The 1,140,037-nt window shown below is 39.0% G+C and overlaps 7 protein-coding genes, 1 non-coding gene and 1 pseudogene across 35 annotated transcripts; 3 read left to right on the forward strand and 6 right to left on the reverse strand.

Moving 5' to 3' along the window:
- Nucleotides 1–238: 238 nt before the first annotated feature.
- SLC38A1 (solute carrier family 38 member 1) lies at nt 239–89,695 on the reverse strand. Of its 12 annotated transcripts, none has more exons than XM_063620207.1 (18): nt 89,085–89,695; nt 65,769–65,863; nt 63,321–63,437; nt 59,779–59,993; nt 49,694–49,769; nt 49,282–49,397; nt 27,770–27,843; nt 26,260–26,352; nt 25,886–25,967; nt 24,823–24,905; nt 23,280–23,338; nt 23,045–23,161; nt 21,754–21,833; nt 13,463–13,563; nt 11,013–11,131; nt 10,308–10,449; nt 10,109–10,206; nt 239–1,467 (listed from the first exon to the last, which is right to left on the reverse strand). In XM_063620207.1, exons 4-18 carry the CDS (start codon nt 59,898–59,900, stop codon nt 1,366–1,368), a joined length of 1,464 nt encoding a protein of 487 aa, XP_063476277.1. In that variant the 5' UTR covers nt 59,901–59,993; nt 63,321–63,437; nt 65,769–65,863; nt 89,085–89,695; the 3' UTR covers nt 239–1,365. The 12 variants fall into 12 exon arrangements, with proteins under 12 accessions (XP_063476277.1, XP_063476276.1, XP_055106834.1 ...); XM_063620206.1 differs by having other exon boundaries at nt 88,746–89,695; XM_063620208.1 differs by lacking the exon at nt 239–1,467 and adding an exon at nt 8,585–9,269 and having other exon boundaries at nt 88,746–89,695.
- Nucleotides 89,696–172,433: 82,738 nt separating this feature from the next.
- On the reverse strand, nt 172,434–187,043 carry SLC38A2 (solute carrier family 38 member 2). Of its 2 annotated transcripts, XM_055248002.2 has the most exons (16): nt 186,699–187,043; nt 185,375–185,576; nt 184,972–185,053; nt 184,708–184,823; nt 181,491–181,564; nt 181,297–181,389; nt 181,085–181,166; nt 179,328–179,410; nt 178,872–178,930; nt 178,619–178,786; nt 178,154–178,233; nt 177,959–178,059; nt 177,263–177,387; nt 176,736–176,880; nt 176,526–176,623; nt 172,434–175,445 (listed from the first exon to the last, which is right to left on the reverse strand). In XM_055248002.2, the coding sequence occupies exons 2-16, from the start codon at nt 185,488–185,490 to the stop codon at nt 175,347–175,349; spliced, it is 1,521 nt and encodes a 506-aa protein (XP_055103977.1). In that variant the 5' UTR covers nt 185,491–185,576; nt 186,699–187,043; the 3' UTR covers nt 172,434–175,346. The 2 variants fall into 2 exon arrangements, with proteins under 2 accessions (XP_055103977.1, XP_055103978.2); XM_055248003.2 differs by lacking the exons at nt 184,708–184,823; nt 186,699–187,043 and having other exon boundaries at nt 185,375–185,522.
- Nucleotides 187,044–188,274: 1,231 nt separating this feature from the next.
- On the forward strand, nt 188,275–208,604 carry LOC129466759 (uncharacterized). Its single transcript, XM_063619955.1, has 5 exons — nt 188,275–188,350; nt 188,669–188,752; nt 197,079–197,422; nt 197,703–198,209; nt 201,761–208,604. Exons 1-5 carry the CDS (start codon nt 188,275–188,277, stop codon nt 201,878–201,880), a joined length of 1,131 nt encoding a protein of 376 aa, XP_063476025.1. The 3' UTR covers nt 201,881–208,604.
- A 47,049-nt stretch (nt 208,605–255,653) lies between these two features.
- On the forward strand, nt 255,654–723,430 carry LOC129465589 (DNA replication complex GINS protein PSF2-like). Its single transcript, XM_055247811.2, is given in 6 exon segments — nt 255,654–255,927; nt 255,929–256,806; nt 282,624–282,733; nt 462,801–462,945; nt 539,665–539,726; nt 719,935–723,430. Coding segments are annotated over 2 exon segments (558 nt in total). The 5' UTR covers nt 255,654–255,837; the 3' UTR covers nt 256,397–256,806; nt 282,624–282,733; nt 462,801–462,945; nt 539,665–539,726; nt 719,935–723,430.
- On the reverse strand, nt 600,114–807,556 carry SLC38A4 (solute carrier family 38 member 4). 3 transcript variants are annotated; one of them, XM_055249082.2, is made up of 16 exons: nt 807,334–807,556; nt 626,845–627,075; nt 622,150–622,240; nt 621,537–621,652; nt 618,658–618,731; nt 618,095–618,187; nt 613,545–613,626; nt 613,376–613,458; nt 613,207–613,265; nt 612,069–612,344; nt 611,857–611,936; nt 610,450–610,550; nt 608,596–608,720; nt 602,820–602,964; nt 601,853–601,950; nt 600,114–600,352 (listed from the first exon to the last, which is right to left on the reverse strand). In XM_055249082.2, the coding sequence occupies exons 2-16, from the start codon at nt 626,961–626,963 to the stop codon at nt 600,251–600,253; spliced, it is 1,644 nt and encodes a 547-aa protein (XP_055105057.1). In that variant the 5' UTR covers nt 626,964–627,075; nt 807,334–807,556; the 3' UTR covers nt 600,114–600,250. The 3 variants fall into 3 exon arrangements, with proteins under 3 accessions (XP_055105057.1, XP_055104775.1, XP_055104773.1); XM_055248800.2 differs by lacking the exon at nt 612,069–612,344; XM_055248798.2 differs by lacking the exons at nt 621,537–621,652; nt 622,150–622,240.
- Nucleotides 807,557–926,381: 118,825 nt separating this feature from the next.
- LOC129465626 (amphoterin-induced protein 2-like) lies at nt 926,382–929,453 on the reverse strand. 2 transcript variants are annotated; one of them, XM_055247914.2, is made up of 2 exons: nt 929,332–929,453; nt 926,382–928,954 (listed from the first exon to the last, which is right to left on the reverse strand). In XM_055247914.2, exon 2 carries the CDS (start codon nt 928,889–928,891, stop codon nt 927,323–927,325), a length of 1,569 nt encoding a protein of 522 aa, XP_055103889.1. In that variant the 5' UTR covers nt 928,892–928,954; nt 929,332–929,453; the 3' UTR covers nt 926,382–927,322. The 2 variants fall into 2 exon arrangements, with proteins under 2 accessions (XP_055103889.1, XP_055103890.1); XM_055247915.2 differs by lacking the exon at nt 929,332–929,453 and adding an exon at nt 929,031–929,120.
- A 53,029-nt stretch (nt 929,454–982,482) lies between these two features.
- On the reverse strand, nt 982,483–1,014,458 carry LOC129465748 (interferon-induced transmembrane protein 3-like; annotated as a pseudogene).
- Nucleotides 1,014,459–1,070,934: 56,476 nt separating this feature from the next.
- Nucleotides 1,070,935–1,100,805, reverse strand: PLSCR1 (phospholipid scramblase 1). Of its 13 annotated transcripts, none has more exons than XM_063620215.1 (12): nt 1,100,405–1,100,805; nt 1,093,670–1,093,718; nt 1,093,383–1,093,514; nt 1,092,375–1,092,423; nt 1,092,214–1,092,239; nt 1,089,151–1,089,231; nt 1,084,315–1,084,532; nt 1,081,310–1,081,352; nt 1,077,582–1,077,802; nt 1,077,293–1,077,454; nt 1,072,760–1,072,921; nt 1,070,935–1,071,853 (listed from the first exon to the last, which is right to left on the reverse strand). In XM_063620215.1, exons 4-12 carry the CDS (start codon nt 1,092,380–1,092,382, stop codon nt 1,071,797–1,071,799), a joined length of 978 nt encoding a protein of 325 aa, XP_063476285.1. In that variant the 5' UTR covers nt 1,092,383–1,092,423; nt 1,093,383–1,093,514; nt 1,093,670–1,093,718; nt 1,100,405–1,100,805; the 3' UTR covers nt 1,070,935–1,071,796. The 13 variants fall into 13 exon arrangements, with proteins under 13 accessions (XP_063476285.1, XP_063476286.1, XP_063476287.1 ...); XM_063620216.1 differs by having other exon boundaries at nt 1,092,375–1,092,480; XM_063620217.1 differs by having other exon boundaries at nt 1,093,153–1,093,514.
- A 28,017-nt stretch (nt 1,100,806–1,128,822) lies between these two features.
- On the forward strand, nt 1,128,823–1,128,932 carry LOC129467206 (U6 spliceosomal RNA). Its single transcript, XR_008652332.1, has one exon. It is a non-coding gene; the product is annotated as a U6 spliceosomal RNA (small nuclear RNA).
- Nucleotides 1,128,933–1,140,037: the final 11,105 nt, after the last annotated feature.

The raw sequence follows: 1,140,037 nt of genomic DNA on the forward strand, positions 1-1,140,037 counted from the left end.
AGGCAACTCTGTCCTCCTGCATGGACAGTTGAGATGGGCAGTAATGGCACAGTCCTTGCTTGGGGAAGAGAAGAGAAGACAGCACAGACACTGAGACCCCCTTGCCTTCCTCATCTGGGGGAAGGAAGGTACTCAGTGATTCTGTCAGAAGCTCTTCACAAAGACTATCTCTGAGGGTTTTTTTTTTTTCACAAGACTAGATGGAGAATTAATGAAGAAGAAATAGAAATGAGGCTTATTTAAGGTACAAAAATCTTGTATTTGTAATAACCTAGATTTATAGATATAAAACAAGTCTTTTAAAGACTTCCCTAAAGTACTCAATATAAAACAGGAGTTACTTATCCTAGATCATCCTTAGTTAGGTACACATGATTCTCTGTGCAACTAGCTGGTGGACATGAATAAAAGCTGCTGGGCCTATAATGTACTAAAACATTTTTCTCCCTTCAACAAGACAGGTAGGGTTGAAGGCTAAATGCATCAGAGGAGTATTTTCTTAGGTATTTTGGACAATCTTTTTGCAGTAGGTTCCATAGGTTTTCCCCAGCGAAAGTTGACTCAGACCAGAGTAACTCTGACACAAGTTGCCAAGAGGGAAACAATACTTCATTTGCTTGATTACCGAAATGTGTAGCTTCATTTAATTACCAAGGTAAGAATCATCCCCAACCACTTTTCAGCTGAGAACACTTACCAGAGAATGTCTCTGGATGGGGATAGATGTGGTACCAGCTAGGCCACTGGCCTACCCGAGCTCAGCTGCCAGGAAATCAGAGCCACCTCAAATATTGGGCATGCTCTGATTCAGCAGTAGCAGTGCCCTATAACTTTCAGATGATTATCTCTGTGTGCTATGTTAACCAAAATAGGCAAATTATTTACGAAACCATTTTTTTCTGTAAAGCAAAATAAATATATACAATTCAAGATTCTTTTCTCTTCTAAAAAGGTACAGATAGTGTGAGCTGAACATCAGTAGGAAAATTATTTCAGAATCTGGATGTATAATAAATAAACATGATTGCATATCATGTTTTCAAAGTTCTAAGAGACCGGGAAGCCACAAAACATAGAGTTAGACGGGTAAAAAATGATTGTGAAAAGTACTGGGAAATATGATTGTATGAAATTTGAAAAAAAAAAAAAAAAATTCACAATCCCTAAATTGATCTCAAATCTTGGAGGGACATGAAGCATTATAGAAACATGTCTCTGTTTTGCAACCAAAGAGTTATTCCATTTTAAGTATCCTGTACATTTCTGTTTGCTTCTGTAAACTTGCAAAAGAAGTGGTGAGAGATTGCTGATGTGTGGGGACTTGACTGAGCAGACAACAGGGATGTTTCTTTTTCTCGGCGGGTCTCAGTGGCCTTCGTCACTACTCGATGAGCAGGCCCAATCATAGATGACCAAGGGAATGCTGACCAAGGAGAACAACACCCCCAGGCCCAAGAAAAGGGCAGCCTGGAGCAAGAGAAAGGCAAGGGTTATTTTCAGTGCAGCAAGAATTTTCCACATGTACCTGGGGAAAAAAAATAGAACGGTTTTTCCTCTCCCTTTGTGTCCTCTGGTATTCGGAGTTTGTCACAACCATGGCTGAACTGGGAGAATCTTTCTAAAATTTTATGAATCTGATTCTGCAAGGATGGGAAAATAGGAAAAAAAAAACCAAGCTAAGCAGAGTAGTCCTCTATGTCCCATTCTTTGACTTCATGGTCACCTCAAGTGTATGTATCCATTCTACAAATAACTGGGTATCCTTATGGCTCCTCTCAAACTAAGATTACAACCAAGGGGGAAAAAAAGGCCTTAGAAAATATCCAGGTCATTTTGTTATTCATTACCCACCAACCTAGCTTATCACTGGCAAGCAAACATTTCTGTTTGAAAAAGTGGAAAAAAAACATACAAAAGCAAAATAGATTTGATTAAGTGAAATAGGAAACAGGTGTCAAAAACCAAGTTACCTGAAGGGCTGATGAAGGCCATTGGTAGACAGATGATGATATGGTTTGGCTGTGTCCCTACCCAAATCTCATCTTGAATTTTAGCTCCCCTAATTCCCACGTCATGGGAGTTACCTGGTAGGAGGTAATTGAATCCTGGGGGCGGGTCTTTCCCATGCTGTGCTTGTGATAGTGAATAAATCTCATGAGATCTGATGGTTTTATAAAGGGGAGTTCCCCTGCACATGCTCTCTGCCTGCCACCATGTAAGACTTGACTTTGCTCCTTGTTTGACCTCCGCTATGATTGTGAGGCCTCCCCAGTCATGTGAAATTGTGAGTCAATTAAACCTCTTTCCTTTATAAATTACCCTGTCTCCGGTATTTTTTTTTATTATTATACTTTAAGTTCTAGGGTACATGTGCACAATGTGCAGGTTTGTTACATAGGTATACATGTACCATGTTGGTTTGCTGCACCCATCAACTTGTAATTTATATTAGGCATTTCTCCTAATGCTATCCCTCCCCGGGCCCCCCACCCCACGACAGGCCCTGGTGTGTGATGTTCTCTGTCCTGTGTCCATGTGTTCTCGTTGTTCAACTCCCACCTATGAGTGAAAACATGCAGTGTTTGGTTTTCTGTCCTTGTGATAGTTTGCTTAGAATGATGGTTTCTAGCTTCATCCATGTCCCTGCAAAGGACATGAACTCATCCTTTTTTTATGGCTGCATAGTATTCCATGGTGTACATGTGCCACATTTTCTTAATCCAGTCTATCATTGATGGACATTTGGGGTTCCAAGTCTTTGCTATTGTGAATAGTGCCACAATAAACATACATGTGCATGTGTCTTTATAGTAGCATGATTTATAATCCTTTGGGTATATACCCAGTAATGGGATTGCTGGGTCAAATGGTATTTCTAGTTCTGGATCCTTGAGGAATCGCCACACTGTCTTCCACAATGGTTGAACTAATTTACACTCCCACCAACAGTGTAAAAGCATTCCTATTTCTCCACATCCTCTCCAGCATCTGTTGTTTCCTGACTTTTTAATGATCGCCATTCTAACTGGCATGAGATGGTATCTCATTGTGGTTTTGATTTGCATTTCTCTGATGACCAGTGATGATGAGCATTTTTTCATGTGTCTGTTGACTGCATAAATGTCTTCTTTTGAGAAGTGTCTGTTCATATCCTTTGCCCACTTTTTGATGGGGTTGTTTTTTTCTTGTAAATTTGTTTGAGTTCTTTGTAGATTCTGGATATTAGCCCTTTGTCAGATGGGTAGACTGCAAAGATTTTCTCCCATTCTGTAGGTTGCCTGTTCACTCTGATGGTAGTTTCTTTTGCTGTGCAGAAGCTCTTTAGTTGAATTAGATCCCACTTGTCTATTTTGGCTTTTGTTGCCATTGCTTTTTGTATTTTAATCATGAAGTCTTTGCCCGTATCTATGTCCTGAATGGTATTGCCTAGGTTTTCTTCTAGGGTTGCTATGGTGTTATGTCTTACCTTTAAGTCTTTAATCCATCTTGAGTTAATTTTTGTATACGGTGTAAGGAAGGGATCCAGTTTTAGCTTTCTACATATAGCTAGCCAGTTTTCTCAGCACCATTTATTAAATAAGGAATACTTTCCCCATTTCTCATTTTTGTCAGGTTTGTCAAAGATCAGATGGTTGTAGATGTGTGGCATTAATTCTGAGGCCTCTGTTCTATTCCATTGGTCCATATTATCTGTTTTGGTACCAGTACCATGCTGTTTTCATTACTGTAGCCTTGTAGTGCAGTTTGAAGTCAGGTAGCATGATGTCTCCAGCTTGTCCTCTTTGCATAGGATTGTCTTGACTATGAGAGCTCTTTTTTGGTTCCATATGAACTTTAAAGTAGTTTTTTCCAATTATGTGAAGTCAGTGGTAGCTTGATGGGGATAGTATTGAATCTATAAATTACCTTGGGCAGTATGGCCATTTTCATGATATTGATTCTTCCTACCCATGAGCATGGAATGTTCTTCCATTTGTTTGTGTCCTCTTTTATTTCGTTGAGCAGTGGTTTGTAGTTCTCCTTGAAGAGGTCCTTCATGTCCCTTGTGAGTTGGCTTCCTAGGTATTTTATTCTCTTTAGAGTAAATGTGAATGGGATTTCACTCATAATCAGTTGTTTGTCTATTACTGGTGTATAGGAATGCTTGTGATTTTTTGCACATTGATTTTGTATCCTGAGACTTTGCTGAAGTTCCTTATCAGCTTAAGGAGATTTTGGGCTGAGACAATGGGGTTTTCTAAATATACAATCAGGTCATCTGCAAACAGAGACAATTTGACTTCCTCTTCTCCTAATTGAATACTCTTTTTATTCTTTCTTGTGCCTGATTGCCCTAGCCAGAACTTCCAACACTATGTTGAATAGGAGTGGTGAGAGAGGGCATCCTTGTCTTGTGCCGGTTTTCAAAGGGAATGCTTTCAGTTTTTGCCCATTCAGTATGATATTGGCTGTAGGTTTGTCATAAATAGCTCTTTATTATTTTGAGATATGTTCCATCAATACCTAGTTTATTGAGAGTTTTTAGCATGAAGCACTGTTGAATTTTGTCAAAGGCCTTTTCTGCATCTATTGAGATAATCATGTGGTTTTTGTCATTGGTTCTGTTTATGTGATGGACTACATTTATTGATTTGCATATGCTGAACCAGGCTTGCATCCCAGGGATGAAGCTGACTTGATCATGGTGGATAAGCTTTTTGATGTGCTGCTGGATTTGGTTTGCCAGTATTTTACTGAGGATTTTCAAATCAATGTTCCTCAGGGATATTGGCCTAAAATTCTCTTTTTTTGTTGTGCCTCTACCAGGCTTTGATAACAGGATGATGCTAGCCTCATAAAATGAGTTAGGGAGGATTCCCTCTTTTGTACTGATTGAAATAGTTTCAGGCGGAATGGTACCAACTCCTCTTTGTACTTCTGGTAGAATTTGGCTGTGATTCCTTCTGGTCCTGGACTGTTTTTGGTTGGTAGGCAATTATTTATTGCCTCAATTTCAGAACCTGATATTGATCTATTCAGAGATTCAACTTCTTCCTGGTTTAGTCTTGGGAGGGTGTATGTGTCGAGGAATTTATCCATTTCTTCTAGATTTTCTAGTTTATTTGCATAGAGGTGTTTGTAGTATTCTCTGATGGTAGTTTGTATTTCTGTGGGATCGGTGGTGATATCCCCTTTATCATTTTTTATTGCGTCTATTTGATTCTTCTCTCTTTTCTTCTTTATTAGTCTTGCTAGTGGACTATCGATTTTGTTGATCTTTTCAAAAAACCAGCTCCTGGATTCATTGATTTTTTGAAGGTTTTTTTGTGTCTCTATCTCCTTCAGTTCTGCTCTGATCTTAGTTATTTCTTGCCTTCTGCTAGCTTTTGAATTTGTTTGCTCTTGCTTTTCTAGTTCTTTTAATTGTGATGTAAGGGTGTCGATTTTAGATCTTCCTTGCTTTCTCTTGAAGGCATTTAGTGCTATAAATTTCCCTGTACACACTGCTTTAAATGTGTCCCAGAGATTCTGGTATGTTGTGTCTTGGTTCTCATTGGTTTCAAAGAATATCTTTATTTCTGCCTTCATTTTGTTATTTACCCAGTAGTCATTCCGGAGCAGGTTGTTCAGTTTCCATGTGGTTTTGAGTGAGTTTCTTAATCCTCAGTTCTAGTTTGATTGCACTGTGTCTGAGAGACAGTTTGTTGGGATTTCTGTTCTTTTACATTTGTGGAGGAGTGTTTTACTACCAATTTTGTGGCCAATTTTAGAATAAGTGCAATGTGGTGCTGAGAAGAAAGCATATTGTCTTGATTTTGGCTGGAGAGTTCTGTAGATGTCTATGAGGTCTGCTTGGTGCAGAGCTGAGTTCAAGTCCTGGATATCCTTGATAACGTTCTGTCTCATTGATCTGTCTAATATTGACAGTGGGGTGTTAACGTCTCCCATTATTATCGTGTGGGAGTCTAAGTCTCTTTGTAGGTCTCTAACGACTTGCTTTATGGATCTGGGTGCTCCTGTATTGGGTGCATATATATTTAGAATAGTTAGCTCTTCTTGGTGAATTGATCCCTTTACCACTATGTAGTGGCCCTCTTTATCTCTTTTGATCTTTGTTGGTTTAAAGTCTGGTTTATCAGAGACTAGGATGGCAAGTCCTGCTTTTTTTTTTTTTTTTTTCTTTCCATTTGCTTGGTAGATCTTCCTCCATCCCTTTATTTTGAGCCTATGTGCATCTTTGCACATGAGATGGGTCTCCTCAATACAGCACACTGGTGGTTCTCGACTCTATCAAATTTGCCTTTCTCTGTCTTTTAATTGGGGCATTTAGCCCATTTACATTTGAGATTAATATTGTTATGTTTGAATTTTATCTTGTCATTATGATGTTAGCTGGTTATTTTGCTTGTTAATTGATGCAGTTTTTTCATAGCATCACTGGTCTTTACCATTTGGCATGTTTTTGCAGTGGCTGGTACTGGTTGTTCCTTTCCATGTTTAGTGCTTCCTTCAGGAGCTTTTGTAAGGCAGGCCTGGTGGTGACAAATTCTCTCAGCATTTGCTTGTCTGTAAAGGATTTTATTTCTCCTTCACTTATGAAGCTTAGTTTGGCTGGATAGGAGATTCCGGGTTGAAAATTCTTTTCTTTGAGAATGTTGAATATTGGCCCCCACTCCCTTCTGGCTTGTAGGGTTTCTGCTGAGAGATCTGCTGTTAGTCTGATGGGCTTCCCTTTGTGGGTAACCCAACCTCTGTCTCTGGCTGCCCTTAACATTTTTTCCTTCATTTCAACCTTGGTGAATCTGACAATTATGTGTCTTGGGGTTGCTCTTCTTGAGGAGTATCTTTGTGGTGTTCTCTGTATTTCCTGAATTTGAATGTTGGCCTGCCTTGCTAGACTGGGGAAGTTCTCCTTGATAGTATCCTGAAGAGTGTTTTCTAACTTGGATCCATTCTCCCCGTCACTTTCAGGAACACCAATCAAACGTATATTTGGTCTTTTCATATAGTCCCATATTTCTTGGAGGCTTTGTTCGTTTCTTTTCACTCTTTTTTCTGTATTCTTGTCTTCTCACTTTATTTCATTAATTTGATCTTCAATCACTGATCTCCTTTCTTCCACTAGATCGAATCGGCTATTGAAGCTTGTGCATGAGTCTCGAAGTTCTTGTGCCACGGTTTTCAGCTTCATCAGGTCATTTGAGGTCTTCTCTACACTGGTTATTCTAGTTAGCCATTCATCTAACCTTTTTTTTCATGGTTTTTAGCCTCTTTGCGATGGGTTAGAACATGCTCCTTTAGCTCAGAGAAGTTTGTTATTACCAAACTTCTGAAGCCTACTTCTGTCAACTTGTCAAACTCATTCTCCATCTAGTTTTGTTCCTTTGCTGGCGAGGAGCTGCGATCCTTTGGAGAAGAGGCACTTGTTTTTTGGAATTTTTGGCTTTTCTGCTCTGGTTTCTCTCCCCATCTTTGTGGTTTTATTTACCTTTGGACTTTGACGTTGGTGACCTATAATAGATGGGGATTTGGTGTGGATGTCCTTTTTGTTGATGTTGATGCTATTGCTTTCTCTTTGTTAGTTTTCCTTCCCACAGTCAGACCCCTCAGCTGCAGGTTTGCTGGAGTTTGCTGGAAGTCCACTCCAGAATCTGTTTGCCTGGGTATCACCAGCGAAGGCTGCAGAACAGCAAATATTGCTGCCTGATCCTTCCTCTGGAAGCTTCGTCCCAGAGGGGCACCTGTGTGTTTGAGGTATCTCTCAGCCCCTGATGGGAGGTGTTTCCCAGTCCGGCTACGTGGGGGTCAGGGACCTGCTTGAGGAGGCAGTCTGTCTGTTCTTGAAGCTCGAATGCCATGCCGAGAGAGCCACTGCTCTCTTCAGAGCTGTCAGACAGGGACGTTTAAGTCTGCAAAAGCTGTCTGCTGCCTTTTTTTCTGCTATGCCCTGCCTCCAGAGGTGGAATCTGTAGAGGCAGTAGGCCTTGCTGAGCAGCGGTGAGCTCTGCCCAGCTCGTGCTTCCGGGCCTCTTTGTTTACACTGTGAGCTACTCAAGCCTCAGCAATGTTGGATGCCTCTCCCCACATCAAGCTGCAGCGTCGCGGGTCGATCTTAGACTGTTGCGCTAGCAGTGAGCAAGGCTCCATTGGCATGGGACCCACTGAGCTAGGCACAGGAGGGTATTTCCTGGTCTGCCAGTTGCTAAGACTGTGGGAAAAGTGCAGTATTTGGTTAGGAGTGTACTGTTGTACCGTTTCTCCAGTTACAGTCTGTCATGGCTTCCCTTGGATGGGAAAGGTGAATCCCCTGACCCCTTGTGCTTCCTGGGTGAGGTGATACCCTGCCCTGCTTCAACTTGCCTTCCATGGGCTGCACCCACTGTCCAACCAGTCCCAATGAGATGAACCATGTACCTCAGTTGGAAATGCAGAAATCACCCGTCTTCTATATCGATCTTGCTGGGAGCTGCAGACCACAGCTGTTCCTATTCAGCTATCTTGGAAGCAACCTCAGGTATTTCTTTATTAGCAGTGTGAGAACAGACTAATACAGATTACTAAATCCAGAGTCCAGAGAACACAAGATTATAAGTTCCTTGAGCTTGAGCATGTTCAGTGAGAGCACTGCAGGGAGAAGGATGATGCATTCTGAGAGCCAACAGGGCTGGACTGGGAACTGGAGGAAGAGAAAGAGCTAAGGAAGGAAAGGAGCGAATTGGGGGTTGACATGGCTGCACATGGCATACCATCCTGGGTCCAGTCTAACTCCCAGTGGTCCTTACACAGATGGAGCCCTTGTCTAATGCCATTTGGCAGACCCTACTACTAGTTTCATTATGGGACCAGGGTTGGAGAGGCTCAGAATTCATGGGCAGCAGGCCTCCACCATTTTCAGATTTAATCTGAATATATTGTCCTGTTGTGCCGGAGTGACTGCTTCTTCCTCTCTGTTCTCGTTAAGCCCCTACAGATAAGGCTTGGAAGGATTTGGGAATTAAGGCTTCAGGGGTGATCATGTTGGGGAACTGGATGCTCTACTAGCATCAGTGCTGCTTTTCCTAAATGCACAGGGATGACCCTCCTGCCTACACCTCTCATCTGGATCTGTTGACTCAGGTAACAGGTACAATTGCAGTGCTTACACTAGCTGGGAGGGCAGCTGAGAAGCCTTCTCCAAGACCAAGCAAAATGGAGCTCCAGAAGGGACTCAGGTAGCAGCCACTTCACCCCTGCTTCCCTCACTGTCTCCAAGTGCACCACCTTCAAGATGCCCTTGAACTTCACCAGACCTGGAAACAAGAATCCCAATATAGAAAGGTAGTTTTTGAATCCAGGTCTGTTGTTCCAAAGCATATCTGTCAAATAATAAAAAAGACTATTTAAGCTAACTCAGACATTTTAATTAAGGCATTGCATGTTCCCTGGGCTGTAGGGAGGAGTTACATGACTAGAAATCATATGGAAACAGTGGACTGCATAACATCTGTGAGTCCCTCGTCACTTCCTCTCTTGCTGAAGACTAGACACTGTCCTATAGAGACACAGGAGGATGAATGTCCATTCTTCTGACTGGTCGTGCCCTGGATCAGAACAAAAGCTGAGGCACAATAACATAAAATCAGAGGGCCGGGCGCAGTGGCTCATGCCTGTAATCCCAGCACTGTGGGAGGCTGAGGCGGGCGGATCATGAGGTCAGGAGATCCGGACCATCCTGGCTGACATGGTGAAACCCCGTCTCTACTAAAAATACAAAAAGGAAAAAAGAAAAAAGAAAAAAAATTAGCCAGGCATGGTGGCGGGCGCCTGTAGTCCCAGCTACTCTCTGAGGCAGGAGAATGGCATGAACCCGGGAGCTTACAGTGAGCTGAGATCGGGCCACTGCACTCCAGCCTGGGCGACAGAGTGAGACTCCATCTCAAAAAAAGAGTAAAACCAGAAAAGATAATTGGAGGGACGGGAGAAGATTCTGATATGATATTTTAAATCTCTCCCAAGTAGCAAAGCTACAGGGCTTCTGCCTCCTTTCAAGGCAACTGAAAGTAGTCTTGATAGAGAGGTGAACTATTTATTTTGTAAATTTAAATGGAAAACTAATCAGAAAAGTTAGAGTGGCTGGCAAGAAACATACCCAAATTCTTTGAGTTCCTTTATCTCCATCCTGGTCTGTGATTTTTAAATAAAGAGATGAAGGAAGAATGAAAATAAGCATGTTAGCAGATGTAACTCCTGTAAAATAAGAAGAAAGAGAAAGTTTAGCATTGCTATTGTGAAAATTTCCCTCTAAACAGCTACTGTAGAATGACAAGCACAAAGTCATGAAGCCATACCTACGACTCCAAAAATATCCTTCATGGAGGGTATGAAGATCACCAACAAGTTGATAACAACCAAGAGTATGCAGGTAACCACGGTATGACGACATAAATTAAACTTTGTTTTCTTAGCCAGTTCAAATAAAGATGAACGAACCTGCAAGAAAAGAAAACAAAGATTCTGTAAGTGCCTACAGCATGCCAACATTGACATTTCTCCGCAGAGTAACTGATTTATTGGTGCACACGAATTCATGAAATGTTTTGTAATGCCTAGTGAATTTATAGATAGCTTAACAGTTTTGGAAGTACGGGGGCCTGACTTAAGAGGGAAAGCATTTTTATTTATGAGTAGTAGAGTTTTCTTGTTGGGGGGTGTAATTTCTGTCTTTGGTTTATCTAAGACTTGAGTGTTCATTTCTGCTTTTTATATTCTCTCTTCATGTCTGACTGAGATTTGAACATTCTATTGTCATTTCTTTGTAAAGAACAGGGTCAGATTAATTAGAATGGAGATTCACCGCATTAGAGGCTCCCTGACGCACTGAATGCCACTTGCTTTTCAAAGAGCCTGAACTGAGTCTTGGGATCTTTCCCAGATGCAGATTCAATAACCCAGGAAAGTTACCTGGGGTAGGCTTTCTCTGCAATGGGCTCCTGCAGGCAGAAGGAAAGCCGAGACCTCAGCTTTTCTCATATTGCACCGAGGACCTTACTCACCGTGAAAAATAACACCGGCACTGTGAGGATCACAGCAACAATGACAGCCAGCCGCACTGTCAGGATGAGAATGTCATCTTTACTCTGATATTTGTGAAGGAGGTCTGACTGCACGTTGTCTAAAATGAGGGAAAAGCAAGAGGGTTTTAAAAGGAGACAAAGTATATAGCTGAATGACAGTTTTTCTGAACAACAAAGAATTTGTAAACTAAAAGGCAAGAAAAGCAATGTTTTGAAATGTCTATTAAAACAATTAAGTTGGAAAGAAAAATCTATGTAAGACATGCTCCACTGTGCATACGCGACTTAGCAAAGGAATTTAAAGTAATCACTGGAAGAAGCTACATGGAGTGGGAATGCTTAATTCAGACTAAATTAAACCTAGGAGTACGCTGGGCTTGAAAATGAAACATACAGTTGAAACGCAGAGCTGCACTTAATCTAGACTTTCCCTCCCCTCTTCAAACCACACCAAACTGCCACAGGCTTGCTCAGGGAGGGGGTGGGGTGGGGGGTGCTACAAGCCACCTTGGAGCTTGTTTCAAACTCTTCTCTTGTTAAGTCAACTTCAAGTGGCCAAGCAGCAGAGACACTAGTTGAAATTTCACCATCAGGAAATAATTCCACTCTTTCATGTATGTTGTTCTTGTAAAAAAAAAAAAAATTAGTTTATGTACTACTTTGTGTGTGTGTGTGTGTGTGTGTGTGTGTGTGTTGAGACAGGGTTTTGCTCTATCACCCAGGCTGGAGTGTGGTTGCCATAGTGCCATCTTGGCTCACTGCAACCTCTGCTTCATGGGCACAAGCAATCCTCCTGCCTCAGCCTCCCGAGTAGCTGGGACTACAGGCGTGTGCCACCATGCTCGGCTAATTTTTGTGTTTTTTTTGTTTTTTGTTTTTTGCAGAGATGGGGGTCTCATTATTGTTGCCCAGGCTGGTCTCAAACTCCTGGGCTCAAGCTATCCACCTACCTTGGCCTCCCAAAATGCTGGGATCACAGGTGCAAGCCACCGCACAGGGCCTTATGTACTACTTTTGAATTTTTCTCAATCCCAGAACTTCAGAAAGTGTTATTTCAAAGACTAACAAAGCTAGAATGGCAGTTACATAGAGTATGAAACTGCTCACTCTTTTGACAAGAGGTAATTTCCCCTCCTGTCTCCTGCAAGGGCCTCTCACTGCACTAGTCTCAAGGTCCTCAGCATGGAATTCAAATGCTAATCTGTACCATAGAGCTTGGTCTCAGTTTCCAAAAAAGAACCATAAGTTATAATACAAATCTCACTAGTTCTAATTTCCTTAATTCAAAATAACTAACCACTTAAAAATAGCTAAGCCTTATTTAATCCAAGAGTAATAAAAGTGTTGGTGTTCTATTCTGTGTGAAAAAAATGCATTTACAAAGAAAAATTATAGCTTCAACAAGACAACAGTGAGACTTCAACTAACATTAAGTTCTCTGCCTCTCTCTCCCTGTACCCACTCCAGCCCTGCAACTCTGTATGCACCTTAGCAACACCATTTTTATGTAAAAATTAAATATGGTATTTATGAATTCATTAGACAATGCTATTCTCTATTGCTAGTGAAAACGATAATAACATCTGTATAATCAGAGTAGCCTTTTTCTCCAGGCTGAATTAATAATTTTTAAATGTATTTAATTTTGAGACATTTGTGTTTATGAAAAAAAGTCCCAAAGAATTATTATTTAGTAGAGAAGATTGTGAAATACATACATATACATATAGATATATACACACACACATATATATATTTAAATTAGGTCCCCAATTATAAAGATAATGAAAGATGTTAAATAAAGCTTCAGGATAATTTGAATAGGAGAGGATGAAGAAGCAGTAAAAGCTGGTAAACTGTTCATTAAGGGTCAGTAAAAGTTACATATGAAAACTTGTTCCCTTTTTCAGATTTCATTTTTTATAATTTTCTATCATTCCTTTGGATCTTTGCAAGGCTCCGACTTCCAGTGAACAATTAGAAGTTTCATTTTTAATTAACTCAGAGTGTCATGAGTGTAGCACTCTGCTCTTTCTCACTTTCAGCATCTGTCTTGTGTCTCTCCATTCTATTAATGGAATCTGACCCAATTTGCAGTGTCAATTAGGAAAGCCTTTTCTGATGTAAGTTTTAAACCTTCCTCAGTAAATATGTACTTAGTTGCATGCTTCTAAAATGCTTCTAAAATGCAATTTCTTTTAAGGACACTGTTAGGAGAAAAAAATTATAAATATTGTTTTAGTAATTATTTTATTTGGCAGTCTGCATGAACATGTAAAGATCACCATTGCTTTAAGTAGAAGAAAAAACTAGAAAAACCAATGGATTTGTTGCTTTCTTTGCCCTTCATGTTAAAAGTTATTTCAACACTAATTTTTACTAACTTGTTTACAAATACTTATATTTATGTACCAGTAGGAATCACTTACCATAGAATGTCAAGTAGCCAAAAATGGCAGTCAAGAAGTACATAACAAACATGGCGAAAAAGGAGATGTTTGAAACCATCTGCATTTTTTTCTGTGATCGGCTAAAAACAAATACATGTTAAAAATTAAAAATCATATACCACTGAATTTAAGCACCAGTGTTAACATTGAAGAATACTAATTAAACTTTGCTTCTATCAGGTTAGGGAAGATCTGAGCAGCTGAAATTACCCCTGGCAGTTATGCCAATTGAAAATAACCTCTCTTATACTGAATTGGTATTGAGGGTGAGATCTATGGAACTACACTCCAGTTAGCATTCTTCCCCATTCTTTTAAAAGAATATCGAGAAGTGGGGGAGCCAAGGTGGCTGAATAGGAACAGCTCCAGTCTACAGCTCCCAGCATGAGCAACGCAGAAGACGGGTGATTTCTGCATTTCCATCTGAGGTACCGGGTTCATCTCACTAGGGAGTGCCAGACAGTGGGTGCAGGACAGTGGGTGCAGCGCACTGTGCGTGAGCCGAAGCAGGGTGAGGCATTGCCTCACTTGGGAAGCGCAAGGGGTCAGGGAGTTCCCTTTCCTAGTCAAAGAAAGGGGTGACAGACGGCACCTGGAAAATCAGGTCACTCCCACCCTAATACTGCACTTTTCCAATGGGCTTAAAAAATGGCACACCAGGAGATTATATCCCACACCTGGCTTGGAGGTTCCTATGCCCACAGAGTCTCGCTGATTGCTAGCACAGCAGTCTGAGATCAAACTGCAAGGCAGCAGCAAGGCTTGGGGAGGGGCGACTGCCATTGCCCAGGCTTGACTAGGTAAACAAAGCAGTCGGGAAGCTCCAACTGGGTGGAGCCCACCACAGCTCAAGGAGGCCTGCCTGCCTCTATAGGCTCCACCTCTAGGGGCAAGGCACAGACAAACAAAAAGACAGCAGTAACCTCTGCAGACTTAAATGTCCCTGTCTGACAGCTTTGAAGAGAGTAGTGGTTCTCCCAGCATGCAGCTGGAGATCTGAGAATGGGCAGACTGCCTCCTCAAGTGGGTCCCTGACCCCCACACAGCCTAACTGGGAGGCACCCCCCAGTAGGGGCAGACTGACACTTCACAGGGCCGGGTACTCCTCTGAGACAAAACTTCCAGAGGAATGATCAGGCAGCAGCATTTGCAGTTGACCAAGATCTGCTGTTCTACAGCCACCACTGTTCTGCAGCCACTGCTGCTGATACCCAGGCAAATAGGGTCTGGAGTGGACCTCTAGCAAACTCCAACAGACCTGAAGCTGAGGGTCCTGTCTGGTAGAAGGAAAACTAACAAATAGAAAGGACATCCACACCAAAAACCCTTCTGTATGTCACCATCATCAAAGACCAAAAGTAGATAAAACCACAAAGATGGGGAAAAAACAGAGCAGAAAAACTGGAAACTCTAAAAAGTAGAGCACCTCTCCTCCTCCAAAGGAACGCAGCTCCTCACCAGCAATGGAACAAAGCTGGACGGAGAAGGACTTTGATGAGTTGAGAGAAGAAGGCTTCAGACAATCAAACTACTCCGAGCTACAGGAGGAAATTCAACCCAATGGCAAAGAAGTTAAAAACTGTGAAAAAAAATTAGACGAATGGATAACTAGAATAACCAATGCAGAGAAGTCCTTAAAGGAGCTGATGGAGCTGAAAGCCAAGGCTCGAGAACTATGTGAAGAATGCAGAAGCCTCAGGAGCCGATGTGATCAACTGGAAGAAAGAGTATCAGTGATGGAAGACAAAATGAATGAAATGAAGTGAGAAGGGAAGTTTAGAGAAAAAAGAATAGAAAGAAATGAACAAAGCCTCCAAGAAATATGGGACTATGTGAAAAGACCAAACCTACGTCTGATTGGTGTACCTGAAAGTGACGGGGAGAATGGAACCAAGTTGGAAAACACTCTGCAGAATATTATCCAGGAGAACTTCCCCAATCTAGCAAGGCAGGCCAACATTCAGATTCAGGAAATACAGAGAACACCACAAAGATACTCCTTGAGAAGAGCAACTCCAAGACACATAATTGTCAGATTCACCAAAGTTGAAATGAAGGAAAAAATGTCAAGGGCAGCCGGAGAGGAAGGTCGGGTTACCCACAAAGGGAAGTCCATCAGACTAACAGCGGATCTCTTGGCAGAAACTCTACAAGCCAGAAGAGAGTGGGGGCCAATATTCAACATTCTTAAAGAAAAGAATTTTCAACCCAGAATTTCATATCCAGACAAACTAAGCTTCATAAGTGAAGGAGAAATAAAATCCTTTACAGACAAGCAAATGCTGAGAGAATTTGTCACCACCAGGCCTGCCCTACAAGAGCTCCTGAAGGAAGCACTAAACATGGAGAGGAACAACCAGTACCAGCCACTGCAAAAACATGCCAAAATGTAAAGACCACCGAGCCTAGGAAGAAACTGCATCAACTAACGAGCAAAATAACCAGCTAACATCATAATGACAGGACCAAATGACCAAATTCACACATAACAATATTAACTTTAAATGTAAATGGGCTAAATGCTCCAATTAAAAGACACAGACTGGCAAATTGGATAAAGAGTCAAGACCCATCAGTGTGCTGTATTCAGGAAACCCATCTCATGTGCAGAGACACACATAAGCTCAAAATAAAGGGATGGAGGAAGATCTACCAAGCAAATGGAAAGCAAAAAAAGGCAGGGTTGCAATCCTAGTCTCTGATAAAACAGACTTTAAACCAACAAAGATCAAAGGAGACAAAGAAGGCCACTACATAATGGTAAAGGGATCAATTCAGCAAGAAGAGCTAACTATCCTAAGTATATATGCACCCAATACAGGAGCACCCAGACTCATAAAGCAAGTCCTGAGTGACCTACAAAGAGACTTAGACTCCCGCACAATAATAATGGGAGACTTTAACACCCCACTGTCAACATTAGACAGATCAACGAGACAGAAAGTTAACAAGGATACCCAGGAATTGAACTCAGCTCTGCACCAAGTGGACCTAATAGACATCTACAGAACTCTCCACCCCAAATCAACAGAATATACATTTTTTTCAGCAACACGCTGCACCTATTCCAAAATTGACCACATAGTTGGAAGTAAAGCTCTCCTCAGCAAATGTAAAAGAACAGAAATTATAACAAACTGTCTCTCAGACCACACTGCAATCAAACTAGAACTCAGGATTAAGAAACTCACTCAAAACCACTGAACTACATGGAAACTGAACAACCTGCTCCTGAGTGACTACTGGGTAAATAACGAAGTGAAGGCAGAAATAAAGATGTTCTTTGGAACCAATGAGAACCAAGACACAACATACCAGAATCTCTGGGACACATTCAGTGTAGTGTGTAGAGGGAAATTTACAGCACTAAATGCCCACAAGAGAAAGCAGGAAAGATCCAAAATTGACACCCTAACATCACAATTAAAAGAACTAGAAAAGCAAGAGCAAACACATTCAAAAGCTAGCAGAAGGCAAGAAATAACTAAAACCAGAGGAGAACTGAAGGAAATAGAGACACAAAAAACCCTTCAAAAAAATCAATGAATCCAGGAGCTGGTTTTTTGAAAAGATCAACAAAATCGATAGTCCACTAGCAAGACTAATAAAGAAGAAAAGAGAGAAGAATCAAATAGACGCAATAAAAAATGATAAAGGGGATATCACCACCGATCCCACAGAAATACAAACTACCATCAGAGAATACTACAAACACCTCTATGCAAATAAACTAGAAAATCTAGAAGAAATGGATAAATTCCTCGACACATACACCCTCCCAAGACTAAACCAGGAAGAAGTTGAATCTGTGTGAATAGACCAGTAACAGGTTCTGAAATTGTGGCAATAATCAGTAGCTTACCAACCAAAAAAAGTCCAGGACCAGATGGATTCACAGCCGAATTCTACCAGAGGTACAAGGAGGAGCTGGTACCATTCCTTCTGAAACTATTCCAATCAATAGAAAAAGAGGAAATCCTCCCTAACTCATTTTTTGAGGCCAGCATCATCCTGATACCAAAGCCTGGCAGAGATCCAACCAAAAAAGAGAATTTTAGACCAATATCCTTGATGAACATTGATGCAAAAATCTTCAAGAAAATACTGGCAAACCGAATCCAGCAGCACATCAAAAAGCTTATCCACCATGATCAAGTGGGCTTCATCCCTGGGATGCAAGGCTGGTTCAACATATGCAAATCAATAAATGTAATCCAGCATATAAACAGAACCAAAGACAAAAACCACATGATTATCTCAATAGATGCAGAAAAGGCCTTTGACAAAATTCAACAACCATTCATGCTAAAAACTCTCAAGAAATTAGGTATTGATGGGATGTATCTCAAAATAGTAAGAGCTATCTATGACAAACCCACAGCCAATATCATACTGAATGGGCAAAAACTGGAAGCATTCCCTTTGAAAACTGGCACAAGACAGGGATGCCCTCTCTCACCACTCCTATTTAACATAGTGTTGGAAGTTCTGGCCAGGGCAATCAGGCAGGAGAAGGAAATAAAGGGTATTCAATTAGGAAAAGAGGAAGTCAAATTGTCCCTGTTTGCAGATGACATGATTGTATATCTAGAAAACCCCACTGTCTCAGCCCAAAATCTCCTTAAGCTGATAAGGAACTTCAGCAAAGTCTCAGGATACAAAATCAATGTACAAAAATCACAAGCATTCTTATACACCAATAACAGACAAACAGAGAGCCAAATCATGAGTGAATTCCCATTCACAATTGCTTCAAAGAGAGTAAAATACCTAGGAATCCAACTTACAAGGGACATGAAGGACCTCTTCAAGGAGAATTACAAACCACTGCTCAATGAAACAAAAGAGGATACAAACAAATGGAAGAACATTCCATGCTCATGGGTAGGAAGAATCAATATCGTCAAAACGGCCATACTGCCCGAGGTAATTTATAGATTCAATGCCATCCCCATCAAGCTACCAATGACTTTCTTCACAGAACTGGAAAAAACTACTTGAAAGTTCATATGGAACCAAAAAAGAGCCTGCATTGCCAAGGCAATCCTTAGCCAAAAGAACAAAGCTGGAGGCATCATGCTACCTGACTTCAAACTATACTACAAGGCTACAGTAACCAAAACAGCATGGTACTGGTACCAAAACAGAGACATAGATCAATGGAACAGAACAGAGCCCTCAGAAATAATGCCGCATATCTACAGCCATCTGATCTTTGACAAACCTGACAAAAACAAGAAATGGGGAAAGGACTCCCTATTTAATAAATGGTGCTGGGAAAACTGGCTAGGCATATGTAGAAAGCTGAAACTGGATCCCTTCCTTACACCTTATACAAAAATTAATTCAAGATGGATTAAAGACTTACATGTTAGACCTAAAACCAGAAAAACCCTAGAAGAAAACCCAGGCAATACCATTCAGGACATAGGCATGGGCAAGGACTTCATGTCTAAAACACCAAAAGCAATGGCAACAAAAGCCAAAATTGACAAATGGGATCTCATTAAACTAAAGAGCTTCTGCACAGCAAAAGAAACTACCATCAGAGTGAACAGGCAACCTACAGAATGGGAGAAAATTTTTGCAACCTACTCATCTGACAAAGGGCTAGTATCCAGAATCTACAATGAACTCAAACAAATTTACAAGAAAAAAACAAACAACCCCATCAAAAAGTGGGCAAAGGATATGAACAGACACTTCTCAAAAGAAGACATTTATATAGCCAAAAACACATGAAAAAATGCTCATCATCACTGGCCATCAGAGAAATGCAAATCAAAACCACAATGAGATACCATCTCACACCAGTTAGAATGGCCATCATTACAAAGTCAGGAAACAACAGGTGCTGCAGAGGATGTGGAGAAATAGGAACACTTTTACACTGTTGGTGGGACTGTAAACTAGTTCAACCATTGTGGAAGTCAGTGTGGCGATTCCTCAGGGATCTAGAACTAGAAATACCATTTGACCCAGCCATCCCATTACTGGGTATATACCCAAAGGATTATAAATCATGCTGCTATAAAGACACATGCACACATATGTTTATTGCGACACTATTCACAATAGCAAAGACTTGGAACCAACCCAAATGTCCAACAAGGATAGACTGGATTAAGAAAATGTGGCACATATACACCATGGAATACTATGCAGCCATAAAAAATGATGAGCTCATGTCCTTTTTAGGGACATGGATGAAACTGGAAACCATCAGTCTCAGCAAACTATCGGAAGGATAAAAAACCGAACACCGCATGTTCTCACTCATAGGTGGGAATTGAACAATGAGAACACATGGACACAGGAAGGGGAACATCACACCCCAGGGACTGTTGTGGGGTGGGGGGAGGGGGGAGGGATAGCATTAGGAGATATACCTAATGCTAAATGACGAGTTAATGGGTGCAGCACACCAACATGGCACATGTATACATATGTAACAAACCTGCACATCGTGCACATGTACCCTAAAACTTAAAGTATAATAATAATAAAATTAAAAAAAAAGAATATCGAGTTCTCATCGGAAGGGCAAACAGCATTTTTTTAATATTTGTGCTTGATATTATCTCCACACTAGCTGGGCAAAGCAAAAAAGACAGAAAAAAATCAATGCTGTTCTCCTTGCTCCAGAGATTAGTGGCAGAGCTGGAACTGACCTCAGGTGTTCTGTCTCTAAAGCTGCTGTTTCAGGTTCTGATTTTCCCATTGGGTGGCCTCAGGGATGCACCTGGAAATCTGTAGGTCTCCAGCGCACCAAGTGCCCAAGAGATCACAGCTGGAATGATGAAGGGCTCCATCTCTCAGGTCAAGTTCACTCTGGGGTTGGGATGACCCTCTAAGTTTCTTTAACTGCCCAAACAATTAATCTGCAAGACTTGTATTCAATAAATAACAGACCACTGATAATCATAACATTTGGTTATGTCATAACAAGGAATCTGGGATGCCACGGGAGTATGGAAAACAACAAAAACAGAGAAGTAGGCCGGGCACGCCGGCTCACGCCTATAATCCCAGCACTTTGGGAGGCTGAGGCAGGCAGATCACCTGAGCTCAGGAGTTCAAGACCAGCCTGGGCAACATGGTGAAACTCTGTGTCTACAGAAAATACATAAGTTAGCTGGGCGTGGGGGCATGTGCCTGTAGTTCCAGCTACCTGAGAGGCTGAGGTGGGAGGATTGCTTGACCCTGGGAAGTTGAGACTGCAGTGAGCTGAGATCACACCATAGCACTACAGCCTGGGTGACAGAGGGAGATTCTGTCTCAAAAAATAAAAATAAAAAAAAAAAAATAAAAATTGAGAAGTATACGCTTGAGAAAATTAAAAACTAAAACTAAAAGCTGAACTATTAAAAGATGCCAAGGATATATGAGTGGATTCAATGCTAAATGACATCAACTTTGTTTCAAACTGGAAATAAATACCAATATTGTCTATCTTTTCTAAGTTTTTAAGATACGCTATGGTGACTATTTTTGTTTATGTTTGATAACCATAGGCTAAAAAGAGACATGAAGAAGTTTATAAGCAGGCCTTAATTTTCTCAAAACTAGCAATCAAAAATAAATCAATGAATCCATAGAATTTTCTTAATAGTTAAAAATGAAAAGGAATATTCTCTTTTCCTAGTTTGTGGTCTTAACATTGATTTCTTATTGTCTGATTTACTAGCCTTTTCACCCAAACCCACAGGCAAATCAAAAACAATGGATTTAGCAGTTTACAGATAAATCTGAAGGTTATCATCCACTTGATTTTCTTAATAGTTAAAAATGAACAGCAATATTCTCTTTTCCTAGTTTGTGGTCTTAACACTGATTTCTAATTGTCTGATTTACTAGCCTTTTCACCCAAACCCACATGCAAATCAGAGATGATGTATTTAGCAGTTTACAGATAAACCGGAAGATTATCACCCACTTGCAAAATACGCATACGTAATGGAAAGCAACACAAATACTTAAACTTTCCTCGATGATACAATATTTGAAAAACCAAATTAATGAAAAAGCCCACATGGTTGACTACTTTTTATGTTTATGGCCCCCCAAAATACTGCAAGTTTCTGATTTTTCTTGCTTTCTTGCTTCTTAAAATACAATGCTTAAGAATGGCACAATGAGAGTAAATGTTGAAGCTAGGTGATGAATCCTCTGACGTTCATTAGACAAGTCTGTTTATTTTAATTGCATACTTGCCTATTAATGAGGGAATGTAAAACAATTAAGATAAAAAAATTAAACAAATTTCTTACTCTTTAAGCTCACTGTAAATTGGCAGGACTGATGGGTGGCAGACAAATGCAAATGCAATGGTGGGTAAAGCATACACGGTCTATTTGAGAGAAAAGAACAGACATTAGGAAAAACACTTTTACCATAAAAATGACACAGCTCCAGTATTTCTGAGCTGTCTTTTTATCTGACAGCTCTTCAGAATCCCTGGATTATTCGGTTATTAGGAAGGTTTTGATCTCTAAAATAGAAGCAGCTTTTCTAAGACAGCTTATCTAGCTTGAGCCATTAGCCACTTGTCACAGAGGGACTTCGGATTTGGCTCACCTATGGCGTATTTTATATACTCCAGGTATACAACACCCCCTGTTTATACAGCATGAACCAGTTACATGGCACTCTTCCTAGGATAGCTTGCTGGGTCCCCACAGCAATCCCAAGCAGTAAGCAGACTGTGGCTGTTCTCCTGGCTCCCTCCAACAGGTCAGGCAACTGGCCCAGCACTCCCACCTCTAATTTGCTGCTCTTTGCTCTACATCAGGTGCGTGGAATCGGACTTAAAAGATACCCTCTGTAAAGAAAATCTGTTCCATATTGCACTACTTTGGCTATATCCTTACAATTAGAGAGAAAGAGAAAGATCGTGATCTATTTAGTTTTCTTAGATAAGGCTCTTTGAAACTCTCAAACTCAATCTAACTTCCTATGCAAAAAGAAGTGAAAACTAACCTATCTTATGCCCTAACTCTGCTGATGCACTATGCCAGGCACATTCTAACAAAACCTTGTAAGATACAGAATAGAATCCTTATTTTTACTCAAGGGGTTAGGTGACTTGCCTGAGGATTCAAATCCAAGCCTGACTGACTCCATAATCCTCTGTTTCCCATTGTATCAACAATATTTTAATAGTATGAGAGTTTTTTAAGTGCCAGTTTGTGGTGGGATCTATATTTCAACTGTGCAAGCTGAGGAATTCTGCAGTATTCCTTTCTATCATCACCAGAAGAAGGGGGCTAAGGATGTTATTAGTCTGTTTTTGAAGTATCACCTAGCACTCTACACAGGAAAAGCTGAGACAATTATCCAGAATGGGATTTTAACAGAGAATGCTTAATGGTAAGACAGAGTGTAAAATAAAATATTTGTACATTTCTCAAGGATCTCTACATAGATGTGTAATCTGGAAGCAATGGTATCATGTGTTCTTTTGAGAACTAATACGTTCAAACCAGTGCAATTACAAGTGTGAGAAATAGAATGTCCTTAATAAAAATGCTTGTTTCATCTGCAAAGGATCAGGAAACTTACCTTTGAATTGAAGGTAACATATTTTGGCGTACACATGTCAGCATTTGTTGAATTAGCACTTATTGTTGAATTTAGTTCTGGAACAATGCAGGGAATTTGAAATTTCTTGTAAATAACCTGGTATTAAGAAGTATAGTAGAAGCAATACAGACTTTAGTAAAGCCAAATAATGAATAATTATTACCTGCCATTGTACTATCACAAAACCAAACCAGCCATTTCAATCAGCACTTACCACTATTAGGAAAAAAACCATACAGCTCAAGGAAAATCCACTAGTATAGCCAAGATACCCTTTAAAAAAAAGTAAAAAATAAATTATTTCATTTTTTTCCATTTTTTAAAATTTTGGAGCTACCCATCATAAACTGTTACTATTTCAAAATTCATCACCTCATTTATTTCAGTGCATTATTTGAAGCATATTTTAGAGATCCAATCATAAATATACATGCCCAAGTGAATACAAGATTTATTATTTGACAGTGCTACTTTATTTGGCAAAAAAATGGAGCTCTGAATAAAAACATTATATTATGTGTTTTGATTCCAACTCTCCCTGGCACACTAGAGAACACAGATTCCCAGAATCCAGCAGAAAAGAGCCTTCCAATTTTTGCTGTAAGTCTGTGTTGGTGGACTCTGATGGAGTCCTATGGGCCAACCCATTTACTCCTTGATCCCCTCGAGAGCTCTTTATTATGCACTTACTGTGTGCATACTGAATGTCAGTTATAATACTTTTCTCCCCAGATGAGGGAGAGTAGATGAAGCGAATTTCTGGTGGTAAATTGAGTATTTGGGGCTCTTTAGTAGCTCCCCTTAGAATGCCTGGGAGATCTCCAATTGCCACCATGACCTCCAGAAAGGTAGAGTTAAGTAGCCTCTCGGGACTGCATTATTTCCAACCCTGGGGAAGAGCTTTTCTCTACTTAACTGAAAAGAGCTACCTCTATAGGTACAGAAAACACAGATGCAGAAACCAGAAAATTAAGTAGTTAAAAAAAATCTACTTATAAACCTCCCAGAACAACTACAGAGCTGTTTTGTTTTGTATCCAAAACAAAACAAAAAACTGAGGCTCATAATTATTGTTTGGAGAGCTTTCATCCAAACTTCTGTTCGAATTAGCCCAGAATTAAAGTAAATACATTTTACAGGTTTTTGACTGGATGGCAGTCTGGCCACATTATTCAATGTATGAAATTCCCTTAACATCAGGCATCCTTGTCTCCAAATACAAGCATAAAAACAAGTAGTAGAACAAAGCCAAATGGATATGACTTGGAGATTATCCACCATTTCTGACTTTTGATTTCTCTCTCCCACTTCGAAGAGAAATGAGGCTGGTTAGACTCTCTAAATTTATAATACTTGTGAGTATAAATCTAGGCAGCTTTCTGTCTCCATATTAGATTTGAAAATGTATTTATCTAAATAATGAGGGTATTTAAGACTGTATGACGAGAATTCCATTTTCTGGACTTTTCTTAGATTAGCATATAAGTTGTACTATTGAAAATATCTCTGTCTGTCCCGGCTCCAGAACCTCCCTTCTCCCCTCCACAGCTCAGTAGAGGGATTGTTTAGGAGGTCACATACTGACTATTGTTTTTATCCCATATTAAAGTTGGGACTGATTAATACTTGCAATTTATCATGCACTTAATCTTTGAGTGCATGCAGAGGGGAAGCAGAGGGCAACGCTGTCCCTTTTTATTCAGTTTCTGGTTCACTTGGGCACTGCAGAATATGATAAAAACAAAATCTGTCCTTACCTAAGTTCTTCAAGAGACACAGAGGGAGAATTATGCCAAAGGTAACTATCACCACCAGAACGCGGCCATCCACGTACCAGGCTCTGAAAGGCATTTAAGTGATTAGGTTATATTTTTTTAGAAAGTGACTTTTTCCCCCTCCAGTGTAAAATTTCATGATATATATTTTTATTAATTTTTACTATATGCATTAATTTTTAAAATCATTATTCAGGTCTTATCCAAACACTTTAACCCAGCCACTACTTATATACTACAGCTTCACTCCCATGTAATGGAAGAGGGCATATTTTTTTTTTTTTTTCCCATTGGCTAAATGTGGCACTCTTTTGAATTATTTACATGGTTTCAAAGCTGAATGCATACATTTCATTCTGTCAGATTACAACTTGTCCTATCAATTATTTAAAGAGAAAGCTCCTTTTAGTTTTGCTGGGCTAGTGTCAGTGAGAAACAAGTCACCACAGGTAGGCATTTCTCTCTCCCTGATCCCTTGGATTTGACCTTGAATCCTGAGAACACCAGAAACTCTGGCTTCTACTATTCTCCCTTGAAAGAAAACAGAGAAACTAAGACTGACAAGAACTGTTAAACAAGAGGGAGTCAAAACACAATTGTGCCAAATGTAGCTACAACATTTTCCAGGGTTATCTACATCTTTAACGAGGTTGGCTCTTGTAAATTTTGCCCCCAAAATGCTATGTCCGTTCTTTAAGCAAGAGACTAGGGTCTTCATTTTTTTTGCACGTTCCACTTTTGTGTTAAAAATACCCCATATCTGTTCTATTTCACAGAAACTAGATATAGATTTCAGGCTCTTGGGAAAATGCAGTATCTACCGCTCACAGCATGACAGACAAATCTACTTTTCAAATGTGCATATTCGAATGGCTCTCCTGCTTTTTTCATTTATATAGCCCCAAAGAAATTTATTGTTGAAACAACAAACAAAAAGCAGCCTAGGAAAAACTTTCTGCAATATTCATAAAGCAAGAATTCTGATTAGCCCATATTTAAATTAAAAACATTTTAGTTATATCATAAAAAATGGTCTATAACTTACGAAAATGTCTCTTCCTTTCCCATTAGAAACTTTATGGCAGAGGGCAGTTCGTTTTTTACGATGAAGAGGTAGCTCAGCATTGCTGAAGGAAAATGAGAACATTTTTAGAAAGAAGATACGAAGGCTTATGTTGCAAGCTATATAAAAAGTTATCAGCCCGTTCTTAGACCAACCGTCAGTAAGACACAAAGGCAACTTCAGCTACTCTAGCAGGATTTGTGGCTTTAAATAAGTGACTGCTGTCTCTGCTTTACTTTCCCTGTGCCATTTTAGCAATGAGGATGATAACTGCTTGAATTATGTTAAAATTCATGTGGCCGCTCAGCCACCAGAATTAGTTTCAAGTTATGTATAGAAAAGCATGTTCTTTTTACCTCCAGTGTTCTGTAGAGAGGTGGCTCCAAAGATTACGAACTTCCCTGTGGTGCCAAAGACTTGTTCCCCCAGCTTTTCATACACCATGCAGCCTATTTAAAAATCAAATTTGAGAACACGAGAAATGACAGGGTTCAGAAAGTTAAAATAGTCAAGATTTTGTCATTCTATTGGCTATTCCCCAAGTTACTATGTGCCTTTCTCAAACTCACACAAATAATCATTTTGGCTTTCAGGGGTTAAGGTATCCTCATTACAAACAAACTTTTGACATTTTAAAATGTGAGACGCAACCATCATTTCTCCTTTTTCAAGTTGGCTACCAGAGCATTACAATTAACCTATTAGGTCATAAGGCTTATTTTTAACTACCTCTATCTTATGAAGGGGAAATTCCTTCTGTGATCTTTTTCTTCAGGTCTGGTATATACCATTAAAATACATATTTGATTTAAAAAGATCCTAATAGTTGAAACAAAAAGATTCCTTTTGAATTAACGACCTGAACTGATTAGACTAACAAGGAATTATCTTAATATACATCCCATCAATGCCTCCATGTTCTAAATGTAATAACAAGCTTAGAAACATTTTAATAGCCACAACATACAAAATCTAATCATTCATAAAATGTAGTTCAAATACATGCAACTCACAAAAGAGAGCAGAAGACTAATCTGTCAAAAGCATAATTTGTCTGTAGCAAAATTTGAAAGTGTTCGACTGGCTCATCTCAATAAATACTAAAACTCTAAAGCATTCACTCTTTAAAAAGTGTTTATATTCTTTATAACTGTTCAGTTCATGTTTTCAAAAGATTCATGGAGAGCAACATGGGACAGGCTATAATTAAACCTTTGTTTAATCTCTCATAAGACTGGTGTTTAAACTAGACAATAGTTAGCTCCTCAATTTATTATAAAACGTTCCAGTTAAATGGAGTCATGTATATACAATAATAGTTGGCCAATGTGGTTTTAGCTAATGTAAAAGTCAAAGAATTACAAACATAATCCAGTGTCCCAGAAATAGAAAATAAACACTTCAGGTATTACACTGCCCAGAGTACTTGAAGTCTCTTCATAGCTTGCTCACTCCCACATTGCCTCAAGAGTAACACTTTCTCCTTGGAATATGCACAAGAGAATGATAGGTCTGTTTACTTTTAAAACCTTGGAAGCTATAATATAAAACATGGGATCTTTGTTCTGTATTTATAAAGATCTAAGGAAAAACTGAAGCTTTTAAAACTAGAAAACAGGTATAATTGAGGGTTCACTTTAAGCGACAACATTTATTTCCTCATTGTCCATGACAATTTAATTTATATTTTGCTGCAACTGTTTCTCTAGATAAATACTCCCATAGGTCTTCCAATCACTCTAGGTCAAAATAGTCTTTCTTTTTAATAATCAAATTGCTGTACAGACAGAACATCATTGTTCCATAATGCCACCATAAAAATAATTCACCCTGGTTTTAACAAAATCAAACATGTCCTCAGCTTACCTGTTTCTTTTGAACAGATCAATAGAAGGTTTATTGAATATATAGACAGCAATGTTACTGAAGTCAAAAGTACCCTAAAGCAAAGAAAATAAATCTTATTGTAATACCTAGAAAAGAATATATTCCAGCATTACAGTTTAGAAGGGCAAAGGTTTATTTGTATGGTTAACACTATTTGTTAATAGTATCCAAATTTTGGAACCTATTAGTCATCCCTGCTTTAAAATCCTCAAGAAAAATGTCCTACCAAATAAAGAAGTGCTCGTTAGAATCTGAGTAACAGTTCAAATCCTTTATGTAACTCAAAGCCCAAATAGCTCTCTGGGAGCATTTCGGTTGAGATGACTTTAAAACAACATTATGAAAGAAGGCTTTTGTAGTCTACGTTGCACTCTCTGTTACATCAGGGTGAGAAAGTGTGAGAATGGGGTGGGAGGGGCAAAGGGAAAGGCTGGCAGTGACCTGAGGAGAATGACCACTTGACTTTGGGCAACTTGCTTAACATTCCCATCTCTGGATTCCTTGCCCATAATACAAAGATACAAGCCAAATGATGTCTAGGGTTCTTTTCATCTATTACTTCATGGCTATTTTAAAATCTATATATTGGGCTACTAATGTAATTCACTTTTTTTGCACCTGATTCCTCTTAGATGAATAAGCACCGCTTGCTAACTAGTGGGAAAATTTGACAATCAAGTATAATGAAAAGACTTTTTTGAATGATAAACTCATGTTTTTGTTTTAGTACATCTGGCTCATTATCAAACCCTTCTCAAGAAAAAGTGCAGTTAAAATGATGTGGGATATTATATAGATGATTTCTGAAACATTTGGTTAAAACAGACATGATAATTGAAAATAAAGCCTATTTATTAAAAAAGAAGAAAAAAAATCCAGTCCCTAGATGAAACCGCTCACTTCCTGATGTGGGAAAATATATCCCTAGAACAATACATTACTGCAATTGACTCTACGTTTGAGTCATTAAAGGCAATTATTTTTCCACCAAGGGCTGTTGAGAGGCACTTGGCACATCATGCCGTTCGCTCTGCGTGGGCTGCTTCCTCCTGGCCCTTCCCCCTCCCAGCACACCTGTTGAAGGCTGCTCTAGGCCCCAGCTCAGATGCCAACTCCTCAGTTGCCTTCCCTGGCTCCAGGCAGAATGACTGCTCCTCAGCTGTCTATGATCCTACAGCGTTTTGTTTCTCCTGCATACGGGGCAGCCATGAGGAGATAAACCGGGAGTACAGAATGGTCAACAGCAGAACAGATGAACTGCCAGAAACTAGCCAGCAAACAAAAGAGGGGCAGAACTCAGCAAAGGCAAAACAAACACTAGGAGAAAGAACAGAAGACCTAACACTTTGGGTAAAGGCCCAACTGATCTGCCAATAAACAGGAATTTAGGTTAAGATATGATTGGTAAAGAAGTACATTCAGATCTATACTTATTTCCCTAAAATCCTTGAGTGAGGAGGCTGATGGATATGGTTTGGCTGTGTCCGCACCCAAATCTCATCTTGAATTGTAACTCCCATAATTTCCACGTGTTGTGGGAGGGACCTGGTGGGAGGTAACTGAATCATGGGGGTGGTTCTCCCATACTGTTCTTGTGGTAGTGAATAAGTCTCACAAGATCTGATGGTTTTTTTTATAAGGGGAAACCCCTTTCACTTGTCTCTCAATTCTCTCTCATCTGCGGGCAAGTAAGATGTGCTGTTAGCCTTCTGCCATAATTTTGAGGCCTCCCCAGCCACGTGGAACTGTGAGTCTGTTAAACCTCTTTTTCTTTATAAATTACCCAGTCTCAGGAATGTCCTTATCAGAGCATGAAAATGAACTAATACACTGATTAAGAGGGTAGGTCTCTTATTATCTCTTCAGGTTGAGGGATGTGAGAAACGGACAGCAAGCATTTATTAGCCAACGCAGTAGTTCTGAGATATGTAATGGAACAGGATTTGATATGGTCTGCCACAGAATAAGATATGGGACCTAACTGTGGCATGATTTTTTTTCCCATCAAGTAAGATAAGCAATATTTATGTCAAAGAAGCAAGCTTTCGGTTTCTTGCAGAGTTCACTTGTTTTGAGGGACACAATACTAAGTAGCCACTTCTACACGAACATGTGACAGGCCCTAGAGGATTTCCGTGTGGCACAGCAGAGCACAGGCTTCCTAGTGGGGTAAAATGAGTGACATCTTAGGATGAGCCAGATGCTATTCTGGAGTGACCATGTGCCCTGTTGGGTCTACTCTGCTAGGACCAAAGGGATTGTCCCATGGGCCCAAGGCTAATGTATAAAGAGTATGACCTTGTAGGAACTATCTACGTGTCTAGCAGGAGGGGATAATTGTGAATATCTACATAATTATTTACAAAAGGCCCTAACCCTGGAGAACTCAGTATTTATTAGCAAAAGAAACATTCTAAGGAAACATTTGCTGTGTTCCCTCAGCCAGTAGCCCCTGCAGCCACATGGTTCTTGCACATGGTTGCGTCTTAACACAATCTATGTGTTGAATCTCTTTGCAGATGATGCTCAGTGGCATCTGGCCCTTTGAGCGTCATAAACTGCTATCCCCCCTTTTCAAGCAGGAGGAAAGTGTTGATTAGGGAAGATTTTAGTAGTGTTCACATATCTTCTTCCCTCCACTTAAACACAACAGAATGAGGTACTCCCACAGTGATGAAAACAACCCCCTCCCATGTTTAAGAGACGTAACATTGCACCCCAGAGTACTTAGAGTCTGATAGTTTTTGCCTTTAACTGTCTGATCTGCAAAGACTCTCTTCTTAGTCCTTTCCCAAATGTTGATCTTCTCTTCCAAGACTGAAAATTAATATAAGGCAAAACCCCCTTTTCTATCAGATCACTAAGAGGCAAACTGTAAAATAAACTTCTAAGAATACTTTAGCCTATACAAGAATCTGGCATTAATAGGATTAAAATTTAGAAAAGTATACCTCCTTGTTCAGATTCTTAGAAAGAAGGAATATGTTGTCTAACTGACTCTAATAGAACCTAGAAAGGGTTAGAAAAATAAAACCATAAATGTCTTGAGACACAGAAACCATGACTTCTAAGAGAGAGAAGAAAGAAGAATAACTGGAGAGAAGGTATTGACTTGTTTGAACACTTCCATTTAGAGCATGATTATGCCCCTAATTGTCCAGGTAGATATTTGTACATATAATCATGGTTTCCTGGAAGAGAAACACATGCTAGGATTCCTGTGTTAACACAGAGGAACACAAGTGATTCGTTTTTAAAATTTCATCTGGATATAATTTAAGCTTCAACATTTGTTAACCACCGAACACAAGTATTAATATGGCTGGGGCAAAAACTGGTTGCTAAAAAAGGCATACTTACATGGGGACTACAGATCAGCAATTGATAATAGGGCTGCCAAGGTGTTGATATTTCAGACTTATGTTCATCTTTGAGGAGAAGATCTAGAGCATGTAATTGTACATGGGTCATGGGGAAGGGGTGGCAAGAGAGTTAGAATTGCGAAGAATGTGATCAGGAACCTTCAAGAGTCCTTGAGTCAGCAACATTATGAAAGATGTGGTGCAGGACATTCTAGTAAATTTTTGAGTCTCCTGAGAAGAAACTTAGAATTCTAGACTCCTGAAGCAGGGAGAGACTTTCAGAGAGAACCTAGTCCAGCACAGGATTTTTACCCAGGACAGGAAACCTCTATGCTCCATGCCAACACACAGGCATCCAGGTCTGCAAAGTGTCTTTTAAAAGGGGACATATTATGCAACCCATTCTGTTTCTGAAAAGTTCTGTGCTTGGAACTGAGGCTCAGCTGAAATCACTGTCGCTACTTCTATCCTTGGGTCCTTATTTTACTTTCTGGACCTATTTGAATCTACTTGAAATCTAACACCTCTCCTACCTAACAGTCCTGAGGGTGCTCATTTTAAGATTGTGCTCTTTAACTCAAACATCTTTAATTCTTTGAACTGTTCATCTTGTGATGAAGTGTTTGGGCTGTTTACATCTCGGTCATGGTCCAGTTCCTCAATCATCCTTTATAAAGGCTATGTGCTGAGATGAACACAACGCTAGAACATCAGATTTGGTCCAAACAGCATAAAGCATGATAGGATTTTTAATTTCTCTGAGTCAGACATCTTTCTTCTTTCAAGGTAATCTATTTTGGAATTTATTTTTACGGCAACCACACAGTTTTCATTCTTTTTGAGCTTCTGGTGTGAATGCTACTAAGCTGTCTTCCTGATTATATCTTGTGTACTTTTTTTGTTTTTGAAGCTAAGTGCAAGTCCTATATTTGTTTACATTACATTTTATCTTTCAAGTCTCATGATCTCTTCTTAAATTGTTGATCCTTTTTACTTATATATTAACCACTGCATCTAACTTCATATCTTAAGTGTACCTTCATCCAAGTCACTGGCATCAACTTTGAATAGAACAAGACCATCTGGAAATGGCCCATTGTCCAGCCAACTGCTTGAAGCCTGGAAGTCGCTCTTATCTCTCACCCATTCCCTCATCCTTTATATCTAGTTCATTGGCAAGTGCCCTATCATTTCTATCTCCAAAATTTATCCCAAATCCATAGGCATTTTGTTCCCATTTCCACTCTAGTGTCAGCCATCGTCTTTAATTTCTGGATAACTGTGATCATCTTTGTCTCCTCACATCCATCTTCCACACAGCAGCCAGAGTAATCATTTTACTTTATTGCTTTATTATGTGTCCCCATCACTAGACTGTAAGACAGACCATGACAGTTTAATTCCACTATTTACCTATTTACATTCAACATCAGACACACACATAACAGAGTCTTCGCTGAGAATCAGTGAATTTAGAAACATTAGAACCTCATTGGCAAGTTATGTGAGACTATGCCAAATATCTTAACTAAAATCAAGACTCCCTCTATGAAGATAGTCCCATGATGTACTTAGCTAACCTTATCTCAAAAGATGATATTAGTTTAGTGACTATTTAGAAAAACTCTGTTGGTTTCTACAGAGCAATCTTTTCTGCAGTCATTGCACATAAACAAGCTGTTTAATAATTTTCTCTACACTATTTCTTGGCATCTACTTTTTGCCATTTTTGAAAGTTGGGATTAAATTAGCCTATTTCTAATCCTCTGGGGATACTCTTGCTTTCCATGATTTTTAAAAAGATTTCTGACAGTATCTTAGACAAAGTGGCATGAGCAAAAAAAGAAAAAAAGAAAAAGATTTCTCACAGTGGTCCTAGATATATTTACTCTTTTTGCTGCAAGAAAATTTTGACTCATCTTTTAAACAACGAACATCTAAACATCTATTTAAAAAACGTTATTTGTCAATGTTTTGAATCATATTAACAGAATTGTGATTATTTGGTCTTCCATAATTTACCCAAAGATTATACGAATAATGTTGTTATTATTTTCATATTTAAAAGTGCCATATGCTAATAAAGTGGAAAGCTGTGACAACAAATAAAACCAAAACATTTAATGTGATTGAAATGTTCTATACCGTGATTGTGGTGGTGATTTCACAACTGTATTTGGGTAAATTTAACAAACCTCACCCTTTAAATTGGGGAATTTTATTGTATATAAAGTATACCCCAAAACAAACAAACAAAAAAACAACCAACCAACAAAAACCAACCTCAGGACACTTTAAGGGAGATAAGACTATATTTTAAAAGCCTAGCTACACAGCAACAAATCATATGACATCCTCCCAACACAGCATCAGAACCTTTGGTAGGGGTGGAGGTAAAGCAGCCGTCACTGCTTCAGATCCAGAAATAGCTCAGATGGGGGTGTTTGGGGCTGCCTTGCAGCTGAGTGCTTTCAACTCCTCCAGGACCCATTCCTCCCAAAAAAAGAGAGAACCGTTACCAGCCCTCCCTAGCACGACTCTCCCTTGCACAGTTGAAAGCAGCTATTCTCAAACTTTAACGTGTGCAAATTAGGATCTTGTTAAAATGGATGGGTCGGGACCTGAGATTCAGCATTTCTAACAAGTTGCCAGATGCTGCTGCTGCTACTGGTCCATTGACCTCCCTGGAAGCAGCAAGACTGAAAGCCCTAAGCTCTCACCCTGTGGTACATACATTCCAGTTCTTTCTGTTTCTCACTACACCGTGCTGTGCATCACCCGCCACACTGTCTGTGGTGAGGTGCTGTGCCAACACTGCAGCTCAGTTACCTGTAAACACAGACCCCACGGCGACCCAGGTAAGGTGGCAGTGAAGAAAAGCACTTACAGCTGAATCATTCTCATTGCTGTGGGATGCTGACTAGCTTCCAGTGTGAAAAGTAAGGTCTCATCTACTTCCTTTGGTTGACTTCCTCAAGCATTACTTTTTTTTTTCCTTGAGACAGAGTCTTGCTCTGTCACCCAGGCTGGAGTGCAGTGGTGCAATCTTGGCTCACTGCAACCTCTGACTCCCAGGTTCAAGCGCTTCTCCTGCCTCTCCTGAGTAGCTGGGATTACAGGTGCATGCCACCACACACAGCTAATTTTTGTATTTTTTAGTAGATGCGGGTTTCACCATATCGGCCAGGCTGATCTCAAACTGCTAACCTCAGGTGATCTGCCCACCTCAAGCATTATTTACTTCAGCAGGACATATATTTAAATATTATTTTCAACCTCCCCTCCTCCATGTTTCACTCTTTCCAAAAGGGATCTGAGGCTTACTAAACTATGTAATTCTTCCTCTTCTAGATCCAGTTAGAAGTATAAAACTTTTACTATCCTCAATTAAACAAGCAGGCTAGTACATATAAAAACTCCTTGAGCTGGGGTAAAAGTGGTCTTTACTACTAGTCCTCCTTTGATCTATCACTGTCTCCTATTAACCCACAGCCCTCACCCCAAAACTTACAGACATACTGCTTGTTGAGGCAGAGTATTTATAAGAAAAATTTAAAATCCAGGAAAAGGAACTTAGACAAACCATAGGAAATGCATCGGTTCTGGGCTAGCCTATCTTTCTCCACTCCTTTCTGCTGTTGCTGGCCTCTCCCTCACCCTCTTCTACCTCTTACTTCCGGTCTACCTTTCTCAAGGGTCTCAACCCTCCTGCATCTTCACCTTGCACTTTCCCGTTCATCTTTCATCTCCACCAACTCTCCCTGCTTCTCCATCCCACTCCCAATTATTCTAGGGGAAATATCTGTATAAAGATTTGAAAACACTGTTGAAGACACTAGAACACTTGCTGAAAATGATGGAGGGGTTGGACAGTGGGGAGGACCCAACTGAGAATGCAGACCAAGAATTTAGTGTTGCCGTGTCTATGTGGTTGGAAAGCTCAGCTTCAGGGGTTTTCCAGGCAAGTGTGACAGCTAGCCAGTGGAAACAGGAAGTAGGGCATGAGTAGAAGGTTTAAGTGAGGGACCAGAGGCTCTCAGTGAGGCTTGAGGACAGGAATAGTGGTTTCTGGCCCAGGGAAGCAATGCCAATAGAAGACTTCAGTGGTGAGCAAAGAGACACAGAAGAAGAGTCCTGGCCAGCCGCGGTGGCTCACGCCTGTAATCCCAGCACTTTGGGAGGCCGAGGTGGGCGGATTGCCTGAGCTCAGGAGTTCACGACCAGCCTGGATAACATGGTGAAACCCCGTATCTACGTTATCTACTCAAATACAAAAAATGAGCCAGGCATAGCGGCGTGTGCCTGTGGTTCCAGCTACTCAGGAGGCTGAGGCAGGAGAATTGCTTGAACCCGGGAGGCGGAGGTTGCAGTGAGCTGAGATCATGTCACTGCACTCCAGCCTGGGTGACAGAGTGAGATGCCGTTTCAAAAAAAAAAAAAAAAATCCATTGTTTAATGAGAGCTCAGATGGAAAGAGGCAGGCCCAAAAGCGAAGAGAGAGGGACAAGGTGTTCTGAGTACCTAAATTCATATGAAAATGTTAAATATTTTGAAAAATTCAAAATGATCTTTTATATGAAAGTGGGTTTGTCAATCTCTTTAATTTACCTTAAGGGATTCAATATAATTAATAAAACACTTTACTGATCATTAATAGTACCAAATGTTGGGGTATTCACTATATATCAGGCCCTTTCTAAGCACTTTTTAAAATACTTCACTTATGAGTAGTACTATTACTATCCTTATTTTACAGATAAGGTAAATAAGGTAACAAGGAGGTTAAGTATTTTGTCTAAGGTCACACAGCTAGTGTCAGAGCACTCAAACCCTGGTAGTATGACTCCAAAGTCCCTACCCATCATGTTGCATTGTCTATCAAAGTCAAACATCCAGAGAGGAATAACACTGTAAAAAATAAGACCTAAGCAGAAAACAAAAATCTTAGAATGAAATACATTGAAATGTTATAGAGCTTGTCTAAGGTGAGCCTGAACACTCTGAACAGAGAGACTTTGAGTGTTTTCTTTATACTTTATTTCATTTATTTTATGCATTTTCAAAATGGTTTAATGGTTATCTTAGTTTTACAATAAAAATACAAAGAACTTTTCAAGTGACAGTATTATGATTTTAACCCCTTTTTAGGGGAGAGTTACATTTGTTTAAGTCTTAAGCTCATTAACAGAGTCCCTGTTTGATTAAGGAGCTCACAAAATACTTACAGAAAGGAGTAGAAACATAATTATTCAGTCCTAAAGTGGACTTCTTAGTCACTAAATTCTGATCAAATTTCAAAATTCTGAGGGTCAGAAGACCAGCACATGGTGACCTTGTAGCATGTGATCATGTATAATGCTTACAAATTAGATTAGGGAATTAAATGGGTGGTTTTAAAAGGCCAGGCAGGAAACAGGTGGAGAGCAATTATTTGTACAGTTCTTTCCATTTCTTTCCTTGTAGGTAAATCTAAACTCTGTGGTGCAAAGCTTTTCTTAAACTAGCCTCACTGTCAGTAAGGTATTTTGTTTTGTCTAGAAAAAGAAATATGCATTGCTGATGGCCAATTCAAATAGTATCTAATATAATCCTAAAAAGAAAGAGGAATCTAAAAGAAGTATGCTGGTAAAAATAGAATTTTAGTTTAGTTGGTTCTTTGTAAAAAAGTTAGAGAGGTCTGAGCTTAAATGAGGATGTTGTACCAGTGAGAAAGAGAGCCATGTACCACTACCACTTCCTGTTTTTAACCTATAGTGAGTAGAGGGCTGTGGGTTTTGTGGGCGCTCCATTTATAACTCTTGACACTCTTGATGTGTCCTCGTTCCTCTTTTCCCACTTCACAAGGACAAGTCATTTCCCTTCTCCTCAAACCTAGATCCTTACTCTTTATCATACTCTAAAGATGTTAACCCTTGAGTGACAGAAAAATCCCATGTGACTGTTGAAATGAAGGAATATGCTGTTCTCGGTGGGTATTTGGGACTTTTGTTCCAGTAGAAAGGTGGATTGGGGGCTTCATTCATATTTTCCCATTCTGTTTTTGTGGTAACAAGGCACATTTAAGGAGAAATAGGTGGTTTAATTGTTGCTCTCCTCCCCACAGATGTCAGTCATCTTGGGCAAGTTACTTAGCCTCTGTTAATTTTAGTTTTGTAACCGCCCAGTGGGTTCACCTTGCCCACTGCCTAGACAGAACCACTTTATCGAGACAGGGGAATTGCAATGGAGAAAGGGTAAGTCAAGCAGAGTCAGCTGTGCGGGAGACCAGAGTTTTATTATTACTCAATTCAGTCTCCCAGAGCATTCGGGGATCAGAGTTCTTAAAAGATAATTTGGCAGCTAGGGGCTGGGGAAGTGGAGAGTGATGATTGGTTAGGTTGGATATGAAATCATAGGGGGTTGAAGTAAGATTTTCTTGCTGTCTTCTGTTCCTGGGTGCGATGGCAGAACTGGTTGGGCAAGATTAGCAGTCTGGGTGGTGTCAGCTGATACACTGAGTACAGCTCTGCAAAATATCTCAAGCACTGATCTTAGGTTTTACCATAATGATGTTACCCCGAGGAGCAATTTGGGGAGGTTCAGACTCTTGGAGCCAGAGGCTGCATGACCCCTAAACTGTAATTTCTAATCGTGTAGTTAATTTGTTAGTCCTGCAAAGGCAGACTGGACCCCAGGCAAGAAGGGGGTCTTTTTGGAAAAGGGCTGTTACCAATTTTGTTTCAGTCAAACCATGAACTGAATTCCTTCCCAAAGTTAGTTCAGCCTATGCCCAGGAATGAACAAGGACAGCTTAAGTGTTAGAAGCAAGACAGAGTTGGTTAGGTCTGATTTCTTTCACTGTCATAATTTCCTTGGTTATAATTTTGCAAAGGCGGTTTCAGTTTCTTTATCTATAAAATGGGGGTGATTAACAGGGTTGTTATAAAGATCTCATGGAACAATGTACACTTTATAACTATCTTTTCTTTTTTAAAGTCCTTTATAAAATTAAAAGTCAATCTTACCTAGCCAGCCACACAAAAGGAGGCTGCGGGTGGCTTTGGTCTGCAGGCTGTCCCTTGCTGACCCCTGATACAGATGCAGATCTTTGAAATCATATGCCTGACATAAGGTGAAGTTTGTGGCCAGAGAACAAAGCAAAACTAACTGGCCCACAAAGGAGCAGTTTTCCAATTAAACCAACTACCACTCTGTGAGTAATAAAAGTTCAAGCTAACCTTGAAAATCCAACTCTCTGCACCATACTTAACCTGCTCTACTGTGCTAACACGCACCTGGCCTACTGTAAACCAGACGAGTGAACAGAGAGGGCATTCTACCAATCATGGAGGTAAATAATGCTGTAAAACCACAGCCAGTATAGTTAAGTTGTCTGTTGCAGGCTAAGAAAAATACACTGCACCAAAACAGAGATCACACTGTTGTCCTTGGATAGGACCGAGGCACCTGATGCAACTCAGCATAAATAGGACTGAGTGAACTCAGGGTATACACTGTAGCACATGCGCGCACGTGCGCACGCACACACACACACTCATGCACACACACCCCTACCTTTCTGGGGCTAAGAGAATTGAATTCTTAGAACCCCCTTATCAGATGCATCACAGATGACTCATAAACTAGCAATAGCTGCTCAACTTCTAAAAACAATGGGTGGACTCATCTCCTACGCATGCCAACTATTTCTGTTTACAAAATAGGCACTCATTGTTAGCGCAACACTAACCACTTTCCCATTTCCCTATTTCTGAAAAGCTTCTTAATCCAGTGGATTTCAATAGAGTTCAATGGCACTGCCACTGTCCCTTTTCCATGTATTTCAAATGTTGGCAAGCCTGAATGTGCCCTTTCTCCCTCTCCTGGGTTATTACTCCCAAACAACAGACTCTGATGTCAATGATTTTTGCTGCCAGCCAAAGGACAATTTTCTCTTCAAATCATTTCTAAGGAACTGTGACTATAACTCAAAGAATTCTAAAAACAAGAAACTGATTGGCAAGAGGAAAGATGAATGTGACTAGTCCGATGGACCTCCTAGGATCATCCGGAAGAGTAGGGTTTCCTTATTGACTTCCTCTTAACTGCTCTGTCTTTAGATCACAAGGTCTGGTTTGGTATTTCCTAAGGAGGCAAAGAACTGCTCACTTAGGAATGCACGGAGGAGATGACTTACCATTTATAAGGAATAACTTGATAAATAGCACACAGACCATCTTCGTTGCCACTGAGAGCAAAATTATTATCTTGGTAGGTGTCATTCAATCTTTTTGGCATATATATAAAGTCATAAAGCAATGATAGCTTAAGAACAGGCCGAGTTTGTATAAAGGTATGCTGCAATCTCGCTGCAACTTAGTAGAATTTACTGAAAAATATTTAGAGACATCAGAAAGTGATGCTGGTGCATTTGGTTAAGAATATAATTCTTCTGATTTGCATTTCTCTGATGGCCAGTGATGAGGAGCATTTCTTCATGTGTTTTTTGGCTGCATAAATGTCTTCTTTTGAGAAGTGTCTGTTCATGTCCTCTGCCCACTTTTTGATGGGGTTGTTTGTTTTTTTCTTGTAAATTTGTTTGAGTTCATTGTAGATTCTGGATATTAGCCCTTTGTCAGATGAGTAGGTTGCAAAAATTTTCTCCCATTGTGTAGGTTGCCTGTTCACTCTGATGATAGTTTCTTTTGCTGTGCAGAAGCTCTTTAGTTTAATGAGATCCCATTTGTCAATTTTGGCTTTTGTTGCCATTGCTTTTGGTGTTTTAGACATGAAGTCCTTGCCCACGCCTATGTCCTGAATGGTATTGCCTAGGTTTTCTTGTAGGATTTTAATGGTTTTAGGTCTAACATATAAGTCTTTAATCCATCTTGAATTAATTTTTGTATAAGGTGTAAGGAAGGGATCCAGTTGCAGCTTTCTACATATGGCTAGCCAGTTTTCCCAGCACCATTTATTAAATAGGGAATCCTTTCCCCATTTCTTGTTTTTGTCAGGTTTGTCAAAGATCAGATAGTTGTAGCTATGCGGCATCATTTCTGAGGGCTCTGTTCTGTTCCATTGATCTATGTCTCTGTGGTGGTACCAGTACCATGATATCTCACTGTGGTACCAGTACCACAGTGAGATATCATCTCACACCAGTTAGAATGGCTATCATTAAAAAATCAGGAAACAACAGGTGCTGGAGAGGATGTGGAGAAATAGGAACACTTTTACACTGTTGGTGGGACTGTAAACTAGTTCAACCATTGTGGAAGTCAGTGTGGCGATTCCTCAGGGATCTAGAACTAGAAATACCATTTGACCCAGCCATCCCATTACTGGGTATATACCCAAAGGACTATAAATCATGCTGCTATAAAGACACATGCACACGTATGTTTATTGCGGCACTATTCACAATAGCAAAGAGTTGGAACCAACCCAAATGTCCAACAACGATAGACTGGATTAAGAAAATGTGGCACATATACACCATGGAATACTATGCAGCCATAAAAAATGATGAGTTCGTGTCCTTTGTAGGGACATGGATGAAACTGGAAAACATCATTCTCAGTAAACTATCGCAAGGACAAAAAACCAAACACCGCATGTTCTCACTCATAGGTGGGAATTGAACAATGAGAACTCATGGACACAGGAAGGGGAACATCACGCTCCGGGGACTGTTGTGGGGTGGGGGGAGGGGGGAGGGACAGCATTAGGAGATACATCTAATGCTAAATGACGAGTTAATGGGTGCAGGAAATCAACATGGCACATGGATACATATGTAACAAACCTGCACATTGTGCACATGTACCCTAAAACCCTAAAGTATAATAAAAAAAAAAAAAAAAAAAAAAAAAAGAATATAATTCTTCTGATAGAATGAGAAGACTATTTTTTATGATGGGATAATAATGATCAAATTCCCATAATATATGAGCAAAGACTTAGGGCAACGTGCTGATGGGTCTATACTTTTACTTCTATTTTTATTTCCTCCTTATGTAGGCTCAATTGTAAAACACTAAATTTAAAGAGAGAAGGGACCTGGTAGTCTGATCTCAGTTTACAAAGACTCTTATATTTTTAGACTTATCCTTACTGGAAGGGGTATTTACTGATTTGTTTGTAAACATGGATCAATGGTGCATTGTTTTGCTGGTAGGGTAATTACAAATGGCCCACAAAGGCAAATATTGAGAGACAAACAGAGAGACAGGGAGGGAGAGAGGGCCAGAGAATTCACCTACAATTAAGTAAACAATCCACCAAAGTGAAGGTAATTGCTGTAACTGACAATGACAATTACTGTCCTTTTCCCAAATAGCAATTTAACAACAAATGCCCTTTTGCAATACCAACCTCATCTAGTATTTCTTAGCAGTCTCGGAACTATTTTGAATTTTCAAATGAAGGAGGCATTCCTAGGAAAGTAGACAATGAGCAGCCAGTCCCATGCTGACTTTGTGATTATTATTATCACCACACCTCCACAGCCTACTAAAAGTTTGAGGGTGAACTAAACCTTTCAGTTGATCTTTTTCCTCTCTGATAAATATGCAACAATAATGAAAGCCACTGTTTTGCCCTAAAGCCTTGTTTCTGGTTTTGCAAAATCTAATTCTTACATATCCATTCACTCATTTCAGTAAAACTTTGCTAAGGAGCAGCTACGTGCAAATGCTGTTCTAGATCGTGTTAGCGGGAGGAGGATGATTTCAACAAGGAAGAATTTGGCGTTAATCCTGCCCTTGTAGGGCTCAGCGTTCAATAGGGATGGTAAAATGTATGCCTAAATAATGGAAGTGATACTTACTATTAGAAAGATACAAATGACACTGAAAAGGAAAGGGAGACCTCCCTTCTACCTGGGAGGATCAGACAAGCAGTTTTGGAGGAGATAACATCTGATCTAGGCCTTCCAGGACCATGAGGATTCAGAAGACAGAGATGAGACAGGGTAGGGGTGGGCTGCTGGAAAGACCAAGGTAACGGTTTTGAGGCAGGCAGCCTCTACAGAAAAGGGAAGGTTAGTGTGGCAGAAGCTGAGGTCATCCGAAGGGAAAAGAGGTTGAAAATACAGTCTGGAACAAGTGGCACAGCATTGACAGAGTCCTCATTCTAGCTTCATGGTCTATCTATCTACACCAAAAATACATTTTCTCTCTCAAGTTTTTAGTAGGTAAGAGGAAAAGGAAAAAGTCTTATTGCACTGGTGTTAAGTTCTTCAAAAAACCAATTTTTTCAACTAGATTTTTTTCCTCTAAAAGCAGGTTAAAAATAAATTTAAAGAGTCTAAACTTTCCATCTCCACTCCACCTCTAGACCTTTTCTCACTCTCCAGAAGTAACCACTGCCAACAGTTCTCTTGTGTACCCTCCCCAAATATTCTGGGCAATATAATGTATACATATAGACACATCCTCCTTCCTTGCTCACTTCCACCCAATATTCAGTTTGGATTCATGTAATAGTACTATGTTACACAGTATTAATAATACTATGCTACACAGTAACATAGTGTTACACACTATGTTCCCGGTTACAACCTAGGAGATTTTTCCTCACCTGCCCATATAAGTCTATTTTACTCTTTTAAGTAGTAGTCTAATACTCTATTTTATGAAAGTACCATGATTATTTAACAAGTTTCCTAGGGTTAGACTTGGTATTATTTGATTTTGCTATCACTTGGTGTTTAATTCTTAATAACAAAATGTTTAGTTACTTCTTTCAGGAGTTCAAGGGCTCCTGAAAGCAATGGGAAATCTTAAATTGCACATGCAGGAACCCACATGACAAATATGAAGCCGCTGAGAGGTTTATTGGTTTCACAATATACTTCAAGCATACATTTTACTTCTTGTGAACAGGAACCTGACAGCCTCTGTCTACAGTTTGGTACACTTGATATTGCCAAGCCGTTTTCATGACAGTAAAGGGGACGGTTATTGGTGGAACACTAGCAAGATAATTCAGGAATACTGGCTGATTTTATAAGGTGATTTTAAAGGTACATTATATTGGAAAGTAAAAGGTAAGTACTAACTTGCAAGCATCCATTGATAAGAATAAAGTTTTTCTCAAGTTGTAGAGCAATAATGCAACTTTGGTGTCTGAAGAAGGCATCACCAAAGGCAGTATGGTGTTTTAGATCATGCTGGCTCTAGAGTCAAGCAAGCCTGGATGGGACGATGGCTCCCCTACTTTCTAATGTGTGATCACAGGTAAGTTATTAAGCCTCAGTTACTTTATCTGTAAAATGGGGCTAATACCTACCTCATAATGTTGGTGGTGGGGATTAAGATAGTGTAGCATATATAGATACTGTTCAGTAAATGTTAGCCATTATTTAGTGACTACCTAATACTAACTGTAGTATTTTAACAAATACCTACAGTGTGTACTATGCACCACGCACTATTATCACTCTCTCCATCTCTCTTTCTCTCTCACATTCTCACACACACACACACACACCACTCATTTATTCTTCTTAGCAGCTCTATGCATTGGTGCTAATAAAAGTCTCCGTGCATGCCACTTTTCAAAATCTGTTTTTAGATAAATTATCTTTTTCATTCCCACAACGACAACACAAATGAGATAGAAAATGGAAAACAAGAACCCAAAAGGTCTGGTATTATAATCAACCAAATAAAATTTAAACTATTGTTTTACACACATTGTACTTTTGTTTCACAATTAACATTTCAAAGAGATTGTTCACAAACTCAGTGTTAATAATAAACTGATATCTCAGAAGTGTCGTGAATTCTACTTTTGTTTTTCATGGTTTTCAACTTAAGGACTACATTATTAAAATAAAAATAATAATACATGCTAAGAAGTTATGGAAAAATAAAAAGCATTTATTGCTTTATCAGATTCTGTGTAGTGTAATAAACATCACACTTACCTAGTACTATGAGATATGTTCTAGAGGTTAATTTCCTATAAAATGTATGCCTTTAATAGAAATCTTCAGAAAATGTAACAAAATGTAACAAAACAAAACCCACCATTCTTCCATGTCAATATTGATTTCTAATCCCTACTTCTGCTATGATGGAGTTATGGGTAAGACTCAGATAAAGAGGAAGTTACGGTAGCAGGAAATTCCTTTAGCATCTATTGCCTTTTATTTGGGTCCTCACTCCTAGGAAAACAGCTCAACAAGTACCCTTTACCCTGAGGTACTTGTGCCTCAGTACATCCCTGACTTGCAGCCTCAGAGTCTAGCCCCACTTTGTTCCCGATAGAGGATATATACCTGCAGAACTATGATAAATCGAGGGTGCCCACCAGCATCCTCAGAATTCAGAAAAATGCAAAATCCAGCACCATTCTTACAACAGGACAGGACTCACTGAATCTAAGTGAATTAGAGTGCGTTAAACAGGGATGACAGCCATTATGGATAGGTTAAAAAAAAATGAGCCACAAACTCATCCAAGAAAAAGAAATCGCACCAACAAGTTTCCAGATGACCGCAGAGAAGGCTCCACACCCAGCCTCAGGGAGACACTAAGGAGCCTTCCCAGCTGCTGGTCCAAAGAAGCCTGGACAGTCTTGGACTCCTTTCCTGTGTTGGCCAATGTGAGTCTGGAATGGAGCCCTGTACCAGATGAAATATCTTGATCCTGCCAACTGCTTCTTGGCTTTGAGCAGCTGTAGGAGCAGCTGGTTTTACAACAGTCACAGAGTGAGTCCTTGTCCTGAGGTAGGAGAGTCCTAAGTTTAGTGAGAAACTTAAAGTTTGAGCCTTTGTACAACTACCTTCATGAGATTTAGCTGAAGACTTGGTGTGTCGCGCTTGTTATCCATGAATCTTACAAATAACTAAATGATCTATAATAGTTTCATCCAGGAAAAATCTTCCTTCGACTACAAAAGTAAATTTTTCCAACTCCCCGCTTTAATCAGACTCTAAAGTGTCATGAGATAGAACGTCAATTATCCCTCAGCCAGTATAGATAAAAATCAATTGAATTCTAGGAATAGTAGATTGAATACAAGAACTTACTCCCTCTCCCTTGATATCCCAGTAAAAAGATTTTTTTTAAGGTGTAAAGCTGCTAGGATAAAATATAATAGTAGACAATAATGAAATTTTGAAAGCTGGAAAGCAGACAGACCTGAACCATAAATTGGCAGTGGAAAAAGCCAAGACCAACTCAGTTTACCTCAGAGAATCTCTAAAAGGCACTGCGGGCATGACTGAAAGTTGGGGATAATGGAAGGGGTGAACTAAAATAGTGAGGATCTGTTGAACTTTTTTCAAGAAATAGCTAGATTCCCCAGACCAGGTCCTACTCCATAAAGCTGTCTGGTTGGTCCTCTCCCATCCTGGCAACAATCTGAATATATGTTCTCTGGAAAGTATACAATATATGTTTCTAGGTGGGAGACTAGGCACAATTTATGGGGAAGAGGCATACTCTAATGAAAATTGGGAACTGAGTGAACACATGCCTGCTGGGATAATCATTCCAGCCCTTTCCCCCTACTTGGTTCCCAGAAAGATGGCAGTGAGGTCCAGGCCTCCAGAACAGGGGATTGGGAGCTGTTCTCTGGGTGATCTGAACAGCCAAAGAAGAGGGTCCTAGACAAATGACCCTGGTGGTTCCCAAGTAAAGGGCTCAAGAGCATCTTAAGTGAAGCTACTGCGAACAAGCTCCACTCATGTGTGCCAGGCTCAAATCAGCCTTGTTTTTCCCCCATTCTTGAAGACAGCAGATAAAGAGGAACTATCTGACATCTGGGCAAAGACTCTAAGGTGAAAGACCCCAAAACAAACAAAAATCAGCTTGTACCTCAGGGATACAAACAGCAAAATCCAGATTGTGGAAAACTTTACACAAATGGCCCTGTTTCTTAAATAAATGGCACAGAATAAAAGGAGAGAAATGGGAAAATATAAATTAAAAAAGACTTAAAATACATATCAACCAATTGCACTGTGTGAACCTTATCTGAGTACTGATTTGAACAACCCTTATGTTTGAAAACATAACATAATCAAAGCAATTTAAATGCTGATTGTATATTTGATGATATTAGGGAACTGTTGTCGACTTGTTTCTAGGTATGACATATTGAGTTAAAAGAGTCCTTACATTTTAGAGATATATATAAAATATTTAGGGATGAAATAATAAAATAGCTGAGATTTGCTTCAAGACAATCTTGGTGGCGAACTGACTAAAACAACCATCCATAGAAGGAAGGAAACATAAAAATCTTTTTCCACTATTCTCTCTACTGCACGTTTTAAATTGTTCATAATGCAGGAAAAAAACTATCATTAGAATCCTCAGGGAAGATACTGAAATCATGAAACAGAACCAAAATAATATTAAAAAGAAACATTCTTAGAGTTTTTAAGCTCCTATAAATAAAAAATAATAACAGAAATAAAACATTCAATAAAAAGGGGAAAAATTGAGGACATATCCCCAAAATTACAGTGAAACATTATAGAAATGAAAATAAAGGAAAGATTAAAAAACTTAGAGGACTAGTCTAGAAGGTCCAAAATCTGGGGGTAATAGGAATTCATCAACACAATAATGTAAAAAAAATTCTCCAAACTGAAGGCCATGGATTTCTTTCTTTTTTTTTTTTTTTTTGAGACAGAATCTTGCTCTGTCCCTCAGGCTGGACACGATCTCAGCTCACTGCAACCTCCGCCTCCTGAGTTCAACCGATTCTCCTGCCTCAGCCTCCTGAGTAGCTGGGATTACAGGTGCCCGCCCCCACACCCAGCTAATTTTTTGTATTTTTAGTAGAGATGGGGTTTCACCATGTTGGCAAGGCTGGCCAGGCTGGTCTCAAACTGCCAGGTGATCCACCGGCCTCAGCCTCCCAAAGTGCTGGGATTATAGGCATGAGCCACTGCGCCCAGCCAAGACCATGGATTTCTAAAAGAAAAGATTGTACCCAATGCCTGACACAATTGATGAAAACAGGCCCACATCAAGGCATGTCATTGTGAAACTGCAGGATATTGGGAACTAAGAGATTTGACAAGTTTCCAAAAAAAAAAAAAAATTAACAAAACCTGGCTATATATAAAAGATCAGGAATCAGAAGCATGTAGGACTTCACAACAGAAAAAAGCTAGAAGGAAATACAGCAATACCTTCAAAATTCTGAAGGAAAATTATTGCTAGTATAAAGTTCTATATGCAACCAAACTACCAATCAAAGGTAAAAGTAGAATAAAAATATTTTTCTGAAATAAAGGTCTCAAAAATTTTATTTTCAGTCACCTTTTCTGAGCAATAACAGCACATAAGTAAATCCAGAAAGAAGAATAAATGGAATATAGGAAACAATGGATCTAGCAAAGAAGAGAGGTAGAGGAAATCTCCAGAAGGGTGATCAAGAGAGATTGCGAAATTAAAGCTACCCTTTATGCCTCAGTTTCCTTATCTGTGAAACAGGAAATTAATGCTAGCAGCACTTCGTAGAGTTATTGTAAGGATTCTGCATAAAACAGAGTAATGCCTGGCACTACTAGATGCTACTTGTATCTCTTGTAGAGATACAAGAATTACTGTTGTTACAGTCATCAAAGAATTGACTTTTTACACTAGGTGAATTTATAACTTGATATATTGCGATAACTTTTAAAAAAAGAAATCAATGTAATACACATTCTGAACTGAACATATTCCCAGCTTTGGAATGACTGAAAATAGTCACAGAACCATAGCGTTTTGGAGGTTGGCCTGGTTCTGAAATTTTCTTGCACAATTTCCTTGTTTTGAAGAGGAAGGAACTGAAGCTCAGAGTGGCTAAGAAACTTGCTTAAAACTACATAGCCATTTAGAAGAGGAGATGGGAGTAGCACTCAGGTGTCTCGTGTAAATGCACTGAAAACCAGAAGTGTAGCTCCTCAAGCAGTCTACTATCCTCAGAGAGTCAGAATTTCACATATACCCAAAAAAATCACCATAGAAATATGTTGTCCAATTCTGCCATATTACCCTAAAACCTGGCACTCAGCTCAAGTGGAAAGGCAACTTACAAAGATGCATTCAGAAAGATCAAGAGAGGAGGCTAGAGTTAGGTTCACTGAATTAGGCTGACAATATGGAAGACAATGTATCGAATTCACCATCTTACACAGTCTTTTAATTTTAGAAAGGACACGTTAGTTTACACACAAAAAAATATTAATGCCTAACACAGAGCAGCATGGATGGGCATTTCTGTTCCTGGAGTAATGGAATGGGCAGTAATATTCTTTTATCTGAGTTTTTGATGCGTTTTTTGAAAGGATATCCACAGTTTGTAGGATTAGTAACCATTTAGGTCACTGCTCTAAGGAAATGATGCTCCTGTCAAAATGACATGGCAACAAGGACTATCTAGCCAGGGCAATGAAAAGCATGAGTTTCAAGTCAGGGAACAAAAGGCAAGATCCTCGGAGAAGTGCTTTCTCCCTCACCTCACCACTGACACTCGTGTGACATTTGAGAGGGAATTAGGCTGGGCGAGAATTTTCTTAGTACAAATTATATCATCTCTCTTAATCTTGTTCCAACTAAAAATAAGCCCTCCATACATTTGCAGAAAGTCCCATTCAACAGTTTGAGATAAAGTTATTTAAAAAGAAAATTGCCCATTTTCTTTTCATTGAATCTCAGTGGGAAAGTACATGCTAATTTCTCATCTTCAAAACACTGAAAATTTCTATGCTTCTTGAACATTTATTACAAACAAATTTGTAATTGCCCTTTGATGTAGTACACACTTCACAGCAATCCAAATGCCAAAGTGGTGACTGGCTGCGGTTAAACACCTCTTAATATTTTAAATGAGATTTAAAGTCACAGGTAGACTGCAAAAATACCAAAAAAAAGTTATTTTCAAATGTTTTAATCCTTTTCACAAATGCTTATTTCAGTATTTTTGATTAATAAAAAGATTTCCTCCTTCCTCTTTGTTGTAAGCATTAGGTACATTTTGGAAAATCACTCAAGCAATAAATATCAAAGTATGTACTTGTAACTTAGCCAAGCTAATAAAAAAACTATTTATAAATATTTCACATTTCTTCTGTGTAATAAAAGAAACATACAAAAAGTTCAGTTTTAAAATGGAAAGTACTGGCACGTCAATACTCACAGAAAAAGTAGGATTCCAGTGTTTGCCAGGGCAAAGGCGAGTCCCAAAATCCCACTGCCCATAATGGCGTTGCTTAGGTTAAAAACAGACATGCCTAAGGAGGTTGTACCTGGAATCTGAACAAACAAACAAACATTGACACTAAGCAAAATAATCCCCAAGAAAGTGCATCAAGCCAAAGCCTTTAATGCACTCTCAGGAACCAATATGGAAGTAAAATTCAAGAAAATCCATTCTTAAGTTACCTAGTTATTTCCTTGAATGGATTTCAAGAGAAAATACATAAAGTATGAGGAATATCCTGGTGAATACAGGTAGTTATGCTTTTGGTATTATGCTACTTGAATTAAAAAGATTTGTCCCAATTTATATGATTAAAAAAATAAGCATACTTCATTATAATGATACTTACATACTCATCACACTTCTTTTTTTCCAAATGGCTGTTTGTGAGACTTCTTCTACTTTCACGATCAGAAATAAACTTGCTGTAAAGACATGCGTAATATATTTAACCTTATGATAATGATTTGAAGCTTGACATCTTTACTAAATGATATACTACTCACCAAAACATACATGAACATTCACCAATCAGCTCTCTAAGAGTTTACAGCCCTATTCAACCACCAACTCCCTCCACTTTTTTTTTTTTTTTGCCATTATGAGTTGTCTATATTCTCGTTTTACCAAATGAACGATAAGTGCCCCAAAGGCAGGTACTTTGCCTCATTCATTTTTATATCCTGCACTCTACCTAGTACAAAACAATGCCAATAACAGGTGCTCATCTTGAGATGAAATGAAAGACAACCATAAGTCAAAAACAGCTATACATTTTGAATCATTTTAATAATAAACTTAAACACTATATACAACATAAATTAATTTTTGTATAGTTTTTCCCTAAGTGGAAAATTAGATAATATCAAGACTACTATAAACCTGGTATTTAAAAGGATACTAGAGGCAAGTTTTGTTTTGAGCTCAGGTTCTTGGACTACAAAACTGTTAAATAGAAATTCCCTCTCCCTTGCAGAAAAGAAAACAACTGTTTCACCACCAAACATTCCTTCGGCACCTGCTATATGCAAGTCACTGGAACAGGCACTGGGGAGACATGGGGGTAGGTAATAAGTGATGCAAACAGGAGGCTACGGGAGTTCAGACTAGGAAATTACCGTGGGGAGGCAAGGCATATGGTTGATGGTGAAGATCAGAGCCAAGGCTTTAAGAAAGCAAGGGACTTAGAACTTGAATTCAAATCCTCACTATCTCTGAGGAACTGAGCATGCTACCTTAGTTTCCTCATCTGGGAAACAGAAGTTAACACTATTACATTATCTTATCAAGTTATTGGGAGACTTAAATGAGAGAGCACATGTTAAACATCAGTCCAGCACCTGGCACAGAGTAACAGCAATAGATGTTAGACAGTCCTCTCCATGGGGAAAATGGGACTTGAGATGGGAACAATTCAGCCAGGCTAAATGGAGTAAATGATGTACAAATATACAGAAGTAAGAATTTAAAATGCTTTAAGAATCATCAAATATATTCAGGATGACTATCAAAACTTTATAGCCTAAATTTCTAATTTAAAAAATTATCCAACAAATTATTTTGTCAAAGAAAAGTCCAACAACAGATGTTGGTGAGGATGTGGAAAAAAAGGAATGCTTATACACCATTGGTGGGAACTTATATTAAGACAGTCTCTGTGGAAAACAGTATGAAGATTCCTCAAAGAACTAAAAATAGAACACCATTCCATCTAGCAATCCCACTACTGGGTATCTACCCAAAGGAAAGGAAACTATTATATCAAAAAAAACCTGCATTCATATATTTATCACAGTACTGTTCACCATAGCAAAGTCATGGAATCAACCTAAGTGTCCATCAACAGATGACTGGATAAAGAAAATAGAGTGTCGATGTATACCACGAATACTATATCACCATAAAAAATAACAAAATCATGTCTTTTGCAGCAACGTGAGTAGAGCTGAAGGTCTATATGAAATGACTCAGGAACAGAACATCAAAACCTGAATGTTCTTACTCATAAGTGGGAGCTAAACAATGGGTCCACGTGGACATAGAGAGTGAAATAATAGACACTGGAGACTCCAAAGAAGGGGAAGGTGGGAGGGGGCAAGGGATGAAACACTATCCAATGGGTACAATGTTTACTATTTTAAAAGCCCAAACTTCACCACTACGTACTATATTTGTGTAACACAACTGGACTTGTACCTCCTAAATCTATAAAAATAAAAAATTAAATGAAATTAAAAGTCCATGCATAGGCAAACTGCTGCATATATTAGTAAGATATGTTAAGGATGCTTTCTGGCTCTTCTAGTCTGGAAATTCAATTACCTGATCATGGTTAGAACTAACGACAGTGAATTTTGCATTAATAAATATAAAACCACTTGAACTGGACTAGTTTAATGAAGCAATGATGCATGCCTATTTAAACTGTACATTAGATTTTAATATACTTTTTTCTGAGACAGAGTCTCACTCAGTCACCCAGGCTGCAGTGCAGTTGTACAATCTCCACTTCCCAGGCTCAAGTGATTCTAGTGCCTCAGCCTCCCAAGTAGCTGGGATTACAGGTATGCACCACCACGCCCAGCTGATTTTTGTATCTTTAGTAGAGACGTGGTTTTGCTATGCCAGCCAGGCTGGTCTTGAACTCCTGGCCTCCCAAAGTGTTGGGATTACAGGCATGAGCCACCGCAACCGGCCTCATACACTTTTTTCAATGATGCTATATTTCACAATAAAACATTTTTAAATGAAACATATGTATCATTGATGTTGATTTTATTCATTGACGTTTTTCATCTTTATCCAAGGGATCTGGTTCTTTCAGGCATTATTTCTCCAAGTTTGTGTTATTTCAAACAAAATAACCAAAGTTAGGCAATACACTTATTACAAACTTGCTCTGGGATCATCGCTTGGTATAAGTTATACAATCTGTGGACACTGCTTTTGGCTAGGACTTACTGGGGATCAAAATGATGTGGAAGAAAAACCTTGGTCTCTTGAAACACAGGAGCTGACATTCGGCCAAGGAGAGACCATACCAGCTAACACCAGTATAGGAACGTCAGGCTGTGCAGATTAAGATGAGGTAAGGAGTCCAGAGAAGGAAAAAACCAGCACAGACTGGGATTAGCCAGAGGAAACTAAAAGACAAAAGCCTAAGTAATAATATAGAATGTTCTTAGCAAGAGATTGACATAATAAAAGCAATATATTTGCAGGCAAACTCTGGTGGTTGTATATAGCATTGCTGCTAATAACTGGTTTGGCTTTTCTTTTGTCTTTAACATTTTGAATCTTTCCACAGAACTAAGGTTTACAGATCTGGCTGCAGAACAGCAGGGGAAAGCAGCCTTCCCTTTCACACAGGCCGCCCTAAGAAACGTGGGGACTGGACTTTCCAAAATGAAATTGAGTCAAAATATTTAAGTGTTGTTGTCAAAAGACTATACAGTGTCTCTTGGTATTTGTAGGGGATTGGTTCTAGGATACCCCTCTCTCTTCTGCAGATACTAAAATCCAAGGATGCTCAAGTCCCTAACTTAAAATAGTTACAGAATTTGCATATAACCTATGCATATCCTCCTGTATACTTTAAGTCATCTCTAGACTACTTATAATACCTAATACAAATGCTAGGTAAATAGCTGTTATACTATATTTTTAAATTTGCATTTTTTAAATTGTTGTATTGTCAATTTGTGTTTGTTTTCTCAAATATTTTCAATCCTGAGTTGAATCTGCAGTTGCAGAACCCAAAGATATGGGCAGCCAACTGTATTTCGTCAGGCTAATTTTATTATTATTATTATTATTATTATTTTAGAGACAAGTTCTTGCTTTGTGGCCCAAGCTGGAGTGCAGTGACACAATCATAGCTCACTGTAACCTGGAGCTCTTAGGCTCAAGTAATCCTCCTGCCTCAGCCTCCCAAGTAGCTGGGACTACGGGCACACACCACCACGCCCAGCTTATCTTTTAAAAAAAATTGTGTAGGGATAGAGTCTTGCTATGTTGCCCAGGCTGGTCTCGAACTCCTTGGCTCAAGTGATTCTTCCAACCTCGCCTTCCCAAAGTACTGGGATTACAGGTGTGAGCCACTGTGCTTGACCTAATCTGGCTAATTTTCATAACCAACTCACGTCTACTAAGTCTATCCAGCAGTTTCCCTTTGCCTTTCTTGTGGAGGGACTTGTTTCCCAGAGAGAATTTCCATTACATTTAAATTAATAGAAAAGCCTAAACATTTTCAAACAAACCAAACAAAACACCAATAAACTGCCTGTTATGGAAGATCTAAATTCCAGGCCTGGTAACACTCCCCTGGGTTGGTAGCAAAGCATAGGTGAGCAGAGAAGAAAGAGATCCAGGCACTGTGACATGAGGGGGCATTCAGCCAGGTCAAACATTGTACAGTTGAAGCAGATAAAGAATAAGTCCCTGTATGACTGCCAGCTGTTTCCTGCAGAACTTCTGCATAATGAGAATAATGATGCTGACTGACAGAGCTATTTTAATGAGTAACCGTTAAATAAGCACATTAAAACACATTATTTGTAGAGTGTCTCCTTGATTCTGTCTCTTTCAGTCTACTTTCTGCAACAAGACTTAATAGGTTTTCCCAAAAATCTTCACTGCCTCCCCCACTGAATAAGCTTCAAGCACAAATTCCTCACCCTGCAATTCCAGGTACTACTTAATTTGATTTTGCCTCAGTGTTCCAATCTTAGCTCCCACTGCTCCTCCTGAGAGGGGCTGAGGGCTGAGATACGACCAGGGCATTCTGAGAGCAGAGAATGAAAAACAAGATGGCAGTAGGAATTCACTTTCCCTTGAGGAGGTCCTCTTTCTTCCTCTCAGCCAATCTTTCCCTATCAGTTCAAAACCCTCATCATCCACAAGTCTTCCACACTCTGGTTTGGAACTTTTGGACTGTGACCTACTTATTACTTTATCTGTACCACATTCTGTCAACACTGAACTCATCTTGAATTGTGGTTGTCCGGTGCTGTCTCTCAGCTCCTTCTAATATGTACCTACCCACACATTAGCAACTCAGAGGAGCTCTCCATGAGCTGAATATGCATCTTCTGTTTAGAAATTAGGGAGTAGCTTAAGCTGGAGGGAAATTTAGCTCAATAAGAATGAAGTACTTAAAGCCTCCCTATTCTCTTTATGATGTTTCAACTTTTTCTTCTCTTTAAGTCTTTACATCTTTGCTTTGTATTTCTTTTTTTTTTTTTTTTGAGATGGAGTCTCGCTCTGTTGCCCAGGCCGGACTGCAGTGGCGCTATCTCGGCTCGCTGCAAGCTCCGCCTCCTGGGTTCACGCCATTCTCCTGCCTCAGCCTCCCGAGTAGCTGGGACCACAGGCGCCCGCCACCACACCCGGCTAATTTTTTGTATTTTTAGTAGAGACGGGTTTTCACCGTGTTAGCCAGGATGGTCTTGATCTCCTGACCTCGTGATCCTCCTGCCTCAGCTTCCCAAAGTGTTTGCTTTGTATTTCTATACATTTAAAAAATATATAAAACTAACTTTTTGTAATGGAAAATTCCATTCAAAATAACTAGGTCAAGCAGCTTATCACAAGTTTCTGTTATCTCACCATTTAAAAGATGCATTTGCTTATTAAAAAGCACATGACCTCCGGCAATATAATTGATGTAATATTTCTCTTTATTGACGTAAAATATGCTATGGAAGAAGGTGCCTTTGACCTGTTATCTCAGGATGATAAAGTATTATTTAAAAAAGAGTTCTCACTGGGTGTGTCTGTACCCATAAAACAGTATTTAATTAACCATTAGGTAGCCAATTGCTCTGTGAACAAACAAAACAAAACAAACTCTACAATGGGTGATTGGGTGACCTGAACAGACAAAGCCTTAAAAAATGATGTAAGCTGTTATACTGAGGTACATTGTGAAGAGAGGCAAGCAACAGAAAGCTGTTATTTAAAACCAGAAACAAATCAACAGTAACAATCTAATTAAGGATGAGTTGTACAACAGAAAGATAATCTTCCTATTTTAATCTCTTACCAATCAGGTTCTTACTAGATTATACTGTTTCCTCTGAGAATTCATAACATAAAAGAGATGAGTGGTTGAACTTAAATGACCTTTTCTACTCCTTTCTCTGAAATGCTAACATTGTATTAAAAAGGAGAATAAAATGAAAGGGAAGAAGCAAGTAACAAAGAGATTGGAAAACATGAAAAGGGAGAATTGAAGAAACAGGAATCTAAAGAGAAGAGAAGACTGAGAGGTAAGCAAAGCCTTATTTGATGGACAAATTCCACTGAAAATAGGAAAAAAAGACTTTAATTGTAACAGGAGAAATGAAAGCAAGAGAAGAATTTTCTGACATGAAAATTGAATATAGAAAGATGTTATGGTATCTTCTTCCCTAAGGTATAGAAAACATAGAAGAAGAGGGATAACTTTTCAAGGGTCCTCTCAAGTGATAAAAATTTAGCCCACAAACTCCAAAAGATATATAAAGACAAGTGGATTCAGGGTGTAGTGACAAGAGTTGCCTCGAATTCTTTTAAAAACAAATCTTAATGAAATACTCTCAAATTTTGTTAAATAGTTCCTGGGTCATAATAGCAATAAGTATACAGAAAGAACAATAGCAGATAAATATTAAAATACATGCATATTTGTCTGGATACACTAGAATAATCTACTAATGTTTCACCAAATTTAAGGTGGCAATAACCAGCAATCATCCAAAACCTAGAGCAATGTCATTGCTTCTCGAGGTGGAGAAGAAAGAAGTGCTTGCCAAAGAAAGGGGACTGCATTTTTACTGATAGACTTTTCCCATACTAAGAGGCTTACTATTGCCAGACACTGTGCCAGGTACTTTACATGGATTTCCTCATTTATTTTCACAATAATTATATGTGGTTGGTATTATTTTTAGCCCCAGTTTGGAAAAATTAAGTAACTTGACCAAAGTTACATTACTATTAACCCATTTATGCCAGAGGTTGCAATTTTCTTTGTGCAAAAAATTAGACCTTGGCAATGACCTTGAGCAGTAGGATATAAATAAGTCCCACAAGCTTAGCGTTCCAATAATGGAACACTAGGTATAAATGGGCTACCTAACCTGTTGTGGCAGGATTTGAATATAAGCAGGCTAAGTGCAGAGCCTATGTTCTTAACCTACAGATAATAGTGCATTAAACATTCCCCAACAATCCCATGAGGAAAGGTATTATTATTATCCCCATCTTAAAGGGATGGGATTGAGGCTCAGAGCACAAGATCAATAAGATCTATGATAGAGCCAGGATTCAATGCAAGTCTAAATCCAAAGCCATGTACTTTACTCTCTCTCTCAGTCAACACATAATTTGTAATGTCCACCCTGTAGACATTACCTAGACACTAGGATAGGCAGTCCACCCTGCCTAGACACTAGGATAGGCAGAAGGAGTATAAAGATGATTAAGACAGTCCCTTCTCACAACAAGTTCACATTTAGAGGAAGAGTCTAGAGCTTTCTACTCAAAGTTTGGTTCATGGACCAGCAGTTATGGGCATCACCTGGGAATTTGCTAGAAATCAGAATTGCAGGCCCTACCCCAGACTTACTGAATCAGAATCTGCATTTAACAAGGTTTCCAAGTGTTTCATACACACATTAAAACACCAGTTGGCAGCACTGGTCTAATGGATATTTTCAAAGGTATTGCCATTCCAGGTATAGGTTTCTATGACCACAACCCCAAAATTTGGGCATGAAATAAAACAACTGAACTGGAATAAGGGCAGGTGTCTGAATGCTCAAATGACTCTACTCTTATTTTCAACCAAACTTAAAAGAATAAAAGGTTCTTATTGTATCCAATTGCGAAGTTTCCAGGCAGAGCTATCAGCTAGATGCCAAGTAGCACACCATCAATGTTTGTTTTCAACATTTTCTCCAGCTTGCTAAAAGTTCACTGTTTGGGGAGAAGCAGTTTTCTTAGATTCATATAATTGGACCTACCTTCCTCCCACAAATTTGAGAAAACCGCAGGAAGAATGAGGGGTATTTAGGTGTAGTTTTTGCAGGAATCATGGACTACTAAAATATGCCAATACAGTAAGCCAGATAACCCAGTAGGGACCTTCAATAAAATTGGCAAGGGTCTTTTTCTTTATTAGCTTCATCCTATAACATGTTGTTTTTCAATTGTCTTAGAGCCAGAAATGAAACAAGAGTCATGAACTGAGTCAGAGAAGGAGCGGAAATAAAGAAAAAAAAAAAACCCAAAAGACTCATCACACTGCATTTGCAATACAGGAATCAAAAGCCAACAGACCTCCCTCTGTACCAACGCTTGCCCTGGTTGGAGCCTATAGGGAAGTGAGCTCATCCAGGCAAGATGCCTAAGTCGCGGATGAGAATCGATGTTTCTCCCATCTACTGCAAGTGGTAATCATCTAAAAACTTGACATTTTTAGTAAGTGACACTTTTAAAAATCAAGTTCAGATTCTAAACTGACTATTATAAATGACTCCCACCTTTAAGGCCCTTGAGGTTTGGATTGCTTTGATAATGGATTGCTTTGATAATTTTATAAAACCACATGTCCTACTTGTGGTGAGAATTCCTTTCACTGTTCAGTGGAGGTCAGCAGGGACTACTGAACTGTCCAGGAGTACAGCACATAAAATGGCCCTGGAAGCATTTAATAGAACTATTAAAGACTAGCTTTTTACCAATGCCCAAGCATTATAACCAGAGGGAGGAGGGTAGAGTAAAAATACACAAATTTTAGACAGACCTGTGTGTACCCTTGGATAAGTTATTTTCTTCCTCTGAAACTTAGTTTCCTTATTTGTAAAAGGAAATTTTACATTTTTCTCATTTGCAGAAGAATACCTGCTGTGCATGGAAGTTATAAGGATATGTGGTAGCATATGTAAAATACCTGGCACTCAAGAAATGGGTATTATTATTAAGAATTACTCAAAAAAGATGAAAGAAGTAAGTACACTTGAGTCCCATAGTAAGAAACATCACCTAGCACAGTTGACCATACTTGGATAATAATGAGGAAAAATGTCTGAGTTGGGGACTTAACCTCCAAGAACATTTAAAGGAGGAAAAAAGGAGAACATCTGTATTAATAAATGATGGTAGCTAAATCCTATGCTGGGCTTTTAATCACATACTTTATCAGAATGTAGACTATCAGAAATGATTTCTACAAAGGTGCCTGGTTAGTTGACATAATGTTCTTATCCTCTTCCATCCCAATTTCCTTTTGACCCTCCCAAAGCATAACATTGTAGGTGTTCTAACAGTCCTGCATATGTCACTCTCTTCTCCTAATCTTTCAGGAGGCTGTGCCGCTAACTCTCAAGCTGGAGGCTTCCTGCTAAGCCAGCTAGACAATCAGTGGGTCTAAGAATGCCCCAAATCATTTTTTTAAAAAGACATTTGGTTCTACTCTTGTGATGTAAGGAATAACGACCCAAGGGTTGGAACGACTTGCCTGAGGACACAGCTAGTGGCTGGGAGCTTCCAGGCCAGCACTCTTCCTACCCTGACCCTCTACGTCTTCCCCATTGCTTCTCTCCTCAGTCGTGGTCGCTTTCCTTCTCTTTTTCTTTTATGTACTATGTCTCTATTATAGTTCCTCACAGAGTCATTTGGGCTCAACCATTATTATTATTTAAAATCCATACTACAAATGATGCTTATAAGGATGATACTCTTGTAGTTTAACACAGATTCATCAGCAAATGCAACTTTGACCATTTCTTGATTAAAATATGTACAGATGACTGTAGTACACATTTGGATATGGGATGCAGTGAAATTCCAGTAGTCTGTTTAATTCATAACAGAGCTTGGTTGGGGTTCAAGGCATTCATATATTTTTATTAGTCTCAATTGAAAGATTTTAAAAGATGAATAAATTACTTTCCTATTTGCTTCATCTGCTATTGCAGACTATGCCCAACAGATGTCACATAAGAAATTCAAATTGCATCTTCAAATGGAACATAACTTTAGTAATGAATAATTCAACAGAATAACTAAAAACCAGAATAATTTTTAAAGCCATTTCTTTTTCTTTACTTTTTTTTTTTTTTTTTTTTTCCAAGACAGAGTTTCACTCTGTGGTCCAGGCTGTAGTGCAGTGGCATGATCTCCGCTCACTGCAACCTCTGCCTCCCAGGTTCAAGCGATTTTCCTGCCTCAGCCTCCCAAGTAGCTGGGACTACAGGCATGCGCCACCACGCCTGGCTAATTTTTTGTATTTTTAGTAGAGACGGGGTTTCACCATGTTGGTCAGGCTGGTCTCGAATTCCTGACCTCAAATGATCCACCCACTTCGGCCTCCCAAAGTGCTGGGATTACAGGCGTGAGCCACGAGCCATTTCTTTCACTGGATAGAAGTGTTAGTGGAAAAATACTCACCTATTTATCTGACCATTTTCTACTTCGGTGAAATCATTGGAGTCATTGCTAATGTTATCATCCTCAGGCACTGTCATGTTTTGCAACTCAGTTAATTCGAGTCCACTTTTGAAATGCATCATGATTAGAAAGTATCTGTAGTTTGAAAATTAGTCCAAATTTCTCCTGTTCTGAGTGTATTTATAAGTAGATACCAAAATGGAAGCTTGACACCCCTAAAATATAGCAAAATAAAAAAATAACTAAACATATGAAATGCTACTGATTAAAAATAAATTACCACAAATAAACAAGTAGTTAATTTACTGATTATACAACTTTTACATGTTGCTACTAGATGCATTAAAGCAATCTTTGTCTATCAAGTTATGGAGGTGTATCTAAATTTTATGCCTTTTATAGATTTCCTTCCATTTTTAACTATACAGTGAATCATGCCCCATAATCTTACCGATCAGGTTTTTAAGAATATCATGTTAGCTGTAGGTAACAGAGACCCCCTTTTATGATATGAAGCAGTGTTGTCGTTGTTGTTGTTCTTTGAGATGGAGTTTCACTCTTGTTGCCCAGGCTGGAGTGCAATGGCACAGTCTCGGCTCACTGCAACCTCTGCTTCCCTGGTTCAAGCGTTTCTCCTGCCTCAGCCTCCCAAGTAGCTGTGATTACAGGCATGCGCCACCACGCCTGGCTAAAATTTTGTATTTTTAGTAGAGACAGGTTTCTCCATGTTGGTCAGGCTGGTCTCAAACTCCTGACCTCAGGTGATCCGCCCTCCTCGGCCTCCCAAAGTGTTCAAATTACAGGCATGAGCCACTGCGCCTGGCCTGAAGCAGTGCTTTTAAAATGAAAGTGATTCAGTTATTTTAATGTGTCAGATCACAGAGCACACATATAGCTGGGTACAGACTGCACAGACACAAAAGCACCTTCGGTTTAGCAATCCCAGCTTAAAGAAAAATGCAAATCCTGGGATCAAGTACCCAACCTGGTAGTCAACCAGTAAACAACAAATTTATGTTTTGAAATTTTGCAAGTAGTGTATCCATCAACTGCAAGAGATTAAATCAATCTCTTCAATGAAATCACTTTATGTCAGGGAATTAGGGAATTAAATACTCAAAAGGATTTGGTTTAATCCAACTGCTACTATATTACTCATCAGAAATGAAAAACTTCCAGAGTTCACATTTTCTCCCATATGGATGACTGTAGTTTAAGTTTCTGAGGGATTACCCATAGTAAGTAGGGTGCAAGAAAAAGAATTTTGGGGGCACAGCAGCCTCACGAATTAAAAAGCAGATGGCTTGTCTATGGCCATGCCACCCTGAATGTGCCCAATCTTGTCTAAAAAGCAGATGGCCACAGAAGCAAATGTAACTTCGAAAGCAAGGCGTATAATGCATGGGGAGCATCACTGTGATACTCTCAGCAAAGTGATGGGGACCATGGAATGAAGCAGAATGTCAATGAGCTGGATTTTTTTTTTTAATGTCATTAGCAAATCCCCTTGGACAATGTTTTGAATTTTGTCTGATCCTAAATTCCGTAAGATGGCTGTAGCCTAGTTAAGGGTCAAACCCCAATGTGCCCAACTAAGTAGTATTTCAAGAAGCATCTTACTAATTTGTATTATTTTGAAGACCCACAGAGAGTGCCCTAGAATGATAACTTTTCCAGGCATCCCCCTCTTTTCCTCTTTCCACAGCCAGGCCACACATTATTCTTTTCATTCACACAGTCTCCTATCTAGAATACAACTTCCCCGGTTTCAGGATCCTGTAATGTGCCATAATATACACATATTTATAACATCTCACGCGTGAGGTGTTCCAGGAACACAAGTTCTAGGAACCTTGTCTTGTCTTCAGGGCAAGGTACCTCCTCAAGAAGGAGGAGAGCCAGGACAGGGAGATTTGACCCCATGACTCCTGGTCTGAGGCTGATTCCTCTAACCACAGTGGTGGTGCTAGAGACTGGCCCATCTCTGGTTGTTTCTGGTACTTTCATGCAGTGGTGATGTTTTACCACCTGCTTTATTTTGCAAAAGCTGAAATGAATTAAAATGGTTGAGCCCCACTCTTATCCCTTGGCCGTCTTTGATGAAAGCTGCCCAAATGGGCTAGACTGGGTAATTTCTAAAAGTCTTGCCACACTGACTCCCTCTTGTGTGACTATATCCCAGGCTACTGAAGTGATACTACAGGGCTGATAGAAAGTTAATTCAGTGGATGACATTTCCAATCTGGGTTAAGGAGACTTTTCTCTCTACAAAATGGAAGGAAATAGGGCACCAGACAAAAATTTTCTTCAGTAAGAAAGGATTGACTAATAATAGATCTCAAGTCTACTGTTTAAATTTTCATATTAAAAATACATATGTATGTATATATATGTGAGTGTGTGTATGCATATCACACACACACGTGCACGTGTGTAAAACTAGTAAGAAACAGAGAAGAAGGCAAAAGAATGAAAACAACAGATGAAGTCCTGGCCACTAAAATTCAGTCAATATTATGCAAATACTAGTACAAATTAATCACAAAGAATAATTTTTTATTATTATTAAATAACCTCTCTGAAACCTAACTTGTTCTTGAAAATCAAAATGGAAATTGAAGGGAAAAATTAACAAAATTAATGACACTTATTACCAAGGCTACACTTGAAAAAATAGTATCAATTCAACTTATCATATATTTATTGAGTACTAAGTGATGAAGGGATTGAAAAAGCTTGAAAAATGTTAAATGCAGAGATCTCAGGCAGCTTCACAGAAAAGTCACATTTGGATTGGACCTTGAAATTTTTTTTTCCTAATTCTAAAAGTAATACAATGCCTGGGCATGGTGGCTCACATTTGTAATCTCAACACTTTGGGATGCCCAGGCAGGCAGATCACTTAAGCCCAAGAATTTGAGACAACATGGCAAAACCCCATCTCTACAAAAAACAAACAAACAACAGAAAAAAACAAAACAACAACAAAATCAAAACAAAACATTAGCTGGGTGTGTAGCACGTGCCTGTGGTCCCAGCTACTTGAGAGGCTGTGGTGGGAGATCACCTGAGCCTGGGGAGGTCAAAACTCCACTGAAATGTGATTATGCCACTGTGCTCCAGCCTGGGCAACAGAGTGAGACCCTGTCTCAAAAAATAAATAAAAGCAACACATACTCGCTGTAGAATCTTTAGAACAGATATTGTAAAAGAAATTCTACCACCCCCAAATGGGCCACTGTTAAGATTTTTCTTCCTTTTTTCTTTTCCTTTCCTTTCTCTAGCTCCTCTTCCTTCTCTTTTTTAAGTTTAGCATTGGTGATTTTAGATTGTTTTTAGCCTACTTTTTTCACTGAGTATTATATTGTAAGCATTTTGAAGAAAAGAAGTGATTATTTTAAAAAATATTAATTATTTATTAATAAATACTAATTTATTAAAGAATAAATGAATTGATGAATTAACTAATATAGGTTTGGTAGAAAAGTTGGAAAATACAATTTTTCAAATGGAATAAAATGAGCAAAAAGAAAAAAGTTCACCTGTTATCTCAGCAAGCAGAGACGATCACTCTCTCTATATATTGTTGTATGGCCTTCCAGGGTTTTTCTATGCACATAGATATAGTGCCTGGCACACAGTAGACACTCAATAAATATCTGTCAAACGAAAGAATGAGCACAAATAAAAGATGTATACACATTTACAAAAATGGAAATTATAACAAACATTGAGTTTTTAAAACATTTTTTTCACTTAACAAGATATCATTTCCTATCCTGAGTTATGTCAGTAAGCACAGGTCTACACCGTTACTGTTGATACTTGGTTAACTCTGCCAGAAATTGACATCTAACCAGTTATTGCTGGACATTCAGACTGCTTGGTGGAGAGAAGATTGACAGATGGAGATGGGGCCTGAGCTGAGACTTCTCAGTGGAGGGAGAACATGGTCAATGGCGCAGAGGTGGGAAGTGCAGATTGAGTTCAAGAAACAAAGGACTATAGTTTCACTGAAAGACAGAAATAATCATCAGGCTATACAATTAATTAAAAGGCAGACTAGGGTCATCATGTGAAGATCTTGGTGTTAACATAACCATAATTACTATCTGTCAACATTTATAATAGGTTACAAATTACAATTTATTTAGCACAGGACATTTCTGATCCTTGCCACAACCTTGTGAGGTACTTAAGGAAGGCATCAATTTCTTGTTATGCTTATTGGTACAATTTATTAATAGTACCAATGTAAAATACATAATCTTGCTATTTATACTGCATGGTGTTATATATCAAAGGAGAGGATAAACAAAGAAACTTATCTGGCCTTAAGTCACTTAGAGCCTATTTAACCAAGCAAGACCAACACATCTAAAATGACACTGTACCTCAAAACATTTGCATGATATAGACTAAACTACATGGCAGAATGAAGAATAAGTCTGGTTCAGAGACACACATACCTACACAGTGCATACATGCATGAAGGAGGGAAGGAAGCAAGGAAGGAAAGAGGAAAGGAAAGCAGAACGGTGGAGAAATCAATGAGGCCAGGAGAGATCAGGTAAGTCTTCATTTAATAAAGAGATAGGACCTGAACTGTGTCTAACAATAGGTAATATTAGATTGGGGGAGAGGGAGGACTTTCCCTGTACCGGGGACAGTACTGGCAGCCTAATTGCTAACACTTTGTGGTGGACTGGTCCACTCAATATTTGTTCCCACCTCTTTTTAGTCCAGTTCTGTAAAGGATAGAAAGTTGAAAACTACATTTCCCACACTCCCTTGCAGCTAGGTTTCTAGATATAATTTAGATTCCACCAATGAGAGAGTCGTGGTGGCCAGAGCAAGGCATCCGCTTTGCTGGTACCATTCTAGTAGGTGCTGCAGCAGCAGGTAGCCCTGGAGACAACAGTTGTGGCTATGATTCTTGATCATCAGATTTGGCTCAAGTGATGTGTTCCTGGAGCATGCACTTGAGATAATGGCTTCCTGATTTCCAGACTTCCTGAAGGAGGCACAGATAGCATTTAACCTTAGCAAGCCAGTTGAATGTGTTGTTATGTTAATTATTCCTAGAGGCCCAGCCTAGAGCCTGCACTGCCAGTAATTTTAACAAATTTTTAGGCACTGAATTCCCTGTATTAAATCTGTTTTCCTTAGCATAAACAGATCTCTGTTAAATAAAACTAAACCCTGACTGATATCCTTAATTTTATTTCTCCCTTAAAATTTTTTTTGCTACTGGAAACTTTAAACACATGTAAAAGTAGACAATGGTACAATGAACTCCCATATACCAACTTCAATTATCAATTCAGGCCTGTCTTGTTGGATTTTTTTATGCCCACCATCACCTGGAATTATTTTGCAGCAGGTCCTTGATATCATATCATCTGTAAATATTTCAGCAAGAATCTCTAAAAAGAACCCCCTTCTTAAACAATACCACTGCATCACTATCAAACCTAAAAAATAACAAAAATTGGGTAGCACTACATATCTTGCCACATACGCTTAATTCTAAAACTTGTTATGAATCATCATTGGTTTTTTATTGTGAAGAACTAATATAATCAGACCTCTCCTAGCTCAACTCCTGAGAATCAATTATAAAAGCTAAGTCAGTGATTTTGAGAAAGTATTAGTAGACATTTCTCCAAAGAATACATAAAAATGGCCACAAGTATGTGAACGGGTGCTCAACATTATTAACCATCAGGGAAATGCAAATCCATACTGCAATGAGCTATCACCTCACAGCTCTTAGGACAGCCATTATCAAAAGTCAAGAGATAACAAGTGTTGGCAAGGGTATGGAGAAAAGGAAATCTTTGTACACTGTTGGAGGGAAGGTAGTTTGGTGCGCCATTATAGAAAACAGTATGGAGGTTCCTAAAAAAATTAAAAGTAGAACTTTACTGTTTCATATGACACAGTAATCCCACTTCTGGATATATACCCAAAGAAAATGAAATCATCACCTCATAAAGACATGTGCACTGAGCCTGGGGAGGTCAAGACTCCACTGAACTGTGATCATGGCACTGTGCTCCAGCCTGGGTAACAGAGGGAGACCCTGTCTCAAAAAATAAATAAAAGTAACACATACTCACTGTAGAATCTTCAGAACAGATATTGTAGAAGAAATTCTACCACCCCCAAATGGGCCACTGTTGAGATTTTTCTTCCTTTTTTTCTTCCTTTTTTATTTTTATTTCCTTTCTCTAGCTCTAGTTCCTCTTCCTTCTCTTTTTTAATTTAGCATTGGTGATTTTATATTGTTTTTAGCCTAGTTTTTAAATTGAGTATTGTATTGTAAGCATTTTGAAGAACAGAAGTGGATCTTTTAAAAAATATTATTTCTTGATCTCTGTCATGGTCTGTTCAAAGAGGGCCAAATAGGAACAGCTCCATTCTGCAGCTCCCAGCATGAACAAAGCAGAAGACAGGTGATAATACTGCATTTCCAACTGAGGTACCTGGTTCATCTCATTGGGACTGGTTGGACAGTGGGTACAGCCTACGGAGGGTGAGGTGAAGCAGGGCGGGGTGTTGCCTCACCCGGGAAGCGCAAGGGGTCTGGGAATTTCCCTTGTCAGGCCAAGGGAAGCTGTGACAGACTGTACATGGAAAAACAGGACACTCCCACTCAAATACTGTGCTTTTCCAAAGGTCTTAGCAAACAGCAGACCAGGAGATTGTATCCCGCACCTGGATCGGCAGGTCCCACGCCCACAGAACCTTGCTCGCTGCTAGCGCAGCAGTCTGAGATGGACTTGCCTGGCAGCAGCCCGGCAGCGGAAGGGGTGTCTGCCATTTCTGAGGCTTGAATAGGTAAACAAAGCAGCCAAGGAAGCTCGAACTGGGTGGAGCCCACCATGGCGGAGCAAGGCTTGCAGTCTCTATAGACCCCACCTCTGGGGACAGAGCACAGCTGAAGAAAAGGCAGCAGAAACTTCTGCAGACTTATACATCCCTGTCTGACAGCTCTGAAGAGAGCAGTGGTTCTCCCACCATGATGTTTGATATCTGAGAACAGACACACTGCCTCCTCAAGTGGGTCCCTGACCCCCGTTCAGCCTAACTGGGAGATACTTCCTAGTAGGGGCTGACTGACACCTCATACAAGCAGAAGCCCCTCTTGGACAAAGCTACCAGAGGAAGGATCAGGCAGCAATATTTGCTGCTCTGCAATATTTGCTCTTCTGCAGCCTCCGCTGGTGATACCTGGGCAAACGGTCTGGAAAGAACCTCCAGCAAATTCCAACAGATCTGCAGCTGAGAGACCTGATTGTTAAAAGGAAAACTAACAAACAGAGGGAAATAGCATCAACATCAGCAAAAAGGACATCCACACCAAAACCCCATCTGTAGGTCATGAACATCAAAGACCAAAGGTAGATAAAACCACAAAGATAGGGAAAAAACAGAGCAGAAAAGCTGAAAATTCTAAAAACCAGAGCGCCTTTTCTCCTCCAAAGGATGGCAACTCCTCGCCAGCAATGGAACAAAGCTGGACGGAGAATGAGTTTGACAAGTTGGCAGAAGTAGGCTTCAGAAGGTCGGTAATAACAAACTTCTCCAAGCTAAAGGAGGATGTTCTATCCCATCACAAGGAAGCTAAAAACCTTGAAAAAACATTAGACGAATGGCTAACTAGAATAAATAGTGTAGAGAAGACCGCAAATGACCTGATGGAGCTGAAAACCATGGCACGAGAACTATGTGATGCATGCACAAGCTTCAATAGCCAATTCTATCAAGTGGAAGAAAGGGTATCAGTGATTGAAGATCAAATTAATGAAATAAAGCGAGAAGAGAAGTTTAGAGGAAAAACAGTAAAAAGAAATGAACAAAGCCTCCAAGAAATATGGGACTATGTGAAGAGACCAAATCTACGTTTGACTGGTGTACATGAAAGTGACGGGGAAAATGAAACAAAGTTAGAAAACACTCTTCAGGATATTATTCAGGAGAACTTCCACAATCTAGCATGGCAGGCCAACACTCAAATTTAGGAAATACAGAGAACACCACAAAGATAGTCCTCAAGAAGAGCAACCCCAAGACACATAATTATCAGATTCACCAAGGTTGAAATGAAGGAAAAAATGTTAAGGGCATCCAGAGAGAAAGGTCAGGTTACCCACAAAGGGAAGCCCATCAGACTACGGCAGATCTCTCAGCAGAAACTCTACAGGCCAGAAGAGAGTGGGGGCCAACATTCAACATTCTGAAAGAAAAGAATTTTCAACCCAGAATTTCATATCCAGCCAAACTAAGCCTCATAAGTGAAGGAGAAATAAAATCCTTCATAGACAAGCAAATGCTGAGAGATTTTGTCACCACTAGGCCTGCCTTACAAGAGCTCCTGAAGGAAGCACTAAACATAGAAAGCAACAATCAGTACCAGCTGCTGAAAAAACATGACAAATTGTAAAGACCATCAATGCTGTGAAGAAACTACATCAATTAACGAGCAAAATAACCAACTAACATCATAATGACAGGATCAAACTCACACATAACGATATTAACCTTACATGTAAATGGGCTAAATGCCCCAATTAAAAGACACAGACTGGCAAATTGGATAGAGTCAAGACCCATAAGTGTGCTGTATTCAAGAGACCTATCTCACGTGCAAAGACACACATAAGCTCAAAATATAGGGATGGAGAAAGATCTACTAAGCAAATGGAAAGCAAAAAAAAGTAGGGGTTGCAATCCTAGTCTCGGATAAAACAGACTTTAAACAAACAAAGATCAAAAGAGACAAAGAAGGCCATCACATAATGGTAAAGGGATCAATTCAACAAAAAGAGCTAACTATCCTAAATATATATGCACCCAATACAGGAGCACCCAGATTCATAAAGCAAGTCCTTAGAGACCTGCAAAGAGACTTAGACCCCCACACAATAATAATGGGAGGCTTTAACACCCACTGTCAATATTAGACAGATCAACGAGACAGAAAGTTAACAAGGATATCCAAGACTTGAACTCATCTCTCCACCAGGCGGACCTAATAGACATCTACAGAACTCTCCCCCACAAATCAACAGAATGTGTATTCTTCTCAGCACCACATCGCATTTATTCCAAAATTGACCACATAGTTGGAAGTAAAGCACTCCTCAGCAAATGTAAAAGAACGGAAATCACAACAAACTGTATCTCAGACCACAGTGCAATGAAATTAGAACTCAGGATTAAGAAACTCACTCAAGGCCAGGCGCAGTGGCTCACGCCTGTAATCCTAGCACTTTGGGAGGCCGAGGTGGGCAGATCATGAGGTCAGGAGATCAAGACCATCCTGGCTGCCAGGTTGAAACCCCGCCTCTACTAAAAATACAAAAAATTATCCAGGTGCGGTGGCAGGTGCCTGCAGTCCCAGCTACTCGGGAGGCTGAGGCAAGAGAATCGCTTGAACCTGGGAGATGGAGTTTGCAGTGAGCCAAGATCGCGCCACTGCACACCAGACTGGGCGATAGAGCAAGACTCTGCCACAAAGAAAAAGAAAAAAGAAACTCACTCAAAACCACACAACTACATGGAAACTGAACAACCTGCTCCTGAATGACTACTGGGTAAATAACAAAATGAAGGCACAAATAAATACGTTATTTGAAGCCAATGAGAACAAAGACACATCATACCAGAATCTCTGGGACACATTTAAAGCAGTGTGTAGAGGGAAATTTATAGCACTAAATGCCCACAAAAGAAAGCAGGAAAGAGCTAGAATCAACACCCTAACATCACAATTAAAAGAACTAGAGAAGCAAAAGCAAACAAATTCAAAAGCTAGCAGAAGGCAAGAAATAACTAAGATTGGAGCAGAATTGAAGGAGATAGAGATATAAAAAAACCCTTCAAAAAAATCAATGAATCCAGGAGCTGGTTTTTTGAAAAGATCATCAGAATTGATAGACCACTAGCAAGACTAATAAAGAAGAAAAGAGAGAAGAATCAAATAGACGCAATAAAAAATGATAAAGGGGATATCACCACCGATCCCACAGAAATACAAACTACCATCAGAGAATACTATCAACACCTCTACACAGATAAACTAGAAAAATCTAGGAAAAATGAATGAATTCCTGGGCACATACACCCTCCCAACACTAAACCGGGAAGAAGTGGAATCTCTGAATAGACCAATAACAGGCTGTGAAATTGAGGCAATAATTAATAGCCTACCGAGTAAAAGAAGTCCAGGACCAGACAGATTCACAGGCAAATTCTACCAGAGGTACAAGGAGGAGCTGGTACCATTCCACCTGAAACTATTCTAATTAATGGAAAAAGAGGCAATCCTCCCTAACTCACTTTATGAGGCCATCATCATCCTGATACCAAAGCCTGGCACAGACACAACAAAAAAAGAGAATTTTAGGCCAATATCCCTGATGAACATTGATGTGAAAATCCTCAATAAAATACTGGCAAATAAAATCCAGCAGCACATCAAAAACCTTATCCACCACAATCAAATTAACTTCATCTCTGGGATGCAAGGTTGGTTCAACATACGCAAATCAATAAACCGAATCCATCACATAAACAGAACCAACAACAAAAACCACATGATTATCTCAATAGATGCAGAAAAGGCCTTTGACAAAATTCAACAGCCCTTCAGGCTGAAAACTCTCAATAAACTGGGTATTGATGGAACGTTTCTCAAAATAACAAGAGCTACTTATGACAAACCCACAACCAATATCGTACTGAATGGGCACAAACTGGAAGCATTCCCTTTGAAAACTGGCACAAGACAGGGATGCCCTCTCTCACCACTCAATTCAACACAGTGTTGGAAGTTCTGGCCAGGGCAATCAGGCAAGAGAAAGAAATAAAGGGTATTCAATTAGGAAAAGACAAAGTCAAACTGTCCCTGTTTGCAGATGACATGATTGTATATTTAGAAAATCCCTTCATCTTAGCCCAAAATCTCCTTAAGCTGATAAGCAACTTCAGCAAAGTTGAATTTCAGGAAACAAAATCAATGTGCAAAAATCACAACCATTCATATACACCAATAACAGACAGACAAACAGAGAGCCAAATCATGAGTGAACTCCCATTCACAATTGCTACAAAGAGAATAAAATACCTAAGAATCCAACTTACAAGGGATGCGAAGGACCTCTTCAAGGAGAACTACAAACTACTGCTCAACGAAATAAAAAAGGACACAAACAAATGGAAGAACATTCCATGCTCATGGATAGGAAGAATCAATATCGTGTAAATGGCCATACTGCCCAAGGTAATGTATAGATTCAATGCCATCCTCATCAAGCTACCAATGACTTTCCTCACAGAATTGGAAAAAACCTACTTTATAGTTCATATGGAACCATAAAAGAGCCCACATTGCCAAGACAATCCTAAGCAAAAAGAACAAAGCTTGAGGCATCATGCTACCTGACTTCAAACTATGCTACAAGGCTACAGTAATCAAAACAGCATGGTACTGGTACCAAAACAGATATACGGACCAATGGAACATAACAGAGGCCTGAGAATTAACACCACACATCTACAACCATCTGATCTTTGACAAACCTGACAAAAACAAGAAATGGGGAAAGGATTCCCTATTTAAGAAATGGTGCTGGGAAAACTGACTAGCCATATGTAGAAAGCTGAAACTGGATCCCTTCTTTACACCTTATACAAAAATTAATTCAAGATGGATTAAAGACCTGAGTGTTAGACCTGAAACCATAAAAACCCTAGAAGAAAGCCAAGGTAATACCATTCAGGACATAGGTATGGGCAAGGACTTCATGACTAAAACACCAAAAGCAATGGCAACAAAAGCAAAACTAGACAAATGGGATCTAATTAAACTAAAGAGCTTCAGCACAGCAAAAGAAACTACCATCAGAGTGAACAGGCAACCTACAGAATGGGAGAAAATCTACCCACCTGACAAAGGGCTCATATCCAGAATCTACAAAGAACTTAAATAAATTTTCAAGAAAAATACAAACAACCCCAACAAAAGTGGGCAAAGGATATGAATAGACGCTTCTCAAAAAAGACATTTATGGAGCCAACAGACACATGAAAAAATATTCATTATCACTGGTCATCAGAGAAATGCAAATCAAAACCACAATGAGATACCATCTCACTCCAGTTAGAATGGCGATCATTTAAAAAGTCAGAAAACAACAGAGGCTGGAGAGGATGTAGAGAAATAGGAATGCTTTTACACTGTTGGTGGGAGTGTAAATTAGTTCAACCATTGTGGAAGACAGTGTGGCAATTCCTCAAGGATCTAGAACTAGAAATACCATTTGACCCAGCGATCCCATTACTGGGTATATACCCAAAGGATTATAAATCTTGCTACTATAAAGACACATGCACACGTATGTTTATTGCAGCACTATCCACAATAGGAAAGACTTGGAACCAACCCAAACGTCCATCAATGATAGACTGGATTAAGAAAATGTGGCACATATACACCATGGAATACTATGCAGCCATAAAAAAGGATGAGTTCATGTCCTTTGAAGGGACATGAATGAAGCTGGAAACCATCATTCTCAGCAAACTATCACAAGGACAGAAAATCAAACACTGCATGTTCTCACTCATAGGTGGAATTGAACAATGAGAATAATTGGACATAGGGAGGGGAACATCACACACCAAGGCCTCTCTCAAGGTGGGGGCCTGGGGGAGGGATAGCATTATGAGAAATACCCAATGTAAATGATGAATTAATGGGTGCAGCAAACCAACATGGCACATGTATACGTATGTAACAAACCTGCACGTTGTGCACATGTACCCTAGAAATATAATATATATACCCTAGAAGTACAAAAAATATATATTCATTCTTTATTAATAAATAAATGCTAATTAATTTATTAAAAAATAAATACATGAATGAATTAACTAATATAGATTTAGTAGAAAAGTTAGAAAATGCAATTTTTCAAATGGAATAAAACAAGCAAAAAGAAAAAAGTTCACCTGTTATCTCAGCAAGCAGAGATGATTACTGTATATATATATTGTTGTATGGCCTTCCATGGTTTTTCTATGCACATAGAAATGTTCTTTCCATGTTCATTGCAGCATTATTCACAATAGCCAAGATATGGAAACAATCTAAGTGCCCATGGATGTGAATGGATAAGAAACACAGGCACATATAAAATAAAATGTTATTCAACCTTAAAAAAGAAGAGGATCTTCTCATTTGCCACAACATGGATGAATCTGGAGGACATAATGGTAAGTAAAATAAGCCAGAAACAGAAAGAAAAATACTGCATGATCTCATGTATACATGGTATCTTTTTTTGAAAAAAAAAAAAAGTCTGATATAGACTTTTTGATATAACATAGAGAATAAAACAGTTGTTATAAAGAGTTTGGGGAGGAAACGTGGAGATGTAGGTCAAAGGATATGAAGTTGCAGATGTGTAGGATGAGTAAGTCTAGGGAGCAAATGTACAACATGAGGACTGTAGTTAATACAGTTTGAGTATTCCTTACCAAAAATGTTTGGGACCAGAGGTGTTACAAGAAAGGGGTCTTGATCTGGACCCCAAGAGAGGGTTCTTGGATCTCACGCAAGAAAGAATTCAGGGCAAGCTCATGGTGCAAAGCAAAAGCAAGATTATTAAGAAAGTAAAGGAATAAAAGAATGGCTACTCCATAGACAGAGCAGCTCCAAGGGCTGCTGGTTGCCCATTTTTATGGTTATTTGTTGATGATATGCTAAACAAAGTGGATTATTCATGCTTCCCCTTTTTAGACCATATAGGGCAACTTCCAGATGTTGCCATGGCATTTGTAAGCTGTCGTGGCACTGGTGGGAGTGTAGCAGTGAGGACGACCAGAGGTTACTCTCATCACCATCTTGGTTTTGGTGGGTTTTAGCCAGCTTCTTTACTGCAACCTGTTTTATCATTAAGGTCTTTACAACCTGTACTTTGTGCTAACCTCCTATCTCATTCTGTGACTTAGAATGCTTTAACCGTCTGGAAATGCAGCTCAGTGGCTCTCAGCCTCATTTTACTCACCTCCTATTTAAGATGGAGTTGCTCTGGTTCACATGCCTCTGACATTTCCCCCCTCCCTTTTATAAGAGAACCCTAAGGGCTGCAGAGGGATGAAGATCCATCTTTAGTAACTTCTTCAGGCTGAATAGGGGTGATGGTATTCCTACCTAAATATGAGAATATCTTGTGTTCAGGGTAGAGACGAGCTCAGTCAGAAAGCATCAGTATGGTGAGGGACATTCATGACTCTTAAGTTCCGACAAAAAGTAATATTTGGGAAATTAATAAGTGTTCGATTTAAGAAAACATTGAGTAAGCTTATCCTTATTCCTATACAGAGTGCCATAGCAATGTATTCCACAAGAGTAAAGCAAAATAAGTAAAATTATCTCAAGTAAACTAAATTAAAAGGCTTTCCAAATTATAAGGGCAACTGTCGGAACCAAGCTGATATGACATTGCTAGATGATTCCAATATGTCCAGAATTAGAATATTGATCCAGATTTTTACATTACTCATCTCTCATGTTTCTTCTGAGCAGCAGCTAGAGATCACTGGTTGGTTCACAGGAATAAGCAGGGTTAGCCTAAATTGCAGCAACTAACTTAAAAGCAACTGATGAGACTAGAATTTAATAACAAGTGTAGCATAATTCTTGAAACACAGTTTCTCTCTCCAGTTTCCCATTTTTTACTAAAGATAAATCATAGTAACACTGATTTGCTTTATTATACTTGGCCTGATTTTTTGTATAAAGTGCAGCAAGAATAATTATTTTTCACATAAGCCTTTTGTAATTTCGCTTTGATGGAACTCTGCTCCATAGAAGGAATCTCAGATAAGACTTTTTTAGAACCAAGCCTTGCAATGAGTTTGAACCCTCAAATACCTATGAGTTATGTAAATTTCTCTCCTTTTGAGGTCCCAAGATAACTAGGGACTCCTGGACCTGTTAGAAAGTGACATTCTTACGACAGGTTAGAAACCCTGTACAGGGACTGTGTAGGCAAGTATGAGGCCAATTCCCCAAAGGGATTTGATTGGCTTTACAAGTCAAGTTTGATTCCTTAAAGGAAAGCATGCTGTTCCAGTCAAAGCCTTGGTAAAATAGCCAGTTTCTCCAATTGTGTCCTGTTACAAAAGAAAACAGATTCTTATTGCACTTATGCAAATAACTATATTGCTAAAAGTTAAAAATACAGTTTCCAGATTCTGGGGAAATCAGGTAGAGAGAAACAAACAAGCTCCAAATTTTGTTCAGAGGAGTGTACTTTACATAATTGCTACAAGCTGTAAATAGCTCAAAAGTTTCTTGACTCTGAAAACCAAAACAAAGGGTCAGCAACATTTTAAGCAAAGTCAAAAAGATTACTTTAGTCTTCTATTATTTCTGTTAATTTAGTCAACCCCTGTTCTCCTTGATATTCATGAACATTTCACCTCTCTGAGAGTTCTGAAAGTTTTTTCTTCTATTCTAATGTCACAATTTCCAAAGTTATCAGAAGCTTGCCTTTTAGAACATCTGTCAAAGTCCTATTGTTGATTATAAAACCACCTTTTAAAGAGGATTAAAACAAGAAAATAATTGTCTGTGGGTGACAAAATCTTTTAGGACAGCCACTATTAAAGCCACGATTGACTAGGAAATTTGGGCTACCTCTGTGCACACAATAATTTTATGTAACAATTATAATTATTAATAACATACAGATCATGAGAAGGTTTTTCCTCTAAGAAAAACCTGTTGTGCTTTTATTCCAATGTCTAACTTATGGAAAAACTGAATAACACCCCTTTAGTTTTAGCCAACGTCCACATACAGAATCTTTTTTTACAAGATTAGTTTTTTACACTTTCCATAAGTTGCTTAAACCTTCAGCTTTATTCTATCTAACTTAAAACAATTCTTTAATCCTTTAATTTGGGCAAGAAAAATCCACATTCCCATACCTTCTTATAATCTTTCACCAAAAACACATTTCACTTTTCTTACACACTTTGCATGTAGAACTGTTGTTTCAGTAGTCTTGATATGTTACAATGCTAACTCTTTTACTTTTGATGAAAACCTTGGTAAGTTTGGGATTTTAATTATGTACTAGGTGTGCAGCCTAGGATAGCACCTGGAAGTGCAGATAAGGGCTGACTTTTTCCAGCATAGCTACGGGGTGTGGCTAACTCCACATGTACCTGGCCTTATCTAGAATCTAATGCTCCAAAGTAGCCAAAGTAGGTAAACTGAACAATTTTCAAAAGTCAAAGGGCCAGGTGTGGTGGCTCAAGCCTGTAATTCCACCACTTTGGGAGGCCGAGGCGGGTGGATCACACAGTCAGGAGATCAAGACCATCCTGGCTAACATGGTGAAACCCTGTCTCTACTAAAAATACAAAAAATTAGCTGGGCACGGTGGCGGGCGCCTGTAGTCCCAGCTACTTGGGAGGCTGAGGCAGGAGAATGGCGTGAACCTGGGAGGCAGAGCTTGCAGTGAATCGAGATCGTACCACTGCACTCCAGCCTGGACGACAGAGCGAGGCTCTGTCTCAAAAAAAAAAAAAAAAGTCAAAGCAGCAGTTTATGACCTTAAGGCATTTAGCAAACTTAATATCTGACCTGCATAATGTAGACCAAATATCTTTATTTTACCAATAATCTTTAAAACTGTTTTTATTTCCCAAAGATTACTTAAGTCACATGAACTATAAAAGGCATTACACTTTTTACTTATGTGACAAAATATTTGATTTAAGCTCATTATTATTAAAGCAATTAATTAAAATTCTTTTATATTACACACACATAATACATATAAATACATAGACAAATAGAAGACAAAGGATGATCCCTTAAGCTGGGAATTCAACCCCGAACCCGGGCTGCCACTGTGATGGCAGAGACCAAGAGAAAGTACTGCCACGTGGTTGCAAGGTCAAGCTCCCAAGGACATGACTAACCAGAAGGAAACCTCACCCAGTTTGCGCACGCACACACACACACACACCACACACACCACACACACACATACACACACAGAGAGAGAGAGAGAGAGCGAGAGAGACCAGAAGTCTGGCTGGTAAGAAATTCTTACCCTTTGGCCAGCATGCCAGGCTTCTGGGTTCCCTCTCCCTGAGACCTGGCTGGCTGCATCACAGCCCTGGGGGCGAAGCCGCAACACAAAGGAAAATTATCTTTTTCCATCTGGCCAGAACAAAATATGTGTGACAAAACATAGACATTACCACTCTGCTTAACACCCAATATCAAACTGGCAAGGCTCAAACTTGCCCCCATCATTGTTAATCCAACCTCCAACCAAGAGTTTCAACATGTGGTCTCTGGGTAAGATGGTCGCCCTGAGTAACAGAAAAGATAAGAAAGGGAAAGGAGAGAGAGAAAAGCATTGCCTGTGGCAGGGTGGAGAAGGCAAAATGCTCAGGGAGGCCAGAAAAAGACCCACCCATTGCAGCACCACTGAAAAGTTCAGGCGGCCACTTGTCAGTTAAGAAGTGATCTTTTCCAGCAGTCCCATCAGCTCTCAAGTTTCCCCTTTTAGGGAGGAGAAAGCATTCCATGTCCCAAGATTCTGTACATGCCTAATCCTGTCACCCACAGCCATCAGCAGAGACTGCCAGGCAGATTAATCCAAAGAGAATAGCAGTTAACAGGCTGTAGCACCAAGCCCATTCTTAGCCAAGAGGGACTTTATGAGAAGGACTTTACTGAGAGGGACTTCTAACCCCCTAAATCTTGGAAGGATTTCTAGCCCTCCTAATTTGGGCCTCTAACCCATTAAGGGTGTCCTTGTCTTTTATCAAGAGGAGGCTTTAACCCTCTCTGTCTTAGGAGAAACTCTAACTCTCCTAAGTTGGGCCTCTAACCCAATCCCATTCTTTACCCAGGTACCCCACCACTTACCCCAAGTCAGTTGATCAATCTATTGCCTTTGGGTTGGGGGGCTTCTCCAGTATTGTACCTTCAGGGTTTGGCAGAAAAATGTTACCAGACCCCACCACTTACTCAAAGTTAGCTTTTGGGTTGGGAGTTTCCTCACTAGTTGCTTCTGCAGTGGCCAGAAAGATGTCACAGGACCCCACCACTTACCCAAAGTTAGCCTTTGGATCAGGGGTTTCCTCACAATAGTTGCTTCCACGGTTGCCAGAAAGATGTTACAAGGCCCCAACACTTACTGGGGGTTTCTGCACTATAGCCCCTTCGTGGTTGCCAGAAAGATGTTACAGGAAAAGGGTCCCAATCCAGACCCCAAAAGAGGGGGTTCTTAGATCTCACACAAGAAAGAATTCAGGGTGAGTCCATAGAGCAAAGTGAAAGCAAGTTTATTAAGAAAGTAAAAGAATAAAAGAATGGCTACTCCGTAGACAGAGCAGCTCTGAGGGCTGCTGGTTGCTGATTACGGTTATTTCTTGATGATTTGCTAAACAAGGGGTGACTTATTCATGCTTCCCATTTTTAGAACATATGGGGTTCCTGACATTGCCATGGCATTTGTAAGCTGTCATGGTGCTGGTGGGAGTGTAGCAGTGAGGACGACCAGAGGTCACTCTCATCACCATCTTGGTATTGGTGGGTTTTAGCCAGCTTCTTTACTGCAACCTGTTTTATCATTAAGGTCTTTACGACCTGTACTTTGTGCTAACCTCCTATCTCATTCTGTGACTTAGAATGCTTTAGCCATCTGGAAACGCAGCTCAGTGGCTCTCAGCCTCATTTTACTCAGCTCCTATTTAAGATGGAGTTGCTCTGGTTCACATGCCTCTGACAGAAGTAGTTCAGATTTTTGATTTTTTGGATTTTGGAATATTTACATACATATTATGAGATATCCTGGGGACGAGACCCAAGTGCAAACTTGAAACTCATTTGTTTCATATACACCTTACAAACATACCCTAAAGGCAATTTTATATAATATTAATAATTTTGTGCATAAGACAAAGTTTTCACTGCATTTTGACTGTGACCTATCACAGGAGGTTAGACGTAAAATGTTCTACTTGGGCATCATGTCAGTGCTCAGAGTTTTAAGTTTTGGAACATTGTGGGTTTTGGACTTTTTAAAATGTGTTTATTTATTTATTTATTGAGATGAAATCTCACTCTGTCACCCAGGCTGGAGTGTGGTGATGAGATCTCTGCTCACTGCAACCTCCCGCTCCCAGGTTCAAGAGAATCTCCTGCTTCGGCCTCCCGAGTACCTGGAATTACAGGCACATGCCACCACGCCCAGCTAATTTTTATATTTTCAGTGGAGATGGGGTTTCACCATGTTGGCCAGGCTGGTCTTGAACTCCTAACCTCAGATGATCCACCTAACTCAACCTCCCAAAGTGCTGGGATTACAGGTGTGAGCCACTGTGCCCAGCCAGGGTTTTGGATTTTTGGATTAGGGATGCTCAACCTGTAATATTGTATTGTATATATGGGATTTTTGCTAAAAGAGTGGATTTTAGGTGCTCTTGCCACAAGAAAGAAGTGAGCACGAGATGATGGATATATTAATTTTCTTGACTCTTGTAATCATTTTACCATGCATATGTATACCAAAACATCATGTTGCACACCTTAAATACATATAATTTTTAAAGCGGAGAAAGAAAGTGTTAAGCCTAAGGTCAACAATGGTCCTATAATTCCGGGCCAGCTAGTCCCATAACTGACTGTGTCTGTTTGCCCACTTGGGGTTCTTGGATTCTCAGCGTTCAGTAGTGATAAGGATCTAAGAACTAACATGGATCTATATTTCAAAAGGCCTCAAACAGGCTAAACAGGTTAACTAAATGGTCAGGTATCCATATTGTTAGCAAGACTTCATTAACTTGATGTGATAATCCTACATTTTGATTGGCAATTTTATATACCGTTGAGTAATAAAAATGGGAAATGAATTAATATATTAAAGTCAACACTCAAAACTCATTAAACAGTATACTTAATATCTGGACACTGCATTGCATATAATTTATACTTAAAAAATTAAAGCCGATCATCAAAATCTTTGAAAATCTGGGGCTCTTGGAAGGTGGGGAATAATAAAAATGGCCTTTGGTGTGAAAAACCTGGGAAGCTAGTAAGTGGTCTCAGAAAAATAAGTGGTTTTACTCTCTTCTTGCCCAAGACTAATGGTTTAACCTGTGCTTAAGGTTCTGGCTCCTCCACTAGGACCTTGTTTCTCTACTTCCTCTCTCTGCCTTCCCTTCTCGACATCCATCATTCTCAGAGCTCTTTATCTGGAACATAACTCTGTCTAGAACCTTGAACTATCACCACACCCCTCTTTACTGCTAGCAGTCTCTAAACTACTCGCTCCTGCCACCACTCCTCTGAAATCATGCCTGATTAGTAAATTCTGGCTCCACCACTTAGAAGCTGTGTGGTCCCAGGCAAGAAGGTTAACTTCTCTTTGCCTTAGTTTCCTCATCTGTAAAATGGACTTAAAGCAATATCCATCTGATACAGTCATAAAGATTCCATGACTTGATCCATGTGCAGCACTTAGAACAGCGTCTGGCCCGGGTTTTGTAAATTACTGTGACCATTGTTCCTGTTTTCTGACTTATCCCAAATAACTCCACACTGCATCCTCCCAAGAGCTTCTTCTTGGTCTCCTCTGCCAGATCCCTCCTCCTCCCAACTTTGTGTGTAGAAGTAGCTCTTTGGGCCTCGACTCTTCTTGTTCCACATATTCCAAATTCTTTCCTTTTTAGGGCTTCAGGGCTGTAGTGTCAAGTTTCATTCTACAAAGGCATCTTTCAGATCTTTCTTCCCAGTGTTTTTCACTTTTTAAAACTAGAATTCCTTTGCATTATGAAATAGGATCTCCCTCATAAATACAACTTGATCATGATCATGCCACTTAACATGTCACATGTTTCTTCATCTGTAAAATGAGAGGGCAGGAGGGAGAGGTGATCTCTCAGGTTCTTTCCTTCGCAGAAACATTTCCATAAATTCTTTTCAGACTCCTGCTGCCTTCTGGACTGCTCCATTAGGATGTTTATCATTGCCTCAGCTTCCACATGCCTAAAGCACAACGCATCACCTGACCTCACATGCCAGCATTCTACTTTTGTTAAAGATACAATGCACCTTCTCCTTGTCACTCAGACTTGAAACTTGGGTATGGCTTTCATACAACCTCATATCTAATCAGTTGCCAAGTCCTGCCAACATTCCTTCACAAAATCCCTTTCCTTTCCCTTATTCCTTACAGTTTCACAGCTTGAACTTTGCCACAGTCACTCTCTGCCACGCTACCTCCTGCTTCTTGCCCTCTCCCACCTATAGAGGCAGATTCTTCCTGAAAATACAGTCTTGCACATTCCTCTTTCTACCTTGCCAATCATAACTGTTCTCTCTACAGGATGAGGTCTAATCTCTAGAACCTCAGACAGCTTTCTCTTTAATGTATGCTCCCACTACATTCCTTCTAACTTTCCATGCCTGCAATGGGTCTACTCTTATGCAGTTTTCTGCTTTGTTCACACCATCCCCCCTGGTCCTGGACACACCCTCTCCACCTTCCCATGAAGCCTATGCTGACTTAAGTATGACCTTTCTTTCAAAGCCCAGCTTGCTTGCTTTTTAAAAAAATTCAAGCCAACTCCTCTGTGATGCCTTTCTCCAATGACCAACCCAGACATTGCCAAATACCTCCTGGGGGCAGGGAGAGGGACATAATTGTCCCAGTTGAGAACCTGCTTGACTGTTTACCTGTGATGAATTCTTACAGCAGTTTTGTGTAGATTACTCACTGGCTTATAGCAAGGGCGCTCATATTTCAGTAATCTTTTTATTTACAATTTCAATTCCTTGGGGACAAGGACCATACATCTCAAAGGTCTAGTATATGGTGACAGTAAACACATGTTAACAATAAAAATGAGGACTAAATTTAAAAAGAAAGCTATGATCACCTGCCTGCAGACAATATATTCAGTGAATATCACAAACACCATCTCTCCATGGAAAACAAAACAAAAATGGGAACATGAAGCAATGTGGATAGCCCTACCTTATAGTTTTCATTAAGTTTACCACCTAATCTCCTTTACATTTGATCTGGGCATGTGGGATTTATGTAAAAATACATTTAATATTGTAAAGTACTATACAAACGGAAGGTTATTTATCATTACTGTCCCAGCCACTATGCCTGGAATGTTTAAGAATTCTTGGCATGATTTCTAAAAGCCCAGAGAAGGAGTTGTATTAAAGAAGTGGTTCTCAACTGGGGATAATTATGTCCCTCTCCCTGCCCCCAGGAGGTATTTGGCAATGCCTGGAGACATTTTAGGTTGCAATAAGTGAGGGGGTGCTGCAGACATCTAGTTGAGAAAGAGCAGGGATGCTGCTAAACATCATACAATGCACAGGACAGCCATACACAACAAAGAGTTGTCTGTCCCCAAATGTCAGTAGTGTGAAGGGCAAGAAGCCCTGTGTTACAGGAAGCTCACAAGGGATGAGTATGGACCCTCTCTTTGTGGGGCATGGAGATGAACAGCTAACTTCCTTGGACAAATTGCCCATTGCATCCTATCTTAACAGGATCCCAAAACCTGCTCTTAATCGCTCCATAATTCCTCTTGTCTTCAAGTTCCCATATGATCTTTTAAATGTCTGATTAACATGGCCGGCTTATGATGTTGGTAACTAACCTATCTGTATTTCAGAAATTTTGAAACGATTCCAATTTATTTAAGACAGAAAATATTAATAAACTCTAAAGTTAATGAAGTCAACCTGTAACTGGATATAGGAGGACAGACTGTATATTACATTAAAAAAAAAAAAAAAGAATTGAATCTTAATTAATTAGAACAGTGAGTGTATATGAGTAGTGTGAATACCAACAAAATTAAAAATATTTCTTGTCCATTGAAAATTAATGGATTTAAATAATTACTAAAAACTCATGCAGTTGAAAACAGCCTGGAATATTTCAGCCCTTGAGAAAAATCTCTTTATTTGCATATATGTTTTTTGTTCTAAAGATATTTCTGATCAAGGATTGCTATTGTACTAAAAAAGACGGATACAGTTTTGTGTGTTTGTTTTTAAGCCCTAGCTAAGTTATGACTCCTAACAAAATACTCAAGGAAAAACAGAAATAATAAGAACTTTAAAGCAACACAAAGTGGTGTATATAAAGAGGATCATTTATAAAAAGAAATCTTAAAAAGAGACTTTTATTTGAAAAGAGAAAATATAATAAAAGACACTATATAATTCAATACCAGATGATGGTTATAGTCTCAGAACAATTCCTTTCTCCTCTCTGGGTCTCTGCCTCCTCACCTTAAAATAAGAAGATTGGATTAAGGGCTGCTCTCTCAAAGACCTCTCCCAGTTCTCTGGCTTAATGATTCTATACACTATTTCTTAATGAATCACTTCCAAAGATAAGAAGGTGGACTTGTAGACAAATCTCTTGAATAGTTGCCTTTGTAGGCCAATAGGTCTCAGTTCTAACAGGACATTGGAACAAACTGGGGAGCTTTAAAAAAATAAAAGTGATAAGGGGACACTACACACACAACAATCTCTGACTTAATTGGTATAGGACAGGATCCAAGCATGGTTATTTGAAATGCTCTCCAGAGGAGAGCATTCTTATTTGCAGACAATGTTAAGATCCCCAGATTTAGAATAAAAGTTAAAACAAACGCAGCTAGTGCTCAGGTAGGTAAGATAAATGGGCAAAGCAGACTGGGCATAAGGAACTGGAGAACACATGTCCCATCTATTTCCCTCCAACTAGTGGGAGGAATGAGCCTGGTCTTTTTATTTTTATGTTTTTCAGTAAATGCCAGAAATCAAAATTCTAAGTGAAATTCTGATATTTAAGAGTTGACAACTATTTCAAATAATTTTAAAAGAAAGTGTAAGTCACATAAAATATGCCCACAAGCTTAATTGGCTCTCTAGCCACCAGTTTGCAACCTAAACAAAACCGGTTCAATAAATCAAACACAATGTTTTCTCTGTGCTCTGCCCTGTCTGTCTCCTGCTCAGAGCCTCTTTCTTCTATACCTTGGTCCATAGCCTATCTCTTTCTTTTTCCTTTCCATTGTCGCTTTCTTTTCCAACCTTCGCCATTCCTAAGAGATGGAAATTGAGATCTACACATTAAATCTTCATGTGGCTCTGGCTGTATCACTGGACAGGCTTCTATGCCTGGGAGAATTCAGGTTATAAACTGTAACCTGAGGCTGTGGCTCCATGATGTCAACAAATGGTTGTTTTAGTAAAATCAGGGGGAAAAGTCAGTCAAGCTCCTAATTTCACACTACTAAGACTAAGACTTTGTCAAGCAACATATAGAGGCCCTCATTTAATTTCTGATTTTGTTTTGCTTTCCTTGCTTTAAATCTAAACCAATGCATATCAAAACCACCCCTGATATTTTTTAAGCTCCCATATTTGGGCTCCATCCCAGGCCAACTAAATCTGAATCTCTGGAGATGAAGTCTTGGCACTGACAGCTTTTAAAACACCCTAGATGAGTCTAATGTGAAGTCTGCTCTGAGACTCACTAATCTAAAACCATCACCTGACCCTGAAGATTAGCAGCATGCTTAATGCCAGATGACTATCATCTTGAATAGTTTTTTTAAACTGGTTCAAGGACTTTCTCAGCTCCGCTCTCATTGTATCTTCACAACTCTGAGGTACGCAGCACTGATACAGTTATTAGCATTGGACAGATGAGAAAATGAGGCATAAAAATGTAAAATGAGTTGCTCAAGGGTACCCAGCTAGTTATTGCCAAAGACGCATTGTAACCTCGCTTGAAACAGAGTTACTTACTAATAGTGGAGGAATTCAGTGATTGGGAAGGTAACGTGGTTAGGGGAACTCCTCTGTTATTAGTAAGGTTATCGCTAGAAAACAAAAGTGATCAATTTTCAGAAATAAGTACAACAATATTTTTAAATTTAAAATCTTATTTTAAATCTAGAGTCAGTGTCTTTTTTAGGTTATTGAAGTTAATCTTTTAATTTTACTTAAATTTTTTATTTCAATAGCTTTTGGGGTATCAGTGATTTTTGGTGGTTATATAAATGAATTGAAAGTGATGAAATCTGAGACTTTAGTGCACTTGTCATCTGAGTAGTACACACTGTACCCAATATGTAGCTTTTTATCTTGCATCCTCCCTTCCAACCTCTGGCTTCTGAATCTCCACAGTCCATTATATTACTCTGTGTGCCTTTGCACACAAGATGTCTTTTTTGAAGTCTATCACAAGTTCTTCAAAGTCCTTCTGCACACATGCTTCTCCTACCTCCTCACCACCTTTCATAGATGTATATTCTCCTAGAGACTAAAAAGATCCAGGTAGTTTCCATTAAGATATTATTTTCAGAAAAGTATTTTTAAAAGATTACATAGTCATAGAATTTCAGAGGTAGAGGGAACTTTACTGATCAACTTTCTCTCCCTCCTCTGATAGATGAGAGTCTGGTTTAATTCAATACATACGGAATGCTAACACTATACCAAATACTTCACATTCATTATCTTAATTAAATCCTTACCATAACTCAATAAAATGTGTACCACCAACACTACCACCAGCATCATCATTCCCATTTAGCAAAAGAAAAAAACTGAGGCTTAGAGATGCAAACACCTTGCCCAAGGTTCCTGGGTGAATAAGCTGAGGCCTGATATTTACATTTGACTCAGAGTCTAAGCCCCTATTCACCACCTTCCTTCACCTGGAGTAACAACAGTGCAAAACGTGAAGGATAAACAAATACTTATGAAAATGCCAGTGATTTTCTCCCAAGAGGTGGAAAAGTGGCATCAGGGATAGGCCATCACAAGTACACAGGATTTCAGCAGGCATTCTGGACTGGAATCCAATCCACACACACATCGAAGCAGAAAAGTGATAGGGAGGGAATAGGGTGAACTGTGAGAAAGAAAATATCAAGAGAAAAAATTGGAAAGAGATGAGGAGGCAGATTGTGAAGGGTCCTAAGTGTATGGCTAAGGAATTTAGACTGTATTTGTGTGCAATGGAAACCCTCAGAGGTTTTTAAAAGCAAGGTCCTTTAACAAAACGTGAACTGAATTTTAGAAATATAAATCTCATGAAAGAATGGAGATTTAATTAGGGGAGCATAACTTGGTATGGAGGAGACCAACAGGAAAGCTGTTCCACCTCAGTAACTGGCTGTTTCACTCTTAACCATATGTTGTGCTTGCATTTTTCTCCACCGCCCACTCCCACTGCCCCTAGATTGTTCAAGGCACCTCTATATCTGTTTTGTCTCCACGTCTAGGTAAGGGGACAGGGACTTGAACTTGGGCAGTGGAAATGGAGACAAGAGGACAAGTGTGAGGGGTATTTTCAAGGGCCTGGTCACTGCTCAAAGTGGGAAGAGCAGTAAGAGAAGGAGAAGCAGAGAAGAAAAACACTAATTTTCAAACTTAGGAGAAGGGGAACAGACGAGATATAGAAAGGAAGGGATGGTCAATAATATCACAGAGAGATGAGCAAGATGGCCTGATCAAGGTCTCAATCCAACAAGTATTTATTAAGCAGGTACTACGTGCTGGACATTAGAGGAACAATGAGTAAAATCGATTTTTGTCCACGAGCATCACCCAGAGTAAAGAAAAGAGTAGCAATAGTCAGATATCAGAAACATGGTGCTCCCTTCATTAAATGGCCTTAATTCATGAAGCATCATAAAAAATATACATAAACAACATACATATAGGTTTAAAGATCCAAAACACCTTTACGATCTATTCATCTATCTGTTCAATTATATTACAGTCAAAGAAGAGTGCAGTAAGTACTTGCTGTTCCTTCTTCCTGTTCCTTCTGCTGGCCTTCTTCCCTCAATTATGGAAATAGCTGATCCCTTTTCATCATTCGGGTCTGAGGACAAATGTTATACCCTCACACTGGCTCTCCCGGTGAGTCACTCTATTTCAAGCATCCTCCTCCATCACATGATCCTGTTTTATTTCTTCATTGCACTAAGAATACCTGGAATGTATATGCCTACATTTATATAGTCTATTTCCCCCTGAGAACGGAAGCTTCATAAAAGGTGAAACAAATCTTGTTAGTTGCTGCCAGTCGCACAGTAAGCCCTCTGTATAAAATGTTTATTAGCCACATTTTTTAAAAAGCGAATAAACCTCAAGATTAAGACCTCAAACCAAACTATTCCAGTTTCCAATTGCTTACAGCGACATACTGAGAACTCGAGTGATTCTCAAGAGAAAGGCCATTTTGAGGCTGGGGTCGAACCAAAATCCAGGGGGTCCACACCAGGTCAGTACCCCGGAATTGGCTGTTTTGCAAGATTTCGGGAGTACCAAATTGGCATGAGATATTTGACAACGAGGCCAGCCATGCACCGAGCTCAGGTTTTATTTCCGTTGTCCTTCTGACGTCAGAAAAAGCACGAGTTGCTGCACAGTTTCTTTTATCAAGGTGACAAATTACACCCTCGCTGGGCCCTGCATTCTGCAAACCATCAATCTATTTTCCTCCTCCCCCTTATATTGAAAAATGTAAAAATCCACTGCAGAGAGGTCAAAACCCCTTCCAAATGCAAATGATACCGTTTTCTAGCAGAGGCATCTTTTTTCGCTTTTGCTACACACATCACCGTGGATTCGTCCGAGAAAGTACGTGATCTTGGCGGCAGTTAGGTTTCTAACAGAGAACGAGGGTTTGTACAAACCCCGGGTCCACGCCGCAGAGCAAGACAAAGGACTCTGAATTGTAGCACCACCTTCCCCAGCCCAAGGCAGCCTCTGAAAGGCACTGGGAGCGGCGTGACGCGGGTACCGCGAAATTCCTTTTGCTGCCATATGCGCTTGTGCCTTCTCTGACTACAGTTCAGCACAAACCTCCGGCGGGCGATTTGGCAGGGAAACGGTGCCCAGGCAGCTGGGTAACCTACTGGGTCCCAGTAGGTGCTGGGGAGCCCCACGCGCCGGGAGGTGGATAATTTAGGGGGCAAGGGGCTCGCACAAGGGGGAAGATGCGCTCTCCTCCCGGCACCGACCCACGTGTTTAAAGGCCTCTGTGGCAATGTTTAGGGACGCGAACTAGGCGCCGGGGGTTGGGGAGGAGGTGGGACTGGAAGCGAGAGCAGTCTGCGCCCAAGACCGCGCAAGAGGTGGCCTTTTGTTCGCTGGCTCCAGCACATCCCGGCACTCGAAAAAACACTACCCCTGTCCCCTGCCACCCTCTGCATTTTAGGAAAACCTCTTCAGGGCAGAAAAGGACAGTGAGTCACTACAAGCATCCTTTAGTAATTTCTCCCCGCGCCCTCCTACTTCCCCGCGTTACAGAGGGGCAGAGCACCAGGAAGGACGGCTAACATGCCCCGGTTTACTGGTGGTCCGCGGCGGCTACCCAGCCGGCCGCACGCAGCACCCCCGGGACATCACACGATCTCCTCTGGGCCTTGCGGACACAGGAAATTTTCCCCAAAGGCCGGGGATTCAAACACTCCTAAAACACGGTCGCGCCCTCGGGTCAGCTGCGCTCTCCCTCCAGACCTGCGTGGTTCCTGGCCCTCGTAAAAATGGAACCAGATCTGGTACCACACTCTGCCACAGCCACAGGAAAACACACCAAAGCCACAGGAAAACAAACCAAAAAGTAAGCCACAGCTCACGCAAAGGTGAACTCGGGGGCCCTGGCGCTTCCTCGCGCTGCCGCGTGCGTTCGGGAAGCACAGGAGACCTGGACTTTTCCTCTCCTAAAAGCAACATCCGAAAGCATCGGGCACAGCAGAGCTCTCTCTGCTTTCACGCCGGTAGAGAGATTTCTACGCTACCTCCTCCTCCGACATCTAAACATCCCCTTGCCGCTCGCCCAGCCCTCCCCGGGAACAGATAATCACCTTACCTCCGGAAATAAAGGGAAAGGTGGCAAAAGGCGATATGGAGGTGTCCGCCCTTCCGGGGTTTTTACCCTCGGCAGTTTGATGTCCTTTGTGTCAAGGTCTGGCTGCGGAGGCCGGGAAAATGTGGCCCCCGTCAGTGAGGGCTGGGCAGGGAGCTTGGCGTGGCCTGGCGGATTTCCGAGGAAGGTGAAGGGCGGAGGCTCCTGGCGACCTTCAGACGGAGTGGCGTGGCTGTCCCAGTCCGCGCTCGCCTGGCTCTCCTCCTTTCCGGGCGGATTGCATCAGAATCTCCCCTCACCACCAACCCCCACTCACACTCTGCTCGCCGGCCTCGCACTTACATCGACATGCACCGGCGCTGCGGGTCACGAATCGGAGTCATTCCCCTACTGGGGGGCGCGTGGCCCTTCCGCAACCATAGCTTGTGATGGTTTAACGGGGACAGGCCATTCCTCCCCGTCCCGCGCGCCGTCTCCTCCCCTCCTGTGCGCCCGCTCTTTAACCAAAGCTGCGTGTCAGTGAGCCGTGCCGGTCACATGGTGTCACTGCTGGCGGCCGCGCCTTGCTGCCTCCCTCTTGCAGCTCTGACGATGCAGCGACCGCGGCTGGCGGAGATTGAGCAACGGGGAAAGGGTGAGGGAGGGGTTGCGGGGCGCGCGTGTGCCCGGCGCACTGAAGGTGGCACCGGGAGCAGAGGCTGCGCGCCGCCCTGGCACCTGCCCCTCTCCCTCCTGGGCCCAGGCTGCGTGTTCGGAACCCAGCTGCGGCTGCAGCTGGAGAATGAGAGCCCTTAGGGATGGGGGTGGGGCGGCTAAAGGGGCACCGGCGGAGGACAGGAGGGCTGTGCGTTCCGCTGGGGCCTGCATTTTGGGTACTCCAGAGCCCCACCGGGGCCGAAGGAGAGAGGGAGTTGCATTGTGGGAAGGGCGCAGCATGAGGATGGCCGCGGGAGTGGCAGGTCCGAGCGCAGCCCGGAGAGCCGCGGGCAGGGCCTGGGACTACGGGCAGCGTTGGAGCGGAGGGCTGGCCCTGGGTACAGCCTGCAGATGGCCCGGGTTGGCGGGAAGGGTACCGAAGTGGCAGGGGCAGCGGGGAGCTCGGGCACCTTTAGAAACCCTTTGTCCCTAACCTGAAGCGGGAGGCACCTCCCCTCTTCCGGATCCAGCGCCCGCAGACCTGGCCAGGCCTTCCTGAGATCTGCCCTGTGGAGCTCTGCTTTGGGGACTGGGTGTGAGGTGAACCAGAAGGATTTGCTGAGCGCCGAGAAAGCACCGGCCTAGGCGCAAAGAGGCGGGGGCCGGCTCTTGGAGGGCCGGGAGACCCCACGTGGTTCCGACCGAAGGACCTGGCGCGTCCAGGTTAACGGAGCTGGGGTGCTCCAAGTCCGGGGGACGAGGGAGCGGGATAGAGGGGAGCAGGGGCAACTGGGCCTGGTTCCCTTTTTTCCCGCTTACTCTTTGTTTCAGACACAGCCCCGTTTCACTGGCTGGGCACTTGCTTGCAGAGGAGTTGTGTCTTAAAATGGCGACAGGAAATCCCACCTGCGCCTCAGCCAATTAGACTGTCATTATAGCGCGAATTTGCAGGGTGGAAACGCGAGCTTTTTATTGAGAGGGATAGTTCAGTCTCCTGTTCATGGTTCATCAAAACAGGAAAAGGAAGGTGAATCATAATTCAAAAATTAACTACCTGGAGCTTTTCAAGCAGACAGTAGTCATTGTATTTGGGTGAATTTTGCTTTTTCATCACCACTGGAAAAGCAAGATGATAACCAAATTTGAAACTCATCACGGACTAAACTTATTCCCTTCGAATGGCAGTAAATGGCCTTTATTAGTTCAACAGCGGCTTCCTGAGAATCCTATTTAGAAGGCATGCTCTTGAGAAATACTGAGAAACGGAAAGTTCGGAGCAAACAGAAAGGGCAAACACATGGGCAGCCTAGCTCAGACAGACCTGCATTCAATTTCTTCCTCTGACACTTACTGCTTCCCTCATCTGCTTTACTTTTGTCCTAATCCTGTTTTCTAAATTTGTAAAAAAAAAAAAAAAGGGGGGAGAAGAGTACACGCAACATAGCAATATTCTATAGGTCATCAAAAAGTTGGTTCTTTCTACCTTACTAGAGGAAGCTACTTTAGTGTGAAATTAATGACTTTAAGTAGTGTGCACCTTGCCTGGCACAAATAATTCTTATCAATAAGGTAAGAAATCAGAATAGGTAAAGTAGATGAACTGTGAGCCATAGCTTAATAGGCCTGTTGGAATATTTACGTTATTAAAGGCAGAATGTGTATTCATAGGTGTTTGAAGATTATCTGAACCAAGCTTATCTTTTGGTTCCAATTTTAACTTACTTGCTAGTTTCTATATACCAAAACGACTGCAGTTATTTGGCACTTTTTGAATTGGATTCAATAGTTATGAATTGAGCTCCTATGATATGGCAGCTATTGTGCTAAGGACTTTACATGTAAATATTTCATTTAAAGCTTTCAATCCCTCAGTCGGGTATTATCCTCTTTAAGAAAACAAGTACAAAGTTGAATTGGCCATGTTCACCTAAGACAGTAATTAGTGAAGGGGAAGTGATTACCATTCAGGTCTGAATTCAAAATCCGTGCTCAGTCTTCACAGTGGTGCTGCAACCATTTGCAGTCAGATATTCTTGGGCCTAGAGTTAGAAGGATCTTCACCCCTCCTCTGGATTTTAGTTGACAACCTAGAACCTGAGTAAACATCAACATGGAGGCTATTGTGGTCTCAAATTGAGGCCAGGGATGTCTAGGTGATTCCTCTATTCACTGTGTGCTTACTGAGAGACAAACAGCAGGTTAAACACTTCACAGATGGTCTCTCGTTTAATTCTCTTGACATTCCCGATAGGGCAGCCTATCCTAATCCCTGACTCAAAGGTTAGGGAATTTATCCCAAGTCCACACAGCCCTAAGTGGCACATCCAAATCTTGCATCCAGAGCTGACTGCTAAGCCAGTTTTCTGTGGCTGGATCTAAAATGTTCCCTGATTCTGGAATAACCATCTTTGGAGGGTTAGTGGGTGGAAGCGGTCTCGGGCCACTCTGCCTCTGAATAGGAACCACTGCCCTATTTCAGTAGAGTCCAGGGAGTTAGTTTTCTCAGTAATAGGGTTGTGAGGTCCAAGAGCCTTGTTGATAGTATCTAATGTTATTTGTGGACCTTTCCCATTTGAACAGATTTCCAATGTTATTAAGGTATTCAGGACAGATTACCAGGTTTGATTGCAGGCTATCCTATGGAACTGAGAAAATTCTGTATCTGCTCTGAAAGTGAGGCTAGGGAAGGAATTTGTACTATGAAAGTAGAATTGGGTAACTTTAGGTCACCCGAGAGTTTTCTTGTAGCCCCCATAGCTCTTTTTTGTATGGCTCCAGGAAGGTGAGGCAGCTTTGTGAAGAAAAATCAATTATACCCCAAAGAGGATTCAGCCTGAGCTTAAGCCACATCTGCTGTCATCCCAGCTTCACCCTGTACTCACCCGGGTTGCACTTGCTCCCTACCTGGGTTGCCCAGTAGGACAGCTGCAGAAGGGGCCACCACCAGCTGTGCGCTTACAGAGAATATGTGTTTTCCTGCACCGGTTTTCAAAGCTTTCCAAATACATCTGGTTTGATACCAGCAGTCTTCTTGTATAATAATTTTTGGGTAATAAGATCAAAACTATTTTCTGAATATAGTGTTTTTTAAAAATCTGTGAAAGACTATCAGTGGGAAATCTGATTTTTAACGATGATGAAAAAGTAGGAAAGTCAGCTGGTGAGATGATCTCAGAACAAGTGTCCTGCATATCTCCTACTTGTAACAGAAAACACTGCAGCTGTTAGATGAACAAATCCAATCTTACTAGAAAATAAATTGTTTATTCTGCAGTCTTTTATTCCTATTTATAGGGTCTACCCTAAACAACAAATGGTCTTTAAGATTATTGGTTTTCCTTGACTTTCACATTTCTTTGCCTGATTAACCCTTTTTATATCATCGTTGATGTTCTTTGTATTTCATCCATAGATGACAATATTTTGACACTAGAAGTTAGTAAAGCAGCCATAGGAAAAAGCACATTTGCAATTAAAAGAGCTCCCAAATTGTGTTGGTCAGCCTTCTGCAGATACATGGCACTGTGCCCTAACATTCCTTGGTGGGTAGCACTGTGTCAGGGGCAATTGTTACCTCTTCCATCATTGAAATGAACATCCTACCTCACCAGATTGATAACTGGTTCTGGCAAGAGGTCAAATACCCCCACTGATTCTAAACTGAAGTTAAAATCCCAGAACAAAACTATCTTTTATTATTAGTTAATAATTTTAGAGACAAGGTCTCATTCTGTTGCCCAGGTTGGAGTGCAGTGGTTCAATCATAATAGCTCACCGCAGCCTCAAATGGAATCAGGGGATCCTCCCACCTCAGCTTCCTGAGTAGCTGAGACTACAAGTGTGTGCCACTATGCCTTGTTATTCTTTATTATTATTATTGTAGAAACAGATTCTCACTTTGTTGTCTAGTCTGGTCTCAACCTCATGGCCTCAAGCCACCCTCCTGCCTCGGCCTCCCAAAAATGCTGGGATTACAGGCCTGAACCACCATACCTGACCCGAGATGCTTTAAAAATGTCTACTGTCTCTGATTTGGGCCTGAGTCATATTTGTAAGGTCACTTATTTATTTTTTATCTGTTACGGGAGCTGGGAGTGGAGTTTATTAGGAAATTGTAACTGTATGGCAATACTGTGACATTTATTCAAATTAACTAAAGACCCAGGACCAAATAATCAGTCCTGGAAGTTTAATGTCTAACTTGTCTGATATGCAACATTCTGCAGGTCAACTGTGAGTGCAACTCCCTAGCTTGTTGCAAAATCGGGGAAATGATATGGATATAGTTTGGACGTATGTCCCCACCCAAATCTCATATCAATATGTAATTCCTAATGTTGGAGTAGGGCCTGGTGGGAGGTGATTGGATCATGGGGGCAGATTTCTGATGTATGGTTTAGCACCATCCCCTTGTGTGCTTTCCTCAAGATAGTGAGTGAGTTCTCCAGAGATCTGGTTCTTCTCACTCTCCAGCTCCTGCTTTCTCCATGTGAAGTGCCTGCTCCTGCTTTGGCTTCTGCTATGAGTAAAAGCTCCCTGAGGCCTCCCCAGAAGCAGATGCTCCCATGTTTCCTGTATAGCCTGCAGATCTGTGAGCCAATTAAACCTCTTTTCTTTATAAATCACCCAGTCTCAGGTGTTTCTGAGACTGGGTGATTTATAAAGCAATGCAAGAATGGACTAATACAGATACCCATCTGGTGATCAAATGACTCAATGCCTACAGAGTACCTAAGCACAATGCTTGGTATATAATAAGTGTCCAATAAAACGTACCTGTTATTATTTTGCACACTTTGCAGAAATAAAAATGGGGCAATTAAGTTTCAAAGTCCAAGTTTATAGGCACGAAGTATTCTATTATGTTCACTTCATGCTGAAACAGCTGTTAAGCCCACACCTGCACTCCCATTTCTCCTACGGTGGGAATGAGGAGAGAGAAGGTATTAAAGAAGAGTTAGGCCTCCAATTCAACTCTCAATCTTAACTTTAAGGTGAGAAAGATAAGTTTTGAACCTATAAGAATGTGTTAATTAAGTAGAAGTGGGCTGGGCGTGGTGGCTCATCCCCGTAATCCCAGCACTTTGGGAGGCCGAGGCAGGTGGATCACCTGAGGTCTGGAGTTTGAGACCAGCCTGACCAACATAGAGAAACCCTGTCTCTATTAAAAAAATACAAAATTAGCTGGATGTAGTGGTGCATGCCTGTAATCCCAGCTACTCAGGAGGCTGAGGCAGGAGAATCGCTTGAACCCAGGAGGCAGAGGTTGCGATGAGCCAAGATCATGCCATTGCACCCCAGCCTGGGCAACAAAAGTGAAACTCCGTCTCAAAAAAAAAAAAAAAAAAAAGTAGAAGTGTTCCAAAATGGAGTATAGCATTTGTATTTACTAATGGGGGCAATATAAATTGGTACCACATTTTGTGAGATAGCAAATTTAGGGGTTAAGAATGTGGGCTCTGGGGCCAGATTAGCTGAGTTCTAATCTTGGCTCTTACAGCCTGTTAGCTTTGTGAACTTGGGCAAGTTACTTAACTTCTCTGTGCCTCAGTTTCTTCATATTTAAAATGGAAATAGACAATAATACCTACTTCATAAGGCTTTGTGAAATATATATATATTAATACATGTAAAGCATTAAAAATAATTAACAATATGTCTTAAGTATTCAGTCATTAATAATTATTATTACTGGAAATCAGTTTGGCAATAAGTAGGAAGAACTTAGATACCGCTAGTGTCACTTCTGGGACACTACACCCTAAAAATTATGCACAAAGTAGTTTCCTAATAACACAGGATCTACAAGCGCAGGCTCTGGAATAAGTCAAGTAAAGGTAAAAAGCATGTTTAAAATGTTTCTCCAAAGCAAGTATAACATAAATCCATAAATTTACAGTCCAAATTAAATATGCATTTGACTAGACTTGAGGGCAGGTGTAACACTTCCATAAGCCCTTAGAGATACTTTGAGAAACAGGATACAGGGCTGACTGTTCCTTAGTTCTGATCCTGTGTGATAATCCTTACTTTCTCATTTATAAGTGGACATCCAAAGGTGATATAGCTGGAAAAAGGATCTTCATCCAAGACAAAGAGAAACAAAGTCGATAGCAGGAAAGTGATGAAAGGTATCAAGCAAAGTGAGGATGCAAATGAGAAAACAAGCTCAGAAGACAGGAATATCTAAAACAAGTCACAAATGCATAGTATGAGCTCTCAGGTAAGGACCAGGGCTGGATCATCCCAGGATGTTCAAGGCATACTCTCAGGGGGCGCTGTGTTATGCTAAGATCTTGCTAGGCAAAAACATGGTTTTTGTCTTTTCTGTTGAAAAGGTACCTTTTGGGAGGCCAGGCGCGGTGGCTTACTCCTGTAATCCCAGCACTTTGGGAGGCTGAGGCAGGCGGATCACCTGAGGTAGGGAGTTCAAGACCAGCCTGACCAACATGGAGAAACCCCTTCTCTACTAAAAATACAAAATTAGCCAGGTGTGGTGGCACATGCCTGTAATCCCAGCTAATTGGGAGGCTGAGGCAGGAGAATCGCTTAAACTCAGGAGGTGGAAGTGGCTGTGAGCCGAGATCATGCCATTGCACTCCAGCCTGAGCAACAAGAGCAAAATTCCATCTCAAAAAAAAAAAAAAAAAGAAAGAAAGAAAGAAAGAAAAAGAAAAAGAAAAGAAAAGGTACCTTTTGAGAAGAAGCATTAAAAAATTTTTTTTTCTGCTGGCAGTATTTAGGAGGAAGAATTCTATTTATGACTTCAGTAGAGTAACATGCTTTACTAAAATAAGCTTCCATTCTACATGGTTGTTCTTTTTTTTTTTTTTTTTTTTTTTTGACAGAGTCTTGCTGTGTTGCCCAGGCTGGGGTGCAGTGGCGCGATCTCGGCTCACTGCAACCTCCGCCTCCTGGGTTTGAGTGATTCTCCTGCCTCAGCCTCCCGAGTAGCTGGGACTATAGGAGTACACCACCACACCTGGCTAATTTTTGTAATTTTAGTAGAGACGGGGGTTTCACCATGTTGGTCAGGCTGGTCTCGAACTCCTGACCTGAGGTGATCCACCTGCCTTGGCCTTCCAATGTGCTTGGATTACAGGCATGAGCCACTGCGCCCGGCCCATGATTGTTCTTAAAATAAGAAACATCACATAATATTCAGTGTTCCTTATTTTGAAGGGCTCTTTATTTGGTTATATTTTAGGCATATGAAGCTATTTCATAATCCCAAAAGGGGTATTTAATGAGATTTAGAATTGATAGTCTTCTGTTAATATATATTTATAGTTACTTATACACATATTTATTTATTCCTAAAATAAAATGTTCAAAGTTTTTGATTCAAATGTAACATGTCTAAAATTGAAATCCTTGTGTTTTTTTTGTCTTTTTTTTTCACAACTCAAACCCTCTTCTCTTCCCATAAACACCATATTGGGAAATGGCACCACCACGGGCATAGTTGCTCAAGCTAGAAGGATGGGGGTATTTTGGCTCATCCCCTTCACTCTTCACATCTAATTCATTCCCTCTTTTGAGTAACATTTACTAAGTGCCAGGCCTTCTGCTAGTCTTTCGTGAAGCTTGGAGTTAGAGTGAGAAACCGATATTACTCAAATGATCTTGCCAGTGAATGTACAAGTTACAGGTGGAGATAAGTGCTCTGCAGAAGGAGCATGACTCTTGTGAGAGAAACGGAAGACCATGTTCTGAACTAGGAATCAAGGAAGACTTTCCTGAGATGTGACCCTTGTTTGGACTCTATTCTGTTTATGCTAAGGCTTTTAATAAGGAGCAGGTGATGGACATGATTCAGTGTACATTTTTAGAGGAATATCACGAGTCCTATCACTTTATCTCCTAAATATTTCTGACATCTGTTCCCTTTCCTCCATCCTCACGACCTTCACTGGCGTGGGCCTCCAACAGCTCACTGTGGGGGAAGTTTCCCTCAAAGGGCACTGATAACACATCTTATGAAAACTATACCACATCATTATACCTCCCCAACATAATATGTACATGTATGTATTTGACAATTATATATGTATTACTGTCCCATTTATTATATACATTAAAAGCATTCACAAAAAATTAAAAATCCAAATGGTAAGATTTTACATTTTTTATTTATTTGATAACAATACTTTATTATATTACTAAACATATATTCCTAATTATCATTAATATATTATCATGTTACAGAAATTTGCTTCACTATACTATACCTTTTTTTAAATCTTAGTTTAATACTCTCTGATACAGCAATTCACAAGTCTACTTCCAAATCTGGCTTATTTTGATTCTTTCCTGTAATGGCTGTCATAGCTGAAAAGGGACCTCACAGAGACCCAGTGGAGGCAGTGTCCTATTGGCTATACTTCCCAAATCAAGCCATTCATTTCTCAATCCCATTCACTAATTTACAGAGATTTACTTATTTTTCATTGCTAGTCTGCAAATGTACACTTAAATGAGGGTCATCCTTAATAATTATGAATATGAACCCATGAAACCTACTTCATAATTCTGAATTTGTTTTGACAGATTCTTTTCCACAGTCAGTTAGAGGGCCATTGCTATACCTGACATTGTGGCTGACAAAAGAGCTCTTAATAGGACTGGAAGTGTCAGTTCTACTTTTTCTTCTTTCTTTATGCTCATGTTATTATTATTTTTTAAATCTGAAGTTTAGAGGAATCTTTTAACTCTACTTGTCTATTTGGGAAGACAAGCTAAACTAGATAATATAATTTATAAATTCCCTCAACTAAGCACACAGAACTGTAATACATTGAAATCTGCCAAAGAGAACAAATCAGTGAGGGCACCACTGTATTCCTTTGTGTCTTCTTCAAGACACCTTGAGTACTGTAAGTGACAGGGAGCCATCTGATGTATGGGCTGAAGGGGGCCACCATCAACCTAGTAACCTAAACAGAAGTTCCAATATTTTCACCCTGCAGTCCATTTTGTAACCCTTTCTTAGCCTTCCACAAGAGTCTCCAGTTGGAAGACTCCCTCCATCCACTTCTGGGCACCTAATGTCTCTACTACAGATTAGAAATTACTTTCACAGAAGGCCATTTCTGAAACCCAAACTAGCTTATGTGTTACCCTACGTGGAAATTATTCAGAGGCTGTCTTCCCCACTAATGTGCAAGTTTCACAAAGGTAGATGCGATGTTCTTAATGGTTTCCCAGCACATAGCACATAACAGAAGCTCAATAAATATTTGTTGAATGAATACATGAGTAAATAGAATACTTTTATAGTTAAATACCTTTAATTCTTTCATATTTTTTAAAAATTCAAGTCCTTAGAGGAGGAAGAATTGAAAAAATATGAAATATCAAATATACATTTAGCTAAATTTTTAAAGTTTAGTAGGCTATATGCACAAATCAGATGAATAGCAATATTTGGAACTGTAACTATTTTTGGAATCTTTTGTGAATAAATTACAAGTTTAAAACATCAAGAGTAAGTGCCTATTGAATGTCATTTTTAAAGGAAAAAAGAAACCTCAGTCTGTATTTAAAAAGTAACATATCTCATTTAACAGTTTTCTAATTTATGCAAATTATCTGGAAAATTCAGAACCCCAATCACCTAAAGATTACCTCCCTTAAGAGTAAGTGTGGTTTTTGCTTCCAGAATCATCTGGATAAGTGCCAGCATTCTTCAAGTCACTTTCTTGGTATGAAATGAACATTTGTGGCCAGGTGCAGTGGCTCACACCTGTAATCCCAGCACTTCACGAGGCCGAGGTGGGCGGATCATGAGGTCAAGAGATCGAGACCATCCTGGCCAACATGGTGAAACCCCATCTATACTAAAAATGCAAAAATTAGGCAGGCGTGGTGACGTGTGCCTGTAGTCCCAGCTACTTGGGAGGCTGAGGCAGGAGAATCGCTTGAGCCTGGGAGACAGAGGTTGCAGTGAGCCAAGATTGCACCACTGCACTGCAGCCTGGCGACAGAACGGGACTCCGTCTCAAAAAAAAAAGAAAAAAAAAAAAAGAAAAGAAATGAACATTTGTAAATGGAGTCTAATTAAATTTTGTACTTTAAAAGAAGAGTTACAAGTTAATTTGATCCACATTCCCACCATGGACTACTACAGTGCTAGCCATAGGAAAGCCCCTCAGCCCTCACAGGCCCTGAGACTAGTGTAGGGAACTGCCTGAGGTCCATACCACAGCATTGTTCCAGACAGATAGTTTGTGCTGGGTCCCACACATCCCTCAAAACCCAAGCAGCTGGCCAGGTGCAGTGGCTCATGCCTGTAATTCCAGCATGTTGAGAGGCTGAGGTGGGCAGATTGTTGACCCCAGGAGTTTGAGAATACCGTGGGCAACATGGAGAAACCCATCTCTACAAAAAATACAAAAATTAGCCAGATGTGGTGGTGTGCACCTGTAATCCCAGCTATTTGGAAAGCTGAGGTGGGAGGACTGCTTGAGTCCAGGGGGTCGAGACTGCAGTGAGCCATGATTGCACCACTGCACTCCATCCGTAACAACAGAGTGAGACTTTGTCTCAAAAACAAAAACAAACAAACAAAAACACCCAAGCAGCTGCAGCACCATGCCATTTTGAGACCCCAGCCCCCACAAGGCTGCATCCTGCCCTGGGATCCAACAATCCCTGCATCTCCACATTCATGGAGCCCTACTGACCCCCTCCCAAGTCTGCCTGGAAGGCTGCAGTGGCACAATGCTGGCTGGACCCAGCAGTGTGGCCAGGTCCCTAGCACTCTAGCCTACAGTGTCCTACACCCAAGAAAATGGGCAGTATAGCACACCAGAGAAGTTGCCACCAGGACAAAAAGAGCTGAAGTGTGCACTCCCCAGAGCCTAAGGCCATGGCCACTGACAGCAACTCTGCTCTCCCACACCCCAGTAGTGAGCCTACCATGCACCTGCACATGCCTGCAGTGGGCCTGAGGACTGACCTGTCCAAATGCCATCCTGGGGCCTGAAGACAGGCTTACCCTGCTCACTGCCACCACCACTAGGTGCCTAGGGATTGCCTTGCTCTGCCCACCACAGCCTGGCCCATGTGCACCATCGGGGTACCTGAGAACAGGCTTACCCTGCCCTGTGCTACCCTCTACAGTGCCTAAGTGTTCAGGGCCCTAGGGATCAACCTGTCCTGCCTGTCATATCTGACACATGCATCTGGGGGCTTAACACAGGCCCAGACTGCCTGCTGCCAGCATTCAAGCATGCAATGCCATAGAGGAGCCTGAAGAATGCCCAAACCCAGCCACCACAGTTGCCCCTGTGTGAACCATTGAGGGACCTGAGGACAGGCCGATTCTATCTGACATAGCTCCCTGCATTCCCTGAGTGTGGCATCTGGGGGCCCGGGGATCAACCTACCCTGCCTGCCACTTCTGATATGTGCCTACACCATCAAGGGGCCTCATAACAGGCCCAGACTGCCTGCTGCCAGCACCCAAGCATGCTATCTGAGGGACCTAGAAATCATTCCACCCTGCCCACCACAGCCCGTGCCTGAGCATATTATCAGGGGCCTGAGGACAAGCCCACCTCACATGTACTACTCAAACCCCCACCTGCACAAGCATGTTGTCCAGAGGGATGGGGATTGTCACGTCCTGCATACCACCACTACATAGACGCACGCGCACACACACACACACACACATATCCCAGGGGCCTGAGGATGGGCCTGCCCAGCATGTTGCCACCACCACCAGCACCCACCTGCACCATCCCACAAGGGCTGAGAACTGGCCCACTCAGCCCATTGCTGCCACCAGTGAAGCTAATGTATGCTGACTGGGAGCCTAAGGGTTGGCCTGCCACCACTACTGCAATTGCTGATGCCATGCATACTGTCCAGGGGCCCAAGAACCTGCCCACCCACCCAACTTATGCCGGTCATTGCTGGCACACAAACAAGCAACCTTGAGGCCCAATAATTGTCCCCCCAGAACCAGCCAAAGCTGTATCCAAGAGCTCAAGGAAAGGCATGTTGGCCTACTTCCACTACTACTGGGGCCTTAGGACAGGTCCATTTGGTATCCCCATCCCCAGCAAAGCCTCATTACAGCCTCCACTAACAATTGTAACCTAAGCCACTGAGGAAATCACATGATGCTGTCTACAGCCAAATAAATCATTAACAGAGATAACACTGCTGCATCCACCCAGAATCAAAGCTAAAGTGCCCTACCCAACCAACACTATAGATACATCTACAGGAAAAAATATTTACCTATGAAAGCCAGACCAAAAAATTAGACGAGGTGACTGTTATAACAGATTGAGTAGATATCAATGTAAGAACAACAACAACAAAAAAGATGAAAAGCCACAAAACATAAATTCAGAGAAACACAATAATTCTCCAGTAGCAGGTTCCATCAAAAAATTTAAGAAATGCCTGAAACAGAATTTAAAATAATAAAGAAGCTCAGTGAGATACCAGAGAACACAGATAAATAATATGAAGAAAGCAGAAAAACAATTCATTATGTGAATAAGCAATTCACCAAAGAGATAGATGTCATTAAAAAAAGAAAAACAAAAACAGAAATCCTAGAACTAAAGAATTCAATAAATAAAATAAAAAATACAATTGATAACCTCAACAATAGACTAGATTAAGCTGAAGAAAGACTTTCTGAACTTGAAGACAAATCTTTTGAAATAACTCAGTCAGACAAAAAAAAAGAAGAAAGGAAGAAAGAAAAAGAGTGGAAAATCATAGACGCCCTATGTGACATGTGGGACACCATAAAGTGACCAAATAATCAAATTGTAATGTTCCATAAGAAAAGAGATGGACAAAGGCACAGAAAACCTAGTTAACAAAATCATAGGTGAAAAATTCTCAAGACTTGCAGATATAAACATCTAGACAACAAAGTCAAAGAACCTCAAACAAATTGAACTCAAAAAGGTCTTTTTAAATGCACATTATAATCAAAATGTTGAAAGTCAAAGACAAAGAAAGAACTCTTAAAAACAGCAAGAAAGAAGTGTCAAATCACAGAAAAGGGAATACCAATCAGACTGACAGCAAATTCTCAGCAGAAACTTCACAGGCCAGGAGAGAATGGAATGATATATTAAAGTGCCAAGGGAAGGCCATTCCAAGATGGTCGAATAGGAACAGCTCCAGTCTGCAGCTCCCAGCATGATTGACACAGAAGAAGGGTGATTTCTGCATTTCCAATCAAGGTACCTGATTCATCTCACTGGGACTGTTTGGACGGTAGATGCAGCCCATGGAGGGCAAGCCAAAGCAGAGCGGGGCATTGCCTCACCCAGGAAGTGCAAGGGGTCAGGGGATTTCCCTTTCCTAGCCAAAGGAAGCTGTGACAGACTGTACATGGAAAAATGGGACATTCCCACCAAATACTGAGCTTTTTCCAATGGTCTTAGCAAATGGCACACCAAGAGATTATATGCCACACCTGGGCCGGCAGGTCCCACATGTATGGAGCCTTGCTCACTGCTAACACAGGAGTCTGAGATTGACCTGCGAGGCAGCAGCCTGGAGGGGTAGGTGTGTCTGCCATTGCTGAGGCTTGAGTAAGTAAACAAAGCAGCCAGGGAAGCTCAAACTGGGCAGAGCCCACCACACCTCAGCAAGGCCTGCTGCCTCTGTTGATTCCACCTCTGAGGACAGGGCATAGCTGAACAAAAGGCAGCAGAAACCTCTGCAGACTTAAACGTCCCTGTCTGACAGCTCTGAAGAGAGCAGGGATTCTCCCAGCATGGTGTTTGAGCTCTGAGAACAGACAGACTGCCTCCTCAAGTGGGTCCTTGACCTCCATGTAGCCTAACTGGGCTGACTGTCACCTCATACAGGTGGGTGCCCCTCTGGGACAAAGCTTCCAGAGGAAGGATCAGGAAGCAATATTTGTTGTTCTGCAATATTTGCTGTTCTGCAGCCTCTGCTGGTGATACCTGGGCAAACAGGGTCTGGAAAGAACCTCCAGCAAACTCCAACAGGCCTGCAGCTGAGGGACCTGACTGTTAGAAGGAGAACTAACAAACAGAAAGGAATAACATCAACATCAACAAAAAGGACATCCACACCAAAACCCCATCTGTAGGTCACCAACATCAAAGACCAAAGGTAGATAAAACCACAAAGATGGGGAGAAACCAGAGCAGAAAAGCTGAAAAGTCTAAAACCCAGAGCACCTCTTCTCCTCCAAAGGATGGCAGCTCTTCACCAGCAATGGAACAAAGCTGGACAGAGAATGAGTTTGATGAGTTGACAGAAGTAGGATTCAGAAAGTTGGTAATAACAGACTTCTCCAAGCTAAAGGAGGTTGTTCAAACCCATTGCAAGGAAGCCAAAAACCTTGAAAAAACATTAGACGAATGGCTAGCTAGAATAAACAGTGTAGAGAACACCTTAAATGAGCTGACAGAGCTGAAAACCATGGCACAAGAACTACGTAATGGATGCACAAGCTTCAATAGAAAATTCGATCAAGTGGAAGAAAAGGTATCAGTGACTGAAGATCAAATTAATGAAATAAAGCGAGAAGAGAAGTTTAGAGAAAAACGAGTAAAAAGAAATGAATAAAGCCTCCAAGAAACACTGAATTATGTGAAAAGACCAAATCTACATCTCATTGGTGTACCTGAAAGTGACAGGGAAAATGGAACCAAGTTGGAAAACACTCTTCAGGATATTATTCAGGAGAACATCACCAAACTAGCAAGGCAGGCCAACATTCAAATTCAGGAAATACAGAGAACGCCACAAAGATAGTCCTCGAGAAGAGCAACCCCAAGACACATAATTATCAGATTCACCAAGGTTGAAATGAAGGAAAAAATGTTAAGAGCAGCCAGAGAGAAAGGTCGGGTTACCCATAAAGGGAAGCCCATCAGACTAACAGCAGATCTCTCAGCAGAAACTCTACAGGCCAGAAGAGAGTGGGGGCCAATATTCAACATTATGAAAGAAAAGAATTTTCAACCCAGAATTTTATATCCAGCCAAACTAAGTTTCATAAGTGAAGGAGAAATAAAATCCTTTACAGACAAGCAAATGCTGAGAGATTTTGTCACCACCAGGCCTGCCTTACAAGAGCTCCTGAAGGAAGCACTAAACATAGAAAGGAACAACCAGTACCAGCCACTGCAAAAACATGCCAAATTGTAAAGACCGTCAATCCTAGGAAGAAACTGCATCAACTAACGAGCAAAATAACCAGCTAACATCATAATGACAGGATCAAATTCACATATAACAATATTACCCTTAAATGTAAATGGGCTAAATGCCCCAATTAAAAGACACAGACTGGCAAATTGGATAAAGACTCAAGACCCATCAGTCTGCTGTATTCAGGAGACCCATCTCATGTGCAGAGACACACATAACTTCAAAATAAAGGGATGGAGGAAGATCTAGCAAGCAAATGGAAAGCAAAAAAAAGAAAGGGTTGCAATCCTAGTCTCTGATAAAACAGACTTTAAACCAACAAAGATCAAAAGAGACAAAGAAAGCCATTACGTAATGGTAAAGGGATCAATTCAACAAAAAGAGCTAACTATCTTATATATATATATATGTACCCAATACAGGAGCACCCAGACTCATAGAGCAAGTCCTTAGAGACCTACAGAGAGACTTAGACTCCCACACAATAATAATGGGAGGCTTTAACACCCCACTGTCAATATTAGACAGATCAACGAGACAGAAGATTAACAAGGATATCCAAGACTTATACTCAGCTCCGGACCAAGCAGACCTAATAGACATCTACAGAACTCTCCACCCCAAATCAACAGAATATACATTCTCCTCAGCACCTCACTGCACTTATTCTAAAATTGACCACATAGTTGGAAGTAAAGCACTCCTCAGCAAATGTAAAAGAACAGAAATCACAACAAATCATCTCTCAGATCACAGTGCAATCAAATTAGAACTCGGGATTAAGAAACTCACTCAAAACCACACAACTGCATGGAAACGGAACAATCTGCTCCTGAACGACAACTGGGTAAGTAATGAAATGAAGGCAGAAATAAAGAGGTTCTTTGAAATGAATGAGAACAAAGACACAATGAATCAGAATCTCTGGGACACACTTAAAGCAGTGTGTAGAGGGAAATTTATAGCACTAAATGCCCACAAAAGAAAAGGAAAAGATCTAAAATTGACACCCTAACATCACAATTAAAAGAACTAGAGAAGCAAGAACAAACACATTCAAAAGCTACCAGAAGGCGAGAAATAACTAAAATCAGAGCAGAACTGAAGGAGATAGATACACAAAAAAACCCTTCAAAAAATCAATGAATCCAGGAGCTGGTTTTTTGAAAAGATCATCAAAATTCATTGACCTCTAGCAAGACTAAGAAGAAAAGAGAGAAGAATAGATGCAATAAAGAATGATAAAGGGGATATGACCACCGATCCCACAGAAATACAAACTACCATCAGAGAATAGTATAAACACCCCTACACAAATAAACTAGAAAATCTAGAAGAAATGAATAAATTCCTGGACACATACATCCTCCCAAGACTAAACCAGGAAGAAATTGAATCTCTGAATAGACCAATAACAGGCTCTGAAATTGAGTCAATAACCAATAGCCTACCAACCAAAAAAAGTCCAAGACCAGATGGATTCACAGCTGAATTCTACCAGAGATACAAAGAGGAGCTGGTACCATTCCTTCTGAAACTACTCCAATCAATAGAAAAAGAGAGAATCCTCCCTAATTAATTTTATGAGGCCAGCATCATCCTGCTACCAAACCCTGGCAGAGACACAACAAACAAAGAGAATTTTAGACCAATATCCCTGATGAACATCGATGCAAAATTCCTCAATAAAATACTGGCAAACCGAATCCAGCAGCACATCACAAAGCTTACCCACCACAATCAAATTGACTACATCTCTGGGATGCAAGCCTGGTTCAACATACACAAATCAATAAACATAATCTAGCATATAAACAGAACCAAAGACAAAAACCACGTGATTATCTCAATAGATGCAGAAAAGGCCTTTGACAAAATTCAACAGCCCTTCATGCTAAAACGTCTCAATAAACTAGGTATTGATGGAATGCATCTCAAAATAATAAGAGCTATTTATGACAAACCCACAGCCAATATCATACTGAATGGGCAAAAACTGGAAGCATTCCCTTTGAAAACTGGCACAAGACAGGGATGCCCTCTCTCACCCCTCCTATTCAACATAATGTTGGAAGTTCTGGCCAGGGCAATCAGGCAAGATAAAGGAATAAAGCGTATTCAATTAGGAAAAGAGGAAGTCAAATTGTCCCTGTTTGCAGATGACATAATTGTATATCTAGAAAACACTATCATCTCAGCCCAAAATCTCCTTAAGCTGATAAGCAACTTCAGCAAAGTATCAGAATACAAAATCAATGTGCAAAAATCACAAGCATTCTTATACGCCAATAACAGACAAACAGAGAGCCAAATCGTGAGTGAACTCCCATTCATAATTGCTACAAAGAGAATAAAATACCTAAAAATCCAACTCACAAGGGATGTGAAGGACCTCTTCAAGGAGAACTACAAACCACTGCTCAACGAAATAAAAGAGGACACAAACAACTGGAAGAATATTCCATGCTCATGGATAGGAAGAATCAATATTGTGAAAATGGCCATACTGTCCAAGGTAATGTATAGATTGAATGCCATCCCCAACAAGCTACCAATGACTTTCATCACAGAACTGGAAAAAACTACTTTAAAGTTCATATGGAACCAAAACAGAGCCCGCATTGCCAAGACAATCCTAAGCAAAAAGAACAAAGCTGGGGGCATCATGCTACCTGACTTCAAACTATACTACAAGGCTACAGTAACCAAAACAGCATGGTACTGGTACCAAAACAGAGATATAGACCAATGGAACAGAACAGACGCCTCAGAAATAACACCACACATCTGCAACCACCTGATCTTTGACACACCTGACAAAAACAAGAAATGGGTAAAGAATTCCCTATTTAATACATGGTGCTGGGAAAACTGGCTAGCCATTTGTAGAAAGCTGAATCTGGATCCCTTCCTTACACCTTACACAAAAATTAATTCAAGATGGATGAAACACTTAAATGTTAGACCTGAAAGCATAAAAACCCTAGAAGAAAACCTAGGCAATACCATTCAGGACATAGGCATGAGCAAAGACTTCATGACTAAAATACCAAAAGCAATGGCAACAAAAGCCAAAATAGATAAATCGGATCTAATTAAACTACAGAACTTCTTCATGGCAAAAGAAACTGCCATCAGAGTGAACAGACAACCTACAGAATGGGAGAAAATTTTTGCAATCTACCCATCTGACGAAGGTCTAATATCCAGAATCTACAAAAAACTTAAACAAACTTACAAGAAAGAAACAACCCCATCACAAAGTGGGCAAAGGATATGAACAGACACTTCTCAAAAGAAGACATTTATGCAGCCAATAGACACATGAAAAAATGCTCATCATCACTGGCCATCAGAGAAATGCAAATCAAAACCACAATGAGATACCATCTCATGCCAGTTAGAATGGTGATCATTAAAAAGTCAGGAAACAACAGAGGCTGAGGAGGATGTGGAGAAATAGGAACACTTTCACACTGTTGGTGGGAGTGTAGATTAGCTCAACCATTGTGGAAGACAGTGTGGTGATTCCTCAAGGATCTAGAACTAGAAATACCATTTGACCCAGCAATCCCATTACTGGGTATATACCCAAAGGATTATAAATCATGCTACTATAAAGATATATGCACACGTATGTTTATGGCGGCACTATTCACAATAACAAAGACTTGGAATTAACCCAAATGTCCATCAATGATAGACTGGATTAAGAAAATGTGGCACATATACACCATGGAATACTATGCAGCCATAAGAAAGATGAGTTCATGTCCTTTGAAGGGACATGGATGAAGCTGGAAACCATCATTCTGAGCTAACTATCACAAGACAGAAAACCAAACACCACATGTTCTCACTTATAAGTGGGAACTGAACAATGAGAACACTTGGACACAGGGTGGGGAACATCACACAACATGACCTTTTGTAGAGTGGGGGACTGGGGGAGGGACAGCATTAGGAGAAATACCTAATGTAAATGATGAGTTAATGGGTGCAGCACACCAACATGGCACATGTATACCTATGTAACAAACCTGCACGTTGTGCACATGTACCCTAGAACTTAAAGTATAATAAAAACAGATAAATAAATGTAAGTGCCAAAAGGAAAAAAAAAGCTGTCAGTGACAACAACAAAGCTGTCCTTCAAAAATGAAGGAGAAATAGAATCTTTCCCAGATAAGCAAAAACTGAGGGCATTTATCACTAGAACAATCCTACAAGAAATGGTTAAGGGAGTCCTACATCTGGAAGCAAAAGGACAATATCTACATTCATGAAAACACACAAAAATATAAAATTCACTGGCAGTGTAAAACTCACAGAGATACAAATGAGACAGAGAAAGAAATCAAATGTTACCACTACAGAAAATCACCAAACTTCAATGATAAACAACACAAGAGAAATAAAGGGAAAAAAGATACACAAAACAACCAGAAAACAATTAATAAAATGACAGAAATAAGTCCTCAGCTATAAATAGTAACCTTGAATGAAAATGAATTAAATTCCCACTTAAAAGAGATAAATTGGCTGAATGGATTAAAAAAAAACTTGACTACATGCTGCTTACAAGAAACTTACCTTAGGTGTAAAGACATATATAGACTGAATGTAAAGGGAATGGATAAAAATACTTCACAGAAAGGGAAACCAAAAGCAAGCAGTAGGTATATTTATATCAGATAAAACATGTTTTAAGTATAAAACAATAAAAAGTGACATAGAGTATAATAATATTGTGTTAAATAGATTAATTAGCAAAAGGATACAAAAATTCTAAATATATATGCACCCAACACTAGAGCACCACGATATATAAAGCAAATATTGTTAGTTCAAAAGGGAGATAGGCTCCAATACAATAACAGTTGAGGACTTCAATATCCCACTGTTAGCATTTGACAGATCATTTAGACAGGAAATCAACAAAACAACTTTTGATTTAAACTGCACTTTAAACCAAATGAGCCCATGAATGGAGCTAGAAGCCATTATCCTCAGCAAACTAACACAGGAACAGAAAATCGGACACCACATGTTCTCACTTATAAGTGAGAGCTGAATGATGAGAGCACACGGACACATTGTGGGGAACAACACACACTGGGCCCTGTTGGATGGGTGGGTGGGGGAAGGGAGAGCATCAGGAAGAATAGCTAATGGACACGGGGCTTAATACCTAGGTGATGGGATGATCTGTGCAGCAAACCACCATGGCAACATTTACCTATGTAACAAACCTGCACATCCTGCACATGTACCTCTGAAGTTAAAAAAAAATGGACCTAACATTTTATCCAACAGTTGCAGAATACATATCTTCTCATCAGTGCATAAAGCATTCTCCAGGATAGACCATATGTTAGAACATGAAACAAGTCTCAACAAATTTTTAAAAATAAAAATTATGTCAAGTATCTCCTCAGACTACAATGGAATAGAGCTAAAAATCGAGAATAAGAGGAACTTTGAAAACTGTGCATATACATAGAAATTAAACAACATATTCCTGAATAACCACTGAAAGCACAGCTAAGAGCTTATTGCTATAATGTTATGGCAATAAATGCCTACATCAAAAATGTAGAAAGATTCAAATAAGCAACCTAACAATCCACACCAAGGAACCAGAAAAGCAAGAACATCCAAACTTAGAATTAGTAGAAGAAAATAAATAATAAAGGTCAGAGCAGAACTTAATGAAATAGAGACTAAAAAACAATGATAAAAAGATTAAGAAAACTTGATGTTGTTTTTCTGAAAAGATAGACAAAATTGATAAACTGATAGCTACACTAACCAAGAAAGGAGAGAACACCAATAAACAAAATCAGAAATGATTACAACTGATACCAGAGAAATACAAAGTATTGTCAGAGACTATTATGAACAACTATATGCCAACAAACTTGAAAACTCAGAGGAAATGGATATATTACTGAATACATATAATTTAACAAGGGTGAATCAGGAAGAAATAGAAAATATGAACAGAACAATAATGAGTAATGAGATTGAATCAGTAATGATAAGTCTTCTAATAAATAAAAGCCCAATACTGATGACTCCACTGATTAATTCTGCAGAACTTTTAAAGAAGAATTAATACCAATCTTCTCAAAACATTACCAAAAAACTAAAGAGGGAGTTCTTCTTAACTCATTCTAAGGGCCAGCATTACTCTGATACCAAAACCATACAAGGATACAATAAAAAAAAGAAAACTACAGGCTAACATTTCTAATGAGCATAGATGCAAACATCCTTGACAAAATACTAGCAAACCAACTCCAACAGCACATCAAAAAGATAATACACCATGATCAAGTAGGATTCATCTCATGGATGCAAAGATGATTCAACATACACAAATCAATAAATGTGTGAACCCAGATTAGAGAACCCACATGTAAATCCACATGTTTTTGGCAGCTCTACTAGTTTTCACGCTGCTGATAAAGACATGCGTGAGACTGGGAAGAAAAAGAGGTTTAATGAACTTACAGTTCCACGTGGCTGGGGAAGCCTCACAATCATGGGAGAAAACAAGGAGGAGCAAGTCACATCTAACATGGATGGCAGCAGGGAAAGAGAGAGCTTGTGCAGGGAAACTCCCCCTTATGAAACCATCAGATCTTGTGAGACTTATTCACTATCACAAAAACAACAGGGGAAAGACCCACCCCCATGATTCAATTATCTCCCACCAGGTCCCTCTAACAACACATGGGAATTGTGGGAGCTACAATTCAAGATGAGAGCTGAGTAGGGACACACCCAAATCATATGATTCTGCCCCAGGCCCCTCCCAAATCTCATGTCCTCACATTTCAAAACCAATCATGCCTTCCCAACAGTCCCTCAAAATCTTAACTGGTTTCAGCATTAACCCAAAAGCCCACAATCCAAAGTCTCATCTGAGACAAGGCAAGTCCCTTCTCACCTATAATCCTATAAAATCAAAAGCAAGGTAGTTATTTTCTAGAAACAGTGGATGTACAAGTATTGGGTAAATACAGCCATTCCAAATGGGAGAAATTGGCTAAAACAAAGGGGCTACAGGCCCCATGCAAGTCTGAAATCCAGCAGGGCAGTCAAATCTTGCAGCTCCAAAATGATCTCCTTTGACTTCATGTCTCACATCCAGGTCACGCTGATGCAAGAGGTGGGCTCCCATCGTCTTGGGCAGCTCTGCCCCTGTGGCTTTGCAGGGTATAGCCTCCCTCCCGGCTGCTATCACAGGCTAGCATTGAGTGTCTGCAGCTTTTCCAGGTGAACAGTGCAAGCTGGTGGTGGATCTACCATTCTGGGTTCTGGAGGAAAGTGGCCCTCTTCTCACAGCTCCACTAGGTGGTGCCCCAGTAGGGACTCTGTGTAGCGGCTCCAACATTTCCCTTCGACACTGCTCTTACAGAGATTCTCCATGAGGGCCCTGCCCCTGCAGCAAACTTCTGCCTGGGCATCCAGGCATTTCCATACAACCTCTGAAATCTAGGCAGAGGTTCCCAAACCCCAATTCTTGACTTCTGTGCATTGACATTCTGTGGCTAAACACCACATGGAACCTGCCAAGGCCTGGGGTTTGCATCCTCTGAAGCCATGGCCTGAGGTGTACTTTGACCCCTTTTAGTCATGGCTGGAGCAGCTGGGACATGGGGCATCAAGTCCCTAGACTGTACACAGCATGGGGACCTTTCCCAGCCCATGAAACCACTTTTTTCTCCTAGGCCTCCAGGCCAATAATGGGAGGGGCTGCTGTGAAGACCTCTGACATGCACTGGAGATATTTTCCCCATTGTCTTGGGGATTAACATTTGGCTTCTCATTACTTATGCACATTTCTGCAGCAGCTTGAATTTCTTCTCAGAAAATGGGATTTTCTTTTTTATCACATTGTTAAGCTGCAAATTTTCTAAATTTTTATGCACTCCTTTCCTCATTAAACTGAATGCCTTTAACAGCACCCAAGTCACCTTGAGTGCTTTGCTGCTTAGAAACTTTTCTGCCAGATATCCTAAATCACCTCTCTCAAGATCAAAGTTCTACAAATCTCTAGGGCAGGAGCAAAATGCCACCAGTCTTTTTGCTAAAACATAACAAGGGTCACCTTTGCTCCAGTTCCCAAAAAGTTCCTCATTTCCATCTGAGACCACCTCCACCTGGACTTTGTTCTCCACATCACTACCAGCATTTTGGGCAAAGCCATTCAACAAGTCTCTAGAAAATTTCAAATTTTTCCACATTTTCCTGTCTTCTTCTGAGCCCTCCAAACTTTTCCCTCCAAATTGAATCATGAAGGGTGGGGAAAGATCTGCCCCCATGATTCAGTTACCTCCCACTGGGTCCCTCCCATGGGAATGTGGGAGCTACAATTCAAGATGAGAGTTGGGTGGGGACATAGCTAAACCATATCAACAGCCAACTTATTTATTTATTTATTTTTGAGACCAGGTCTTACTGTCTTGTCCAGGCTGAAGTGCAGTGGCACAATCACAGCTTACTGCAGCCTTGACTTTCCAGGCTCAGCTGATACTTCTTGCCTCAGACTCCCAAGTAGCTGGGACCACAGGCATGAACCACTATGCCTAGCTAATTTTTTTAATTATTTGCATAGGTGGAGTCTCCCTTTGTTGATCAGGTTCCAACTGATTTTTGACAAAGGCAAGAACATACATTGGGGAAAGGACACCCTCTTCAATAAAAGGTGATGGGAAAACTGGACAACGATATGCCAAAAAAGGAAATGAATTTCCTGTCTCTCACCATATAAAAAATCAAAATGAATTATAGACTTGAGTGTATGATTCAAAACCATAACACTACTAGAAGAAAACATAGGGGAAATGCTTCAGGACATTGGTATAAGCAAAGACATTGTGGCTAAGACCTCAAAAGCACAGACAACAAAAAACTAGACAAATGGGACTATATTAAACTAAAAAGTTCTGCAAAGCAAAGGCAACAATCAACAGAGTGAAGAGACATCTGCAGAATGAGAGAAAATAGTTGCAATGTCATCCCAATATCAAAACATGAGCAAAGGATATAAATAGATATTTCTCAAAAAAAGACATACAAGTGGCTCACGCGTGTAATCCCAGCACTTGGGAGGCCAAGGCGGGTGGATCATGAGGTCAGGAGATTTAGACCATCCTAGCCAGCATGGTGAAACTCCGTCTCTACTAAAAATACAAACATTAGCTGGGTGTGGTGGTGTGCACCTGTAATCCCACTACTCAGGAGGCTGAGGCAGGAGAATTGCTTGAACCTGGGGGGCAGAGGTTGCAGTGAGCCGAGAGGTCATGCCACTGCACTCCAGCCTGGTGACAGAGCGAGACTCCATCTCAAAAAAAAAAAAAAAAATCAACATAACTAATCGTTATTGTTGACTGTAGCACTATTCACAGTACTTAAGGTATGGAATCAACCTAAGTGTCCATCAACAGATGAATAAATAAGGAAAATGTGGTACATAAACATAATGGAATACTATTCAGACATAAAAAAAGAAATCCTGCTATTTGCGGCAACATAAATGGAACTGGGAGTCATTATGTTAACTGAAATAAGCCAGGCACAGAAAGACAAATAACAGATGTTCTCACTCATATATGGGAGCTAAAACAGTTGATCTCATGGAGATAGAGAGTAGAATGATAGTTACCACAGGTTGGGAAGAGTCAGGGTAGGGGGATGAAGAGAGATTGATTAATGAGTAATCAACATTAGTTTGATAGAATGACTAAATTCTGGTGTTCAATAGTACAGTAGGGTGCCTATAATTAACAATTTATTGTATATTTCAAAATAGCTAGAAGAGATTTTCTATGTTCCCTACACAAAGCAATGATAAATGTTGGAGATGATGAATATCCTGAATACTCTGATTTGATCATTACACATTGTATGGATGTATCCAAATATCACATGTACCCCATAATATGTACAATTATTATGTATCAATTAAAATTTTTTTTAAATAAAGAAAGCAGAGTCAAATCAGGCAGTCTGGGTTCAAACCCAGGCTCTGCCCCGTGCTGGCTGCCTGACTTTGGGCAAGTTACTTTATCACGTTGTCCATCAATTTTCTTGTCTGCAAAGTGGGGATTATAAGAGCTCCTGCTCAAAATGTCCTTGTGAAAATTAAGTGAGTTAATGTATGTAAAGCCTCTAGAACAGCACCATATAGCAACAGCCAAGTGAATCTTAGCCATCATCATTATCATTACCACTTGGGTAGTTAAAGATAAGTGCTCCTCTGATCAGCTGAAGTTGCAAAACACACAAGCTCTTAGGCACACATGCACACATTGGTATGTACACACACACACACACACACACACGCTACACATAGTCCAATTGGCTACAGTTCCTTCTCTGGGGACACCATCAATGCACTACTCTCCTACTAAAATCCTCTCCACCTCAGCTCTTTCTCTGAGAAAGGGAGATAACTCCGGTAACAGAATCTATGGGCAAGATAACACAAGAGGAAAGGGCAACCTGTGGCACAGCCAACTCTGGACAGAGTATCCTGGTGCCCTCCTTACTTCCTTATCAGCCTATTTCCTTCGTTGTGCCACTCCTACCCTCCACTGCCACCCCAGGGCCTCCCCTATGTCCAGTCCCTGGATTCAGTGAATTTCAGAAGAGTCCTTACTAAAGTATGAACTTTGATTAAGGTATTTGCTGATAAATTCAACCAGGAAACCTCACAGGGGAAGTTTTCCTTTTTTTAGAGGAGGAAGGAGCAATGCTTGCTTCATGGCTTCCCTGCCTCCAGTCCTTCTGCTTTTCCTCAATACCTGCCCTTATTGTGGTGAGAGCCCACAGCAAGTGGAGCAGGGGAACCATTCCGACTCTACCTGCAACTCCTCTGGAGGGGCTGGGGTTATATATGCTGGGTTAGGGAGGCACAGCCCACATCAGCTGTGGGCTCTGTTACCAGATTATAAGTCAAAGCAGGGCTTCTTATATTTGGTTTAGAAAATGTTATCACCAGACATCTCGTCAGTCTCTGTGACTTCTATTCCACAAGAAACTTTCACATTTTTAGGTGGAGAAAAGGAGAAGTGGGCCAGAGGTCACAGTAAAAAGAGGAAGGAGGGCGGGGTGCGGTGGCTCGCATCTGTAATCCCAGCTTTTTGAGGCTGAGGCAGGCAGATCACTTGAGGTCAGGAGTTCCAGACCAGCCTGGTCAACATGGCAAAACCCTGTCTCTAATAAGAATACAAAAATTAGCCGGGCATGGTGGCAGGCACCTGTAATCTCGGCTACTCAGAAGGCTGAGGCATGAGAATCGCCTGAACCCGGGAGGCGGAGGTTGCAGTGAGCAGAGATTAGGCCACTGTACTCCAGCATGGGCGACAGAGCGAGACTCTGTCTAAAAAAAAAAAAAGAAGGAGAAAGAGATTTACTTATGGGGTTGAACCTCTCAAGAAGCTTGCAAAGTCCCTGAAAAGACCAGACTTACCAGTGGCAATGCAGGTGTCAGCTGAATAAGTGGCCAGATCTTGAAACCATCATAGAAAGACAGCAATCCAAGCTGGGATGCTGGAATTTTCTTCATAATATATTCCTCCATATGATAATTTCCTATAATCACTTCCTGATAAATGGTCTTTCAGCTCCTTGGGCTGGAAATAAACAGTTATTTCATGAGATGACACATACTCCAGATATTTGAGGTGGCTTCTCATGTATTCTCTCTGCAATGCCCTTCCCCTCTCCTTCCCTGCCAATCTGTCTTTTTTCCCTCTTCCTCAGCATAAGTACTTCGAGTCTCCTCAACTATTTTCTATATGTGTGTGGACGATGTGTCCCATGCTTTAAATTTTCAAATATATGATCTGTGGTCACTTTGGCTAATCTATTGTCAGATCATTGGTCCCAGATTTTGTTTGAAGATGTTTCTCTGGACCATCACCTTACTTCCAAGAATCTCTAATTCTAACTCCTGATCTTGTTCTTTTCCTCCCGCTTCAACCCATTACAACTTCCTAAGTTCTTTGCACGTTTACCTATAAAAAGTGCTGGTGTCTAGAGGCCTTTAAACATTATTCTAAAGCGCTAGTGGACATGGAATGCAGGAGTGACCATGGAGTGCTAGGAGACGGTGCAGATAATAAATCCTATGTGACAGAGAGGTGCAAGAGAGGCATGCAGAATTTGGATCTAAAGTTAATACAAAAGATGAAAAGTACATACAGTCAAATTTATTCCTGAAATCCCTTAAAACTTTGCCTTTCTATTCCTTGACAAATATTTGTCATTTGTAGGTTACTTTTGCTTTTTATCTCTTTATTAGTGTTTTTCTATGATTCTCGATTAGAGTTTTTCCATTTTTTCCTTGAGAATGTCTCCTCAACCCTTGCTACTCAAGAATCAACAGCATCAGCATCACCTGAGACTTTATCAGATATGCAGAACATCAGGCTCCACTCTAGGCCTGCAGAATCAGAATCTGCATTTTGAGCAGTTCCCTAAGCGATTTTAACCAGTTCCCTAAGTGATTTTAACCAGTTCCCTAAGTGATTGCTTTGCACACTGAAGTCTGAGAAGCTTTAAACCATCACTGCCGGCTTGACCACCTCAGCCATCTAAACTATGCTTCTCTGTCAGTGGCTGGAAAAATCTTAAAATCACAATATCTTGTTCCAAAATTCCACCAACATATACCAATCATTTTATCCTTGACCACATGTATTGATTTTTTAAAAAGGTATCCATAGTTAAATTAGGGACCTTCAATGTGAGTGAAGTACTCCAAGAAGTACAAGAACAGAGTATTTCACTGCACTTCTAGAAGAAGGTGAAGATTTAAATCTTCTCTTATGATAGAAAATGGTAATAAGGAAAGGAAGGAGCATGAGAAAATAAAAAGGAACCTCAGGACTGGAGCTGAGAAGGCAGAGAGATAGATTTGGAATGGCTACGTTGTGTTGCAGTGAGAATGAATTAACAGACACTAACCCAATATCTGTGATTGGAAAGCTGAAGTAAGGTGAGAGTGGTGTATGCAGTTAATAGAATATCTTAGGGACATTTGAGCAAAGAAATCATGTGACTAAAATGGATGTTGCAGTTTTTCAGTGAAATTGTAAAAGATGGATTGTAATTTCTTTCAAGTCTGTTTTCCCATCTGTAAAACGGAGCATAATATCTAGTGGACAGAATGTGGTAAGGAATAAAAATAAAACATATATTGAGCTTAGGCACACAGGAGGCACTTAGCTGGCAACAGAGGTCGCTATAGTTATTCTTGTGTGTGAGTTGAGAGCCTGAAAGCAGAGAAAACATTGAGGGAGCTCCTCCAGTAGTAAGAACAATAGCAATATTGGTCAAGTGCTCACTGTGTGCTGGGCACTGTTTTAATAGTGCATTACAGAAAGTAACACATGTACTCCTCACAACAGTCCTATGAAGTAGGTACCATCATCCCCATCTGTCATATTGGAGGCTGAGGGACAGAGAGGATAAATTATTTGCATAAGTTGCCACAGACAGAATTCAAAATCTCAGCATGACTTCAAACCCCCCATTCTCTATCACCATGCTATTCCACTACAAGTGTTCCAATGAAGACAAGGAGGAGATGAGTGGTGGGAGAAGTAGAAAAAAAAATGGAAGAACAAAAACTCATCAGCGAGAAGGAGATGGCAATGTGTGAGCAAACAGCTCTGGATGAATAGAAAGAGTCAAAAATAACTGAGCTGATAAGTAGGGCCAGGAGGAGAATGGCACCATCACCAGAGGGGGAGGTTTGTTTTGTGTTTGGCTTAATGTCCTTGAAATGTTTAAGATTTGATCAAAATCTCTTTGGTTCATTTTGGAGCTATAAAGCTTATTTTGAAAAATAGGATTGCTTTTGCTTTGTGAACAAAGAACACTTAGAACCCATCATGCACCTGAAGCTTGTGTGTCCAGTGATTAGTTCTGTACATAGGTAAGCATTTCTTTCAAGTAGCACATATTTAAAGAGCATAAGTGCCTTTTTTTCACACCCCATTTAATTTACACGGGTTTTACCTTCCTGCACAGATGGCCTGCTTTTCCTTTTCCTGTGCTTAATTCTCATTGAAGCCAGAGAGTGTTAAATGCCCATGAGGATATAGTGGAGTTAAGGAATACAGGAAGAGGAGTCAGATGGTGCTAATATTACAATAAAACTGTAGGGGGAACGGTTTCTAAAGTTATGATATTATGCATAACACATTAAAAATGTAATTTTGCAGCTTAGTTAATAAAATGGGAAGATCCAAGTAATGTTAACTGAAAATAAATTAGCAAACTGGTATATGCAGTATGATTCTCAAATGGCAGAATTTAAAAGTGCATGTAAATGTACGTTTTTGAAAAATACATATAATCACATAGTTTTAAAGGTCAGGATTCTTAAAAATATGTATGTTATTAGAGGCTATTTCTGGCTGAAAGCACTTAGGGTGATTTTATGTTCTTTAAACTCATTTTCATTTTTGCATTTTTCTACATGAAGCATTAATTTTATAATCAGAAGAAAATCATACTTTTAAAAGAGTGGCATTTAGAGTTTGTTTTCCTTGTTAGGTGTTTTAAGTCTGAATTAAAGCTGCTCTTTTGGCCAGGCGTGGTGGCTCGGCTCACTCCTGTAATCCCAGCGCTTTGGGAGGCCAAGGCGGGTGGTTCACGAGGTCAGGAGATCGAGACCATCCTAACATGGTGAAACCCCATCTCTACTAAAAATACAAAAAATTAGCTGGGCATGGTGGCACTCACCTGTAGTCTCAGCTACTCAGGAGGCTGAGGCAGAGAATCGCTTGAACCCTGGAGGTGGAGGTTGCAGTGAACCAAGATCGCACCATTGCACTCCAGCCTTGGCAACAAGAGTGAAACTCTGTCTCAAAAAAAAAAAAAAAAAAAAAAAAGCTGCAGTTTCTGCTGAGATTTTGCCCAGTGGGGGCAATATTTGTCCCTCAAATTTCTGTAGTTGCATTTATGTTTGTGAGAGCCTTAAGTGCAGGGAAGAAGTCAGGTGCCTCCTCTTTCACCAGCTGTTAGTTGTTTAACAACAGTAAGTAGAAGTGTTCTTCCTATTAAGTGGGAAAGGGAAGCCAGCCTGCAGGGACAGGCAGAAGGGGGGTGATAAAGGAGGAATCTTCAAAAGGGCCTTCCTCTTCAGCATTTTTCAGTGATGATTATTTGAGAGATTTGGCCAGCTGCATCCTGCAGCTGTGTTTCCAGCTGTGCTAAGTGGGGTTGGGCAAAGCGCCCCAGTGGCTTTTTTCTGGGACATGTAGACTAGCCAGTAAATACAGTAAATATGGTAGAGCTGGGACTTCATTGAGCCTTTAGGGAATTAGCTTTCTGGACAACTTTCAGAAAGTTGAAGTTCTAACTTTCAGGCATTGGAAAGATCAAGTGAGCCAATATACATAAAATAAAAACCTACACAGCACTATATTGATGAGTTTCTGTGAGATTATCATTATTTCTCCCCTTAAGCTCTAAAGCTTCAGTGCTTAATCACCATTACTTTCATATATGTTGTGGAAAACACTTTTAATTGCTTAACATATTTTTAAAATGTGAAAACATTACAATGACCATGATGAATGTTTTAGAGCAAGGAAAGAATGATCCATCATTTGAGAACCCAAAAATTTTCATTTTGGAGCCTTAAAATATTTAAGCTTATAAGAATAAACTATATTACAAAAAAATTTTGAAAAAGTTAGCATCCCATTACTCTAAAACAACTGTCATCAATCCTGTGTATTCATTTCCAAGATTTTTTCTAAAGACAACATCTGTCAAGTTTAAATTGTAGTGGATATTATAATTTTGTAATCTAATTCCTTTTTGCTTTTCCATTTAATATCATATTAGATAGGAGACAGTTTAGGATAGTGCTTAAACTCCCAGGCTCTGGAGTCAGCTATGAGCTTCTATAAGGAGTTCTCTATTCATCAAGTGGAAAAGGAGACTAGCTAGATAGGAAGAGGGAAGCGAGCATGAAGTAGAACCTTTAAGGGAGCCTTAAATTGGCTGGGAGCGGTGGCCTATGCCTGTAATCCTGTAATCCCAGCACTTTGGAAGGCTGAGGAGGGAGGATCACGCGGTCAGGAGCTCAAGATCAGCCTGGCCAACATGGTGAGACCCCGTCTCTACTAAAAAAATACAAAAATTAGCCAGGCATGGTGGCATGCACCTGTAATCCCAGCCACTCAGGAAGCTGAGGCAGGAGAATTGCTTGAACCTGGGAGGCAGAGGTTGCAGTGAGCCAAGATTATGCCAGTGCACTCTAGCCTGGGCAACAGAGCAAGACTCTGTCTCAAACAAACAAACAAACAAACAAAAGCAACAACAAAACGAGAGAGAGAGTCTTAAACCCTGCTTCCTAGGGTTATTGTGAGACAGAAAGGAAGTAATATCCATACATATCTAATATACAGCTTGGAACATAGTAAGCATTTAATAAATGGTAGCTATTGTACCATGCATATATTGTAACATAGACTTCATGTAAATTATTTTAATATCAACATAGAATTCCATTGGATAAAGGTAGTATAATATCTTTAATCTATTATTGGCTTTTAATTTTCTTTTCTTTTTTTTTTTTTTTTTTTTTGAGACAGAGTCTTGCTCTGTTGCCCAGGCTGCAGTGCAGTGGTGCAATCTTGGCTTATTGCAAGCTCCACCCCCCAGGTTCACGCCATTCTCCTGCCTCAGCCTCCTGAGTAGCTGGGACTACAGGCGCCCGCCACCACGCCCAGCTAATTTTTTTGTATTTTTAGTAGAGACGGGGTTTCACCGTGTTAGGCAGGACGGTCTCGATCTCCTGACCTTGTGATCTGCCCGCCTCGGCCTCCTAAAGTGCTGGGATTACAGGCTTGAGCCACTGCACCCAGCCAATTTTCTTATAATTTTTAACATTATAAATAATGCAGGACATATCTGTCCCCACATTTTAGATAATCTTTTGAGACCACATATAGATTAACAGAATTACTATGCCAGCAAAAATTTTTTAGAATTTTTGATACATTATACTATATCGCTTTCCAAATACGTTCCAATAGCATCATCAATATTTGAAAGCAATAGTTTTACTGTACCATTGCCAGGATTGAATATGAAAGTTAATTTGTGTGTGTGCATGTGTGCATGCATGTACACACATGCCTGTGTTTGTGTATGCTCACTAATTTGGTGGGAAGCTAATGATGATGTAAGATTATTTTTTGCTAAGCCAGAGCAGTCTCTGATAGGCTGGCCTGTGGAACTAGGAAGTACTGCCCCCTAGAGGTCAATCCTGGCTGACTGACTTCCTGTGTTAGAAAGTTCCAGAAATTTAACTCCCTTGGAATGTTGTCGCTAGATGTTCAGTTTTATCTCTCAACTTACAGCGATCCGGAAACTCAGGGTAAATGAACTAGATAGAATTCAGCTCACAAATGGGGTTTACGATGTGTAGAAAGTTTTAATGTAAAAGAGAGAACCTCCCCCCAAAACAAAAATCATTAAACTTCAGGAAGAGGCAATTGAGCCTTTAAGGAAAAATTATCTTAGTATAAAGATATACATTGGACAGAGTGGTTCAGGCTTAACTGCAGGGTCTGGGCTGCTGGAAAGAGTTGGTGTTCTGTGGGTTTAGAAAGAGAAGATGGTGATTAAGGAGTAGAGGAAGGAGAAGAACTGTATCATGTGCGGCACATCTCTGCTGTGGTTACCTTTCTCTGAAACGGCTGGCCTCCAACTAGGAAAAGCAGATGTCTCTAACCAGCTGCAAAGTGAGAAAAGATCTAGAGTGACTAGGACAGGCAGGGGTCTGTGAGTAGCAGAGCAGCAGCTGTCGGTGGAGCAGGGATGGCTCAAACAGCAGATGCTGAGGCAGGGAGAGCATTGCTTTAGGCACCACTAAGTATATGTGAGGCAGTGGGCCTGCTCATTAAAGCTTACTTTCCTCCTTCTGAATTGCTACTTCTGATCTGCTACAGGCTTGGATACCAGATACTTAATCTTGTCAGAATTGTGTGTAAAATAACAATAAAAGTTCCCCGAAAGGAGGATTCTGGGAAAATGGCAGAATAGGAAGCACCAGGAGGCTGTCTCCCCACCTACACAACAATCACAATGGCAGAATCTGGCTAATGTAACTATTTTGGAACTCTGGAGTATCTTCAAGGCTTGCAACTTCCAGGGAAAGGCTCAGAAAGTAAATTGCAGTTTCTTTTGGTCCATTTCAGTTCTTGGCACAGTAACAGCTGCCTCAACCCTCTGGCAGGCAGCTGTACACATGTTCCTGGAGCAGATTGCACACAGCTTGAGGGAGCTAGAGTGGGCAAAAAGGGCCCTGTCCTCCTAATGTTTGGGACCTGTTTGCTGATTGCTGCTTCTGATTACAGAGATATAAACTAAGGGGCAGGAAGCCCCTATTGTTGCACCTCTCTCTATTATTGGAAGTCCCTCTTTCTCTGGCTGAAGTGATTTCCAGAGCATTTAAATGGCTGGCACATTTTTTTTCCCTTCATTTTGTCTTTTTCCTCTTTGGGGACAATACATTAAAAACTAGAACATCCAAAAGTGACTACATATACAGAGAAATTAGAAAGTCATAGTGCCTACCCAGGGAAAGGCAGAGGCTCAGAAAAGGACTGAGAGGACTTTAGGTTTATGCCTCAGGCTGATCCTCAGCACAGAGATAGCCTACAATAATCAATAGACAAAAACAAAAACCAAAAACCCTGGAGAAGGGGGAGAATCTGATATCCAGAGTTACCACATTATTCAAATGTCCAGTTTTCAACAAAAAAATCACCAGGCATACAAAGAAACAAGAAAGAAAGACTCATTCAAAAGAAAAAAATTAACAATAAACCAAGAGAAAGTGTTCCTGAAAAACACCTAATTCTGAATGGACCAAAAACTTTAAACAATCATCTTAAAGATGCTCAAAGATTGAAAGGAAGACATAAGGAAAGTCAAGAAAACAATGTATGCAAAAATGGAAATATCAGTGAAGAGACAGAAAACCTAGAGAGAAACCACAAAAAAATTCTGGAGCTTGTGACCTTGAAGATAGGACAAAAGAAATTATCTACTCTGAGGAACAGAAATAAAACAAATTGAAGAAAAGTGAACAGAATGTAAGGGACCTGTGGAACACCATCAAATGGACTGATCCGTGCACTGTGGGAGTCCAAGAAGAAAAAAGATAAAAAACAGAAAGAATATTTGAAGAAACAGTGGCCAAAGCATTCTAAATTTAATGAGAGACATGGTTATAAACATCCAAAAGCTCAATGAACTTTGAATAAGATAAACTTAAAGACACTGATATGGTTTGAATCTGTGTCCCCACCCAAATCTCATGTTCAATTGTAATCCCCAATGTTGGAGGTGAGACCTGGTGGGGGGGTGATTGGAGCATGGGATCAGATTTCTCATGAATTGTTTAGCATCACCCCCTTGGTGCTGTTCTCCTGCTAGTGAGTGAGTTCTTGTGAGATCTTGTTGTTTAAAAGCATGTCACACCTCCCCCCTCACTCTCTCTCTTGCTGCTCTGTGCTTGCATCCCCTTCACCTTCCACAATGATTGTAAGTTTCCTGAGGCCTCCCCAGAAGCCAAGCAGATGCCAGCATAATGATTCCTGTACAGCCTGCTGAAATCTAAACTTCTTTTCTTTATAAATTACTCAGTCTCAGGTATTTTTTTATAGCAATGCAAGAATGGGCTAATACAGACACCCACACCAACACATACTGTAATTAAACAGTTGAAATACAAATATAAAAAAAGAACGTTGAAAGCAGTGAGAGAGAAGCAACTAATCACATACAAAAGATCCTCCATAAGAATATTAGCAGATTTCTTATCAGAAACTTTGGAAGCCAGAAGAGAGTGGACTGATATATTCAAAGTGCTAAACAGAAAAAAGCCTGTCAATGAAAAATCCTATACCTGTCAAAATTATCCTTCAGAAGTGAGGGAGAAATTAAGACATTCACAGATAAATAAAGCTGAGGGACTTTGCTCCCACTAGACCTGCTCTACAAGAAATACTGAAGTAAATCTTGTAGGTTGAAATTAAAGAGTACATAATTTAAGAGACTAGTGCATTTAAAAAATATTAGTTTATGTTTTGGAACACACAATGTAGAAAGATGTGTCACATCAATAACTGAAGGGCATGGATGGAGATATAAAGGATAATTTTGTATGTCATTGAAGTTATAAATTCAAATTACAGTGTTATAACTTTAGTGTGTTAAATGCAATCCCCATGGTAACCACATAGAAAATAGCTATAGAATATACACAAAAAGAAATGAAAAAGAAATTTAAATATTTTACTACAAAAACATTGATTAAACACAAAAGAAGGTGTAATGCAGAAAATGAGGGACAAAAAAGCTGTAAGACACGTAGGAAACAAACAGCAAAGTGACAGAAGTAAGTCCCTCCTTATCAATAATTACTTTAAATATAAATGGATGAAATTCTCCAGTCAAAACACAGACATTGGCAAAATGGATTGAAAAAGAAACATTATCCAACTATATGCTGTCTAAAGAAACTAACCTTATATCCAGACAAACAGATTGAAAGTGAAAAGATGGAAAAAGCTCCTTCATGCAAATAGTAACCAGAAGAGAGCTGGGATGACTATAACTAATATTGGAGAAAATAGACGTATCAAAAAGATTACAGGAGACAAAAATAACATCATATATACATAAAAAGGCCAATACAGCAAAATGATATAACAATTATAAATGTCTGTGCACCTAATAACAGACTATCAAAAGTTATGAATCAAAAATGTACAGAATTGAAAGAAGAAATTGAGACTTCAATATCCCACTCTCAATAACAGAGCAACTAGACAAAAGATATGTAAGGAAATAGAAGACTTAAACCACACAATAAAACAACTAGATCTAGTAGATGTATATAGAGCAGTCTACCCAACAACAAAATACACATTCTCCTAAAGTGGACATGGGATATTTTCTGGGATGAACCATATGTTAGGTCACAGATTAAGTCTTCATAGATTTTATTTTTTATATATATATATTTATTATACTTTAAGTTCTAGGGTACATGTGCACATTGTGCAGGTTTGTTACATAAGTATACATATGCCATGTTGGTGTGCTGCACCCATTAACTCGTCATATAAATTAGGTATATCTCCTAATGCTATCCCTCCCCACTCCCCCCACCCCCCACCCCACAACAGGCCTTGGTGTGTGATGTTCCCCTTCTTGTGTCCAAGTGTTCTCATTGTTCAATTCCCACCTATGGGTGAGAACATGCAGTGTTTGGTTTTTTATCTTTGCAATAGTTTGCTGAGAATGGTGGTTTCCAGCTTCATCCATGTCCCTACAAAGGACATGAACTCATCATTTTTTATGGCTGCATAGTATTGCATGGTGTATATGTGCCACATTTTCTTAATCCAGTCTATCATTGTTGGACATTTGGCTTGGTTCCAAGTCTTTGCTATTGTGAGTAGTGCCGCAATAAACATACGTGTGCCTGTGTCTTTATAGCAGCATGATTTATATGCCTTTGGGTATATACCCAGTAAAGGAATGACTGGGTCAAATGGTATTTCCAGTTCTAGAACCCTGAGGAATCGCCACACTTACTTCCACAATGGTTGAACTAGTTTAGAGTCCCACCAACAGTGTAAAAGTGTTCCTATTTCTCCACATCCTCTCCAGCACCTGTTGTTTCCTGACTTTTTAATGATGGCCATTCTAACTGGTGTGAGATGGTATCTCATTATGGTTTTGATTTGCATTTCTCTGATGCTCAGTGATGATGAGCATTTTTTCATGTGTCTGTTGGCTGCATAAATGTCTTCTTTTGAGAAGTGTCTGTTTATATGCTTCACCCACTTTTTGATGGGGTTGTTTGTTTTTTTTTGTAAATTTGTTTGTGTTCTTTGTAGATTCTGGATATGAGCCCTTTGTCAGATGAGTAGATTGCAAAAATGTTCTTTCATTCTGTAGATTGCCTGTTCACTCTGATGGTAGTTTCTTTTGCTGTGCAGAAGCTCTTTAGTTGAATTAGATCCCATTTGTGAATTTTGGCTTTTGTTGCATTGCTTTTGGTGTTTTAGACATGAAGTCCTTGCCCATGCCTATGTCCTGAATGGTATTGCCTAGGTTTTCTTCCAGGGTTTTTATGGTTTTAGGTCTAACATGTAAGTCTTTAATCCATCTTGAATTAATTTTTGTATAAGCTGTAAGGAAGGGATCCAGTTTCAGCTTTCTACATATGGCTAGCCAGTTTTCTCAGCACCATTTGTTAAATAGGGAATCCTTTCCCCATTTCTTGTTTTTGTCAGGTTTGTCAAAGATCAAATAGTTGTAGATGTGTGGTATTATTTCTGTGGCCTCTGTTCTGTTCCATTGGTCTATATCTCTGTTTTGGTACCATTACCATGCTGTTTTGGTACCATTACCATGCTGTTTTGGTTACTGCAGCTTTGTAGTATAGTTTGAAGTCAGGTAACATGATGCCTCCAGCCTTGTTCTTTTTGCTTAGGATTGTCTTGGCAACACGGGCTCTTTTTTGATTCCATATGAACTTTAAAGTAGTTTTTTCCAGTTCTGTGAAGAAAGTCATTGGTAGCTTGATGGGGATGGCATTGAATCTGTAAATTACCTTGTGCAGTATGGCCATTTTCACAATATTGATTCTTCCTATCCATGAGCATGGAATGTTCTTCCATTTGTTTGTGCCCTCTTTTATTTTGTTGAGCAGTGGTTTGTAGTTGTCCTTGAAGAGGTCCTTCACATCCCTTGTAAGTTGGATTCCAAGGTATTTTATTCTCTTTGAAGCAATTGTAAATGGGAGTTCACTCATGATTTGGCTCTGTGTTCAACTGTTACTGGTGTATAAGAATGCTTGTGATTTTTGCACATTGATTTTGTATCCTGATACTTTGCTGAAGTTGCTTATCAGCTTAAGGAGATTTTGGGCTGAGATGATGGGGTTTTCTAGATATACAATCATGTCATCTGCAAACAGGGACAATTTGACTTCCTCTTTTCCTAATTGAATACCCTTTATTTCTTTCTCCTGCCTGATTGCCCTGGCCAGAACTTCCAACACTATGTTGAATAGGAGTGGTGAGAGAGGGCATCCCTGTCTTGTGCCAGTTTTCAAAGGGAATGCTTCCAGTTTTTGCCCATTCAGTATGATATTGGCTGTGGGTTTGTCATAGATAGCTCTTATTATTTTGAGATACACCCCATCAATACCTAATTTCTTGAGAGTTTTTAGCATGAAGGGCTGTTGAATTTTGTCAAAGGCCTTTTCTGCATCTATTGAGATAATCATGTGGTTTTTGTCTTTGGTTCTGTTTTTATGCTGGATTCCATTTATTGATTTGTGTATGTCGAACCAGCCTTGCATCCCAAGGATGAAGCCCACTTGATCATGGTGGATAAGCTTTTTGATGTGCTGCTGGATTCAGTTTGCCAGTATTTTATTGAGGATTTTTGCATCAATGTTCATCAAGGATTTGGTCTAAAATTCTCTTTTTTTTTGTTGTGTCTCTGCCAGGCTTTGGTATCTGGATGATGCTGGCCTCATAAAATGAGTTAGGGAGGATTCCCTCTTTCTCTATTGATTGGAGTAGTTTCAGAAGGAATGGTACCAGTTCCTCCTCGTACCTCTGGTAGAATTCGGATGTGAATCCATCTGGTCCTGGCCTTTTTTTGGTTGTTAGGCTATTAATTATTGCCTCAATTTCAGAGCCTGATATTGGTCTATTCAGGGATTCAACTTCTTCCTGGTTTGGTCTTGGGAGGGTGTATTTGTCGAGGAATTTATCCATTTCTTCTAGATTTTCTAGTTTATTTGTGTAGAAGTGTTTATAGTATTCTCTGATGGTAGTTATATTTCTGTGGGATCGGTGGTGATATCCCCTTTATCATTTTTTATTGCATCTATTTGATTCTTCTCTCTTTTGTTGTTTATTGGTCTTGCTAGCGATCTATCAATTTTGTTGATCTTTTCAAAAAACCAGCTCCTGGATTCATTGATTTTTTGAAGGGTTTTTTGTGTCTCTATCTCCTTCAGTTCTTCTCTGATCTTAGTTATTTCTTGCCTTCTGCTAGCTTTTGAATGTGTTTGCTCTTGCTTCTCTAGTTCTTTTAGTTGTGATGTTAGGGTGTCAATTTTGGATCTTTCCTGCTTTCTCTTGTGGGCATTTAGTGCTATAAATTTCCCTCTACACACTGCTTTAAATGTGTCCCAGAGATTCTTGTATGTTGTGTCTTTGTTCTCATCGGTTTCCAAAAACATCTTTATTTCTGCCTTCATTTCATTAGGTACCCAGTAGTCATTCAGGAGCAGGTTGTTCAGTATCCATGTAGTTGTGTGGCTTTGAGTGAGTATCTTAATCTTGAGTTCTATTCTAGTTTGATTGCACTGTGCTCTGAGATACAGTTTGTTATAATTTCTCTTCTTTTACATTTGCTGAGGAGTGCTTTACTTCCAACTATGTGGTCAGTTTTGGAATAGGTGCAGTGTGGTGCTGAGAAGAATGTATATTCTGTTGATTTGGGGTGGAGAGTTCTGTAGATGTCTATGAGGTCCGCTTGGTGCAGAGCTGATTTCAATTCCTGGATATCATTGTTACCTTTCTGTCTTGTTGATCTGTCTAATGTTGACAGTGGGGTGTTAAAGTCTCCCATTATTATTGTGTGGGAGTCTAAGTCTCTTTGTAGGTCACTCAGGACTTGCTTTATGAATCTGGGTGCTCCTGTAGTAGGTGCATATATATTTAGGATAGTTAGCTCTTCTTGTTGAATTGATCCCTTTACCATTATGTAATGGCCTTCTTTGTCTCTTTTGATCTTTTTTCGTTTAAAGTCTGTTTTATCAGAGACTACGATTGCAACCTCTGCCTTTTTTTGTTTTCCATTTGCTTGGTAGATCTTCCCCCATGCCTTTTTTTTGAGCCTATTTGTGTCTCTGCACGTGGGATGGGTTTCCTGAATACAGCAGACTGATGGGTCTTGAGTCTTTATCCAATTTGCCAGTCTGTGTCTTTCAATTGGGGCATTTAGCCCATTGACATTTAAGGGTAATAATGTTATGTGTGAATTTGATCCTGTCATTATGATGTTAGCTGGTTATTTTGCTCTTTAGTTGATGCAGTTTCTTCCTAGCCTTGATGGTCTTTACAATTTGGCATGTTTTTGCAGTGGCTGGTACTGGTTGTTCCTTTTCATGTTTAGTGCTTCCTTCAGGAGCTCTTGTAAGGCAGGTCTGGTGGTGACAAAATCTCTCAGCATTTGCTTGTCTGTAAAGGATTTTATTTCTCCTTCACTTATGAAGCTTAATTTGGCTGGGTATGTAATTCCAGGTTGGAAATTCTTTTCTTTCAGACTGTTGAATTTTGTCCCCCACTCTCTTCTGGCTTGTAGAGATTCTGCCGAGAGATCAGCTGTTAGTCTGATGGACTTCCCTTTGTGGGTAACCTGACCTTTCTCTCTGGCTGCCCTTAACATTTTTTCCTTCATTTCAACTGTGGTGAATCTGACAATTACGTGTCTTGGAGTTGCTCTTCTCGAGGAGTATCTTTGTGGCATTCTCTGTATTTCCTGAGTTTGAATGTTGGCCTGCCTTGCTAGGTTGGGGAAGTTCTCCTGGATAATACCCTGCAGAGTGTTTTCCAGCTTGCTTCCATTCTCCCCGTCACTTTCAGGTACACCAATCAGATGTAGATTTGGTCTTTTCACATAGTCCCATATTTCTTGGAGGCTGGGTTCATTTCTTTTGATTGTTTTTTCCCTAAACTTCTCTTCTCACTTCATTTCATTCATTTGATCTTCCATCACTGATACCCTTTCTTCCAGTTGATCGAATCAGCTACTAGAGCTTGTGCATTTGTCACGTAGTTCCTGTGCCATGGTTTTCAGCCCCATGACGTCCTTTAAGGACTTCTCTGCATAGGTTATTCTAGTTAGCCATTTGTCTAATCTTTTTTCAAGGTTTTTAACTTCTTTGTGATGGGTTCGAACTTCCTCCTTTAGCTCGGAGAAGTTTGGTCATCTGAAGCCTTCTTCTCTCAACTCGTCAAAGTCAATCTCTGTCCAGCTATGTTCTATTGCTTGTGAGGAGCTGTGTTCCTTTGGAGGAGGAGACGCACTCTGATTTTTAGAATTTTCAGTTTTTCTGTTCTGTTTTTTCCCCATCTTTGTGATTTTATCTACCTTTGGTCTTTGATGATGGTGACGTACTGGGTTTTGGTGTGGATGTCCTTTCTGTTTGTTACTTTTCCTTTTAACATTCAGGACCCTCAGCTGCAGGTGTGTTGGAGTTTGCTGGAGGTCCACTCCAGACCCTGTTTCTCCAGGTTTCAGCAGCAAAGGCTACAGAACAGCGAATATTGCTGAACAGCAAATGTTGCTGTCTGATTGTTCCTCTGGAGGTTTGGTCTGAGAGGGATACCTGGCCATGTGAGGTGTCAGTCTGCTCCTACTGGGGGTGCCTCCCAGATAGGCTGCTAAGGGGTCAGGGATCCACTTGAGGAGGCAGTCTGTCTGTTCCCAGATCTCAAACTCCATGCTGTGAGAAACACTAGTCTCTTCAGAGCTGTCAGACAGGGACATTTAAGTCTGCAGAGGTTTCTGCTGCCTTTTGTTTGGCTATGCCCTGCCCCCAGAGGTGGAGTCTACAGAGGCAGGCAGGCCTCCTTGAGCTGTGGTGGGTTCCACCCAGTTCAAGCTTCCTGGCCGCTTTGTTTACCTACTGAAGCCTCAGCAATGGTGGGCACCCCTCCCCCAGCCTCACTGCCACGTTGCAGTTCAATCTCAGACTGCTGTGCTAGCTAGCAATGAGCAAGGCTCTGTGGGCATCGGACCCTCCAAGCAAGGTGCGGGATATAATCTCCTGGTGTGCTGTTTGCTAAGATCATTGGAAAAGCACTGTATTAGGGTGGGAGTGACCCGATTTTCTAGGTGCCATCTGTCACAGCTTTGCTTGGCTATGAAAGGGAATTCCCTGACCCCTTGTGCTTCCCGGGTTAGGCGATGCCTTGCCCTTCTTTGGCTTATGCTCAGTGTGCTGCACCCACTGTCCTGCACCCACTGTCTGACAAGCCCAGTGAGATGAGCCCAGTACCTCATTTGGAAATGCAGAAATCACCCATCTTATGCATCGCTCAGGCTGGGAGCTGTAGACTGGAGCTGTTCCTATTCAAAGTCTTAATAGATATTAAAAGCTAAATATTTTACAAAGCATACACTACAAACACAACACAGGACCATATGTTAGGCCACAAATAAAGTCTTAATAGATTTTAAAAGCTAAATATTATAGAAATCATATACTACAAACACAACATAATGAAGTTAGAAATCAATAAGAGAAGGAAAACCATTCACAAATTTGTGGAAATGAAAACAATTTTTTTTGAGATGGAGTCTTGCTCTGTTGTCCAGGCTGGAGTGCAGTGGCACAATCTTGGCTCACTGCAACCTCCGCCTCCCAAGTTCAGGTAATTCTCTGCCTCAGGATTCTGAGTAGCTAGGATTATAGGCACCTGCCACCACGCCCAGGTAATCTTTTTTTTTTTAATTTTTAGTAGGGACAGGGTTTCACCATCTTTGCCAGGCTGATCTTGACCTCCTGACCTCATGATCCACCCTCCTTGGCCTCCCAGAGTGCTGGGATTAGAGGCGTGAGCCACCGCATGCAGCCTAAACAATACATTCTTAAACAACCAACGCATTGAAGAAGAAGTGACAAGGGAAATTAGAAAACACTTAGAGATTAATGAAAATGAAAGGACAACATACTAAAACTTACTAGATTCAGTGAAATCAGTGCTAAAGGGGGAAATTATAGCTATCAATTTTTTTTCATTTAAAAAAAAGAAAGTCCTCAGGTCAACAACCTAACTTTAAAACTTAAAGAACTACAAAAAGAAGAACAAACTGAACCCAAAGCTAACAGAATAAATGAAATTATAAAAATTAAAGCAGAGACAACAAAATAGGTAGGAAGAAATGACAAAATCAACAAAACCAAAGTTAGTTTTTTGAAAAGATCAATAACATTAACACACCTTTAGCCAGATAAACTAAGAAAAGGAGAGAAAAGATTTAAATTACCAGACTCAGAAATGAAAGTGAGGATATTACTATCAATTCTACATAAATATAAAGGATTATAAGATAGTAAATGAACTATTGTAGGGCAAAAAATTGGTTACCCTGGATGAAATGGACAAATTCCTAAAAACACAAAACCTTCTAAGACTAAATCACTAAAAAACAGAAAATTTGAATAGACCTACAATTATAGCTTCAGTATCCCTTACCTGAAATACTTGGAACCAGAAGTGTTTCAGATTTTGAATTTTGGAATATTTGCATATACATAATGAGATATCTTAGGGATGGGACTCAGGTCTAAACATGACATTTATTTATGTTTCCTATACATCTTATACACACAAAGTGAAGATAATTTATCCACTATTTTAAATAATTTTGTGCATGAAATAAAGTTTTGACTGAGTTTTGACAGCAACCCTCACATGACAGTCAGGTATGAAATTTTCTACTTGTGGTGTCAGATGAGGAGTCAAAAAGTTAGATTTTGGAAGATTTTGCATTTTGGATTTTCAGATTAGGGATGCTTAACCTACAGTAACAAGACTGAATCACTAATCAAAAATTTTCACCAAAGAAAATCCCTGGACCTCATGGCTTTACTGTTGAAATTTACCAAGACTTTTAAAAAGAACAAACACCAATACTTGTCAAACTTTTCAAAAATTTGAAGAGGAAGAAGTACCTCCTAATTCTTTTTTTTCTTTTCTTTTCTTTTTTTTTTTTTTTTTTTGAGACAGTTCCTCACTCTGTCACCCAGGCTGGTGTGCAGTAGTATGATCACAGCTCACTGAAGCCTCAAACTCCTGAGCTCAAGCAATTCTCCTGCCTTAGCTTCATGAGTAGTTAGGACTACAGGTACATGCCCTCTCACCCGGCTACTTTTTAAGTTTTTTGTAGATACAGGGTCTCACTTTGTTGCCCAGGCTGGTCTCAAACTCCTGGCTTCAAGAGATCCTCATGGCTTGGCCTCTGAAACTGCTGGAATTACAGGTGTGAGCCATTGTGCCCAGCCCTAACTCATTTATTGAGGCCAGCATTACACTGATGCTAAAACCAAAGACATTACAAGAAATGAAAACTAGAGATTCATATTTCTTATGAACATGCAAAAATTTTCAACAAATTACTGGCAGATTGAATTCGGTAGCATATTGACAGGATTATACACCATAACCAGGTGAGATTTATTTGTGAAATGCGAGGATGACACAGCATATAAATATGAATCAATATAATACAGATCTGGTGTAATATACCATTAACAGAATGAAGGAAGGAAAACACATAATCATGTCAATTGATACAGAAAAAATAATTTGATAAAACTCAACATCTCTTCATTATACAAACTCTCAAGAAACTAGCAATAGAAGGAAACTACTTCAAATTAATAAAATTTATGTATAAAAAATCCGCAGCAACCATTGTACTCAATGGTGAAAGATTGAAAGTTTTCCTCTAAAATTAGGAAAATGGCAAGGATGCTTGTTTTTGCCACTTTTATTCAACATAGTACTGGAAGTTCTAGCCAGAGCAATTAGGCAAGAAAAAGGAATAAAAGGCATCCAAATTGAAAAGAAAGAAGTAAATTATCTGTTTGTAGATTATATAATCTTATAGGTAGAAAACTCAAAAACTCTACCAATAAATGTTGGAACTAATAAATAAATTAAGAAAATTAGCAGGATATCAAGTCAACATGCACACACATATACATACACACAAAAAAATCAGTTTTATGTCTATATACTAAAAATAAACAATGCAAAAATATTAAGAAAACAATTTGGTTTATAATAGCATCAAAAGGATAAAATACTTAGGTATTCACTTAACCAAAAGGGTGAAAGACTTATACAGTGAAAACTATAAAACATTGCTGAAAGAAACTAAAGAAGGCAAAATAAATGGAAAGACATTCCATGTTCATGGATTGGAAGACTTACTATTGTTAAGATGTCAATACCACCCAAAATGATCTACAGAGTTAATGCAATTCCTATCAAAATCCAAATGATGTTTTTTGCAGAAATGGAAAAACCCAGTCTAAAATTTACATGAAATCTCGAGAGACCTTGAATAGCCAAAGCAAAAAGAACAAAGAACAAAAAACAAAGCTGGAGGACTCATACTTCCTGATTTCAAAACTTACTACACAGTGGCAGTAATCAAAATGCTATGGTATTTAGAATAAAGACAGACATATTAACCAATGGAATAGACTAGAGAGCCCAGAAACAAACCCTTGCAAATATGGTCAAATGATTTTCAGCTGGGGTGCCAAGACAATCCAATGGAGAAAAAGATAGTCTTTTCAACAAATGGTGTTGGGAAACTGGATCTCCACATGGAAAAGAATGAAGTTAGACCTTTACTTAACACTATATGCAAAAAATAACTCAAAATGGGCTTGTGGTGTAAAATGTAATGCCTAAAGCTATAATTAGAAAACATAGGGCAAAAGTTTTATGACATTGGATTTGACAATGATTTTGCCAAAATCATTGAAACACAGGCAACAAACAAAAATTAGACAATTGGATTTCATAAAATTTGTGCATCAAAGGTCATTATTGGTGGTGATGCACAACATTATAAGTGAATTTAATGTCATTGAACTGTACACATAAAAATGGTTAAAATGGTAAATCTTGTGTGTATTTTGCTACAAAAAAATGGAAAAAAATGACAATATTATCAGAGTACCAGAGCAACCCATAGAATGGGAGAAAATATTCATAAATCACATATCTAATAAAGGATTAATATCCAGAATACACAGAGTGCTTCTAAAACTAAAAACTTGATTCAGATATAGGCAAAGAACTCAAATAGACATTTCTCAAGAGACAACATTACAAATGACCAATAACCACACAAACCGCTCAACATTATTGATCACTAGGAAAAGGTAAATCAAAGCTAAAATGAGTACCAACTCACACCCATTAGGATGGCTACTATTAAAATAAATAAATAAATTTTGGTGAGGATGTGGGAAAATTGAAACCCTTGTGCACTGTTGGTGATAATGTAAAATTGTGCAGCCACTGTGGAAAACAATATGGCTACTTTGCAAAAAATTAAGAATAGAATAACCATATAATCCAATAATTGCACTTCTGGTTATATACCTAAAATAACTGCAAGAAGGGTGTTAAAGAGATGTTTGTACACACATATTCATAGCAGCAGCATCATTCACCATAGCTGAAATGTGGATGCAACTCCTTGTGTTCGTGGATGGATGAATGGATAAGCAAAATATGCTATATGCATACAGTGTTATAGTATTCAGCCTTAAAAATGAGAACATTGACATACGCTGCAACATGGAAGAACCTTGAGGATATTATGCTAAGTGAAGTAAGCCAGTCATAAATGACAAAACAGTATGATTTCACTTATATGAGGTACTTAGAGTAGTCAAAGTCATAGAGACAGAAAGTAGAATGATAGTTGCCAGAGGCTAGGGGAAGAATATATTAGGGAGCTATTGATATAGAGTTTCAGTTTTGCAAGGTGAAAAGAGTTTCCGAGATGGATGGCAGTGATGGTTGCACAGCAGTATAAATGTACCACTGAACTATACACTTCAAAATGTTTAAAATGATAAATTTTATGTCATGTGTCTTTTACTGCAATTTTTAAAAACTGTGTGAGAGGGAATCTGAAGAATTTTCCTGTGAGCAATGAGTGTGAATTTTAGTGCATGAAGTTTATAAAATCTACTTGGACTATTTATACATCCTTTTTGTTTCTTTCCCGATTCCCGGCTCTATTTTATTCAAAGAAGCTTGCCAAATAGTTGAGTCCTAAACACATGAAATTCTTTCACAATTTATTTTCCAGGTTTTTTTTCTAGATTCATAACACATAAAGTTACTATAATGGAATGGGTAAAAACTTCCGCTCTGGGATTAGATCTGAAAAAGTCGGAAAGACCTGGGTTTGAATCTGAGCTCCACAGGTGACTTTGGGAAGTTAGGCAACGTCTCTAAGCCTCAGTTCGTTCATTTGTGAAATGAGGATAATGTTTCCTTTGTGGTCTCTTGTGGGTATTGAAGACAAAATGGATATGTAATGATAAAGTGCACAGTGTCTGAAACCAGTAAAAGATAATGCACGTTGTTATACTGTGAAGCCCCAGCAGGAAGTGACAGTATTGACTCGGTCTCTTTCTGTCTGCTGATGAGTTGACTTTGTCAGTATGATACAGCCAGCTCACTTTGCAATGTGAAGTGGAAATTATGTCCAGAGCATTGTTCTATTGATTATAGACAAAAGCAACAGAACAAGAATTTTGTAATAGGCTTTATAAAAGCAAAAACAATTTAGCAATTACATTTACAAAATAAGCAAGTGGAAAGTATCTTTATTTCACTTGAGTTTATCCTATAAAACTAGGCCTGAGTGGGCATATGGTTTCTTAAAATAAGGGTAAAATAAAACCTTTCAAGACCTAGTTGTACAAAGTTGGTTTTCTCAAAAAGGCCTGGAAATTAGATATTCAAAAGAGATACTTTAAAAAAAATTAATGTATAGATATGAAAATCTTCTATACCAATTACTTTTTATTTGCTTTTTGGATAAAGCCTGTACATACACATATACATATACACACTCATGTATTGTGTATATATATTATATATATATATATATTCATATGGGTGTGTGTGTGTGTATTTTTAGTTTGCTTACTTATATTTTTTTCACAGAAAAAAGAAGAAATGTGCCATTATAAGACAATTGTGGTGAACTCACCCTTGATTCTACATCAGAAAAAGTGTGTTTGGGGTTTCAGACCCCTCTTCCTTTCACCTGCCCTCCCCCCCCAGTACCTTCTCTCTTCTTTATTCAGGCTCAAAGACAGCATATGAGAGTGTAAATGATTATAAAAGTCTCTTTCTCACTTCCGAAGGCACAGAGAAGCAAAAAAGCACATCAACAACCTAAGCACATGAGCATTTAAAACATGACTGAGATTGAAAACATATGTCCAAAGACTTGCCCAAGAATTTTCACAGCACCATTATTCATAAAGACAAAAAAGTGGAAACAACCCAAATGTCCATCACCTGTACATTATAAATAAATAAAATGTGGTATATCCATATAATTAAATATATTTATATACAAATATGTGCATATTTATATTGAGTATATTAAACTCTGTGAATATACTAAAATCCACAGAATTGTACACTTTATAAGTATGAATTTTTATGGTATATGAATTATAGCTAAATGAAGCTGTTAAAAAGAAAAAGAAAAACGCAACTGGGTTCTGATAGAACAATTCTAATTTTTTATCATATAGATATTTAATTTCACCATAGAAGAGTTATAGCATTTTAATAAATGATCCTGAGGTTATTCATTAAAATTTATTTATTAAAATAACCCTGGGGTTATTTATTAAAATTGCATAAGGCTGAGGCAGGAGAATGGCGTGAACCCGGGAGGCGGAGCTTATAGTGAGCTGATTTCGCCTCACTGCACTCCAGGCTGGGCGACAGAGCGAAACTCCATCTCAAAAAAAAAAAAAATTGCGTGAAACCAGTAAATTTTTTTCTGAAAACATCTTTACCTTAGAAATCAGAGTTTTCTAGGAATAGCGGGGAACATTAACAATAAATTTGCTTAAACCTTCTTGAAGGATTATGGTTTGCACTCTCTATTCACATTCACCGGTTGAAGCTTCTGAGGCAGTTTGTTTTCTGAACATTTAAAGCTTCCTAGAGAGGTTGAAGAATTCTTATTCTTATTAAGAGTGATGCCAAAACAGCATTACACAATTGACAGGAAGAATTAAAGAGAATGACTAATGAAGTTCTAGAAAAGCTGTTTCTAAATTCTACCTCTGCTCTCTACCAGTATGAATAAGCCTTGTTTTCCTATGCCCAATTTATTTAAGCAACACATTATTCCAGAAATTGAGAAACTGGCAGGCAGTGATAAAAGTCCACTCTAAAAACAAGTTTGAGTTTTTTATTGTTTTTCCGTTTGATCCTCTTTAATAATTAAAATGAACAATGTCATTAATACACTAAAGTAAGGGAATTGGCTGAAATAATATTACAGGCTTCAAGTTATGCAATATTCTAATCTCACAAGTATGGAAACTGATATCTTGGGGCTAGGGATCATTTCTTCATTATCTATAGAAAAATTTCTACACACACACAAAAATACATAATGTGATCAGAGTCAAAGCTTATTTGGATCACACATTTAATTATACTTATTGAGAAAAGCTTATAAAACAGATTAGCAATTACTGCACAAATCTCCTTAGCCTGCTAACCATTATTATTATTAGTTATTATCAGAAATTATCCCTAATACTCAATGTGCTAATCCATTGCTAGTTCCTTTAAAAAAAAAAAACTTCCAGCATTAAACAAACATTAATTAAAAGAAAGATCGAGACAGAGTCAATCCTTGACAACTTCTTTAAAGCCAAAAGATGATTCCTTCCTGGGTCCAAACAGCCCTCTTTTCTGCTGCTATCACCCAAGAATTCCATGCATAGCAATGCCTGAGGGCTATTGTGGAAAGAAGGACAAAGAAGCACTACTTGGTCAGTAACTGAGGAATAGCTGTACCCACTTCTGATACCCTGGGACTCACTCAAGTAGACTTCATTTTCATCAGGTCTGCTCCCATACCATTCTAACATTTGTAGTTCACCAGTGATGTATTGTTCTTCTATATAGCATGTGCTTCTTTTCTCACTACCTCTATTTTGCTTGTCAAGGCATATTTTTTCCATCCATGGACTGTACCTCTCCATTATCCACTTTGCATGCCAGTTTTGAAGAGTATTTTCAAAGCTCTCTAGTATCCACTCACCACTCTCAGCCTGATGGAACATGTTAACATGGACATCGCATGGTAGATCTTTCACTCTCGTCTGTGTGAAGAGACCACCAAACAGGCTTTGTGTGAACAATAAGGCTGTTTATTTCATCTGGGTGCCACTGGGCTGAGTCCAAAAAGAGAGTCAAAGAAGGGAGATAGGGGTGGGGCTGCTTTCTAGGATTTGGGTGGGTAGCGGACAATTACAGTCAAAAGGGGTTGCTCTCTGGTGGGCAGGGGTGGGGGTCACAAGGTGCTCAGTCGGGGAGCTTTTGAGCCAGGATGAGCCAGGAGAAGGAATTTCACAAGGTAATGTCATCAGTTAAGGCAGGGACTGGCCATTTTCACTTCTTTTGTGATTCTTCACTTGCTTCAGGCCATCTGGATGTACACAGGCAGGTCACAGGGGATACGATGACTTAACTTGGGCTCACAGGCCTGACATTCCTGCCTTCTTATGTTAATAAGAAAAATAACATAAAATAGTATTGAAGTGTTGGGGTATGGAGAGATAATGGGCGATGTTTCTCAGGGCTGCTTCGAGCAGGATTAGGGATGGCATGGGAACCTAGAGTGGGAGAGATCAAGTTGAAGGAGGATTTTGCAGTAAGGGGTGATATTGTGGGGTTGTTAGAAGGAGCATTTGTCATATAGAATGATAGGTGATGGCCTGGATATGGTTTTGGATGAACTGGGAAACTAAATGGAAGATACAAGGTCCAAATAAAGGAAGGAGAAAAATAGGTATTAAAGGACTAAGAATTGGGAGGACACAGAACATCCAATTAGAGAGTGCCCAAGGGGATTCAGCATAATTACTTGCTTGGTTGGCAAGTTTTTGGGCTCTATCCTTGAGTTTTTTTATGTTGTCATACACCAGGCCAGATTGACTTAGGTAAAAACAACACTCTTCATTTAAGAATATACAGAGTCCTCCTTTTTCAGCAGTGAGTAAGTCAAGGCCTCCGCGGTTTTGGAGGACAATTGCAGCTAAAGAGTCAACTTGGGCCTGGAGGACTGATAAAGTTTGTGATATGTCTGTGATGCTAGCAGAGAAGTCATTAGAGAGGCTACAGAAGGTCGTGACAGAGGTTGAAATGCCTGCTATTCCAGTACTGAGAGCCATAGTGGAGGCAGAAAGTCCTAAACTGACAAGCAAGGGAATTAGTGGAATAACTCTTTTCTGTCATGTCAGTGTTATGAGGGGAACAGGGAGCTCTTTGGTCCCATTTGCAAATTGAATTTTGGGAGTGAGGAAAACTAGTGTTCATGTGGCTGTCCAATTAGCAGGTGGACACATGTAGGTAGAGGATCCAGAGAGGAAAAAGAGACCTTGTGCGAGGCAAAACTGGAGATGCAAAGTAAAAAGATGAGAAGGAGTGCTGAAAGAGGTGTCTTGTACCCGGACTCCTAGGGATCCAGCTAGGGCAGCGGCCATCAGAGGTTGTAATGGGGACTGATAGGGTAACTGTGTAGAGGGGGAGGTTCGATTTTCATGGTGTATGAGAAAACATTGAGTGTCTACGAGCAACTTTTCACTGTTATTTATGGAGCTGGGTATAAGTAAACAAGAAGAGGGCCTGGGAGCAGGGTCTGATAAGCAAGGGGAAGGTAGCCAAGGATGGAGTGAAATACAAGGTAAGTGTCTTCTTAAGCAATAATTACTACTAATGTTTTTAAGTTTGCCAGTATTGATAGAGGGCTTATCTGTAATAAGGAGCTGGAAGTCTCCAATTGTTTCAGTGATGTGTGTAGTTGGGCTTTGGAGATGAAGAGTGAAGGAATATTGAGAAGGCGAAAGGTTACCTAGGGGAATTCCAGTGGGTCTTTGCTGAGAGATACATAAAGGAGCAGCCACAGGAATAGTAGTTTGTGTTGTGAGGGATCCAAATATAGGGGGAGTAGAGTTGATATAAGGAGAAAGGTTTTTTAAGTATGTGCAGGGGAGGGCGGCAGCTTGCTGATGTGAAATGTCTGGGGAGGTCTTGCTGGACCTGTCTAGAAAATAAAGAAGTTCTTCAGGAGGGTAAAGGTGAGGGCTATTAAAGGAAGTTTGGAGGTGTAGGGAGACAGGAGATATTGCCCAGTCTGTATGTAAGGCAGGGACAGCTGTGTAGGGGCTGGAAGAAAGGGAAATGCAAAGCCAGCAATTGTTCACTAAGGAGGGATTAAAAATGGCTAGGAGAGAGTGAGTAAGGTTGATAGTGTGTTGGAGATGGCTGGGGAGAGGTAGAGCGTGACGTAAGAATGGGAATGAGAATAAGAGTGAGTATAAAAGTAAAGAATAGAACTTCATCAGCGTGAAAGTATTGGAGGGTGCCCTGCCAGCAAAGATCATCTATCCACTCTAAGAGGGAGTTAAGAGTGGTGGTTTGGGGATAGCACCAGGAGGTATCAGCTGTGATGGCTTGGAGAAACAGTGTAAACCAGCAGTGTAAACAACAGTAGGGCATTTATGAGTAGTTGAGAACAATGAATAGGAGTATGACTAGACAGAAGATAGTAGGGATGACTAGTTTTTGGGGCTCAGTCTGAGTAATGAGGCTGACTGCATAAAGCCCTGTTGCGAAAAGTAGGGTAAGGATGAACAGACCTAATAGAATGAAGGGATGTATTAGGCTCATAAGGGTTATTACTGTTCTTCAAAAATGCAAGTGAGTTTAAGGGAAGTAGGGGAAAGTACTTGCGACTTCCAGGAGGAAGAGGAGAGATTAGGCTGTCTGTCTGATGGACACAGCTTTATTCTGGAATGATAAACCCAGTGGGTGGGATCCTGCAGGCAGATGGTAGTTGGGGTACCATAGATGACTAAGTAGGGTCCAGTCCATCGAGGTTGTAGAGTTTGAGGGGTCAGATTCTTAGCAAGAACTGATCGTCCAGCTAGGGTGTCTTCATATGGCTGGGAATCTGGAGTAGGCAAGAGAAGATTAGCAGCCTGGTGAATTTCCTGTCTAGCATGCTGGAGGACTGGAAGATAGTTGCCTAGAGGGCTGGTGTCTGGGATGAGGTTGGGGCCAAGCAAGAAAGTGCATCCATAAAAATATTCAAATGGACTGTACCCTGCAGCATCTCGAGGACAGGCTCTAATTCTGAGAAGGGCAAGAGGTAAAAGTACTATCCAGTCCTTTTTAAGTTGGAGGCTGAGCTTGGTGAGGTGTGTTTTTAAAAGACCATTAGTCCATTCTACCTTTCCTGAAAGTTGAGGACAGTAAGGGATATGAAGGTTCCACTGAATACCAAGAGCCTGAGAAACTGCTTGGGTGATTTGACTAGTAAAGGCCAGTCCGTTATTGGACTGTATAGAGGTGGGAAGGCCAAACCAAGGAGTTATGTCTGACAGAAGGGAAGAAATGACCATGGTTGCCTTCTCAGACCCTGTGGGAAAGGCTTCTACACATCCAGTGAAAGTGTCTACCCAGACCAAGAGGTATTTTAGTTTTCTGACTCGGGGCATGTGAATTAAGTCAATTTGCCAGTCCTGGGCAGGGGCAAATCCCTGAGCTTGATGTGTAGGAAAGGGAGGGGCCCTGAACAATCCCTGAGGGGTAGTAGAATAGCAGATAGAACACTGAGAAGTTATTTCCTTGAGGATAGATTTCCATGATGGAAAGGAAATGAGAGGTTCTAAGAGATGGACTAGCGGCTTGTAACATACATGGAAGAGGTTATGAAATGATGACAGAATAGAATGGGCCTGTGAGGCTGATAGGAGATATTTTGCTTGGTCTAAGAACCCTTTGCCTTGTGTGGGAAGAGACTGATAGGAGGAAGTTTCAGTGGACTAGTAGGTGGGAGTGACCAATGAGAAGGAGAAAAACTGACTGCGAGGGACAAGTTGGAACACTAGCTGCTTCTTTAGCCACCTTATCAGCATAAGCATTGCCTAGAGCAATGGGATCTGACGCCTTTTGATGGCCATTGCAGTGAATGACTCCAGCTTCCTTTGGAAGTAAAGCGGCCTTGAGAAGAGTTTTTATTAAAGAGGTATTAATGATAGAGGACCCTTGCGTAGTGAGGAAACTTCTTTCTGCCCATATAATAGCATGGTGGTGCAGGATATGGAAGACATATTTAGAGTCAGTATAAATGTTGATGCCTAGTCCCTTTGCAAGAGTGAGGGCCTGAGTTAAGGCAATGAGTTTGGCTTGCTGAGAGGTAGTGGAGGGGGCAGAGCAGTGGCCTCAATGATAGATGTGGAAGATACTATAGCATAGCCTGCCTTTGCTGGTGAGTGGTGATTAGGCCTGGTGGAACTGCCATCAATAAACCAAATGTGATCAGGTTGAGGAACAGGAAAGAAGGAAATATGGGGAAATGGGGTGAATGTTAGGTGGATCAGAGAGATACAGTCATGCGGGTCAGGTGTGGTATCTGGAATAATGTGGGAGGCCAGATTGAAGTCCGGGCCAGGAACAATGGTAACTGTGGGAGACTCAACAAAGAGTGAGTATAGTTGGAGGAGCCGGGGAGCAAAAAGTATATGTGTCAGGTATGAGGAAGAAAATAGATTTTGGAAGTTATGAGAGCTGTAGAGAGTGAGTTGAACATAGTTTGTGATTTTGAGGGCCTCTAGAAGTATTAGGGTGGCAGCAGCTGCTGCACAGAGACATGATGGCCAGCCTAAAACAGTATGGTCAAGTCGTTTGGACAAAAAGACTACAGGGTGCAGTCCCGGTCCTTGTGTAAGAATTCCAACTGCATAGCCCTGGACTTCAGCTGTGTGTAATGAAAGCGGTTGGGATGAGTCAGGGAGAGCTAGTGTGGGGGCAGTCTCTAAAGCTGTCTTCAAGGAACTGAAAGAGGAGTGGGGAAAGGATTTAAGATCTATGGTGTCAGCTAGGTTTCCTTTTGTGAGTTTATATAATGGTTTTGTTAGGATGGCAAAACCAGGTATCCAAAGGTGAAAGTATCCAAACATGCCTAGGAAGGAAAGGAGTTGTTGTTGTGTAGAAGGTGTTGGGATTTGAGAGATCAGTCAGACACAATCAGCAGGGAGACCACGTGTGTTTTTATGAAGAATCATGTTGAAGTAGGTAATGGATGGAGAAGAAACTTGAGCTTTGGAGGGGGATACCCGATATCCTTTGGAGAATGAATGTTGAAGGAACAGGTGGGTGACTTGTTGAGAATTCCTCAAAAAGTTAAAAATAGAGTGCCATATGACCCAGCAATTCCACTTTTAGATGTATGTCCCATATGGCATGTGGAGAATTGTACATGGATATTCACAGCAGCATTATTTGTAATAGACAAAAAATGGAAACAACCCAAATGTTTACTAGCTGATGAATGGATGAACAAAATATAGTCTATCCATACAAAGAATATTATTCAGCCATAAAAAGGAGTGAAGTATTGAGATATGCTATAACATAGATGGACCTTAAAAACGTTAGGCTAAGTGAAAGAAGCCAGTAACAAAGGGCCACATATTGTATAATTTCACTGATACAAAATGTTCATAATAGGCAAAATTATAGAGACAGGAACCAGATTAGTGGTTGCCTAGGGCTGGGGAAAGAAAGCCATGGGAAGTGACTGCTAATGGGTATGAGTTTTCTTTTTAAGGTGATAAATGCTGTAAAATTAGATAGTGGTAATTGTTGTACAGCCTTATGAATTTGCTAAAAATTACATAATTATATACTTTAAAAGAATGAATCTATGTTATGTGAGTTACATATCAATTTTTTTAAAAAAGATGTTAGATTCCTGGTGACATGTTGTTCAGTTCTAGCACCTGATTCACTGAGAAGATTTTGGGCTGGAAGGAAAAATGGAGCTCACCTCCAACTGCAAGAAAGCTTTAGAATGCATTAGTCTTAGAATAAATTAAGGCTGTCCATCCATGATCTGATGAACCAGAAAAGTACCAGCCTAGACTGATGGAAGTTGCATCCATGTAAAAGTCAGCTGTGGATGACAGTTCCTGTCTCGTATATTTGCTCATCAACCTTCCCCTTTTTCTCCTCAATCCACTTGTGCTGATTAGTTTCCATTTGCCCTACTCCCAACCTTAGTCCATTATGTTCTCTTTCCCACCTTGAACTATGATTCCAGAGAATAACTTTCAACAGTGCATCTCCTGGGCTCTCCTACCTTTTGGAGTCCAGTTGGGTTTGGCCAATGGAAGGCATCAAAGGTTTGATTGAAGGGTGAAAGCAAAGAAGTTGAGATATTTATTCTTCTGTCTTCTCCCCGCTCCCCTACTCCCAGTGCTTGCCTCGTTACCACCCTGGTAGTAGCTTCATTCCTCTGCACTTATGGCTCCTGTCAGGCGATCCCTCTTCCACATCTCCAGTGTTCACCAGGCTCTACCTTTCCTTCCCTTTGCCATTTCAGACCAAGGAGTGATAAGGCTTCCTCCTTGTCATTTCTTTTCCTGCCATGTCAGTTTCTTGTCGTAACAAAGGCTGATATCCTACCCCTTTCTCTTTGTATCTCCCTGACTCTAACTCTAACTTCTTGAGAAAACTGCTGATACTCACTTCTGAGCTCCTTGTTTATTCTCTAGGAATAACCACATTGATGGATGGGGGAGTGAGGAAAGGATTGCATATTTATAATTCCTTTCCCTCTATTTTATTCTTCAAATATAATTGAGAGATGGCAGCTACCTGGGACACAGTGCAGGATTTGCTCTATTCAGGGTCTTAGTGTCTTAAAGATATGGAGACAGGAAAGGGCTCACTGGGCAGCTTGGCCATGCACCAATGGGATTTTTAGAGATGGCCTGGTACCCAAGTTGCCCTGAAGCATTTAAGACTTCATCTTTCAGCCATTTTTATTTCTAAACACGATAGCTTTTGTGAGTGAGAATTCATGTTATATGGGCCAGCTAGTTTCAAGCTAGAATAGTTTAGGGTCAAGGCAGAGCCTGAAAAGAACCTATAATTATTTTATTATATAGAATACAGAACTTCTAATATCAAAATTTATGAGTTCAGTCTGTCTGAGTTTGTTCAGGCCAAAACCACTAAAAACGAAACTTTTATCAGGCAAAATCAGATATATTGACCCACTGCAATAAGGGAGACAAACATACTAGAAGAACCATGAAGCATCTCACCAAAGGGAAACATAGAGTTAGATAGATAGAATTGGGGAGAAGAGTAGAATTTAGGTGAATTTCAATGCAGGGGTGTTTTGTAGGCTCAAAGCAAAACAGGGTTGTGTAAAGTGGTCAACATCGCATCCAATATGCAAACTAGACCCAGGATTTTGTTTCCTCGGAAGAAAAGAAAGTTAAGATAGATGTGGAATTTTGTGTGCAGAAACCCCTTATCTGAAGCTCTGCATCTGGGTTGTAAATGGAGACTATTTCTATGTGTCACAGTAACTTAGATCTCCAAGGCAGCATGGATTGTTTCATTTTTACTGATATACTTTCAAACAACAATTTCAATCAAATCATTTAAATTTCTGAAAGTCTCAGATTTTAGAGAACAAGTTTCTCAGTGCCTAAGAAAATAGTAGACACTTAAAGAAGGGAGTTGTTATGACAGCTTCAGTGTGTCCTTGGGTGAAAATATTGTTTTCTGTTAACTTTGCAACTGGTTTTATCTATGTTTTTTATTCCAATCTGAGGAACAGTAGGGCAGATTTTTATAGTCTGAGCTAATTTTTACTTCCTTATTACCTTGGTCAATTGCAGTAGACATGGAGCATAAGCAAGAAATAAGCTTTTGTAAAATTAAGATGCTGAGTCTCTGAGGTGTTTTATTTGTTATTGTTTTGTTTTGTTATGTTTTATCATAGCATAACCAAGCCTACTCTGTATGTCACATAAATTTCTGTTTTAGTTAAATTTCCATAAAATGAAGTACTGGCTTAGGAGCTGGCAGCATGTGGCAGGAAACTGTTATTGGAGGATGAAAAGATGTATATCCATTATTACACAGTGGCCAAACATTTGGTAAAACTTGGAGGACACATCATGTTCCTCATAAATTTGTAGCCTTAGAAGAAGAGGTTGAAAAATAGAATGTTGGTAGCCTGTATTGGCTGCTGATGACTATGTTTGGCAGGGTAATATAAGAAATAGATGGACTCAGAAAAGAATTGGCTAATTTAAAAGCAGGAAAGAGCATAGAAAATGTCCACAAACTTGGAAATTTATACAGTTGGAAAAGGCAACCATTTCTGAGCCCCAAGCAATAAAAAGTAGCATTAAGAAATGCCCTGATTACAAAGTCTGATTAAAACTTATTGCTGGCTGGGCATGGTGGCGCATGCCTGTAATCCCAACACTTTGGGAGGCCGAGGTGGGCGGATCACGAGGTCGGGAGATTGAGACCACAGTGAAACCCCATCTCTACTAAAAATACAAAAAATTAGCCAGGTGTGGTGGCGGGTGCCTATAGTCCCAGCTACTTGGGAGGCTGAGGCAGGAGAATGGCATGAACCTGGGAGGCAGAGCTTGCAGTGTGCCAAGATCACGCCACTGCACTCCAGCCTGGTCGACAGAGCTAGACTCAATCTCAAAAAAAAAAAAAAAACTTATTGCGGAAGCAAGGATCAAATCAAGGTAAAGCCAGTGGACGTATTGTTAAAACTTCCGTATGGATTAATATGGCACCTGTGATATCTTTTTAATTGGCTGAAATAGTTCAGGGTAAAAAACAAAAGATGCAGCCCTCCCACCAAAGACATTCCCAAAGTAACTGCAACTGAGAGAGGGAGAGGAAGAGGCATATATAAAGCGAAGGAATATAGCAAATTGCAAAGAGAAATGAAAACGTATGTTCATACAAAAACTTGTACACAAGTGCTTATAGCAGCGTTATTTATAATAGCCAAAATGTGGAAAGAACCCAAACATCCATGAACTGATGGATAAATATAATGTGGTATATGTGTACAATGCAATATTATTTGACAGTAAAAAATATTAAGTACAGATATGTGCTACAACATGGATGAACCTTAAAAACATTGTGACTAAGTGAAAGAAGCCAGTCACAAAGGCCATATGCAGTATTGTATGATTCACTTTATATGACATGTCCAGAATAGGCAAATCCACAACAGGAAGCAGATTGGTGGTTGCCTAGGGCTGGGGATAGAATGGGGTGAGGTGGGAGAAGGTGGGGAGAAATGGAGAGTGATTGCTAGTGGATATGCTGTTTCTTTATGGGGTGACAAAAATGTTCTGTAATTGGTGGTGATAGTTACACAATTATATAGTCATGTATCACTTAGCAATGGGCATATGTTCTGAGAAATATGTCATTAGGTGATTTGTTCTTTTGGGGACATCATAGACTGTAATTACACAAACCCGGATTGTATTCCTTACTGCACACCTACACTATATCACATAGCCTATTGCTCCTAGGCTACTACAAATCTGTACAGCATGTTACTGTACTGAATACTGTAGGCAATTAAAACACAGTGGTAAGTATATGTGCATCTAAACATATCTAAACATAGAAATGCTACAATGAAAATACAGTATAAAAGATTTAAAATGGCACATCTATATGGGACATTGTATTAGTCCATTCTCATGCTGCTAAAAAGAACTGCCTGAGACTGGGTAATTTCTAAAGAAAAGAGGTTTAATTGACTCACAGTTCTGCAGGTCTGTGGAGGCCTCAGGAAACTTACAATCATGGCGGAAGGGAAAGCAAACATGTCCTTCTTCACATGGCAGCAGGAAGGGGAAGAATGAGAGCTGAACAAAGGAAGCAGCCCCTTATAAAACCATTGGATCTCATAAGAACTTACTCACTATCATGAGAATAGCATGGGGAAATCACCCCCAAGATTCAATTACCTTTCACTGAGTTCCATGACATGTGAGGATTATAGGAACTACAAATCAAAATGAGATTTGGGTAAGGACACAGCCAAACCATATTGGGCACTTACCATGTTGGAGCTTGCAGGACTGGAAGTTGCTCTTGGTAAGTCAGTCAGTGTGTGGTGAGTGATTGTGAAGGCCTAAGACATTACTGTACACTACTGTAGACTTTACAAACACTGTACACTTAGGCTACATTAAATTTATGTAAAAACTCTTTTCCTTCAATAACAAATTAACTTTCTGTAACTGTTTTACTATATAAACTTTAATTTTTTTTTTTTTTTTCTTGAGACAGAGTCTTGCTCTGCCACCAGGCTGGAGCACAGTGGCACAATTTTGGCTCACTGCAATCTCTGACTCCCTGGTTTAAGCAATTCTCCTGCCACAGCCTCCCAAGTAGCTGGGATTACAGGCACGTGCCACCACACCCAGCTAATTTTTGTATTTTTAGTAGAGACGGGGTTTCACCATGCTGGCCGGGATGGTCTCGATCTCCTGACCTCATGATCCACCCACCTCAATCTCCCTAAGTGCTGGGATTACAGGCATGAGCCACCACACCTGGCCTAAACTTTAAAATTTTTTAACTTTTGACTCTTTTTTATAATACAATTTAGCTTAAAACACAAACACATTGTACAGCAATACAAAAATATCTTCTTTCTTTCTTTCTTTCTTTTGAGATGAAGTCTCACTCTGTTGCCCAGGCTGGAGTACAGTAGTGCTATCTCAGCTCACTGCAAGCTCTGCCTCCCAGGTTCACGCCATTCTCCTGCCTCAGCCTCCCGAGTAACTGGGAGTACAGGCGCCCACCACTACGCCCGGCTAATTTTTTGTATTTTTAGTAGAGACGGGGTTTCTCTGTGTTAGCCAGGATGGTCTTGATCTCCTGACCTCATGATCTGCCTGCCTCAGCCTCCCAAAGTGCTGGGATTACAGGCATGAGCCACCTTGCCCGGCCTTCTTTCTTTATACCTACATTCGGTAAGCTTTTCTCTATTTTTAAATGTTTTAACTTTGTTTTACTTTCTATGCTTTTTTGTTGAAAACTAAGACACAAACACATTAATGTAGGCCTACACAGGGTAAGGATCATAAGTATCACTGGTCTTACACTTCCACATCTTGTCTCACTGGAGGGTCTTCAGGCACAGTAACACATAGAGCTGTTACACCTAAGGTAACAATAACTTCCTCTGGAAGACCACTTGAAAGACCTGGCTGAGGCTATTTTGCAGTTCACTTTATTTTCATAAGTAGAAGCAGACTCTAAATTAAAAAGTATAGTATAGTAAGTGCATAAGCCAGTGACATAGCATTTATTAAGTCTTATGTATTTTATTTGCTAAACTTTAATACAACTGGAAGCTCAGTAGGTTTGTTTATACAAGCATCACCACAAATATGTGAGTAATGCATTGTGCCAAGACTTCATGACAGCTATGATGACACCAGGCTATAGTCACTTTCCAGCTCCATTATAATCTTATGGGACTACTGTCATATATGAGGTCTGTTGTTGGCTGACAGCATTATGTGGCACATGGCTGTACTAAAAACCGCTGAATTGTACACTCTAAATAGATGCATTGTATGTTTTATGAATTATATCTAAAAAATACAATTATGTCTAGAAAATAACTGTAGATGTGACTATTGGCATATAGAACTGACTGGAATCAGATGAGAAGATTATTGAATTTTTGAGAGAGTTAAACTGCTAAAGGGATCACTAGCTTAGAAAAAAAAGAAGCTGACTGCACAGAATTTTACACAAGCCTTAGCCCCAACCTTCTGAGTAGGAAGTGGGCTAAGATATCTTTCTAACCTCTAAAGAAGACATATTCGTTAATTCCCGCTTCTGATGAGGCCAAACACGATATCAGAAAAAGAAGAATCTTACAAAAGGTACGTGCAAGGGCTGTGGAGACAGGTGGATTGAGGAATCCCTTCTGGTGGAGGAGGCAGAATTGGAGCCTAATAAAGGAATTTATCCCTCTTCAGTGTAGGAAGTCCTTCTAAGGTTGGCCCAAGAGGGTTTTAGAATTTCGACAGACCCTGACTTCCAAATGGCAGCATTTAGGGCACATATCCTGCCCTGATCCACTACTGTATGATATATTGAGGGCTGATAACTTGTCTTTTTAGCTTGTTGGACTTGGAGCAAAAGGCATCCCATCCAGACTTTATGTAGACATAATAGGGTGTCAGCCCATGATGCAGAAACTACCACACATCTCCTAGGGGAGCTAGAATTTAAGTTGAATACTGAAGAGGAGACTTTTGGGTTGTCTCCCTCAGGAAGAGTGTATTTTAAGTGCAGGTGGGAGAGGCAACCAAATATTTGGTGACTAGAAAGGTGGACTGTGATGTCATCAGTGATTTTCAACAAATACTCTTGTTCTCTCTGCTTCCTGCCACATGTTGGGATCACAGTTCTCAGGTTCACTGTATAAGACCATATGACTTATCTCATTGCCAGTGAAATGCAAGGAGAAGATATGTGTGTATTTCCCAAGAGAAATTTTAAGAACCAGTGCACAATTCACCTCATTCTCTTCCTTTTTCTAAAGTGGTAAGCATGAGCTGAGATGCCTGGGTCCACCCTATTGTCACACATTGGATACATCACATGAAGAAGAAAGAAATCTTAATTGTGTTAAGCCACTGAGATTTGGAGTGTTTTGTTACACAGCATAACTTATACTGTCTGATATACATAGTAAGATCAAATGCCTCAGGTAAGCAAAGTGCATGCTGCCAGGTGTACTTTATATTATTAACTAGATAGCAATAATTAAACTGTCTCCAAGACAGGTTATTTATTTTCTTTCATTTCATTCCATCACAAAGTCATCTAAGCTTTCCTCTAAGCAGAACCAGTGGAAGAAGCATATCCATACTCATTAAACTACTCACATACATACGTAAAAAGACTCATAGACGTTTGATGCATTAATCTTTGATACATTGTGCTGCCATATGACTGTGACTTCAGATAGTCCAGGAATGCTCTTCTCCATTTGCACCAATGCCTATAGAATTCACTTGCACATTAAAATTTTGAAAGTGGAGACAGGGCATGAAGTATCGATTTAACTATTTATCATTTAGTTCTGGAGATGAATTCACTCTTTCATTTAATAAATATTTATTGAGCATATAATATGGGCTGCTCCAGAGGTATTTCTAAATATGAATCCCTTATTCTCAGCCTCCTTTTAAAAACCCTTTTGATGATTTTCCAAGTACTGCAGCAAGATGTATTTTATTACTAGTACAGGATTTTGCAGCCTGGAATCCAATTATAAAAGTATATGCAAAATGTGTATTTGGATTGTTCTGGGAAGAAGATATATAGCACATCAGATTGTCAGCTCAGACACCTCTGTGGGCTGCCTCTCCAGACACTCTTGCTGAGTTAGCTAACCCTCTTTCATATTCCCTGGGAACCCTATGCTTCTCTCTACTGCAGATTCTATCACACTGTATGGTAGTTGACGGCCCACTTATCTGTTAGCCTCACCAGAGTGTGAGTTCTTTAATTTTAAATTTTTGTGGGTACATAGTAGGTATATATATTCATGAAGTATATGGGATATTTTGATACAGGCACATACAATGTGTAATAATCACCTCAGGGTAAATGGGGTATCTATTACCTCAAGCATTTATCCTTTGTGTTATAAACAATCCAGTTATATTATTTTAGTTACTTTAAAATGTACAGTTAAATAATTATTGACTACAGTCATCCTGTTGTGCTATCAAATACTAGATATTATTGATTCTTTCTAACAATTTTTGTACCCATCGTATGAGAACATATGATGTTTGTTTTTCCATTCCTGAGTTGCTTCACTTCGAATAATAGTCTCCATTCCCATCCAGGTTACTGCAAATGCCATTGATTCATTCCTTTTTATGGCTGAGTAGTATTCCATATATATATATACCATGGTTTACTTATTCACTCATTGATTGATGGGCATTTGTGCTGGCTCCTTATTTTTGCAGTTGCGAACTGTGCTGCTATAAACGTGTGTGCAAGTATCTTTTTCATATAATGACTTCTTTTCCTCTGGTAGAATACCCAATAATGGGATTACTGGATAAAATGCTAATTCTATTTTTAGTTCTTTAAGGAATCTCCACACTCCTTCCCAGTGGTTGTACTAGTTTACATTTCCACCAGCAGTGTAGAAGTGTTCCCTTTTCACCACATCCATTCCAACAGCTATTATTTTTTGATTTTTTGATTATTGCCATTCTTGTGGGATTAAGGTGATATCACTTTGTGATTTTGATTTGCATTTCCTTAATCATTAGTGATGTGGAGTATTTTTTCATGTGTTTGTTGGCCATTTGTATATCTTCTTTTGAGAATTGTCTATTCATGTCCTTAGCCCACTTTTTGATGGGATTGTTTGTTTTTTTCTTACTGATTTGTTTGAGTTCCTTGTAGATTCTGGATATTAGTCTTTTGTCAGATGTATAGATTGTGAAGATTTCTTCCCACTCTGTGAGTTGTCTGTTTACTCTGCTGACTGTTCCTTTTGCCATGCAAAAGCTCTTTAGTTTAATTAAGTCTCACCTATTTATCTTTGTTTTTGTTTTGTTTTGTTTTGTTTGCATTTGTTTTCTTGGTCATGAAATCTTTGCCTAAGCCAATGTCTAGAAGGGTTTTTCCAATATTATCTTCAATAATTTTTATAGTCTCAGGTCTTAGATTTAAGTCCTTGATCCATCTTGAGTTGATTTTTCTTTAAGGTGAGAGATGAGGATCCAGTTTTATTCTCCTACGTGTGGCTTGCCAATTATCCCAGCATCATGTGTTGAATAGGGTGTCCTTCCCCCACTTTATGTTTTTGTTTGTTTTGTCGAAGATCAGTTGGCTGTAAGTATTTGGTTTTATTTCCGGGTTCTCTATTCTGTTTCATTGGTCTAGGTGCTTATTTTTATACCAGTACCATACTGTTTTGGTGACTGTAGTCTTATAGTATAGTTTGAAATCTGGTAATGTGATGCCTCCAGATTTTCTTTTTGCTTAATCTTGCTTTGGCTATGTGGGCTCTTTTTTGGTTTCATATGGATTTTAGAATTGTTTTTTCTAGTTCTGTGAAGAATGATTATTGTATTTTGATCGGAATTGCATTGAATTTGTAGATTGTTTTTTATTTTTGTGCATCTCTTGTATGTTTTTATATTTGAGATTACCATGAGGTTTACAAATAATATCTATAACCCATTATTTTAAACTGATGAAAACTTAACATTGATTGCATAAACAAAGAAACTAACAAGCAAACAAAAGGAAAACTAATAAAAACTCCCTCCTTCAACTTTCTCTCCCCACCTTTTAACTCTTTGTCTTTTCTATTTATATCTTACTGTACTATGTCTTAAAAAGTTATAGTTATTATTGCGATCAGTTCATCTTTTTGTCTTTCTACTTAAGATATGAGTAATTTATATAGTACAATTACAGTGTTTTAGTAGTCTGTGTTTTTCTCTGTACTTACTATTACCAGTGAGTTTTGTATCTTCAGATGATTTCTTACTGGTCATTAATGTCCTTTTCTTTCAGATTGAAGAACTCGCTTTAGCATTTCTTGTAGGACAGGTCTGGTGTTGGTAAAATCTCTCAGCTTTTGTTTGGGAAAGGCTTTATTTCTCTTTCTTGTTTGAAGGATATTTTTGCTGGCTATTCTTTTGTAGGATAAAACTTTTTTTCCTCCTTCAGTACTTTCAATATGTCCTCCCACTCTCTCCTGCCCTGTGAGGGTTCTACTGAAAAGTCTGCTGCCAGATGTATTGAAGCTCCACTGCATGCTATATATTTCGTTTCTGTTGATGCTTTTAGGATCGTTTCTCTGTCCTTGACTTTTGGGAGTTGAATTATTAAATGTCTTGATGTAGTTTTCCTTGGGTTAAATCTCCTTGGTGTTCTATAACCTTCTTGTACTTGGATATTGATATCTTTCTCTAGGCTTGGGAAGACCTCTGTTCTTTTCCCTTTGAATAAATTTTCTGCCTTTATCTATCAACCTCCTCAGTAAGGCCAATAACTATTAGATTTGCCCTTCTGAGGCTAGTTTCTAGATCTTGTAATTGTGCTTTATTCTTTTTTCTTTTTTCTCTTCTGACTTTGTATTTTCAAATAGGCTGTCTTCAAGCTAACTAATTCTTTCTTCTGCTTGATCAGTTCTGCTATTAAGAGACTCTGGTGTATTCTTGAGTATGTCAGTTGCATTTTTCAACTCCAGAGTTTCTTCTTGATTTTAAAAACTTATTCTATTTCTTTATTAAATTTATTTGATAAAATTATGAATTCCTTCCCTGCATTATCTTGAATTTCCTTGAGTGTCCTCAAAGTAGCTACTTTGAATTCCCTGTCTGAAAGGTCATATATCTCTGTCTCTGTGGCATTGCCCCTGGGTGCCTTATTTAGTTTGCTTGGTGAGGTCATGTTTTTCGGGATGGTCTTGGTGCTTATGGATGTTTGTCAGTGTCTGGGCATTGAAGAGTTGTGTATTTATTGTAGTCTTTTCATTCTGGACTTGTCTGTACCCGTCCTTCTTGGGAAGGTTTTCCAGATATTTGAAGCAAATTGGGCATTGTGGTCTAAGTTTTTGGTCACTGCAGCCATATCTGCATTAGGGGGCACTCCAAGCCCAGTAATGCTATAATTCTTGTAGCCTAGTAGAGGTACTGCCTTAGTGGTCTTGGATAAGATCTGCAATGATTATCTGGATTACCAGGCAGAGACTCTTGTTCTCTTCCCTTGCTTTCTCCCAGAGTCTCCCTCTCTCTACGCTGAGCTGCCTGGAGCTAGGAGTGGTTGTAGTAACACAAGCACCCCCGTGGCCTCTACCACTGGGACTGTGCTGAGTCAGAACTGAAGCCAGCACAGCGCTGGATCTTGCCCAAGGCCCACTGTAATCACAACCTGACTACCACCTGTATTTGCTCAAGGCCCCAAGGCTCTACAATCAGTAGGTGGTGAAGCCAACAAGTCTTGTGTCCTTCTCTGCAGTGCAGCAAGTTCCCCCTGGGCCCTGGGTGGGTCCAGAGATGATGTCCAGGAGCCAGAGCCTACAGTCAAAAACCTTAGAAATCTACTTGGTGCTCTATTCTACTTTGGCTAAGCTGGCACTGAAACTACAAGACAAAGTCCTTTCCACTTTTTTCTCCCCTTTCCCCAAGCAGAGGAGTCTCTCCCTGTGTCCACCAGCACCACCACAAGCCCCAGGGAGTACTGCCATGGTGCCAGCAATGTTTACTTAAGGCCCATGTGGTCTTTAGTCCGCTCTTATAATGAATGCTGCCAGGCCTGTGACTCACCCTTCAGGGCAGTAGTCTCCCCGCTGGCCCAGTGTAGGTCCAAAAATGTGATCCAAGAGCCAACACCTGAAATTGGGGACCCCAGCACCCCACTTGGTGCTCTTCTCCACTCTGGCCTATCTGGTACCTAAGATGCAAGACAAAGGCCCTTTATCTTTTCTCTCCTTTTCTCAAACAGAAAGTGTCTCTTCTTGTAGCCACAACAGCTGTGAGTGTGCTGTATCACACCTGAAGCCAGTACATCTCAGAGTCTCACCCATGGGCCACAGTGAGTACTACCTGGTTACCACTGCTGATTATTCAGGTGCCAATGGCTCGCAGTCAGCAGGTGATGAATTCTTCCAGGACTCAGTCTTTCCCTTCAAGGCAGCAGGCTCTCTTCTGGCCCAGTGTGTGTCTAGAAATGACATCCAGGAGCTAGGACCTGTAATGGGGCCTCACAACTCTGCCTGGTGCCCTATCCTCCTATGGCTGAGTTGGCATCCAAGTTGCAAACATGAAACACTGGCCTTTTCTTTAACTTTACCAAGCATCACCAGCATAAAGCAATTAAAATGACCAAATTTCCACACAAATCTGAAGGGAAACAAGCAGTAGGTTGCTTGCAGAATGACAAACAACATAAAATTCAGCGTTAACCAGAATATCTCTGAAAGAATACATTACAAACTGCCAATAGTAGTTGCCTCTGGAGAATGGAACTAGAGGTTGGGGGATTATGAGTAAAAGGTGGGCTTTTAATTTATACATGAGCTTATAGTGCTTTTCTCAAGGAAACAAAATACAATCTTAAAAATTGTTTTAAAAGTATTACTGAAGTTTGTTCTTAAAAGTTCGTTGACCAATCTTGTACTCTGAAACATTTCCTCTGGCTACCTCTTGTATTATCTCTTATAATAAGTATTTCAGCTTCCCGCTGTGTAGCTGGGCCCTCTCCTTCCCTCCTACTACTTCTGCCCTCAACTGTCATTTTTTTTTTTTCTTTTTGAGTTGGAGTCTTGCTCTGTTGCCCAGACTGGAGTGCAGTGGCATGATCTCGGCTCACTGTAGCCTCTGCCTGCCTGGTTCCAGCAATTCTCCTGCCTCAGCTTCCAGAGTAGCTGAGATTATAGGCACATGCCACCACACCCGGTTAATTTTTGTATTTTTAGTAGAGATTGGGTTTCACCATGTTGGCCAGGCTGGTCTTGAACTCCTGACCTCAGGTGATCAGCCTGCCTCAGCCTCCCAAAGTGCTGGGATTACAGGCATGAGCCACTGCTCCTGGCCTCCTCAACTCTTTATTCTCTACAACCCCCACCTCTTTTTTGATTCTTCCTTAATTTTATCCTCTTCTCCAGCTTTCCAAACCATGCCCAATAGGGGGTAAAAAAGGAAGCTTTATCTTTCATGTCCAAAGAGGTCATCCATCTTCTCCATGAATTATGCCATCAAATTTAGGAAGGTTCAGTTAGTTCTTATTTTAAATCACACCTCCTAGGATGTCTATAATTAAAAAATAAAAAACAAGTGCTGGCAAGGAGGTGGAAAAATTGAAATCCTTGTGCCTTGCTGGTAGCAATGCAAAATGATGCAGCAGCTATGGAAAATAGTTCAGTAGTTTCTCAAAAGGGTAAACATAGAATTACTATATGACCCAGCAATTCCACTCCTAGGTATATACCCCAAAAATTGATAGCAGGGACTCAAACGGATATTTGTGTACCAATGTTCATAATAGCATTATTTATAATAAAGTGGAAATAGTTCAGTGTCCATCAACACATGAATGGATAAACAAAATATAACTTATACATACAACAGAATATTATTCAACCATATAAAGGAATGGAATTTTGAAACATGTCACCACATGGATGGACCTGGAAAACACTGCTTAGTGAAATAAGTCGGACACAGAAGGACAAATATTACATGATCCCATTTATAAAAGGTACCTAGGAGAGGCAAATTTATAGAGACAGAAAGCAGAATAGAGGTTATCAGGGCTGAGGGGAAGAGGGTAAGAGGAGTTACTCTTTAATGAGTACAGAGGTTTTGTTGAGGATGATGAAAAACTTTTGAATACGGATAGTGGTGATAGTTACATGACATTATGAATGTATTTAATGCCACTGAACTATATTTTTAGGAACGATTAGAAAATGATAAATATTATGTGAGATATATTTTACTACAATACTCCCTTCCCCCAAAATATCATGTTTTTTCTAATTGCTATGTATTATTTCCCCTATGCAGAGGTTTTTCTTTTTTTTTATACATTTTTTTCTAAGTATTTATGTCATAAACTAAATGGATAATTACATTTAAAATCTTAAAATAGGCCGGGCATGGTGGCTTACTCCTGTAATCCTAGCACTCTGAGAGGCCAAGGCGGGAGGGTCACTCCAGATCAGGAGTTCGAGACCAGACTGACCGACATGGCAAAACCTCTCTCTACTAAAAATACAAAAAAAAATTTTAAATTATACTTTAAGTTCTAGGGTACACGTGCACAACCTGCAGGTTTGTTACATATGTATACATGTGCCATGTTGGTGTGCTGCACACATTACCTCATCATTTACATTAGGTATATCTCCTAATGCTTTCCCTCCCCTCTCCTCCTTCCCCACAACAGGCCCTGGTGTATGATGTTCCCCTTCCTGTGCCCAAGTGTTCTCATTGTTCATTTCCCACCTGTGAGTGAGAACATGTGGTGTTTGGCTTTTTGTCCTTGTGACAGTTTGCTGAGAATGATGGTTTCCAGTTTCATCCATGTCCCTACAAGGGACATGAACTCATCATTTTTTATGGCTGCATAGTATTCCATGGTGTATATGTGCCACATTTTCTTAATCCAGTCTATCATTGATGGACATTTGGGTTGGTTCCAAGTCTTTGCTATTGTGAATAGTGCCGCAATAAACATACGTGTGCATATGTCTTTATAGCAGCATGATTTATAGTCCTTTGGGTACATGCCCAGTAATGGGATGGCTGAGTCAAATGATATTTCTAGTTCTAGATCCTTGAGGAATCACCACACTGTCTTCCACAATGGTTGAACTAGTTTACAGTCCCACCAACAGTGTAAAAGTGTTCCTATTTCTCCACATCCTCTCCAGCACCTGTTGTTTCCTGACTTTTTAATGGTCACCATTCTAACTGGCATGAGATGGTATCTTATTGTGGTTTTGATTTGCATTTCTCTGATAGCCAGTGATGATGAGCATTTTTTCATGTGTCTGTTGGCTGCATAAATGTCTTCTTTTGAGAAGTGTCTGTTCATATCCTTTGCCCACTTTGTGATGGGGTTGTTTGTTTTTTTCTTGTAAATTAGTTTGAGTTCTTTGTAGATTCTGGATATTAGCCCTTTGTCAGATGAGTAGATTGCAAAAATTTTCTCCCATTCTGTAGGCTGTCTGTTCACTCTGATGGTAGTTTCTTTTGCTGTGCAGAAGCTCTTTAGTTTAATTAGATCCCATTTGTCAATTTTGGCTTTTGTTGTCACTGCTTTTGGTGTTTTAGACATGAAGTCTTTGCCCATGCCTATGTCCTGAATGGTATTGCCTAGGTTTTCTTCTAGGGATTTCATGGTTTTAGGTCTAACATTTAGGTCTCTAATCCATCTTGAATTAATTTTTGTATAAGCTGTTTCAGTTTTCTACATATGGCTAGCCAGTTTTCCCAGCACCATTTATTAAATAGAGAATCCTTCCTCCATTTCTTGCTTTTGTCAGGTTTGTCAAAGATCAGATGGTTGTAGATGTGTGGTGTTATTTCTGAGGGCTCTGTTCTGTTCCATTGGTCTATATCTCTGTTTTGGTACCAGCACCATGCTGTTTTGGTTACTGTAGCCTTGTAGTATAGTTTGAAGTCAGGTAGCATTCTGCCTCCAGCTTTGTCCTTTTTGCTTCGGATTGTCTTGGCAATGTGGGCTCTTTTTGGTTCCATATGAACTTTAAAGTAGTTTTTTCCAGTTCTGTGAAGAAAGTCATTGGTAGCTTGATGGGGATGGCATTGAATCTATAAATTACCGTGGGCAGTATGTCCATTTTCATGATATTGATTCTTCCTATCCATGAGCATGGAATGTTCTTCCATTTGTTTGTATCCTCTTTTATTTCATTGAGCAGTGGTTGTAGTTCTCCTTGAAGAGGTCCTTCACATCCTTTGTAAGTTGGATTCCTAGGTATTTTATTCTCTTTGTAGCAATTGTGAATGGGAATTCACTCATGATTTGGCTCTCTGTTTGTCTGTTATTGGTGTATAAGAATGCTTGTGATTTTTGCACATTGATATTGTATCCTGAGAGTTTGCTAAAGTTGCTTATCAACTTAAGGAGATTTTGGGCTGAGACAATGGGGTTTTCTAAGTATACAATCATGTCATCTGCAAACAGGGACAATTTGACTTCCTCTTTTCCTAATTGAATACCCTTTATTTCTTTCTCCTGCCTGATTGCCCTGGCCCGAACTTCCAACACTATGTTGAATAGGAGTGGTGAGCGAGGGCATCCCTGTCTTGTGCCAGTTTTCAAAGGGAATGCTTCCAGGTTTTGCCCATTCAGTATGATATTGGCTGTGGGTTTGTCATAGATAGCTCTTATTATTTTGAGATATGCCCCATCAATACCTAATTTCTTGAGAGTTTTTAGCATGAAGGGCTGTTGAATTTTGTCAAAGGCCTTTTCTGCATCTATTGAGATAATCATGTGGTTTTTGTCTTTGTTTCCGTTTATATGCTGGATTACATTTAATGATTTGTATATGTTGAACCAGTCTTGCATCGCAGGGATGAAGCCCACTTGATCATGGTGGATAAGCTTTTTGATATGCTGCTGGATTCGGTTTGCCAGTATTTTTTTGAGGATTTTTACATCGATGTTCATCAGGGATATTGGTCTAAAATTCTCTTTTTTTTGTTGTGTCTCTGCCAGGCTTTGGTATCAGGATGATGCTGGCCTTATAAAATGAGTTAGGGAGGACTCCTTCTTTTTCTATCGATTGGAATAGTTTCAGAAGGAATGGTACCAGATCCTCCTTGTACCTCTGGTAGAATTCGGCTGTGAATCCATCTGGTCTTGGCCTTTTTTTGGTTGTTAGGCTATTAATTATTGCCTCAGTTTCAGAGCCTGTTATTGGTCTATTCAGGGATTCAACTTCTTCCTGGTTTGGTCTTGGGAGGGTGTATGTGTCCAGGAATTTATCCATTTCTTCTAGATTTTCTCATTTATTTGCATAGAAGTGTTTATAGTATTCTCTGATGGTAGTTTGTATTTCTCTGGGATTGGCGGTGATATCCCCTTTATCATTTTTTATTGCATCTATTTGATTCTTCTCTCTTTTCTTCTTTATTAGTCTTGCTAGTGGTCTATCAATTTTGTTGATCGTTTCAAAAAACCAGCTCCTGGATTCATTGATTTTTTGAAGGGTTTTTTGTGTCTCTATCTCCTTCAGTTCTTCTCTGATCTTAGTTATTTCTTGCCTTCTTCCCCTATGCAGAGTTTTAAATTTAGGTCTAGGAAAGTAATATTCTCAAGGCCGCACAGCTAGTGCAGCATTGCAATTCAAATCCAGGTATGGATTCAAGCCTACTCTCTAAATCCTATACTGCACTAAATCATTATTCTATCATTTACTGTACTGCTTTATGATAGCACTTCTAAATTTAAGTTATAGTTAACTATTTTTCCCCTACCTTGATTGTGAACTTCTTAAAGGACAAAAATAGCCTTCTCCATTTTTGGATGCTTAATGTTTATCTCAGGGTCTGACATGTACAGCCATCTGAAAGCATTGCTAAGGGTTAGGGTAAGACTCAGCTGAAGGCTTGGTCTGAAATGGGTTGGTAATGGATTCCATCTAGTAACTCAGCAAACATTCATGTGGCAGCTATTCCTGGCACTGTTAGGTGCTGGGGTACAGGAAAAAAAGAGCACACAGTCTCTGACCTAGCTTCAGTCTAGTGGGTTAGGTGGACAGGGATAGTCTCCCACTAGCTTTAGTCTAGTGGGTCAGGTGGACAGGAAGACAAAGTAAAACATGTGCTTGGCTAGAGCACAGGACACCCTGGGATCCCATGAGGAAAAACACAGGCAGGAAGTTAGGGGAGGCTTTTTGCAGGAGGTGGTGCTTGATTTGTGTTTTGATTAAAAATGGGTATTACCCAGCAGAAGAGCAGGAAACAGCATTCCAGGCAGAAGACAAAGCACGTACAAGGGCATATACAAAGGCATGGAGGTGTAAGAGGATGGTGGGTCCAGAGATCTGCAAATAATTCTTTGTGATTGGGACATGAAGTAAGAGGTGAGAAAATGCTATGATACAGAGCTGGGGAGGAGGGAAGAGTCCTGGTCATGAAGTGCTGTGAAGATTTGAAAGTTTATACTGAGAGATACAGGAAGCCACTTTAAGATTTTAATAGAACTGACATGATCACATTTGTTCCATGGAAAAAATCAGCCTGACTGCCATAAGGGAAATGAATTGGAAGGGGGCAAGGCTGCAAGTCAAGTGTAGATTGTAGAAATGCCAGTGGCCTGAAACTAACTGAACAGGGTTGCAAGCCAAGGGCTACAGGAAGGGCCCTGTCTACAGATACCAGAAATGGAAACAGCCTCAGAGGTCAAAGACAAGGTCTAGGAGTAAGGCTGACTAGGAAGGCAGAAGTGGATGCCAGTACGGGATATGGATTTCAAGATTAGGTCCTTGCAGGACCTGCAGAGACTTTAGCATCTTAGAGTAAACCTCAAAGCAGCAAGGCATATCTCCTCGTCCCAAGGGACAGGACTAGAAGGAGCCAACTATTTGGGTCTGTGATCTTTTCTTTTTTTTTTTGAGACGGAATCTCGCTCTGTCGCCCAGGCTGGAGTGCAGAGGGCACGATCTTGGCTCACTGCAACCTCTGCCCCTCCAGGTTTAAGCAATTCTCTGCCTCAGCCTCTGGAGTAGCTGGGATTACAGGCACGTGCCACCACGCCCGGCTAATTTTTTGTATTTTTAGTAGAGACAGGTTTTCACCATCTTGGCCGGGCTGGTCTTGAACTCCTGACCTTGTGATCCACCTGCCTCGGCCTCCCAAAGTGCTGGGATTACAGGCGTGAGCCACCATGCCCGGCCGGGCCTGTGATCTTTTCTAATATATTTCTCTGTGCCTAGACTTCTGAACCTATTCTGTATCTACTGTAATCTTTTTCTTCAGTCATTGAACTACTTTGAGATTTTGAGTGATCATTGATTCAGTAATTATTTAGCATCCTAGATGAACCTGTCACTTTGCTAAACCTTTGGGACTCAGTCCAATAATTAGTATTGGGATTGGAAATCACCTATCTGACTCATAGCCCACATTGGGGAAGCTGATGGGTTCAGGGCACTGTGGAATTATGTAGGCATCTCATTATATCAAGCAAGCTAGAGAAAGGGTCAACAGAGGAAACCAGAAATTATTAATACATATCAGGTCAAACCATATAAAATTTCCAGTTTCATAGGTCAAAAAATGATAGAAAATTGGAAATTTCTTATGATTCAGGCTGAATGAAAGTCACTTTTTTGTGGACTTCAAAAATACATAATTGGAGTAATCAGTCTGCTTCACAGCACACTCATGATTGGTCCATATGGGTCCTCTTTTGTGTGTCTATTTTTTCTCCATCTTTCCCCTAGGAACACCAACAAACTACAATGTTGACACTAACTTGCATCTGCCTGTGTGCTCTCCCACCATACCTTCTCCCCCTCTCCAAACTAACGACTATCTTGAATGCTGTGTACATCATTCCTTTGCTTTTTTCTTTAATTGTTGTATCAAATATATAAGTATGCTAATAAAGATATCATTTCATTTTAGTTGAACTTTACAAAAGGATATAATACTAGATGTTTGTATTATTGTGGGACTCGATTTTTTAAAAAATTTTGTTTATTACAAAAATCAACTGTAGTTCACTCATTTTCAGTGCTGTATAATATTCCATTGTGTGGTTAACACAGTGAAAGCCACTTTCTGGGTTACTTCATTTAATATCCAAAATAACCCTGAAAATGGCTGTTTAATATTCATACTTACTTTTTTTTTTGATAATTTCTTATTTTTATTTTTTTAATCTGTAGTCTTTTATTCCTCACTCCCCTCCCACCCTTTCCCCCAAGTGCCCAAACACCGTTGTATCATTCTTATGCCTTTGCATCCTCATAGCTTAGCTCCCACTTATAAGTAAGAACATACGATGTTTGGCTTTCCATTCCTGAGTTACTTCACTTAGAATAATAGTCTCCAATTCCATCCAGGTGGTTGTGAAAGCCATTTTTTTCTTTTTTATGACTAAGTAGTATTCCATGGTGTGTGTGTGTATATATATATATATATCCACTCATTGATTGAGGGGCATTTGAGCTGGTTCCATATTTTTGCAATTGCAAATTGTAAAGTAAGTGGATTAAGAGCATGGGGTAAAGACTAGGGCTTTAGTTTCAGCTGTACCACTTTCCAGGCAAGTTACTTACCCTGTTAAGATTGAGGCTTTAACCTAAAAGCTTTAGTTTCTTCTTCAGTAAAATGCAGATTAAAAAAGTGCCTGCCTTAGGGGATTAAGGTGACTACCCTCTGTGCAGTACCTGAAGCACTAAATCATGTGAGTTATATTAAATTTTATTACAAAGTGAAGCAACTGAAGCATGAGTAGGTTAAGGAGCTTGCTGGAGGTCACACAGCTGATAATGGCAAACCAGAGCTTGAGTCCATCTCTGCACAACTACAAGATCATTCTCTTTCCTCACGCAGGAGAGAGTTTTCCAGAAATAGTGTGGCATTGTGAAAACTAGTGTGGAGCAATTACTGGCATTGTGGATAATTAACTCCTTTGCCATAAATATTACAGTAAAATCTGTGATAGTTTATTGGGAATTATAGGCTTCTAAGTGTATTATTGTTTACATGTTTTTTTCTAAAAAAAAAAGAAGAATGCTTGTTTAAAATATATACCCAAAGGAATATAAATCATGCTGCTATAAAGACACATGCACGCGTATATTTGTTGCGGCACTACTCACAATAGCAAAGACTTGGAACCAAGCCAAATGTCCAACAACGATAGACTGGATTAAGAAAATGTGGCACATATACACCATGGAATACTAAGCAGCCATAAAAAATGATGAGTTCATGTCCTTTGTAGGGACATGGATGAAACTGGAAACCATCATTCTCATCAAACTATTGCAAGGACAAAAAACCAAACACCGCATGTTCTCACTCATAGGTGGGAATTGAACAATGAGAACACATGGACACAGGAAGGGGAACATCACACCCCAGGGACTGTTGTGGGGTGGGGGGAGGGGGGAGGGACAGCATTAGGAGATATATCTAATGCTAAATGACGAGTTAATGGGTGTAGCACACCAACATGGCACATGTATACATATGTAACAAACCTGCACGTTGTGCACATGTACCCTAAAACTTAAAGTATAATAAAGAAAAAAAAGTTTAATATGTACCATGGAGGCAAACATATTCAATAAGAGAATTATCTGTCTCTTGTATTAAAATTCCAGGCCAAAATTTTTGCTATATAGCTAAAGCATGGTCAAAGATAATAAAACCTATTTTTAATATACTGAGACAAAAATGATTGTAAAATATCTGTGCCATGGTTTGATTTCATATGACACAAATTGATTACATTTCTTCTTAAATCTACAAGTCATTTGAAACAAAACATATGTCCAACATTAATTTGTCAATGTCTCATATCATGAACTCAATCTAAAGAAAGCAACATATAGTTTTTCAAATTTTGAATCCTTTGATCTATGACATTATTAACTAGGTTTTGTATTCTATAGGCAATTTATTGTTTGAATGCTTAATAAATATCTCTCACTTTTACAAAAAAATATATATATATAATTCACTGTCTCTCCCCCACAAGAAAGAAGCAATGCTCTCTTGCTTCATTGCCTTCAATATAGGCCGTAAGTACTAAACATTTCTTTTTGGAGCAGTTTATGAGAGAAGAATGTTTCCAAATTTATGAGGCTCTCATGCATTTTGAGAAGAGATTTTCATATTCCACATATTTCCTTCTTTGGATCTTTCTATTTAGGGATCAGTTTAAAAATACAATTCCTCTATCTGAAGCAGAAGGGTTGTGAACCATGAGTTCCACATCTCTTGAGACTTTCAGTCACTTTAAAGGGAAATACGGAGAAAATGAAAGGAAATAAAAAGAAATACAGTTTATTTTTGGTTTAGAACATACCATGATTCCATGATAAGATACAAACTGGTGACACTGGAAGAAAATTTATCATTTACCAAAACTTAAGGGGCATATTTCCCATTTAGAAAAATAAATAGGTCATGCATGGTGGCTCATGCCTGTAATACCAGCACTTTGGGAGGCTAAGGAGGGCAGATCACTTGAGCCCAGGAGTTCAAGACCAGCCTGGGCAACATGGCAAAAAAAAACCCGTCTTTACAAAAAAATACAATAATTAACTGGGTGTGGTGGCATGGGCCTGTGGTTCCAGATACTTGGGAGGCTAATGTGGGAGGATTGCTTGAGCCTGGGTGGTCCAGGCTGCAGTGAGTCATGACTGTGCCAGTGCACTCCAGCCTGAGCAACAGAGTGAGACTTTGTTTAAAAAAAAGAAGAAAATAAAAATAAATAGTTGCTTGTTGGAGTTGTATCCTTAAAATGGGCATCCTTGATGTATTATTTGGCTTCTTTCATTGCCTTATTGACCAGATATCTCTCTTTAAAAAATTATTGGTGTGCAATTTTGCTACATTTTCAGGAAGAATATATGATAACTTTGAAAGTTCAAGTTGCACATTTAGGACCCAGGAATAATTCTCCACATCCCTGAGAAACAAATGATTCAGTATTGGTTTATGATTACTTGTCATAAACCATTAAAGATCTTCAGAAATTAATCTAACTGAAGGTCAACACATTCTTCTTTAAGATGTCTTCCCTTTCCTATTTAAAAAGACCATCATTGTTGACTAGGGAACAGGAGGAGGTAGATTACATGACATCTGTGTCTATTTTCCACTTTGACTTCTTCACCTGCCCTGCCTTGGAGATACCTGGAAAAACTTGACTATCTACTCAGCAACACATCTGCAGTCCAGGACATCTGGCCTCTATGTGAACCTCACATCAATCTTGAGGTTATTGGGTTATACCTAACTAAAGATAATCGTGTTGTATAGGGAGGCTAAGGCCACCATCCTGTCAGGAGAGAAAGAAGCTGTTCTCAGAAAATGGGGACTCAGAAGCTAAACGCCAGGCTGATAGGAATCTTATCATCATGAGGTCTTGTTCTCTTGAAATAATTTAGAGCCATGTTTTTCAAATCACATTCCGTAGAGGCCCAGGTTAAGGCAGCACTTCGTGGACCATTATGGGTAAATGGAGGGATGAAGCAGGTGAAAAGCAGTTGGGAGGTTGAGTTCTCAGTCTCTAGATTTCACTCATAACCCTTTTCAACAAGCAGAGCTCTGTCTTCACCTACTTTATAGATTAGGATCTACTGCAGATATTTTTAAGGTAATCTGATGAAAAAGTTGAATTTATTTACCAGAGCTCCTTTTAGAAAAAGTACTGTAAGTTGCTAGATAAACAATACTTAGAAAAGTCATTTAGGAAGGGTTGGAGTAGAAGTGAGGTCTTCAAGAGCAGAATGGAAACAAAAATACATGGCCAGTAAACTCTCATCTCAGGAAGGTAAGTTCTGATAACTTCAAAGCTTTTATTTTTCTGAGAAGAATAGGCAGATTTGAAGGCAGAGTTGAACTACCCAGAAGAGGGGACAGGCCGTAGATGGTGTGGGAGGAAGGGCAGACAGAGACAATCTCTAATTCACAACACCACCAAAGGGACTTGGAAGATCTGTCAAATGGGATTTTATAAAGTTGCATGCAGTAAGGTGTGCAATGTAAAACCCTCCTTTGCTATCTAATCCTCCTGACCCCCAGTATTATTTAGTAAAACTTGCACAATAATGCTTGGAGCTTTTACTGAGAATAGATTCTTTTTGGAGAAGCCAAGAGGCACTGAGGTTTCTAAACTGATGGTGTAGAGAAAAAACAGAGACTACACACATTTCATTTGCTGATTCGCCAGGAGTCCCACGACTCAATAGCAGGTAATACTCACTGCTAAGATTTATTACAGGAAAGGATACAGAGTAACAGGAAAAATATATGCAACAGTGGAGTCTAGAGAGGTCCAGCACAGGCTTTAATACCTTTCTTGTCCAAGATCACACAGGTGTGCTCTTTTTTCTAGCAGTGAACTGTTAGGAAATGTGTGGATTTTCTCTGCTCAGGGAAGCCCAAATAAGTCTCAGGGATCCATGCTTTTGGAAGGGTAAGGGGGTGGGGTGCTAGTTAACATAGGCATATCCAGCTGTGCAACCATCCTTGGCCACCCAAAATCAGGACCCCAACAATGAAACCAGGTCCACATGATTAACCTTGGTGTTTGTGCAAAGCAAACTGACAAACCAGTTCAGCATGGTCCATTGCTCCAGGTGAATATAACAAAATCATCAGTCACTAACATAAAGAACCTTCTGAGGGCCACATTCCCAGGAGTTAGTCAAGGGTCACTCATGGTTCCCTTGAAGACATAGGAGGGAGCCACCAGACTTGCTGTGTTAACTCTTTCCTCCCAATATGTAGGGGAGAACCAAATCTGGCTAGAATTTGAAAAAAGGATTTCACTGCCACAAAATCACTTATGTGGTAGAGGTTAAAGATGGCTTTGCCATCTGGAGGCCGATCACAGGTGAACTAAGAAAGCCTTCCTGTTGTGGGCCTCTGGTTGAAGGTAAGTGACCGATATTATATCTTTTAAGTCAAAGTGTCTAATTTCATGTCACATGCAGTATTTATCTTGCAAGCGTTTAGTAAATTCTTGCTTAAAAGTTTGAGCCTCACCTCCACTATACTATAAGAAACTTTAAGAAATCAAGGGTACCTTTATTCCAACAATTATGTTGAGTACCTATTGTACCATTTGCTAGATACTGTTCTGAGTGTTGGGGATAATTTTTTGTTTGTTTTTGAGACGGAGTCTTGTTCTGTCACCCAGGCTGGAGTGCAGTGGTGCGATCTCGGCTCACCGCAAGCTCCACCTCCCAGGTTCATGCCATTCTCCTGCCTCAGCCTCCCGAGTAGCTGGGGCTACAGGTGCCCGCCACCATGCCCGGCTAATTTTTTGTATTTTTAGTAGAGATGGGGTTTCACTCTGTTAGCCAGGATGGTCTCAATCTCCTGACCCCTTGATCTGCCCACCTCGGCCTCCCAAAGTGCTGGGATTAGAGGCATGAGCCACTGCGCCCGGCTGTGTTGGGGATAAATTGATGAAAAGATAGACAGATGTCTGTTCCTATGAAGCTTATAGCTCTTGTGGTGGGGAAGTCAGAAAAAATGTGATTTGAGGAAGCAATCAACCACTGAGTTGGGGCAAAGTCATGAAAGAAGGTTGGTGTCCTGCATGGAAGCCTAGAAAAAAGAAATCCAAAGAAAATAAATGTATCAATATCTCTGGACTGTTTCATTAAACATTTTGGGAGTTGCCTTCTTAGCTAGGGTTACCAACCATTCCCAGTTTGCCTGGGACTGCGGTTTCCATGATGCAAGACTTTCAGTGTTAAAACTGGACAGTTGATCCCAGTTTTCTAGTCTATTTCTAGTGCATGACCATTGTACCTCTGCTCTGAAAACTATTCTGTCCACCATATGGGTAGGTCCTGGCAGCTGTTTGTACTGTGTTACCCTGCCCACCTAACTACATTTGAGATTAGGGTGGAATCTTGACCCACTACTGGCCGATTTGTTTGTATTGAGAAATTGAACTGAAAACAAGCAGCTCAGAATCTAGTTGCATAGCTCTATAGTGAAATTTCACACACTTCTCTCATTGAGGTCTCTAAAACAAAGACAATTTTTGATTTTTGGAAGCTGTTTATCTTTTAATTATCCGAGGCATCCTGATCTCTTAAGGAGTTCTCTCCATCTGACATTCTTGCTTAAACTAATTTAAATGGATTTTTTTTGTTATCAGAAATTTGACTAAGCCAAATGTCCAGGTGTATTTCTAAATTTCTAAGTCAAGACAAACAGCTCTGGTTCTTTATTTAGAAATGTTCCTAGAATATTCCTTAAGCTTAATGGAAATCTCTCTGGAATAGCTAGCTCCCTGGTTAGAGTACCGTATTTTTATATTCAGTGGACCTGTCAACTCAATTTCTTTCCTTTCTCACTCCCTGCCTTCCTTCACTCCTTTTATTATTATTTTTTTTTTACAGGGTCTCACTCTGTCACCCACGCTAGAGTGCAGTGGCCTGATCACGGCTCACTGCAGCCTCGACCTTCCTGGGCTTCCAAGTAGCAGGGACTACAGGTGCACACCACTTGGCTGATTTTTGCATTTTTTTTGTAGAGATGGGGTTTCACCATGTTGCCCAGGCTGGTCTTGAACTCCTGGGCTTCAGCAATCCACCCTCCTTGGCCTCCTAAAGTGCCGGGATTAGAGGCATGAGCCACCAAGCCTGGCTTCATCCAGTATATTTCTAATTGTAGATAAATAAATTTGCATTCTGGTTCACTTCGGTAATTTTTTGTATTTGAGACAAAGCGTTTCACTATGCTGTCCAGATTAGTCTCAAGCTCCTGGACTCAAGTAATGCTATTGCCTAAGCCTCTGGAGTAGGTAGGACTACAGGTATGCCACCACGACCAGCTGTTATCATTTTTTTCTAAAAAATAGCACATTTGAAAGTGTATGGATTTTGTTAGAACTCAGTTCTGACACATAACCCTACCCTCTTTCCAATGAACATGTTAGTTGCATATGCTAGGTGTTCAGTTAGAGCTTGCCTATGAATACTTAAAAGTTCCAGAAGTCATTCTTCAATTGATTTGTTGCAAATTCTGCTGCCTTTCCTAATCCTTCTCATTTGACCATCATTAGTAACTGCATTTTAAGTTTCTTGGAGACGTTTCCTGACTTTGGAACTACCATCGGGCGTACTTGGCTATCCCAAGATGTGGTCTTTTCTGTTTCAGCTCTGGTTATTTTATTTCACAAGCCTCAAGCTTTTCAGACTTACCAGTAGGCCATACCTAAACTAGCCTGTGTATCTTAGTAACCTTCCCACTTCCACTGTTGCTCAAGTAAAACCATGCTGTTACATTCATCAGCTTGTCCATTAATTCTTTTCCTGCGACTTTTTCACCAAACTGAACATATGCCAACTTCTTTCCAGGCCACTTCATTGCTCCTGGAGTTTGTGCATCATTATCACCCGAGTGGCCTTAAGTAAAAAACCAGATCCTGGGCTACCCTACAGCTGGACCTTTGCAATCAGACCAACTAGGCACGTTTCAGAAAGCTGCGGTTTTAAAAGGCTCTCCAGTTGATTCTGATACATTATTGACCTGTTTATTTCCATCAGCAGGGCTGAGCCTGAGCCCTTAAGATGCATTTTAGCATCTTCCCCCAAGTCTCCAAGACTTTCCATTCCTTCTCACTTTGGAAACCTAGAATCTCTGGGAACCTCAACTTTTTTTCCTGACCATTGTTTTCTTCGTCACAAACATATGGACACCTACTAGGTGCTAGGTACTGCAGTTACAATGCAATTTGCATTAGACACTGCCTATCTTCCCATTACCTGAAAAAAAACAAAAAACAAAAACACTGCTACTCAGGATTAAGCATGTATTTATTTTAGTTCAGTTAAAACAAACATAGTTTCATTGAAACGGTGTAGCACTCTTTGCCAACAAGCCATACTAGAATTGTTGGCCTCTAAGTACAGTGGGGATATTTACACTATATACACCAAGTTAATACACCCAGGTTCTCAAAGGTCTTCCATTACACTAGATCACATTTTATTTCATTACACTAGATCACATTTTGATTACTGCATTTTGAAAATTTATTCCTTATTTAAATTTTAAATAAGAGATCTGAATTTGCACCAAGATTTCATGAAAAAAATTGATGCTGTTTATTGCAAATACAATTTAAACAAGTTTTTTTTTAGTGTTTGTATACAATTTGTCAATTTTTCAATATTCAATTTTCTGTACAGGTACTTTTGGGACAATTCTTATAGTTACACAATGTGAATTCATCAAAATGCAGTTAAGAAACTTACAGGAATATGTACACTTGAACCCAAGACCCAAACCTGACATTATATACAACCTATTTACAAATACATATGGACAGACAATATATGTACATAGATTATCATAAATATTGAAAAATAGGTTAGCTTTAATGGATTAATGTTGTTCTATAAATAACATTACAGTTATAATTGAAACATCCACGGAAGACAGTAATGCAAAATAAGGTGACAAGACAGTGGTTTTAATACTGAAGACTGCTCATTAATGGGAATTCATTGTTTAGGAACCTCAAGGCAGACAAGATAGCTCCAAGAGAATCATGCATTGGAATTTTCCCTAGGCAGTTGATTTTGAACCTCAAATAGCCAGAGGATTGGAGGAGCTTCCTCACATTAATTTACTGTAGAGAAAAGAATTTTTTTTCCATTCCTTCCTGGTTGCCACAGTATCTTCTCACATAGAAAAAAAAAACAGTCTGTAGAAACAACTCTTGGTATTCCCTGGCAGGTCTTAGATACAAAGTCAGCAACTCTTTCCAGGAGCTCATGCAAATTTGCCAATTCTTGGTCTCAACTAGAGGTGAGGTTCTGCATTCGAATGGAGTGCCTAAAGCCCAATTAAATGAAAGCAGTGCTGTAGAATCTGTCTTCTCACTGCCTTTCTATTTCTAGATGGTCCCCAATTATTTTATCTTCATAGAAACAGACAAAAATGGACCAATGGTTTCACCCAATGTAGCACTACAAGACGTCTTCCAGTTCCGTAAGGGTCTTTAATTACACATGTATCTTGTTTGTAAATTTAGTCACATATAATACAAGAATGCGTAACAAAAACCATGTCTGCCACATTTCTGGCCCTTGCCCCAAACAACATTTTTAGTTCAAAGGCAAACCTTAGAGCCAGATGACCAACTGACAATTCCATTATTTGCTTCCCTCAACCACTTAATGGAATTATGTATATTAGATTTTAGACATTATGCCTGATGAGCAAAGTACCACATTATTTAATAATATATTCACCATACACTGTGACGTACGATAAATGTGCTCTTAAAGCCAAGTTTCCAAGTAATTATTTTCCCTTCTAACCGGGATTGAAATGGAAGGGTTGACATGCAGTTGGACCAAAATGACTACTAACACTCAGTTTGCACTGTTTTCCCTAGCTAACCATTTGTTGGATGTAAACAAGTAATTCTACGTTGTACAAGAATGAGATGACAGTCCAGTGCAAATGAGTTTTTATAAAGCTTACTGCATGAGAAACCCAGTGGCCTACACAAAGAGAACTTATATCATACCAAACATAGGTGTAACCTGTGGATTAGACCTCTACTGTAGACAAAACATGAACACAACTAAGCCATACATTGTCAAGTAATTCACACTTCCAGTAGGTGAGCATTTTGAAAAAGTGTACTCTCTGGACACAATAATTTTGGCCTATTGCCATCAAATGCCCATTTTCCACTGCTGGAAGCAATGTCAAAAAAGGGCTGGCCCAAAAAAAAAGACCCAGAGCTGTCAATACAACACTGGAGACAGATGCAACTGAATAAACCCTGTTTTACCCAATTGCACTATTTGGTACCTCAAAATTAGTTATTTTATTTCCCATAGAAATATCTGCATTATTTTCCATTCTAATAAGTTGAAGACACAAACATTTCAGTCTGAATGAACCAAATTGTTTGGGGACAGAGAAGAAAAGTGATGAACAGAGTTCATCTGATTTGGTATAGCAATAATCAATCAATCATCTTTTAAGTAATGGTGACGTTTAAATGGAAAAAACTATGCTCCTAATTCATGGTACAATTTTTCATTACATCATTTTCTCTAAAAATTATTTTGGGTAAAAAAGTATTTGGCTTATTATGCCTACAAAAAGGCAAATCATTTCATTATACTAATATTCATTTTTAAATACCAATGACATTATTTTACGGAATTTATTGATAACTGCTTCTGAATAAAGTTCAAAAAAAGCAATTTCTTAAAAGTAAAAGAGTGCTTCTGAGGTCTTTAAGTATTTTTGGTACAAAAAATAATAGTGTTTTTGTCAATGGTTATTCAATACTTTGCTGTAAATTAAAAAGAATTGTTTCTCACATCGAATGGTTCCATTAGGCACATTCAAGTAAAATCATAAAATATCCAAGTTAAACAATGACACAGCCAAGCATGTGGCTTGATAAAAGTTAAGAGTTCGTCCATTCTCTGGAATGGAATAAAATTGTCACTTCCCTTAACCCGAGACTCGTGGTTTTGTTGTTCATATCCATTTCTAACATACAGATAAGTTTCTTTAAAAAAAAAAAAAAAAAGTTCACTTATTCTGCACTCAGAAGAACCAGCGAGGAATCTGCACTTCAAAAGGAAGTGAAACTGAAAACAGGTGAAATTTCATAGTAGTTGAGTTTACTCAACACTGGCATCAGATGGACTGAGTTTGAGTTTGAGTGGTGCCAATTAATGGCCACCTCCAGGTGCATTGTGTACCCAATCCAAAACAATCAAGGCCATGCTTCCAGTCATCACCAGTATGCCACTTAACAGGAAGAACAAAGCCTGCAAAGAGCATAGAGAAAATTGATCAGCAAGTAATAAAACATATATGCTAAACATTTCTTTTTCTAGTTTTTGAAATGTGCTTTAATTACTAAAGTCTATCTACTATATCATGTTCTATAGAATATTTAACTTGCTAAATATAAACTCCTAAGTGATCAGTATGTTATCTGCAGTACAAAATAACTACCTTTGAGGCCTTCTGAACTTTTTCACTTTTTCATTCCTTTGTCTCAAGTGAAAAGGGAATTTTCTTGCTAAACAAACTGCTTCATATAGAACTGGACTGGATTTTTTTGCAATTTTTTAGAGCTAAAGTAGTCACAAAATCAAACCCAAATCATCCTAAAATGCAGCAAAAGTCGAAGCCAGAGGTCTTTCCAGGAAATACTAAGTTAATTCCTAAACCCTACCCTTCAATACTGCCACTATGTAATTTAGAGTAAAACAAGTTGACAGTTGTTGGTTTATAAACAATTCTAGTACTTTAATCAGAGCAGAATGAAGGTGGAAAATAATGACTAAAAAGCAGTCTTTTTCCTAAATATCACCACCAGGATTCTGGTACCAGGAACCACATCATTTGTAGTTAGCACATCATTCTCTGTCACCAACTGGTACTACACTTTAGAGTAGATACATAATAGTAAACACTATGAAAAGATGGCCTCCCTGAGAGCTTCGCTCTGAAGATGATCAGTCTCATTCAACTAAATAGCCCTTCCTTCTCTTTTATATATTCAATGCCCATTTAAGTGCCTGTCACACAGTAGGCAGTCCAATGAAAACTGGTTGAACAAATGTTGAAAGCTAAGTATCTGACACTAGTCTTCATCCCTATTCCTATCTCCAAAGTATCTAATAACTTTATTGCAATTAACTTAAGTGTTTATTAGATGGCAAACTATCTTTCCCCCTCCCTCTGCAATCTTCCATCTGTGAAGTAGACCATTACAGAAATGTTTACTGGAAACTTAAAAGTGAAACCACAACAAATAACAGCTACGAGAATAAAATTAAAATCAGTTGGGGAAATTTATGATATTATTACTGTTTCTATGGTCATAATCTTTCACTCACCCCAATCTTTTGTACAGATTTCATAGGTTCTTTCTTCACCAACTTGATATAGAAGGCAGAAGGAAGAATAAAAATCAACATAGAAGCTGCAGATGCACCTGTAAAAGAACATTTATGTTTCTTGAGGATTCAATGAACCACTCGTCATTCATTCTTTAAATCTTAAAATCCCTGATGTTTGAATCAACTTGGATACTTTCTACAACTTACCAATAAAACCAAAGATATCCCTAATAGTTGGGACAAAGATGACAAGTAAATTGGTAAATGCCAAGATAGACACTGTAATGAGACTATGACGCCACCAACTGAAATCTTTTGATGCACACAGCAAGTGAGTTACAGAACTCCGGATCTGCAAAAAAAATAAATAAAATGTATTTTAAAAATAGCAGCAATATAAAATTTAAAAATCCAGCTTCAATGAATGAAAAGAATGCCCAAGTAAAAAGCAACCTATCCAAAATAGTAACAATTTCTAAATAAAACTGTGCCTCTTTCTCTGCTGTTTCCTGAACATCTGAACACTTAAAGATCATTTTATATCTTATGGTGAAAAAAATGTCCCCAGGATATTTTGAAAATATACACTGTATTTTTAAAAAGCCCCCTCAAAACTACCACCAACTTTGTATTGTTCTACTGGTGTTTCCCTTCTTCCAGAAGATGAAAATCTCACAAATTTTCACATATTTAAAAACTCCTTCCTACTGAAAGCAGAGCAAGTGATTACTTACTGGGAAAATAACTACTGGTACTGTCAGGGTCACAGCCATTAACACAGCCAGACGGACAATGAGAAGAAGAATATCAGCTCCCAAGATAGAAGAGTAGGTATGAAGCAATTCTGACTCAACATGTTCTACAGGGAAAGACCAAAAAAACTTTGAGTGGCTGTTTTCATTGGAGACCAAGTAGAAAATTTAACAGCAAAATGTGCACCAGTTATTTAGCTACTCACAAAACGACTATAAACTAAGAGGCTAATAAGATTTGTTTGGAATTATAGTTAATGCAATTAAAGTAACATTGAAGGAAAATTTTTCTAAATACCACATAGAGATTTAGCCACATGACTCCCATTAAAAACAACAGGAGTTAAGCAGCTAAATCTCCTGGCTTGGCTTCCAATTCGTGTTTGTGTTATACAGTCTGAAGGTGATGGGAGAGGAGACAGGCAAGATGAACTCAGAGGCTGGCATATCATACAAATATCCCATCAAATGATTAATGATATTTTCAAACCTGGATTCTAGAAATTACTGATTAAATACACTACAGAAAATTCTAAGCTCTAAATTTAATTTCTCATCACAAATATGAAATATATTAAAACAGACTATTTTTAAAGTGATGGAACTATACATAGAAAACTAGCAGCTTCATTTCAATAAGCGGTTTTTCGTTTTTTTGGTAAAGGAGGCATTATTTACCGTAAAATGTTAGGTATCCAAAGAGGGCGGCAAGCAGATACATGAGAAACATAGCAAAAAATGAAATCTTGGACACATTCATCATTCTTCTACGGCTGCGGCTATGTAATTCAAAAGAAAATTCAAATATATATTTCAGCAGCAGTTACAGTTGTCTAATATTTTCTCAAATTTATATAAAAATGAAATACTCACTCTTTCAGTTCTTCATAGATGGGAAGAACAGCAGGATGACAGACAAATGAAAAGATCAGAATTGGCACAGCATAGACAGTCTGAAACAAAACGTAAAAATCTACTTTATCTGATGTAACGAACTCATGCTGTCACATTTCTGCAGCATATATTTTACGTAAACAATCTTAGAATCAAAGCCTAAGTTTCCTTTGTGTAATTAGCTTCCATTCTTCTAATCTGTTCATGAAGTATGATCAATATCCTCACTTCTGAATGTGTCAATTATTAGCACCATATGATTATCTCAATTCTCAATCTATTTTCAGACGTAAACCAAAACTTTCTTCACAGTCCTCAATAATTAGCTAATCATACGTTTTCTAAAAAGCACCTATTACCCTCCTCCCTTTACCCTGGGAGTGAATAGCTTCCCTCTTTTCTTCCCTAAACTCTTCTTTTGAGAAAATAAGCATATTTAGTTACCTGTGAGTTGAAAATAAAATAGTGAGGTCTGCAAGAGTCATTTTCAGTCACGTTATGTGACAAATCAGGTACAAGAGCTGTTGGCTGTGTTAAGGTGGTGTTTATTGTTTCATTAATTATCAAAGCGGCTTCCACAGGACACGGAACCTGAAATTTCTTGCAAATGACCTAAAAATATATTATTTTGCATGTGTTAAACTAAGTGACATGGCAGGGCTTATAAAAAATTTTTTCTAAAAAAAATCATACCCACCACAATCAGAAAGAACACCATACACAACAAGGAAAGGCCACTGGTATATCCCAAATATCCTATAAGGGGGGGTGGCAGGAATCAGTATTAGTTTAATGAAACAGATTTAAGGCAAATATCTTTCTCCCACTGAATAACTCAATTCTGCTGGGAAGACTTCAGGCACTAAAGTATGGGTACAGTACTAAATTTCTAATTCTTAAGATACTAAAATATAGAATTATTTAAATATACTTGTCATAACCCAAGATAATAAAAACTATCATTTGCATTATTTCTTACAAAGCACAACATATACTGTCAATTAAATATTTTGGCTCCTAAATTTTGCATGCTGTAAGTCCCAAAGATATACCTTTCTAGGGCTTTTTCATTCTGATTAATTTCTATTCAGAGAAAGCCCAACTAACTGGTGAGAGGCTCATTTCAGTTCTCTTTAGAGATGAGTTTGCTCACCTAAATTTCTAAACAGCGACAAAGGAAGAATGACCACCAGTGACACCAACAGAACCAAATAGTTCCCGTTCAGATACCACAATCTAAAGAAAACAGAAACAAGGTCAAAACAGTCACAAATATCCTCAGAAGAATATACACATCTTCTAACGGAACTCATTTTATAGAAATACCATGAAAACAAACACACAAAAAAGACATGTTTGGAAAAAGTTTCCCTTGTTCAAGATAGGAATAACTTTTTAACTTTGTGTGCTAGATGAATATTTACTCAGGTTATAAGTTGGGTATAAAACAGTGTAACTTTTGTCCCACTACTTGCTCTGGGAAGGCTGCCAGCTGATTCATAACACAAAATGCTTCTCAAAGACTTGATACTAATGCAGGGAACAAAGCTGCTTTGTTAAGCCAGTAATCTTATCTTTAAGCACTTTCAGAAAAATTGTACACCAACTTTGGTACAGCTTTAGCATGTAATTTTTAATGCTGGAAACTAAAAAATTTTAAAACAAGTTTTTTTCCAGATGTGTTAGCAAATATTATTAAATATTTCAATGAGGAAACGTTTTCATAAAATGCACAGGCAAACTGCCTCCCCACCATAAAAATTACAAAATTCAGTCCCCCAAACCAGGACTTATTCCAGGTTATCATAGTGTGTTGTGACATCTTGACCCACCTTTAACTCCAAAGACAGCCAAAAATATCCCTTTTGAACTTTAGAAAACATTATGTATGTCCTCTAAGCCTTTTTCTTTTTAGGTAAATCATGAATTGCACTCTCTTCTAAATCACTATTTTCAAATTCTAATTGCCTCATGAATTCTGTTCACTTCAGCAGTAAGTACTCTGCAGAACACTAACACTTAAAGATCAGCTTAAAAAATTAAATTTCTAAAGCCACATCTGAGATAATGGCACTTCTCTATTTTGACGTAATGAGCTGCACGTAGGGTGGGAAGTAAATTATCCTTCCCCACGTTTACTTTAGATAAATACCTGTGAGTTCACTGGGATGAGTAACTTTGCTAGAAGAAAATGTTTTCTATAGCATGCCCAAACATTTTCTGGCACATGTTGAGTATCTCTTATTCAAAATGCTTGGGACCGAAGTGTTTTGGACTTTGGAGTATCTGCATATACATATTTGAAGTATCTTGGAGATGGGACTGAAGTCTAAACACAAAATTCACTTATGTTTCCTATACACCTTCTTAAACCCATAGCCTAAAGGTGATTTTATACAGTATTTTAATTAATTTTGCACACCTGTCACGAGATCAGGTGTGGATTTTCCACTTGTAGCATCATGTTGGCACTCAAAAAGTTTTGGATTTCAGATTAGGGATGTCCAACCTGTATTTTGCATTGAACAGATTAAGTCTTAAAAATTCCAAACTTATAAAAATAAGACATTAATTTTTAATGTAATTCAAAGCTTCAGTCCTCACTTAGGATATATATTAAAAACAGTTATAACTTCTTTAAGTATGAACATAAAGACAGAAAGCAAGTTCCAGAAAACCTGTTTTAGAAATTAAGATATCCAAAGTTGTAGGGCTAGCTACTATCTTTTGGCCTTTCCTTCTCCAAAGTTCGAATCAGTTTACGGGGATGGGGAGCCTTCTTGGTCAGTTTCAAAAGGAACATTTATGGATAATTAACTAATAATCATTTTGTATACAACTTTGATAAAAATATATCTCACCACTTTTGACTGTAATTGTTTCTTATGAGTAACCTTACTTAGCACCTACCCAGTTTTATCTTCAATGTTCGTTAATGCCTGGATCACCAAAGGCAACTCATATTTCACTATGAAGAGGTAGCTTGACATAGCTGGAGAAAAACAAAATTATACTATTACAAGTGCAAAACGCGGCACGTGACACTAAAACGCATGTGTCACCACTCTGTGCTACATAATGAGCATAAAGTCTACCCAAATAATCTTTTGAAAAATTCTTACCTCCAATGTTCTGCATTGTAATTGATCCAGATGCTGCAAGCTTTCCAATTAATCCAAATGCCTTATATCCCAATTGTTCATATAATAAAGACCCTACAATTTGAAGACAGAAGCATGAAGCCAAGGATTTTAAAAGAGAAATAAAATCACGATAGGTATGCATTGTTTTAGAAAAATCAAGAATGCTATCATACCTCCTTCATTGGCAGTCTTCAAAAGGAGATGAACAGAATACAGGGAAAATATTGACACAAATGTCAAGAGAATTCTGATGAGAGAAGGAAAAGGCACAGGGTTATAAATAAGCATGGCTATATTTAAAGACAACTCTTTCTGGTTGTTTAAATAACACTATGTGTGCAACTTGTCCTATTTGTGTCAAAATGCCCTGAAGAACTGGCATTTCCTTTCCTACTAACTGGAGTGTCAACACTGTCTCTTGCCTGGCAGTAAAAACTTGCATCATTTCTCAGGTGACAGTTCTACAGCATTGGTTAGGAACAAGGATGTCTACCCACTGAGCCAAACATAGCATGAGACACTGGAAAGCTCAACTTCCCAGTGGTGGAGTTTGAAACTTGTATTTTGATTCTGGCACAATAATGAGCTGTATGCTTGCCACCTTTCTGCATTTCAATAGTTCCCTTTATCTGTAAGACATTAGTAATATCCGCCACTAAACCCAGCCCACAAGGTTCTTGTGAAATTCAACTGAGACAAGTTCAGGAAAGGTTTTAAGACCACATGGACCGTATACACAGAAACAGGAATGAGAGGCCAGGTGCAGTGCCTCATGCCTGTAATCCCAGCACTCTAGGAGGCTGGGGCAGGATGACTGCTTGAGGCCAGGAGTTCGAGATCAGCTTGGACAACATAACATAGGGAAGCCCCATCTCTACCGAAGGAAAAACAAAAAGCCAGCTGTGGTGGTGTATACCTATAGTCTCAACTACTTAGGCTGAGGTGGGGGGATCACTTGAGCCCAGCAGTTTGCCACTGCACTCAGCCAGGACAAAATGAAATACTTTAAAAAAAAAAAAAAAAAAAAAGAATGGTAAGGGGGAAATGACACTAACATGATACTAACATTTTAAGAGGCACTACAAGCTTTACTAACAACTGGGCACAAATCAGAGAACTAACCATTGTGATGACATACTACATTGCACCCCATGGCAAGGAATACAGGCCCAGTATTGTCACAGTTACACAATGTCTGTGCTAGAACAAGTAGGCTATCAGCTTGACTGTCTCTAAGCCTTTCCTCCCTTGACCACTTGGATTGAGCAACAGAAAAAAAATAAACAAGGTAACAGAGTGACTAAAGGGACCCTAATGTCACCTAATTTTCGTTTAGGGTAAGGGTTCTCCCTCATTCCAGCTTTACTTTCCTTCCACCTAGGAGAGCCCAGAGTTGCAGACTGATTTTTTAAAGAAATTAAATAACAAAACGGGGAAACTCATAGAAAACCCTGCAAAGGAGAAGAGTTGCATGTTTTTTGATTCCGTATGAACAAACTGCACACAGTACCATGCAAGGTGCTGACAAAGAAACTGATGTCTATTAGTTAAACAGAGGAAGTGGCTTTACACTACCATTCTAAATGCCAGAAGTTTTACAGGGCCTAGTCTGAGGTGACACTATCAACCTCACTTCTAACTGGAGAAAAGATATTGGTTTAATTAAAAACAAACCAAATTAAGTCCTTCCATGTCTTACACTGAAATGACAAGGGATAAATAGACTTTATAAACTTTGAGGTCACTTTCAACCTTCAGATTGATTCTACTTATAAAGGTTAGCTACAGAGTTGTTGAAGTGGACCGTGGCAGCCATGTGGTTTTTGGCCCATTTTCCTCTATACCTCTAAATATAAAGTAAATACTGATGAATAAAATCACACTTTAGCAATCTTAATATTATTTAGCCATTAAGTAAAATGGTAAATCAATGACATAAGCACCTAAAGTATAATTCCAAGAGTACAAGGGTTACATCAGAATTTGACCTTCACTTATGAAACAGAGGTGCCATTTAGTATCATTTAAATTCTTACTTTAACTACACTGGCTGCACTCTAAAACTGCCTCCAGTTTTTATACCAAGTGCTAACAAGGATTTCAAATATTCAACAGTGATGCCATTCAGGTTCTCCACTAAAAACTCCTGAGATTCTAGGATTCTACGTAAATCGCTGGTCCTTCACCTTAGTAAGAGTTCTCTCAAAAAAGCCTCAACTTAATTGAAGCAAGCCAGAGTGAATCCTAGCGTCTAGTACTAAAAGCCAGGCTTAACCTCAGTGTGGAATTTCACAAAGCAGAGATTTGCAAAGGTCTGCTTTTCTTTTCATGAACATTCTATCGTGCTGGAGAAAATAACTTGAGTAGAAGGCACCAGTCAGCTAAGTAAAACGCATCTGTTACAAAGGGACAATTCCATGCTATATATGTATGGTTTCCTTATCTGTACAACGAATGTATTAAGTTACACAATCCCCCACAGAAAATGCCTTAGCCAGGGGTCCACGGGTACTTAAGGGCTATGACACAAACATCACTGAAAAATACATGCTTAAGATTGCATGTATTTTTGTTTTGTGCTTTTTCCCTGGAAATAAGATTCACATTTTCCCATCATATTCTCCAAGAGTCAGTGACGCAAAAACGGTTAAGAACCACTGCTCTGAAGTTTTCTGTACCTCCAAGAGTCTATCCACGTATTTATGCTGGAAAACACAGGAGTAATTAAGTCTAACTGTGCAACTGTGGGGGGAACCATTTAAAAACAAGTACTTACTAAAATATTCATTTTTTGCCACAACATGTGGCAATCGAACAGGTCTGACAAAAGCAAACATTAAAAAAACACGTATGGATTGCTTTTCAGGGTCCAGAAAATTATGACTCTCTCATCTTAAAACAAACATGTTCCAGGCTGGGTAAATACCACCACACCTTGTGTGTTTAGAGAAATTTTCTTTTCCTTATTCACGTAAGGGGCCACAGGTCCTTAAGAACTGTGTCGATTTACCAAAATGATTTGGAGCTTATTATGATTTTCAGCTTCTGATTTGCCAAAACAAAATTTATACCTACCCTGGATTTAGCCATAGTTCTTTTTCAATATCTACCATCTGTTACAATTTTGTTTTAACTATTTCCACTGACTTAGAAGACTTCTGGCTTAATTTGTCAGTTTTAAGGACTGCTCTACTTTTTTCTAGTTGGCTTTCTTGATATTGTGCCGTATGTAGTAGAATAAAGAGATTTTTGGGGTTTCTCATACTTTTAATTTTAAGCAAGTAACTTTTGAGTCAGCTACTGCAACTGTAAATTCAGTTTCTGGAGCCAAAATATGTTTTACCATAGTAACTGCCCTGTATGGCAGACTCACTACTTACACATACTTACATAAAAAGAGCAATTCCAGTATTAGCCATGGCATAAGAAAGCCCAAGGATTCCACTGCCCACAATCGCATTGCTCAGATTAAATACTGACATTCCAAAGGAAGTAGTACCTGGATGCTACATAGAGGGAAAACGATAACCAAACATATAACAATAATTAAATGGAGAAAACCAGCTTTGGGCAAGTTAGATTTGAATTCTAAAAGTAAAACTATTCTTTTACTCCATAAAGCCACTGACAGACAAATTACTATTTTTAACTTACGAATTCTGTTTCATACTTCTTCTTCCCCAAATTCGATTCAAGCAAAAAGTTCTGGTTTTCAGGATCTACATCTGCATAATGGCTGCAAAAGATACAGACATATATAATTGTAAACTGGACTGAAATATCTATCATTACACACAAGACTGCTTTAACATAAAATACCCTCCAACAGCATAGTTCTGATACAACACCTTTACTTAAATGTATAAATATCAACTAGGAGTTGACTTTCACACGAGCTATCTTGTCATTACAACAAGATAATCGGATACTCTTTCAGAGATTACGCACCTTCTCTAAATGCTATAGCAAATTAAAGCAATGGAAGCAGACTCCTCACTAACTCCCGGAACCCAACCCATGCAAGCCGTTTTTTCAAAAGTGTCACAACTTCTCCCACCTTTTCAGAGCAGCTTGCTTGGTGGGGTAGGAGTAGTTGAAGTCGCTGTTGGAACTGTAGCTGCTGCTGTCTTCATCCGGGGAAATATTGAACCTTCCCATTTCGGCCTTCTTCATGCTAAGCACTGGGAGGAATCGGGTGCAGCTAGTAGCGCTGGGCTCCTTTTGTCCTTGGCGATGGGTGCACCGGCCCGCGAGTCGGCCTGCGAAAGTAGAGGCGGCGCGTCAGGACCGCAGCGCCCGCCCGCCGCGGTCACGTGACGCCGCCGGGGGGCGCAGCGCGGCTGATTCATCCCAGGCCAGGCGAGTGGAAAAGTACCAGCCGCGCGCGAGGGGCGGGGGCGCGCCGAGGGGCGGAAAAGTACAGACGGCGGAGCCGCGGAGAACAAAGATGATCCCACCGCTGTGCTGCGGCCGTCGAGGCCCCCTACTCCGGCAGATTTCAGTATTTCACCCTCTCTATTGTCCCTCGTCGGAGTGGAGGGGGCGAGGGAGGTTCTGCTTTGGTTTTTCCCAGTCGCTCCAAACGTGCACAGGTACTCAGGGCACACATCCAGCCCGACCCTGGCTCGTGTGCATGCAACCTAGGCGCACGGCTTTCCATTTCTAGCATTTGGAACAGCAATGCTGCGTAATCTGTCCTTTACTGCCCGGAGTCCCCACACGGGGAAATGCCTCTGCCGCAGACAGCCTTCCCCAGAAGGAGGCGGAAAGGGCCGACACTACTCTCTAGGGGGGCGAACGCCCTGGCCCCGGGAGCTGGGGATTTGTTTACACACGCGCGCCAGTGCCCTCAAGCACACCCGTCCACAGGCAGCTGGCCCGCGAGTGCTACGCCCGCCCAGCCCCTCCTATGTCCGGAAAGAAAACTGATGCAATATCGATCGTCGATTGTCAAATGTTCCCAACTCGTCTCCCCAAATCTTGACCTCTCCTGTAATAAGTGCCCAAGCCCACCTCCGCCGCCCCCAGATTCCTGGTTCCCTGGACTTAATTTTTTTTTTTATTAAAAGCAAATCAGTCACAAGACTTGCCGCAGCAGAGCCGCGGGCCGGGCTAGCTCCCCTCCCCCTAATGGGAAGATGCGGCTCCGCACCGGGCAGGCACGCGGCCCCCGCCCAGCGCCCGCTCTCCTGCCCACGTCGCGGGCGCGATACCCGCGCAGCGGGCCAGGATGGAAGGCTGGCCAGGCCAACCGACAACGCCCGCCTCGAAAGGAAACGGACCCCGCGGCCGCCTTCCCGCGCGGCCCCTCCCGGAAGCCCCTCCCCCACTCTCGCCCGGGCCCTGCGCCCTCCCCACAGACGCCCCCCCGCACGCGTTACCTCGGTGGTCTCTGTTCTCACGCAGACGTCTTCAGTGGGTTTCTCTCAGTCAAATACAAATCATAAAAGACAAAAAATTTCCCCAAATCCAACAACAGACAGGAAAAATAATTTTAATAAAAAAGGAAAAGACAAATTGCCGCCCCAATCCTCCGGCGTCTGCCGTGTCAAGGGAAAGGCGCGAGTGTGCGGTAACGCGTGGTCGGTCTACTGCTAGCAGTACTGGAAAGGCGTTCTAAGGCGGCGGCGTCGCGAGGCTCAGTAGCAGCCCGGCGAGCGGCGGGTTATAGCGGCACCCCGGGGACGCGTCAGTGGGCGGGGCCGCGGCCGCCCAGGCGCCTTCTCTTTGTGTATCAACACCACCTGGGCCCCGCCTCCGACCCTCCCAGACCGAGGCCCCGCCTCCCTGCCCCTCCCTCTGCGGCCCGCGCCCGTGGCCCAGCCCCGCCCGCTGGCGCCCCCAAGACTCTCCCGCAAAGCCCAAGCCCACTCTCTCCAGCTTTCTAGATAGTCTGGAAAGACTCCCAGATGCTTCCCCTGTCTATCCTTTTTAGCCCGGGTTGGTCCTCAACACATGCGGTTGTCTTTGAGGAGCCATCTCCTTAAAATTTTCTCCTGTCCGAGTCACCAGCAGTCCTTGCTTTCGGGGGACACATCAAGGCTTTTGGGGGACACCACCCTCCCACCAAACACTTTCTTGATTGTTATTTTTGTGATTTACAGTGAGGTTTTGTCTCACAAACTTGGGCCAAGGCAGCAACGTTGTCCTGATGGTTTGTTGTTCTTTCTTTTCCACCTAGACCTGCTTTCTCACTCTTCAAAACTAGCCGGAGTTCGGCAAGCAGCTCCTTTTCGGGATGTGCTTTTTGTAGGGCCATGGAAAACCGGACTAGCGGAAAGGCTACCTTTTGGCCAGCAAGCCAGACCCCTTAGAAAGAGGCCCCAGTGGGGAGCCTGGCGCTCCTAAGGTCGTTTGGGAGTCCCCAGTTTTCCATTCGCTGACACGTTGCTTCTATTATCCCACCACCGCCGCCCCCGGCAAAGGCACTGCCTTGTCTGAATGCGGGTCTGAGGCGCTTTCTGCGGAGCCTGGTCCTTTCCCTTCAATGGTGATGTGGTCTTGCTGAGCCAGGCAACTAGGGGGCCCCTTCGCTGTGGAAAAATTGGTGCTGCGGGAAAGGCAAGACTCACTCCCTTGCTGGAAACAAAGACCCCTTAGGAGAGAGAAATGTTCATGGAATGAATGAATAAACAAGTTTGACCTACTGCTCTCTTCCTTTTGGGGACTTGGGAAGAATTGGGCAGGGCACAGAGGAAAGGGTTGGGTGTGATCACAGTTTTTGCTTTCAATGTTTTACTGAGGAAAGCTATACAACTGCCTATTTCCGCCGCACGTGAGGCTTCGGGTGCCCTCGTCTGCACCAGTGTTTATGATTGACAAGCGAGGTCCCGATTTCCCCCATCACACTCCTGTGTTCCCTACCCCAAACCTTCTACTCTGTTCAGGCCAGTCTTAAATAATAGCCATTCTTGCTTTGGTGTCCAACCTCCTCTCATCCCCTTAAATGCCGCTATCATGCAAGGCTTAGTCTTTGAGCCTCAGGAAAGCGCCCCGTATGCCTTAATCCCTCCCTACTCTGCTCTTTTTGCAGGTACTATTTTCTAAAACAATATGGTGACGGACTTTTAAAAACCCGTGCTGTCATGCACTCAAAATCGTTCCAGACTACTTGTAGGATCATCTGCCCAAAGAGATTGTGAACTCTCCAGGGGCAGGTTTGGAATTTGACACACAATTAGGGCTGAAAAAACTATCTTCCTTCCACATACATTCCCCAGTAAAATCAATCAGCTCTTCTTTTCACAACTATCTTGGTGGTGGTAGGGTAGAGAGGAGTCCCAGGAAGTTTCTTTATATCAGGTTTCAACTAATAACAATCAAAAGGCCTTAAACCACTTTTTCATTCCAGATGAATCTCTGGTCATTTCCTCTGCCCGGTTAAAGGTGCTAAGGAGGCCCTCAGGGTTCGTAGTTATGGGTGGCAAGTGGCACTGTAAGTAAATCTCATGTCTTTTGGACTTTTTGGTGGTTTGTACTGCCACACATATTTAGGAGAAGCACAATACCTGTACAGCCGAGGGCAAAGTGGGGGGCAGGGGCCGGGGGGGGTGCAATATTGATCTAGTCTCTGTATGATCAGAACTTGAACAGTAAATGACAAAAAAAGAAGGGTGGGGGTGAAACTTCCATGTTTTTATTGCCAGTTTGATTTGTCTTTTCGAGGGCCAAACTGAGGCACGCCTGCTAACTCCATCAGGCTTCCAACTGAGGCCTGATGTGCTCTGAGCAATTGCTGTTATGCTTTGGGCTCGAATGCATTGGACACAGTGTCCTCATTCAATTTCTGGGAAACGATATTGCCAAATACCTATTGGTCAGTGCACTATAATTTTGTTTGATTTCTAAGCTAATGTTCTAGAAGAGCAGCATTTTTTAAACTTTCAGAATGGGACCAAGTGGTGGATAGTGATGAATTCAGTGGATTACTACTAGCTTTGTATTTTCTTCAATGAAGTAGAACAGATTAATTTTTTTTAAAAAATCAGTATGCCATATGTACTATTATTCTGTAAATCTTTTATCTTGATTATGTGTATATATATGTGTGTATATATGTGTACATATGTATATATATGTGATTATGTGTGTGTGTGTATTATGAGTTGTGATGTAAAACAGGGGTCCCCAACCCCTGGGCAGCAGACTGGTACCAGTTTGAAGCATGTTAGGAACTGGGCTGCACAGCACGAGGTGAGTGGCAGTTCAGCCAGCATTTGGCCTGATCAGTGGTGGCATTAGATTCTCATAGGGGCACGCACCCTATTGTGACCTGCACATGTGAGGGATCTGGGTTGCATACTTCTTATGAGAATCTAATGCCTGACAATCTTGAGGTAGGACAGTTTCATCCTACCTACCATCTTCCCCAAATTTGTGGAAAAATTGTCTTCCATGAGACCGGTCCCTGTTGCCAAAAGGTTGGGGACTGCTGATCTAAAATGTATTTGTTGCTGTGGGTTTGGGGGGAGTCAAAGAATTTTGAAAGCTACTGAAATTGAAACTTATTTCCTGTCCTAAGACAGAAAAACTGTCACAAATATCAGTTATCAATTCTGGATTTTCAGTAATGCATTGTCAGGAAAGATTGTTAGAACTATTTATGGAAGGTAGGTAGCTATGTTCTGTACAATTTTTTGACCATTATTTCCTGATAAAATAGAGTGGTTCTGTTTCCTGGAAGCTGTCATTGGTTGACATTTTCTACTTGTTGTTAAACAACTGGTTTTTAAGATGACCCTCAAAATTCTATTTATCCAGCACTACAATTTGCCAAAAGTGGGCTTACACATAAAATCTGCTTTTCTCTACCCTCCATTTCCAACTGTGTAGTTTCATTTGCAGATTAGCTTCTATGGCTTTCTTTGATCTGTTCCAGCCTGTATTTGCAATCTTATTTCCCATTATTCCTTGTGGTAGGCAGCTTCTAGGATAGGCCCCAATAAATCACCACCTGCTGGTATTCATACATATTTGTATGAATATGTCCACCCCTTGAATATGGGCTGGACCTAGTGATGCACTTCTATCTGGCAAAAGTGATGGCATGTCACTTCTGAGGCTAGGTTACAAAAAGACAGACCGGTCGTGGTGGCTCCTGCCTGTAATCCCAGCACTTTGGGAGGCCCAGGAGGGTGGATCACCTGAGGTCAGGAGTTTGAGACCAGCCTGACCAACATGACGAAATCCCATCTCTACTAAAAATACAAAAATTAGCTGGGCATGGTGGCACATGCCTATAATCCCAGCTACTCGGGAAGCTGAGGCAGGAGAATGGCTCGAACTTGGGAGGCGGAGACTGTGGTGAGCCGAGTTGACGCCATTTAACTCCAGCCTGGGCAACAAGAGTGAAACTCCTTCTCAAAAAAAAAAAAAGACTGTGGCTTCTATCTTGTTCTCTTGTTCACTTTCTCTGGTTCTCTCCTTCATTTGCTTTGAAGGAAACAAGCTGCCATCTTGTGAGCTGTCCTATGGAGAGGCCCACATATCAAGGAATAGATGTTTCTGGCAACTATCAGGTAGAACTTGTGGCCTGCCAACAGTCATATGAGTAAGTGTGGAAGCAGATTCCACCCATTTGAACTTTGAAATGACTATAGTCCCAGCTAATACCTTAGCCAGAGGACCAGATAAGCTCAGCCCAGATTTCTGACCCACAGAACAAGTGATAACAAATGTTTATTGTTTTAAGCCACCATTTTGGCACATTTTATTACTCAGCAGTAGATAACCAATATATTCCCCTTCATACACCCTATGCTTTTGCCAATATATGTTGCTCAGTGTTCTCAATATAAACTGTTTTCCATTTAAACCATTTCTACTACTTAGAATGTTCTTCATACCTCCTTTTCCCTGCCACTATATATTTAAATTATATCTTTCCTTTGAAGCCCAGCTTAAATATCACAACTTGTATCAACTCCTCTTTATTTGGTGATCCCATTTGAAACTGATCTCACTTTACTTTCAACTTAGTGCTTTATAAATATCCTTTTTTTTTGGTGACACTTCTTTTCCTGTTGTCTACATATTAGATTTGATGTTAGTGTCTTTTCAGGGCAGCCTCTTGCTAATTACACCCAGTCCAGTTACTTGTAAAAATAAGGCACTTTTTGAATATATAAATGAATTAAATACTTTTTTCTTTGTAGTACTGGTCACCACCTGAAATTATGTTAAATATGTTTATTTATTTACTTTTTCATTGTTTGTCTCCCTCACTAGAACGTAAGCGCACAAGGGCAGGGATTTAATCAGCTTTGATCACTGCTAGTTCCAGCACCTGAAATAGTTCCTGACAATACATTTGCTGAATGAATAAATGCAGGGTAAATAGTTTTGAGTTTCTCAAGAACCAGGAGAAACCTATTATATGTTATGTCTAAAGGGCATCTATCCTATCCCTTACTGCCTAAAGCAGAACTCTTGATTTCTTTATCAAAACTATTTTTCCTCGAACCTTTCCAAGTCAGAATAATACCATGATTCATAAGGGAGCTCAGGCCCCAAATCAAGGAACCATCTTGAGTCCTCCTTTTCCTCAAATAACCAACCCATCAGCAAGTCATGAGGGCTCTGCCTCCACATATATTCAGAATTCTGTTGCTTCTCAGCATCTGCATTGCTCTGGCCCTAGTGAGACTATCATCTCTCTCAAGACATCTCCTGAATCATAGCCTAACTCATGTGTGGGTTTCCATTCGTGGTGCTCACAGTCCATTCTCTGTGAGTCATTTAGTAGCCATATTGGTAATCGGATTGAAAAAATAGTACATAAAGGGTTTGGTACTATCCGCAGTTTTAGGCATCCACTGAGGCTCTTGAAATGTATTTCAAGCAGATAAGGGAGAACTACTGTATCTTTATGCAGCTCCCTTCTTATCATTTAGATCTTATCTTAAATGTCACTGACTCAAAAAAATCTTCTTTGTCCATTCCAGCAAAAGTTGCTCCTTGGACTCAAGCTCCATTCCCCACTGTCCTATTTTATTTTTTAGTGCAATGTGTGAAAACACATTATTTATTTGTTTGCTTATGATCTTCTGCAACATTAACCCCGTGAGGAAAAGACTGGTTTGGCTCATTATTAAATGAATCTTCAGTGCCTAACACAGTGCCTGATACATAAAAAGTGTTCAATAAGTGCTTGTTGATTTAGTACTTTCAACTTTCTCCCTCAGTGTCTAGCACAAAATAAACTCTGAATCCATATTTGTTGCAATGCCTTGATGGTAGAAAAGACAGTAGTTTTTTTTTGTCTTGTCTTTTCCTTCCCTCCCTCCCTCCCTTTTTCTTTTCTTTTTTCTTTTCTCTTCTTTCTTTTCTTTCCCTTTCTCTTTTCTTTTCTTTTCTCTTTCTCTCTCTTTCTCTCTTTCTTTTCTTACTGTGTTTCCCAGGCTGGAGTGCAGTGGCACCATCTTGGCTCACTGCAACCTCTGTCTCCTGGGTTCAAGCTATTCTTGTGCCTCAGCCTCCCTATAGCTGGGATTACAGACATGCACCACCATGCCTGGCATTTCAGACCCAGTCTTTTGTAAGACACAAGCATGAAGATGAATTCCAAGGCTTGCTTTCTAATGGCTTTGTTTCACCTAATTAAATGCTCCTTTGCTATGCACACAGCCTCACTCCTTTGTCTCAGGACAGTGTTATTCAAAATTCAAGTATGAACACTAGCATTGTGGAGAGATAGTGAAATTACTTTTTCTTTCCTCCATCTCCCTTCGAACCACACCCTTCCCCTTATTCCAATGACTTCCATATTTTCTTCCTGGTTTTTTTTTTCTTTCTTTTTTTTAAGAGACGGAGTCTCGCTCTGTCACCCAGGCTGGAGTGCAGTGCCGCGATCTCAGCTCACTGCAAGCTCTGCCTCCCAGGCTCACACTATTCTCCTGCCTCAGCCTCCTGAGTAGCTGGCACTACAGGTGCCCGCCACCACGCCCAGCTAATTTTTTGTATTTTGAGTAGAGATGGGGTTTCACCGTGTTAGCCAGGATGGTCTCGATCTCCTGACCTCGTGATCTGCCTGCCTTGGCCTCCCAAAGTGCTGGGATTACAGGCGTGAGCCACTGTGCCTGGCTTCTTATGTATTTAACCTAATTTTTTTCCTTACATAGTGAAGACTGGAGAATAATTAAATGTTTAAAATTGGCTAATAAAAATTGTATTTATCATGTACAACACGATGTTTTGAAATATGTATACACTGTGGTTAAAGCGAGCCAAATAACATATGTATTACCTCACATACTTATTTTTTGTGGTGAGAACAGGTAAAACCTATCAGCAATTTTCAAAATACAATACATTGTTATTAACTATAGTCACCATGTTGTACAATAGAGCTCTTGAACTCATTCCTCCTAACTGGAATTTTGTTATCTTTTGATCAACATTTCCCCAAACCTCCTCCCCTCCACTCCCTCAGCCTTTGGTAACCATCATTCTATTCTTTACTTCTATGAGTTTGAGTGTTTTAGGTTCCACATACAAATAAGATTATGTGATTTGTCTTTCTGTGCCTGACTTTTTTCCACTTAGCATAATGTTCTTGAGGTTCATCCATGTTGTTGCATTTCCATATTTTTAATACTAATCTTTCCAGGTGCCTGAGGAAATTCTTGTCTCAACTCTTTTTTTCTTTTTATCATTTTGTATATTTTATTTTTGGGATCATATCTGGAACGTGCTTGATAAATGAACGGTTGTATTCAATCTTTGTAAGATAGCTCTCAAGTCTAAAGCAACAGTATGGACTCTGGGAGCACTTTGCTGACTTTGGCATGTTTTTCTGGTGTTGACAGATACTCTATTAGATATCAATTGCTATGTAACAAATTATTCCAAGACTTAGTGTCTGAAAGCAACAATAATTTATTATCTCTCAAAGTGTCTATGAATCAGGAATTCAAGAGCAGCTCTGTTGGGTGTTCTGGCTTTAAGTCTTTAATGAGGTTGCAGTCAGCTGTGAGAGGGCTGTAGTCATCTGATGGCATGACTGGGGCTGGAAGATCTTCCAAGGTCACTCACATGTTGGCAAGTTGGTGCTGGCTGGTTGCTTCCTCTCCAAGAAGGTATCTGCACAACCTGACTGAATGTCTTCATGACATGGCAGCTGCCTTATCCCAGAGCAAGTTAGCCAAGAGAGAGCAAGGCAGAAGCTGCAATGCCTTTATGAACTAGCCTTGGAAGTCACATTTTACCATTTCTACCATATTCTATCAGTCACAAAGGCAAGCCCTGATTCAACATAGAAGGGGACTATACAAGGGAGTGAATACCAGGAGGTAAGCATCACTGGGGGCCATTTTGGAGGCTGGATACCACAGAGAGGTTGTCAGCAGCAAGAATTTTATTTTAATTTTATTTTATTTTATTTTACTTTGAGATAGGGTCTCACTCTGTCGCCCAGGCTGGAATGCAGCAGTGTGATCAGAGAGCCCAGGTTCAGGTGATCCTCCCACCTCAGTCTCCTGGGTAGCTGGGACTACAGGCACAGGCCACCACGTCTGGCTAGGCTAATTTTTTGTAGAGACAAGGTTTCAGCCAAGTTGCCCAGGGTGATCTCAAACTCCTGGGCATAAGCTTCTCAAAGTGCTGGGATTACAGGCATGAGCCACTGTGCCCAGCCAGAAAACATTTTATGGCAGTAAACACAATATGCAATTGAAAGTGGCTTAAATAATGACACTATCTCACATAATAAGAAGTATGTAGAGAGTGCAGTTCTGGGGTTAATTCTTGGCCCTGATACCTCCCTCCAAGACAAAGAACTCATTATATTTTCACTTTGCTTTCTTCAACGTGCTGGGGATCTCTCCCATCATGGTCACATGTTGGCTGCAGTGGTTTTAGGGGTCATAGGCAGAAGGACCACATCCATTGCAAAAGAAAGGAGTGTCATTTTGTGAGTTAATTTTATTTTGAGAGATAACATTTCCTGGAAATGCTGTTATTGTTGTCTCAGATTCCACTGGCCAGGACTGGAAAACATAGTAATGCCTAAAAAATATATTATATTGTAAATCCATATATTTGCAAGCATCAGTATTTTGTAAATGCATACCTCATTTTTCAGCAAGAAAAAGAAAATTAAGGGGCCCACAGAAACTCAGTCTTAAAAAAATTTAGAAATATGGCTGGGCACGATGGCTCATGCCTGTAATCTCAGCATTTTGGGAGGTCGAGGCAGGCGGATCACCTGAGGTCAGGAGTTTGAGATCAGCCTGGCCAACATGGTGAAACCCTGTCTCTAGTAAAAATACAAAAACCAGCTGGGTGTGGTGGCAGGCGCCTGTAATCCCAGCTACTTGGGAGGCCAAGGCAGGAGAACTGCTTGAACCTGGGAGGTGGAGGTTGCAGTGAGCCGAGATCGTGTCATTGCACCACAGCCTGGGCGACAAGAGCAACACTCCGTCTCAAAACAACAACAACAAATTTAAAAATATTTAGATAGTTTTACAGATACTTTAGTACAAACATACCCAATTCTGTCAAGACTGAAGAACTTTCCAGGGACCTAGTATCAGAACTCTGTTTCTCCCACCTCCTTCCCAAATAAAAGAGGGGAAAGAACGGCTTGACTAATGACCTTCTTGTGATACTTATCTGTTGGCCTTTTCATTTGACCCTGGAATGGTCTATTTTGCTAGGTGTAGTATATGCCAATGAACGTGAAAGAAAACAATGGCAGAGAGATGAAGGATTTATTGACAATGGTTCTTTGGCTAGGTAAACTGACACCTGCTAATTACCAATAAGTGTCTTGGAAAGTGAAACGTGAAAGCAAAATCACAGATACGATTCTCATATACGTGCTTAAGGTTATTTGGAATGTGGTAAGGTCACAGCAACAATCAAGAATTAAGCTAGAAAACAAGCTGTGTATATTCTTAGTAAAGAAAATAGAAGTTTTATTGAAGTGCTCCATTGTTTTAAAAAATTAAAAATTTCAGACCCTTACAATTTTCCAAAATAGGATCATTAAAAAATACCTTTATTTTAATACTTGTTAGGTGTCTTCTTGTCTAAAGAGAAATGACAGTGACTGAATGAATGTGTTCTACCCAAAGCACTCATAGGCCATGATGGACCCACATTCCTGGCCTTCAGTCAGTTTCCGGATATTTCTTTGCCCAGGGCTAAGATACTGAAATAAGGATTTATTAAAATTAACATACCTGCAATTCTGGTTCTTAGATGGGAAGCATTTAATATATGGGCTTGGTTCTGAGATCTTTACTCAATAAAACTCCAACTGTTTTGGCTGACATCGTTGGCACTTCGTGACTGATTAAGGCCTCCGGTTCCATGTCACTTCGTCTTGGGACACGTGGCGCTAATGCCACTTTTCAACCCCCCACCCCATTCAGCGACATTAACCCGGGCAACAGTCCAGGGCTAAACAGTTGCTGAAACAGTTAAATGTGTTTTATTGAGGTGAACCACGTACACAACCCCCTTTGAGTGAAACAATTTTGTTGTGTAACCATTTGTCACTTCTACATGGATGAGGTCAACGAAATCCTCAAAGTTGCTGTCTCAGGAATAAATTTTGTTCGTGGTTGGGAAAACGAAGTGGAGAATGTTATGGGATAGGGAAATCAGCTTGTTTATTTTCTCAGTGGTTAAGTGGGAGTGGGTAAAACACAATTGGCCGTGCATGTGCTTTGTTTAAACGGCGGTGCAGTAATTCTAAACGAGAAGACAAGACGCCCATCGTCACCGTCTTCTCCCTTTGTCTCACATTCCGCCCGGAGGTGTGGGGGGTCTCACTCAATGCGGAACGGAGGTGACGGGGCTAGGGGGCGGGGGTGCGGCGCCCCAGAGGCGAAGGCGGAGGCGCCAAGACGCCGCTCCTGGCCTCTCAGGATACCAGCCGGCTACACGCAAGGTCGGGGGCAAGGCCGCGTGGCGGCTTGGAGCGGCGCGAAGGAAGCGAGAGCTGGCTGCCCAAGGGCAAACGGCTCTGGCGGCGCCAGCCTGGGGCGCTGCAGCGGGCGGGGCGTGCGCAGCGCCGCTCCCGGGAGAGAAAGAAACCTCCGCAGTGTCGCGGCCCGGCTGCGACCGGAAAACGGAGGGGGAAGAGGGAAAAGGAGAAGGAGTAGGGAGGGGGAAAAGGAGGTGGGGAGACGAAGGAGCGGGGAGGCGGCGGGCGGGGCCTGCGGTGCGCAGCCCCAGTAGATCTCCGGAAATTTTCCACTAACGCTCCGAGCGCCAGGGCCGCCCAGGCGCAGCCCGCCTCTGCGCGCCCGCGACCCACGTGACGGTGATTCACTCGGCACCGCCTCCCCAGCCCGCGCGCGGACTTGGAGCCGAGCCGGGGAGCAGAGGTCGGGGGGAGGAGGAGTTGGAGGAGGGGGAGGCTGGGAGGAAGGGGGAAGGGTTCGGGCAGAGGGAGGAGGGGAAGCAGAGGGGACGAGGAGGTGCGGAGGCGCTGGCAGGTACCTGGGCTCCGCCGCCCGGGTGTGTCTGGGTCGGGTCGGGGGCCCAGCAAAGCCCCGTCCAGTCCAGCCTGGGCAAACTGGGAGGCTGTCGGGTGCGCGCCAGCTACGCTCGCCTGCGTCGTGGAAAACCTAGAGAGCCCTACAGCGTCAGAGCTAATCCTGGGCCGCCTCGAGGCCCCGCGGAGTTTTCGCGAACGCGCTGGGCGGTGCAGGGATGCCCTGCTTGGGAGAGTGCAGGGTGGGAAGCGGGCACGCCCTGTTGGCAGCTGCCCGCGCTTGTGTACGTGTCTGCTGACGTGGAGAACTGTAGCTGTGGAAAGCCTGCGCCCCGGGGAGGGACGCGGGGGTGCAGTCGCGGCCCATTATCTGTGCCCGGGAAGTCCTGAAGGCTCTAGGAGTTGTCAGATTAAACCCCCAGACCCACGAGAAAATCCTGAAGCTTCGGTGAGCGTGGGATTTGGCGTGCAGTTGGTTCTGTATGGTTCCCTATTAAGACTTAGAAGTCGGCATACCAAGATTTCCTCTTACCCTTCGGCTGTGTTGAGTAGACATTACACAGACACCCCGCCCATGACTCTGCTCTTGCAAGGAAACATTTATTTCAAAAATACTGCAACCGTTTCATCTCTCGTGTCCTTTTAGGTTCTTTCTAGTAATTGTGAACTTTTCCTCTCAAGTCATTCAATCAAAGTCTTGGAAGCAAATGAAAAAAACATACTACCCTGAAATAGAGTTCACATCTTTCTTTAACCAACTTGCTTTTCCCGAGAAGACAGCGTGGTGGGTTTGCAGTTCAGGTTTCTTCACAGACTCTCCTGGGGGTCTTTTTCCCTCTCTGGTACCTTGAGGCATAGGACAGAAGGGAGCTGCTGAAGTTTCTGGATGTCGCTTATTTTTCACATTTGTTTTAACTTCTTTTGGCCAGAACTGTGTGTATTGTTTTCGCATGGATTTCTGCAATTAGAATTATTGTAGTTAGTAAGAATAATAATCTTCATATAAGGCTTAGGGTACGCACTACTTTAAGGTCTTTATAAATGTGTGCATATTCATTTCTCTCATCAACTCTGAGGTAGGGGCTATTCTTACCCCATTATTCACTTTTTACAAATGAGGAAACTGATGCTTGGAGAAGTTAGATAACTTGCCCAAGGCCATTCGTTCTCTAAGGAGGAACTGGAATTTGACCCCAAACTGTCAGGTAAATCTTATGCTTTGTTCATTATGCAATAGAAATTCTTTATTAATAAATTTAATTGTATTGAAATATTAAGTTTACATTTTGGTGGGATTTTTCCCCCTCCTTTTATTAAAGTGGCCTTCCTGAATTTTGTTGTGGAGGGATGTTTAAAGTTAGTTTGGGTAGAAAGCCACACACAATTTTAAAAAGGAAGTCTTATGAAGAAATCATGCATTCCAAGGCAGTGTTACATTTTTCTTACAGGGTAGATGATTGAAATATTTGACCCAAGAACTTATTTTTTTTCTCAGGAGAAAGGTTTGTCTTCATACACCTTTAGCCCCGAGCAAATGGTGGATCCTCCAGGAGAATGACGATGAGGCTTTTTAGTCTTCAGGGTTCGATAAATATATATCGATTGAAATGTATTCAAGAAGTGAATACCCTTGAAAGGACGATGACATAATGCCAAATGAAAAGGAAATTTCCCAAAGAAACCTAAATAATGGATGGATTTGATAGCAAGATACTACTGGTTTTTTCCTTCTGGAACCTTCTTTCTGCACTTGAAACCTTCCCTGTCTAGCCAGGACTGGGTTAGAAGCTCCTTTTGTGTGTTCGTGTGGCACCCAAGATCTGCCCCTGTAGTGGTACTGACCACGGTGTATTTTCGTGGCCTGTTCACCTGGCTGTGCTTCCTAGGAGAGTAAGTGCCTGGAAGAGCAGGCGTTCTGTCAGGCTCAACAGAGTGCAACAGCGTGTCCCCAGGGCTCAGGACAGTTGTTTGTCCTAGAGTTATGGGAGTTATTGAGCTAAGCAATACTTGTTAAAAGCATGAGCTTACACAATTGATCAGCCATGTCTTGTTAGGATGTACTGAATTGGAATTTAGCAGAAACTGGGAGAGCAAGGTACCCGTCAGGAACTGTCTGTTCAATCTTGGTTTGTGTATATCCCACTGACCCACATGTTATTTTGCACATAATAGTTTTTTGATGTTTATTAAGAACAAAAACAACCTCTTTAAAATTGTGTGTCCAGTTAGCTAACTTTATTTCAGCATCCAATTAGAGGTTTAATAACTACAGCCTTAATTCTGGCCTCACAATGATAGAATGATAAAATAATAGGATTTTTTTTTTTTTTTTTTGGCTGAAAGAGATAACTGCTCTGTCCAATACACAACCACTGGCCACATGGCTATTTGAATGAATTAAAATTAATAAAATTGACAATTAAGTTCTTCAATAGGGCATTTTAATTGCTCAGTAGCCACATGTGACTACTTAAATAAAATTGATTTTATTAATTCATTCAAAAATGGACAGCACTGACAGTTCCATTATTGTAGGAAGTATTATTGGACAGGGCTGATAAGTTACCAAAGGAAAAAAAACAGGTAAAAGAAGATACTTTAGATAGCTTAGCATTAGCATTCTTACATACAAAGAACATTACACTCATATTCAAGGTGTCTGCTATTAGGTTGGTGCAAAAGTAATTGCGGTTTTTGCCATTTTTAATGAGAAAATATTTCATATATGATAAACAGTTTTCCTTAGCAGTTGTGCCTAAATTAATGCACATTTAAGCATATTCAGGAGAATGAATGGTTCAAAAGGATTCCTTTTTGCATTCCTTTAAAGTGAATACTCATTCCAGTTGATCCTTTGTGAGTTTTATTTTTTTTCTGTTTAAACATACTGAAATCAACTTGAGTCACTACACAAGTTTGACATTCATTAGATTTGGCTGTGCTTTTTAAGCTCGCATGATTGAGAAACTAAAATACTCAGTAATGTTGGTAAAGGACAAATGCCAGATAGTTTTGGACAGACCAAATATATATTTAATGACATCACACATGCAATACAGACAGTTCCCAATTTACAAACACTCTTGAGAAGCAGCCGTAGGTTAAATATAAAACATACTTGGTGTACCTTCTTTAAAATCCTCCTAAGAACAGTACCACCTGGGTATCCATTGTATGAACAAATTAGTATATAAAAAAATAAAAATAAGTCTTAGAGAATTTATAGTTTGAGCTGTGGAGGCAATAAAGAGGCTATGTAAAACTCTGGGAGAATTAGTTGAGGTTATTTCCACAGTAGAGCAGATTTGCTTAAGTAACCCCCTGACAAAAATAGCTTAGTTCCGCCTCCCCCCAGCATGCCTGCCCCTCCCTGCTGTGTGCATTTCCCCCAGTTCTTCAGTCGTTAAAAATTTTCCCATTTCATTTATACTCCAGTTTCAGTTCTGTTGATTCAAAGTTTTGGGACTTAGGACAAGTTTGCTAGCTTCTCTGAGCCTCAGTTTTTTAAACTGTTAAATAGGAATAATAGCATGCTGAGTGCCAAGAATTAAAGAAAAATTTATGTGAAAATATAGATTAGAAAGAAAACTAATATAAATGCAAGGGATTATGATCATAATACTCATAAAACTTCAGTACTCCCTGGGAAGATCAAATGGCCATCAGTCATGTGCACGTGATCAGATCTGGGCCATCATATTTTTTTAAGCAAGTTGATGGCCTGAGGGTTCTTGGCCAGGTGGGAGGAGGCTGCTCTGGGATGTCGAAGAGAGATTTTAAAAAGGAGATGGAAGGCTGTGAAAACATAGTTCAAATTGGAGGGAGCTTGGGCAAATACCACCTTTTCTTTTAAGGAATGAATGTAACTGCTTGCATTTTCTCTCTACTTCCTTCCTCTCATTGATTTATTCCGAAGGCTAAAGTTTCTACTTTACATTCTAATTCATCTGACATAGCATGGTTTTAAAAAACTTAGCATTGCTTGCTTTGATTTTCCAGTTGTCTTTTGCTGATGGAGCCTCTCTGAAGGGCAAATTCAAAGTACAGCTGGATACTGCAGCACTGGAGTGGGAACTTGTGGCTGTGGTTATGAAGGAGCCTAGGCAGCTATGCCTTTAGCTCCTGGTGAAGCAGTGCCAGTCACACTTTGCCAGTCAAACGGAGAGGCAGCAGTAGTAAGACCTGACCAAATCAAACCAAACCAAGCAAACCACAGGGGAATGGAGGTAGGTGAAGAGCGCCAAAGAGAATCATGGCTCACAACACTTCTAAACATGGTACATATATCAGTTCATTTAAGCCTTATGATGACCCTATGGGGTCAGTACTATTATCGTTATTATCCCCAACTGAGGCACAGAACAACTGTGTGACTAAGCAACTACTCAATGTCACACCACTGAAGTGATAGAAGTGCCATTTTAACTTAGACAGCTGGATCTGGGGTTTGTCCTCTTCACTGCTATGTTAGCAATTCTCAAACTTTCTGGTCTCAGAACCCCCTTGCAGTCTTAAAAAGTATTGAGGACCACAAAGAGTTTTGTTTATGTGGACTATATCTGTTGATATTTATAGTAGAAATTAAGACTAAAAACTTAAAAGATAGTCAGTGTATTTAAAAGTGATAACCAACTCACAATATGCTAATATAAATGACATTTAAAGTGAAAATAGCTATGTTTCGCCAAGTACAAAAGGTTGAGAATGGCATCGAAGAATGAAGAATCAAAGAATGATATCATTTTATAGTTTTGCAAACTTACGCACTATACTGTACCTCTTTTGTTGTGACAGTGGTTAAGAAAAGAGGAAATGAGAGAGACTAAAATGTACAAGTGAGGGGAACTCAAGACCTGTCTCAGTGAGCCCCCCACACTCTTGTGTGTGGAAGAAATGATAACTAAAGAATCGTCTGTAAAGTGTACAGCAGCATCTGGATTTTCATGCCTGGTTTAAGCTTCAATAGATTGTTTGGATTCATTCTGTCTCTCTCTGTGTGGGTGTGTGTGTGTATGAGCATACATACACATATTTGAGGTTAGGTAAAAAACTTTTGTCATAAAATATATGTAAAGTGGAAAGGATTGTAGAGATTATCTGACAGTTCTTCTTTTTTTATGGATGAATGCATCTGAGGCCAGACAGGAAAATGACTTATCGCTGGTTGAATTGCTGATTAGTGGCTGGATTGGAGGTAGAACCCAGATCATCTGCCTCTTCATTCTACTCATGTCCTGTCATGGAAATTAGTCAATCCAATTATTATTATTATAGAAGTCTGTTTTCACGAGAAAGTTTGTGAACTGACAACCATAAAATCTGTGGTAAATTCACAGGCTTCATCAATGACATTGTGAAATATTGACCCTCAGCTTCCCAGATTGCAACTCCCCAAGTCTTGGTCTGTTTGCTGTTAGGATTTGTTACAACTTCTTGCTTATTGCCTTTTGTTACACAAGCAGTGCTGAATATGGGCTGGATATTGGAAAGAGCATAAGAAAATGAGAACCCACAGTTCTGTGATATGAGAACACTGATTGGCCAGTCACTGTTATCTTCAGGATGTGCTTTTCTTAAGGATGAACATATTTTGGTCCACAAGTTTCCAAGACAAGCACATTCCTGCCAACATGATCCTTGGACAAGCTGTTCTGGAATTTGAACTTGCTACTGGAAGAGGGTTAAGTCCAGGACACACACACACACATTTCAGTGGGGGGCAAGCTGTAGTTGGCTATGTTAGCACCTCATTATACAACAGTTTCAAGATAAAGTGATTCCAGATGTGCTCTCAGCAAGTACCTAGTACTTACGTTTTTAACCCATTAGGCTAAAAATCTGCTTTCAGAATTTGGGGGAAGCCAGAGTTAGTTAATTAACTAGTTATTCCTAGTTACTTCATAAAGTTGATTCTAAGTCGACTATAATTTGCAGTATGTTTCAAGTTAGAGGATACTCATTATAACCGTATGAAACATACATATTTATAGACACATATATGTATTATCACACAGACTTGCCTTTGACAATGATTAGAAGTTCATTTGAAGTACTGGTTTAATGATCATTAGGTTCCTTTGTCTCAGAAATTTCATTTAGAAACATTAGGAAAATATATATCTAAGAAGTAGTAGTCTAGTTTCTTCTTACTGATGAAGCTGCAGTGATAGTCATTGTGATTCTGAAGCATAAATTTCATGAGTAAGTCCTGGTTAAAAGGCTCCCTCCCTTGTTTAAAAAAAGCAAGATTTGAAATTTTTCGCTTTGTAACTTAAATTTACAAAAAAGAGTTAAAGAGAAAAGATGATGAATGTTTTCCTTGATAATTCATATTATTGTTAGGAATATGGAATTTTTGCCTCACTTGGCCCTAGAAAGTGGAGAGCTAAAGGTGAACATTTCATTTTGCTTTCAAATATTTTAAATTTGTCTGCAGAAATTATGTTTTCTGCTGAATACAATGGAAGCCTTCTTAGCTGGTCTTACTTGAGAATATTGCATCCTAGTATGCTCTTTTGATTTTATTTTGCTCTACAGTAAATTTTTAAAAATTTAGGTATGATATCTGGCATCAAGGACAACACCATTTATTTGCCAAAGGCTGTAACCTAGGGCATTATACACTAAATGGGAATATTGGCAAACATATTCTTCAGAGGTACCTGTTTTGCTGTAGGGCAGTACCTACAGCAAAGCAGTCTGGGTATGATGGACTCTGGATCCAGACTGTTTGGTTTCATTTCTGCTTCTGCTTTTTACTAGCCGTGTGCTTTAATTTCATGAATGTGAAAGATAAATAATAACTCATGAAGATTTAGTTAAGTCTGAACTTGTAAAGGAAGCACTTAGAACCATGCCTGGCATATGTTAAGTACTTCGCAAGTGTTAGCTTAAACAAACAAACAAATCTCAAATTTTGTCTTTGTCATGTCAGAGAGGCTAACATCAAGTGATGGCTAAAGCAGCAAACAGCTAGTTAAATTTAAAAGGGAAATGATCTTTGGGATTAATTCTCTCTTGTGAAAAGTTTTCTAGAGCTTCCATCTAGCTGTGGCTAAAGCTAGAGGACAAGAAGGTGAGGAAAGTGTGGCAGAGTGTATGCCATTGATTAAAGAAAGGCCAGGACCTTGTTGTGTAACAGTTGTTTCTATTATTTCTATTTCTAGAGAAAGACCCTTGGTGTTACCCGTCAGCAGGATATGGACTGTAGTCTTTTGTGTGGATTGACAAACATTGGTAGTTTAACAATTTGAAGGGCTTTCTTTGCAGGAAATGAAAAAGTTGTGATTTTCCATAAGTCATTTAGAGAGTCACTATTGAGCCAGCCAGGCTGGGCCTGCTAGTCTATACAATGGTTTTGTGACAATTAGCCTTGTGCTGTTGCAGCATTTCAGACTCATGGAGCCTTTTGCTTAGAAGACCTCTCTTCCTTCTGGCTGACACAGCCCCATCCCAGGGTGCAGGGCCTGACAAGTGGAGTACAGGCTGGATTTCAGCCCTGACCACCCCCTCCCCCCAGGACATGGTACAGCACACAAATGGCACATTGAATGTGGTAGTCATGAAGACAGGTTTTTGAATTTTACTTTCTGTGCTTCAGCTCAGAAAATATGTTGTTTATTTTATTTTTCAGTCATAGTCTACTTCAATACTGGAACTGGGGAAGAGATGGTTCAGTATTTTTTGTCATTGAATCCAATGGTTGATTGTTAATTATTACTTAAGATAATCCACAAATATCCTGCTGACAGTCCAAGATGGTTTTCTATCAGAGGTTTTATGAAGCCACTTAATTTAGGGTTAAGGTCCTGCTGAACCTTACAGGAGTCTAAAAGCAAGGAGAAAGGCATCAGAATATCACACCCTTTTAGCTGTAAATCATATTTCTGTAATGCTGTTGCTACTTTTTGTTTTACATGCTCTTGCAATTTAAGATGATGCATTTTATTTCCAATGGTTTGCAATCTGTAACTGAAAGACAGAATGCTCGGAAAAGCCTCTGGCTAAAAACCAGTCTATTGACATAGAATCATGTCAGTAGTGGCCCCAGGAGATGTGTGGGTTTTGGCCTGTCTTGTTTCTCATCCAATATTTCTTTTCAGTATTATCACAGTTAAATTCCTCATTGGATATGCAATAGATTAAAATCACATTAAAGTTTGGACTTAAAACAAGCATAGCAAAAAATCTTGATTCTTTGACATTAGCTCCCAAGATTCTTCTATTATGGTTTCAGTGGTCCTGAACTTTGGAAGATGCTGATCAGGTAATAACTCTTCTGTCCCTTACAAGGAGGATGTCACCTGTAAAAAGGCACTGAGAAGTTTTATTGTCTCAAATATATTTATTCTGATTCTTAAGAAAACTTGAAATAACTTGTGTTGTTTTGTTCTTATTTTTGTTTAGAAATCTTTAATTTTCATTTCCCTGCCCTGAGTCTTTTCCATTCTGAAATGAGTACAAACTACTTTTTAGCTCATACATAGGCTCTAGAAACAGTTGTTTCGATTGTTAAATTTTTATCTGACAGTAATTAACATGCACTTAATACATTATGGTTTATAAAGTACTTTTTCAAATGCATTACATGTTTAATATCATGATCTTTTGAGATGGACATTACAATTTTCTCCTTTTCTGCAAACTGGGAAACTAAAGCTCAGAGATCCACATACTGTGCTACCCAAAGAATATAGGAAGAGAACCAGACTTTTTACCTTTTATTGATTAAAAAAAGAGACGTGTCCTCACAATTTCCATGTGATTAACCAGTCTCAAAATTATAAGACATCCTTTTCTCACTTAATTACATGTAGTGTTGTTGCGGGACTTTTCGTTAGTTCAGCTGAAGATGGGGTTCTTGTCACAGGGCATTGAAAATTTAGGCTCGCAGACAATTTAAAGGGTGACTAAGGCAAGGTTTTATTGGGTGAAAAGGAAGACAAGGGGAAAGGGAGACTCTTAGCAAAGCCAGAGAGTGTGCTTCTTGCCCCTGGGCTTCCTGCCTTGCAGACTGAATCCCAGGTTTCACCCAGAAGGAGGAGGGGCCAGGCTCCTCCCTGCAGACTTCTGTGGCTCCACCCCAGTGTGCAGACCCGTAGGGGTTTTGCCGGGTAGCCTTTCCCACGTGACTGTCTCAGTGTAGTACATGTGATGTGGCCTAAATTGGGAAATACCTAAATTAGTAGCTACCTGTGAATTTGTCCTAACTTGGAGAATCTTTTGAAATGATTTAAAATTCTTTGGGTTTTCAGCTCAGACCACACACACACACACACACGAATTAACAACCCTCAAGCAAAATTAATGGTAGTGCATCTGCAGCTTTTCGAAGTAATTGGAGAACCTTGAACCCCAGCTAATTTGACATTTTCACCTTTTCTAACTTTTTTTCAGAGTGTTTTGACATTCAGGTCAATTCTGAGCTGCTTTTAAGAGTACCCAGTGCCTAGTATAGTATAGGCATTTAATGCCTTTCAAATAAATGACTGAATTGTTCACCATATGGGCAAATGACAGTTTGTAAATAAGTATCCCTAAATGCAGAGTACCTAAATGCAATACAAATAGTAGTCACATTATGTTTATTGTTTTAAACTAGAAGGTTTTGGCGTAGTCTGAAGTGATATTATAGAACGAGCAAGAACTTTGGAATCTGAAAAGATCTAGAATTGAATCTTTACCTTAACATTTACTGCTGGTTACTACACCTTCCTTAGGCATTCCAAATAACTTCTCTGATCTTCAGTGTCTTCACCTGCAAATTTGGGGTTATATTATCTACCTTACAACATCACTGGAAGGACCATCTAAATTAATATATGCAAGGTATCCTGCACAGTGCTTAATTCATAAAATGTGCTCAAAGTTCATGCATTTTTAGAATTTGTGTATACAACTTTGTAGCCAATTAACAGAGCCCCAAGTAACAGATTGTGTATTTTCTGATTAACCTTTGTATATAAAAATCCAGCTGTATAATCTGTAGTATAAAAGACCCATGGTAATAGTGGCAGTTCAACATGCCTGTTCTAAACTCTATACAAAGAGTAAAGAGTCAAAAATAGTTAAGATAATTTTGAAGAAGACCAAGGTACAGATATTTACATTAATAGATCTCAAGACTTATTATGAAGCCATAGTAATCAAGGAAGGGTAGTGATGGCAAAGGCATAGACATATATGCCGATGGGACAGAAAAGACAGGAAACAGACCCACACACAAGTGGAAACTTGTTATATATAAGAGGTAATATAGAAGAGTTTGATGATTCAGTAATGGATTCTGGTACAACTAGTTATCCATATGGGAAAAAGTAAAATTATATCCCTACGTCATGCCATGTACAAAAATTAATCACAGGTAGGTTGAAGACCTAAATGTGAAAAGTATAATTTTTAAACATCTAAAAGGAAATCTTTTATCACCTTTGAATACCTAAGAATTTCTTAAACAATGTACAAAAATATAAACATTAAAGAAAAAGATGGATAAACTTGACTGTGTTAAAATTAGAAATTTCTGGCCGGGCGCGGTGGCTCACGCCTGTAATCCCAGCACTTTGGGAGGCTGAGGCGGGCGGATCACGAGGTCAGGAGATCGAGACTATCCTGGCTAATACGGTGAAACCCCGTCTCTACTAAAAATACAAAAAATTAGCCGGGTGTGGTGGCGGGCGCCTGTAGTCCCAGCTGCGCAGGAGACTGAGGCAAGAGAATGGCGTGAACCCCGGGGGGTGGAGCCTGCAGTGAGCCGAGATCACGCCACTGCACTCCAGCCTGGGTGAAAGAGCGAGACTCCATCTCAAAAAAAAAAAAAAAAAAAAAAAAAAAAAATTAGAAATTTCTGATGTTAAACAATACCTAAAGAAGTGAAAAGTGAGAAAGAGATTTAAACATATAAAAAATCTTATACACAGTGTGTATAAAGAACCCCTATAAATCAATGAGGAAAAGACAACCCAACAGAAAAATGGGTAAAGGATATAAACAGGCAGTGGACAGAAAAGAAAACCTGGATGGCCAATAACCATAAACATAGTGATCAGGGAAACACAAAATTAAAACCATCAGAAAGTAGGATTTTACATTCACCAGAGATCAAGTATTGGTGAGGATGTAGAGCAAATAAATTTTATGCACTGCTCATGGGGGATTTCACTGACATCACCACTTTGGAAAACAATTTAACAAAATCAGTACAGTTGAAGATGAGCCTATCGTATCATCTGCACCTCTACTGCTGGATCTAATCCCTGCAGAAAGTCTCCCAGTACCTGCCACGGTTCCTAGTGCCAAGTAAGAGCTCAGTAAATAGATGTTAAAAGAAGGAAGAAAGGATGGAAGGAAGGGAGAAAGGATGATAGCAAGGAGAGGAGAGAAGGAAGGAGGGAAGAAGGGAGGAAGGAAGGATAGATATAAGAATATTTGTGTCGTTGACTTATTTTGCTTTGTTTTGGGTGTTGTGGGACTGCTGCTTTCTTGTCTGTATGGTCTCAAACCACCCTAAAGGTTTGTCAACTCCAGTGGAACTTTGGGAATCTCAGACGATTCACCTCTACCTCTCAGATTTTACTATGAATGGCAGTAAGGATTTTCATAACCGATGAATACATTCTGTAAATGCATTTCGTTACAGAATTCACAGTGGTACTTCTTTAAATAGTAAGCTCTGATTGCATATTTGAAGTGAATCTATGTAAGGTGTAAAATGAGATGTACCAGTATGTTATAGGTAGCATAAAATATTAGTTATTACTGGATCTTTAAAATTCTATTGGCAAAGAAAGATGAGGCCTGATGCCCTGAACAGATAAAATATAATGTTTTCTTCAGGCATATGAGTAATCAAAAAGCATTTCACTGGTTTGTGAAGAAATGGGTATTCTTTTTAAATAGTAAATATTCATATGCACTAAGCCAGTCTTTAAAATAACGTATATTCCCTAGAGCATAGAAAACATGGCAGCTCTTCCCATAGCTGGAAGAATGTGTGGTTACCCTGGCAACAACATTTTAGTTCCTGCTTCCAAGTACCACCTGGTGATTTCAAGTCTAACAGCTGTGCAGCATCTACATTTCCATTGAGGAAATAAAACACATTCATGCATCATCTAATGCAGAATTTAAGAAGAAACGAGCTTGCAAATTTGGGGAAGGAGGGAAAGAAATAGTGCTACATGTCAGCAAAGCCGACTGAGGTTTAAAAACCCTAGCTGCAGTCTTGGAAGTGTTCCTGAAGCAGCTAAGTCCACTGCATTAAGGATATGGGATTATAGGCCGATTTCCCATCAGAACTCTAATGTACACAGAGGCTCAGTAGCCTATGAACATTTTGTCATCCCATCCTCAAAATGTGTATTTGTAAGTGGAAATTGGCACTCTCCATCCTAACAGGCATTTTAACAAAATGGTTGTGTCCCCATTACTGTGAGAGGTAGAGAAATATAAAGAAAACAGTGTCCTCAGCTTCATGTTTGTTTCTCAGTGCTTCTAATTTTACCCAAAGTTTTGGGACCATCCTTAGATCTAGTCATATTAAAAAAGCCAGACCTTCAATAATTTCCAGTGGAATGAGTTTTTAGGTAGTTGAGTGCTGTGGGGAGGAATGACATTGCTGGGCTGTAAGGAGGACAATAGGCTAGGAAATAGTTTTCCTCTCACAAAATAGAAACTATGAATATGCAGTTTAAGGTATATAAAGTTTTTACTTTCCATTTTTCTCTTTGATTATTGTGATTTATATTATTAAAAGTTTAGGAGAAATATATAAACAGGAAAATCACTGAAGATGCTGACATTAATATATTGGGAATTTCTTTTTTTTTTTTCTTTTTTGAGATAGTATTTTGCTCTTGTTGTCCAGGCTGGTGTGCAATGGCGTGATCTCAGCTCACTGCAAACTCCGCCTCCTGGGTTCAAGCGATTCTCCTGCCTCAGCCTCCTGAGTAGCTGGGATTACAGGCAAGCGCCACCACACCTGGCTAATTTTGTATTTTTAGTAGAGACAGGGTTTCTCCATGTTGGTCAGGGGGGTCTTGAACTCCCGACCTCAGGTGATCCGCCCACCTCAGCCTCCCAAAGTGCTGGGATTACAGGCGTGAGCCCCCTGGGAAATTTCCTTTAATCTTGTTTATGTATTTTTTTCATCTTTATGCATTTTAAAAGAGCTACTCAAGTTATCTGTCCACATCACAATTGATTTTCTGCAGTACTAATGGTCTTTACTACTTGAAAGGAGTACTTTAATTCTGGTATGGCATTTTGTGTTTCCTTGTATTTTTTTCTTATTCCAGTGGCTTCATGTTCTTTTCTGTTTTCATTTTAGCCTATTCGTTTTTCAATTTTTTTCATCTTCATAAAGATGTGTTTTCATACATCTCTGTTTAGGGCACCAAACAGATGTTACTTAAAAGTTTCTATGGTATTGTAGCATCTTTTCAGAGATACTGTGGTGGCTGTGTCCTGCCTTACCCTGGGACAGGGAGGGAGCGGTCTTTCCAGCCTAATATAAATAGGGTGTACAGAATGTCCCTAGCACTGTCCACTTGTATTCTGAGAACTCCTTCTCTGAAGCAAACATTGAAGGCTGGTTACGTGCCCTTCCTCTGTTCAGTTTCCAGGACTTAGGATTCCTTCCCTAGACCACTCCATAAATACTTGACTTCCTACTGTGTGCCAGATACTCTTATAGGTGCTGCCGATATGTCAGTGAACAAACCCAGCTTATATAAAATAAGTAAACCTGTGATTATATAACATAGACTATAATATGAAGCTCCTGGTAAGGGACATAAGAGGGAGTCTAGGGAGGCGGTTAATTAATTAATTTTTATTTATTTATTTTTGAGACACAGCCTTGCTCTGTTGCCAGGCTGGAGTGAAGTGGCACGATCTTGGCTCACTGCAACCTCCACCTCCCAGGTTCAAGTGATTCTCTTGCCTCAGCCTCCCAAGTAGCTGGGATTACAGGCATGCACCACCATGCCCAGCTAATTTTCGTATTTTTAGTAGAGATTGGGTTTCACCATGTTGGCCAGGATGGTCCCGATCTCTTGACCTCGTGACCCACCCACCTTGGCCTCCCAAAGTGGGAGGCAGTTATTTTATATAAGACATTAGAGAAAGACCCACAGACTGATAAGGTCATATTTGAGCTAATAGAATTGAGGGAATGAGTTCTGTAGTTATCTAGAGGAAGAGAATTCCTAGAAAAGAAATCAAAGAAAGCCTTTTGAGCCATTCTAAGGCTTTGGTTTTTATTCAGAGTGAGATGGGACACCATTTTGGGGTTCTGAACAGAGTGATGGCCCAGATGCCGAGTGCTTTAAGAAAGACGGAGTGCTAACTCATTTTATGAGGCCAGCATCATCCTGATACCAAAGCTTGGCAGACATACAACAAAAAAAGAGAATTTTAGACCAATATCCCTGATGAACATCGATGCAAAAATCCTCAATAAAATACTGGCAAAACTGAATCCAGCAGCACATCAAAAAGCTTACCCACCACGATCAAGTTGGCTTCATCACTGGGATGCAAGGCTGGTTCAACATATGCAAATCAATAAACGTAATCCATCATATAAACAGAACCAAAGACAAAAATCACATGATTATCTCAATAGATGCAGAAAAGGCCTTTGACAAAATTCAACAGCCCTTCATGCCAAAAACTCTCAAGAAACTAGGTATTGATGGGACGTATCTCAAAATAGTAAGAGCTATTTATGACATACCAACAGCCAATATCATACTGAATGGGCAAAAACTGGAAGCATTCCCTTTGAAAAATGGCACAAGACAGGGATGCCCTCTCTCACCCCTCCTATTCAACATAGTGTTGGAAGTTCTGGCCAGGGCAATTAAGCAGGAGAAAGAAATAAAGGGTATTCAGTTAGGAAAAGAGGAAGTCAAATTGTCCCTGTTTGCAGATTACATGATTGTATATTTAGAAAACCCCATCATCTAAGCCCAAAATCTCCTTAAGCTGATAAGCAACTTCAGCAAAGTCTCAGGATACAAAATCAATGTGCAAAAATCACAAGCATTCCTATACACCAATAACAGACAAACAGAACCAAATCATGAGTGAACTCCCATTCACAATTGCTACAAAGAGAATAAAATACCTTAGGAATCCAACTTAACAAGGGATGTGAAGGACCTCTTCAAGGAGAACTACAAACCACTGCTCAACGAAATAAAAGAGGACACAAACAAATGGAAGAACATTCCATGCTCATGGATAGGAAGAATCAATATCGTGAAAATGGCCATACTGCCCAAGGTAATTTATAGATTCAATGCCATCCCCATCAAGCTACCAATGACTTTCTTCACAGAACTGGAAAAAAATTCTTTAAAGTTCATATGGAACCAAAAAAGAGCCCGCATTGCCAAGACAATCCTAAGCCAAAAGAACAAAACTGGAGGCATCATGCTACCTGACTTCAAACTATGCTACAAGGCTGCAGGAACCAAAACAGCATGGTACTGGTACCAAAACAGAGATATGGACCAGTGGAACAGAATAGAGCCCTCGGAAATAATACCACACATCTACAACCATCTGATCTTTGACAAACCTGACAAAAACAAGAAATGGGGAAAGGATTTCCTATTTAATAAATGGTGCTGGGAATACTGGCTAGCCATATGTAGAAAGCTGAAACTGGATCCCTTCCTTACAGCTTATACAAAAATTAATTCAAGATGGATTAAAGACTTAAATGTTATTAGACCTAAAACCATAAAAACCCTAGAAGAAAACCTAGGCAATACCATTCAGGACATAGGCATGGGCAAGGACTTCATGTCTAAAACACCAAAAGCAATGGCAACAAAAGCCAAAATTGATAAATGGGATCTAATTAAGCTAAAGAGCTTCTGCACTGCAAAAGAAACTACCATCAGAGTGAATAGGCAGCCTACAGAATGGGAGAAAATTTTTGCAATCTACTCATCTGACAAAGGGCTCATATCCAGAATCTACAAAGAACTTAAATTTACAAAAAAACCCAACCCCATCAAAAAGTGGGTGAAGCATATGAACAGACACTTCTCAAAAGAAGACATTTATGCAGCCAACAGACACGTGAAAAAATGCTCATCATCACTGGCCATCAGAGAAATGCAAATCAAAACCACAATGAGATACCATCTCACAGCAGTTAGAATGGTGATAATTAAAAAGTCAGGAAACAACAGGTGCTGGAGAGGATGTGGCGAAATAGGAACACTTTTACACTGTTGGTGGGAGTGTAAACTAGTTCAACCATTCTGGAAGACAGTGTGGTGATTCCTCATGGATCTAGAACTAGAAATACCATTTGACCCAGCGATGCCATTTCTGGGTATGTACCCAAAGGATTATAAATCATGCTGCTATAAGGACACATGCACACATATGTTTATTGCAGCACTATTCACAATAGCAAAGACTTGGAACCAACCCAAGTGTCCATCAATGATATGGACACATATCATGTGTCACATATACACCATGGAATACTATGCAGCCATAAAAAAGGATGAGTTCATGTCCTTTGTAGGGACATGGATGAAGCTGGAAACCATCATTCTCAGCAAACTATCGCATGGACAGAAAACCAAATACCGCATATTCTTACTCACAGGTGGGAACTGAACAATGAGAACACTTGGACACAGGATGGGGAACATCACATACCTGGGCATGTCGTGAGGTGGGGGGAGAGGGGAGGGATAGCATTAGGAGAAATACCTAATGTAAATGACAAGTTAATGGGTGCAGCACACCAACATGGCACATATATACATATGTAACAGACCTGTACGTTGTGCACATGTACCCTACAACTTTAATAAAAAATAAGTAAATAGAAAGAAAATGCAGCCAGCCGTGAGCATACCATTGCTCTCCAGCCTGGGCAACAGAGCAAGACCCTCTTTCCAATTTTTTTTGTTTTAAAAGGAAGAAAGTTTAAAAAAAGCCAGAGTGATCTAGTATGCCAGGTACTGCTGACAAGGTGAGGGAGAGGAGGCCTGAGAACTGACTATTGAATGTAGCAACAGGGAGGTCATTGATGACTTCGACCAGAACTATTTTGATGAAGTAATGAGGATGAAAGGTATTTGGAATGGATTCCAGAAGGAATGGGAGTAGTTGGACTGGAGGCAGAGTAGAGACTACACTTTAGAGGAGTTTTACTCTAAAAGGGAAGAGAAATAGGGTGGTATCTGGAGGAGGATGTGGAGCCAGGAGAGTTTTAAAGAACCTTTTAAGTGGAAGAAATTATGACAGCACATTTGTATTCTGGGAATGATCCAGTAGAGAATAACAACTTGATGATAAAAGAGCAGGTGGACAATTGCTGGAGCAATGTCTTTAAGTAGGTAAGAAGGATGGGCGCCAGTGCACAAGGGGCGGGATGGGTCCTAGCTAGGAGCCTGAGCTATTCAACCATGGCTACAGGAGGAGACACGCTGGGTGTTTGGACACAGAGACATATACATGGGTTGGAGCATAGGTGTCCACTCTGGCTCTTCAGGCCTCTTCCTGGCAGTTAGTACATTTGACAGATGAAAATGTGGTCCGTGGTTCTGCCATGTGCACCAGTGTGCTGCATGAAAGGCCAGCCCTCTCACTCTCCCTGCATGGGCACACACAGACATGGGCTCTTTCCAGGCCTGTCTTCTTGTCCTCACCACTTTCTTTTGGTAACATAGCATTGCATTTATGTCCATTCTGCAGTTTAAAAAACGAGCTGAGACCAGCTTAGCCATTAACATAAGGTCACACACTGATAAATGTTAGATCAGAGAAATGAATAGACATTTTGACTGTTTCTGGGTTCTTTCACATCATTATCAGGTTAGGACAAGGAAACAGGGAAGTTTTTCTTCTGAAGAGTCTGAGATTTGATGTCCAGGTGCACAGGGTTGCCTTTTACCAGATGGAGAGGAGCTCCAGGTGTGTACAATGTGTAGATGGCCTTTGCCCCATTTGCTGAGAAGGGGCTTGGAGCATTGGGGAGCCTTCTCTCCTCATAGCCTTTGAGGGACCACACTCTGAAAACATTTTCCTGTCTGCTCATCTTCCTCCATCTTTAAGTCAGCACTCCACTTTTCCCTTTTGCTTATTATATTTGGGGAGAAGCAGGGTTTATGTGCACATTCAGTTGCCCCAATCAGAGACTTTTTGAACCTGGAAAAAGCCATTGTAGGACTTCTGGGCTAATCCTCTCCATATCTACTCCACCTTCTTCATTTGCCTATGTTGGCATCTCAGGCACTATCTACTATCTACTTCTAGTACTTTCTACACTCAAAACAGGAAAACAAACACACATGTGTAGGAGTGTACACACACACACACACACACACACACACACGCGCGCGCGCCTAGCTGCTTTGTTTCCTTTTGGAAGGAGCTGTAAGAGAAAAACTGCGAGGGTTTGGCCTGAAAACAACTCTCCCTGCTGTTCCCAGGGCTGTCGTTGCAATGATTATTTGGGCCGCTGGAGGCAGGGCTTTGGCATGCATCTGGCAGTCACTGTAAAATGCATTCCCCTCAAAATCTGCTACTTTATATTAGGCGAGCTGTACACTCCAAGTAGTAGGTGTTTTCTGTTACACATACATAGTGTATTAAGTCTCTGTAGATGATGGTCATGTTATCGCTAACCAGTCTGAACTCTTAATTATAATGAGGCATTATTAAAAAGGTTCAGAGGTATAGATGGATGAAAATCGTGTTTCACATATTGAAATAGGAATCACTTAACCAAATAATATATTTAGATGAATCTTAAACTTGCCTTAAAAACAGAAGTTGAGGTTAAAAAGAATTTAGAAAAAGTAAAGTTTTAGAGTGAGAATGTGTATATAAAATATTTTCAAAGCCATAATATGGATGCTTTTATGGCTCAGAAGCATGCCTACTAGAACACATCTCGGAATGAGAGATGTTTAATTCTGTCACCTCCCAGAAAGTTTCTCACTTGAATTTGCTTCCCTTTGCAACCTCTTGTCCTGAAGGCCCCCTTCCTACCTGGAAATGCTGAGGCATGGGTGTGATAAGAATCAATCATTTTGACGAGAATGAGATGATGACTTTATTAACATTTCCATATATGCTGATTGTGTGTGTGGTGGGGTGGGGGCTGGGGTGGAGGCTTAAGGCAAAAGCTAGAATTAGTCATATGAATTATGGGCTTGTTTGGAGACTGGGCTGCTCCTGTTCCCAATCAGTGCCAGTAAATCCTTCAGACATATTCAACACCACTACTCTGTTTCTATCCCACTCATATAAAATTCCATGCCAAGGTACAAACCACAATCCTCCCTTTCTTGGTTTTTCATGCAAAAACTATTTTAGAATAAATTTAAATGTCAAACCTTGAAGAACTTTGAATAGTGGAGGCTTCAGCTCATTTAGTTCACAGCATAGCTAAAAAATTTCAAAAAACTTAGGATGAAAGTACTAACATTTTAGAGGCCTATATTTTTCACTGAATTTCAGTTCCAGAGGAATACAAAATTGCTATGTTGGAAGAATAGGATAAAAGAAGAAGTACTGAGAAAAGCATAAATGTCAACAGCAACACTTTCATGCTCAGGAGAAGCCCAGAGGCCCCATGTGTGAATAACATTGCAATGGCTGCTCTATGCAGTATGTAAATAAACACAGTCCCCACACCGTTTAAAATATTCAACACTGACCTAAACAGGCCTAGACATAAAATGCCAGTCCAGACAGATGTTTGTGAATATACACACATAACACATTTCAGGAAGAACTTGGTGCCTTTTTCCAAATATTTTATTATGTACACATTTCAGATTAGAAGCACTTTCAGTGTTCATAGTCTGAGCAATGGAAAACATTTTTAATCAGTCCTAGACAGCAGGAAAACTTCCTGCAGGAGTTCTACAAGGTTTATTCTTCATTTAACAGATGTTTATTTATAGTAGAAGGCGGGAAGCTATATGGTATGTCTCTAGCTTCAAAGAGCTTAAAATGTGGTAGAGACCTTTAGGGGAGTTTGGTCATCAGGGAATTAAAGATAACTTTCATACAGCTATGTGAGAAAAGTATAAGATCATAAAGAACAAAGAGGAGGCTACAGTTATGATTCCAAAATGACAAACTAAAAACGCCCAGGCAAGAACCAAGAACCAACAATACCATGCATTAATTATTCCAGTGTCTCCTATGTTACAGAATGTGTTCCAATGAACTTTGAGAATCTAATGAAAGTTATGGGCCCAGAATGTGCATATATCCTCAGACATTTGCACAAAATGTCAGGGATTTTATGTCCTTGACAATGTCTGAGTCCATAGGCTTTGTATTTTAAATCCTTTATAGTTACACTTACCATAGTTAATGTGTTATAACTATTTATACTCCTGTCTCCTCCACTAAAGTACAAGCACTTATAGCACAGGAGTACATTATGTTGTATATTTTATCCACACCCCTTTCTGTTTTGCATTGTGCCTGATGCATAGAAGGCAGTAAAAATGCTGACCACCCACTTGCCTACCTACCTCAGTGTTCAGGTGTTAGGTTAATGTAGCGTCTTCCAAATATCAGTCATTTGAGTAACACCCTCACAATTTTTGCAGTAGTTGCTTACCACCTGTATTATTTTACAAGATAATGGTTTTTGGTGATAGACAGCATTAAATACTACCAAATTTCAAAGTTGAGCATGTTATTTTCATTCCATTTCCTTTTAGCTTAACTCACACCAAGGAGGCAGTCCTAATTTAGTTCTGGTGTATCTTTAATATCTCTGACATTTGGGGATCTTCCTTTGGAAGGAACACAGAGACTTTTGTAGGCAGGAGTATCTGGCTAGAAGTAAATAACATTACTTTGTTTCTTCTTTCATTGTGGTTAGTTTTATGGAAAGTGATAGTAATTTTCTATTTATGGAAGTGAGAAAAAAATTTTTTAACACTGACTTAAGTTTAAAAAAAAGTTTTAAAGAAAAGCATCACATCAGCTATCTATTGCTCTGTGGACTACTTCCAAAACATACTGGTTTAAAAAACAATGACTTATTTGGATTCTATGGGTTGGCTGGGCTCTGCTAGGCAATTCTTCTCTCCATGAGGTCTGCTGGGGTCATTCCTGTGGCTTGAGAGTTTGGTTGAGGCTGGAAGGACCAAAATAGCTTTATTCATTGCTGTGTTCTGAATGTTGGTGTCCTCTCAAAATTCGAATGTTGGAACTGAAGACTCAATGTGAGAGGTGAGACCTTTAGAAGGCTCTGCCCTCATGAATGGAATTAGTGCCCTTATAGGAGAGGCTTGAGGGAGCCTGTTTGCCCCTTCTGCCATGTGAACATGCAGCAGGAAGGCTCCATTTATGAAGCAGAGCAAGCCCTCACCAGACACTAAATCTGCTGGTGCCATGATCTTGAGCTTCCCTGCCTTCAGAATGTGAACAATAGATTTCTGTTGTTTATAAATTACTCAGTCTAAAGTATTTTGTTCCAGGAGCCTGAATGGACTAAGACACATGTCTGGCAGTGTAGCTGGGGTGGCCAGAATGGCTGCAGGTGGTCAAGCCTGTCCCTGTTTAGTGGCTGCAGGTGGTCAAGCCTGTCCCTGTTTAGTGGTGTCTCATCACTTCCCGTGATGAGAGACCACATGGAGTTTTTAACATCATGGCTGGATCCAAAGACAATAAAAAAGAAAAGTACAAAGTCTCTTATGGCCCAGACCTAGAAGTCACAGTGCATTACTCTGGCTACATTTTATTGATCAAATCAAGTGACAAGACAAGTCCGGATTCAAGGTGAAGAGAAATAGACTCCACACCTTTTTGGGGGTTTAATGACACATATGTTCAGAAATGGGAATAATCTTTGATAAAGATTTTACAAACAATCTACACAAATGGTTAAGTAAATAGGACAGGTTGTAGCAGATATGGCAAAAATTGTGGTGATATTCAAATGACCATTTGGAAGATGCTGTCTTCACCTAACATCTAAATATTGCAGTACACAGTAAGTTGATGATTTTTATACCTTGTGCTAAGCATTATACACAAAGGAGTTTTATGAAAAAGATAACGTGATAAAAACTTGTCCTAGAACTTTTTACATTCTAGTGAAGAGGACAGACATATAAATAAATATAACACAATTACCATGATGCATGTTACAGTAAAGGGTTTGAAATATAGAGTGCTGTCATTTTATGTAAAAGTCTGAGTGCAAATGGATTTTCTTGGGCCCATGATTTGTAGCAGATCTCAAAAAAGTGTGAAACCCTAAAAGGACCTAAAAACACTGAAGAGACACGACGATGTGAAGCACAGAGATCAAAGCTACTAACAGTAGTGGTAAGGAAAAGGTTTCACAGAAGTGGTAACATTTAAAGGTAGGAAAGTGGGAGATTGAGGAGGAAGAATTGGCATGAGTTGGACGCCAGTTAGATGTGGGGAGGTGAGATGGATGTAGAGGGAGAGGAAGAATTAGGAATGTGGAGGAATTGAAGAAAGGGAAAGGGGAACAATTAATTAAAGGATAACAAATTTTTAGCTGGGGAAAATGGTAAATGGTAGAAAATATAGGAGGAAGAATGGGTTTTCTAAGTACAGCTTTCCAGAATTCAGTTTTGTCCAAGTTGTGATTGAGATGCCCGTGTGATAAACCAATAGACAATTGGGCATGCAGGTCTGGAACGTGCCTATCTTGTGCCAGGCACCTTTATAGGAATTGCATATAGAGCCGTGAATATCCTAAAGATATTCACATTCCAGTGAATGTGAATACAAAATACAAATGTTATCAGAATTCTTAGATTCTAATGTGGTTGGCAGGGAGTGGGGGGCACGGCATGGAGACAATTAGTGTGGAAAAAAGTCAATATAAATTTCACCCAATGTTAAATACTAAGAATAAAGTAAATTTAATTAATGGGATAGAGAGGGTTGGGGAAGCTACTTTATCTAGAGTAGTATGGGAATTGAAGGCAGCTTTTTGAACTACAACTTAAAGCTGGGAAAGAGGCTGAGCCTCTTTAGCTCGATAAGGTAGGACAATTGTACCAGCAAGAGAGTAACCTTTGTGATTTAAGCTGGTGTCCCTCAGAGACCACATCGTTGTGAGGAACCCTTCCCCCAGCACCTCTACCCACAGACATCTTAATCTTCCCCATCTCACAACAGAACTATGTGGAGCAGATAATGAGTATAAATAAAAATCCATTCATGTGTCCAGGACACCGGAGGAGTGGAAACTTCAGGGAGAGAGGAACTGTGAGAGATAAGAAGAGAATGTAAGGAAGAAAATGGCAGGGGGAAGTCATTCACTGACCACTGATGGTATGGACATACATATGGGGTTCCCAAAAGTCTGGAATTGAGCCCCACTCCCATAGTTAGTATCGAGGAATGAGTTAGTCTAGAGATGACACTCTCAACTCCTCACCACACTTTGGATGTTGTACAAGATGGATTACATCACCGTCTGAGATGGGTTACCTCACTTGAACTTGAGTGAAGAGACTTGAGTGAACTTAGATTTTACAATATTCTGGGTTTTGGGTATACTGATTTGAGGTAGTGTTAGGACACCATCTTCCCTCCCCACCCACTTGCACATGTCTAGACCCCTCCAGTGGGGAAGATAGGGTGAGAACAGAGTTGTCTCTGGACCAATATACCACCAGGAAGACTTTGTCTCCTGACATCTCCACTTCACCCATACTAAGGTAAAGGTATTCAATTTTTAAATAAATTGTTTATTATAATATTATTCTGATTTTCCAGTTATTTATGAAGATACCTGCCCCGACCCCATGAAGAATGTGCACAGTGTTAAGTAAATCATTCTATTTCAGTGATTCTGACCACATCTACCTTGATTGGTACCACGATGTCTCTCTAGATTTAAAGTGAACAAGGATAAATTAGTTCATGATATTAATGAAATTAAAGAATCTCATAAAATAAAACCTTAAGTGATTGGAACATATTATCATTTAAGAGCTTGTAAAGTTGTCAAATATTGGGCAAAAAATAATTTAAATGATTGGATCTATTATCTTTTTTTTTTTTTTTAGCCTTAGGTAGAATATTAGTTCAACACCACAGCCTTTGAGTATTACTGGATATCGTGGGCAGAAGTGAGCGATGTGATAGCTTACTTATCACAGCTCTACACCTCTTTCTGATAGAAGAGGTTTGGGTTTGGGAATATTTTAGACCATTATTTTTCTGCCATTTCCTGTTGACACCCTGATTCAATCTGGGGTGTTATTCAAAATACATATGTTATCAGAGACGAATTAATTCCTCAAACACAGGCACTCTATAGGACTCTAAAATGCTAAAAAGTACATATTAAAGAAAAGTTGGAGAAAATTCAGGATTGTTGTTATGGTGCTGCTGTTTTCCTTTAGCCCATTATTTGTGACCTTGACTATTTCAATTATGATGTAAATCCATGGAATCAAATCACTGACATGTTTATGATTCTTAGTTGCATTTGATAGTTATTTATACTATAGAGGTGGCAAGGACACTTTCCACATAGAGTGCCTCCTGTCAAGAGAAAATGAAAACCTTCCGGGAAAGTCTCAGAGCACTGGCAGGAGGCTTTGTGAAGTCCAATGGGGCTCTTAAAATGGGAATCTGAACCATACATTCCAAACTTAGTGAAGTGAAAAGATAACAGAAAGATAGTAGTGTTGGGTTCCCTTGTGTTGGTGAGAGAGAACGCTACTACTACCAGCAGTAATAATAATACACCTGGTGGTTAGCAATTATCTAGTGTTTCCTGTATTCTGGGGACTGTTCTAACACGTTCCATGCATTAACCAATTCAAACTTTGCAACAGCAATTGATGTCATTAGTGTCTTCTTTTTACAGATGAGGAAACTGAGGCCCAGAGAGGTCACACATCTATTAAGTGGAGAAGCTGGGATAGGAGTGAGTGCCGACAGGTGAATGTTACTGATCGTAAAAGTGAGAAAGATAGGATTTTTCTGTAAGTGAGAAAAATCACTTGAGAGAAAGTTGCTCCCCTGCTGAAGCCAGTGTTAGCTCTGAGGAGGACAGATGCCAGCCTCCTAGCCCCAGGCCTTACAGCTGCCGGGGCTGGGCCTCCAAATCTGAGAAGGGGTTCCTGACTAGGATAGAAGCTGCAGGGGCTGCTCCTGAGACTCCTCTCATCTCCAGCCTCATAGATCCCAGAATTAGAAAATGTTTGAGCTGGAAGGATGCCTAGGGATACACTGAACTCCCTATTTTGCAGAAAGGGCCCCAAAGCAGCGCATAACTTTACAGGGATTATTTTATTCCTTTGGTCCTGGGAAGGAGACTTTTTCAGGGGGAGTTGTGATGAACTGAGCAAGCATCTGGAGCCCCGTTTATTTGTACCTCTTGTCCTTGATGGACAGGAATCACAAGGATAAAAGTTAAGATAAAAGGAAAGAGATACTACCAAGTTTTATGGAGAAACATGTGAACAGGAAGGAGACCTTCAGGCAGGATTTATTTATAATTCTGTGGGGACTGTATGGATCTGTGTTTATGGGTATGGAGCATCAGGAACTGTGAAGTTTCAATTTCTTTAATGGTCTTAGTTGGTGCCCAGGAGGATTCATTATTTTAGTTTTCATAATGATGCAATTAGGAAAAGTCAGAAACATCAGAGTATTTCATTTGCTCTCAGAAATTCTTGTTGCCACCTCTTCATGAGTGTGGCTGTCCTGGGCATTCCTTAATGTTCCACATTTTGGACATGGGAGCATGACCATGCCCTGGACCCTTGGTGTGGACCGGGGCTGCACTCAGGCACATTGGAGAGAAGGCAGCTTCCATTGCTGCTGGATTTCATCTCAGCCCTGTTATTACTGTGCCCAGGAAATCATTCCCTTTGCCACTTCTTAATTATGCCCCTGGGTACTTTATGGTAAGGGTGACATTTTTCTCTTGACAGGCAGTATTATAGTATAGAACGGTCCTTGTCACTCTTTGCTGCTTTTAATAACCACGAAATCTCTTACAAGATGTCTGGAGCTTCATAACCATGTGTTTATGGCACCATTTTATCCGTCCTGAAATGGTCAAGGTCATAGATAATGCGCCAGAGGAAGGAAGACAGTGAACACACTATTATAAATAGATGTGTAGCTTGAAAATGACCCTTTCAGACATGGGGACATTAGTTGGCAATAAGAAAGGAAGTGATAAAATGTAATAATAATTTTATTTTATTTAGGAAAGTCTCCAGGTGTATGCCAAATGCTTGCTATTGTGTTTAATCTGATTGGCATTTTAGCGTGTTAAAGGTTTAAACATGTATTATAGTTATTTCATTACAATGAAAAGTGAATTAAAAGAAGAATGAAGCAGAAATGCAGTTTGAATAGTCAAAAATTAGCATATGATACATAATTTTATTTTAAGAAATCTAAGTGACACATGTAAGAACAGTGTACCTTTCATTTGTCATTCTGAATTTTTAAAAACGTAGGCATGGGGGATCATTTTAGTTAGTACTGAATCCCATTTCTTTTTCTCTTGCTCTCTCATTCATGCTCAACAGAAATATTTTAATAATGAAAGATCTAAAAGGTATATCAGCTTTGTTATTTGGTGCTCAAAAATGTTCCCATGACATTGGTTTACACTTGCCAGTATATGGGTGGATGGTTTGTGCTTATTAGATCTTAGAACTGCTAGTATCTGGGGAGAGAGAAAAGCAACAAAAACAGTATCATGCTCAGCAACAGCAACATCAAAAGTGATAACAATAGCATTAATTGGTGTGTCCATATATGTTAATGTTAACCCTTTCAATACCTTGTTTAGGCAGTATTATTATAGTAGTAGAAAGGGTCAAGAGTTAAGGCATTGAGGTTAAACCTTGGGAAAGTTAACTCCTCTCAGAATTTCAGTTTCTTCTTCTGTAAAGGAGGACTACAGTTGCAGTAGTAATAATCATGAATACTGCCCATTACATAAATAATGCATGTAAAGCACTTTGCACAGTGCCTGTTTTACAATTACTAGCTGTTATCATCATCATCCTCATCCCCATTTTTCAGATGAAGAAGCTTGGTGCAGAGATTAATAAAGCTATGAAATGAAAAGCAGGAGTTAAGCAAAGAGTTACCTGACTCCTAAACTCTTGCTATTGTTGAAAATCCCGCCACCTTATTGCATTAGGGAATATTGCTTTGTGAGAAAGGAGGGTGTTGGAGTGAGGTTTAGCCTTCAGGCCAGGAAGCTAATTCTAATTTTAGGAAGAGGTGACAAGGACGTGAGGAAAAGCAATTATTTATAGTCAGGCCACAAGGGCCTCGGATTTTGCCTCTGATTGGCACTTGTCTCCTGCATTCCTGCCTTCTCCCACTGGTGTTGTCCTTTCCATGCGTCATGATTTCCCAATGCCAGGAGAATGTTTAATTGGTTAATTACCCAGGTTCAGTTCTCTGAACTTGCTTAATTCCCTGGATAACAAAAAAAAGGAAAGAGGGGTAACTTACCAGTCAGATATCTACGCCCTTTTTTTGTGTTATATAGACCTGGATGCTTAGCTTGTTTGTGCAACCCTAGTCAATTTGCACAGCTTCGTTTGTACCATTTTTTTGGAAGAGGCAAAATAAGTTCTGTTCTCAAAATAGAGTCACCACAGGTGGAAACGTAACACTTATAAGTAGTTCCTCTGGTTTTCTGTCCAGTTACTTTTGTGCTAAAGAGTAGACATTTGAGTTAACTATAACTTATTGTATATTTCAAAATCAAGACTGGAATTGAAATGTTCCTGACACAAAGAAATATTAAATGCTTGAGGTGATGAATATACCAATTACCCTGATTTGATCATTATGCATTGTAAGTTATCAAAACTTTACATGTGCCCCATAAATATGTACAACTATTTTGTATCTATAAAAACTAAATAAAAATATACTGAGCCAAAAAATAAAAAGTAAGCATTTGTACTGTGCAATTCCCCACCCTGTGCAAAAACTTGAGAGGAGAGATGCTCTTTGAGCTTGAGGATTCCTTGCATGACATCCAGTGAAACTTAATTTGCACTTTTGTCTTCCTAAGTGTTCTTAGAAAAAAATTTCTCTGTAGTATAATTTCCTGATAGGGATTAGTGAAACTATCTCCTCATTGGCATTTAGTTGCTTTTCCTTCTGTGTTCTTATCTCTTGCATTAGATTTAGTTGTTTGCATGCTTTTTTCCCCCCTTTGGAGTGTAGACTTCTTGCAGGCAAGGATGAAGGCTTCCTCCTCTTCGCTTTCACTGCATCTAGTACGGAGCACTACTCAGTAAATATCAGGGCACTTAGATAAGTTGGTTAGTCTACACTAACTTCGATTAAACCTTTTTGCTGCCACTAGCTGACAAATGAAAAGGAGAAGGGAACAGAAATAACTTTACCAATTCTGGTATCTTTGACAGTCATTGACAGAAGCATAGGGTGTGGAAGGGGTGAAAAGAGAGAAAAAAGGGTAAAAGAGCAGAAAAATACAGAAAGAAACTGAAGATAGAAAAGGGTGGGCTAGGATAGGGAATATATTTTACATCACCAATTATTTCTGGTACAACCCATCTTGAGCCAGTATGCCCCGCTATTACCCCAGCCACAGGTATCTTCTTTTTTTTTTTTTTTTTTTTTTTTTTTTATTATACTTTAGGGTTTTAGGGTACATGTGCACAATGTGCAGGTTTGTTACATATGTATCCATGTGCCATGTTGATTTCCTGCACCCATTAACTCGTCATTTAGCATTAGGTGTATCTCCTAATGCTGTCCCTCCCCCCTCCCCCCACCCCACAACAGTCCCCGGAGCGTGATGTTCCCCTTCCTGTGTCCATGAGTTCTCATTGTTCAATTCCCACCTATGAGTGAGAACATGCGGTGTTTGGTTTTTTGTCCTTGCGATAGTTTACTGAGAATGATGTTTTCCAGTTTCATCCATGTCCCTACAAAGGACACGAACTCATCATTTTTTATGGCTGCATAGTATTCCATGGTGTATATGTGCCACATTTTCTTAATCCAGTCTATCGTTGTTGGACATTTGGGTTGGTTCCAACTCTTTGCTATTGTGAATAGTGCCGCAATAAACATACGTGTGCATGTGTCTTTATAGCAGCATGATTTATAGTCCTTTGGGTATATACCCAGTAATGGGATGGCTGGGTCAAATGGTATTTCTAGTTCGAGATCCCTGAGGAATCGCCACACTGACTTCCACAATGGTTGAACTAGTTTACAGTCCCACCAACAGTGTAAAAGTGTTCCTATTTCTCCACATCCTCTCCAGCACCTGTTGTTTCCTGATTTTTTAATGATGGCCATTCTAACTGGTGTGAGATGGTATCTCACTGTGGTTTTGATTTGCATTTCTCTGATGGCCAGTGATGAGGAGCATTTCTTCATGTGTTTTTTGGCTGCATAAATGTCTTCTTTTGAGAAGTGTCTGTTCATGTCCTCTGCCCACTTTTTGATGGGGTTGTTTGTTTTTTTCTTGTAAATTTGTTTGAGTTCATTGTAGATTCTGGATATTAGCCCTTTGTCAGATGAGTAGGTTGCAAAAATTTTCTCCCATTGTGTAAGTTGCCTGTTCACTCTGATGGTAGTTTCTTTTGCTGTGCAGAAGCTCTTTAGTTTAATGAGATCCCATTTGTCGATTTTGGCTTTTGTTGCCATTGCTTTTGGTGTTTTAGACATGAAGTCCTTGCCCACGCCTATGTCCTGAATGGTATTGCCTAGGTTTTCTTGTAGGATTTTAATGGTTTTAGGTCTAACATATAAGTCTTTAATCCATCTTGAATTAATTTTTGTATAAGGTGTAAGGAAGGGATCCAGTTGCAGCTTTCTACATATGGCTAGCCAGTTTTCCCAGCACCATTTATTAAATAGGGAATCCTTTCCCCATTTCTTGTTTTTGTCAGGTTTGTCAAAGATCAGATAGTTGTAGCTATGCGGCATCACTTCTGAGGGCTCTGTTCTGTTCCATTGATCTATGTCTCTGTTGTGGTACCAGTACCATGCTGTTTTGGTTACTGTAGCCTTGTAGTATAGTTTAAAGTCAGGTAGCGTGATGCCTCCAGCTTTGTTCTTTTGGCTTAGGATTGACTTGGCGATGCGGGCTCTTTTTTGGTTCCATATGAACTTTAAAGTAGTTTTTTCCAATTCTGTGAAGAAAGTCATTGGTAGCTTGTTGGGGATGGCATTGAATCTATCAATTACCTTGGGCAGTATGGCCATTTTCACGATATTGATTCTTCCAACCCATGAGCATGGAATGTTCTTCCATTTGTTTGTATCCTCTTTTATTTCATTGAGCAGTGGTTTGTAGTTCTCCTTGAAGAGGTCCTTCACATCCCTTGTAAGTTGGATTCCTAGGTATTTTATTCTCTTTGAAGCAATTGTGAATGGGAGTTCACTCATGATTTGGCTCTCTGTTTGTCTGTTATTGGTGTACAAGAATGCTTGTGATTTTTGTACATTAATTTTGTATCCTGAGACTTTGCTGAAGTTGCTAATCAGCTTAAGGAGATTTTGGGCTGAGACAATGGGGTTTTCTAGATATACAATCATGTCATCTGCAAACAGGGACAATTTGACTTCCTCTTTTCCTAATTGAATACCCTTTATTTCCTTCTCCTGCCTGATTGCTCTGGCCAGAACTTCCAGCACTATGTTGAATAGGACTTTTTTTTTTTTTTTAAGCTTAACCAAGATAATGGATTTCAGTGGGCTCTCAAATCAGAAAGAAATGGGGCTGAAACATTTAGGCAGTGAAAAGTGTGTCACTATTTTTCCTTCCTGTAACCAGGTCAAGAGTTCCGGTAGGAACATGGAGCCTGAGCTGGTAAATTTGAATATCTGATCTTCCAGGCTTGGAGCAATGAATAGTGGTTACTGGGAAAGGAATTGCAGGAGGTAGGATCAATTATGTAATGAGGGGTAATTATGCAACAGGTCATACATCAGTTTGGGAGAGTTGTACACATTTTATCCAGAGCAAGGCTGGGTAGACCTACTACTGCATAGGTAAATGTAAATTACCCAGTTGACTTCAATGGGTAGAGTTCTTGTCTGAGCATTGCTCAGTTCTCATAAACCTTCTTTCATTCTCGTCTGATGTCTTCCTGGATTAACAGAAAGCAAGAAGGAGAACAGGACAAAGGAATACTTGGTCTTTAAAAGAAGAAGCAATTTTCTATAGGCACCCAACAAAGTGTTAACCTTTTGTCCTTTCACCCTAGAAAGAAAGAAGTCCTCAGACTTTTGCCATTCATGATGCTTTTAGCAATACTTTTATTTAAATCCAACTCAGTTTCTGAATTATCATGACTTTAATAAAGAGTCTTCATTGGGGCGCTTAAGCTTTACGGTAAACGAAGTAACTTTGTATCATAGAGTTTACAGAATTTAAGTGTCAATTGGATGAGTTCCCTGTATTTCCATTCTAGAGACATCTCCAAAGAGAAAGAAGGTACACGAAAAGAAAGAGGAAAAAATAATGAGCAATAATGACTCAAGTTAAGGGGAAACATTTTTTAAAAAGTGAAACACTAATGGCAATTAATAGATTTGATTTTTATTTTAGTGGAAAGTCCATGAGCTTATTCTTAATCTCAAAGGATAGTACAATTCATTTGGATTGTCTTGCATACACAGTGATGGTCCACTCTGGTCTACTGCCAGCATTTTGGTGCCAACTTCATTCTTGGATTGTGGGGATGATGAACAATGCAGCATTCCACTCCTGTTCCCAGTGTGGTCCATCTGTGGCACTTTCTGTCATTCAGTTTCCGATTTGCTTTAAATAGTTTTATTTACTCTAAACGAGGATGGTGCTATGTTGCCAGTGATAGGCTCTTCACCTCCATCATCAGAGAAAATGTTGTCAATGTAGAATTAGAGAATAAAAAAACTAACAGATAGAAGTCAGATAAAGCCAGTGGCTTGCACAAATGGCAGTGTGAAAATCTTAACTTTATTAACTTTGAGTGTGATTTGTATTTCCAGACTTTTGCTAATGTGGTACAAAGCTTCTTATAAGCAAGGCTCATTTTCTCCATACTTAAGGAAGAAGTAACTCTAGTATTTTATTTTAGTGGTTTAGTTTCAGCATTTTTAAAAATCCTTCCATATTATCTGTTACCCAGTTTGCTAAAGAATAGCACAATAGGTACTGAAGTTCAGTGAACTGGTCCAAAGTTTTAGTTCACCTCATGTTTATTGACTCTTCTTATTGTGTTCTGACACTGGGGTTATAAAGATGACAAAAGCGTAGTTCTTGACCTCCCTCACCAAGCTTGTAGCTTAACCAAGAGAGACAGACAAAAAAAGAGATAGTCCAAGTTGAGACATTGTTTATGCTTCATAATAATTTTGGGAGAAACAAATCAAGTGCTAGATTTCCTGAATAGTACAATCCATTTTGGCAAGAAAGAAGGAGATGGAAAGCCACAAGAGTAAGTGGGAGAGGGGAAATTTGGTGGTGGGTGCTGTGTTAGAATTATAGGAGAGTGAAGTTTTATAGGAGAGTGAAGTTTTTTTAGCATTTTTTTTTGCCTTCAACTTTGTATATAGGAAAATTTCAGGCTTACAGAAAAGTTAGAAAAATAGTACAGTGGGTACCCATATGCCCTTTATGTAGCTTCAGCAGTTGTTAACCTTTAGTCACATTCATTTGCACTATCCCTGGGTATACTTTTTTGAACCATAAAAATAAGTTGCAGACATCATGACTTTTCACCCCTCAGTTGTTTAACAGGCATCATTACACTTATAAAATAAATAATAATTCCATAATATCATCTAATACAGAATCCAGAATTTGGATTTCTCTTATTATTTCAAATATATCTTTTATAGTTTTTTTCCCTCCCCAACTCATGATTTGACCAATATTCTTACATTGTATTTAGTTGTTGTGTCTCAGTCTTTTTGGATTTATGTTTTTAGTTTCCTTTGTTTTATGACGTGGAATTTTTTGAGTCTGTGCTGGTTATATTGAAGAATGCCCCATATGTTTGATTCATCAGATTATATCTTCGTGAATAGATTCAGGTTAAACATTTTTGTCAAGAATCCCACAGATAAATGTTATAGTACAACAGCTATAAATTTAAAATTTATGGACTTCATGGTTATATGTGTGTGTATGTATATGTCTTCTACTGGGGAAAATGTTGTAGTTCTTATCAAATTTCTAAAGATTCCATAAGACCCCCAAAGGTTAAGAATTAGAGATGGAGTAAGTTGTTATTAGTGGGAGATAAGTAGGTATTTAGTCTACACTTATATCTTAAATCATTAGATTTTATGTATTTTTAAACACGGCATTTTTACTGGTAGGTTTTTTAAAAAAGTAATTCATATACATGATAAAATTCAAGTAATACAAAAATATTAGAGTGCAAAATGTCCTCTGACTCCAGTTCTCCAGATTCCTTGTTGTTCTTGGCAAAAATAACCTGTATTTCCAGTTTCTTGAGTGTACCTCCAGAAAAATCTGTGTATAGGTAGGCATATTTGTGGATATGTGTTCTTTTATTTATTTTACACAAATTGGAGAATTTTACAGTGGAGATGTTCTGTAGGTGAATTGACTTATATTATTGTAATGCATGTATGTGACAAAACAAAAATAGTAAAAAATAAACCAAACCAAAGCTGGAAAGAATCAGTGCTGGTGATTCACATGACATTCTATTTGATGACTGAGCAGGAGATGGTCACACCAGCATGTTGCTCCTTTAGCTGGACTCACTCTTAGCATGCACAGCCCTGAGCCTGGGGTGAGGCTAGCTGTTTTTTTTTTTTAATTTTATTGTGGTAAAAACATTTTTTAATCTTTCTTTCTTTCTTTCTTCTTTCTTTCTTTCTTTCTTTCTTTCTTTCTTTCTTTCTTTCTTTCTTTCTTTCTTCTTTCTCTTTCTTTCTTTCTTTCTTTCTTTCTTTCTTTCTTTCTTTCCTTCCTTCCTTCCTTCCTTCCTTCCTTCCTTCCTTCCTTCCTTCCTTCCTTCCTTCTTTCTTTCTTTTTTTTTACAGACAGGGTCTTGCTACACTGCCCACACTGGACTCAAACACCTGGGCTCAAGCTATCTTCTTGCCTCAACCTCCTGAGTAGTGGGGACTACAGGCATGTGCCGTTGTGCCTGTAGATCTCACATTTAATGTGAGATTTACCCTCTTAACAGATTTTTAAGTATACAATACAATATACGCACAGTGTTGTACAGCAGATCTCTAGAATTCATTTATCTTATATAACTGAAGGTTTGTACCTATTGAGTAGCAACTCACAATTTCCCCTTTCTCGCAGCCCCTGGAAACCCTTCTGCTCTCTGTTTCCATGAGTTTGACTGGATACTTCATATAAGTGGAATTATACTGTATTTGGCCTTCTGTGTCTGGCTTAATTCACTTAGGATAAAGTCCTCCTGGTTCATCCATGTTGTAGCAAATGGTTAGATTTCCTTCCTTTTTAAGGCTGGATAGAGGCTAACTTAAAGACTGTATTTATCACAAACATGGTCCCTGTGTGAGCCAGCTTCATCTGGTGTGCAACTGAAGAACTACAAGAGCCTTTTAGCGCCAAAGGAAACACTAGCTCTGTGCAACATTTACCGAGGGAGTGTTCGTAATGCCTCCAAACTGGCATTACCCTGGGGGATCTTTGAGGGACATTAGGACTATATTAAATTTTAGCCTTACACACTGACTCGAGAGCGCCGGGTAAGGTGCATTCCATGGCTCCTTGTTCAGCTCCATGCTTTTTGAAAGTTAACAAGATATCTTGGTTCTTCCACATCAGCACACAGAGATCTACTTAATTTTTTAAAATAACTATATGGCATTCCATTGCATAAATGTACCAGGATTTGTTCAGAATCTGCCCTCCATTGATGGATATTTAGGGTTTTTTTTTTTTTAGACTTTTGCTGCTATAATTATAATGCTACAATGAGTGATGTGCCTTTTTATAATACATTTTGGGGATCTTGCATGACCGAGTGACCACAGGAGAACAATTAGAATATTTTTGCTATATTTACTTAAAAATATAAAATTTTATTTCCTTTTTTGGTTACTTTTGAATTGAAACTGTTTTGGTCCTGATTCCTATAATTTCAACTTTTCAAAATTGAGTTTTAAAAATAATACTAATTAATTATCTTTAAAAAAAAATCCCACATATTAGCATAGTGTCTAAATCCATTCAATGGCATTAGGACTTCAAAAGACAATTCACCAAATATCTCTACTACTTACTATTTATTCAACAAATATTTCTTGGTGGGGCACGGTGGCTCACGCCTGTAATCCCAGCACTTTGGGAGGCCGAGGCGGACGGATCACGAGGTCAGGAGATCAAGACCATCCTGGCTAACACAGTGAAACCCCGTCTCTACTAAAAATACGAAAAATTAGCCGGGCAAGGTGGCGGGCACCTGTAGTCGCAGCTACGCGGGAGGGTCAGGCAGGAGAATGCCGTGAACCCTGGGGGGCGGAGCCTGCAGTGAGCCGAGATCGCGCCACTGCACTCCAGCCTGGGTAAAAGAGCGAGACTCCAACTCAAAAAAAAAAAAAAAAAAAAAAAAAAAAAAAAAAAAAAAAAAATATTTCTTGAGTGTGTGCCTCTATGTGCCAGGGATTATATTAAGGATTTTAGTAGATTTTATGTTTCCTAGTTTTATTAAAATTGTGCTGAATTTAAGACTAAAAGCTATTTGTTAGTTGTTCATTTATTCCATTTATAATTGCTCATTTATTCCATTAAGTTAACGAGGTATTTGTGTATCAGTGAGGTGGAGAGGAGGGGAAAGGTAATATATTTGTATTAAAAAGTTCACTTAATGTATTTCCTATATAGCAGTTATAAAAGGTAGGGTTTCTTTTTTTCTCCTCTCCCTCCTTCCCTCCCTCTATTCGTTCCTTCTCTTTCTGTCTCTCCAATTTTAATAATTGGTATTATCAGTCCTTCCTCATTCCTCTTCTTATTTTTCCCTAGATGCTTTTTCCTGGCTCTTATTGCTTTTTTAGTTTTACATAGGAACTTTAAAATCAACTTGTTTAATTTGAAAATCCTACTAATAATTTTGGGGGTGTGATTCACAATATAGTATTTACAAATTAGCTCTGAAATAATCAACATCTTTTTTTTTTTTTTTTTTTTTTTTGAGGTGGAGTCTTGCTCTGTCACCCAGGCTGGAGTGCAGTGACTCCATCTTGGCTCCTTGCAACCTCTGCTTCCCAGGTTCAAGCAATTCTTCTGCCTCAGCCTCCTGAGTAGCTGAGACTACAGGTATCCACCACCGCTCCTGGCTAATTTTTGTGTTTTTAATAGAGACTGGGTTTCACCATGTTGTCCAGGCTGTTCTTGAACTCCTGACCTTAAGTGATCTGCCCGCCTCGGCCTCCCAAAGTGCTGGGATTACAGGCATTAGCCACTGCACCAGGCCTAAGATGCCAAGTCTTTAAAATGAAAAACAGAATATTGCTTTCGATTTGCTTCAGTCTTTAAAAAAATTACCATTAAGTTTGTCTCTTGGAATTTTTTATCTTTTTGCCCTCTTTGTGAATAGAATGATTCCTTCTATTATGTCTTCTGACTGTGGTTCAAATGTAAGAATACTATTGATTTTTCCATATTATATTTCTTACCTGGGCCCCATACTGGATTCTTTCACTATTTGTAATAGTTTTTCAGTTGATTCTCTTGAGTTCTCCAGCTAAGCAATCATTTTATCTGCACATACCTCTAAACAATATTAAATAATGGTGATGCTAGGTTGTATGGCTAGGTTAACTTTTTTTTTTTTCTTTAGACAGAGCTTCGCTCTTGTTGCCCAGGCTGGAGTGCAATAGCGTGATCTCGGCTCACTGCAACCTCTGCCTCCTGGGTTCAAGCAATTCTCCTGCATCAGCCTCCCGAGTGGCTGGAATTACAGGCACCCACCACCACAGCTGGCTAATTTTTTGTATTTTTAGTAGAGACGGGATTTCACCATGTTGGCCAGGCTGGTCCTGATCTCAGGTGATCCACCTGCCTTGGCCTCCCAAAGCTCTGGGATTACAGGCGTGAGCCACCACACCTGGCTGGCTAGTTTAACTTCTTTATGTACACATTCTCTAACAAAGTCTCCCTGGCTAATTGCTTGACCGAAAGCAGTTATAAGCTGTTAAACATGAACACAACCAAACCTGTCACTACAACAAAACAGAACAGAACAAAACATGCAAACAAAGAAAAACTGTTCTCCAAAGTCTTTGAGAAATATGGGATTATGTAAAGCAACCAGATCTGTAACTTAGTAGCATTTCTGAGAGAGAAGAGAAGGTAAGCAACTTAGAAAACATATTCGAGGATATAATTGAGGAAAATTTCCCCAATCTTGCTAGAGAGATCAACATGCAGATACAAGAAATCCATGGAACTCCTCCAAGATACTATATAAGATGACCATCCCCAAGGCACATAGTTATGAGACTATGCAGGGTCATGGAAAAGAAAAAAATCTTAAAGGCAGCTAGACAAAAAGGTCATATTACCTATAAAGAGAAATCCATCAGACTAACAGTGGACTTCTCAGCAGAAACTTTACAAACCAGAAGAGATTGCGGGCCCATTTTTAGCATTCTTAAAGAAAATAAATGCCAACTAAGGATTTCATATCCCACCTAACTAAAGAGAAATAGAGTCTTTCCTTGACCTTCAATCGCTAAGGGAATTCATCACTACCAGACTGGCCCTACAAGAGATCCTTAAAGGAATTCTAAACAAGGAAACAAAAGAACAATACTTGCTGTCACAAAACCAGACACAAGCACATAACTCATGGATCCTATAAAGCAACTACACAATTGTGATTACAGAGCAACTAGTTAACACCAGTATGACAGGAACAAAACCTCACCTATCAATATTAACCTTGAACATAAATGGCATAAATGCTCTATTTAAAAGATATAGAGTGGCAAATTGGATTAAAAAAAAAAAAAGACCCATCTTTCTAGTGTTTTTAAGAGATCCATTTGACATATAATGATGCCCATAGGCTCAAAGTAAAGGGATGGAGAAGGATCTGTCACACAAATGGAAAGAAAAGAGGAGCTATTCTTGTATCAGATAGAATAGACTTTAAACCAACAACAGTAAAGAAGGACAAAGAAGGGCATTACATAATGATAAAGGCTTGAATTCAACAAGAAGACTTAAGTACTCTAAATAAATAGGCACCCAACATTGGAGCACCCAGATTTATAAAACAATTACTTCAGGCCGGGCACGGTGGCTCACACTTGTAATCCCAGCACTTTGGGAGGCCGAGGCGGGCGGATCACGAGGTCAGGAGATTGAGACCACGGTGAAATCCCGTCTCTACTAAAAATACAAAAAATTAGCCAAGCGTGGTGGCGGGTGTCTGTAGTCCCAGCTACTCGGAGAGGCTGAGGCAGGAGAATGGCGTGAACCCAGGAGGTGGAGCTTGCAGTGAGCCGAGATCGTGCCACTGCACCCCAGCCTGGGTGACAGAGCGAGACTCTGTCTCCAAAAAAAAAAAAAACAAAAAAAAATTACTTCTAGACCTAAGAAAAGACTTTGACAGCCACATAATAATAGTGGTGGACTTCAACACCGCACTGACAGCGTTAGACACTTATTGGGGCAGAAAACTAACAAATTCTGGACTTAAATTCAACACTTGACCAATTGGACCTGATATGTATCTACAGAACACGCTACCCAACAACCATAGAATGCATTCTTCTAATCTGCAGACAGAACATACTCTAAGATTGACCACATGCTCAGTCATAAAGCAAGTCTCAATAAATTTTTTTAAAACCCTGAAAATCAAGCCAAGTATCTTCTTAGACCTCAGTGGAATAAAAATAGAAATCAATACCAAGAGGAACACTCAAAACTACACAAATACATGGAAATTAAATAACTTACTCCTGAATGACTTCAATGAAGTTAAAGCAGAAATAAAAAAATTATTTGAGACAATGAAAATAGAGACACAACATACCAAAACCTCTGGCATATGGCAAAAGCAGTGGTAAGAGGAAAGTTTAAAACACTAAATGATTACATCAAGAAGATAGAAAGATCTCAATTAACAACCTAAACTTGCACCTAAAGGAACTAGAAAAACAAGAGCAAACTAATCCCAAAGCTTAGCAGAAGAAAAGAAATAACTAAAACTAGAACAGAACTAAACAAAATTGAAACCCAAGAAAAAATACAGAGGATCAATGAAATGAAAAATTGGTTTTTTGAAAGGATAAACAAGATTGATAGACTGCTAAGTAGACTCAAAAAAGAGAGAAGATCCAAATAAGCACAATTAGAAATGAGAAAGGTGACATTATCACTGATTCCATAGAAATACAAAAGATCCTCAGAGACACTATGAACATCTCTATGCACATAAACTAGAAAATCTAGAGGAAATGGAGAAATTCCTGGAAACACACAACCTCCCAAGATTGAACCAAGAAGAAACATAAATACTAAACAGACCAATAACGAGGAATGAAATTGAATAAATAATAAAAAAACCTACCATGCAAAAAAAGCCCTGGACCAGATGGATTCACAGCTGAATTCTACCAGAAGTACAAAGAAGAGCTGGTTCCAATCCTTCTGAAACTATTCCAAAAATCAAGGAGTAGAGGCTTCCCCCTAACTTATTCTATAAACTCATTATCATCCTGATACCAAAATCTGGCAAAGACGTAACAAAAAAGAAAACTACAGGCCAATATCCTTAGTGAACACAGATGCAAAATCCTCAATAAAATACTAGCAAACCAGATCCAGCAGCATATCAAAAAGTGAATTCCCTGCAATCAAGTGGGCTTTATTCTGGGGATGTAAGGATGGTTCAACATATGCAGAATTAAAAACACATAAACAATTAAAAACCAAAACCATATGATCATCTCAATAGATGCAGAAAAAGCGTTTGATAAAATACAACATCTCTTTATGATAAAAGTTCTCAACCATCTAGGCATTGAAGGAACATACCTCAAAATAATGAGTCATCTATGACAGACTCACAGCCAACATCATACTCAATGGGAAGATGGAAGCATTCCCCCTTAAGAACTGGAATAAAACAAAGATGTCCACTCTCACCACTCCTACTCACCATAGTACTGGAAGCCCTAGCCAGAGTAATCAGACAAGACAAAGAAATAAAAGGTATCCAAATAGGAAAAAAATAAGTCAAATTATCTTTCTTTGCTGACAATAAGATTCTATACATAGAAAACCCTAAAGATTCTCCCAAAAGACTCCTAGACCTGATAAACAACCTCAGCAAACTCTCAGGATACAAAATCAATGTACACATATCAGTAGCATTTCCATACCCAATGACATTCAGCTCAGAACCAAATTAAAAATGCAATATCGTTTATGGTAGCCACACACACAAAAAATAAAATATCCAGCAATACATCCAACCAAGGAGGTTAAAGATCTGTACAAGGAGAACTGCAAAACACTACTGAAAGAAATCGTAGATGACACAAACAAATGGAAAAACATTCTATGCTTATGGATTGGAAGAATCAGTATTGTTGAAATGTTTATACTCCCCAAACAAATCTACAGATTCGATGCTATTCCTATCAAATTGTGAGTCAATGCTCACAGAATTAGAAATAACTATTCTAAAATTCATATGGAACCAAAAAAGAGCCCAAATAATCAAGACAATTCTAAGCAAAAAGAATAAAGCTGGAGGAATCACATTACCTGGCTTCAAGCTATACTACAAGGATGCAGTAACCTAAACAGCATGGTACTGGTACAAAAACAGACACATAGACCAATGAATAGAATAGAGAACTCAGAAATAAAGCTGCACACCTACAACTAACTAATATTTGACAAAGTCAACAATAACAATGTGGAAAGGACACTCCATTCAATAAATGTCTAGCTATACACAGAAGAATGAAACTGGACCGGTACCTCTCACCATATACAAAAATTAGCCAAGATGAATTGAATTCTTAAATGTAAGACCTCAAATTATAAAAATCCTAGAAGAAAAACTAGAAAATACTTTTCTAGACATTGATTAAGGCAAAGAATTTATGACTAAGTCCTTGAAAGCTAACGTGACAGAAACAAAAATGGACAATTAGGTCCTGATTAAACTAAAGAGCTTTTGCACAGCAAAAGAAACTATCAGCAGAATAAACAGACAGTGCACAGAATGGGAGTAAATGTTTGCAAACTATGCGCCTGACAAAAGACTAATATCCACAATCTATAAGTAACTTAAACAAATCAACAAGAAAAAACAAATAGCCCCATTAAAAGCAGGCAAAGGACTTGAACTGACGCTCCTCAAAAGACATACAAGTGGCCAACAAATAAAAAAATGTTCAGCATCACTAATCATAAGAGAGACACAAGCCAGGTGCAGTGGCCGACACCTGTAATCCCAGCACTTTGGGAGGCTGAGGCAGATCACCTGAGGTCAGGAGTTTGAGACCAGCCTGGCCAACATGGCAAAACCCCGTCTCTACTAAAAGTACAAAAATTAACTCAGTGTGGTGTGGTGGTGCATGCCTGTAGTCCAAGCTCCTCAGGAGGCTAAAGCAGGAGAATCGCTTGAACCCAGGAGTTGGAGATTGCAGTGAGCTGAGATCGTGCCATTGCACTGCAGCCTGGGTTACAGATGGAGCGAGACTCTGTCTCAAAAAAAAAAAACCAAAAAAACAAAAAAACAAAAAACCAGAGAGAGAGAGACACAAATGTAAACCATAATGAGATGCTATCCCACACCAATCAGAGTGGCTATTATCAGAATTTCAGAAAACAACAGATACTGGCAAGACTGAAGAGAAAAGAGAATGCTTATACACTGCTGGTGGGAATGCAAATGAATTCATCCCCTGTGGAAAGCAGTTGGAAGATTTCTCAATGAACTAATAATAGAACTACCATTCAACCCAGCAATCCCATTACTGGGTATATACCGAAAGGAAAATAAATCATTCTACCAAAAAGACACCTGCACTCCTATGCTTATCATGGCACTATTCACAATAGCAAAGACATAGAATCAACCTAAGTGCCCATCAGCAGTGGACTGGACTAAAAAACTGTGGTAAATATCCCCCAGGTTCACAATGCAGCCACAGAGAAGAATGTATTCATGCCCTTTGCAGTAACGTAGATGCATCTGGAGGCCATTATCCTAAGTAAATTAATGCAGAAACAGAAAACCAAATACCGCATGTTCTTACTTATAAGTGGGAGCTAAACATTGGGTACACTTGGACGCAAAGATGGGAAAAATAGACACTGGGGATTCCAAAAGGAGGGAGAGACGGAGGGGGCAAGGGTACTATGTTCACTGCTTGGTTTACGGGATCATTAGAAGCTCAAACTTTAGCATCAGGTATTATACCCATGTAACAAACCTGCACATATACCTCCTGAATTTAAAATTAAAAGCAATTAAATAAATAAATGAAAGAATTGGGCATAACCCTGAAAAAAATCCAGAATGTGGGGCACTACTCTGGTCTCTTCAGGTCAGTGGGATGGGAAAAAGAGCAGGTGATGGGGCACAGGGGGAGCTATATTAAAATAAACTAAACTTGAGAGATGTAAACATGAAAACAATGTGTAATTCCGTATTGGATCCTGTTGGGAGAACAAGTTTGAGGGACGATTGGGATTCAGAATAAGGACTAGATATTAGAATTATTATTATATTATAGGAATCCCTAAATTTTTAGGAGTGATAATGGTATTGTGGCTGTGTAAGAAAACTCCCTAATCTTTAAAAGATGCATGCCAAGAGGTTTAGGAGGGAGGCATGCTATTATCTGTAATTTACTTTGAAATGGTTCAGTAAACAAATGAAAAATAGAAGGATGAATGGATGGTTCGATGAATAAATGGAGTAAATGTGGCAAAATATTAAAAAACTATTCTCATATGCAATTGCTTATGAATCAGACTTAGTTTAGTAAAAAGCAAACAGCAAGATAAAATAAATTGGATACTGAGGTTATTTTTAGATTTGTTATTACTGTCATGAATAATCTTCAATTTCAAATTTATGTTCCTTAAAACTTATTGTTACTACTGATTAATCTTATAATAAATATATGTTACAAAGTTGAACTGATAAAATATTCTCATAAAATATTTATTTTGCTGTCTGTTTTTTGTGTTGTAGATCCACATAAGATATTCTTTGAAAACCCAGTTTAGTTCACAAGAAAAATGGAAAACAGATTTAGTCTTCTTGCCTCTTATGTTGCAGACATAGAACTTGTCATTGTAAACCCAGTGGCAGTAGGTCAATGACCCAAAAGTCCCTGTTCTTTGTGCTGAAAAATATCTGCAGAGAGGGAATCTTAGATTTCTGTATGTGAAATTCTGAACAATACTAATTGCTTACCTGCAATGTATGGGTTGTTAAGATAAAACAGGGTGGGAACCTGATCTACCCAGGCATATCTTTCATGTGAATGTGAAGGAAATGATTCATTGACAACCCCAAAGACCTTGCTGGGAAAACACAGCTCAGTATTGCATCATCAAGCATTTGAAAACAAAGTGTCAGGAAACAGTTTAGAAATCTGTCTCTATCACTTTCTCTTATGAACTATTTGTTTGTATTAATAAGGGTAACCACCACTTGTGTTTTGTTTTGTAGTTTATTAAGTGTATTCGTGATAACTTTTGGAAGTGGTAAGGTAGGTCTCATTACTCATTTTTCAGGTGAGGAAAATGAGGCTCACAGATTTTCAGTGACTTGTCCAGGATTACACAGGCTGAAAGTGGAAGAGCCATGTATTACTACATCTGGGTCTAACTAGGAAATGGGAGGGCATCAATTGTGTAATTTGATCTCATAGAAACTCAGTTTTCTGAGCTGTAAGGAGGGCATAATGCTTATTTTACAGTATTGTTATAAAAATAACATGAAATTATATAAAGAAGACATCTAGGTCAGTATTTTCATAAACATGGAGTTCGATACATATTTAGTCCTTTTTTTTTTTTTTTTTTTTTTAGATGGGGCCTTGCTATGTTGCCCAGGCTGGAGTGCAATGGCACGATCTCAGCTCACTGCAACCTCCACGTCCCAGGTTCAAGTGATTTTCCTGCCTCAGTCTCCTGAGTAGCTGGGATTACAGGCACCCACCACCACGCCCAGCTAATTTTTGTATTTTTGGTAGAGACGGGGTTTCACCATATTGGCCAGGCTGGTCTCGAACTCCTGACCTCAGGTGATCCGCCTGCCTTGGCCTCCCAAAGTGCTGGGATTACAGGCATGAGCCACTGCGCCCGGCCTTTTTTTTTTTTTTTTTTTTTTGAGACAGGGTCTTATTCTGTTGCTGAGGCTAGAGTGCCGTGGTGTGATCTCCACTCACAACAGCCTTGACCTCCTGAGTGTAAGTGATGCTTCCACCTCAGCCTCCCAAGCAGCTGGCACTACAGGCACATGCCACCACACCCAGCTAAATGAGGCACCTGGCCTCATTTACTTTTTAGTGCCACGTTTATAGTCCTGAAGCTGTAATCTTAATCTGTACCTTAAATTTTCCACTGTCTAATTCCTTATATACCACATTAGTAAATTACAGTATTGCTATATTGAATCTTCAGTATAGTACTTTTCCAGGAGACTGACTGACAGCAAGCTTCTCTTGCTATTTTAGTTACTAATTCCTTCCTCCACTTTTGGGCAAAAGACCAAGAGTATTTTGAGGAGATTAAGATGAACCTACAATTTATTGAATCATACCATTAAATAGAGTTAGAGTGAAGTTATAATACATATGCAAGGAGACATTATCTAAAGGGGCAGTAAGCAGCAGACGTAAGCAAAGTCATAGAAATCTATTTATCTGCCAACACATTTATGTAAGAAATTACACTACTGGTCAGGAATTTCCTGCTGTATGTCATTTTTTTTTTTCCTATGGAACTTTTCAATAGCTTGTAATGGGCTGTTGTGCCTCCTCTTCAGGCTTGGCTGTTATCAGTGCCACTCAGATATCCCTTCCTATTCAGTGTGGAGTGCTTTGTGACACTTATGAATGGGTGCACCTATTTTTTAACTATTAGAATGTTGATTTATATCACAGAAGACTCATCATTTCTGCTTCCCTACACATAGGCCTGTTGTAAGAATTTACTGGTTTCAAACATGTATTAATTATTTGAACTTGCAGGGAAAGAATGCCATAAAATTGAAAGCTACATGTGAGTTTTATAAGAGATAATTTTCTACTAAAATAATATGCAAAGGTAATAATTGGGGAAATTTTCCAGGCAGATGGAGAAAGAAATTCGAGTGTTTCTAATTATGTAGATAATGCTGAGTGAAAGGAAGAGCACTGTAGAAGGAATACTTGATGTGTAGCAGAAAACCAGAGTTTGAGTCTAGGCTCTGCCATCTGCTAGGTGAGCATGGGCAGGACACCTAGGGCTTCAGTCTCATGTTCTTCAGCTGCAGAAATGGCCACTGAATCATATTTCTTAACCTCTGTTTTATTTTATTAGGAAAAATGTAACACCCCAGGAAATTTTAGTTTGCAGACGTGGTGTAAAACTTTACTTATGCAGCCTTATTTCAGTATGCTTGCATATACAAGCTAAGTATTTAGCACTTCAATGTTTGCACAGATAATTGGCAAATAGAAAGTAATATAAAATAAATAAGTAGATTTAATGTTTTCTGATTTTCAGTGGAGAAATATGGTTATATATATTTTTAAATTAGATTCAGCAGTTGGAGATTCAATGAATTACTTAAGCTCCTAAACATAAATCAGCTTCATCCTTCTGCTTTTTTTTTTCAATTTTATATCAACAAACTGCCAGGAATGTGAACAAAATTAATATTTCCTGAGAATGACTTTTGCATCAGTTGCATACAACTGATGTAAATTGTATCCTATCAGATATTTTGATTCACCTAAATTAAAACTTCTGATATATTATATGGGCCTAAAGATTAAAAAAAATTTTCTGACTTTCTTTCAGACCTTAAAAATGGGTTTAATTTCCAGAAATGCAAGTGTGGGTAAATACAGAGATTATAATGAAATACTTCATTGTGCTAATGGATAAAAGGAGAAAATCAACTAGAGATATGTACTTTTGGGAAGGAAAGGACAGAATTATCACTCTCAGTAGGTGATACGATTGTCTATTTAGTAAAACTAGAAAATCAATTGTAACACTTTTAGAAACAATAAATTTAGTAAAAAGACAAAAGTTAAAATATATGAAACTCAATAGCTCATATACCAAACATTACCAATAATAAAATACAAGGGAAAAAGAAATTTATTCTCACTGGAACATACACTGCATGAGGACAGAAACCATTTTTGTTCACAGCTGCATCCCCAGCTCCTAGAACAGGGTCTGACACATAGTAGACACCATAAACATTTGTTGTGTAAATGAATTTGTGGTAACAAAATATCACAAAATTATTAAGAATATTCTTAATATGAAATTCATGGGATCTTTAATCCTATATTTCGTGGAAAACTGGTGTGTGAATTGAGTTGGTGAATTCTCAGAAAGAAGGATAGTGGTTATATGTAGAATGTTTTTCTCCACCAGACATGGATTCATTCAACAAATATGTTTGGGGATCTACTCTGTGCTTGGCAGTGTTCTAGGCACTGTTCTAGGCACCAGATAGACAAAAATAGACAAAAATATCTGTTCTCATGGAACTTATTATCTCATTTGGAGATATAAGCAATATGCAAATAAATAAGTAAAATAGATAGGATGTCAGATGGTGCAAAATGTTAAGGAGAAGAATAAAGCAAAGAAGGGGCTGTAGAGTTCCAGGGTTCGGACAGGGGATGGAAGTGGACAGAAGTGGCAACTGTGAATAGGGTGCTCAGGCAAGATCTCACAGACAAGGTGGTATTTGAGTAAAGACCTGGAGAAGTTGAGTCATGTGGCTATCGGTATTAAAAGCTACAGTAATTAAAACAGTGTGGTCTTAACTTCAAAGAGACACAGAAATAGAACAAAATCTTGAGTTCAGAAATTGGCTCAAATATATGTGAAGATTTAGCATGTGATAAAGTGGCCAAGAAAATGGACTGTTTTTAAACAGTGCTGGAACAAGTTGCTAGCCATTTTGAGGGAAAAAGGTAAGTTGGGATCTCACCTTATCCAGACAAAAATTACAAATGGATAAAAGTTTTCATGTTAAACCACACACATTAAACAGCTGAAGAATATTTAAGTATGTATTTTTATACAGCCTTTGACTAGAGAAGGCCTCTTAAAGCATAATAAAGCCAGAAAATGAACAGAATGGTCCACAGATTAGACCATATAAAAGTTTGAGGTGGCAAAAATAAAACAAAATAAATAAAAAATTAAAATCACCACCAAAAAAGTTAAAAAAATACATATTACAGAAATACTATATTTCCTTATTCTAGTCCCCACTCTCTTTCAAAAAATGAACAGAATGGTCCACAGATTTGACCATATAAAAGTTTGAGGTGGCAAAAATAAAACAAAATAAAAAATTAAAATCACCACCCATAAAAGTTAAATTAAAAAAATACATATCACAGAAATACTGTATTTCCTTATTCTGCTCCCTGCCCTCCTTCTGAAGTTAGTGTATACATTTAATGTGGTAATGTCTCTTTCTCCTTGTTCTTAGGAACTATTAAATTGATAGCATATATTCTAATAAACTGCCTGTTAGAGAGCAGACTAAGGTATATAGAGAGCTTTAAAAAGTAACTTTTTTTTTTGCATACTCAATAGCAAAAGTAAAAAGAGTATGAACACAGTTCACAAGGAAAGAAATGCAAATAACTAAAAAAAGGGAAGAGATGTTAAACCTTTTGAGTAAAAAGGAAAGGTCAGCTGAAATTGCATTGATATGCAATGTTTTACCCATTGGATTGGTAAGCCCTAAGAGGATTGTTGTGAGAGGCAATGGGAATATACAACATTCTCATTTACTGCTAATGGGAGTGTGAATTTGTACAATCTTTCATTAAAACTGAATATGTTTATGCCTTTTAAATTTCTTTGGATTTTTTTCCCTAAAAGGATATAATTGAACAAGTGTTCAAAGATAAGAATGTATGTACAAAAATGTTTATCTCAGCATCGTTTGCAATAGTAAATAATTGGAAATGATCTTGATGTCCATTAATAGAGAAATGGTTAAATAAGCTACAGTAGAATGCTATGCAATGTGGAATGCTATGGAATGCTATGCAGTTATTATTTATTTATATGGGAAGATGCCCACAATAAATTGTTTATTAAAAGGCAGATTACTACAGCCATTTTGGAAGACAGTTTGACACTTTCTTACAAAACTAAGCATCCTCTTATCATATGATCCAGCAATTGTACTCCTAGGTATTTACTCAAACTTAACTCCACACAAAAACCTGCACATAAATGTTTGCAGTAGCTTTATTCATACTTGTCAAAAATTGGAAGCAACCAAGATGTCCTCAAGTAAATGAGGATAAAACAAACTGTAGTATATCCAGATAATGGAACATTATTCAGTTATAAAACTAAGTGAGCTATTAAGCCATGAAAAAACACTGAAGAATCCTACATGCATATTGCTAGGTGAAAAAATAGCATTTGGCGGTCTAAAAGGCTACATACTCTATGACTCCAAGTATATGACATTCTGGGAGGGGCAAAACCATGGAGACAGTAAAAAGATCTGTGGTTGGCAGGGATTGGAGGGAAGTCAGGGAGAGATAGATAAGTGGAGTACAGAGAATTTTTAGGGCAATGAAACTATTCTGCATGATGCTGTAATGGTGGATACCTGACATCATACATTTGGCAAAACCCATAGAGGAATGAATCTTAATATACATTTTAGGTAGTAATGTATCAATATTAGTTTATCAATTATAGTAAATGTACCATACCAAAGCAAGTTGTACCACACCAAAGCAATAGGGGAAATTGGTGGTGAACAGAATGGGAATGTATAGGAACTCTCTACACCTTCTGGTTAATGTTTCTGTAGTCCTAAAACTGATCTAAGAAATAAAGTCTGTTAGTTAAAAAAAATGCACATATGATCCTCTTTTTTTTTTTTTTTTTTTGAGAGGGAGTCTCGCTCTGTCGCCCAGGCTGGAGTGCAGTGGCGCGATCTCGGCTCACTGCAAGCTCCGCCTCCTGGGTTCACGCCATTCTCCTGCCTCAGCCTCTCTGAGTAGCTGGGACTACAGGCGCCCGTCACCACGCCCGGCTAATTTTTTTTTGTATTTTTAGTAGAGATGGGGTTTCACCGTGGTCTCGATCTCCTGACCTCGTGATCCGCCCGCCTTGGCCTCCCAAAGTGCTGGGATTACAAGCGTGAGCCACCGTGCCCGGCCCGATCCTCTTTTTATAGTTTTGTGTGTGTGTGTGTGTGTGTGTGTGTGTGTGTGTGTGTAGGGGGATGTGTAGAAATAAGTTTGGAAGGATAGCATCAAAATGTTAAGAGTGGTATCTTAAGATTGTGGTGGTGAGATTGTGGTGGTGGTGAGATTGTGAGTGATTTTCACTTTTTAATTTATGTCTTTTTATACTGTCTACAAGTTTTATATTCTTATGATCAGAAATAATACAATTTCATTTCAAAAGCAAAAACATAAGACAACAGCACCAACTAAAAAAGAGAAAACTAACAAGAATAATAATACAGTAAAATGAAAAAATAACCCATAATTCTACCATCTAAAGATAACTACTATTAACATTTTGGTATATATTTCAGGCTATTTTCAATAAATTATGTAATACGTGAAATATATAGATAGATACACACATTAAATACACTTTTACAACACAATCATAGTTTATATATGTTCCACAGTGAGCAGATCTATGCGGACCTATCCCAAAGTCTTAAAAGTTATCCAACTGAAAGTTGACTTATACATTTTTCGTTTACAAAATACAAGGCTCCTAAGTTGTCTAACTTATCCTGTGATGACTAGTGGCTGCCAGGATTATGCAAATATTTTCAGAAAAACAAATATGCTTAATACGTCTCTTCAAGGTAAAAATGACATTTTAATAGTGAATGAGAAAGCAACTGCTTTTCTAACTTAATTTGCTGTTTTGAAAATGGGTGTGGTAGCAGCCTCTGAGGTTGCTGCCACTGAGCCCCTCTTCCTGGCATCCATGTCCTTGTCTAATCCCCTCCCCTTGAATATGGGCTGGACCTAGTGACTCTAACAAACGTTTGAATGTGACACAGGACTTCAGTTCGTTTCAGCATTTCAAACAAAACAACTTCGTATTCATATAATATTTCATAAAATTCTTTCCTATGCATAGTTCCATTCAAGCATCCCAACCTCTTGAAATAAAGAAGAGATACAATATTTGTTTGTTTTAAGTGAGAAAATTAAGGGCTCAGAGAGATATTAAATGATTTGTTCAAGGCCTGTCTGACCAGATGGCTTGTACCACAATTCAAATCCTGCTCTGCTGACTTTAATTCTGTCTCCATCATTCTAAAGGACCATTCTACTCTTCAGTCTTTAGATTTTCCAGAGTGGAGTAAAAAAGTGGCTGGCTGGGCTTTTGCGGTCTCAGATTCTGGTATCTTTGTCACTGTAGCACAATATTCTAGTCTATATAGAGTGATTCCTCAATTGATGTTTGTTGATAATATGGAAATTTCATTCATAGCAAATTGTGGTGGTGTTCAATACTATCATTACTTTACTTATCCACATAACTCTATGTGAGATTAAGATTTTGGTAACTATCTGGCTATTTTGATCAAGGCAGGTACCTGGTAATTGATGTGTTAAGGCATTTTTCTCCCTAAGTTATTGGATGACGAAATCATAGAAAATTAAACCTAGTAGCAAACATTAGATGTGCATATTTGAAGACAGATTTTTTTATAGCTTTACTATGAGTTATTTTTTTCTGTCAAATATTATTTATGAGGAATGTTGAGGTAACTGGAGAGGAAAAATGTCATAGAAAACAGTTCCCTTTGGATGATCTAAGAGGTTCATGTTGTATATAATGCACCTCTTATCAGGAAGTTATTAGTGATACAATTTCTTTTCTGGTAAAACAAAGCAAGTCTTCATTTTTACATATTTGACATCTCTGAGTTACTGATGTCAGAGAGGGCATCCTTGATGCATGTTTATTCCTATATTTTCAAAAAGCAGTACACAAAATTTTCCATTACTGAAGAAATAAATCCACAAAAAGCAAAGGCTTGAGAATATTCCTTTAAAAAGATATTTTATTGACTTTTGTGCATTGGGGATTAACCAAATCTGTAACTAGAGATTAATCTGGAGAAGGGGGAGAGAGGAATAGAATGTGAATGGGACAGAGGCAGAGGAGGGAATGTGTGGGAATTAGGGCATTAGAGCTGCTGGAAGGGTGTGAATATGACTCGTTGAGGCTTTCTGAGTTTGCCAGGCTCTGTGCTAAGTGCTCTGCATATATATCTTCTTCTTAATCTCTGTAACAGACCTATGAGGTGACAGACATTATTATCCACAGTTTTCAAATGAGGAAACTGGCTCAGAGAGGTTTCAGTAAATTACCCAAGATCACACAGCCAGTAAATAGCAGTCAGGATTTGAACTCACAGATGTTTGCACCTCAAGTCTGTGTGCTTTACCGTACTGCATACGTCTATCTACAGAGTGCTGATTTTGCAGATATTTCCCCCAACTTGGCTATTGGTTAACTGTCCAGATTTGTTTTAACATGAGTAACATAGGCTCCAATTTATTTTTATTCAAAGATAAGTGTATATAAAGAGATGTAGATCCTTTTATGGTTTGCTGAAATTTATTTTGTACTTAGTTCTCGTGCATCAGAAATACCTTATTAGTTGAAAATAGACCCATTAATTACTGTGTGGGATGTGAAAAAATGCATTCTTTGTAAATTTCTAGTTTTTCCTTTGGACTATGGTAATTTGCATTTGTCGTTATAGTCCTATGCTTTCGGCAGTAGCCACAGATTTCAAGTATTAAACATAAATGAAATACTGTATGTGATTTTCTATATTGTATGGGAGGAAAAAAAGTCAATCTGGGGGACAGATCCAAGTGATGTGAGACTCCAGCTGAAGGCTCAGGTCCCTCTAGGGAAAGTCACAGCAGCCTGACGGTGTAGGAAAATGGCACTCTGCTGCTGTCAGTTTACTTGGCAGTGTCTGGCAAAGAGCACAGGAAAAACACCAGAGCAGCGATGAGCAGTTTTTCAGCTGCCAGAGAAAAAGTTTCACAAACTGGAAATTTTACAAAGGTACACTAATGTCTGATACTAATTTATTCATCAAATATTTGTTGCATAGTATATGCTGAAAATACAATGCTGAATTAGTCATTGTTCCTGCTTTCAAGGAACACACGGGCCAGACGGGAAGACAGTATATAAATTTCAGTAAAGGGCGTCAAGGGCCATAGTCACAGGGCCTTATTTGAGCACCTAGGAGAGGTGCCTGGTTTCACCGGAAGTATTGGAAAATGTTCCAGAAGAGGGAATATCTACTCTAAGCCAGACTGTCTATATAATTTGCGGAGTCCAGTGCACAATGAAAATGTGGATCATTTGTTCAAAAACTATGAAGCATTTCAAGATGGTGACAGCTGAGCATTAGATAAAGCACAGACACTTCTAAATGAATTTCCTTCTACTTAGACTGTAATACCCACAATGGGAAAATTCGAAACCATTGTTTAACAAAATGAACCCACTCTGGGCATTTATGCTGTTTGTTTCCTTTGAAGTATTATTACTATGTGGCAAAAATCTAAGGGTCTACAATAATGTATTTAAATCAGCCTGGAGTGTCCATGATAATTTTGGAAGAACAATATTAGAATGGGTCATGAATGTTTAGTATTTGTTGCATTTCGCCCAGAAAAGGACAGTTTCTGGGAACTTCAGGGAATATTTAAATACTTTCTCCAGCAACCTGTTGCCTCTGAAACAAATAATTTATGGAAATGATAAAAAGCAAGTGTTAGTATGTTTGTTGGAAACAAAAACAGAAACCCTACCTGTTGATTACAAAAGCAGAGAACATGGTATCCATGGAATATTGTATTACAGTATTTTTCACAACTACTCACTGTACCCTTTAAGGGTTGTATAATGCCTGCTGGTAACAAGGTAGCCATACGATTTATAGTAATTCCCTGAGGAAGGACTCTATCTATCCTTCTGACTTGGCCATGTGACTTGCTTTGGCCAATGGAGTGAAAGGACGTGATGTAAGCCATGTCCAAGTAGAAGTTCCAGGCAAATACTTTAAGGGCCATGGCAGTTGGCACTCTGTTTTCCCCCTGCCACAAGTTCAGCATGTTCCCTGGAGGAGTTCTTTCTTCAAGCCTGGATCCTGAATGAAAAAGCCATGTCATGGCCAACACGTGAAATGTGAATGCGAAGTCAACCTTGGTTGTTAAAAAGCCACTGAGATTTTTTGGGGTTATTAATGACCATAACTGGGTGAAAATTGGCTAACACAGTGTTTTTATTTATAATAGGGCAATGATTCACAAATACAACATTTGCCTAAAGGACATTCAGCGATCCCACTCCTCTGGGGAATGACACTGCTCTAATAATGATGATCATATAGGTTTTTCCAGAGGCAGATACACTGGGAATTCTGCTAATGGTTATCTGATCTGCTGGGAAATCAAGCTGAGTTCTCCAGGCATGAGTTGGGTCTAAATGGCTAAACCCCTGTTCTCACTTCCCCACCTGGTCCAGCTGCTTGCTGCCTACTTGATCTTGGACAAGTTGCTAAGCCTCAATTCCTCAATTTGTAAACCTGGAATAGGACTATTTACTTCATAAATTTATTAGGACAGGGTCAATTTCTGTTTCTTCTATATCAATGCCTGTTTCCCATGCAGTTTCTACCCCTCTGATTAAATTAGCTCTTGTTTGACTTTGTCTATCATTTTTAATATAAAAGAAATAAGACATTTGTAGATTAATATTGAGCTTCTCTTTGTTTCTCCCCAATTATCTAGTCTTTCTTCCGTGACCACAACTACCTCATAAAGAGTATATACTTTATTTTGATATCTACATATAGATTATTAAATATGTAAGTTACTATATTTGTATATACTGTATTGGATATATATGCATATACATACATAAGTTAAAATATGCATAAAACCATGTTCTGTACACAGGAAAAATTTAGGATAAAAGAATTAGTGAAATCTTCTTTTCTTAAAAGGATTATGGTGGGGGAAGTGGGTTCACTTCTCCCTATGAAGCTGTTAATTCTTTTATGTCACTTGGCAAAGCTTGCTTTCTTTCTCTTTTTTCTCCTTTCTTTCTTTCTTTCTTTCTTTTTCTTTCTTTCTTTCTTTCTTTCTTTCTTTCTTTCTTCTCTTTCTTTCTTTCTTTCTTTCTTTCTTTCTTTCTTTCTTTCTCTTTCTCCTTCCTTCCTTCCTTCCTTCCTTCCTTCCTTCCTTCCTTCCTTCCTTCCCTCCCTCCCTCCCTCCTTCCTTCCTTCCCTCCCTCCCTCTCTCTCTTTTCTTTCTTTCTTCCTTTCTTTCTTTCTTTCTTTCTTTCTTTCTTTCTTTCTTTCTTTCCTTCTTTTCTTTTCTTTTCTTTTCTTTTCTTTTCTTTTCTTTCTCCTCTCTTTCTTTTTTTTTTGAAGCAGGGTCTGGCTCTGTCATCCAGGCTGGAATACAGTGGTGTGATCTTGGCTCACTGCAACTTCCACCTCCCGGACTCAGGTGATCCTCCTGCCTCAACCTCCCAAGTAGCTGAGACTACAGGCATGTGCCACCAAGCTCAGCTGATTTTTGTATTTTTTTGTAGAGACAGGGTTTCGCCATGTTGCCCAGGCTAGTCTTGAACTCCTGAACTTAAGCAATCCGCCTGCCTCATCCTTCCAAAGTGCTGAGATTACAGGCATGAGCAAAATTTGCGCCTGGCCTGGCAAATTTTTCTAATTGTCACTATCGTTCAAGTCCTGTCCTACGAACTGAGAATAAAGAGTGGAACTGGACAGAAAAAGGCCTGTTATCTTTTAGCTTACCTTCTAGTAGGAGGAAGCAGACAATACACAATTAAGCAAATAAGTAGACCCAATAAAAGGCCAAAAAACATGAGGTAAGAGTCCTTGGGAGAGCTCTCTATGGATAAGAGTCCTTGGGAGAGCTCTGAATGGATAAGAATAATGTGTTAATTTATAGCCGTTTCAAGGAAGGGTAGCAACATTTATTGAGCACCTGCTAAGTTTCAGCTAGTTTATCTGTACTGTTTCATTTAATAATTGTAATAACCCTGTGAGTAGGTCCATTTTATAGGTCAAAAACTGGACATTCACAACTAGAAAGTCAACTAACTTCCCCACAATTACCCAGCTGGTAAATTCAAGAGTGGACCTCTAATTCTTACCTCCTACTTCTTCCTCAAGCCCAGTAATCTCTTTTAAGTAGGAAAAACATATCTCTTTCTGCTTACCCTCACCTCTATCCTCAGTTAGGCTTTTTTAGATTATAAATGATATTGTCTTAGAATAAAGTTAAATTTCAGCTTTCCCTGCATTTACAGGAAATATTCTTTAAAAACAGAGCACTGGACTTAAATTCTGGAGAACTACCTTCAAATTACTGTCCTGCTACTCAATACCCATGTGGTTTCCGGCAAGTCACTCAACTTCTATGAGCCTGTTTACTCATCTGTAACAGGAAATAGTGCCAGGTATAAGTTTTTTTTTGTTGTTTTGTTTGTTTGTTTTTTTTGAGACGGAGTCTCGCTGTCGCCCAGGCTGGAGTGCAGTGGCGCCATCTCTACTCACTGCAGACTCCGCCCCCCGGGTTCACGCCATTCTCCTGCTTCAGCCTCCCGAGCAGGTGGGACTACAGGCACCCACCACCTCGCCTGGCTAATTTTTTTTTTGTATTTTTAGTAGAGACGGGGTTTCACCGTGTTAGCTAGGATGGTCTCGATCTCCTGACCTTGTGATCAGCCCGCCTCGGCCTCCCAAAGTGCTGGGATTACAGGCGTGAGCCACCGCGCCTGGCGTTATAAGGTTTTATGATCCCTAGTTTTGAACTAGTGGGGTCTGGCTTCACAGATTTTACTATACTTTGCACACTAATATTGCACACTGACATAGAGTCTCTCTCTGGTGGTGTGCACAAGGATTTATATAACTCAGGTCACTTCCACAGCACAGTGACTCAGAGCCCCTGGAGTATGAAAGACTGAATCCCTAAGTCTGGCTCATGTGCAGTAAGGTCTCCTTTCCCTCTGCATTTTACCTCAGTGTTTTTTTTTTTCAGGCTGGGAGAGTTTGCCTCTGGCGTGCCTCTGCTCTTGAGGGTAAAACGGGCTCAGAGTGACTTTAAAGGCTGCTCAACAGAGGCAGGAACACCAGAGACTTATCATTTTCTTTTTCTTCAGCTGACTGGATAAGTGTAGCTGTAATAGAGTATGGTTCAGGAGGGCAAAACCATTTTGGAAGAAACCTTGAAAGTGATTCAATTTCAAGTCACAAGATCAATTATGTGAGGTTCTAGAACTACTGATACTGAGTTTTACAGCAGATTCATGGCACAGGTTCAGAAGGTGATTCAGGATGTCTCTTTCCTTGGACATTAAAGCTCATTACCTGAAAATTACTCAGCCTTGGCCCTTAGGGAAATTTTAAGTGCCCAGCCCAAACGGCATAATCCTATTTAAAATACCAAGATTGCATGATAATGAACAACGTCGAAAGAAAACACTTGTCTGGGTCAGATCTCATCAATTAGACAATTTCCAACAGAGAACACATCTCTAGATAACTACATGTCTGTCATATAAGGGATATATGGACTTCCGGCTGTGTGCTTACAGTAAATTATCTCAAGAAAACTAGGCAGCAGGTAGAAAAACAGCAATGCAATCCCACTTTTTTAATGCTCTTGCCTACAGTCTTTGATGGAATGAACTTCATCTGATGACCATTTCTATTCTTGCCTGCAATTTGGGAATGCTAAATCCTGTCTCATAGGAGTGTGTATGGGTGGCATGAACTAAGGTAGATAAAGCCTTCACGTGGTGTTTGGCATGGTGTAGGCGTAGATTGGACGTCAGTTTTCCACTCATGCTTTGCTCTTCACGTACCTATGTGGTATCTGTATTGCTAAGCTCTGAGCCTTACAAACCATAGGGAGAGATGTGCAAACTTGCCCTCAAGGAGCATGTCGTCTAGCAAGGAAGATAAAATGCATAGACAGACAACTAGAGGTGGTTTGAGGGAGCCCAAGAAATAAGCACGCTTTTCCTGGCCCAGTTGGTGACAAGGAGATTGAGAGAGGGTCCCAGAGGTCAGCAGATTCTGGAGAATGTGGCATGGATGTGTTAGCTCAGGGGACTTGCCAGTCCTTCAGTCAGGCAGTAAGAGGACTGCCATTGGCAACCTAAAGAACTACAGGCTTCCTGGAGTAGGGGGACAGAATGGGTGCTGCAGGCCGGTCTGCAAAGGGCAGGCAGAGGTGCTGAGCAATCGCACTGGTTGAGAGAGGGGAGTATTGCTATTGTGGAACTTTCTCCAGATGGACGCATGAAACAGCAGAAAGGGAGAAGGAAAAACCCCTAATAAATTTAGCTTGCAATTTAAATTGAAGGGCTAAGAATAACTGACATTAATACTCATGCCTCACTACTGGTTGATTTATTTGGTTCTCAAACCATGGCTCTGTGTCGGAATCACTTGTGGAGATTTTAAAAATTACAAATACCTGGCTCCACCTGTTGGAGATTCTAAACCAGAGGATTTGGGAAGAGGTTTAGATATCTACATTTTAAAATCCCACTACAGGTCATTCTGATGGGCATCCAGGGTTTTGACCCAAAACATTAATTAAGCAACCGTAGGCTTGGTTAATCTTTAAAAATACAATAGTCTTTAAAAAGGACCAGTGCTGCTTCCGGCCGGGGCGGGCTCCCGCAGTGGCGGGAAAACGGCGGCCGCGGCGTCTCTTCCGAGACGCTGAGGGCGGAGACCGTGAGGCTCTGGTCTGCCGCTCGCGCCGCCATGGACGCGGCCGAGGTCGAGTTTCTCGCCGAGAAGGAGCTGGTTACCATTATTCCCAACTTTAGTCTGGACAAGATCTACCTCATCGCGGGGGGACCTGGGGCCTTTTAACCCTGGTTTGCCAGTGGAAGTGCCCCTGTGGCTGGCAATTAACCTGAAACAAAGACAGAAATGTCGCCTGCTCCCTCCAGAGTGGATGGACGTAGAAAAGTTGGAGAAGATGAGGGATCATGAACGAAAGGAAGAAACTTTTACCCCAATGCCCAGCCCTTACTACATGGAACTTACCAAGCTCCTGTTAAATCATGCTTCAGACAACATCCCGAAGGCAGATGAAATCCGGACCCTGGTCAAGGATATGTGGGACACTCGTATAGCCAAACTCCGAGTGTCTGCTGACAGCTTTGTGCGACAGCAGGAGGCACATGCCAAGCTGGATAACTTGACCTTGATGGAGATCAACACCAGCGGGACTTTCCTCACACAAGCGCTCAACCACATGTACAAACTCCGCACGAACCTCCAGCCTTTGGAGAGTACTCAGTCTCAGGACTTCTAGAGCAGGCGGCTTGCTGGGGGGATGTGAGTGCTCAGGACGTGATGAGGTACTCGTGGTTCTGGAGCTCTAGAAACACTTCTGTTGCATGAAAAATGGTGATGGTGCAAGGAATGGATTCAGGACATTGTTGGAGAAACAACAAGTTTGTGATTAGTCCTTAAAACTTAGCTCCCTAGGACATTCTTCAATTCCACATCTGTTTCTAGAAACCAGCCTTCCCCCCCGCCTTTTGAGAAATAAAAAAGCTTTAGGCAAATTTAAAAAAAAAAAAAAAGGACCAGTGCTAATTGCATTACGCTTCTGTGTAAAAAACAAACAAACAAACAAACAAACAAAAAACCCTCAGATTTATTTGTCCTTTCTGCCAAAACAGAGATAAGAGAAGATCAAGGGAGTAGACAGATAAAAAGGTAAGTCCTGTGTCTTCTGTCTTAGGTTTTCATAGAAGTAACTAGAACCAGAAGATATATATTTTTTTGCTTATCTTTTTTCTGTAGTTAGTATGATCAAAGCTAACATTTCAAAAGCTGATCTTCCCTGGAAACATGAATAGGAACATAATGCAATACATAATACATGAATAGGAACATAAAACATAATACATACATATGAATAGGAACATAATGCAGTTTTACCTAACTTTTAGTGAGTGCCTACTGTGTGCTAGAACTATGCTTGTCAGTTTCCTGTGTCTTCCCAGGTGAGGAAGTCAGGCCATAAGTGTAGTAGGATTAATGACGGCATTCTGAGCTAGTGAGAATGTTTAGGAACCATGACTTAACAAACGTTTATCTGCATATGATTCTCACTGCTGATGAAGATATGGTGATGCTGCAGTACGTATGTATTGTGGAGACACTGAAATTTAATACAACTTTTTGAACAAAAATTTGATAATGTATCCTAAGAACCAGATCTATATAAATGTTCTTAACATTGCACCCATTATTTCAATTTCTGAGAATTATCTTAAGGAGATACTTTTTTAAAGTAACATGTTTCAGGTAAGAGGAGAATAATTATAATGTTTTTTAAATGTAGCTGTATCTGGAAATTACATAAATTTTAATCATTAAGGAAATGATAGGTGAATTATTGCATAATGACTTTTAGACACTTAAATCTGGTCATTATAAAGCCTCTGGAGGAACAGGTAAAATGCTTAAGACAAAAAGCCAAAAGAAAAAATATGTACCAGGATAGTAATTAAAAGTTATTCATTAATGTTGGAAGGAAGTGTGAAGATGGGATGTAGTTTGTGTGTGGTAGTAGAATTCTGAGAATGTTTTCCTTTTTGCATGTGGTGGATTCACATTGTCCGGTCTCCTCAGCATCCCTTCCCACCCTATATGCAGCTAAGAGGAAAGGAAACCTTTCACCTCTGGCCAGTGAGCTGGGATGCAGTTTGCCTGCGGTCATTGGCAGCCTTTCCCCGCCTTTTTTTTCCCACTGCCAAATGGAGGAAACTTGCCTGTAGTAAGAGATAAAAAACTAAAAATCTAGAGAGAGGCTGGAGTCAGAGGGATGAACAGATGTGTGGAGAAAGGGGTAGAGAGATGGACGGGCCCACCTGAAGAGACCTTTAAGTTGGCGAGACAGTCTTCTAAATTTGGCACTTATGTGACCCCATACAATTTCTTTCTTATACTAGTTAATCTTGTTCTAGTCTGCTGACAATCAAAATAATTCTGACAATAGAATTGGTTTAAGTTTTAAGTTTTTAATTCTGTGTTAGAGTCTGCCAAGGTTGTTGTTTGTTTTTAAATGAACCTTCTTTACTTTTTGAAGTACTAGAACATTTTGTACTTGTGTGTAAATACTGCATTTATGAATCATTTCCCACTATTTTACTGATAGAATGTTGGTCTTTATTGAACTGTCATTTCCTTTCAGGTCTTCTTCTTAGCTTTTCCTGCAACATAGCCACATTAACTGTTTTTCCACATCCTGATTCTGACAATAGCCATCTTGAGAATGCTTTTGGAAAGGGTGGTCTGAAACTACAATGTGGATTCAAATCTGTATAAGGCAGAAATGTATGGGGAATTCTGAAATCAATCAACAAACAGTAATTGAGCACCTACTATGTGCCAGGTATTGGGGCTACAATGAAAATAAAAGTAGACAGATCTCCTGTCCTTAACATGCTTATCTCTGTGTGTGCTGTGTGCATTCACTGGAGGTCCAGGGAGGCTTAGTCTGGGAGTATATTTAGCACTTAATATTTATTTAATACATCTGCAAAAGGTCAACAGGATAACAAGCAACATTTATGGACCTTTAATAAGATAAGGTCTGTGCCATATCTTATTTTCCCCATTTTATCAGATGAGGAAATGGAGGTGCAATGAGGATATTTAATGTGTCCAATATTACAGAGTTAATAGGTGCCAAAGGTGGATTCAACCTGACTCAGTCTGGCTCCTTACCATAGGATAATGCTGCTTACCCGGTTGTAAGAAATCTGCTCTGAAATGCTGAATCTGTTACTTAAATTAATTTTTAATTTTTTTTGGAAAAATATTTATTAAATGTTGGTGGTGAGATATACAGATATCTGACTGGAATAAGATGACAGGAGATTCCCTTTTCAACTTGCTATAGTTTGAGCCACAGGAAAAAAGTTCTGAAAAAATTAGTTCATCCATTAATTCATGTATTCAACAGCATTTTCAGCATACTACCTGCTACTAAGCAAATTTTGTAGAAAGCCCTTGGTTTGTTAAGGGTAAATGGAACAGAAACAAGTCCTTAAAATATAACATAGGGTGGTAAGTTCTGTAATAAAAGGGTTAAAAGGGAACTTTGAGAGCATTAAGAGGTGAAAGGAGGGGAAGGAGGGAGGAAATGTCATGAATTGTTTGACAAGTAAGCTAGGCATTGAAATATGAGGAGGAATTCTTCCATGGACTTGGGGGTGGGTATAGGAGTAGTGGTGTAGAAAGGGACTTCGGCGTGGGTATAGGAGTAGTGGTGTAGAAAGGGACTTCGGCGACAGGATCTGCTTCTAAGCTCAGTCAATGGTGTCCTGAGAATTGCAAGTGGCTCTAAGAGCAGGACTAAAAAGATAGGTTGTGCAAACCGAGGGAAAGCATTTGGAATTGTCTTTGAGGTCAGGGCTATATAAACTCTTTTAATTGCATACACCTACCAGTAAAAATAACTTGAGCATATACTCTTCAAATATGTGCTTATTTGGATATATTTATTTTTATATATACACTATCAGATTAGTTTCTTATACACACAGATGTGATTAAATAGGAAATAAAGATACATGTTAGTTTTTGCTCCTATAAAATTTTCTTAAACATTAGAATGAATAATGTGTTTGAAAATGCAGATATGTTTTTGAAAAATTTGATTTAACACTTTATGATGGGGTAATTTAAAGGACTGGTTCTAAGTTCAGTTTATTTTGATTTCTAGCTTTAATTAAATCAAGACACTTCACAAATAAATACAGTTCCAATTGAAGGAGTGTTTGTTGGCAAGACTAAGTCATAATGCAGTTTTTACAGTTGTTTTTTTTTTTTTTCAGTTTTAAACACTGTACTTAGGTTTTTCTTGAAATGTAATCAATAACTTTCTGTTTTTCCTGATATCATTTAGTCATTCTTGTAAACTCTTTGGAAGATGTTGCATTTTAGTATTTTTAGTAGTTGGTTCAAATTCATACTCTTCATCTGAATTATTTAGACCCAGCCTAGAAAATTCTGTTTCTAATCTTTTTTTTAATGTGCAGATAGGAAAGTTTTTTTTTTTTTTTTAATGAGACACAGTCACATTACTTTTAGCGATTAAATCAATGATGAGGAAACATTTCCCCAGTTGTGTGAGTTATCTCTTGCTGCATAACAAATCATCCCCACAATTAGTGTGGTAAAACAATAGGCATTTCTTTCTTTTTTTTTTTTTTTGAGAAGGAGTCTCGCTGTGTCGCCTAGGCTGGAGTGCAGTGGTGCGATCTCGGCTCACTGCAAGCTCCGCCTCCTGGGTTCACGCCATTCTCCTGCCTCAGCCTCCCGAGTAGCTGGCACTACAGGCGCCTGCCACCGTGCCTGGCTAATTTTTTGTATTTTTAGTAGAGACGGGGTTTCACCGTGTTAGCCAGGATGGTCTCGATCTGCTGACCTTGTGATCTGCCCGCCTCGGCCTCCCAAAGTGCTGGGATTACAGGCGTGAGCCACCGCACCCAGCCGACATTTCTTATCTCATAGTTTCTGTGGGTCACAGATCCCAGGAGTGGCTTAGCTGCATTATTTTGGGTCAGAGTCTCCCACAAAACTGTGGCTGAGGGGTTGGCCAGGCTTCCAGTCAGCTCAAGGCCAAATTGACTGAGGCTCTGCTTCCAAGTTCCCTCACGTGCCTGTTGGCATGCCTCAGGTCCTGGTCAGCTGTTGGCTAGAGGTGGTAGTTCCTTGCCATGGGCTTCTCAAAAAGAGAGAGTAAGAGAAGGTGAATAAGATATAAGTCTCAGCCTTTCTGTAACATAATCTCAGAAGTAACTCTTCCCATAATCCTATTTATTTGAGTTACTAAGTCCAGTCCATATTCTAGGGGAGGGGATTACACAAGGACACAGATACCAGGAAGAGAAGATCAGCAAGGACAACCTCAGAAGCTGCCAGCACACCCATTTTCAAAGCAACAAATTAATTTAGAAAAGCAGTTACTTTCTTATTCACTATTAAAATGTTACCTTTACCTTGAAAAGACATATTAAGCATATCTGTTTTTCTGAAAATATCTGCATAATTCTGGCAGCCACCAGTCATCACAGGAAAGGTTAGACAACTTGGGAGCCTTGTCTTTTGTAAAAGAAAAATGTGCAAGTCCACTTTTAGTTGGATACCTGTTAAGTATTTGGATACAAAATATCTAGCCAACTAGTAAGGACAGTTAATTTGATAAAATTAAGCCCTTCATAAAGTAGGTTCTTGGCAAGTCTTTTAAGTTCAATAAACTTTTTCATCAAACTTAAAAGACTTGACAAGAACATTCTTTATATATAAAGGGCTTAATTTTATCAAATTAACTATTGATAACATCCTCTAGCATGTAGAATGCAGTTCATTCCAATATTCTGAGAGTGAAGAAATAAATGTGGATCCCCCCATCACCTCTCACTTGTGGGACCCTTTAAGAGTTCTTCCTTCAGGGAAACTCAGCTGGGTTAGGTGAGGGCATCAGTATCATTCCATACACTCAACATACATACATTTAAATTACTTTCTAATTATTTTCTTTTTAGTTTTGCTAAAGAGTAGGAATATGGAAAAATCGGAATGCTAACATTGTTTTTCTGTACCATATGTATAATCTGGTGCTTACCCCTTTGGAGACCTCTGCTCTAGGCCAAGGGTTCTTAACTCAGGATTTATTGCTTATGAGTGATTTGTTTTCAAGGGATGAAAAAAAGTGACCAAAGCTGTAATCAGATCTCCAAGAAACCATTAAGAACCACTGCTATAGGTAATGAATAGATAATGAAAAATTGTACAAAGGAGAACATGAAGGGATTTAAAGTTTATGATGCTACTTGGGTGGCAGAGTGGAGGGTGGCTTGGAGAGACCAAGCCTGGAGGTAGGGCAGTGGAGGGGTTCGCTCCCTCAGTGAGGCGAAAGGTGACAAGGGATCGAACCCAGGCATTGTGAGTGGGATGGAAAGGGGAAACTTGGCTGCAGGATCGTGAAGCCACTAAGTGGGTGTTCATAAAGGCAATTTATAAAGAAAACATGTCTGCAAGAGGAAGTCAGATCTCAGATCTAAGACATTTCAGGTCTTCTGTCCCCACTTTTTTTTTTTTTAACTACACTGTTCTTTTATTTTTTATTCTTTTGTTATTTTTGCCCCTGGAGATTCAAGTTGGGAGAGAAAGGAGAGATTCAGTGACAAGTTATCAATATTTTCTAAAAGAAACCTAGCCATTTAGTAATAGAAGAAGGGTGTTTGGAAAGACGGGCTGTGGAATGATATTGGAGCCCCAAATAAATCTGTGGTCTGCTAAACATCTTCTGGGTTAGAAAATAGAATTGATCTGAATTCCACAGTTGCAGCTTCTCTAAGAAAGGTAAGATGTTTTAAAGTCCACTCCCCACCCCCCGCCCCCCCGGCTTTCTTCTGGAATTTTGATTTCTTTCCTTCTATTGTGATGAGCATTGCTTTGGTTTTGTCTAGGCTGAGCTATGTCTCCTGATCAGTCTCCTATTTCTGCTTATATCATAAAGGCACATTTCTGTAGTGCTTCATACCTTACCCAGCCTCTTCACATAGGCTTTCTTACTTAACCAGCTCCTTGGGCATTGCTCTGAGTGTCCAATTCAGCTGAAAATATCATCTGCATGGCATTGCTGTCACAGTGGGTTCTCAAAGTTGTAGTTGTCATTTTCTGGAGGTTCAGATAAGAAGATGAGTGGGGCACAGGACCAGTGCACTTCCCCCTTGAAGTAATGTGGGGAAAGAAAAGAGGCATCTCCATTTCAACAAGAGCCTCTTTCAGTCCTTGCATGGCCTCATGTTTCCTGACATGCTAACCAATCCAGAAACAACAATGTCAGTTCAACTGGCCTTTCCCCACTGCTTCTGTAGAGGCTGATGTTGTTCCTGTGGCCCAGCCAGGGCACCATCCTAAAGAACACGGAGCCAGGGTGCTGTGGGAGTTGAGGCTGCTGTCAAAGTTGGCCAGTTCCTTTCCAGACACAGTCACTTCCCACTGGAAGTGAGCCAAACTGGAGGATGGGCAGGGAGAGGGTAGATGTTCCGTACAGCATCTACCTTTCTAAGTGGCAAGAGGCATTGTGGATTGTTCCTATGAGATTTTGTTGACTGGTAAGATTTCTTCTATCAGTGGCAATAAAGTGAGACCTTATGCTACAATTATTTCCAACCTGGTTGATTTTCTCTGTAGCAGAACTCCTGGCACATGGCTACAGGTGTGTAGGTAACCCGAAGATAGCTGACTCAGTGATCACTGTTTTTTGGGAAATGGAGAAAAAGAGCTCTTAGCTGGCTTCAGAGTCTGGTTTCAATCTTGTGTGGTGACTGTTGGGACTTATTTACTGGATATTTACTTTTTCATTTGAAAAACTATTGTAGAGGTCTATAAAGATAGTCCCTCCCTCCCTCCCTCCCTCCCTCCCTCCCTCCCTTCCTTCCTTCCTTCCTTCCTTCCTTCCTTCCTTCCTTCCTTCCTTCCTTCCTTCCTTCCTTCCTTCCTTCCTTCCTTTCTCCCACCCTCCCTTCCTTGCTGGGAGAGAAGGGAGAGATTCATTGATGAGTTACCAATATTTTTTAAAAATATCCAGTAATATATAGTAATAGAAGAAAAAGGGTGTTTGGAAAGAGGTGCTGGGAATAATACTGGAGCCCTAAAAAATCTGTGGTTTGCTAAACATTTTCTGGGCTGGGAAATATAATTGATTTGAATTCTCCAGCTGTGCCTTGTTTAAGAAGGGTAAGTTGTTTTTATGACTTTTTTCCTCCCTTTTTCTAGATCTATCTATCCTTCTCTCTCTATCTCTTTCAAAATTTGAGGTATAGTTCTCTTTTCCCTCCCTCCTTGTCTCGCTTGCTTGCCTGCCTGCCTGCCTGCCTGCCTGCCAGCCCGCCTGCCCGCCTGCCCGCCTGCCCGCCTGCCTGCCTGCCTGCCTGCCTTCTTTCTCTTTCTCTCTTTCTCTCTTTTTTTCTTTCTTTCCTTCTTCTCTCTTTCACATTAGGTAGAGCTGGACTGTAGTTTCCTCTCAGCGACATATTAATTGTGTGCCTTGAGGAAGTTGCTTCTCTTCTCTAAGCCCTTGTTTTCTCATCTGTAATGACATCTGCTTTATCATAGAGTGATATTCATTAATCATCAAGGATTGGAAATGATGAGTAAAGCACTAGAGTAGTGCCTGTCCCATCAAATGAGCTCGCTAATTGAGAATTATTATTTTCCTATGTAAATTTCACCCATGTGGCCTGCAGTGACTTTGTAGAGGAGCAAATCAAGGTTTCTTCCAAGGGGTATGTGTGAGTCTCATGACCGTAGTAAGAAGCACAGCCAAGTTAGTCAACAAATGTTTATGAAAGTATCCATTGACAACATGGTGCTGTTGTATTAAACTCTGTACAAAAAGCAAAAATATAAACTTTCTAGTTATTAAAAAATTGCCATCATATGTGATGGTAACAAAAACATTTAGAATTAAAAAAATAAGTCTAATTTTCTAGATCCTCTTCTTATAATTTTTAATATTTTTTTAAAAATCCTGTCATTCCTAGATGTCTCTAACCTTTCAGAGATCTCTATGAGGCCAATAATTCACTTCTGGACCTTTGAAGTTATATGTTGGGGTTTGGCTTTGGGACATTCTCATTCGCATTCGTGATAACCGTGAGCAGAAAGCTGACTCATTACCTGATTAATACAGATAAACAAGTAATGGGGAGAGAGTGCAATATAATTCACATCTGCCTTAATAAATCAGTTTTATTTAACTCTTTGGTTTGCTTTGACTATGTGAGTACTGCAGTGTTCTGGAGGAATTTGCAAATCCCCTCACCTTTGCTCTCTGCTCTTAGAGGGTTACTTTCCCTGTTATCTCCTGACATCCCTGCTTTGTTATTTCTTTTCAAACCTGAAGCCACCTCTCCATTCATCACCCACTGCCCTTCAGAACTCTTCCCTTGAAGTCTTTCCAAACAGGTGCTGTCCTGCTTCGTTTCTGACCGACATTCTGCTAACTCTTGTTTCTTATAGACGTTCTCCCTCCTGAACACTGACATGCCTGTCTTTATATAGCCCTAACTGCCTTTATGTTTCCACGTTCACTACTTGGTGTTTACCAGTATTTATTCTGCCTCCTCCAGGAGAGCTTGTGAGGATAGGGATCCCGTGTTGCTTTTTTATGTAACGCCCTACATTGTTATAAGTTAAATGAATTATAAAGACAATGGATAAAGGGCATATCTAGGAAAGCTCTCAGTATACTTCCTTTTGTTTTTTAGTGTAGCAATTTTCATCTTAGTCTGATAATCTTACTATTAATAAAAACTTATTAGGCAAAGGTTCCAAATTATATCTTGCAGGAATGTGTACAAGTTTGGACTGGTGGATGACTCATTGACTCTGAAGAATTAAATAGCAGTGTTTTACTGAGACAGTCAGCCTGAGAAATTGAGAGAGAGAGAGATCGAGAGATACTAAGTCCTGCTGCAGGCAGAACCCATTAAGTGAGGCATTCCTGGGCCCCTTGTAACTTACTAATAACTCTCCACGTTTGTGTGGTACAGATGGCAGGAAGGTGAGGACTCTAGGCTATCTGATGGGAGAATGAAGAAAAGGGACCACAAGTACTCCTCCCTCTGTCAGCCTCATGTCAGCCAGTAGTAGTGGTAATTACCACCATTGCTGAGCCCCTTACTAGAGTAATAGCAGTATAGTAATAGTATAGTCCAGAGACTATGATATTTTAAGAAAATAAAGGCTATCACGTTTAATCCTCACAAACCACCTCTGAAAAATTTTCACAAAATTTTATACAAGAGAACACAGAAGCTCAAGGTCACACCGTTAGTAAAGCATAGAGTCAGGCTATGTGTCCAGGTCTGTCCAATCTTAAAGCCTGTGCTAAGTCTTGTCCTCACCTATTTACCTGTTTATTTGGACTATTTTTGTTGTTGTTGTTGTTGTTGTTTTTCCTTTGGGAAGGGGGAGGATGGAATCTTACATTTTTTTGACTTATGTCCGGGACTTAGCATGTTAGGTGTGTTCTCAGTACATTTTTGCTGAGTGAGTGGGCGAGTCCAGTCCAGTTGCTCTATGATGGAATGTGGAACGGAACAGTGTGGTGCCTGGGAAAGGGCCATGTTGAGGAGGTAGGAAGGAGGCCTAGCTCTTAGTTCATTCTCTCTTACTAACACATGATCTTGGGCAAGTCACATATATTCTGTGGGCTTCGGAGTGTTACCTGTGAAACATAAGGGGGCTGAAGAACAACGTAATTTCTCCAATGCCTGATCCTTGTGAGGCATGGAGAAAAGGCCACTAGATCGCTTCGAACGTGTGTTACAGTAAAAGAGGGAGATTTCATGCTTGGGATCAGGAATTCTGCTTTCTCTTTTTATCTTAGAAACCTATATTTGTGATTTATGATAAATTCTTTCATTTTCCTGTGCCATTCCTCCCATTTGCTGATGAAGATAGAGCAATCCCTGCATCCTTCCTGGCTATTTCATGATCTTAAAGTTTTATAGAAGACAAAAATTTAGTAATAATGTAGCAATAATATGATTAAGCACAATAATCATAAAAAAGACCACAAATATCATCTAATGAAAACTCAGCCTCCTCTTCCTTCAGCTTCCTCTTCCTCAACTAGAGAAATGCTGAATTGGTATGGCATTTAATGTTCTGGTTTAAAGACAGGTATTTTAATATCATGTAAATATCAGTGCTTATTACAGTTGAAGAAAAATGTCAAGAAAATAACAGATTATTCAGACGTAGACTGATATGCTACACAAACTACTCCAAGTCTACATTGTAACTGATTTCGCTGATGATTCCTACATTGAAATAATTTTCAATCACAAAATTACTCTTGTTTCTTAAAGTGAATTATTTTGTGAGAGGCTAGATTTCAGATATATATATATATGTCTATATATGTGTGTGTATATACATATATACATGTTTATACATATACAGATATATGTAGATACATTTATTTAAAGTTAATCCTTTATAAGTGAGCCAACATAATATTAATAACATAAACACACACACATATATATATGAATATCATTAACATTATGTTGGCTGACTTATAAAGGGTTGACTTTAAGCAAATTGAGTGTTGAACTTGATGGTCTTAACCATCTCTTGGATTTTTCCTGGGCTTATAATGATCAGAATATACATATTCCAGAAATAAAAATGTCCTTAAGGAATGACATGAAACCTTTAACACGAGTGACCCGTAGAAATGTTGATTATTGATGCCTTCCAGGTGCAGGAGGAAGAGAGACAATCTGCCAAGTGCCACATTCAGACATTAGCAGGTTTTTATGAGGGAGAAAGCAGGTAGAGAGCTGTGAGTTACTAACACAAGGCCACACAAATGGCAAGTGGCAAGGATGAAATGAAGGCCCAGGTCCTTTGAGCTGCTGCTTCTTTTTTTTTTTTCTTTTAGAGACAGAGTTTCATTCTGGTTGGAGTGCAGATGCAGTGGCATGATCATAGTGCACTACAACTTGGAACTCCTGGGCTCAAGCCATCTTCCCTCCACTGCCTCCCAGTAGTTGGGGACTACAGGTGAACACCATCCTGCCTGGCTTTGAGCTTCTCTTTAACTATTTGCTCTCTCTACCACACCCTGACGTGGTTTCCTGCTTCTATAAGAGCTGACAACCCTTCCTTGGATTTGCAAGGATAAGATAGAGCATAACTGAGAACTTTGCCCACTGCTTAAATAGTTATTAAGTGGGACTATCACTTCATCCACTGATGGGAGATGGTAGGAAAGGGGTAATGCTTTTGAAAAGGTAAGTAGGGTGAAAAGCTGTGCTGGAAGAAATTGGTTTCTGGCACTATGTTCAGGAATATAGCAATTTATTTGCAAAACAAGTGTTAGTGGGGTGTCGTGGAGGGCAGGGATGAGAGAACTTAAGGGTTGGATTTTCTCTCAAAGATGCTTCATTTGGCTGAAGGCTGTTTCCTCCCAGATAATTTTAGCATTGGACAGGCTCATGATGGATATATTTCCAGGTGTCTACTTTAGAGATCTATGTAGAGATCTACTCTTTTTCCTCCAACACGTTCTGAAGTTCTCCAGTCTATCAGACCAGCATTCTTTCTGCTACAATTTAAGCTTACTTCCTCTCCTACTTCTGTTTAAACTGATACCTTGCCTAACACTGGTTAATCCCAAGAAAGATATTGGGACAAAGGTATCTATTACAACACTCTCTTTTGGCTTAGTTGTCTTCATAATTCCTCTTGTAGGTGACTGGTTATCTTGATCTCTCCCACAATTGGTTTGGAAGCCTGCTCAGCAGCCCCTGTCAGTCAACTCTCAAGGATCACTTTTGTTATCAAGCAAATATTAAAACAGGTGGAACCTGCCACCAGTAATATGACCCACTGAGGAGAGAAGGTGACTCAGTCTTGGCAGCTCAAGTCAGGCTTGAGAGAGGTGACTGTGGGAATCCAAATGAACGGCTTATTTCCAAAGAATGTGCAAAATTCCAGTGTCAAAAATGTGAACCATTCAGTGCAACTGGACACACCTGACACACCTCTGCAGTCTCCTCACACAAAGCCACCTGCTCTAAGTCAGCTTCAGGAGAACCTTGTTTTCTAGCACCCACAGGAGCAGTTCCTACAACTCAAGGGAGAGTTTAGATGGAAGGAGGGTTTGCTCCAAGGCTCGATATACAGCTCAGAGTTGGAAGAAGAGTTTCCAGTGAAGCCCATGATGAAAGTTTATTATGAAACACTGACGTTTCTCACCTTTTTTTATACTTTTCATTTTGCTGACCTGTTATCAGTAATTTACGTGTTACTCACTGTCAAAAAACATGAATAGTTCTTATAGCCTTGCTTCTCTTTCTTCCAAGTCTCAGAGCTTCTGCTGGGTCAGGTTAACCCAACCTCAGAAAAATCTTGGTGTTTTTCCAGGTAGTCTTCTGCTCAGCTGCCACCATGACTTCTTAAATTTATATAAAGGAAGAATAATCTAGTGGGGAAAAACTTGGCTGTATTAAGAGAAGACATGAGTTTGAAGCCAAATTTCATTAAGTTGATAATTATGTGACTTTATGTCCTTTGAGAAAGCTGCTTTGTCTCCTAGTACATCTGGTTTTAATTTTGTATGGTACAGATAAGATACTAGTCCCATGGTGATGTACAAGGATGCTCTGAAAATTAACTAAGGCATACTAAGCTCCAAGAGTCCTTCGATATAAATCCTACATAAAGTCAGCAAATTGAGGTTATCATTATAATGATGTAAGTGGATGTAAATGCTCACCAAGGCTTAACCAGATAAACACAGGGAAGAGGAAGAGAGATTTTTTTTGAGTTAAAAAGAATAAGTGGCCAACACCCCCACCCCCTTTTTTTATTTTTACGGTGTGTGTACATTAACATTTCTAAATTACTCAATTCCTTCTTGTGAAGGTTTCGCTAAAACCTGTAAGTTTAGACTATCTGGTGAAAAATCATATCCTCTTGTTATTGATGTTTTAAAACATTTAAGTATTTTGACCTAAATGCTAAAGAACAAAGTCAATTGTTCAACTAAAAAGGCAGAATGTAAATATTTATTTAGCTTAGGTATTCTCGGAGCATCTATTTTCACAATCAAAATACTTCCTCGCAAATATTTGAGAAAGAGTTATAATATGGCTCTTTGAAAAGCGTGGGAAATTAAGGATGAAATAAAAACGTGACTATAGACTTCCTCAATTTTGAATAAGATTTAGTGAGGGTCTCTTATAATTGAATGTTGATTTTATTAGCTTTTTATGTGACTTCATACTGCTTACTTTTGAAAAATGTTAATTGCATTTAATAGAGACATGGTTTACAGTGAATTAAGTGAAATATTGAAAAACAATTCTTAGAAAATAAAAAAATGTTGCTTTCCATTTTATTCCTTTTTTATTTATTTATTCCCAGGTTCTGCAGATTAATTTAAGTTTCATAATTTTGTTTGTTACATACTCTTTTTTATTTGGAAACGGAGTCTCACTCTGCTGCCCAGGCTGGAGTGCAGTGATGCGATCTCTGCTCAGTGCAACCTCTGCCTCCCCGGTTCAAGCAATTCTCCTGCCTCAACCTCCGGAATAGCTGGGACTACAGGCACATGCCACCATGCCCAGCTAATTTTTTGTATTTTAGTAGAGATGGGGTTTCACCATGTTTCCCAGGCTGGCCTTGAACTCCTGAGCTCAGGCAGTCCACCTGCATTGGCCTCCCAAAGTGCTAGGATTACAGTTGTGAGCCACCGCGCCCAGCCACTAGTTATTCACTTTCTTGTTTGAACTTTTGATCGTTTATTCCTTTATTCGGCTGCCCATTCATTTGTTAATACACTTATGAAATATTCAATGACCTAATAATTTGTGCCAGTCGCTGTTCTAGGTACAATTACATTTCATTAATATAAAGGCATATATTTTCATTTAGGCGTATTTCTTTTATACTTGGCAAACTAGTTTGTTTTGAAGCACATTGTAAACACTAGAAAGAAATTGATATGACTTAGTGTGGTAATAAGGGAATGTCTACAGTTCAGGTTGTTGACCAGGTCAGGGCAACAGCAGTAATGATAACAGCTTACACCAACAGAACCCTACCATGTACCAGGTGCTATTCCAAGTGCTTTTCACAAATAAATGACATGAATCCTTAAAATAACTGAAGATTAAAATAAGAGAGGAGGAAACTGAAGCAGATACCTCACTTTAAGTGATGCTGTTAAAGTTACAGAGCCTAATAAATGCTGGTGCCAAAAGGACAATATTACAAATCTCAAAGTGTTTTTGTGAGGATTAAAATAAAGAAGTCATGCAATGTGTTTATATCTCAATAATCATTAGGGAAAAATACCCAGATCATAGAACAATTGTTTTTGTGATTGCACCAAGTGACTCATTTAAAATGCAGTCTCTAGGGTGGACTTAACTCTGTCACCTACTAGCTGTGTGACCCTTCAAAAATCGTTTTACTTCTCTGTGCCTCAGTTTCCCATCTGTAAAATGAGCATAATTCCTGCACTATCTAAGTAGGTAACTATGAGGCTCTAGTCTAGGAGATAGGTTCATGACAGTGTGTCGCAGGCCATGAAGAACTCTGGGAGTGTAGGAATTTTGCGGCAGTGTCTTTTTTTAACGGTCCTACCTGCTGGTAGGACACCCCCCTTTTAAAAAAACGCATAGTCTAAATAGTACACAAATCAACTTTTACCTCATGTAACATTTTTTTTTTCCATTAAACATTTCTGGGTTCTTGGTAATTCTTTTGTAAACCACTTCTTCTTCTTGAAATCTTGAACTAATTTTGATATAGAAACTAGCTGTTGGGGTGATAGTACCTGAGCCAGTTTATTAAAATCATCACCTGGTCTTTGGAGATGGTCTCTTCTGATTCTTTGTCCTGGATTACAACTCTCTCTTGTCACCCACCCCCATCATAGAAACTCATCCTTAAATACTCTTAATTGACCACATCTCTCTACTCTGTAATTCTAGCTTGCAGAATAAGCTCTACTAAATATATCATCTGATGACTATTCCAGTTTGCTGTGCTTTCTATTTTTCACATCTTGTGTTATTTGAAGACGTTTATATTTACCTAATCCCCCTAGCAGCCCCAGGGGAAAGCAGGATGCCATGAGGCTCCGGGCACGCTGACTGTCTACATTCATTGGTCAGAAGGAACAATATTCATTCCTCTTTGGTTTTCACACAAGTCACTACTTTCTTGACTCAACCACACATCCCTTCCTTTGTTGTGCTTGTATTTGAGTCATTGCTGCTGCTGATAACCAAATGCTGTTTTGCTATGTTCTTTTCTTTTTTCTACTCTTTGGAAAGTCTAATGACTTGCTCCTTTTCTGTCCCTTACAGAGAGTGCAATGGCTCATGCCTGTAATCTCAACACGTTGGGAGGCTGTGGTGGGCAGATCACATAAGGCCACGAGATCGAGACCAGCCTGGCAAAACTCCATCTCTATTAAAAATACAAAAATTAGCTGGGCATGGTGGCATGCACCTGTGGTTCTGCCTACTTGGGAGGCTGAGGCAGGAGAATCTCTTGAACCCAGCAAGTGGAGGTTACAGTGAGCTGGGATCGCTCTACTGCACTTCAGCTTGGATGACAGAACAAGACTGTGTCTCAAAAAAAAAAGTAAAAACTAATATTAAGTTGACCTTTTACTGTGGATTTAATTAGTACAGTTAGTGTGTTTTCTATGCAGAAGGGGGATGGAGGAGGGAGGAAAGAAGCTGTTATTATAAAACTGTGGTATATGTTTTAAAAACAGTTACAATTTTTGTCTTTTTTCTATTCTTAGAAGCAATATATCTCACACTTCAGGGCTAAATTGTACTTCTCTTCCTCTTCTAAAATCCTGGATACAAATCCTTGATCTTAAGTTCTCTTTTCCATTCCAGGACACTTTCTAGCCAAAAGTGGAGGTTGCGTTGATCAGGAAGGGTTAGGCAACCTTTGTTATTGAAACACGATTCTGATGGAAGGATCCTGTCCCAGTCCCTCCCCTCCCCTCTTCTTCCTCTTCCTCCCCCTTATGATTTGCTGAGCTCTTCAAACACTTTGTCCCTGGGATCACCCTCGCCTCTGGGATGGAGCGCTCCATTGTGGCACCCTTATACCTTGCAAGTGCCTTCAGCAGTGCTTCTGTCAGCCTTGGAGGGTATAATCTGGAGCTGGAGGTCTCTAAGCAGTCAGGCTGCTGTGAGCATGATGTTTTGGTGTGTTTGCACCAGCTTGCTGTTGCAGAGTTTGGGAAGTGAATCTGGTAACTGCCTAAACAGAAACACTTCCCCTTACTTTCTACATCAAAGAGAAGTTATGAAGTTACCTGACATTGGTGTCACTTCTTAGGAGTAAGGACAAAGCATTGTGTTTTAAGGAGACTACATAAATAGGGAAAGAACCTCAGCTTCAGCTAAAACAGGTCACACAATTTCTTTTAGCCTCAGTTTCCTCTTATGTAAGATGAAGTGATACTATGCCCCTTGCATGGTTGTTATGAGAAGGCAATGAGATAATTTAAATGAAGTGCCAGGTACTTTGCGGGGGGCACTCAATAAGTGGTAGCCATGTCTCTTATGGAGAATAGGTTCTGTTTTGTATAAATGTTGTGGACTATGTCCTCTGAAGTTTGTTCTGTTACAGTCATGTGATTCCTATTTCCGGTATAGCCCCTGTACACTGTGTAGGTGTTTATACCCACTTTTGCCAGTGGAGTGAGAGCTCCTGCAGGAAAGAGAGGCATGGTGTGCTTGCTAATCTATGTGCTGGGGTAGAGAGGCATGGAAGGAAGGGCCACAGAGCTCAGGCTGGAGCTAGGCTGTCTGAGTTTAAATGCTGCTGCTAAGTTAGTAGTTGTGTAAACTCAGGCAAGTTACTCGGCTTCTCTGTGTTTCAGTTTCGTCATCTGTAGAATAGAGACACTACTGTATACTACCTCATAGAGAGGTTGTAAGAATCAAATGAAAAAATTCACAGATATATGTAAAAGGCTTAAAACAGCATCTGGCTCAGGGTATACTGTTACTATTTACAGCATACATCAGACTCACCGTATGGTGAGTGCTCCCTAAATGCAAGCTTGCAAATGAGTGGGAAGTAGAGCATCCCTCTTTCTCCGTGTTCTATAGGGATCCCAAATATAAGTGTGAACTACACATGCTTATAAGAGATAGAATATCAAGTAGAATTTAGATTCCTGTATATGGGAGAATATTCCTCTTCTGCTGGACTCTCTATTTCTGTTTCTGCTGCACCGTTGATTTCCCTCCCATTTGGTATTCCCAGGGTTCCTGTTCATATCTCTTTGGTCATATCTCCTGGTCATATCTCTGGTGGTCAGTTCTGTGGGGACAGCACTATGTCCAACTTGTCCAATGTTATATCAGTAACTCCTAGCCTCTGGCATGATAGATTTTAAAAGCATGTTTAACAAATGATACATGGAACACTAGAAAGTGCTATTGAATGTAAGCAGTTTCCAAGAGACACTATTTGTGCACTTAGTAAGGTCAGTACACTGGGCCAGGGCGGGGGTAGGAATACGTGAGAACACAAGTGTAGTGGGAACATACTGTTAATTTACAACCACAGGAAAAAAACAAATATGCAGGGTCATTAGGCTTGATTTAGAAAATAGTCCCATTATATATAGTGTTAACCCCAAACCTCGGCATTTAGTTTAGGGTAGAATCTGGGAAGAGAAATTGAATGGGAGATTCAGCCCCGAAGAATCACATGATAAAGACTGACTAAATATTGTAAATTTTTCTCAGAGCAAACTTTTATAATGCATGTTTCTCAAATATTAATTGATGGTCTAGTGTCTAAAAGAAATAAGCCCAGGAAGGCTATACCATTGTATTTTTAGAAGTACTTAAGTGACCTCTAGCCACTCTAACAACTCCTTGAGAGTTATGGCAATGTCCAGGATGTTTTGTGTCTTTGTCAGGCATATGATATATTACTACCTGCCTGGCCCAGTGTCTTTTAAGGAATTCTGTGGATCAAGTGTCAGGCCATGGCAGGAGACTTGTTCTAAAACAATCATCAGCCTGGTTGAAACAACATAAAAAAATGTTTCTAGGTTTACTATGAGTGTTGTTCATGGCACCTCACCGCAAAGCTATTTTCCTTTGCATCTTGCAGTTGTTTTCATGGTGGCAACTCCTGCAAAGCATACGTGACACCTGACAAAGGATGTCATGGCAGGTTGAGTGTTGTATCTGTAAGCCTTTCTAATTTAGCAGTAAAATTTTAAAGCAAACCCCAGAAAATCCTTGTTGATGTTTGACTCTATGCCCATTAAAGTCTTTTATACCCCTAAAGAATTAAGATCTTCAGATAAAATGTGAAGTGCGGCACAAATGAAGACACATTTGTCAAGTATTAAAACATGCTGGGACTTGGAGGCATTGCAAGACCTTTTACAAACTGCGTATAGTTTTATAAATTTAACAAATGACATGAAATTTTATCTTTATAAATGAAACTCCCAATTCTTGTTTTTCTTTCTCGACTGGAGGCAACTAGAAAAAGAAAGACTATTTTTGCTTTAGGATTGGATTTATTTTAGGCCTATTTGTTGATTTTTGGATGTATTACAAGCCCCGGTGGGAGAGGGAAGTTCTGCAGCCAGAAGGACCAAGTTTTTTATTCTGCCTTTGGCACCAATCAGGCACATACACTGGGGCAAGTCTCTTAACTTTCTGATGGTCAGTTCTTCATCTGAAAAAGGAATAACATACCTACCTCACATGGTAGTGTCCAGCACATACTGGGCAACATTAATTTTAAAATCTGAATTTAGGTTGCTTTTTAAACATACATATCAGTGGAAAGAAAACTGGGCTTAAGCCAGACAACCAGTCTTTGTCCTGCTACTTCTTATTTTTCAACAAATTAAAACAGAAACAGAAATTTAGAACTGAAGGGATTTGGAGGGAGCCCAGCCCTCTTGACTTTCAAATAACTAAACTGAGGACCAGAAAAATGATAAGCCTTGCTTCAGGCCATGCAAGCTAGTGACAGGGCATTGAACATAAACCAGCAGTCAGGGTGCCAGGTCCCAGCCTTCTTCAGTCCTACTGCCCTGTTTTTTGATAAAAAGCTACACAGATTTGTTATGATTTAATCACGTTTGTTTCTAGTGTCAACCTAATTTGATATTCTTAGTGCCAAAAAGACTTCTTTAGAATAAAAGAACGAAATGACAACCATGACTATTTGACCAGAAGAGAATTATAGAGCAGAGAATCTTAGAGTTCTGACATAGCTCAGAAAGTTAAAGATCAGGATGGTGACTATCGGCCTGGACTGATGCATGGACATGCAGTGTCAGAACTCCTCAAAGATTCTCAATCTTTCCCCCCATATCACAGCTGCCTTATTCTGATGGGAAAATAGAAAGGTACCTTTTTGAGGGAAGAATACCTGTATTACATATTGTTTGAAACCTCCACGGTGACTTGTACAGTGCTTAGCACCCCATTGATTTCTTTAAATGCCTTCTAAATAGTATGGACAATGAAAAGCTACTACTAGAATTTTCAGTATAGGGTATTGATGGGATTTACAAACTGAATGCACCTGTGCAATCAGCACCCTGATGTATACACACAGAACATTATCAGCATTCCAGAAGCCTCCTCCATGCCCCTAGCAGGGGTACCTCGATCCTCGCTTCTAACAGCATAGATGGGCTTTCTCCTGTTTGTCTACATTTTGTACAAATGGAATGATACAATAGGTACTCGTTGTGTTTGGATTCTTTTGGGAAATATTCAGATGTTGCTCTGGATCCACAGGAAGTAGGATTCCAAATTGGGGGCCCTCAGTGGAGGACAAAAGCATTTTGCATATTGCAGTTTCATTTTAATGATGGAAAGTGGTATCAATATAGCAGTTGATTAGTAAGAGTGTGTAGGTGTAATTAGGTTGAAACTTGTTCTTATTGCCAAGATTTTTGTACCTTAAATGATTCACTGCATTTTACAGCAAAGTATAATTTTAGTTAGGCCAATTGAGGTAAATAATACAAAATTGAGGAGAGTGAAAAATAAAACCCTTTCCCTTGTGTGCTTTCCTTTGAACTTGTTTTTAAGAAAATTTTTATTTTTATGGTATGTTCAGAAAAGAATGACAAATTTTCTAAATAAATAATCCAAATAAAAAGAAACTCTGAATGATGAACCCAGATCATTCTATCTTCATTATCTTTATATTCCTATTATACAATTAAATGTCTGACACATAGTACGCATTCAATAAATGATGACTGCTAGAATAGGTGAATCATTAAGTTGAAACATGAAGACAAACAAAGACATCACAACTTATTCCAGAGAATATGTACCACCAGAGTAAACAGCAATACTGGAAGCCTTAACACTCTGTACATAAATGAAGACCATTTGGAAGCAGTTTTGCTTTTCAGATTTGGAGTCATGCAGTTGTAATCCTCCAATTCTCATGGTGGAAGAGATTGCTAATTATGTCTCAGTATCCCTTTTCTTCTTCTTTTAGTAATAGAATTCCTTAGTATTAGCAAGGCACATGGCTACTTGACTAGATGTAATATTTCACAGCATCCTTTGGAGCTACAAAACTAAGTCCTTGTCAATGGAAAGTGACCAGAAGTAATGTAGGCATCTTCTGGATTTTACTTTTAAAAACAATTTCTGCTGGCTGGGAAATGATAACTATAGAACAGCTGAAGAGAGTCCATAAATGAGTCCCATATCTGTAGTAGAGTCTCTGCTCACCTCTGGATTGTTAGGTAAGAGAGAAACAAATTTCTATGTTACGAAGACATGATACTTTGGGGTGGGGGTGGGGGTCTTTTTTTTAAAGAAGACCTTAGCATATACCCAAATTAATATAGAAATTTGAACCAGAAGTGGGGTGTTACCATAACAAAAAGCTAAATTTTGTGTCATTGAATAGCAACAGGCAGAGGGTGACATGGGCATGAAATCTGATCTAGAAACATTGGTAATACTTGTTATTCTGTGGTATGTAATTTGCTAAAACAGTTACCTATCATAACTTGGAAGACATGCCATGTGCCTACTGATCTTTAGTTCAATGGGAAAAACTTTGCATATAGATGCATATTGGCTAGTCCTCACTACTTTTAACAATGCATTATAAGAAGAAATGGAAGTTATGGAATTACTAGCCAGCAAGCAAAGATAGAAGAGAATATAGCTCTGATAAGGGAGGTTCTTACTACCTATGGCTTGTAATCTAATGTGCTTGAAAGATTCAGTTATGCAGAGTTGGAAAATTTGTCTGTATCCCAAACAGCAGTAGATAAGTTTGATGATGGAGGCCTTTTTCACATGCCTTCTGTTAAGTATTCAATTGCCAACTGTCAGTGCCTTCAGTTAGCTGGACAATTGAAGCCAGTCCAGAGCAAAGATTACATCGAAAATGCTGCCTTCCTGTATCACATGGTTGCCACTAAAGTTAGCCAACATAAAATGAAAGGAAAGAGAGACAGGCTGAGCACAGAGACCAGCAGATAAAAGAGAAGACTTGGCTTAAAAACTGTGACCAGGGACAAACTTTGGCTATTCTGACTTTCACATAGAATCCAATAGATTAAAATCCTACTCAAAGGTAGGGGTGACTGTGGTGTCTATTTGCAAAGAGAAGTGTTTATATAGATATTGGGAGGAGGGGTAGACATGGCAGAAGCTGATAATTACCCTAGTAACCATTCTTCCTTTCTTTATCTAACAAAATGCACCCCCCACCCACCTAGTTTTAGCAGGGCACATGGTTACCTACCTAGTGACTATATTCTCTTAGCCTTCTTTGTGACTAGGGATTGCTATGTGTCTCAGTTATAGCCAGTAGTATGTGAATGGGAGTTTAAGTGTTTGAACATCGTTGGGTATTTATTCCACTTCCCTTTCTGCAACTGGCTGAGAAATAGCAAACAACTGGAGATGCCTTGGGCCAAAAAGAGATTTTGCATATTGATGACAATACAGCAACTCCACGTCTGTGATACCACCCACTTCTGTATTGTTACATAAAGAAGTATAAATTTCTGTCTTATTTAAGCCACTCTATTTTTTGAGTGTCTTTGTTTCAGCAGCTTAACTGTAGTCTAATGAGCATATAGGCTTCTGTACACTGTCAGGTTCAGTACAAGAAAAGATAAACAACTTTAAGTATTTGAAATGGAAAGATATTTTACAAAACTGACTGACCAGGGGAGCTACCAACTCTGAGACCGGCAATGGAGCTATGCCAGGGTCAAGAACCTAATGCTGCTACTATTGCTGCCATGGCTTCTGAACACTGGGTCCTGGAACGTGGTGCTAGGAGCCTTACCCTGGTTGTCAGCAGAAATAGCCAAGAAGGGATAGGAAGGTGGTATCTGCCTTCTATATCTTCATGCCACACTTGTGTGTATCCACATTTTGGGACCCGATTTCCTTCCAGGACTCTAGCTGCAGGGAGATCTTGAAAATGTTTTTTTTTGTCTTTGCAACCTCTCCAGTGAGAATGAATGGAAATTGAGTATACAAATCCATAGTTCCAGCACTCATCTCGTCGTTAAATGGAGATGGCATGTTACCCACTTCAAAGGGCCACTGGAAGAATTAGATGAGATTTAATAAATGGGAAGTACATATATATGTTTGGTACATATTAAAAATTAAAAAATACAAATACTATATTATAATATCATTTAGTTACTTAAAATATCATGCCTGTTTGCCACATTCTTGTCTCTTTCACAAAAATGATTGGCTGGCTAGGGACTGTTAAGTTTGATAAGAATCGCTTTTTCTGTATAATAATATAAAAGTAGCAACATCTCTATTGTTACAAAAGCTACCACTTGAAGGTAAATTTTTTTTTTTGTGAATGCTAAAGGAAGTGAGAGCCCTCCATGGTTTAACAATAGAGGAGTAAGACTAGAGAAAGCAGCAGGGGTGCAATCATTTTTACCATCTTCAAGAATCAGCATTCTGTTTTGGAACAATGGAAATCTATGGAAGGATATTAATTTGGGGAGAGGCATTATCAGATTTGCCTTTCAGGAAGCTGCCTCTGGTGAAATGGAGAATACATTAGAGGAGGGCTGGTTAGTGGGCAGTTGCAATAATTTAGGCAAGCAATGGTAGTAGCTTAGACCATAGGAGCAGTGGCTCTGGGAGGGAAGACAAGCAGTTTGGGAGGTGTTCTCAGCAGAACTTGGTGATTGCTACCTCTGAATCCCATAAAGGAATCTCTGGAGTAATAGAAAAATTTATGTTTCTCAATTAATATGTGCACAACTTCTGTAGGTGCCTTTGGATACCTATTACCTGGTATGAATTAAAAGCCTGATTCTGATTCATACAATTAAATGAGAGTAAAGGAAGATGATGTCATCATCTTTTGTTGGTTTACAACTATGAAGGAAGGAAATGTTTTATAAAGTTTTCTATGAACTGGGACCAAAGTTATTTAATGGCTGAGTGTGAAAGGCTTTGAAAGCATAATTATGCTGCACTAGTAAGTGTTAGTGACCAAAATGTTGATAAATTGCTTCATGTTAAATGACCAGACATTTTAATGATTTAGACATTTTACTCAGGCTACCCTCACAAGATACTTTGCACAGGGAGGCCCCACGTTAAAGTATAGAGAATGGTCTGGCTGCATATGCTGCAGATAATCTTCCTAGAGCCTCATTTCACTAATCTGTTTGGATCTTTAGTCAAGGGTAACAACATTATGATAATATTCTTATGGTTCCTTTTTTTTTTTTTTTGGAGATGGAGTCTCGCTCTGTCACCAGGCTGGAGTGCAGTGGTGTGATCTTGGCTCAATCAACCCCCGCCTCCCGGGTTCAATCAATTCTCCTGCCTTGGCCTCCTGAGTAGCTGGGACTACAGGCGTGCGCCACTATGCTCAGCTAATTTTTGTATTTTTAGTAAAGACAGGGTTTCATCATGTTGGCCAGGATGGTCTTGATCTCTTGACCTCGTGATTCACCCACCTCGGCCTCCCAAATTGCTAGGATTACAGGTGTGAACCACTGTGCCCGGCCTTTTATGGTTTCTTTTAAGTGGAGTAGATTATAAAGTGTGGCATACCCTGTTTTAAAATCAGTGATGTCTAAAGTAATTATAGGACATTGCAAAACTACAGGGATAGATATCAACTCAAGTGAAAAGAAGCTGTTCAGTTCCGTAGCAAAGAGTTCCCATCAGCTGTGTCCCCACGTCACTGGTGGTGAATGTTGGTGTTGCTGGTATCATTACAGGTAAAAGGTCAGTCACATTCCAACTTCCTTAGTCTTTAGTATTTCCTGTGCAGACTAAAAATATACTGGGAGAAAGTTGGCTGAGTTCAAAGGGTAGGAGAAATCTATTTCATCCTGAGGAGCAGTGGCTGCACTTTTTTCAGTGTTTAATAGTGGAACATTAAAATAATTGAAATTATTTAAACTACTCCAAACTGTTTGATTCAATTAAAAAGCATTCATTGGATTTTTGCTTATGAAGATGTTCCTGATTCTTTTCTGCCTGCTCTGATGATCTAAGAGTTGATTTCCATCCTCCCAATCCTTCTTGAATCTAGCAAAAAAAGTACACTTAAGAATAAACCTGGTTCTTTGAAAGAGTATCTTTTTAGCTGTTACAATTTTTAGAAGGTTAATTATTAAATATGTCATTTGTCTATAAGTGTGGCTAGTAATTTTACCAATTTTATTTATTTAGTATATATTTATTGAATGCCTACTATGTATAGGACTCTCTTTAGCAGTCAAAGTTTTTCAAGGACGTACTCTGCTGAGGACAAATTTTTCTAAATTCTCACAGTCCCTGTGTTACATATAGGGAAACCGACTGTTCTATAGTCAGGAAAAAATGAGTTACCCTTGGTGACAGAGGGATCACCTGATCAGAGATCCACGGATGAGCCAGATGAGTTGTTTCCCAATCTACCCCTCTTCATTAGTCATTTTCATGTCATGTGTGATTACATAACTTAGAATAATGTAAAATAGCCACAACACATAAAATATTATTTTAAATAGGTATTCTTAAATAATTTGACAATAATCTTATGCTTTGCCAAGTCTTTAAAAAAATACAAGTTTAGATTAAATTCTTTAATACGCAAAGAAATAAGAGATGTAATTTAAAAAGGCAAGCTTATTTCTAAAGATTTTCAACTTTTTGTTTATTAACAATGAATAATTTATTAAAGTTCTTAAGGAATCTATTTCCAGCTTAAAATCATAGAAAAAACAAGTAGGAGAATTCAGGAGTGTGATTCAGAGTTGCTTAAACAGCATGCTAAAAGTCAACTTTTTTATTTCTTAGGCTTGATATTCACAACACATTTCCTTAAATGTCAGCATTTTAGTTCAATTTATTTTTTCCATTTATAGTTTATTTTTCTTTTCAATTGCAAAGTAATACATGTGCATTCTCATGATATAAAAATGGATAATATAAAGTATGTAGAATAGAAAACACCATAGTAGCAACCCCCCATCTCCCCCATCTTTCTACCAATTCCACCTGGGAACTCTTTATTGTTTATAGTTTGGGGAGTACCTTTCCAAAGCTTTTCTCTGAATTTGCAAGTAATTCTATTTCTAAAATGCGACTGCATTTTGTAAAGAGAATACTGCATACCCTCATCCCACTTTCATGAGAAAGACCCTGCAGGTGAGAGAAAGAGTGGAAGGTAAGAGCAAATTCATATTGGATTAAATAAAATCTCCTCAGGTCACTTTTGTTTCTGGGATTAGCTTTAGAGTATTCTCATTGTCTGCTATGGGCTGAATTGTGTCTCTCCAAAATTCATATGTTGAACCCCTAATCCACAATGAAACTGAATTTGGAGATAGAGCCTATAAAGTAATGATTAAGGTTAAATGAGGTTATAAAGGTGGGGCCCTGATATGAGTGCTTGAGCTCTCTCACACTTTCTCTTACACAAAGGTCATGTGAGCACACAGCATAAAGGCAGCTGCCCACAAGCCAGGAAGAGAGGCATCATCAGAAACCGTACATACTGGCTTCCTGATCTCAGACTTTCAGCCTCCAGAATGGTGAGAAATAAATTTCTGTTGGTTAAGTCACCCAGTCTATATTTTGTTATGGCAGTCCAAGCTGACAAATATTGTTTCTCCTTGATGGCTCTGCATTTGGAGGGAGCCTCTGTGAGCCCTGACTTTCCTCTAGGAGCAGGTTGGGTAGGAAAGTAACATCCACCAGCTGAGTGTAGTTCATACAGATGTGGACCAGACAGGGCGTGAAAGGTGGAAGGAGAGGACTGGTCCCAAAGGCCAAACACCGAGACTGAAAGGCAAGCTTAGGAGAAATAGACACTGTTAGGAGGAATTGACAAGTAAATCTTATGACAAATTTCAAAATTAAAAAATTTAAAAACCCTAACAGAAATAAAACATCTCATTTGGATAATGTTTTAAATCTTCTAAGTGCTTTTCTATCTGTCTTCTCATTCGATCCTCAGATTAACGTTTGAAGTTAGAGTTTATAATTATTATTTATCTCAGCTTGTCAGATGAAGAAACTAAGAGCCTAATAATTTAATTAAATGACTTGTGTAAGTTTTAACAGCTAATTTGCAACAGAGTAAATCTTATGAAAATTTCAAAATTAAAATACTGTCATAATAATGCAGAAAGTCTATTTTGGGAAGGCTGGCCAAAATTATAGTGGAAATATTTTTTGATCTAAAGGGGCCCTTATTAATTTGCAAGGCTTTGCTATGGTTACCCACATGCTAAAAACTCCCACATGTCCATCCCCCTCTGACTTCGGTGAGCTCCAGGCTCATATACCCAGTGTTTATTTGAAGCTCCTCTTGTATTCCTCATAGGCATCATAAATGGAATGCAGAGTTAGCCAGGACTGAAGAACCCTCAAAAAAGGCTGTGGAAGAGTCCCCTTGCTGTTGCACTTCCCCTGATTCTTCTGACCCCAACCCTGGACATGGTCACCATGGCTCATAGACATGAGTCACTGAGTGTATAGGTGTGGATCTGAGGGATTTGGGACTGGGTTCCAAGCTTGTTTATAGATTTGACTTCATAATGGTGATTTGTGTTTATTTCTGTGCTTGAGTCAGGAGGTTTGCCTGACATCCTGAAGACCAAGGTCTTCTCTGTGGAGAACTATCTAGCACATGTGACAGCTCTGAGAGTATTTTTAAGAACAGGTTGATGTGTATGCTCTGTATTAATTATTTTTATAGATTTGAGGGTGTGTAGTCATCCATGCTCTTTTGATCTTTGGATCTTTTGCTGAATTCTTAGTTAAGTTTGTAATCTACATTAATGGCAACAGAAGGGTAAACTGACTAAGAGGGTTATTACACACTGGTTTGTATTGCCAAGGGAGGCAGCACAATTCATTTTCCTGATGGTTTTGGCACGAGCCTTCCTGGCATCTCAGAGATGGGCACTGAGATGTTATATACACTCTTGTGCTTGGTTATTAATCTGGGTGTTTTGGATGAACATAAAGTAAAACATGAAGGGAACCATTAATGCATTGTATGGGGAGGTAAGGTGGTAAATCATATCTCAGCTTCTCATCCATAGTGATTCACTGGGGACATTTTTCCCCAGTGTTTTTGTTCCATAAGCAAATGAATCAAATTTCAGTCTCATGAAGATTTCCACCCATCAGCAAAATTTTATTAATTTTTTGCCTGTTCCAAATTACAAATTAACTTTATTACTCTTGTTACTATTCAAATAGAACACCATACAATACATTCAGTTTCTCTACTTGATCCAATTTCTTTGAAAATTTAACAAATATAATCAAATAGACTAAGCATAAGAACTTTTATCAAATTCCACATGGCATTTATCTGGATTGGGGTGTGATATTTGGTAGGTCTCTATTTACCTATTTTGGAGGAAGCCATTATTTCTTCCTTTTATTTTTATATATGCAATGTCCAACTTCAGAGTCTCATTTGCCTGTGAATTAAGAGAGTTCAGTGGACTCATGGGATACTTGGGTTCTGGCTTTCGACTGCTTTTTTGCTTGCATGCATCTCTGATATTCTTACTCCTAGGAAAGACAACCTCTCACTAAGAGTCACCAAACAATCAGCAGAAAAGATTGAGATTCACCCTTTCCAAAGCCAGTTAGTCAGTCAACAAACAATTCCTAAGTGCCCACCAAGCATTGAGCTCACCCTGGAGACACAGAGGCAGACAATCATGATTGTGCAGAATCAGTTGGAACGAGGTTATCTGGATGGTGGCAAGGGAGACAGAATGAGAGGAAACAGGAAACAGAGGATTTGCACATAATCGATATTTTCAGTTAGATTAAAAAAATACATTTGAAGTTTGGGATTCAGCATCCCAAATCTAGAATAAGGGATCAGGAAGGCCCCTGCGTGCTTTATGAAGATCATTGATAGATTGTTACCATGGGGATCATGGGAGGATCAGCAGGAGGGCAAGCCACACAAAAATAGAAAAGAGAAAAAATGTCCCCAAAGTATATATATAGTTGCAGTTTTACATTTAAAAAAATTTTTCTATATATGCAAAGAAGGTATGTTTTAAAAAAGATTGATGATTGTTAGAGCCAGAAGTGACTTTAGGAATGCTTGGATTTAGAAATTTTCTAACTTTGGTGTATATCAGAATATCTTGGGAGTTTGTAAAAATAAATACCAATGCACAGATCCTAACCTGATGGCCAAGACCTGCTTTCCTAGGTAACTCTAAAATATACTGAGGTTTGAAAACCACTTATTAGTCCAGTTTTTATTTTACAGGGAAGAAAACTGGCATCCAGAGGGGTTAATATACTCACCCACGGTCATATCAATTCCCTTCCTAGCTTAATCTCTATTGGCTGTGTGCCCAGACAAGAAAAAAATGCATCCACTTTGGGAAGTGTCCAGAGATAATTTTTCTTCCTGTCTTATGATAGAAAAGAAAGGAAATGTACAAGCAAATTGGGAAAAAATTACTACATATGTATTTGTGAGTATAGTTGCTAGATATATAGATATATATTGCAATCAGGGAGCATAGATTCAAGTTTCCCTGAATATACACTCCCCTTAGATATCTTTTATGGCTATAAAATTTTATGATAGATGAAACTATTAATATTTTCTATTTTCTCATTTTGCCTACAATTAAGAAAAAGATATTTATTTTTCGAACTATCCACACCAGGGATTATAAGGTGTTAAGCATAGTTAACTGAATTTCATCATCACCCCTAATATAGGTAAGTATGCCAGGCTTATTGTTTTAGATGAGGAAACAAAGAGAAGTGTCATACTTGTCACATTAAGATATTAATAAATTTATCAGAATTGTAGTGGAAATGGAAAGTTCCTGACACTCTCGTTAGTGCTGGGCCTACAACTTCAGTTTTCATAAAAGATCTAGAGTTCAAGGTACCAAATTTTATCAAAATAAGTTTGGGTTTAAGTTCACCAACTCGCCTGTAGCCTACTCGTCCTTTCTGGCAATGATTAACACTAGTGTTTAATGCACATTCTAAAGTGTGTTCCTTAAACTGTTTTACCAAACAGAACTTCCTTTTTATGTAATGAGTCAGCTCTCCGGGTATTTGTAGCCCGGGGAATTGCCTCTCCAGTGGTGGAGATATGGAGCCCAGCTGCCAGGGTAAACAGCCACTTCCTAATATAATTGCTCAGAAATGCTGGAGGAGAAAATGTAAGAAAAGAAATTGCTCTGTCTTATGAACAGTCAACTGTGTTTTACAATAGCGTACCAGCACTCCAAATCATTCATCAACTTGAGTAACATGGCTGGATTTCACTGTTAGGTTTACTTGGTAGTCACATTAATCCTTCTCTTCTACATAATGTGCCAGATTCCTTTGATGACAAACAGTACACCAAGGGTCTAAATATGGTTTTAGGAGCAAGCTTTTAACCAGACTCAAACTTATCTCAGAGGCCATTTCGGCTTTCTCTCTTCTTGAATGGGGCCAGAGCTCAAGTTTGACTCAGGACCACTTAGGGACTTTTTTCTTTATTTTAATTTTTCTAATGATATCATTACAAATTATTTTTTAAAATAGCAGTTAATTAAGATGGGAACTAAGCCAGAATCACATAATCATGGCCTGCAAAGAAGCTCCTAGGTTCATACATCAGTGATTTGAATTGTTCTGTTCCTCTCCGCAGGAGCAATGGTGCTGTTGCCACTGTATGTGTGCTTTCTGTGCACACAAGAATGTTAAGCGTTCATCCAGAATTCATATTTATTTATTTAATTTTTCTTTTTTGAGACAGAGTCTGGCTCTGTCGCCCAGGCTGGAGTGCAATGGCTTGATCTTGGCTCACTGCAACCTCCACTTCCTGGGTTCCAGCGATCCTCTTGCCTCAAACTCCCAAGTAGCTGGGACTATAGGCATGAGGCACCATGCTTAGCTAAGTTTTGTATTTTTAGTAGAGACAGGGCTTCACCATGTTGGCCAGGCTTGTCTTGAACTCCTGACCTCAGGGCATCTGCCCGCCTCAGCCTTCCAAAGTGCTGAGATTACAGACGTGAGCCACTGCACCCAGCCCAGAATTCATATTTAGAGAAAAACTTTCGGAGGTGATTTCAACTGATCATTGATCAGCCTTCCCACAGTTTTATACTGTTAAGTGAGCTTTATGTGTATGTGAGTTGGCGGTGTCTTCATTTAATTTGCTGGATATTGATATTTTTAACTTGTTAGCATCTGTTAAAAAATTTAGTGTGCACATACAATATGTTGAATACAAATATCCTTCTTTCTTTTATTTTCCAGCCATCTTATTCCTTTCCCAATCACTGTTACTGGTTTCTTATATATACTTACAGGGGTATGTTGCATATTTACAATCATATGCATATATAAGGATATGTGTATATATATTTTTTTTTTTTTTTTTTTTTTTTTTTTTTTGAGACGGAGTCTCGCTCTATCGCCCAGGCTGGAGTGCAGTGGCGCAATCTCGGCTCACTGCAAGCTCCGCCTCCCGGGTTCACGCCATTCTCCTGCCTCAGCCTCTCCGAGTAGCTGGGACTACAGGCGCCCGCCACCACGCCCGGCTAATTTTTTGTCTTTTTTAGTAGAGACGGGGTTTCACCGTGGTCTCGATCTCCTGACCTCGTGATCCGCCCGCCTCGGCCTCCCAAAGTGCTGGGATTACAAGCGTGAGCCACCGCGCCCGGCCCGTGTATATATTTTTTAATACAGGTGACTGCATACTCTATACACTGTTCTGAGCCATACTATTTTCCCCTTAACCATATCTTGGAGATCTTCCCGTCTCAATATTTAATAATATTGTCTTAATCTCCCACCATGGGACATTTAGTTATTTTTAATCTTTTGCTATTACAAAGATGCATTTTCATCTGTGGGAATATATTTATGGGATAAATACCCAGAAGTCCATTTCTGGTTCCAACAATGTGTGTACTTTAAATTTTAGTGATTATTGTCAAATTGCAAAAGGTTACGATAATTCATATTCCCACCAGCAAAGCACGAATGTGCCTGTTTCTATAAATACTTGCCAACACAATTTGTTAAACGTTTTGATCTGCTTAAATTTACATCTTTTTTATTATGAATAGTATAGTGCCTATTTATAATCTAAGTCATTTGTTTTTTCCTTTTCTGTGGACTATTCCAATCCTTTGCCTTTAATTTTTTTTATTGATTTATAGTAGCTCGTTATTCAGGGAACAAATTAGTCCTTAGTTTGTCATGTAAAGTACAATTTCTTTTGATCTTACCTATGATGTTTTGAGGTATACAGACACTTTTATTTTTTATGTAGTCAAATGCATTTAATATTTGATATTATAGCTTCTGAATTTTATGAAAAAATTTAGAAAGGCCTTTTCCACTTTTTTGAGGTTATGAAAAAATTCTTCAATTTTTTTCCCCTCCTGGTACTCTTATGGCTTTATTTTTCCGTTTTAAATCTTGGTGTTACAGGAAAGGGGTACCAATCCAGACCCCAAGAGAGGGTTCTTGGATCTCACACAAGAAAGAATTCAGGATGGTTCCACAGTGCAAAGCAAAAGCAAGTTTATCAAGAAAGTAAAGGAGTAAAAGAATGGCTACTCCACAGAGCAGCCCTGAGGGCGCTGGTTGCCTATTTTTTTGGTTATTTCTTGCTAAACAAGGGGTGGATTACTCATGCCTCCCTTTTTAGACCATATAGGGTAACTTTCTGACATTGGCATGGCATTTGTGAACTGTCACAGCACTGGTGGGAGTGTAAGCAGTGAGGATGACCAGAGGTCACTCTCGTGGCCATCTTCGTTTTGGTGAGTTTTGGCCAGCTTCTTTATTGCAAACTGTTTTATCAGCAAGATCTTTATGATCTGTATCTTGTGCTGACCTCTTAGCTCATCCTGTGACTTAGAAAGCCTTAACTTGAGCAGCCCAATAGGTTTCAGTCTTATTTTACCCAGCTCTGATTCAAGATGGAGTTGCTCTGGCTCACGTGTCTCTGACATTGGTGTAGCTGGAATTTTGGGGGTATTTAGAGTGAGGTAGGGATCCAACATTTCCCACCAGATGGTTGTGAGGGCCTTCAGCATATCTACTGAGCTCTATATTTAGGTCAGCCCTGGGCTAGGCAGGGTGTGGCTGGAGAGCAGGTGTAACCCTGACTTGTAGAGCTACACTGGATTCTGGAGGGCACATTCCATTGCCTGTGTGTCTGCAATAAAGGCACTGGAGGGCTCTGCAGAGATGTCAGGGGCCTTATGGGAATAGAATATTGACTTATTGGAACAGAGTGGGCGTGAGTGGCTATAAGCATGGTGGTATAAATGGAGCAGTAAATAAGAACTTGCTTTTACCATTGGGAATGAAATTAATTTCAATATTTTGTATCCTTGTTACCTCACTACACAGTGATAGAGGGCATTTAAAAATTTGATTTAGGACAACTCCAAACAGGTTTTTGAGGGCTTATGTTTATCTAACTTCAAATAAATCTAGTAATACTAACATCATCTTATGCACCTATAAATACAAGATTGGGAGCTTCCAACAAATGCATAAGGGTCAAATGAGGGTAGTGCCAAAAGGCTACAACTTCGCTTTAGATTTTATACATTTGAGGGTCCAATAAGTCCCATAAAATGGCTAAGTTTTTATATTTTTCTTTAGTCTGTGCTGGATGTTTGTTTCTTTCAGCTTTAAGTGTTCACAGAAAGGATGAAGTAAGATTCTTATTACTGAAGTCCTGATGTGTTAAACAGCTCAATTAGAGTAAGAGATTTTCCAGTCATTTCCAGGACATTTGCCGACTGGTGTCACTAGAAGTTCATGGGCTCCACCTTCAACTGGACCCTCTGTGCTGCCTCATAATCCGGCTTTCCTGGTCTGCTCCCTCCTCTGTTCTCACCTGACTGGAGTACATATCTATCAACATTTTGCATTTCCACTCCTGCAGTGCCCTGTGATGGAGAGAAATTTTGGCTTTCTGGTTTTTGGAAAACTAGGAACAGGCTTCTGAGGGTTTATGCTTATCCAAATGTAAATACAACCTTGTTTATTTATTTTTTTTTAATGGAAGCAATTCCACACATTCCCTGCCCTCTCTTCATTCACAGCACAAGCTCTCCTTCTGTGTCTTAGAGAAAAAAGAGGGCATCAGAGAGGAGCTCCAGCAACATCTTGCTATAGAGCCTTGTAGTTTGTCTCTGCATTTACCTTTTCTCTCTTTCCCCCTCATTAAACAAGAGAGCATTCCTTCCTTTATCCAAGGCCAATCACCCCACCTCTTTCTTGGATTTTGTCAACTGTCATCTTCTCAAGAACCCTGCTCCTTTAACAATCCTCTCTCAGTATATCAACTTTTACGTCAATATATAGTCACACTCAGAATGTCCTATCTTACAAGTAAATAAATAAGCAGAAACCCTGCCTTGACTGTGTCTTCTTCCCTCTGATTCATAGCCAAACTTCCTGAGAGTTGTCTATATTTACCTCTCCTTTACTGTCAGTCTTCAGCGTTCTATAAGTTCACTGAAATGATTCTTGCCAACATCTTTAACAAATTTTCAGTCTTTATTTTTCTTGAAGTTTGGGCTGTTTCACAACTGGGACCTCTCCTTCCTTCTTGATGTGCTCCTTTTCCTTCCCAAGACTCTTCTCTGGCAGCTCCTCTGGTGTCTCTGAGACTCTTCCTCCTGTGCCCATCTTCCAACACTGGGCTTCTTCGGGTTCCCTCCGAGCTTCTCATTTCTCCTGACATTATGTGAGCCAGCCCCATGTCCAGTGCTTCAAGAACAACTCATCTGTGGTTAAGATCCTTGAATTTAGAGCCAGCCACATTTGGATTTTACTCTCAATTCCTACTTTTACAGGTTTTGTTATCTGGACAAGTCACTTAACCCTTATAATCTTAGTTTTCTCATCTTTAAAATGGGCACAACAATTCCTACCTCACAAGGCTGTAGTTGGGGGTAGATGTTATTAAATCAAACACATTTTATAAAATCATTTCATTTATCCATTCAACAAACACATTGGAACCTATATTATATTACAGGTACAGGTACTTTTTTTTTTTTTACTGTGACATACAATAAATAATACAATTTATAATGCCACCTAAGACACACATACACAAGCAAATTTTCATTAACAAATTCCTGGCTGGGTGTGATGGCTCATGCCTGTAAACCCAGCACTTTGGGAAGCTGAGGTGGATGGATCACCTGAGGTCAGGAGTTCGAGACCAGCCTGGCCAACTTGGCAAAACCCCGTCTCTACTAAAATTACAAAAATTAGCCGAGTATGGTGGTGGGTACCTGTAATCCCAGCTACTCGGGTGGCTGAGGCAGGAGAATCACTTGAACCCGGAAGCTGGAAGTTGCAGTGAGCAGAGATCATGCCACTGCACTCTTCAGCCTGGGTGACAGAGTGAGACTCTGTCTAAAAAAAAAAAAGTGCTGAGCAAAGAGGGAAAAGCCCCTTATAAAACCATCAGATCTTGTGCAAACTCACTCACTATCATAAGAACAGCAGCATGGGGGTAACTGCCCCATGATTCAATTACCTCCCACCGAGTCCCTCCCATGACACATGGGGATTAGGGGAATTATAATTCGAGATGGGGTTTGGGTGAGGACACAGCTGAACCATATCACTGGGCCTGATTAATCACCTTGTTGCTGAATATTCCACCTGAGAGCTCTGGGCATTTCAAACTCAGCTTATCCTATATTGAACATTCAAAGGTTATTCCTCTTCTGTGCTTTCAAAGGTTATTCCTCTTCTGTGCTTCCTATTTCAGTAAGTGGCACTACCATTTAACCTGATGTTCATTTTCCACCCCTTTCTCTCCCTCATTCCACCTTCCTATCAATTGCAAAGTCCTGTCATTGTCATTGTCCCTTCTAGATATCTGTAGAGTATGTCCACTGGTCTACATCCTTGTAGGATATCTCTTTAATTCATAGACTCATAGTGGTTTCTTTGCTTAGTCTATTTTTTTTACACTGCAGCCAGAGTTATCATTCTAAAACATAAACACAACCAAACCACTCCTTGGCTTGAATCTAACCATGTTTCAGGTGGTTCTCAGATTAAAGTAAAAACTTTTTTAACAAGAACTTACAAAACCCCTTTTTACCAGACTTTGTGCCATATGCAAACCTATTTTCTGCAACTTGAGAATGCCTTGCTCTCTATTCTTCAGTTATCTGCTAATAGTATTTCTTCTGCATAGGATTTTCTTTACTCCATCCTCCCCAACCTTTTGGATGACTTCCTTGATCCGTAGCTTAAGCATCACTTCTTCCAAGAAGCCTTCCTGACTCCCTGGGCCACGTTTGATGTTCCATCCAGATGCTCTCAGTGCACTCTGAACTCTTCCCATGGTAATATTTATTATGCCACACCATAATTACCTATTTACAAATATGTTGACTCACAAAGATAGGAATCAGTTTACCATGTTCATTTGTGCATCCCCAAATTCTAACACAAATCCTGGCATCAAGCAGATGCCCAATTAATATTTGCTGGATGAATTAAAGAGAAATAACTTGGATTCAGGTATTAATGATAATTGATTATTATTAGCTATTGGTTCATATGAATAGTTGGTGTTCATTGAGCATGCTTAACATTTTATTCTATCTCTTCCATCCTTAAAGCAACCAACTAAAGACAGACACTATTATCCTCTCATTACAAATTAAAATCTGAAGCCCCTGAAAGTTTAGAATAACTTGCCCAAAGTTATGCAACTGCTAAACAACAAAATCAAAATAACCTGGGGCCACCTAAGTGAAACACTCATTCTTTCAATTTCTATACCAGGTATGATGAACTTTCTGGATCTCTTTGTTCTCATAGAGCCTTCACAGAAGGTGGGTAACCAGAGAGGCATGTTACTTAAGTCTGAGTCATCCTGAGCTGAGGCATTATCTGTTCACCTATAAGGCCAGCTTCCATTTGCTGGGCCTGAAATGGAGCTCAAGACTTCGATATTTTCTTCAGTTTGTTTGGATGTATGTCAAAAAGCTTTTCTGAGAGTAAGCCTCCTAGTAGGTGCTGACCGAATGCTCCAGCAGTGGGCTCCTGTGTACCAAAGGGACATTGATTGATGGTGTCCACAGAAAGAGGGAAATGAGGAGTCTGGAAATTGAGTTGTTGGTCATGCTTTGTCAGGAGGCATTTTGTATTGTCTTTGTGATTACTAATCCATTTGGGGGAGTGGCCTTGTTTTTCATAATATTTCAGGAACTACCACAGTGAATTGTGATCCTGGGATTTACATTATCATTGTAGCTCAGTGGAAATTCTGATAGACTATTGTTTCAGGACATTTTGGGGATTCATAGTCTAGTGATTTGATGTGACTTTAGGGATTTTGGTTATGCCATTTTGGCTTGTGCCAATCATCTTTATGATGGGTTGAACAGTTAAATAGAATGTCTTCCTCTAGTAAAACTCCAGACATATGCCAGATTTCATCTCACGTATTCTTCACTGCATCCGTCTTGGGCAAGAGAGTGGCAATTGTTCATTCTTTTACAGTGAGAAGGACAATGGGGGCCAGAGAGGTTAATTGGCTTACCTCATTGGGACATCCAGATTACAGTAGCTCAACATCATGGGTTTATGTTTCTGAATCAGACTATTTCATCTTACTGGAGGCGAAATGCACACTTTATATTTAAGGGTCCACAATTCTTCCATATATTTTCATTCATTTATTCATTTATTCATTCAATGACTATGGAGAAACTACTCTATGCCAGATACTGGGGATAGAGCAGGAAATAAGACAGAGAAGCTGTTAAGGAACTGATATTCTTATTGAACAGAGGGAACAGAAAACATCATGTAAACATATTTAAATTTTTCATTTCAAATAGTAATGTTCTATAGATAAAATAAAAACAGAATAACAGGATAGAGAGTACCTGGGATAGATGAAGAAACAATCACCAAAAATCTTCCATTAGTTGGTATCATATGAGCTAACAGCAAAAGGATGAAAAAAGCCAACCTTGAAAAATCTGGAGGAGACCATTTCAGACAGAGAGGACAGCAAGGGCAAAAGCCCTGAGGGTAGAATGAGACCAGCATGGTCAAGGGCCAAGGAATAGAAATGCCAGATCTTACAGACCATGGTTCAGAGGGATACCTTACAGGATTTTTAAGCAAAGAAGTGATAGGGAGTTCATCTTTGTTTTGACAAGATCTCTTCGATTGCCATGCAGATGTGGACTGAAGGAGGCAAAGTATGAAACAGAATAAGAAGAGATTATTGCAGTGGTTCAATGGGAGATCTTTTTTTTTTTTTTAGTACTTACTATGTGTCAGACATTGTAAGTGCTTTCCACATGTTTCTTATTTAATGCTCACAAAATTCTATAATGTAATTACCTTCATTTTTTTAGATAAAGAAATAGAAGGTTCAGAAGTTTAAATATCTCATACAAGGCCACTTAATCTAAGTGGCAGAACCAGGATTTAATTTCAAAGTCTGTACTGTTAAATGTTCTTTTCTAGCCCTGGCATATCTTAATTGTCTGCTGGGCCATTCCCCATGGATGTCCCTAAGACACTTTCAACCTATTATATCCAAAATCAAACTCATTGTTTTCTTCCCTAAACCAATTTTTTCCCCTTGGTTCCTCAATTATATTAATGGCATCACTCAGACTCAGTAATCAAGGCTAGAAACTCTAGTGTCTTCTTAACTGTCTTTACACTGTGCTTTTCTTCATTAATCTGCATCAAATTTGTTGCATCATTTTATCCATTTAAAGTATTATCTATCCCATTTCTATTCCTACCATCATTGCCTTGGTTTGGGTCAGTTCAACAATTCCAATTCCAACTGACCCAATTGGGGAACTTTATTAGTTCCCCAATTCCTATCTCTGTCCTCTGTAATCTATATTCATCTTGTCTCTAGGTTTAGTTCTTATCCTAAACCCAAGTTACATTATCCTCTTCCTTTTCAAAGTCATTCCCCATTGGTCCCCATTGCTCTTAGAATGGAGTTCACTCTTTTTAGCATGGCAGTCAATTTACTAATAATGGGTAGTTCATTTGTTGCTCTGAAGATTGCTTATTATTTTAGCTTTGACTTACTTGTTTTTGCCACTGATAATTCTCACCACATATAACCAGTCATGCAAGGAGGAAGGTTAGGAACACGCAGTCCAGCAATTCCTGATTGAACTGTTTAGATGTCCAGCATGAACTGTGCTAACCAATGGATGAGACACAGTGTTCAAGGGCCAATAGGTGTTTCCACAGCCTCCTGGTAGAGCTTGTTGACCTAACAGGTCTGGGAAGCCACTCAACTGGATGCATTTTTGTTGGATTGAATTGCATGGAAGGTATACAAAGAAAGACCTGACTTTTAATGACACACCAGAAGGAAAAGGCAGCCAATTCTTATGGACAGGAGTCCTTCGATTTAAAAAGTAAATGGAAATTTCTGGACAGCAGGAAATGCCCATTCCATGTGAGATTTATCCTAACTCTATATTCAGTTTTGTTTATAGGCAACAGGTCCCTGTGGGTTTAAGTACTGAATAGAGGGCTAAGAAACAGGGGAACTCTATGGTTATTTTCTGAGTTGAATCTGCAGACTTATAATTTAGGGATTTAATTCTGGTTGTTAGAAACCAGCCAGCATTCTCTGTCTTTAAGCACTGGTAGTCACCAGGCAAATAAAAGGTGAAGTCTTTTCTGGCTTAACCCCAGTAAAGATTCCTCAAATGTATGGTGGATTTTTTTCAGAGATGTTCTCTGGCCTACTAGATAATGAGAAAGAACATTTAAGTTTTTTTGTTCTACCATTTCTCATTAAAGAAATAAAAATTTTTAGGCTGTTTTCAGTGATGCCGAAAGAGATAAATTGTTTTCTGCTAGTTGTTAAGAACTGTGCTAGCAGTTATTCCCTTTTTTATTTCACAGAATAAATAATAGTTTTTAAAGATAAGGTAGCAAAGCTCCGTATTTTCTATATTCGATTTTAGGGTGGAGTATAATTTTTTAATGTCTGTAGTATAAGAGAATTATAATTTTAAGCATAATATACGTTTAGCTGACAATCTTGTATTGTACAAACAATACTATAACAACAATAACAGAAATCAACCAAGAAAAAAAGAAAAGAAAAAAAAAAGTCTCTTATCTTGCCATTCTAAAATCAGCTGTTTTAATGTTTCCTTCCAGTTACTATCAATATGTTATCTAATTTTCATATAGTTACAATCATAGCATAGACATGACTTTATAATCTTTATTTTGCGTCTAATGTTACGTAAGCCTTTTTTTTTCCACACCCACTTCACATTTTTAAACCCTAATGTGCTTTTGTAATAAAATTGCTAGACAATAATGGATTTCTTCAAAAAGAGTCACTAAGTTCTCAAAACGAAAGGTTTTCCTTGCTGTTCTCGACATTACCATATTGTGGTTAATCACACTTTACTGTTTCAGCCAAAGACAACAGTCTGCCAGGGGTCAAACAGAGCTCCTAAGATAAACAGTCCTAGGACAAAAAGGACCATATCATCATCTGTGAATGCTGAGACCTCAATTCTCCTTACCTGTTCTAAAAAGAGTACAAAGCTCATTAGATTTTACCCTTATGGCATTGAAGCTACTGCCTTATTTACTTATTTATTTATTATTATACTTTAGGTTTTAGGGTACATGTGTGCAACGTGCAGGTTTGTTACATATGTATCCATGTGCCATGTTGTTTTGCTGCACCCATTAACACGTCATTTAGCGTTAGGTATATCTCCTAATGCTGTCCCTCCCCCCTCCCCCCACCCCACAACAGTCCCTGGAGTGTGATGTTCCCCTTCCTGTGTCCATGAGTTCTCATTGTTCAATTCCCACCTATGAGTGAGAACATGCGGTGTTTGGTTTTTTGTCCTTGCGATAGTTTACTGAGAATGATGGTTTCCAGTTTCATCCATGTCCCTACAAAGGACATGAACTCATCATTTTTTATGGCTGCATAGTATTCCATGGTGTATATGTGCCACATTTTCTTAATCCAGTCTATTGTTGTTGGACATTTGGGTTGGTTCCAACTCTTTGCTATTGTGAATAGTGCTGCAATAAACATACGTGTGCATGTGTCTTTATAGCAGCATGATTTATAGTCCTTTGGGTATATACCCAGTAATGGGATGGCTGGGTCAAATGGTATTTCTAGTTCTAGATCCCTGAGGAATCGCCACACTGACGCCCACAATGGTTGAACTAGTTTACAGTCCCACCAACAGTGTAAAAGTGTTCCTATTTCTCCACATCCTCTCCAGCACCTGTTGTTTCCTGACTTTTTAATGATGGCCATTCTAACTGGTGTGAGATGGTATCTCATTGTGGTTTTGATTTGCATTTCTCTGATGGCCAGTGATGATGAGCATTTTTTTCATGTGTTTTTTGGCTGCATAAATGTCTTCTTTTGAGAAGTATCTGTTCATGTCCTTTGCCCACTTTTTGATGGGGTTGTTTGTTTTTTTCTTGTAAATTTGTTTGAGTTCATTGTAGATTCTGGATATTAGCCCTTTGTCAGATGACTAGGTTGCAAAAATTTTCTCCCATTGTGTAGGTTGCCTGTTCACTCTGATGGTAGTTTCTTTTGCTGTGCAGAAGCTCTTTAGTTTAATTAGATGCCATAATTAATCAATTTTGGCTTTTGTTGCCATTGCTTTTGGTGTTTTAGACATGAAGTCCTTGCCCATGCCTATGTCCTGAATGGTATTGCCTAGGTTTTCTTCTAGGGTTTTTATGGTTTTAGGTCTAACATGTAAGTCTTTAATCCATCTTGAACTAATTTTTGTATAAGCTGTAAGGAAGGGATCCAGTTTCAGCTTTCTACATATGGCTAGCCAGTATTCCCAGCACCATTTATTAAATAGGGAATCCCTTCCCCATTTCTTGTTTTTGTCAGGTTTGTCAAAGATCAGATAGTTGTAGATATGCGTCATTATTTCTGAGGGCTCTGTTCTGTTCCATTGATCTATGTCTCTGTTGTGATACCAGTACCATGCTGTTTTGGTTACTGTAGCCTTGTAGTATAGTTTGAAGTCAGGTAGCGTGATGCCTCCAGCTTTGTTCTTTTGGCTTAGGATTGACTTGGCGACGCGGGCTCTTTTTTGGTTCCATATGAACTTTAAAGTAGTTTTTTCCAATTCTGTGAAGAAAGTCATTGGTAGCTTGATGGGGATGGCATTGAATCTATAAATTACCTTGGGCAGTATGGCCATTTTCACGATATTGATTCTTCCAACCCATGAGCATGGAATGTTCTTCCATTTGTTTGTATCCTCTTTTATTTCATTGAGCAGTGGTTTGTGGTTCTCCTTGAAGAGGTCCTTCACATCCCTTGTAAGTTGGATTCCTAGGTATTTTATTCTCTTTAAAGCAATTGTGAATGGGAGTTCACTCATGATTTGGCTCTCTGTTTGTCTGTTATTGGTGTACAAGAATGCTTGTGATTTTTGTACATTGATTTTGTATCCTGAGACTTTGCTGAAGTTGCTAATCAGCTTAAGGAGATTTTGGGCTGAGATGATGGGGTTTTCTAGATATACAATCATGTCGTCTGCAAACAGGGACAATTTGACTTCTTCTTTTCCTAATTGAATACCCTTTATTTCCTTCTCCTGCCTGATTGCCCTGTCCAGAACTTCCAGCAATATGTTGAATAGGAGTGGTGAGAGAGGGCATCCTTGTCTTGTGCCAGTTTTCAAAGGGAATGCTTCCAGTTTTTGCTCATTCAGTATGATATTGGCTGTGGGTTTGTCATAGATAGCTCTTATTATTTTGAGATATGTCCCATCAATACCTAATTTATTGAGAGTTTTTAGCATGAAGGGTTGTTGAATTTTGTCAAAGGACTTTTCTGCATCTATTGAGATAATCATGTGGTTTTTGTCTTTGGTTCTGTCTATATGCTGGATTACATTTATTGATTTGGGTATGTTGAATCAGCCTTGCATCCCAGGGATGAAGCCCACTTGATCATGGTGTATAAGCTTTTTGATGTGCTGCTGGATTTGGTTTGCCAGTATTTTATTGAGGATTTTCGCATCAATGTTCATCAAGGATATTGGTCTGAAATTTTCTTTTTTGGTTATGTCTCTGCCTGGCTTTGGTGTCAGGACGATGCTGGCCTCATAAAATGTGTTAGGGAGGATTCCCTCTTTTTCTATCGATTGGAATAGTTTCAGAAGGAATGGTACCAGTTCCTCCTTGTACCTCTGGTAGAATTCGGCTGTGAATCCATCAGGTCCTGGACTCTTTTTGGTTGGTAAGCTATTGATTATTGCCACAATTTCAGAGCCTGTTACTGATCTATTCAGAGATTCAATTCCTTCCTGGTTTAGTCTTGGGAGGGTGTATTTGTCGAGGAATTTATCCATTTCTTCTAGATTTTCTAGTTTATTTGCATAGAGGTGTTTGTAGTATTCTCTGATGGTAGATTGTATTTCTGTGGGATCGGTGGTGATATCCCCTTTTTCATTTTTTATTGCATCTATTTGATTCTTCTCTCTTTTCTTCATTAGTCTTGCTAGCGGTCTATCAATTTTGTTGATCTTTTCAAAAAACCAGCTCCTGGATTCATTAATTTTTTGAAGGGTTTTTTGTGTCTCTATTTCCTTCAGTTCTGCTCTGCTTTTAGTTATTTCTTGCCTTCTGCTAGCTTTTGAATGTGTTTGCTCTTGCTTTTCTAGTTCTTTTAATTGTGATGTTAGGGTGTCAATTTTGGATCTTTCCTGCTTTCTCTTGTGGGTATTTAGTGCTATAAATTTCCCTCTACACACTGCTTTGAATGTGTCCCAGAGATTCTAGTATGTTGTGTCTTTGTTCTCGTTGGTTTCAAAGAACATCTTTATTTCTGCCTTCATTTCATTATGTACTCAATAGTCATTCAGGAGCAGGTTGTTCAGTTTCCAGTAGTTGAGCGGTTTTGAGTGAGTTTCTTAATCCTGAGTTCTAGTTTGATTGCACTGTGGTCTGAGAGACAGTTTGTTATAATTTCTGTTGTTTTACATTTGCTGAGGAGAGCTTTACTTCCAACTATGTGGTCAATTTTGGAATAGGTGTGGTGTGGTGGTGAAAAAAATGTATATTCTGTTGATTTGGGGTGGAGAGTTCTGTAGATGTCTATTAGGTCCACTTTGTGCAGAGCTGAGTTCAATTCCTGGATATCCTTGTTAACTTTCTGTCTCGTTGATCTGTCTAATGTTGACAGTGGGGTGTTATAATCTCCCATTATTATTGTGTGGGTGTTTAAGACTACTGCCTAATTTAATGGCAAGTAAAGTAAATGCATCTCGGGCCTTTGGTTTGCTGCATTTACTTAGGTACTCAATAAAAGAAAGGCCATTGATAACTTTAGCATAGATTCTAATGACAACGCAGAACCTACTGTGCGCATTCAGTCTTCCCAGAGCTCCCAAGCTGTTCCACCAAGGGAAAGACTGCTTTGTCATTAGAGGCAAAGAGAGGGTTTTTTCTTTTTTTTTTAAGAGACAGGGTCATGCTCTGTCACCCAGGGTGGAGTGCAGTGGTGTGATCATGGCTGACTGCAGCATTGAACTCCTCGGCTCCAGGGACCCTCCCACCTCAGCCTCCTGAATAGCTAAGACTGCAAGTGCGTTCTAGTAGTCTTAGCTATTAGTACATACCGGGCTAGTTTTTATTTTTTTATTTTTTGTAGAGATGGGGGTGTGAAAGGAAATTAAATCTTGGGACCCTAAACTCATTAAGCCAAAGGGAAAAGCCAAGCTGAGAACTGGATGATGCAACCTGCCTCCGCCTTTTTGCTTCCTAAATAATATGGCTACAAGATGAAAAGCTACGCATCTCTGCCATATTTTGCCCACAAGGAAATTCCTAGTGAGCTTCAAGATCTTTTAAGGTGTTTCTGTTAAAATTTCACAATTTCACCATTGCAATGTAAATTTATAGCTTATCCTTACAGGTGCAGTCATCTCCCTGCCCACCAGACACAAAGGCATATCTGATTGTTCTCCTGCCCCATTTTGTCTATGTTATCTTATGTAAAATACAGATTCCCTGCATTTTTCCTCTGCCCCATTTGTCTATATCACCTTACATAAAAAAAATGCAGATTCACTGAGCTGGACAAAGGCATGAATGACTATTTTTCCCTACCCCCGCTCTTACATGAAAATTGTGTACTTCTCAATATCCCGCCCTTTCCCCTTTAAATTTGGAACCCTCAAAATCATCTTCAGAGAAAGGCATAGACCTGCCTCCCGGGCACACATCCTTAACTGTGGCAAACAAACCTCCTAAAATGATTGAGACTTGTCTCGTCATTTTTCTTGATTGATATTTGTCTCACTATGTTGCTCAAGCTGGTCTCAAACTCCTGGGCTCAAGTGATCCTCTCACCTCAGCCTTTCAAAGTGCTGTGATTACAGGTGTGAGCCACCGCACACTGCCAGGAGATGTTAATCAAAGGGTTTACATGCTGTAAAGGCGATGTATAAAGAGTTATAGGGATCTTTCATTTGCTTTTCCTCATATTTGTTGAGAACTGTGTTGGAATTTCCCATGGATTTGATATTTGCCCATTAACAGACACCAAGACAAGTAGTCAGAAAATAAAGTGTGAGCCGACTCAGTGGTCTTCTTTGGAAGAGACCTGAGGGGAGGGAGGGTCATGTAGTGAGAAGCAGGGATGCAGACTATGCAGTCTGACTCATGAACTTCATATGTCACAGTTAATAGTCAGAAGACCATGGAAGGTCACATCCAGGCACAGGGACCTGGTGAGGCGTGTGTGTATGTATCTACAACACAGAAAATTAAGATGCGCCAAAGAGAGCAAATGACAGGGCTCTCTCCCTGTTTCTCACTTGGCATGTGAGATGACCTTGAGGAGCTTCTGTTCTGTATGTCCCATTTACTAGACCAAAGTGTTCTAGAGTTTAATGTGCTAATATTCATAAGCTTTGTTAATTACATTATCATCTCTGCTGTCATCATCTTCATCTGCCTCAGCCAGGGAAGACCAAATGTCCTTGGCCAATGAGGCCTGCAAAAATATGAATTTTACCTCAGTCTCGCCTAGTTTTTGAAAAATAAATATTGCTAATAATGATTTACTGGCATTCATAGATGAGATGACAAACTGCTAATCAGGCCCTCACTAATGAAAGGATGCAATGGCCAAATGACCAAATACTGGGCTGTCGCTTACAGGACAAGCTGGATATGCTGACTCCTGCTCTAACCACAGCTGGGCTACTGTGGTTTGCTCATTCATTCATTCCTTCATTGAGGAAGTACTGGTAGAGTGTCTACTCTGTGTCAAGTATTGTGCTAGAGGCTGGGCTCTCTGCATGAGCAAAGCAGGCGAATCCTGCTGTCAATGAGCCTTCTGGTGGAGAAGACAGGTGTATTCTAAAAATCTCATACATAAGTGCAGAAGTAAATCTGTGTTGGGTGCAAAAAAGGAGACTGCGGGGGCAGAGGAAGGGGTGGTGACCTGGGCAGAGGCTTCTCCAAGAAGTGATGATTGACCCATGGCTGGAAAAAAGTTTAACAAAAAATTGCGGACATTTACGAAGTGGGCATTATGTGCCAGTCTCAGATTTTAGTGCTTTCTATGAATAATCTCTGTGAAGTATGGACTCATATTAACATATAGGTGGGAAAATTAGGCTTAGATACAGTGTATAACTTGTTTAGGACCAGCCAGTGGGTGAGTAGAGGAGTGGGTTTTGGAACTCGGTTTGATTCCAAAGCCTGGAGTCCTAATCACCATGATATACTACTGTCTTCTATTCTCCCTGAAGTAGAAGTTAACCAGGTGGAAAGCATGGTGGGAAGGAAGTATCAGGCAGGTGGAACAGCATGTGCAGAGCCCAGAGGTGGAAGAGAACTGGAATTATGTGAGGAAGCAGAGAAGACAGAGTTGCCAGGGCATGTGGGTGGGGGAGAATGTGGGGTGAGGCAGGGAGGTGGGCAGAGCCAGGCCACATAGTGCCTGAACAGTCAAGTCAGACTATGGCCCTGCCCAAGAGGAAGTCACTGCAGGGATGTAAGCAGGAGTGAACATGATCAGAGTTGAGTTTTGAGAAGGTCACTCTAGCTGCAGTGCAGAGCTTAGAAGGGGGCAAAAGCAGATTTGAGGAGAGAAATTAAAAGCCCTTTGGTTGGGGGTGTTGAGAGCAATAGAAGTGTAGAAGCAAGTCCTAACTTTTGAACTTTGGCAGTTTTGATGGATAATGATATCATTTATCGGGCAGGGAACAGTACAGGATGACGCTGTTTGGAAGAAAACGTCATGAATTTGATTTGGGCAGGTTGAAGTTCAGGTGCCTTGAAGGTATCCAGGTGTTTTCTAGCAGGCAGTTTTATATATAGCTTAGGAGCTCAGGAAGAGGTTAGGGCAGCAGATAGACAGACGTTTGTGAGTAATTCCAGGAGAGGCGGTAATTGTGCCCATAGGCGTGGGCGACAAGGTCTAGGGAGAGAATCTTTGTATTTTCACTGCCCCTTCCTGTGCTTTCTTCTTTCTAATTTGCTTCTGAGGAGTGTGTGTCCTTTTTCTTTGTCAAGTTAACCCCTCTAACTGCCAGCCTGATTCCCTTGACTTTTCCCCATCAACCCTTCCCTCGTCATTTCCATCTTCATTCTATAATCCTCTATCAAACTCCCTAAAGTCCATTTCTGTGCTGTGTAACTACTCATTTTTCACTATCTTGAGTGCTGACTTTTCTATTCTCAGCCCCACTAAAGTGTCTTTTTCAGAGGCAACTGTTGACCTATGCACTGGATCCAAGTGCTCATCTCAGGCTATGCGTCTCTGGCTTCTCCTTAGCATTTGATTGTTGCTTCTCTCATTTAAGCATCCCCCTCTCTGTTTCCCTGGCATTCTTTTCTCAGTTCTTCTTTCTCTTTACATGCTTTTCTTTCTACTTCTCTATATGTGTATGTGTCCTCCGGAATGTTTTCTTCTTCCTGCTTCTAGACCTACACTTGCTACCTCAGCTATCTTGTTCAATCCTGTGGCCTTAACCATCACTCCCATGAGGATAGTACTCATATGTATCTTTCTTGCCAGGACCCGAGTACTTCAGACCCTAATGTCCAACTGATGGCTAGACGCCAATAGAATCTCAAACTCAGCATGGCCCATACCAAATGTTTTCTTTTCCTCTGAAACAAGTCAGTGTTCTACACTGTCAATTTCAGTTGAGTTCCTCTTTTATCATTAATTCTCTTGAGTGCTACCATGCTTCCTCTTACTTCTTACCATATTTCCTCTTACCTCTTGCCTGAGTGCTTTGCAGTTGTCTCGAAACCAGTCTTTTTCCTTATTTGACTTTGCTCTGAATGAATTGTCTCTCTCTCTCTCTCTAATATATATATAAAATTTATTTTTTTTGAGATGGGGTCTCGCTCTGTCACCCAGGCTGGAGTGCAGTGGCATGATCTCAGCTCACTGCAACCTCTGCCTCCCAGGTTCAAGCGATTCTCGTGCCTCAGTCTCCTGAGTAGCTGGGACTACAGGCATGCACCACTATGCCTGGCTAATTTTTGTATTTTTAGTAGAGACGGAGTTTCCCCATATTGGCCAGGCTGGTCTTGAACTCTTGACCTCGTGATCCGCCTGCCTTGAACTCCCAAAGTGCTGGGATTACAGGCGTGAGCCACCACGCCCTGCCAAATTCTATATTTTTACTTTAAATAAACTGTATACTCAACCCAGATGATATTACTCCTTAGCCTAACATCTTTAATGATCCTCTATTGTCACTGAATTAAATACTAACCCTTAGCCTGTTTTTAAGGACCCTCTTAACATGATGCTGGCATAGCCTCCCACCTTTATCTCCTAATACCATCTGACATGTATGAGCCACATATGGCAGCCTTTCCTACAGACTATGTTACACTTGAAGGCAGACATCTGTGCTTCAAAATCCTTGTATCACCTATACTTCACACTTAGAACATAGTAGTTACTCACTAAAGTTTTGTTGTGTGCATGGAAAATTATGTACTAGTTCATATGACTGTCTGATAATTCCCAGTCATTGTGTTTGCTCGTGGGGTGCTTCTGACATGGAGGGACCTCATCTTTTTGTATGCAAAAGTGGATGATGTAGGCAAAAGTGTCATTTAAAATTGTGAATTTATATCTGTATCTATAGCTATATTACCAGTTTATTAAAAGTCTGTTCAACCTGCCAGGCTCATTTTCAATGCCACTTCCTTCATGAAACCACTTCTTATCCCTTTGACTTAAGAGCCATTCCATTTTGGGAACTTCAAAGTGCCTCTCTTTCTTACTTTAAAAAAATTATTTTAAGTACTATAGAGCAAGAAAATTTCATGTGGTCCCTAACCTTATATCTATGTTGTATTTGATCATGAGGTTTACTTCTGTTAGACCTTTGATTCTAAAGAGTAATTTGAAGACTTGCCATCCCCTCTGGTTCCCCACAATCTCTTTCTGATCCCTAGTTCCCCGCAGTATTTCCCAGCAATCACTCACTTTATTTAGCATTTTGTGAACTGGGGTTGCGTCTTGCTCAGATTTAGGTCCCTGAAGCACTTAACATGATGGCTTACCCATAGAAGTTTCTCAATATTTGCGGATCTGAATTAAGTGAAATGATATATATGGCTGCCAATATCTTCCATTCTAAGTGAAAAATGAGTCAAAGGTTCAGACCTATGTTTATTTTGTTTTCAATAGCCAGAGAAAAAGTAACAATGATCTTCTCGTGGAATTGGCAAAAGGAGCAATGTAACCATGTGTACCGCAATGAGTAGCTGTGTCTGCCATTCAGTTTGGAGAATAAATGAAATGAAGCCATTATGAGGGCGGAAACATAAATATTATGCAAACACAGGCATGTTTCGGTGTAGTTAACCTCTGTGCAATCCCTTCCTTCCAAGCCCACCAGCTCTGCTGGATTCTAGTTACTAACCAAGCCCTGGGCAGGCCCTTCAAATGCATCATGGCCTTGTTTCTATCCCCAGGCTGGTAAGTCAGTTACATAAAATTACATGTTGTTTTCAGGAACCTGTATTTGTGATTTGAAGTTGGTCACTCCTTAATTGGCTAACAGGTATAATTCTAGAATTTTCCTAATTATTCCCATGAATATAAAATGTTTTGAACCTTGTAGGATTTTTTTTTCCTCTGGGACGTGTTTTACTCCTGGCTGCTCTTTTTCAAAAAATAAACTGGATGGTGGCCAAAATCATAGGATGAAAAAATAGCCCTGATGAAAGTGTTCTGGACAACTCTTCCAAAGCAGCCACTGGATTATGGGAAAAATGTTTGCAGGGAGAAACCACGGAGCATAGTAAGCAGGTTCAGATTTGGTCATCAATAAGTCTATTGTTCTTATCTGGAACCTTTTTGTTCATGGAAGTCCTTCAAAAGGGCCACACCCCTTCAGTTCTGTAGAGGTTCCCAGACAGTGACTTGGGGTGGAAAATAGGAGCAGGACTTTTTGTTTCTGACGGAGCTGAGCCAGGCCTTACTAGGGACTGATCTTGCTCACAGCAGTGCTGCAGCGCAGAGGTCACTCCCAGGCTGGGTCAGGTGTCATCTGAGTTAGGAGATCCAAGTGTGAGGACCAGCAGCTCTAAGTGGGAAGCAAGTTATTTTATTTCATCCCCAGGATATTTATTTGTAATATGAGTACAATAATTCCTGGGTCTAGCCTCTTTCACAAAGTTGTCACATTGATCAAATCAGAAGTGAGAGAAATAAATAAAAGGTAACATTGTTATAGCATTTTGAGATGCTGAGAATGTTATAGAAATATAGCATACTTACATTTCATTTTGAAAGATGCAATACCCTTTTATCTTTATTAAGTGCCCTCAGAGATTAATGAGAGATGTTTAAATGAGTGTGAATGTGTGAATTCACAGCCTTTCTCCACTGCAGAATGGTGAAATGATTCCAAGATGTTCTTCCTGGGTTTGAAGTCTTTGCCTGAACACAATTATGCAATGTTTTGAAAGTCAGTTCCAAGATCTCTTGAACTGCTTATGAGACATTTTGTTTATTAAATAATTTTCTGAAATTGACTAGGTTTTAGTGACTCGTGGATTCATGCAAACATATGCATGACATTTAGAATTATAGAACTAAAGGGGAAGAGATCAGCTAATGCACCCTGTGTTTTATAGTAAAGGAAATGGTGCCAAGAAGTCTAAATGACTTGCCCAGAGCTATATGAAGGTGTCCATGAGAAAACTGGGGCTAGAACCCAGACCTCCAATTCGCGGCTCGGAGTTCTTTCTTTTGAACAGATTTTCCATGAATATTCTGATTACATATGCTATTTCCATGGTCAATGCTACGTCCTTGGAAAAAAACAAAAATGACATTTTGCCCCCCAGTGATCTCAAGGTAAGATAAATATCTTATAATTGTAATGCACGGTTTCTTTAAAGATGTACAATTCTCTGCAAAATTTATAACCCAGAAATGCTTTCAAGTACATTTAATCTTTACAATTCAGGTAAAGATTGTTATTTAATTAATTAATTAATTAATTTTTTGAGACAGGGTCTCACTCTGTTGCCCAGGTTGGAGTGCAGTGGCATGCTCATGGCTCACTGCAGACTTGACCTCTTGGGCCCAATTGATCCTCCCACATCAACCTCCCAAGTAGCTGAGACTACAGGCATGAGCCACCACACCTGACTAAGATGGTTATTTACACCATATATGGAAACTACCAAGTAAGAGAGAGTGGCTTGGTCAAGGTTTCTAAAAATTGAAACAGACTTAAAAAAGGTTGGGTTTTCAGTTCCATTCTTGGAGTTTTAAAAAATGCAACATGAAAATTGATATTTAAGTATTTTTAAAAATGAGTATTAGTCATGGAGATAAGACTGTCCCTACTTCCCTCCTTTGTTTGGCTCTAAGCTGATGCTGGACTCTGCCCTAGTGTATCCTTAAAAGCTGATGTTCATGTCACAGCAACATTCCAATCCACAATGGATTGAGTTTTCCAGTTCATCAACAAAATCTCACTTACTTGAGAAAGGCTTGTCTGAAATCAGTAGTAGTGGTGGTAATAATAATAATAGTAAACAATTGATATTTATCAAACACTTATTGTTTCCAGGTTCTGTTCTAGACACTTTACAGGTATTAATTGATTTGATCTTTCCAGCAAGTCTATGAATAGACATCATTATTATCTCAGTTTTGCAGATGTTGAGACTGAGGCACAGAAAGCTTAAGTAACTTGCTCCACGTAACACAGTTAGCAAATGGCCAATAAATTACATTTAGATTTTTGTTGTTCTTATTAAAAATGTTTACAATGATCATTTTTGTATAATAACTCTAGTAGTTCAGTTATTTGTTTTGGGGCAAAGATTCTCCTTCTTTGAACCTCAGTTTTTCAACTCTAAAACAATTGGGTTGAAGTGGTTGACCTTGAGGGTTTGCTCTAGTTCTACATGGTTACCAATTTATCACATCCTCTCACATCCTTCTTATGCTCTGTGGACCTAGGCTGTCCTATCACACTCAATTCCCTTCCTTCCCTGCCTTGCTCGATTTCCAGGGATAAACAAAAGTCACACATTTTTATCAGTTTTATTTGTATATAAACATAAGATGAGCTAGTCCTTCAAGACTTTTTAACTTGGGGAAAAACAAGGAAACTAAATAACCACTCCTGCTCTCCCCCTTTCTCTCTCCCACTTCTTAAAATATTTGTTTTAGCAAACCCATTTATCAAAGGTAATACAAAGTCCTCCACTAAGGAATATGAGGTCCCAAAATCCTACAGTTCTTTCCTTTATCCCAACGTGTTTATACAGACAAAACGAGGTTAAAATCGACACAAGGTCAACTTGAAATGGGGAAAGAGGAAGGTGACGTCACAAAATAAACATCAAGTCTTGTGTACAAGCATCTGCAGAAGAGTTCAGCCTCACCACTTGGGTAATGCTGTTGGAATGTGGTCTGGGTTCACTGTATTTGAATGTAGGGCCATTTAATATCAGCTAGTTCAGGACCACCCTTCTCACCCCCCATAAAGTGTGAGTCCCAGAAATTCTCCCCATCTGTGAGTTTAATGGTAGGTTTTGGGTACGGTTTGAAATGGAATCATCAGAAATTGTAACTTCCTTGACTCGGAATCAATGAGCTTTTCAAACAGTTACAGACGTTGGAATTTGTAACTTTTCATATATAAAACTATCTTATGAGGTACATTTACCAAGCCTTGAAACAAACCCAAGTACTGAGATAAAAGTTCAAACTATACTGAGTGCATTGATGCTGAAAGGAACAGAAATAATTGTTTATATGTGTATTTGACATTCCACCCAGAAAGGGTTAAATCCCTGCTCTAGTTGATGTATTTTCTTCCTTATGAATTAAACACTAAAGTATGTCCATTTCATCACTTTCTTTACACACCTAACTCTCCCTTTATTGTGCCTTGTCTCCACTTGTCTGCAGAAAGATCTCTCCATATTTTGCTTCTGACGCCAAATAACCGTGATCACTTACGATGAAAGAGTATTGGTTAATGAGATTATTGAGAAAGTTCTGTTTTGTTTATAAAGTCATTCCTATGTTTTTCATAACGTAGCTTTTATCTTTGGACCAACAGCATTGATCCTACATCTTTTTTTTGCTGAGTGTTTTCATTTGAGGTTAATTGTAACTATTTAAGGACATATGGTAACTACTTAAGGGCTTAATTATTCAATCATGGAGAGTTAGGTGGAACATGGGGACACAGAGGTTGGTTGGGAGACAGATGGAGGTTTCTCCTTACTACCTATGTGTCTCCCACAATCCTTTTACAGAGGGAGAGTGGTGAACTGTCTCCTGGAAAAGAGAAAGATTTATCCTTACATAATTTACCTATGTTTGTGCACTGAGCTGACATGTACCTCTGTATCAATGCTAACATCATTTCTCCCTTCCTTTTAGATAGGACTTTTATGAATCAGAGCGGGATTCTGTCAATTAGAAAGATGTGTGTGTGTTGAGTTTGGCACACCCTCTTTTCATTAGTGATAGAAGTGCCTGATATGGGGCGGGGTTGGGGGGGGGGCCATGATGACCTTAACCTGGGTTCTAGTTCAATCTGTAACCCAGAGGCAAAGGTAATGACGCATGTATAATCACCACTTGAATTTTCTGCTCCACTGTATTTACGTTAGAGGGAAACAAATCTTGTAATATGTACAATTTCCATCAAGGATGCAGCACAAATATCAACAGTGTCCTTCTAAGTCAATATTTGCTAGGAAAAGCACAGGATGTTCTTGGTATCGTCATGGTACCAAGGCTTCACAAACTAATAAAAACACTGAAATTGTTACATATTCATACACAAGTACTATGAAGCATAACAGGAAAAAACAGGTCTACATTTTCATAAAATTAAATTCACACATGCTCTGATAGGCAAAAAGTTTTGTACTTACATAGATCATGGATGGAATTTCTGCTCTGTCTCTTGTGGGGTAAAGCAGCTTTAATATTTTATTGGAAAATAAAATTTCTTCTTTGTTGGATTCCCTTCAGATGAAACTGAATAGATGAATAATGTATCTGTTTTATGACAATTAAAAAAAAGCCCTGTAATTTGTACAACTATGAGTGAGAGGAGTCAATTGACATTTGAAGCAAAAAAGATAGATAATGAGAGGATAAATGGATGGAAAATTCCACAGCTCAAAATCCCAATGGTTTCTTCAGGACAAGATTGTTACTTGAGAAGGCTCTGCTGAATTTTTGGCATTCCTGCATTATCTCACTTTGAAGATGGAATGTAAACTATGGTTTTCAGCCAGTACCACTGTTCTCTGAAGTAGATTCAATTTTATTTGCTGAAAGTTTTTGGTAACACCGATTTCTCTGATTTCTCTAAATTTAAGTAAATAGTTAATGTTTCAAAGGCCATTATTAGTCTCTCTTAGTGGAAAAGAGCAGTCTCATTTTTGGGAAGTCCATGGCAAATTTCCTTTCATGGGACTCTTACCATTAACCCAGAGACTCACTCTTATCTACAAAGGCTTTGTTGAAAATGTTGGCTACTTGTATATTCTACTGCAAATCTTATGGGATATTGTTAAAAATTCATTTGCTATAGAAATCAGGAGGATTGCCAACAGGTATGCTCAGTGGAGGCTGGGCAAGAATCCGGTGCTGATGGTGAAGATGAGTTCCTTTGTCCATCATCCTGAGCAGAGCAGTTTCATGGATACATTTGGTGCCACTGATAACACACAAGACTTGCAAGTTTCAGTTACTTTTACTACTTTCTGCTGCAGAGTACGATTCGACAATTTTCTAAGCATCTTAAGCATTTTCAAATCAAAACCAAAAATACCAAAGGAAACATCTAATAAAACTTTAATGTCTTCTTACTTGCATATTCATTAAAAATAAATAGAGGAAAGATTTTCATGGGTTATTATTTATTATTTTATTTTATTTTATTTTAATTTTATGTTATTGAGATGGAGTTTCACTCTGTCGCCCAAGCTGGAATGCAGTGGTGTGATCTTGGCTCACTGCAGCCTCTGCCTCCTCTGCCTCCCAGGATCAAGTGATTCTCCTGCCTCAGCCTCTCCAGCAGCTGGGATTACAGACATGCACCACCATGCCTGGCAAATTTTTGTATTTTTAGTAGAGACGGGGTTTCACCATGTTGGCCAGACTGGTCTTGAACTCCTGACCTCAGGTGATCCACCTGCCTCAGCCTAGCAAAGTGCTGGGATTTACAGGCGTTTAATGGGTTTTTTAAAAAAATAAAATATTCACTCATACATGTGAAATTAAAATTTCTCTTCTTGTGTTTGTATCAATAAATACCAGACACTGAAAGTTATCCTTAAACACTGGTTGTTAGTAAGATTATTTCAACTAACTAGGGATTTTGATATATGATGCAAAAAGGTCAGTTTAAGGACGCTTAAAAGATCCTTTAGCATCAATAACATAAAAGTATAAACTGCATATATGGTAGAATAACACATTATTAGAGACTTTTATACTCCTTCAGAATTTAGAAACATTTCTTATTGGCTTACTACTGTGATTAAATTATAAAATCAAGTTTGCATCTATCTATCTATCTATCTATCTATCTATCTATCTATCTATCTATATGCAATATAAAATATATCGTCTTGTGCTGCTGGGTGCAGTGGCTCATGCCTGTAATCCCAGCACTTTGGGAGGCCAAGGTGGGAGAAATACCTGAGGTCAGGAGTTCAGAACTAGTCTGGCCAACATAGTGAAACCCCATCTCTACAAAAAATTAGCCAGGTGTGCTTGCAGGTGCCTGTAATCTCAGCTACTTGGGAGGCTGAGGCATAAGAATTGCTTGAACTAGGAGGCAGAGGTTGCAGTGAGCCAAGATTGCACCGTTGCACTCCAGCCTGGGCAACAGAGCAAGACTGTCTCAAAAAAAAAACAAAAAACAAAAACAAATACAAAACGAAAATATGTATATATATGTGTATATATATGTATATATATGTGTATATATGTATATATATGTATATATGTGTATATATGTATATATATGTATATATGTATATGTGTGTATATATGTATATATGTGTGTATATATGTGTATATATGTATATATATGTATATATATGTGTGTGTATATATATATATATAGAGAGAGAGAGAGAGAGAGAGTCCTGTGCTACATAATAATGTTTCAGTTAGAGACAGTCTGCATATTATATGATGGTGGTCTTTTAGATTATAATGGAGCTAAAAATTTCCTATGGCCTAGTGGTGGTAACATCATAATGTAATGCATTACTCACATGTTTGTGGTGATGCTGGTATAAACAAACCTACTGTACTACAGTTGTATAAAAGTATAGCAATGTGATTACATATAGTACATAATACTTGATAATGATAATAAGCAACTATGTTACTGGATTATATATTTGGTAACCTATACTTTTTATTGTTATTTTAGGATGTACTCCTGCTTATTTAAAAAAAGTTAGCTGTAAAACAGTCTCAGGCAGGTCCTCAGGAGGTATTCCAGAAGAAGGTATTGTTATCATAGAAGATGACAACTCCATGCGTGTTACTGCCCTGAAGACTCTCTGGGGGACAAAGTGTGGAGCTGGAAGACAGGGATATTGATGATCCTGTCCCTGTGTAGGCGTGGGCTAATGTGTGTGTTTGTGCTTAGTTTTTAACAAAAAAGTTTAATAAGTTAAAAAATTTAAAATAGAAAAAAGCTTATAGAATGAGAATGTAAAGAAAAGATATTTTTGTATAGGTATGTAATATGTTTGTGTTTTAAGCTAAGTGTTATTATGAGCCAAAAAGTTAAAACAATTAAAAAGTAAAAATGTTACAGTTAGCTAAAGTTAATTTATTATTGAAAAAGGAAAACTATTGTTTAATAAATTTAGTGTAGCCTAGGTGTACAGTGTTTATGAAGTCTACAGTGGTGTGCAGTAATGTCCTAGGCCTTCATGTTCACTCACTGGCTTACCCAGAGTAACTTCTAGTCCTGCAAGCGCCATTCATGGTAAATACCCTATACAGGTGTACCATTTTTAATCTTTATTTTACTTATTTAACTTATTTATTTATTTATTTTTGAGATGGAGTCTGGCTCTGTCTCCCAAGCTGGAGTGCAGTGGCGCCATCTCAGCTCACTGCAAGCTCTGCCTCCTGGGTTCATACCATTCTCCTGCCTCAGCCTCCCGAGTAGCTGGGACTACAGGCACGCACCACCATGCCTGGCTAATTTTTTTTGTATTTTTAGTAGAGATGGGGTTTCACTGTGTTAGCCAGGATAGTCTCGATCTCCTGACCTCATGATCCGCCCGCCTCGGCCTCCCAAAGTGCTGGGATTACAGGTGTGAGCCACTGCCCCCGGCCTCCATTTTTAATCTTTTAGATTTCTTTTACTATGTTTATATGTTTTACTATGTTTATATCTGTTAGATACACAAATAATTAGCATTTAGATACACAAATAAATTAGCATTTAGTTACACAAATAAATTAGCATTTAGTTACACAAATAATTAGCATTGTGTTACAATTGCCTACAGTATTCAATACAGTAACATGCTGTACAGATTTAAAACCTAGAAGCAATAGGCCATGCCATATAGCATAGGTGTGTAGTAGGCCATACCATCTATTTTTGTGTAAGTACACTCTATGATGTTCTTACAATGACAAGATTGCCTAACAAAGCACTTATTAGAATATATACCCATCATTAAGGGACATATGACAGTATATATTGTTTCTCAATCTAGAAAGGATTCTGAGAAAATGGTTGGCATTCAAAGCATGGCTGGCCACTGCTGGAAGAACTTGATGAACTGCATCATAGGCTTTTCACTTAGGACTAGGTTGTATGTTACAGATATATACATATAGAATTGCTCTATTGGCATGAAAGATCCTGTAGTTCCTTCAGTCTACTTTCTTCTTCTAGAGTTTTGTTAGATCCAACAGCATGGTACCTAAGAAAATCAGTAAAGTGGGACTTCAGGGTGTATTGTCTTTTCCTTTACCTTTGAGAAATTTGAACCAATAAGGAAAGTATAATACTGATAGTTTTCTATAACACCGCTGTTATGTTAAAGAGGTTCTTTTGGTGAGAAGTCACAGAAAGTGACTTTAAAAGTAGAGAATTTGTTAAAATGATCTGGAAGACTCTCATAGGATCTAAGAAAGAGTTGAATAGGTAGGTCTTGGGAATGTGAGATGCCATGGAAATGTACAGACCATGTCAAATGACTCAGCTCTAGGGGTGCTGGGTCTTTTAGCAGCAGATTCCCAATTCTTCTAGGAGAAAGTCTGATTGAGCCAATGTGGGTCACTTTGGATCAAAGAGCTATGGTGAGAGGGGCACTAACTATCACGTAGCACATACCATCGTGGGCTTGGCCCGAAGAGGAAGAAGGCATGTAATTTACTATAGCTGGGCAGCCATCATGTTAGTGAATTTAGAAATTATAGCTTCCAAGTTCTACATGAAATGTTTATACACATGCACACATACATAATAAAAAAACCTCATGGTTTCTTATACATTCAGCAGCTATAGTTAGCATGTTTGTAGGGAGAAATTATTGCAATATCAAGTAAGTAGTTTCAAGGAATATTATCTTCACTAGCATAGCCACGCCATTTCATCAGACGCTTACCATGAAGTCATTGGAATAGAAATGTAGGAAATGGGAAATAGCATATACTGTAACACATATTGAGTAGATAAACACATATACAAATAAAAATGCCCCGTGACAACAAAATCCCAATCTATATGTGTCCTTGGCTTCACCCATGGGGACTCAAGAGTACTTGTTAATTTATTCACGGAATTGATTTATCTTTCTTTCATTTTCATTTTATTTTATCATGGTAAGAACACTTAATATGAGAACTACCCTCTTAAAACATTTTTAAGTGTGTGCAATACATTACTGTTGACGATAAGTAAAATATTGTACAGCAGATTTCTAGAGCTTATTCATCATGCTTGACTGACACTTCATGCCCATTGATGAGTAACTCCCTATTTCCAAAAACCCCCAGTCCTTGGCACCACAATTCTGCTCTCTGATTCTATGAATTTGACTATTTTTAGATACTTCTTTTTTTTTTTTTTTTTTTTGAGACGGAGTCTCGCTCTGTCGCCCAGGCTGGAGTGCAGTGGCACAGCCTCGGCTCACTGCAAGCTCCGCCTCCCGGGTTCACGCCATTCTCCTGCCTCAGCCTCTCCGAGTAGCTGGGACTACAGGCGCCCGCCACCACGCCCGGCTAATTTTTTGTATTTTTTAGTAGAGACGGGGTTTCACCGTGGTCTCGATCTCCTGACCTCGTGATCCGCCCGCCTCGGCCTCCCAAAGTGCTGGGATTACAAGCGTGAGCCACCGCGCTCGGCATTTTTAGATACTTCTTATAAATGGAATCATGCAGTGTTTGTTTTTCTGTGGCTGGCTTATTTCACTGAGCATAATATCTTTAAGGCTTACCCATGTTGTTGCACATTGTTGAATTTCCTTTATTTATAGATTGAATAGTTTTCCATTGTGTATATATACCACATTTTCTTTATCCATTCATCTGTCAATAAACATTTAGGCTGTTTCCACATCATGGGTATTGTGAATAGTGCTTCAGTGAACATAGGTGTGCTAATATATCTTTGAAATCCAGCCAAAAGAAGTGAAATTAGGATCTCAAAGATATATTGGCCAGGCATGGTTGCTCACACCTGTAATCCTAGCACTTCGGGAGGCTGAGGTGGTCAGATCCCCTGAGCTTGGGAGTTCAAGACCAGCCTGACCAACATGGAGAAACTCCATCTCTAATAAAAACACAAAGTTAGCTAGGCATGGTGGCTCATTCCTGTAATCCCAGCTACTTGGGAGGCTGAGGCATGAGAACTGCTTGAACCCAGGAGGCGGAGGTTGTGGTGAGCCAAGATTGTGCCATTGCACTCCAGCCTGGGCAACAAGAGCGAAACTCCATCTCAAAAACAAACAATATATTAGCACTCCTAAATTTCTCAAAGGTAAAATACCCAGAAGTGGGATTTCTGGATCATACGGTAGCTCTATTTTTATTTTTTTGAGCAACTTCCATATGGTTTTCTACAGCAGCTGTACCACCTTGCATTCCCATCAGTGGTGTGCAAGAGTTTCAGTTTCTCCACAACCTCACCAATACTTGTAGTCTTGTTGTTTCATAATAACCACTCTACTAGGTGTGAGGTGATAGTCATTGTTCTTTTGATTTGCGTTTCCCTGATGTTTAGTGACATTGAAAACTTTTTATATACCTAATGACCATTTTTAAGTCTTCTGTGGAGCAATGTCTATTCGAGTCCTCAGCCCATTTAAAAAATTGGGTTATTAGTTGGGGTTTTTGTTTGTTTGTTTTTGTTTTACTATTGAATTTTGAGTTGTAGGAATTTCTTATGTATTTTGGATATTAACCACTTATCAGATATATGGTTTGCAAATACCATTCTGTAGGTTGGTTGTTCCGTAGATTGCCTTTTTTCCTCTGTTGATTGTTTCCTCAGATATGCAGAAGCTTTTCAGTTTGGTGTGCTATTTATTTTTGTTTTTGTTGCCTGTAGTTTTGGTGTTATATCCATGAAATTATTGCCAAGACTAATGTCTAGAGACTTTTCCTCCTATGTTTTCTTCTGAGAGTTTTACAATTTGGGGTTTTACCTTTAATGTATTTTGGGTTGATTTTTGTGTATGGTATAAAATAGGGGTCTCATTTTCTTCTTTTGATTGTGGATATCCAGTTTTCCCACACCATTGAAGAGGCTGTCTTTTCCCTATTGTGTATCTTGGCACTCTTGTTGAAGATCATTTCACTGTATACGCATAGATTTATTTCTGGATTCCCCATTGTGTTCCATTGGTTTATATGTCTTTTTTTATTCCAGTACCTTACTGTTTTGATTACTGTAGCATTGTAACATATTTTGAAGTCAAAAACTATGAAGCCTCCAGCTTTGTTTTTCTTTCTCAAGAATGATTTCGCTGTTTATGGTCTTTTGTAGTTCCACATGAATTAATAAAAATTTTCTATTGCTGTAAAAATGCCATTGGGATTTTGATAGGGAGTGCATTGAATGTGTAGTTTGCCTTGGGTAGTATGAATATTTTAACAATATTAACTCTTCTAATCCATAAACATGGAGTGCTTTCCAGTTGCTTGTGTCTTGTTTAGTTTTCTTTCATCAATATTTTGTAGTTTTCAGTATAAGTTTTCCACCTTTGTAGTTAAGTTTATCTTTATGTGTTTTATTCTTTTTGGCACTATTGTGAGTGAAATTGTTTTCTTAAATTTCTTTTCAGATATTTGTTGTTAGTGTATCAGAATGCTATTAAGTTTTGTATGTTGACTACAACTTTACTGAATTTATTACTGTTAACTGTTTATTCTAACAATTTATTTTGTTGTTAGTATATAGGATACTACTAAGTTTTGTATGTTAACTGCAACTTTACTGAATTTGTTTATTATTATTAACTGCTTATTCTAACAGATTTTTTTAAAAAATTGAGTCTTTAAAGTTTTCTCTATATAACATAATGTCATCTGCAAATAGGAACAATTTTACTTCTTCCTTTCCAGTTTGAATCTTTGCGTTTATTTTTTCTTGTCTAATTTCTCTGGCTGGGACTTCTAGTGCTATGTTGAATAGAAGTGGCAAGAGTGGGCATCCTTGCCATGTTTCTCATCTTAGAGGAAAAGCTTTCAGTTTTTCACCATTGAGTATAATGTGAGCTATGGACTTTTTATATATGACCTTTATAATGTTGAAGTAGATTCCTCCTATACCTAGTATGTTGACAGTTTTTATCGTGAAACAATGTCAAATTTTGTCAAATGCCTTTCCTGCAGCTATTAAAATGATGATGTGATTTTATTTTTTATTATGTTAATGTAGTATATTAAATTACTTGCTTTTTGGACATTAAGCCATCCTTACATCTCTGGGATAAGTCTCATATGGTCGTGGTGTATAGTCCCTTTAATGTGCCGTTGAATTCAGTTTGCTAGTATTTTGTTAAGGCTTTTTTGCATCTATATTCATTGAGAATATTGACCTGTAGGTTTTCTTTCTTGTGATGTCTTTGTCTGGCTTTGGAATCGAGGTAATGCTAGCCTCATAAAATAAGTTTGGAAGTGTTCTCTCCTCTTTAATTTTTTGGAAGAGTTTGAGAAGGACTGGCATTAATTCTTCTTTAAATGTTTGATAGAGCTTACCAGTGACTCTATCAGGTATTGAGCTTTATTTTTGGGGAGGTTTTTGATTACTGATTCAATCTCCATACTAGTTATTTGTTGGTTCTGACTTTATGTTTCCTTATGGTTTAGTATTGATAGGTTTTATGTTTCTAAGAATTTATCATTTCTTCTAGGTTATCCAGTTTGTTGGATATTGTTCATAGCAGTCTGTTAGGATCCTTTTTATTTCTGTGGCAAGAGTTGTAATGTTTCCTCTTTCCAGTTCTGATTTTATCTTTTTGAGTGTTTTTTCTTAGTCTAGCTACAAGTTTGTCACTTTTATTTATCTTTTAAAAAAACAACTCCCAGTTTCATTGATTTTTTCTATTGTTTTTATATTTTCTCTCTCGTTTATTTCTGGGTAATAATCCGTTATTTCCTACCTTCTGCTAACTTTGGAACTAATTTATTGTTTTTTCCTAGTTCCTTGAGATATAAAGTTAGGTTGTTTATTTGAGATATTTTGTGTTTTGTAATGTAGATGTTCATCACCATAAACTTCTCTCTTACTACTGCTTTTGCTACACCCTATAGGCAGTGGTATGTTGTGTTTTCATTTTTATTTGTATTGAGATATTTTCTAATTTCCTTTTGATTTCCTCTTGACTCAATTGTTGTTTATGAGTATAAGTATGTTGTTTAGTTTCCATATATGTGTGAATTTTTCAGTTTTCCTTCTGCTACTGATTTCTCGTTTCATTCCATTGTGGTCAGAAAAGGTTGACCATAATGGTCAATCTTTGGTAAGATTTCAATCTTTTTAAATTTGTTGACTTATTTTGTGACCTAACATGTGACCTGTTCTGTAGAAAGAATCATGTGTACTTGAAAATAATGTGTATTATGCTGCTGTTGGATGGAATGTTCTGTACATGTCTGTTAGGTCCATTTGTTTTATAATGCTATTGAAGTCCTCTGTTTATTGATCTTCTGTGTGGATATTCTGTTCATTATTGAAAGTAGGGTACTGAGTTCTACTATTATTGTATTGCGGTCTATTTTCCCCTTCAGTTTTGTCAATGTTTTATATATTTAAGTGCTCTTATATTGGTATTACAGCCTATGGACTGACCCTTTTCATCATATAATGTCCTTCTTTGTCTCTTTTGACAATTTTTGACTTCAAGTCTATTTTTCTGATATAAGTACAGCCACTCCTACTCTCTTTTGATTACCATATGCATAGAATACTTTTTTCTTGCTTTCACTTTCAACTTATGTGTGTTTTTATATCTAAAGTGAGTTTCTTGTAGGCAGCACATAGTTGGGTCTCTAAAAAAAGTCCATTAGTCACTGTTTGTCTTTTGATTGGGGGAATTTAATCAATTTACATTTAAAGTAATATTGATAAGAAAGGATTTACTATAGCCATTTTGCTAGTTGTTTTCTCTCAGTCTTGTAGTTCCTTTTTCTTTTTCTCTCTGCTGTCTTTCTTCATGTTTCATAAAGTTTCTGTATTAATATGTGGTATGATCTGAATGTTTGTTTCCCTCCAAAATTTATATGTTGAAACCTAATACCCAATTCAATAATATCCGTTATTTCCTACCTTCTGCTAACTTTGGAACTAATTTATTGTTTTTTCCTAGTTCCTTGAGATATAAAGTTAGGTTGTTTATTTGAGATATTTTGTGTTTTGTAATGTAGATGTTCATCACCATAAACTTCTCTCTTACTACTGCTTTTGCTACACCCTATAGGCAGTGGTATGTTGTGTGGAGCCTTTGGGAGATGATTGGATAATGAGGGCTCCACCCTCATGAATGGATTAGTGCCTTTGTAAAATAGGCCTAAGGGAGCTTATTCACCCCTTCTACTATGTGAGGGTGCAGTGAGCAAGCATCATCTTTGAAGCAGAGACTGACACACCACCAGACACTGAATCTGCTGATGCGTTGATCTCGGACTTTCTAGTCTGCAGAACTGTGAGCAATAAATTTCTGTTATTTGTAAATTACGAAGTCTAAGGTGTTTTGTTATAGCAGCCCAAATAAACTAAGATAATATGCTTGATTTTGTTCTTTATTTTCTTTGTGTAATTTCTATAGGGACTTTATTGTGGTTACATAAAAAATCTTCTTTGTGGTTACATACATACTTTGGGGCTTACATAAAATATGGTTATAAGAGTCTATTTTAAGCTGATAACAACTTAAGTTCAATCACATACTCTACACTTAAACCCCTCATATATTATTCTTGTCACAATTTATGTGTATTCATATCGTATATCTTTTATCATGTTTTTAGTTATATTTATTTTTCATACTTTGTCTTTTAGCTTTTATGCTAGAATTAGTGGGGTGATTTTCCACCCCATTACAGTAATGCAGTATTCTGTATTTGTCTACATATTTACCTTTACCAATGAGTTTTATACTTTTTCTTATGCTATCATGTTACTGCTTGGTGTCCTTTTGTTTCAACTCTAATAACTCTACCATTTCTTGTAAGGCAGGTCTACTGAAGATGAACTCTCTGAACTTTTGTCTGGGGAAGTCTTTATATCTACTTTTATTATTTCAATTTTTTATTGTGTTAAAATCCGTGTAACATAAAATTTACCTTCTTAACCATTTTTAGTGTACATTCAGTGGTATTAAGTACACTCATATTGTTGTACATCTATCATCATCCATTCATTTCCAGAACACTTTTAATCTTGCAAAACTGAATCTCTATACCCATTAAACAATAACTCCTCATTCCCTTCACCCCCTAGCCCTGGCAACCACCATTCTGCTTTATGTCTCTATGATTTTGACTACTTTAAATACTCCATATAAATTGAAACCTACAATAGTTATCTTTTTGTGACTGGTTTATTTCACTTAGCATAATGTTTTCAGGTTCATTTATTTTGTAGCATATGTCAGAATTTCTTTCCTTTTAAAAAGTATTTTAATTAACAAGTAAAAATTATAAATATTTATGGTGTACAACACTATGTTTTGATATATGTATTCATTAGGGAATGGCTAAATCAAGCTATTGAACATATGCATTACCTCACATACTTATAATTTTTTTTTGTGATGAGAACACTTTAATCTCTTAGCAATTTTCAAGTATACAATATATTGTTATTAACTGTAGTCTCTGTGATGTATGATAAATCTCTTCAACTTATTCCTGCTGTCTCACTGAAATTTTGTGTGTTTTGACTAACATCTTCCTAATCTTCTCCACCCCTCAGCCTCTGGAAGCCACCATTTTACTCTCTGTTTCTATGAGTTTGACTTTCTTACACTCTACATATAAGTAATATCATGCAGTGTTTGTCTTTCTGTGACTGGCTTATTTCACTTAATGTAATGTCTTCCAGCTTCCTCCATTTTATTACAAATGACATAATTTTCTTCTTTTTAAGGCTGAATAATATTCCATTGTGTATATACACCATATTTTCATTATCCATGTCTCTGCTCATGAACACTTAGGTAAATTTTATACCTTGGCTATTGTGAATAGTGCAGCAATGAACATGGGAGTGCAGATACTCCTTTGACATACTGATTTTCTTTCCTTTGGACATGTAGTCAGTAGTGGAATTGCTGAAACATATGATCGTTCTGTTTTTAATTTTTTTTAGGTCTCCATATTGTTTTCCTAATGCCTGTATTAATTTATGTTTCCACCAACCATGTAAAATGGTTCCAATTTTTCCACATCCTCACCAACACTTGTTATATATATGTGTGTGTGTGTATATATATATATATATATATATTAATATATATATATAATATATATTATATATATATAATATATATATATAATATATTTATATATATATATTATATATATATATAATATATATTATATATATATAATATATATATATATAATATATATATATATATAATATATATATTTTTTTGGATAATAGTCATTCTAACAGGTGTGAGGTGACATTTTAATATGGTTTAGTATGCATTTCCCAGATGATTAGTGGCATGACCTGGAAGTCACTTTATCCACAAAGGACGGGGCTTGCAACAATGGAGGGAGGTCCAACAATGGCCACTACCTCCTTGTCTACACTGTTGTGATCAGAAGCAGCAATCAGAAATCACAGCACAGATACCAGATATTTGGTACCATGACTCCCAAAAGCTTTGTGAAAGTTACTCCAGGATCATGTTCATGGCTACCTCCCATGGGGAGAGAGTATGGGTGGAGATGGGTAGTTGTTACTGTGTTAAGAGCTGAAATTGATGGACATTAACCATATTTATCATCCAAACCTTCTGCTGGAAGTTGCAAGCCTTCAATGAACTTTGGAGTTCCAAAATAATTACATTAGACAGATTAGTCCAGGGTAATTTTTGTGTAGGTGGGGAAACAGATTCCTATTCCTAGTGCTTCCTACTCTACCACCTTTCCAGAATCCTCCTACTCTGTGTCACTTTTATAGAAAAATTTTTTGAGTATAGTATTCTTCATTGACAGTTTTTTTTCAGCATATAGAATATATGATCCCACTCCCTTCTGACCTGAAAACTTTCTGCTTAAAAACCCAGCAGTAGTCTTATAGAGTTCTCTTGTACGTGACAAGTCACTTTTCTCTTGCTGTTTTTAAAGTTATCTTTGTCTTTGACTTTTGACAACTGGATTACAAATTTGTGTGTATTTCTTTGGGTTTATCTTATTTGGTGCTTTTGAATTTCTTAGATCTGAATATCCGTTTTCTTCCCAAGATTTGGTAAGTTTTCAGCCATTATTTCTTTGAACAGTCTTTCTGGTCCTTTCTCTCTCCTCCTTCTAAAATATCCCTAATGTGTATGTTGTCCCACTTGATGGTGATCCATAAGTCCCTTAAGTTTCTTCATTTTTTCTTTTAATTCTTATTGTTTCTTTGACTGAATTATTTCTAGTGACCTGTGCTTGGGTTCACTGATCCTTTCTGCTGCATGATCTAGTCTGCTGTTGAACCCCTTCAGTGAATTTTTGGCTCATCTATTCTGCATTTCTATTTCTATTTGACACTTTAAAATATGTTTTATCTCTCTGTTGAAATTCTCACTTTTTTTTTTTTTTTTTGAGATGGAGTCTCGCTCTGTCACCCAGGCTGGAGTGCAGTGGCGCAATCTCGGCTCACTGCAAGCTCTGCCTTCCGGGTTCACGCCATTCTCCTGCCTCAGCTTCCGGAGTAGCTGGGACTACAGGCGCCTGCCACCATACCCGGCTAATTTTTTGTATTTTTAGTAGAGATGGGGTTTCACTGTGTTAGCCAGGATGGTCTCGATCTCCTGACCTCGTGATCCGCCCACCTCTGCCTCCCAAAGTGCTGGGATTACAGGCGTGAGCCACCACGCCCAGCCTCTAAAATCCTCACTTTTTAAATGCATGTTTTACTGACTCAGTCCACATCTTCATGAAGTTGTAACTCCAGTTCATTAGGGTTAGTCTTTGGAAATGTATCTTAATTCCCTTTTTAAAAATATCTTTGCCCAATGATTTAATTTCCTTGACTCCCTGTGTTGATATCAGAGGGTTATTAGACAAAACAGGCAGCTATCACAGTCTTCATGAACTGGCTTCATACAGGAAAAGACACCCCCACCCCCCATCAGCCCAGCCAGTGATTCTTGTGGACATCTACTACCTCTTTACTTCCCCAGGGAGAAGCAGGAGCTATGGCTTTGTTCACTCTTTCTATGCTGAGCTGGAGGGTGGGGTGGGGTGGTCAAACTATAGCATCTACCAACCCAAATTGCCATATTTGTTCTCTTCTGGATAGTTAGACTGTACTGCACACATCAGAGCTTCAAGATTGGTGAAACAGATGCCATTAGTTTGAGCAGCCCTGGAGAAGTTGGAGCTCTGGTTGCACAGATCAACTCTTTTCCTTCCTGGGGGAAGCTGAGGGCTGAAAGTTTTCATCTGCTCACTTGGTACCAACTGGAGTTGCGAGGGAAGGAAATCAATGTTGTCTACCAACCCAAGCCACCACCTCCATTATCCCCTGGCCAGCTAGACTATACGAGACCCATTAGAGCACCAGGTCTAGCAAGAAAGAAGGCAAACCTCTGGGGACTCCCTTGGAAATGTTGGGGTGCTGAATGTGCAACCAGCCCCTTACCTCGACTGCATGAAGCTAGAAGCTACAGGGTTTCTTCCTGAATGTATGGCCCTGCACTGGGGGCAAGGGTCTCTGACAAGACAGTATCCTGAATCTGTCCACAGGCTTTGCTATGTCTGTTTTTATGCTGTTCCAGAGTGCAGGAGCTTTTTAATTAGTTTTTGATTTCTCACAAAGGGAATTTGTCCATAAATTGTTGCTGAATTTGTGTTTGTAGGTAGAAGGAGGGTCCAGGGCTTCCTACTTTGCCATCTTACTGATGTCATTCTCCTTTGATTCATCTTTCTTGATGTCTGATTCTGTGCCATCCTTCATGTTAGTCATCAGGAACTTAACAACAAACATGTCATGGTTCGCCTTCCAAAGCATTTACAGTCAGTTCAATGGGTTTGAGCTACAATATTGGGTAAGTCAAGCACCCCACAGGAGTAAATTTCAGAGACACCAACACAGATGTAGTCCTCTAGGTATCAGGGAGGATTTTTTTTGGAAGAGTAAGCAGGAAAAAAGGAAAGTGGAACTGGGAGAGAGCACAGACAAAAAAGACAAGGAATAAATATTTTGGCCAACATGTGAAAAATTCCAGAGGCAACAGAATTTTTTTTTCATTGGGAGAACTACAACTGGAATAGTATGGATTATGGACAATAAGGTGGGGAGTGTCACTATGTGAAGCTGGAGAGATAAACAGGTCATATAATGAAAGCGTGGTGTTTTATGTGAAGGACTTTATTTGAAGATGGGGGGTCCTATTAAAGTGCTTCAAATGGAGGATACATACTCAGATTTTTGAATTATAAAAATGACTTTGGAGACTAGACTAGAGCAGGTAAGACTAGAAGTGGAGACACTAATTGGGAGAATAGCAACAGTCCAAAAGAGAGCAGTGGACTGAACCAAAGTAGTGCTAGTGGTGATTGAAAGAAGTGGATGAATACAAGAAGTCAGTAGGGCATTATGAGGTTATTTCACAGGAAATGACGAGTATTGAATAAAGAGTGAGGAAGAGGATGGAACCAGTGAACAATGTGGCTAGTCACCGAGAATAGAAAGATCAAGGTGGGGTAGAAACAGTGAGTTGAGTCTATGGCATGGTGAACTTTAAGCAGCCACATGACAGTCAAATAGAGGTGTCCACCAGTCATTACAGGTCTGGTGATGAGGAGAAGGATCTGGGATAGAGATGTATATCTGGGAGTCAATGAGAGTAGAGAAGAGTTCTCTTAGAGAAGCGTTAAAGAAAGCTATTATTTCTCTCAGTTTTGTTGGGATGCATAAGTGGTTATGTCATAAAGATACAAGGTTATCAGTTTCTTTAGGGGGAAGATGTTGAGAGGTTCTGTTATCGGGACCTTTGAGAACAATCACTGGTGAAACTGAAGCAAACCTAAACTACAGAGGAAACCCTTCCTCTTCCTCCAACCCAAGCTACCATTATCCCCTGGCCAGCTAGACTATACCGGATATTGCAAGGCAAATTTCTGGTGATGCAAAGACAGAGAAGAGATTTCTTTTTTCTTTCCAGGTACTATGTGTGCTCAAATGAGTGATTAAGAGTAAAAAAAATCCCTAGTGTTACTCTTTCCTTCCACACATGTAAACATTTGATTTATTATCTGGACACACTCTCATTTAAAGGCTACAGCAGACATAGCTGATAAAGTGGCAGATATTGGCTTAGTGTCCTGTGCTACCTAATGAAATCACTGATGTCAGAGATTACATTTTATATTCATCTCTGTACACTCAGTTCCTTGACCAGAGCATGACAAGAGGCAGGTGCTCAGGAAGTATTCGCTGATTATATTGAGGTTTATTGTCAGAAACCCCTCATATTTTAGCAATTCCTTCTTATTTCTTAGAATGGAATGGAGATATCCAGTAGGGCAAAGTCCAGATCTTAAAGCTCATACTTTTGTGAGTGTGAAGTATTTGGAAGTTTTCTGGCATTTGTGGTCCCAGAATTGCGGAAGAGACCTCTAAATTTTTTTTCAAAATATTTAAGGTTTGGAGGTACATATGAAAGTTTGCTATGTGAAAGGAAAATAGATCTTTGGGCCCCCAAATCACTAAGCTAAAGGGAAAAGTCAAGCTGGGAACTGCTTAGGGCCAACCTGCCTCCCATTCTATTCAAAGTCACCCCTCTGCTCACTGAGATAAATGCATATCTTATTGCCTCCTTTGGACAGGCTAATCAGAAACTCAAAAGAATGCAACCATTTGTCTCTTAGCTACCTATGACCTGGAAGCCTCCTCCCTGATTTGAGTCTTCCTGCCTTTGAGTTGTCCCATCTTTCCAGATCGAATCAATGTCCATCTTGAATATGTTGATTGTTGTCTCATGTCTCCCTAGAATATGTAAAACCAAACTGTGCTCTGACCATCTTTGACGCATGGTGTCAGGATCTCCTGAGGCTGTGTCATAGGTGTGTGGCCTCAACCTTGGCAAAATAAACTTTTTTAAAATTAACTGAGACCTGTCTCAGGTTTTTGGGGTTCACAGTTACATAGATAACCACATGTCACAGGGGTTTTTTTGTTGTTATTATGTCACTCAGATATTGTATTATTCTTAGCACCCAATAGTTCTCTTTTCTGCGCTTCTCCCTCCTCAAGTAGACCCCAGTATCTGTTGTTTCCTTCTTTGTGTTCACAAGTTCTTATCATTTAGCTCCTACTTATAAGTGAGAACATGCAGTATTTGGTTTTCTCTTGCTGCATTAGTTTGCTAAGGATGATAGCTTTCAGCTCCATCCATGTTCCCTCAAAGGACATAATCTCATTCGTTTTTATGGCTGCATAATATTCCATGGTGTATATGTACCACATTTTCTTTATCCAATTTGTCATTGATGAGCATTTAGGTTAATTCCACGTCTTTGCTCTTGTGAACAGTGCAGCAATGAACATTTGCATGCATGTGTCTTTATGGTGGAATGCTTTATATTCCTCAGGGTATATACCCTGTAATGGGACTGCTGAGTTAAATGGTAGTTCTGCTTTTAGCTCTTTGAGGAATCACCATACTGCTTTCCACAATGGCTGAACTAATTTACACTCCCATCGACAGTGTGTAAAGTTTCCCTTTTCTCCACAACCTCACCAGCATCTGTTATGTTTTGACTTTTTAACAATAGCCATTCTGACTGGTGTGAGATGGTAGTTCACTGTGATTTTTATGTGCATTTCTCTGATGATGAGTGTTATTGAGCTTTTTTTCATATGTTTGTCATTTGCATGTATGTCTTCTTTTGAGAAGTGTCTGTTCATGTCCTTTGCTCACTTTTTAATGGGGTTGTTTGTTTTTCTCTTGTAAATATCATTAAGTTCTTTAAAGATGCTGGATATTAGACCTTTGTTAGATGCATAGTTTGCAAATATTTTTCTCCCATTCTGTAGGTTGTCTGTTTACTCTGCTGATAGTTTCTTTTGTAATGCAGAAGCTCTTAAGTTTAATTAGATCCTGTTTGTCAATTTTTGCTTTTGTTGTGATTTCTTTTGGTGTCTTTGTCATGAAATCTTTGCCTATTCCTGAGTCCAGTATGCCATTGCCTAGGTTGTCTTTCAGGGTTTTTATAGTTTTGGGTTTTACATTTAAGTCTTTAGTCCATCTTGAGGTGATTTTTGTATATGGCGTAAGGAATGGGTCCATCTTCAATCTTCTGCATATGGCTAGCTGGTTATCCCAGCACCATTTATTGAATAAGGTCTTTCCTCCATTGCTTGTTTTTGTCAGCTTTGTTAAAGATCAGATGGTCGCAGATGTTCAGCATTATTTCTGGGCTCTCTATTCTGTTCCATTGGTCTGTGCATCTGTTTTTGTACCAGTAACATGCTGTTTTGGTCACTGTAGCTTTGTGGTATAGTTTGAAGTCGGGTAATGTGATTCCTCCTCTGCTTAGGCTTGCCTTGGCTATTCAGGCTCTTTTTTGGTTCCATATAAATCTTAAAATATTTTTACTAGTTCTATGAAGAATGTCATTGGTATTTTTATAGGAATAGCATTGAATCTGTAAATTGCTTTGGGCAGTATAGCCATTTTAATACTATTGATTCTTTCTACCCATGAGCAGGGGATGCTTTTACATTTGTTTGTGTCTTCTCTGATTTATTTGAACACTGTTTTGTAATTTTCATTGTAGAGCTCTTTCATTTCCCTGGTTAGCTGTATTCCCAGGTATTTTATTTTGTATGTGTGTGTGGCAATTGTGAATGGGATTGCCATTCTGATTTGGTTCTGTTTGGTTGTTGTAGTTATATAGGAATAATAGTAATTTTTGTACATTGATTTTTTATCCCGCAACTTTGCTGAAGTTGTTTATTAGTTGAAGGAGCTTTTTGGGTTGAGACTGTGGGGCTTTTTAGATATAGAATAATGTCATCTGCAAACAGAGATAGTTTGACTTTCTCTCTTCCTATTTGGATGCCCTTTATTTCTTTCTCTGGCCTGATTGCTCTGACTAGGACTTCCAATACTACGTTGAATAGAAGTGGTGAGAGAGGGCATCCTTGTCCTGTGCCAGTTTTCAAGGGGAATCCTTCCAGCTTATGTTTATTCTGTATAATGTTGGCTGTGGGTTTGTCATAGATGGCTCTTATTATTTTGAGGTATGGTCCTTCAACACCTAGTTTGTTGAGAGTTTTTTAACATGAAGGGATGTTAAATTTTATCAAAAGCCTTTTCTGCATATATTGAGATAATCATGTGGTTTTTGTCTTTAGTTCTGTTTATGTGATGGATCACATTTATTGATTTGTGTTTGTCAAACCCACCTTCCATCCTGGGGATTAAGCCTACTTGATTGTGGTGAATTAGCTTTTTGATGTGCTGCTGGATTTGGTTTGCAAGTGTTTTATTGAGAATTTTTGCACTGATGTTCATCAAGGGTACTGACCTGAAGTTTTCTTTATTTGTTGTGTTCTGCTGGGTTTTGGTATCAAGATGATGCTGGCCTCATAGAAATAGTTGCAGAGAAGTTCCTCCTCCTCAATTTTTTGGAATGGTTTCTGTAGGAATAGTACCAGCTCTTCCTTGTACACCTGATAGAAATTGGCTGTGAATCTATCAGGTCCTGGGCTTTTTTGTTGGTAGGCTATTTATTACTGATTCAATTTCAGAGCTCATTATTGGTCTGTTCAGGGGATCAATTTCTTCCTGCCTCAGTCTTGGGAGGGTGTATGTGTTCAGGAATTTATCCATCTCTTTTAGGTTTTCTAGTTTGTGTGTTTAGAAATGTTCATAGTAGTTTCTGATGATTGTTTGTATTTCTGTGGGGTCAGTTGTAACATTTGCTTCATTATTTCTAATTGTGTTTATTCGAATCTTCTCTTTTTTCTTCTCAAGTAGTCTAGCTAGTGGCCTATTTTATTGATTTTTTTTCAAAAAAACAACTCCTGGATTTGTTGATCTTTTGAATGTTTTTCTGTCTTGATTTCCTCCAGTTCAACTCTGATTGTTGTTATTTCTCATCTTCTGCTAGCTTTGGGGTTAATTTGTTCTTGCTTCTCTAGTTCTTTCAGTTGTTAAGTTGTTAATTTGAGATTTTTTTAGCTTTTTGATGTGGGCATGTAGTGCTATAAATTTCCCTCTTAACACTGCCTTAGCTGTGTCCCAGAGATTCTGATATGTTGTATCTTTGTTCTCATTACTTTAAAACAGCTTATTGATTTCTGTCTTAACTCCATTATTTGCCCAAAAGTCATTCAGTAGCAGTTGTTTAATTTCCATGTAATTGTATGATTTTGAGCAATTTTCAGTGTGTTGACTTGTATTTTTATTGCACTGTGGTCTGAGAATGTGTTTGGTATGATTTTGGTTCTTTTATATTTGTTGAGGATTGTTTTATGTCCAATTATGTGGTTGATTTTAAAGTATGTGTCATGTGGTGATGAGATAAATGTATATTCTGTTGTTTTGGGTAGAACCTTCTGTAAAGGTCTATTGGATCCATTTGGTCCAATGCTGAGTTACCATCCTGAATATCTTTGTTAATTTTCTGCCTGGATGTTCCATCTAATGCTGTCAGTGGACTGTTGAAGTCTCCCACTATTATTGTGTGGAAGCCTATGTCTCTTTGTAGGTCTCTAAGAGCTTGCTTTATAAAACTGGGTGCTCCTGTGTTGGGTGCATATATATTTAGGATAGTTAGGCCTTCTTGTCGAATTGAAACCCTTATCATTATGTAATGCCCTTCCTTGTCTTTTTTGATCTTTGTGATTTGAAATGAATTTTGTCTGAAAGTAAGATTACAACCCCTGATTTTTTCTGTTTTTCATTTGCTCAGTAGATTTTTCTCCATCCCTTTATTTTGTCATTACGTGTGAGATGGGTCTTTTGAAGACAGCATACATACCGTAGAATCTTTCTTTTTTATCCAGTTCCTCTGTGCCTGTTAAGTGGGGCATTTAGCTTGTTTACTTTCCAGATTAGTATTAATATGTGTGGATTTGATCCTGTCATTGTGCTGTTAGCTGGTTATTATGTTGGCTTGATTCTGTGGCTGCTTTACAGTGACACTGGTCTGTGTGTTTACATGTGTTTTTGGATTAGCTGGTAGTGGTCTTTCCTTTCTATATTTAGTGCTTCTCTCAAGATCTCTTGTAAGACAGATCTGGTGGTAATGAAGTCCTTCAACATTTGCTTGTCTGAAAAGGATCTTATTTCTCCGTCACTTAGGGAGTTAGTTTCGCTGCATATGAAGTTCTTGGTTGAAGATTTTTTTCTTTAAGAATGTTAAATATAGGCTGTCAATCTCTTCTGGCTTATAGGATTTCAGCTGAGAGGTCTACTGTTAGCTTGATGGTGATCCCTTTGTAGGTAACCTGCCCTTTCTCTCTAGCTGCCTTTAACAATCTTTCATTTTCACCTTTGAAAATCTAACGATTATGTGTCTTGGGAATGATCTTCTTGTGTAGAATCTTGCAGGAGTTCTCTGTATTTCCTGAATTTGACTGTTGGCCTCTTTAGCAAGGTTGGGGAAATTTTCATGGATGATATCCTGAAATATGTTTTCCAAGTTGTTTGCTTTCTCCCCCTCCCTTTCAGGGATGCCATTGATTTGTAGATTTTGCCTCTTTATATAATCTCATACTTTTTTGGAGGTTTTGTTCATTCCTTTTTAGTTTTTTTTTTTTCCTTATTTTTGACTGTCTTGTTTCAGAGAACCAGTCTTCAAGTTCTGAGATTCTTTCCTCAGCTTGGTTTATTCTGCTGTTAATACTTGTGATTGAATTGTGAATGTCTTGTATTGTGTTATTTAGCTCTTTCAGACTCATTAGGTTCTTTTTTATGCAGGCTGTTTTATCCTTCAGCTTCTGTATCACTTTATTGTGATTCTTATCTTCCTTGGATTGGGTTTTGCCATCCTCCTGAATCTTGATGATCTTCATTCCTATCCATATTCTGAATTCTATTTCTGTCATTCCAGCAAGTTTGAGCTTGCTTGGTTAAGAGCTCTTGTTGGAGAACTGGTGCTGTTATTTGGAGGATGTAGGATGCTCTGGCCATTTGAGTTACTAGAGTTCTTGCATTGATTCTTTCTCATCTCTGCATGTGGGTGTTCCTTTAACTGTAATGTAGATTGAGTACAATCAAATAGACTTCTTTTCTGGATGTTTTCACTAGGCCAAGGCTTTGTGAGGGTCTTTATTTTAAGCTGACTTCTTGTCTCTGGTTTCAGAGGGGGTTATGTTAGTGAGATATTTTTGGTGTTGAAGCTTTGGAGTGTGATCCAGAAGGTGACACTTAGGCCTATTGGTCATCTGGTAGACTCTTGCTTGGTTGTGTGGTTTCCCTATGTTTCCTCACAGTTGGAGCTGTTTTCCTTCTTAGTGCTCTGAAAGTGTGGATACCTCTCCACCCTTTAGTTCTGGCTATAGTTCATGACTTGGCACTTCTGGACTGCTCACTGCAGCTCTGGGGCAATCTCAGTGTTTATATTCCTTCCTCAGCTTAGAGGCCATAGAGGAAGAGATCTTAGTGGTGGTGTGGCCAAGGGTCATTTGATTGACTTCTGGGGGCCCCACCCCAGAAAGATGCAGGTTAGCAATCACTCAGTGCAGTCAGCCCAAGATGGAGGGTCTGTGCTGTGAGCCCAAGCCAGAGATTCCCTGTCTGGTGACTAGCCATAGAGGGAGGGTGGTGTGGGACCCGTGGGAGACAGACTGGTCTCCTCTCCTTGGATTAACTGCAGCTTGTTGGAGGTGTGGATAAGGCACTTAGGGTCTTTCCTCCTTTATTAGTCTGAGGGTAGCAAGGGCAGTTCTCTACTGAGAGGCTTTCAGTTGCTCCTGGAGGCTCTGTCCAGGGAGTTGCTGAGTTGGTGCTGGCTTGATTAGCTCTGGCAGGAGGTGGCTGGAGGCCCAGTTCTGGAGGACCTGCCTGGTGAAGAGATATGGGAACAGTCACCCATGTAACAGTCTGGCCACTTTTCCATAGGGCTGCTATGGTATGCTTGAGGCCCGCTCCAGTTCCTAGTCACCTTGGATTTCCCAAAACCTAGAGGTGTCACCAATGAAGCCTGTGAAACAGCAAAGATGGTAGCCTGTCCCTTCCCCTGGGAGCTTTATCCCAGGGAGGTACGAACCTGTTGTCAGCCCAAAGACACTTGTAGGAAGTGGCTGGAGACCCTGGTTGAGAGGTCTCACCTTGTGAGGAGGAACAGGATTGGGACCCACTTAAAAAAGCAGTCTGGCCTTGTTTTGATAGAATAGCTGTGTTGTGCTGGGGGTTCACTTCAGCCCCCGGTCACCTCAGGTACTCTGAAGCCCAAAGGCTGGAACAGTTAAGTTGCCCAAACAGCAAAGATAACAGCCTGCCCCTCCCTCTGGGAGCACCCTCCCAGGGGGATTTCACTTCTGGCTGGAGAGCTCAGGTGGGAGTGGCTGGAGGCCCTGATTGGGAGGCCCCACTCAGTGAGGAGGAACAGGATCGGGCACCTGCTTAAAGCAGCAGACTGGCCATGTTTTGGTAGAGCAGCTGTGCTGTGCTAGGGGATCTCTTCTGCCCTGGATTGGCTCAGACTTTCCAAAACCTGAAGGCTGGAACGACTAAGGCACTCAAACAGCAAGGATGGCTGCCCACTCCTCCCCAGGAAGCTCCTTCTTAGGGAGGTGCAATGCTGCTACTGGTAGCTGGCTGGAATTTCAAGCCAGTGGGTCTTAGCTTGTGAGGTGGTGAGGATGTGGGGCCTGCGGACTGTTCCTGCTCAGCCCCCTGAATTCAGCCTCTTTCCTAGGCGTAGGTACAGGAGTCTAACCTCCGATTTTGCCAGAGCTGCAGCTACTTTTGTCAGAAAGCCCAAGCACCTAAACCTCCACGTTCTCCACACATGCCTGAGTGGCTGTTCTGGTGAGACTCCAGATGGCTCTGTCAGACTGAAGACTGAAGGTCCTGGTGGAGTGAGTTCACAGGGAGATCTCCTGACCCAAGGGTTGCAAAGATCTGTTGGAGAAGCGATCTCAGGGTCACTCATTCACTCACTGCTTTCTAGGACTGTGGAGGATCCCCTGGCTCTGTGCTTTCCCCCAGTGGGCCGTTGTTCAGTGTCCTGCTTTTCTTTGTTTTCTGTGTGTCAGGTTGTTTCCTTGATTAATCCTAATGTGAGTACTTGCATGTTTCAGTTGAAGGTATTGTTTTTACTCGCGCCTCTATTCCTCTCCGTGAGAGCCACACATGCTAGCTGCTTCTAGTTGGCCATTTTGGCCACTCCACCCCCACTACATTTCTACGTAGCTTAAGTCTAGTTTTCAATAGGGCTTAATGACATGCCTTGGAGAGTTCCTCTCATCAGTTTTGTTTCCACTACCTCTGGGTTGGTTTCATTTTCAGGTGATCTTTCTCTCATGGTTGCAATGTAGTTACTAGAAACTGTAAAAGCCTCCCAAGCTGAAATGCTGCAGACAAAAAATTGAGAGTCTTTGGTGTGGCATCCCCCACTAAAATCTTACTGCCTCTAACTGGATTATTTGAGTATCCATAAAACTATCATTATGATCAAGAAAATGTGAAATATTAATTAGATTAGACCTGGTTTTATTCTCTACTCTAAGGTTAAAGTATGAACTAGTTTGGAAGAGGGATTACTTCAAGGGGTACCAGTAGAGGGGGCAATGTATGCCAAGTGGCAAAAACAGTTGATGGCATGTGATTATTTTTCCCTCTGTATGCATGGCAAACATGAGAATCAATTATAGTACTTTTTTTCTCATTGTACCTGGACATGGCTTCAGCAACTTTGTCAATGTAGGGCTTTAGTCAGCCACTAACAATCCACAGGACTTGGCAACCAAGATAAACATTTTATACCATCACTAGCCTAAAAGCAGGAAATACTTGGAAATCCTTAAAGGAAGGCATGCTTTTACTCACCAGTAAATCAAGGAAAATGCGCACTAAAAGAATTCTATGGTAAGACCAAAATTGATCATTGATGAATGGAGCATTTTTAGTTACTCCTTCCTTTGTGGGATGTGTGTGTGTGTGTGTGTGTGTGTGTGTGTGTATGAGAGAGAGAGTTTATTATGAAATATTTTGTTTATAGTTTCTGAAAAACTCTGAAGTTGTGAGACAGTGATAAATTTGTTCTTTTCAGGGTGGTCATTAAAAGCATTGGAAAACATTCTGTGATTTCAGTGGCATAATGTGACCAAAATAACTCCTTATTTTTCTACAAGAAAAATGCAAAACATAAGCAAATGAAATCAGATGTAAGCAGATTGGCTTCCTTTGAGGGCCCAGTGGTCAGAATTTCAGAAATTCTTAGCCTGAACCCTGACTTTGTGTTACTGGCACCCAGGACTAGCATGTAGATAGCCACCCGTGTGACCAGGGAAGTCCCAGGAGGCCCATTTCTTCCTGTGCCATCCTCCCAAATGCTCCCAGCATTTGCTAACTTAGGCCAGAAATTCCAGAATTAAATATTTATTTTTGTGACTTGAAAACTTTGCTTCTTTGTTCTCCTTTTAAAATGACCCTTAGAAGGACCCTATGAAGAATGGACCATTAAGTTCTACTGGCCCTTTACGACACTATCAGGAGTGTCAAATTGTCTTTTGAAAGCAGGTTTTATTATATGAGAGGTGGGAGAAATGTTGGGGGATGGGGTACCAAAAAGGGACAAAAGTGTCCAGAAAGAGGAGGCTGAGAAAGCCAAAGACAGATGTGTTCTCTCACTTTGTTGTAATGCCTTAGCTGCAGCCTTGGGGATGTGATTTGAGAACCTCCAAATTTCACTGTGTTTATTCTGTCCATCCATTCCACGTTAATTTCACAATATTGTTTACTTGCTATGCTGAAGGCACTTACAGCAATACAAGGAGATAGTTTCTGACTGAAGAATCCTAATTATTTAATCATATATGTGGAAAAATAGTAATGTCGCTCATTTTGTGTAGTGTTTCAAAAGTTTTCAAGTTAATGATCCTAAAATTACTATGTGATTATTTGTACCCTCCAGTCTAGAAAAGTACGTTATTTTCTCAATCACAAAATGTACTTTCTCAGTATTCTTTTGGGGTTTAGCAAGTATGTCAACATGATAATACTGAAACATTTCACTTTGTCAATTCTGTAGTATATTTATACACTGATCTCAGTCATCTTTTCTTTTGTTTCTCTTCTTTCCTCTTTTCTTCTTTTCTTTCCTCTCCTCTTCTCTCTCTTTTGAACTCCGTCTGTCCTCTTTCCTCTTCTCCCTCACTCCTCTTCTGTATTACACCCTTTCTTCTTTCTTCTCTATAACCATCTCTCTGCCTCTGTTTCTATAACCCCTGTCTCTTTCCTACTGCTTCTTTCCCTCTCTCTAAACCTGCCTCTTTTTCTTTCTTATCCTCCCCCACCACCCTGTCTTTCTCCTTTGTTGCCTCTTTTCTCCTTTTGGAATTTGACTCATTTGCTCCCACTGCACACAGACTTTTGTGTGGTGAGGAAAAGGAGGAGTTTGACCCCAGGTAGCTGTAAGTTTACACCAGCCCACCCTTCATCCTACAGAGCATGAAAAGAACGCCACTTTTTGAATGTCCATCTATAAGTTAACTCAATTAGCTGGCTTGAGTTGTGTCTACTTTATTGAGTCAGTCACGTAAGCCAGGGGGATGAGTGCCATGAGGGAGCCCATCCTGGTTGTGGGCCCATCCTGGCCAACCATAGTTACTGTGATTGGCAATTCCACTAGAACTAACTGGGGATAGGGAGTGTAGTCTCTGCCCAAAGTGGGAGGGTTATTATCAGAAGAAATTGGGAAAGAGACACTGAACACAAAAAAGAAAAACAAAACAAAACTAAAACAAAATAAAGGGCATTATCTGTCTCCCCACCCCCATGTCCAGAATGCAATTTATACATCATAGGAAGTAACAGCGTCAGAGGTAATTTTGTCTCTAAAAAATTCATGAAATACAAGCTAAAGGCTATGAATATTTATTTTCCTGCAGTCCTAAGCTATTCTCTCCTATTGAATGTGGTAGCTAACATGTTCTTTAACACCTAGTGACATTCACTCTGATATAAAGAACAGGCTGTTACCATATTAAATAGCAGCTTGCGAAAGCTATCACAAAGCATTTAAAGACCTCTAGAATAAATAACTAAGGGATCAATTCAGTTCAGCCCAAATATTTGTTGAGTGTATATTTTGTCCTAACATCACCAGATTAAATTATAAATATATCAGGAAGAAAATAATAAAATGAATAAATGATACATATTTGAAAAGGAGGAGATTTGCTAAATGTATCTACAGCGTAAGTCCTTAGACTTCGGATCCAATGCTGAGGAGTGAGAGAGTGGACATACTAAGAAGGGATGAGCTCTGCACACCCTCCCTTGGTGTCTGAAGGAGGTGGTGGTGGTGCCCCTTGGCCGCCATCTTATATTCTTCCTCCTAGCCTTTCATATGTGCCATGGTAACAAGACCTTACCCTCTCGTAGTTATCACAGGGCTGTTCAGCCAATAAAATGCTTTTCTGTGCACTGTCTCACTTGGTTCCACATCACTGCCCTGTGAGGGGGGCAGGAGAATCAGCATCAGACCTAGTGAAAGAAGGACATCCAGGGAAGTAAAGTGGCCTGTCTAATGTCACACAGATTATTAGTGAGAGAGCTAGGACTCCAGTTGAAATTTTCTCAGTGCAAGATATGAATTTCCCCCACAATATCACTATAAAGCTCTCTTTCTCAGGAGAGGAATGGTGGAGAGCCACGTTTTCCTTCCTTGAGTTCCCTTCCTCCCTAACCTACACTGGAGTGGTCTTATCAGAACTCTCTTTCACTGGTTCCTGATCTTCCCTGGCCTTCCACGTGCAGGTATCATTTAAGGCAGTGGGGCTTAAAGCTCATTAATTGTCACAATTCCCCTGGTGAACTTTAATACCTCTCCCAACCCCTCTTCACCTCTGATAATGGCAGAATCCTGGTCCCAACCCCTTCTTGACTTTGGCTAATATTTTGACCCTGTTGCAGGTTAGGATCTCCAGAAAGCAGACTCTGAGACATAGTCAGGACTGCAATAGGTTTATTGAGAAGTGATTGTGGTGAAAGAAAAAGAGCAGGATTGGGCACAGGAGCCATCAAATGGCATGCAGACCTGATAAAGTTCCTGCCAGTCCAGTGGAGAGTCCCGTAGCAGAAAGCCTGTTAGAGGACCACTCATTGGGTGTAAATGGCCAGGTCCTGTACTACTGCCTTGCTCAGTTACTGTCTGGGTGCCTCCTGAGAAGAGTGTGACCTTGGCTTGCAAGCTGAAGAGGCTAACAGCTGGAGGTTGTCTGTCCCCACAGCCCTGACAGATGGGCAGTGACTCTTCTCTTAAAAGCAGGTCGGAGCTGAACCTCTCCATCCATGCCACAGACATCTTTTAGTACATTGATTAGTGTTGGTTAATTGTTTCATGTTTTTAGGTCTTACTCAGTAACTACAGTAAAACCTTAAGAGTCAGGACCATTAAAAAAACTCATTCTGCAAAGCAGCCCAGTAGATTTCCTATTAGGTTATTGGTTGAATAGGAGAAAAAAATAATTGAGTGCCTCTGGAAAAAAAAAAAAGATGTTGATCTTCAAAACATCCACAGAAGAGAGATAAATATTACCTCTCTTGGTAACTTGACATGTTGCAACTAAGAACAAATGATACACATGAGCTTTATTTAAAATTTAGTTAAGCTTCACACTTTTTGGTCTGTTAGATGGCAAATATTTAATGTACTAGTGGAAACAAATTCTTGAGGTTTATACTTCGGAAGATGAATAGGTCTAAGTCAGTCACAACTCTCACATTTAGATTTGATTGACTAACAGGTACAACCTTGCAAAAGAAGCTGGCTGTGTTCTTGGGTGATGGGCTGGTCGTGATGTAGGTTACCAGCCCTTAGGCTTTTCTTTGTTTCCATGAGGGCTGCCACAGAACTGGCCCTAAACACTTCTGCAGCACTCTCAAGCTCAGGGAATGAATTCAGGGTCTGATGAGTGCCATCAGAAATACATCTTGCAGGAAGAGATAGGAATTGGAATAGTTGTGAATCTAGCCAGATATTTTGTATCATCCTTGTACAGTATTACCGCATGTTAGATCTTCCTGTCGTTATTTAGAAGTAACAGCTAAAGCAATCATTCCTACACACTTCATTTTGACAGTGCAAAAGCTTTAAAATATGTTTCCCTGATGGCAAAATATGCTTGATAACCAGAGAGAACTATCCTTTAAAAAGCAGTTTTTAGTGCACAAACATCTGTCTTCCATTTTTGGCATACAAAGGGAACAACTAAAATGACTAATCTCACTAAGTATTACAATAAAAGTGCTGACAAAACCATAACTATATACTTCACATCTTTAGTAGCCCTATAATTACAGCTCCAGTTAAAAAAAAAAACACAAAACCACAACAACTTCTAGAGCACATTTAATTGCTATTTGCACTTATCATTGTCTTTCTTCCCATAGGAGTGTTATACACTGACCCCCAGTATCAGTCATTTATCTGTCCCGGAAAGGTAAATGTGTTATTGAATATGACATCTTTATTTAAGGTCATTTCTATTATCTTGGCAGATACTCTTGAGGATAACTAATAGTGCTTGATCAGAATTGGGGCTTGGACAACTTAGTAAATATCATGCTGCTATCTATACTTTATTAACTGTCAACCTGCATTGATTTTTATCTTTTCCTGTACAAATAAATAAGTTTTGTGAATTGTGTATCAGCGGAGCAGAAGCCTAACAATAATCTCCAGGACATTATATTTAGAAAATGTTCATTTAAAAATATGTTTAGGGTTACCAAGGGATAAATAAAGGATATTTTTTTTTAAATCAAGTTTACCTCTGTATTACTTAATGTATTTAGGAATTGTTCCTCAAAAAATCATCAGGGCTGTAGGTAAGTTTGCAGTCATATCTGCCTTTCCTAACATGTTTTCTTTTTTTCTTTTCTTTCTTTCTTTCTTTCTTGTTTTTTTTTTTTTTAGATGGAGTCTGTTGCCCAGGCTGAAGTGCAGTGGCGTGATCTCTGCTCACTGCAACTTCTGCCTCCCAGGTTCAAGTGATTCTTGTGCCTCAGCCTCCTGAATAGCTGAGATTATAGGAGCATGCCACAGCGTCCGGCTAATTTTTGTATTTTTAGTAGAGAGGGGGTTTCACCATGTTGGCCAGGCTGGTCTTGAACTCCTGACTTCAGGTAATCCACTTGCCTCGGCCTCCCAAAGTGTCGGGATTACAGGCGTGAGCCACCGCGCCTGGCTTCCTAACATGTTTTCATTTTCACATTTCCTCTTAGAATCCTGTAATGAGCTGGAGATGGGAAAAGGGATTTATGCTTCTGATCTTTTTTGAGGCCCACTGGTGGGACAGTAGGTGTTGTGACCAGTGTCTGTGGTGGCCTCTATAATTCTTAGTCCCACCTTGGACATCCTTGTTGGTTTACGGCATTAGGATGTTGGCCCTTCCCAGGAGGGCCTGTGGAGCCTACAGCCACATTCCTGCAGGTTGCAGCTGCAATGCTTAATCCTGCCAGTCTGACTGTACAGAAGACAACATCCGAGGGATAGTTAGGAGCACAGAGTCAGATGCTGGGTCTCCCACTTAGAAAGTGCATGACCTTGGGCAATTTTGCATAGCTTTTCTAATTCTTAGTTTTCTTACATGTATAACAGGGATACTACTACTACATCGCTATGAGAAAAAAATGAAATAATATGTATGAAGCTCTTAGCACACTGCCTGGCACAAAGAAAGCATTCAGAAAGCGATGGCTATATTTATTATTTTGACAAACTAACAGGAGACTCAGACTACAATGCAGCACGTCTGGAAAAATGTTTAGACACAGGATGCTATTCTGGAGAAACTGCTTACATTAAGATTTTTTTGGCAGTAAAGAAATGAAACCTTGTTTGAACTAGCTTCCGCCAGAAGGGGACTGAATGAAAGTCACAGGACAAAGATGAAAGGTAGAGTCAGCCTCACAGGGTGGGGCTGGGAGCTAGGAGACACAGCTGGGTTACTCTATCTTTTCATATCATCGTGGGCTTCCCATCTCTGCCTCTGTCTATGCTTCTGCTTCCTCCCGCCCCGTCTTGACCAAATTCCTCTGCTTACTCATCTGGCGTATGACTCTAGTGGCCTTCCCGACAGCACTGATAGCAACTGGCTTTTGTGTGTCTTGATACACAATTTGTGAGGGTCTGATTGGCCCAGCTCATCTGTTTGAGCTGGACCACATGAGTCATAAGCCACTGTCTAGCTAAAGGATTGAGTTCTCTTTGGTCAGTTCATCATGATCCAGTCATGGCCCATGCAGTTAGGATCATATGGGAGGATAGAGCTGCCTCTTTCAGACCAGTGGACAGAGCAGGTTTTCTTGAAAAGATTAGGAATATCTAGTACAGTTTTCCTGAGAGACTTGACAACCCTGCTGCTGGCAGTTTTGGTAATTTAGTCCTAATGACAAGGACCCAGTTATGGAGAAGTAGAGAAGTCCTAAAAACTGGTGGTGTCTCTACTTCTCTCCCCAAATGTGGCTGGTGTCAAAGGAATTGCTCAGTGAAGAAGTGTTTCTCCATCTGTGCCTTTCAGGGCAGAAGGTCAGAATGGGAAGGACTATGCCAGATTTTTCCACGCATAGGAAAGAGCAAGTAAAGAGACTTGGGATGGAGATGGGAGGAGGCTAGGGGTAGGAGATTGTTCATGTGGGTAAGGATGCTAAATCAGTGTGGCTAGCTTGTTGAGAAACTGTGACTCCTCAGGGAGGTCAGAGAAAAGCAGGCGTGGGAAGTCCTTTAGGCTCAGGGAAGCGGCTGACCCAAGAGGGCGAATACATTCTAAATTCCTCTGGCTCAGAGCCCCAGGGGCCTGGTTTTTCTCTCTGTTCTGACAAGGGAGGTGGCTGTTTGCCTGGCGGAGCTGCTCACTGCAAGCTGCAGCTGTGCCTCATTCTCCCATGTGACATTGAGTTCTATAGAGAGCTGGACCAGGGCAACAGGTTAGTAAAGACAAGGATTCCCCAGGTTTGCAAATCCTAAACCAGACAAGGAGTTCTTCACGTTCTCCCCAAGGAGGAATGGTTTGGAGTCACTGACTACAGTTAAAATGTAAAAGTCTGTTGCTGTGGAGATATCTGGAATAAGGCCTAGCCCTTGAAGTAATTGATAAACACCTGAAGTCCTCGCTCCTGGTCTTGCCCAAAAGTCTTCACATTTTCACTTTGGTTGGGGGAGGTGTAGTTTGATTATGACAAAGTCTCCTGGTCTCATTTAGTTGCTTTTTAGCAAATAATGTGACCCATCGTGCCAAGTGGATGGGAAGGGAGCTTTTCTTCCCTGGGCAGTAACCAAATGGTCTTGGACAAGAGAACTAGCAACTCAGGTTTTGGATCAGTGCTTTTGTGCCCATGACAGAGAAGGGAGAGGGTGATGGACAGCAACATGGAAAGCAGGAGAAGTCCATAGAAAGCAGTCTCCAGCAGATTGAAGCAATGATAATTAAAGTAACAACAATAATAGGTACCATTTATTTAGCACCTACCATTAGGCCTTTGCACACATTTATTTCTCCACAAGCCCTGCAAAGTAGCTATTAAAATATCTGTTGTACAGATGAAGGAACTTAAACTCAGAGTGATTAAATAACTTGCCCAAATCCAGACAGTGGCTAAATTGGAGTCTGAGACCCAGTCTATCTGATACCAATGTCCATGGAAGTTCTGCTACCATTCGCTGATTCTCCAGATTGAGATGCTAAAAATAATAAAGAGGATACAAACAATTAAAAAATGAAAGAAGTTTCACTTAGAGGTCTGGATGAGAGAAAGAAAGAAGACGAGACACTAAGTCAGCCAGAATGGGAAGAGAGAGGCACAGGAAGGGCAGCCATGGTCCGGGATTTGAGTGTAGCATAGATTCACTGAAAAGTTCAGGTCATCTGGGTTGTCTGGGCATGTGGGTTTAGGACCCGTTTGCTAGGGAAAAAAATAAAGCTTGGTTGGAGGGTGCCAAGAAAAGGTGGCACCCTATAATAAATCCATATACTTTTCCCAGGATTGCCTACACTCCAGAAAAGTTTAAAAGGAGTGTTCTTTAGAGTCCAAGAAGAAAAATCAGCAAGAAGAAAAATGCCTTTGGGCATTTTTTTTTCAAAACTAAAAAGCAATGTATTTATCTTTGCCAGCATTCAAGTAACTAGAAGTATTCTGGATGGGGCTACATTTCAAAAAGCTCTGAGTAGGCGCACAGGTGCAATGCCAAATGCAACAGCTGAGAGGCCACCTCCCCACCCCCCTGGCCCTACCCCCTGCTCTATCCCCCCCTAGAGCATCAATGCTAACAGCTGACCTACTGAAACACGCAAATGTAATGTTACATGTGTGAACTTCTGAAAAGTAAACTCTTCTCTTTTGGGCACTTCAAATTTTCATTGGAAAAATCATTGCGTTGAGAAAAATTTCTAGAGACATCTTTGTGTTCTGCTAATTAAGTAGAAAAGTCCTAAATTTCTCTATTTGTCAATCTTTATGAAGGTTTCTCCAGAATATAAGTCTCTCCATTGGGAATACAATAAGTGAGGAGAGCTCAGGGACTGAAGTTTTCATCATAAAGAGTGATGATGTCTTACTACAAAGAGTCAGTGAAATCTTAAAACACTTTGGTTTATTTTTAATGGCAAGACAGTCTCTATATATGATCATGACCCCTCCAACTGTATGAATTGCTACACAATGTGCCATGTTCCTTTGTGACTCCAGGAATGAGCTTATTGAGACATGGAGCAGTGTACAATGTGAGGCACATAATTTTCTAGACTGTATTCTGTAAAAACTACTTCCAAGATAAGTTCTTTGAAAAGAGGGTATCATAGTTAAATCAAATTGAGAATTGCTGCATATAAAAAGATAATCTCTTGCAGGTTCATGATATGCCCTCTTTTCCACAGAGCCTAGACCAGGTCTCAGAATTCTTTCAACGTAGTGCTCTAGTAAGCTCTACTAATTGACTGGTTTTGGTAGAGGAATGGAAACTACTTACCGTGCTTTTTCTACTCTGGTCTAGTAAGTTTAGAAGCACTTAAAAATTGAATGAGGACAAAATCAGGGGCTGCTCTGTGGCTTAGGACACCAGGGAAGCTATAAAAGAGAGTGCTAGCCCTTTTGTCTAAAGTCTTGTGTGGGAGAGTGTTATTTACCAACTGAATCTATAATAGTAGAAGTTTTGTTCTGATAATGGGTTAGATAACAAAATGCCTTTGGGTGTTCCTGGGCACAGAGAGAGCTGGGCTTCCTAGCAAAAGCAGTTGACCAGGAGACAGGTAGATAACCCAGCAGGTAGTACTGCTACAGAATGCAATGTATGAATACAACTTTTCTCCAGGAATTGTATGGAATACTGCCACATCAACACACTAAGGAAGAAAAATTACATAATTATGTCAATAGATTGATAAAAAGCATTTGACAAAATCCAACACCCACTCATGATAAAAACTCTCATAGAACTAGGAATAGAGGGAGAACTTCCTCAACTTGATAAAAAATACCTACAAAAACCCTATAGCTAATACCATACTTCATGCTGAGAAACTTGAAGCTTTCCCACTGAGATCAAGAACAAGGCAAGGATATTCCTTCTCACCACTGCTTTTCTCAATATCATATTGGAAGTCCTAGCTAATGCGATAAAAGAAGAAAATGAAATAAAAGATATATGGATTGATCAGGAAGAAATAAAAGATTGCTCACAGATGATATGATTGGCTGGGAAGGAAATCTGAAAGAATCAGCAAAAAATAAAAAAAATAAAAATAAAAAACATCCTGGAACTGAATGATGATAGTAAGGTTGCATGATACAAGGTTAATATTCAAAAGTCAATTGCTTTCTTATATACTAGCAATAAACAGATGGAATTTAAAATAAAAACACAATACTATTTATATTCGCATGCAAGGAAATGAAATACTTAGGTATAAATCTAACAAAATATGAACAAAAGCTCTGTGAAGAAAACTAAAACTCTGGTGAAAGAAATCACAGAAGAACTGAATAAGTGGAGAGATATTCCATGTTCATATAGAGAGCCCAGAAATAGACCCACATAATACAGTCAACCAATCTTTGACAAGAGCAAAGGCAATACAGTAGAGCAAAGATATTCTTTTCAACAAATGATGCTGGAACAATGAACATCAATATGCAAAAAAAAAAAATGAATCTAGACACAGTTCTTACACCCTTTACAAAATAAACTCAAAAGAGATCACAGACCTAACAGTAAAATGCAAAACTCTAAAACTCCAAAAGAGTAACACAGGAGGCAATCTACATGACCTTGGGTTTGGCAATAATTTTTTTTTTATATACACCACCAATGGCATGATCCATAAATGAAGGAATTGGTAAGCTGGATTTTAGTAAAATTAAAAACTTCTGCACTGCCAAGAAAATGAGAAGACAAGTCACAGACTGGGAGAAAATATTTGCAAAATACATCTTTGATAAAGGACTGTTATTCAAAATATACAGATATATTTTAAACTTGGCAATAAAAAACAAACACCTCAGCTAAAAAATGGGCCAAAGAACTTAACAGACACCTCATCAAAGAAGATATACAGATGGCAAATATGCATGTGCAGTGAGGCAGCACATCATATGTCATCAGAGAAATGCAAGTTAAAACAACAACGGATACCACTACACACTTATTTAAATGTTTGAAATCCAGAACACTGACAACAACAAATGCTGGTAAGGATGTGGAGCAACAGGAACTCTCATTCATTGCTGGTGGGAACACAAAATGGTACAGCCACTTTGGAGGGCAGTTGGGCAGTTTCTTAGTAAACAAAACGTACTTTTACTGTACAATCTAGCAATCACTGTCCTTGGTATTTGCCCAAAGTAGTTGAAAATTTATGTTCACACAAAACTCTGCATAGAGATGTTTATAGAAGATTCATTCATAATTGCCAACACTTGGAAGCAACCAAGATATCTTTTAGTCGGTGAATAGGTAAATAAAATGTGGTACATCTAGACAATGCAATATTGTTGAGTGCTAAGATGAAATGAGCTATCAAACCATGAAAAGACATGGAGGAATCTTAGATGCATATTACCAAATGAAAGAAGCCAATCTGAAAAGGCTACATACTGTATGATTCTAACTATATGGCATTCTGTAAAAGGCAAAACTATGGAGACGGTAATAGGATCAGTGGTTTAGAGGGGTTAGTGGGGAGCATGGGGTGAATAGACAGAAAAGAGAGGATTTTTAGGGCAGTGAAACTACTCTGTATGTTGCTATCATAATGAACTCATATCATACATTTTTCAAAACCCATAGAATGTATAGGACCAAGGATAAACCCTAATATAAACTATGGACCTTGAGTGACAATGTAGGTTCATTGATTGTAACAAATGTACCACTCTGCTGGGGGAACGTTGATAGTAAGGGAGTGTGTATGTGTGTGTATAGGGGAAGACAGAGTATATGGGAAATCTCCGTATTCTCTGTTCAATTTTTCTGTGAACTTAAAGCTGTTCTGGAAAATAGTCTATTTAATAAAAAAACTATATATTTAAAAGTATTATTCTCATACACATTCTTTGTCCTGTTTTTTCATTTCTTTTTCTAGCAATCCTACTAGTCAGGTATTGAACTTCTTATCTTAACCTTCTAATTTTATTTCCTTTTCTTTCCATTTCCCATATTTTTTGTCTTTTTGTTTTACACCCTGGGAAGTAGCTCATTACATTCCAAACTTCTATTGATTTGTTTCCTGTAGTATTTTAAAATTTCCATAATAAATAAAAAACATCTCTGAGTTTTTTTTTCCCTCACTCCCTGTGTCCCCTGACACAGGTTCTGTTTTTTATTTCATGGTCTCAGTATCTTTTCTTATGCATATATGTTGATGTTTATCATGGTTTTATTTTTATGTTTCATCCTTTTTCCTGAAATATCTGGGGTCTGTTAAGTTCTAGTTTTTAATGTCTACTTCTTTTTTACATTTCAAGCTTTCCTCCTATGTCTGGAGTTTTTGTCTCTCCATGTATAGTTAAGAGTGAGGCACCATAAAACTGGCTGGGAACTAAGTTCAGAGTATTATTGTAGATGATAGTGATGGCAGCTGCATGCTGCCTGGAGAAGCCACTGCTATCACACCAGTGGCTGCAGGGAGGGTGCGGGGAAGTGGTGGACAGCTTTCCTGCAGCCCACAGCACTGGGGGCTACTGCTATGGGGCTCAGCTGGGTTGCCTGCTGGTGGGAAGCAGCATGGCAGGGGAGCAGTGCAGTTGGGCAGACGGGGGCCCTGAGGTGGAGGTGGGCCCCGGGGCAGTGCCATACTTGCACATGGAGTGTGAGAGTCGGCCCTAGGGCATGGAACTGGGGTCATGCTTTGGAGGCCCAGGTGGGAAGTGGGAGTGGTGCCTGCTTTGGGGACCTGGCTAATGGTGCAGCCACTATACCCACCCCGTGGAGGGCGCCGGGTTCCTGCATCTTGGGAGGAGGCTCTGCTCAAGGCCACCCAGGTCTGCGTCCCCAGGGTCCACCCCACAATAGGCGACTGCCAAGTCTGACACTCCCAATGGCTGGGCCAGGGCTGCAATCCACTAAGCCCTGGGCCACCCCTGAATGCTGTGGGAATCAGGGAGCTCATGGCAATGTGGCCCCTGCCCCTGATGCTGGCCAGGGCACAGTGAGCACCTGGAGTGCCCACCCCAGGCTCTTGGGGGTGTGGCTGCAGCTGCATTCCCACTGAGCTGGAGGGGGCTGGGATCAGGCAGGAGCCTTCCCCCCATCCCCTGCAGCCCCCCACCTCTGGGTAGCTGCAGCCTCCCAAGTCCCGGCTGTGGGCTGGGCCTCTTTGCACTGTTGGGGGCCCAGGAAGGCCCCCACCTTGCCCTTGCAGGCCCTGAGGTGCCTGCTCCCACTGCCTGGCCTCTCCCCACTCCCAGCACCCTCTTAGATCTTGGAGAGTGGTTGGGGCTGAGCCTGGGCACTGTCACAGTCTAGCTGGGTGGGCGTGTGCTCAGGGAAGTGCTGACACAACAGCCCCCTGCTGTCTTGACCCCCTCTGGACTTTGAGCACTGACAAGACTGAGGGCAGGGAAACCACGTGGGTCACTGAAGGTGGCTGGGAGGTGGCTTGCAGGTGCCCGTTGGTGTGAGCAGCCTGGGTGCCATGGACAGTGGCAGGAAGCAGACAGGCTCCTGGATGGAACAGGGCAGGTCCCCAGTGAGGCCCCACCTTCAGGCCCGGTAGGGCCTGAAGGCTAGGGACTGGTCTGCCAATCCCACGGACTGGAGTGGGGTCTTGTGGTGCCTTTTCTGGGACCTCCCATGGCCACCCATGGACTAATTGGCAGGCACTCCTCTGAGGCCCATAAAAACCCTGGGCTCAGCCAGAGCAGAGCAGATGACAGAGAGATGACAGGACAACCAGCTGCAGAGAGGAGCTACCCTCTCTTCTAGGAGATGAACACTCACTGGGAGACCCTGGCTGTGGAAAGGAGCTACCCACTGTGGTTCCCCTCTGAGCTGTTCTGTTGGTCAATAAAGCTCCTCTTCCTCTGGCTCACCTTCTACTTCTCTGCGTAACTCATTCTTCCTGGTTGCAGGACAAAAACTCAGGAGTGGTGAGGTTAAAAGAGGGCTTTTTAATATCAAGGGAAAATGCTCAGTTTGTGAAAAAGTTAAAAGATAAAACTGTGAAAGGAAGCATACCAAGATTTATTTCTAGGCTGTGAAATTATTAGTGATCAGTTACTATTTTGTTTAAAAAATCTTTTCTGCATTTGCCAAATTTTCTATAATAAGTAGATAGGCATTTTCATGAGAAAAAAACTTAAAAATACATTTACAAGTCTATACTGATGCTTACATTAGCTCAACAAGGTCAACTTTAATTGCAGTGACCTGAAGAAGGAAAAAGTGTTTATTTTCTTCATGCCAAATATTGAAAACCTTTAATAATAATTAAATGTATGTGGTAAACAAGCTATAATCTTTCTGATAAGAAATGGTGAATTTTCTTTTCACTATTAATGTGAATTCAATTTCTATAGACAATGGTTAGCAATATATATTTTAAGATTATATAACTGGTAGGTATTAAAGATCTAATGTAAGAATGTACTCCATACAGTATGGTTACTTTGATATTAGAAGGTACTTTACAATACCTGACTATAATCTAAGAGTATTCCAGAATGGGTTATAGGAAATATCAGCTCCATCTGTTTCTCTGCAAAGAAATGTTTGCAAATTGCTACGTAGTATTTTACTTTCCTGGAGAAATAATTCACATTACGGAACTGAAGCCTTGGAGTATTCTGTGGTAAAGAAACATGGCCAATTTTATCAGTTTAACTACGTTTGAATAAGAGTTTTTGAAACTTATTTTGATTGTGAAACCCTTTTCCCCCCAACAAAATCCCTCCCTGTAATCCTGGCCATTATCATTATTATTGTTATTATTATTGTCACTTAAATTTAAATGTCAATGTTTGATTTATTTCAGGCAGTAATGATGTCCTTTATGCAGAGAGATCATGAAGCCACCCTTGACTTTTCTGGTTTGGTAGACTCGAACCATTCAATTTATTTAATGACTAAGTAAAGTAAAAGTAACTATGTTGGATAGGTCCTCCATTGCTTTAGGCAGGAAGCAGGAAAATATTTTACTGTTCTTGTGTTGCGGGATGGAGTAATTTCATCATTTTGTTTTTTGTTTTTGGATAAGGCTTGGAAGGTCATTGGTTCCAAGTTGTTTCCCAGCAGCCATGGCATTTTGTAAAGCCTGAAGCATCTTGTGGGAGTGTATTTGCTGAAATACATCTGTAGGTGCTGGTTATTGTCAAACTGTACGGCTGGAGCCCTGAGATATGAAGGTTTATTGTCTAATTTTCAAGTAAACACAATTTTAATGAAAGTAATCATTTAGGGATTTTCTTTAGCACATTTGCTTTGTATGTCTGGACTCCTTTTATTAAAGGAAATGGGAGAATAATTTGGGAATCTAAAATAAATCAGGCTTTATCTGTTGATACTGTTAAACTGGACTATCTGAGCATAAAAATGGGGGGATTTACAATAAACTAAATTGCTTGGAAATAATTGGCTCTTCTAAAGCAGTTTTTCAAAGCCTCACCCTCTAGGTAGTCCTTTCATAGTGGGAGGCCACTGGGCTTATTGCAAAGTTTGAGCGTCTAGACAGACAGGTTGCAGTTCCACTAAACAGCTCTGAGATATTACTATTGGTACTATTAATAGCAACTTTTATTGAGGGCTTAGTGTATGCTAGTTATTGTGCTACAGGCAATACATGCATGAGCTCTTTTAATTTTCACTACACTGCATCAGAGAATTGGACTAGAAGACTCCTCATCTTTCTTGCAGCATTAAATATCTCAGGAAATATGTCTCAGCTGCCAGACCTTTGTTCCACTCTGGGGAGATGGGGAAGTCAGGAAGCAAAGGAATCTTATCCTCACTAAAAGGGGTGTGTAGACAAACTCAAGAGCCTGAGTTGGAACGCAGAACCATTTTCCATTCCAAACCAATACATAATCTAGTATAACATATATTATAATCAGATGGCTTAAGTGGGCTTTTCTGGTGGCCCAAATGTCTGATAGCTATTAAAATTTATATAGCATTGTTTTCTTGAATCATAGTCTGTTTCAGTTGGGTAGGGGAAGAGGTGGCTTGTGTTGGTTTGTCCAATACAAGCCATTGTATTGAGATTCCCAGGGCCATTCTGTCATGAGGGTAGCTGGGCAGGCAGAATCCTGTTTACGTATTTTAAACACATTATTTCGTCCTACGTGTAAGAAAATTGGGCAGTGTGTGTCACTCCCAAGTGGGTCACTCCTTCTTCTGATGTGCAGGCATGATAGAACTCACCATCTATCCTTTATCTTCCTAAAAAGGTCTCTTACAAAACACTCAGAGGGAGCTTGCAGAATTCGTAGGAAACTGAGCTGAATGTTTATTGAACTCTGTTACTTTTCTGATATCATCTTTTTTTTACTGTCACCGTTTGACTGGTTATCTTCTGAAAAACTACTGGAAAGAATTCTTTGCTCGGTTCCTATTAGAGATTTAATGATTTCTTTCTTACTTACCCCATTAGGAAATATTAAAAACTGCATGTTAAATAGTTAACCAAATAAGAAAGATAAAATCAATCAGTGTTTAAATTACATCTGCTGAGTTTAAATCGTTTAGTAGATAAAGGCTTCCGTATCTTTCAAATGTGAAGCCTTATTAGAAAACCAGATATATTTTTTTTCAAGCAGCTTCAATACTTTGGCAGTTCTTAGAGATTGGCTGGACCGTTCAGTTTGAAGCAGACAGATTTACTAGGGCCGCAGATCATACAGCCAAGGGTTTATAGAGATTCTGGCACTTCTAACAATCACGAAAAGGCAGCCCTGCACAAAATGCCAAAGTGTGAGCAGAGGGACTGTGACAGGGCCTCTTACAAGGCTAAAGAAATCCCACAATCAGAGATCTATTATTTTGGCTTATGATTTTGTCACCTAGTAAATTGTAAAAACCCTGTGTGAGAGTCAGCCTTGTGAGTTTATCAAAAACTTTCCTGGGAGCATCATTTCATGTTGATGATTAGGACAAAACTGGACAGCTAGGGCTGGAGACCCGGAATTGACAGTGTTCGGCACGTTGGTGGGTGGAGGGAGGGAAGGCTGAGAAAAGGCAGCTGATGAGCAGAAGGCTACAGATAAATTTTACCTATTTCATTCATTTCTTTATTTGACAAATATTTATTGAGAATCTGCTGTGTGTGAAGCACTTTGTTAAGGGCAAGAAATAATTGGGCTTCTGGAAGTTCTGACTGTGGGGGAGAGGCAGCCCTGTCAACAGGTAGTAAGGGCACTATGTAAGAAGTGTCACAGATGGAGCAGGCAGTGAGAAGGGGAGGATCCCAGAGGAGAATGTGTGTGTAGCAGGGTCACAGGGAGCCATCTCGAGGTGGTGATGTCTGAATTTTTTTCTTAAAACATAAATAGAAATGTTTATCCAGATGAGAAGCCACTGTAGGCTGAGAGACAGCCTGGGCAAAGGGCACTGACTGAGAGGTAGCCGGGTTGTATTAGTCTGTTCTCACAATGCTATAAAGAAATACTTGAGACTGGGTAATTTATAAAGAAAAGAGGTTTAATTGGCTCATGATTCTGCAGGCTGTACAGGAAGCAAGGCAGCATCTGCTTGGCTTCTGAGGAGATGTTGAGAAGCTTACAATCATAGTGGAAGGCAAAAGGGAAGTGAGGCGTCTTACATGGCAGGAGCAGGACCATAAGCATGGAGGGGGTGCTACATGCTTTTAAACAACCAGATCTCACTGGAACTCACTATTGTGAGACAGCACCAAGGGGGGATGGTGTTAAACCATAAGAAACTGTCCCCATGATCCAATCACCTCCCACTAGGCCCCACCTCCAACACTGCAGAGCCAAACCATATCACTGAGCAAAGGGTGCGGGCGTAAGAAAGAGTTTGCATGGGGGTTGAGGCTGAAACTCAGGCCAAAACACTGTGGAAGACCCTCTTCTTTAGGGAGTTAGGACTTGATTCTGTAAGCAATAGGGAAGTTCTAACCAAGGAAGGGGCCTGTCCACATTTGTATTATTGAGAGATGGCCCTGGTCACTGTGAAATCTGTGGATTGGTGGGAGGGAGTGCATAGAGACTGATCACGGGGCAATGGTGCACAGTTTTGACCATCTCGTGTTTCTGGCATGTCCTAGTGCTTGAGAGTACCCTACAAAGAGGACTGTGTAAAAGCTGTGTCTCTATAGCTTGCAAGAACCTCAAGCAGATATTTTCTTGTGTCTGCATTTCAGATGTTTGTTTTTTAAACTATGACTCAAAGCCAGGAAGACCTATTAGCATCAAGGAATGCAATGATCTAAGTCTTGGATAATTTAGATAGGATTATGCATAAGTGCTATTATTTGTATATTCTATTGAACATTTTCAGGATATTATTAACTCATTTGAATAGCCCATCAACACAAGAACTAAGAATAAGGTAAAATTTTATTAAACTTGAGTCAAAAGTAATTGCTATCCTATTACTGAATCATAATGTTGGTATTTTTAAAGGTCGCTTTCAAAGGCACCAAATGATAGGCTTTAACTTTACTAAAACCTTGGTCTCAGTATGAAGCCTGTGTTTTAGATGCAGTTTCACAAAATGGTTTTATGTTCAAACCCCAAAGACACACTGATTTAAGGCCCCCATTGTTTTCAGAAGGAAGAAAAATCCTACTGAATCCAAGAGCTCTTGCTGTCCCTTTTGCCCTCACATGAAACGTCTTTGTGATTCAAACTCAATGAGTTATGGACCTGTGGACCCTGGTGGCAGTCACACAGTGTCAAGGGTAAGAGGCAGTAATGTTTCAGAGAGAGCAACCTTGCAAAAATGAATACAGAAAGGCAAGCCAGATCTTCTTGCTTTGATTGTGAGATAAAGTTCCAACAGGTGCTGGGACTTAGGTCAAAATTATTAATAGAATGGAAACTCTAATGAGAATAGCAGAGTGATGCTGGGAACTAAGACATGGCTAGAGAGGTCTACGCAATCTCAGATGGCATGTTTTTCACGAGGTCTTTCCTGATTCTCCAGCTGTGATTTTCTTTCTTACTTCATTTATATTTCACTTCAGGCAGCAATTTACTCTGCTTTGAATAATATTTGATTTATAGCCCTCAGTATGTTTTATCATCTGAGTGCAGGACTGTGCCACCATGCAGTGGACTCAGCAAGGAAAGACTAAATCTAGTGACTGACTGCTCCATTACATCTACCCATGTATTTACTTATCCCCTCTCTTGTGCAAGATGGGGTTTATGTTGGAGTTACATGATAAGCCCCTGGAGGATGGGGCAGTGTGTTGTTTACATTGGTTTCTTATAGTCCAGGGCCTTCTATATAGTAGCTGCTCAGTACAGGATGGCTGATGAGGAGTTGGCTTCTGACAAGTTTGATTTCTGCTTCTGTGCTCACAGCATGTGACCTGAGGCAAGGAGTTTAAGCCCCTTTAAATCTCAGATTTCTTACTGGGTTTCTTCCATTAAATAAATTAATGTATTTTTTAAACCCCAGTACCTAGCACCTAGTATGATTGCTACTGTCTACTATTTAATAATTGCCCACTATTATTATAATTGTCCATAGCCTCAAGATTACAATACACTGAAAATTTTATCCCATTTTATCACATCTATATTGTATTACCTTATTTTTACAAAATGGGAACAAAGTATTCTAAAGAATTAACAACATACTAGATACAGCATGAATTCAAGAGAATACAAAATCATGATTATACTAGCCAAAGAAATGTTGAAAGAAGGAAATGATTTTTTAGACAAGCTGACAAGTTCACTGGAGTCATACAGAGTCCCATCTTAGACTGTTAGCAATAAAAACAATACTGCCTATTTGTATTTTTCAAAGCACTTTCACATTTCTCAAATTCTCATTATTTGATGGCTGACAAGATCTGAATTCTCTAGGGAATATCTACAATGTAGTTGACACACAGGCAATTTTCTTGGTGTCCTTGACTGCTAGAAACAAGGGCATTTTCAGTCTGAGCCTTAGGCTCCCTGTGCAATTTCAGAGAGAATCTACTTTTCTTCCATCAGTCCCAATGCTTCCTCAGAATATAAGGACCACAGAGTGATTAAGAATGTGGGCTCTGAGATGATCTACTCCCTGCCCCGGAACCTTACCAGTCCCTGGACTAAAAGCTTGTATTCATTTTTAAATTTGGATTTCAAACCAGCTATCAAGAAGGTAGGTATTATATTCCTCCTCTTTCTAAGAAGGGAAACTGAGCTCAAAGATGTGAAGTAATTTTGGTGACATTATATGGGTCATATGTGGAAAGGCTGGGATTTGAACCCAAGTTGGTCTTACTCCTAAAGCTAGCTCATAACCAATAGGCAGTGCCACCTCTCCTAATACCAATCACCAGCTGGATGATATGGGCAAGCCATTAAATCTCCCTAAGCTTTGCGTTTCTCATGGGCAAAACTGAGATAATATCTATGTTACAGGATAGTTGTGAGAATAAATTTAAGTGACATTTATACACAAGTATTTCTATCTAAAGTAGTCAGACTCTGCTCCCACTTTCTCATGATACCAATATCACAAACCAGCAGGGGACCGTGCATTGATAGCCTGTGTGCATCTAACTCCCAGCTCAGTGCACTGCACAGAATGGGTGCTCAGTAAATGTTTGTTGAACAAATTGAATCAACATTTATATTAACCACTTGCAATGCAGCAAGGTACAGTTTTTCACTTTAAGAAACTCAGTTCTGAACAGAAGGAGAAGGACAAGTATGTAAAAACTGAAACAATGTAGAACATGAATGAGGAGTGAAGAAGATTGCTTGGAAAAGAACCCTGGGAGCTGAGTTTTAGAGGATGAGTGAGAGTAAGTAATGTAAAGAAAGGAAGGAAATTGGCATGTTCAAAGGCATGTGGACATGAGGGCTCTGTTAAGAAGCTCAGATGGCATTGGGAGAAAAAAGTGCATAGTGAATGGAAATGGGGTGCAGGGCCTTGAAAGCTGTGCTGAGGAATTGGGATTGCAGAAATAAGGTGTAGAGTCCCTGAGAGATCTTTTTTTTTTTTTAATTACACTTTAAGTTCTAGTGTACATGTGCACAACATGCAGGTTTGTTACATATGTATACATGTGCCATGTTGGTGTGCTGCACCCATTAACTCATCATTTAAATTAGGTATATATCCTAATGCTATCCCTCCCCCCTCCCCCGACCCCATGACAGGCCCTGGTGTGTGATGTTCCCTTTCCTGTGTCCAAGTGTTCTCATTGTTCAATTCCCACCTATGAGTGAGAACACGTGGTGTTTGCTTTTTGGCCTTGCGATAATTTGCTGAGAATGATGGTTTCCAGCTTCATCCATGTCCCTACAAAGGATATGAACTCAACCTTTTTTATGGCTGCATAGTATTCCATGGTGTATATGTGCCAAATTTTCTTAGTCCAGTCTATCATTGATGGACATTTGGGTTAGTTTCAAGTCTTTGCTATTGTGAACAGTGCTGCAATAAACATACATGTGCATGTGTCTTTATAGCAGCATGCTTTATAATCCTTTGGGTATATACCCAGTAATGGAATGGCTGGGTCAAATGGTATTTCTAGTTCTAGATCCCTGAGGAATCGCCACACTGTCCACCACAGTGGTTGAACTAGTTTACAGTCCCACCAACAGTGTAAAAGTGTTCCTATTTCTCCACATCCTCTCCAGCACCTGTTGTTTCCTGACTTTTTAATGATGGCCATTCTAACTGGTGTGAGATGGTATCTCATTGTGGTTTTGATTTGCATTTCTCTGATGGACAGTGATGATGAGCATTTTTTCACGTGTCTGTTGGCTGCATAAATGTCTTCTTTTGAGAAGTGTCTGTTCATATCCTTTGCCCACTTTTTGATGGGATTGTTTTTTTCTTTCTTGTAAATTTGAGTTCTTTGTAGATTCTGGACATGAGCCCTTTGTCAGATGAGTAGATTGCAAAAATTTTCTCCCATTCTGTAGGTTGCCTGTTCACTCTGATGGTGGTTTCTTTTGCTGTGCAGAAGCTCTTTAGTTTAATTAGGTCCCATTTGTCAATTTTGGCTTTTGTTGCCATTGCTTTTGGTGTTTTAGACATGAAGTCCTTGCCCATGCCTGTGTCCTGAATGGTATTGCCTAGGTTTTCTTCTAGGGTTTTTATGGTTTCAGGTCTAACATTTAAGTCTCTAATCCATTTTGAATTAATTTTTGTATAAGGTGTAAGGAAGGGATCCAGTTTCAGCTTTCTACATATGCCTAGCCAGTTTTCCCAGCACCATTTATTAAATAGGGAATCCTTTCCGCATTTCTTGTTTTTATCAGGTTTGTCAAAGATCAGATGGTTGTAGATGTGTGATATTATTTCTGAGGGCTCTGTTCTGTTCCATTGGTCTATATCTCTGTTTTGATACCAGTACCATGCTGTTTTGGTTACTGTAGCCTTGTAGTATAGTTTGAAGTCAGGTAGCATGATGCCTCCAGCTTTGTTGTTTTGGCTTAGGATTGTCTTGACAATGTGGGCTCTTTTTTGGTTCCATATGAACTTTAAAGTAGTTTTTTCGAGTTCTGTGAAGAAAGTCATTGGTAGCTTGATGGGGATGGCACTGAATCTATAAATTACCTTGGGCTGTATGGCCATTTTCATGATATTGATTCTTCCTATCCATGAGCATGGAATGTTCTTCCATTTGTTTGTGTCCTCTTTTATTTCGTTGAGCAGTGGTTTGTGGTTCTCCTCGAAGAGTTCCTTCACATCCCTTGTAAGTTTGATTCCTAGGTATTTTATTCTCTTTGAAGCAATTGTGAATGGGAGTTCACTCATGATTTGGCTCTCCGTGTGTCTGTTATTGGTGTATAAGAACGCTTGTGATTTTCGCACATTGATTTTGTATCCTGAGACTTTGCTGAAGTTGCTTATCAGCTTAAGGAGATTTTGGGCTGAGATGATGGGGTTTTCAAAATATAGAATCATGTCATCCGCAAACAGGGACAATTCGACTTCCTCTTTTCCTAACTGAATACCCTTTATTTCTTTCTCCTGCTTAATTGCCCTGGCCAGAACTTCCAACACTATGTTGAATAGAAGGGGTGAGAGAGGGCATCCCTGTCTTGTGCCAGTTTTCAAAGGGAATGCTTCCAGTTTTTGCCCATTCAGTATGATATTGGCTGTAAGTTTGCCATAAATAGCTCTTATTATTTTGAGATAAGTCTCATCAATACCTAATTTATTGAGAGTTTTTAGCATGAAGGGCTGTTGAATTTTGTCAAAGGCCTTTTCTGCATCTATTGAGATAATCATGCAGTTTTTGTCTTTGGTTCTGTTTATATGCTGGATTATGTTTATTGATTTGTGTATGTTGAACCAGCCTTGCATCCCAGGGATGAAGCCCACTTGATTATGGTGGATAAGCTTTTTGATGTGCTGCTGGATTCGGTTTGCCAGTATTTTATTGAGGATTTTTGCATCGATGTTCATCAGGGATATCAGTCTAAAATTCTCTTTTTTTGTTGTGTCTCTGCCAGGCTTTGGTATCAGGATGATGCTGGCGTCATAAAATGTGTTAGGGAGGATTCCCTCTTTTTCTATCAATTGGAGTAGTTTCAGAAGGAATGGTACCAGCTCCTCCTTGTACCTCTGGTAGAAGTCAGATGTGAATCCATCTGGTCCTGGACTTTGGTTGTTAGGCTGTTAATTATTGCCTCAATTTCAGAGCCTGTTATTGGTCTATTCAGGGATCCAACTTCTTCCTGGTTTAGTGTTGGGAGGGTGTATGTGTCCAGGAATTTATTTATTTCTTCTAGATTTTCTAGTTTATCTGCGTAGAGCTGTTTATAGTATTCTCTGATGGTAGTTTGTATTTCTGTGGGATCAGTGGTGATATCCCCTTTATCATTTTTTATTGCATCTATTTGATTCTTCTCTCTTTTCTTCTTTATTATTCTTGCTAGGGGTCTATCAATTTTATTCATCTTTTCAAAAAAACCAGCACCTGGATTCATTGATTTTTTTGAATGGTTTTTTGTGTCTCTGTCTCCTTCAGTTCTGCTCTGATCTTAGTTATTTCTTGCCTTCTGCTAGCTTTTGAATGTGTTTGCTCTTGCTTCTCTAGTTCTTTTCATTGTGATGCTAGGGTGTCAATTTTAGCTCTTTCCTGCTTTCTCTTGTGGGCATTTAGTGCTATAAATTTCCCTCTACACACTACTTTAAATGTGTCCCAGACATTCTGGTATGTTGTGTCTTTGTTCTCATTGGTTTCCAAGAACATCTTTATTTCTGCCTTTATTTCATTATGTACCCAGTAGTCATTCAGGAGCAGGTTGTTCAGTTTCCATGTAGTTGAGCAATTTTGAGTGAGTTTCTTAATCCTGAGTTCTAGTTTGATTGCCCTGTGGTCTGAGAGACAGTTTGTTATAATTTCTGTTCTTTCACATTTGCTGAGGAGTGCTTTACTTCCAACTATGTGGTAAATTTTGGAATAAGTGCGATGTGGTGCTCAGAAAAATGTATATTCTGTTGATTTGGGGTGGAGAGTTCTGTGGATGTCTATTAGGTCCGCTTGGTGCAGAGCTGAGTTCCCTCGATATCCTTTTTAACTTTCTGTCTCATTGATCTGTCTAATGTTGACAGTGGGGTGTTAAAGTCTCGCATTATTATTGTTTGGGAGTCTCAGTCTCTTTGTAGGTCTCTAAGGACTTGCTTTATGAATCTGGGTGCTCCTGTATTGAATGCCTATATATTTAGGATGGCTCTTCTTGTTGAATTGATCCCTTTACCATTATGTAAAGGCCTTCTTGTCTCTTCTCATCTTTGTTGGTTTAAAGTCTGTTTTATTAGAGACTAGGATTGCAACCCTTGCTTTTTTTTGTTGTTTTCCATTTGCTTGATAGATCTTCCTCCATGTCTTTTTTTGAGCCTATGTGTGTCTCTGCATGTGAGATGAGTCTCCAGCATACTGATAGGTCTTGACTCTTTATCCAATTTGCCAGTCTGTGTCTTTTAATAGGAGCATTTAGCCCATTTACATTTAAGGTTAGTATTGTTATGTGTGAATTTGATCCTGTCATTATGATGTAAGCTGGTTATTTTCCTCGTTAATTGAGGCAGTTTCCTCCTATCATCAGTGGTCTTTACAATTTGGCATGCTTTTGCAGTGGCTGGTACCGGTTGTTCCTTTCCATGTTTAGTACTTCCTTCAGGAGCTCTTCTAGGGTAGTCCTGGTGGTGACAAAATCTCTCAGCATTTGCTTGTCTATAAAGGATTTTATTTCTCCTTCACTTATGAAGCTTAGTTTGGCTGGATATGAAATTCTGGGTTGAAAGTTCTTTTCTTTAAGCGTGTTGATTATTGGCCCCCACTCTCTTCTGGCTTGTAGAGTTTCTGCCGAGAGATCTGCTGTTAGTCTGATGGGCTTCCCTTTGTGGGTAACCTGACCTTTCTCTCTGGCTCCCCTTAACACTTTTTCCTTCATTTCAACTTTGCTGAATATGACAATTGTGTGTCTTGGAGTTGCTCTTCTCGAGGAGTATCTTTGTGGCATCCTCTGTATTTCCTGAATTTGAATGTTGGCCTGCCTTGAGAGGTTGGGGAAGTTCTCCTGTATAATATCCTGCAGAGTGTTTTCCAACTTGGTTCCATTCTCCCCGTCACTTTCAGGTACACCAATCCGACGTAGATTTGGTCTTTTCACATAGTGTCATATTTCTTGGAGGCTTTGTTCATTTCTTTTTACTCTTTTTTCTCTAAACGTCTCTTCTTGCTTCATTTCATTCATTTGATCTTCAATCACTGATATCCTTTCATCCACTTGATCAAATCGGCTACTGAAGCTTGTGCATTCATCACGTGGTTCTCTTGCCATGGTTTTCAGCTCCATCAGGTAATTTAAGGAGTTCTTTACACTGGATTTTCTAGTTAGCCATTTGTCTAATCTTTTTTCAAGGTTTTTAGCTTCTTTGTGATGGGTTCGAACTTCCTCTTTTAGCTCAGAGAAGTTTGATCATCTGAAGCCTTCTTCTCTCAACTCATGAAAGTCATTCTCCATCCAGCTTTGTTCCACTGCTGGCGTGGAGCTGCCTTCCTTTGGAGGGGGAGAGGTGCTCTGATTTTTAGAATTTTCAGCTTTTCTGCTGTTTTTTCCCCATCTTTGTGGTGTTATCTACCTTTGGTCTTTGATGATGGTGATGTACAGATGGGGTTTTGGTGTGGATGACCTTTCTGTTTGTTAGTTTTCCTTTTAACAGTCAGGACCCTTAGCTGCAGGTCTGTTGGAGTTTGCTGGAGGTCCATTCCAGACGCTGTTTGTCTGGGTATCAGCAGCGGAGCCTGCAGAACAGCGAATATTGCTGAACAGCAAATGCTGCTGCGTGATTGTTCCTCTGGAAGCTTTGTCTCAGAGGGGTACCTGGCCATGTGAGGTGTCAGTCTTCCCCTACTTGGGGTTGCCTCCCAGTTAGGCTACTCAGGGGTCCGGGACCCAGCTGAGGAGGCAGCCTGTCGGTTCTCAGATCTCAAACTCTGTGCTGGGAGCAACACTACTCTCCTCGAAGCTGACAGACAGGATCATTTAAGTTTGCAGAGATTTCTGCTGCCTTTTGTTCAGCTATGCCCTGCTCCCAGAGGTGGAGTCTACAGAGGCAGGCAGGCCTCCTTGAGCTGTGGTGGGCTCCACCCAGTTTGAGCTTCCTGGCCACTTTATTTACCTACTCAAGCCTCAGCAATGGTGGGCACCCGTCCCCCAGCCTCGCTGCCACCTTGCAGTTTGATCTCAGACTGCTGTCCTAGCAATGAGTGAGTCTCCGTGGGTGTGGAACCCTCCAAGCCAGGTGCGGGATATAATCTCCTGGTGTGCCGTTTGCTAAGACCATTGGAAAAGTGCAGTATTAGGGTGGGAGTGACCTAATTTTTCAGGTGCCATCAGTCACAGCTTCCTTTGGCTAGGAAAGGGCAGTCCCTGACCCCTTGCACTTCCCAGGTGCCCTGCTTTGGCTCACGCTTGGTGGGCTGCACCCACTGTCCTGCACCCACTGTCTGAGAAGCCCCAGTGAGATGAACCTGGTTCTTCAGTTGGAAATGCAGAAATCACCCGTCTTCTGCATCGCTCATGCTGGGAACTGTAGACTGGAGCTGTTCCTATTCGGCCATCTTGGAACCGCATCGAGAGATCTTAACTGAGTGTCAGGAGCACATTTCTATTTTCGAAAATTCACATGTGGGAAATTTGCAGAATAGTGGAATAGGAAGAGGTTGGATATACAAGTAGAGTTTAAAGGTTATAATGGTAGTTTAGGGAGGGAAATATAGGGGCCTGAGCTATTAAGGCAGTGAGAGAGAGGAGGAAATGAGTTCTGCTGTGTTTAGGTGGTAGAATTCACTGGACTTAAGATCAGGTTGACTATAGGGAAAAAAAGGAGGAATGATGTCTAAGGTAGCTGACAATTTTGAGCAACTAGATATATGGTGGCTCCATTAATAATAATAGGTACCATTTATTGAGTGCTCATTATGTACCTGGCATACTGCTAAGTGCTTTGCATGCATTATTTTATTTCATCCTCATATCAATCTGCAAAATAGTTATTTTCTCCATTTTATAGATGAAGAAGGTGAAGCTCAGAGCAATTAGGAAGCCTGCCTAGTGTCTCAGATGGAGTAAGTGGTGGTATTGAGATTTGTACCCAGGTAGGCTCCCAAGCCCATGCCAACAATTACTGTGACACACACACAGGCTCTTCCTGTGTTGAGCACCACAGGAAGAGAAGGTTTGGAGAACGAAGGGAACAGATGGTGATCACATAGTATTATGTGTTCTACCATCCAACTATTTTGGGTTTTGCTTGCACGAAAATGCATGGGAGCAGCAGTGCTTCCTTCCTTCTTATCTGGAGGAATTGGCAGAGTGGGAGGTGGAAGAGGGAGCTGAGAAGGTACCCTTTACAAGCATCCTGTTGACCTCATGGTTTTTCTCTCCTGCCCCCTCCAGAATAGTTGCTGATAAAGGAGATATAAAGGAGCAGGGTTCTTCAGGTCAGCATTTCTAGCTTTAGTGGGAATGCCAGCAGAAAAAGGGACCCAGTGTCTGAAGCCATAGGCAAGGAAGCTCAGGGCTCCATAGAGGTGGACAGGCAGCTTACATCTCATCTCATGGTTAAGCACATTAACCACATAAGCTTCCTCTAACTGCTGAACTCACAGCAAATAAACACACGCCCACACAACCAGTAAGTAAGTATCAGTGGAGCAGATGCAAATGAAATACAAATGATGAACTGCTGTCAGTTCTTGGGGTATTTGGCACCTGAGTCAACTCCAGAAGGAATGTGAACTCTTGGGTAAGGAGGGCATGATTTCAGAGGCACCAAGAGGACCTTTCCACCAAATTTAGCTTTTTAATTTTTTTTTAAATCTGAAATTCTACAATTATAAATTCATTCCTCCCCTTTCAAAATGAAGCACTTTATGCTAAAGAAGAACCCACTTAAAGTCTTATTAATTATTTCTTACCTGAAGAAGAATTAGTCTTTTGGGTTCTATCTTGTGAACACATTTTGAGAGTAGGGCACGGAAGGAATGAAATTTCTGTCAGCAGAGAGATGAAGACAGCTGGCCTGAGAAGGCAGGAATATACAAACTAACTGATGAGGGTTAACCAGTATGCCACTTTTATGCAAGTCAGTACAGGTTTCTCAGCAAAGTATGGGAAAATAGAAATTTAATTTATGAATTTTTTCATCATTCTTTGTCATATAGGCCAGCCAGAAAGGGCAAAAAGAAAAAGATATTCAGAGATGTGACTTCTGGTGTCCTTCTGCACTTGACAGAAGCTACCCTTTTGGGAAAAACTGGATAGTTTGTAGATCTGCCATAGAAAATTCAATATCTCTAGAGGCATACTAGTGCTAAATGTACATATTATTACTTTTGCTATCTCAGCTATTAGCATGTGCTTGTGTGTGAGGCGGGATTATGGACAGGATGGGGAATAGGAGAGTATCAAGAATGAATGGGCATTGCCCGAGAAGGTGAATCAGCTGACGGTTCAATCTACCTGGAAGTAAAAATAACTGGGGAGCAGAAAATCTTATTCATATTTTAATTATGTTGTCTAGAACATGAAATGACAAGAATGTGTACTATATTTATTGGGCTACTGAATTCTCTATTTCATGCCCCTAGGCACTCCCAGAAGTCTCATTCTATTTCCTTGAAAAAATACCAAGCGGGCTGGGTGCGGTGGCTCACGCTTGTAATCCCAGCACTTTGGGAGGCCGAGGCAGGCGGATCACGAGGTCAGGAGATCGAGACCACGGTGAAACCCCGTCTCTACTAAAAATACAAAAAATTAGCCGGGCGTGGTGGTGGGTGCCTGTAGTCCCAGCTACTCGGAGAGGCTGAGGCAGGAGAATGGCGTGAACCCAGGAGGCGGAGCTTGCAGTGAGCCGAGATTGTGCCACTGCACTCCAGCCTGGGCAACAGAGCGAGACTCTGTCTCAAAAAAAAAAAAAAAAAAAAAAAAAAAAATACCAAGCATTTCTGCTTCAAGAATGATTGAGGGGTTGCCTTCTCTTGTTGCTTTACTAACCACCTCCCTCAACCAAACACCCACAGGCAAGTTGCCTCTCATTCTCCAATCTAGGCAGAGTGAATCTTTTGTTGTTATTTGCAGGAAATGGGACACAGGGAATGAGCCAATCAGATTATCAGCATTAGGCCGTTTTTTTCCCCTTGTCCCTCTCCCTCAATCTTTTTAATTGAGAAAAGTGCTTGTTTTAAAATCTAGTAAGTATGATACAAGTTGAACATCCAACTATAAGAAGAATCATCAGAAAAAAAATCAGAATTTCTCTTCAAAGTTTACAGAGAATTAATTTAACTCCTTTTCTCAATAGTTATTTTTCTTTGAATTAGGCAGTGGTAACTAAAGCTAAAACAACCACCACCACAGTGGTAATAAAGGTTAAACGACCTTCCACTGCCCTTGTTTACACTTTTCTCATCAGTTGAGCTTTCCGTTTCTTCAAAGTCCCGCAGAAATGGCTGGCAATTTTCAATCATCAAATCAAAGCCCTTTGTTGGAATCGTTTCTTTGGTGTAACGCAAGACATGCTGCCAGTAAGTACCAAACCCTACACATGTTATGCTTTTTCCTGTACATACATACCGTACAGCACCGGCGCACTGGACAAAGGGATGATTCATTTCCTGGGAGGGATGGAATGGGATGACACAAGATTTCATCACACTACTCAGAATGGAGTGCAATTAAAAACTTATGAATTGTTTATACATTTTCCATTTACTATTTTCACACTGCAGTTGATCCTGGGTAACTGAAACCAAGAATAAGGAGGTGACTATTTTTTTTTTTTTTTTTTTGAAATTTTTTTTTTATTAATTTTTGCATACAAAAACAATAAACATTTTCTAAAAATACATACAAACAAAAAGATGCGTATCAAACATATTAGGAAGGTTGCACATGGGAAGTCGGGGAATAGAAATGGGGGGTGGGAGTTAAAATAAATGAGAGAGGGACTTTATATGGATCAGTGATAATAACTCAATCCTCTATTTGACAAAGAAGAGGGAGAAGGAGGAGGAAGAAAAAGAAAGTGGGATAAAGGATCAGAAAGGGAAGAACATAGAAAAAATTAGAGTATGACTCCAGGGTAGACCTGTTTTGTTGTCACTGAGTTGGTTGGTTGGTTTGTCTGTTGTATTCTTCATGTTTCGCCAAGTTGGCCAGACTGGTCTCGAACTCCTAGCCCGAAGTGATCAACCCGCCTCGCCCCCCAGAGTGCCGGGACCACAGGCGTGAGCCACCACGTCCAGCCCCCACATTGCTTCTGGCCTCCGTGGTAGACCTCCCAGACGGAGCGGCCAGGCAGAGGAGCTCCTCACTTGTACCCAGAGATAGGGCGGCCGGGCAGAGGAGCTCCTCACTTCCCAGACGGAGCGGCCAGGCAGAGACGCTCCTCACTTCTTCCCAGACGATAGGTGGCCGGGCAGAGGCGCTCCTCACTTCCCAGACGATGGGTGGCCGGGCAGAGGCGCTCCTCACCTCCCAGACGATGGGTGGCCGGGCAGAGGCGCTCCTCACCTCCCAGACGATGGGTGGCCGGGCAGAGGCACTCCTCACTTCCCAGATGGGGCAGCCGGGCAGAGGTGCTCCTCACTTCCCAGACGATGGGTGGCCGGGCAGAGGCGCTCCTCACCTCCCAGGCGATGGGTGGCCGGGCAGAGGCGCTCCTCACCTCCCAGACGATGGGTGGCCGGGCAGAGGCGCTCCTCACTTCTTCCCGGACGGGGCGGCCGGGCAGAGGCGCTCCTCACTTCTTCCCGGACGGGGCGGCCGGGCAGAGGCGCTCCTCACTTCTTCCCGGACGGGGCGGCCGGGCAGAGGTGCTCCTCACTTCCCGGACGGGGCGGCCGGGCAGAGGCGCTCCTCACTTCTTCCCGGACGGGGCGGCCGGGCAGAAGCGCTCCTCACTTCTTCCCGGACGGGGCGGCCGGGCAGAGGCGCTCCTCACTTCTTCCCGGACGGGGCAGCCGGGCAGAGGCGCTCCTCACTTCTTCCCAGACGGGGCGCCCGGGCAGAGGCGCTCCTCACTTCTTCACGGACGGGGCGCCCGGGCAGAGGCGCTCCTCACTTCTTCCCGGACGGGGCGGCCGGGCAGAGGCACTCCTCACTTCTTCCCGGACGGGGCGGCCGGGCAGAGGAGCTCCTCACCTCCCAGATGATGGGTGGCCGGGCAGAGGCGCTGCTCACTTCCCAGACGATGGGTGGCCGGGCAGAGGCGCTCCTCACTTCCCAGACGGGGCGGCTGGGCAGAGGCGCTCCTCACTTCCCAGACGGGGCGGCCGGGCAGAGGCGCTCCTCACTTCCCAGACGGTGGGCGGCCGGGCAGAGGCGCTCCTCACTTCCCAGACGATGGTTGGCCGGGCAGAGGCGCTCCTCACCTCCCAGATGGGGCGGCCGGGCAGAGGCGCTCCTCACTTCTTCCCGGATGGGGCGGCGGGGCAGAGGCGCTCCTCACTTCTTCCCAGACGGGGCGCCCGGGCAGAGGCGCTCCTCATTTCTTCCCGGACGGGGCGGCCGGGCAGAGGCGCTCCTCACTTCCCAGACGGGGCGGCCGGGCAGAGGCGCTCCTCACTTCTTCCCAGACGGGGCGGCCGGGCAGAGGCGCTCCTCACTTCTTCCCGGACGGGGCGGCCGGGCAGAGGCGCTCCTCACTTCTTCCCGGACGGGGCGGCCGGGCAGAGGCGCTCCTCACCTCCCAGACGGGGCGGCCGGGCAGAGGCGCTCCTCACTTCCCAGACGGGGTGGCCGGGCAGAGGCGCTCCTCATTTCCCAGATGATGGGTGGCCGGGCAGAGGCGCTCCTCACTTCCCAGACGATGGGTGGCCGGGCAGAGGCGCTCCTCACTTCCCAGACGGGGCGGCCAGGCAGAGGCGCTCCTCACTTCCCAGACGGTGGGTGGCCGGGCAGAGGCGCTCCTCACTTCCCAGATGGTGGGTGGCCGGGCAGAGGCGCTCCTCACTTCCCAGACGGTGGGTGGCCGGGCAGAGGCACTCCTCACTTCCCAGACGGTGGGTGGCCGGGCAGAGGCGCTCCTCACTTCCCAGACGATGGGTGGCCGGGCAGAGGCGCTCCTCACTTCCCAGACGGGGCGGCCAGGCAGAGGCGCTCCTCACTTCCCAGACGGTGGGTGGCCGGGCAGAGGCGCTCCTCACTTCCCAGACGGTGGGTGGCCGGGCAGAGGCGCTCCTCACTTCCCAGACGGTGGGTGGCCGGGCAGAGGCACTCCTCACTTCCCAGACGGTGGGTGGCCGGGCAGAGGCGCTCCTCACTTCCCAGACGATGGGTGGCCGGGCAGAGGCGCTTCTCACTTCCCAGACGGGGCGGCCAGGCAGAGGCGCTCCTCACTTCCCAGACGGTGGGTGGCCGGGCAGAGGCGCTCCTCACTTCCCAGACGGTGGGTGGCCGGGCAGAGGCGCTCCTCACTTCCCAGACGGTGGGTGGCCGGGCAGAGGCGCTCCTCACTTCCCAGACGATGGGTGGCCGGGCAGAGGCGCTCCTCACTTCCCAGACGGGGCGGCCAGGCAGAGGCGCTCCTCACTTCCCAGACGATGGGTGGCCGGGCAGAGGCGCTCCTCACTTCCCAGACGGGGCGGCTGGGCAGAGGCGCTCCTCACTTCCCAGACGGGGCGGCCGGGCAGAGGCGCTCCTCACTTCCCAGACGGTGGGCGGCCGGGCAGAGGCGCTCCTCACTTCCCAGACGATGGTTGGCCGGGCAGAGGCGCTCCTCACCTCCCAGATGGGGCGGCCGGGCAGAGGCGCTCCTCACTTCTTCCCGGATGGGGCGGCGGGGCAGAGGCGCTCCTCACTTCTTCCCAGACGGGGCGCCCGGGCAGAGGCGCTCCTCATTTCTTCCCGGACGGGGCGGCCGGGCAGAGGCGCTCCTCACTTCCCAGACGGGGCGGCCGGGCAGAGGCGCTCCTCACTTCTTCCCAGACGGGGCGGCCGGGCAGAGGCGCTCCTCACTTCTTCCCGGACGGGGCGGCCGGGCAGAGGCGCTCCTCACCTCCCAGACGGGGCGGCCGGGCAGAGGCGCTCCTCACTTCCCAGACGGGGTGGCCGGGCAGAGGCGCTCCTCATTTCCCAGACGATGGGTGGCCGGGCAGAGGCGCTCCTCACTTCCCAGACGATGGGTGGCCGGGCAGAGGCGCTCCTCACTTCCCAGACGGGGCGGCCAGGCAGAGGCGCTCCTCACTTCCCAGACGGTGGGTGGCCGGGCAGAGGCGCTCCTCACTTCCCAGACGGTGGGTGGCCGGGCAGAGGCGCTCCTCACTTCCCAGACGGGGCGGCCGGGCAGAGGCGCTCCTCACTTCTTCCCGGACGGGGCGGCCGGGCAGAGGCGCTCCTCACTTCTTCCTGGACGGGGCGGCCGGGCAGAGGCGCTCCTCACTTCTTCCCGGACGGGGCGGCCGGGCAGAGGCGCTCCTCACTTCCTCCCGACGGGGCGGCCGGGCAGAGGCGCTCCTCACCTCCCAGACGATGGGAGGCCGGGCAGAGGCGCTCCTCACTTCCCAGACGATGGGTGGCCGGGCAGAGGCGCTCCTCACTTCCCAGACGGGGCGGCCGGGCAGAGGCGCTCCTCACTTCCCAGACGGTGGGTGGCCGGGCAGAGGCGCTCCTCACTTCCCAGACGGTGGGTGGCCGGGCAGAGGCGCTCCTCACTTCCCAGACGGTGGGTGGCCGGGCAGAGGCGCTCCTCACTTCCCAGACGGTGGGTGGCCGGGCAGAGGCGCTCCTCACTTCCCAGACGGTGGGTGGCCGGGCAGAGGCGCTCCTCACTTCCCAGACGGTGGGTGGCCGGGCAGGGGCGCTCCTCACTTCCCAGACGGTGGGTGGCCGGGCAGAGGCGCTCCTCACTTCCCAGACGGTGGGTGGCCGGGCAGAGGCGCTCCTCACTTCCCAGACGGGGCGGCCGGGCAGAGGCGCTCCTCACTTCTTCCCGGACGGGGCGGCCGGGCAGAGGCGCTCCTCACTTCCCAGACGGGGCAGCCGGGCAGAGGCGCTCCTCACTTCTTCCCGGACGGGGCGGCCGGGCAGAGGCGCTCCTCACTTCTTCCCGGACGGGGCGGCCGGGCAGAGGCGCTCCTCACTTCTTCCCGGACGGGGCGGCGGGGCAGAGGCGCTCCTCACTTCCTCCCGACGGGGCGGCCAGGCAGAGGCGCTCCTCACCTCCCAGACGATGGGAGGCCGGGCAGAGGCGCTCCTCACTTCCCAGACGATGGGTGGCCCGGCAGAGGCGCTCCTCACCTCCCAGACGGGGTGGCCGGGCAGAGGCGCTCCTCACTTCCCAGACGGGGTGGCCGGGCAGAGGCGCTCCTCACTTCCCAGATGATGGGTGGCCGGGCAGAGGCGTTCCTCACTTCCCAGACGGGGCGGCCGGGCAGAGGCGCTCCTCACTTCCCAGACGGTGGGTGGCCGGGCAGAGGCGCTCCTCACTTCCCAGACGGTGGGAGGCCGGGCAGAGGCGCTCCTCACTTCCCAGACGGTGGGTGGCCGGGCAGAGGCGCTCCTCACTTCCCAGACGGTGGGTGGCCGGGCAGAGGCGCTCCTCACTTCCCAGACGGTGGGTGGCCCGGCAGAGGCGCTCCTCACTTCCCAGACGGTGGGTGGCCGGGCAGAGGTGCTCCTCACTTCCCAGACGGTGGGTGGCCGGGCAGAGGCGCTCCTCACTTCCCAGACGGGGCGGCCGGGCAGAGGCGCTCCCCACCTCCCAGATGGGGCGGCGGCCAGGCAGGGGCTGCAATCCCAGCACCCTGGTAGGCCAAGGCAGGCGGCTGGGGGGCGGAGGCTGCCGCGAGGCCAGACCACGCCACCGCACTCCAGCCTGGGCAACACCGAGCACTGGGTGAGCGAGACTCCGTCTGTAGTTCCAATAGCTCGGGAGGCTGAGGCGGGCAGAGCACTCGGCGTGAGGAGCTGGCGACCAGCGTGGCCAAGATGGCAAACGCGTGCCTGCAGCGAAAGGAGAAAAGGCAGGCAGCGGTGGTGCGCGCCGGCAGACCCGGGGAGTCCGCGGCGCGGGCAGCAGCAAGCCGAGTAGATTGCAGCCTGGGCCCGAGAGGGAAAAGAAAGAAAGGAAGGAAGGGAGGGAGGGAGGGAGGGAGGGACTATTGTGCGTACTTTGAAATGCTGAATTAACTGTCTTGTCACTACTCTGACAACTTCTTTCTCCTAATGGCCAGCATGAAACCCTCCTTTCTTCTGAAACAGTGATGAAAAGTGCCTTTATCCAGGAAGTCTTCCCTGATGGATTTCAATACCTTTCTATCTAATTTAAATACACTTTACCTAATTTTGCAACAAGATAAATAAATAATAGTAATAATAATAATAATCTTACTACCATTAAAAAAGTCAAAAGGTATTCTTCACACTAAATTGGTGTCTCTTTTGCTTTGTTTCTTTTTCTTCCTTTCTTGAAATCTTCTGGAATGATTGAAACCTAGGAAGCAGCTTGATTTGAGATGACAAGGGTTTAGTCATCAACACACCTTCTGTAGATGCATTTCTAGCTCCAAAATGACATGGAGATAGAGCAGGACCAGTTCAGGTCTGATTTTTCCACATTAGTTTATATCCTAAACTTTAGACTAAGGGCAACGTTTCACATAGTGCTGTACCAAATTTTAGGAGAATCATTTCCTTCACAGTAGAATGTCTATCAAACCTATGTGCAACGTACTCTGCAATAATAAAGAAGCATTTTGCTAAAGCATGAGGAACTGAGCCTCTTGTTTTTGAAAAGTAGTTATGAAATCATCTCTTTTTGTTTTAAATCCAAGTAGACTAAATTTCTGATTGAAAAGAATTGAAAGTTTTGTTTTGCTTTGTTTTGAATATCACTCCCACCAGGAATTATCAAGTAGAATTTATTCTTAGAATATGAAAAGGGGTAGAGATATATTTTCAACATGCTCTCTAGATCATTGAACCAAAAAACTGTAGTTTTTGACATGTTTCAGCAGAACAATTGTATGAATAAGAGGCCATAGAACATGGTGGATAAGAGCACAGCCTGGGTTTGCATCCAGGATCTGCTCCAGGATCTGGCTGTGTGTAATCCCTGTGTACCTCAATTTCCTCATCTGTAACATGGTGATAATTTCACTACCACTAACACTAGCTATCTCAGAGGGTTATTAGAATGATTACACAAGTTAATATTTATAAAGTGCTTAGAACATTACCTTGGCATATGTAATGGGTAAGCTGTTACTATCACCACAGATATAGGATTATTTATTTAATTGATGAATAAAAGTGGTATATATTTATGGTGTATAACATGATGTTTTGGGATATGTATACATTGTGGGAAGGCTATATTGAGCTAAATATATAATGTATATATTACCTCACCTATGTATCCTTTATTTTTTGTGGTGGGAACACAAAATCTCTCTCAAGTGTACAATATTTTGTCATTAACTATGATCACCATGTTGTACAATAGAGCTCTGGAACTTATTTTTCCTATCTAACTGAAATTTTGTATCTTTTGACTACCATCTCCTGAATCTTCCCCTCACTCCTGCCTCCAGCCCCTGGTAACCACCTTTCTACTCTCTGCTTCTGTGTTTGACTATTTTATATTCCAAATATAAGTGAGGTTATGCAGTATTTGTATTTCTCTTCCTGGCTAATTTCATTTAATGCTATGTCCTTCAGGTTAGATGTAGGATCTTTATATTAAAAAGACTGAAAGATGGTTTTCCTATAAATGTGTCCCATGTTCTTCTAGGAAAAGTCCTTTAGGTCTTGCCTTCCTATCTTCTGATTTTAAATTTGTACCAACATTTCCTCTGTTTCACTAAATGAGGACTGAGTTTCATCTGGAAATCTCAATTCTAATCATTATCTAAAAGCCTCAGCTTACAAATAGCATGCTATACAGAAAAGTATTTTTCAGGAATCCCTCGATGATTAAAATGAACTGATATAAAATTAGAGGACAAACAAAAGCATTCAATAGTGAAAATACAGTATTTTCCAGATCATGATAATTATGTATTGTAATTCTATGTGTATCAGTTTGTAATTTTCCGTTTTGTGATTATTCAATCAACCCTTGTCTTCATTATTAGACTTTAAATTCCACAAGGATAGGGACTGTGCTTCGGTCATTATTAAATTCCAGCACCCATTCTCTGACATATAGTAGGCATTCAAACATAATTGTCAAATGAATGAATGAATACATACATGGCTTAGTAATAAAAATGATCCTTTGCAAGTCAATGTTTTTATGTAATAGCCTTCTCATAAGTTCACCTGTACTTAATAGAGTTATTCATATTCTTAAAATTTCTATTAAGAAAGTAGAAGACTGACAGAGTTTAAAAGCGGCTCATTAACTTAGCAGAGAGGCAGGCTTGAGGAGGAGCCTCCAATCTTCTGAGCCCCAGTTTGGGTTTGTTTCCAGTAAGATGACAAAGGATTTGGAGAATGAGGAAATGCCACCTTATTTCCCTTGTTAGTAGTTTTCCTTTCTTTTCCCCTGCAATAGTTTCATAACTTGCATCCTATAGATGCAGAAAGAAGAAGGGAGAGCATCTTCAAACAGTTAGTTAGGACTCTCCTTCTGGGAGGAAAGTGGATATCAAAGCACAGGATTGTTATATCCTCATGACTCAGAGCCCTCCATCCCAGGGTTGGTGACAAATCTGAAGCTCTGATGAAATTAGAACATACTGCTCACCCCCAGGCAGGTAGGTGTCTTGAGTATCAAAGGGTTAGTATCAACAGTGACAATATTTAAAACGAATGTGCTATCTTACTGAGAAATTAACATGTAGGCAAATGTATAACTTTTAATTTAGTTATTTACTAAATAAATTTTTATTTAGTGCCTGAAAATATCATACTTAGAAAGATAGTTTTGACCATCTGGAAACTATTTTGGGAAATTAAAATGTTGGAGTTCAATTCTATCAATAATCCCCTCCTGCCTTTATTATTATTATTATTATTTCCCTGTTGCCTTGTCCTCAAATCAGATCCTAAAGCTTGTCTCCTATAAAGCAGCTCCCTACAAATTCATAAGTCAGACTCTGTCCAATGTCCTCTTTGATATTTAGACATTCCTCTCTGATTTTGCTCTGAGTCACACAAACATATCACAGACATAAATATTCTTGCTTTTTTGCTACTCTTAGAACATGTGGATATATGATTTAGTTCCTAAAACAGGATTCGTTGAACACCTGCTTTCTACAAAATCCAACTCCCATGAAATCTGAGAGAGGTTTTCCTCTAAAGTATAAACCAGAAGCATAACCAAACCAATTTTTTTATTATACTTTAAGTTCTAGGGTACATGTGCACAATGTGCAGGTTTATAATTTTAAAAAATCAAATCAGGTCATTAGAATAATGTTCTGTATCACTGGGATGGGAATTTAATGCTAGACAATTTAGGGTCATTATTATTATGCCAAGCACAACTATCTTCAATTAGTTATGTCAAGGTGGGGATGTAATTGTTGGACATGTTGGCTTCTTGTTTCATTTGGCTTCCATGCTGCATGAAGATTCCAGAAAACCACGATTAACTGGAATATTTGGGGAATGAAGACTTAAGTTTTATTTAATTTTTTAGTCAGCTTAAGTTTAAGCAGAAAACACTTGGCTTTAGTTTTTGTTGAAAAACTTTCTAAAATAAGTTTATTTTCTTGCATCAAAAGGATAGCACAGTGGAAAGCTGTTTTCAATAGTTAAGAACATTACGAGTCCCTTGGGATCATTTTCTGACTGTTATAAAATGTTAACAGAGAGAGGGTTTTGAGATGAAAATGGATATGGAAACTAGTTAACAACTAAGGCCCTGGGTCAAACAGCTAGCTACCTCTGACTTTAAAAAGTGGACGATAAACTATTTATTGAGCACCTGCTATTTTACAGGGCATAGACTCTTCCCTTTAGGAGCCTGAATTCTGGTGGGGAAGAGAAGGGTGTGTTTAAAAATAATTACTCTACAATGTTGTAAGTGCTTATGAAGGTATACAGCAAGTGCTATTGTAGCTCAGAGCAAGGAACTACCAATGGCCTAAAGGAGTCAAAGGCCTTCCTTTGGGAAAAATGATGGTCTTGGCCTTGACACACACATGAGTTAAATGGAGAAGAGGATGTAGGACATCTTTGATGTAATGAGTGAAACCTATGTAGGGCATGGTGTATATGTCTTTGTGACAGGGCAAGGAGAGACTGGTAGCAGATGAGGTTGGACCAGCAGCCTGGGGACCATTTATACAGAATTCAAGCACTATTTTGCAAGTAATGTATTATAGTGGAATAAACAATCTGACTTGTGTTTCAGAAAGATTACTCTTTTGGTGGTGGGAAAGAAGGATTGGAAGGAGGAAGCAACAATTTTGATAAATTATCCAGTTAATATTTCAAAAGAATCTTTTTACTGTTTGTTTATTGACCTAAATTATAGCTTGTATTTTTTATTTACCTTTAAATAGGAAAACATTTCAGTTCTCTTCTCTTACTTAGGTGCTATGTTATTATCATCACTCTCAGTATTGGGAAACTGAGGCACAGTGGGTATGTGACTTCCCCGAGATTCTAAATTGAATCAACCGAGAAACTGACTCAAAACCAGTCTTGAAGTTTCTTCCAGCAACTGCTAGACCACACTCCCCACTATTACGGCATATTTATGATATAATTAACTTTCAGAAAGCCATATGGCTTTCATTACAAAGACTAAAGGAATGTGCTTTTCATAACAAATGGCATATGGCCTCCAATAGCTCTTTGCTTGCATGTTTTAACAAAACGAACATGTACATAAATTAGATGCCTCAGGTCAGTTAGCAAACTGAAGTTGATTTTCTTTTGCTCTCCCTAATTACAGCTGCATTTCTGACAAATATCAAGGAGTTTTTTGGCAGCCTGTAGGTGCAAAATACATAGCACAGCTCAAATGATCTTTTTCTCTTACGGCATTGCTCCTTTAAAGAGTCAACGTTTTTCTCTTATTCACAGTGGAGTATGCAGCTTGTGGAAATGAAATATTTTTGATGAAGCTGCATGCTTTCAGAATGGTGGAAAATTTAATTGACTTAAATGATACAAAAGGCAAAAGAAAAAACTAAATGAAAATCATTGAGACAAAAGTTGACATTTATCTTTGGTCACTTACATGATGCAGAGGAGAGAGATACATGATAGATGCTCACCTGCTGAACTAATTTAACAGCATTTAAGCATGAGGGCTCACTCTTAATCTCTTAGAGTTATTTGGAAGCCTTTCTATTTTAGGTAACATGCCTTAAAGTTCTGCTCCCTTAGTTCGCACTGTGCCTCATCCTATTGTTTATTTAGCAGGTTTTTTAAATAGAGTCTGGAGAATGAGCTTCTTGCAACTTTCACATTATCATATTACAATATTCACACTGATTATTTGTACTCAAGGTCAATGACATTATCTCATTGGAATTCCCTGGACTCTGAATTTATAATAAGATAGTCCAAAATGCTCTTGTCTGTGATGGAAAAATACAACACAATTACTGTAAGTCAGTTGGTTCTTAAAGTGTTTGAGTTTCAAATTTGGCTATTCATCATATTGGCAAATTACTTACTTTTCTTTTAAATGCTTGTACTTATATGACACCAATAAAATTTTCTTGATTAATGAAGTGGAAATATATCTACTATAAAAGGAAATTTAAAACATATATTTCTGAAGTAATTAAAGAAGTAAAAATACATTTTAATTAATATTAAAGTATTTAAATCCTTCTATTCAAAAGCTCAGTTCCTTAAGAACAAAGAAAACACATAATTTAGGATGACTTATTCATTAAGAATAAACCAAATGTTTTAAATAATCGATTAAACTTTCAGTCTCTTTTTTTCCCATCTAAAATGACTCACTCAAATCCTGTTCATACAAAAGGAAAGTGTTAATTTGTATCCTAATTCACCTTATATTTACTATAATGTATATTTCTTTTTTGGACAAGTCATAGCTTCTCCTTTCATAAAATAATATCTTCCATTATGTTACAATTACAAACTATGGCTCATAGGACTGGTGAATCATAGGGTTGGATGGAATAAGCCCTTCAGCAGTCATTTTCACCTCCAGGGCATCTCTAAACCATGAGTTGAACAACAAGGTGAGTGAGTAAGAGACACCTTCAGTCAGAAATACGGCTTTGGCTAGATGAAAAAAAAAGTAAATCTGGGAACTCTTTTTCTCTTTAGCAAAATACGTCTTTCTTTTTGTCAAAGTGAATCTTATTTCAAACTGAATATTTCATTAGAATAATAACCCCACAACAAAAATTGTTGTGTGAGACCATTTAGATTCACTTCATATGTGAGAATCGGATGCTAGCATCTGTAAGACATGAGATAAGCAACGTTTGAAGATAGCAGATTCTGCCCCCATCTATGTCAAGCATAATTTATTACATGACTACAAAATACAACAACAGTATGTAAGTACAAAATGTGTAAAAAAAAATTAATGCTGCATACGTCTGTAAAAAGCCAAAAACCAATTTGGAAGAGAAGGCAATTAGGGTAACCTTTATGTACTAACAAATCATTTGAAGTTGGGATACAATGTTATTTTCTTAACTGTCACAATTTACTCATGTTAAGACACTCCTATCTTGCTTTTATCCTCCATAGCATGTAAGGATAGTTACACTGGAGGGAATACTTTGAGATGCTGAGCCAGGGTGGCTGACAGTGTGAGGAAGTCAGGAAAAAGTTTCAATTGAACTTGATCTCCTTGCTGTTTGTATGATGGTCTTTTCACGATTAAGCAACCATGAGCACAAAAGAAGAGACATGACTCACTCCAATTATCTTGAATAGTTGGGTTAATTTGAAATTTATATGCTTAAAAAGTTGTGATATGCAAAGACATAAACAACTGGTTTCTCCAGATTTTCAAATCCTGCTCCAAATTATTTTAACAAACACATATGTTGTCATTTAAATGGGGGAAATGGCCAAGACCAACCCCACCTGGCTTCAGAGGAAGTTGGATACTGTAAACAGAAGATATGTTTTGGTCTGCTGAGCACCATATTGGATCTGAATATGCTAAGGTAGTCTTAGTACTAATTTTGGTGGTTGGATATGCAGAGACTTCACTGGAATTGGGAAGATACAAGAAAGAAGGGGTAGAGAAGGAGAAATGTTCATGGAAGGGGAGAGGAGCAGAATAGCCAGGGAGATGATGCAATACTGGGAAATCACAGAGGGTAAAGGCAGTGAGTGATAATCCAGGTGTTGGGGTGTCTGCAGGATTATTCAGCACTAGAATGTTTAATTGTTAATCAAGTGGTGTCTGTTTCTGTAATTGTAATGTATTCCAACTCCTCAAACTTTAGTAAAATCTGTCATAAGCACCCATTTTTTGAGGGCTTTCTTTTGTTTTTGGATTGAAAATTATGGGAAAGGTTTCCTTCCATGTTGGGTGGAATAGGGTCAGCACCAACAGGAAGAGTGGTAAATGAGTAAATTAAGCAGAAGCAGGCATTTGGAGCCAAGGGAGTACCAGCTCTTCCTTCTCCAGCTTTCCATCCCCCACGAATGTCTAGATATTTTGGAGAGGGTTTTGGTCTTTTACAACCCATGGGATAGATGTTTGAATCCAGGAGAGAGTAGATCCCAGATGATATTTATGCTATATTTATAAAGTCTGAAAATATAACAATTCATTAGGGGAGAAAGTAAGGATGGAAAATTTTGATCTCTAGCACTCCTTTTTCTTTCATAGTGTTAACAGTGTAACACATGATATTGTTGGCATTTTCTTCTACAGACATACCAGACATTTAGCATTTATTTTTTATTTTTTATTTCTTTTAGTCAAGTCTGAGCTAGTCAATTATGTGTCTGGTGAACCAAAAGATATTACTGAAATCCATGGCAACAGTTCAGGAACCATCTTGTGCACTTGCATTTATTGGAAGTATAATGGTAGGTTGCCTGTCTCTGTCGCATTCCTCATGGTACGCAGGGAAATTTGCTAGTATGTGAAAATGTTTATAGGAAGTAGTTTTGTTTTGTGAGGCATGCAGACTGGTAGCTACATGTTTGAAGATACTCACTTTTTTTTGGCTCTTATCACTTATGAATAATGGCCATGGGATAGAGTGAAAAAAGTATTAATAACTTAATGCTCAAACTTACCTTTTTAAAGGGCAAATTTCACATGTATCTAAAGTGAAAATAAACCTGAGATATGATTTGTTTACATTAAGTTAGAGTTTTTATGCACGTGCCTCCACTGTATTCTGCTACATTGGTAGTGGCGAAATATGCACAAAAATGGATGAGAGAGAGAGAAATAGAGACAAAAGACAAAGGAAAGCAAAGATGTTTTAAGGTCTGGCATAAACAGCAGGTCTAATTTCTTTATTTGGTAAGTCTCGCATACTCTCTGTTTAACAGATGTGCCTTTCACTGCCGCAGCTTGATGTTCTGAGAGGGTTCTCAAGGAAAATTTATTTGATGGAGCAACTCTCATATCATATATCTTGACATTTGAGAACCTTCCAGAAAAGACCAAAGTGTTCTAATAGAACAAGCTCCTTGTCTACGTATCTACATTTGGCCACAACAATGCTATTCTCATAGTTATGGGAAAGGCTGAAGGCCAAGTTCGTGTCTGGTTTTGTATCTGGTCGAGTCCTTACATGCTTACATGGAGATTCAGGGAAAGGTTTAATTTTCCCAAGCCTCACAGAGGCAATTGTTTACTGGCACCAAATTATATTTCTGCTTAAAAAAAGATGACACAAACTGATATCATAGAAATCTAAAATGGCAGACAAATATTAAGTGATTTTAATCCAAACAAATATAACCATAAAAACCTGAAGATTGCTATTGAATCTGGAAACACTGTAACTTTTTTTTTTTGCTTTTCAAGATGAGTCTAGGACCATTTAGACCACAAGAAATCCACCTTGTTTTAGAGTTTGGAGGATGCATCTCTGTGTGTGGCTTCCAAGGCTCCAAGTTTGTTCTAAAAAATCTACTCCTGTCCTGTGTCCTCCAATTCCTAGTCACATAGGGCTGTGTGTGTGTGCATGTATGTGCTTGAACAATATTTTACACTTGCACTTAATGAAATTTACCGTCCTAAATTAGGCTTATTTTTCCAGCCAATCAGAATTCAGTAGCATTCTTATTTCTGCCTGATTAGGATTTATTCCTCCCTGATTCTTGTCATTCACAAAATAGCAAATGTATCATATATAAATTGATTGAATCACTGATGAAAATGGAGATGAAGGCAGGGCAAAGAGAATCCTTTTATGGCACTGGTGCCCGCCCTTCAGAGTGACATTGATCTGTTAACCATCATTCTCTGGGTGTGGTTGTTTAACCAGTTTAAAAATCACTTACTCCACAAACATATTGAATGCTCCCTGAGCCATGCTTCGTGCTGGGTGGTGGGAAAGACAAATGATACTATCCCTGACTTCAAGCAGCCCAAGGGAAGAAAGACATGAAAATGAAGAGCTGCAGTGAAGTGTGATAATGCCAGAGGTGTATATTAGGCAAGGCACTTAAAAGCCAGCCTAGGATTTTCTGAAAAAATAAACTGAGGAGAGTAAGAGGTTTTCTGAGTTTGTTCAAAATATATAGAATTTATTTTTTCAGATAAATTTTAGAAACAGTTCATTACCAGGAAAATCCTATTAAAATTTTGAAAATAATTGCATTATACTTTTAACTTAATTAATTCAATATCCTTATGCAGAAACATGATATGTATTTCATTACATCCCCATGTATTTTAAAAGGCGGTTTTTAGGATATTTTGTTTTTTGTTGCTTTTGAGAATAGGGATTTTTTTCTCATACTTTCTAAATGTATTTTTGTGGGTTTCCAAGAAAGTCCCGGGTCTTTGGCATATTTATCTTATGATTAGCTATGTTTCTTGACTCATTATTTCTAATGTTTTTCAGTTGACTCAACTGAGGTTTTTAAACCAAAAATCATTGCTTGTGGATACTGATCATTTAATTTTTTCTTTTTAAACTATCTATTTGGTTGTGTATTTCATCACACTTTTGACCTTTTAGAATATTGTAAAGTAAAGCCTTTGGTTTTATTCATATACACTTGTACTTTAAACACTCACAGTTCAGCTTCTGAGGACTCTGCAGATGTGGGTTTCAGCAGCCAAGGTGTATTGCACCTGCTCATAGACCTTGGGGGTGTAACTTTCTCTCTTGATACAAGATGTGCTCACTGCTTAATGATATCACAGATGCTGTTGCATTTTATTTGTAGATTCCAAGTTATTTTCTTGAATGTGTGAGAAATATAATTAGAAAATTAAATTATTTTTAAAATTAAGAATAGAAATAAGTGAGAAAAAATTGACTGTAAAAAAAGAAAGGACTATTCTATGAGACCAGTTTATGACAGAGGTGATTTTTTTTTTTTTTTTATTATACTTTAGGTTTTTGGGTACATGTGCACAATGTGCAGGTTTGTTACATATGTATCCATGTGCCATGTTGATTTCCTGCACCCATTAACTCGTCATTTAGCATTAGGTATATCTCCTAATGCTGTCCCTCCCCCCTCCCCCCACCCCACAACAGTCCCCGGAATGTGATGTTCCCCTTCCTGTGTCCATGAGTTCTCATTGTTCAATTCCCACCTATGAGTGAGAACATGCGGTGTTTGGTTTTTTGTCCTTGCGATAGTTTACTGAGAATGATGTTTTCCAGTTTCATCCATGTCCCTACAAAGGACACGAACTCATCATTTTTTATGGCTGCATAGTGTTCCATGGTGTATATGTGCCACATTTTCTTAATCCAGTCTATCGTTGTTGGACATTTGGGTTGGTTCCAAGTTTTTGCTATTGTGAATAGTGCCGCAATAAACATACGTGTGCATGTGTCTTTATAGCAGCATGATTTATAGACCTTTGGGTATATACCCAGTAATGGGATGCCTGGGTCAAATGGTATTTCTAGTTCTAGATCCCTGAGGAATCGCCACACTGACATCCACAATGGTTGAACTAGTTTACAGTCCCACCAACAGTGTAAAAGTGTTCCTATTTCTCCACATCCTCTCCAGCACCTGTTGTTTCCTGATTTTTTAATGATGGCCATTCTAACTGGTGTGAGATGGTATCTCACTGTGGTTTTGATTTGCATTTCTCTGATGGCCAGTGATGAGGAGCATTTCTTCATGTGTTTTTTGGCTGCATAAATGTCTTCTTTTGAGAAGTGCCTGTTCATGTCCTTTGCCCACTTTTTGATGGGGTTGTTTGTTTTTTTCTTGTAAATTTGTTTGAGTTCATTGTAGATTCTGGATATTAGCCCTTTGTCAGATGAGTAGGTTGCAAAAATTTTCTCCCATTCTGTAGGTTGCCTGTTCACTCTGATGGTAGTTTCTTTTGCTGTGCAGAAGCTCTTTAGTTTAATGAGATCCCATTTGTCAATTTTGGCTTTTGTTGCCATTGCTTTTGGTGTTTTAGACATGAAGTCCTTGCCCACGCCTATGTCCTGAATGGTATTGCCTAGGTTTTCTTGTAGGATTTTAATGGTTTTAGGTCTAACATTTAAGTCTTTAATCCATCTTGAATTAATTTTTGTATAAGGTGTAAGGAAGGGATCCAGTTTCAGCTTTCTACATATGGCTAGCCAGTTTTCCTAGCACCATTTATTAAATAGGGAATCCTTTCCCCATTTCTTGTTTTTGTCAGGTTTGTCAAAGATCAGATAGTTGTAGATATGTGGCATCATTTCTGAGGGCTCTGTTCTGTTCCATTGATCTATATCTCTGTTGTGGTACCAGTACCATGCTGTTTTGGTTACTGTAGCCTTGTAGTATAGTTTGAAGTCAGGTAGCGTGATGCCTCCAGCTTTGTTCTTTTGGCTTAGGATTGACTTGGTGATGCGGGCTCTTTTTTGGTTCCATATGAACTTTAAAGTAGTTTTTTCCAATTCTGTGAAGAAAGTCATTGGTAGCTTGATGGGGATGGCATTGAATCTATAAATTACTTTGGGCAGTATGACCATTTTCACGATATTGATTCTTCCAACCCATGAGCATGGAATGTTCTTCCATTTGTTTGTATCCTCTTTTATTTCATTGAGCAGTGGTTTGTAGTTCTCCTTGAAGAGGTCCTTCACATCCCTTGTAAGTTGGATTCCTAGGTATTTTATTCTCTTTGAAGCAATTGTGAATGGGAGTTCACTCATGATTTGGCTCTCTGTTTGTCTGTTATTGGTGTACAAGAACGCTTGTGATTTTTGTACATTAATTTTGTATCCTGAGACTTTGCTGAAGTTGCTAATCAGCTTAAGGAGATTTTGGGCTGAGATGATGGGGTTTTCTAGATATACAATCATGTCATCTGCAAACAGGGACAATTTGACTTCCTCTTTTCCTAATTGAATACCCTTTATTTCCTTCTCCTGCCTGATTGCTCTGGCCAGAACTTCCAGCACTATGTTGAATAGGAGTGGTGAGAGAGGGCATCCCTGTCTTGTGCCAGTTTTCAGAGGGAATGCTTCCAGTTTTTGCCCATTCAGTATGATATTGGCTGTGGGTTTGTCGTAGATAGCTCTTATTATTTTGAGATACGTCCCATCAATACCTAATTTATTGAGAGTTTTTAGCATGAAGGGTTGTTGAATTTTGTCAAAGGCCTTTTCTGCATCTATTGAGATAATCATGTGGTTTTTGTCTTTGGTTCTGTTTATATGCTGGATTACATTTATTGATTTGCGTATGTTGAACCAGCCTTGCATCCCAGGGATGAAGCCCACTTGATCATGGTGTATAAGCTTTTTGATGTGCTGCTGGATTCGGTTTGCCAGTATTTTATTGAGGATTTTTGCATCAATGTTCATCAAGGATATTGGTCTAAAATTCTCTTTTTTGGTTGTGTCTCTGCCTGGCTTTGGTATCAGGACGATGCTGGCTTCATAAAATGTGTTAGGGAGGATTCCCTCTTTTTCTATCGATTGGAATAGTTTCAGAAGGAATGGTACCAGTTCCTTCTTGTACCTCTGGTAGAATTCAGTTGTGAATCCATCAGGTCCTGGACTCTTTTTGGTTGGTAAGCTATTGATTATTGCCACAATTTCAGAACCTGTTATTGGTCTATTCAGAGATTCGACTTCTTCCTGATTTAGTCTTGGGAGGGTGTATTTGTCGAGGAATTTATCCATTTCTTCTAGATTTTCTAGTTTATTTGCATAGAGATGTTTGTAGTACTCTCTGATGGTAGATTGTATTTCTTTGGGATCGGTGGTGATATTCCCTTTTTCATTTTTTATTGCATCTATTTGATTCTTCTCTCTTTTCTTCTTTATTAGTCTTGCTAGTGGTCTATCAATTTTGTTGATCTTCTCAAAAAACCAGCTCCTGGATTCATTAATTTTTTGAAGGGTTTTTTGCGTCTCTATTTCCTTCAGTTCTGCTCTGATTTTAGTTATTTCTAGCCTTCTGCTAGCTTTTGAATGTGTTTGCTCTTGCTTTTCTAGTTCTTTTAATTGTGATGTTAGGGTGTCAATTTTGGATCTTTCCTGCTTTCTCTTGTGGGCATTTAGTGCTATAAATTTGCCTCTACACACTGCTTTGAATGTGTCCCAGAGATTCTGTTATGTTGTGTCTTTGTTCTCGTTGGTTTCAAAGAACATCTTGATTTCTGCCTTCATTTCATTATGTACCCAATAGTCATTCAGGAGCAGGTTGTTCAGTTTCCATGTAGTTGAGCGGTTTTGAATGAGTTTTTTAATCCTGTGTTCTAGTTTGATTGCACTGTGGTCTAAGAGACAGTTTGTTACAATTTCTGTTCTTTTACATTTGCTGAGGAGAGCTTTACTTCCAACTATGTGGTCAATTTTGGAATAGGTGTGGTGTGGTGGTGAAAAAAATGTATATTCTGTTGATTTGGGGTGGAGAGTTCTGTAGATGTCTATTAGGTCCAGTTTATTTAGAGCTGAGTTCAATTCCTGGATATCCTTGTTAACTTTCTCTCTGGTTGATCTGTCTAATGTTGACAGTGGGGTGTTAAAATCTCCCTTTATTATTGTGTCAGAGTTTAAGTCCCTTTGTAGGTCACTCAGGACTTGCTTTATGAATCTGGGTGCTCCTGTGTTGGGTGCATATATATTTAGGATAGTTAGCTCTTCTTGTTGAATTGATCCCTTTACCATTATGTAATGGCCTTCTTTGTCTCTTTTGATCTTTGTTGGTTTAAAGTCTATTTTATCAGGGACTAGGATTGCAACCCCTGCCTTTTTTTGTTTTCCGTTTGCTTGATAGATCTTCCTCCATCCTTTTATTTTGAGTCTATGTGTGTCTCTGCACGTGAGATGGGTTTCCTGAATACAGCACACTGATGGGTCCTGACTCCTTATCCAGTTTGCCAGTCTGTGTCTTTTAATTGGAGCATTTAGCCCATTTACATTTAACGTTAATATTGTTATGTGTGAATCTGATCCTGTCATTATGTTGTTAGTTGGTTATTTTGCTCATTAGTTGATGCAGTTTCTTCCTAGCCTCGATGGTCTTTACAATTTGGCATGTTTTTGCAGTGGCTGTTACTGGTTGTTCCTTTCCATGTTTAGTGCTTCCTTCAGGAGCTCTTTTAGGGCAGGCCTGGTGGTGACAAAATCACTCAGCGTTTGCTTGTCTGTAAAATATTTTATTTCTCCTTCACTTATGAAGCTTAGTTTGGCTGGATAGGAAATTCTGGGTTGAAAATTCTTTTCTTTAAGAATGTTGAATATGGGCCCCCACTCTCTTCTGGCTTGTAGAGTTTCTGCTGAGAGATCAGCTGTTAGTCTGATGGGCTTCCCTTTTTGGGTAACCCGACCTTTCTCTCTGGCTGCCCTTAACATTTTTTCCTTCATTTCAACTTTGGTGAATCTGATAATTATGTGTCTTGGAGTTGCTCTTCTCGAGGAGTATCTTTGTGGCGTTCTCTGTATTTCCTGAATCTGAATGTTGGCCTGCCTTGCTAGATTGGGGAAGTTCTCCTGGATAATATCTTGCAGAGTGTTTTCCAACTTGGTTCCATTCTCCCCGTCATTTTCAGGTACACCAATCAGACGTAGGTTTGGTCGTTTCACGTAGTCCCAAATTTCTTGGAGGCTTTGTTCATTTCTTTTATTCTTTTTTCTCTAGATTTCCCTTCTCGCTTCATTTCATTCATTTCATCTTCCATCAGCGATACCCTTTCTTCCAGTTGATTGCATCTGCTACTGAGGCTTCTGCAATCTTCACGTAGTTCTCGAAACTTGGCTTTCAGCTCCATCATCTCCTTTAAGCCCTTCTCTCCATTGTTTATTCTAGTTATCCATTCTTCTAATTTTTTTTCAAAGTTTTTAACTTCTTTGCTATCGTTTTGAATTTCCTCCCGTAGCTCAGAGTAGTTTGATCGTCTGAAGCCTTCTTCTCTCAACTCGTCAAAGTCATCCTCCATCCAGCTTTGTTCCATTGCTGGTGAGGAACTGCGTTCCTTTGGAGGAGGAGAGGTGCTCTGTTTTTTAGAGTTTCCAGTTTTTCTGCTCTGTTTTTTCCCCATCTTTGTGGTTTTATCTACTTTTGGGCTTTGATGATGGTGATGTACAGATGGGTTTTTGGTGTGGATGTCCTTTCTGTTTGTTAGTTTTCCTTCTACCAGACAGGACCCTTAACTGCAGGTCTGTTGGAGTTTACTAGAGGTCCACTCCAGACCCTGTTTGGCTGGGTGTCAGCAGTGGTGGCTGCAGAACAGCAGATTTTCATGAGACCACAAATTCAGCTGTCTGATAGCTCCTCTGGAAGTTTTGTCTCAGAGGAGTACCCGGCCCAGTGAGGTGTCAGTTTTTCCCTACTGGGGGGGTGCCTCCCAGTTAGGCTGCTCAGGGGTGAGGGACCCACTTTAGGAGGCAGTCTGTCCGTTCTCAGATCTCCTGCTGTGTGCTGGGAGAACCACTACTCTCTTCAACGCTGTTAGTCAGACAGGGACATTTAAGTCTCTGGAGATTCCTGCTGACTTTTTGTTTGTGCCCTGCCCCCAGAGGTGGAGCCTACAGAGGCAGACAGGCCTCCTTGAGCTGTGGTGGGCTCCACCCAGTTCAAGCTTCCTGGCTGCTTTGTTTACCTAAGCAAGCCTGGGCAATGGCGGGCGCCCCTCCCCCAGCCTCGCTGCCGCCTTGCAGCTTGATCTCAGACTGCTGTGCTAGCAATCAGCGAGACTCCGTGGGCATAGGACCCTGCGAGCCAGGTGCGGTATACAATCTCCTAGTGTGCCGTTTTCCAGGCCCGTTGGGAAAGCGCAGTATGAGGGTGGGACTGACCCGATTTTCCAGGTGCCGTCTGTTACCCCTTTCTTTGACTAGGAAAGGGAACTCCCTGACCCCTTTCGCTTCCCAAGTGAGGCAGTGCCTCGCCCTGCTTCGACTCGCGCACAGTGCGCTTCACCGACTGTCCTGCACCCACTGTTTGGCACTCCCTAGTGAGATGAAACAGGTACCTCAAGCAGAAATGCAGAAATCACCAGTCTTCTGTGTCGCTCGGGCTGGGAGCTGGAGACCGGAGCTGTTACTATTCGGCCATCTTGGCTCCACCCCCGACAGAGGTGATTTAACTTATCAGTGCTTCATCACACTTTACTCCTAGGCAGGGCTACCAAAATCATGAGCATGTTAATGTTAGCTGGTGCTTTGTGTGCTCAGAAGATATCACTAAAGAAGCCAAACATGGTGGTGCATGCCTGTAGTCCCAGCTATTCAGGAGACCAAGATGGGAGGATTGCTTGAGCCCAGGAATTCAAGACCAGCCTGGGCAATATAGTGAGACTCACCTTATAAACAAAACAAAACAAAAGACAACCAAAAAAATATAGATATCACTGTGAAAGGAAAATAAATCCCAGGAGCCCCAAATCACTAAGCCAAGGGAAAAGTCAAGCCTGGAACTACATCAGGCAAACCTGCCTCCCATTTTATTCCTCAATAATACAGCTACAGGCTGGGCACTGTGGCTCACGCCTCTAATCCCAGCACTTTGGGAGGCTGAGGCAGGTGGATCACCTGAGGTCAGGAGTTCAAGACCAGCCTGGCCAACATGGCGAAACCCCATCTCTACTAAAAATACAAAAATTAGCCAGGTGTGATGGCAGATGCCTGTAATCCCAGCTACTTGGGAGGCTGGGACAGGAGAATTGCTCTGTTCTGTTGAATTTCACCCTGGCTATGGAAACCGATAGCTTATCTTCACAGGTGTGGGACAGAAAGTCATCCCTATGCTCATGTGAGACAAATGCATACCTGATTGCTTCCTCTGCCTTATTGTTTATGTAAAAATGCAGATTCACTGAACCAGATTAAATTGTGTATTCAGTGAAAGGCTGATGAAGAACTCAAAAGAATGCAACCTTTTGTCTTTTACCTACTTATGACCTGGAACCCCAACCCCCTACCAGAACCAATGATAATGTTATATATACTGATGTCTCTTATCTCCCTAAAATATATAAAAGCAAGCTGTACCCCCACCATCTTAGGCACATGTTACCAGGATCTCCTGAGGTTGTGTCATGGACGTGTTCTTCACTTTCTAAATTGGTTGAAAAAATAAATAAATAAATGCTTCATCAGTGATACATACAGATGTTACCAGAGTGATGTAATCTTGGTCAACAGATATTGCATGTCGTTCAGTTTCTATTTTATGTTCTTTCCATCTATGTTCCTATTTCCTGGAATAGGAGTTGCTATAATGGCAGCAGCAGGCATCTTTAGTTTAGTTTTTCAGACATGAAAGGTACCTACACATATTTGTATCTTAGAAAGGTCACTCTGATAACACGTTGAAGGATAAATTAGGGGAACACAAAACCAACAATAGCAAGACTGGTTAGGTGCTAAAGTAATACTGGAAAGAATGAAGAAGTGAGGCAGATCTGTGAGGTCTGAGGAGATAGAGTCAGTTATTTTTGATGAATTAGATGCAGGGCTGAGTAGAGGAGAAATCAAGTATAGCTCCCCAGTTTTTTGATTTGATGATTGAGATACAGGGTGATACACCATGTGCTGCTGGAACCCACATCTGTGGTATCTTGGGAAGCTGGACTGTGGTTGTTTGAAATACAAGTGTCTGTGACTAAATCCAAAGGTTTTACTTTACAATTTTGATGCCAATATAAGTAGAGAATAGAAGAGGAAAAGTAGGCATGGGAGAGAAGACAATGCATTCAGTTGTGCAATACTTTGAGTTTCAGAGGTCTATGTGACATCAAGTGGAAATGGTAGTTGATTAATGGATTTGGCACACAGGAAAAAACACAAATACAACAGGCTTTCTATTCAGTCTCTTTCTTTCTCTGGGGCACAAGGAAATAATGAGGGGCAGGAATACAGCAAGAACACAAACAGAACACAGTAAATGACTTCTGTATGCACTCAGTTGAGACTCTTCTACGGAAGTTTTATGTTTTTCTTTATTATGGTAAAATATACATAACATAAAATTGATCATTTTAACTGTTTTTAAGTGTACAGTTCAGAGGCATTAAGCACATTCACATTGTTGTGCAACCATCACTATCATCCCTCTCAATATTTCTTCTTTTAAAATTTAATTTTAAATTGACATAGTAATTGTACATATTTATGTGGTATATTGTGATGTTTTGATATATATATAATGTATAGTGATCAAATCAGGGTAATTAGCATCTTCATAATTTCAAATATTTATCTTTTTTTGTGTTGAGAACATTTAATATCTTCCCTCTAGCTATTTGAACCTATACATTATTGTTAACTATAGTCATCCTATAGTGGTATAGAGCACTAGAACTTATTCCCCCATGTAGCTGTAATTTTATATCTTTTAACAAATCCATGCGTGTCCCCACCTCCCCCTACCCTTGCCAGACTCCAGTATCCTCTGTTCTACTTTTTTTAATTTTTAATTTTAATTTTAATTTATTATTATTATTATTATTATACTTTAAGTTTTAGGGTACATGTGCACAATGTGCAGGTTTGTTACATATGTATCCATGTGCCATGTTGGTGTGCTGCACCCATTAACTCGTCATTTAGCGTTACGTATATCTCCTAATGCTGTCCCTCCCCCGTCCCCCGACCCCACAACAGTCCCCGGAGTGTGATGTTCCCCTTCCTGTGTCCATGAGTTCTCATTGTTCAATTCCCACCTATGAGTGAGAACATGCGGTGTTTGGTTTTTTGTCCTTGTGATAGTTTACTGAGAATGATGCTTTCCAGTTTCATCCATGTCCCTACAAAGGACATGTTCTACTTTTTACTCCTAGGAGATCAAATTTTTTCTTTTTTATTATTTATTTATTTATTTAGCTTGTGTGAAAACATGTAGCCTTTATCCATTTATCTGTTATTGGATACCTAAGTGGATTCCATATCTTGGCTATTGTGAATAGTGTTCCAATAAACGTGGAGGTACAGATTTCTCTTTGATATACAGATTTTCTTTCCTTTGGATAAATACCCAGTAGTGGGACTACTGGATCATTTGGTAGTTCTATTTGTAGTTGTCCGAGGAGACTCCATACTGTTTCCATAATGTCTGTACTGTTTATATTCACAACAACAGTGATTAAGAGTCCCTTTTCTCTACATTCTCACCAGTATTTGTTTTCTTGTCTTTTTGACAATAGCATAATAGCCATGCTAACTGGGGTACCTAACTGTGGTTTTGATTTGCATTTCCCTAATGATTAATGGTGTTGAGGATTTTTTTTCAAACACCTGTCAGCCATTGGTATGTCTTCTTCTGAAAAATGTTTGTTCAGATCATTTGCCCATTTTAAAATTAGATTGTTTGGATTTTTTTGCTGTTGAGATGTTTGAGTTCCTTGTATATTCTGGGTATTAATTCCCTCATAGAAAAATAGTTTGCAAATATTTTCTCATATTCTGTACATTGTCTTTTCACAGTGTTATTGTTTCCTTTTATGTGCAGAAGCTCTTTAGTTTGATGTAATCACATTTGTTAATTTTTGCTTTTGTTGCCTGTACTTTTGAGGTCTCAGCCATAAAATATTTGCCTAAATCAATGTTCTAGAGTATTTCCACTGTGTGTTCTTCTAGTAAATTTATAGTTTGGGGTCTTACATTTAGGTCTTTAATCCATTTTGAATTGATTTTTGTATGGGGTAAGAGGTAGGGGTCTAGTTTAATTCTTCTGTATATGGATATCTAGTTTTCTTAGCATTATTTATTGAAAAGACTGTCCCTTCCCCAGTGAATGTTCTTGATGTCTTTGTCCATACCATTTGCCTATAGATACATGGATTAGTTTCCAGGTTCTCTATTCTGTTCCATAGGTCTATGTGTCTGTTTTATACCAATACCATGCTGTTTTGGTTACTATAGCTTCATAGTATATTTTGAATTCTGGTAGTATGATGCCTGCAGCTTTCTTCTTTTTTCTATTAGCTGCTCTGGTTATTTGGAGTCTTTTTTTGCTCCATACAAATTTTAAGATTTATTTTCTATTTCTCTGAAGAATGTCATTAGTATTTTAATAGAGATTGCAATGAATCTGTAGATTGCTTTGGGTAGTATTATCATTATAAAAATATTAATTCTTCTGTTATGAGCATGAAATGTCTTTCTATTTGTTTGTATCCAATTTGATTCTTTCATCAGTGTTTTGTAGTTTTCCTTATAGAGTTCTTTCACCTCCTTGGTTAAATTTGTTCCTAGGTCTTCTTTTTTCCATAGCTATTGTAAATGGGATTGCCTTCTTGATTTCTTTTTAATTAGTTTGCACTTTGTGTATAGACACGTTACCGATTTTTTATGTTGATTTTGTATCCTGCAACTTTAATGAGTTTATCAGTTCTAAACATTTTTGTAGAGTCTTTAGTTTCTTTTTAGTATATAAGTTTATGTCTGCAAACAGAGATGATTTGACTTTTTCCTTTTCAATTCAGGTGCCCTTTATTTCTCTCTTGACTAATTGCTCTGGCTAGGACTTCCAGTACCATGTCGAATAAGAGTGCTGAAAGTAGGCATTCTTGTTTTGTTCCAGTACTTGGAGGCAAAGCTTACAGTTTTTTCCCCATTTAGTATAATGTTCACTGTCAGTTAGTCATATATAACCTTAATTGTGTTGAGGTACGTTCTTTCTGTCCTAATTTATTGAGAATTCTTATCATGAAGGGATGCTGGATGTCATCAAATGCTTTTTCTGCATCTATTTTAGTAATCGTATGGTTGTTGTCCTTCATTATGTTGATGTGATGTAACACATTTATTGATTTGCATATATTGAACCATTCTTGAATTCCTGGAGTAACTCCCACTTGAACATGGTGTATAATCTTTTTGATATATTGGCAGATTAAATTTCTGGTATTTCATTGAGGATTTTTGTATCTATGTTCATCAGGAATTTTGGTCTGTAGTTTTATTTTTTTGTTGTGTCTTTGTCTGGTTTTCAGATGAGGGTGATGCTGGCCTTGTAGATGGAGTTAGAGTTCTCTTTGCTTCATTTTTTTGGAATAGTTTGAGAAGAATTAGTATTAATTCTTCTTTAAAGTTTTGATAGAATTAGCAGTGAAGCCATCTAGTCCCAGACTTTTCTTTGTTGGGAGACTTTTTATTACTGATTCAATCTCATTATTGGTCTTTTCGGGTTTTTTATTTCTCCTGGACTCAATCTTGGTATATTGCATGTGTCCAGGAATTTACCCATTTCTTCTGGATTTTCTAATACATTGGCATATAGTTCATGGTAGTTTCTAATGATCCTTTGTATTTCTGTGGTATCAGTTGTAATATGTTTTTATTTCTAATTTTATCTATTTGGGTCTTCTCTATTTTTTTTCTTAATCTAGCTAATGGATTGTTGATTTTGTGTATCTTTTCAAAAAAACCAACTTTTTGTTTCATTGATCTTTTGTATTTTTTAATCTCAATTTCACTTATTTCTGCCATGATCTTTATAATGTTTTCTATTCTACTCATTTTGGGATTTATTTTTTCTTTTCTAGTTCCTTGATATTCATCATTAGGTTGTTTATTAGAAGTCTTTCTCAATTTTTGATGTAGGCATTTATTGCTAAAAGTGTTTCTGATTAGTGCTTTTGCTGTGTCCTATAGGTTGTTGTATGTTGTGTTTCTTTTTTCATTTGTCTCAATGAATTTTGAAACTTCATTCTTAATTTCTTTTTTTCACCCAATCATCCTTCAGGAACAAGTTGTTTAATTTCCATGTGTTTAATATAAAAAATTAGCCAGGCATGGTTGTGTGCACCTGTAGTTCCAGCTACTCATGAGGCTGAGGCAGGAGAATAGCTTGAATCTGGAAGGCAGAGGTTTCAGTGAGCCAAGATCATGCCACTCCACTCCAGCCTGGGTGACAGAGTGAGACTCTGCCTCAAAAAAAAAAAAAAGTACATTTGTTTGTATAGTTTCAAATGTTTCTCTTGTTATTGTGTTCTGGTTTTATTCCACTATGGTCAGATAAGATACTTGATATAATTTCAAGTTTAAAAAATTTTTTGAGACCTGTTTTGTTTTTGTTTTTGAGTCCTGAAGAATGTTCAACATGCTGATGAGGAGAATGTGTATTCTGTAGCTGTTGGGTAAAATGCTCTTCATATGTCTCTTTAACCCATTTGATCTATGGTGCAGTTTAAATCATCTGATGTTTCTTTGTTAATTTTCTATCCACATGACCTGTTCAAAGCTGAGAGTGGAAGGAATTATTATATAGGAGTCTATCTCTCCCTTTAGAATGAGTAAAGAATTATTATATAGGAGTCTATCTCTCCCTTTAGAATAGTCTATCCACAAAAAACCAAACACCACATGTTCTCACTCATAGGTGGGAATTGAACAATGAGAACTCATGGACACAGGAAGGGGAACATCACGCTCCGGGGACTGTTGTGGGGTGGGGGGAGGGGGGAGGGACAGCATTAGGAGATACACCTAATGCTAAATGACGAGTTAATGGATGCAGGAAATCAACATGGCACATGGATACATATGTAACAAACCTGCACATTGTGCACATGTACCCTAAAACCCTAAAGTATAATAAAAAAAAAAAAAAAGAATAGTCTATCCAGCTATTATTATATAGGAGTCTATCTCTTCCTTTAGAATGAGTAACATTTACTTTATATATCTGGGTGGTCCTGTGTTGGGTTCATGTATATTTACAATTATTATTTTCCCTTGTTGAATTGATCATTTTATTACTATATAATGTCTTTGTCTATTTTTATAACTTTTGATTTGAAGTCTGTTTTATCTGATGTAAGTATAGCTATACTGGCTTGCTCTTGGTTTCTGGTTGCATAGAATATCTTTGTCCATCCCTTCACTTTCAGTCTATATGTATCTTTACAGACGAAGTGAATTTCTTGTGGGTAGCATATCTTTGGGTCTTTTTTTCATAAAAAAAATCAATTTAGCCCATCTATAGCTTTTAAGTGGGGGAATTAAATCTTATACCCAAGGTTATTATTGATAGGTGAGAACTTACTCCTATCATTTTCTTGATTATTTTCTAGTTGTTTTGTATAGTTTTTGTTTCTTGCTTCCAATTTCATGTTTACTTTTGTGATTGAGTGGCTTTCTGTGGTGACAAGATTTGATTTCTTTTTCCTTTTCTTTTGTGTATTGGCTGTATCAGTAAATTTTATTGTTTTGCTTTTTTTTATGATGTTGGTTTTCATTTTTTTCACTTTCAGATATGACTCCATTGAATATTTATTGTAATTCAGTTCTAATGGTAATGATTCCTTTAGTTTTTGCTTGTCTGTAAAATATTTTATTTCTCCTTTATTTTGAACTGATAGCTTTGCTGAGTATAATATAGTATTCTTGACTGACAGTTTTTTTTTTTTTTCCTTTCAGTACTTTGAATATATCAGCCTATTCTCTCCCAGCTTGTATGGTTTCTGCTGAGAAACATGCTGCTGTTCTAATGGGGATTCCTTTATATGTGACTTGACACTTTTCTTTTGTTTTCTAGAATTTTTTTTTGTCTCTTACCTTTGAAAATTTGACTATAAGGATCTATTCAGGTTAAATCTGTTGGGGTTCTTTGAGCTTCCTGGATCTGGATGTCCATTTCTCTCTCAAGACTTGGGAAGTTTTTGGCTATTATTTCATTAAACATGATTTCTACACATTTTCCCTTCTCTTTTCCTTCTGGAACACCTATAATGAGAATATTTGTTTGCTTAATGGTGTCCCATAAATCCTATAGACTTTCTTCATTCTTTTTATTTTTATTTTTGTCTGCCTGTATTATTTCAAAAGATCTATCTTCAAGTTTAGAAATTGTTTCTTCTGCTTGGTCTCTTCTGTTGTTGAAGCTATTGATTTTCAAAATTTCATTTGTTGAATTCTTCAGCTCTAAGTTTTTTTTTTTCGTGACAGAGTTTTGCTCTTGTTGCCCAGGCTGGAGTGCAATGGTGCAATCTCAGCTCACCACAACCTCCACCTCCCCGGTTCAAGCAATTCTTTTGCCTCAGCCTCGTGAATAGCTGGGATTGCAGGCATGTACCACCATGCCTGGCTAATTTTGTATTTTTTAGTAGAGACGGGGTTTCTCCATGTTGGTCAGGCTGGTCTTGAACTCCTGACCTCAGGTGATCCACCCACCTGGGCCTCCCAAAGTGCTGGGATTAGAGGCATGAGCCACTGTGGTTTTTTAAAAAATCATATATCTGTTTGTTAAATTTGTCATTCAAATCATGAATTATTTTTCTGATTTCATTGATTTGTCTATTTGTATTTTTTTGTATCTTATGAGTTTCATAAGATTATTAATTTGAACTCATTTTCTGGCATTTTATATATTTACTTATGATTGTGTTCTGTTACTTAAAAATTATTACATTCCTTTGGAGGCATTATGTTTTCTTGCTTTTTTATGTTTGATGTGCTCCGACATTGATTTTTATGCATCTGGTGGATAAGTTGCCTGTTCCAATTTTATAGGGAAAGACTGATTATGAATGGGACTTGGGGTGCTGGTTCGATGGGGTGCATTGGCTTTGGTTTCAGGTGCATGCAGTAGTGTAGTCTCTGTGTAGTTCCTTCAGCCATAATTCACGCCAGTGACATTTGTGACTTTCTCAGTGGCCTAGGCTGAGATTTTGTGGTGATGGTGGTGTGGCTTTGCCATGGTGGGCTAGCTTATTTCTCAAGTCAAAGGAACATGCGTGCACATGGTGGCCAGCTTGAGTTCTGGCCACTAGGATTAGGAATGTTACTCTGGCCAGGGGCACAGGCACATAGTTGCTTGGCTGGCCTGGGGGCTTGTTTGCTGGGGTTGGCCTATAGGCTGTTTCTAAGGCCAGGGGCATATGCACACAGCTTTGCTAGCCTGGGGGGTGCGCCCACCATGGGAAATCTGTGGAGCTGTTTCTCAGGCTCAGGATGTAGGCCACAGAGCTGTTCAGCTGGCTTGGGGGAGCATTGCTAGGGGCTGTCTATAAGACTTTACTCAGACCCTGATTGTTGGGTGTGGGGACTTTGGGTATGCCAGGGGCATGTCTGGAAGGTGCCATGAGGCTGGTTCTCAGGCCTTGGATGTGGGTATGCAGCTTTACCACTAGCCTATGGGTATGCTGTCTGCTCAGTGACTCAGGGACCCCTCCTGATTGGGAGAGATGGCAAGCATTAGTTTGGCTGGCTCTGGAGTGGGTTTGCCCTGGGTAGGACTGCCAAACTGTCCTCTGTCTGGAAGTGCAGATAGCAGGAGTTGCTGTGCAGGGCCAGATTTGCAGCTGATCCTGGGCCTATGCTCTGCAAAGCTGGGTTTGTGGTGTTCAGCCACCCTTCTGAGCTTGCTGGAATAAAGATGGAGCCCCAGTGATAGAGAAGTGCACTGGCTACTTGATCCCAGAGGAGCGCACGCCTGAGAGGTGGCTCTGATCTCAAGGTGGTATGGTGCTATAGCAGTTTGACTCACAGGCAGTGCGTGAAGGGTGGGGAGTGCACATCTTACCCTCCCAATCTGGAGCAATGCAGCTTTGTGAATTTCTGGAAGCTCTCCAAACCGGGCTCAGGGCTTGCAAGCACTGTGGGATTCTCCTGTAGTAAGAACTGTAAGTGTCTGCGATGGCAATGGGGCCTGGGGATCTTCTGCTTACCTTTTGCCCAAAAGGGGAAGTCCCTCCTATCTACGGACTGATCTGATGGGGGTGAGGGAGATGAGGTTGCAGACTTTGCATCCACACTTTCCTCTGTGCTTCCAATTACCACAGCTATCTCTCTACATCCCCACTGCCCTACAGCACCCTCCTTTCAACACTCCATTCAAATCTTAGATGTTTTTTCACTGCTTTGGTCCTTTCTTGTTAGGGGAATGAGGGCCAGGTGTCTGTAGCCAGCCATCTTATGAATCACTCTAGAAGTTTTTTTTTTTTTTTAAATCTCCTATAATTGTTAGTGATGTTGAGCGTCTTTTCATGTGCTTATTGGCCATTTATATATCTTGTTTGGAAGAATGTCTGTTCATGTCCTTTGTCCCATTTTTAAAATTTTTATTTGTATTTTAAGTTCTGGGGTACATGTACAGGATGTGCAGGTTTGTTGCATAGGTAAACATGTGCCATGGTAGTTTGCTGGACCTATCAACGCATCACCTAGTTACTAGGCCCAGCATACATTAGCTGTTTTTCCTAAGGCTCTTCCTCCCCCTCACCCCGCTCCTCCGACAGGCCCCAGTGTGTCATTCCCCTCCCTGTGTCTATGTGTTCTCTCTGTTCAGCTCCCACTTTTAAGTGAGAACATGTGGTGTTTGGTTTTCTGTTTCTGTGTTACTTTGCTGAGGATAATTATTTGTTTTTCATTGTTGAATTGTAAAGAAAAATTTTAAACCCTGAAGAGGTAAAGTCTGACCATTTACCCAATTGTGATTTTCATTATTTGTAACTAATAATTTTATTCATTTAGAAAACAGCATACAAAGCATTGAATTAAAATGTGATTAAGTAGAATGAATTTCAGGTACATTTTGCACAGATCTAATATTTCTAGCTATCTTTTCCTAGCTAGATGCTTGAGATGATTTTTCCATATAGTGAATCAGTGTGTATCCTTTTTGTCCACATTCACAACTATTTCTGTACTTGGCTAAAAGTTCTAAGAACTATGCTCAGACCCTTGTCTTGCTTACAAAAACGCTAGATAAATATATGCAAATGACAGTGTGTTTTCCACTTTCAGGATATATTTGGCATTAAACTCAGGACAAAAGAAGACACAAACTTTATCTTGTGGTTTGGGTCCTCCAATCCTCATAAAAATGTGGTTTCACCTGTTACCTCATAAAGGTGCCATTGCTGTATGCACATCTGAATCTATTTACGATTTGAGAATAGAGGTGAGAAAGAATGATTTTCTATTTTGTGACATTCGTATGGTCAAAATTTTTATGAAACCTCACCATGAAATTTCCCTTTTCTGAAAATATAACATGAGAAACTTTTTTAAAAGAGTAAAAAAACTAATTACACTTGTGTGCTCCATAACAAACCTGCACTCAATTGTTTGTAATTGGCTTAGTGGACTGATTTAGGGGCAGTAAATTTTAATAGATTTCGATGATATTCAGCTATTTCTACATTAACAAAGGGAACTATATTATTTAAAAACGCCTCGGAGTATAAAGTATTGTTTATAGAAGCATTCAGTAAAATGTTGCATTGTAAATAACCTAAAATTGTTTTCATATGTTACCATTTATTTATCCCCAGGAAGATTGTAAGCAACTCAAAGGAGCTGTTTTTAATCCCCTTTTATTGCATAATATCATGGTCCATGTACAGTGCTAGCTAAATAAGTGTTGCTGACTGATCTGGGACTTGAAACTTTTTAATTTGCTATTCAAAAGTTGTTTTACACTTTGGATGGAAGAAAAAGAGGCTTTAAGACTTACAATGTTTTGGTTAGATAACCAGTTTTAAAACATTCTGAAGAATTCAAATGTTGTGGGTAAGTGGACTCATGTGCTCTATATTCCAAGCATTCAGAAATGTTCTTTGGCTGTACCCTATTCAATTTCATTTATCATTCAGTTTTTTTTTATTATTATACTTTTAAGTTTTAGGGTACCATTCAGTTAATGATGTCAATATTTAGCAGCCTGTGATAGACAACTCTTTTTTCAAATCCACTTGCTTCTTATGTATGACCCTTTGAGGCTTTCCAAACAGCATCTTCAATTTTGTCTGTCATGGCACTTGTTTAGAACTAGAAAAATCTTTGGTATAAGCTTGGGAGAGGAATTCTCTCATGTCTTGCAAATTGAAGAGCCCCAGCTCTTTCTAGACCAACAAAGTGAAATATGTATTTCTAAACCTTGAGAAATACACTTTACCATAGGGTAGCCATTAGTGACTTGAAATGTGGTTAACCTGAAATGAGGTATGCTATACATGCAAAAGACAGTGGATTTTGAAGAGTTAGTACCAAAATAATCAGAATATAAAATACTTGGATAATTTTAAAATATTAGTTCCGTGTTGAAATTATAATATTTTGGATATATCAGGTTAAATAAAATGTTATTAATTTAATTTCCCATTTCTTTTTTTCTATATTTCACAATAAAACAGAAATTTTAAAAAGACATATGTGGCTCACATTAAATTTTTACTGGATAGTACTGTTTTTAGAGCAAGGTCCCTCAATCTCAGCAGTATTGACATTCTGAGTCAGATAATTCTCTGTCAAGGAGTTATTCTGTGCATTGTAGGATGTTTAGCAGCATCTCTGGTATCTACTCGCTAGATGCTAGTAAATCTCATCCTCCTCAGCTGTGACAACCAAAAATATCTCTAGACAATTTCCAAATGTTCCGTGGTGCATAAAATTGTTTCTGGTTGAGAACCATCCTTGAGCGTGTAAAGTAGTGCTTGTAGAGACATTCATTAGAATCTTGCTTTGACATGTCCTAAGGTCTTTTCATGGGTTTCAGGTTGTTTTACCCAATAGATTACCTGCAGTGTATGGAACGTATGTTAAGTTCATTTTGCTGCATAATATATAGTGTTCTATGTGCAGTGAAAAGTAAATAATTACTCTTCACCTCTTCCACTTTTTCATTCCCAATTTTCACCCACCCCCAACTCTTGTAGGCAGTTAGTTCACAAGGCAGAATGGGCTATCTGTCATACATAGTCTTTTAAAATGTTGACATTTAGCAATCACTGTTAACAGTGTTGTTTTTCTGTACACAAGCAGTGCTGTGAGTCAATTAATCATACCAGACTTATTGCAGAGACAAACTCTGCAAATTAGCTGTCAGTATATTAACTGTCTGGGGAAGTGCTGAAGAACAGCCGGGACCCCTCCCCTGCAAGAGCCCAAAGACACTATAATAGAAGCACACTAATTTTAGAAGAAATGATATTTGTTTTGGCCACAGCTGTTGGCATTCCAATGGGCTCTCATTCTGTCTGTTGAAATGAGGATGTTCTTTTAGAGGTTTTGTTCTGTCTGAGGATTTGGTGACATCATTTAGAGAATTACTAGGCTGTCAGCAAATATATTTTATGTATGGTGAATAACTATTTAAAACTGGTTTATAAGAATTAAGAATAGGAATTCTAAAAGCTAAGCAGGGGTTAGTTCTTAGAGGAAAATGCTTCATTTATGAGAGCACTTTCCGAAATTGAAGTGGAGAGATTGCTTTTCTGGAGAATTTCCAGTGTCATTGGCCACCAATATAAATGAATATGCTGAGGGCCACAGCAGGTTTGCTGGCCCCATGTTTATATTTCCAACCTTCTCTTTTCCTCCTCAAATTTCATAACTTGCTAACAATTTATATAGTTAGTTACAATGGTGGCATTATCTATTGAACACCACTGTTGTGATATAGAACACACTATTGTGATTTAAGAAAGCCCCTCCATCTGCTGCCACAAACTTCGTAGATTTTGCATCGCTTTTTGCAGGGGCCCTAAGGACTTCTGTCTCATATTGGACAGCAGGTCAATTTCTAGCTCACATTCTGGTTTACCTCCAGGTATATTTAGCAGCTACTCTAACAGAGCTGTGATCATTGCCTCTTTGTTTATCATCATTAAATGTATGGGTAATTGTGGTTGAACTCAGTTCAAATTTAGCCCATATTTAAAATAACAATTTTCCTAAGAAGCTAGATTCCTTGGCTTACTAGACCTTTCTTCCAAAATATATGTTAGTTCCCCTTTTCTTAATATGCGAACTGGGTTTCTTCAATATTCATTTCCAGGGCATTAAGTGTAGCTATTTAACTACTGATCTGTGATGTATACTTGGTTATCTTGTGTAGAAAAATGTTGAGGGGCAACTCTACCCAGAATACAATCATTTTTCACTTTGAATTTAGAAGTTTGAGAGTTTCAAACTTGGGTCACACCTAGCAGTTGCACTTTAGATGATGATCTTAAACAATTAGTGTATCTGTTTCTGTCAAAAGATTATAAGTGCAGTAAGGGAAGGAAGCATGTATTTAAGGAACCAAGCATGCTGAAAAATGTTTAAAATAAAAATGTTAAAGTATCAGAAAGCAGTAAGTTTTGGTAGTAGTGGAAAAAGATAAAACTGATGGAGAGAAACCAGATTCCATACAAAAAAGTTCTAGTTCTTAGAATTGTTGATTATAAACCATAATGCCATCCCTCAGTCCTGGCTTTTAACAAGTGTTGAAAACATAATAGCAAGCCCCATCCACTTGCCTCCATCATTAGAAATACTTGAATTTACCTCTTTTTATAAAATAAATCTTGGAAATGATGTTCTGACCTTAGGAAAAAAAGGAAGAAAAGATTAAGAAAGCAAAAACAAAACAGCTTCACTCATACTCTGCCCTCCCACCAAAACATATTGTTTTCATTGCCGTTTTAACTATATGAATAAGGTAGTTTAGAAACCATTACTGGAAAACAGTGAGACTGGAAAATTTAATCAAGTAAGTTTAGTGTCAGGCAGTCTGCAAATTGGCTATGGTCTAAACTTGGACATAAATCCAATGCATTTGGCAGTCACTTTACTTGGCTACATAAAATACAATTTTGTGTAATTTGAATGCTTTAGTCAATATTAACCTGTAACTGTCAATATGAGTTTAAATAACAAGGTTACATCAAAGTTTCATAGCCCACAAAGTGCTATTTTACTCCCAGTTTTAGTAAATTATAGAGTATTCTTCTTTGAGCAAGCAAATAGATAAGCAATAATAGAGACACTGTAACCCACCTTATTTTGATTATGTATATTCTACCATTTTTCTAATTTTTCTTGGTCCTTCTCAACTTCCACAAATTTGTTTTTCAAAAACTCTGCTTGCTCAAAGAAGAATTTACTTTTCAAATATGCCTACTAAGTACAAAGCACATTCAGGTTTTTTGAACTGTGATACCCTGAGTCACTTGTTTTGCCTTTGACTCTTGTCTTGCATTGATTGCTTTGCTTTACATTGCAATGGGCCCCTTCATATGAGCAAATCTTATTTTCACCCCACCTCCATGGCTTACTGAGATATAAAGCACCAGGAGATCAATACTCAGTAACATTTATATTGTTAGTATTCCCTATGGTGCTGCAAAGATCACTCTAAGCACATAGCCAACCCAATGATATTGAATTGCCAATATTAATTTTATAAAAACAGGGATTGTTGTTGTGTTTTGTTCTGTTCTATCTTTGATACTTATAACAACATCTGGCATACTATAAGCATTCAGTAAATAATTTTTAATAAATGAATTAACCCACAATGATAATTTATACTAGTTAGACCTTTCTAAAAAATACAGAGAATAGTTCATTCTAGCATGATTGTTGAGATTTGGGAATTCTAGACTTTTGGGAATTATTCACCCCTTTTTAGTGTACTGATTTGATGGGCTTTTTATATCAATATTTTTTAAATTACTTAAAATACCCTCATGTTTATTTTCGCATTAGTGTGGACCTGGCCTTAGAATCTTCACCCCAAAGAGCAGTCCAATCAAACAAAGAAGGAGGAAATATTCCACTGTGGGGGGCAATCAAACAACTAGCACTGCCCTAGACAGGGAATTAGGAAAATAAAGATGGGCACTAGCTGTAATTTAAACGAATTCTATTTTTCTTTATGTGATAATGGGAGATAATTATCTCCCAAAGTTCTATTGGGTGAAAGAAAGCTGGTTTTGGTATTTTCTTATCTATTTGTCTATTAATCTTTCTGTCTATTCTCTCTCTCTCTCTCTCTCTGTCACCTATCAAAAAAGGGCCAGGAATTGGACTTGTTCAGTGATTGTAGGGGCTGTCTTTTAAGCCTATATATTCATATATTTTTGTTCATGCCACCCTTTACATAATTATAGCTAAATTTATTGAGTTCTTAATATGAACCAGCCATTTTAACTTGGAAAATGGAAAAAAATTAATCATTTAACCCTTAAAAAATCATAATGTTGATAGTATTTTTTAATTACTTCTACTTTACAGGTGAGGAAACCGAGGTTCAGAGTAGTCAATATCTTTGCTAAAGGTCCACAGGCGAATACATGACTGAAGTGGGATTTAAACCCAGTAGTTATGACTCCGAAGTATGGTCTTTAAATATTAGGATAAACTGACTTAACAGCTTTTATATTATTGTTTGTGATGTTTTTTGTCTCTCTTACTTGATAGTGAGATTCTCAAGAGCCTAAACTGGGTCTTGTATATCTTTATACTCCTCACAATACTTCTTACAGATTAGTACCTTGAACAGAGTAAGTGACCAGTACCAGATGGAAAGCAATGTTTGTATAGTTGAGAGTTGGAAGCCTAGGTATCATGGCGATTAACAGACAACTTTAGGGTCCCTGTAAATCTCACTGGCTTACATGCATTTATAGATATGTATTTTTTATTTTTTGCAAATTGAAATAATGCAAAAAATTAAGAAGAAAAAATAACTAGAATGCTAAAAAATTCTATGATTCAGTTTCAATCTACTGTTTTAGTCAATCCCCCAAGTTTTTCTTTCTTTTTTTTTTTTTTTTTTAACAGCAAGGACTTGTGAAACCAACTTGGAGTAGAGGTTTTCCAGGAATATTTAGTGAAGCCTTTGGGGGAGTTGTTTGCTTTTGACTTGGAGAATAGAATCTGCTGCCAGTTATTAACTTGAGTGCTCTCCTGGAAGATGAGCTTTGACCTGGGGGTACTCAAAGGGAAAGTTCACTGTTGCTGTTGTTCCAGAGTAGTGTAAATATCCTGCCAAAACTCTGGGTGAGCTAGACTCAGACACATTTTCTCTTTGATGTTAGAGTCAGACAGGCAGGAATTGGCCAAGAAGGTTTGTGCTTAGTGGCTTTCTCCAATCTGAACCCTTGCCAGTAAGGCCCTAAGGCAATCTCAGGTTAAATTCATATATTGATTTCAGATTTCCCATGTCTTGCACCATAGTTACACTATACAAACATCTTATACCATGTTCACTGATGGGCGAGGTCGCTGCCTTAAAAGGCAATTCATATTCATGAACATACTCTTCTATTCTTCCTCTGTCCTTATATCTCTGAGAGAGCCAGTTAAGCCAAGGTCTTTTGTATAGATTTGACAGCTCTCCCTGGAACATGTCTGAACATGCTGGTTCTCAGATTTTAATTTGTAATGAGAAGTAGAACACCTTATTTAGGCCTGGTAAAGTAGATCTCCCAAGTCTAAGACAAAAAGCTCTTTGCTGGCATCTAAGGCCTTTGATGGACTTTTAGTAGGATGGGTTCATTGGCTGTTTGGTTCCTCAGGAGCATGTAGGGAAGAGGGTGGGTTGATAGAATGGGATTTGAGTATTTTTTGGTTCCTGGTTATTATACTATCTAAACTGCACCAATTTATCTTAACCTCTACAAATACTGTCAAAATTTATAACATTATCCTGAAAACTTCAGGGTTAATAAAATATAGAAAGTTCTATCTTGTTAACACATGTTGATAAGCAATAATGTGAGTTATGTAATCACACAAGAGTAGTTAGGCAAGCACAGACTGTAAATAAAATAGGTTTTTGGTGGATGGATTTATATAAATATAATTAATTTGTTGTGTAGCCCATGGGCATTTTTTCTCCCTTTGTGAAGTTCTGTTTAATGGAAACAGAAAAGTTCCCTGTTTAAGATACATTTTAGGATTGAAATTTGTCATTGATTATGGAATGTGGTGAGGTGGAAAGAGAACAGGTCTGAAGGCCAAGAATCCCAGGTTTCTCACATCAATTTATTTTGTGAATTCAAACAATGGGCAGCATCGCCATCTGTAAAGTAGAGGAATTAGCTGTGGTTTCTACACTGCTTTCCCCATCCAGCACGCTGTGTTCAATGTGTCCCTGTTTGAAAGGGAGCACATCTCAGACTGAAATATGCTTGCTGGAAAACCTTGGATTTCAGAAATAGAAAAAAATTATTTATGGCCCCAAACATTCCCTCACCCCTCCTTCTCCTTTTGGTAAAATGTGGATGGCATAGTAAGGAGACTATGACTCAAGAGTAATGTCCTCAGCTTCGTGGAAATCATTTCTCATTTTCTTCTAAGGTTAGTGCCATTGGCTTAACACACTTTCCTCTTCCATTCTCAGCCTCCCCTTCAATTAATATCTCAGTAATAAGCTAGTTTACTGTCAAAAATCCCAGAAATAGCTTAGTGTTAGATGCAACTCCATGAGTGACAAAGACACTTTTAGGGGACTGATTCCCCAGGGCCAAGCAGCCATGATGTACAGCACAGCATGTGTTCCTGCTGTGAGGACCAATGACAATGTGAATAGAAAAATGGTTAAGTGCATGTTCAATTTGAGACATGAGAGTCTCTCCAGAAATAAGTGCATGTGGCTGGCTTTAACTAGGTATATGCTTCTGAGGTTTGTGCAGAACCCCTTGGTGGAAATGCTGGACACTTAAAGAGACTGAGCCCATATATCCTGACCCCTTCCTCTCTCATTCTGTGAGTAAAAATAGCCTTGAGACTTGGCAATAATCTCAGTTAGTCCTCATTTGTCCTTTTTTCTTGTTCTATGAGCTATTATTTATTCTGTATAATTTAAAAAAAAACTCATGTAAACAGGGTAAATAATGAAGTTTTATTTTAAAATGACCACACAAACTTTATAGAGATTTGTACCCACATTTAAATCTGGCCTGGCATATCCCCTTCCTCCTGCCTCAGCTGAGATCCTCCCCACCCGCTTCTGTTGTGTTAGTAGAAGAAAACACCTGGCACGGTTTCTGGCAGTGGAGCATGCAAATATAGTTAATTTCCAATTTTGGTAAAGTTGGAACTTCTGATTTATTTTTCGATGAGAAACAAGCTAGCAAATCAAAACACACAGGTTTTTTTTTCTTCTTCACAAGGAGAGAGTGTTGAAATAAGAGGTATTTTTCAGATCTCTATAAAGTAGACTTTTTCATCTCCATTTGATTTTCAATTCCATGGAGGAGCAATCTCATTTTCCTGTTTGTTGAGTAGATTGTCCATGGTCCCATGACAACACCAGTTCAAGGCTAATGTTCCATGAGGGGACACAACTTCAGTCAACAATCATGAACACATGTGGCTCCAGCCTAAGGCACACAAGCCTTCTGGTGGCTTGGGTAAATAGCAAGACCACAGTTGAAAGTGAATAAAAGTAAGAGAGCTCCTGAGATTTTCTAGACAGTCAAATATTTACCGTAAGTCTTTCTGGATATGGTGTTATGCTTGTTGCAAAGTAAACAGCTCAAGGCCAGGCTTGCACTAACCTCACAGAGTGGAACATTTTCCTTATGATGCAGTTCAGTTCAACAGGGATTTACTGAGCTACTCACACTGTTATGGAAAATATAAAAGTATAGCAATTGAAGGCATCATCACATTTCTTGAGTAAATTTTGATCTACTTGGGGATACAAGACATAGCAATAAAAGGTACAATATTGAATTTATTTTGAGGTGCAGATACTTCTTAACTTTTTAACATTTTTCATATCATGGTACACATAGAAAATAATCATATTTAGTTAGTATATTTATAAATTTGGAAGTAATTAGGATTAATTCCAGTATAGCATTTGGTAAAAAAATGAAACATTCTTATACTGTATAATAATGATAAGAAAAATGTAACAAAAAGTATTAGAGGATAGATATGCTAACTAGTGAATTTGTAAATAAAAAGAAATTCCGAAGATGGCCGAATAGGAACAGCTCCGGTCTCCAGCTCCCAGCCCCAGCGACACAGAAGACTGGTGATTTCTGCATTTCTGCTTGAGGTACCGGTTTCATCTCACTAGGGAGTGCCTAACAGTGGGTGCAGGACAGTCGGTGAAGCGCACTGTGCCCGAGCCGAAGCAGGGCGAGGCATTGCCTCACTCGGGAAGCGCAAGGGGTCAGGGAGTTCCCTTTCCTAGTCAAAGAAAGGGGAAACAGACGGCACCTGGAATATCGGGTCAGTCCCGTCCTAATACTGCGCTTTTCCAACGGGCCTGGAAAACGGCACACCAGGAGATTGTGTCCCGCACCTGGCTCAGAGGGTCCTATGCCCACAGAGTCTTGCTGATTGCTAGCACAGCAGTCTGAGATCAAGCTGCAAGGCAGCAACGAGGCTGGGGGAGGGGCGCCCGCCATTGCCCAGGCTTGCTTAGGTAAACAAAGCAGCCAGGAAGTTCGAACTGGGTGGAGCCCACCACAGCTCAAGGAGGCCTGCCTGCCTCTGTAGGCTCCACCTCTGGGGGCAGGGCACAGACAACCAAAAACTCAGTGAGAACCTCCACAGCCTTAAATGTCCCTGTCTGACTGACAGCTTTGAAGAGAGTAGTGGTTCTCCCAGTACGCAGCTGGAGATCTGAGAACGGACAGACTGCCTCCTAAAGTGGGTCCCTCACCCCTGAGCAGCCTAACTGGGAGGCACCCCCCCAGTAGGGACAGACTGACACCTCATTCAACCGGGTACTCCTCTGAGACAAAACTTTCAGAGGAACTATCAGACAGCTGAATTTGTGGTCTCACGAAAATCCGCTGTTCTGCAGCCACCGCTGCTGACACCCAGCCAAACAGGGTCTGGAGTGGACCTCTAGTAAACTCCAACAGACCTGCAGCTGAGGGTCTTGTCTGGTAGAAGGAAGATTAACAAACAGAAAGGACATCCACACCAAAAACCCATCTGTACATCACCATCATCGAAGACAAAAAGTAGACAAAACCACAAAGATGGGGAAAAAACAGACCAAAAAAACTGGAAACTCTAAAAAACAGAGCACCTCTCCTCCTCCAAAGGAACGCAGTTCCTCACCAGCAACGGAACAAAGCTGGATGGAGGATGACTTTGATGAGTTGAGAGAAGAAGGCTTCAGACGATCAAACTACTCTGAGCTACGAGAGGAAATTCAAAACAATAGCAAAGAAGTTAAAAACTTTGAAAAAAAATTAGAAGAATGGATAACTAGAATAACCAATGGAGAGAAGGGCTTAAAGGAGATGATGGAGCTGAAAGCCAAGTTTCGAGAACTACGCGAAGAATGCAGAAGCCTCAGTAGCAGATGCGATCAACTGGAAGAAAGGGTATCGCTGATAGAAGATGAAATGAATGAAATGAAGAGAGAAGGGAAGTTTAGAGAAAAAAGAATAAAAAGAAATGAACAAAGCCTCCAAGAAATTTGGGACTATGTGAAAAGACCAAACCTACGTCTGATTGGTGTACCTGAAAATGATGGGGAGAATGGAACCAAGTTGGAAAACACTCTGCAAGATATTATCCAGGAGAACTTCCCCAATCTAGCAAGGCAGGCCAACATTCAGATTCAGGAAATACAGAGAACGCCACAAAGATACTCCTCGAGAAGGGCAACTCCAAGACACATAATTGTCAGATTCACCAAAGTTGAAATGAAGGAAAAAATGTTAAGGGCAGCCAGAGAGAAAGGTCGGGTTACCCACAAAGGGAAGCCCATCAGACTAACAGCTGATCTCTCAGCAGAAACTCTACAAGCCAGAAGAGAGTGGGGGCCGATATTCAACATTCTTAAAGAAAAGAATTTTCAACCCAGAATTTCCTATCCCGCCAAACTAAGCTTCATAAGTGAAGGAGAAATAAAATACTTTACAGACAAGCAAACGCTGAGTGATTTTGTCACCACCAGGCTTGCCCTAAAAGAGCTCCTGAAGGAAGCACTAAACATGGAAAGGAACAACCGGTACCAGCCCCTGCAAAAACATGCCAAATTGTAAAGACCATCGAGGCTAGGAAGAAACTATAGCAACTAACGAGCAAAATAACCAACTAACATCATAATGACAGGATCAGATTCACACATAACAATATTCACGTTAAATGTAAATGGGCTAAATGCTCCAATCAAAAGACACAGACTGGCAAACTGGATAAGGAGTCAGGACCCATCAGTGTGCTGTATTCAGGAAACCCATCTCACGTGCAGAGACACACATAGACTCAAAATAAAGGGATGGAGGAAGATCTATCAAGCAACTGGAAATCAAAAAAAGGCAGGGGTTGCAATCCTAGTCTCTGATAAAATAGACTTTAAACCAACAAAGATCAAAAGAGACAAGGCCATTACATAATGGTAAAGGGATCAATTCAACAAGAAGAGCTAACTATCCTAAATATATATGCACCCAACACAGGAGCACCCAGATTCATAAAGCAAGTCCTCAGTGACCTACAAAGGGACTTAAACTCCCACACAATAATAATGGGAGATTTTAACACCCCACTGTCAGCATTAGACAGATCAACGAGACAGAAAGTTAACAAGGATATCCAGGAATTGAACTCAGCTCTATATAAAGTGGACCTAATAGACACCTACAGAACTCTCCACCCCAAATCAACAGAATATACATTTTTTTTCAGCACCACACCACACCTATTCCAAAATTGACCACATAGTTGGAAGTAAAGCTCTTCTCAGCAAATGTAAAAGAACAGAGATTATAACAAACTGTCTCTCAGACCACAGTGCAATCAAACTAGAACTCAGGATTAAGAAACTCAGTCAAAACCACTCAACTACATGGAAACTGAACAACCTGCTCCTGAATGACTATTGGGTACATAATGAAATGAAGGCAGAAATAAAGATGTTCTTTGAAACCAACGAGAACAAAGACACAACATACCAGAATCTCTGGGACACGTTCAAAGCAGTGTGTAGAGGGAAATTTATAGCACTAAATGCCCACAAGAGAAAGCAGGAAAGATCCAAAATTGACACCATAACATCACAATTAAAAGAACTAGAAAAGCAAGAGCAAACACATTCAAAAGCTAGCAGAAGGCTAGAAATAACTAAAATCAGAGCAGAACTGAAGGAAATAGAGACACAAAAAACCCTTCAAAAAATTAATGAATCCAGGAGCTGGTTTTTTGAAAAGATCAACAAAATTGATGGACCGCTAGCAAGACTAATAAAGAAGAAAAGAGAGAAGAATCAAATAGATGCAATAAAAAACGAAAAAGGGGATATCACCACCGATCCCACAGAAATACAATCTACCATCAGAGAATACTACAAACACCTCTATGCAAATAAACTAGAAAATCTAGAAGAAATGGATAAATTCCTCGACAAATACACCCTCCCAAGACTAAACCAGGAAGAAGTTGAATCTCTGAATAGACCAATAACAGGTTCTGAAATTGTGGCAATAATCAATAGCTTACCAACCAAAAAGAGTCCAGGACCTGATGGATTCACAACTGAATTCTACCAGAGGTACAAGGAGGAACTGGTACCATTCCTTCTGAAACTATTCCAATCGATAGAAAAAGAGGGAATCCTCCCTAACACATTTTACGAAGCCAGCATCGTCCTGATACCAAAACCTGGCAGAGACATAACCAAAAAAGAGAATTTCAGACCAATATCCTTGATGAACATTGATGCAAAAATCCTCAATAAAATACTGGCAAACCGAATCCAGCAGCACATCAAAAAGCTTATCCACCATGATCAAGTGGGCTTCATCCCTGGGATGCAAGGCTGGTTCAACATACGCAAATCAATAAATGTAATCCAGCATATAAACAGAACCAAAGACAAAAACCACATGATTATCTCAATAGATGCAGAAAAGGCCTTTGACAAAATTCAACAACCCTTCATGCTAAAAACTCTCAATAAATTAGGTATTGATGGGACGTATCTCAAAATAATAAGAGCTATCTACGACAAACCCACAGCCAATATCATACTGAATGGGCAAAAACTGGAAGCATTCCCTCTGAAAACTGGCACAAGACAGGGATGCCCTCTCTCACCACTCCTATTCAACATAGTGCTGGAAGTTCTGGCCAGAGCAATCAGGCAGGAGAAGGAAATAAAGGGTATTCAATTAGGAAAAGAGGAAGTCAAATTGTCCCTGTTTGCAGATGACATGATTGTATATCTAGAAAACCCCATCATCTCAGCCCAAAATCTCCTTAAGCTGATTAGCAACTTCAGCAAAGTCTCAGGATACAAAATTAATGTACAAAAATCACAAGCGTTCTTGTACACCAATAACAGACAAACAGAGAGCCAAATCATGAGTGAACTCCCATTCACAATTGCTTCAAAGAGAATAAAATACCTAGGAATCCAACTTACAAGGGATGTGAAGGACCTCTTCAAGGAGAACTACAAACCACTGCTCAATGAAATAAAAGAGGATACAAACAAATGGAAGAACATTCCATGCTCATGGGTTGGAAGAATCAATATCGTGAAAATGGCCATACTGCCCAAGGTAATTTATAGATTCAATGCCATCCCCATCAAGCTACCAATGACTTTCTTCACAGAATTGGAAAAAACTACTTTAAAGTTCATATGGAACCAAAAAAGAGCCCGCATCGCCAAGTCAATCCTAAGCCAAAAGAACAAAGCTGGAGGCATCACGCTACCTGACTTTAAACTCTACTACAAGGCTACAGTAACCAAAACAGCATGGTACTGGTACCACAACAGAGACATAGATCAATGGAACAGAACAGAGCCCTCAGAAATGATGCCGCATAGCTACAACTATCTGATCTTTGACAAACCTGACAAAAACAAGAAATGGGGAAAGGATTCCCTATTTAATAAATGGTGCTAGGAAAACTGGCTAGCCATATGTAGAAAGCTGCAACTGGATCCCTTCGTTACACCTTATACAAAAATTAATTCAAGATGGATTAAAGACTTATATGTTAGACCTAAAACCATTAAAATCCTACAAGAAAACCTAGGCAATACCATTCAGGACATAGGCGTGGGCAAGGACTTCATGTCTAAAACACCAAAAGCAATGGCAACAAAAGCCAAAATCGACAAATGGGATCTCATTAAACTAAAGAGCTTCTGCACAGCAAAAGAAACTATCATCAGAGTGAACAGGCAACCTACACAATGGGAGAAAATTTTTGCAACCTACTCATCTGACAAAGGGCTAATATCCAGAATCTACAATGAACTCAAACAAATTTACAAGAGAAAAACAACCCCATCAAAAAGTGGGCAGAGGACATGAACAGACACTTCTCAAAAGAAGACATTTATGCAGCCAAAAAACACATGAAGAAATGCTCCTCATCACTAGCCATCAGAGAAATGCAAATCAAAACCACAGTGAGATACCATCTCACACCAGTTAGAATGGCCATCATTAAAAAATCAGGAAACAACAGGTGCTGGAGAGGATGTGGAGAAATAGGAACACTTTTACACTGTTGGTGGGATTGTAAACTAGTTCAACCATTGTGGAAGTCAGTGTGGCGATTCCTCAGGGATCTCGAACTAGAAATACCATTTGACCCAGCCATCCCATTACTGGGTATATACCCAAAGGACTATAAATCATGCTGCTATAAAGACACATGCACACCTATGTTTATTGCGGCACTATTCACAATAGCAAAGAGTTGGAACCAACCCAAATGTCCAACAACGATAGACTGGATTAAGAAAATGTGGCACATATACACCATGGAATACTATGCAGCCATAAAAAATGATGAGTTCGTGTCCTTTGTAGGGACATGGATGAAACTGGAAAACATCATTCTCAGTAAACTATCGCAAGGACAAAAACCCAAACACCGCATGTTCTCACTCATAGGTGGGAATTGAACAATGAGAACTCATGGACACAGGAAGGGGAACATCACGCTCCGGGGACTGTTGTGGGGTGGGGGGAGGGGGGAGGGACAGCATTAGGAGATACACCTAATGCTAAATGACGAGTTAATGGGTGCAGAAAATCAACATGGCACATGGATACGTATGTAACAAACCTGCACATTGTGCACATGTACCCTAAAACCCTAAAGTATAATAAAAAAAAAAAAAAAAGAAAAAAAAAAAAAAAAAAAGAAATTCCAAAAAATCTTTTCAAATGTTTGAAGGAGAAACTTGAAATGTTACAAATACATTTTTTTAAATCCTATGCTTGAAGCAGCCACATGCAATTCCTGATCAAGACATTCTAATGATGATCTCCTTAAAGTCTTAAGAACCACCATTAATGAGAAAATTTGTCCAAATGTGTATCTGATAGAACATGTCAAACAAATTTTAAGATGACTGAAAAGTTTACAGTCATTGAAATTACATTTAAAAACTAATAGCTCTTTCTGATGAGGTTGTTTGTTTTTTTCTTGTAAATATGTTTGAGTTCATTGTAGATTCTGGATATTAGCCCTTTGTCAGATGAGTAGGTTGCAAAAATTTTCTCCCATTCTGTAGGTTGCCTGTTCACTCTGATGGTAGTTTCTTTTGTTGTGCAGAAGCTCTTTAGTTTAATTAGATCCCATTTGTCAATTTTGGCTTTTGTTGCCATTGCTTTTGGTGTTTTAGACATGAAGTCCTTGCCCACGCCTATGTCCTGAATGGTATTGCCTGGGTTTTCTTGTAGGATTTTAATGGTTTTAGGTCTAACATTTAAGTCTTTAATCCATCTTGAATTAATTTTTGTATAAGGTGTAAGGAAGGGATCCAGTTGCAGCTTTCTACATATGGCTAGCCAGTTTTCCCAGCACCATTTATTAAATAGGGAATCCTTTCCGCATTTCTTGTTTTTGTCAGGCTTGCCAAAGATCAGATAGTTGTAGATATGTGGCATCATTTCTGAGGGCTCTGTTCTGTTCCATTGATCTATGTCTCTGTTGTGGTACCAGTACCATGCTGTTTTGGTTACTGTAGCCTTGTAGTATAGTTTGAAGTCAGGTGGGGTGATGTCTCCAGCTTTGTTCTTTTGGCTTAGAGGCAAAGGACATGAACAGACACTTCTCAAAAGAAGACATTTATGCAGCCAAAAAACACATGAAGAAATGCTCATCATCACTGGCCATCAGAGAAATGCAAATCAAAACCACAGTGAGATACCATCTCACACCAGTTAGAATGGCCATCATTAAAAAATCAGGAAACAACAGGTACTGGAGAGGATGTGGAGAAATAGGAACACTTTTACACTGTTGGTGGGACTGTAAACTAGTTCAACCATTGTGGAAGTCAGTGTGGTGATTCCTCAGGGATCTAGAACTAGAAATACCATTTGACCCAGCCATCCCATTACTGGGTATATACCCAAAGGACTATAAATCTTGCTGCTATAAAGACACATGCACACGTATGTTTATTGCGGCACTATTCACAATAGCAAAGAGTTGGAACCAACCCAAATGTCCAGCAACGATAGACTGGATTAAGAAAATGTGGCACATGTACACCATGGAATACTATGCAGCCATAAAAAAGGATGAGTTCATATCCTTTGTAGGGACATGGATGAAACTGGAAAACATCATTCTCAGTAAACTATTGCAAGGACAAAAAACCAAACACCGCATGTTCTCACTCATAGGTGGGAATTGAACAATGAGAACTCATGGACACAGGAAGGGGAACATCACACTCCGGGGAACATCACACTCCGGGGACTGTTGTGGGGTTGGGGGAGGAGGGAGGGACAGCATTAGGAGATACACCTAATGCTAAATGACGAGTTAATGGGTGCAGGAAATCAACGTGGCACATAGATACATATGTAACAAACCTGCACATTGTGCACATGTACCCTAAAACCTAAAGTATAATAAAACAAACAAACAAACAAACAAAAAAACTAATAGCTCTTTCCTTCCTTTTACTGACAAATGTAACTTTTCAAGTTTTTCAAATAATGGTGAAGCTCTAGTGAGTAGAACTTGTATGGTGTTTTTTTCTTATGTGAAATTCACATAACACACAGTTAACCATTTTAAAGTGTACAATTCAGTCATATTTAGAGCACTCACAGTGTTGTGCAATAGCCACCTCTCTTTAGTTTTAAAACTCTTTCATCACCCCGGAATAACACCTTATACTCATCAAGCACTCATTCCCTGTTTCCGTCTCCATCCATACCCTAGCAAACACTCATCTGCTCTCTGTCTGTATGGATTTGCCTTTTCTGGATATTTCATATGCAAGAAACTATACAACAGGTGACCTTTCGGGTTTGGCTTCTTTCATTTAACATAATTTTTGAGGTTCATCCAAGTTGTAGCATCTATTAGCACTTCATTCTTTTTTGTGACCAAATAATTTTTTTTTTATGTAGCACAATTTGTTTATCCATTTATCCATTCTTGGACATTTGGGTTGTTTTCCCCTTTTGGCTATTGTGAATGTTATGAATATTCACGAGCAAGTAGTAGTTTGAGTCCTGCTTTATATGTATTTTTTTACTTTAAGTTCTGGGGTACACATATTGAACGTGCAGGTTTGTTACATAGGTATATATGTGCCATGGTAGTTTGCTGCACCTATGAACCTGTCATCTAGGTTTTGAGCCCTGCATGCATTAGATATTTGTCCTAATCCTCTCCCTCCCCTTTCCCCAGACCTCCCAACAGGCCCCGGTGTGTGATGATCCCCTCCCTGTGTCCATGTGTTCTGATTTTTCAGCTTCCACTTATGAGTGAGAACATGCGGTGTTTAGTTTTCTGTTCCTGTGTTAGTTTGCCAAGGATGACAGTTTCCAGTTTCATCCATGTCCCTGCAAAGGACGTGAACTCATTCTTTTATTGTGGCTTCATAGTATTTCATGGTGTATATATGCCACATTTTCTTTATCCAGTTTATCACTGGTGGGCATTTGAGTTGGTTTCAAGTCTTTGCTATTGTAAATAGTGCTGCAGTAAACATACGTGTGCATGTGTCTTTATGGTAGAATGATTTATATTCCTTTGGGTATATACCCAGTAATGGGATTGCTGGGTCAAATGGCATTTCTGGTTTTAGATCCTTGAGGAATCACCACACTGTCTTCTACAATGGCTGAACTAATTTACACTCCCATCAACAGTGTAAAAGTGTTCCTATTTCTCTACATCCTCTCCAGTAACTGTTGTTTCCAGACTTTTTAATGACCACCATGCTAACTACATGAGATGGTATCTCATTGTGGTTTTGATTTGCATTTCTCTAATGACCAGTGATGATGAGCTTTTTTTCATATGTTTGTTGGCTGCATAAACGTGTTGTTTTTTAAAATTTTTTTATTATTTATTTATTTATTTATTGTTATGCTTCAACTTCTAGAGTATATGTGCACAATGTGCAGGTTTGTCACACAGGTATACATGTGCCATGTTTGTTTGATGCACCCATCAACTTGCCATTTACATTAGGTATTTCTCCTAATGCTATCCCTCCCCCAGATCCCCACCCTCTGACCGGCCCCAGTGTGTGATGTTCCCCACCCTGTGTCCATGTGTTCTCATTGTTCGACTCCCACTTATGAGTGAGAACATCTGGTGTTTGGTTTTCTGTTCTTGTGATACTTTGCTTGGAATGATCGTTTCCAGCTTCATCCATGTTCCTGCAAAGGACATGAACTCATCCTTTTTTACAGCTGCATAGTATTCCATGGTGTATATGTGCCACATTTTCTTAATCCAGTCTATCATGGACAGACATTTGGGTTGGTTCCAAGTCTTTGCTATTGTGAATAGTGCCACAATAAACATACATGTGCATGTGTCTTTATCATAGAATGATTTATAATCCTTTGGGTATATGCCCAGTAATGGGATTGCTGGGTCAAAAGGTTTTTCTAGATCTAGATCCTTGACAAATTGCCACACTGTCTTCCACAATGGGTGAACTAATTTACACTCCTACCAACAGTGTAAAAGTGTTCCTATTTCTCCACATCCTTTCTAACATCTGTTGTTTCCTGATTTTTAATGATTGCCATTCTAACTAGTGTGAGATGGTATCTCATTGTGGTTTGATTTTCATTTCTCTGATGACCAGTGATGATGAGTATTTTTGCATGTCTGTTGGCTGCATAAATGTCTTATTTTGAGAAGTGTCTGTTCATATCATTTGCCCACTTTTTGATGGGGTTGTTTTTTTCTTGTAAATTTGTTGAAGTTCTTTGTAGGTTCTGGATATTAGCCCTTTGTTAGATGGGTAGATTGCAAAAAATTTCTCCCATTCTATAGGTTGCCTGTTTACTCTGATGATAGTTTCTTTTGCTGTGCAGAAGCTGTTCAGTTTAATTAGATCCCATTTGTCTATTTTGGCTTTTGTTGCCATTGCTTTTAGTGTTTTAGTCATGAAGTCTTTGCCCATGCCTATGTCCTGAATGGTATTGCCTAGGTTTTCTTCTAGGGTTTTTATGGTGTTAGGTCTTACATTTAAGTCTTTAATCCATCTTGAGTTAATTTTGGTAAACAGTGTAAGGAAGGGATCCAGTATCAGCTTTCTACATACGGCTAGCCAGTTTTCCCAGCACCATTTATTAAATAGGGAATCCTTTTATATGAGTTAAATGTGTCCCAGAGATTCTGGTACATTGTGTCTTTGTTCTCATTGGTTTCAAAGAATATCTTTATTTCTGCTTTCATTTCGTTATTTTCCCTATAAATGTTTATGTCAGGTTTGTCAAAGGTCAGATGGTTGTAGATGTGTGGTGTTATTTCTGAGGCCTCTGTTCTGTTCCATTGGTCTATATATCTGTTTTGGTACCAGTACCATGCTGTTTTGGTTACTGTAGCCTTGTAGTATAGTTTGTAGTCAGGTAGCATGATGCCTCCAGCTTTGTTCTTTTTACTTAGGATTGTCTTGGCAATGCAGGCTCTTTTTTAGTTCCATAAGAACTTTAAAGTAGTTTTTTTCCAATTCTTTGAAGAAAGTCATTGGTAGGTTGATGGGGATAACATTGAATCTATAAATTACTTTGGGCAGTATGGTCATTTTCACAATGTTGATTCTTCCTATCTATGAGCATGGAATGTTATTCCATTTGTTTGTGTCCTCTTTTATTTCACTGAGCAGTGGTTTGTAGTTCTCCTTGCAGAGGTCCTTCACATCCCTTGTATGTTGGATTCCTAGATATTTTATTCTCTTTGTAGTAATTGTGAATGGGAGTTCACTCATGATTTGGCTGTCTATTATTGGTGTATAGGAATGCTTGTGATTTTTGCACATTGATTTTGTATCCTGAGACTTTGCTGAAGTTGCTTATCAGCTTAAGGAGATTTTGGGCTGAGATGATGGGGTTTTCTAAATATAGAATCATGTTATCTGTAAACAGGGACAATTTGACTTCCTCATTTCCTAATTGAATACCCTTTATTTCTTTCTCGTACCTGATTGCCCTAGCCAGAACTTCCAACACTACGTTGAATAGGAGTGGTAAGAGAGGGCATCCCTGTCTTGTGCCAGTTTTCAAAGGGAATGCTTCCAGTTTTTGCCCATTCAGTATGATATTGGCTGTGGGTTTGTCATAAATAGCTCTTATTATCTTGAGATACATTCCATCAATACCTAGTTTATAGAGAGTTTTTAGCATAAAGAGCTGCTGAATTTTCTCGAAGGCCTTTTCTGCATGTATTGAGATAATCATGTGGTTTTTATCGTTTGTTCTGTTTATGTGATGGATTATATTTATTGATTTGGGTATGTTGAACCAGCCTTGCATTCCAGGGATGAAGGCAAATTGATCTTGGTGGATAAGCTTTGTGCTGTGCTGCTGGAATTGGTTTGCCAGTATTTTACTGAAGATTTTCAAATTGACATTCGTCAGGGATATTGGCCTAAAATTCTCTTTTTTTGTTGTGTCTCTACCAGGCTTTGGTATCAGGATGATGCTGGCCTCATAAAATGAGTTAGGGAGGATTCCCTCTTTTTCTATTGATTGAAATAGTTTCAGAAGGAATGGTACCAGCTCCTCTTTGTACCTCTGGTAGAATTCAGGTATGAATCCGTCTGGTCTTGGACTTTGTTTGGTTGGTAGGCTATTAATTATTGCCTCAATTTCAGAACCTGTTATCGGTCTATTCAGAGAGTCCACTTCTTCCTGGTTTAGTCTTGGGAGGCTTTGTCCAGGAATTTATCCATTTCTTCTAGATTTTCTAGTTTATCTGTGTAGAGCTGTTTATAGTATTCTCTGATGTTAGTTTGTATTTCTGTGGCATTGGTGGTGCTATCCCCTTTATCATTTTTTATTGCATCTATTTGATTCTTCTCTCTTTTTCTTTATTATTCTTGCTAGTGGCCTATCAATTTTGTTGATCTTTTCAAAAAACCAGCTCCTGGATTCACTGATGTTTTTTTGAAGGGTTTTTTGTGTCTCTGTCTCTTTCAGTTCTGCTCTGATCTTAGTTATTTCTTGCCTTCTGCTAGCTTTTGAATTTGTTTCCTCTTGCTTCTCTAGTTCTTTTAATTGTGATGTTAGGGTGTCAATTTTAGCTCTTTCCTGCTTTCTCTTATGGGCATTTAGTGCTATAAATTTCCCTCTATACACTGCTTTAAATGTGTCCGAAAGATTCTGGTATGTTGTGTCTTTGTTCTCATTGGTTTCAGAGAATATCTTTATTTCTGCGTTCATTTTGTTATTTATCCAGTAGTCATTCAGGGGAAGGTTGTTTAGTTTCCATGTAGTTGTGCGGTTTTGAGTGAGTTTATTAATCCTGAGTTCTAATTTGATTGCCCTGTGGTGTGAGAGACTGTTGTGATTTCTCTTCTTTTACATTTGCTGAGGAGTGTTTTACTAACAACTATGTGGTCAGTTTTAGAATAAGTGTGATGTGGTGCTGAGAAGAATGAATATTCTGTTGATTTTGGATGTAGAGTTGTGTAGATGTCTATTAGGTCCACTTGATCCAGAGCTGAGTTCAAGTCCTGGATATCCTTGTTAACTTTCTGTCTCATTGATCTGTCTAATATTGGCAGTGGGGTGTTAAAGTCTCCCATTATTATTGTGTGGGAGTCTAAGTCTCTTTGTAAGTCCTCAAGGATTTGCTTTATGAATCTGTGTGCTCCTGTATTGGGTGCACATATGTTTAGGACAGTTAGCTCTTCTTGTTGAATTGATCCCGTTATCATTATGTAGTGGCCTTCTTTGTCTCTTTTGATCTTTGTTGGTTTAAAGTCTGTTTTATCAGAGACTAGCATTGCAACCCCTGCTTTTTTTTTTTTGGTTTCCATTTGCTTGGTAGATCTTCCTCCATCCCTCTATTTTGAGCCCATGTGCATCTCTGCATGTGAGATGGGTCTCCTGAATACAGCATACTGATGGGTCTTCACTCTTTTTCCAATTTGCCAATCTGTGTCTTTTAATTGGGGCATTTAGCCCATTTACATTTAAGGTTAATATTGTTATGTTTGAATTTGATCCTGTCATTATCACGTTAGCTGGTTATTTTGCCTGTTAATTGATGCAGCTTCTTCATAGCATCGCTGGTCTTTACAATTTGACATGTTTTTTTCAGTGGCTAGTACCAGTTGTTCCTTTCCATGTTTAGTGCTTCCTTCAGGATCTCTTGTAAGACAGGCCTGGTGGTGACAAAATCTCTCAGCATTTGCTTGTTTGTAAAGGATTTTATTTCACCTTCATTTATGAAGCTTAGTTTGGCTGGATATGAGATTCTGGGTTGAAAATTCTTTTCTTTAAGAATGTTTAATATTGGCCCCCACTCTTTTCTGGCTTGTAGAGTTTCTGCTGAGAGATCTGCTGTTAGTCTGATGGGCTCCCCTTTGTGGGTAACCTGACCTTTCTCTCTGGCTTCCCTTAACATTTTTTCCTTCATTTCAACGTTGGTGAATCTGACAATTATGTGTCTTGGGGTTGCTCTTCTTGAGGAGTATCTTTGTGGTGTTCTATGTATTTCCTGAATTTGAAGGTTGGCCGGCCTTGCTAGGTTAGGGAAGTTCTCCTGGATAATATCCTGAAGAGTGTTGTCTAACTTGGTTCCACTATCCCTGTCACTTTCCGTTACACCAATCAAATATATATTTGGTCTTTTCACATAGTCCGATATTTCTTGGAGGCTTTGTTTTTTTCTTTTCACTCTTTTTTCTCTAATCTTGTCTTCTCACTTTATTTCATTAATTTGATCTTCAATCACTGATATCCTTTCTTCCACTTGATCAAATCGGCTATTGAAGCTTGTGCATCCATCACGAAGTTCTCGTGCCATGGTTTTCAGCTCCATCAGGTCATTTATGGTCTTCTCTACACTGTTTATTCTAGTTAGCCATTTGTCTAACCTTTTTTCAAGGTTTTTAGCTTCCTTGCGATAGGTTACAACATGCTCCTTTAGCTTGGAGAAGTTTGTTATTATTGACCTTCTGAAGCCTACTTCTGAAAACTCATCAAACTCATTCTCCATCCAGTTTTGTTCTGTTGCTGGCAAGAAGCTGCGATCCTTTGGAGGAGTAGAGTTGCTGTGTTTTTTGGAATTTTGAGCTTTTCTGCTCTGGTTTCTCCCCATCTTTGTGGTTTTATCTACCTTTGGTCTTTGATGTTGGTGACCTATAGATGGGGTGTTGGTGTGGATGTCCCTTTTGTTGATGTTGATGCTATTTTTTTCTGTTTGTTAGTTTTCCTTCTAACAATCAGACCCCTCAGCTGCAGGTCTGTTGGAGTTTGCTGGAGGTCCACTCCAGACCCTGCTTGCCTGGGTATCACCAGTGGAGGCTGCAGAACAGCAAATATTGCTGCCTGATCCTTCCTCTGGAAGCTTCGTCCCAGAGGGGCACCCACCTGTTTGAGTGTCTGTTGACCCCTACAGGGAGGTGGTTCCCAGTCAGGCTATACAGGGGTCCGGGACCTGCTTGAGGAGGCAGTCTGTCCATTCTCGGAGCTCAAACGCAATGCTGAGAGAACCACTGCTCTCTTCAGAGCTGTCAGACAGGGATGTTTAAGTCTGCAGAAGCTGTCTGCTGCCTTTTGTTCTACTATGCCCTGGCCCCAGAAGTGGAATCTATAGAGGCAGCAGGTCTTGCTGAGCTGCAGTGGGCTCCACCCAGTTTGTGCTTCCAGGCCTCTTTGTTTACATTGTGAGCTACTCAAGCCTCAGCAATGGTGGACACCCCTCCCCCCATCCAGCTGCAGCAAGGCAGGTTAATCTCAGACTGCTGCACTAGCAGTGAGCAAGGCTCCGTGGGAGTGGGAACTGCTGAGCTAGGCACAGGAAGATATCTCCTGGTCTGCCAGTTACTAAGACTGTGGGAATAGCGCAGTATTTTGTCAGGAGTGTACCGTTTCTCCAGATACAGTGTGTCACAGCATCCTTTGGCTAGGAATGGGAAATCCCCCAACCCCTTGTGCTTCCCAGGTGAGGTGACACCCGCCCTGCTTCAGCTCATCCTCCATGGGCTGCACCCACTGTCCAGTCCCAGGATGAACCAGGTACCTCAGTTGGAAATGTAGAAATAACCCTCTTCTGTGTCAATCTTGCTGGGAACTGCACACCGGAACTGTTCCTATTTGCCCCTCTTGGAAGTGGAGTGTATAAATGTCTTCTTTTGAGAAGTGTCTGTTCAGGTCCTTCACCCACTTTTTGATGGAGTTGTTCATTTTTTTCTTGTAAATTTGTTTAAGTTCCTTGTAGATTCTCGATATTAGACCTTTGTCAGATGGGTAGATTGCAAAAATTTTCTCCCGTTCTGTAGGTTGCCTGTTCACTCTGATGATAGTTTCTTTTGCTGTGCAGAAGCTCTTTAGTTTAATTTGATCCCATTTGTCTGCTTTGGCTTTTATTGCCATTACTTTTGGTGTTTTAGTCATGAAGTCTTTGCCCAATCCTATGTCCTGAGTGGTATTGCCTAGGTTTTCTCCTGGGGTTTCTATAGTTTTAGGTTTTATGTTTAAGTCTTTAATCCATCTTGAGTTAATTTTTAAATAAGGTGTAAAGAAGGGTCCAGTTTCAGTTTTCTGCATATGGCTAGTTAGTTTTCCCAGCACCATTTATTAAATAGGGAATTATTTCCTTATTGCTTGTTTTTGTCAGGTTTGTTGAAAATCAGATGATTGTAGTTGTGTGGCATTATTTCTGAGGACTCTGTTCGGTTCCATTGGTCTATATATCTGTTTTGGTACCAGTACCATGCTGTTTTCATTACTGTAGCCTCATAGTACAGTTTGAAGTCAGGTAGTGTGATGCCTCCAGCTTTGTTCTTTTTGCTTAGGATTGTCTTGGCTATGCAGGCTCTTTTTTGGTTCCATATGAAATTTAAAGTAGTTTTTTTCTAATTCTGTGAAGAAAGTCAATGATACCTTGATGGAATAGCATTGAATCTATAAATTACTTTGGGTAGTATTGCCATTTTTGTGATATTGATTCTTCCCATCCATGAGCATGGAATTTTTTTTATTTGTTTGTGTCCTCTCTGATTTCCTTGAGCAGTCGTTTGTAGTTGTCCTTGAAGAGGTCCTTCATCTCCCTTGTAAGTTGTATTCCTAAGTATTTTATTTATTTGTAACAATTGTGAATGGAAGTTCACTCATGATTTGGCTCTCTGCTTGTCTATTATTGGTGTATAAGAGTGCTTGTGATTTTTGCACATTGATTTTTTATCCTGAGAGTTTGCTGAAGTTGCTTGTCAGCTTAAGAAGTTTGTGGGCTGAGACGATGGAGTTTTCTAAATATACATTGATGTCGTCTGCAAACAGAGACAATTTGACTTCCTCTCATTCTATTTGAATGCCTTTTATTTCTTTCTCTTTCCTGATTGCTCTGTCCAGAAATTCCAATACTATGTTGAATAGGAGTGGTGAGAGAGGGCACTTTTGTCTCGTGGCCAGTTTTCAAAGGGAATGCTTCCAGCTATTGCCCATTCAGTATGATATTGGCTATGGTTTTGAAATAAATAGCTCTTGTTATTTTGAAATGTGTTCCATCAATACTTAGTTTATTGAGAGTTTTTAGCTTGAAGGTGTGTTGAATTTTATCGAAGGCCTTTTCTACATGTATTGAGATAATCATGTGGGTTTTGTCATTGGTTCTGCTTATGTGATGGATTATGTTTATTGATTTGTGTATGTTGAACCAGCCTTGCATCCCAGTAATGAAGCTGACTTGATCACGGTGGTTAAGCTTTTTGATGTGTTGCTGGATTCAGTTTGCCAGTATTTTACTGAGGATTTTCACATCAATGTTCCTCAGCGATATTGGCCTGAAATTTTCTTTTTTTATTGTGTCTCTGCCAGGTTTTGGAATCAGGATGATGCTGGCCTCAGAAAATGAGTTAGAGAGGATTCCCTCTTTTTCTGTTGTTTAGAATAGTTTCAGAAGGAATGGTACCAGCTCCTCCTTGTACCTCTGGTAGAACTTGGCTGTGAATCCATCTGGTCCTGGACTTTTTTTGGTTGGTGGGCTACTAATTAGTGCCTCAATTTCAGAACTTGTTATTGGTCTATTCAGGGATTCAACTTCTTCCTGGTTTAGTCTTGGGAGGGTGTTTGTGTTCAGGAATTTATCTATTTCTTCTAGATTTTCTAGCTTATTTGCATAGAGGTGTTTATAGTATTCTCTGATGGTAGTTTGTATTTCTGTGGCATCGGTGTTGATATCACCTTTATCATTTTTTATTGCATCTATTTGATTCTGCTCTCTTTCCTTCTTTATTAGTCTTGCTATTGGCCTATCAATTTTGTCGATCTTTTAAAAAAACCAGCTCTTGGATTCATTGATTTTTTTAAGGTTTTTTTGTGTCTCTATCTCTTTCAGTTCTGCTCTGATCTTAGTTATTTCTTGTCTTCTGCTAGCTTTTGAATTTGTTTGCTTTTGCTTCTCTAGTTCTTTTAATTGTGATGTTAGGGTGTGGATTTTAGATCTTTCCCACTTTCTCCTTTGGGCATTTAGTGCTATAAATTTCCCTCTAAACACTGCTTTAACTGTGTCCCAGAGACTGGTGCATCAACCAGTAAGTTGATCCCATTGGTTTCAAATAACTTATTTATTTTTGCCTTAATTGCATTATTTACCCAGTAATCATTCAGGAACGGGTTGTTCAGTTTCCATGTAGTTGTGTGGTATTGAATGAGTTTCTTAATCCTAAGTTCTAATTTGAGTGCACTGTGGTCTGAGAGACTGTTATGATTTCCTTTATTTTCCATTTGCTGAGGAGTGTTTTACTTCTAATTATGTGGTCAATTTTAGAATAAGTGTGATGTGGTGCTGAGAAGAATGTACATTCTCTTGATTTGGGGTGGAGAGTTCTGTAGATGTCTATTAGGTCAGCTTGATCCAGAGCTCAGTTCAAGTTCTGAATATCCTTGTTAATTTTCTGTCTCATTGATCTGTCTAATATTGACAGTGGGGTATTAAAGTCTCCCACTATTATTGTATGGGAGTCTCTCTTTGTAGGTCTCTAAGAACTTGCTTTATGAATCAGGATGCTCCTGTATTGGGTGCATATATATTTAGGATAGTTAGCTCTTCTTGTTGCATTGATTCCTTTACCATCATGTAATGCACTTCTTTGTCTTTTTTTATCTTTGTTGGTTTAAAGTCTGTTTTATCAGAGACTAGGATTGCAAGTCCTGTTTTTTTTTTTTTTTTTTTTTTTGGCTTTCGATTTGCTTGGTAAATATTCCTCCATCCCTTTATTATGAGCCTATGTGTGTCTTTGCACATGAGATAGGTCTCCTGAATACAGCTCCCTGATGAGTCTTGACTCTTTATCCAATTTGCCAGTCTGCATCTTTTAATTGGGGCATTTAGCCCATTTACATTTAACGTTAGTGTTGTTATGTGTGAATTTGATCCTGTCATAATGCTAGCTGGCTATTTTGAATATTAGTTGATGCAGTTTCTTCATAGTGTCATTGGTCTTTTTATTTTGGCATGTTTTTTCAGTGGCTGGTACCGATTGCTCCTTTCCATATTTAGTGCTTCCTTCAGGAGCTCTTGTAAGGCAGGCCTAGTGGTAACAAAATCCCTCTGCATTTGCTTGTATGTAAAGGATTTTATTTCTCCTTAATATAGTTTGGCTGGATATGAGATTTTGCGTTAAAAATTCTTTTCTTTAAGAATACTGAATATTGGGCCCCACTGTCTTTTGGCTTGTAGGGTTTCTGCTGAGAGATCTGCTCCTATTGTGATGGGCTTCCCTTTGTAGGTAACCTGACCTTTCTCTCTGGCTGCCCTTAATATTTTCCCCTTCGTTTCAATCTTGGAGAATCTGACAATTATGTGTCTTGGGGTTGTATCTTAGTGGTGTTCTCTCTATTTCCTGAATTTGAATGTTTGCCTGTCTTGCTAGGTTGGGGAAGTTCTCCTGGATAATATCTGGAAGAGTGTTTTCCAACTTGGTTCCATACTCCCTTTCACTTTCAGGGACCCCAATCAATTGTAGGTTTGGTCTTTTCACATAGTCCCATATTTCTTGTGGGCTTTGTTCATTCCTTTTCATTCTTTTATCTCTAATTTTGTCTTCATGCCTCATTTCAGTAACTTGATCTTCAATCTCTGATATCCTTTCTTCCATTTGATCGATTTTGCTATTGATTCTTGTGTACGCTTCACGAAGTTCTTGTGCTGTATTTTTCAGCTCCAACAGGTCATTTATGTTCTTCTCTAAACTGGTTATTCTAGTTAGCAGTTCCTGTAACCTTTTATCAAGGATCTCAGCTTCCTTGCATTCTGTTATAACATGCTCACAGGAGTTTGTTATTACCCACCTTCTGAAGACTACTTCTTTCATTTTGTCAAACTAATTCTCTGTCCAGTTTTGTGCCTTTGTTGGAGAGGAGTTTTGATCATTTGGAGGAGAAGAGGCATTCTGGTTTTTGGAAATTTCAGCCTTTTTGCACTGGTTTTTCCTCATCTTCATGGATTTATCTATCTTTGATCTTTGAAGCTGGTGACCTTTGGATGGTGTTTCTGTGTGGGTGTTCTTTTTGTTGATGTTGATGTTATTGCTTTCTGTTTGTTAGTTTTTCTTCTTACAGTCAGGCCCCTCTTTCTGCAGGACTGCTCCAGACCCTATTTGTCTGGATATCACCAGCAGAGGCTGCATAGCAGCCAAGATTGCTGCCTGCTCTTTCCTCTGGAAGCTTTGTCCCAGAGGGGCACTGGCCTGATGCCAACCAGAGCTCTCCTGTATGAGGTGTCTGTCAATCCCTGTTGGGAGGTCTCTCCCAGTTAGGAGGCACAGGGGTCAGGAACCCACTTGAGGAGGCAGTCTGTCTTTTAGCAGAGCTCGGGCCCTGTGCTGGGAGAACCCTCCTTGTCAGGATCTGTTGCTCTCTTCAGAGCCAGCAGGCAGGAATATTTAATTCTGCTGAAGCTATACCCACATCCGCCCCTTCCCCCAGGTGCTCTTAAGCAGTGAGATGGGAGTTTTATCTATAAGCCCCTGACTGGGGCTGCTGCCTTTCTTTCAGAGATGCCCTGACCAGTGAAGAGGAATTTAGAGAGGCCATCTGACCACAGCCGCTTTGCCATGCTGCGTTGAGTTCTGCCTAGTCCTTAGTAATGGCAGGGGAAAACTGTTTACACAAATCTCAGTAATGTTGATGCCCCTCCCATTACTAAGCTCGATCCTCTCAGGCTGACTTCAGACTGCTGTGCTGGCCGTCAGAATTTCAAGCCAGTGGTGTTTAGCTCACTGGGCTCCGTGGGAACGGGACCCACTTAGCGAGACCCCTTGGCTTCCTGGTTTCAATCCCCTTTCCAGGGGAGTGAATGGTTCTGTCTTACTGGGGTTCCATGTGCCACTGGGATACGAAAAAAGCAAACAAACAAACTCCTGCAGCTAGCTCAGTGTCTGCCCAAACAGCCACCAAGTTTTGTGCCTGAAACCCAGGGCCCTGTTGGTGTACGCACACAGGGAATCTCCTGGTCTGCGAATTGCAAAAACCATGGGAAAAGCATAGTATCTGGGATGGATAGCACAGTCACTCACTTGGCTGGGGAAGGGTGGCCCCCGACTCCTTGCACTTCTCGGGTGAGGCGATGCCCTCCATGGGCTGCACCCACTACCTAATCTGTCTCTTCAGTTGGAAATGCAGAAATCACCCATCTTCTGTGTTGGTCTCGCTGGAAGCTGCCAAACTGAGCTGTTACTCAGCCATCTTCAAGTCCTGCTTTCAAATGTTTGAAGTATAAACCTGGAAGTGAGGTTTCTGGGTCATAAGGTAATTCTGTGTTTAACTTTTCTGAGTAACTGTCAAAGTGTTTTCCACAGCAGCTGCACCATTTTATATTGCCACCAATGATGGATAAGTATTCTTGTTTCTCCACATCCTCAACACTTCTTATTTTGTTTTCTTTTAATAATTATCCTGGCCAGGCGCAGTGGCTCACGCCTGTAATCTCAGCGCTTTGGGAGGCTGAGGCAGGCAGATCATGAGGTCAGGAGATCGAGACCATCCTGGCTAACATGGTGAAAACCCATCTCTACTAAAAATACAAAAACTTAGCTGGGCATGGTGGCACACACACACCGGTAGTCCCAGCTACTTGGGAGGCTGAGGCAGGAGAATCACTTGAACCTGGGAGGTGGAGGTTACAGTGAGCCGGGATCACGCCTCTGCACTCCAGCCTGGGTGACAGAGCAAGACTCCGTCTCAAAAAAAAAAGTAATAATCCTAGTGTGTGTGAAGTGGTACCTCATGTTTTTTCTTTTTTTCATTTATTATACTTTAATGCTTATGACATAATTTTTAAAGAGGAAAATATTAGTTGGGACAATGGAAGGAGTCAGATTTTTAGGTAACACTGGAAAATTTTAAGAAGAAACAGCAAGATGATACATGAAATTATATAGACCTTATGCCAAATCCTTTACTCAGACGACAATACAGATACAAAGCTTGTTTTGTACAGACTTGGAAATCCCAAACTTTTTCTGTGAACTTAATTAAGTGGTCCACTTTGCCTGTTCTGATACCTTTCTCAAAGACATAGTGAGGTATTGTACAACTATGCTGCTGAGTGGTGGTCCCATTGCTGGTATTTTTTTACTCTTTCTCTAAGATCATTTCATCCATATGTGCAATCCCATCAGCTCAGGGGAAGCATAAAGCATTTCCCACCTGAGTGTCTCACCTCTCAAATATGTCCTTATTTTATTGTAGGAGCACAGGGTTGCAACTTAGTTTTGCTGCTACCCACAACTCATGCTCTAATGCAACTGCCTCAGTGAGGCACACTGTGGTTAAACCCTTACTAAACGCTTTCATCTTAAAGTCAAGTAATAAAGACATAAAATGAGATCTGAAAGGATTCTTCAGAGGAAAGCAATGGAAGCATCATTTTTCAAAAAGTGCATGTGATTTTATTGTGGTTTTGATTAACATTTCCTTAATCAATGATGTTGAATGACTTTTCATGTATTAGCCATTTGTACATCTTTGGAGAAAAGTCTTTTCAAAATCCTTTGCCTATTTTAAAATTAGATAGTTTGTCTTTTTGTTGTTGAGTTGTAAGAGTTCTTTATATATCTTTATATATTCTGAATACTAAACTCTTATCTGATATATGACTTGCAAATATTTTTTCCATTCTATAGATTGTCTTTTCATTTTATTTTAGTGCTAATATCTTTTGATGTGCAAAAATTTAGTTTTTTTATTATTATTATACTTTAAGTTTTAGGGTACATGTGCACAACGTGCAGGTTTGTTACATATGTATACATGTGCTATGTCGGTGTGCTGCACCCATTAACTCGTCATTTAGCATTAGGTATATCTCCTAATGCTATCCCCCCTCCCCTCACCCCACGCCAGTCCCCAGTGTGTGATGTTCCCCTTCCTGTGTCCATGTGTTTTCATTGTTCAATTCCCACCTATGAGTGAGAACATGTGGTGTTTGGTTTTTGGTCCTTGTGATAGTTTGCTGAGAATAATGGTTTCCAGCTTCACTGATGTCCCTACAAAGGACATGAACTCATCCTTTTTGTATGGCTGCATAGTATTCCATGGTGTGTATGTACCACATTTTCTTAATTCAGTCTATCATTGATGGACATTTGGGTTGGTTCCAAGTCTTTGCTATTGTGAATAGTGCCACAATAAACATACGTGTTCATGTGTCTTTATAGCAGCATGATTTATAATCCTTTGGGTGTATACCCAGTAATGGGATGGATGGGTCAAATGGTATTTCTAGTTCTAGATCCCTGAGGAATTGCCACACCTACTTCCACAATGGTTGAACTACTTTATAGTCTCACCAACAGTGTAAAATTATTCCCATTTTTCCACATCCTCTCCAGCACCTGTTGTTTCCTGACTTTTTAATGATCACCATTCTAACTGGTGTGAGATGATATCTCACAGTGGTTTTGATTTGCATTTCTCTGATGGCCAGTGATGATGAGCATTTTTTCATGTGTTTTTTGGCTGCATAAATGTCTTCTTTTGAGAAGCGTCTGTTGATATCCTTTGCCCACTTTTTGATGGGGTTGTTTGTTTTTTTCTTGTAAATTAGTTTGAATTCATTGTAGATTCTGGATATTAGCCCTTTGTCAGATGAGTAGGTTGCAAAAATTTTCTCCCATTCTGTAGGTTGCCTGTTCACTCTGATTTCTTTTGCTGTGCAGAAGCTCTTTAGTTTAATGAGATCCCATTTGTCAATTTTGGCTTTTGTTGCCATAGCTCTTGGTGTTTTAGACATGAAGTCCTTGCCCATGCCTATGTCCTGAATGGTATTGCCTAGGTTTTCTTCTAGGGTTTTTATGGTTTTAGGCCTAACATGTAAGTCTTTAATCCATCTTGAATTAATTTTTGTATAAGGTGTAAGGAAGGGATCCAGTTTCAGCTTTCTACATATCACTAGCCAGTTTTCCCAGCACCATTTATTAAATAGGGAATCCTTTCCCCATTTCTTGTTTTTGTCAGGTTTGACAAAGATCAGATAGTTGTAGATATGCAGCATTATTTCTAAGGGCTCTGTTCTGTTCCATTGGTCTATATCTCTGTTGTGGTACCAGTACCAGGCTGTTTTGGTTACTGTAGCCTTGTAGTATAGTTTGAAGTCAGGTAGCATGATGCCTCCAGCTTTGTTGTTTTGGCTTAGGATTGTCTTGACAATGTGGGCACTTTTTTGGTTCCATATGAACTTTAAAGTAGTTTTTTCCAATTCTGTGAAGAAAGTCATTGGTAGCTTCATGAGGATGGCACTGAATCTATAAATTACCTTGGGCAGTATGGCTATTTTCATGATATTGATTCTTCCAACCCATGAGCATGGAATGTTCTTCCATTTGTTTGTGTCCTCTTTTATTTCATTGAGCAGTGGTTTATAATTCTCCTTGAAGAGGTCCTTCACATCCCTTGTAAGTTGGATTCCTAGGTATTTTATTCTCTTTGAAGCAATTGTGAATGGGAATTCACTCATGATTTGGCTCTCTGTTTGTCTGTTATTGGTGTGTAAGAACGCTTGTGATTTTTGCACATTTATTTTGTATCCTGAGAGTTTGCTGAAATTCCTTATCAGCTTAAGGAGATTTTGGGCTGAGACAATGAAGTTTTCTAAATATACAAGCATGTCATCTGCAAACAGGAACAATTTGACTTCCTCTTTTCCTAATTGAATACCCTTTATTTCTTTCTCCTCCCTGATTGCCCTGGCCAGAACTTCCAGCACTATGTTGAATAGGAGTGGTGAGAGAGGGCATCCATGTCTTGTGCCAGTTTTCAAAGGGAATGCTTCCAGTTTTTGCCCATTCAGTATGATATTGGCTGTAAGTTTGCCATAAATAGTTCTTATTATTTTCAGATAAGTCTGACCAATACCTAATTTATTGAGAGTTTTTAGCATGAAGGGCTGTTGAATTTTGTCAAAGGCCTTTTCTGCATCTATTGAGATAATCATATGATTTTTGTCTTTGGTTCTGTTTATATGTTGTATTATGTTTATTGATCTGTGTATGTTGAACCAGCCTTGCATCCCAGGGATGAAGCCCACTTGATCATGGTGGATAAGCTTTTTGATGTGCTGCTGGATTTGGTCTGCCAGTATTTTATTGAGGATTTTTGCATCAATGTTCATCAGGGATATCAGTCTAAAATTCTTTTTTTTTGTTGTGTCTCTGCCAGGCTTTGGTATCAGGATGATGCTGGCCACATAACATGAGTTAGGGAGGATTCTCTCTTTTTCTATTGATTGGAATAGTTTCAGAAGGAATGGTACCAGCTCCTCCTTGTACCTCTGGTAGAATTCGGCTGTGAATCCATCTGGTCCTGGACTTTGTTTGGTTGGTAGGCTATTAATTATTGCCTCAATTTCAGAGCCTGTTATTGGTCTATTCAAGGATTCAACTTCTTCCTGGTTTAGTGTTGGGAGGGTGTATGTTTAGTGTTGGGAGGGTGTATGTGTCCAGGAATTTATCCATTTCTTCTAGATTTTCTAGTTTATTTGCATAGAGCTCTTTATAGTATTCTCTGCTGGTAGTTTGTATTTCTGTGGGATCGGTGGTGATATCCCCTTTTTCATTTTTTATTGCATCTATTTGATTCTTCTCTCTTTTCTTCTTTATTATTCTTGCTAGTGGTCTATCAATTTTGTTGATGTTTTCAAAAAAACCACCACCTGGATTCATTGATTTTTTGAAGCATTTTTTATGTCTCTATCTCCTTCAGTTCTTCTCTGATCTTAGTTATTTCTTGGCTTCCACTAGCTTTTGAATGTGTTTGCTCTTGCTTCTCTAGCTCTTTTCATTGTGATGCTATTGTGTCAATTTTAGCTCTTTCCTGCTTTCTCTTGTGGGCATTTAGTGCTATAAATTTCCCTCTACGCACTACTTTAAATGTGTCCCAGACATTCTGGTACGTTGTGTCTTTGTTCTCATTGGTTTCCAAGAACATCTTTATTTCTGCCTTCATTTCATTATGTACCCGGTAGTCATTCAGGAGCAGGTTGTTCAGTTTCCATGTAGTTGAGTGGTTTTGAGTTTCTTAATCCTGAGTTTTAGTTTGATTGCCCTGTGGTCTGAGAGACAGTTTGTTATAACTTCTATTCTTTTACATTTGCTGAGGAGTGCTTTACTTCCAAGTATGTGGTCAATTTTGTGTGGTGCTGAGAAAAATGTATATTCTGTTTGTTGATTTGGGGTAGAGAGTTCTGTAGATGTCTATTAGGTCTGCTTGGTGCAGAGCTGAGTTCCCTGGATATCCTTTTTAACTTTCTGTCTCATTGATTTGTCTAATGTTGACAGTGGGGTGTTAAAGTCTCCCATTTTTATTGTTTGGGAGTCTCAGTCTCTTTGTAGGTCTCTAAGGACTTGCTTTATGAATCTGGGTGCTCCTGTATTGAATGCCTATATATTTAGGATAGTTAGCTCTTCTTATTGAATTGATCCCTTTACCATTATGTAAAGGCCTTCTTGTCTCTTCTCATCTTTGTTGGTTTAAAGTCTGTTTTATTAGAGACTAGGATTGCAACACTTGCTTTTTTTTTTTGTTTTCCATTTGCTTGGTAGATCTTCCTCCATCTCTTTATTTTGAGCCAATGTGTGTCTCTGCATGTGAGATGAGTCTACTGAATACAGCACACTGATGGATCTTGATTCTTTATCCAATTTGCCAGTCTGTGTCTTTTAATAGGAGCATTTAGCCCATTTACATTTAAGGTTAGTATTGTTATGTGTGAATTTGATCCTGTCATTATGATGTTAGCTCGTTATTTTCCTCATTAATTGATGCAATTTCTCCTAGCATCGATGGTCTTTACAATTTGGCATGCTTTTGCAGTGGATGGTACCGGTTGTTCCTTTCCATGTTTAGTACTTCCTTCAGGAGCTCTTCTAGGATAGTCCTGGTGGTGACAAAATCTCTCAGCATTTGTTTGTCTGTAAAAGATTTTATTTCTCCTTCACTTGTGAAGCTTAGTTTGGCTGGATATGAAATTCTGGGTTGAAAATTCTTTTCTTTAAGCATGTTGATTATTGGCCCTCACTCTCTTCTGGCTTGTAGAGTTTCTGCCGAGAGATCTGCTGTTAGTCTGATGGGCTTCCCTTTTTGGGTAACCCGACCTTTCTCTCTGGCTCCCCTTAACATTTTTTCCTTCATTTCAACTTTGGTGAATCTGACAATTGTGTGTCTTGGAGTTGCTCTTCTTGAGGAGTATCTTTGTAGCATCCTCTGTATTTCCTGAATTTGAATGTTGGCCTGCCTTGAGAGGTTGGGGAAGTTCTCCTGTATAATATCCTGCAGAATGTTTTCCAACTTGGTTCCATTCTCCCCGTCACTTTCAGGTACACCAATCCGATGTAGATTTGGTCTTTTCACATAGTGTCATATTTCTTGGAGGCTTTGTTCATTTCTTTTTACTCTTTTTTCTCTAAACTTCTCTTCTTGCTTCATTTCATTCATTTGATCTTCAATCACTGATATCCACTTGATCAAATCAGCTACTGAAGCTTGTGCATTCATCACCTAGTTCTCTTGCCATGGTTTTCAGCTCCACCAGGTAATTTAAGGAGTGCTTTACACTGGATTTTCTAGTTAGCCATTTGTCTAATCTTTTTTCAAGGTTTTTAGCTTCTTCGTGGTGGGTTCGAACTTCCTCTTAGCTCGGAGAAGTTTGATCGTCCAAAGCCTTCTCTCAACTCGTCAAAGTCATTCTCCATACAGCTTTGTTCCACTGCTGGCACGGAGCTGCATTCCTTTGGAGGGGGCGAGATGCTCTGAATTTTAGAATTTTCAGCTTTTCTGCTGTTTTTTCCCCATCTTTGTGGTGTTATCTACCTTTGGTCTTTGATGATGGTGATGTACACATGGGATTTTGGTGTGGATGTCCTTTCTGTTTGTTAGTTTTCCTTCTAACAGTCAGGACCCTCAGCTGCAGGTCTGTTGGAGTTTGCTGGAGGTCCATTCCAGACCCTGTTTGCCTGGGTATCAGCAGCAGAGCCTGCAGAACAGCGAATATTGCTGAACAGCAAAGGTTGCTGCGTGATCGTTCCTCTGGAAGCTTTGTCTCAGAGGGGTACCTGGCCATGTGAGGTGTCAGTCTTCCCCTACTTGGGGATGCCTCCCAGTTAGGCTACTCAGGGGTCAGGGACCCAGTTGAGGAGGCAGTTTCTCCGTTCTCAGATCTCAAACTCCGTGCTGGGAGCAACACTACTCTCCTCAAAACTGACAGACAGGATCATTTAAGTTTGCAGAGATTTCTGCTGCCTTTCGTTTGGCTATGCCCTGCCCCCAGAGGTGGAGTCTACAGAGGCAGGCAGGCCTCCTTGAGCTGTGGTGGCCTCCACCCAGTGTGAGTTTCCGGGTCACTTTGTTTACCTACTCCAGCCTCAGCAGTCGTGGGCGCCCCTCCCCCAGCCTTGCTGCCACCTTGCAGTTTCATCTCAGACTGCTGTGCTAGCAATGGGAGAGGCTCCATGGGCATAGGACCCTCCGAGCCAGGTGCGGGATATAATCTCCTAGTGTACCATTTGTTAAGCCCATTGGAAAAGTGCAGTATTAGGGTGGGAGTGACCTGATTTTCCAGGTGCCGTCTGTCACCCGTTTCTTTGACTAAGAAAGGGAATTCCCTGACCCCTTGTGCTTCCTGTGTGAGGTGATGCCTCGCCCTGCTTTGGCTCACACATGGTGTGCTGCACCCACTGTCCTGCACCCACTGTCCGGCACTCCCCCATGAAATGAACCCAGTACCTCAGTTGGAAATGCAGAAATCACCCATCTTCTGCGTCACTGATGCCGGGAGCTGTAGACTGGAGCTGTTCCTATTTGGCCATCTTGGCTCCACCCCCCAAAATTTAATTTTTATGGAGTCTATCTCTTTTTCTTCATTGCTCATGCTCTTGATGTCAAATCTAAGAATTCATTGTCAAATCTGTGGTCATAAAGAGTTAACACTTTGTTTATTTTTAGTGACTTTAGAGTTCTTATTATTCTTTTCTCTTTTTTGTTCATCTCCACTCTAATTTTTGTTATGTCCTTCCTTCTTCTAGCTTTGGATTTAGTTTGCTGTTCTTTTTCTAGCTCCTTAGATGTAATGGTTAGCTGATTTATAATCTTGTTTCCTTAATAAAATAGACATTTACAGCTATACATTTTCTTCTAATCATTGAGCAACATCCCTAAGATTTGGTATACTGTAGTTTTTTTTTTTCATTTATTTCAAAGTATAATTTCTCTAGTAATTTCTTCTTTAATCTACTGATTATTTAAGAGTATACTGTTTAATTTCCATATATTTCTATATTTTTCAGTTTCCTTCTGTTGTTGACTTTTGTCTTCCATCCATTGTGGTCAGAAAACATTTTTTGTGTAGTTTAATATTTTAACATTTATTGACAGTTGTTTTATAACCTCACAGAGTGTCAATCTAAAAAATATTCCATGAAGATTTGAAAATAATATCTATTTTCCTGTTGTTGGGTAGACTGTTCCATATATGTAGATTAAGTTTAATTGCTTTATAGTGCTATTCTTTCATCATTTATCATCTGTCTAGATATTCTATTGATAACTGAAAGTGAGGTATTGAAGTTTCTAAATATTGTAGAACTGTCTCTCCAATTCTGTCAATGTTTTCTTCATATATTTTGGTGTTATGTTATTTGTGCATATATGTTTATCATTGTTATATCTTATTGATAAGACCTTTTAAACATCAACGTACAATGTCCTTTGTCTCTTTTAACTTTTTCTTAAAATTTATTTTTTCTGGTATTAGATAGACACTCTAGCTGTCTATTGGTTACTAATTGCATGGAATATCTTTTTCATTATTTCACTTTCAACCTACTTGTGTCTTTAGGTCTAAACTGAATCTCTTGTAAACAGTATATAATTGGATCATTTAAAAATCCATTTTGCCAATCTGTCTTTTAATTGGTGAGTTTAATACATTGACATTCAAAGTGATTACTGACAAATGGGAACTTACTTCTGCCATTTTGCTATTTTTTAAATCTTTCTTATTCCTCAATTTCTCTATTACTGCCTTCTTTTTTATTTGAAATTTTTCTTAGTGTGCCATTTTCATTCTCTATTTACTTCCTTTTTATATACTTTCATTGAGTTATATTATTAGTGGTTACTATGGTCATTATAGTTAACATCCATCTAGTTTGAATTGGTACCAACTGAGCTTGAATAGTATACATTAACTCTGCTTTTATCATATCCAGTTCTGTCCCCCTCTCAGGTTGTTATTGTCACAAATTACATCTTTATACATGGGTAACAATTCATATAGATTTATAATTATTTTTATTCATTTTTGTTTTAAATCACATGGGAAGCAAAGATATAGTTGTAAACAAACAATATAAAATACTAACTTCTATATATGCCTATACAATTATATTTACCATTGATATTTGTTTCTCCCTACAGCTCAAGTTACTATGTAGTGTCATTTCAGCCTGAAGGACTCCCTTAAGCATTTCTTTTTTTATTTTATTTTTTTTAAACTACACATTAAGTTCTAGGATACATGTGCAGAACATGCAGGTTTGTTCCATAGGTATCCATGTGCCATGGTGGTTTGCTGCACTCATCAACCTGTCATCTACATTAGGCATTTCTCTTAATGCTATCTCTTCCCTAGTTCTCCATCCTCTGACAGGCCCTAGTGTGTGATATTCCCCTCTCTGTGTTCATGTGTTCTCATTGTTCAACTCCCACTTATGAGTGAGAATATGCGGTGTTTGGTTTTCTGTTCCTGCATTAGTTTGCTGAGGATGATGGTTTCCAGCTTCATCCACGTCCCTGCAAAGGACATGAACTCATCCTTTTTTATGGCTCCATAGTATTCCATGGTGTATATGTGCCACATTTTCTTTATCCAGTCTATCATTGATGGGCATTTGACTTGGCTCCAAGTCTTTGCTATTGTAAATAGTGCTGCAATAAACATACTGGTGCATGTGTCTTTATAGTAGAATGATTTATGTTCCTTTGGGTATATATCCCATAATGGGATTGCTGGATCAAATGGTATTTCTGGTTCAGAAATCCCTCAGCCTCCCAACGTGCTGGGATTACAGGTATGAGCCACTGTGCCCAGCCAGATTCATTGTTTTTTTTTTTGAAGGGTTTTTCCTGTCTCTATCTCTTTCATTTCTGCTCTGATCTCAGTTATTTCTTGTCTTCTAGTATCTTTTGAATTTGTTTGCTCTTGCTTCTCTTGTTCTCTTAATTGTGATGTTAGGGTATTGATTTTAGATCTTTCCTGCTTTCTCCTGTGGGCATTTAATGCTATAAATTTTCCTCTGAACACTGCTTTAGCAATGTCCCAGAGATTTTGGTATGTTGTGTCTTTATTCTCATTGGTTTCATAGAACTTATTTATTTCTGCCTTAATTTTATTGATTACCCAGTAGTCATTCAGGAGCAGATTGTTCAGTTTCCATGACGTTGTGCAGTTTTAAGTGAGTTTCTTAATCCTGAATTCTCATTTGATTGCACTGTGATCTGAGAGACTGTTTGTTATGATTTCCATTCTTTTGCATTTGCTGAGGAGTGATTTACTTCCAATTATGTGGTCAATTTTAGAATAAGTGTGATGTGGTGCTGAGAAGAATGTATATTCTGTTGATATGGGGTGGAGAGTTCTGTAGATGTCTATTAGGTCAGCTTGGTCCAGAGTTGAGTGCAAGTTCTGAATATCCTTGTTAATTTTCTGTCTTGTTGATCTATCTAATATTGACAGTGGGGTGTTAAAGTCTCCCATGATTATTGTGTGGGAGTCCAAGTCTCCTTGTAGGTGTCTAAGAACTTGTTTTATGCATCTTGGTACTCCTGTATTGGGTGCATATATATTTAGGATAGTTAGCTCTTCTTGTTGCATTGATCTCCTTACCATTATGTAATGCCCTTCTTTGTCTTTTTTGGTCTTTGTTGGTTTAAAATCTGTTTTATGAGAGACTAGGATTGCAACCCCTACTTTTTTTTATTATTTTGCTGTCCATTTGCTTGGTAAATTTCCTTCATATTTTTATTTTGAGTCTGTGTGTATCTTTGCATGTGAGATGGGTCTCCTGAATACAGCACACCAATGGGTCTTGACTCTTTTTCCAATTTGCCAGTCTCTGTCTTTTAATTGGGGCATTTAGCCCATTTACATTTAAGGTTAGTGTGGTTATGTGTGATTTGATCCTGTCATTATGATGCTACCTGGTTATTTTGTCTGTTAGTTGATGCAGTTTCTTCATAGTGTCAATGGTCTTTACAATTTGGTTTGTTTTTTCAGTGGCTGGTACCGATTGTTCCTTTCCATATTTAGTGCTTCCTTCAGAAGCTCTTGTATGGCAGGCCTGGTGGTGACAAAATCTCTCATCATTTGCTTGTCTGTAAAGGATTTTATTTCTCCTCTTATGAAGCTTAGTTTGGCTGGATATGAAATTCTGGGTTGAAAATTGTTTTCTTTAAGAATGTTGAATATTGGCTCCCACTGTCTTCTGGCTTGTAGGGTTTCTGCCGAGAGATCTGCTGTTAGTCTGATGGGCTTCCCTTTGTGGGTACCCAGCCTTTGTCTCTGGCTGCCCTTAACATTTTTTCCTTCATTTCAACCTTGGTGAATCTGACAATTACCTGTCTTGCTGTTGCTCTTCTCAGGGAGTATTTTAGTGGTGTTCTATTTGAATTTGAATGTTGGCCTGTCTTGCTAGGTTGGGGCATTTTCCCTGGGTAATATCCTGAAGAGTGTTTTCCAACTTGGTTCCATTCTCCTCATCACTTTCAGGTACTCCAATCAAACGTGTGTTTGGTCTTTTCACATAGTCCCATATTTCTTGCAGGCTTTGTTTGTTCCTTTTCATTCTTTTTTCTCCAATCTTGTCTTAATACTTTATTTCATTAAGTTGATCTTCAATCTTTGATATCCTTTCTTCCACTTGATCAATTTGGCTATTGATACTTGTGTATGCTTCATGAAGTTCTCATGCTGTATTTTTCAGCTCCATCAGGTTATTTATGTTCTTCTCTAAACTGATTATTCTAGTTAGCAATTCCTCTAACTTTTTTCAAGGTTCTTAGTCCTTGCATTGGGTTAGAACATGCTCCTTTAACTCGGAGGAGTTTGTTATTACTCACCTTCTGAAGCTTACTTCTGTCAATTTATAAAACTCATTCTCTGTCCAGTTTTGTTCCCTTGATGACGCGGAGCTGTGATCCTTTGAAGGAGAAGAAACGTTGTGGTTTTTGGAATTTTCAGCATTTTTGCACTGGTTTTTCCTCACCTTTGTGGATTTATCTACCTTTGGTCTTTGATGTTGGTGACCTTTGGATGGGGTTTTTGTGTGGACATCCTTTTTGTTGATGTTGATGCTATTCTTTTCTGTTTGTTAGTTTTCCTTTTAAAAGTCAAGCCCCTCTGCTGCAGGTCTGCTGGTATTTGCTGGAGTCCACTCCAGACACTGTTTGCATGGGTATCACCAGCAGAGGCTACAGAACAGCAAAGATTGCTGCCTATTCCTTCTTCTGGAAGCTTTGTCTCAGAGGGGCACCTGCCAGATGCCAGCCAGAGCTCTCCTGTGTGAGGTGTCTGTGTACCCCTGCTGGTAAGTGTCTCCCTGTCAGGAGGCACGGGGGTCAGGGACCCACTTGAGGAGGTAGTCTGTCTCTTAGCAGAGCTTGAGTGCTGTTCTGGGAAATTCACTGCTCCCTTCAGAGCCAGCAGGCAGGGACATTTAAGTCTGCTGAAGCTGAGTCCACAGCCACCCTTTCCCCTAGGTGCTCTGTCCCAGGGAAATGAGAGTTTTTTCTATAAGCCCTTGACTGGGTCTGCTGCCTTTCTTTCAGAGATGCCCTGCCCAGAGAGGAGGACTCTAGAGAGGCAGTCTGGCTACAATGTTTTTTGCTGAGCTGTGGTGGGCTCCACCCAGTTCAAACTTCCCAGTGGCTGTGTTTACACTGTGAAGGGAAAACCACCTACTGAAACCTCAGTAATGGTGGACGCCCCTTCCCCCACCAAGCTGGAGCATCTCAGGTCGACTTCAAACTGCTGTGCTAGAATTTCAAGCCAGTGGATCTTAGCTTGCTGGGTCTGTGGCGGTAGGTTCCGCTGAGCTAGACTACTTGGCTGCCTGCCTTCAGCCCCCTTTCCTGGGGAGTGAACACTTCTGTCTTGCTGGTGTTCCAGGTGCCACCGGGGTATGAAAAAAAAAAACTCCTGCAGCTAGTTTGGTGTCTGCCCAGATGGCTGCCCAGTTTTGTGCTTAAAACCCAGGGTCCTGGTGGTGTAGGCACCTGAGGGAATCTCCTGGTCTGAGGGTTGTGAAGACTGTGGGAAAAGTGTAGTACCTGGGTACTCACACACTGTTTCTCACACAATAGTCCCTTATAGCTTCCCTTGGCTAGGAGAGGGAGTTGCCTGACCCCTTGTGCTTCCCAGGTTAGGCAACGCCCCACATTGCTTTGTCTCACCCTCCAAGGGCCGCACCCACTGCCTAACCCATCCCAGTGAGGTGAGCCAGGTACCTCAATTGGAAATGCAGAAATCACCCGCCTTGTTCGTTGATCTCCCTGGGAGCTGCAGACCGGAGCTGTTCCTATTTGGCCATCTTGCCAGCCACCTCCTTTAAGCATTTCTTATAGGAAAGGCCTACTGTTGACAAACTCTGAATTTTTTTTTTAAGCTAGAAATGTCTTAATTTCACCTTCAGTTTTGAAGGATATTTTTTGTCAGATATAGAATTCTTGGCTTGCCTTTTTCTTTTTTTTTCCTCTCAGCACTTTAAATATATCATTTCTTTGCCTCTGATTTCTATGGTTTCTGTTGAGAAATTTGTTTCATGTTGAGGATTCCTTGTTCCTGAGAAGGCACTTCTTTCTTGCTGCTTTCAATATTTCCTCTTTGTTTCAAAAATTTGATTATATCTCAGTGTGGTTCTTTTTGAGTTCGGCATGCTTGGAATTTTTTGAGCATCTCAGAAGTGTAGATTTATATTTCCCATAAAATATGGGCAGTTTTCTACCATTATTTCTTCAAATAAGCTATCTCCTTTTCTCTCTTTCTTTGTGTCTCTTCATCTTGCTCTGTTTTGCTCCTCTGAGACTCTGAAAATATATATGTTAGTCTGCTTGATAGTGCACCACAGCCCCCCTTATACTTTGTTTACTTTTATTCATTATTTTTTCTTACTGCTCCTTGGATTGGGCACTTTCAATTGCCCTATCTTTAAGTTCACTTGTTCTTCTGCCTGCTCCAATTTGCTGTTGAAACCATCTAGTGAAGTTTTCACTTCAGCCATTGTATTTTTTAAGTATCAGAAATTCTATTTGGCTACTTTTTGTAATTTATACCTCTTTATTCATAGCCCCTGCTTGTTTATACATCATTCTCCTGATTTTCTGTAGTTCTTTGTTCCTGGTTCACTCAGCTTTTTGATTACATTTAAGAGAGTTAATTTGAAGTCTTTGTCTAGTATACCCAATGTCTGGGCTTCCTTAGGGATAGTTTCTGTCAACTTCTTTCATTTTTGAGTGAATGGGCCAAACTTTCCAGTTTGTTTATATGCTTTCCAATTTTAAATTGAGAACTGGACATTTTCACTATTGTAACATGCAACTCTGGAAATCAAATTCACCTCCTCCTTAGGGATTGCTGTTATTGCTTGGTGAAGGATGGATGCTGCTATTTGTTTAGAAAATTTTCCTTGCATTTTTTTTCCTGAACTATATTCCTTGTGATGTGTAGTCATTGAGTTCTCTGTTCCATTTTCTTGTGGTCAGCCATTATTCTGATAGAAATTTCCTTAAATTCCTGGATTCAGTAGGAAAAGAAAAAAGAAAAATAAAAACCCTATGTAATTTCTCATTAAATTATTTTGGGAAGAGGGAATTCAGGATGGCTGACTAGAGGCATCCAGCACTTACCTCATCCACAAGGAAGAACCAAAATAGCAAGCAGATAATCACAATTCCAAGAAAGCATATAAGAGAGAACACTGGAATTCAACAGAGAAATTACAGGAAACACCCAAGGCATGGATGGAGAAGGAAGCAAAGTAGCCCAGCTCAGCCTTTGATCAGCTGGGATCCCAGGGCAGCTCACCAGTGTGGGGAATGGATAAATGAGAGATCCCCAGTGGTCTACATTTCCACCACGGACTCCTGCAACCCTAGCCATTGGAGAGCTCCTCAACCATTGCTGACCTTGGGACTAGCAGAGAGAGCTGCATAGATATCACGTAATAACATTGCTCCAGAGAGGGAACTCACACTGTGCTCCAGACCATCTTCTGAGTCCTAGCAGCTGCAGCACAATGCCACTTTGAGAACCTAGTCCCCACTTGCCTGCATTCTGCCCTGGGGCCCAGCAGCCCCTGCATCCACACATCCTTGAAGCCACACTGACATCCTCTTTTGTCTACCTGGAGGTCTGCAGCAGTGTAACACTGGTTGGACTCAGTGGAGCAGTAGGGTTCCCAGCACTCTAACACACATAATGTATTGTGTCCTGGAAAATGCATAGTGCAATGCATTGGGAAAGCTCTCCTTGGGACAAACATGCACTTATCAGAGCCCAAAATCCACCTGCCTGGGGCTATTGCCACTGACAGGAACCCAGTCCTCACCAACAATAGAGCTTCAGTGCCCTTGCACATGCTCTGAGGAAAAGCTCTCTCAGCCTACAACTGCTGACACTGCTGCTGCTGGGGGCAAAGGTGTACACAACTGGCAGCCACCCCATTACCCCCAGCAGCAAGGATGCTGCACACTGGCACGCACACTGAGGACTGCTCTCCCTGCAGCTATCATTGCCACCATCAAGGCTACCATTACTAGGGGCTGAAGCATGAACACCCCAGAGCCTTACTGCTGCTTGCCTGTGGCTGCTGCCACTGGTAGCAACCCTGTTTCCCCAGCAGCAAGGCCATAGTGCACTTGCCTGCGCCCTGAGGTGGGGTCTCCTTGCTCACTGCAGCTGTTGCTACTGCCACCCAAGCATTCCACTGGGGAACCTGGGAATAAGACCGTCTTGCCTACCACAGCCTGTGCCTGTGTGCACCAATAGGGGACCCAAGGATGGGTCTATCTGGTCTGACACTCCCCCTGTTCCTCAGTGACTAAACACAATTTCCAGGAATCTGGATATTGCTCCCTCCATCCACCATTGTTGGCATCTGTGCACTTCTCCTGGGAGCTTGAGGATGGGTCCACTTAGGCTACTGCTACCATTATAGCCAGCATCCATCTACATCTACCACCTGGAGGTCTTGGTACTGACACACTTAGCCCGTCAAAGCAATTCTAACACAAACATGTGCCCCTTGGGAACCCATTGGTTGTCCTACCACTGCTACACCCATCACTAACATCATACACGCTGCCCAGGGGCCAAAAGACTCATCTACCTGCCCAGCCATTGTTGCCACTACCAGCACCTGAGCAGCCACCAGGAGGCCCAAGAATTGGCCTACTTGGACCCAGTAACATTGGTGCTTGTGTACACCACCAAGAGGCCCAAGGACAGGCATGTTTAGCATGCTGCCACCACTACTGGGACTCAATGACAAGTTCACCTGGAGTCCTTATCCCAACAAAACTGCACTACAGACAACACTGACAACCATAGCCTGTGCCACTGAGGAAGTCACAGACACTACTGATGCTGTCTAGAGCCAAATAAATCATACAAAGACCAAACTACTGTACATACTCAGAATCAAAGCTCAAGTGTCCTACCCAACCAAAACCATAGATACATCTTCAAAAAAACATCATTCCCTAAAAAAGCAAATTCAACAAATCAGAAGAAGCAACTGTTACATCAGATGGCAGATACTAACATAAGAGCACAAGAAATATGAAAAAGCAAGGGCATATGACACTTCCAAGGCAGAACCTTGGATTACCCTTTGCAACTTTGGGCTTGTGTCTCATCCATGATAGATGGTAGCTGATGTAGATGACCTGGCAGTAAAGGACCCTCTTCCCTATACTCATCATGTTGGGTAGAGCAGCAAGTACTAGAAACAATTCATCATGTTGTCTCTTGTGGGAACCAAGGAACTGTTCGTGGCCAGAGGTGGTGAGCCTGGCAGACTTTGGCCACCTGACTTGCCTCAAGCTCTATCTGGTTACTCCAAATATTGAAGAGACTAATTATGACCAATATAATCCATTGTTAGACTGCCAGAGGGCTCAGAACACTTTGTGAGCCTCTGAATTTGTCTATAAATGCTATAAATGTTTTGTTTTGTTTTAAAGCTAAACATTATATGAGTATATATGATCTTGCCTCATGGATAAGTAACACAAAAGCCTGTAAAGATCAGATTTTGGATCCAGATTTGTTTAACTTTAAAACCCTCATTTGTCACCTTTCTTGTGTTGCGTTTATTTTTGTGAGAAGAGGTATCAAGTGATCAAGCAAGACTTCTTTGAGGAGTGGTACCGGGTTCATGCTGCGTTTTGAAGGCCTAGCAGAATTAGGAGAAGCAGAGAACAGGGGAGCATGCATCTCATATGAGGAAAAAAGCAGATGTTTCCATAGACACTGAAATGGTTTTCTAAAAACAAATTTGGGGAGAACAGTGAAGATTGTGTGTAATCATTCTCCATTTGAGTGGGTGTCTTTAGCTGATGTCTTATGACTTTTTAAAAGTATGATTTTAAATTTTTGTGGGTACATAGTAGGTGTATATATTTATGGGATACATGAAATGTTTAGATACAGGCATGCAATGTGTAATAATCACATGATGGAAAATGAGGTATCTGTCACCTCAAGCATTTATCCTTTGTGTTACAAGCAATCTAATTATAGTCTTTTAGTTATTTTAAAATGTACAATTAAATTATTATTGACTATAGTCATCCTGTTGTGCTATCAAACACTAGGGCATATTAATTCATTCTATTTTTGTACCCCATAACTATCCCCACCTTCCCAGCCTCTGGTAACCATCATTCTACTCTCTATCTCCATGGGTTCAACTGCTTTGATTTTTAGATCACACAAATAAGTGAGAACATGTGATGTTTGTCTTTCTGTGCCTGGCTTATTTCACTTAACAGTTGCATCCATGTTGCAAATGACTTAATCTCATTCTTTTTTATGCCCAGATAGTACTCCATTGTGTATAAGTATCACATTTTCTTTATCTATTCATCTGTTGATGGACAATTAGATTGCCTCCAAATCTTGGCTATGGTGAACACAGCCACAACAAACATGAGAATGCAGATATCCTTTTGATATACTGATTTCTTTCTTTTAGGTATGTAACTAGCAATGAAATTGCCGGATCATATGGTAGCTCTATTTTTAATTTTTAGTTTTTGAAGAACTTCCAAACTGTTCTCCATAGTGGTTGCACCAATTTTCATTCCCACCAACAGTGTATGAGGATTCCTTTTTCTGCACTTCCTTGTCAGCATTTGTTATTGCCTGTCTTTTGCATAAAACCCATTATAACTAAGGTGAGATGATATCTCATTGTAGTTTTGATTTGCGATTCTCTGATGATCAGTGATGCTGAGCACCTCTTCCTATGTCTGTTTGCCATTTGTATGTCTACTTTTGAGAAATATCTATATAAATCTTTTGTCCATTTTTTAATTGGATTATTAGAATTTTTCCTACAGAGTTGTCTGAGCTCCTGATATATTCTGGTTATTAATCTTTTGTCAGATGGGTAGTTTGGAAATATTTTCTCCAATTCTGTGGGTTATCTCTTCACTTTGTGGATTATTTCCTTTGCTGTGCAGAAGCTTTTTATGCGATCCAATTTGTCCATTTTTGCTTTGGTTGCCTGTGGTTGTGGTGTATTACTCAAGAAATCTTTGTCCAGACCAATGGCCTGGAGATTTTTCCCAATGTTTTCTTGTAGTAGTTTTATAGTTTGAGGTCTAAGATTTAATTCTTTAATCCGTTTTGGTTGATTTTTGTATATGGTGAGAGATAAAGGTCTAGTTTCATTCTTCTGCATATGGATATCCAGTTTTCCCAGTATCATTTATTGAAGAGACTGTCTTTTATGCAATGTGTGTTCCTGGCACCTTTCTTGAAAATCTCATCACATTTTTTTTCTCACCAAATTGATAAATCTGTTCCTTAAAGCAGAAAGTCCAAACAATGGAAGGAAAGTGCCCTGAGCAGAGTCAGACGACTAGATTCTTGGGCTGGCTGTGTGATCTTGGGCAATTTATACAACTTCTCTATTACAGTACACCTTTGACACTCAAATTCAGTTCATCTGCTTCTCAGAGTAATGGACACCAAACAGCCCTCAAAATCCTTTTGTGGACAGACTGCTGGGGCTATTCATTGTATTGATTATAGTGCATCAGCCTTGGATGTGTAAAATAAATTAAGCCAATCAGGGCTACAAATGACAGAAGTAGAATTTTCTAAAAGTTATTCCATTATTTCAAAATCCTTACAAATAATCCTCCTCTTTTAAGTAGTTCACTAATTATTAAAAATAATGTTGGCCGAGTGCAGTGGCTCATGCCTGTAATCCCAGCACTTTGGGAGGCCAAGGCAGGTGGATCACAACGTCAGGAGATCGAGACCATCCTGGCTAACAAGATGAAGCCCCGTCTCTACTAAAAATACAAAAAAATTAGCCGGGCATGGTGGCGGGCGCCTATAGTCCCAGCTACTCAAGAGGCTGAGGGAGGAGAATGGCATGAACTTGGGAGTCGGAGCTGGCAGTGAGCCGAGATCGTGCCACTGCACTCTAGCCTGTGCAACAGAGTGAGACTCTGTCTCAAAAATAAAAAATAATAATGTTGGTGCACTTAGCCATTGAAGGGTCTATTACTAAAACCATTGTTTGTTTTAGAAACACCATTCTTAATTATTCAGGATATAAAATTTCCTCTCAAAATTCTCTTGATGTGTGCTTTTATGTAGTCTCCTAAGTAGGTTCCTCCTTAGCAAGAATAGAGGCTTCTTGGATGGGGCAGTTTGAATAAATGACTGTTCTGAGAGTCTCTCCTTTTTTTGTTGTTTTTGCCCTCTGTTTCTAAAGATGGCAACTCTGACTGGCCAAAGAGGCTTTATTAGCAATAGGTTAAGGTACTGCAGTGAAAAGGCACGTAATTGCTGGAAGGCCTAAGCTTTGGGAAAGTTCCTGGCCACAGGAGGAAGTTCTGCTCCTTTTATTGCCTGTTTTAGGAGAATTGTTATGATCAGTGAAATGAATAGTTTTGGTTGTAGTAGAAAGCCAGGAAAAGTGTGTTCTAAATTAGAATCAGATGACTAAGGGTGAGTGAGTACACATTTTTAACCTACTTTCTTCATTGAGATGGAGCAGATTATACATATGGGTTTTGGGAAATCAAAATAATCTTTAGAAATTGATCAAACCTCAGTATTTAAACAAGATCACATGACAGTTGTTGCTTAGAGAGCAAGAATGTAGCTAATTCTTGATTGCCTCAGAAATGAGTAGCTGCCTTTCTGGTTTCTGTGGATTATTCCTGCTATTGAATTCTCCCTGCCATCTCCTTATACTTGGGCTTTTGGGCCCTTTCCTTGCTTATAACCTCCTCTACCAAAGAGGACTGACAGCCAGGGCTGGGGGAAGGCAGGACAACAACCCTCAGTTAGAGATTTGGTTTCTAATGTTCAGTTCTGGCAAAAGGTCTGTGGCAAAGGAGACAATGCTTGCAGCCATAAAATGTGGTTTGGGGGCTGTCCATGTTGTCCTTCCTTCTCCTTCCTCCTTACCACATATAATCAGGAATTGGCTGTCTAGCAACTCTCCTACGCTCTAGGAAAAAGCAGTCTGAAGGTGGGTGGGGAGGGGGAAGAGGACTGCTTTCCTCACTTTCTTGATGTTGATTCTACTCTTAAGTGTGCAGTGTTCTCTCCACTGAGCTATTATCAGAGGACCTGCAGTTTTCCTCTTTCATAATTGCAATGCAAACAACTGCAGGGAGAACACACTGAGATTTGGAGGGCTGTTGTTTCATTGTAAAATGGTAGCTGTCTTAGGAGATGGGACCACAGTTTCCAGCACTAGCTTGTGGCTGAACTTTGGCTCCTTAGTTGTGAGTTATCACAACTCTGACCAGAGGTGTTTTTCTATTCTCATTTCTGCCTATGAGAACTAGTTTTTTAAAAAATAGAAATTCATCTTCATGTCTATGGGTACATTTAAGTGACTTAGGGGTTTGTGAGTAGATTCGTCATTGAGTCACAACTTTGCAGATTGTCTTTAAATATAGTGATAATGTTGATTATGACAACCATAATGATAAAGGTAAATTAAATCTACAATCCAAGCTAACCTCTTTGGAGCCTCCCATTCACTGGAAGTTACTGAGCCTGAGCGGGCAGAGCATTGTTGGAGAGACTGTAGTGTATGGGGCCAGACAGCCTGCTTTGGCCACTAGCCATCTCTATGGCCTTGGACAAGTTATTTAACCTTACTAAACCTCAATATTCGGTTTGATAAATAGAGATACTAATAGTGAGGATATTTACAGTGGACATTTGTCATTCTTTTTGGTTGTCCAGTGTGTGGAGTCTCCCTCCTGTGACTCAGGAATGCGTTCGCTATATAATGTCAGCTACTTGCTCTCCCAGCCTCCCTTGTAATTATGGTGTGGGCACCTGCCCCAGAGCTGCAGTTAACAAGTGACTTCTCACAGTGGATGGTGGTAGAAGAATCAAGTTCAGGAGCAGCAGTGGTGGCAGGGATGGTAGTCCCAGTGGTTAGCACTATAGGCTGCACTAGCCAATTCCCAGAGTAGCAGTGGTCACCTCACCAAAATGGTTCAATTGTGTGATTTTTAGGCGGTGCTCCAGCCTGCAGAGCCTCAAAAGGGTTCTCCAGCCCTTCCATAATCCTATAAGCTGCCTGATATCCTCCTTAAATCAGCCCAAATTGGTTTCTATAGCTTACACTATAAGCCCCAATTGGTACAGTATCTCCGTGAGGTGAATATTAAATGAGATAATACAAGGAAAGTCTTTGGCACAGGGGCATAACACCTAGTAGATGCTCAAGGAATACTATGTTAATAATGGTAATAGTATTAATAGTAAGAGCAACCAGAGATTAGACTGAAAAGAGACCTAAGGTGTTGTCAGCTTTGTAGGAAGAGAGTTTAAAGGTTAACTGCCGGATGGAATCTATCAATGTAATTTTGGTTACCATAGAATTAACTGGACTTAGCCCAGCTTCCTTTTTTATTGATAAAGAAGGTTTAGGGACATTGGGTAAATTAGTCAGTGCCAACAGCTAGTGAATGACAGAGCCAAGCTGGAGGCTTTTGAACTGTCTGTTCTCTACTCCACACACTGCTCTATGCTATTTAAATTTAAGAATTTAACAAACATATATGTATGGCATGGACTAAGATCTGTGAGGAACTAAGAAAGAACTATGGTTGGTACCTGCAATTGTTCAACGCCATCTCTCCTGATCGTCATTGAACCTGGTGAAGCAGAACATGCACATGCCCAGTTAGAGAACAGAGTAAAAAATCACAGTGCATGCTGGGCCCTGTGGCTAAAAACCACACACAGGACAGTCTCTATGGCTAAAGTCAGGGAAGATCTCATGGGAAGGTGAGAATTGAAGCTGATGTGTGAAGTGACTTTTACCACCTAAATAAGGTGAGATTTATTTATTTTTTTAAGTGTTACGGCAAAGCCAAAGTTAGACATTTACTGTGGGTTTACTTGTTTGTTTTTGAGAGGGCATCAGGGTAGAACTTTTAAAAATACCATGGAAATTATAGGATATAAATTATAATGTGTAAATTTTTTAAAGTCTTAAAATCTCTGCTGAAAACAGAGGGCTGTTTTGTTGGTTCTTAATCATCTTTGGAAATTTAAGCCATACTCAACATGTTTAAAAGGTTAATAAAAATATGGCATTTTTATATCATTTGGTGGCATTTTTGTTTTGTTTCATTTTGTTTTGTTTTTGAGATGGAGTCTTGCTCTGTCACCCAGGCTGGAGTGCAGTGGTGCAATCTCAGCTAACTGCAACCTCCGCCTCCCGGATTCAAGCGATTCTCCTGCCTCAGCTTCCTGAGTAGCTGGGATTACAGATTCCTGCCACCACACCTGGCTAATTTTTGTAATTTTAGTAGAGATGGGGGTTTCTCCATGTTGGCCAGGCTAGTCTCGAACTCCTGGCCTCAAGTGATCCACCTGCCTCAGCCTCCCAAAGTGCTGGGATTACAGGCATAAGCCACCACACCCAGATTCATTTGGTGCTTTTAAAGCACATTTATGGGCATGATCTTTGATCACAGTGACAACAAATGAGAGGTGGGTAGAAACGTTTTAAATTTAAAGAGGGGAAAACTGAAGCTCGGAAGGCCTAAATGGCTTGTTTACATCATAAAGTTGGTTTATTTCACAAAATTAAGTTCAGATTTCTTGACTTTGGGTCTGAAATTCTATTTGCTAAGAAAAAAAAAGTCCATGTGTCAAAAAGCAACTTTAGAAACACTGCATATTGTCATAATAGCCTCCAACTTTAGTTTGCTTGGATATGCTTCTCTCTGTATCTCAAAGCTGCTTTACCAGTGAATATAAAGGAATTCCTCACCATTGCCAATCCTAGATTGTCTAAATTGTGTTAGTAAACTGCATCTATTGGGTTTCTGATTGCTGAGGACTCCAGGCTGTAGCGACGTCATGAACCGATCTTACAGGACTCAAGATGCTTGCTGATCCTGACAGTTCCTTCTGGAATACACTGCCAAAGGTAGCTGAAGATTTTTGTTTTGTTTTGTTTTTTTTAAAGCTAGATAATTCCACATTTAGAATTTTTCTCAAGGGAGAACGTTGACATATTCTAGTCTGTCAAAAGGTAAAGAAAATTATTTTCTTCTTACTAGCTAAAGAAGATAATGAAAAGAGGGATCTGAAATTTGAAATCTCCAATCCATAGGTAGATGAAAAGAGGAATCTGAAATTTGAAATCTCCAATCCATAGGTAGAAAGTGCCAAAAATCACACTTCGGGGTTGTTTTGATTTATTTGTCCTAAGAAGTTAGCCTTCCTCCCTTCCCCTCCCCTCCCCTCCCCTCCCTTCCCTTCCCTTCCCCTCCCCTCCCCTCCCTTCCCTTCCCCTCCCCTCCCCTCCCTTCCCTTCCCCTCCCCTCCCCTTTCCTTCCTTCCTTCCTTCCTTCCTTCCTTCCTTCCTTCCTTCTTTCCTTCCTTCCTTCCATCTTCCTCTTTTTCTTTCTTTCTCTCTCTCTTTCACAAATAAGACTCTCCTTAGCTGGAAACTATATCCTGCTCTGAAACTGTGTGTTCATCCAGTTTTCATTTTACTTGAATTTTCAGCAGCATTGAACACTATAGCCCCACTCCCATCATCTACACCTTTTTGAAACACTATTTTCTTCTGGCTTTCACCCTCTACTGGTCTTTCAACTAAATTTTCTCTCTGTTCTTCCTTAATTACCTTTCAGACTCATGCTACTCTATATGACCATTAAATTGCAGAATTCCCAAAAATTCATTCTTAGGCCCTGTCCTCTTCTTGCTCTATACGTCTTACTCAGGCAAACTCTATGATCAGGATTGAATTCCTGTCCACATGGCCATGACTTGGAAATGTGTATCTCCTTTGAATACCAGGTCAAGCATGTCCTCATGTATCCACTTGGTCATCTCAAAAACTTCTTAAATTCAACATGAACAAAACAAATTCATCATGTTCCCTCTACTAACCCTGACTGACACTCACTATTCCCAAATCTCAGTGAACATAACGGCATCCTGCAGTTGTGGCAACGTGGGCATCATTCTCTCTCAAATCCTGTATCCAATCCATCAGCAGCTGTGATATTTCCTATATCCATCCACTTCTCTCCATTTCTCCTGTCACCACTGGTCCTGACTTCCATTGCTTTTCACCTGGATGGTTGCTGGAGCCTCCTCACAGCTCTGCCTACATCTTTTCAGCATTCTTCCACCATCACAGGTAAACAGTGTAGTTCAAGTTGTGATGATATTGACATAAACAGCCTCCAGTATACTAAATCCAGGCACTTAGTAAATATTTGTTGGCTGTTGTTTTTTTTTCCTGTAAGCTGGGATGCTTATGGCCTAGGATCTGAAACAGGAAAAGATCATCATACGAGCATTACCTCTAACTTCAGTCTCTTTCTTCCCCTCCTTCAATCCTCAGAGCAAAGGCCAGAGAAATCACGTTTTTGCAACAATATCAGGGACAAAATAAGCTGAAAGAAAGAATTTTGAGAACAGGCTGAAATAATCAGTGATACATAATTTCAATCTTAGCTCAAAAGATTGGGGGAGAAGGAGAAGAACAATTACAGGAGTTTTCATCAAAATGTACAAATACAAATAAAGATACACACAATTTTGGGTGTACTTTTGCACACCAATAATACACACATGCATACCCTGTACCCAGTGCCTCATCCATGCCGGTACATAGTAAATGAATGTTGAACAAATGAACAAAACAAAGCCAGCTCCTTATCAGGTTTGGATAAAATATCGGCTGCTTGTTTTTGTAGGTCACCAGAAAATGAACTGAAAACAAAATAAATTTACTAGTTAAGATGCATTCTTAAATAATTCTTTTTCAAAATTATTCTAAAAAATATTTAAATCCCAAAGTTCTTAGAGCCAAATAAAACTACATGTCTTTAATTCTTTTTTTTTTTTTTGAGATGGAGTCTCGCTCTGTCACCCAGGCTGGAGTGCAGTGGCTCAGTGGCTAGATCTCAGCTCACTGCAAGATCTGCCTCCTGGGTTCATGCCCTTCTCCTGCCTCAGCCTCCCGAGCAGCTGGGACTACAGGCGCCTGCCACCATGCCTGGATAATTTTTTGTATTTTTAGTAGAAATGGGGTTTCACCGTGTTAGCCAGGATGGTCTCGATCTCCTGACCTCGTGATCTGCCTGCCTTGGCCTCCCAGTGTGCTGGGATTACAGGTGTGAGCCACCTCGCCTGGCCCTTTAATTCTTTTACTTGACTCTATCCCATATTTATACCATCTCTAATATTTCAGTTGTGATCCTCAGAGGTAAGTATCCCATTTTCCCACTTTATAGACTAGGAAACTGAGGTGTATGCACAAGTAACTTCAGAAAAAGGTACACAATTGCACAACAGAATTTCCCTTAAAGTATGATCTTCCATAATAGTAATGTCCCCTTGAGTCAATAACTTTTTAAAAAATACACAGTAAACATTCAATTTTCTTAAGAGTTCAATTCTTCCTAAATTGATCTATAGATTCAATATATTCCTAATCAAAGTGTCAGCATGCTAGTTTTTAGAAATTCAGAAGCTAATTATAAAATGTATATGAAAATGCAAATTATTGAATAAATTTAAAAAGAAGAACAAAGTTGATGGTCTTATGTTATCCAATTTGAAGACTTCATATAGTGTTAAATAATCAAGACTGTATGGTAGTGGTGGAAGGGTAGATATATAGGTGCATGGAACAGAAAAACCCAGAAATAGACTCTTATATTTATGATCAGTTGGTTTTTTACAAAGATGGAAATTTGATGGGGAAAAGAAAGTGTTTTCAACAAGTGATGGTGGAGCAACTGGATGTTTGTAAGGAAACAATGTATCTTGATTCTTACCTCAGATACAAAATGAATGTTGTCATTCATTCAAGAGATAATGAGTGTGCCAGGTGAGAGGGGGTCTTGTTGGATAATCTCCAACAAGCCTGCACATTGGGAGGAATGCACATGGGGATGGAACCTTGGGAAGTTTGTGCCATTTGCAGTGGGGAAGAGCCCGGCCCCTCCTCTTCCTGTGCGGAACCTGGGATTCAAGCTGCGCATGGCAAGCACTCTAGCAGGGACTCTGGCCTTGCGAGAGTCCCTGTTTCCGCCTTTTCTTCCTTTTCACCTAATAAAACCCTGTCCTACTCATCATTCAAATTGTCTGTGAGCCTGAATTTTCATGGCTGTGGGACAAAGAAGCTCGTCTTTAGCTGAACTAAGGAAAAGTCCTGCAAAAAGATTTCCTATGTACCAGGAAAAATGGATGGTAAATGTAAACTTAAGAACCAAAATGATAAAAATTCTAGAAGAAAACATAGGAGAAAATCTCTATGTTCTTAAAGAAGGCAAAGAGTTCTTAAATGCCCAAATAATGAACCATTAAAGAAAAAATGATAAAGTGGACTTTATCAAAATTAAAATCTTTTGCTCTTCAAAAGACACCTTTAGAAAAATAAAAAGGCAAGCCATGGAATTGGAGAAAATTGTTGCAATGTTATGTGTTAGTTATCTATTGCTCTATAAAAAATTACCCACAAAACTTAGAAACTTGAAACAACAAACAATTATTATCTCACAATTTCTGTGGGCCAAAATCTGGGAAATGGCAATTAAGCTGTTGGCTGGGACAAAGTCATCTAAAGACTGAATTTGGGAAAGATCCTCTTTCAGGCCCTCTTATGTGGCTAGTGGTAGAAGATGCAGAAGATTACCTCAGTTTCTGGACACATGAGCCTCTCCATAAGGCCTCTTGTCTGTCCTCAGGACATGGCAGCTCCCTTCTCCTTGAGTGAGTAGCTGAAGAGAGAGAAGTGAGCGAGTGCACTAAAGATAGCAGCTGCGGTCATTTTATGATCTACTCTCTGGAGCAACATCCCATAACTCTGTGATGTTCTATTTGTTAGAAGTGAGTCCTTAAATCCAGCCCGTATAAAACAGAAGCTGAATTAAGCTCTACCTCTTGAGTGGACGAGTATTCAAGAATTTATACACATAACTATAAAACCATCAGAGTAGATAGCTTACAAAAAAGTTTGTATACAGAATAGACAGAGAACACTACAACTCTATAATAAGCAAAATTCTATGAAAATGGTAAAATCGTGGAATAGACACTTTCAAAGGAAGATATTCTTATGTTTAATAAACACAAGAAAAGATGCTCAACATCACTGGTCATCAGGGAAATGTAAATGAAAACCACTATATGTCTACCAGAATGGTTAAAATTAAAAAGACTGAAAACTTTGACTAAATGCTGGCAAGCATGTCAAGGCATTGGAATGCAACATTGCTGGTGGGAACGTAAAAGAGTATAACCACTTTGGAAGATGTCGATTTTTTAAAAGTTGAACATACAGTTTACATACACCCTAACCATCCCACTCTGAGGTATTTACCCAAGGAAAATGAAAACATATAACAGCATAAAAGTTTGTATACATATATTCACAGTAATTATATTTGCTGTAGCTATAAGAACTGGAAATAACCCAAATGTCTTTCAGCAGGTAATGGAGAGACAAAATGTAGTGCAGCCATCCAAGGGGGTACTACCCAGCAATACAAAGGAATGAGCTACTAACACACAAAACATCATGAAGGAATCTCAAAATCATCATGCTAAGGGAAAGAATTCAGACACAAAGGAATCTATCTGAATATTAATTTAGTTATATAAAATTGTAGAACATGCAAGCTAATCAATAGCAACCAATGCAGATCAGTTTTTCCCTTGGGGTTTGGGTAGAGGGAATAATAGAGTACAAGGGAATGGAGGGTATCTTTTGGGGATGGTAGAAATCTTCTGTTTTTTGACCATTGGAGTGGTTTCAAGAGTGTACACATCTCTCAAAACTTCTTAATTTGTGTACCTTAAATAAATGGAGTTTTCTGAATACAAATTATAATCCCAATAAAGTTGACTTTAAGCAGGGGGGTGGAGGAGAAACTAAAAGTCGATAATTTTTCATCTTTAAAACTGTTGAATGTCACTTTGTATGAGTATGTTCACCATTTGCCTAACTTGTGAGTTGGTGAGACATTTGAATGACCTGATTAGCAGTGTTTTTATCTGTGAAATGTGTGTATTTGGCAGAGTTGTAATCAGGCAGGAGAGGGGCAGAGGGTTTGTCATGATGCATTAGGCCATCTCTGAGGTTCCTCCCAGTTGTTGCATAATTCTGTCTTCTGTCCCTACGTGGACAAGAGCCCAGGCCTTGTAATTCAACAGACCTGCATTCAATTCCGGCTCAGCTATTTCTAGCAGTGTGACCCGGGACCAGTTACTAAGTTTCAGTTTCATCAGAGGTAAAATAAGGATAATATACTTACATAGAAATGAGCTGTGTTATAAAACACTCAGCACACAAAGAAGAAGATACAGAAGAGGTATTTGATAGGTATTCAGCTTTTCCCCTTCCTTTTCCAGAAAAATCTTAACACTACTATGTTTGAAATCATGGGTTCTAAGAAAATAAGTAATTTTCAGGAGCATTAAAATATCAGCAAAATCTGTATCTTTTGCCTATATAGGCAAAATATAAGTGGCAAACTGGTTAATAAAGACATCTAAAGAGGAAAGTAAAATAAGAATTAAATCTTTCCTTTGTTTTGAATCAGTACTTTAAATTCCAAAGACACAAGTTACTTCTTCAAAATGCACTGAAACTGCACTGTAATTTTTTATATATAATCACATTATTAGCAGCATAATTTGAAAAATGTAAGCTATAGGACAGCAGAAAATTAGGCCCTTAATCCACAAAACTATATAAGGAAACCTAAAGCACACACCCATTGCTAGGCTCAAAATAAAACAGAAGTTCAGTGAGAGTTACACTATCCATTTAACCTCCATTGCTGTTTTCAGTTAAAAAAAATTGGTAAATATTATCTATGCCTTTCCTGTTGTAAACTAAATATGAACTGTGTGATATTCGTATTGGAAAAGCAAGTATTATATGTAATGGGAAAATGCAATAAAAATAATTTAAAAACAAAAAGTTATCTTCCTGCCTTATTTAAAAGAATCAAGAAAAGAGGGTAATTTGCTTGTGTGTGTTTAAATTATTTTGTTTTTATTGCAGTCTGTTGACTATTTTACTCATAAATTTGAAATGCTAATTAGGAATGTTGTTTTTCATCTCATCAATCAGAACATGCAGTCAGAAGCTTGTTTTTGCTAGTTGGTGCAACAGCTTATTGTTGGTTCTAGGAAGACACACTTAAACTAAGTAGGAGTAAATGTTCCTTAAAGGCAAATTCAGCTTTCACCAGATAATGTAATTAAGGAAGTGAATATTGAATGCCTACTTTGTGCAGTTTGTGATTGACTTGATGTCTCCCTGTTTCCGCGCCATCCACCACTTCTTTTTCATGTCATTTCCTTTTACACATTTTCTTTTTTAAATTGCATGCTTCCTGCTGGTAGGAGTTGGTGCTTACATTGCCAATGGATACCTGCACCTGTGAATGCTCTATACACCAGTGGCTTTCGGTATGGAGTGACAGCTGGCTAGAAGTCTGATTCCTTTTCATATAGAATATTTGAAATATATTGTGTTTCATGTCTTCTTATACCTCTCCTTCCCATCTATATAGACAGATGAGAGATACCAGAAATGAATGCAGGTGGAGTTTAGGACCCTGCCTAGGGCACACAAACAGGTAGTAAATACTTGTCATCCAAGGCTCCAACTGCTTAGAATTTCCTCTTCTTGTGAGCACAACCATAGTGGTGAATGCCAATGCGCCAGTGGCCTCTTGTAGGTTTCAGGGAGCTGCTTCTCCCTGAGTTCAGGGCATGTTCACACTAAACCACCCTTGTCCTTTATAGCTTTTCCAATAGAGTGAATGAAAGTTATATCCTGGCCCAATCACCTGAAACACTGAGAAGGAATTCAGCGGCTTAGCTCCACAAAGATGTAAATTTCCCTTTCTGAGGTTGAAAATGGAGTGGCGATGCTAGAAATTTGAGCTTTGTGAAGTTTGCCTCAACTTCTAAGAAACATGCAATGAGCTGGGCACGGTGGCTCATGCTTGTAATCCCAGCACTTTGGGAGGCCAAGGTGGGCAGATCACTTGAGGTCAGGAATTGAAGATCAGCCTGGGTGACATGGCAAGACCTCGACTCTACAAAAACTACAAAAACTCAGTCGGGCATGGTGGTGCACGTCTGTGGTCCCAGCTACTTGGGAGGCTGAGCTGGGAGGATGGCTTGAGCACAGAAGGCAGAGGTTGCTGTGAGCTGAGGTCATGCCACCACTGCACTCCAACCTGGGCAACAGAGCAAGACCCTGTCTCAAAACAAAACAAGAAACATGCAATAAACTCTGTAGATAGAAAGCTGAATATCTTGTTTTGTCTGAGATGGCTTAGGTGTGGAATTGCCTAGAAATGAGAGAGGTAGACCAAGTGACCCCCTCAGACTCTCCTAGGAGCCTTTTATTTATGAGTCCTTGGCAGGACATTCTAGCTTCTCTCCAAATTGTCTCCATAATGTCTGCCCAAATTCGTGAACCTGGTTCTCCCATGTAAAATTTCTATTTCTGTCAACCGATACTTTAATAATAGCTCTTCTTCAATCCCTTTGTCCTCTATATGATTTATTTATTTCTTCAACAAATATTTATTGGGTATTACTCTGTGCCAGGCACCGTTCTAGGTTTTGGGAATCCAATAATAAACAACAAACAAAATTTCCTGCTTTAGGGAGTTTACATTCTAGTGGAAGAAAGAAAAAATAACTAAGATAAATAATTAAAGTATAAAGTAGATTAGGTAGTGACAAATACTGAAGAGAAAATCTAAAGCAGGAAGAGGTAATATGAAATTTTAGGGGGTGGCAAGGATTGACATTTTGGATAAGGTAGCCACTGAGAGGGTGGTGTTGAGTAAAGACCTGGAGAAAGTGAGGGATGAGCTATTTGCGTATCTAGGGGGAAGCATCTCAGTCAAGGGAACAGCAAGTGCAAAGTCCCTGCAGTGAGGACATACTGTTTTGTCTCTGCGCCTTTGCCCTCTTCACACTCCTGTCCTGTTATACTCTTCTCTTCCAAATTGCACTTCCTTCATGGTCTCTTCTATGAAGACTTCAAGATCTCTTCTCTCACTTTCTCTCTCCCTCCCTCCCTCATTTTGTGTTTTTTATTTTTTTTTTCATAAAGCCTTCCTTATTCGGTATGGGATCTCTTCCCACTCCAGATTCTTGAAGTATGCTTTTGATTTGTACTGATCCTGTAAGGCTTCGAATAGACTCTCTTCTTAATTTTGTCATCTGTTTGTAATTACGCCTGTATCTGTCTAATCAACTATGTGTAACCCATGAAGGACTGGGGCCATGTGCGTCCTGAAAAGGACAACAGAGAGCAGGGGTTCAACATGTTTCCTGCTTTCATTGCTGCTTTTAAAGATATGGGGTTTCACCTCACATTTAGAATTATGGTTGTGTTATATTTGGTAAATAGCCTTTTTCAGAGTTTTCAGGAGTGTATGCAAAGGTCTTAGATCATTCCCTTGATGATGCCTCCCTCTTTTATTATCTGGCAAATTTTAAACAATGATTGGAAGCGAAAATCTAGAAAATTTCACCCCGGGAACAATTTTGAGCTGACTGTGACTTTCTAGAGCAATCTTTTGACAAAAATTCTGAAGCTTTTTAATATGGATGGTTTTTGGTAAATCAGTATGCCACTAGGATTTGTTTTTCAGTTCAACATTTTACTCTTCCTTGATATATTGATATCTATTTATCTCTCTCTCTCTCTCTTTCTCTCTCTCTATATATATACACACACACACACATACATATATGCATATATTTTTAATTTTTTTGTATATGTATATTATATATGTTATGACATAATATGTATTATAACAAATTATGTTGGAATAAATAAATAATAGTGGCATAATAGTATTAAAATTAACCACAAACAGATTGAACTCAATCATCAGGCAAGGACTGTTAGATGCACTATTAAACTATGCAAGCTACTATAATGAAATACTAGATGTATTTTTGATAGTTTCATATTATTCTTAGCAAAAGAGAAATTTAAGTTTAAGAAAAAATCTTTTTTTAGTTTAAGACATAGATGTTTGATGGTTAAAGACTCAAGTCTGGGCTTCTCATATCTTCAGATAAGTTTCAGATCTTTTCTTTCATGGAAGCCATTGCTGCCACTTATTCCTCCATGTGGCCTTTGTCAATGGTCATTTTTGGGGTGAGCCCTCTCATCACTGTAGCTTTGAGCTAAACATCCATCAGGAGAACCCCTTTCCACAGCCATGATAGGAAAATCCTACTGGGACTTTCAAAATTTTGTGCCATAGAGAGGTACTAAAAAAAAATCTTTGGATAGGTAAAGATATTTTCCGCTAAATGATTCCCAGGATTGGATGCCCAGTTGAAGCTATCTCAGTGATGTCATGTGAGGAAATGAAGCATATCAAGTTCAACCATGTGCTTAAGATTGCTTCGTTGTTTCTACATTGGATTCCTGGAGCATTATCTCACACCAACTATTATCACTTCATTACTACTTCATTTGTCTCTCTAGTTACCCTTTCACCTTGTCTTTTGCCTTCCCTGCAATGAGGGGGTGCACTGGTCTTATTAACTTCATTCATTCATTTAACCAATATTTATTTGCACTTATGATATGCACTGGGGCTATGATGAAGATGAAATGACAGTTTCTGCTCTTGAAGACTCATAGGCTGCAGGAGAGATAGGCAGGTAATTCCAACACAGTATCAGGGCCACTGTGATGAAGGAGATATGACTAATGAAAGCAGAAAGAAAAGAATGCTGTATGCCTGTATAGGGGGCACCCAGGGAAGGCTTCCCCAGAGAAAGCAGTGGTTAGCCAAAACTAAAAGTAACTAGGAATTTTCCAAGTGAGAGAAACTTTGGATGATAGGATATTTCCTTCTAGGAATTATGGGCTGGCTTATTCAAGGAATAGTGAGCTGTTTGGGACGGCTGAGGCTTAGCATGTGGGAAAGAATGGCAGAAGATGAAGCAGGATGAGTGGGCAGATCCTCCTTTTTAATGGCATAGTATGTTTAGATTTTATCTCACAGGGAACATGAATAATGGAAAAATTTTAAGAAGGATAATGGCAAGGACATATTTGCATATGAGAGATAATTATTTTAGCATTTGGAAAATGGATTTTTAGGAAAGGGTGAGACTAGAGGCCAATTAATAGATGACTGATAATAGTAAGTGCTGCAGCCAGATTAAAATCCAGATATCCTGGCTCCAAATCAGGAGGTCTCAACCACTATCTAGGTTGCCTTTCTTGTGCAGAGTTCATGAATAGAGTTCAGGAGGCAGTCTACTTGGGTTCAAAACCCTGTTCTGACCCTTAGAGGTGGTGAAATTATTGAAGGATCACTTAATCTTTCTTTGTTTCAGTCCCCTCATCTGTATAATGGGGAGAATGTAAATATAGTACAACCTCATGATGTGTGTGTGTGTGAAGATTAAGTGGAGAAATATTTATAAAGTTCTAATAATTGTGCTTGGCAAATAGCAACCACTGTGTAAATGTTGGCAGTGATGATGATGATGCTGGTGGTGATGGTGGTGATGATAATGATGTAGGCAACTTTGTCCCACAGCAGGTCCTAATGGAGGGAACTCAGCAGGGTGTCCATTCCTGGAAACTGTGAGAACTGATCAGTTACTCTGGATAGGAAAGAGACGTTATTTCTCAAATTCTCACTATGACCTTCACAGTCTATTGGCAGTGAGGTTTTCAGTGAGTTTCCAGATCTAGGTCCACCTATATCTAGAAGCAAGTTGAGCTTTCTCAAAAGGCAATACAAATGATTGCTGACTATCTCCTGGTGCAGGGTTCTCAAACATTGGAATGCATCAAAAACACCTGAAGAGTTTGTTTAAACATAGATTTCTGCGTTCCAACTCCAGAATTTGTGATTCAGTAGATCCAGAGTAGGATCCAAGAATTTGCTCTTCTAACGCTTTTGAGGGTGATGCTGATGCTGCTGGTCCTGTCTGGGGTCCACACTTGGAGAACTCCTGCCCTGTTATGTGCTCTACTACCTTGCATTAAAGAAAATGAATAAGACTCAGTATTCCTGGCTTCCTGCTGCCTCCCAAACCATCTGCTAAACAACCCCTGATTTCCTCACTGTTTCAGATGCACTGGCTCTGTAGGCTCCCAGGATGTGTGTGCTGCATGGATCTCTTCTCATCTGTATAACCTCATCCATATAACTAAGAGATTGAACCAAATCCCCAGGCCTACTGAGTAAGAAATCAGAGTTAAGGCCCCCATGGGAGAGGTGAGTACATCAGAAGCCAATCTCGTGTGATCCTGCCATTCATTTCTCTATTGCCCCACTGGAATCATTTGTTGTTGAAGTGTCTATGGCTCTGTGTTTGTGAAGAAAACAGGCAACTCTCTCTGACATTTTCAGTTGTGATTTTGATTTTCCATCCCATAGTTAACTAGTTTAAAGGAGCACAAACCAAAGGTTGTCACCATCGCTAATCTTTGCAGTGATTAACTAATTAACATAATGATTGCAAAATGAACTATTTTCACAACTCAGTGATTCTGATAACTGTGGTTAGCTTGGGTATCATGTGTGTGTGCATGTGTGTGTGTGTGTGTGTGTGTTTGTGTGTGTGAGAGAGAGAGATTCTCTGATTTCCAGGATTGGCTCCTGTCACTTGGCACACTTGCTGACTGCACCTGTTTGCAACATTGGGCTACAGGAGGAGTCCTGGAATGGAAGCCTGATGAAAATGTCTGGATAATTCTTAGGATGAAATAGGAGAAGAAATGTAAGACATTTGGGGTTGGCAAGCAGGCACCCTACCAGTTTTGAGATGGGGCAGGTAGGATTTCAATGGCATGTTACATAACCACCCTCTAAAGGGACAGAATGTACATTTCAGTGGCAGAAAAAGAAAAGCCACTCTGTTCTACTATGGTTAATTGTTATTCATAATTTAAATGTTGCTTTATCATATTACATATTTCTGCTTACATCCAATGACTTACATAAAAAAAATCCTTAGATCCTAGATTTTCGGACTAAGTAATCTTTTTTTTAAAAAAAAAAAGCATAAAAGCTCTAATTGAATCCTAGCAAATATTTTTTTATTGGGATTTATTAGAATGTCTCTTTTTGCAGCTTTCAAATATGTTAGAATAATAAAAATAAATATTAATCTTAGCAACATATTGGTGATGGTGGCAGACCATCTGTATTCAGTAGTGGCAAATACCGAGTTCCTACTAGGTCAAGGTATAGCACTAGGTCCTGGGGAGGTTAAAAAAATGTTCTTGCCTTTTTACCATTTAATAAAGAGATTAAACAATTACACATTTATAATGCAAATTGAATATTTAAAATATCCAATAGATACATAATGCTATGGAGGTTGAGCAAAGGCAGTGCTTTTATCTGATTGTGAGGATTTGGAGGAATCCTAGGGAAGGGTGTGGAGTACAGAGTTTTGACAGGAGTGGCTGGAGGAGGGGCCATCTATTCTGGAGTCAAGAAGGGTAATATTTTGGCTCTGTGCAGAGTCACTGAAGGACAATTATGATGAAGCTGGTTCTTGAAATACTTCTTGTTCCCACCAGAGGCTGTCTGCTGACTCCCACAGACGTCTTGTCTTAGAAGATGTGTTATACCAGGCCGGGCATGATGGCTCATGCCTGTAATCCGAGCACTTTGGGAGGCCGAGGTGGGTGGATCACCTGAGGTCAGGAGTTCGAGACCAGCCTGACCAACATGGAGAAACCTCGTCTCTACTAAAAGTACAAAAATTTAGCCAAGTGTGGTGGCGCATGCCTGTAATCACAGCTACTTGGGAGGCTGAGGCAGGAGAATCGCTTGAACTGGGAGGTGGAGGTTGCAGTGAGCTGAGATCGTGTCATTACACTCCAGCCTGGGCGACAAAAGTGAAACTCCATCTCAAAAAAAAAAAGAAGATGTGTTATACCTCAGAACTCACTCTATGTGAAATGACTATCACATAGTGAGAGGCTGTCACAATGGCCAGGCTTCAAGATGGGTTCATTTCCTCTATTCTCTTGTGCCCTCCTTAAATCATTCCAAGTGTCAAAATTAGTGTTTTCAGAGGAATTGACATGTCAACTGGTAGCTTATTGAAACTGGTTGTCATTACAATAAACGTTGCTAGCGTTACAATAAACCTAGAAATACTGGGCTTCTGCCATCTCTCAGAATGAGAGTCAGGTAGGTGTGAAAGTGATTAAGGAAGCTTTGTATTTAGGGCTGGGGAGGCATTGGCCATACAGTGCAAAGAAAGTATAAGTGAAGGAGGGATTTGAGATATAGAGATCATCAGGGCTGAAGCTGAAATGTTGATGTTGCTTTTTAGAAGTGAGGTTTGTCTGTGGTAAGCATGCTTTTTATGACCAACATTTTTGCTATGTAAAGCTTAGAAAAAGCTTTTCCAACATAATATGTGAGTGAGATTACTTTAGAAGTAACTCAGGAAATTCTTTTTCCCATAAAAGTTGGGACTGAGATTGTTTCTGGCCATTCCCCACAAAGGAGTGACGTAGTTTACAGAAGAAATGGTTTACAGGATAACTATAAATCCCCACAAAACTTGTTATTTTCATCTGTATCACCAGGAAGACACTGAGCAGCATATTTCTGCCTTGAATCAATTCCCAGTAGAGTTAGAAGGCCAAACTACTGCAGGCTGAAATGCACCTGAATGGTGGACATTGTGTCAAGAAAGGTGGTAAACCCTACTCTCGGACTGAGATGGAGGCAAGGATAAGTGTGCATTCTTTAGAAAAGGCTCCAGGGATCATCTGGAAGAAGAGAAGTTATGGGTCATGCTTTACCATCTCAGGCTTGTGGACATTTCTCATATTTACGTAACAAAGTCTTTATATCAATATTAGCTTTTCTATGTACCAATTTGTTTCTAATTTAAAACAAGTATAGAAACTTATTATTGATTAGTCTTGGCTACTAGATATGTCTTTAGGTGCTCTTCATGGAGGTAGAGTGAGTAAGAAAACAACAGCAACAACAACAACAACAACAACAACAACAACAACAACAACAACAACAACAAAAGATGGGGCACTACCAAACACCAGTCTTTCCCATTAACTCTTTCTGCACTTCACCTTAAGGCTTAAATGTATTCTCTAAGCTTCATTTAATTTTTTTAATGCAAACATCCAGTGTCAGTGCTTCTTTTTACTAATTTGATAGTGACGTTAGAAATTATCGTGTATCACTCTAAGATACTTTCTTAAAAAATAGACTAGTTTTAGAGTAGTTTTAGTTAGGTTGAGTGCAAGATACAGAGATTTCTCATATACCCACTGTCCCCACATATGCAGTTTCCCGTATTATCAACACCCTCTCTGCATCCATGCACAGGGTACATTTGTTACAATTGATAAATATACATTATTATCACCCAAAGCTCATAGTTTACATTAGGGTTCACTCTTGGTGGTGTACATTTTATAGGTTTGGGCAAATGTATAATGACATGTATTTGTCATTATAGTATCACAATGAGTAGTTTTACTGTCCTAAAAATCCTCTGTGCTCTGCCTTTTCATGCCTCCCTCCTCCCTAACCACTGATTATATTACTGTCTCCATTGTTTTGCCTTTTATAAAATGTCATACGGTTGAAATCTTACAGTATATAGCCTTTTCAGATGGGTTGATTGATGGCTTGTTAAATCAATCAATAGATCTATGTTCATCTTTAGATTCTTACATCTTGACAATATTGAGTCTCCCTATCCACGAACATAGAATGTCTCTCCATTCATTTAATTCTTTGATTTCTTTCATCAGAGTTTTATAGTTTTTCTCAAATAGATCTTGTAAATATTTAGTTAATTATATACCTAAGTATTTCATTTTGGAGGGACTACACTGAATATAATTCCTTTGTCTGGATGTACCACAGTTTATTTATTTATTTATTTATTTATTTATTTATTTATTTATCTACTCAAGGAAATCTTGGTTGCTTCCAAGGTTTAACAATTATAAACAAAGTTTCTATAACCAGCCATGTGCAGGTTTTTGTGTAGACGAAAATTTTTAACTGCTTTGGGCAAATACGAACAAGAGTGATTGCTAGATCATGTAGTAAGAGTACGTTTAATTTTGTAGAAAACTGCCAGACTGTCTTCCAAAGTGGCTGTACCATTCTGCATTGCCACCAGCAATGAATGAGAGTACCTGTTGCTTCACATCCTCACCAGCAATTGGTGTTGTCAGTGTTCTGGATTTGGGCCATTTTAATAGGTGTGTATTGGTAGCTCCTTGTTTGAATTTGCATTTTCCTGATAACATATAATGTGCAGCACCTGTTCATATGCATATTTACCATCTGTATATCTTCTTTGGTGAGGTGTCTGTTCTTGTCTTTGGCCCAGTTTTCAGTTGGGTTGTTTTTCTTTGTTATTGTTAAGTTTTAAGAGTTCTTTGTATATTTTGGATAACATTTCTTTATCAGATATCAGATATATCTTTGCAAATATTTTCTCGCAGTCTGTGACTTGACTTTTTATTCTCTTGACAATGTCCTTCACAGAGAAGAACACTTTAATTTTAATCAAGTTCAGTTTATCAATTCTTTATTTTATGGATTGTACTTTTGGCATTGGGATACAAAGTGGTGTTTAGATAAAAAGTTATCACCAAACCCAAGGTCATCTAGATATTTTCCTATGTTATCTTCCAGAAGTTTTATGGTTTTGCATTTTACATTTATGTTTGTGATATGTTTTAGTTCATTTTGTAAAGGGTGTAAAGTCTGCATCTAGGTTATTCCACTTCTTTTTTTTTTTGCATAGGGATGTTCAGTTTTTCCAGCATAATTTGTTGAAAAAATTATCTCTGCTACACTGTGTTGCCTTTATCCATTTGTCAAAGGTCAGTTGCCTATATTACATGGGTCTATGTCTGAGCTCTCTATTCTGTTCTATTTATCTATTTGCCTATTTTTTGTCCAATAACATATTCTCTTGATTACTATAGACTTATAAGTCTTGAAGTCAGGTAATATCAGTCCTTTGACTTTATTATTCTCCTTCAATATTGCATTCACTCTGCTGGATGTTTTTGCCTCTCTATATAAACTTTAGAATTCGTTTGTTGATATCCACAAAATAACTTGCTGGGAGTTTAATTGAGATTGCACTGAATCCGTAGATCAAGTTGGGAAGAACTGACATCTTGGCAATATTGAATCTTCCTATTCATGAGTATGGAATATCTCTCTATTTAATTCTTCTTTGATTTCTTTTATCCGAGTTTTGTAGTTTTTCTCATACAAATCTTGTATATACTTAGTTAAATGTATACTTAATTTTTTAGTTTTGTGAGTGCTACTGTAAATGGTACTGTGTTTTAAGTTTCAAATTCCACTTGTTCATTGTTGATATATGAGAAAGTGATTGTGTGTTACATTTGCCTCTTGCAACCTTACTATAATCACTTATTAATTCCAGAAGTTTTGTTAGTTGATTTTTTCTGATTTTCTACATAGACGATCATGTCACCTATGAACAAAGACTGTTATACTACTTTCTTCCTAATCAGTAGTATACTTCTATTTCTTTTTCTTCTCTTATTGCCCTAACTAGAACTTCCAGTATAAAACTGAAAAAGAGTGGTGAGGGGAAATATCTTGCTTTGTTCCTGACCTTAGAGGGATGCTTTCCTCAAAATTTCTTAGAATTACGTGTAATGGGAGTTGTGGTTTCTTGTAGAGGTTCTTTATCAAATTGAGGCTATTCCCCTCTATTCCTTGTCTATCGAGTTTTGTTTTGTTTTTTGATATGAATCAGTGTTGGATTTTGAAAAAATGCTTTTTTCTACATCTATTGATATGATCATGTGTTTTTTTCTTTAGCCTTTTGATGTGATGAATTGTACTAATTGATTATTGCACAATGAACCAGACTTTTATGCATAGGATAAATCCCACTTGGTTATGGTATATAATTCGTTGCATACATTGTTGGGTTTGATTTGCTAATATTTTGTTGAGGATTTTTGCATCAGTGTTCATGAGATATGTTGGTCTGTAGTATTTTTTTTTCTTGTAATGTCATTATCTGTTTGGTATTATGGGAATGCTGGCCTCAAGAGTTAGGAAAGATATATTAGAAAAGAAGACAGACCTAACATCAATTATCCAAGCTGTCACTTTAAGGAACTAGAAAAAGAAGAAAAAATAAATCCAAAATAAGCACAAGAAAAGAAATAATAAAACTTATTGCATAAATTAATGAATTGAAAACAGAAAATCAATAAACAAAGTCAATGAAACCAGAAGCTATTTCTTTGAAAGCATTAATAAAATTGATAAACCCCTTGCCAGGCTAAGCAAAAAGAGAGAAAACATAAATGACTAATATCACAAATAAAAGAGGGACATAGCTGCTTCTATCTTCTGAAAGAGATTTTTCAGAATTGGTTTAATTTCTTCCTTAAATGTTGGTAGACTTCACCAGTAAACCCATCTGGGTCTAACACTTTCTATTTTGAAAAACTTTTAATTATTGATTCAATTCCTTTAATAGATAATGGCCTATTCAGATAGTCTATTTCTTCTTGTGTGACTTTTGACAGATTGTTTCTTTCAAAGAATTAATCCATTTAAGTTATCAAATATATGGCCTTAAAGTTCTTCATAGTATTCTTTGATCATCCTTTTAATGTCTGTAGGATCTGTAGTGATGTCCCTTTTTATTTCTAATATTAGTAATCTGTCTTTCTTTTTTATTAGTGAGCCTGGAAGAGGCTTGTCAATTTTGTTTATATTTTTAAAGAATCAGTTTGTGTTTATTGATTTTGTTTATTGATTTCCTGTTTTTAATTTCATTGATTTATGCAATAATTTTTTATTATTTCTTTTTTTTGCTTATTTTCAATTTAATTTTCTCTTGTTCTGGTTTCCTAAGGTAAAATCTTAGATGGTTGATATTAGAATTTTCTTATTTTAAAATATATATTAATACATTAAATGCCATAAATTTATTTGCAAGCTGCACCCCATACATTTTGATGTTATGCTGCATCCCATACATTTTGATGTTATGTTTTTATTTTTATTTAATTCAATTTTTAAAATTTTCTTGAGATTTCTTCACTGTACCACATGTCATTTAGAAGTGTGTTGTTTAATCTCCAAGTACTTTTGGACATTCCAACTATCTTTCCATTGTTGTTTCTAGTTTAATTCCATTTTGATCTGAGAGCATATATTCTGTTATTTCTATTCTTTTAAGTTTGTTAAGCTGTGTTTTATGGCCCAAGGTGTGATATATCTTGGTAAATGTTTCATGTGAGCTTGAGAAGAATCTGTATTTTGCTGATGTTAGATGAAGTAGTCTACAGCTGTCAATTATATCCAGTGTTGTTGAGTTTAACTATGTCTTTACTGACTTTCTATATGCTAGATCTGCCCATTTCTGATAGATGGGTGTGGAAGTAGATTTGTTTATTTATCCTTGCAGTTCCATCAGTTTTTGTCTTATGTATTTTGATGCTCTGATAGATGTATACACAATAAGAATTGTTATTTGGAGGTGGCAAAGATGGCCGACTAGAAGCAGCTAGTGTGCATAGCTCTCACAGAGAGGAACAGAAGGGGTGATTACAGGATCTTCAACTGAGACATCCAGTTACTAGCACTGAGACTAATCAAGGAAACAACTTGACCCATGGAGAATGGAGGAAAGCAAGGCAGGACAACAGCCCACCTGGGAGTGATGTGGGGCCAAGGGAACCTACCTTGCCTAGGGAAGTAGTAAGTGAATGTGTAACCCAGGAAACCACACTTCTTTCACGGATCTTTGCAACCTTTGGATCAATAGAGCCCCTCATGAACCTAGTCCACCAGGCCTTCAGTCTGACATACAGAACTACATGGAGTCTCTGCAGAGTAGCCATGTAGGCACTTGCAGAGACCTAGGAGCCTTAGATATTTGGGCTCTCTGGACTTCCCAGAGCAAAAGTAACTGCAACTCTGGCAAAGCTGGCAGTTAGACTCCTGTACATACCCCTAGGGAAAGAGGCTGAATCCAGGGCACTGAGCAGTGACAGTCTACAGGCCCCACTTCCACAGCACCTCACAGAATAGGAACCACTGGCTTGGAATTCCAGCCAGCCACTGGTAGCAGCATTGCACATCCCTGGGATGGAGCTCCCCAGGGGAGGAGTGGGCAACCATCTTTGCTGTTTGGGTGACTTAGCCACTCTAGCCTTCGGGCCTTGGAGAGTCCAAGCTGACAAGGGATGGAAGGGATCCCCCAGAACAGCACAGCTACTCTACAAAAATGTGGCCAGATTGCTTTTTAAAGCAGGTCCCCAATTCTGTCCCTCATCACCATGTGGGGCCTCCCAATTGGGGTCTCCAACTACCCCACCAGTGTTCTTTGGCTGACAGAGGTTTCTAAATTCCCTGGCATGGAGCTCCCAGAGGGAGGGGCATACTGCCATCTTTGCTATTTGGGTGACTTAGCTATTCTGGCCTTTGGGCTTTAGAATGTCTGAGGCTACCAGGGGCTGAAGCAGACCCTCAGCACAGCACAGATGCTCTATGAAAACGTGGCCAAACTGCTTCTTTAAGTGAGTCCCCAATTCCATTCCTCCTCACCGGGCAAGACCTCTCAACTGGGGTCTCTAGCTACCTCCTACAGATGTGTTCAGGCTGGCAACAGGTCTGTACCTCCCTGGGATGGAGCTCCCATCTTTGGCTGCCATCTTTGCTGTTTTGCAGCCTTCATTGGTGATACCTCTAGGTACTGGAAAATCAGAGGCAAACAGAAACTGGAGCAGGTCCCCAGGATACCACAGCAGCCCTATGGAAAAGTGGCTAGACTGTTATGTGGATTCCTGTTCCCATATCTCCTCACTGGGAAGGTCCTTCGGGCCTGGACCTCCAGCCACCTGCTGTCAGAGCTATTGAACCAGTTAACACCTTGGCAACTCCCTAGGCAGAGCCTCCAGGGGCAACTGAAAATCTCTCTGCCACTGCCTCTGTAGTAGAACTGTCTTTGCTACCCTGAGACTAACAAAAGAACAAAGACCCTAAGTGCTTTATCCACACTTCCAACAGGCTGCAGTCAACCCAAGGAGAAGAAGCCAGTCCCTCTCCCATGTGCTCCACACACCCTCCACTGCTCATCATCAGACAGGGACCCCTGGCTTGGACCCACAGCACAGACCCTCCATCCTAGGCTGATTGCACCAAACAATTGCTGACCTGCATCTCTCTAGAGTGGAGTCCCCAGGAGATAAGCAAGGGACCCTTGGCCACGACCACTACTAAGGTTCCTTCCTCTGCTGCCACCAAGCTGGGGAAGAAACATAAACATTAGATTGATCACCCAGAGCTGCAGTAGACAGCCTAGGAGTGCCAAACCACTGTCTACAGCCAGAACTAAAGGGGAAGAGGCACTCACACTTTCAGAGCATTGAGAGGGAATGTAGCTGCAATTGTGAAGAAATAGGGAAGCCACATGACGAAGAAAGAGTCTAGCAACTGACTAATAAGCCTAAGTGCCACCTACTGAATCACACCCCAAAGCTTCAACACCAAAAATACCTCACTAACATACCCACTCTGAAACCAGAGACAAGAAGTCAACTTCAAATAAAGACTCTGCACAAAGTCTTTTTCCAGTGAAAAAATCCAGAAAAGAAGTCTATTGACTGTACTCAATTTACACTGCAGTTAAAGGAATACCTCATGGAGAGATGAGGAAGAACCAGTGCAAGAATGCCAGTAATTCAAATGGCCAGAATGTTGTATGTCATCCAAAAGACTACACCAGTTCTCCAACGAGAGTTCTTAACTAGGCTGAACTGGCTGGAATGACAGAGATAGAATTCAGAATATGGATAGGACTAAAAGTCATCAAGATTCAGGAGGATGGAAAACCCAATTAAAAAAATAAGAGTTACAAATAAAGCAATACAGAAATTAAAGGATAAAATAGCTGGTATAAAAACAACCTAATGGATCTGACAAAGCTGAATAACATAATATAATAATTTCGCAATGCAATCACAAGTATTAACAACAGAATAAACTAAGTTGAGGAAAGAATCTCATAACTTGAAGACTGGTTCTCTGGAAAAAGACAGTCTCAAAAATAAGTAAGAATAAAAAGAAATGAACAAAACCTCCGAGATGTATGGGATTGTGGAAAGAAGCCAAATCTACAAATCACTGGCATCCCTAAAAGGGAGGGGTAGAAAGCAAACAACTTGGAAAACATATTTCAGGATATCATCCGTGAAAACTTCCCCAACCTTGCTAGAGAGGCCAACAGTCAAATTCAGGAACTACAGAGAACTCCTCCAAGATTAACCAGATTAACCAGAAGATCATCCCCAAGACACATAATCATTAGATTTTCCAAAATCAAATGAAAGTAAGAATGGCAAAGGAAGCTAGAGAGAAAGGGCAGGTCACTTAGAAAGGGAACACTGTCAGGCTAACAGAAGATTCCTCAGCTGAAACCTTATAAGCCAGAAGAGATTGAGGGCCTATATTCAACACTCTTAAGAAAAGATTCTTCAACCAAGAATTTCACATCCAGCCAAACCAAGCTCCCTAAGCAAAGAAGAAATAAGATTCTTTTCAGATAAGCAAACGTTGGAGGAGTTCATTACAATCAGACGTGCCTTACAAGAGATCTTGAAAGGAGCACTAAATATAGAAAGGAAAGACCACTACGAGCTTATACAAAAACACACATACACACACAGACCAGTATAACTTTAAAGCAACTACACAAACAAGTCAACATTATAACCAGTTAACAACATAATGACAGGATCAAATCCACACATATCAATACCAATCTTGAATGTAAATAGATAGCCCCACTTAAAAGGCACAGAGCGGCCAGGAAGATTTAAAAAAGCAAGACCTGATGGTATGCTGTCTTCAAGAGACCTGTCTCACATGTGATGACACACATAGGCTCAAAATAAAGGGAGGAAAATCTACCAAGCAAATGGAAAACAGAAAAGAGCAGGAGTTGCAATCTTAATTTCAGACAAAACAGATTTCAAACCAACAAAGACCAAAAAAGACAAAGAAGGGCATTAGATAATGGTAAAGGGTTCAATTCAACAAGAAGACCTAACTATTCAAAATATATATGCATCTAACAGAAGCACTCAGATTCATAATGCAAGTTCTTAGAGACCTACAAAGAAACATGGACTCCCACACAGTAAAGTGAGAGACCTCAACACTCCACTGACAGTATTAGACAGATCATCAAGGCAGGAAATTAACAAAGATATTTAGGACCTGAACTCAACTTTGGACCAAATGGATCTGATGCGTGTCTACAGAATTCTCCCCCTCAAAACAACAGAATATACATTCTCATTGCCACAAGGCACATACTCTAAAATTGAACAAATAATTGGACATAAAACAATCCTCTAAAAATGCAAAAGAATAAAAAAAATCATAACAAACACCCTTGGACTACAGTGCAATAAAAATAGAAGTCAAGACTAAGAAAATAGCTCAAAAGCATGCAATTACACGGAAATTAAACAACATGCTCCTGAATGACTTTTGGGTAAATAATGAAATTGAGGCAGAAATGAAGAAATTCTTTGAATCTAATGAGAACAAAAATACAACATACCAGAATATCTGGGACACAGCTAAGACAATGTTAGGAGGGAAATTCATAGCACTAAATGCTCACATCAAAAAGTTTTAAAAAAATCTCAGATTAACAACCTAACTCACACTGAATGAGTAAAAGAAGCAAGAACAAATCAAACCCAAAGCTAGCAGAAGATGAGAAATAACCAAAATTAAAGCTGAACTGAAGGAAACTGAGAAACAAAAAGCCTTTCAAACAATGGATGAATCCAATAGTTGGTTTTTTGAAAAATTTAATAAAATAGGCCATTTGCTAGAGTAATAAAGAGGAAAAGATAGGAGATCCAAATAAACACAATCAGAAATGATGAAGGGAATTTTACCAATGACCTCACAGAAATAAAAACAACCACCAGAAATTACCATGAACAACTCTATGAAAACAAACTAGAAAACCTAGAAGATGTGGCTAAATTTCTGGACATTTGGATCCTCCAAAGAATGAACCAGGAAGAAGCTGATTCCCTGAACAGACCAACAATGAGCTCTGAAATTGAATCAGTAATAAATAGTCTACCAACCAAAGCCCAGGAGCTGATGGATTCACAGCTGAATTCCACCAGATGTACAAAGAAGAGCTGGTACAATTTCTACAGAAACTATTACAAAAAAATTGAGGAGAAGGGACTTCTCCCCAACTCATTCTCTTAGGCCAGTGTCATCCTGATACCAAAACCTGGCAGAGACACAACAAAAAAAGAAAACTTCGGGCCAGTATCCTTGATGAACATTGATGCAACAATTCTCAACAAAATACTTGCAAATCAAGTCCAGCAGCACATCAAAAATCTAATTCACCACAATCAAGTAGGCTTCATCCCTGGGATGCAAGGTTGATTTGACATACACAAATCAATAAATGTGATTCATCACATAAACAGAACTAAAGACAAAAACCACATAATTATCTCAACATATGAAGAAAAGGCTTTTGATAAAATTCAACACCTCTTCATGTTAAAAGCTCTCAATAAACTAGGTATTGAAGCAACATACCTGAAAATAATAAGATTCATCTATGACAAACCCACAGCCAACATTATACTGAATGGACAAAAGCCGGAAGCATTCCTTTTGAAAGCTGGCATGAGATAAGGATGCCCTTTCTCACCAATCCTATTCAAAGTAGTATTGGAATTCCTACCCAGAGCAATAAGGCAAGAGAAAGTAACAAGGGGCATCCAAATAGGAAGACAGGAAGTCAAACTATCTGTGTTTGTGGATGACACTATTCTGTATATGGAAAACATTATAGTCTTGGCCCCAAATTCCTTCAGCTGATAAATAACTTTGGCAAAGTTTCAGGGTACAAAATCAATGTACAAAAATCACTAGCATTGTTATACATCAACAACAGCCAAACCAAGAGCCAAATCAGAAAGGCAGTCCCATTCACAGTTGCCACAAAAATAATAAAGACATAGGAATACAGCTAACCAGGGAGGTGAAAGATCTCTACAATGAAAATTACAAAACACTGCTCAAAGAAATCAGAGATGACGCAAAGAAATGGAGAAACATCCCATGTTCATGGGTAGGAAGAATTAATATCATTAAAATAGCCATACTGCTCAAAGCAACTCAAAAATTCAGTGTTATTCCTATCAAACTACCAATGACGTTCTTCACAGAACTAGAAACGACTCTTAAAATTCTATGGAACCAAAAGAGAGCCAAATAGCCAAGGCAATTCTAAGCAAAAAGAGCAAAGCTGGAGTCATCACATCACCTGCTTTCAAACTATACTACAGGGCTACACTAACCAAAACATCATGGTAATGATACAAAAACAGGCATATAGACCAAGGGAAGAGAGTAGAAAACTCAGAAATAAGGCTGCACACCTGCAATCACCTGATCTTCAACAAAGCTGAGAGAAACAAGCAATGGGGAAAAGACTCCCTATTCAACAAATGTTGCTGGAATAATTGGCTAGTCATATGCAGAAGACTGAAGCTGGAACCCCTCCGTACACCACATACAAAAATCAACTCAAGATGGATTAGACTTAAATGAAAATCCCAATACTATAAAAACCCTGGAAGACAATCTAGGCAATACCATCCTGGAGCTAGGAATGAGCAAAGATTTCATGACAGACACCAAAAGCAAACATAACAAAAGGAAAATTGACAAGTGGGATCTAATTAACCTTAAGAGCTGCTGCACAGTGAAACTATCAATACAGTAAACAGACAATCTACAGAATGGGAAAAAATATTTGCAAATTCTGCATTTGTCGAAGGTCTAATATCTAGCATTGTTAAGGAACTTAAACAAGAGAAAAAGAAACAACCCCATTAAATAGTGGGCAAAGGACATGAGCAGACACTTCTCAAAAAAGACATGCATGCAGCTATCAAAAAATAACAGATGTTAGCAATGTTGCAGAGAAAAGGAACACTTATACACTGTTGGTGTGAGTGTAAATTAGTTCAAATATTGCAGAAAGCAGTATGGTAATTCCTCAAAGAGCTAAAAGGAGAACTACCATTCAATCCAGCAATCCCCTTACTGGATATATACCCAGTGGAATAAAAATCATTCTTCATAAAGACATATGTAAGTGAATATTCATTGCAGCACTATTAACAATAGCAAAAACATGCAGTCAACCTAAATGCCCATCAGTGACAGACTGGATAAAGAAAACGTGGTACATATACACCATGGAATACTATGCAGCCATAAAAAGAATGAGATCATGTTTTTTGCAGGAATATGGATGGAACTGGTGGCTATTATCTTCAGCGAACTAATGCAGCAACAGGAAACTAAATATTGCATGTTCTCACTTATAAGTGGCAGCTAAATGATGAGACCTTATGAAGACAAGGAAGGAAACAACAGACACTGGGGTCTTCTTGAGGGTAGAGGGTGGGAGGAGGGAGAGGAGCAGAAAAGATAATTATTGGGTACTGGGCTTAATTCCTGGGTGATGAAATAATCTGTACAACAAACTCCTGTGACACGAGGTTTCCTATGTAAAAACTCTTCACATGTGCCCCTGAACCTGAAATAGAAGTTTAAAAAAAGAGGATTGTTACTTATTCTTGGAGAATTGATCCTTTCATTTTTGTATAATTTTCCTTTCTTCTCCTGATAACTTCCCTTGCTATGAATTCTGCTCTGTCTAAAATTAGTATAAATACTCCCATTTTCCTTTGATTAGTATTAACATGGTATATCTTTAATCATCCAATTACTTTTAATTTACATGTGTTTTTATTTTGATGAGTTTCTCATAAACAACATATAGCAGAGTTTTTATTCATTTTTATTGTTATTGTTATTATTATTTTTTGAGACAGAGTCTCTCTCTGTCACCCAGGCTGGAGTGCAGTGGCATGATCTTGGCTCACTGCAACCTCCATCTTGTGGGTTCAAGCAATTCTCCTGCCTCAGCCTCCCCCAGTAGCTGGGATTACAGGTGTGTGCCACCACTCCCAGCTAATTTTTTTTTTTGTATCTATTTTTTTTAGTAGAGATGGGGTTTCACCATGATGGTCAGGCTGGTTTCGAACTCCTGACCTCAAATGATCCGCTTGCCTTGTCCTCCCAAAGTGTTGGATTATAGGCGTGAGCCACCATGCCCTGATGAGTTTTTATTTTTTTAAATTAATTAATTAATATTTGAGACAGAGTCTCACTCCATCACCCAGGCTAGAGTGCAATGGCACGATCTCAGCTCACTGCAACCTCCGCCTCCCAGGTTCAAGCTATTCTCATGCCTCAGCCTCTGAGTAGCTGGGATTGCAGATGTGCGCCACCATCCCCGGCTAATTTTTGTATTTTTAATAGAGATAAGGTTTTGTCATGTTGGCTAGGCTGGTCTTGAACTCCTGGCCTTAAGTGATCCAATTGCCTCGGCCTCCCAAAGTGCTGGGATTACAGGCATTGAGTCACCACACCTGGCTGTATAGTTGAGTTTTTAAAGTCTATTTTGACAATATCTGTCTTTTCATTGGTGTGTTGAGATAATCAGTGTTCAACATGATTATTAATATAGTTGGGTTAAAATATGTCATATTTGTTACTGTTTTCTATTTGTTTTCCTCATTCTTTTTTTTTATTTTTTTGCACTATTTTAAAAAATCAATTGTGGTTTTTTTTTTTGTTTTTTTTTTTTTTTTTTTTTTGAAATAGAGTCTTGCTCTGTTGCCCAGGCTGGAGTGCAGTGGCACCATCTTGGCTCACTGCAACCTCTGCCTCCCAGGTTCAAGTGATTCTCCTGTCTCAGCCTCCTGAGTGGGATTACAGGCCCATGCCACCACACCCTGCTAAGTTTTGTATTTTTAGTAGAGATGTGGTTTCACCATGTTGGCCAGGCTGGTCTTGAACTCCTGACCTCAGGTGATCCATCCTCCTCGGCTTCCCAAAGTGCTAGGATTACAGGTGTGAGCCACTGTGCCTGGCCCAATTGTGGTTTTAATTGAGCATTTTATGTGATTCAATTTTCTCTCCCTTCTTAGCATATCAACATATCAGTGATTTTTTTTTTCTCCTTGACTGCCTTGAAGTTTGCAGTATTTTTTACAACTAACGTAAATCCATTTGCAAATAACACTCTACTGCTTCATGGGTGGTTCAGTACCTTATAATAACCAATTCATCTCATTTTTCATTGCTATCATTCATTTAATTCATGCAGAAGCATACATATATATGCATATATAATTGAGTACATTGTTGCTATTATGATTTTGAAAAAACTGTAATCTGTTAGATCAATTAAGAATAAGAAAAATGTTTTTAATTTTACCTTCACTTATTCATTTATGGGTGCTTTTCCTTTCTTTATGTAGACCTGAGTTTCTGACATATATATTTTTTCTTCTGAGGAATGTTTAAAAGCCATTTCTTGTCAGGCAGAAATACTGGCAACAAATCTTCTCAACATTTTTTTCTTAGAAAGTCTTTATTTCATCTTCACTTTTGAGTGAAAATTTCACAGTGTGCAGAATTCTAGGTTGGTGTTTTGTTTCTTTTGTTAACAGTAGTATTTCATACCCTCCACCTTCTTGCTTGCACGAATTCTGAGAAGTCAGATCTAATTCTTATCTTTGCTCCTGTATAGGTAAGGCATTTTTTCCCTCTGGTTTTGTTCAGAATTTTTTTTCATTTTTGATACACCATAGTTTGAATATGATATGTATACATGTTGTTATTTTGGTATTTATCTTGCTTGCTGTCCTCTGAGCATTCCAGATCTGTGGTTTGGTATGTGACACTACTTGTGGGAAATTCATAATCATGTTGCATTAAATATTTCATCTTTTCTTTTTTCTCCTTCTGGTATTTCCATTATGCATATGTTATACCTTTTGTAGTTGTCCCACAGTTCTTGAATATTCTGCTCTTTCTTTTAGTCTTTTTTTTTCTCAAATATTCTTTTTTCAGTAATGTTCAGTCTACACACAAGCCCATCAAAAACATTATTTATTTCTATTACAGTGTTTTTATATGCAACATTCCTTTTTAAGTGTTTGTTAGAATTTTCATCTCTCTGCTTACATTGTCTGTCTCTTTGTGCATGCTATGTTGTTTAGTAAAGCCCATCAAAAAGCATTCTTTATTTCTATTATAGTGTTTTTTAATGTAACATTTATTTTTGAGTCTTTCTTAGAATTTTCATCTCTCTGCTCACATTGTCCATCTGTTTTTGCATGCTGTCTATGTAATTTACTAGAGCCTTAACATTTTAATCACAGTTGTTTTATTTTTAATTCACAGTTTGATAGTTCCAGCATTTCTGCCATATCTGAGTTTGGTGCTGATGTTTACTCTGTCAGCTCAAACTCCGTGTGTGTGTGTGTGTGTGTGTGTGTGTGTGTGTGTATGTTTGTTGTTTTTTTTGTTTGTTTTTGCTTTGTTTTTTGGTATGCCTTGTAATTTTTTCTTGATAACCAGACATGATTTACTGGGTAAAAGGAACTGCTGTAAATAGGCCTTTAGTAGTGTGGTGGTCTGATGTTGGGGGGAGGAAGCATTTTATAATTCTATGATTAGGTCTTAGTCCTTAGTAAGCTTGTTCCGCTGGACTGTGAACTTCACAAATGCTTCTTAGTCTCCCCTCCCCACACTTAGGTTGACGTATTAGTCTGTTCTCATACTGCTATGAAGAAATATCTGAGACTGGGTAATTTGTAAAGAAAAGAGGTTTAATTGACTCACAGTTCTGCATAGCTGGGGAGGCCTCAGGAAACTCATAATTATGGAGGAATGTACCTCTTCACAGGGCGGCAGGAAAGAGAATGAGTGCAAGCTGGGGAAATGCCAGACATTTATAAAAACAATCAGATCTTGTGATACTCACCCATTAGCATGAGAACAGCTTGGGGGAAACCAGTCCCATGATTCAATTACCTTCACCTGATCCCACCCTTGACATATGGAGATTATGGGGATTGCAATTCAAGGTGAGATTTGAGTGGGGACACAGAGCCAAACCATATCATTCTTCCTCTGGCCCCTCCCAAATCTGGTGTCCTCATATTTCAAAACACAATCATCCCCTTCCAACAGTCCCCTAAAGCCTTAACCCATTCCATCACTAACCCAAAAGCCCAAGTCCAAGTCCAAAGTCTCATCTAAGACAAGGCAAATCCCTTCTTTCTATGAGCCTGTAAAATCAAAAGCAAGTTAGTTACTTCCTAGATACATTGGGGGTACAGGCATTGGGTAAATACATGCATTCCAAATGGGAGAAATTGGCCGAAATAAAGGGGTTACAGGCCCCGTGCAAGTCTGAAATCCAATAGGGCAGTCATTAAACCTTGAAGTTCCAAGATGATCTCCTTTGACTCCATGTCTCACATCCAGATCATGCTGATACAAGTGGTGGGCTCCCATGGCCTTGGGAAGCTCTGCCCCTGTGGCTTTGCAGGGTACGTCCCCACCTCTGGCTGCTTTCACAGGCTGGTATTGAATATCTGCAGCTTTTCTAGGCATACAGTGCAAGCTGTCAGTGGATCTACCATTCTGGGGTCTGGAGGATGGTGGCCTTCTTCTCACAGCTCTACTAGGCAGTGTCCCATCTGGGATTCTATGTGGGGACTCCAACCCCACATTTCCCTTCCACAGTGCCCTAGCAAAGATTCTCCATGAAGGCTCTGCCCCTGGAGCAAACTTCTGCCTGGACATCCAGACATTTCCATACATCCTCTGAAATTTAGATGGAGGTTTCCCAACCTCAATTCTTGACTTCTGTGTACCTGCAGGCCCAACACCACATGTAAGCCACCAAGGCCTGGGGTTTGCACCTCTGAAGCAATGGCCTGAGCTATACCTTGGCCCCTTATAGCCATGGCTGGAGTTGAAGCAGCTGGGACACAGGGGACCATGTCCCAAGGCTGCACAGAGCAGGGGGGCCCTGGGCCCAGCCCACAAAACCATTTTTCCCTCCTAGGCCCTAGGACCTGTGATGGGAGGGGTTGCTATGAAGGTCTCTGACATGCCCTGAGACATTTTCCCCATTGTCATGGTGATTAACATTTGACTCCTCATTACTTATGTACATTGCTGCAGCAGGATTGAATTTCTCCCCAGAAAATGAGTTTTTATTTTCTATCACATTGTCAGGCTGCAAATTTTCCAAACTTTAAGGCTCTGCTTTCTCTTGAACACTTTGCTGTTTAGAAATTTCTTCCATCAGTTACTCTAAATCATCCCTTTCAGGTTTAAAGTTCCATAGATCTCTAGGGCAGGGGCAAAACGCCATCAGTCTCTTTGTTAAAGCATAGCAAGAGTGACCTTTATTCAAGTTCCCAACAAGTTACTCATTTCCATCTGAGACCACCTCTGCCTGGACTTCATTGTCTATATCACTGTCAACATTTTGGTAAAAGCCATTCAACAAGTCCCTAGTAAGTTCCAAACTTTCCCACATCTTCCTGTCTTCTGAGCCCTCCAAGTCTCTAGGAAGTTCCTAACTTTGCCACATTTTCCTGTCTTTCTGAAACCTCCAAACTATTCCAACCTCTCCCTGTTACCCAGTTCCAAAGCTGCTTCCACATTTTGGGTGTCTTTATAGCTGTGCCCGACTACCTCGGTGCCAATTTACTGTATTAGTTTGTTCTCACGCTGCTATGAAGAAATATCTGAGACTGGTAATTTATAAAGAAGAGAGGTTTAATTGACTCACAGTTCTACGTGGCTGGGAAGACCTCAGGAAACTTACAATCATGGTGGAAGTCATCTTTTCACGAGGTGGCAGTGAAGGCATCTCTTCACTGACGGCAGGGCATGGTGGATCATGCCTGTAATCCCAGCACTTAGGCACTTTGAGAGGCCGAGGTGGGTGGATCACAAGGTTAGGAGATTGAGACCATCCTGGCTAACATGGTGAAACCCCATCTCTAATAAAAACACAAAAAATTAGCCAGGTGTGGTGGCAGGCGACTGTAGTCCCAGCTACTCGGGAGGCTGAGACAGGACAATGGCGTGAACCTGGGAGGCGGAGCTTTCAGTGAGCCGAGATCGCCCCACTGCACTCCAGCCTGGGCGAAAGAGTGAGACTGCCTCAAAAAAAAAAAAAAAAAAAAAAATCACCCACTGACTGGGTCCTCCTGGTGTCCGCATCCTCATGGTGATGAGTGAGTTCTCACTCTATTAGTTCCCACAAAAGCCAGTTGTTAAAAAGAGCCTGGCACCTCCCTTTTCACTCTTGCTTCCTCTCTCACCATCTGAGCTCTTCACACACAGGCTCCCTTTCACCTTCCACCATGAGTGTGAGCAGCCTGAAGCTCTTGCCTGTTGTAGGTGCCCAATCTTAAACTTTTCTAGTCATCAGGATTATGAGCTGAATAAACCTTTTTTCTTTATAAATTACCTACCCAGCCTCAGATATTTCTTAATAGCAACACTAGACAGACTAAGAGATCTAAGAACTGTTGATGTTTCAGTTGGTTCAGCTTTTCACTTTTTGTTAGATCAAAGTGGCAACTTTCCAGCTTCATATGTGCTGGAAGATGCTGCTACATTTTTAAAATAAATTTTATTTCAAAATATAGATAATTTTATGGTAACATTCTTGAAAATAGGTAACTCTCTCTGATAGTTTTCAGTTGTAATTTTTCACACCTCATAGTTAACTAGTTTAAAGGATTACAAAAAAATTTAACAATATCATTATTTAATCTGAATAATGGATGCAAAAGTAACTATTTTGACAACTGATGATTTTTATAACTATGTACCTCTGAAAAGCACTTTGGTCAGTGATCATAAGAAAGACAGTATGGAAAGTTTGGTGAAGTGGAAATGTTAAACTATGTTCTAGCAGTAGAGTTGTTGCGTTTTCATTAACTAGCACTTGTTCTTTTTTATATCCTCAAAATCATAATACCTGAGTTTGGCAGTTTGTTCCAGGGAAAATAATTTAATCTGTTTTAGCCAAATAGAATGCCGTCAGTTACCCTTATTTCCCTGAATTTAACAGGCATGTGAAATTGAATCCCATGGGCTACACACACTACTTTCTGATATTTATTATCTTGCTGAAGGTGAGCAGAACAACAGCTTTTCTCTTGTCCTATGATTTTAGAGATAATATCTGGTTGACAACTGGCTTGGGCACTAGTGCTTTTGGAGGTGGTGTGCTCGTCTAGTTGGAACCAGGGGCAGAGATAGCATCATTCCCACTGCGCCTGATTTAACTTGGCCTTGGATGATATCACAATTGGGGTTGGAACTTTCCACAGTAGATTACACAAATTTAACCATTATTTCAATATTTTATCTTTTTGTTTGAACAACTCAGCTCCAGAGATAACATTTTATAGACCCATGCTCCTTCTAAACTAATGTTACTGTCATTTGGCTCTATTCTGATGTCTTTCCCGTAGACAATGGATTTTACTGAGTCATCCTTGGTCTATTTTTTTCCTGATCCTCACTGGGTTATTTGTGAGAGAGCTGGGGCCACTAGTAAAATCTCTGATTCTTGGTTACTGATTTTATCTGTGCAAAGCAAACCAGAACAGACGGATGAAGCCATTGACAGAACCTCTTACTACTATACTGGGAAGCAGAGGCTCAGACTATATTAGAATGATTAATGTACAGGTGGGGGTTTTCGTTTTGATCCTGGTTACATCTTCAGCATTTTTGGATAGGATAAAATCTGTAAAGTAATGTTTATGGAAGTAAATAGCTGATTGATAAGACAGTCTTGGTTAGCCCTTTCAATCAGATGTCTGTGCATCAAGTGATAGAGCTAGGTTAGGCTATGACCCTTGGGTTCCAGATGAAAGGAAGCCAATTTTTTATTCCTGAGATTGTGTTCATTCTGTACTTCTTATTTGACAACAGAATATAACACCCCTGGATCAGTAGAGCCAGAGCAATTTGGAAGGTCAACATTCAACATACTTAGAGCTAGAAGGGCCAATTTAGACAATTTAAGCAAAAAGATTATTTTCTTTGAGTATAGACTGTCTGTCCAAGAAGACTCAAATTCTGTTCATGGCTATGCTCTAGTGTTTTGGATGGCTGGTTTGGAGGTTTTGGTGTTTTCCCACCTCTCCAAAGTAAAATATTGACACAAATGAATTCAATGAGCTGATGAAGGAAGAATTAGTTGGATGAGATTGAGCAGATTCTGAGATTTTGTAAACATCTTGGTGCTTTGGGAGGACTTGGGCATGATTTGATGTCTTCTGATGGGAAGGTGAAGCCTTCTGGGCAGCTGGTGGAACTCTACACTTCAGATTTGCTCTCTTGTTTTCTCCTCTAGAGCTGAGGGCTATGCCCTGCCACCGGGCCACAAAGCGTCACAGGTATGCCCAATGCCCAGCCAGCACTACATTCTGGTTCTCACAGGAGCTCCTCTTCGCAGTGATGTCCTTCAAAGCTAGCTGGGGCTTAGGTGTGCACCCTTTCCCCCAGGACCCAGAAAACATGTCAGGTTGTCCTGGCTCCCCAACCAGCCCAATCCAACCCTAAATAAAAACCTGAGCTTAAAACAGGGGCAGATTTCTGTATACCAGTGGATTATGCAGTTGAGAAGGAAATTAAGAAACCCAAGTTCTCTCCCCCAATAGGCTCTGTATTTGGGCTCTCAGCTTTCAGAGTGCTGATTGATTGTATAACATTGCACAGCTTATTATAAAGCTAACTCTTATTCTTACTATAACCCTCCTGCTTAATTAATTCAAGAACATTTAGTTCCAGGTACTAAGATTAAGGAAGGCGGTCTGAACCTCCTTGGCCTGAGCTTCCTATTTCCACGTGAAAAGACCTCCACTAGTTTCACCCTTCAGGCACTCCCACCTAATAATACTGAGATAAGAGGCTGGTCAGCCAGGTGTGTCTCAGCCCCTTCCTCTTTCCACAGATTCTTGCCTGCTCCTCCAAGCCCTCCACTGTAGAATGGAAGCCTATGATTTTCCTGGCATCATGCATGACCGAGAAGGTCAGTGTGGCTAATTCTGAGCTTCAACGTCAGGAAGTCCATAGTTCTTCACACTGAGCCACCTCCTGCAGCACAGTCATCCTTGGTAATAAAGCTGGTATTTTAATCAATATCTGCCTTACTCTTTCATCTTGTCCCTCATTTGGTTTAGAATTCAGGTGGGGAAAACAAATGTTTACTTTATTGCACTCCTAACCATGTGCTTGGCAGACACAGGTGAATAAATACAGTCTCTATTCTTAGGAAATTCATAGAGCAATGGTGGGAGGTGGGTAGATGGAAACAGAAGCAAAAAAAAAAAATGTGAATTAGTGTAACTGGGGAAGTGGGGTAGTGGAGTTCAAGAGCTTCAGTTCTGGTCTCATTCAATCTTAGATGCATTCCCAAATGTGCCATTTAATAGATGAGTGACCCTGGGGAAGTAATTTTACCTCAGTGCCTCAGTTTTCTCATCTATAAAATGGGAATTATAATACCCACCTCACAGATTGTAAAGATTCAATGAGATGATATGTCTAAATTGTTCAGCACAGTGCCAACCATGAAGAAAAATCACCCTTTTGACCATTGTTATTATTAGAAGTGTGACATATATGCTGTGTAATCACAGGAGGGCACCTGTCTCTTCACGTGAGTGCTATTATCCAAAGAGAGGTAGAAAAGAATTCTGTCTATGTCATAGAGCAATGATAAGCAAAGCAACCCCAGATTGTAGCTAATATATATTTTGGAGCATCGCTCTGTAGGTTCTAGTTTGCTTTTCAGTCTGTCAGTTGGGTGGTAGCTACTCTCCAGCCTGTCATCAGGCACCCAGCAGAGAGGGACGGGCAATCACCAGGTTAGTGCATCACGAATGTATATTGATTTATGAGAGCAGCTACCTCCCACATGCAAAAGAGTAAAAGAGAATAGAAGAGGAAAGCGAAGAAAAAAAGGAGGAGGCGAGGAAAAGGAGGAAAGGGGAGGGGAGGAAAGGGAAGAAAAAAAGTATAATTCAGTTCCTTCCAATAAATATGGCTGTGCAATAGTTTACATTAATGTCACCAAAGTCATCAAATTAATGTGTGAACTCACAGAATAATAATTCAAAATTGATACAAGGAAGTCATATGTAAATTAGGATGGACAGAAGACACATGGAAAGAGGGATATGCACAAAAGATGCAGGGGAAAGCCTTCATGAAAAAATATGGAAAGGAAATAGAGAACTGTACTACTATCCTTCTCTATCTGTCAATTTCTTCTAAGAAGTTTTATACCCTTATTATATAATTATAAAGTTCACATATACACTTTCTCATCTACACTATCTCTACAAGACAGTCTTTATGAGATGACTTTTTTCATATCCAGTTCTTGCTCTTGTTTTAATGTTCGGGTACTTCAATTGCTTTGCAGCAGGAAGACGGAGACCCGGAGACCCTTTTTTTTTCTTTTTTTTTTTTTTTCCTTTGAGACAGAGTCTCGCTCTGTCACCCAGGCTGGAGTGTAATGGTGCAATCTCGGGTCATTGCAACCTCTGCCTCCCAGATTCAAACGATTCTCCTGCCTCAGCCTCCTGAGTAGCTGGGATTACAGGCACGTACCACCACGCCCCGGTAATTTTTTTTTTTTTTTTGTATTTTTAGTAGAGACAGAGTTTCACCATGTTGGTCAGGCTGGTCTGGAACTCCTGACCTCGTGATCTGCTTACTTTGGCCTCCCAAAGTGCTGAGATTACAGGTGTGAGTCACTGCGCCCGGCCAAGACCCTCCTTTTTAATACCAACATCCAACCGTCTACTTATGAACACACTCCGCCAACCTCCATCCACCTGGCTGCTTATTCCAGCTGCAGCAGCCTCCCTCTCGCTCTTTAGCATTTGAGGTTCCTTTGACTGGGATGTCCATCCTCCTGACTTCCACACTGCTTGCACCTTCACTTTCCTTAGATCCTACCAATACTACCATATTGGGAAAACTTTCTCTGGTCACTTTTTTTTCAATGAAAACTCTATCTCCCGAAAATACTCCTTCCCTTTTCTCCTGCTTTATTATTCTCCAAAGCCATAATCTCCATCTAACATGGTATATACCTTTACACGTTTGCTGGCTTATTGTTGTCTTTCCTTCTGTCTTAGGTTGGATTTCCTAGAAAGAGAACCTGAGAGAAGAATTCAGGTGTATATTGAGGGAATGCTCTTCAGGAAAACCTGTAAAGGGAGGGAATGATGCAGGATAGTGTGAGTGAAGCAGCTGGGCAAGGGTATGCTTCCAGGGAGGTCTAGCCATGAGAAAGAATTTCTCCGGTGCACTAATTGCATCTGGAGGCAAGAGGCCCACTCTTTGTACCCTCCTGTCAGTCAGTCGTTGGCTGTGTGCTGAGTTCCGGGCATTGCGACTTCCTGGCTGAGGCAATGCCCTTGCACTGATGTCAATTCTCTTGCGAATGGGACAGATGGGAGGCAACATGCATAGAAACTGGGAGCGGAAGTGTTGGTCATGTAAAAGGGATCCAAGACAGGCAAGTAAATGACATCTAACACTTCCATTACGGTATAATCTCCATGGTATTTCAGACTTTCTGGTTTGCTCTGTGCTGTATTTCTAGCACACAGAACACAGCCTGGCACATAGTAAGTCTTTAATAAATATTTATTGAATGACTTAATAATCTTAGTGAACTGGTGTAATGTGTATGCCAGGGGACATAATGGTGAATGAGACAGACATGGTCCCTGCCCTCGTGGAGATATGGTTTAATGGGAATGCAGACGTGGGCAATTCAAACACAGTTTGATCAGTTCTATCACGAGAAAAGCAGAGTGGGTTAAGAACACACAGTAGGGACACTTAAACCCCAGGATTTGGAAAGGGAAAGTACTACAAACTTTGTGGTATGGTCAAAGTCTGTGTTTTTCATTGTAATTATTCACAGAAAGCAAAGGGCATATTGATAAAGTCGGGAAAATATTTGCAAGACTGCAGAATTACTATGAAGGTTCTAATTCAGTTTTGTTTCACCCATGATTTCTGTCACAAATAGATCAAAGTTTGAACAACCTGAACCAGGACTTCTTATATTTGCCCCATGGTCTGTCTGTTGTCCCATCTTCACAATGAGAGGGTTGAACTTGAATTTCGTTCCTCAGGTCTCTGGAGGGTCCTGGGTATTGGGCTCTGCCCATTCTGTGGTAGGAAATGAGGGGGTGCCAGCCAGTCAACTATTACTGCCAGCCAGTCAGTATTTCCTGGGATTGAGAGATTCCCTTGGACATTTGGGAATTGGCATAGTTTTCCTTTAAAAGTATCAGTGTGGTATTTATTAGGTGGCTTAGTAGTTAGCTCCATTTAAAAAAAGAGAACTTAGTTCCCCTGAGGAAAGCAGACAGCTACCACAATGATGCCTTGGTCTCAGTTGGTGCTTGGTAACCCCGGTAATCAATGAATTTACTTGTATGGTCTGGTCTGTCTAGGGGATTCTATACTGCACGGATGCAAACTGCCTTCCCCAATTTTTCCCAATTTGGTTTATACAGCTATGTGTAAGATCCCACATATTTGGGGGAATGTGTGTGTGTGTATGTGTGTGTGTGTGTGTAGGTGTGTGTGTGTGTGCATGTGTGTGTGTGTGCATGCATGCACACAAGAGCTTCTGAATAGTTGGGGAAAGGCCATACGAGTTGAACTGGGGCAGTGTCTTCAACTACAGCATGACTTTTTTGGAGAGAGGGTCTTGCTCTGCTGCCCAGGCTGGAGTACAGCAGCACAATCACAGCTCACTGCAGCCTCAACCTCCTGGGCTCAAGTGAGCCTCCTGCCTCAGCTTCCCAAGTAGCTGAGACCACAGATGTGAGCCACCAAACCCAGCTAATTTGTTTTGTACTTTTTGTAGAGACAGGGTCTCACTATGTTGCCCAGGCTGGTCTCAAACTCCTGGACTCAAATGATCCTCCTGCCTTGGCCTCCCAAAATGCTGGATTATAGGTGTCAACCCCTGCATCCAGCCTACAGCATGACTTTTAATGTTTGATAGTCGTGTGCCTTTAGACATTTTCATAATTCATCCTGGAAAATGGTAAAAAATAAGTTTAGTTAAAATATAAAAAGGCCATTGAAATGTCACAGAGTTGTTACCTAGCAGTAAATTATATAAGGCCTGAAGGTAGGGGTGGGAGAGGGGATATTAGTCAGGAATTTCTAGTAATTTGAAGCCATGCAAAAACAACAATGTTCTCAGGCATTATTGTGTTTGTTGCTAACTTTTGGCAGAGCGATTTTGAGGGTTTTTAGCTCTTCCCAGTCTGGGCAGTCACGTTGGGCTTGTCACTTCTGCCTCTTGCTTGTGCTGTGTTCATGCCCTGGATGGGTGCCCTTGATTGGCTGCTGCCTTGCCCACTCCTTGGCACAGCTGCCTTGAGGTCTGCCATGTTCATTGGGGCCCACTCTGCTAATTTATTTTGCCAGCTTTGTGCTTACATTTCTTCTAGATTCGGAGCTTTGATTGAAGGAATATAATATATCACAAAAATAGCTGGTTTCATTTACCAAACACTAATTTTTGCAAGATGATAGTTCTTTAGAAGGAAATATTTCCTGAATGCTAGTTAGTTACAAAATTTGTTTTACATACGTTAGTTGAATGTTAGAATATTTGTGAAAATAGAGGTGGGTGCATAATGTCATGGTTTGTTAATTGAATGCTGACCTAAATAATGATACGATGGTGTAATGGGAGGAGTCCTGGACTAGGAGGCAGGAAAGGTTGGCTTTTGGTACTGCTTGGTTGTGACTTTTGGCAAGTCCCTTGACCTCTCTTGGCCTCAGTTTCTCTACAGAACTAGATAACGCATAAGGATCCTTCTAAGTCTATAAGCAAAGTTCTAAGTCTATGTAGCTGGAAAGCTTGCAAAATCAGCAAGGGTGTGTGTTTTTATTCAGGTATCTTAAACTCATCTCCTAGAACTTTGGGTCAAAATTGACCTTGTGAAAAATAAAACCAAACAGTTGAAGGCTCCAGCTTATCTGACACCCTAACTTAATTTTGATCAAATGTTGTTTTTATGTGAAATAGATTACTAAGATAATAATATGCTTGGGTAAAAGGTATTGGTTCTAGACAAAGGAATTCTGTTTTTTAGCTCTGTCAGTTCTTATAAGGGAAAGCTGATATTTTCATCAGAAATGGGGTACAGTCTCCCTTGGGAGAACTCAATGCCATATAAGCCAACACATATATTGCCCTAGGACTTAAACAATTCTATGCTGGAGATAATCAGAAATATGCACATATTTCTTTTTTCTTAAGCAATACCCAACAAATTAAGAAAGTTGTCATATTTGAATTGTTTTCCTTTTCAGAGGAGGGATGTGCAATACTGAATAAGGAGAGAAATACTTTTCTAGGAAGTATTTTTCATTTTTTTTTATAGTTTTTTTTTTCAGGAAAAAAAACACTTTTGAGGCACAGTTGTCATAAAATGTCATTTGTAGCATGAAGCAAATATAGAAACTCTGTCCCTTTGCAGATAGGACTGCCTGTTAAGTGATGGCCAATCAGACTTAATTGATGACTCAGTACAGTGAGAGACAAGCATTAGAGCTGTTAGTTGTTACTAACACTAAGCAGAATAAACAGAAAACAGGCAAAATAGGGTCAAGTAGAATTGTCAATTTTTGCCTTTCAGAGTCATTAAAGGGAAGAACTAGGGCTGAGTCGTTAGAGTGGGTTAGTTGTTTGAGTTATTCCATCAATCCGAAATTAGAATTACCTTCATACCTTCTTTGCCTTTCCAAACTTCTGGGCCACGTCACTGAGAGTGACCAGGACTCAGCTGATCTGCAGCAGGGAAACCACCCGCAATCTGTGCCTACTCCTATACTTGGGCTTAAACTGGACATAAGGCCATTTCATACAATTTCAGATGTTTGTGTTTTGTCTTTGCAACATGATAAATATGATTAAAATACTATAATTAATTTTTAATATTGTAGTTTGTTGAATGATAAAAAGTGAGCCTTGCTGCTTTTTTAGCTATTCTTTTGGACACAGCTACTACAAGAAGAGACGATACTGGCAAGCCAGGGGTTAAGGCACTACAAGGAGGGAGCAATTTTCTCTCACCTCATGAGGAGGAAAAGACTCAATAATGGATTTTACTTCCCTCCTCGATGTATTAGATTTTACGGGCAATTTAACATGGTATGTCTTTTGTATCAAATCACAGAGTGAGGGCTTTTCACTTGGAGGAAATCCTATACACTAAAAAAGGAATTTAGCAATTAGTAAGGTAAAATTCACACAAGCAAAAGTTTTATCACTTTACAAAAGGCTCTTTTAGTGAGCCAATCCCAGTGCTTTAAAAAGAACATGTTAAGTGAGAAGCATAAGCCTGTTTCCTGAGTAATGACTTCAGTTAAATTGACACACACATAGCCAAATGTTCTTTGTGCCTGGCAAGACCCAGGAGAAATCACCTAATTTATAATTATAATGCCCATGTACACTGGCATCGAAATTTCCATCTCACTTGGATGCAAAATTGTACTTTAGTGCTCAAAAAAAAAATTTTTTTTTAACTACCTCTATGCCTTTGGATAAGAGACTCTTGTAGCTAACACCTTTTTATTTATGAGAAAAAACATTTGCAAGTCTTTTATTTTTTGTTTAATTTAGTTTTTACCAGAAAATAAGGGGCAGTGTGCAGCATATTCATGGAGACTAAATTAACTAATAGGGTTTAACTGTCGGTTGAGTGTTCTGAGAAAATGTCTGGGAAATGAACTTATAAACAGAAGGCCAGTGTTCAGGGTCCCTAGAGAAATAATGATGGGTCCTGCTCACTGAACATTTTGTGCCTCAGAGCGGGCCAAAGGTGGGAGAAGAGGGAAAGAAAGCGACTAAGCGTGTGGAGAAATTGGAGTGGTGTTTTTACCAAGGGGCGTGCTCAGGATTTTTTTAAACAATGATATGTGCAAGTCGTTATTTAGAACAATGTATGAAAGTGTATAATAAATATATATGTGGATGATTGGGGTTGGCTATTAAGGGAAATACAGAACTGATTTTCCAAATGCCTTGCAGACTGCCAGACTCTGGAATGCTGGTTTTAAGCTGCTCACAAGAGCTACTACCTAATTGGAGCTCTGTGTATCTCTGAGCTTACAACCCTGGGGGACTTTTAAAAAAATTGTCGTTAGAACCTTCTATTTTGAACAAACGGGCTAGTAAGAACAAAAGTAGAAGTGTCTCTTGTACAAAAAAGAGAAGACTTAGCTTAGAAAACCTGAACACACTTTTAAAAAATACCAGGAGGCTTTGATTTTTATGTTTTACTTTTGTGTTATGCATATATATCATCTCCCACCCAAAGTGATCAGGAAGGAGTCTGAAGAATGAAGATAATTTTTAAATAACAAATATTCCAATATTTGTTTATTCTGTGCCCAGGAGGCAGAGAGAACAACAAATGTGGTCACTGTATTTTGTCTTCTCCATACTCTTTGCTCTGTGACTTCCTTTCTACTTCCTTATTTAGTCTGAATTTTAATATGTAGTATTCAAGTGGGCTCATAATGCTCATTTCCTTTCAATGAGATTTTCCAGTAAATATACTGACTCCACTGTTCACAGGAAATTACCCGGTTGATGAGCACGTGTATAACTTTACCTCGATCTATAACCCAGGGTATCTGCCTGTCTCCACGGCAGGATCCACCTCCACTGCTGACAGGCTCTGTCTCTCTGTTTCTGCATTCATATTAAACACACGGAAGCAAATTTTACCTTTTAGAAGACATTAATTGAACAACTGATATGTAATTTTCCTTCTTGCAAAAATAGATTATAACTATTGTTTAGAATAGAAAACTAGCAGAAAAATCTTTTGGAATTATAATAACATAGACACATTTTTAAATAGAGAAGACAAAACAGTCACAGAGAGAAGATAAGAGTAATTCTACAGAGTTTGCCTGGGAGGGGAATGGGTCTTGGAAGGAAGTCTTTAGAAGAAATATCGGTGCCAAAGAGACTGCTTAAAGAAAGGGCTCACCAAGGCTTAGAAATGAGAGAGAGCGAGCAAGAGAGAGAATACGCCACCCATCTGCAAAGATGCAGGTACTAACTTGCCCTGAGAATCAAGACAGCCTTGTTTGTACAGAATAAGCACAAATACTTCTCATGTAAAGATATTTTCTAAGATGAGTGTTTTAAAGGTAAAATGTTAAGATTGTATATGTCTCAACAGTTTCTAAACACAATTAAGCACGAAGTGATCACAAACTCATCAGTTTATGCCCCTCTGTCATAATTATTATGAGCATCCCCCTTCACTCTCAAAAATGGCTCTGACTGCATAATAAATCATATGGTTGTGCTGATCAGGAGGAACGTTTGGAAACAGGACCTTTATTGAGTTGTTACGTCATGGAATTCTACCTTTGCCGTTAAAGATTTTGTAATCTCAAGCAGAAAACTCTGAAATAATATTCAGTGTAGAGGGAGGCTGAATGTTTCTGTCTTGTGTTAAAGAAATATGCAAGGGGTGGCCTCAAGTTCTCATTTCTGACTTCCTTTTCTGGTAACGCTGGCCGGAGCATCTCCAAGAAGTTTAATCTTCCTTTGTACAGGGTTAAGAAAGGAACAAGGGACAGGATTTTTCTAAACAATGATATGTGCAAGTCATTATTTAAAACATGACATATGTACAAACATATCTTTTACATGAGCAAGGCAAATACAACTCACTTGGATTTTCCTGCTAAACGTATACAATGGGCTGCCAAAAGTTTCAGTCTCAGGAAATTAGAAAAAACACCAAGGGAGGTCTCTGACCATTTGATTAAGTCTAGAACCTGCCATTAATAGAAAATTCAGTGGAGAGATTCTTATCTTTCTGTGGCTGTTGCAACAATGATGAGACATATATGTAAATACTAATGTTGCTACCTAACCACAGCATTGAAACAGAATTCTTTCCTTATAGCCTTGGACTGCTTAGTCATCCTGAGAGAGTAGCCCTCTCTCAGATGCTCCCTCTACAACAGTGAGACTGTGATGAGAACAACTGCAGTTCAACAATCTGTTGAAGGAGGGAAAAGCCAGGAGCTCCAATACTGACTGGTGTATGGATCTCCTTCAGTCCGATTCTTTCTTAGTTTCTTGCTAGTTCAGTGTCCCCTAGTGGTAACTGGCCTCATTAATGAACAAGCTGGTCACAGGAAATAGACTGGGAGACCTGTATAATCATGGTCCCTTTCATTAGTGTTTTATAATGAATACAAATTCTTAGGACCTACTAAGTGCCAGGTAGTACGTCTTCTCATTAACCCTCTGAGTAGGAGATTAGCAACATCTAAAATAAGAAACAGAGGTTCTTATCTACAGAGATAAGAAAACGGAGGTTCAAGGAGCCTAGGTGCCATAGACAAAGATTGGTATGTTGTAAGAGTCAGAGCCAGGATGTGAAACTAGGATGTTTGATCCTTAGTCCTAATGTTGTTGTTGTTGTATTTGTTGATTTTTAACTGTATTCTCATGTTTCATGATTCCAAGATGACAGACATTTTCTAGACACAAATACAGCATAGTGGTAATTAGGAAAGGAGGCTCAAGATCACTGAATCTCTTCTGCCTCACCTTGGCTGCCTCTGACCTTTCTGACTTTGTGAGGGTTGGGAGCACACAGGGTAGAATGAACAAAGAACTGGCCTTATTTGGACACACCTGGGTTTACATCCTAGCTCCACCACTCCACCATTCACTCAATAAATATCATCTATGGAGTACCAACCATACTCTAGGCCCCAGAGACACGGTGATACAGAACCGAGAAAATATTCTTCATTGTGTTTCTCATTCTTTCTGATTCCCGGTTCTGTCAACTCTAAAATTGAGGTGGGTATACCACTCAATATTTTTGGAAGGTGAATATTAAAAGTTATCTAACGTGTTATGAAAAGAAAGATAGCTGGCAATTGAGGGCAAAATGGTAATACTGATGGCCCAGTGCAAGGCAGCTTTTGCAAGCTGAAGACAACTGATTGGTCCAATATTCTTAGAACCCTCTTTTGAGCTGGCTGTCTGCAGATATAACGAAATCTGTGTACCATCACATATTTTACTTAGCCAAGTCCTGAATTCTGTTTGTGACATTAAAGGAATGATTTGTCTCTTCATCCACTCCAAGCTACGGAGGTGACAGTTTGTAATTGTGGAGTTGGGTGTCAGTGTTGCCACAAAAACAATGGAAAAACTGATATGTTTCCCAGCCAAAGGTTGGTGTCTAGATATTTGAGATGATGTCTTTTGAGGAATATATTTAAAAGACTGAATGGTAACATATTTTTCGTGAGCAATATTTTATGTTATAGTGATGTTAATATAATATTTACTTAGAACTTTGGGTATCTCAGAAGCATATTGTTCCTTAAGGAATTTTATGTTCCTTTTTCTAATACGATAATTGAGAAAAGTAGCTTAGGAAACTAAGAAATCACTGAATGTTAAAGCATGAGCATAAGTTAAAGATTTTCTAATTCAACCTCCTCATTTTACAGATTGGAACACAAGTGAGATTATGTATCTTATTCAAAGTAATTCTTTAATTCATTCAACACATATTTATTATGTGTCTTTCATGTGCTCGGTACTATTGTTCTACATGTTGGGATTACAGCAGTGAGCAAAACAAACACAGTCACTGCTTTCATGGACTTTTATTCTAGTGGGAAGGGGGATATTTAATAAAAATTAAACAAAGAAATATATAAAAGGTCAGGTAATGCTAAATGTTAAAGAAAACCTAAGCAAGGTGAGGGCTAAAGGGTGATGAAGGGGAGTCCTCTCTTCGAAAGAATGTTCAGTGAAGGCGACATTTGAGCACAGTCCCAAATGAGCTAAGGGAGTGAACTGCATGGATATCTGGGGAAAGAGCATTGCAGGCAGAGAGAACAGCAAGTGCAAAGCCCTGAGGTGGACTCCCACTTAAAGGCCAAGGTGGCCAGAATGCAAAAGTGAAGGGCAAAAGGGGCAGGGAATGTGATCTGGGGGCAGGGAGTGGAGGAGGCACATCCCACGGGGCCTGGTGGGTGTGGTAAGAGCTCTGAGCTTTTAGGCCCTGGAGGGTTTTGAGTTGAGAACAGACATGATCTGATTTATGTTTTAGAAGGATGACACACAAGCCAAGATCAGACTACAGTCCAGGTCTCTTTAAGGTAGAGCCCATAAGTCTTCCCACTGTCACATGAAATACTGTACACTGGCAGCTGAAACTAAAAAGCAGACCTCGGAAATTTTTAGAAAATCTATCTATTCATAATATTACCAAGATTGATGCTTTCAATTAGAGTTTAGTAAACACAAAGTAATAAAAATTATACTCACACCTTCTTTCATCTCTCTGAGGGAGAAATGACAACATTTCGATACTTTAACATCCTTAACATATTTTAACACATCTTCACCAACTTCCATGACTAAAATAAACTAGGGAAAATAAAACAGTGTGCTTCTTGCTGAGAAATCAGTCACACACCTCTGGCTTAGGATTTAAGTGAGTGGAGAAAGAAGCTGCCCTCTGAGATCATTTTGTCTGTTCTTGGACTGTGACATGCCTTTTGCGCATTACGGGTCAAGCTGTGTTTGTTTCCATCCAAGGTTTATCAATTTATACTCTCGTTTGTGAGATTTAAACAAACAGTATTTAAGTGATTTTGGAATGTGCAAAATTTAAAAGGATTCTATACTCGTGAAGAAAGAAGTTTGATATTGTTCCTTAAAGTTGAGACTATTATTCTCTTTGCATTCCTTACTTGAGCAGTATTTTTCTTTCATGTAAGGCAGTAAAGTTCGTCAAGTTGAGCTGAGTTCAGAATTCCATTATTGTAACTGAATTATTATGTTTCAGGCATTCTCTGATGGTAATAATAATAGCTGCTGTGGATTGAGAATTACTTTAGGGCTAGACGCTTTGCATGCACTACCTCAAATCTATCCACACTCCTGCAAGGTGCATGCAGTTATCCCCATTTTACAGGAAACTGAGGCTCAGAGGGGTTAATTGATTAGTCCACATCTACTCAGGCAACAAGTAGCAGAACCAATATTTGGACCTTGTCTGGTGTCACAGCTGATTAGCTTTTAATTAACACACATTATGGCTGTGATTCATGGAGAATTTCCACTAATTAGGATGATTTAATGGAGTTATCTGGTGTGCACTCACATTCTGCTACTTTTAAATACTTGTTTTAGAATAAGGGATCATAGATTTCAGGATTGGGAGAGACTTTATAGGTCATTTAGCCTAAACTCCCTGTTGATTCCTGCAAAAGCGTTGTCAAGCAATTTTTTTCCAGCTATGCTTGTGCACCTCTAGTGATGTGGAAAGCCTAAGGCAACATTTCCATTATTAAGCCGTTTGAAAATTACAAAGTTCCTCTTTACACTGAGTCAACATCAGTCTCCCTTTTAGCTTTTGAAGCCACATAGAACAGAGGCAGCCATATAATTGGAAGACAGTAATCATACTCCCATTTCAACTTCCATAATAGAATTCCTTATTTACTTGATTTTTCCCTCATAGAATGTAGTTTGAGGTCAGGTTTCCATCCTGGTTAACTTCTTCTGCACACTTTTGAGTTTGCCTCTATCTCTTTTAAAGAGAAGCATTCAGAACCTAAGACTGTTTCTGTTTTGTTTTTGATTGGGGTCAGACCATATGTCTGCCCCTGTCAGATCATGTTACTACTGACTCATGGTGAGGTTACCACTGACTCAAGCCCTGCTGTTTACCCACATTACTGCTAATAAAGCATGCTTCCTCATCCTGGGCTCATACAGTTTTTATCCTGTTTGTCAGCATTTATCTTTATTAGTAAAGATACTTAAAAAGATTAAATCCCTTGCTCAAGATTTGCAAGTTATTTTGAATCCTAATGTCAAGGCAAACATCTCTACTTGCAAGAAAATCACTTTGCTTCATGAACACATTTTTATTTCTTTTGCATGATGTCATGTATTTTCATTATGCAAATGATGTTTTGTAGCATAGGTAGAAATTTGTGTATGTGTTATTTTAAACATTGGGTGCTAGGCTTAATACTTGGGTGACGAAAGAATCTGTACAAAAAACCCCTGTGACAAGGGTTTACTTATGTAACAAACCTTCACATGTACTTCTGAACCTGAAATAAAAATTTAAAAAATGATATGTTAGCCTATCTTCACAGTGGATAGGCTGAAGATACAGGCCTATAGACACCCTCTGATTCCTGGCAGATTGGTTTGCAGCAGTTTGTTACCTTGATCTTGGCTTGCAGCAAAATGTTGAATGTGGGGGAACCTGGGCTCTCAAAGGAGATGTCAAATTCTTACGAGCCTGGCCAATGTCCCATCCCACTGTGAATTTTTCCAATTTTTCAACTATTTGGAACAAGGATGGAAATGGAGCTTTGTACAAAATGAGGAAGTTCTTTTAGTACCTGAATGGTGACTTAATACCAAGACAGAAACCCTGAAAAGGGCACACTGAGAATAAATACACAAATTATCTAAAACTGAGGCTTAACCATTGACAAATGTAGCAATTTCTGAGGCTCCAGGATAGACAAATGTTACTGACCTTTGTTCCAACTGAGTTTTTTCCCAAAATCTGGAATAGACTTTTCTTCTCCTTCTTCTTCTTCTTCTTTTTAATTTGAGACAAGGTCTTGATCTATCAGCCAGGCTGGAGTGTGGTGGCATGATCATAGCTCACTGCAGCCTTGAACCCCTGGGCTCAAGAGATCCTCCCACCTCAGCCTCTGCAGTAGCTGGGACTACAGGTGCAAGCCACCATGCCCGGCTATTTTTTTTGTAGAGACAAGTCTCACTAAGTTGCCCAGGCTGGTCTCAAAATTCCTGGCCTCAAGCAATCCTCTTGCCTCAGCCTCCCAAAGTGCTGGGATTATAGGCATTTTGAATCGTTGCACTGGGCCCTGTAATAGACTTTCGTAACACCTTTATTTCATACTCAGGAAAGGAATATATCACAAAGAAAATATTGAATAGGGAGATATTTTCTGTATGCTTTATTATTACTAGCAATACTTATATATACATGTCTAGAGTAAAAGTCCAATAAACTTATACAAGTTTACCGTTTTTAAATCTAGATATGAGTTTAAATATTATTTAAAAATATTTTAAAATTGAAAATTTCTGAGGATTAAGAAGAAGGAATTTGGTAAATGTTGACAGTATTCGAATTAAGCTAAGGAAAGAAATTCCGTAGGTTAAAGAACTAATAGCTTGTAGTCAGGAACTTAGATTTAGAAAGTGAAATGTTGTTGGCAAAAATCACAATATAAAAGATATCTTTAAGTTTATCTAATTAAGCTACAATTTAAAAATGTGGTTGTCCATTAGAAATAATACTAGAGATTAGATGAGAAGGAGAAAGACATTGTTTTCATTATATGTCCTTGTATATTATTTGCTTTTTTAAAAACAACAATGTGTATATATGATGAAAATGTATGTAACAATGAAAATATCATTAGAATAAATATAAATACAAAATAATTAATGAAAACTGAAAAAAGCTCATCTATTAAATTTATAATGGGTTTTTGAGCATCCAAAAGTGACTCTACTAAGAACAACAAAGATGTGTGTTTCTATTGTTTTATTTCTACACCATTACCACACGGTTTTTATTACTCTTGCCTTATAAGTGTATATTTTAGTGAAATACTATATGATAATATAAGTCCCTTTATTATTTTTTTAATCGTCTGTTTTTCCTGTTTCTTTTTTCAGATGAAATTTGTAATTATTTATATCAACTTCCAAGACAGTCTTTATTAGGAAATTGAGTGGAATATCATTAAACACTTAAATTTTAATAATTTTAATCTGAAAGTATTGGCAACTCCAGAATATAATGTCTTCTCATCAAATTAAATGGAATTTATTTATAATTCTTATTTATTCCATGTATTCAGATAATGTTTTGAAATTTACTTCAAGAAATAGCTATACATTCCTATTGCGCTAACTGCTGTGTAAGTTAGGTTATGTGTCTATAATGAAAATAATCTTTTCTATTATATTTTCTGGGTTTTGTTCATATATAAAAAAAAGCACTTTATTTTATAAGTGATTACCTTTATATATTTCTATGATAATTTTCTAGTTAATTCTCTTGGGTTTTCTAGTCCAATAACCTATTGGTAATTGTAATTTGGTCTACGTTTTAATCATACTTCACAATCTCTTATTTGCAATTCAGTTTGAAAATGGAAAGTTTGTAAGTTTGGCACCAAAAGCTGACTTGAGAGGATGTGAGGCTGTTTATAGTCGTAATGATTCAACTTTGTGTGAATACTCATACATTTTAATCTAGAAGTATTACTGATTACAGAATGCTGCCCCGGTTTCTGTTGTTACAAGATATATAGTAAATTAACATTTCTAAAACCAGAAAACTTCTAAATTCTGAAATACATCCAATCCCAGAGACAAATAAGGAATGTAGACTATACTTATATACCTTTTTTTAACTTTTCTTATTGAGCTAGCTATAATTTTTTTCTGTGTTGAATAAGTGGTAAGTGATTTTTACTCTTTTTTACTTTAATGAAATGTAATACTCTAATGTCTTAGAGTTAAGTATGATATTGACTAAAATCAAAATGGACATTCTTATCATGATAAAAAAGAATGCCTTTTTAAAATAATGTGAATTTTTTTAATTTTCCAACTATTTGGAACAAGTATAGAAATGGAGCTTTGCACAAAATGATGAAGTTCCTTAAGTACCCAAATTGTGACTTAATACCAACAAAGAAAATTCTGAAAAGGGCATACTGAGAATAGATACACACATTACCTAAAACTGAGGTTTAACCATTGACAAGTGTAGCAATTTCTGAGGCCCCAGGGTAGGCAAATGTTAGTGATCTTTGTTTCCATTGATTTTTTCCAAAATCTGGATTAGACTTTTCTTTTTTTCTTCTTTTTAATTTGAGAGAAGGTCTTGTTCTGTCACCCAGGCTTTGTTTGCTGAGAGAAATAGATTTTTGTTTCAAATATATATTCTGTATTACTGAGATGATCATATTGTTTTCTACTTTGATTTTGCAGTTTGCATCATTGGTTCTGTGTTAGTTCGTTCTTGTATTGCTATAAAAGAATACTTGAGGCTGGGTAATTTATGTAGGAAAGTGTTTTATTTTGGCTAACCATCCTGCAGACTGTACAAAAAGCAGAGTGCCAGCATCTGCTTCTGGTGAGACCTTAGGAAGTTTCCAATCATGGCAGAAGGTGAAGGGGGAGCAGGCATATCACATGACAAGAGTTGGAGCAAGGGAGAGAGGGAGGAGGTGCCACACTCATTCAACAGCCAGATCTCTGTGAATTCATAGAGTGGGAACTCACTCATTATCTCAAGGACAACACCAAGCCCTTCATGAGGAATCTGTCCTCATGACCCAAATACTTCCCACTAGACCTATCTCCAACATTGGAGGCAACATGTCAACATGAAATTGGGAGGAGACAAATATCTAAACCATATCATTCCACCCCTGGACCCCTAAATCTCAAGTTCTTTTCACATTACAAAATACAATCATCCCTTCCCAATAGTCCCAAAGTTTTAAGTCATTCCAGTATTAACTCAAAAGTTCAAGTCCCAAGTCCAAAGTCTCATCTGGAGGTGAGTTCCTTCTACCTATGATTCTGTAAGACCAAAAACAAGTTATTCACTTCCAAGATACAATGGAGGTACAGGTATTGGGTAAACATTTTGATTCCAGAATGGAGAAATCAACCACAAGAAAGGGGTAACAGGCCTCAAGCAAGTCCAAAACCCAAGAAGGGAGTCATTAAATCTTAAAGCTCCAAAATAATTTCCTTTGACTCCATGTACCTACCTTGAGGGCACTGGTACAAGGGGTAGGCTCCCAAGGCCTTGGACAGCTCTGTCTCTATGGTTTTGTAAGGTGCAGCCCCAGTGGCTGCTCTCACAGGTTGGAGTTGAGTTTCTGTGGCTTTTCCAGGTTCAGGATTCAAGCTGCTGGAGGCTTTACCATTTTGAGGTCTGGAGGGCAGTGGCCCACTTCCCACAGCTCTACTAGGAAGTGCCCCAGTGAAGATTCTGTGTGGGAGCTCAAACCCCAAATTTACCCTCAGCACTGGCCCAGTAGAGTATCTCTGGGGACTTTACCCTGTAGCAAGCTTCTGCCTGGGCACCCAGTGTTTTTATACATCCTTTGAAATCTGGATGGAAGATGCCAAGCCTCCTTCACTCTTGCATTCTGTGCACCTGCAGGCTTAACACCACATGGAAACCACCAAGACTTATGACTTGCATCCTCCTGAAGAGTGGCTCAAACTGTACCTGAGGCCCTTTGAGCTGTAGCTGGAGCCAGGAGCTGGGATGCAGGAAGGAGTGTCCTGAGGCTGCAAGGGCAGCAGAGCCCTGGGCATGGCCCCCAAAACCATTCTTTCCCCTAGGCCTCTGGACCTGCAATAGGAGGAGCTGCCTAAAAGATCTCTGAAATGCCTTTGAGGCCTTTTCCCATTGTCTTGGATATTAACACTTGGCTCCCTTTTAGTCATGCTAATCTCTCTAGCAAGTGGTTGCTCTGCAGCCTTTCTGCATTCTTTTTCCAACAAAATGCCAGACTGCATGCAAATTTTCTAAACTTTTACTCCCTGCTTCCCTTTTAAATATAAGTTCCAACTTTAAGTCTTGTTTTTGCTCCTGCATCTAAGCATAGGTAGTTAGAAGCAGCCACGCCACATCTTGAATGCTTTGCTTCTTATAAATTTCTTCTGCCAGATACCCTAAGTTATTACTCTTAAGTTCAAACTTCCACATATCCTTAGGATGAGAAAATGATGCAGCCAAGTTCTTTGTTGAGGCATAACACAAGTAACCTTTACTCCAGTTTACACTATATTCCTCATTTCCACCTGAGATCTCGTCAGCCTGGATTTCACTGTTCATATTTCTATCAGCATTTTGGTCACAACCATTTAGAAAGTCTCTAAGAAGTTCCAAACTTTGCCTCATCTTCCTGTCCTTCTGAGCTCCCCAAACTTTTCCAACTTCAGCCTGTTACCAAGTTCCAAAGTTGCTTCCACATTTTAAAGTACCTTATAGCAATGTCCCACTCCTCAGTACCAGTTTTTTGTGTTCGTCCATTCTTGTATTGCTATAAAAGAATATCTGAGACTGGGTAATTTACAATGAAAAGTGATTTATTTTGGCTCATGGTTCCACAGACTGTACATGAAGTGTGGTGCCAGCATCTCCTTATGGTGAAGACTCAGGAAGCTTACAATGATGGTGTAAGGTTGAAGTAGGAGAAGGCATATCACATGGCAAGAGTGGGAGCAAGAGAGAGAGAGGAGGCGGGTGCCAGGCTCTTTTAAACAACCATCTCCCATGTTAACTAATTGAATGAGAACTAACTCATTACCATGAGGACAGGCCCAAGACATTCATGAGGCACTTGCTCCCATGATCCAAACACCTCCCACTTGGCCCATCACCAACATTGGAGGTAACATTTCAACTTGAGAGTTGGAAGGGACACACATCCTTCCATATCAGGTCCCAATTTTTCACCCCTCCCATGTAACTTTACAGTTGCTCCTGCTAAAAGGGAAGAGTATTATTTCTCCAACCATTGACTGGATTCAGTCATGTAACTATTTTTGGCCAATAGAATGAGGCAGAAATGACAGTGTACCAGTTCTGAAACTGTGCCGGCAGAGCCTTTGAATGTTTTTTGTCTCTCACACCTCTGCCATCATCATGAGAAGAATACGGCTTTGCTAGCTCCAAATCTGGGCTCGACATTCTTCTGCTCCAAAGAAGATGAGAGAGCTATGTGGAGCAGAGCCTCTCCAGATGAGGCCAGCCTAGGTCAATGAAACTCCAGCCAACACACTGACACTTGAACAAATGCTTTCTGGTGCATGCTGCTGAGATTTTATAATTGCCTGTTACACAACATTGTAGCATTAGTTGGCTGATGCAAATGTATTATTAGCTAATTATATTGATTGAGTTTCTGGTATTAAACTATTTTACATTTCTGAAACAAAATTGAAGTTCCTAAAATAATAAATGTTTATTATTATTTTAACACAGGACTGAATTCAGTCTGCTTAATTGTTCATTTAGAACTTTCTGTTTGCATTCAATGGTCATCTTAGTCTATTTTATCTTTCTCAGGTTGGAGCATTAAAGTTATGTTATCATCATGAAACGTACTGGGACACTCCCCTAACTTCAACCTCAACATACAACAGTATACAAATTCTGATTCCTAGAAAAGTTCTCATGATTCACTGGTATAATGAAAAAAAAAATAAGGAAGATGCATTGGGTTTTATAACATAATTTGATTTAAAGAATAGTCCTTAATTCTGATCTTATGCACTTCCCATGTTCTCAATGTTAGATTATTTATTCTTTTGCAAAATGATTCTGCTGATAAATGATAATAAAAAAGAATGTTTCTACTACAAAAATTAAAACCTGGCAATCCCATGTTGGTCTCTCCAACTTTTCCCCTTAGTTCTCAGAGTTTTTGAAATCCAAAGTTTGAAACCATTTGTCTAGAACAATTTAAAGAGCATGTGATAAATATAAAATAATTTGTGCCTTGAGAATTGGAGTTATTCTGAAACAGTATGAAAGAGTGGTAGAGAATAGGAACTTTGAACCGTGTGGCCTCTAGCAGTCACTTAACCATTCCAAGAATCTTTTTACTCCCTTGTAGAACAGGGCTAATAAGTAGGTACCTTTTAGGTCTATTATAAGGTCATATGTTATAAGATACTTAGCACAATATTGTGCATATAGTAAGTACTTGATATGGCTTGGCTGTGTCCCCACCCAAATCTCAACTTGAATTGTATCTCCCAGAATTTCCATGTGTTGTGGGAGGGACCCAGGGGGAGGTAATTGAATCATGGGGACCGATCTTTCCCGTGTTATTCTTGAGATAATGAATAAGTCTCATGAGACCTGATGGGTTTATCAGGGGTTTCCACTTTTGCTTCTTCCTCATTTTCTCTTGCTGCTGCCATGTAAGAAGTGCCTTTCACCTCCCACCATGATTCTGAGGCCTCCCCAGCCATGTGGAACTGCAGGTCCAATTAAACCTCTTTTTCTTCCCAGTCTCGGGTGTGTCTTTATCAGCAGCATGAAAACAGACTAATACAGTACTCAATAAATATTAGCTATTTTCATTACTAGTATTTTGATATTTTTCTCTGAATATATTTTGTTCTTAAAACATTTTCTGTTATTGATTTAATTTTTAAAACTTTTTGAATTGAAGTATAACATACATATTTAAAAATGCAGAAATCAAAGTGTATTACTTAATAATTAAAACAAATCAAACATATCCATGTAATGACCTAGGTCAAGAAATAGAATATTACCAGCATCTCAAGAATCTCCCATACAGACACATACAAGCACCCTACCAATGAAAAGTATTCATTATATATAATTCTCCTCAAAGGTATCCTGATTTCCAACATCATAGATTATTTTTCTGTTTTTGAAATTTTTATAAATAGAAGTATACAATATATAATATGTAATTTTTTTGGGTGTGGAATCCATTGCCTCAAATCATATTTTTAAGATTCAAGTGTGTTGGTGTGACATGTTTGGCTCTGTGTACCCACCCAAATCTCATCTCGAACTGTAATCCCCATGTGTCGAGGCAGGGAGGTGATTGGATCAATAGGGGTGGTTTTCCCCATTCTGTTATCATGATAGTGAATAAGTTCTCATGAGATCTGACGGTTTTATAAGTGTTTGGAAGTTTCTCCCTCACTCTTTTTTCTCTCCTGATGCCTTGTGAAGAAGGTGCCTGCTTCCCCTTCACCTCCCACCGTGATTGTAAGTTTCCTGAGTCCTCCCCAGCCATGTGGAGCTGTGAGTCAATTAAACCTCTTTCCTTTATAAATTTCCCAGTCTTGGGTGTTTCTTTAAAGCACAGTGAAAATGAACTAATACAGTGCATGCAGCTATAGATTTTTCATATTAATGTATAGTATCCAATTGTGTGATTAGAACGCAGTTTATTCATGCTAATATTGATGGATTGTTTCCAATTTCATGATATATCATCAAAAGTATAATCACATTATTGGTCTTTTTGAGAACCAACTTTTGGATTTGTTAATATACTACTGGCTTTATGCTAGCTAATTAAGATCTGCTTTTATCTTTATTAACTCATTTGTCCTTCTTCCTGGCAGTTTTCTTTCCTAAGTTTAAATTGAACACTTAGTTTATTTAGCTTAATTTGGTGAAGATGTGTTTGCTTGTCTCAGATTTTTCATGAGATGAGATTTTTCATGAGATGAAGTCTCTTTTTTATGAGATGCAGTCTAAATGTGTTATTAGGCAAAACTTGGGTGTATTTTTCTGAACACAATTAAATTGCTTTTAAATATTAGTTTATGATGTTGTGAGTTTTTGTTTTTTCCTTTGTACTTACTTTAGTGGGAAGTTGCACTAGGCTCCATAATTGCTGTCAACCAAATCCTGTATGAAGCTGGAAGTCTGTACTATGGAAAATCTGCTAATTGTATCCATGCTCCCATCCATCCATCCATCTACCCATGTATCCATAATTATATGTGAAATACACCACGAGGTGCTAGAAACATTTAGGTGAACAGATAGAAAGGTTTTCTTAAGGAAGGACAAGAGGGAGCTGCAATTAAACAGGGACTGACAGGATCAATTTGCATTTTAGAAAGGCAATTCTGATGGCAATATGGAGAACAAATTGTAATTCAGCAAATTAGAATGTGGGAGCAGCTCTTCAGAAGAATGGATGACCTTCAGGTGCTCACTGTTCATGAGGAGCTGGTGAGGTGTGGCAGCGGTGCCAGGAGGGAACATTTTTTATTATATAAAGTCTTCATCATGCACCAGATCTATTTTTCTTTTTTTGGCACAAGAATAAGAAACTATGCCCTTAAAGAAGATAAAGTCTCCAATTGCTTCTTTTTAAAAGTTTCTTATCCTAATGTCTAATAGGAATCATTAGAAATTAATATTTTTCTAACTAGAGGCAAGTGATAGTCTCAAAATTTCCAGAGCTGTTTTAAACGAAATCTTAGCATTAATCTATTTCTTTTTCTGTGACATTTTAAATACTAATGTAGCATTCATAACACCTTTCCAGAATCCAAATTATATTTTATAGGAAGTAAAAAAGTCTTTGAGCCAGGCTATTCATCCAAAGCATTAAGAGTTTCAGCTAGATAATTAGAGACTGGTTAAAAAAAATGGGAATATGAAGTAGCAGAGCTAATTCTAATGAGCCACCTAGGACGATTAATCTTATAAGTTTAATGTTCTGTCAGTTAATATTTAAAAAAATTTTGGAAATAAAGACACCATCACATGATGACTAATCGAAGCTGGAGCATTTGAAAGTGATTTGAGAGGGACAGTGAGAGGTACCTCCTGGTGAATATACTAGCTTAAGGAGCAATGTGGTATTTTGGTTTCTGAACCTGCAGATTCTACAGCCTTGTGCTTATACCCTGACTCGTGAAGGAAAGGAGGCTGGCACAGGTAAAGAAAATAACAGAAGTGTCATAAAAGACGATTTGGTAATTCAGCAAAGCTCTGAGTCAGTCACTACCACAGGTCTGGCATGGCAATTGCAGGCCATGGACTATTAAAACGGCCTTGTTTGAAATGAAATTTAAAAATGGAGGTCTTAGCCCTGGATCTCCTTTTTGTAAATAGCATTTTTAGAGAACTGACTACAATGCCCGAAAAAGGTTACAGTTCATCAACCTAAGCCACCCATTTTTGGTTTGGTGTTGATGCTTTTCTCTACTCACTCTCTAAGGTTAGCTAAGATGTTGTTAGATTGTTTTCTCAACTTGATTTAGAAGAGAATGATGGTCCCTGGATGGACAGGCACAAGGATATCTCTCTAGGGTGGTGAGGGGTGAGGAATGAGGGCAGATTGGGGATGAGGGAAGTGGAGGGAAAGATGGGAGGAGGAAAATAGCATGTGGAATTAAACACATCTAAAGTTTTTGGTGTTCCTTAGATGACATTTATCAAAACAAATAAATCGTTAAATGGTATTTAGTTGAGCAAGTACAGTAACTGAAAAAAGTAAATGAAGTATGAGTCTACTATATAATCAGTTTTAAATTCTTATTTTACTTTTTCTTCAATATGTAGTCTCAATAAGAATTATATAAGAGATGAATTCCTTATAAAGAATGAATAAATTCTGGAATCAAGATAAAAGCATTGGCAAGTTATAGTTGAAAGCAAAGGGTGAATATTGGAATTTTCAAAAAAATTTCTAACGCTCCAGCCAGGGGTTTTTAATTTATTTTTTAAACCACTGAGTACCAATAGCTTCCAGGAGAGGGGGATAGAGAGTCAATTGATTTGACTGAGGCTCTATTAGAAAATCCAGTTTTAAAAGTTAAACCAGCCTGGCGCCATGGCGCATGCCTGTAATCCCAGCACTTTGGGAGGCCGAGGTGGGCAGATCGCTTGAGCCCAGGAGTTTGAGACCAGCCTGGGCAACGTGGCACTACTCTGTCTCTACAAAAATACAAAAAATTGGCCAGGCGTAGTGGCGCACGCCTGTGGTCTCAGAAACTCTGGAGGCTGAGGTGGGAGGATCACATAAACTCGGAAAGTCAGGGCTGCAGTGAGCTGAGATGGCACTCCAGTCCAGGCACAGAGTAAGACCCTCTCTCAAAAGAAAAAATAAATAAATAAATAAGAAAGAAAGAAAGAAATTCTAGTCTCTCAGGGCAATATTTCAGAACAGCCCTCCATGTATATTTGCCATACCTAGTTCTTTCTTAATTTCTTGACTTAATGGCTTTGGTAGGCATGTTTGTATAATTAATACTCTAACCCACTGAAGTACATTGTGATCGACTATCATTCCAGAACACTAAAATATTAAATGTAAGGATGCTGCGTGTAGCTTCACATGCACAACTCAATGAACACTGCTTCAGTCATTCCTCCAAGCTTTTCATTATGTCAACCCGGAGTCTACATTCATCTAAGTCACTACATGCCTCTATTCAAAATCCATATTTAGTTCACAAAGTAAATATCTGTATAAGTATGAGCAATTTCAAAACCACACAAATGCCACTGTTTTATTCATTACAAGTCTTCATCAGGAAATATTGCCCTCAGCAGAAATGAATGTCTTTACCTGAAAAGGAATCAGGAAAAGGAATCATTTTAGCATTGCCAAAAATGAGATAGAAACTTGTCTTATGACAGATAATCCTTAGATTATGAGATAAACTGCCGTCTTCATAATACTTCTGACACTTGTGACACCTTTGACTTTTTAATGTATTTCTAATACAAAATGATGTCTTAGAAGGGTGTTTCTGAAATTTAATTGTTGGCAAGAGTCAACTAGTGGAAATAACCAGTGCAAGCTCTTCGGCCATGTCCTAACTAACTGAAGATGGGATCATAATAGCTGTAATATGAACTCTGCCCACTCCTAAACTCTAGTCACGCCTGGACATGCCTGCCAAGCTTTGTAATGGCTTGCAGAAGCCTGTTTCTAGGAGGCTGAGGAGGTTCCTGGGAGAGAGGCAAAGAAGATAGATCCAGTCACAAATGGTAGATTGGTCTGAATAAGAACTAACTTTTTGATTTAAGATGAGAAACTAGAAGAAGGTACAATGAGTGGGCTTTTACACAGAAAGCATTGAGTGAGAGGGTACAAGCGAAAACCAAGCAAATTGGATGATGTCGCCTCTCTAGCGACTCAGCAAGAGCAACAGTAGCTGCCCAGTCCTGATGCTTCCATCTATCCCGGAAAATAGCCATTGGGTCCTCTCTGTTCAGGAGCCAGGCATTTGTAGGCTGGGCCACCCTGGCCCGAGGAACCTGCCAAGACTTGAAATCTATAGAAACAAAAGGCAATTGTTTTTATACATTAAACACAATATCCAAGTCAATAATTGCTGGTTTAAAGTCTAGTGCCTCAATCAGCTGTATATTTAAGGATATTCATACAACAAATTTAGGTGACAGTTTGGTGACCCAAAGAAAGGTTTTGTTACCACATTCCCAAGGGGCCATTTTCCAGAGGCTCTATTGAGACCAAAGGGAGAGGCAGTTTTTGTGATCTCACTGAGTGTATTGTTGCGATTTATCTCCAAGCCCAGCCCCCACAACATGAATACTTCAATACTGTTGTGAGGAGAGAACAAAGTAAAGACTGGAAGGGCTATTTCTCTAAATTTAAGACATTAGTGCACCGGCAGCTTGGCCTGAATAGTTCTTTAACAGATTATGACCCCAAAGGAGGCAAGGCGATTATCCACCTCCTTTCCAAGAGAACACTGTAAAATGCAGCTATCCCCTCTCTGGTGGAAGAGAGAAGTACCCATTGAGCATGGTTTTGGCTGGAAGATGCACTGGTAGAAAAGACAGGAGAGTGGCATTTGCAGACACCAGGAGTGGATTTGTTACTAAGTATAGGTGAGCCATCTACTGGAGGTGCCCAGAAATATTTGTAGGGTGGTGGGGATTTTGTAGGAGCTTGAAACTTCTACATTAGCAGTTGAGTCTATGAAACATGAATTACAACTGCGTCTTAACCCCAAACATGCGTATAAACTGGGAAGATAGGTTAATTCTGATGCTTACAGTCAGTGAAGGTGAATTAGCATTCGGAGCACTTGAGGTTCCTCTTGATGTCTTTGACAAAAACTGCTTGGATCATACTTGAACTTAGACATTATAATGCAGAGGTGTTTCTTGGGGAGATTACTACTTGTCTATTATATTTTCAGCACTACCTGGATACTATAGAGGATGCAAGAGAAATATGACTATTCCTGTCCTTAGGGTGTCATGGTCTAGTGGGGGAGATAACACAAGTACACAGGCAACTTAGAAAGAAAGTAAAAGTGGGAGTTAGGAAGATGTAGATATTTGGTTCATTCTCATAACTGTAATCGCAATTAGCCCAAGTTGGTGGACCTAAGCTGAATAATTTCCCTGGGCTAACCAGAAATTTTAAAAACCACAGCAGATATGCAGCTGTCATTTAATCCATCTTCTAAATTCCTTCTTTCTTTCCTTGGATTTTATGCTTAACTGTGACTCTGCGTAATCACTGTACAAATTAAGACTTGCTGAGCTTAGTACTACTGTTGCTTCCATTGACTCAGGTTCGCATTTACATGGCCAGTGCTTCAACATTTCTTTATGATTACGCCAACTTCCTAATTTCACTGCCATCCGAATCCTTTTGTTGAATAAATTAAATTTATAAACAATAACTTTTATATTATATACCATCGAATCTAAGAAACCATTGATAGTAAAATGTACCATTATTTTATGTACCACTAAGAAAAAAACCCTGTCACTATGCTTCCATATCACTTAGAATTTTAAATTGATACTTATTAAAGGAGATCTCTAAGGCTTACTTATACAGAGAATTTTATCATATATCCTCCTTGTGCATAATAAAAAGAAACATATAAGCAAAATAAATTGCTTAAGATATTCCTAAAACTTCACATTCAGAGTCTAACTCTTCCAAGTCACTTTTTAACCAAGAGTTGTTGGTGCTTTTCCACATAATGCCTCCTCCGTGCATCAGAAATATTGGTGATGTATCATTACTTCTTTTAAAACTTTTTATTGAAGAAAGAGTGCATATTACATGAATGTACAGCTGAATCAGTTATCTCAAGGTAAACATCCATTAAACCACAACTGTCAAGAAAGACAACATCATGAAACATCCAAGGAGCCCCCTGTGCTTCCTCTCAGGCACTTGTTCCTCTACTGCCTTGTTCCTCTACTGCCACTGCCATTAGTATGTCATCATAGATTAATATATAGAATAGATTGCTTCTTTGTGGCATTTATATAAATGGAATTATTCAGTATGCATTCCTTTGTGTCTGACATTTTTTGCTTAACGTTAGGTTATGAGCTATATTCTTGTTGTATGTAGCTTAGTTCATTCATTCTTATTGCTATAAAAGACTTTATTATATGAATATACATAATTTTATTTCTCCATTTTCCAGGTGATAGAGAATTGAGTTGTTTCCGTTTTATTTCGTTACAGATAATTCCACAATGAACAATCTTTTGCACATCTCTTTGCAGTGTAATGTGTGTATATATGCACACATATATAGGTATTATTCAAGAGTGGAAATCCTGTGTATTTTCAGCTTTAGTAAATAATGCCAACAGTTTTCCGAAGTGGTTGTGTCGATTTCTTGTTACAAGAGAGTATCAATTTAATTAAACAATCAGAATTCCTTCAAGTGTGTTATATCAAACGTCAATGTCCTGTGAAAACAATCTTGTTATTATTATTGTTTGACTATTTGGATTTAAATAGGCATCTAGGTACCTGTTAAAAGAATACTAAAATTGTGAAATATGAGAATGGTCAGTAACTATTTTTAATTGATGACATATTCAGCTTGGGTTGATGAGTAACTGATCTACTGATGTTCTTATACCCATATAAAAATAATGAGTAGGAATGGGTCAGGTGTACACACACGTACACACACACACAGGATGGTATACAAGAAATAGCTTGAAGTTAAAGAGGATGAAAAGGATTAAAAGAAGCCTGATATCTGGCTTTTAGCCACAGGAAGTAAAATCCAAAGATGGAAAATTTGTTAATTTTTCTCTTTAGATGTATTTTATACACATAGTGTTTTGCCTACTGAATAAAAATCCTAGGTCATTTCACTTTTGTATTGACTAACATTGAAGCACAATCTAAAGCCATCTCTGTGGCAGTAGTAACTACTCCCAAAGCAATGTGTGTGCTGAGGAATGGGGCTATGGGAGCCTCAGAGGAGGAATTGGAACAATTGAAATAATGTCTAGAGCTGTCATTCTCCAAGGTGACCCTTCTGCATGGTGGAAAATAATTTGCAAAATGATGGTTTAAGAGATGGCAGCAGTGCTTATCAGAATGTCTTTATTTGACACTGAGGGAAGGAACTTGCTTTTGCCAACTGAGTAGTTGCCAATGATTTTTATTTTAAGTGTATTATATTTGCAGGTAGTCTCTTTTCTTCCCCACCCTGCTCATAATTTTGAAATGCTTTTAGCCCTTTGGGTGAGATTATTGAAGAAACATTCATAAGAGATCTGGGCATTTGAAGGAGGAAGGTGGCTGAACCTGCAGGATGATCCATTAACAACTGGAAAAATAGCCACCATCCAGGACAGAGAGGATGTTACGGGAATAATAGGCATCAGACGTTCTCTGTGGTTAAAGGTATTTCCTGTGAGGAAAAAAAAAAGAAGCCTAGGAGTTTTGGAAGGATCCTCCCTAAAGGGGTGCAAAACTTTTCCTTGCAAGTTGGAAATAGAATGGGTAAAGCAATTTGTTCAAGAAATGGATCTAAATGCCCTTTCATTTCTCTGTGCCTTATTTTCCTCAAGTAATCAGTAGTATAAGCAGGTGGAAAAAGCATGCATGTCTTTTGTTATTCACAAGAATTTAAGGTGGTATAATGTCACACGGACTCCTTGAAATTAAGGACCATACCCAATGTTTGTTTTTTTCTGTGTCTCTTACAAATCCTGGCATATAGGAGGCATTTAATAAATGAGTTCTGAATATACTGTTTTTAACTGACATTTATTCCTAACTTTCTCATAATTCTTTTCTAGGGTATCAACGTACCCTAATATAGCTAGCCAATTTCATTGCCTTGTATCTATTATTTTCTACACACTTTCCAAATGCCTGAATCATTGCACTGGTGAAAGCTTTCCCCCAAAGTCACAAACAGTAAAATTTTTAGCAACTGAGCTATCATTTTGTACCGGGGGTATATGAACCTCATGTTTGGCAAGATGGCCTTTTCTTTTTCTTCTTAGTCCTGTGAGATTTTTTCTTTTTTTCTTTTCGATCAGTATCTAGAAAAAAAATTACCTTGAAATCTAGATACTTTGAGTTCATGTAATATTTTTATTCCTATTCAGTTCCATCTTCCTTCTGCATTAATTATAATACAATGAAAACTAAAGCAATAAGTTTAGTCTCCAGGCAATTAAGAAAACATCAGACAATTTAGCTCTTGGTAGAGCCTTTAGTAAACCTGAATCTTTAAGACCTCTGAACTTCTTTTAAAAAATGAAAAACGTACCCAGTTTTTGAACATTTGTTTTGTTTAATACGTTTTGTACTGTAGATATAGTACCAATCAATTTAGCTCAAGGGTCTGTTTGACAAATGTCAGAACCCTGGCAACCATGGTGCATAGAATTATGTCCAAGCTCCCCACATCTACCATGGGGCCATCATATTTTTGACTGGGGTAGAGTTCTGGGACAACTCAAGATGGAGTTTCCAAAAAGGTGCCCAGCTTCTGATCATCACTGAATGTTGTGCCTAAGCCAAAGTCAACTATTTTTATATTATAGTTGGCATGTAGAAGGAAGTTCTAGGGCTTCGGGTCCCTGTGGATGATTTTCTTTTGGTAGCAGTATTGTACAGCAGATACAATTTGCCTGAACTTGCTTTGGGCCTCTTCTCCTTCATGGGCCATGTTCTAGGATATAGTCAAAGGGCTCTCCACTGCCGTTGGACTCCAGGACTAAATACAAGGTGTCCATGGTGTTGATTACTTGAAAGAGCTTGATGACATTGGGATGATTTAGAGCCTTCATAATGCTGATCTCTCACTTTACACTCTGGAGGCTGGAGGATCTCTGCTGACCTTTCAAGATGACATTCACAGCCACCTGGGTCCCTGTGAGAATGTTCCGGCCCAACTTTACCCTGGTGAAGCTGCCTTGGCTGATTTTCTTGAGGAGCTTGTAATCCTTAATAAGGGTCTTGTCATCAGCAGAGTTGGAGGCCAAACTGTGTCACATAGGTCACTGGCAATAGTGATCTCCTAGCTTCACTAACTATAAATTATAACTAGGAATGCTAACTACAACACTAACTATATAAACTATGCCACCTACAAATACTAATGAACACTGTTGGAGTTGCTCTGCTGATATTTGTAGATGACCTTTATGGCCACTTCGGTGCTGGTAATAATATGCTGGGCCAACTTCACCTTCCTTGTACCTGGGTGCTGGATGATGTCACCAGGAATCACCTCTCCCAACCTCTGGCTCTGCCTACTTCCCTGTGTTAGAGACATTCTCAAGCCCTGACTAGATGCTGATCCAGGGATCACCCAGACTGATGACATCCCTGTCCTCAAGGAGCTGACACTCTAGCAGGGGCAGACAGGCAGATTGGGAAGACAGACTGAAATTGACAGTGGCTTTTGGGTAGAACAGAGACCCCTGATGTAACAAATGTATTAGGAGAACATAGAGAACTCAAGAATGAGAATGGGGTCGTTGGACTTCCTAGAAAACTGGAGTCAGCATCTGGCAAGTCATCAGGAACCAAGTCTGCTGCATTTCTTCCACCGTCCTTGGGCCACAACATCTCTCATCTGCTTCTGTCTGCACATCACTACCTCCTCATATCTTAAAATCTGTTGGCTCTTCTTCATTTCCATTGCCCTGATCCTAGTCTTAAAGTAGTACCCTTTTATTCTTGCCCAGAAAACTGAAATGGCCTCCTAATTTTTCTCCCCAAATCCACTCACTCTTGCCTGTTTTCAGTTTATTTTCCTTCTCAATACTAACAGATTGGTAAAAAGTAGAAAATGTTGTCAATTGTTTTCCAGTGCCCCTAGGAGATAGACATCAAAACTTTGACCATGAGGTGGAACGGGAATACTGCTCACCCCCTCAGTGCCTTTGGACATACTGCCCTCCTTGTTAGAGGGTCCTGCAGCCCTATCCTTGCCTTTCTCAGGCATGGCAAAGGGTTAGCTGATGACAAGTGAGGGAGATGTGGGCACACTGTAAACACCAGCACTGTAAGAACCACTTTTCTTTTCTTACTGCTGTGACCAAGGTGACATTCCAGATAAAGCCTGCTCAGTGAGCCTGAGTCCAGATCCAAGAGGATGCAGAGCAGAGCAATGGTGGCATATAGCATGATAGATGAATTCCCCTGACTGTTGACTCCTGCTATGTGGGGTCGTTTGTTACTCAGCATCGCCTAGCCTGCCCTTATTGATGTATGTGGTCTATGAGCTCTTGCTTATTGCCCTATCTCTTACTGAGGACTCTCTGGCTTTTCAGTAGTTTGGTAGTTATACAAGTTGCTCTTCCCACCTTAGACATTTCTCTGTTATTCTCTTTTGTTGGAAAGTTCTTTACACCATTTTGTTGTTGTTGTTGTTGCCCAGTTCATATTTCCTCACCAGTGAGATCTCAGCTTAAGTGTGACATTATCTGGAAAGAATTGTCTGGCCTGTGTACAAGGTACCTAGAATTCACTTTCTTTGTCATCATGTCTTTCACTAAACTATAATTTCCATGAAGTCAGTGTATTATTCTGTTTTCATGCTGCTGATAAAGTCATACCCAAGACTGGGCAATTTACAAAAGAAAGAGCTTTAATGGACTTACAGTTCCATGTGGCTGGGGAAGCCTCACAATCATGGTGGAAGGCAAGGAGGAGCAAGTCATGTCTTACATGGATGGCAGCAGGCAAAGACAGAACTTGTGCAGGGAAATGCCCCCTTACAGAACCATCAGATCTCATGGGACTTATTCACTATCATGAGAACAGCATGGGAAAGACCTGCCCCCATGATTCAATTACCTCCCACTGGGTCCTTCCCACAATATCTGGGAAGTCAGGATGAGATTGGGTGGGGACACAGCCAAACCATATCAGACAGAGACCATGTATTTAGCTCAGACTTCTTTGAGGCCCTGCTTCCTCCCCACTATGGGCCAAGTCCTGTGCTGAGGGCTGGAGTTAATGCAGTGAGTCAGTCATGAGCCCTGCTTTCACAAATCTGTCCCATAAAATGAAAGGCAGACATGCGAGCAGTAGGATTTGAACCCACTGTGTGTTCTGACAGGTAATGAGGATAAGTGATGCAGGGCAAAGGGAAGGCAAAGGAGACTGCCTTGAGGAGGTGGTGTCCAAGAGGGTTTAAAGAGGGAATTGGAATCATCCAGGTAGGGAGCTTGCTGGGATGGCATGGGATGGGGGTGAGGGGTTGTAGAGCAAGGAGACAGGGTGGATAAAGTTTTCAAGGCTTCAGAGAAGATGAGCCTGGGAACAGCAGGGACCAGAGTGAACCTCTGGCATCTTTATTCTTGAGAATCCAAGCATTCTTCCTTCAGTGCCTTTGCAAGTAAAAAGTGGTAGGTGGTGTTTGCACACACTGTGAGAACCAGAACTCTATGTCTTGAACATCTAGAGGAGGGGTAATTACTTCCCACTGGGGAGGAAGACAGCTGGGGCAGGAGCAATGGGGAAGATTCTTCTCAGCTGAGGCTATAAGGGAACGGAAGCTGGGCTGACCAGGTTTGGGGAAGAGGAGTAGCTCAGCAGCAAAGGTAGGAGGCCTGCCTCTGCAAAGGTAGTAGAAGGAATGCAGTCTGTTCTGCCTGCTTAGCATAAGTGGGGGTTGGCTTCCTGGGGACCAGCTGGCTGTGTAAGATCATATCGCACAACAGGGCCATTTTCTGTAGGTCCCCCTTGGATTAGAGGGTGACGATGAGCCCTGCCTGTCCTCTGTGCTAGTCACACTGTTTTCAAGTGTGGCAAAGTTCACCAGGATAGGGCTGCCAGGAGCTTGTCCACTCAACTGATTGGAATAGGGAGGCCTGGGCAAATGATAGCTAGACAGTGGGGCTGGGCCAGCTGCAGGAGATGGGAAGCTGCAGAGGTGGGTGATGAAGAAGCTGAGGCTTTACATTTCCAGGTGTCAGGGTCTCTGGCCTGGGCCGACTCCAAGTCCTGTGGACTCCTTCCTGGGGGGCAGCTAGGTGCCTAATGTCTGCTGGCTGGGCTTCCAAACTCTCAGACTCAAACTGGATGGACTCTCTGGATCAGCAAGTGGGTGTCATTTGGTGTGCCATGGCTGACCCATCAACCCTGGCAGCCTGCAGTGCCAAGCTGAGGAGTCCAAAGTTGTCTGTGTGCTCTGTGAGAAAAAGTGCTGTGATCTATTAGCCAGGTCTGCAGTGGGTGATGAAGGCAAGACCTATGATATGTATGCCAGCCATTTGTCATCCCTGGTAGGGTTCACACCTTTATTTTGTGTATAGAGAAACTGAGGCTCAGAGGGAGGAATGCCTTCTTCCAGTTTGAGGTCCTTCTGCCTCCTGGTGTAGCCACCCCACAGCCCTCTGTGTTCCTATGATGATGCATAATGAAGACAGCACTGTGTGTACAGGGAATCCATGCATACTGGATGTGTCTGGACCTACACTGTATTCCTCCTGTTGTTTTTGTTTGCCTATACCTTCAAATATTTAATGTGTCTTGTACATTATATTTGTGTGTTTTAAAGGATAATAAAACATCTGTGAACCAACCATTCAGCTCCAGGGCTAGAACATTCCCAATAATTTGCATCCATGTGTTTGCAATTTGTCCTACCCCAGAGGTCACTGCAATCTGGAATTTTGTCATTCCCTTGCTCATAGAATTACTATATATGTCCAAAGTATATATTATTTGGTGTTTGTCCAGCTTTATGAAAATGATATGCAATATGTAAGCTTCTAAGAATTGCATTTTTTACTCAATATTTTAATGATTCTGAGCTTTATCCAAGCTTTATCAATGATTCTAAAGCTTTATCTAAGCTTTATTTTATTTTTACTGGTATGAAAATGAATAATGTGAATATTCCACGGTTGGTTTTTGCATTCTATCAATGGATATTTGGGTCATATCCATTATTTTCTATTATTAACAATGTTGCTATGAGGAAATAAAGAAAATTCATTTGGTGCAAATTACAAATAACTCCAGACCCCTTAAGGACAATACATATTTAAGAGAAGGAAAATGTAGTGCTTTTGTTGAAAGAGGCCAGCTGCTGGATTTGGTGATGACATATGTAGAAGTGGGCTCCTGTTTAGCAGGTCTGGGGGTGGGGCCTTACAGAATAGACACTGTTAAGGTTGTCTAACTACAGTACAGTCACCAGTTTTAAAACATTCCCCAGGTGATTCTGATTATAAGTAAAGTGTGGCTAACATGGGCATATAATATAGGTTTCCATACATTCCAAAATATTTTTGGTTTGCCATATGTATATAAGACACTATGTTAACACTGATATTTGGGGAAAATTTTGCAAATTTAATTCAATAAGTACTTATTATATATCAACTCTGCTAGGAAGTTCAACAGGGAACCAGTTAGAGAATTCTGTGTCTTAAAATGTGATTCATGCGGCCGGGCGCAGTGGCTCACGCCTGTAATCCCAGCACTTTGGGAGGCCGAGGCAGGCGGATCACGAGGTCAGGAGATCGAGACCATCCTGGCTAACACAGTGAAACCCCGTCTCTACTAAAAATACAAAAAATTAGCCGGGTGAGGTGGCGTGCGCCTGTAGTCCCAGCTACGCGGGAGGCTGAGGCAGGAGAATGGCGTGAACCCCGGGGGGCGGAGCCTGCAGCGAGCCGAGATTGCGCCACTGCACTCCAGCCTGGGTGAAAGAGCGAGACTCCTTCTCAAAAAAAAAAAAAAAAAAATGCGATTCATGCACCACCTGCATCATAATCATATTTTGTTTTAATGCAGATTCATGAAGTTTAGCCCAGACTCTCTGAATCCAGTATTCCTGTGGATGTGGCCTAGGAATCTGCACATTCAACAAGCATCCTGGGATGCTCTTTTATACATTAAAGATTGAGAAACATTACTTCAGGACTTTTTTTATTAAATGAGGTTTTAAAATATTTTATGGAAAGCAAAGGAGGAAATAACTACTTTCACACAGGGAAGATGGATAAGGATTCCCAGAAGGGTATGTGAGATTTTAAGCAATGAATGAAATTACTATGGAAAGAATGAAGGAAATTCTAGGAAGAGGGTGAAGCACATACAAAAGTATGGAAGCATAGTCCAGGAAGAGAGAGTGGCTTTCTGTGGGGAAAGGTGACAGAGATGAGAGAGAGAGGGAAATGCAAGAATGGAGAAAAAAGGAGCAGAGTAGGATGTCACAGTGTTTGGTAAAATAGTGCTCATTGAAGGGCTGAGGGCTGGTTTACAGTCCTCATGTCGATCTCCTTCAAGTTCCCAACACATTCATGCTATTCTCTCACTACCCCAAATTTCACTTCTAATCTCTTAATAGTGTCCATGATCTGAATCTGCTTTAATTTCTTCCTTTTTAAAAAAATGTACCTAGGATGTCAGTGGAATGGATGGGTAAGAATCCCAGAAAATCTATCCCTCCATAAAAACAATGAGACCAAGGGGAAAAAAATGGTCAAAATCTACTTTTTCAGAACTCTGGGTATTAATCAAAGGCTTGCAACAGTCTGAAGACCTTTTTTCCCCGCACCACCCCCCCAAAAAAACAATGGCCAAATCTGAATAAGAACAGTGAGATTTTTAATATTGTAAATTGCTCTATTCCCATCCTCTTCCCCCCAGCTGGGAGGCTTGAAAAATCAACATCTCTGTTATCTCAGGTGGAAACCAGCAGCCTAGTGGGCAGAATTGTTTGGAGCTGGCCAAAAGAACCATTCTCAGAAAATTGTCACTATTTGACCAATCTGGAAGTTTCCTGGAAATGCCCACTCACAAGGCTTTTCTTTATTTGACCTGTCTCAGAACTCATTCTATGTATGCAGCCTTTTCCATGAGGGTGTGGCTGAAAATAATGAGCAGCAATTATGTTAGCATTGAAGCTATCTAAGTCCAATAACAGTTGGGAAAAACAAAAAGCTGACCAAAGTGATTAAAAGGGAAAGTTGGGAAATAAGATTTCTATAGGGTAATTTGAAAAGTTCCAACATATTCTAGAAGGGCCATGCACATGTCCAGGGCTGTGTGCATGTCCAGGGAAGACCTAAGAAGGCCCTAAGCTCTCTAGGATCTCACCTCTGACTGACTTTGAGACTCTGTGCAATCAAAAAGTAAAGACTAAGTCAAGGTTGTACATTGCTTGCCTGAGTATTGAAGGTGTGCCCAAACATGCACACAGATCCCCTTGTCAAAGGTTTATTGGTTGAAATAACTTAAGAAAATCTCTGTCCATATATGAGCTGACCACCAAACTGACTGAGCAGAAAATTCAGTGGCCACACGTGACCAAAAAATAGCTACTTCATTGATTTAAGTAAGGAAAGTCACTCAGCAATCAACACTGGCAAAATAAAACAACAATAACAGCAATAACAAACCTTGGGGATTCTGATCTCTGAGGTGCCACATTATATTATTTAAAATATCCAGGTGAATACAAAAAGTTATAAAGCATACAACAAAACAAGGAAGTAGACCCATGCACAGTGGAAAAAAGCAATCAATTAAAACTATCCCTGAGGAAGTCCAGATGCTGGATTTACTACTCAAAGATTTTAAACTGGCTATTTAAAATGTGTTCAGAGAACTAAGGAAACCATGTCTAAAGAACTGGAAGTATGAGAATGAGGTCCCACTAAATAGAGAATGTCAATAATGAGATATGAAAAATAACCAAATAGAAAGTATGAAGATGAAAATAAAATAGCTCAAATGAAAAATTTACTAAAGGTGCTCAACAGATTTGAGCTGGCAGAAGAAATAATCAGTGAATTTGAAGCTATATCATTTGAGATCTTTCAGTTTGAGACAGAAAAAAAGAGTGATAAAGAATGAAGAGTCTCAGAAACCTATAGGGCACTATAAAGTGCAACATACCCATACTGGGAGTTCCAGAAAAGGAGAGGGAAGGGACAGAACATTTGGTAAAGAAACAGAGGACAGGCCAGGTGCAGTGGCTCATGCGTGTAATCCCAGCACTTTAGGAGGCTGAGGCGGGTGGATCACGAGGTCAGGAGATCGAGACCATCCTGGCTAATACAGTGAAAGCCCGTCTCTACTAAAAACACACAAGAATTAGCTGGGCATGGTGGCACGTGCTTGTAGTCCCAGCTACTCGGGAGGCTGAGGCAGGGGAATTGCTTGAACCCGGGAGGCGGAGGTTGCAGTGAGCCAAGATCATGCCACTGCACTCCAGCCTGGGTGACACAGTAAGACTCTGTCTCAAAAAAAAAAAAAAAAAAAAAAAAGTGGACAAAACTTCCCAAATTTAATGAATAACGTTAATCAATACACCAAAGATGCTTAATAAACTCTTAAGTAGAATAAGAAAAGAGATCCACACCTATACATATCATTATCTGTTGAAAACTAAAAACAAAGACAACCTTAAAGCAAGAGAAACAACCTACCATGTAGATTAACAGTTGATTTCTCATTAGAAACCATGGAGGCCAGAATAGGCATATTCAAAGTGATAAAAGAAAAAGTCTGTCAGCCAATAATTCTACAAACAACAAGACTATATGCCAAAAAAGAAGAAGAAATTGAGACATTTCAAGACAGAAACAGAGAATTTGTTACTAGCAGACCTAACCTGAAGAGATACTAATGGGATTACTTCAAGCTGAAATGAAAGGACACTCAACAGCAACTTAAATCTATTTGAAGAAATAAAGAGCACTGCTAAAGGTAAATAAAGAGCACTGCTAAAAGTAAATATATATGAAATTATAAATATTGTATATAAAAGACAACTGCAGGAAACCACACTATAAATCTTAATTTCAATAGCATACAAACACTTGCTTCCATAAAGCTCCATTCCCTCCCCCAATTTGTGATCTATTATCATAAAAATTACATCTTTATACCTTATATGCCCATGAACACAGATTTAACATTTTACAATGAAAACAAAACAAACCAAAACTTTTGAGACACAGCTAAAGCAGTGAGTAGAGGGACATGCGTAACTTTAAATGCCTATACTATCAAAGTAAAAAGATCTCAAATTAACAACCTAATCTACCATCTTAAGAAACTGGAAAGAGAAGAGTAAACTAAACTTAAAACAAGTAGAAGCAACAAAGCAACAATAAATGAAATACAAAATCAATAGAGAAATCAACAAAACCAAAAGTTAGTGCTTTGGAAAGATTAACAAAATTGACAAGCCTTTGGCTAGACTGGCTTAGAAAAAAAGAGATACAACTCAAATTAATAAAAATTAGTAAGAAAACAGAGACATACTGACCTTACAGCAATAAAAAGGATTATACGGAAACAATTGTATGCAAATAAATTAATTAACATTGATAAAATTGACAAATTCCTAGAACACAAACTGCTGGGACTAAGAGAAATAGAAAATTTGAAAAAAAACTATAGTAATTAAAGAGATTGAGATTGAATAGTAATCAAAAACCTTCCCACAAGGAAATGCCCAGGCCCAGATGCCTTCACCAGTTAATTCTACCAAATGTTTAAAGGAAATTAACATCAAACTTTCACAAACTCTTCCAAATAAAAGAGGAAGAGGGAACATTTTTCCATTAATTATATGAGGCCAATATTACCATGATATGAAAACCTGTCAAAGACATCCAAGAAAACTACAGACCAATATCCCTTATGAACATAGATGCAAAAATCCTCGACCAAATACTTGCAAACCACGTATAACAATATATAAAAACGATAATACATCATCACCAAGTGAAACTGATCCCAGGAATGGAGGGTTGGGTCCACATGTGAAAATCAATAAATATAACACACAATATTAATAGAATAAAGAACAAAAAAAGATCATCTCAATAGATGCAGAAAAAGCATTAGACAATATTCAATATCCATTCATAGTAAAAACAGTCAACAAACTTGGAGTATACAGGAACTTTCTTAACATAATATAAAGCATGTATGAAAACCCCACAGCTAACATACTTAATGGTAAAAGACTGAAAGCTTTCTAAGATTAGGAACAAGACAAGAGTTTCTACTCATCACTTCTTCAGCATTGTTCCAAACATTCTAGTCAGAGAAATTATATAAGAAAGAGAAATAGAGGCATCCTAATCTGGATGGATCAGAAAGGAAGAAATAAAATTATTTCTATTCACAGATGGTATTGTCTTGTGTAAGTGGGTTGGATTACTGAATAGTGTCAGGATGGCAATATTCTCCAAACTGACCTACAGATGCGATGTAATCTTTATCAAATCCCAGCTGTCTTTCTTTATGTAGAAATTGACAAGTTGTTTGTAAATCCCATACGAAAATGCAAGGGACCCAGAACAGCCAAAACCATCTTGAAAAAGAATAGAGTTTTGAAAGTTCCTAATTTCAAAATGTATTAAAAAGTTACAGTAATCAAGACAGTGTGTTAGTTGCATAAGGATAGACTTATACATTAATGCAATAGAATTGGGAGTCCATAAATAAACTTAACATTTATGGTAATTAATTTTTGATATGGATGTCAACATGATTCAATGGGAAAGAAGAGTATTTTCAATAAATGTTTCTGGGACATATGGATATCCACAAGCAAAAGAATGAAGTTGGAACCCTACCACATTATCATATAGAAAAATTAACTCAAAATGGATCATAGACAAATGTAAGACTTAAAGTTACAAAACGTTTCAAAGGAAAAATAAGAGTAAATTTTTGTGCCTTTGATTAGGCAATGGTTTATTACCTCTGACACGGAAGTATAAACAATGAGAAAAAATTGATAAATGGACTTTATGAAAATTAAAAATATTTTTGCTTCAAATGACACCATCAAGAAAGTGAAAAGACAAGTCACAGAATGGGATAAATGTTTGCAAATTATATATCTGATAGAGGATTTTTATCTAGAATACATAAGAACTCTTACAACTCAACAATAAAGACAACCAAATTTTTTAAATAGGCAAAAAATCTGAATAGATATTTCCCCAAAGAAGAAATACAAACGGTCAATAAATAAATGAAAAGTTGCATGACATCATTAGTCATCAGGGAAATGCATATCAAAACCCTATGAGATACCACTTCACATCCATTAGGATGGTTGTAATGTTTTAAAGGAAAGCAACAGGCGTTAATGAGAATATGGAGAAATTGGAGCCCTCATACACTGCTGATGAGATTGTAAAATGATATAACAATTTTTTTAATAGTTGAATGTTTCCTTAGAATGTTAAACAGAGTCGCCATATATGCTAGCAGTTCCAACCTTAGCTATATTCCCAAGAGAACTAAAAACATATGTCCACGCAAATCTTGTACAGGAGTGTTCATATTAATAGAAGCCTTATTTATGGTAGCCAACCCAAATGCCCATTAACTGATGAATAAATAAATAAAATGTATTATGTTTATGTGATGGACTATTATATTTCATAAGTGGAATGAAGTACTGATACATGCTACAACATGGATGCACCTTGAAAACATTATGCCAAGTGAAGGTGCCAGGGACAAAAGGCCACATATCACATGATTTCATTTGTATGGAATGCTCAGAATAGGCAACATCATAGAGCAAAAAGTGATTGCCAGGGATTGAGCAGAGAGTGAATGGGGAGCGAGTAACTGCTAATGAGTATGGGGTTTCTCTTTGGGGTGATGAAAATGTTCTGGAACTAGATACTGGTAATGGCTGTACGACTTTGTGAATCAGTTAAAAACCACCAAGTAGCACATTTTAAATGGGTGAATGTCATGTTGTTTAAATTACATTTCAATTTTTAAAAATGTATCTGGATTTTGTTTTGTTTCCTGGGAGCCTTGCCCACTGGATACCCACTGGGAAAATTATTTAACTTCTGCCTAGAGAACAGAGTTAGAATAATAAGACAAATATTGTAAGAAAGAAGATTTATGTCAGTATCATTCAATCGCTCAAAAACATATTTAATGATTCTCTCCTGCTAGACACCAGGAATGTCGTTTGAAAAAGACAAAAATGGATCCTGCTTTTAAGTGTCATACAGTCTAATTGGAGAACTTCCTACAGTTAGAGTTGTCCAATAATGAAATGATCTCCCTCCAGAGTTATTAAGATGACCTTGCAACACTGAGGTGTTCAAGAAGAGGCTGGATAATCACCTGTTGGGATGTTGCAGATTCCTGGGAAGTGCCATGTCTTCTTTTTTTTTATTATTATTATTATACTTTAAGTGTGCAGATGTGCAGGTTTGTTACATATGTATCCATGTGCCGTGTTGGTTTGCTGCACCCATTAACTCGTCATTTAGCATTAGGTATATCTCCTAATGCTGTCCCTCCCCTCTCTCCCCACCCCACAACAGTCCCCGGAGTGTGATGTTCCCCTTCCTGTGTCCATGTATTCTCATCGTTCAATTCCCACCTATGAGTGAGAACATGCGGTGTTTGGTTTTTTGTCCTTGCGATAGTTTACTGAGAATGATGTTTTCCAGTTTCATCCATGTCCCTACAAAGGACATGAACTCATCATTTTTTATGGCTGTATAGTATTCCATGGTGTATACGTGCCACATTTTCTTAATCCAGTCTATCGTTGTTGGACATTTGGGTTGGTTCCAAGTCTTTGCTATTGTGAATAGTTCCGCAATAAACACACGTGTGCATGTGTCTTTATAGCAGCATGATTTATAGTCCTTTGGGTATATACCCAGTAATGGGATGGCTGGGTCAAATGGTATTTCTAGTTCGAGATCCCTGAGGAATCGCCACACTGACTTCCACAATGGTTGAACTAGTTTACAGTCCCACCAACAGTGTAAAAGTGTTCCTATTTCTCCACATCCTCTCCAGCACCTGTTTCCTGACTTTTTAATGATGGCCATTCTAACTGGTGTGAGATGGTATCTCATTGTGGTTTTGATTTGCATTTCTCTGATGGCCAGTGATGATGAGCATTTTTGCATGTGTTTTTTGGCTGCATAAATGTCTTCTTTTGAGAAGTGTCTGTTCATGCCCTTCACCCACTTGTTGATGGGGTTGTTTGTTTTTTTCTTGTAAATTTGTTTGAGTTCATTGTAGATTCTTTATATTAGCCCTTTGTCAGATGAGTAGGTTGCGAAAATTTTCTCCCATTCTGTAGGTTGCCTGTTCACTCTGATGGTAGTTTCTTTTGCTGTGCAGAAGCTCTTTAGTTTAATTAGATCCCATTTGTCAATTTTGGCTTTTGTTGCCATTGCTTTTGGTGTTTTAGACATGAAGTCCTTGCCCATGCCTATGTCCTGAATGGTATTGCCTAGGTTTTCTTCTAGGGTTTTTATGGTTTTAGGTCTAACATGTAAGTCTTTAATCCATCTTGGATTAATTTTTGTATAAGGTGTAAGGAAGGGATCCAGTTTCAGCTTTATACATATGGCTGGCCAGTTTTCCCAGCACCATTTATTAAATAGGGAACCCTTTTCCCATTGCTTGTTTTTGTCAGGTTTGTCAAAGATCAGATAGTTGTAGATATGTGGCATTATTTCTGAGGGAAGTGCCATGTCTTCTAAGGCCTGAAATTAGACCTGAAATTTTGATCTGCTTGAAAAGCCTCAGTAATGTGTCAATAGTTAGTAGTTTGATTTTAGTGTTAAAGAAAGTTAAGGAATGCTTCTGGATTTTGGTCCTATTTTTAAAAATACTTAGTTGGAGTCATTAACAAGACAATGCATATGGTCTCTACTGCAATTATAACTACCTAACTTTTCCTTTCTTGCATACACTGTTTGTGCCCAGACTGCTCAGTATACGTCCAGGTTTCATTTTTTTTCTGCCTATATGGCTTGCCTGCTGTTTAAAATTCCTGGCAGCAGTCACGATACAATAATAGAAAGAATGGTCAGGGTTCAAGGATGTCTTCCAAAAGACATGGGACTCTCAGGATGTTTTTTGAATAGGCTTGGAGTCCAACTGAACTTAAAATCATGGCATTTCCTCTTAATAGATGGGTGATCTTCCTTAGATTACTTTATTTTTCTGCGACTCAGTGTTTTCACCTGTAAAAGTATTTAACTTGCAAGTCTGTTAAAGCTTTCAAAATAATTTATAATCTTGGTACATAAGAATGGTAGCTATTATCAAAATGGTTTTGATAGCGCAAAGATAAACTAAGAATTAAGGACAGTCTTTCTAAATAAAATTTTTGTTCAAAATATGCCTCTGGTTTTGAATATGAACACCAGCCTAACTATTTTACCTAGAATAGGTAAACATTCAAGTATACAGAACCATATGGGGTATTAGAAAGAGCACTGAATCAGGATTTGGAGATTTGAGTTCCATCTGTGGTTTTGATGTATGTAATAATGAGATTTTAAGGAAGCAGTTTATATTTTTGAACATCAGTTCTCTCATATACCTAATATTGGGGTTACCCGACACCAGCATTTTCCAACAGGGTTCCTTGATTAACAATACACAGTGTTTCTCAAATTTATTTGAGAACTGAACAAATTTTTACAGAGCATCTCACAAGACCAGAGTGGCACAGAACACATGCTGGAAAATGCTTCCCTTCATATCTCAGGAAGGCCCTTCCAGCACCAATGTTCCACGATGGCTGCCTTCTGCACCTAAGAGTTGTCTAAACTCGAAAGAATTTCTTAACCTCTCTAAGCTTCAGTTTTATGTCCGTAAAATGGAGATAATAGAGATCTGGCTTACCTCACAACTTTGGTGGGAGAATCAACTAAAAAATGTATTTGAAAATGTTTTATAAACTATAAAACACTACACAAACACAAGAGTTTCTTTCAAATTCATATCATAAACTTTTTTAGAACATGAAGGTTTGTTAAGAATATTCAAGAGAATGTAAACAACAGACATATGTGCATGTTTATACCAACAAGAGAAGTGTGTAGAATTTCTTCCTCCCACACAAAGGGAATTTCCTGATTATTCTTCAGGCTTGGGTTTAATGAATATTATATATTTTGTAGGTACCAGTGACTTTTTATAACTTCAAGATGCCTTTGATTAATTAACAAGTGAAGTGAATAAAGTGAAACGGGGAAGGCCCTCTGGGCTGTTTAATTGCTTAAGGACAGAGAGCACACATAGAGCTTGTGTTTCTCATGTGTTGGTCTCATAGATGGATCCAGTGATTTTTGTGCATGGGAAATAGAATGGTTATGGGAGGTTTGGGGGTAAAGATACTATAAAGGTATGTGATAAAATGGAAAGAATGTGATATGGAGCCAGAAGACCTAAATGTGGTCCTGATTATCACTGGCTGAGTTATTTGGGACAAGCCATAACCCTATGAAAATCAGATTCCTCCTCTGTAAAATGGGGTTTTTGTAAAAAAATCAAATTTCTCCTCTGTAAAATATTGTTGTTGTTTTTGTCTTTTTTTTTATAATAGCCATTGTAAGGCTATTGTAAAAGAAAATGAGAAAATTATTTGTAATTCTAAATTGCTATAGAAATATTAACCATATGGCTTTGATAAGATATTTGAATCACATCTGAATTGATGAACAAGAAACCACTGGAAAATTCTGATTATATATGTCTCCACCAACTTCTTGATCTTATTTTTTAGCACTAAATACACATAAAAATATAATACAGCAAAAGCACATAAAATATATAATATACCATGTACAAAAATAACTATTATGTGGAATTCAATATAGTTTAGTTTAAGGTAGATGTTATCGAAATCTATGTTTTTATATTATCGACCTTACAGTATGGGCTGCATGGACATCTTTTAAGAATGATTCTACTATGAAACAGACATAAAGGAGCATTCTTAAAAGCCTGTAATTTCTAAATAAAAGTCAGTGAACCTCTTTCTTCTCTGCCGTTAAGACCCTATATCTATAGACAAAACAAATCCTAACTGGCAGGGTATAAAGTACTCTTTAATTCACACAATGTGTTATATTTCTGGAAAAGATAGTCTCAGGAGCAATTCAATCTAACATATGTCCCCATAAAAATGGAATTAAACTCAACTGGGTGCAGTGACTCACGCCTGTAATCCCAGCACTTTGGGAGGCCAAGGCAGGCCGATCACGAGGTCAGGAGATCCTGGCCAACATAGTGAAACCCCGTCTCTACTAAAAATACAAAAATTAGCTCGGCATGGTGGCACATGCCTGTAATCCCAGCTACTCAGGAGGCTGAGACAGGAGAATCACTTGAATTCGGGAGGCAGAGGTTGCAGTGAGCCGAGATTGTGCCACTGCACTCCAGCCTGGCAATAGAGCAAGACTCTCTGTCTCAAAAAAAAAAAAAAAAAAAGAAAAGAAAGAAAGGAATTGAACTCAAGTTATTTTTCTGAAAAGGAACTGATTGCCCAGCTTTTTATAGAATGAATCACAAACTTCATTTCTACCTATAAATAATATTGCTTTATTTTATATAATAATCACTGGAAATTTTAGAAAGTGTTAGGAAGGAGTTGTTATAATAATCAGTTATATACAACTGAATTTAATGATTCAGCCTCATACTAAACTATATATAGTTCTTAATTTCAAACAACCTTTTAGTATAATAAATATGAAGGTAAAAACCTGCCTTTGTAAGTTTGTAAATGTGAATCCAATAACGTATTTTTTTTCTTGTGGTGAATTTCAAGATCATTTGTTGACCTTCTGCTATGCAAGGGGTTGGAATTCACTTTCTCTGCAATGATGATAAGCACAAAACATATAGAGAAGCCATCTTGTTCAAGTGAAAGCTGGCATGGTAAAATGGGAATGGTTTATTAAGAACTAGTATAAGTGGTTGATTGGATAAGAACTCAGAAAACAAAACAAATAAATAAGGCTCTAAAACATTTGAAAGTCTCAGTGGCAACTTGGGAAAATAGATATGACTCAGATTATAATTTAAATAGTGCCTATGCATTTGGATCACTAAAGTTATATAGTCAACTAGGGAGAAAACCTAAAGATATCAATAGGTTAGATGAATCTCTTAAAGGATGACTTATTGGAATCCTTTCTACAGTCTTGTTAGGCCCTAAATGTGGAGGTGACACATGATCCTTAGGCATGAATCCAGGAAACATGCCATGTAGTTCCAAAATGAGGGTTATTGCAACGCAATTCCCAAAGTTTATTAATGCAAGAGAGTTGTTTTGTAATAACCTGGACAAATCCCTTTGGAAGATGGGTTTCTTTACGTGCAGGCCAAATTTAGCTTTGTGTTTTCATGGCCATGTTTATATGTATATTCTTATATTTGCAAACACTATATGTATAGACTCTTCTAGAATCTCCACTTATCCAAATGACGTATTTCTTATCCAAATGACATATTTTTGCTCGTCTATTCTTTTTTACAGCAGCCCTATAATTCCTTAACTTTCACTTCTATGAACTCTTTCTAGTTTAGTTATAATTGTTTAGTAGTGACTAAGGTGTTCATCTCTTTTCTTCCTTGGGAAATGGAAGAAAGATGAAAGTGTTATTTATGGTTGTTATTCTCTGTATGATAGATTATTAAAATGACTACAAATTCCTTGCCTCTCTGCCTCCATTCTCTTATTATGTGATGTTGCAGATCTTTCCTTCAAGAGGGTTGGTCTATATCCCTATCCTTTGAATAATGGGTTGGTCATGTGACTGACTTTGGCCAATGGGACATTAGCAAACACAATGCAAACAAAGGCTTGAAAAGCACTTGTGCATTGGGGTTCGCTTTCTTATTGGGCTTGGAATTCTGAGACAGGCCACTGAGTGAACAACATGGGCTAACCTACTGAAAGATGGAAGAAAACTGGGGTCTTGTCTACCAGCCAGCCAGCCATCAAATTGGATGAGGCCATGCAAGATCATGCTGTCACCGACAAATACACTAGCTTACCACAGATGCATGAGAATGTTCAGAAAAGATCAGACAAACTTGCCCAGGCCAAAACAACTATCCAATTGACTCACAGAATCATAAGCTAGATCATGAGTATTAAAGCAAGTTCCCACACTGTATTACTTATCTATTGCTGTGTAATAAATCACCCTCCAACTTAACAGCTTAAAGTAACAAACATTTATTATCATATATCTTATATTCTATAGACTATTTATCTATAGGATATTTTATATCTTAAATCCTCTATTTTATAGGTAGGAATCCAGGCATGGCTTATCTGAATGTCTCTGGCCCAAGGTCTCTCATAAAGCTGAAGTCAAGGTGTTGGCTGAAGCTGCAGTCATCTCAAAACTTGACTGGGGAAGGATCCACTTCCAAACTCACCCACATGACTTTGGTGAACTTCAGGTCCTCTCCAGCTGGGCTGGAGATATCAGTTCCTTGCCACATCCCCTCCTTGCCTTGGCCCCCTGCCACTGAGCTGCTTATATCATGGCAGCTTGCTTCTCCCAGAGAGAAAGATCCAAGCAAAAGCAAGTGAAAGAAGCCCTGAAGGCAGAAGCCACAGTATTTTTATAACCCAGTCTTGGAAGTGATATTTCATCACATCTGCCAAATGTATTTGCTAGAAGCAAGTTACTAATGCAGCCCTTATTCAAGGGAAGGAATTATCCAAGGACATCATAACAGGAGGCAGGTATCATTGAGAGTCATTTTGAAGTCTGCCTCTTAGAAAAATAAAATTTCTGGTTTTTGTATAGCTATAGTGACAGGTAGCCACCATACCAATTTTAAACACATTAAATAGATCAACTGTAATGTGCCTCAGTGAACATGCTTTTGCAAGCCCAACCAGTTAATATTAACCCCTCATTTCTGTAAATCCATCAATCAGGAATGTATTCACCAGAAGAAGCACATCTCTGAGTATGCCAACCAATCAACTAAAGTCTCACCCAAGTAACTGTGGTTCAACAAGTGATGTTAACTCACTTGACGACAATGAGTTTCAGATAATGACCCTGAAAATCCACCAATCTCTGAACTCCATGTATCCCCCAGACCTTTTATGAGGTCAGCAGACTGCTCAGCTAGGAGAGATGGCTTGATCAGCATTGCTCTTCCCTACCATGTCAGCGATAAGTCGAGCCTTATGTTTTTTGTTTGTTTCACATATTGAGTGATGGTCTATCACCTTCTAACAGTTCAATAGATGTTGTTTTTAGCCACTAAGTTTTGGTAGTAAGCTGTTAGGCAGCAAAAGTTAATTGATACACTGGCAAATAGCAGATCCTTCAGAAGTCATTCTGTTTTTCATCCTCAAAAGGGTGGAAGCTCAGCTCATTTGGCATGGAAATTGGGAAATATAGATTGTCAGCCATTAATGGGAATAATGGCATATAAAAGTGGGTAAGAGTTAAAGTTATTATTGTCCTGAATTCAGATTAATTTGTGATTCAAGACATTCTGTCACTCCTTTTAAAACCTAATTATAGATGTCTTAAGTGTTTCTGGAAAAATCTGTTAAATTCCTTCAGTGGACTTGACTTTTCCTCTTAAAATACTAAAGATGTTGGTGTTGACATTGTGAAGGCACATACTCTCACATAACTGCAAAATAATTTCTGAGAAGCTGGTATCTGTAAGGTAACTTTTAAAGGCTCTGATTTATTTCTGTGGTTAAGAAAAGAGGAATTATTAAGAAATTGTTGGAAATGTGCTATGGCTAGGTTTTTCCTCCTCATATTTATAGGCTTTCATGTGAAGCTCCCTTAGCTCAGCATTGGTCAAAACATGTTTGTTCCATAGTATCTTGTGCTAATTTTCTAGAAGAACAGCACATTAAAAATAAAAAACCTGGAGGTTTGTCACATACTGGTCAACAACCAGATGATCAGTAATCCCTACAAAATAAGAATGTGGCAAGAAATAATCTAAAACATAAATTATTATTTCCCAAACCAATTACATTTAAAGCATTTTAACTTAAAGGACATCTCAGTATATATAAAGAACTGGTGTTGAAAGGTTGTAATTGGAGATAAAATCAAGGTCGAATCTAAAATACTGTAACAAAGAATTCCAAGTACAAGTTGAGAGTACAGGGAGTTTTTGAGATAGTTTAAATACAGCAATGACGTAATCAGAGCCATGTTTTAGCAATATAAATTTGGTATATGTGTAGGGTAAACAGTAGTGAGGAGAAAATAGATGGAAGCAGACTAGTTAGGAACCATCACAGCCCAGGTCATGGGCATTAGTGCTCCTCTACCATCCACACACCAACCATCTTAGAAGCCACCTGACAGTTGTACACCAGTCTCTTATCTATAAAACAAAGTGAGGTTAAGCTACATGATCCTTAAGGTCCTTTGTAAAGCCTGAAAACAAAACCAAAACTCCTTAACTTTCTGGGGTCTTAGGAAGCAACATGAAAGCCATGGAAGAGTTTGGGCTATTAAAAGAGCAAAAACCAACCTTGGTTGAGTATTCATCAAAGATAAGCCTCCTTTGCTTACTTCAACCACATCCCAAAGCAGAAATCCCACTTACACAATAGTTGACAGATGGTCTTGAATCTCTGCTTCAATACCTCCAGTAATAGAGAACTCACTCTTATGAAAGAGATCACTTCATTTCTGGGCAGTTCCAACTGTGTTTTCATGTCCTTTGCTACTGAGGTAAAATTTGTTTGTTCTTATTAGGTCTGCTCTCTGGAATTACACAGAAGTCTACTTTTTCTTCTGTGTGACCACTAAACTTGAGCCCATCCCTCTAAACTAAACACTCTAAAGTATTTTTAACTGTTTTTAGAGGATGTGATTTTTGGACTTTTCACCATCTCAAACACCCAGAAGGAAAGTGTCACAGCTTATGTGAATCCCCAAATGCTGCTGTGAGTTCCCGGCTCCTCCTTCTCAATCCACCCTTGCCCTGGCTGTCAGAATGAGAACACAGCTCAGACACTCTCCCTCCAAGATCAAAACTCGTGGTTCTCTAGTGTGTGGGCTCCAAGGATGAGGTTTGTGGAATGACCCCAGAGTGATCTGTGGGTTAACAAATTGACTGGGACTGAACATCCCTCATTCCCAGTGGGAGGGGCTGTACCTGAGCCCAATTTGCCAAATAAATGGTGACCTCTGGATTGGTGACTTCTTTCCCACAGCTCAAGGGGCTGTGAATTCCCATGAGCCCTCAAAGTCCACCGGACCTGGTCAGATGGCACTTCTCAGCACTCCCCTAATCAGCAAGCACTTAAGTGCAGCCTGCTTAACACCTGAGTCTGAAGATGTTTGGTCTCCCAACTAATCCACTTTCAAGTTTATACCATAAGGTTTGATAGCAGGAGTTCAGGGTCCTTTCCCAGCAATGCAAATTCACTGTGTGTCTGGCTACACTGCCCTGGGTTCCAACTCCTGAGCCTCAGGGGTTCTGAAAAGGCACAGGTCTCCAAACCTCTTCTTTCTGATCCTTGGGTTACATGTTTCCCCAATAAATCTTGTACCGTCTGCCTACTCTGAAGTTGTGAAATTCATAGTCATCCATTCCACCAAAGAGTTATAGTACATGCACATATACTTACACACAGAATTTACACAAATGTACACATTGTTTCCCTCTTAATTTCTTCCCTTTGCTGGAAGATTAGGTCTGGTGTTCGCATTGAATGTATTATTGCTTCTCTAAGCCGTGTGGATTGAATTTCTCTCATAATGGATTTTCTGAAAGCAAAAGTATTAATTCCAATTACCTGTTTCTTTCTCAAGTGGCAATACCTGCTCTTAACCCAAAGGGCATAATGTTACTCCACAAATATGCCTATCAGCTGAAGATAATATCTCAGGGGAGGATGCTCAGGGGCTTTCCAGGCCTCCAGAAAATCTCCCTGTTTGGGAGGATCCTCCAGACAGCCAGCCTCTGGAGTGCGACCAAGCTGGGATCGGGGCTAGGGTTTGTTTACACAGATCTCTAATCCCCGAGCCCAGGGTCTCTGGTAGTTAGTTTCTTTGTGAAAGCAAGGTTTTTAGTTCACAAACTTGAACCATTGTTACTCAAGCTTGTCTCTGGTCACTCAGTCATCTTTCCACCCAGCATTATATAAATGCTCCTCCAATCATCTGCAAGCAGAAAGGGGTAATGCTAGCTGTTGGCTGGGAGTCCCAGATGGTCACTGGGGCAAACTGGAGACCCTTATGGAGTTGAGGAGACTCTTACGGAGTTGAAGGGGCTTGCAGGTATGATTTAAAGAGCAGGAAGTCTATGGGAGGAGTTCACACCTGTTCTTTATCTTTTGCTAAGAAACCTCCGTATTATGCCCATCAGGTAAAGAGGCAGGCCATTTCTCAGATTAGAAAGCACCATTTTCCATAGTAAAGGTGGACCCAATTTCCTCTGAATGGTATGCACTCACAGCATGCCTTCTGGCCATGAGACTTCATGATGAATATTTCAGCCTGCTCATAAGAGCTGGTGAGTATCTATTGGGTATTAATATTTACTATACAGGTACAGTATATAATTAATATAAAATACCATTAATATAAAATACCAGGCACAATTCTAATTGTTTACAGATTTTAACCCTTTTAATCCACAGGAGAGGAATCTGGCAGAGATATTCTTATTAACCCCATTTGATAAATAAAGAAACTAAGGCACAGGGAGTTAGTAGCCTGCTCTGGGTTTCACAGTGAAAAAGTGTGGTAGAGCCAGGATTTGGACCTAAACAGTCTGGCTCCAAAGTCCAGGCTTCACCGTGGCACATACTGCCCTTCCAGACATCTCTGTCCCCTCAGGGTGACCCCCAACTTATCCTTCCAAGTCCGTCTCCTTACTCCTCTGTAGTAAAACTGGACTATTCACTCTTTTCTGAACAAAATCTGTTTTCCCCACCTGTGTGTCTTCACACGCCCATCTCCACACCCCATCCCCACCTGTAAATCTCCCATCAATTTTGGGGAGAGTCCATCTCAAAGATACTATCAAAGCAAAAGAAACTAACATTTGCTAAGCTCCTATTACCTTTTGGGTTTTGTGCTGAGGAAACTCACATAAAATATTTTATTTAATTGTCGGTCTAACTCTTTGACATAGGATAGATTTCCTCATTTTCCAAATAAGAAAAAGCTCTCAGATGAGTACCCTGCTCAGCTGTAAAGAGCAGTACTGGGCTGACTGCAACTGTCCACAGCGGTGCCTTAAGCATTAAGGGTGTTCTCCCTTTACCTTGGTCCTCCCACATAGCACTTTGTGCAGCTCTCACAACACTTCTTTGTACCTTATAGGTATTTGTGGAATACGCCTATAATATGACTTCTGTAGCAGGAATTGTATCATGCTCCTTTCTTCCCTGGGGTGTCCAGCCTAGTCCTTTGTACCTAGGTCAATTAATAAGTATCTGTGTAACTGAATGAAACTGAATGGAGGATTAGGGAGGCAGGCATTGTGGAGGAGACAGGCTCAGTCTTGCCAGCTTCAACACTTCTTCCAAGTTCCTAAATAATGAGCTGTCAAGTTTCCTTGAGTTGCTAAGCCTTTTGGGAAGGAAAAAGTGAACTGAAACAAGCAGATACGTGCCTCAATCCACCAGAATACGAAGCTCCTGTTTTCAGACATGACAAGTCTCCAAAATATGTGGTGTTAACGCCAATCGTGCACATCTAGCACAACTTGTGACTGCACAGGCGTGTGCAAACGAGCTCAGCAGCAGAGACATTCTAACCCAAAGGTGACAGAATACATTAAAACACCACAAAAGCAACTTGACTTGAATATTACATGGCTCATACAAAAGAAAATAATTTTTTTGGTAACTTTCTTTTATCAAATGCCATGTTTTTACTTAAATGTGTCTATTAATTAGCCTCAGTTTGTTGTATGCCAGCTGTGTAAGTTATTAGCTGAGGAGTGCAAGGTACCATGTCTGTTCCACCATCGCTGGATCCCAAGTTCCTGAAAATGAACAAAACAGGACAAAACAAATATTTCCTTTTCTATTTCTGCTGCCTTCTTCTCTCTCATTCTGAAGCAGGGGGCTGAGAATTATAAAGATAATCCAGCCATTAAGCAAAAATAGTTTTAAGATACCAGCCCTCTTTATCTTGCTCTGATTCCAAATGGCTGAAAAACAGGAGTGGTTTTAAAATCCATAAAGTTGATGATACAATTGCCAATAAAGTACTGGAGAAAGAGAAGGAATAACTTAGCTTACATTTTATCCTCTATATAAAAATGGTTATAGGGCAGTCAAGGGAGCATGGCGTGGGAGTAATTGGATTTGAATTGATCAAAAGGCTGGATCATAAATTTGAAAGGGGAAATACTGGATGCAAGGAGACCAGGAGATGAGTTATGGCAGTAGTTTTCTAAAAGATGATAAGTACACCCCAAATCAGTGTTAGAAGGAATTATCATTTGGGAGGTGCTGGGAAAGGGTTGGTAGTCAACTGGATGAGGATTGATGAGGAATCAAGGGCCATTCCCTATCTGACTCTTGGGTGAACAGTGTCACCACCAATTGACTCCAGGGGTAGCAGGAGGTGGAACAGCTTAGTGTTGCTTGCTGCAGTTTCCTGGTAAAGTAGGGAGCAATGTCATTGGCTACTAATGAGAGGAGAGCGAGTATGTTAGGTTCTTGAGGATGGTGGAGGTCTACAATGGTAACGGAATACAGAGAAGTTACTGACCAAAGGAAACGAAAAGAGTGAAGAGCAGAACGGGAAAACACACACTGGTGGAGAAGTATGACTTTCTAGCAGTGTTCTAGTGCCCAGCTGTAAGAAGAGAGAGAGCAGAGTGTGACAGCAATAAATACAGAATAAGCTTCATTAAAAGAGATCTGTCAGGTGACCTTGATGTTTACTTGGTCTAACATAGTCTTGATTGCCAAAGTCTTTACTGAGATAATCAGATAATAACTACTCAGGCCAGATACTGACCCACACTATTTGTGTTTTCAACTAATCAGTGTATAAACTATTACATTTAGAGTAATCAATGTCAGAAGGATTTGAGGGAGCTAGGACTGGAAGCAAGGAGACTAGCCAGGGGCAGTCCATGCAAAAGATAAAGTTCTGATCCAATGCAATATTAGTTGGGATATAACTCAGGATTTTATGAAGCCAACAAGAATGTTTTTTTGTTTTGTTTTGTTTGTCTGTTTTAATGTAGGACTGCGTCCCCAAAAGAAAAGTGAAAACATAGCGTTTTTAAGAGGCAGTGTGACTTTACAGGTAAGAACACTGGCTCTGGTAAGTCAACTCTCTCAGTTCAAATCCCAACTATATTGCATACGAATTGTGTGACAACTCTTGTGAGGCACAATAATTATTTCCATTTTACAGATGAGGCACAACCAAGTTTAGGTAACTTGTTCAAGTTACACAGTTGTAGAAATTACATAGGTTAATACATGCAAAGGGCTTGGTAAAACTGCCTGATACCTATTAAGAACTCAGTAAACATTTGTATTATTCTTACGTATATTTAACCCAAATATTGTCCTCACCTCAAAAAAATCATCTTGTTCTTGATATTAAAATCAAAATGCTTAAAGGTCCCATCTACAGTGCCCTCTCCAAGATTTGTGTACATTTCTGTAGATTGCAGCAGTTCTTGTTCAAATTTTCTTTGCTCACGGAACTCTTCAATTCACTTCTCATCTCCTGTGGCTGTTCTGTTTTTCTACCTTGTTTTGGTTCAAATGTAGAGCACAGCCTCCACTCCCAGATTTCTGTAAAGTGCTTCCATCACAATGCAGTTAGAAGAATTTTGCCCAAAGTTTAGAGGGTGATAGAGTGGCAGCTTATACCATATCAAAACAACTTAACATGGAATATTAGACACCTTTGTTTTTGCAAGTCCATTGGACATATCCATTGTCAGGAATGTATACTAGTGATTTTCTTGCCTCACATGACCAAGTTCCTGAACCTCTTGCTCTCACTTTCAGCCTCAACCTTTTTAGCCTAATAGCCTCATGTCTTCTTTTGGCTGCCAAAGGAACTCCATCTTTTTCTTTATTATTTGCAACAGTTAGCTTTCTCTTTGTTTCACATCTCCGCCTTGCAGAACCATGATCTATCAAGGTGTTTTGTCAAACAAAAAATAATACTTTCCCTGGGAAAAAGCTACTGTTAACTTTTAAAGTACATTTTCCTCATTAAATGTACTAACATTCACAATTAAAAAATGCAACATAGTGTTGTTCTAATGTAAGTGTCTAGTTACTCTATATGATTCACAAGCCCAAGTAATGAAAAATCCCTTTTTATTCAATTTGACAATGCAGTATTTTGTTTAGAATTTTTGCATCTTTGTTCATGAGAGTGATAGGTTTGCAATTTTCTTTTTTGGTAATGTTCTTTTCAGTCAAGGTTATACTGGCTTTAGAAAATAAATTGGAAATGCCTATTATCCTTTTTCTCTTCCCTGGAAAAGTTTGTATAAAAGTGTTATATCTTCTTTAATGTTTAGAAGAGATCATGGGTAAAACACTGGGCCTGGATTTTGTGTGTGTGTGTGTGCGCACATGTGCGCGTGTAGAGTTCATTGAGGAGAACTCAAATTGTTTTTATTTTAATGTTTCTTACATGTGTTAAAATAAAAGAAAAACTTCTCCATATGGCCCATAGTTTCTATACAAATATAAGAACAGAATCAATTTACCTGCTAAAGATAAAGCTGTGAAACCTAGTAACTTGTTATTCTCTGATGTAATGAATAATTGGTTTTCATGGGCTAAGTTGCAATGTGACATGTGAATGTGGTATTGTTTGGGTCTTCTGTTGTTGCCATACCTAAGTTCTCTTGTGCCATGAGATTGTGTCCGGAATTGGTGGGTTCTTGGTCTCACTGACTTCAAGAATGAAGCCGCGGACCCTCGCGGTGAGTGTTACAGCTCTTAAGGTGGCGCATCTGGAGTTGTTCATTCCTTCTGATGTTCGGACATGTTCGGAGTTTCTTCCTTCTGGTGGGTTCGTGGTCTCACTGGCTCAGGACTGAAGCTGCAGACCTTCGCGGTGAGTGTTACAGCTCTTAAGGCGGCGCGTCTGGAGTTGTTCGTTCCTCCTGATGGGGCTGTGGTCTTGCTGGCTTCAGGAGTGAAGCTGCAGACCTTCGCGGTGAGTGTTACAGCTCATAAAAGCAGTGTGGACCCAAAGAGTGAGCAGTAGCAAGATTTATTGCAAAGAGCGAGAGAACAAAGCTTCCACAATGTGGAAGGGGACCCGAGCGGGTTGCCACTGCTGGCTCGGGCAGCCTGCTTTTATTCTCTTATCTGGCCCCACCCACGTCCTGCTGATTGGTAGAGCTGAGTCATCTGTTTTGACAGGGCGCTGATTGGTGCGTTTACAATCCCTGAGCTAGACATAAAGGTTCTCCACGTCCCCATCAGATCAGTTAGATACAGAGTATCGACATAAAGGTTCTCCAAGGCCCCACCAGAGTAGCTAGATACAGAGTGTCAGTTGGTGCATTCACAAACCTCGAGCTAGACACAAGGTGCTGATTGGTGTGTTTACAAACCTTGAGCTAGATACAGAGTGCTGATTGGTGTATTTACAATCCCTGAGCTAGACATAAAGGTTCTCCAAGGCCCCACCAGAGTAGCTAGATACAGTGTCGATTAGTGCACTCACAAACCAAGAGCTAGACACAGGGTGCTGATTGGTGTGTTTACAAACCTTGAGCTAGATACAGAGTGCTGATTGGTGTATTTACAATCCTTGAGCTAGACATAAATGTTTTCCAAGGCCCCACCAGAGTAGCTAGATACAGAGTGTCGATTGGTGCATTTACAGACCCTGAGCTAGACACAGGGTGCTGATTGATGTATTTACAATCCCTGAGCTAGACGTAAAGGTTCTCCACATCTCCGCCAGACTCAGGAGCCCACCGGGCTTCACCCAGTGGATCCTGCACCAGGGCTGCAGGTGGAGCTGCCTGCCAGTCCCGCGCCGTGTGCCCGCACTCCTCAGCCCTTGGGTGGTCAGTGGGACTGGGCACCGTGGAGCAAGGGGTGGCGCTCGTTGGGGAGGTTCGGGCCGCACAGGAGCCCACGGAGGCGAGGGAAGGCTCAGGCATGGCGGGCTGCAGTTCCGAGGCCTGCCCCGTGGGAAGGCAGCTAAGGCCTGGCGAGAAATCAAGTGCAGCGCCAGTGGGCTGGCACTGCTGGGGGACCCAGTACACCCTCTGCAGCTGCTGGCCCGGTGCTAAGTCCCTCATTGCCTGGGGCCGGCAGGGCCGGCTGGCTGCTCTGAGTGTGGGGCTGCCAAGCCCACGCTCACCCGGAACTCCAGCTGGCCCACAGTCTCCGCACGCAGCCCCGGTTCCTGCTCGCGCCTCTCCCTCCACACCTCCCTGCAAGCTGAGGGAGCTGGCTCCCGCCTTGGCCAGCCCAGAAAGGGGCTCCCACAGTGCAGCGGTGAGCCGAAGGGCTCCTCAAGTGCTGCCAAAGTGAGAGCCCAGGCAGAGGAGGCGCTAAGAGCAAGCCACGGCTGTAAGGACTGCCAGCATACTGTCACCCACCTCTCAAGACGACTCAAGTTTCCCATCCCTTTTCTTTATTCAAATGTGAGAAATTTATTTTCATAAGGCTGACAGTGACATCATTTGGTCTTCATTTAGCAGAAATGCCTGATTTATGCATTAAATACTCAACTGTTCTTTTTATATTAGCCTGTAATCATTAGAATACATGCTCCCTTATATTACATGGTGGCAGGAGGTTGTTTTATGTTGTCAAATCAATCTCATTTATCAACTAATATAAGAAATTGAAATTGCATTCTATGGGAAAGCCTTTTAATTGAAAACGATCATTCAAAAGAGAAGTTGCATATTCATAACTAGGAAAAATAATTCAACTCTAGCGTAACTGAGAACAAGGGAAGTTGTTTATGTTCTAATCTTAAGACACCTAAGGTCTGGCTGCTGACCCTGACATCAGGCAAGCATGTTTCCAATGCATTAAACTTAAATATAGTCACTTAAAGTAATTCCTCAGGACTACTGCAAACACAAATTCAGAAGTAGAAACTAAAATTGCATGATAATATTTGAGGATATAGTGGTTACATAGATGGCTATAAATATGTTTACATTATCTTTGAGGACTATCATTGAAAAGAAAATACACACTCACAGAATTTCTATAGAGAACAGGTGGAACTTTGAAAATGCATTTAAAGACCCTCACAAGTCTAATAACCCTAGTGAGAAACACTATTCCATACTAAACAATCAATTTTTTAAAACTCTACTTTTGCCTGGCGGCCTATTTATTCATCATTCTTATTCTGTTGTCATTTTCTGTGTGTGCTCTGTTCTTTTTGTTCCAAAGCCAATGTCTACATTTAAGAGGGTCCATACTATATGGGCAGAAAGATTTTAAGCTTTGCATCTGCACATGCAAAATTTACTCTAAGTATTGAGTTCTTTGCTGTCCTGTAAGAAGCTCTGTTAAAGTGTAGCTGAATAATATTAATTCTTACGGCTTTTGTTGTTTGTGTATTTGTTTATGCTGTGCCCTCACCCTCTTTGGGCTGGACTAGATGTTTTTATTGCTCCAAGAGGAAATCAGCATGGCAGAACTGGAGGATATGTGCATTAACTTCTTGATTTTTAAGTGTGAAAAAGCCTGTCCTGTTGAAACTGCTGAGCCAGTTCACTAGCACCTCTGCTCCCAGCAGAAGAGGGAGGAGGGGTCTTGGTTGGAGTTAGGGGATGATTTAGCCTAGAGGCGGAGAGTTCAGTGATGGTGAGAATCTCTGAACAGGTGTGCTGTGCCCTGCTTCCTTGCCTACTTGTTAGCTCCAAACTTGGGGAGGGTGGGTGGTTAAAGAAACAATTCTCCAAAATGTGAGAAGAAGAGATAGGCACCCTGTTTTCTCTCTAGAGAAATGGCACAAGAATAGAATAAGAGACAGCTGCATGGGGAGCAGGACTGGAGAGGTGTGAGGCAGCCCATCAGGTTTTCTGTTTAACAACAGAAATGGGGTTGGTAGCAGAGTAGAATTTTCTATATCCCTAAGAAAGGCAGCAAGCCGGCTGGGTGCTCTGGCTCACACCTGCAATCCCAGCACTTTGGGAGGCCACGGTGGGTGGATCACTTGAGGTCAGGAGTTTGAGGCTAGTCTGGCCAAGATGGTGAAACCCCATCTCTACTAGAAATATAAACGTTAGCCAGGCGTGGTGGTGAGTGCCTGTAGTCCAGGTACTTGGGAGGCTGAGACAAGGAGAATCGCTTGAACCTGGGAGCTGGAGGTTCCAGTGAGCCGAGATCATGCCACTGCACTCCAGCCTGCGCAACAGAGCAAGACTCTTATCTCAAAATAAATAAATAAATAAATAAATAAATAAATAAGAGGCACCAAACCTTGCTAAGAGCACACTGGCAGACCTGAGGCTGAGGTATAGACAGTACGTCTAAAAATCACTGAGAGTGTGACCTCTTAAAACATGTCAGCATGGAGGAGCAATGCCAATAGCCAGGTGCAACAATGACCATCCATGGCAGTGAATGCCAGTGTAGACAGATGGCTAAGGACTACACGCCTCCCTTGATGCCATGTTGGCACATGAGCCCCAAACACAGATGCTACTTTAGAGTGAAGGAAGGGCAGGGGGAAATCCCCAATGACTGAACCTATGAGGACTACTTATAAGTGAGAACATGTGGTATTTGACTTTCTGTTTATAAGTTGTCTCACTTAAGATAGTGGCCTCCAATTCCATCCATATTGCTGCAAAAGACATGAATTCATTCTTTTTTTTTTTTTTTTTTTTGAGACGGAGTCTCGCTCTGTCGCCCAGGCTGGAGTGCAGTGGCGCAGTCTCGGCTCACTGCAAGCTCCGCCTCCCGGGTTCACGCCATTCTCCTGCCTCAGCCTCTCCGAGTAGCTGGGACTACAGGCGCCCGCCACCACGCCCGGCTAATTTTTTGTATTTTTAGTAGAGACGGGGTTTCACTGTGGTCTCGATCTCCTGACCTCGTGATCCGCCCGCCTCGGCCTCCCAGAGTGCTGGGATTACAAGCGTGAGCCACCGCGCCCGGCTGAATTCATTCTTTTTATGGCTGAATAGTACTGCATTTGTATATGCAATACTATTGCATATTTTATTAATCTAATCATCTGTTGATGAACACTTAGGTTGATTTTATATCTTTACTATTTTTCGTAGAATTAGAAAAAAATTGTAAAATTAATATGGAACCAATAAAGAGACTGAATAGCCAAAGCAATCCTAAGCAGAAAGAACAAGCTGGAGGCATCATATTACCCAACTTCAAATTACACTACAACACTATAGTAGCCAAAACAGAATGGTACTGATACAAAAATAGATACATAGATCGAGGGAATGGAATAGAGAATCTGAAATAAAGCCACATATGTACAGCCAATTGACCTTTGACAAGGTCAACAAAAACATACACTGGGGAAAGGATACCCTTTTCAATAAGTTGTGCTGGGAAAATTAGATTGCCCACAAGGCATTTTTACAAATGCTTTGAAGAAATAATTTTAACTTAAATTTCCTCCCTCTAATACCCTTCATTCTTCTCTTCACCTCCATGTTTCCATCTTGGATCATTTTTTTTCTGCTTGAAAAAATATCTTTGTGAGTTTTTTATTTCTGTAAAGGTTTACTGGCATGAGTCCTCTCCTTTTTTTGTCTGAAAACTATCTTTATTTCATTTTCTTTTTTTTCTAAATATTTTTTCTACCTGGGCACAGTGGTGCACACCTGTAATCCCAGCAATGTGGGAGGCTAAAACAGGAGGATCACTTGAGCCTAGGAGTTCGAGAGCAGCCAGGGAACATGGTGAGATGCTATCCCAAAAACATTTTTTTGTTGTTGTTGACTTAAAGATATATTTTTTATTTTATTTATTTGTTTTTTATTTATTTTTGTTTTGTTTTGTTTGGTTTGGTTTTGAGATGGAGTCTCTCTCTGTCACCCAGGCTGGAGTGCATTGGCATGATCTCGGCTCACTGCAAGCTCTGCCTCCCAGGTTCACGCCATTCTCCTGCCTCAGCCTCCTGAGTAGCTGGGACTACAGGTGCCCACCACCATGCTTGGCTAATTTTTTGTATTTTTAGTAGAGATGGGGTTTCACCATGTTAACCAGGATGGTCTTGATCTCCTGACCTCATGATCCACCTGCCTAGGCCTCCCAAAGTGCTGGGATTACAGGTGTGAGCCACCATGCCTGGCCTTATTTTATTTATTTCGATTCAAGGGATGCACGTGCAGGTTTGTTACATGGGTATGTTGTGTGATGCTGACTTTTGGGCTTCTAAAGATCCTGCTGCCCAATTAGTGAACATAGTACCTGGTAGGTAGTTTTTCAACCCTTGCCCCCATTCCTGCCGTCTCACTTTTTGGAGTCCCAGTATTTATTGTTCCCATCTTTGTGATCGTGTATACCAAATGTTTAGCTCTCACTTATAAGTGAGAACATGCAGTATTTGGTTTCCTGTTTCTGCATTAATTCACTTAAGATAATGGCCTCCAGCTGCATCCATGTTGCTTCAAAGGACATGATTTTGCTCTTTTTTATTGTTGTGTAGTATTCTATGGTGTATATGTACCACATTTTCTTTATCCAATCCACCATTCACTTGCACCTGGGTACCATGTCTTTGCTATTGTGAATAGTGCTGTGACAAACATATGAGAGCAGGTGTCTTTTTGTTAGAATGATTTATTCTCCTTTGAGTGTATAACCAGTAATGAGATTGCTGAGTTCAACAGTAATTCTATTTTTAGTTCTTCAAGATATCTCCAAATTGCTTTCCACGGGAGCTGAAATAATTTGCATTTCCACCACCAATAAGCATTCCCTTTTCTTTGGAGCCTCATCAACATGTTACTTTCTGACTTTTAAAACATTTCCATATCTACATACATTTACTGAAATACATGAGTTCACACTATCTCCAATATCAATTCAACACCACAGTATTCATTCTAATTTTCTCCTTTTCCTCTCTTATTTTTTTAACTTTTATTTCAGGTTCAGGGATACATATGCAAGTTTGTTTTGTATATATATAATGTTTCTATTGTTAAGTCAGCTCTATTCTCTCTCTCTCTCTCTCTCTATATATATATACACACACGTGTATATACACATACGTGTGTGTGTATATATATATATATATATATATATATTAGAAATTGCATATCACAGGTGTTTTGGAGTGCAGATTATTTGTCACCCAGGTAATAAGCATAGTACCCTATATGCAGTTTTTTTATCTTCACCCTCCTCCCACCCTCCACCCTCAAGTAGGCCCCAGTGTCTGATGTTGCCTTCTTTGTGTCTGTGTGTACTCACTGTTTAGCTCCCACTTATAAATGAGAACATGTGGTATTTGGTTTTCTGTTTCTGTGATAGTTCGCTTAGGATAATGGCCTCCATCTCCATTCATGTTCTCACAAAAAACATGATTTCATTCTTATTTGTGGCTTCATAGTATTCCATGGTGTTTATGTATCACATTTTCTTTGTCCATTCTACCACTGATGGACACTTAGGTTGATTCCATGTCTTTATGATTGTGAATAGTGCTGCAAGAAACATACACATGCTGTTTCTTGATGGTTTATGGCTTGCATCCTCACGAGTGGTGGTCTGTGCTGTATCTGAAGCCCTTTGAGCCAAGGCTAGAGCTGGAGTGGCTGGGATGTGAGGAGCAGTGTCCTGAGGATAAGCAGGGCAACAGTGCCTTGGCCCCTGAAACCACTCTTTCCTCCTGGGCCTCTGTACCCATGATGGGGAGGGCTGTCCTGAAGACTTCTGAAATGGCTTTGAGGGCTTTTTCCTCATTGTTTTGGATATTAGCATTTGTCTCCCTTTTGATCATACTAATCTCTCTAGAAAGTGTTTGTTCCACACATGCTTGGATTCTTTTTCTACCACAGAGCCTGATGGCAAATTTTCTGAACTTTTATGCTCTGCTTCTCTTTTAAATGTTACAACTTTAGGTCATTTCTTTACTCCTGTACCTGATTATAGGTTGTAAGAAGCAGCCATCCTACTTCTTGAATGCTTTGCTGCTTAGATATTTCTTCCACCAAATACCTTAAATCATCACTCTTAAGTTCAAATTTCCACAGATCCCTAGGACGTAGACACAATTCAACCAAGTTCTTTGCTGAGGCATGACATGGGTAACCTTTGTTCCACTTCCCAATAACTTCCTCAATTCCATCTGAGACCACATCAGCCTGGACTTCACTGTTCATATCTCTGTCAGCATTTTGGTCACAACCATTTAACCAGTCTATAAGAAGTTCCAAACATTCCCTCATCTTCCTATCTTCTTCTGAGCCCTCCAAACTCCTCCAACCTCTGCCCATTACATAGTTCCAAAGCCACTTCCACATCATCAGGTATCTTTATAGCAATGCCCCACTCCTTGGTACCAATTTTCTATATTAGTCTGTTCTTGTGTTGCTATCAAGGAATACCTGAGACTGGGTAATTTATAAAGAAAAGTGGTTTATTTGGGCTCACAATACTGCAGGTGAGACTGCATGGTGCTGGCATCTGTTCCTGGTGAGGGCCTCTGAAAGCTTACAATCATGGTGGAAGGTGAAGAGAGAGCCTGCATGTCACATGATGAGAGCAAGAGAGCAAGGGAGAGGTGGCACACTTTTAATACAATGAGATCTTGCATGAACTAGCTGAGCAAGAACTCATTCATCACCAAGGGGATGGTGCTAAGCCATTCATGAGGGATCCACCACCATAATGCAATCACTTCCCACCAGGCCCCACTTCAAATATTGGGAATTACATTTCAACATAAGATTTAGAGGGGACGAACATCCAAACCATATCAGGGGCAGAAGCAATATTTTTGAATTTTCCCAAACTGACCAAAGATATCAAAACACATATTTTAAAGCCCTATGAGTCTAGGATAAATAGAAAGAAAACCACACCTACATATACAATAATCAAATTGTTAAGAATAAAAAAGTTTTAAAAGCAGTTCAAAGAAAGACACATTACCTTTAAAGAAATGAAAATAATCCAGAGAGCTGACTTAAAAATAGAAATAATAGAATCTGGAAGACAAAGATAACATTTTCAAAGTGTTGATATCAAGTAAAAGCCAAACAAGTTTTATACGTAAAAAAAAGTTTTTGAAAGAACAAAGCTAGAGGCATCATATTAACTGACTTCAAACTATACTGCAAGTCTACAGTAACCAAAATAGCATTGTACTGGTACAAAAACAGACATGTAAACCAATAGAACAGAATAGAGAGTCCAGAAATAAAGCTGCACACCTACAATTATCTGGTCTTTGACAAAGTTGAAAACAATAAGCAATGGGGAAAGGACTCCCTATACAATAAGTGGGATTATGATAACTAGCAGTCCATATGCAGAAGAATAAAACTGGACCACTTCCTTACACCATATACAAAAATCAACTCAGGATGGATTAAAGACTTAAATGCAAAAGCTAAAACAATAAAAATCCTAAAAGATAACCTAGGAAATAGGTCCTGGCCAAGATTTCATAACGAAGATGCCAAAAGCAGTTGCAACTGTATTAGTCCATTTTCACACTGCTGATAAAGACATAACCAAGACTGGGCAAAATTTACAAAAGAGAGAGGTTTAATAAACTTACAGTTCCTCGTGGCTGGGGAGGCCTCACAATCATGGTAGAAGGTGAAAGGCACATCTCACATGGCGGCAGACAAAAGAAGAGAGCTTGTACCGGGAAACTCCTCCTTATAAAACCATCAGATCTTCTGAGATTTATTCACTACCATAAGAACAGCATGGGAAAGACCTGCCCCCATGATTCAGTTACCTCCCACCAGGTCCCTCCCACAACACATGGGTCTCAAGATGAGATTTGGGTGGGGACACAGCCAAACCATATCAGCAACAACAACAAAAAATTGACAAATGTGGACCTAATTAAACTAAAGAGATTCTGCACAGCAAAAGAAACTACTGACAGAGTAAATAGACAACCTACAGAATGGGAGGAAATGTTTGCTAACTATGCATCCAACAAAGGTCTAATATTCAGTCTGTAAAGAACTTAAACAAATTAACAAGCAAAAACCAAACAACCCCATTAAAAAGTGGGCAAAGGACATAAACAGACACTTTTCAAAAGAAGACATACACACAGCCAACAATCACATGAAAAAATGCTCAACATCACTAATCGTCAGAGAAATGCAAATCAAACCACAATGGGATGCCATCTCACACCAGTCAGAACGGCTATTACTGAAAAGTCAAAAAACAACAGATACTGGAGAGGTTGCAGAGAAAGGCGAATGCTTATACACTGTTGGTGTGAATGTAAATTAGTTCAGCCAGTATGGAAAGTGGTTTGGAGATTTCTCAAAGAACCTAAAACAGAACTACCATTCAACCCAGCCATCCCATTACTGGGCATATATCCAAAGGAATATAAATTGTTCTACCACCTTAACTGTAATTTTTGTCTTTCCAGGAGGTGAGATTTCTGAAAGCCTTTATCTTCTAAGATTGTTAACCATTGCTTTCTGCTTAGCTAATGCTGCTTATGCAAAACAAATGCCTCAAAGGAAAAAGTAGGGTAGACTATTGGACTCATCTCAATGATACTGATTTCTCTCTGGGATTTTGATCCGCAAGTCTTGGCCTTCTGGATAGTTCTGCAGTTTCAAAAAGAAATTTTCAAAATTTAATCCTGCTTTGCTTGTTTTCTTTGTGAGATGGTTGGTCTTCAACAACTTTTATATTATTTTTAAATGTTTGAATAGTCAAAATAAATAAATTTCTTTAAATGTTGTTTTAAAGTACAAATGTGTGTTACTTGTTTTTTAGAAACAGTTTTCTTTTAAAAAATAGTTTTTGAGTAAGTGAGTCATGGTGGTTTGTGCCTATAGTCCCAGCTATTTGGGTCATCGAGGTGGGATAATTGCTTAAGCCCAGGTGTTTGAGGCCAGCATGGGCAGTATAGTGAGATACCATCTCTTAAAAAATAGTTTTTGAATAGAACTATTAGATATGTCTACCAATGTAATAAGCCAATTTATCAGAAAAATGTATAAATTTTCATGATTCCCAGTGCCCCCTTTCCCTTTCAAAACTATCCTCAGTTGGAAATACAGCATTGTGTAACAAAAATAATTGTAAATCTTAAAAACAGATGCCTGATTTGAATCACTTTAATAGAGAGTCACAGCCTCTTATGCAAGTTCACTGACCGATAGTCCCTTGAGGAAGGTCCTTGCAGTAATGTCACAAGTACATGTTATAAATATGCTTCTTAGCTTATCGTATAAGAACCAAGTGGAGTTTCCTGGAGCTCTTCTTCCATAACAAATAGGAAACATGAAGCAATACTGTGTCCATTTAACTCCCCTGTGTGACTGTGAAGTATCATGAGCTTAATCGTGTGCTATCTCTAATTGCAGTGACTATTCCTAGTCCCTGGTATGTGGCTATTATTCTGGTTATCAGCACCTTTCTCATTAGTCTATAGATTCCTTCTATGCTATACAAATTAATTTTTGCTTCTCAATTAAACTGTAACTCATATTTTAAGATGACCGACCTACGAAAAATTAGAATCACTCCTGACTGCTCCAGCTAGCATATTAAATCCAAAATCTCTGAGTGCACTCATATCATTAAATTCAGCCAAGATAAATTATATTCCTCTTGCTTCAGTCTACTCTAGCACAATCAGAATTAATATTCTCATATTTTCACCAGTTTAATTTTGTTATTTTTATTTATCCATATATATGGTAGGTTAAAGGAATGGCTACAATTTCTTTGCACCATCTCTATTAGGAGGTGGAGCATATTATCCCACTTCCTGAAAATGAGCAGGCTTCTGAGTAGCTTTAATGAATAGGATATGGAGAAAGTGATACTATAAAAGTATCTAGGCTTCAAGAAGTGTGGCAGCTTCTGCTGTCACTGGGAAACATTCCACTACCATGCGAACATACCCAAGCTAGCCTTTTGGAAAAAGAGAGTGTATGAATCCATTGCCATCCCAGCCATGCCAGCTAAGGACCCAGAATGTAAGCATATCCAGCCATGAATAACTGATCCTGGCCCAGACCAGAAAGATGACCCAGCTCTTCTCAGCCCAAATTGATAACATGAACTCATGAGCTAGATGACATTTTTATTTATTTTATTCAAGCCAATAAGTTTTGGGGTGGTATGTTATATAGCAATAGATAAATTAGTAAAGTTGTATAATTTTGTTTTAGCATGTAAGTGTTCTCTTGGATTTGAGTTTGTGATTGGTTTCCTTGGGCATTCTGGAGACAAATCATGTATTGCTGTAGTTAAAAGTCTAAAGGCAATGAGAAGTGGTGCAGGTGGAACATGGGGAAAATAGGTCTTTTTTCAAAAAAGGAAAGGAAAATTTCAGGAAGCGAATGACGACGTGATTATTCTGCAGTTAAAGGGTGTTCAGCAGTGTTTGGGAAAACCCATCCCTCTCAAATATCACCATTCTAATTCTCATGGTTTCTTTCTTAGTCAATGCTCTGCTTTCACGTAAGAGAGATTGTAAGACTGAATTCTCCAACTCACATGATGACACTCTGTGTTTGAGTTTTAGCAGCATCATTATTATTTTATTTTTATTTTTTATAATTTCAACTTTATTAGTATTTTAGATCCAGGGGCACATGTCCAGATTTGTTACGTAGGTATATCACATGATGCTGAGATTTGGGATACGATTGATCCCATCACCCAGGTAGTCAGCATGGTACCCAAAAGTTTTCAACCCTTTCACACCTCCTCCCCACCCAACTAGTAGTTCCCACTATCTATCGTTGCTACCTTTATGTCCATGAATACCCAATTTTTAGCTCCCACTTGCCATGCATGTGGTATTTGGTTTTCTGTTCCTCTGTTAATTAACCTAGGATAATGGCCTCTAGTGCATCCATGTTGCTGTCAAGGACATGCTTTTGTTCTTTTTTATAGCTGTATAGTATTCCATGATGTATATGTACCACATTTTCTTTATGCGACCCACTGTTGATGAGTACCTAGGTTGAGTCCATGTCTTTTAGATACCTTATTCTTGAGATAAGAAATTCTTTTAGGGTAACCTAAGACATTCCCTAGTTCTCTGACCATGTTTTGATCCCAAAATTGACAATGCTGAGCCTTGAATTCTCTTTAAGCTCTGAAGTGCAGTTAGGAGCATCCAACCCTTGGTAAAAGTCTCATATTTCTTGTGCTTCTCATACTGTGCTACAGAAGTAACCTCTGGATTCCAAAATCATTTCCTCAACAGGCGCTATTTCTGTATGGCTATAGGGGATAGTTTCAGGAGTTATTTTGCTGCTGCATATTGTGAATGATAAGTATTTCATTCTTCAATGGCAACTGAGTCTTCACTATCCTCCAACCCAACCAGATCAGATAACCAGTCCTAGTCAGTCAAGGTACTATGGTCAGAGTAGCACATAACAGAATCTCTTCAAGACAGTTTCAGCAGAAAGAGATTAGCACAGGGGATAGGTGCTTACAAAATTTTGAAGGCTGAGGAAGTAGACTATAGGCTTAGCTTCCAGGAGTGACTCCCACAATGATACTGCAGAAATTGCCCACTAAATGAGCTTTTGTTTATCTCTTTAACAATCAGGAAATTGAGGGAACAAGGAGCTGCCATCATGTTTGCTTGTCCCCCCAAACCTTTGCCAGGATGTGGACTAAGAATATGGACACCCCGCTCCTTGCCTCTCAACAGCTGTAAAGCTAGGTGTGGTCCTGAGTGGCTGGCTTCTTCTATAGCTGATACATCAATACCTCCAAAGCACTGTTTTACAGAAGAAGTAACAGAAGCTTAGCTTTGACCTCATTTGATATCCTTGAATCTCCCAAATCTCATGCAGGTATATCTGTTTGGTCCAAGCTATGGAACTAGCTGTACTATAAAAGAATTAGCAAAATATAGTCTTTCACTCTTCACCCTCTATTTCCTGACTACACAAAGTATATCTGTGGCGCAGTGACATTGACGTCATCTATAAGGGAATAGATATCAGCAAGCTATTCTGCAGAATGTAACACAAAGGTTAAAATGCATGTAATATGCCTAGTACAGTGCCAGTAAGATAGCTTACTCTCAATTCATGTTCATTGTAATTATTTTTGTTGTTATTGCCTGGCATTGCTCATTGGTGGGGGAAAAAAAAAAGCAGACACCAAGTTAAGGGGAGCCTGGAGTTTCTTCAGGCCAGAATAGCAACGCACCTTTCCTTTTTTTTTTTTTTCTAATTTTGCTACCAGTGCCTTGCTTATAAAAGATTCCCAAAATACCAATGCTGGAAGGGGGTTAGGTTTTGATGAGTAGCTTTTCATACTGTCCCCTTCTGGTTATTAACTCTTCATCAATTATATCCGTCATCGGAAAAAAAAAATCTCTTCTCTCTATTTATGTCTCTCAGCTCTCTGGTCTCTCTCCCGTCTTTATTCTCCTTCTCTTTGTCCCTTTTTCATGTCTTAAGAATAGGATTTTTAAAATATTTGAGCCCAGGTGCAGTGGCTCACGCCTGTAATCCCAACACCTTGGGATGCCGAGGCAGGTGGATCACATGAGGTCAGGAGCTCAAGACCAGCCTGGCCAACATGGTGAAACCCCTATCTTTACTAAAAATACAAATTAGCTGGGCATGGTGGCAGATACCTGTAATCCCAGCTACTTGGGAGGCTGAGGCAGGAGAATCGTTTGAACCCAGGAGGCGGAGGTTGCAGTGAGCCGAGATCGCACCACTGCACTCCAGCCTGAGCAATAGAGCAAGAGTCCATCTCAAAACAAAACACCCACATTTGATAGTATTAATTTTCTAGAGTAAAGCCCTTTGAATTCACTATAATGATCTAATATTTGTAAAGCACTTAAAATACAGCCAGGCACATAGTAAGCCATGTTCAGATATTCACTTTATTTACTTTTTAAAAAATGGACATAACTTAGGCATACTCTGGGGCCCATCTTGCTTTATAGTAATTTTCTTTTAGAACTTCAGGAATTAAACCACTTTGGATGGTATCCAAGATAGACCTATTTTATACTAAATCTTGCTTTTCAGTGAAAAACATGAGAGGCTGATTTCAGAGTTACCAAGACTGAGATACTAAACCTCATTAATGCTGCAGCTAATATCTTACAGGGGGAATAATGTGTTGCTGAACATTAGGTCTAATATTATATAACTAAACCTCAGCATTATAAATAAATGTAACTCCATTGTTTTAAAAGCTAAATTTTTTGTTTTTTGTAACACCTAGTTTCACACTTACCTGTACTTCTGCTTAACAAGATTGAATAGTGGTTTTCCAGAAAAAAACAAGGAATAATTGAAAGAAAAGTGTACATATATTCATCATGTATGTATTTGTATTTGGGACAATTTTAGTCATCATCTAAGTGTGGGTTTTTAAAAAGACCTTGAAGACAGCAAGAGCGCAGAGGCACACTGGCAGAGAACAGGCACTTGCAAGTCTGAGAGGATATGCCAGAGGCAGTGTTCAAGGAACATTCTGCAAAGCCCATAGACTGGAATGCCTTGTTGATTGTGCTTTCATTTAAGACTGGCAGTGGGCAGGGGTAGGGGTTATGGGTGGAAAACCCTGAGTGTGACTCACCTGTGGTCTTCACAACTATTAGCTGCTTTCTTTTACTGAACTTCAAGCACACTTGGGCTTAATAAGGCTGTTTTATTGTCTTTTTGTCTGCTCATGCTTCCTAATGTTTTCTTCAGCTGTGACTGGCCCATGTGGACAATGTGTGCAGAGCTCTCAGGCTCTGAGATGGCCATTTTATCTCTTTGGTCTCTTCAAAGGAGGGTTTTACAACCTCTGCCTCTCAGTTTTTGAATGTGAGGAAGTGATCATTTTAAACAAAGGTCGAAATAGACCTCAAACTTAGCACCTTCCTTGTTATATTTAACTACTTCAGGAGTAAACGGGATGGAAAATAGGTAAGAATGACCATTAGCAGAAACTTGATTTAAAAACCAACAAATCCTGATGTTTGCAAACCATGCATTACACAGAAGTGCATACGTTGTAAAGTAAGTCTTGCAGGGATGGTGATGAAAACGTATAAATGATTTGTGGCTATGCAAGGATTCAGCTGTTTTCTCAGACCTGGCAGGGCTCCATCCAGTGCAAGTCAGCGTGACTGGCAGATGGCTGCCTAACAGGATGACCATTTAGCCCCATTTTCTGAGACAGTCCTGATTTGTGCATATTTCCTCTGCATGCATGCAGTTAATAGCCCCATTCACTCTCAAACATGTCCAGATTTGGATGAGACATCTTATCGCCAACTTATTTATAAACAAATAAGAGTCAGGAAAACATCACACTAGGATATGGAACACCTGCTCTTACCCAATAGAGTTCCAGTAGTTCTGAGTTCTGAGAAATTGTTGTGATTTCTGCTAATTGAATTGGGGACTTAATTGAATCTTAGTGACAATGGTGGAGGGAGTAGGGGAGGGAGAGTCTCTTCTCACTAATCTATAGGCATCCTGAGCACTGTACCCTCCCTGCAGCTTTCCCCTAAACTATACAAGATCAGACCATTGGCACCATTTTACTCCTTTCCTATCTCCGAGCTTCCTCTGCTTTGTCTTCTAGATCCTGTTGCTGCTGCTCCTCTTCCTCCTTGAAAACATTGTTCCAAATTGTTTTAAAATTATATTTTCTATTTTAGGAATCTTTGCTCAACCATTAGAATACATGTTAATGGGTGCAGCACACCAACATGGCACATGTATACATATGTAACAAACCTGCACATTGTGCACATGTACCCTAAAACTTAAAGTATAATAATAATAATAAAAAAGATATGTGTTACAGCTGCACCATGAGGAGTTATTTGTCTTAATTATATACTTTACTAATTACTTGTTCTCTATTTTTTGTATCCCATGTCCCATTCTTTCTTGGATTACACTTTTATTTGAGTAATATTTTCAGAAGGATATGTGGGTGACAAAACTTCTAAATTGCTTGCATGTTGGAAATGCTCTTCATTTTGCCTTCAGACTTGAATAATAATTCAGCTTGTAGAGTTTCCAAATCCCTTTCCTTCAGAATATCTTGGCTGTTTCTTCAGGGTTTTCTAGCATCTCCTCTTGCTGAGCAGCAGTCTGGTGCCAGATTTATTCTAAGTCCTTTGTAACTTTCCTCCTACCCCTCCCCCTCTTTGAAAGGCTCTATCATCTTATTTTTATACTTGGAATTCATAAAAATCACTAAAATGTGTTTCTTCATATTTGCATCAAGCACATGGTGGGCCCTTTTGATCTGAACACATACTTTTTCTTTAGCAAATGAAAAGTTCTTCCATTATTTCTTTGATTTTATTTTTCCTTCCACACTTATTTTACTAGGTAAATACTGGATCTCTGGATATAGCTTCATTTTTCTTAACTTTTCTCTCATAGCTTTCATTTTTCCTTTTTTTTTTTTTTGACCATGTTCTTGGAATAGTCCTTAAGAGTAAGCTTCCTGGTGGCTAAGTATGCCTTTAGCCCTCTCCATTCTTCAATTCAGTCCTTGTACTGAGATTTCATCATAGCAACCAGATTTTTAAATTCCAATAATTATTTAGTGTTCTCAGGCTTAAATTTCATACTATTTCTTTCTCATTTAATGGATGCAATTTTCTTGAATTCTCAGAAAACATTTCTGTGATTAATTGTTAGGATTTATTTATTTTTTTCTTTAACTGTGCTTTCCTTGAGGTTAATTCCTCTATTTATGTCATTTATTGGCTTGCTTTCTTTTTCTTCTCAAATGTCACAGCCAGGTTCTCTTGTTAGTGAGTGGGTCTGGTTAGTGAGTCACTGGTGGGTTTCCTCTGAAGGCCAGAGAAGCTCATTTTCTGGGTTAGGGGCTCCCTGTCTACAGTGAAGCCAGAAGTGACTTGGAGCTTCAGGGCTCTTCAGCCCCAGGGCTCATGCTGGGCATTCCTAGAACTAAACTCTATTATTTGCAGTGGTATTTTCAGGCCTTAGACCCCTTAGACTCCTTAGACTGGGAATAAATGCTGTATGTAACTGCTTAGAAAGTGGATTTCCTACAAAAATTAGCCAAGTGTGGTGACACGTGCCTGTAGTCCCAGCTACTCCGGAGGCTGAGGGAGGAGAATCACTTGAACCTGGGAGGCAGAGGTTGCAGTGAGCCAAGATCACACCATTGCACTCCAGGTGGGTGACAGAGTTAGACTCCATCTCTCAAAAAAGAAAGAAAGAAAGGAAGGAAGGAAGGAAGGAAGGAAGGAAGGAAGGAAGGAAGGAAGGAAGGAAGGGAGGAAGGAAGGAAAGAAAGGAAGGAAAGAAAGAGAATTTCCCCGCGCTATTAGGTTTTGCCAATACCCAAGACCATCTGTTTTATACCTTAGAGAAATTCCTTAATATTCTGGTCTCCTAATGGCACAACTTTCTGGTTTTCCAGTGCTTCTAAGATTTGTTCTTCTTCTTCTATGATGTTTAGAGAAAGCAGTAAGTTTTCTTTAAGACACACCAACTCAACAACTATGCTAATCCCAAGTAAAGTTTGCCCAAGGCTCAGATTACGCCTCTTGTAATGTGCTTCCATTTGTCATATTCTAATTGTATCTCTAATTTTTCTAATTTCGATTCATTTATGTTAGGACTTGTAATTCCTCCTCTCTCCCATGCTGCCTCTCCCCACCACACCTCCTGCCAAATTAGTCTGAGCTTCTGCCTAGACTTCAGCATGTTAAGTAGGAAAGTCATAGTGTTCAGGTTAAAATAACTCTTATGTCAGGATCCCAATTTCACTGCTGATTAGTTGTATAATTTTGGCTGTTTCTGAAATTTAGTTTTCTTTTACATAAAAATGAAAGACTAATAAGTACCTCTCAGTGTTATGAGGAGTACATGAAAGTGAAATTTCTTGCCGCATAGGAGTCACTCAAAAATTCTTAGTTTTCTTTCCCCTTCCCGTGAGGACAGGATCTGTGTCTTCTGCTTTCCTTCTGTCTCCCAAATACTTAGCACAGTTCTGAAAATAACTGATTATTCAAAAAGTTCCTCTTTTCCAACAAAATTTAATATTTTAATTGCATATAGAATTTTATTTATTTTTTAATTTTTATTGTAATTTGACAAATTATAACTGCATATATTTATGAGGCACAAAACATATTCCTCCTGTCTAAAATATTTTTACTTTTAATTGACAGATTGCACATATTTATGAGGTAAAATATGATGTTATGATACATGCATACAATTAGAATAATTAAATCAAACTAATTTACATATCTATCACCTCATGTACTTATCATTTTTGTGATGAGAACATTTGTAATTTACTCTCTTAAGAACATTGAAATATACAATACAATATTATTAACTACAGTTACCAGGCTGTGTGATAGATCTCAGAAACGTTTTCCTTCTGTCTGACTGAAACTTTGTACTCTTTAGTCAACATCTTCCCTCTCCCCATTAAACCCATATTCTTTGTTAACCACCATTCTACTTCCTGCTTCTATGAATGCTACTATTTTAGATTCCACAAAAAAGTGAGATGATGTAGTAGTTGTCTTTCTGTGTCAGGTTTATTTTATTTAGCATAATGTCCTCCAGATTCATCCATCTTGCCACAGATGACAGAATTTCCTTCTTTTCTAAGGCTGAATAGTGTTTCATTTAGCATATATGCCACATTTTCTTTATCCATTCATCCACTGATAAACATTTAAGTTGATTTCACATCTTGGTTATTCAGAATAATGCTGTAATAAACATGGGAGTGCAGATATCTCTTTACCATATTGATCTCCTTTCTTTCCCCAGTAATGGGATTCCTCAATCTTATGGTTGTTTTCTTTTTAGTTTTGTGAGGAGCCTCCATAGAGTTTTACATAATTGCTATACTAATTTACATTCCCAACAATAGTGTGCAAGGCTCTCTTTTCTCCACATTCTTATCAATACTTGTCTTTCATTTTTTATGATAAAAGCCATCCTAAAAGATGTGTAGTGATAGTTCATTGTGGTTCTTATCTCACACAAAATATAAAAATCGACTCAAAATGGCTGAAAGACTTAACGATACATCTGATATTATAACACTACTAGAAGAAAACATATGTGAAAAGCTTTTGACATTGGCCTAGGCAATAATTTTTTGAATATAACTCCAAAAGAACAAGCAACTAAAGAAAAAGTAGACAAAAATACACAAATGGGATTGCACCAATCTAGACAGCTCATGCGTAACAGAGGAAAGAATTAGCAGAATGAATAGGCAACCTATCAATTGAAAAAAATGTTGCAAACCATACATCTAATAAGAGATCAGTATCCAAAATACATAAGGAACTCAAACAATACAATAGCAAAAAAACAAATAAACTGATTTAAAAATGGGGAAAGGGCCTAAATAGATATTTCTCCATTTCTTAAAAGAAGACATAAAAAAATCAAAAGGTATGTGAAAAAATTATCAACATTACTAATCATTCGTGAAATGCAATTTGAAACCACAAAAAGTACTTTTGACTGGTTGCCTCCAGTTGCCAGATAAAGGTAAGTGTATTATTCAGGGTTCACTAGAGGGATAGAACTAATAGGATATATACGTACATATATATGAAAGTTTATTAAATAGTATTAACTCACATGATGGCAAGGTCTCACAATAGGCTATCTGCAAGCTGAGGAGCAAGGAAGCCAGTGCGAGTCCCAAAGCTGAAGAACTTGGAGTCCAATGTTTGAGGGCAGGAAGCACCCAGCACAGGAGAAAGATGTAGGCTGGGAGGCTAAGCCAGTCTAGCCTTTTCACGTTTTTCTGCCTGCTTTATATTCTGGCCATGCTAGCAGCTGATTACATGGTGCCCACCCAGATTAAGGGTGGGTCTGCCTTTCCTAGCCCACTGACTCAAATGTTAATCTCCTTTGACCACACACTTACAGACATATCCAGGATCAGTATTTTGCATCCTTCAATTCAATCAAGTTGACACTCAGTGTTAACTGTCACAAATCCACCCCTTATAAACTTGAACTCATACACATCTCCTGAGATCATAATCTTCAAATAGAGACAATAATAAGGTCATAATTACACCTAACATAATACAACTATCCTTCGTACAACCAGAAATGTACCAATCCCCAACCCAAATACTATTACATAACATTAACAATACTTAAATGCTGATACGAAGTCAATAAACTTATGTCACATGATAAAGGAAAAAGGAAATAAAATGAAGATATTTTCTTAGTACAAGTGTATACATGCAAAAAAATGTTTTTAACAAAAGAAGGTGGGAATACTTATGACAATTACAGTCCTTGTTTCTGCAGCTGGTCACATGGTCATAGCTGGCATTGATGACTACCTTCTTCTACTACCCATTTTGTATTCTCTTTGCCTTCAGCAAACACCTCAGCAGGTCATTTTTGTTTTCTTTTTTTCTTTTTTTTTTTTTTTTTTCCTGGTGGAGTGATCCAAACCTTCATTCCTGAAGGGTCTGGGTTATTTGTAGCCTTGCCTGGAATAAGCTGCTGTAGTTTCCCATTGACCTTAATCACAGGGCATGGTAATACTAAGAGATGCCCTCATGGATCTCCGATATTCCATGTATACTCTTCCTTACCTTCGTTGTGGAGTAGTAGACTGATTTCATCTTGATAGTTCAGGTCAGTCACCTCAACCAACACTGTAACTTCCTTCTTAGCCTGTTGACTTAAAGGTAGAAGGAGCCCAAAGTGTTCAGGTGGCAATCTTAACTTCCAGTTTAATGAAATTGTTGTTGGATCTCCTAGTGGCAGCATTACTCCCTCTGGAACTAAGACCTCTAGGCCAGCAGAATGGAATGTCATGAGAACAGGAAGCAAAAATTTTGCTAGTGGATCCCTAGGAGTGATGGTGAGTGGTGCCACTTCCACTTCCACTCCTTGATTCCTGGACCCATGAATCTTGGCTATGGGAGAAACAGTACCATATACTGGATGCTGATTCAGCGCATACACGACCTTCTGGAGAACCTTGCCCAGCCCTGCAAAGTATTGTCACCTAGTTGGCATTGTAATTGTGACTTCAGAAGGCCATTCCACCATTCTCTCAATCCAGCTGCTTCAGCATGATAGGGAACATGGTAAGAGCAGTGAATTCCATGAGCATGAGCCCACTGCCACACTTCTTTAGCCATAAAGTCAGTGCCTTGGTCAAAGGCAATGCTGTGTGGAATACCATGATGTTGGATAAGGCATTCCATGAGTCCATGGATGGTAGACTTGGCAGAAGCATTGCATGCAAGATAGGCAAGCTCATATCCAGATTAACTGTCTATTCCAGTGAGGAGAAACCTCTGCCCTTTCCATGATGGAAGAGGTCCAATATAACTCACCTGCCACCAGGTAGCTGGTGGCACCCCTAGGAATGGTGCCATATTTAGGACTCAATGTTGGTCTCTGCTTCTGGCAAATTGGGCATTCAACAGTGGCCATAGCCAGGTCAGCCTTGATGAGTGGAAGTCCATGTTGCTGAGGCCATGCCTAACCTCCACTCCTGCCACCATGGCCACTTTGTTCATGGGTCCATTGAGCGATGACAAGGGTGGTTGGGGAAAGAGGCTAAGTGGTGTCCACAGAACAGGTCATCCTATCCACTTGATTATTAAAATCCTTCTCTGCTGAGGTCACCCGTTGGTGAGCACTCACATGGAATAAAGATATCATGACAGTTTTTGACCACTCAGAGAGGTCCATCCACATACCTCTTCCCCAGATTTCTTTATCACCAATTTTCCAATCATGCTTCTTCCAAGTCTCTGACCATCCAGCCAAACTATTGGCTACAGATCACGAATCAGTGTATAATCACACATTTGGCCATTTCTCCTTCCATGAAAAGTGCACAACCAGGTGTACTGCTTGAAGTTCTGCCTACTGGGAAGATTTCCCTTCACTGCTGTCCTTCAGGGATGTCCTAGAAAGGGGCTGCAGTGCTGCAGCTGTCCACTTTCGGGTGGTGCCTGCATATCGTGCAGAACTGTCTGTGACCAGGCCCTAGTCTTTTCCTCTGTCAACTGAACATAGGGAACTCTCCTTGAGGCTATTGGTGCAGGCTCGGGGACAGAAGGACAGGTGGCAGGATTGGAGACCATGGACATTTGAGCCACTTTCTCATGTAACTTACTTGTGCCTTCAGGACCTGCTTGAGCCTGATCACATATGTAACACTTGTGATTGATGATGGAATGCTGCTGTGCATGACCCACTTTGTGGTTAGATAGGTCAGAAAGCACCCAGATCATGATAGGCAGTTCAGATCGTATAGTGACTTGATGACCCATGGCCAAATGTTCAATTTCCACCTAAGCCCATTAACAGGCCAAGAGCTGTTGCTCAAAAGGGGAGTAGTTATCTGCAGAAGATGGCAGGGCCTTATTCCAAAATAGAGGCCTCCACTGTGATTCACTTATGGGGGTCTGCCAAAGGTTCCAAACAGCATCCCTATTTGCCAATAACACCTCAAGCACCATTGGATCTACTGGGTCATATGGTCCAAGTGATAGAGCAGCTTGCACAGCAGCCTAGATCTGTTGTAGAGCATTCTCTTTTTGTGGACCCCACTCAAAACTGGCAGCCTTTAAGTTCACACAAATGAGGAATATATTGCCTTCAGAATCCAAATAGGGCCACTAGGTATTGTGCTAAAGACACACAATGGTTGTAGAAGGGGCCAAATGCAGCAACTTATCCTTCACTTTAGAAGTAATACCTCAACAAGCCCCACAACACTGGACCCCTTGAAATTTTACTGAGGTAGAAGGTCCTTCAATTTTAGTCGGATTTATTTTTTTTTCCTCTGTCATGGAAATGTCTCACCAGTCAGTCCAGTGTGTTTGCTACTTCTTGCTCATTGGATCTAATCAGCATAATGTTACCAATATAATGGACCAGTGTGATATCTTGTGAAAGCAAAAAGTGATCAAATTCTCTTGGAATAAGATTATGACATAAAGCCAGAGAGTCGATATAACCCTGAGGCAGGACAGTAAAGGTATATTGCTGGTCTTGCCAGCTGAAGGCAAATTGCTTCTGGTGAGCCTTATGGACAGGAATGGAGAAAAAGGCATTTGCCAAATCAATGTCTGCATACCAGGTACCAGGAGATACGTTAATTTGCTCAAGCAATGAAACCACATCTGGTACAGCAGCTGTAATTGGAGTCATCACATAGTTAAGCTTATGGTAATCCACAGGCATTCTCCAAGATCCATCTATCTTCTGTGCAGACCAAATGGGAGAATTGAATGGGGATGTGGTGGGAATTACCACCTCTGCATCTTTCAAGTCCTTGATGGTGGGACTCATCTCCACAGTCCCTTTAGGGATGCAATATTGTTTTTGATTTACTAGGTAGAGGCAGCTCTAATGGCTTCCCTTTGGCCTTTTCCACCATCATCACCCTCACCCTACCAGTATGGAGTCAATGTGGGGGTTCTGCCAGCTGCTAAGTATGTCTATGCCAATTATGCATTCTGGCACTGGGGGAATTGCCACAGGATGATTCTGGGGACCCACTGGGACCCACTGTAATTGGAACCTGAGCTAAAAGTTTATTAATTACTTGACCCCCTATAAGCGCCTACTTAACTGGAGGAACACAATGACATTTTGGGCCCCCTGGAATCAAAGTCAGCTCAGAGCCAGTGTCCAGTAGTCCCTGAAATGTCTGATCATTTTCTTTTCCCCAATGCACATGTACCCTGGTAAAATGCCAGAGGTCTCCTGGGGAAGGATAGGAGAAAGATTAACAGTGTAAATTGTTGGTTGTGCGGTGGAGTCCTTCCTCAAGGGGACCCGGCCTCCCCTTCATTCAAGGGGTTCTGAGTCTGTAAACTGGCTCAAGTCTGGAAACTGATTGAGGGGTTGTGATTCTGTTTTTATAATTCAAATTAGTCTTTTGTCAATTTGACCTGGAAATTTTCTGCTTATGTAAATTAAGTAGGAATGCAAGGCCAGGAACTGTGGCTCACATCTGTAATCTCAGCACTTTGGGAGGCTGAATTGGGCAGATCACCTGAGGTCAGGAGTTTGAAGCCAGCCTAGCCAACATGGTGAAACCCCATCTCTACTAAAAATACAAAAAAATTGAACAATGAGAACACATGGACACGGGAAGGAGAACATCACACACCGGGGCCTGTTGTGGGTTGGTGGGAGGGGGGAGGGGGAAGGGATAGCATTAGGAGATACACCTAATGTTAAATGACGAGTTGATGGGTGCAGCACACCAACATGGCACATGTATACATATGTAACTAACCTGCACATTGTGCACATGTACCCTAAAACTTAAAGTATAATTTAAAAAAAGGAAAAAAAGAAAAAAATACACAAAAAACAGTGGTTGTGGTTTGTGCATCTGTAGTCCCAGCTACTCAGGAGGCTGGGGCAGGCGAATTGCTTGAACCTTGGAGGCAGAGGTTGCAGTGAGCCCAGATCACACCACTGCACTCCAGGCTGGGTGAACACTGAGGCTCCATCTCAAAAAAGAAATGCAGTAGGATTCCTATCAAATTCACTTCTAGGAACACCATGATTAATTAGCCAATGCCATAGTCTGACACGAGTCAGACTATTCTGATTGCTGCTTTGCCTGTGCTGTCCATTACAGTAGCTACACCCACCTTACCTTTGATGGTTGATTGCCACCAATTGGCCCCTGCCACCTCTGGATTCAATTATTCCCATTGTATTTAAATTTTATAGTTGAGTGACTAGTTGCCACTGTTAGATCTGACGTACTGTTAGATCTGAAAAGAGCAATTACAGGTCTCCTCAAAAATGCAGGTGCTGCTCTCACAAATCTATTTCGCAAAGCATTGGTTAAGAGTGTATCTTCTAGACCCTCCCAGCTGGGATGAGTAGGTCTAAAGTGACTAATCCCCTCCACCATCCCAATCTCCCTAAGCCTTTGGATCCCTTCCTCTACATTAAATCAAGGGAGATATGGCATTTCCAGCTCACTCACAGTGGGCCATCTTTTAATCCATATTACAGCTAACCAAGGAAATAAACTATTAGAACCTTTTTAAACCCCCCATGCTGCAATGTTAAATGCAGAGTCCCTACTTAGTGACCCCAAATCAATACATTCAGCCTGATCCAACTCTATGTTTCTTGCACCATTATCCCACACCCTTAATATCCATTCCCATGCCTGTTCTCCAGTTTCCTGCTTATATAAGTTAGAAAACTCAAACAATTCTTTTTGCATGTAGCACACCTCCTCATGTGTCAGACTCTGAACCTCACCTCTAGGGGCCCTCCAGGACTTTAGTCTAGTTATAGGCCTAGAAGCAAACAGGGGTGTTGGGGGGATGGCTTCTGAGGAGAATCAACATTATCTTGCCTGGCAGCTGCCATAGAGAAGGCCATCACTGTTGCCTCAGGCAGCCCAGGGTTTATCTCCTCATACAAAGGTGGAAAGGCTGATGGCAACATGGGTTAGGGAGGGGATGTTGCTGCTACTGGGGATGGGGAAGCTGTTTCTTCTGGCAAAAAAGGTTCATCAGAGTTCACAAACTCTGTGTCCCCAGCTTCATCAGGGTCCTCCCACATGTCCCCATTCCAAGTTTCTGGGTCCCATTCTTTTCCAATCAATGCCCTCACTTTAACAGTAGACACCTAGTGAGGCTGTGCATGCATCTTTCATTGCAGGTCAGCCACTCACGTGATAAGAGCTTGTGTCTGTTTTCCCACAATTTCAGCTGTTTCTCTACAGCAGATAAGACTCTCACTCAGGGCAATCTTAGCAGATTTGAGACTCATATCTCAAGTATCTGCTTCTGAAGCCAGCAGTTAGAATCTCTGAGTTCATTTTCTTTCATCACTTTGTCAAGTGAACTTAGGAGCAACCAACCAACTTTTCTTCTTCATTATGTTCCTTGGTTCTCCACATATAGTCAAAGGCATTATGTATAGAGTAACTAAACTCCTTGCCTCTCACAAGTGGTGATTCAGGCATGTCAAATGCATTTATTTTGCATAACTCTCTAAATGGTTCATACCAAGGACTATCAGCGTTCTCCATACTATTAGAAGTAGAGTCCTTAGCATTTTTGGTTCTAATCATATTAAGCAGCCAACTCCAGAAACCCCAAAACCAATGAAAAAACTCCATTCTTAATATTCTGTTTCTCTAGAACCACTATTGGTACCAAAATCTGTATTATTCAGGGTTCTCTAGAGGGACAGAATTAATAGTATGTATAAACTCCTATATATATAGGAGTTTACTAAGTAGTATTAACTCACATGATCACAAGGTCCCACAATAGGTCATCTGCAAGCTGAGGAGCAAGGAAGCCAGTCTGAGTCTCAAAGCTGAAGAACCTGGAGTCTAATGTTCAAGGACAGGAAGCATCCAGCATTGGAGAAATATGTAGGCTGGGACACTAAGCCAGTCTAGCCTTTTCACGTTTTTCTGCCTGCTTTATATTTTGGCCATGGTGGTAGCTGATTTGATGGTACTCACCCAAGTTAAGGGTGGGTGTACCTTTCCCAGTCCACTGACTCAAATGTTAATCTCCTTTGGCAACACCCTCGAAGACCCACCCAGGATCAATACTTTGCATCCTTCAATCCAATCAAGTTGACACTCAGTATTAACCATCACAGTAAGCATTTTTTCCAATATGTTTAGTATGTGCTAGGCGCCATGCTGAGTACTTCACATGCATTGACTCAGTAATCTACAATAAGTACTGTTAGCTAGAACTTACAGTTGAGGAATTTGAGGCATAGATAATTTAGGAAAGTTTTCCAAAGTTTCAAAGGCAGTAAGTGGCAGAATCAGTATTCCAACTCCTGCAACTTCAGTTTATAGTCCTTATGTTTAACCTCTGCATGACAGTTTCTTTTCTAATCAATCAAATATGTTCATTTTTAACATTTTTTTTACTGGTTATTGCCTCTATGCAGATATATGTACAAATTCCCTCTATTCCTGTCTTTCCTCACCTACCTCCCAGACTTACACTTCTCAGCCAAGCTGCATCTTTCTCCAAATCACTCAAGATTCACTTTTCATTTTTTTCAAAGATGGTGGATTAGAGGCTTTTAGCATTTTTCAGCCACCTGGAAACAGCAAAATAGTGCATAAAGATAAACTGTGAGCTTTCATTCAAGAAAAAAAAAACAGTAATCTGCTGGAATCTTAAAGGACATCCTAGATCTTAGGGAGAAGAATATGGACAAACAACCTCCATGGCAGTATCTAGCTGATAAAAAGAGTGTGTTGAGGCACAACCATCCTCACCCCACACTGAGGCAAATCTTCAGGCATTCAGGGCATCTGTTTATCCAGTTAATAGCCTGAGGCACCCCTCTCATCCTGTGCAGAGAATTTGGTGTAATAGGAGCCCCCTACACTTCATGGCCAGGAAGATCTCCACACATCTGATGTACCCATTCTCCTGGATTTTGAGTTTAGGCTACCTTGACTTCCCATGCAGAGAAGTTGGGGCCAAGGAGTTTTCCTAGCTTTATGCCTAGGCACATCTCTGGGTGCTTGGTGGCCACCCACTGGATTCTCCTTCAGCACTAGTGCTTGTGACTACCATCAGAAGACCTGTAAATGGTTCTGTCTGGTTCAGCCCCACCCATCTTGCCCCCACTCCTGGGCTGAGCAGGGTGCTCAGACCACTGTGCACTCCAGGATCAGCCCATTGCCTGAGGTAACAGAGAATTTCTTCCAATAAACAAGGATCAAGTGTATACCCAAACCTATTGGCTGCAGCCAACTCTTACCTATAAGAATCATCTACGACTTCTAGGTCAAACTGCATAGCCCAATATAAAACCTGCTAATAGAGGTTTATAGGGCTATAGAAACAAAGCCAAAAGACAGTATCCAGAATTCTCTCCAGTTACACCCCCTAGGGAAGTGGGGAAAAAGAAAGAAAAAAATATTATGTGGGAAAAAAGAAAGAAAAAACACCTTGTCCATATGAAAATAATTACAAAAAATAGAAGTGCCAGCATCTCCAGATGACAAGAAATCAGTGTAAGAATTCTAGCATCACAAAAAATCTGAATGTTGTGATACCATCAAAGGATCACACTAACTCTCCAATGATAGTCCATAATCAAAATAGAAACTCAGAAATGACAGATAAAGAATTCAAAGCATGGATTGCAAGGAAGCACAATAAGATCCAAGACAAGGTTGAAAATCAACACAAAGAAACTTCTAAAGCAATCCAGAAAATAAAAAAAGGGATAAACATCTTAAAAAGAAATTAGTCAGAGCTTCTGGAATTGAAAAACTTACTTAAGGAATTTCAAAATACAACTGAAATCCTTATCAATAAACTGGACCAAGCAGAATAAATAATTTCAAAGTTTAAGATTGATCTTTTAAACTAACACAGACAGAAATTTAAAAATGAGCAAAATCTTCAAGTAATATAAAATTATGTAAAGTAACCAAATGTATGAATTATTGACATTCCTGAGAGAGAAGGAGAAAAAGTAAACAACATGGAAAACATATTTGAAGGAATAATTCTAGAAAATATCCCTATTTTTGCCAGAGAGGTAAACATCCAGATACAAGAAATCTGGAGAACACTTGCTAGATACTTTACAAAATGAACATAACAAAGGCATATGGTCACCAGACTGTCTGAGGTCAAATGGTAAAAAAAAAAAAATCTTAAAGACAGCTAGAAAAAAATGGTCAGATGACTTTTAAAGGGAAACTCTATTAGGCAAACACTGGACTTCTCAGCAGAAACCTTATAAGCTGGGAGAGATTGGGGGCCTATTTTCGGCATTCTTAAAGTAATTCTGACCATGAACTTTATATTCCATCAAACTAAGCTTTGTAAGCAAAAAGAAATAAAATCTTTTCTAGACAAGTAAATGCTAAGGGAATTAATTTTTTTTAAACCAATAAACCAGCCTTATGAGTTATTTATTTTTTTTTTTCTGAGATGGAGTCTTGCTCTGTCACCCAGAGTGGAGTGCAGTGGCATGATCCCAGCTCACTGCAATCTCCACCTCCTAAGTTCAAGCGATTCTCCTGCCTCAGCCTCCCGAGTAGCTGGACTATAGGTGCCTGCCACCATGCCTGGCTAATTTTTGTATTTTTAGTAGAGATGGGGTGAGTTCTAAGAATGCCACCACAAGACTCACCTAAGCACATAGCTCACAAACTCTATAAAGCAACCACACAGTAGAAACTACAAAGCAACCAACTAAAAACTTCATGATAGGATTCAAACCTCATATATCAATATTAACTACGAATGTAAATGGTCTGAATGCCCTACTTAAAAGAGATAGAATAGCTAATTGAATTTTAAAAAGACCCATCCATCTGCTGTCAAGAGACCGATTTCAGGTTCTGTTCCAAGATGGCTAAATAGGAACAGCTCCAGTCTGCAGCTCCCAGCGTGATCAATGCAGAAGACAGGTGATTTCTGCATTTCCAATGAGGGACCTGGTTCATCTCACTGGAACTGGTCGGAAACTGGGTGCAGCCCATGGAGGGCAAGCCGAAGCAGGGCGGAGCATTGCCTCACTTGAGAAGCACAAGGGGTCAGGGGAGTTCCCTTTCCTAGCTAAGGGAAGATGTGACAGACTGTACTGGGAAAATCAGGACACTGCCACCTAAACACCATGCTTTTCCAATGGTCTTAGCATACAGCACACCAGGAGATTATATCCCATGCCTGGCTCAGTGGGTCCCACACCCACAGTGTCTTGCTCACTGCTAGTCCGAGATTGAACTGCGAGGCAGCAAGCCTGGCTGGGGGAGGGGCATCCACCATTACTGAGGCTTGCATAGGTAAACAAAGCACCAGGAAGCTCGAACTGGGTGGAGCCCATCTCAGCTCAATGAGGCCCACCTGCCTCTGTAGACTCCACCTCTGGGGGCAGAGCATAGCTGAACAAAAGGCAGAAGAAACTTCTGCAGACTTAAACGTCCCTGTCTGACAGCTCTGAAGAGAGCAGTTGTTCTCCCAGCATGGTGTTTGAGTTCTGAGAATGGACAGACTGCCCCCTCAAGTGGGTCCCTGACCCCCGCGTAGCCTAACTGGGAGACACCTCCCAGTAGGGGCCAACTGACACCTCATACAGCCAGGTGCCCCTCTGAGATGAAGCTTCCAGAGGAAGGATCAGGCAGCAATATTTGCTGTCCTGCAATATTTGCTGTTCTGCAGCCTATGCTGGTGATACCCAGGCAAACAGGGTCTGGAGAGGACCCCCAGCAAACTCCAACAGACCTGGAGCTGAGGGACCTGACTGTTAGAAGGAAAACTATCGAACAGAAAGGAATTGTGTCAACATCAACAAAAAGGATATCCATACCAAAACCCCATCTGTAGGTCACCATCATCAAAAACCAAAGGTAGATAAAACCACAAAGATGGGGAGAAACCAGAGCAGAAAAGCTGAAAATTCTAAAAACCAGAGCACCCCTTCTCCTCCAAAGGATTGCAGCTCCTTGCCAGCAATGGAACAAAGCAGGATGGAGAATGACTTTGATGAGTTGACAGAAGTAGGCTTCAGAAAGCCGGTAATAACAAACTCCTCTGAGGTAAAGGAGATTGTTCAAACCCATCACAAGGAAGCTGAAAACCTTGAAAAAAGATTAGACGAATGGCTAACTAGAATAAACACTGTAGAGAAGACCTTAAATGACCTGATGGAGCTGAAAACCATGGCACGAGAACTATGTGAAACATGTACAAGCTTCAGTAGCTGATTTGATCAAATGGAAGAAAGGGTATCAGTGATTGAAGGTCAAATTAATGAAATGAAGAGAAGTTTAGAGAAAAAAAGAGTAAAAAGAAATGAACAAAGCCTCCAAGAAATATGGGACTATGTGAAAAGACCAAATCTACGTTTGATTAGTGTACGTGAAAATGATGAGGAGAATGGAACCAAGCTGGAAAATGCTCTTCAGGATATTATCCAGGAGAACTTCCCCAACTTAGCAAGGCAGGCCAACATTCAAAATCACGAAATACAGAGAACATCACAAAGATACTCCTCGAGAAGAGCAACTCCAAGACACATAATTATCAGATTCACCAAAGTTGAAATGAAGGAAAAAATGCTAAGGGCAGCCAGAGAAAAGGTTGGGGTAACCACAAACAGAAGCCCATCAGACTAACGGTGGATCTCTTGGCAGAAACCCTACAAGCCAGAAAAGCGTGGGAGCCAATATTCAACATTCTTAAAGAAAAGAATTTTCAACCCAGAATTTCATCTCCAGCCAAACTAAGCTTTGTATGTGAAGGAGAAATGAAAACCTTTACAGACAAGCAAATGCTAAGAGATTTTGTCACCAACAAGCCTGCCTTACAAGAGCTCCTGAAAGAAGCCCTAAACATGGAAAGGAAAAACCAGTACCAGCCACTGTAAAAACATGACAAATTGTACAGACCATCAATGCTAGGAAGAAACTGCATCAACTAACAAGCAAAATAACCAGAATCAAATTCACACATAACCAAAATAGCCAACTAACAATCAAAATAACCAGGATCAAATTCACACATAACAATATTAACCTTAAATGTAAATGGGCTAAATGCCCTAATTAAAAGATACAGACTGGCAAATCAGATAAAGAGTCAAGACCCATCAATGTGCTGTATTCAGGAGACCCATCTCACGTGCAGAGACACACATGGGCTCAAAATAAAGGGATGGAGGAAGATCTACCAAGCAAATGGAAAACAAAAAAAAAAGCAGGGTTTGCAATCCTAGTCTCTGATAAAACAGACTTTAAACCAATAAAGGTCAAAAGAGACAAAGAAGGCCATTACATAATGGTAAAGGGATCAATTCAACACGAAGAGCTAACTATCGTAAATATATATGCACCCAATACAGGAGCATCCAGATTCACAAAGCAAGTCCTTAGAGACCTAAAAAGAGACTTAGACTCCCACACAATAATAATGAGAGACTTTAACACCCCACTGTCAATATTAGACAGATCAACGAGACAGAAGGTTAGCAAGGATATCCAGGACTTGAACTCAGCTCTGCACCAAGCGGACCTAATAGACATCTACAGAACTCTCCACCCCAAAGCAATGGAATATACATTCTTCTCAGCACCACATTGCACTTATTCCACAATTGACCACAGAGTTGGAAGTAAAGCACTCCTCAGCAAATGTAAAAGAAGAGAAATCATAACAAACTGTATCTCAGACCACAGTGTAATCAAATTAGAACTCAGGATTAAGAAACTCACTCTAAACCACACAACTACATGGAAACTGAACAACCTGCTCCTGAATGATTACTGGGTAGATAATGAAATGAAGGCAGAAATAAAAATGTTCTTTGAAACCAATGAGAACGAAGACACAACATACCAGAATCTCTGGGACACATTTAGAGCAGTGTGTAGAGGGAAATTTATAGGACTAAATGCCCCCAAGAGAAAGCAGGAAAGATCTAAAATTGACACCCTAACACACAATTAAAAGAACTATAGAAGAAAGAGCAAACACATTCAAAAGCTACCAGAAGGCAAGAAATACCTAAGATCAGAGCAGAACTGAAGGAGATACGGATACAAAAAAACCCTTCAAAAAATCAATGAATCCAGGAGCTGGTTTTTTGAAAAGATCAACAAAATTGATAGACTGCTAGCAAGACTAATAAAGAAGAAAACAGAGAATAATCAAATAGATGCAATAAAAAATGGTAAAAGGGATATGACCACCGATCGTACAGAAATACAAACTACCATCAGAAAATACTATAAACAACTCATTGCAAATAAACTAGAAAATCTAGAAGAAATGGATAAATTCCTGGACACATACACCCTCCCAAGACTAAACCAGGAAGAAGTTGAATTGCTGAATGGACCAATAACAGGCTCTGAAATTGAGGCAAGAATTAACAGCCTACCAACAAAAAAAATCCAAGACCAGATGGATTCACAGCCGAATTCTACCAGAGATACAAAAAGGAGCTGGTACCATTCCTTCTGAAACTATTCCAATCAATAGAAAAAGAGGGAATCCTCCCTAACTCATTTTATGAGGCCAGTATCATCCTGATACCAAAGCCTGGCAGAGACACAACAAAAAAAGAGAATTTTAGACCACTATCCCTGATGAACATCGATGTGAAAATCCTCAATAAAATACTGGCAAACCAAATCCAGCAGCACATCAAAAAGCTTATCCACCAAGATCAAGTTTTCTTCATCCCTGGGATGCGAGGCTGGTTCAACATACACAAATCAATAAACATAATCCATCACATAAACAGAACCAAAGATAAAAGCCACATGATTAACAAAATAAATGCAGAACAGGCCTTTGACAAAATTCAACAGCACTTCATGCTAAAAACTCCCTACAAACTAGGTATTGATGGAACGTATCTCAAAATAATAAGAGCTATTTATGACAAACCCACAGCAATATCATACTGAATGGGCAAAAACGGGAAGCATTCCCTTTGAAAACTGGCACAAGACAGGGATGACCTCTGTCACCACTCCTATGCAACATAGTATTGGAAGTTCTGGCCAGGGCAATCAGGCAGGAGAAAGAAATAAAGGGCATTCAATTAGGAAAAGAGGAAGTCAAATTGTCCCTGTTTGCAGATGACATGATTCTATATTTAGAAAACCCCATCACCTCAGCCTAAAATCTCCTTAAGCTGATAAGCAACTTCAGCAAAGTCTCAGGATACAAAATCAATGTGCAAAAATCACAAGCATTCTTATACACCAATAACAGACAGACAGAGAGCCAAATCATGAGTGAACTCCCACTCACAATTGCTTCAAAGAGAATAAAATACCTAGGAATCCAACTTACAAGGGATGTGAAGGACCTCTTCAAGGAGACCTACAAACCATTGCTCAACAAAATAAAAGAGGACACAAACAAATGGAAGAACATTCCATGCTCATGGATAGGAAAAATCAATATCATGAAAATGGCCATACTCCCAAGGTAATTTATAGATTCAATGCCATCCTCATCAAGCTACAAATGACTTTCTTCACAGAATTGGGAAAACCTACTTTAAAGTTCATATGGAACCAAAAAAGAGCCTGCCTTGCCAAGACAATCCTAAGTCAAAAGAACAAAGCTGGAGGCATCATGCTACCTGACTTCAAACTATACTACAAGGCTACAGTAACCAAAACAGCATGGTACTGGTACCAAAACAGAGACATAGACCAATAGAACAGAACAGAGGCCTCAGAAATAACACCACACATTTACAACTATCTGATCTTTGACAAACCTGACAAAAACAAGAAATGGGGAAAGGATTTCCTATTTAATAAATGGTGCTGGGAAAACTGGCTAGCCATATGTAGAAAGCTGATACTGGATCCCTTCCTTCCACCTTATAAAAAAATTAGTTCAAGATGGATTAAAGACTTAAATGTTAGATGTAAAACCATAAAAACCCTAGAAGAAAACCTAGGCAATACCATTCAGGACATAGGCATGGGCAAGGACTTCATGACTAAAACACCAAAAGCAATGGCAACAAAAGCTAAAATAGACAAATGGGATCTAATTAAACTAAAGAGCTTCTGCACAGTGAAAGGAACTAGCATCAGAGTGAACAGGCAACCTACAGAATGGGAGAAAATTTTTGCAATCTACCCATCTGACAAAGGGCTAATATCCAGAATCTACAAAGAACTTAAACAAATTTAAAAGACAAAAATCAAACAACCGCATCAAAAAGTGGGCAAAGAATATGAACAGACATTTTGAAAAGAATACATTTATGCAGCCAACAGACATACGAAAAAATGCTCATCATCGCTGGTCATCAGAGAAATGCAAATCAAAACCACAATGAGATACCATCTCATGCCAGTTAGAATGGCAATCATTAAAAAGTCAGGAAACAACAGGTGCTGGAGAGGTTGTGGAGAAATAGGAACGTTTTTACACTGTTGGTGGGAATGTAAACTAGTTCAACCATTGTGGAAGACAGTGTGGTGATTCCTCAAGGAATCTAGAACTAGAAATACCATTTGACCCAGCAATCCCATTATTGGGTATGTACTCAAAGGATTATAAATCATGCTACTATAAAGACACATGCACACGAATGTTTATTGCGGCACTATTCATAATAGCAAAGACTTGGAACCAACCCCAAAATCCATCAATGATTGACTGGATTGAGAAAATGTGGCACATATACACCATGGAATACTATGCAGCCATAAAAAAGGATGAGTTCATGTCCCTCGAAGGGACATGGATGAAGCTGGAAACCATCATTCTGAGCAAACTATCACAAGGACAAAAAACCAAACACTGCATGTTCTCACTCATAGGTGGGAATTGGACAATGAGAACACTTGGACATGGGGTGGGGAACATCACACACCAGGGCCTGTCGTGGGGTGGGGTTTAGGGGAGAGATAGCATTAGGAGAAATACCTAATGTAAATGATGAGTTAATGGGTGCAGCAAACCAACATGGCACATGTATACCTCTGTAACAAACCTGCATGTTGCGCACATGTACCCTAGAACTTAAAGTATAATAATAATTTTAAAAAAGACAGACCAATTTCAAGTGTAATGACACCATAGGCTCAAAGTAAAGGGTTGCAGAAGGATCTATCATGCAAATGGAAAATAAAAAAGAGCAAGAGTCACTATTCTTATATCAAATAAAACAGATTTTAACCCCACAATAGTAAAAGGACAAAGAAGGACATTACATAATGATAAAGGTTGAAGCCTCATTCAACAAGAAGACTTAACTATACTAAATATGTGTGTACCCAATAATGGAGGACCCAGATTCATAAAACATGTTCCTCTAGACCTACAAAAAGACTTAGACCACCCAATAATACAATAACCACACAATAATAGTGGAGACTTCAACACCTCATTGACAGTGTTAGATCATTGGGGCAGAAAACTAACAAAGAAATTCTGGAATTAAATTTGACACTTGAACAATTGGACCTAATAGACCTCTACAGAATACTTTTCCCATCAACCACAGAATACACATTTTTCTCATCTGCACACAGAACATTCTCTAGGATTGACCACATGTTTGGCCATAAAGTGAGTCTCAATAAATTTAAAACAATCAAAATCATACCAACCGTATTCCTAGACCACAGTGGAATAAAAATAGAAACTAATTTCAAGCAGATCTCTCAAAACCGCTTGATTATATGGAAATTAAACAACTTGCTCCTAAATGACTTTTGGATAAACAATGAAATTAAGGCAGAAATTTAAAATTTTGAAATAAATGAAAACAGACACAACATACCAAAGTCTCTGAGATGCGGCAAAAATAGTATTAAGAGGAACGTTTATATTGCTAAATGCCTACATCAAAAAGTTAGGAAGATCTCAAATTAAGACTCTGTCATCACACCTAGAGGAGGGAAAGAAACAAGAACAAACAAACCCCAAAGCTAGAAGAAAAAAAGAAATAACTAAAATCAGAATAGAATTGAATGACATTGAGACCCTGCAAATCTAGAGACTCAATAAAACCAACAGTTGGTGTTTTGAAAGGATACATAAGATTGATAGACCACTAGCCAGATTAACAAAGAAAAAAGAGGGAAGATCCAAATAACCACAGTCAGAAACGAAAAAGGTGAAACAGAATACGTAAGATCCTCAGAGCTTTTTATGAACACCTCTACACACACAAACTAGAAAATGTAGAGGTAATGGATAAATTCCTGGAAACACACAACCTCCCAAGATTGAATCAGGAAGAAGTTGAAACTCTGAACAGACCAATAGCAAGTTCTTAAATCGAATCAGTCATAAAAACATACCAAACCAAAAGAGCCCCTACCAGATGGATTCACAGCCAAATTCGACCAGATGTACAAAGAAGAGCTGAATTAATTCTGCTGAAAATATTCCAAAAAGTCAACAAGGAGGGACTCCTTCCTGACTCATTCTATGAAGCCAGAATCACCCTGATACCAAAACCCAACAAAGACACAACAAAAAAGAAAACCACAGGCTGATATCCCTTATGAACATAAATGCAAAAATCCTCAACAAAATGCTAGCAAACTGAATCTGGCAGCACATCAAAAAGGTAATTGACCATAATCAAGCCTTCATTCCTGGGATGCAAGGTTGGTTCAGCATACATATATCAATAAATGTGATTCACCACACAAACAGAATTAAAAACAGAAACCATATAATTATCTCAATTTATGTGCAAAAAGCTTTTGATAAAATCCAACATCCCCTTATGATGAAAACCTCAACAAACTAGGCATCAAAGATACATCGTTCAAAATGATAAGAGCTACCTATGACAAACCCAAGCCCAATATCATACTGAACAGGCAGAAACTGGAAGCATACCCCTGAGAATAAGGATGGCCACTCTCACCACTCCTGCTCAACATAATATTGAAAGTCCTAGCCAGAGCAATTAGGCAGGAGAAAGAAATAAAAGACATCCGAATAGGAAAAGAAAAAGTCAAATTATCTCTCTTCACTGATGGTATAATTCTATACCTGGAAATCCCTGAAGACTCAGCCGAAAGGCTCCTAGAACTTATAAATGACTTCAGCAAAGTTTTAGGATACAAAAATAAATGTACAAAAATCAATAGCATTTCTATATACCAATAAAATTCAAGCTGAGAGCAAAATCAAGAAATACAATCCAATTGACAATAAAATAAAACACCTAGAAATACATCTAACCAAGGAGGTGAAAGAGCTCTATGAGAACTACATATGAAACACTGCTGAAAGAAATAATGAGTGACATATACAAATAGAAAAGCATTTCATGCTCATGGATCAGAAGAATCAATATTGTTAAAATGACTATACTGCCCAGAGCAATCTACAGATTCAACATGATTCCTATCAAACTACCAACATCATTTTTCACAGATTGGAAAAAATTGAAGTCGTACGAAACTAAAGAATAGCCTGATTAACCAAAGCAATCCTAAGCAAAAAGAACAAAGCTGAAGTCATCACATTACCTGGCTTCAAACTATACTACAAGGTTACAATAACCATAATAGCATAGTACTGGTGCAAAAACAGAAACATAGACCAATAGACAGAATAGAGAACCCAGAAGTAAGCTACATGCCTATAACTATCTGATCTTTGACAAGCTGACAAAAATAAGCAGTGGATAAGGGATTCCTTGTTTAATAAATGGTGCTGAGACAGGTGGCTAGGCATATGCAGAAGAATAAAACTGGATACCTACCTCTCACTATATATACAAATTAACTCAAGAAGGATTAAATATTTAAACATAAGACTTCACCTGTTAGAACCCTAAAAGAAAACCTAGGAAATACCATTGTGGACATCAACCTTACAAAAGAATTTATGGCTAAGTACCCAAAAGCAATTGCAACAAAACAAAAATTGACAAGTAAGACCTAATTAAACTAAACAGCTTCTGCACACCAAAATAAACTGTCAACAGAGTAAACAGTCAACTTACAGAATGGGAAAAAATATTCACAAACCATGTATCTGACAAAGGTCTAATATCCAGAATCTGTAAGGAACTTTAACAATTCAACAAGCAAAAACCAAATAACCCCATTAAAATGATTAGACACTCCTCAAAAGAAGACATGCATGTGCCCAACAAACATATTAAAAATATATAAAAATCGGCCGGGCCTGGTGGATCACGCCTGTAATCCCAGCACTTTGGGAGGCCGAGGAGGGCAGATTGCATGAGGCCAGAAGTTCGAGACCAGCCTAGCCAACTCGGCAAAACCCATCTCTACTAAAAATACAAAAATTAGCTGGCATGGTGGCAGGTGCCTGTAACCCCAGCTACTCAGGAGGCTGAGGCAGGAGAATCACTTGAACCCAGGAGGCAGAGGTTGCAGTGAGCCGAGATCCTGCCATTGTACTCCAGCCTGAGCAACAGAGCAAGACTCCTTCTCAAAAAAAAAAAAAAAATCGCTAATCATCAGAGAAATGTAAATAAAACCCACAATGACCTGTCATCTTAATGGCCATCAGTCAGAATGGCCATTATTAAAAATTCAAAAAATAACAGATGCTGGTGAGGCTGCAGAGAAAAGGGAATGCTTATACATTGTTGGTGTGAATGTAAATTAGTTCAGCCACTGTGAAAAGTAGTTTGGAGATTTCTCAAAGAATTTAAAGCAGAACTACCATTTGACCCAGTAATCCCATTACTGGGTATATACCCGAAGAAAAATAAATAATTCTACCAAAAAGACACATGCATTCATATGTTCCTTGCAGTACTATTCACAGTAGTAAGGACATGGAGTCAGCCTAGGTGCTCATCAACAGTGGATTGGATAAAGAAAATGTGCCTATGCACACTAACTGGAAAACCTAGAAGAGATGGTTAAATTCCTGGACACATACAGCCTCCCAAGACTGAATCAGGAAGAAATTCATTTCCTGAAGAGACCAATAGTGAGCTCTGAAATTGAATCACTAATAAATAGCCTACCAACCAAAATAAGTGCCCAGGACCAGATGGATTCACAGCTAAATTCCACCAGACGTACAAAAAAGGGCTTGTCCCATTCCTATTGAAACTATTCCAAAAAAATTGAGGAGAAGGCCCTCCCCCGCAACTCATTCTATGAGGCCAGGATTATCCTGATACAAAAACAGAGGGGGGAGGGATAGCATTAGGATATATACCTAATGTTAAATGACGAGTTAATGGGTGCAGCACACCAACATGGCACATGTATACATATGTAACTAACCTGCACGTTGTGCACATGTACCATAAAACTTAAAGTATAATTAAAAAAAGACCTGGCAGAGGCAATAAAAAAAAGAAAACTTTAGGCCAATATCCCAGATTAACTTTGATGCAAAAATCCTCAAGAAAATACCTTAATCAAAATACCACAATCAACTAGGCTTAATCCCCAGGATACAATGTTGGTTCAACATATGCAAATCAATAAAAGTGATTCATCACATAAACAGAACTAAAGACAAAAAAAACACATGATTTTCTTAATAGATGCAGAAAAGGCTTCTGATAAAATTCAACATTCCTTCATGTTAAAAACTCTCAATAAACTAGGTATTGAAGGAACATACCTCAAAACAAATCCACAGCCAACATCATACTGAATGAACAAAAGATGAAAGCATTCCCCTTGAAAACCAGCACAAGACGAGTTTGCCCTCTCTCACTACTCCTATTCAACATAGTGTTGGAAGTCCTTGCCAGAGCAATCGGGCAAGAGAAAAATAAAGGACATCCAAATAGGAAGAGAGGAAGTCAAACTATTCCTGTTTGCAGATGACATGATTCTATATTAGAAAACCCCATAGTCTCAGTCCAAAAGCTCCTTCAGCTGACAAACAACTTCAGCAAAGTTTCAGAATACAAAGTCAATGTACAAAAATAACTGGCATTTCTATACACCAACAATAGCCAAGGTGAGAGCCAAATCAGGAAGGCAATCCCATTCACAATTGCCACAACAAGAATAAAATACCTAGGAATATAGCTAACCAAGGAGGATCTGTACAATGAAAATTACAAAACACTGCTCAAAAAGTCAGAGATGACACAAACAAATGGAAAAACATTCCATGCTTATGGATAGGAAGAATCAATATCATGAAAATGGCTATAGTGCCCAAAGCAATTTTCTATCTTGTTATTCCTATCAAATTACCAATGACATTCTTCACATAACCAGAAAAAAAGCTATTTTAAAATTCATATAGAACCAAAAACGAGTCTGAATACCCAAGGCAATCCTAAGCAAAAAGAACAAAGCTGGAGGCATCATGTTATCCAACTTCAAACTATACTATAGGGCTATAGTAACCAAAATACATGGTACTGGTACAAAAACAGGGACATAGACCACTGGAATAGAATAGAGAACCCATAAATAAGGCTGCATGCCTACAACCATCTGATCTTCAACAACACTGACAAAAACAAGCAATGGGGAAAAGATTCCCTATTCAATAAATGGTCCTGGGATCACTGGCTAGCCATGTGCAGAAGATTGAAACCAGACCTTTCCCTTACATCACATAGAAAAAATAACTCAGAATGGATTAAAGACTTAAATGTAAAGCCCAAAACTATAAAAACCCTTGAAGATAACCTAGGCAACACCATCCTGGACATAGGAATGGGCAATGATTTCATGACAGAGATGCCAAAAGATATAGCAACAAGAGCAAAAATGGACAAGTGGGCTCTAATTAAACTTAAGAACATCAGCACAGCAAAAGAAACTGTCAACAGAGTAAATAGACAACGTATAGATGGGAGGAGATATTTACAAACTATGCATCTGACAAAAGTCTAATATACAGCATCTGTAAGGAACTTAAACAAATGTACAAGAGAACAACCACATTCAAAAGTGGGCAAAGGAAATGAACAGACATTTCTCAAAAGAAGACATACATGTGGCCAAGTATATGAAAAAAAGGTCAATATCATTGATCATTGGAGAAATGCACATCAAAACCATCTCACACCAGTCAGAATGGCTACTATTAAAAAGTCAAAAAATAGCAGATACTGGTGAGGTTGTGGAGAAAAGGGAACAGTTATACACTTTTGTTGGGAGTGTAAATTAGTTCAACCATTGTGGAAAGCAGTGTGCAATTCTTCAAAGAGCTAAAAGCAGAACCACCATTTGACCCAGCAATTCCATTACTGGATATATACCCAAAGGAATATAAGTACCATAAAAACACATAGATGCAAATATTCACTATAGCACTATTCGCAATAGCAAAGACATTAAATCAACCTAAATGCTAATCAATGATAGCTTGGATAATGAAAATGTGGTACATATACAACATGGAATACTATGCAGTCATAAAAAAGAATGAGATCATGTCTTTTCTGGGAACATGGATGGATCTGGAGCCTATTATCATTAACCAACTAATGAAGGAACAGAAAACTAAATACCACATGTTCTTACTTAAAAGTGGGAGCTAAATGACAAGAATTCATGAATACAAAGAAGGAAACAACAGACACTAGGGTCTCCTTGAGGGTGAAGGGTGGGAGGAGGGAGAGGAGCAGAAAAGATAACTATTGAGTACTAAACTTAGTAACTGGTGATGAAATAATCTGTACAACAACCCCTCCTGCCCGTCACATGAGTTTATCTATATAACAAACATGCACATGTACCCCTGAACCTAAAATAAATGTTTTAAAAAAGAACAGTTTGGCACAAATTATACTGCAACTAAAATTGTATTTGGTAGAGTTTGTCCAACATTTAATGGATGAATATAATTAACCCTATCTGGTAGGTCAATTCTTTCATCTACCTATGAGAATACTCTTAAGATAATCCACAATAATAGACCATTTTGTTTCCATTCTTCCAAAAACTAAAAATAAAAGTCAAATGGCCTTTAAAAATGTGGTACATATGCAGTGTGGAATACTACAGAGCCATAAAAAGGAACAAAATCATGTCCTTTCCAGCAATATAGATGCAGCTGAAGGCTATTATCCTAAGCAAATTAACCCGGGAGCAGAAAACCAAATACATTGTGTTCTCACTTACAAGTGGGAGCTAAATATTGGTCATTCATGAACATAAAGATGGGAAAAATAGACACTGGGGACAACTAGAAGGGGGAGAAAGAACAAGGGGCAAAGGCTGAAAAACTACCTATCAGGTATATGCTGACTACCTGGGTGATGGGATCATTTGTACCACAAACCATCTCACACAAAATACCCATGTAACAAACCTGTACATGTATGCTCTGAATCTAAAATAAAAATTGAAACCAATTTTAAAAAGAATATATACAGGTAAGTGTGAACGACAAGTGTCAAAATGGCCTGAAACTGTCAATAACAATTCTGGCAAAATCCATGTGGTAGGGAGTGATTTGGGTGGAGAACAACATAGAGCTGATATGGTAAAATTAAATAATAATAATCTCACGGGAATAAATTGGAAATTGGGGAGATAATGAAATCAGTTTTGGAACTGTGCAAAACTTTATCTGGTGAAGGATTGAAATCTGAGTCTCAATAAACAAAGAAGCAGCACTCATAATATAATTTACAGAAAGAAAACACAAACAGCAAACAAATATAGCTTTAAAATGTTTAGCCTCTCTAGTGGTTTAAGAAATAAGAATCCAGATGATCTTAAGTTACCATTTGCTACTTATTAAAATAAAAACAATAAATATATAAAAACAAATATATTTATATATATTTATAAAAATGTATATAAATATATATACAAAATATATAAAAATTGTGTATATATAAGTAAACATATGTATATATTATTTATATATGTATGTATATATAATGTATATAGTGTACATCTATGTATGTTTGTGTGTGTATATGTATATTATGTGCATATATATATATATATATATATAAAATGTAGTGCTGACAAGCCAGAGGGAAAATGGTATATTCAATTCCCGTTACTCACAATAAAAACAGTTACAGTTCTAAAACCAAATGAAAAGAAGCAAGGAAGGAAGGAAGGAAGGAAGGAAGGAAGGAAGGAAGGAAGGAAGGAAGGAAGGAAGGAAAGGGAAGGGAAGGGAAGGAAAGGAAAGGAAAGGATTGGTTCACTTTCCCGGGAAGGAGGGAAGAAGGAAGGAAGGAAGGGAGGAAGAAGGAAAGAAGGAAGAAAAGGAAGGGATTGGTTCACTTTCCCAGGAAGGAGGGAAGAAGGAAGGAAAGAAAAGGAAGGAAGGAAGGAAGGGAGGGAGGGAGGGAGGGGATTTGTTCACTTTCCCAGGAAGTAACCTCTGGTTGAGAGTGGGCCCCATAGCACATGTATGCTTATCTAAACCTTACTTTGCTGATCTTGTTACTCTTTAGTGCTATTAAGTAATGATCTGTGTGTGCTTTGTATTCCCTGAGTAGATGGCAATCTCTTCAAAGTAAAGCTCTGTGCTCTCCATTTATTCCACAATTCCTTCTCCAACTCAATTGTGACCATGATTAACTTTGTTCACTCAAAACATTCAATTATCTGCTTGCTGAATAATAGGGGAAAATCTTGTGGTTATTTCCACATAGATTTGGGAGGTAAAAGCCAAGGTAATATGGCAGAAGAAGAATTTGCTACATGTAAGAGTTTTGTATGGCAGAATTGGCATTTTCAAGTCAGAGAAAAAACAACTGATTACCTATGAGGAAAAAAAGTATGTTCAATCTTGATACCATATTCAAAAATAAATTACAGATAAAGTCCTAAATTTTTTTTTAAAGTTTAAAACAACGTATTTATTTCCTTGGGCTTGGAAGAAAAATTAAAGTAAAAAAATAATAAATTAGACCACACCAAAATAAAAAGCTACTGTATGAAAAAAAGACATTTTAAAAGATGCTAAAAATCCAGGGAAAGGCTTTAAGAAAGTATTTGTCATATATGACAGGCAATTATTATCCAGGATATAAAAAAGTATGAATAGGTAAGAAACATTCTAGTTGGTAAGAATGTAAAATTGTGCAGGCACTATGAAAAGCAGTGTGAAGTTTCCTCAAAAAATTAAAAATAGAATTACCATAAGGCTCAGCAATCCCACTTCTGCATATACATCCAAAAGTATTGAAAATAGGATCTCAAAGACATATTTGCACACCCATGTCCATTGTAATATTATTCACAATAGCCAAGAGGTAGAAGTAACCTAAATGTGCACAGATGAGTTAATGGATAAAGAAAATGTGGTATATATACACATATAATGGAATGTTATTCAGCCTTATAAAAGAACATCTTGTCATATGCTACAATATGGATAAACCTTGAGGACATTATGCAAAGTGCAATAGGCCAGTCACAAAAATTATAAACCTTGAGGACATTATGCAAAGTGAAATAGGCCAGTCACAAAAAGACAAACACTGCATGATTCTATTTATATAAGGTATGAAAAGTAACCAAATTCATAGAAGCAAAAAGTAGAATGGTGGTTGCCGGGGCTGGAGATAGAAGAACGAAGGGGAGAATTATTCAATGGGTATAGAGTTTCAGCTTTGCAAGATGAAAAAGTTCTGGAGATCTGTTGCACAATAAGGTGCTTATGGTTAACACTACTGTACACATAAAAAATGGTTAAGATGGTAATCTTTATACTATGTGTTTTTTTCCCCACAGTTAATAATCAGAGCTTTAAATCTCAGTTTGAGAGAAGCTTTCTATGTAAATACTCCAGGAAGAAGATAACATTTGGTTTATATTCAGTCGTAGATATAAATGCGTGATATAAGACCTTATTTTAATAGCAGGTTTTCATGGCAGGAAGAATGGCTGGGAGCTTGAAACTTTGGGGCTTCTGAAGGGGCAAGTGGGTGCAACAGTGATCCAAATGGGTAAGCAAATGCTGTTGCCGGTGCAGTAGGTCAGCGATGTCTGTAATGGTGAGGAGGGCACATTTAGGCATTCACCAATATGTTTGATTGGTAGATCGTGTTCCTATACAAAATTTTCCAAGGAGTCAAGGAAAGTTTGGAAAATGATTTTTTTTTTTTTTTGAGTCAGGGTCTTTCTCTGTCACCCAGGCTGGAGTGCAGTGCACTACGCTCACTGCAGCCTCCAATTCCAGGGCTCCAGCAATACTCCAGCCTCATTCAGCCTCCTGAGTAGCTGGGACTATTGGCATGCACCACAATGCCTGGCTAATTTTTCTTTATTTTTAGTAGAGACGAGGTCTTGCTGTGTTACCCAAGCTGATCTCAAACCCCTGAGCTCAAGTGATCTGCCCACCTAGGCCTTCCAAAGTGCTGGGATTACAGGCATAAGCCACCATGCCTGGCCTTGACATGCTTTTTTTCTTATTTTTAAATATCTCTAGTCACTTAATTTGCTGAAAGCTAAATTTAAAAAAACTCCGCGTTGCAGGATAATACTTAATACTGTGCTAAGTGTGTTTCCCATTGCAGAGCAGTATCACCATACTTAGTATTAAGGAGGTTATAAAATATCAAAATTTTAAATGAACAAAGAGAGTATGAAAATTATGGAATACTAATGTCATCTTTTGATGGAAGAACATGGAAACAAAAACAGGACACTCAAATCAATTTTTCTTAAACTGTAACTTTATTTGGGCAAGAGAATTTTCCTTAAATAAAGCTATCATTTTTAAACACCTTAGGACAAACTATTTTTTCAAATAAAATTTTATGTCAGAATAGTCTTGCTTAAGTGGTTTTCTATTCTACCATCTTCTCATTATTATGAATATTTGCTTTATTGATATATAAATATCTCAGTTACTCCCTGTGACTAAACTGCTCTCTCTACTTGAAATCAGAAGACTTATTTTAGGTAATTTAAAATTTATATTAGCACAGTGTCTATAACAAATTGGTAATGCAGATTTATTTTAAAAAAGAGGAAAAGAAGCATTCTAACAGAAAAAATGGTCAAAGAATATAAACAAGAACTTTCAATGATTAAACAGTGGCTGTAAATATATTGCTAAATATGTAATCAGCTTTATGCAAAATTAAAACAATGAGATACTGTATCTGGCCATCATAAAGGCAAATATTAAATAATAATAATATTGAGCAGTTATAAAATTGTGTGAAAATAACAACTCTCATATACTGCTGGTAAAAGAATAAATTGATGCATTTATTTTTTTAGAATAATTTGGCAGTTTCTATTAAGTTAAAATGTGCATGCTATGTGATCCAGCTGGAGAAACACTTGCATATGCATATGTGGAGATGTGTCATGATCTGCATAATTCCATGTAGTATTTTTGTAATAATGAAAAATTTATGAATAATGAATGATCATTACTTGAGGAATAGTTAAATAAAATGTGATATATTTATACACTAGAATTACAGTAGTTAAAGCAATAAATTACACCTGTATACTATCAACGGAATTAAATCTCCAAAAATTACTACTGAATAAGAAAAAGAAAGTTTTAAAATAGATACAGTATATAAATGTATGTTATAAAATATCATAAAACAGAAACCAGTCTTTTACAGCAATGTAAATGGAACTGGAGGTCATTATCCTCAGTGAAATAACCCAGAAACAAAGTCAAATACCATGTGGTCTCACTTATAAGTGGGAGATAAACAATAGGTACACATGGACATACAGAGTGGGATAACAGACGTTGAAGACTACAAAACGTGGGAGGAGAGTGAGGACTGATAAATTACCTATTGGGTACAATGTTCCCTCTTCAGATGATGGTTACACTAAAAGTCCAGAGTTCATCATGATGCAATATATGCATGTCAGAAATCTGCTCTTGGACCTCCTAAATATGTACAAATGAAAATTTTTAATGTAAACATGACATAAAACAATTGTATTTTTAATCTATGATACGAACATATAAAAAGAAGTCTGGAAGGATGCACAGCAAACTCTTAGTAGTGGCTTTCCCAGAAAGTGTGAAAGGGAAGCATCCTCTTAAATGCCCAGAACTGACCCAGGGCCACTTTGAATACATTCTATTGGTCAAAGCAAGTTAAGGTCAGTCCAGCTCCAAGGTGACTTCCCCTCTTCATGGGAGGAGCAAAAGGAGTGGCATGCACCTGCTGTGGGGTGGTGGAATTGATGGCAACCATTTTTGGAAATTGTCTACTGTATTTTCCTTCCCCCACTTTAGGCAATTGGCACCCTCCAGCTCTTGGCTCCTTTGCTTCCCTCTATATCTCCCATCAAATTTTGCTTTAAAGAAAGATTTTGTAGGAATGTTTTACTTGAATTGTGGATTTAAAACAAGACATGTCACTCCTAACAGGACATTTACATTTGATATCTCTCTCTGATCTTGGAAATAAATGCTCTATCTCTCTTTAAGGCAAGTTCAGGCATCAGCAAGTGGGGGAAGAGCTTCTTGGAGTCTTGCTATTAAGTCTCATCTCACCATTTCTAAGTGCTTTACCTCCTCCACCTTCTTAAAAGCTGGCTGGAGATAAAAGGGTAATGTCACCCTGGAAGGACTGAGCTCTTAATTCACAGATGTTGCTCCAGAGCTTGGGTCTCAGCTTCTGATGACTTGTTCATTGTTATCTGGAACAGAACTGTCCTGTAACCACATTCCCATAGCTTTATGATCCACAGTTAGGAGATTGACTATGTCAGATTACCAAATAGAAGGAGAGAAACAATAAGAATTCATTTAGTAATCTATCCAATTATATTTGTTGAGATCCATGTAGCTGAGAGCTATGCAAAATACTGGGTGTACCAGTAGAAAACAAGATAGGCAGCATCTGTCCTCACAGAGCTTATGGTCTGGTGGGCTCTACAGACAAGGAGAAAATGTGGGTAATATGTGTTAGGTATAAATAAAAAGAAATTATGAGGTGCTACAGGAAGACTATGCGGAGTCTAATTAGTGGTATGCTTAGTCTAATTACTGGCTCTACCAAAAAAAATTCAAAAAAGGAAAGATAAAAAAGGAAAAAGCTCCTGATTTATAGTATTTGTCAATTTCCATGGTGCAAAGATTCCCACCAATTTCAAGCAGCAACATGACATCACTGAATGGAGTTACAAAAAAATGAACGGTACTTTTTTCTTATCCACATGGGCTGTATTCCAAGACCCCCGGTGGATGCCTGAAACCATGGCTAGTACTAAACCCCATGAACACTATGTTTTTTTCTATACATACATACCTATGGTAAAGTTTAATTTATAAATTAGGCGTAGTAAGTGGTTAACATCTTATAATAAAATAGAACAATTATAACAATATACTGTAATAAAGTTATATAAATGTGGACTTTTTCTCTCTCAAAATACATTATTGCATGTAATATTTTCAGACTGTGGTTGACCGTGGGTAACTGAAACTATGGGAAGTGGAGCCATAGATCAGCAGGAACTATTGTACAGGCCAACAACAGGGCCCTATCAGATCTAAGCCAGTTAGGGTAGGAGAATGGGGATGTCAGGAAGGCTTTCTGGAGGAAGAGCCATCTAAGATGAGAACTGAAGGATGAGGAAGAATGAGTTAGATGAAGACAGTCACAGAGAAATATTCCATGTGTAGACAATGCATGTGTCAAGGCCTGAAAGGCAAGAAAGGACCTTGCACACCTGGAGAATGACTAATCAATGTGGATCAAGGACATGGTGCTGAGTGATATGTGTGTGTGTGAAGGTAGATGGGGAGGGGTGTGTGTACATGGGCTTTGTATGTAGTGTGGTGTGTATATATGCATGAAATTGTGTGTAAGTGTGTATAGTATGTTATCGGTATATGGTATCTGTGCTTATGCACATGTGCATTTAGTACAATGAGAGTATGTGTATGTGTACATGCATGCTGGTGTCTTATTCAACTCCAGCTGCCATAACAAAATACCATACCCTGGTGGATTGAACAGCAGATATTTATTTCTCACAGTTCTAGAGGGTAGGAAGTCTGAGATCAAGGGGGCAGTGGATTTGGTGTTTGGTGAGAGCCTCTTCCTGGCATGCAGTTGACTACCTTCTCACTGTCTTCACATGGCAGAGAGAGAGCTATGGTCTCTTTCACTTCTTATAAGTACACTATTCTCATTACAGGAGCCCTACTCTCATGAACTCCTCTAAACCTAATTATCTCCCAAAAGCCCTGCTTTCAAATACCATCACTGTTATGGTTTGGCTGTGCCCCCACCCAAATCTCATCTTGAATTGTAGCTCCCATAATTCCCTCATGTTGTGGGAGGGACCCAGTGGGAGATAATTGAATCACGGTGGGTGGGGGGGGTTTCCTCCATACTTTTCTCATGGTAGTGAATAAGTCTCATGAGATCTTATGGTTTTATGAGGAAAAACCCTTTTCATTTGGTTTTCATTCTTCTCTTGTGGGCCACCATATGAGACATGCCTTTCACCTTCTGCCATGGTTATGAGGCCTCCCCAGCCATGTGGAACAGTGAATCAATTAAACCTCTTTCTTTTGTAGGTTGCTCAATCTTGTTATGTCTTTAACAGCAGCATGAAAATAAACTAATATAATAAATTGGTACCAGTAGAGTGGGGCACTGCTGAAAAGATACCAAAAAATATTGAAGCAACTTTGGAACTGGGTAACAGAGGTTGAAACTGTTTGGAGGGCTCAGAAGAAGACAAGAAAATGTGAAAAAGTTTGGAACTTCCTAGAGATTTGTTGAATCGCTTTGACCAAAATACTGATAACAATATGAACAAGGAAATCCAGGCTGAGGTGGTCTCAGATGGGGGTGAGGAATTTGGGAACTGAAGCAAAGGTGACTCTTGTTATGTTTGAGCAAAGAGACTGGCGGCATTTTGTTCCTGCCCTAGAGATTTGTGGAACTTTGAACTTGAGAGAGATGATTTAGGGTTTCTGGCAGAAAAAAATTTTTAAGCAGCAAAGCATTCAAGAGGTGACTTGGGTGCTGTTAAAGGCATTCAGTTTTAAAAGGGAAACAGAGTATAAAAATTTGGGAAATTTGCAGCCTGGGAATGCAATAGAAAAGAAAATCCCATTTTCTGAGAAGAAATTCAAGCCAGCTGCAGAAATTTGCATAAGTAATGAGGAGCCGAATGTTAGTCCCCAAGACAATGGGGAAAATGTCTCCAGGGCATGTCAGAGACTTTTGCAGCAGCCGCTCCCATCACAGGCCCGGAGGCCTAGGAGGTAAAAATGGTTTCGTGGGCCAGGTCCAGTGTCCCTCTGCTGTGTGCAGTCTAGGGTCTTGGTGCCCTGTGTCACAGCTGCTCCAGGCATGACTGAAAGAGGCCAAGGTACAGCTCAGGCCATGGTTTCAGAGGGTGCAAGCTCCAAGCTTTGGCAGCTTCCATGTGGTGTTGAGTCTACAGGTGTATAGAAGTCAAGAACTGAGGTTTGGGAACCTCTGCCTAGATTTCAGAGGATATATGGAAATGCCTGGATGTCCAGGCAGAAGTTTGCTGCAGGGGCAGGGCACTCATGGAGAACCTCTGCTAGGGTAGTCCAGAAGGGGAATGTTGGATGGGTGCCCCCACACAGAGTCCCCACTGGGGCACTGCCAAGTGGAGCTGTGAGAAGAGGGCCACCATCCTCCAGAACTGAGAATGGTAGATGCACAAACAACTTGAATCATTCACCTGGAAAAGCCACAGACACTTAACACCAGCCCATGAAAGCAGCTGGGAGAGAGGCTGTACCCTGTAAAGCCACAGGGGTGGAGCAGTCCAAGACCATGGGAACCCACCTCTTGCATCAGCATGACCCAGATATAAGACATGGAGCCAAAGGAAATCATTTTGGAACCTTAAGATTTGACTGCCCCCCTGGATTTCAAACTTGCATGGGTGTAGCCCCCTTGTTTTGGCCAATTTCTCCCAGTTGGAATGGCTGTGTTTACCCAATACCTGTGCCCCCATTGTATCCAGGAAACAACTAACTTGCTTTTGATTTTACAGGCTCATAGGTGGAAGAAAACTGCCCTATCTTGGGACTGCACACTTTTGAGTTAATGCTGAAATGAGTTAGGACTTTGTGGGACTGTTGGGAAGGCATGATTGGTTTTTAAATGTGAGGATATCAGATTTGGGAGGGGTTGGGGTAGAATGGTATGGTTTGGCTGTGTCCCTACCCAAATCTCATTTTGAATTTTAGCTCCCATAATTCCCTCATGTTGTGGAAGGGACCCCATGGAGATAATTGAATCATGGGGGAGTTTTCCTCCATACTGTTCTCATGATAGTGAATAAGTCTCATGAGATCTGATGGTTTTATAAGGGGAAACCAATTTCACTTGGTTTTCATTCTTCTCTTGTCTGCCACCATGCAAGAGGTGACTTTCACCTTCCGCCATGATTGTGAGACCTCCCAAGCCACATGAAACTGTGAGTCCACTAAACCTCTTCCTTTTGTAAATTGCCCAATCTCTGGTAAGTCTTTATTAGTAGTGTGAAAAAAGACTAATACAATCACATCAGCGGTTAGTGCTTCCACATATGAATTTGGGGGAAACACAAATATTCAATCCATAGTAGTGTGTGTATCACTGGTAAGAGAAACACAGGGCTGGGATGTCAAGAGTTGTGTAAACCAGTAGGTCACATCTGGACCCTCTGCTTTAACACAAGATTCTGCCCAATCTGTGGGGCAATCTGTCTTTCAGGGAGTTTTTTTTTTTTTCTCTTGAGACAGTCTTGCTCTATCACCCAGGGTGGAGTGCAGTGGCGCAATCTTGGCTCACTGCAACCTCACCTCCCGGATTCAAGTGATTCTCGTGCCTCAGCTTCCTGAGTAGCTGGAATTAAAGGTGCACCACCACCCCTGGCTAATTTTTGAATTTTTAGTAGAGGCGGGGTTTCGCCATGTTGGCCAGGCTGATCTCAAACTCCAGACCTCAGATGATCTGCCCATCTTGGCCTCCCAAAGTGCTGGGATTACAGGCTAGAGCCACTGCACCTGGGCCAGGTGATATTTTAAAATATCATAGGAATCCCACTGTTTTACAACTCTTGATAAATTTCCCACTAGCTGCAGCCTCCTTTTTTGACCCAGAGAGTCTCTTGGGGTGATCCAGTTCAGTTCCTTGGTGTTTTCTGATGGTAGAGATTGGATGGAGGGAAGGGCTTTCCCAGGATCACCTGGTAGGAGGTGGTGACTAGCACTCAGACTTCCAGAACCTCAATCCCTGGTTTTTCTTTTTCTTTTCTTTCTTTCTTTTTTTTTTTTTTTTTTTTTGAGACAGAGTCTCACTCTGTCGCCCAGGCTGGAGTGCAGTGGTGCAATCTCGGCTCACTGCAACCTCCGCCTCCCTATTCAAGCAATTCTCCTGCCTCAGCCTCTGAGTAGCTGGGACTACAGATGTGTGCCACCATGCCCAGCTAATTTTTTGTATTTTTAGTAGAGACAGGGTTTCACTGTGTTAACCGTCTCCTGACCTCATTATCTGTGTGCCTTGGCCTCCCAAAGTGCTGGGATTACAGGCATGAGCCACCGTGCCCAGCCAGTCCATGACTTTTCTACTCTCCCATTAGTAGAGCTGGAGTCAGTAGTAACATCATATAATTTAGTCAACCCTTGATTCTAAACAACTAGCCAAAATAATGACAAAGCTCTACTAAACAATATTTTGTTTTATCACATTTTAAAATAGAAAATGGTCCATGTGATGAATGCTTTTCATAGGCAAATAATTATTTGGTAAAATAATCCAATTTCATTTTTTCCTTTTTCTGCACAGCAAGATGAGGAATTCTATTATCTTAGCAGCAGCTTTACCCTTTCATCAACCCATTAGCATAGTTTCTTGCTATAGGAACTTAGATTATTGGCTTGAGACTTTTCCTCATTTCTTTTTTTTTTTTTTTTTTGAGACAGAGTCTCACTCTGCTGCCCAGTCTGGAGTGCAGTGGCATCATCTCAGCTCACTGCAAGCTCCGCCTCCCAGGCTCATGCCATTCTCCTGCCTCAGCCTCCCAAGTAGCTGGGACTACAGGCGCCCGCCACCACGCTTGGCTAATTTTTTGTATTTTTAGTTGAGATGGAGTTTCACCATATTAGCCAGGATGGTCTTGATCTCCTGACCTCATGATCCACCCACCTCGGCCTCCCAAAGTGCTGGGATTACAGGCATGAGCCACCATGCCTGGTCAACTTTTCCTCATTTCTAATACAAGCATTTAGTGCTGTAAATTTTCCTCCTAGCACTGCATTGAATGCATCCTCCATATTTTAATATGTGAGTTTAAAATTTTCATTCAGCTCTATGTATTTTAAAATGTCATTTGATGCTTCTTCTTTGACTCGTGGGTAACATAGAAGTGTGTTGTTTAATTATCATTTATTTAGAGATTTTGCTATTGCCTGTTATTGATTTTTAATTGATTCCATTATGGTCAGAAAATGCACTCTATATTATTTCAATTTTTTAAATTTGTAAGGTTTGTTTTATGTCCCAGAATATGGTCTATCATGGGAATATGAAAAAACTGTGTTTTCCACTGTTGCTGGCAAACTGTTCTATATATATATCAATTAGAACCTGTCGGTTGATTGTGTTGTTTATATCTTCTATATCTTTGCTAATTTTCTATCTAGTAGTTCTATCAGTTTCTGAAAGTTGGGTGTTGAAGTCCTCAACTACAATGCAGATATATCTGCTTCTCCTTTCTACTCTTATCAGTTTTTGCTTCTTGTGTTTTGCCTATTGCTTGGTGTGTGCACGCTTAGGCTTATCTCTTCCTGATTAATTGATCCTTTATTCTTATGTTCATGATAGGAAAAATGGACACCTCTTGTCTGTAGTAATTTTATTTTCTCTAAAGTCTGTTTTACCATATATTAATATAGATACTCCTTCTTTATATTATTACTAATTTTTGTATGTATATCTATTTCCTTCCTTTTATTTTCAACAAACTATGTCATTGAACTAGAAGTGAATCTCTTATAAATGGCATATAGTTGGGTCATGGTTTTTATTCATTCTCCAATCTCTGTTGATTGGTATATTCAGACCACTAACTTATAAGGTAATATTGATATATTAGTGCTTAGGCCTACCATTTTATTATTTGTTTTCTTTGGTTCTTGTTCCTGCTTTGCTTTTCTTGGGTTCCAGTGGGTTACTTAAATATTTAAATACTTAAATAAATTCATCTTAATTGATTTATAGTGTTGTTGAATGTATGTCTGTGTATAGTTTTTATAGTGGTTGTTTTGTATATTACATTAGACATATGTGACTTATTGCAGTCTATTGGTATCAGCATTTAACCACCTTGAATGAAGTGTAGACACATTACTTCTATTTAGGTCCTTTACCTTCCCCATTAAAAAAATATCTTTATCTTGAGTATCAGTATTTTTTTTTCAATCAAAAATGTATTTATAAAACTCATTAAGAACAGAAAAGTCTTATATATGTGCCCATATTTCTTACTTTCCTTTGTTTCTTCTTCTTTCCTGATACTCCAACATTTGTCCTTTTATCATTTACTTTGTGTTTGAAGAACTTCCTTTAGTCAATCTTTAAGAGTAGGTGTGCAACAAATTAAAGGTTTAGCATTTACGTTTGGAGGATAGGAGCTGTATTCGTTTATTCTTATACTGCTATAAAGAAATATCAGAGACTGGATAATTTATAAAGAAAAGAAGTTTAATTGGTTCATGGTTCTGCAGGCTGTATGGGAAGTATGATGCTGGCATCTGCTTGGCTTCTGGGGAGGCCTCAGGAAACTTACAATAGTAGTGGAAGGTGGAGAGGGAGCTGGCACTTCACAAGGCCAGAGCAGGAGGCAAAGAGAGAAGGAGGAAATGCCACACACTTTTAAACAACTAGATTTTGAGATCACTCACTCAGTTTCACTGTGACAGTACCAAAAGGTATGGTGTTAAACCAAAACCATCCCCATGATCCAATCACCTCCCACCAGGCCCCACCTCCAACATTAGAGATTACAATTCTACATGAGATTTGGTGGGGACACAGATCCATACTATATCAAGAGGCTTCTGAGGCTTCTTTTTAAAATTTCTGTTATTTTCTTCTTGGTATAGTTTTTGCCTTGTGGCTAGCTTTAATGTATGCTGATCTAGTTTGCTTTTATAAAAATGTTTAGTTTAAAATAAGTTTTTCTAAGTACTATTTTTTTTTTTGCATCTTGGTTAGATGATCCAGTCCTACCTGTATGGGCCCAGAACATCAAAACATTTAATTATGACTATACCACTCTGATTAATCTTATTTCATTAAGACATAAATTGCAAAACTTTGAGCTATACTGACCTGGTCCCAGAAAGATGTAATTAAGACACGTTTAGGAAAATAAGCAACCATACCATAGACTGGGAAAATATATTGGCAATCTGGACATGGATCCATATTTAAAAAGCTTCTACAAATACACAATAAAAAGACAAAACCTAAATTTTAAAAATGGGCAAAACATTTGAATACACACTTCACAAAAGAAGATACATGAGTGACCATTAAACACATGAAAAGCTTTCAACATTAGTTGTCAGAGAAGCAGAAATAAAAATCATAATGAGTTACCATTTCAGACCCTCTAGAAAGGCTAAAGTACAAAAGACAACACCAAATGTTGGCAGGGCTGTGGAATCAGTAGAAGTTGTAGGTAGTACGATTGGAAATGAAAATGGTAGAAACACTGTGGAAAACTATGTGGAACTTTCTTATAAAGTTAAGCATATACTTACCCTATGACCCATCAATCCCCCTAATCGTTCATTCATAATCAATCCTTAGCACTCACATGTTTTCCTTGCCCCCATATTTTCTCTGCTCTTTATTTTACTATTCTCATGTTTCTTCTATTCTCTCATTTTCCATCTTCAATGGATTCTTTCAAACTCACCATAAAAGACTCATTTCTTCCACATTCATTCTATGTGGTATACATGTGATGCCAAAATTATAATCATCTTAATAATTTAGGATTAAATATCTATTTTGCCAAAATAAGATGGCAATTATTTTCATGATGATGGCTATAGATGTTAGCTATGTGTCAAAGGTAACAATGAAAATGGAACATATACCAATATAAGACAGACAGTATTTGGATTTTAAATTTTGTTTCATGGACAAATAACATAACATTCTTTAACAATAGATCAAAAATCACATCATAGTCATTTGAAAAGTTCATTTATTATATACCAATATACACTTTCTGTAATAAAAAAGAAGCCTCCCAATACATTGAGCCATCTTATAAATGAAATAAGAAAATAAAATTTTCATCTGTTTACAAATGGGGTTAAATTAATCAGCACAAGCTATCATATGTATGTCTGCCCTGCAGTATATATGAATTTTAATCTTGGTTATGAAGAAAAAAATGGTGCTTTATTATTTGGCACTATAGGATGCTCTTGAACATTCAGAAGATACCTTTTTCCACTTTTTATTTTTGTATACTCTTTAGATGAGTGAAAATGTAAATATATCTTAAAGATGCTATTTGGCAGATTTTTTTCAAATAATAGTAGCTCAAAAGTTATGATACTTTCTAGTAATGCTCAATTTCCATAACAAAGTGCACTATTTTTACAGTATTATGCCTCTAGAAAATAATGCATAAGACCAATATATTTTCTTAGGCACAGTCCAGAAAATTTATTGAAATATGATTTAGTATTATCATACGTGTCTGATACTTGTATTTCATAATTGGCTTTACTAAAATATAAAATACACAAGTGTTCTTACTATGATTTGAAAAAAAGGTAGTGAACTCCAGAAGTTATAGGCTGTGAGTAGGAATTTTTAAATCCATTTTATGTAAGTTTGTTATGGAAGTGAGCAAGAATGATCGTGTGCATTTCTTTGTAGTGTTAGCACTTATACTTTTACGGAGAACCACTCAACACTGTATTAAATGGCCAATGAATGTCAGCAAACACCTGTGTGAGCTAAACTGAACTAAATCCTATTTTAGATATGCTAAATTAAAAGAACAACTTTAGTATTGATAATAATTTGCAAAAAGAAACTTATTTTCTTGTAGATCATCCTATTATTGTAAATATTGAAGAAGAGCATTGCCGAACTATATATAACTTAGGTTTCAAATTTAAATTATCCCCAGACATTTGTAGACAGATACATATGAATGGATTTTCGAGCCCACCAACTTAATTTCCTGCCCCCACCCCCAATAATATAAATGCTTTGACTGTGAAGAAAGAAAACTACACATGTAAAAAATAAAAATCAAATGTACCATACATTAACATTCTGATGACTACAGAATAAGATTATATACATAAACATATAGCAAATCACAGTTTCCTGCACTGAATGTTTATCAAATGAAAATGTATCAAACAATACTGGGTAGTGTATCTCCACGATTGTGGTCTTCTAAAAATTCTGAATGAGGATGGAAGACGAGAGGGAGAGCATTGTTCAATGACAAAAGTATGACAAGAGGATTTAGGAATAACATGAAAAAGCAGGTGCTTTCTAGAACAGGCAGTTTAGCTATAAGCATTATTTTTGTTGTTGCTCTATGATTGAAATAAAGCCCCTCTCTATATTTAGTGTTTTAACATTTAAATATAGATGTTTTAACATCTACAAAAAATCTATTGAATATAGAAGTCACAACTCAATGTCACAAACAGGGTGGGCAAAATATTATTTTGCTGTTGACACTGAGATGCTCTAGACTGGTGTTTGGCCATTCATGTACCTTACAGAAACAGTTCCTAAGACATGCCTTTTGTCTCTGTTAGTAAACAGACCAGAGACTTCGGTGCAAGACTGAGAGAAGGCATTAAATGGTGATAGCTTTGCCACCAGGGCATTTTTGTTTGATGTTCTGAGAATGCAAATGTTTGGTACTTTTTTAGGGGGTGCAGAGTGAGGAGACGGCAGGGGAAAGAGTACTATCTGATGATTGTTACATGCAGTTACCCTTATTCTGCTCGTAAAGCAGCAAAAATACACCTTCATCATCTCACACTGCTCTAGTAAAACCTGGGCAGAAATGTGCACCACAGATTTTATTTTAAACACATACACAACCATCCTTGACAAAAACAGTGATTTTCCTCTTCTGCAGGTGCCTGGTGATATTACTGGTAAACATCTTTGGAATCTTCCTGTTATTTCCTATGAATAACATTCCAGTCAAGATAATTCAAATGTCTTTTGGAGTATAACTTGCAACCATTTCCAATAGAAAAAGAAAGTATTTTTCCTTGTGTTAGTGATGCTTGGAATTTGGAGGATCATAAATCCAGTCAATTATAATGAGTGCCATGCTTCCAATCATGAAGATGATTCCAACCACAAGGAAAATTAAAGCCTGTAATTCAGAGAGACATTGTTAGGAACACAGAAACCATACTTAGAACAATTTGTTTTTTAGTGGTTTACATAATGTGGCAATCTGATCTAGATATTGAGCCATATTATTCTTAATATCTCAGATGCCCAGTCCTAACCTATCAGTCAATTTAGAATCCTAGTTGAAGAAAGAAGAGGAATACAGTGGGGAGATACAACCTACAGGTTCAACAATGGAGTAATAGGTAACTGATTTAGTACATCAAGATGATGGAATACCCTGTGATTATTAAAAATCAAGGGACAGAAAAAGATTCAATAATCTAGAGAATACTTACAATCGTTTAGGTGAAAAAGAGCAGGTTATAAAAGAATAGCATATATGATATGATTCTAATTTTATAAAGCAAACAAAACCAAAAGCTTAATAGATGTGGCAACAAAAAAGTGTATATATGTGTGTGTACATACATATAATATACACACACATATATAAGGATATATGTACATATCTACATATAAAATACTTCAGCATTTCAACACTAGAAGACGCCTTACATTTTATCACATACTTAAACCTCCTAATTCTACATATAAGAAAGCAGCAACTAAAAATTTTTCACTAGAATGGGTCTAGGAGATAATTGTACTCATTTCACAACTGGTCAAACTGAAAATAGGTCACAAACAGGACAAGTGATTTGCCAGGTTCATACTGCTGTTAAAATCCAAGCAAGATGGACTACATAGAGTTAAAATATGGGGGCAAGCTGCTGGGTGGACCTTTTGATACCAAATTATCCTGAAGTCCCCAAAACATCCCAAAGGTAAATGACTTCAAGGTAAAAATTCAGAGTAATTCAGTAAGAAATACTCTTTTCAAGCCTTAACATGACTTTCTTAAGGAGTGAAAGATAATATTTCCTTATTGGAAAAACAATTATTTCTAGCATTTGTTTCTATAGTAGTCTTATGGAAAAGAAATATGTACTCCCTAATTTAATAAGACTGTATTTTGTATCTAAAGAGGTTAACAGAATGATGAATGGTTCTGTTCTGGATCTTAGTCCACACCAGGGACAACAGGTACTACGGAGGGGAAAACAAAAGCAACATCTTTCCTTTGGCTTTACAAACCTAATAACCATGACCAAAATATTTAAATTATTCCATAACACCGCTAGGGAGCCTAATTCCTTCTTGCATGATTTTCCATGGATAGTGCAACAGCAGCTTGGTATTGGACACTGCTATGTGCCTGAAGCATATGTGCCTGTGGGAAAGGCTACTACTATTTGACATGTATGACAGACTCAACACAGGGTATTTGATATTTGAAATAGAATCATTTGAGTTTCAGAAATATATCCCCTTTCTCTGCTACCAGAAAGTTCTAGCCCATTTTGGATTTTTGGTTCTTGTACATTGATTCATTTTTCTAAACTATGTGTATTTTCCAGTTTATTCTAAGTAGTTGGAAGAACAACCAATAATGGGGGAAATTGCAAGGTTTACTTACCCCGACCTTTTGGGGTGACCTGAAAGGTTCTTTCTTGACAAGTTTAAGATAAAAAACTGCTGGAAGAATAAAAATCAGCATAGTGGCAGAAGAAGCCCCTGAAAAGACAAACACAGGACAAGGTCAATGTCTTACCCAGCAGGTCTTAGCAAAGGAGATGCCAGCACACACTTTAAGAAAACCAAATATAAAGCTATCCTATACTTAGCACTAAAAACACACACTTAAGTCACATAAGCTCATCTTGGTTATTTATTCATAGAAGATATGTTTATAGATATAATTAAAATGTACCTAACATCAAAGCTGCATAAGTGTGTGCAACATATAATAAGCAACAAAAGGCTGAATTTAACACAAATTTACAGGGGATTAGTAATATAAATACATACTAAGGTGACTGAACTTGGGACACAACCTATCCACCTCTTACTCTGCAAGTGACCTACACATGGCTTTTTTAAAGTTTTAGATTGTGTTTAACGTTTAACCCTTCAATGAGTAGAATGAAAATTAATAGACCACACCGTTGTGGGAAATACTAACAATATACTTTATATAATCAACTTCCTACTCCTCTGAAGATACCTTTCAATGTTCAGCTGATACTCATAGTATCAGAGAGCTTCTGGTAGGTAAAATCTATCTTCCTCTTTTCCTGATGACAGAGCTAATACCTAAGTCCAAATCCTGGGTCCACACCAAGGTATATGACTTGACTTTTATGGGGTCAGTTTCCTCATCTGTCAGAAAAAGCAGCTTGACTAAATGACCTATAAGGTGGCTCCCAGTGTCAGTCAGGAGGAACAGAAAGTGATCAGCTCAATCACCAGAGCCTCGCAGGGATAAAGGGAATCCATGAGCCTGAGAAAGACTGGGATCTGGATGACCCAGCACTGGTTCCCTGTCCACCATTTAATGAGGCACGAGTTTGGGTTGACCAAATTGAAGCCTTTCTGAAACTCACCTATGAATCCGAAGATGTATTTTATAGTTGGCACAAGGATGACCAGAACATTATTAAGTGCAATAAGCACAGCTGCAATCAGGAAATGTCGTATCCAGCTGAAGGGTCTTTTGGGAAATAACAGTGTGGTCACTGATGTACGAATCTTAAACAAGAAAGTTCAAAGGCAAGATCATTTCTTTGTTTTTGACTTTATTACTTCAAATATTCTCATCACTCTAATGCATTTTCTTTCTTTTTCTTTTTTCCCAGAAAAGATCTTGATGCTTTTTTCAATTTTTTTATTATTATAAAACATACATAACATAGAATTTACCATCTTAACCATTTTTAAGTGTAGAGTTCAGTGGTATTAAGTACAGTCATTTCAGTCAACAACAGACCACATATAAGACAGTGATACCCTAAGGTTGTAATACTGTATTTTTACGGTACCTTTTCTATGTTTGGGGACACAAATACTTACCATTGTGTTACAGTTACCTCCACTATTCAGTGCAGTAACATGCTGTACAGGTTTGTAGCCTAGGAGTACTAGGCTATGCCATATAGCTTTAGTGTATAGTAGGCTCCACCAATTAGGCTGCAAGTACAATCTATGGTGTTTGCACAATGACAAAATTGCCTAAAGATGCATTTCTCAGAATATGTCCACATTTTTAAGCAACACATGACTGTACATTCATCTTGTGCAGTCTTGATGCTAACTTTTGATATTTGAGATGGAGTGTCATTTTTTCCTTGGTGTATTTTATAAGACAATATTTTATGTGTTCACTTTCTTAGTTTTCAGAATTTATTGTTAAAAATAATCTCAGTCAGAAAGAGATAACAGGTAAGACACATAATTAAGAAACACAGTAAAACCCTTGTTGATCACAAAACATGTCTCATCAGACTGGATGAGACATTAAGGGCAAGCACTGAATAGATTTACATGAGATTGTGAAAGGAATTTTTACAAATCTAGGTTTTCCTTAATTTTGCATTGTATTTAACATTTTAAAATTTTGATGTTTTTGTGTTTGCTTCTTCCTCTTTCTCTCCATTTTAGCTCTCCCTATCAATAGATTGTAAATCTATGAAAGGCAGGGAACAGGACCTAATAATCTAAACATTCCTCAGACTTTCTAGCTTAGTGTTGTGCACACAGCAGGCACTGAATAAAAGCTTAAATTAAATCAAATAGTAGGAATCTTATCCTTCCCTTCAGGATCCTTGACAGATTTCAGCCCTATTTTAGCAGTTGAAATAAGTAGGCGAAGGGTCAAGAGAGCCTCAGTTTGCAGCAGCTGCTCAAGTTACACTGTTGTAACTGGATAAAGATCCCTGTGGGCAGAGGGAGGGAGTGACATTTGTGTTTGTACAGCTTGACAAAGTTGAAAACACTCTTATCTTTGGAATCTTTTAGAGGACACTTTTTGGACTTAGTGGAATTACTCTATCAACTTTCCAATAAGTGAATACTTTGGTTAAGCTAGGAGTTCACATTTTTGGAAATGCTGTGATTGATTTTCGCTTTAAAATTTTAGTTCTGAAGTCACTTAAGGTGCAGAGATGGGAACTCATTTAAAAGAGAGAAAATGTAAAATATATTTTGAAACAGGTATGAATGACAAAAAATACAAGCTAAATAGCTTGCAGTTTCTCATGTGACATTCCTTTCATACCACTCCACCAAAAATTAAGGCCATCTGTTTAGGCTGAAAAGACAATTTCATTTCTAGAATGATAAACCAGATAGTCTCTGGAAATAGTTTAAGAATAACTTTGTAAAGGATTTTAAAAATTGGATTAGTGAACATTATGAAACTCATTCTGAAAAGTAAACTGAGGAAAGCAAATGGTGTGATATTGTTTTCCTCAGCAGCCTATAATTCTATATTATGATCTGCAATTAGTGCTTATTCAATATTCTCAAAACTGGTCCAATTAGTAGGCTTACAAATTAGCTTTTTATGGTATATACATAGTGCTTGAGGACTTAATTTGTTTCACAGTGTTAAACAGAATAAATAAGTATGAAATATAGGTTCATTTTCAGAGAATAGTCACAGTTTGTTTTTTAGTCGCTTGTTAAAATGGTGCATTCAAGTCAATAAGCTGAGTTAGAGTGAGTTAGAGGCAGTCCTATATGTCCAGGGCCTCTGAATGTGAAAGCAGTCTCCTGGCTCCCAGAAAGATTAACATTTGGCCTAATGATATGAGATCACAGAAAGTTTATGGGAATAATAGGTAGAATGGTTGGAGTAAACACAAAAGCTTCTTCCTCTTTGTGAATAAGGAATAGGAAAATTCCAAACAGAACTGAAGGTGGTTTCCAATGCATTCCTGAAGAGGGCAACAGAGCAAAGAGGGAGGGAGGTACTAGGCTTGTGGTGGTGGTGGAAAAGATCAGGAAGGAAACTTGCTGGTCATTCCACGTTAAAGTGCTTCCCTGAGGAGTGAGCCTAGGACCAAAAGGCCCCAGCAGTTCTTTTTACCTTTGCTAGGGCAGGCCACTGGCTATTTTGCACAATGACAAAATTGCACAATGACTCCCACCAAGCCTCATCTGCTCTTCCACTCAGCTATGTGCCTTTTTCTTTACTGACACAAGTCGCTAGGAACCTGGAAATGTGGGTCAGATGCTGTGGGTCAGGGAGGTCCCCAGCACCATCCAGGGCCTCTGACCCACAATGATTCCATTAAGGTTCTATGCAGCTCTAGAGACAACATCTGTTATTTCCAGAGAAAGAGTCCTGAACAGGAGCCTGTTAGGGGGTGCTGTATTCTGATGCAGGGGCCCAATGTGAAGGTCAAAAATGTGGAGGCTCAGCAGGAAGTGAGAGTCTTAGCTCTAACTCTTAAAAAAAAAAAAAAGCCTCTCCCATTGTTTAGACTTAGCTCACACTTTGATTTTGCAGGTTTGCTTAAGGCAAGGATGTTGGAAATACCTACAAATCACTGCTCCACTGCAGTTGATAGTGATATATGCTGCATTTCTATGTCGATATCTACATACACTTCAAAACAGGAGATCTGAAGGCAACATAAGTGAAAAGACTGATTTTAACTATAAGATGAAATACAAGTAGCTAGGGATCTTTTTTCAAAGGCGTGGCAGGTGAAATTTGCGTCTGTGTCTTCATGATATATCCGTTAGGATTATTTGGTTTCTTGTTCTTTATGGAAATATGGGAACTTTACTGCTAAAAGGGAAGCATAAGCTGAAAATGACATGATCAGTCCTCTGGAAGGAGGTGCCATTCCATAATTGATACCCCACCCACTATTAAGAGAGAAAGAAATGTTGGGCTGCTAGTGAAAACACTACCTTAATTCATTTCATTTATTCACTTGTTCAACAAATACTACAAGTAGTTACTATGCACATGTTACTAAGAAGGAAAAAACTAACCTGATTGGAAAAAAGAAAGATAATAAATGAAGTAGAGAAAAACAAAAACAAACACCAGTCATATCTTCTCAGGCTCCTAAGAAAGAGAGCCCAGCTACCATGCTGAAAGAAGGAGAACATAAATTAATGCCTAAAGCTGATAGATTTTAATTCAGATTAGGTTTTATTAGTTTTATTATTAATATGTGGAGATATCAAGGCAAGGAAATAAACTTATTGGTGAAGAGTTCCTTAAATGAAATAAACCGTCAGGAGAACCATGCTGTGAGTCAGCATTTGACACACTGGAAATCTGAGCCCTAAGTTATATGAAATAAACAAGCAAAAGCACCAATAACAACTTTTATCATTTTAGGAAAGAAAAAAATTTGAATTTAGCCTCAGAGGACTTGACTGAGATCCACTCACGGAAGTGACCACTCTCTGTCACCATCTGTATGTATCCATCATCTATAGGGAGGTTTGGTTCATTTAGCCCAGATCCTCAACCCAGCTGAATTTGTGGCACATGTCACCAAGGGAAAGAGTGTCAATGCTTTTGCTAGACAAGGCAGTTTATACATTTCAAGACAAGGCAAGATTCATTTGAAGACCATTTTTCTTCCCAAGCACGATGGAGCTCATCCTCTGTGCCAGTCACTGTGCACATCCCCAAGTCCCAGGGACTTATGACTCTGTGGGGCAGTGGAGCACTTACACAGATTATATAAACGTAACATTGCAAGGGTGAGGACAGGATAATGTGCAAAATGTTTCATAAATGCTAATGTTGAGTGGAAATACATAATGAAGGATAGCAGTTAGTCATTTTTCTGAACTCTGGTTCTTATGGTCAATTTTGGTTCTAATGGCATCTAATGTTTACACACTATTGCTGTTCCTGATGGTCAGATTTATACCAGTGCTTTATTTCTCACATAGGGTAAGAATTTCTAAGGGAAGATTTGGATTTTCCGCGCTGAGGTAAAATGTTCATCAGTAAATGACTTTTACTTCCCATGACAATAATTGCAGCCCTCAGTGTTGGGCTATGAGCTGCACTAGTTGAACTGTTACCAGCTGTGTGTGTGACGATGGCCAATTCTGGCAATCCCTTAAGACCATGGCTTGAAAACACTATATGAATATGAATAAAGCAATACAGAAGAAGCACATCACAGATTTCTTATGCTTTAATTCTACAATGATGTGAATGCTTACACTGTGCCAAAATTTAGTTAGTGTTTTTTTTACACATAAAAAGAAGGGCTCCAGATATTCTTTTCTCAGTGAAGTTGTTTGCCTGGCAATTTTACCGTATCGTATACCTTCTGTTTATAGTTGTCTTCTGTCTTGTACCCAAGACGGAGCTGATTTTAGGCTAAAGCTATGTATGTGTATGTCATCTGAAATACTTTCAGATATATTAGAGGCAAGACATGATTTAAGAGTAAAATATTAGCCACCATAGTAATACGGATCTGATTTCATGCACTCATGAAAAAGGAATGTGCCAAAATATATTTCAGCACACAAGCTTCATTTAAAGTGACCACAGTGTCATTATAGAAATAGTCTTCATATGCCAGCCGTGTATGGAACATTATGTCCAGGACAGTGCTGGTTACTGTGTCACTTATTTTTTTCCCCCTCAAATGAATGAGTAAATTCAGTGTTTATGAAAGAGGGGTTGGCAGGAGGGTGAAGACCTGTGTTTATCCTTAGGTGGTGGTTTTAACTCATGCAGCCCAAACCTTCACTACCAGCTCTGCTCTGGGATCTCAGAACAAACTGACGCCAATGACAAATGCCAGGGAGGGGTGACTTGGTATGAGTCTGGCAGAGGCCATGTGTAAAAGAGATATGTGATAGATAGTATAACTGTTTTTTGAAAAATTTTGTTCTGGTATATAATTTACTTAACATGAATCCCCTTTTCATTAGCCTTCAAGGCATCAGGTTAAATAAGGCAACTTTTGTATATTATTGCAGCACGACAAACTGGAAAAAAATGAAATGTCTTCAAAACTGTGAAGAAATTTAATACGATTTGAAAGTTAATATGGTTTTGGCTTTCAAGGTTCCAAAGTTATATGAACTCCTACTCAGTTTTACTAATCCACGAGACAGAAGCTCCAGCTCCACTTTTCAAATTTGAGTTTAAAAATAAGTTTTATGATTTTTTTCCTATACAATAAAAATTCCACCTGAAACTAGTTGCACTATCTACACATTAAATGGCCAATTTTAAATGGCTCAAAATGCTATAGGAAAATAATAATATCCTCAGGCATTGCAATTGCAAACTCACCCTATAATTGAATCAAAATGAAGGTAGAACACGTACTAATTTATGGGGTCAAGTAGGTTTCTTTCATCAAAGTCTTATGTACTTACTGGGAAGAGGACAATGGGTACAGTTAGTGTTACTGCCACAAGGACTGCCAGGCGAACCATGAGAAGAGGGATGTCGAATGTATACACTTTGCTGTAGGCATGAAGTAATTCATCTTCAACTTCTCCTACAACAGGAAAAAGAGAATGAGCCCGCTTGGTGTTGTCAAATCAGCACAGGTCACTTATGGCAACATTTTATAGAGAGAGCACAGAACGGAGGAAAAGACCTAGGTTGGGAATCCAGGCACCTCTGGTCTTGCCTCTGAGCTCATTAGCCATGCAACCTTCATTCAAAGGAACAAAGAGGTCCTCTAGCTGATAACGTTGCAGAAGCTATAATACAAAATAAAGAGCCTCTCAAGCTCATTTACATGTGATAAATCTATCTCTGCTGTACAGAAGCAATTACAAATCAGACAGAGACCAAGGTGCTCCTGTTGAAGGGGATGAGAGGCCCAAGCCCCACGTCTTGTCTCTCCCAGCCTACCACCTCCCCTGCCCCTACCTGCGCAGCCACTCCTGATGCAGGTTACAAACCCAGTGTGTAAACTCTAGGATGAATGATTGCTACCATTTTTTCAAGCTCAACAACTATGACTCCATCACCACACTAAAACAGATATTTTTGGGCTTTCTCAAGTTTTTGCTTGTCTTATGAAACTCATTAAAATAAGTATAAGTAACATACAGGGATAAATTAGCATAATTTTTAGAGGGTCTCCCAGTGGGTACTACTCTAAGACGAAGATGCTGCCCTACTTGAAAACACATTCATTCAGGATTCCAAACACAAATAACAAGAAAATATTTATGGAATCAAACGTAGTTGGATTTTCACCTCAAGATCAGACAAAAAGAAGTGAAAATACCTTCAGTAGTATTGACCTCGACATTCATTATTTCACAACCAGCAAAAAGTTAATGCCCAATCTAAAGCACATGTTTGGTTAATAGTCAAATATTAGTCAAACAGAAAGAAAACCTAAGCAAATGGTGGCCTACTCCTGAATCTTTTCCTCCACAATTTGTCATACCTGCAATTCAATTTACCAAGTCAGCAAGAAAAAAAAATTAAGTTAAAACTCTAAAAGTAGGTTTATACAAAAATGTATTTATATTGATACACTGATTCATGTAAACATATGCTACCAGGTCAATATGTGATTCCATGAAATCTGTTTATGTGGCCACACTTCATGGAAGGAGTACAATCCTACTCCCTTTGTGAACAGTTAAGATGCCAGAGAGGAAATGTTGCAGGCATAATCTAATGTGGCCATAGTCACTTTTTTGGTAGTGCATTCTTAGATTGAAGGAAATTCTGTCATGTCCTCTTTCTTAGGAAATCGTTTAGTATAACAAAATAGAATGGGATATGTCAGAAATTTTACCTAAAGTCCCAAGCTCCCAGATTTGACTTGACTGGTAAAGAGGAGGCAAATTCAAACTTGAGGACCTGGCAGTTTCCCTGCCATTTGTGTGGCAGTTAATAATTCCATCAAAGGAGCTTTATCACATGCAAGTGGATTCTTTCTCATCACTTGTAGCCCGAGTTGGACTATGGAGTCTAGCCAAAGAAATATCATCTATCCCTAAAGGAAAATAATTTTGTCTGAGGGATATTTTTTATAAAATATGTGTTAATTCACAAATTGTTGTAACTTGTTAGCCAGGCTGAATCAGGCCCCATTTCCTCAGGTCAAGTGACAAAGCTAAAATAGTATATTAATTGAATATGTGTCATCTATAGATCATGCTTATAGAAAGCAAGTTTTAAAAATCATACCTACCCAGGTCAAGGATCAGCCTAACAAGGATTTGCATATAGAGAATGACTTTCACAGAGTGACCTACCATAGAAGGTTAGGTAACCAAAGAGGGCAGCAAGCAGGTACATGACAAGCATCCCCGTGATGGAAATATTTGACACTGTTTGCATTTTTCTCCGGGACCGACTGGAAAAAGAAAGAACACCAAGCTTTGTTTTTTAAACTTATAAAAAAATCACTTTTCAAAATGAAAATAATAATAAAAATGTATATCTATATTGTTCATCGTGAAGACATATTTAGTACATAAACTTATAGCTGATTTAAATTTGTCTTAGAGAGCTAATGAGGATTCATTTCCATTTTTCTTAAACACTACCCCTTCAGTCTTAAAAACAACCATTTCCCTAGAAGAGGAACAGTCTATTTCATGTCAGTCAGTAAGCCTGCCCACTGAATAAGAATATAATTAACATAAAGATCAAACAGGCTCCTAACGTAGAAAGCTTTTGCATTTCATAATGAGATGACTTTAGATGAGGAAAAGAACCTACTAGAGTCAGCAAAGTAATACTGCCAAGAGTCCAGACTACCGGCAATCCTGACATTGTTACCTGAGAAGCTTCTGGAAACCATTCTAGAGCGAACCTGGCTGCCAAAGATCAATTGTCAGTCTTCTGGAGTAACTGCTACACGTGATTTTCAAAGTAAATCAAAGACATCCAAATACTTGAAAGTGTTCTGAAATTTTTTATGAGGTAAATCAGAATTTATGGGGAAAGTTTTGCTATTTAGTGAGAATGAAGACTGAGGTTACTGATGTCTAGATTAAAGAAGTTGAGAATTATTATATAATACCCTCCCTTAAAGGAAAGAGGAAGACAGCTATAATGAGTTCATACCCTTTGTTCCCAAGCAAATATCAACAACTTCAAAGGGAAAAGAATACAAATGAATCATAGACCATCAGCTGGAAGAAACAACATTTTCTAGCCAGTGACTCTATTGTACAAATAAGACAACTAAGGACAGATATTGACACATCTCTTGTAATGAATGTGTTCTAGACAAGGGTTAGGTGCTGACTATAAATGACATCAGTGGCTTATCGAGGCTGCCCCTAACCTTAAGTTTTGGTTGTCATGGGTGTTTTCATTTCTAGTCCAGCTGACATCATTTCTTCCCAACAAAATTCAAATTTAAATTCCCAACACCTGCCAAAATTATTACAACCATCGACTCCTTGTCCACTTGCCATGAACCCCTCCCCTGAACCATTATGGTGGAGAGAAAGGAGAGAAAGAAGAAGATAAGGTAGTGCTGTAGTGGGCTGATTCCCACCTTTCTGATTAAAGCATTTTACTGAGGAGTGGATGGAGTACATATTTTCTCTGAAGAGGAAACTATAAACTGTGTTTCCTCTTAAAGAATCTTTGAACATATGAGCAGATTTTCAAAGCAAATTAGAATGCTAAAATGATGGCTGCCTTACTCTTTAAGTTCACTGTAGATGGGAAGGACCTCAGGGTGGCATACAAAAGCAAATGCTAGGATAGGAATTGCATAGGCCGTCTGAAAAACAAAGACAACACCACGTGTTTAGCATTCCAACATAGAAGGTGATCTCAGGCCATCTCAGTTTATTGAATAAAAACTTAGAAAACACATAACTATACTCATTAGAAGCCTGGACCTCTCACTTACCCGGGAGTTGAATACAAAGTATTTGGGTTGACACTTGTCATCACTATGAGCTTCATATTCTACTCCACTGTCATGAAGAGAGCCCTTGGCCTGGTTCTCATCCAGCCCTGCAGGATTGCGGTGGGTGTAATCCATCATGAAATTCACATCAGAACTCTCAGAGTTGTTGGGTAACATTACCACATGCATTGGAAGTGTGTTGTTGAATGACAGATTTCCAACACTGTGATCCAAAACAGGTAGAGGGCAGGGTATTTGGAATTTCTTGTAAATCACCTAGACTCAGTCATTAAAAAAGAAAAAAAAATCAGCTTTTTGAGAAAAAACAATGAAATAAGAATCCATATGTGTGGCTTACGGGGTAGGGTGTGAGGGAACTCAGTTAGGGATTCCTTTTAGACTAATGGACAAAGTAAACTTCCTCTAGCCTCTGTTCTAAGGGAAGAGTTGGAGCTGTGATTGGCAGCCCTGCCTCTTAAAGTTAACAGGACAATATTTTGAATGAGGCTTTCCCACCCTCTTTCATGCCCTTCCATGAGAAAGATGATCATTTCCTTATTTCTTCAAACTAAGGTGACATGGGTCTTCAAAACTTTTTTTCCTTCTCCTTTACCTCTTTGGGGAAATGCTTTATAAATTTTGGCATTCATGATAGTGCAAGAAATTCCCTCTTTTGTCAGGGGCCTAGAGAGGAGGATTTCTTCCTTGGGGCCTAGAGAGGAGGATTTCTTCCTTAATTCCACTGTGCTTGTCCTCTCTTAATGGGTGGAATGTGTAAAAGAGAATGGCTGATTCATGTGAATATGGCTATAGCCTTCTTGTTTCTCTTCTGGGACTCTCCACTAGTGTTCTAAATACCAGATTATTGTCATGTTCCTGCTTGAAGTTTTCCTTTTTTCCCCATATATAACCAGTGTGCCTAGACCAAACCATTAGTAGTAGCTTTGATGTTCTACCTCAACTATCTTTAAATCGTAGCTGCTCTTTTTTTGTTCTAAATTAGTCTACAAGAAAATCACTTGTGATACAAGAACTATTTCATATTAGTGAAGTGCTTGAACAAAATGAGGACACTAATTTAGGCACAAAAAAATTCATGCTAACCAACCTACAAGGATCATGTCATCACATCACTTACCACACTAACAAAAAACACCATGCATGTAAGAGAAAATCCACTGGTATAGCCAAGATAACCTAGAAGTTAGAAGAAGCATTTTGGAAGGTGAATATGGCATCTACAATTAGCTAACCTATTTAAATGTGAAATAAAAATAAAAATATTTCCAGTTAGAAAATATCTTTACCTAAATTTTTAAGGAGCGAAAGTGGAAGAATAATTCCAACAGACACAAATATGATGAGGTAGTTGCCATTGAGGTACCATTCTCTAGAACAGAGAGACAAGGATATTACAATCAGAAAAGACCAAGTAGAATGAGTCACTTGATGTCACAGAAGGAACATAAGACATACCCAGTATTTTCTTCAAGTCCCATGAATGCTCTGATTACTTCAGGTAGTTCATATTTAATGATAAAGAGGTAGCTTGACATTGCTAAAATGGAAAATGTGACATCTTAATAGTGTGGATAACACTGAAGTCACATGCAAGCAAGTTATGACATTTGGGATAAGTAAGACGAACATCTAATCCCCCAAATGGAAAAAAAGTCATTCTGTATTTGGCACTGCTTCCAAGTTCTCTTCCAAGATAGACATTTGACCCTCCAGCTCTTGTTAACAGTATCAGGGCTGATTGTGTGTTAAATCCTGCTCCAAAGTTTACAGTGAAGCTGCAGTTCTAAGGTTCTGCCCTCATTAGTTATAAATCAACATAGCCCATACTCAGTGTGCCTGTGTTAGTGTCTATAACTTGGGCAGTAGTCTGGCAATAAAAGGCATGGGCCAGCTGAGATATGGCAGAATCAAAGGGCAGATCTGCAGAGTCAATACATCCCCTCTGGTTTTCTGCAGATGGGCACCAATCTAGTCCTCTGGGATCTGTCTGAGGAGCACACAAAGTCTCAGACCACTTATTGTCAGAACCAAAGTCTTCCTGGATTGATAAAAGAATACAAGAGATGACAGCTTCTCTCCATCTTTGTCAAAAAAGGTTTTTTTTTTTTTTTTCCCCTGCTCTTCATCTTACTCTTCTTTTGGCCAACTAAGGAATTATATAAAGTGGCAAAATTTCATGAGCATCTACGTAGGTGATATATGAGTGATTATCTACTCTTGTGAAAGATTTCTTGATGAAATCTACAAGCCCTCTCCCTGAAAAAATGAATATGTATTCATATGCATAACATTACAATTTTGCCTACAATTGTAAATATTTATGCATCATGCCTTTTTCAAGCCCACCCATTTGGTGAAGGATAACGTTAATTTGTTGACACATGGCCAAAAGATTCAGTTAAAAATAGAACTCACAAATTTTACATGAAAACTTTAAGTGTGTCCTACATCCTTCTAGTGAACTTTTGCTAACAGGCACTTTGAAACACATACTTAAATTGTAAATTAAACTACTGAGTTTAAAAATATTTTCTTCACTTCATACGTAACAGTGATGATAATAATTCCCCACATTGTTTAGTTCTGCACATTACTTCATTTGATCATGTGAAAAACCCTGTGAGATGACAAGATACATGTTGTTATTCTCCTTCCACTGATGAAGATATAAAAACTCCGAGATGTTAAGTTGACATGTCCACAATCACACAGCTTGAAAAGGACGGACTACATCTAAAACAGAAGGGCTGGTGCTTCTTCTCTACTGTCAAAGTGAAATAATTTTTACAATAGCAGATGTATCTTCTGTACACATTATTTGGTTAATCTTTGCAAAGACCTTGGCTAAAGCTAAATCTTACAGAGTGTGAACACAGGAGGTATTTCTGATTAGCTGGTTTGGTGAGGTACCATTCAGTGTTAGAGCTATTAATTGCTGATTTTCAGTGATGTCAGTGATGTCAACATGTTTGGTCTTCAAAAATTCAGAATGATCCAGACATTAATCTGTTAATAAATAAATGTTAACTTTTTAGGGGATTGAGAAAATTAAATGTTCTAAATGTAGAGTTGTTAAATACAGAAATACGAGTGATTTATCTTATGCCAAATATCAACTAATCAAATAAAGTAACCAAAGCGAGAGCATTATTTCTGGGGTGATGTTATGACATTTCATCTTACTCCCTTAAAGTCACACCTCTTACATGTGTGAGGCTTGACTGAGAGACCGCTTTATAGTTTATTCCATTATTTAGAAGCATAGCAGTGGCTGTACTTTGAACCACAGCTGAGGTGCTGCCACTCAACTTGTTGAGTTCAGGGTTAATTATGCTTATGCCTGGTTATTTCAGTTGTTAAATTAGACCAACTATAAGGCAATCCTATGAAATGCTCGATACTTTAAACCTTAATAAGGCTGAGAGTTTGAAACAAATGTAAAGTGGTCTATTTGTTGGGATTCGGGAGGCTAATATGCATATGGCTCCAAACCAGTAAAATGAATGAGACAATTCTGATATTACTGTCAAATTCTACCCAAGATTGTAGTCTTAACATATAAAAAATTTTTTTAACACAAATCATTAAGATATGGCTGAATTTTATTTATCTGCTTACCAACTATCCATTATCAGGGTGAGTATAGTTAGATAGGTTACTAAAGAAATTTCTGCATTCCAGAAATCCTCGATAACTCCAGTGAATTTATTTATTAAAATGGGTTGCCTGTTTGCAAGATCTCTGTGCAAGTGTATTTATTGTAGCATTTTTTATAACAGTGAAAAATTAGAAACAATCCAACTGTTCATCAATAAGGATACTGTAAACCAATTATGGCATTTGTGTAATGGAAACCTCAAAAATCATTAAAAAGAATAACATGCAAATATATTCAAGGCATATTGTTAAATTTAAAAAGAAAGCTGAAAATCGGTATCATAAGATGATCCAATACTAACAATATTCAATGTATTTGTTGAATTAGGCATAGAGGAAAACCTGTGAGTAGTTATTTCTGAGGATGACTGACATAAACTTTTCTTGGTAATTTATATATTTATGTAGTGTTTTAGTTTTTCACAATCGTCATATATTTGTTTCATAATTTTTTTAAATGCCTATTTAAAAAATAATTCAGGCAACTCCAGAGTAATGGATATGGAAGCAGAGAACCAGGGAGGAGAGAAGCATATACAGAACACTTATTATGTGCCATACGTTACCTTATTTCATCCTCACAATGGCCTTTGTAAGGTAATTTTTATACATGAAAAAATTAGACAAAGGAGTAAAGCGATCTTCCCAAGTTCACAGATAGTGACAGAAACAGACTCAAATTCAGGTCCATCCGACTCCAAAAGCTTATTCTCTACTCAAGTGTTTTAAAATATCCTTTAGAAAACAGTAACATACCAGATACAAACAGGACCATGAGAGCCCCAGAAGGACTAGTATTTACCAGTCTAGAGAAGCAATAGACCAGGTGAGCAGAATGAGAGAGAAAATGTGTGTGTGTGTGTGTGTGTGTGTGTGTGTGTGTGTGTGTTAGGGTTGGAGGACGTTGAGAGACTTGCAAGGGGAGAAAACAGCCTGTGAAAAGAAGGCATGGATTATTTTTAAAAATATTAAAATAGGGGAATAAATATAATTTGTTATGGTTTGACACAGGACATGTAGGGTATAGATGATGGATGGATAGATAGATAGATGATAGATAGATAGATAGATAGATAGATAGATAGATAGATAGATAGATATGGGCATTGCTAGGAAAGTTTTAGAAAGATTGAGCAGAAGAACTAGACGAAGATCCTGTGTCAGTCCAATGAGTTTAAGTTTTACCTTGAAAATAATGAGGGCATGCTGAAGAATTTTATGCATGACAAAAGTAGAAACAGACTTAAATCTGAGAAAGTTTATCTGGAGAACAAATCAGAGTTTATCTGGGAGCAGGGGAAACTCAAGCCAGGAAGACCAGTTAGAAGACTACTGCAATAGTCTGAGCTATAAATGGTGATCATCTGTGGTCATGAGGACGGACGGAGAGGAGAGGTTCAAGAGATAAGGAAGAGATCAAATGAACAGAATTTGCCATTTGATTGGACATGCAGAGTTGGGGAAAAGGAAACGTTTACGCTGACATCCAGATTTCTGCCCTCAGAAACTGGATGACTGCTGGTGGTATTCACTGAGAAAAGAAAGATCAGAGAAATAGAATAGCAGGTTTAGGGACTGGGTAGGAGGTGAGGGAGTAAGTGTCACTATGTGGAGAGACGGCTGGGACCATGTGCCAGGAAGCAGCCGGCAGGACATCTGAAATATGGGTTTGGATGCCTTCTGAGGGCCAAAGACACAACAGAAACAGTATGAAGCTGGTGGGCAAACACACCAACGAGAGAACATTGTTAAAAATATATATATATTTCTAGGTCCTACACTGGAAATGATAATTCAGTGGGAATTATAAGAATCCATAGAATCAACAAACCAGGGTTTATAGTGCATTTGATGCCTAGCCAGACTTTTGCCTTAGTAAACTTCTAGAGACACTGTCTAGTGGGCTGGCTCAGTGCAGGCTGCGTTTCAAGGACCACAGCATTTGGCTATGTTCCCCCAGACACCCACTTTTCAGTTTTGTAAAACGAACTCAGTCACACATAGAAAATGTCAACTGTTTTGGCAGTGACAGATATAAGCACAAATTCTTCAATTTTTAAGAGTAATAATTCATGCTGTAACAACATTAAAAATCAAGAAAGCTTTTATTTTATATTTTAATTCTAGAATTCAATTGGCAGGGTTTTATATGTTATTTCATTCTTCGATATTGCTGTTTTTAATTAAAGCAGGACACAAACCTATTTAAAACTAATGTTTTAAAATTAAAGAACTATAAGTAGCAATTTTTCTGTATCTAAAGTGCCTGTTCATTGCCGTAAGTTTTCTCATTTATTGAACATGCTATAGAAAGTTTACGTGATCCATTGAAAAGTATATCCCCTTACCTCCAATGTTCTGCATTGTAATGGAAACAAAAGCTCCAATTTTTCCCGGCCATCCAAATGCCTTTTCTCCTAATTTTTCATAAATCAAAGACCCTACAATCAAAGACAAAATAGCCTTGTTAAAGAGATTGTTTTAATGACTAAAATATTTTTGTCATATAATTCCACGCTGGAGTCTCAAACGTGTAAATAAACATCATATAGAGATTTTAAGCCCAAAAGATGCAACCTCGAAAACCAATAAGCAACATATCAAAATGTTCTCCAAACAGGAATCAATGGCTTTATTTATTTTAGCTGCATGTAGCAAGTCAAAACAGTTATTTCTATCATATATCAGAAATTTCTTTTTTTCTATTTGTCTTGAACCTGAGCCAGTTGACTTTCACTCCTGTCTCTCACTTGCCTAAACAACTATAAACACTGAGAGATCGTGTCACTGGGCTCAGAAGAAAATGAAATGTGAAACTGACTATAATCATCCTAAGGTTATGAAACAACAGACTGAAATACTGTTTTATGAGAATTGAAATAGAATGTGTTGGACTCAAGTGGTAGCATACCTCCTTCCTTGGCTGTTTTTAATAAAAGGTGAACTGAATACAGTGATAATATTGCCACAGCAAGCAGCATGATTCTGCAAAGGGAAAAGAGAGTAGGTAATAAAGTTTCTACAATAAATAAAATGTAGTCATGTTAGATGTTACAATAAAGGATCACATTAATCTTTTCAATGATCAACTTTCCAAAAGTATGTGGATTTGGGGGAGGCTGAGAAATTCTTTTCAGAACTCTACACATACCCTTTAAAGTCGTAGAAATAGAATTTGCTATATTTTACATACCTGAAGTCCTTAACTTTTTTTTTAATGTTACCCAGTTGTAGAATATGGTTCATAACTTAGATGCTAAGTGTATAGCAACATTAGCAAATGCTACATCTACTTACTCAGCACATGGGAATATGTACATCATATTTGCATGATATTCACATCAGCACTTAGAATTGAAGGTCTATTCAATAGCCTGACTAAACCTTAATCTGAAATCTAGGAATCCAAAGGCCAAAGCATGCAGTCTGAGCTGCATTACTGCTGATGCTGTGCATTAGAAAACAAAGTACTTTGTAAGCTAGAGGGGCAGGCAGTTGCATATATAATAGAGAAAGCAGAGAAAGCTAAGGATGGGGCAGGAAAATTCCCTTTTTTTTTTTTTTTTTTTTTTTTTGCATTCAGAGTCATTTCTGGTGTTAGGACCCCCACATGCCTGTATGGTTTCTGTATGTTTATACCGATTGTTATTTTTCCAAATCCAAGATTTGGAGCACAAAAATAAGAATGTTGATAGAAGCATCTATGTAATAAATGGAGAAGCAATGCTAACTTTTACCTGGAATTCAGAAAAAAATCTTTATCTTTGTTTATTTTTAAAAAATACACTTTCCCCACAATTGATCTAATCCTTTGGTAATTCCCAATGAAATCAATACTACAAATGTACATTTGGACCATGAATTATAAATTTTATAACCCCTGTAGAGCTATATTGCACTCTTATTTTCCATAAAGTATGTCTGCCAGAACTGTTTAACCAATGACTTATTCCTATATTTTTCCATATGCCTTATGAGCTTAACTGTTTTTAAGGAATAATGTAATTCAGATTATATAATTTTGTTCCCTGGAAAAATAATGAGCATTCCCTGTATTCTAAGCATGTACTTTCTCTGGCAGAAAATACTAAGAGTAAAACCAATAAAATAGTGTGTCACTTGCTATAAATTAAGAGAGAAAGCCTAATCCAGTCTGTGCTACTTAGACACACAAAACACACCCCATGATGTTTAGTGATTTAATTGTTCTGACCAAATTAATCTGCTAAGTGTTTATAAGCCTAAAATGAGGCCCTCATTTTAAAAAGTGGAATATTCTTCTCTCATGAAGATGATCTATGAATGTGGGATTAGGGGAAGTTTTTCCTATTTCTATTCATCAGCGATCTGTAACTTCCTAATTCATTTTAATGGTATGTATAATTAATAAGGAAAGGCAGCTTTTTTGTCTTAGAGGTAATGCACATTACAAAAGCATACAAATATATGACTACATACATAGCTATTAAAATTCAGATTATTAAAATCCTAGTTTATTTCAAAACATGGCTTATATAAAAGTAAAGTTGATATAAAAACCCGTTCAGCTAAAGAATATTATACATAAAACAGTTCAATCAAAGCACTAACACAATATAAATATTTATAGTCCTGATCCTTAGCCCACAAATAGCTGTGTGATTACTAATCATACGTGATATTCAGAACATAAACAGCACATATTTGTGATATAAATGTTGCATTCTTAGACAGTTATTTAACTCTCTAGCATTGCATTTGGGATTAGGATCTGTGTCCACAGTGGTGCCTAACATCAGACTTTATTCTTGTGAAGAATTCCACTGCTGCCAACTATATCTTGGAAAATACCAGGCTGTACATGATGCACATAAACGTCTGTTGTTGTCTGTCATAGACAGTGCAGTATCCACCCTACAGGTCAGCTACCAGATGCTGCTACCCCTAGGCAGCATTTGAACAAGTTTGGTGAAAGTGCGTAGGTTTAGGAATAAGGTTTGGTCACTCAACAAATATTGCCTTTACCGGGCACTGCTCTAGGTTTGGAGGTAGAGACATTGGTGAGTAAAAACAGACATGGGCTCAACTTTCTAGAGCTTATAGTCCAGCAAGGGCGACAGATATTAACCAAATGAATCAGACAAATGGCACTAAAACATTAAAACTGTGGTGAGTGTTATGATAAGGTGATTTGCCCCAGTCATGGAGGTCAGGGCGGGCAGTATTCAGGTGAGACTGAACTGACATATGAGGAGTTAACTAGATGAAGAAGGTAGAGAAGAGGGTTCCAAGACCATGTGCAAAAGTCCAGTGGTGAGAGGGAATGTGGCATCTTCATGGGATGGAGAGAAGGCTATTGTGCCCAGTGTATCTGTCGCACAGGGGCACAGGGAATGGGACATAAGGTAGGCAACAGCATGCAGGGCTCTTAGGCTTGGTTGCTTCTTTCCTAAGAATGAGATAAAATCAGATTTGCTTCTGGGAAAGATCTTTTTGGTTGCTAAACACCAAATTATTTCAAGTATTTACTGAATAACAAAATTCTTCTGGCGAGGCTGCTCCAGCACTTTGGTTGATTGAGCACATACACTTTCTGCCGTTGGGTTAGGGATGGTTGGGTGACCAAGTGCCATGATTAGCCTCCTCTGAGTTTTTCCTCAGGTTGCAGTTCTATCTAAAAGCCAGAGGAATTCATTAATACTTTCTCAGATCCTTCACGTTCACAAAGATCAAACTTGAGATTGTTAATTGAAAAAGCCACCAGGTATGCATGGACTTCATCATCAAATGTAGACATACACATTCACTTACATAAAAAGTATGATCCCTGTGTTGGCCATGGCATAGGACAAGCCCAGGATCCCACTGCCCATGATGGCATTACTCAGGTTAAATGAAGACATTCCAAAGGAAGTGGTTCCGGGATGCTTAAAGAAGAAGGGATGTATTATAAGCAAACATTTGCCAAAGGGCATACCTTTAGGGGTTATCCTTATTCTCACATTATCTGCAGACTACAGTCCAAAATTGAAGACTAAGATAAAATTACAGTGAGTAAAGCCATTACTCAACATCAATAAAAGCATGTAATTTTCAACAGAATGCAGTGCTTGGTTTCAGCAGAGGCCTCAGTAAAAATACAAATTACAAGGGGAGTCACATAAAGAAGAGAAAACATGTATGATTGCAGATTACCTTTGGGTTAGAATGATTTCCCCCCAAAACACATAAATTTCATAAATGATTTATGCAGCCATATGGCGAACAGGAAAAAACAAGCCCTTATTCCAGTAAGAGCCTGAATAAACAGAGAATGTGCTGATCAAGGCTTGGAAAATTTCAGTCACATTGTTTTCCCACAGAGACCTAGGTAGATCAGACACCCTCAGTCCCGTTTATTGCCTGAAAGCATAGATTCACTTACATGTTCATCACCATAATCTGCCAGCTTCTTTTTCCCCAAAAATCCATTTGTCAGGAATTTCTGACTTTCAGCGTCTTCGTTAGCAAATTGACTGAACACACACACACACAAATAAGAAAGTGAAAACATCTAAATATATGCTCTGAATCATATGTATGTTTCAGGTGATCTAAGTAACTGAATCAGAGTAGGGGAAATAAGACACCCCAATTTTCTTTTCCTCCTTCACACTAATAGTCATTCCAGACCAACAACTGAGCTCCATTTACAGCTATACTTTGGGATGGAAGAAGGATGTTATGAAGGAGAGAAATATTATTTTTAGTTAAAAAATTGTTTATACCACATTTCCTCTTTCTCACATTAGCTATGCGAGAGACTACAACTAATTGTGTTCCCATTTAGAGCCCTTCCAAAGAAAGAGTACAGGGTTATGACAGAGTTTTCTGAACTACTACCGTACCATAATCAGATGATTTTATTAATTCAACAAATATTTATTAAATGCCTAGGCACTGTGATCCTTATCTCATCTGATGCTCAAAATATCCCTATAGGGAACTGTGGCTCAGAAAGGTGAAGCAGCAGGCCCATACCCACCCATACCCAGGGGGAGACCCCATTCTCCCCCTGGCATCAAGCAGTCCCAGGCAGTGGGACAGAATAAAAACATTATAAAGGAATATAAAAGGAGAACAGGCTGTTGCAAAAAGAGTCAAAAAAAGGAATTCTTAAAAAAAAGAAAAAAATAGAATCATTGAAATAAAAAAAAACTCAGCTGAAGGAAGACTTAGAAAATTGAAAGACAGATCTGTGGAAATCACTCAAATTATAGCACAAAGAGATTAAAAAAAGAAAAAATACAAATAAGAAGTTAAGAGCAATGGGGAAAAAATAAGAATTACAAGTTCAAATATACACTGATAGTCATTCCAATATAGACAAAACAGAAAGAGATAATGGCAGAGAATTGTCCAGTGTATTTTTTTGGTACAATCATTTATACATATATCTCTTATTGGAAAGGAATTCAGTGGTAGCTCTGTGTTGTGTTGGTTGTTTCTGTGTGTGCATATGTGTTTTAATTACTCTCAAAATGTACATGGATTATTAACAGATAATGAATGAAACTAAGGAAATTATTAAAGCAATTCAATGAATTGGCAAAACAGTTGGGAGGGAAAGAAAACTTTAAGATGTCACTATCCACAGAGCATTGTGATTCTGGTTTTCTTGGACACAGGCTAGAAGATGTACAACTTGGTCATAGATCTGTGCTGGTCAGCTCCTGCAGTTACACGCCAGGGCCTTTGAGGCTATGGACCTAGGACCAGCCACATTTCCAAGAAGCTCCATTAATAAGGCCAGCTGCTGCCATTGCATTTTTATACTGCAAAATGTCACAGACTTTTTAGTTGTTTTTATATAAAATGCTCAACTATGTATGATTTTAAAAGTGCTTTCAAATTGATGGGTTGAAAATTTTAGGACATTTCCTACATGAAAAGAAAGATAAAATAATTAAAGATTGTTCTATTAATATAATCCTAGAGGCCAGGCACACTGGCTCACGGCTGTAATCCCAGCACTTTGGGAGGCCGAGGTGGGTGGATAACCTGAGGTCAGGAGTTCGAGACCAGCCTGGCCAACATGGTGAAACTTCATCTCTACTAGAAATACAAAAAGTTAGCCGAATGTGGTGGCAGGCGCCTGTAATCCCAGCTGCTCGCTTGAACCTGGGAGGCAGAGGTTGTAGTGGGCCGAGATCGCACCGTTGCACTCCAGCATGGGCCACAAGAGTGAAACTCTGTCTCAATAAATAAATAAATAAACTTTAGAAATAAAATAGAAAATAATTATTGTAGGAGATCTGTACAAGCTATTTTTTATAACAGAAGCTAATCCTGAAAATAACATGGAGAAGAAAGAGGATGGCAGGGTTACTTTTTGAGAATAGGAGACAATATGAGATGTAGATAGAAACAGCAGACAAAACCACAAAGTTGTATGTCCTTTTCTAGAATTCAAGGCATAAATAGCTCTGAGTACACAAGTTAAGAACATTTCCTGGACTTCTCCCCATATTTCTCATAGAAAGCACAATGCCCTCAGTTGTTGTCTCCTTCCATTTCCATTCACCCCGGCCCCCCGCCCACCACTCTTTTGTGGTTTACATTAATGGTCTGTAATTAATGTATCTGCTTTGTGAAGACTGGTACATAATGTTCACAGTTGGAGACTGAGATGACAGGATAAAATGAAGCCTAAAATGGGCCTGAGGACTATAAAAACAAAAGTGCCACCTAGAATTTAAACTCTGGAATGTCTAACACTCTATTCTTTATTTTAATCAATAAACTAAAATCTGTATTCCATAGTAGTTTTTAAAATTGAGAATTTGAAAGTAAACAGATTTTCTTTCTTTGAGGCATTTGCATGTTCTTATTTTGGCATGAGATGAGTTGTAGTCATTTAACATGCCAAGATTGTATAAAATAGATGGGAAATGTCCCCAGTATGTTAAATGTTTTGATACCAAACCCAGCATGTATTGAAAACACAAGTATAATGATCACAAATAAATACATTATGTTGAATTTCTCAAAAATTTACATTTAAGGGTTCAATCTGAACCACACATAGTTAAACCCATCTCTTTAAACTGATTTTAAAAACTGCAAAATGATGTCCTATGTTTAAGCCAGGAGATAAAAGGTAAGTCACTGTGAGTGGTTCGGAACACATTGCATGAAGCTTAACAAAAGCATTCATGCTCTTTCCATTCTGGCTTTTGAGGATCAAGTGGAATGACACTATGACAGTTCTTAGGAGGGTGTCCCCTTCAACTCTGTCAACATCGGCAGAGCTCATATGTGTGTGCATCCCTTTCAGAAACAAGCATCCTCAGGTTTGAATCAATTTACTAAGGGTAATGCAGTGAAGGAGAAGTAATAAAAAAGTATTGAATGTCATCTGTATTCTGGGCACCCATCCTATCCTTGAAAAGCAGCTGTTGGTTTGCCATTTTACATTTTCCACTGAAGCTCAAAGAGGACAAACAGCTTCTCTAAAGTCAGGCAACTACTCTGCGGACTCCAAAGCCCTGTCTTCTACCACCCTAGTGTTTCCTCAAGGGTCACCTAATTTAGAAAATGCCATAATTTACATCTCAGTGGCCTCTCTAGTCTGACATCCCTAAAGTTCATTGCACTGAGCTACTTGAAGGAAGAACAGTGCTTTCTCCTGATGGATTTTCCTGGGTGTTGTGAATAAAATGAGAAGTCTTTGAGCACAATATTCTCTATTTTAGGCCTAGATTTGGTCAAAAATTCCCTTCTGAGCATCTTAAATCATGTACAATTTGATATAACATTTTGTGGGAAATCAATTGACTTATCAAATAACTATTGTGCACTTACTATGCTCCAGGCAATGTGGCAGGTGGTGGGACCACAGAGGCCATTAGCCTGTAGTAGTGGCGTAATTAACATCTGTACAGGGAGAGGGTACACGAAGAAGGGGCAGTCACTTCTACCTGGGGGAGTAGAGTAATTTGGAAAAGGCTGCATAGGAGACCTGATGTTGAGCTGATTCTTGAAGGATGAGAGGTGTCAACACAGAGAAAGGGGGAGCAGGTGACTGATTCCAGGCAGTTGGAGCAGAATGAGTGAAGGCAACAAGTAACAAATAGGGAGAGGGCAAAAAACAGGACAGGAGTGGCAGGTCAAGAACAGCTCACAAAGGACCTTACGTGCCCAGCAGTGTGTAATCTACTTTCTCTTATGCCTATTGGAGAGGTGCAGAAGGGCTTTATCTACGGAGGGAAATTGATTCAATTTGCAATTGTAAGAGATTACTCTTGCAGAAGTGTAGAGGGCTCGACAGAGGAGAGCAAAATGTAAGACAGGGAGACACATCAGGGCTCTCTCCCTGTCTCACATTTAATGTAGGCCTAAGGTAAGACCACAGAAGAATGGGTACAGAAAAGTAGGTGTATTTGAAGCATTAATAAGGTCAAACCAACTGGATATGACTGACCGTTGGCTATGTGGGTCAAAGTTTACACCTAGGGGCTTTTGAGTGAGTTGCTAGATGATAGCAGTGATTTTCACTAGGATGGGGATTACTAGAGGAGGAGCAGGTTTTGAAGGGAAAGATAGGAGTTCAGTGTTAGACATTACAGGTTTAACTTTATAAATGAGGCAATTCAGACACAGTAGTGGTCCAGTAGAGATGTGCAGTAGACATTCAGATATAATGATCTGAAATTCAGTAGAGAAACTTAACAGGCTGGGTATATGGCATATATTTGGTGGGTAAGGCCGTAATAGTTGTGAGTGAGCTTGCCCAGAGGATACTTTAAGAGAGAAAAGAATCCCTACAGAAACCAGGAAGTGTAGCAACATTCAAAGAGGAACCTGAGAAAGGTAAGAGGAGCAATAGGCTAAAATAATTAAAATTATTACACATTATTAATGGAGACAAGAACATTGTAACCTCAATTCTAAATTAGTCACAAAATAGATTGACATTATCACTGTATTTCAGGACCAGGGAATTGATGTGCTAGCATCAATATCATTGTTTTCTCAAATTTACCTGTAATAAATCCAATTCTTCCCATCAAGACCCTGTTTTCCATGTCCACATCCTGTCTTATTTTTCCATGGAACCTAGTAATTTTTAACCCCATACCTGCTCATTGCTGCCTTTTCTGAATTTCCTATCCCGATGTAGCTATCTGGAACACTTTCTCCGCTGCTGCTCTCATCATCTGGTTCGATGTTGACATTTCTCAGTTCCATGGGATCCATTTGAGCTGTCAGCGCTTTCTTGTCCACACACAAGCCCCTTCAGTGTAAATAATATACTGTACCTTCAGCTTAAGGTTCTTCCACTTTGTGTTGATGTTCAGAACACTCTGTTCTGCAAACAGAACACAACATACATCATTATAATTTTATTTAAATGAAATAAGTGAATATGAATCATCTACATTTTGTATGCTCTCTGTAAAAGGGAGGGAGGAAGGAAACTCCTGAAAACTTTACATAAGCAAATCCTGAAAGGTTCCTTTACCCAATACAAGAAAAAAAAAAATGGAAGAGAAGAAACGAAATTACTAATAATTGCTAAATTAGCAGATATTTATAGAGTGCCTATGTATAATGAAAATGGAAGGTTTTACTAGTCACTATGGAAAAAAAAGAAATCTTAAGACATTGCAGCAGTCTTCAAGGAAATTTAGGTGTTTGTGAGTGGGATGCATGTTTTAAAAGAAAGACAAAAGTAAATTGTTGACAAATAAAGGTCTACCAAGGTAGAATCTACCAGTGTCTCTACTAGCAATAACTAGAAAGAAAATTACTGCTTTAATTTAATTGCACATGAAAGAATTAACGCCACCAAATGCTTGATAATATGCAACACAGGTGAGGATCAAGTTTAGGAAGTAACTTTCTAGGCACTTGGATCCTGAAGCCAAAGTTAAGAATAGTAACAAAAGAAAGTTCAGATTTACCTCTGGGTCAGCATCACTCATCATCTATGTCAAATTAAAATGTATTTTAACAATAAAGAGATCTAGATTTTAGCCTCTGCTCTGCCTTTAATTCACTGGATCTCAGCATAAGTCATTTAACATTTGGGGACCTCATTTTCCTCAACTGTATAGTGAAAAGGGGTGGACTGGCATTGTGTTTCTGAAAAATGCCTTGAATCTACTATATGTTGCTGATATAATTTCTTCTGAAATTCTTACCATTAGATTCATTCAATTATTGTTGAACCATTATATTAGGAGAAACACTATCATTCTTGAAAAGTGTGGTCCTGAAATGTGCAATACCCATTTGATAAGGAAATCTTGAGCAGAGAAACTAACATAAAAATTGCTTCAGAAGTCACGAAATCTGCTATTCCTCTGACAACGAAAACTACCACATGGGAATACCTCCACAACCCAGTGCCATAGCAGTACTTTTTTGAAAGGCAACTCACACTTGAGAAAAGTTCACATCCTCAAATTACAAAACATATAAAACACACATGGAAACTCACTAGTAAGAGTGCCAGTAGGCACAAGAAATGATAAAATTCACATCTAAGGAACTACAAATAACAAAGCAATTTAAAAGGGACTTTTACATTATTATAATAAAAAGAAAGACATTTTGAAAGAAAACATTCAAAATAAGAGAATAACTTTCACAGGATAAAAACATTATAAAGGAATATAAAAGGAGAACAGGCTGTTGCAAAAAGTCAAAAAAAGGAATTCTTAAGAAAAAATAGAATCATTGAATTAAAAAAAAACTCAGCTGAAGGAAGACTTATAAAATTGAAAGACAGATCTGTGGAAATCACTCAAATTATAGCACGAAGAGATTAAAAAAAGAAAAATACAAATAAGAAGTTAAGAGGAATGGGGAAAAAATAAGAATTACAAGTTCAAATATACACTGATAGTCATTCCAATATAGAGAATTGTGAGACTAGGGTGAGACAAAACAGAAAGAGATAATGGCAGAGAATTGTCCAGAAATAAAGAAAGCAGTTCTCAGAATTTAAAAAAATAGCACACAGCATTTTAAGCAAGAAGAACAAAAATGAATCTATTATTAATATAAGGCAGCCTAAGTGTACATACATAAAAGATCAAAACAAACAGGTTAAAAGCTAAGAGATAATAGAATTAAGACATGCATATGGTTAAGAGAAAAAAAAAAGAAACTCACTAAATGAGTACAAAGGTTTTCCTCACTCTTCACACAGGACCAGTCTCACTCCCCGGCAGCAACCACTATTGGCGGTTTCTGTTTTTAGCTTGTTATTTAAAATTAGCCATTCTAGATCTAAATAATTCACTAAAGCTTTTTCGACTTGGTTTACTGATTTTAGACTGGTTACCCATAAAAAATAAGGACATTAGCATACTTTCTCTTTCCTTCCTTTTCCTACACTCCTAATTATTTTAGTTAATAAAAACAATTTGAGAATCATAATATTTTCATCTTGTTCTGTGAAACAAAAGTGTCATAACTTACCTGTACGTTGTTTCTAAACATGGAAAACCAGTAAGCAGCAATTACAGTATTATCACTATATAAATAGTATGCCCTAAAGACAAAGTGGTGTATTTGACTACATGATAAATGAAATATAATTCTATATTACCAAAACTTTGAAAGCAAATTTTCTATGCTCTTTCTCATTCTGAATGGCTTCCTCCTCCAATCTCTGAGTCTTGCTCAACTGCTAGTTTCTTGAACGCCATTCTATCTTCTTTCTTCAGTTTATTTTGCATTATGCTAAAATAATGCCTTGAATAACTTTTTTCACACAATGAGCCTATGTCTGTAAATAGAATTTCTGAGTGGCTTCATGTTGGAAATGTCTTTATTTTGCCTTCAAACTTTGTTAATTGTTTGAATTCTAGATTCAGAAGCATTTTCCTTCAGAATATTGAAGAAACATCTCTCTTCTAGCTTCTATTGATGAGTCTGGTTCTTATTTCTTTATAATGTATCGATGTTTTTCTGAGGATTTTAGAATTTTTATCCTTATCCTTTCATCACGACGTGACTAGATGTGAGTCGCTTTTAAAATTCATCGTACTCAGCATGCAGACGGCCTATTCAATCAAAAGTCTTGTGTCTTTCTTCTACAGAAGACACATTTTCTTCTAAAAAGAAAAAAAAGTTCTACTATTTAAAAAAACTATTTCTTCCCCTTTGTTTACTCCTAAAACTTTTATTAATCAGGTATTCGACCTCTTGATCCATATTGCTAAGCTTTTCTGTTTATGTTCAATCTGTTCATCTTACTACTCGATGTTTAGGGGTATTTCCTCAATGTCACATCCAAAATAACAAATTTCACCTTCAGCTATATCCATTTCATTTTCAACTTGTCAGCTATTTTTCTCAATCACGCTCTTAATTTCTAATTATTTGCTCTTATCCTCTTTCTCTTTTTTCATATCACTTTTTTTGTTTTATGTATACAATATTTTCTCAGATTTTTCTAAGGCTATTGATGTGAGGTTTTCAGAAGTTCCTTTTGTTCCCTAAATTATATGTTTCTTCTGAAGTTAGTTATTCTGTTTGTTCCCTTTGGTCCTTCTCTTCCATGCTGCGCATTTTCCTTAGTTTCAAGTGTTCCTAGGTTATCTGTTCATATTTGTGAATGATGGAGCGCATTGATTAGCTTGGACAGCTGGTACTCAGAGCTTCTCTGAAATTGTGTGGGCCCATTTCACTGATGGGCTGCTCCCTTGTAGGTTCTGTGTAAGTGGCTCTTCTGCTGCTTGTCTGTGGGAGGAGCATCCCACTCCCAGACACAGCTGCCACTCTAGGAGCAGTTACTCTGGGGATGAAGCATTTTAATTATCTTCTTTTTGGTAGAGCTTCCATTCCTGCTTGTGATACCTCTTTGTCTGCAGTAGTGGCCCTAATACTTATCCTAGCATCCTCCCTTGAGCTTTCTTTACAGATTGGATCACAGCTTTATCTTATAGTCAAAAATGGCATCCCAAACAGACCATCATGTCTAAACTGAGGTTCCTTGGTGGATACCTGATCACTGGTTGCCCATGATCTATGCCTCCTCTTTGTCTACATCGACTTAATTTGAAGCTACTGCAGGGCTCCCTGTGGGAAAAGCACACTTATCTTGGTTCCGTTCCTCTTAGATTTTCCAACCCTATCTTCTTTCTGCCTTCTAGGAATTCTCAAAAGTTTCTATTTGCTGATGACACCACTATTGCTTTTCACAGTTTTTGTCGTTTGTCCTTTTAAAAATATGTGACATTTCATTGCTTGACTTCCTTAAAGCTAGATCCTAAGCCCCATTCTTCCAGGCCACTCCCAAGACTTCATATAATGTAATGGTTAATTTTATATATCATTGTGGCTGCATTAAAGGATGGGAAGATAGCAAGTAAAACTTTATTTTGGGGTGTGTCTGTGAGGGTGTTTCTGGAAAAGATTACCATTTGAATCAATAGACTGAGTAAAAAAGGTCCACTCACCACTGAAGGTGAGCATCTTCCAAACACTCCAGGTTCCAGATAGAACAAAAAGGCGGAGGAAGGGCAAATTTACTATCTCTGCTTGAGCTAGGACATCCATCTTCTCTTGCCTTCTCCTGCCCTCGAACATTGGAGCTCCTGCTTCCCAGACCTCGCAATTCTGATACTTATACCAGCAGCATTTCTCAGCCTTCAGCCTCAGATTAAATTATGCCACCAGCTTTCCAGGTTGCAGATGCTGTACTTTGAGACCTCTTGGCTCCATGATCATGAAAGCCAATTCCCATTATAAATATCATCTTATATCTATATACATCTATACCTGTCTGTCTATTTATCTCCAGTTGGTTCTGTTTCTCTGGAGAACTCTGACGAATACATATACCAAAGACTCCTCAAGTTACATCAGCCTAGGCTTCTCCTGGGAACTCGAGTTCCATATGTCCAGGGGCCTAAATATCATCTATATATCTCAAAGGTAGTTTAAATTCAATGTGTTCAAAGTCTAACTTGTGATAGGCCCTCTTCTTCCAATGTTTCCATTCCAAAGAATGTTGTCACCATTTATCCAGTTATTCAAGTCAAAAGCATAAGAGCCTTCTATTATAAATTTTTCTTTCTTACCCTCCACATCCAGTTCTTTACAAAGTCTGGTTGACTTTTACAATAAACTGAAGTATTTCTCAAGTTAATCTTTTTCTCTTCATTTCTTTTACCTTCACTCTTGTCCAAGCTACCATCATGTCTACTGTAAAAATCTCCTAATTGATCTTCAATTCTCTTTCGCCTCCCCTAACCACCTGCACCATTCATTCTTTATCCAATACCCAGAGTGATCTTTGAAACATAACAGCAACAACACAGATCATATCATTTATTTGCTTAAAACCCTTTAATGTCTTCCCTTTACTCTGAGGATAAAGTCCAAAATTCTCAACATGCCTGGTAAGATTCTGCCTGGTCCACCCACCTCTCTGGTCTCATCTCCTTCCACACTCTCCTCACCTTGGTGTTCTAGCTACACTAGTCTTTCCATTCCAGAAATCCACCGTGTTCTCTACATCTCAGGTCATTTGCACATGTGGGTCACAGTGACTGGCATGCTCCCCTCCCTCCTCCACTCCATCCTGAATTTATGCAGCCCCTCTAGGGGGCCATAGCAGTGTCTTTCATAGTATCCAATTTAGTCTGGGGGATCAGGGAAGGCTTCTCTGAGGAAGGAGCAGTGGGGCTGAGATCTTTGCTGCTGTAAGTATACATGTCTGCAGTCCAAAAGCTTCAGTTAAAGTCTGTTCTACTTTGTATATTAATAGGAACCTCATTCATTGCATTTGCATTAAGCCATGCTAATCCCAGGATTTTTTTAAAAAAGATATATCGAACACTTACCACATGCCAGCCACTGTTTTAAGGCCTTACATCTATCAGTTCTTCAGAGCAGTCCTCTGAGGTGAGTACAATTTGTTTTCTTATTCCCATTGTACAGATGAGGTAATGGAGGCACCAAGTTGAGTGGCCTCCATGCTATGCCACCTTTGTATTGCTGTCTCTACTACAGAGAACTAAAGCCTAATCAGGGAACAGGAACTATGGCTTTGGCAGTAAGCAAAACTGGATATAAATCCTGGCTACATTAACTCACTTCTGACTTTTCTATCTTCTATAAAATAAAAGTAATATTATTTACCACAAAGCAGTGTTGTGAGAATTTAAATGAGATAATGAGTGTCAAAGTTTGGCCTATAGTAGAACTTCAATAAATTTAAATCTGTTTTCTCTCTTCCAGCAATCAGAATTGAATTGATGTCTTTATCTACCTGCAAACATACATAGTATTTCATATACATAATTAGACACTTACAAAAGAGGGCTTTACAGTTCTCAAAACTCTCACAAACATTATGAGTGAGGTAGATGCCCCTTCACAAGTGAACAAATTAAGACCTAATTTTATGCTGTTTTAGCATATATAAAATATTTATTGGGATGGTCACGGTGGCTCACACCTGTAATCCCAGAGCTTTGGGAGGCTGAGGAGGGTCTATCTCCTGAGGTCAGGAGTTTGAGACCAGCCTGGCCAACATGGCAAAACTCCATCTCCCCTAAAAATACAAAAATTAGCTGGGCATGGTGGCGCATGCCTGTAGTCCCAGCTAATCAGGAGGCTGAGGCAGAAGAATGGCTTGAACCCAGGGTCAGAGGTTGCAGTGAGCTGAGATTGCACCACTGCATTCCAGCCTGGGCAACGAAGACTCCATTTCAAAAAAAAAAAAATGTATTCTATTTTTGCCTTGGCCAAGGGAGCTATCACAAAAGTTAGGACACGTTTTCATAGCTTATATCTTAACTCTGAAGATTATATTACTGATCTATTTTAAGGGAACAATGGTTAAATGCACAATTCAAAAAGAATTAGCACATTATTAGAAACTAAATATTCTGAATCATCTGTCTACAGCACAAAGTATATACCTTGAAGTCTTTAGACTATATCAAAATTGCTAAAATTTAATCAGAAACTATGGAAGACACAGAAGATGAATAAAATAGACTCCTTGCACCTGAGGAACTCAGCCTACCAAAACAAACAGATTTTGAGCAAACACTTAGACCATAATATAAATAACATTTTTTACCTTTTTCTTGGAATAAATATGTATGGAATTAATCAAAGAATTATTGCATGGGTAGGATAGAAAAGAGTATTGCTGGCAAACACTGTAATTGAAACATAAAATTTTCATAGGCATGGATTCTTCTGCTGTTTGCCATCTCAGAACATGCTACCTTCATTCACCCAACCACTCACTGGGCAGACCTGGCTGTCCCATTCTCTATCCTTCACCTCCTACTCATGTCCAGCGTATCACCAAGTCCTATCAGTCCTTCTTTCAACATTTATTTAAAATTCATCCACTTCTATCTCCATGGCCACTATGTTATTCCAAATGACTGCCCTACTGAAGGCCCTACTGTGATTTTGTCATCACTTTTAGACTAAACTCAAATTTCCTAATACACTGGAAGGTCTATACACTTTGACCCAGACATAGTTCTTTAGTCTCATACTGAATCCCACCACCCCTCACTCACTGAATATATTGGTCTTCTTTCATTTCCCCACTGCCACTGCAGGACCTCTTAAGGCGCTGTTCCCTCTGCTTGGACTGCCATTCCCCACATTTTTAGCCCACGTCCCTCCCAATATTAAGTAAAACAACCTGAAAATCTTTAAAGGCCAATTGGTCAGAGTGTCCTTCTCTGACCCCATATTCCCACATTACACTAGATCTGCCACTGTATGCTCTCCTCTCCTGCATAGCATTTATCACACTTTTTACTTACTCTTTTAGTTGCCTATTTGATAATTAACTGTCTTAGGCAGGAAGCTTCATGAGAATAGGAATGGTGCTGGGGTTGTGGATTCTACATATTCCCAGCATCTAGCACAGTGCCTAGTGTTACATTCCACTAAGATAAATACAATTTGATATGATCTGTGTTATATTAATAGATAGAGGTATGCTTTTTGATTATAGTTTTATAGGATAATGCTTCAAAATGAAATGAAAATTCTCTCCTCTGATTGTCAGGAGAAAAAATCGCTTTGTTGCACAGAGAATGTTCAAAATGCTTCTAAAAGAAAAGTCAAATGTAGTTCAACAGAATTTTCTATAGGCTAGCCTTTCTCCTCATTAAAGTTAAGTTTCTCTGTAATGCAAAGAGGCCTTGCAGAAGCAGACTGGATTTTCTAGCACAGCAGTGCTCAACTGCATTGTTAATTTAATTCACTCTTCATGAAAATACAAAGTCAAAACTTGAAACCAAGTATTTAGAATATTATTATATTAGAATAATTTCATTTCTATCATATTAATTAAAAGATATCTAAGTGTTCTGAGTAGCTAATTCTTTATATCCAAATTCTAATTATCAAACATTGTAATGTCTTGTTCTTTGGATGGGTACCTAGGAAGTTCAGGTTGTAAGGGTGTCAAAACAGTAAATTTCTTAAATTTTACCTATATGGTTCAACTTCAAAGAAAGACATCAAGTCTCGAAAGCAAAGCAGTCCTTGAGTTGAGAAGCAAAAGTTCTGACCTTCCCTAGTTACTGTAAACATTTATTTTACCTGATAAGTGAAAGTGAAAAAGGGAGCTAATATTGCCAGAGCAGATTTCCCAGCATTGCTATCTGTCTCATCTTTCATGCCTACCCAGCATTGACAAATTCACTTTGAAATTTCGATTTAGGTAGCAGATAGCCTCACCTATCATTTACCCTTTGGTTGAGCAAGGGTCATGCAACTTCTAAAGGCCAAATCATCTTGTATCCAAGAAACTTCTTTAAATCTACATCCACCCTGTACCACAGATAAATGAATGTAGCTTTCACACTACAGTCAATCTAATATTGCCTTTATATTAAATTATCTTAATTTCCCCAACAATGCCATTCTTGTCATATTTTGTCAATGAGAGCGCTTGTTGGTCTATAGCATGAGTTCTCACAGAAATTAGCCTCCATAAAAGTATTCAGTCTGAGGTAGCTCTTAAAGAAGAAACCAACAATAACAGCAGAACTGTACTTGACTATTTCCTATTGCTAGTGCTAATATTTTAGCATTTCCTTTTTTTTCCTCTACTCAGATGTAGCTTACAGGTAATATCTAGGAAGAACTAGCAAAGTTAAGATAAATAACCAAATACCAAGGTCTTTTCCCATTTCTGAAAAGATTACATGCTTGCTAATATAAGGATTAAAGCAGTCATTTGATGAGGTATAAAGGACTGGTCATAAGATTTGAATATGCGATTTTGTTTACAGACTTTGTAGCTCTGCTCTTAGGAGAAAACATAGTCATCTTAAACATAAATTGCCACATAAATTTTAGTTCATATTTTCCCAAAGAGTAGTTTCCAGAATGCACAGGGGTATGTAGCATACATGATATTAACATAGTGAACTCTTTATGCTCCACATTTTAATGCCTGATACTTAATCTGTCATGAGTTCTGGATGCAGTAAGTTCCATTCATTATAATAGATACTGGACCATTCCCAGAGGTACTTTTTTCTTCTCCTTAGAATAATTATTTTCACTTTCTTTAAACTAACTCACATAACTGAAAAAATAGCTTCAATAACCTTAAAGCACACTGTTTAACATGTTTAAAGAAAACTCAAAAGTTGAGTCATTAAAGCTACATTTTTCAGGTCTTAAATGTTGCTTATATACTTCTTAGGAGTAGGAATGTAAATACTTTCAAGAAAATCCCAGAACGCTATCTAAATATAAATTGGAACTGGAGGATCTTCAACTATAAACTAAATGGCAATCTTTTACTAAAAACACTCCCAAATTTCTTTACTTTATCAAAACTAAAACTTTTTAGCCCAGTGTTCATGAATGTGATATATATCATCAATTCAAATATTCTTCCACTGAGTTACAAAACACTCTTAGTTTTACTATACCCTGGGCATTTAACTAAAACCATCCACATATGCTCTGTAAGATACTCAAAGTACAGGGATACTTAAATCCACTGGGAATTCTCCTCTGTCTGATTAATAAATTTGAGGAGAACATCTCTACTTTTAGATAATTGACTCTACTCCTTCAAAATCTAAAGCTATGCTTATATTCCATTCAATTCCCTAGTTTCTTCTAGTAACTTTGGTCTAAAAATACTCCTTAACTAAAATGGTCAAATTAAGAAGAATAGGTAAGACACAAGATTTTTTCTTTTTCATTTGAGAATGGTGTAGCCCAAACTCTTAGCCATTCACATCTGCTGCACTGAAGTGATGTTCCTTCTTTGATTAGTCAAAAATTTTGTGGGTTTTTTATTTGTTTTCAAGATAAACAAAAATCTTTAATAGTGTAATATTGAGAATGTACTTCTAAACTTTCATATTTTTTCCTAAGACAGATTATGTCAATTCTTCATTATAGTCCATGATCAACCTGGAGATATAAATAACTAAACACATTTTACGGGCTGTATTTGCAATGTTTCCCTTTCTTGTTATTCACTGTCCTAATTTTATGTTAAACCTAAAATTATCTGTAAAAGAAAACTGCAATCAGGACCTGGGTAAATAATTTCAATGTTTGACATTATACTGAATTGATCATTTCTAAAATGAGGAAAAAAAGTTATCCAAGTAGTATTTTCAAACATTTTAATTTATAATGAATAAACAATCAACACAATAAAAATAAGAAAGTAAGCATTATTTTAACACTGCAAATATTCATGTAAAAACAGCTGTACCTTAATTATTTATCCAGTCCTTGTGCAGGCTTTCCTGACTTGTTTGGAATGGCAGACCCTTGTAACAGCTTTGATTTATATGAAACTTTAGAGATCTAGACATTGATTTAAAAACCAGTGGGAGTGAACGAGACAAGCCAATCAACACCACCACCTCACCCCAACACCTCCTTCTGTCTAACTTGCATCAGCTCTTGAAAAAAAAAAAAAAAGACAGAGAAGCTAAGTCAGTTTACTGTTGTACATTTGGATTAAACATCAGTTACACCAATTTCTATTTGCTTTTAGAATTTTGACTTTCATACAATAAAATAATCACTGAAAGTTTTAGGTTGGTTGGTGTCATTCTCTATTAAGATTTTACTAGGTTGGTTGACTGATGAATCCAGAAATATTCCTTTTTCAAAAGACTTATGAGTTGAAGTCAAAGTAAAACAATGCAATAACAATAGTTATGAGTCAGATTGTTTAATGAAACATTATAATCAAAATCTCCAGAAAATATTGATTACATAGTGAAAGAGTTATTTTCTTTTGAGTTGTTGATCTTTTCAGAGAAAATTTTACAGAATGACAAACACTTCCAAACAGTACTGTTACTCAAGATGCCATGAAGTTGGAAATCACAGGCCAATATCAGCCACCACTCCTACACCAAAGGCAGTGTGCTGAGTAGGCAAAAGGCTGTTTGGCATTTTAAAAGAATTTTTAAGTAGGTATTTTCTCCATTAAAAAAAAAATCTACTTGGTTTTCCACATGTCAAACGTAGAGTTTTTAACTCTACCATATTTTATATGTTGGCAAATCATTTATTTACTCTGCTATTAAAATGTATCAACTAGACACTACTCTGAAAGTAGGCAAGAAAAACGAATCACAAACGAATCAAGAATTGAGGGTTCTTTGCCTTTTAAGTATTTATGACATGAATGAACAATCTAATAACCAATCAGAGGCAATGCTAGATTACAAAAGATGTGTCAATTCCTATTTCTATAAAAGAAAACTAAACATTGCTCCTCGAGTAAGACATTCTTAAGTTGATGCAAGACATTAAACATTAAACAAAATGTGTAGTTAACTATTTTTTTTCCTTTCCAAATGTGCCTGTTTGGTCTATTAACCATAAAAGTAAGTATGGCAAACTTACTTTTACTTGTCTCTTAGCTCATTGTCTATTTTTTAGAGTTACCCCATAGTTTTGTCTTTTATCCGACGAGAAGTATTACGGTCTAGGAGAACAATGATAATAACAAATTTACTAATTTTAATGGTAGGGAAATCTCAAAAAAATTCCTTTTAAAATTTCTATTTTCATCATTTAACAGTGATGCTTCCAATTTAAGATTTCTTTCTGTTTGCAAAGTTACCAGATAAATATAAGATTAACCATGCAAAAAATTGCAATAATTATTAGAAAATCAAATCTATTCTGGCAAAATTTCATTTAATAGTGGGTCAATCAAACAAGAATGAATGCACTCCAATATGTTAATTTGATATTAAATTATAATATCATATAAAATAGGGTGGAGATAAATGTATAGATCATTAAAGTTTTACTCTTCCTAAAATTGTAAGCTTTGGCTTTGTTGTAATTCTGATCTTCAAGTATAGTAAATAATTATAGTAAATTAGCATTGGATAAAAATTAAAAGCACACATAAGAGACTTCTATTGAAGAGTTTAATCATGTTTCTTTTAAAACTACTCTACATAGCAAAATTCTTATTACAAAACTTTTCTAACACTGACTTAAAAATCAAATATATACACATGAAAACTAATTTGACAAAAGTTAATAAATTAAAACAATGAAGTATCTGGTTCATTGTTTGACTGTTTTTTTCCCTAGATCATTTGACATTTTCAGATGTGGCCAAAATTAATGAAGAAATATATGGTCTGCTCTCAACAAAACTCACAATAACTTTTCTTTCATAAGCAAAACACAGACTTAAGCATTATAATTTAATGTTCTGAATATTTATTAAAATAATACCACAATGTAATCTCATGCGCATTTGCTAATAGACTTGTGCTGTTTTGAATTTTAATGCATGGCACATGCAACAGATTCAATTAGGCTCATGCTCGTTTCATGTATCATAGTAGAAAGAGCTAATCATCAGAATATGGGCAGAACTTAAAAATGAATAAAATGAAAAATATGTAAGTAGTGAATAATGAATCAAGTCTGGGAATGAGATGACAAACACTTTAACTTGACCTTCACATAAGAAATTAAAATATGTGCCACCATGAATAGATATATGAGATTTGGTCTGTGTGTCTATAGGGGTAGGGGCTGGGGGTAAGACACATCCACATAAAGGGAGACTTGGCTTCCCAGACTAGAACCTAATTAGTGTCAGCAGAACTGCACAGCGTGCTCCAGGACTCCGGGAAATAAGGAGTCCCTAGGGACTGAGGACATTCAAGATTTCAGAGAGCCCACAGACCTTGAGGCGGCTATTAAAAAAGTCCATGTGAGATTCTAGTAGGTGGAGAGGAAAAGGAAAGACATCCTAGATGAAAAATACCCTTGTAATTCTGATCTTCAAGTATACTAAGTAGTTACAGTAAATTAGCATGTTGGATTAAAATTAAAAGCTAAAAATTAAAATGCCAGAAGTATATTCTGGCAACAGTGAGAATCATTCTGGCTCCAGTAGAGACCTTCTGGAGCAAAATAGGAGAACAGAATGGAATAGTACAGACTGCAAAAGGTGTTAAGTCTAGGGAACTCAGATTTTTAGTGATGAAGATCTTTTGAAAGCTTCTGAAGAAAGTAAGAAAATCAGCATAGTAAAAATGTAGGAGAGATGATGGGGTGGAGGTAGTGGTGGAGGTGGAGGTGGGTACAGGGAGGCCAGTAGGAAGGTTGACTGATAGTTTGGGTTTGGTGATGTTTGCCTATCTGAGAATAATGGCAGAAGGAAAGGTAGACAGACAAAATTTAAATTGGAACCAATGGTAATTTGACTCTTTTTCTTGTATTCTTATTTCTTGTTATCACTTTCACTAGCTCACAATGCTATGAATTTTAAGTGATCATTTTATGAAAAACAAGAACTAGCAATAAAATCTTCATTTTCCTTACATAGAGAAAGAGAACGTATGGTGATAATTCATCCATTTCAGCACCCGTTTCATCAATCTATGACTATCATCTTCAAACAGTATAGAGAAGGTCTTAGAATGTACATCCCAATGTAATGTTATCTATTGAAAATACAAGAATGTTGGCTCAAAATACAGTGATTCAGATTATACCTGTACATTGAATAAGAAATTTTCTTATACATATTTAAAATCATTGATTATATGGTTTAAAATTTCTACCTCCAACAATGACCTTAAAGAGAAAGTTCCAGCGGGATCAAGTTAAAATTAGTCAACAATTAAAAAAAAAAATCTTAGACCATCATGGTATTTTGCAATGACACTAGGAGAGATAACCTGTTGTTCTCACCATGACTATACCCAAATTTCTAATTTTAGTCATAGGACAAAATGATATTTGAAAATAAAATTTGGTTGTAGCCAAATTGGAAGGAGACATTTAGAAACAATAATGACTAAGAAACAAATTATGTATTTTTTAATACTTTTGTAATGCCTTTGTTTCTGTATTCATTGCTTTTCTTTGCTCTCACTTCAATTTCCCTTTAAGTCATCTCCCTTTTTTCTTGCTTCCATTTCTTGTTAACTTTTCTATACCACATTGTATTTATGATACCTTATTCTCCAAGAAGTTACCTTTTACTATAGATTCATAAACTCAAAATCTAATTGATTTTTTTATCACATCATAGTTAAATGTCTATCTGACCTCCCAGGTCTTTCCTAAAAAGTGGAAATACTAGCAAGACTGCAGAAAGAAACAATATTTTGATTATTTGTTTTTAATATAGATTTGCCGTCTGCCTTTTGGTTTTCAGACTTACAGTGTTAAAGAGAATTTGTGATCTTTTTTGATGCCATTGTTTTGGCACTTCAAATTCTTCATTTTATTTCTCTTTTAATATAGATACTTGCAAAATAAGAAAAATAGAGAAAATCCATAGAAAAATGTTACAGAAATCTTTCTAAAGTATTCAAATAGCAGAATTCTCTGCCATGATAAAGGGGAGTCAAGCACTTCTATACCCAAGCTGTCATATTATTTGTATCCCTTGTAAAGTAATGAAAACTTAGGTACACTATAGGCATCTCTTTACATGGTTCTGTAATTATTAACCTCAACTTACAAAATAAAAAATTGGAAATAAAAGAAGAGATAATTAAATGTTACCCCCCAAAAAGCCACATATCAAATTAATTGCAAACAGAGAAGTAAAGATTAATAATTTTCTAATTTGCTTTGGCAAAGCCTCTCAGACTTCCGTGGAAGCTTGAGCCACTTCTATTTTTTTAAGACACCAAATTTACATATATATCTTTACATTGTTTTAATCCAAAATGGGATTACTAAAATGTAGTGCATTTTCAATATTCCTATTTAACAAAACAATATCTTAACACACATACAATACAAATGACTACATGATTAGGATCATTTGATGATATCTTCAAAAAATCTAAATTTGAGACCCTCCCAAATATGAAGCCCCAAAGAGCTTTCAGCCCAGGCCCCTGGGAGAGGCTCTGACTTTCCATTCTAAGGATGTGGAGAAATAGGAACACTTTTACATTGTTGGTGGGACTGTAAACTAGTTCAACCATTGTGGAAGTCAGTGTGGCGATTCCTCAGGGATCTCGAACTAGAAATACCATTTGACCCAGCCATCCCATTACTGGGTATATACCCAAAGGACTATAAATCATGCTGCTATAAAGACACATGCACACCTATGTTTATTGCGGCACTATTCACAATAGCAAAGAGTTGGAACCAACCCAAATGTCCAACAACGATAGACTGGATTAAGAAAATGTGGCACATATACACCATGGAATACTATGCAGCCATAAAAAATGATGAGTTCGTGTCCTTTGTAGGGACATGGATGAAACTGGAAAACATCATTCTCAGTAAACTATCGCAAGGACAAAAAACCAAACACCGCACGTTCTCACTCATAGGTGGGAATTGAACAATGAGAATACATGGACACAGGAAGGGGAACATCACACTCCGGGGACTGTTGTGGGGTGGGGGGAGGGGGGAGGGACAGCATTAGGAGATACACCTAATGCTAAATGACGAGTTAATGGGTACAGGAAATCAACATGGCACATGGATACATATGTAACAAACCTGCACATTGTGCACATGTACCCTAAAACCCTAAAGTATAATAAAAAAAAAAAAAAAAAAAAAAAGAAACCCCACCAAGTGAAATGCAACGACCCACGAGTTTTGAGGAAATGGCTCAGTTGATCGCATGCCCCTCTCTTCAACTCAACCTAACCCACCTTTACAGTTATATAATGGAGCATTTTGGAAATGTTTGAATAGTCAACTACTATGTTGCAAAATTAGCAAACAAGTTTGGTTCAGGTTGACAAATTTATTGACTTTGCCACAGACCTAAATAGAAAATTGCTTTTAGCCTCCACTGACAAAACAAGAAAATTAAATTAAAAAAAAATCTGGTTAGACAACAGCCCATGATGTCTATATTTTGCCTCTGCCTTTCACCTTTGAAAAAGATCCTTCTGGGCCGGGCGCAGTGGCTCACGCCTGTGATCCCAGCACTTTGGGAGGCCGAGGTGGGTGGATCATGAGGTCAGGAGATCGAGACCATCCTGGCTAACACGGTGAAACCCCGTCTCTACTAAAAATACAAAAAAATTAGCCAGGCGTGGTGGCGGGCAACTGTAGTCCCAGCTACTTGGGAGGCTGAGGCAGGAGAATGGCGTGAACCCGGGAGGCGGAGCTTGCAGTGAGCCGAGATCGCGCCACTGCACTCCAGCCCGGGCGACAGAGTGAGACTCCATCTCAAAAAAAAAAAAAAGAAAAAGATCCTTCTGATCCATTTCATTTATTGATCTCACACTGAAATGATGCAGTGAAAAGCATCACAAGTTTATTTCAGGCTTCCACCTAAGCAGAAATATAATGTAACAAAGTCTATAGGACTTATGGGTGATTACAACTTAAATAATGTACTGAAATTCTAAACGTTAAATTAGAACTTTTAGAAGCTTGCTTTAAAGAATAATTTCTAGCCTTTAAAATGCCTGCTTGAGAAAACAGCAATGCTAAGAGATGTATAATTATAAGTATAACAATACTTCCTGAAAACTGACTCACCTTGTTAACGTAAGTTCTTCATATGGAATACATATTATGGCAGTGCTGGGCTGGGTTGACTCTCTAGTTCATAGCAATTGATAGTTTAAAAAATTACATTCTTCTTAGATCACAGCATATTAATTTCCATTACTCTCTTTCGTGTTCCTGCCTGTCCCTACCAGAACAATTTTGATGCATTTTGATTTTGTAATTTCGTTAGTGATTGGACTTTGTAAACCTGTTATCATCATGCTTAAATTTGGACTTTCGGTAGTTTAAGCTGTGACCCAATATGCTGTGTGGCTAGACTTTAAAAGCAAGGGGGCCCTCCTAAATGGTGATAATGCTAACATATGCTTCAAAGAATCAGGTGATAATGCTAACATATGCTTCAAAGAACATAAAGATATGTTCAGGCTGGCCTTTTTACTATCCTATCCAGAATGTTAGAAATAAGAAATGCATGTTCACTAGAAAATGTCTTTCAAAGGAATCTGAGCAGAGAGAGAGAAATAATAGTGTCATTGACATTTCCTAATTCACTTTTTAATGAACTCGGGAGGATTTCCGAGTCAGGTCTCCTCAGTAGAGAAGAGGGCAGGCTTCTGCCTTAAAAGCTTATTTCTACTGCTGGACTCCAAGCAGCTCCCAGGTAGGGCCATGGTGTAGTCAGAGCCCTTCACAGGGACACTTGTTGCCTAATGCACCCATTCTTCACCACAAGAGTTTGCAGGGCCCAGCATGGGACATTAACTGAGCTTTTTGTACTTTATGGTTGCTTTAGTTAGGAATTATAATTCTTGGAAGGCTGGGTATAAAATTGGTAGCACCAGTCTTTCTTTAAATATAGGAAAAATAAATTCAGAATAGAATGCAATTTCTATTCAGAAAAGTAAATGTTTTGACTTCATTCGGTGGGACAGCAGCAAAGGGCAGACTTTGGGCAGATGGTATATTTAGGTTTGGGGATGGATTCAAGTATGTTTAGATGGCCAATTTGCATTAATTATAAGTAATCTCCTTTTCTGTTTACCTTGATTAATATTAGACTATGCCTCACGCATAATAGGTACCATATAAACACTGAATGAATGAAAATCTTTATTAAAGGCACTGATTCAATTTGTGCATTCAAAATCTTTCTTTAAAACTTATTCATGTATGAGGTTGCAGCAAGAGACATTCTAATAATTATTCAGTTGATGGGTTCTGCTATATATTAAAATGTTCCTTCTTATCCTCAGAGCCAATTCTGAAACGGTTAATATTCATGCTATATGCAAGGACCCATTAGTTGCTTTAGAGACAGCTGCCTTACTTCAATATAAAGCAGTAATTACAAATGCTGTGTTCAAGGAAATAAGGACATAGGGCAATTATAATTAAAATAAGTTACAAATGGTGAGATAGAAAATCTAATAATAATAAGGTCCCTATGTTGTTTCAAAGATTACGTTGTTCTCACTCATAAGTGGGAGTTGAACAATGAGAAGACGTGGGCATAGGGAGGGCAACATCACACACCGGGGCCTTCGGGGGGTAGGGGGTTAGGGGAGGGATAATTACATTAGGAAAAATACCTAATGTAGGTGACAGGTTGATGAGTGCAGCAAACCATCATGGCATGTGTATACCTATGTAACAAAACTGCACATTCTCCACATGTACCCCAAAACTTAAAGTATCATATAAACAAATAAATAAAATAAAATAAAATAAAAATTATATACAAAACATATAAAAATATATGCAAAGAGAAATCATGTATGTCAAAATGTTAATCGTGGTTATTTCCAGAATGTGGAAATGTAGATAGTGTTTATTTTATTTATATTTGCCGGCTAACCTTTAAAAAATACAGATTACTTTTATTATCAAAAAAGAATAAACGTAATTAGAAACAAAAGCAACAAAACAAAGAGTTCCTGTCTTAGGTTTTTCAACAATAATCCTGGGCATTAGCCACTAGCTAAATCTCTAGTTTGGGATACTTAACCAGCAAACAATCAACTCCCTTAAAAAATCTTTGATTCTGAATGGGCATTTATGAGCTATTTAGAATCTAGATAAAATTATACATCTCCAGTTTGTTCTGAAAGAATGAGAAAAAAATGATTGTTTTTTCCCCATCTGCAAGAGATATTCTAAATAGATCTCAAAATATTGTTGAGGAAAATGGGCATATAATATTTTTTACAATGCTGTGAGATAATCAGTTTCTATTATGGCAGAATAAAGAATCATCTCATTCATTCAGCAAATATTACTGAACACCTACATGCGCCAGATTTTATGCTAGGGGCTAAGGCAAAGAGACAATTAAAAAATAAAAGACCCAATCCCTCCTCTCAAGACCTAGTCTTTCAAGTGAATTCATTGCATATGTAGGTCATGATGATGTAACAGGATGCACAAAATGCCCATGACATCTGAGGGGCAGGAGAAGTGTGGCACCCAACTCAGCTTGAAAGGGGCAGAGAAGCTTCTGGAAGAAGTAACAGCTGGGCTAAAGCCAAAAGAACAAATAGAAGTTGGCAGGAGAAATGCGATGGGGAGCAGACTGCAGGCAGAGCAGATAGCACAAGCAAAGGCAAGGAGGCAAGAAGCAGTTCCTGGCAGCTGGGTGTTTCTGAAAGAATGGAAAACACCACTGGAAAGGTCAGTGCAGGGATCACAGAGGGCTGTGGATACCAGGTCTTTTCTTTATTATGTTTAATTCATATGGGTTCATTAAAAAAGTCCAGCTCAGCAGTTCCACATAGAGCTTGAGATTTCAGATATGTGAAGAAAATGTGTTTTGTTAGAAATTGTGGTAATAAAGGTTACTGCAAACAGTAAAAACCACCTGGGTAGCACGAGGCAATCCTTCTTACATTGCATCCCTAGAGAGAGTGTTTATGTGGACCTGGTCCTCTGCTTTGTGTTTGGACCATCAGGATTATTGCATTAGGCTAAGAACAGAAAAGCTTAGGTTCATGAAGTATTTTGCTTCAACTGATGTAAACTATGTCAAAAAAAAAGCTAATTCCAAGTCTTACAGGAGTTGAATATTTAGCTATAGAAATCCTGACTCTTCCTTCCTAGATATTTGAAGTTGATTTTTTAAGTTAGACTCTAAATTTCAACGTATTTCAACTTGTCTTAATTATTTTAAAATCCACCTAAGTGAAGATCAATGCTTAAGTTAATTATATATGAGCAATTTTCCAGTAATATTAATTAGTATCTTAATTTGCAAGCATTTATATTCCTTAATTATTTCTTAATAGGGTCTAGTATAGTGTTATAAGTAACAGTTGAAAGACCGATATGTGCTTATTTGGATGAGTGATCTGATTTTTACATGCGAATAAGATAATCATATTGACTTAAATAGTTTTGCTTGCATCTTTTCTTTCTCTTTGAATTAAAGGCTGATGGCGTTTCCTTTGATGTTTGCTTAAGACTTTTAGCATTAGCTTTTTCTAAGGAATCCTGAGAGGAGCTTCACTGTTTTTGTCTTGAAACTGTCTGTTTATCCCTTTATATCTACATGAGAAGTCTTCTGACACCCTATTGGTCTGAATGTCTGAACATGTTCTCTTCTGTTATGCTAACACTCAGTGCTGGACTTTGATTCAGAAGATCTGGGTTCTAATTCTGACTCCATTAATTACTAGCTGTGCTATCAACAACTAGGTAAACTCTATAAGCTTTTTTCTCATTTATAAAATAGTATATAGTTCCTAGGGTGGCAACAGAACTATTGGTGGCAGCAGATAAAATGTACACATTCTTTTATTTTAGTAAATTAAAACAAGGAATTTTACAAACCTAAAATAAACTATAAACATGACTGGAGTTCAAACTAGCCAAATTTCTTTCTCCCTGTGGAACTCTTTTTTGCCATTGTTTGGATTAAAAACCTTAGCAATGTCAATAAGTAGTAATTACACTTAAAAAGGGGTCAGAGAAATATCAAAGTGGTCTTCCAAAAGAAATGTTGGGCATAAAATTCTGACATGTTGATATGAAATCTCAATTCTGAATGTTTCAATTTCACTAATTCTCCTCAGCAAAATTTTCACCAAATGTAAATTGGAATGAGCTGTCTTTAGTATTTTTTTAAATTCCCTTTCTTGTTTTTAATCAATTAGTCAATTAACCAATTATTCCTTCAGTGAGTAATCTTTGAATATCTATTATGCACCCAGAATGGTTGACATCAGTGTCTCCGTGTCTTTTGGCTTTCCTTCTGCTTCCTCACATTGGCCCTGTTTTATTCTGACTGACCATAAGCCTTAAGATAACCAGGGAGCTTTACAGCTGAGCTGATATTCACAAGAGTTCTGTTGACATATACATATGTACATGAATTTATTAATTATATGTTATATAAACAAAGAAATCTGCATACCTATATCTATGTCTGTATTTATATTTATTACAAAGCACAGTCCTTTATTTTCTGTTCAGATGAGCTCAGCTTTCATCCTGTGTTCAGATGCTATGTTCCTCTAAGTTTGTTATTGTTTTCTCACTGTAATTCCAAACTCTTTTTCTCAAATATGGATCCGCCCAGTGAAATGGAGAACCCGTTGACTCTGGAGTTCAAACTCAACGATTCGGATCTAATCCCCACTCTGCTGCCTAGGAGCTGAGAGACCTTAGATAAGTCAAGTTAACCCCTTCCTCCTTTGTGCTGTCTGTGCCTCTTGCAAGCCTCACTGTTGAGCTTAAGGGTTGCACTGTAACATGTTTGTTTACATGTCTGCCCTTCTAGACTCTGAAGTCTTCAAACACAGACACTGTGTCTTATTCAGCACAGCACAGAGTCAAATAGTAGATTCTGGAGCTCCACTGCCTAGACTTAAATCCGACTTCTGTCTTTTATCCTGTCTGACTTTGGGCAAGTTATTTGCCATTTCTGTGCCTCAGTTTCTGCATCTACAAGAAGGAGATAATAATAGTGCCTACCTCACACTGCTGTTATGAGGATTAAGTAAGTTAATATTTGTAGAACATTGAGAAGAGCATCTGGCACATAGTGAACATTTGTGAGCATTTGTTATATATGCATATTTAAAGAATTGTCTCCGACTTCAATACCTAATATGATACCTATTTAATAAGTCTTTTTTGAATAAGTAAAGTCATGCAAATATTCCGGAACTCAGTTTTCTCTTTAATACTGGGTCTAATGAAAACTTAGACAAGGTTATTGTGAGGGTTAAATGAGGTATTGGATATACAGCATTATAAACATACAAGGTATTTCTATTGTTCTTTTTTATAAAAGTGAAATGACATTAGCAAAATAGATTATAGAATTAAATTAGCTTCAACACTTTTCGCTTTGAAAGTGTATTGTTACTGTGTATTAGACTATTATTTCACTTGTTATACTATTGGTTAGCACTGGAGAAAAGGTGAAAAATGTGAGGTTTTGACCCTGACCCCTGGAATCTCAGAAAACAACCTCATAAGAAGGCACAGTTTGTAATATGTGTTTGTTTAATATTAACCAACCTGTGAAGCTGAACAGCCCCATGGTACATATTTACCTCTGAACCTGTCATCAGCACCAGTGTTTAAACATGCAAGTGTACTGGCAGATTTGGGGGGTTGGTTGGCTTTGCTTTGGGTTAATCTTTTTTGTAAGATTGATAAAACATGAAGACCCAAAGATGTACCATGACACGCTTTCCAAATGCCAAAGTAAGTGACCTACATTTCACTTACACTGTATCGTTTGATGTTGCTGAGCATTTTAGTACTAATTGCCAAAACAGCCACACAGTTTTGGTCTAATCACATTCAGTAGAATCAAATATAACATGCTTTTAATCATTATGAATCAGTGCATGGATTAGCTGGCAGCAAGAATGGATGACTCTGAGGCAGTTTCTTGATCAAATAAGACAACATGCTTGTCTTGGGACAAGATACATGAGAATCTCCCATCTTTACATCTCTTAAATTCAAGGCAGTCTTGCAAGCATGCATACATGCTACTTCTCATTAATTTGAGGTTAACCTGGCTAAGATTGCTTAGAATTTGAGTTGAAGACTAAAAGGCTGTGGTGTCAAATACTTTAGTAGGTCCAGTTTCACTCATTCTTTGAGATTTGGAAACGAGGAGTTTTATTCATTTCAGTGTGCAGAAATAGATCACGTACCATGGCTTTGTGGCACGAGTTTTCACCTAAAATGCTTAAGAAACAATTTTCTTCCAAAGCTTTGCTTTATCTCATGTAATCACAGTTATTCTATGTTATGGCTGCTAAAATTATTTGAGGATAATTGAATAGAAGATGTATATGAGATAGTATACTGTATTAACTAGATTTTTGGGCAAAATGACTTTTCAAGGATTATAAATGGCTAAAGGATACACACACACACACACACACACACACACACACACACACACACACACAGAATATGAATCATATTGAGATGGCCTTCCTTTTATCTCTTGAGTAGACTGGTAAATTAAGACCACTTTTTGCTTGTTATTCAACTCCTCCCTTCCTCTCTTCCATCCTTCCCTTTCTTCCTTTTTTATTTTTGCACAGAGCACTAACTTAGTAAAGAAGCCATGTGTCCAGTTTATTTACTTTCCTTCAATGAGATAATTTACAACCTTAGAACATGGCCTGGGATAGAGTAAGAGCTAAATAAATATTAGTTGCTGTTGTTGTTGGCTGTATATTTTTAAATCAGTGGACTCCATAAAATAGCCTAGGCACACAATATTTTAAGGGAATCTATTCATAAGCAGCAGATTATTTTGAATTCAGAATAATGATCAAATATTAAATAACTAAACTCCAATTCAAAAATTTAATTCTGTATTTCTTGGCTAAAAATCAGATGACAAATTTAATTCGTAGGCCTCCAGGCAAACATTTCAAGAATGGTTCCCAACTTTTGTTATTAATAATATTAACAGGTCCCCAGGAGAGATGGCTTTCTTTAGTAGGTCGCTTAAAATATCCAGCCACTTGGGCATTAGCATTCCTTGTCTTGTGTTAACTTGTTAAGGAGTTAACGTTTCACACATAGAAAGCCCTGAAAAAAATATATATTTAAAGAGAAATGCTGACATGGTCTTAATTCCTCCAGCACTGCTGCAACATCTGTTAACTGTAGTCTGATATTTAATAAAATATATGGACTTGCCATAGCAACATCTGCAACACAAAGAATATATGTGTTTCTCAGATAAAGAAAACTTTTTCTTTTAAAGAAACATACAAAAATATGTTAATGATAGGTACCAATGAGATATTCCGCAAAATGGAAATATGTATAGCAGCAATATTTTAATATCAGACCACAGAATACTTCTAAACCCTTAGAAAATTTCTAAGTTACTTATTATTATTACTTTACAAAAGGAATCTTAAAGGGTAATATTTGGATGCATAATATTGACTCTGGCAAAAAAACACAAAACCATACATGTAAGAATTTGGGGTCATGACTATCACTTTAGAAAAAGCATAATACATAAATATAATGTCTTTATTTTCTTTTGCCTGACACTTTCTGTATGTCTGAAGTATAATTTGTGGAAAGTGAACCTCAAAAAACTTTAAAAAACAGACAAACAAAAAGCATTCTATACCTATTTCTAAAGTATATGCATAAAACGTTGCTTCAACTTTTATAGAAATAAAAATATGGGCAGCTGATTAGGCCTTCTTTCGGCCTCAATCAGCATATTTGGTGGCCTAAACCCTATGGGGAATTTGAAGCCTACCACACTTGACTGTTTCCCCACTTTCTCTATTTAAAAGGTTTGCACTCATTTATTTTTGCTCAGTTAATTCTAGTGGAGAATAAAGTAGTAATAAAAATGTATTCACATGGCTATTGAACCGTTTTCTAAATTTTTTTGCAAAACAAAATATTTATAATGGTAGAAACTCAGAAATACATGCATATATATTAGTCTTACTGAGAGAATTACAAAGGGGCACCAAATAGGCTTTTAATTTCAATTCTGATGAAAAAATTCAGAAAGTAACTATGTAGGAAGTAACAGCTCAGAGGTATTGGGAGATCTTGGCATAGAATAACCTCTTACCCAGTTGAGGGAATCAAATTCCTGAAAACTCCATGATCGGAAAATTTCAGGTTGAGTAGCTTAATAGCTTAAGGGGAAGATATGGTTTACGCAGTTGGGGCCAGGCTTGTGTATATCTGTAAAACATCTTCACACAAATAAAAGTAAAAAAAAAAAAATCACCAATGATATTTTTACATAGTTTTCAGTGGCAATAATAAATACAATTAAATTTTGAGTTCCCACCTTTTGCTCACTAAAAAAGTTTCTAGAGTGGTTCTGTACAAGAGTTCCAACAACGGCAAACTCATACTACTTTGTTGTAGATAAACACATACCAGGGGAAATGTTTGGCCTTTTTCTATCAAGACATCCAATGCCTTTTTGATTTTATGGATTAGAGGAATTGTCTCCTGCTTGCTAACTCCCAGTGTTGGTTCAGGAACAGGACTCACTTAGATGCTTGACAGGGAGAAACTTCTGATAACTTTAATTGACCTACTAGGTCTAGATGAGTAGATATTTCTCAAGCTTGTTCCTCTGCCTCTCAAAGCAGAGGTTTTTAACCTGGTGCACGAAGACGATATCACAAGGTACAAATTGCCAACCCTTCTTGCACTTATTGTTGCTCCCTCCCCTCAAACCAAAACCCAGTTCTAAGGCCTTACCTGAAGCCCTAGGAGCCTTTTATGTCTTCTAAGCCTTTAGACAAAAGGATCTCCTCTCACTGTGCTTCCATTTATATTCCCTTTCTATCAGTGAGCCCCTGGGTCTTACTCTTTTTCTCTTAATTATTCTCAATCAGACTGACTGGGATTTGCATATATGATAAATTCATGCAACTTCATAAAAGATACATTGAAGCAAATTCATACTATGATTTTTGCATAGCTGACTGCAGTTAAAATTAATTCCTATTGGTAAAATTACTTAGATATACTAATAAAGTAATAGAAAATTATTATTAATAAAGGTTATATGTTCTTTAAAAATATTTTCTAGTATAGGTGAATAGTGTAAACATAAAATGTTAAATTTGCTTATTTTTTCAAGAGTTGAATAGAATAAAGAGAAATAATACTAAAGTGAGAAGATGATAGGTTTTTGTAAAAGTTTGCTTTTGACGTTTGTCTTGGGAAAATAAGACCTGCGTGTTCATCTGTCATTGTAGTAGGGAGAGCATGTAAGTGTGACCTTCATAATCCATGCTAGCATTTGTTTCTTATGAGATAATCCAATGGTCTGTGTCTTGCTGTCACTCATCTTCTGGGAGTATTCTGTAAACTATTGGTAGGTTACAGGGGCATGTCAGTGAGTTCTGCCACACTAGAGTCTTAAGAGAAGCAGCTTAGACAAAACCTATTAACTACCTCTATACGAGTCATATTTTCATTCATTCCAAACCAGTTCCCTATTTTATTTAAATATTATTTATATGCTGATTATTTTAGCTAAATCAGATTTGCAGAATGAGAAAAGCAAGTAAATTGTTCCTTAAACATGATTTTTCATGATCCTTGGCAAAAGTATTATAATCTAGACCCCAAAATGAAAGATCTGATTATTTAGTTTTGGTAATATAGTACAATTCATTTTTACTTCTTTATTATGAAAAAATTTAAATTAAACATAAATAGATGGAATAATATAAGGAACCCTCAGCTGGCATTATCCAATTTCAACCGTGGCCAATCATTGCATCTAAACCACTGTGCCCCCTCTCCCATTATTTTAAGGTAAATCCCGGATACAAAATTGCATAATAAATATTTCTATGTATATCAGTAATAGAAAAATTCTTTTAAAATGTAGCCATGTGGGACAATTTTAAAAATCAAAACAACACTTAGTGTTTACTGGTTATATCTTGCAATCTTACAGAAAGTTGAGCAAGTGCCTCTGGGTGAGTAGACCAGTACACATTTTGAAACCTGATTGAAAGGACACTTCAGACAGGCTAAGTTCTTTCAGGAAGAAATGTTAGGTAAATCATGGGTATTAAAGTGGAATTGATCAAAATTAGGCAACATGTAGCCTGGAGGATCCTCAGGGCAACAGAAGAAGAAATGACAAGTTGCAATTAAAATAAAAAGGGAATCAATATTATGAAGGTTGGATTGAAGAAGGCAGAATTTTGGAGTTTGAGAATGACATTTTAAAAGTCATGTAAATCAACACAATTCAGAATATGGGTAATTCTGTAAGAGAAATAGCTAGATTTCATCATCAAATAAATCGTAAGATGTGGAAATAAGACATGAGAAGTTATTAACTCTGAGGACTGAAAGAGACTTAAGAGACTTATCAACCAATGAGAGTGAGAACGCTGGATTCTGATTCAAACTAACAAAGGGGAGGGAGAGAGAGGGAGGGAGAGAGAGAGAGAGAGAGAATATGAGAAATAAATGAACACTGCATGAATAATTGATAATATTAAGAAAATGTTGGTTTGATGAATATGCTAATTACCCAGATTTGATCATTACACATTATATATATCAATATATCACTCTGTACCAATTATTAAATACCAATTAAAAATTAAAATAAGAAAATAAATGTTGGTTATCTTTAAGATGTGATGATATTTTAGTTATTCTTAAAGAGTTCTTATCATTTTGAGATACATAGTGATCATTCATGAATCAGATTATATGATGAGTAAGATCGGCTTGGAAATAATTTAGTAATGATTGTGGTGGGGTAGCAGAGGAGAAAAGATGTGAGTATAGATAAACTACAACAGACAAGTATTGATTATTGTTGAAACCAAGTGGAGCTGGAGATTCATTACACTATTCTCTGTACTTGGGAATGCTGAAAAATTTCCCAATTGAAAAGATTTGTTCAAATTTCCTAGTTTGGAACTACTACACATAGTTTTCTTGATAGTTCCCTCAAAAGTTTGAAAGAAGAAAGAAGACACTACAAATTCCTTCAGTCAACCAGAAGTATTAATTAACTAGCACTCTTGAGTTGTGCCATTATAGATGAAATTTATAATGATGACTCCGAGGCACTCTGAAACATTGAAGAGTTGAATTGTGTGCAACAAAATTTTGATTTTAAAGTGGGCCTCACTGTGTTGTTTTAACAGCTTTATTGAGGTATGACTGATATACAACAAATCATACATAATGTATACAACGATGAGTCTGGACATGTCTATACACTTGTGAAACTGTCACCATGATCAATGTAATAGATATATCCTTCACTTTCAAAAGTTTCTTTGTGTCATTTTGTTTAGTTTTGTTTGTGATAAGAACACTTATGAAATCTACCCTATTAACAACACTATAGTGCCTAATGATAGGCATTATGCTATATAGCAGATCTCTAGAACTAACTCATCTTGCATAACTAAAACTTTATGCCAATTTAACAGCAACTCTCCATTCCCCACTTCTTCCAGCCCCTGGTAACCACCATTCTATTCTCTGCTTCTGAGTTTGACTACTCTAGCTACTTCATATAAGTGGAGTCATGCAGGATTTGTCCTTCTGTGACTGGCTTATTTCACTTAGCATATTGTTCTCCAGGTTCATCCATGTTGTCACAAATAGCAGGATTTCCTTCTTTATCAAGGCTGAGTAATATTTCATTTTATGTATATACCACATTTTCTTTATCTATTCATCTGTCAATGGACATTTGGGTTGTTTCCATAACTTGGCTATTGTGAATAGCGCAGCAATGAACATGGGAGTGCAGGTATCGCTCTGAGATTTTGATTTCAATTCTTTGGATATATACCCAGAAAGTGGGATTGTAGGATCATATAGAAGTTCTATTTTTAATTTTTTAGGAACCTCCATACTGTTTTCCATATTGCCTGTACTAATTTATATCTGCATCAACAGTGTACAAGAGTTCCCTTTTCTCCATATGCTTGCTAACATTTGTTATCTTTTGTGTTTTTGATAATAGCCATCCTAATGTGTGTGTGGTGATATTTCATTGTGATTTTAATTTGCATGTCCTGATGATTGCTGATGTTGAGCATCTTTTCATATACCTGTTGGCCATTCGTATGTCTTTTTGAATAAATGTCTATTCAAGTCCTTTGATCCTTTTTTAAATCATGTTATTTGTTATGTAGGTGTTCCTTATATATTTTGGATATTAATTTCATCAGATACATGGTTTGCAAATACTTTCTCCCATTCCATAGATTGCCTTTTCATTCTATTGATTATTTCCTTTGCTGTGCAGAAGACTTTTAGTTTGATGTAGTACTGTGTCTATTTTTGCTTTGTTGCCTGTGCTTTTGGTGTCATATCCAATAAATCACTGCTAAGACCAATGTTAAAAAATTTTTCCCTATGTTTTATCCTAGGAGTTTTACAGTTTCAAGTCTTACATTCAAGTTTTTAATCCATTTTTAGTTTTTTTTGTTTGTTTATAAGATAAAAGTCCAATTTCGTTCTTTTGCATGTGGATATACAGTTTTCCCATCACCATTTGTTGAAGAGGCTATCTTTTCCCTATTGTGTGTTCTTGGGACCCTTGAAGATCAGTTGACCATATATGTGCGGGCTTACTTCTGGGCTCTCTATGCCATTCTGTTGATCTATCACTCTCTTTATGCCAATACCGTACTGCTTTTGTTGTTTTGTTTGTTTTTTGGTACCATATTTTTTCAGTTACTATAGCTTTGTAATATATTTTGAAATCAGGAAGTATGATGGCTCCAGCTTTGTTCTTTAATAAAATCACTTTGGCTATTTTGAGTCTTTCATGGTTCCATATAAATTTTATGATTATTTTTCCTATTTCTGTAAAAAATGCCATTGGGATTTTGATGAGGACAGCATTGAATTTGTAGCTCACTGTGGATAGTATGGGCATTTTAACAATGTTAAGTCTTCCATTCCATTAACCCAAGATGTGTTTCCATTTATTTGCTGCTTTAATTTCTTTCATTGACCTTTTATAGTTTTCAGTATATAGGAGTTTTACCTCTTTAATTACGTTCATTCCTAAGTATTTTATTCTTTTTGATGTTACTATAAATATGATTGTTTTGTTAATTTCCTTTCAGAATAGTTCATTGTCAACATATAGAAATCTAACTGATTTTGTATGTTGATTTTGTATCCTGCAACTTTACCAAAAATAAAATCTGTGCCAAACATACATATTTTTATGAGACCTAAGATGGGAAGACTCCTTCTGTTTGTTTCTATCTCAGTGGGTGGGCAACTGGAGATTCTCTCTTCCTAGTTGATAGGCATAAAGGGACCCTATCCCTTCTTATGACAGCAGTTAGGGTTGAGAGACAACTTACTCAAAGACCAAAGCTAATAAGGTCCTGGCATGATGGATGAGCCAAAACTCACAACTCACTGTCTAACTTCTGAGCCCAGCTCCTAAGACAGTCCGTCACCACTGAGTACCTACTTTATGTTGAACATGATTCATAAGATAGGATCCCTGTCTCCAAGACATGTGGAACTGAACTGGAGAGCTGGGGCAAATAGAGTAGGTTTTGTGTAGGAAGAATGGTGTGACTTCAGAGACAGAAGAGTGGATTCCAGGCAGGGGACATGGGATCAGAAGTTTGACCTTGGAAACAACAAACAAGTGTCTACTTCAGCTAAAATAGAATGTTTGTGTAGAGTTTGGCTGAGGTTGATCTTGATTACCAGGTTAAGAAGTTTAAACTTTAAGGAATTTTGGTATAAAGAATAATGGAAAGCATTATATTTGGTTTAATTCTTCAATGTGGATACCATGATAATATTATGAAATAGCTTGAAAGTAATTATGCAACATATACAGTTTGACATATAGTTTAAAAGTAATTATACAATGCACATAAGGCATTTCTATTTTACTTTTCTTTCAAAAACTGTATTAATTCTCTTCAAAGAAAAAGCTTTAAAAAATTAGAAAACAACCCTCCCATCACCCTGTAAAAAACAATGCCTGCAATGTTGAGAATCATAGTCAATATATTTACATTTCTTATCACACCTTCCTAATGACTGTCGTCATTAGTCAAATAAGTAAGCAGTATAAGAGCGGTATGCAAAATTCAGTGGGTCTTTTGTTTGGTCTCGTGACTTACAGAGAAGTGTTCATTCCCTCAAGATTATAGGATTAAATTATCTGCCCTGCCCACACACACAGGAGATATGACCCAGAAGAACAGCCTGCAAAGTAATGTGAGATACCTAATGTTTACTTAAAATAAATTACATTATAAAGACAGCACAAATGATTCTATTCCATTTCAAAAGACTCAGAAAAGGCAGATCTGCCTATAAAAAGAGTTATAAATTATTTTAGCTGTGATGTTTCTTCATGCTGAGACTTTGGAACCACCATTGCCAGCTACACTCCATCCTTTCCCAAGATTTAGGACAAGGAATATTTTTCTGGTAACAGAAATCATTAAAACGGAGACTCAGGGCAGTGCATTCAGTTAAACTCAAGTCTAGTCACGGCTCCAGACTGACTGTTTCATTCTGTGAATTGACAATATGTCTCTGAAATTCCAGAATGTGAAATTCTGAAACCTCAAAGGGATATTTACAAATGCTTTCAGAGAGTAGTGGATATTTTGTTCTCTTCTCTCTTTGGAGGTGGGAGGAGTTCTCCAATGGGTACGGGCTGAGGGGAGGGATTTAGCCTAAGTCTTCCAGGTACTATTCAGAAGTGATGCATTTCCCTTGGCTAGTTACAGCCTCCAGTTTCAAGGTTTCTCATGCTTGTGAGCATGCAGATAAAGAATAACATTTCATTTTAAAACCTGACTTGAAGGGACCTCTGGGAGACCTCCTCCCAGCAGCAGATGAGGCGGAGGTCAAAGTAGTGTAACACTGACAGTCTCTGAACCTGAACATCTGCCCTTGATAGTTGCCTTTGGGCTAAAGATGCTGTTTTGGCTCTGGGTGACCCCTGTCAAACCCAAGAGCTACTCACTGTCATTTCCAGCCATGCCACTATCCCTCAGTTGGCAGTATGTGTCTGAGCATAGATTGGCAGGGAACTTCTGACTGCAGAGGCATTGTTTTGATTCATTTCAAGAACTCTGAAATGTCTTAACTAAGGTAAAGTAACAGATTACTGTACCACTGTAAAAATTTTAAAAGGTACTAAATTTTATACCTTATTGTCTAAGTACATACTTTTTTTCTGTCCTGTTCCTTTTCTCCTTTCCAATCCTCCAGTGTTTTAAATGAAGATGGGGTGTATACATCCTTTTGCCCTAACACAAACAAATGTCATTTTGAAAATAAAAATATTCACATTTTGTCCTCATACTTTTCACCTCTTCAAGTGCCCTCAAGTACCTCCTTAATCCCATTGAAGTTCCAAGTTTCACTGATTTAAAAAGCAAAGGAAAATGTGCAGCACTAGATAGACTCAAACAACTGAATACTACTTAGCATGAAAAACGACCAAACTATCCATCTACTCAGCAACTTGCATGGATCTCAGGAGCATCAAGTTGAGTGTAAAAAGAAAAAAACTCAGTCTCAAAAAGATCACATGCAGTATGATTCCATTTACATAACAGTTTCAGAACGATGAAAATATAGAGATGGAAAACAAGTGGTTGCCAGGAGTAGCGAGGAGCAGGTGGAGATAATGATAAAGAGGTGGAACAAGGGAGATCTTGTGCAAGATACAGGTGGAAGTTCTGCATCTTGACAGGCCTATAGTGGGTCAGATTGCACAAATCTACACACGTGGCAAAATGGCATAGAAACTATACACACATTATGCCAATGTCAGCTTCCTGGGTTTAATATTGTACTAAAGTGTGTCAGATGTAACCACTGGAGGAAACCAGGTGAAAGGTTTAGGTGGCCTCTCTGTGCAACTGGATACAAATCTATAATTAATATGCAAAGTTTAAATGTCAGCTTCTTGGGTTTAATATTGTACTAAAGTGTGTCAGGTGTAACCACTGGAGGAAACCAGGTGAAAGGTTTAGGTGGCTTCTCTGTGCAACTGGATGCAAATCTATAATTACTTTAATATACAAAGTTTAAATGTCAGCTTCCTGGGTTTAATATTGTACTAAAGTGTGTCAGGTGTAACCACTGGAGGAAACCAGGTGAAAGGTTTAGGTGGCCTCTCTGTGCAACTGGATGCAAATCTATAATTACTTTAATATACAAAGTTTAAATATATATATATATATATATATATTCTTTACAGAAGCCTCTGTACAGAAAGAATAATGAAATATAGCATAGTGGCACATGCCAAAAATGTGTCAGATACCTTTTTTAAAGCATACTGTTACTAAAGAATTACTAAAGTATTGCTTCAAAAGATAAGAAGGAATAAAACAGTCATGACTGCATTCTCAGGACTGCAATAAAATAGCTCTGTTTCCCAGTGTTCTCTACCTTTGGATTGCTTTTCAGGCATTCACAAAGCAAAGTTGGAAACACGAACCCTTTTAGTTAGATCACTTTAACAATAGAGGTCAGTTTGGTCATATGGTTTTAAAGAATATTCTGCATCCATGAAACACATTCCTCCCATTTGGAAAAATTCCAGAAACAAGACTATAGCCTGAATAGCACCATCTAGCATGCACGAAACGCTTCTTAAAAGCAAGGACTGCCACAGCCTCTCTTCTTAATGAATCCCTCCCACCCACCTCGTTTTTCAGTGCTTTACTATATGTCTTTTTCTCTTTCCCCTTCCACGTTCGTCTCACCCACTCTCCTGGTCCCTCTAACCAAGTTGCCACGCAAAAGCAGCAAGCAAACCTGTGTGAGTGGGGTGTCCCGAGGCGGCAGCCTCCCGCGGTCCTCCGTGCACGCCACCACCCGGCTCATGCTCCAGGCGCTGCGCACACCCCAGTGGCCGCCCAGGACGTGCGGTCACTGGAGAGCCCCCAGCCACGCCCCTAGATGCTACTGGGCGGCCTGCAGGAGTACCAACACTGCAGACAGAACAGCGACCCATCCCGCTGTAAGCCAAAGTTGCCTGTTGGTAAATTGCATCTTTTTTGTTTTTCTTCTTTAACATTTTTATAGTACCGCGAGTGTACCCAGTGTTATTAAATTATGCCAAAACAAAGAGCAAAGTCCCTGCCCTTAGGAGTATGCAGTGTAAAATGAACAAATGACGCAAGGCAAAATGACAGGACAAACACAGAGTGAGTAGAAAGAGTTACGAGTGAAAGGGAAGGTAGAATCAATAAGACTTTCACTGGACCAAAACATGGAAAGGCTGTTAGGGCACCAAATCCTCATAGCAGATTATAGAAATGAAGAATTGCAATAATATCTACAGTAGCAATCCTATTTTATTGAGTGTTTATGTGCCATGCAGTATCATCATCACAATAATTCTATACCACAGCTGCTGTTTTAAAAAGTGCCGGATATGATTCTAAATGTTTTACAAATATTCACTAATTTGATCCTCCTAAAATCCCTGTGAGGTAGGAACTATTATTTTCCCCATTTCAGAGATGAGTGAAGCAATAAAGTGGACTGACTTGCTCAAGGTAACTCAGGTAACAAGTGGGAGAGCCAAAATTGGAACCCAGGAAGTTGGATGATAGAGTCAAGATCTGAGCCCAGGAAGCCCAACTTTAGGATGGCGTTAGGATTCATATCCACATTACCTTGCCTACCAAGCTTATACTGTTAATCATGTGCAATCATGCAAATTAAGTAAACAATTTAAAAGTATTTATATTGACTATAAACAATGCACAAAATCATTTTGCAAAGGCCTTTAGTAGGTCCATGAAAAAAAGTGTTTATTTGAAGAATATTTTCTGTCAAAAAACAGAGAAAGAAACAGGTTTTCTTTCTTCCTTCATTCATTCAACAAACATGTACCAGTGTCTGTTTATACCAGGCACTGTGTTAGGCACCAGGGTGACAGTAGTGAACAAAAGAGACAAAATTGAGGGGAAACAAGGGAACTGAGATGATAGTCATTTCAATGATGAATACACATTAGATTTATTGGGAACAATAGGCGGAAATAGCCAACAAGAAATAATCATATACAGGGAATGACATTCTCTGGGCTGGACTTCTGGCATGAGTATTATTTAGTCCTTTTTTCCATCTCCTCTCCTTTTTCCTTTATTTTAGTTACGATAGAGGAAATCACGCTATCAAAAAACATTTCATATGGACATTTGTTAACATTTCAAATAATGTTTTGGGTGGCAGAAGTAATTGAATTCCCTTCCTAATAACATTATGACCAAGAGTATTTTACAAGCATGGATATGGTAAAGAGGTATGCAGACCTCTGAGCTTGGAATAAAAACCTGGAATAATAGATCCTTACAAAACAAAAGTTGTCAAAGTCTGTTATGAAAACCCAGGATCTTGACTAGCATAAACATCTACTAAAAAGATAAAAGAATAGCATTTGTTACTGTCATTCAATTCCCTACCTCACCTTTTTAAAATACATTTGTACTTCCTGACTCTGTTATAATATACTAAAATGAAAAATATAGCCATTAAAAACTAAAATCAGAAGAGAAATCCCCTCCACCTCTCCCCTCATAAAAGCATAGAAGAACATTTGTTTGGATTTTGTTGTAAATTTTATCTATGCTAAAATAGAATATGCCCTTGAGAACCAGAAGAATAATTTGGTTTTCCCTCAAATGGAAAGACAAGACTTTGTTGTCTTATCTTTTCATTTGAGCACTGGTTTTAAATCCTAACATTAAAAGCAATCAGAAAAGCTATATGCTTTCTATTATGGGAACATAATAAAATAATAAAATGTATTGCTAATTCCTGTGTTCAGTTACTTTGTTCTGTTAGCACAGGTAACTTTCAAAATTCAGGGGAGGGGCAGAGCTAAGGGACACTTGCAGAGAGAATGTGCAAGGACCTCCCTGACCACACCTCCCTCCCCAGCCTCCTCCCAAGCATTCTCTACTGACTAAGAGTACTGAACTCTTAAATTCATGAAGTGACTGCCTCCTTATCCTTTCTCAGTCTGGTCTCTCCACTGAGAGTCCTTTCCTCACATTCTCCAATTCTTTGCCTGGCTAACTTTTATTTCTACTTCAAAACTCGCTCAGGTACCACCTGGTCTTGAAATGTTCTCTGACCCCTTTCCTAAGCCAGGTTCTCTGGTAGAGTATTCAAATCTGATTTTTCCTTTTTTTTTTTTTTTTGTTTGTTTGTTTTGTTGGTTGTTTGTTTGAGATGGAGTCTCGCTCTGTCGCCCAGGCTGGAGTGCAGTAGCATGATCTCGGCTCACTGCAACCTCTGCCTCCTGGGTTCAAGCAATTCTGCCTCAGCCTCTCGAGTAGCTGGGACTACGGGTGCATGTCACCACACCTGGCTAATTTTTGTAATTTTAGTAGAGATGGTGTTTCACCATATTGGTCAGGCTGGTCTGGAACTCCTGACCTCAGGTGATGCACTCTCCTCGGCCTCCCAAAGTGCTGGGATTACAGGCATGAGCCACGGTGCCCAGCCTTTTCTCTGGTTTTTAATCATGCTGTATTGCAAAGGTTTCCTTGTCTATTCTTTTCTCCAGTAGACTCATTCATTGTTCCACAAATATTTCTTGAGCACCTGGTATTTGCCCAGCACTGTGCTAGGTGCTAGGAAGATAGAAATAAAAGAAACTCCCTAATACAGTTCTTTGAAGATAGTAACACTTGATAATTATTTATGGAATGAATGAGTGAAATTAGGTCATTACATACATAGTGGAAGGAAGAACTAAGAGAGACATGAAAGTGATTCTGTTTTTCCATTTCTCCTATCTCTCACACCATATTGTGTTATGTAACACATTTCTAACACCCTTGTTTCCTTAAGTTTTCGTTCTCCTCCCTCTGGTTGTCTTTATTTTACTGCTGTCTTTACTGCAACAAGCAGGAGCTTTTGCATAGGATGAATTTGATTCTAATACCAGCATTGTTACTTACTAGCTTTGTGACTCTTGGCTCTTTCCTTAACCTCTTCAATTTCCTGTCTGTAAAACAGAGATAACAAATACCTATAGAATAGAGTCTCATGTGAAGATTAAATGAGATTCACATTAAAGGGCTTAGTATAAAGACTGGCTCTTAAAGCACCTTTCCTTTCACTTGTCCCTCCCCTACTTCTACCTCTTATCCTTCCCACAGAACATCATCAGGGCAGTAGTGGCTTGCAAGATGATTTCAATTGATACATGGAAGCACATTTTTTAAAACTGTGTAATTATTTTGATACACTATTGTTTTGACATATAAAATATGTAACTAAGCCTTTGATTTTTATAGAAATATTTGCTTTGGATATGAAAAAGTGAAAAAAGGAGGGTTAAGGTTCTAAAAATAGGATAAGGCAAAAAGAAAAAAACAACTAATACATAGATGCCTGAAAACACTGCAGAAATGAACAAAGACAATGCCCTATGAGAAGAAAACATTAATCACAAAGTCCACAAGCTGTTATGTGTACTGTGATTGTCCTCACCACATGTTTGTGCTGATAAACTAACATGGAACACAGGTACACTATTCCTTTCTCAAATGTCACTTATGTAGAAAAAATCCAGTCCTAAGACTGCAAAGATTCAGAGAGTTCAGCTGCATGATCATGTCTTTAGCTTGCTTGGAATAGGATTAGTCTGTAATAGAATAAGAAGTCAGCCCCAGGTCCTTAGAAGTCACCTGTCCAGCTCTGCCCATGATAAAGAACAAAATGAAAGAGAATTGTTCATTTACGTTTATGAATAATTAATGCCCAAGTAGAACTTCCAAAATATTTTGTGTTCTTCACACTGTGTATCTCCATTTTCTGACCTGTAAAATGGGTGTAATAATAGAATCTATCTCATAAGATTGTTATGAAGGTCAAATGTTAACATAAAGGAAGTACTTAGAAACATATAATGTAACAGTTCCTACATATATGTGAGCCGGAATTGCCATTAATCTAGTTGAGACCAGCCTCCAGCTTGCCTCCTGTCCCAGCAGCCTCCAGAGAAAGTTATTTATCTCTTTACACCACCAATCTTACAGCCTTTTGTTGCTTTGTGATAAAATCAGACTTGATAAAAAGTTTCCTGTCTCTGGACACTGGTATTCAGAAATACGGAAAGATCAGATATTCTTTTCAATGTCTCTATTTTTACAGACTTCTACCCAAAACTTAGATTTTCTATAGATTTATTTGTTAGAATTTAAGAGATTCTCTCTCTCTCTCTCTCTCTCTCTCTCACACACACACACACACACACACACACACACTCTTCTTGTGTTGCACAGGAAAGAGTTCACCAATTTCAGCGACTTTTTAGGTGGCTTGTTTGCCGTGGGAACAACAACAAAATACAGCATAGGCTGATTTCTCCCACCCCCTGCTAGGCCCTGGAAATTGACATCTATGTGTAGGATACTCTCTTTACAACACAACACAGTTTAGCCCTAATGATTATGTCACAGCTACCCGGAAGCAAAAAAGGATGGCTATAGGATAGCTAGAAATCGGGAACAGGCCATCCACTGTTGAAGCCCTCGCCTCTTCCCGCTTCCTTGCCTACCAAGGTGAGAAACTGCCTGCCCGCCTGCCTCCGTCCCCACAACTAAATGGATAACCAAGCAGTGGGTCCTTTAGCTTTGGAGGATGGGGCTCTGGGCTAGGGAAGAGTCTGCAGGAAGTGCCTGCCAGAATGGGCTTATTGCTCTAGAGCCACTCCTACTCCCTTCACACTGTGCATTTAAGACCTCGGCATTTAATAGCTCCCTGAGACAGGTAGAGATGCAGATTTTACTCTGAGAAATAGACAAGCGCCAACCTGTCCCGGCCCTAGCCGGGAGATTCACAAGTGCCCTAGTTCACAAGTTTCACAAGTGCCCGCATCACTGCCTCCTGCACTCCTCTGCAAATGCCCTGGCACACCCGCAACCACGTATCCCTGAGTTTCCTGGCTTAGTTCACCCCCTTTTGTCCAAGTCAGCAGCCCAGTGAGCATTCCAGGGTCAGTCCCTGGTGTTCAGAGTAAGAGCAATCTTCCACCTCTCCCTGCTGGATCACAAAGAGGAGCTGGGAGATTCGCTATTTTCCCCCACAACCGGCACCTGCGCTGGCCCAGAGCGCAGGGTCCACCTGTGCCACCGCTAGATGAAGAGTCCCTCCCCGCGCGCTGCCTGGGCGCACAGCTGGTGTGTGGCGCTCACCACCTCTCCTGGACTCAAGGGTGCTCCCGGCTCACGCTTCTCGGGGCTTCCCGGATCCGGGTTCCCTTTCCCCTCTCTCACTTTCTTCCTTCATTCGCTCAGCTCTCAATTTTTCCTCCCGTCCTCACCCCATCAGCTCTAACCTATAATCAATTCCCGCCTTCTGCCCCTCCTCCCTGGGCTTCTCTTAGCTCAGTTCCCGCGACCCCACTATCCATCCCCGCTCGCATTTCTGCACCGCCCTGCCCTTCACTCCAGCGCGCAGCAGGCCGGGCAATCCGACCGTGCAGTAAGCCGCCCTCCGAACCGCTGGCGCAGTTTTCAGACTCGCCCACTGCCCAGAGACCAGGTGCCCACATCCAGCTCTGCTCTCGCCTTCTCCCTTGAAAGAGACTCCTTGGGGGCTCCCCAGGTCAGAGTACCCCGCCCGGGGAATCATGCTGGTCTCTGGGGCGACCCAGCTGTCAGAGACGACAGGTCTATTTTAAGCCTTCCACCCAGTGTCCCCATCCTGAGGACGCGGGCGCGGGTCCAGGGACTCGGGTAACACCTTGCCAGCAGGATCCCGGGCGGTCGCGGAGCCAGCTCCCCGCGGCGGAGTCGGGCCTCTCAGCCAGGCAGGCGGCGCGGCCACGGAACGCAGTCCCAATACAACCAACTCGAAATCCAAGAGCCCAGGGAATCCCAGTGCGGGGGGCAGAGGTGCCCCATGCCCCAGCCCCCCTGGAATAGGCTACCTTGGCACAACCGCTTCTCCTTGAAAAGAAGTCACACATGAGCCCGCCCAATCAGTCTCTTCCCTCCGTGTGCCCTAGTTTACGTTATTTCTAGTCAACCGAGTCATTAGCCTGCAATAACCCACCCAAAGCGTGAATGTTTGGAAAATAATAAGAATTAGAAACTATAAGCATGTCATGAAGAGCCCCAGACATAAGCCCCAGACGACTGAGAGACCGGTCTGCACACGTGTGCATGTCCCCCGTGCATACACACAGGCACCCATCCGATAGGCTGGGATCCAGCTGCAAGTTTGGACATTGATAAGTCTCTAAGTCTAACAGGAAATACAAAAAAAAATTCACTCACCCGCCTCTTTTACTACCCTTTCCAGACTGGGATTCAGGGAAAATATCAGAAAGGGATGGATGGAGAGACCTTTCTTTCTTTTCTTTTCGCCTTTCTAAAGAGTGGAAATTTCCATCATGTGATAGGGGCAACATCCCCAGTGTCGCGTTTCCTGCGGACCCTGCCTTCCAGGCCAGCCACCAATTGTCAGGCGGCAACCTGAGAAGTAGACCAAAGCATCCTCCCAGGTGGGGCTGAGATGTCCAGCTGTCCTTCAGGAGTGAAGCCTGGAAGCCCCGTCCCTGCTCCCTCTTTCCTGGGTCCGGGATAACCGAGAAGATCTTGGTGTGGGTTTATTTTTCGACGGTTAGATTTCTTCCGTGAGTCAAGGTTGCATTTATTGGATCTGTCCTATAAGCTGAAGTACATGTGGATCTTTATTTTAAAGTCTGTAAAAGAGTGTTCAGGGTAGGTGACTCACTAAATTTCCTCCTGGTATGGAGGTGACAAACGTGAACTTTACATAAAGAAAAAGAAACATTTGAGGAAGGAGTACAAACGAAAAACCTGTCATTCACAGTAAACGTCACTTTATGCATGAAAGAAATGGGATAACTTGCTAGTACTTAAGAGTGGGTCTTTGGTGATAATTTTTTTTCTAGAATTCCAGTTTAAGCACAATCCTCAGTATATATGAAGAAGGAATTAGGCTATAATAATAAATAGCACTCGAACTTCAATTCTGTTTGTTAAAGTTACAACCTACCATTGTAAAGAAAATTATTTACATTAAAACTATTCTCTAGTATTAAACAAAATTCTTGTTTCAAAGAAGGCCTATGTAACAAATATGTTCACAATCCCCCATTTATTTAGTAGTGAGTTGTTATTCTTTAGGGAAAGAAAGTTATGCTATGGAGACCTTGACCCCACAGTGTAACTAACTCACCAGGCAGCACAATTTACCTTCTGTATTCTCACACATCCAGTTTAACTTTATTCAGAATGGCAAGTTTCACTGCCTGTCCATACTGTCCACCTAGAACTTTCTCGTTTTATAGCTCCCAATAACTAAAATCAGCAACAGCTTAGTGCTTTAAAAAAATAACAGCAGAAACTCACCTGGATAATGCATAATAATCAGAAACACTAAGAACACTGCATTAATGCACACACGCATACACATCAAACTGCACTAGGACAATCTGACAATACAGATTCAATAGAAGGATGATGTAACACATTTTCACTGGGGCTACAATTTCAGAACCTAAAAAAAATTATATAAAAATGTTTGTTTTATAAAAACTGATTTTCTTCTAAGCCCCCAAGCAAATATGGCAAACCTCTCTATCATAGCAAGAAGTTTACATTTTGTGGAATTAGACTATATCAGAATAGTTTTGAATTCCTTATAAGCTTGTTGAAACTAGATTCTCTTCACATTATCACACTTCTCCATTGATTCTTATTTTATAAATATAAACATCTTTTATAAAGCGACTAAAATGTCAAAATTGGTAGGATTTGGAGAGAATTAGTGAGATCAAGGTAGATACACATTTCTCTTTTCCTAACCTGCGATTTAGTAAAAGCAAAACTTAGGTTTATAAAACAAAAAGCCATTCCAGAGAAGGAAGACTCAAATGAAGATAAGATCATTTGAGTCTTCTCAAGATAAGTAATTCCACGACACAAACTGGTTTACTGTGCAACTGCTCAACTTTTTTTTTTTTTTTTTTTTTTTTTTTTTGAGACAGAGTCTCACTCGTCGCCCAGGCTGGAGTGCAGTGGCACAATCTTGGCTCACTGCAAGCTCTGCCTCCCGGGTTCACGCCATTCTCCTGCCTCAGCCTCCAGAGTAGCTACACCCGGCTAATTTTTTGTATTTTTAGTAGAGACAGGGTGTTAGCCAGGATGGTCTCGATCTCCTGACCTCGTGATCCGCCCGCCTTGGCCTCCCAAAATGCTGGGATTACAGGCGTGAGCCACCGCGCCCGACCGCAACTGCTCAACTTTTAAAAGGTCTGCTTATTTAATCAGTTCTTGACATCTATGTCTTAGCTAGTACAGAAGAGATCAAAAGCAGTGGTTCATGGTCTAATGTAATAGAGAACTATGAGTTATGCATTTATATGTGCTAGTAATATTAATCAGGTTGTGGGTTGCGGTTGAATGAGTCTTGTATTCATCTATAAAATAATAAAATTATGGCTATTATACATCAGTAGAGTCTGAGAAGATCTAACGCAATGCCTGGGTAGGATAAGACAACTGACAACTCTTTATTTTCTATGTTACAATAAAAAATTTGAACCATTAATGGCCACATTGAATCTGCTCACCAATCCTCAAGGGTTTCTTTTAAACTAGTGTTTGAAAGGATGGGAAGCAATTCTAACTAATGACATGAGTATTCCTGAAGGCCACATTGTGAAACACATTTTGGTTTCTCCTCAGATCATTCACTGGCTGTAGAGTACGTAGCTTGATTTAGAATCTCAGAGTCGCCACCTACTAGCTATGGAACCTTGGATAAGTCTCTTTAGCTCTTAGTGGCTCAGTTTCTCATCTGAAAAATACAGAATGTTTCCTGATACATTGCTTTCCTGGCTTAAGTCAAGTTCAGACAGTACTACAAACACACTTAGTGATGGAGAAAAACAGAAGCTTACAGAACGGTTAGAATTTACTCATCATTTTGATAAAGCTGAATTGATTGGAACTCTCTAAAATTATTTTAACACTCTGGTTTTAGGAGTGGTCATTGGTTTTGTTGTGGTTGCTTTTGTTTTAAGAAAAATCTATATTTAAAAATTTATGAAATATATTTTTCAGAACTGAAGCTAATACTTGTAGACAGAGTTCTATGCTGCAACAAGTTTAAAAAACACTGTTACAATTATCATGATTCCTCAAAGGTTTTTTTTTAAAATAGATGTACATATTATCTGAAGTACATGTGATAATTTAATACATTCATATAATTTGTAAAGATCAAATCAGTGTAATTGAGCTATTACCTTAAATATTTGTCTTTTCTTTATACTAGAAGCATTAAAATTATTCTCTTCTAGATATTTTGAAATATACAATCAATTATTATTGTTAACTATAGTCATCCTACTAATCTATTATATGCTAGGGCTTATTCCTTCTATCTAATTGCACTTTTGTACCCACCAATCTTCTCTTTATTTTGATGAGATCCACTTTTTTAGCTCCCATATATCACTGAGAAAATGCAATATTTGTCTTTCTGTGTATGGCTTATTTTAGTTAGTATAATGACCTCCAGTTTTATCCATGTTACTGCAAATGACAGGATGTTATTCTTTTTTCAGCTGAATAATATTCCCTTGTATATATATACCACATTTTCTTTATCCATTCTTCCATCGATGGACACCTAGATTGATTCCATATTTTGGCAATTTTGAGTATTACCACAAAAAACGTGGAAGTTTAGATATAGCTTCAATATATTGATTTCCTTCCTTTTGGATGTATACCCAGAAGTGGAGCTGTTGGATTATATAGTAGTTCTATTGTTAGTTTTTTGAGGAACCTCCATACAGTTTTCTATAATGGCTATACTAGTTTATATTTCCACTAACAGTGCATGAGGTTTCCCCTTTCTCCATTTCCTTGGCAGCATCTGTTACTTCCTATCTTTTTGATAAAAGCCATTTTAACTAGGGTGAGATGACATCGTTTTTTAAAAAAAGATTAAATGTAATTATATATGTTTTTCTACCTTATATTTTAAGTTCAGGGGTACATGTGCAGGATGTGCAGGTTTGTTACATTGGTAAACGTGTGTCATGGGGGTTTCTTGTACAAATTACTTCATCACCCAGGTATTAAGCCTAGTACCCATTAGTTATTTTTCCTGATTCTCTCCCTCATTCCACCCTTCACCCTCTGATAGTCCCCTGTGTGTTGTTCCCCTCTATATGACCATGTGTTTTCACCATTTAGCTCCCACTTATAAGTGAGAACATGCGGTATTTGGTTTTCTGTTCCTGCATTGGTTTGCTAAGGCTAATGGCCACCAGCTCCATCCATGTCACTGCAAAGGACATGATCTCATTCTTTTTTATGGCTGCATAGTTCTTATTGTCATTTTGATTTGTATTTCTCTGATGATTAGTGATGTTGAGCATTTTTTCATATGCCTGTTGGCCATTTGTATGTCTTCTTTTGAAAATTTTCTATTCACATCCTTTTCACATCCTTTGCTCGTTTTTTTAATTTTAGGGTTTTTTTTGGCTATTGAGTTATTTGAGCTTCTTGTATATTCTGGTTATTAATTACTTGTCAGAAGGATAGTTTGCAAATATTCTCCCATTCTGTGAGTTTTCTCTTCCCTTTGTTGATTTGTTGTTGTTGTTTGCCATGCAGATTTGTCTATTTTGGCTTTTGTTGCCTGTGCTTTTTAGGTCTTGCACAAAAACTCTTTTTCCAGATCCATGTCTTGGAGAATTTTCCCCAATGTTTTCTTCTAGTAGTTTCATAGTTTCAGGCCTTAGATTTAAGTCTTTAATCCATTTTGATTTGATTTTTTGTATGATGAGAGATTAGGGTCTAGTTTCCTTCTTCTGCATGTATATATCCAGTTTTCCCAGCATCATTTCTTGAAGACTGTCCCTTCCCCAGTGTATGCTCTTGGTGCCTTTGTCAAGAACGTGCTGGCTGTAAATGTGTAGATTTATTTCTGGGTTCTCTGTTATGTTCCATTGGTCTATATGTCTATTTTTATGCCAGTACTATGCGATTTGGTTACTATAGCTTTGCAGTATATTTTGAAATCAGGTAGTGTGATACCTCTAGCTTTGTTCTTTTCAACCAGGATTGCTTTGGCTATTTGGGGTGTTTTGTTCTTTGAGGTTTTTAGTTAGTCAAAAGCTCGATGACACTCTTAAGGTGGGATAGAGCATGCAGTATTTCTCTATGATCATGATTTGTGAAGGAATATCTCACAGGTTTAATGATCCAGAGAACCATTAATAGACTTTAATATAAACATATACCTTAGGAAGGACATAGAACATAATTATTATTTAAACACCATATGACAGTGCTATGAAGTTCATTGGTTTATGGATTATCGTTGTGAAGTCTGATTGCAGTGATTTTAGTAGGCTTTTATATAATTAATGTTTTATTTGACAGTAGAGTTTTAACATGAGTTATTTTTCAAAGAATAATTATCATAATTAGTAAAGTGGCTTTAGGTTTCAAAGTATCTTCACATGTGTTATGCTACTTTATATCAAAACAATCCTGTGATTTAGGTATTTTTATTTTCCACTTTCAATGGGAGAGGAAATTGGGTTCAGAGAGGTTAAGTTACTTTTCCAAAGACATGGAGCCAATAAATGACAAAACTAAAGTATGAACTAGGTTTTCTGGCTCTAAATTCAACATCCCTCCTTCCACAGCTCACTTCCCTTTTCTTCTGAGCATTTTCTTTACTGATACTCGTTATTGCTTTTCTGTCTACAGTGGAGCCAACCCCAAATGGCATGTTTAGCCATACAATTATGATTTTAAAAATACATTTCTATGAAGTAATTCTTTTGCTTTGTCATAACTGTGGGAACCTCTGTAAGTCTTCTAATGATAGTAAAATGTTTTTATTTTATGTGAATTTGGATTTGATTTATGTTGAAACCTTAGTTCAAGAGAGGTGACTAATTGATCCTTATACTTGGGTGGTCTTTATATCCTACAATTGCTCCAATTCTGGGTATTTGCTTCTTTTATTCCTTGGTTGCCAGAATTAAACTCAAGTTTCCTATTATTTGCCTTCTGAAGAGATAGAGAATATTAATCTACTTTCTAATTTTCACAAGGCTAACTCTAAAATGAAACAAAACTTGCAAAGTTCTACAGAAACATTCAACTTTTCATCTTCAAATGCAGGAGATGGGTGTCATGAAAGGGGTCAGAATTAGGTGCTCATTTTCATTCCCCTCCAGTGTTTGGTTGTTCAGTGCTGCAGTGTTGTTTCTATTCTGTCTCATCATATAATCAGTTGTTTGCATGTTTCCTCTTGATCCTGCAAGTCCTGTAGATGCTTTATCAGAATATTTTTGCGGAATAAATCAGCGAATGGATGGATGGATAAATCAATTCAAGCTTTTCTACTTTTCAGAAGTTTTGCTGAGTAAATAATTTTATTAAAGATGAGAATATAATTGTATCAAACAAACCTTTTTGATTGAAATCCTACTATGAAAAAGACTTTGGAATGTAGGGGTTCTAAAATTACAACCTAATTTGATGAGGAGCCTTACCTTACTTTGGTCTGGAAGGGAGAAACCTTCCTAACCTATGTGATACATTGGAGGATTTGAATCTGACTGGAGTCGTCTTCTGTGCCTCTTCATGCAACAGCCACTGACCAGGAGCCAATCTGCCTCCTACTCCCCTTGGGGGACCAGTGCCTTTCCAGCCCCTTCTCTGATGAGACTCTCAGAAAGATGGAAGTGGACCTGGCCCTTGTCTCTCATTGCCGTCCTGCCTGATCAGCCCACAAATGCAGGACTCTACATAATGCCAAGTTCTGAAGAGTGAAACACATGTCAGGGGTATTCCAGAATAGAAAAGTAAACTTGAAATTCTGGCTAAATTGGCTGCACAAAGGAAGGCCCCGGCACAAACACCTTCTCGAGGAAGTTGTGCCTCTCAGACACTGACCTCCCTTGAGATGTCTCTCCCTCTGGGCTCGGCCTGCCCATAGATAGCCCCCTATTCAAGTCTGGTGACCCCATCTCCTTCCTTGGAAAATCAGGGGCTGTCCACATTTACTCATCCTCTGATACAACAGTTATTTATTGGGTACCTCCTAAAGGCTAGATGCTAGGAACAGAATAGTGAGCAAAACCAGGCACAATCCCCATCTTTGTGGAGTTTATAATTTGGTAGAAGCAAATATTTTAATAAAAAAGTGAGAGGAATAAATACAGGATGACAAAACTGCAGGGATGAAAAGATACACTGGGTCTGGGGAGAGACTTCACTGAGGAAATGACTCAAAGATGAATATGAGAAAATGTTTGTTTCTTAAAGACGATTGCAACTCAGCATATTTATATGCTGTAGGATGCCCAGTCCTGCAGTTGAAGCAGGTTATGAGCTGGTGCTCCTGAGATGGTGGGAGGAGGAGGATTCATCTCAGTGGAGCAGTTGCCTTAGGTAGCAAATGGGACACCTGACTTCCTCAGCTGTTCTCTACTCATTTTCTCCAGAGCCAGATAAGCTCTAGTCTCCAAAATGAGATAAATGTGGGACTAAAATTCCAGTTCTATCTCCCCACCATAGGCTGGTCTATGTGACTAGGTTTCCTGTGAATCTATACACCTCTCAAAGACAATGCATTACTTTTCTAGAGATAGCCAGGGTTACTTTTATTATCCTGGCCCTTTCTTAATAGCTGAAAATCTCATCCACCCCCAATACAGTGCTTTTGTCTTTGCCCTGCCCTAGGTCAGCTGCATGGCTCTAAACATCAGAGTACACTACTTGTCAGTGGTTGCTCCCTTTGCTATCTGGGAGAAATGATCTAGCTCGGTGGAATCTTTTTGATATCGGATCCTCCACTGATGAGCAAGATGGGGCGTAAAGGAATTTGTTAATTCAACTTGCCACAAAGAGTTCAGAAAAAAAAAAGTCTGACTCTTATAATAAACCAGACTGTGAACTGGAAAAAGCTTCTGAGTGAGTCAGAAAGGAATGAGCCTCTGATACAAGGCCAGAATACCTCCACTTTAAGGAGGATTTGGTACTTGATATCAAGAGAGGTTCCTTTAACCCTTAGACACATGAACAAACAGAAAAGTGGGAAAGTCAATATGAAACTGAGATTTACACGCAGTCCTACATTTGTTCTTCAGTTTGTGTTGACATATTGCAGCATGTAGTATGTTAGGAAAGACGTGTTGCAAGATCCTGCAATATTTAATGTGTAAAGGACAAAGTCACACTTTAATGCTAGGTTCTGATTTTGCATTTTTTAATGCAACCAGTTTTCATGCTACCAGTATAATTTGTATCATCAAGGGTAAATCTCACCAGATAAACTCAACCATCCCTTTTTAAAGGTATGAGTTAGTATATGAGTTTGTCTAGATGATCATGGCATTTGATATCCAAATATAAATTCCAAACATCCTCATCAAATAAAGTCTTCTGCTCATCAACCCATTATTCTGTTACCCTTGATGTCAGTTTAAAATTATCCCACCATGGAGAGTCCCTACCCTTTACCTAAGCACAACCTTCTTTAGGTTGGCGATAAACAGAAGAGTAAGTTGGATGGAGGGTGACTTTGGTACACTGTCCAACCTTCTCCTTTAAGTGTCTTTCCTTTTCCTATTGTCCCTTGATGCCTGTCCACTGCTCTATTTCCTATTTCTTGCAGGGCAAAAACGTTAATTCTACCAAGTATGAAAGCAAATTCTCTACTCTTCCTCTGGGTGTGGTGTCTCAATCTCTAGATACTCCATCAAAATTTAGTGTCCTTTCATTTTATCAGCAGCTTGTTCTTACTTAGATATCAGCAGACTGAATATCTAGGGGAAGCAAGCCTTTAGGCACTACCAAAACCAAAATCCACAGGGAGTTACCTCTTCTGCGTGCCTCCAGAGCAAGCCCTGCAAAGACCTACATTATGGGCAGCCTAGGAGATGTCCTGATATGAGACAGGCTCACCCTTTCCAGAGCTGACCTAGAAAACATATAACCATTTGACATCTGTCTAATATGTCTTCAGCTTTCTCTTTCCCCATTGACAGATGGCATCCCAGGGTTCTTATGTTCTCATTCTTCTTTAATTCTTTATTAAAACCTGTTCAGAGAAAAAGGCCTGATAAGCCCACTGGATTAAGATGTGAGAATAAAGCTACTATCTTCTGCTTATTAAGCCACAATTTTCTGAACACTTGCATGCTGGATAATATTAAGATACAGAGACAAATTAGACGCTCTCTATTCTTAACAGTGTAGTCTGGTGGAGGGGCATAAAAAGAAGAATTCTACATGAAAGTAATTGTGGGGATGGCAGGGAACAGTGCTAAGAAGTCTGTACAAAGGAATGTAGAACTAAGTAGCCTCATGGTTCCAACTGACATTGTTGGAACATACCTAAATACCCTCCCAAAAGCAACCATTCTTTGCTATTTGAAGGGTTCCTCTTTCCCAAGAATATTTGCATATTAACAGAATAATAAAATAACCTTCAGGCCAAAGGGATGAATCTCAGGTACCAGAAAGGAATATGAATATCCTTTTAGTCTCTAATGGCTGACAGAGCAATCACAGGTTTGCATCACATTTATCTGCAGCTTGGGGTAAAATAGAAACTCCCAGACTCCGTTCTGGAGAAGATGGTTCAGTAATAATGTTGGGCTGTGGCCCTTGAATCTATATTTTCATGGCCTACCACAGGTCATTATAATGGGTAGCCAGATTTGTAAACCGCTGTTCTATCTCTTGAAATGCATAAAATTAAACCAGGTCAAAAGGACGCCTATTTGGGAGGTAAGTTCTCACCACTTCCTAGGACCCTATCTTAATGTCAGGGAATGACTTCGGCCCAAAGAGCCTTGTGTTCTTTGTGCTTCAGCATCAATACCTGCTGTATGGCTCCTGCTTGCTCCTAAGACCAGGTCCATGAATTTCAGCAGCTGGTGCCAACTGGCCTGAAGCCTGCAGCAGGTCAATGTTTTGTAAAGTAGGCTCCCACGATGGCACCTTGAATGAGAATACAAAACATTATCTAGTCCCACTACAGACTTGCTGAATTATACTTTCTGGGATGAACCCAGGGATCTACATTTTTAACAGTTTCCCCAAGTGGTTCCTGCTCCCGCTAAACTGGGACTATCTAGACCAAGCTCACCCACTGAGGAGACAGATTTGAGGAATGCATTGAGAGGGTGGCAGGTCCAGCAGGTCAAACACAGAACGCACAGATCTGGTAACAACCAGCCATAGTGTGGAGGAGGAGGAGGGCCAAGCAAGGGGAGTGAATCAAGGTCTTGACCTCTAGGCAGAATTAGGAAATTCTAGGCAGTGGTGTGGAGGGAGCGGAGAAGAGACCTGGGATAGGAAACTCAGGGGCACTTTGGTCATGGACTTCTCTTATCATGGTCCTGGGAACTGGGGACAGGATACCAGTCCCTCCAAGGAAACTAGAGTCCAAGGCAGGTTACAGAGGGAGAATTTAGATTAGACGAAACAATGCAGAAACCTATTGTCAATTCTGGCTACCCAAGTGACTCAAGGAAGAGTCCCTGAATATAAGATTCCTCTGGCCTAAGGTGAAACTGATTCTGCAGGTAGAAAATAATATGGCAGCTATGAGTAAAGGGAGGCTAAAGGCTAGGTAGGACAGCACTTGACCACACTACATTGCCCTGGGAAAAAGAGGATGGCCATGGCATCCTCCCTGCTGGAGGAAGAAATTCATACACCTGAACTTGGGTGTAATCATTCTATAGTAAGATGTTCTCATAGTACCCCAGTCTTAATGAGGAAATAATTATAAAGAAAAGAGAATGCTGATTAGCTGCAAAAAAGCATTCAATTCTATTTTTATTTATGAAAACCAGCTGTTTTATGTAGCCAGCAAAATTAATTTGTGTAACTTTTGCTTATTTTAGTAACAAAAGAAAGTGAAATAAAAGAATGTAAAGGATAGTACGTAACCAAGAGATGTACACAAACTTTAGTTAAAACAGTTCCATGCTGGAGATGCTTTATAAAAACTGGCATTTTATCAGCAACTTTTTATGTGAATTGTAATAAATAGCAATTTTTAAAAATGTGAAATGATGCGAAAGGATAAACTCATCCATTGTCTCTTTCTATATGCAAGGGACTATACCAAATGTCGTCAAACATTAACTATCCATTCATCAATATTCAGTGCCTATCCATTCTAAGATACAAAGTTCTATTCCTACATAAGCTTAAATGTAATAGAGGATAATATAATATGCATGGTGTGATATGGTATGATATTGTATAACATAACCTAACATAATATAATTTTGTTATTTACATGCAATATATATAATCTCCTGTCAAAGCAACACTAGGACCTGGTTCCTCTGTTTCAAAACACCCCTAATTATTTCTAAGTGTATCCAGTGAGGGAACCTCTCACATGCCCATAGATCAGCTTGTCATCAGCAGTTGTCCCCTGATTCTCTTCCTATGTTCTGGCGCCTATTTCACTCCAGCTGTTGATGGAGCCACTTAGAAAAGTTCAGAGAGTGACACCCTTGCCCACCCCCAAAGTGTGGTTGCCAAGAATTTCCAAGCTTCTGTCCCAAGGAGGCCCCCACCTGGATGGGCTTGGCAGTGGTGGGGAGAAAGGAATCCTGAGTTCCTTAGGACCCAGGGCAGGAACCAGAGGTCATGCCAGCCCCTGCATCCTCCTCTTCCTCCTTTTTGCTCTGCCCCTTCCTCCTCCTGCCATAAAAGCCTCTCCTACATGTTAATGGCAAGAAATTAGTTGAGTGCAGAAGACAGAAAGGAGTTGGGGCCTGGCAGTTCCTGTGTTAGCAGTATCCAAGCCCAAAGACTCCAATGTGAGTTTCTCAACTGCTGGACTCATGCCTGGGCTATGATTTAGTACTGAGGATAGCAATCTTTTTCTGTATACTTCTTTAGGACAGCTACCAAGGAGTATTGACTCTCACTCCTATGGTTTTGGAGGCAAATATTGCTTTTAGGCAAATATTATTTTAACTCTATGTAGAATAGGAAGAGAGGCAGGTAATTTGTAAGTATTTAGAATGCCAATATTTAATGAAGGAATATGACATCAGAAGATATTAACTGAATTTTTCTCTTCTGGTAAATTATCTGTTTGCATTGCTTTGGGAAACACATGCAAAAATTGGCTATTAAGTTTTCTTTAAAAGATACTGGGAATGTGGCTTCCCATTACTATGTATTACCTCCTCACCAATAAGTACAGTAGCTAGTGACTTAACTCTGACAAAACAATTAGTGCACTTGTGGGGACTGTGATCTGTTTAGCATCAGGAGAGGCTGGAGGGAAAGACATTGGCAGACCTCAGGCTTCCACTTTAGGAAGCTGAGGCCCCCAGACCTGGCCTCTCAGAGAGAAATTTGTTCTCCCCTTCCTTTTTCTGGGCCAGAATGCTAAAGGATCTATTTAGATTTCAGAGCAGTGGAGGTGATACTGGGAGGGGTAGGGCAGAGGAGGTAAGATGGGAGGAGCTTGCTTTGCTCCCTTGGCCTCACACTGGGTGGCTTTGGGGTCGCAGTGGCTTTAGGTCATCTGAGACCCCAGTTCTTGGTTCTCTGCCATTATTAGGGACAAATCTTCATGGTCTAGGAACATTTACTTTTCTCCACTCCCAGGAGCCCGCCCTTCTGCCCTGAAGATTAGGCACAGCCGTGCCCTGAAGTTAACAGAAAAGACAAAGACCCATGGCCCCTAAAAATGGGAGGTGTATATACAACATTTCTCTTATGTTTAAAAAACAGGGAGCTCTTCAGGGGCTCCTGATAAAGAAAGTGCATAAGAATCACACAGTTCTCAGTATTTCCCCTCTCCCCCACCTTTCCACCCAACTCATGTAGGCACTAAAAAGAAATTTGAAAATATATGCCTAAGTGCCTGGCCCTTGTGGTGAAAGATGCCTCAAAGATGCAGAGATGGAATTTCCAAGCTGCAATCACAAATCCCTATATAACTTCTTTCATGGAGAGATTAATAACATACAATATATGCTTGGGAAAGAGGAAGAATCTGAAGAGCTCCATTCCTTGTTTGCAAAGTGAAAAGTTAAATTTTTCTATTTATTCAATGAACATTTCTTGAATATCTGAATTCTCTATGCCAGATGACATGATACACGCATGAGAAGGGAGCTAATAATCTTTGAGGATGACAGGCTCAAGTGGGTTTTCAAGGTGGTTAGTACAGTGACAGAGGTCAGCTAAGTAAAAAGTGTGTGTTCAGAGAGAGGACACTCCGCTCCACCTGGGGAAAAAGAGAGTGAGGAAGGAACTTCCTGAGGAGGTAACACTTAACCTGAGGCTTAAAGAATTATGAAAGGAGGGACGAAGACAGCATGATCTTGCTGATAGATGATGGTTGATGAAGAACGTTACATGCGGCTGGTCAGGTGCGGTGGCTCATGCCTATAATCCCAACATTTTGGGAGGTCGAGGGGGGTGGATCACTTGAGGTCAGCAGTTCAAGACCAGCCTGGCCAACATGGTGAAATCCCATCTCTACCAAAAATATAAAAAATTAGCCACGTGTAGTGGTATGTACTTATAATCTCAGCTACTTGGGAGGCTGAAGGAGAAGAATCGCTTGAATCCAGGAGGTGGAGGTTGCAGTGAGCCAAGATCATGCCACTGCACTCCAGCCTGGGCAACAAAGCGAGACTCTATCTCAAAAAAAAAAAAAAAAAAAAAAAGTACATGCTGTTCCCCTTGTTCTGATACTGCTCATGAGATGTGAACTCTGCTGTTCCATTTTACAGATAATTGAAGGCTCACACAGAAATTTCCACCAGGAAAGCTCTTTACTTCCTCTTTCAGAACATGGCTACTATGCCATTGATATTATTTCTTTAATATTATTTATCCCATTAATAATTCTAATTGTTTAAATGATTTATACATCTTATCCTCAATATATACTGTTACCTAAAATCAGTAACAAGGTTGTCTGCTCTTGTCATTTTTATTCAATATTGTGCTAAAGGTTCTATCCTGGGCAATTAGGCAAGAAAATGAAGTAAAAAACATCCAGATTGAAAAGAAAGTAAAACTATCTCTATTTGCAGATGATGTAATCTAGTATAAAGAAAATCCAAAAGGATGCACAGCAAACTATTAGAACTAATAAATTGGTTCATCAAGGATTCAGGATAAAAGATCAATATGTAAAATCAATTTTATTTCTATACAATTGTAATGAACAATCTGAAAATAAAATTAAGAAAATGATTGTATTTATAGCAGCATCAAAAAGGATAAAATACTTAGGATTACATTTAGTAAAAGAAGTGTAAAGTTATAGTCTGAAAACTGCAATACATTTTGAAAGAAATTTAGAAAAATTTTTAAAATGGAAAGACATTATAGTCTTTTATCCCACAATGAGCGATAGGTACACCAAAATCTCAGAAATCACCACTAAAGAACTTATCCGTGTAACCAAAAACCAACTGTACTCCAACAACTATTGAAATAAAAATAAATAGTTAAAATGATGGAAAAACACCTCATGTTACTGGAATAGAAGACCCAACATTGTTAAGATGGCAGCAATACTCCCTAAATTGATATACAGATTCCATGCAATTCCTATCAAAATTCCTACTGTCTTCTTTGCAGAAACTGACAAGCTGACTAAAATTCATATGGAAATTCAAGAGGTCACAATAGTCTTGAAGAATAAACTTACAGAGCTCACACCTTCAATTAGTCAAGACAATGTGGTGGTACAGTTATAAATGAAAATATATGCCATCAATGGAACAGATTGATGGCATAGATTCCATTGATAGCATACATCTACTTTTATAGAAGGAAAAGAATCTAACTTTTCTATTTTTTTTTAATCTTCTTACCTCCAAACCTTTGGCAGCCACCATTCTGCTCCATGCTTCTATGGATTCAACTTTTTGGATTCCATATATTGGTGAGATCATGCAATATTTGTCTTTCTGTGCCTGGCTTATGCCAGTTAGCATAATGTCCTCCAGGTTCATCCATGTTGTTGCACATGGCAGGATTTTCTTCTTTTTCAAGGCTGAATACTATTCCATTGTGTATATATTCCATGTTTTCTTTATCCACTCACCTGTTGATGAACACTTAAGTTTATTTCATATCTTGACTATTGTGAGTACTGCTGCAATGAACATGGGAGTCCAGATATCTTTTCAACATACTGACTTCATTTCCTTCGGCTATATACCCAGATGTGGGATTGCTGGATCAAATAGTAGTCTATTTCATAATTTTTTGAAGAAATTTCATACTGTTTATCATAATGGCTATATGAATTTACATTCCCATCAACAGTGTAAAAAGGTTTCTTTTTCTTCACATCCTCACCTTAACACTTGCTATCTAATTGTCTTTTTGATAATAGCCATTCTAACAGATATGAGGCACTATCTCACTGTGGTTTTAATTTGTACTGCACTTATGATTAGGGATATTGAGCATTTTTTCATATACTTCTTGGCCTTTTGTATGTCTTCTCTTGATAAATGTTTATTTAGGTCCTTTGGCCACTTTTAAATCAGATTATTTGTTTTCTTGCTATTGAGTTATTTGAGTTCTTATATACTTTTGATACTAAATTTCATATCAGATATATGCTTTGCAAATATTTTTATGTTCTGTAATAGGTTATCTCTTTATTCTGTTGATTGTTATGATTGCTGTGCAGCAGCTTTAGTTTGATGCAATCTAATTTTTCTATTTTTGCTTTTGCTATTTATTCTTTTGGGGTCATATCTAAGAATAATTGCCCTGACCAATGTCAAGAAGCTTTTTCTCTATGTTGCATCTAGTAGTTTTACAGTCTCAGGACTTACATTTAAGCCTTTGATCTATTTTGAGTTAATTTTTATATGGTATAAGAAAAGAGTCTAATTCCATTCTTCTGCATGTGGATATCCGGTTTTCCCAACACTATTTATTGAAAAACATTTATTTCCCTGTTGTATGTTCTTAGCAACTTTGTCAAAGATCTGTGAACCCTGAAAATCTGAGACAGGTCTCAGTTGATTTAGAAAGTTTATTTTGCCAAAGTCAAGGATGCACACCCATGACACAGCCTCAGGATGTCCTGATGACATGTGACCAAGGTGGTTAGAGCGCAATTTGATTTTATACATATTAGAGAGACATGAGACATCAATCAACATATGTAAGATGAAAATTGGTTCAGTCTGGAAAGGCAGGACAACTCAAGGAGGGAGGGGGCTTCCAGGTAATAGGTTGAAATGAGACAAAGGGTTGCATTCTTTTGAGTTTCTGATTAGCCTTTCCAAAGGAGGCAATCACGTGTGCACTTATCTCAGTGAATAGAGGGGTGACATTGAATAGAATGGGAGGCAGGTTTGTCCTAAGCAGTTCCCAGCTTGAATTTTCCTTCTAACTTAGCGATTTGGGGTGCCCAAGATATTTTCCTTTCATATTTACTGCCTTGTCTTTTTAAAAATCTTTTGGAGAAAGCATTTTGGAAGAAAATGAGTCTCTGGTCTCAGGTTTCATCTGATCTATCATGGCTAGGATGGTTTATTCCTAGGCATGTAGGTTCTAAGTTATTAGGAAAGTTCATTTTTAGAAGGTTATGAATTTTCCTGTCCTATGAAGACGAAATAAGGGGAAGAAGGGAGAAAAACAACAAACAAAAGAACAATCCTGGAAAATTAATATAGGCCACATTACTCTAAAGTCCATACATCAGTAGGTAGGTAGGAAAGTGGCATATGCCCTGGCTCAGAGGGTCCTATGCCCACGGAACCTCACTCTTTCCTAGCACAGCAGTCTGAGATCAAACTGCAAGGCAGCAGCCAGGCTGGGGGAGGGGCACCCACCATTGCCCAGGCTTGAGTAGGTAAACAAAGTGGCCACGAAGCTGGAACTAGGTGGAGCCCACCACAGCTCAAGGAGGCCTGCCTGCTCTGTAGACTCCACCTCTGGGGGTAGGGAATAGCCAAACAAAAGGCAGCAGAATCCTCTGCAGACTTAAATGTCCCTGTCTGACAGCTTTGAAGAGAGTAGTCATTCTCCCAGCATGCAGCTGGAGATCTGAGAACTGACAGAATGCCTCCTCAAGTGGGTCCCTGACCCCTGAGTAGTCTAACTGGGAGGCATCCCCCAATAGGGGCAGACTGACACCTCACACGTCTGGGTACTCCTCTGAGACAAAATTCCAGAGGAATGATCAGGCAGCAACATTTGCTGCTCACCAATATCTGCTGTTCTGCAGCCTCTGCTGCTGATATCCAGGCAAACAGCGTCTGGAGTGGACCTCCAGCAAACTCCAACAGAACTGCAGCTGAGGGTCCTGACTGTTAGAAAGAAAACTAACAAACAGAAAGGATATCCACACAAAAACCCCATGTATGTCACCATCATCAAAGACCAAATGTAGATAAAACCACAAAGATGGGGAAAAAACAGAGCAGCAAAACTGGAAACTCTAAAAATCAGAGTGCCTCTCCTCCTCCAAAGGAATGCAACTCCTCACCAGCAATGGAACAAAGCTGGATGGAGACTGACTTTGACAAGTTGAGAGAAGAAGGCTTCAGACGATCAAACTACTCCGAGCTAAAGGAGGAAGTTCGAACCCATGGTAAAGAAGCTAAAAACCTTGAAAAAATTAGTCGAATGGCTAACTAGAATAACAAATGCAGAGAAATCCTTAAAGGATGTGATGGAGCTGAAAATTAAGGCATGAGAACTACATGATGAATGCACAAGCCTCAGTAGCTGATTCAATCAACTGGAAGAAAGGATATCAGGGATGGAAGGTCAAATAAATGAAATGAAGTGAAAAGAGAAGTTTAGAGAAAAAAGAATAAAAAGAAATGAACAAAGCCTCCAAGAAATATGGGACAATGTGAAAAGACCAAATCTATGTCTGATTGGTATACCTGCAAGTGACGGGGAGAATGGACCCAAGTTGGAAAACACTCTGCAGGATATTATCCAGGAGAATTTTCCCAACCTAGCAAGGCAGGACAACATTCAAATTCAGGAAAAGCGCAGAATGCCACAAAGATACTCCTCAAGAAGAGCAACTCCAAGACACATAATTGTCAGATTCACCAAAGTGGAAATGAAGGGTTACCCACAAAGGGAAGCCCATCAGACTAGGAGTGGATCTCTCCGCAGAAACTCTACAAGCCAGAAGAGAGTGGGGGCCAATATTCAACAGGCTTAAGGAAAAGAATTTTCAATCCAGAATTTCATATCCAGCCAAACTAAGCTTCATAAGTGAAGGAGAAATAATATCCTTTACAGACAAGCAAATGCTGAGAGATTTTGTCACCAACAGACCTGCCCTAAAAGAGCTCCTGAAGGAAGCACTAAACATGGAAAGGAACAACCTGTACCAGCCACTGCAAAAACATGCTAAATTGTAAAGACAAAAAGGCTAGGAAGAAACTGCATCAACTAACGAGCAAAATAACCAGCTAACATCATAATGACAGGATGAAATTCACACATAACAATATTAACCTTAAATGTAAATGGGCTAAATACTCCAATTAAAAGACACAGACTGGCAAATTGGATAAAGAGTCAAGATCCATCAGTGTGCTGTATTCAGGAAACCTATCTCACCTGCAGAGACACACATAGGCTCAAAATAAAGGGATGGAGGAAGATCTACCAAGCAAATGGAAAACAAAAAAAGGCAGGAGTTGCAATCCTAGTCTCTGAACAAACAGACTTTAAACTAACAATGATCAAAAGAGACAAAGAAGGCCATTACATAATGGTAAAGGGATCAATTCAACAAGAAGAGCTAACTATCCTAAATATATATGCACCCAATACAGCAGCACCCAGATTCATAAAGCAACTCATTAGAGAACTAGAAAGAGACTTAGACTCTCACAGAATAATAATGGGAGACTTTAACACCCCACTGTCAACATAGACAGATCAACGAGACAGAAAGTTAACAAGGATACCCAGGAATTGAACTCAGCTCTGCACAAAGTGGACCTAATAGACATCTACAGAACTCTCCACCCCAAATCAACAGAACATACATTCTTCTCAGCACCACACCACACTTATTCCAAAATTGACCACATAGTTGGAAGTAAAGCACTCCTCAGCAAATGTAAAAGAACAGAAATTATAACAAACTGTCTCTCAGACCACAGGGCAATCAAACCAGAACTCAGGATTAAGAAACTCACTCAAAACCGCTCAACTACATGGAAACTGAACAACCTGCTCCTGAATGACTACTGGGTACATAACAAAGGCAGAAATAAAGATGTTCTTTGAAACCAAAGAGAACAAAGACACAACATACCAGAATCTCTGGGACACATTCAAAGCAGTGTGTAGAGGGAAATTTATAGCACTAAATGCCCACAAGAGAAAGCAGGAAAGATCTAAAATTGACACCCTAAGATCACAATTAAAATAACTAGAGAAGCAAGAGCAAACACATTCAAAAGCTAGCAGAAGGCAAGAAATAACTAAGATCAGAGCAGAACTGAAGGAAATAGAGACACAAAAAACCCTTCAAAAAATCAATGAATCCAGGAGCTGGTTTTTTTAAAAGATCAACAAAATTGATAGACCACTAGCAAGGTTAATAAAGAAGAAAAGAGAGAAGAATCAAATAGATGCAATAAAAAATGATAAAGGAGATATCACCACTGATCGCACAGAAATAACTACCATCAGAGAATACTATGAACACCTCTTTGCAAATAAACTAGAAAATCTAGAAGAAATGGACAAATTCCCCGACACATACACCGTCCCAAGACTAAACCGGGAAGAAGTTGAATCTCTGAATAGGTCAATAACAGGATCAGAAATTGTGGCAATAATTAATAATTTACCAACAAAAAAAGTCCAGGACCAGATGGGTTCACAGCTGAATTCTACCAGAAGTACAAGGAAGAGCTGGTACCATTCCTTCTGAAACTATTCCAATCAATAGAAAAAGAGAGAATCCTCCCTAACTCATTTTATGAGGCCAGTATCATCCTGATACCAAAGCCTGGCAGAGACACAACAAAAAAAGAGAATTTTAGACCAATATCCCTGATGAACATCAATGTAAAAGTCCTACATAAAATACTGGCAAAACAAATCCAGCAGCACATCAAAAAGCTTATCCACCATGATCAAGTGGGCTTCATCCCTGGGATGCAAGGCTGGTTCAACATACCCAAATCAATAAATGTAATCCAGCATATAAACAGAACCAAAGACAAAAACCATATGATTATCTCAATAGATGCAGAAAAGGCCTTTGACAAAATTCAACAATGCTTCATGCTAAAAACTCTCAATAAGTTAGGTATTGATGGGATGTATCTCAAAATAATAAGAGCTATCTATGACAAACCCACAGCCAATATCATACTGAATGGGCAAAAACTAGAAGCATTCTCTTTGAAAACTGGCACAAGACAAGGATACCCTCTCTCACCACTCCTATTCAACATAGTGTTGGAAGTTCTGGCCAGGGCAATCAGGCAGGAGAAGGAAATAAATGGTATTCAATTAGGAAAAGAGAAAGTGAAATTGTCCCTGTTTGCAGATGACATGATTATATATCTAGAAAACCCCATTGTCTCAGCCCAAAATCTCCTTAAGCTAATAGGCAACTTCAGCAGTCTCAGGATACAAAATCAATGTGCAAAAATCACAAGCATTCTTATACACCCATAACAGACAAACAGAGAGCCAAATAATGAGTGAACTCCTATTTACAATTCTTCAAAGAGAATAAAATACCTAGTAATCCAACTGACAAGGGACGTGAAGGACCTCTTCAAGGAGAACTACAAACCACTGCTCAATGAAATAAAAGAGGATACAAACAAATGGAAGAACATTCCATGCTCAAGGGTAAGAATCAATATCATGAAAATGGCCATACTGCCCAAGGTAATTTATAGATTCAATGCCATCCCCATCAAGCTACCAATGACTTTCTTCACAGAATTGGAAAAAACTACTTTAAAGTTCATATGGAATCAAACAAGAGCCTTCATTGCCAAGTCAACCCTAAGCCAAAAGAACAAAGCTAGAGGCATCGTGCTACCTGACTTCAAACTATACTACAAGGCTACAGTAACCAAAGCAGCATGCTACTGGTACGAAAACAGAGATATACATCAATGGAACAGAATAGAGCCCTCAGAAATAATGCCACATATCTACAACCATCTGATCTTTGACAAACCTGGCAAAAACAAGAAATGGGGAAAGGATTCCCTATTTAATAAATGGTGCTGGGAAAGCTGGCTAGCCATATGTAGAAAGCTGAAACTGGATCCTTTCCTTACACCTTATACAAAACTTAATTCAAGATGGATTAAAGACTTAAATCTTAGACATAAAACCATAGAAACCCTAGAAGAAAACCTAGGCAATACCATTCAGGACATAGGCATGGGCAAGGACTTCATGGGCAAGGACTTCACCAAAAGCAATGGCAACAAAAGCCAAAATTGACAAATAGGATCTAATTAAACTAAAGAGCTTCTGCACAGCAAAAGAAACTACCATCAGAGTGAACAGACATCCTACAGAATGGGAGAAAATTTTTGCAATCTACTCATCTGACAAAGGGCTAATATCCAGAATCTACAATGAACTCAAACAAATTTACAAGAAAAAAACAAACAACCCCATCAAAAAGTGGGCAAAGTATATGAACAGACACTTCTCAAAAGAAGATATTTATGCAGCCAACAGACACATGCAAAAATGCTCATCATCACTGGCCATCAGAGAAATGCAAATCAAAACCACAATGAGATACCATCTCATACCAGTTAGAATGGTGATCATTAAAAAGTCAGGAAACAACACATGTTGGAGAGGATGTGGAGAAATAGGAACACTTTTATACTGTTCATGGGACTGTAAACTAGTTCAACCATTGTGGAAGTCAATGTGGCGATTCCTCAGGGATCTAGAACTAGAAATACCATTTGAGCCAGCCATCCCATTACTGGGTATATACCCAAAGGATTATAAATCATGCTGCTATAAAGACGCATGCACACGTATGTTTATTGTGGCACTATTCACAATAGCAAAGACTTGGAACCAACCCATATGTCCAACAATGATAGACTGGATTAAGAAAACATGGCACATATACACCATGGAATACTATGCAGCCATAAAAAATGATGAGTTCATGTCCTTTGTAGGGACATGGATGAAACTGGAAACCATCATTGTCAACAAGCTATCGCAAGGACAAAAAACCACACCTCACGTTCTCACTCATAGGTGGAAATCGAACAATGAGAACACATGGACATAGGAAGGGGAACATCACATACTGGGGCCTGTTGTGGGGTGGGGAGAGGGGAGGATAGCATTAGGAGATGTACCTAATGTTAAATGATGAGTTAATGGGTGCAGCACACCAACATGGCACTTGTATACATATGTAACTAACCTGCACGTTGTGCACATGTACCCTAAAACTTAAAGTAAAAAAAAAAAAGATTTGAAATAATAAAAAAAAAAAGAAAGAAAGTGGCGTATGGTCAGGCATGATGGCTCACACCTGTAATCACAACATTTTGGGAGGCCAAGGCGGATGGATCACAAGGTCAAGAGTTTGAGACCAGCCTGGCCAATATGGTAAAACCCTGTCTCTACTAAAAATAAAAAAAATACTAGCTGGGCATGGTGGCATGCACCTGTAGTCCCAGCTACTTGGGAGGCTGAAGCAAAATTACTTCAACCCAGGAGGTGGAGGTTGCAGTGAGCTGAGATTGCACCACTGCACTCCAGCCTGGGAAATAGAAGCAGACTCCATTTGAAAAATAAAAAAATGAAAGAAAGTAGCTTATGTGTGTAAATAGGTTGCTGTTATTTTTTTCTGAAGTTTAAGTTGTCTAGCTTCAATTCACAGGGCTTTACAAAAGCACAGCTTAGTTTTCAGTGACTCCAAATTAGGAAAAATGGGGGGAAAAAGAAGGAAAAAAATTGAAAACATTATTTTGAAGACTTGTAGCCAAGAGAAATTAGCATTTGATCCAAAGTGTAGAAAATAATAAAAATTGAATAACATTGGGTAAGACTAGAATCTAAAAACAGGTGTACTATAGTTTTTGAAACATATTTTTTCTCTCTCCAGTTGCCCATTTTTACTAAAGACAAATCATGGTAGGACTGGTGTGCTTTATTATATTTGGCCTAATTATTTTTATACAGTGCAGCAAGAATAATTATTTTTTACATAAGCTTTTAAATTGGCTTTGAGGGAACTTTGTTCCATAGAAGGAATCTCAGATAAGACTTTTTTAAAGTTGAGCCCAGCCATGGATTTGTACCATTAAATATCTAGAAGTTGGGTAAATTCCTCTCCTTTTGAGGTTCCAAGATACACTTGGGGATCCTGGGCCTGTCAGAAAGTGACATTCTTTACTTATCACATGTCACAACCCGGTACAGGCACTGTGTTGACAGAGTGTGAAGCCAGTTTTTCCAAGTGGGTTTTATTGGCTTCATAAGTCAAATTTAATTCCTTAAAGGAAAGCACACCATTCCAGTCAAAGCCTTGGTGAAATAACCAGTTTCTTCAGTTGTGCCCGGTTACAAATGAAAACAGATTCTTACTGCACTTATGTAAATAACTGTATTGTTATAAGTTAAGAATACTCACAAATAGTTTCCAAATTCTGTAGAAATCAGGTAAAGAGAAACAAATATGCTCCAAATTTTGTTCATAGGAGTATAATTTACTCAATTGTTAAAAGCTGTAAATAGCTTTAAAAGAAGTTTTCTTGACTCTGAAAAACAAAACAAAGGATCAGCAACTTTTTAAGCAAAAAGTTAAAAAATTACTTCGGACTTCTATTAGTTTAGTCCATGCAGTTATTTCCTGTTCTACATGATATTCATGAACATTTCAGCTCTCCATGAGTCCTAAAAGATTTTCCTCTATTCTGATGTCACAATCTCCAAAGTTATTAGAAACCTCAATCAGTTTTATAGATGATTATAAAACCACCTTCTAAAGAGGGCCAAAACAAGACAACTGTCCATGTATGACAAAAAGTTTTAGGGCAGCCATAGCCAAAGACACAACTGACGGGGAAGTTTGTTACCTCTGTGACACACAATAATTTAACATAACAATTACAATTATTACTGATAGTGTACATTAAGTCCTATCAGAATTATAGGAGTTTCCCATAATTTTGGAACACATACCAATACCATATTTATACAAATACAGCACAAAGAAAACCAAACACTGTTTTATGTTTGACAATGCTTCCTGTAAAATTTTGTTTGTTTGTTTGTTTTTTTGTTTGTTTGTTTTGTTTTTATTTTTTATTATACTTTAGGGTTTTAGGGTACATGTGCACAATGTGCAGGTTTGTTACATATGTATCCATGTGCCATGTTGATTTCCTGTACCCATTAACTCGTCATTTAGCATTAGGTGTATCTCCTAATGCTGTCCCTCCCCCCTCCCCCCACCCCACAACAGTCCCCGGAGTGTGATGTTCCCCTTCCTGTGTCCATGAGTTCTCATTGTTCAATTCCCAACTATGAGTGAGAACATGCGGTGTTTGGTTTTTTGTCCTTGCGATAGTTTACTGAGAATGATGTTTTCCAGTTTCATCCATGTCCCTACAAAGGACACGAACTCATCATTTTTTATGGCTGCATAGTATTCCATGGTGTATATGTGCCACATTTTCTTAATCCAGTCTATCGTTGTTGGACATTTGGGTTGGTTCCAACTCTTTGCTATTGTGAATAGTGCCGCAATAAACATAGGTGTGCATGTGTCTTTATAGCAGCATGATTTATAGTCCTTTGGGTATATACCCAGTAATGGGATGGCTGGGTCAAATGGTATTTCTAGTTCGAGATCCCTGAGGAATCGCCACACTGACTTCCACAATGGTTGAACTAGTTTACAGTCCCACCAACAGTGTAAAAGTGTTCCTATTTCTCCACATCCTCTCCAGCACCTGTTGTTTCCTGATTTTTTAATGATGGCCATTCTAACTGGTGTGAGATGGTATCTCACTGTGGTTTTGATTTGCATTTCTCTGATGGCCAATGATGAGGAGCATTTCTTCATGTGTTTTTTGGCTGCATAAATCTCTTCTTTTGAGAAGTATCTGTTCATGTCCTCTGCCCACTTTTTGATGGGGTTGTTTGTTTTTTTCTTGTAAATTTGTTTGAGTTCATTGTAGATTCTGGATATTAGCCCTTTGTCAGATGAGTAGGTTGCAAAAATTTTCTCCCATTCTGTAGGTTGCCTGTTCACTCTGATGATAGTTTCTTTTGCTGTGCAGAAGCTCTTTAGTTTAATGAGATCCCATTTGTCGATTTTGGCTTTTGTTGTCATTGCTTTTGATGTTTTAGACATGAAGTCCTTGCCCACGCTTATGTCCTGAATGGTATTGCCTAGGTATTCTTGTAGGATTTTAATGGTTTTAGGTCTAACATATAAGTCTTTAATCCATCTTGAATTAATTTTTGTATAAGGTGTAAGGAAGGGATCCAGTTGCAGCTTTCTACATATGGCTAGCCAGTTTTCCCAGCACCATTTATTAAATAAGGAATCCTTTCCCCATTTCTTGTTTTTGTCAGGTTTGTCAAAGATCAGATAGTTGTAGCTATGCGGCATCATTTCTGAGGGCTCTGTTCTGTTCCATTGATCTATTTCTCTGTTGTGGTACCAGTACCATGCTGTTTTGGTTACTGTAGCCTTGTAGTAGAGTTAAAAGTCAGGTAACGTGATGCCTCCAGCTTTGTTCTGTTGGCTTAGGATTGACTTGGCGATGCGGGCTCTTTTTTGGTTCCATATGAACTTTAAAGTAGTTTTTTCCAATTCTGTGAAGAAAGTCATTGGTAGCTTGATGGGGATGGCATTGAATCTATAAATTACCTTGGGCAGTATGGCCATTTTCACGATATTGATTCTTCCAACCCATGAGCATGGAATGTTCTTCCATTTGTTTGTATCCTCTTTTATTTCATTGAGCAGTGGTTTGTAGTTCTCCTTGAAGAGGTCTTTCACATCCCTTGTAAGTTGGATTCCTAGGTATTTTATTCTCTTTGAAGCAATTGTGAATGGGAGTTCACTCATGATTTGTCTCTCTGTTTGTCTGTTATTGGTGTACAAGAATACTTGTGATTTTTGTACATTAATTTTGCATCCTGAGACTTTGCTGAAGTTGCTAATCAGCTTAAGGAGATTTTGGGCTGAGACAATGGGGTTTTCTAGATATACAATCATGTCATCTGCAAACAGGGACAATTTGACTTCCTCTTTTCCTAATTGAATACCCTTTATTTCCTTCTCCTGCCTGATTGCTCTGGCCAGAACTTCCAGCACTATGTTGAATAGGAGCGGTGAGAGAGGGCATCCCTGTCTTGTGCCAGTTTTCAGAGGGAATGCTTCCAGTTTTTGCCCATTCAGTATGATATTGGCTGTGGGTTTGTCATAGATAGCTGTTATTATTTTGAGATACGTCCCATCAATACATAATTTAGTGAGAGTTTTTAGCATGAAGGGTTGTTGAATTTTGTCAAAGGCCTTTTCTGCATCTATTGAGATAATCATGTGGTTTTTGTCTTTGGTTCTGTTTATATGCTGGATTACATTTATTCATTTGTGTATGTTGAACCAGCCTTGCATCCCAGGGATGAAGCCCACTTGATCATGGTGGATAAGCTTTTTGATGTGCTGCTGGATTCGGTTTGCCAGTATTTTATTGAGGATTTTTGCATCAATGTTCATCAAGGATATTGGTCTGAAATTCTGTTTTTTGGTTAAGTCTCTGCCAGGTTTTGGTATCAGGACGATGCTGGCTTCGTAAAATGTGTTAGGGAGGATTCCCTCTTTTTCTATCGATTGGAATAGTTTCAGAAGGAATGGTACCAGTTCCTCCTTGTACCTCTGGTAGAATTCAGCTGTGAATCCATCAGGTCCTGGACTCTTTTTGGTTGGTAAGCTATTGATTATTGCCACAATTTCAGAACCTGTTATTGGTCTATTCAGAGATTCAACTTCTTCCTGGTTTAGTCTTGGGAGGGTGTATGTGTCGAGGAATTTATCCATTTCTTCTAGATTTTCTAGTTTATTTGCATAGAAGTGTTTGTAGTATTCTCTGATGGTAGTTTGTATTTCTGTGGGATCGGTGGTGATATCCCCTTTTTCGTTTTTTATTGCATCTATTTGATTCTTCTCTCTTTTGTTCTTTATTAGTCTTGCTAGCGGTCCATCAGTTTTGTTGATCTTTTCAAAAAACCAGCTCCTGGATTCATTAATTTTTTGAAGGGTTTTTTGTGTCTCTATTTCCTTCAGTTCTGCTCTGATTTTAGTTATTTCTAGCCTTCTGCTAGCTTTTGAATGTGTTTGCTCTTGCTTTTCTAGTTCTTTTAATTGTGATGTTAGGGTGTCAATTTTGGATCTTTCCTGCTTTCTCTTGTGGGCATTTAGTGCTATAAATTTCCCTCTACACACTGCTTTGAACGTGTCCCAGAGATTCTGGTATGTTGTGTCTTTGTTCTCGTTGGTTTCAAAGAACATCTTTATTTCTGTCTTCATTTCATTATGTACCCAATAGTCATTCAAGAGCAGGTTGTTCAGTTTCCATGTAGTTGACCAGTTTTGAGTGAGTTTCTTAATCCTGAGTTCTAGTTTGATTGCGCTGTGGTCTGAGAGACAGTTTGTTTTAATTTCTGTTCTTTTACATTTGCTGAGGAGAGCTTTACTTCCAACTATGTGGTCAATTTTGGAATAGGTGTGGTGTGGTGCTGAAAAAAATGTATATTCTGTTGACTTGGGGTGGAGAGTTCTGTAGATGTCTATTAGGTCCACTTTATGTAGAGCTGAGTTCAATTCCTGGATATCCTTGTTAACTTTCTGTCTCGTTGATCTGTCTAATGCTGACAGTGGGGTGTTAAAATCTCCCATTATTATTGTGTGGGAGTTTAAGTCCCTTTGTAGGTCACTGAGGACTTGCTTTATGAATCTGGGTGCTCCTGTGTTGGGTGCATATATATTTAGGATAGTTAGCTCTTCTTGTTGAATTGATCCCTTTACCATTATGTAATGGCCTTCTTTGTCTCTTTTGATCTTTGTTGGTTTAAAGTCTATTTTATCAGAGACTAGGATTGCAACCCCTGCCTTTTTTTGATTTCCAGTTGCTTGATAGATCTTCCTCCATTCCTTTATTTTGAGTCTATGTGTGTCTCTGCACGTGAGATGGGTTTCCTGAATACAGCACACTAATGGGTCCTGACTCCTTATCCAGTTTGCCAGTCTGTGTCTTTTGATTGGAGCATTTAGCCCATTTACATTTAATGTTAATATTGTTATGTGTGAATCTGATCCTTTCATTATGATGTTAGTTGGTTATTTTGCTCGTTAGTTGCTATAGTTTCTTCCTAGCCTCGATGGTCTTTATAATTTGGCATGTTTTTGCAGTGGCTGGTACCGGTTGTTCCTTTCCATGTTTAGTGCTTCCTTCAGGAGCTCTTTTAGGGCAGGCCTGGTGGTAACAAAATCACTCAGCGTTTGCTTGTCTGTAAAGTATTTTATTTCTCCTTCACTTATGAAGCTTAGTTTGGCGGGATAGGAGATTCTGGGTTGAAAATTCTTTTCTTTAAGAATGGTGACTATCGGCCCCCACTCTCTTCTGGCTTGTAGAGTTTCTGCTGAGAGATCAGCTGTTAGTCTGATGGGCTTCCCTTTGTGGGTAACCCGACCTTTCTCTCTGGCTGCCCTTAACATTTTTTCCTTCATTTCAACTTTGGTGAATCTGACAATTATGTGTCTTGGAGTTGCCCTTCTCGAGGAGTATCTTTGTGGCGTTCTCTGTATTTCCTGAATCTGAATGTTGGCCTGCCTTGCTAGATTGGGGAAGTTCTCCTGGATAATATCTTGCAGAGTGTTTTCCAACTTGGTTCCATTCTCCCCATCATTTTCAGGTACACCAATCAGACGTAGGTTTGGTCTTTTCACATAGTCCCAAATTTCTTGGAGGCTTTGTTCATTTCTTTTTATTCTTTTTTCTCTGAACTTCCCTTCTCTCTTCATTTCATTCATTTCATCTTCCATCAGCGATACCCTTTCTTCCAGTTGATCGCATCTGCTACTGAGGCTTCTGCAATCTTCGCGTAGTTCTCGAAACTTGGCTTTCAGCTCCATCATCTCCTTGAAGCCCTTCTCTCCATTGGTTATTCTAGTTATCCATTCTTCTAATTTTTTTTCAAAGTTTTTAACTTCTTTGCTATCGTTTTGAATTTCCTCTCGTAGCTCAGAGTAGTTTGATCGTTTGAAGCCTTCTTCTCTCAACTCATCAAAGTCATCCTCCATCCAGCTTTTTTCCGTTGCTGGTGAGGAACTGCGTTCTTTTGGAGGACGAGAGGTGCTCTGTTTTTTAGAGTTTCCAGTTTTTGTGCTCTGTTTTTTCCCCATCTTTGTGGTTTTATCTACTTTTTGTCTTTGATGATGGTGATGTACAGATGGGTTTTTGGTGTGGATGTCCTTTCTGTCTGTTAGTTTTCCTTCTACCAGACAGGACCCTCAGCTGCAGGTCTGTTGGAGTTTACTAGAGGTCCACTCCAGACCCTGTTTGGCTGGGTGTCAGCAGCGGTGGCTGCAGAGCAGCAGATTTTCGTGAGACCACAAATTCAGCTGTCTGATAGTTCCTCTGAAAGTTTTGTCTCAGAGGAGTACCCGGTTGAATGAGGTGTCAGTCTGTCCCTACTGGGGGGGTGCCTCCCAGTTAGGCTGCTCAGGGGTGAGGGACCCACTTTAGGAGGCAGTCTGTCCGTTCTCAGATCTCCAGCTGCATGCTGGGAGAACCACTACTCTCTTCAAAGCTGTCAGTCAGACAGGGACATTTAAGTCTGTGGAGGTTCTTGCTGAGTTTTTGTTTGTCTGTGCCCTGCCCCCAGAGGTGGAGCCTACAGAGGCAGGCAGGCCTCCTTGAGCTGTGGTGGGCTCCACCCAGTTCGAGCTTCCTGGCTGCTTTGTTTACCTAAGCAAGCCTGGGCAATGGCGGGCGCCCCTCCCCCAGCCTCGCTGCCGCCTTGCAGCTTGATCTCAGACTGCTGTGCTAGCAATCAGCGGGACTCCGTGGGCATAGAACCCTCCGAGCCAGGTGTGGGACACAATCTCCTAGTGTGCCGTTTTCCAGGCCCGTTGGAAAAGCGCAGTATTAGGATGGGACTGAACCGATATTCCAGGTGCCGTCTGTTTCCCCTTTCTTTGACTAGGAAAGGGAACTCCCTGACCCCTTGCGCTTCCCGAGTGAGGCAATGCCTCGCCCTGCTTCGGCTCACGCACAGTGCGCTTCACCGACTGTCCTGCACCCACTGTTTGGCACTCCCTAGTGAGATGAAACTGGTACCTCAAGCAGAATTGCAGAAATCACCCGTCTTCTGTGTCGCTTGGGCTGGGAGCTGGAGACGGGAGCTGTTCGTATTCGGCCATCTTGGCTCCCGCCGCCTCCTGTAAAATTTTTATACGAAATAAGTCAAATATGTCATTTTTGGACTTTAGGGAGCCTATTAATAGTATCTTAAAGATTAATTCGTTCAGAAAAAGACATAATTTATAATTTGATTTTGGAAAATTTCTCAAACATCAATTGTTTAAAACAGTTGATGTTACAAAATAGGATCACAGGCCATGGTAAAATTAGTCATTCATTTAACCAAAGTGATAACTCAAGGATTTCAAAAAATGGTGAAAGCCTTTATTCTTTGAGAGAGGAGACTTAATTTCCCAAACAATAAGCCCTAAAAAAAAGCATGAAGTCAATTAAATTTGTTTTCCAAAATTTTATAAACAGTCTATAAAATTTTCATCTTGATCACAGGATATAAATTCCATAAGCCTTTATGACCTTTATAACCTTTTATTTTATTTTATTTTATTTTATTTTATTTTATTTTATATTTATTATACTTTAGGTTTTAGGGTACATGTGCACAATGTGCAGGTTTGCTACATATGTATCCATGTGCCATGTTGATTTCCTGCACCCATTAACTCGTCATTTAGCATTAGGTATAAATCCTAATGCTGTCCCTCCCCGCTCCTCCCACCCCACAGTCCCCAGAATGTGATGTTCCTCTTCCTGTGTCCATGAGTTCTCATTGTTCAATTCCCACCTATGAGTGAGAACATGCGGTGTTTGGGTTTTTGTCCTTGTGATAGTTTACTGAGAATGATGTTTTCCAGTTTCATCCATGTCCCTACAAAGGACACGAACTCATCATTTTTTATGGCTGCATAGTATTCCATGGTGTATATGTGCCACATTTTCTTAATCCAGTCTATCGTTGTTGGACATTTGGGTTGGTTCCAACTCTTTGCTATTGTGAATAGTGCCGCAATAAACATAGGTGTGCATGTGTCTTTATAGCAGCATGATTTATAGACCTTTGGGTATATACCCAGTAATGGGATGGCTGGGTCTAATGGTATTTCTAGTTCGAGATCCCTGAGGAATCGCCACACTGACTTCCACAATGGTTTAACTAGTTTACAGTCCCACCAACAGTGTAAAAGTGTTCCTATTTCTCCACATCCTCTCCAGCACCTGTTGTTTCCTGCTTTTTTAATGATGGCCATTCTAACTGGTGTGAGATGCTATCTCACTGTGGTTTTGATTTGCATTTCTCTGATGGCCAGTGATGATGAGCATTTCTTCATGTGTTTTTTGGCTGCATAAGTCTCTTCTTTTGAGAAGTGTCTGTTCATGTCCTTTGCCCACTTTTTGATGGGGTTGTTTGTTTTTTTCTTGTAAATTTGTTTGAGTTCATTGTAGATTCTGGATATCAGCCCTTTGTCAGATGAGTAGGTTGCAAAAATTTTCTCCCATTCTGTAGGTTGCCTGTTCACTCTGATGGTAGTTTCTTTTGCTGTGCAGAAGCTCTTTAGTTTAATGAGATCCCATTTGTCAATTTTGGCTTTTGTTGCCATTGCTTTTGGTGTTTTAGACATGATGTCCTTGCCCACGCCTATGTCCTGAATGGTATTGCCTAGGTTTTCTTGTAGGATTTTAATGGTTTTAGGTCTGACATTTAAGTCTTTAATCCATCTTGAATTAATTTTTGTATAAGGTGTAAGGAAGGGATCCAGTTGCAGCTTTCTACATATGGCTAGCCAGTTTTCCCAGCACCATTTATTAAATAGGGAATCCTTTCCCCATTTCTTGTTTTTGTCAGGTTTGTCAAAGATCAGATAGTTGTAGCTATGCGGCATCATTTCTGAGGGCTCTGTTCTGTTCCATTGATCTATATCTCTGTTGTGGTACCAATACCATGCTGTTTTGGTTACTGTAGCCTTGTAGTATAGTTTGAAGTCAGGTAGCGTGATGCCTCCAGCTTTGTTCTTTTGGCTTAGGATTGACTTGGCGACGCGGGCTCTTTTTTGGTTCCATATGAACTTTAAAGTAGTTTTTTCCAATTCTGTGAAGAAAGTCATTGGTAGCTTGATGGGGATGGCATTGAATCTATAAATTACTTTGGGCAGTATGGCCATTTTCACGATATTGATTCTTCCAACCCATGAGCATGGAATATTCTTCCATTTGTTTGTATCCTCTTTTATTTCATTGAGCAGCGGTTTGTAGTTCTCCTTGAAGAGGTCCTTCACATCCCTTGTAAGTTGGATTCCTAGGTATTTTATTCTCTTTGAAGCAATTGTGAATGGGAGTTCACTCATGATTTGGCTCTCTGTTTGTCTGTGATTGGTGTACAAGAATGCTTGTGATTTTTGTACATTGATTTTGTATCCTGAGACTTTGCTGAAGTTGCTAATCAGCTTAAGGAGATTTTGGGCTGAGACAATGGGATTTTCTAGATATACAATCATGTCATCTGCAAACAGGGACAGTTTGACTTCCTCTTTTCCTAATTGAATACCCTTTATTTCCTTCTCCTGCCTGATTGCTCTGGCCAGAACTTCCAGCACTATGTTGAATAGTAGCGGTGAGAGAGGGCATCCCTGTCTTGTGCCAGTTTTCAGAGGGAATGCTTCCAGTTTTTGCCCATTCAGTATGATATTGGCTGTGGGTTTGTCGTATATAGCTCTTATTATTTTGAGATACGTCCCATCAATACCTAATTTATTGAGAGTTTTTAGCATGAAGGGTTGTTGAATTTTGTCAAAGGCCTTTTCTGCATCTATTGAGATAATCATGTGGTTTTTGTCTTTGGTTCTGTTTATATGCTGGATTACATTTATTGATTTGCGTATGTTGAACCAGCCTTGCATCCCAGGGATGAAGCCCACTTGATCATGGTGTATAAGCTTTTTGATGTGCTGCTGGATTCGGTTTGCCAGTATTTTATTGAGGATTTTTGCATCAATGTTTATCAAGGATATTGGTCTGAAATTCTCTTTTTTGGTTGTGTCTCTGCCTGGCTTTGGTATCAGGACGATGCTGGCTTCATAAAATGTGTTAGGGAGGATTCCCTCTTTTTCTATCGATTGGAATAGTTTCAGAAGGAATGGTACCAGTTCCTTCTTGTACCTCTGGTAGAATTCAGCTGTGAATCCATCAGGTCCTGGACTCTTTTTGGTTGGTAAGCTATTGATTATTGCCACAATTTCAGAACCTGTTATTGGTGTATTCAGAGATTCAACTTCTTCCTGATTTAGTCTTGGGAGGGTGTATTTGTCGAGGAATTTATCCATTTCTTCTAGATTTTCTAGTTTATTTGCATAGAGGTGTTTGTAGTATTCTCTGATGGTAGATTGTATTTCTGTGGGATTGGTGGTGATATCCCCTTTTTCATTTTTTATTGCATCTATTTGATTCTTCTCTCTTTTCTTCTTTATTAGTCTTGCTAGTGGTCTATCAATTTTGTTGATCTTCTCAAAAAACCAGCTCCTGGATTCATTAATTTCTGGAAGTGTTTTTTGTGTCTCTATTTCCTTCAGTTCTGCTCTGATTTTAGTTATTTCTAGCCTTCTGCTAGCTTTTGAATGTGTTTGCTCTTGCTTTTCTAATTCTTTTAATTGTGATGTTAGGGTGTCAATTTTGGATCTTTCCTGCTTTCTCTTGTGGGCATTTAGTGCTATCAATTTCCCTCTACACACTGCTTTGAACGTGTCCCAGAGATTCTGGTATGTTGTGTCTTTGTTCTCATTGGTTTCAAAGAACATCTTTATTTCTGTCTTCATTTCATTATGTACCCAGTAGTCATTCAGGAGCAGGTTGTTCAGTTTCCATGTAGTTGAGCGGTTTTGAGTGAGTTTCTTAATCCTGAGTTCTAGTTTGATTGCACTGTGGTCTGAGAGACAGTTTGTTATAATTTCTGTTCTTTTACATTTGCTGAGGAGAGCTTTACTTCCAACTATGTGGTCAATTTTGGAATAGGTGTGGTGTGGTGGTGAAAAAAATGTATATTCTGTTGATTTGGGGTGGAGTGTTCTGTAGATGTCTATTAGGTCCACTTTATGTAGAGCTGAGTTCAATTCCTGGATATCCTTGTTAACTTTCTGTCTCGATCTGTCTAATGTTGACAGTGGGGTGTTAAAATCTCCCATTATTATTGTGTGGGAGTTTAAGTCCCTTTGTAGGTCACTCAGAACTTGCTTTATGAATCTGGGTGCTCTTGTGTTGGGTGCATATATACTTAGGATAGTTAGCTCTTCTTGTTGAATTGATCCCTTTACCGTTATGTAATGGCCTTCTTTGTCTCTTTTGATCTTTGTTGGTTTAAAGTCTATTTTATCAGAGACTAGGATTGCAACCCCTGCCTTTTTTTGTTTTCCAGTTGCTTGATATGTCTTCCTCCATCCCTTTATTTTGAGTCTATGTGTGTCTCTGCACGTGAGATGGGTTTCCTGAATACAGCACACTGATGGGTCCTGACTCCTTATCCAGTTTGCCAGTCTGTGTCTTTTAATTGGAGCATTTAGCCCATTTACATTTAACGTTAATATTGTTATGTGTGAATCTGATCCTGTCATTATGATGTTAGTTGGTTATTTTGCTCATTAGTTGATGCAGTTTCTTCCTAGCCTTGATGGTCTTTACAATTTGGCATGTTTTTGCAGTGGCTGGTACCGGTTGTTCCTTTCCATGTTTTGTGCTTCCATCAGGAGCTCTTTTAGGGCAAGCCTGGTGGTGACAAAATCACTCAGCGTTTGCTTGTCTGTAAAGTATTTTATTTCTCCTTCACTTATGAAGCTTAGTTTGGCGGGATAGGAAATTCTGGGTTGAAAAGTCTTTTCTTTAAGAATGTTGAATATCGGTCCCCACTCTCTTCTGGCTTGCAGAGTTTCTGCCGAGAGATCAGCTGTTTGTCTGATGGGCTTCCCTTTGTGGGTAACCCGACCTTTCTCTCTGGCTGCCCTTAACATTTTTTCCTTCATTTCAACTTTGGTGAATCTGACAATTATGTGTCTTGGAGTTGCTCTTCTCGAGGAGTATCTTTGTGGCGTTCTCTGTATTTCCTGAATCTGAATGTTGGCCTGCCTTGCTAGATTGGGGAAGTTCTCCTGGATAATATCTTGCAGAGTGTTTTCCAACTTGGTTCCATTCTCCCCATCATTTTCAGGTACACCAATCAGACGTAGGTTTGGTCGTTTCACATAGTCCCAAATTTCTTGGAGGCTTTGTTCGTTTCTTTTTATTCTTTTTTCTCTGAACTTCCCTTCTCGCTTCATTTCATTCATTTCATCTTCCATCAGCGATACCCTTTCTTCCAGTTGATCGCATCTGCTACTGAGGCTTCTGCAATCTTCACGTAGTTCTCGAAACTTGGCTTTCAGCTCCATCATCTCCTTTAAGCCCTTCTCTCCATTGGTTATTCTAGTTATCCATTCTTCTAATTTTTTTTCAAAGTTTTTAACTTCTTTGCTATTGTTTTGAATTTCCTCTCATAGCTCAGAGTAGTTTGATCGTCTGAAGCCTTCTTCTCTCAACTCGTCAAAGTCATCCTCCATCCAGCTTTGTTCCGTTGCTGATGAGGAACTGCGTTCCTTTGGAGGAGGAGAGGTGCTCTGCTTTTTAGAGTTTCCAGTTTTTCTGCTCTGTTTTTTCCCCATCTTTGCGGTTTTATCCACTTTTCGGCTTTGATGATGGTGATGTACAGATGGGTTTTTGGGGTGGATGTCCTTTCTGTTTGTTAGTTTTCCTTCTACCAGAGTGGACCCTTAGCTGCAGGTCTGTTGGAGTTTACTAGAGGTCCACTCCAGACCCTGTTCGGCTGGGTGTCAGCAGCGGTGGCTGCAGAACAGCAGATTTTCATGAGACCACAAATTCAGCTGTCTGATAGTTCCTCTGGAAGTTTTGTCTCAGAGGAGTACCCAGCCCAGTGAGGTGTCAGTCTTTCCCTACTGGGGGGTGCTTCCCAGTTAGGCTGCTCAGGGGTGAGGGACCCACTTTAGGAGGCAGTCTGTCCGTTCTCAGATCTCCAGCTGCGTGCTGGGAGAACCACTACTCTCTTCAAAGCTGTCAGTCCGACAGGGACATTTCAGTCTGTGGAAATTCCTGCTGACTTTTTGTTTGTCTGTGCCCTGCCCCTAGAGGTGGAGCCTACAGAGGCAGACAGGCCTCCTTGAGCTGTGGTGGGCTCCACCCAGTTCGAGCTTCCTGGCTGCTTTGTTTATCTAAGCAAGCCTGGGCAATGTCGGGTGCCCCTCCCCCAGCCTCGCTGCCACCTTGCAGCTTGATCTCAGACTGCTGTGCTAGCAATCAGCGAGACTCCGTGGGCATAAGACCCTCTGAGCCAGGTGCGGGATACAATCTCCTAGTGTGCCGTTTTCCAGGCCCGTTGGGAAAGCGCAGTATGAGGGTGGGACTGACCCGATTTTCCAGGTGCTGTCTGTTACCCCTTTCTTTGACTAGGAAAGGGAACTCCCGGACCCCTTGCGCTTCCCGAGTGAGGCAGTGCCTCGCCCTGCTTCGGCTCGCGCACAGTGCGCTTCACCGACTGTCCTGCACCCACTGTTTGGCACTCCCTAGTGAGATGAAACAGGTACCTCAAGCAGAAATGCAGAAATCACCAGTCTTCTGTGTCGCTTGGGCTGGGAGCTGGAGACCGGAGCTCTTCCTATTCGGCCATCTTCGACCTTTATAATCTTTATTAAGGAGTCCATTAATGCTTCAAGAAAACCTTGTTAATCTGACATCAGGGCCCATATGCTGGTCTTGCATCAGTATGCCTTTGACATTAATGATTAATTTATAGAGAAACTGAACTTATTTTATCACTCAAAATCAGCCCTTACAATCTCACACACCTATGTCTTCTGCGATAGTTGCTGCACCTTGATGAATTGAATAGCTTTAATTTCTTGCCCTGTGTTTCAAGAAGGCAGTTTACTTTGATTGACATCTTATACCAGGCCTGAAGATGAGGGTTTAATTGCTGTCAGTGTTTAAGATTTAGCAGGACTTGGTGTTCGTTTTAGACCCAGGAGTCAAAGCCCGGTAACTCAATGTCACAAGGACTTTAAAAGCACATATAGGGAGTTACAAAGATGTAATAATCCTAATTAAAAAAAAATTTAATCTCAGATTTTCCCAAGCAAACCAAACTTAATAATAATGGCATAGGAATTATTTTGATGAAATATAAAATCTGTTAGGTTTTTGTGGGATCAGGAGGACCAGAGAGAGACCTTCAGGTGTATACAGGAGGTTATTTTTATTGAGTGCACTTAGGCCCAGCGAACTTAACATCCAAAGACTGGGCCCAGAACAAAGACAGCACTTGACTTTTATACACACTTCAAAAAGGGGGTGGACTAGCTTGAAGCAGGCTTACAGTGGTGCAAAAGCAGGGATACAGATGCAGGACAAAGACAGTTAATCAAACTGTAACAGGTTCATAACTCAGGGTTACACATGACCATTGCCAAGCACCCCAGATGTCTGTTATCTATGTTTTGCTCTAAAGAGACTTTCACTGGTTTATCTCACAACCTTCACTGTGGTGCCCAGATAGCTGTAGTTCAGGATCACTCAGGCTTCTCATGACCTTCACTGTACTTCTTAGATAAAACGGAATACTTTAAGTTACTAGTTACAGAGAACAAGAATTTATAAACTCATATCATAAAACAGGAAAATTTGTTTTCTTCTCCCTATGTTAAGGGAGTGCTGGGAGAGTCTCCAGAGCACATTCCTTTGTGTCCTAGCTTCTCAGAAAGTATTATCAAGACTTTCCCTGGGTCTGGGCTGTGCCCATTGCTGCCTCTGGGACAAGTCAGCCTAATACAGGAAAGCTTATTTCTTTCTCTTTTTAATTTTATTTTTCTTTATTTCTCTAATTTCCCACCTCAAGGTCAGTTACCACAAGGCAAAAGAAAAGACCTTTTGAAGTGCACAGAATATTATGTTGGAAGAAAACGTTTCCTTTAGGCCTTTAAGAACACATTGTTAGTATCATGCCACAAAAAAACAGAACCCAAGCAGAAAAAAAAAAAAACTTACATGAACTGAAAATGACTTGAAGGGAATGTTACTATTTCACACGTTTTGAAAGAGGAGAGAAAACCAAAACCAGCAAAATGGAATAAAAATTGAATTTTGGGTTAAAATAAATTAAAAACTTTTATAATTTATTAAGAGTAAACCAACCCCTTATGAAAATTTTATTGTTCTAACCAATTCTTTAGTGTATAAGTGTTTTTTAATCAAACCCAATCTGTAGAAAGACCGTTATAATTTCTCTTTAATCATGGATAACTTGATCATACAAAAGTTTTTGTGGTTTTTTAAAATAAATCCTATTATTGTGACATACACAGACCATTCGTGGCATGCTTGGACTTTCCGGTTGGTCCTGAACTTAAGCAACCATTCATTTTACTCTAGAACTAAATTTACCATACACGATTCTTTCTCATATGAAATTATTTCTCTCTAAGCTTTCTTACCAAAAAAAAAAACCTCTATTTTCATAACTTTCTTCACATCTTTTTTATTTCCTGGTTCCTGCTACCTTGTTTAATCATGACCTTTAAATAAGCTTTTAATTAGACAAAAATGTTCACCTTTTTTAAAAGGACACACTTTTTCTTTGGAAAGAATGTTTTCCTAGAAATATATTTTTATTGGAAAATATCCAAATAATAAATTATTTATTATTTTATTTAATATAAATTTAGTTTCTAAATTATGAGTTTCTCTACAAGTATTTATCCTATTACATTTGCCTAATTATTTGATTGTAATCATTTATCTGGATTGTTTATGAAAACTGTGATTGTCATTATTTAAAGTTATGGAACTGCCATTGCAAAATTATAACTGAGATAGTGAAAAAGATTTGACCTGAGTCTATCTTCCTTCTAACCTCCAAGCTGTTCTTGTTCATTCCTGGGAATGGGCCCAACTAACTGTGGGAGGAACATAGTTCATATTTTAGCTTTTAAACAAAGATGATAACAGTCCTTTCCCAAAACAAACCTCACTGCCTGTGGACTAAACTGCCTAAAGCCACAAGATTAGAAGTTATAGTAATCTTACTGAATTCAAGATGGAGCTATTTTTATCAAATCAATATTAATGTCTTATTTATTAAAGATTACACAAGCAAAGATCATTCTGTCTTCAGCTGGGTTTATAGTTTTGTAACTCCTGTGCCAAATTTTGACACCTTATATTTGTGAACTCTGAAAATCTGAGACAGGTTGCAGTTAATTTAGAAAGTTTGTTTTGCCAAGGTTGAGGACCCATGCCTGTAACACAGCATCAGGAGGTTCTGCCAACATGTGCCCAAGGTGATAAGAGCACAGCTTGGTTTTATACATTTCAGGGAGACATGAAACATCAATCAACATATGTAAAGTGAACATTGGTTTGCTCCAGAAAGGTGGGACAACTTGAAGCAAAAGCTTGACAACTCAAAACAGGGAGGGGGCTTAAGGGCACAGGTAGGTGAGAGACAAATTGTTGCATTCTTTTGAGTTTCTGATTAGCCTTTCCAAAGGAGACAATCAGATGTGCACATATACACACACATCTTGGATGTTAGCTTTTATTTAAGTTGACTTTTAACCACTGATGTTCTTTTAAAATATTTTTTTAAACCTCATTACCATATTTCAGCTAGGACAAATTGCTGCTATTTCAGAAGCACAGCCATTGCTATTTCAGTTTGGCCTGGCTAGCAAAAACATAGCCTTGTTATGTAAATAAAGCCCCTTAGTAGGCAAAATAAAAAATCTTTTTTTTCCCTTTGCTGGCCTTTATTCTCCCCCTACCACACTACCTTCATGTGTGTGTGTGTGCGTGTGTGTGTATATGTGTGTAGGAATTTAGCAACTTCAGAGGCCTTGTTTCTCATAATTTGGAACTTCTTTGGATTTGATCAAGTCAGATAGTTTGGATTTAATCAAGTAAGGTAGAGTTGATCAAACCCAATGGGAAAAAGACCAAAACAGAAACAAAAATAGAAATAACAACCAAAAAAAAGTTAAGTAAAATGAATGATTGCCAAACCTATATGATTACTGAGGTCTCTAATGGTAAGGAGAAATTAAGACCAGCTGGTTGTCAATCTTAACTTTAGAAAAGGCAAACCCCAATTCAGTTACTTACTTAGGGATGGGTCTCCAGCTGAAGATGGCTCTTTACCATCCTAGAAGCAGGAAAAAAACTCTCATCTTCCCTCTTGAAAGCAAGCTCAAACTCCATAAAGGAGTTACCTGACTTCCATTGTCACAGAAAACTTGCCTTCCTTGTACTGGAAGCAAGTAAAACTCCAAAAAAAAGTTGTATAGCAAAGTAAACTTTAGATCTCAACCAAATTTTGGGAGGTCAAGGATTCTTTGGAAGGGGTACTTCCAGGCCTCCACAAATTATCCTATTGAGCCATAAAGATGATACAAGCTGGTACCAAGCACCAATAGAGGATTTGTCAAAGGTCAGGGGCACCTACACTCAGAATCCCACTGGGTTACCAAAATGTGAACTCCAAATATCTGAGAAAGGTTTCACTTAGTTTAGAAAGTTTATTTTGCCAAGGTTGAGGATGCGCACCCCTGACACAGCCTCAGGAGGTCCTGATGACACTTGCCTAAGGTGATCAGAGCACAGTTTGGTTTTATACATTTTAGGGAGTGTATTACAGTTCTCTAGAGGGACAGAACTAATTATATATATATACATATATATATATATGAGTTTATTAAGTATTAACTCACACAATCAGAAGGTCCAACAATAGGCTGTCTGCAGGCTGAAGAGCAAGAAGAGCCAGTCTGAGTTCCAAAACTGAAGAACTTGGAGTCCGATGTTCCAGGGCAGGAAGGATCCAGCATGGGAGAAAGATATAGACTGGGAGGCTAGACCAGACTCTCTTTTTATATTTTTCTGCTTGCTTATATTCTAGCCTCACTGGCAGCTGATTAGATTGTGCCCACTCAGATTAAGGGTGCATCTGCCTTTTCCAGCCCACTGACTCAAATGTTAATCTCCTTTGGCAACACCCTCACAGACACACCCAGGATCAGTACTTTGCATCCTTCAATCCAATCAAGTTGACACTCAGTATTAACCACAAGTCCACCCGTTGTCAACTTCAACCCATATACATCTCCTGAGATCATACATAATCTTCAAATAAAGACATTAAGAAGGTCATAATTATGCCTAACATGACAAAACTATCCTTCACACAACCAGAAACACCAATCCCCAACCCAAATACTATTACTTAACGTTAAAAATACTTAAATGCTGATGTGAAGTCAATAAATCTTATGGCACATGATAAAAGAGAAAGGAAATAAAATGAAGATATTTTCATAGTACAAGTGTATACATGCACAAACATATTTTTAATAAAAGAAGGAGGAAACACTCATGAGAATTATAGTCCTCATTGATACAACTGGTCACGTGGTCGTGGCTGGTATTGATAACTACCTTCTTTTACTACCCATTCTGTATTACCTTTGCCTTCAGCAAGCACCTCAGCAGGTCATGGTTTTTTTCCTGGTGGAGTAACCCAAACTTTCATTCTTGAAGGGCCTGGGTCATTTGTAGTCTTGCTTGAATTGGGCTGCTGTAGTTTCCCATTGACCTTAATCACAGGACATGGTAATACTAAGAGATGCCCTAATGGATCTCCTGTATTCCATGCATACTCTTCCTTACTTCCATTGTAGAGTTGTAAACTGATTTCATCTTGATAGTCCGGGTCAGTCAGTCACTCCAGCCAACACTGTAACTCCCTTCTTAGCCTGTTGACTTAAAGGTAGGAGGAGCCCAAAATGTCCAGGTGGCAATTTTAACTTCCAGTTTAATGGAATCATTGTTGTGTCTCTTGGTGGCAGCATCCCTCCCTCTGGAACTAAGACCTCTAGGCCACCAGAACTTAATGTCATGAAAACAAGAAGCAAAAATTTTGCTAGTGGATCACTGTGGGTGATTCCTTGTCTACCCCTTGATTCCTGGACCCATAAATCCTGACTATGGGAGAAATAGTACCATATATTTGACACTGCTTCAGAGCATACATGGCCTTCTGGAGAACTTTGTCCCAGCCCTGCAAAGTATTATCATCTAGTTGGTATTGTAATTGTGACTTCAAAAGGCCATTACACTATTCAATTAATCCAGCTGCTTCAGGATGATGGGGAACATGGTAAGACCAGTGAATTCCATGAGCATGAGCCCACTGCTGCACTTCTTTAGTTGTAAAGTGAGTGCCTTGGTTGGAGGCAATGATGTGCAGAATACTATGACGGTGGATAAGGCATTCCGTGAGTCCACAGATGGTAGTCTTGGCAGAAGCATTGCTTGCAGGATAAGAAAACCCATATCAGGAGTAAGTGTCTATTCCAGTGAGGACAAACCTCTACCCTTTCCATGATGGAAGAGGTCCAATATAGTCAACCTGCTACTAGGTAGCTGGCTGATCACCCCGAGGAATGGTGCCATATCGAGGGCTCAGTGTTGGTCTCTGCTGCTGGCAAATTGGGCACTCAACACTGGCCATAGCCAGGTCAGCCTTGGTGAGTGGAAGTCTATGTTGCTGAGCCCATGTGTAAGCTCCATCCCTGCCACCATGGCCACTTTGTTCATGGGCCCATTGAGCAATGACAGGGGTGGTTGGAGAAAGAGGCTGAGTAGTGTCCACAGAACAGGTCATCCTATCCAGTTGATTATTAAAATCCTCCTCTGCTGAGGTCACCCTTCAGTGAGCACTCACATGGGATACAAATATTATCGTGGTTCTTGACCACTCAGAGAGGTCCATCCACATACTTCTTCCCTGAATTTCTCTACCACCAATTTTCCAATCATGCTTCTTCCAAGTCCCTTACCATCCAGCCAAACCTTTGGCTACAACCGATGAATCAGTATATGCACCCACATCTGGCCATTTCTCCTTTCATGCAAAGTGCACAACCAGGTGCACTGCTCAAAGTTGTGCCCACTGGGAAGATTTCCCTTCATTGCTGCCCTTCAGTGATGTCCTAGAAAGGGGCTGTAGTGCTGCAGCTGTCCATTTTCAGGTAGTGCCTGTGTATCGTGCAGAACCATCTGTCTTCTCTTCCTCTGTCAAATGAGAATAGGGAACTCCTCATGGGGACATTAGTGCAGGCTTGGGGAGAGAAGGCAGGGTGGCAAGAGTGGAGACCATGAGCATTTGAGCCACCTTCTCATGTAACTTACTTGTGCCTTCAGGACCTGCTCGAGCCTGATCATGTATATATCACTTGTGTCTGATGACGGAATGCTGCTGTGCATGACTCACTTTATGGCTAGATGGGTCAGAAAGCACCCAGTTCATGATAGGCAGTTCAGGTCACATGGCGACTTGATAATCCATAGTCAAATGTTCAATTTCCCCTAAGCCCAGTAACAGGCCAAGAGCTGTCTCTCAAAAGGAGAGTAGTTATCTGCAGAAGATGGCAGGGCCTTGCTCCAAAATCCTGGAGGCCTCTATTGTGATTCACCTATGGGAGCCTGCCAAAGGCTCCAAACAGCGTCTCTATCTGCCATTAACACATCAAGCACCATTGGATCTGCTGGGTCATATGGTTCAAGTGGCAAAGCAGCTTGCACAGCAGCCTGGACCTGTTGCAGAACCTTCTTCTGTTCTGGACCCCACTCAAAACAGGCAGTCTTTCAGGTCACTTGATAAATGGGATGAAGTAACATACATAAATGAGGAATGTGTTGCCTCCAAAATCCAGATAGGCCCACTAGGTGTTGTGCCTCTTTCTTGGTTGTAGGAGGGGCTAAATGCAGCAACTTATCCTTCATCTTAGAAGGAATATCTTGACAGGCCCCACACCACGGGACCCCTAGAAATTTTACTGAGGTAGAAGGTCCCTGAATTTTGGCTAGATTTATTTTCCATCCTCTGGCATGCAAATATCTCACTAATGCTATTTTTTGCTCACTGGATCCAATCAGTATAATGTCATCAATGCAAAGGACCAGTGTGATATCTTGAGGAATCGAAAAGTAATCAAGATCTCTCCAAATTAGATTATGACACAAAGCTGGAGAGTTGATATAGCCCTGAGGTAGGACAGTAATACCTTGCCAGCTGAAGGCAAATTGCTTCTGCTGGGCCTTATAGACAGGAATAGAGAAAATGTATTTGCCAAGTAAATGTCTGCATACCAGATACCAGGAGATATGTTAATTTGCTCAAGCAATAAAACCACATCTGATATAGCAGCTGCAATTGGAGTCACCACTTGGTTAAGCTTACAATAATCCACTGTCATTCTCCAAGATCTATCTGTCTTTTGCACAAGCCAAGTGGGAGAATTGAATGGGGATATGGTGGGAATCATCACCCCTGAGTCTTTCAAGTCCTTCATGGTGGCACTAATCTCTGCAATCCCTTGAGTGATGTAATATTGTTTTTGATTTACTATTTTTCTAGGTAGAGACAGTTCTAATGCCTTCCATTTGGCCTTTTCCACCATAATAGATCTCACTCTAGTCTATATGTATGATGTAGCCTATATGTATGATGAACATTGGTTTGGTCTGGAATGGTGGGACAATTTGAAGTGGGAAGGGGGCTTCGAGGTCATAGGTAGATAAGAGACAAATGGTTGCATTCTTTTGAGTTTCTTATTAGCTTCTCCAAATGAGGCAATTAGAGATGCATTCATCTCAGTGAGCAGAGGGGTGACTTTGAATAGAATGGGGAGGCAGGTTTGCCCTAAGCGGTTCCCAGCTTGACTTTTCCCTTTAGCTTAGTGATTTTGGGGGTCCAGGATATTTTCCTTTCACAAATCAAGTGACTATAAATTCATGCATTTATTTCTGGGCTTTCTATTCTCTTCCATTAGTCTATATGTCTGTTTTCATACCAGTACCATAATGTTTTGATTACTATAGCTTTATAATTCATTTTGAAATAAATAAGTATGATACCTCAACTTATTCTTTTTGCCTATGATTGATTGCTTTGGCTCTTTGAGGTCTTTTGTGATTCCATACAAGTTTTAGGTTATTTTTTCCTATTTCTATGAAAAAATGTTATCTGAATTTTGATAGTGATTGCATTGAATCCATAGACCACTTTGGATAGTATGAACAATGGAATAGTTGATAGTCTGTAAATAAACTTATACATATTAATATTAATATATGGGCAACTGATTTTCAACAAGGATGACAAGACAATTTCATTGGGAAAGAGTGCTCTTTTCAACAAATGATGTTGAAACAAATAAACATCCACATGTACAAGGATGTAGTTTGTCCCCTATTCCCACGATAAACAAAACCTAATTCAAAATGAATAAAATACCTAAGAGTAGGGCAAAATTATAAAACTCTTATTCAAAAACTTAAAGGTAAAACTTTAATACTTTGGATCAGGGGATTATTTTTTATGATAACTGAAGTACAAGTGACAAAAGAAAAAATTAGATAAATTATATTTCATCAAAATTTTAAACTTTTTTGCATTAAAGAATACCATCAAGAAAATGAAACCATAACCCATAAAATAGAAAAAAACTTGCAAATCATATATCTGATAAGTGACTAGAATAATTTTAAAACTCCTGCTATTCAATCATAAAAGGCAAATAGCCCTGTTTTTTGCTTATTTATTAATTTATTTTTATAATTTCAGCTTTTATTTCAGAATCAAGGGGTACATGTACAGGTTTATTACATGGATATATTGCATGACACTGCTATTTGGGTTACAAAATGAAAACCACTTCACTCCATAGGATGACCATAATCAGTAAGTGTTGGAAAGAACGCAGAGAATTTGGAACATTCATACACATTTGGAGGAAATATAAAATGGTGTGGCTGCTTTGGAAAACAGTCTGGAAACTCCTTAAAAAGTTAAACTTAGAAGTATCGTGTCACCTAACAATTCCATTCCTATAAAAACATACATCTACACAAAACTTGTACACTAATACTTATAGCAGCATTATTTATAATAGCTAAAAAGTGGGAACAACCCTAATGTTCATCAACTGATGAATAAATAAATAAGGTATGTCTATACTATGAAATATTATTTGTCAATAAAAGAAATGATGAATTGATACATGCTACAACATAAATGAACATTTAAAACATTACGGTAAGTGAAAGAAGCCAGCCAGAAAAAATGCATACTCTATGATTCCATTTGTATCAAATGTCCAGAGTAGGCAAATTTATAAATAGAAAGCAGATTGGTGGTTTCCTAGACCTATAGATGAGGGATAAAGTAAATGATATGGGGAGAAATAGTGAGTGACTGTTAATGGGCACAGTATTTCCTTTTGGAGTGATGAAAATGTCCTAAAATTGATTATGGTAATTGTGGCAAAACTCTGTGAATATACTAAAAACCATTGAATTGTGCACTTTAAATTATGTAAATTATATGGTATGTGAATTATATCTCAGTAAAGCTGTTTTTTTTTTTTTTTTTTTTTTTTTTTTTTAATTTTTTGTATTTTTTTTTTTTTTTTTTATTATACTTTAGGGTTTTAGGGTACATGTGCACAATGTGCAGGTTTGTTACATGTGTATCCATGTGCCATGTTGATTTCCTGCACCCATTAACTCGTCATTTAGCATTAGGTGTATCTCCTAATGCTGTCCCTCCCCCCTCCCCCCACCCCACAACAGTCCCCGGAGCGTGATGTTCCCCTTCCTGTGTCCATGAGTTCTCATTGTTCAATTCCCACCTATGAGTGAGAACATGCGGTGTTTGTTTTTTTGTCCTTGCGATAGTTTACTGAGAATGATGTTTTCCAGTTTCATCCATGTCCCTACAAAGGACACGAACTCATCATTTTTTATGGCTGCATAGTATTCCATGGTGTATATGTGCCACATTTTCTTAATCCAGTCTATCGTTGTTGGACATTTGGGTTGGTTCCAACTCTTTGCTATTGTGAATAGTGCCGCAATAAACATACGTGTGCATGTGTCTTTATAGCAGCATGATTTATAGTCCTTTGGGTATATACCCAGTAATGGGATGGCTGGGTCAAATGGTATTTCTAGTTCTAGATCCCTGAGGAATCGCCACACTGACTTCCACAATGGTTGAACTAGTTTACAGTCCCACCAACAGTGTAAAAGTGTTCCTATTTCTCCACATCCTCTCCAGCACCTGTTGTTTCCTGATTTTTTAATGATGGCCATTCTAACTGGTGTGAGATGGTATCTCACTGTGGTTTTGATTTGCATTTCTCTGATGGCCAGTGATGAGGAGCATTTCTTCATGTGTTTTTTGGCTGCATAAATGTCTTCTTTTGAGAAGTGTCTGTTCATGTCCTCTGCCCACTTTTTGATGGGGTTGTTTGTTTTTTTCTTGTAAATTTGTTTGAGTTCATTGTAGATTCTGGATATTAGCCCTTTGTCAGATGAGTAGGTTGCAAAAATTTTCTCCCATTGTGTAGGTTGCCTGTTCACTCTGATGATAGTTTCTTTTGCTGTGCAGAAGCTCTTTAGTTTAATGAGATCCCATTTGTCGATTTTGGCTTTTGTTGCCATTGCTTTTGGTGTTTTAGACATGAAGTCCTTGCCCACGCCTATGTCCTGAATGGTATTGCCTAGGTTTTCTTGTAGGATTTTAATGGTTTTAGGTCTAACATATAAGTCTTTAATCCATCTTGAATTAATTTTTGTATAAGGTGTAAGGAAGGGATCCAGTTGCAGCTTTCTACATATGGCTAGCCAGTTTTCCCAGCACCATTTATTAAATAGGGAATCCTTTCCCCATTTCTTGTTTTTGTCAGGTTTGTCAAAGATCAGATAGTTGTAGCTATGCGGCATCATTTCTGAGGGCTCTGTTCTGTTCCATTGATCTATGTCTCTGTTGTGGTACCAGTACCATGCTGTTTTGGTTACTGTAGCCTTGTAGTATAGTTTGAAGTCAGGTAGCGTGATGCCTCCAGCTTTGTTCTTTTGGCTTAGGATTGACTTGGCGATGCGGGCTCTTTTTTGGTTCCATATGAACTTTAAAGTAGTTTTTTCCAATTCTGTGAAGAAAGTCATTGGTAGCTTGATGGGGATGGCATTGAATCTATAAATTACCTTGGGCAGTATGGCCATTTTCACGATATTGATTCTTCCAACCCATGAGCATGGAATGTTCTTCCATTTGTTTGTATCCTCTTTTATTTCATTGAGCAGTGGTTTGTAGTTCTCCTTGAAGAGGTCCTTCACATCCCTTGTAAGTTGGATTCCTAGGTATTTTATTCTCTTTGAAGCAATTGTGAATGGGAGTTCACTCATGATTTGGCTCTCTGTTTGTCTGTTATTGGTGTACAAGAATGCTTGTGATTTTTGTACATTAATTTTGTATCCTGAGACTTTGCTGAAGTTGCTAATCAGCTTAAGGAGATTTTGGGCTGAGACAATGGGGTTTTCTAGATATACAATCATGTCATCTGCAAACAGGGACAATTTGACTTCCTCTTTTCCTAATTGAATACCCTTTATTTCCTTCTCCTGCCTGATTGCTCTGGCCAGAACTTCCAGCACTATGTTGAATAGTAGCGGTGAGAGAGGGCATCCCTGTCTTGTGCCAGTTTTCAGAGGGAATGCTTCCAGTTTTTGCCCATTCAGTATGATATTGGCTGTGGGTTTGTTGTAGATAGCTCTTATTATTTTGAGATACGTCCCATCAATACCTAATTTATTGAGAGTTTTTAGCATGAAGGGTTGTTGAATTTTGTCAAAGGCCTTTTCTGCATCTATTGAGATAATCATGTGGTTTTTGTCTTTGGTTCTGTTTATATGCTGGATTACATTTATTGATTTGAGTATGTTGAACCAGCCTTGCATCCCAGGGATGAAGCCCACTTGATCATGGTGGATAAGCTTTTTGATGTGCTGCTGGATTCGGTTTGCCAGTATTGTATTGAGGATTTTTGCATCAATGTTCATCAAGGATATTGGTCTGAAATTCTCTTTTTTGGTTATGTCTCTGCCAGGTTTTGGTATCAGGACGATGCTGGCTTCGTAAAATGTGTTAGGGAGGATTCCCTCTTTTTCTATCGATTGGAATAGTTTCAGAAGGAATGGTACCAGTTCCTCCTTGTACCTCTGGTGGAATTCAGCTGTGAATCCATCAGGTCCTGGACTCTTTTTGGTTGGTAAGCTATTGATTATTGCCACAATTTCAGAACCTGTTATTGGTCTATTCAGAGATTCAACTTCTTCCTGGTTTAGTCTTGGGAGGGTGTATTTGTCGAGGAATTTATCCATTTCTTCCAGATTTTCTAGTTTATTTGCATAGAGGTGTTTGTAGTATTCTCTGATGGTAGATTGTATTTCTGTGGGATCGGTGGTGATATCCCCGTTTTCGTTTTTTATTGCATCTATTTGATTCTTCTCTCTTTTCTTCTTTATTAGTCTTGCTAGCGGTCCATCAATTTTGTTGATCTTTTCAAAAAACCAGCTCCTAGATTCATTAATTTTTTGAAGGGTTTTTTGTGTCTCTATTTCCTTCAGTTCTGCTCTGATTTTAGTTATTTCTAGCCTTCTGCTAGCTTTTGAATGTGTTTGCTCTTGCTTTTGTAGTTCTTTTAATTGTGATGTTAGGGTGTCAATTTTGGATCTTTCCTGCTTTCTCTTGTGGGCATTTAGTGCTATAAATTTCCCTCTACACACTGCTTTGAACGTGTCCCAGAAATTCTGGTATGTTGTGTCTTTGTTCTCGTTGGTTTCAAAGAACATCTTTATTTCTGCCTTCATTTCATTATGTACCCAATAGTCATTCAGGAGCAGGTTGTTCAGTTTCCATGTAGTTGAGCGGTTTTGACTGAGTTTCTTAATCCTGAGTTCTAGTTTGATTGCACTGTGGTCTGAGAGACAGTTTGTTATAATCTCTGTTCTTTTACATTTGCTGAGAAGAGCTTTACTTCCAACTATGTGGTCAATTTTGGAATAGGTGTGGTGTGGTGCTGAAAAAAATGTATATTCTGTTGATTTGGGGTGGAGAGTTCTGTAGATGTCTATTAGGTCCACTTTATGTAGAGCTGAGTTCACTTCCTGGATATCCTTGTTAACTTTCTGTCTCGTTGATCTGTCTAATGCTGACAGTGGGGTGTTAAAATCTCCCATTATTATTGTGTGGGAGTTTAAGTCCCTTTGTAGGTCACTGAGGACTTGCTTTATGAATCTGGGTGCTCCTGTGTTGGGTGCATATATATTTAGGATAGTTAGCTCTTCTTGTTGAATTGATCCCTTTACCATTATGTAATGGCCTTCTTTGTCTCTTTTGATCTTTGTTGGTTTAAAGTCTATTTTATCAGAGACTAGGATTGCAACCCCTGCCTTTTTTTGTTTTCCAGTTGCTTGATAGATCTTCCTCCATCCCTTTATTTTGAGTCTATGTGTGTCTCTGCACGTGAGATGGGTTTCCTGAATACAGCACACTGATGGGTCCTGACTCCTTATCCAGTTTGCCAGTCTGTGTCTTTTGATTGGAGCATTTAGCCCATTTACATTTAACGTGAATATTGTTATGTGTGAATCTGATCCTGTCATTATGATGTTAGTTGGTTATTTTGCTCGTTAGTTGCTATAGTTTCTTCCTAGCCTCGATGGTCTTTACAATTTGGCATGTTTTTGCAGGGGCTGGTACCGGTTGTTCCTTTCCATGTTTAGTGCTTCCTTCAGGAGCTCTTTTAGGGCAGGCCTGGTGGTGAAAAAATCACTCAGCGTTTGCTTGTCTGTAAAGTATTTTATTTCTCCTTCACTTATGAAGCTTAGTTTGGCGGGATAGGAAATTCTGGGTTGAAAATTCTTTTCTTTAAGAATGTTGAATATCGGCCCCCACTCTCTTCTGGCTTGTAGAGTTTCTGCTGAGAGATCAGCTGTTAGTCTGATGGGCTTCCCTTTGTGGGTAACCCGACCTTTCTCTCTGGCTGCCCTTAACATTTTCTCCTTCATTTCCACTTTGGTGAATCTGACAATTATGTGTCTTGGAGTTGCCCTTCTCGAGGAGTATCTTTGTGGCGTTCTCTGTATTTCCTGAATCTGAATGCTGGCCTGCCTTGCTAGATTGGGGAAGTTCTCCTGGATAATATCTTGCAGAGTGTTTTCCAACTTGGTTCCATTCTCCCCATCATTTTCAGGTACACCAATCAGACGTAGGTTTGGTCTTTTCACATAGTCCCAAATTTCTTGGAGGCTTTGTTCATTTCTTTTTATTCTTTTTTCTCTAAACTTCCCTTCTCTCTTCATTTCATTCATTTCATCTTCTATCAGCGATACCCTTTCTTCCAGTTGATCGCATCTGCTACTGAGGCTTCTGCATTCTTCGCATAGTTCTCGAAACTTGGCTTTCAGCTCCATCATCTCCTTTAAGCCCTTCTCTCCATTGGTTATTCTAGTTATCCATTCTTCTAATTTTTTTTCAAAGTTTTTAACTTCTTTGCTATTGTTTTGAATTTCCTCTCGTAGCTCAGAGTAGTTTGATCGTCTGAAGCCTTCTTCTCTCAACTCATCAAAGTCATCCTCCATCCAGCTTTGTTCCGTTGCTGGTGAGGAACTGCGTTCCTTTGGGGGAGGAGAGGTGCTCTGTTTTTTAGAGTTTCCAGTTTTTTTGGTCTGTTTTTTCCCCATCTTTGTCGTTTTGTCTACTTTTTGTCTTCGATGATGGTGATGTACAGATGGGTTTTTGGTGTGGATGTCCTTTCTGTTTGTTAATTTTCCTTCTACCAGACAAGACCCTCAGCTGCAGGTCTGTTGGAGTTTACTAGAGGTCCACTCCAGACCCTGTTTGGCTGGGTGTCAGCACCGGTGGCTGCAGAACAGCAGATTTTCGTGAGACCACAAATTCAGCTGTCTGATAGTTCCTCTGAAAGTTTTGTCTCAGAGGAGTACCCGGTTGAATGAGGTGTCAGTCTGTCCCTACTGGGGGGGTGCCTCCCAGTTAGGCTGCTCAGGGGTGAGGGACCCACTTTAGGAGGCAGTCTGTCCTTTCTCAGATCTCCAGCTGCGTGCTGGGAGAACCACTACTCTCTTCAAAGCTGTCAGTCAGACAGGGACATTTAAGGCTGTGGAGGTTCTCGCTGAGTTTTTGGTTGTCTGTGCCCTGCCCCCAGAGGTGGAGCCTACAGAGGCAGGCAGGCCTCCTTGAGCTGTGGTGGGCTCCACCCAGTTCGAGCTTCCTGGCTGCTTTGTTTACCTAAGCAAGCCTGGGCAATGGCGGGCGCCCCTCCCCCAGCCTCGTTGCCGCCTTGCAACGTGATCTCAGACTGCTGTGCTAGCAATCAGCAAGACTCTGTGGGCATAGGACCCTCCGAGCCAGGTGCGGGACACAATCTCCTAGTGAGCCGTTTTTCAGGCCCGTTGGAAAAGCGCAGTATTAGGACGGGACTGACCCGATATTCCAGGTGCCGTCTGTTTCCCCTTTCTTTGACTAGGAAAGGGAACTCCCTGACCCCTTGCGCTTCCCGAGTGAGGCAATGCTTCGGCTCGCGCACAGTGCGCTTCACCGACTGTCCTGCACCCACTGTTAGGCACTCCCTAGTGAGATGAAACCGGTACCTCAAGCAGAAGTGCAGAAATCACCCGTCTTCTGTGTCGCTGGGGCTGGGAGCTGGAGACCGGAGCTGTTCCTATTCGGCCATCTTGGCTCCACTATTCACCAGTAAAGCTGTTTTTTATACAGTAAAAAAAAAATTGTTAACCTGATACTTCATTCTGTGAAATTGCCCAAGAAATTCTACATGACATTAACCAAAATTTAAGCTAATTTTATTCAAAATTGCTTATAATCCTCAGAACAAGATGAATGTGGGCATAGGAGAGATATAAGGCTCTGCCAAACAGAGAAGTATGAAGGTGATGAGAAGAAAAACAGAAGGGAAAGAGAATATGAGGAACACTATCCTGAAATCTGAAGGGAGATTCCGACAGAACCCAAGCATCGGTTTTTCTCTCCCTTTGGATCCCCTCCTTCTAGCATTCTTAAGAAATGAGAAAAGGAGTTGACTTATGTCTGCTTCTAAGTGGTCCGCTTGACTACTGATCCTTCAAATTGCATGTTCAACTCTGCTTCACTGCTCTTGGCCAGAGACCATTGCCTACTTTGCTTCTCTTTACAGCTTAAAACAAGAATTCCTGTCACTCTCAAATAAATGCTGCCACCTTTGCAAGGGCCTTTGTAGAGGTGTATGTTTTGCTAGGGGGCGTTCCTTACCTTGTGGGCCTGTCCAATCTCTACCTCTGTCTTCATGTGGCCTCTTCCTCTTTGTGTCTTCCCCTCTGTCTCTTATAAGGACACTAGTCATTGGATTTAGGGCTCACCCTAGTCCAGCATGAGCTCATCTAGAGATCGTTACCTTAACATCTGCAAAGACATTTCATCCAAATAAGATTACATCATTAAGTGGATTATTGGAGGACACTATTCAACCCACTTCAGAGGGTGGATGAATACTTCCATTTTTGTCACCTCCTTGTTTTTCTCTATATATCACTACATAAAATTATATGGCTTAATCACATTTTGCTGAAAGTTTGGCAGAAATGAAAAGAAACTAGAGCACATAAGGAAGAAACAGCTATATGCTAAACATACTTTTCCTGTGCCAAATAAGAGTCTTTAAGAAATTAAACCATTCATAGCCATCATCTCATGAATAATTTAGACTCTACCTTAAGTCCATGAGCCCTATGGGAGGCTTTCTTCTTCAAGCCTTGACAGCGTAGCTGTCCCTGCAGTACTGCAGGGGTTGGCTTCACCCCAAGGACCTTTCCCTTTCCCCACCAGCTAGTCCATGGGACCCAATCATTATTAACTATTTTCCTAGGTCTGAGTTATTTACTACTAGAGTAACACCATGGAAGTAACTCCAACAGGATGGTCCAAGGTGGGTTTGAGAAACCCCAGTCTGGCAGAATAATCTAGGCTAGGTATAGCCCTCCATGCTCATTTTCTTTTGAAATAACCTCACCATTGAGAGTTATAGCTATGCCCCTTTCTTTTTTCTAATTGTCTCACATTTCTCAGGGATAGTTTCTCAGAACAATAGATTGCATGTTGTTAGGTACAGAAACCTCCAATACTAAGCCATATATACTTTGATACAAGAGCCTGAGTAAGCTTTTAGAGAAAAGATCCCTTCTAAAATCATCTCTTGTGGGTAGTGGAGAGGAAGGGATGCTAGTGATGGTAGTAGTAGATAGTATTAGGGAGCAGAAGCGTAGTTTCATTATTTGGTTATACTATCAAAGCCACTTCTCATTAGAGATCACTTGTAGATCACCACTCTTGTTTCAGACATAGTTTTCTTCCACATTTTAAATAATATTCCTGTGCATACAGGCTCAGAAGAGTAACACTCATTCATTAAACCAAACCAAACACCTTTCTGCACAACTAAAGAAAATAATATTGGCCAGCTTCTTACTTCTAATTGCCCTGAAATATATACAAAGCCAGACTTTAACTTACTGTGGTCCCTATAATGTTAGAAATTTCTACCTTAAAAAGTTATCAGCAGAATCTTTCAGGGTACATCTTTCTAGGTTGTACCTAAGCTGTTTTCTATTGGGGCCAAGGGGCTCCTTGGCAATGCCTCTAATCCTTTATTCTTCCCTAAATTGCTTTTGGTATTTAATTTTCTGGGCCGAGTTTTTATTGACTTAGGCTTTATTCCCTGGAAATGTTTGTTATTGCTGTTGTTTAATTATGAAATATTTCATTCATACAAAAGTACAGAGACCTATAACAAACACCATGTGTTCACTCTTAAACTCAACTAAATGCATGCTTTGGAATTTTTTTATAAGTGAAATCTTACATTTGATTCATTTGAAGCCAGACAGGTGTAGATTTTTTTAACTTTTTTGTTGATATTAAGATTTTAATACTTGGTTAAGAGAAATATTAAGAAGCACATAAATTTCTTCAGAAAGTGTTTTCCTTTTAAATGGCTAGGAAATGAATCCTTTACATGAGGCATTCCGGATGGATGAATCCTAGGCCCTCTTCTCTTCTCTTCTCTTCTCTTCTCTTCTCTTCTCTTCTCTTCTCTTCTCTTCTCTTCTCACTCTGTATTACTTCCCTGCTTGATCTCATCCATGTCCATGGCTTAATTACTACTCCACTGATGACAGCTCCTGAGCTCATATCTTCAACTCAGATCTCTGCTTGGAGTTACAGACCTATACATCCAGCAGTTATCTTATCATGCCACAAAGTCTTCAATTTAACCCACATGACCCAACAAAACCATGATTTCCCTAACCTTTGCTTTTCTCTCTCTCAGCAAATGGCACCATCATCTATCAAATTAGGCATCTCAGACTTCTGGGATTTAACCTTGATAACTTCTTCTCCATCAATTTCTTATTTAATCTGTCAGCAAGTCCTCCTGATTGTACCTCCTCAGTATGTATCAAATTCATTTACTTATCTCTTCCTCTGTGACCACTCGACTAGTCCCAACCATCATCATTTCTTATTCCACCTTCAGCAATAACTTCCTAACTATTCTGCATGCATTTTTCCTGGGCCCCTCCAGCAGATTCTCTGCATCATAGCCAGAGTGAACTTTTCAAAACACCAATCTGATTATATGACCTCCATCCTGCTGGATCATCATTCTTAAGATAAACAGAATGATGCATAGTGTGCATGATCTGGCCCACCCTTTGTCTCTTGGCTTCTTTTATTATGTCTCACTCTGTGCTCTAGCTTTGTAGGTTTTGAAAACATCATGCCTTCTTCCTCCAGATCCCTCGCACATGCTGTTCCCTCAGTGAAAAAAAGAAAGCAGTGAAATAATTGAAAGTGTATGTGTTGGGGTGGGGATGGGCAGAAATCCTAGGCAGTCATCCACAGAAGGTGTTTCAGGGTCAGGAGCCTTGGCAGGTTGACTACTCAAATGCTTACAAATGGGAAGACACATACAACCAGTTCCCCACCATACCATGTTACCTGGATGTCCATAGAAAAAAAATATATATATATATATTTATTGAAGTGTCCTTCTTCTGCCATTTATAAGGTAACTTCTATTCATCTCTCATATTTCAACTCACATATCACTTCTTTAGGGAAGCTTCCCTAACCCTGCTCACCACCACCACCACCCCCACCCCCACCCCATCAATCTTGGCCACGGTTCTTTGTTAATAGCTTTTATTTAATTGTACTCTTTTCTTCCCTGGGCCTTTTCTCAGATGTAAAAATATACCCCAGCCCCTACCACTATCTTGTAAACACCATGAAGACATGAATAAATAAGTGATTCTCAAGCTATATAATTTATAAGCAGCCTTGTCTGGATCTTGTGGAAATGTGTGATGGTATTAATAACAAAGTTATGGAATTTTGAGTTTTCATTGCTATAAATCCTCCCCTCCTGTTTTCAAAGGTGACATCAGGCCATAGGCTAATGTTCTCACTGGTACAATGAGATAAAGGGTAGGAACGCACCTGGCATAAGGTGCTTTATGAAAAATAGAATATTTTTGAGGTAAATTAATGAAAGGGAAAGAGCTATGAATTAAAATCCTGGGCCTTCCTCTTGAGTGTTCTTAGAGCTGGAGGCAAGTTGGACAACCCCCAGCCTTGGTTTCATCATCTGTAAAATAACAATATGCTACTTCTCAGTTACTTCTAACAACTAGAGATTATATATCCACAGTGCCTGTGCCATAAATGTCAGTAAATATTTACAGACTAAAGAAATAACTGAATAAACAAATAGATGAAGGAAAGTGAAGCACCCAGTGGAATCCTTGGTAAATAGCAAGTGCTCAATAAATTGTAATCATAGTAATAATATTATGAAATGGCTAACAAAGATGCTTTCTTGTAAGAAAAAGAAAGCAGTGAAATAATTGAAAGTGTATGTGTTGGGGTGGGGATGGGCAGAAATCCTAGGCAGTCATCCACAGAAGGTGTTTCAGGGTCAGGAGCCTTGGCAGGTTGACTACTCAAATGCTTACAAATGGGAAGACACATACAACCAGTTCCCCACCATACCATGTTACCTGGATGTCCATAGAAAAAAAAAATATATATATATATAAATGAGTGAAGAAATACAGCCTCACAAAGAAAATGAAAGAGTAAGCCAGAGAGAGGAGCAGAACTAGCAGAGGGGCATGTCAGAAAGGCAAAACAAGGAGGAAGCAGGCAACAGCATCAGACCTTCACAGAGTCAGTTCAGATAAAAATGAAGCATGTCATCCAAATCTAATGATAGAAATAAGAAGGTCATTGGCAACTTTGGCAAAAACAGTTTTCAGTAAAGTGGGATAGAAGGCAGGTCAATTAAGCTGGATGGTGAAGGGGAAATGAGAAATACAGACAGTGAGCTTATATTTCTTCCTCCCTTCCTTTCTTCCTTCTTTCCTTCCGTCCTTCGTTCCTTCTCTCTCTTTTATTTTCCTTCCTTCTTTCCCTCCATCCCTCCTTCCTTCCTTTCTTTCTTTCTTCTTTTCTTTCTTTCATCTTTTTCTTTCTTTCTTTCTTTTCTTTCTCTTTCTTCTTTCTTTCTTTCCTTCCTTCCTTCTTTTTCTTTCTTCTCTTTCTTTTTCTTTCCTTCTTTCTTTCTTTCTTTTTTTTTTGACAGTGTCTTACTCTGTTGCCCAGGCTGGAGTACACTGGCATCATCATAGCTCACAGCAACCTTAAACTCCTGGGCTCAAATGATCCTCCCACCTCAGCCTCCCAAGTAGCAGAGACTACAGGCACACAAAACGCCCAGCTACTTTTATTTTTTATTTGTAGAGATGAGGTCTTCCTCTGTTTCCCAGGCTGGTGTCGAGCTCTGGCCTCAAGCTATCCTCCCACCTCAGCCTCCCAAAGTGCTGTGATTACAGGCATAAGCCACTGTGCCCCAGCCATGAGTTTACATTATTCTTTGAAATATGTCTAGAATTGGCAGAACAGAGATTGGGTGAGGTAGTTGGAGGGAAAGACCAGGTTGACAGAGAAGTTTTTGGTTTCTTTTCTTCTTTTGTTTTTAGGTTAAAAGACAACATATTTGTGGTCTGAGAAAGACAACTAGAGAAAAGGGAGGTATTCAATATATTGGAGAGAGAGAGAGAATAATTAATAGGCTTGAAGCTGAGGAAGGGTCAGTGTCAACCCAGCCTTCATTAACCCACTGGTACATATCCCCCATAGTGATATCCCCCAAAATAAAAATTTTAAATGCCTTTTTAGTATCCTTTTCCCATTCACCCATGTGGTCTTGGACCTTCTCACTTAGTCGTGCCTTGCATTTACATTCTTGCCCTCCTCCTGCATTCCTCTGACCTTTGCTTTGCCTCTTATTTTCTTCATCCTTAGGACTTGATGATTGATTTAGCATCTTTGGCACCCGGTCACTGCTCTGCTTGGCCATACTGCTGCCTTCACCCTCAGCTGTTGCAACTCTTTTGGCCACTCTGTGTAACTGCCCTGCCAAGCCCTGCTCCCTGGCTGTCCACACAAAGAAAAAGTGTTTCCTAGAGGAGATCACAACAAAAGGATGAAATCTGGGGTGCAGGGGAAGGGTAGCTTCTGAGGCTGGAAAATAAGGAAGTAAGGAAGGGAGCCTGTGGAATTTACCAGGGAGGGGAACTAACATTTCCTTTCATATAAGCTGGTACTATTCTGGCTTTTTACCATGATCATATATTATATTCAAAATAAAGCTCTTGTTTTTAAAACAAAAAAAATATAAACAAAGGAAGGAAGGATGTTCATTCATTTCGATAATAGATACCTAGTGAACCCCTAGTGGACCTTTTACTGGGTTCTGGGGACTCTGGTGACCAGGTTCCATTCCTGATCTCCTGGAGCAGGAGACACGAAAAGACATTAAGCAAATAATTACACATCTTTTTACCTCAGTACAAATGTTGGGACTTTGCAAGAGTTCCACCCTGAAAGCTTCTGTTTTCACTGAAAGATAGGAGGCAAGTTCATTTCTTCATAAAAGCAATCGAATTGAGTAGGGGACTTGAAAGAAATGATGAGGCTAGGAAAAGCAGCTATAGGAAAGGGGGCACCAGTCAGACTAAGAATATGTAACCAGAGCACAGCTGTGCATACTTTGCTTGAATGTCTCCAAGTTCAAATCCCAGAACTTGATATTTTAGGTTGATTCTATGTGTCACCTATTTGTTTTTAAAGAGTAGAGTCTTTTTCTTCCAGCATGTGTTGGTTAGCTCTGTCTTTATCACACCACCACCACCAATTGTCATTTGCAGAAGTATCTTCAACTCATCATAAATTTACTAGTAATAGCTAATTCATGCCTATAGAACTGTTAAGTGACAAGATAATATTTAGATTAAAAGCTATAATTGCGTTCTTATTAGAGTCTTAATCAGATTTTAACATGCTCCTCACAGGGGCCATTTAGCCCTATTCTGCTGGGCTTTGGCAAGCACTGAATGATTGCCCTCCTAGGACACAGGTACTGCAGCCCTGGTTAAGCATTGAAAAGATGATATTACCAATAAGTTGACTCTAATTGTAAACAACATATTTAAACAATTACATCTTAATTAAATTCTTATAAATTATAAGTGCTTCAGAACTTTCTTAATCTCAAATGCATGTTTCTTAAAATCATTCACTATTTTATGAGAACATATTTGCTGAATATTGGAAAAAATAATTAAAAATAAAAGGCATTTCTAACATTTTTTCTTGTATGAAATATGCTTTCTTTTATTTATAAATCATTGGTTTTATCTTCTATATAGTGAATTTCTAAAGGGATTTAAAGTTTGATATTGAATTGTATACTAAAATAAGGTTGTTTTAGACATAAAAGAGTAACAGCAACAATAACAAAGAAGTTGTGACAAAGAGGATTGTTGTACTGAGATTTGATGAATAACTTTGATTCATTTGTTTTATGTGTATCTTGCCTACATCCGTCCATTCATCTCACCATTTCAATCAACTATCTACCTGGTGCAGTTTGATATGTTATAAGCTGTGAGAAGTGAGATAAGGAGAGAACTTTTTGCTGAATTTTTTAGAACATCTGTGATGTGTTGTACATATTAGGCAAATAATAAATACTTATTGAATTAAATTAAATTTAACCAGGATCAAGTTCAGGTGGCTTATGGTTGAGATACATGTTGCTATGGTAGCAGGAAGAAATGATGGAAAAGAAGAAAACAAAAGGCAAGAAAAAGTGAGAAATCAAACGACAACATTTTCAAGGATGAAGAGTGCTACATCTATTCATTATACATTGTAGATATAGATAATAACAATAGTAATAATGCAGTATGGTCAAATTTTAATAAATAAAAAATTGAGTTAAGCTTAATCATATATAGTGCTTTTATTGAAAACTAACACTTCAACGATCACATCTCTTCATGTCACACAGTCATCCATGTGAATGGAACAAACATCAGTAGCCTGAAGGACAATACAGTTATTGCAAAAATAATTTGCTTTTTCAGTTAAGGTCCTCACTTATACATGGGTTGGTTCTTTTTTAGCTTTGTGCTGATTTCCTGTAGCCTTCCATTGCATTTAGGCACTAACTCATTTGTCTATGTTTCAGAATGCCAGCGTAAAGGTGAAATAAAGGTAAAACAACAACAATAACAAAAAGGACAGGAAAGAACTACAACAAATAAATGGTGTGGCAATTCTTAGCTGTTCAGCGTCTGACTCCCCTTTCAGTGTTTGGGGAATTCCTTACCTTATGAGTCTCAGTGGGAGACTCAGGCTCTGCTCATTATTAAAGTTGAATATGTCAGGAACTTGTTTTCCCTACCTTCTTTGCAGTTAAGCCCAACACACCCCACCCTGGAGCCACAGAGATATGGAGGATGCACTCTCTGGCAACAGTGGAGGATGCACTCTCTGGCAGTAGTACTGGGAATGCCAGTGATGTGAGCACTGCATGGCTTCCCCAATAAAGCCCTCTGGTGTGATGAGGCAGTTTCTACATTCTGAAATTCTATACTGGATTCTCCACCCAAAGCTACAGCTTGTCTGTCAAGGGCCTTCATGTGAAAAAGGAAAAGGTGCCCCTGGCAGATGCAGGGCTCTGTCAGCACATGGTGGCTCTGCCTCTGTCCTTCCTGTGGGCCCCTCAGCTGCCCATGCTTCTTTTCTTGAATATATTTTCTGCCAAAATCAGCTAACATTTGCCTTACTGCTTACAACTAACAAACCTTGCTGACACACTTAATAAGGCTACCACACCTGCCCAGCCATATCCATAAACCTTTCCATTATGCTATGTGCCTTTTAACATATAATTCTTTTATATGGATACTGCCTTATTATCTGGAATTATCACAGCACCCAGTGGATGCCCCAAAACATAACACAACTAGCAAAGTTTCAATATTCAGTCAGGGTAAATAATACATTTACTTATACTTTTAAACATTTATATGCAATTTTAAATGACACAACTTTGAGTATTTAAATGAGATAGTTTAAAAGTTAAGTTTCTTCACTAGTTGTGTGATGGCTACACTAAAACCCCAGACTTCACTACAGCACAATATATTTATGTAAGAAATCTGCACTTCTACCCTCTAAATCTATAAAAGATTTTTGTATTTTAAGGAAATTTTAAAAATAAAATAAAAGTTAAGTATCTTTTGCCTTGGGGAAGGAGGAAAGGACAATAGTTATCAGCTAGTTTATGGGGAACTATTTAAAGTACATGTAAAAAAAATGATTCATGGGAAGAGTTAAACGGGACCACCTGGGATGCTACTCTCCTGTCCACTGAGAGACTACAATCCTCATGCTTACTGTGCATTTTCTCCAATACCATCATGGCCACTGTAGCTGCCACTACTAGTGAAGGCACACCAGGATCCCACTGTAATCATTGGGCTTATTTCAAAGACACAGCTACAAATTTCACCACCCAAAATCAACAGAATATGCATTCTTTGCAGTGCCACATGGCACTTATTCTAAAATCAACCACATAATTGGAAGTAAAACAGTCCTCAGCAAATGCAAAAGAACTGAAATCATAACAATCTTTCAAAACATAGGGCAATCAAATTAGAACTCAGGATTAAGAAACTCACTCAAAACCACACAATTACATGGAAACTGAATAACCTGCTCCTGAATGACTACTGGGTAAATAATGAAATTAAGGCAGAAATAATGAAGCTCTTTGAAACCAATGAGAACAAAGAGACAATGTACCAGAATCTCTGGGACACAGCTAAAGCAGTGCTAAAAGGGAAATTTATGGGAATGAATGCCCACATCAGAAAGGTAGAGAGATCTCAAATCAACACTCTAACACCACAATTAAAAGAGCTAGAGAGGCAAGGGCAAACTAATCCAAAAGCTAGCAGGAGACAAGAAATTACTAAGAACAGAGCAGAATTGAAGGAGATAGAGACATGAAAAACCCTCCAAAAAAATCAATGAATCCAGGAGCTGGTTTTTTGAAAAAATTAACAAAATAGATAGACAGCGAGCTAGAATAATAAAAAAGAAAACAGAGAAAAATCAAATAGACACAATAAAAAATGATAAAGCAGATATTGTCACTGAACCCGCAGAAATAAAAACTACCATCGGGGAATACTATAAACAAACACCTCTATGCAAATAAACTAGAGAATCTAGAAGAAATGGTTAAATTCCTGGACACATAAACCCTCCTAAGACTAAACCAGGAAGAAGTCGAATCTCTGGATGGACCAATAACAAGTTCTGAAATTGAGGCAGTAATTAATAGCCTACCAGCCAAAAAAAAAAGCCCAGGGCCAGAGGGATTCACAGCCAAATTCTATCAGAGGTACATAGAGAAAGTAGTACCATTACTTCTGAAACTATTCCAAACAATTGAAAAGGAGGGACTCCTCTGTAACTCATTTTATGAAGCCAGCATCATCCTGATACCAAAACCGAGCAGAGACAGAACAAAAAAAGAAAACTTCAGGCCAATATCCCTGATGAACATTGATGCGAAAATCCTCAATGAAATACTGGCAAACTGAATCCAGCAGCATATCAAAAAACGTATCCACCACAATCAAGTCAGCTTCATCCCTGGGATGCAAGGCTGGTTCAACATATGCAAATCAATAAACTTAATCGATCACATAAACAGAAACAATGACAAAAAACAAATGATTATCTCAATAGATGCAGAAAGACCTTTGATAAAATTCAAAATCCCTTCATGTCGAAAACTGTCAATAAACTAGATATTGATGGAACATATGTCAAGATAATAAGAGCTATTTATGACAAACCCACAGCCAATATCATACTGGATGAGCAAAAGCAGGAAGCATTCCCTTTGAAAACTGGTACAAGGATATTTCTTTGGTCTATGTGTCTGTTTTGGTACCAGTACCATGCTGTTTTGGTTACTGTAGCCTTTGGTTACAAGGATGCCCTCTCTCACCACTCCTATTCAACACAGTATTGGAAGATCTGGCCAGGGCAATCAGGCAAGAGAAAGAAATAAAGGGTATTCGAATAGCAAGAGAGATAGTCAAATTGTCTCTGCTTGTAGACGACATGATTTTATATTTAGAAAACCGTATCATCTTAGCCCAAAAACACCTTAAACTGATAAGCAACTTCAGCAAAGTCTCCAGATACAAAATCAATGTGCAAAAATCACAAGCATTCCTTTACATCAACAATAGACAAGCAGAGGGCCAAATCATGAATGAAATCCCATTCACAATTGCTACAAAGAGAATAAAATACCTAGGAATACAGCTAACAAGGGATGTGAAGAACTTCTTCAAGGAGAACTACAAACCACTGCTCAAGGAAATAAGATAGGACACAAAACAAATGGAAAAACATTCCATCCTCATTGATAGGAAGAATCAATATCGTGAAAATGGCCATACTGCCCAAAGAAATTTATAAATCCAATGCTATTCCCATCAAGCTACCATTGTCATTCTTCACATAATTTAAACAAAGACTTTAAATTTCATATGGAATCAAAGAGGGCCCCATATAGCCAAGACAATCAAGCAAAAAGAACAAAGCTGGAGCCATCAGGCTACCTGACTTCAAACTATACTAGAAGGCTACAGTAACCAAAACAGCATGGTACTGGTACCAAAACAGACATATAGACCAAAGAAACAGAACAGAGACCTCAGAAATCACACCACATATTTACAACCATCTGGTCTTCGACAAACCTGACAAAAGCAGGCAAAGGGGAAAGGATTTCCTATTCAATAAATGGTGCTGGGAAATCTGGCTAGCCATATGCAGAAAACTGAAACTGGACCCCTTCCTTACATCTTATACAAAAACTAACTCAAGATGGATTAAAGACTTAAATGTAAAACCCTAAACCATAAAAACCCTAGAAGAAAACCTAGGCAATACCATTCAGGACATAGGCATGGGCAAAGACTTCATAATGAAAATGCCAAAAGCAACTGCAACAAAAGCCAAAATTGACAAATGAGATCTCATTAAACTAAAGAGCTTCTATACAGTGAAAGAAACTATAATCAGAGTGAACAGGCAACCTACAGAATGGGAGAATATTTTTGCCATCTACCCATCTGACAAAGATCTAATATCCAGAATTTACAGGAATTTAACAAATTTAAAAGAAAAAAGCAAACAACCCTATCAAAAAGTGGATAAAGGATATGAACAGATACTTCTCAAAAGAAGACATTTGTGTGGCCAACAAACATATGAAAAAAAAAGCTCAACATCACTGATCATTAGAGAAATGCAAATCAAAACCACAATGAGATACCATCTCACGCCAGTCAGACTGGCAATTATTAAAAAGTCAAGAAACAATAGATGCTGGTGAGGTTGTGGAGAAATAGGAACACTTTTACACTGTTTGTGGGAATGTAAATTGGTTCAACCATTATGGAAGACAGTATGGCAATTCCTCAAGGATCTAGAACCAGAAATACCATTTGACTCAGCAATTCTATTACTGGGTCTATACCCAAAGGAATATAAATCATTCTATTATAAAGAAATATGCACACATATGTTTTTGCAGCACTATTTACAGTAGCAAAGTCATGGAACCAAGCCAAATCCCATCACTGATAGACTGGATAAAGAAAATGTGGTACATATATACCATGGAATACTTTGAAGCCATAAAAAGGAATGTGATCATGTCCTTTGTAGGGACATAGATGAAGCTGGAAGCCATCATCCTCAGCAAACTAACACAGGAACAGAAAACCAAACATCGCATGTTCTCACTCATAAGTGGGAGTTGAACAGTGAGAACACACGGACACACGGAGGGGAACAACACCTACCAGGGCCTGTTGGGGAGTGCGGGACGAGGGGAGGGAACTTAAAGGATGGGTCAATAGGTGCAACAAACCACCATTGCACATGTAAACCTATGTAACAAACCTGCACATTCTGTGCATGTATCCCAGAACTTAAAGTAAAATTAAAAAAAAATAGAAACTATTACTCATGAGCTCCTCCATCTTAGCACCAGCAAGTCTACAACTACTCTTGTATCTGTACCCGTCTTTTTCATCCTTCCTGCTAATGGAAAAATGTTTCCATAGTTATCAAAGGCAAGTACCTACTTGAATGCTCAGATGTCTTTTCCTTCTCCCGAAAAGACCTCAGTCTACTAATTGTCACAATGTCCTGTCCCTGGCCCTTGTCTTTACCTTCCCTTTTATCTAGGTCCTTCCCACATTAAGAAGAAACTCTAGTTTCTCCTAACTTATTGATGCGTTATCAATATTCTCTCTCAGTTTGTAGACTGTCATTTTACTCTCTTTGTGGTATCTTTTGATGAGCAGAAGTTCTTAACTTTGATGTAATTCAATTAATCTATCTTTTATGGCTTATGTTCTTTGTACCATATTTACAAAATTCTTTCCTACCCTGAGGTCATAAAGATATACTCTTTTATTAACTTTTTAAAGTTTAATAATTTTGGCTTTCTCATTTAGATTTTAAATCCAGCTATGATTATTTTTATATGGCATGAGAAAGACATACAACTTTACATTTGTCTAAAAGGATAACCAATTTCCGAGAATGATTTTTTTAAAAAAATCTTTATTTCCCCATGGACCTGCAGTATGACCCCACCCCATCTTGTTTCAACAGCCCATATATTGATGAGTGTGTTTTGGGAGTCTAATTTGTTCTATTGGTCTATTTTTCGATGGCTGCACCAACACCTTATAGTCTTAATCAATTTAGCTTGATAACGCCTTATATAAACCATGTACAATTGGGGTGTCACTCTCACCTATTTTTTCTTCAAAAGTGTCTTGGTTATTTTTGGTTCTTTGAATATATAAAATAAAAAAGAGCATCAATTTTCAAAGAAAAATACCTGTTGGGGGTACAATTACTATTTTATTGAATCAACTTAGGGGAAATTGACCTTTTTAAAATATTGCATTTTCTAACCTGGTCTGGCTTTCCATGTCATTAGACTGCCGTTCAGAAAAGTTTTATGTTTCTCCAGAAAGGTATTGCATATCTCCTATTATATTTATTATTAGGTACTTGTTTTAATGCTACTTTAAATAATCTCTTTTATTTTTCAACTACTGCTGGCATGTGAGATGCATACTGATATTTATTTAATTTTGTTTTCAACTCTCTTGCTAATTCTTCTAATTTATCTAAAGAATCTTTTTTAGTTTTTATGCAAAAATAGTATTTGCAAGTAATTTCAATTTTGTTTCTTCCTTTCTAATCCTTTTAATTTTATCTTCTTTGCCTTTTTTGCATATAGGCATTCTAATTATCAAATAAAGTGGGCTGTGTTGTAAGTAGATGTATTAAACAAATTCCACCTTTATATGTGTCAATTTGTGATAATTCATTGGTAATAAGTGGATAAGTAAATATATGATGAAGAATGTCCAAAAGAACTATTAAGTACCATGTTAATGAAGATAGCCATGATGTTGCAATACTATATCATCTTGATACCAGTAAGTAAACTTTACAGAATTATCAAATTGTGCCTCATTAAAAATACCCTTTAAAGATCGCCCATTGGCAAAATTTTGACTAACATATCTGATTACCTTGAGTTAGCAAGCAAAGCTTTGATGTTAGTAACATCATTTTATAGAAATCATTTGTGAACAGGCATTTGTACAGACTGCATCTTTTAACTACTAAATCAAGCTTTGACAATTTAGTTTTCACAAACATCTTCCATAATAGTTTATTTATGTTCTAAATTTTAGTTATATTTTTCCTAGTGCTTACTTTGTAAGTTTATTTGGTTTTATAGTGGTATAAGAACAATAATTATACTTTGTTTATGCCTAGTGTTGTTACACATTTAAGTAACTATAATTAAAATAGTTTAAATAAATCCTGAAAACCTATGGGGATGTTTTCCTTTGAGATCATCTGTTATTTTATTACTTATATTTGAGAAATTCTGTTCTTTTTTTTAATTATACTTTAGGTTTTAGGGTACATGTGCACAATGTGCAGGTTTGTTACATATGTATCCATGTGCCATGTTGTTTTGCTGCACCCATTAACTCGTCATTTAGCATTAGGTATATCTCCTAATGCTGTCCCTCCCCCCTCCCCCCACCCCACAACAGTCCCCAGAGTGTGATGTTCCCCTTCCTGTGTCCATGAGTTCTCATTGTTCAATTCCCACCTATGAGTGAGAACATGCGGTGTTTGGTTTTTGTCCTTGCGATAGTTTACTGAGAATGATGTTTTCCAGTTTCATCCATGTCCCTACAAAGGACATGAACTCATCATTTTTTATGGCTGCATAGTATTCCATGGTGTATATGTGAACAGACACTTCTCAAAAGAAGACATTTATGCAGCCAAAAAACACATGAAAAAATGCTCATCATCACTGGCCATCAGAGAAATGCAAATCAAAACCACAGTGAGATACCGTCTCACACCAGTTAGAATGGCCATCATTAAAAAGTCAGGAAACAACAGGTGCTGGAGAGGATGTGGAGAAATAGGAACACTTTTACACTGTTGGTGGGACTGTAAACTAGTTCAACCATTGTGGAAGTCAGTGTGGCGATTCCTCAGGGATCTAGAACTAGAAATACCATTTGACCCAGCCATCCAATTACTGGGCATATACCCAAAGGATTATAAATCATGCTGCTATAAAGACACATGCACACGTATGTTTATTGTGGCACTATTCACAATAGCAAAGAGTTGGAACCAACCCAAATGTCCAACAACGATAGACTGGATTAAGAAAATGAGAAATTCTGTTCTCATGAGCTAGGAAACTCTACTTGGTTCCACTTTGGAGAATCTTGGCTTTCCTGGTCTTCCTAAACGTGGAAAAAAATTTCCAGTTATGTTCTTACATTGGGTGGAGATATTTCACTACATCATTTTCACCTTGTAAGGGCTCCTGAGTGGTCTTTTTAAAATGGCCATCTGATTGTAACCTTTGACTACTTAAAAGTATTCAGTAATTTTCCTTTAATTTTAATATAAAGTTCAAAATTTTTAACGACTCAAAATACTCTATAATTTGATCCCTACCTCCCTCTCTAAATTCATTTTTGCAAACTATTTCTTCCCCAGTTCACTTTATCTCAATAAATGAAGAACTCCAAGACCAAAAGTCTTGGAGTCACCCTTTCCTCCCAATCATACACCACATTAGCAAATTTTTCAGGCTCTACCTTCAAAATATATATGAAATATGACCACTTATTATTTCCATACAATTATCTTGTCCATGCCACCATCTTTGTTAGAATTTTGCAATAATTTATTAATTAATGCCCTTATTCCTGTATTTGTTTTCTGTTGCCACTGTAACAAATTATCACAAACTCAGCAACTTAAAATAGCACTAATTATTATCTCACAATTCCATACCAGTCCAATAGGCTTGGCTGGCTTTCTGCTCTGGATCTCACAAAGTTGAAAGTGTCAAGACAGGATTGTGTTTCTTTCTGGAGGTTTGGGGGATGAATTTATTTCCAAGCTCATTCAAGTTGTTGGCAGAATTCAGCTCCACCTGAATATAAGATTGTAGTCCCCAGTTCCTTGTTGACTGTTTGCTGGGGGTTGTTCTCAACTTCTAAAGATCATCTGTACTCCTCAGCTCATTGGCCCTCTTATCTCTCAAATCTCTCTGACCTTCCCTTTGCCTCATCTCTCCCTGGTCTTTCTCTTGTTCCGCCTCTCTTTTTCTCTTTCCGGACAGAGAAGTTTCTCCATGTTCAAGGGCCCAAGTGATTAGATTGGTCCCATCCAGATAATTCAGGATAGTTCCCTATTTTAAAGTCAGCTAATTGATAATTTTAATTCCAGGAGGACCTACATTCGTGTTTGACTGAATAACCAAGGGACAGAAATATTGGGAGGAGGGAATTCTGCCTACCACAGCACTCCTCTAATCTATTTTCACCGCAGCAACTGCAATGGTCTTTAAAGAATATTAATGTGTGTTTCTGTCACTTTTCTGCTCAAAACTGTCCACGGACTTCCCATCTCATTCAGAGTAAGAGACAAAACCGTCAGGAAGGTCTATAAAGTCTTACATAGGATGTCGTGTGCTCTCTCTCTCTCTCTCTCACACACACACACACACACACAATACCTGTCTGATTTTATTTCCCCTCACTCCTTACTCATCTCCAGCCACACTCGTCTCTGCTTCTCTTCAATCTTGCAAGCCATTCAATGCCTCAGGTCTTTGCACTTACAAATATCCTCATGGCTTTTCTCTTTACCTCCTTCTATGCCTCTGCTCAGAAGTTGCTTTATCAGTGAGGCCAAGCCCCTTGCTCCCTGTATTTCCTTACCCCATACATCTTTTTTTCTCTGCAAACTCTTAAAAACCATCTGAATATTCTACTTGTTTAGGTGGTGCTTGTTTGAGTAAAACCAGACCACAAAAATGTTTTAAGTCCCAGTATTAATCAGTTAAATGTTATCTTCATAAGCAAGATAAAACCATTGAGTCTATAATCTATTTCTAGGTGGGTTTAGGAGAAAATAATCCTATGGGAAATAAACTTCTGCTCCGAATGCAATAGTCCTGGGGCAGATACACCACTAATGAGGAGGTCCGACTCTGATGAATGCATGTGCAGTGAGACCCGAGCCCTGGACAGGTCGGGGTGGCCATTGGATCTAGCTCGCTGCTTCAGATTATGCTTTGAGGCTGCCTTATTCCCTGTTCACCTCTCTCTGGACAAAAGGGCAGGAGTGGAGATTCAGCATCAGTCAAGCCTTGTTGCAAGAAGATGCTCTAATCCTACAGTTGTCCCAGCCACAGCCATGTCAAGGGAGACTGTGGATTCTGAGAATATACTACCTTAGAGTTAAAAAGGAGGCCATGCGGGGGAGATGGTAGCTGTTTAGTCTTCTTTGTAAGTTTTCTTTATTGTTCACTGTTCCCTTTGAGTAGGCCCCTCTTCCTTTTGTAAGGGCCTGGTACAGAGAGCTCAAGTTGATCTGACAATGTGAGTGGATTGCAATGGTCGTGTTTAATACCTCTCAGCTAATGAAGATATACAGATCAACTTGTGCAAAAATTAAAGGAAATAACTAGTGACATTTGTGAAGATATTTTTCTGCTTACAATATTATAGAAGCTGTATAAATGATTCTACTAATTTTTTAGAGTCTATTCCATAAACCAGAAACTATCCAGTAAGCTAGAGATAAGCAGGACTCATAAAGAGCATACCTTTTTAAACAGGAATGATTAGTTTCACAGAAAGAAAAATAAAAATGTATTTGTTCAATTCATACATTCAACAGACATTTAAAATGATCAACATTTGACTTTGGTTAATGGTCCAAAAGAGAATGTTGAATTGAATAACCCCCTCTGTGTGTTCCCCAGGCTTTGTGGATTTCTACAATGCTGTGAGCAATTGCACATCTCAGTCAAAGCCAAGGAGACAAAGCCACTGTGTGGTGAGGGCTAATGATTTGCCATAGGACTTTAGATATGGTTTTCTGGTCTATCTGGGCTCAATTCCCTCATCTCTAAGAGAGGGTAAACATTTCTCACTAAGGGTTTTGAGAAACAATTGACGAGCTAATTGTAAAAAACTTTGCCAAAATACGATGCCACACAAGGGCTCAATAATAAAGGCCGCTTTATAGTTACAGAATGTTTTGAAGGCTGATCAGAGAGGGTGCGGATGATGTCAATTTGGGAGCTAACATTCTCTTTAGATTTTGTTTTCTTTTCTTGTGGTGCTGTGAGGAGGGCTGCACATCTCCAGAGTTAGTCACTTAGGTCTGGGCTTCCTGTGTGGTGGGCATTTTGACGGCAACAGAATGACGGAAATGAATAGTTATTGACTTCAAGGAGCTTAGAGAATGGGGGAGGCAGAAAAATGGGCAGTTGCAATTCAATACAGCAAATGCTTCCAGAGTGTAGATGTTAGTGCTATGGAATACACAGGAGAACAATAGCAAAGTAGCTAAATCTGAAAGAATCTGTACAGGGAGAAATGGATAGAAGAAAATGGTCCCAGGATTGAAGAGAGATGTTCTCATCTGGCTGAAGTGCAGAGGGCACAAGGAGGAGCAGCGGCCATAGTGGAAGGCTTATCCACGTTACAGATTTCTACCTAAGCTTTATCCTAAGGGCAGTGGAAAGCCATTGAAAGGTTTGAGATAGGAAAGTAACATAATTAGATTTGTGTTTTAAAAGACCACTCTATAAAGGTGTTCTAAAAGGTCATGGTGTTATTTATATTATATTTACATTAAAAAGTCACTATGAATAATTTTGTTCATAAAAGAAAAAACTTGACAAATAGGATCTCATCAAAATGGAAACATTTTGCTCTGCGAAAGTTCATGTGCAGGGGATGAAAAGACAAGCTACGGAGTGGGAGAAAATATTTGCAAACCTCATACCCAACAAAGGATCAGTATGTGGAATATATAATAAACTCTCAAAACTTAACAGTAAAAACAACAAAAAAAATTCAATTAGAAAATGGACAAAAGATGTGAACAGCTATTTCACCGAGGAGGATTACAGATGGCAAATATACACATAAAAGATGTTCAATATCATTCTCCATCAAGGAAATGTAAATTAAGCCCACAAGGAGATATCACTACATACCTATCAGAATGGCTAAAAGAGTAACACCAACAAATGCTGGTAAGGACATGGAGAAACTAGATCATCCATACTTTACTGTGGAATGTAAATGGTAGAGCTACTCTGAAAAAACAGCTTGGTAGTTTCTCATAAAGCTAAATATGCAACTACATAACACTTAGTAATTGCATTCTTGGATATTTACCCCCAGAGAAATGAAAACATACATTCACACACCAAAAAAAAAACTGTACAGGAATGTTCACAGCAACATTATTTATAAGCCAAAAATCAAAATAAATCTAGATGCCCTTCAACAGGAATGGTTGAACAAACTGTGGTACATATCACAGAATAATTCTCCACAATAAAAAGGAACAAACTATTGATGTACACAGCTTGGATCAATCTCTAGGGAATAATGCTGACTGAAAAAGCCAGTCCCAAAAGGTTGCATACTGTATGATTCCATTTATATGACATTTTTGAAATGACAAAGTTCTTGAAATGAAAAACAGATTAGTTGTTGCCAGGAGTTAGGGATGAAGAAGGTGGGGGCTGTGCAGGAGGGAAGTAGGTATACTTGTAAGTGGATGAACCGAAGGATTCTTGCAGTATTGAAAGTTGACTGGTGGTGGGTATGTGAAACCACAGGTGATAAGCCTGTATAGCACTTAATACACTTACACATACATTCACAAGTATACACGCTCACACATACACACATGCAAATGACTATAAGTAAAGCTAGAAAATCTGATGAAAATAAGTGTGCCATGTCAGTGTTGATAACATTATTAGACTATAGCTTTGCAAAATCTTCCCATTGGGGGAACGGGGGAAAGTGTACAGGGAATCTTCTTGTGTTACTTTTTACACTGCATGTGAATCTACAATTATCACCCTAAACATTTCAATAAAAAAAGGTCACTCTGACTGTCATGTAGAGATGGGATCGAAGGCAGTGGTTTTCACACGTTAGTGCTTGGAGGGCTTGTTAACCACAGATCGCTGGGCTTTACCTCCAGAATTGCTTATTCAGCTGGTCTGGGTGGGACCTGAGAATTTGCCTTTCTTGCAAGTTCCCAGGTGATGCAGATACTTCTGGCTGGGGAACCATTCTTTGAGATCCACTAAATTAGAGTCATTGTAGCTTTCCCTTGACCTTTATTTATTTCAAAGGGGAAGACAGAGCATCTACTTGTTCCTTGGTGTTTCTTTCACAAAGTCTTTAAAGACTGCCCATGCCTTTGTCTTTTTTTTATTATTATTATACTTTAAGTTTTAGGGTACATGTGGACAACATGCAAGTTTGTTACACATGTATACATGTGCCATATTGGTGTGCTGCACCCATTAACTCGTCATTTAGCATTACGCATATGTCCTAATGCTATCCCTCCCGCCTCCCCCTACCCCACAGCAGGTCCCGGTGTGTGATGTTCCCCTTCCTGTGTCCATGTGTTCTCATTGTTCAATTCCCACCTATGAGTGAGAACATGCGGTGTTTGGTTTTTTGTCCTTGCGATAGTTTACTGAGAATGATGGTTTCCAGCTTCATCCATGTCCCTACAAAGGACATGAACTCATCATTTTTTATGGCTGCATAGTATTCCATGGTGTATATGTGCCACATTTTCTTAATCCAGTCTATCGTTGTTGGACATTTGGGTTGGTTCCAAGTCTTTGCTATTGTGAATAGTGCCGCAATAAACATACGTGTGCATGTGTCTTTATAGCAGCATGATTTATAATCCTTTGGGTATATACCCAGTAATGGGATGGCTGGGTCAAATGGTATTTCTAGTTCTAGATCCCTGAGGAATCGCCACACTGACTTCCACAATGGTTGAACTAGCTTACAGTCCCACCAACAGTGTAAAAGTGTTCCTATTTCTCCACATCCTCTCCAGCAGCTGTTGTTTCCTGACTTTTTAATGATGGCCATTCTAACTGGTGTGAGATGGTATCTCATTGTGGTTTTGATTTGCGTTTCTCTGATGGCCAGTGAGGATGAGCATTTTTTCATGTGTTTTTTGGCTGCATAAATGTCTTCTTCTGAGAAGTGTCTGTTCATATCCTTTGCCCACTTTTTGATGGGGTTGTTTGTTTTTTTCTTGTAAATTTGTTTGAGTTCATTGTAGATTCTGGATATTAGCCCTTTGTCAGATGAGTAGGTTGCAAAAATTTTCTCCCATTCTGTAGGTTGCCTGTTGACTCTGATGGTGGTTTCTTTTGCTGTGCAGAAGCTCTTTAGTTTAATTTGATCCCATTTGTCAATTTTGGCTCTTGTTGCCATTGCTTTTGGTGTTTTAGACATGAAGTCCTTGCATATGCCTATGTCCTGGATGGTATTGCCTAGGTTTTCTTCTAGGGTTTTTATGGTTTCAGGTAATTTATAGATTCAATGCCATCCCCATCAAGCTACCAATGACTTTCTTCACAGAATATCAAAAAACTACTTTAAAGTTCATATGGAACCAAAAAAGAGCCCGCATTGCCAAGTCAATCCTAAGCCAAAAGAACAAAGCTGGAGGCATCATGCTACCTGACTTCAAACTATACTACAAGGCTACAGTAACCAAAACAGCATGATACTGGTACCAAAATAGAGATATGGACCAATGGAACAGAACAGAGCCCTCAGAAATAATGCCACATATCTACAACTATCTGATCTTTGATAAACCTGACAAAAACAAGCAATGGGGAAAGGATTCCCTATTTAATAAATGGTGCTGGGAAAACTGGCTAGCCATATGTAGAAAGCTGAAACTGGATCCCTTCCTTACACCTTACCCAAAAATTAATTCAAGATGGATTAAAGACTTACATGTTAGGCCTTTGTCTTTTAGGACAGCCTTGAAGTATCTGGTTAGAGCAGTAGTTCCCAGAGTGTGGCCCTCAGGCAGGTGGCATCAGCAACACTAGAGAACTTGCTAGAAATATACATTTTGGGGCTCCACCTTAAGACTTGATGAATAAGAAGCTGTCAGGGTGAGGCTCCAGCAATCTGTGGTTTAAGAAGCACACCAGGTGATTCTGATGTATGCTAAGGTTTAAGGACCATTACATTAGAGGAAGACAGGAAGACGTTAGGAAGCCAGTTAGGACCTTTTTATTTTATTTACAGTATTAACAAGTAGGTGGGTCCACCCAGGGGCACCTAATTTTGAAACAGGATGTAGCAAAGGAAAAACTGAGGTGAGGTCTCCACAGGGTAGTGGTTATTGACTTCTAGTCTCTAACCTGCAGGTGCAGATGGCAACACTAACTTACCTCCTTCACAGCCGGTGCTGTTCTAATTAACCAATAAAGATATTATAAAGCACATAGGAAGAAGAAAGCCCAAGATTAATACTAAGTGGCAATTAGTGGTATTAGGCAATGCCTATTATCTGCTCATAAACATATCAGCACATTGATCTTAAAAGGAAATAAAACCAGACAGTGTTTGTGAACTGCCAGGCTTTCAGGGGCATCTTATTTATACAAGTCACAGGATCGATTGACCCTTGAACAATTATACTTCACATTGGTTAATTCTACCATCCCAGAATTTAATCTTTCAGCTGCATATTAAAGCCCTACTCTGGTTTTTTCACCATATCAGTGTGATGTTTCTGGAAGTTGAGAGCAGTATCTAATTTCTTGGCCCCCTTCTATTCCTAGCTATGATTTTAGGCCCTGCTGTCAACATTCAGAGAAGAAGTAAGTCACTGAGGACCACAGCTCAGGATGCTGAGTGTGTGTGTTTAATACCAATTCCATGCACATGAGTCATCCCAGCTCTGTTTGTGGAAAGGGGCAGAAGATTGCCAGATGATCTTCAGCACTTGCCTTGGCTCCATAGTTATCTAAGAGGATGTTAAATTGGAATAATTCTACTCATTTATTGCTCTGCTTGCAAATTAACCAGCAAAATGTCAAAAATTATAATACTTTAAAGAAAAACAGTGTTAGGGGAACATTGGCACCTCTTGAAAACTCTCCTGGCAGTGCACAGTGGCTCACACCTGTAATCCCAGCACTTTGGGAGGCTGAGGCGGGCAGATCACTTGAGGTCAACAGTTCGAGACCAGCCTGGCCAACATGGTGAAACCCCGTCTCTACTAAAATACAAAAATTAGCTGGGTGTGGTGGTGCGCACCATGTAATCCCAGCTACTCGGGAGGCTGAGGCAGGAGAATTGCTTGAACTTGGGAAGTGGAGGTTGCAGTGAGCTGAGACAGCACCACTGCACACCAGCCTGGGCAACAGAGCGAGACTCCGTCTCCAAAAAAAAAAAAAAGAAAAAAAAAAGAAAAGAAAAGTCTCCTAAGGCTTTCTGAAATTCTCACCAACTTCTGACTTCATGAAGAGATAGTGTGGTATAGAGGAAACAATCTGGTTGTTGAACTCAGACAGATTTAGTGTAAGCTATATGGATGTGCTTTGGTCAAGGAATATGCCAAAGCAGATATCCAGGCCTGCGTGACTCAGTGAGTTTGGTGCACAGTTTCATACTTGACTCTGAGCTACTGTTGTCTGCAAAAGGTATAATTGCCCTGCTAATGCTGTACAGGGGCTCTCGGGGCTTGGCTCAGCTCAACATGGCTTGGAATGGCAGGTGCACTGGCACCCAGAGAAAGAGAGAGAGAGAGCCAAAGCTGTCCGTCTGCAAGAGAGAGCAAGGACACAGTTCAGCTTGCTCATGCCCAGAGAAAGAGTTAAGCTCCTGACTCTGAAGGCAAGAGAGAGCTGCTGACCCTGCAGACAAGAGAGAGCCAGCCACACAGCGGTGTGTGGGAGCCACCGGCTCAGGCAGCCAAGACAGGGAGGACAGTGTGAGGAGCTAGTGTAAGTAAGCTGTTAATGAGAGCTGTTGCTGCATAAAATCATCTTTCACCTGCCTACGGCCCCCCAAGTGTTCTTTCTGTCCATCCACCCACTCCCCACAGACTTCAGCATGGGCTGGACCTGGACCCCAGGATGTGACATTTAGGTTTGAATATCAGAGCTGCCATATAATAGCTGTTTGGTAAAGTGCTTAAAATTCTCTAAGCCTCAGTTTTTCTATCTGTAACATGGACTAAAATGCTTGCCCTATGTGGTTGATTTGAGAAAAATAAAATGCACATATACAGTTTCTGGCATGTGTTTGGCACACAAAAACTCAGTTCCCTTCTCCTCAGATTGAAGATAATTGCTTGGTTTTGGTATAGGTTTTTTATCCCCCATAAATTTAATAGTGTATGACAAAAATTGATTATATGACAGGTCCAGTTTTCTTTCTCTTGTTTTCTTTTCTCCACTGCTTCAGTCAGCATAAAGTTAGTCGTTCTGAGGTTCAGTCAGTTCTAGTCCATTTGCCAATGATCCCGAGGCTCCTTTTATGGTCTGAAAAGCGATATTCATATCTGGAAAGCATCCAAATCATAATGATACTCTAGCTCATGTTTGTCAGACCTAGCTACAAAAACAGACTATAAAATATTAAAAGTAACAGAATTATTTTTCTATACCCTCAGAAGAACTGAACAAAAACCAACTGAATTCTTAAACTTGTATGACCAAAACCATATTATGATATATGATTATAATAAAAAGATGAAATAGGATATAAGTTGCTAAAGTTCAACTCTACGAATAGTAGTAAACTAATTCTCTGTGAAGTGCATTAGCCCTTTGGTAAATATGAAAATGAGTTTTTCTTTAAAATAAATATGTATATATTTTTCAGAGGTAAAAATGAGCAGGCATAGGTTTTAGCTGAAAATCAGTTTTGTTCGACAGCATAATAATTTGGAAAAATTAAATGCAAATGCCTTGGGCAGAGCATGCGTTCTCCAGCTAGTCACCATTTGACCTCCCTTCTTTTATGCCCACTGGCCCACCTGCTTCACACATCACAGGACGTGCCAAGCTTCTAGAGACATTTAAGTTTTGTAGATTCCAATTCCAAGCATTTAGATCAAATTACTGGGTTCCAGCGGCAGGAACCTGAGCTGCATATCCTACCTAATCTTTGGGCAAAATTTTGCCTGTGTGGCACAAAGATAGTGGCAGTTTCCTGTAGTTATTAATCTTTGAGTAACTTAATCTTATTGTTGTTGCTCCTCCAGAATGTCCAACAATCTTTTAAAGAATCTCTACTTTAAATTTGATCTGTATCAGTGTTTGGAATATGAAGAGTGGTTTATGTTTTCCTGCTTGGACCCTGATTGATAACAGAGCTAGATTGAAGGGGTGGGAGTATAGTTGAACACAACTGCAAAGGAAAAAATTAGCTGGGTGTGGTGGTGTGCACTTGTAATGCCAGCTACTTGGGAGGCTGAGGCAGGATAATTGCTTGAACTTGGGAAGTGGAGGCTGCAGTGAGCCGAGATTGCACCACTGTGCACCAGCCTGGGCAGCAGAGCGGGGCTCCATCTCCAGAAAAAAAAAAAAAAATAGAAAAAGAAAAGAAAACTCTCCTAATGTCTTCTGAAATTCTCACCAACTTCTGACTTCATGAAGTATACATACTGAGCTTGCCTCAAGCTCAGTATGTATACTTACCAATATTCATAAACAGAAAAAAGAAATCACAGGTTACCAGTCATTTGAGAAAAACCAACACCATGACAGAGAAAGACCAAGATGTAAAAGAAAAACCATGCAGAAAAGGTAACACCTTAGTGAGCAAACAAGAATTTACACTTAAAAACTTAATATCAGAATAAAGAAGATTTTGCAATTGAAAATATAAATAAGCTACTATGAAAATAGAACAATCAAAAAATGGAAAACAGTTTGTTGCAATTAAAAATACAATCGCCCAAATTTTAAAAAAATTAATAAATGGGCTGAATAATGACTTGGACAAATAGACAAAATCATGGTATAAAAGTAAATTCAATGAACTCTTTAGAATATGTAGAGCAAAGAGTCAATAAGGAAATAAGAGTAGTTTAATATGTGTCAGGCTATTCTAATTGCTTTAGTTATAATAACTAATTTAATTCTGACAACAACTTTTTTGAGCTAAGGATAATTATTATATACACAGAGGGGTTAAGTAACATGCTCAAAGTCACACAGCTAATGGGTAACAAAGCTGAAATTCAAATCCAGGGAATGTGACCCCCCAGAGACCTTGCTCTGAATTAGTATTCTACATTGCCTGTTTTAAAAGTAGGAGATAAGTTAAGAGACATGGAGGATATATTCAGGAAGTTCAATAGCCACCTAACTGGAGTTGTAAAAAAAAAAAAAAAAAAAGAAAAGCAAACAGGATGAACAGAAGAAAGAAAATATTCAAGAAACAAGAATAGAAAATGCACTGAGCTGAAAAAAGACTTGACAGACACCACTAAGTGCCAAAACATGACTTTTTTTCAAAATAACATATCTAGACACATAACTGTGAAATTTTAGAACTGCAAAATAAAGAAAACCTTCAACGTCCAGAGAGAAAAACAATAATATACAGAGTATTGTGAATCAGGTGGACATCAGATGCTTCATTTGCAACAGAATAATGATTTGTCAATTCTGAAGTTTTGGATTTAGAATTCTCTACCCAAACAAATGTTAATCAAATGGGCAGGCAAAATAAAGACGTTTGGACATGCAAGAACTTAGGAAGTCTAGCATTCATTGCTATTCAAAGAGATAAACCAAGAAAATGTAGGATGGTTCCAAGAAACAGGAAGATTTAACACATAATAAACATCAGCAGTTGAGGGTGACTCAGATGTGAAAGACAAAATTAAACAGTGAATTTATTGGGTTGGGGCTTGTAAAAGTTCTCTTTAGAAAGATATAAATGACAATAATATATTTCTCTGTAGCTGCAAGCTTAGTATTTGTTTCTACTGGTGAAATATTTACATAATCATAGTATTGTAAGAAATGTACTGTAAATGACTTTTTAAATTATTATTATTTGAGATTTCAAAAAACCATGTTCATATAATTTAGAAAATACCTAATGGATGATAACAAAGAAAATTAATGAGTGCCACTAGTTATAAAGAGATTTAGGCCAAAACAAAACCAAACAAAACAGATTGTAATTATCAAGCTCTGCTTGATCAAACAATTTTTCCACCCTTTGGGGGGACAACTGTTTTGCTTCTACATTTTTTCATAATAATGGGAAGATGTTCTTTTCTTGATCCTGTCTCAACTATTCTTGAAAAGACAAGCAGCAATACCTTCCAGCAATCCTGAAGAGATTACTCGGCAGCAATTCAAGACACAGGCAATGAATTGGAGCCAACTTAACAACTTAGATATGCGGAATCTAAAAGTTATCTGTAATTTTCCCAGCAAAGCAAGCATTTTGAGAAGTTAAATAACCAACACCTCCTATTTTACATTTTCCAATTCTGGAATTTGAATTTACTCATAGATTTAATCAAGGTCTAGTAAATATGGATAGTAAAGCCATATAAAATTATAACCATATAATATTATAATGTTCTCTGTTTGCCTATTTTTCTCCTCATTCCTCAACTTTGAGTAATTTATTTTATTTACAGTTATCATGGTGTCTTGGTGACATGTATTTTTCATACAAGAAAAAAGGTTTTTTTAGTTATAATTTTTATTACAGAATACTGACAGGGGAGAGTAAAAATGAAACGTACTTTTTAACAGAGATTCAGTTACTTACAAGTAGAGGAAGAGTCACTCCTATTATGCAACTATCCCATCTTATCAAATATATACTAGGAGACTCGTCATTAAGTCCTTTGCCACAGCAAAGAAAGTAAGGAGGGCATAGGCTTTGAACTGATCTGAGTTTGTTAGGCAAGTCACATAAACTCTCTAAGCCAAGCTTGTCCAACCTGCGGCCCACAGGCTGCATGTGGCCTGGGACGGCTTTGAATGCAGCCCAACAAGAAAAATATTAAACTCGAAGCAAATGTCTCTATATGACACAAATTTAAATATCTTTTTAGAATTTTTACAATAAAATGAAACCAAAGCACACTCAAAAGAAAATACTGATTTCATTACATATATGTTAATAAGTCTAAAAAGATAAATTTTCAAACAAATCAGTAATGAATGCTCATTAATCCTTCTGTTCATTTCCAAAACATCTATTGAGAGCTTCCTGTGTATTTGACAACTGTGCTAAGCTCTGAGAAATCGGTGGTGAAACAGAAACTTGGTGCCTGCCCTCAGGGAGGTTAAACTTGCCAATAAGATCCAATAGGATGGCATTTCACATGGAATGTAGACTTTAGTTTAGAAAATTATCCTCTTCTGCTTTCTGTCTTTAACTGTAAATTTATATTTGTGACTTAATCTCCTACTGAAATAAGCTAAATCTGGTTTGAAATAATGTTCTGTTGAAAGTTGTGCAGTCGGAACTGAAGAGAAACTTCCTGTTAAACGCGGCATACTTATCACATGGCTATCTTCTCTTGCTCCTGAATACAATTAAAATAAATAACCAAAATGAGGGAAATGGATATGAGTAATCAGCAGACAAGAGCTTTCAATAAATTGTCAATTGATAAAATGAAAAAGAGGTACAGTAAGTGACTTGGCAGAGTGGAGGAAGCTAAAACTGAAGTACCCGCTGAAAGTAGATAGTTCACTGATGAGCAATGAGCCAGTTCACTCTACTGACACTCACAAGAAGTGAGTTTCACAAGAAGTGGAGACAGCAAAGTGTGGATATAGCAAAAGGTTGAAATCCGGGAAATAAGTTGAAAGTCTGCATGTAAAATGGCTGCATCTAAGGTGGCTGAGCACTCCCAGATCTTTTTCCCCAGCCCACATGGACAGGTAACAACCTTCTTCTACACACCTACCAATCATTTCTCCCTAAATGATCACAGATTAACTTTTTGGAGAAATTGAGCTAGAGATATTCCAGAACTGGAAGCAGTAGGAGCAGTGGGGTAAGGTACAGGGTTGAAGACAGAGTGATATATCTTTGAATATTACGTTTTGATATGATTTGGCTCTATGTCCCCACCCAAATATCATCTCGAATCGTAATCCCCACATGTCAGAGGAGGGACCTTCTAGGAGGTGATTGAATCATAGAGGCAGACTTCCCTCTTGCTTTTCTCATGATAGTGAGTGAGTCCTCACAAGATCTCATTGTTTGAAAGTGTGTATCACTTTCCCCCTTCTCTCTCTCTCTCTCCTGCCACCTTGTGAAGAAGATGCTTGCTTCCCCTTTGCCTTCCACCATGATTGTAAGTTTCCTGAGGCCTCCCAGTCATGTTTCCTGTTAAGCCTGTGGAACTGTGAGTCAATTAAACCTCTTTTCTTCATAAATTACCCAGTTTTAGGTATCTTTATGGTAGTGTGAGAACAGACTAATATGCTTTTTCAGGGGACTCAAGGAAAAGGCCAGCTTGCTGCCTATAACTCTAAAATAAAGCCTCTTCATTGATTAGCCCTCTCATGAACACAACACTTCTAATTGGTCTTTCAGTATTTCATTCCAAATGGTGCTGAGACAATTGGATATCCACATGCAAAAGAATTAAGAATTAAGTTATACCCCGTTCTTAAAACCAGACACAAAAATAACTCAACATGGATCATAGACCTAACTGTAGAACTACAAAACTCACTGAAAAAAGCATAGGAGTAAATCTTTGTGACTGTGGGTTAGGAAAAGACTTCTTAGATATGACACGTAAACCACACGCCACAAAAGAAGAAAAAGATAAATTGGACTTCCTCAAAATTACAACCTTTTATACTTCAAAGGATACTGTCAATAAATTGAAAAAGACAACTCACGGAATGAGAGAAAATACTCGCAAATCATAGATCTGATAAGGGACTTGCATCTGGAATATATTTTAAAAACTTCTATGACACAATAATAAAATGACAAGTAACCCAATTAAAAATGGACAAAAGACCTGTATGAAAAGACATCTCTCAAAAGAAGATATATATAAGGCCAATAAGCACACGAAAAGATGCTCAACATCATTAGCCATTAGAAAAGTGCAGTCAGAACTACAATGGGATACCACTTCATACCCACTAGAATGGCTATAATTTTTTTAAAAAGGGTGGATAATAACAACTATTGGCAAAGATGTGGACAAAACGAAACATTCAGATATTGCTGGTTGGAATGTAAAATAGTGCAACACTTTGAAAAACTTTTCGGCAATTCTTTAAAAATTTCCATACAGAACTATTATGTGATTCAACAATTCTACTCCTAACATACACCCACGAGAAATAAAAACGTGTCCACATAAAAATTTATACATGAATATTCATAGCAGCCTTATTTATAATAGTCAAAAAGTAGAAACAACCCAAATGTTCATAAACTAATAAATGAATAAACAAAATGTGATATGTCCATAAAATGGAGCATTATTTAGTAATAAAAGGAAATGAGGCATTCATACATGCAGCTGCATGGATAAACCTTGAAAAATATTCTAAGGCTTATTGTGTTGGTTGCACAACCCTTTGAATATGCTACAAATCATTTAAGTGTACTCTTTAAATTGGTGGATTTTATGGTATGCGAAGTGTATCTCAATCAAGCTGTTAGAAAAATGTAAATGGACAGCCACCGATCACAGAAAAATATAAATGGACAGCCACAGATCACAAAACATCTTGGAAAGCCTCCAACATGAAAAACAGAAATAAACACAAATAATAAAAGTGAATTTGGGGGAAAAAGGGGCACTGCAGGAAATAGAAGAAAAGGTCACCTAAAACATTTTGTTAGTATTCTTAGAGAGCTAAGAATCTGTAAAACAAAACCATGATGTTATCAGGAAATAAAAGAACAAGAAAGAGGCCAAAAAGACAAAGAGCTATAAACCAACAGAGATAAGATAACAAAATTACAGGATCAACTCAGGAATTTCAGCAGTAAGATTTCTAGAAAGAAAAAGTAGAGAAAGTGAAGTGAAGAAAGATAAAACAGAAATAGCCAGAAAAATTCCTATGACAAGAGGACGTGACCTTCTAGATTGAAAATCTTCATGAAACACTGAATAACAAACTTTTAAAGATTTATTTTAAGACATCTTGAAATTTAAGAATACCCAAAATAAAATTCTTAGAGATTTTTTAAACCCTAAGTATATATAATCAGCATGACATCGGATTTTCCAGTGTAACACCGTAAGATATGACAATAAATTAATGTTTACATAATTCTGAGAAGAAAAAAAATTAGGATAAAATTTCTATACTCAGCCCAAGTATCAATCAAATATGAGAGTGAAAAATTCATATTTGATTGATAGTTAGGCTGAGTGTAGAAATTTTCAGACATACAAAAACTCAGAATAACCACCCATGCACCCCTTCTTAGGAAACTACTGGAGAATATGCTTTAAAAAAATGAGGAAATAAATCAAGAAAGAAGTTTTGTGATCCAGGACACTGGAGGCACAACACAGGAAAACAGCAAATGGAAGGATCATGATGGTAGCTCTACTCACGACTAGAAATTAATTCATGTCATTTGGAGCAGAAGAAAAGAAAATTCAAGGCTGGAGATTCATTGGGGATGTGAGGGAATGAAATCAGTACATATCTAATGTGATAATTTAATAGGTATTTGACAAATCTCAGGAGGCAGTTGGATAGACACATGAGAAACTACCAAAAAATTGAAGGAAACTGAAGTGGTATAGCAGAAAGAAAACATTTCAAACTTTAGTGCTTGACTTAACAGTGGTCCATGTGCATATTGCACATGGACCAATAATTTAATTTTAGAAATTATGATATAGCTGAATTGGGAGAATGGGGCAAGGGGAAGTGGTTAAGAAATGTGAGATTTGTAAGTCAGTTAAATAATTTCAATAATAAACGTTGGCTAAAGTTGAAAAAAAATCAAGATAGAGGAATTATATTTTTAAAGCATGATGATGATAAAACCCAGAAGAAACAAAGAAACTGAAATGGGGAGATGTGGATTAACCAACTGCTGTTTTTTAATACAAGTGTTTCAATACTACCTGGATATTTTTTAAATCATGGCATGCAATAATTTGGATAAACTGTATTTTTAATCCATTATGGGATCATAGCACTGAAAAAACATTGTATGATTGCACATGTCCACCCTCATCTTCGAAACCCAGCACACAAGTGCAGCCCAGGACAGGAACACTTTTAATAGATGGGAATTGGATTAAGAGGACATCAGGAAGGGCTAAGCTGGGGGAAGGGGGACAGCCTGGTGAGGTATGTAATTAAATGATACTGAGGGGCTGGCTGGATGGGAACCAAAATTCTCTCCCTTCAAGGAAATAACCAGGCTACGAACCGAACCAGGAGAGACTGGAGAAGGTGTATGGGTGTCTTTATTTTTCTGCTGTGTTTCTGTATAATTTAGAAACAACAAAATAAAGAAAAAGAAAGCTGTCCCATCAAAAAAAAAAAAAAGAAAAGAAAGAAAAGAAAAAACACTATGTGATACAGACATAGGCTGTCAGAAAGTTTGTACAGAGTATAGAAAAGATATATTTGTTTTTTTATGAAGACCACCACCGAACTGAAAATGAAACTGAAATAGTGTAAGTTTTAACTGTGAGCCACCTTGGAAAAAATCATTAACCACAGGATCTATAATTTATAGACCTTTCATAGACTGCCATCTGAGGACAGTAGTTCTATCTTTGCAAGAAAGACATTCCATGAGAAACAAGAATTCTCTTAATACTGACTCTCTATGTTTTATAACTAAGAAAAGGCTTCCCGTAAATAACCAATGTATGTTGTAGAGAAGCCCAGGAAAAAAGAGAGGAAGGCAAATGTTTATGTGCTAATCTCAAACCCTAGAGCTGCCAGGTAGAAAGGTGAGCAAGACAGAGTGCAGAGTAGTCTGGGCCAGTTCCTTCTGGACAATCAACTGAGAGTGTTGCCTTGGGCCCTGTAGTAAAGATAGCAAGACATCAATACAGAGACTGGCCTCATCTCCTCTGAATCTTGCATGGCCACTATCTGAAGATCAGTAGAATTTCCTCTTCTAATCAAATGTGTGGGACCACCTACAACAACAGTCATGTTCCATATTTTCTTTCCATGCCTTCATCATAAATCTCAGCATATAAACAATCAACTCTTCTATAAAATGAGGAATTCTATAGTACAAACCCCATGCAGCTAAGCAGAGCATAGAGTAGCCAATAACCTGTCTTTAGGGTGATCTAATACTTTCATCAGGTTCTGCCCCGAGTTGTATGTAGGCCAGCTCTAGGAGCTCTAGAACTTGAAGATACCACATCCATTCCGCTTTAGCCAAGGAGCTGCTCCCAGACTAGGAGGGGAGCTGTTCTTGTTCCTCCCGCCCTGTCTCCTGGATGCCACTCTTTGAAGACACCTATCTACCTACCCTAGTCAGGGTCATATCTCATCATTCTCAGGGTTCCCTGTGTTCTTAGTCTCATTCACTTATTAACTTCTTTTTGTCAGAAGAATCAGCTTCCTACTTTCTGTGGCTCCTGGGTTCTCCCATCAGAAACCCTCTGTTTACTGCCTTACTAATACATGTCAAAACTCTTATATCCATAAAACCTTGTAGTACGGCTGTGGTCTAAGGTAGAAAGAAAGGGGGCATAACTGTAACATGCATGTAATTATCCAGCTAAGCAGAGCATAGGGTTGTTTGAAATCTAGCATAGAAGACATAATTAAGAATTTTTTTAAAGTATACCTGTTTAGGATTGTGAATTGTATTTCCATTCACTCACTTCACTAGATATTTACCAAGTGCATTTTTGTATGAAGGTTTCATGTGTTGTAAATCAAATAAGGCCCATAACAACAATGAGTTTATAAAGTGTAGGAGAGATTGGACAAGGAAGAAAGATTAAAACAATAGAAAAAGAGTTAAAGTAAGCAGCAGAAGAGAAGTGCTAAGTGTGGAGGTTTGCAGAGGAATAAATTATTTCTGGCTGGAGAAAGTATGTACAGAGTTTATTAAACAATTTCATGCAGCATTTATGAAGCATCTGCTGTATGCTACACTAGGTACTATATTAGGGTCTGAGGAAACCAAGAGCATAAAGACAAAGTTATGCTCCAAGGATGAAAAAGCCCTGGAAGATCAACAATGAGGAGGCAATTTATTCTCCTGGAAGTGGGAGTAAGGTTGAAACTGTCAGGTAAAGCTTCATATAGGATATTGGTTTTTGAACTCAGACCTAGAAAACAAGTGGAGTACTGACTGGCAGAAATGCTGAGATAGAGCACTGTAGGTATATGTAACAGCAGGAGCAAATGTGCAATAGCAGGGAAAATAAACCATAATAGAGACTATTCCAAATTATCTAGAGTACTGGGTGTTTGTGGCAAATAGGGGCAAAGCTGCAAAGACAGGGGACAGAATGTGGAGAAGCAGTATGAACGGAGCACCTATTTAGCTGTGTTGGAAAATGAGCCAATGCAAAAGTTATTTGTTTAATTTAGTGATCAGCATAGTGTTTTGAAAAGATAAGCCTGGAATCAGTATATAGAGGATGCTTCAAAGTGAGAATGGAAAGGAGGCTATTTCTTGTTTCAGGGGTGAAGTAATGAAAGTCTGAACTAACTGGTGCCATTAGGAAGGGAAAGATGGGCGTAAGCATTGAAGAAGCCACATCTATTTACATTGGTTGAAGTTGGGGAGAGTTGGAGAAGTGGAAATCTCTCAATCAGGGTGGTCCTGGAGCCTTAGCAAATCATGCCAGGCCTTTTTCTTACAGATGCAAGGAATTAGGCAAGACTTGGGCTTGAAAAACAAGTTGTATTTTATGATGCTGGATGCAGAACCTAATGTTATGTGTGCTTGCAAGCACACGCACATGCCACACACAGACCATCATAAATTATACTCTTGGAACATAGTTGTTTTGGTATCGGGCACATATAACACTGTTGCCTTTCATCCAGATACTGGCAAAAATCTCTCTAAGGGGTCACTGGATATCAGTGGCTTTTACTGCCTTCTGGGAGACTGAAGAACTTGGTTACAAACACCGGCTGTGGAGACATAGAGCAGTTCAAACCCAAGGTCGGTCATTTACAAGTAGCTGCATAATTTTAGGCAAATTACTTACCCTCTCTTCTCTTGATTTCTACATTAATAATATGGGGATAGCGAACACACTGACTTTATGAGAATTAAATGAGCTATTACATGTGAACTGCTTAGAAAAGAATAATACCCAGCACATATCAGGTGCTCAGTAAATGCAGGGGATTATTACTGTTGTTATGGGTATTCTGTGGTAGAAAAGTCAATGCTGAATACTTAGCAACTGGCATATATTTTTAGGGGGAGGAGCAGAACAAGTTTCAGTAGAGAAAAATAATGTCACTTCCTTTTAAAAATGTCCGTCGAAGATCGAGACTTTTTTGTGTGATTAACAGCTCGCTTCCTATGATTCTGGTGTGGTAATTCACATTCAAAACTGTAGACAAGGCTGGGCACGGTGGCTCACGCTTGTAATCCCAGCACTTTGGGAGGCTGAGGCGGGCGGATCACGAGGTCAGGAGATCAAGACCACAGTGAAACCCCGTCTCTACTAAAAATACAAAAAATTAGCCAGGCATGGTGGCGGGCGCCTGCAGTCCCAGCTACTCGGAGAGGCTGAGGCAGGAGAATCCGGGAGGTGGAGCTTGCAGTGAGCCGAGATCGCGCCACTGCACTCCAGCCTGGGCGACAGAGCGAGACTCCGTCTCAAAAAAAAAAAAAAAAAAAAACTGTAGACAAGTGTAGAGAGACTTTGTGAAAACTTCCATTGACTAAGGTAGACTTAAGATCTGAAGGATACTTTGGCCTTGGGAAGTGGCACTATACAGATGTCTAGTCAGCTATTATCTGCTTTGCATAGTTATCAAACACATCATTACATTATTTAATTTATTTTACTATGCTGGCAAAATGTAGCAACAACAAAAAATGTGCTTAATGCAAACTGAGAAGACTCATTCATTTTATACTGACTCATTAAGCCTTATTGGTTTGGTAGTTTTGTGATTCCAGAACACCATAATTCTGAACGAGATTCCCATCTTGTATGGCTCCGTTAGAGGTTTTGCCTGCAGGGTGTTCTCTGGCCCTCTTTCTGAGTGTGTCTCCCTCTTTCTTTATTTCTGTCTTTTCATCAATGATGCTCTGGGCTTTGGAAGCAGGCCAGAATGCCCTGAATCTTGCAATGAATGATGCTGTGAAAATTGCTAACATACCAAAATCAAGCATATTCCACAACTCAAACAGATATTCCTTAGGGCCTTGAGTCCAAATTTCTTTACATTCAGCCCATATCATGCCTCTGTGCTCATTAAATCAGTTTTTCTCTAGCAGAAACTTAAATCAGTTTTTCTCTAGCATGAAACTGAAGCTTCAAGATGACTTTACTTGCCCAGGCTCCTTCTAAGTCCTCACTTTCTCTTCTTTTTCTCTAAATGGAGCCCTCTGAATAAACAAGCCTCAGATTCCACTGGGTCTTACCCCATGCCTAACCCTCTTCATAATAAATTCCTTAAGAAATTCAAGTAAGCAGAATGTTTGCTTTCACTTTGTCCCATTGTTACTCTGGTTCTTCCGAGCACTCAGCTTTCCCATCAAGCTTCTTTCAGTCGTCCTCGGGTGTCCTTTGACAATGCGTCCTCTGCTTTTACACACTCTAGCGTTCCTTCACTGGAGTCTTTGTTGCCCCACACTGGACAGCCAGGAATGTTGGGGTGATCAGGCCCAACATCAGGTCGTGGGGGAAACGAAGTCTGGTGGAGTCAAAGGAATGAGAAAGGACAGTTTGAGAGAGAAAGTGGGTCCAGGGGGCCAACACTAAGTATGGAGGCTGCGAAGGCCCTGAGCTCTGGAAGCCCAGACTATTTACTGTTGATCAAAGAAACAGGGGGTGAAAATGTGGGGGTCGAAAGGGCAAGCACATGATCTACAGCTGTGACGGTTTAGCATTTCCTTTGCGGCATATGGAACATGTTCTGTTACTTGAGATAATGGAGAGCAGGTTCTTTTAACTCAAGATACAATCGATCCTGGGAGAGCAAGGAGCAAGGAGCCAGCAAGTCTAGACACATTCCAGAGCCATGAGCCCTGGATTCTATTCAAGCCACGAGGGGTTTTATGCCCTGTGCTTAGATTATGGTGTGTCAGGGTAGCCTTCCACCCTTTAGCACAGAGCTTGGTGTTCCAAAGGCCACGAGGGGTTTTAGGCCCTGTACCCCAGACATGTTCCAAGACTCTTTTACATTATGTCAGAAATGCAAGCCCTGCCTCAGCTTCTCCCAACACTTAACTTTTCCCAACAGAAAGGTGAGGATGGAACCCCAGAGAATATTAATATTAAGGGATTTTCAAAGAACTAGTGAATGAGGCTGAGATGGAGTAGCAGAGGCAGGAAGAAGCAGAGAGGACAACTAGCAGAGTGTGGGTCACAAAGCGGACAAGCCTGACATCACTTTTATGTCTCTTCTAACCTTGAATTATGAGAACTTATAAAAAGAAATAAATCCTAAAAAAATTGAAACTGGCAACTGAACTATGAATTAAAGATTAAAAAAACCATTTCCACTGATTTAAGTATTGATGGGGATGGATTGGGAAGTAAGATGGCTGCCAAGGTTCCTGCTCAGTGGCGCACTTACCCTTTATAATCACCACCCCTTGAGTGCAGTGGGACATGTGAAGAAGGTTAAGTCTTACTTCCACAATGCCATTAAATTGTTTTTGATAAAATAGTTTTGGGGATAATAGTTCTCTATTTTTTAATTTTGATGAATACACAATAAATAGTTGTAGTATTTATGGGATACATGTAATGTTTTGATACAAGCTTACAATGTGTAGGGGTCAAATCGGGGTAATTGGGATATCTATCAGTTTAAACACATCATTTCTTAGTGTTAGAAACATTCTAATTCCATGCTTCTAGTTATTTCGAAATATCCAATAAATTATTGTTAACTACATTGCCCTATTCTGCTAACAAACACAAGATCTTATTCCTTCTGTCTGTATTTTTGTACCCACTAACCAACTCCTCCCCTCCTACACCCAACTACTCTTCCCAGTCTCTGGTAACCATCATTCTTCTCTCTACATCCACGAGATCAACCTTTTTAGCTACCATGTGTGAGTGAGAACATGCAGTATTTGTCTTTCTGTGCCTGGAAACAATTAAGTCTATTGTCAATGAATGTTACATCTGATTTATACAAATGGGTAAACAATTTTTATAGGGAAAAAATCTTGAGATATAGTATACAATTATCCTGACTTCTAATATACCAAGAATAACAAGTGAAAAGATTCAGTAAGTCTGGAGTAGGGTGTAGAGAGCTGTAGTGGTATAACACTTTATAAGTAAGACTTATGTGCATCCCCAATTGAGAACTACTAGACTAGAAATACTACATTAAAATTAAAAGAGTAAGGTTTCATCCAAGTAAAATTTAAAATAATTACTAATATTAGTACTGATTATTCAGTGGTTGCCTGAAATCATCAGCTTATTAGACAGGTAAAGCACTACCAGGATTCATAAGTATAGGAAAACTTGACACAATTATTTCTTAGGGTTTTTATCAGTGTTATTCCTTAGGGTTAAAATATATTGTGGACAGTGAAAATATTGACAAATACCAGGGGTTCACCATAAAACATACAATTTCTGATAAATTCATATTAATAAAATTTTACCTATACAATGTTAGCACAGGGATGACTAAATGTCTCTTTTGATTTGACAAATCTTCCCATGCAACTCATCAAACAAATCTAGTTAATTTGTTTTTTTTTTATAAAGTAAAAGAAACAATATTTGTAATTTTCCAGGGGCTATCTGGGAAATCTCAAAGATAGTTTTAGGTATAAAAGATGGCTTGAATGTTTTGTGGGCTTTTTTTTCTATATTTAGGATCCCATTTTTAGAAAGTTAAAAATTTTTTAAATGCCAGAGGAAATTTGGACAGTTGGTTAAGATATAATCATAGGTGTCTTAGAAACAATACTTGGTTGTCTATTTGATCACAGCAGCAATAAAATGTATATAAAAAATAAACATGGAAGGTAACAAAATTGAGAACCTTAGCTCTTTCAAAAGTAAGACTGAGGGCAGAGCAGGATGGCCCGTAGAAGTCTCCACAGATCATCCTCACAGCAGAAACACCACATTTGACAACTATCTACACACAAAAAAACACCTTCATAAGAAGAAAAAAATCAAGTGAGCAATCACAGCACCTGGTTTTAAACTTCCTGTCACTGAAAGAGGCACTAAATAGGGTAGGAAAGACAGTCTTAAATTGCCTAAATTACCCCTCCTCTCTCCCCCTGCAGCAGTCTTACAGTACAGACAGGAGAATCTTTGCACTTGGGGAATGGAGAGTGCAGTGACTGAGGGACTTTGCATTGGAAATCAGTGATGCCAACACCAGGCAGGACTCAGCCAATGCTCACGGTGGGAGCATTTAGACCAGCCATAGCCAGAGGGGAATCATCCATCCCAGGGGTTGGAACTTGAGTTTTGACAGGCCTCCCCACCATGGGCTACAGTGCTCTGAGGTTCTAAATAAAGTTCTAAATAAAGTTGAAAGGCTGTCTAGGCCACTAGTCCTAGTGCTGTGCTAGGTTCAGAGCCAGTGGAGTTGGAGGGCACTCAACCTAGTGAGACACAAGCCAGGGTGGCTAAGAGAGCGCCTGCATCATTGCTCCCCCAACCCCAGGCAGCACAACTTGTAGCTCTTAAAGAAACCCCTTCTTTCTGCTTGAGGAGAGGGGAAGGAAAAGAAAAGAGGACTTTGTTTTGCAAATTTGATATCAGCTCAGTCATGGCAGGAAAAGACACCAGTCAGAGTTGTGAGAGCCCCACTAGAGGACCAAGCTCCCAGATGACATATCTCAGCATATCCTGGGCTGGGAGGGAACCCACTATCTTGAAAAGAAGAAACCAGTCCTGGCAGGATTCATTACCTGCTGACTAAGCCCTTCAGCTCTGAATAATCAGCATTGATAACCAGGTAGTACATGCTGTGGACCTTGGGTGAGACTCTGAGACATGCTGGTTTCAGGTGTGACCTGGCACATTCACAGCTGTAGTGACTACAGGGAGAGACTCCTTCTGCTTGAGAAAAGTATGAACTCAGCCACAGTGGGGATAAGCACCAAGTGGGCTCTTGGGGTCCCCAATTCCAGGCCTTGGCTCTTTTATGGCATTTCTGGACATACCCTGCACCACAGGAGGGCCCACTTCCCTGAAGGATGAGTCACAGGCCTGGCAGCATTCAACACAATATGACAGAATAGCCCTTGGGCCTTAAGTGAACATCGGCAGTACCCTGGAAGTACTCACTGTGGGCCTGAGGTGGTGGTGCACACAGGGAAACATTCCTCTGCCTGGGGTAAGAAGAGTAGGGCAGAGTGGAAAGGACTTTGTCTTGTAGTTTCAGTGCCAGTTTAGCTGCAGTAATAAAAGGGCACCAGGTAGATTTCTAAAGTTTCCAGCTCCAGGCTGGCTCCAAGACAGCATCTCTGAATCCACCCAAGACTCGAGGGAACTTACTGTCACCCCAAAGAGAAGAACACAATTCTGGCTGCTCCACCATCTGCTGAGTGTAGCACCCTAGGGCCTTAAATGAACATAGGTGGTAGCAAAGTAGTGGTTTCACGGTGCCTTGGGTGAGACCCAGTGCTGTATTGGCTTTGGGTGTGACTCAGCACAGTCCCACTGGTAGTGGCTACAGTGGTGTTTGTGTCACACATCCCCCAGCTCTATGCAGCCCAGCACAGAAAGACTTTATTTGTGTGAGAGAGGTAAGGAAAGAGAACAAGAGTCTTTGCCTTGTAATTTAGAGAATTCTTCTAGATCTTATCCAAGACCACAAAGCTGGTACCTCTACAAGTCTGCAAGAACCACAGCATTACTGGGCTTGGGGTGACCCCTAAAGCAGATATGGCTGCAGTAACCAATAGCTTAGAACACAACACCCAAATCCCTTCGAATACCTGAAAAGCTTTCCCAAGAGGTATGAGTAGAAACAAGCCCAGACTGAGAAGACTGCAATAAATACCTAACTCTTCAATGCCCAGACACTGACAAACATTCAAAAGCATCAAGAACATACAGGAAAAGATGACCTCACCAAACGAATTAAATAAGCCACCAGGGGCCAGTCCTGAAGAAACAGATATGAGACCTTTTAGATAGAATTTAAAATAACTGTTATGAGGAAACTCAAAGAAATTCAAGATAACATGGAGAAGGAATTCAGAAGCCTGTAAGATAAATTCAATAAAGATATTAAATTATTTAAAATAATCAAGCAGGAATTCTGGAATTAAAAATGCAATTGACATACTGAAGAAAGAGTTAGTGAGCTTGAAGATAGGCTATTCAAAAATACACAGAGGAAACAAAAGAAAAAAAGAATAAAGGATGCAGCGGTGGGTGGAGCCAAGATGGCCAAATAGGAAGAGCTCTGGACTACAGCTCCCAGCATAAGCGATGCAGAAGATGGGTGATTTCTGCATTTCCATCTGAGGTACCGGGTTCATCTCACTAGGGAGTGCCAGACAGTGGGTGCAGGACAGTGGGTGCAGCACACCATGTGCGAGCCGAAGCAGGGTGAGGCATTGCCTCACTCGGGAAGTGCAAGGGGTCAGGGAGTTCCCTTTCCTAGTCAAAGAAAGGGGTGACAGATGGCACCTGGAAAATCGGGTCACTCCCACCCTAATACTGTGCTTTTCTGACGGGCTTACAAAATGGCAAACCAGGAGATTATACCCCGCATCTGGCTCAGAGGGTCCTATGCCCACAGAGTCTCATTGATTGCTAGCACAGCAGTCTGAGATTAAACTGCAAGGCAGCAGCGAGGCTGGGAGAGGGGCATCCGCAATTGCCCAGGCTTGATTAGGTAAGCAAAGCAGCAAGGAAGTCGAACTGGGTGGAGTCCACCACAGCTCAAGGAGGCCTGCCTGCCTCTGTAGGCTCCACCTCTGGGGGCAGGGCACAGACAAACAAAAAGACAGCAGTAACCTCTGCAGACTTAAATGTCCCTGTCTGACAGCTTTGAAGAGAGTAGTGGTTCTCTCAGCATGCAGCTGGAGATCTGAGAACAGGCAGACTGCCTCCTCAAGTGGGTCCCTGACCCCCGAGCAGCCTAACTTGGAGGCACCCCCCAGTAGGGGCAGACTGACACCTCACACGGCCAGGTACTCCTCTGAGACAAAACTTCCAGAGGAACGACCAGGCAGGAGCATTCGCGGTTCACGAAAAATTCGCTGTTCTGCAGCCATCCCTGCTGACATCCAGGCAAACAGGGTCTGGAGTGGACCTCTAGCAAACTCCAACAGACCTGCAGCTGAGGGTCCTGTCTGTTAGAAGGAAAACTAACAAACAGAAAGGACATCCACACCAAAAACCCATCTGTACATCACCATCATCAAAGACCAAAAGTAGATAAAACCACAAAGATGGGGAAAAAACAGAGCAGAAAAACTGGAACCTCTAAAAACCAGAGCGCCTCTCCTCCTCCAAAGGAATGCAGTTCCTCACCAGCAACGGAACAAAGCTGGACAGAGAATGACACTGATGAGTTGAGAGAAGGAGGCTTCAGACGATCAAACTACTCCGAGCTACAGGAGGAAATTCAAGCTAAAGGCAAAGAAGTTAAAAACTTTGAAAAAGAATTAGATGAATGTATAACTAGAATAACCAATACAGAGAAGTGCTTAAAGGAACTGATGAAGCTGAAAGCCAAGGCTCAAGAACTATGTGAAGAATGCAGAAGCCTCAGGAGCCGATGCGATCAACTGGAAGAAAGGGTATCAGTGATGGAAGATGAAATGAATTAAATGAAGTGAGAAGAGAAGTTTAGAGAAAAAAGAATAAAAAGAAATGAACAAAGTCTCCAAGAAATATGGGACTGTGTGAAAAGACCAAACCTACGTCTGATTGGTGTACCTGAAAGTGACAGGGAGAAGAGAACCAAGTTGGAAAACACTCTGCAGGGTATTATCCAGGAGAACTTCCCCAATCTAGCAAGGCAGGCCATCATTCAGATTCAGGAAATACAGAGAACGCCACAAAGATACTCCTCAAGAAGAGCAACTCCAAGACACATAATTGTCAGATTCACCAAAGTTGAAATGAAGGAAAAAATGTTAAGGGCAGCCAGAGAGGAAGGTTGGGTTACCCACAAAGGGAAGCCCAACAGACTAACAGCTGATCTCTCAGCAGAAACTCTACAAGGCAGGAGAGAGTGGGGGCCAATATTCAACATTCTTTTTTTTTTTATATACTTTAGGTTTTAGGGTACATGTGCCCAATATGCAGGTTTGCTACATATGTATCCATGGGCCATGTTGTTCTGCTGCACCCGTTAACTTGTCATTTAGCATTAGGTATATCTCCTAATGCTGTCCCTCCCCCCTCCCCCCACCCCACAACAGTCCCCGGAGTGTGATGTTCCCCTTCCTGTGTCCATGAGTTCTCATTGTTCAATTCAACATTCTTAAAGAAAAGAATTTTCAACCCAGAATTTCATATCCAGCCAAACTAAACTTCATAAGTGAAGGAGAAATAAAATATTTTACAGACTAGCAAATGCTGAGAGATTTTGTCACCACCAGGCCTGCCCTAAAAGAGCTCCTGAAGGAAGCACTAAACATGGAAAGGAACAACCTGTACCAGCCACTGCAAAATCATGCCAAATTGTAAAGACCATCGAGGCTAGGAAGAAACTGCATCAACTAATGAGCAAAATAACCAGCTAACATCATAATGACAGGATCAAATTCACACATAACAATATTAACTTTAAATGTAAATTGACTAAATGCTCCAATTAAAAGACACAGACTGGCAAATTGGATAAAGAGTCAAGACCCATCAGTGTGCTGTATTCAGGAAACCCATCTCACGTGCAGAGACACACATGGGCTCAAAATAAAAGGATGGAGGAAGATCTACCAAGCAAATGGAAAACAAAAAAAGGCAGGGTTGCAATCCTAGTCTCTGATAAAACAGATTTTAAACCAACAAAGATCAAAAGAGACAAACAAGGCCATTACATAATGGTAAAGGGATCAATTCAACAAGAAGAGCTAACTATCCTAAATATATATGCACCCAACACAGGAGCACCCAGATTCATAAAGCAAGTCCTGAGTGACCTACAAAGAGACTTAGACTCCCACACAATAGTAATGGGAGACTTTAACACCCCACTGTCAACATTAGACAGATCAACGAGACAGAAAGGTAACAAGGATACCCAGGAATTGAACTCAGCTCTGCACCAAGTGGACCTAATAGACATCCACAGAACTCTCCACCCCAAATCAACAGAATAGACATTTTTTTCAGCACCACACCACACCTATTCCAAAATTGACCACATAGTTGGAAGTAAAGCTCTCCTCAGCAAATGTAAAAGAACAGAAATTATAACAAACTGTCTCTCAGACCACAGGGCAATCAAACTAGAACTCAGGATTAAGAAACTCACTCAAAACCACTCAACTACATGGAAACTGAACAACCCACTCCTGAATGACTACTGGCTACATAACGAAATGAAGGCAGAAACAAAGATGTTCTTTGAAACCAACGAGAACAAAGACACAGCATACCAGAATCTCTGGGACACATTCAAAGCAGTGTGTAGAGGGAAATTTATAGCGCTAAATGCCCACAAGAGAAAGCAGGAAAGATCCAAAATTGACAGCCTAACATCACGATTAAAAGAAGTAGAAAAGCAAGAGCAAACACATTCAAAAGCCAGCAGAAGGCAAGAAATAACTAAGATCAGAGCAGAACTGAAGGAAATAGAGACACAAAAAACCCTTCAAAAAATTAATGAATCCAGGAGCTGGTTTTTTTTAAAAGATAAACAAAATTGATAGACCACTAGCAAGACTAATAAAGAAGAAAAGAGGGAAGAATCAAATAGATGCAATAAAAAATGATAAAGGGGATATCACCCTGATCCCACAGAAATACAAACTACCATCAGAGAATACTACAAACACCTCTACACAAATAAACTAGAAAATCTAGAAGAAATGGACAAATTCCTCAACACATACACCCTCCCAAGACTAAACCAGGAAGAAGTTGAATCTCTGAATAGACCAATAACAGGCTCTGAAATTGTGGCAATAATCAATAGCTTACCAACCAAAAAGAGTCCAGGACCAGATGGATTCACAGCCGGATTCTACCAGAGGTACAAGGAGGAACTGGTGCTATTCCTTCTGAAACTATTCCAATCGATAGAAAAAGAGGGAATCCTCCCTAACTCATTTTATGAGGCCAGTATTATCCTGATACCAAAGCCTGGCAGAGACACAACCAAAAAAGAGAATTTTTAGACCAATATCCATGATGAACATTGATGCAAAAATCCTCAATAAAATACTGGCAAACTGAATCCAGCAGCACATCAAAAAGTTTATCCACCATGATCAAGTGGGCTTCATCCCTGGGATGCAAGCCTGGTTCAATTTACACAAATCAATAAATGTAATCCAGCATATAAACAGAACCAAAGACAAAAACCACATGGTTATCTCAACAGATGCAGAAAAGGCCTTTGACAAAATTCAACAACGCTTCGTGCTAAAAACTCTCAATAAATTAGGTATTGATGGGACGTATCTCAAAATAATAAGAGCTAACTATGACAGACCCACAGCCAATATCATACTGAATGGGCAAAAACTGAAAGCATTCCCTTTGAAAACTGGCACAAGACAGGGATGCCCTCTCTCACCACTCCTATTCCACATAGTGTTGGAAGTTCTGGCCTGGGCAGTTAGGCAGGAGAAGGAAATAAAGGGCATTCAATTAGGAAAAGAGGAAGTCAAATTGTCCCTGTTTGCAGCTGACATGATTGTATATCTAGAAAACCCATCGTCTCAGCCCAAAATCTCCTTAAGCTGATCAGCAACTTCAGCAAAGTCTCAGGATACAAAATCAATGTACAAAAATCACAAGCATTCTTATACACCAATAACAGACAAACAGAGAGCAAAATCATGAGTGAACTCCCATTCACAATTGCCTCAAAGAGAATAAAATACCTAGGAATCCAACTTACAAGGGATGTGAAGGACCTCTTCAAGGAGAACTACAAACCACTGCTCAATGAAACAAAAGAGGATACAAACAAATGGAAGAACATTCCATGCTCATTGGTTGGAAGAATCAATATCATGAAAATGGCCATACTGCCCAAGGTAATTTATAGATTCAATGCCATCCCCATCAAGCTACCAATGACTCTATTCACAGAATTGGAAAAAACTACTTTAAAGTTCATATGGAACCAAAAAAGAGCCTACATTGCCAAGTCAATCCTAACCCAAAAGAACAAAGCTGGAGGCATCACGCTACCTGACTTCAAACTACACTACAAGGCTACAGTAACCAAAACAGCATGGTACTGGTACCAAAACATAGATATAGATCAATGGAACAGAACAGAGCCCTCAGAAATAATGCTGCATATCTACAACTATCTGATCTTTGAAAAACCTGACAAAAACAAGCAATGGGAAAAGGATTCCCTATTTAATAAATGGTGCTGGGAAAACTGGCTAGCCATATGTAGAAAGCTGAAACTGGATCCCTTCCTTACACCTCATACAAAAATTAGTTCAAGATGGATTAAAGACTTACATGTTAGACCTAAAAGCATAGAAACCCTAGAAGAAAACCTAGGCATTACCATTCAGGACACAGGCATGGGCAAGGACTTCATGTCTAAAACACCAAAAGCAATGGCAACAAAAGCCAAAATTGAAGAATGGGATCTAATTAAACTAAAGAGCTTCTGCACAGCAAAAGAAACTACCATCAGAGTGAACAGGCAACCTACAAAATGGGAGAAAATTTTTGCAACCTACTCATCTGACAAAGGGCTAATATCCAGAATCTACAATGAACTCAAACAAATTTACAAGAAAAAAACAAACAACCCCATCAAAAAGTGGGCGAAGGACATGAACAGACACTTCTCAAAAGAAGACATTTATGCAGCCAAAAAACACATGAAAAAATGCTCATCATCACTGGCCATCAGAGAAATGCAAATCAAAATCACAGTGAGATACCATCTCACACCAGTTAGAATGGCCATCATTAAAAAGTCAGGAAACAACAGGTGCTGGAGAGGATGTGGAGAAATAGGAACACTTTTACACTGTTGGTGGGACTGTAAACTAGTTCAACCATTGTGGAAGTCAGTGTGGCAATTCCTCAGGGATCTAGAACTAGAAATACCATTTGACCCAGCCATCCCATTACTGGGTATATACCGAAAGGATTATAAATCATGCTGCTATAAAGACACATGCACATGTATGTTTATTGCGGCACTATTCACAATAGCAAAGACTTGGAACCAACCCAAATGTCCAACAACAATACACTGGATTAAGAAAATGTGGCACATATACACCATGGAATACTATGCAGCCATGAAAAATGATGAGTTCATGTCCTTTGTAGGGACATGGATGAAACTGGAAATCATCATTCTCAGTAAACTATCGCAAGGACAAAAAGCCAAACACCGCATGTTCTCACTCATAGGTGGGAATTGAACAATTAGAACACATGGACACAGGAAGGGGAACATCACACTCCGGGGACTGTCGTGGGGTGGGGGGAGGTGGGAGGGATAGAATTAGGAGATACACCTAATGCTAAATGACGAGTTAATGGGTACAGGAAATCAACATGGCACATGTATACATATGTAACAAACCTGCACATTGTGCACACGTACCCTAAAACTTAAAGTACAATAATAAAAAAAAAGGAATGCAGCACAACTACAAGATCTGGAAAGTAGCCTCAAAAGTGGAAATCTAAGAGTTACTGGACTTAAATAGAAAGTAAAGAGAGAGATAGAGGTAGAACATTTATTCAAATAACAGAACACTTCCCCAAACTAGAGAAAGATATCAATATCCAAATATGAGACTGTTATAGAATGCCAAGCAGATTTAACCTCAAGAAGACTATCTCAAGTCATTTAATAATAAAACTCCCAAAGATCAAGGATAAAGAAAAGATCCTAATAGCAGGAAGAGGAAAGAAACAAATAACTTACAATGGAACTCCAAAACACCTCGCAGCAGACTTTTCAGTGGAAATCTTTCAGGTCAGGAGAGAGTGGCATGGCATACTTAAAGTGCTGAAAGAAAAACACTTTTATCCTAGAATAGTATAGCCAGTGAAAGTAGCCTTTAAACATGAGGAGAGATAAAGACCTCCAGACAAACAGAAGCTGAGGAATTTCATCAACACAAGACCTGTACTATAAAAATGCTGAAGAGATTTATTTAATCTGAATGAAAAAGATGTTAACCAGCAACAAGAAATCATCTGAAGGTACAAAACTCACTAGTAATAGTATACAGAAAAACATAAAATGTTATAACACTGTAATTGTGGTATGTATACTACTCATATCTTAAGTAGAAAGGTGAAAAAAAGAACCCATTAAAATAGTAACTACAACAACTTCAAGAAACAGAAATATAAATAGAATAAGATATAAATAGAAACAACAAAAAGGTAAAAAGCAGAAAGGTGAAATTAAAGTGTTGAATTGTATTAGTTTTCTTTTTGCTTATTTGTTACTTTGTTTATGCAATCAGTATGAAGTTGTCATCAGTTTAAAATAATGGGTTATAAATATTATTTCCAAGCCTCATGGTAACCTCAAATCTAAAAACATACAACAGATACACAAAAAATAAAAAGCAAGAAATTAAAACATACCACTTCGGAAAATCACCTTCACTAAAAGGAAGGCAGGAAGGAAGGAAAGAGGAAAGAGAAGACCATAAGACAACCAGAAAACAAATAACAAAATGGCCAGGAGTAAGTCCTTACTTATCAATAATAACATTAAATGTAAATGGACTAAACTCTCCAATCAAATGACATGGAGTGGCTAAATAAATTTAGAAAACAAGACCCAGTGATCTCTTACCAGCAATAAACACATGTCACCTGTAAAGACACATAAAGACTGAAAATAAAGGGATGGAAAAAGATGTTCCATGCCAGCGGAAACCAAAAAAGAGCAGGAATATTAGAAAAATAGAGTTTAAGACAAAATCTCTAAAAAGAGACAAAGAAGATCATTACATAATGATAAAGGGATTAATTCAGCAAGAGGATATAACAATTATAAACATATATGCACTCAACACAGGAGCACTCAGATATATAAACCAAATGTTATTAGAGCTAAAGAGAGAGACCCCAATAAATTAGTAACTGAAGACTTCAACACCCTACTTTCAGCATTGAGCAAATCATTCAGACAGAAAACGAACAAAGAAACATCAGGTTTAATCTGCATTATAGACCAAATGAACCTAATAGATATTATAGAATATTTCATCCAACAGCTGCAGAATACACATTCTTCTCCTCAACATGTGCATAATTCTCAAGGATAGACCATATGTGAGGCCAGAAAACAAGTATTTAAACATCCTTTAAAAATTGAAATAATATCAAATATTTTCTCTGACCCTAATGGAATAAAACTAGAAATTAATAAGAAGAATTTTGGAAAATAAACAATATGCTCCTGAGTGACCAGTGAGTCACTGAAGGGATTAAGAAGGAAATTGAAAATTTTCTTGAAACAAATGATAATGGAAACACAAAGTACCAAAACCTATTGGATGGGATATAGTGAAAGCAATGCTAAGAGGTGAGTGTATAGCTGTAAGTACCAACATCAAAAAAAAAAAGAAAAACTTCAAATAAACAACTTAATGATGCTTCTTAAAGAACTAGAAAAGTAAGAGAAAACCAAACCCAAAGTTAGTAGAGGAAAAGAAATAATAAAGGTCAAGGCAAAAGTAACATGAAATTAAAAGAAAGAAAACAATACAAAAGATCAATGGAGTGAAAAGATGGTTTTTTGAAAAGGTAAATAAATTTCACAAACCTCTAGACAGACTAAGAAAAAAGGAGAGAAGACCAAAATTAAAAAAAAAAACAGACATAGAAAGGGAAACATTACCATTAGATACCACAGAAATTTGAAAGATCATTAGAGGCTACTGTGAGCAGCTATATGCCAATAAATTGGAAAACCTAGAAGAAATGGATAAACTCTTAGACACATACAACCTACCAAGAATGAACCATGAAGAAATCCAAAGCCTGAACAGACCAATAACAAGTAACAAAATCAAAGCCATAATAAAAAGTTTCCCAGCAAAGAAAAAGTCCAGGCCTGATGGCTTCACTGCTGAATATTAACAAACACTTAAGTAAGAAGTAATATCAATCCTACTCAAACTACTCTGAAAAATAGAAGTGGAGGGAATACTTCCAAATTCATCCTATGAGGCCAGTATTAACTTCATAAAAAAACCAGACAAAAATACATGAAACAAAGAACACTACAGGCCAATATCTCTGGCAAACGTTGATGTAAAATTCCTCAACAAAATACTAACAGACCAAATTCAACGACACACTAAAAAGGTCATTCATCATGGCCAACTGAGATTTATGCCAGGGATGTGTGGATGGTTCAATGTATGCTAGTTAATCAATGTGATACATCATAACAACAGAATGAAAAACAGAAAGAATATGATCATTTCAACTGATGCTGAAACAGCATTTGATAAAATTCAACATCACTTCATGATAAAAATCCAAAAAAAACTGAGGATAGAAGGAACATACCTCAACATAATAAAAGCCATATATGACAGATCCACAGCTAGTATCATAACGAGGAAAAACTAAAAGCCTTTCCTCTAAGGTCTGCAACACTACAAGGATGCCTACTTGTCATCACTGTTATTCAATATAGTGCTGAAAGTCCTAGTCAGAGCCATTGAACAAGAGAAAGAAATAAAAGGCATCCAAATTGGAAAGAAAGAAGTCAAATTTCCCTTGTTTGCAGATAATATGATCTTATATTTGGAAAAACCTAAAGACTCCACCAAAAAACTATTAGAACTGATAAATTCAGTAAAGTTGCAGGATACAAAATTAAAATACAAAAATCAGTGGCATTTTTATATGCCAACAACAATCAATCTGGAAAAGAAATCAAGAAAGTAATCCCTTCTAAAATAGCTACAAATAAAATTAAATACCCAGGAAGTAACTTAACCCAAGAAGTGAAAAATCTTTACAATGAAAACTAAAATATTGGTGAAAAAAATTGAAGAAGACATAAAAAATTGAAAGATATTCCATGTTCATGAATTGGAAAAATCAATATTGTTAAAATGTCTATTCTACTCAAAGCAATCCATTGATTCAATGCAATCCCTATCAAAATACCAATGACATTCTTCACAGAAACAGAAAAAAAATCCTAAAATTTATATGAAATAATGAAAGACCCAGAATAGCCAAAGCTAAGAGCAAAAAGAACAACAGTCTTTGTTTTGGAGGAATCATTACCTGACTTCAAGTTATACTAAAGAGCTACAGTAACCAAAACAGCATGGTACTAGCATAAAAACAGACACATAGATGAATGGAACAGAATAGAGAACTCAGAAACAAATCCATGCATCTACAGTGAACTATTTTTTGACAAAGTTGCCAAAAACATTCACTGGGGCAAGGACAGTCTCATTAATAAATGGTGCTGGGAAAACTGAATATCCCTATGTAGAAGAATGAAACTAGACCACTATCTCCTACCATACACAAAAATCAAGTCCAAATGGACTAAAGACTTAAATCTAAGTCCTCACACTGTGAAACTACCACAAGAAAACTTAGGGGAAACTCCCCAGGACATTGGTCTGGGCAAAGATTTTTTCAGTGATACCTCACAAGCACAGGCAACCAAAGCAAAAATGGACAAATGGGATCACATGAAGTTAAAAAGCTTCTGCACAGCAAAGGAAACAATCAAAGTGAAGAGACAATCACAGAATGGGTGAAAATATTTGCAAACTATCTGTATGACAAGAGATTAATAACCAGAATATATAAGGAGCTCAAACAACTCCATAGGAAAAAAATCTAATAATCCAATTTAAAAATGGGCTAAAAATCTGAATAGACATTTTTCAAAAGAAGACATGCAAATGGCAAACAAGTACATGGAAAGATAATCAATATCATTGATCATCAGAGAAATGCAGATCAAAACTACATTGAAATATCACCTCTCCCCAGTTAAAAAGCTGTATTATCCAAAAGGCAGGCAAAGCAAATGCCAGCAAGGATGTGAAGAAAGAGTGTACCCTTGTACGCTGTTGATAGAAATGTAAATTAGTATAGCCACTGAGGAGAACAGTTTAAAGGTTCTTCAAAATACTAAGAATAGAACTACCATATGATCCAGCCATCCCACAGCTACCTTATACCCAAAAGCAAGGAAATCAAAGCAATATCGAAGAGATATCTGCACTCCTATGTTTATTGCAGCTCTATTCACAATAGCCAAGATTTGAAAGCAACCTAAGTGTCCATCAACAGATGAATAAAGAAAACGTGGGGCATATACACAATGGAGCACTATTCAGTCAAAAAAGAATAAGATCTGTCATTTGCAACAACATGGATGAAGCTGGAGGTCATTATGTTACGTGAAATAAGCCAGGCACAGAAAGACAAACTTCACATGTTCTCACTTATTTGTGGGAGCTAAAAATTAAAACAATTGAACTCATGGAGGTAGAGAGTAGAATGATGGTTACCAGAGCTGATGGTGTTATGGGGAGACAAGAAGTGAGGATGGTTAATGGGTACAAAAAAATAGATAGAGTAAATATGATGTAGTAGTTCATAGCACAACAGGGTCACTAACAGTCAATAATAATTTAGTTGTACATTTAAAATTAACTAGAGATATAATTGGATTGTTTGTAACACAAAGGATAAGTGCTTGAGGTGATAAATACCCATTTACCCTGATGTGATTGTTACACCTTGTATGCGTGTATCAAAATATCCCATATACCCCATAAACATATACATCTACTATGTACCCACAAAAATTAAAAATTAAAAAGGACTGAGGAATTTTGTTCTTTTCCTTGCCTCCCCACAAATGATTAAGGATTCAGATAGGAGGAGACTGTTGGGAGGATGAGTCAGAGGACAGAAAACCAAGAACAGTTTGGGGCATAAGGAAGAAGACAGATGACCACAAGGGCAAGTAGTCTGGTCAGTGACCCAGCATGACATGGATATGAGGCTGAGTAGGATTAATGAAACGCAAAGTTCCAAATAGAACTCTGGTTTCACGTTCCTCTGGTACAAGATCCGACTGTGGAATCAGGGTGTCAGATATTTGAGGACCTGGATAGTCGGAGCCAACTCACAGCATTCTTGAAATGGATCATAGTTGAGAGAGGTTGTGTTATTAATTCTTAATATGTTTATATGAGAAAACTTAATTCACAATTTCCTAAAAAAAATTTCTTAGGACCATTTATATCTATTTTAAAATTTTGTCCCAACTTACACTATTTGTTTTTAGTAATACATGTTTGTTTATTTTCTTAGCAATTTCTGAGGGTTTGTTTGGTTATTCATCTTTTTTATCTGTTCTGGTTGAATTAAATAAGTAACAGAAGCGAGAAAAATTATTTATGTTAGATGAGTACTCTAAGAGAAGAAAGTATATACATCCTTAGGTTATGAAGAAACCCTTTCTAGAGTATCAATCTGATAATCTTAGACAGAAAATGTGATTTTGGCTCTTAAACTCAGCAAATCAGGCTGCAACTGTACCCTGCCAAAACATCAAGAACAAAATAAAAAAAGAATCATCACTGAATGTTTCCATAAATTGGGATATTCAGCATTATGTATTTGAAACATCTGCACAAGTAATGGACTTTTTCATCTGGATATTTTGGCATTATGACATCAACAGCCTTGGAATCCTTTCTTCTCCAGGGCTAGTAAGCAAATACACACACACACACACACACATATACACACACACACACGCAGATGATTCAGGGCTTGATGTGAGAAAGACAGTGGGGGCTGCAATCTCATTTCTTTTCTCACTGACTGCTATGATTCAAATGTTTGTGTCCCCACAATATTTATATGTTAAAATGATCACTCCCAAGGTGATGGTATCAGGAAGTAGGGCCTTTGGTCATCAGATAAAAGCATTCATGAATGTGCTTGTGCCCTTATGATAGAGGCTCCCAAGAGATCACTCACCCTTCTGCCCTGTAGGACACAGTGAAAGGACGACTATCTAAGAAGCAGACCCTCTTCAGACACCATATATGGCGAAACCTTAATCTAGAATAGGATTCCCAGCCACCACAACCATGAGAAATAAATTTCTGTTGTTTATAAGCCGCCCAGTCTGAAGCATTTTGTTATTGCCACCCATGCTAGAAAAAGCCTACATTGCCACAAACAGTTAAAGATAATTCTGAAGAAAAAAAAAAGAGGAGAGTTGTAGAGAAGGCCTTAATCATTTTAGAGAATACCTAAATAATCCTGAACAGAATTTGGCACAAATATGGATGGCAAAGGCCTTTCTGAGGAGGCCTCAGATGGAAATGAGGAACATGTTATTGGACAAGGGAGGAAAGACCATCCTTGCTCTAAAGAGGCAAAGGACTTGGCTGAATTGTGTTCATGTCCTAGTGTTTTATGAAAGGTAAAACTTGTGAATGATGAAACTGAATATTTGGATGAGGAAATGTCTAAGCAAAGTGTTGAGGGTGTGCCTTTCATTCTCTTGACTGTTTATAGTAAATGTAAGAAGAGAAAAAGGATGTAAAGATAAAATTGTTAAAAGTAGAACTTAAAGATCTGGAACATTACCAGACTATTCATAGTGAAAAGAATAAAAGACCTTATTCCAGAGAAAACACAAAGAGTGTAGCCAAATGACCAAGAAGATTAGTCAGTTATCTAAACAGATGCCAGGACCTGTTGTTCAATAAATAGAAGAAGATCCTACAGGCAATTCAGAAATCCTCAGGCTGTTCCTCCCATTACAAGGCAAGAGTATAAGAGCCCAGAGTTACTACAGAGAGCCTCTGCTGGGGCAATGCCCAGTGGACCATGGGTGCAGGGCTGCCCCTGCAACCACAGACTGATAAAACCAATGGGAAGTGATTCCAGCATCAGAGAGCCTCAGGCTTGTGACCCAAGGCACACAGCTGCTGAGGAGGTGAAGCCACCACTGAGAACTGCATGAGGGCGGGGCCCAGGCATAGAGCTGCTGCAGGGCTGGGGGTGCCCAAACCCTTGGGGCAGGGCTGCAGCTGGAGTGCATCCAGAAGGTAGGACCACAGCTTTAATGTATCTGGAAGGCAGAGCGTGATTCCAAGAAGATTATTCTTGAGCCTTAAGGTTTGGAATTTGCTCAAGACTTATCACTCCTTCCTTCTTCCCTATCTTCCCTATTTCTCACTTTTGCAATGGGAATATCTGTCCTGTGCTTGTCCTACTATTGTATTTTGGAAGCATATAACATGTTTGATTTGATTTCACAGGTTCACGGCTGAAGAAAAATCTGCCTCAGGATCTATCATACCCTGAGGCTGTCTCAGTCATATCTGATTTAGATGCTATTTAAATGAGACTTTGCACTTTTGACTTTTGAGTTGATGCTGGAATGAGTTAGGACTTTTGAGGCTCTTGGGATGGAATGAATGTATTTTGCATATGAGAATGTCATGTATTTGGTGTGGGGGTACAAGGAGAAAAATGAGAATGTTAGGGTCTGAATGTTTAGGTCTTCTCAAAGTTCATATGTTGATAATCTAGCCCCCAAGGTAATGGTATGAGGAGGTGGGCATTTAGAAAGTATTTAGTTCATGAAAGTGGAGCCCTCATGAATGGGATTAGTGCCCTTATCAAAGAGGCACCAGAGAGATTGCTTGCCCATTTGCCATGTGAGAACACAGTAAAAAGACGCCTTGGAATTGGACTCTTGCCAGACAATGAATCTGCCAGTGTCTTGATCTTGGACTTCCCAGCCTTCAGGACTAGAAATAAATTTCTGTTGTTTATAAGCCACCTAGTCTAGGATATTTTGTTATAGTACCTCAAACCGACTAAGTCAACCATTAGCTAACTTTTTCAGAAGTTAACCACAAACTAGATAAATCAATACACTTCCATGTTTCTCTAAATGAAAAAATACCCAGATCATCCCATTTTCTCCTCATCCTTTTTTTCACCTTCTTACTTTAATCCTCCCAATGATATGTTGGAGGATAGGAGGAGAAGAGAATTGGGAATACACAAACATTGGAGCATTCCAAATGTAACATACTTGTCCACAATGGAAGAAGAGAACTTGGTGAGTATGACAGAGAATGTTAGGGCAAAGACCCCAAGGAGGGAAGAACTTAACATATATACAACTGAAGATATATTTAATCATTGAATGTAAATCCATTTTAAGGTATCCCATTAGGAATATATGAGAATTTCAAAAAAGCTATTTTCTTCTTTATGTGTATTCTCTTAGATTATTTTCAAAAACAAAATTGAACCCTTCCAAGGCCCCATAGTAAGGAAATAAACGTTACAGCGAAGAGGACACATAGGGGACCAGCACTGAACAAAGGTTTCAAAAAATACCTGGAAGACTGAGGAGGTTAGAAGCCCAATGACATTTAAATCAGAGGGAGGAAAGAGTAGCGGGTGGGGGCAGCAGCAATGGAGAGTGCAGAGAGCTCCTGCCAAACAGAACCACAGAGGCCTGCCTTGGACAGGTGCTGTGACTGCCCCGTCAGCAACCCGCATTCCCTTTCATCACCCTGCCTCCACAGACAAGCACCTGGAGATATAACTGAAAAGGTAGGTTGGGGTAAATAACAGGACCTTGAAAAGAGATAAGCATGCATGGGTGAGAAACGCTTCAAAATGTTTGGTTGTAACGCCATATGTTCTCACTCATAAGTGGGAGTTAAACAATGAAAACACATGGACACATGGAGGGGAACATCACACACCAGGGCCTGTCAGAGGGTGGGGGGCTACAGAAGGAATAGCATTAGGAGAAATACCTAATGTAGATGACGGGTTGATGGGCACAGCAAGTCACCACGGCACATGTGTACCTATGTAACAAACCTTCGTGTTCTGCACGTGTATCCCAGAACTTAAAGTATAATAAAAAACAAACAAACAAACAAACATCAAACAAAAATTTTTGGTTGTAAAGAGAAGAGCATACAACTGAGCTGGATAAAAATACGTAGCTGAAGGTGGGGTTTTTAAGGTGTGGTGATGATTGCTTTTAAAACAGGATGAACTTGAAGGTGTTCAAATGAAAAGTTGCCCATGGCAGGGAGCTTCCTAATCAGGGTTCCTACTCTCAGGCTTTTCCTTTCTCTGATTTGCCTTGGTTAATCTTAGTTATTTTTTTTTTTTTTCTAAAATTCAGCTCAAGGCACACTGGACTATCTTTTACAGCTCCCCAGTGTATGTCCTCATCTTCTATTCTTACACCTCTACTAGTGCCCTTTCCAGTATTTTTAATTTTCTCTTCACATTTCTATTTCTGAAAATGGCAGTGAACTTTAGGCTTCATTCAAATACATCCTTCTCTTATATTTTCCTCTAGGACAAGTACTTGAACGTAATTTCTTGTTTGTTTTTATTTCACACTCTTGCCATATAATAGACATTTAGTGAGCATCTGTTGATTCTCCCTTTGAAAAGGTCTTTTTCTAACGCCATTTGTTGAATAGTCATCCACTTCCTCACTTCCCACTCATCACACTCTGGCTGCTGCACCCAACATACCACTGAGAATGCTGTTCGGAAGATCTCCCACGAACTCGTTATTGCTAACCCAGAGTACACTTCTAAGGCCTGACGCTACATCAGATTTCAGCAAGACTTGACTCTCTAGGCCACCAGCTTCTCTTTGAACATTCTCTTGATTTCAGTAACGTTTCATTTTTCTGGCTTTCCTCGTACCGCTCAGCTTCTTTTCAGTCCACTTTCCAGGATATTCTCCCCTTTCCTTCCCCTAAATATCAGACTCAGGGCTCCAGCCTAGCTTTCCTCCTTTTCTCACTCTGCCTGCTCTCCCCGGGTGTGCTCTGCTCATCCACGTCTGTATTGTCAAGTCCATCTCTCTCTGCAGCTCAGATCTTCCTCCTTAGCACCAGACCAACAGACACAGTTGCCTTCCAGACATGCTTTCATAAACATCACCATCACTATTTAAATTTAGCACACTCTAGATCTCAATTTATTAGAGAAAAATATGTTTTTTAGATAAATTTCTACCTTCATGTCCATCCCCCACTATAAAATGAGATAAACTTTCATATATGAACAAATCAAGAAAGTAAATACAATAGAAAATATTTTTTCAAACTAAGAATTTGAAGTACATCTAAAAGTAGGTTTTTCTGCAGAAGCGGTCTTTCAACTGTAAATTTTATTAAAATACTTCCATATGACTGTTTAAATAACTTGTTATTTTGCATCATAATCTTAGAATGTGCCTTTTGGGATCGCTTCCACAGAGTCCATCTGAGTTGTGATAATGCATTACTGTCTGATATTGGTGAAGATAAATTAAAATTGTCTGCATTTAGGAAAGAATCTTTACATTCTCCATGACTAAAAACTTCAAACAAATCTGGACAAATTAAATTGATTCTTACCATAGATAAGATGACTGCCTGGTTTCCTCTCTGATGTTAATGATAATTTATAGTAATTTCACTTCCTAAGAGTTGGTGACTAGAAGAAAAACCCTTGTGTCAGAGCAGGGTCCATTGAATTTAGCATATAATAACTTCAAAAGAAGATCATTACAATTAAGTATGATCAGAACAATTTTCCATAGTATAGGAATTGCCAACAGAGAGGGACAGGGATAGAAGACAGAAAGGGTGACAAGACTGTCATTTTCAAAAGAATGAACACAGGTCCCACAAGAGCAGACATTTTTTGTGTTTTTTTTTAATGTGTTTCCCATAAGCCTACAGTAGTACCTTGCCCATAGTAGGTGCTCAATAATTGTTGAATGAGGCCAGGCATGGTGGCTCGTTCCTGTAATCCCAACACTTAGGGAGGCCGAGGCAGGTGGATCACTTGAAGCCGGGAGTCCGAGACCAGCCTGGCCAACATTGTGAAACGCTGTCTGTACTAAAAATACAAAAATTAGCCAGCCATGGTGGCACACACCTGTAATCCCAGCTACTCAGGAGGCTGAGGCATGAGAATTGCTGGGAGGCGGAGGTTGCAGTGATCTGATATTGCACCGTTGCACTCCAGCCTAGGCAACAGAGTGAGACTCTGTCTAAACAAACAAAAAAATTGTTGAATCCAACTGTTATTTTTCATATGTTTCAACTGAAAATTTACAGAGTAATATATCTTGTATTTTTTCATTCTCTGTGAAGTAGGAAGGAAAGATTTTATTGACCCAATTTACAGATGAGAAAATGAATAATTATGTGGCTTTCCCATGGTGACATAGCAGGTGAAAGAGCCATGACTCACTCCACTTCCCAAAGGGAAAGGAAATGTAGTGCTTTCTTTGCCTTTGCCTAGTCTTAGAGATTGTATTTTTGTTTGTTTTCTACTCTGGAGGCTAGAGTTGCAAGAGTAAACCTGTTACTAACTGGCTAGCTTGGGGTGAGTAGATCAATAAATGAATGATAAAAAAAAATACTTTGTTAGGCCATAATGAACAGCAAAATTTAAGGTATCAAGGCTAAACAAGTATTAGTTCTGTGTACTTTACATTTTTTCCCTGAAATTTCTAGCTGTCCAAAGTCTGATTTCTTTAAACTAGACTTCTAGACAAGGAATTGAGAAATTTTTCCTGTAAAGAGCCAGATAGTAAATATTTGGGGCTTTGTGAACCATATGGTCTCTGTTGCAACCACCAACTCTGCTGTTGTAGCACAAAAGCAGCCTGGATGATACATCAACAAATGAGTGTGGCTGTGCTCCAATAAAATTCTATTGCTGGATCCTGAAACTTAATCACAAAATTTCATGTATCACAAAATTTTATTCTTCTGATTTTCTTTCAACATTGTAAAACACGTAAACTGTTCTTAACTCATGGATGGTGGGCTGGATTTGGTCCACGGGGCTGTAGTGTGCCCACCCCTGCTAACCACCCCTTGAAGCAATATCATCCAAGCAAGCTGCTCTGAGCACAGTTCTGACAATATTATTTCTTTTTAAAAACTCTCAATGTCTCCATGCAGGCTATGGAGTGAGGTATAAACTAGTTGACATGAACACAACACTGTCCATGACCAAGGTCCAAGCTGCATTCTGAGCAATACCTTTCCTCACCTTCCAAGATCTAGCTAACTTAGGCTCTCCCTGGAAAGGTCTGCTCTCCCCACCTCCACTCCTCAGCCTAGTCAGCTGTGCCCACCTAAAATGCCTTCTCTACTCTCATCACTATTTCTTCCTACCGAAATTCTACCCTTCCTTCTACCTTCATCTCTGAGTCTTCCCTAACCACCCACCACCCACCTTCCCAGCTAGCTAGACTTAACCTTTTTTTGTATTCTACCTCTTGCAATACATGTTAATTTTTTCTGGTATTTAATAGCCTCTGCCCCTATTAATAATTGTGTATATGGTCTTCTGCCCTACAAAGTTATTAACTATCAAGGTCAGAACCTGTATGTTATATTTTTGGTTGGGTTCCCTGGTAGATTTCCACACTAGGATTCAGTGGTACAGTTCAATAAACATTTGGGGAATTTAAATGAATATCCCAGAAAGGATCAAAATGGAAGCACTTAAGTGTTTGAAAATCTATTTGCAATTTCAGAATAAGAAAATAAGTAACTTCACTATTTCGTAGTGTCTTCAAGCTGTTGATAATAGGAGAGAAAGGAAACTTTTTTTTTACTCAATCAAGTTATTCTTCATTTTATGAAAAAAGATTAAATGAATTTACTTAAGCTTAATTAACTGTTATAATTGGCCACAAATGAAAGGCTCCAATTAGCTCTAAATTGAGTGATAGCAAAGGAATCTTCTTGTCAAGACAGACACACAGGAACTTAGTAACAGCTAGAAGCAAATTAGCCACACCTGTTCATGAGCCCAGACAGAGAAACAAGCTTTAGCTGAGCAGGCCAAAGTGCAAACAATTTAAACTTAAAAACGAAGACCGAGAAGACAGAAACATTAGTTAAAACAAAAAGAGAGAAGGAGTGAACCACACAGGAAGATGTGTGTTGTGGTAAAACTGGCCTGATCTATCTTGGAATTCATCTTATATCTACTTATAAGGCTCCATGTGGTGTTTTTCTTATTCTTTCTGGAACCACCAAATCATCACCAACTATTTCAGATAGTTACCTACTTCTAAAACCCCCCTGATTTTTAAAGACCAGGTTGTCTTAGTGCTGAGGACAGCAGATAGTGGCAAGAGATTGGAAACATTAAATTGTTTGTTCTATTCTCACAGAGACACTTCACACTCAATATTTTACTTCTAACATCAGATGTGTGGGGTTCTCTCCCCACACAGCAAGTAGTTCTCCAGCTGACCCCAACAGGGTGTCCTTTAATTTAATTCAACTCTAGCACTGTCTACCAGGAGTTAGAGTCAGACCCCGCAGTTTAAGGGCTTAGTCTCACAAGACTACCCCCAATTCAGATGCCAATTCCAAGTAGGGTTTCCAGAATTTCTAACCAACTGGCTATAAATTGGGAGTTCCCACAGCCCCTTTTTGGGGCCCAGTCATTTGCTAGAGTGGTTCACAGGATGCAGGGAAGCAGTTTGCTTACATTTACCCATTTATTATAAAAGTATCCAACTTAGGAACACCCAGATAGAAGAGATGCAGAGGGCAAGGTATGGGAAAGGGGTACGGAGCTTCCATGCCTTCTTGGAGTATGTCACCTTCCACGTGTTCAGTAACCCAGAAGTTCTCTCAACCCAGTCCTTTTGGGTCTTTATGGAGGCTCCACTATTAATGAATGATTCATTAAGTTATTGGCCACTGGTGACCAACTCAACCTTCAGCTTCTCTCCTCTCCCCAGAGATCAGAAGATTGGGCTGAAAGTTCCAACCTTCCAACCATATAATTGGTTCCCCTGTCAACCAGCCTTCATCCTGAAGCTATCTGGGAGCCCCCAACTATCAGTCATTTTGTTAGTATACAAAAAAACACTTATAACTTCCCCAAATTCCAATGATATAATTTAGGAGTTCCATGCAAGGAAAAGGGAAGGAGGTAGGGGCGAAAACCAAAGTACATATTTCGGTTATATCACCATGGCTAAGATATGAAATTTTGCTAGGGCTTGGTATATCTGTCCCAATTCTCTGGGATCTTTTAACACACAAGCCAAATATGTGCCTGTGCCCTCTTCTACCTTTAATCTGATAAGCATGTTGCAGTGGATGGAGTTTCAGAAAAATGCAAAGAAATCTCAAGTTAACAGATGAGGAAGCTGAGGCCAGAGAGGTGAAGTAGCTTCCTCAGGTTCCACTGGGAGTGCTGGCTCTGTGGCTCCAGCCCCACTGCTCCCAAACTCACCTAGTAGACAACCATTCCCAGTGGCACAGGGTCTCTGAGCATGCAAAAGAAGATTTGGGGGGCACAGGAGAATCTAAGGACATAAGAAATAATAATAATTAGGGCTCACTATGTGATGGAGGCATTCTAAGTGTCTTGTTAAAGCTCAAATCACTCTCCCAGGGAAACTCTGTTGCCCCACTTTATAGAAGAAGAAACTGAGGCTTGGAAACATGTAGGAACTTCCTCCAGGTTCCACAGCCACTACTTAGCAGAGAAGAGGCTCTGCCTTCCACAGATGTGCCAGAAACTTATTGATATGTTTTAGACATCCTATAAACACCTGTGAGACCCAGGAGTGTAAGCCACCCACCTTTTCTGCCACCACCAACCCTCCCCCCAAAATTCAAGACTATTCTCAAAGACAGCTCCATTAGAAGCTGGAGAAATCTCAAAAATACAACAGTGTATTAATTAAAGTGTCCTCCAAACTGGGTGAGCAGCATGTTCAGACAGACTGTGGTCAGGATGGGGAACAGTTAACAATCTTCTAGTCAATCAGAAGGAAGTGCTCTTTGGAAAGAATACTTAAGATATAATTTATATGTCATTTAAATGGCCTGGGGTAGGAAAGTCCTCAAAAACGTGTGCAACCCAATATGATCTACAGAGGTAGAAATGTGGTTTGAGCAGTTGAATATGGTATGGATGTTTTCCTTGGAGGGGAAGACTGTGATTAAGGAAATAAAATGTTGGTTAGCCATTTGGAGAAAGCTGGGATAATGGCTATGTAGGGAGAAGCTTGTGAGAGTTTTAGTTCAGTTATCTTACACCAAGGTCACCCTCTAATTCTATAGTTAGCAAAATTTGAGTTTTACCTGTTGAAGGTTATAAAAAAAATAAATGTGTGGGAAAATGAAAAGCGTATTAGATTTTAAGTGTATTTCCAAGGTATTCTATCTTTTTAAACTACTTGTGCATTTTACTTACTAAGTATCATCATTTGATGATAGACAAGTTCAGCTAAGAGACAGGAATAATTAGCTTACTGTTACCCTACAGCACAGGAGCCTGGAATAACTAACTCTCTGCAGGAATAATATTTGAAATATTAACTTTTTTTTTCTCCTGATCTTTATTACTATTTTCTTTTCTTCCCATTCAAAGAGAAAGCTTTAAAACCTACTCCTTCAGAAAATAAATGGAATTGGAAGGGGAAAGCATGCAGTAATAAAGAAGTGGCAGATGGTGTGACCCAATACAGGAGGAGGTGTTAGAATGAGAACAGAGCAACAGAGCATAGGAAGGACCAGAGTGGCTTAGAAGGATGCTTCCCTGTAGGGAAACTGTAGGGTGGAGGGATAGAAAAGGGGTCTGTAGTTTCCAGAAGAGGATCCAAGCTCTGGCTCCTGGAGGTGTATCCCAGCAAATTAGCAAGACCAGTAAGAGGAATAGAGCCTAAGGGCTGGGACAGCAAAGTCCTAGGTCTCTGATGGCGTGAAGGTCATGCAAATGTATGAAGCACATGGGTGTAAGAGTAAGGGGTGGCGGTGACTGTGACTAACTAGAGAGCACGTGGCCTGCTGAAAGGCATGCACCATGTTTTTTGTAAAAAGGTTTGCTTGTCATCGAAGCAAGTTTGTGAGCCAAAATATTTGTGAGCCAAATTTTTCTCTCTTGGGCTCCAAGATAGTTAAGAGACATCATTGCTTCATAATCAAATCCCAGGATATGAAAGCCACAGAGAGCCATCAAAGCTATATGGACCACAAGGACAAGGATAATTGTCATCTAAGTAGTAAAGTATTGTTGACTGAAGTTAAGGCTGTTGAGGCAGAAATAATGTTATGAAGGTTTATGAAAAGCCAAATGTGAGGATCAACCCAGGAACACACACCAACAAAGTTGAGAGTGTTCTGGAATTTGTCACAAAATGAAAGATTTTTATAGGAAAGTTTAAAAAGAAGGGAAAAGGGCTCCTCATACCAAAGATGTCCTCTTTTCATTGGAGGGTACGATACAGAAGTTACAATCATTAGCTACAGATGACAACGTACAGTCTAAAAGATGTCTACATTCAAGACAATCGGTAAAATATGTTGCTTCAGCTCATCTTAAAATGAATCAGCATCCTATTCAGTGTCAGCCAGTTATACACTGTTCAGCACATCAACAATTTGAGGAACTTTGGTTAAGATTCTTTACTTGGAGAAATGTCGCCATTGAGACGTCACAAGACCTCCTCAAGGCAGATTAATTTGGAAGCCTGCTTACTTCTAAAGCAAACTGGCCGATTTAACCAGTAGGTTATCAATATGGACAAGAAACAAAGACTAGAAGAGGAAGATCCCATTTCCTTTTAATGCCTCCTCCAGTTATATGTATTTGGGAACTATTCATAATTCTGAATTCTTAATATGAGCTCAAGCAAGGGGTGGGAAGCTCCACGAATGCTTGCAGTTAGGTTTCTTAACCACTTGGCAGTATAAATCTCAAATTAAGTTATTCCATTGAAAATAAAGAAATGTGGTATTTCTTATACCTGAATTTGTGACTCAGACCAACTTAATTTGCCATGAGTCTGTATCTACACATCTTATCTGATTTTCTTCAAAACTAGCAGAAAATGCAGGCTAGCAACATCCTATAATCTATCTCAGCAAGCGTTCATTGAGTGTCTAATAATTTACAATCACCTAGGTGGTATATGTGGATAAAATTTTACTAAAAACTTTCTGCACCTAGGAAACTTACAACCTAATGGAGAAAACAAGTATGTATCTTTTTCTTCTTCTTTTTTTGGATGGAGTTGTTGCTTTGTTGCCCAGGCTGGAGTGCAATGGTGCAATCTCAGCTTACTGCAACCTCTGCCTCCTGGGTTCAAGCGATTCTCCTACCTCAGCCTCCCAAGTAGCTGGGATTGCAGGTGCCTGCCACCACACCCAGCTAACATTTTGTATTTTTTTCGGAGAGAGGAGGTTTCACCATGTTGTCCAGGCTGGTCTCAAACTCTTGACCTCATGTGATCCAACCGCCTTGGCCTCCCAAAGTGCTAGGATTACAGATGTAAGCCACTGCCCTGCATAGGTATCCTAAATACAAGGGAAAGTATGATAATTACAACTCCAAAGAATCACAGTCATGAGAACACAGAGGAGAGAAGGAGCTTAATCAGCGTAATAAGGCTGGATAATAGGGAGAAGTACCCAAATGTGTTGACCAATTCAGCAGCAGTTTAAGAAACAGACTTAAATTGGATAGAACATAAAGACACTTCATTACTTCTTCATCTCTTATATTTCCTTCTGCCAAGTCACCAATCTCCCCAACATTTTGACATCAAATTTTGACTTGTTTGATTTGTCCTCTGCAGAATTAGAAGATTCTTTCCTAATTACTTCCTGGTTCCATCCGTTAAAAAGACATTCAGCTTGAAAAATAAGGATGTATATATATTTGTCCAAAGTAGTTGTCAACCTTGGGCACATGTTGAAATCACAAAGGCAGATTTTAAAAGGTGAATGCCTGTCATTTGCCTCCTGGTAATGATGCACTAAGAACACAGTATCACTTCTGGGATATTCCTGTCAAAAATGTATAGCCTGAATTGAATCATGAGGAAACATCTAAAAACCCAAACTGAGAGACATTCTACAAAACAACTGGTCTATTATTTTTTTAAATGAAAAATATGAGGAATGTTTCCACATTAAAGGAGACTAAAGAGTCATGACAACTAAACTCAGTGGTGCTCTTGAATTCAAGAATCCTGGTCTAGAAGCTGAACCAGGAAAATGACATCACTGGAATATTTAGAGAAATTTGGAGGTTTGTGGATTAGATAACACAATCGTATCAGTGTTGATTTCTTGATTTTGATAATTGTTCTACGACTGTGTAAGAAAATGTCATTTAGCACCAGCAACTGCTCTCATGAAAGACAATTTTTCCATAGACATGACTGGGGCTGGGAGCTGGGGATGGTTTCGGGATGAAACTGTTCCACCTCATGTCGTCAGGAATTAGATTTTCATAAGGAGCGTTCAACCTAGATCCCTCACATGTGCAGTTCACAATAGGATTCACACTCATGAGAATGTAATGCTGCTGCTGATCTGACAGGAGGCGGAGCTCAGGCAGTCACGCTCGCTCACCTGCCACTCACCTTCTGCTGTGCAGCCCAGTTCCTAACAAGCCACGGACTGGGTATAGGTCTGTGGCAGGAGGGTTGAGGACCCCTGCTTTAGGAATATACACTGAAATGCCCAATAAAATATTTAGAAGTAGTGTCATGTCTTCAGCTTACTCTCAAATGTTTCAGAAAACAATATGTGTGTACAGAGAAAAGTATTCTAGAGAGACACAGGGAGAGAGACACACACAGACAGAAAGAACATGATAAAGATAGCATGAAGAATCTGGATGAATTGTATACAGAAATTCTTTATACTATTTTTGTAACTTTTTTGTAAGTTTCATATTATTTCAAAATTAAAAGTATTTTAAAAAATTTTAAGTACCATTCCCAGAGATTCTAACTTACTTCCTTTGGGATGGGGCCTGGACATCAGGACTTCAAACTCTCCCCAGCTGATTCTGATTTGCAGCGCGGATTGAGAAGCACTGGCCTATACAAACCCTAGTGTCTGGAGATACAGAATTTCTGAGCTACCTATAATGTTTGAAACTAGTTGGAGTAAAGGGCACTGAGGTTGGAGATTTTTTTTTTTATCTCTGCACAGAGCAGTTTAACAGGGTCTTAAATACAGACACCTCAAGGGTCCAGCAAGTAACATAAATGTGTAAAGTAAAGCAGTAGATCACAAGATGACAGCAAACTGTAAGGAGAACTTGTTGATTAAAGTCATTTAGTTCAGATTTTAAAAATATACTAAACAATCCCAAATTGGCAGGCCTATGTGGGAGAGTATGTCATCACATTGTAACATCTGGACCTTGAAGAACAGAGAACTATGGTCATAATCTGTAGGCATAGAAATTAGACAGTACTTAGATTCTTCTGAAAATATTACTATTATGGGCCAGACACTACATTTAGGTATTAGGTTTATATTAAATTTAAGCAAAGTATATGTTTAAAGTAAACTTGGAAATAAGATAATATGCATTTGATAGCTGTTTCTGTTAGGCTAACTTTGGCTGCCAGTAAAAAAAATGGCAAGTTAAACTGGTTCAAACAATAAGGTAATTTAACATCTAAGGTAAAGGAAGTCTAGCAGCTTAGCAATGTCCTCAAGATCTGGGTTGTTCCCATCTCCCCATCCATCTTCGTTACTGTTCGCCATTTGCCCTCCAGCTAGCTCCGCTTATAGTCCCAAATCAGCTGCAGGAGCTCTAGGCCTCACATCCAGATGTGGCAACATCCAGGAAACAATCTTTCATTGTTTTTATCTCCTAGGAACAAAGAAACCTCTTCCAGAAGCCCCTCCGTAGATTTTCTCTTATGTCCCAATGTCCCAAATTAGGTCACATGTTTATTCCTAAGCTAAGCACTGGACAGAAAACACGATTTCCAGCCAGGGCTTAGACTGAACAGAATCTGCCTAGGGAATAGGGTCACCATCCTCTGTAACTTGAGGGAAGCACGATTGATATCACTACAAAACTGAGGTGGAGGCAGAAATGAGTAATCAAACAGTAGACCTCACCATACAAAACTGTTTTTAATCAGATGTTTTTGGAAATTAAGCCAAACTTCCACTTACAACAGTAGACTACGTAAACACTCATTCCTACTACAGAGATCTGCAAATTAAGCAATTTAAAATTGAGAGATGTGGAATGTGGTGAGAAAAAGCACAAGACTGACGAAATTTGGCTCTCAATGACCTTGATCAAGTTGCTTAGTTTTTCTGAACCTAATTTTCATCTTAAAAATATGGGTTGGACTGGATGGTTTCTAAGATCACTTTCAACATTAATAGACTGTTAGCCTTCTATTGCTAATAAATACTCTATAAAATAAAGGAGCTAAAGAACTTGGTATTGTGAGAATACCTCTCAAAGTAAATAGTTCTCAACAATACAGACGTGAAATGAGGGAAAGGTGAATGCTTTAAAAGAATAATTAGGACTTCCAGTTTTTGGTCCTGCATGTAAGGAGCTTGGACGTCATCACTCATCTTAACAAATAAGAAGCAGAACAAACAGAAAAATGAACAATTCTTACATGTATCTTCTTGGTCCATCGGAGAAGTGATGTCCCACGGCAAATACCTGCACCAACAACTAGGGAAACAGACAAATTAATACATAGAATCACAACTTACCAAGGCAGAAACCGCCTCTAGAACCAGTACTGAGGCAGGAAAACCTAAGTTGTAACAAAGAAATTACTGGAGGTTCACTGTGCACAACTCCAGGAGCAGCCCTGGGCAACATGGCAAAACACCATCTCTACGAAAATTGCAAAAATTAGCTGGATGTGTTGGCACATGTCTGTGGTTCCAGCTAGTTGAGAGGCTGGGGTGGGAGGATAGCTTGAGCCTGGATGGTTGAGGCTGCAGGGAGCCGTGATTGCACCACTGCACTCTAGCCTGACAACAAAGCGAGACTCTGTCTTGAAAGAAAGAAAAGAAAGGGAGAAAGAAAACATAATACTATTGGCCGGGCATGGTGGCTCACAGTGGCTTATGCCTCCCAGCACTTTGGAAGGCTCAGGCGGGCAGATCAAGAGGTCAGGAGATGGAGACCATCCTGGCTAATGCAGTGAAACCCCGTCTCTACTAAAAATACAAAAAAATTGGCCTGGCATGGTGGCAGGTGCCTGTAGTTGCAGCTACTCGGGAGGCTGAGGTAGGAGAATGGCGTGAACCCGGGAGGCAGAGCTTGCAGTGAGCCGAGATCACGCCACCACACTCCAGCCTGGGCGACAGAGCAAGACTCCATCTCAAAAAAAAAAAAAAAAGAAAGAAAGAAAAAAGAAAACATAATACTATTTACATTAACACCTCCAAAATGAAATACTTAGATATAAATCTAACTGAATATGTCCAAGATTTATATGAAGAGAACGTGGTGAAAGGAATGAAACAACTAAATAGAGAGGTATTACCTGTTCTTTGATAGGAAAATTCAATATTGTCAAAATGGCAGTTCTTTCGAACTTGATCTATAGACACAATGCAATTCCAAAGTTTCAGCACGTTATTTTGTAACTATTGATAAAAAAGACTATAATTTTTTTTGGAGATCTAGAATAGTCAACACAATATTGAAGGAGAAAAACAAAGTTAGAGGACTGATGCTATGCAATGTCAGAAATTACCATGAAGCTATAGCAATCAAGGCAGTGTGGTGATGGTGAAAGAATATGCAAATACATCAGAAAAACAGAATAGAGAGCCCAGAGATACGCCAACATAAATATAGTCAGCTAATCTGTGACAAAAGAGCAAAGGCAATACAATGGAGCAAAGAGTCTTTTCAACAAATGATGCTGACACAACTGGATGTCCACATGCATAAAAATGAATCTACACCCAGCTCTTGCACCCTCACAAAAATGAACTCAAAATGGATCAGAGACTCAATGTAAAATGCGAAATTATAAAACTGCTAGAACATAACATAGGGGAAAATGATGACTTGGGTATGGTGATATCATTTTAGATACAACACCAAGACACAATCTATAAAAGAAAGAATGAATAAACTGGACTTCATTAAACTAGAAACCTTTGCTCTGTGAAAGACATTGTCAGAAGAACGAAAAGGCAATTCACAGTCTGGAAGAAAATATTTGTGAAAGACATATCTGATAAATAACTGCTATCTGAAATATATACAGATCTCTCAAAACTCAATACAATAAAAACAACAAGAAAACAACTCATTTAAAAAGTGGACAAAAGATCTTAACAGACAGCTCACCAAAGAAGATATTCTGATGGAAAATAAGGACATAAAAAGATATTCCACATCATGTCATTAGGGAAATTCAAATTAAAACAATGAGATGTCAATAAGCATCTGTTAGAATGGCCAAAGACCTAGAACACTGACAATACCAAGTGCTGGCAAGAATATGAAGCAACAAAAAGTCTCATTCATTGCTGATGGGATGCAAAATGGTACAGCCACTTTGGAAGACAGTTTGTCAGTTTCTTAAAAGACTAAACACACTCTTAACATACAATCCAACAATCATACTCATTGATATTTACCCAAATGTGTTGACAACTTATGTCCACCCAAAAACTTGAATTAAAGATGTTTATAGCCGCTTTATTCATAATTTCCAGACTTGGAAGCAACCAAGATGTCCTTCAGTAGGTGAACGGATAAGGAAACTGTGGTTCATTTAGACAATTAAATTTTATTTAGAACAAAAAAAGAAATGTGCCACCAAGCCATGGAAAGATAGGGAGGAAACTTAAATGCATATTAGTAAATGAAGTCAATGAAAAAGCTATGTATTGTATAATTCCAATTATATGACATCCTCAAAAAGACAAAAATATGGAATTCAAAAAGGTTCAGTGGTTGCCAAGAGTTAGGGGGACAGGAGGGATGAATATGCAGAGTACAGAGGATTTTTAAGGCAGTAAAACTACTCTCTATTATGCTACAATGGGGAGTACATACCACGTATTTATCAAAACTCATAAAATGTACAACACCAAGAGCTAAGACTAATATAATTATGGGCTTTGAGAGATAATGATGCGTCAATACAGGTCATCAGTTGTAACAAATGCACCACCCTGGTGGGGGATGTTGATTGCTGGGGAGACTGTATGTGTGGGAGGGCAAGAGGTACATGGGAAATCTCTATACCTCTGCCCAACTTTGCTGTCAACCTAAAACTGCTTTAAGAAATAAAGTCTATTTTTATATTTTATTTTATTTTTTATTTTATTTTATTTTTTGAGACAGTGTCTCCCTCTTGTCTCCCAGGCTGGAGTGCAGTGGCACAATCTCAGCTCACTGCAACCTGCGCCTCCAGGGTTCAAACGATTCTTCTGCCTTAGCCTCCCTAGTAGCTGGGACTACAGGCCCATGCCAACACACCCAGTTAATTTTTTATTTTTTAGTACAAATGAGGTTTCACCATTTTGGCCAGGCTGGTCTCAAACTCCTGACCTCAAGGAATCCACCTGCCTCGGCCTCCCAAAGTGCTGGGATTACAGGGGTGAGCCACCACTCCCGGCCTCTGTAAAGTCTATTTTTTAAAAAGCACAATTAAAGCTAACTCTGTCAAGCCTTCAGATGTAAATTTTATATGATAATATAAGAATTTTCTCTCTTTAACTTCAAGCACTATCTGTTACTTTCTTCAGGAATGTTATAACAAATAGATTTGTCTGGGAGTTTGATGAGGAATAAAAACTATCTAAAAGTAGGCTTGGTTTTCAATTTACATTTCAACATGTCTACATAAATGTGGGCAGCCTCTCCAAATTCTTCATTCCCAAGAGAAAATTTCAGTATTTATGGCAAGCATATAATTATCTATTTTCTTTCAAAATAATATTTTAGATATTTCCTGTCCTTAAGATGTTGCCATTGAACAAATAACAATTTGAATTCTCTTTCCCTAAAACATATGCTGAAACTAAGTGAGCAAGGCTAGTGCTGACATCTACTGTTAGAATTTGGGTGTGAATGACTTTACCATGCACAGCCCTTTCCTAAGGAGTTGGGAGTTGTGCAGCAATAGTTGTTGATATAGGGGTGACTGACTAGGAGATCATCGCCCAAAGCTCTATTATCTTGAAAAGGGGTGCAAGAGAACCATATAGCACTTTTGAGATAAATATAATGAAGATTTTGGAAAAAGATCAATTAATGTCAAGAGGTATTTCCTATTTTCCAGGAGCCTTCCAAAGACTCTGTCATCTCTAACAAACCTCCTACTCTGTTTCTCCTATATTGTTTCTGACCCTGGTGCTTTAAAGAAAAGATAGATGTGGCTACTGAGTTTCAGTGTTGTCTTTAGGAGAGGGAAAGAGAAAGGAGAACAGAACACTTCCCTGACCCTAGTGTTTCTCCTGTCCTGGTGCATTGCTCTAGATTATAAATTGGCGTCTACCTTTTGTTTTAGCAGTCTTTATTCTTCTCTGAAAATATTTTCCACCCCAACGTAGAAAACTGTTATTGAATTATGTCACCATGACTATTTTAAAAGGTGTGCACTGTGTGAGGTCTCACATTCCACCTCACAGTTACTTATGTGTCTGGTGAGTCGCTAATACCTAGGCTGGTGAGAAAAGGCTGAGAATATACATTCCAGTCAAATAGAAATGCATTATCCTACCTATGTACAAAGGGAAACAGCAGTGTGTTGCAATTGTTAGGAAGGGACTTCTGTAAAAATCAAGACTGGCAATGTCAGACCTGATGTTTGTTCATCATTGTTGTCAACCTAGCACAAGATCAGACAGTCCTAAGAGGAGGAACCAGAAGACTTGGAAGCTTTGATGTGGATAATCAACCCCCGCAGAACATACAAGCCAATGGCTCTATGGTGTCTTCTGGTCTTGCTCTTGCATTATGGCCCTTACTTTTATACTTTCTTATCTGATAGATACACACTTCTTAAGAACACTATGCTTGTTGCTAAGAACTGTGAAGGACTCTGCCTCAACGTGAAGAACACAAAGAAACCTTCTATAATTTTGTCCTGTTGTTCATTTGTTTTCAAGGCAACTCCAGTAGGTTCATTTTTTTTAAACTACTTTTTTAGTTCTTATATTTTTAGAGTAACTTATTTGAATATTTAAAATGGAATTCGTTTTTTAGAAGATTATTGGTAGTAGTCAGCATTCTTCATGGAAGACCTAAACAAGCTTAAACGATTTGTGTTGTTTGGGATCAAATCATAAAAATACTTCTTTTATTCATACAGATATCATCAAAGCACTCTGCACAAGTGCCCTTATTAAGCTGGCATTTTGGAACCAGCAATGTGCTGTAAATCTTTGTAAAGATCTGTTTCATAGAAGACCAGTTTATGTTCATTGAAAAAAAAAAAAAAAACTCTACAGAACATGACTGAAGAATGTGCATAGTGAGTTGATCAGCTCTTTCCACTCCAGTGACGCTGTTCCACATGGAAGCCAGGGCAGTACAGGGTTAAAAACATGCATGCTGGCATCAGAGTGCCTGGGTTCAAAGCCCTGCTCTACCAATCATCCACAGGATGAGTCTTTGGATAATTTACTTCAGTCTCAGTGACACAGTTTTCTCATCTCTAAAATGGGGTAATAAGTTAACATATATTAAGTATTTAATGCTATTCATGGCACTTTGCAAGTTCTCAATTAATATAAGCTATCATTATCATTGAATGTAACAAGTAAGTTACCGATCATATTCTATTTTGTTATAAAAGAAGCATCCCAAATCATTGGCTTGTCCTTCTCATTTAATTGTAAATTAGGAAGTGTTAGGTTTAGAAAATATTGATTGGCTGATAGAACCTCCTTATGTAAAAGATATTAATATTCCCCAAAATTGATCCAGGGAAGACATTTTTAATACAACTGTGTTTTGTCAAAAAAACATATTTTTCAACTTTTGTTGTCTCAGTTCTGTTTTTGTTTTCTTTTGTTTGTTTTTCTATTGCTTTCCTTTAGTATTTCAGTCTGTTTTGTGCCCCCCACATTCTTCTTATTTAAAGTATCCTGGGCTTTCATCTTGTTTTATGACAGCTCAGGCAGGGCCCTGACTCCCGGCTTATTAAGCAGGGTCTCCTCTAGGCCTTGCAGTGAAGAGAGATCTCAACAGGGCAGTGTGCATTTTTGTTGAGTGTGTGCAGAAAGGGAACACAGAATTATTTGACCATTATAGTGGTCTCTTTCCTGGTGAGGAATAGGGGAGGGAAGAGGAGTGAAGTCAATTGACATTAGAAAGAATATATGTAAACACCTCAACACTGTCTCCTTCTCCAGCTCCTCTACCTCTGAGAGTTTTTCCACTTACCTGGTGTTCACCTGGGACCTGAGCTGGGCACCTACATGTTCTGTGTTTATTCATTTAACCATTTCTCTTTGTTAAAGTGTGGGTAAGTGCATTTTAACTAACTCCAGAATAAAATTAAGATAAACATGTGCACCCTTCCCTTCCACTTCCCACTAATTTTTTGTAACCACTGAAAATGGGACTATAGCTTTTCTCTACTTTTCTGCCCAGGCCACTGCCCCAGCCTTTCTTTTCTCAGTCCTCCACTTGTTCTACTACATATTGGTCTCTCCTCTCTTTCTCTCTCTCTTGTTTAAAATATTTAATTTTTTAGAGCAGTTTTAGATTCACAGCAATATTAAGGGGAAGGCAGAGATTTCCCAACACACCCACCTGAAACGTGCAAAGCCCCTCCTATTATCACATCCCCTACCAGAGTGGTACCTTTACTACAAATCTACATTAGCATGTTATTATCACGGTTTACATTAATCTTCATGCTTGGTGTAATTCTACAGGTTTCAAAAAATGTAAATGACAGAAATCCACCATCATAGTGCCATACAGAGTATTTTCATTGTCCTAAAAATTACCCATGTTCAGCCAAATCATCTCTCTCCTCCTTCAAACCCTGTCAACTGCTGATCTTTCTACTATCTCCATAGTTTTGTGTTTTCCAGAATGTCACATAGTTAGAATTATGCAGTATGTAACTTTTAGATTGAGTTCTTTCACTCAGAAATATGCTCTAAGGCTCCTCCATGTCTTTCTGTGGCTTGATAGCACATTTCCTTTTAGTGCTAAATAAAATTACATTGGCTGAATGCATTATAGTTTACTCTTTCATTTCACTACTAAAGTACGTCTTGGTTGCTTCCAAGTGTGGCAATTATGAATAAAGCTGCTATAAACATCCATGGTGCAGGTTTTTTGTAGACCTAAGTTTTCAGCACATTTGGATAAATACCAAAGAGTATGAATGTTGGATTGTATGTTGAGTATGTTTGGTTTTCTAGGAAACTGACAAACTGTCTTCCTAAGTGGCTGTGCCATTTTGCATTCCCACCAGCAATGAGTCAGAGTTTCTGTTGCTTCAAATCCTTGGCAACACTTGGTGTTGTCAGTGTTCTGGATTTTGATCATTCTAATAGATATATATTGATATCTCATTTTAATTTGCATTTCCTTAATGACATGATGTGGAGCATCTTTTCATATGCCTATTTTCCATTTGAATATCTTTGTTTAGGTTTTAAACCTATTTGTTTAGGTTTAAAACCTATTTAGGTTTTTTTGTAATTTTCTTATTGTATTGAGTTTTAAGAGTTTTTTATATATTTGGATGACAATTATTTATCAGATATGACTTTCAGAAATATTTTCTCCCAGTCTGTGTCTGACCTTTACATTTTCTTAACAATGTCTTTTGCAGAGAATAAATTTTTTAGTTTAACGAAGTCCAGCTTATCAATTCTTTTTTTTCATTAATTATGCCTGTGGTGTTTTATCTAAAAAATTGTCACCAAACTCAAGAATATCTAGATTTTTTCCTATGTTATGCTCTAGGAGTTTTATAATTTTGCATTTTACACTTAGGTCTCTGGTCTGTTTTGAGCTCATTTTTGTGAGGGGTATAAGATCTGGGTATAGATTTATTTTTATGCATGTGGATGTCCATTTGTTCCAGGATCATTTGTTGAAAAGACTCTTTGCTCCATTATATTGTCTTAGCTCCTTTATCAAAGATCAGTTGACTATATTCATGTGGGCCTATCTCTGGGCTCTCTATTATGTTCCATTTACATATTTGTCCATTCTTTCACAAATAACACACTATCTTGATTACTGTAATGTCAGGTAGTGTCAGTCTTCCAACTTTGTTCTTCCTTCAAATTTGTGTTGGCTATTTTGGATATTTTACCCCTCAATAAAAACATTAGAATTAGTCTGTGGATACCACAAAATAACTTGCTAGGATTTTATTTGGGATTACATTGAATCTATAGATCAAGTTTAAAAAACAACAGAAATTTTGATGATATTGAATCTTCCTGTCCAGAACAGGGCATATCTCTCCATTTATTTAGTTCTTTTTTTATTTATTTCGCCATAATTCTGTAGTTTTCCTCAGATAAATCTCTCACACAAAGTTTGTTGAGGAGAGGTGCTAATGTAAATAGTATTGTGTTTCTAATTTCAAATGCCACTATTGATGGTATATGGGAAATTGATTGACTTTTATACATTAATATTGTTTCCTGCAACCTTGTTCTAACTGATTACTTCTAAGAGTTTTGTTTCCTTTAGGGTATTGTTTTGTTTAGTTTTTTGCCACTTCTATTGGATTTTGTTCACAATCATGTTATCTGTGAACAATGAGAGTTTTATTTTTTTCCCTTTCACTCTGTATACATTTTATTTCCTTTGCTTGTTTTATTGCATTAGCTGGAACTTCCAGTTCAATGCTGAGAAGGAGTAGTGAAAAATGAAATCTTTGCCTTGTTTCTGAAGTTAGTGGGAAAGCTTCTAGTTTTACACCATTAAGTCTGGTATTATCTGTAGGATTTTTGTAGATATTGTTTATCAAGTTCAGGAATCTCCTCTCTATTCCTAGTTTGCTGAGAGTTTTGATCACAAAAAGGTGTTTGTCAAATGTTTTTTCTGTGTCTATTGATACGATCATGTGATTTTTTTTCTTCTCTAGCTGACTGATGTAACAGATTAATTGATTTTAGAATGTTCAACTAGGCTTCCATAGCTGTGAGACGTCCCACTTAATCATGGTGTACAATTGTTGAATTTGATTTGCTTATATTTTTTAAGGATTTTTGCATCTATGTTTTTGAAAGATATATTAGTCTGTAGCTTTTATTCTTGTAATAATTTTGGTTTTAATATGAATTTCCTTGCTTTGAATTCTACTCTGAAATTGGTATAGCTACTCTTACTTTCTTTTTATAATATTAATATTAGCATGGCATATCTTTATCTATTCATTTACTTTTAATCTATTAATGTCTTTATATTTAAAGTAGGTTTTTGGAGACAATATATAATACAACATAGAGTCTGATAATATCTATCTTTTAATTGATGTATTCAGGCCATTGATATTCAAAATGATAATTTATATAGCTAGATTAATAGCTACCATTTTGTTACTGTTTTCTATTTGTTGCCTTAATTCTTTGTTTCTTTTTAAAAAGTCTTTCTGCTTATTGTGGTTTTAGTTGAGCATTTTATATGAATTCACTTTCTGATATGCTGCTTTCTTAGCATATCAGATATATGTCTTTTTTTTTTTTTTTTTGCTTTTCGTGGCTGCCCTAAAATCCATAATATACATTTACAACTAACCCAAGTTCACTTTCAAATAATACTATACCACTTCATAGGTAGTGCAAGTACCTTATAATAACAAAATATTCCTAATTTCTCCCTCCTGTCCCTTATTTCATTGCTGTCATTCATTTCACTTATATATAAGCATACATATATATGGTATAAGCATACATAATTGAATATATTATTATTATTTTGAACAAACTGTTATCTGTTAGATCAATTAAGAAGGAGAAAAATAAAAGTATTTTACCTTATTTCTTATCTGGTGCTCTTCCTTTCTTTATGTATATTCAAATTCTTTATGTATATTCAAATTTCTGATATATTTTCCTTCTTTCCAACGTACTTTAAACACTTTCAAATGTTTTAAAATATTTATTTAATATTTATTTATTGCACATAAACATAAGTATTATCATTTATGTATGCATTATTACATATTATATGTAAATAAATATAAACGTATTTGTTATATTAATCTTACAAATAAATATAAATATATATTTATCTTACAAATAAATATAATATATATTATATTTATCTTACAAATAAATATAAATATTGTGTCTTTACTTAATATTCATTAAATACTTTAAATATTTCACTTCACTATCTTCTTATTTGCAAGGAGAAGTTGGCTATATTTCTTGTCTTTTATCCTCTATAGGTAAAGTATTTTTTTTCCTCTTGCTTCTTTCAGGATTTTTTTTAACCTTTGATTTTTTTTTGCAGTTTGAATATGACATGCCTCATTGTTGAGTTTTTTGTTTATTTGTTTGTGGCATTTATCCTGCTTGGTGTTCTCTGAGTTTCCTCAATCTGTGATTTGGTGTCTGACATTAATTTGGAAAAATCTCAGTCATTATTACTTGAATATTTCCTCCGTTCCTTTCTCTCTTTTTCTCTTTCGGGTATTCCCATTATGCATATGTTACCCCTTTTATAGTTGTTCCACAGTTCTTGAATATTCTCTGCTGTTCTTTTTTTTCATTCTTTGTTCTCTTTGCTTTTTAGTTGTTCTTTGGATGGAATGGTGACTTCTGAGCTTCTTACATGCAAAGCCAAAACCAGAAGTCTTGTTTCTTTCTTGACTCTTCAACAAAGCTCCTTTATATTGAGTGCACACAGGATTTTTTGGAGTGCTGAGTCACACCTGGCTTTTTTGTTTTAAAAGATCACAATTGAATTTACTCAGCTTGTGGTGGTTGGTACAGGCTTGATTTAATATTTGACTCTTAAGCAGCTTCATGCCCTTCAATGAAGTGAAAAGGAAAAGATTAACCAGGAAGAGAGTTTCATGTCATGTTGCCAGTCACTGTCAGTGACCCCACTCAATTGTGTGGGACTTCTAACATCCTGGGTGGCTCAGGACAAAGTCCAGGACAGTCACTTGCACTAAAGTGCCCTCTGCATTTCTGGTGTGCCTATATTCTTCCAGTGATCAATGGGCCCAGATTATTCCTTCGTTTTAAAACATATCTCCTATAAGCATACTCAACCTGAAACCAAGCATTCATTTGAAAACCAAAAGATTCCACTATTTTTTTTTCTGTACAAAATAGAGTGACTTGCAACATTTTCTTGGTAAAATTTTTCTCTCAAGTTGTCTGTTGCAAAAACCCAGGTGAGATGTCATTAATAGCTAAAGGTTTCTTCAGAAAATGCTGCCACCCTAATTATCAACTGCCTTAAAAATATGTATATGCTTTGGACCAGCATTTTTATATCTAGTAATTGACCAAAAGGAAATTTTAATCCTAAGGAAACAGATATTTAGCTGAAGATGTTTACCATAGTGCTGTTCATTGAAAACAGCCCAACTGCTAAATGTAGAAAATGGTTAAATATTCTATGGTATCTTTATACACAGAAATTCTATGCCATCATTAAAAATGATGTTGTAAAATAACATTTATTTACCTGAAAATATATCATGAGAAATTGTTAAGTGCAAGGATATAAACACCTGGCCAGGCGCGGTGGCTCACGCCTGTAATCCCACCACTTTGGGAGGCCGAGGCGGGCGGATCACGACGTCAGGAGATCAAAACCATGGTGGCTAAGACGGTGAAACCCTGTCTCTACTAAAAATACAAAAAAAAAAAAAAAAATTGGCCGGCTTGGTGGCGGGCGCCTATAGTCCCAGCTACTAGGGAGGCTGAGGCAGGAGAATGACGTGAACCCAGGAGGCGGAGCTTGAAGTGAGCCAAGATGACGCCACTGCACTCCAGCCTGGGATACAGCGAGACTACGTCTCAAAAAAAAAAAAAGGATATAAACCCCTGTATGGAGTATGTACAATATGCTCCCGTCTTTGCGAAGTATATACATATATGCCTAGAAAAACATCCAGAAACCTATTAGACAAATGTCAACTGTGGTTAATTATTGGGTGGTGAAATTGAGTTTTAATTTTCTTGTACTTCTTAATTTGTGTTTATTTTACAATAAATGAACAGTAATTACAAATTTTTAAAGACTTTTGGAAGACCTTTTGGAAAAAAATTGTTGCTGCTCTTGTGAGAACCACCGATAGATATTGTTTCAGTCCTTCTGCTCTGAGAAGTATGCAAGGTATGGCCATAGAAACTATGTGGGCTATGAAAAAGTGCACAGGAAGGTTATTCAAAGGGTTGGAGTTTATAAGCACCAGCATAACCTTGCCACAAACAGGTTTACTCTTATGAAACAAATCTATCTAGATGGATTCATCTTTTACTAAATATTTTCCTGTTGACACAGCTTTACTCGCCAATGTTTAATTGCTTTGTATAATTTGGATTAAGCACTATAACATTATGCTACACAGTACTTCAACCCATAACAAGACTTGAACCTGCAATAATGTCATTCCCAAGGAAGATGACACAGGATTTTTGTACAGATACGTCCACAGAGCATGGTGGTTAAGGAGGTTCTGTCATAGGCTCTGAGCCTGTGTAGAAATCAGGAGGCAAAGCCTAGGTCATGATGGAAAGTATGCATCCAGCAGAATGGAGAAGGGTCATTATGGCCTTCAACTGCAGACGTTAACAAGTGTCTCTAGCCTGCTTCATTCCTGGCATGTGGGAACAGAACCTTGAAGATCTGAATTCAAGTCAAGCCTCTTGAATGTTAAATATGTAAACATGTAAAAATCTGGAATCCTTTATAGATTATTACATTTTAAAGCTGATCACTTACATATAGAGCATTAAATTAAACAGGCACACTCTTTATATATAAACAAACAAACTCTCTAGTGATTTATTTTCTCACCATGGAATTTCAATTTCTGATGGATTTTTGTGCACATATTGCATCATTTATATAAAAATTTCACTTAAAGGTGCCCATAAAATTTAAGCTGCAGGTGAACTATCAAGAGAATACGTGAAAGTCATTTACAAAATTGGAACGAGCCCAAGACAGGATGGAAAAACCCAAGCTTCTGTAGATGTTTTCCAGAATTTTTAGGGTTCAGGATGATCATGTTTAATTCCCAAAGCCACAATTCCTAGCAGCATAGGATCTCTCAAATATGCAGAAGGAAATGATTCAGAACTGAAAGAGGATAAGTCATCCAATGAATGGTCAGAATTAAGCCTAACGTCAGTAGGTGGCATGCATGCCTTCAATTATTTGACATACAGTTACTGAGTACCTGCTCAGTAAATCATGGGGCCCAAAGATAATTTCCTGGAGGAATGTGTGAGTCAAGGCTATTTGGTCTGCCTGTGTCCTTCCTCTGTAGCTCATAAGCACTCTACATGTGCAAAGTCAAGTTTAAATGAACGTCAAGGGGAACAGTGAGAAAAGAAGTGAGAAAGGTGCAGCATCGTGAGTGTGTGTGTGTGTGTATGTTTGTAATGGAGTGAGAGGTGCCAGCAAAATTTAGCTTTCCCATCTTTCCAGGTCTCTCTGCTTCAGGAGCTGGGGAAGTGTTGCAGTCATCTCCTTTTCCCTTTTTAGCTCTTCTTCAGTTCCCATGCCTTCAAATAACCTGTGGATCTTGGAATAATTTATCTGATTAACTGTTCTCAGGATAACCACGTGGGCCTAAGAGGAAAGCAGGTTACTGATGCTACTGTGGCCTCCTAGCAACTGACACAATCAATGCTCATTGGTTTGGGATGTTAGGCTGCAACCATACTTAGGGAGCTGTATATTTTCCATATGTGTTGAGAAGTATAGCAAAGTCTAAGATAATTAAATGAGGGAATTTGGTTACCCTACTTTCTGGCTTGCTAAGGGTTAACTTTCTAAATTCCAAAATCCTTTCTGTGTCTCCTCTCATTAAAATTATAAAATAACTCATTTCATTTTTTTGTCTTAGCAAATAGAGCATTTTGATAATAACATAGGATGTTATGATTGATTAACATAGTTCACAGTGTAAAGAACTAAAGATATTAAAGGATGTTGACATTAAACACACCTTAGAAGTTGTTATGATTTTTCACTTGTAATTTTTTTTTTTTTTTTTTTGAGACGGAGTCTCGCTCTGTCACCCAGGCTGGAGTGCAGTGTCACGATCTCGGCTCACTGCAAGCTGCGCCTCCCGGGTTCACGCCATTCTCCTGCCTCAGCCTCTCCGAGTAGCTGGGACTACAGGCGCCCGCCACCACGTCCGGCTAATTTTTTGTGTTTTTAGTAGAGACGGGGTTTCACCGTGGTGTTGATCTCCTGAACTCGTGATCCGCCCGCCTTGGCCTCCCAAAGTGCTGGGATTACAAGCATGAGCCACCGCGCCTGGCCTTCACCTGTAATTTTTTACGTAACATTAGACTATTGACTATGAAAGACAAAAATCTGATTACTTGAAGATTTTTTTTTAGATTATGATTATTCTAGACTTACTGCACTGTTAATGAACCTTTAGTAAATTTGATGCATAAGTGTTTTCTGGAGTACAAAAAATAAATGATTCTTTGATAAAGAAAGACTCAAAATGCTTTTCCTCATTTTTCCAGTCAAATTTTTTTTGTTTTAGTTCAGATCATTGAAAAGTATCCCACAAGTTATAAAGATTAATAAAACTGGACAAATATAGAAGTCTCATTATTGAAATGACATTTTCACATAAATTTCATTAAAGGAATCATTAGGCTAAAGTGTTTTTATGTGTATTAAACTGTGCTATCTAAACTACCAGGGACTTTTTTTTTTAAGCAGCCTAAATAAAAGAGAAATGGGTCAAGAAGAAGCTAATTAAGTAATTTATCGAAGGCTCAAGTATAAACAAGACAACAATCCGAGATTCTTATTTTGCAGATGGTATTTTTCACTGCTTCCATCACCTTTTGGATGCTTCATATTTCACATTATTTTAAGAACAATTTGCTCCCAGAGGATCATGGATGTACAGTCAGTTTGGTCTTGCTGAGTCAACGTGTGCACGTGTTCTCGCAAATCTCCAGGCAACCTTCACTGACAAGGCAGGGGGAGCTGTGCTCAGCATTTTCTTCAAATTGCTGTCTGAACAATGCTGTGAAAATGATGTTCGCTGTTGTTTCACCCATTCTCAGTACTGAGAGTTGTCAGAATTACTATTTCTGAGTACAGCATGTGTTCTCGTTAAAGATAAGTAAAGTGTTTTTAAGACTCAGGTAGGTGTTTCATTAAATGTGATATATGCAGCAACGTATAAAGTATATCATTTATTCACCTTGAGATGCTATTAGGAATGTGCATTTGTGTGATGTCTAGCTGATATCATATGGTGCACTAAAACAGGGCTTTTCTATTTAAGAACCATTTCACTATGGGTTTGGGGAAAGTTACATATCTCAGGAAGTATTTAGCTTCCAATAGCTTTTCCTCTCTTTTTAAAGTGCAGTAATATATCTTCAAAACATATATGTATATGTATGCATATATGTGTGTATATATACAGTAAATATATATACACACTATATATATACTGAAATGTTATGCAGCACATAACATTTATATATATATACACACACACACAGTAAATACACACACACACATAGAGTAATGTGCTGTATAACATTTCAGTCAACAACAAACCACGTGTGTGACATTTGTTCCATTTTAATGGAGCTGAAAAATTCCTGTTGTCTAGTGACATCGTAGCCATCGTAATGTAGCATAATGCATTGCTCACATATTTGTGGTCATGCTGGTGTAAACAAATCTACTGTGCTTCCAGTCGTATAAAAGTATAGCACATACAATTATGTACAGTATATGATACTCAATAATGATGATAAGCAACACAACTATACTACTGGTTTATGTATTTACTATACAGCTCTTCTTCAGTCCCCACCCCTTCAAATAACCTCTGGGGCTTGGAATGATTTATCTGATTAGCTGTTCTCACGATAACCATGTTAAACTATATGTTAAACTATACTTTTTAACATTATTTTAGAGTTTACTCCCTCTACTCGTGAAAAAAAGTTAACTGTAAAACAGCCTTAGGCAGGTCCTTCAGGAGGTGTTCCCGAAGACATTGTAGAAGATGATAGCTTCATATGTATTATTGCCCCAAAGACCTTCCAGTGAGGCTAGATGTGGAGGTAGAAGACAATGATATTGATGATCCTGACTTTGTCTATGCCTAGACTGATGTCTATGTTTGCATCTTAATTCTTAGCAAAAAAAAAAAAAGGTTTAAAAATTTTTTAAGAAAAATAAAAAAAAGACATTTTAAAAATATAAAGAAGTGGCTGGGTGCTGTGGCTCATGCCTGTAATCCCAGCATTTTGGGAGGCCAAGGCAGGTGGATCACTTGAGTCCAAGAGTTTGAGACCAGCAGAGGCAATATGGCGAAGCCTCATCTCTACAAAAAATACAAAAATTGGCGCACATCAGTTGTCCCAGCTACTAAAGAGGATGAGGCAGGAGGATTGCTGAGCCCTGGAGGTCAAGGCTGCAGTGAGCTGAGATCACACCACAACATTCCAGCCTGGGCAAGACAGACAAACTCTGTCTCAAAAATAAATAAATAAATAAATAATAAATAATAAATAAATACTGGACATAGGAAGGCGAGAGACATCTGGTTGAACTTAGACATGAGAAGGTGAGAGCCAGCTGGTTGACCTTAGACATGGGATTTTTATATATATTATATATATATAAAATATATATAATATATATTATATATATTATATATATATAAATATATATAATATATATTATATATATTATATATATATATAAAATATATATAATATATATTATATATATTATATATATAAAATATATATAATATATATTATATATATTATATATATAAAATATATATAATATATATTATATATATTATATATAAAATATATATAATATATATTATATATATGTACATGCACATATGTGTATATATAGCTTATATATATGTACATGTACATATGTGTGTATATATGTACATACACATATATACAAAGAAGCTTACGGAACAATGCTATAAAGAAAGAAAATATTTTTGTCAGCTTTACAATGTGTTTTTGCTTTAAGCTAAGTGTTATTACAAAAGATTCATAAAATTAAAAATCCAAAAGTTTATAAAGTAAAAATGTTACAGTAAGCTAATGTTAATTTATTATTGAAGCAAGAAAAATTTTTTTTATGAATTCAGTGTAGGCTAAGTGTTCAGTCTTTAGAAAGTCTGCAGTAGAGTACAGTAATGCCCTAGGCCTTCCTGTTCACTCACCACTCACTCACAGTGGAGCTTGCAGGACTGGAAGATGCTCTGGGTGAGTCAGTGAGTGAGTGGTGAGTGAACAGGAAGGCCTAGGGCATTACCGTACTTTAAATATTTATACCATTTAAATCTTTATACCATTACTTTAAATCTTTTATACCATACTTTTGCTGTACCTTTTCTATGTTTAAATATGTTTAGATTCATGAATACCCAGCATTGTGTCATAATTGCCTACAGTATTCAGTACAGTAGCATGCTGTACAGGTTTGTAGCCTAGGAGCAGTAGACTTTACCATATAGTTTAGGTGTATAGTAGATAGGCTATACCATCTAGGTTTGTGCAAGTACACTCTATGATGTTTGCACAATGACAAAATCACCTAGTGATGCATTTCCCAGAACATATTCTTGCTATTAAGCAACACATAATATTGTGTGTGTATATAAATATATTTGCACACACATATATACAAGAAGCAAATAGACTAAAACAAGATAGATATTATAAATACTTGAAGGTCATGCCACATGAAATTTCTTCCAATAAATGAGAAGTGAAATTGCCTCTCGCAGTTAAATTTTAAATCAACACATTACTAAGATATGCAATCAGTCCCCTTAAAGAAGAAGTATGGCTCCCAGACTGTGGTCTATGGGTCATGAAAAGACAGGAAGCATAACTGACCAAGGGCTCTAGCTTCCGTGCTCTGAACTCATTCGCCATGTTGTACTGAGGCCAAGCTTCCCATGGGCTGCTCCCAGCCATGACTGAGTGCAACAGGAACACTAAGGCAGATGCATTTCTGCAAGACAGGGCATTTCTACAGCCCATTTTGCCACAAGTGACCCTTCTTGTCCCACATCCTGCCCCCAGTGCTTGATGAACCTTCCTCCAACTGTAAATGTCTAAGATGCTTCCTCCTGCCCTTCCCCTTTCTCCTTCCTTCAGGGTCAGGCTTGCATCATAGACCAATGACCATATCAGCTTTCCTCAGCTCCCTCCTTTAATAAAATCCATGCATGTTTAATCCCATCTTGACATGTACTTCCTGGACTAACACACAGACCAAACTATAATTGTATGATTGATTAATACACTAATGTAGCTTAAAAGTAAAACATGTAAAATAAAACAGTGACCTCTCAGAAAGATTTTGGTCAGCTCTGGGAGCTGTGAAAAAAGGTGCCAAGCAAAGCTGAACCTGCTCAGTTCATGCGTCTCTCACAGAGGAGGTGACAGCAATATACCAGCCCAAACACTATCCTTGTTTTTGCAATGGATATATCTGGTGCCATAAAATATTTAGTTCATCTAGTAACACACCTTGTTCTGAGTTCATGCTTTTCCAGATGATGCTGAGTTGACTTTTTGACTTCCTCCTAGGCCTGTCTCCAGGGAGCAGTGTATTAGTTACATGGATGTAGCCCATGAGGGTATTTTTGGAAATTTGGAGAACGGCATTCTAGAGACTCAAAACTGTGAGTGCTGAGTGGAGCATCTATGGGCAAGAGCAGAATCACCGAATACTGGAGGAGGGCTGCAAGGTGGCCTGGTTTCCGTGGGAGTCATCTGGTGGGTTCTGCTGAGGAAAACTGGATGGTGTCTGGCATGTCTTCGGTAAGTAATAAATGCTAGCAAGCACTTTTGTTATTGGATTATGGATGGAATTGTCATCTAAAGGGAGAAACGTTAAGTTTTCTTTAAAATATTATGTTAGTTTCCTAAGGCTGCCATACCAAAGTACCACAAACTAGATAACTTAAAGCAAAAGAAACTTATTCTCACTGTTTTGGAGGCTAGAAGTCTGAAAGGAAGATGTCAGCAGGGCTGGTGCCTTTCAGGGGTTCTGGGGGAGAATCTGTTCCATGTCTGTGTCCTGGCTTCTGGTGAACATAGGCAGTGCTTGGTGTTCCTTGGCTTGTAGATGCATCACTGCAGTCTCTGCCTCCAGCTTCACGTGGCCTTCTGCTTGTGTATCTCTTTGCCTTCACATGGCTGTCTTCTCATGGAAACACCAGTCATATGGAATTAGGGGTCTACCCCACTCCACTATGACCTCATCTTAACTTATTACATCTGCAAGGACCCTATTCCCACATAAGGTCACATTCTGAGGTATTATAGATTAGAATTTCAACATATTTTTGGGAGGACACACAATTCAACTCATATTGGACTTTATGACTCTATGAAATTGCTCAAGAGAATAGCTTCATAATGCATGAGAAATAAAAATCGGGGTGATTCAAGACATTACAAACTTTATAGTTAATGTTTGTTCAAATTAACTTAAAGGAGGGGGTGGGACTCAGAGAAGGAAGGGGCTCAAGAGAGCTCATAGCTTATTTCTACAAAATAAAGAATTTCCTTGCCGTCTGTGAGCGCTTGGCAACTTTAGGTTGAGGACTGTGCTCTGAATTGTCTTCTCATCTCACACCCCTGCCTAACTGTACACTTACATTTTGTCATACAATCCTTCTCCACACATTTTCTTCTTTCATCTTTGTCCCCCCAATCCCTCAATCATGCCTGGAGCCTAAAGCAAATGAAATATATCTACTGTTCTGTACATTTAGCTAATAAAAGAACACTGAGTCTCCACATTCAAATTTCCTTGCAATGTTAGATTGCTTGCTCTAGTTTAGCCTATTAACTATGGGCAAAATACATTGAATATATTTTATTTCTCTATTTTGTGACATTAACATTTGACTTTCAGCTAATATTTAAATGTGTGGCACCGGAAAACACATCTTCATAATTGCCTCCATATTTATATTCCTCAGGGCTGAAGCATAGCAATTTGAATGGATGCAGTTTAAGAATTAATATAGATAGATAAAAATGACAGAGGATTGTAAAGAGACCCCATGGTTTGGGGAGCTATTCCCTGGCAATCCCTTGTGTTTGATTATTAAAAAAAAAAAAAAAGAAGAAGAAAAAAAGCAAGGCAGATGTTGAGTGCTCTAGGCTATTCTGCATTTATGGAATTTTCCACTAGGTAATATGCATTCAGGTCACATACACAGTGAGATTTCCTGCAGTGACAGTACGGATAATAAGGCTGTGCAACTTGGTGATAATTTGCTCCATTTAAGCAAACCATCAACTGGTGCATTTTTACAGCAATTGTCTCAGAAGCATGAGAGATGCTTTTGTGTGCATGTTTTAAATATGGATTCACTAGCACCCAAAGAACAATAGGATGCATTCTGAAATGCATCTTAATGAAAAATAAGCATCGATATGTCTTCTGAGTTCATGTTTCTATACCACTTTTAAGCCATTAACTAATTAATGGTATTTCTTTGGTCAAATTTAGAAGTTAATAAACCTCTTCCCATTTTTCCTTTTTTTTTTTTTTTTTTGAGATGGAATTTCACTCTGTCGCCCACGCTGGAGTGCAGTGGCATAATCTTGGCTCACTGCAACCTCCACCTCCCAGGTTCAAGCAATTCTCCTGCCTCAGCATCCCAAGTAGCTGGGATTACAAGCATGTGCCACCAAGCCCGGCTAATTTTTTTTGTATTTTTAGTAGAGACAGGGTTTCACCGTATTGGCCAGGCTGGTCTCGAACTCCTGACCTTGTGATCCGCCAGCCTCAGCCTCCCAAAGTGCTGGGATTACAGGCATGAGCCACCGCGTCCAGCCCCTCTTCCCATTTTCTAGGAGTGGCTTTGCCAGAGCCAGATAACATATAGTTTAAATATCCATTATTTCTACCAACTATTATTGGGTTAGTACAGAAGGGTTAGCATCTCCAACCCATTAAAGGAGAAGATGAGAAGGAAAGGGAATATTAAAGCAATCCATTTTTATTTTTTAGTTCAGTGTATAATCTAGAGTCAAGATGAACGATTGTGTACTGTCCATTAATATCTGTGCTTACCACTCCTGGTTGCTAAGCATCAATGTCATCTAACCTTTTGTGGCATATCTGTTGGACTTTTAAGTCTTTCTAAAAGATAATCTCCTTGGTATGCAATGTTGTGCTCGTAGAAGTATTGTTTTTCAACCCACTGCATATCAGCAAATCTGCCTTGGTGCTGCCTGAACATATGGGGACTGGCACAAATATGCCTGGACTGGTGCAGCAGGAAGTCAGCCACTGCAGGGAAAGGATGGACATAACACTGAAGCTATCACGCATATTAAAAGTTTCTTGCAATAAACAAGATAAAAAATGTCCAACACAATTACATCCAAAGAAATTAGTGACAAGTCAGACTACTTCCTGAAAACACGCCTTTGCAAATAAAATCGATATTAAAATTTTACGTAAATTTTCAAAGCCAGAAAAAGTCTCAGAGAAATGATTGTGTGTGTGTGTGTGTGTGTGTGCACATAGGTTCTCTTTGGAAAGAGAAAGACAGGAGCATGACATTACTGGAAGGAGCTTTAAGGAATATCAGGACACCTGGCTTCTGATCGTTTCTCTAATCTCACTAGTTCTGAGTGTGAACATTCAGATGAGTTCTGTGACAAGAAACAAGATGCACTGAAGTTACTTCAAGAAAAAGGAGAATCTTCGAGGGGTAAGCATGGATTAGAAATAGAGCAAAAACTCAGAAACAGACACAGGCTGATGGATTCATTCTCTCTCTCTCTCTCTCTCTTCAGTACCTCCTGGCATTGGCATCTTAAATTCTCCTTGCACTTCTGCATCTCCCTCTGCTCTCTACATACCTGACTGTTTAATACAGGAACCACCAAGCACATGTGGCTATTCAGATGTAAACATACATTAAATAAAATTAAATAAAATTTATTCAGTTCCTCAGTTGCACTTGCTATGTTTCAAGTGCTCAACAGCCAACCTGTGGCCAGTGGATATTGCATTGGAGGACACCAATTATAGAATTTCCATCATGCGGCCAGGCACAGTGGCTCATGCCTGTAATCCCAGCACTTTGGGAGGCTGAGGTGGGCAGATCACATAAAGCCAGGAGTTCGAGAACAGCCTGGCCAACACGATGAAAACCCATCTCTACTAAAAATACAAAAATTAGCTGGATGTAGTGGTGCTCATCTGTGATCCCAGCTACTCAGGAGGCTGAGGCATGAGAATGCCTTGGACCTGGGAGGGGGAGGTTGCAGTGAGCCGAGGTCGTGCCACTGCACTCCAGCCTGTGTGACAAAGCAAGACTGTCTCAAAAAAAGCAAAACAAACAAAAATTTCCATCATCCCAGAATGGCCTGCACTCCATTCTGTGGCCATTTCTCAACAATCCTGCTCTTTGTTTATCTCCACATTACTGATTAGAAAAGTGAGGCTCAGAAATGCAAAGATTCAGGTCCAAAGTTTACATAACTAATAAGCAGCAGAACACTCAATCCTCCAAATTAATTACTCAATTGCCTCCAGATTAATTATTTTTAAGCTACTATATCACATTTACTCTAAGTCAGTAACGAGTTTTCTTTCTGTATTAAAAATAAAGAATGAGGCTGGGCGTGGTGGCTAACACCTGTAATCCCAGCACTTTGGGAGGCTGAGGCAGGCAGATCACAAGGTCAGGAGTTCGAGACCAGCCTGACCAACGTGGTGAAACCCTGTCTCTACTAAAAATACAAAAATTAGCTGGGCATGGTGACAAATGCCTGTAATCCCAACTACTCAGGATGCTGAGGTAGGAGAATCACTTGAACCCAAGAAGCGAAGGTTGCAGTGAGCCGAGATCGGTACCACTGCACTCCAGCCTGGGTGACAGAGTGAGACTGCGTCTCAAAAAAACAAAATAAAATAAAGAATGAGTAGTTAAAAATAACACAATTTAAAATAAACACTGACCAGGTGCAGTGGCTCATGCCTGTAATCCCAGCACTTTGGGAGCCCATAACAAGAAGATTACCTGAGCCCCAGGGTTCGAGGCTTCAGTGAGCTCAGATTGCGCCACTGCACTCAGCCTGGGTGACAGAGTAATAAAATAAAAATGAAATAAACACTCCAAAATTAGATTTAATTATTTGATTTCCTAAAGTAAGCAAAGGAAAAATTGCATCATTAATCAAATTATCAGTGTGTTGATAGTTTCAATTTAGTGTTCAAAATGGCTACTTTTGGTTTTTCAGTTTTGGACCTTTCCTTTGACCTGGATGGTCAAAAATTGGGACTTTTTTGTTTTCATTTTCTCCCTAGAATACGGAGATGAAAAGAGTAAAAGACTAGGAAGCATGAAACCTGGAATATAGCCCTGGGTATGCAGCTAGCTAACTGGATATGACTTTGGACAGGTCAGTTACATTCTGGGTCAGTTTCCTTAGCAGTCAAAAGACAACTTCGATGAGTTTCTGTATTCAGGATTGGTGTTTACTTGGTATGTTCCAGTGTGGCCACACTATTTATTAAATTATTGAAGTAGTCCCATACCAGTTGGCAAACAGCACCCCTTCTCTAGCCATCTAGCTCTTCCTCTGGGATCCTCCTGCCACCCCAAGATGTAAAACTTGAAGGGTTGATGGATGAAAAAATACTGGCCTCTCAAGACTCTGCTGCAGCCCACAGCTGGCATTCACTCCAATTGTCAGTTTTCATGCCTTAATGATTGTTAAATATTTTTGATCCTGTACATCCTGCACACATCCAAATATATGTTTACAATCTTCCCATTTATAGTGTGTACAGGTTGCTTGTTCGGTTCAGTTAAAGTTTGAAGTATAGACTCAAAGTTGATAAACTATTTAAGTTGCCTATGAGGCTTTCAGCCAATAAGTCAGACAGCTTCTTCCCTTTGAAAAGTGGGCAGGTAGGAAAATAAGGATGAGGTTACAGTGTTCACTTTCTGGATTGCTCTCCCATATGTCAATAGCTATAAATTCTGTGAATAAATATATCTTGTCTGAATCACTCTACATTCACAGCCAGCTTTGTCTCTTAAATGTATTTAGATAATGGGTCACCTCCCCTAAAAAACTAAAAAAAAAAAAAAAAAAAAAAACACAGTTTAAATCATCTTTGGCATTTAATAAATGTCAACATCATTGAATCAGATTCTTTTCCTATGACTCACTTTATACTTCTTGAACCAACATTAATTTACCGCTTAAGGCACATAATAACTACAGGGGTAGAAGGGTAGAACATCCAATAATTTATTCATTAAGTTCCAGTCACTGCTGGTTTTAAAAGACAGATCTGTTAGCTTCTCATTTCAAGGTCTCGCTCCCTATTCTCCTTTTAAAGATAATAATGCAATTTCTATGTTGCTAAGAAGGAACGATGTTTAGATTACATTTCAATCTAAATTCTCAAGTTCCAAACTGTTTTCAGAAATTTTGTTATTAGTCTTTCAAATACTGCCTTTGATAGGTAATTAAGGGTTTCTTTCATTAAGCTTAGCTTATCTGCTAGTTTTCTTCAGGATGGCTGCAGAAGCTCTTGGCATCACATCTTCACACACCAAAGTAAAAAGATAGGAAATATTTCCCAGAAGTCATCTTAGCTTATCCTACATCCCATTGTCCAGTATTGTGTCTTTCATAAGTCAATAATTGTAAAGGAAGAAGGGATCACCATGACTGGCTAAGATGAATCAAGATCTACCCAGTGGGTCTAAGGCTGGGATCAACTTAGCTTGAGCATTTAGCTTCATAAAGGATTTTGTTTTGTTAGTAAAAAAGAAGATGCAAATGGTTGTTGGGTAGGTAATTATTATACTAGCATCTGCTACACATAACAGCCCTGTGGGATGGACATATTTATTTCTCCCAGTTTATAGTTGAGTGTACTGTGATTCGACATGGTAAGCAACATGGCCAAAAACTAGAAGTGGTCCACGGTGGAGCTGTGATTTGAACTAAAGTCTGTCTGGCACTTACATGGCTGCACCAAGTTACTATGCTATACTAATTTCCAGGTCATGTATTACATTCACTAAAGATATTGGGCTCCAGCTCACAGCCTTTCTTCTCACCAAAATCCCTCTTATTACCCAGGGAGATCTCCATCAAATCCTAGCCAAATTTCCTGACCCCACCTGCAATGGCCTTTGCTACCACCTCACTGTAGCCTCTCACTCCCTTGGCCTTACCCTCAGTAACTATTCTAATGTTGAATCTTGAATTCTAGTATCTCATGCTCTGACAGCCTCTCATACTTCCAGCCTGTCCCTCTCTGTCTTACTCCCACTACACCTGTTCTTTAAGGTCCCAGAGTTCTCCAACCTCCCCTCCATCTGGAATGTCTACTTCAATATATGAAATTGAAGATGTCTCAAAGCTCCACACAGACCCCTTTCTCTGAAAGAAGGAAATGAGGCTCAGAATGCTCGCACAAGTGGCCTAATGTCCCACGGCTAGTAACTGCAGTGCCAGGACTGGACCACTGGGCCCTTGTGGGTTCCAAGTCAGGCCAATGTTTGGTTTTCTCCCTACACTATCTCTTTAGGTTGAAACTTTTCTCCTGGTAAATATTTTTAAATATCTTGGGTTGGAACAATATTTTAAGTTATTAGCAATTTATACTTAGGTGTAACATGCTTTATATTTTAAAAAGATTTTACAACACATTTTGCTAAGGTCTAGAAAAGGCTATAGTGATGAGAAGCTGCTAAGATAGGAAAATGTTTTGCCAATTTCCATGCTGAGAACTGGATAGCTGAATAACTGAATGGTCAGAGGCAGGCAAGTGTTCACTCTTGGGGAATTTATAGGATAGATAGTTTAAAAAAAATAGCCTAAGTTCTCTAAAGTTCTCTTCAAAATAGATGTTTTCATAGATTAACTTGTTTTAAAATAAATACGAAGGAGCAGGCATAAGATGATGTTGTATTTTCCTTAGTAGCTGATCTCTGAAAGACATTGCTTAGATTTCTATTTTGAAATTAAAACAAACAAATAAATAGCATGCATTGCAATATGAAAATACTCGATGCTATATATATATATATATATATATATACTTTAAGTTCTGTGATACATGTGCAGAATGTGCAGGTTTGTTACACAGGTATACATATGCCATGGTGGTTTGCTGCACCCATCAACCTGTCATCTACATTAGGTATTTCTCCTGGTGCTAGCCCTTCCCTAGCCCCCCACCCCCTGAGAGGCCCCAGTGTGTGATGTTGCCCTCCCTATGTCCATGTGTTCTCATTGTCCAACTCCTGCTTATGAGTGAGAACATGTGGTGTCTGGTTTTCTGTTCCTGTATTAGTTTGCTGAGAATGATGGTTTCCAGCTGCATCCAAGCCCCTGCAAAGATATGAACTTATCCTTTGTTATGGCTGCATAGTATTCCATGGTGTATATGTGCCACATTTGCTTTATTCTTATAAGACAGAGCTTCCTAGGGTATGACTATTTAGTTTGATTGATCTGAAATTACGGATTTCAATAATTGGAGATGAGACCTTAGTATTTCCAAATGTATGCAAATATTGCTTTCATAATGCACTTGATGGGTCTGAAATAGGAATAGCACTGGGCAGTCACAGGAGGATGGAAAACCCCAAACAACAGCTAAAACAAGAAGTAGGCAAAGAAACCACGGGCTAATGGAAAACCCAAAAGAAGTGACAACAAATGGCCAAAATCCTGGTCAGGTTGACATATCTATGACTCTTTCTGGCAAACGCAAAAAAAGGAGAAAGGGGATGGTAACAAGGGTCCCCGAAATCCTCTCCTTTTCCAGAATGATTATTCCACCCCCTAATTAAAGAAACACCCATAAAATTAAAAACCTAAACTTAATTGTGTGTGATTTGTTCTCATAAGCACGCCTGCACTTCTCTCTCAACTGTGTACTTTCATTTTTGGAATCAAAGCTTCTTGCCTTTCGCATCATTCGGACTCATCCCTGAATTCTTTTGAACCAGGACACCGGCTGAGGCTGGGGTCTCACTGGCATCTGAAGACCCTCCAAGCCCTCTGGCAACAGGCAGCAGGCCTTCTTAGTTATGTTTGCTGGCTTGATTAGAATCATATTGCCTTGCACAGTGATAAGCACCTAAACTGATATTAGCTTCAAGAAAACATGAAAGTGTTGATTAACAAAAAAAAAATTAGGTGTTAATGGTCCCCAAAATGCTCTGCTTTGGTTTAATGTATATTGACTATAAAACATCTGAGGCAAGTTTTACCTGTGTAATCAACAGTATTCCTGTTTGGTGTGATGTGAAAAGACAAGGATTTTAGAAGATTTTGTGTGTATGTCTTCATGAAACTTCATTGGAAACAACACACGGGAAGTGAAAAAGAGAAATTTCATAGGTACCGTTTGCAATTCTTAGTTAAGCTAGAAACAAAGAGGATCCTGATAATTTAAACATTTGTTTAAATTGTTTCTAATTCCTGTGGTCTGGGAACAAATCCCCAACCTAGCTTCAGTTACCCTCCTCCACCCCACTCCATTGATGAAAAGAGGGAAGAGGGAAACGGGGTGGGGGGAAGAATGTGGAAGGAGAAGGAGGTGCAGAAAATTTCGTTTAATTGGGGTTGTAAAAACCAGCAGATGACTCAATATCTCCCTGAGGTTTTTACTGTAGATCACAGAAAGGAATGTGGAAAAACTATTTTCATGACTTCCACCTCCAGGTAGGATTTGCCTCAGTGGTAGGCCTGCCAACAGTGGCCATGGGTCCTGGACAGAGGATACATGTGCTGTCTGGCCCACTGGTCTGTGGTCATTTCCTATATTTTTTAGGGTCTGATGCTATTTTAAGTGTGCCTCTTGACTGTGTGGGTATCACAGACACATTTCTCTGCTATCCTGTTGCAGAATTGGTCTACTTTTTGACCATGCATGTTGCAGACAGTCCACGGAGGTGAGACAGGGATGGTCCTCAAAACCTGGAAATAAGGAAGGTGAGATTGCTCTTTGAGAATTAAGCTATGAAATAAGTCCAGCATAATTTGGAGTAAAGAGGGATATTTAAAGTCACATTAAGATTGCAAGCAAACTTGAATTGTGTGTGTCCAAGCCATGCAACAAGAAGTGGATTTACCCAGGCTCCCTGGCCAGCATATTCCTATTATAGTGATGGATACATCAGACTGCCAGAGTTGATATTTGTTGCACATTCTCTTCACATAACCAACTCTCCTGGTTCCCCAAAGTAAATGTCTTACATAGTTTGCGCTGATCAGACTGACCTAAATGTGAGATCTCCTTGACAGTCACACTTCCCTTTAAAATCTAATACATTGGCATTCTGTGTTTCTACCTCATGGTAAGTTTTGTTAGCTAAAGGTCTCATCTCTAAGTCCAAAGAATGTTGGGTTACGATGAGTTTCAGAGCTGCTATCATCCACATCATGCTGGTGTCTCCCAAAATTTATATGTTGGAACCAAACCTCCAATGGGATAGTATTGAGAGATGGGGCTTTGGGGAGGTAATTAGATTATGAGGACAGGTCCCTCATGCATGTGAATGGTGCGTTTAAGAAAAGAGGCCCCAGAGAGCTAGCTAGCCCCTTCCACCATGGGAGGATGCAGCAAGAAGGCATCATCATCTGTGAATGAGAAAATGGGCCCTCACCAGACACTGAATCTGCTGGCACCTTGATCTTGGACTTTCCAGCCTCCAGAACTGTGAGAAATAAATGTTGTTTAGCTACTCAGTTAATGCTAATTTGTTATAGTAGCCCAAATGAACTAAGATAAGAGCTTACAAGTCTAAGGTCCTCCCCCTGGAAAGCAGTGGATAGGCTCACTGAGAAAAACATCTCTTCGTGAGGACCTCTCGGGATGGCCAGCCAGCCCTCTCCAGGCCCTGCCCTATCTGTGCCCCCCACAACACACCTGCTTCACTGCCTCTCAACCAGCCACAGGAGAGGATGACATTGCTACTATTTGTTTTTTCTGAAGGAATCCTTCATTTGGCAGTTATTCCTATTTCAGTAAGACCTTGTGAGGCCCAGCTTCACAGATGGATGATGGCCCCATCCTACAGTGGAAGAGAGGATGTGCCTGTATCTTAGTTGGAGAGAGAGGAAAAAGAAATCTGTCAACCCAATGGAAAATCCATCACTGTGAGGTTTACAGGAATAAATGACCGTAACACTTCTTCCTAGCAGCTTTGTGCACATGGATAATATGTAAACCCTTGTTCCTTTATAGAATGGTTTATTTCAAAGAACTCGTGACCCTCAAGATTTTCTATTTAACCCCTAGGCTTTCTTGGCTTATCCAATTCCATAGCTGTCACACCATGTTCATCTTTAGAGCCAAGAAATTCAACTATGCAGTGGCCTTGTTCTCAAGAAAAAATTGTGACAGGAACCTTTGTGAATTGTCTTATTTCATTAGAATTTGTCACCACAATTTAACTTTTTGCATGTGATCAGAAAATGTTTTGAATTGTTAAATGCTCAGGTTAATGTCAAATTTTCAAATGTGAAGTCAACATAAGCTTCATACCACTTGGTAACTTATGTTAATATTGTCTTAATAAGACAAAGAACTTAAAATAGCGGTATGTTTATTTGAAGTAAAAGTATATTTTTAAAATAATGAGGCCTAGGGGTGCATGTCATCTGAAGCGTAGCACCCATGTGGATCACACTCTGTGATTTCAAAATTCGGAGATGCTCCTTATCTATCAATCATTAACTGTCGACCTTTGAGCAGCTAAGGAGACTGTGTTATATAACAGTTGTCCCTGACTACTAAAATGATTAATTTGGGGGTGGCAGATGGGGACATTTTTAAAAATATTAAATCTACTAAATTCAGGTAAAATTACTTTTTAACATCTCCAGGTCTAGTATCTCATAGACCAACTAAATATATGCAAATTCATTTAATAATCAGAGAAAAGAAATGGACGGTTACTAAACCAATGAAACGCAAGCAGCTCTTTTGCCCATTTGCTGTGTGTGCAGAACTGTGGGAGACACGGCATCTTCAAGCATTTTACAGAAAAAGGGCTCATGGAACAGAGGGGCAACCAGGGCTGAGGCACTGCTGGCAGTAAGGACAGTGGTAACCTGCCCATCATGGCAATTTATATTTGTGTGTGTTTCATTCCTTTACAGGTGGGTAATGTCCTGAAGAGCAGGACTTATGTTCATTTATGTTTTAATCATCCTCACCTCTGCCCCACCTCAACTCTTCATTAGCTCTCAGCACCGTGATTGGCATGAATAAACAGAGGAATAAGAGAGAAAAGGGATGACTGAAAGAGAGACTGAAAACTATGGCACTTCTATTTCTTCCTATAGAACGAAAACTAGAAATAAGTCATCAGGGATTAAAGTCTTGGCTTACTTTTTTCCTCCAAAGAGTGGCTGACTAATCAGTGATTTTTAAGTTCTTGGAAGTCACAATTCAATGGCGTCTGCACTGCTCAGCTTAGGTTCCTTTACTCCCCTGTTCCCTCTCCCTTCTCATCTCCTTGTGCCTATGGAGTAACCAGGTCAATTCCTATGATGGGATGGGCTGATCCATTCAAACAACTGGTTGACATGGCTTATAAAAATAGCCAAGCTGGGCTTGTTGGCGAAGGCTAGATTTCAAGGAAGATGAGTAGTGGTCTGAGTCAGCAGCTTGTGAAATTCAAGCAGGCAGTTAGAGTGACAAAAAGGAAAAAGAATTGACGGTGACCAAAATGTCCCCAGATAACACATCACCCCACTGAGGAAAGAAGACAGAAGTAAACAAGTAGGTGGGAACATGTGCCAGTAGATTTTTAAAGAAAACAACTTCATCTGACATTATATTTGAAAAGATTATGTTGACTTGCACATGGTGAAACATAAAAATAAAAATTAATTTAATGACTTTTAAATATGAGAAGTAGCATGGAGATACAGCAGCATACATTGTCCTAAAAAAAATTCTTACTATTCCCACAATCTGATTTTTTATTAATAAACTTCACAGGTCTTTGGGAAAGTCTGTGGTTGGATCAATGCATGGATTCAATTCTAAAGCTGGAAAGAAAGATTTTATTTTCTCCTGAGTTTCTGCCTAGCCAGCAGGTATTAATTCCTGTGTAATAATGGTTCATTATCCTTCATCTATTGAATAACCATTTTGTTTAAAGGCCAGAATATTGTAACTCCAAGAAATAAAAAGAGGTCAATTTTGTTAAATACTGTTTATTTTTTTTTTGCACATTTTCTTGAGTATGTGTAAGTAATCAAGTAATCCTACATACTGGTGGCTGCCTTGTGGATATCTCTTATTAGAATCCTGCCAAAAAGTGTGGGAGGCAAAAGGACAAAACTTAAAGCGAGACTTGAAAAAGTGGCCAGTGTATAAGTGGTGTATTCATTACCAAGAGTGGCCAAAATACGTTTGCCTATTTATACCAAAGACTCTTCAGATTTACTGATTAGCTTCAATAATTAATTGATTGAGGGGTGGTGTTAATGCTTTTTAAAAAGCACTTTTTAATATTCGTAGTCATTAAATACTTGTAGTCATTAAATACTTGTAGTCAATACCTGTAGAGTATGTCTGCAAGGAGACTTATTTCATCTGGGTAGGAAGAAGTAGGAGTGGGGAGAACTTGCCTCAATTTCTTTTTTTTTTTTAATTATACTTTAGGTTTTAGGGTACATGTGCACAATGTGCAGGTTTATTACATATACTTGCTTCAATTTCTTTACTATCAGGAATAGACGTCTAGTTTACCAAGAACATCACTGCCTCAAGGCACCCTTTCTCCCAAGCAGCACGGGTCTCACAGAATATTTCAAGGTTCACAGAGCAGTTTCACCTACCTTAGCAGCAATCTGTGAGGTTTCACAGAGGAGGAAAGGAAAGCACGCAGATCTGAAGTGCCTCTACCAGGAGATCATGGAGCCAGCCAGAGGTTGACACTGCATTTAAGTCCAAGTCTCCTTCAGAACGCAAGCCCTCTCCACCGTACCTCTTGGCTGATCCCAAGCAGATAGCTCTCATTTCTCAACAAATAGAAATAAGGCAACATGCAATCTTGGAATACAAATGAAGTATTTCTCCTAAGGCATCTATTATGGGCAACTTATTGAGTAAACATCTTAAGATCAAAAAAAGATCCTTAAAACTGCTAGTCATTATTCACAAACACACAACAAAGCCTTTCAGATTTATAAATTTACATGAGAAATAAAAGTCATCCCAGAATAACTTTAAAATTGTTCAAAATAATGTGTATATATATATAATATATATACATATATATATTTTTGAAAACATCCTCAAGGCTGTTTTTTGAAAAAGGACATAAATATATATCAAATAAAATAAAATTTGAAAAGACAAGAGATTCTGTGAGGAAAAAGGTCATTAGATCCTTTGAAATTAACTGGAGAAATGATGGCAGGTATATGGGGAATTGGAACGACACAATGATATCGAATTTCTCTTTATGGATCACAGGCTTTTACTAGTATAGTCTTATAAATAATGAAAATATTTTTGTCTTCTTCAGAGAAGAAAGCAAAGTAGTATCAGGTTCTTACCTAGAGGGGACACACACACATATACACGCACACACACAACACACTCCTACTCATAGATCTCACTGGGAATTTGGGAAACAGAGCACCCCATTAGGTAATTCTCTTTAAAAGTCAATTCAGAGCTGGGCGCACTGGCTCACGCCTGTAATCCCAGCACTTTGGGAGGCCGAGGCAGGCAGATCACAAGGTCAGGAGATCAAGAGCATCCTGGCTAACACGGTGAAACCCCCGTCTCTACTAAAAATACAAAAAAAAAAAAAATTAGCTGGGCGTGGCAGCAGGCGCCTGTAGTCCCAGCTACTTGGGAGGCTGAGGCAGGAGAATGACGTAAACCCAGGAGGTGGAGCTTGCAGTGAGCCAAAATTGCACCACTACACTCCGGCCTGGGCGACAGAGCAAGACTCCATCTCAACAAAAAAAAAAAAAAAAAAAAAAAAAAGCCAATTGAATGGATGTATCTTAAAGCCTTTTCCCTCTAAAGATCCCTGTGATAGTGTTTGAAATCCCTCTAAAGAGCCCTGTGACACCATTTAAAAAAACTCTACTACCTACAAAGTAGATGTTTGTTACGTATTTCTTGGATAAATGATTGATACAGGATTGATTCAAGACAGGAGATAAAAGATCCTGGAAGGCCAGGTAGATGACTAATACAACAGTCCAGCAAGAGGTAATGATGACTTATTTGGGGGCAGTGGAAAGAAGAGGGCAGAACCAGGACCACTGCACAGGTAGAATTGACCTCCTTATTGAATATTCAGCAGCTTCTCACAATCTAGAGAACTATTGAAGGCTCTCCATTCACTTCCTTTATCTACTTCTTGGCCCACACTCATTCTCCAGGCAAACATTAGTTCCCTCCTAATCATCCAGGAAGTAAAACCTGAAACACCTAAATAATTAAAATCAATTATACTCTGATAACATTGGAGGCAGCTGCTATACTCTTCATAGTATATTTTACAGATTAAACATTCATTTCATATAGTCAGGTTTGTATAGATGAGTTAATATTTTAAAAAGACATTTGTCTTCAGGAAACATAAAGAAAAGAAATACAGATTATCACACCTACGTGAATTCTGAAGGTACGTGAATTTGCCCATTACATTTCTCTACTTTGAGACTTTAGAAGACCTCTCAAGAAGTCCGAACCTTTCTGTTGAGACTTGTTCTTAGATGAGACAAATCTGATCTCTCAAAAAGATGAGGTTCTCCTAAAAATTGTGTGTCAGTTCTCTGTGAACGTGGGAAAAATTGTGAAACAGAGACCTTGGTTCCCTCTGTAGACTTCCCATATACAGAATTCATGAGTGTCCGCTAGGATCTGTCCCCAGATATTGCATGGGCTTCATCTCTTGATAGTATGGACAACTTTTGGTAGAGGAGGTAGAGGATAAAAGAAAATAAGAGATCACCTGCAATCTTAGTGCAGACTCTAAGGAGTTCAGAGAAAGTGCCAGCCTTCAGGAAATGTCAGGACAAGTGTCAGTTCAATTCAGTAACCAAATTCAGTTCAATTCAATTCAACTCAGCCTGGATGTTTATCGATAAGTCTTACAATAATTCTTACATTAAATTATTGTCATGAAATTTACGAAACTTCTGCTGTGTGCATTTGATTTGTTTTATTCAGCATTTCTTCTTTTCATGCCGTCTTAAGTGGTAAGGTGGCTTTCTTCCATTCTCATAAGAATTAGCACAAAGAACTCTCATCCTTGTTCCCTGTTATCTCTTATGTATGCTTACTAGCAGCTGGTGAGAGCTGCTAAGAAAAAATGCCATTCTAGAGATATAATTTGGAATCAAGCAGAAGTATCTGCTGCAGAACTAATCACGTTTGGAGTAAAGGATTGAAGTGCGAAGAAAGCGAAAGACAGTCAAGGCTACATATGGATATTTTTAAAGTAAGGCTCATATGCAGCAGCTGAAGAAGTATGTCAGTGTTCCTTGCACTCATGTGATGTGATGCTTATGTGGCTCACTTCAAAGTCAAAAATGACATTGTCAATACTCTGCTTTTTTTTTTTTAGGAAGGGTCTCACTCTGTCACCCATGCTGAAGTGCAGTGGCATGATCATAGCTCACTGTGGCCTTGAACCCCTGGGCTCAAGCGATCCTCCTACCTCAACCTCCCAAGTAGCTAGGATTAGAGGTGCACGCCACTGTGCCTGGCTAATTTTTTTTTTTTTTTTTGTAGAGACAAGGGTCTCACTTTGTTGCCCAGGCTGGTCTCAAACTCCTTGCTTCAAGCGATCCTCCCACCTCAGCCTCCCAAAGTACTGGGATTACAGACATGAGCCACTATGCCTAGCCTATTCGGCTTTTATTTTGAGAATTTCAACTTCTTCCTCTCCCATATGTCCATATAAATGATCCATCACCGCGGGGAGGGGAGGGAGGTGGAGGTGGAGATGAAGTCTCCACGTGTGGAAAGCAAATATCTGAAATATGCCGGAGTGTAGTACCTGCATAGGTCATACTGGGTCAAAGATTACAAACAATTCCTCTTAAGGGCACGAAGAGGAATTGGTGCCTTTGAGGTCAACGTGCATTCCAAGTTCTAGAAATAGAGTTTCAACAAGTTCTGCCAGATGCCTTATCTTGGCAGCTTTCCTATTATTATTTCCCTTGACTGCCAAAGAGCAACTCCCCCACTGCCATGCACAGGTCAGTGGCTGGTGCAATCAATGAATCAATCAAATAGGCAACAACTGGCTTTAAGAACTGGCTTCATAGTGAAAGCTTCCGTGGGGATTGCATTCGGCCATACCTCCCAAGGGCACACTGAGAAGGATTTGTACTAAAACATATTATTGTTCTCAGCTCCCAGTCATTTCTTTATGAAAATTACATTGAGTATTTTTGACAAGGGAGTGTGAATGTAGGGTATTCTGTGGGAACTCTCATCTCTGCACTCCTCAAGGCTGAAATGATTAAGATCCATATGGAACAAAGTTTTTCCACAATGTGAAGCAATGGAGTCAAGGATGGTGATATCCAGCCCTGTGCCACCACTTCCCCACTTGAATCCATGGTGGCTGCTATTTATCTATCATGAAGTTACCGCCAAGCCCAGCGACCATGCTTTCTCAGTCCAACATTCCAGGAATTCTCTTCGCATTAGGATGTGAAATGAAATTTCTTTGCCCTGATTAGGGAGCTCTGGTTCAGGGCTGCCTAGGCTCTTGTCTTGTCAGAGCTGCCTATGTCTTAGGATAATCAGAAGGATTATCCTAAGAAAGTTGTATTTAGGGCAGGATTCCTCAGCTGACCCCTGGCTTGCCCTGGAGAGCAAACCAAGCCTTGAAGTGGTTCAGAAACTAACCAGCCTTCAGGAAATGTCAGGACAAGCAACGATGACTGTCCTGGTCCCTATCCTAGTTTGTATTAATCATGAACCTGGATTTATTTCCAGAGAAGAAAAATGCCAACCTTACCTCTATTCAGATTTCACTGTCACATTTTAGACTGTTCTATAATAAGTCTGTAATTTTTGTTTCAGTGGAAAAGATAACTTTGTGATGAGTACTATTCTTCAGTAATTAAGTGAAAATTACTTTAGGAAGTTTCCTGTTCTCTAAAAGTAATCAGATTCATGGAAGCGGAAGTGATAAAAGAAGAAATCATGTGTATAAAGTAGTTCAGTGGAGGTAACAGCATTCATTCAACACATACTTAAGTGCCAGGCATTGTTCTAGCTGAAGGTCAACAGAGAAGAATAGCACATGAGTCCTGCTTTTTCTGAGGGTGACACATAACCACTAGCTACACCTGTGTGTAACTTCTGTGCAATATGGATGATAGCACAATATTACATAAACCGGATGCTATGAGGCCACAATGAAGGAAGTGCCTGACTCCAGGAGTTCAGAGGAGCTTCTTAGTGGAGACAAAGCTGTTTAACATACATTATTGTCTTGTGTTACCCATTCTCAAACAACTCAGACACCCAACCTGTGCATAAAAATACTGAAGGCTTTTAAAGTTTGGGTTCTATAAAAGCTAATAGCTGAAAAGTATAGAGGAAAGTTACATGGAGTGTACTTCTGCATGGCACTCATTGTGATTCTGGTGTAATGTCACAGTGAACCCTCTTGAAAACCTCCAGATTGGGTTTGTTTTTCAGTTTTGGTTTGGTCTTTTAGCATACACTGTATTCTGCCTCAAGTATCATGTACTCAGATCATGATATGGCCTGGTCCAAATGTGAGGGTGCCACTGGTTTTTTTTAAATGGTTGAAGCATTACTAGGAGCCTCTGGGGAATAATAAGTCAGAGAGCTGTCTTTGTTGGCCTTAATGCTTGGAATGGCTTGGCTTCTCATGATTGCAAGCTAACGAAAATATTCAGGATAAGCTTTGGCAGCCAAATCTGGAACACTTCAGGATCCGTTGAGATGATCTTTGCAGAGCTCACACTGATGCAGCCAGAGGGAGGATCCTGATTTAGTAGTTTCTACTTCAGGTGAGGACAGGAGACCCCGGTCAAGCATCCAGTGTGGCAACGCAGTTAGTTTATGTGTGAAGTGAGTGCTGGCAGGTGCTCAGGCATGAAGCCCAGCTACTGAGGGAGGGATTCCACTGCTATGCAGCCCAGACTGCCCCCATGGCCAAGGGCAGCCAGCAGGTTATAATTTTGAGGCTTTTTACAATGGCAGATTTTTGAATCACTTATTTTTTTCTCTCTTAAAACAATGCATCTAGTTGAGGGGCTTTTTGCCCATTGCCACAGCCTTGAGAAACTCCTGTTGCCGATTATTTTTATTTTGGGGCTTCTCTTTGCTCAGAGTTATCTAGCCCTGCAGGTGGATTTGATGAGCTTTACTCCAGGGTTGAAAGGAGACTAGTATTTGTGCCTTATCATTTGTTAAAGCCCACCTAATATGGGAGCCACTCAGTAGCCACTCAATATCCTGGAAAAAAAAAAAAAAGCCTTGTAATTGGAGTCTGAAGACCTGTATCTAAGCCCTAAGCTCTATGAAGTATTAGCTATGTGCATTAAGGCAAGTGATTAAACCTCTCTGAAACTCAGTTTCCTCATATGTCGAAATGGTCCTTGGTTATATGAACAGATAGGTTGCCCCAAACTAGCAGCAGTTTTAAGAGAGATATCCATGAGGGGAGGGGGGAGGGATAGCATCAGGAGATATATCTAATATAAATGACAAGTTAACGGGCGCAGCACACCAACATGGCACATGTATACATATGTAACAAACCTGCACGTTGTGCATATGTATGCTAGAATGTAAAGTATAATAAAAATGAATAAATAAATAAAAATTTAAAAAAGAGAGAGATTTTCGCTATCTGGCTAATAATAAATGGAGCATGAGCAGCTGCTTTAAGCCCTCATTGTCATTTTTGGAAGAGAAGTTGTCCAAACTTAAATTGCTTTTCCAACAGGTATACAACAGCTTATCTCCCTTAATTATTTAAGAAAATATTTTGCAACTAACTTTCCTGGAGGGGTTGGTAAAAATTACGCTATATGACATGATAAATCTCATAGGAGCATCCTTGATTTATTTGCTCACCGTGCCAGACATTAAGCTAGATGCTGAGGACACTGGCACTGTCTTCAAAGACTTTACAGCCTTGAGAGGGAGAGAGGCAACTACATATAAAACTGCAATGAAGTATAATAAAACTGTGATAGACTCTTCCATAGGGTGCCAAGAGAGGCAAACAGATAATACATACCTCCTGTTGAATGTTCACGATCCCACCTTAGAAGTAGCCTTGCAAAAAATTGAACTTGAATTTCACAAGCCAGGAGAAGTGGCTCATGCCTATAATCCTAGCTACTCAGGTGGCTGAGGTGGGAGGGTTGCTTGAGGCCAGAAGTTCAAGACCACCCTGGGCAACATAGCAAGACTTCTTCTCCCCGGCCCCTCTCTAAAAGAATTTTAAAAGTCAGCTAGGCATTAATCCACTCCAGCCTGGGCAATGGAGTGAAATACTGCCTGTAAAGAAAAAATAAAGTAAGAACAAGTAACTGGGGCCCCACAAATTTGGATGAAGAGGAAAACAGCTGTGAGATTTAAATATAAAAATAAGCCACAATCACACAGCTATATAGTTGAAGAAGGAGTATTTTAATAATCTTTGGACAACTGTTGCGTATCCTTCTTTCACACTACAACAAACTTTAAGTGATTTGCTTAAAAATTAGTTGTAATATGGGATATGAAACCATATGAATGAATATTTTATACACTTTGAAATGCGTTGGCTATCTTTACTTTTTAAAATTTGTGTACACTTATGGGTACTTTTTAAAATTTGTATACATTTATGAGTACAAGTATAATTTTGTTATATATTGCATAGTGATGAAGTCAAGGCATTTAGTGTACCCATCACTGAAGTAATGTACATGGTACCCATTAAGTAATTTCTCATCATCCACCTCCTTCCCACATCCCTCACCCTTTAGATCCTCCACTGTCTAACATTCCACTCTCTACTTCCAAGTGCACACATTATTCAGTTCCCTCTTATAAGTTAGAATATGCGGTACTTGTCTTTCTGTGTCTGAGTTGCTTCACTTAAGAAAATGGCCTCTGGTTCCACCCACATTGCTGCAAAAGACATGATTTCATTGTTTTTATGGCGGCATAGCATTTGATTGTGTTTATATACCACATTTTCTTTATCCAATAGTCTACTGGTGGACACATAGGTTGATTCTATATCTTTGCTATTGTGAATAGTGCTGCAATAAATATACAAGTGCAGGTGCCTTTTTAATAAAATGATTTATTTTCCTTTAGGTAGTTACCCAGTAGTAGGATTGTTAGATAGTATGGTTGTTCTATTTTTAGTTCCTTGAGAAATCTTCATACAATTTTCCATTGAGGTTGTCCTAATTTATATTTTATCAACAGTGTATAAATATTCCCTATTCTCTGCATCCTTGCATTGGGCTATCTTTAAAATAAAAACATGAAAGTACTAAAAAACAAATAAATACTTTGATAAATTTAGGGAAAAACATTCCAAACATGACAATTAAAATGGAACCCTTTTTCCCCTTGCTTAGTAAGAAAGAGGATGTAGATGGCCGAATAGGAAGAGCTCCCATCTACAGCTCCCAGCATGAGCGACGCAGAAGATGGGTGATTTCTGCATTTCCAACTGAGGTACCAACTTCATCTCACTGGGGAGTGCCAGACAGTGGGTGCAGGACAGTGGGTGCAGCACACCATGCACGAGCTGAAGCAGGGCGAGGCATTGCCTCACTCGGGAAGCACAAGGGGTCAGGGAGTGCCCTTTCCTAGTGACAGAAAGGGGTGACAGATGGCACCTGGAAAATTGGGTCACTCCCACCCTGATACTGCGCTTTTCCAACAGGCTTAAAAAACGGCACACCAGGAGATTATATCCTGCACCTGGCTTGGAGGGTCCTACGCCCACGGAGTCTTGCTGATTGCTAGCACAGCAGTCTGAGATCAAACTGCAAGGCGGCAGTGCGAGGCTGTGGGAGGGGCGCCTGCCATTGCCCAGGCTTGACTAGGTAAACAAAGCACCCCTGAAGCTCGAACTGGGTGGAGCCCACCACAGCTCAAGGAGTCCTGCCTGCCTCTGTAGGCTCCACCTCTGGGTGCAGGGCACAGACAAACAAAAAGACAGCAGTAACCTCTGCAGACTTAAATGTCCCTGTCTGACAGCTTTGAAGAGAGTAGTGGTTCTCCCAGCAGGCAGCTGGAGATCTGAGAACGGGCAGACTGCCTCCTCAAGTGGGTCCCTGACCCCCAAGCAGCCTAACTGGGAGGCATCCCCCAGTAGGGGCAGACTGACACCTCACATGGCCGGGTACTCCTCTGAGACAAAACTTCCAGAGGAACGATCAGACAGCAGCATTTGTGGTTCACCAAGATCCGCTGTTCTACAGCCACCACTGTTCTGCAGCCACCACTGCTGATACCCAGGCAAACAGCATCTGGAATAGACCACTAGCAAACTCCAACAGACTTGCAGCTGAGGGTCCTGTCTGGTAGAAGGAAAACTAATAAACAGAAAAGACATCCACACCAAAAACCCTTCTGTACAACACCATCATCAAAGACCAGAAGTAGATAAAACCACAAAGATGGGGAAAAAACAGAGCAGAAAAACTGGAAATTCTAAAAAGCAGAGCACCTCTCCTCCTCCAAAGGAACACAGCTCCTCACCAGCAACAGAACAAAGCTGGACGGAGAATGACTTTGACAAGTTGAGAGAAGAAGGCTTCAGACGGTCAAACTACTCCAAGCTACAGGAGGAAATTCAAACCAATGGCAAAGCAGTTAAAAACTGAAAAAATTAGATGAATGGATAACTAGAATAACTAATGCAGAGAAGTCTGTAAAGGAGCTGATGGAGCTGAAAGCCAAGGCTCGGGAAATAAGTGAAGAACGCAGAAGCCTCAGGAGCCGGTGTGAACAATTGGAAAAAAGGGTATCAGTGATGGACGATGAAATGAATGAAATGAAGTGAGAAGGGAAGTTTAGAGAAAAAAGAATAAAAAGAAATGAACAAAGCCTCCAAGAAATATGGGACTATGTGAAAAGACCAAATCTACATCTGATTGGTGTACCTGAAAGTGACGGGGAGAATGGAACCAAGTTGGAAAACATTCTGCAGGATATTATCCAGGAGAACTTCCCCAATCTAGCAAGGCAGGCCAACATTCAGATTCAGGAAATACAGAGAACGCCACAAAGATACTCTTTGAGAAGAGTAACTCCAAGATACATAATTGTCAGATTCACCAAAGTTGAAATGAAGGAAAATATGTTAAGGCAGCCAGAGAGAAAGGTCGGGTTACCCACAAAGGGAAGCCCAACAGACTAAAAGCTGATTTCTCAGCAGAAACTCTACAAGCCAGAAGACAGTGGGGGCCCATATTCAACATTCTTAAAGAAAAGAATTTTCAAACCAGAATTTCATATCCAGCCAAACTAAGCTTCATAAGTGAAGGAGAAATAAAATACTTTACAGACAAGCAAATGCTGAGATTTTGTCACCAACAGGCCCACCCTAAAAGAGCTCCTGAAGGAAGCACTAAACATGGAAAGGAACAACCGGTAACAGCCACTGCAAAAACATGCCAAAATGTAAAGACCATCAAGGCTAGGAAGAAACTGCATCAATGAACGAGCAAAATAACCAGCTAACATCATAATGACAGGATCAAATTCACACATAACAATATTAACTTTAAATGTAAATGGGCTAAATGCTCAAATTAAAAGACACAGACTGGCAAATTGGGTAAAGAGTCAAGACCCATCAGTGTGCTGTATTCAGGAAACCCATCTCACGTGCAGAGACACACATAGGCTCAAAATAAAGGAATGGAGGAAGATCTACCAAGCAAATGGAAAACAAAAAAAGGCAGGGGTTGCAATCCTAGTCTCTGATAAAATAGACTTTAAACCAACAAAGATCAAAAGAGACAAAGAAGGCCATTACGTAATGGTAAAGGGATCAATTCAACAAGAAGAGCTAACTATCCTAAATATATATGCACCCAATACAGGAGCACCCAGATTCATAAAGCAAGTCCTTAGTGACCTACAAAGAGACTTAGACTCCCACACAATAATAATGGGAGACTTTAACACCACACTGTCAATATTAGGCAGATCAACGAGACAGAAAGTTAAGAAGGATACCCAGGAATTGAACTCAGCTCTGCACCAAGTGGACCTCATAGACATCTACAGAACTCTCCACCCCAAATCAACAGAACAGACATTTTTTTCAGCAACACACCACACCTATTCCAAAATCGACCACATAGTTGGAAGTAAAGCACTGCTCAGCAAAGGTAAAAGAACAGAAATTATAACAAACTCTCTCTCAGACCACAGTGCAATCAAACCAGAACTCAGGATTAAGAAACTCACTCAAAACCACTCAACTACATGGAAACTGAACAACCCACTCCTGAATGACTACTGGCTACATAACAAAATAAAGGCAGAAATAAAGATGTTCTTTGAAACCAACGACAACAAAGGCACAACATACCAGAATCTCTGGGACACATTCAAAGCAGTGTGTAGAGGGAAATTTATAGCACTAAATGCCCACATGAGAAAGCAGGAAAGATCCAAAATGGACACCCTAACATCACAATTAAAAGAACTAGAGAAGCAAGAGCAAACACATTCAAAAGCTAGCAGAAGGCTAGAAATAACTAAAATCAGAGCAGAACTGAGGGAAATAGAGACACAAAAAACCCTTCAAAACATTAATGAATCCAGGAGCTGGTTTTTTGAAAAGATCAACAAAATCAATAGACCGCTAGCAAGACTAATAAAGAAGAAAAGAGAGAAGAATCAAATAGATGCTATAAAAAATGATAAAGGGGATAGCACCACCGATCCCACAGAAATACAAACTACCATCAGAGAATACTACAAATACATCTACGCAAATAAACTAGAAAATCTAAAAGAAAGTGATAAATTGCTCGACACATACACCCTCCCAAAACTAAACCAGGAAGAAGTTGAATCTGAATACACCAATAAAAGGCTCTGAAATTGTGGCAATAATCAATAGCTTACCAACCAAAAAAAGTCCAGGACGAGATGGATTCACAGCCGAATTCTACCAGAGGTACAAGGAGGAACTGGTACCATTCCTTCTGAAACTATTCCAATTGATAGAAAAAGAGGGAATCCTCCCTAACACATTTTATGAGGCCAGTATCATCCTGATACCAAAGCCTGGCAGAGACACAACCAAAAAAGAATTTTATACCAATATCCTTGATGAACATTGATGCAAAAATCCTCAAAAAAAATACTGGCAAACTGAATCCAGCAGCACATCAAAAAGCTTATCCACCATGATCAAGTGGGCTTCATCCCTGGGATGCAAGGCTGGTTCAACATACACAAATCAATAAATGTAATCCAGCATATAAACAGAACCAAAGACAAAAACCACATGATTATCTCAATAGATGCAGAAAAGGCCTTTGACAAAATTCAACAACCATTCATGCTAAAAACTCTCAATAAATTAGGTATTGATGGGATGTATCTCAAAATAATAACAGCTATCTATGACAAACCCAAAGCCAATATCATACTGAATGGGCAAAAACTGGAAGCATTCCCTTTGAAAACTTGCACAAGACAGGGATGCCCTCTCTCACCACTCCTATTCAACATAGTGTTGGAGGTTCTGGCCAGGGCAATTAGGCAGAAGAAGGAAATAAAGGGTATTCAATTAGGAAAAGAGGAAGTCAAATTGTCCCTGTTTGCAGATGACATGACTGTATATCTCGAAAACCCCATTGTCTCAGCCCAAAATCTCCTTAAGCTGATAAGCAACTTCAGCAAAGTCTCAGCATATAAAATCAATGTACAAAAATCACAAGCATTCTTATACACCAATAACAGACAAACAGAGAGCCAAATCATGAGTGAACTCCCATTCACAATTGCTTCAAAGAGAATAAAATACCTAGGAATCCAACTTACAAGGGATGTGAAGGACCTCTTCAAGGAGAACTACAAACCACTGCTCAATGAAATAAAAGAGGATACAAACAAATGGAAGAACATTCCACGCTCATGGGTAGGAAGAATCAATTATCATGAAAATGGCCATACTGCCCAAGGTAATTTATAGATTCAATGCCATCCCCATCAAGCTACCAATGACTTTCTTCACAGAATTGGAAAAAACTACTTTAAAGTTCATATGGAACCAAAAAAGAGCCCACATCGCCAAGTCAATCCTAAGCCAAAAGAACAAAGCTGGAGGCATCACGCTACCTGACTTCAAACTATATGACAAGGCTACAGTGACCAAAACAGCATGGTACTGGTACCAAAACAGAGATATAGATCAATGGAACAGAACAGAGCCCTCAGAAGTAATGCTACATATCTACAACCATCTGATCTTTGACAAACCTGACAAAAACAAGAAATGGGGAAAGGACTCCCTATTTAATAAATGGTGCTGGGAAAACTGGCTAGCCATATGTAGAAAGCTGAAACTGGATCCCTTCCCTACACCTGATACAAAAATTAATTCAAGATGGATTAAAGACTTACATGTCAGACTTGAAACCATAAAAACTCTAGAAGAAAACCTAGGCAATACCATTCAGGACATAGGCATGGGCAAGGACTTCATGTCTAAAACACCAAAAGCAATGGCAACAAAAGCCTAAGTTGACAAATGGGATCTAATTAAACTAAAGAGCTTCTGCACAGCAAAAGAAACTACCATCAGAGTGAACAGGCAACCTACAAAATGGAGGAAAATTTTTGCAACTTACTCATCTGACAAAGGGCTAATATCCAGAATCTACAATGAACTCAAACAAATTTACAAGAAAAAAACAAACAACCCCATCAAAAGGTGGGCAAAGGATATGAACAGACACTTCTCAAAAGAAGACATTTATGCAGCCAAAAAACACATGAAAATATGCTCATCATCACTGGCCATCAGAGAAATGCAAATCAAAACCACAATGAGATACCATCTCACACCAGTTAGAATGGCGATCATTAAAAAGTCAGGAAACAACAGGTGCTGGAGAGGATGTGGAGAAATAGGAACACTTTTACACTGTTGGTGGGACTGTAAACTAGTTCAACCATTGTGGAAGTCAGTGTGGCGATTCCTCAGGGATCTAGAACTAGAAATACCATTTGACCCAGCTATCCCATTACTGGGTATATACCCAAAGGACTATAAATCATGCTGCTATAAAGACACATGCACACGTATGTTTGTTGCAGCACTATTCACAATAGCAAAGACTTGGAACCAACCCAAATGTCCAACAATGATAGACTGGATTAAGAAAATGTGGCACATATACACCATGGAATACTATGCAGCCATAAAAAATGATGAGTTCATGTCCTTTGTAGGGACATGGATGAAGCTGGAAACCATCACTCTCAGCAAACTATCGCAAGGACAAAAAAGCAAACACCGCATGTTCTCACTCATAGGTGGGAATTGAACAATGAGAATACATGGACACAGGAAGGTGAACATCACACTCCGGGGGCTGCTGTGGGGTGGGGGGAGGGGGGAGGGACAGCATTAGGAGATACACCTAATGCTAAATGACGAGTTAATGGGTGCAGCACACCAATATGGCACATGTATACATATGTAACAAACCTGCATATTGTGCACATGTACCCTAAAACTTGAAGTATAATAATAATAATAATAAATAAAATGGAACCACTTTAAATATGAGGAAACACTTTAAACAAGAGACAAATAAAATATCAGAAAAAAAATTGCAACATATTCTCTGTACATAATAAACCATTACAAATTAATGCAGAAGAAAATACACATTCAAATAGAAACACAGATAAAGGATATGACTGGGCAACTGACCAAAGAAAGAATTAAAATGGCAAATAAACATTGAAAATTTTTCAAATTGAATAATATTCTATAAAATACAAGTTGAAACTATGAGCTACCACTTTTTACTCAGAATAAACAACAGGTGAAAAGGAATGACAATAGTGTGATGGTGTGGATGTGGAAAAGTAAGAACTGTCATATACTCTTTTGGGGACTATATAAGTTTCCTATTGCTACTGTGACAATTTACCCACAACTTCATGACTTAAAGCAACACAAATTTATTCTCTTACAGTTCTGAAGTCAGAAGTCTAAAATAGATGGGCCAGGCTGTTTCTTCTGGAGGCTCCAGAGGAGAATCCATTTCCTCACCTTTTCCAGCATTTAGAGTCTGCTCTGATTCTTGGCTCCTGACCCCTCCTTTATCACTCCAACCTGTTTCCCTCTGACTCTGACTCTCCTGCCTCCCTTTTATAAGAACCCTTGTGACTACACTGCGCCCACCCAGATAGTATGGGATAGTCTCCCCGTCTCAAAATCCCTAACGTAATCATATCTTCAAAGTTCCTTTTGTAATGTAAGGTAACATATTCACAGGTTCTGGGGATTCAGATGTGGACATCTTTGGAGAAGGGGGTTTATTATTCAGCCTGTCATGGGAGTAAATTGGTATAAACTTTCTGGAGGAAAATTTGACAATATGTATCAACATCCTTATAAGGTACATATCTTTGATGCACTTATTCAACTTCAAGGAATGTATTCTATCAGTCAAACAAGTGCACAAAGAATAGGACTTGTCTGCAGCATTGTTTTAATAGAAAAAACTTGGAAATGTTCTAAATAAAAAGAAAAAAATTTTTTTTTGAGCCAAGGTCTTGCTCTGTCACCCATGCTGGAGTGCAGTTACATGATCATGGCTCGCTGCAGCTTTGACCTCCTGAGTTCAAGCAATTCTCCTTGCCTCAGCCTCCGGAGTAGCTGAAACTGCAGGTGAGCACCATCATGTCCAGTCGTTTTAATTTTTTGTAGAGACGGGGTCTCACTATGTTGCCTAGGCTGCTCTCGAACTCCTGGGCTCAAGTAATTTCCTACCTTGGCCTCCCAAAGTGCTGGGATTACAGGTGTGAGCCACTGTACCCAGCCCAAAGCAAAATTTTGGTTAAATATATTATACTTCATTAAAATAATAGAATATCACATAGCCATTACTAATGATTTTCCATATTTGTTGATATGGAAACTCTCCATTGTTAAATGAAAGTTCCAGGTAGCAAAAGAGTTTACGTAGTATGATTCCATTCTGATAGATATCAAAATTTAAATCTAAATATATATTAATTTAAATCTAAATATCAGAATTTAAATCTAAATATAGATTTGTGTAGATTTGTGCATCTATGTTTGCGTATATATTGCATAATAAGTAAGCAAGGATATGCACAAAACTTCCAGTGCAAAATATTGCTGAGTGGAATATTGCTGAGTGACTTTTCCTTTCTCTTGTGGAAATTGTAAGTGAGAATTGACTAGGAACATGTGAGAAGATGAAGGTTTAGCCAAGTTCACAGGCCATGAATCTGCAGTGAAGAGCAAGCGAAAGCAAGATCCTGGAGGATACTGGCAAGTGGCCGGATCACAGAATCCAGGTTAGAAAGGGGGAAAAGAAAAGTCAAGAGACATCTGACAAATCAGGAGAAAATGAATGGAATAACGAAATGGAAGAATCTTTCTAAAGAACATAATATCAAACTCCCTGTGCTCACTTTTTGTAAAAATTAAGAAATATTCACCAAAAAAAAATGTCAGGAGAATATGAAGCCACCCATTTTACTTTTAGAAGTTTTTCCTATATAAAATCAAACAAGGAGAGAGAATTCTGTATTAATTTAATTGTTTGGCCTTTAGAATCATGTTCCTTACAGGGCATTGGTGCGAGGGCTTCACCATTCTGCACACTCACCTGAGTTTTAAAACACAGTTTCTACTAAACATCTGGTATCTTGTATACAGGGGATGAATGTGGTCATGTTTCCTTCTTTAGCTGCTGGAAACCTTAGAGCAAAAATGAGGCCACTTTTGTAACTGTGTCTGAGTCAGCAGCATATCTTTTCCGTTGTCTTCCATGTGCTATCCTGTTTTCATTTTTCCTTTCCCTTGATTGCTCTCTATACATATATTTTTGAGAAGTTGTTTTTCTTTATTTTTCAAACTAATTCATTCAATACTCTCCTCCAGATAGAGTTTATAGTTGTTTGTAGTTGAGGAAATTGGACTAGAATAAAGCCTGGTGGAATCCAAGAAGAATTCGTTATTCTTTAGCTGCTTTCATCTCCAACTGTGTTAGGCATCCTCCTAAGATGGTCCCCAAGATGGCAGACCCCTGGAATCATCCGTACAATTTCCTCTCTTTTCACAGATAAGGGATTTATAAACACAATACGATTTCTTTCCTGTAATTAGATTACATTGAATAACAAACGTGAGGGGATTACACAGATGTAATGAAGGTCCCTAGTCACTTGGCTCTGAGTTAATCAAAAGGGAGATTATCCTGAGTGGGCCTGACCTAATCAGGTGAACTCTTGATAAGAGGGTGCTGGCCTTCCCTGAGAGATTCAAAGCAGCACAGATGCTCTCCTGTTGGATTTGTAGAAATATAATGCTATGCTGTGAAAAGGGCCACTTAGGGCTGCAGTCCTCCAACTATAAGAACTGAATTCTGCTGTTGGGGCTCAGAAAACAATATCCCAGAACGAAACCTCAAACGCAGTCTGGAAAGGAAAAGTTCTTCTCTGACCTCCTACCCTCCTGTCTCTCAGTCCCATTCTCCCCTGAGGCTATCCATAGAAACCAGAACTCCTTTCCCCCAAAGGCAGCCATAAACCTAAAAATGTTACTCTAACTTTCCCTCTGCCCTGTCTACGTAAAAACTGGCCATAAAGAAATTATCTGACTTACCTTGTTTGACTGTGGATGATAAGACGCCCATTTCAGAAAGGGTTCTGCCTCATACCCAGAAGGAAGGAATACTGCACAGAGAAGCCAAGAAGAATCTAGACAGACAGGCCTTGCTGAGTTTCCCATTCACTTTATTAGCATTTGATTGTACCCTTTTTGTCCAATCCTATTTCGACACAGCTGTCCATAATTTGCTGAACCTAGGCATAAAAATGGAAAATTGCCCCCATTCTGAAGGCTCCCGTGTTTACTTACATGTTAAATAAATTTGTATGCCTTTTCTTCTGTAAATAGGCTTTTATGAGTCGATTTTTCAGCGAACCTTCAAGGGGCTAAGGGGAACATTACCCTTGGCCACTATACTGCCAACAACCTAGAAGCCTGGAAGAGGATCCCAAGTCTCAGATGAAACCAGGACCTCAGCCAACACCTTGATTTCAGCCTCATGAGATCCTAAGCGGAGGGTACAGTAAAGCCACACATGGTGCCTAACCAACAAAAATTATGAGATAATAAATAGGTATTTTGGAAGCTGCTAAACTGGTGTTGATTTGTTATATAGCAATTGAAAACTAATATACAAACACTGCTGTGTTTGTTTTCTTCATTAATTAAACATAATGTATCCTCACTTCTGTATCCATCAGTAAGGCAAGGTTCTGTGATAAAGACCTGCCTGCATTGTATGTCTGTATGCTTCCTTTCCCTATCCCAAATCTTAGATGCATATTTTGCTTGATGATGATTGTCCTTGATCTAAGAGATGCTTTGATATCCTGCTACCCCATTCTTCAACCCCCTCAGACACTGGGATCATTGTAGAATGATTCATAACATTCCCTGTGACCCCAACACATGGTGTTCTAACGTTTCTCAGTCTACAATACAGTAGTCCCTAAATCACATGACAACTTTTCCTATTGTAGAAAAAGTGCACACAGAGGCAATGTGGTGCCTGATCTGCTGCAGCGGATGAGGTCCTGTATTCTGCTACTGCCCCACACTGACCAGATGCCCATTTAGACAAGGTTTCCCCTGCTTCCATTCATAGACACAGTTATCTCTCAGACTCAAGGTGGCCTCCAAGCACTTAGCTTCCACTCCTTGTAGAAGCAGTGCCTTCCCCTTTGCAGGCCAGTGACTTTTTTTAGATTCTCAAACACAAAGTGTCTGATCATTCACCTTTTCCTTGGCTTGATTGACTATAGGAACACCATAGTGGTGGTGGAGAGGGGTAAGGAGTTGGTGTAACGTTTCACACCTCAAAGGTATTCACCAACACTAGGTCACAAGCTCTATCTCTCTTACACACACACACACACACACACACACACACACACACACACACATATTCTCTGGAAGGCCATCTCATCACAGATTTACAGCCCTGTAATCACCTTTGAATGAATCTCTTCAGGAGGTATTTGGGAAAGCAAGGAGAGAAGACAGCTTGCTCATTCTGTCACATGCATTATTGGATTTGGGCAAATATTTTAATCCCCATAGTAGAAACTTGCTCGTATTTCCATACTGGTACAAACTCTTCAGTCTACTTAAGTGGATATCCAAGGAACTATTTAATTTCCAATTTAATAGTATTATGGGAAAAAAAGACAATAACAAAACAAATTTGAGTCAAATAAATGGTCTCATATAAATGGCATCTGCAATACCTTCAATAACTAGCAGAAGATGTATGATGCTATCATAGTTTTCTTTTAAAAAATCACCAAAGCAGTTTCATCTTTAACACCCTACCTAAGATTTCTAAATGATAGCCTATCAAATTATATCCCCATTAGGTATATAATAGCTCCTTTCTTACCTTAGATAAATATATTCTTGTTTCAGAAGTTTTTTTAAAAGCCTTTGCTTGAAATTAAAATCTGACCAACACACTAGAGAAAATTCCTCAGTGTCAATAGGGCTTCCTTGGAAACTTACCCACATATAACCAACGCAGTTTCACTTGCATATAGAATATACTGACAGAGAAAAAGAAAATACAAATGAGATTACAATCATAAACACCCTATTTCCTGTTTTTAAAACAACATGTCTTCAGAAGTGCTTTTTTAAAAAAAAATTTACTTTAAGTTCTGGGATATGTGTGCAGAATGTGCAGGTTTGTTCCATAGGTATACATGTGCCATGGTGGTTTGCTGCACCCATCAACCTGTCATCTAGGTTTTAAGCCATGCATGGATTAGGTGTTTGTCCTAATGCTCTCCCTCCCCTTTCCTCCCACCCCCTGACAGGCCCCAGTGTGTGATGTTCCCCTCCCTGTGTTCATATGTTCTCATTGTTCAACTCCCACTTATGAGTGAGAACATGCGGTGTTTGGTTTTCTGTTTCTGTGTTAGTTTGCTGAGAATGATGGCTTCCAGCTTCATCCATGTCCCTTCAAAGGACATGAACTCATCCTTTTTTATGGCTGCATAGTATTCCATGGTGTGTATGTGCCACATTTTCTTTTTCCTGTCTGTGATTGATGGGCATTTGGGTTGGTTCCAGGTCTTTGCTATTGTAAATAGTGCTGCAATAAAAATACATGCGCATGTGTCTCTATAGTAGAGTAATTTATATTCCTTTGGGTATATACCAAATAATGGGATTGCTGGGTCAAATGGTATTTCTGGTTCTAGATTCTTGGGGAATTGCCACACTGTCTTCCACAAATGGTTGAACTAATTCACACTCCCACCAGCAGTGTAAAAGTGTTCCTATTTCTCCACAGCCTCGCTAGCATCTGTTGTTTCCTGACTCTTTAATGATCACCATTCTAACTGGCATGAGATGATATCTCATTGTGGTTTTGATTTGCATTTCTCTAATGACCAGTGATGATGAGCTTTTTTTCATTTGTTTGTTGGCTGCATAGATGTCTTCTTTTGAGAAGTGCCTATTCATATCCTTTGCCCAATTTTTGATGGGATTTCTCGTTTGTTCTTTTTTTCTTGTAAATTTGTTTAAGTTCCTTGTAGATACTGGATATTAGACCTTTATCAGCTGGGTAGATTGCAAAAATTTTCTCCCATTCTGTAGGTTGCCTGTTCACTTTAATGATAGTTTCTTTTGCTGTGCAGAAGCTCTTTAGTTTATGTTCTCACTCATAGGTGGGAATTGAACAATGAGAACACATGGACACAGGAAGGGGAACATCACACTCCCGGGACTGTTTTGGTGAGGGAGGAGGGGGAAGTGATAGCATTAGGAGATATACTTAATGTTAAATGAGGAGTTAATGGGTGCAGCACACCAACATGGCACATGTATACATATGTAACAAACCTGCACGTTGTGCACATGTACCCTAAAACTTAAAGTATAATAATAATTTTAAAAAGTGAATGAAGCCCCACCACACAAAAGAGGCAGACAGCCTCCTTCTGTGACTCACCTTTCCAATGGGGATTTGAGTAACCAAGGCCAGAGGAGAGCAGTTTGTTTCTCCCAAGCCCTGGAGCTATCTTGGGATGAAAATGGAGATGCTGTGAGCGAAAGACACTGGGAAAACCTGAAGCCATTTTACCAGACCTGGGAACAAGAGCAGGATGCCATTTTTTATCCTGGTTCATACAATGTCAGCCATTATTTGGCAATCTGGCAGGATGGCCTCACTGGTATTTTGGTCTCAGGCCAGAGATTGGAGTGCCTACTCTGAAGTGGGGTAGGGGCCTCCACAGCCAGAACTGTGAAAATCACCTCAGCAGTAGGCATTAGAACTGTGCTCTCCACTGTGGCGGGCCTGGGGCAGGAGAGCTGCTACAGCTGCAGTTTCTCCTGGACAATAAGACTTGCAGCTACAGCCAGATTGGTGACTTGGAACCAGTCTCCATGTACTACTGTTGGGTGCCCCAGCCTGCTCTCCTGAGATTACGGTACAGTGGAGTCCTCTCTGATCCACACCCAGGCAAATCTCCAGGTATTTAGACCACCCCGTCACCTGGATCGGATCAGCCACCTGAACCCCTCCAGCCTTCCTGTGCATAGATTGTGCTGCAGTGAAGCCCTCTCCACTCCACATGTAGGCAGATCTCCAGATATGTGGAGCAACTGCTTGCATGAACTAGCAGTCTCAGTCACCCCACCCTTCCTGTGCAGGGATCCTGTGTGGGGTATGGGGGAATGGGGGGAGGAGAAGTTCCACTTCACACCCAGGCAGATCTCCTGGCATTTGGAGCACTCACTCACGTGGAACAGCAGCTTCACCCACCGCACTCTTCCTGTGCATAGACCATGGTGCAACTGGGCCATCTCAACTCTACACCCAGGCAGACCTTCAGGCATCCAAAGCACCTGCTTGTCTAGACTGGCAGGCTGAACCACTCCACCCTTCCTGTGCAATGATCTGGGTGCATAGGGGCCCTCTTTGTTTCAAGCCCAGACAGATCTCTAGGCATCAGAAGCACCCAATCTTCTGGATTAGGACTTTAGTCCACCCCCATCCCCACACAGAGAACTTGGGGCCAAGGAGATTTCTCAGCTTCACGCCTAGACACACTTCTAGGCACTTGGTGGCTGTCCACTGGATTCCCCATTGGCACTGGTACTTGTGCCTGCCATCAAGGGACTTGTAAATGGACCTACCAGGTCCAACCCTACATATCTTGCCCCCCACCCCAGAGCGTTAAGGGAACTTGGACCACGTTCACTCCAAGGATCAGCCTTTTGCCTAAGGCAACAGAGAGATTCCCTGTAAACAAAGATCAGGTATATACCCAGATGCATTGGCCATAGGCAGCTCTTACAAAAAGCACCATTCTACTGGCTTGTGGGTTGAACTCCACAGCCCAGTATAAAATCTGCCAACAGAAGTGCCTAGGGCTATAAAAGCAAAGTCAAGAGACCCTACCCAGCACTCTCTACAGTCACACCCTAGGGAGTAAGGGAAAGGGAAAGAAGAAAGAAACAATAATACCATAGGGGAAGAAAAAGAAAAAATCCTACCTGGAGGAAAATAGTTACAAAAATTATAAGTGCAGCATCTCCAGATGAGAAGGAACCATTGCAAGAATTCTAGCACAATGAAAAATCTGAATGTAATAACACCACTAAAGGATCACACTAACGTCTCCAGCAATTGTCCCTAATGAATATGGAAACTAAGAAATGACAGAGGAAGAATTCAAAGCATGAATTGCAAAGAAGCTCAAGGAGATCTGAGTTAAGGCTGAAAATCAACACAAAGTAAGTCCTAAAGCAATCTGGGAAATGCAGGAAGAGATAAACATCTTAAAAAGAAATCAGTCATAACTTCTGGAATTTAAAAACTCACTTAAGGAATTTCAAAATACAATTGAACGATTTCTCAATAGACTGAACCAAGCAGAAGAATTTCAGAGCTTAAAGGCTAGTCTTTTGAACTAACTCAGTCAGACACAAATAAAGAAAAATAATTTTTGAAAATGAACAGACTTTGAGAAATATGAGATAATTTAAACTAACTAAACCTATAAATTATCACCATTCCTGAAAAAAACGGAGGAAAAGCAAACAACCCGGAAAATATATTTGAGGGAACAATTCAATATTATTTTCCTAGTCTTGCTACAGAAGTAAATATCCAGATATAAGAAATCTACAGAACACTTGTGAGATACTATACAAAAAGAATATCACCAAGGTGTATTGTAACCAGAATGTCCAAGGTCTACACCAAAGAAAAAATCTTAAAGGCAGCTGGAGAAAGAGGTCAGATCACATACAAAGGGACTAACAGCGGATGTCTCAACAGAAACCTCATAAGCCAGGGGTGATTGGGAGCCTATTTTTATCATGCTTAAAGAAAAAAAATTTCAACCAAAAATTTCATATCCTGCCAAACCAAGCTTCATAAGTGAAGAAGAAATAAAATATTTTCCAGAGAAGCAAAAGCTAAGGAAATTTATTGACACTAGATCAGCTTTACAAGAGATCCTTCAAAGAGTTCTAAACATGGAAACAAAAGAGTAATATCTGCTACCACAGAAGCACACTTAAGTATATAGCCTCCAAACCCTTAAAAAACCCATGCAATAAAAACTACCAAGGAACCAGCTAACAACTTCATGATAGGATCAAAACCACACATCTCAATATTAACCTTGACTGTAAATGGTCTAAATGCCCTCACTTAAAAGGCACAGAGTGGCAGTTTGAAAAGAAAATCCATCTGCTGTCTCCAAGAGATCCATCTCACATATAATAACATTCATAGGCTCAAAGTAAAGTGTTGAAGATCTACTGTGCAAATAGAACACAAAAAAGAGCAAGACCAATCCTAGATAAAACAGACTTTAAATCAACAGTAAAAAAGACCAAGGAAGGGCATTACATAATGATAAGGGCTTCAATTCAACAAGATGGCTCATGTATCCTAAATACATATACACCCAACAATGGAGCACTCAAATTCATGAAACAAGTACTTTTAGATCTATGAAAAGACAGACAGCCATAAAACAATAGTAGAGGACTTCAACACACCATTGCCAGCATTAGACAGATCATTAAGGCAGAAAACTAACAGAAATTCTGCAGTTCAATTGACCAACTGGACCTAAGAGACACTGACAGAATATTTCACCCATCAACCACAGAATATCTACTCTTTTTGTCTGCACACAGAACATACTGCAGGATCAATCACACCCTCAGTCATAAAGCAAGTGTCAATAAATTTTTAAAAAATTGAAATCATACCAATCATAGTCATGAACCACAGTGGAATGAAAATCGAAATCAATACCATGAAGCTCCCTCAAAGCCACACAATTACATGGAAATTAAACAACTTGCTCCTGAAAGAATTTTAGGTAAACAAAAAAATTGAGGCAGAAATAAAAAACATTCTTTGAAATGAATTAAAACAGAGACAAAACATACCATAATCTCTGAGATACACCAAAAGCAGTGTTAAGAGGAAAGTTTATAGCACTAAATGCCTACCTCAAAAAGTTAGAACAGTCTCAAATTAACATTCTAACATCTCACTTAGAGGAACTAGAAAAACAAGAACAAACTAACTCCAAAGCAAGTAGAAGAAAATAAATAATTAAAAACAGATCAGAACTGCATAAAACTGAGACACAAAAGCCAAAAAGAAATTAACAAAAGCAAAAGATGTTTCTTTGAAAGAATAAACAAAATCAATATACCGCTATTTAGATTAACAAAGAAAACAAAAGGTGATCCAAACACAATTAGAAATGACAAAGATGACATTACAACTGATCCCACAGAAATAAACAGATTTCCAGAGACTATTATGAACACATCTTTGCACACATTTTACTGTAGAAAATTTATGTTTCTATAGTACTGGAAGTTCTAGCCAGGGAAATCAGGCAAGACAAACATAAAAAGGGTATTCAAATAGGAAAAGAGGAAGTAAAATTGTCTCTGTTTGCAGATGACATGGTTGTATATTTAGAAAATCCCATTGTCTCAGCCCAAAAACTCCTTAAGCTGATAAGCAACGTCAGCAAAGTCTCAGGATACAAAATCAATGTGCAAAAATCACAAGCATTTCTATACACGAATAATAGACAGAGAGCCAAATCATGAGTGAACTCTCATTCACAATTGCTACAAAGAGAATAAAATACCTATGGGACAGAACAGAGGCCTCAGAAATAACATCACACATCCACAACCATCTGATCTTTGACGAACCTGACAAAAACAAGCAATGTTGAAAGGATTCCCCATTTAATAAATGGAGCTAGGAAAGCTGGCTACCATATGCAGAAAACTGAAACTGGACCCCTTCCTTACACCTTATATAAAAATTAACTCAAGCTGGATTAAAGACTTAAACGTAAGACCTAAAACCATAAAAACCCTAGAAGAAAACCCAGACGATACCATTCAGGACATAGGCATGAGCAAAGACTTCATGACAAAGATGCCAAAAGCAATTGCAACAAAAGCCACAATTGACAAATGGGATCTAATTAAACTAAAGAGCTTCTGCACAGCAAAAGAAACTATTATTAGAGTGAACAGGCAACCTACAGAATGGGAGTAAATTTTTGCAATCTATCCATCTGGCAAAAGTTTAACATCCAGAATCTACAAGGAACTTAAACAAATTTACAGGAAAAAAACAAACGACCCCATCAAAAAGTGGGCAAAGGATATGAACAGACATTTCTCAAAAAAAGACATTTATGCGTCCAACAAACAAATGAAAAAAAGTTCATCATCACTGGTCATTAGAGAAATGCAAATCAAAACCACAATGAGATACCATCTCACGCCAGTTAGAAAGGCAATCATTAAAAAGTCAGGAATCAACAGATGCTAGAGAGGCTGTGGAGAAATAGGAATGATTTTACACTGCTGGTGGGAGTGTGAATTAGTTGAATTAGTTCAACCATTGTGGAAGACAGTGTGGCAATTCCCCAAGGATCTAGAACCAGAAATATCATTTGACCCAGCAATCCCATTATTGTTTATATACCCAAAGGATTACAAATCATTCTACTATAAAGACACATGCACACATATGTTTATTGCAGCACTATTCACAATAGCAAAGACTTGGAGCCAACCCAAATGCCCATCAATGATAGACTGGAAAAAGAAAATGTGGCACATACACACCATGGAATACTATGCAGCCATAAAAAAGGAAGAGTTCATGTCCTTTGCAGGGATGTGGATGAAGCTGGAAACCATCATTCTCAGCAAACTAACAAAGAAACAGAAAACCAAGCACCACATGTTCTCACTCATAAGTGGGAGTTGAACAATGAGAACACATGGACAGAGGGAGGGGAACATCACACACCAGGGCCTGTCAGGGAGTTGGGGGACGAGGGAAGGGATAACATTAGGACAAATAGCTAATGCATGGCTTAAAACCTAGATGATGGGTTGATGGGTGCAGCAAACCACCATGGCACATGTATACCTACGGAACAAACCTGCACATTCTGCACATGTATCCCAAAACTTAAAGTATAATAAAAATAAATAAATAATCTATTTTACAACTTCTAGAAATAAATCAAAACTCATATAGCATGTGAGAATACAGTATCAAAATATCACATGTATCCCATAAATATGTACAATTATTATGTTTCAGTAAAAAAGAACCCCCTTCTAGTTTAGAAGAGATCCCTGTATCTTATCACTTAGGGTCGCATATACTTTCTTTTTTATAACATTCATTCATCTTAATTTTTTGGTTGTTATATATTTCTTAAAGAATGTTCCATTAGCCCAGAAACTATTGTTTATTCACTATTGTATTTTTCATGCCAAATAGGCCAAAATAAAGATTCAATAAGCATGAAAAAAAAGAAAATTTATGTTTCTAGGATAAATTCCTAGAAACACATAATCTCCCAAGATCGATTTAGAAAGAAATTGAAACCCTGAACAAACCAATATTAAGTCCTAAGCTTGAATCAGTTATTTAAAAAAAGAAACCTACCAACCAATAAAAACCTCCAGACCAGATGGATTCACAGCTGAATTTTACCAGACATACAAAGAAGAGCTGGTACCAATACTACTATAACTGTTCAAATAAATCAAGGAGAAGGGACTCCTCCTTAACTCACTCAATGAAGCCAGCATCACCCTGATACCAACACCTGGTAAAGAAACAATGAAAAAAGAAAACTACAAACCAATATTCCTGATAAACATAAACACAAAAATCCTCAACAAAATACTAGCAAACCAAATTCAACAGCACATCAAAAAGTTAATCACAATGATCAAGTAGGCTTCATTCCTGGGAGGCTAGGTTGGTTTGATATATGCAAATCAATGTGATTCACCACATAACCAGAATTTTTTGAAAAAGATATGATCATCTCAATAGACATGGGAAAAGCTTTTGATAAAATCCAACATACCTTCATATTAAAAAACCCTCAAGACTAGGCATTGAAGGAACATGCCTCAAAATAATGAGCCATCTATAACAAACCCACAGGCTACATACTGAGTGGGCAAAAGCTGGAAGCATTCCCTTTAGAACTGGAAAAAGGCAAGGATGTCTATTCTTACCACTCCTATTTAACATAGTAGTAGAAGGCCTTGCCAGAGCAATCAGGAAAGACAAAAAAAAAGTGGCATCCAAATAGGAAAATAAATCAAACTATCTCTTTTTGCTGATGATATGATTCTATACCCAGAAAATCCTAAAGACTCTGCCAAAAGGCTCCTGGAACTGATAAGGGACTTCAGTAAAGTTTCAGGATACAAAATCATGTATAAAAATCAGTAGCATTTCTATACACCAATAATGTTTCAGCTGAGAGCCAAATGAAGAATGCAATCACATTTACAATAGCTGCAAAAAACTAAAATACAAAAGAAAAATAAAATATTTGTGTCATTTTATTACCTAGAAATACATCAAACCAAGGAGGTAAAACTCTCTACAAAGAGAATGACCAAGCACTACCAAAAGAGATCGTAGATGACACAAACAAATGGAAAAACATCCCATGTTCATGGATAGGAAGAATCAATACTGTTAAAATAGTCATACCCCCCAAAGCAATCTACAGATTCAACATTATTCCTATCAAACTATCAATGTCATTTTTCACAGAACTAGAAAAGATTAGTCTAAAATTCATATGAAACCAAAAAAGATCCCAAAGCCTAAACTAAAAGAACAAAGCCAGAGGCACCACATTATCCAGCTTCAAACTATACAAGGCCACAGTAACCACAATATTCTGGCACTGGTACAAGAACAGACAAATAGACCACTGGACTAGAATATAGAACTCGGAAATAAAGCTGCACACCTACAGCCATCTGATCTTCAACAAAGTTGACAAAAACAAGCAATGAGGAAAGGACTCCCTAGTTGATAAATTGTGCTGGGATAACTGGTGAGCCATATGCTGAAGAATGAAACCGAACCCCTATCTTTCACCATATACAAAAGTCAACTGGATGGATTAAAGATTTAAATGTAAGACTGCAATCTATAAGAATCCGAGGGGAAAATCTAGGAAACACTATTCTGGACATCGGCCTTGGGAAAGAATTTATGACTAAGTCCTCAAAAGCAATTGCAACAAAAACAAAAATTTACAAGTGGGGCCTAATTAAACTAAAAAGCTTCTGTACAGCAAAGGAAACTATCAATAGAGGTAACAGACAGCCTACAGAATGGGAGAAAGTATTCACAAACTATGCATCCCACAAAAGTCTAACATCTAGAATCTGTATGGAACTTAAACAGTTAAGCAAGCTAGAAACAAATAATTCCACTAAGAAAATGGCAAAAAAAAAAAAGACACGAACAGATACTTCTGAAATGAAGACATGCAAGTAACCAAAAACATATGAAAACAATGCTTCACCTCACTAATCATCAGAGAAATGCAAATTAAAACCACGAGATACCATCTCACACCAGTCAGAAAGGCTATTATTTAGAAAGTCAAAAGGCAACAGATGCCGGCAAGGCTGGGGAGAAAAGAGATGGCTTATATATTGTTGGGGGACTGTAAACTAGTTCAGCCACTGTGGAAAGTAGTTTGGAGATTTCTCAAACTTAAAGTAGAATTACCCTGACCCAGCAATCCTATTACTGGATATATACCCAAAAGAAAACAAATTATTCTGCCACAAAGACACATGCACTTTTATGTTCATCACAGCACTATTTACAATAGCAAAGACATGAAATCAACCTAGGTGCTCATCGACAGTGGCTTGCGTATAGAAAATGTGGTACGTATACATCATGGAATACTATGCAGCCACAAAAAATAATGAAATCATGTCCTTTGCAACAACATAAATACAGCTGCAGGCCATTATCTTATGCAAATTAATGCAATAACAGAAAACCAAATACCCATGTTCTCAGGTGTAAGTGAGAGCTGAACACTTGATACTCTTGGACATAAAGATGGCAACAACAGACACTGCGAACTAATAAAAGGGGGAGGGTGGCAGGTCTGAAAAACTATCGGGTAGTATGCTTTGTACTGAGTGATGGGATTAATAATACCCCAAACCTCAGCATCACGGAATACACCCATGTAATAAACCTGCACATGTACTCCCAAATCTAAAATAAAATTTGAAAAAAAATAAAAAATTAAAAATGAAAGGCAGAGATTGTCAGATTGGATTAAAACAGAAAAATACAAGTATATGCTGCCTAAAAGAAACACACTTTAAATATAGAGACACAAATAGCTTAACCGTAAAAAGATGGGAAAAGATACACCATGTTAACATAGTCAAAAGATAGCTGGAGTGGCTATATTAATATCAAAGTAGATTTCAGAGCACAGATTATTACTCGAGATAAAGAGGGTCATTTCATAATAATTAAATGGTTAGTTTAAGAGAATACAATCCTAAACAATTACACACTAATAATAGAGTTCCAAAATACTTGAAAAAAAATCAAGGATAGAGAAATCCACAATTACAGCTAAAGATTCGAACAACACTACAAACCAATTTTATCTAATTGACATTTGTATAATACTGCACCTGTCATCAACAGAATAGACGTTTTTTTCAAGTGCGTACAGAATATTTACCAAGATATATTCTGGGCCATACAACAAGTCTCAATAGATTTTAAATTATTCAAATTGTATGATGCATGTTATCTGTTTACAACAGAATTAAATTTCTAAAATAAGCAACAGAAACATATCTGGAAAATCTTCAAATATCTGAAAGTTAAATAACACACTTCTAAATACCCCATGTTATGAACAAGAAATCAAAAAGAAAACTAGAAGGTATTTTGAACTGAATGAGAATGAAAGGACAACATACAAAATTCATTGGAGGCAGCTGAGGTAGTATTTAGCTTATGTAGCTTGAGGTAGTATTTAGCTCAGTTTATGAAGAAATAATTTAAATTATTTTTACAGACATGACTGTCCTTGGAGAAAATTTTATAGAGTAAACAAAAATGCCATGACAGTTGTTTTTCTTTTCTTTTTTTTTTTTTTTTTAAATCTTCAGGGGGGTACCTTTTAAGACCTCCAATGGATGTCTGAAACCTCAGAAGGTACTGAACTATATGTACTATATATACACTACCTTTTTCCAGTGTATACATACCTAAGATAAAATTTAATTTATAAATTAGTCACCGTAAGAGATTAACAACAGCTAATGTTAAAATAGAACAATTAAGTAAAATAAGGGTTACTTGAACTGTGATACTACTGAAATGCCACAACAGTTGATCTGGTAAATGAGATGGTTACTAAGTGACTAATAAGTAAGGAGCGAATACATTTGGACAAAGGAATGATTCAACTTCTGAGCAGAATGGAGTGGGATGGCAAGAGATTTTATCACACTTCTCAGAACAGCGCACACTTCAAAACTCATAAACTGTTTATTTCTGTAATTTTCCATTTTTGAACCACAGATCACCTTAGGTAACTGAAACCATAAAAAGTGAAGAATAAGGGGGAACTACGGTATAGCTACTATGTGAGTTTAGGAAGGTTGCAAGATACAAGACCAATGTACCAAAGTCAATTGTATTTCTATACACTAGTGATGAACGCTATTAAAGTGAAATTCTTAAAAATAATGTCGTTCCCCTTAGCATGAAGAGAATATTTAGAGATAACTTTGACAAGTGAAAGATCTGTACTCTGAAAACTATAAAATATTACTGATCAAAAAATAAAGATGTAAATAAATGGAGAGATATTCCCTGTTCATGAATAGGAAGATTGAATATTGTTAAGGTTTCAGTTCTTCCCAAATTGAACTATAAAATTAACGCAATGCCAAGCAAAATCTTAGCGAGCTTGTTTTGTAGAAATCAACAAGCTAATTCTAAAATTCATATGAAAATACAAAGGACTCTGAATAGCCAAAACAACTTTGAAAAAGAATAGCAAAGTCAAAAACTTTCACTACTTCATTTCCAGACTTATTATAAGTCTATAGTAATCAAGGCAATGTGGTATTAGCATCAAAATAGATTTAAAAAATCAATGAAGCAGAATAAAAAGTCCAGAAATAGACCCACACATGTAATCAACTGATTTTTGACAATGTTGCAAAGGCAATCCAGTGGAGAAATGATAAGCTATTCAGCAAGGAGTGCTGGCACAACTGACTAACCACATGCAAAAAAGTCTTCAAATGAACTTTTAATTATTCCTTGCACCATATACAAAAATTACTTCAAAATGGATGATAGATTTAAGTGTAAAACCTAAAAGTATATAATTTTTAAAAAATTGGAGAAAATCTTTGTGATTTGGGCTATACAAACATTTCTCAGGTATAACAGCAAAAACACAATGCATAAAATGAGAAATTGATTAGTTAGTTGATGGTCACTAAATATCCCTGCAAGTATTCATAGATTAAATTGCTAGAAGTAGATGAATATTGACAAAGTATCCTCCAGAAATGTGTCATCACTTTTTGGTATGAGTGTCTATTTCACTGTCATATTTTCCACATTGGATAATATCATTTAACAGATCTTTGTCAATATAAAAGGCCCTTTATCAGGTACCTTATTGTTTCTTTAGTTTGTCTTTATTATTATAAAAGTAATAAAGTGATTCTGTAAAAATAATAAAAAGTGATTCTATGTGTACGTTTATTACCCATTGGTGTTTCTTCTTTTGTCAAATGTCAATTCATGCCAAAGATTAAAATGACAATGGTGAGCTCCAACACAATGGTTGACCTTCCAGAGGTTGGAGAGGAAATAGCAGAGTTTCATGAACTAGAACTCCAGGCTTTCCCTGTCTATATTTATTCCATGCAGTAAGCTAAGGACACTTCAGTAATTTCTGCAATAAAAACCTTTTAGGCTATTTTGGGCAAATACTCTGATTTTCTGCCCTGTCTCTACTGACACTCCAAGGTGTCATCCAGGTATACAGCAGGTAGAAGGCCTTATTGACCTCAGGCAGAGGGAATGGTGGAAATTGGGTGTTCACTCAGCCGCTTGAGCTGCGCTCTGCCCACTGTGGTATGCACAATGATGTCCCTCCCTTGTGTGCTTGCTTCTCCCAGTGCCTGTGGCTGATGCACCATTGGCTTTGGGCTTGATTTGGGATGGTGGGGTCCTCTCTGTGACTTTGTCCCCATTGTAGCTACAGACCCCTGCATTCTGGTTATGATTCCTATTTGATTGCTGGCTGAGGCAGTCCACCCTGCAGTCTGGACTTGGTGTCACTTCATTGTACTGCCATAGCCCACCCTGGTCTACTTCTGAGTTATGCTTTCAACCAACTTCCATGTCCCAATTCCATATTCCATGTCTCACAGGAACCAAGACGGTTCAGAGTTAGGAATCTTTTCTCTCACTAACTGTGCTTATAGACACCATTACTCTGATGCAGCTTGAGAAGAATTCACTGTTAGGGGTTGCTGATGTTATCTGGAACAAAGTCTGCTCTCACCATATCCCTGAAACTACGTAACATATTCCCATGTTGTGGAATGTCAGTGGCAGGGAGAACTCATAACCCAGCTATTTAGCCACATATCTTCCCTTCCTACATTCCCCTTCCTCTTCCCACAATCTCCAAGACCAGGAAAGAAGCACACTTTCAAACTTCTCAAGATTAAAGCTCTATGATCCATTTTGATATGTCAAAGGAGGAGCTCTATCACATAGAAATTTCTCTTTCTCTCAACAAGCCCAGTTTTTAAAATCACTATCTAAAGATGAGAGAAAAGTCATCTGGTTTGAGACTCAATGCTGATCGGTGGCTTTCTTATTTATTAATTAATACATTCAAGAAATATTTCTTGTGAAAATTACTTCTCAGGTGTGGAAATGCAACGGCATACAAGGAAAAAAAAAGGTCTTGCCCTCATAGAGTTTAAATTCTAGTACAGAAGGCATACAATGTAATAATCAAATCCAGTTTGTAAGTTTAATGAAAATAAAGCAGGGTAAAGTGACAGAGAAAAATAGAATAAGAGAGGAGATAGGTGTTATTTTCAAAAAGTAATCCAACAAAGTCTCTGTGAGATAAAATCTAACCTGCCACCTGTATGAGGTGAAGGAAGGATCCAAGAACAAGACTAGAGAGTTTCCAGGCACAGGGACCAAAGGCTTTGGGGTGGGAACCTGCTTGAAGAGTCCAAGGACTGGCAGGAGGTTAGAACAGAGCTAGAACAGAGAGTGAGAAAGTAGAGATGGTTACAGAAAAAGTCCGAGAGACAGGTAGGGGCCAGATCATGCTGGACTTTGTAGGTCAGCTGTTTCAACGTGTGGTCTGGGGAACCAGAGGGGTCCCTGATATCCTCTGGGGTTCCATAAGGTCCTCCTTTTTCCAAATACTTTTTTCTAACAGGTTGAATTTTCTTCATATAGTTCAATCAAAACAATATATTGCAACAGATTGAATGCAGAAGAAATTATGAAAATCCAGCTGTCTTTTATTAAACCAAATATTCAAGAGATTTGCAAAAATGTAAAACAATGTCATTCTCCTCACTGTATTATTTTTGTTTTTGAAAATATATATTTTTTCAGGCCAGGTGCAGTGGCTCACACCTTGGCACTTTGGGAGGCCAAGACATGCAGATCACTCGAGCCCAGGAGTTTGAGAGCAGCCTGGTCAACATGGCAAAACCCCATCTCCACACAAAAAAATTTTTTAATTAACTGGGTGTGGTGGTGCACACCTGTAGTCCCAGCTACTCAGGAGGCTGAGGTGGGAGGATCACCTGAGCCTAGGAGGCAGAGGTTGCAGTGAGCCATGATCATGCCACTGCACTCTAGATTGGGCAACAGAGCACCTATATATATATATATGGTGCTCAAATATATATATTTGAGACAGGGTCTTGCTCTATTGCCCAATATATATAAAATATGTCATTTACATTAACATATAAAAGGTTTTTATTGTTGTTTTAAAAATATTTAACAAATAAACATGTTTACATATTCTTAGTTATAATTTTAAATAAATTACATATTTATAGATATAGCCCACATGAACAAAAGCTCTTTGGAGTCCTCCCTCAATAATTTTTCAGAGTGAAAGGGGTTCTGAGATTAAAATGTTTGAGAATCATTTTTACAAAACATAAGATTTATTCAAAGGATAATACGATCCATCTGGAAGTCTTGAACAGAGTACTGATAGACTCTATTGCTTTTAGATATCCATCTGACTGCTGAGTGGGAAATTCACTGCAGAGAAGGAAGAGATGAAACAAGAAAATGGTAGAGGTTGTTGCACTAGTCCAGGCAAGAGATGACTGTGGCTTGGCCTAGGATGATGTAAGTGGAGATGGTTAGAAGTCACATAGAATAAATATTTTAAAGGTAGAGCCAATAGAATGTGTTGATTAAATGAATGTGGGGTATGAGGAGAAAAGGGGCCAAGGTTGACTCCAAGGATTCTGGTCTAAGCCCCTGGTTAGATAGTGGCACAATCTACTGAGAAGGAGGAAAGAGGTTTCTTTCTTTTTTTTTTTTAACATGGAATCTTGCTCTGTTGCCCAGGCTGGAGTGCAGTGGCGTGATCTCAGCTCACTGCAGGCCCCACCTTCCCAGGTTCATGCCATTCTCCCGGCTCAGCCTCCCGAGTAGCTGGGACTACAGGTGCCCGCCACCATGCCCGGTTAATTTTTTTGTATTTTTAGTAGAGACGAGGTTTCACCGTGTTAGCCAGGATGGTCTCGATCTCCTGACCTCGGGATCCACCAGCCTCGGCCTCCCAAAGGTCTGGGATTACAGGTGTGAGCCACCGCACCTGGCCGGAAAGTGGTTTCTAAGGTACTACCAGCTCTCTGTCTCCCTGGAGCAAGAAGCCTCATGAATCTTATCTTGCACTTTAAAAGAATGCAAGGAAAAAGGAGATAAATTAAAAGGTATTATTTTAATTTAATATTTGCACAATTTTACCCCTGTTACGTTAGATATAGTTTCATCTTAACTATCTAAAAAAAGTGCATAGAAAAGTACTGGAAGGAAATATCAAAATGTTAACAGTGGTCTTCACTAATTAAAGGTTTGCCAGAGGATTTTATTTTCTCTTGCATAGGTTGCTTCTATATCTCACAAACCTCTTACAGTGAGTGTTTATTACTGTAATTTTTCTCAGATGTAAAATTATTTTAAGAAAAACCATTCAAAGCTCAGATGCACTACGTGGTGTCTATGAACTTGAAGATACCTCCATTTGAAGAGATGGCCTCCCTTGAGAAGATGAGTTGGTAGAAAGTGCCTTATATTATACATCAAGCATAATTTCCACCTTGGTTCATCTGGGATATTTGTACCTTTACAAATAATTAATTTTTAATTAATTTTTGTACCTTTAAAAATAATTACAGATAATTATTTTCTGCCACAATAGTTTCTTCAATTTTTTAATTAAAAGTCAATCCACCTTAGACTCAACTCTTGGGGTGATAAAAAAGAGTTCTTGAATAAGGATTCTGAAAATCCCTAATACAGCCCCCAAAGAAGTAAACTAAGTTTAAAGTTATTTTCTTGTTTCTTATGTCTCCATGCTTGCAGAGTTAATTTAATGCCAGGTTTTGGAGAAATCTATCTTAGAATGAAAACACAGTTATCGGTGAAGCTATACATGTGACACTTAAATAAACAGGAAACAGATAGAAGGAAGTTCTCACTGAAGCTGGTGAACTGGATGTCCTGGTGAGTGTGCCACGTCACCAGAGTTGATAAGTGACTGACTGAAAACCTTGGTCTGGGAAGCTGCTGTGGTCAGAGATCAAAGTGAGAAGGGAAAGTGAAATGCCTTTTCCACACCTAATAAGACTCATTTTTCTTGTTTTCCTTCACCAACTCCACAAGACTGTCAGAGTAATTTTTTGGTTTGCTACTAAGCTAAAAAAGGACTCAGCCATTTTAAAGTTAGTAAAACATGGGAAATAATTACCTCTCAAGACCCCATAAGAGTCTTTAGAGTCAGGGAACATTGACAACCTGCTTGATTATAAAAATAGTCTTTGTTCACCAAGGTAGTCCTGTAGCTTCCTAGTGTCTAGAGCATTTACACATCTACTTTCTCCTTCACAGCCTCTACCTCTGGAATAGAGATTCTTCAGGAATATTCCAGAGGTTGTAAGGGGTGTGACTGTTGCCCCATAGGAACAATAGGGGCTGTTTGGCAGGTTTCTAGGCAGCTTTTTTTTTCATAACTGGACCCATTCTGAGGTCTGTCCTTTCACCTCTCTGAAAGGACCAGAACCGGTTGTTCTGGGTTTAATTAAGAAGAGATGCATACATGGCGTTCTTGATCTAAGGCATCCGCTCACCCACAGGAAGAGTTTTTGGCAAGATGGTCTCCTGAGGTGTCTTCTAAAGCTATAGTTCCATGTTTAATGAGGGAGAAATTACTTAAACTCATCTCACAACTTGATTACATTCTCACAATAATCTAGGTAATAACTACATGGGAGTGGTAAATAAAAGTTCAGTTTCTACTAAAATTTCAGAAAGAAAATAAGTAAGCCTGTCCTCTAGAAAGGAAAAAGTGTTCTCATTTATGTAAAATGAATGAGATTAGTCATCATGGAGGTAAATCTAGAGAGTGTAAATCTTTACCTGAAGAGCTTTGACAACAATCAAAACTCCAATCAAAAGAATGGTGTGATTTCTAGGAGGCAGGATTACAATGTAAGGGAAAATCTAGCCAATTTTACTTACCCTGTCTGAACCAAATTGGGTGGCCAATGTGAAGCATAAAAAAGAGAAACCCGAGATTCATAAAATGGTAATATTTGTCAAACTACAGCCTATGAGGAAGGAATTTGGATGAATGAAGATAGATTATTAAGATGTGTGTGTTCAGTTAGGATAGGAGTAACTCACAGAGCCTCACCTCCTAATAAATATCCTTCCAATTTTTCCATAGTCTGTTTCATTCATCATAGTAGTCACAAAGTGACTCTGTAATTACTAATTCAGTTTCTCAGCTACTTCGATATTAACATAAGGTATTTCAGATACAAACACAGTCTGGTCATTAAAAATAAAAATCTCTTACACCTCTAAACCTAGCATGTTGGGAGGCCAAGGCAGGAGGATTGGTTGAAGCCAGGAGTTTGAGACAAACCTGGGCAACGTAGTGAGATCCTGTCTTTGCAAAAACAAATATAAAACTTAGCTGAACATGGTAGCATGCACCTGTAGTCCTAGGTACTCCAAAGGTTGCGGTAAGAAGATCACTTGAGTCCAGGAGTTTGACAGTGCAGTAAGTTATGATTTCACCAGTGTAATCCAATCTGAGTGACACAACCAGACCTTATCTCTAAAAATAAATAAATAAATATCTTACTTTCAATAAATATAAATCCTTTATTGGTATTATGTGGATAACAACACATACTTTCAATAGGTTGTGATGAAGATCAAAATAGAGAACATATTTAATACATCTGACCCATAATAAATATTTGGTAATTCTCCTACCCTTTTCCCTCTCTTTGCTTTTATTCAAATTACAACAAATAAAAGATACAGAGTAATATTATCCAGCTGATATGGAGAACCTGGTCAGCTCTCTAACCCTGACTACCTGTGTCCTTGGGCAAGTCATTGATCTCTGGCCATTGGATTCCTAAGATAAAGCAAGGATTTGGACTAGATGATGTCTGATTTCTTTTCTATCTCTAATATTAAAAGAGACTGAGTATTTAAGATTGGACCTGGGGTGTCATTTTGATTCCATTCAGCCTGAGATTCAATTATTCTGCTCAATTGATCTTTCTTAATAATAAACAAAATCAAATAACTTAGACAACGTTCAGGTTAACAAGGCAGCAAATTAGCAATACATAACAGACCTTCTCTTAACTTCCCATTAAAACACCCACGAAGATATACAAAAAGATAAAAACTGGCACCAGTATCGTAAACTGAAGATAAGAGAAGAAGATATGTCAAAGTTCAGAGGGACTTTCCACTAATCGCATCATTAATGGATAGGGATTGAGAAATATAATCTTGGATGGCACAAACACTACCCTTTGAACCAGAACAGCAACAACCCCAAAGCAAGAGGAAGACTTTGACTCTCCCCCACTGGCCGTGGTCAACTTCAGGACAAGGGGTTGCCCTGACCGGAAAAATAGGTGCCATCCCCCACTGAAATAGAGTTATCATCTGAGCAAGCCAGCATCATAACCTCTCTTTTTTCCCCATCAGCAGTTTTATTTCTGTATCCATTTAGAGTCTACAATTCCCAGTGAGGTACTAATCTTGAAGTAGAAAAACAGTTAGTTAACAGTGTGGTGTACTAAGTAGGGGTTGGGACAAGGTGAATACTGAAAACTGAGTGTGGTGAGTGTTAGGAAGCAGGGGGGAAGAGTGTTATCTTTCATGTACTGATATTTCATATGAATTGCATTTTAATCATTGTCAAAAATCACAACTGTTTCAGTAGATGTGTGTTGTGCCCATAATGTATCATATACAGGACCTTTAACCCTCCTTGGCTAGAGCTAGGAAGGAAAAATTGTCAGTCCCAGAGTGGGCAATGAGAGAGTCAAAGACCACATCACTCACCCTGTCTATTGGTAACCCAGTACTGGACCTTTGAAATTATTCTGCAACATTTAGAGAATGAGATATTTATACTGAAGGCTCAAGGGAGAGCTTATTTTTTAAAATTACCACTATGAAGACAAATAGAGCAATGCTTTATTTATGAAACAATTTCTTCAAGGCTTTTACTAGCTAAATATTCTCAGGCTCTTTTAGTGTTTGGCGGCCATTTCCTGGTTGATTCCACTCACATGGGATGTTTTGATCATAGCTTTTCACAAAAATGCTCCAAGATACCGTATTAACTAGTGTAACTATATCACCCTTAATGGTTCTGTCAACTGGCATATAGCAGATATAATTCGTCAACTCTGCGGTTGAATGCATTCTTAATTTGCAAGTGGAAATCCTTGTTGTGTTCAATAATGCATTAGACACAGTATAGACTGTTACCAGAAGGATTTGGTTCTGCTTTCTCTTCAATAAGTCATGTTAAAAGAATGACTGCAATATTCCAAACTGTTATATTATTGCAATCAAACTGATGCTGGAGAGGTTTCAAATCTGCATATTTCCTTATAAAATAACAACCTGAATAAATGAAAAGCAATTCAGAACTTTCCCATTTTTCACTTTACCATTAGGATAGCAGATAGCTATATTTTAGGTCTTTTATTTTTCCTCCTAAACTTATGTATATAATTTAACATATATAATATTTTAGAAATATGTTAATAATTAATAGATTTCTCCCTTTTCATATTTTTAGTGGTTTCCCTACAGGAATCTAGAGGCGGCAGCGGGGGAAGCAGTGGTGGTGGCCATAGCTAACACTTGTTGTGACACTTACCGTGTGTCACATATTATGCTCAGCATTTTACTTACATTATCTCGCACAATCTTGATGATCATTCTAGGAAATAGATATGTAATTACCTTTATTCTACAAATAAGGGGTGAAAATATCAGGCATCTGGAAAGTGTTGTTTCAGAAAGAAAATCTGCAAGAGCGGAAAGGTATTGGCTCATAGAATGCTGTAAGAAATTAAATTTTATGTATAACCAAGAAAGTTTCTACCTTAATTAAATTTAACAAGTATTTATTGTATGCCCACAAGGCAATTTTCTAGGCAATTAGGGACATAACAATGAACAAAACATATAACACCAGCACGTGACTTACTTTCTCCAGTCTATAAATGAACAAATGAACAGGTGATGGTTTCTATGAAAAAAAATGATAAAAGATTTGACAGTGATGGTAAATGATCAAGGATACACAGGGTGCGAAAACGATGCCTAAGGATGATCTCTCTGAGGAGAGATCTGCTTTTAGGTAGAGAACTCAGTGAAGAACAGGAGTGAGATGTGAAAAACTGGGGAAAAGAGTTCCAGACAGAATAGAGAGCAGTTGCAAAGATCCTTAGATGAAAACAAAGTTGATAAGTTCAAGAAAGAGAAAGAGGGTAATAAGGCTGGATTAAAATCAGCAAGGGGAAGAGTGAAGAAAGTGTAGAGATGTAATCATCTTTGTAAGCTATCTCTTTAAAAGGGCTTTGAGTTGTGGTAAATGCTTTGGGTTTCATTCAAAAATAAAGAAGGTGGGTGGGAAGCTTGAGAGGTGTTCCAAATCCTTGTTCACCTCTCTTCCTGGACACCTAGCCAGGCCACACTTCACAGCATACATTGCAGCTCATTGTGGTCATATGACTGAGAACCAGCCCATGGAGTGTGAGTGGAAGTGATGTGCACTACTTCCAGGATAGAACAATAAAAATTATCCACCCACGCATCTCTGTGTCATTCCTCCTTTCTTGCCTTCAGAGATAGAACGGTGGATGACAGCCTTCAAATCCATATGTTGAAGATAGCAGAGCCACCATCACCTGGAAACCTAATGACCACATTGAGAAAAGCCTGGCCAACAACCAGTTCACTCACCAAAAACTCTTATGTGAGAGAGAATTAACTTCCATTTTGTTGAGGCATAACACACGTGGGCCTATGTATTATCACAACCTAGTCTACCATAACTTCCCCAGTTTCCATTCTGCCCTTTTGCTATTGCAATAGAACCCTTAATTTTCAGCTTAGCACTTGACTACATGAAATAAAGATTGTATTTCTAAGCCTCCCTTGCAGTTAAGTGTGGTAGCCCAACTAATTTTGGGCTAAAATGGTATGAGTGGAAATGATATATATATATTCCCAAAGGGGCATATCCTCCTCTTTTCCACTTCCCACTGGCCTGAAAGCAGATATGGTGATGTCGAGTCACCTTGAACCATGTGGACAAGTAATATACTCTATGCATAATAGAAAAATAAGATGGAGTAGCTTGGGTCCCTGACCTGTGGAGGCATCATTAACCTCACTATCTTATTAAACCTGCAGCTATTTGGAGTACAAAAATTAATTCAAGGTCTAAATGTTAGACCTAAAACCATAAAAACTCTAGAAGAAAACCTAGACAATACCATTCAGGACATAGGCATGGGCAAGGACTTCATGACTAAAACACCAAAAGCAATGGCAACAAAAGCCAAAATAGACAAATAGGGTTTGATTAAACTAAAGAGCTTCTGCACAGCAAAAGAAACTACCATCAGAGTGAACAGGCAACCTACAGAATGGGAGAAAATTTTTACAATCTACCCATCTGACAAAGGGCTAATAGCCAGAATCTACAATGAACTTAAGCAAATTTACAAGAAAAAATCAAACAACCCCATCAAAAAGTGGGCAAAGGATATGAACAGACACTTCTCAAAAGAAGACATTTATGCAGCCAACAAACACTTGAAAAAATGCTCATCATCACTGGCCATCAGAGAAATGCAAATCAAAACCACAATGAGATACCATCTCACACCAGTTAGAATGGCAATCATTAAAAAGTCAGGAAACAACAGGTGCTGGAGAGGATGTGGAGAAATAGGAACACTTTTACACTGTTGGTGGGACTGTAACTCGTTCAACCACTGTGGAAGACAGTGTGGTGATTCCTCAAGGATCTAGAACTGGAAATATGATTTGACCCAGCCATCCCATTACTGGGCATATACCCAAAGGATTATAAATCATGCTGCTATAAAGACACATGCACATGTATGTTTATAGCAGCACTATTCACAATAGCAAAGACTTGGAACCAACCTAAATGTTCATCAGTGATAGACTGGATTAAGAAAATGTGGCACATATACACCATGGAATACTATGCAGCCATAAAAAAGGATGAGTTCATGACCTTTGTAGGGACATGGATGAAGCTAGAAACGATCATTCTGAGCAAACTATCACAAGGACAGAAAACCAAACACCGCATGTTCTCACTCATAGGTGGGAATTGAGCGATGAGAACACTTGGACACAGAGTGGGAAACATCACATACCAGGGCCTGTCGTGCGGCCGGGGGAGGGGGAAGATATAGTATTAGGAGATATACCTAATGGAAATGATGAGTTAATGGGTGCAGCACACCAACATGGCACATGTATACATATGTAACAAACCTGCACCTTGTGCACGTGTACCCTAGAACTTAAAGTATAATAATAATAATAATTTTTTTAAAAACAGAAAAAATACAGAAAAGAAAAATAAGATGGAGTAGCTTGGGTCCCTGACTTGTGGAGGCATCATTAACCTCGCTATCTTGTTAAACCTGCAGCTATTTGGAGTTTCAATTTCAATAGTTACCTATATGCTGAATTATCTAGAAGTCACAGGAGGCTTTAAGTAGGTGAAACAAAATTCAACACAGTCTGGTTTATATGTTAAAACTCTGGCTGCTGGGTGGAGAATAAGCTGTGGGGGAGGGCAGAGTAAAATCAGGGAAAGCAGTTAAAATGCTATTGCAGTAATCTAGGTGACAGATGATGGAGCAAGCTAAGGAGGAAAGAAGTGGTAGGATTCAGAGTTTTTGGAAGGTGGTGCCAATGGTATCTAATATAGGCTTGAGGTAAGGTGATTGTCAGAAAGAGAAGAGAAAATGACTCTGGTTTCTGACTTAAGCAATTGGGCAAACAGGCCACTAACTGAGATGGAGAACATTGAGAAAGAAGCAAGTTTTAGGAAGAAAATCAAACTTTTTTTTTTTTTTAGCTAGCTATTCAAGTGGAGATAGCAAGTGACATTCTATGGGATCTGGAAACTTCCAGCTTGGAGTTTAGGAAAGATGTTAGGCTAGAAACAAAAATTTGGGAAAATCATTAATAAATTTATAATACAATGTGCTAGCATAATATCAAAGGTCACCATTTATGGCAAGAATCCAGATACAATAGAGGCAATATCATGTTGGATTGGCCCAACGTAACAGTGCATATTTTTCTAATTGGCAACAAAATATGACTTAATACTTACATGATATTCTTGTTTATTTATATTTGGCATGTAAAACAATAATTGGTATCCAGTTCCGAGTCCTTCAGGATGACATGATATTAAGAGACAGGACAGATATTATTGCCATAATACACAAGAAGACCTTGGTGAATTATTTTCTACTTCACATTAACTAATGTGTTTTTAATCACATTAACTATAGAAGCATTCCTGTCTATGTTGTACTATTTGTCTTTCAAAGGACTGGGAAAGGCTTCATCACTGGGCACTATGCTTGCTGAAGAATAGAAGGAAATGGCATTTGCACTTCCAAAGGCACAGGATAAAAGAGATACCTCCCACTGTCATCTTCTACCCTCTTTGTGGGTATTTATTCTCTAGGTAATTATTGTCTAATTTTCCTGTTTGATATTAGCCTCACCCTTAGCATCTAGCAAGGAACTGGATGAATGCTTTCCTGAGGCTCTAAGACTCACATAAAGCCCGCATGCATAATGGGATTAACTATCTAGACTGAATGACTTTTCCCAGTTTATGTAAGCACAATTTACAAGGATCAGCTTAATATTTTTGAAATGGGAAGCCTTCCTTGCCTCTTGCACCTGCTGGTGGCTCCAGGCGTTCCTTGACTGTGGCTGCATAACTCCAATCTCTGCCTCTACCTTTACCCCTCTCTTCTTCTCTGTGTCTCTTTTGAGAATACTTGTCATTGAATATAAGACCCACCTAGATAATCTAGGATGGTCTCATCTTGAGATCCTTAATTAATTACATCTACAAAGACTGCTTTTCCAAATAAGGGCATGTTCAGTTTCCAGAGATTAGAATGTGGACATATATTTTGGGGAGCCACCATTAAACCCACTGCAGTCTCAAGTCTTGTCAATCATTAGAACCACCTAGATAAGTTGATAAAGTACAGATTCTCAGGTCCCATCTTTAGCCATTTGAATTCCATAAACTGGGTTTGTATGCATGTTTGTGTTTTATTGTAGATAAGAACTAAATCTGGGTTTAAAAAAGAAAATCACTAGGTGATTCCGATGGTTATTGTCCCCCATTCTTTCAAGATCTTAATTTTGGAAAATGTCATTGTTATCTGCTACATCATCAATGCAATGAAAGACAATAGCATATCAAGAATGGCAAGATGGTATGGGGGAAATTGTGGGCTTGGAAATCAACCAAGGCCGAACCTGAAATTTGGCAATATCTTGTGCTATTACTTAAATTCTCTGAGCTTCAATTTTCTCACCTGTAGAATGGAAATCTTTACATTATGGTGTTATTGTGAAGATTAATGAGATAACATATGTAAAACCCCAGCACATGCTCAGTGATCAATTAAATGGAAACTATTATTAGCAAAAGGTGGATCTGGCAGCCTATGTTAATCCATGTAGCTATAATACAATCATCCAAACTGACTCATTAATCATATGTCATGATTTGCTTAATTTTAATATATAAAAAGAATAGTATTTATAAATTTTGGAATTATGAACAGGTTCTATAAAACAATAAGAGAGTGTAATGGAAAATATTACCTCTTTACCTATTATAGTGATGATTTTTCAACTTCCATATAGTTTACAAAATCCTAGGTAAATGAAAAATCTCTAATGTTCAATTGATTAAATGGCTTCACCCAAGCTTCTCCTATAGACTATATTCTGTCTCCCCCAAATTCATATATTTAATGTCACAAGGGTGGGACCCCAATCTAATAAGACAGTGGCTTTATAAGAAGACAAAGAGAGAGAGAGATCTTAAGCAATCTCTCTCTGCCATGTGAGGACACAGTGAGAAGGCGGCCATCTGCAAACCAAAAAGGGACCCCTCAATGTTGAACTTCCAGCTTCCAGAACTATGAGAAATATACATCATTTAAGCCACTCAGTTTGTGGTATTTTGTTATGGCAGCCCTAGCACATGAATACACCCACCCCCCCATCCAGCCTATATCCCTTTTTAGCATGATTCTTAGAAGATACGTCCTCATTGTTGTGATGAACATTTCCCAGGCCTGCTACTTCTCCTTAATGCTAATAGATGGTGTAAAGGAAAGTTATATGTTACATGGGAGACAATAGAGAGTGTTTCCTATTAATTTGTAAGAAGCCCAGTTTATCAAGCACAAACTATCATCATTATAGACTTCTTTAATGGGATTATCAGACCCATAGTTTCTCTTAATTCAGGACAGATATTTTTCCTTGAGTAATTTTTTTTCCTCTTTCTGTGAGTAAATTCTCTGGCCACCTAGGTAAATGTATTGCTCATACTTCTGCTCAAAAACTTTGATATTCACCATTGCTTTCAGAATGGTCAGAGGACCCATCAATTCATAACTGCGAAGACCTAACATTCCTTAACTCCTACTCCTCTTTGTGTAAACTTTTGGTCCAAACTGTACACTAATGTCCTACTGACCACCATTGTTCTTTCACTTTCTCACATTTTTGCATCTCATTCCTTCTACTTCACATGCCCTGCTAGCACAGTCGACCATATCCAATCTAAACAACAGGTCCTACTTCACCTCCTACCTGCTCCAAGAAGGCTTTGCTGACCACTCCAGGAAATGACTCAGTCCATGGTAGCTTTATCCTTGTTGTGTCACACTACTCTCAGGACTTTGCAAGGGATAAATGTTCATAAATATTAATACTTCTTGGTCTAAATATATTTCTCTATGTAAAGAGCCCTTGAACTTCTAAGGCACTTCTTGTCTGTATCAGCCATTTGAAATGAATCATGAACCTTCTGAGGACAGCCCATATGTATGTTTGTGTTATTTACATTTTCTATTGTGATTTCACTTTCTGCTTCTAGTGTGAACTACATGGAGAGCTTCTTGAGGACTACATCTCATGAATGAGATTTGGAACCAGGAAAGAGTAGGTTCCAACCTAGACTTCCCTGCTGCTAAAATTACACTGTTTAGTAAGTCACCTCACAACCAATTTTATCAGTAAATGGAAGTGATAATCCCTATCCTTCAGGGCATGGTTGCTCAAACCTGTAGTGCCAACTACTTGAAACCTGGGTAGAAAGCTCTCTTGAGCTCAGGAGTTTGAGTCCAGCCTGGACAACATAGTGAGACTCCATCTCTAAAACAAAACAAAACCATAATAAGTACCTTATAGGATTTATATGAGGATAGAGTGATATACTGTAAAGTATTAGCACAGCATCTGCCTCAAGGTAAATTGTCAATATAAGGGAGCTTTATTATTATGTCCCAGTACTCCCAAAATTTTTGTAGGTTAAATATTTTTAATTGTTAATTTAAATATATATTCCTATATAAAGATAAAATGGGGGAAAGGATGCCATATTTAAATGTTTTTATAAGGCCTCTTCTAATTCAAGATGTCCCGATGCTATAAACTTTAAAGTGTATCAGAACACATAGCACAGAAGGCAGTGCAGTGTTGAACAATAATGCTTTTTAAAGTAGCTGCTGCATTTCCCACATTTCTTTCATTGTTCAGAAAATGGCTCAATAAGCCCACTAAATGATTTGGAATTCATTCAGGTCTTGTGAGCCCATTGTTTGCAATTCTCTAATTGTCATTTTATAGTCACATTGGACCCAAAGGGTACAGTCTGAAAATTTATTGAATGATGGAATTTTCCAGTTACAGAGCAGAATCCTAATAATTCAGAAACATCTCACTCCTGTAGAGGTCTCAGAAAAAGGTTAATGTGAACATAATCACCCATCAAAATCTTCCAATTATAAACTAGCTACTAGTTACCTTTTCCTGAAGATAGCTAAAGGCAGTTGTATACACAAATTAATATTTAATTTGGATGATCTTCACCCAAAACTGAAGGTTATAGGAATCTGTGCTGTTGATTTAAATTAGAATATTATACTCCTTTTGTTTTTCCTTTCCCTATATTGATTCCATGCCTGAGCAGTTAAAACCTTTGTGGAACAGAGACATGACGTGGTGTCACTGTTGGCAGCACAGAGAGACACAAAAGTAGAGAGATTTCAGGAACAGCAAAATCCCTGTTTTTTCCAAATACAGCCTTTCCTGGTTTTTACTTAGCCTGAAGTTTCTACTTCTGGAATTATATTTGTGGAAATAATAGTTTTTATGCACTAGTTTTTTAGAATACCATGTACACACATACAAAGCCACACAGCAAAAAATGTAAAAAACATACGGAGGTATAGAAGGCCTACAAAGCAGTCCTGAAAAGGGGAAGGAAGTAAAAGTTTTAAATTCTGTTTGACTGTTGCTGAGAATATAAATTAGTACAACCACTACAGAGAACAGTTTGGAGGTTCCTAAAATAACTAAAAATAGAGCTACCATACACTCCAGCAATTCCACTGCTGGGTATATACCCAAAAGAAAGGAAACCAGTATATCAAAGAGGTATCTTCATTATCATGTTTGTTATAGCACTGTTCAGAATAGCCAAGATTTGGAAGTAACTTAAGTGTCCATCGACAGACAAATGGATAAAGAAAATGTGGTACATATACACAATAGAGTACTATTTAGCCATAAAAATGAATGAGATTCAGGTATCTGCAACATCATGGATGGAACTGGAGGTCATCATGTTAAGTGAAATAAGCCAGGCACAGCAAGACAAACATTGTATAGTCTCACTTATTTGTGGGATCTAGAAATCAAAACAATTTAACCCATGGTCACAGAGAGTAGAAAGACGGTTACCAGAGGCTGGGAAGTGTAGTGAGAGGGTGAGGAGACATGGGGATGGTTAATGGGTACAGAAAATTAGAATGAATGAATAAGGACTAGTATGTTATAGCACAAGGTGACTATAGTCAATAATAATTTAATTGTCCATTTAAAAATAACTAACAGTATAATTGGATTTGTTTGTAACACAAAGGATAAATGCTTGAGGGGATGGATACCTGATTTCCATGATGTGAGTATCTTGCACAGCATGCGTGTATTAAAATAGCTCATGTACCTCGTAAGTATATACATCTACTACTACATATCCACAAAAATGAAAATTAGAAATTATTATTTTTAATTCTGCTTGAAAATTTTGTCCTGTGAGAAAACATTTTAAATGGTCCATTTTTAAGGAACAATGAATCTAAGTACTGGCAGCCAGCCTGTGGATGTAACAAACCACATGGCTCATGCACCTAGAAGGTCACAATAAACTGACAGAATATAGAGGAGGAGTCAGCGCATAAAAGGAAAGAAAGTTTCGTTATTGGGAAATCGAAATTTAAGCGGGAAAGGGGACCGGAGTACGACCTTATAAGGGGATAATGAAACTAAGGTTATGTCCGGGAAGATTGTAACCCCATAATACTCAACTGATGAGGAACTGGAAGAGGGACTTGCATGCTAGGAGATAAATTACCTGCTATAACCGCCCTGGGTGTGCCTGCCTACCAGACACCCTATCTTGAAAGACTGCCATTAAAAGTCTCGCTTCCGCTATTCTTCATGTCTCTGAGTCCAATCTTTGGGTTTGGATGGATGAATGTGTGTTTCTCACAGTCTGGTGCAGCCCTGAGTAAAAACCAAAATCTTTTATGCCTAAAATGTTTTTTTAAAAATGAAAAAGGATAAATCTATGTTTTGGTATGTTCATAGTATGCAGTCATTCTTAGGAGCAACTATGACTTTACCAAACCTCTCCACTCTCTCCCCTTTCACTCCTACACCTACTATCTGTTCAGCCCTGAGTCTCTTGTCAGAATTTTTTAAACTATATTCTCTCTGATCTCCTAGCTTCTACTTTCTTTCATTTTCCTTCAGGGCTAAACTGTGATAAAAGATGGATACTCTGCTCTGCTTAGCAACCCGGAACGCTCTCTGTTGCTGCAGGAGACAGTCTCAGCTCCTTTGAGTTGACTTCTGGCCCCTTGTACAAAGTCCTCACAGACTCATCGCCTTCTCTTCTCCCCAGGCACACTGCATTCCAACCACACCCTTTGTCTTCTCATTCCCTGAACAGGTCTCAAACATTGAATCATTCTACAAACATCTTCGAGCCTTTTCACATGCCCTCTGGATGTCCTCCTCCTTTTCTGCCTGATCAAAGCATCCAAATCCTTCCTGGCCTCACCCAGTACCACACAGGTACTACAGGCAGAATCAGGTTATATCCTAGACCATCGTGATTTCAGAGCCTTAAGCTGTTTCTCCCACAAAGTTATCCCGTCATGAGATTATGCAGCACAAATTATGACTGAAGCAAGAGGCAAACAGAAGTCCAAGTCCCGCCTGGCTCAGGTTTCTCTGCACCCAACCCAGTCCAGCTGAGCATGACCACCTCTGCCCACAAGGTGCTCCTGCACACCACCATCATCGGTGTTGGTCTTCTAAGTTTCTCAAAAGAACCCAAGGCTAGGAGGCCATACTCAAATTTAGAATTCTCAGACTTGAAGATCCACCCAGGAATTTTAAGGACCCACCATCACCTGACTTTTCCTCCATATCAGCTCTGCCCAGTACTGTGAGCATAGGTACAAGGATATCTCAGCCCGCATGTCCAAACTCAAGCCACACCACCACCACCATTACCTCCTCCAAGCACCATCTCTTGGAAAATGAGACTATCTGGGCAAAAAACTCCCCAGCCATAGATACCTAGAATATGGTAGAAAGGAGGCCGCAGGATGCAGGTGGCCACATCTCTGTGGTCCCAAGACTCCTTGCATTATGGAGAGAAGTATAGCCACCTGCACCTGGGTCTTCTGACAAAAGGAGGGGGCAGAAATGGGAGTCAGGGAAGTGAGGATAGCATCTAAGGACAGGGGCTTCTCTTGTCCTGATTTAAGACGATCAGGCAGTGGTGTGTCTTCAAATAAAAACAAAGACAAGTCTCACTCTGTTAACTGTTTGTCTCTCTAGAACAGTGGATCTCAACCAGGGGTGATTTTGTTCTCTGTGGGATGCTTGGCAATGCCTGGAGATATTTTGAGTTGTCATGATTTGAGAAGATTGGGAGTTGCTACTGTCATCCAGTTGGTAGAGACCAAGGATGCTGCTAAAACTCCTACAGCACATAAGACAGTTCCATCACAACAATAATATAATATTAGTTTGGTACATTACTTCTAATGGCAAAAACCACAATTATCTTTGCACCAACCTAATAATAGTAATGGAAAACATTTTCTGGAAGTTAATTTGTAAATTGGTTATATATAATATTGTCAAACAGATCTTAAAGCAATGGTTCATGTCACTTAACTGCACAAAAGATTTAATCACACACACATGCACACACGTGCACGCATGCATGCACACACCCAGCTTATGAACTAAAGTTCAAATTTCTAAGCTTGACATTCAATATTACTCTTGATCTGGAGCCTACCCTGTCTATCAATTTAATCTTTCTCTATGATCTCCTTATGTAACCCAAAGCGTGTGTCTATGTTACTGTCAGACTTAAATATTTTTGAATGCCATACGGCTATCTCCCATATATTCCCTATCAATTTTTGGCATACTCAACCCCATTCCTGATAGTGAATTAAGTCTTCAGCTGGACCTTCTAATGTAAAATGTTCAAATTCAGAAACTAACTACACTAAAACAGAATTACCCACCAGGATACATCAAGGCTGTACCACTAAGATAATAATAATTAGCTCTTGGGATTGAAGGATAAGAAAACGATACCATGTATAAATCACTATTAAGATGTTACCATTATGATGTCCCTACCTCATAATAGCACTCAATGAAATGTCTGTGTCTCTCCTATAATTAAAAAGGCATTCCAAGTAGGAAAATAGCTTTTGCAAATAAATTAAAGTAAGGCTATTTACAGTAAAATAATAATAATGTAGCACAATAGAAGCTTATTTCTCACTCACATAAAATCCAAAACAGATGCTCCTGCTTGGTGGCAGGAGTGGAGGGTCGGCTGTGTGGATGAAGGAAGACTGCTTCATAGCTTCACGCAGAGCCGTAGGCTGGACGTCTCCATCACCTTCCACATGTGGCTTCCATGATCATCCTGTGTGTCAACATCCAGTGGGCAGATGGGAAAAGAGAAAGCACGGGGTATGTGCCACCACTTCTTAACCACTTGGCCAAGACATGGTACACATCATCTCGGCTCATATTCCACTGGCAAGAACTAGTCACATAGTCCCCTGGATGCAAGGGAGGGTAGGACTGGAAAATGAGGGCCCTGGCTGGGCAGAGCTTCTCAGCAACAACCCTACACTATGGAAAGGACATTAGCTATCTTTACCACAGCAAAGCACAAGGGTATTGGAGATGAAGCAAAGACAGAGAGCGGTGGGTAGGCTTGCCTGGCTAGAATATGAATTGGAGCTTCGTGGCAGATGAGAACAGTTAGGTAAGGAAAGACAGCCAGATAACAGGAGACTCATGACTCTATCATTATCAATGTTTTCTATTTGAGAGACAGCTGTGAATCCGACCTTGAAGAAGAGTCATTTGATAAATAATGATGTTTAAAACAGGCACTGTAGCCTCAAAGTAATTTTTGTTTCATTACGAAATGAATCTGGTTTTTATTCAGGCATATCTTCCTTATGTGGAAATTCATAACTTTAAAAATGAATCATTGCATCACTAAGGACTCTTTTCACAGCATTCTCTTATCCCTTCCAAGTACCCTTTTCAATCAATGTACTTTCTCCTTCCTTCAATTGCTTCTATGGGCTTGCAGAATCTGCTGCTGTGTTTGTTTCTTTGCTGTTCTCCTTTAATTGCTGTCTCTGCTGTGTCTGGTTCTCCTCCTTTCTTTTGGCCCAGGCTATTTATTTCTAAAACCCATCAGCCTTCTGTGAGGGTTAGGATTCATTTCAGAGAAACTCAAGGGAATTACCTCTGGGTGATTTTTCAGCCCAGGTATTTGGTGCAGTTAAAATGTCATTTATTTCTCTAGACTTGCATGATGTTGTGCAAAACATAAAATTAATCTTAACTACACGACATTCAACTCTTGACATTTCAAGACCTTTATTAAAATGTTGAAATAGGGTTTTCCTTTAAATATGTTAATAGAAGAGACTTGTTGCTTTCCCTGTGTGATAACTTTCTTCAACTCCCACATCATCTTTCATTACCCAAAGAAACACACCTTTGATTTTATAACGGAAGTCAATGGAAAAAAAACTTGCTATATAGAAATACACATTTACAGTAAAGTTTTTTATGCTGATATTCACTCAGTAATAGAATGTATACCCATATAATCTATTGTTCTAGCTTTCCATAGATTGCAAAAATGTTGTCAGCCTGATGCTAGAATATCACTGCAATTAGTGTGCCATCTAGTGGCTGATGTTGTGATATTTTCCATTCTTTGTTGAGGCAGTAGAGGCTTTAAGTGACATATGGAAAGTCCAATGAGATTCCTTCTTTGGTACAATGCAGGGATGAGACAGTTGTATAAAGCCAATGGCCAAATGTTGAGTCATCTGATGATGTGTAGAGGATGGTTTGTAAATTCTTACTTAGCCAATATAATTAAGAAATGAAGCTATTACAAGAACAATTGAATATACTTGTTAGCTTGCTGTATCATGATGCACAAACCATATGTGCACTAACCATATACCAAGAACCAGAATACCATAAAATGCATTGGACCCTACATTTAAATTAGATTTAATTTTACTCTTCTTATTCAGATGGTACTTTAGGAACTTATAGGTCTAGGCTTGAATACTAATTCTCATTGTGTAATATACAAAAATGTATGTTTGAGCTTTCTGGTTGCTTGGATTTAAAACTAAATGTGATTTTGTTCATATAAAGGATCAAACCTATCATGCATAGTGTGAGTGGTACCATATCCACCATTTTAGTTGATTCTTTGTAGTATTATAACCATAATCGCATGATCTTATATATTGCTTTATTCCTAGTCGATATTAAAGATTGAGAGATAATGATAATGATTTTATCTTTTAGTTATAGAATTGCCTTCAAATGCCTTGTTTTATAATCATCTCAAAGTCAAACAAGAGATTCCTTTAATAGTTACATCATTTTTCATAGGCAAGTAATGAGGGACTGAATGGTTTTGCTGTTGAAGACAAAAGGACAAAAAAAGTAAAATCATGTTCTCCAAACATATACAGATAGTATTGAAAAGAAGTATAAGAATTAGTTATTGTATGTTTGCCCTTGGAAATAACAGTTATTATTCTGTTATTATTTTTAAACATCTATTGTATTTATTATTATTAAAGGGGCAGTTATCACTAATGCAATCATTTCAGAAAAATTTTCTTTAAAGCAAACACAGGAAAACAGAAACAAAAACCACCTCCATTTAATTAAGTTCTTAATATGTGCCACGTGATTTACATACTTTACATACTTTTCTTACTTAGTCCTCACACAACCTGATAAAGTTTCATTTTATAAAGGAAGAAACCAGGCTGAATCATTAAATAACTTATTTTAAGCCACATTGACAGTAAAGGGCAGCTTCTGGATAAAACCTAAGTGAGTCCGATTTTGAAGCCGTGCTTATAAATGTGACCAAAAATACTTTATAACCATGTCAAGAAAAATGCATTGTACCTACTACTCTACAAAGTCTAGCCAAGAGCAGAACTGACGTGCATTATCTTATTTGCCATAGGCAAATCAACAGGAAAGCGAAGTATAAACAGTTAACTCAGACTAGCATATTATGTAGGGTTTTATACTGGTTGATCTGCCATTATTCCAGAGGCAAGACTACAAATCACTTGGATAACATGATCCTGCAATGTCAAGGTAGGTAAATAACTTGTGAGAGGTTTTAAACAATGCCATCACCACCGCAGAAGAGTATATTTACTTCTTCTGCTTTCCTTAAAATGGCTAGCATTAGGCTCTTTACTCAGAAATTTTTATATTATAACATACCTTATCTTATATCATTAGCTTCTCCCAACAATCTATTAGGCCAATGTGATAGATCAGTGATATTACTTTAAGCCCCTCTCAATCTTTTTTAAAAGTTGTAAACAGATCACTCCGCCACATAAAGATTAAAGTGTGAAGACTGAAAGTTCAAGAATAAATTTTAATGCTGTGATCATATAATATATAAGTTTTGCCAAACTACTTTTTGAGCTGCATGCTAATTAAGTACAATGCTTAACAACCACTGATACACACACACACACACACACACATACATAGAACTACTTTTACATAGCTAAACCAATAAAAGGGAAATCTTGTTAGTTTGTTTCTAGATTCCTGGATTCATAATTCAAGGGCATTATGATAGATCTCCTTTGCTGTTCTCCCTATATCCACCCCTCCCTCCCCAAACCAATCGAACCTTAAGTTCGTTCAGGTGGCTGCTGAGATCTTTCCCTCTGTCAGAGTATTTATGGGTGGGTTTAAACCAATCGTGATTCATCCCAGGGCCAGGGATAAATTATGATTGGTCTAAACCAGCCTTAGTAATCTTGGTAATCTTGTAACTTTGTCTGGGAATGAAGTGACAAATTTTGGTCAATGAGATGAAAGCAGAAGTTTTTGAATGAGCCTCCAGGGCTTGTCTTTCTGATTAACATAGATAACATAGAAAAGAACTTTTGTCTTTCTGATTAACATTGATTAAACTTACAGAAGACAGCCTTTGCCTTTCTCTTCTCTTCTGCCTACAGTGAAGGCATAGTCCCTGGAGGCACAGCAAAAATTTGTGACCATAAGATGACAAGCCTGAGGACAAAAGTCAAGTTTTATTTTGTTGAGATGGAGTCTCATCCTGTGGCCCAGGCTGGAATATAGTGGCACGATCTCGGCTCACTGCAACCACATCCCCGGTTCAAGGGATTCTCGTGTCTCAGCCTCCCTAGTAGCTGGGACTACAGGCATGCGCCACCACGCCCAGCTAATTTTTGTAATTTTAGTAGAGACGGAGTATCACCATGTTGGCCAGGCTGATCTCGAACTCCTGACCTCAGGCGATCTGCCCACCTGCACTTCCCAAAGTGCCAGGATTACAGGTGTGAGCCATCGCACCTGGACAAAAGTCAATTTTCTAAGGATGATGCAACCGGGTGATAGGTCTCTGACAGCATCGCTGAGTTCATTGAATAGCTGTATCACGACACTGCTTACCTTTGGATTCCTTGCAATGTGACACAAAGTTTTATTTATATAAGCTATTGTTTGTAGGGGTTTCTGTTACTTGCAGCCTCATGTATTAGGTTGAACCATATGATATTTTGTAAACAAAAATAGTTGAAGCTCAGCAGATTTGTACGATTCAACCAATTTTATGAATTGATGCAGAATTCAAGACCCTTTCACTTCTCCAGCAATCAAAACCCCTCCTTTTCCTCTCTCCTGCCACCTGACACCATGCAAAATAGACCTTTATATATATATATTTCTGACATTTAGTCAATGATGTGCTAGTAAACTAGTTTGTTGGGAGGAAAAGCCCTGATTTGTACAGTATTTATGGTATAACTACTCCCACTGTGCCTCATTTTAAGCTGCCAACTTGAGGTCACTGAACAAGGAGTTGGAAAGAAATGCTCGCAATCAGCTCTCCCGAGCTGCTACTACAGCCAGCTCCAGCATGCCACTGCCCACGCATTGGCCGAAACTCTGGTACAGTGTATGATGGGCAGAGCTAATGTTAGAAAGTAATTTATTATCCTTACTATTATTCTCTTTGTAGCATTGAGACAAAGATACAAGAAAAATATAATATATCCAATAATTATATGATATATATGCTATGTACATATTATGTACACATAAAATAATTATAAAGTACAATAATTATATCATATAATTAGGATATGGGGAAATTGACAAGATAAATGTAGATCTTTGCCCTCTGATTCATTTAGATCTAGTAAAAAAAGCTAAAGAAAATATGTCAGAGTAGCCACCAAGGAGACATAAAATAGTATGAATTTTTCCAACAAAATAATTTATAATTTTGATATAATTATAATTCTACATTATAGCTTTATTATAATTTATAAGAATTTATAATTTTACCAACAAATTAATTAATATGAATTTTTAGCAACTAGCTCTTCTATTGCCAAACTTTTATCAGTTATCCCTAATGGGTAAGAAAGAAAACCAAGATATCCTTCACTGGTTATTCATTTTTTGAAAAAGCTGTATTGTGTTGCAGCTAAAGAAGATGAAGCATTTGACTTCCATTTGGGACAGTGACCTTTATAAAATACCGCCCTCCCTCCCCCAAACCCTCAGCCCCCAAACTCATTTTCTCTAGCTGTTGAATGCCAAAAATCCATTTAGTTTTCAAACATTGCCTTTTTTCTATTAGTTTTAGGTAGCTGATCCAAGAAATGATTGAGATTCTTCCCAGTTTAAACTTAAGATGCTTGACTGTACTGCCAGTACCAAATGCAAGGTCTCTGCATTCCTCGTCACCCTGTGCCCAGTCTCCATCTTTTATCATCTTCTTTTAACAATCTTAGTAATCCCAAATAAAGTGAAATGGAACATATTAATAGTTCCAATACTCTTGGGGAATTTTTTTTGGACTGGAGTTGATATATAACTTTGGCTGGATTATCAACATGGACTATCCTGTCTGGAGAGACAAGTCAATATTAATAGTGCAGATTCGAGCATTCAATGATCCTATACTTTGTCAAGCCAGAAAACTGTGAACCAACCTAGATCTGTCCTCTCACTCAACCTCCAAGTCTAATCAGTCAACAGAAACAATAACAAATATATACTAAGCACTTACTATATGGCAAGCAGAGTTAAATACTCTTCACCTATTATTTTATTTGGTCTCCACAATCATCCACTGTGTTGTGTTACTACACCCATTTTATAGATGACAAAACTGAGATACAAATAAGCTAAGCAACTCATCCAAAGTCATGGCACTGTGGTAGAGCCTGCAAAATTTGAACCCCGGTAGCCTATCTCCAGGGCATACCATCTTTACACTCTACTATGTTAGGAGAATTATAATAGATTCTTCTGCTTAGTTACTTCTCAAATAAGTTTGTCCCGTCCTCAATATACCTACTGACTTAACAGTAGTTAGAATCATCGTGAGACCTTGCCTGGATTTACTGTGATAGTCTCCTAACTGAACTCCCTGTCTCTGGTCTTTTCCCCACACTAATGCATCCTCTACCTAGGTGACAGAGTGCTTTTGCCAAACTATAGATCTGATTAAGCTCCTCACTGTAGCCTTCAGGATAAAGCTGAAACTTCACCTCTAAATAACCCTGACTCTGTGTGTAGTGGACCCTGCCTTCCTTTGTCCCCATTTCCCTGCACATCTCGACAGGGCAGCCCTACTAAACAGCCTGAATTTTCCCAAACATATCATCTTCTCACAGCAACAGCTTCCTTTGGACATACCTTGCTTCCTGCCTAAAACGTGCTGACTCTGTTTTTTTCCTCTATATGGCTAATTTCTAGTAGTCCTGCAAATCCCTAGTGAAGGAGCATCTCTCAGCCCTCTACTATTGATCACAGTATCCTGGCCATGGTCCTCATCATAGCTGTCCTCAAAGAGCTCTCAGTTCAGGAGGCAGACAAGTAAACTAATAATCCAAACAAGCGGGCAATAGCTGTTATCAAGCCACAGATCTTAATATTCTATAAAGCATAATCTTATAGTATTCGCAAAGAAAAACATCATTATTTAAATTGTTATGTTTTAAACATGAAAAACACTTAGACTAGTCAAAAAGTTTTAGGCAGACCGGGCGCAGTGGCTCATGCCTGTAAATCCAGCACTTTGGGAGGCAGAGGCAGGTGGATCACCTGAGGTCAGGAGTTTGAGACCAGCCTAGCCAACATGGTGAAACCCCGTCTCTACTAAAAATACAAAAATTAGCCCGGGCATTGTGTCACACACCTGTAGTTCCAGCTATTTGGGAGGCTGAGGCAGGAGAATCACTTGAACCCAGGAGGCAGAGGCAAAGATTACAGTGAGCTGACGCCATGCCACTGCACTCCGGCCTGGGCAACAGAGTGAAACTCTGTCAAACAACAACAACAACAACAAAGTCTTAGGCATTGGCTGCTGTATCTATGGAGTAGCCATCCATTTGTTTCTTTACTTCTGTAATAAACTTGCTCTTACTTTACCTATGGACTCGCCCCAAATTCTTTCTTGTATGAGCTCCAAAAAGCCTCTCTTGGGGTCTGGATCAGGACCTCTTTCCAGTAACATCTTCCTGGCAAACCACAAAGGGACTATACAGAAGAGACCCGGACCCAAAGGAAAATTATCTGCTCAGCACCAATTGCCTGACTTTGGGTAAGTGGTGGAGTACATTTTATCCTGGGTAAAGGACAGAACGGGGTTAGAGACTCAACTTATGAGATTTAGAGTTCTTCCTAAGATTTAGGGGGTTAGGGATCTCCCTTGGTAAAGTCCCTGTTCGTTAAAAATGGATTTGACACTACAGGATGTTAACTGCTATTCTCTCTGGAAAAAGTTTTAGCTATGATGTGTGTTTCTAGATGTACCTGTGCTATTCTCTTCATTTGGAGTATGGTAAAATATTCTTACAGCAGACATAATTTTAAGGAAAATGTATTTCCCTCAGTACTTGTAACTTTTTGTTTATTTATTTATTGGGTGTTCTTGCTTTAATTTCTTTAAAAAGCGAAAGGTACAAAAATAGCCATAAAAGCAATATCAAAGGGCACTTTATTTTTTGAAATGAACTAAGTGCTACATGTTACTCTACTTCATGAATTATTGAGATTTGATCGTGGACGTGAAGTAGGGTGTGGGGAGTGATTGACTGTAGGAGAAGAAGCAATACACTTCATGGGTTGGCAGTGCTAGAATAAGATTATCTACCATTAAATGAGAAGTAAGATAGTCCAAAACTGGAAACAGTGTGTGAGGTTAATCTTCATTCCTAGGCTAGACTCTGACAGATTATGAGGCTCCCCCACTTAATGCCCCTCACACTTCTCTTTCTCAATAGTCATTTTGATATTTAATCTTTTGTGCAGCCAATCAATTGATTAGTAATTTGCTTGTGTGCATTAAAGGCCAGGAGAAAGAAGTTGCACTATACCAAAACCATGTCCTAGTTTAAAAGGTACCTAGAAATAGATTGTCCAAAATATTTTTACTTGAAGCATGTTCAGGGAGTGTTGAGTAAGAGACAATATAATTGACCAAGGTATGGGCATTTTTTGGAAGCCAAGGAGAGAAGAAAGCAGATGGTAACAAACGAGTAAGAACCATAAGCTTTCCCCTATTATAGAAAGTCAGAAATACAGGGAGGCTGAGGCAGGAGAATTGCTTGAACCCTAGAAGCGGAGTTTGCAGTGAGCCGAGATCTTGCCACTGGACTCCATCCTGGGTGACAGAGTGAGACTCCATCTCAAAAAAAAAAAAAAAGAGGCTGGGCGCGGTGGCTCATGCTTGTAATCCCAGCACTTTGGGAGGCCGAGGCAGGCGGATCACGAGGTCAGGAGATCGAGACCACGATGAAACCCTGTCTCTACTAAAAATACAAAAAATTAGCCGGGCGTGGTGGCGGGCGCCTGTAGTCCCAGCTACTCGGAGAGGCTGAGGCAGGAGAATGGCGTGAACCCGGGAGTCGGAGCTTGCAGTGAGCCGAGATTGTGCCACTGCACTCCAGCCTGGGCGACAGAGCGAGACTCCGTCTCAAAAAAAAAAAAAAAAAAAAAAAAAAAAAAAAAAAAAAAAAAAAAAAAGAAAGAAAGAAAGTCAAAAATTCAAAAATGCAAATATTTATGAAGCAATGTAGAAGTTGCAGGTTTCAGAAAATGTTTAGTCTTAAAACCTTTTGCAAGACTGCAACCTTGTACATGTTTTGGCTGGATATTAGCTACTGGTACTTGAAATCTGTCTCATCTTCCTTTGTATGCCCTCTGTATTTTAAAGACTAGACATCTAAAAACCACATTTTTTAAAGTCACTTGGAGCAAAGGTTTTAAATGTGATTTGGGTTCTGCTAATGACATACAGCTGGCCCTTCATATCCATGGGTTCTGAATCTGTGGATTCAACCAATTGCAGACCTAAAATAGAAAAATAAAATTCCTCCAAGTCCAAAAGGCAAAACTTGAAATTGCCACATGCCATGTAGTAGACTAAATCCATGTCAAGAAAGTAATGTGTAGATATTGCATTAGGTATTATAAGTAATCTAGATATGGCTTGAAGTATATGAGAGGATGTGTGTATGTTATATGTAAATATTATGCCATTTTATATGAAGGGCTTGAGCATTCATGGATACTGGTATCCATGAGGAGTCCTGGAACCAATTGCCGTGAATAGCAAGGGACAATTGTGTGTTCATATATATCTAGAAAGTAGAATTGTGAGGAAGTCCACCTTTGTAGCTATGAATGCTGACAGGCAAGTTTGCTAAAACGTAAGTGCCTGTGGTAGCTGGACTCCATGTTCTCATGTCTAGTTCTCAGCTTCATGAGTGTGAGCAGCTGTGATGGCAATAGCCATAGCAGCAATGGTGGTTAAACCTGAAACCCATGGTTCGATGGTAGTCACATAACCTTTCAATGATTTTGTAAGTGTTTAATTGTCTACATTAAATTCCCTCCTAATTGAAAAACCTAAATAGATTTATATTTCATTCCCTGAATGCTAATATGATATCCAAACAGCAACCTGAAGAAACCCAATTTATTGGAAAAAAAAAAACAACCTATAATTCAACATTTGTGACTAATCAAGATATGGCTAACTCTGCCATACCTCCAGTATTCAAGGTCAGGAGACAGAGTCCAAAACTGGCATTGTGGGTTACTTCAGGTCTATTTATGCTTGTGATACTTCCATATACATCCTGTGGTTTGAAGTGTGTGAGGCAGAAACTGCATTGAATAGGGTATGGGAGAAATCTATGTTTATGGAAAGAATGACCTCTGAATTAATGAAGGACCATTATAGGAAACTGTGCTTTTTATGGTCATTGGTAGTCTCCTCTTCTCCCTTCATCATCTTATCTGCTAGATCTTCCTTTTCCAGACCTCTAAATGTTGAAATATTCCAGGGTCCACACCTCGGATGTCTCTCTGCACCTATACTCACTCCTTCAGTAATTGAATCTGGTTATATGGCTTTAAATGACATCCTCATGATGATGACTGTAAGTCCTCAAAGTCAGACACGTTCTACTTCACCACATGGTTAGTTTCTTCATGGATGAAGTTGGGAAGAGGATTGTAGGAAAAATCATATTAACTTCAGAAATGCGGCTGATAGCTGGGCATGGTGGTTCACACCTGTCATCCCAATACTTTGGGAGTCTGAGGCAGGTGGATTGCTTGAGCCCAGGAGTTCAAGATCAGTCTGGGCAACATGGTGAAACCCTGTCTCTACAAAACAGATGAAAGTTAGCTGGGTGTGGTGGTGCATGCCTGTAGTCCCAGCTTCAGGAGGCTGAGGTAGGAGGATCACCTGAGCCTGGGAGGTCAAGGCTGCAGTAAGCATGATTGTACCACTGCTGCACTCCAGCCTGGGTGACAGAGTGAGACCCTGTCTCTAACAACAAAAAAGAAAATAAAGAAAAAAAATAGAGCTGATAGAATAGAATGTAGTCATCAGATTAGAGGTCAGATGAGAGAGAGTCCTGCTAGTTTTACCATTATGTACTTGCATAATACATATTCAGTTAGGTTAAAACACTGAACTGAATCAATGAGAGGACGAAGTAATACGGTTTGGATCTGTGTCTCTGCCCAAATCTCATGTCAAATTTTAATCCCCAATTGGAGGTGGGGCCTAGTAGGAGGTAATTGGATCATGGGGACAGTTTCTCATGAATGGTTTAGCACCCTCCTTGTTGGTGCCATTCTCGTGATAGAGTTCTCATGAGATCTGGTTGTTTAAAAGTGTGCAGCACCTTCCCACTCTCTCTATTCCTCCTGTTCCAGCCATGTAAGACGAGCCTGCTTCCCCTTCACCTTCTGCCATGATTGTAAGTTTCCCAAGGCCTCACCAGAAGCAGAAGCCTGTAGAGCCTGCAGAACCATGAGCCAATTAAACCTCTTTTCTTTATAAATTACTCAGTCTCGAGTATTTCTTTATAGCAGTGAGAGAACGGACTAATACACAAAAGTTATGCGTATGCAAACTGAAGTCAGTATTTTGCTTTCTGCTTGCTGTCTCTTTCATAACATTCTTTAGTATGTACAAAATACTGGGTTCAGGAGTCCATTGTATTCTGGCTGGTGGCCCCATAATGTTGAATTATGGCATCTTACCTATCTGCCAATTTTCTATGCTTGATTTTCTCTACCTTTGACCATCATCATACTTACCAAAACTGTGTCTATTCCTTCAGAGAACTGTTTTTGTTTAAATATCCTGAAGGAAAGCAATCCTAAAACATAGTCATTCTAAAGAATGAAACATTCTTAATAGTTTGATGTGTCGTTTCTCTCAGAATTTATATTTTTAACAGGGAACACTGCTTTTTGCTTTGATTTTGTGTAGGCATCATAATTGTGGAAGGCCTCTAAGAACCAAAACTGTCTACCTGATAGTCTGAACAGTGAGAACTGAAAACACATCTATATCTACATTAGAAAGACTTCACAATTCCTCTGACTTCATCAACATCACTTTATTTTTCCAGGAGTCTTCTGCCCAGGCATATAACTTGAATGTTCACTACAGGAACTTCCCAAAAGACTCATCCTCTCTTCAGTGGAAAACGTCAACCAACAGCTTGCACTTAAGATTCTTTGAATCCCTCGCCTTAGCCATCAGTCTTGGACTATTGTATCCTGATCCTTACCCAATCCTGAACCCCATTTTTAAAGACCCACCTGAAATCACACTTTCATTTTCCAATAAGTTGGGTTTTTTTCCCCCCACTGGGAAACAATCCCAAATTTTGTGAGGTGGTGCCCACCCTTGCTAAGGTAAGTAATAAACTCGGGTTTGTCTTGTCAGTGGGTTATGTTGGGGTCAGTGGTTAAGCTCTTTGGAGAACCAGCTTTTGACAGCTCCAAAATCTTGCATTGAGAAGTCTGTAACTATTGAAAGGAGAAGTCTGTACTTGTGAACCAAAAACATGTGAGACAAGTCTCAATCAATTTAGAAAGTTTATTTTGCCAAGGCTAAGGACACACCCGTGACACAACCTTGGGAGGTCCAGGTGACAGATGCCCAAGGTGGTTGGGGTACAACTTGGTTTTATAGATTTTAGGGAGACATGAGACATCAATCAATATGTGTAAGATGTACATTGGCTCAGTCTGGAAAGGCGGGATAACTTGCATAGGGGGCTTCCAGGTCATACATAGATAGGCAACAAATGGTTGCACTCTTTTGAGTCTTTGGTCAGCCCTTCACTGAATACACAATCTGCATGTGAGACTCAGGTAGAGGAATAGTTACTTAAGCCTTAGTCTGGCTTGATGAATCTGTATTTTATAGGTGAAGGAGGTATATAGCTTTTAAAAATCTTTGTAGGTATCTTATTTAGAAATAAAATGGGAAGCAGGTTTGCCTGATGAAGTTTCCAGCTTGACTTTTCTTTTTGGCTTAGTGATTGGGGTCCTGAGATTTATTTTCCTTTCACAACCTTAAAATCATCAGACACTGTGTAAATGTGAAGGCCTAGGCTGATTTTTTTCGAACTGGATATTATGAAAGGTACAAAGGTTGAGGCTATAAACTTCAAAGCTGCCAGGATAGACTAAAACTTCATAACCAATCCACAAGATGCCAGCATTCCATCAGTGCTCAAAAATCCAAGAATGCACATGGGTCATTACAGTGTTCACATTATTTGAAAGGAAATGCAAATATGGTAACATTTCATTTGGAAAAAGAAAAAGAATATATATGAGCTACCACAAGTTTTCCAATATCTGTCTTTAAACTCCTAAGAGCTAATATGTAACAAATTTAAAGAGAGAATATTTGGTGACAGAAGGTGGGGGTTTTCCTATTCAGCTTAATGGTAATTTTTAGAATTTCCTATTCAAGAAGCCACTAGATGGCCCTAAAGCCCACCTTTATCAAAACACACAGAGAGCTGGCAAGAGCAGAAGAAAAAAATTTAGCCATTTGCTCATAAGTTAAAACTGAAAAAAGATAATTCATACAAAGACATAAGGTCTATCCTGTGTTTACTTGCGGTTTTAAGAAAATCAAGTTTTTCTACAAAACTTGGGGCATTTTTCTTTCTGGGAACATATAAGTACATATCATAATAACCAACTTCTCTACAACATGCATGATTTTTGCTGGTGCTAATATACTAGTGGTTAAATTTTCCAAGATTGATCAAACTATTAGAGCTTCTAAGCAGAAATTACATTGTAAAGGAATCCAATACATAAGAAATAGTGAACTTGAGTGAGATTACAACTCAGCTGAGTTGTTCGATCAGCATAAGAAACACAAGAAACAATACTACACAGCCTCTTTCACAACCATGCGCTGACATAGTGCACAGAGTGTTCCTGGCTCCCATGGCCTCCCATATCCTACCCTGGCACTTCCATTCCTTATTGGTTCCTGCGTTCCTGTCTGCTGCTCTGCAGGGACAAGGACTGTGGCTGTCTTGTGCAAGGTTACCTCTCCATCACCTATTGTAACTGGTCATTGGAGCATTCCCGGCATGCCAGTGCCAGGCATAGTGTGCTTAAAACATATCCATCAAAGTTTTACACGTTACTTAGAAGTGTTCCATGTTATTTGTATTTAGAGCTATAAATCAGTTGGTTTATTCCAATCAGAAATACAAATGAGATAAAGGGACAAAGTTCCACAATTCTGTTGATGCAAAGTAAAGATAAGGCATTAGCCCAGGTAGAGTGGAAAGCACAAATTCATCAGCAGTAGCAAGTGGAAGCCAGGCGTGTCCATGAGAACAGTGGGAGTCTCCTGGGAATTAGCGGACATCTTGGAGAAGATAGTAGGTTTTTCCACAGGGCATAAAATGGGTATTCAAGCCACTCTGATTAAAATCTTCAGAGGCAAAAGACCCTAGCAGACCCAAAGTTACTATATAAGCATTTTAAAATAGAAACTGCATACAGAAGTGGCAGCTGAAATACAAATGACAAGAAGGCTTTGGGTAAATTGGCTGAGGAGCTTTGTGATGCTGAAGGAAATGGAATCAGCCACAGGCAACAGAGAAGGCAGATGGGGAAAGACAGAGTCCTGAGGAATAACCTTTTGCAAGCACATCTGTGACGTGACACAGCCACTGAACATTCCCTGAATACAGCCGATAAGATCAAGAGTGAGCATTTCTTAATCAGTCATTTCTCTAGAGTCTTCAACACAAATGCCTAGATTTTTCTGGTAAAATAAAAGCTCATTTCATGAGTGAGCAGCAAGTTAATAAGGAGAGAAAAATTATCCTGCCATTTTCTCTGTTTTGTTTTTTCTATCACTCCTCCTATTAAGGTTAATTTTATGTTTGAGAAGAGCATATGTTTTCATTATCAGGAAAAAATGTCTGTTTTTAAAATGTATTCGCATATTTTATTTGTTTTTGTCATAATGCACCCAGAAATAAAAGAAACCACAAAAGTCCATGTGATGGCTCATGTGTTTTTATTTCTCTTGGGTATACTTGGTTTCTTTATAGGAGCATCACCCTTCTCCCGACTGAACCAGACACCTGGGGAAATCTTTCCATAGCACTGGTTTCTGATTTGCAAGTTCACTCATCACAATTTATCAAATGAAGTGGGTTCACTCATCTAACTTCTACTGAATGCCTAGTATATGCTGTAGATATAGAAATAAATAAGCCGAGTCCTACCTATAAAAAAGTCATGTCTACTGAAAGAGAAATAAAACTAGTGATTATAAGATATTGTGGTAAATGTTGCAATTAAGGTTCACATCTTGTAAAGCTTTGGGCTGCATGCTATATTTATTTCTTATGAATCCATTTCAAGGCAAGAAAACCCAACCGATACTCAGCTAAACAAGAAGATATTTATTGGTCTCAGACAACACAAAAGGCAGGGAGGTGGGCAGTCCAGGGCTGGGAAAATAGCTCCTTCATGTATCAGGGACCCAGGCTCGTCTGTCTTTACCACTCCTCCACCACCATCCTTGGCTTGGAGGCATTTGTCTTCATATTTGCTGCCTTGTGGTTGTAAGGTAGCTGCTACATCTTGAAACATCACATCTGTTCATGTTCCAGGCAGGGAGAAGGGGGAAGAACAAAGGGCAAAATGAGGCAGGTTAGCCCATTTTTTGCTTTTTTATCAGGAAAACAAAAAATTTCCCAGAGACGCCAGCACACAGACATTGTTATATCTTATCCATCAGAGCTGTGTCACAAAGCCACACTGGCCAGAAGGTGGCTAGCGAGAAGCCGGCATGGGATAGGAATTAGGCTGGCGGACCTACAGCGTGAGACACTAATGTACCCCACATGCTCCTGTTGCTATCTTCTACCCATTTGAGCAACTACTGTCCTCTCTATTCTGCAGGCTGGCTGGGAGAGCCTAGGCAACGGTCCACAGGTATGCCTGTGGTTACTGCTCTTTCAACAGAGTTCACTGGAGGAAGATGATGAGGGAGGAAGTTCATCTTTTTGAGGTTTTACCCCGTTTACATTCAGTCTTTCCATGTTGAACTAGAAATTCAAAGAGGAGGCGTCATGTCTCCTTAAATATATATATCCTTCCCCTCTCTGGAGATCAGGCTCTGTTTTAGACTGTGGGGAATTCAGTAGCCCCAACTCTGTTTTCAGATGAGGTAACTGAAACCTCCCTGCTTCAGCAGTGGGATTCCCACTACCTGTTTACAAGACAACCGAATATCCCCTGCCCCAGGGATCCTCTACTGGAACTCTGATTACCCCATAAGTTGCTGTTAAATCAGTGAATGGCATTCATTAGGCACACATCATTTGACAAGCACTGTATCATATTCCTCTAATTCTTCAACAACAACTTTATGAGAGAGTTACTGACATCATCTATTTAACCATGAGGAAGTCAAAGCACACAGAAGTTAAGTCATTTGTCCAAGGTCACATGGCTAATATGTAGTGAGGCAGGGATTCAAACTCAGGCATTTGGCTTCTTATAGAGAACTGGGCAAGGGATCTTAGTACTAAATCACCTAACCTCATCTAGTGGAAATGACATTCTCAAGAGCTCTTCAGGCTGCAGACACCAGGCTTCTGTAACTAGCTCTAGATCAGTTTGGAAAGGTGCATGGTTAACACTAATAATTTAGGAATATAAGGCAGCTTAAGATTTTAATTCATTCATTCTTCAATAAATATTTATTGAACCACTGAAATGTGCTAGGTTTCACTCCAAGGCCTGGGGATTCACCTACGGGCAAGAGAGCATGGTCCCTTACCTGAAAGTTTACTGTTTCTAGGGAAGACAAGGAATTAAGTGAAATTTGATGAGTAATATACTGAGAAAAATTCAAGGTACTATAAAAGCGTATTACAGAAGACATTCCTATTTTGGGGGTGGAGGTAGGGAGCTTGTCAGGGAGTGCTTTTTTTTTTTTTTTTTTTAGGCAGAGTCTCACCCAGGCTGGAGTGCAATGGTGTGATCTTGGCTCACTGCAGCCTCCGTCTCCTGGGTTCAAGAGATTCTCTTGCCTCAGCTTCTCAAGTAGCTTGGATTACAAATGTGCACCACCACGCCTAGTTAATTTTTGTATTTTTAGTAGAGACGGGGTTTCACCATGTTGGCCAGGCTGGTCTTGAACTCCTGACCCCAAGTGATCTGCCCGCTTCAGCCTCCCAAAGTGCTGGGATTACAGGCATAAGCCACCGCGCCAGGCCATCAGGGAGTACTTCTAAGAGGAAGTAACATTTAAGTTCTCTGATATGTTGAAGTTAGCCAGACAAAGATCCTGACTGGAAAGATCCTGACTGGAAAAAAGAGGTATATGTGTTTGTGTAGTTCTAGAGCCAGGAAAACCTAGTTTGCTGAAGAACTGCAATGAATTGCAAAACCCCCTGAGGTAAAAGATACCTGAAGAGGTGGGCAGAAGTGGAGTCGTGAAGAGCTCTGTGACCTTCTAAGCCAACTTAAGGTCAAGTAATTTGTTTATAGATTCAATTTTTTTTACAGTTAGAATCACAATGTCCCCAGTAAAGAAACCATAATATAGCTCATGTTGTTTTTGTTCTTAATTAGCTTAACTTCATTGTACATTGACCACTTAAAAATGAGATTTAGTCTTCTCATTAACTTTAAAATGTCTGGAAATGCATTGCTTAATATCATAAAACATTTCTTATGCTTTTTAAGAGAGGAAAATAGGTGAGCGTCTATTTATTATCTGGCGATGTCTATGTGCTGGGGTCTTGGTTCTCCCTATTTCATGATTCCTGATAAAAGACTTATGCCTCAGTTCTTGTAGCCCATTCAGAGACTAGGTTTAGGAGTGAGTGCCACAAAACAAATTAGAGTTCTTGACAGAGTATGGAATTCCAAGTCTTATTTTCAGGCCCCTAGGCATCTGTGCCAATTGTGTGAGTTGCACTAAAGACTAGTAAGTGTGTGGTCATTGCTCTGCTAAATCTTGGATATACAAATTTAGGGGGTCTTAACACATGAACAGGATGGGGAACAGGCAGAGAGGCAAAGCTGTGTTTGTGAGGAACCAAGAGAGGAAGAGACTTGATTCCTGAGTTGTCTGGATATATGCTGTCCAGAAAGTGGGGTGAATATATTTCCCCATCCTGAGGAGATTGGAACTCTGTGTAGCCAAGAGAAACGGCCCTATAACAGGTAGCCAGAAGCTCAGGGCTCTCTATTCACAGCCAGAATAGAGGCTGTCACAATCCTGGGGAAATTTGTTGATTTCTTTATTCATTCATCCAATAAATATGCCATAGAGACAGGGCAGTAAAACACACAATGACAACAACAAAACAGACAAAAACTCTGCCTTCATGAAACTTATACTCTGGTGATGCAGATAGAATCCAGTAATATTTAGTGAAAAAAAAATTCATGACCACATTGGGTTTATTCCAAGAATGCAATTTTGTATTTTGGTCTTATGTGAAAAAATCAGTCAACAGAATGAAAGAGAATAATTACATGTCACCTGAATAGTTGCACAAAAAATATTTAGTAAAATTCAATACCCAAGCATGATTTAAAAAAACAAACACTCTTAGCAAACTCAAACTATAAGGGAATTTTCTTAACCTAATTAAGGATATTTACAAAAGAACCTTTGATGAATGTCAAGCTTAATAGTAAAATGTTGAAAGCTTTCTTTTTAGGATTTATAACAAGACAAGCATTTGTCTTTTATTACTACTTTTATTCAATGTGAAAAATTGAAGGACACTGAAGGCCCTAGCCAGTGCAGTATGAAAGAAAAATAACTAAACAACAAAGTTATTGGAAATAAAGAAATAAAACATCATTATTCACAAATATGATTATATCTGTGGAAAACTGTGTGAAAATCACTAAAATTTAAAAGCCCTTGGAACCCTGAAAATATTTTAGGCTTTGAGAGAGATGTGACTGTGATCTGAATCACATGTAGTTACAACCTCTATTCTCAGATTATACATTAACCTGCTTTCTTGTTTTTCTTGTTCTGTGCAATGACTAGAGAGAATTAAACAACGCCAGAGACAAAACCTCCTGCCTTCTTCATTAATGACCCTTGTTATAAGTTAACTTCCCCATTTTTGTCTTGATTTGCTAGATAAGATGACAGAAAACTCATGACGATTACTCCCACTGGAAAACAAAAGGTAAAAAGGAAGAAAAAAAAGTTAAATATGCCCTTCCCAGAATAAACACAGCCTATAACCAATCAAATTGCTGTAACTATGCACCAACCTTATATGGAAAAATGTTGTAATCCTGCTAAAAACTCCCCTGTCTCTGCCTACATAAATGAAACCTGAAGTTCCTTACTTCAGAATACTTACTCTAGTCCTCTGGAGTTGGTGTTTCCAGGTGGGCTATCTTCAAATGTTGCTCTTGAATCAACTATCTTTAAATTAGATTCTTAACATTTCATTATTTTAGGCTGACAGTTGAAAACCTACAGCCAAATCAAAAGAATTCATAAGTGAGTTTAGCAAAGTTACTAGAAACAATATTTAAAAATTTATATGAATTTTATATACTAGCAATAAAAAAACAAAAAGATGTTATTTATAATAGCTTCAAAAATATCAAATACCTAAAAATAAGTCTAGCAAAAGATACGCAAGGCCACCATGCCAAAAACTGTAAGACACTATTAAGAAAATAAAATAAGACCTAAATACTCTAAAGACTATATTCATGGATTGGAGAAATCAAATTGTAAAGGATAATTCTTCCCAGATGGATCTAGATATTCAACGCAAATACCTTTGATTTTTTTTTTTAATGAAACTTGACAAGTGAGTCTACATTTAACCAGAAATTCCAAGGGTCAATAGCTAAGAAATGCTTTACACGAGTAACAATGGATTTCTGATTACCAAGACTATAACGCTTCAGTAGTAATACATTGGCACAAGTTAAGAGATTGGATGAGGATTATAAGGATAGACAAATTAACCAATGAAATAGAAAGAGAGCCAAAAACAGACTTAACCACACATGGGTGCTTGATTTATGAGAAAGTTGGTATCATAGAGCAGTGGGGAGAAAGGGATCTTGTTGATAAATAATATTGGGACAATTAAATATCCATATTAAGAAAAAATTTGACCCCTGCCTGACACAATAAATAGATATTAATTTTAAATTTTTAGGCATAAATATGAAAGAAAAAAGCAAAAAACATTAAGATGATATAGTAGGAGAATAATTTCATGATTTTAGAGTAAGAAAAGAATTAAAATAGGGCATAAGAAATGCTAACTATAAAGGAACAAAACCACATAAGTACATTGAAATTATTAACTTCTGTTTGCCAAAAGACATCTTTAAAAATGAAAAGGGAAGAGCAGAGTGGAAGAAAATATTTGCAACACAAACAAAAGTTAAAAGTCTCTTACCTCAAATATATAAATAATTTCTACAAATTAATAAGAAAAGATTAACAATTCAGTAGAACAATGAGTCAGAGCAAATCACAAGAGGCTATTCAAATGGCCAATAAATTCTATGATAATAAAATTCCTCAAAAACAATCAAAAAGTGAAAAACCAACTGGACCCAGAAGGGCAGAAGCCTGTGGTTGAAAGGAAAACAGAATAGGGAGAAGGAAGATCAGCACGGCATTGAGAGGGTATACCGGCACTGGGTTAAAACAATATGGGTGACGTTCAGTAAAGCTCCACTATTTTTAACTGGCATTTTTGGGGCCAGCCACTGAAGTGGGAAGGTTTATCCCTTTCCTGTGGGTCTTTGGATTTTCATTAAATCTTTCCCTACTCCCTTAAACAAATTTTGCCCTTCTGTCATCTAGTCGACTTCCTCTCTGTTGGTGGCTAAATGGGATCATCCGGGAGGAAACTTAAGGCTATTTCATTTCCATTTTAAGTGCCTTTTGGGGCTGAACAGAGATCTGCAGTTGATTTGTTAGCTGGCAGAAGTGTAGACAGTGAAAATTGCAAATTGATTTTTTCTTGAAGGGTCAGCTATTGGCTCACATTTTCAGGTAATCAGTTATGATGCTATCAATAAAGCCACTTGCAATAGTGGCCATCTAATAATAGCAAATGTAGATTACCCCACACATTGTTTAACTCTCTAAAACACTAGCTTGTGGCTGCAGGTACAAAACTTCAGTGAGAAAATCTTGCAAAAACATTTGGTGCAAAATCAATGATAAAATCTTTCACAGCATTTTAAGAGTAACTGTAAGAAGAAAGCAATTATAGTTATTCACTTAATCGCTTTTCTAAATAGAGTCTACACATGAGCTGAACTCTTCATTTGGAATGAAATAATCCATTTGAAAATTTTACTCTGCATTAGATTTTATCCCAAGTGGCCCAAGAAGCACTATCTAATATGACTAGCAACCACACATCTATAACTAGTACAACTCCAACTATAACTTTGTAGGACCTATTGAAGTGGTTGCCTCATACCTATTAAAATATTAAATAAGAATGAAACCAGTCATTCTTTGGAAGATTCCAAATAATGTTGCAGAAACTTCTATTCATTTATATATTTCAAGATATCTTCCATAAAGTGGATAAGATTTTTAAAAAGATGTATAAGGACCAATTTTTAGTGTGGCTCAACTGGACTCAATTCTGGAAACCAATTCTTACACATTATCAATTATTCATATTAATATATCATAATATATATAACTTTTGACACTGATTTATTTATTTTATTTGAAACTATAAAATAAAGCAACCTAAAATAAAGTCAGTATTGCCTTGGAGAAATATTCTGTTAATCTTTCCATTTTGAAAATGAATGCCACAGGAGAATGACGAACAATAGAAAATTTATTACGATAATGAAAGATAATTTAAAGTACTCCCCTAAGTGCTTAGAACTAGACTATGCCTTGAAACTGTTTTTGAGTAGAAACTTGCTGAATATTGAGTTACAATGGTGCATTTGATCTAACAAAAAAGAAGAAAATATAAAGAATTAATCATCTCAATTCCAGAGAATATTGTATATAGTTGTGAATAAAAACACCAACTGGACTGCACTTTTTTCATATTAGTTCACATTCACAAAGTTCATAACAGTACAATATGACTCATAGTCATTCATTACTAGCACCTTGAACTACAAAGAAACCCACAGAATATTCCTTGGCAGCTCTGGCTTCATGGATATATGACTTTGCATTTATACACAAATCTTAAGCTTGGAAAGTCAGCCGAGCACAGTGGCTCACACCTGTAATTCTACTACTTTGAGAGGCAGAGGTGGGCAAATCACCTGAGGTCAGGAGTTCAAGACCAGCCTGGCCAACATGGTGAAACCCCATCTCTACTAAAAATACAAAAATTAGCCAGGCATGATGGTGTGTGCCTATAATCACAGCTATACAGGAGGCTGAGGTGGGAGAATAACTTGAACCTGGGAGCTGGAAGTTGCAGTGAGCCAAGATTGTGCCACTGCACTCTAGCCTGAGCGACAAGACCCTGTCAAGGAAGAAAGAAAGAAAATGAAAGAAAGAAAGAAAGAAAGAAAGAAAGAAAGAAAGAAAGAAAGAAAGAAAGAAAGAAAGAGAAAGGAGACCCTGCAGTATAAAAAACTGAACTGTGATTTATCCGTATGTTATGCCCCTCTATTTCATAAATATTAAGAAAAATCATTTTGAGTGTGATTAAATGTATATATACAGAGCCAAATATTTTCCTTTCAACTATTTTCCCTTCCTTCTCCCTTCTTCCTTTGATTTTTTTTCTCCTTAACATTGACTATGGTCTATATATATGTGTGTGTAGGTCTAGTACTGAGCTCTCTACGATGTTCCATTTACCTTTCCTTGTGCCATATACAATGTTTTAATTACTATAGCTTTATAATAAAGTTTGATATTTGATCATACAAGTTCCCATCTCGTTCTTTAGAACTGTCTTGGTTATTTTTGGTCCTTTGCTAGTCTATATAAATTTTAAAATCAACTTGTGATGTTGGGATTCTAGGAGTGTTAATCAATTCATGAGAATTGACATCAATACAATATTAAATGTGACTGTCCATGAATGTGGTATATCTCTTCATTTGTTTAGGTTTTATTTAATGTCTTTTAATAAAGCTTTATAATTTTTACCAGATAGGGGCTTACACATCTCCCACTAGATTTTTTTTCTCTTGGATAAAATATATTTTTTATTGTAATTTAAAATAGTATAAATATTTTTAAAGTTTTTTACTTTTTAAATATTTGTTTACAGTTCATCTTTGAGGTAAATATATATACAGTAAAATAGACAAATACAAGTGCACAATTTGTTAAATTTTGACAAATGCAAACAAATGTAGAGGTAAGAATGTTTTACATATTGCAATTTTTTAATAACATTTTTAGTTGATCATTGCTGGTGTATAAAAATGCAATTACCTTTTTATTTTGTAGACAATTATACTACCCTTAAAAATGACCAGTTTGTTTTGTTTCATTCTAACTCCTAATTCCTTTTATTTTACTTTTTTTTCACATTACTATACCATCTAGGCCATTTAGTAGAGTGTTAAACAAATGCACCAATAATAAGCATCTTTACCTATTTTATATTAAACTTAAAATTTTTCACCATTAAGTATAATGTTGCTGTAAAGTTTTTTGATAATATTTACATGATTAAGAAATTTTTCTTCCATTATTAGTTTGCTTAAGATTTTCTAAACCATAAACAGATATTAAATTTTATCTAATACAATGTGTCTACTTAGCTCATTATATAGCTTTCATTCTTTAACATGTTAATGGGGCTGCAGGGTGCGGTGGCTCACGCCTGTAACCCCAGCACTTTGGGGGGCTGAGGTGGGTGGAACACAAGGTCAGGAATTCGAGACCAGCCTGGCCAGACATGGTGAAACCCTATCTCTACTAAAAATACAAAAATTAGCCAGGCGCAGTGGCGGGCGCCTGTAATCCCAGCTACTTGGGAGGCTGAGACAGGTGAATCACTTGAACCTGGGAGGTGGAGTTTGCAGTGAGCCCAGATTGTGCCACTGCACTCTAGCCTGGGTGACAGAGTGAGACTCCATCTAAAAAAAAAAAAAAAAGAAAAAAAGAAAAAAAAGAAATATGTTAATGGGGCATGAGTTGTTTAGCCAACTGCATAGTTTGAGGTGGCATAGTCCACGCAAGACTGTCCTCACTTTTGACAGCAATTGCAAGTTTAGGGGCTTCCTAAAACCACCTACAGGTTAGCTAATCCACAAGGACTCCTGGAACTCACTAAAAGTTGTTATAATCCAGGTTACAGTGTATTACAGCAAGGATACAGATTAAAGTCAGTCAAGGAGGGGCACCTAGAGCAGAGTCCAGGAAAAGCATCAAACATGTAGCTTCTGTTTTTCTTTCTCCATGGAATCCTGGACACATTACTTCTCAAATATCAATGTATGACAATGTGCACAAAATATTGCTAAAGGAAAGCTCAGCAGAGCCAGGTGTTCAGACTTTTTATTGAGGCCCCATGATGTAGACATGGGTGATTGCCCATGTGGCTGATTTCAATCTTCAGCCTCCACCTCCTCCAGACATGACCCAAATCCCCCACGCTAAATCACATTTCTGGTCTTTCTGGTGTAGCCATTCTCCATCTTAAATCATATTTTTAAACAATCTGGTGACCCAAGGCTCACAGCCAAACAAAGACACTCCTATCAACCATGATATTCCATCGATTTACCCATCACCTCTCAGAAGCCAAGGACAAAGACCAGACTTCTTTTTGGACAAAGTTGAATTCTTTACTATGTGTGGGGTGAATAACATAATTTAACTTTCTAATATTAGATCAACTTTGTATTCCCGAAATGAATTCAACTTGATAATAAAATATTTACTTTTTTATACATTATGTAATTCGGTTTTATAAGATTTTGTTTAGGATTTTTATATCTATGTTCATGAATAAGACTGGTCTGTAAGTTTTCTACTTTATGCTGTCCTTGCCAAGTTTTGCTATCAGGATTATGCTAACCTTATAAAATAAGTTTGAGGATGTTTCCTCCTCTTCTACAACCTAAAAGAGTTTTTGTAAAATTGAAACTATTATTTATTAAATATTTGGTTGAACTGTCCGTTAGTAATTGGTAGTACATATTAAGGAAATAGGCACGTTAATGGGCATGTTCAGGAAAAATGAGTGTCGAATTTTATCTCTTTTTTTTGTACATCTTTTAAGATTACCTTATAATTTTTTTCTTTACAATGTTAATGTCATATATTCATAGGTTTTAAATGTTGAACCATTTACTATCTTTTTGTTTTGTATGTTACTGGACTTGATTTGCAAATATTTTCATGAAATAATATTTATAAGTACAATGGACCTACTATTTTTATCTTGTATTACTCTTATTTTATTATCAAAATGATACTAAATGTATAAATAAACTAAATAATTTTTTTCTTTTTTCTATAGTAGTTCGTATAAAATAAAGATTGTTTCTTAAAGATTTGGTACTGCCATAACCAATTACTACAAACTAGGTGGCTTAAAATGCTAGAAATTTATTCTCTCACGTGTTTGGAGGTCAGACTTCCAAAATCAAGGTGTCAGCAGGGTTAGGTTAGTTCCTTCTGGAAGCTTTAAGTGAAAAACATTCCATGCTTCTCTACTAGTTTCTGGTGTTGCTGGCCATGTTTTGGAGTTTTTTGGCTTGTGGTAGCATAGTTCCAATATCTGCCACCAGTTTCCCATCACCTTCTTTCCTGTGTGTCTCTCCATGTCATCTCTTCTTACAAGGACAACAGTCATTGGATTTAAAATCCAACCTAAATCCAGGATGATTTCATCTTAAGACCCTTAACAAATTATATCTACAAAGACCTTACTGCCAAAAACATGACATTTTAAAGTTTGGGTGCACATTACTTTGTATGGGATACTATTCAATCCCTTCCAATTGCTTGAAATACAAAAATATGCCAGGTATAATTCCAAAATATAAAAGAAAAACAGTCTTGCTAAATGAGACTTTTGAATTACTTGATACTTTGTCTTGGATCTGAGGAAATGAAGTATATTTGAGGTATAATTGCTTTAAAAAGTACTCCACTGGATAAAAGTAGATGAGTAGAGAAGAAAGAGTGTTAACAGCCATTAGTGGTGGCTTCTGGGAAGGACAATTACTGATCAGACCATCTGTTAAGGCTATCAGACAGTTTAATGTGCAAATGTAAATAAAACTAGTAACATCTCCATGGAACATTAAAAAATGCTTAATCAACATTGATTCAATATTGAGAGTCTTCGTCTGTTTTGTGTTGCTGTAACAGAATACCCAAGACTAGGCAATTTGTACAGGACAGAAATTTATTTCTCACAGTTCTGGAGGCTGGAAAGTCTAAGATCAAGGTACCAATAGGTTTGGTGTCTGAGGAGGGTCCAATCTCCACAGCCAAGGTGACGCCTTGAATGCTGCATCCTCCAGAGGGGAGAACCTCTGTTCTTTAATGCCAGAAGAGCAGACAAGAGGGAACCCACTCCTGAAAGTTATTTTGGTAGTTGTTTCGATCATTCATAAAGGTAGAGTCCTCACAGCCTAACCACCTCTCATTAAGCCCCACCTCTCAACACAATTGCATTGGGGATTAAGATTCCAGTACATGAATTTGGAGGGGCTGAAACATTCAAACTAAAACGTTGAATTTCTTCTAGAACTAATAACTTTGTTAGATGAATAATAGAAAGTAGATCAGTACCAATAAGGATTTCACTCAAGTCAGCCCCAACCCCTTTCAGTTGAAAATAATTTAGAGTGATTTATTGGCATGATTTAACTTTAATCAGAAATTGAGAAGTGAGTAGCTATATTGTAATATTTAATAATATATTTAAAGATATAATTATACCAACTTCCTAGATTATTGTCTCTTGTTACTATGTTTCTCTGGAAGCATTTTTCTTGGATTTCATAAAAGGTTCTCTAGAAGAGGAAGTAGTCTAGAGAACAAACTTAAAACAATTTGCAATTGTTTAAAAGCAGCATTTCATAAATTCTAGTTATAAGAACTTCCAACCAAAATCACTGTCAGAAAAAAATATATGGGCATCCTCTAGGGCCTCTATGGGATGGAGACTGCTGAGATCCCTTTCATCTCTAAGATTCTGTGAAGTCCCTGAGTTATGGAAGAGTGAGCTGAGAATCTCAGCATTCCCAAGTGAAGGGAACTAAAGCAGGTGATTTAGCAATGTGGAGGGTTATGCTTCAAGATCTTGTTGGAAACCCATATCCCAAGGAAAAAGGTGGCTCAGGTAACAGTAACACAGAACAAAATAATAGCAAGATACCAGTTTTGCAGGCAGGTAGATCAGTCTTTGAATCCTAGCTCCTCCATCTCTGTGTCTCTGTTCTGTCATATACTTTAATTAAAATTCAAATGAGATAAAATATGCAAAGTACCTGAATATTAGGTGCACAAAAAATGGTAGGTGGTATTGTGACTAGGAAAGACAAACAAAATTGCTGCATAAATGGCAAAAATTTTAGTCATCAATTAAAACTACTTACAGAGAATGTATATACTTTTAAGATTTATGATAATCTTTCCCATCATAAAGAGGACTGTATCAGTCTAAAATTATCATAATATGGAAGTCATTTGCACATGTCAACATGGCAACACCCCTAGTTGTGTGCTGTTCATGAAAATACATGCTGTTCATGCTGCTTCTGAGAAATGGAGTTATTATTGGTCTTTCCCTCTCCATTTCACTTCTCAAACAAAAGAATATTTCACATACATTTGCATATGTGTTTTTTTTGGTTTTGTTTGTTTGTTTGTTTTGAGACGGGGGTCTCCTTCTGTCACCCCAGCTGGAGTGCTGTGGTGTAATCACAGCTCACTGCAGTTTCGACCTCCCAGGCTCAAGCGATCCTCCCACTTCAGCCTCCCAATTAGCTGGGACCACAGGCACATGCCAACATGCTCAGTTTTTTACTTTTTGTAGGAATAAGGTCTCACTATGTTGCCCAAGCTGGTCTCAAACTTTTGGGCTCAAGTGATCCTCCTGCCTTTGCATCCCAAAATGCTGGGATTAAAATCATGAGCCACTGCACCTGGCCACATTTTTATGTTAAAGAAAATATTCTTTCTTTCTTTCTTTGAAAGAAATGCCTCTGAAAAGTGTGGTGTCATTACTTTTAAAAATTACAATGCTCTCATTCATATTGAGTTATTTTTGCTTGAGTGGGTCAAATGTCAGCTTTCTTGGTGCAAGACTTTATTGAAAGAATATGATATTGGTGCCTGATTTTTCAAATAGTTCTGTTGCCTTACGTACTTTAAAAATATAAAAGTAGCATAACATTTGGTGAGTTGAATAAGGCTAGTTTTCATAAATTCATACTATTGGGGGACAATTTTCCATGGGTCTCTCAACATTTCAGCACACCTGGCAGAAGCACTGATTGCCTTTTGTTAACAGCGTATTCTTTCGAGGATGTTTGTATAGAGAACAACCTTGACAGATAAATAGTGTTTCCCTCTGGAGCAAAAGACAACCATGTATGCTGCTAGTATAATAAGTATTTTTCTTATTGGAGCAAAAAACAGGTATGCTTACTGCCCATTATAAAGTAGGTCAGAGTTCTCCTTTAACATAACCCACTGCTTGTGCAGATATCATCTAGCCTTTTTTCTGATGCCCTCGAGAAGTTGGGACTTGAGGAACTGATACAAAATGCTAATAATCTGGCTACCACTGTTGCTGTGAATAATAAACTATCCTTTGTCTCCGACCCAGGAATCTTCTGCTTTTTACCAGCATCCATGAGAATGTGGCAGAATAACTAGCTTATAGATAGGGTAAAAATATCAGATGCTTTGAAGTTCTTGACAAATATCTGAAATATTTATTTAATGACCGTATTAGTCTGTTCTCATGCTGCTGATAAAGGCATAACCAAGACTGAGTAATTTATAAAGGAAAGAGGTTTAATGGTCTCACATTTCTACATGGCAGGGGAGGCCACACAATCATGGCAGAAGGCAAAGGAGGAGCAAAGGCACACCTTACTTAATGGCAGCCAAGAGAGCGTGTGCAGGGGAACTCCCATTTGTAAAACCATCAGATCTCATGAGACTTATTCACCACCATGAGAACCGTATGGGGTAAACCGCCTCCATGATTCACTTATCTCCACTTGGCCCCTGCCCTTGACATATGGGGATTATTACAATTCAAGGTGAGATTTGGGTGGGGACACGGCCAAACCATATCAATCACTAATAAAAACAACTAAAGGAAGTCTTAAGAAAGTGAGTGAGGACCTTGGGAAGCTCTTTTCTCCATTTTGCTAAGTTCACATTGAGAGAAATGTATCCATCTCTTTAATACTGAAAGCCCTGGAGGAGGGGTAGGAAGAAAGAAATGTACTGTAAAATGGGAAAAGCCTTACTATAAAGAAGTCTGCATTAGGATCTAGGAATTTCAGGACCTTGTATCAAGTTCTAGCTCTATTAGTGGAGCCTTGGCCGAGTCGCTTAGCCACTCAGAGGTTGAGTGATGTCATTTTTACGGTCCTTTTCAAGTTCTGAAGTCTATGATCATCTACTCTTGAAGCTGTCATGACTTCCTTAAAAGGAATTTTGGCTATACAATCTCTTTGTGAAAGGTTATGTCTCAATTAGTTACAGTTATAGTACCTAAGTTTTTAGTGTCTGTGTTTTATATCAGACTTTGTTACTTACACAGTGCCGATCACTAGGAACCCTTTTGGTGATTTAAAAATAATCCACACCTTCAATACAAAGCTATGTACAGATTTAGGTCCAAAACTGTCAAAGCAATCCAGCTGAAATTATGAGATTTGGAAAAATGTTATTTCTGAAGAGGGGTAGTTCAGTGGTTAGGAATGCATATTCTGAAGCCAAACAACAGGGTCTCCTAACTTGGCTCCACCACTTACTAGCTGACCAGCCTTGGGCAAATTACCTAACCTCTTTGTGCTTCAGTTTCTTCATCTATAAAGCAGAGATATTTATTATATCTATAAAGCATCAAGAAACAGGGCCTGGTACAAAGTAATTTCTGGATCAATGTTAGTAATTTGCATGAGATCATGTCAGAGAAGATAATTAGTTCTAACTGTTAAAAGAAACAAAGGCACAAAACAATAATTCTATCAGGGTAGACCATTGATCCCCCAATTGCTTTCTCAAAAGCTGATTAGCATAAGACGATGAAGAGACACTTTCTGCAATTCCATCTCTAGCTAGGGGGTGGGGTACATGAGACTCTGGTGCTACCCAAGTCTGACCTCTTCCTTTCCGACTTTCTTAGCCACCTTAAATAGTAAAGGCAATGTTAAATCTGGGTAATCTTACTAAGTACCCAGAACAAAACCCGTTTAATGAGCTTTGGATGAATCAAGAGATTCAGCAAATGCTTTTCCCTTCCAATCTAAAATATTTATATTTTTTAAGTACAAAAGATAACAGAATTACTTGAAAAATAACATACCAATTTCATATTTTCCAATGAAGTCTTACAGCAAGAAAGCTGATGTTTAACCTACTTGAGCAAAAATAATTCAGTATGAATGACAGCGTTACAATTTGTAAAAAATAATGGGTCTTACCAGACATGGTGGTTCATGCCTATAATCCCAGCAATTTGGGAGGCCAAGTGGGTGGATCACTTAAGGTCAGGAGTTCCAGAGCAGCCTGGCCAAAATGGTGAAACCCCATCTCTACTAAAAATACAAAAATTAACCAAGCGTGGTGGTGGGCACCTGTAATCCCAACTACTCGAGAGGCTGAGGCAGGAGAATCACTTGAACCTGGGAGGCGAAGGTTGCAGTGAGTTGAGATCGCGCCACTGCACTCCAGCCTGGGCAAAAGAGCATGAGTCTGTCTTAAAGAAAAGTGGGAGTGGGGAGGGAGGGGTGCGGTCTACACTTTTCTGAAGGACTTCTTCCAAAGAACGGTTTTCCAGGGAAGTAGAGTTGGGCTGCTGCCCTCTTGTGGTTCTGATGACCATTATGCCTTAGGATCACGCAGAATAAGGACCCACCTCCCATACCTCACTATGGTGTGATAAAAATAATAGCAGTGATAACTAGCATAGCAGTTTGCAAAGCTCTTTCATGTGTTTCTCATTTGAGCTTCACAACAGCACAGTGAGGACATAAGGTAGGAAGAATACATGATTTAAAATAAGAATTCAATTGTTTGGTAACTTACCAAAAGGGTAAGTTCCCACCATATTCTAGGCACTATAGTAGGTGATGGAGGTTCCCTGGCAACCAAGACAGTCCTTGCCTGGCCTCTGCAATTTTCTTGCTATGTGATGTGGGGCTAGGCAACCAAACTCTCTGTAGTCATTACTTATGCACAGGATTAATACAGGCAACAAATGGGAGACAGGAGGTAAAAACTAGTTACAAATCATAAAGCACTAGAAAAATTATGGCTTGTATTAGCTATGGAGGAACAAGATTAAGCACTTTACATTATGTTATTTCATTTAACCCTCACCAAAGTGACTATCATGATTTACATTTTTCAGGAAAAGAATCCTGAGTAACTTGCACAGGACTTGCATTGGTGTGTGGTATTGCTGAGGCCTGAATCACGTCTCATGGACTCCACATTCCATGCTCTTCATTACTTGAGGACATTTATACCTTGTGGGGCCTCATGAATTGATAAGTATCCCTAATGAGGAAATATCCAAGGGAGGAGTGATTTCCCCATAACTACTTATGGAATGTTCAAACCAAGGCCTTTTCATTCAAAAACCCAGATATCCTGGTAGCCTCAGCTTTTTGGCCCTAAGTCAAGCCTCGTCATAAGTTTGTACTTGTACCTAACCCTTTTTTTGCTAAAAACATTGATTGGGGTAGATGAGAATTGAATGCCTGTAAACACAGTGGGGCTGGGGGTTTCTTTGGCATTCTGATTATGATTTTTTCCTTCTGGCCTTTTATATTAGCAGGCTAAACAGGCAAAAACGCATAACCCCATGACTAATTCACATTCTAGCATATCTAGAGCAAAGCAGCAAAGGGCAAGTGTGACAATTTGTGAAGTTGTGAGTATGTGTATGTGTGTGTGTACAGCCAATTGTCTACTTTTAGAAACCAGAAGCCTATTTAACACTTCCTAGAACCTGGGATTTTTCTGAAACAAAGAATCAGGTTGATATTTTTATATCAACTTTTAAAAATTCAAAGAAATCAAAACCATAGTACACAGTATATACACTAAAGATAATGAGACTATGCCTAAAAACACATGAGACAAAAATAATTATAAGCAATAAATAATTTTGAGCCACTCTAATATGGAAGATTGGCTATAAAATCAGCTCATAAAGTAAAAATTACATATAGTAAAATACATATGTTGAAAATGCCTTTAATCACCCACGGAGTATACTGACCATACAGATATTTTAAAACAAATAATGCATTTAATTTCTTTGTCAATGGCTATGAAAACTTTAAAACCATTCACATGTTCTTTCCATAGGTTTTGGAACTTCTGCAGCTGATTTTCTGACTTAACTGTAGCTCCTGTGCAAGTCATAGCATTGGTGGTGCAGAGAAATGTCTACTCAAGCTGTATTGTTAATTTAACAAACTTTAAATGTATGCATGACATGACTTCATTTTATCCTTAAATATTTTCATTATTAAACAGGAGAAGATGAAAAATAAGCCAACATATTGAATTTTAAAAACAACCACTAAACAAACTTAACAAGGAACAAAAAAACAAAGTTAAAGACAGATATTAATGAATCAGAAAAAAATTTGGTTGAATTAACCAATTCAAAAGCAGGTTTCAGAAGATGATAAAATAAAATGAAAAGGTTTTGAAAGCTCACCAAACAACTACAATATAAGCCCTATGAAGGCACAGTACCTGGCCTATAAGTACACAATAAATATTATTTAAATGAATGAATACATTTAAAAAATCAGGAATAGGAAGAGACAGAATAAGAGTGAGATGTTTAGTGGCCAAGACTAAAGGTGGTGCACATAATTTCTGCCCATATCTCAGGGGCCAGAGCTCAGTCACTTGGCTGCCCCGGACAAAGCTTGTTTCTGGGAAGAAAATGAAATGATTTGGTTCTTTGCAATGCCTGGATATTATTTCCTCTCCTGTATTAGTTTGTTCTCACTCTGCTATAAAGAAGTGTGAGACTGGGTAATTTACAAAGAAGTTTATACCCAGTGAAACTGGGTAATTTATAAATAAAATAAATTTAATTGGCTCATAGTTCCACAGGCTGTACAGAAAGCATGACACCTTCTGGGAAGGCCTCAGAAAACTTTCAATCATGGCAGAAGGTGAAGGGGAAGCAGGCATGTCTTCCATGGCTGGAGCAGGAGGAAGAGAGAAGTGGGGAGATGTCACACACTTTTATACAACCCAATCTCACAAGCACTCACTCACTAGCATGAAAGCAGCACTGAGGGGGAAGCCTGTGTCCACGATCCAATCACCTCCCACCAGGCCGCACCTCCAACATTGAGAAGTACAACTGAAGATGAGATTTGGGTAGAGACACAGATCCAAACCATATCATTCTACCTCTGGACCCTCCAAATCTCATGTCCTTCTCATGTTGCAAAATACAATCATGCCTTCCCAACAGTCCCCCAAAGTCTTAACTCATTCGAACATTAACTCAAAAGTTGAAAGTCTCATCTAAGACAAGCCTAGTCTCTTCCACCTATAAGCCTGTAAAATCAAAAACCAATTAATTACTCCCAAGATACAATGGGTGGGTGGGTGGTGGTGGGGGATAGGCATTGGGTAAATAGTCCCATTCCAGAAGGGAGAAATTGGACAAAAGAAAGGGGCTACAGTCCCTATGCAAGTCCAGAACCCAGGAGGGCAGTCATTAATTCTTAAAGCTCCAAAATGATCTCCTTTGACTCCATTTTTCACATCCAGGGCACACTGTTGCAAGGGGTGGGCTCCCAGAGCCTTGGGCAGCTCTGCCCCTGTAGCTCTGCAGCTGTACCTGTGGCTTTTCCAGGTTCACTGTGCAAGCTGTTGGTGGCTCTACCATTCTGGGTTCTGAAGGACAGTGGCCCTCTTCTTACAGCTTCACTAGGTGGTACCCCAGAGAGGACCCTGTGTGGTGGCTAAAACCCACATTTTCCCTCCACACTGCCCTAGTACAGGTTCTTTCTCCATGAGGGCTCTACCCCTGTAGCAGGCCTCTGCCTGGACAGCAAGGTTTTTCCATACATCCTCTGAAACCTAGGTGGAGGCTCCCAAGCCTCAACTCTAGCACTCTGTGCACCTGCAGGCTTAACACCATACGGAATCCACCAAGAGTTACAGCTTGCACTTTCTGAAGCAGTGGCCTGAGTACCTGGGTCCCTCTGAGCCACAGCTGGAGCTGGAGCAGTTAGGACACAGGGAGCAGTGTCTTGAGTGCAGCGGGGCCCTGGGCCTGGCCCACAAAACCATTCTTCACTCCTAGGCCTCTGGGCCTGTGATGAGAGAGGCTGCCATGAAGGTCTCTGAAATCCCTTGGAAGCCTTTTCCCGTTGTCTTGGCTATCAGCATTTGGCTCCTTTTTACTTATGCAAATTTCTGCAGCCTGCTTGAATTCCTCCCCTAAAAATTGTCTCCTTTTCTACCACATGACCAGGCTGCAAATTTTCTAAACGTTTATGCTCTGCTTCCCTTTTAAATATAAGTTCCAGTTTTGGGTCATTTATTTGCTCATGCATATGAATATGCTGTTAGAAGCAGCCAGGTCACTCTTGAATGTTTTGCTCCTTAGAAATTTATTCCACAAGGTTGCGGTGAGCCAAGATTACACCATTGCATTCCAGCCTGGGCAACAAGAGTGAAACTCCATCTCAAAAAAAAAAAATTTCTTCTACCAGATACCCCAAATCGTCACTCTCAAGTTCAAAGTTCCACAGATTTCTAGAGCAGGGGCACAAGGCTGCCAGGTTCTTTGCTAATGCATAACAAAAGTGACCTTTGTTCCAGTTCCCAATAAGTTCCTCATCTCCATCTGAGACCTCATCAGCTTGGACTTTATTGTGCATATCACTATCAGCATTTCAGTCACAAGTCAAGCAGTCCCTAAGGAGTTCCAAACTTTCCCTCATTTTCCTGTCTTCTTCTGAGCCCTCTACACTGTTCCAACCTCTGCCCATTACCCAGTTCCAAAGTCGTTTTCAGATTTTCAGGTATTTATAGCAGTGCCCCACTCCTCAGTACCAATTTTCTGTGCTAGTCCATTCTCGCACTGCTATAAAGAAATACCTGAGACTGGGTAACTTATAAAGAAAAGAAGTTTAATTGGCTCACAGTTCCACAGGCTGTCCAGGAAACATTATAGCTTCTCAGGATCTAAACACTCTAAACCTGGATCAGTTTCCCCTCAGGAAAGTTTCAATCATGGTAGAAGGTGAAGGAGAAGCAGACACATCTTACATGGTCAGAGAAGGAGGAAGAGAGAGAAAGGAGAGATGCCATACACTTTTAAACAGCCTGATCTCAGGAGCATTCACTCACCATCACGAAATCAGCACCAAGTGGGAAACACACCTCCATGATCCAGTCACCTCCCACCAATGCCCACTGGGGATTACAATTGACATGAAGATTGGCGTGAGGACACAAATTCAAACCATATCATTTCCCTTTCACCTCTAATCATGTTCCTTGTCTGTAGCTCTGTTAAGTCTTTACCGCTTGAGATTGTGTGCATCTTTTCACAGCTTATCTTTCCCAACCAGATGGTAAGGTCCATGAGAAGAGAAATCATGTCATAACCTAAATTTCTTGTCATAAGCAATACCCAGCATGGGGCTCTGTGTGCTCAAAAACTCCTCACTCCTACAGAGTGCATTTCAACTTACAGAGTGGCTTCACAGATTTATCTCATTGTTGATTTCTGAAGTGGAAGAACAATATTTGTGACTTCATGATATATGAATGCTTGGATGAGCTGCAAAAGGTTGAGCAAATCAAATGTTTCCATTCCATCTAGTTCAGCCACATAGATATAACCTTTTTCTTTCTCTCTAAAATAAACTCAACTGAGTCATACTGCATTTTTCTTTTATTACTGCTGGCATTTTATTTAAATGTTTGCATCCATATTCCTAAATGAGATGATATTTCCTTTTTTTGTGCTATATTTTCTATGTTTTGTATCAGAATTATCTTAGTTAGAAAGTAATAACTCCAAGATGGCAGAGTCATTCACAGGAGCCCCAATCTCTGAGTCTTTTCTTGAAGGACAACTGCAGGAGAGCTGCCTGGCCCAAATTGGATTGTGACATGAGTGAGAAATAGAGTTTTATTATGATAAGTCATATTATGGTAAGTTTGTCTTGTTATAGTAGCAAGCATTGCTTTTCCTGACTCATAGATTCTTGTCATCTCAGGTTCTGCCATCATCATAAGTGACTTCTGTGTCTACATCAATGACCTTTCCAAAACCTTAGCCATTCCTCTTAACCTCATTAACCTTTGTAACTTCATTTCCTCTGCTGCCATTTAGTCACAGTCCTAGAGCTTCCCAATCACATCTATTCTTCACCCTCATGTGGTTCTCTTATCTTCTTTTCTGTTAGGCCTTTCCTGCCCTCAATTCCTTCCCACCCATCTTATTCTCAATGGCCATGAGCTCACTTATTCTTGGGCTAATCTATCACTTCCCCTTCACTCTCATTAAATGACCTTCTCTATTTCACAAAGAAGATGTCATCCTCAGGCAAAGAGTTCCCTCACTCCCTACACAGTCCTCCAAATCTTGTTTGTGGCCACACCCATCCTCTTCTTCATTCCTCTTCTCTGAAAAAAAGAGCTGTTCCTCCTCCCTTCCCATGTTCTCACGGCCTTCCTTCCTGCTGTGTCATGCCTTTGCTCCACTCTTTGTGCCCTTTCTCAGCTAGATCTTCATTCTCTCCTGTACTGGCTTCTCCACCCTGGCCTTTAGATATGCCCAAATTTGAACTTCACAGCTCTCTCTTTATTCTGCATCCTTCTGCATAGTCAAGGCTCTATTTTTTGTTTACCATCTTCCTATCCAAACTTCTTGAAAGGGATGCCTGCACTTTGTTATTTTTCATGCATTCCTCAACTCCCCACTGCCATTTGTCTCCCTCCTCCACTTAATGATTTGTGCCAAGGTCATCTGTTCCTAAATCTAGTGGACATTTCTAGGCTTTCTCTCCCTTGATCTCTGAAGTATTTGGCCCTACTGGACACTGTCTCTCCTTCTCCTCATTTGGCTTTAGTGATACTATCTTCTCCTCTGGATTTGCTCTCACCTCTTTGGTCCCTCCTTTTCTGGCTCCTGCTCTTCCAACTGCTTAAACATTGCTGTCTCCACTGTTCCATCCTCTTCTGTTCTCTTGCCACATATTCTCTGATTTATTTCATACACTCCCATGTCTTGAACGCCTAGCTAAATGCTTATGAACAGAATCTAAATCTCTGGCTCAGCTTTATCTTCTGAGCTCCAGGCATCTTCATCCATCTTTGTACTAATCTTTCTTCTTTGATGCCCTACAGGCTGCTTAAACTCAACATGACCAAAACAAAACAAACTTTCTTCTCCTTCAAACATCTTAGAGAATTGCATCCTTTTCTGCACCACCTAAGCCATGAGTTATAAGGTCAGTCTCCATGCTGTCTTCTACCCTCCTCCATCTAATCACTCACCGATCTTATCAATCCTAGGGTCTAAATAACTCTCAAATATATCCCCCTCTCCATCTCCATCACTACTTCTCAATTAGGCCTGCATAATTTCTTCCCAATTAGTTTTATAATGCCCTAACTCATCTGCCTCTTCCTCTTTACTGCAGTCAGAAAGCTCTTACTAAATTACAAATCTACTCATATCGCTCCAGCTGCTAAAATCTGTTCAAAGAAAAATTAGACAAATTTAATTTAATAGAGTCTAATTGAGCAAAGAATGATTCACGAATCACACAGCCTCCTGAACCAGAATAGGCTGAAAGAGTCTCCAGCACTGCCTTATGATAGAAAAAGAAAAAGGAAAGTGCTGTACAGAAACAGAAGTGAGGTATGGAAATGGCTGGATTGGTTACAGCTTGGCATTTCCCTTATTTGAATATAATTTGAACAGTTGGCCACCTTTGATTAGCCAAAACTTGGCGATTGGCACAATTGTAAGTTACAGCCTGTTTACACATTACACAATTGTAGGTTACAGCTCACTATGTAGGAGAAACCTTTAGGCTGAACTTAAAATATGCAAGGAGGGAGCTTTAGATGAAGCTTAATTTAACAAACACCTCACAGGCCGACCCCATAGCTTTCAGAACAAGTGGAAATGATGGGCATGGCACCTTTCATACTGAGATCTGCCTGCTTTCCAGGCTTCCCCTCTGCAGAGCCCCTGCCTCTACCCATCTTCAACTGTGGTCTGGCAAAAGCAAACTATTTTCAATTTCCTGAATGCACTTCATTCTCTCCAGTTCCTTAGGCTTTAACCATACTATTCCCTCAGACTGGACTGATATCCCCATCTTCCCATGCCACTTCACTTTACAAACTGTTTCTTCAGGGCTTGCCCTGGGATACTATATCCTTAGGAAGGCTTCTCTAGACATTCAGCACCACCACCCTTCTTTGTTCTCCTATAGCACCTTGCACATACTTTATTAGTGAACTTATGTGATTCTGAAATGATTTGTCTAATTTCAATCAATTATTAAGTCCTAAAATTATACCTCTTCAATATCTCCAAAATCCTGCCTTCCTCTTGAACCTGGGCCAGTGTAAAGGTCCTCTACCTGGTTTTCCTGCTTTCATTTCTGTCCCCCACCCATTTCAAAATTAGCAACAGAGGGGTCTGTTTCAAATGCAAATCGAATGTCCCTTCCTTGCTTCAAAAGGATCCTTTAAGGAGGATTGAAATCAGAACCAGTAGATATTTGGAAAATGTTGCTTTAACATGTGAATACGTGAATGAGGTCAAAAATGGCTTCATGGAAGTGGAATTTCTGTTAGGTCTTTTAGGATTAATAAACTATCAGCCAATGGAAAATGCTAGGGAGAACATTCTTTAAGGATTTGGAACAGGAATTAAAAGAAATCAGAGTGTGCAAGCAGAAACTCAGTTGTATGTAAGAAAACTCAGTTCCCCCTGAGAAAGAGAAAAAGCTGGAGTCCTTTAAAAACTAACAGCCTATTTTTCTGTGGCTAGTGAGCTTTATCTCTCCTCCCTTCCCAGGCATTGTGAAGACCCTGTTTCTCTAGCTGTGCAGCTGCAAGGTCACTAGACAGATAAACTCAAGTCACAAAACATGTTTTTCCTTGAAAAGTAAGAAATGATGTAATGACTGTCTCAATTGAATAACTGCCTTTGTTTCTCACTTCTGTAGTATGCTTCCCCCTACACAGATCTCCACCCCCCACACACACCCCCACCCCATGAAATGCTTGAAAGGTAACCTAATTCTTTGTTCAGGGCTCAGTCCTTTGGATGTTAATCCGAGTGGGCCGGTGCACCTAAATAATTAATAAATATCCTCCTGAACCCCATCAATCTCTCTGATTTCTTAAAAATCCTGCTACATTTTCTTTAAGGAATCTGAGTAGGCTAGATTAGAATGGGTTGCTTAGATGGAAGAATTATGGGACATAACACTGGAAATGTTGCCCGAAGCTGCAAGGAGAATTTTGAATGCAATCCTGAAGAGTTGCACCATTACAAGTGCTTTATGCAAGACAAAATTTAGTTCTGCATCTAATTTCCCTACTTGAAACTAACACAGCTTAAGAACGTTAAATAGGAAATGAATGTTTATTAGGTAGCAGGTCATATTCAGGGTCTCAAAAGACACTCTATGTCACAGCAATGTCAGAAGAATACAGGAGAGCTGTTGGGAGAGACCTGAGGGAGCAGAGAGGTATAAATTTAAGAGCTACAATTTGAATGTCTTGATGTGAAAATAACTAAGACGTATACTGACCTAGAAAAAAAAAATTTTAAAGAAAATCATTGCTTACTCTAGTATTTGACCAAAGCCAGTATTTGTTTAAATACTAATACTTAAATATATATTAATGCTATTTTATTTTTTCAAAAACTTTAGTTAAAACAAATTTAATAGAGTTCATGTGAGCAAAGGACAATTCCCAAATCAAAGCAGCCCTCAGAATCAGAAGGGTTCATAGAACTCCACTTGGCAACCTGGCAGTATTTCAGATAGAAAAAGGCTGAAGAAAACAGAAAGAAGGAACAAAAAGCAGATAGGTTGTTTCAAAGCTACTTTCCTTGTAAATGTTAAACCAGAGGGAACTTTCTTATTATGCTGCCAAAACTGGCCTGTTTGGGAATTGGGCTATTATTGCTCTCTCTTGGAAGGTCAGATAAACAATTTAGTTTTTGCTTGGTGGTATGGAACTTTAGCATTAGTGACTCCATTTTGGTTTGGTCTGTTGGGGCCTGGTGCAGAAGCTCAGTCCAAAGCAAAGGCTTCCCATTATTTTATTTAACACACTGTAGGGGATGAAAAATATCTTTTCCTCATCCATCCCTAAGTTCACGGCAGAATCCCCTATAACAAAACACAGATTAACAAAAGAAGTGTATATACGTTATTTAATATGTTTTTTGTGACCAGGGGCCTTCAGAAATTAAGACAAAAAGAAACAGGTAAACTTGTGTATTTTTACACTTAGGTTAATGAAGAGGTAGATAGTCATAGAGAGGTATGATTAGACAAAGAGGGTATGATCTAACGGTAATAAATGGGGGAATTTGACAAGGTCTGTTTGTTCACATTCTTCCCTGTGTCCCTCTCTTCACAGAGACGGGCGGATCACGAGGTCAGGAGATCGAGAACATCCTGGCTAACACGGTGAAACCCGTCTCTACTAAAAATACAAAAAAAAATTAGCCAGGCATGGTGGCGGGCACCTGTAGTCCCAGCTACTTGGGAGGCTGAGGCAGGAGAATGGCGTGAACCCGGGAGGCAGAGCTTGCAGTGAGCCAAGATTGCACCACTGCACTCTAGCCTGGGCAACAAAGAGAGACTACGTCTCAAAAAAAAAAAAAAAAAAAAAAAAGAATGTTCCTTCCCTCCAGGTATAGGAAGGATGCCTCTTGAATGAGGATATTTTCTCAAGGGAGAAGGGTTGGGGAAGATTGAGCATGGCCTCTGCTTCCTCTGTTATCTCAAATTCTAAGCCTCCATATTTTGGGATAGCATGTTCTGAAGCCCATGGCTATTCCAAAATAATTCATTCTCATGACAACAATCTAATCAGTGAGAATAGGGAACAACTACAATAAAATTAGAAAAAAGGGTGCCATAATTTTAAAAGAAAATACCCCACAAAAATTATTTGTCTCCATCGAGAAAGCGATAGGTTGTTTAAGACTATGCTCTGGTGTGTAGAAGCTTGGTTATCAAATTCAAGTGCTCAGAGGAAGATGTTTTATTCTCTGTTTATAAAAAATAAATAGTTCTGCATTAGGAAAAGTTTCTGCTTAAATGAATCATCTTTAACTAGCTAAGAGTGAAACCATTGATTTTTGACTTGTTAATCTGCTTGAAGACTGGGAAAGGGTGAATTAATATAGTTTCAGTTGTTATTATTATAACTATTATTTTTGTTTTCAGATGAAGTTTCGCTCTTGTCCCCCAGGCTGGAGTGCAATGGCGCAATCTCAGCTCACTGCAACCTCTGCCTCCCAGATTCAAGCAATTTTCCTGCCTCACCCTCCCGAGTAGCTGGGATTACCGGCATGCACAACCATGCTCAGCTAATTTTTGTATTTTTAGTAGAGAGAGGGTTTCACCATGTTGGCTAGGCTGGACTCGAACTCCTGACCTCAAGCGATCCACTCGCCTTGGCCTCCCAAAGTGCTAGGATTACAGGCATGAGCCACCATGCCCAGCCTTCTGTTACTATTTTTAAAGGCTTTTAAAAAATAGATTGAAAATAGAATAAATTGATTAAATTCCTTGACTTGCAATGATTGTAGAGCTTTATGTTGCCCCATTTTATCAAATAGTCAACAAGTTTGTCTTATCATTAAAAAAAACTTGATATTAATGAGATACATATTTTGCAAATTTAAAGTTACGTAAGTATTTCTCAGAAACATATTAGTTATCATGATTCAGAATGTCAGTTTTGATAATATTATGGGATATTTTATGACATCTTAAAGTAACATTTAAGAGTAGGTGAAACAGACTCATGGTGGATTGAATATGGTTATCTCCCTCCCTCCATTAACCTGGCATTTACTGAAATGGCAACACCTTTAGGAGTAACACAGAAGGATAATCTCTCCTGGCTACATACCATTTAAGAAATATTGGTGATAGCAATGATTTAAACTTAATGTTAGAAATTGAGCTGAATGATAAAACATAACGTGTTTTTAGACTGCAAATGGCATATATTAGTAGACTCCAAACTGTGAGATTCTAAAAAATATACTAGTCTGGGAGAGGAGGACTAGACTTTTCTAGACTAGAACTAAATTATTTTGAAACTAGTATTTTAATTAAAAAAAAGAAAGAAAAGAGAGAGAGAAATAAACAGAGAGAGGGAGAGAGACAGAGAGAAAAGGGAGGAAGGAAGGAAAGAAGGAAGGGAGGAAGGAAGGAAGGGAGGGAGGGAGGAAGGAAGGAAGGAAGGAAGGAAAGAAGGAAGGAAGGAAGGGAGAGATATAGAAGGAGAAGAGAGAAAATTAAATAGAACAAACAATACTTGGTGCCAAATTCAGTGGACATTTTTCCATGAGAATAAAAACAATCATAAGACTATAAACATGAATAATACATGGGAACATAAATTTTGTGGCTGCTGTCAAAATGATAATGCTGCTCCTATTTTTAGAAATATTTTTACTGTATACATTCAGTTAATTTTATCCAGCTGTCAGTATGCATTCTGGAAGTTGCCAGAAAGTGAATGAATGTGAACATTTAAAAGAATGAATAAAATAATCTTAACATGTCTGTGAGTGTAAAGAAGAGCTCGTGCACCAAATGGCTTCACTGTCTACTTTTTGGCACAGGTATCAAGGTGGTACATATAGGATATGCTCTTGGAATTGTTTTTCCAACAGAAATGTTAGATTTGCAGTGAATATTTTCAATCTTAAAGGGTCTTTCTCATGGCCAATAGTAGCATCCTTTTCTGAGATGGCTGGTGGGGACCACAGAACCAGTCTGCTGTCTGTGACAAACTGATTCAGACAAGCTCAGGTAAGGATTTGGCGCTTGAGCTCACACTCAAAAGTTCCCCAATACAATGACAAGCATTCTTAATTCCTCCATTACAATTGTTTTTAATGGTGTGGTTAGGTTGTCTGGGTACCCATCAGCATGTGGTCTTTGCAATGACCACTGGTAAATAGAGCACTGTGTGGCCATGCAATGATCACAGGCTTTGGGATTGAGGGATGTGGGGTCAGATCCCATCCTGGCTACCCACTAGCTATGTTATATAACTTCTGGCAATTTTCCCATCTGAAAATGGGTCTAATAATGTCTACTTTACAGGGATAGCTTACCTCTTCACAATTATGTAAGCAAAGAATTTAGCACTGTGCCAAACACAGAATACAGTCACCAGGGCCGACAGCAGTCACTTTTGGCAGCTCTAACATGTTGCTGCTCAGACTTTCATGTACTGGTTATTTTTTTTTTAAATGAAGCCAAAAATTATAGGAACTTTACCTAACACCCAATGATATCTGAATGCCTTCTTCCCACAAAAGTTATGGTTATTCCAAAATTAGAATGTTAATAATAAATCAAAAACAGTGGGTCTTAACCAAGAAAGACAGCCAAGTGTTTTGAAGTCAGACAAATCGGCTTCTAATCTTAACTTCCTACGTACTAGGCACATGGCCTTGGGTGAGTAATTCATTTCTTTCAATTTTCTCATATGTAAAATGGGCAACAGTACTTACTTCATGGTGTTGTCACCTAGATGAAATGAAACAACGTGTATGAATTCTGGCTGTGCCATTTACCAGCTGTGTGATCTTGGGCAAGTTTCTAAATCTCTAGGTGCTGCAGTTTGCTCATAGGTCAGGTGGATTTCACAGTCATCCTAACGCAGAGGTTGTTAGGAGGATTACATGGGTTAGCTAAGAGAATGCACCTAAAAGAATGACTAGCACATGGTAAGTACTCAATAAATATTATAATGCTACTGATTTTTCATTTTCACTTCTTCTTCATTGGTTTTATTGTTAATAGCCAGAAATTAGGTTGATGAGATAACAATGGCATATCGTTGAAAAAACTGCTTTAACATTTTAGAGCATAACAGGCCAAGAGGATTAACCTACTGGAAGTGGTATGCTGCCTGCTGCTCCCTTGGATTTAATATTACATGCACTCTCAATGGAAAGCAAAGAGGAGTTGAGATGGGGCAGAGGAGAAGTAGTTGCTCTGGAAACACTGATGGAAGTGAGAGGGCCACTCAGCTATGGTGAGCCACCTCTGAGCCACTGAAACTGGCCCAGTGTCATCTTTCATAGTTGTCTTCACCTTGCATTTCACAGTTCACAAAAACACTTCATATCCACCATCACACACTTACTCTCCCCATGTTCCCCCTTGCAGTAGGTGGATATGCTGAGTGGCCAATCCCCATACTGCATACCCCACTCCACTCAGGTTTCTTTTTTGCTTGGTTTTCTCTCTAGTGATGGAGGTTTCCCCTCATATCAGAAATTAATTTTAAAAAAAGGTGCCATGGAAGTTGCTGAAAGTTTCCAAGTATCGACAGGAGAACCGTTAATTGGCCTGTCAGACTACACAACCTCCACAGAGGTCATCTCTGGCTGAGTAAACACTGCATCTCTGCCATTTACTCACTAAAGCAGTCAAAATTCCTCTTGACAGAACTGGATTCCAAAACAACAACAACAAAAAACCTGCTCCAAAGGTAAGAGACAGCTTATTAAATTTGTGTCAAGCCTACTGCCTGATACCTTTTAAGCCCAGTCTGATTTCTTTCAGGCCCTTGACATGTGCTAATTGGCATTATTCTGTTAGCAGATGCTGAGAGGAGACAGGCATCAGGCTTCCTGCTTCTCTGTACTCAGCATGACATCCTCTCATAAATACCAAATGGGATGCCTTAAACGACTGGGAAATACATGCTAAATGGGTACTTAGATGTATTTAGACAGCTTATTTATCACTGAATATGGCAAAACTCTTTGTGTGCTCTTTTGGGGAGGTAAAGAATGTCACAAGCGATGGAGCAAAGTAGAAATGTGCCACATGGAAATCAACCATATTGTAAACAGTACATGCCTGTTGTGGCCTTTCCACACCTTACAGTTTATTACGAGGAGCTCTTACAGCTCCTTCCTGGGCTTTCATTCTTCTAACAAATATTTATCACTGCTGGACCAGGTTCTGTTTTGGGCACTGGGGATACACCACCAAACAAAACAGATAAAAAATGCCTGTCCTCGTGGAACTTATATAGTAACAAAAGATGGAGGATGTCACATGGAGATGAATGTGGTGGAGATGGGGTGAGATGGGGTGGGTTGGGCTTGGGACAGAGTTGGGGAATCGACTTTAATTCACCTGGTCAGAGGCCAGGCTGAGCAAAGACCTGAAGGAGGCCGAGCCAGACAGGCCAGAATAGGAGGAGTGTTTTAGAGGAGGGGCAGCAGTCTGAGGGGCAGCCAGCTTGGTGCACACAGAGACTGGCAGATGAGAGCACAGTGAGTATGGGACAGAGTGGTGGGAAATGCGGCTAGGGAACTGGCTGGAGGTGGATACAGGCAGACCTTTGTAAGGGCTCAACCACCTCTGCACTTTAGAATCCCTTGTGGAGCTTTTAAACCAAGTAAATCAGAATCTCCTGCGGTGAAGCCCAGGCCTGGGGATGTTTTTGAAATCTCCACATGTGCCTCCAGTGAGTAGTCAGAGGAAGGACATGAGCTGCCTTCTGCTCAGAGGGATCCTGAGCTTTAAGAACAGACCCCAGGAGGGGACGGGTGGTTGCAAGCAGGCCAGTCAGGTGCTGCAATCATCCAGGGAGGGAGCTGGTGACTGGGATGTGGGATCAAGTGGAGGTGGTGAGAAGAGCTCAGACTCCAGGTATATTTTGAAGGCAGAGCCAAGAGAATGTTCCTGCAGATCAGGCATAGGGAGTAAAAGCAGAAGGGTAGTCAAAGATGACACCAAGGTTTTGGGGCTGAGCAATTGGAAGAATGGAATTGCCATTTGACTGAAATGAGAAAGGTCATGGGAAGAACCTAGAAGGCATTTTTACATCATATACGAACACTTTGCATGGAAATGCCCATAGATAGTAAAATGCTCAGTACCTGGCACGTAAAGGACTCACTAATGCTTTTAAAAGACAGTATGTGTGGTGAGGCTGAAGGGCAAGTATCTACAGCTGAGTATCTTTAAGGTGGTTTGGTAGCAAATAATAAACAAGTGTTCCAAGCATTTTTCCAGAGATAAGTAGAGGAGATGAAAATGTAGCCAGGAAAACTCCCTATAAATGTCTCTGCCTCCATCTAAATCTTTAGATAATGTGGGAAGAGGCTTCCTTGCCTGGCAGAAATTCTGGCAACTGCCCCTACATTCAAGGAAAAGTATGAGATATGCTTAATACTGGTAGATGACACTCCCATCTACCCCAGTGTGTGGTACTTAAAGCTGAATACCCTGAGTGACAAATAGCAGGGGAGTTAGCCAGCCACCTTGCCACTATATGTAGAAAATACCTACAGAGCAGTGCCTTCTCTAGTTCTTTAGGAAAACCTCAGCCCTTGTATGGGGCTGTATATAATTTCATTTTCAACAACCCTGCCAAATTCCTAAGATGCTTAATATTGACCAATTAAACAAGAAAAAATGTAATAATACATTTGTCATTCAAATCACTATGTACTATAGCTAATTAAGGTCCTTATTACAAATTATATACAATAGTCAATTATATGCTTTTTCAATTGAATCCTTACATGAGTAAGATTTATTAACACAAATAGCTCCTGACAAACTTGGCCCAGGAACAAGCACTATATTTCCTCTGGGTTTTGGGAAAAAGTCAAAGTTATTATACATGGTTGCTTAGGGGAGATATTTGCTATTTTCTCCACTGATTTGAAGTAGGTCAGATTGAGAGCTGAATGCTTCCCTAAGGTTATAATTAAGTATGAATATTAAAAAACTGAGAACAAATAAAAAAATACAACTTCTTTAAGCTTTCACATCACAGAACTTGCATTGTGTTTTCACCTCAGGCAAGATGCTTTCTTTGGGAAAAGGAATATGGTTGAAAAAATAGACTTTAAAAAAAACTGCAATAGCTCTACAAGCCTAGACTTTGAGAAAGATTTGTGCAAACAAAAATGCTTTGAAGAAGTATTTAACCAGGTAGAGTTGGGGCAAACACACAAATGCTGAAAAAGCAGCCTGAACTATTGTGATCTAATTCTGCAGGACAGTCTGATGTTTTTCCCCCCCTTGAAAATCACATCTTTCTGCCTCTTCCCATCCAAATCATTCACTCTTATAAAACTAGCTTAGTAAGATCAATATCTGAGCTAGCAATGTAAATTTAATTACGGTGAGGCCTGGGTAAACATTAGCTCTAAGACATTTCTTGGTCTATAGAGTGATAACTGAATTAAGTAGGATTATTTCATCATTACAGTATTAAGCCCACAATGTTACACAAGAGAAGCTAATATTTCTAACTCTTTTTAGCTTAGCAAAATATGCTATAAGCATTTACATGAGCCAATTTAGTATGTTTCCTCCTTGAAGAGCTATGAAATAGGAATACATGGCAGCTAAATTTTCAGTGTAGAGAGAGGAATGTCTAGTAATCAAACTATCGAAGGGCCTCATTATAAGACCATTCCTGGGATGCTGGCACTCTGGTCTCCTGACAGCCACTTTAGTTGAATTCCCATGGACCTGGGAATTCACAGTCTTGCCTTCCATCTCCTGCATTTTCAGCTGTGCAGATTCTCTAAACACAGTCTTCCTTGAAGTCCCCATTTGGGCATTATTTCTTCCAGGAATCTTTCTCTGACTTTCTTGTCTTTGGGCATTTCTGTATCAGGGCACTGGCCTAATGATAAAACTATATTTCTGCCTCTCTTTGAAACCTGGGAGCAGCTTGATCATCATTGATGTCTGGGTCAAGCACAGGGACTGGTATATATTAGGTATTCAATACTATTTATGGAATGCATGAATGAATGAATAGAATTAAAAAGCTAAGACATGGAAACACATCCCATGTGCTAGGTGCTGGATAAAGAGATAGAAGGTATATCCTCTAGAAGTTGAGGATCTGGATCAGGAAGGGGGGAATGTAAAGAGAGGCAGAAGAATATAAGCCAGCATTTCTTAAGGACCAAAGCAGTGAGGACTTATTTCTTAAGGACCAAAGCAGTGCTAGGACTAAGGCAGCCGCAGCATGGAAAGGCAGAGTAGAATCCTGGAAACAGCCAGCCCACTGAAGGAAAGGTAGCCTCAAGCCAGACGAAAGGAGGCAGGAGGGCAAAGGGGACATGATGAGCAAGGCCCTCTTCTGGAGCTGAGAAGAATTACAGTTTAATTTATTAGATGGTAGAAAGACTGGGTTCTGAATCCAGACAACTGGGTTTAAATCCTGACTCCTTTACTATATGCTCTTTGGGCAAATCACGTAATATTCCTAAGCCTCAGTGTCTCCATCTGTAAAATGGACATAAAAATAATATCCTCCTCACAGATATGAGATAAAATATATAAAGCCATTAGCATGGAGCTTACATATAAGAAATGTTATTATTGTTTTTATTCACATTCTGTATGGCATGGCTAGGACACACACATTTAAAAGGCTTCAGCCTAACTGTATGGAGGTGAGGGCTGTGCATGTAGATAGAGGACCAGTGCAAAATTTTAAGTTTCCCGTCTCCTCTAGATTTGATTAAGAATGATAATGTATAACCCTAAAACATCAGCTAGCTACAGGTCAAGATCCTAGCTAAGGTAATATTTGCGGCATTTGTGGGATGGTTATGTAGTATTTAAACCTGTACCACATTAGCCTAGTTGGTTAAAACAAGATCTCTGAGTATATTCCCTTCTCACCTCCTACTGGCCATTATAGTTACAAATAGATTAACTCATTTCTTTTGAATGGGTTTATTTGTTTGCTCTCTCAGTTGTACTGTAATCTCCTTTAAGAGGAGAAAGTGGTTATTATACATCACTTATGGCAGTGTCTAGCAATGCCCAATAATCTTCTCTGGGTTACTACTAGCCATTCATCACCAAAGTGATCACCCTCAATCCTAGATTCTTGACTCCATGACCCTAAGATCCTGTGGACACTACAAAAATTTTCTACAAATACATTTGACACTCTGCTAACGTCATAGGGAAGTTTAATCAAGTAAACTAGTGAGGCTACCTTGTGAAATAATTTGAAAATTACCTTGAGAAATCTATTTTTAAAATTAGTTGGAAAAATCTCCCATGGGGTCTGACTTGTCTCTGCCACTTTCCTAGAAATTTAAAACAAATTATCTGATATTCCCTCAAATAGAACGTTTATCCATACATTTGGGTTATTTTTTAATTTAAAAATATTGAAATTAATCACTTATTCATTTCAATATTTTGATATATAGTTTATAATGATAAAGCAGATATTTATTTTGCGTATTAGGCAATTTGAAGTGTGAAGTGCAACTGGACTAAAAAGAGCCAATAGACTGGAGCCAATAGTTTATCAAGCTCTTATCTTCTTAGGTAGATTTCAAATTTTGCTACTTAGTAACACACTGTATTTTATAGGGAAAAAAACATGTTCACCTTTATTATGATTTATAATCCCCTGACCTTCCATTTCTATTCTCCCCAGACTTGCTGCGAGCATTAGTTCATTCAACTCTTACATTTATAGAGAGCTTGCTTCTCACCCATGCTTTACAAAGTCATTCTATTGGTTAAATGTCTATGCGAGTACTGTGGAGAGATATTTTTTAAATAATTATCATGATAAAAACAGCTTATTAACTCGGTCACCTGGGAAAATGATTTATCCTTTCTGAGTTGCTTTTTACCATCTGTAACAGAGTAATATTTCCCGTCTTTTAAGACTGCTATAACAAGGAATGATAATAAATAAAAACTATCTCACACAATGTCCCTGGTATTTAGTAGGTGCTTACTAAGTTAAAACCAGTATAAGTGCCATATGCACATTTTACAATTGACAAAGTGTCTATTTTTCTATACTCTGGTCCTTATTGTAAAAGAGCTTCCTTCCCTGGCATCTATCCACAAGCAACAATGGCCGCTTAAGCAGTCCTCTAAATTATTCAGGAGATTGTTATAAGACTTTTTAGTTCTACTTTTTATATATTACCATCCAATAATACTTGCAAGGGCAAATTAATCATCATCTTTCCACATTAACTTTCATATTATAATAAATTAAATCATGAATCGGGGGCTGGCTCTTGGGCAGGGATGAATGAGAGAACCATGAAAAAAATCTTGTGCTTTCTTTAAAAACTATTCTTCTAATATGTTGGAGAAGCAAAGAGTTTGCTTCTCTGTAGCCGAAATCTGCACTCAAACATCCTTCGAATATGTCCTCACTTTACTATAATCTAATCAAATTTGAAAGCTCCAAAGCCCATTGTTAGGAACCCAATCTGTTGTAGCTGCTTCAAACTAGAAATAGTTTTAACAAATGAAAGAATCAGGGATATAGTCATCTCAAAGTAATTATTCCATGTTCCCCAGTTTAGAAAATATAAGTCATAAGTTACAGCCAATTTACTCTATGTTTCATTTAGTGTCCATGAATCAAACTCTTCTGTTTTTCTAATATATGAGAATATTTTTAGAGGGCTGAAATTCTTATTTTTATTAATAAATGTATTAGCAAGTAAAAGGAATGTATTTTGACATAGCCTCAGATACACAATTTGCTGTGGTCCCATTTCAGGATGTGTTTCATCAAAATAGGTAGAATCAGAATAGGTAGAATCAGAATGGCACAGTAAATTAAAAAAAAAAAACACAGTTGGGCAGGCCTTACCCTAAACATCTTGAATAGGAATCTCTGGTTGAGAAGTGTGCAGCAGGTAGCTGCTGGAAACCCTTGCTTGTTTAGCTTTCCCCTGCGAGTCTATTGAGAAACCTAGTTTTGAACCTACTGCTACATCATTTGGTAAACTGGATGACACTGGAAGGTGACACCAAGCTAGCAGCAGTTATGGCAAAGGAAAAGCGATGATGCTGTAGGATGCTTAGGCTGTATCCTGTTTTAATAGTGTTTCGCAGGATGATCCCAAATCAAATATCTTTTCAGAATTTGAACTGGTAATGTGTCTTCCTGTTCCTCTTATGTTTCCACCCCCATAAGTTTAATCTACGTCCCTTCTGATTGTTAGGAAAATGTTTATTTTAAAACATAAAAAACATTTTTCCGTGCAAATAATTCAAGCAATTAAAGCTAAAAAATGAATATATTTTAGTGTCTTTAGACTGAACAGTGAGGACTAATGCAGAAGTTAATTATAAATAAGAAAATCTTTCAGGTCCTTCTTTCAGATTCTAGATCTTGAAAGTGTCTTTAAAATTTTAACTTACAACTATAGAATATATTATCATATATATATAGGGAATAGTAGACCCAGTATCTTTATTATAATAAAAAATACTCTCATCCTTGGAAAATTTCACTTTTATGAACTTTGATTGATTTCTCCAGTGAGTTTCCACCTCTCGCAACTATATAATAAAAAATACTAAGTGGCTTAAAAAAAAAACTCAGTTACATAGATTATTACTTGGAAAGAAAATTATATAAAAGGTCTCAGTGAGATAAATTTTAAAAAGATAAATTACTTTTGTTCCTGTATTTAAAATATATGTGATCAGGCTCCTATCAAAAAATGGATACATCCAAGAACTTAAAATTCTACATCGTAACATTCAGTTTCATACTTTTTTCATCAATAGTCCTTCCTACTTTTGCTCAAAACACAGCTCTGCTTTTCAGTATTTGGGATTTTCTTTCTGTTTTTTGTTTGTTTGTTTCGGTTATAAGTATCTTAGTTTCTATCTCAGCTCATCCTATCCTTTTGCCAGAAAGCCATTCCCTACTCCTAGCACTGTCCGTATTTCCCTGCCAAATGCAACACTTTCTTTCATAGGATCAAGGATTTGAGGAATGGAAGAACCTTAGAGATCCCTTCCGAAAAAGATTTAATTCAGGAATCCTCTCTTCAGCTTCCTTGTCAGAGGATGGTCCTAGCGCTATTAAACATTCCCAGAGTATCACATTGCTGGAGAGCTTTCATGGATCAAGAGGTTTTCCTTGTGTCCAGACTAGCTGTATGATCCTAAACAAATCACAGCATCTCTTGAGTCTGCGTTTCTATAAAGCAAGAAGAGGTGATGATTTCCAAGGTCATACAAGTCACAGAATTCTTCCTAATTATTTTAATGGCAGTAAGCAGAATAAAATGCTTGCTTGTAACATCATTGGCTCTGAAGGATATTGTCCAAAGGGTGAGGTTGGTGTTTAAGGGTCAGGGACAGTAATTTTTTTTTTTTTTTTTATTATACTTTAGGGTTTTAGGGTACATGTGCACAATGTGCAGGTTTGTTACATATGTATCCATGTGCCATGTTGATTTCCTGCACCCATTAACTCGTCATTTAGCATTAGGTGTATCTCCTAATGCTGTCCCTCCCCCCTCCCCCCACCCCACAACAGTCCCCGGAGCGTGATGTTCCCCTTCCTGTGTCCATGAGTTCTTCTTGTTCAATTCCCACCTATGAGTGAGAACATGCGGTGTTTGGTTTTTTGTCCTTGCGATAGTTTACTGAGAATGATGGTTTCCAGTTTCATCCATGTCCCTACAAAGGACACGAACTCATCATTTTTTATGGCTGCATAGTATTCCATGGTGTATATGTGCCACATTTTCTTAATCCAGTCTATCGTTGTTGGACATTTGGGTTGGTTCCAACTCTTTGCTATTGTGAATAGTGCCGCAATAAACATACGTGTGCATGTGTCTTTATAGCAGCATGATTTATAGTCCTTTGGGTATATACCCAGTAATGGGATGGCTGGGTCAAACGGTATTTCTAGTTCTAGATCCCTGAGGAATCGCCACACTGACTTCCACAATGGTTGAACTAGTTTACAGTCCCACCAACAGTGTAAAAGTGTTCCTATTTCTCCACATCCTCTCCAGCACCTGTTGTTTCCTGATTTTTTAATGATGGCCATTCTAACTGGTGTGAGATGGTATCTCACTGTGGTTTTGATTTGCATTTCTCTGATGGCCAGTGATGAGGAGCATTTCTTCATGTGTTTTTTGGCTGCATAAATGTCTTCTTTTGAGAAGTGTCTGTTCATGTCCTCTGCCCACTTTTTGATGGGGTTGTTTGTTTTTTTCTTGTAAATTTGTTTGAGTTCATTGTAGATTCTGGATATTAGCCCTTTGTCAGATGACTAGGTTGCAAAAATTTTCTCCCATTGTGTAGGTTGCCTGTTCACTCTGATGATAGTTTCTTTTGCTGTGCAGAAGCTCTTTAGTTTAATGAGATCCCATTTGTCGATTTTGGCTTTTGTTGCCATTGCTTTTGGCGTTTTAGACATGAAGTCCTTGCCCATGCCTATGTCCTGAATGGTATTGCCTAGGTTTTCTTGTAGGATTTTAATGGTTTTAGGTCTAACATATAAGTCTTTAATCCATCTTGAATTAATTTTTGTATAAGGTGTAAGGAAGGGATCCAGTTGCAGCTTTCTACATATGGCTAGCCAGTTTTCCCAGCACCATTTATTAAATAAGGAATCCTTTCCCCATTTCTTGTTTTTGTCAGGATTGTCAAAGATCAGATAGTTCTAGCCACGCGGCATCATTTCTGAGGGCTCTGTTCTGTTCCATTGACCTATGTCTCTGTTGTGGTACCAGTACCATGCTGTTTTGGTTACTGTAGCCTTGTAGTATAGTTTAAAGTCAGGTAGCGTGATGCCTCCAGCTTTGTTCTTTTGGCTTAGGATTGACTTGGCGATGCGGGCTCTTTTTTGGTTCCATATGAACTTTAAAGTAGTTTTTTCCAATTCTGTGAAGAAAGTCATTGGTAGCTTGATGGGGATGGCATTGAATCTATAAATTACCTTGGGCAGTATGGCCATTTTCACGATATTGATTCTTCCAACCCATGAGCATGGAATGTTCTTCCATTTGTTTGTATCCTCTTTTATTTCATTGAGCAGTGGTTTGTAGTTCTCCTTGAAGAGGTCCTTCACATCCCTTGTAAGTTGGATTCCTAGGTATTTTATTCTCTTTGAAGCAATTGTGAATGGGAGTTCACTCATGATTTGGCTCTCTGTTTGTCTGTTATTGGTGTACAAGAATGCTTGTGATTTTTGTACATTAATTTTGTATCCTGAGACTTTGCTGAAGTTGCTAATCAGCTTAAGGAGATTTTGGGCTGAGACAATGGGGTTTTCTAGATATACAATCATGTCATCTGCAAACAGGGACAATTTGACTTCCTCTTTTCCTAATTGAATACCCTTTATTTCCTTCTCCTGCCTGATTGCTCTGGCCAGAACTTCCAGCACTATGTTGAATAGGAGCGGTGAGAGAGGGCATCCCTGTCTTGTGCCAGTTTTCAGAGGGAATGCTTCCAGTTTTTGCCCATTCAGTATGATATTGGCTGTGGGTTTGTTGTAGATAGCTCTTATTATTTTGAGATATGTCAGGGACAGTAATTTTTAACACCATCCAATAAGGACTTTTCAATGCTACCGAGCAGTGGGTCTACATACTGTTCCCTAAAAGGACACCTCCTGGCTACTTGTTCTTTAACTTCCCGCTGCCCAGTCTGCCACTGAAAGCCCCACATGGCACTTAGGGAGCTCTCACCATGCAGCCATTATTATCATTATTACTATTATTATTACTGATTTGTTCACAGAAAACCATTACTACCAAAGTCAGTGGTTGATCTTTCATCCTTATCTACTTATCTGCAATATTTTTCACTGTTGCCCACTCCCATCCTTTAAAAATTATCTTCTTTCTTAAAAATCAATCAAAGATTGATTCTCCTTTGCCATGTTTTGATCACTTTTTTATGCCCATCCCTTGAAAAGGAGTCGTTTCTTTGGACCTCCGATCTTCACCAGGAAGAATGCTAAACTCCAGCTCTCCTCCTTTCCCTGCCACTGTTTGACCTTACACAGGTCGTATTCTCTCTGGGCCTCATTTGTCCCTGAGAAGAGAAGGAGCTGGAGTGATGATGTGGAACGTCTCTTCAAGCTGTACACTGCTATGCTAGTCATCTTAATCCCATTCCTACATTCCTTCAGTATGTGGTAGAGTTTCAGAAAGCAAGTATAGGTCTGTGATGATGCTAATACCACCAAGAAATCATTCACTCCAGCATGGGGAGAAACCTTAAACACCATCTGGTCTGAAACTTTTGTTTTACAGATAAGGGAACCTAGGTTCAGAGAGGGTACTTGATTGCCTCAAAGCAGAGACAGGATAATAAGGAGGTCTCCTGGGCTCTCACTTGTTGCAAAATAAGAGTTTAAGTGTTTTCTGGATCTGGTTAAAGCGTATAATGATATCAGAGTAAAATGTCATACGGAAGGTATAAATTGATCTAGAACACATTAAAGACTTCCCCTCCCCCTTTAAAAAAATCAACTTTAAGAATTTTGGAGAGAGATTTGCTATCGGTGGTGCTTTATACAAAATAGCGTAATCTGATAACATAAAACATTTTAGATTTATGTTTTTAAATAGCCAAATAAAACAAAACATCAAGTCACAGATTACATATATTTACATTAATTCAAATGTCCAAAGCACAGTACAGTAGGGTCTATTTAATAGTTCACATAATTTAAGATTTACATATACACAAGCACATGAACCAATATTAGTTTGCTAGAACAGGGATTTAAGAAGTTACTCAGACATTTTGGTATTGACACTTACATATTTATGGCAACAAATTATGATGACTTTAAATTTTCAATGAGATCTTTTGTACAAGAATACAGAATGGGAAGAATGTACAAAATGAAAAGACAGGGAACAAATGTGTTTTCCTTGCACTATTTCTATAACACCATATAGGATGTGGCATTATCCAGTACATTTTATCAGTGTAGTCTATTCATTCTGGTCTGAAATGGTAATTTTGGCTGAATAATCCCCAAATCTAACTTTGCTTTAGGCTTTATAATTAATTGATGTTTGATTCTTCTTTCTACATCTTTTAAAAATGAAATTGGACACTAGTGTTTTTCTTTAAAATAACTCAACTTTGGTACTAGTAAGTTAGCAAAGTCTATTTTTAAAGGACACTAATACATAAAGTTTGTTTTTTCTTTCAACATCCTAAATAAAGGGACAATGGGAGTCATATCACCTCTGGGCCTGCTCTGAAATTATCAATAGTGCTAAAAGCTAAGATATTGTTATCTAGCACTTAAACTTTGGAAAACAACCCCATCTTTCTCTGGTACATTCAGGAACTAAAGTGCTTTACCTCATTTCCTACCAATCATTTTAAGAGACCATTTGGTTGTATTTCAAAGAACAAAACAAGACAATTTCTGTCCTGCTGTTTATTTTGCAGACCACACACAAAGTTAAATATGAAGAGATTAAATTATGACATCATACGAATATAGCACAAATTAAGTGGACGCCACAAAAGGTGTGTCAGAAAACACTGAATTGACTGAATCTGAGTCAGACTTCCCCCTCGTGGACTTTAGGATGCCCTCAGCTATCACTGCCTTGCTGGGAAAGAGCCTGACTTTCCCGTTCTGCCCTGCTGCAGTATCCTTCATGGGTTCCAAAAACACCACTCTTTTACCTGCACCTGCCTTCCGTTCATCAGTGGAGGCATCACTAGCGGGGCCAGGACTGAGAATCGATGAATGGGCATTGCTTTGGTGTAGCATATTTTTCTGTCTCTTGGTTTTACACTTGCAGGGACATGGAGTCAGATAGAGGTACAAAAGTACCAAAACGATACTGGCCACGCAAGCAGCAAGAGTGGTAAAAGCTGTGTTAAATGCCTCATGGGCATGGGATCTGCTTACAGTGAAATTGCTCACATTTATTGTGACGTCCACAGTTTCATTTAACAGGCGTTGCTTATTCATTGCGATACAAGAATACACTCCAGCATCCTCAAAACGAGGGCTTTCTATAACCAGACTTCCATTGTGAAACACGTGAAAGTTTTCCATCTCTTTATCCGGCTCTAGCAGTCTGTTATCTGGACCCACCCAGACGAAATCGGTATTTGCATTACCTGTCTTGCTGTCACAATGGACCATCAGTCTTTCCCCGACCTGAGCCTCATGAATAAAGCCAAGCGCACGAAAGGAACCATTGATGATGCTGTCAGAGCAATTCATAAAGCTATCCTGGAGCAGAAGTACCTGACGCGAGTGCCTGGAGTCAGACCACAGGCGACAGGTGTAATCGTTCTTAAAATCCGTCACTGAGCTAAAGTGCCTACGATACCAAAAGACCAGCAAGGAATACAGGGAACAGTCACAGACAAATGGGTTTCCATGAAGGTAGATGCCTCTCAGCTGTTTTCCTGGCACTAAATTTATATGGTGCATTGGCATGGAAGGAATTCGGTTATAAGAAACATCTAAAAACATCAGTTCTGGCAGCTTGAACCTTCCAACATACAAATCCATCGGAAACTGTGTGAGAAAATTTCCACTTAAGTAGAGTTTCTGCAACTGGGAGAGCCCTCCAAACGCTGAAGGATCGAGATAGGATATGTGATTGTTGTAAAGCAGAAGCACTTCCAGAACCTTCAACTCTTGGAATACAGCGTTTTTCACCGTCTTCAGCTTATTGGATGATAAGTCAAGACACTTCAAATTTGGAGTTGTGGAAAAACTGCCCGTGGAAATGCTGGTGATGTTGTTATGACGAAGAATTAGGGTGTTCAGCTTTGCAAACGATACTGGAATCCACTCACAATCCAGAAGCCCAATTCTGTTATAACTCAGGTCCAGTCTCTTAATCAGTCTGAAAAGGTTCCCAGGCACCTTGGACAGGTTTTTGTTGGTGCAGCTGACGATGTCAGTGGCACAGATGCAAGCGGTGGGGCACACCCCAGAGGCACCAGGGCCCACAGTCACTGTGATCATCAGCAAACACAGCAGCTCCCTGCAGCCCGGTCTGACGACGGCTCCAAGCAGGGTGGGCACAGTGTGTACACGTAACGACATTATGGTCGCCTCTGAGTCTCTTCCCGGTGTCTTTTCCACAGGCTCAGCCTCCCACCCGTGAACCTGGCAAACAATTAATATTTCAGAGGGAGTAAAAAGCAGAAACTGACTACCACTAGTTAACCCATAAGAGCCATACCTTACTTTCTTTCCAATAACTTTTGAAATGGGTTTTCACAATAGGGAGCTCCCTCTTCACTGTTAAATGTATTTTTTCCTCTTTCCTGGGTTAGTCCTGCTTATAAAAATTTACAAGTCACATTCTCTCCATACAACCCGCCGTCTCACCCACCATCAGAAACTCAATTTTTTCCTAAGGTGCATCCTGCGTTGTTGTTGTTGTTTTAAACTCCCTCCAACAGACACAACTATAAGCAAATGTAACCTACAAACAATTAAACGGAAATATTTAGCAACCACCCATTCAGAAAAAAACTCACGGTGCTGGGGAGCCTCGCGGGCTCCGAGGAGGCTGCCTACGCAGTGCCTTCCGAAGGTCTGCGCGTCCGTCTGTCCGTGTCTGTCACTCTTGCACCTTCCGACTTCCTTTCCTTCCGGCTCCCGGCGGGCGGCAGCCTCTCGCCGGCTCTCAACTTTGAGGAGTTTCAAGCAGCCGCGGCGGCAGCAGCAGCCCTGGACGCAGCAGCCAAGCTCTTCGCTGGCTCCCGGGGGCTCTCTCGGGCTCCTCTCATTGCAGGCTGAAGGTACCGCCTCGGCGCTCTGGCCGCCGTGTGCCCGCGAGCGGGGCGCCCCGCTCCCGGAGCCGGAGCCGGGGCCGCGGGAGGGGGCGCAGGCAGCCGGGCGGCAGCGGGCGGCCCCGCCTCTCTGCACTCGGGAGGCTGCAGCACCCGGGGTTCCCGCGCGCCCGGGGCCGGGAGAGGGGCTGGGGGGCCGGTCCCACCCCTGCGCGTCCTGCCTCCTGCGGGCAGCAGCTCGGAGCCTGAGGGAGGGAGCAGGCTGGGCGCGTGGTGGAGGGGCGCGCGATGCGGAGGGGGCGGCGGCGCAGCCAATCCGAGAGGCGGCCGGCGCCCCCTCATACCGCCCCGCGGCCTCGCCACCTCCTCCCGCTTTCCTCCTCCAGCTCCCACCCGGACCTCTAGAACGGCCGCGCAGAGCGGGGAGGGGGCAAGGGTCCACACCACAGGCCCAGACTCTCGTCGTAGGGTCAAGATGCCCAACCCACTCGCCTACCAATTACGTCCCTTCGTCCAGCTCCAAGCCGGGCGGTAATGGGGTCCAGGAAGGCTAAAGGGGACACGCCCAGCCACCGAGGGAGGGGTCTCACCCTTGGAGACCCACTTCGCGGCGGCCGCACAGGTCACGTCTCTCTTCCCACCCAGGCCAAGGAGTCCCCGGACCTCTTAGAGCTTTGCTTTGGGGCGAGGGCCAAGGAGGCTTTGCCTGCGCCAAGTGCAGTTGACTGTCTGGGTTTACAAAATAAACCCAGAAGCAGCCTGACGTTTCCGCTCGCTTCTGGGGAGGAGGTCGCGGGGAGGGAAGTCGGGAACGTTTCCTCGCCACAGGGCTCTCTGCTGGAAGGAAGTAATCGGGAAATCGCCGCGGGGACACCCCTCACCTCCCTGGGAAAGTTCTGTCCCTTTCCTAACTCCGGAGGCGGCAACAGGGATGGTGTCCGATTCGAGAAGGAGAAGGGCAGGAAAGAAGGCTTGGAGCCGACCTTCCGGCTGGAATGCAAAGATAAGAGTATTAACCCAAGTAATAATAATAATCCCAGAGCAGACCTTTTTTTCTTTTTCTTTTTTCTCTCTTCGCCTTCCCCTCTTCTCTCTCCCTCTCTCTTCTTTCTCTTTCGTTCTCTGTCTCTCTTTTCCTCTGTATCTGTCCCCGCCACCTCCCGGTCTTTTGCAAGCGTGCTCGTGGCGCGTGCGGGACAAGGACGTAAGGGGCGTGTGCGCGGAGGCTCTGCATCCCTTCCAGAGATGCCGCCGCCGACCAGCGCGCTTTGGTTCAGCAAGCACAGAAGGTGCAAGCCGAACAAGGACATTCCGAAATGCGGTGGAGGCTATGAGGCTGATGAGCTCCACGATTAAAAATCCATTTTTGTTTAATTCCAAGATAAGTTTTAACGATGGGATTTGAGTGAGTCAGATCGCCCATTTGGCCATTATATCCGGATTAAAAGAAATAAATTACTGCCTTGACAAAAGATGCCAACCACAGTGGAATGAAAAGCAACCAAATTGAGGAAACAGTTGGGGCAGGATAGATAACTTGTAATATTACTTAAAAATAAAAATGATGAGGACAACCAACTCTTCCTCCCCTCCCCTACGCACCTTTTCACTTGAGCAGTCTTGAATTTAGTGAAAGTTGTTTCCTACATGGTCCATGAGTCATTGCTGTGGTCAGGCAGATTTGTTAGACCAACGCCTAATGTAAATAGAATTGTTTGTGGAATAAAGCCGGGCTAGCACTAATAAATCTAGACATTTTCAGATGAGGACAACTTGATTCAGATTAATTTATTTCATGAAAAGTTGAATTTAATCATAAGAACACAGCCTAAAATGCTTCATGCAAGCATTTCTTACTGTGCACTTCAAGGGGAGAGGAAGAAGTTGAGATTTTCTAGTATTAGGCCACACTTCCTGGGATTCTCAAAAAACTTGGTCTCCAGGCCTTCAATTTTATAGAGTTAGAATAGTTAATACAGAGGAATAGAATTAAAATCTCTCAGAGGAATATTTTTTAAATGACTAATAAATGACCAGGTTTTTGCAGGATTTTACTAATTAACATCGTATTTTAAGGAAACCATGAAGGCAGAAGAAAGACCTGTATTTAATGCAAATATAGTCTAAAAGGAATAAGTGATTCAAAAAAATAGTAACAGGAAGGTTATATTATTATAACTACAGGCATATTGTAGAAACATTATGCTGAGATTACACAGCAAAAGTAAACTAAATGCACTCAAAATCCATAGATAAGGCTATTTATCCATTTGAAGACCTGATTTGGGGGTTTCACATGTTTGTGAAAGGGAAGAACGTTGTAAAAGGATTGAGTTTACTAGCTGGGAGGAAAGATAAGAATTGATCTTAAGGTATAAGATGTGACCTTATTTTGTGGAGGATAACATTTTTATCTTTCTAGCATCCCTTCTCCTTCTTCTAACAGATCCCTCTTTCCACTAGAAGGTAAATTCCAAGAGGATAGCAGTTTTATCTGTTTTGGGTATTGCTGTATTCTCAGCTCTTAGAACCCTGCTTAACACATTCAATAAATTTTTGATAAATGAACTGATGAATAGGGAACCTATTCAAAGTGGTTAAGATAACGGTTTACCCCAACTGAATCTGCTGGTTGCTGTCTTGCCTTTTATGCTTTGAAAGCTTGTCTTAAAAACGAAGGAGAAGAAAGAGAAAGAGGAGTCCTGTAAATGTTATTTGAGTCCTGGATCTGGTAGTACCTGAAGGCCACTGCATAGTTTTACCTCCTTTTTAATTATATTTTCCACCCCACCCCCCTTTTTTAGCTTAAATTATTTTCAGTTGTATGTCACTTGTGACAGACAGAGTACTAACACATGTAATGATGGTGATAATTAATATGTACTGAGCCATTATTATATGCCAGACACTGAGCTATGCGTTTCACATGCATTATTTCATTTATTGCTCACCACAGCCCTGTGACATTATATAATCCTATAACCCAGATGGTAAACAACTGTGTTCCAAATTATTTGAAAATGAAATGGGATGCAATTATCTCAAGGTTCTATTTGGAGGATTTAGATTAAACAGAAGAGAGACGTTTCTGCCAGGGTGGTTCCAACCTGGAATGGGTTGCCAAGACAGATGGTTGAGTTGCCTTCTCAGGAGTTTAAAATAGGATGCGATAGATATTCCTCTGGCCTCTTCCACATGACATAATACATTGGAATTTTTGACCATTCAGTAATGACTCCAAGGGATAGTAGAATGTGACTTGACACTTGACGTAATTCTGAATCTAGTATGCTGAGAAGGGTATGTGGTCATGTGAGTGTCTAGCTGGGTTTGGAAATACTTTCTGCCTGAGGCAATAATTTGAGGTGATGAAATCACAGGAGTTCTAGCCCCATGATTTCCACAATTTCTTAGGTTGTAATCAAAGATTTAAGGAATTAGAGATATGAGACAAGAAATTAATAGCACATGTTTGATGATTCTAAGTCATTTTTACTAATAATTAACACTTCAATAGCACTTTGTGTCCTAAGAAGGGCTTTCACATTCTTTATCTCCTTTGACTCTACCATGCGTCCTGCAGTCAGGTGGAATTTATACAATGGCAGATATCTTGTTGCCTCTTTTTTTGGCGTGAGGCACACTGGGTGTTCTTTGGAGATGGAGCTCACTGGGGTCACTGATTGCTGCATGCAGGAGCTTCCTGTGGAGTCTCATCACTCTGGTGGGCAGCACTCTTAATAGAATTTTTACAGTGTGACTTAGCTTGAACCCACAAGAAAAACATACCTTTGCCCAGCAACTATGGAAGTGCACTAAGCTCCTACAGCATCCTGTTCTTCTCTTGGCCTGCTCCAGTTGGTTTTTGTAAATTGCCTAAGATTTTTTATAGAACCAGATCTCTCACCCAATCCTGTGTCTTTCATTATATAGAGATATATTTTCAGGGAAAACTCCGACTCCAGCTCCTGTGCTTTCTGAACTCCAGGAGACATGGGTCAGCTTGTGGCATGTTTCTCTGGACGCTCTCTTTACTTGGCTGGAAATGGGGGGATAGAATGGGAGTATTCTGCGGGAGGTACTGCATGTTCTCCCCAGGAAGAGCTCACAAAGGGGCTACTCTTTAAGCAATCTCCACTCACTCATCTGGTTGTTCTGTCTCCTATCTTCATTAACATAAGCTGGACAGTTTTTCGTTTTTTAATTCACTTGAGATAAAATCCACATGACATAAAATTAACCATTTTAACCATTTTAAAGTGTGCAGTTCAGTGATTGTATAATATATTCACAATACTGTGCAACAATCACCACTATCTTAATTATAGAATACAGATGCTCTTCAATTTACAATATTACATTCCAAAAAAACTCAATAAATAAGTTAAAAGTGCATTTATTACACCAAATCTACCGAACATCATAGTTTAGCCTAGCCTACCTTAAATGTGTGCAGAACACTTACACTAGCCTACAGTTGAGCAAAATCGTCTAACACAAAGTCTATTTTATATTAAAAAAAGTGTTGAATTGCTCATGGAATTCATTGAATACTATACTGAAAGTGAAAAACAGAATGATTGTATGGGTACTTGAAGTATGGTTTCTACTGAATGTGTATCACTTTTGCACCATTGTAAAGTTGAAACATCCTAAGGCAAACTGAACCATCATAAGTCAGGGACTGTCTGTATTTTCATCACCCCAAAAAGAAGTGCTATGCCCATTAAGCAGTTACTCCTATTTCCCTTTCTCTCAGCCCCTGGCAACCACTAATGTACTTTCTGTTTCTATGGATTTGCCTATTCTGGACATTTTATATAAATGGAATCATTCAGTATGTGTTTTTTTGTGTCTGGCTTCTTTCACTTAGCATGTTTTCTAGGTTTGGACAGGGATTTTTAGCTAACGGTTGCAGAATCTGTTAGGATCACGCTGTTGAAAGACCTGCACAGGTTAGCTGCACTTGAACTTAGAATGTGGTTGTGGGGACCAAAGTTCCATTTACCCAGAGTCTTGGATTATAAAAGTATTAAAACTCTGTGTGATTGCAGAAACCTACCAAAATTACAAGGTGAGGAGATTTAAGAGGCGATCTAAAATTTAGCTTCAGCAGAAAACATTAGGCTGGGCTGGGTGGCTCATGTCTGTAATCCCAGCACTTTGGGAGGCCGAGGCTAGTGAATCACTTGAGGTCAGGAGTTGGAGACTAGCCTGGCCAACATCTCTGCTGGCGAATCCCCATCTCTACTAAAGTTACAAAAATTAGCCAGGCATGGCAGCACACACCTGTAATCCCAGTTACTCAGGAGGCTGAGGCACGAGAATCGCTTGAACCTGGGAGGCAGAGGTTGCAGTGAGCGGAGATCACACCATTGCACTCCAGCCTGGGCGACAGAGCGAGACTCCGTCTCAAAATACAAAACAAAAAACCCATTTAACTTCTCCAGGAACCTCAAGAGTTAATTGAGGATGTAACAATTGACTATTTCTAAAGTTCCTTTCAGCTTCAAAAAATTAACTTGATTTTCTGATAACAATGTGTCCTCTGTTGCCCAAGTCCCGGGAACCCTGAATTTTGTTTCTTCACCCTCCAGTTAGCACTGCCCTGGGCAGACACAGACTCCTCTTCTTTCTCCAGTGAATGATGTCAGTCCCATTGCTACTTCAGGAAAAGTAACTTAAGGCAAGTTCTTTATAGTTGAGAGATCACTTTAATCTATTAAGTATTCTATTGTGATGGGTATCACATGTTCATTGCAGTATTTTCTTAATGTGCAACAGGGATGTGGGTAAATAAATTTGTGTACATCCATCTGGTATAATATACATTCTTACTGAAATAATGTGGCAGGGGACTATCTGGTGACAAAGCAGAAAAATTACAAAATGGTATGGTTCTAGTTTTTGTAAAAGAAAAAAATATATACGTATGTTAATTATATGGTATGCATAGATAATCAAATGAAAAATCACGTACCTGTGCCACAACAGTGTTTCTTTTAACATATTTCTTCTCTTTGCTTATCTGTACATTCTATTATTCTAGAGTCCTTTTTGAGAAGAAAAAGTACAATGAAAACAATAGTTTTTAAAGTCATGTGCATCAATGTTTCTGCTTAATTTGGTTCCTACTTCAGAATCAACTACTGTACTTTCAGAGAGAAAAACCCTCTTCTGGCTTCTCAGGCAGGAAGTGACTCAGACCTCCCGTTTTCAGGCATGATCATTGCTGTCCTGCTTTAGCTCTGCATTGTTTATTTGGCGGATATTTACTGAGCACCCACTGTGTGCTAGGCGCTATTCTTTAGTCTGAGAATTACAGCCATGCATAAATGCTACAATAGTCATACACGTCTGACTAAAATTAGGCACATAATAGACATTTAAATATTTCTTATTGCCCAGTTGTCCACATTCTCACGTTTAGGGTTTAACAACCTTCAGTGTGATCAACTCCCAACAGCTATGAGTCCTCCCCGACGGCATGTTCTTAGTCCAGCCTTGGTAAAGGTGGCATGGTCCCCTGCCCACACTGCTTTTTGTTTTTCAATGAGAAACAAAAATAAAAATCACAACTAAAAAGATTTTTCCTAATTCTTAAAGTACTGTACTATGTGCTTATTGTAAAAAAAAAAAAAAAAAAAAAAAAAAAGAGAAGTTATAGGAAAAAGAATCAAAGAATGCCATTTACAATCTCACTGGTAAGTTACAATTTCTGCTCAAAGAATAAATCCATTGAAGTGAGGAACCTGAGAAGTTTGCAAAAGGATGATCTTTTTTCTTTGTCATAATTATATAATGAGAGAAACAAGCAGACCTCTTTAAATACTTCAAACATTCTCAGCTTTAGGAATAAAATAAGCAGATGAAAATTTGCTTTAAAAAACTCAGTGTGTCAAAACTATGCCTCTAGCATTATAGTTATCTCTTGAGATTTTGGTCATAAATGGCAGGTGCTCTAGTTTTTATTTTGCTCATTGTTAGCCTGAAGAGATCATCTGACTGAATTCTTAAATGCTATTATATCCCTCAAAACCGGGGTTAATTTTGCCTCTCTGATAAATATGGATAATATTTAACAAACCCAGTTTAGAGAACTATATGAAACATTCAGAGTCCTATTTTATGCCCTTTAAAAAATTTGATTTCCTGTAGCAGTAATTAACTCATCATAGCTTTATAAAGGGAATCTAATTATTCAAAGTAATATCTAATTTGAAGCAGCCATTATTCACCAACCAACGTTAACACTAAACAAAATAAAATTGAGAGAGTAAAGAATCAACTCTCTCCATTATACAGTCAGCACTATTGCAAATACTTATTCAATTATTTTCAGCAAACACAAGGCCCTCTGTGGTGGCTGCTCCATGGGTAATTTGCTCTGGAACTCTGACCTTTCAGTTTGTGACAGTGAAAAGAAACATCACATTAATATAGGAGAAGACAGAAGGACCTCTCGAAAGACCCAAGAAAGTGGTCTTGGTAATAAGACCTACCACTTATTATATTCTCACCATATACCAGGCTTCTCATTTAATTCTTATAAAGGGCTTCAGAGATGGGCATTAGCATCCCCATTTTCTAATGAGGGCCATGGCGCTTTGTTGGTTTATATAATCTGCCCAAGATTAGTGGTAGAAGCAGATTTCTCACAGAAGTCTGCCTTGCTCTGGATTGATGCTTAACAATTAGTTCTAATGCTTCCCATTTAGGGAGTAGCAAGGTCAGCCAATAATTTAAATTCCATTCAGCAAATATTGTTAGTCCTGGCCACACTCCCAGATCCATGATATGGTTGCTCTCCTCTAGGAATTTGTAGTGTTATTAGAAATAATTATAGGATGTAAGGTGGTATAGAATTCAATTCCAAATTGGATAAAACCATGAACCAAAGTATTTGTAACAGAAAATATGTACTTTGGGCATTTAAAAATTCCAAATATTCCAATTCAGAATTTTAGATCTTACTCATTTTGTTGGAAAAGTATCTGATTCAACAAAGTAAATTGTATGCAAATAAAAATATAATCTGGGGAAAACCATTAAATGGTCAGAGATGAAAATTCTCTCTTAGAATTAAGCAGTACTAACATGAATCCCTATGGGTCATCTTATCTGTGGCATTCACAATAAAGAATTATAAGCAAGGAAAGTAGTGTCTCTCTCCTGCACATACCAAGGAATTGAAACACCTTCTAATTAAATGCAAAATAGAGTATTGAATCAAATCCCTGGATTTTGTTCCAGAACATCCATTTATTAACTGTATAACCCTAGGTAAATGACTCAACCTTTTGGATTGTCAGCTTCCCCATTTGTAAGATGGAAATGCAGTACTAATATGTGCACTGTTTAATTTCACAAAGTTGACTGAGATGAAACGTAAAAAGTGCTTTGGTGAACTATAAAGCTGTAAAAGAGTACTTGCTTTATTGCCCTTGTGCCTTGGATGTGGTCTGACGCAGCACAGATGTTTAACAAATGTTTGTTGAACCTAATGGCTAGGTTTATGTGCAAAATAAACAGAGCTGGAGAGGTGTCTCAACACAATGATGTTTGTACTAATTATGTGGCTCCCCCGAGCCTGGCTGTACCAGAGTCCAGCAGGTCCTCATTTCGCTGAGCTCTGCCTTACTCTGCATGGTGCTCTCTCTCAGCTGCTGCAGACTGGAATGAGTCCAATGGTCTGCATGCCTAGGCTTCTCAAAACCCCTGGGGACTCGAAGGTGGCATGTTGTGGGGAGCAACCTCAGTGACCTTTAGTAGAGAGTGAGGGTCAGCAATCTCAAAACACACTGGAGAGTACCCAAAGGGGTTCTGAACTACAGGGAAAGCAAAATAAATAAAAAATAATAATAATCACTTTCTCCAGAGAGCAGTTTTGACATGCTGCTACTTGCCTCTTGCATTGTGATAAAAATACGTGGTAGGAAATCAATGTAGGTTTCCTTGGCAGCTGTTGTATAGAAGAGGTCAGGTGCAAATCTGAACAAGTTGCTGAAGGATGAGTCTGCTCACGGACGTTTCCTACTTCATGGAAACAGCCAGATGATAGAAAACATGCTCGACATGACGATTGTTCATATTTATCTCAAAGTAAAATTTTCCATTCACTCAATATTTATTAAAACTACTGGATGACTAAATTCCTTTTGTCTCAATTTCCTTTCCTGGGAAGGCTCTGAGAAGCTTGGCTCCTTGGCTGTATTTTTAGAAACAGAATATGCATTGCCCCAATGAACATTAATATGTTTGTTTGTAGGGGGTACCTGGGTGAAAGATAGGCAATAGGGTCTTCAGACAGGGCCATCTTTATAACATTGACTTAGCCCAGCTTGACAGGTCCAGAAACTTGATATTTTTGGTGTCCCAGGGCTAATTTTACACATGGAGAGGGACTTAAAATGTAAACCAAAAGGCCAGGCACAGTGGCTCACGCCTGTAATCCCAGCACTTTGGGAGGCCAAGGCAGGCGGATCATGAGGTCAGGAGATCGAGACCATCCTGGCTAACACGGTGAAACCCATCTCTACTAAAAATACGAAAACAAAAAATTAGCAGGGCGTGGTGGCGGGCGCCTGTAGTCCCAGCTACTTGGGAGACTGAGGCAGAAGAATGGCATGAACCCAGGTGGTGGGGCTTGCAGTGAGCTGAGATCACACCACTGAACTCCAGCCTGGGTGACAGAGCAAGACTCCATCTCAAAAAAGAAATATATATATATATATATATATATATATATATATATGTATATGTATATACACACACATATATATATATGTATATACACATATATATATACCAAAAAGCATACCTACCTATCTGGCATTTATTCTCTGGCTGCAAGAGAGCTTTGGGAAGCCAAGTTTATAATCATAAATATGTTTGGTGAGTGTGAAATATTAAAGAAGAGTAATTCATTTGAAGACTTGAATGTTTAGTGGTATCAAACTATTGTGCATGACAAATCCATTGTCACAAGAGAGATATGTTTGCCAATAAGACCAAATATTTAGATGGGCTGGATAAGACACTGTCATCCCTAGGCAGAAGCCATGAAGCAGTTAATCAGTGAAGTCTCTCTCTTTTTTTGAGACAGAGTCTTGCTCTGTCTCCCAGACTGGGGTACAGTTGCATGATCTTGGCTCACTGCAACCTCTGCCTCCCGGGTTCAAGTGATTCCCCTGCCTCAACCTCCCAAGTAGCTAGGATTACAGGCACACACACAATGCCCAGCTGATTTTTGAATTTTTAGTAGAGACAGGGTTTCACCATGTTGGCCAGGCTGGTCTCAAACCCCTGACCTCAAGTGATCCACCCACCTCGGCTTCCCAAAGTGCTGGGATTACAGGCGTGAGCCACAGCGGTGGGCCTGAAGTCTTAATATACAGGAAATACAATGGCCTCATGATTCTGCTCAAATCAGAAAATTGCCCTTTCTATTAAAGATGATCTCTCCCTATTCCTTAATCAGCCCAATAACAGAGAATGCAAAGACAATACATCATAAATATGGTAGAATGGTGATCACACACAAGAGAGGCAAATGGACAAAGAACAGAGAACTCACATCAGAAAGACATTATCAGACAGCTGAGGAGCCACGTGGAGAAAAAAGCCAGTGCCCAGAGGAATGTCATGAGATGCAGGCATTTTGCAGAGCCTCAATAAAATCAATATAAATATGTATATCGAATGTGAACTAAACAATTACATAAGCAGAAGTTAAGTTCTGTCCAATCCTTCTAATGGAATACAAAATTCCAGCAAAGACAATCATGAGGCAAGAATCATGTACCATGCATAGAACTGGAGTACCAGAGTAAAGGCAACCGCACCCTTGTAACCATCACCCAAATCAAGAAACAGGACATTACCAGCTCTCCAAAAATTCCCTCTGTTCCCTTCTAGTCACCAATTTCCCAATGGTAACCACTTTGCTGACATCTAACAACATAGATTAGCTCATCTGTTTTTATACTTTGTATAAATGGAATGTATACTTTTTTGTGTCTGGTTTCTACTGCTCATCTTTATGTTGGAGAGATTCATCCATACTTTTGTATGTAGTTGTAAATCATTCTCACTGCTACTGATATAGCCCAAATTCTGTGGCTATATCACAATTGGTTTAACCATTTTGTTGTTCATGGGCCATTTTGTTGGAACAAGATTGGAATATTTGGAACATTGTTCCAAAAATTGGAACAACCATTTGTTCCAACCATCCAACAAATGGTTGTTCCAATTTTTGTCTACTAACAAGTACAGTTGCCATAAACATTCTGTTCCCCCAAACTCCCCCCCATTCTAATTCTTTTGGTGAACATGTGCATACATTTCTAGTGGGTGTATGCCTTGAAATCTGTTTGATGGGTTACAGGTTATGCATATGTTCAACTTTAGTAGTAACTCCCACTTCTCCAAAGTGGTTGTACCAATGTATTATCCCACAAGTGGTACATGATAATTCTTATTCCTTCACGTCCTTGTCAACACTTATTATTTTCCATCTTTTTCATCTTAGCCATTTTTGTAGATAGCAAGTATTATTTTATTATGGTTTTAATTTGCATTTCCCTGAGAATTAATAAACAATTTTCTGTATGTTTATTTACACATCCTCTTTTATGAGACTTTTGCCCATTATGCTGTTGAGTTGTTCAACTTTTTCTTATTGACTTGTAGGTGTTCTTTATACATTCTAGATTTGTGTTTTTTAATCATATATATGTGTGTTTGCATTGGATATAAATTAATATATGTTAACATTTTTCTCTCACCTTGTGGGTTGCCTTTTCACTCAATTTGGGGGAACAGAAGTTTTTAGTTTTAATGTAGCCAAGTTTATCACATTTTTTCCTTTTATGATAATGCTTTTTCATTTGCTTATTTTCTATTTAACAAAGCATTGCTGACTCCAAGGTCATGAAGATGTTCTACTCTAGAAGTTTTATTGTTTCATCTTTCAATTATTTCTGCAGTCCATCTGGTATTGACTCTTGTGTGTAATGTAAAATAAACATTAGAATACCTTTTTTTCCACTTGAATGTTGAATTGACACAGCACAATTTATCCAAAAGATTATCCTTTTCCCTACTGCATTGCAGGATCACCTTTATCGTAAATCATGCCATCATATATGTGCAGATCTACTTCTGGATTCCCTGTTGTGTTTCATTGGACGGTTATCTGTTCTTGTACCAGTACCACACAGTTTTGATTGTCACAACTTTATAATAATAGTTTCTGATATCTCATAGTGTAAGTCCTCTATATTTATTCTTCAAGAATGACTTGGGGATTCCCAGCTTTTACATTTTATATGAATTTTAGGAAAACTTGTCAATTTCTGGAAAAAGAAGAACCTGTAGCTTAGATTTTGACCGAAATTGCGTGGATGAATGTATTAATTTGGAGAGAACTAACATCTTTACAATATTGAGTCTTCCAATTATAATGATTCATATACTTCCATTTATTTAGCTCTCCTTTAATTTTTCTCAATAATATTTTAGTTTTCAGTTAGAGATCTTGCACGTCTTTAATTAGATTTATTTCTAGGTGTTTGAGTTTTTGATGCTATTGTAAATATGTTTTATTTCTATTTGTTTATTGCCAATATATACAAATACAACTAGTTTTATATGTTGACTATATATCCAGTTCCCTTCCTATATTCTCTTATTAATTCTAAGAATTTCTCTAGAAATTTTGAATGTGCATGATCTTATTGTCTGGAAATGACAGTTTTATTTCTTGCTTTCCAATCTCCATGACATTTATTTCTTTCTCTGGCCTTTTGCATTGGCTAGACCTCCTTCTACAATGTTAGATTGAAATGATGACAGTGGTCATTCTTGACCCAGTTCCAGTCTTAGGGGGAAGTTTGCAATATACTACCATTGAGAATGATGTTTGCTATGGATATTTTGTAGATATTCTTTATGAGATTAAGAAAGTTCTGTTCTTGATTGATTACATGTTTTCATCACAAATGGATGTTGAATTTATCAAATGCTTTTTCTGCATTTGAGATGATGGTGTGATTTTACTCCTTTTTCTGTTAATGTGGTGAATTATGTTTATGATTTTTGAATGGTAAGCCACACTTGCACACTTGGACTAAACTTGCACTCCATTTACCGTATCGATGGATTTGGCGTCCTAATATTTTGTTACGAATTTTTAAGTAATGTTTATGAGAAAGATGGGCTTGCAATTTTCTTTCTCACAATCCTTGTCAGGGTTTAAAAATCAAGTTTACGCTATTATAATTTTTTTTAAGTCTGGAAAGCTCACCCTCTGTTTCTGTGTTCTGGAAGAATTATACAAGACAGCTGTTAATTTTTCCTTAAGTGTTTGGAAGAATTCACTGATAAACTATCTGAGCCCAGGCTTTTCTTTTTTAAAATAATGGGCTTAATTTTAAAAAAAATACATCCTAAATTATTGATATTTTCATCTCTTCTCCTGTCAGTCTTGGTAAATTGTATTTTCAAAGAGTTTGTCTATTTCATCCGAATTGTCAAATTTGTCAGCATAAAGTTGTTTTAAGTTTCCTTTTATTGTCCTTTTGATGCTTGTATGATCTATAGTGATATCTCCTTTTTCATTGCTGTTGTTGAAAATTTGTTTTCTCTATTTTTTTATCAGTCTTCTTCAAATTTTGATGTTTTTAAACAACTGACTTTGGCTTTATTGTCTTTCTTATATGTTTGATTTTTATTTCCTTGGTTTTTGCTTTTATCTTTATCATTTCTTTTTGTAAGTTTAATTCCTGCTCTCTCTCTACTTTCTTGAAATTAACACTTAAATCATTGATTTTCAGGCTTTTTCCTTTCTAAAATGGAATATAAGACTATATATTTCCTTCTAAGCACCATTTTAGTTTTTTCACATGATTTTTCAAATGTTATTTTTATTATTTAAGTTTAAAACTGATTTCTGTTTTTTTTTCTTTATCCCATGGATTATTTAGAGTATATTGCTTAATTTTGAGCACTTGGGTTTTTCCTATTGCTATTATTGATCTTTAGCTTAACTTCCATTGTGGTCAGAGAAGACATTCTGAAAGATTTCAATATTTTGAAATTGTTGAGACTTTTTTCTTGTTATGATACATTGATTCTAATAAATGTTCTTATGTTCTTTGCATATTTGAAGTGAATATGAAGTGGTCATTAGGTAAAATTTTGCATACATGGCATTAGATTACATATGTTAACTGTGCTGTTTATATCTTCTATATCCTTACTGATTTTTTATTTTTCACTTTTTCTGCTACGTGTTTGAAAGAGATGCACTAATGCCTCCCACTGTGAGTGCTGATTTGTACATTTTTTTCTCATTGCTCTGTCCAGTTTTGTTTAGTTTATTTTGAAGCTATATTATTAGGTGCACAGAGATTTAGGATCGTACTCATTTCCTATTGGACTTATTTATTTATAATTATGAACTGTCTCACTTTATCTCTAATAATGTTTCTTGTCTTAAAGTTCACATTGTCTGATATTAGTATAGCTAGACAGCTTTAGGAGCAGGGGCAGGTTTGTGTTTGCATGGTATATTTGGCCTTCCTTTCACATTAAACACTTCTTTTTATTAAATTTGAAGATTTGGGTTTGTTTTTTATCTAATCTGACAGTATTTTACTTCAAATTTAGCTTATTTACATTCAATGTAATCACTGACATCATTGGGCTTATAGCTACCATCTTATTTTCATTTTCTATTGAGCTCTTTTCTTTTATATTCCTTTTGTTGTCATTTTATGTTCTTTTTTTCACCCTCTCTTTCATCTATTTTTTTAATTATTCAATGATTTCATTCTAAAATCTCGCAAGTTTTACTTCTTTAATTCTAATAGTAACTATCCTAGAGATTGCAGTATATATCCTTGATTTATTACAGAATTATACAAATTATTTTTGCCACTCCTCTGATATTATTAGACCCTTAGACCTTTTAAATGATTTATCCCTCCTGATTTTGTTATTTTTGCTACACATCTTAGTTCTACATGTATTTTATACTACAAAGGATGTTATAATTACTGTCTTTTATAATCAATAGTGACTTACAAATATCCATGTTTACGCTCACCAATGTTTTTTATTCCTCTCTTCATTTCCATATTTTTCTGTCTGGAATTCTCTTTCTCTCTCTCTCCTTCTCTCTCTCTCTTTTTTTTTTCTTTTTTTGAGGCAGGTGTCTCACGCTTTGTCACACAGGCTGGAATGGAGTGGCGTGATCATGGCTCATTGCAGCCTCAACCTCCTGGGCTCAAGCAATCCTCCCACCTCAGCTTCCTGAGTAGCTGGGACTACTGGTGTGTCCCACTGTGACCACTATTTTTTTTTTTTGTAGAGACTAGGTCTTGCTTTGTTGCCTAGGCTGAGATTATTTTCCTTCTGCCTGAAGAAGATCCTTTAGTTTTCCTGAAAACATCTTTATTCTATTTTCATATCTGAAGGATATGATTGCAAGATATAATTCTAGGCTGGCAATTATTTTCTTTAAGCACTTCAAGTTGACAATATTGTCTTCTCGCATCTATAATTTATGTTGATAAATCAACTGTGAATCTTATTGTTGCTTCTTCGAAGCTAATTTCTTTTTTTTCTTCTGGCTGCTTTTGTGATTTTTCTCTTTATCTTTGGTTTTCAACAGTTTGACTATGATGTGGTTTTCTTTGTATATCTTGCTCCTTGTTCTTATATCAATACATAGATATTCTTATCCATTATTTCTTTGAATATTGCTTCTCCTCTATTCTCTCTCTCCTTTTTGGAACTCCAATCATATATATGTGAAAAGTTTCATCTGTATCTTGTTCTTGCCATTGTTTCCATTCTTTTTTTTCTTCGTGCTTCAGGAGTAGATACTTTCTATTTATCTGGGTTCCAGCTCACTGATCCAGCCCATTATTCACAAATTATGCTGTGTGTCATCTGCTGTAAACTTATCCATTTGAATTCCTAATTTCAGATATTTTTTCAATGTTTAGAGTTTTAAAATATGCTTGTGATTTTTTCACAGATTCCAACTTTCTAGTGAAATTCTCCTTTTTATTCATCATTTCACGATTTATTTTTCATATTAATCATAAGTATTATAAATTCCTTTTCTGGTAACTCCAATTTTTGGTTCATTTGTGGGTCAGACAGATCTGAGAAGCTTGGTTTTTTTTTTTTTTTTTTCTTTGAGACGAAGTCTTGCTCTGTCCCCCAGGCTGGAGTGCAGTGGCGCGATCTCGGCTCACTGCAAGCTCTGCCTCCTGGGTTCACGCCATTCTCCTGCCTCAGCCTCTCCGAGTAGCTGGGACTACAGGCGCCCGCCACCACGCCCGGCTAATTTTTTGTATTTTTAGTAGAGACGGGGTTTCACCGTGGTCTCGATCTCCTGACCTCGTGATCCGCCCGCCTCGGCCTTCCAAAGTGCTGGGATTACAAGCGTGAGCCACCGCGCCCGGCCTGAAGCTTGGTTTTTTTTACTCTGTCTCAGGTACTTTATATTTAGTGTTTACATTCCTAGCCAGAGAAGCAATTATATAAACGCTCTCTGTATTTAATGACTCAGTTTAAGAAAATGCTTACAGTAATTGAGGTCTCCTTGTTTCTGAACCTAGTTTTATATCAGAAGACCACATCCTCATCTCAGGGAGAAGAGCGAGGAGAGTCAGTGTCTAAGCATTCCTGAGCACTGCGCCCGTGCTTCAGTGTTCCAGCCCCATGGAAAACCCATTCTGTACAGCATCATATCCCATAGTTAGTCATACTTTTAGATTTTTTAGGAATATTTTAGTGTCGTTGCTATTTAGAGATTATCTGTATCTTATATTACACATTAGATAAACATGCTCTGATAATATAAATGTTATTTGAGCTATTAGATAAACTTTGATTTCAATAATTGTTCATCTTTAAAACTGATGTGGCTTTATGTTAGGACTAAAGGATTATTTATCTTCTTTATATATAATACACATTATATATTATATATAGATATATAGATATAATAGTAATGTAATGTGTACAGCTGTTCACATAAATTAATTCACCTATATTTAGCTTTCCCTGTATCCTGTCCTCTTAAGCTCATTGAGGGCAGAGGCAGTTTTCATGTATCTTATCACTCTACAGCACCTAACACAATACATTTCATAAACATAATCTGGGCTTAGCAAGTCTGTGGATTGGATTCACTTGCAAAATCTATCCATTGCTTTAAGAGGATAAGCCAATATTTAAAAGTAGACTTTTCGTTAAAAGGATATTACAGCTATTACTTGCTTTGTTTAATAATTACCTGCTTTGGAGATGTGTTTGCATTTCTAATGAGTGCTTTAATTAGCTTCTATTACATATATTAGAAAACAAACTTGGAATAGTGCCACTATGTAAGTTAACTCTGCTGGTTCAAAATATATTTGAGATAGAATTTGATTAAATAATTACCAAAAGTAGATATGTAAGACTGTATGAGATTGCTTTAGTAGCAAGATCAGGCAGCGATATTGATTTTTTCAATTAAGTACTAAATATACCCAGTCGAATTCAAACATTTACTAAATGGTATTTTGCAATTTTCAAAAAGCCCTAAGATTTAGCCACTCAGTTGATTCCCTTAACAACTTGATAAATTAGGCAAAAAAGCAAAGAAGAAGAGGATCATGGAGAGCAAGGGATTTACCCACATTTACATTTATATTGGCAGAGTCAGGACTTGAACTGAAGTCTCCTGAGGCCTAATTTGACCCTCTATCTGTATCAACTAGAAATACCTAAAATAACTCCTATGTCTATAAAGATAAATGTACCTGTAGAAAATACATCCCTTAAAACACACATTTAATTACAACTTCTTAAATGAGCACCCTCTTCCTTTTTCTTACAGCTCCTTATCCCTAGATTTTACAGAATCAAAACACACATAAACATCTGCCTAGAGCAAACACAGGGTGTTTCCTCATGACTGGAAGCCCTCATTAAAGCCATGCCTAAGGGAAGAAGGGAAGGCAGGGCTGATAATATTTTGTTTATTTTAGTCCTTCTGCTTAGTTTTTGTTTGCAGGCACTGGACTGAACTTAGTTTTCAGAGCCAGTAATTATCACTGTTTGTGTATCTAAATTTGTTAATACTCTGGTTTTAGAAATTTTTATGTACAATGGATTCCAAGAGTATTTTGGGAACTTCTCAGTGGTGAAATCTAAACTGTGGTTCAGTGAAGAGCCAACAAACACAAACTGCAAAGAGCAATTGGCACAGTACACTTTTGGAGGCTATACGACTCTTCTGCTCTTCTACCACAAGGCACAGAGTAGGTGCTTGCTACAGTTAGTCGGATGAATGAATGAAAAGTACCTTAGTCCCTAGCACTATCTCCTCAGTGCACCCAAAGATTCCCTGTGATGGCTGTGCCACCATTACAGCAGCAGTTTATTTTCTGTGCAATTTGTAGAAGAACCAGAAACCAGATTGTTACCCATGCTCCAAATTGTTATCCATGCTCCAAAGACTATCCTTGGTTTTATGCCATAGCAAATAAGGTCTTACCATTTCCAAGTAAGGCTTGCCCCATGCCAGTCTGTGAAAAGGAGGCATTTGCTTTGGGGTAGTAGTTGACATGCTTTGGGGCATTTATGCTGCCTCCCCAGCTCCCATCTCAAGAATTCCTGCTATTCACAGTCGCTGCTGGAAAGGACAGGCCTAAGTGGCCCTGTCCCCACCCCATGTCTGCCTTGCCCCACTCCGATGAGACCAGGGGTAGACTCGTGGACCACAACAATCAGACTCTGTCTTACGATTCTGAGCCAGATTACAGAAACTACAATCAGTAACTGTGGACTGCAGCTGAGAGCTCCCATCCAGCGGCGGCTGAGGTTGGTGCCAATGCAAGCCAAAGTGAAGGACAACTAAAGCTACTTAAGAACAAGATTATAAACAGATGAAACCGAAGTCTATGAACAAAGGAAATTAGACATGCTTTTAAAAAGCAAAGAGTACGCAACACTCACAGGGAATTAATAACAATATTATTTATTTATTTATTTATTTATTTATTTTATTTGTGTTTTGAGATGGAGTCTGTCGCCTGGGCTGGAGTGCAGTGGCGCGATCTGGGCTCACTGCAAGCTCCGCCTCCCAGGTTCATGGCATTCTCCTGCCTCAGCCTCCCCAGTAGCTGGGACTACAGGCGCCTGCCACCATGCCCAGCTAATCTTTTTGTATTTTTAGTAGAGACGGGATTTCATCGTGTAAGCCAGGATGGTCTTGATCTCCTGACCTCGTGATCCACCCACCTCAGCCTCCCAAAGTGCTGGGATTACAGGCGTGAGCCACCACACCTGGCCATAATATTTTTTTAAAAGCAAAGAGAATCAAAAGAGAAAGAGTCGAAAAACAAAAGAGAGAAAGAGTCGGAGACTGGAGACCAATCAACTTGAGTTTCTGACTCTCTCTTTCCCAGCTTTGGTCACTATGAAGTCTAGCTGGACTTTGTTTCCTGGTGGATGTCTGCAAAACTGTTGGCTTAATCTTTACAGTTAACTCCTGTTTTTAATTTGAGTTAATTTGAGTAAGATTCGATTCCCAGCCACCAATCATCTCTGACCGATGGACTTCCCCCGTCCCCTTCTCCCCTGGGAACCAGGTGCTTCAGTTTGGCCCTCCTTGCTCCTATCAAGAAAGAATGGGATCTGAAAAACTTTCACACTGTCAAATACTGAGTTTGCTGACTTTTCCAGTAACATTTTAGAAGAGCACAGCAGTGAGAAGGCCACATGAGACAATAAGGGATAACAATTCACGATACCATTTTGGGCATCGGTTGTAATCTATTTCAGGAGGAGCACCGGAACACTGGCTATTACCTCAGTAGCAGATCACTTACTATCCCCTTTTTGAGGGCTACTTAACATCACACATAAAGCTTTTCCTTCCTCCCGCATTCCACACACCACATACTACATAAGCTCTTCTGTCCATTGTAAATGCCTTGAAAGCGGAGATTGTCTCCACTGTGGTTTTATACTCACTGCTCTCACACTAGCAGTGACAGCACCCATTTGAATGGATACATGTTCCACATATAATTTTAATAGATATTCCTTCTCCCTCTCTCAGAATGAATATTTTGAGAACTTCTGGGCCTAATATTCAGATAACACCTCCTCAAAAACCTTCCTTTTCCCTTTTGCCACTCCCTCTGCACTTCCATGTGTCCTTGCACTTCTGTGAGATCTCCTAAAACTGAAGAGCATGAGGAAGACAGGAAATTACTATTAGCTTTTCCTTAGTCCAGGAAAAAAAGACTTAGAGGTGGCCCAGTCATATTCATAAAGTGTTGATAAAGAAGCCAGTATCAGCAATTGAAAAGGGCTTTCTAGTTCAGCCCTGCCTCCCATTCCATCTGGGCACCCCCAGCATCAGCCCACAGTTTCTCAGGCTCCAGTCCATTCCATGCCAGTTATAAAGCTGACTTTCCGATGAAAACACAGAAGGCAGAGAGCACATTTGCATCAATGCAGGTACAGGTGTATAAACTCAGTGGCTCCAAGCGGCTACACTGAGCAATGTTTACATACTTGGAAAAAGGACCATTCTCACAGATTCTATTTAAGGCCAATGTGGAAATATTAATAGAAATTCTTGAATCTAGAACTATTCATAAATACTGTTTTAGAAGAATTTATTTTCATTCAGAAAGGACCACAGTTTCTGACAGACTGTGATTACCGTTTTATTTCCTTTTTCTATATCATTAAAGGCAAGGGTAGTATTCAGAACACTCAAAAGTTATATACAGAAAGAAAAGAAGATGATGTTTTTGGCATGCTTGGATCTCTGTCATATTATGTTCTTGTCTTTTCTGGTACAATTGTAGGATTTATTTTCTAAACATTCCAATTTTACAGCATGAGTCATTGCTAATGTAGAAACCAACTGAATCATCCATCCATCCATCAATGAATATTCTTGTCTTCTTTTTTCTTATATGTGCTTATCATTATACCAAAAAAGATATTAGGAATTCTTGCATTTAAAGCACTTCTTCTCCCTTTCACTTATTTTGTTTGGCTTACAGGTAATACAGTAAAGCTATCATTAACTTTGTGTTGGTTCAGACTTCCATTCAAAATATTGAGTCAGAAACTCAAATTAAGTGTACTCTTAAGTATCTCAAATCTGATGTCTTCCATACAGGAGGTAAATATAAAGTCTAGAAAAAGGAGAATAGAAAAGAAATATTTTCAGAGTTTGTGGCCCTAAGAAAGACCAATCAGGCTGGATTGTGGTAATAAGTCTATGTCTTCTTCACTTAGCCTTTAAGAGTTGACTTTAAAAGTTATTTGATTGGCCAGGCATGGTGGCTCATGCTTGTCATCCCAGCACTTTGGAAGGCCGAGGTGGGCAGATCATCTGAGGTCTGGAGTTTGAGACCAGCCTAGCCAGAGTGGTGAAACCCTGTGTCTACCAAAAATAAAAATACTAGCCGGGCGTGGTGGCCCATGCCTTATAATCTCAGCTACTCAGGAGGCTGAGGCAGGAGAATCGCTTGAACCCAGGAGGCGGAGGTTGCAGTGAGCCGAGATCGTGCCACTGCACTCCAGCCTGGACGACAGAGTGAGATCCATCTCAAAAAAAGAAAAAAAAAAGTTATTTGATCATTTTGTTTCAAATATGAAGAATCTAGTTTATTCCATTCCATCTTAAATATATCACCTAGATACTTGGTATTGTAATATAACTATTTGTTAGGCACATCTTTTATTATTATTATCTATACCAGATGGTTTCAAGGAGAAGACATATTTACTTGGAACCAACCTATGGTTTGGGGTGGGGCTGAGGGGTGGGCAGGAGTACTGGTCCAGGAGTTAAGAGAACTAAATGCTAGTCACTGTGATACCACCAGTGAGTGAAGCTGTCACTTATTGGGCTTTCTTGTTCATTAGTTTCTTTTTCAGTAAAATGAGAAGACTTCAGTATCTGAAGTCTCATTCTAAGACTCAATGAGTGAGCCTTTTCCTATTGTTTATCCCTTGCCCCAAAACTTGTAACACAAAGTCTCCCTAATATTTATGCACTTAACAATCCACTGTTCAGTAGCCATTCTATATTACACACAATTATCATCATGAGCCCCCTTTCCCATTCTGACTGTATGGAGATTATATGGGGAAAACTATAATATGGATCACAGGGAAAAAACTGAATTAAAAGGAAGATTTGGTCCGGGCACGGTGGCTCACACCTGTAATCCCAGCACTTTGGGAGGTTGAGACGGGCGGATCAGTTGAGGTCGGGAGCTCGAGGCCAGCCTGATTAACATGGAGAAACCCCGTCTCTACTAAAAATACAAAATTAGCTTGGCATGGTGGTGCATGCCTGTAATCCCAGCTACTCGGGAGGCTGAGGCAGGAGAATCATTTGAACCCAGGAAGCAGAGGTTGCAGTGAGCCGAGATGGCGCCATTGCACTCCAGCCTGGGCAACAAGAGCAAAACTCCATCTCAAAAAAAAAAGGAGGCGGGTAGGGGGGAGATTTGAATTTATTATGCATTATTTCTAAGAGAGAACTCAGAGAAATCATTTGTCCTAAACAATAGCTTCTATTGTTGTTGACACCCAAGTAGTTCCCAAGAAACTAAATTGCTCTTACCAAATTATCCTTTTAATACATCCATGTTATAGACTCATCAACTACCTGTTCATTAAAACACATGGCCTACCAAAATTATATCTTAACATCATTAGCTTTTAAATACTAGAAGTCATTTCAACCCTTAGAAAAGTCTGGTGAGCATGACTACATGTGGTAACTTTCAGATAGAATGTATCCAAAAAAAGTAAGTGTATTAAAAATGTAAATATATTTCAGATATCCAAAAATGTAGACATATTGACAGGCTTTGCTACTTTTTTGCAGTTTCACATCATGTCTTTACTTGTAATAATATCAATAATTGCTGCAAAGATAATAAACTACATTCCCATTCCCCTATCCCTCTACCCTGGTACTGTGTTACACAGTTTTCCCTGCAACATGGTGTCAGTCTGTAAAGAGTCCTTGTGACATCAGGAAGGGAGTCTAGATTTCCTTCCAGGGCAACACATTTTGCTATTAGGTTGAACCATAAAGCTGCCATTTTTGGTCAGGAATGATTGACTACTGGTGATTTCATATGGCACAAGCTAAAGAGCCTTCCTTGGGTTTGAGTTACAGTCCTGAGAGTCGCTTGTGTGTCCAATGGGCCAGTTACTTAATTGCTGAGTCTTGGTGTGTGAAATGGCAATAACACCTACTTTGTAGGATTGATTATTAACTTAACATTGAGGCTTAGCAATGACATATAGGAGCAACATGCCTGGAAACAGTTATTGTTCAAGAAATAGGTAATAACACAATGTAATTGTCAATATAAGTAACATAGAAGAGTTTCCTCACTTTTCCTTTAGCCATTTTTGCCTATATGGTGAAGGTAATGGTTGCTATGGTAGAGAGAAATGGAAAATATTTGTGAAGCAAGCACAATTTTTAAAACCCCAAAAACAGTAAAGGCCTTCCATTCCTGTCTTGTATGCTCTCTTATGTCCAAGTAAGGGCACAGATAAAGTTTGACACATACTCGGTGGAGTATCTAAATAGAAAATGTACTGAAGCAAACCAAGAACAGAGTTTAAAAAAAAAAAAAAAAAAAAAAAAAACAACAAAGCACTAAGCAAACATTCTGAACTTTTGGCAGAGGAATTGGACTGTCTGAATCTCCATGACTCTTTGGAGTTATTAATAGTGATGCATTTTGCCATAGTTTGAGCAGATGCATATTTATAGATCACGCAATATCTGTGTGGGGAGACTGTCAAGGCTTTATGGCCTTTTAAAAATGTCATATCTTGGAAGAGAACAGGGCAAGGAGGATGTCGTTTTGTCATCTGTGCAGCACCAATCACCCTGTGCTCATTAAATGTTACGGGAAAGGTGGACACTGCAGCAGGGCCTGGAATGTGGCTCCCATCTGCTCTGCCAGAAGCCATGATGAAGTCACAAGTTGCACAACAGTAGTAATTTGCAGCTATTTATGACCATTTTAATAGCGAAGGTCTAGATTAGAAGGCTGTGTTTACATGCCATGCAGCAGAACAGTTCACGAATCATTCCCACAGTAACGTTTGGTCAAACCAATCAACCAAGTAATGAAAAATGAACCAGTTGTTCTTGAGGTTGTGATTAATAGATCTCTAAGTTAGCCTCTACTTTCCTCATGCTCTTCCATACCTGAGACAGAATTGACTTCTGCCCCATGCCCACAGACTCTCCTCCTCTGTCTTCCTGGCAAGCCACAGCCCTGTTACCCTTTCTCCACCCAAGCTCAAAGCCCTAAGACAACAGGTAAGTTAAAGGAGTTTTGGAAACCCCTGTAGATCACCTGTGCACATAATTAAGGAAACATAATTTTTAGCACATGTTTATTTTCTCATTGTCTTTGCTCCATTGTGACTTCAGTTAGTGACCCCGATGGCCCCTTTGCATCTAGATCAGTAAAATCCTTTCATTTGTCCGCTTAAACTGACTTGAGGTTTTAGTGATTATCACTTCCATGCAGCCTGAAGGTCAGACTATTTCCTTTTGTTTCACTAGAGAGTTAATCCCCTCATTAGGGGTGATGGAAAATGAATAATTAAACATGCCATTTTCGCATTTCAGGTAATGAGCTGCCCTAAGATCCCAGAGGATGCCGTAAGAGGAAAAGTCAGGGGAGTGTTGAAGACTCTGCCTCCTACAAATATGTGAGTTTCTCTCCCCTGGCTTCATGGTAGAAAAGGTTTGGCGAAGGCTTTTCCTCTAAATTCAAACAAAACAAAATGAAAACCTTAGTTATTGGGCTGTACTCTGACACTTAGTAGCTGTGTGACTTGGGGCAAAGCAGCTAACCTTTTGACACTAAAAGTTTTCTTAATTATATAACTGGAATGATAATGGTAACCATTGTATTGAAATGTTATGAGCATTAAAAACATGAATGAGTGACAATACTTAAAACAGTGTCTACCACATGGTAAGAGCTCTGTAATGTGTTAATTATATTATCATTTCCATTATCACCCAGGCAAGTCACCTGAATGCTGTGGGTATCAGGCCTCAGTCAACCAACCACTTGCAGGGTGTCAAAAAGTTCCCTTTGGCCTATTGGAACAAGGATTAAGAGTAAATTATGTTGTACCCTGGAGGGAAAAAACCCAAGTAGCCATACTTCTAGGGCCTTAGGGAATTCAGCATTCACCATATGTCTTCTAATTACTCTAAAAAGATTTTTTGGAGGGTGGAGGTGGTAGAAGGTAGAAAGCCCAAAATAGTTGGGACCCAGATGACCACACTTGGTGAGTGAAGGTGAAGACACCCACAGCAGCCTCCACTGGTGCAGTCTGAATTCCTGCCTCCAATCCCAGGCCCCACAGCCTCTGCCCCTTCCTTACATTCTCCAACTCCCAGGAAGCCGGCTCGCCCCGGGCTTCCCCAGCCCTGTACCGTGGAGACTGGGCAGGGACCTCTTTTGTAGTCTGACTTCTGTCTCATCTGACCATGTTTTAGGCAGACCTTACGCTCATGCCGACTAAAAATGGACTCACCCTGCTAAGGAAATCCAAGCCCCACTGGGAAATATCTCTGAGTCTAATTTGGTCATTTCTTTTGCCACTTCGGGCTGTGGACCTTACCAAGCAGAGATAGCACCCTTCAAGGTGCAGAGTTCAGGGAAAGCTCCTATACAGAGGGGAGTGGGAGTCTCCGCTGAGTTTGGAAAGATGACTGGGGTTTGACTGACAGAGTGAAAGGGATGGGGGCAGTAGGGGAGATGTTTCAAGTGAGGAGGGTCTGGAATGTGCCTAGAACAGGGAATCTTCTGAGAGGCTGAAACAGGCTGTGTAAGGGAGTGCAGGTGGCTAAAGCTGCTCAGAGAGACACAGACCAGTGCGGAAAGAAAGGTCTGAGGGTTCATCAAGATATTGGACTATATTCTGCATAAATACAGATGGTGAAGGGTGGAAGCAGTGTTTCAGAAAAGAAAAAGTGTGTAGTGCTGTGCATGCAGCATTGGTAGAGATGGGCTTGATGGGAGGAAAATCACTTAGCGGACTAGGGCCTGAAGTCATGGGAACTTATGAAGAGGAAAATAAAATGCATGAGCGTGGCTATATGATTATGTGCAGAGAGGGTGGAAACTGTTGCTCAAAACTGAATCTTAAAATTTGTTTTGTCATTGCTTTACCCAAAATAGTCGATCCTAGTTGGATTTTTGTGGAGAAAATATTTTACCCCTTTTAGAAAGGTTCTAATAAGAAGCAGCTTTAATGCTGTTTGTGGAAGGAAAAAGTTACCAGGAGAAAGAGTGAATACAGTGCATGATTAAAGGAGTGATGGAAAGTGACAATGGCTTTCAAAAGAACACAGGTGAATTGACATGTATTATGACAAACACAATCTTACAGTGACTTCATTTTCTTGTCAATGTTGGGAAATACTTCCTAGATATTCTAATAATGATGCCGTTAGCATTGTACAATTTTTAATTAAAAAGCTTATAATACAAATAGAAACTTAAATCTGGAGGAGAACTTCAATATCCCTTTCATCATTTTACAGAGGAGTTAACAAGACTAGAGAGTAAACAACTCACCCACAGTCACCCGGCAGGTGTGTGACAGGTCCATTGCCAGAAGGTAAATGCTTTGCTCCTGGCCCAGTGCCCTTTCCGCTTGGCCACAAGAGCCCACAAAGACCATTTTATTTATTTATTTATTTTTCAAAATACACATTTTTATCAAAAAAGGACCATTTTTATAGCTGAAGTAAAAGACTTGGTGTTTTCCATTTTCTCTTTTTAAAGTCAAGAGCTGTTTTCTCAGATAAATTATTCACATTTCCCTTTACTGCATTATTTTTCTTGTTTGTAGAATTAAATAATTAACCTTGAGGTAATCTTTGTGTTGAAGACACCTTAGCCTAGGGGTGCGAGTTGCCTAATGGGAAGAAAAGTGGGTGCCTATGGGAAAGTACAGACTTCTAGGCGTTCCCCGGCTCCCTCGGAACAGCCCTCTGACCTGGTGCTCAGGATAAGGTGAAGTCATGGAAAAGCAACAGCAAACGCGCCTCTCAACCTGCCTTGCCCATGATGACTGTCATCCTAGGCCCCAGACTGGAGGCGTCGAGCCTCCTCATAGGGTCCCTGGGCGCCCATCTCCTTTATGGGGCCCCTCCCGATGAGGGACCCATCAGCCTCACTTCTCTGTTCTCCCTCCTCCCCACTTCTCTTATCTTTTCTGTAAAATGTTTAAAAGAAAAAATAAATCTCTCCTGTTAGAGGACGTTCTTTTTCTTTTTCCTCCAGCCTTTTTTTTTCTTTCTCAGTCTCTGCCTCTAATCCAGGTGAAATTGCTTTCCTCCACCTATGGCAAACACACATTAGGGCCTTGCTTCCTCTGCTTCCGGGGCCCGCAGCCTTCCCTTTGTGGCACCTTCTCCCCAAGACCTGTTCCTTTCTGCCTCCTAGGAACCCACTCCGGACAGGGGATGCCCCAATAACGGCAGAGGGCTCCTGCTGATGGTCCCCTACCCTCATCTCAGTTACCTGGCCAGGGCTCAGGCATGGAAAGTCCTGAAGTTCTGATTTTCTTGGTTAATCTCCTTGAAGCAATTCTTCATGATACCAAGTGCCCTGATTCTTTGTTCAAAGTTAGGGGTGGGCGAGTGTCAACCTTGATATTCTTCATTGTTGATTCATGTTCATGAAAGATTCTCCTAAAGTTTGATTGGTGAATACCTGGGCCAAACCCCATAAGCTTAGGTGCACTGTGCCACATCCATATCAAGAGGCTGGGAATCTTGGTGGGGTCAAAGTCTCTCCTGTATCCATGAACTATTGTATTGCCTCTCCCGGCATGTCTGTGAGAGATGGGACAGCATAAACTCTGCCATAGGAGGAGGAAGGCTTCTCTCTTCTTCTCCATGGGACGCAGGGAGGGAGCTGATAGATGGCAGCCCTAAGGGCCCAAATTTAAGAGAGTAGAGTAGGGTGAACATGTTGAGATTGTGACCATTTTCCCAGAAGAAGCAGAGGGCATAATGCATCAAAGTTAGGGCACTAGAAGCGCCTTGGTATGGCCCCCAACACCAACGTGGGCAGTGGCAGTGGAGGTGGCACAGGCAGTGGGCTGGCAGTGACCCTGGCAAGAAAGGATGCAGTGCGTCAGGGATGAGAGGATGCCAGCTGGGGACTCAGGCTCAGGTGCAGGTGTCACTAGACCTGGGCTAGCCTCCCACCCACTGGCCAGTTCCACAACAGATACAATGTCCCCCTAAGGAGGAAAGTGGTAGAAAAGTAAATACGTCTTAATTCCCAAAACTTCTCTTTTATATCAGGTAAGACCCCTAAACCAGAAAAATGAGGATCTTTATTGCTAATTACATGCTAGGTGTCCTTAGGAGAGACATTTAAACTTTCTGGACCTCAGTTTTCTCATATATACAGTAAGGATGTAAATAATTATTCTTTTGTAGGATTGTTGGAGGACAAAATGACAATATGAGCAAGTGAAATGGTATGCCTGGTGCCAGTGAGCCCTCAGTAAACAGTAGGCAGCAACCAAGCTGGTGGGAAGTCTCCTATCCAGGAGGGTAGAAGTTGTTGACTTGCAAGATGATGAGGATTTCCAGATAGACGCAGGTGAGTAAGCATTGCTTTTTGCAGTTGAATAACCCTGAGATCTGCTGCTGGAGTGGACTCTGGATGTGAGCAGGAGGCAAAACACAGGGAAAGTAGCCCGAGTGCTGCTGAGCTTCTCAGGTGCTGATTTAGAAACTACCCATGCTCACTACACAAGAACCTAAATATACTGGATCAGCTATCTAAATGGCAATGACAGTTGATGACAGATGTTTCCCAACGACTTCCTCTCCCAGAATCTTTTGCACCCTACACGTTCCTGTTCTTCAGATTCTATCTGGAAGCAACACAGTTCCCAAATGTACATCAGATTGTGTTTTTCCCCCACATCTTCGCCAGGCTTGTATGATTATCTTTTTACTTTCTCTTAATCTTTTTGATTAAATTGCAATTTAATTTTTCTTTTTCTGACCACTGGTGAGACCTACCATCTTTTCACATATTTATTGGCCCTTTGCGTTTTCTCTTAGGCTTTCATTACTTGAGTTTTACAACAGAATGGCATCGCCTTTAGAATCAGTCCAAGGCCGGCGTTCATTACAACCACTCCTATTATTTCATTTTGTTTTCTCCTCTTCTTTAAACTTCATGCCTCTGATTAATCTGTTTAATTTTAATGGCTAGGCATGGCAGCTCACACCTGTACTTCTAGCACTTTGGGAAGCCAAGGCAAGATTACTTGAGAGCAGTCTGGGCAATATAGTGAGACCCTGTCTCTACAAAAAATAATAGTAATAATTTTACAAGTATATAATACTTCAGGGCACACACTGACTTTTGTTTGTCTTCCTTTGGCAGAGTCCTCACCATAGATAGAATTCTTTCATCTTTTGGATTAATCATGATTCAGGTCTTGAAATGAAAACTAAAATAAACTTTCCAGTTGGCCTTTAATCTCAATTTGGACTTATTCTAGGTTGAATGAAAATCACCTACTTGATAGTACTGTACTTATATTTTTGCACTTTCCAAAGAACAGAATTGGAGGCAGAATATTGTAGAAGAAATTTTCTTTTTTTTTATTTTTTATTATTATACTTTAGGTTTTAGGGTACATGTGCACAATGTGCAGGTTTGTTACATATGTATCCATGTGCCATGTTGTTTTGCTGCACCCATTAATTCGTCATTTAGCATTAGGTATATCTCCTAATGCTGTCCCTCCCCCCTCCCCCCACCCCACAACAGTCCCCCGAGTGTGATGTTCCCCTTCCTGTGTCCATGAGTTCGCATTGTTCAATTCCCACCTATGAGTGAGAACATGCAGTGTTTGGTTTTTTATCCTTGCGATAGGGATGCAAGGCTGGTTCAACATATGCAAATCAATAAATGTAATCCAGCATATAAACAGAACCAAAGACAAAAACCACATGATTATCTCAATAGATGCAGAAAAGGCCTTTGACAAAATTCAACAACCCTTCATGCTAAAAACTCTCAATAAATTAGGTATTGATGGGACATATCTCAAAATAATAAGAGCTATCTATGACAAACCCACAGCCAATATCATACTGAATGGGCAAAAACTGGAAGCATTCCCTTTGAAAACTGGCACAAGACAGGGATGCCCTCTCTCACCACTCCTAGTCAACATAGTGCTGGAAGTTCTGGCCAGGGCAATCAGGCAGGAGAAGGAAATAAAGGGTATTCAATTAGGAAAAGAGGAAGTCAAATTGTCCCTGTTTGCAGATGACATGATTGTATATCTAGAAAACTCCATTGTCTCAGCCCAAAATCTCCTTAAGCTGATTAGCAACTTCAGCAAAGTCTCAGGATACAAAATCAATGTACAAAAATCACAAGCATTCTTGTACACCAATAACAGACAAACAGAGAGCCAAATCATGAGTGAACTCCCATTCACAATTGCTTCAAAGAGAATAAAATACCTAGGAATCCAACTTACAAGGGATGTGAAGGACCTCTTCAAGGAGAACTACAAACCACTGCTCAATGAAATAAAAGAGGATACAAACAAATGGAAGAACATTCCATGCTCATGGGTTGGCAGAATCAATATCGTGAAAATGGCCATACTGCCCAAGGTAATTTATAGAAGAAATTTTCAAGAAGATTCAAGTACTAGATTTAGGATGTAGAAGTCTCTGCTTGCATACTGCTGCCAGTCTCCTTGCAACTTTCAGCAAATCACTTTTCTTCCTCTCTCTGTAAATGGAGGCAGGTGGCAAGTTGAGCTATATCAGTGATTCTCAATCCTGGCTACACATTACAAGTACTTGAAAAACTTTTTTTTTTTTTTTTAGTTTTATTTGGTTTATTATTGTCTTTAAAAGTCTTCGCAGGCAAAGCCATCCCTCCTTGTCTGTATCTTACACCTGCCTGGTGGTTTTAGTTGAGGATTCTGGGAAAAAGAGACTTAGAGTGATGATGATGAGATTTGACATTTTAGGAAGAAAATAGGAAGTTTCTGGAATTTCAGAAATTTTCAAACTTCAAAAACTGTAATGGTTGTTTCTGATTCTTTATTTTATTCCATCTCTATAAAATTCCATATATGGAAATAATATGTTCTCTCATATTTATCTCTATTCAGTCATGCATTTATAACATATTCATTGAAAACTAATTATGTGCCAGGCTGGTGCAAGGAGAGAAGAGGGTGCAATAGAATTACCTGAAAAACTTTTTTAAAAGGCTATTTAATAAACTAAAAAAAAAAACAAAACCTTTAAATACTGCATCCTAAGGTCAGTTAAATAAGAATCTCTGGGAGTAGGATCTATGCATCAGCACTTTTAAAAAGTGCCTCCAGTGATTTTCATATAGAACCAAGAATGGGAATCACTGAACATGATGATCTCTGATATCCCTTGTAGTAAACATCTCCATGATTCTAAACCATGTTGAAATTTGGGCAGTATATCAAACTCTTTAGTGATTTTTAAGTTAGTAAAATGGAGATTCTACTTCCTGTTCCGACACACAGCAATGAAGTTTAGAATTGGCCTGAATGGTTGGCTTGGAAGATGTTTGTTAGTGGCCAGAATCATTCATGAATCTTCTAGCTTTTTCCTCTCCTCCTATGGTGATCATGTCTCTAAATGAAACAATATGTGCTTTTGTTGAGCTGAAAACTGGATGAACTGAGAGGTAAAATGAATGGACAATTAGTCCTGTAAATCACTAATCCAGAGGACAGGCAGCAACCACTTCTTCTGTCCCCACTTTGAGGTTAAAAACAAAAATGCTGTGTTTGGAGGCCGTAATGTGAGGTTTTGTCAACAAAGAGGAAAGTGCAATAGGGTTATAATAAGACCCACTTCAATAAATAATTTTTTACGCAATCCATAGCAATTCGGCCAATCAATTAATTATGAATTGCAAACATATTTCACCCAGGAAGTGTTTGGTAACAGTTTGTGGTTGACAAAGACAATGTGTTCGACATAGGATCTAGCCCAAATTTACTAACAAAATATGGTATTTTTACTGCAAAAGTGACTTAGGAGACATTACTGGGGAGACAAAACCCTTAATACACAAAGATACTCCATAAAACTTTAATTGCCTGGCAGAATCCATAAATGCAAGAGAAGCAGCCTCATCTTGAATTTCAAGTAAGAAATGTTTTGGGAGCCGTCTGTGTCACCACTATTCAGAAATATAATCAATGAAAGGTGTGAGGTTCCCTGAGAAGCTGCTTCGATCATGCAAACATGAGCTTCATTTTTAGATGTAACTAGTATCTTCTTTCAAGTGATTATTGATCAGGTTCTTCTCTGCTGAGTCAATGACAAACACACACAAAGCTTGGTCCAACGTGAAGTTTGATGTCCTGGGTCACAGTTGCAGGGAAACATGAGGTCATAGCACCAGAGGTTTGAGCTCTTCAGTTCAAAAACCATGTGCAGCATGAAAGAATGCTCTGGTGTTCTTTGAAGTTTGATGTATATAACTTCAAATCTCAAAGAGAAATACATTTCTCCTCCCCCTGAATTCAATTGCTTTGTAAGTGGTCTGATTTCTGAAAAATTGATTTTTGGTACAACTGAAGAGTCTATTTAACATTTGGGTTGCCTTAATAATGGAAGCCCAGGGATGCTATGACTCTCATGTTTCAAGGACCTGTGCAAAGCCACAAGGACATAAAGATCACGACGACATCACTCTGCCCTAGATGAGCTCACTTTCTATGGGAATCAACACCTATATTAGAGTGTTGGAAGACTGCCTTTAAATGCTTCAAAATGCATCTGCTATTATTTTATGATGCGAGAAAGATCACCATGGTTTTCACTGATCATCAGAAGAAATAAGTACTTATTAGATTTTTATGTCTATATTATTTATATATTTTGAAATTGTGGTAGAATACACATAACACAAAATTTACCATCTTAACCATTCTTACATTTACAGTTAGTTACTTAATGCCTTAAGTACATTCACTTTATTGTGCCACTGTCACCACCATCCACCCACAAGACTCTTTCCATCTTGCAAAATCGAAACTCCAAACACATTAAAAAAATAACTCCCCATTCTTCCCTACCCTCCACCCCTGGTAACCATATTTCTACTTTCTGTCTGTGAATTTGTCTCCTGTAGATACCCCTTTTAAGTGGAATCATTCTGTGTTTGTTCTTTTGGTTGGTTTATTCACTCAAGTTTATTCACTTGTGTATATGAGTTTATTCACATTCACTCAGCATAATGTCTTCAAGATAAATTTTTTTTAAAGAGCCAATAAATACTTCCAAGTGTCTCATAAGCAACCAACTGTGCTTGTTCTAGCTGAGGTACCTCGGTTTATTTACAGATCTTATTAGAAAGTCGCTTCTCATGGTAAAGGGAGCTGATGTCATTTTGTACATCTTTGAAGGAATTCAGTATCATTCATGGATTATCCATTCATGGGTTCTCTGATCGCTCAAAGGCACCGGCACTGCCCCTCATAAGCTGTTGGTGGGGGTCGTGTAGCCCCTCCACAAGAGGGCCAGAAAAAAGGCAGCCCACCTGACTCAGAGCTGCCAACCCCCAGCCCACGCGAGCTCTGTGCTTGATTATGGGTGTGTATTACCATCTGGTATGTGGGTTTAGCAGTAAGTATGGGAAAATCAATCAGGTTTTCCATGTCATATGTTGCTATTATTTTATTTAACACTTGTTCTATGGCCAATACTGCACCAAGCACAGCATAAAATCTGGAATTACTTGATACACTCCCTATCTATTATCCAAGGGAAACTTCTGCCAAACTTGCATCAGGGGATTCCTCTCAGTCCACTGAAAAGTGGCTTTATTTCCTAATGCCTTCCAAATACAGAGTCTTGATTGTTTAAAGACTAAAAGCTATGCTTTAGAATTTTAAGTAAGATCCATTTTAATAAGTCTCTCTTGGCAAATTTCTCTATACTTCATTAAGTTTCTATCCTGGAGGAAAATATATCTCTCCATGTTCCGTGATGTTAGTGCAGGAAACGAAGCAACCACTTCCACTCACTATTTCCCTGGCTGTTTCTATTTAACAAAATGGTGATTTTAGCTGAAGCTTTGTTTGTGATTTTAATCACAATCTATATGTTGGACCTCAGTAATTAGAAATTTGAGTGTTTGTCATAAAAAGCTACTTCCAAGGTACATTATTTTACCATGATGGCTTCCAATGTTGTGGTCTCTTAAAAACTCTGTAAGGTCACATTATTTGCCAGTGTTTGTAATAGACATAATACCTGCCTTTCTCTTATGCCCTTTGGAAGACTCTCCAATTCTTCCCTGGGCTCCAGGGAGTACTGGGATTATTCAAGTGCTTTCTTCCTTCAGCTAAGAGACTAAAGTTTCATTTTTACAGTAAAGAGCCTCAGCCTGCAGAAAGCGGTAACAGCTTCTTGGGCATGTCAGCCCTTGCACATACGACTGCCCTGCTGTGTGCAAAAGCAAATGGAATTTCCTTTCCTTTCCTCTTAACTGATATTCCTTCACTCTTGTTAGGTTTGCCTTTACAATCTATTACCAAAAACTGGATAACAGAACTAGCATTATTTAAAAACATACACAATCCCCTCCCAATGACTTGGGGATGTCTTATTCATTCTGTAAAGGAAAACTGGGCACTGGGTTTGGTCTCTGGGATATACTAAGATGCTCAGACAGAGTGCCTGTTCTAAAGAAGTAGGGGAGAGGATTTATACTCAATTACATAATACTGTACAAGTGAGGACATAATATATGGTATCAGAGACGGCTATGGAAATTCAAAAGATGGGAAAATCTCTGAATTTAGGAATCACAGAAGGGGAATGAAAATACCTCACTTTTCTTGAACATATACTATTTATCAGGCACGGTGTTAGGCAGCTTACATACATGATTTAGTTCAATCTTCACAACCATGACATGATGAGGCATTTTTTACTCCAAATTTGGCAACAAAGAGAAAGAAGCTTGTCCAGATCTGACTGTTTGCTCAGCTTTCATGCTTTATACTGCGTTGTTCCATACTGATGACGCTCCTGCTTCAAATCCTATTCCCCTGTTCTACACCTACCTCCCAAAAGGAGGAGAAAGATTGAGAGGCTTCAGACAATCAGATTTTACAAGATTTGTACTGCCTTTTAGTTTGCATCAGAAATCTGTGGGACCTGTATGCAGAGAACCATATATGTCAAAAGTGTAGCCAAAATGCAATTTTTTTTTAAAGAATGTAATTTTAAGAATTGCATGGCTGGGCACGGCGGCTCACGCCTGTAATCCCAGCACTTTGGGAGGCCAAGGCAGGTGGATCACCTGAGGTCAGGAGTTCGAAACCAGCCTGGCCAACATGACCAAACCCCGTCTCTACTAAAAATACAAAAATTAGCGGGGTGTGGTGGTGGGCAGTGTTTGTAGTGAGCCGAGATTGTGCCCCTGCACTCCAGCCTGAGTGACAGAGCATGACTCCATCTAAAAAAAAAAAAACACACACACACACCCGTAATTTATTTAGAGGCACACAATGGGGAAGCCCTTTGTATGTTTGCATAGTTCTTTCTTCCTCTTGTGATTCCAGATGGGAATCTAGGACTTAGATAATTGACTACAGATTTACTGGGGTTGGGGAAAGATGCAAAGCCGTAACACAGGAGCACACTTATACAGAGAGAGCAGCTATCAGAATTCAGATTCAGCACACCTTCATGAGTAACCACTATGTGCCACTTAGAGGCTTATCTTTTACACTTTTATCTTCACACCAAACCTGCAAGTTGGATGCTAATCTCTCCCATTTGACACATGAGGAAACTGCGCCCACATAGAAAGTAAGTGATGGAGTTTAGATTCAAACTCAGGCCCTCTGCCTCAAGTCCAACTTATGGCTTAAAAGCAGAAATATTTGAAGTCTGGAAAGAGGCTTTTCAGTTCATTCATATCTGGCCTGTCAAAGCTGGACATGCAGCTTTCTCCACACTCTGGTCTGTCGCCTTAGCACTCTGCACTAGAGACACAGAATGTTACCCCTGGGAACAGCCCAGTGTCTGACTCTTAGCACATATGTACATGCCTCAATTCTAGCTCAAAATTACATTGCCCTGGTTTAGAGGAGGCTGCCTCCTCACTACTTCTGCTACTGCTTGAACTGCAGAGCTTTCTTAAGGTAAAGCAGATGTTCCTAGCCCAGAAGCCTTAAGGTTGCTGCACCAAGCCCTCCAGCTGGAGCAGGAATGAAGGTCCCCAACACCAGAGACTGCCAACAAGGTACAGGCCTCAGAGTAAGCCTTGAAGAGTTAGCTAATGGCAGCATCTGGCTTTCCATCTTAATCATCTTACTTCATGACACAGCACATTTTTAGGAAATTACACTTTCATTTTTCCTGCTGTCCATTAAACAAGGTTTAATAACATTTTCTGGAAATACAGGTGGGAAGTAGATTTGGGAAGTTAGACTATATGCAAATTAAAACCATAACTTGTTTGAATTACTCCAAAGTTGGTATCTTTTTCAAAAATAATAAAGAACAAATACAGCAAATTATTCAGTAAGGTCTGAGTAAAATAGGCTGTTACCTGTTTAAGTATATAAAAATGTATATAATAAAGCCTGGAACACAGGTTATCAATAAATACTTATATAAATGAATAAATGTATGGTGATTTTAGGATCTTCCCAAAACCAAGAGTGTCAGCCTTCTTTGGGTTAGGCCTAATTTTGAATCCTGATACTAATGGTGGGGGAATTACAGTGGTAAACGTTGAAGGGGTCTGCTGCTCCTTTATTTTCTGCCCAAATGACATTAAACCACCTTTGCATGGTATCTTCACTCGGTTCTCACTCCTGCTAGTGTGGTTTCTTTCCTGCTTGCTCCCCTGCCCCTCCCGCAGTGTCTGTGGACTATCTGAACCCTTCATTTTGTACTTTTTTGGTGGGCAAACACAGAAAGTTTTGTCTTAAAGCTGTAGCCACACTCATGAGGTACAACTGGAAACTGCTTCAATAAAGGAAGGCAGTATGAACATTTTGATACTTCCTCCCCTCCCTCCATTCTCCTTGCCCTCCTCCCTCTTCTCATTCCCCTCATCTTTTTCTTCTTCCCCTGCTTATTCTAGAAATGTTTCAGATTAGAAAATAATTTGTTACTTTGCTGTTTTAAAAAGGTGATATGTAGTCTCCTTATCTTAGAGATTAAGTTCTGTGTTCACCTAATGTACAACCATTTATTCTCTAAGTGAGGTAATGACATGATGATGGTCTACAGCAGATTGGAGACACCCTGTAAAATTAACATGTCTTACATCTTCCTATAATTATTTTATATGTAAATTATTTAATATGCACAATGAAATTGTATACAACAAAATGAACTGTTATGCCAGGCTCTGATCCAAAGAAATTGTATGGATTGGTTTTTGGCATCTGAGGGCACTTTAGCTTTTACTTCACATTAGTGAAACTATGTTCCTTTAAATTAGCTCACTAGAAATCTATACTAGTTAGAATAATGGAAACTTGAAATAAATAAGGTATATAGAACAAGAAAATATTCCTGATTCAATTGTTTCATGATTTCTATTAGCACATTACATTAATGTTTTGTTTCAAAATATGATGGTTACTTTCTCAACATGTTTCTATTTTAAAATGACCTTTCCTATCAACATGTCTACATTGTGTCAAGTAATTGGAAGGCAAATACAAAATTCATATAAATATTTGCAGACACACCCTCAGTGTGATGAGCCTTGACTACAAAAAAGATGTTGATAAGCTCTGTCCTCACCAACAATTATTTGTTCCTTTTGGAAAAGTACATAGTCTGTCAAAGCAACTGAATTATTTCTAGTCTGCAAATAAATTTAATGGAGCAAATACTTTCTAGGTCACAGTATGGGAAAGGTGACATTTTTATTATGGAAAGAGTGAAGGTCTGTTTTTTGATCTGCTAAAAAAAATAGATTGGCATAGAGTTTTATTCTAGTCACAAAATTGAATATTTTATTTTGAGATTTTAATTTTCAAAAAACACCATCAGATAAGAAAATGAGTCTTTGTCATATACATTTTGTCCCAACTTTATAATAATTCATTACTAGTATAGTATAAGGTTTTAATAGGTAGTTAGATCATTTGAGCCAAATTATTTGTCAATTTAAGTATTAATTATTCATTTATTGAAAATGTTAAAGTTATGAGATCCTGGACTGCGTTAATCATGACTGTTTTTTTAATTTAATTTTTTCTTTATTCAGAACAACATTAAACAGCAAATAAAAAATACCACTGCAAGCCCAGGAAGATCTCAGAAGAAAGGAAAAAGCTTTATATTTTAGCACTTTTTAAAAACAGCTTTACTGAGACATAATTCATATATCAAACAGTTTACTCACTTAAAATGCACAATTCAATGGTTTTTAGTATATTCACAAATAGGTACAGCCATCATCACAGCCAATTTGGGAATATTTTCATCACCTCAGAAAGAAACATTGATAAATTAACCAGATATGATGGTGCATGCCTGTAGTCCTAGCTACTTGGGAGGCTCAGATGGGAGGACTGCTTGAGCTGATCTTGAGCTCCTGGGCTGAAGTGATACACCCACCATGGACTCCCAGAGTGATGGGATTACAGATAGGAGTCACTGTGCCTGGCCCAGCATAATGTTTTCAAGGTTCATCCCTGTTGTAACATGTAGCAGCATTTCATTCATTTTTTTTGTTATACTTTAAGTTCTAGGGTACATGTGCACAATGTGCAGGTTTGTTACATATGTATACATGTGCCATGTTGGTGTGCTGCACCCATTAACTTGTCATTTACATTAGATATATCTCCTAATGCTATCCCTCCTCTCTACCTCCACCCTATGACAGGCCCCAGTGTGAGATGTTCCCCATCCTGTGTCCATGTGTTCTCATCGTTCAATTCCCACCTATGAGTGAGAACATGTGGTGTTTGGTTTTCTGTCCATGTGACAGTTTGCTCAGAATGATGGTTTCCAACTTCATTCATGTCCCTACAAAGGACATGAGCTCATCCTTCTTTATGGCTGCATAGTATTCCATGGTGTATATGTGCCACATTTTCTTAATCCAGTCTATCATTGTTGGACATTTGGGTTGGTTCCAAGTCTTTGCTATTGTGAATAGTACTGCAATAAACATACATGTGCATGTGTCTTTATAGCAGCATGATTTATAATCCTTTGGGTATATACCCAGCAGTAATGGGATGGCTGGGTCAAATGGTATTTCTAGTTCTAGATCCTTGAGGAATCGCCACACTGTCTTCCACAATGGTTGAACTAATTTACAGTCCCACCAACAGTGTAAAAAGTGTTCCTATTTCTCCACATCCTCTCCAGCACCTGTCGTTTCCTGACTTTTTAATGATCGCCATTCTAACTGGTGTGAGATGGTATCTCATTGTAGTTTTGATTTGCATTTCTCTGATGGCTAGCGAGGATGAGCATTTTTTCATGTGTCTGTTGGCTGCATAAATGTCTTCTTTTGAGAAGTGTCTGTTCATATCCGCTCACTTTTTGATGAGGTTGTTTGATTTTTTGTTGTAAATTTGTTTAAGTTCTTTGTACATTCTGGATATTAGCTGTTTGTCAGATGGGTAGATTGCAAAAGTTTTCTCCCATTCTGCAGGTTGCCTGTTCACTCCAATGGTAGTTTCTTTTGCTGTGCAGAAGCTCTTTAGTTTAATTAGATCCCATTTGTCAATTTTGGCTTTTGTTGCCATTGCTTTTGGTGTTTTAGACATGAAGTCCTTGCCCATGCCTATGTCCTGAATGGTATTGCCTAGGTTTTCTTCTAGGGTTTTTATGGTTTTAGGTCTAACATTTAAGTCTTTGATCCATCTTGAGTTAATTTTTGTATACAGTGTAAGGAAGGGATCCGGTTTCAGCTTTCTACATATGGCTAGCCAGTTTTCCCAGCACCATTTATTAAATAAGGAATCCTTTCCCCATTTCTTGTTTTTATCAGGTTTGTCAAAGATCAGATGGTTGTAGATGTGTGGTATTATTTGTGAGGGCTCTGTTCTGTTCCATTGGTCTGTATCTCTGTTTTGGTAGCAGTACCGTGCTGTTTTGGTTACTGTAACCTTGTAGTATAGTTTGAAGTCAGGTAGTGTGATGCCCCCAGCTTTGTTCTTTTGGCTTAGGATTGTCTTGGCAATGTGGGCTCTTTTTTGGTTCCATATGAACTTTAAAGTAGTTTTTTTCCAATTCTGTGAAGAAAGTCATTGGTAGCTTGATGGGGATGGTATTGAATCTATAAATTACCTTGGGCAGTATGGCCATTTTCATGATATTGATTCTTCCTATCCATGAGCGTGGAATGTTCTTCCATTTGTTTGTGTCCTCTTTTATTTTGTTGAGCAGTGGTTTGTAGTTGTCCTTGAAGAGGTCTTTCACATCCCTTTTAGGTTGGATTCCTAGGTATTTTATTCTCTTTGAAGCAATTGTGAATGGAAGTTCACAATCATGAGTGTTTTTAAAACCTTATTTTTACAAAACAACAGTAATGGTACCGGCATAAGGATAGTCATATAGATCAGTGGAATAGAATTGAGAGGCTAGAAATAAATCCACATGCCTATAGCCAGCTGATTTTCAACAGTGATGCAAAAACTTTAATTCAATGAGGGAAGAATAGTCTTTTCAACAAATAGTGCTGGGACAACTGCAAAATCACATGCAAAAGAATAAAATAAATAAATATATTTACCTCACACCAAATATAAAAATTAATCCTAAATGGATCAAAGGCCTAAACTTAAGAGCTAAAACTATAAAATTCCTAGAAGAAAATAGAGTCATAAATACTTGTGACCTTAGATTTGGTAATAATTTGTTAGGTATGACAACAAGCAACAAAAGAAAAAATAGATAAATTGGACCTCATCAAAACTAAAAGCTTTTTGGCTGGGCATGGTGGCTCACATCTATAATCCCAACACTTTGGGAGGCTGAGATGAGAGGATTGCTTGAGCTCAGAAGTTCAAGACCAGCCTGGACAACATAGTGAAACCCCATCTCTTAAAAGAAAAGAAAGAAAGAAAACTGTTAAAAACTTTTGTGCTTCAAAAAACACTATCAGGGAAGTGAAAAGACAACTCATAAAATGGGAGACAATATTTGCAATCTGGCAAGAGACTTATGTCCAGAATATATATGAACTCCTACACCTCAATAATAAAAAGATTAGGCTGGGCGTGGTGGCTCACACCTATAATCCCAGCACTTTGGGAGGCTGAGGCATGTGGATCATCTGAGGTCAGCCTGGTCAATATGGGAAAAACCCATCTCCACTAAAAATACAAAAATTAGCCAGGCATGGTGGCAGGCACCTGTAATCACAGCTACTTGGGGGAGGCTGAGGCATGAGAATTGTTGGAACCCAGGAGGCAGAGGTTACATGAGCCAAGATCACACCACTGCACTCCAGCCTGGGGGATAGAGTGAGACTCTGTCTCCAAAATAATAATAATAATAAAATGATTAATTGACCAATTAAAAAATAGAAAAATGATATTCATAGACATTTCTCCAAGGAAGATACACAAATGGTCAATAAGTACATGAAAAGATGCTCAACGTTATTAGTCATCAGAGAAATGCAAATCAAAGCTACAATGAGATACCACTTCACACCCACTAAGATAGCTAAAAACAAAAATTGAGATAACAAATGTTGACAAGGGTGTGGAGAAATTGGAATCCTCCTGTGCTGCTAGTGGAAATGTGAAATGATGTAGCCACTTTGGAAAATAGTCTGTTTTTCAAGCAGTTAAACAAGGAGTAACCATATGGTCCAGCAATTCTACTTCTAGGTATATACTCAAGAGAAGTGAAAGCATTTGCCCACATAAAATTTTGTATGCAAATGATTATAGCAGCATTATTTATAATAGAAAAAAAGGTGGAAAGGAAACAACTCAAATGTCCATCAACTGATGAATGGATTAAGAAAATGAGGCATATCTACATAGTGGAATATGTTATGGCCATAAAAAAGAATGAAGTACAGGCCAGACTCAGTGGCTCATGCCTGTAATCCCGGCACTTTGGGAGGCTGAGGTGGGCGGATCACCGGGGGTCAGGAGTTTAAGACCAGCCTGGCCAACATGATGAAAACCCGTTTCTACTAAAAATACAAAAATTAGCTAGGCATGGTGGCCAGTGCCTGTAATTCCAGCTACTCGAGAAGCTGAGGCAGGAGAATCACTTGAACCCGGGAGGCAGAGGTTGCAGTGAGCTGAGATCATGTCACTGCACTCCAGTCTGGGTGACAGAGTGAAATTCCATCTCAAAAAAAAAAATAATAATAATGAAGTACAATACATGCTACAACATGGATGAAGCTTGAAAACATTATGCTAAGTGGAAGAAGCCAGTCATAAAAGATCACACATTATATGATTCAATTTATGTGAAATGTTCATGACAAGAAACTCTATAAAGACGGTAGATTCGTGGCTGCCTAGGGGTGGAAAAAATGGCAGTATGGAAAAGGGACATAGCTAAAGGGTATGTGGCTGCTTTCAGAGGTGATGAAAAATGTTCTAAAATTGTGGTGATGGTTCCACATGTCTATGAAAATACTAAAAACCACTGAACTGTACATTTTAAATGGATAAAATGTATGTTATGTGAATTATTTATCCATAAAGCATTAAAAATGAGTGAAAAAATGTTATTCTTTAAACACTAAGAAACAACCCCGGTGATACATTGTGGGGGACGGTGTATAAATGAGACTTTGGCAGAAGGCAGGGGCTTCTCCCTTGTTTTTGCATGGCTCCTTTCATGGCTACAAAGTTATGAATCGTTAGTGGGTACTCATTGCCCTGAAGGAGAGAATCTGCTCTAAAAACACTGACTCATTCAGAACCAAACCACTTCAGATCTTAATAAAATGAAAACTAAAATGAAGCCCAAAGCAAACTGAGTATTTTAATTAATTTAAAATGGTGGAGGCTTTCTTTTTTTAAAGAAATCTCCTTTGCCGTTTTTCTCTAATGCGTAGAAATAAGAATGCATGTTTTACATGGTCTAATACATTTTTTAGTAGAACAATAATTTAATCTAATTAAATGTCCAAAGAGAATTTTCTAGATGTTGACTTAAGTTGGCTACTCTGCCTTAGGAAGTTCCTGCTGATGGGAGTAGTAGAGAAGTGATTAAGAGCACCATGGACTTAAGCTTCTTTCCTGGCTCTGTCAAAATAAGTGATAAAAGATGCTCTGAGCTGGGTGTGGTGGAGCTCACGCCTGTAATCCCAGCACTTTGGAAGGTGAGGTGGGCAGATCACTTGAGGTCAGCAGTTCGAGACCAGCCTGGCTAACATGGTGAAACCCCATCTCTACTAAAAATACAAAAATTAGCCAGGCGTGGTGGTGGGCACCTGTAATCCCAGCTACTCGGGAGGCTGAGGCAGGAGAATCACTTAAACCTAGGGAGGTTGCAGCGAGCTGAGATCATGCCACTGCACTCCAGTCTGGGTGACAGAGTGAGACTCCATCTCAAAAAAAAAGATGCTCTGAACTTCCCTTTCTTTTTCTCTAAAATGGGTATAATTATAGTTTGGTCCTCATGAAGTTATAAAAAACATTAATTGAAATAATAAAATGGACATTTAATATACAGTTATCACTCTAAATGCTTACCATTGTTATTTTAAATTAGGTGTTCATCTCTTGGCCTAATTACACATTTTGTTGGAGAAAGTGTATACAATCTAGTGATTCACTCTGGCCCTTTTTTTTTTTTTTAAGCACCACAGCAGATTTACCACTGACATACAGGTTTACACCACAGAAAATTTGCTTCACTTGTAATTGCAGCCAATGTGTCTCTCTGATGGGCAGAAAGCCGACTGGATCCATATACTCCCTTGATCCAGAACTTTGCATTTCACATTGTCTGGATGTGACTTACATCATAATTGCTCAAACTATATTTTGTTATGCATGAAAAATAAATGTCTTCCTTATGTCCTCAGTAATAGAAAATCATTAAACATCTTGAAGCTGCTTAATCTTTTAGTCAAGATATTTAGTATGGAAAACTAGAGTAATGGAGCCTTTCTCCTTTCAACTCTTTACTCTTAGCCAGTATCATTATTTTTTAAAAAATGAACATTTTCCTAAGACATCGAGCATCTTTTCTATAGGCTATAGTTGAGTCTTTCAAATCTGGAAAATAAGAATTTGGAGATGGGTACACACCTTGGCACTGATGGTAGGTGATTTACAAGTCTGTCTTGCTCTCATGTGCACAGCTTGGCTGTACAATGCAAATCTTGTCAAAAATCTGTTCAATGATTAGATTTATTAAGCACTCTGCAATGTGCTATCTATTTTTGAGAACTCACTAAAGAATGTCACTGACCTCCTGGAGATTATAATCCTCTAAATCAAAAACAAAAACCATGAGCTCATTTTCTTTTGCTACTTTCTCATTGTAGTGGAGGTATCTGAGTTTCATGGGAAGCGTACCATAGGGTAAGAAGCAGAATGCAGAAAATAAGCCTTTTAGGTTAGAATGAAGAATTATTTATCATCTGCTTTATGTATAAATCCTACTTTCTAGCATAATTACATGTTTATGTCACCGTTGAGATAAAATAGGGAGATTGTTAGTTTTCCACAAAACAAGGTAATGTCTTTGATAGCAGTCACATTGAAGAGATCCACATTCAGTTACAGCTAGTGGTCAAAAAACCTTTCTTACAACTTTTGTTAGGTAAAAAAGTGCTTTCATGTTACCAGACACTAAAAATTGTTTTGTAAGATATAACAGACATTACTTGAGCTCTAATTGCTCCTTCTAGCCAGTGTGTGAACATAGCCTCATATAAATCCAACTCTACCCAAGCATAGTTGTATTTTATCCATGCAGAGTTCAAACAAAGGTGTTTAATTTTTTATGACATCAATTATCTGTAGAGAATAGAGATTGCACAAACATTTCCCTTTAAAAATTTGATATATGGTTAAGATATACACAGTTTCATAGAATCAACAAAACAATGTACCAAAATTCTGTAGTAAGTCCACCAGTATATAAAAAAAATTAATAACAGTTTCTTTTCCCTTTTCTTAATGTATTTTATATTCAAGTAAAAACTCAGTGGATATAAGAAGGCAAGAACAAAAGTTGAATATACATATTTGTTACAATGTGTGTTCTAAACACAGGTGATAGAGCCAGGGCATCACAAGTCTTAAGTAACTTTTTTCTTCTCTTTTTGTATCTATTATTTTCATTTTACAAAATCAGTATCATGCTTATCTACAATTTTGAATTCTCTCTTTCATTCAAATTTTCATTGTAACTTGGCCCCTCTCTCATGTTATAAAGTATCCTCTGAAAACACTTTAGTGGCTACTTGGTATTTTATGAATGCATCATTATTTATCCACTCCCTATTTTTAGAAATTTTGTTGTTTCTATTTTGGGATACTATAAAAACAGTGCAATGAACAACTTCGTACTTACATTTTTAACAATTTCATTGATGTACAATTGACGTACAATTAACTGCACATAAAGTCTGTAATTTGACAAGTTTTCACACATGTATACCACCCACAAGGCTATCACTACAATCACAATAATGAACATATCTAACATCCCAAAAAGTTCTCTCATGTCCGTAGCAGTCCCTCTTTGCTTTTCACCCCCATCTCTAGGAAATCATTAGCTGCTTTTTACCACTATAGATTAGTTTTAATTTTTTATAATTTTACATAATGGAATCATATAATATGTATTCTTTTGTCTAGTTTTTTCACTCAGCGTAATTACTTTGAGATTCATGCATGTTGTTTTACGTATCAATAGTTACTCCTTTTTATTGCTGAATGCTATTCCATTGCATGGATATACCAAAATGTGTTTATTCATTCACCTGTCAACAAGCATTTGTGTTTTTCTGTTTTTTTGCTATTACAAATAAAGTTCCTATAAACATTCATCTGCAAGTCTTTGTATATACATGAGTTTTTTGGGGTTTTTTGTATACAATTGAGTTTACACTTTGTTCTTGTATCCTGCTTTTATTTCTCTGGGGAAGATAAGTAGGAATGGAATGGCTGGGTCATGTGAGAGTTGTATGACTTTTTAAGAAATGAATCAGCAGTATATGAGCATTCCAGTTGCTCCACATGCTTACCAACACTTATTATGATCAGTCTTTAAATTTAGGCATTCTAAATAGAGTGTGGTAATATCATACTGTGTTTTTAATTTGCATTTTACTAATGATTATAAGCAAACTTTCATGTCCTTATTTGCCTTCTGTATTTATCTTTGGTGATGTGTCTGCCCAAATCTGTTTCCCTTTTTTAAAAAATTGAATGGGTTTGTATGATAGAGTTGTGGGAGTTCTTTATATATTCTCAATAAGGTTCTTAACAGGTAAGTGATGAGCAAATATTCTCTCCCAATCTGTACTTGAATTTTCAGTCTCTTAGCAGTGCTTTCTAAATAGCAGATATTCTTAATTTTGGTGAAGTCCAACATACCAAGTTTTGTTGTGTGGAGGGTATTTTTGGTGTCAAACCTGAGAAATCTTTGCCTAACTCAAGTTCATAAAGGATTTCTCCCATGTTTTCTTTTAGAAATTTTATAGCCCTTTGTTTTACCTTTTGGTCAATGATTCATTTTGTGTTAATTTTCTTACACTGCCCAAGGTTTGGAGAGTCCTTTTTTGTTTGTGTATTGATTGCAAATTGTTCCATTACCATTTGTCGAAAAAACTGCCCTTTCTCTAGTAAATTCCCTTTGTACCCCTGCAAAAATCAATTGACCATATATGTGTGGAGATGTAGACTTTCTGGTCTTGCTATTCTGTTCTATTGATTTATTTGCCTATCTGATGGCAATACCATACTATTTTGACTACTGTTGCTTTTTAAAACATCTTAATATCAGGTAGTATTAGCCCTCCACTTTTGTTCTTTTGCTTTTCTTGACTACTTTAGGTCTTTTGAATTTTCATATGAAGTTTATGATTAGCTTGTCGATTTTGACAAAAGGTCTGCTGGGTACATGATTGAGATTGTGTTCAATCTATACATCAATTTGAGGATAATAGACATCTTAATAATATTGAATCTTCTGAACCATAAACATGGTTTATCTTTACACTTATTTAGATCTTTAGCTTTTCTAAGCAGTGTTTTGTAGTTTTCAGTGTACAAGTCCTGGACAGCTTTTGTCAGATTCATTCCTAAATATTTTGTATTTTGATGCTATTATAAATGGAATGATGTTTTTAATTTTAATTGCTGATTGTTCACTGCCAGTGCATAGAAATATAATTGAGTTTACATTTTGTTCTTGTATCCCACAATTTTGCTTAACTCATTTACTAGTTCAAATCATTTTTTAAAATGTTTCGTAGGATTTTCTACATATAAAGATATCTACGAATAAGGACAATTTTATTTCTTCCTTTCCAATCATTTCAAAAATTTCTTTCAAAAATGACATTTTTTTCTTATTGCATTGCTTGATACTCTAGTATAATGTTGAATAGAAGTGGTAAGAGTGGACTGTCTTGCCTTGTCACTCTTACAAAGAAAACATTCAGTCTGCCTTTCATCATTAGGTATGATGATAACTGTAAGGCTTTTCTGTAAAGAAAAAAAAAATTTTCAGATTGAGGACTTTCCCTTCTATTCCTAGCTTAATGTGAGTTTTTATAAGGCATGTAGGATTTTGCCAAATGCTTTCTTTGTATCTATTGAGATGATCACATGTTTTTCATTTTAGTCTGTTAATATAAATTATATTGATGGTTTTCTATTGTTAAAACTACCTTGTCCAGCTACTCGGAGAGGCTGAGGCAGGCGAATGGCATGAACCCGGGGGGGCAGAGCTTGCAGTGAGCCGAGATTGCGCCACTGCACTCCAGCCTGGGAGACAGAGCGAGACTCCGTCTCAAAAAAATAAATAAATACATACATAAATAAATAAATAAAACTACCTTGTATTCCTGGAGTAAACCCACTTGTTATGAACTATTATTCTATTTATGCAATGCTACATTCAATTTGCTAAACTTTTGTTAAGCACTTCTGCATTAAGTTTCATGAAGGATATTGGTGTGCACGTTTCTTTTCTTACACCGTCTTTGGTTTTGGTATCAGCATAATGCTGGCCTGCTATGAGTTGGGAAGTATTTATTGCCCAGTAATTCCCCTGCAAACTTTTGTAAAATTAGCATTATTTCGTCCCTCAATATTTGGTCAGATTTACCAAAGAAGCCATCTGAGCCTGGAATTTTCTTTGTGGAAAGGTTTTAATTTCAAATTCAATTCATTTAATGGATATAGAATTATTTAGGTTGTTTATTTCTTGTTAAATGGGCTTTCATAGTTTGTGTCTTTCAAGGAATTCATCTATGTCATCTAAGTTGTCAAATTTATTTGCATAAAATTCTTCATAATATTCCCTAATTATTCTTTTTACACTCTGTTGAGTCCATAGTGCTGTTAGCTTTTCCATTCCTGATGTTGGTCACTTGTTTCTTCTCTCACTCTTCTTTTCTGTTGTTTTGGCTAGAGGTTTATTCAATTTAGTTGATTTTTCTCAAAGAATCAGTTTTTGGTTTCATTTATTTTCTCTGTTGTTTTTCAGTTTTCTATTTCACGCATAGTCACTCTGATCTTTAGTATTTCATTTCTTCTGCTGATTTGGGGTTATATTTGCTCTTTATTTTCTAATACTTGAGGTGGAAGCTAAAGTCATTGACTTCAGATCCTTCTTCTTTTTGAATGTAGTCATTTTAGCACTATAAACTGTCCTTTATGAACTGCATCAGCTGCATCCCATAAATTTTGATACACATTTACATTCAGACGGAAATATTTTATAATATTTTCTTTACATTTACATACAGATTGGAATATTTTATAATTTCCCTTTGATTTCTTCTATTACTCAGGGGGTGTTTAGAAGTGTGTTATTTAGTTTCCAAATACTTGAGAACTTTCTAGCTATCTTTCTGTTTTTTATTTCTTTTTTTTTTTTGAGAAGTCTCACTTTGTAGCCCAGGCTGGAGTGCAGTGGTACGATCTCAGCTCAGTGCAACCTCTGCCTCCCGGGTTCAAGCAATTCCCCCGCCTCAGCCTCCCAAGTAGCTGGGACTACAGGCATGTGCCACCACACCCGGCTAATTTTTTGTATTTTTTAGTAGAAACGGAGTTTCACCATGTTAGCCAGGATGGTCTCGATCTCCTGACCTCGTGATCCGCCCACCTCCACCTCCCAAAGTGCTGGGATTACAGGCATAAGCCACGGCGCCCAGCCTGTCATGTTTTACTTCTATTTAGTTATACTTACATAAAAAATGGGGAAGTTGGAGTGAAAGGCAGATGTCCTGGCCAGTAATGAACTTTGCATGGAAAGTCATTAGCATCGAGTGGAAACATTGTGATTTTCCCAGTGCTTTTTGTTTTTTAAAAAAAACACTAACTGGCTTCCAGTAGTCATGTTAATACATAGTAAATTACCTGTCCCTTTTTGTGAACTCTCTCATTTGCATGTGAGCTTCTTCTAAACAAGTCAGTTGAGATGGAGCTTTGATTTACTGAAGTGGGTGTACATAAACATAGCTATGGGGAAAAGTAACAGCACCACAAAACCATTATATTGATTAATTTTTATTTCCATGTGTACTTAAGCTTGGCAATCTGGAGCATTGATCTAGTATATCCAAATTAAAAGTAAGGTTCTAATAGAATTTTTTCCTCTGCAACAAATACCCCTGTGTAAGTGGCCCAATACTATGGGGGAATTAAATGGCTTGCACTTGGGTTTATAATTGAAAGTTTGAATGCAGTCTTTACATTATCAGGAAAGCAATCGATCTCACCCGGGATGGTTTATTTGAAGTCATCAGGCTGAGGAATGGGCTCCATCTGACAATGAAGTCAGTTTAGCCATTGTACTATGTGTAAGTCAATTTCCAGACAACCCTAACTAAACACAGCCCTACCCAACTGCCCTAGAACCTGTGTTGTCGGTTAGAAGGAAGACTGGAGGGACACTATATATGTGACTCAGCCCAAGTGCAGCACTGGTACTGCAGTAAAACCTAAGCCATGAGCTTCTGAGGTGGGAGACTAATGTCCCCTAAATATCAACATCGCTATGAAAGGAGAACCAAAATCTAACTGATACAAATATCTAGCCAATGTCTGTGGAATTTTTGAAAGTTAAGAGTCTTTTTGTTAAAGATTATCATTTAAAATACAGTACATTCAAGGGGGGAAATGGTGATATGGTGATCTCATAACACTGATACATAGTTCAATATACTATTCTACTTTAATATGCTTAACATTTTTCATATGTAAAGCTTCAAAATACAATATATAAGATAATTTTCCCCTGTTTCTTACAAAGGGGACTGTATTTTCTTTACATGTAGTTCCATAAAATAATGCAAAGTTAATTTAAATCATGAAAACAAACATTATTTCCTTACACTTTATTTTCATATATTTGTAAATCTGTGCAAAAAAATTTGGAATTCAACCCTTGATAAGCTAAATTAAAAGAGGCAACATGATGTCTGCAAACACATTTTCCAAGTATTTCAAGGTCCATGATTTCTGTGGTAGGGATTGTAATCAGAGACTAAAGATAATTCTATCCCTATCCTAGAAGGATTTGATGTGATGGATCCTCTGATGTGGTATCCCTTGTACAGGGCCCTGAAAAAACAGAAATAAAATCGATACATGTTTGGACCAAAAGTAGGCATATAATGTTCAGTTCAGCAATAATGATTTAGGTTTAATTATAGGAGTGGAGCAAGGTAGGAATGGTGGGTACATCATGCCTGTGAGACTTGAAAGAATGTGTGAGATGTGGGTTCAAGCCTGATAATCTCATACTCACTGAAACCTGTTCAGAGTTTGCACTAATAAAATCCTGGTGCATAGTAAATAAGCCACAGCTCAAACTGTGTTTAATATCACAGTATGAGCAAAAATTATACCCAGATACATTACTTGTCAGGGCAAGGGAAAGAAGGGAATCCTAGTGGTGACTTTTAAGATACTATTTCCAGCAACCAAGGTCCTTGTTATGGACTGAATGTTTGTGTCCCCTAAAAAGTTTATATATTGAAATCCTAACCCCTGACATGATGGTATTATGAAGTGGAACCTTTGGGAGGTGATTTAGGCTCTAGACTCATGAATGGGATCAGTGCCCTTAGAAAGGAGACTCCAGGGAGCTCTCTCCCTCTCTTTCTGCCACGTGAGGATATGAGAAGATGGCAGGTTGCAACCTAGAAGAAAACCCTCACTAGAACTCAACAATGCTGGCATCTGATTTTGGGCTTCCGGAACTGTGATAAATGAATTTCTGTTGTTTATAAGCCACCCAGTCTATGGCACTTTGTTAAAGTGGCCCAAACGAACTAAGACAGTCCCTGACTATATTATGATGTGAATAATCAATACAGATGTGACAGCATCTTCAGATGCCCGAGGATACATTCCATAACATCATGGGCATTTTGTGTCACACTCAGAGAATGAAAAGGAGATTTGGAAAGTGCAAGGCCTTTATGAAATTAGTACAGGAGATTTCAAAATTTACTTTGTAGATATGATTGTGTGTTTGTTTTCCCTTATCAACATGAAACTTTTTCCTTTCTTCTTTTCTTCCTTTTGTCCTTCCTTCCTTTCTTGCTTCAATTATTTTTCTTTAAGTCAGTGAAATGCAGAGAAGATATCCCTTATTAATATTTAAAACAAACAAACACAAAATATATGTATCTGGCTAGAAAATACTAACTTTAAACAGGGCAAAAAAATACAAAACAGAAATTCAAGCTGCCTCTCCCTACCTGAATTGACCCCTTCCCATCTAATCTTTCACCTCAAAGAAAATTGCTATTTAACAAAGTCTTAGGTCGGGTGCAGTGGCTCATGCCTGTAATCCCAGCACTTTGGGAGGCTGAGGCGGGAGGATCACGAGGTCAACAGATCAAGACCATCCTGGCCAACAAGGTGAAACCCCATCTCTACTAAAAATACAAAAATTAGCCGGGCATGGTGGCAGGCGCCTGTAGTCCCAGCTACTGGGGAAGCTGAGGCAGGAGAATTGCTTGAACCTGGGAGGCAGAGCTTGCAGTGAGCTGAGATTGTGCCACTGCGCTCCAGCCTGGTGACAGAGTGAGACTCTATCTCAAAAAGATACATACATGCATATACATATGTTTTCACATATATTTTCAATCTATTTTTCTTCTTTCCTAATCCATAGAACAGAGCTCACACTATACACCTCTTCACTCATTTTTTAACTTATTACCAAATATTGAGAATCATTTCATATACATATATTACAGTATCTTTTAGGAACCAGTATTTGCACTGATGGATTTAACTTTATTTCACCAAACCCTACTGATAGGAATTGGTCATTTAGTTTGTAGCCATTACCAATAATGCTTTAATTAATGAGTTTGGTTTCCATGTCCATAGATCTAGGTGAACTTCCATCACTATATTCCTATAGTAAATTTCATACAATGGGCTTGCTCCTTCAAAGGATATATGCAATTAAGATTTTTATTCAAAGTACCAGCTAGTATGTTAAAGAAAGTTTTTTTATTTTTATTTTTATTTTTTTGCACCACGAACACGTGCACTTTATTGAATGACATTGTAGAAAAGCATGTGAGGATAAAGGGCTGATACAGGACTCAGCTCTGGGGGCGGGGCAAGGAATGGAAGGCGGAGTGCCTGGAGACAGGTGGTGGGCAGAGCTCCTGGCCTGGATGCTGCCTCCTGTTCTATCGAGAGACTTGGAAGATCAGCACTGAGATGATGATGAGCAGAATGGTCAGGAGGATGCCCAGAGCCAGGGCCCAGACGTTCAGGCACTTGGCAGTGGAGACACAGGCCTGGGCCCCAGTCAGATTGCCAACCATCTTCCTGTCCATAGACTTCCTGTCCTAGACTTCACAGAGTAGGTGAATGCTATGAAGTCCAGGCAGCAGGAATTCATGAAGAGGGTGTTGAATAGGGACGAGACGATATGGTTGGGCACGAAGGTCTCACTGCCGATGTGGATCATGGTGAACGTTGGAGGCACAGGGTTGTGGGGTGCCCCCAGCACAGCCACCTCATGCTTCTCCTTGAGCATCTCATAGTTGGTGGGGAGCTGGTGTTGGCGGGAGTGAAGAGGGTTTGGACAGTGTGGTTCATGTTATCCAGGGAAAACCAGCTGTGGTCGAGTTGCTGGGATGGTTCTCCAAAAAAAAAAAAAAAAAAAAAGATTTTTATAGATAAGGACAAGTTACTCTCCAGGAGAGCATTCAAAGTTACACTTCCACCAAAAGGGTACAGGAGCCTTTTTTCCTCCATACTTTCACCAGTATTCACCATGCAATTTCTTTCTTTTTTGTTTTTGTTTTTTTTTTTGGCCAATTTGATAGATATATCATGTTTTGGTATTCATTTCCTTTATTATAATCATCTTTCACATATTTCTTGCCCATTTGTACTTTTGCTCTGTAGGATGCATGATCTTATCTTTTGCCCATTTTTCTATTGATTTGCTCACCTTACAATTCATTTGAATGAGCTCTTTGTAAATCAAGAAAATTAGCCTGTCCACCTGTCAAAAGTTTCTAATGATGAAATAAATTATTTTCTTCCCTTTATCTTAACAGATATACTTCTTAAGCCCTCTTATGCTAAGAATTTCAGCCTAATTTCACTTTAAAATGAGATATAGGCGATAACAAAAGCCAAATTGTCACCTACTTTAAAGGATAAGTGAATAATAAGAAGGCAGCATGATGTACCCAAGGGAAATTTGAGTGATCTTAGCTGGAAAGAAACCAAATATTCATGCCTTTATGCACTGCACAAAACTTGCACACCAGAACTTTAAAAGATGACTCTTTGAAAGTAGTTCTTCAGTGTCTTTCATACTCCTTAATCTTCCCAATTTTAAGTGACGCTGTTGACAAACTAATTTCCATTTTAATAATCTTAGCATCATTATGAGATAGTATTAGGCAAATATTTAAGTATAAACGATATCTACATATACTAGAAGACAAGTCATAGTTCAAGAGAAGCACGATATAAAAAGGCCATTATGATGAGAGTCAGTGGACTTGGATTCTAGATGTGCCACCATCATTCCTTTGGCACGTAACCTTGGGTAACTCCCTCAAGTTTCTGTGGTTCTGTTTTCTCATCTATAAAATGAAAATAATAATAACTTTTATTCCTAGCCAATACCTTGTTTTGCTAATTAAAAGAACTCATGAAGTATTTTGCAAACTATGCAACACTCTTGATTACTGTAATTGTTGGGAAGTAACGTATCCGTAGACTACTTTCAGCAATGTCTTACTGCCATTCTCCAAGTTGTGAAAGGTTCTGGTACTGATTACAAAATCTATTTTGAAAATTTCCCATGATATGAATATAAACAAAGTCTTAATTTCATTTGTTATTTCCTTCACATTTAAACAATTAATGGCATATTTTGATTAAACATGTTAGCTTCTTATTTGATCATGTCCAAAATATGTCTTCAAATATAGATGTGATTAGAGTGGAATCATCAACAAATCCAAGGCAATCCTTTACAAAAATAATTTATCTGTTATTGGAGACAAAATATTTAAGCTATATAATGTAAGACCTAAAAGAATGCTATTAGATTCTTGTATAAGTTTTTCTAAGATGTTTCTATCCTAATTTCTAAACATTTAGGGAAAGCTATTCTGTCTTTCAAAAAAGGAATCATTTCAGCCTGGGCAACATGGCAAAACCCCATCTCTATGACAAACACAAAAATTAGTTGGGCACGGTGGTGCACTCCTATAGTCCCAGCTAGTTGGGAAGCTGAGGTGGGAGGATCACTTGAGCCTGGAGTCTGAGGCTGCATTGAGCTGACATCATGCCACTGTACTCCAGCCTGGGTGACAGGGTGAGTGAGGCCCTGTCTAAAAAAAATAAATAAATAAAAAATAAAAAAAAACCAAAGAAACAAAAACAAACAAAAAAGATATAATTTACATACTTAAAGTTTACAAGGCTTAGGTAGTCCCAAAATCTACATTGCTTCCCGAGATGTTTACATTGAAGCTAAGAGGTGTGAGCCATTTTAGGGATTTGAAACTTTATTCAGAATAACTTCTTGTCATTGAAAAGGACATTATTAGTTAAGTGCAAATGGTCAATATTTTTGAAATTGCCTATGAACAGTCCGAATTATCTGAGAAGCAGCCCTCATTCTGGAGTTTCACATAGCATACAAACTCACATTACTGTTTCTTAAAAAATTTTCCTTAAAAAGATGATGAGTTGGGATAATTGTACCAGACGTGGTAAACAGGGCATGCTGTTCAATAGGTAGCGATGCCTCCAAAACATGTCTGTTCTTTCCTCTTTTACACACACATGCATACAAACACACGTACACATACTCAGATATTTCCATTTGGTGCCTGCTTCCTGGGTAGAACCTCAAACATGAGAAGACAAAGGGAGTTTCTGAGATGCTGGTAGGTTATTTTCTTAGGAGCCATTGCTTCTTGGCTCAGATCAGATCAGATCTGCCCTTCTTAGCCTTTGTATTGCTTGGCCTCTTCTCATGATGGCAGTAGTAGACTTCGACCTTTCCAGAATAAGTATAGAACTGGACATTACTAAGCAAGTAATCTGATTTTGGTCTTGCCTTATGCATGACCACTTTTGACTTCCTAACTTTCAGTAGCCTGGCTCACGTTTTTAGACTATTAATTATTTTCTTAGAAGATTCTGTATGTTCATGGCTCTCAGATTAGCTCTATCCACTATCAGTACCTGACATCAACAGGAATATCTAAACTCTATGGTGCCTCAATGTGTACAATGCTTTGAATGGATCCAGTACGTATTTCACCATTATCTTAACTGCAATTATTGTCACTGTGAATGTCATTATAACATATAGGGGTCTACACCATCCTTGCCTCGAGCCAAGACTCAGAAACCATGCCTCCTTTTCAAGTCCAAATGACCCCCTAGCTAAGCCTTCTGCATTTGCAAACCAGGTTGCCACTTGTTTACCATCTTGAATAAACAGATGCTTTAACTTCTGAAAAATTTCCAGTAGACTGTATGTCCTTGTGCCTTTGGGATAATGTTTTTCAACTATTCTTGGCTCTTTCTTACTTCTACCTCCTTTTACCTCCTTGCTTTTTTTCTTTAAGCATTAATCACTACCTGACATTATTTTATATATTTATTTGTTTATTATCTGTCTCCCTGAATAGACTGTAAGTTTCATGAGTTCAAAGTCCTTGCCCTTTTTGTACCCCTCTGATACCTAGTACTGAGAATAGTGACATAATAGGTGCTTACTAAATATTTGCTGAATGGATGAATGAATTATTTTTGTAACCTTGGACAAGTTACTTCTCTTTTTGAAGCTTCCCTCCTGTTGTGTGCAAAATGAGGATATTAGACTAAATTAGATGATTTCTAAGAACCACTTACATTTTATGGTTGGAGTTCAGAATACAGGTAGCTAAGGACAGTAATGGGGAGCAGCAGACAGTTGCAGAGAGCAAGTGATCTGGGTGCTATCCTGCACTGGGGGAGGGTCAGGTAAAGGATCTCTAAGGAAAAGGGAGTATACCATGTGCACATCCAGGAAAAGAAAAGTTCAGGCAGAGGGAACTGCAAATGCCAATGGGCTAAGACAGAAGTGGGTTTGGTGTGCTCAAGACAAGGCAAAGAGGAAGGCATAGCTCAAGTACAGTGAAAAGGGGAGAGAGAGTTGGAAATAAGGTCAGGAAGGCAGCCAGTGGCCAGATCGTGTGGGATGTATGTGTATGTGTGCTGGGTATGAAAGGGAATGTATGTGTGGTGTGATATGTGTAGTGCATGTGTGGCAAAGTCTTGTGTTTGTGTGGTGTATGTGCATATAGTATGTGCGGTATGGTATTTTGTGTACATGGGTTTGATGTGACAGATATGTGTGCATATGCTATGGTGTGTGTGCTATGATGTGGCATGTGTATAGTGTATTTTTCTGTCCTTGGTGGAGAGTAGAGTGTATATATGCAGTATGGTATGTATGTATGTATCTGTGTGGTGTGGCAGGTGTATAGTATATAGTGTGTACATGTGTGTTTCGTGTGAGTAGGGTATAAAATATTAGATGATGTGTGTGTGTGGTATATGTTGAAGTTACTACCCATGTTACAACAAAAGCTGATTAAAACTCATCCTGCCAGGGTGATTGAAAACCCCAGCTTGAAAATAAAATAAGCATTCTATTTTTTGGTGCTTCGTTCTGAACAAGCTTCTCCAGGATTAAAAGACTACCTTGCATATGTTACTGCACATTAATGAGGAATTTTGCTTATCAAATAATCTAGATTTTTAATAATGGATTGATGCTTTCTGAAAAAGAACATTGTTTTGCTTTTGCTACATCATCCTGATCATTGAAATCTAGTCTTTTTCAACATTGTAGATATATAATGCAGCAAAGCACAGATTCTAAAATAAATCCATAATTTAAATAAGTACAGAGTTTTAAGATTCATTTGTTTACAGTTTTGATGTAAAATGTGGGTTTTGAAAACCCAGGGATTCTTGACCTATATTATCTAGATTTTTATGCCCCTGGCATCTTGAGCTGCCAAGAAATACATATATCAAAGTGTCAGGGACAGCAAAATATGCTGTCACTTTCAACTCTGTTTTATGAATTAATATTTGTACCTAAAACCTCTCTCCTCATTCGATCAATGGAATGAGATGATATACTGTCTCCATTTTGACCCACATAGAAAACACAACCAAGATTGAAATACTAATGATTTGCTTCACTATTGAGATTTCAGTTATCTCAGAAGACAGTGAAAATGCTTCACGTCTTGACAAAAGATATGACAGAGTTTTTCCTTTAATCATAATTGTAGTGGTTGCATGCAAAAAAAGAAAATATATCCAAAATACAATGAATAAGCAGGGAAAGAGTGCAAAGGAAGTGAATCTCCCGTCTCTATTTAATATAGTTGACTAGTTTGTCCCTATGTGTACCAAGATATGTTTACCTGCTGAATATCCTGAGCAAAACAAAACAAAACCTTCTTAGGTAAGATGAGTGTATTCACTGAAGTGGCCTTCAACTAGGGATCATTTCTAAAACATTGTTGGTACTTTCAGCTGACAGACTACATGCCTCTAAGCTGTTTCATACGTAAGAGACTGAATTCACTGGAGGTACTTAAAAGGATGAGACTGTATGACGGTTGATCACTTCAGCTGTGCAAGCAGACCATGATTTGAGTCCTGGCTTTGCTCTTTACTAGGTATAGAGCATTGAGAAGTCTATTTAATTTGCTCCTCACTAAGTGTCTGTTTAAGATATAACAAGGAGGAAAAAATGAAGGAATAGGAGGTCCCTTGATCATGTTTCCCCGGAGCAACAAGAATTTGGTAGCCATCCATGGACAAAAGTGCCTTTGTGGGAGCTGTGGACTCCAGGTTGCAAAACCCAAGCACAGCCTAAAACTAAAGATGGCTCCTTTGAAAGGGCAGACTCACACCTAGGTGTTAGGCTCACAAAGTGTAGTCCTGTGACAGTATCGGAAACATTCTGTTCCTCTGTGGACTCAGCTACAGCCCCATTTGGCTTTGGTCCTGCCGCCAGAGCCATCTACCAAGGGACCTGGGAGGACTCACACCCACCTGTGCTTCAGGCGACAGGCCTGCTGACCACAGTCCTGGCTGTGGATCCTGAAGCAGCTTGGGACCCAGCTCCCAGCTCTCTTGGCCATGGTCTGAGAGAAGTCCTGCTCACACAGGAACCTGCTGGGAAATATGCCCATCCATGCCTTGAGAGGCCCATCTGCTTACCTACATTCCACAGCAGACCTTCAAAGAGCCCTGTAACTTGGCTCCAGGCCCTCTAAGCTGCAATGTGGCTGCAGTCCTCCCATCCCAGGGATGTACCAGAAGACATGCCCCTTTATGTCACTAGAGGCAGACTCACGGGCCTAAGTCCAGCTGCAGATCTTGAAGCAGCCCTCTGACCCAGCTTCAGCACCACTCAGCTGCAGTTCCAGGGCAGTCCTTCCCACCAAAGGACCCAGGAGAAGGCACCTTCATCCATGACCCAGGAGGCAGGACTTGAGCTTGTGTGTGGACCCTAAAGCAGTCCTGTGACTCAGTTTTAGTCCCTCTCTTCTGCCCAGTGAACCAGTGGGAACCCTTGCAGAGACCCTGAGGGAACTACACCCGTCCATGCATCTGGCAACAGGCCTGCCAGCTGTAGACCAAACTTCGAACCCTGAAGTGGACCCTTGTCCCAGAACCAGACCTACTGACCAAAGACTTAGAGACAGTTGATTTCACTCAAGGACCAGAGAGGATCCGTGCTCACTTGAGCCTCTGGTAACAGGCTCACCAACTACAGACCCCACACTGGACCCAGTAGCAGTCACATTGTCCAACTCCAAACCCACTCAACTGCAATCTTGGTGGCAATTCCATCAGCCCATGGACCTAACAAGAGGTCTTTACCTGCTGAAATCAATCTATAAAGACTGGAAAAGGTGTTTGCTCCTTCAAATGCACAGACACCAATGCAAAGCTACACAGATCATGAAGAATCAGGCAAACATGACACCAAAGGAAACTAACAAAGCTCCAGTAACCAACCCCCAAGAAATGTATATCTACGAATTGCCTGACAAATGATTCAAAATAATTATCTTAAAAAAGCTCAACGAGATGCAAGAGAACACAAACCAATGCAATCATGGAAACAATCCATAAACAAAATGAGAAGTATAATAAAGAAATAAAAAACATAGAAAAGAACCAAACAAAAATCTTAGAGCTGAGAAATATAATGACAGAATGAAAAAAAATCAGTAGAGAGCTTCAACAACAGACTTGATCGTGCAGAAGAAAAAAATCAGCAAATCAAAAATAAATTATTTGAAATTAGCCAATTAGAGGAACCAAAACAAAAGAAGAAATTAAAAGAATTAAGAAAGCATAAAGAAGCCATGAGATACTGTCAAGCAAATGAATTTACAAATTATGGGAACAGAAGAAGAGAGAGAGAAAGAGGCAAAAAACTATGTTAAGAAATTCATACACAAATCAATACATGTGATACATGATATTAACAAAAATAAAAATAAAAACTGTATGATCATTTCAATAGAAACAGAAATGCATTGACAAAATTCAACATCCTTTTATGATGAAAACTCTCAACTTATTATGTATAGAAACAATTTACCTCAACATAATAGAGGTCATGTATGATAAGCCCACAGCTAACATCATACTCAACTGTGAAACACTGAAATCTTTACCTCTAAGATTAGGAACAAGGCAAGGATGGATACCCATTCTTGCCAATTCTATTCAGTATAGTATTGGAAGTCCTAGCCAGAACAGTTAGGCAAGAAAAAGAAATAAATGCATCTAAATTGGAAAGGTAAAAGGTAAATTGCTTCTGTTTACAGATGACATGATCTTGTACGTAGCCAATCCTAAAGACTTGACCAACAAACTGTTACAACTAATAAATGAATTTAGTAAAGTTACAAGATACAAAATTAACATATAAACCTCAGCTGTGTTACTGTACATGAATGACAAGTTTACATGAATAAAAAACTATTCATAAAAGAAACTTAGAAAACAATTCCATTTATAATAGCATCAAAAATTAAAATATTTAGGAATAAATTTAACTAAGGAGATGAAAGATCTGTACACAGAAAACTATGACATTGATGAAAGAAATAAAGACGACGCAAATAAATAGAAAGATATCCCGTGGTCATGGAATCAGAAAAGTCATATTGCCAAAATTTCCATTTTATTTGAAGCAAGCTACAAGTTCACTGTAATCCCTATCAAAATTCCCATGGCATTTTTCACTGAAAAAGAAAAAACCCTAAAATTTACTTGTAAACACAAAAGACCCTGAATAGTTAAAACAATCTTGAACAGGAAGAACAAAGCTACAGGATCTTACTTCCTGACTTCAAATTATTTTACAAAGCTATAGTAATCAAAATAGTATGGTACGGATGTAAAAATAGACACATAGATAAACAGAAGAGAATAGAGAGCCCAGAAATAAACTTTACTAGGCATTGCCCTAATGGAAACTCTCTGTGGCAGCTCTGACCCTACATTTCCATTTAGCATTGCCCTAGTTGGGGCTCTCTGTAGTTACTCCACCCCTGCAAAAACTTTTTATCAGGGACCCCAGGCTGTTTATGACATCCTTTGAACTCTAGCTGAAAGAAACCATGCCCCCACAGCTCTTGCATTTCTCATGCCTGAAGAACTAGTAGCACATGAATACCACCAAGGTTTATGGCTTATACCTTGTAGAGTGGTGGGCTGAGCCACACCTGGTCCCACTGTGCCTTAGCCACAGCTAAGGCAGCCGAGGAGCAATGCTCGGAAATGTGGGAAGGAGAAACCTAGGAGGCTCTGGGTAGTGAGCCCACAGAGGGTTCTCAGGATCATCCTTTGAAACTATTCTGCCCTCCTAGAGCTCTGGTCCTGTAACAGGAGGGACAGCCTCAAGGATCTCTAAATGACTTGGAGGTCATTCTCCTATTGTCTTGATCATCCTTTTATCCTTTCTGTCCATACTAATCTCCTTAACAGTCTCTTGGTCACACACTTGGTTTGCTCTCCCGAATAGGCTTTTTTATTCTTTACATGGCCAGGTTGAACATTTTCAAAATTTTTCCATTCTGCTTCTCCTTTATAGTCATACATTGCATTTCTAAAAAGGGCATTGTCAGGCAATTTTGTCATCATCTGAACATCACAGAGTGTACTTACACAAATCTATATGGTATAGCCTACTACACAGCTAGGCTATATGATGGACCCAAGGGAACACAATGGTAACTATTTGTGTATCTAAACATATCTAAATATAAAAGAGATACAGTGAAAATATGGTATTATCATCCTACAGGACCACCAACAGCAAACTTAATCAACAAGCTTTGTGTGTGTTCTGTCTGCTCCACTGAGTGGCCATTTCCCTGTCTCAAAATTCCTTGGGCCTTTCTATTCCCTGAGACACAACAATATTGAAATTAGGTCAATTAATAATTCTACAATGGCCTCCAAGTGAAAGAAAAAGTCACAAGTCTCTTACTTTAAATCAAAAGCTAAGAATGATTAAGCTTACTGAGGAACCCATGTCAAAAGCTGAGATAGGCTGAAAGCAAGGCTTCTTGTGTCAAATAGTTAACCAGGTTGTAAATGCAAAACAAAAATTCTTGAAGCAAATTAAAAGTGCTACTTCAGTGAACATACAAATGATAAGAAAGCAAAACAGGCTTATTGCTGATATGGAAAATATTTTAGAGGTCTAGATAGATTATCAAACCAACCACAGCGTTCCCTCAAGCCAAAGCCTAATCCAGAACAAGACCTTAAATTTCTTTAATTCTATGAAGACTGAAAAAGGTGAGGAAGCTTCAGAAGAAAAGGTTGAAGCCAGAAGAGAGATTGGTTCATGAGGTTTAAGGAAAGAAGCCATTTCCATTACATAAAAGTGCAAGGTGAAGCAACAAGTGCTGATGTAGAAGCTGCAGGATGTTATTTAGAAGATCTTGCTAAGATAATGGATGAAGGCAGCTACACTAAACAAGATTTTCAATGTAGACAAAACAGCCTGCTGTTGGAAGAAAATCCTGTCTAGGACTTGCATAGCTAGAGAGAAGTTAGTGCCTAACTTCAAAGCTTCGAAGGACAGGCTGACTGTCTTGTTAGGTACCAATGCAACTGGTGACTTTAAGTTGAAGCTATTGCTCATTTATCATTCTGAAAATCCTAGAGCTCTTAGGAATAATGCTAAATTAACTCTGCCTGTGCTGTAGAAATGGAACAAACCCTGGATAACAACATATCTATTTACAACAAGGCTTACTGAATATTTTCAAGTCCACTATTGAGACCTATTAGAAAGATAAATTCCTTTTGCAATATTACTGCTTATTGACAATTCACCTATTCACTCAAAAGCTCTGATGGAGATGAACAAGGAGATAAATGTTGTTTTCATGCATGCTAATACAACATTCATTCTGCAGCCCATGGATCAAGGAGTAATTTCAACTTTCAAGTCTTGTCATTTAAGAAATACATTTCATAAGGCTACAGCTGCTATAGACAGTGATTCCTCTGATTGATCTGGGCAAAGAAAATTGAAAACTTTCAGGAAAAAACTTACCATTCTAGATGCCAGTGAGAACATTCATGATTCATAGGAGGAAGTCAAAATATCAACGTTAACAGAGTTTGGAAGAAGTTTTTTTGTTTTTTTTTTTTTTTGAGACGGAGTCTCGCTCTTTCACCCAGGCTGGAGTGCAGTGGCGCGATCTCAGCTCACTGCAGGCTCCGCCCCCCGGGGTTCACGCCATTCTCCTGCCTCAGCCTCCCTTGTAGCTGGGACTACAGGCGCCTGCCACCTCGCCCGGCCAATTTTTTGTATTTTTAGTAGAGACGGGGTTTCACCGTGTTAGCCAGGATGGTCTCGATCTCCTGACCTCATGATCCGCCCGCCTCGGCCTCCCAAAGTGCTGGGATTACAGGCGTGAGCCACCGCGCCCGGCGTTTGGAAGAAGTTGATTCCAGTTATCATGGGTGACTTTAAGGATTCAAGACTTCAGTGGAGGAAGTAACTGCAGATGTGGTGCAAATAGCAACACAACTAGAAATAGAAGCGGAGACGGAAGATGTGATTGAATTGCTGCAATCTCATGATAAAACTTGAACAAGTGAGGAGTTGCTTCTTATGGATAACCAAAGAAAGTGGTTTCTTGAGATGGAATCTACTCCTGGTGAAGATGCTGTGAACGTTGTTGAAATGACAACAAAGGATTTAGAATATTTAATAACCTTAGTTGATAAAGCAGTGGCAAGGTTTGAGAGGATTGACTCCAATTTTGAGATAAGTCCTACTGTGGGTAAAATGCTATCAAACAGCATCGGATGCTACAGAAAAAAATCTTTCATGAAAGGAAGAGTTAATTGATGAGGCAAACTTCATTGTTGTCTTATTTTAAGAAATTGCCACAACCACCCTAATCTTCAACAACTACCACCCTGATCAGATTGAGGCAAGACCCTATACCAGCAAAAAGATTACAGCTTGCCAATGGCTCAGATGATTATTAGCATTTTTAGCAATAAAGTATTTTTAATTAAGGTATGTACTTTTTTTTAGATACAATGATATTGCACACTTAATAAAATATAGTGTAAACATAACTTTTATATGTGCTCGGAAACCCAAAAATTCATATGATTTACTTTATTGTGATACTTGCTTTATTGCAGTGGTCAGAAACCAAAGCCACAATACTTCTCAGATATGCGTGTATGTGATTGTTTGTTGATTAAAACATGACTGTAATTATAAATTCCATCTCTGAGTCATTTCTTTCCTCTTGCATCTTACTGTATGCAGTTTAAAGTAGCCTTATAGCTTCTACAATATTTTGTTTAGAAATGTCTTTAGATATCCTAGTTCATTGCCCTTTTTTTTTTTTTTGAGATGGAGTCTTGCTCTGTTGCCCAGGCAGGGGTGCAGTGGCGCAATCTCGGCTCACTGCAATTTCCACCTCTTGGGCTCAAGCAATTCTCCTGCCTCAGCCTCCTGAGTAGCTGGGACTACAGGCATGTGTCACCATGCCCAGTTTATTTATTTATTTATTTATTTCTTTATTTATTTATTGAGACGGAGTCTCGCTCTATCACCCAGGCTGGAGTGCAGTGGCGCAATCTCGGCTCACTGCAAGCTCCGCCCCCCGGGTTCACGCCAGCTTATTTTTGTTTGTTTGTTTTTAGTAGAGACACGGTTTCACCATATTGGCCAGGCTGGTCTCAAACTTCTGACCTCAAGTGATCTGCTTGCCTCGGCCTCCCAAAGTACTGGGATTATAGGCGTGAGCCACTGTGCCCGGCCTCATTGCTCTTAAATGTCACCTTCCATAAAGCCCTCAGCCATAAGCACAATTCAGCCCTATTCTTTGCAGTTGTATAACAAGCATGGGCTTTACTTCAGTTTCCAATTCCTTGTTCCTCGATTCCATCTGAGATCTCCTCAGAATGGCTTTTACCATCCGTATTTCCATTGATATCTGTTTACCATCCATATTCTATTTCTATTGATATCTATTTACTATCCATATTTCTATTGATATCTATTTACCATCCATATTTTATTTCTATGTGTCTATCCATATTCTATTTACCATTCATATTCTATTTCTATCTGTCTACCATCCATGTTCAATTTCTATTGATATCTATTTACTATTTACTATCAGTATTTCCACTGATACCTATTTACCCACCCATATTTCTATTGATAATCTGATCACTTAAGTAATCCCTGAGAACATCTAGGCTCTCCCTAGTTCTGGAGTCTTTTAAGCCCTCACCAGAATTGCTCTTAATGCTTTATTCATGCCAAACTAGGCTTTTTCTGGCCTGCCCTTCCAAATTCTTACAGCCTGTACTCATTATCCAGTTCCAAAACCACACCCATGTTATCCATTATTTGTTATAATAACAGCCCCACTTCTGGATACCAATTTTCTTCATTCCTTTTGTGTTGCAATAACAGAATACCACAGGCCCAGTAATTTATAAATAAAGGAAATTTATTTCTCATGGTTCTGGAGGCTGGAGAGTTTTGATGTTAAGGTGCTGGCATGTTGTGAAGGCCTTCATGCTATGCCATCGCGTGGTGTAAGGCAGAAGAGCAAATGAGGGCAAGAGCAACAAACAGATGGGACCAAACTCACTTTTATAACAACCCATTTTCACAATAATGAACCCACTTCCACAATAATGACATTAACCGATTCATGAGGGAGCCTTCATGGCCTAATAACCTTTTAATGGTCCCATTTCTTAATACCATCCCAATGATAATTAAATTTTATTATGATTTTAGAGGGGACATTAAATCCACAGCAGTTAGTATAATCAAATTATGACGCTCGGAAATGAGAATGGGACCAGCTATCCTAATGCCCATGGTTTCTTGGAAAAGTGTGGATACTACAAAAAAATTTAGAATTCTGTTAGAAGAGAGTGAGTAGGGACTAGCTACAGGGCAGGAAACCAAAGGTATCTGCTATAGCAAATTTACAGGCAGAGTAGCACAACATAAGAAGCAATTCACCATAGCCCCTGAAACTCCCAGTCTTAATGGGGGATCAAGGGTTTATTTGTGTTGCCTCAGTTTTCTAGAGTTAAATGACTCCTAGGAGAAAAAAACAAAGGCCCAGAGAGCCATGTTTGATGTCCATACAGGCTTTATTTTTCAATACTTTGTCCAGTTGTTCACCACAAAGGAAAGCCTTCTACTCTAGGAAGGAAATGCACCCTTAGTTTTACAAATTTATGCATCATTAATTCAGATGTGTCTACTCTATCCTCTGGATTTTGGTGCGGCTGACTAGAGTCTCTTAAATTGTTTGAGTATCTCTGTTACCAGAGGGATCACAGCTGTTTTCAACATTTGTCACTCTTAAAATTTTTTTCTCTATTTCATGGGATTTTACAAAGTGAGCACCTTCTGTCTCCTTTTTTTCTCCTTCCCCATCCCCATTTCATTTTCCACTGTCCTCATTCCTTTAGGCTTGGTAACATTCCAAGTGAAATGGCACTGCTGAGAATCTTCCCCAGAAAACTCAGTGGAAGATACCATTAGCCTAACAATCCCTCTGGCTATTTCCAGTCTTTTCAATTTACAGAAATAAATCTGTGCTCTCAACGAATGGAAACAGCTTTCTAGCTATTATTTCTCAGTTTAGACATCACTCAATTACTTTCATAAATTTGGTATGTTGTATCTAGCTTCCAAATACTCTAACCCAGAGCTGACAATACACTTCACTCACCTTAAGTGCTTTCCCACCAGAGTTATCCCCGCTTCATTGTGTTTAAACTACAGGAAGAAACATTGGCATCCTCACCCCAATTATGGCTCCATTCTCTCTCCCTTTGTCAAATTCCCTGAGAAGCAGCGCAATAGTTGCCTCACACTTTCTGCTACCTGTTATTAGTTCCTTATTCTGCCTCTTGCTGTTAAGTGATTTGAGATAACTGTCTTTTTCAGGCTGGCTTACACATTAGTAAATGGCCTACCTATAGTTGCACTTATGTTTCAGGGTAACTTTTTCAGACAGATCCTTTAAAAGTTGACTCTGGAGCCTATCAACTTGAAGAGTGAAGAGTTGGGAGAAGTATCACAATCATTTTATGGCAAAGATTTATGCTTTAACGTGCGAGCTCTTTGTTTTAATAGCTTTTTCTTTTTCTCTGATCACAAAAATAATACTTATTCATTGTGGAGAATTTAGGAGAAAACATGTTTCATTTATATAAGGACAGGCAGCTGTTAGAAGAGATGCAGAGGAGTATATTGAAGGCAAACATTCTAATGAATAGACTAAATCACATTCTGTACCCACACAGTTACTGTAATATGGATTCAAGGCAGAAATACAGATTGCCAGTCCTTCTGCTGGCAATTTATCAGTTGACACTTATTATTAACAGCTAAAACATCTTAAGATATTTCTTTTTTTAACCCATCCCCTCAAGCATTTATATTTCTTAATGAAATATGAATTAGGTTAATTCAACAAATGTTTGGTATTAATTAGCTTGATTGTAATAATAATTTCACAATATGCCTATATATCAAATCATCATATTGTACATCTTAAATGTGTACTATTTTTATTTGTCAATCCTATTTTAACAAAGTTGGAGGGGAGAAATGTCCAATAACAAATATATACATATGTATTTAGTTTCTACTGCTACAACAGTTCCAGGTACTGCTCTAGATCAGGGAGTATGACAGTAAATAAAGCAAAGCCCTCGTGGAGCTTGTATTCCTGTACCTAAGGCAGCCAAAGAAATAGGCCGGCGCGGTGGCTCAAGCCTGTAATCCCAGCACTTTGGGAGGTCGAGGCGGGAGGACCATGAGGTCAGGAGTTTGAGACCACCCTGGCCAACATGGTGAAACCCCGTCTCTACTAAAAAAAAAAAAATACAAAAATTAGCTGGGCACAGTGGTGTGTGCCTTAGTCCCAGCTACTAGGGAGGCTGAGGCAGGAGAACCACTTGAACCCAGGAAGCAGAGGTTGCAGTGAGCCGAGATCATGCCACTGCACTGCGGTCTGGGCAACAGAGTGAGACTCCATCTCAAAAAAAAAAAGGAAAGAACTATGTAAGATGCCTCTTGAACAGAAGGCTGAAGGAAGTGGGGGCCTCACCCATGTTGATACATGGGGGAGAGCATTTCAAGCAGAGGGAAGAGCAAGTACAAAGGCACTGAGGTAGGAGCTCATGGGGTGTGTTGAGCAGCGAGGAGCTTATGGAGCAGCAAGGAGGCCAGTGTGAACTGACTGGGGTTAGCAAGAGTCTGGTAAGGATATGGGGTTAGAGAGGCATAAGAGGGCCAGATCATGTAGGCTTAGGCCATGTGGAAAGGACTTCTAATTTGACTTTGAGGTAGAAAGTCCTTGAGAATTTTGTGCAGATAGGATAGGACTTAATTTTTAAAATTAATATAAATGGTAACAAGCGAACAATTACAAATGAACAACATGACATAAAGGGAACACAGAGGAAAAGAACTAACATAAGTAACTTTGGAAAATAGTATTTTGACTGTATACTGTGTTTTATTCTGAGTTCCCCAGAAAAGCAAAACCAATAAGATATTATTTTATATATATATACTCTATATATAATATATGCACACACACATACATACACATATATTTATAAATATACAGTCATAGGCTGCATAACAACATTTTAGTCAACGATGGACTGTATATACAACAGTGATCCTATAAGATTAAATTGTATTTTTACTGTACCTTTTCTACATTTAAATATGTTTAGATACGAAAGTACTTACCATTGTATTACAGTTGCTTACAGTATTCAGAATAGTAACATGCTGTACAGGTTTGCAGCCTAGGAGCAAAAGGCTATACCATATAGCCTAGGTGTGTGGTAGGCTATACCGTCTAGACTGTGTATGTGCAGTCTACAATGTTCACACTAAGACAAAATCACCTAATGACACATTTCTCAAAGCTTATCCTGTCATCAAGCAATGTGTGACTGTATATATAAAGAGATTTATTATAAGGAGTTAGCTCATGTGGTTATGGAGGCCAGGAAGTTACAAGATTTACCATTGACAAGCTGGAGTCTCAGGAGAGCCAGTGGTATAATTCCTGTCTGAGTTTGAAGGCCTGAGAAGCAGGAAAGCCGATGGTGTAAATTCCAGTCTAAATTCAAATCTGAAGGCCAGAGAGGACCAAGGTCCCAGCTAGAGGAGCATCACATAGAGAGAAATAATTCTTTCCTGCTTAGTCTTTTATTCTATTCAGGCCTTCACCCAAATGAGATGAGACCCACCCACACTGAAGAGGGTTATCTGCTTCACTCAGTCTGTCCACTCAAATGTTAATCCCATCCAGAAACACTCTTACAGACACACCGGAAGTAAGGCTTAATTGACTATCTGGGCACCCTGTGGCCCAGTCAAGTTGACACGTAAAATCAACGTCATATACTGCAAAACAAAGACAACTGATATACGTAGATAACTGAATAAATTATTTATTCAATTCTTCTTTACAGTAGAATTCCAATTTATAAATGCGGATAGATGATAGAAATAGAAAATCATTCTTTGGTAAACACTATAGTAATAACTGTTATAGGCTAGCAATGTTGATGGATGTTAAAAATTAGTAAACAAATATGTGATGAGAAATAGGATATTTGCAGAGTCTCAGATTATCTCCCCACAACATACTTTTTAGTTACAATGGGGAAAAATCATAAATTCCAGGTGGAGAAACCTGGCCAAGACCACATTAACCAAAGTCAATATTACCATTTGTAATATGAGGTTTATTGACATCATGCACCTCCTGAGATATACACCAAGAAGGACACAATATTGCTTCTGGAGTCTTCTTGCCAAAAATGGATAACCTCTGTTGAATCATGAGAAAACATCAAACAAACCCAAATTGAAAGACTCTTCAAAATATCAAGGTCATAGAGAGTAAAGATAAAGGAATTGATCCAGATGGAGGAGAATAAGGAGACATGAAAATTACACACAATGTGGGATCCTGAATTAAATTTTAGAGCAGAAAAAGGATAATTGGAGAAATTTGATTAAGTTCCACAGATTAGGTAATAGTATTGTATCAATGTTATCTTCTAAAATAACATTAGGGCTGAGCGTGGTAGCTCAGGCCTATAATCCCAGCACTTTGGGAGGCCAAGGCAGGTGGATCACCTGAGTGATCACCTGGATCAGGAGTTCGAGACAAGCCTGGCCAACATGGCAAAACCCTGTCTCTACTAAAAATACAAAAAAATGTTAGCCGGTGTGGTGGCGCACACCTACAGTCCCAGCTACTCTGGAGGCTGAGGCAGAAGAATCGCTTGAACCTGGGAGGTGGAGGTTGCAGTAAGCCTAGATCGTGCCACTCCACTCCAGCCTGGGCAACACAGTGAGACTCCGTATCAAAAAAATAAAATAAAATAACACTAGGCTGACAGTTAGTAGAAGTTATTTAGAAAATGATTATTACATAGAATACTATAAGGAAATGTAATGATTCTAGGAAAAGGAGAAAATGCTTAGAATATAGAAATTTAGGCCAGGCACGGTGGCTCATGCCTGTAATCCCAGCACTTTGGGAGGCCGAGGCAGGCGGATCACGAGGTCAGGAGATCAAGACCATCCTGGCTAACACGGTGAAACCCTGTCTCTACTAAAAATACAAAAAAATTAGCTGGGTGTGGTGGCAGGCACCTGTAGTCCCAGCTCTCGGGAGGCTGACGCAGGAGAATGGCGTGAACCCAGGAGGTGGAGCTTACAGTGAACCGAGATCGCACCACAGCACTCCAGCCTGGGCGACAGAGCGAGACTCCGTCTCAAATAAAGAAAAAAAAAAAAAAGAATATAGAAATTTAGAAATTCAAGTTGTACTGAATTACACAGTTTAAAATCATGCAAAATGTTCCAATTGATTTGATATACATATTTAAAATAATTCAAGTTCCATACATCTTAAATCTGGCAACTTTATCTCCCAATTTAAGTCCTTTAAATATAAGGACAAAGAACTATGAACTGTTAGATATCATCAAAGGAAAGGAAAAGTCATCTATACAGAAAGAGGAAAAGAATTAGCTCTCCATAACTAAACTTTGAACGTATTAGCTCTCCATAGCTAAATTTTGAAGCTCTGCATTGCCTTCAGTGAAAGATTTTTCCAATTACTATACTTTTAAATAATCAGTTTTATTCTTTCCTCTGAATTATGAAATACATAATATGTATGTCTCTGAACAAAGAATAAAAGAACAATTCTGTTTCCCTTGTCCTATTTCCTTCTCCATGAACTGACCTTTTCATTCAAGTTCGTTTCCATGGGAAGACTAAACCTGCTGTGCTCCAGGCTAGAGCTGGACCATGTGGACTTTCTAGATAGTCTAAAATCTCTGCCCCTTTCCACAGATATTCTTTCTCTATGTGTTTCAATATGTGTTTGTTTAGTGAGGTGGGACCTACTATGCTATATTCCACTATGTCACATGCATTTAACATATTACATCATTGATGGGAGACAGTTCTCCAGGGTCTCTACACATCTTGCAAGCAAGGCACTGACTGCCCTTTGTTCCAAACCATTTGACCCAGGAGATGCGTATCTTCTACCAGCATCCATGAAACAGTAGCAGGCTAATTTGTTAGCTTGTAAGGAGAGTGACATGGTAGGTCCTTGGCAGTTTCTGGTAGTCCTTTTAACTTACCACAAGTATTTATTTCAGGCACAGGATTTCAGAAGCTCATCCCATAAGTGTACTCTATGACTTCCTTATGAGCACTACGAAAACACTCATTTGAATCATGCTTAGCACCTGAGGGAGCTGGGGTTTTGTTTTGTTTTGTTTTTAACCATTTCTTCTAGAGGTCAGTATCTCCTTTCCAGGTAACAGAACCAACTTTATGTTTCAGCCACCACGTAGAGTCCCTTTCAAAAACCTCAAGGGTTTTTGCTTTTAAAAATCTTAGTTGGTATCATAGTCCTAATTTACGCCAATGACATTTTAACACTTACGTAGATTGATTCTCCAGTCAAGTGCCTCCTAACCTACTTATAATCTGGTTCTGCTACCTAAAAGAGTAAATGTATGTGTGTGGGTCTCCTGTTTCTAAGCAGGTGACAACAGCAACTCTGGGGTCCCAACTACTCATAATCCCTTAGAGCCCCAGTTCTGGGGATCATCACGTGAAGTCTCAAGGCAGAAATATGTAGTGTAGGACAGAGGGGTGTGTGTGTGTGTGTGTGTGTGTGTATATGTGTGTGTGTGTGTGTGTGCATCTTCCTACTGCCTCCCCCAACAATAAGACTGTGATTAGCCTGTTTCTGCAAGCCTGTAAAATTATATTCATTACATTTTGCCTGGTTCCATTTTAGAAACAACTTTGAAAGTCTCAAACTAAGTATTTTTTGTTTTGTTTTGTTTTGTTTTGTTTTAGCAGGAATCCATGGGGTGGGGAGAAGAAGGGTGAGGAGATGCAGAACAAGGGCACCAGATGGTATGGATCACATAGGAGACTGAGTGGATGGATGATTCTGACATGTCTTCTCTTAGGAACAGATGTGTTGCCGGGTTGCAACAGTTCAGAAAGATGAGATGAGTACTTGCCACGAATCTTATCTTTTCTATCAGAGATTTATTGCATAGAAATTGTATTTGGCTCCTTCTTTTATTTGTTGGCTTATAACCAAAGTAAATGTTCCATATGCTGAAAGGAGCTACCCTATTTCATCTAATCTAAGATTTCTTCCATTGTAAGACACTCTATTATAATTTTATGATCAACTAAGAAAGAAAAGTCACTGCCAATTAAATATGACACGTATGTTGTGAGAGACATCCCAGTTTTAGAGATGTGAAAACGTGAAGTACCTTATGTTGTAGAATTGATGAAATATGATATGTAAATCAAGGGTTCCAAACTTTTTGCCGAAGCCATTTCATGGTGTTTTATGATCTGAATTATCATCTGAGTCTGTGACCCTGAATAATAACAATAGCTATGACCAATTGTTGAACAAATAATATGTTGCTTGTCAAATATACATTCATTATTTCCAATCCTTTCAACTACATTGCAAGGAAAAATGTATAAGTTCCATTTTACAAGTTGAGCTTCTAGAGGTCAGGTAAAGTATGAAGGTGAAGCTGCCAGGAGTGAGAGCTGAGATTGGAACCCAGCTAGGTCTCCCTTCAAAGCTGAGATGCCTTCAGTTACTCTACGGAATTGCCCTTTTTGAAGAAGCTGCCTGATTTGGGAATGCCTTTGAGAATGGTACTGTATCTAAATATTTGTGGATTGTTTTAAAAACAAGTTCCCACCCATCACACAGTTGTCACCCAGCAATAACAGTGAGACTGGCTCCTCTCTTTCAGCTAGAGTTAAAAGTGAAAGGAGGGGAGAAGGGGTAGCTATTCACCTCCACAGAAATCATGACAGACATAATGGGGCTAATGCTTTGTGAAACTGCAAAGTGCTGCGTCATTGTTTACCTTCTGCCAAGTCCTTATTCACAGCAGGGAGAAAGCCCCTTCAGAACTCCTGAAATGTTAGGGCTTCAAGTTCTTAAAGCACATGCATAATTTCTAGTACTTTATTCAAAATATACTTTTTCTTTTTCCTTTTTTATGTAATTTGAAAACATCTTCACCATAACCAAGAACAAAATTTTAACTGATGGCAAAAATATAAAGCCTTGAGGTAAGTTTTATCACTATGTATTATTGTATCCAAAGAAGAGGCCTTGACAATGTTGGCTGCTGCTGGGTTGCCATGGCAGTAATCAGTCAAACAGGAACGGGATTTTGCAAGCCTGCTTAACCCTTTTTCTTACCGAGCAGTGCAAAGCTGATAGAAAGATTTTCATTTTGCATGATACTATTGGATGAGGCAAATATATCCTTTTCTCACAAGGTTCCAGTCTTGCTCCCTGCTTCTCAAGCCATCACATTCCCTTGCACCCTTGCTCGATCCACACTGAACCACTTGCATTCTTAAGTGTGCCACAGTCTATGCCCTTGGGCTCAGGGCACACAGGGCTGCTTCTGCTTGGAACACCCTTTAGAACCTATTCTAGCCCCAACTCCTACTTCCGTTCTGTTCTGTGACCACACCACCTCCTCCAGGAAGCCTTAAGCATCCTTTCCTCCATTCAGTATGGGTTAGACACACATTCTGAGTGCTCTGATAACACTCTGTATTTACCTCTATCTTAGCACATGTCACCTTGATCACAGTTGCCTGCGGCAATTTTGGTAAAGAACATCTGGAGCTGGTCTGCCTGAGTTTGAAGCTCTCCTTCGTTACTTACTAGCTGTGATCTTGGCCAAGTCATTTGACCTCTCTAAGCCTCAGCTTCCCCCTATGTAAAAGGACAAAAATAATATCTACTTCACAGAATGACTGTGAAGATTAAGTGAGATGATCTAAGTAAAATGCCTAATGCTAATGAGTTCTCAATAAATATTATAGTAAAACTTGTCTCCTTCTAGAGTCTAAGCTCCATGAGGACAGAGACCATGTCTTTTATTTTTGAATATTCAGGACCTAACAAACATCAGGCACACAGAGAGCATTTCCTCATTGTCTAACACAATATTGTTAGACCGTGTTAGGAATGGGTTTCTCGCCGGGTGCGGTGGCTCATGCCTGTAATCCCAGCACTTTGGGAGGCCGAGGCGGGCGGATCGCCTGAGGTCAGGAGTTCGAGACCAGCCTGGCCAGCATGGTGAAACCCCGTCTCTAATAAAGATACAAAAATTAGCCGGGCGTGGTGGCAGGCGCCTGTAATCCCAGCTACTCGGGAAGCTGAGGCAGGAGAATCGCTTGAACCCGGGAGGCGGAGGTTGCGGTGAGCCGAGATCGCACCATTGCACTCCAGCCTAGGCAACAGAGCGAGACTCTGCCTCAAAAAAAAAAAAAAAAGGAATTGGTTTCTCTATATAATTTTTCCTGTAGGTAGAGCTTACCCCTGAACACATAAAAAATCCCCTTTCTTGTTAATTATATTAATTACCAAATTAATTCACATTCATTGGTGAAAATTTGGAATACACAGAATTATAAAGACAAAAACCATCTGTGGTTGGGTGGGATGGCTCACACCTGTAATCTCAGTACTTTGGGAGACGAAGGCAGGAAGATGGCTTGAGGCTAAGAGGTCAAGACTAGTCTGGTCAACATAATTGAGACCCTGTCTCTATAAGAAATTTTAAAAATTGGCCAGGCATGGTTGTGTGTGCCTGCAATCCTACCTACTGGGGAGGTTGAGGCAGGAAGATCACATGGCTGCAGTGAGCCATGATAAAGCCACTGCACTTCAGCCTAGGCAACAGAGCAAGGCCCTGTCTCTTCAAAATATTATATTGAAATATTCCAATTTAAATTTTTTTCTAATTTTTTTCATTGTGGAAATATATATAACATAAAATTCATCATCTTAACCATTTTTTAATGTATAGATCAGTGTAAAGGTGTGTTAAATACACCCATAATGTGCTACTATCACCAGGATCCATCTCTATAACTATTTTAATCTTATAAAACTGAAACTCTGTACCTGTTACAGAATAACTCTCCATTCACCACTTCTTCTAGTCCCTGGCAACCAGTATACCACTTTCTGTCTCTATGATTTTGACTTATAAGTATCTCAAATAAATGGAATCAGTATTTGTCTTTTGGTAACTGGCATGTTTTACTTAACACAGTATCCTCAAGTTCATCCATGTTGTAGCATGTGTAAGGATTTCCTTCCTTTAAAGGTTGAATAATTTTCAATTGTATGTATGTACCGCATTTCACTTATCTATTTATTTGTTGATGAATATATTTGTTGATGAATAATAGGGTTACTTCCACATTTTACCTGTTATGAATTATGCTGCTATGAACGTGGCTATACAAACATTTCTTTGAATCTCTGCTTTCAATTTTTTTGCGTGTGTTCCCAGAAGTGGAATTGCTAGATCATGATAATTCTTCAGTTTGTGACTGTTTTCCACAGCAACCATACCATTTTACATTTCCACCAACAATGCACAAGGGTTCCAATTTCTCCATATCCTTGCTTAACATTTGTTATTTTCTGGAATTGTTTTGTTTTGTTTTTTACAGTAGCCATCCTAATGGGTGCGAGGTGGTCTCTCTTTGCAGTTTTTGATTTGCATCTCCCTGATGATTAGTGAGGTTGAGCATCTTTTTATGTCCTTACTGGGCATTTGCATATTTTTGAAGAAATGCCTATAAAGTCTTTTGCCCATTTTTGAATTGGGTTGTTTGCTTTTTTGTTGTTCAGTTTTATGAGTTCCATTTATATTTCGGCTATCAATCCCTTATCAGATATATCATTTACAAATATTTTCTTCCATTCTGTGGGTTGCATTTTACTCTGTTGATACTGTCTTTTGATGCACAATTTTTATTGATAGACAATATTGGTACATATTTATGAGGTACAGGTGATATTTTTTTTTTTTTTTTTTTTTTTTTTTTGAGACGGAGTCTCGCTCTGTCACCCAGGCTGGAGTGCAGTGGCGCGATCTCGGCTCACTGCAAGCTCCGCCTCCCGGGTTCACGCCATTCTCCTGCCTCAGCCTCTCCGAGTAGCTGGGACTACAGGCGCCCGCCACCACGCCCGGCTAATTTTTTTGTATTTTTAGTAGAGACGGGGTTTCACCGTGGTCTTGATCTCCTGACCTCGTGATCCGCCCGCCTCGGCCTCCCAAAGTGCTGGGATGACAAGCGTGAGCCACCGCGCCCGGCCTGGTACAGGTGATATTTTGTTACATGCATAGACTGTAATAATCAAGTCAGGGTATTGGGGTGTCCATCACCTCAAGTATTTATCACTTCTATGTGTTGGGAACATTTCAAGTCTTCTAGCTATTTTGAAATATGCAATACATTGTTATTAACTATAGTAACCCTACTCTGCTATTGAACATTAAAACTTATTCCTTCTAACTGTGTTTGTACCCGTTAGCGAACCTCTCTTTATCTCCTGTCCCCACCCACGCATAGCCTCTGTTATCTTTCTACTCTCTACCTCCATGAAATTAACATTTTTAGCTCTCCCATATGAGTAAGAACATGCAATATTTGTCTTTCTGAACCTGGTTTATCTCACTTAACATGATGTCCCATTCCATTCATGTTGCTGCAAATGACATGATTTTATTATTTTTTTTTACAGCTGAATAGTATTACATTATGTATATATGCCACATTTTCTTTATCCATTTATCCATTGATGGACACTTAGGTTGATTCCACATTCTTGCTATTGTGAATACTGCAATAAACATGGGAGTGCAGGTATCCCTTTAATATACCAATTTCTTTTCCTCTAGATAAATACCAAGTAGTGGGATTGCTGGATTGTATGGTAGTTGTTCTATTTTTAGTTTTTTTGAGAAATCTCCCTACTGTTTTCCATAATGGCTGTACTAATTGATATTCCTACCTACAGTGTATAAGAGTTCCCTTTTCTCTTCATCCTTGCCAGCATTAGTTATTTTTTGTCTTTTGATAATAGCTATTCTAATTGGGACGAGATGATAGCTCATTGTGGTTTTTATTTGCATTTCTCTGATGATTAGTGATGTAGAGCATTTTGTTGGCCATTTGTATGTCTTCTTTTGAGAAATGTCTATTCATGGCTTTTGCCCACTTTTTAATAGGATTTTTTTTTTTTTTTTTAACTGTTGAGCTCTCAGATTTCCTTGTATATTCTGGATATTAGTCCTTTATTGAATGAACATTTTGCAAATATTTTCTCCCATTCTGTGGATTGTCTCTTCACTCAGTAGATTGTTTCCTTTGCTGTACAGAAACTATTTAGTATAGTCACAATTGTCTATTTTTGGTTTCAGTTGCCTGTACTTTTGAGGTCTTAATCATAAAATATTTGTCAAAACCAATGTCCTAAAATGTTTCTCTTATGTTTTCTTCTAGTAGTTTTACAGTTTCGGATCTTATGTTTAAGTCTATAATCCATCTTGAGTTCATTTTTGTATGTGGTGAGAGATAGGGGTCTAGTTTCATTCTTCTGCATATAGATATCAAATTTTTCTAGCACCATTTATTGAAGACAATGTCCTTTTTTCGGTGTATGTTTTTGGCAACTTTGTCAAAAATCAGTTGGCTGCAAATACATGGATTTATTTCTGGGTTCTGTATTCTGTTCCATTGGCCTATGTGTCTGTTTGTATACCAATATCATGATATTTTGTTTACTACAGCCTTGAAATATATCTTGAAGTCAGGTAGTGTGATGCCTCCAGCATCGTCTCAAGCACAATCCTCTTGTCTCAGCCTCCTGAGTAGCTAGGATTATAGGCATGCACCACCATGTCCAGCTAATTTTTTAAACAAATATTTTTGTAGAGATAGGGTCTTACTCATTGCCCAGGCTGGTTTGAACTCCCGGACTCAAGCAATCTTCAATGTTTCAACCTCCCAAAGTGCTGAGAGCCACAATACCCAGCCAGCATCTTTCATGTCTTATCCAAGAAATCAGTGACAAATCCAATGTTTTGATGCTATTTTCATATTTTCTTCTAAGACTTTTACAGCCTTAGATTTTACATTTAGTTATTTGCTATGTTTGAATATGGTTTTTCCTCACTAAAACTCATATTGAAACCTTAATTCCCTTTGTGGCAATGTTGGGAAGTGAAACCTCTAAGAGGTGGAGCCTAATGGGAGGTACCTGGGTCATGAGGACTCTGCCCTTGTGTGTGGTTCGGTTCTGTTCTTGCAGTAGTGAATGTGCTCTCTTTCTGACAATACTGAATTGCTTCTAGCAGGAATCGATTAGTTCCTACAAGAGTGAGTTGTTATAAAGCCAGAATGCCCCTCAGGTTTTGCCTCTTGACATGTTTCCACTTCCCCTTTGACCTTCCACCATGTTGCATTGCAACACATGCAACAAAAGCCTTCACCAGAAGCCAAATGAATGCTGGCACTATCTTTCTTGAACTTACCAGCTTGCAGAACCATGAGCTAAGTCAACTTTTCTTTATAAATCACTCAGTCTCAGTTATTCTGTTATAGCAACACAAAGCAGTCAAAGACAATCTTTGATCCATTTTTAGTCAATTTTTATATATGGTATTAGATAAGGTGATATATGGTGTCAGAAAACTGGGTATTCTTTTGTATGTGAATATCCAGTTTTCTAGCACAATTTGTTGAAAAAATGGTGTTTTCCCCATTGAATGATCTTAGTACCATTATTGAAAATCATTTCACCACATATGTGAGGGTATGTTTCTGGACTCTCTCTTTTATTTCATTGGTGGGTATGTGTGACTTTATGCCAGTACCACAGTGTTTTGATTACTGTAACTGTATAGTAAGTTTTGAAATCAAGAAGTGTGAATCCTTTTATATTAGTCTGTTTTGCATTTTTATAAAGAAATACCTGAGGTTGAGATACCATCTCACACCAGTTAGAATGGCGATCATTAAAAAGTCGGGGAACAACAGGTGCTGGAGAGGATGTGGAGAAATAGGAACACTTTTACACTGTTGGTGGGACTGTAAACTAGTTCAACCATTGTGGAAGTCAGTGTGGCGATTCCTCATGGATCTAGAACTAGAAATACCATTTGACCCAGCCATCCCATTACTGAGTATATACGCAAAGGATTATAAATCATGCTGCTATAAAGACACACGCACATGTATGTTTATTGTGGCACTATTCACGATAGCAAAGTCTTGGAACCAACCCAAATGTCCATCAATGATAGACTGGATTAAGAAAATGTGGCACATACACACCATGGAATACTATGCAGCCATAAAAAAGGATGAGTTCATGTCCTTTGTAGGGACATGGATGAAGCTGAAAACCATCATTCTCAGCAAACTATCGCAAGGACAGAAAACCAAACACCGCATGTTCTCACCCATAGGTGGGAATTGAACAATGAGAACACATGGACACAGGAAGGGGAGCATGACACAGGAAGGGGAGCATCACACACTGGGGCCTGTTGTGGGGTGGTGGGGCAGCGAAGGATAGCATTAGGAGATATACCTAATGTAAATGACGAGTTAATGGGTGCAGCACACCAACATGGCAGATGTATGCATATGTAACAAACCTGCACATTGTGCACATGTACCCTAAAACTTAAAGTATAATAAAAAAAAAAAGAAATACCTGAGGTTGGGTGACTTATAAGGAAATGAGGTGTATTTTGGCTCACAGTTCTGCAGAGTGTACAAGAAATCTGTTTTGCATTTCTGTAAAGAAATACCTGAGATTGGGTGAATTTATAAAGAAACGAAGTGTATTTTGGCTCACAGTTCTGCAGTGTGTACAAGAAGTTTACTTTGCATTTCTGTAAAGAAATACCTGAGGTTGGGTGATTTATAAAGAAATGAGGTTTATTATGGCTCACAGTTCTGCAGAGTGTACAAGAAGCATAATGCCAATATCTGCTTCCAGTGAGGGCCTCAGGAAGCCTAAAATCATGATGGAAGGCAAAGGGGGAGCAGGCATGCTACATGGTGAGAGAGGCAACAAGAAAGAGAGAGAGGAGCGAGGGGCCAGACTCTTTTTAACAAGCAGATCTTATGGTAACTCACAGAAAAAGAACGCATTCATTACTGCAAGGATGGCACCAAGCCATTAATAAGGCATCTATGCCCATGACCCTAACACCTTCCACTAAGCCCTACCTCCAATATTGGGGATCACATTTCAACATGAGATTTGCAAGGGACAAATATCCAAATTGTATTACACCCAGCTTTGTTTTTTTGCAAGATTGCTTTGGCTATTCAGGGACCACCTAAGTTTGCCTATGAATTTTAGGATGGGTTTTTCTATTTCTGAAAATCTATCTTTGAAATTTTAATAGGGATTGCATTGACTCTGTTGATGACTTGGGGAAGCGCTGACATCTCAACAACATTAAATCTTTCAATCCATGAACATGGGATGTCTTTCTATTTATTTATGTCTTCTTTAATTTCTTTTAGCAATGTTTTGTAGTTTTCAATATTTACATTTTTTCTCACTTAAGTTAGTATCTAAGTTGCTATGAAATTGTTTTTATAATTTTGTTTTCAGATGGTTCATTTTTAGTGTATAGAAATGCAACTGAATTTTGTGCATTGACTTTGTATCCTGCTTCTTTGCTGAATTTATTACTTCTAACAGTTTTTTGATGAATTAGGGTTTTCAACATATAAGATTATATCATCTGTGAACAGAGACAATTCTACTTTTTTCTTTCTGATTTGGATGTCTTTTATGTCTTTTTCTTGCCTAAATACTGTGTTTACAACTTCCAGTTCTATGTTGAATAGAAGTAGCAAAAGTAGGCATCATTGCTTTGTGCCTGATTTTAGAGAAAAAGCTTTCAGTCTTTCACCATTGAGTTTTATGTTCACGGTGAGTTTTTTCACATATGGCTTTTATTATACTGAGGCAGTTTCCTTCTATTCCTAGTTTGTTGATTTCTTTTTTTAATTATGAAAGGCTGTTGAATTTTGTCAAATGCTTTTACTACATCAATTGAGATAATCGTGTTTTTTTTCCCCTTGTCTTAGTCCATTTGGTGTTGCTATACCAGAATACCTATGGCTGGATAGTTTATAAAGAAAAGAGGTTTATTTAGCTCACAATTATGTAGGTTGGGAGGTTCAACAACATAGCACCCAACTTCTGGTGAGGCTACATTCTGGCTAAAAACATGGTGGAGAAGCAGAAAAGTGAGCAGGATGTGCAAAGAGATCACATGGTGAAGGGGGAAACGAGAGTCTAGGAAGCAAAGCTCTCTGCTGTAACAACATGCTTTCTGGTAAATAATTCCATTCTGTGAGGGCAACAACTCACCCACTCCTATGGAAGGGCATTAATCTACTTATGAGGGATTAATTCTTGTGACCCAAGCACCTCCCACTAGGCTCCACCTCCCTACAATGCCAAACTGGGGATCAAATTTCAACGTGAGTTTTGAGAGTAATAAACCAAATCTAAACCATAGCATTTTGTCCCAGGCCCCAAAAGTCATGTTCTTCTCGCATACAAAATAGAAACACTTGTTCCCAATAGTTTCAAAAGTCTTAATGTGCTCCATCACCAAATCAAAAGTTCAAAGTCTCATCTGAGAGCCTGCGAAAATTTTTTTTAAAACTTATTTACTTTCAAGATACAATGGTGGGACAGACATTGGGTAAACATTCCCACTCCAAAAGGGAAAAATAGGCCAAGAGAAGGGAAGAACAGGCCCCATACAAATCTAAAACCAGCAGGGCAGACAATTAAATCTTAATGCTCCAAAATAATCTTTCACTCCATGTGCTGCCTCCTGGACACCCTGGTATGGGGACTGGGTCCCCAAGGCCTCAGAAAGCCCACCCCAGTGGCCTTGCTGCATGGGTTGGAGTCTGGTGCCTGTAGCTTTCCCAGGTAAGTGTTTCACACTGCCAGTAGCTGTACAATTCTGTGGTCTCGACAGTGGCCACGTTCCCACAGATCCACTAGGCATTGCCCCTGTGGGAGCTCCTCTGGTGGCTCCACCCTTGTGGCAGGTTTCTGCCTGGGCTCCCAGGTTTTCCATGACATCCTCCGAAATCTAGGTGGAAGCCTCCACACCTCCATCATTCTGGCATTTTGCATGCCTGCAGAATTAGTGCCATGTGGACCTGGATGCTGCCAAGGCTAATGGCTTGTACCCTTTGGAGCAGCAGCCCAAGCTGTATATGTGGCTAGTTGAGTCACAATGAATTGGCTGTAACAGCCAGGATGTAGTGAACAGGTCCTGAGGCAACCCTGGGCAGTGTGCCTATGGGGAATAGTTGGAACTGTCCCCCGAAACCATTCTGATCTCCTAGGCTTCCTCTGGCCTCCTCTGGTAGCTGGTGAAGCTGGGCCTTAAGAGACCAATGTTGGCCTGCCCAGGTACTGCTTGAGAGTTTTACCTTGGAGGGGCTCCTTTCAGCTACGTTTTGCAAATTCCCAACTGGGATTGTTTTGCTGTTTTCATCTTAGATGACCTATTGTCATCTTCTAAGTCCAAACTGTGGTTTGTAATAAGACAACATTTTTTTCCTTTTGGACTTTCAGCATACAATATAGAACAAACCCACCAGAGGCATATCTGAGTTAGCAAAACATTTACTCCATTTCTCTATAGCAAATTATTCCACATAGTACTGCTTGTGGTTGCAAAGATACCACTATTTTACAGTCAATAATGAATGAATGATGGGCAGTTTTACTAGAATTGCTTTTCATTTTTATCAGCTTTATAAAAGTTTTTACATTTTCACGTATATGTTCCCAAAGAGTGAATGTGCATGGGGAAAGATTCTGAGAACTAATTTGGCACATATTATTTTAACAACTCCAGAGAGAACATGCATTATTTATTGTCAGTTGTTTCAATAATGTTTCTACAATGAAAGAATTCACAAGGCTAAAAAGTTCTATTCTGTATTTAATTTACTTGTTCAAATGTCTATATAGGTTTTTATTACTAACTCCATGATTTTCTATCATCACTTAAAGCTAATGGACAAATGTTGACTATTTGACACAAAACCTTGTTCTTCCACTTTAAAAAGTTTTTCCAAATAGTGGATTTAAGTCTCTCTTTGGAGCCGGTTTTATTATTCTGTTACATAAGAACGTATTCAGGGACGACAGCGGCATAATGTCCACATTAGTCCTCTATTCAATTAAAAGTTCAATACACAGTATTAATTTGACTTTATATTAGTAGGTGAAATTATAAATTTAGTGACCAAGCAGAATCATATTTCAACAGCTATAATATTAAAATCATTATTGTAGTGTGATTTCTTTAGGCTACATCTGAGAATTGTTCTTTCCTCTCATCACAAATGATTTTGTCATGCCCACTTCCCCACCAAGAGACTTGATTAAACGCTAGCATAGCTCAAGGCCCTGACCCCGGCCAACCCAGCCCTCCTCAAGTTCCTGTCTGGGAAATCTCAAGGTTGTTGAAAAATTTACTGTTTGTTCTAGCCAACATCTGAAGACTTGGCCCCTGTCTCCCAGGCTCTGTGGGAGGGTAGGAGCCTAACTTCGATAAGCACTAGTTAACAAACCCAGATGGTCTAATCACATTGGCCAACCCCTTTTACCCAATAATTGTAATTTTTCACTTCCATTACTTTGGTTGAGCCGGGCAGTTTCTCTCTCTTCACTCCCTCATTCTCCCTTTAAAATGCCCAGTCGCCTCTATATGGATTGGAGTTGAGCTCAGTTCCACACTGGTTTGTCTTTATAATCTTTAACTAGCTTTAACTGGCTTTGTTTTTCTTTAACACATTTAGCCAAAAACTTGAGCTAAACCAATTAAAATACAGAGGCATAGAAACTTTTCACTCACCTGAGAAACATGTCAATAGCAATAGTGTATGAATTAAGTATAGTTGAATGGCAACTGGCCACAGTCTTAACAGTAAGTGATTTACAATTCAGTCTTGTGAGAGAATTTGAAATAATGCTCTGCTCATCTCAATCATTCCTGCTGTAAAACAAAAGAATCAAAGAGGGAAGTCTTTCTACAAACAAGTAACTAATCAAGATGAGGTGTGGTAAAAATAATAATAATAATAAAAGCATCTCCTGTGTCAAAGCATTAATTTTTCTATTGGTTATCAGAGTAGAAAAAAATATTTTTATTTACCCTTCTTAGGTTCATTGGCTTGGAGTCCATGAATCAAACAAATAACAGACAGATTAACAAGAGAAAAAAACAGTTTTAATTATGTACATAGCTACATACGTAACACCAGAGTTTATAAAGAAAAATGTTCCTCAAGGAGGCAGCCAGATGGTTAAGGCTTTTACAGTATTCCATTTTTTAGCTAAATAAAGGAAAAGGGATTTGGGACTTCTAGGTCAGGAGGCAAGTTATAGGAAGGTGACCAAGAAAAGTATGGTAAACAAGGATTGTTTAGTGCTTTCTCCATTGATAAGAGTTATTGAGTCCTCTTCTCCGTAAGGGAAAAGGAGACAGCTTTAAAGATGGAAATGTTCTAAATTTCCTTTATTAAAGGAAAATTTGTGCCCTATTTTTAGAGCTTTTTCTGTGTGTGTTGGTCTCAATGGCCTTTAGCTAAAATATTCAACGTAACAAAAAGGCATATTTTGGGGGGTATAGCATATCTTGGTACCCTTTATGGTGACAAATTCCATATCTGTTGGGCATTCCTAGTGGTTAGTGCTGGATTTCCCTGCTGACCAACTAGGAAAATGAGGTGGGAACTGAAAAGGGCATTGTGGCTGTGTCTCTAACAGTCTTTCCTCAGATGATCACTCAAAGCCAGCTGTGTCCCCTACCTGTGATTGGGCTAAAGAAATGTGAGGTGTGTTTCACCAGAGTTATCAGGGGAAAGAGCCAGTTGTCTTCGAATCCTGCACATGGACAAGGACACACGTGTACCCAGTTGTGCTGGTAGCCATATTATGACAATGAGGAAAAGCAACCCTACAATGAAGTGAGTGTCATAAATAGCAGCACAGAGAAGGAAGGTGGATTCTAGATGATATTGCTGAACCATGGAATCGATCGAATTACTTAAGATAATAAATTCTCTTATTGTTTAGGACATTTTGAGTTGGTATTCTGTTACTGGAAGCCTAAAAACAGCAGACCTCGGAGAGGGAGTCAGTGTTCTCCATGGACGGAAGATGGGCCTTCTAGCTCAAAGGAGCACCTCCAGAGTAAAACTCTCGAGCAGTATCTGGGCAGGCCAACATTGCTCTCCTAAGGCCCAGCTTGACCAGCTGCCAGAAGAGGCAGACATTTTGATGAGGGAAGGTGGTCGGGAAAGGGGCAAGGAGCAGTGATGTTGAAACCAGCAAGTCTGTGAAGACAGTTAAATGAGCCAAAATATTTGGGTGAGGTAGATGGGGAGACTAACATTAAAGAGAGGAAAAATGATGAAGAGGAAAAAGGAAAGGCCAGAGATTGCTTTTTCTATATTCTGGAAAAGTACCAGTTCCATATGAATTACCTGGTTTACTTGTTTGTTTTTAAAGATCAGCTAGAACTTATCACAATCTATCTGGTCCTGGTGATTTTTTTAGATAGTAGGTCTTTTAAGCCTCCTTCTCTCTCTTCTGTAGCATTTGATCTACTCAAGTTTTATGTTTCTTCTTGGGTCAATTGTGTTAGTTTATATTTTGCAAGAACATCAGTTATTCCCTGTAGGTTTTTTGAAATGTTGCCATTGAATCTAATATTCTCTTATAATGTTTTCAGTGTCTTATATTTGATTGTCTGTCTCTTATTTCTTACCTTGTGTATGTTTCTCTTAGTCAGGCTTCTACTGATTTTCCTTTTTAGGTCTATTTATCCTTTCTGCTATTTTACTTATTATTTTGCTTTCTCGTTCATTATTTTCCTTCTTCACTATTTTAATCTTTCCACTTTGGTTTGGTTTTGTTTTCTTTTTCTAATTTCTTAAAGATGAGTATTGTTCTTTACTTTTCAGCTCTTAATCTTTAATGGTAAAGGCACTTAAAGCTACAAATATTCCTCTCATAGATTTCCATGTCTTATTGGTTTGACATAAATAGTAGTTCTTGCCATTGCTTTGAAATAATTTTTAATTTTGGTTTTTATTTTCTTTTTGACCTAGAGCTATTAAAGTGTTGTTACTTTATTAAAGTGTTGTTACTTTATTGAAGTGTTGTTGTTTTTTCATAAGTATTTAGAATTTTTGTCATTCTTTATTTCTTATTTCTGAGTTTTATTAGAGAATATGACCTGTAAAATTGACCTTTAAAAAAAGTTAAGTTTTTTTCAACCAAGAGTATGACCAAATGTCATAAATACTCCATGAACATGCAAAAATATGAATATTTTCTACTTAATACTTTCTACTCAAAGGATATATGGTTTACTATTGTAGGGGAGGAAAAATATCTTCTCACTTCTAGATTGTTTGCTGGGGCTGTAAGATACAGATTAACAAGAGAAAAGAATACAAATTTATTTAAAGTCTGTTTTACATAACACAGAAATGGAAATGAAGACCCAAAGAAATAGTTAACCCTGAGTATTTTTATACTAGGTTTGACAAAGAGTAGAAAGTTGTGGAAAAATATGATGGGGCAGAGAGGGTTTGAGCTAGGATAGCAAACTGGAGGAAACTTAGCAAGGCCTATTGGTTTGAATTCCTCTCAACATCCCTCCATCTTCCCATCTTCGGTGATAAAGGTGTCCTTCTCTCTGAGTATCAGGAAGGTACCTCTCATATGAGGGTCTTACGTCATATTTCAGGGGAGAAGAAAGAGTCAGAGTGTCCTTTCTGTACCTGCCATTTTTCAGATTCCTTCAGCTTAAAATATTCAATATGGCAAGCTGCCATATTTTGGGGTAGTATGTCCTAAATCCCATCATTTCAGTAGTTTTACTGTTTAATTTCTGTTTGTCATTATTACTATTTTTTGCCCCACTGGATTTGGATAATTCTGAAAGACATATATCGTATATATTTCTAAATGAAGTTCTCCTTGCATTTCTAACAGTTTATGTATTTAGCTGCTGTATCTAATACATACAAAGAAATGACTAGTATATCTTTTACCTAAATTGTACTTTTTGGCCCAGCATGGTGACTGATGCCTGTAATCCTAGTGTTTTGGGAGGCCAAGATAGGAAGATCGCTTGAGCCCGAGAGTTCAAGGCTGCAGTGAACTATTATCATGCTGCTGTATTTCAGCTTGGGCAACAAAGTGAGACCCTGTCTCAAAAAAAAAAAAAAAAAAAAAAGTTCTTTTTATCATTGTATGTTACTCATCTTTAATATCATTGGTGGTTTTAAGATTAAATTCTGCCCACCTGGTATTAATAAGAATTTCTGCTTCCTCTTTGTGATATCTCTTTGTCCATTTCATTTTTCAGTCTTTAAAAAACTCACTTTGTTTTAAGCATTAAAAAACCAATAAACAGTGTATTGCTTAATTTTGTTATTTAACCTAACCTGCCAGTCTCTGTTTTTCAATAGAAAATTTAGCCCATTCATGTTAAGTAAACAACTATTTTATTCATTCTATCTTATTTAATGTTTATCTTTGGTCTTACTTTGCATTTCCTCTTTTTTCTTTCTTCATTTTTGCTGATTTGTTCAGGTTGCTCTACATTCTCATTTTCTTGTTAATTATCTTCCCTTTATCATCACACATAAGTTTCTGGACTATCATATGAAATCCACATCCTTTTTCCTTTCAACCAAATCACTCTTTTTTTCACTGTTCCCACCAATAAATGAGGCCTTTGAATACCTTTACTTCTCCATTCTTCCTGCCAGTTTACCTTTAAATGTTTATAGAATAGAATCTATTATACTTTCTTTTTTATTTTATTTTATTTTTCTTGAGATGGAGTTTCGCTTTTGTTGCCCAGGCTGGAGTGCAATGGCACCATCTCGACTCACTGCAACCTCTGCCTCCCGGGTTCAAGCGATTCCCCTGCCTCAGCCTCCTGAATAGCTGGGATTACAGGCATGCACCACCACGCCCGGCTAATTTTGTATTTTTAGTAGAGATGGGGTTTCTCCATGTTAGTCAGGCTGGTCTAGAACTCCAGACCTCAGGTGATCCGCCCACCTTGCCCTCCCAAAGTGCTGGGATTACAGGTGTGAGCCACCGCACCTGGCCCTATTCTACTTTCAAATACCTTTTTTGCTGATATGGCTTAATACTTTGGGTTCTAGGCTATTATTAGATTTCTCTTGCAGTAAATTCTTCTTTTTAAAAATTGCTTATTTAGCTATTATATTAATCTCACTCTGTTAACACCTATTTGCATCTAACTTTACTTACTGCAAGCTATACTGCTTGCCATTTTTGTTTCCTCTCTTCACCTTCTACTCTGACCTGGTTTCCCTAAGATGGAATAGGAGGATGATATTTTCTATGAATTCTTGCATAGCCACAAATATAGTTTTTCTCCTGACAAAAAAAAAAGATATCTTGCCTCAGATATAAAATTATTGGATTGTAGTTCTTTTCTGTCTGATATTAGTAATTTTTATTAGCTCCTGAGTTGTAGATGACACAGTCCTGTATCAGTCTAATGTTTCTCCTTCTTTTTCTTCTTCTTCTTTTCTTCTTCTTTTTTTCTTCTTCTTCTTCTTCTTTCTTCTTTCTTCTTCCTCTTCTTCTTCCTCTTCTTCTTCTTCCTCTTCCTCTTCTATATGTATATGTATGTGTCTATAGATAGATATTTGCATGCTTGATCTTTCTGTCTCTTTATAAGATTTATCTTAATCCTTGGAGTTCAGAAATCTTACCAGAATATGTCTAAGTGTGTGGACCTTGGTAATACATTTCTATCTGCTGACTTGAATAAATCTAATTTTAACTAACTTTGCCTCTCCTCAATCTGTGCTCTTATGTTTTTCTAATATTTGCATGTAGGTCTCCTGGATCTTTCTTCCAAGTCTGCTATCTTTTTGCTTATGATTTCTACCTCTTTGAATTATTGCTCCTTATTTTGAGATACTTCTTCCAATTGTTCTTTCAGGCTACTAATTTGAACCCAACATAAATCATCTTCTTCAGTTCACCCACTTGCTTGTTCAGTTAAAAAGTCGTGGGTTGCTTTTTTTTTTTTTTTTTTTTTTGGTCATTGTTCAGTTCTTTTGTTATTGTTGTTTGGAAGCAGAGGCTGCACTGAGCTGAGATTGCACCATGGCACTCCAGCCTGGGTGACAGGGTGAGACCCTATCTCAAAAAGAAAAGAAAAAACTTGACTCTGATCAAGGAAATCTATGATTGCTAGACTGATAAATTTTGAGTTTGATTCTGAATGTGGTAGAAAGCAAGATGACATAGTGAAATAGCATGAATTTTGTGTTTCAAAGTGAATTAGCATGAACTAATGCCAACTAGGCATTTCCTAGCTTTATGAACTTGGGCAAACTGCTTAATTCTCTGACCCTGATCCTGTGAAATGGAGATAGCTATGCCTTCCTCCAGATCTCTTATTAGGAGATCATATGTGTAAAATATAAGGACTGGCACAGGATGGAATCTCGCTTCCTTTCCTGGTGGTATTGTGTTGGGAAGGAACTGTCTCCTGAAATCCCGCTCAGATCAGCTGCCTAGCCTAGAGGAAACAGCAATGTTGTTGAGGGAAAGAGGTTAAGAATGTGACAAGGAGAAATCATTTTGAAACAGACAAGGCGGAGAAGGTACCAAAATGTTTCTGTGTGTTTGTGAGGGCAGTTTTTTGAGAGACAAGTTGTTGAAAAAGGCAATGGGGAAGACAGGACAATAAAGAGGAGAAAAATCAACTGAGACAATGAAGAAGAAACTCAAGATTTCCTTCACACTTTTGACTCAGAGCAGCCATGTAGGAGACATAGAAAGTGTTACAGAATGACCTATCAGGCATTAAATCGGATGGTTAAACTATGGCGGGTAGTAGAAGGAAGAAACCAACCACCAGAAAAGTTGTAGATTCCTTCAAAACCTGATATGTAACTTAAAGTAACTTTTTTGAAGTTCAGAATCATTTATCTCCTGTATGTTGGTTTGTTTATTTTGACAGAGTCTCCCTCTATCGCCAGACTGGAGTGTGGTGGCACAATCTTGGCTCACTACAACCTCCACCTCTTGGGTTCAAGCGATTCTCCTGCCTCAGCCTCCTGAGTAGCTGGGACTAGAAGCGCCCGCCACCACGCCCAGCTAATTTTTGTATTTTTAGTAGAGACGGGGTTTCTCCATGTTAGTCAGGATGGTCTCGATCTCTTGACCTCGTGATCTGCCCTCCTTAGCCTCCCAAAGTGCTGGGATTACAGGCGTGAGCCACCATGCCTGGCCTGTTAGCTCCTTGACTCTGTACATACACACATACTTTTTTTTTTCTTAAACATGGTGGGGTAAAAAAGCAAAATGTCTATGATATTTATAATGGAAGTTGGGCCATCCTGCCAAAGAAGATTCGTAGTCACTAATTTTAGGATGAATATGATTAATCTCTGAAGTACCAGAAGAAAAATGTAATGCCCAAATAAGAGATATTATCTTCATCAATTGTTTAAGTATTAATCTAAAAGGAGAGATTTCAGATCTTTAAAAAAATGATTATACAAGGCTCACAAATATTTCTCAGGTGTTTCATATATTTAAAAGGCTGAGGAAAATGTCTGTGGTAAATGCTGCAGATGCTTTGAAGACTATTCTTATTCAGATCAATTAAAATAAATATGTATGCAAAAGTGTCTAGCATGATGGCCAGCAAACAAGTTTAATAAATGTTAGGGAGGGGCCAGGCATGGTGGCTCACACCTGTAATCCCAGCACTTTGGAAAGCCGAGGCAGGCCCATCATTTGAGCCCAGGAGTTTGAGATCAGCCTGGGAAACATAGTGAGATTCTGTCTCTATAAAAAAATATGGCCAGCTGAGGTGGCTCACGCCTGTAATCCCAGCACTTTGGAAGGCTGAGGAGGGTGGACCACTTGAGGCCAAGAATTCAAGACCAGCCTGGCCAACATGGAGAAACCCCAGCTCTAGGAAAAATACAAAAATTAGCCAGGCATGGTGGCTCACACTTGTAATTCCAGCTACTCGGGAGGCTGAGGCAGAAGAATCACTTGAACCTGGGAGATGGAGGTTGCAGTTAGCGGAGATTGCGCCACCACACTCCAGCCTAGGCTATGGAGTGAGACTCAATCCCAAAAAGCAAACAAACAAAATAAATAAATAAATAAATAAATAAATAAATAAATAAATAAATAAAATGCTGGGGAATCAAATTAAGCTCTTTAACCCAAATTTAATCTGAAGTACCATCAAGATTTCTGCTTCTTTTGGCTGTGCATTGGCATACTCTACCCACTGGTCCTGGTATGCCTCAGGTCCTCTTGCTCTTAACGCCTCATCTATTCCAGCATTTACCTTTTCTAGACCCATGCCTAAAATTAATGAATATGACAGTTCTGTAAAAGGATAGAAAAGTGAGTTATATATACTTTTGCACATCTGGAATTTAATTTTTTTTAATTGGTTCTCTGCCTTTTCTACATCAGAGCATAGAGGTTAAGTGCATAACCCCTGGGGTCAGAGAGATGCAAGTTCAAATCCTGGGTCTCCCACTTAGACTATTAACTTGAGCAAGTTACTTAGCATCACTGAGCATTAGTTTCCTCATCTGTAAAATGGGAGTTAAAACTCTCTGTACTTCAAATGAGATAATGTAGGTAAAGACGTGGCAAGGTGTCAGATGCATAGTAAGCCTTGATAAGTAATGCTGAGTATTGTGACTTATAACATGTATAACTGTAATAACTATATACCATATATAACTAGATAATATACATCTATAATTATTTTTAAACACCCTTATAATATCCCTCCTCAAATTCCTATAATTCTGCATTTTTGATATTTAGAATAGAAAAAGTGAATCACAAATTGTAAAAGAAGTAGAATTGCTAGTTGAGTAGAATATTTACAGTTAAAATATGGTGCTGGCTTTATCTTAGAACTATAAGCTAGAGATGTATATTGACTTTGAAAAGGATTACATTATCCTAGATGCAAAGTGGAAAAGTGTTCATAATGTCCAGGCAACAAAAACAAGTTAAATGTAAAAGTATTTATTCACTTTTGGACTCATATTAATTTGAGTTGGCAAATTGATATTAACTTGCACAGTATCTTTATATCCATGAATTAAATTAATTCAGGGCTTTTTTCCAAAGGAACCACACCTCATTAATAATTTTATTTGGTTGTTATCTAGAATGTTGTAACAATTTCTAAATGTCAAGTTATAGAAATTTCTAGTATACAGAAATCCCATTTCAGAATTCAGAAACCTTTTTGTTTACTTCTTTCGGTATGTATGTATGTATGTATTTTTTTATTTATTTTGAGACGGAGTTTCACTCTTGTTGCCCAGGCTGGAGTGCAATGGTGTGATCTCGGCTCACTGCAACCTCAGCCTCCCAGGTTCAAGCAATTCTCCTGCCTCAGCCTCCCAAGTAGCAAGGATTACAGCTACTCGCCACCATGCCCAGCTAATTTTGTATATTAGTAGAGATAGGGTTTCACCATGTTGGTCAGGCTGATCTCGAACTCCTGACCTCAGATGATCTGCCTGCCTTGGCCTCCCAAAGTGCTGGGATTACAGGCGTGAGTCACCGTGCCCAGCCTATTTATTTATTTTTAATTTTATTTCTTTTTTTTTTTAGAGACAGGGTGTCGCTACATTGCCCAGACTGGTCTCGAACTCCTGGGCTTAAGCCATCCTCCCACTTCAGCCTCCCAAGTTACTGAGATTACAAGCAGGAGACATCCCACCCAGCTTGCTCCTTTTAATACTGGTATGCCCTAGCCAATGATTCTTTAAATAATATGATTGCTCAATATTTTCCTTCTTAAAAAGTGGCTGGATTTCATACTGACTAAAGTCAGGAGAACATTAAGGAAGAGAAGTACGATACTGTGATTTACAATAAGGAATACATATTTTGGTCTTTATCCTCAATTCCTGGCACAGAGCTCCTAAAACCCTTGTAATTTCCTAAGCAATAGAGGTGCTAGGTGCATCTTTGTTTCTAATATTTGTTTTTTTCCCCCAGTTCCTGATGCAGAGCTCCTAATCCCTTGGAAATCCCTGGGTGACAACAGTGTCTTTTGTTCTCATGAGGCAACCCTCAGTAGGTTCTTGGATGAAGGCTGGACACCAGCAAAACCAAGCCATGATTAGAAGCTTGGAAAGTTCAGACCCATTCCCCATCCTCTGGAGTTCAGAGACCTTTGGGTTGCTGAACACATGGAGGTGCTGGGAGGGTGGCATGACTATGCCCCATGCCCCATACCTTGTCCTATGCATCTCTTCCATCTGGCTGTTCATTTGTATCTCTTAAAATATCCTTTCTAATAAGTTGGCAATAACAAGTAAACTGTTTTCCTGGGTTCTATGAGCCATTCTCGTAAATTATTGAACCTGAGAACGGAGTCATGGGAACCTCCAATTTGTAGCCAAGTCCAGTAGAAGTTATGGTAACCTGGGGACCTACTACTTGCAACTGGCATCTGAAGTGGTGGATAGCCTCATGGGACTGAGCCCTTAACCTGTGGGATCTGACGCTATTTCCAGTGTCAACTGGTGTGAGAATATTGGTCAGTGTGGGAAAAAAAAAAAAACCCACTAATGTATTGTTCATAGAAGCATTGAATGTTGAGAGTACAGTAGGAAGAAAAACAGATTTTTCACTAAACCAGAAGTCAAAGCTATCTCCAGTGGGGATGGCAGGAAGATACAATTGTGGCTGAGTAAAGAAAGAAGTAGTGGAGAGAAAACAAAAGGACTGTCTCCTTGGAATAAACTGAGCAGTCCCATATGAAGCATCAGCTGTGAACTCTGAGATGCCTCAGAGCAGGAGTGAGTAGCTTAGGCTGTGTTCATCCTGGCTCTGGAGGACAGAGAAGGGGATGCTATCCAGTCATAAAGTGCCCAATAAACACAAATACTCATCTGGGGGCATATGAGGAAATGACTCAAAGGGATGACTAACCCCAGGCACTGGAAGGACTGGCAGTGCCTACCTAAATGATTCACTGAGGGAAAGTATGTTGCGTGTGGAGAATAAGGTTGTCAGGTTTTATTTCATCATTGGAGAAATTGGAGAGAAATATCTCCTCATATAAGAGAGCATTTTGGCTGACTGACTGCTAATGGGGTGACTGACACATTCACCCCATTCCTCACTGTGGTTCCAATCACCCTCACGCTAAACCCATATGTAACCTTTGATGTACATGGAGTCTTCTGCTTTGTGACTGATTAGAGGACATGAGTTTGGTTGACAGAATGTCTCAAAGGAGACGGGAGAGATGATGATTATAGCACCTATGTTGTACTGATGCCTTAGTCCAGCCTGGTGGTGGAGTGGGGAGTGACAACTAGAAACTGGAGGAATGTTCCCAAAAGAATGTTTGAGGTTCTGGGCCAGGCGCAGTAGCTCATGCCTATAATCCCAGCACTTTGGGAGGCCAAGGTGGGCAGACCACCTGAAGTCAGGAGTTTGAGACAAGCCTGGCCAACATGGTGAAACCCTGTCTCTACTAAAAATACAAAAATTAACCCGGCATGGTGGCACACACCTGTACTACTCAGGAGGCTGAGGCAGGAGAATCACTTGAACGCGGTAGGTGGAGGTTGCGGTGAGCCGAGATCGTGTCACTGCACTCCAGCCTAGGTGATAGAGCGAGACCCTGTCTCAAAAAAAAGAGAAAGTTTGAGGTTCTGGCCATGGAATTAGTGCCAGATGCTGACAGATCTATTTTCTTGGGAGACTTTAAGGTTCTGGGAGAGGGTAAAGGCCAGAAGCTGGAAGAATAGAAAGGACTCTAAATGTAATCAGATCTGCTTAAGGGCCCACATGACCAAGGGTAGCAGAGAATTAGAAAGAGAGACTTTCTCCCTTCCTCTATACAAAACCCCACACCACACTCACACCCTGAGAATACAGCACCTTTGGCATAGACACCAGCATCCTCACCTCAGACAGTGGTGGTTGGCTGTGGTAGGGATTAGATGGCAGACAGGCATCAGGAAGTGCAGCTGGAGGAGGACCCGGCGGATGCCATGTGCTGACTGCATTTGACAGACTGGTATGTGGACAAGTGCAAAGCACCCACTTGTAGAAAGTCCCCAGCATAAGTGGGACACATTGCTGGGGGGCAGTGCTAAGTTACTACTTAAGCAGGTGGAGTGCTGCCTCAGGAAATTTCATGGGCTGGTCAGGACAGATAATATCAGGCTTATGCTTTCAAACAATGGAATGGCAACAGCCCAGGTAGCCTATGTAGCTCTTGCCTCCATCTCAAAAAATAAAGGGAAAAAAAATTATAGAAATTCGGGATGAGGCCGGGCGCGGTGGCTCACGCCTGTAATCCCAGCACTTTGGGAGGCTGAGGTGGGCAAATCACAAGGTCAGGAGTTCGAGACCAGCCTGACCAACATGGTGAAACCCTGTCTCTACTAACAATACAAAAATTAGCTGGGCGTGGTGAGCGCCTGCAATCCCAGCTACTCAGGAGGCTGAGGCAGGAGAACTGCTTGAACTCAGGAGGCGGAGGTTGCAGTGAGCCGTGATCACGCCACTGCACTCCAGCCTGGGCGACAGAGTGAGACTCCATCTCAAAAAAAAAGAAAAAAAAAGAAAAAAAAAAGAAAGAAAATTGGGATGAGACTCCAAATGTACCAGTGTCATGAATATAAGATTGATTCTTTTCATGCTGAATGTATAAAAATTCATTACTATTGTTTACAACAGGCCCTGAGGCAATTGTCTATCATTTTTAACTCTGAAAAGTAATTACATAAATTTGTGTCTAGATTATACAAATTGCAAATTGGAGCATTACCATAATTTGCCTTAATTTGCTTTGTAAAATGCCCAATTATCTACCGTGAGGTTGCAACCACAATTTAGAACTAACAACTAATCTCCACCTTCCCCTTCTCTGCTTCTGATCTTCTACATCTCTGAAAGGCTCATACAAGACCTTCTGTGCCAATGTTATTTAGTTTCAATTAAGAAAACTAATATGGAGCTTAAACTAGGGAGGTCTGTTCTCAAAGATGACACAAGGGAACATCAAAGCTCATCAGAACATCTGGACATACTAGCTGAGGGGGAGATTTTCATACAGCTTTTTTATCAAATGCAAAAATTGCACAAATATAATCATTCATCCTCTCAGAGTCTGCTTCTTTCTTCTTTAAATTTGAAGCCTCAATTAATTGGAAATGTGGACCATTCTGGCGAAATAATATTTCCAGTTAATCAACTTTCTTTTTAAAAAGCAGTATTTTGTCAGCATATTTCTAAATACTTTAAAAAATAACTGCTCTGGTTTAAGAGGTACAGTTTCATTGTGAGACGACTAATATTATATTGATGATTACAGACCTCACGATGCCTCTGCTTCATAATTCTGAACATCACTTCTCATTTTTCCAGTACCAAACATAGTATTTTCATTCATTCATTTATTCATCAATCCTTTTAACAAATCTTGACTGAATGCCTACTCTTTGTCAGGTACTCTTCTAGAGACTGAGGGTACAGCAGAGGCAAAACAGACCATAATCTCTTCTTCTACTGAGATTAAATTTCAGGTCAATATTATATATATATTGACATGTATATATCAATATGTCAGTGTCATATATATGTGAAATAAGACATTGGGTTAACTTATACTAGCAGTTAATTTTTTTCTTCAGCTTTTATTTTAAGTTCCAGGGTACATGTGCAGGATGTACACGTTTGTTACATATGCAAACATGTACCATGGTGGTTTGCTACACAGATCAACCCATCACCCAGGTATTAAGCCCAGCATTCATTAGCTATTCTTCCTGATCCTCTCTCTCCTCACACCCCCCAACAGGCCCCAGTGTGTGGTGTTCCTCACTATGTGTCTATGTGTTCTCATCGTTCAGCTCCCACTTATAAGTGAGAACATGCGGTGTTTGATTTTCTGTTCCTGCGTTAGTTTGCTGAGGATAATGGCTTCCAGCTCCATCCATGCCCCTGCAAAGGACATGATCTCATTCCTTTTTATGACTGCATAGTATTCCATGGTGTATATGCCTGCACACCTACAATCACCTGATCTTTGACAAACCTGACAAAAACAAGCAATGGGGAAAGGATTCCCTATTTACTAAATAGTGCTGGGAGAGCTGGCTAGCCATGTGCAGAAAATTGAAACTAGACTCCTTCCTTACACCTTTTACAAAAATTAACTCAAGATGGATTAAAGACTTCAATATAAAACCCAAAACTATAAAAACCATTTGGGACATAGGCATGGGCAAAGATTTCATGACAAAAACGCCAAAAGCAAGAGCAACAAAAACAAAAATAGACAAATGGAATCTAATTAAACTAAAGAGCTTCTGCACAGCAAAAGAAATCATCATTAGAGTGAACAGACATCCTGTAGAATGGGAGAACATTTTTGCAATCTACCCATCTGACAAATGTCTAATATCCAGAGTCTACAAGGAACTTAAACAAATTTATGAGAAAAAAAAATTAAAACATGGGCAAAGGACGTGAACAGACACTTCTCAGAAGAAGACATTAGGGCAGCCAACAAACATATGAGGAAAAAAGCAGTTGATTTTTTATTAACCACTGAAGTCAACTAGTTTTTTATTCTATACTTTCAGGAGAAAGTATACATATACATACATACATATATGTATGTAGTGGTTCCGGGGAGTTAGGTTCTGGTTAGTGACGGTATTTTCAACTGTATTCTCTTTTTCTTTTTTTGAGACAAAGTCTCACTCTGTAAGTGCAGTGGCACACTACAGCCTCAACCTCCTGGACTCAGGTGATCCCCCCACCTCAGCCTCCTGGGTAGCTGGGACTACAGGCGCCTGCTGCCACGCCTGGCTAATTATTTGTATTTTTTGTAGAGATGGGGTTTCGCCATGTTGCCCAGGCTGGTCTTAAACTCCTGGCCTCCAGCAATCCTCCCACCTTAGTCTCTCAAAATGCTGGCACTATACACATTAGCCACTGCGCTTGGCCTCAACAGTATTTTCTTGATATATATTTCAGTGCATTATTTTCTAATATATATTAGAAAGAATATTAGAATGAGATAGATTCTTTCATTAATTTTTTTTTTGAGATGGATTTTTGCTCTTGTTGCCCAGGCTGGAGTGCAATGGTGCAATCTTAGCTCACTGCAACCTCCCAGTTTCAAGCGATTCTCCTGCCTCAGCCTCCTGGCTAGCTGGGATTACAAGCATGCACCACCATGCCTGGCTAATTTTATTTTTATTTTTAATAGAGACAGAGTTTCACTATGTTGGCCAGGCTGGTCTTGAACTCCCAACCTCAGGTGATCTGCCTGGCTTGGCCTCCCAAAGTGCTGGGATTACAGGCATGAGCCACCCCACCTGGCTGAGATAGATTCTTTCTAATATATATTAGAAAGAATACTGGCTTTCTAAATTCTTTTAAATTCAGAACACTTTTCTTCCCAGTCTAATTTATCTCCTCTACTGAAAAAAAAAAAGTAAAACAATTCAACTTTTTGTCAGTACTAAACAGAGGACAACACATCATTACCAACCATCACAACCTTCTGTGATTCCAATCCTGTCAAAAGAAACATCCTGTAATTTCCTCCTTCAGAATCAGAACTAAACCCAACAAGATCAGTGCAGAAGTGCATTCTAATAATAGTCCACTCCTGCTACTAATGGAAAGGCTGAAGGCTTCACAAACCTTTTCCAAGAACACTTTGATGTAATTTTGAAGTCATGAACAGTTCTGTTTCTCTAAGTAGGCATTTTTCAGAGGACTGCGTCCAGTTAGAAATCCTAAAACTGAAGAGCACCAGTGAAACTTGAAGATGGTTCAGAAAAGAACAGCTGAAATGACTGAAAGCCTGGGAGATCCTTCTGGTGAGGGGGTGCTAGAGGAACCAAATGTATTTACCTGATTTGGTTAGATAAGAAAAAGAGAGGACTTAGAAGAATTCACTGCGAGTCACTGTAAGCAATAGACCTACAGTGTTGAGAGAGCTAGAGTGGTAAGAATACTACTGGCCTGGCATGGTTGCTCACGCCTGTAATGCCAGCACTTTGGGAGGCTGAGGCAGGTGGATCACAAGGTCAGGCATTTGAGACCAGCCTAACCAACATGGTGAAACACCATGTCTACTAAAAATACAAAAGTTAGCCGGGCGTGGTGGTGCGTGCCTATAATCCTAGCTCCTCGGGAGGCTGAGGCACAAGAATCACTTGAACCTGGGAGGTGGAGATTGCAGTGAGCCAAGATCACGCCGCTGCACTCCAACCTGGGTGACAGAGTAAGACTCCGTCTCAAAAAAAAAAAAAAAAGAATACTCCTATGTTGAGTGCTTTATACCTATTATCTTTTTAACAGCCTTCCAGTAACTCAGGAGGCAGATTATTAGTGTTATTACTCCCATTGCACAGTTGACGAAAACTGAGGCTTAAGTAACTTGCACAAGGCCACATAGCTAGTAACAGTTGAGCTGCAACTTGAACTCAGGCTGGCTCCAGAACCCTATCACTCACTCGCCACACCATAATGCCTTAAGAGCAGAAACACCCAACTGCCCATAAGGATATGCAAAAATGAGGACATATAAACAAACAAGATTTTGAAACTCATCACTCCAGAGATTATAAATGCAAATGGAGTGTCTTACTGGGATAGACATAGTTCCACCCAACAGCTAAAAGCTAAATTAGAATGGCTTCAGGGGTCTCTCTCTTTTTTTTTTTTTTTTTTGACAGTGATTCAAAGGATGATTTTTATTCTTTATACCATTTGGAAAACAGGTGACATAAAGAGGATTAACATCCTGATCAAATAACTATCTGATATCTTGGGAGTTTTAGCTACCCAATTAGGGAATGAACTTTGGCCAATTAGGGAAAAATAGAGTGCTACAATTCCGGTACTCACAAATTATAATAGTCAGGTAAACATTTATATCATAGTGATTCTATATAGGTAAAGAGGTAGGCAGAATGTACATAGAAAACTTCTGAACTGTCTATCTCTTGCTGTCTAGTGATGGAATTTCTAAATATATTTTGTTCTAGTGCCTGATAGAAAATTATACCTCAAGGAAGTAGAGACCTTTTGAGAAATCTAAGATGGCAATGTGCTAGTGTTTCCTAACATGTGCTCTGTGGGACACTTAAATAGGCAATGCATCTCAAAAATGGATTCCATGTTCAAAATAGAGTCCCACATATCAACATCATATTAAAGGCTCAGAGAAGTTTAACAATAAAGAAGTCGGTTTAACTTGGGTTAACCAGCACTTCCCAAATACACTGGCTACAGAATCATTTTTTTTTAACACCTATATATCACCCATTGAACTGGTATTTTACTGAACACAGTACAGCAGACTGTTTAAAACTCACATCCTGGTAACTTTCACTACTTGAAATTACAAAGTGCTTTTGTTATTCGCATATTTTTTTCAGCCATCTTAGAATTGTGTGCCACGTGAGGACAGGGACTCATCTGTCTACAGACTTCCTGCACTCGTAAATTTTTTTTTATGTTTTAATAGAATTTGATTCCTTCAGTGTTCTGATAACTACGGAATCTCTGATCATGACTCCAAGGAAGACAAGGGCCCCTGCACCCAGTTGGTGCCATGCTACGCAGTGGGGATATTGCATGAACAGAACAGATACGGTTCCTGCCGAGGCAGAGCTGACATTTTATTGAGGAAAATAGACCATTAGGTACTTAAACCAGCAATAGAGAGAATATTTTTCTTTTTTTCTTTTCTTTTTGTTTTTTGTAGAGGAAGGGTCTCCCTGTGTTGCCTAGGCTGGTCTTGAACTCCTGGGCTAAAGCGATTCTCCCACCTTGGCCCTCCCAAAGTGCTGGGATTGCACCGCACTAGGCCAAGAATATTTTCCATTGTAAATGTATAAATTAGTAAATGAAGTTTACCTCAATCCCATGTGTGTTTTAGTTGGTGTGAGCTGTACCTTGCATGCTTACCCTCTGGCTACTTGCAAGAGGCAGGCTGGAGACAGTGGTGTGCTGGTAAACGACCAGCTGGGGAAGGGGAGGTGGTTTGATTTATAGCATTTGCAGATTTCCATGATGCAAATACTTCCACCACATTGGATTTCAAAACATCCAGGTGATGCCAGGTAGCTTCCTGGAAATTTAACCATCTGCTCTCGGTAGCTGCTGCCAGCGGCTCCAGCACACACCACTGGTTCTAGCCCTTCAAAGCAAGTTTAGCCAGCATTCTTCTCATCACAGACTTTTGAGTTTCACAAGCTAAGTAAAACAATTTTTAAAAATTAGAGAAAGACTAACTTTCTGAAATCTTTTTTCTTCCCTTCTGTCCTTCCTTTTTCCCTTCCCTTTTTCCTTCCCTTCTTTCCTTCCTTTTTCCCTTCCCTTTTTCCTTCCTTCTTTTACCAAAGACACTAAAAAAAAAAAAAAAAATTACAATCTACAAATACCATCATTTCATAAAAGAAAGGATATTTTAATTTTTTTAAAGTGGGAATAACATAATTTCAGAATAAAGATTAGTCCTTTAAATTTAATGAATCCAGATCTATGAAAATTTTATTACCTTACTTATTTTTCTAATTTTATTATGAACTAGGGAAAGTTTTATGTATGCATTGGAATGTTTTTGGCTACAAGTGAAAGAAACCTGGCAGTGGGTTAAGTAACCTGGAGTTATTTTTCTTACCTAGCAAGAGGTCTAGGTAAGTAGACCTAGACCTCTTGCTGGCAGTAGTTCAACTGTGTAGTAATGCTATCAGACTCCTACCTTTTCCCTAGCTTTCCTTTCCACCAGCTTTAGCTTGTAAACTTGTTTCCTCATGTTTGTAGCCTCATAGTCACAAGATGTTGCTGCATCTCCAGGCAGATGAAAGGCAGGAGCAAAAGGCCTTTATATGGATTGAATTGTGTCCCCAAAAAAGATATGTTGATATCCTAACCCAGATACCTGGGTTGATATCCTAACCCAGATACCTGGGTTAGGCCACAGGCCTTATTTGGAATGCAAATGTAATTAGTTCAGATGAGGTCATATTGAACCAGGGTGGGCCCTAATCCAATAACTGATGTCCTTACAAAAAGAAAAAATACAGACAGACACAAGAGGAGAACGCTATGTGAAGGCAGAGACACACACAGAGGGAAGACAGCCTATGAAGAAGGAGGCAGAAGTTGAAGTATTGAAGCTGCAAGCCGAGGAATGCCAAGTATTGCTGGTGTAGGAGAGGAAAATAATTATCTTTTCTGTACCCATCTTAGGTTCTCCAGCTAGGGAAAATTAGACTACATATTAGAGTGGCCCGGCATGGTGGCTCACGCCTATAATCCCAGCACTTTGGGAGGCTGACGTGGGTGGATCACTTGAGGCCAGCAGTTCGAGACCAGCCTGGCCAACATGTTGAAACCCCATTTCTACTGAAAATACAAAGATTAGCTGGGCTTGGTGGCAGGCACCTGTAATCCCAACTATTCAGGAGGCTGAGGCAGCAGAACTGCTTGAACCTGAGAGGTGGAGGTTGCAGTGAGCTGAAATCGTGGTACTACTACTCCAGCCTGGGCAACAGCAGAGCTAGTCTCAGTCTCAAAAAAAACCAAGAGAAAAACAAACAAGTTTATTGAAATATGCATTGCACATACACACAGGAGTATTCAGTAATGAGTAATTCAAAGGAATGGTTAGAACTTGAACTTAGCCTGGTGCAGTGGCTCACACCTGTAATCCCAGCACTTTGGGAGGCCAAGGTGGGCGGATCATGAGGTCAAGAGTTCGAGACCAGCCTGACCAACATGGTGAAACCCCATCTCTACTAAAAATATAAAAATTAGCCAGATGTGGTGGCACGCCCCTGTAATCCCAGCTACTCAGGAGACTGAGGCAGGAGAACTGCTTGAACCCGGGGGGGCAGGGGTTGCAGTGAGCCAAGATCACGCCCCTGCACTCCAGCCTGCGCAACAGAGTGAGACACCGTCTAAAAAAAAAAAAAGACCTTGAACTTACATAGAATTGAGCAAAGAACAATAATTTTGTAGGGAAGTGGCAAGACAAAGGAAAAGGGCTTTGAGCTTCTAGGCGCAGCAAATTGTGGGAAGGCAAATATATGGGGAAACTTATGGTAGATGAGGGCTAGTTAATACGTTTTGTTTTTGTAGATTCCTCTGGATGACATCTTGTCTCCAGTGATAAGGTGTTATCCCTTTATGTTATCCCTTTACTGGTAGGGGGGTAGAGGGGGACACTTTCACAAGGGGAGCTTATGTTCTGTTTTCAGGCAGATAGGAGGTGGACAGAGACCTCATCCTGGGTCTGCTTTTTCTCAGTTACCTTCAAGTCAAAATAATCCATATGCCAGAGTGACATATTGTGGGGTGGCATAATCCAAACCCCTTCATTGGCAAGCATCAGAAGCAGGAAGAGACAAGAAAGGGTTTTTTCCCCTACAGCTTTCAGAAGGAGCATGGTGCTGCTGACACCTTATTTCAGTCTGAGGGCCTTCAGAATTGTGAGATACTACATTTCTTTTGTAACCTACCCAGTTTGTGATACTTCATGATGGCAGCCCAAGGAAATTAATACAGCACAAAATCTTGTCTTTACTTAGGATATCTCCAGCTGATTTCTTTTTATATCCTATTGGCCAGAACAAGGTCAAATGCCCAAACCAAGAACAACCAATAGACAAGGGGAAGGAGATTTCCATGACTGGTTAGGCCTATCCTGGAGTCGGGGACCACTCTCCTTGGAAGCAAAGATCTCTCCTTACCACCTGAACACACTGAAAGAAGGGAAAATGGCTCTTGGGGAGGTAATGGGTAGTGACTATCACACTTGAAGGTGGACCGTTGTGCTGCTCTGTGAACTTTAGAAATGCTGCCCTACTTAACCGTGTTTGAGATTCATCTGAAAACAGATCTTTACATTCTCCAGAAGCACTCAGGAGTTTAGGTAAAGGATCCAGGTGGATAGCTCCAGGGTAAGAAGTTAGAAATGCTGACAGTATCTGAGAGATAGTGTTCATAGGGAGAGACCATGGGATCTTATCTAAAACTAAGAAATGGATGGTAAATGTAGTGAAAAGGAATCGTCAGGAAATTGGAAATCTCAGGGAGGAGAAAAGGCAGGTGAAATGATTTGGTACTGATGAAAATCCCCCATCTCTACATCAAGGGGATTATTAACTCAGTTTCAAAAATAGAGAACAAGAGAGAAAAAGAGAAATAGGGATGCTGTTTTAACTATAGGCAGCAGTGTATAGTAAGACATATTTTTAATCTTTCATCAGTGAAAGTGTAAACAGCTAAATCCAGCACTAAATAATAAATGTGTCAATATTTTAAAATATATTTTTTCACAGCTAACATTAGAACTAAACATGCTAATGAACTCAGCACCAAGGGCTGGAGGTGATGGAGAGAACACTTCATCTCCCAGGCAACTCCCAACTCTGCAAGTTCTAGAATTCCTAAACATTAAATTTTCTTCATTGAAGACATATTTGGGAACTACAGCTTCATCATAAGGCAGCCAAGTCTTGTGATTTATGGGTTAAAGGAAAGTTATGCTTCTCCTGGGGTCTTCCTCTACATTTCAACCCACACGGGCCTGGGTCAAAATGTAGATGAAGACCCCAGGAGGAGCCAAACTTTCACTTGAGCCTCTTCCACCTGGGCCTGTCCTTTATCCTACCAGCTCCAAGAACAGGACTGTAATTGGTCAACTGATCTACCTGCATCTTCCTGACTGCAACAAGTTCTTTGCCCTATAGCTGCTTTATTTCTACAGTTTGTCTTACCTGGAAGCACCTCTTCCTTCTTGGAGTCCCTTCTGTTCCCCAGACATACCTCTGTCATGGCACCATAGCATTTTGTGACTTTTAAAAATTACATGTCTTATCTCCCCTTACTAAGGACTTTGGGGACAGTGATCATGCCTTAGTTATCTTTGGGTTCCCAGCATGTGACACCCTTGGGGTCTCTTAAATGTTGGATGAATTAATAAATTATTAAAGGCTAATCTCAGGGGGGAATAGAATATGTCATAAATTCCTCAGCTGGAACTCATAGGGATCAATGATGTCCCACACAAAAGCCCTATAGGGACAAGAATTCAGGAAGAGTGTTAGCTGCAAATCTTCCTGGCCTATGGAGAAGCATGGAATATACTGTGAGCCATATATGTCCTTGAAGCTAATCTAATCTATCTCAAGGAAATTATATGCTTAGGTATTGTCATCTCGCTTTCTAATGTGTAACTTTTGCTTTCCTTGGAAATTGAAAGGATTTGAGCCATTTCTTATGTAGTTTCAGGACCATGTTGCTTCTCAGAGTTAAGGACTTCCTTTTTTCAACGTGTACCTGAACACCCAGAAGTTAAAAACAAGAGTAGCAGAGTCTTGCAGATGCAAACATAGTACAGAAGTTCTCATCCATCGCCCAAATTGAAACGTGAAATATAAGCTTTAGCCATCCAGTTCCACTGCAGTGCTGGAGCAGAGGAGAAGGAGTTGGGATGAATGTGAAGAACTCAGAGGACCATTGGGAGCATATTCATTTCACTCATTCTCCGTAAAAAACAGGCATGTTGCTGGTAACCTGGACTTTTTCCAACCCTGGCTACACAATTGCTGGATTTAGGTGCCAGACTCATGTTGCTTCTCATTGCAAAATGCCCCCACATGGCATTTTGCCCCATTTTCATTTCTGCTTCTGATTAGGTCACTGTGAACTTTCTCTCCATGTTTACTCAAAGTACCAGAAATATGTAGGGACAGCCTCCACTTACCTCGAGATTTCCTACTGTTCATGATTCAGCTCACTTTGCTGTTCTTTTTCATTCCCTCTACCTTACATTTTGATTGTTTTTTATCTTCTTTTTCTTCAGCTTTATTGCTTGTTTCATTGGTTCTTAGCCCAGCGTCTGGAAGTGACCCTGAGAAGTTGTCTAAGCAGAAAAGCATGCACTGTGTTTTTAGATTGTTCAAGACAGGGCTGCCATTACCCCATTGCATGCCTTTGTGCAAAGTGGAAAAATGTGTCCTTTTCTCTGAGGAGATGCAGCCCTCCGCTAGGGTGCATGGCTTGGTTAGCAGAAGGCAGACTGATTTCAAAATCAAGTCTATTGTGCATTCTTGTGCTGTGAATGGAGAGGTGCAGCCCTGTTTAGAGAAGAGCCTGTAATCTTGCTTAAATAAGTCACTACAGCAACTATTATCTCACAGTGAAAATGTTCCTCTTTAAAGGCCGCTTAATAAATGAATGACCTTGGACACACATTGATTTCCTCACTTTTCAGTAGTTTACAAGATCCCTGAACACCATTCAAGACATATTAGTGGCTTTCTGCTGCCACTAATATCAAATGCAAAACACCATGGACTTACTTGCAAGGTCTTATTTGCACTTTCAGCATAGCACCATGGACTTATTAGCACACTTTAGTGTTATATTACCATCTCACACTTGTCTTCATTTCAGCAAACAATTAATAAACATGCACTAGGAGCCAAACTCTTGAAGCACAACTTTGGTTTATCACCAGCTTGGCATTTTCACTTCATCTAACCCTATTTACAAAATGCATATCCTTGAAACTTCCAAACAGAAGACTCTGGGGATGTTTGGCAAAACCTCAGCATAACTTCTGCTGCTCCAGGCTTGGGATCCACAGAAGAGCTACCTCTTGGGTCAGCCCCTCCAGCCCTGCTCGGCTCCTCCCTTGGCCACTCCCCATCCCACAGACCCTCCTCTATGCACTGTGCTCAGACACCTGCCTGAAGTGCACAAACTAGTTCAGTATCACTTGAGGGAATCTCTAGGTATAAATTCTACACAGAAGAAAAATGTTAATACTCTATTTGCATAGTGTTTTGTTATTTCGGAAATGCTTTCATGCTTTCACATACGTTAGCTTGTGTAATCCTGAGTTGGAATAATCAGCCAAAAAGCAAAAATGCATACAATTCAGTCGTCTTTCAGTCTATCACACCCTGTTCTTTCCATGGAGCTGGTTGGCTCATAGAAGGGAGCAAGTGAAAGCCTGCCCCACTGTGGCCCCAGTTCTGGGCTTCAGTTTCCAAAATAGACACAGACCTCACCCAAGTTCCATCTGTTCTAACCCACTCCCTCCTTGTCCTGGTCTCCAACCTTTGGCCCTCATGCATTCACTCTGGTCGCCTCTTCGAGGCGTTTCTTCCTCCAGCTCCCTGCAGGCTAAGGATGAAGTGGTTTCTCTCAATTCCCTTTGTACGAGAAACACAAAGTTCTTTATGCCTACACCAGTTTCAGCGGGAAACCCTCTTTATAGCAGCTATGCAAATCCCGCGTCTGGGATACGTGTGACTCATTTACACAGAATATTCAAACAACAATAGTAACACTAACTCATGCTTACTGCTTTCTGTGTGGCAGGCATGGCACTCTGTGCTCTCTGCATGTTATCTCATAGTGTTGTAGATTTAGGTTGAGTACCTGATGCCAGTAAGCCAAACACTGACACATCAGTGCTTAGGAGCACAGAAAGGTTATTCAAATTGGCTACAGCATGAGGGTGCGAGAGGCACCTCTCAAACCCCACCTGTCTTTGAACATAACTGGGGGGCTTTTACGAGTAAGGTAGATATGTGGGAGGTGAGATTCTCTGATGATGAAAGCTTCTTGTGTCCCTCGGCCAATCAAACTTCTGGATGCCATCAATCGAACTTCAGGATGCCATCAAGGGTCTCCATGACCTAAGGATCATTGTTCTTTAAAAGAAAAACCAGTTCATTAATCTTGCAGGCAGCCCCTGGGGGTTAGGATATGAAGTTAATCACTTCTTAATGACTACCCTCTAACGAAATGACTATGTGCAAGCAAACATGCATGGAGGAAGACAAGGACAAAGAAAGAGGAAGAAGTAAAATGAACATCTTATGATTTTTATAATATAGGCTTGGTGACATCACCTTCCCAACAGACACACAGGGCTACTATGAGTATGCCCATTTACAAGTGAGGTTGACTTGAAGCGGTTTTTACAAAGGGACACTACTGACCCTAAAGCCCTGAGCTGTCTGTTTCCAGACTTTTTTCACTCCTTTATCTTCTGCCAGCTTTACAACTCTGTACATTTAATTCCTCAGAGACCACAATTTTTGTTTAAAATCTCTAAGTTTCTTCCTAATTCTATACCCCAGTGTCAGCATTCAGCAGTTCTATAAGATCTCAAAAGATTATTTCTCCCAAATCCTCACCTTGACCCTCCCCAGGCAAACATTCACATATTCACAACCCAATGCATTCACTTTACTCTCATCCTAGGCAAATTGGGGGAAGTCATGTTTCCATTGCAATCCGGAAGAAGAAATATTCACCGCAGGCCTGCCTCTCTCCACCCAGGACTTGGGCATAGTCATTGTCCAGTCTTTGCCCTAAAGCAGAGGTTTTCAGCCCAGGTTGCACAATAGATTCCCCTGGGAACCTTCATAAAGCTGGACACCTGGGCTGCTCACCCTGAGGAATTGAGGCAGAATCGCTGAGGGTGCAGCCTGGACACAAACGTTTTGGGTGTTTTTTGTTTTTTTTGTTTTGTTGTGTTGTGTTTTTTTAGGACCTGGTGATTCTAATGAGAATCACTTGCCTGCCTTTCTCTTTGCCAATTTGAGTCCATTACCATTTTCTTGAGCTAACTCAGACATCATTTTCTCCAGATACTCTATGGGAGCACCTAACATGGCGCTTGCCACAGAAATGATTGATTGTTTTCTCTCTGTACATCCTCATTAACTCCAACTCAATAGAACACCAATTTAATTTGCCTCCTTTGTATAAATGTATTCAATCCACCCCCTATCACTGTAGAATATCTATACATTGTTCTAGAATTACTGTTTTCTTATTTCATATGGATCTGGCTTGCTTTAACTATTTCGAAAATGGAGGCTATGCTTTTTTTTTTTTGCCTCTTTCCATAGTGCCAGAAAAGAGCTTCTAAATCACGACAGACAGTAAATGCATGTTGATTATAAGTAAAACCTATTTCTGCTTTCACTTTCCTTTGATATGAAAGTCAACTAAATAGGCTGCCGAGAACAGAGAGTTTAGAAGGCTGAAATAAGAGACATACGTAGCCTGGAAAAAAAATGGAGATGCCCAGTAAGCAAAGTGAAATTGTATATACTGCAGACTGATCAGCTCTATCCAAGTGGGTGCTCCTTTTGGATATGAGCTCATTCAAATGGTAAATGATTTCATTCAAAACTTTTCCTTTGGGAAAAGTCACTTGGAGTGTCCACTTTACATAAAAGAATCCAATTTAATCTTCAGTGGAAAAAGTGGAATTGGATGAGAGCAGAGCTCTTCTTTCATTTTAGAGCATAAAATTGGCAGCCTGGATCCTGGTCCAGTCTCTGGTTCTAACTAGCTGTGACTTTGATACATCGAGTCCGTCAGAGCTGACTGACTCCCAGGGCTCTCCAAAGTAATAATGGTAATAAAAATAGCAAACATTCACGGAGTTCTTGCTGTGTAACAGGCACTGTGCTGAGGATTTTTCATGCATTATTTCATTTAACCATCATTCCTTGGGACAAGTACTATCATTAACCCCAACTGAGGAAACTAAGGCTCGGAGAGATTAATTTGTCTAAGATCACAAAGAAAATGTATTTTGGTGAAACCATTCAAGCCTAGCTCCAATGTCCATTCTTCTTTCCTCACGTCTACATGAGACCTTCTTTATCCCTATATTTGCAAGCAGAGTACATTATTCTGGGCTCACTGAATGCTTTATGCACACAGATATGTTAGCGCTTCTCCCATTGTATTTTGCTAATTGATTTTGCATGTCTCTCCTAGCTGACTGCAAAAAATGAATTCAAGGGCTGTATTCTATTTGTCTTATTACTCTCAGCACTTACTGTAGGGCTTAACAATTAGTAGACTCTCATATGTACCAAAACATGAACTCTCAAATTTGTTGTATCCTCGGAGAGGTTAAGTAATTGACTCATGTTCACACAGGAAGTACAAAGTGAGACTGGATTTTGCATTCCGGCATCTGACCGTCCCCACTTCCTGTGAGCATCACTGTCCACTCAGTTGTTCAAGCCAATGCAGAAACCAGGGAACCATTCTTTATAATAATTCCCTGCTCACAATTCCTACCCCCTTCCCCTTTTCCACTCCAGTCATTGTTTCAGCCCATCACCTTCTCCCCAACCCTCAATCGCCATGGTAATTCAGATTACTGCCTTCATTTCCAATTGCTGCAAAGAGAATAAAATACCTAGAAATACAACTAACAAGGGATGTGAAGGACATCTTCAAGAAGAGCTACAAACCATTGCTCAAGGAAATAAGAGAAGACACAAACAAATGGAAAAACATTCCATGCTTGTGAACAGGAAGAATCAATATCATAAAAATGGCCAATCTGCCCAATATAATTTATAAATTTAACACTATTTCCATTAAACTACCATTGACATTCTTCACAGAATTAGAAAAAAAACTGCTTTAAAATTCATATGGAACCAAAAAAGAGCCCTTATAGCCAAGACAATCCTAAGCAAAAAGAACAAAGCTGGAGGCATCATGCTACATGACTTCAAACTATTTTACAAAGCTATAGTAACTAAAACAGCATCGTACTGGTACCAAAACAGACATACAGATGAATGGAATGGAATAGAGATCTCAGAAATAAGACCAGATATCTACAACCACCTGATCTTTGACAAACCTGACAAAAACAAGAAATGGGGAAAGGAAAATTATTCCCTATTTAATAAATAGTACTGGGAAAATGGGCTAGCCATATGCAGAATATTGAAATTGGACCCCTTCCTTACCTCTTACACAAAAATTAACTCAAGATGGATTAAAGACTTAAAGGTAAAAACAAAAACTATAAAAACCCATGAAGAAAATCTAGGCAATGCCATTTAGGACAGGAATGAGAAAATATTTCATGACAAATACATCAAAAGCAATTGCAACAAAAGTAAAAATTAACAAATAGGACTTAATTAAACTAAAGAGCTTCTGGACAGCAAAAGAAACTAGCATCAGAGTGAACAGATAACCTAATGAGTGGGAGAAAAGTTTTGCAGTCTTTCTATCTTACAAATGTCTAATATCCAGAATCTACAAGGAACTTAAAAAAATTTACAAGAAAAAAAACAACCGCATCAAAAAGTGGGCAAAGGACATGAACACACACTTCTCAAAATAAGAAATTTATGTGGCCAGCAAACATGAAAAAAAAGCTTAACATCACTGATCACTACAGAAATGCAAATCAAAACCACAATGAGATACCATCTCATGCCAGTCAGAATGACGATTACTGAAAAGTCAAGAAACAATGGATGCTGGTGAGGCTGTGGAGAAATAGGAATGCTTTTACACTGTCGGTGGGAATCTAAACTAGTTAAACCATTGTGGAAGACAGTGTGGTGATTCCTCAAGGATCTAGAACCAGAAATACCATTCGACCCAGCTATCATTACTGGGTATATAAGCAAAGGAATATGAATCATTCTGTTATAAAGATACATGCACACGTATGTTAATTGCAGCACTGTTCACAATAGCAAAGACACGGAATCAACCCAAATGCTCATCAATGATAGACTGGATAAAAAGAATATGGTATATATACACCATGGAATACTATGCAGCCATACAAAGGAATGAGATCATGTCCTTTGCAGGACATGGATGGAGCTGGAAGCCATCATTCTCAGCAAACAAGAGCAGAAAACCTAACACAACTTGTTCTCACTCATAAGTGGGAGCTGAACAATGAGAACACATGGACACAGGGAGGGGAGCAACATACACTGGGGCATGTTGGGGGAGTAGTAGGGGGGGTAGCATCAGGATAAATAGCTAATGCATGTGGGGCTTAATACCTAGGTGATGGCTTGATGGTTGCAGCAAACCACCATGGCACACATTTACCTATGTAACAAACCTGCATGTCCTGCACATGTACCCCAGAACTTAAAATAAAATAAAATATATATTAAAAGTAACTGTGTGGTGAAATATTATTTTTCACTGACTGAGCTCAGAGTTAGGTCAAATAAAGACAAGCTCTGCAAATGGATTTTCAAGGGAACTTGTAGACCAGTAAAATGGCAGCAATTCTTAGAGAATAAAAATTTTAGAGAGGTCCAATCATGTTCTGTTCCCTCCAGTGACTGATTGCTTGGCTGCTAGTTTTTCACACTTACTAATTTCTCTCTTTCTCTCTGTTGTAACAAATTAACACAAGCAGTAGTTTAAAGGAATGCAAGTGTATTGTCTTTCATTTCTGGAGGTCAGAAGTCTTAAATGATTCCTCGCAGTTCTTGTTCCAGAAACTATACAAAGAATACTTGTTTGCCTTTTCGATCTTCGAATCTTCTGACCTTGTGATCTCTCATAAGGACCTTTGCTGTTACAGAAGACCCACCCAGATGGCGTGGAATAATCTCCCATCTAGAGATCATTCAATTAGTCGTGATTGAAACTACCTTTTTCCATGTAGGCAATACATTTATGATTTCCAGGGAGTATAATATGAACATTCTGGGAACTATTTTTCTCTCTACTGTATTTCTCCCGCTTGCTTCAAAAGATTCATAGCCATCTCACATGCAAGGCACATTTATCCCATTCCAGGTCTCCAAAACCTCAACACATTACAGCATCTACTCAAGTCCAAAAATCTCAGCATAAAAGTCCCAAATCTTTTCATGTAGATCATATGTTGATAATAACTTTGAGAATGACCCATCTGGGTCAAAATTTCTCTCTTACTGTGGACTTCTGAAACTGGAAAAATAGTTAGTGCTCCCAAGACACAATAATGGGACATGTTTAGGATACCTATTATAGACGTTTGTATTCAAAAGGGGGAAAAAATAGAAGAAAAGGAGGAACCACCATTTGGAGGAAATTTGAAATTCGGCAAAGCAAACTCCATTAGCTCTCAAGGCCTGAGAATATTCCTTTGTGGTTGTCAGCTCCATTCTCTGAGCTGAGAGCTCTCTGCATTCTGGGCTGACAACTCTGCCATGAGAATACTTCCTTCCTTCTTTGAAAATGAAGCATGCCTTGTAGATCTGTTTGACACCATCAATGGGATGTTGAAGACTCCCCCTATTATTGTGATTATCTAATTGTGGTTATCTAAGTCTCTTTGTAGAACTCTAAGAACTTGTTTTATGAATCTGGGTGTTCCAGATTACATATATTTAGGGTAGTTAAGTCTTTTTGTTGAATTGAACACTTTCTTGTTATGTAATGCTCTTGACTTTTTAGGTTATTTAAAGTCTGTTTGATCTGAAATAAGAATATCAATTCCTGCTGTTTTTTGTTTTCCATTTGCTTAATAGATATTTCTCCATCCCTCTACCTTGAGGCTGTGGGTGTCATTACAGTTGAGATGGGTCTCTTGAAGACAGTATATGGATGGGTCTTGCTTCTTTATTCAGCTTGCCACTCTCTGCCTTTTAGGTAGGGCATTTAGCCATCTACATTCAAGATCAATATCGATATGTGAGAATTTGATGCTGTCATCATGTTAGCTTGTTATTATGTAGACTTGATTGTATAGTTGCTTTATAGTGTCAGTGGGCTGTGCACTTAAGTATGTTTTTGTGGTGACAGCTATAGTTCTTTTGATTCCATGTTTAGCATTCCCTTAAAGACTTCTTGTAAGGCAGGCCTACTGGTAAGAAATTCCTTAGAATTTGCTTGCCTGAAATAGATATCATTTCTCCTTCACATTTGAAGCTCAATTTGGGTGAATATAAAATTCTTGGTTGAAATTTCTTTTCTTTAAGAATGCTGAATGTAGGTCCCCAATCTCTTCTGGCTTGTATGGTTTCTTCTAAAAGTTCTGCTGTTAGACTACTGGGGTTCCTTTTTTAGGTGATCTGCCCCTTCTCTCTAGCTGCCTTTAAGATTTTTTTGTTGGTTTGTTTGCATTGACTTAGAGAACCTGATAACTATGTGTCTTGGGGATGTTTGTCTTGTACAGTATCTTACAGGGTGCTCTGAATTTCTTAAATTTTCACGTTGAAAATTCTCTAGTGAAGTTGGGGAAATTTTCTTGGACAATATCTTCAATGATGTTTTCCAAGTGCTTGCTCTTTCTCCATCATTTTCAAGAATGCAAGTGAGTCATAGGCTTGTTCTGTTTACATAATCCCTTATTTCTTAGATGTGTTCTTCATTTAAAAAAATATTAAATTTTGTCTGCCTGCATTGAATCACAGGAATGTTCTTCAAGCTCTGAGATTCTTACTTCAGTTCATTCTACACTGTTGTTAATGCTTCCAATTGCATTATTAAATTCCTGAAGTGAATTTTTTATTTCCAGAAGTTATTTTGGTGCTTCCTTAAAATGACTATGCCATTTTTCAACTCTTGGATCATTTTATTAGTTTTCTTGAATTGGGTTTCAAACTTCTTCTGTATCTTTGAGGTTCCTTGCTCTCCATACTCTGAATTCTATGTCTGTCACTTCAGCCATTTCAGTGTGACCAAGAACCAGGAGCTAGTGCAGTTGATTGGAGGTAAGAAGACACGCTGGCTTTAAGAGTTTTCAGAGTTCCTGCACTGTCTTTTTCTCATCTGTGTGGGCTGGTGTTCATTTAATCTTTGAGGTTGCTGTCCTTTGGATGGATCTTTGTGTTTTTATATCCTTTGATGCCCTGAAGGATTTGACTGTGTTATAAGTTGGGTTTAGTCAATTGGCTTCATTTTTGAATGCCTACATGGCTCCGAGGCTCAGATCAGCACTTCTCAGCTGTATATTCTGACCCTACTGACCTGGAAACAGGCCTTCAGTTGTATGTGCTGGCCCCTTGAGATCAAGTACTCACTGCATTGGAGAGGCTGAGGTGTTCCCAGTCCACTGGCAACAATACTCTGCAGAAAACTAATGAAGCTATTCAGGACTTAAACTCAACACTTGACCAAACAGATGTAACAGACATCTATAGGATACTCCACCCAATAACAACAGGATATACATTCTTCTCATCTCCACACAGCACATACTCTAAGATCGACCACATACTTTTGCATAAAGCAATTCACAAAAAATTTTTAAAAAATCATACTCATCACAGTCTTGGACTACAGTGCAATAAAAATATAAATCAATACTAAGGAGATATATCCAAATCATACAATCACATGGAAATTAAACAACTTGCTCCTGAATGACTTTTGGGTAAAGAATAAAATTAAGTCAGATCAAAAAAAAAATTGAAACTAATGAAAACAAAGATAAAACACACCAGAATCTCTGGGACACAGCTAAAGAAGTATGAAGGGGAAAGTTTATAGTGCCAATCACGTACATCAAGAAGTTAGAAAGTACTCAAATTAACAAGCTAACATCACACCTGGAGGAATTTAAAAAAAAAGAAGAAGAGGAAACCAACCCCAAAGCTAGCAGAAGAAAAAAATAACCAAAACCAGAGCTAATTGAATGAATATGAGATGTGAAAAACCATACAAAAGATTAACTTAGACAAAAACTTGGTTTTTCAAAAGAAAAATCAAGCTTGCTTTGATGGACCACTAGCTAGATGAATAAAGAAAAAAAGAGAAAATCCAAATAAACTTAATCATAAATGACAAAGGAGACATTACTATGGACCCCACAGAAATACAAAAAAAAATCTCAAAGACTGTTACAAACACTTCTATGTACACATACTAGAAAATCTAGAAGAAATAAATAAATTTCTGGAAGTATATGACCTCCCAACGTTAAACCAGGAAGAAATTGAAATCCTGAACAGACCAAAAACAAGATCCAAAACTGAATGAGTAATAAAAAACCTACCAACAAGAAAAAGCCTTGGACTAGGCTATTTCTACAAGATATACAAATAAGAGATGATAACAGTCCTACTGGAACTATTGCAAAAAATTGAGGAGGAGGGACTATCTTCTAACACATTTTAGGAGGCCAGCATTATTCTCATACCAAAACCTGGCAGAAACACTACAAATGAAAATCTTCAGAACAATACCCCTGTTGTAAAACCCCTCAACAAAATATGCAAACCAAATCCAGTAGCACATCAAAAAGCTAATCCATCATGATTGAGTAGGCTTTAATCCTGGAATGCAAGATTGGTTCAGCATATGCAATTCACGAAATGTGATTAATCACATAAACAGTACTAAGAACAAAAACCACATGATCATTTCAATAGACATAGAAAAGGCTTTTGATAAAAATTCAATATTCCTTCATGTTAAAAACACTCAACAGCTAGGCAGTGAAAGAATATACCTCAAAATAATAAGAGCCATCTATGACAAACCCACAGTCAACATCACACTGTTAATAAATGAGTGAATGCTGGAATCATTCACCTTGAGAACCAGAACGACAAGGATGACCATTCTCACCACTCCTGTTCAAAATAGTATTGGTGTAATTCCAACAGTTTGGGAAGCTGAGGGATTGCTTGAGCCTAAGCGTTTGAGACCAGCCTGGGCCACATGGCCAAACCCCATCTCTACAGAAAATACAAAAATTAGCTCAGTATGGTGGCATGCACTTATAGTCTCAGCTACTTGGGAGGCTGAGGTGGGAGAATCATCTGAACCTTGGAAGTTGAGGCTAGTTTGAGCCATGATTGCACCACTGCACTCCAGCCTAGACAACAGAGAACGACCTGGTCTCAAAACAATAAAAATTTTAGTGGAAATCCTAGCCAAATTAATTAGTCAAGAGAAAGAAATAAAAGGCATCCAAGTACGAAGAAAGGAAGTCTAACTATTTCTCTTTGCAGATGATATAATTCTATGCCTATAAAACCTCATAGTCTCTGCCCAAAGACTACTAGAACTAAAAAAAAAAAAAAAAAAAAAAAAAAAAAGTTCAGTAAAGTTTCCAGATACAAAATGAACATATAAAAATCAGTAATATGTCTATATATCAATAATGACCAAGCTGAGAGTCAAATCAAGAACACAATATCATTTGCAAATAGCCTAATAAAGAATAAAATACCTAAGAATACAGCTGACCATGGAAGTGAAAAATCTCTACAATGAGAATAAAAAAACACTGCTGAAAGAAATCAGAGACAACATAAACAAATGGAAAAACACTCAATGCTCATAGTTAGGAAGAATCAATATTGTTAAGATGGCATACTGCCCAAAGCAATTATAGATTCAATGCTATTCCTATCAAATTACCAATGTCATTTTTCACAGAATTAGAAAAACCTATTCTAAAATTCATATGGAACCCAAAAAGAGCCTAAATAGTCAAAACAATCTTAAGGAAAAAGAACAAACCTGGAGATATCATACTATCTTACTTCAAACCATATAAGGAGGCTATAATAACCAAAACAGCATGGTACTGGTACAAAAACAGGCACATAGACCAATGGGCCAGGTTAAAGAACTCAGAAAGAAAGCTGCACACCTATAACCATCTGATCTTCAACAAAGTCACCAATAAAAAGCAATGAGGAAGGACTTTCTATTCAATATAGGGTGCTGGGGCAACTGGCTAGCCATATGCAGAATATTGAAACTGGATCCCTTCCTTTCACCATATAAAAAGTCAACTAAAAATGGATTAAAGACTTCAATGTAAAATCAAAAACTACACACCCTAGAGGAAAACTTAGGAAATACCATTCTGGACATAGGCCTTGGCAAAAATTTTATGACAAAGACTTCAAAAGCAATTGCAGCAAAAACAAAAATAGACAAGTGGGACATAATTAAACTAAAGAGCTCCTGCACAGCACAGCAAAAGAAACTGACAGCAAAGTAAACAGACAACCTACAGCATAGGAGAAAAAAATTCCAAACTACTGTGCATCTGACAAAGGTCTAATATTCCGGCTCTACAAGAAACTGAAATCAACAAGGAATTAACAAACGACCCCATTAAAAATGGGCAAAGGACATGAACAGACACTTCTCAAAAGAAGACTTATATGCAGCCAACAAGCATATGAAAAAATACTCAACATCACTAACCATGGAGAAATGCAAATTAAAACTGCAATGAGATACCATCTCACATCAGTCATGATGGCTATTATTAAAAAGTCAAAAAATAATGGATGCTGGTGAGGTTCCTGTGCTCACTGGTAATGGGAATGTAAATTAGTTCAGCCACTGTGGAAAGCAGTGGGATATTTCTCAAAGAAGTTAAAACAGAACTTAAAACCATTTGACCCAACAATCCTATTACTGGTTATATACCGAAAGGAATGTAAAGTATTCTACCATAAAGACTCATGCATGCCTATGTTCTTCACAGCACTAGTCACAAGAACAAAGACATAGACTCAACCTAGGTGCCCATCAATGGTGGACTGGAGAATGAAGATGTGACGCGTACATACCATGGAGTACTTTACAAACATAAAAAAAGAATAAAATCATGTCCTTTGCAGTAATATGGATGGAGCTGGAGGCCATTATCATAAGTGAGTTAATGCAGGAACAGACGGTTAAATACAGTGTGTTCTTACATGTAAGTGAGAGCTAAACACTGAGTGTACATGGTCACAAAAGTAGGAACAACAAACACCAGAGCCTACTTGAAGGGGGAGGCTTGCAGGAGGGTGAGAGTTGAAAGACTACCTATCAGGCAATATACTCACTACCTGAGTGACAAAATCATACCAAACTCCAACAACATAAAATTTACCCATGTAATAAACATGCATATGTACCCCCGAACCTAAAATGAAAGTTGAAGAAAAAAAAAAGGTAAGCATGCGTTTTCAGCTGAGTAGTTTTATTAGGCAATATTCTGTTTGTAGAATTTCGGGAGTCCAGCGAATTTCTTTGATTTCTTCTTTCTGTTTTTCTCTTTCAGTCCAAGGTGGCATATTTTTTTGCAAGTGTAAAAACTTTGAGAACATTGTGTCTCTAAAGTATATGTCACTGGATTCATTCTGTAGACATTATGTTGACATATATAATAATGTGTAAGATAATATGTTTATGGTTTTGGGGAATATGACATACACATCTTTAGGTGGAATTTTTCTGTTGATTACATCATGGCTACTGTGACTACAGAGCTGTTGGTTTGCAAATCTTCTGTGAATCTGGGGATTGGAGGATGGAAATAGAACAAGTTGAAATTCCACAGCTCACTGTTCTATGATAGTTTCACATTTTTTAAGATGACCTTCAGATTGTTTGAGGTCATTGGTTAATGTTTAGAGTTCTAAAATTTTGGTTTTGACCATTTTTACCTGGGTTATGACTGCTTTCTTTGAGGCACAGATTTTTGGAGCCCTTACTCTGAATTTTTTTGTGCATATGAAATTGTACATAGACAGAGACTACTATTTGAAATTAAAACAAATAAGAACTATGTCACATCTATGTATATTGGTAGGTTCATAAATATTTCATATACATAAATGGCAATGTACTTAATTTAAAAATCCCAAATATGTATGTATTTATTAATTTTTATGTTTTATTAAGTATATTACTGTTTTTCATATTGTCTACATGTGTGCATATATAGTGCATATATGTATATATGTTTTAATACTTGCTAATAAGTATAACTATATTGATTTTTAAACATACATGTCACCAGACAAAATATATAATTATGCCAGACAAACTGGTGGTCTTCCAGTTGTTTTGTCAAAGAATCTCAATGTTACATTGTTGTATTATTCATAAGTCTATTTAATTTGATAAAGTAATATATTGCTGTCAGTGAACCTAAAATACAAACACTGTTTTTAAACACTCGTGGTTTAAATACTTTCTAAATCACAGACCTTCAAAGAATAGTAATAATCACACAATTATATTAGTTGGAAAGTTCTCCTGAAGTCTTAGAAGGAATATGCATTTTGCATTATGCTTCACCCAGATATATAGGTTCCTTAATTTTGAAAGAAAATTCAGACTTTCCTTCATGAGGTCTCATACTTATGAAACACCCTATCTCTAGAAGTGTTTCCTAGTGGGTTCACGGTAGAAACCTGCAGATCATTTGTAGGTCAACTCTGATCCCAGTTTTATGGATCAAAATATGAGCCTCAGAGATGCTGTGTTATCCATTAGATTTATACATGGAAGAGCTATAAAGTGAATCCAGGTATCCTAAAGAAGAGGAATGGCAGGAATAGTGGACATAAATAATGGATTGGGAAAGAGGAGTATCAATTAGAGTAGGAGAGAAGAGGTTCATTCCGGGTCAGACATATGTCATATACATGGTGATTTTCAAGTTAGATGTAAGATGAAGTTGGAGGCTTTGTCACACTCCAACTATAGCATTCGTTTTTCTTCTCTCTAGAGAAGAACATAAATGTCTTCTTCTATTTTTGGATACTTTGTACTGAGTGGAAGCTCAGAGATTTGTCCCAAACCTGGAATCCTAGGCAATGTCTCTAAAAATACATCACAATATTCTTTTATATTATATGGGCAACAGTGAAGCATCAGCAAAGTAATAAATTCTGAATACTACAGTTTCCCAGTCCAGTGGACTGAATATATCTTTCTGAAATTAATATGTTAAAGTCCTAACTCCCAGTGGTTTTAGGAAGTAGGGCTTTTGGCAGATGATTAGGCCACAAGGGAGGAGTTCTCAGGATTGGGAGCAATGCCTTTATAGAAATAGACCCCAGAAAGATCCCTCCCCACTTCTGCCCTGTGAGGTTACAGTAAGAAGTTGTTCATCTGTGAGGAAGTGAACCCTCATCAGACACCAAATCTGTTTAATTTTGGGCTTCCCAGCCTCCAGAAGTAGAGAAACCAGTTTCTGTTATTATAAGTCACCCAGTCTATGGTATTTGTTACAGCAGTTCACACTGTTTAAGATACCTAGTATGAGTTTAAGGTCCCCATTAGGTAGTTCGTGAATAGGAACATAAGCATAAACAAAAGGGAGTATGTAGTAGATATAGAGACCAACATTTGAAGCACGTTAGTCTCTGGAAACTACATGTCATTGGCTACCTGGGAGGTGAATTTGAAAAGGCTTCATTCTCCATTCAGCCTACAATCCACAGTCTCTCAAAATTATTGCTAGGAAGAATCTAAGATGGACAGATACAAGCAACCACAACAATAGACATTCCATTTAGAACTTTGAAGCTAACTAGTTCTATGAATAATTGTACGCATACCAGGATATAAAGTTTGTAATTCTCCCATGGTGTTGGAATGGCAGCAAAGGCTCAAAGCAGTGGTCACGCCTCCTGTAAGCAGTGTGCCACCTCAAAGCAGTGTTCACACCTCAAAGCAGTATGTCACACCTCCTATATTCCAATAATTCATCAGTTGGGGCCAGTTCCACATGAAGTTTCTGATACCTAAGGCTTTACCACTACATGTTAAACAATAAAATAATTACACGATGGTGCATAAAATGGTTTCAGAGCATTGTTCGTTGTCCTCTGTTGTACTAGTTTCATTACTTTGCACTTTGTGCGAGAGCACACAGTTATTGAGAGATCTTCTCAGTCATATAGAAAGAAAGCCTAAGTGGAATGTAAATTAGGACATTATGTTTTGTAGTAGAGTTTGAGTAAGAGGAAAAGTATCTCTTTGGTATCTCAGAACAGGAAGGAAAAGTATTCACAGTGTATGAGAGATGAAACAACCTGGATACATTTCAATTACAGGATCTAGAAGCAGAATGGTAAGGATACTATGGTAAGTGACTCTCTTGTGTGAGCCCATTTGCCAAGCTTAGCTACGGACAACACAACAGCCTTGGGTGTTTGTAATCCCCTCTGAACAAAGTGAAGGGATTTGGACTCTTGCGAAGGTACATGGCCATGAAGTTACTTCTTCCACTGACCATGATGTCAATGAACCCCAGGGTGGTGGGGGGGTTGCATTTCCTGTGAATAAGAGCACAGGTTTAGCACCTCACAGCAGCAGCTGGTCAAGACAGATAAGAACCTACTGGCATTAATCAGTAGAAACAATATAGGATAAAGGCTGCCACTTTATGAAAGATGAGCTTGGCCTGTCCAGAATAAATTGTGTAATTTCCCCGTGGAGAAGACAATAGAGGCTAAATAGGTCACAGGCAAATAGCAGTCTCATAAGCCCTCAGCCAGATTAGCATGTTGAAAACCTCCCCTTTATCTGGGCCAGTAAGGAGCAAATTAGCCTCCGAGAACTGGGCCCTCTTGGACCCACTAACCTAGGTCATAGGTTACAGAACACTGACATAAAAGTGATGAAACAAAATATGGAAACAACAGTGTCTCACTCCAACATCTAGTATATTCAGATTTTTAAAAGAGAAATAGTGCCTCAAAAGCTTCTTCACCCAGAACTGCCCTTTTAATTTCCTCTTTTTTCAGTCACTGAAAATAATATTCTATCTTCTCTGTTTTTACCAGAATCATGAGGTAATATAGACACCTCAAAACCCAGAATCTTTAAGGAGTAATATTAATATCATGAGCTTTAACATTAACTTAGTAACATTAAAATCTCAGTTTTTGTATTTATAAATTATACTGCAGGGTTTCTTCTGGTAATAAAATTCACTGGTAGTGCATACATTCTCAAACACTCTTTTTTGAATTCTAAAGGAAGTGATCATATTTTGATATATAGATATTATGCTGAATTAAAATTATAAGTTTACAATTTTAGACAAAACAAAAAAACTAAAATTTGGAAATCTAAAATTGGAAAACAAAACTGAAGCATGTGTCTGTTGTTAAGTAAGTAGATATACCCTAGGAGGCGGAGCTTGCAGTGAGCCGAGATCGCCCACTGCACTCCAGCCTGGGCGACAGAGCGAGACTCTGTCTCAAAAATTAAAAAAATAAAAATAAAATAAAATAAAAGTAAGTAGATATACACACAAATATATACTTTTCATTACATATCAAGTCCTGAAATTATGTCACAAACATACACCAGTAGTTGAAGAAAACTCTTAATTCTTCAGAAGGAAAATGCTAGATTAGATATATCCAATACCAAGGATGAATAAACAATCATTCTTTTAAAAAATTAATCACCTGTTAGATTACTACCTACATCATATGAAATTAATAAAAAATGGTTTGCAGCATAATTTCATCTGTGTAAGAACTGAAAATTAATGGTGCATTAATAATAAAAATAAGAATAATAATGGTAAAACATGCTTACTTTATCCTAATAAAAACTTTAAAATGAAGAAGTTATTATCCTAATTTTAGAGGTAAGAAAACCAAAGCTTAGATAAGCTTCATTAATGTTTTTGTTCAAATTGACTGAGCTACAAAGTTCAGGTGCCTGAAATCAAATCCTTGTCATATTTGGATTTCAGAAGCAACAATGATTTACTTTTACTTATTTCTTATGGTTGATAATATAATTGAATTTAATTATCCAGCACTTACCTTTGCTACAGATGGATGAAGTCAATCTATTATTAGAAGAGTAGTTTGATTAATAATTTTCAAAATGCCATTTAGAGGCAACGAGGTGAACTGGGTACTTATTTTTTCAATTGGAAAAGCTGGATCAGTTACAGACTTCCCATGAGTTTTGTGACCTGTACAATAAAACAGAACAGTGCCCTAAACCAAGAAACTAACAAAAATGGACCAGCTTTTAGATTAAATGGGCTTCACAGTTCTGTTTTTTTAAAGCTGATATCCTGTGATCTTGAATGGGAGATGTGGGAACACTGTCTGATCACTTGACAGAATCCTATATGGGAGATGTGGGAACACTGTCTGATCACTTGGCAGGATCCTAGAACATGCTGTTTTACAATTTGGCCACATGGAAACACCTAGATTATTTTATGTTCTGAGACATTCTGTACATTAACAGTGAAAAGAATAAATTCCTTCTCTTAAGAATGTAATTGCTTCAATAAAACACACCCACATTTTCAGCAAGATAAGAAAATGTAATAAAATCAGGTGGGTTTATATCAGGCAGTAGCTTGAATCATCCAGTATTTCAAAGTTCAAATACTAGTTCCCTCTCACATTTATAAAAGAAATAATAGCTGGGCGCAGTGGCTCACGCCTGTCATCCCAGCATTTTGGGAGGCCGGGGCGGGCGGATCACCTGAGGTGGCAAGTTAGAGACTAGCCTGACCACCATGGAGAAACTCCGTCTCTACTGAAAATACAAAATTAGCCAGACATGGTGGCGCATGCCTGCAATCCCAGCTACTCGGGAGGCTGAGGCGGGATAATCGCTTGAACCCAGGAGGTGGAGGTTGGGGTGGGCCAAGATCGTGCCATTGCACTTCAGTCTGGGCAACAAGAGCGAAACTCCATCTCAAAAAAAAAAAAGAATAAATATTGGGCACAAAAAAGTCACCATCTATGGTAAAATTGGAGCATTATGTCCCTGGATATGAGTACTTCAATGTCAGTTTTACCACAGAGGGAAATTCAAATAAATCTTTCACATGTTATCTTGCATTTTAACTTACGCACATCTATATGTAAGAAAAACTCAGTTACAATATACAAGCTCGATCATTAGTGTTTTGATTGGCCCTCCTCTTCCTTACATTATTTACTATTACTATGTCACTAACAGTTATTAAAAATTCCGTATTATATAGCTTTATATTCTTTCTAATTATACTTCATTAAAAGAAAATACTGTTCATTAAAAGAAAATCTCAAAATCTCATATACATACAGAATCACGTGCCTGGAAGCCAGAAAAGTTTTCTGTTTATTCATTATTTTATTTTTTTCCCAGACCTTTACCAAGGTGAGCAGGGGCCAGGAATGGGCAGAAGGAGGTCCTCCAGGAAGCCTTCCTGCCCCCAAGTGAGCAGTAATTACATACATATCTGTCAGACAACGATGAATGAGCTAATTAGTACTTTTAAGAAATTAAAAATCTCATGTTTATGAAATAAAATATTTTTTAAAACATGCCAATGATGGCAATTTAGAAATGTTACATGAATATTAAACATCCTACATATTCATACTACATGATTATTTAATGTCTTACTTTTTAAATACATAGTAAATAATAATAATTTTCTATATCTGTTAAATTATAAATGTGAATGTGGATGCTTGTATATATACACACACAGGGGAGTAAATTTACTGTTTACATTTTCAAAATTCTTTACCAAACAAACATTGGCTGTCATTTGCTAAGACAATGGTTCTCAAGTCTGGTCCCCAGATCAGCAGAATCAGTATCACATTAGAAATTGTTAAAATGTAAATAAATTCTCTGGGAAAGTCTGATATCTACTCAATCAGAAACTCTGTGGATGGGCCCAGCAATCTTTATTTTACCAAGTTCTCCAGGAAATTTATATACATTCTAAAATTTGACAACAATCACTGTGCCAAAAGATCCCTAGCTGATAGGTTATGTGTAGTGAATACACCTGCTCCAAATTTTAACTAGAAATGATATTTTAAAATAAGTTTTAAAGGCAAGTGGTTAAATGATTTCAGAATAACTGAACTCTGCGTCTTAATTTGTTTGGTGTTGCTAAAACAGAATGCCACACACTGGGTAATTTATAAACAATAGAAATGTTTTCTCATAGTTCTGGAGTCAGAGAAGTCCAAGATCAATGCATTGGCAGGTTTGCTGTCTGGTAAGGGCCTGGTCTCCACTTTCAAGATGGTGCCTTGAACCCTGCATAATCTGGAAGGGAGGAACGCTGATTCTTATAAGGCAAAAGAACAGAAGAGAGAGAAAATCTGTTCCCACAATCCTTTGTATAACAGCATTAATTCATTCATGAGAGCTTCATCCTCATGACCTAAACACTTTCTAGTAGGCCCCACCTTCTAACACTGTTGTACTAGGGGTTAAGTTTCAGTATGAGTTTTCAAGGGGACAAAAACATTCAGACCATAACACTATGCAAGTGTGATACTCAGATATCAAACAGACTTTCACTTTAAAAGGGAAAAGTGAGTAACATAATAATAGGTAATGCCATTCTGCTGCTTGCTATCAACATGCCAGACATGGCTCAAAGAAGTTTTCATATCAAAACTCATAAAATTCTTAAAACAACCCTTTGAACTGTATTGAAACTATTTAGAAGTGTGGCCACAGGTGGACTAGCTGGTTCCCCCTGTTAATAGGCCTATTTTACAGATGGGAACATTAAGGCATAGAAAAGTTATATGACTTGCCCAAAGCTCAAAACTGCTCAGAGGAAAGTGAGGCACAGAACTCAAATGTGGCAGAGCTGGGATACTAACTCTAATGGGACATTTCCGTAGTCTCCACATTTAATCATGAGAAAATGCTGATGTTTATAATAAATCATTTTAAATACTTAAATTTTATTCAATTACTATTTTCTTCTGAGGAGTATTTTATGGATATGACAAAACTACTGGTAGGTGTGTGTAAATGGAGACATTTAGGGCTAATTAGGCCAGACTACCTTTGAGAATTTGGCCAGCAAAGTAGCCTGCTTGTGTGTTTTTAATTTGAGAGACATTAGCTGGGCTGCAGTTTTGGTTCTCTACTGATATGGTTTGGAAGTATGTCTTCTCTCAATCTTATATTAAAATTGACCTTCAATATTGGAGGTGGGCCCAGTGCAGGGTGTTTGGATCATGAAGGCAGATCCCTCTTGAATGGCTTTGTGCTGTCCCCATGGCAATGAGTGAGTTCTCACTCCATTAATTCACATGAAAGCTGGTTGTTTTTTATGCCACCTTCTCCTCTCTCTCTCTTGCTCCCTCTCTTACCATGTGACATACATACTCCCTCCCTGCCTTCCACCATGAGTAGAAATTTCCAGAGGCCTCACCAGAAGCTGAGCAGATACTAGTGCCACGTTTGTACAGCCTGAAGAACTGTGAGCCAAATAAATCTCTTTTCTTTACAAATTACCCAGTCTCAGGTATTTCTTTATAGCAATGTAAAACAGACAAATGCACCTACCTTCCCTCATTCCTGGATGTCTTAACACCTTTAGTACTATGCATTTATCTTACTTGTCTGGCCCAAGCAGGCGGCTGAGTCATGAGTCTTGGTTATCTCTTGCGGTCCGGCCGCAGGGGTTATTCAGGGATGCACCGAGAAGTAGTGGGAAGAATGATGAAAGAAAGACACAGAGAAGCAGGATTAGGAGGGACGGTCCCCTGATAGGGAAGCGACCCAAGCTCTGCTTTATTCAGTGCTTTTATACATGCCAGGGATCAAAAGTCCACACAATAATTGTTTTTGTCTTCAATTGGTGCGGCCTCCGCAGTCTGTCCTGTGCTAACCATTAACTATGAAAAGCCTTTCACAGCGCTTCACTGATCTGGTAAGAACAGGAAGCTACCCATAACAGGATCTTCAGTGGTCGGGTCTTTGCCATGCCACCTACTTCCCTGTCTGCAGGCTTTGCCAACGCATGGGAATGTGAATTTGGCTCCCCACAGTTATCAGGTTTAGACCTAGTCAATATGAGTCCTAAAACAAAGCTCACAAAGACATACAAGTACCTGATGGGATATATATCCTTTATTTTTTTACTGACATGGGATTACTTTGTTCTCTTCTGGCCCCTACCTATATGAGGAGTTTCTCTGTGGGAACTTCACATCATTCTCCTTAGAACTCAGAGTGTAATCTGCTATGAGTTATGGCGAACAAGAAAACAAACAGAAATCTGTAGGAGTTGCCTGATAATAATTCAAATTCCCAGGGTATATATTTTCCATTTGAGTCACAGATCAGAAAATGATTCAATAAATATAGTTGATGCAAATCTCAGAGAGGTTTTTTCTTTTCTTTTTCAATGGTCTACTAATCTTTGTTAACTGAGACTTCCCTGTTCTCCAACTACCCAACCCATAGGTGGCCTGCAGCAGCTGGTAAACAGAAAGGATAGATTTAATTGAAGGACTCCTTTTACTGCAAGGCAATTGACAAATGTTACCAGAAAATAAACTCCCACCATTCCCAGGTGAACGGATTTCAATCTGGTGGAACAGGCTAGACTACACGGAACTACACTGATTCTGACGTGAGTCAGCAGAGGCAACAAAAGGACTGAGATACTTAGAAACTCTAGTGAGTATGCAAGTCAAGGTGCTTTACATATCTCAACTTCTTTTTTTACTTTCCCTCCCTTCATTTGTGCAACAAATTTCTCCTAGACCTTTCTCTAGTGGGGCACCAGTAAGTCCACAGGTGGCTACAACTGTAAATACTCTTGAATTCAGTGCACATGGATTTTCCTTATTATAACATCAGCAGTGTTTGGTTGGTGACTCATTTGCAGAGTCTGCAGGAGTGCAGGGGCTTGTGCAGATTCAGCTGTAACTGAGACTTAAGCCCAGCTTGGCCAGACACCCTCTACATTCTTACCTCCCTGCACTCTTGTGGGCTCAAGACTGAGTATCGCTCTGTCGCCCGGGCTGGAGTGCAGTGGCGCCATCTCGGCTCATTGCAAGCTTCGCCTCCCGGGTTCACGCCATTCTCCTGCCTCAGCCTCCCGGGTAGCTGGGACTACGGGCGCCCGCCACCACACCCGGCTAATTTTTTTGTATTTTTAGTAGAGATGGGGTTTCATCATGTTAGCCAGGATGGTGTCGATCTCCTGACCTCATGATCCGCACCGCCTCAGCCTCCTAAAGTGCTGGGATTACAGGCGTGAGCCACCGGGCCCGGCCAAATGCAGACATTCTTGATTCTGCTTCATTTCCCTCTTTGTTTTTTGTCTCTCTGACTGTATTCTATTTGATAGTGTATTTAATATTTACTCAGTTTAATTAAGCTTATTTTAATTGACTTGTAAGTTAAGTTGATAACTTTCCCTAGTTTTGTTACTGGAAATGGGTCCAGATCTAGACCCCAAGAGAAGAGTTCTTGGACCTCATTAGAGGAAAGCCTATAGACTAAAGTGAAAGCAAGTTTATTAAGAAAGTAAAGGAATAAAACAATGGCTACTCCATAGAAAGAGCAGTGTCATGGGCTACTTGACTTAGTATGCTCATAGTTATTTATCAATTATATCTAAACAAGGGGTGGATTATTCATGAGTTTCCTGGGAAAGAGGCAGGTAATTCCCAGAACTTAGAGTTCTTTCCTTTTTTTTTTTATCATATAGGGTAATTTCCAGACATTTCCATGGCATTTGTAAACTGTCATGGTGCTGATGGGGTTTTTTAGTATGCTAATGCATTATATAATTAGCATATAATGAGCAGTGAGGAAGGCCAGAGATCACTTTCCTTGACATCTTGGTTTTGCTGGGTTTTGGCTGGCTTCTTTACCGTGACCTGTTTTATCATCACGGTCTTTGTGACCTGTATCTTTTTTTTTTTTTTTTTTTTGAGACGGAGTCTCGCTCTGTCACCCAGGCTGGAGTGCAGTGGCGCAATCTTGGCTCGCTGAAAGTTCCGCCTCCCGGGTTCAGGCCATTCTCCTGCCTCAGCCTCTCCGGGTAGCTGGGACTACAGGCGCCCGCCACCACGCCCGGCTAAGTTTTTTGTATTTTTAATAGAGACGGGGTTTCACCGTGGTCTCGATCTCCTGACCTCATGATCCGCCCGCCTTGGCCTCCCAAAGTGCTGGGATTACAAGCGTGAGCCACCGCGCCCGGCGTGACCTGTATCTTGAGCTACCACCTCCTGTGTCTTCCTTTGACTAAGAATGCCTAACCTCCTGGGAATGCAGCCCTGTAGGTCTCAGACTTAGTTTATCCAGCCCCTATTCAAGATAGAGTTGCTGTGGTTCAAATGCCTCTGACAGTTTCATGTGACAGTGACTCTCCCACCTGCATCAATTCGTTCTATAAAACATTACTTATTTAGGCACCGCTTATATTAGGTAAGTATGTAAAATAAAAAAGTATTCTACAAATTAGATAAACCAGTCATTTGTTAAGCCCACAAAACTTCAATACTTAACACTTACCCTTACAACTTCAGCTTTGTATCTTTTTTTCTATTAAAAAGCTTTAAAATCAAGTGATTTAAAAACATGCACGGTGTATCTTAAATATTTTACATATAATTAAAAATGTTGAATAGGAAATGTATTTTAATTACAAAATTAGATACATCTTTAAAGTCTTATTTTGACTCCCGTATTTCTTCTTTACCACAATATAACTTGCTTGTTTACAAACAAAACCAAAATTACTAAATAAATAATATATAGCTGTTAAAATACTAAAAGCTGATCTATTTTATCAGGATATTAAACGAACTCTGTATCTTGCTCCTTCCCTTTGCCTGTTTCATGTTCCATCGATAAATTGCAGCTGTTTAAAGGGACCAGACCAGAATAATATTCAAGAGGAAATAAGCTGTCAGGAATATTGGAAGGGAATTGTTTATACAAAAATATTGAGCAACAGCATAGGAGAGGAAGCTTGGAAACAGATCTACAAATCTATGAAAAGTGGACGGCTGGCAAAAGTAGCATTACAAATCAGTAGAAAAGATGAACTCTTTGCTGTTATTGGAGTGATTAGCTGTTTGTATACAATAAAATTAGGTATCTACTCATAACATATATAAAAAAGTTCCAAGTGGAGTAATGACCTATCTATGAAAAATAAACCTGCAAAACAAAAGAAAAAAAATACAAACCTTGAAAAAATAAATATGATGATTTAAAATTTCTCTAGACAACAAAAACATTATTTCACAAATAAAGTGAATTAAAAGCCATATCCTGAGAGAAGATATTTACAATGCATACAAACTTATAAAAGATTTGGTTGCATAAAAATAAACTTCTACAAATTAATAAGAAAGTTGACAGCAAACAAATACAAAAATCATTGAAGTATGCAAAAAGATGATTCACATTAGAGGAAACATGAACATCTAATTTTAACAAATGAAAACATACTCAGCCTCACCATTTCATGCAGATGAAAACAAGAATGAGATTCCCAATTAAAAATATTGGGAATTCACCAAAACAAAACATAACCCAACAATACCAGATCTGATGGGGGATGTAAAGCTATAGTGATGGTCATATACTGGTGTTTAGACAATAAATTGGTATTATTTATTTGGAGAGCAATATTACAATATTTCATAATGATGTTTAGACCGTTAGAAGCAGCAATTTTACTCATAAGGATAATCATAAATGCTTTTTTTGACATGAGCATAAGGATACATGTACAGAAATATTCACTGAAGTTGATTATAGAGGAAAGTTGGCGTATTATTCAGGGTTCTCCAGAGAAAGAGAACCAACAGGGAAAAAAAAAGTGAATATATACCGTGTGTGTGTGTGTGTGTGTGTATGTGTGTGTGGGTGTGTATAAACAAAAATTGTGGGAGGTCATTGTTTTGGAGTGAGCTCACGCACTATTCTCCAACAAACCAGATTAAACCAAAATAGAGTCACTCATGCCAAATGTTACGCAATCATACTGAAGCTTTAAGGAAGCAGATAGATCCCAAGCAGACCATTTTTTTTCCTGAAAACAGGAAATTTCAATCTGATTGAGTCAGCGTAATAAGGAAATCCCTCTGCTTTAACCCTTACAAAAAAGTAACCTGAAGTAACCTGATGTTAACCAATCATTTTTTTTTAATTGTGCCATTTCCTTGTTCCCACCTTACAAGGCCCATTGTCCTTTTATTGTCTAGTCAATGAGAATGATGAGAGTTTATTTCCTGGTGATATTTGTAAGTTGGCCTACAATAAGAGGAGTCACAACAGCCTTCAATTACATGGCTATCCTTTCTGTTTACCAGGAGCCACAGGCCACCTGTGGATTGAGTAGCTGGAGAACAAGGAGTCTCAGTTAACATAGATTAGTTGATTATTTAAAAAAGAAAAAAAAACTGCATGAGATTTGCATCAAGTATATTCATTGACTCATTTTCTAATCTGTGACTCCACTGGAACTTACTTCATTTTCTGGAGCCAATGTTTCTATAATGATCATTCCAAACTTTTTGCTAGAATAAATTCTTCAAGACTGAATTCTGATTCTTTTGATTATTTCAGATTGACAGAGCTAAAGACAGTGGAAACAGTTTCAATAGAAAGAAGCTTCAGGACTTTTTGCAGGCCACAGTACCAGAACATCAAGCTATTTGGCTGCAGATGTGTACTACTCTTCAAGATAAGAAAAGCAGTAATCCTGAGGGCAATTCAGAGGTCATCAGGTCTGTCTCCTTGGTTTTCAATGGGGGAGAGAGCCATTGCCTTGGTTTCAACAGGCTAGACAGTGGCAGCCTGGAGCCTGGAGAATGAGAATTGACTCAGCTGAGCCTTGAGGGTGGATGTGACTCTCACACTGCAGAGCTTTGAGGGCAAAACTCCCACCCAAAAGAGCCTTGCAGGGCATGGGTCTCAAAGACAGAGCGTCAAACTAAAAAGAAATATTCTTGAGCCTCAAGATCTAATGGCATTTGTTTGCTAGGTTTTGAACTTGATTTGGACATGTTACTCCTCTCTTCCTCCCAACTTCTCCATTCTGTAATGGGAAAGTCTATTCTATGCCTGTCCCACTATTGAAATTTGGAAGTACATAACTTATCTGGTTTCACAGGCTCACAGCTGGAAAGAAATTTTGCCTCAGGATGAATTGTACTTTGAGTCTCATTCATATCTGATTTAGATGTTTCTTAAATGAGACTTTGAAGTCCAGAATTGGTGAGAGAATCAGTTATGGATTTTGCTACTATTGGGTTAGAATTAATACATTTTACATGCAAGAAAGACATGAATGATGGGGGGGGCCAGGGGGTGGAATGTTATGAACTAAATGTTTGTGTACCTCTCCTGCCAAATTCATATGTTGAAACTCTCACCCCTACTGTGATGGTATTTGGAGTCAAGGCCTCTGGAAGTGAATTAGGTTTATAAAGGTGGGGAATCTCATAATGGGATGAGTGTCCTTATAAGAGGAGGAAGAGAGACCAGGGCTTGGACTCTCTGCCATGTGAGAACACAGTAAGAAGGTGGCTCTCTCCAAGACAGAAAGAGGTCCCTCACCAGAAACCAGATCTGCTGGTACTTTGATTTTGAACTTCCCAGGCTTCAAAACTATGAGAATTAAACGTCTCCTGTTTAAGACAGCTTATGATATTTTGTTGTAACAGCCTGTGCCAACTAAGACAAGACTGAAAAGATATGGATGTTAATGACTGATAAGTATACAAAAGGAAATGAGGAGCATGGTATGTTTTTTCTCTAAGAAAATGTTGATCATCTTAGAGAAGATTTACATCAACATGAAGAGACCGATGGTAGAAATACAGAATTAAATGCACTGCAGGTGAAGGTTCAGATGAATAGAAAAAAACTTGTTATTGGAAACTGGAGGAATGGAGATCTTTTTCATATCATGGCAGGCAGCTCAGCTGAATTGTATCATGCAGTAAATGTAAAATTACTTACGATTTTATTTTTTGAAATTAATAAGTATCTTATAAGGAGCTACTTTGAGACAATGTAAGTACTGCCTATTGCTTTTCCTTAAACATTCATCAGTAATTTTAGCAGCCACTGATGTTTCCTTGCTGGAATAAAATTATTGTGATGATGACTTGACAGTCATCATCATTTCTTCTATATTTTTTGGTTGACTTCTACTGCAACAAACAAAAAACCCTTTTCTTTCTTCTTTCCTTTTCATTTAATCCCTCCCTTTCTTCTTTCCTGCTTTCTCCTTTACTTTTTGGAGCAGATAAGTTCTTGAGGGAGCCATGAATCATATAAAAAAGTGTCATATTATTTTACCTACTGGATTGATGGTGACTATTGTTTTCCTTGTCAGAAAATAATTATTAAAGAAAGTCAATATAGATATTCTCTATCTTAATTTACCCAAATCCTTGGGTTGACATTTCCTATTCTCTCTGTAAAACCTAAGTATTAGCTCAAATTATGCTGAATACACTTGACTATTACCTTAAGAGGGTCCCTATTGACTCTCTAGTTCTAGGGTACGTCTACTCTCTCAAAAGTTCTACACCAACTAAAAGTGATTTGTGTTTATTTGTAAATCAGTTTATATAAAAGATTATTGTAATTATGGAAAGTAAATATTTTTACTTGCAGGCCGGGCGCGGTGGCTCACGCTTGTTATCCCAGCACTTTGGGAGGCCGAGGCGGGCGGATCACAAGGTCAGGAGATCGAGACCACGGTGAAACCCCGTCTCTACTAAAAAATACAAAAAATTAGCCGGGCGTGGTGGCGGGCGCCTGTAGTCCCAGCTACTCGGAGAGGCTGAGGCAGGAGAATGGCGTGAACCTGGGACGCGGAGCTTGCAGTGAGCCGAGATTGCGCCACTGCACTCCAGCCTGGGCGAAAGAGCAAGACTCCGTCTCAAAAAAAAAAAAAAAAAAAAAAAAAAATTTTTACTTGCTTTGATTAAATATTAATGTAAAAAATTGTTTCTATGTAAGTTCATCTGAATTCCTTTAAAATGCTTATTAAGTCTACTCAGTAAAGTTGATTGCTACTGAGTTAGTAAAGGGTGAGCCAAATATGAATGACTGAAAAATCATAGTAAAAATTTACTGTTCCACACTAAGATACCTTTGAAAGTGTCTTAGAATTCTGGCTGTATTGAAACAAAAATAAACTGTGTATTTTTATACAAGGAAGACAATGCAGAATAGTAGACCCACACTTGGCCCTTGCCCCTATTTAAAAGATTGACAAATAAATAAATGATATAATAATAATAACAAAATAATAAAATTCACCCTTAATTTATTTTAAATATATTCATCTTTTTTACAGATATGCTTCTTCACTTTTTATTGACTTTTTTACTTACACAACTAATTATTAATACCAGTCTCCTCAGATGAATGGACTTTGGTTATTTTGATAGCTTTCAGGACCTGAAATGTAAATGGATTGACACTGTAAATTTGAAATATAGATAATTCAACAATTTTAGGCCATCTACCATGTATCCAGGTTTTGGTGATGAGGGAGATACCAAATCACCATGAGAAAACTTCTGTGTAGACAAAGTAACTTTCTCATCTGAAAAGGCTAGACTAGTTCCTAGAGAACAATCAGGCAAGCCATGCTGCTTGGGAAAAAAAAAAAAAAAAAAAAGTGCAGCTTTAGAGAAGTCCACCACCTGATTCCTAGAGACTGCAAGAGAGCTATGTGTAGGAAAGGACACTTGATCTTTCCTACCTCCTCCCACCTCAGCCTCTCAAAGTGATGGGATTACAGGTGTCAACCACCACGTCCAGCCCCAACCTGAACTTCTTAATGTGGCTAGGGCACTGTATGATCTAGCCACTCTTTAGATGTCCCACCCCCTGCATGTCTTTCACTCATGAAGGAACACAAAACCAGTGGCCTAGCCACATTTCAGACCCCTGAGGTGACTTCTGTTTATGTTCTTTCTTTTGCCTGAAATAATCTCACTTGCCTTTTGTCCAGCAAACTTTCTTAGTTTGAAAGTTACTTCCCCTAATTTCCTGACCATTAAAACTGAGTTCAGTGTCCCTACTACCCCTCTCCATAGTACTCTGAATCCCATAATCAAACATTCCATATGTATAATTGACCTTAAGCACCTTGTAGAAAATAATTTTTGTTGCTTATTGAGACCATCATACCTAGCATAACTACTGGCCCAGTGTAGAAGTTCTGTATATACTTGTTAAATAATTGATGAGCAGTTTCAGTGCCCTTAAATCAATCAACTTTATTTTTTTTAAATTCATTTCCTCCTCAGGTATAAAGAAAGTTTACAAATACATTTATGTGAATTATTTGAGTGAATCTGTCTTATTCATAAAAACTGAAATAGATTTGCAAAAAAAAATAATTTTGTGAGTAAATTATCTTCCGCTTGTGACTTGCAATAACAGAGAGAGAATACAGGCAGTATGATTTAACAGAAATGTACTTAGTAGGTACCATGGTTTAAAGGTATGTGTGCCCCCAAATTCATTTGTTGGAAACTAAGACCCATTTTGACAGTATTCAGATATGGGGCCTTTAGGATGTGATTGTCATGAAGGAACCATTCTCATGAATTGGACTGGTGACCTTTTAAAAGGGCTTGGTTGGGTCCCTGTTGACCTTCTGCCTTCCACCATGTGAGAATGCAGCAACAGGGTGCCATCTTGGAAGCAGAGAGCAGCCCTCACTAGACACCAGAATCTGTTGGTGACTTGATCTTGGACTTCTCAGCTTCGTGAACTATAATTAACAAATTTTAGTCCTTTATAATTACACTGTCCCCGTCTAAGGTGTTTTGGTATAGAAGCCCGAGTGGACTGGGTAGTAGACTAAGATCTAATTAACTCTGTAAAGTCAACATAACTGAGAATTTCTCTAAGATATTTTCAGGTGGTTGCAGTCTATTGGCAATATCTGACTAAAGTTGAAATGTTTCCTAGCAACTAACTCCTTTGCTGAAATAAATAGGCCAATGTTTGTTCCCTATCACTGCCAGACAGAATAACTTCAGTGTATTAATGATGGAAAACCCCCAGAATCCACAGGCAGAAACAAATTGTCCTTAGTAGGCAAGCAGATCAATTTTCCAAATCTAGTCAGAATTCAATGTGGGTAAATTTATAATCTGCATTTTGGCATAAATCTGATGTTTTCTACCATATAAACATTAACAGTAGGTTAATGTTTAACTTGAATGCTTTGTGTGTGTGTATGTGTGTGGAGGATTGTTAAGTGCAGAGCTCTGTGACCAGTTGTACTTGTTGCTTATTCTATGGCCCTTTCAGTTTGTAAATCATGAGTTCAAACTCTGTATTGTCAGTTGTTTCATCTGGTTTCAGGGGCCCAGATTATTGTTCCTCTCTCTGTCTCTCTTTTTTTTCTTGAGAAGTAGTTTCACTCTTGTCACCCGGGCTGGAGTGCAATGGCACGATCTCAGCTCATTGCAACCTCCGCCTCCCAGGTTCAATCAATTCTCCCACCTCATCCTCCCCAGTAGCTGGGATTACAGGTGCCTGCCACCATGCCCAGCTAATTTTTGTATTTTTAATAGAGACAGGGTTTCTCCATTTTGGCCAGGCTGGTCTTGAACTCCTGACCTCAGGTGATCCACCCATCTTGGCCTCCGAAAGTGCTGGGATTACAGGCGTGAGCCACTGCGCCCAGCTATTGTTCCTCTCTTAAAATGGCTTGCCACATTTTGACACTATAAGGCTAAGATAAAAAAAAAAAAAGGCTCTGATGCAGAAGCCAGAGATTGTGTTCCTCCCTGTGCCTTAATTTCCCTTAATCTACACTTCTGTGAGATGAGCATCATTCCCTAGCTTGGCATCTTGCATAGATTTTTTTTTTTTTTTTTTGAGGAGATATTATTCTTGCTAGGGTTTAAATGGATTTTACTTGCTATTCAAATCACAATACAGAAATTTACTTTAGGCCAAATCTTCCTCATTGGCTTTGAGGCACTTCTCTGTGTTTTGAAAACCATTGATCTTTACCAACACATAGTCCTTTTCATTTTTTACACTGGTTCTACTGCAGGAACCTGCTCAGGTCTCTGAACCTGCATTAGAACACTGAATCTTCATACTGACCTTATGAGGTAGATAACATAATCAATTGATAACGATACTATTGACAGTTGAGAGAAATTAAGGCACAGGGAGGAACACAGAGCTTGAAGGAGGAGACAGTACCAGGTGCAGGAACATGGCCCTAGAAACTCAGGCAGTGTATGCTGGGCTAGGGACAGTAAAGGGGAGACGCAGGACATGGAGCGAAACCCTGTACACTTTTCCAGCACTCTAAGCACTAGGAGCACTTCATTGTGCCCAGAGACATTTTAAATCATTCCATTCTTAACTGATGGCAGGGATTCTCTACAGAGTCTTTTCTAGTTACCCTAAAGTTACAGTTGCTCTTTTTGAGCCCAAATGCAATTAAAGCTTTAGTACTTATGCATAGAGTAGCTAGCTAACTTGATGCCGGGAGCCCAGACACTGACTTTCTGGCAATTTAATTGCCTGTGGCTGGTGCTTTTTGTTTTTTCCTCTCCCAGCCTTGTCTCTACTTTCACTTACACTCCTCTCACTCCTCAACCCTCCAAGAGGTACATAGGAGAGGTACTGACATCCCTTAATCTTATCTTCCTCCTCCCTCGCCATTCTCCCCCTTCCTCACTGACCACCTACCTAGAACTTCCTTCCCAAGATCAAAAATATACCTCCATGCCCTATCCATTGCAGCTTTTCCTCCTCAACATTTTCCCTAGTCAGGGACACGCAGTGACTCTCTATTCACTGTTATAACTCACATAGTAGAAATAAAAAAAATATGCAACATTTCCTCAAATCTCATTGAGATTACAAATTAAACTTTGAAAAACAATTCCTGGTATTTTCTTAAATTTCGAATTTTTCATGTGTGATTATTTTATCTATGTAATTATGTAATGAGAAGATATTTGTCTAGTATTTAAATAGGTTCTGCAGAAAATATGTGGGGTTTTGCTCAGATCTTCTTTGCAGAGTTGAAGAAAGAAAGAAATGTTTAGATCAGTTTAGTTTTATTTTGCTTAACCAAAGATCCAGAATCCTGTTGAGAGAGAGACAAATAATGAAAGTAAGATGTAGCTGTCACAGAAATAACGTCAGTACTCTAAGCCTTATTTTGGGTTAGTTTTGGCACATTATGGCCAGTTTGGAAATCCTATCCCCACACTCTTCTGTAACTGGCATAACAATGCCATTGGGATCCAGCTATGCAAGTACCTCCACTTTTCTTGGCATGCTATCTGTACCAAGCACACGCTCTAAGTGAGTTCCATGGGTACACTTCATCACTGGAATTTGGCATCTGGTGAATTGTTTTTTTTTTTTTTTTTTTTTGAGACGGAGTCTTGCTCTCTCACCCAGGCTGGAGTGCAGTGGCCCGATCTCGGCTCACTGCAAGCTCCGCCTCCCGGGTTCACGCCATTCTCCTGCCTCAGCCTCTCCGAGTAGCTGGGACTACAGGCACCCGCCACCACGCCCGGCTAATTTTTTGTATTTTTAGTAGAGACAGGGTTTCACCGTGGTCTCAATCTCCTGACCTCGTGATCCGCCTGCCTTGGCCTCCCAAAGTGCTAGGATTACAAGCGTGAGCCACCGCGCCCGGCGGCATCTGGTGAATTGTTTAGGCTTGTGGGAGATCACCTAGACTTGGCTTTTCCTGAAGATCTGCATACTAATGTTCTCACCGCTTGCCATTTGGAGCTATTGAGGCCTAGGGCACTAACACCATGAGGAGAGCTGCTGTCACAAGAATTGTGCTGAATATGAAAGAGACTCTTCCACGTGCGCTTATTGCTTAAGCATACTTTTCCGTTGCATGAGGAATATTGTGGGTTGTTCATGTAATCTTTCAACTCAATCTTCATTACAAAAGAGATTAACTAAATTCTTACAAGCTTCTGACAGGTGGAAATCCTAGTTTCCAACACTGGTACAGATTTTACTACAAAGTGTCATGTACCTTTGCTCATTTTTAAAGGAGATTTGAAAGGAAAAGTCAGTTAAATATGATGGAGACAGGAGGCAGAGAAATTCTAGGCAGAAAAGGGTGAGTCCCCAGTGAAAACCCTACCCTCAAGCTGAAATGCCTGAAACCCCAGCCCAAAGTGAGAATTTATACCGTTTTCCTGCTTGAATGTTGCCTTTTCCTAAACTGCCCATGGCCTATCCTGCCTGCAATCCCGTGCCTATAAAGACCCAAGACTCAGTCAGAGAGGAGTGGAGACTATGGCTGGACATTGGAGAGAAGCAGCTTGACTTCAGAGGGACAGCTTGACAGTGTAACTTCAGAGAAGAATCCAGCTGGAGATGGCCAGACTTCAGGGGAAGATCACTTACCCCCACTGTCCCTTTTTCAGCTCCCTTTCCCACTGAGAGCCACTTTCATCAGCAATAAAATCCCCCACATTTACCATCCTGCAGTTTGTTTTTGTGACCACATTTTTCCTGGATGCCGGACAAGAGCCTGGGAGCCATGAGTGCAGATATAAAAGGCTCTCACACTCGCCCTTTGCCCTTGCTGGTGGAGGGCAGCTTACCCATATGACAAGGCAAAGGGCCCACTGAGCTGTTAACACTTAAGCCATCCACAGACAGCAGAGCTAAAAGAGCACTGTAACACATCTTCTGGGGCTTCAGGAATCGCAGGCAACCCCACCTGGATGCTACCACAGGGCCTGCACGGAGTTTGTTCCTGCCCGTGCCAAAGCGGCGAGCCAGTTCCAGTGCTTGTGCACTCCAGTTCCTGCCTTGTTTGCCTATGCAGTCCCTCCCGGGAGTTGAGAGTGGCAGGCGCGTAAACAAGGCACCCCTGTCTGGAGTCCTGTGAAGGGGTCAGGGAAATATCCTGCTTCAAATGTACCATCATTTAACTGAATGAGTGCTCAAAACACCATTTGAACACATTTCGTTTCAAAACAAAAATCAAATATACAAAAAAATCAAGCTTTTATTTCAAATATTTGAATCTAATAGATTATTATTTAGGTTTATAATCTGTGAATATATATATAATATTATATTTAATTAACATCTGAGTAATCTCAATTACCATTTTCTAGGAGGGATAGAGTATAAGAGCTAAACATTTCATGTAGAAATATTAACTTTCAAAAGTTGTAATAACACCAGAGTTTTAGAGTGAAGGAGTATTTAAAATGTGTCTTTCTTTGGGAGAGAATCATTTTGTTCTTTACTAACAATAATTTAAAAATTGGTAATTTAATATCTTGTGAATATGAAAATATTATGGTATAGATTAGCTTCTAGGAGAAGTTAAGTGTAGCATGATTTCTTGAAGATTAAAAAAAATTTAACTTTTCAAAGATAATATGCATATTGAATATTATTTGAACATAATAGTAAAGAAAATTATCTTTGAACTTTTTTGAATATATGGCATTTGCAAAATAACATTAGCTCTTATGCATGAAATAAACTAACTAGATTTAATAGGACAAAATATAATTTATATAAAAATTAATAAGGCCTTAGTTAATATTTGGTAGTAAAATGGACAATGAATCAGAGATCAGAATTCAAAGCAGTTTTTCATAGGAAGTTTCATTAATAAATGCAAAAACTCGTATGTCCTTTTTTCTCAAATTCACAGTATTAAAAAATGTACAAAAACCTTTATAAATCAGTTATACAGAAGATAAACTATAATTTGAAAAGCAAAAGTATACAACCAGAGCTACAGGCATTACAGCTTAATTCATACAGGTATGAGTTTAGATAGTCTCAATCAATATACAGACTTCAGATTTCCTGAGGAGACTTTCACTAATCCACTACCACACTCCTGATCTTTGTTCCTGGCTGCCAGTGCTTTCAAAGAACATGAAGTCCTAGATAAAAACAAAAGTACACAAATGAATTTTCAACCACAAAACAGAGATCAATTATCAGATGCAGAAATACTAAGGGATCTAGTGAAACACAGTAACATATCTGTTAAAAAAAATTAAATGTAATAAGTAAATATACAAAAGCTCTATAATTATATAAGTTCTACCTTTAGCTTTCCATTTTAATAATAAATTCTATAATTCTATTCATTTATTGATACCTGTATGAATTTAATTAATCTTCCAGTCATTTTCTCTAAATGTTACTTTTTCTCTATCCCTGTAATTCTCATCTTTGGCTGCGTACTGGAATCACCTGGAACACTATATGAACTTCGAAGTTTCTGATTTAGTTGAACTGAGGTATGGACTAGTCCTTGGGGTTTTTAAAGGTCCCTAGGTGGTTCTAATGTGAAGGCAATTTCAGAATCACTGCTATATCCAATTATTTCCTGTAATTTGGTAGTTAGGTCTACACACTTGAGTGAATGTACACTCTTATTGTACTTCATACTCCTATATTAGATGGTTTAATTTAATTACTATGAGTCATGGTAAAGTTTCCTTGTTTCACTACATTTTTTCCACATATGCCCACTTTCAACTTCTTCCTCAAAGCATCTAGGAGATGCCTGATTTAAGGGGAGACTAAAATCTCTCCTTAGTACATCTCCTTAGTCCCCCTCTTGCCATGTGAATATTCATAGACTCTTCAGATAGAAACTAGTCACCTGTGACCCCAGAGTGCTAGGATCAAATAGAATTTCAGAGCTAGGATTAAATGGGAATCCTGATTTAAAATCTATAAATTTTAAAATGTCATTTTGAAATATACACTTTACTGAATCATTTCAGAATGAACCTAGAGAAAGCATCTATAATCAAGATTAATAAGAACAGACTTACAATGAGGAAACAGGCACCAAGCATTACAGCTTTCATTTTAACATCAAGGTCTAAAGGGAACTGGATTCCAAAGTTATCAGCGTCTGTAAATGCCTCTCTCAAAATTCCAGTCCAGTGCTTGGAAATTTTGCCAACCACACACTGTTCATCAAGAGATTTAATCTAAATTGAAAAAAAAAAGTATTAAATACTTTTAGGAAACTTATAGCAAAAGTACTTTCAAATTTGAAGTAAGATGAAACAAATATGGTATTAAAATTATGCACCATATGTAACCCTCATTAGATAACTAGAGGCTCCTGTATCTATTTATAGATATATGAAAAAAACTGTTTCATTGTATGGATAAATTATATTTCAGAAAGTTTTTCTGAAATACTTAACAATTTCTATTTTATATTAATACAGACATTAATAAATTATTTGAATTGACCCAAAAGAAAACTTAAGCAAAAAAGGATATAAATATGAAATGTTTCTTTGATGACATTTCTAGAAGCCATCAGGAGGTTAATGAACAAAACTCCTATTAGACTTCTGCTTTAGGAGAAGCACAGTTTACATAGACTGAAAGATTAAATATGATGAAAAGGCTTATTACCACCCACTGTGAGTTGCCAAACATGAAATGCTAAGCAACTAGAAAAGATTAGCAGTTTGGAGTAAAGGCAAATACCAATAAGTAACTTGATGAAATGCCCCACGCCCCACACCCAGTGGGGTGTGAATAATAAAAGACGAAGAGTGTATGAACAAATGAGCTCCAAAGTAGAAGTTTCCTAATTTTACAGTTCTGCCTGAGGAAAGCCCAGGGCCATCATATAGGGTTGAATGGACTTTGCTCACACTAAGGCAACTCCTCTAGGAGGGCAGGTGGGGACTGAATGTAGCTGAAATTCACAAAACTGTGTACACATATAGTTGTATTAACAGAGGAGTGTCCTTTTCAGCTAAATAAATGTGGGGAATCTAAAAACACCTGACTCATTTTATTTGAGTACAAGTGGATAGTTTGTAAAATACTAGAAATAAACATCTAATATGAAGCTGATAGCGTAATACTGTTCATCAAATATTCATTTCATTCCCTCTCCTTCTGTAGTGCCAGTATACTTCCTGTTCCTTCGTAATTAGACTTGGCCGTGTTACTTGTTTGAACAATGGGTGTTAGCAGATATGACATGAGTAGTGTCCTTAAACTTGGCTAAGTGCTTTGGCCTGGCTTATGATCTTCAGTGACAAGCCACTAGAAAAGCATGACTCAGGTAGCTGCTGCTGCTACAGCCATTGAACAAACCTACCTGGAGCAGATTGAGGTTAACATGCAGCCTAAGTCAGTGCTTAAATACATCCACTGAAACACAGTTGACCTGCACACCCATAAGCATGAGCATAAACGCTTGTTGCAAGCTGCTGAGTTTTAGGGATTATGTGTAATGAAATACTACTGTGGTGAAAGAAACTAATACAAATCCTTTCTTGTACATGTTAGTATTTTTCTGCTAATAGCTATCATTGAAGCATTTGAAGCTAGTAATGAAAACTCTTACGTTTTATTTTTTAATTCTAAAATTTAAAAAATGAAAAATGCAGCTGACAATTTACTAGCCACCGTAAACTCAACACTACACAGATAAAGATATTAACATTTGCCCTTTTTGATTACTACAGCAAGAAATTTAAAGAAGTGGAGAATACATTTTTTATGGCAAGGATAAGAAATGCAAATGATCTTCAACCAATAAATTAGCAGGACTAGATAATTTTTAGCTAAATTGTAGACATTTTGGAATAGAAAATCACTATAATAAAATGTCAACATTTGGAAATAATAAATTGGTATTGTATAATGTTAAACTTTTAAATCCATAAATGTAATACTAATTGGTAAAAGCATTCTAAAAAGAAAACCATAGATTCATCTCACAATGCAAATATAAATGCAAAATACTGAAATATAATGACAGCATATAGGATCTAGGTATGTAGCAAAGAAATATAAAAAGTGTATCATGAGTATATTAACAGTTGCTGGTAAGCTATTTTATTTACTTATTAATGATTTATTTATTTACTGTTATTACACCCAATTTTCATGTAAAAAAACTAAAGCAAAGAGAAGTGAAAGAATTTGTTTAAGGTTACACAGGTAAGTGTTGTGAAGATGGGTTTCAAACCTGGCATCTGGCTCCAGTGTCTATACTCTTGACCATTATGATTGTCTGCTTTTTAAAGACATATTTATTGAATACTAATGAAAATCTAGTTGAGAGGGCAGGAAAAAAATCTGTGGGCTGTAGAGAGGGCAGGAAAAAAAATCTGTGGGCTGTAGTTGACCATATAAAATTTATCACTACTCAGGATCAATTTCTATATTTTGAGATTCCTGAAACACAACAGTGGCAGGAATTCAGATTTCAAGCTCATAGACAGAACTGACTTGGTATGTCAGTTTCATGTGGCCATATGTCTTCCCCCTTACCAAGAGTCCTTGAAGGAGACAGACTCTCTTATCATCTATATTGGATAAAAGGTCTACTAGGCTCTCTCTTACTCACCATTAAGATACCCTTCTTAGAGATTCAATTACTATCTGTTTGCTGAAAACTCTCCATTCTTTTCCCCTACATAACTAAAATCCAACATGACCTTAATTCAAGTCATTAACTTCCTATATGTATTTTATATAATGAACTAGAGCCCACTGATTATATTTTGCTGATCCCTGACCTAGATGTGTATTAGTATGTGATACCTTACTTTTTAAAAAGCAGAATATCATAATGGTCAAGAGGACACAAATCAAGTGTTTTTCCTCCAAGATTCTTCACTTGGCCAATGTAATATCAGAATAATAACACATCAAGTCTATCTCCAAAATTTTTTTCATCCTCAATTGACATCAAATCCACGAATTAGTTCCACATAGTACACCTATGAAATGCCTCTTGAGTTATTCTCTGTTTTAGAGTGACTCCTGCCCCTGCTGTAGAAGAGGCTTTTATCTCTTTCCATGCCCAGTGACACCCTGGTGGATTTCATGTTCCTTAGTGGTCTCTCATACTGATAATTTCTGCTTTGAGGTGTCAAACTTTCCATTGTCAACCCTATGGAAAATTCTTCAAGTAACTATTTCTCAATTCTTTCCATGAGAGTACCTTGATATCATCATTCTAGATAAATAGAAGAAAAGTTAATTTATTACATGGAATGGATGCTTTAAGGTATCCATCAAGAAAGGCTGCCAGATGAAACATAAATTCTTTAGTATCAAATACAAGGATTACACAATGCTTTTCCAGTGTTTTCATTTATTTACTAAAAATAAAATATATGCCAGCCAAACTTCTGTTAATATCGTTCCTTGAATGAGAAATTACTTTTCACTTCTGTGGATGTAGGACAGAGATTCCATCCCTTACATGAAGAACTGCTATTATGCATACCCCTATATAAACTTTTTATACATGCATATTATGCACACATATACATACACACACTATACAATCCCTTTATAAGAGCCTTTTTAAAGTTTCTACATCACATCCTCCTTAGAACTGCAAATCTCTGTCATTAGATTATGAAGTCAATGGGGGAAAGGATTCATCTTTATATAGCTAAGGTCTGACGGAGGAATCAAATACCATGTGATTAAAGAAGGCAGGCAGATCACATAAATGAATGACACTGGATACTGAAAAACCTCAGTAAGGGGTGGAGACATTGGTAGAGTTCCCATGTCATTATTACAAGGGGCAGCCCCACATATCTTTAGTAGATTTTTGCCCTTTCTTTGGAAAAGTGGGCCCAGTTAACCCAATTTTCTGATTTTCCAAAAGAAACAAGAAATCAAGGTTAAGTTTTAAAACCTTCTGATTTTTAAACATTTGCAATGAAAAAATTTGGATTGTAAAAGTAGAACATCTGTTGTTGAACTACTCTAATGAAATTCTACAATGTATTACAGTAAATATACAAATATTAATATGTTGCAGCTTCTAGTGACCTAATTTAATATAGGGAAAAGGAGAGACCACAGAGAAGCATAATTGGGTAGTACATATTATACTAATTTTCTCAAAACTATCTTTGCATAATTGGGCTTCTTGTAGGAATTCAAAGATGTCAGACATTCTGAACATGGCCTTGAGCATTGGCAGATGATATTTCAGATTTAAGAAGGATCCATATGCTTTGGCAATCAGATTTAGATGACAAGGTTAACATTCTGTTTAAAATGGATAATATACAGTGTCATCACATAGAAACCACCATGTTTAAGTGATGGATGATTTGCTTATTTTTATTTGACTACATAGGTCTGCTTCTCTTTTATCCATTTATCATGACCAACAGTGACCTTTAATAAGAGTGATAACTACCACTCTGACCAAAGTTAAATAAATGAGAAAATTATCTTGCTATTGAGACATTGGCACACAATACTTATTTAATGCACTTATAACGTCCTGCAAAATTACATTCTTCTTATATTAGGAAAGCAAATCTCATAAACATTATGACATCTCTTACCTCAAAATCAACATCTCCACAACAGCTGCACACGACACATGGACCACTTATTTTTAGTACATCGTCTCTTTTCTCATTTTGAATTGTAAACTTTGGTAGACATGGGTGCCAGGTCTGAATAACATAACCTATTGGTACACCAGGAGGAGATTGGATTTCTATCTACAAAGGCAAAATAATATATGTAAATGTAATAATCATAATGCCTAGGTTTGATGAAAGGTTCAATGACAGGGCAGAAATTCTTGCTGAACTATTTTACAAAGTGCCCTGGTAATTGATCACAGACCTCCTGAAGGCAGCAGGGACAACAACAGCTGCTACATCTTAGCGGTCTCTCCAGAGTTATGACTTCTTGACCCATATTATCAATAATCCTCAAGGTAAAAGGTCTAGATGGCCCACAGCAATTTCGGGTACAGCAATCAGTATCTTCCACTGCAAAGTAAACCCTCTGTCCAAAGCTGTTCTTAATTTCATATTTGTTATTAGTTTCAAAACCTGTTAAAACTAAAAACATAAAAGACGAAATCATAATCACCTCTATGTTAAAAATTTATCCAGATATTATAATATCTAGCTCTGCCAGTTTTAGATGATACTCCAGTGGCATAAGGAGAAGGAGAAGAAATGATGTTTAGAGATGATCCAGGCAGAGAAAAATGGCAAAAAAAAGGAGGAGGAGAGATTACCAATGTATAGAGAAATTAAGTCCTTATGCTGTGGGGAAAAGAAAGAGAGATCGGATTGTTACTGTGTCTGTGTAGAAAGAAGTAGACAGAGACTCTATTTTGTTCTGTACTAAGAAAAATTCTTCTGCCTTAAGATGCTGTTAATCTGTAACCCTACCCCCAACCCTGTGCTCCCTGAAACATGTGCTGTGTCAATTTAGGGTTAAATGGATTAAGGGCTGTGCAGGATGTGCTTTGTTAAACAAACGCTTGAAGGCAGCATGCTTGTTAAGAGTCATCACCACTCCCAGAGACACAAAACACTGCAGAAGGCCACAGGGACCTCTGCTTAGGAAAGCCAGGTATTGTCCAAGGTTTCTCCCAATGTGATAGTCTGAAATACCGCCTCGTGGGAAGAGAAAGACCTGACCATCCCCCAGCCTGACACCCGTAAAGGGTCTGTGCTGAGGAGGATTAGTAGAAGAGGAAGGAATGCCTCTTTGCAGTTGAGATAAGAGAAAGGCATCAGTCTCCTGCTCGTCTCTGGGCAATGGAATGTCTCGGTGTAAAGCCCAATCGTATATTCCATCTACTGAGATAGGGGAAAACTGCCTTAGGGCTGGAGGTGGGACATGCTGGCAGCAATACTGCTCTTTAAGGCATTGAAATGTTTATGTATATGCACATCAAAAGCACAGCACTTTTTTCTTTACCTTGTTTATGATGCAGAGACATTTGTTCATGTGTTTACCTGCTGACCTTCTCTCCACTATTATCCTATTGTCCTGCCACATCCCCCTCTCCAGGAAACGCCCGATAATGATCAATAAATACTAAGGGAACTCAGAGGCCGGTGGCGGCCTGGGTCCTCCGTATGCTGAATGCCAGCCCCCGGGGCCCATTTTTCTTTCTTTCTCTATACTTTGTCTCTGTGTCTCTTTCTTTTCCAAGTCTCTTGTTCCACCTAACGAGAAACGCCCACAGGTGTGGAGGGGCAACCCATCCCTTCATTATGCGAGACAACAGAAACAAGTTATATTTTCCTAATTCCACAAATGTCTGTCAGAAGAGAGACTTTACTGCTGAGAGTTGGGGCAATGCTGTCGGTGGGCACAGTGGCACTAGGTGTATAGAAAAAACGTCCACTAATGCAGGATAGTTTTTGTGTAATGTGGAGGGGAATATAAGAGGATTGCTGTTTATGTGCTATAAATTTTATATTAAATCAATTGGTTTGAGACTATCTTATAAACCATACTTATGTCTTATTTTTATGCAATGTTTTGAAAGAAGGCAATGTACACGCATAAAAACCGAGGGAGTGAAAATGAAAGGTGAATTAGAGTGTCACATTGGACCCAGGGCATCCTTATTCAACTCAGCAGTAGTTGTTCAGAAGTGGGAGGTGGGTATTAGACAAAGAGTGTTCAGCAACCAAGACTTCAACTCACAGAATATCTAGACCATAGGAATCCTAAGTGAACTCTGCACCTTTGCTGGGCTAATCTCTTCATGACGGAAACAGATGGCTGCAAAATGCTGAGGCTCACAAGCTTTGTATCAAGGGCTTTCCAAATCTAACCATACATTGGAAACCTCTCCGTATTTAAAGCCAGAAAGGAGCAATAACTGTCCCACTTGTACATAGCCCTCAGTAACTGGGGTCATAGATGTCAGAAGCCTGGCTAAAATAATGAGTGATTAAAATAAATATTTGGAGGAAAAGTCACTCTGTAATGCCTATATGGAAAGACTCTGAGTCGGATAAAGACGGCCTTCACAAGTCTTAACCACCATGAACTCCTTTAAGTGACCTTGGTGGGACACAGACAGACCCTGTACTCTGCATTTATAAGAACCACCTCTGATTTCAACATCTGAAATAGTCAAATGTTTGATGAGAAAGAAGTTAAGCTGATTTTGAGAGGGCATTTATTATCTAATTAATTGTTTCATTAAGTAGCTTAATCTCAAAAATCTCCAGCTTATTTGTAAAGCAACATTGGTTTACATAACCTTTAAGTTTCTTTTCATCTACTTAAAAAATGTAAACAAATTGTTTACATCTTTATTGTCTTCTGTATTTTGAATTGAGAAAAAAAAGTAAGTGCCTAGTTTATGCTCAGATTCTAAAAAACTGAGTAATCTTCATCTTTTTTATACCACTCATGAAAAAATAACGTAGACTTTCAATTTTGGAGAAAAAGAAACAAAAAAACTGGAGACATTTCTTTTTTGAAAAATAAGCATAATTAAAAACTATTAGATTTGGAACTTTCTATTTCATAATTAACACATATTTAACAAATATTTATAAATCTACAAAAATAGTGTGCTGTGTAATGTTTGGTTATATGTCTGTTTGGATTTTATAGCCTTACTAATATATACTATAAAACACTAAAAAATTCAGAATACAAAGCTCTTTTCCAGAGAAAGCTTTGTTTAGATACACTAAAAAAAATCAAGTAAATTATAAATAATAATGTGCTTTATAAATAACTTCAATGTAATAGATGACAATTGTATATTTTAGCCAAATCCATTATTCTGCTTATACAATTCATGTTCTAATTTTTACCAGTGGAAAGAAACTTTGGAGACAGGTGAAAATGAATTTAGCAGACATAGTCCAAAAAACTGGCAGAGTTTTTGTTAAACCTTTTATATCTAGAAGGAAAACACTATGGTTCATAAATCTACCTGGGGTCTTCTTCCCCTGTCAGCCATTATAAAACATTAATTGGCTTCGAAAGTTTATTTTTGCACCTAAGGGGCCCTGGACCCAAGGAAATGTCAGGCCATTCAGCAGGAGCAGGAGTGCTCTTCTATGAAGCCAAGCCTGCAGGCTAGTTGGTCAGCATCCTCCAACACTGCAGTGGCCTGCATCTGACCTGGTATACAAAGGTTTTATAGGGTTCATCTTAACTCCCAAGAGAAACTGTGGGCACAAATGATAATTTTCCCAAACTTCCTCATCCAAATAAAAAAGATAACTTACTTTGGAATGTGGCTCTGTGCCATTCTTAAGCTGATCACAATTATGGAGAAAATAGCTTAAGTGGTAGAAGTCAGATAAAAAGTGATGTACGAAGAGAGGAGCAAAATAAGGGTTTTGATTATTTTCCTTCTAAGTTAGTGTCCTGAGGGCAGATGCCCAACATAATAGCATTTTACCTTTTGATTCCTAAATTTTAGAAATGAATTGCTGATAATGTTTATTATTGTAAATAACTGGTTTAACTGTCCCATATACGTGAGAGTGTTATATTTGTGGAGGTCGATGTGCCTTCATCTGCATAAACTTCTACTCTATGGAAACAGGATTAAAACAATGAATACATACCTTCCAGAAGTTCAATTTGCTGATGAATCAGTATCTGATCTATCTATAATAGGAAAAAAAAAAGTGGTAAGTACATGTCAAATGAAGGTTTTTATAAGCTAACCAAATGAAAATTCATACATTTATATTTTTTACAGTATATGTAATCAATTATCAATATTTAACAGCTTATATTACTTTTTAGTGTAAAACTGAAGTTAATATTTTAAGTTAATAAAATATTTATTGTGTTCATTATTAATGTGGAAAAATTTAGGTCAAATAAAATTGATTTACACTGGAGTACCTTTAAAAATTAGAAAATTGAGGTGGCTCATGCCTGTAATCCCAGCACTTTGGGAGGCCAAAGTGGGCAGATCACGAGGTCAGGAGATCGAGACCGTCCTGGCTGACATGGTGAAACCCTGTCTCTATTAAAAACACAAAAAATGAGCTGGGTGTGGTGGCAGGCGCCTGTAGTCCCAGCTACTTGGGAGGCTCAGGCAGGAGAATCACTTGAACCAAGGAGGCAGAGGTTGCAGTGAGCCGAGATCGTGCTACTGCACTCCAGCCCGGGCGACAAGCATGAGACTCCATCTCAAAAAAAAAAAAAAAAAGAAAAGAAAAGAAAATTGATACAAATGGCCAGTAAGTTTATGAAAAAATGCTCGACATCACTAATCACCAGGGAAATGAAATCCAAACCACAATGAGATATTATCTTTGTCCAGTTAAGAATGACTTTTATCAAAAAGACAAAAAAATAACAAATAATGGTAAAAATGTGGAGAAGGGGAAATCTGTTGATGGGAAAGTAAATTAGAGCAGCCATTATGGAGAACAGTGTAGCAGTTCCTCAAAAACTAAAATTACAGCCACCATATGATTCAGCAATCCCACTACTGTTTTTTTTAAAACAGTATTTTTTCAAATTTTTCAAAATTTTCAAAACAAAAATTTTAAAGGAAAGGAAATCAATATGTCAAAGAGGTATCTGCAATCTCATGCTTATTACAGCACTAACAGTCAACATATAGAATCAACCTAAGTGTTCATCAATAGAGAAATGCAAAAAGAATTCTTAATACACACAATGGAATAAAAATCAGCCATAAAAATTAATGAAATCCTGTCATTGGCAGCAACATGGATGAGCCTAAGGGACATTATGTTAAGTGAAATACGCCAGGCACAGAAAGAAAAATACTGAATGTTGTCACTCATACGTGGAAGCTTAAAAAAATTGATTTCTTAGAAGTAGAGAGTAGAGGCTGGGCGCAGTGGTTCACGCCTGTAATCCCAGCATTTTGGGAGGCCAAGGCAGGCGGATCACAAGTTCAGGAGTTCAAGACCAGCCTGGCCAATATGGTGAAACCCCATCTCTACTAAAAATACAAAAATGAGCTGGGTGTGGTGGCAGGTGCCTGTAGCCCAGCTACTTGGGAGGCTGAGGCAAGAGAATAGCTTGAACCCAGGAGGCAGAGGTTGCAGTGAGCCAAGATTGCGCTACTGCACTCCAGCCTGGGTGACAGGACGAGACTCCATCTAAAAAAAAAAGTAGGTAGTAGAATAGTGGTTACTAGAAACTGTGAAGGGTAGGGAGGAGAGGTATAAAGAGAAGTTGGTTAATGAATACAAAATTACAGCTAGACAGGAGGAATAAATTCTAGTGTTCTATAGCTATGTGGGCTGACTATAATTAACAATAATTTATTGTATATTTTCAAATAGCTAGAAGAGAGGATTTGGAATGTTCTCAACACTAAGAAATGATAAATATTGAAAGTGATAGATATGCTAATTATCCTCATTTTTCATTACACATAGTACATGCCAGACTGTACTCCATAAATATGCACAATTATTATGTGTCAAAAACAATTCAAAAAGTAGAAAACAATCTTCCTTCTAGAAGAGGCTCAAGAAATATTGGTAACTTTTTTAGCCATCAAAGAGTTTTTTTTACAAGTTTCAAATTTGTATTAAGCATACTTAATATCAACCTTTGTCATATGTGATAACATCCTTTATGTATTTTATGAGACCCTGATTTTTAAAATATCTATTTCTATGTATTTCTTGCATAATATAATAACGACCAAAAATTCCTACGATTGTGCCACTTAAGCGCATTGTGGGAAATTAAGTTACTAAAGAGAGTGCAAGAAAGAAATGATTTATGAAATGAAAACTGGTTGAATATCACAAGAATATTTGTTTATATGTGTATAGACTGGACACACAGAGTTTCTTGTTTCTATTTGACCTACCTGATTTCTAACACCAAATAAATGTTAAACCTCTTATTGCTGAGATTAATTATAATTTAGTGCAACAAAATCCAGGACTTTTTACTCCTTTATTAATGGCATTTATAAAATTGGGTCTTCCAAAGAACAAAAGCAGCATCATAAAAATGCAGTTTTATTAGTTACAATAAAAAGGTGAGTCATACTACACATAAAATATTAACCCCTTGTTTGGGGCCACTTTTTGAAACTCAACAATAAAGTTTATTTAAATTTTCTTTCAAATTATAAGGCAATTATTCAGTATCGAGATTAAAGAGCACTTCGCTCAGTACCAAAGTTTTGGGAGTAAAAAAACAGTCTTGACTCTTAAGGTTCTCACCCCAGAGTGAGCTATATAACCTCTTTGGACCTCAGTTTCTTCTTTTGAAAAATGGAGATAACTGTAACACCTATACATCATAGACTTTCAATAGGGATTAAATGAGTTAATACATGTATCACGCACACAACAAAGACAGGAAAACAGTGCTAATTAAATGTTTGCTATTGGCCATTATTATAGATTGTATTTAAGATGACAGAAAATACAATTTTCTAAGGCATTTGTATTTTGCTTTAAAATTGAACCTGACCTGTAAGAATTAGAGTAACCTGTTAGCAGAAAATATAGTTTTGCTATTTCAGACTTTGGTGAATTATTCATTTGTTAATCTGGTTAAGCAAGCTGGAAGCACAGTTCTGTTTTTTATGAGTATTTTGTGTCTTTGAAATTACCTGACTTAAATATTCTAATCCAGGTGGACAGTTTGATGGAGGCGGTGGTGCTGGCATCCATGGTACCCCTGCAGCTCCACCTGGCTGATTATATACTGGCTGATTATACACTGGCTGATTTGGGACAGGAAAGCCAGCTGGGCCAGGACCTGAATGGCCGGCTGGTGGGGGTGGGTAGCCGACCTGGGGCCCAGGGTAGCCATTATATCCTGGAGGTCCTGAAATACAAACAAGTGAAATGATTTATAACTGCACCAAAAATGGAATCATCAACCATTTTAGGGTTATGCCATCTATCTATAAGTTGACATTTCAGCATAGAAATCTGTATCTGTGATGTTTAAGATATGCTTTTATCTTTCTGAGATTTTTCAATGAAATATCTGTGGTTGCACATCCACTTCTATTTTGATGATAGTAGGTGGTGAATAGCCTTACCCTTACCATTCAAAACTCAGATGGAAAATATGCTTTAATATCTGAGAAAATGAAAGTAAATAACCACTATCTAGAGTCACCTACATAAAGATTCTGGCAAGCCTTCAAGGGAAACAGACACGGCATTGGTAGAAGGCCCAAAATAATGGCTTTGAGTCAGCATTTCTAGGGCCAAAGTATCTTGTGAAAAATGATAATTCTGAAATTCGAGCAAATGATTTATAATATATGTATAGAACTGGGGGTAGTTTTGCCCCCTCTCTGCCAGGGATATTTGACAAGCTCTGCAGGCTTTTTTTTGGTCACAACTGGAGGGGAAGATAATACTGCATCTGGTGGGTAGAGGCCAGGGCTGCTGCTACACATCTTAAAAGAGCCAGAACAGCTCCCTAGAAATGAAGAATTGTCCAGCCCAAAATATTATAGTGCCACTGTTGAAGGTGAAAGCACATCATTTCTTCTTCTTCTTTTTTTTTTTTTTTTGAGACGGAGCTCTGTCACCCAGGCTGGAGTGCAGTGGCGCCATCTCTCCTCACTGCAAGCTCCGCCTCCTGGGTTCACACCATTCTCCTGCCTCAGCCTCCCAAGTAGCTGGAACTACAGGTGCCCGCCACCACGCCCAGCTAATTTTTTGTATTTCTTAGTAGAGACGGGGTTTCACTGTGTTAGCCACGATGGTCTCGATCTCCTGATCTCGTGATCTGCCCGCCTCAGCCTCCCAAAGTGCTGGGATTACAGGCGTGAGCCACCGCGCCCAGCCACATTCATTTCTTTTAGTACATTCCAGATGCCTGCTTGGGTTAATCCTTTGCCTTATGTTTTAATCCATAATGTATTGCTTTCCTAAGTCCTTCATTAAAATAAAATTTTATTATAATATTTAGGTTAGAAATTTAAATTTCACAATTTAACATCCTTTGGTCTCTGGAAAATATAATTTGAGAAACAAGGATGGCAAAAAATTGTAAGAGGCAGAGTAGAGGCAGAAATTTAATAACAGTAAATGGACTTCATATTCTCTGTGAATGTGTGATGACAATGAAGATTTATATACCTGTTTGTATGGTCCACAGAGTAGCAATTCCATAGCAGTGGAATATAATTTCAAAGGACTGTGTTTCTCAATATTTTAACATTAAAGCCTATGAAAAATGTAATACTTAGAACAGGAAATTTATGAATTCTTTTAAATGGATCATTTATGATAAAATTCACTTGCCTTTCAAAAATAAGGCTTAGAAAAACAGAATAAACCTCATAATAATGCATCATAAATATAGCTTTTATAATTTATTCCTTTATGATGAATGAATATTTACAAATGATCCATAATGTGACTGGCTGTGTTGTAGAATATGAGGATACAACTCTGAAGGAGGCATCCTGCTGTCAGAGAGCTTACAGTCAACTTTTGGGAGAAAGAAAACACATTTAGAACAAAAAAAAATTCATACGGATGTGATGGAGAGAATGTATGCGGGGGAGGGCAGGGTATGAGGCAGTTACTTTAGGTAAATATAATTTATATCAAGGTCTAAAAGATGAGAAGAGAAAAGCTTTATATGAAGATCTAGTGATAAATGCTTCAGGAGGAAAGAAAGGCAAATAGAATACCTCTGACTTTGTAATGAATTTGACAGGCTTGTAAAAGAGAGAGGAATGTCATAAGAAAGAAGATGACTAGGAAAGGCTGTTAGCAAAGCAACAGGAAGCTGTTCATCAAAGGAGGCCCTAGTAAGGAGTCTGGATTTGGTTCCAATTATGATTGGCAAGTACTGGAGGATTTTAAGCAGAAGAATGAGTTCCATGGTCTTATTTATATCTTACAAAATTTTCAGCAGTGGAAAAGCATTAGAATTTACAATGGAAAACACAGATGCGATCCCTGCCCATCATTGTTTAATGAGACAACTTTATATCTCCACTTATTCTAGGGAGCTATAATGCCAGTGTAATTAATTGATTAATTAGAATTGGAGATAAATGCTTTCAAGTAAGAGACCACGGTTTTATGACTAGAGATGCCAAAGGTCGCTACTGAGATGGGAAGAGAAAAAGGGAAGGAGCAGGAGCAGGTGCCCTGAGGGGTCACCTTTATGCTGAGATCTGAAGGATGCACAGGAGTTCAGGAGGCCAGAGTCACAGAAAGAACATTTCAGAGCAACGTCCTGGGACAGTAACTAACATAGGCCTTTAAAAATCTGAAAAATAGCCAGTCCAGCTGAATAACAGCAAGCCAGGCTCAAGAGGAAGTTAAAGACAGAGCATGGAAAAGGCCATCCTGGGTTTCGTGTTAGCCTTTATCCTAAAAGTAATAGGCCACTAATAAAATAGGGGCTATACACTCTCTGTAATATGAGCAGATTTACATTTTTAAAGATCACTGGGGTCAGCACAGAAACCAGACCATAGGCAGACCAGTGGGGATATGGAGATGTGAGTTAATTTCTTACATTTTTAACATCATCATAATTTTCCCCAGACTCTGAAAGTATGATTGATTACTCCTCAAATCAATGAATTAAGCATAAAGAATTACCTGACATTTGAATACTAGTATCATTTATGTAAAGGCTAATTGATTTAAAATATTTTAAATATGTTAGCAAATATTTGTCATTTATTATTTGCAAGCATTGTGCTCAGTGTTTTACATATACTCTCATTTACTCTACAAAGCAACCTACATTGAAAATATCACCCTTATTTATAGATAGGAACTCTGAGGCTTTGAGGTACTGCAACTTGTTTAAACTACCACATAACTATTAGCACAGAAGGCAGAACCTAGTTTACCAGCACATTTACCTATACAAATTTTTTTTAAAAGCAGGCAGAACTTGAAGCCTGATACAAACTTCCTATGCCTCAGCTTTCCCACATACATAACGGGGATAACTGACAGTATTTACCTCACAAGAGTATTCTAAGAATGAAAAGTGTTAGTCCACATTAACTCCACATTTAAAACAATGACTAAAGCATGGTAAGCTCTCAATTTTAAATTATCCTTACTCTTAGCATCATTGTTATCTTAAGACTTGTGCTATATGTAATCTTGGACTTGAGAAACAAAATCAAGCTGTAGAGCTATATATATATAATATAACAAACTCTCAAGTCTGATTATATCTGAACTGTATTATTTATGTATATCTACTTTTAATTGGCGATAGGGTGGATTAAATCATTCTCTTAAGTGCCTTGGATGAATATTATAGACTTACTAATGATTTTGCAAACACCAACCCTATAAGAATTTAGAGCAGATGTTCTCAACCCTGGCTTCACCTTAGAATCACTTGGGGTGTTAAAAGATTACTATTCCTTGAGTCCCACAACTGGAAGCTATGATTTAATTTTTCTGGAATAGTGCCTTTGCACTACTATTTTTAAGTGCTTCTGGGTGATGATACTTCAGCGCAGACATGGTTGCCATGAGCCACCACGTGAGAGTCTGAGCTTATCTAGCTCATATTCTTTTAGTTGCAAACATCTGGATGAGATCCGGGACCCACAGGGAGGTTTCTTGCTAGGCAATTAAACATGACATTCAGCTCCTAAGCACATTTGTTTACTCAGAGAAGAAAACACAGTGGGTACATCCTTCTATCCAAACCACATTCCCTTTGATCCTAAATCCCCAGGATGCTCTTTCAAGATGTGGGTAGGCTGTCTGCTTGCAAATCTGGACATGCCATGGACTTTGCTATTTTTAAAGGTCTAGTAGTTTTGATAATTGCATTTGCCTAAATGAAAATCTCTGAATTCTTTCAGGCATTGGTTGAAAAGAAAAAATGTACTCAATTATGGATGTAGTCAAATGACACAATTACTTTTCTTAGAAATACAGAGCTGAATCAGCATATATACAAAAATAAAGCTTTCATATATATTATAAAATTAAAATGAGAATTATTCCCAGGTAACTGAATTTCTATTACTTTCAGTTTTAAGCAGTCTTACTATTTTGATGTGACTCTCACTGAACACATGCCAAGCTACTACATGACTCAATTTACCAGAAATAAATTTCCTAAATGTGATTAAATGATCATAATTTTCAGAACAGATGGAGGATCAATAAAATATTTTACTTAACATTTGTATTTTGGGATGTGCAGTCTTGTATTTCATTTGCTAAATGTAAACCTAATGCTGTTTTTACTAGCTTTCTTTATACCTTTACTGTCCTCTAAAAATAAAAATTACTTCTATGGAAAATGATAGCCAAATAAAAATAATCAAGAACAACTAGGCTGCCAAAATTTCATTAATATAATTTAAAAAAAAGAACTACTAAAATAAAAACAAATGCACAATTCTCTCTCTCTCTCTCTCTCTGTCTCTCTCTCGATTGATTAATTTTACCTTTTCTTCTTTCAGCAACTACTTTACCTTGGAATGCTGTGGGTGGATACTGAGGAGGATACCCAACTGGCAAGTTTGTTTCTGGGTGAGAAGCATTCATCTGTGGGTCTGCAATTCAAGAAGAGGTAAATAGATGTCTGATTAAATAAAATATATATTAGAAAGAAACAATGTATTGTACTTAGATAATTGTCACTTGTATGGTCTTATGCTGTATTGAAATAAGGAAAGTAAAATTTTCACTTAACATAAGCTGTGCCTGTTATCAGAGCTAATTTGCAATTAGCAAATGTGTTTCAAACAAATTCTCCTTTAGATAAAATGAGACAGTTAAGTTACTGGGGCTGAATTACCAGTTTTTGAAACATCCCTGATGAATGTTCAGTTCCATGTTTTGTTGATAATAAAATAAAGACAGCTTTAAAATTACATATAGACAACGAAGAAAGAGATAAATGAAATTAATGGGATGTGAGGATGGTAGAATTATGGATGATTTTAAAGACATCTATCATCACTGCTACTAGAATTATTATTAAATATTTAAAATAATGAATATACCTCAGTATTTATATATTTTATGCTTACTCTGGAACTACACCAATAAAGTTGAACCATATGAAATTCCCCAAATATGACTGTTTTTGACCCACAAAAGCCATGTTTAATTATAATACACTAGCATATTAAACTTTGTTATTTGCTAATAAGGCTTGAGTAACCTTAATAAATACACAAATGGTTCAACCTTCTAAATATTAATATTCATGTCTATCTAGTCATTCAGTTACCTACCGCAGCCAGTCTCTAAATATTTACTGAGCATGTCCTGTGTCACCCTTGAATTAGGCTCTGTGGCTACAATGGCTCTGCTTTCACACAGCTTAAGGTGTAGTAGACACTATACTTATCTCCTTATCTGTTTCCTTATGAATTACTAACTGTAAATTCAAAGACTTTTGTTTTAGAATCATGGAGACATGGCATCAATATAGAAGAAAATATAGGTCAAACTTTCACTGTAACACATTTTTTTGTATGTGTCTCTATTATGAACTTTCAAAGACCACTCAACTTGTGAATCGTGTGGTTTTATCAGGAAGATTGGATTGTTTCCCCCGCCCCCTGCCCTGGCCTTTCTCCTTCATAAATGGCTTCATCATGACTTCAGCAGAATGCAGTCCATGGTGATTGCATAAAATCAGACAAAAAAACCGCTCTCTTACTCATTCAAGACTAGCCTGGCCAACAAAATGAAACCCCATCTCTACTAAAAATACAAAAATTAGCCAGGCATGGTGGCACACGCCTGTAGTCCCAGCAACTCAGGAGGCTGAGGCAGGAGAATCACTTAAACCCGGGAGGCAGAGGTTGCAGTGAGCCGAGATCGTGCCACTGCACTCCAGCCTGGGCGACAGAGCGAGACTCCATCTCAAATAAATAAATAAACAAATAACACAAAACAACAACAACAAAAAAATGAGGACTTTTCCCTGGACAAACATTGCAACATACCCTGTGATTTCTGAATCATCACAAATCTCTGAAACTCCCCATCATTCTTTCCCATCCATTCTCTTCTATTTCTCAGTGTCAAGTGACTGAACTAACTCCCTAGTTCTCTAGCTAATAAGGCCCTGCCTGCAGCCCCTACTCCCAAATTAAGTTGGAAACAACAGCATCAGACTCAGAATAGATTTCAAGAAAATACTTTGCAAGTCTGAAGTAAAGATCTACCCTTGACAGGTATGTCACATTGTGATACCTCTTAATAAGCAACATTGTTTGAATACTAGAACATAGAACACACATGCATACACATATCCAGGAACAGACAGACTCAAGAAATCATGAGCTCACAATCTCTGGACTTTTGGTACCAAAGCGATGATTCTGATTTCAGGCATTCCGGGAGGAATTCATACAAGGAGAATGAGTGAATGGGCAGGTGTTCAAGTAGAACAAAGAGCATGTTAATTATGTTTCGATTACTGCATTTTTGAATGCAACTTAAAATGGCTTACAAAAAGTACAAGTCTATCACATTGTCTTAAAGATATTTTATTTTTATGTCTACATGTATGTATATATACCTATTTACACATTTATTCACACACATATACACATTTTATTTCTATTTATGCAAATGCATTCGTACATACATACAATTATATATACAAAACTGAAGAGTTAAAAGTTGACTATGACCATGACCAGATAAATTTTTGTAAATTGAGTGGAATCAACTTAAAGCCTGTGGCAAATAAAACAGTGTTATTCTATATAAATTTACATTTAAAAAGCTTTAAGTTTTGTAAGTAAAAAGAAAATCATAAAACTTCACATGGGAAAAGCAAGGAGTCCAGTCCTGGAGATTATTTCATACATCTAATAAGGGTGACACTGTAGTGATGGATAAATATTTTTTTGTTACCTCAACAAAGATGAAAGACAGAATAAAGAAAAGCATTTCAGAAAAAAAGGATTTAATTTTTGAATTTAATTTTCCCTATGTAGTGGGAATTTTGAACATAATGTTCCCTCTGTTCTTCAGAATCTTGATATCTTAATAAGACAGTCTTTTATTACTTGCTTGATAAGTATCCATCTTACTTAGAATTTTCTTGAGAGAAAAAAAGTCAGAACATATTGACTGGTATTTACTTAAAATACAAACGTGTCTGTGATGAAATATACATTGAGGTGTGTTTCTGAGGAGTTTATTACAATGAACTCAAATCTTATTATCTGTTAATTAGTATGACTTGAATAATCTTTATATATATAAAATACACAAAGAGAATATTGTTCTGGTTTAAATATATGTTACAGAACATATTTCCCAATAAATCTAGCATTTCTTAGCTTTCCAAAAGGCTTTCTTATTTTTAATGAAGAACCTAGTGGTAGTGCTATTTTTGTACATCTTCTCTATAGTCAAAATACTGAACTAGACATTGTATTCTGGAGCATAAACAACAGAAAGCAAATTATATACTTTCAGACACTGAATAAACCATTATGACAAATAAGTTACCAACAGATTAACATTATAAGGAGGAAAGTAAACATTTAAAATAAATTACTTACTTTGTTTGTCCATGATTAAAACAGTTCTGAAAAAGAAGATCTGATATTAATACACTGTCTACAAGGCCACAGGTCAAATATAACAGTTCAATCAGGATACTCTAAAACTACATAGTCACATTCATAGGATATTCCTCTTTATTCATCCAGCCCAGCCTTACCTGGTCATTTAAGCCCTTTGTGCTTGACTGCATTCCCCTTGCTGTGTTTCTGAGTAGGAATTTAGAAATTGTTGGTCAGCTCATCATGGTGAACACATTCTAAAGCCTTTTGGGAAGAGGGTCCAGTGAGGCAGAAAGCCATAAAGACACACTATGAGCTAAGACTCCAAGTAGTAACCGAGCTAAGACTCCAAGTAGTAACCAAGCTAATAACATCAACCTTCACAACTTGCACAATCTAAAGGAAATGCTTGGTTCAGTTCCCAGTCTCCGGACTTGGGCTCCAGGAATATTCCAGCAGGAAAGCAAAAAATGTTAATTATCAGGTCACACTACTGCAATTATCTTGGGAAATGTAGGTCTTGTGGACCTGTTCTTTGCAAATTTGAGAAGGCCTGAGACTACTCTGTGCTTTCAGAGATTTTTTTTTTTTACCAGAAAACCCACTCTCAGGAGTTGTCACAGCCATAGCACATTGACTACCCAAGTGAAACTTTGTACTCGGTATTTATACAGAAACATAAATTGCAGCAAACATTCTACTCAATATTTCTGCCTTCCAGTGCCTTGATCCAATCCTACTTTTTCCCACTACTATCCTGTCACTACTTTTTCCATCTCCTGTAGATCCCGATGCCCTTCATCCCTTTTAGCGACAATGCATTAGGCAAAACTCTGTTACTCAACATTTTTATCTTGGACCCATGCACACTAACACAAACTGCCCTTTCCCTTCCCAGGCCCACTCCAGTGCCAGCCACCCTTTAAATTCTCTTACCGTGCAATCCTAAGTGGTTAGTAAGTCAACTGATCCCTCTACATGCTCAACTAAAATCTAGACTTCCCAAGAAGAAACCGCCTTCCTCCTTGCTGTTTCAGAATTATTTTTGGCCAGGGGTGGTGGCTCATGCCTATAACACCAGTATTTTGGGAAGCTGAGGCAGGAGGATCACTTGAGTTCAGAAGTTTGAGATCAGCCTGGGCAACATGGAGAGACATTGTCTTTACCAAAAAAAAATTAGCCAAGCATGGTGGCATGCGCCTGTAGTCCCAGCTACTCGGGAGGTTGAGGTGGGAGGATTGCTTGAGCCTGGGATATTGAGGCCGTAATGAAGTATGATGTCATCACTGCATTCCAGCCTGGATGACAGAGCAAGACTGTGTTTCAAAATAAAGGTTTTTTTGTTTGTTTGTTTATTTTGTTTCAATTATTGCCAACTTTAAGCACAAAATTTTATAATCAACTTAAAGTCTTAAGAACATTCTAATAATAGTCAACTCTTAATTATACGTACTCAAGAAGTTCAGCAATGGTTGAATAATTCAAAATGGGTTTATGTGGTCCTGAAATAAATCAAAAGATGTGTTTGTGTTACTAACTTCCCAGATTTTCTTAGGACAATAGGAATCTCAGTTTGCATTAACTGGTCAGATATTAATGCTGTAGACCTCATCAAGCCAGAAAGGTAGAAATATTAAAATTTATACTTTTCTGCTATTAATCTATAAGGTGAACAATAATAAACACATGTAGCCAAAGTAGACTAAAAGTTTTCAAGACTACATTTGTGTTTTAGATTCCATCATATGAAGAACTGTATAAGACTAAATTCATACATAAGAGGACATGATTTTTGTCAACCTCACATTTCTACCATCAAAGACTATACTTTAAAATGCCAATTTTCTTAAAATATGTGAAGAGTACTTTAACAGATATATCAGAAAAGATTAATACATACCGAATTACAAATAGGTAGTATCCTTTAATTAACACACCAGACTACACATCTCTAGAGTCTTTACCTGCCCCTTGCTTCTTATAGGATACATCTCTATAACATGCTTAGCTTAAAAAAAAATTCTATGGCCTTTAACCAATTGTAACATAAATTTTAAGAAACTAGTGATTCAATTATTCTCACCTTCCCTACAAGGTCAGAAAAGCACTAAATAATGTCTAAGGGCAAATCCTAAATAAAATGTAAGAGAAGAAACTTAGGCAAGTTTTTATTTTTTATTTTTTTTGGCAAACAGACTACTCAATTGAAAAAAATTCATAGTTTCTGGATTGCAGATCTATACATCTGAAATAGAAAATATTTTTGTCATAATTTTAAAAATAATTTAAAAAATAAATTTTCTTAGCATTTAGTTGTTTTAGGCTTTCAAGTCCCATGCAAGCCAGAAATAAAGGATGTGCTGCAAAGATAGAGAATTCATAAACCCATGCTACGTATCCTGGTAAACAGTGGTCCCCAACCTTTTTGGCACCAGGGACCGGCTTTGTGGAAGACATGGACCACTGGAGCAGGGGATGGTTTTGGGATGATTCAAGCACATTACATTTATTGTGCACTTTATTTCTATTATTATCACATTATAATATATAACAAAAGAATTTTACAATTCTATAAGGTAGAATCAGTGGGAGCCCTGAGCTTGTTTTCCCGCAACTAGACAGTCCCATGTGGGGGTGATGGGAGACAGTGACTCCCATCATCAGGCATTAGATTCTCATAAGGAGTGCGCAACCTAGATCCCTCACACGTGCAGTTCACAATAGGGTTCTTGCTCCTATGAGAATCTAATGCCGCTGCTGATCTGACAGGAGGTCGAGCTCAGGTGGTAATGTATGTGAGCGATGGGAAGCAGCTGTCAATACAGATGAAACTTTGCTCACTCTCCAGCTGCTCACCTCCTGCTGTACAAGCCCAATTCCTAACAGGCCACAGACTGGTACTGGTTGGTGATCCGGGAGCTGGGGAGCCCAGCTGTTAAGAATAGGTGGAGGATCTTAAGCAGGGAGCGTCATGAGTTTCAAGTCTTGCAAATGAGTACCAACCATGAATACACATGGTATTTGCCTTTCACAAGGTCAGAGATCATTCTCTCCTTGCACAGAAATACCAGAAAGGAAAAGATGCAGATTCTAAAACAATGACAATTTGTTCATATTTGCTCTTTTTCTTCCCACTTGGTTACGTTATTTTTAATCTTAAAAGATAAGTTAGTGAGGATGAGACTTACTGGCAAAACTACTGCGGTATAAAATCTGGGTCTTTGCTTTACTATAGGTTTTAGAATTTTAGCATTTATATAATATCTCAAGCATTGAAAATGGTATGTAATAAGCTCTGGTGCAAAATGTTAAGTGTTCCTTGTACCTGTACATGTGCCAAGTAGATAAGGCACTGTGTGCCAGGTCACTAAAGTCCACTATGTGGATGCCCACATTCCTGTTTGCTGTTATAATGATCCTTTGGGTTTTCTCAAGCGTAATAAGTCTATTCCAAGAAATATATCACTCAGTTTGGGGAATAACTGGGTGTGCCCTGAATGAATTAATTAACGAGTTAATTTAGCATGATAATTCATAAACAATGGCTTCTACCACACTTATTTCATTTTTAGTTTCAGAAATACTTCAGAGGAAGGGAAAATCATCTTTATGCTGTACCAAAAAAATGTAATAAAGTTACGTTGTATATTGTACCATTGGAATAATAATTACTCCAGTATGAACACAGAACTTCAAATATAATCTGATTTTTCTAACTCTGTTAACTAAGACTTTGGAGGAAACTGAGGCATCATATATTATTTGCATACAAGTACACCTCTGTTAAAATTTTTCTATCAGAAATCGTAACTTCCCATTGCTTCTCTGGACTATTTGATAACTGTAACCTCTACTACCACAAAGAGGAAGACACAGCACAGGGGATTTCCAGTTCTGGCTTCAAAATTCATATTACAGTGAAACTCTTTTGACCCATCTCTTGAGGTCCTGAAATTTTTATCTTACTGCTTTCAAAAAGTATTACTGTAAAATCTGGAACCCAAAGGGGAAGCATACTTAATTTTGAAAGTTCCTAAAACTAAAATTTGTTTACCCACACCAGATTTGGATTATTTATTTAAATTTACTTGTTAATTGCCTAAGAACAAGCTCCTTCCCTCATTCCCTCAAAACAGAGGATAAAGCATTTCACATTCTCTTCCAGCCCCAAGATAGGGATAAATGTTTTGAATTATTTTAGCAAAATTCTACTGCTCTGAAAACAAGAATTCTGGGTCCCTAACTTCCTCTCAATAACTGAGAATAAGATACTAGACTAGAGGGAAGGCAGGAATTTCAAGTAGGCCAGGGGAACATTACACAGGTAAGTCACAAATCAAGTAACTTCCATGTCATTTGGGTTATGTTTGTATGTAAATTTTGTACCTTTAAAAATGTTTAGTTAACATCTAAGAAGGAGAAATATTCATCTGTTGAACTCCAGTTTTGGTAAAAATTAAGCTTAGAAAAAATTGACACATTTAAGCAAATGGGTGGGGCAAGCAGGTGGTGAGGCTTTGAGTATATAGCACATCATACTTGTAAGATATGGGATGAAACTGAGGTGACTGTGGCTGATTATAAATGCAAAGTACCTTGTAACAAGGAGTCATTCCATAAAAATCCTCTTGCGTATTTTATGCTTAACAAACAAAATAAATATGCTTAAAACCAGTGTAGGATAGCCTTTTATAGCATTTTATATTAAACCTTGAATAAAAATGCAGATGATACATCAACTAGGACCAAGTGAGATGGTACAGATCAAGGGTTCTACAAAACTAAAAAGTAAACCAAAGAGACAAAGGAAACAAATACTGAATCAGTTATTCTCATTTGATTGCTTTACTACTCTGAAAAGCCTTTCCTGACAACCCAGAGCTCCCTCACAAATTGTTTCCTTTCCTCCTCATAAATGGTGAAACTAAATCCATAGAAATAAGTGATTTTAATAAATGTGATACAGTTTGCTAACTAGCTGAATTAAGATGATTAATAATTCATATTCTTTGCACCGATGTCTCTAATTCACTGAAAAAAGGAAGACCGACATCCTTCAGTGAAATTTGTTCGAAGATTCTTTTTTTTTTTTCAAACTCACGAATGGGATTTTAATGTGCTGTATGGAATTTGAAGCCTCAAACTTAAAGAACTTTCCACCTGGAAAGCATTCTTAAGTGACATCAATGAACTATCCTCCCTAAAACCTAGACACAGTATCACTGTGGAAACAGAATAATAGTTCTGGAATCGATTTAGGATTAGGTTAGGAGCGCCTACACCAGGAAAAGCTCCCGGGAAGCGGTTTTAGGACAGAATCAAGGCACACCTGTGGAACTTCTTTCTGCATCTTTCTTATGTAAGACAGAAAAGGCTTGAATTTCAATTTACTCTTGTGCCACTTAGCTTTAACTAGGCCAGGTGCTATGGATAGAATGTGTGAGCTAAGTTCATGTGTTGGAAACTTAATTTCCAATGCAACAGTGTTGGGAGGTGGGGCCTAATAAAATATGATTAGTTTATAAGCACTCTACCTTCATGAATAGATTAATGTCGTTATCTTGGGAGTGGGTTTGTTATTGCCAGAGTAGGCTTGTAAGGAAATCAAGTTCCACTCTCTCTTGCTGTCTTGCCGTTCCACTTTCCACCACAGGATGATGCAGTAAGAAGACCCTCACAAGATGCTAGTGCCTCCATACAGTCATGCACCACAACAGCAGATCACATATATGATGGTGGTCCTGTAAGATTATTTTTACTGTACCCTTTCTATGTTTAGATACATAAATACTTGACATTATATCATACTTGCCTACAGTATTCAGTACAGTAACATGCTATACAGGTTTCTAGCCTAGGAGCAATACCTTATTCCACGCAGTCTAGGTCTAGTAGGCTATCTGCCACCTCACTGGTCATTCCTTTTCTTGAATGAGCCAAGTTCCCTCCAGCCCAGGACTTCTACCTGTGAAGTTCCCTCTGTCTATAATGCCCTCCACCACCCCACTCACCCACACGTCTATAGACTAGTTGATTTGAGACTTCCTTCAGCTCTCAATCTGACTCTCCTCAACACCCCCAACCCCACCACCCCAGCCTAAATAGTAGGCTGGCCATACTATCCAGGATTGTGTAAGTAAATTCTATGATGTTCTCACAACCACAAAATTGCCTCATGATGCATTTCTCAGAATGTATTCCCGTATTTAAGCAACACATGATTATGTTGGACTTCCTAGCCTCCAGAACTGTAAGAAATAAATTTCTGTCCTTTATAAATTACCAAGTCTCAGGTATTCTGTTACAGCAGCAGACAACATATGGAGACATCATTTTTTTCTAATCACTTATTAAAAGAATGTATGGAAAATTGAAGAGTGCAACTGTTAAGTTCTGATTAAAAAGTGTTTTGGCTTTTTAATTTAGCACTATTCAGGGCAGTGCAATAGAGTGTGTATATACACAGATACACATATATACATATAGAAATTCTTCCTATATAAATATTCACTAAATATAAAGCTTGTGTGGTTTTTAAGGAATTAATTGAAGGCATAGAGCATGCAAGGCACTATACCAGGCACTAGAGCACAATACCTAGACACTAGGGGAGACAGACAATTAAGAATTAAATATATTATTAAAAATACTCTAAGTGCTATAAATAAAATTAATGTTGCTATAAGAAAGGGTTATGGGGCACTAACTTAGACGGTGGTAAGGGGTTTAAGAAAAGTCAGACTGGGAGCTGAAGGAAGTCTCAAATCAACTAGTCTATGGAGGTATGGTGGGTGGGGTGTTGGAGGGCATTATAGATAGAGGGAACTTCATAGGTAGAATTCCTGAGCTGGAGGAACTTGCCTCATTCAAGGAAAGGAAGACCAGTGAGGTTACAGAGCGAAAGAGGGAGATATTCTTAAGAGATAAAGATGGAGAGGTACATAAGGGTCTGCTCACACACATTTGATGTCTCTCCACCTGTACTCTAAGCTCCTTTACAGATCTAAAGGCAGTTTGATCTATAAACCAGCTATTTTACGTGCCACTTTTCTATCCAATTGCAGAAATCCACTCTTTCCCTTTATATGTCTTTTTCATTTCCCTGCATTTTCTCGTTGTTCAAAGCCTACTATTGTTGTAAACAGGGTGGCATTAAGAGAAAGGTCTGCTCTTAGAAAAAGTTCAAGAAGGGAGCCCCCAAACTGCCTGACACGTTTAAGTGTCACTTGTAGTAACCATGTATCTCAATGTGATAAGCCAGAAAAAACAACGACTGCCTGTTCCTGGAACTGGGAAGTGGCCATGCCAAGACTTCCAGGAATAACAATGCATGAATGAAACCACATGGGAACCAGACAGTCAGCTTGGAGAAGCAGGAACTTTGTCAAATATTTAAAATAATAAAAGCTAACTTTCACTGAGTACTTTCTGTAGTGCCAAGCACTGCTCTAAGAACTTTACATTAACACACGTAATACTCTGTAGCTCATTTAATAGTTACACAATTTCAAAGATGAGGCAACGGAAAGAATATATGTAAGAAGAAAGTGGCTGACAGTCCACAGATGTGAAGCAGTAGAGGCCGAATTTAAAGTCGGGGAGCCTGACTGGAGCTAATGGTCTTAGGAATGGTGCTAGATACCGCCACTATCTTTTCTAAGCTGGTATTGTAGAGGGCCTAGCATAGATGTGGGCTCCTGGCGGACTTCATTGAATACTTACTTATAAATGACAGCTTGCAGGCTGTATTAACCGTCCCTTCTAATAGCCCCACTATGCTGGCACATGCTCCTGAGCCCAGCCTCTGCCCAGGATTCCGGGCCGGTCTCTGCCCTGTAAAACAGTGTAGCTAAGGGGAAGCTGAGCACCGCGAGGCGTTTTCAGGCAGGGCACCCCTTGTCATTCGAATGGTTCTGGGGTGAGCCCGGGTGCCGCTGGGCCGCCTGGGGCCCCTTGGCGTGTATCTGCTCCACTTCCAGGGTCCTTTTCAGAGGCCTCTTGCATTTCTGGCCCCAACCTTCACCCCACATCCTCCACCCCCAGAGCAGCAAACACAACCTGCGGGCCCTCGCGCCGATTCCCCACAAGTTGCCCTCCACACCTGACCCCGGCCCTGGCCCCAGCGTAGGCTCCACGCAGTTCCCGCGCCCAAGTCCCCGGGAGGCGGCAGAAAAAGCCGCCCGCGCACCTCTGGCTGCCGCTGTTTCGGCTCCCGAGCGAGACAAGGTCCAGACAGCCGGGGCCCGGCGATGGCTTCCTCTTCTGCGCCTATAGACTGCCGGGCACAGCTGCTGCGCAACCTTCTCAGAAGTCAGCCGGAAAAGGGTCTGGGAGTAACCTTTGCGCCAACACCCGCGGCTCCTGGTTTCGTTTCCTGGATCTTACGTACACAACGCGGCTTCCTTTTCCCGGTTCCCGCGCTGGCGCGCGTGGACCCACGGGACTACTGGAGGGTGAAGGAGCTGGAGGAAGGACTGAGCCCACCACCTGGTGTGAGGCCCCTCCCCTACCCCCGACTTGCTTTCTTCCTCATTGGAGAGACTCCAGAGACGTTTGTCCGGTGGTTAAGGAGAGGAACTGGGACTCCCACACTAACTGGAACTGGAAAGTCATCATCTGGGGAGTGGCCTCCCCTTGGAACTTTCTTTACTCTGGCTTTGACCTCCATCCCTCGGAAGCCCGTGGCTTTTCAAGGTGAGGGAGCAGACGCAGCTTAGACTACAAATGAGTAGGGGCCAAAATTGTTTTTCTTTATGGTGCCTTTTCTTTCTTGCTGTCTTGCTCTTTCTTTCCTTCTATAAAATTATATGATATTATTTTTTAATTTTAAGCAGTTATTTGAATGTTTTCGAGCTCACTTTATTTTTTTATAAATATCGTTCCCTTTTAAACTAAAATAGTTTTTATTCTGTGTATTTAAGTTATTTGTATGACATATCCATCAACTCCTATAATTACACATTTCCCCCCTTGGGGCAAGAGCAGCTATAATCTACTCATTTAGCATAAATCCTGAATACCACTATCATTAACTATAGCCCTCATGTTGTACATTAGGTTTTCCCATTTATTCATCCTACATGTTTGTAACTTTGTATACTTTGACCTAAATTTCCTCATTTCTCCTGACCCCACTCCAACCTGGATGACCCTGGATAAACCAGTGGTCCCCAACCTTTTTGGCACCAGGGACCAGTTTCACGGAAGAGGATTTTTCCATGGACCAGGGTCGGGTGGCAGACGGTTTCAGGATGATTCAAGCACATTACATGTATTGTGCACTTTATTTCTATTATTATTACATTGTAATATATAATGAAATAATTATACAACTCACCATAATATGGAACCAGTGGGAGCCCTGACCTTGTTTTCCTGCAACTAGAAGGTCCCATTTGGGAATGGTGGGAGACAGTGACACCGGAAGTGTGTTGCTTATGTCCAGTCTACTCTGTAATCTTGTTTTGGTTGCTGTCACTATAGAAAATCCTGCTTCACAAAGATAGGATGTTGGAAATGGAAGCAGGCTCTTCAGTGCTTTTGTGGCAATCTCAGGATATTCCACCTTGACTTTAATCCAGAACATGGAGATTTGAAGCTGTCTCAAACATACTTTTAAGGCCACCATCATTTGTGATCTCAAGCAATTGATTCTCTTCTAGTATGGATAAAATCGATTCACCTGACTTACTCACAAATGGGTCGTGGATACATTCATTCCCAGTTCAGGGTTCTTTTGTGGTTGGGAAGTAATGCTCGAACTCTTTTGAAAGCTAAGATAGGTGATCATGCACCAGCTGAGAGAAAGAAGCTGCTGGCTCAGTGTTCTTCAAAATCTCTGCTAATGCTTGAAACATGTCAGAAATCTCAATGTTCATTCGTTGCCCCCATAATTCCAGTTTGGTTTTCAATGCAACCAATTTATCTGCTTACTTGAACACCGTTGTCCTTCTCCCCTGAAGCGACAGGTTGAGTTCATAGACCGAGCTGAATATGTCACACAAGTAAGCAAGTTTTGCAACCCTTTCTGTGTCACTGAAATGTGCCGCCAATGGTGACTGATTTTCTAAAATAAATCTCTGGAGCATCTCTCATAATTCAAAAATTTCAGCCAGTGACCTACCTTTAGAAAGCCATCTCATTTCTGTTTATAAAAGAAGACATGCATGCCCTGTGTCCATCTCCTCACAGAGCTGCACGAACAGATGTGAGTTAAGAGAATGTACTTTAATGTGGTTGATTATTTTTGTCACATCCTGCAAAACATTGTTAAGTTCAGGTGACATTTTTCAGCTAGCCAGCATTTTTTTGTGGATGACACAGTGCATAGACTCACATTCTGGTCTCTTCAACCAGAGTAGTGAAACCAGAACGCCATCCAGTCATGGCAGCCACTCCTTCCATGCATATACCTACACAAAATAACCAATTCAGTTTTCTTGATATGTAATCATTCAAAGACAAATAGTTCTTCAGCTGTGGTTTTGATTGGCAACAAAAACTCACATAATATATCCTTGTGCACATCTTCCTGAAAAATATATCACACACAAAAAAGCATTGTTGCTTTGTTGTCAATATCGGTAGACTCATCAACCTGGATTGCATACCAATTGCTAGAGAGGATTGATGGTGACTCATTAATCCTCTCTAACAATTGTACCTTGATATTCTCTGCTATTTCATCAATTCTTCTAGTTATGGTGCTAGTCGAAAGAGGAATATGTGCCATTTTTTGAACTGCAGCCTCTCCTAAAAGTTCCCAACAAATGTCAGCAACAGGCAGGATCAATTCTTTACCAATAGTAAAGGGCTTCTTAGCTTTAGCAATGCGGTTAGCCACTAAGAATGATGCTCTCAGTGCAGACACATTTGATGACATGGTGGCCTTCAATAATTGCTTCTATGTGTTCTTTGTGTTCATGTTATCATGGTTTCTGTTTTTTTTTTTTTTAAACAAAACAAAACAAAAAACTCCAAAGGCTTGTCTTTTAATGCAGAGTGTTTGGTCTCCATGTGGCAAAGCAGTTTTGCAGGTCTCATGGCTGAGTTGGTCACCACATATTATACAAAGCAGGGTTGGAGAATGTGAACCACCTGTTGCAATGAACCTGTAATTTAAGTAGGACTCTTGGCATTTTCCTTTAAGTGCAGCTCTCTTTTTGTTAGCAGTCTTAGAGTCTTCTGTTATCTCACCATTGGGTTTTTCCCCATTTTCAAAGAAGCTGTCCAGTGATGTTTGTTTTTCACTCACTTTGGCTAGGGTTTGCTTGTGGGCTTAGCAAAACTGTGACTAAGACAAGTGCACAGGGTGGAAAAGAGGTGCGGATGGAAGTGGTAAAATAATGGGTGGGCCATGCACAGACTAAAATAAGTGTTGGATTCTGACTTAAAGCCTGCCACCAGATGCAGCTGTACGATCTAAGTACATCAATTTTCCACTATAAAGCCTGCCTCCAGACACAGCTTAATTGTCACTTGTCACTTGCCCCTCACTGATAGGGTTTTGATATGAGTCTGCAGTCAATGTATTTATTATGGTCTCTGTGCAGTCAAAACTCTCTGCTAATGTTAATCTGTATTTGCCGCTGCTGCACGGTGCTAGCATCACTGCCTGAGCTCCACCTCAGATAATCAGGCATTAGATTCTCCTAAGGAATATGCACCTAGATCCCTCACATGTGCAGGTCCGTGGCCTGGGGCTTAGGAACCCCTGCTATAAACCACTATTGTATATATTTGACCTTTTCTTAATTTCATATAAGTGAGGTTGTGCAAAATTTTTCTTTCTGTGTCTGGTTTATTTCATTTAGCATAATGCCTTCCAGGTCCATCCATGTGATAGCACCTGGCAGAATTTCCTTCTTTTATAAGGCTGCGTAATATTCTATTTTGTGTGTATCTGTGTGTGTGTGTGTATACACACAAAACGGAATATATCTAGCTTTGTTTATACAGTTGTCCATTGATGGACACCTGGATTATTTCTATTATCTTGGCTATTCTGAATAATGCTGCAATGAACATGGGAGTGCAGCTATCTTCAGGAGATGGTGATTTCATTTGCTTTTGGTATATACCCAGAAGAGGGATTTCTGGGTCATATGGTAGTTCTATTTTTAATTTCTGTAGGAACCTCCGTATTGTTTTCCATAATGGCTGCACCAGCCTACATTCCCACCAACAGTGTACAAGGATTCTCTTTTCTCTACACCCTTGCCAACACTTGTTATCTCTTGTCTTTTTGATAATACCAATCTTAACAGGTAAGACATATTATCTCATAGTGATTTTGATTTGCATTTTTCTGATGAATAGTGATGTTGGGCACATTTTCATATACCTGTTGGCTATTTTTATGTCATTTTTGAAGAAGTGTCTATTCAAGTCCGTTTCCCATTTTTAAATTGGGTTATATGTTTTCTTGCTATTGAGTTGTATATGTTCTTTATAAATCTTGGAAACTCAACCCTTTTCTGATAACATGGTATGCAGATATATTTTTTTCCAATCTATAAGTTGCCGTTTCATTTTGTTGATTGTTTCCTTTGCCGTGCAGAAGTTTTTGGTTTGATGTAGAAATAATATTGTTAAAATTTTTATACCACCCAAAGTATAATATATGGATTCAATGCAAATTTGTATGAAACCACAAAAGACCTCAAATAGCCAAAGCAATTCTGAGAAAAAAATTGAAGTTGGAGAAATAACACTTCCTAATTAAAAATTGTATTACAAATTTATATAAAACAGAATGGCACTGACATAAAAACAGACATGTAGACCAATGGAACAAAATAGCTCAGAAATAAATCCAAACATACTGGTCAACTAATTTTTCACAAGAGCCCCAAGAGAACACAATGAGGAAAGGATGGTCTCTTGAATAAATGGTGGTGGGAAGACTGGATTTTCACATACAAAAGAATGAAATTGAACTGTTGTCTTACACCGCACAAACAAATCAAAAACAAAATGGATAAAAGACCTACATGTAAGACCTCAAACCATTAAACTCCTGGAAGAAAGTATAAGAGAAAAGCTCCTTGATATTTACCTTGGCAAAGATTTCTTGACTATCACACTAAAAGCTCAGGCTACAAAAACAAAAATAAATAAATGGGACTATATCAAATGATATTTTAAATATGTTTTAGAAATCAAACCAACCAGATTTGTTTAGAATGTTTATTTTTCCAGCCCTGCAGCTGGCATAGAGACATGTAACAAATAAATATTTATTGAATTGAAGGAATAATTATTTTCCTTTAATATTTGTTATTTACAAAAGTAATGTGATTTTTTTCAAACAATAAAGCCGCAAATGCAGAAAAGAAGTGAAATCTTGTCCTTTTCACTCCCTCGTTTTATTCCCATTATCTTGCTAACCAAAGTTAACACATGTTTGAAGATTTACTAAGAGAGGCGAGAGGAGAGAACAGGAAAGTGACAAAAGAAACTGAGAAAAAGGAAGAAAGAAAACTGAACCACCTAGGTTTGATCTCTTTCTCTTCAACTTACCATCCCTGTTACCTCGTGAAAGTTACCTGACAGCCTCCATGCCTCTTTATGAAATCTATAAATGAGGGTGGTAATAGTATCTACTTCATAACATTTTTTGAAGCTTCAGAAAGTTAAAATACATAAAAGGTTTAGGGTGGTGCCTGCCACAGTGTAAGCATTTGCTTTGGATTTACCTTCCTGACTAATGGACTTCTGCTGCAAAAGAGCAGGAGGCTGTAGAAATCCAGTAGCTTTCATTTTCTATATTTTTCAACCTCTCCTTCCCTGATGCATAGTGTATTTTTGAATCCTAAAACTTTTCTGTCAATTTTACACAGAAGAAATCTCCTATCCTTTGCTTAGGGTGGTATTCTCTTTGTGGCGGTAGTAAGTTAGGCTGGGTGAATTGGCTTGTGAATAGACCTTCAAGCATCCTCGATTTACTTGCTAATTTATAACTTTGTTTTTTTATTTGACACCACTAAGTCCTCCGCCTCTTTGGATTTCTGTGGAGTTAAGGTGGATCTCCTGAATCTTATGTTCCTTTTTACAAACCTTAGGTTGTGACTTTCTGAGTCTTGCAAAATCAGTTTCGCTTTTACCTCTTCCTTCCATTTTCTCAAATTTGTTGAAATCTCACTTGCTACAGTAAATTCTCATCTTTTCATAGTCTGTGTGGCGTTTACAGCTTTTGGGTTCTTTATTTTGTTTTAATTGTCTTCATTTTCATTTTATTATAGTCTGTGATGAAAGGTACCATCTTTAATTAGAAAACATCCAGGTACCGTATAAATTATTGTTTGCCTAAATAAAACTCAGTATTTGCTTTGACATAGTAAAATAGTGCTTCGCTATTTTAGCATGCATAAGTATCACTTGGAAATCTAATTAGAACTAAATTTGTGGAGTCCCGCCTTTAGAGTTTCTGATTCAGTAAGTCCGGGATGTGCTTTGAGAATTTGCTTTTCTAACAATTTTCCATAGGATGCTGATGATTCTTTTCAACGGACCACATTTGAAGAAGCATTTGCTGAAAGAACTCTATTTTTTTCAGGTATTGTGTAACAATGCATCGTAAGAGGAGGGTCATAGCACAAAGGATGAATTTTGAGTAGTAGACAATCATAGTGATTCTATTCTCCTTTGACTGACTTGTATAATTGAGGGCATACACAAATGTAAGCAGTAAACCCTTTCCTAGAAGCCCTCAAGAAGAGAGCTTTTGTGTATGTGTGTGTATATATGTATATATATGCACGCATACACACATAAATACACATACAAGTATATATATGCCTCTTTCTCTCCTGTATAAGGCAGTGATACGTGGAATTATGACAGTTATCTTCAGATCACAGAATATGAGAGAAAAAATCTTAAGGATGGTGGACCCAAAATGTTCTACATATCTTTCCAAGGGCACGTGAGGCACTGATGACCTGCTACACTCATGCAGGACTCACATAGCTTCAGATGACTCATTACATGAAAGCTGGCTTGTGGTTATAAACTCTATAGATATTTCTCTTTGCTCTTGACCTGATTTCATATTCAAGCAAGCTTCTTTATTGCTCTTCTCTTCTGCATGGTGGGGTTTCTTTTTAATTTTATACTATGGCTGTAGTTCTTTATGATAATGGCTTTTTGTCTGAGCTATCAAAGTTTATTTGCAGTCAAAAATCATTGTACTACTGAGGTTTTATTTGTATTCCTTCTAAAATCTTTATTGCACTTAACTCTGTTTTCTGGCTTAGAATCAATACCTCTAAGACTCCCACAGCTCCAAGGAAGAATTGATATAACAGAGCTTTATGGGAAACAGCAGAAGAAGGAAATTTTCACTTTGAATCACTGGTTCTGACAACTGGGTGCCTGAATGTCACCTAAATTACACAAAATCTTCCTTTTTTTTTTTTTTTTTTTTTTTTTGACAGAGTCTTGCTCTGTCGCCTGGCTGGAGTGCAGTGGTGCTATCTCGGCTCACAACAACCTCCACCTCCTGGGTTCAAGTGATTCTTCTGCCTCAGCCTCCTGAGTAGCTGGGATTACAGGCATGCGCCACCATGCCCAGCTAGTTTTTGTGTTTTTAGTAGTGATAAGGTTTCACCATGTTGGCCAGGATGGTCTCCATCTCCTAACCTCGTGATCCGACCGTCTCGGCCTCTCAATTTTTTATTAATCAACATTGGGCCAATTATATTGGGTAATGCTGGGGACATTACCATCAACTCCAAGACTTTAATAACAAATAAAATTTAAAAATTAGGCTATAAAACAATTACATGGAAATGTTCCTCTTTGTAAGTGGAGGACTCTGCTTCACAGCATCATTTACGAACCCAGGTTAATGGAAGCTCTGGCATCTTTAATATATGGCTTCCCAGGTGGTTCTGGGCTTTGACATTGAGTCTGTAGTCAAGATGGGAGAAAAGGATTGTATGTGGGAGATTTTTATGAGCCACACATGAAATTGACACATATTTCTTCTGGTTCCACTGTATTGGTCTGAACTCAGTTGGATAGCAGCCACATTTAATGGAAAAGGAGGCTGGAGGATGCTGTCTAGTATCTGCCCAGAAATACAAGGAAATATGTTTGTGATTAATTAAGAAATATTTACACCATCTTCTGAAGATTTTCACTAAAGATTAAGGCCAAAATAAAAGTCCCTCTTTGGCCGGGCGTGGTGGCTCACGCTTGTAATCCCAGCACTTTGGGAGGCCGAGGCGGGCGGATCACGAGGTCAGGAGATCGAGACCACGGTGAAACCCCGTCTCTACTAAAAATACAAAAAAATTAGCCGGGCGTGGTGGCGGGCCCCTGTAGTCCCAGCTACTCGGAGAGGCTGAGGCAGGAGAATGGCGTGAACCCGGGAGGCGGAGCTTGCAGTGAGCCCAGATTGCACCACTGCACTCCAGCCTGGGCGACAGAGCAAGGCTCCGTCTCAAAAAAAAAAAAAAAGTCCCTCTTTAACAAACTGTAGCCGGATGTATGATCACAAGTATTTATAAAATCTTAAATCCTAGTGCTGTAACAAAAACACTTCCAGAAGTTTGTAATAACAATCATTTTTAGTAAGCCAGATTTTCAATACCCATGTTTTTTAGTCCCAGTGAGAAAGAGAAAATGGACATTTTAGAGTAATAATGCATAGAAATTAGAACTGAACCTATCAAGATTTTCCAAGCACTATATTGCAAGAGAAAAATATAGAATACATAAGGAGGGTATTAATCCAGAAATAACGTTTCTGTGCTGACTTTGTGAAGGAAAAGCCTTCTCAACTAAGTTTTGAAAGAAGAGTAGAAGATATTCACAAGCAAAAGACAGCAACACAAGCAAAGGAAGGCCATGGTGTATTTTAAGAATACAAGCAGTTAGGCCGGGCGCGGTGGCTCACGCTTGTAATCCCAGCACTTTGGGAGGCCGAGGCGGGTGGATCACGAGGTCAGGAGATCGACACCACGGTGAAACCCCGTCTCTACTAAAAATACAAAAAAAAAAAAAAAAAAAAGAATACAAGCAGTTAAGTATAACTATAGTGCAGGATGGAGCAAAGTACGGAATTTACAGAGACTCTGGATCTTGAGGAAGAGACAATTAACTGTGGATCAAAATTATTGTTCTCTCTTTCATGGAATAGAATTGTTGCTGAGAAGAGGTTGTCTAGCCTGGGATTGTATTTCCTTGCATACAGGTGTGGGCACATGACTGAATTCTAGCCAATTAGAATGTGAGAAGAAACAAATGTTTAAGTTCTAAGCAAGAATTTTTAATAGGTGAGCCTTCACTGCTATTTTCCATCCATTGGTTTGATGCAGAAGATGAGCTCTTAAGGGATGGCCGAACTACAAAACAAAGAATCCCTCCAACCTGAAATTCCACATGAATAAAAGCTGTCCATTAGTCAAAACTCTCACCTTGATAGTCATATAAGGGAGAAATAAATTCTGTTGGAAAATTTGTTATGGCAACTAGCACTATCCAAACTAATAATCCCTGGAAAGATTGGGAAGGAGTCATTGGTATAAGGCCATATACCATGGAGAGGACATTGGCTTTCATCTTGGAGGATAGATTGAAAAATGATATAATTTTAAGTATCATAAAGACATTATTAAGCTCTTGTTTTAGACTAAATTAGTGACATTGTGAAGAATAATTTGTATGATACGAGAAACAAGCTGCTAGATCATTTTAGTTACAATTCAAAATCAAAATAATGTAATCCTGAACTAAAATAGTGAGATGATGTTAAGTAAAATTAAAAAGGAGGGAGGTCTCTAAGGGATTTTAAAAAAAAGAATAGACAATGCTTGGCCACGCAATCGATGTAGGGGAGAGGAAGGAAGAGAATTGTCTTAAGAATGTTTCCACCTTGGGCAATTGATAGTACACATACACACACACACACACACACACACACACACACATATATGAGGGAATGCAGAAGAAGATTTGGGGGGATGCCTCACAAAACTCAGGGAAATACTGGCATTTACTGATTTATTACATAAATGAAGGATATGATAAAGGATACAGATGAATATATGAAGAGATGCACAGGGTGAGGTCTGGGGTAGGGAGAATGGAGTTAAATTAGTTTGAGAGACTTATGGGACATCAAAGTGGGAAAAACTGATAGCTTGTTAAGATAATCTTGCCTACCTCTTAGGAGTGAAACAGCTGTATGCACATGAAGAGGAGTTTCAAGTATGGGAAATTGGGACACCTGTGTTTAAAGACTGTGGGTTTGTTAACCTTTCCTAAAGCAAACTGAAAGAGAAGACCAAGAAAGATGTGTAAGATAGCAGTGTGGTTTTTCTGAAACTAAGATGTGACAGACTTACATAAGGAAGTGATGAATGGTGTCACAAATTACAAGGAAGTAAAAGAAATTGTAGCTGTGGTGGTCAAGTCCTGCCTCACAGTTCACATAGTATCATGTCCTTTTGTTTGCACCTAATGATAGTGAAAGAGGGCTTACACATACCTTGTGGTCAAACACAATGTCTAATTGACTATGCTCCCCATCCTTCCAGTTCCATAAAGGAAAAAAAGTCAATAATCGGAAGATATATCCCACAATGTTATGCCACAATCTGAAGCCTACTGTGCAGATGCTGTCTGGATGGAAAGAAAGTAGGATCTCACAGTGTAGTTTCTGGTTTTATTTAAGTGGTTGTCATTTTTTCTTCAGGCAGGGGAGAGAAAGAGAGAGCATTCTTTTAGCCAGCGGGAAGGGAGTGAGCATGCTGCTGCATCAGGTTTCTCTGGGAGGAGACACAGGCTGAATCTATCTATGAGGCTAGCCAGTTGCAGCTATGGTTTTATCAGGCACCGCCTGATGAACTTGACTGCTTCATTTATTCACTTTGCAAACAATTATCACTTACCACAAATTCAAACCTCCCAAACCAAACAAAATGGTTAGATTTAGGGCCTAAAGGTTTCTACTTATTTAGCCAATTGTTGAATGACCATCTTAAGAGACAAATATTACTAGGTTTAAAAGAAAAAAAGCTAGAATCGAAGCACAAAAAAAGAGAATTTTGATAGATTTCTTCTCACTTTTTGTTCAATATTTAAAAGTTTCTATGGGCTCTAACAATTAAAAGGCCATTACCAATTACAGAAAGGTCAATTTTATTTAAATGGTGGGGGTAGAAACTATATTTCAGTGGTTTGCAGAATAAAAGGGAAGATAATGAAATACAAGCAATAAATTTAGAATTTTTTTAAAGTTACTTCAATTACTGTTAACCAAGCTTACTCAAAAGACATTATAGGCAAATATCATGGTCACTAACCGTAATACGTAATGAAAACCTAAAAGGGGGATCACTTCACCACGAATCCATTGAACTCAACATTTATTAATTGGAAACATAAATTTTCCTAGAGGTATCACAAGCAAAAACAAGGGAAGAGACATTTTAATATAAAGTTCTGAGACCACTTTGAAACTCTATTAACTGAAGTTCCTAAGATTCAGATATGAGGTGTATTTGTCAGGGTTCTTCAGAGAATCAGGACCAGCAGGAAGCATACAGATGATAGAAAGGATGTATTGTGAGAGATTGGCTACTGGGATTATGGAGGCTGAGAAGCTCCATAATTTGCCATCTGCAAGCTGGAGACACAAAAAAGCCAGTGGTGTAGTTCTGATCCAAGCCTGAAGGCCTAAGAATCAAGGAAGCCAATGGTGTGGGTCCCAGAGTCTAAATGCCTGAGAACCACAAATGCTGATGTCTGAGGGCAGGGGAAGATGGATGCCCTAGCAGAAGAAGAGAGGGCAAAATCATCTCTTCCTTTGCCTTTTCGTTCGATTTAGTCTATCCTTCAATGGATTGGATGTTGCCCACTCACTTTGGTGAGAGAGACCTTTACTCAGTCTATTAAATGCAAACAATAATCTCTTCGGGGAACACCCTCACAGTCTGTAAGAGATAGAAAAAAACAATTTGCTTTTCCTATTCTTACACACTACTCAGCACTCACTTTCTGACAATGGATGTTTATGGGATTTTCTTCACATGCCAAAAGGACACCAACTGGGTGTCCTATAATTCAATTCAATTCTTACACTGTCTACCTGGAGTTAGAGTCAGATCCTACAGGTTAAGGGATCAGTCCCCCAAAAATGCCGCCCCCACTTCTGATGCCAATCATAAGGAATAGGTTGTCACTTATACTTCCTACCAACAGGCTATAAATTAGGTTCTCATGACCCACTCCTAGGTTTGACTAATTTGCTAGGATGCCTCACAAAACTCAGGGAAATACTGGCATTTACTGATTTATTACATAAATGAAGGATATGATAAAGGATACAGATGAATATATGAAGAGATGCACAGGGCGAGGTCTGGGGTAGGGAGAATGGAGTTCTCATAACCTCTCTGAGTTACCCTCTAAGTTCCTCCATGGATTCAGCAGTCCTGAAGCTCCCCAAACCCAGTCCTTTTTTTGGTGGCTTCATTATGTAGGCATGATTCGCTAAATCATAGGCCATTGCTTATCTACTCAACTTTCAGCTTCTCTCTCTGTGTTCCCTGGGGTTAGACGTTGGGACTTTAAAGTTCCAACCTTATAATCACATGGTTGTCTCTCTTGGTAACCAGCCTCCTCCTGAGGCTATCTGGGAGCTCACAAACAGTTATCTCATTAGAACAAGAAATGTTCCTATCATACAGTGAATTCCAAGGGATTAATGAAGGTATCTGCATCAAGAACCTGGGTCAAAGACCAAGAATCTAGCAAAAGATGCACCTAACACTCTTATTGTTCAAGAAATTAAGAGAGTTTTAGGAGCTCTGTGCAGGGATCCAGGGGCAGAAACCAAATATATATTTCTTATTACCTCACAATATCACAAATCACACCCAGAAATCATGTTCAAACAAGCTATTGGGCATTTCTTTGTCCAGTCAGTTTGACACTTATAATTAACCATCACAAAAGCGTTCATACTTCTGAAGTACAAACATTTGCTTACTCAGTCAGATGCTGAGGTCGGATGTGAAATTCATATTCTTTTATGAATGCTAAATTTAAACAAAGCAAAGTAAAATATCACGAAAACCCAAAAAGTGTCAATAATGCCCTTAGTTCTTTAAAATCATTATGAATCTGTCATATATAAATCTAACATGAGCTCAATATAGGTAACATATTACATAAGGTCTATAGATAAACGTCACAATTACTTACACTCTATCTTGTTTGCCCTTTGCTTGCTGTGCCCTCTGATCACTTTACTCATTATTTATAACACCTACATCCAGGTCATCAGTGGAATCAAAATTGAAAACAGTAACATATGGCAACCATATATGGTTTGTTAGATGTTAGCTCTACTTTCACAGGTTCAGTACTGGTGGTTGTCCAACATTTTATCTATATTTCAGAAAGGGAAATATTTTAATCTTGAATTTTCTGGTAATGATAAGCTGCTAGTTATTTCTTTTGTGGTATAAGAAAGTAATTACTAATGTTTATTGCAGGTTTGAAAATTCAGATGGTGAACTGAATTCATCTGCAAACTAATATAATACAAAATTATACCAGAGCAGGAATTTCATTTATAGATTGAGTCATTTATTTATCTGCAAAGAGATAATCGTAAAGAAAAAATTTTTCATAGCTAGCTTGAGAAATATAATGTTACCTCAAAGAAAGTAACTTTCACTTGTTCTTAGTCTGGCAAGCAAATTAAATAAAACCTTTCCTTCACTGAGTACTGAATGTCTAATTCATTCCTTTGCAAACTGGAGTATTACCAGGTTAAATTTAGTCTGGGCTATGGCAGTTGAGAAATTCAAACAATTTCAGGATAGATGGATATAGATTTTGGAATGTTCATAATTGTAATAAAATTTTTAAAATGGAAATAAATATCCATCATTTTTCGTTTTTTTTTTCTTCTGAATCATTTCATGAAGATAAATTTCCAGGTGGGTTTCTGGGTCATAGTGCTTGAACATTTTGATACTCTTTATCTATCTTGTCAAAATGCTTTCCAAAAGAATTTTACCGAATTTGCTTTTACATGAACATTGATTTATATATCTACTTCTAGGATAAAATACATGAAAAATAAGATGTTTTTATTCATGAAAGCTGATATGTACTTAGATTATTAAGCTTTAAATTAGGTGGCTAAAATGATTTTGAAGAAGTAAAATAGTTTTGATAAATATAGTCTCTATGTATTTGTAAGCACAGCTATATAATTTTTAAAATAATGAACTTAATTTAAAACTCTTCTTCACAAACGTGAGGGCAAGGAACACCTGGCCCACCCAGGGCAGAAAACCGCTTAAGGCATTGTTAAACCACAAACAATAGCATGAGCGATCTGTGCCTTAAGAACATGCTCCTGCTGCAGATAACTAGCCAGAGCCCATCCCTTTATTTCCCGTAAGGAATACTTCTAGTAAATCTTATGACTGGCTTGCTGTCAATAAATATATGGGTAAGTCTCTGTTTGAGGCTCTCAGCTCTGAAGGCTGTGAGACCCCTGATTTCCCACTCCACACTCTATATTTCTGTGTGTGTGTCTTTAATTCCTCTAGCGCTGCTGGGTTAGTCTCCACAACCGAGCTGGTCTCAGCATACAAATATTATTTTCATATGTATGATATTAATACAAGGAAAAATAATAGCATGAAGAATTTGAAAAGGAAAATCACAAATAAACTATTCTATATAGATGTCATTTACATAAGATGTTACTTAAAGTAAGAAATTAAGATAGCAATTTTCCAATGATTTGCCTTCTAGTTTGTACTATCTTAACATGTTCAAACATTATGAAGTAGGATGAAAAATAAAAAAGACTTTATTTATTGTGACTTAGTAGAAGACTCATTTTCAGTGTTCAGAATATGTTAATGCTCGTAAGGGACTAGTGCAATAGTGACATGAAGAACAGAAACAGCAAACTGCCAAATCGAGGTGACGATTCTAGGGCAATATATCATACACCTACGCTTTTCTTGAAGCTGCTTGCTATAGTTTGGATGTTTTTCCCCCAAATCTCATGTTGAAATTTAATCTCTAATGTTGGAAGTGGGGCCAAAAGGAAGTGCTTGGGTCATGGGGGTTGATCCTACGTGAATGGACTTTGTGCCATCCTTGCAGTAATGAGTGAATTCTCACTCTGCACTTCCCTCCTCTCTCTCTTGCTTCTTCTCTCGTCATGCGATCTCTAGAAACACTGGCTCCCCTTCCCCTTCTGCCACGAGTGGCAGCAGCCTGTAGCCCTCACCAGAAACAGATGCTGGCACCATGCTTCTTTTGCAACCTGCAGAACAGTGAGCCAAATAAACATTTTTTAAAATATATAAATTATTCAGTCTCAAGTATTCTTCCATAGCAACACAGTGGACTAAGTAATTTCTAAATTCAGATATTTCTAGAATGTTTGTGTTCAAACCAATGCTAGGCCCTTTAGGTCAATTTTATTTTTAAAGTACAAAATTGTTAATTTGGCAAGGAAGTATGTAGAGTTAGTGACATATATATAAATAGAAGGCTAATTCTACAGATTATTGTTGTTTTCTTAATTACCTTTTTTATTTTATAAAAGTTGTATATATTACAAAGTAATAATAAATAGAATTTTTGTGAAATATGCAAATAATAATTCCTAAAACCTTACCACATATTAATAACCTCTCAAATATAATGTGCTTCTTTCCAGTCTTCTCTGTGTGTGCAGTTCTATTTATATTTTTAATAGTCGCCTCAGACTGTTGATACAATTTACTTTCCTACTTTCCAATTATACATGACAATTGGATCCCTACAAATGTATTTCAATGTTTGCATATTATTTTCTTCTAATAACTATATCATAATATATTTAAACATTATTATTATATATAACATGGTGAGCAACCTTATACATCAAATATATGAGCATCTAGAATTATTTGTGTGAGTTAGAATCTTAGGAAAAATTTATTAGGTAATCAGTCCTGTAGTGATACAAAATGGAACTAGTGTACATGGAGAATGAAGAGTCTGGTATCTATTTTATCCATATAGGCTTGCAGATAGAATGCAGAAATAAATATGCAACAAACAAGCTTTCTATATTTCAGCAGTTAGCTTGGTGATATGAAAGTTGTCAGAGTCAAAATGGAATCACTAATGACTCCATTAGTAAAATCCTGACAAATAAAGCCTGGAAAGGCCATGAAGAGAAGGCTCTGGTGCTTACATGCCTGATGGCAAAAAAAGACTCTACAAAACCATAACCTTGCACAAAGGTCACCACAACCTTACACAAAAAGTACTTTTGCAAGAAAGTCTGCCCAGCAACTTCCTGTCCAACCTCAGAATGGTATTACCCTTCTTATTGATCTTTGTAGCCAAGGATAATTATTTAAAAATATTTATGTAATCCTCATTTTTTTCTGTTAAAAATTGTAATCCTCATTTTTTTCTGTTAAAAACCTTTGTCTTTCTTTACCTTCCTGAATATGAGCATGGTTTACTATAGCAGGCATACTCTAATTGTAATGCTGTATTCTCAAATAAACATCTTGTCTTTTAGAGAGCCTCTCTCTTTGCTATTTATGTTGACAGCAGTGCTACTAGTTTTAGGTAAAACATTTTATGGCATAGTTTGGGCTGATATTTAGCAGTTATGTGCCTGCATGCAAGTTATACAAATTTGTTGACACTTATATTAGTGGTTTTTTTTTGTCATTGTTATTGCTGTTCTAACAAATTACCACAGATTTAGCAGCATGTAACAACACAAATTTGTTGCCTCACACTTCTGTATGTCAGAAATCTGGGTAGGCTTTAGTGGTGTATTAGTCAGGGTTCTCTAGAGGGACAGACCTAATAGGATATATGTACATATATGAGAGGGACTTTATTGAGGTGAATTGACTCACGCAATAACAAGGTAAAGTCCCACGATAGGCCGTCTGCAAGTTAAGGAGTAAGGAAGCCATTGGTGGATGAGTCCGAGTACCAAAATCTCAAACATAAGGAAGCTGATAGTGCAGCCTTCAGTCCTTGGCCAATGACCCGAGAGCTCCTGGAAAACCACTGGTGTAAGCCCAAGAGTCCAAAAGCTGAAGAACTTGGAGCCTGATGCTTGAGGTAGTCTGATGCGTCCAGCACAGGAGAAAGATGAAAGCTGGAAGACTCAGAAAGTCTGCTCTTCCATCTTCTCCTTCCTGCTTTATTCTGGCTGTGCTGGCAGCTGATTAGATGCTGCTCACCCAGATTGAGTGGATCTGCCTCTCCCAGTCCACTGACTCAAAAGTTAATCTCCTTTGGCAACACGCTCACAGACACACTCAGGAACAATACTTTGCATCCTTCAATACGATGAAGTTGACAATCAATATTAACCATCACAAGTGGGTTCTCTGATCCAGGTTACATGAGATTGAAAGCAGGTCTTGGTCAACTGGGCTCTTACCAGTGGGAAGCCCTGGAAAGAATCCACTTCCAAACTCCTTTAGGTTGTTGGCAGAATCCATTACCTTGAGTATGTAGAACTGAGGTCCTGGCTTCCTTGCTGGTTGTCAGCTGGGGAACCATCCTTAGTGCCATAGGGACCCCTGCATCTCAGGGCCAGCGATTTGTCTGACCTCCATCTCTGATGCAACTTTTTGACTGTCTCATCTGCTATTTAGGCCTCATGTGATTACATTAAATCCCCCCTGGATAATCCAGAATGCTATTCCCATCTTAAGGTCAACTGATTTGTAGCCTTAGTTAAATCTAGACTAGTGTTTGATCAAATAACTAGGGTAAGGAAAACTTCAGGAGAAATCTTTAGAATTCCATCAATCACAGCATCTATTCTAATTGCTTGGCTCCCATGCCATCCCAGTTATACTTTTGGTTTTCATTCCTGAATATAATCTAATCCTAATAGCAGTAAGATATGTCAGAACCTTGGTTATCAGCACTATTCCTCTACTCAGCATTCATGCTTGAGGGAGAACCAGTTATAATCCTGGTATGACTTGGTATTTAACTCCATTGCAATTGCAGCTGTTTTATCATATGGATGGTTCTGAGTCGTCCTCAGCATTCTATCAGAAGTTCTGGGAGGCCAGATTCTCAAGAATCAATCAAGTTAAACTTTACCATCTGTCTTGCCTATAAAAATGCTTGTTTGAAATTCTGAGATTTGGAAAAATGGTGCTTTTTTGGTGCTTAACCTCCTGCTCACAGGTAATAATTTGGTACAAGTCCGCAGTAGCTCCAAATGACCCCAAAAGCTGTCAGTGTCGTATGCTGTGGAAATACTTATTTTGGATTAGAGTTTGTGAAAATTCAGAATCCAATTTTTGGAGAAGACTTGGACCTTAAAAACATCTCATTTACCCCATAAATATACCTACTATGTACCCACAAAAAAAACCCCTTGAGACCTGGAATAACCATAGAATATGAGTTACAGAGGGACCTCTTAAAAGGAGTGCATTATCTCCCATTATGATAGAGCTGAGTCACCTTTGCAAAGTACTTTGAGAACTCTGTATTAGTCCATTTTCAAAATGCTATAAAGAACTTCCCAAGACAGAGTAATTTATAAAGAAAAGAGGTTTAATTGACTCACAGTTCTGCATGGCAGAGGAGGCCTCAGGAAACTTACAACCATGGTGGAAGGTAAAGGAGAAGCAAGGCATGTTCTTCACAAGGTGTCAGAAAGGAAAATGAATGTAGGAGGAACTACCAAACACTTATAACACCATCAGATTTTGTGAGAACTCACTCATTATCATGAGAACAGTATGGGGGAAACTGCCCCCGTGATACAATTACCTCCACCTGGTCTTTCCCTTGTCATGTGGGGATTATGTGGTTTATGGAGATTACAATTCAAGATGAGGTTTTGGCTGGGGACACAGCTAAACCATATCATTCTACCCCTGATTCGACCCCTGGCCCCTCTCAAATCTCATGTCTTCATATTTCAAAACACAATCATGCCTTTCCAATAGTCACCCAAAGTCTTAACTCATTCCAGCATTAACCAAAAGATCCAAGTCCAAAGTTTCATCTGAGACAAGGCAAATTCCTTCTACCTATGAACCTGTAAAATCAAAAGCAAGTTAGTTACTTCCTAGATACAATGGGGATACAGGCATTGGGTAAATACACCCTTTTCAAATGGGAGCAATTGGCCAAAATAAAGGGGCTACAGACCTTATGCAAGTCCCAGAGGGGCAGTCAAATCTTATAACTCCAAAATTTCACATCCAGGTCATGCTGATGCAAGAAGGAGATATTCACAGCCTTGGGCAGCTACACCCTTGTGGCTTTGCAGGGTACGGCCCCCTTCACAGCTATTTCACAGGCTGGCATTGACTGCCTGTGGCTTCCAGGTGGACAGTTCAAGCTGTTGGTAGATCTACTATTCTGGGTTCTGGAGGAAAGTGACCCTCTTTTCACAGCTCCACTAGGCAGTGCCCCAGTGGGGGCTCTGTACAGGGGTTCCAACCCCCAATTTTTTTTTTCAAACTGCCCTAGCAGAGGTTCTCCATGAGGGCTCTACCCCTGCAGCAAACTTTTGCCTGGATATCCAGGTGTTTCCATACATCATCAGAAACGTAGGTGGAGGTTCCCAAACCTCAATTCTTGACTTCTGTGTACCTGCAGGGCTAACATCAAATGCAAGCCTCCAAGGCTTGGAGCTTGTACCCTCTGAAGCAATGGCCTCAACTGTATGTTGGCCGCTTTTAGCCACAGCTTGTACACATGGAACCAGCTTTTGAGACTCCACAAAGCAGTAAGGTTCTGGGCCCAGCTCGTGAAACAACTTTTTCCTCCTATGCCTCTAGACCTATGAAGGGAGGGGCTGCCATGAAGACCCCTAACATGCCCTGGAGACATTTTCCCCATTGTCTTGGAGATTAACATTTGGCTTCTTGTTATTCATGCAAATTTCTGCAGTCTGCTTAAATTTCTTCCCAGAATTTGGGTTTTTCTTTTCTATTGTATGATTGGTCTGCAAATTTTCCAGACTTTTATGCTCTGCTTCTTTTTAAAACATAAGTTCAATTCTAAACCATCTTTTTGTGAATGCTTAAAACTGAATGCTTTTAACAGCACCCATGTCACATCTCAAACCCTTTGCCGCTTAGAAGTTACTTCTGCCAGATACCCTATATCATCTCTCTCAAATTCAAAGTACCATAGATCTCTAGGGCAGAAGAAAAATGCTACCAATCTCTTTGCTAAAGCATAGCAAGAATCACCTTTATTCCAGTTCCCAACAAGTTTCTCATCTCCATCTGGGAACACATCAGTCTTGGACTTCATTTTCCATAGCACTATCAGAATTTTGGTCAAGCCATTCCACATGTGTCTAGGAAGTTCCAAACTTTTCCACATCTTTCTGTCTTCTGAGCCCTCCAAACTGTTTCAACCTCTGCCTGTTACCCAGTTCCAAAGTCACTTCCACATTTTCGGGTATCTTTTAAGCAGTACCCCACTCTCTGTAGGTACCAATTTACTGTATTAGCACATCTTTCACACATAAAGAACTGTCCAGGACTGAGTAATTTATAAAAGAAAGAGGTTTAATGGACTTACAGTTCTGTATAGCTTGGGAGGCCTCAAGAAACTTACAGTCATGGCAGAAGGGTGAAGGAGAAGCAAGACACCTTTATCACAAGGCAGCAGAAAGGAGAATTAACCCAGGAGGAACTACTAAACACTTACAAAACCATCAGATCTCATGAGATCAGGAAAACAGCATAAGGGAAACTTATTCTATGAGAGAAACAGCATAAGGAAAACTGCCTTCATGATTCAATTACCTCCACCTGGTCTCTCCCTTGACATGTGGGAATTATGGGGATTACAATTCAAGATGAGATTTTGGGTAGGGACACAGCCAAACCACATGGAACTCTTTTACAAATTATATATAGTTTTTTTTTTTTTTTTTTTTGACAAAATCTCACTCTGTTGCCCAGGCTAGAGTGCAATGGCATGATCATGGCTTACTATGGACTCAACTTCCCAGGCTAACTGATCCTTCCAGCTCAGGCTACCAATACCTGGGACTAAAGATGTGGTCCATCATGCCCATCTAATTTTTATATTTTTGGTAGAGATGGGGTTTCATCATGTTGCCCAGGCTTGTCTTGATCTGCTGGGCTCAAGAGTTCTGCTCACCTTGGCTTCTCAAAGTGCTGGGATTACAGGCATGTGTCCACCACACCCAGAGTATAATTCTTTTTCATAGAAGAAATATTTTATTTTGAAAAAGAGTACAATTGTCTCTTGGAATCCTTGGGGGAGTGGTTTCAGAACCTCCCTCAGATATCCCAATTTGTGGATGCTTAAGTCCCTTATTATGAAATGGTCTTGTATTTGCATGTGATCTACAAACTTCTTCCTCTACACTTTAAATAATCTCTAGATTATTTACAATATCTATTAAAATCCATACATTTTACTTCATTTGTGTGGATTCAACATAGTACTCAGCAAAGCAAATTCAAGTTTTGATTTTTGAAGTTCTATTACATTTTTTTTTTCTGAATATTTTTGATCTGCACTTGGTTGAATCCACAGTTGCAAAACCCAGGAATCCAGAGGGAAAATCGCCTTCATGAAATATGAAACACAGCATAAAAGCTACTGAGATTAGCTTCTTCTGAATCAGAGTAGCATGGTCGGCTCACACCTGTAATTCCAGCACTTTGGGAGGCCGAGGCAGGCAGATCACGAGGTCAGGAGATCAAGACCATCCTGGCTAACATGGTGAAACCCTGTCTCTACTAAAAAATATAAAAAAATTAGCTGGGTGCGGTAGTGGGCGCCGGTAGTCCCAACTATTCGGGAGGCTGAGGCAGGAGACTGGCGTGAACCCAGGAGGCAGAGCTTGCAGTGAGCCGAGATTGCGCCACTGCACTCAGCCTGGGCAACTTAGCGAGACTCCGTCTCAAAAAAAAAAAAAAAATGCAGAGTAGCTTTGCTTGCAATGATTATTTCTCTTTTTACTGGCCAAGGTAAACCCATGGCCATCTCACAATAGGATATTTAAATTTAATTTTCTCTTTTATTCTCTTTCTTTCTCTCTTCCTCCCCCTTTCATTTCTTTTCTTCCTTATTTTTCTCCTGTTTTTTTTTTTTTTTTTTTGATTAAATTTCTGGCAGGTTTTCTCAATTTATCTTTCTGACCCTAAATTAATTTTAAATTTTAGTATCCTATTTTCAACTCCTCCTGCCTCCCCCAAATATCCTTTTAAAAAATAGTTTTGGCCAGGCGCAGTGGCTCACGCCTGTAATCCCAGCACTTTGGGAGGCCGAGGTGGGCAGATCACGAGGTCAAGAGATCAAGATCATCCTGGCCAACATGGTGAAACCCTGTTCTCTAATAAAAATACAAAAATTAGCTGGGTATGGTGGCATGCACCTGTAGTACTAGCTACTTGGGAGGCTGAGGCAGGAGAATGGCTTGAACCCAGGATCTGGAGGTTGCAGTGAGCGAAGATCGTGACACTGCATCCAGCCTGGCAACAGAGTGAGACTCTGTCTCAAAAAAAAAAGTTTCTTATCCTTGTTAGGTAGATTTTTTTTATATTCCACAAGATATTAATTATCTTATTAATTGAGATTTTTCCCCAATTTTTTTCTTGCTACTCGCAATGTCTCTGTTTCTTTTATGTTTTGATTTTTGTTTTTCTGAGGTCTTTCTTAAATGTCTGGGGATTTTCAGATAGTATATTTATATTTATGCCAGAGGAAGTAAAATAGCATATCTCAGCAGCAGGGCTTGCCCATCAATTTTCCACACTATATGGTGATTTGTTTAAAATACAATTTTTTGAGGTATTTCCAAAATTTGTAGAGGTTTCTTTTTGTTCTTTAACTATTTAATTTCTCCACAGAACATTTTTTATGTTCTATTACCAGTTTCTTTTTTGTCTCCTAGAAATATCATCAGAATAGTGAATATGTATTATTTAGTCCTCCCATGTGTCAACCAATGAATAACCTGTTTATCTATTGAGTAGACATAAAATTTGGCAGTTAATACATCTTAAGATTTGTTTTTAAGTTACTGGGTGACACTCATATTTTAATATTGCCCAAACCCATTTTATGTTTTATAATGTATGTTATATTTATGTGTTCCAAATTCTAAAACTACAGTTTAGATATTTTACTACTGAAGTAAAAATAATAATAGTGTTTGTAACATCCAAGATGTAGTATCATTGTATTAGTCTGTTCTCACACTGTTAATAAAGGCCTAACTGAGACTAGGTAATTTATAAAGGAAAGAGGTTTGATGGACTCACAGTTCCACATGGCTGGGGAGGCCTCACAATTATGGCAGAAGACAAAGGAAGAGCAAAGGCACATCTTACATGGTGGTGGGCAAGATACATTGTGCAGGGGAACTTTCGTTTATGAAACCATCAGATCTCATGAGACTTACTCACTACCATGAGAACAATATGGGGGAACCACCCCCGTGATTCAATTATCTCCACCCAGCCCCGCCCTTGAGACCTGGAGACTAGTATAATTCAAGATGAGATTTGGGTGGGAACACTGCCAAACCATATCATTCTGCCCCAGCCCCTCCAACATCTCATGTTCTCACATTTCAAAACCAATCATGCTTCCCAACAGTCACCCAACGTCTTATTTCAGCATTAACTCAAAAGTCCACAGTCCAGAGTCTCATCTGAGACAAGGCAAGTCCCTCTGCCTATGAGCCTGTAAAATCAAAAGCAAGTTAGCTACTTCCTGGATACAATGGGGGTACAGGCATTGGGTAATTACGTGCATTTTAAATGGCAGAAATTGGCCAAAACATAGAGCTTACAGGCCCCACACAAGTCGGAAATCCAGTGAGGCAGTACAATCTGAAAGTTCCAAAATGATCCCCTTTGACTCCATGTCTCATATCCAGGTTATACTGATGCAAGAGGTGGGTTCCCACAGTCTTGGGAACTCTGCCCTTGTGGCTTTGCAGGGTAAAGCCCCCCCGTCCCCACCGCTGCTTTCCTTGGCTAGCTTTGACTGACTGCAGCTTTTCCAGGTGCATGGTGCAAGCTGTCAGTGGATCTATTATTCTGAGGTCTGGAGGACAGTGGCCCTCTTCTCACAGCTCCACTAGGCAGTGCCCCAGTGGGGATGCTGTGTGGGGGCTCCCTCCCCACATTTCCCTTCCACATTGCCCTGGCAGTGAGGGCTCCACTCTCGCAGCTGACTTCCACTTCAACACCCAGGCATTTATATACATCCTCTGAAATCTAAATGGAGGTTCCCAAACCTCAATTCTGACTTCCATGTACCTGCAGGCCCAACACTGCGTGTAAGCCACCAAGACTTGGGGCTTGCACCCTCTGAAGCAACAGCCTGAGCTGTACATTGGCCCCTTTTAGCCACAGCTGGGATGCAGGGAACCAAGTCCTGAGACTGCATAAAGCAGCAAGGCCCTGGCCTGGCCTATGGAAACCATTCCTTCATCCTAGGTCTCCCAGTTTGTAATGGGAAGGGCTGCCGTGAAGCCCTTTGTACTGCCCTGTAGACATTTTTCCCATTGTCTTGGTGATTAACATTTGGCTCCTTGTTATGTATGAGAATTTCTGCAGCTGGCTTGAATTTCTCCTCAGAAAATGGGTATTTGTTTTCTATCACATTGTCAGGCTGCAAATGTTCTGAACTTTTATGATCTGCTTCTTTTTTAAACATAAGTTTCAATTCCAAACCATATCTTTGTGAGCACATAAAACCAAATGCTTTTAACAGTGCTCAAGTCACCTCTTTAACACTTTGCTGCTTAGAAATTTCTTCTACCAGTTGGCCTAAATCATTTCTCTCAAGTTCAAAGTTCCACAGATCTCTAGGGCAGGGGCAAGATGCCACCAGTCTCTTTGCTAAAACATAGCGAGAGTCACCTTTGCTCCAGTTCCAACAAGTTTCTCACCTCCATCTGAGGCCACATCAGCCTGGACCTTATTGCCCATATCACTATCATCATTTTGGTCAAAGCCATTCGACAAGTCTCTAGGAGGTTCTAAACTTTCCCACATTTTCGTGTCTTCTTTGGAGTCCTCCAAACTATTCCAATCCTTGCGTATTATCCAGTTCCAAAGTCACTTCCACATTTTTGGGTATCTTTACAGCAGCACCCCACTATCCTGTACCAATTTATTTATCAGTCTATTCTGATGCTGCTAATAAAGACATACCTGAGACTGGTATAAAGAAAATTTATAAAGGAAAAGAGGTTTAATGGACTCACTGTTCCACATGACTGGGGAGGCCTCACAATCATGGCAGAAGATTAAAGAAGAGCAAAGGGACGTCTTACATGGTGGCAAGAAAGAGAGCTTGTGCAGGGGTACTTCTATTTATAAGTCATGAGACTTACTACCAGAAGAACAGTATGAGGGAAACTGAACCCATTTTTCAATTATCTCCACTGGACACATGAAAATTATTACAATTAAAGGTAAAATTTGGGTGGGGATACAGCCAAACCATTTCAATTATTGACACATGCAGTGCCATAGCTACTCCTATGTTATGGACATACATTTCTGTCAATTCATCTTGGTGAATGTTTGGCTTTCTAGGCAGTTACCGGAGCTTGTGATTACATAAAACTCCTGTTTGTTTGTTCATTCATTTTACATGGAAGGTTGTAATGGATGATTGCTATACTCTCCATTTTGAAATTTCAATGATGAATATTAGTCAAGTCTTAGATATTACAAATATCTGCTTAAATTTTTCATCTGGTATACAATAAGACAATTGATGTTTATGGAAATTAATTATATCCAAAGCACAGTGTTCTTGACACCATGGAGAACAGACACAAAAATTGTTCTGCCCAGAATGAGCTCACAGTCTAATAAAGAAAGTGCATCAGAGACACAAAGTAAATAGCTGTAATACACAGTAGAATATGGTAATTTCATAATAAACTTACCATTACATTTTTTTTTTTTGCATGAAGTAAATGGAGAAAGTAACACACACTGGACAAAAATTAGAGAATAATTTTGAGGCAGAAACTGTGTTGACATTAAAAGATAAAGTAAATCAGGCATGGTGGCTCATGCCTGTTCAGCACTTTGCGATGCTTAGTGAGAATCAGTTGAGGACAGGAATTTGAGACCAGCGTGAGCAAGATACTGAGATCCCATTTCTAAAAAAAAAAACAAAAAAATTAGCAGGGCATACTGGCATGTGTCTATGGTCTCAGCTATTCAACGAGGATGAGGTGGGAAGATTTCTTAAGCCCAGAATTCAGGGCTGCAATAAACTGTAATCATACAACTGCCCTCCAGCATGGGTGACAGAGTGAGATCCTGCCTCAAAAATAAAAACAAAAACTAAATATGAAGAGCATTCGGACAGGTAGAAAAATAGAAAAAAAATGTACTAAGGGAGAGGGAAAAGCATAAATGAATGCAGGAAAATCAGAGTGCCTCAAGCATAGTTAAATTTGAATAAAGTTAGTCAGGCTGAGATTTAAAATTAAGATGTCATTCTTTTTGCTTCAGAATTGAATTTGAAAGGTGTTATACTCATATTTCAACTTCTTAACATTGAGGTTTCACTGCCTCCCTCTCTCGTAGGCTAATACATGTGCAGGTTTGTTTTTGTTTTCTTGTTCTTGTAATTGTGCATATATGTGTGAAGGGCAGGAAATTAAAATCTGCATCCTGTGTGGTGATTTTTGATAATTCCTCATCCCTCACAGCTGTTCAATTTGCAGTTTGAATAACTGAAACATTCCATCTTGCAAAGATATTTACATTTTGGTATTCTCTGAAAGCCACAACCAGGCATAAATACAGTGAGTGATGTGCCTATATAAATGTCTGTTGCATTCATAAATGCACATGGTAGACCCTATTTTGTGAGAGCAAAGGGATAGAATTAAAAGTTGAATATCAAGAGTTGAAATATGTTTTACCTCCCACAATGAAAAAGAATCGTAAGTCATAGCAAAGAGTTTACTTTGAGTGAGTCACTGTAAATCTTTTTATAATTATTGAATGCATGTTTTAAAAAATCCATTCTACTTTACTTATGGTATTTATTTTTGCAAAATCTATGTTATTTATAATACAAAGCAATACAATAATGTTTTTGTACATTCATCTCATGGAAAAGTTGAATAGTTCATTCATAGTGGTTATTAAAGACTGTGGGTAAGAAGGAGATAACATTAATTTCCTATAGCTGGAAATGTTTTATAATATATATAGATTTGATAGAATTTTTGTTTCAGAAAAGTAATACTAATATCTAAGAAAACAACTAGCAGTTTGTCAATTACTTGTGACAGTTGGTGAATCATTCATGTGGATTATACATTTACAATTTTTCTTTTCTTTCTTTTATAGTGTTATGAAATCAAACAAAAAATTGAGCTTCTGTTTTATTTTATTTTACCAATACACAAATCTGGCTCCTAATTCTTGTGCCAAAGTGCACAGTGACTGGTGCATTTATTAAGTATACGTAAGCAAAACAGTCAGCAACTGATTATACATTTGTTTATGTGAAATCTACATGTTTTGACTACTTTTTCTTGTTTTGGTTGGTGATGTCTTTATTGCTGATATTTACCTTCTTTTGAGAATTAAAAGACATAATATTTAAAATGTGTGGATTATGCTTCTTATTAGAACTTATGTTAAAATATTTCCTGGAAAGGGAGTGAAAACTCTTAATTCAAATAGAAAATGAAAATTTTCTTTGGATTATTATACTAAATCATAGCCGTTCCAGGAACGTAGTAATATGTTTATATTGCATGTGTAATTTACATTTCCTTTTATTTATTTTTCAGACCCTCTTGTTCTTCCTTAATGGATGTATTAATTTTTCAAATTCCTCAAAATACAGTAGAATTTTGTTTTTAAAGTTTTTTTATGTTTTTAAATTTACATTTGTTTCTTCATTGGTCAGCAATTTTTTGGTTGTCTTGGTTTTCTATGCTTCATATATGTAGTGGTTCTTAGTTCACTTATATTTAAGAATGGAAGACTGGTGACTCTTGTTATTTTTCTCTGTTGTATGTGTCCATTTTTCTACTAGGTCTCTCCCACTAGTAGGACTAGAATTGGGAACCAAGGTAGAGACAGTGCTTATCACAATTAGGGTGAGCAGATGAGGAGATCACTCTTTGGATGCTAAAATGAGGAGAGCGTCATCCTTTGGCATGGGAAGCCATTCCAGAAACTTCAAAACCTTAGTTCTCCCTGTGCAATCAATTAAGATTCAATAAGAGTACTAATTTGGGTTCCTGAAAGTATAATGCTGGGCTGCTTAGGCTTAGCGTTCACTGAGATAAGGAAGAGGCTAGCAGTGAGGTTGGTGTGGGACACCTGACTAGCGTATTTCATTAGACAGACTTTCAATTAACTCTGTTTTTAGTTGTTCTTCATACTCCCATCTTGCATGGTATTGCTCCCTGGGATAAGGACTTTTCTCCATCGTAGACTGTTCACATGTACACATTTAATCTGAATGATAGGCTCACATATTCCTTGATCCATCAGTGTTCCAATATGACTTGGAACTTCAGCCTAGAATTTATGAATATCTTTTAAAAAATATCCTGTGCTTGCTTTGGCAGCACATATACCAAAATTGAATGATACAGAGAAGATTAGCATGGCCCCTGCACAAGGATGACATGCAAATTTATGAGGTAAATTTGAGAGGTTGTTTTGTCTATCAGCATTTGCATTTGCTATAATTGTATTGTGGACTTAGGAGAGAGGAGAGACAAGTTATTTTCACTGCGCCATTTTGAACTTTAAAAGGCACTTTCAGACACTTGGTTTTAAAAGATCAATCTAGGCCAGGCGCAGTGGCTTACGCCTGTAATCCCAGCACTTTGGGAGGCCAAGGAGGGTGGGTCATCAGGTCAGGAGATGGAGACCATCCTGGCCAACATGGTGAAACCCCATCTCTACTAAAATACAAAAAAAAAAAAAAAACCAACAACAACAACAAAAAAACCAAAAGTTTAGTCCCAGCAACTTGGGAGGCTGAGGCAGGAGAATCACTTGAACCTGGAAGGTGGAGGTTGCAGTGAGCTGAAATCACACCACTGCGCTCCAGCCTGGCGACAGAGGAGATTCCATCTCAAAAAAAAAAAAAAAAAAAAAGATTAATCTAGCAATTATATGGAGAATGGACTGTAGGATGGAGAGGCTAGTGTCAGGGAGAATAAGCAGGTTTAGGAATAAGATAGTGACAGTTGTGAACACACAAGAAGAAATAATTTCTTCCCTCAGAATGACAGATACAATTTTAATGTAAATACAATATGTAAATATCCAGACTACATTCTGTTCTAAACTATTTTCTAATTCTATAATTAGGTTCTACATAATTAAAATTTTAACTGCTAACTTTAATTGATAAATTATATTTTCTAAAATCTAATATAGAACCATGATATCTGGGTTTGCATGCAACCCATATAGAAGAATTTATTGAAAGTTAGAAGCTCTAATTCTTTATCTAATTCTTTATTTTTCTTTGTGTTTTTTCTATAACTCCAGAAAAATTATATCTGAGCTTAATCTTTTAACTCATGATTAACATAATGTTCAGGCTTTTGATTCTGGAATAAGTACCTCAGTCTTACCAGAATAACAGGTTTATTAAGCTGTTTTAATATTATTATTCTCTGGGCTTTGCTTATATTTCCAGTAATTCCTCTGCAGCAAAATAAAATAGTCCCTGCTTCATTAGGACCTGGCAGTACTACCCTCTCCCAGATCATTGTGGTTGTTATTACCTTTTTATGTTAATTCCAAGTTATTTTTGTTACATTTTTAAAAGTCACCCATTTTATCTGCTTTCTTGCTTTTCATTTTGCCAGGATGCATTAAATTAGGACCCTCAACAAAATAAATTTAAATGGCCTTCTCCAAGGCCTAATAATATTCTAAGATCTAAATCCAAAGAAAATAACTAAATCCTATCATTTTGTTAACTCGCTGTAGCATTTAGCCTGGTTAATCACTGCCCACTTTATAGAAATCTCTCCTCTCTTAATTTCTAAACCATCAGACTTTTGTTTTTCCTGCTATTCTCCGGGCAGTTTTGCTCCATCCCTTGTGGACTCTTCTATTCTTCAAAGTATGGTGTCCCAAGGCTTTCTTCCACTTTTGACACTTATCTTTTCCTGCTATATAGCTTCAAGGTTTTATGTCATGCACTCATGGTTTAAATTTCTAAGTTCAAAACTTTAAGCTAGGGCATTCTCCTGGCAGGTATTTGCAAATTTTCTGGACTTTGATGTTCCATAAGCACCTCAAGACCCGAATTCTACCTTCTCAACTTCTCTTCTTACTGCAATTACGTGCTGTAAAATAAACTAGTAATGAAAGTATTATAGTATGCATTGATGGTAAATTAGGTACCAAGTAATTTCAGAGTATATATTTTGATGAAAGGACACATACATCCTCATAAATTATACACCTACAACATATCCATAAAAAATAACGATTTAAAAAACTTTTAAAAAAGGATGAATATATCTTTCCCACTTTGAGTACTCATGTTGGATTGATGCCATATCAAATCAAATCACCACTGATTTTTGTGAAATAAAATACTAACAGCTGAGATTCAAATGTGTTGGGTAGTGTGATAAATCGCAGGAAAAGTTATACATCTTTATGAGTTGGACATTCTGACAAACAAATCAATGAAAAAATGAAATAGATATGTATCAAAGATGGGTTCATTTAGAAACTAGTGAAAAGAAAGGTTGACAGTAGTCATGTAGAAAAGAAAGACATTATTTTAAAAAATTTTATTCTTAACTTTTTTTCCTATGAATTCAAATATCACAAGTTTTTCCTTATGAGGCAAATCTGGATAATGTTTTTTAAAAATAGTTGTACTTTAACAATTGTGTGTGTATGAGTCGTGTGTGTGCTTATATGTATTTTTATATCTATATATTAAATGGGTTCATTGTTTAAAAAATTAAAAACACAGAATTATTTAAAGTAGTATTTAATTCCCCCTGTTATGCCTGACCCTACATTGAAATAATTACTGTCAATACTTTGGTATGTATTCTAGATTTTTAAATTTTAGAATGCCCTATTTAGTGTGCATGTAATTATTTTTGTTGGCCGGGTGCGGTGGCTCATGCCTGTAATCCCAGCACTTTGGGAGGCCGAGGCGGGTGGATCACGAGGTCAGGAGATCGAGACCATCCTGGCTAACACGGTGAAACTCCGTCTCTATTAAAAATACAAAAAAAAAATTAGCCAGGCGAGGTGGCGGGCGCCTGTAGTCCCAGCTACTCGGAGAGGCTGAAGCAGGAGAATGGCGTGAACCCCGGGGGGCGGAGCCTGCAGTGAGCCGAGATTGGGCCACTGCACTCCAGCCTGGGTGAAAGAGCGAGACTCCTTCTCAAAAAAAAAAAAAAAAAAAATATTTTTGTTTATTAACATTTTAAATGAATTATTTCATTTCGTTCAATTTCATTTCAGAGTTCACGTGCTCTGAAAAGGGCTTGTTTTTCCTTTACCAACAATATTACAGATACTTTTCATCCCTGCTTCCTTCCCTTCTGCCCCCATCTGCTTGGCTACCAATCTATCTCATTTTTAAGAGAAGACAATTCCATTCTATGTTTGAACAATAATTTATCAACTAAGTCACCACTGGTGAACATTAGTATGTCTTCATTTATTTTACTGAGAATGTCAAAACAATGTTGCAGCAAGCACCTTGACACATCTTTGGAAGCTTTTGTGATTACTTAGCAAATCTATAGGCAAAGTTGCTTACTCGACTAAAATATACATTTAAAATAAATGCACTTGAAGCAAATTTTCTCTCCTGATTAGTTATATCAATTTACCTTACTGCCAAGAGTATATACTTTCTTGAATCTTTGATAACAATGGATAATTCAGATTTTTGAATCTTCTATTCTGATTCATTTCTTTAATAGGGAATTTGAACATAATTTTATTTTTACTGGCCATTAATACTTTCTTTTAGTGATTTTTATGTTCCTGTGCTTTTCCTATTTTCTTTCAGTATATTTGTCTCATGTATTTGCAGAAGCTCTTTCCTCATTATGGATAAGCACTATGTCTTCTTTTATATTGTAAGCTTCTTTTCAATTGTCTTAGTTTTCATTTGCCTTAGTTGTTTTTTAATTTATTGCATAAGAAGAAAATGTTGAATTTTATTTCTCTATTTTTATATCTAGATTTATATTTGTGTGTGGCCTAAAATCATATTTTAATTTTTCTAAATGGTCTTATTAGATAACAATATTTTCAGCTTCATGTTACAGTGTACCTGAACACTTGTGACTTAAGCAATAACACCTTTAATGGTCTGAGCTAAGAATTTTGGAGGTAGGTAGTCCAGGACAGGGAAAACAATTTCATCATATCATCAAAGACCTGTGTTCCTTCTATGTTTTTTTGGTTACACCTTTAGAGTATTGGCTTGTTGACTTATTCACACAAGATCAATGCTCTATTTTCAGGAATCACATTGTGTTCCGTGGAAGAAGAAGTAATGAGAAAAATAGAGCCAGCAACATCTTCCCCTTTATACAGAAAAGTAAATGCTTTACTAAAAGTCCTAATAGAGTTATGGTTATGTCTCATTGACAATACCTGACTACATGGGGCCCCTAGATAAAAGGACTGGCTATCATGCTTTTAAACATATATCAAAAACATCTTTTTTTTTTTTTTTTTTTTTTTTTTTTTTTTATCAAAAACATCTTACATGGCTTTTAAATGATTGCGTACCTATGCTTCTGCTGTAGCAAATAAGGAACATAACATTTTCATATTCCTTTCTGTCTTTCTTTCTCTCTCTATCACACACACAGACTGCACATTTAGCCTCTGAGATTGATATGGACAAAAGGAGTTTGGAAATGCACTAGCTAAACAAAAGTAGCTCCATACTGACTAAGGTTTTCCTTACCAAAGTTTATTGAATGATTATTCAATGAATAAATATTCATTTATTTATTGACTTCTTCCTTTGAAAGCATACTTTTATCATAAATTAACTTTCCGTATAGAGTAAGCATCATTATATTTCTGGACTATGCTTGCCATTTTTTTTTTAAATTTCTACTAAGAACCAAACTGTCTTAGTTCCTGTAGTTCTTCTTGTTTGTACTGAGAGGCTGGGAGAGCCGGTAACTGTGCTTCTGGGACTTGGCTGCCAAAAATCAGGAAGACAATATTCCTATTTATGATTGCATGTCTATTTCTCCCAGTTGTGTTTTGTAGGCCAGAATAACCTCGCTCATTAAGGTTGTCTGACTAAGTTAAATTTATGAACAGCCCTCGAGAAGAACTTATTTTCCACAAAAAATATGTGTTGTTCTGAATTTGATCACAATCATACGGGTTCCCCAGAGTTAGATCTAGGAGCTTAATACTTCTCTTAAATCTTCACAATATTTCTGTTGATCAAAAAAGTTATCTCATGGTTTTGAAAGGTGAGCTACTAATTTGAAATACCTTAGAGTAGATCTATATCCTGGCTGGCATTCTTTTAAATGTGTATCTTAAAAAAGTCAAAATGGCTTTTAGGTGATTTGCATACCTGTGCTTCTGCTGTAGCAATTAGGAAATTTAATCTTTTCCACTTCTCTCTCTCTCTTTCTCTCTCTCTCTCTCACACACACACATGTTACATATAATTATTTTTTAATTTTACAAGAATTGAATCATAGTTCTGCACACATGCAAAGTAAATGCTTTTCCTTTACCAGCTATATTATAATTTCCATCCTGTCTATCTCTCTATGTATTTTATCATCTAAAAATCTCATTCTAAGAAAACAGAACTCCATTCTATATGTGAATCATAATTTATTAAACAATTTACCATGTTGAGCATTTTATATATTTATGTATAGTCTTTTTGCATATACTCTTGTATAGTAAAAAGACTTGTGGGCACAAAGTAAAACAAAGTAATTTAATTTTTATATTTATCATTTTCTAAGTCTTCAATATATGGAGGTTGTACCTGGTCATCTCTGATGTTATGTACAATTGAAACCCTCTGTTTTCTTGTGAGGTCCAGTGCAGGCCATTCATATGTGTGGAAGTGCTTTGAAATACTCTAAAGAATTCTAAAAAATAAGATGATATCATTGTTATTATTGCTTAAAGATAATAGGTTAGAGATCTATAATGGGATTCCAGAGGGGCATTACAGTACTATAATAGAAAGGCTCAGGCTAAAAGAAAGTCTATACAAGTAAGCCAGACACTGATTACTAAAGCTTTTGAAAGCCAAATTTTGGATCCAGACTTAAAAATAAAAGTTATACTATTTTGTCAGCATTAGGAAAGAAGTTGTTTATGACACTGGTTGTACATTAGAATTACTATTTTTTTTAAAAAAAGAATTAAGTGACTTAAAAGATACTCTTAGGGATTTTGACTTAATTGGTACAGAATGAGGTCTGGGTATGGACATTTTTTAAAAATAGCTATGTTATTTAAACGTTTAGCCTGGGTTAAAAGTCAACATAGGATAAGTTGATTTTTCTACATTTATATTGCTTTTCCCTGCTTCTGACCCCTGACCCTAACTCTAGATAGAATATGTATTATGATTTTGTGTTCTTATCACCTTGTTATCTTAAAAGCCTATTTAAAAGGGTGGGGCATTTGTATCCATTGTTAGACCTACTCACACTTGCTCAATGACCTTGAGTCACCAAACTGGGACTTGAATCCATGGATGTGTCTTGGCTTGGCCTATAAATTTCCTCTGAAGGTGATCAAGATGCAACATACAAATGACCAAAAATGAGTGGATTTTCTGTATAACTTTAAATTATTTTAGATTTTGTGTGCTGATGGTTTAGCTCTTAAATGACAAATAGAAAATCAAAGTTAGGACTCTACTTTCAATTATATGCTTGATTTTATGGTGCTTTTATTTAACTATTTGATAAGCCAATGTTACTCAGTTTCCTTGGAAAAATAGGAATATATGCATTCACTAAATTGATGGAAATTGTCCATCAATTCAGTCTGCTCATTAAAAATAGTAATTACTAAACTTTCATCATGTGTATAATACATTAACAAATATAATGTTTCTCAGTTTATTAAAAACATAAGATCAAATTTTACCCTTCTACATACAAAATTGATGTGTTTTATTTCCCAGATTACAGAAAGAACAAAATGAATACTCAATAGAAATTTGTATTTTCAAGATTCTGCTGGTGTAGTGAAGCAATGCCATCATAATGTGAAGTGTTGCTGCCATCTGCAGCGTGAAAGACTTATTAAACGTGTATATTACCTAGGCATATGTAACTGGATTTTAAAAAGTAAGAACTGTTTAATTCTCTATTAGTCTTTCTATGTATTTTCCGCAGCTAGCTTTCAACGTAATTAAAAATATGGTATAGTTTAAAACATTCAATGTACTTAAGAATATAATATAGGTGCCAAAATGAATACTGACATTTTATTTTATTTTATTATTTGGTTAAGCTAAAATTAATATTGAAGAGACAATGAAATTGTAGACCAAAACCACTTTTATGATTTATTGATATTGGAAAATATTTTCCAAATCTTTTATGTTTAATAAAGTTTTTTTTATGAATCACCCCAATATAATGTAAACTTTTTCTCAAAGGTATTTTTTCAGGTTTACACATTGGCTACTTCATCTATTATGTGGAATAATAAGCACAAAGATATCCACAGAATAACACTGCACATATACTACTAGTGGATGAAAGATTTAAAGTTGTTTATATGTTACCTTTCTAAATAGAAAGAGCACATAATATTGATGAGACTATTATTAATTCAGGTCTTAAAGGAATAAAAGCACCTCTCCCCTAGTTTTTTGGATTCTCATTTTATTTTATTTTAAAAGTTATTTCATTGTGCCATTTCCTGCCCACTCATATTCTTCATTCTGGAAGGTTGACAAAAAGCTAACAGTTTTGTAAAATCTGGCAAATTACTTAACCTTCCTGAACATTGATTTTTTTCATCTGTACCTTTGGGCTTATAATGTGTGGCACTGGAATCAGATGAGCAATGTATGTAAGAAGTCTAGCCCAGTGTCTCATAATGCTCATTAACGCTAGGCTTTATGTATTTGTGAAACAAATAGTCTTGTGTTTTAATTTTGTTTCGGGCAAAATACCAAATTTTAATATTTGAAATCTCTTATAGTTCCATTGTAATTGTTTTTTAAAAATAGTATATTTATAATTAAACCAAAAATGCCTTGAAATGCATTTTCAATAATGCTGATAATGATACTTGGCAGACAGTCATAAAATAGAGACTCAGTCAGCAAAAGCTACTATGGTTTTTTCCATTTCTTTAACACAACTTTTAATGAAAATTTTTTTCTTTTTAAAATATATTATAGATTCCTTAAATTATTTAATTCAAATTATTTAAATATGAGATGCCTAAATTTAATCCCTAGACAGTTAGAATGAACCACAATACATGTCACTAAGTACAATTCCCACCTATTTTTAATGGCAAAAATTTCACAGCATAAGAAATAGACAAAATCCATCTATACTTATTTAGAGAAATTTTATTAAAAATATTTTTTTCTTCTAAGAAGAGCAAAACACAATGTAAGGAGAAATGATAAAAATCAAAGTGTATAGAATGAAAAAAATGCTTAATTTGAAAAGTCAAAATATGATAAACAATAATTTCATTTCCCCTTATTTTAGCAATTAAAGAAACAATAATATAAAACTTACAAAACAGGTGTAAGAGTAAATTATGAAGTAGTAAACGTTTACGTTATTTTCTGTTTGTTTTCATTTTGAAAATAAAATACAACAAATCTAAAAATAATATGTCCATAAACCTCTAATTAAGGCTCAAATGAATTAGAATTTCAGTGTGCAACCTGTCTGGGCTATAACCTGAATTCTTCATATCATCTATCCAAACCTCTCTTTTGTAGGGAAGTCTGATTTATCTAACAAGTTTTACCATCCTTCCTTCCAGATATTATGGCTTCGGAAAGCTATTGTTTTGTTCCTCCTTAATACTTGTCGATTTGCTCAGATTCGGTTTCCGAGTTTCAATACAGTTTCTAAACAATTTCCAAAACCTCTAGAAGATGCTTTGGCCAAATACAGACAAAGTACATAAATTCAGAAGAAAATATTAGTTGAATCGTGATCTAGCACCATTACTTGGAGGATACCTGGGGCACAGCTGAGTGGGACGATGTGGCCTAGCCTAAGAGAGTCTGATCTCACTAAGCACATTCTGATCTTATGCAGCCTCTTCATTCTTCATTCTGACTACTATATTTCTATCTCTTCCATGCCTTTGTTTGTGCTGTGCTCTTGGCTTGGAATATTCTCCCAGCCAAACACTTCCTAGCTTTGACCCCACCTAGCATGTAAGACACATATTCAACTCATGGGTTATTTGTTAGCTACTCTCTAGGGGTACTAACCTTCCATCTTAAATGGTATTGAATGCTTCCTTTTTTTGTGCCTTTGTGGTACATTCTTTTTATTGTAGCACCTGTAACACTGACTTGAACCTGTTCTTATGAGTGTCATGGCCATACCTTCAGTTTCGAATGACAAAAATTGGAATGAACTGATTTTTTATATTAGAGTTCTTAAAATCCTTTACATTCCATATCTAACGAAATGCCAAGTTTTGTCAGTTCTTCTTCCTAACCTTGCCTTGCAAGACTGTATGTGATTTAGCCCCTGGCTACTTTTCCTACAGCAGTTCATTTTTCTCTCTCTCTTGTTTATTGTACTCCATACTGGCTTCCTGTGCTTCTCAAACTTGCCCAGTTGCTCTTGACTCAGAACCTTTGAATTTGCTTCTTTTTTTTTTTTTTTTTTTTTTGGAGATGGAGTCTTGCTCTGTTGCCCAGGCTGGAATGCAGTGGCATGATCTCAGCTCACTGCAATCTCGGCCTCCTGGGTTCAAACAATTCTTCTACCTCAGCCTCCCGAGTAGCTGGGACTACAGGCGCACACTGCCATGCCTGGTTAATTTTTTGTATTTTAGCAGAGTTGGAGTTTCACCTTGTTTCTCGGCTGGTCGAGAACTCCTGAGCTCAGGCAAGCCGCCCCCCTTGGCCTCTCAAAGTGCTGGGATTACAGGCGTGAGCCACCACACCTGCCCTGCATTTACTTTTGTATCTGCCTGGTACACTCTTTTTGTAAATATTCTTAAGTCTTGCTTTCTTCTTTCTGGTCTATGCTAAAATGTAACAGCAGTTCTATTTCTATTTTGTTACCCTGAGTTACTTTTTCACAGGTTTGAGGATGTAAAATACTCATCCTTCTAGGAAAGAATTGATTGTTCACTCCTTGCATTAACAATCAAATGAGTAACAATCAGAACTAGTATTAAACCTGTTTAATCAATCAATGATTGATTACAAAAGTACACACACTTCTGAAAGATAATCAGAAACATCTTCTTTACATAATTTCTGATAATCAGATAATCAGCAATAGCTTTAGTCCAGTGAATAGATTCCTAAGGGTCAGCCAGTCAGCCAGTCAGTGAACACATTTACATAGCTAAAGTCAATACTCCAGCATTTAAACTCCACACTTTCCCAAAACCCTATATAGTTTACCTTCTTTGCTTATAAATTGTGTCTTGCAAAACCAGTTCTCCCTTGCCTGAATAAATAATAAGTTCAGCTTCTTTTTTTAGATATTGAGTGGTAGATTCCTTGTCAATATTTGTGATTATCTATGGTAAACTTATCATGTTGTTATCTGTTGGTTTATTGTCAACTCTATTCTATGTAAGCTCCACAAAGGCAGGCACCTTGTTGCTTTTGTTTACTGCTATAGCTTAATGCTGACATTGATGCCTAGTGCAGTGTATGCATTCCAGAAATACTTGTTGAAGAGAGTTTAGAGCAGGGACAATGTACCATTGAGTATAATATCCCCAATGCCTAATATGGAGCCTAGTACACAGAAGTGGTTTCAAAAATATTAGCTAAATAAGTGAATGAATAAGAAAAAGTTCAAGAGTGACTACAGTTAGTAACAATGTTTTGTATTCTTGAAAATTGCTAGGAGTAGATTTTAAGTGTTCTCAGCATAAAAAAAAGTGAGATAATGCCTATGTTAATTAGCTCAATTTAGCCATTCTACAATATACAGATATATTTGAATACATCATGTTGTACATGATAAATATTACATTTTTATTGGTCAATTATACAATAAATAAAAATTAAAAAATGATTAATTGTCCATGTATTATTTAAAACATTTTTAGGAACATCCTTGAAGTAAACCAGAAATTATTCAGATCTTAATGGGTCCATATAGTTCTCTTAAACTCACTTCTCTTTTTAGAAATATTCTAGTTGAAAAGATACCCACTTTCCTTTTTGACATCTCTTTTTGAAAGACTTAAAGGCATTGCAATTTCAATGACTAAAACAATCTATGCTCCTTCCCCTAAACCAGATCCTCTTTTAATATTTCCTCTGTCAGTAAATGGCATAGGCCAGAAATCCTTTCTCCCTCACAGAGGGAGAAATTAGTCAGGCAGTCAGTTAGGGTGGGTCCTCGGTTGAGTTCTTTCAAACAAAAGAACAGCCTGCAGGCATAAATAAGGGAACTTGCATAGGAAGGCTTGCCTAAGACATGGCCACACTGCATAGATAAGACAGGCCACACAGCTGACTTGCCCAGACATGTCTGCAGTGGGAAATTCCATCCCATGACACATGTGCAGTAAGGAGAAAAAAGCAATATGGAGTAACTCAAGGTAAGGGC

The sequence above is a fragment of the Symphalangus syndactylus genome, chromosome 17 (assembly GCF_028878055.3).
Source record: "Symphalangus syndactylus isolate Jambi chromosome 17, NHGRI_mSymSyn1-v2.1_pri, whole genome shotgun sequence".
NCBI classification, from domain to species: domain Eukaryota; kingdom Metazoa; phylum Chordata; class Mammalia; order Primates; family Hylobatidae; genus Symphalangus; species Symphalangus syndactylus.

Coding starts and splice junctions, on each gene's coding strand:
- SLC38A1 (XM_063620205.1), bottom strand. CDS start 59,900: ATGATGCATTTCAAAAGTGGACTCGAATTAACTGAGTTGCAAAACATG. Junction 27,844..49,281: donor ACTGGAATCCTACTTTTTCT/GTGAGTATTGAC, acceptor TCTTTGCTTTAG/GGTACTTTTGACTTCAGTAA. Junction 10,450..11,012: donor TGCCGGTGTTATTTTTCACG/GTGAGTAAGGTC, acceptor CTTTTCTTGCAG/GTTCGTTCATCTTTATTTGA.
- SLC38A2 (XM_055248002.2), bottom strand. CDS start 185,490: ATGAAGAAGGCCGAAATGGGAAGGTTCAATATTTCCCCGGATGAAGAC. Junction 181,565..184,707: donor ACTGGAATTGCTCTTTTTAT/GTAAGTATGTGT, acceptor TTCTCTCATCAG/AATTCTCTTGACATTTGTGT. Junction 178,787..178,871: donor TGGTGTTCTTTCTGATTGTG/GTGGGTATGATT, acceptor ATATATTTTTAG/GTCATTTGCAAGAAATTTCA.
- LOC129466759 (XM_063619955.1), top strand. CDS start 188,275: ATGCAAGGCTTAGTCTTTGAGCCTCAGGAAAGCGCCCCGTATGCCTTA. Junction 188,753..197,078: donor TATGGGTGGCAAGTGGCACT/GTAAGTAAATCT, acceptor TTCCGCCCGGAG/GTGTGGGGGGTCTCACTCAA. Junction 198,210..201,760: donor GAGAAAATCCTGAAGCTTCG/GTGAGCGTGGGA, acceptor TTGATTTTCCAG/TTGTCTTTTGCTGATGGAGC.
- SLC38A4 (XM_055249082.2), bottom strand. CDS start 626,963: ATGGATCCCATGGAACTGAGAAATGTCAACATCGAACCAGATGATGAG. Junction 612,345..613,206: donor TGGTGTTTTTTGTTAGTGTG/GTAAGTGATGTG, acceptor GACTGAGTCTAG/GTGATTTACAAGAAATTCCA. Junction 602,965..608,595: donor TACCCATTGTCCTCTTCCCA/GTAAGTACATAA, acceptor TTCTTGTTTAAG/ATTCGTACATCAGTGACCAC.
- LOC129465626 (XM_055247914.2), bottom strand. CDS start 928,891: ATGTCGTTACGTGTACACACTGTGCCCACCCTGCTTGGAGCCGTCGTC.
- PLSCR1 (XM_063620215.1), bottom strand. Junction 1,089,232..1,092,213: donor TTTAATCATGGACAAACAAA/GTAAGTAATTTA, acceptor CTTGAATTGCAG/ACCCACAGATGAATGCTTCT. Junction 1,071,854..1,072,759: donor TTGGTGCCTGTTTCCTCATT/GTAAGTCTGTTC, acceptor GTTTTTATCTAG/GACTTCATGTTCTTTGAAAG.